This window comes from Podarcis melisellensis (assembly GCF_964234715.1).
Source record: "Podarcis melisellensis genome assembly, chromosome: 10".
Classification (NCBI taxonomy): Eukaryota; Metazoa; Chordata; class Lepidosauria; order Squamata; family Lacertidae; genus Podarcis; species Podarcis melisellensis.
Window position 1 is genome coordinate 69,436,217 of NC_138542.1, and position 1,153,433 is coordinate 70,589,649.

Here is a 1,153,433-nt window from a genome sequence, read left to right on the forward strand (position 1 = left end):
AGAGAGACCTGTCGTCAGCATAGACGCAAGGGAGTCTCTTCTTGGCATCCGGAGCAAATTGATGCATGAAGCAGAAAAGCAGGCATGCCATGATGTTAAGCACCAAGGCACCAGGTGGAGAAGATAAGGTTCAACAGGAGCTCGAGGGGGAAAACCTATTAGCAGTGGATTGTGGCATTGTGTCTCCCTCATTTGCCACAAACAGAAACCAACTTTTGATTGAGTATGAGGCCATTTCCCCCCGCGATGCACCTCGTTGGGATTTAAAGGCTATGTGGAAACAGTTCGTCAAAAGAGCAGTTGGTTTATGTATTGAAAACACCAAGGTTTGTGGCGGGGTGGTAATTTAGGTTCAGATTAAGCCTCTTGAAGAGAAAAGTCATAGCCAAAAGGCAAAGACACACACCGAAAGCCCTCTAAACAACCAGCCAGTTTCTGGAGAAATTCCAGCTCACCTCATTAGGAAAGTGGTGTTTATTTGGTTTGGGTTTTTTTAGGGTTCAATCTCCAGTAAAAAACAACAACTAAGCAGCAGCTGAATGGAAAGACTTGTTTTTCTGAGACCCTGAGGAGGGTCTGAAGGCAGACATTCCTGAGTGAAATGGGACAATTAGACCCACCTGCTGTAAGGCAACTTCCTCTGTGCCTATATTTTGATGTTTTCCTCAGGTAAGTTCAAGTTTGCTTTTCAATTATAATCCCGTGCCTCGAGATGGCAAAGCCTCATCCCACCAAACAATATCGGGAACCTATTGTAGAAAGATATTTCTCTCCAGCTGCCAGTTTAAATGCTGAGTGGCCTCGGCTAATTGGACCTTTATTAGAGTTTTTACCTGCCATTCACCGGAAAGTCCCAGGGCAGGCTACAACAATGTAAAAACACAATCCTTTATTACTTTGGGGGGCTCCTTGGCAATCTAGAAAATCACCGGAAGAATATGAACGCACACTTGACACGACGCGGAATGGAGTGGAACTTCCAAAAGTATTTAATACCTCCTGTTGTGCGCAGTGACGTTTTAGTATCAAATTGTGTTTAGAAGCTGAGAACACAGGCTCTTCTTTTGCTAATAAATGTCGTATGGTCCACAAAATCTTCATGCCATCATTTTATTATCATTATTATTCATGAAGGTGCTACTGCACTCTCTGGTGTTTTGTTGCAACCACCTAAAATGGCTACCCCTCTAGAACGTGGCTGTGTTGGCTTGAAACAGTATTCTGACACACTGAGCAGCATCCCACACACTTGTCCCATTAGCAGAGTAGTTCCCAAACCATTTTCGGGCCACTGCCCACTTGGCTCCATAAACCCATCCCCGGTGCCCCTTGCCCTACAAAAAGCATTACTCAGAATAGCGTAGGGTTACCAGACGTCCCCGTTTCCCGGGGACAGTCCCTGGATTTGTGAACAAGTCCCCAGACAAATTCCATCCCCGGAATGTCCCCGGATTTCATCTAATGTCCCCGGGAAACGCAGCAGCGGCAGTCTCAGCAGCCTGGAGCAGTTGGCTCTGGCTGGCTTCAAGAGCTGGTTGGAAGTCCCCATATGATGCTGGCGCAGGGGGTCTAAGATGCAGCTTCTGGGCTGCCTCCACCGTCCCTGACCCCAGCAACTAAGCTGTGAAGAGAGGCTTCATGCTGCCTATCAGCAGCCTCCCAACTCCTACTTGCGTGCAAGCAGGAGGGGGCAGGGATCTCTCAGTTAGGCAATGGGAAGCCTTCCTTCCCAGCTGAGGGATCCGTGCCCCCTCCTGCTTGCACGCAAGTAGGAATGGGATTGGGGCTGCTCCTATGGGAAGGGAGGCATTGCGCTGCCTGAGCCTCACCATAGCCTCCGCTCTTGGCCCTCCTTCTCCGCCTTCCATGGCTGACCCACCGTGCACCACTTCCCCACTACCACCACCGAAGAACCAACAACTCAGGGGCTGCCCAGGTTCATGGAGAAAGAAGATAGAAACCTCGGAAGAAGGGGAAACGTGGCAGTTGCAGTCAAGGCGGCAGCCGCCCCTCTGCCACCGCCATCACTGCAGCAGCAAAGTCCCAAACATGTAGTATGTATGTATGTATTTAAAGTGTCCCCGGATTCATTGAAAAAAATCTGGTAACCTAAGAATAGTGATTTGCACAACCCACTGAGGAAGATAACACCACAATAAGATTCAAAACAATAATAATTAATTGCAGCCTTTTGTGTGTTCCCCAGCAGCTGCTGCCATGACAAAGTTAAGTTTCCTGATACATCACAATGCTGTTGGTATTGAAGAAATTGACTACAAATCCCATTGCACTGGACAGCTTCCATCATCTCCAGTGGTAGCCCCAAGACCTACTTTCCTCAATCCCATTTCGACTTGGAAGTTTTCCAGTCCAGGCTGAGTGGAGAAAGACGGACTAGAAGTGGCAGGGGCACTGCCCAAACATCAGAGCATAGTCTGTCTGACTTCCTTGCTTATTGCTCTAGTGAGGAAGCACCCAGACCCCATTATGAAAAAGCCCAGGCGGCCTAATAGGCAATTCTGCTGTAATATACACTGTAATAAAATGGTTCTCTGTAGATATCTGCGTGAAGGCCTATGGAACTTTTGAGTCAGGGGGCATTCACTGGACCCCTTTGCCCTAGGCCACTCTTGTTTGAGGACCAGGACATTTGCAGGGAAACCAAAATGCTTGTTTACAAAGCTATTGTACTACCAAGCTTACTGCGTGTGAAACATGGACCACTTATAAACGCCATCTCCAGCTCCTCAAAAGATTCCATCAGCGGTGTCTCTGAAAATCTTTATACATCACTTGGGAAGGCAGGCAAACTAATGCCAGTGTACTGGAAGAAGCAAAGATCACCAGTGTTGAAGCCATGATTCTTCAACATCAACTTCGTTGGACTGGTCATGTTGTGCGGATGCCTGATGATCGTCTTCCAAAGCAACTACTCTATTCTGAACTTAAAAATAGAAAGCGTAATGCTGGTTGCCCACATAAGAGGTATAAAGACCATCTCAAGGCAAATCTTTAAAAATGTAGTGTGCACACCAAGAACTGGGAAACACTGGCCTGCAGGCACTCCAATTGGAGAATAGCCTTTACCAAAGGTGTCATGGGCTTTGAAGACACTCGAACTCAGGACACAAGGGAGAAACATGCTAAGAGGAAGGCACATGTGGCAAATCCACACCGTGATCAACTCCCGCCTGAAAACCTATGTTCCCACTGTGGAAGGACGTGTGGATCCAGAATTGGCCTCCACAGTCACTTACAGACTCATTGTTAAGACCGTGTTTATAGAAGACAATCTTATTCGGCTACGAGTGGTCACCAAAAAAGAAAGAAGACTCAGTTTGCTTCATAGCTGAGTGAGAATTTGAATTCAAGTCTTCCCAGTTGTAGTCTGACCCTTAAACACTAGACTATGTTGGGTTTTCAGTGGCGTGGTATTGTGGCACCTTAGAAGAGGAGGAGGAGTTTGGATTTGATATCCCGCTTTATCACTACCCTTAGGAGTCTCAAAGTGGCTAACATTCTCCTTTCCCTTCCTCCCTCACAACACTCTGTGAGGTGAGTGGGGCTGAGAGACTACAGAGAAGTGTGACTGGCCCAAGGTCACCCAGCAGCTGCAGGTGGAGGAGAGGGGAAGCGAACCCGGTTCACCAGATTACGAGTCTACCACCCTTAAACACCAAGAAAAGTACAACAGCACGAGGTTTCTTGGACTATAGTCCATTTTGTCAGGTGTGTGAAGTGTTGATTGAAAACTCATGCCATAATAAATTCCGTAGTCTTTGAATTGCAACAGGGCTCTGTTGTTTTTGCTGCAAAAAAAAGTTATTCCTCTGCAAATTGTTAGACTTCAACAGTATTTGATCATTGGCACATAACGGTATTTTCTATCAACAGTATTTAATAGTTGGCATACAGCGGTATTTTGAATTTCACAATTGTTGATATTTGGCATGCAATGGTATTTCGCATGTGGCTGTTGGCATGCAATGGTATTTAGAATTCGGCCGTACAGTACTTCATAGCTGGCATGCAGTGCTATTTTGTATCTGACAGTTGACATACGAAACTTTACAAATATTTGATGCCTTCCACAAATCAAAAGATGTAAGGAAAGGCGATGAATCCAAAGAACTCAAATTTCAAAGGCTTAGGCTGAAATGCAATGCGGAAAGCTAAAACCTGAACTTGGAATTTTGAATATCTACAATTCTTTGAAATTTCCCACTGCTCCCGCTAGGCATGTATATGGATATTAGATTACAATGCGGTCCAGGGCTAGGTAGCATGGTGCCCTCCAGTGGTCAAGGATGATGGGCTTTGTAGTCCAACAACATCTGGAAAAGAACACATTAGCTCACCCAGGCACTATTACACCATTGTCCTGGCTCTGAATTATGCGTTTTTTTAGAGTTAAAAGCTTGTTGCTGCTTTTGAAATGCTGGATTTCATAAATAGCCAAATTCTGGGAAACTTAAGTGCAGGATCCAGTATTGCCAAGCAGAAACTCAGAGGAGGCTTGCGACCAGAAACCGCCCCGGACTCATCTCCCCAGCGGAGACTGGAGACTTGGGCAGCCCGGCTGTGGACGGGGCCCCTCCCTGCACCACTGCCAGTTTAGTAAATAGATGCCTGGCAAGGGAGAGCGGCCAGTCTGTCCTGCCACTTCAGAGTACAAAGCAAGAGGGAATTTAGCATTTAACATCAATGTCAGCAGAAATGTTTCATGACCTTCAACAGGCCTCCTGCTCCCCGCAGAGTTATTCATCAGGAGGGGGGGGGGGACATGACCAAGCTGTAGAATCATCTCAGACACATTTGAGGGCCTCCTGCAGAGAGCATCAAGCGCTGGCAGCACCAGCCGTGATTAGTCTCTCCACCCCAGCTGGAGCTGCAAGGATGCTCTCCCCAAAAAGATGCTTTTGATCAGGCCGTTCAGTCTTGTCTGGGAGTGGGGGAGAGAGAGAGAGGGAGAAGGGCCTTTCTCAGTGATTAAAAAACAGATTTCAGCACAACGCTCCCTCCCTGGTCCAAGTAGCGTGATATCTTGCCTCTGCGTAATGGGCTGGGAATGGTAATTTGTTCTCTCTCTCACACACACAGAAATTGAGATGTGATTTCTGGAGAGGTAAAAAGGAGAGGCGTTTGAAAAAGAAAAGCCCACAAAACAGAGGGGGAATAATTCACAAAATGATAGGGCAATGCTGGGCTAAAGAGGGGTGGTGGCATGGGAGACAGCCTACTGCTCTGGCCATTTTTATTTTTGAAGCTACATGTCTCCCCTTGCGCCTGAATGCAACAGTGCACAAGAATTACCCTGCAAAGTCTTACGATGGGGTGGGGAATCTCGGTGCTGGGGGCCAAAAACAGTCCACCAGGCCTGTTATGTACTGAGTTGAATAGGATCCAAAAGGCAGCAGTCTGATTGGTCCTAGAACAATAGGATTCAGAATGCAGCAGTCGGATTGGTCCGCAGGAGCCACCCAATCCAGTTTCAGGTGGAAGTGAATCTGCAACCTGATTTGCCTACAGGAAATCCCGGAACTAGCCAATCACGTGGGGCCCATTGTGTAAATCATGTATATAAAGCAGAAATTCTGGGGGAACTTCCATTCCTCCTCACTGCTATGAGCTGAATAAAGAGCATGAGCATATTTCAAGGCCTCTCTCTCTAGCTCTCAAACCTCCACCGCCGCCCGCCAGACTCCTCCATTGCTCTGCCTCATAGACATCCCTGGAATCACATGATAACTGCTGCTTCCCTGGGTGGAGTTTAGAGATGGGTGTGTACAGTATATTTCACAACAGCCTATTGCACAAATGGGGGGGGGAGAGAGAGAGGACTGTTACTGTGAGTTTTTCATTGTCCCTATTTTCTTGGGACACCCCTGAATTAGAGAAGCTGTCCCAGTTTCTCATTTGATCCCGGAATGTCCTGCTTTTCCTTTGTTGTTGTTTAGTCATTTAGTCGTGTCCGACTCTTCGTGACCCCATGGACCAGAGCACGCCAGGCACTCCTGTCTTCTACTGCCTCCCGCAGTTTGGTCAAACTCATGCTGGTAGCTTCGAGAACACTGTCCCACCATCCCATCCTCTGTCATCCCCTTCTCCTTGTGCCCTCCATCTTTCCCAGCATCAGGGTCTTTTCCAGGGAGTCTTCTCTTCTCATGAGGTGGCCCAAGTCTTGGAGCCTCAGCTTCACGATCTGTCCTTCCAGTGAGCACTCAGGGCTGATTTCCTTAAGAATGGATCGGTTTGATCTTCTTGCAGTCCATGGGACTCTCAAGAGTCTCCTCCAGCACCATAGTTCAAAAGCATCAATTCTTCAGCGATCAGCCCTCTTTATGGTCCAGCTCTCACTTCCATACATCACTACTGGGAAAACCATAGCTTTAACCATACAGACCTTTGTCGGCAAGGTGATGTCTCTGCTTTTTAAGATGCTGTCTAGCTTTTCCTTAGGACGCCCTATTCTCATCAGAGAAATGTTGGAGGGTATGGAGTTATCCAACCCCCGAGCCTTCTGAAGGCAATCCTGTTTCCCAGGAAATAAAGTCTTGATGAGCTGCCGAAACAAAACAAAAAACAAAAACGGTTCCCCAACATAGGGGAGGAGGTTTCAAAGGTAAGCCGAGCTGTTTAAGAACATTATCGGTTCATTCCAGGGTCTTGAATTATGCCAGTGGATTTGTGCTGAAGAATAGCAGACCAGATGCTGAAGTGCAGCTATTATAGGATATTATATTCACTGCACAGTTCTGCTCAATTCCAGGAGCAAACTTCTCTGCACGGCTCTTTTTTGACCCACTGGGCTTCTCACGTTTGTGCTGACGGAGTCTTTGCCGCTCCAGGTGTAATTCCAGCAGTTTCATCGGCTTCCACTGCCGGGGAAAGCAAGGAGTTCGGTTAACTGCTTGCGTGAACAGAAACCAGCCGGTCGGCTCCTTGCTCCTTGCCTACGGGAAGTTCAGGGTTTGCCAATTCCCCTGCGAAACAGCAAATTGATTAATTGCATGTGACTAGCACAGGTTATTTACTCGGTAAGGGGCTAGCATGGCGATCGCTATCTCTTCTCTGCAGAAGCATTGTTAAGTCTCTTTGATCCGGCACTTTGGTAAATAAACAACAGGTTAATGCGATTTCAGAATATGAAGCTTGCGTGACAGTGACAGCAGATCATGCAAAATGCGGAGCAGATGGCACCTCTTTTTCTTCCACGCTCTTGCCAGCAGAAAAAAGAAACAAACAGCAAGCAAATGGACAATGAAGCGACTGTATGCGGCTTGCAGGCAAAATGAGAAATAGGAGGAAAGCTTTAGAGGTTGCAGCGTGACAGTAATGGCAAACTAAGGCCGTTCTGCTGAGCTTCCGAGGTCCTTTGCATGCAGAAAGTCCCAGGCAGGATTAGGAATCCCCTAATGCCACTGCTGGTTAGTGCAGGCAACACGAAGGACTCAGCTACATTAGTCAGAATACAGCGTTACAAAAGCGTTATGACACTGTGACACCAGGTGGCGCTGCAGAGCTGAAATCGCAACTCCATGATATTTCAATTGTGAACTTTACAACAGGTTTTTTTTTTTGCAGAGCGTTTCTAGAGTGTTTTTTTATAGCTGTGTAGATCTAGCCTCCGCTAGATGGACCCCAGCATTTGACTCAACTTCCTGTGTTCTGTTATGCAACGTGGAGCCACTGCTACAGTACAGTGAAGGCAGAAATCAGTTTCTGGACATAGCTGCTAAGACAACTGAGCAAAAGGAGGAATCATTGGACACAGAACACTAAGTCAAATGTCGTGCTTTGGAACATGCCCCTGATTTTTACCTGGCCACTTGCCTTTCCCCATGGGCCCAATTTATGGGAAGACTGCCTCCCTACCTGCTCCCAACTGCCTGCCTGATTTTCACCATTGTCCAGCTATTCAAGTGGCCCTGACCCTCTTCAGCCTGCAAACTGTCCAGGGAGGAATGTTCCCATCTGCTAAAGCTCATGGATTCACGTTGACTCAGCTAGAAGCAACGCGGATTCTAGTATTTCATGACCAGGAAGAGCCTACATCGGGGAGGCTCACAGGTGCCGTAAGATGCCATCATTTTATCCTCCTTTGTGTAACGGATGCCCAGAGAGATCTCCTCCATCACGCAGGTCTGCAGAGACTCCACAGCCAGACGTTATGTAAATTCTGCTTCTATTTTAATACTTTTGAGGTAGCCATCAGCAGATGGTGTGCTGAAACGCTCGTAATTTTAGCCAGTGGAATTGCAATTACCAACTGTCTTCTTTAGCGTGCCACGATTAGATATATTGCTATTAATAATCCCTAATAATGAAACGCAACGGCCGGTGCCTGAAGCCCTTGTTCCCAACAGGAGAGAGAAACTGCCATGTCGGTGCCACACTTGCTTATGACAGTCTCTGCAATGGGGACGTATCTGTTTGAATCAACTGCTTCTTTCGTAGCTATATTTTGAGCACACCGGAACTAAGAGACAAGGAGTCGGTGGTTTTGAACGACACCGTTTCCAAACTCTATAAAGCACTTCCTGAGTAATAAACGAGCAGGAAGCAAGACCCCAGGGCCACAATATGGAGCAACTCCTTGACAGCAAAGAATTCCCAGGTGGCGTGATCCTAGGAACGCAGAAGGCTGTCTTGTATGGAGTCAGACCATTGATCCATGTAGCTCAGTATCGTCTACACTAACTGACAGCTGCTCTTCAGGATTTCAGACAGGATGTTGTCACAGGTGATCAAACTCCTAGCTGAGGATGTCGGGACCGTGGGCAAAATGGCGGGGTGGGAGCAGGAACGAGAGTCCAGAAGCCAGAAGTCCGAGGGTCAGGAAGCAAGGAGTCACAAAGTCAGGGGTCCGAGGATCAAGAAGCAAGGAGTCACAAAGTCAGGGGTCCGAGGATCAAGAAGCAAGGAGTCACAAAGTCAGGGGTCCGAGGATCAAGAAGCAAGGAGTCACAAAGTCGGGGGTCCGAGGATCAAGAAGCAAGGAGTCACAAAGTCAGGGGTTCAAGGATCAAGAAGCAAGGAGTCACAAAGTCAGGGGTCCAAGGATCAAGAAGCAAGGAGTCACAAAGTCAGGGGTCCGAGGATCAAGAAGCAAGGAGTCACGAAGTCAAGGGTTCAAGGATCAAGAAGCAAGGAGTCACAAAGTCAGGGGTCCGAGGATCAAGAAGCAAGGAGTCACGAAGTCAGGGGTCTGAGGATCAAGAAGCAAGGAGTCACGAAGTCAGGGGTCTGAGGATCAAGAAGCAAGGAGTCACGAAGTCAGGGGTCCGAGGATCAAGAAGCAAGGAGTCACGAAGTCAGGGGTCTGAGGATCAAGAAGCAAGGAGTCACGAAGTCAAGGGTTCAAGGATCAAGAAGCAAGGAGTCAAGAAGTCAGGGGTCCAAGGATCAAGAAGCAAGGAGTCAAGAAGTCAGGGGTCCAAGGATCAAGAAGCAAGGAGTCACAAAGTCAAGAGTCTGAGGATCAAGAAGCAAGGAGTCAAGAAGTCAGGGGTCCAAGGATCAAGAAGCAAGGAGTCAAGAAGTCAGGGGTCCAAGGATCAAGAAGCAAGGAGTCACAAAGTCAGGGGTCCGAGGATCAAGAAGCAAGGAGTCATGAAGTCAGGGGTCCGAGGATCAAGAAGCAAGGAGTCATGAAGTCAGGGGTCCGAGGATCAAGAAGCAAGGAGTCATGAAGTCAGGGGTCCGAGGATCAAGAAGCAAGGAGTCATGAAGTCAGGGGTCTGAGGATCAAGAAGCTAAAAGCAGCAAAGCAAGAAACATGTTGCTGTGGCAAAGAGCCAAAGGGAAATGCTGACCTTATATCCCTTCCTGGCTCTTGCCACCAGGTGCTGTGAGTTACCAACCGGCCTCACCTGTGCGGCCGCGCCTTGCCTCTTCAGAGCAAACTTAGGAAGGCCCCAGTCCTGCAAAGTTCTACTGGTTACAAGGCCTGGCTCCTGCACGCACATCTGACAGATGTTCTCCGAGCCGTACCTGAGATGCTGGCGATTGAACCGGAGACCTTCTGCATTCATAGCAGAAGTAGTAGAAGGCAGAGCTTGCAGGTGTAGCATCTCGCTTTGAAAATCAGTTATGGGGCATTACAGCCCAGTTTTAGCTGTCCAGTCTCCGCCCGTGGAAGCAAGAGCATGGAGAGGTATCAGAGGGTGCTGTCAAGACCTGCCACCTCCAAGCTCATTATCTTTGCATGCCAGCCAGTCTGGAAAGTGCAAGGAGAGTGAGTTCCACCTAGCTTTTCAGCTGCTGGGGGGGGGGGTTTGATGCCACATCAATCAATCAATCAATCAATACAATAGCTAAGGGGCCCATAGAGATATAACAGGGGAACAAACTCCAAGACTTCGACTTACGCACAGATTCTTAGCAGCAGCAGCCGCCGCCTTTGGATCAGTGCTTTCCGACAGCGAGAAAGCAGCAAACATGCGTCACTGTGGCAAACTGATTAGTATTCCACATGGAACTCTCGGTGGAGAGTTGGAGGTAATCGCAGATGGGAGGTGCTTTTTATTTTTATTTTAAAAAAGAAATGTTTGTGTTTCTGCCCGCCCCCCTACACATCACTTCAAGGGGTTTTAATTAAGCCAACACCTGATTATGACTTTGGCAGCCAAATTATAATTTGCAGGGTCTTTATCACGAGAGATGATTGTTCTCCAGGGCTAGCAGCTATTCTGTGCTGCTCACTGCTAAAATCTAAGTGACAGGCATGTGTTTAATTCCATGTGCCCATAAGGGGGAGGAGGGGAACAGAAGTTTCTTTTTTAAATTACACACACACACACACACACACACACACACACACACACACACACAGAGGCATGCATTCTTGTTTCCCTCTCCAGCATGCAATTATTTATTTAACTGTGGGAGCAATCCTATATGGGACTTATTCTGGCTAAGGAGGCTTTAGGAATCTGCAGCGGTGCCGCTCCTTTGGGGCAACACCAGCTACGATGACAGCATGAGCAAAACGCCAACATAACACTCTCAGTGTGCCAGTATATTGACTAAAGGGAGCAGGACTGGGGTGGGACAACAGAGAAGCCCACACACTCCATATCCTTTTGCTTCTCTGCACCACCACTGTGAATGGCGCCAGGCCTGGTGCTGGAATTTCCTTTCCATTCAAAAATGGCTGCCATTGCCTTGAGGCTGACACCCCTGCCCACATTGACGCCATTCAGTAGTGTCTGGCACCCCCCAAAAGAGGGGGGAAAGTGTGGGATGGGTTTTAAGTGGTGGAAGAGGATATATTAATTGCAATATATCTCTCCAGGAGTTTCAGCATCCCATCCTTGGCAGCAAAATTAAAAGCAAAACCTTTGTTTTGAGCAAGTCCAGCTACGGAGTCCAGCTTTGCTCACTTAATGAAGAATCGGGCAACAACTTGGGAAGTAGGTTCAGAAATAATATTTGCTTACTTTATGATCATGAATTGGTTCGCAGCAAAGGCAGCAGTAAAAACCATGCAGGCAAAATACAGTGGTGCCCCGCAAGATGAACGCCTCGCAAAACGAAAAACTCGCAAGACGAAAGAGTTTTCCGTTTTTGAGTCGTTCCGCAAGACGAATTTCCCTATGGGCTTGCTTCGCAAGAAGAAAGCCCATAGGGAAATCTCCGGGGACCTATTTTAAATGCTGGCGGTGGGGAGCAAAGCCTTTCGCCCCCCCCCCTCCGGCCTTCAGAAGAGGTCCAGGAAGGCCGGCGGGGGGCCGAAAGGCTTTGCTCCCCACCGCCAGCATTTTAAAAGCGGTCCGGGATAGCAGGGAATTGCGCTGCGCTTTCCCGCTATCCCGGACCGCTTTTAAAATGCTGGCCGTCGGGAGCAAAGACTTTCGCCCACGGCCAGCCTTCAGAAGAGGTCCTGGACCTCTTCTGAAGGCCGGCGGGGGGCGAAAGTCTTTGCTCCCCCCCCTCCGCCTGCCTTCCCGGGATAGTGGAGAAGCGCAGCGCGTTTCTCCGCTATCCCGACGGCTTTTGAAGGCAGGCGGGGGGGGGAGCAAAGACTTTCGCCCTCCGCCAGCCTTCAGAAGAGGTCCTGGACCTCGTCTAAAGGCCGGCGGGGGGGCGAAGGTCTTTGCTCCCCCCCCGCCTGCCTTCCCGGGACAGCGGAGACTTCTCCGCTGTCCCAGGGTGATCTTAAAATGCTGGCGGGGGGCAGCGAACCCTTCTCCGCTGTCACGGGGGCTTTTAAAATGCTGGGGGCCGGCAGCGAAGGCTTCGCTGCTGCCCGCCAGCATTTTAAGATCCCGCTGTCCCGGGAAGGACCTCTTCTGAAGGCTGGCGGAGGGCGAAAGTCTTTGCTCCCCCCCTCCTGCCTTCAAAAGCCGTCGGGATAGCGGAGAAACGGCAGAGAAGTCTCCGCTGTCCCGGGGACTTTTAAAATGCTGGGGGTTGGCAGCGAACGCTTCGCTGCCGCCCGTCAGCATTTTAAGATCGCCCGGGACAGCGGAGGCTTCGCTGCCGCCCGCCAGCATTTTAAAATCCGCTGTCCCGGGGGCTTTTAAAATGCTGGCGGTCGATAGCAAAGCCCTCCTGTCCCCGGAGCTTGCGGGGCGGGAGGTGGGGAGAAGGGCTTTTCTTCCCACCGCCAGCCTTCAGAACAGCCTTCTGAAGGCTGGCGGTGGGGAAAAAAGCCCTTGTCCCCCCCCCCAGCCTTCAGAAGAGGTCGGGGGACAGACTGTCCCCGGACCTGGTCTGAAGGCGGTTTCCATAGGAACGCATTGATTGATTTTCAATGCATTCCTATGGGAAACCGTGCTTCGCAAGACGAAAAACTCGCAAGACGAAAAAACTTGCGGAACGAATTAATTTCGTCTTGTGAGGCACCACTGTACTTATATATACAGTATTACACAAGCTTCAGGAATTTGCCTGAAGCTGGAGCAAGAAGAACAGGAAGTGCTATAGGCTGCTTCCTTTCAGGAGAGGAGGGGAAATGACATCACACAGAGCCCTCTCTGCCAATTGTATGCCTATGGTCTCAGTATCTGCCTATCAGCAATACAGCTCTGTGGACTTACTGTACAGTGACTTACACAGACTTACAAAAACATACAGAGGTACCTCTTTCTGGAGGTCCGCTCTTAACCTGAAACTGTTCTTAACCTGAGGTACCACTTTAGCTAATGGGGCCTCCTGCTGCCACCGCCGCACAATTTCTGTTCTCATCCTGAAGCAAAGTTCTTAACCTGAGGTACTATTTCTGGGTTAGCGGAGTCTGTAACCTGAAGCGTCTGTAACCCAAGGTACCACTGTACCTACTGAGAACACAAGATTTACAGCACGGTGGGTGTTCAGACCTTCGTCCCTTCTGGCATTTACGGCTCACTTCTGTGATGCAATTCCTATTTTCATCGTTAAGCAGCTAAGCCAAATTCAAGACAGCTTCAGTTTGCTCTTTTTATTTTTGAGGCACAAACATTTGTGCGAACTCACAACCAATCCGAAGCTTTGTGCAGCGCCACAGACATATCTCATCTGAAGGAATACCATGCATCACAGAGTCATCCTTGAGCAATTTTCACAACCTCCCTTCTTTCTTGTCAGTGTCTCCATGCACCTGAGCCTGACCTTCCCTACACACTTAAAAAATAAGGTCTTGGCACATGGCATAGGATGAATTCGGGTCCTTGTGCCCTTTAACAGCTTTTACCTGACAGGTGGGTTTCCCTGCTAATCCAATTGTCCTCGCAGCTCAGGCTATGTCTCTACAGAAACACCGTCAAACGTCTGCCAACACCTCACTGTTTCTGTCTCCCGTTTTCTCGCCCATGCCTTGTGCAAATCACCTCACCCTCCCCACCCACGAGCCCCAACAATTCCATATTAAAGTGATAAATTTATGCTATTAAACATTTAAAGAATGATACGTCAGGAAAAGGAGCAAACACTTACTGTATATGTTCAAATTAAAAATGTTGCATTAAGCTTGATGATGCTGGGCTTTTCATATCTTACCAGTTTCGCTTTCGGGACAAATGCTCTGTAATTACCATGTACAGTGGTACCTCGGATTACATACGCTTCAGGTTACAGACTCCGCTAACCCAGAAATATTGCTTCAGGTTAAGAACTTTGCTTCAGGATGAGAACAGAATTTGCGTGGTGGCGGTGCAGTAGCAGCAGGAGGCTCCATTAGCTAAAGTGGTGCTTCAGGTTAAGAACAGTTTCAGGTTAAGTACGGACCTCTGGAACGAATTACCGTGAGTACGTAACCCGAGGTACCACTGTATATTAAGAAGGCACCATCTTGTCATTTTTGTTCCGTCTCTATTGTCTCCCCTTGACTTTTATGGCACCATGAGTTTGTCAGCCCTTCTAAGTATGCAATATTTAATTTTTACCTCTTCTGAACTCTGCTCAATTTTAAAGACTCCTTTTTCTTTCTGGGTTTCCTGCAGCCTAAAAGCCTTTCAGGGATTATTCCTTGCAAACGGATACCCGTCAGGACCTGTCAGCTACCAAGGTCTGAATCAGAGAGGACATGGGCTGGTCCAGCCATTAGGTCGGGAGAGGCTCCCACCTCAAGTGGTGGAAGCCCCAAGGCAGTGTCTGGAGGTCCTACACACGAGTAGGAGTCCAGCAGAGACACATGCCTGACTGGCATGTTCTCTCCCTCCTGGTCGGTTAGGAGATTCAAAATATTTTTCCAGCCCGAACATCATAGCGACTGATATCTCAGAGGCATCAGCAAACTTCAGGACCAGCAGAGTATAGGCAGTCAGCGTTCAGACTCAGTCCTACATCCTGGAAACACAGTACAGTGGTACCTCGGGTTAAGTACTTAATTTGTTCCGGAGGTCCTTTCTTAACCTGAAACTGTTCTTAACCTGAAGCACCACTTTAGCTAATGGGGCCTCCCGCTGCCACCGCTCCACCGGAGCACGATTTCTGTTCTCATCCAGAAGCAAAGTTCTTAACCCGAGGTACTATTTCTGGGTTAGCAGAGTCTGTAACCTGAAGCGCCTGTAACCTGAAGCATATGTAACCTGAGGTACCACTGTAATAAAAACATCCTGTCTCCATCACTTCCCACAATGTGGAATGAAAACATACAGCGTCATGTGATATAAACAATCCCATGACTGCAACACGGGAAAGGAATCCTAACAGGGAGCGCCCCCACAGAGAGCCAGTGTAGTGCAGCAGTTAGAGAGTTGGGCCTGGGAGAGACCAGGGTTCGAATGGCCACTCAGCCATGAAGCTCACTGGGTGACCTTGGGCCAGTCATTGCCTCTCAGCCTCCCCTACCATGAGAGATAGCTCTGTCGGTAGAGCATGACTCTTAATCTCAGGGCTTGCGGTTCGAGCCCTACATGGGTTGGAAAAGATTCCCACGTTGCAGGAGGTCAGGCTAGATGACCTGCATGGACCCTCCCAACTCTACAATTCCTTCAGGTCTACAGGGCCGAGGCCACTTAAGGGCTTTAAGCACTTTGAATTGTGCGCGGAAACGTACTGGGAGCCAATATGGCGAAGCAGTGGCTCCCCAATTATGGAATGCCCTCCCCTGGGAAGTTTGCCTGGTGCCTTCATTAAATACCTTTAGGCACCAGACAAAAATGTTCCTTTTTAACCAGGCCTTTGGTTGATTTGATTGAAATCCTATGCCCTTTTAAAATGTGGGGGTTTGGGTGGGGGAGGGTGTTATTGGGTTGTTTTTATTTTGATTATATATTTTGTGGTTTTATGTTCTGATTTTGTTCTGTGAACTGCCCTGAGAGCTCCGGGTATAGGGTGGTATATAAATTCAATAAATAATGATGGTGATGTAGGTCTTTCAGGACTGGTGTTATTATTAGTATTATTATTATTAATTATTATTATTATTTTACTATTTGTACCCTGCCCACCTGGCTAGATTTCCCCAGCCACTCTGGGCAGCTTCCAACAAAGATTAAAAATACATTAAAAACTTCCCTGAACAGGGCTGCCTTCAGATGTCTTCTAAAAGTCACATAGTTGTTTATTTCCTTTACATCTGATGGGAGGGCGTTCCACAGGGCGGGTGCCACCACCGAGAAGGCCCTCTACCTGGTTCCCTGTAGCTTTCCTTCCTGCAGCAAGGGAACCACCAGGAGGCCCTCGGTGTTGGACCTCAGCGTCCGGGCAGAACAATGGGTCCTGGCGGCTGCTCCCAGTCACCAGTGGGGCAGCTGCGTTCTGGATAAGTTGTAGTTTCTGCAGGATGAATGGCTTTCTCCATATAGGAACACAGGAAGCTTCTTTATTCCGAGTCTGACCCTTGGTCAATGCACCTCAGCATCGTCTTCACAGCCTGGCAGTGGCTCTTTGAGGTTTCAGACGGGTGCATTCCCAGTCCTAGACGTACGAACCAGGAAACTTCTGCATCCAAACCAGATTTTCTCTCTTTAAGTTAGATTTCTTCCCTTGGTTGCCCCCTTGCTGGAACTCCCAGCCGCCACCGGAACCAACAGCCCCAGCCTTGATGAAACAATGTTATGGCTCGAAAAATAAAAACCCCTGCTGCTGATTCTTGTTCCAGCCTGATATAATTAGGAGAGGAAAAACGATTCTAATAGCACCAAGCATCGTTCTCTTTCCCCTGGTCTCCCGCTAATATTTTTCTCCCGCTTTTGAACTCGGCTGCTTTGCACCGTATCAAGTTCAGTACACAGATTTAAATATAATAAGGCGGGCTGCGTGAATTGATTTTCTGTGGAGGTCAGGTTGATAAGATTATATGGGCAGCGAATAAACACAGAGTTTTATTAAAGAGGAGTGGGGGGGGGGGGAAATCAAACGCCTATCTGTGTTAGATTAATTAAAGATCCGCTGTAAAGGAAACATCCAAAAGAACATGGAATTTTTCCCAGCGCGCGCAGGCTAATAGCTGAACCTCCTGCAAGATCAAAAGGCGGGCGCTGCCGACCGAACAATATACAAATTCCTCTTGGAGAAATCGCAGCAGCAGGCAGAGTTGTTCACAAGCACAAAGGTTCCTTTGCCCTTCCCCTATTTCAAGGAGAAACCACCATGTAAAATAAACAAACTTTGCAGCAGAACAGCCACTAGCCTGCTTAATTTTTTACCAGCATTTAACTAGGCAGCGGGAGGGGGCAGGGAGGAGGAAAATTGGATGTAAATGCTCAGTCGCTTCTCATATTTTCAGCTATCCAGCACTATCAAAGAATTGCAGAGTCAGAAGGGGTTCCCCAGTGGTCATCTAGTCCAACCCCCGGCAATGCAAGAATCCCAACTAAAGAATCCCTGATGCAAACTCTAGTTCCAACAATGTTAATTATGCTAATGCAGGGCTTGATGCACAGGTCTCGGCAGGGATTGCCCCCCAAACCTATTTCCTTTAATAATACAGTGGTACCTCGGGTTAAGTACTTAATTCGTTCTGGAGGTCCGTACTTAACCTGAAACTGTTCTTAACCTGAAGCACCACTTTAGCTAATGGGGCCTCCTGCTACTGCCGCGCCGCCGGAGCACAATTTCTGTTCTCATCCTGAAGCAAAGTTCTTAACAGGAAGCACTATTTCTGGGTTAGCGGAGTCTGTAACCTGAAGCGTATGTAACCTGAAGCATATGTAACCCGAGGTAGCACTGTAATATTTTTGCAACGACAACAACAAGGATGCTCTTAGCCCAGAGAGGGAAAGGAGAAAAAATACCGACCAGAGAAGAGTGTGTAATAAACAAAATCTGCCCTTATTCCCTTATGGGGGATACAAGAGCCCATATAGAGTCCTTACATAGGTTCCCTATTGGTAGGAGAAAACAACAGAGGCCAACCAGAGAATATTGAGAAGCAAAGCAGCTCGTAAGCCTGATCTTTATTGATCTGTTGCAACAGGGTGCTCCCCTCACACGCAGGAAAGGAGGAGGACCCAGAACAAAGGTGTGCCTGCCCTTATATAGACATTTTAAATTGCCTTCCCTGGAGCTCAAGACCAGTCCTCCATACATCATACATACATCACAGAAGGGGTGTAACCCAAGACCACCCGCCACAAATATCACACCTACATCACAGAAAAGGCGCTCTACAACAGAAATTTGAATGTTGTTATTTTTCCTGTCTGCCTGATTATCTGATAATGTCTTATCTGATTGCCTTTCCTGGTAGTCTAGCCATTCCTTTGAGATGGTGATTTCCCAATTCCTGAGACAATGGGAAGGTTCCCTCACCTCCCCCACCTCCTTGCAGAGAAAACATTTGGTCAGTTTGGGAGTCAAAATGGTTTCAGGGCGGTCTTCCTGTGCTGCTCCAGACATGTGGTCCACATATCCATGTACGTGCTTGGTTGATACATTTATGAACATTTGTTAAATATATGACTTTAATTTTTTTATTTCAAGCAGCAGACCAAGCTGATGGAATATGCCAAAATGGCAAGATTGATGGGAAAGGTCAGAAACCAGGAAGACCAAATATTTGTGAAAGGCTGGAATAACTTTGTAACGTATTTGAGAGACCACTGTTAACAGCTGAAATCATTGGCAGGAATACAACGACACTTGTAAAGTAACATGAACTTTGGATACTATGGATATATAATATATTACAGTAAAATATGCAGGAATAAAATTTAGAAATGGAACCCAGGGAGGGAGGGAGGGAGGGAGGTCTGAAGGTTCGAGAGAACCTTCCCCTCTTTCTTTTTTGTTTTTTATTTGGAATAGTTATGCTTATGGTGTATAATCTCTATGTAAAACTAATAAAAATTATAAATAATAATAACAATATTTTATTCTTTTTCCATATTGAAAGTTACATTTGTTACTCAACAGTTATATCCCAATTCAACAAAACTGGTGACTTCTCACTCCCCCAACATCAATGCTCATAACCCAAATTACCTACAATTGTGTTTTAAGGTTACGCCTTATCTAAATTCATCCTCTTCACATGTTTCTTAATATATTCTGCTATTTTCTTACACTTCAAACCCCGCTGCACTCTTTGCATATGGGAAACAACTTTTTTAATAGACTAGAAAGGGTTTCTTTAAAGGATTCTAAATTTGCGTCTCTTACCAGTGACATCAGTTTTGGCATCTCTGCATCTTCCAAGATTTTCATCAACAATTTTTTCTTTGAGGGTGTTCTCGCCTCCTTCCCTTTCTATGCACAGAGAATCCTTGACCCCCAACCTGTTTCCAGAGCTGCTTATTTTCACTGTCCTGATCTTGTGCCTTTAAAGGTAACGAGTAAAGGGACCCCTGACCGTTAGGTCCAGTCATGACCAACTCTGGGGTTGCGGCGTTCATCTCACTTTATTGGCTGAGGGAGCCAGCGTACAGCTTCCGGGTCATGTGGCCAGCATGACTAAGCCACTTCTGGTGAACCAGAGCAGCGCACGGAAACGCCGTTTACCTTCCCGCCGGAGCGGTACCTATTTATCTACTTGCACTTTGACGGGCTTTCAAACTGCTAGGTTGGCAGGAGCAGGGACCGAGCAATGGGAGCTCACCCAGTCGCGGGGATTCGAACCGCCAACCTTCTGATCGACAAGTCCTAGGGTCTGTGGTTTAACCCACAGCGCCACCTGCATCCCTCTTGTGCCTTTAGTAGCAGTTAAACCATACAGAAACCTAATGGGGGGATTTTTCCTCATCACCCTACCAGGAGCGCAAGTGATGGGCTGCTGCCAAAGGCACAGGAGTAGAGTAATTTTAGAAAAGTGGTACCCTAACGTCCGTAAAGAAAGAAAGAAAAAAGGAGGAGAATTCCTTTTATCATATTCTGGGCAAGGTAAGGAAACAGGACCATGGAGAGCGACGAGTGACTGAACAGAAAGCAGGCAAGAGGAGCACATATTGGACCAGTGTTTCTCAACCTTTTTCCGACTGTGGCCCCCTTCTGACCTTGTTTCCTTCCTGTTGTCCCCCCCACCCCATATCCAAAGTTAAAGGGGGCATGGGGGGCAGCTGCCACCCAATAAGTAAAAATGAAATCAATACAAATCCAAGGTTCTGCCCCCCCTAACAAAAGTCTGCCCCCCTAACAAAAATCTTGGCTACGCCCAGACCCCCCTCCTGTCTTAATGGTGGAAAGGTAGCTATTAAAACGTTTTGTCCCACTTACCAACCTGGCAGCTGCATTCTGCACTAGCTGTAGCTTCCAGCCTGTCTTCAAGGGCCGCCCCAAGTACAGTGCACTGCGGCAGTACATAAAATAATACAACACAAATTGAGAAGCAGAGAGTAGAGGGTGGGGCAAGGCAGGTGGAAAGAGGCCTTGCCTGACAAAGTCTCTCTCCTCACAGTTCTTCCTCTAGGCACAGCTCCCTCATGAGGAGTCCCAGGGCCAGGGGGTGGGGCAAGGCAGGTGGGGAAGTGTCACAGTCCAGTTCATAGGCAATCGAAGTCATGGCTGGGGACATCGGGACCGGGGGCAAGATGGCGGAGTGGGAGCAGGAATAGGAGTCCAGAAGCCAGGAGTCAGGAAGTCAAGAGTCTGAGGGTCAGAGAGCCGGGAGTCAAGAAGCCAAGGGTCCGAGGATCAAGAAGCCAGGAGTCAAGAAGCCAAGGGTCTGAGGGTCAGGAAGCAAGGAGTCACGAAGTCAGGGGTCTGAGGGTCAAGAAGCAAGGAGTCATGAAGTCAAGGGTCCAAGGATCAAGAAGCAAGGAGTCACAAAGTCAGGGGTCCGAGGGTCAAGAAGCAAGGAGTCACAAAGTCAGGGGTCTGAGGGTCAAGAAGCAAGGAGTCATGAAGTCAAGGGTCCAAGGATCAAGAAGCAAGGAGTCACAAAGTCAGGGGTCCGAGGGTCAAGAAGCAAGGAGTCATGAAGTCAGGGGTCCGAGGGTCAAGAAGCAAGGAGTCACGAAGTCAGGGGTCCGAGGGTCAAGAAGCTTGTAAAGCCTTCCCTCCTCAAGCACAAGACACAGTGTGATGGCCTGGGAATCCGATTCAGAGGCTGAACCAGAGGAATCCCAGCCTGCACAGGAGTCCCCGCCTCCAGGGCCGGCTGAACTGGGGCAAGGCCTAGATTCTGAGGAGCCTGCACCTGTGTCAGATCCTCAGGAGCAGGCACCAGGTGAAACCATTCTGGCCCCAGAGGTGCTTGAGGACTCAGTGCCTACAGGTGAGCCTTCCCCGGGGCCCAGTAACCCTTCGGCCTCTCCTGAACTGCAGAGGCTCAGGGCAGAGAGGCGAAGGGAACTGGTTTCTCCCAGGAGGAGTGCTCGCCTTAAGGCCAGGAGAGGCGGGGCTCCTGGGGGCCGGGACCGCCCCTGGCCTCAGAGAAGATAAAGGCCAGTCAGCCCGGTCCCAGGTTGCGGGAGCAACGTCATTGTGGAGTATCTGCTCTTACCCGGACCTAGACCTGAACTCCCAGTGTTCCTGTTCCTCGCCCGGCTTCCTGCTTCTGTCCTTCCAGTGTTCCTGTTTCCTGCCCGGCTTCCTGCTTCTGATCTTCAAGTGCTCCTGACCCCGCCCGGCTCCCTGTTTCGGACCTCACCTCTCATCTTGTGAACTCTGACTACGGTAACAGTACCTTCCCCCCGGACCAGCACACACAGAAGGTTAACCCTTCACTACACCCAACAGAGCCCAAGGCAGGGAACATGTTGTTGTGACAAAGAGCTGAATGCTAAGCAACACGATTCTTTCCTTGCTGTTTTTGGCTTCTTGCTTCCTGATCCTCGGCCCTCGGCTTCTTGACTCCTTGCTCCTCAAACCTTGGACCCTTGACTTCGTGACTCCCTGCTTCCTGACCCTCGGACCCCTGGCTTCGTGAGTCCCTGCTTCCTGACCCTCGGACCCCTGGCTTCTGGACTCTCGTTTCTGCTCCCACCTGCCATCTTGCCCCCGGTCCCAACATCCGCAGCTGGGACTTCGATCACCCGTAGACCGGACCGTGACAATGGATTTGCTGTTTGTCTGAACGCGTCTCCAAATCATCCACCTAGAACGCCATGGTTTAAACAATCCACCCTTCTTCCCAAGGAATTCTGGAAATCGTAGCTCTGTGAGGGGACTAGTGGTCTCCTCACTAAGTTCAACATCCTAAGCAAGCTATAAAAGGTAATGGTAAAGAACCCCTGACGGTTCAGTCCAGTCAAAGGTGACTGCGGGGTTGTTGCGCTCATCTCAAGGGAGCCGGCATTTGTCCACAGACAGCTTTCCAGGTCATGTGGCCAGCATGACTAAACCACTTCTGGCACAACAGGACACCATGACAGAAGTCAGAGTGCACGGAAATGCTGTTTACCTTCCCGCCACAGTGGTACCTATTTATCTACTTGCACTGGTATGCTTTTGAGCTGCTAGGTTGGCAGAAGTTGGGATAGAGCAATGGGAGCTCACCCCGTCGCGTGGATTCGAACTGCTGACCTTCTGATCGGCAAGCCTAAGAGGCTCAGGGGCTTAGACCACAGCGCCACACGCATCCCTATAAGCCATAATAGTGTTTTAAATGTATGGTGTGTGGCTGTGGCCTGGCCTTCCAGACAGAGACACATTCAGGGACTGAGGTCCTTGTTGGAACATTTCTTGCAAAGCTCCTGTTAAATTTCAGTCAGTCCTGCACAGCAGAAGTTCTCAGCTTATTGTGCCCTCAAGATTTTGGTTCATTTTGAAAACTGTGAACTTGGGACTAAAACTGCGTAAGAGAGACAAAAGTATTTATTCAGCCTGCTTTGCATCAAGCAAGCAACTTCTGACACCGAGGCTGCTCCATTGCACAAAGGCCTCTGATGGTTGAAACAATTGCCATCCGTGCACTGGGCATTTGCAAACGAACATGGCTGAAATGAAGAAAGGAAGGGGATGTAAATATATAGATATTTGCCTGCAACACGCAAACTGTGGATGACGGGGGGGGGGGGGAGCACAAGGCATTGGGTTGAAACAATGTGGATACTTGAGCATGCAGTGGACCACGGCAAAACACTAAATAGTTCCGATTTAACTGGAGTTGCCAGTATATCCGACTCAAAAATACATGATTGTAACAGCTCCTTAGTGTGTCTTTCCGTTTCCATTTTGAAAAAAGGGATGGCAGATAATAAACCACAGCAACATCCCATGAGCTCAGAGGGTTTAATGAAGAATTAAGGCGGTTGTAACCGCACAGCTGAAATAATAGGAAGGAAATTGAATTATTCTCCCCATATTAAATGCATATATTCTTGAGCAATTCTGCCAAAATTACTTTGCTAACCCGTGGTGTGAAATATAGGCTGTTTTCGCTGGGGTGCATTAAACAAAGAAGGCTGCTTCTGTGCAAGTGGATTTGGAGGGGGTGCAAGAGGAGGAGGGGGGGTGAACTCAGGATGAAGAAGCACACCCAGCTCATGGTTATATCGGCTCTAAATTGTCTCACAGCTGTTTCTGGCTCCATTAGACGGAAGGCCGGGTAATTTATGGAAGTCATTTTTAACAATTTGATTGTTGGTATATATCTGCTGAATTGATTGGTTGGCGAGACAGATCTTTATTTTTATAATAGCAATAACATCCTTTGCACATTGCTGCTCAATTTATCCCCGATGTTAACAGTGCCAGGCCGCATCTATCAATTTATAATGGGGGGGGAATACGCTGCTATTTCTTAATTAGCTGTCTAATTGTGAGGGAGCAGGCCCACTGCACCAGCAGATGAGCCTGGCTGGACAAACTTGGAAGCTCACATAGCACTACTGAGTACGCATGCAAAGCCAAGGCAGTGGTTCTCACTGGACTGTGCTGGGGTTCGCAGAATGCTTACCTGTATTCCTCAATGGGAAAATCAATAGGTGATAAACTGCCCATGAAAAGCAACTAATCCAGAATGTGGCAGCTAGACTGCTGACTGGGAGCAGCCGACGGGACCATATAACACTGGTCCTAAAAGATCTACGTCGGCTCCCAGTATGTTTCTGAGCACAATTCAAATTGCTGGTGCTGACCTTTAAAGCCCTAAACAGCCTCAGCCCGGTATACCTGAAGGAGTGTCTACACCCACATCATCCAGCCCAGATGCTGAGGTCCAGCTCCCAGGGCCTTCTGGCACTTCCCTCATTGCAAGTAGTGAAGTTGCCCTGTTTGGATTTGATATCTCACTTTATCACTACCCGAAGGAGTCTCAAAGAGGCTCACAATCTCCTTTCCCTTCCTCCCCCACAACAAACACTCTGTGAGGTGAGTGGGGCTGAGAGACTTCAGAGAAGCGTGACTGGCCCAGGGTCACCCAGCAGCTGCATGTGGAGGAGCGGGGAAGCGAACCCGGTTCACCAGATTACGAGTCCACCGCTCTTAACCACTACACCACACTGGCTCTCCCATCATTTCATTCATTCATTCATTTCATTTATTGAATTTATATACTGCCCCATACCCAGAAGTCTCAGGGCAGTTCATAATAAAGATCATAACCTATAAAATCACAATAAAAACAGCACTCCAATAACGCACCCCCCTCGCAAAAAGAGCCACATTTTAAAGTGTATAGGGTGTTAATAAGGTCAGCCAAAGGCCTGGTTAAAAAGGAACATTTTTGCCTGGCGCCAGGCGAACTTCCCAGGGGAGAGCATTCCACAGATGGGGAGCCACTGCAGAGAAGGCCCCGTTCTCGTGTTCCACCCTCCGGAGCTCCCAAAGAGGAGCCACATGAAGAAGGGCCTCAGAAGGTGATCTCAGGGTCCGGGTAGGTTCATATGGGAAGAGGTGGTCAGGTGTCAAGGAGATAATAACTTTTATACAACTTTTAGAAGACATCTGCAGGCAGCCCTGTATAGGAAAGTTTTGGTGTTTGATGTTTTATTATGCTTTTGTATGTGTTGGAAGCCACGCAGAGTGGCTGGGGCAACCCCAGTCAGATGGGCAGGGTACATGTAATAGAATTATTATGGCCCCACTACTCATCTTTCCCTACAACATGCAGCCACAGGACGGTGTTGGGTGCATTCTAGGTTACACTGACCATAGAAATCTTCTTTATACTAAGGCAGACCGTTGGTCCATCTAACTCAGTACTGCTTACACTGACTGGCAGCAGCTCTCAGCCGTTTCAGGCAGGGGTGTCTCTTAGCCCTACCTGGAAATCCTGGGTGTTGTCCCTGGAGCATTCTGTGTGCAAACTTGTACAACAGTTCTTAAACTGAGTCAGTAAGTGCGGACAGTGAGACCCAACCAGTTTGAGGAGGGAGTGTGCCCGAGCACAGAGATTTCCAAACTTCCTACCTTCAGGAAATCCTTTCCACAGTGGCTTCTGAAGAACCCCTGAGCTTTTGTCCCAGAACCTGCTGCATGCTGTATCTTTCAGGGCTCATGCTCAGTTGGCAGCAAGCTTCCAAAATCTCCATGAGCAGCTTTTTCAAACTACTGCCCAAGCTATTGCCCCAGAGGATTGAACTATGGTTATATAATTCAGACTGTATGCAGCCTTGTAATGGGACCTGGTGTTATTAACAGGACTGTAAGGTAGGGATGGTTATACAGGTTTGCCAAGCAGGGTTTATTAACAGGGCTATATGCACCTCCTTGGCAGAGGTGATCATACAGAACCACCTGAAACAAGTGAAGACATTTCTATATCACAAAATCTTTCCTGGGCCCATGCATGTATTTCCCCACTCCCTTATGCTGTGGGTATCTTGACTTCTTTCCATGCGCTACCCAGCCACCCACAAAATTGGTTTGTTTTGATGGAATCATAGAATTGTAGAGCTGGACAAAGGTCCATATAGTTCAAGCTATGGTTTTCCCAGTGGTGATGTATGGAAGTGAGAGCTGGACCGTAAAGAAGGCTGATTGCCGAAGAATTGATGCTTTTGGATTATGGTGCTGGAGGAGACTCTTGAGAGTCCCATGGACTGCAAGAAGATCCAGCCTCTCCATTCTGAAGGAAATCAGCCCTGAGTGCTCCCTGGAAGGACAGATCCTGAAGCTGAGGCTCCAGTACCTTGGCCACCTCATGAGAAGAGAAGACTCCCTGGAAAAGACCCTGATGTTGGGAAAGATGGAGGGCACAAGGAGAAGGGGACAACAGAGGACGAGATGGTTGGACAGTGTTCTCGAAGCTACCAGCATGAGTTGACCAAACTGCGGGAGGCAGTGGAAGACAGGAGTGCCAGGCGCGCTCTGGACCATGGGGTCACGAAGAGTCGGACATGACTAAACGACTAAACAACAACAAGAGCTGGAAGGGACTAGGAGGCTCATCCAGCCCAAACCCCCTGCAATGTGTGGTCCTTTTGCCCAACGTTGGGCTCAAACCCACATCCCTGTGCTCTGCTGACTGAGTTATCCCAGCTGGCTTCGATTGCTTTGAGTGTGAATTGAAAGAAAGAAAGAAAGAAAGAAAGAAAGAAAGAAAGAAAGAAAGAAAGAAAGAAAGAAAGAAAGAAAGAGAGTTTAAGAGACTTCATATAACAACAAGCTTTTTGGAGATAGGCCAATAGGTGATCTGTAAAACTGCAGGATATTAATATGTTGTTTATCTAAAGATTTTTATCCAACCTTTTCACCCTGAATACACAGTGCTCGGAGCAAGTCACATCAGATTAAAAAACAAGATGCAACAATAACAGAGCTATTGATTTGCAATGCGCTTTTTATTTGGCTTGTCTTATTGTATGTGCAGTTTTACTATTGATATTAGGCTGTTTGCCACCATAATATTTTTTTATTAATTTGGGAAGTGTATATGTGTGTGTGTATCCCTTTAATGCACAGCAATTATTTGTGTTAGGGATGAATAATTTGTATCATACATACATACATAATTTTATTTGCCTGCTCAAGGCAGCTTACATCATAAAAACAATGCATTTTAAAAGTAGTGAAACAATAAATAAAACATTAAAAAATACACAACCAAACTGAACAACTGTTTACTTACAAGCTCTCCAAAGGTCAGATTCATGTGCTTTATCCATACAGAAAACACAAGCAGTAAAACTTGACTTATTTACAGTGGTGAAAGTTCCTAAATTTTTGGTATAGGCACATAAGAATGGCTTGTAAAAGCCGTGCAATCTGAGCTTGGAGCAACCAGCACAAAGCTCTTTACACACTGAGCTTCTCAGGTAGACTGAGGTACAACAATATGCTTGATTACCTTCCTCCCAATGTTAGGGCGAGTGACTTAGTTAAACCTGGCAGGACAGCTTACTCTATGGCATTAACTCCTTCATGCTTTAACTAGATTTAAGCATATTGGTTATATAAGACCATATCCCACACAAATGCCAATTCAGGTTTTCAATCAGTAGCCATTTGCTCCAACTGAGCTTTAAAGAGCAGATTTTCACAAGGACAGCTCTGGACCTAAAAAAAGGGGGGGCAGGAGGTTCTCAGACACAGAGCTTCAAAGTGTGGACCACGTCTAAAAATAATGGAGGACAGGGAAGTGTGCATAAGTCCTCAGATGAGTTTAGAGCCCTTCTGAGATCTGTCCATTTAACTGCTCCCTGGGTTTCTGGCAGGGTGTCTCCCACCCCTGCCTGGAGATGCCAGTGTGGTGTAGAGGTTAAGAGCCGTGGACTCGTAATCTGGGGAACCGGGTTTGCGTCTCCGCTCCTCCACATGCAGCTGCTGGGTGACCTTGGGCTAGTCACACTTCTTTGAAGTCTCTCAGCCCCACTCACCTCACAGAGTGTTTGTTGTGGGAGAGGAAGGGAAAGGAGATTGTGAGCCGCTTTGAGACTCCTTCAGGTAGTGATAAAGCGGGATATCAAATCCAAACTCTTCTCTTCCTCAGGAATTGAATCTGGGGCCTCCTGCCACTGAGCTAAGCTCCCAGCAGGCTCACCTTCCCTAGAGCAATTTAAGCAGAGCCTGGGTGTGTTGCGAATTCCATTCCACCCTTTGCTGCAGATATGTGGGATTGTTACATGACACATGTCTGTTTACATTCCAGCACAGATTGCTGGAGTCGTTGAGCAGAACATCCGCTCTGTTTTGCTTTTGTTTTCTCTCTCTCTCCGAGAAGAACGACAAGGAGAGAGGCCATGTTTTTCTTTGTCCTGATTTATGTGGAATAAATGCGTAGTTTAGTACAGTATCCTCGCCTCAAGCCTGATCTGTTGTGTGTTTACTCTGCTGAGTAATGTGTGTTTTTACATGCACAGCAGCTTGAGTCACAGACGCACATCGGAGGAACATGACTGGTGGATCTCCGCAGCGACAAGGCTGAGAGGGGAGACGCTCCGGGTGGGACCAAGCCAGCTGGCTTTTCATCCCTGGTTCCGACAGAGTGGTCATCTTTGCGTATATGATAGTGATAAAGCGGAATATCAAATCCAAACTCCTTCCTTCCTTCCTTCCTTCTCCCCTCCCGAGAGATGCTATTATCTCTCCCTGAATATTTAGATTGGGGTGAGCACTTCTGGGACTTGTCAGAGCGAATCAGAAGTAGCCACCCTTCAGCTTGCAATGTGTGGCTTGCAAGCACCTCTCAAATCTAATTTATTAAAAACACATTTGTCTTTGAGAGCATCAGATCCCTGATTAATATCCAGCGCCTGGGCTTTATTTAACGCCGCAGGTTGGATTGTCATTTCTGATTTTTCCAAAGAATGCCTGATTGATAGAAGCTACTGAGAAGGTGTTCATCGGCTGCATTGTTCTTGTCAAGGAAGGAAAGGAGGGGGGGGGACTTGTTGATGAAAATAGCAGAGTGTCTTTTGTTATTGGGCTAAGTCGTCATGCTAATGGTTCCAGGAAGGGGCGGACGGGGGGGGGGGCACACGATATAAGTAAGAAAGTAAATCACACACCGCGTTAATGTTGTGCAAGAGGTACAGCAAGCAGTTTAATTGCTATGTTCACACGGCACCGTTCTATTTCTTTAATTTATCTTTACCCCCCACAATGCAAAGACATCGCTCTGTCCTCCTCGGCGCATCCTCTTGCTGAATGGTTGGGGTGTAAATCCATGTAAATGAGGATTTTCATTTGAAAAATAACTCTCCGCTTTAATGGCTAGCTCCCTTGAAAGGAATTTTTCATGCCTCTCATAGCTGGGCCCCTTTAACTCCCCCAAACGAGAGGCAACGCAAACTGCGGCAGTTCCCTTTGCTTAGGAAAGGTGAGGCATGTTGTTGTCATAGTCTGACTTGGAAGACAATGGAGTGTGCCTCTGGGGGTCAAACTGTTGCATTAGCACCACCAGAGTGGCCTCCCTGGGGCGCAAGCCTGGCCAGTGTGTGGTCTGCCCAGACAACTGGTCTGCCCAGACAACAAGACCCTCCTCTCGGCTTCGCTGGTGTGGTCCAAAGAAAAGCAGAGCAAGACATTTGGCAGCAGCCTGGAGTTGCTGGAAGGTGTACAAGGCACCATCCAACCACCTTAGGGACTCCGGATTTGTGTAGGGTGTACTCCTTAGCCTTTTCTTCTCCCAAAGATACCCCGCAAGGCAGCGGAGGTTTAGGATCAGAGTTTCCTTCTCCTGGATGGGCTGCCTTCCCAGGCTGATTGGCCTCATCCAGCCCTCACTTCCCTCTATGGCATGTGCAGAAACTGCATTCTTGGCCATTGGACCCAGTCTTGGTCTCGCCCTCTCTGCATGCAGGGGAAGTTCTTAACTCACTGAGGGCTTGGGACCCGATTAAAGGTAAAGGGACCCCTGACCATTAGGTCCAGTCGTGGCCGACTCTGGGGTTGCGGCGCTCATCTCGCTTTATTGGCTGAGGGAGCCGGCGTACAGCTTCCGGATCATGTGGCCAGCATGACTAAGCCGCTTCTGGCGAACCAGAGCAGCGCATGGAAACGCCGTTTACCTTCCCACCAGAGTGGTACCTATTTATCTACTTGCACTTGACGTGCTTTCAAACTTCTAGGTTGGCAGGAGCTGGGACCGAGCAACGGGAGCTCACCCCGTTGCGGGGATTCGAACCACTGACCTTCTGATCAGCAAGCCCTAAGCTCTGTGGTTTAACCCACAGCGTCCCATTTGGGACCCGATTAGTGGGACATAAATGTAAAAATCAATCATGAATTGGCATGGATCCAGGCCTCCCTGAGAGCCAGGAAGGGGTGGAGCCTCCAGTCTTTGCTGCTGAAGCTACAGCTCCAAGTGGCAGTTTAAAGTCTTCCTGACCAGGGGTAGATTGAAAAGTCTTTGGCCGGATTCAGAAGAGCTCTTTGGATGTGACCTCCCTATAGGAGAGGGCAAACCCTTGCATTTCCTCATCAAATTGGCTGTGTTGCGAAGGTCACACACACCTGGAGCGGAATTAGGAGGGGGAGATTTCTTTCCGAAACACAGCCTAGAGATGTTTTTAATAGCAGAGGAAACAGCCTATGCATAGAAATGGGCATCTTTACAGGTAATCAACCAGTCACATCCTGATGGGCCGCAGAAGAGAACATTTCCCCCCCAGGTAGGAGATCGCAGCGGTTTGCATAGCCTGCCGTGTGAGCTTAGTATTAGCAGAGCATGGTTCTGAAAGAGGCCGGAGCGCCGAACACTTTATAGCCTGGACCCCTGTGCTAAATGAACTCTGCAAGTTGATACAATCAATGCAAATGCCCTTATTTGCATAACCTTTTCCCTTTCATTTGCATATCTTCACCTCTTCAGAGTTACGGTCCCTTTTTCTTAAGAACAAGATGGGTAGCTATCTATCCCATGGGTAGGCAAACGAAGGCCTGGGGGTTGGATCCGGCCCAATCGCCTTCTAAATCTGGCATGCGGACGGTCCAGGAATCAGGGTGTTTTTACGTGAGAAGAATGTGTCCTTCTATTTAAAATGCAACTCTGGGTTATTTGTGGGGCCTGCCTGGTGTTTTTACATGAGTAGAATGTGTGCTTTTATTTAAAATGCATCTCTGGGTTATTTGTGGGGCTTGCCTGGTGTTTCTACATGAGTAGAATGTGTGCTTTTATTTAAAATGCAGGACAACCGTGAGGCCCTCAGAGACCAGTGCTCCTGAAGGGGCCTGCAAAAGCTGGAGCCAATCCTGACATCCTAAATTATTCCTGGAGCTTACAGCTAATGGTACGAAAGATTAAAAACAGAGGAAATAAAGGGAAAACCAAACAGCAGCATACCTTTGCTGTTCAGTGAGTTGGGGCGCTGGCAAGGAACACTCCGTTTCACTATTAACGTTATATTAGCTCATTCAATCAGCTAATTATGCACAATATACACAGATCTCGCCACCTAGAGCAAGCAAGCATGACAAGGGCGGGCTGTTCGGCTGAAAGTAGTTTGAGGAAGCTGCTTTCGAAGGTGAGTAATTCTGGGATTCTGGCCCCGTTTGATTCAATCAGAACTTGGCACGAGTCCAGGAGTCTGCTCTTGCCACTGGCTGGTATCCAACGCTTTGCAGAAATATTAATGACATCTTAGGCTAACTTGGCAATATTTTCAAAACTCTCAGACAGGCTAGTAAAAATATCAAAAGTACTTAAAAAAAAAAATAGCTGCTTGCTGATGCAAAGAACCAGCCTTGATGACCCAAGTTATCTTTCCTGCACTAATTTACACCATCTTAAAAAACAAAACAACAAAAACAGCAAAATTAATGCAAGTCATTAAACTCAAGTTTTCCCAGTGGCTGTAATGCACAGAACCGCCCCTGTGATTGTTTCCAAGTGTATCCAGATTTGCCTTTGAACTACCCTACCCACATCCAGGAAACTGTGATGTATACATTTAAAATTACTAGCATACAGCCAAGCCATACGACAGCATGTACAAAGGAACAGAGGAAGAGAGAGGTAAGCCAGACCATTTGGTCCATCTATGCCAGTACGATGTATGGAAGTGAGAGCTGGACCATAAAGAAGGCTGATTGCCAAAGAATGGATGCTTTTGAATTCTGGTGCTGGAGGAGACTCTTGAGAGTCCCATGGACTGCAAGAAGACCAAACCAATCCATTCTGAAGGAAATCAGCCCTGAGCACTCATGAAGACTCCCTGGAAAAGACCCTGATGTTGAGGGCACAAGGAGAAGGGGACAACAGAGGACAAGATGGTTGGACAGTGTTCTCGAAGCTACCAGCATGAGTTTGACCAAACTGCGGGAGGCAGTGGAAGACAGGAGTGCCTGGCATGCTCTGGTCCAGGGTGTCACAAAGAGTCGGACACGACTAAACAACAACAACAACAACATGCCAGTACAGTAGTAACTTGGTTCTCGAACGCCTTGGTACTCGTCCGTTTTGGCTCCTGAACGCCGCAGATCCTGAAGTGAGTGTTCCGGTTTGCAAAAGTTTTTGGGAAGCTGAATGTCCGATGCAGCTGGCATGACTTCCGTTTGAGTACAGGAAGCTCCTGCAGCCAATTGGAAGCCACGCCTTAGTTTTTGAACTTTTTCATAAGTTGAACTGACTTCTGGAATGGATTCTGTTCGAGAACCAAGGTACGACTGAACTGTAAACACTGGCTGGCAGTGGCTCTCCAGGGTGTGAGGGCCATACTCAGCCCTACCTGCAGATGTCCAGGATTGAACCCAAAACATTCTACACAGAAAGCAGAGGTGCTGTTACTGAGCTACAACAGCCCTTCTGTAGGAGTCTTAGGACGCTTGATAGTCCTTCTCACTTGTTGGGTCTTGGCAAACCATCCTTAGGACTAGTATTCATGAAGGACCACCTTGATCTATGTGAGGAGTGTTGGTGCATTTAGGGTTGCCAGATGTCCTCTTTTTCCAGGACACACCCTCTTTCTCATGGGTATGTAAAATGAGAGTCGTAGCGATCCATAGTTTTGTGGTTTTCATTTAGTCATTTAGTCGTGTCCGACTCTTCGTGACCCACTGGACCAGAGCACGCCAGGCACTCCTGTCTTCCACTGCCTCCCGCAGTTTGGTCAAACTCATGTTTGTAGCTTCGAGAACACTGTCCCACCATCTCATCCTCTGTCGTCCCCTTCTCCTTGTGCCCTCCATCTTTCCCAACATAAGGTTCTTTTCCAGGGAGTCTTCTCTTCTCATGAGGGGGCCAAAGTATTGGAGCCTCAGCTTCAGGATCTGTCCTTCCAGTGAGCACTCAGGGCTGATTTCCTTCAGAATGGATAGGTTTGTTCTTCTTGCAGTCCATGGGACTCTCAAGAGTCTCCTCCAGCACCATAATCCAAAAGCATTAATTCTTCGGCAATCAGCCTTCTTTATGGTCCAGCTCTCACTTCCATACATCACTACTGGGAAAACCATAGCTTTAACTATACGGACCTTTTTTGACAAGGTGATGTCTCTGCTTTTTAAGATGCTGTCTAGGTTTGTCATGTTTATTAATTTCAGGGGGGAGGTACTCTGAGAAAAACATAGTTGAATATCACCCCTAGTGTTATGAATCACAGAATCATAGAGTTAGAAGGGACCACGAGGATAATCTAGAAGTATAAACCTTTGCTCTACTCACTTTCTCCATGCCATGCATAATTTTTTCGAACTTTTATCATGTTTCTTCCTACTTGCCTTTTCTCCAAAGTAAACATTTAGCTCAGTTAGCTAGAGTGTGCTGCTGATATCGCCAGGGTTGTGGATTCAATCCTCATTTAGGCTACCTGCAGATTCCTGCATTGCAGGGGGTTAGACTAGATGACCCTTGTCGTCTTTCTCAACCCTACAATCGTATGATTCTAAACAGGGCTGGATTTAGGTTTGATGAGGCCCTAAGCTACTGAAGGTAATGGGGCCCTTGATATGTCCAGCTGCCCTTTGTCAACAACAAATTGTCGCTTTTTTGTGTTAAATATATGCTATATGGTAATTTACGGACCTAACAGGTATCTAAAGCTATTGGCACACAACAAAATATGTATTTTATCAAATTAATTGTTGAACTGAAATACAATTAAGAATAAGTATATTAATAGTGAATTTTTTGGGGGGGGGCAAGAGACTGGGGCCCTAAGCTATAGTTTGTTTAGCTTATATGTAAATCCAGCACTGATTCTAAACCACCCGTAAGGATTTCTTTCTTAACCCTCTAATAGAATGATAGTTCTGATAGCTAATTTGCAACTAGATGAGTAGGTGGCTGTGGAGTAATAAAATCTTGGCAGGTCTATTGTTTGCAGTGTGGGCATGTGTTACATTGGGGGGGGGACGACATTTCTAAATGATTTTTCTCCTCCCCCTTGGAATGTCGAGTTATTTGTTTTGCAAATAAAAGAATAATGCCCATCAAACTCACTCCTAATTCATTAACGCAAATCAATAACTCCAAAAGTTATTAACTGCTTCGATGCTATCCATCGCGTTGCTTCCCCTCACCCCAAACCCAGTCAAATGTTCCCCTCATCATTTTGCCAACACTTCCGCTGCAAATTTACACTTCCACAGAACTGTGAAGGGAAACAAATCTCATTATTATCGCCCCCCCAACTTTCCTTTCAAAGCAATTGCTGTGCCATTGTGCCAGCTTACCTGGTATGCAAATGCGATTTTAAAAATCCCTGCCACAGCACCCTGCGGAGAGAACATATGCCACCGTCTCCGAGTGTGAAGCTAGCAGCTGTGCAGCAGATCGAAATGAAGTCCAGATATGCCAAAATCGCCCAACAAACAAGCCATTGAGAGATCTTTTCAAAGCCCCCACAACCGTTGCAATAAGGTTTAATGGCAGCAACTAGCGTCTGCTTGGGAGCAGCTTGATGCAAAGTTTCCTGTAGAAGTTGACAGACACCTTCTTCTCTGTTGCATTCTGGGATTACTGTGTTCCAGTACGTTTCCGGGCACAATTCAAAGTGTTGGTGCTGACCTTTAAAGCCCTAAACGGCCTCGGCCCAGTATACCTGAAGGAGCGTCTCCACCCCCATTGTTCTGCCCGGACACTGAGGTCCAGCTCTGAGGGCCTTCTGGCGGTTCCCTCACTGCGAGAAGCCAAGTTACAGGGAACCAGACAGAGGGCCTTCTCGGTGGTGGCTCCCGCATTGTGGAACGCCCTCCCACCAGATGTCAAAGAGACAAACAACTACCATACTTTTAGAAGACAACTGAAGGCAGCCCTGTTTAGGGAAGTTTTTAAGGTTTGACGGACTATTGTATTTTAATATTTTGTTGGAAGCTGCCCAGAGTGGCTGGGGAAGCCCAGTCAGATTGATGGGGTATAAATAAATTATTATTATTATTATTATTATTATTATTATTATTATTATTATTCCTGCTCTGCGAATGGCACTGAAAGAGATGTAATCAGTGGTGGTTAACTTTTCATCTTCTTTCTACAAGTGTAGCTCCACAAGTCAAGCTGAAAGAGTTAGAGCAGGGATGAGGAGGTAAAAAAGTAAAAAGGTAGAGGACTCTTGGATAGTTAAATCCAGTCACAGGCGACTATGGGGTGCGATGCCCATCTCGCTTCAGGCCGAGGGAACTGGGTTTTGTCCACAGACAGAGAAGCTATTCAAGATCCTGAAGGATGCGTAACTCTGGCGAGAGGTAGCTGACCAAAACATGCGAGGGCAGTGGAGTTGAGAGACACCTTCTTCTCTGTTGCATTCTGGGATTACTGTGTTCCAGTACATTTCCAGACACAATTCAAAGTGTTGGTGCTGACCTTTAAAGCCCTAAACGGCCTCGGCCCAGTATACCTGAAGGAGCGTCTCCACCCCCATTGTTCTGCCCGGACACTGAGGTCCAGCGGCGAGGGCCTTCTGGCGGTTCCCTCACTGCGAGAAGCCAAGTTACAGGGAACCAGGCAGAGGGCCTTCTCGGTGGTGGCTCCCGCATTGTGGAACGCCCTCCCACCAGATGTCAAAGAGACAAACAACTACCATACTTTTAGAAGACAACTGAAGGCAGCCCTGTTTAGGGAAGTTTTTAAGGTTTGACGGACTATTGTATTTTAATATTTTGTTGGAAGCTGCCCAGAGTGGCTGGGGAAGCCCAGTCAGATTGATGGGGTATAAATAAATTATTATTATTATTATTATTATTATTATTATTATTATTATTATTATTCCTGCTCTGCGAATGGCACTGAAAGAGATGTAATCAGTGGTGGTTAACTTTTCATCTTCTTTCTACAAGTGTAGCTCCACAAGTCAAGCTGAAAGAGTTAGAGCAGGGATGAGGAGGTAAAAAAGTAAAAAGGTAGAGGACTCTTGGATGGTTAAATCCAGTCACAGGCGACTATGGGGTGCGATGCCCATCTCGCTTCAGGCCGAGGGAACTGGGTTTTGTCCACAGACAGAGAAGCTATTCAAGATCCTGAAGGATGCGTAACTCTGGCGAGAGGTAGCTGACCAAAACATGCGAGGGCAGTGGAGTTGAGAGACACCTTCTTCTCTGTTGCATTCTGGGATTACTGTGTTCCAGTACGTTTCCAGGCACAATTCAAAGTGTTGGTGCTGACCTTTAAAGCCCTAAACGGCCTCGGCCCAGTATACCTGAAGGAGCGTCTCCACCCCCATTGTTCTGCCTGGACACCGAGGTCCAGCGGCGAGGGCCTTCTGGCGGTTCCCTCACTGCGAGAAGCCAAGTTACAGGGAACCAGGCAGAGGGCCTTCTCGGTGGTGGCTCCCGCCCTATGGAACACCCTCCCACCAGATGTCAATGGCACTGAAAGAGATGTAATCAGTGGTGGCCAACTTTTCATCTTCTTTCTACAAGTGTAGCTCCACAAGTCAAGCTGAAAGTGTTAGAGCAGGGATGGGGAAGTAAAAAAGTAAAAAGGTAGAGGACCGTTGGACGGTTAAATCCAGTCACAGGCGACTATGGGGTGCGGCGCTCATCTCGCTTCAGGCCCAGGGAACTGGGTTTTGTCCACAGACAGAGAAGCTATTCAAGATCCTGAAGGATGCGTAACTCTGGCGAGAGGTAGCTGACCAAAACATGAGAGGGCAGCGGAGTGTTCCATGCTGTAATTCCAGCCACATCAGGCACAGAGAGGATGGCTCAGTCAATCCTAGCACCATCTGCTAAGGTACATGCGTAGGGGGGGAATCAGGCAGTTTACAAGGTCAGGACAAGTGACCCGCTGACCTTGTTTGCTGATCCAAAGCATATGGGCTCAATAAACGAAGCAATAATTAAGGTTACTACAGCGTGTCATTGACCTAGCTGCTTAGCACCAACACTGGGCTTGGGTTCCCTTGATGCAAGGGCGTTTGTAAGGTTTCAGGCGACAAGAGCAAATGCAATCCTTGACGTTAGAATCGCGGGGAGACACGGAGCAGCTAGCTGGCTGCTGCTGTTGCTTCAGTTGGAACAGCTTGGTGGAAACCTGCACATACTGTACTAAAGATCCAAAATGTTCAAGTTCACACACATTTCCTCACGCAAAACCAAAAGACGACAAAAGAAACCAGAGTACGATCATGTCTTGCACTCGTTTAACCTGTGTGATTTCAACCGTATGTGGGTTGGTTGAAATTGCGCAAGTTAAATCCAAGCAAGGCAGAGAGTTTAAAAGTTCTTTTTTTGTGCCAAGTCCACTTGTGGTTACCTGTTGTGGAAATCGTTTTTTTTTTTTTACTCTCTGCTTTGCTTGGGGAGTAGAGGGCAAGGTCCTTTTGGTGCACTGGCTCTGGGAAGCTCTCGCAAAATCTTGTGAGCCCCTCTTGAGTTCCTGCGATATCTTGCGTAACCATCCCTGGCCTTCCAGAGCTGGTCTTGCCTCCCAAGCAAGATGAGATATGAAGTGAAATGTGTATACACCATATTCTCATCCTTTGTTTTGTGACAAACCAACCTCTGTTTGCTTATTTATTTGGAATGTTTGCTTTCTTCCACCCCTAGGGAACAATCCTGTGCACACTCACACCTTTATGATACAATATGATATGATAATCTTTATTGTAATTGTCCCATGCAGAACAACAAAATTGAAAAAATCTACATCAGACATTCAAAAACCCACAAGCCTGCTATCCCAGCTATCCCAGTCAGGTTAGCCCCTAAAAACTCTGATACCCCATAACTGAATACAATATACCTTATACTGCGTTTAAAACCAAAATCGCATTTGGATAGAAATGGCTTTATAGTCTTTATAACCCTGTATCTTCTTCCAGAAGCTTTATAGTCTTTATAACCCTGTACCTTCTTCCAGAAGCTGAAATAGATCATTTCCGGGGTGCGCACTATCCTGCGCTATCTCTGCAGCTTTCTTATGGCATCTGGAAGCATAGATTTGATCCAAGGTGGGAAGAGTGCACCCAATTATTCTCTTTGCAGTCTTTACAACCCTGGACAGCATTGTTTTTTCCCTGACCATGCAGCTCCCAAACCACACACAGAGACCATAAGTTAATACACTCTCAACAGTACAATGGTAAAATGCCATCAACAGATTATTTTTCCGCAGGATTCCCAGAAAATATAACCTCTGCTGTGCTCTCTTCATCAGGTCTTTGCTGTTTTCTCCCCAGGTTAGGTCATCTCTCAATTCCATTCCCAGAAATCAAAACACTGAGACCTGTTCCACACACTTCCCCTCAATAATAAGTGGTGAATATTCAATTTACATTTCCTAAAGTCCACAATAATCTCTTTTGTTTTCTTTAAGCTAAGGAGTAAGTTGTTTTTCCTGCACTACTCCCCCAACTGCTCAACTTCCTTCCTATAGGCCGCCTCCCCCTCTCCAGCCGTGATTAAACCAACCACCATTGTATCATCTGCAAACTTAATGATCTTATCACGCTGTGGGTAAAACCTCAGTGCCTAGGACTTGCCGATTGTATGGTTGGCGGTTCGAATCCCCGCGGCAGGGTGAGCTCCCGTCGTTCGGTCCCAGCTCCTGCCCACCTAGCAGTTCAAAAGCACTCTTAAGTGCAAGCAGATAAATAGGTACCGCTTTATAGCGGGAAGGTAAATGGCATTTCCGTGCGCTGCGCTGGTGCCGGCTCGCCAGCTGCAGCTTCATCACGCAGGCCACGTGACCCGGAAGTGTCTTCGGACGGCGCCGGCTCACGGCCTCTAGAGCGAGATGAGCACGCAACCCCAGAGTCGGACACGACTGGCCCGTACGGGCAGGGGTATTTGGGGGCACAGTCAGCTATATAGAGCGTATATAAAAGCAGGCTCAGCATGCACCCCTGTGGCGTCCCTGTATTCATTATGAGATCCGCAGAGACGTGGGAACCCACCCTGACCCGTTGGGATCAGTTTGATAGAAAGTCTAATATCCACCTGCACAAACACTTTCTTGGTGGTAAAGCAAATACATGGCGTTCCAGGTTGATCACCAGTATCTGCAGTTAGGGCTGAGAAACACTTCTTGGCTGAAAACTAAGGAGAGGCGCTATCAGTCAATGGAGGCAATACTGAACTGGATGGGCCAATTGTCTGAGTCAATGTAAGATAGCTTCCTATGTAGGTCACTGTGGGAAACCAGGACGCAGGATTAGATGGGCCTTTGCTGTGATGGAGCAAGGCCCTTGTGCTTCATTTCGTTTATTCTTCATATCCTATCGTTCCTTCCCAAGGGGAGACCAAAGCAGCTAACAGCAAAGCAGAAAACAGCAGAGTGAAAGTCAATAACAAAACATCGTGTATATCAAGTAAAAACTAAATGCATGTCAAACAGTCACAGATACAACTTATTAAGTACAAAAATTAATAGGACCCAAGTCCCACTTCTGGCATTAATGTCGCACACCCCGTACTTTTCTTCCTAAGGACAGTAGGAACCTTCTCCACGGTGCAAATCTCTGCAAAGGCAGCACCAACAGGTTGGCCTGAGCAGAAAAGAAAAAAAGTTGCTCTTCCCTGTGATTCCTGAGCCAATCTAATCACCAGAGGTTAATTTCTAAAGAGAGAAATAGTGAATCAAATGCTTGCTTGAGAAGGCACCCTTTTTTTGGGTAACGCCTGCTCTCATCAGCTGAGGCTGAGTGGGCAGGCTGTAGTTATTCCACAGGGATGGGAAGGCACTCTGTACGTGCTTATAGCTACACCTCTATTTTTGCTTTATTAGAATATGTGCCCCGGGACTACTGAAAAGAAGGGTGAAATTAAGCAGTAACAGAGTCTGCTGCAGACAGAGCTCTCTGCCCACCCACCCCCCTTAAAAAAACCACATTAGCAAACAGCATTTTTTCCAAAGGTTTCTGTAGCATATTTGGCTTGTAATGTCTGCAGCCAATTGACGAAGACGCGATTGAACGATCAAGGAGATGTTCATAACCCAGGGCTATGCGCTTATTGCTTTTTCCCGTGGAAAATAAAAGTCAATATAGGTTTTATTACATCCACTCCAGTCCCTCTTCTCCTCACTCAGTTGAGAAGGGGGTAAAAATCACACTGACAGTCGTGTTGTTCACCCTTGTGCTGCTATTGATTATTTTCTGTTTATCTTCTTGGATTCATGGTCTGTTACCTGCAGCTTATCTGATCTATTGCTTGCTTGGCTGCTGCAAGGCCCAAATAGCCCGAGAGGAGGAAGGCATTGCGATGGATGCTTCCCTTCCATCAAATGGCAGCTAAGGAAGTCACATACTGGCTTCCCCTGGGCAGACCCATCCCTGAAATGGGAGCGCAATTTGCCGCTTCCCTGCTTGCTCAGAGCAAACAGCAAATGGCCGCTAGGTGAAGAAAAAGTGCCTGTATTATTATAGCACTGGGGGGGGGGGGGATGCACTGATAAACAGTATTGTGTAGTGGTTAGAGCAGTGGTTCTCAAACTTGTTTGGGCTCATCCCCATTATTCATAATAGTGGTTTGCATGACCTATTAAGATAATAAGACAATAAAATTGTAATGGGCATAGTCGGCCAATTGGTGCCAAAGAAGGATAGAACTTTCTTTATGTATGCTACAGCAGCAGCAAGAATACTCATCGCAAAGCATTGGAAAACACAAGACCTACCTACCGTGGAAGAATGGCAGACGCAAGTAATCGACTATATGGAGATGGCTGAAATGACTGGCAGAATCCGAGATCAGGGAGAAGAGTTGGTGGAAATTTAAAATTTATTTACAGAAGCATTGTAAAATGTATGAATGCTGATGACATTAAAATAATATGAAGGGGTTCTGGTGACAAGAGAAATTTGAGTTTATAAAATTGGGAGGTAAAAGATTTAAGGGTAAAGTAGTAGGATTTGAATTTGCTGAACTAATTGTCAAACTGGGATACAAAAAAGGGAGGCGTGAGGAAGTCAGGAAAGTAAGTCAATCAAAGATAAGAATTTAAAAAGAGAGATTTTTGTTTTTACTTTTTGTGTGATTTTTGATGTTGTTGGGTTTTGTTGTTGTATGTGCATTTTTTTTCTTTTCTTTTGTATGTTGCTATCTTTAAAAAAAACTAATAAAATATTATTTTAAAAAAAGATAATAACACAATAAAATTCAAAACAGTAAGACTCAATTGCACGTTTATTCAAAATCCAATTAAAACTCTTTATTTTAATTAATTCAACAAAATTGATGAACTTCATCCAGTGTTACCAGCTTTTCAAAGTCTGATAGTCTTTATAATGCAGGCACACCCCCCCACTGCTGCCCCTTTGCCTCTTAGCACCCCTCTAGGCAATCCCATTAACCCTTAGGGAACCACTCAGTTAGAGTGTCAGGCTTGGACCAGGGAAGCCCGGGTTCAAATCTCCACTCAGCCATGGAACTCACAGGGTGAGTTGGAGCCAGTCATTTTCTCATAGCCAAGCCTACCTTAGAAAGCTTTACCTTGCAAGCCTGCGGGCAGGGACTGTCTTGTTTTAATTGATTTTATGTAAGCCACTCTGGGAGCCCTTTTGGCTGAAGAGCCCTGAACAAATGCTCCAAATAAATAAATAGAAATATTAAAAAAAAACTGTTGTGGGAATCCCTTGTGCTTTCCTGAGCTCCTCTGAGGAAGAGCGAGGTGGAAAAATACAATAAATAAATGATCCCTGGTGGATTTTGCAATTGCTTGTAAAATCTGAAGAACTACAGCTCAGTTTCTGCAACCCTGATGGATTTTGCAAGACTAGTCTCTAATGCATAAAAAGTAATAATATAGATAGAAAATTCAGGGGATCAATATGGCTCAGTCAGATACTGTAGTGCAGGGACAGGAAACCTCAGCTCTGGGGCCTAAATGCAGCCCTCCAGGTCTCTCTGTCTGGCCCTTAGGACTTTCCTCGGTTGCTTTGGCCCGCTGTGCCTCCATCAATCCTTTGAGACTCGCTGCTTCCCTAGTTCAAGGGTGTAAAAGCTGATGGTGTAAAAACTGATGGAGTTGTAGTTTGGCAACATCCAGACCAAGGCTACCCTCTGCCCCACCTCTCAAGATGAACTTGGTGCTGTACATTGAAACTAGTCAGTCACATTTGAAATATTTCTTTACGTATAACCATTTGAACAATAATCTTGTCTTATTTTTTATTCATCAAAATTTGTATGCAACTTATTCAAGTGGTAATTAAAAAGCCTCTTAGTACTATATTCAATAAAATATATAGTTTTAATTCTATTAATGTTTATTTGGTGTGTTTTTTAATCACTGTCCCCACCCACTTCTGTTTTTAGGTGTTCCTATTTTATCTGAAAGCTGCTTTGAGTCCTTGCCGTGAGTCCCTGTCAGGGAAACAGGTGGGGTGTGTGTATGTGTGTGCATATATATATATATACATATATATATATATGCACACAGATTTATATATAAATCTACTACTACTACAACTACAAATAATAACAACTAATAAAACAGAATTAAAAATGGTAGATGTAATAACATTATCAAACTGTAAACAAAATCAATAGTTTAAAAACAAACATTCCTAATAAAATCACATGTTTGTATAGGCTTGCCTAAACAGAATAGTTTTTTTAGCAAGCATCAGGAAAGGTACAATGAAGGCAGCTGCCTAAAATTAATAAAAATGTAATATTATTAATAACGTTAATTGCGTGTTGCTTTTTTCTTGTTACGACTACGAGGGGTTTCTTCTTTTCCATGTAACCGCAAGGTGTTTTGTAAATTTATCATCATACTAAATAAAAAATCAGCAAATGTGAAAAGCAACAACCCAGAATTGCTATTCCGCTTCTCTCGCTGCGGCCGCCTCCATCCTTGGTCCATTTGCCTCCCTCGCCTCTCCCACCTGTCAGCCTCCACCTGAGAAGCCCTGGCAACTACAAGCCCCAGAGTGCACCGCGCGAATACGCGCAGCGCTCGGTGTCCTCCCCGCCTCTCCCCGGCCGCTATTGGGCGATTGGCGGCTGGGCTGCGTGCGGATTGGCTGGAAGGCGGAGCGCGGGGGGGCGTGGGCGGGCTCGACCCTTGTCGGAGGCTGAGCCCAAGATGGCGGCGTCTGAGGCGACTGGCCGGTACAGGAGCAGCATGAGCAAAAGCAAGGACCCTTCCGGCCTGCTCATCTCCGTCATCAGGTAGCGGGGCCGGCCCCTCTCCCCAGGGCCTGAGGGGAGGTCGGGGAGTGGGGAGCCGCCCCGCCCCGCCCCCTCACCTTCGCGGCTGCACCTGAAAGGCCCTCGAAGGGGCCTGCGCGTGAGGGAGAGATGCTCTGTGAGGGGGGTGAGAGAGTCGGTGGCGGAGGCAGGAGAGCCAGCTGGGCCCTGGCAACGGCTTTTGTGGGTGCCCGGCCCCTTCATGGTTGGATGTCGTGGGTGCTCGGGCACCCCAGGGAGTTGGCACCTATGGGCGTCGGAGAGTGTGTGCCTCTGAGAGGAAGGAGTGTGTCTGAGAGAGACAGCGAGATTGTGAGGAATTAATGCGTGTATGTGTGATGGTGTTGTGTGTTTGTGGGAGAATGTGCCTGTGTGTCAGAGATTGTGTCTCAGAGGGAGAGTGTTTGTGTGTGTGTGAGAGAGAGAGTGTTTGTGGGGGATTAATGTCTGTAAGTGTGACAGAAAGAGTGTGTGTGTGTGTGTGTGTGTGTGTGTGAGTGTGAAGAGCAGGCATAGGCAAACTCGGCCCTCCAGATGTTTTGAGACTACAACTCCCATCATCCCTAGCTAACAGGACAAGTGGTCAGGGATGATGGGAAATGTAGTCTCAAACTGGTGGGCCAAGTTTGCCTATGCCTGGTCAAGAGAGTTTGAAGGAGAGAGAGAGAAGGAGTTTATTTGTATGTGTGTGAGAGCAGGGAGAGAGAGAGATTGTGAGAACGAGGAGGGGAGAAATGTGTGTGTCTGAGGGAGAATGTGTGTGTGTGTGTGTGAGAGAGAGAGAGAGAGAGTGTGTGTGTGTGCAAGAGAGTGTAGGTCTGTGAGGAACTGACTGTGATGGAGTGTGTCAGTCCCAGAGACACAGTGATCCCTGGAATCCCTTGCATTACTGGGGTTCTCCCCCTTTAACTCTGCTCTAGAGATACCTGGGTCTGGCTTTTGTCACCGAAACATATTTATGTTACCTTCTCCCAAATATGACCACCTGGTTGGTGGTGGTTGTTGTTACATACAGTGGAACCTTGGTTGTCGAATATAATTTGTTCCGGAAGACCGTTTGACTTCCAAAACCTTCAACAACCGAGGCACAATTGCCAGTCGGCAAAATCCATTGGAAAAAATGGAGAACCGCGCCTTGGAAGCTGTTTGACTTCGGAAGCGCATTAGAAAACAAAAGCATTCACTTCTGAGTTGTTGGCGTTTGAAAGCTGAAATGTTCAACTTCCGAAGCGTTTGACAACCGAGGTTTCACTGTATTTATTTATACCCCACCTTTTCCCCTGACTCAAGGCGACTTTCAGATAAAAATAGGAACTGCTAAAAACCTGAGGAAACAATAATTAAAAACAATTAAACATGACTGGAATTTAAACTGTATATATCTATGTAAAACCTATTAAAATAATACATATAATTACAGTAGAAACAGGACCACACAAACGCCTTCATTAAAAGCAGTCAGTTTTCTAAAGCCTGTTAAAACAAGAAGGTCTTCTTAAGCTGCCAGCGGAACGATAACAAGGAAGGAGCCAGTGTGGCTTCTGTAGGGAGGGAGTTCCAACATGTGGGAGCAAACACTGAGAAGGCCCTTCACTGTGCAGTGACAGGTGGGATGGGAAGCTGCCCAATACAGAATCAGGCCATTGGTCCACCTTGCTCAATATTGTCTGCACTGACTGGCAGCGGCTCCTCGTTCTTTCAGGCAAAAGACATTCCCAGCCCTACCTGGAGACGCCACTGGGGATTGAACTGGGATCCTCCCACATGTAAGGGCACTGAGCTACCGCCCCTTCCCCAAGTAAAACAGCCAAGCAAATATAAGTCATGTTTGATATGTCGTTGAAAATCCATTTTAGGAACATAGGCCCTGTGCTGAGACCAGGAGTCCACCTTGAAGAGTATTGTTTACACTGATTGACAGTGGCTCTCCAGGCTTTCAGACAGGGTGTCTTACCTGGCCCTACCTGGAGATGCCAAGGATTGAACCTAAGAAATTCTGGGCCCTTATCCAGTGTTGGTCCAGAAGTTGCTTGACTACAACTCCCCTTCTTTCCTGACCATTTGTCTTGCTGGCTAGAATTGGTGGGAGATGTTCCTACCATTGATCAGGTACCCTGCCCAACAGTTGGCCACTTGAGCAGCTCTACCTAGTTTTTTGGGGGGAAGGGGTCTCAAAAAAAGTGTGGTACAGTTCTCCACTTTGTTCTAGCAGTATTTCTGCTTGAATTGGTGGAAGTGAAGCCTTATAGCCACAGGAAAGTGTAATATTAATGCCTAGACTAGCAGTTCATTTCAGAGGGGTTGGACTTCCTGCATTGCAGGGGGTTGGACTAGATGACCCTTGGGGTCCCTTCCAACTCTATAGTTCTATGAGTCCAGGAAGAATAAGGCAGTATTCATGATCCTCTTCCCTCCAGTTTATCTTGACAACAACCCTGTGGTCTGAAAGAGAGAGCAACTGTCCCAAGGTCACCCAGTAAGCTTCATAACTGACTGCATATTTGAACTTGGGTGTCCCCAGGCTTGTCTAATACTCTGTCTAGGTGCAGCAGGGCGCATGTTGACTCTTCTGTGTTGGATTAAGGGGAAATGGTGTTAGATGCAACTGCATCAAACACTCCAATTGTACAGATAAGTACCTGGAAAAGTAGAGGGCTGTGTTAGCACCCCTCCTTGGCTGAGACTGTTTGTGTAGAAGTGAATGTTCTGAATCAAAATCAGAGTGGCTTTACATCTGCAGAGGTAAAATAAAAAATTTAAAGGACCGGTTAGAAAGGGCCTCAGCTTCTCCCAGGGACTTTTAATTTGAGAGACTCCAATGCTGTGGAGAATGTGAAGTAGTAACAAGAACGCCATTGAGTAGGCTGAGATTATATTGAGAGGGGGTATTAGTTAGTGATGTAGAAAGGCAGAGGTAAGACTTGCATTCTTCCATTTTAGAAATGAAATGAGTCTTCTCACATCCTCTGGTCATATCTGTATATGGGTCTGCGGGGCTTTCTTTTATCTATTTCTTTAGGTCCAGATTCAACTAAATAGGTGTGCTAGCGGCAGCCAGTCCAACAAGTACCACAAACGTAACTGGCCATTTTCCGCTTTTCTCTTCCTGTGCACTCCTCCTACAAATTGACTCAGGGGAGGGGGGTCAGGAGAACCCCCAGGACAGAGTGTAGGAGGAGAAGAGAAGATTTCATTCCATCTGGCAAGCAGAAATGCTTGCACTGTTGAATCCCACCCTCAATTACATTTATGAATCACTATGAAATATCCTGAAGCAATTTAATAAAACCATCAACAATAAAAACATATATAAAACAATTTCATATCCAATACAGTTATTGATGGGATAAAATGGTCCTCTTTGAGGGAAACTGATATTAGTTGATTTAATCTGTGCTGCCTACGTCTTGTGAGTAGGTTGGATAGAGCCTTCCCACATTGTTGCTTTCTGAAATCAACCTTGCCTCAATTTCGTTTTTTGGTAGTGTTCCAATTTGTTGTCCCTGCCCACTTTTGGAGTATTGTAACTTTCCATCTGAGGGGACGCGGGTGGTGCTGTGGTCTAAACCACTGAGCCTAGGGCTTGCCGATTGGAAGGTCAGTGTTTCAAATCCCTGCGACTGGGTGAGCTTCCGTTGCTCGGTCCCAGCTCCTGCCAACCTAGCAGTTCGAAAGCACGTCAAAGTGCAAGTAGATAAATAGGTACCGCTCCGGCGAGAAGATGAACGGCGTTTCTGTGTGCGGCTCTGGTTTGTCAGAAGCGGCTTAGTCACGCTGGCCACATGACCCGGAATTGTCGGCACCCTCGGCCAGTAAAGCGAGATGAGCGCCGCAACCCCAGAGTCGTTTGCGGCTGGACTTAACTGTCAGGGGTTCTTTACCTTTACCTTTTTAACTTTCCATCTGCACCGTGTTGCTGTTTTGTTCACATTCCTTTCTAAAATACGGGTAGATGGTATGGCACTTATGATCACACACTTGGTTGTTATAAACTCATGTGTCAGCCTATATTTATGCAGAATCCCTTATTTATGAATGTGAATGGATTGGTGTAACATCTTTCTTTTTTTTGCACTTGTGAAGTTTCACTCCGTTTAATTTTGGAATGCAGTAAAGTGGGAACGTTAAACTGGTGTGGATTTGGTCCCCCTCCCCCACAACGCCTCAAAAATCATATCCCAGAGAGTTAAAAGGGTCTCCCACTCTCTGGAGCTTTTTTATAGGGTAGGTGTGGATCTGGAAGAGCAGGACAGAAAAAGGAAGCTCCATTGTGCACACTTGGAAGTCTGTTGTGTAAACTGAGCAGAAGAGTTGGATATATTCCTGTGCCTCCCCAAGATGATCTCACATGAACTACCTTTAATCAGTGAGACCATACAATTATTATTATTATTATTATTATTATTATTATTATTATTATTATTATTATCTTATTAAGTGATACAAATAACTTTGCCGTTCATCACTTGATATTATTATTTAAGTTGTATTTAACCATATTGTGTTTTAAAAAAGGACTGCATGAGGGCCAGAGCTCACATTTATTTATTACTTTTACACAAGCCCTTTTTTCCAAGGAGACCAGGGTGCTGCTTGCAGTTACCTTGTTTTATTCTCACAGTAATGGTCAGATGGCGATTTGTGAACTGCATAAATGGATAAATTACCTTGCATTTTTGCCTTCCCCTTTGCATATATTGAATGTGGGGTTTAGAGACCTAATCTAAGGTTGTTCATTTCTGTAGCTTAGGTTGAAAATGTAAGTTAGAAGATTATACAACAGAGCTGTTAATGAAAACTGATCTCATGAGTTCTGACATTTAGGATACAAAAGAAATCGATTGAAATAGTTCTTGTGTGGGCACTGGAAGCTTGCTCCTGCCGTGTTTGCTATCAAGGCATGGCGGTGCTGAGGTACAATATGAGGTTTTGAAAGTAAAACTGACTGGAAATGAAAGGTGACCTATTAATTTTATTGTCCAAGCTGACTGCAAAAAGTAAATGGCACAAAGGAAATTAAAGTGGATGCTCTTTTAGCAGGAGCTTGGGTTTTAAAAAAGAAAAGAAAGACTGTTCTGAATAGGCGCCATTTTTTCCTTCCTATTATGAAATTCTGAAAAAAGGGTGTTCTCAATCATGATTGGATTTCTGGTGGTGTTGAATGAATTTATTTGCCGCTGAGGGCCACAGTGAAATCGAACATACTCTGGAGGCTTGAGGATGACATATCTTTTGCTAAAATTTACTGCAAATTGGATTCCTAGATGTGGCTAGACTGCTGATGAGGCAACCAGCCAAGCAACATACAACACCTCTGGTCTAAAACATCTGCACTGGCTGCCCATATGCTACTGCATCAGGATCAAGCTTCTTATGTTGATATACACGGTCTTGAACAACTTGGGTCCAGGGTACCTTATGTCCCCTGAGCCCTTATATCCCACCTTGATCGCAGAGATCATCCGGAGGAGCACTATTAGTTGTCATCAGTGTTATAGAGGCTTGACTGATCTCAACTAGAAGGTAGGCATGTGGTGTGGAACACTGTTCCAGCAGAGATTCAGCACATATCCTCACTTTTGACTTTCAGGCATCTCTTGACCTTTTTATGCCAGCAGGCCTTTGCAGTTGTTTAATATTTAATTTATTGATTAATCAGTCACTTTAATTAGTATTTGCATTATTTTTAATGGTGTTTTTATTGTTACACTCCACCCTAGTATTTTATGATATGGCGGTATAGAAATAGCTAGTAGCTAAACGAATGAATGAATGATGCCACTGCTTCTTCAAATAGGCCCATTACCTTTGACTTTATTGACTAGCATTTAATTCAGGAAAACAACTAATGACTTTTTTTGGAAACCATAATGGGATATTTTCCACGGCTGAGACTTTTAAGTCAGAAGTGTCTCCTGCTTTTTGGTCCAAGGGCTACATGCATCCATCTCCAGCCCCCCTGGGACCTCATTCCAATCCATAATCTTTTGTGCACACAGGCACTCACAGCAGCACTTCACCTCCCACAGCTGACCTGCACTGATCAGCTGGGAAGGGGGTTATTGCCCCACTCCACTAATTAAATAATCAACTTGATCTGTATCCCTACTGGGGTGCTGGGCTGGCAGAGAGGTGTACATATTATTTATTTATTGCTGCTACTACCAAAATTGGTGGGATCTGAGCAGGACAGAAAAAAAATGCTTGGGGGGAATCAGGCTCAGGCTCCCAAGACTAATGTTTAACCTCCCCTGCTTTAAATTATTTCAGATAGTGCAGGCCCTTTTTTAGTGGACAGAACTTCTGAATAAACAGAGATTCTTAGAGATGTGCCACTTGTCCCAAGGAGGATATAGTCATGCTACTCTTAAAAAAATAGCAAATGTGACAAAAGTAAGGGGGAGAAAGAAAGTCAGATCACTTTAACAATAAGAATAATCCATCAAAAAGATAAATAATTCATCAATCCTAATGTAAACATATATATTACCGTAACCTCTCCATAAGTCCAAATAGGAAATTGACAATTATGCATTCAAATAAAATCAGGTAAAATCTTCAGACTATTGAGGAATGGATAGTGAGTGTTTGTCTTTGCAACCCTGAAGTATATATAGATCTCTTTGCAGCAATAAAAACTTGCAGGATCCATTTTTGTTGTCCATCCGTTAGTCCCCTCATCACAAGAATCCACAAATATCGACGTTAATATGGACAATGATTTCTGACCAAACGAGCAACACCAGAGGACATACCCACCTCATAAGCCTCTTCGTGTCACTCTTAGTGGATGCTATACTATTTAAACATTTTGGCATCCTAATTGCATTGAGATGGTTTAACACTCTGGTAAGCAAGAAAGGCTCAGGAAAGAGGTGTGTCCATAATAATAATAATAATAATAATAATAATTTATACCCTGCCCATCTGGCTGGGCCTCCCCAGCCACTCTGGGCGGCTTCCATAGAAACCAAAAATACAGTAAAATATCACATGTTAAAAACTTCCCTGAACAGGGCTGCCTTAAGATGTCTTCTGAATGTCAGGTAGTTGTTTATCGCTTTGACATCTGCTGGACAAGACGGGCGCCACTACTGAGAAGGCCCTCTGCCTGGTTCCCTGTAGCTTTGCTTCTCGCAATGAGGGAACCGCCAGGAGGCCCTCGGCACTGGACCTCAGCGTCTGGGCAGAATGATGGGGGTGGAGACGCTCCTTCAGGTATACTGGACCGAGGCCGTTTAGGGCTTTAAAGGTCAGCACCAACACTTTGGATTGTGCTCGGAAACGTACTGGGAGCCAGTGTAGGTCTTTCAAGACTGGTGTTATATGGTCTCGGCGGCCGCTCCCAGTCACCACTGCTTCCTCACCCAGAGTCAGCTTTGGATAAGAACTGAAACAGGTGTCCCCCGTCACCCCATCTTTCTGCAGAGAAGAAAGATTCTTTCTCTTTGCCCAGTCCTTCAGCAGGCACAGAGAGTTTGATGGGAAGGCTGCCTGAGGCTGCCGTGGGTCTAGTGCCTTTATTTTGCCTAGCTGTCTAGATCCCTCATTCTGTGTCACTTGCAAAACTAATGTATGGGGAAATAGGAAATCATAGACCGCCTGTCTTTAAAGTGTTGCCATGAATTAGAAAAAGAATGCATCTTTTGCTTTGCAATGTTTATGGACTGCTTTCCTTTTCTAGTTTATCTCTTCAGTTGTAATGTGCTAGTGAATAATCCATTGACCATTTCTTAGGTATCTGTTAAAGTATCAACGTTTCTTCAGAGTTTTTTAATGCACCAATTTACGGTGAAATAAAATTGTGCTGGGTATAGTTTTAAAGGCACAGTTGACAACTACCTAATGGATGTAAAAATTCTAAAGGCTGTAATTGTAGCTGCTGTCTAAAAACCTCTCAGTGGACGGAGTGTTTAAGATGCAACTTGATCTGTACAGTATTTGTATCTTTAAAATGTAGTGTACTGGGTGGAGAAATCCAGCCAACTGGTGAAGGACAAACTGGACAATATTGTCTTCTAGAGGGATATGTTTATGTGCTTCTATTGATTTCTTTCTCTCCCCTCCTCCTCCTCCTAACCTTTTGTTTTGCCCCTACTTGGTTGGAACGGCTTTTGTATTCTGAAACAAGCTATCTGGCATTTAGCAAATGCTATGTCTTGGTGAGAGCTTGTCAGAATTTTTTTAATTGGTGAATGTATCTGCCTTTATTTATTGTTAGGATTTTTGTTATCTAGTTCAGGCTGCAGTCCTATGCACCCTTACTTGGAAGTAAACCTCACTGAACACAGTGGGACTTCTGAGTAAACTTGCATAACACTGGACTTGTAAGGATTGCTTTAAAAATGACAACCCCACCAACCTTCTGTCTTAAAGGCCTTCTTTAATTGGGAAAACAAAGTTTGGTTGTTACGTAATGAGACTGTTTTTGTCATTGGGACACACTCTGAATGTTAGGAAGGATTATCTGGTTTCAATAAAGTTCGAATTTCAGAAAGGAAATAAGGAAATAGTATAGAAAGGTATCCACTAATACTGAAATGCATGCTTAACTTGAGAGCAAATCCTGTTGAACTAATCTGGACTTAATATTAAGTAATGAGAGAGTTTATATATATTTGTAAATACTGAAGGAGAAGGTAGTCATAGCTTACATATACTGATGGATGTTCTTATAGGTAGTAGAGGCCCAGTTCACTAGGCTAAACCATGGCTGAGCATGAATGAATGAGTATGCAGGAATGCACAGGAAAAATTGCAGCTTCTTCGTTCCTCCTTCATTTCTGCTGCCACCTCACTACCCCACACTAAGCCATAGTTTGGCTTACTGTTGCATCTGAAGCTGGGCTGATAGTTTGTCTTGCTCTAGAAAAAGCATGAGCCATAACCCAGGCTTGTTCATGGCTTACCAGTTACCACTTGAGGTTAGTCTGTGGGAGATAAACCATGCATCCAGGTTGGGACCTAACACAAGCTACATACCCTATGACTTAGCTCTTGGTAGCGGCAGCAGGAGCAGAAGAATAAGGCAGCCATGTTCCCCCCCCCCCGCCCCGCGTGAGTGCTCACCTGTTCATACTTAGCCTTGGTTTGGTCTAGCATGACGTCTGAAATGGCCCAGTGATTTCAAACTACCAGGAACATTTGCTAAGAGGTGCCAGCAAGGCAGTTGAATTAAATACGTTTTGATAAGGCACAAGCTCTCTTCTAGTCCAAAATCATCTAGTCCACCCCCCTGCAATTTAGGAATCTTTTGACCAATGTGGGGCTTGAAACCTCAAACCTGAGATTAAGAGTCCCATGCTGCTCCTAAAGCACATTGTTAACTCACTCTTTGGCTTGCCTGTTTGTGCTCGGTGTGGTGTGGCAGTATGGTTAAAGATTCAAGCTAAGCAATCTCTGGCTCAGATATGTCAACCATGAATTCACGTGGTAGCCTTATGGTGAGCTCCTATTTCTCATCACCAGCACCCCTCCCCCCAAAAAAAACCTGGCCTGCCTTTGTAAGGAATGGGGAGAGAACGCTTGTGAATGTACTATGCAAATGCTTAGTAGTTCGGTTTTAGAAGAGCAATACTGTGGAACCTCGTGTTATGTACCGTCCTCCTTGCGAACGCTGTGGGTTACGAGCTCCACAAACCTGGAAGTAGATGCCCCTTGTTGCGAACTTTGTGAGCGGAAGTCACGCACTGACAGCGCGGCAGCAGGAGGCGCCATTGGTGAAAGTGTGCCTCATGTTATGAGGAGTTTTCGGTTACAAACGGACCTCCGGAATGGATTAAGTTTGTAATCGGAGGTACCACTGTAATACAATTCAAGTGTTCTGTGTACCTCATCTTAATTCGGACAACAGTTATGTCTTATCATTCTAATATTGTTGGGTAAGGGTAGGCTGGAAGCTGAGGCTGAAGGAAGCGAGGTTTTCCTGAGGTACCTTGTTGAGGCTGTGGTTAAGCTGGGTTTGCTTTGCTCAGAGCAGCAAACAAGCATAGTTAGTGTCTTATAACAGAACTAAAAATTCAAGTCCATCTCTACTGGTGAATCAGCTTGTCCCATTGAGCCTGATGCAAAGAACTGAGAGCTTTCCTAGTTTGGCAGTGTGATAACAGTTGACAACACATTCTCCTTTCTGAGAATTAGAGCTGTATCACAAATTCCACTGAGGGAAGGATTTTAGTTGTGTCTGGGCACTTGTCAGTTCTTGCTGTTGATATCCCTCGTTCCGACAGTCCATCTCTATTAACAGGTACAAACTGATATTCCTTCCAGCAAATGGCTGGTTCCCCAGGTGCATATTTTATCTCCCATATATTTTAATCTGTAGCCTTTTCAGCTCGCCTTTTTTGTTCCACATGCCCTGCTTTCTAAATAGGTATGCTCAGTGAAATTGAAGAAATAATGAGATAATGTGTTATGCATTTTAGGTTAAATCACTAAATATCCCTATTTCATTTATCTTGAGTATATTTTAGCTTATCCCCCCCCCCGCCAATTTGTGTAATTGCTTCAATGGGATTTCAGAATGTATTATCAGATATCTATTTTCAGGTTAAGTACTGCCAGAAGCTGTAGATAATTTCATATGGGAGTTGTCCTTAAAAATAACTTTTCAATTATAACATTCAAATAAGATTTCTTACATTCTGAAAGCAGTGAACACACACACCTCTGGACACTTACTAGAATATACTCCATGTCCAAACTTGGGCTTTAAATGATGTTTATTTACTATTTATTATTTATTTGAGAATGCTTAAATTACCAGAGTTTCTGTCTAAGCAGTGTACATAAAAATTAAAAAGCATGCAGTGGAAAACTTGTGGCAATGCTACATTTTTTGGATGCAGACCAGTGTCTGTTGTCAGTGATGACTGGTGATCAAATACACTTTTATTGTTTAGGGTTGACAGAGTGAAATGCAGCCCTGCTCCCTAGACATATATAAGCTGAGATAAAGATTTTGGAAGGCTTGTTGAAAGAGGAGTGTCTTTTTCAGAGGCCAAAGACAATAGAGAAGGAACATAGTTTTCCTTTCTATAGTATTCAACTCACTTCACACATTCTCATCCAGCACATCTTTAGCATAGTGAATGTGCTATGGTATGTGAACTCCATATGTATGTTTTAATAAATTACTTTTTTATAGATAAGCTAATTGTTGTCAAAAGGTGGTTCTTCATCCTTTTAAAATGAACGGCTAGATGGACGTTTCCAAGAGAGGCCACCACAGAAAGAATCCTGCTCTGCTTCCTCTTAGATTTTACAGCGTGAATAAATGTTGCCTGAAGTAGACCTTTTTTAGATGATCCCAACAAGCTTGTATGTGAAGTGATCCTTTGTTGTTGTTTAGTCGTTTAGTCGTGTCCGACTCTTCATGACCCCATGGACCAGAGCCCGCCAGGCACTCCTGAAGTGATCCTTAGGACTACCTGATTAGGCAAAAGCTCCATCTAGTCCACTGTTCTTTATCGATCAGTTTCATCAGGTTTCCAGTTTTTTTGTTCATGGCCAGAGATCCCTGTCAGCCCTAGTATCTGAACTACGTAATGCTATAAATGCTCAGAATTACGTAACAAGGCAAAGAAAAATAATCCCATTCAGATAATATTGAAACATTTGTTTTCCTGTGAGTTCATGTGAAGTTGTTCATATCTCTGTGCTTCTAATGCAAAAGAAGCAACCCTGTCCATGATGGATCTTTCTGTTCTAGCAAAAAATTGATTTTATGCAGATTAAACCATGAGCTAGAGTTAAGGTAGCCGAGGAAAGAATTTAGCTGTAACAGCTTTGTGAATGGGACAGTCTTGGATAATGAGGAATATCGTTTATGGAATCAGAGACATAGGTACAGTGCCTCTAGCCAAAAATGTATTTTCTCTACTGGCCATCTAACATGGCCAAAGGCATTTGCTGAAACCTTAGGTGTGTCTTTCTGGCAGAATAGTAAGGTTGGAAAAATACACATTCATGTTTAAAGTTGAACATTAAACCATGGAGCAGATTTAACTCAACAAAACAATGATATAGCTTGTAGAATAAATATATCTTAGCTGATGTTTAAAATTGAACTTTAATGAAACTCTATGGTAAAATATGTGAAAACAAGTTAACACGAAGCCTAAGGAGTCATATTCCTCCCCAATTCTCCCATTTAGATGTGGAATGGAAAGGAAAAAATATGGCACACAAGGACAGATGACATCACACGTGTGGCACATGTAGTCAGTCTGAGGATGCTTCTTTTATGTTCTTTGTGTGGCATCTTTCTCCACATGTAATTGTTGTGATGACAATCTTATGGCAGAAGTTCACTTCCAGTATGTGTTTTTTAGAGTAGCAGGTTGTCAGGGCTGGCGAATTATCAAATTGTTTTCTGATTGATTGCCTAATATTGCAGACTGGTGCAGTAATTATCTGTTGTTCCTCTGTACCATGCAGTAGAGTGGAGTCTGTAGATTTGTCTTGTGAGGTCTTAATTCAGTGTTGCTTCTTTCCACTGCTATGAATTGGGGTTGTCAACTGATCAAATGCTTTAGTCGATTAAGTGTCGTGCTTTAACTCATTAATCAAAGTAAATATTGTATTACTTCAATGAAAGTGATATTTCTGAGGACATGCAATGAAGACAGCAGTTGCTTTCAAGTAAATAAAACTGACAAATTGTTTATTCCCAGGAAAATGATTTCAGATGTCTGAATCAATTCTGAGATGTATAAAAATGGTTCAGGGCAGCACTAAACCACCCTTAAAAAACACAAGCCAGCCACCTTGTTTCTTGGAATCTAGATAAACAATCCAGTCCTCCTCCTGCTGCATCACAGCACTCTTGCAGTGGGCAGAGCTGCTTCCATGGATTCAAGCCCAGCTCAATTTAAAGTTAATTGTGAGCCCCGATTTTAGCTAGGCAGCCTTTTTGTGAGCTTTGTTCAAGAACTGATCTAACCAGACAGTGCTAGATCTACAGATTTTGCCATGGGACAATGGTCTGCGCTGCTGTCCCCACTCTCCCTAATTATGAAGTCCAGTCAGGGAATATGATGGTTATAGCCAGTTTTCAGTAGCTGAAGTTCGCGATAAGGGCTGCTGTCCCTCAATTCAATAAATAAGATTAACTGTATTAAAGCTGGCTTTCCAGCTATGCAGGATACAAACACACATAGAATCATATAACTGTAAAGTTGGAAGGGACCCCAAGAGTCTTATAGTCCAACCCTCTGCAATGAAGGAATCATAGCTAAATGTTCCCTGACAGATGGCTACCATTCAAACATGCCATTCAAAACTATTAAAGGTGACCAAAAAGAAAATTAGAGGCCAACCAAGAAAAATATCATGGACTCTTTAGAGTCCCATGGACTGCAAGAAGAACAAACCCATCCATTCTTAAGGAAATCAGCCCTGAGTGCTCACTGGAAGGACAGATCGTGAAGCTGAGGCTCCAACACTTTGGCCACCTCATGAGAAGAGAAGACTGCCTGGAAAAGACCCTGATGTTGGGAAAGATGGAGGGCACAAGAAGAAGGGGACGACAGAGGATGAGATGGTTGGACAGTGTTCTCGAAGCTATAAACATGAGTTTGACCAAACTGCGGGAGGCAGTGGAGGACAGAAGTGCCTGGCGTGCTCTGCTCCAGGGGGTGACGAAGAGTCGGACACGACTAAATGACTAAACAACAACAACAAATTCCTTTGGGAGTCTCTCCATATTCTTCCCTTCTCAGCTTCCTGAGTGTGGTGATGGTACCATTCCCTGCCAGCAGCCCTAGTCCTTAGCCCAATGGGAGTGGCTGACTTACTCCCAAGTAAGCCTGAGGGTAGCAAGGCACCTCCTCCTACATCAGAGACCTACCCAGGGGCACCCTTCCCCATATACTTGATTGGGTCTGGGAGTCGATCAGTGCAACTAAGCATGCTTCGGAGCGCTCCTTTCTGCACGATCTGCAGTACATCCCTCCCTCTCTCCTTTCAGCTACACTGTTGAGGCAGGATGTGTGGGGCAGTGTGCTTCTATCTTTTCTTCCTAGGACCCCTCGTCTGCCCTGCCTTCCACAGGGCTGTGGGAAGGGGGCTGCTTCCAAGGACAAAAGGGTCCCTCAGAGGCTCTCATGCTTGCTTCACTAGAAGAGCAGGGGAGGGAAATTTTACTGCCCCCTCTAAACTTCAACCTGGAGCACATGCCTCTTTTCGCCTCTGCTAGATCCAGACCTGTAATCATTCTTGGAAGCCAATATTAGACTTTTTTTTTAAAGTGCCAGTCACATAAAGTATCAAGCATTTTGCTTCTACATAAATGGATAGGCACTCAACCACCTGAGCTGGTTTTTAGAAGGGAGTGATTGCTCTCTATGGAAATGCTGGTTCAGTGCATTTACCCACATTTGTTATTTTAGGTGAATCTTCTTGTCACTAGTATTTTCTGTCATGGCAAAAAGCAGGGATGGAGAGGGGGGAATCTTTTTTGTCGTTTGCCACTCCCCTCTATTTGCATGAAGCACATAAGGCACATAACCTGGATCTCACCCATTGCTCCTTGATCTTACTTGGTAGCTGAAACCTAGAGACACCCTGTCTTGCCTTTTCAGCTTCTTGTTGGATTTTTGGCCTTTAACGAATTAGCCTAAATGAAAGGTACACACTTAAATGCCTTTAAAAAACAAAACAAAAACCTCAACCTTCTATTTCTTTGTTGTTGCTCAGCCTGGATGAGTAGCCAAGTGGCAAATTGCATGGCTGTTTGCATGTTTTCTTACACTCCCATTAAAAGTAACTTTGTGTTTTTAAAACATTGCATCTTATTGCAGTTCTTGAGTTGGCAGGCTTGTCCCCCTTTATTTATAAAGGCATATATCCATTTTTCAAAAAAAGCTTTCACAGAAGAATACAATAAAATCACAAAAGTGCAGCCAAAATAAACATTTAAAACATAAGGTTGTATCTAGCTAAATTCTGCTTGTAGGCCCATTTAAATGAATAACCTAAGTTAGTCATTCTTGTTAATTCCAATGGGTCTACTCTGACTAGCTTTGGATGCAGCCCACATAGATTATCCAGTCTATGCAATGGCAAAACAAGAGGTGCTGTTGAGAATCCCTTGAAATAAATATTATCTTTAAAGATTAAGCATGATTAGTGCTTGCCTAAATAGAAAGGACTTAAATGCCTGCCTGAACGGAGCAAGGTCCTAGATTTAGATAATGTACTAGCAGGGCATTGTACATGACTTCATTATGTACATGCCAGAGGTAGTTTTGAAACTGAAGGGTGGCAAATAAATGTGTTTCTGAAATATAAGTTCCATTGCATACAGTTTCAATATACTATCCTGCTTTGGCTGGCATTGCATAGTCAATGTTGTTTTGTCTTTGTGGCCAGATCTAGTCCGAGAGGGGCAGATTTAATATGAACACTAATTTTAATATGAACGTTAACCTCTCAGAGTAGCTGCAGGAGATGAAGCCTTTTGGAAAATCCGGTGATGGTTTTGAAAAAGTGACCATTGCTAGAACAATGGGGTTGCTAGTTATCATAAGGTAGATTTTTGAGTGATTTGTAGTAGATCTTCAAGATTTTTGACTTACTGTGGTTTAAGAATAGTAACCCTCCCTCTTTTTTTTTTAAACAAAAAGCCCTCCCCCTCTTTCTAAATTGAGTTGGCATCCCCTAGCATGGTCTTTCTGGGCCTGTGGGCAGGTCTGCAAACCGGAGAAGCTGTTGTGGACATTGTGCGTGCTTTGCACCCTTGCACACCCATTCTCTGCCCATCAGCAATTACCTAACTGGAGTGTGGGAGGGATAGTTTTGAGGGGAATCACTGTTGTAAAGAAAGGGTTGACCCTTACCATTCCAGTTGTAACCCCTGAAATTACTGTTCTCTAACTATGCTGCAGTTGGGCTTGAGAAAAGAGTGGGTGGGTGGGAGAGAGGATGCTGCAGGTGTGAGGGACGGTGCCCGATGGACCGGAGGGATCATGAAGGTTTAGATGAAAAACCAAGAGTAGATTTTTGTGTGACAGGATTGTCAGCTTAGTTCTGATACTGAAAGCAAATTTCTGGGTTTAATTCTAAGAGAATGGTGCCACCTCTGAACCACTTGCTGGTGAGTTTTTTTGCGGGTTCTGATAACGCTCCCCCCATAGATCACACAAGCCTGAAGGCTGCCCACCCTTTATCTAGGTAATTAATGCAGTATAGCTTATTTTCTGAGGTACGTGGTTGCCAGCAGATCAAGTTGAAATATACACCAGCTTTTTAATATTTATGTATTTATTATCCTGCCTTCTGTTTGCAGTAGTGTTTTCAGAAGTTTGAAAGCAGAAAAGTTTTTTGGTTTTTTTTGCTAGGGCAAACACTTCATTTCTCCTCCTCCCTACCTCCTTTGCAAACACTTTGTTGACTTTGCTCCAACAAACATTTTAATGGGACCACAGTGAGTGTTCAGATTCCCTTCATTTACTTTTCTGCAATCTCAGCAGGAATGTATGTAGAGTCCTGAGAATATTAAGTATCTCTTGCCTTGCTCTGAAGGAACATAATGTTTGGATCATAATGGCACACCTGGTGATTTTTTTTCAGAGGCTTTTTGCTAGGCTCTGACTGAAAAGAGCATGGTAACAGTCTGAAAGTGAAGAAAAACTTTTGTCGTCATAATAATAATAATAATAATGGTTCCCAGCTAAATTGAGGGTGGATTTTTATTACTGAGAAGAAGGATAATTATTAATATGGAACAAAATATTGTGGACTAATACAAATAGAGTCTTGTGAAAAAAGTTCATAGTTTAATGGGAGCAGTGGTGGAAGATGCATGCCCCACATAAGCCATTTCCTTCTCCCATGTAGTGCTTTTTGCAGTGGGGGTGGGGGGTGGGGGGCTTCGCTTCCTTACAGTCTAAAGGATTCTATAGTGAGAAGAACTGGGCTTGAGTCCCATTGCTCAAGCTGCACACTTCTCAGTTCAAGAAAAGAGGCTGCAACAATGCAGTTGTTACCTCTGCCTCATGGGTAGGCAAATTAAGGCCCGGGTGCCGGATCTTGTCCAATCACCTTCTAAATCCGGCCCATGGACAGTCCAGGAATCAGCATGTTTTTACATGAGTAGACTGTATCTTTTTATTTAAAATGCATCTCTGGGTTATTTGTGGGGCATAGGAATTCGTTACCCCCCCCCCCCAATATAGGCCAGATGCCCACAAGGTCTGAGGGACAGTGGACTGACCCCCTGCTGAAAAAGTTTGCTAACCCCTGCTCTGCCTGATCCAAGTCCGTCCACAGAAGCTTATTGTTGATGGAGTGTGGCTCTCAGGCTGAGAAAAGCCCTCTGCCTGGTCTATACATTAATGGTGCTAATGAGGAGATCCAGGATGCTGATGACACTAATCAGGAGACTCACAACTTCCTCCTGCCAAAGAAAAGAGGAAAACATGTGTTTTTGTTGTATTATTTTGGGGACTGTTCAGCTCCTACATATATTAAAGGCTTCCTCTTCCTTTATAACATGCTTTATATGCTACTATGAAATGTTGCTCAAGAGTCAGATGCCTGTTTGAAAGTACCCTCCCTGTGTAAAAATATGGGCACCTTGGAGGCAGAGAGTGAGGAGGAATTAAAGAACCTTTTAATGAGGGTGAAAGAGGAGAGTGCAAAATATGGTCTGAAGCTCAACACCAAAAAAACTAAGATCATGGCCACTGGTCCCATCACCTCCTGGCAAATAGAAGGGGAAGAAATGGAGGCAGTGAGAGATTTTACTTTCTTGGGTTCCATGATCACTGCAGATGGTGACAGCAGTCATGAAATTAAAAGATGCCTGCTTCTTGGGAGAAAAGCAATGACAAACCTAGACAGCATCTTAAAAAGCAGAGATATCACCTTGCCGACAAAGGTCCTTATAGTTCAAGCTATGGTTTTCCCAGTAGTGATGTATGGAAGTGAGAGCTGGACCATAAAGAAGGCTGATCACCAAGAATTGATGTTTTTGAATTATGGTCCTGGAGGAGACTCTTGAGCAGCCTTTCTCAACCTATGGGTCCCCAGATGTTGTTGGACTACAGCTCCCAACACCCCTGAGCTCTGGCCTTGCTAGCTAGGGGTGATGGGAGTTGTAGTTCAACAACATCTGGGGACCCATAGCTTGAGAAAGGCTGCTCTTGAGAGTCCCATGGACTGCAAGAAGATCAAACCTGTCCATTCTTAAGGACATCAGCCCTGAGTGCTCACTGGAAGGACAGATCCTGAAGCTGAGGCTCCAACACTTTGGCCACCTCATGAGAAGAGAAGACTCCCTGGAAAAGACCCTGAAGTTGGGAAAGATGGAGGGTACAGGGAGAAGGGGACGACAGAGGGCGAGATGGTTGGACAGTGTTCTCAAAGCTACGAACATGAGTTTGACCAAACTGCGGGAGGCAGTAGAGGACAGGAGTGCCTGGGATGCCCTGGTCCATGGGGTCACGAAGAGTCGGACACGACTAAACGACTAAACAACAACATCAACAGTAGCTAAACATTATTGACACTTGTTTCACAGCTTTTTTTACTTCGCATTTAAGTCTTGCTAAGACACAATAGATGATTATCCAGATGTGTGAGTGTTGTCCTTTCATTTGGTCAGCATTTAGTAGCATGAGTTAAGTAGTTATTTGTATATGTTTCTTATATTCTTGGTATTTTTAATGTTCTAAGTTCTCTGATCAGTGCTTTCTTACGAATGTGATAGGTCCAAAGCCATCACCTTGGAAAAGAGGCTTGTGCTCTTGAGTATTTCTGATTTGGGACTTATTATTAAGAAGGTCTTGCACTCTGCTCCCACTGTTCTTTCCAGTGTCTGTCCTGAAAGCTTTTGGGCACACTTGAGAAATAATTTCCTTCCTGTTTTCTCAACCATATAATTATTATAGGCCCATTTTCATTTATTCTTCTGCAGGTACTGTTACTTCCAGAAAAAGAGAGGACTTATTATTTGACTGTAATTCATTCTCACTTTCTCCTGTGCTTCTTACTGTGTCAGAGGTGAAATCTACACACATATAAGAAATGTGAAAATGCTTTTTAAAATTTTTTTTGAAAAATATATTGAATTTGCCATAGCTCACTTTTGCCATCTAGTGTCACATTTGCATATTGTACTTTACAACACGTTTAAAATGTTTTATTTGCAGCTGTATAGCTGAGTCCCTAGTCTTAGGTGGGCATAGTTTCAGTTGTTTCAACAAGTTCAGAATTGAAAGGCAAATTGTACAAGAGTGGAGAGCTATGTTGACCTTCAGTGATTTTCCTTTCAAACCACTTGACCTATTGCTCAAAACTATCTGAGCAGACCTTGAAAAGGAAATAGACAAACACTTTTGCTTCCACACATCGGCTATTGGCAAGTCAGAAAGGTGAGAGCCAGGACTGTTCTGACATTCTATTAAAAAATAGTGGGAGAAAATTCTAGCTGTTTGGAATAGCTGAGACCTGCTGCCACTGCTAGTTCCAAAAGTTCAGGATCATAGTGAACTTTGGGGAGGGGAAAAATCATTATAGAGGTTTTGAAATAATGAGATTCAATTTGGAAAAAGCAACCAGTACAAGAGTCACTTAGGCACTTTGTATGTTGTTACATACAGTCAGTACCATGTAGGCAGCAAAAGCCTTCTGCTGTCTAGTCTTGTGACAAAATAAATATGCTGCCTATGTTCATTTTTTCTACTCAGAAACTATATTTGTTTTGAAAGTTCATGCCTAATAATTAAGCTGATAGGGACAGTCTTTAATGGTTTGAAACTAACCCGTATGGTAGCGATGAGATTGCTAGGGAGGAGCAGGCATGTGTGGGCTCTTAGCATTTGCAATATATTTCCGCATGGCAAGAGAATGTCTGTATCAGTAAAGGCCCCTAAAATTGTCTGATCAGCCCCACTTGCTCCAGAGTGAAAGTCTTTCTGCATGCTTTAATATAGGGTACAGATTCAGGCTTTCCTTTGTTCTCCCCTTTGTTTCCCCAGGATCTGATTATCTGTTGTTCAATATGAACTCTTTGCTGGATATTGAGCCTTCCATTTCACATAATAGGGCTAATAAAACCCTGAAATCATGAGACAGAGTAGGATAAGAATGAATACATAAATTATAATAAGATGCACACAGGTGATGATGGTGGGAGGTCTTTTCAGATCCGATGAGTGCTGACCTCATTAGTCCTTTCGTACAATAGCTAATGAGGATTTTAAAGGACCTCTGGCTTATGCAGTGTGTGATGCTAGTGACAGGTCGTCTGCGTGCAGTTCTGTGATCTGAAAATAACATTCAGTGAATTATAAGGAACAATAAAGTAGTGGCAGCTTTCCAGGATGGAGGCCTTCTGTGTTGTGAAGCCATTTCTTCAATTACTTTTTTTCTTCTTTTTTTAGGACTCTGTCCACCAGTGACGATGTTGAGGACAGGGAAAATGAGAAGGGTCGGCTGGAAGAAGCATACGAGAAGTGTGATCATGATTTGGACGAGCTGATTGTTCAGCACTACACTGAACTTACTACTGCCATCCGCACCTACCAGAGCATCACGGAGCGCATCACCAACTCGCGCAACAAGATCAAGCAGGTGAAGGGCTGTGCAGTGCAAAAGAGAAAATGGTTCATTTCTGCCAATATGCATTTGGTGTTTCCCACACAGTGCAAGCCTGGATTTAGTTTACTTACTTATTTACCTGCTGTTCTGTTTTTACAAGTAACCAGAGTTATATGCACTACACAAATCATGAAGCACTCCATTAATCATAGTGAAATCAACACAATTCCCTATTCAGTTCAGGGGTGAGTCCCAATGCTTTGGTCTGCTTGCTTAAATAGGTTTGTAAAGCCCTAGAGGTTCACCCACCAGACTGACCAGGCCTACGTTCCTGGGTCTGATATTATAAGTTGTCAGGTGCTGGAAAGTTTAAACCATGGGTAAACAGAAGAAGAATTGAGGGCATGCTTCCTTTACATCCCTGGCTTGTGTTTTTATATTGTAAACATCCCTGTGATCTTCAAATGAAAGGTGGTATATAAATTTAATTAACAGCAGCAACAGCACATTTCCTTTTCAGCCATGGCTTGAACTCATAAGAAACTGCATCTGCAAAGGAAGAATAGCAAGCACACTTAAGAGTAGTCTCCCAATTCTTTTGGTAATGTCATGGTGAATCGGATGATTGACATGTAGGCAGCTCTGCCCACTTGTCAAGGGAGCCAACAGGAAGAAGCACAGGATCTGGCCTGCTAGACGGATTCTGTTATCCAGCACTGCAACAAAGCATCAGGAGCTGCTGAACATGGCTTCATGTGGCAAACTGCTGCTTATCTAGGACTAACTGTGCCCAGGCTGGACATCGGCTCTTCCTGGGTGGAAAGGAGTATAAGACTGGTTATTGTCTCAGTGGTGCTTTGCTTGAGTGATAAGATCTTGTGTTTTGATCTTGCTCTTTGTTCCTCGTCCCTTGCCTGTTCTACTGGTTCTACTCTCTGTATTGCCCCTTGATCCTGACTCTTGGCTTTTGTGGGTGTGGGCTGGTGGTGGAGGAGAAGCCAGAGAGCAGGAATTTCTTCCACCCACACAAGGAACGTTTTGTCGCAGTGTGAAATTTTACACTCAGAAAACCAACCTAAACACAAAACTCAGCTCTAGAGTCAGTAGCAGGTCCAGTCCTTGAATAAAAACCCCAACAGCCGCATTCAGAGAACAGAAAAGGCTTCTTGAACTTTTTTTTTTTACTTGGCAACAGAAACTAGTTAGGGCCGACTTTCCTTGGAAGAGAAATCCACAAAATAGGTGCTATGATAGGGAAGGCCCTCCTCCTCACCGTTGCAAATATTATTTGCATGCAGAGCCTCTCCAGTGGATAAGCACTGAATAAGGAATTTGAACTTCCTCTTTTCTTGCTAGCTGCTTGAAATACTTTGATGGTGTCTGAAGAAATTTTAGCTTGGTTATTGTTTCATAATTCATTTGAATTTAAAGGTTAAGAATTATACTGAAAACATCAACATGGAACCGGTCTGCATATCACAGGCATGTGTAAAAACTGGCAGCGTTTTCTAAAATAGTACTTCCTATAGAGCAGTGAGCGGTGCTTACATTGGCTTAAGAGTTGTCAGGTGGACTGTGGCTACTCAGTAGTGTGGGAAAGTGTCCACATATATGTTGGAAGTTGCCCATTTCATTGTTACCTTTTGTGTCCTGGGTTGATTCATAAGAGGGAGGGAACCATACCTTGGTGTGCGAGAACATGTCTTGCATCTTTAAACTTTTGGTTTTATTGCCTAACATTAATTTTAAAGGAGCACAGTTAGCATTGTTTGGGAAAGATCTCTCATTGAGCTCATTGTCCAGTAGCACCTTAGAGACCAACTAAATTTGTTCTTGGTATAAGCTTTCATGTGCATCCACACTTCTTCAGATAGACTTCAGATACACTCGTGTGAGTGTGTGTTTAAGGTAAAAAAGGTAAAGGACTCCTGGACAATTAAGTCCAGTCAAAGGCGACTATGGGGTTGCGGCGCTCATCTCACTTTCAGGCCGAGGGAGCCAGCGTTTGTCCAAAGACAGCTTTCCGGGTCATGTGGCCAGCATGACTAAACCGCTTCTGGCACAACGGAACACCGTGACAGAAACCAGAGCGCACAGAAACACTGTTTATCTTCCTGACACAGTGGGAAGTTGATATGCATGTTTGCCCAAATAGTTCAGGAGGCCTGACTTTTCATCTCAGGAACATTATCATCCAGCTCTTTAACAACATGGTGGTGGCTTCTAGAATTGTAGAATTACTTCTTCAGCTTCAATAGGGCTTGTGAATAAAAATGTGACACAACCTTGCTAAATAGTGATGGCAATATTTCTCCAGTCCTTCCTGGAAGCTTAGGGTGTCTGCATTTACATATATTTGCATCGGTTTCTGTGAGCAAGGAATAGGATTGTGAGATTCTGCATCTGCTTGTGATTCCTGCCGAAAACCAATAAACGTTGCAGAAAGCAGATGAATGGGTATATACAGGTGTGCAGAATGGAGTGAACCCTGTCTGGAGGCATAGGCATATATGGTGGAGTACCTGGGTAGGTAAAGGCTGGGCTGAGCATATTATGCATAGAATGGAATGTCCTGCTTCCCAGGCAGAGTGGAGGGCTCCTTTCAAACTGGCAGTCTGTGAAGAGAAGGGCATCACTCCTCTGGAGACTGTGAATGGCAACCCTTTTGAACTTTCAAATTCATTTAGTATTTTCAAAGAGGAGTGAGGCTAGCCTGATCCCTTCCAAGGGTGGAAGTTCATTTCAGGGATTTATGTACAAAGCTCAGCTCTCTGTGAAGGCAGAGATCAATTACACGAAATTTGAAATAAACCATAGTCCAGGCTTACTCAATACAATTAAGCTCTGCACAGGTCAAAACCAAATGTATAGGCGTAGTGACCTTGAGATACCACCTTAAAATAACCACAGAGGATGAAGGACCTTTTGGTATTTACTGTTCCTGATTAGATTCAGTCAACATGTATTGAAGGAGCTTTCCTTTAACCTCTTGGGAAGTGACAGTCAGCATACTAGGTCTGATTTCTTTTCCTCCCTCCTTTTTCTTCCTGATTGCCCTGTTAAATTAGCAGTCTTACCGTTTTTGTGTCCCCTGTCTCGCCCTCACAGCTATAAGGTGACAGATTTTATAGACCTGGAGAGACTTCTTCCATCATAATATATACTTGATTCAGACTTTTTTTTTGCCTGCCTTTGTCCTTGGAGCGATTGGTTTGGGATTGAAAACAACTCTGAAACAGCTTTTGCTTTCCTTTTGAATTTTCTTAGAATTGTACACTGCTTTATCACCCAAAGGTCATTGAGGCTTATTAAACTTTTCTTACATTATTAATTTGCTCATCAGCCTTGAGAGGTAGGTTAGTAGTTGTGTGTATGAGAGTTTCGAACCATGTCTCTAAGAGCTAACGGTTAATGCTTTGTTCAAAGCATTCTCTAGTCTAGCGTCTAAGTTTTAGAACCAGGGTGGGGGAAAATGATCTGCGAACTGGTTAAATTCAGTGCTTTTTTCTGAGGGGATGCAGGTGTACACATATCCCTAAACATTTTGTGAATTTAAGTTTGGCATCATTGAGGGGCAGTATTTCAATATGAGTAAGAAAATGAGAGTACCTCTAAACATTTTTTTTAAAGCACTGGTTAAATAGTTCAAAATATCGTCGTACTTAACTTTGCAATTATTATAACACCTGGCTTTCTTTTGAACAGAACTCAGCATTTTTTGCTTAGGGACATGATCCCTCAGATCACCAAAGGCAACACCTGAGAAAGCTTGTGTTCCTATTCAGAATTTTCTCTTACTAGCAACAAGGATGCAAATAGCACAACACTCAGTGGAGGCTGGGCTATTGGGGCATAGCTCTCTCAAGAAGAATGTCAAGCAATTTAAAAGAAAACATTTTCTCCAAAATCTCACAGCCACAAACTCTTTCCTACTCCACACACGTTTTAATACTACATTTAACTCAGAAGCTCTGCACACATTTTTGTCAACCTACTGGTCTGCACCACTTATACAGTCCTAATCCGAAAGTATAACTGTGACAAAGAGGTCCTTCCCTGGTCAGAAAAAATGATGTGGAATTTGAGTGTTGGGATGGTTAGCTTTCCAGCCCTTGTTGTGAGGGTTCCCTCTCCCTCCTGTTGTTATGAGGGCAATTTCAGCCTCTGTAGGGCTAAGTAGGGCTGCTTGAAGAGCAGTCCTCCCTGCCCCCTGAGCATGCTCAGTGTTATTTCCTTGAAGACCATACCTCCAAACATATCAAAGCACATTCTTTGTAGCTAGCCAGAAGAAGGATGTGATTGCTATTTTAAGCAGCTTGTTTTTGATTAATATTTGTTAAGAGAACAATGGTGGCTTCTTTTCCTAGTCCACTTGATATCCCTTCACAGTTCCTAGTCCACTTCTTCCACACTTAACAAAATGTTGGCCCCCACTGCTTTAAGCTTTCTTTCCATAAATGAAGCCACAGTTTGTACACCACTCAAAACATTCATTGCAGTTGTGGAATTGGCACCTGAGTCTTGATTGGCATCAGCTAAGGTGCAAAACTTTGAAGCTAGATTAGAAGAGAACTTCCTGAGCAGCTCTAGGGTTGATCTCTGGACCGATTTCCCCATTATGTGTTAGTATTGTGTGGGCATTTGGATTTAGCATTCTGTTATGTGTATGGGGCTTGTATGATTGGTGCTATAGTGGCATCCAGGGGTAGGGAACCTGTGGTCCTCTGGATGTTCCTGGATTACAACACCCATCACCCCTGAGCATTGGCCATGTTAGGAGGGGTTGGTGGAAGTTGGAATCCAAGAACATCTAGTGGGAGATTACTCACCCTTGCTGTAAAATCCAGTAGCTGGAATCCAAATAAGTATTTCAGGAATGTTGAGTGGGATATGTGACTCCCAGTCCCAAGTGCGCTTTAGATAACGGAGTCCTCTGGCTAACAACGATCTGGCTTTGCATGTTCCTGCAGTGTTAAAAGCAGTTGGCCATGTGGGATGGTTCACCTCTTGTGGGTATAAAACTAGTACCGTAGAGTAGTTCTCTGGAAGTAGTGTAGTTCTCTGGATCCTGGCCAATGCAAGGAAAAACTCTGGCCTTTTGTTTTTATTGTTGGCCTTTTCCACTGAAAGCAAGCTACATTTTGCAGGCTTTCGTAGCAGCAGCAGTGTGGAGGTGTACGAGATCAGATTCCCTTAAAACACATTTTTGTGCATCCACATGTCTCCATATTTGTGCTTCAACCTGTTTCATTTCCCGCCTACTGATAACAACCCTGCTCGGGAGGTGTTGCTTGCTTGTCAGCCACCTGTTAAAGAGGGGGAAATCTGCATTCTATGCAAGACCAGAAGGGGGAGAACTGAAGTTTCTGAGTTAGAAGGAATTGGACATAATCCAACAAAAGTTAGGGAAATCAATTCCATTGCTTTCAGCTGGGCTTAGTACTAATTCTTACTGAGCTATGTACGTTGTGTTACTGCTACTTAATTAATTTATAAGAACTCTGCTTCTGTTCTTAAGCAGCGCATACACAACCAACCATCTTTGCTGTTCACTGCTGTTTGTAAGAAAAAGTTTTTGTACCATGTTGGGGATATACCAATGTATAGCTGCTGGTTCCAGAAGTCAGTTGTCTGTATCTGTGTTTGGAGAGCAGGAATTTGCAGAGAGATGTCTGGTGTTTACTGTATGTGTGTTTTAAATCCTTCCAATGAAAATTTGCTAAGGCATAAGCAAGAATGTGTCATAAATCTTTCTGTGTAGACTGGCTTTAGGGAGAAGGGTTGAGAGATCTGCATCTAAGGTTGAGAGTTTTAGCATAATGTCTTTTTTAACTGTTTCATTCAGGTTTTTGTAATTCAATTATGACCAGAAGCTTGCAGCCTCAGGCTATAAATTGATGTGTAGTTCATCACCTCTTCATCTCTACTTTTTTCTTATTTTGTTTTCTTTCTCTCCTTCGAAACCTTCCTCTGACCTTATTTTAGAAAGTAACTTTGTTTTTCGAAATGGAAGCCATCTCCATTTTTCTGAAGAACTATCTAGCTAAATTCCTACCCATCATTTCTTAAAACTTCCTTGGTCCTTGGTCTACTGCCTTCTCAGGTCACTCTGAGCTTCTGTTTTCCTAGACTCCCACTGCTTCAACTCCCCATTTCATCTGGACTTTGCCTGTTCTGCCTGTCTAGGACTGGAGGAACTTGGGCAATGATAACCAAAGGCTGCCCTGTCTCTCTGACGTAAGGGCAACTAAGCCAACCATTGGTTTCACCTTTCTCACCTAATCCATAATCACTCGCAGTTTTTAATCCATTGCTACTTACCCTGAACCTTCTTGGAACGGCAGGCTATAGATTTGAAAAAAGTATTGTGTGTGTGTGTTTGTGTGTTTTTCCCTGTTAGTCTAGGCTGCAGCATATCATGGTCTGGAGTGTGGAGGATGATGCGTAGATAATTCTAATTTGTAGTGGCAAGTCAACCTTGATGGCCGTCATATACTTTACATGTGGGGCCCTGAAAAATCATGTTGTAATGTGGAGTGCTCACGGCTAGCTTGAACACTTTCCAGGATATTCCATTTCATTTACCCTCCCTCTTGGTTTTCTGTAGCGTGGACCGCAAACTCAGTATTCCATGACCAATGGGCATGCTCAGTTACAGGGATGTTTTGGAGGATCTCCCCCCTGCTTGAGAGCCCCCCAATACCTTTTTGTACCTTTGCAAACTTTGGGGTCCCCCCAAGCCTGCTCATACCTCCCTCTTGTGCACATGGTGGTTCCTTTAGGACAATATAAGGGCTGGACCGTAGAACCAAAATCTCTATTAACGTATATGTTAGTACCATGATTTGACATGGGCGGGCTTGCTCTAACCAGAAGTCTGTTGATTCACTTGAGCTGCTGTGGTGTATTTTTTCCAGGTCAAGGAGAATTTGCTTTCCTGCAAGATGCTTCTGCACTGCAAGCGGGATGAGCTGCGCAAGTTGTGGATTGAAGGCATTGAGCACAAGCATGTCTTGAATTTGCTGGATGAGATTGAGAACATCAAGCAAGTGCCCCAGAAGCTGCAGCAGTGCATGGCTAGCAAGCACTACCTCACGGCCACGGATATGCTGGTAGGAGGTGATAGCTGGTGCTTGACAGACAGCTGTCCGATAAGTGTCTGCTAGATTTGCTATCTGGGTCTGAGTAATTAGATCTGCCATTTACTCACCTACTGTATTGTTCTCTCTGCCTGTCTCATTTGCCCTCTTCTGTCACTCACTCCTTTTTTTTATCTTCAGTCTATTAACCTCTTTGGTTGCTTTGAAAACTCTGCTGACTTTGACCCTGTGTCCTTAACCTTGATTCATGCCTTCTCAGCCCTTGGCTGCTGTTTCTGCTTTAAAAATTTCTGTATCACTCGTGTCCATATTCCAGGTGTCACTCTAATAGACTATTACAGACTCTTCCATTTTGTTACCTCTCATTTTGCCATAATTGTAATTTCAGAATGACTCCTCTTCTGCAGTTGCAATGATCACATCTACATTGTCCCGCCTATTGCTTTCCTTGTTTGTCCCAAGATCCTCATTTGAACAGTATTTGCCTTTAACTCAGGATATATTTAGGCAACAGGCTTTCTGTAATTATGTTCCCTCAGTGATATCATTAATGAGTATGGAAGAAGTCTAGTGTTATTGTAGGAAACTAGATTGTTGTGGTTGATCAGAAATCTGGTGCTTTCCATGGACTATTGAGAAGTAAACCTTTTATTGCTGACCCAATTCCTCAGTGCTGCAGGTATCCTTGTGAAAAGGGGGAAAGTAGTAATTTGAGTGCACAAATTTTTGCTCCTCTCTTTACTCAATTTGCCCCTCTGTGTTCACATCTCCTGTTTTCTCCTGGCATGATGCTCCCTTCCTCTGCTAAATTAACTTTCCCTGTCCTCCTAATTTTGTTTTCAAAGCATTCAAAAGAATATGATGCTCAAAGAATTAAACCTCTGCTTATCCCATATGTGTCAGTGCCTTATTAAAGATCATCTATCACTGCTGTTATGTGAATTTAAGTTGCACATGTCTGTTCAAAATTATAGCTGAAGAACTCCCAGCTTCCTGATAGAGAGCAGCAATAGCACTGTCAGCTTTTGACATATTGGAAAGCATCAGATAAATTATTAATTTTGGGTTCTCCTTAAAAACAGTTTTGAGGGTCACTCCAGCCATTTCATTTTGGAAATACTTTAAAAAATGTGCAGCTAATAATGTAATATGTGGCTGCAGCTGACACAGATTTGCAGACGTTTGATCATAGTACACTGACCAGCGAACAGTGACTGGCTGAAGTCTTTGTTGAGGGTACCCTTGATGGCAAACATGTTAGATGGCCCTGAGGTGTTACTTGTGACCAGTCAACAATTGACATCTTCCGTTTACTCATTATTAAATAACACTTTTAATTTCCAAAGTTCCTTTTCAAATGTTGCTGTTTCCCTTCTACTATGAAGCTATTAAGATGTTGTGTTGCATCTCACAGTGAGACTGCTTAGGTGGAATGCAGATCTTCCATGTTCAAGTCCTGGTCTTAGTCCACAGTCATTAACTATTATGCATTTCGTAGCTATATATTGCCTTACCCCACATGTGCCCACTCGGCCACTTTGTTCTGCATAATTGGCACTGCTACATGTGCCACATAATAACAGCATTTGTAAGAACTCAATTGTTTAGTTACACTTTGGAACTCCCTGCCTATTCAGATCAAGCAGGCGTATTCACTGTACTCTTTTTGGCACCTGCTAAAAACATTCTTGTTTAGACAAGTCTACCCAGATGCCTAGAAAGTTGAGGTAATATTTAGTATGTTAACTTTTGTATGTTTTAAAGTACAGTTGAGATTCCTCCCCCTCAAGTTTATTGTTTTATCTTTTGGTAAACTCCTTCGAGGCTTTTTATAATCGGGTGGTGAATAAATTTTATGAAATTAAAAAAATAAATAGTTCAGTCAGTAGAGCATGAGGCTCTTAATCTCAGGGTCATGGATTCAAATTACACATTGGGCAAAAGACACCTGAATTGCAGGGGGTTGGACTAGATGGCCCTTGTGGTCCCTTCCAGTTCCACAATTCTATGATTCTATGAAAAGTGAGGCAGACTTCAGACTGGTTTATCTCTTGGTGCTATAGTGGACTGACTTCTCTGATTTGTGGAAATGCTCTTGCTCTCTACTGACTCAGCAGTGTAGGCTTGCAACCCCTTTTTTCTGATAGCACAGATAATTTTTGCTGCATCAGTGTGTTAAATGTCTCTAGAGTGGAACTCCTTGGCGTCAGCCTTCTTTAGCCTACCTCTGTCTCTACATTAGAAAGATGCGGTAATTGTGCTCTAGCTGTTGGGTAGTTCCATTCTCTTTCATTGTATGATCTGAGTGGTGTATAAAATAATTATTAAACTGTCAGGGATGCATAATGTTTCTTGTCCCTCGTCCTCAAGGTAAACAGCTGTTGGCTTATCAAAAGCCTAAAATGATCCAACAAAGACACTGATATCTCATGTGCTGAAATGGGAGAGCTGATAAATATTGTTGCCTGTAGCTCTGTGATATGTGCAGTCTAAATTAGACCTTTGCAGTCATTGTGTGGGCTTGATGCAAGCGCATTAATGGCATAATTTCTGGTTGCTGCATCACATTTCTGCAGTCTGTTCTTTGTATTCCACTCACATTAATTGAAGTAATTTTGCCACTGAAGCGTGTTTCCAACCTCTGCATTTAAATTGAAATTTTAATTCCCTTATTGTTTGGCAAAGACGTCTGAAGATGGCTTGTTACAGGTTTCATTATCACTCAAAACACTCCAGCTGGTTCTAATGTACAATGATTAATTCTGGAAAGACTTATTAATGTAAGAAAGGCAACCTTTTCCCAGAAGCAGGAGCATAGCAGCAAAGGTATTTTGGTGACGGCTGGTGTTTATATGAAGCTAGATGAAGAAAAATATGCGTTGCTGCTGGCTTGTGACACCAGCTTAAAACTTATTGGGGTGATCTTTGCAGATTATCTGGGTATAGGGTATAGTTCTATGCATTTATAAATGAATGGACCCAGCAAAAATAATTTTGGAATTTTGAATGTCCTGTAGTTAGGCTGGAAAATAAATCCTGAAAAGACAAACTTGCGAACTATGAAACGTCATGTTTATGCTGGCATGCGGGGACAGGGACTCCATCTTTTATTACCTCAAGGAGGAGCAGAAATTATTAAGTTAGGTTCCTGGTGAGTTGCATGTGAATGGGGAGGCTGGAATTAGCTAGACCAGCCTATTCCTACCTCCTTACTTATTTTGTGTGCCCTACTCTCTGTTTGCACCCAATGTTCATGTGTGAGTGTGCATTCTTCTGCATATTGCTTGCATGAATCATCTTGGGCTGTTGTGTCTATAACGACTTATCCATAGTGCATTCCCTCCCTGTAACACCTTGTGGCCTAGGATGCATTGACAGGGGCCTGTCTCATTCCAGGGCTTGTGTTGGGCTTTTTGTGCTGTATTTTGCCGCAGGGAAGCAAGAACAAAAAAGAATACCTGCTCAGGGCATGACTCTCAGCGGACTTGGAAAAGAAGAAAACATAAAGGCAGCTGGGGGTGGAGGAGAGGGATTACTGAGTAGGAAGTAGTGCTTCTGAAATGGGTTTGGGAGCTCTAGGGGAATAACAGATGGAATATGAATCAACAGTGTGATGCTTTGGATGAAAACCCAATCTTTTTTCCAGTTGCATCAATAGGAGTGATTTATTTCCAAGCCAGTTTCTCACCCAGCATCTTCAATCCGTAGTCAGTATGCATAATGAAGTACAGTGGTACCTCGGGTTGAGAACTTAATTCGTTCTGGAGGTCCGTTCTTAACCTGAAACTGTTTTTAACCTGAGATGGGACCTCCCACTGCCGCCACACAATTTCTGTTCTCATCCTGAAGCAAAGTTCTTAACCCGAGGTACTATTTCTGGGTTAGCGGAGTCTGTAACCTGAAGCGCCTGTAACCTGAAGTGTCTGTAACCTGAGGTACCACTGTACAGCAAGGGTAGTAAACGTAGTGCCCTCCAGAAGTTGTTGGACTCCAATTCCCAGCAGCCCCAGCAGCATGACCAATGGTAAGGATTTGTAGTCCCAACAATATCCAGAGAGCACCATGTTTGCTCCCCCAGATATACAGGGAAATGTGTCATGCTCATGCATATGCCCTGCCCATTGTGTGCATAGCAATGTATTTCTCTGTATGCATATAACCAATGTGCATACAGTAATCTATATTTTGCAAAGTTGGGGAGGGAGATAGATAGCATGGTTGTATGATGTGTTAAACACAAAAGTTATCCTGTACCACCATGTATATAAAGTCTCCATAACTGGGTGGATCAGAGTAGGGACATCTAGGTGAGCTGGCTCCAGAACCTAGGAAGCTTTCATACTACTCCCTTCAGTCTGGATATTTTCTTTGAAATCCTGTTTTGTGCAGCATAGTTGGAGAATGATAATTACTGATCTGATTTGAAAGGATTCCAAGAGCAGCCAAGGTGATTAAAGGGTCTGAATCTTGTGTGGAGTTGCTAATGTAATCAGGGCTATGACTATATATAAAAATAAAATATTTGGTGCTACATTTGCCCAAGAGAAGCTAGATTTGATGAACTGTAAAAACTAAGCAAGCCATCACATATTTTTCATAATTCTGATGCTTTCGTTGAAGAGGGGCAAATAATCACTGCTGCATTTGGTTTCTGAATGATTCTGGCTGGTTCCTCAGCCTTCCTGTGTTGACTGTCATTGTTGTGGCTTTTTTGCATCTGTACAAACAGCACATAGCTCTTTATTTCTGCATCTGAAGGTGAATAATAGCATTCAGAGTTCCCCCCTGAGTTAGATGTTTGCTTCTTGGACCAAAGCCTGCATTGCTGCCACCTTCTGTTCTGTTCTCAGAACTGAACAGGTGGAGCCATCAGTTTTCTATTGCGTACGATTGGAATGTGTTCAGCCAAAGATAATTTGTTCAGAACGGGGGCCTTGTTTGCAGTCAAATTAGCTCATTTCCTATTGTTGTGCTGACACGGCAGGCCCTGAAGCATAGCAGATTTCCCCACTGCACCTTTTTGTTGCTATATCTGAACCTTGGCTTCAGAGCCTACCTTATTAAGCTGCGAGATATTTCTACCAGTTTGGGTCAAGCAGAGTCTATTTGCTCGGTGCTGTGAAAAAGAAATTGGAAAGCGGCTGGATTGTCCAGGAGCTTTCATCCATTCTTAATGGCAAAAGATTGTTTGTTTGGGCCTGGTGTGGTCAGAGACAAATGTGCTCAGGCAGTTCAGGTTCAGGAGCAGGCAGAGGAAAATCAGTCCAGAATCAGTTGACATGATCTAAGATGGCCTGGTGGTCAGGTTCTAGTGCAGTCAGACAAGAGGGCAAGTCAACACAGAAGAGCTGCTCTTACAGTTGAGTCAAGCCTAATACTTTCTTTAGATAAGACTAGTGGGACCCCTATTGGCTCCTCAAGTCACCTGGGTTTGCTGGGAGGGAAGCCTCCCTTGCTGCCACTGTTAGAAGGATGCTGTGGAGCAGTAAGGCTCAGGCCAGCCATTCCTTCCCTCCATGAGCTGTGAATTGTGTCTCTTGACACTGAAGTGGGGAATGGGTGCTAGGCCCCTCCCTTGTTGAATGTGTTGGTTGTTCTGGCCATAGTGATTGGAGCGGGATGATAGTACCTTGTTACCCTCAAGGGCCCTTATTGGCTGCCGTGGATGCACACATGTGGGCAGACAAGGTGTATATTCACTGCTCCCCTCTCTGGTGCATAGAGACCCCCATCTGGTCTGTACTCCCCTCCTGTTTTCTGACTGCTGGTTTTCTCCAGCATCTCCTACTCCCACCAACTTCCAATGATAGCCCTCTCCTCACATTCCAAACCTCCCAATGACGAGGTGCAACATGAGATGAACCCTGTTTAACTGAGCAATCAGCGCGGTTTCTTATTGTGTGCTGCTGTGTGCTTAAAGACATAGGACATAGCCACTGCCACCTCCCACCCTCCTGCAATGAAAATAATATGAAAGTGGCATTTCTTTTAGCTGTTTGAAAAGAGATTGTAACGGATCTTAACAAGCACAGTGTGAGAGATATATGTAGTTGAAATAAAAACCTGGGAGTGGACCTTTAACTCCTCTGCCTCTGCTGCTGTTTTAATGCAAGCCCCTCTTTCCATAGGTTTCCTCAGTTTTCCCCGTATGCTGAATGGGGATAGTTCTTAATGAGACACTCTAAATGTTCAAATAACGAACAGCAAGCAACACTTTATGAGCATGTATATCTTGAAAGTGCTCAGCATTATACTCAGCCAGATTTTTCATTATTGCTTCTAATCCCATTTTCTGATCCTGTTCAAGTTTTGTTTTGTTAATTTCATCATCGAGATGTAAAGATATTTTGAAAGCAGGAGCGCACAAGCAGAGAGAGGATTTCTTTCCCTTTGTAACATCTTATCGCCTTTTCTTCCTTTAATATACTTATCAATAACTTCATCTCTTTCCTTTTAATCTTGTAAATTCCATTATCTGAGGCATTTTGTTGCATTAAACCATTAGTGCCTCCCATTGCCTCATTTGCATTGACACGTGCTTGACCTCAGCCCCTCTCCTCTTTTCGTTAATGCATCAACAAGCACTGATATCTCTCTGGAGCATTATCATTTGGCTGTTAGCTCAACTAATAACAACCATTCATTTAAGCTGATGGAGGTTTATTAAATAAAAATGGGCGGTAATGAAGGTGGTGGAGGAGCAATAGCTAGCATCCTCATTTTTTATGGTGAGGGCATTCAGTCTCTCCATAAAGTGTGCTGGGTTTGGTGGAGGCGTCTTGGCGTTCAAAGGCAGGTGTTATTAGGGTCTGGGACAAGATCAAGATTAATTAACTTGTCACAGAACTACTCCCCCCAGCAGCAATCTTGCATCTAGTTCTTCCTGTGAGGTTTTATAAGGAAAACAGGTGTCAGTACTCTGTTTCCTGCTCACCTACCCTCCAGCAGAAGCCACCATGGAGAGAGGGGCAGAAAACAAAGTTGTGATGTTACGACCCTGGGGCCAGGCTTCCATTCTTCAAGGGTTGAAGCTAGACATATGAAGTGGGAGAAGGAATTTCTTCCAGGGCAGCCACAGGAATACATAACCAACCAGAAGAGGAGTCCATGGTGTTAGTATCTCTCCAGCTTGAGGACTTTGTATTACTCTCCTCTGACTCAGAGGACTCCACCTCAGAAGTTCTAGTGGAATCATGATCTCCCTTGCTCTGTCAGCTGACAACTGCTAAAGGGGCCTGGGCCCCTTTAAATATGAAGAGGCTGGTCATGCCAAAGGCAGAACTTTGGATATAGCAAAAGCCCCTCTCTCGTCACACCATGCCACAGACCTAGAATGGTGCTTTGGGCGGGGGGCTTGCTCTGGCATAGCACAGCTGGGGTACTCCTGATTCAGGTGGAGATCCGCCGGATCCTAAACCTCATCTCAGGGGATCTTACCTTAGGATTGTGCCGCAGGTATTTTTCAGACCAGTATGAAAAAACGTTGTGCAATGTTTTCTAAATGTGGATCGTTCAGAAGCTAGCTTCCTTTGGCTGTTTTTGTATTCCAGATGCTGGAGAGGATTGTCTATCATAGCACTGAAGTTTTCCTAACAGACTGGATGGTTCATCACTGCTGATGACTTGCATTTTAGTTGAGCTGGAAGATGTCAGATTGCTAGCCAGCATCATCCATAAGAATTTTTTTTAATGAAAAGCCACCTTCTGCCACAGGGACTTCTGAGAGATTTTATTATGAGGTTAATTTGTTAAGGCTTCTGTTATGAGACATCTTCACGTTTGTAACTACTTCAATTTCTCCTAGAGTGCAGCCGAAAAAGAACATTTTCTAGAACTCTGATATTATTTTGATTGTTTCTCAAGCTCTGATTTACGGGCTTATAATTTAGTCCCTAGTAAACTAATGAAACTCTTACAAAGGAACTGGAAATGCTCATGATCTTGGGGATAATGGAGCAACAAAGTACAAAATTCTGCCAGAGAAACTAGATTGCATTTCTAAATGTAAAGTTGCACAGTTTTTATAACCCCCAGAGGGACCAGGAGAAATAGTAAGAGTTGGATTAAAAACATGTATAGAATTGCAGTTGGAAGGAGGATTCTGTGGGTCATCTATTCCAGCCCCCTGCCATAAAACAGGGTCACCCCACCCCAATGCACTGCAGATAGTTTATTGTGCAAATGCCTGGTTTTAATCTCTTCTTACAGTAAGGAATAATTTATCATTAGATGAGCAAATATTCCATTACCTCATCACCCTAATGAGGCATTATGTTTTCTTTCAGTGCTGATATACTCTTATGGTAATGAAGAAATTCCCAAAGTTTAGCACATTTCCAGATGTATATTTTTGTGTGCAGTGACTTTTTGGCTATTCCCACTTTCCCCCTCTCAACTTCATGCTGTAGTTACAAAATTCCCTTATACCTGCTCTTCTCTGCGTAAACCATTCTCACTGTTGGTGCATTCCCACCGCATTCCTGTCCCATTGCCTTGCATGCTCACTTGTTAAGCTTCTGCCCAGTTCACGAAAATGGTATGACACATGAGCAATTAAGCCAATGGCTAGGATAATTTTACTTCAATTTGGTAAAGCCTGAGCTCTTATACTCAACTGCTGAAGTATGTGTTTACTTCATTTCTACAACCTCTTAAGATGAGTTTATTATTTATGAATGTTTTATATGTACTAAGAGCATATACCCTGTTTCCACTTCTCAGGATGCTGATGGTCTCCTGAGGAGCAACTAGTTTTGCAGGGGAACTACTTCAAAGAGGGTGTGGAAGGGACCTGTGAGCACAGCCACAATGTTTTCATCCACAATTTATTCTGCACAATTTATTCTACTCCTTCTGCTATGTTGGCAACTTGGGGAAGACAGCTGTATTTGATCCTAAGAACTCCAATGGCTGATCCATAATGTATTATGTCCATGCAAGCAAACATAATGATAAAGTAATATTTTTGCTAGAGCTGCATTGGCTCAGTCAAATCGCTGTTTTAGGTCTGGCCTGCTGCCAAAAGTGATGAGGTTCTTCCTAACCTTCATGAATGTTTCAACTGACGTGTTCTGGAGCAAAGTAGTATTACTTGTTCAGTAGCGTGTGTTACTTTGATATCTCTCAGTAAAAATACTTGCCCTGTGGGATGCACTTGTGGCATTGGGATTATTCACTTCAAAAACACTGGAAAAAATAATGACCTTGACTCCATTTAATATTACTATATTGTACCCAAAACAAAGACTCCTTTGTTGAATTGTGGAAGGTAATTTTTGCTTAAGTTCTGCATATCTGTAAGGTCCTTTTAACATTCACTCTTGCAATGGTTCTGGATTTTCAGGAGAGGAGGATTGTTAGGAAGACTGTCTTCCTTTAGATTTCAATCTGTGGGAAATATTCTACCTCTTCTTCTCCTTCTTCTGGAGTGGGGATATATGACATCTCTGAAGCTGTCCAGCAGAAACAGTAATCTGAATGTGGTCTGTAAGGTTGTTAGTACCTGTCAGTTGGGAACTGGAAATCTTAGCAGTCTTCTGTCTTAACTGCACTAGTTTTTGCACTTCACAGAAAAAGCCGTCCTCTATTTTCTACCTAGTATAGAATCTTATCCACCCTTTTTCATTGGATCTTCAAAGTAAAAGTGATTTCTTGTTGACCAACTATGGTTAGTACCTTTCAAAATAATTGGATTGTGTTTGTTTTTCTGTTGCCTAAGCAACAGGTTCTACTGCACTTAAGGTTTTTTTCCTCTCTACTGGACCTTTTGTGCCTACCCACCTGCTCCTGCTCCCTTCTATCCATCCTGGTTTCTGCACCATTCCATTTGCTTATCTCCCATATCCAACTGATCTCTTGATGCACTCTGAATACTGTTCATATCTTTTTTCCTTGGATTCTCTGCACCTTGCCTTCATGGCAAATGATGGCCTTCCCCAACCCAGCGCCCTCCAAATGTTTTGGGCTACAACCCCCCAAAACCCAGTTGTAGTCCCAAACAACTGAAGGGCACCAGGCTGGGGAAGGCTAATGTCAATCTTTCCTGTTGACATTGTGCCCTTGGTTTTTGGTATATGCAGCAGCAGCAGCAGCAGCAGCAAACACTCCCTAAAACGGTGTGGGGATGACGACTACGACACATGCTCTTGTTGCTAATCCTTATACTTCCTTTCAGGACTGAAAGTGTCTTATCTTGAGAGTGGGAAGGCGAAGTTCAAGAAATGGAAACTCAGCATTCTGTAGACTTCTAACTCAGTGACTAGTTAAGCAAAATGTCCAGACATTCAGTGAAACAGCTGGGCTACTGCCAAACAGAAGCATTCCCTTGACAGCTGATGCATGGCTTCACTGCTCCGGAACAGCCTGTGTCTCAACTAATTCACAGGATGAATAGAACAATTTGGTACTCTGGGTACAAGAATGGGGTATCCTGAGAGCAATCTTGATGGAATTTGGTCAATGTGTCTCCATGTTTGCACAGCAGATTACTCTCAGCCAACTGGCTCTTAACACTTGCCATTCTGTGGCAAGGGGGAAATGCTTGTGTCCAGGACATTATTCTTTGGTCAAGAATCTGCTGCATTTGTTATCCCTACACCATTACAAGTGGGCATGTAACTGAATACATATGCCAAATGATTTTGCACTGGGGAGAGGCAATTAAAGTGTATGCACTGACAGTAATGGAAGCTTATGCTCCATTCTGCTATCAGAGCCATTCTTGATTGCCCAAAGGTCAGTTCTGATAGAAGCTCCTATAATGTTAATTCCTGGTGCCCATCTGTGAACTTTGAAGTGCTATTCTAATATGGACACCTGCTGAGAAGGGTAAACGAGATGAGCATGTGAATCCTTTGTCGATGTTCTCAGGATAGGATCCAGATAAAATCTTTCAAGATATTTAGGAACAACTTCACAAGGCCGCAGACCAGTTGGATATGTTGCACTGGACCCTGGGGGAATCAGTACCCAAAGTGGCATGTTGAGCTGATTTTTTAATTTTGATAAACCCGTAAATAAACACAAGTACCCATGCCTTCATCATGTGATAATTGGGAAGAAGAGGGTTACGAGGCCATTTTATACCTTATGACATTTGTGGAAATGTTGAATGGAGGTATTATAGCAGCTCCAAAACAGCTATATTTAAAAGTGGATCTAAATTATTCCACTTCAGTGTGATGATCTGAGTTCCCGAAGTGGGCTTGGCTTCCTTTTCTGGCTATCTGTGTTTTCTCAAGAGAATTGTTTTGCTTTAAACGTAAGTGTCTTGGTAATGGGCAGTAATGAAGAATGAAATATGTGGCTGGAGGAAGAAAGGATGTTTAAATGGGGTTTGCTGAAGTGTAGCTTTGATTCTTAAGAAGCCTTCTAAGCCTGTGTAACATTGCACCTTGACTGTTTACCTCGAGAATTCAATCACTTTAAAAGCGGCATTTCCAAGGCCATAACTCCCCAGCATGTGTCTCAACAAATATGAAGTGTCACATAGGCAATTTTTTAGAAAAAAGATGGCTGCGTTTTTCACCAAAGGGAGAAAATTAAAGCTCCATTGGCGTCTCCCCCACCCTGTTTTAATACTACAGTAAATGATTGACACTTCTGTTTGCTTTTTATCAAGGCTTGCCTGAGAGCTTTATGTTGATATAATAGTTTAGTCTTTGTGTATCGTCATTCTTTTCAAAACAGGAAAAGCAAGTGAAAAATGGGGCGTTGGCATTAAATAGCACTTTTGTGGGAGACCATGTTGCCTTTTAAACTTGGATTTTCCATATTCTTCTTGATCCTCCAAATCAGGGCCACTAAGAAAGAGTTCAGGCACTATAGTAACCCATTCCCAGCCAGAATGTCCAAGAAGGCCATCCTGACTGGGGAAGCTTTGCATTGGTAAGGTAACCCATTCCCAGCCAGAATGTAAAGGGACCCCTGACCATTAGGTTCAGTCGTGGCCAACTCTGGGGTTGCGGCGCTCACCTTGCTTTATTGGCCGAGGGAGCTGGTGTACAGCTTCTGGGTCATATGGCCAGCATGACTAAGCCGCTTCTGGCGAACCAGAGCAGCGCACGGAAACGGCGTTTACCTTCCCGCTGGAGCGGTACCTATTTATCTACTTGCACTTTGACATGCTTTTGAACTGCTAGGTTGACAGGAGCAGGGACCGAGTGACTTGAGCTCACCCCATCGTGGGGATTCGAACCGCAGACCTTCTGATTGGCAAGTCCTAGGCTCTGTGGTTTAACCCACAGCACCACCTCATTTGCACTGGTATCTGTGGCCAAACAGAAGGCTGGACTTAATGTCGTTGGAACCCTTAGTAAGGCCTTGTAGATCAGACTTCATAGGATGAAAGAGCCTCTGGCATCTTTGAACTCCTTGATGATGCTACAATTAATTAGTTTGAATAGGACTTGAATCAGAATCTGTGTTACAATAATGAATTGTCTCTGAGCATGTGCGGATTCTCATATTTCCTTTCCAAATGAGCAATCACAGCCAGCCCCAACACCTCTGAAATTAGCGAGCAAGAATTTTTGTCAAGAAGGTCACAGCTTAGAGGTAGACTTGACAGTTCTTTTAAAAAAGAAGAAATGAGTCTCTAGACTACAGTCTATGTTTTGGTAAATGCTTCCAAATTCAGGTTTTGGTATCTGTCTCCATTATTGTCTTACCGTTGATGCTCAGTGAACTTAAAACCTGTGTGTCAAAACAAAGCCCATTTCTCATACTAACGATGCCTTGGATTTTTAAATGAAATATTGTTTAATTTGCTTCAAGCTATTTATGCTCTCTGCTTACCTCTTGCAGTTCTTAAGACGTGAGCACTGAATTCCTGCAAAACGCGATTTTCTTTTTTGTTGCCGGTCACCTTTGTTTTAATTGCTTCGTGATGAAGTATTTCCAGTGCTGCAGGGGAATCATGAACTGATAAAATTAAACAGAATTGCTGGAGCATTTATCAGCCATTGGCTTTATTAAACCATGTCTCATAGAAGGGCACCTTAAACATTGTGTCAAATGTACATTTGCAGTGTAATTGTAGTCACTGGTTTGGCCCTTCTCTGGGCTTGAGATTTCTGTTTACTTCCAAGGTGTGTGTAGAAATTCCTATAGATTGTAGTTGGTGAGCAAATCTCTTTTGCGTCTTGATGTCTTTGATTGCCATGCAGCAATGGCAAAAATACGTCTAGGGCAGGAGTGGCTAACCTGTGACTCTACAGGTGCTCTTGGACTGCCATTCCCATCAGCTGCAGCCAGCACAGCCAGTGGTCAGGATGATAAGAGTTGTGATTCATGAACATCTAGCAGGCCACACGTAGCTGCTCTTGGTGTAGAGGTTAAGAGCAAGCCTACACTGGGGGAGGGTCCTTTTGTCCTGGCAGGCTTGATCTTTACCTCCCCAACACAGGACCAACCATCTATCAATCATCTGATATCATGATGATGTCAGATGAATGATAGGTGGGCCGTCATGCCTGTCTTTCAAAATTAACCTACGGGGATAGGGGGAGGGGTCTGCTTCACCAATGTATTCGTCTCTGCTTATCAGTCCTCTTTGCAAGCCTATGAGCAGGTCTTACCCCTCTGTCGTGAGTCCTGTGGAGGTGTTGTGGAGATGGTGCTTGGATATTGAGGAATAGAGGATGGAGATTGGGAAGCTGGAGGTAGAAGACCCTGGGGAGGGTCCTAGTGGGCTGGGGGATAAGGATATGGGATCCCAGGAAGATACTCTGAGGTCTGAGTATAGCTTTGAGTTGTAGGAGGAGATCCAGGTTAAGTCCTGTTACTTTGGCTGTGTGCCAGATCTTGGTGGGGCAGGCTTAGCCATTGTAGAATTGCATCCATCAGTTGGTGTCACCCAGTGATGACAGTTGATTGGCAAGTGGGAAAATGGCCTTATGGGCCATCTTGGACCCCCATGCAGGCTGGTGGTTCCCCAACCCTGTCTTACAATGACAAGCAAATAAATATACAGTATTGTCCAAGTGCACCTATCCCATGAACTCCTTGCCGCTTACTGAAATTAAGGCTAAGTACCTGTACTTGAACATCCATTTCTTGCTCCTTGGGACAGGGTCCTGTATTTTTGCTTGCTTCTCTTTACAATATAATAATTAATGCTGGCTTAATAATTAGACCAAGGGAGAAGCTTGGAACACTGGGTACTGAGAATTCTGAGTAGTAGTTAAACTATATCATGGATTCTCTTCACAGGTTTCAGCAGTGGATTCCCTGGAGGGACCCCTCCTTCAGGTGGAGGGACTTAGTGATCTGAGACTGGAGCTTCACAGTAAGAAGATGAATATGCACTTGGTGCTAATAGACGAACTGCACCGCCATCTTTACATTAAGTCCACCAATAGGGTTGGACAACGGAACAAAGAAAAATGGACAAAAAGGTTAGTCCGTTCTGATGCAGTAGAGAAGGCTTTGGTCTTGGATTTTGTTTGGAAAAGAGCTGTCTAGACTAAGTCAAACCTGAATAAATATTCAGTTGCTCAGAGAGAAACATGAGCTTGCTGCAGGTTTCAAGAGGCAATGTAGCAAAGCATTTTTATGGCTGGCCAAGTGCTCTAGGACCATTTTAAGCTGTAAGATATTTGAAGATGACTTAATACCAAACTGACACACTGGTCCATCTAGCCTAGTCCTGTCTATGAAAACCAGCAGAGGACTTCCAGGGTCTGGGGCAAACTTACTTTCTCATCCTTCCATTTGAGATGTCAGGGAATGAAGCTGGGACCTTATGATTGACTGGTTATTTAATTTCTATTCCTCTTAATATACTAAGAATATATCTAAGAGGTGTACAGAAAACTGAAGAAACAACAGACAGCTTAAAGAAGATATTACAAAAATACAGTTACATATAAAAAATACACATTAATACAAAGTTACTAATATATGTATAAATCAACATCAATTCATTTTCCTCCTGACACACTCTCCCTCTCAGCCTCTGGGTTCTCACCCAGGGTCCGTCAAACTCTCAGCTCACTCACAAAAGTCTCACAGTGAGAAGACATCCTGGAAACAGTGTACATCACCCTAGTCTCTCACTCTAGACTTGCTTTTTATGGGCTGGCTCAAGGTGGATGGTACTGCCTCAGGCTCCCCACAGCTGGGTTCCATTTAGCTGCATCCTCTCCTCACCCAGATCCAGGTACAGCAGGTTTGCTGAGTTTCCCAGGGGGTCCAAAGGATGGGAAGAGGGCCCCCCTCCACTCACAGCTCTTTCTTTACCCTGTATCCTCTCCTCCTCCCCCAGCTGCTTTGCCACTGAGCTGTTTCTCTTTACTGTTTTTAGTATCTATTCTATGATTATGAGATCAGCTATCTAGTCCAGCATCCTGTTCTCACAGTGATCAGCCAGATGCCTGTGGGAAGCCTGCAAACTGGTCATGAGCACAGTAGCTTTCTGCCAATCTGCAATTCCCAGCGACTGGTATTCAAACGCATAAGGCCTCTGACCGTGGAGGTAGAACAATAGCCACTGTGACTAGTAGCTTTGATAGCCTTGTTAATATAGACAGTGCAGAACGGGACAATTTTCACTGAAAGAAAGCTTCAAAGTGAGAGCCCCCCTCCATATTTTAATGGTCATGGGATTGTGAGGGGAGACAGGAAAATGGCACTCTGTAGATTCTGGTGCCCGAAATATTTGCTTCATGTCACCTGATGGTAAGACTAGTTCTGTACCTGAATTGGGCACTTTTACTTTTGATTCCACCATGAGTGGGGAGCATCCGTGGGTGAAGGATCTGCTTTGTGAAGAGCAGTAGTCTTCCCATTTGCACCTCCGCTTGTTGACTGTGTCTACTTCAGGAGTTATTTCAAGTTTCATTTTTCTCTGCTACAGTTCGCATGTGAAGGATGCCTCCCCTGTGCCTCTGCTCGATGTGACTAGCCTGTCTACTCCTCGCAAGTACCTTGACTCCTCTCAGTTCAGCACTTCTGGAAGCTCCAGTGGTGAGTGGCAAAATAATAAAATACGTTTCCATATGCCTTTTTCGTTAAGTATGTGTGTGGTTTTCTCCAACCACACTGATAAATTTTGGAGATGGTTGAAGTAAGTGTGAATACCAGGTATGGAGATGACCCAAGCTGTAATAAGGGGGTTGTGACAGCAGTTTTCTAATCTCATGTGTTTGCCTACAGTCACGTTCAGTTGTGCTTCCAAGGCTGTCCCCAGTGCAGGCATATAACAGGAGCAGCTACATATTAGGTGCAAATGCTACACCCCCAACTCATTGTTGTTTTTAGAAAACCCTTTTTTGGGAAGGGGTGTGTGAGATGGAGAACCAGTAGTGGAGAGGGGGAATTGAACAGAACCTTAGTTTAAATTGTGGAATTCATAATTTCTGAGTAGAACGTGCCGTGTGTGTGTGTGTGTGTGTGTGTGTGTGTTCCCAGTTTGCATCTGTTTTGGAGATGTTTTAAATAACAGTGGAGAACTCTGCCACATCCCAATTATTTTGTTGGTCCCTTTCTACACCTTTTCTAGCCCCACAATACACCTCCCCCCCAACCAGTGGGATGAGCAGCACTGTATCCAGTATATCAGATGTGGATTCAGCATTGTATAGCATAGCATTGTAGGTTTACTTAAAACATGATGATACTGACTGGCTCATTTTCAATCGATTTCCTAATAATCCCTTGCATGGATTTTGCCTTTTTTCTTTGCCACTTCACATTGATTTGACGTGTTCAGTGAGCTATATATAATCTTTCTATATAGATTACTGCAATGTGTTATACGTAGGGCTGCCTCTGAAGACGGTTCAGAAACTTCAGCAGGTGCAGAATTTGGCAGCCAGATGGCTCACCAGGGCAAGATGGTTTGAGCATATTACACTGATCTTGGCCCTACACTGATCTTGGCTGTCGATTAGTTTCTGGTTCCAGTTCAAAGTGCTGGTTTTTAGCTATAAGGCCTTAAACAGCTCAGGACCCCAATATCTCAAGGACTGCCTCTCCCCATATGAACCGACCCAGACCTTTCAATCATCATCTGAGGCCCATCTTTATGTGCTTCCTCCATAAGAGTTTTGGAGGGTGACAACATGAGAATGGGCCTTTTCTTTGGGGGCTCCTAGTTTGTGAAATGCTCTCCCCAGGGAGGTTTACCTGTTGCCTTCATTATGTATCTTTAGGAGCCAGGCAAAATTGTTTCTCTGTAACCAGGCTTTGGGGTGATTATTATTCTACAACCCTTTATATTGGTTTGTTTTTGTTTTATTATGCCTTTTGTTTTCTCAGTTTGTATTTATATGTTCTGGACCACCCTGTGATCTTCAGATGAAGGGTGGTATACAAATTTAATTAATAACAACAACAGTAATCACAGCCCTAAGATATCTTTCTTGATCACTACCACTTCTGACCACATCAATCTCTGTGTGTGAAATTTAGGGTTCTTGCCCCATTGAATTTCCCTCTCCATTTTGCTATTTTGCGTAAGGTAAATATTATGGAGCTGATTCCATGATTCAAAATTTTTGAGAGATTGTCCTTGCATAGGATTGGGCAGAGTACTGTTTGGAAGTGGGAAAAGACAAGAAATTATTGAGAGTCTTTCCAGTGCTCCTACCTAGTTGCTTATTAGCGATGCAAATTGGTGCAAGGGAAAGTTCAGCAATGGGAATTCTGCTGGAGGTGGAGTTTCACGGACTCTCAAAGTAGCCCAGTGGGGCCCCATGAACCTCTGTCCTTTGAGATAAAAAGATGCAGTAGAAGCAGGGTGTGATGGGACGATGAGCTGCTTGTGCGTAAAATGGAAGTCCCTCAGAGTTTGATCAGGCTTTCAAACCTCTGCCTGTGACGGAGCCCCTCCAGCATGGCTGCGTCAATCACTAGTAGAATCCGAAAGTGGCTGCTTTCGGAAACGTTTCCAACATAAAAGCTCCTTAACGGAAACACGTCGTCTGGCCTCTCGGCGTGACAGTTTCCGTCGAGGTGTGGGTGTCCCTATAGGAGGTCCTGAGACCTCCCCACTGGTTTCGCTTGAAGCGTCTCTGAGCCATCCCTCCGACTCACTTTCCCTTGGAGTTCTTGCTCGCCCTCTACTGGTTCCCTCTTCCGCTGCTACTGCTCTCTCACCCTCAGTGAGCCTTTGCGCCTCCGGCGCTTTAGATGTCAGTTCCCTGACATCCACCTCCCCTCCAGGGCCCCCTTCACCCCCTCCCGTCTCCTCTCCTACTGGCGGTGAGGAGGTAAAACCCTTGAAAGAACCTCCCTCATCTTCCGACGTCGCGAACACTTCCTTCCACTTGTTGCTGTTCCTACTCTCTAGGTACTCTTCGTCATCAGAGTCCACTCCCTCTTCCAACTCCGACTCCGCGAACCCTTCCATTTCCTCTTCCTCATCGGTGGTGCCGAAATACTCCCTCCTAAACCTTGCTATCGGCTGAGGTTTCCTCGGGAACCTTTGATGGAACGTTTCTGTTAAAACCTCGTCATTGACTTCCTGCGCACTTACCCAGGTGTTTTCTGACTCCGGTTCCCCTTCCCACGCCACTAAATACTCCACCTGATTTCCCTTCCACCTGGAATCGAGGATTTCCGCTACATGGTTGCGGCGTTCCCTCTCTTCCAAGGCTGGTCCCCTGACGTGCTCCCCTTCACCTCCTCCCCTGTATGGTGACAGTAACGACCTGTGGAACACTGGGTGCAATTTCATGTGATTGGGTAATCGGAGTTTGAAAGCTACCGGGTTGACCTGCTGAATCACCTCAAAGGGTCCCAATCTTCTGGGCCTCAGTTTCTTACAACCCCCTTTGAACGGCAACCCTTGGGTTGACAACCACACTTGATCCCCCACCCTTATGGTTTCACCTTCCCTTCTGTTCTTGTCTGCCTGCTTCTTATATTGTGCCTTAGCCCTTTCTAAGTTGAGCTGGAGCTGCTGATGGATGGCTTCCATCTCTTCTACAAAATGTTCAGCCGCTGGGACGCTCCATCTCTCCCCTCCTTCCCCTGGAAATGCCCTGGGGTGACACCCGTAATTAGCCAAAAAGGGACTCATCCCTGTGGACACATTCTCCGCATTATTGTAGGCAAATTCTGCCAACGCCAACTTTTCGACCCAATCGTTCTCTCTGTCATTGACATAACACCTAAGATATTGTTGAAGAATGCCATTTGCCCTTTCTGCCTGCCCGTTGGTTTCAGGGTGCCGGGCAGTTGAAAAATTGACTTCCACGTGTAACAAGCTCATGAGCTTCCTCCAGAACCTGGAAGTAAATTGTTTGCCTCGATCTGAGATCACCCTCGAGGGAGCCCCGTGCAACCTAAAGATATGTTCCACAAACAACTTCGCCGTTTCTTCCGCTGTGACTGCATGTGAGCATGCTACAAAGTGGCACATCTTAGTTAACAGGTCTACTACTACCATGATGGCTGTTTTCCCCTTGGACCTTGGCAGATCCGTCATAAAATCTATTGATATCGCTTCCCAAGGCCGTTCTGGTGTGGGTAAAGGTTCTAATAACCCTGCCGGCGCCCTTCTTTCCCCTTTGGCTCGCTGACATTGGTCACACCCTCTTACATACTCCCTTACATCTTCCCTCACCTTAGGCCACCAAAATTCCCTGGTAACCAACCACATGGTCTTGTGTTGCCCAAAATGTCCCGCCGTGGGGCTATCATGCAACTGCTTGAGTACTCTCCCCCTCAATTCACCTTCGGGTATATACAGTGCCCCTTTGTAATACAATGCCCCATTTCTTTCCTCAAAACCTCCGGGGCTCTCGCCCTCCCCCCTGAGACCTCTGAGCTTATCCTGGGCATATTCATCATTTTCCGTTTCCTCCACCAGTTCTCGTTGCCCCACCATCGCCGCCCCACACACCCAGCGGTCCTCCGGGATGACATGTCTCTCTTCGATCACCCCCTCCCCTTCCCAATATTCTGGTTTGCGTGATAGCGCGTCCGCCCTGACGTTTTCTGGGCCTGGCACATAACAAATCTCAAAGTTAAATTTGGAGAATTCCTGTGCCCATCTCACTTGTCGTTGGTTGAGCACTCGAGCTGTTCTCCAATACTCTAAATTTTTGTGGTCGGTGCACACTTGCACCTTGTGTTGTGCCCCAATTAATAAATGTCTCCACCTCCGGAATGCTTCGTGAATGGCAAGTAGTTCCCTGTCATACACCGTGTAATTCCTCTCGGACTTATTCAGCTTCCGCGAGAAGAAGGCACACGGTCTCCACTCCGACGCACTCCTCCCCGGTTGAAGAAGGACCGCCCCTACCGCCCGGTCGGATGCATCTGTTTCCACTCTCATGGGTTTTCGTAAATCCACATGCAGAAGTTGTTCTTCCGAGGCGAAAGCCCTTTTCAGTTCTTCAAAGGCTCGATCCGCCTCTGCCGTCCAAACAAATTTCTTCTTGCTGCTGAGACAGTCGGTGATGGGCGCCGTCAAGTGGGCAAAGTTCTTGATGAACTTCCGATAAAAGTTCCCAAATCCCAAGAATCTTTGCACGTCCTTCTTGGTCTTCGGTGTCTTCCATTCCAGTACCGCTTGGACCTTGCCTGGATCCATGGCCAATCCCTTGTCTGACAAGCGGTACCCCAGGAATTCCACCTCCTTGGTATGAAACTGGCACTTCTCCAGTTTCACCCACAGCTGGTTGGCTTGCAGCCTGCCCAACACTTCTCGAACGTCCCTCACATGCTGTTCCTCATTTTCCGAATACACCAACACGTCGTCTAAAAAGGCCACACAATTCTTGTAGAGCAAAGGTCCCAGAACGTGGTTTATAAAAGCTTGAAAACACGCGGAGCCCCCTTGTAGACCGAAGGGCATAACGAGGTATTCAAAGGCTCCCAACGGGGTAAACATGGTGGTCTTCCATTCATCTCCCTTCCTTATGCGTATCAGATTGTACGCCCCCCGCAGGTCCAGTTTTGTAAAAATCTTTCCCTTCCTTACTCTGGTCAAAATGTCATCAATTCGGGGCATAGGGAAAGCCAGGGGCTCCGACACTGCATTGAGGGCCCTGAAGTCACACACCAGTCTCGGTTTGTCTGTGTTCTTTTTGTCCACAAAAAACACTGGGCTGCCCCCCACCGCTCGGGACTCTCTGATGAAACCTCGCTTCAAGTTTTTGTCAATGAACTCCCTCAGCTCCTGCATCTCCCTGTCTGACATGGCGTACAGCTTGCCTACTGGGAGTTGGGCCCCTGGGAGTAGGTTGATTTGACAGTCAAAGGGTCTATGCGGTGGCAGTTTGTCTGCTTCCCTTTCGCTGAATACGTTGCTCAGATCTGCGTATTGCGGGGGCACCTTCCCTTTGTCCATCACTTCCATCCCCGCTAGGGTGACTCTGTCTCCTCCCGAAACCTTCCCCTCCTTGCAGTGTTCTAGGCAATGCGCTGACCCAAAGGAGACCACCCTCTGATGCCAGCCCACTAGCGGATCGTGTAGCGCCAGCTAGCTCATCCCCAAAATGATGGGCGCTCCTCCCAGGATGGCCACATTAAACGCTATCTGTTCGGTGTGCCTTGCCACTCTCATTATCATCGGGACAGTCTGTTGGCTAACTTCTCCCCCCAACAGCTCTCTGCCGTCAATCGTAGTCACCTGCAAGGGGTTACTTAAAGGGATAGTCTGTATCTGGTGCTCAGCTGCAAACTCCTTACTCATGAAATTACAGGAGCTGCCTGAATCCAAAAGCGCCTTGACCTTTAGTGGGTGTCCGTTTGGCAGTTCTAGTAACACCTCTATCACTAAAGCGGGTCTGGGGGGTTCTGGCATGGGCACTTTCATTGCTCTTTGGCCTGGCTGCTGTGCCCCAACGGTGGCAGCCAGGCGTTGGCTTTTACTTGCTCCTTGCCTTCCTCTTCCTTTCCCCCAACAGCTCCTGCCATCCCTTGCCATTCCTTTCTTTGTGGGCAAACTCTGGCAAAGTGCCCTGGCTGTTGGCAGAGATAACATCTCTTGGCGCTCTTTCCCTCCTTTTTCCGCCCTTCACTGGGATTTGAAACTGCGCGCGCCCGCGCTGTTCCAACTTCCATCGGCTCTGCCGGCGGGAAAGGTGGCTCTGGAATGTCTGGAATGCGGAACTCCCTCCAACGGTCTCCTTTCCCTTCCCGCTTTTCCATAGCCCTCGCCTCCTGGCGCGCTCCTATGGCCAGCGCAGATTTGGTTAACTGGTCCATAGACTCCGCCCTGGGGCCCCGGGAAAGCTCATCTTTGACGGTTGAAGAAAGCCCCTCTTCGAAAAGCATTTGGATGGGCTCCGCCGATAGGTCCCACCCCAATTTGTGAATCAACATGGTAAATTCAGTCCAGTACTCACGGACAGATCTGCTTCCTTGCTGGCAAGCCATTAACTGCCTTCGCACCACCCCCTGCTCAATATCGCTGGAAAACATCAGGTCCATGGCACGAAAAAACTTCCTCGTGTCCTTTAAGATCTCATTATTCGCTGCCATCAGGGGTCTAACCCAATCTTTCGCCCCGGATTCGAGATGGCCAATCACATACGCCACTCGCGATTCCTCATCGGGGAAGTCATCAAACTGCAAGTTTAGAGCGTATTGCATCTCTGTTCTAAAGGCATGATAGTTCCTGGGATCCCCCCCGAATTTCTGCACCAATCCTGGCACCTTTCTGGCGAGCGGGGTGGTTTTCTCCTTTCCCTTTTCTGCATCCTGAGCCCTCCTCTCCTCAAGCCTCGCCGTTTGCAGCGCCAACTGGATCTCCAACGCCCTGTACCTTTCTTCCAGGCTTGGACCTCCTCCAGCTGCTCCTGCTTCCCCGGTTCCGGCTGGATTGCTCATGATGCTTCTCCCTGCACAAGCTGGCTTTCGGAGACTTTCGGATTGCTGTGATGGGACGATGAGCTGCTTGTGCGTAAAATGGAAGTCCCTCAGAGTTTGATCAGGCTTTCAAACCTCTGCCTGTGACGGAGCCCCTCCAGCATGGCTGCGTCAATCACTAGTAGAATCCGAAAGTGGCTGCTTTCGGAAACGTTTCCAACATAAAAGCTCCTTAACGGAAACACGTCGTCTGGCCTCTCGGCGTGACAGTTTCCGTCGAGGTGTGGGTGTCCCTATAGGAGGTCCTGAGACCTCCCCACTGGTTTCGCTTGAAGCGTCTCTGAGCCATCCCTCCGACTCACTTTCCCTTGGAGTTCTTGCTCGCCCTCTACTGGTTCCCTCTTCCGCTGCTACTGCTCTCTCACCCTCAGTGAGCCTTTGCGCCTCCGGCGCTTTAGATGTCAGTTCCCTGACACAGGGCATAATACAGAGAAGCATAAATTATGCAGAGTGTGGCATAAAATTTTACTACCTGCTCGTAAAAAGCAGGCAGCTAGTGAAATACACTGATAAATAGTAGCAAAATTTGATCGCTCACATGACCATAAAAAAACAAGACCCAAGAGGGTGTTCCTTAGCTGATATATTCTTTGTGGTGATTTGGGCAGTGGGATGGGACTCGGGTGGTTTAATGCTGCCTTGCCTAAATGGGGCATCATAAGAGATTAGTCTGACATCGAATTAGAAAGTTTGTTTTTATGGGATAAATCATTGACTTGGGAAAGGACTTAGAGAAATCATTAGTTAGAGGGTGATTAATCTGCAGAGGTCAATGCTTTCTATTCCTAGGGTTTTAAAATTCTTTGTAAACACCTCTTGGTTCAGGTTTGTTTTGTTTATGCTTTGAAGTAGTGAAGACTGTTACTTTCCCCCCTGAACCAACTTGTATTGAAGCAGGAATATGCATGCATGGTCCAGGGAATTTTTCTAAATTCTGGAGTGCCATTAAACCCCTACTGTGCCCTAAATACCTGCCTAGGTTGGTAAATTTTGCCAAGTGGGATGGGAAAAGAGGCAAGGGAATATCAGTTCTGAATAGGTGCCCCTTTTCCTAACATGTTGTGCATCTGTTGTGCATGTGTGAGGGGAGAGACTCCATCAGGCAAGGCCTACTTCTACCTGCCTTTTCCCACCATCTAGTCTCTGCTTCTCAATTTGTATTATATTATTTTATGTACTGCGGCTTGCCGTTGTTTTATTGATTATAGTTTAGAAATTATTTATTGTGTTTTACTTTTATGTTATTATTATTATTTAATACTATTCTAATGATTGTTGAATGTTACTTTTTTGATGTAGGTTGCCGATTTTAAAGTTATGCTTTATTATCACATTTTAGTATTGCATTAGATTGTTATAAGATGTACATTTCTTCAGCTTGTAAACCGACTTGAGTATTGTAAGATAAAAGACGGTATACAAATTAAAAATGATGATGATGTTAAAAGATATAGGAGTCCTTCCAGGGAATATTTGTCTCACCATCCTCCATTTATCAGAAGAGGATAATATGTATTTTAAATAAAATAAAATGAGCACATACCCCCCCCCCAACCATAAAATAATGTTATAGGAGAAAAACAAAAAGATGTTGGGCTAAGGCCACTTTGCTGTTTCTACTTTCTGGGAAGTCATGGGGCGAGGGTCTAGCCTGGGCTGCCAGGCCCTGGACATTGGTCCTGAGGTGTAGACCTAGATGCACCACTGCCCTGGGCATGTAATAACCACCTCTTCAGTAATTCCCCCACCTCCATATTTTCCAGGGAGGGATATTAGCTTGACGGAGATCAAGGAAGATTTAGAGATGGATCCTGAGGAGAACAGCTCTATCTTTATGGGCATCCTCATCAAAGGCCTGGCCAAACTGAGGAAGATTCCAGAGACTGTGAAGGCCATCCAAGATCGCCTGGAGCAGGAGCTGAAGCAAATCGTCAAGAGATCCACCACTCAGGTGGCAGACAGTGGCTACCAGAGGGGAGAGAACATAGTCCAGGAAAACCAGCCTAGGTAAGAGCATTGTATTAAAGAAGGCTTCAAAATAAAGAGCATTCCTGGTGTTAATTCACACCAGTTTTGCACATCCACTCATTTTAATATTGATGGTTATGCTGATTATTTCGTGATGGTTGTAGACTGGGCATATAGATTCTATATCTTTAGCATTGCCTCAAGCTATCTTAGCTATCTTTAAAATAAAATGTAATTAATTCTCAATATTGTGAGAGAAACATTTGAAAAAGTAAGTGATTGAAAGGAAAAAGGTCAAATTTCATCTTTTCAACTCACTACTTTTTCACATTCAAAGACAACAATTGCAGAATAAGAATATTTTGAATAATAATGCAACACATCAACTGATCATAGTTCGGTATCTGCCATGTTCATGAAAATGACATGCAAGTTAAGTTAATTACATACTGTAATGCAAGTTGTTTTTCACACATTGTGTCATGTGTATAATTTCTGTTAATGTTTCAGTGTCTGCAGTTTCTCCCTTCCCCTTTTAAGAACAGGCAACTTGTATATTGCAGAGAGATCTTTCTATACAGAAAATGTGAGAGAAGAGGAGTTGGCTGACTGAGTTAATGGGTAGCCTGAAGCTGTTGATCCTGAAATGGTGGCTGTCTCAATTCATTCCAAGAAATGCCTCTTTAGGTACCAAGGATGGTACTTTCAAGGGTTGATTCTGTTGTCTGTCTGTCTTGTCACCAAAGCATGTATCAATGCTGAGGGGCAGTTCTCAGACTTTGAAGGCTCATTGAATCATTATAGGCTGCTTTAAAAACACAGTTTTTGACCATGCCAAAAGTATACCTGCTCCACTGCAGCGTTCTCCTCCTTGTCATGACCAGTCAGGTGCCTTTGAGCATCCTCAAGCAGGCCATGAAGACACTAATCCTCCTTTGCTGTTTCTGCCCTGCAAGCAGTCGGCTTTTTGTGAAAATGAAGGTTTCATTGGGGGTATTGTGAGTAGTAAACCACAGATAGACCTTTCCTCCTCTGCGGGTTTGTCTAATCCTCTTTAAAAGCCATATGCACTCGTGTCCATCACCAAACTTTTTTATTTATAAATAAGATTTCAGAAGAGGTGGGTTTCATGAAACAAAATACCTTAACTATAAATGACCGGGGTGTTTTTCCAATGAAGAAGCTAGACCCACTTCTGTAGGGAGGGAATTGCACAGATAAAACTTCTGCTGGGTCACCATTCTCTGCATTTGTGAGGGTGGTGGAACACTCTATGCTGATCTTAATTATGTTTTGTGTGATGAACTACTTTATTTTGTCTGCCCTAAGTATATTGCCCACCAAGTTTCAAAGGATGACCCCAAGCTCTGGTATTATATGAGTGGAAGAAAACAATATGTAACCACTTTTTCCATTCCATGCAGAATTCTTAAAACATTTTTTTGATGTGCTCTCCTGTTTACCTTTATAAATCTCCAAATGTTTTAGCATTTCCTCACAGGGAAAGTGCTTCCACCTGTTTGATCATTTTGGCTGCCCTTTTCATACCCTTTACATTTAACTTGTGGGTGTTCAGATGAACAGGACTGCTTCAGTTAATACTGGGATTGAAAGAAGCCAAAAGCTCCACAGGTGGGGAAGTTATTCCCCTCTCCCTCTTAGAACAGTGAAGTCAGAAAAGCCTGGTAGAGAAGTGCGAATTGGCTAAGTTATCATAACATGCCAAGGAGAGTCTCTTTACTGTTTAGCAACTGCCTTGTTTCCCCATATCACATTTTTGACAACTACGAATTTTGAAGAGGAGGAACTTGACTCTGAATACTTGAGCCTTTAAAAGGCTCAGATTTTTTAGCTGTTTAAAGTTAGCCAAGAGCTTTGCAAATGCATGCTTTTGTGCTGATTTTTAAACATTCCCCCCTGCCATTTGTCTACGCTTCTGACTGCTGCAGTGTTGCTCTTTCCTGGAGCAGAATATTGTCTCATGGTTCTAACACAGGGGTGGGGGGAGTGGACAGCTGCTTGGGCTTGAAGAGGCAGCTGTGACAAGTGCGTTGCCCTTATGTTAATGTTTTCTATGCAAGACAGGGAACCATGTGAGAAAACAGTTTTGAGAAAAGTTATTTAGAACTTTAAACAATCAGAATATTTTGTGTATGCATATGTTTTAGCTATTGATATCTTAGTAGTTTGGGCCCACAAAAAACCTTGATAACACGGCTAGATAAAAAAGCTTTAAAAATGTGAAAGATCAGCACCTAACAGAGCAAAAGTCTCATGACAAATGGGGCAATATTTCATTGGCCTCCAAGACAATCAACAGGATGGAGGGCCAGATACGTTTAATCCTTGTATGCTCAAACAGTGGGTGACAGTCAAGCTACTCGGTAATGCCTCACTCATCCTTGACTCACCTATGAATGGTTAAGGAAAAGTATCTCTAGTGAGGTCATGTAGGTATCTGACCTATAGGGATCTCCTGGGACCCTATTAGCATTATGTGAGTAGGCTATGTGTTTAGAAGGGGCAGGGTTGGATAAAAGATATAAAAGTGGGAATTCGTATATGAAAGGATTATGTCCCAGCAAGGAATTCTGATCCTACTGGAAGGAGTTTCCAGCAAGAGGCAAGGTTTGTGAGCCAAGAGAGAGATCTCTAGGGCAGGCATTACTGCATCAAATAGAAGCAGAGTAATTGCTCTTGGAATCAAAGCTCAGTTGTGTCAAGTTTACGCTAAGGGTTTTTTGTTTCACCAGTGAAAGCTGAATTTGATATGTTAATGTTTCAAACTCGATAAGTTAAAACTTGAGCAGGGTGAACTAACACCCTCCTTGAATTTTTTAACAAGGGGTTTGGGTTTTTGGCCCTTGTGGCTAATGACCTCAAGACTTGGCAGGGTTTGAGTTTTAGATCATCAGTGAACCAGCGCCCTGTGTAATGTCTCTAGGTCTTTGATAGTCAGTGAGCACATTGTCTGTCTGGCTTTCTGCTACTGTACTTAAAACCGTAAAATTATTATTGGTGCCTAATAAAATGACTAATAAAATGTGACAGAGCCAAAGGGGTCTTATCACCTTGCTGAGCTGAAATCCAGGCAGCTTGTTAGCACTGCTCAGTTTGCTCCAGTGAAAAGGGTACTTAATGGTATTTCAGCCTGGTCAGTGTAGTTAGTATCTCTTTGGTACCCAGCAAACCTTTCTGGAAGGCTTCCAGATATGACCAACCTTTTGCCCCTGAGAAGGTTGTGAAAACAATCTGCCATACTGCCCTGGGGCCAGGGCATTTAAGGATGTCTCTGACCTGTTCCTGCTACAGCAGTATACTTTCCCTGCATAGAGATGTGGAGGGAAAATGCTGTTTGGTTTGTGAACTTGACCTTAGTAGGGCAAATGCTAATGTAGTGACAGCCCCCTCTGATGGTAAGAGTACATGGTTCTGAAGATTGGGTTCATTCTTGGCAGTCTGTGCTGATGGTTGGGAAACCCCTTTTATCTCCTTCCTCTGGCAGCAAGCCTGTCTGCCCCTCAGTAGATAGAGCATGAGCTCCTATTGTGATGTGTTTGTGGACTTTTAAACAGCAATGGTCTTCTCACATTCTGCAGTACGAGACTAGTAGGTGGGTGTTTGTCTAACTTCTTTCAACACATTTGAGCAGTGTACAATCTGGTTGGGTATAAGAAGACGGACACTGAGGGAATGTGTAATCCATAGTGGTAGGGCATGTGCATGGAATGCTTTTGATTGGATCATTTCTGTTCTCTAATTCTGTGTCTGAAGTCCAGTCCCACCATGTCACTTTGGGTTTCGGGAAGTAAGTTCACCTTTGGTTTTCATTGTTCTCATTAGCAAGTGTTAAAACCATTTTATGAGGCCAGCTTCCCTTTTTATTTGCTTTCAGTGTGAAGGGACAGTAGTTTATAAAGTTTACACGGTTGAAAATCAACTGCACGCCTCTTCTCCTCTACCAGTTAAGAACGATGTAGAGGTCTTCTTACATACAAAAGTGAGAAGCCAAAATGCAAAGAAAAAAAAGGAAATAAAAGCAATTTCAAATGTAATATCTTTAGATATTTCACAGTACCATATATTTATTAAGAACAGTTATTAAAACAATCCATCTCCATTAGCCATAAGATCAATTTTGACTTGCGAAATATATTTATACCATATGGTCTTTGGTGTTGACTCATATTTAAATAACTTTCAGAAAATGTGTAGAATTTGCAAAATTCGCTGTGGCTGCTGATTAATTTCTGAAGTTACTCAAAGACATTGTTCTGCCTTAGAAATTTCTCAATTTTGGGGAGGGGTGCTGGGGGGGGAATGGGAAAAGTCCCATTGTGCAAGTGGATGCCCTTGTGCAGGGCTTTTGCTGACAAGGTTCAAAAGATTGACCCGACCCTTAGCAAAATTAATGTTTATAAAGAAGTTTTTTTAAGTTTCAGTATTGTGTTTCAGAGTTACAGGATGTACATTTCATGGGAAAGGCTCTGTAGATGTGTGAGAGATATGTATACATTCGCATTTTTAAGGATGCACAGTTTTTAAAATCTCAGGAATATATCTGGCGGTGGGGGGGAGGGAATGTAGTGTGTGCAGAAGCAGTGTTCAGAGTGCCCCATGATGGCCCCATAATTTAGTTCCTTGCAACCTGGAGAGGCTGGATGACTTTATGAGTTTGAAGGAATTGGAAAGTATACAAGTTGCTCATGTCCCCTGCTCTGGGGGGGACCTGTTTAGTCCTGAGAGGGTCATCATTTTAAACAGGGACAGTTGTTCCAGCCTGTCCTCAAAGGGTAACCATTATCCATACGCATCAACCAAATGCTTTGCAACCTGTGTCAACTTTTTGTTACTTTGTCAATTTGAGTTATGTGCCCTTTTCCAACTTTTACTGGGGAAGGTTAGCCTGATCCAGAAAAGCATGTTGATGAATGCAGCGTGCGTGAATCACCATTGGTGACCTCGTTCAAGTCTCAGCAGTCATATTGCATCATGCTATGCCCACTTACTGCCCAAACATGAGCGGCCTCGGGGCCTGTGTCACTTTCTGTCGACATATTTACTGTGTTTTTGTGGTGATGCTATGAACTTGGACTGTCAAACTGCCCAAGTGGACCTTTGTCAGCGTAGGCAGATGTGCTGTGGAGGTCACTCGTCCTTAAAAGAAACAAACAAGTGCCACTGGGTAGGCAAAAGAGAAGGAAATGCTGCTTTTTACAGCAGCCTTTTGTTCCCTTCTGCACCTCAACTGTATTTGGTCTTCGGTCACCTTGTCTCAGAAATGGAATAACAGATTTAGAAAAGGGACTGCAAAATTAAGCCACGAGGTTTAGGGGCATTTCACTACGGAGAGTGTTGGGATAAAGTGAGAACAATAACAATAATAAGCTTGGCGGTAGTTCAGAGTTGCAGGATTTATACTCTAAAGTCTGGAGTAATAAATGTTCTGGCAACACAAGCTGATGGCCCTGGGGTGTGACACTTGAGCAGCACTTACAAATGTAACAAGGGTCTAATGTGACATCAGAAGGCCTGTTGCATTTGCAGGCTGAAAATGAGTTGAGGTATCTCATCAGCGTTAAGTAATTTTCTGGAATTCAGTTGAGCAAAAGTGGACCAAACAGAGGGAGAAGGCAGGAGGGAGGTAGTGCAGGGCTGCTGTGCTGGTAAATCAAGAGACATTAACACCACATTAAAACACCAATATATATATATATATATATATATATATTTGGAGCAGTTCCTTGCAAGTAAAAGTTACAGTTCAGATTGCTCAAATTGTCTTCTTATTACTACAGCCATTTAAAATAAAGGCGTATGTGATTTGTGTACCTCTAAGCAATTGTACATTGAAACATCTGAACTAACATTGGATGCAATTCTTCTTTATGCCCACAATTCACTGTCTATACGGTTAGCCACAATAATATTGAAGCCAGGTGTCTGGCACGTCATTGATATCAAAACCATTTCTGTTACCTTGCATCTTGCATCTGTCCATCTAACAATGTAAGCAGCAACAGACACTGGAAATTTTCTGTTTTCTAAGTAATGTTGAATTTTCAGTGTGGCAAGTTGCTGCCTTGGCCACAGAACAGTTATGGTTTTTGTCATGGTACATTAGTTACAATAACTGGACCATTAAAAAGGCATAGGGACGGTTAATGAGAGAGCCATTTTGATTAGAATCTAGCAATAAGCACCTGATGTATAATAGGATATCTTGGTAATTGGTACAGTTGATGAGGCTTGAGGTTTTTTGAATTTGCAGGTTTGGTTTTAAGGCTCCTCCCCAGATGTTTCTATGGAGATACCATATAAAAGTGCAAATGGGATTTTTTCAGTTCAAGTGTAAGAATGTTATGTACTTTCAAACACTGAACTCTCTTCATAAACCTGAAGCATAACATTTATTGCATTTGACCAAGTTTTCCTGTTATTTCAAAATGCTTTCAGATGGTATGAAGCAAGAATAAGTTATGCATAGAACTGTGTACATGAAGGTCTGGAAATGTTTTATGTGGGTGGGAGGGTGGGATGAGTTTTTTTGCGTGTGTGAGAGGACTTTTTTAATGAAAAATGGGAAGTTGGACAGAAAGTGGAAAACTAAGTTTTGAATCTGGTTTATTGAATTAGTCTTCAGACTATATAAATAAGCACAGATAGTTTGAAGTAGATGGATTCATAATTACATACATCAGATAATTAAACTTAAAAACTCAGTTTCAAAATGTCCATGGTATAAGAAAACACATACATACACTTATGAGCTACTCTCTCTTTAAGAATGATGAATGAAATGCTCCATAAGGCAAGGTGTTAAAATTTGTTGTTAGCTGCCTGTTAGCCCTTCAAATTGCTTTCTAATAATTATATACAACAATCTAAAGTTTGGCAACAATCTAAAGTTAGGCAACTAAAATTCCCATATACTATGAGCATGTATGACTCTCAAATCCTCTTGCTAGTTTTTAGATTCTTCCATCTTCTGTAGCATGCAAAATAAATTAATCTGTGCTTGAAAATGTACACACATGTGAAAGAGCAGAGCAGCTTATTTTGGTCTGTACAAACCTTCAGTTCTGTCGGAAGAACTCAAGACATTTATGTACTTGAAATGTTCATAAATATACCAAAGAGTGCATTTTTGTATGCCAAATTATACATAATGTGACAGGATGATTAGACAGCTGTGTAGTAAGGCGACTATATTCGTTTGTGTTATCTTCCTTAAGTAGCAAAGTAAATTTAGATTTGATCAGAAAAGAAACATTGCATATCGTACACACACACACACACACACACACACACACACACACTTCCAGTTTTGTCTGGGTGGGTGGGTGGAGTGGAAAGGAAGAAAAAGTCTGGCTTCAGAATTTCTCCATACTACAGAAACTGCATTTTAGCAGCGTGCACAGCTTCTCATTTCCTTCAGCTGAAGTCTATTAGCTAACACCTAGAACTTCCAATGTAAGATGAGCCAGCAGAGGAGAAATTGGCTATTAAAATAACTGATGCGATTCATTGTTTTTTGACATCCTTAATCAATGATGGCCAGTGATGGTCTGTGTTTGGTGTATGTGCCTATTTTTCTGAAACTGGTCTAGGAGCTGGAAGTGTGCATTTTGCCTCATAAACTGACTCCATCACAACTTGTCAGGTTCTCCAATGCTGTTGGCTCCATCTAATGCTAAGGGCTTCAAGTTTAATGAGCATGTGCATTCAAGCGTTACATGAAAAACCCAAAGAGAAAATTTCACTGAATATCCCCATTAAAAATTCCATCTTGTTTTTGGTGGGCTTTTCACCATTTTGTGTCAATGCCCAGGTCACTGCTTGGAGTTGGAGGTCATGGCCGGACTTCCGTAATGCTGCTTTCTTTATTTGGTGCCCTTGAAATGTGAACACAGTAATAAGTGATGAGTTACATGTTTTTTTCTCATCCCTCTAAATGATCTTTAGATTACTTCTGGAACTTCTGGAGCTTCTCTTTGAGAAGTTCAATGCTGTTGCTGCTGCTCATGCTGTTGTCCTGGGGCATCTTCAGCAGACTGTGGCTTCTCCCTCCAGTCAGTATGATGGCGATATCAAGTTATATGACATGGCGGATGTATGGGTAAAGATTCAGGATGTCTTGCAGGTAAGAACTTTAGATGTGTATACATCTTTGGCATTTTCACATCTGCCTTTCCTTGTGGACCAGTGACAGGAATCCAGTGTACGAGAGCAGGATTTTGATGAAGATGAAGGGTTGAGCTATATAAGCCACACAGGTGCCTTTAAAAACCCCCAACATCCTTCTGGTGAATCCCTCCCTCTGCAATGTTTAGGAATACCTACAAATGTAAGAAGGAGCTTGCTGAATCAGGCCAGTGGCCCATCTAGTCCAGAATCCTGTTCTCACAGTGGCCAACCAGATGCCTGTGGGAAACCAGCAAGCAGGATTCAAGCACAAGACCACTTTTGCCTCCTGCGGTTCCCAGCAACTGCTATTCAGAAGCATTGCTACCTCCAACTGTAGTGGCAGAGCATAGCCACCAATCACCTTGTGCTATGCCTTTGGTGCATTTAGGTTGTGAACATACAGTGGTACCTCGGGTTACATACGCTTCAGGTTACATACACTTCAGGTTAAAGACTCCGCTAACCCAGAAATAGTGCTTCAGGTTAAGAGCTTTGCTTCAGAATGAGAACAGAAATCATGCTCCGGCGGCGGGGCAGCAGCAGGAGGCCCCATTAGCTAAAGTGGTGCTTCAGGTTAAGAACAGTTTCAGGTTAAGTACGGGCCTCCGGAACAAATTAAGTACTTAACCCGAGGTACCACTGTTTCTGCCACCATTCTGCTGGTTGGAGACACGGAAACTTAACCATGTGATGATGTCACATTCTTGGTTGTCAGGATAATCCCAAGACTAAGTGATAGTTGCTGAACGAATAAGCTCACATATGTTTGTTCACTCGATTTGATATATGTTAATTGGCTTGCTTTGATGCTATGTTTATCTGTGGGCTTGAGGCGCTTGGTTATTGGTCTAGGGAAAGGAGCTATCTGTAGTACTTGGATATTTGCCACCTATGCCTTCATTGGCAGGTGGACCAATGGGAAGTTCTGGCCAAAATGAAGCATGCTGGGCTTTTTTGTATAAGTACAGGCAACCCTTGTTTTGCACTGGGGTAAATGGAATAAGCAAGATAACAAAGCGTACAGTATGAGCAAATCAAAACGTTCAAGCGGTGCTTCCCTTAGAACACTCCCAAATACAATTCTGGGTCCCACTGTGGAATCACATGTACAGTGGAAGCTCGGGTTACATACGCTTCAGGTTACAGACTCCACTAACCCAGAAATAGTACCTCAGGTTAAGAACTTTGCTTCAGGATAAGAACAGAAATTGTGCTCCGGCGGTGCAGCGGCAGCAGGAGGCCCCATTAGCTAAAGTGGTGCTTCAGGTTAAGAACAGTTTCAGGTTAAGAACGGACCTCTGGAACGAATTAAGTACTTAACCAGAGGTACCCCTGTAATTTACAAGCTGACACCTTATAGACCCAAGTCTCTGTGTGTCTGGACCATAGGAATAAAATGAGCATTGAAGATGCCATCTTAAATGTGAATATGTGCTCTGTGATGCCTCCTATGATGTAACTTGTGTTCACCAAGCACTGTAATTGTGCATGATGCAGCTGTTGTAGGGGGGGAAATGTTCAGGTTTTCCGGAGTCTTAAATGTTGCAAATTGTCCTTGATGACACTGTTCAGGTTTGCATTCTGTGCACAAAGTCTTTTGCATGTCTTTCTGAAATAAAGTTTAGAATGTGGAGAGTTCTGTCTTCTTTCAAACTGACTGAGGTCCCAAGTGTTTTAATGCCCTCAATGTCTTCCTTTGCTTTGTCCTAACATCTGAAGAGCATGAGGGAAATGCTTGCTAAGTTATCAAATGTTGCATAAGCAGATTTCAACCTTCTTGTACTTGAAGGTAGGACTGCCTCTTTCTCTTGTAAAAATGCCGCAGTTCAAAAACACCTGTCTCTTTCTGTCATCATGCCTCAGGTACAGCTGCTGGATAGATTCCTGCTGGGATTTCCAGTGGAGAATTGATTTAGGCTCTTTTCCAAAATGGTTCATGCGGAGAGCCTGTCTGGTTCTGGCCAGTCTTTTCCTTAAATACAAGTGCATAACTGAACCAAGACAACAAAGGGGCATACAACCAAATATCCCAGTGGGTTATATCCTGTATAGGTCTCATTGTTCATATGCTTTACATCAAGAATGTAACATCTGTGGCCTTTATCATTGTGGCCACAACCACTGGCTGTGCTGACTGGGACGGATGGAAGTTGGGAGTTCAACAAAATTAGGAGGGGCACAGCTTCCCCTTTCCTTCCTTTCATACATATCTGGTCAATGGCTATAAAGATATGCAGTGAAATTGATACCAGAGGCATACACTCTCCAATACTAGAGGTAGTACAAAGCGGAACTGCAGAATCTTGATCGTGAGGACAGTCTGTATAAGCACTTTTGGTCAGTGCCCTATCGCCTTGATAGGTCTACTCTGAAGCCAGAGAGACCATTAGAATAGCTCGTCATTTCTTGCAGCAAAACAACTTGCTGCTATTAACACTATTCTAACGCAGAACTGTTAGCTTTGTTTTGAGCATTCATAATTTGAGGAGAACCTTAACTCTTTTAAAAGTGAGAGTACCGTAAAGCATAGCTCAGACATATGAGATTGGTTTTGTGGGTGTCTGAATCGTTCCCAAACACTGATGTGTTGATGCATTTTGTGAGCAGATGGGAGTAGTGGGCAGAAATTGGGTGAAGAAGCAATTGTCAAGATTAGTGCAATCACGCCTACGTGGTGTGCCGTGTGCTTTACCTCATGGCTGTGTTCCTTCAGCTTAGAGATTGTCTGTTGCAAGCGATATCTTGACCTATTAATACCCATTTTATTTTTGTAACTGTTTTTAAGCGGAGGGCTTTGAGTAGTGGAAGAAACCTTAGAGTGCCTTTAAATCAAATAAATAATGAAGGTTTTAACTGAGTAACTAACAGATGGGGGAAATAATCCTAGGATGAAGGAAAGGGAAACCAAGGTATTGATGCTGTTAAAAATGAATGGAGCCTTTCCATCTCCCTTCTCTTTTTCTACCTTTTAATCCTCTGTGTCCCAAGCATCCATGTGTGCAGTCATTTTAGAGGGAATGCTTGTGGGACTGTCCTTTTTAAAAAAATTCTCTTTTATAGAACACTAGGTTAAGTGCTTTCCAGAGCAGGCATGTTGGGTCTGCCTCATTGTTGGGACTTGGTAAGCTTGGGAACCTTTTCTTTTAAAAGCAGGCAGATGAGAACTGATCTTCTTGATGTGTGTCTATTTTTGTTTGTCTGAAAACGTTTTTATTTTATAGCTAGTGGCAGATGGATTTGGGGCAAGAGCTAATCAAATCTAAGCCCCTTTAAGTCTGGTTGATTTCAAGATTTAAGTATGTTCAGATAGGGTTGCCATATTTTGAAGAGCAGAAGAGAGGACACATTTGCCAACTTCTAGTTTTAACTATGGATTGCTTTGACAACTCTCATTTTACATACCTATGAAAAAGAGGATGTGTCCTGAAAAAGAGGACATATGGCAACCCTATGTGGCACAACTGAAAGGACAGGGGACTCAACTCTTGTGCAACTAAGGAGGAGGTGGAGGAGCAACACATCCTGGCAGAGATTTATCTTGGGGTTTTCACCGGGATTTGCCCCAGATAGCATATTCTGTCTTGCTTAATATTAAAATAAAAGGTGCAGTAACTTGCCTTTGATTCCTATGTGTTTGCAGCAGCCTCTCAGGTGCATCCCTGCATCTGCACTCTCTAGTAACAGAGACATTAGATTTCTCTCTCTGACATTTTAGGCATGTTACTAATTTAGTTCTTTAATTTAGCAGTTCGTTGAGAGCATAATTACTGCAGTACTAAATATTTGATTGAAAAGAACAATAAGACACCTCCAGTTAAAGATGTAATAGCACGTATAAGCTACTCCAGGATAAAATGATTAATGGAGTTGTAGGCTTTTTTGGCACAATTAAGGTGCTTCTCTGAAATCTTTTGCATGCCAAGTTGCAGAAAGCACTGCCGTTTCAGGTGCTGTTTGGGGAAGAAGGATCAGATGCAGCACAGACTCAGCTTCTTGCTGAATCTGAATTTGTCTACAACAGGGTAAGGGATTTGCTATGTGCCTCATCGCTTAGGGGTTTACATGTTAACAACAAAAGCTTGAACTTAGTTCAGTAGGTAATAGGCAGGCAGTGCAGCACTTTCAACCCTGGTGTATATGTCTAAACCTGGGTATCCAACTGTGCACTCCACCAGCTGCATTTTGCACTAACTGCAGTTTCCAAACTAGGCATAAGAGTAACCCCACATAAAGTGAATTATAACTGACTAGTTGTGGAGTTATCAGTGTTTGCCCAGGCCTGCCCTGCATAAAATGTGAAATGACCCTTAACCAACTCCTTATTTTACCTTTAGCTTGCTGTCCATTAGGTCACATATAATAATATTTTAGTGGCAGGAGAAAACTCCAAAATGGGTTACAACCCTGTGCTATTAGACATCATGACTCTCTCCTTTCCAACCCGGGAATGGTATATTTCATCCCTCTTCCTTTCCTCTGCTTTCACATGACTGTTAAGATCCCTTGAAATATCAAAGTACCTGGTAGAATCAGTTCTGTGAACATGGACAAAATAGGCCTGCAGGAAAAGAACAAAGGAGTCAACAGCACCTAAGGCTGAGAGGACAATGCCTAATTCAATTTCCAGATCAGTCTTACAGTTGCAAATTGAAGGAACCCCTCCTTTCTAACTCGAGTACAGGGTTCAAATCCCTGCAGTGGGGTGATGAGGCTTTTGGTATTGGTGAGTTGTGGCAGTTTGGCTAAAACGTTTGATTTGCAAGCACCCTTTTGCCCATGCTGTGCATTAAAAAAACCTATTGCAAAGTGATACAAAGGTATATTACCGGGGGGGGGGGGCTGATTCTGTACTGCCAAGTCTGTACCGTCAAGTCAGGAAAAATTGCTCATCATAGGTTCAGGACAAAATGCCCAGAAACCCCTTGGCATTCAGTTTTGCAGGCCAGATGGTCAAATTCTGCTAGAGACCTGGATTTTTATAGCCTGGTTTATTCTATCCAATTTGTTTCTTTTCCTCTAGAATCTAGTTTTACAAAATCTCTGTTGGAGAGCTTAGGCTCTAGGCTGCCTCAGTGAATCACCCTGTGTACTACACAACACTCTCTTCTGTCAGGGAACTGCCATTGGCTCAGAGGTGAGAGATAGAGGGGGAATTGTGTTACAGGGAGCCTCTGAAAATCTTGCAAAGCAGTTCCTCTTCTGGCGAGGAGGAAACCCCCATCTCCAGTGGAGAAGAGGTGCAAGAACCAGAGGATGCTAGAAAGAGCCTTAACACCGCGCCTGAGCAAACTAGAGAGGAGGGAAGCACACCCCTGCCTTCGCCCATCATGCGCAGTAGCTAGAGGCGCAGGGAGGGGCAGAAAAGGCTGGGGGTGATGAAACTTTTATGTTGGAGGAGGTACAAGAACAGACCACTCCTGGATTCTGCTAGCAATTGAGCCAGACATGAACTTATGACGCTCTGCACTGTAAATAGTTTGCACCAAAATAAAGCCTGTAAAAGACAGGTCGGAGTCCTGCCTGGTTACTCTCGAGCAACCACAACAGCACCTGACATCTTCAGTAAATTTTGTTGCAGATGTGAAAGGTTTGATGCACACGGGGCATATGGCCACAATATATGTTTGATACATATGGGAAGGGTGATAGTGGGAGACAAGGGTGACATGGGAGTGAGTTGCTTGGTGGGAAGATCTGGGAGTGGGTACAGTTGGGCATCACTAATTTTGAAAATGAGTGGGGGCTCTAGCCACTATTGCTCATAAGCACATGTTAGTATAAATTCTAATGCACAGTTTTGCAGCGTTCCAAGAGTTTAGAAATATTTAATGCCCAGACTGTGTTAAGCTTGAAAACAGTGCAGTTAATGTGATTAATGCCATGAGGGTCTGTTGGTTTAATATCAGCACAAACCTTTTCTAGAGGCCGCGAAAATCCCTGGCATTGCAGTTTCCTCCAAAATTGAAGGGTTTGTCCTCCCTGTTGCCTTCCATGTGGCCTCAAGTGTGCTGCATCGATGTCCTTGAAATTCTGATTGCAGTGGTCTCATTAACATTGTTCTTCCATTTAATTGGAGGATAGCTGGCGGATGGTGATTGGCAGCTGCTGCGGTTGAAGGATGTTGCTGAAGGAAAGCTTGACTCGGCTGAGAACAAAATAATACTCCTGAGGCTATTAGGCTCTTTAAAGTGAGACTTTCAAACTTTTAGCCCTTGCCTCTTTGATATTTTTCATTTCATTTCTTAAAAGAACACACTTGCTTCTTTGCTTTCCCCCCTATTGCTTTAGCAAACTAACAGTGATACTTAAAACAATGGCTGCTTCTTTAGATCGGGTGACTTTATTCTTTGTAAAAAGTTAAAATAGACAATGACCTTTAAAGAATTGTGTGACGTTCTTGAATCTAAGGAATACAAGTTCCCTTTAGAGAAAGATTAAAAATAAAATTTGACCCTTCCTAAAATGTTTTTCATTAACTTCTGAAGCTCCAGTATACAGAGAATGATTCTCCATCTTCTTTTGTCCTGCGCCTTGAATTCAGAAATAGTTGGTCTATTATCATTCGTGGACTTTTGTTTTGGGGATCACGATCGTATTTTTCAAAAGAGTGTCCTGTATTTGCCTGATGTTCTAGCTTTGGACACCCAGAGAAAGTTCATAAGGTACATGAGCTATGAGGAAGGGCTGTAACTCAGTGATAGAGTAGATGCTCTGCATGTCAACGTCCCCTGGTTCAATGCCTGGAATCTTCTCTAAATAAAAAGGATGTAGTAGCAGTTTATAGGAAAAACCTGCAGGAGACTTCGGAGAATTGCTACCAGTTGAGTACTGGAATAGGTGGACCTAGTGGTCTCAGTACAAGTCAGCTTCATATATTTCAAATGTCCTAATATAAGCCCTCCCAATTCAGATGGAACAGCTTTGATTTTCAGAGGCCTATCAAGGTGAAACTCTCTGCTTCTCGGTCAACCTCTGTTTCAGGCAGCAGTTGTTTTTCTGTTTTTATATTTTATGTATATACCATGTTTCATGTTGAATCCCAAGGTTTAAGGAATAGTAAACGTAACCTCAACACACATTTAATTGACGAAAGTAAGAGCTGAGCCTGGCTGTTTGAGGACGAGGATAGATGGATCAATGGCTTTTTATTCAGAAATATTGTGTAAGTATCATTTCCAACTGCTGCTTTGTTCCCTGTTTATAGGATTAATATTTCTTAAAATTCCCTCCCTAACCTGAATCCGATCTGATGCAGGATTAGTTGCATGATGTAGAAGTGAAGTGTTCTTAAGGCTTCCAAAGGTACCTGAACAATGCTGAATTTGGCCAATGTTTAGTTGTTTTTTAATTATCGGTTTTTCTATGTTTTTAGTGTTTCTTATTTTTATCTGTAAGTTGTCTTGAGCCCCTGTCAGGGAAAAAGGCGGAGTATAGATTAACAACAAAAACAACAATTCGGCAATGGACTATAAAGGATGTTGTTGGTCAATATGGCTTATACAGAATATAGTATTGTGAGTTGTTACCTGAAATACTTGAGACAAATTCTTCTGGGCTGTGAGAAAGAAAGATGCCCCTGTGGTGAACCAGGAACTATTTGGTAACTAAAAATTAGTTGGATAAAGGGAAGAATATTATAGCAATTTAACTAACAGACATCTGAGGCTGTCTCTCCACTTACCAAATTCGAAGTCCCTGCAGTGATGATTCAGCAGCTGGCTATTGCCTGAAAGTGGTGTGCATATTAACGAAATTCAAGTTCTACAAATTGTAGCAGTGCTAGTCTAACACATTCTGCAATACAAACATTATTGCAAAGGGGGAAAAAGACAGACAGAAAGACAGAAAGCAAGCAAAAAGCAGTAAGATGCAACAAATCCCGTTGTCAACCTATGGTGTCAGCGAGATATTCCAATCCATTATTTATTCTAGTATCTGTTTCCCTTTTTACAAAAGTGAGGATGAGAAAGTAAATATGGAAAAAGCTTTTTGCACATTATGAGTGCTATATAAATGATTGATAATAATAGAAGCCCCTGGTTCCTTTTCATTTGAAAAGCCAGCATAGCTACAAAATGATTAACTTTTTTGTCCATTTGTAGAACCTCTCTCTCATCACGAGGGCGTCAGTGTACCATCTATGCATTGAACACAAAAGTCATATTAATTTTAAGCTCCATTAGAGATGCAAGGAGGAAGAGAAAGATGTTCATCAAATGGGAAAGGACTAAATTAGTAAGGGATTTTTTTTAATTTCAAGGTTCAGGAGAGTAGCACAAATAATGGAGTTCTTCTTTGTTTTGTTTAGGGAAAAGTCTCCATCAAAATGTGTCTGTTTCTGTCCTTGTAAATTGAAGTTCATTTATATTGCTGTTGTGCCTACAACTCTCATCTGAGATCAAGGCTGTACAAGCATGCAGTAAGAAATACTTTTCTTCCTGTAGAGTTTGCAGTATTAAAGGAAAATACAGGTTTATAGTGGAGGGGGAAAGGGCTGTTCATCTGGTAATGGGAAAAATAGTTCTGGTCAATTGAATCAACTTTGTTACTCTTTCTCTGGGTTGTGTGTTTTCTGCAGAAAATGCTGTGCTTGAAATTCAGTACTGGTTGCAGTACTCAGCTTTATTTTTTAAGAGCACGCTTCCATCCCTTTAACGTTGCAGTAGTCTTGTGTGGTCAGTATCTGCCACAATGGAGCCTTGATTTCATGGGATAAAGGCGGATTATAAATGTTAACCAATGAACTCTTAAAGGTCAAGTAGGACTTCCAACGCTCATTGGGTGGGCCTTCAGTGCTTATCCTTCCTTATTGCTTGAAGAAATAAGACTATATTCTGCAAAGTTAACTACTATGGCAAGTGTGCATAATTCACTCAAGTTGCAATTTTGGAACTCTTTTTGACTTCTTGTGGTTTGGGTGAGAGAAACCACGAATGTGGGTTAGCACGTAACATTAAACCAAACCATGGCTTAGCTTGTGGTAGTGCGGCAGCAGTGGGTGTGGGATAGGAGTGAAGTAGCCGCAGTTTTTGCTCCATGCAGCAGCGTGCTTGCTTGTTCACTCTTAGCCATTGTCTGGCTTAGAATTATATGCTAATGAGGCCAGTATAGTATAGTGGCTCTCAAATTTTAACAGGCAACAGGTTTCCTTGACTTCAATTTCACACTTGCATTTTTTCTGCATGCAGTGGTACCTTGTTTTGCATCCGGGATCTGTTCTGGAGCTCTGGCCGCTAGCCGAAAAGGACGCAGGGCAAAGCTCTGCGTCTGCACATGCCATGGTGCACCTGCATCAGCTTCTGCGCATGTGTGAACGGCAAACCCGGAAGTAACCCATTCTGGTACTCCAGGTTTGCCGTAGACATTCACCAGAATGGACGCTATATAAGGCGGACTTTCGCGGAGGTATTACTGTACTTGAAAAATGTACAAAGCCACAGTTTTTTTCTCTTTACATTATAATCCAGAGCTTTTATTGACTGCTGTTATGTACTGAGTTGAATAGGATCCAAAATGCAGCAGTCTGATTGGTCCTAGAACAATGCAGCAGTATGATTGGTCCGTAGGAGCCACCCAATCCAGCTCCAGATGGAAGTGAATCCACAACCTGATTGGCCTACAAGAGAAACCCGGAATTAGCCAATCACGTGGGGCCCATTGTGTAAATAATGTGTATAAAGCAGACGTCCTGGGGGAACTTCCATTCCTCCTCACCACTATGAGCTGAATAAAAAGCATGAAATCCACTCTCGACTCCGAGTATATTTCAGCTGCAAAGATTGGAGCTGGAATTTGCAGAAGAGTGTAATTCTGTTTCCTTAAAGAGGTTCTCTCCCCCCCCTTTTGCCAGTCTGAGAAGTCTCCTTGTTTTCCAGTTTATCAGCATCCTTTGACTGTCAGAAAACAAATTAGGCAAGGCATTGAGCAATTAATCAGCATTTGTGGTCAGGGTTTATTAGGATCATAAAATCTCAGTCATTTTGATGGTCTGAGCTAATTCATGTTTAGGCTGCTGGTGATTAGATTACGAGGTGATGAGACCTACACTTCCCGGCATCACTGCAGATGGAGAAATGATTCTGCCTGGCCTTTTCCATGTTGCTGTCAGCCTATCTGGGCAGCTGACCATGTGGGCACAATGCCCATTGAATCTCTAGCACCAGAGCTGTACAGGCAGCTGTTTTTGTTCCCCCAAATAGGGAAACTTTGTATTATCCCATCACTGTCTTGCTTCTTCCCCATGTTTGGCCATTGTTCTCTCACCTCTTCCTGTATTCCAGGTGGCTGCTAGCTCTCTAATCCCCAACATCTTGTGTCCACCCTGGCAGTATGTGCTATATTTGTCCAACCTACATGAATTATATATGACTTATCAAACCTCCAAATCTCTAAGCGGTGATTAATTTCTGGCATTGTGACCCTTCATGTTGATTATTTTAGCTACTCTGGCCTAAAAGGGGAATGGTATTTAGGAATTTAGGAAATACTCTTTATCTCACAAGGAGCCTATAGAAATTATAATGGTATCTATTAAATTGCAGAGGAAGGTTGTTGGCTTCAAGCATTGGGTTTGCAAAAGTTGATATGAACTGTAGAGTGGAATAAAATTGGCAAGGCTGTGGCAGCTAGTCTGCTTTTTTGAACTATTGCAGGACATTGATATACAGCTTTCTCCCTGCCCCACACAGCAGAGAATGGTTTAGTTCACACATGCATATTTTCAAGGGATGTCTTTCATGTAGGGGTGAGCCAGCACAAACCATACACCATGAATATAACTTTCATATCAACTTTCATCATCTGCAACATGGTGGGCTGGTTCCCACTATTAACTGAGAGTTTCAATTCGAATATGTAACACTCAACCAAGGACAATTATTTCAGTCTCAAGGTAATAATTGAGGCAAATTAAATGATTTATTGATACACAATGCTTAATTCAGGAACAGAACTTACCGTAAATGTGACCACACAAGAACAGAAGAGAAAATCCATCCAGGCAGTACAATGTGATAATCAACAGCATCGTGGAACAGTGAATAAATGAAGAACTAATACTATAGCAACGTGAACAAAGAAATCATTATAATAATGGAATAAGAACACAAAACAAAGCTACTTTAAAAAAGCAGTGAGAATATAATCAATCTCTGTATTGTCATCCCTACACTTAATGTTCCTACTAAAATGTCCTCCAACCCTCTAATTCAAAGCATGCTACGTTTGCTAGCTGTTGAAACTGCATCACATTTTAGCACTGTTCAATATAAATTCATAGATATTTCATTGTAGCTGGTCAGAAAGTCCAAAGAACTCTCCAATAGACCAGAGCAAAGCAGTGAAGTGAGAGGGCAAAATGGAGTACAGTCAGAAGTGCAGTGAGACTGTGTCTTACTAGTGTCAAAAGGGGGTGGGGGAAGGTTGATAAGGAAAAAATCAAATGCACAAGAGTGGATCACCTCATGCTGATCAAAGATGGGACCAGACCATTATGTCAGTTGGGAACCAAGCCCAAATAGAGACACCAGAACTTCTTTATTTTTCATTAATGTTCAGAATTTTTCAGGGAAATGTGTAACAGGCATTTCTACAATATACTTATTGTCACAGATGTAATATAAAATGAACTCAGGTTAGCATCTTTTCAAAACCAAACCGAGTGTCTTATACTTTCCTCAGCTCTGATGCGTAACCATGTTCTTCTCCTCCTCTTATTGGGTACAGTGTACAATTATCACACATGAAATGCCAAACTATGGTTTGGCATGATGGAAATGAGCCTTGTACTTGCTTACTCCAGGTCAACTAGTCTCTTCCTCTTGTGTGCAAATCATTTGCTGATGTATCTGAACTGGCAAAATGTGGTTTGCATACCTCCACAAACCATGTTGGGACACCAGCTTTGAACCATGGTTTGTAATCCTGGCTTACAAGGCAAGATGGAAACATACTTTGCTAGTTCAAATGTATTGGCAAATGTTGGTTTGTGTTGTAGAAGTAAACAAATGAATGGAAGAGTATGAGGGAGAGGAGTACGGAGACCAAGCAGTTGGTTCAATTATTTAGCACCAAGTTGTAGTTTGGCTTGACTCACTCATCCTTTCAGGATTTATAGCCTCAGCTTTCTGAAAATAAAACCATTTTTTTTTAAGCAGTCATTTTTTAAAATCTGATGTGTATAAGCAGTCTTGGTTTTTTCCATTTACTCTAAACATCCTAGTATGTTTTTTTCAGTCTTTTTGACAGTGTGCTTTAATAGCTGCTCTGTCTTGAACATTTATATTACTGTTATTTTTAAGACAAATAACTTTGAGAGAGGACAATCACAGTGCTACACTGGATGTGGTTTCACCCAAAGGCGATGGGTGGGTAGGGAATTAGTTAATTAAAGTGAACTGTATGCTGCCACTGGTGTAATTAAATGACTTGCAAAGCTCTTTTGAGGTCCAGGGTTACCAAGAAAGATGGTAGGACAGCCTAATTTATTGGCAGCAGGGTCTCTCCCAAGTCACAATGCAGCTCTAGAGCTCAGAGGTCAACAGTTGACATGATTTTTTTCACTGAGTCAGCTGCAGGAAAATTCTGAGAGCAGAGACGCCCCTTGTACATCACTTTCATAGACCTGATGAAGGCGTTTGACCTCACCCGCCAAAAGGACTCTTCACACTGCTCAATGAGATAGGATGCCCACCTAAGCTGCACAAGATTATCGTGTCCTTTCACAGTAACTTGTGTGGCACCGTCTAGTATGGCAGCTCATCCTTGAATGCCTTACCTATAAAGAGTGGTGTGAAACAGGGCTATGTTCTTGCCCCAGCTCTCTTTGGCATATTCTTCTCAGTGCTCTCATATGCCTTCAGTTTGACTGAAGACGGAATGTACATCCGTTCAAGAAGTGCAGGGTTCTGTTCAATCTGGCACATCTCCACGCCAGGATAAAAGTGCAGTGGGTACTTATCCAAGAGATGCTGTTTGCACATGTTGCAGTCTTGACAGCGGATTCTGAGGAAGCTCTGCAGAATCTTGCAAGCCTGCATAGAGTTTGGCCTTACCATCAGCCTGAGGAAGACTGACTTCCTGGGTGAGGACATCACCAGCACTCCGTGCATCAGCATTGGTGGCCACATACTTGAAGTGGTAGACCCTGGGCTCCACCGTAACCAGCAACCATTCCATCAACACTAAGTTGGACAAGCGTATTGGCAAGGCAGATACAGCAACATCTCACGTCTCCAAAAGGATATGGGAGAATGTAATGCTACTGACCCATATCCAGTGAGGTAGGATGCCCACCTAAGCTGCACAAGATGATTGTGTCCTTTCACAGTAACTTGTGTGGATCCCCAAGGACATGCTCTATAGGGAGCTGGCTTCAGGCACCAGGCCCATTGGCACCAGCTCTGTGTTACAAAGATGTCTGCAAACATGACATGAAGGCTGGCAACATCAGCAATGCAGTATGGGAATCCCTTGCAGACAAACCAAAAGGATATGGGAGAATGTAATGCTACTGACCGGGGGACGCGGGTGGCACTGTGGGTAAAACCACAGTGCCTAGGACTTGCCGATCGTATGGTTGGCGGTTCGAATCCCCGCAGCAGGGTGAACTCCCGTCGTTCAGATCCACCTAGCAGTTCGAAAACACTCAAGTGCAAGTAGATAAATAGGTACCACTTTATAGCAGGAAGGTAAACGGTGTTTCCGTGTGCTGCGCTGGTGCAGGCTCACCAGAGCAGCTTCGTCACGCTGGCCACGTGACCCGGAAGTGTCCTCGGACGGTGCCGGCTCCTGGCCTCTAGAGTGACATGAGCGCACAACCCTAGAGTCGGACACGACTGGCCTTCGGGCAGGGGTACCTTTACCTTTAATGCTACTGACCAATACCAAGATGAAGGTGTACCAGGCTTGCGTGTTGACCACACTGCTTTATGGTAGTGAGACGTGGGCAGCTTACACCAGCCAGGAGCAACACCTCAATGCCTTCCATGTGCCCTGTGTCAGGAAGATTCTGGACATCACATGACAGGACAGAGTCTCAAACAAAGATGTGCTTTCCCAAGGCCATCTTCCCAGCATGTTCACTTCTGTTTCAGTGATTGTCTAAGCTGGCTGGGCCATGTCTACAGAATGGAAGATGGCAGGATCCCCAAGTTCATGCTCTATAGGGAGCTGGCTTCAGGCACCAGGCCCATTGACAGACCAGCTCTGTGTTACAAAGCTGTATGCAAACATGACATGAAGGCTGGCAACCTCAGCAACGCAGTATGGGAATCCCTTGCAGACAAACCCAGTGCCTGGAGACGGGCAGTCAGGATGTGTGACCACAGCAGTGACTAGAGGAGGAATGACCACTGGGAAGAGCTCACATGGTGCACCTGCATCAGCACATCGAGATGCCTTCATCTTCCCCAGCTGCAACAAAACATGTCTCTCCCTTATCAGTCTCTACAGCTGCAGCAGATGCTGTAACTCTCCAATGGTTTGACTATACACCTGAAGTCACACTCTTTCACTGTCTCCCAAGATAGACAGGTGCCAACCATTCTTGGTAAGCATCCGTGAAATAGTGAGCTGGAAAGAGTTGGCCAAACACTATGATTTGTCATTGTAATAGAAGTTATGCTGCATCTCAGGGGGTTTAACCGTTTCAAAAAAAATAACCAGGATATGATCATCATCATCACGATCCAGGGCACTGTTTTGATCTGTTTGTTTTTGTTACGTCTCTTTACCTTTCAATCTGTTGCTATGGCCCCAGTGATTTTACTTACTTAGAACTTTTCCTAATTAAATTCAGTTGCTTCTCTCTGGCCAAATTCAGGCTGTCAATGGCTACTGGCCATGATGATGATTCTTCCTCCACACTTGGAGGCAGGAATGTTTCTTTATACCAGTTGCTGGAAACCACAGGACGGGAGAGGGCTCTTGTGCTTGGGTCCTGCTTACGGGTTTCTCAGAGGTGCCTGGTTGGGCCACAATGAGAATAGGGTGCTTGAACAGATCAGCCGCTGGCCTGATCCAGCAGGCTCTTCTTATGTTTTTAGTCTGAAACATTGTTACTGGATGGGTCTCTGAAAAGAAAAATTAACGAAACACCCTGATTAAAGTGACTTGTAAGCAGCAGAAGAGATGGGGGAGGGGAGCAAAGGTGAAAGCAGCCGGAATCTGGACAACTGATTTTGTTGTCACAGGTTTAATCTGTGTCAGCATATTTGCCCTCTTGCCTTAAACTGCGGAAGGGCTTCTGCATATGGAACATTTGTATTATCCAAATCAGATAAAGCTTCCCAGCAGGTTGGTAAATAGATAAATCATTCTCCTCCCTTAAGCATAATATTCCCAGCCTTCCCCTATTGCTCACAAAGGGCCGTAAAAAATGAACCAGCAGATTTACAAATGATTAGCTGGGACACAATAAATGGATGATCTCACTTTATTACAGTGATTTGGTGCTGCATTTCCTTGCCGTTTAATCAGAATGTCACATGTCTGATACCCTGTTAGAAAAATTGCGTTTCCCACTCGCATTAGCTGCCAAAGTGATAAATGGCGGTGCACACTTGGAATTATTCTCCCTTGCGAGCTACTCATGATAGCTTACCTTTATTGGTAGTGATGTCTTTTCCTTCCAGCCAGGGTGTCCTGTTGTTGAATAGGCTCTCATAATTTGGGGCCACATACAGCTTTATTGCTAAAGATGGAATGAGTGCATTTTGGGTGCTGCTTGTCTTGGGCCATGGGGAATGAAGAAGAAGAAGAAGAGTTTGGATTTGATATCCCGCCTTTCACTCCCTTTAAGGAGTCTCAAAGCGGCTAACATTCTCCTTTCCCTTCCTCCCCCACAACAAACACTCTGTGAGGTGAGTGGGGCTGAGAGACTTCAGAGAAGTGTGACTGGCCCAAGGTCACCCAGCAGCTGCATGTGGAGGAGCGGAGACGAGGCTTCGCAACCTGTGCTGTCATATGCTGTTCATATGAGATTCTAGGTTCCTTCCTGAATTCTTAGCTTTCTAACTTTTCTTTTTAATTGCCATTTACTTATGGAGGTATAAATAAGAAAAAATTGGAGCCTTCTATGATTGCTCCTTCTTTCTGTGGCTTTTGGCAAGTACATATATTCAGTTTCATCCGTTAATATGTTTTTAAAATCTGCTACCTGAATCAGAGCTGAATTCTATTTGATCAAAAGTTGATTAATGAACCAATGATTCTGTTGCCTTTCCCCATTTATTTGGTCCCATTTATAGATGTGTGATACTGTAACTGTTTAAACATTATTTCTGCAGATGGGCCCAGTTTGCCAAAAAGTGATGTCATGTGATCAAGATGCTTATCCTTAAACATGCTTATGCAATTTTAATATTTAATTAGGATGTTATAGATTTGCACTAGGAGACATAGTTTACGTTGTGGCATAAGTTCCACATTCAAGGCTTTGTATGGCATGTTTTGTGGAGTTCTTCGAAATTTCTTTCCAATGTCCTTGAAATTTCAATAGGGCCTAATCTGATTGAGCATGCTTACGTGACTTTATAGCCTAAACTGAAGTATTTGATAACGGGGAAAAGATCACTTAAAGTGCACTTAAAGTGGTTTAATTGCTATTTCAACCAAAGCTTTATCTGGAAATTTATTTCTTGGGAATACAGTACTTTAAAACGCTTGGGAATACAGTACTTTAAAAGGAGTTGGGAGCTGTTAGATTGTGGATGAAATTAGGCTTAGCCTGGCTTCCAGTTTGACCCGCAAAGTCATTCCCTACTACCACCACCACTTGGCATCAGGTTTGGGGCCATAGAGATGTTTCAGCGTGTTACTGATTACAGTAATTTTTATGAAACAATTCACTTTTAGAAATGAAATATTCCATGGAAAAATATTGTGGCAAAGAGAATGAGTAATTAAACTTCACTGTCCATGTGTTTGTAGGATTCCAGCCTTAATTGTGCAACATCAGCCCCTCCCCCCGATCTATAAGGAATGATTTCAGATGTATTACTTTATTGAGGCACTTACCGTAAATAGAATCATAGAATTGTAGAGTTGGAAGGGACCACGTGGATCATCTAGTCCAACCTCCTACAATGCAGGAATCATTTTCCCTGTGTGGGTCTCAAACCTACAATCCTGAGATTAAGAGTCTCATGCTCTACTACTGACTGGGCTATCCAATGTAGTAGTTAATGTGTGGGTTTCACTTTGGAAATAGAAAATGAGGTATATCAATTGAACCTTCTTTCTTGCCATCTTTGATAAAGTGTATCCTGGATGAATTACTCCAAGTTGCCTTTGCAGTCATATCTTCTGATTCAAGGAGGTGAAAATCTTTAGCATAGTTTTATCCACATAAGTCTGTCATCATTTTAACTAAATCTCTGTAGAATGATCTTCAGAATGAGTCTTCTTTTCACAGGGGTTGCCAGGATAAAGTGTGGATCTTGCAACAGCTCCTCAGAGCTGTTTTGGGACAAATATTAGGTCCTGTTGAATAGGATGTCACCTTGTAGGTTAATAACATGTTATAGGAATGCACTGATTGGCAAAAGAAGCACCCCTGCTTGGATGAGGCATGTACTGTAAATCTAAGCCATGCATTCAATTGCAAATTGCTTACACTTGTTGGGAGAGTTTTTGCTGTACACTCCAGATACAATCTGTGGCCCTGCAATAGCAGATTAAATTTATTCTGTGTGCTCCAGTGGCAGTGAAAAAGGATAACGATTTCTTACAGTCAATTTAAACACATATTGATGTTCCTTGTGAAGTCATTTGAATGGAAATCCTAACATCGCATGCTGGAGCAAAGGCACCTGCACGTGGCCAAGATTGTGAGCAGATTAGGAGACTTATCTCTAAGGTCACACAAGTGTTGCTCTGGGTTCTTGAAAAAGGTATGTGTAATGTCAAATGTGATGTTCCTTCCGTAGGCCCCCTTGGAGCTTTCTGGACTGACCAGCACAACTAGCTAACTCAGCCATCTCAGTAATGGCCATATTGAAGCCACAGACGTTACTTATACCAGCATGGTTCAGATTTTGCCTGTGGTAATGCACAGTTACAAGGAAGGTTACAATTTCCTGGACACATAACAAGGAGGGCAGAATTAACTGTTTTTCTAAGTCTGTTACAGATTGGTAACTTCCTGTTTTATGGGATGAGATCGAACCCTTTTCTGGCCAGCTCCACTGTTGGTTCTAAAGCATAGCAGAGAGCCAGTTGGCATTACAGTGGTACCTTGGGTTACATACGCTTCAGGTTACAGACTCCACTAACCCAGAAATAGTACCTTGGGTTAAGAACTTTGCTTCAGGATGAGAACAGAAATCGTGCTCCGGCGGCATGGCAGCAGCAGGAGGCCCCATTAGCTAAAGTGGTGCTTTGGGTTAAGAACAGTTTCAGGTTAAGAACGGACCTCCGGAACAAATTAAGTACTTAACCCGAGGTACCATTGTACCACCTCTGACAAGGAACTACTACTAGAGATGCCTACCACAGGATGCTCAAAATGGAGCATGGTATCCTAAATGCATCATGACTCATTATGGTGTACGATTGATGAGAACAGGGCTCAGGTTGATTTTTCATGGTAGAACCATCAATATCTTAATTGGGGACATCTTACTGCAGACACGGCTCTATAACCACCATCAGATTTCAAGGATGAGTCCCCTGCAATATTTTTATTTCTCCAGCCTCAAAAAAGTCAAAGACTGCAAATTCAGGTGATGAGCCTTTAACGACCTAGACAGCTTCTCAGAAGGTGGAACCACCCAATTTCTAGTTCATGTTGGTTAGTTTACATAATGTTTCAATTGGCTCGTGCTCCTTGCTGAGACAGCATCTTCCTACATCTGTCTTAAGAGGTAAGGACTTAAGCTATCAAGGTCCACTTGGAGTTGTTGAAAGTCCTTTTCTTGTCTGCACTCTGTTTAAGATAGTTTTGGCTTGGCTTTGTCCACCTTTCACTTTTTTGACTTCTGGCTTTGAGTTGACTTTGCTTGCGTTCAGACTTTTCCTTGCTTGATCTGACCTTGCCTGCCTTGCCTGACCTTCATCTGCCTTCATTAGATGATATTTGCTTCCTCTGTAAGCCTCAAGCGCCTCTGAAGCAAACAAAGTGAAGCATTATCCATGCAAAGTAGTGCATAATTAGTGATGGAATGAATCATTTCCATAACTAAGCACCTTTACCCTGAATTATGTATATCATAGAATCATAGAATCTTAGAATTGGAAGGGACCCCAAGGGGCATCTAGTCCACAAGGGTCATCTAGTCTTTAAAAGAGTAACTCAGAGTACTTACTTGCCATAATTAGCTATGGAAAGTTGTGGGAGCATACTGGGAATGTCTCCCACACAAACTGATGAAATGAATGAGTTGAGGAAGAACAGGGTTTGTGCTCTTGCAATTCTCTAATTTCATTTCAGTGGAGCAAATGCAGGAGACATTGCTTGCACCTGTGTGCATGGTCAACAGGAGGGGAAAATACCATCATATACACAGGTTGTATCCCAAAGCTGTTGTTCTGCTTCTGGCAATATTGGACTGTTTATATAGAAAAGAGTAGGATTGCATTTTTCTATTCACGCTCTTGAAAAACAACAATGAAGGCCATTGGTTACAGGTTGGAGGTCTCGTTGAACATTTTCTCTATCCTTTGTGTTGGGGCTTTTCCACTGACAGTGTAATTAACAACCCCCTTAAAGATCTGGCCGATAGATTCATACGTATTAACTGAAGCTATGGAATCTGGTCCTCCAATTGGGTATTCATCATGTCCTTTAGATTACACGATGATCTATTTACTCCTGATGCGTCACATCCTTGACACATTAATAATCCCTTGAATTTCTATTTCTCATCCTAGAGCACTCCATAAATTTAACACACAGGCACACACGGATCACTGTAAGTGCCGGAGAATTTGTTGGTGCTTGCAAGCAGAATTTCATTGCTATTTAACAGAGTTCAGCGGAGAACAGTGTTTAAGAACATAAGCTCTGGCTGGGTCAGGCCAGTGACCCATCTAGTCTAGCATCCAGTTCTCTCAGTGTCCAACCAGATGCCTATAGGAAGCCGGCAAACAGAACAGTGTGCAACCCAACTGTCCATACTTGTGATTCCTATCAACTGGTATTGAGAGACTTACACTGACAATGAAAGCAAAGCAGATACATCATGGCTAGTAGCCCCTGATAGCCCAATCCTCCATGAATTTAGCTAATCCTCTTTCATTTTTTTTTCCAGCAGCATTTTAGCGCAAATTTATTCTAATAGACACATTTTTAATGCAATTTTGCCTATTATACATTTTTAATAAATATTTATTAAGAATTTTTTCAATAGATTATAAAAAATAAACAAAATAACATATACTTTTACAATAACACATTTTCTTCACTTCTTTGGACTTCCTCACATCTCTCGTTTCTGCGTTCCAAATTTCTCAAGCTTTACTCAGCAAATTGTTACCTTGTATCAACTCTTATATTAAAGTTTCCCAATATTATATCCCTAATTTCAGATAATTTTACCCAAACCTTAAAAGCTTAAACTTTGACTTCATGTTTATCCAAAATTTATCTTATCCAATTTTTTCATTTACCTTCATACTCCTTTTAACTAGTTTAATGGAACCATATTGTTATTAGTCTTACATCTTTCTTAACATTCATACAATTTACAATACTTTTGTAAATAGTCCTTAAATTTTTTCCAGTCCTCCTCCACGGCCTCTTCTCCCAGGTCTCGGATTCTGCCGGTCATTTCTGCCAGTTCCATATAGTCTATCAGTTGCATCTGCCATTCTTTTTTTTTTTTAAATAATTTTTATTAAGGTTTTCCAAATTAAAACAAATAAAATCCAATTCATAAACTTTTTCCAATATCCAGGACTTCCCCTCCCCACCCCCTCTTGTGTTCCAAATCTTCCAAAAAAGCAATAATATTCAACAAATTCTTATTCCCAAAATACACTCATCATCAATAACTCAATTTATCCAAATTTCCATCCCCTAAGGTCGACCTATTCCCTTCCACGAGTTCCCCCCTTTCAAATATAGTACAGATGAAAATAGAATAAAAACAAACAATAATTTTACAACCTTTGGATTCCAAATTTCCCTCCCCTCTTTCCCTGTTGCGTTCCTCCTATCCCTCCACTTCTAATGTCTTCCTGATGAACCCACATTTCACTAAACCCACATCCCTCTGGTTCTTTACCGGTCTTTTTTTTTTAAATTACAGATGTCCAATCATAGAAGGAGTCTATCAAAGGGGGCCCATTTCTTCTATCCAGATTTTTATATCCAGGAGTATAAACTCCAATTTTATATCCATAAGCTTGTCAAATCTGGATATCCCAAATGTTCCCACTCCAGTTCTGTCCAGTTCTTGTTGTTTCCTTGTTCTTGTCAATCACTCTCCTCCTTTTTACTTCCCTGTTCCCTCACAGAAATGTTCTTTTTCCAAAGGCTTCTAGTGTCTCTACAGAGGCTTGTTATTCAGGAGCAAAACATTACATCATGTTCCTTTCATTTTTCAACAGATTAATCCATTGTTTCCAGTAAAGTGTAGGCCTCTGTAGACAAAATAATGTTCCATTTCTGCAGTTTCCCAGGAGATTAAAAGTTCTATCCAACTGTTCAAGTTTCCCGTCGAAAACACATGCAATGTCCCTCAGCTCCTCTAGGTGGATTACAATAACAAAGTTCCCTTCCAGATCACATCCGCCAGTCCAAATAACTTATAAATCCTTATTTGAAACAATTTATCTCCAATTTATAACAAATGTAACCGGCAAAGTCCTCATAACAAAGTCTCAATTTCATTCTTCCGTTTTGACAGCTCTTTGACAGCTGTCAAAACCTCCGTTATTCTTCTCCAGGCATTTTCACGAATCGCTCCAGGGATTCCGGGGGGGGTTGCTTTTTAATACGAATTCCACTTTTCTCCTCCAGCTCAATCTTATAAATTTCCCTCGCGAAGTTGCTAGTTCGGCAAGATAAGGTTCCTCTCGATCTTAGTTATCCAGTCCTTTGTTTTGGCTCTTCTACAATTTGGGGGGGGGGCTGACTTCCTTTTTTCCACCTCCCCCGTTCGCTCCAAATTCTAAAAATTTATCCCTCTTTTTAGTCCATATTCCAATTACTCACGGGTTCTTCTTTTGGGTCCAAATTTTCAATAGAAGAAGTCAGCGCTCTCCGCCGGATGGCATGCGGCTGCGCTCGGCAGGGATAGCAGAGGACTCAAAGCACCACGCTCCTCCCCGGCACCCGATCCGTAGCCTTTAAAAAGGCTCCTTCACGAATCGAGAGGGCACTGACGGTGCCAGCCGAGTCTCCATGTCCACGGCCTCCGTGGCCGTGGTTTTTAAGGGTCCCCGCATCGCCGGTGCGGTAGGACCCAGCCCCTGCCGAGCAGGCTCCCTCCGGAGCTCGGAGGGAGCCCGCCATTCGGCGATGGCGCCGACCCGGAAGTCCTGCATCTGCCATTCTTCCAGTGTGGGCAAATCTTGAGTTTTCCAGTGCTTGGTTAGCTAATCCTCTTTCAAAGCTGCTCAAGTCGCTAGCCAATACTTCCTCATGTGGGAGCGAATTCCATCGTTTACTATGCGCTGTGTGAAGAACTACTTTATTTTGTCTTGGGAATTGTCCTGTTCCATATTTACTGAATACTGTGTTCGTTGTTCCCAGGTCAACAACACTTGCATCTCACAACAAGATACAAAGAATGCTCTTCACAGTTTTAGCTAGACATGGAATTTATGGAGCCTGACGGTACAATACTGAAAAAATGGGGTTTGCTTGGTTCTAAAAGATTACAGTGGTACCCCGGGTTATATATGCTTCAGGTTACATACGCTTCAGGTTACAGACTCCGCTAACCCAGAAATAGTGCTTCAGGTTAAGAACTTTGCTTCAGGATGAGAACAGAAATCGTGCTCCAGCGGCGTGGCAGCAGCAGGAGGCCCCATTAGCTAAAGTGGTGCTTCAGATTAAGAACAGTCTCAGGTTAAGTAAGGACCTCCGGAACAAATTAAGTACTTAACCTGAGGTACCACTGTATTAAAGTGTAAGTAAGAAACTGCAAACTTTCAGCAGGCAGAGAACCTTGGGCTATTTAAGCATCTCAAGAATATGCTTAGAAGGCTTAATTTCAAAATATTTTGAATGTTGTAGGAGTTGGAAACCTTATAGCCTAGGCAAAGGTAAAAGCTGGTACAGATAAGCACAAGATGTGCTGGCTGTTGCTTATCAGTGCCATTCTAACTTGTATCAGATAATAATTCATTTCAGGATAAAACAGTCTATGAGCAAAACTGATGTGTCGTGTTCTGTACTAAACATGATAGGCTGTCACCAATGTGTACCTTGGAGATGTGTGATCAGTTGTATTTAGATATTCAACTATGATAAGTTACATTCTTAGCAAGTGATTTCAATATCTGTAAATATAGGTCGATTGTATCAGTTATATGTGTATGTATGCCTTTAAAAAATATGTTAACAAAAACTTGCAGAAGTGGTGGAGTCCCTAACATTTTGGCACTGGAGAGGTACTGCCGGGTGTCAAAGTGGTTTTTTAAAAAAATATATATCAAGAGAGCAACAATATGATATTACCACCCTATGTCTGCAAGTCACACAATTTTCCTATTTGTCAAGGCTCAGGGTCCTCCTTGCACCAAGAGACTGCTCGAAGTACTCTAAGCCATGGGTAGGCAAACTAAGGCCCGGGGGCCGGATCCGGCCCAATCGCCTTCTCAATCTGGCCCGCAGATGGTCCAGGAATCAGCGTGTTTTTACATGAGTAGAATGTGCGCTTTTATTTAAAATGCATCTCTGGGTTATTTGAGGGGCATAGGAATTTGTTCATTATTTTTTTTCCAAAATATAGTCCGGCCCCCCACAAGGTCTGAGGGACAGTGACCGGCCCTCTGCTGAAAAAGTTTGCTGACCCCTGCAGTCTAAGCAGAAGAGGAGGCTTTTGCTTATCTGTAGCATTACTGGTGGGCCGGAGCCACCAGTTGCATTCTTGGAGAGATGTTGAATCCCAGTTCTCAGAGTTTTCCCTGCTTCTTGAGGGTTAACAAAATAGTCTGGTTTTTAAGCACCGATAATAATATACACTACGTAAAATACAGATGAACTTTCAGTTTCATGCACCGTTGATGTTCTTTTTTAACATTTACTTTTATGTAAGAAAAGGATGTCCTTTGACTATTTGTCATTTTGTGGCTTGGTTCTCCAAATGAGAATGGAAGCTTTCCAGATGATCTGGGCTGGTTTGTGTTGGAATTCTTGCCCGTCTTGAGGTATGTGCCTATCTGTTCAGGCACCGGCTGAATTCCTTAGACCTCCCTCCGGCGACTCCCGGCAGGATAAAACATACGCGAGGTCCGTTCCGGCGATTTTCCTCAGGCTGTGAGGAAAACACACCAACTGCTCCTCTCTCCCCTTTGGTGTCCCCAGGGAGGGGAAAGAAGTAGACAGAAATCTATTTACATCTTTTATTCCTGTCTTTTACTTCAGTACAGAGAAAACATGTCTGCACTCATCAGCAGTAAGAATAAACTCCACCTCCACCCATGTACATCCTGTACAGGTCATATGACAAACCCACTGAGCTAACATCCGGTGCTCAGTACAGAATGGACTGCCCCTTTGTTCCCATGGCAACAGTCACAAACTTCCTGTTTGGCTTTCCAGCCACAAGCAGCAGACTTGGCTGCTATAGCCTTTGCTTGCTGCCGCATTGCTGCTTTAGAATAACATACTCCCCCTAAAGTATCAATGCGTGCTGCGAGCAAAGCGTCATCCAGAGAAGAAAACAAACAGTTGTTATATGTATAACACTCCCCTGTTGTTTCAGTTCCACCCTTGGAACTACCCGCCACTGGCTTTACCAATGTACCTCTCTGGTTGTGTGACTTCCAAGGAATGAGTGCTTCTGCATTACCTTGGTTAACAACTCTCTGTTGTGCCTTTGTCTCTGACTCAGACACAGCTTCAATTTGACCTTGGTCGTTTACAACAGCAACACATAAGTTAGCAAACTCTTGTGAATACCTCTTGGGTGGTACACCCTTCGTTGCTCTCTCAGACCTACGTAAGAGGTGCTGCTCTTCTTTGATTTCTGGTTCAGCCTCTGAACTCTCTGGAGAACCAGTACTAAGCTTAATCAGTGGTTCATCCTCCTCTTCTGAGGATCTAGTCATTGTGTGAGATTTCCTCTCAATGACTGTGACAACTGAGCTGCCTGAGCTATCGCTGTCATCATCAGTAGTACTGAACTCAATAAGATCAAACTCATCATCATCATCATCAGAATCATCATCACCTGTGGGAAATGTTTGAACAATCACTCTCTCCTTTTCAGGAGCACTCTCTAGAAATTTTGTGAGAATCACCTTTCCAGATTCAGACAAAATTACTCTGTAGAGACCCTTTTCATAACCCACAAAAATGCCTCTGGCATTCTTTACCCCACCTGGAGTTTCTGTTCTCACATGAGACCCAAAAACCTTGAAATGGGCAACAGAAGGTTTTCTGTGGAACAGTTTCTCAAAAGGAGAACTTCCCAACTCTTTTGAAAACTTTCTCAACCACGTGTAACAATATGACATTAGCGACTCAGCCCAGTACTCATGTGGCAGATGTGAACTAAGCAATTGCGCTTCCATTCCCTTTTGCAATTCTTTGTTCACCCTAACACAAACACATTTCTTCCAAGCTTCTTCAGAACTAGCAGTTTTGTGTTTTATCCCTTTCTTCTTCAGGAACCTCTGGAACTCCTGTAAAAAGAAAATTGGCTTCTCATCTGTGCAAAGACAATCTATGTCAGCATCATGCATATTTTTAACCTTGTCACAAAACTCTTTAAACCTTTCTAAGGCTTCTTTCGGTCTCTCCAAAATATAAATCCAGACAAAACCTGTAAAAGAATCAACACATATTAGGTAATACTTTGCATTGCCTCTAGATGGTGCTAAAGGACCAATCACATCAGCATACACCCGCTGAAATGCCCTGTTGACCCTCGAGGTGACCTGCTTGGCGTTCTTCTTGGCTACACCTGCAAAAGAGATCATGTTAGAATCACAAGAATTACATTCCATGTAATCACTTTGATCAAAAGTCAACAAATACAGTCCATCTTTCTCTTTGGCAGAAAGATACAACTCTCCATCTTTGTAGATCTCGCAGTTCTGATCATCATAGGACAGTTTTAGTCCCTTCTTGGCAATCTGCGAAACGCTGAGCAGATTGTACTTCAACTCTGGAACCAAATAAACATTGCTTATAGTCAAGTTCAGACTTTTAAGATACACAGTCCCAATTCCGGTCGCTTCCAGCTTTTGACCGTTGGCTAGTTGTACAGCGAAGCTTTGCTTCTTAAACGTAGAAAATAGTCCTATGTGTCCTGTCATGTGAACCGTCGCGCCCGTGTCTAGGACAAAGAAGTTTCCCACCTCTGGTGTGGCTTTTAGCGACATCAAAGCCTTTGCAGTCTTTGCCTTTGGCTTGGTGTGACCTTTGTCTGACGCCTCAGACTTTGCGGAGCTCGCCTTAGCTCCTCTGTTCTTACGTGGCTTCTTGCAGTACCGCTGAAGATGCCCAATCTGGTCACAATTGTAGCATCGGACAACGTTTAAAGCTACAGCGTCTCCTCCAGTAGCTTCAGCAGTGGGGGTGTCAGAACTCCGTTCTTGTCTCCCCCTGTCCTTCACTTCCAGTGCGGCAAGTCTGTCATGTTCACAAAGAACGACGGCAAAGACTCTCTCTGACGTTAGATCAGCTGCTGGTTGAGACCCCAGCTGACTGGCAACCGTTTTGTAAGTCCGATTCAGGCTGTTGATCACCATGAAGCAAAACACTTCCTCCTGCAGACGGAAGTTGCGTTCCACCATCTGTTGACGCAGAAATTTCATTTCCGTCAGGTGCGCTTGAACATCTCCATCAGGCGCAAGCCTCAGGTTGGTCAGCTTCTCAAAATACAGCAACGCTGAAGAACCTGCATCTCTCTGATGTGTCCGTCTCAGCGTGTCCCAAACAACTTTCGCGTGGTCTAAATCTTGTACGTGGATCAACTGCGAATCTGACACGCACAGAAGTATAGCAGTTCTGGCCTTCACATCCTGTGACTCCCAAGCACGCGTTGGTGCTGCTGGAATGGGGTTTTCAATCACCCCAAACAGTCTCTGATTCTGCAGCAGGGCCTTCATCTTAATAGACCAAGATGCATAATTGTCACTGGTCAGGAGGTCTGGAGTAGGCAGGCCTCCCCCCCTCTTGGCATCCATTTTGAGTCCTTGCACTGACTCTCAAACACAAGCCTCTAAAATCCAATAGCTGGCTTGTTTACACTCTGTGCACCTGGCAGCTCTCAACGCTGGCTGCGTTGGAAATTTCCAAGAGCTCCTCAGACTCTGTAGTCAAAACATTCCATTTTAACTTTCACTTCTCCTCTCTGAGGCATGGCCTTCGTTGCTAAGCAACAGCATTCCTTCCCTTGAACAGGATTAACCACAGGAATGTTTGGAATGCGGTTTCTCTTTTGACTGGAGCTGTTTTACCCAAACGCTGCTCCCCGTGAAGCAGAGAATAACTCAATCTGCTTTCACTCTTCTAAGCCCGAAAATCTCATACCTGGGCTCCGTTGCTTGGCTTTCAGATTCTTCTGGTCAGCTTCTGGCTGCAGAGAATCAGCCTTCTCACCTCAGGCTTCCATGGAGGCCACTTCTTGATGCAGAGGTCGATGAAAACAGCAACCATCCTCTGCTACCACTGTTGGAATTCTTGCCCGTCTTGAGGTATGTGCCTATCTGTTCAGGCACCGGCTGAATTCCTTAGACCTCCCTCCGGCGACTCCCGGCAGGATAAAACATACGCGAGGTCCGTTCCGGCGATTTTCCTCAGGCTGTGAGGAAAACACACCAACTGCTCCTCTCTCCCCTTTGGTGTCCCCAGGGAGGGGAAAGAAGTAGACAGAAATCTATTTACATCTTTTATTCCTGTCTTTTACTTCAGTACAGAGAAAACATGTCTGCACTCATCAGCAGTAAGAATAAACTCCACCTCCACCCATGTACATCCTGTACAGGTCATATGACAAACCCACTGAGCTAACATCCGGTGCTCAGTACAGAATGGACTGCCCCTTTGTTCCCATGGCAACAGTCACAAACTTCCTGTTTGGCTTTCCAGCCACAAGCAGCAGACTTGGCTGCTATAGCCTTTGCTTGCTGCCGCATTGCTGCTTTAGAATAACAGTTTGTTGAAAGAATTCTTTAAGTGAAACACATTCTTGTGGCTTTCTTTTGCAGGGGAAGTGTAAAAAGCTAGTGTGTATTGTGCTCTCTGACAACCTCAGTCTGAATAAGTGTGCTGTGGACTAGCAGGCTTCATTCAGCAACAGATGCTAAGAGTGCATTTGTGGTGCTTTTTATTTCAACTTGTGGAACATGTTTATTCAGCATTCAATGGAAGTAACACCCGTGTTTAATTTGAATAGTCACGAGAAATGCAGGTATTTAATCTGAATGAACCAGCAGGCAACCATTATCTTGGTTCTGTGAACAGGTCTGGTGTTAAGTATGCACATTTGTGGATCTCTCTACCAGTCTGGGCTTGGTTTTGTAGATATTGATTGATGTGTGCACTCTGTACATGGGTTATATGTTTCCAGCATACCTTGTTCTCTTTCAGGACTTTCATTTAATGACTGCACCCCCCAGATGCAGATAGGAAGGTCTGATTATGCTGCTCTTTATGTTGATTGCTGGCATTATAAGATTTATTTTTATTTTTTGCATGTAGCAATATCAAATATTTACCACCTGCCAAGTGTCAGCTCTTGGCACAGCGTGGAGGGTTGACTTTACAAGGAAAGCGTCAATTTGAGGCAAAAAATAATTTGTGCAAATTCTTTTTTATATGATGGCAGCACAAGCAACGACCCAGCCAATCTCACTGATTGTTTTCATCATTTGTATAGTGCGGCTGTGCACAATTATCCGCACCAGGTCAGTGCAAAAGGGTAATTTTTATACAAATGTAGATTCATATCTGATTGAGTGTGTGGTAGATGTAAGCCCTACCAATCAAGACAAACTGAGAGGTGGAATGTTTTTAAAATCTCAAGTGCAAGAGTGTTGTTCGAATATCCCTCATGCAGGCAGCACAGGAAAATAATGATTAGAACTGGCTTGGTCCACGTAATCTATTTCCTTTTCAAGAACTGTTTCCCTGTGGTTGTTCGTGATGAAAAAATATTTGGTACCGAGGCTCAAACCTGTCTGGAAATCAGAGCATCTGACCTGGAAGATCCTTAATCTGAGATATGTAGATGCTGGATTTGGTTTCTTGGTGCTGAAGGAAATGCTGTGCACAGTCTCTTTATACATTTTAACATAAATGTTAAATACTGTACCTGAATTTTACAAAGTTGCACCTTAAATTGTTTCATCTCATCTTGGCCTGGCCTAAAGCCAAATACAGTACAGTGGTACCTCGGGATAAGTACTTAATTCGTTCCGGAGGTCTGTACTTAACCTGAAACTGTTCTTAACCTGAAGCACCACTTTAGCCGGAGCACGATTTCTGTTCTCATCCTGAAGCAAAGTTCTTAACCTGAAGCACTATTTCTGGGTCTGTAACCTGAAGCGTTTGTAATCTGAAGCGTATGTAACCTGACGTACCACTGTATATAGGTTCCTGGTTAGGAAATAAATATTAAACCAGAGTTCTCTACTTCGCATTTAATGGAGCACCCTAGTTCAAGCAGACCAGGATTGCATCTCCAAAGCCAGTGTGGGGAGACAAGAGAAGGGGGCCGAAAGGATCCTGCTGTCTCATTCTTCCTGCTTCCCCAAGTGGTGGGGCATTTCAAGGGCAGCTTTTCCCAGGGTCATTACCAGAAGCACAAGGAGCACAATCCAGTACAAATCATGCACTTCTTATGTGCAATGGCTTTCAACGTAAGAACTACGCACAGTTGCAATTGTCTCATTGAATTAAGTGGGACCCAAAAGAGCCCAGTGTTGACTGGATTGAGCCCATTATATTTTTGTTATATCATGGGGGTTTTGCTTGTTTTTTTTACATGCCTACAAATTGGGGAGGGAAGCAAGTCAGCAAACCAGAGAGATATATTGCAAGTTTTTCAAAGTAGAACCAGTTCTTCGAAAACAACAGCATGCAGCATATCAGGCTTCCATTTTCTTCAAAACTGCCAAACTCTTGTTTTCCTGCCGTAGACAGAGAGACAACACAGGTCTTTGCTTCGTCTCCACCCATCCCTGTAGGTAGGAGAGGCTTGCACCTTTGGCTGTGGAATATTAAGTGTTCATCAGTCAAACACTCTGTTCTTTGTTAAAAAAATATTGCTATTAATGATAATTTTTAAATAGAACACTGTTCTCTCTGCAAATAAAACATTTTCAGAACACTGAGGTTATTGGGTGTCCTCCCGGCTGCGCTGAGCTAGTTTGACATATTTCAAAAAGTGCTCCCCCCCCAACTTCTCTCTCTCTCTCTCTCTCTCTCTCTCTCTCTCTCTCTCTCTAAAAACGAGACTGACTTTGAGCATATCATAAGCTGAAGTAAAATGACTGAAATGAGTATTTTGCCAAGATTGTGCACTGGAATGTAAGTAGCAATTAAAGAAGACAGAAGACACGTTCCTTCTAATAAAACTGGAGATAAGATGACAGGCTGACCTGACACGTTCAGGGAGCAGTAGGAAAAATCCTCCTTTGACTGTCTTTAAAAAAGAAAGAAAGAAAAGGAAATAAGACAAGTTTAACAAAAGACTTTAACATGAACAATGAATTCCCTCCTGCAAATATATCTCAAACATATTCTGTTGAACAGAGTAGAATATTAATAATAGAAATGGAGAAACCCAAATGTGGTGTGGGTCTTTGCAAACATATATATATATATTTAAAGGGTGGAATAACACATCACTTGGAATCTGGGGCTGCTGCAGAAAACAACATTTGTGTGTTTAAGAGGTGATTTGTAGGACAACATTGCCTCTGTCCTTTTGTTATCCCACCATTGGCTGCTGCTGCTGGCAAAAAACGGGGGACTATGACACAAAAATGGAGGACCCCAGGACCCCAAATAAGTTTTACTGCTTGTAATTGTGTCATTCTGCCCATAGATAGGGACGCGGGTGGCACTGTGGGTTAAACCACAGAGCCTAGGACTTGCCAATCAGAAGGTAAGCGGTTCGAATCCCCACGACGGGGTGAGCTCCCGTTGCTCGGTCTCTGCTCCTGCCAACCTAGCAGTTCAAAAGCACGTCATAGTGCAAGTAGATAAATAGCTACCACTCTGGCAGGAAGGTAAACGGCGTTTCCGTGCGCTGCTCTGATTCGCCAGAAGCGGCTTAGTCATGCTGTTCACATGACCTGGAAGCTGTACGCCGGCTCCCTCGGCCAATAAAGCGAGATGAGAGCCGCAACCCCAGAGTCGGCCACGACTGGACCTAATGGTCAGGGGTCCCTTTACCTTTACCCATAGATAACACATTAGAATTTGATGATGATGAGAAAGGAAACAGAAGATGCCAGGCAAGAACATTCTCCTCCTCCCAGGCCATTGGCTAATGAAATAATCTGTGGCTTTTTAAACTTTGTTTGTTTGTGTGTGAGGGGTATTGTTTTTCTTACTATGTTATATATGTTTGTGTTTTTATATTGTAAACAGTCCTGTGATCCTAGAATGAAGGGCGGCATAGAAATTGAATAAATAATAAAATTAAATAAAATCTAAGGTACTCTAAATTGTGTTACAGACAGTGGAGGTGGGGAAGAGGGAGAGCTTTTCTGCCTGGGTGAGAATTAAATGTGCATTTATCAAAGGTTTTTTCTTTTTTTGAGGAGGGGGAATTAACTATTTTGCAAATGATTTTTAATTTCAGTCAATGGGGAATAAATTAATTATGAAGCAATGTGCTTCTGGCGGTGGATGGCCAAGGGTTAACATAAGAGTGGGATGGCTGAGCAAAAAGCAATAAAAGGCTTTACAGGAAGGGATGAAGAATTGCAAGTGGAAATGAACTTCATCTAGACCAAATCCATCATTTCTTGGCACAGTCATTTCTTTTTTTTCCTGTAGGTTGGCTGCCATCCTAGTCAATGCATACTTCAATATATTTTAGGGTAAGCTTGCCCACACCTGAGCTAGTGCCCCAAGGCAATCATATATTCCACATAATGGAAGCAGGAACCACAGCCCTGGTGGGGGCTGCCTCTTTTTGACACTGCTCAATGACATCAAGTGGAGCTGCTTTGCATCAGGGAGAGAGGCAGGAGCCGGTGTCAACGGGTGTAGAAGAGGCTGGGGAACAGAGCAAAGCGATACTCCCAGAAATGCCGTGCTTAGGTTTCCTGTGATCAAATCACTTGAGAAGGTGTATGGCGACGTCACATGTTTTCTACTTTCCCAGATGATAAATCTCCCTGCCTGTGGAAAAACTAGTATGCCAGGGTGTGCCCTCTTGTGGGTCCATGTTGGCGGGCACAGACAACTGAGGTATTCAAAGACGCAAGGGCCTTTTTTTGCCTTCATTGCACCGGTGCCCTTACTTCGGGGCAATCAGGTGACCTGTCTCTGTGCTTCCCATCTTCTGCCTCTCACAGAGAGACAGAGACAGAGATGCAAGCCGAACTATTAACACTCAGAAGAGAAGAGTTCTGTGCTAGGCTGTGATGTAGTACAGTGGTACCTCGGGTTACATACGCTTCAGGTTACATACGCTTCAGGTTACAGACTCCGCTAACCTAGAAATAGTACCTCAGGTTAAGAACTTTGCTTCAGGATGAGAACAGAAATCGTGCTCGAGCAGTGCGGCAGCAGCAGGAGGCCCCATTAGCTAAAGTGGTGCTTCAGGTTAAGAACAGTTTCAGGTTAAGAACGGATCTCCGGAATGAATTAAGTACTTAACCCGAGGAACCACTGTAGTTACAATGATGGATTTAAACTGTGGGATTTAAAATCTTGGTATTCCCCAAAGCGTACAGAATGCCCTTCGGCCACTCATGGTCTTTCAGCCCTTATGTTGTTGTGAGGATAAAAGGAAGGTGGGACCATGTGTACTGTCCTCAGCTCTTTTGAGGAAGGGGTGGAATAAGGAAATACGTGATATTTGCCCTCCCCAGCTCCTTCCTTAAAGGCTGTAGAAGAAAGTAGCTGAACTGTGAGTGAGAATGGTGATTCCCACGCTCCTTTGCAAGTCCTTTGGAAGTCCAGGGATGGAGGAGACAGTGAAAATTCAGAAGAGGGAAGATTTGAAGACACCCCCCCCCCCGCCAGCTTGCTGACCATCTTCATTTTAGCAGGATGCTGCCAGACCACATTTTGTTCTGTAAATAATTTTGCTTCATGTTTGATGCATTTAGAATGCATCACACAAACACCGGAAATTTCTTAACTTATGATTGATAGGATGGGCGGTGGAGTGAAGTGCTTCGAGCTTTAATGGAAATGAATAGAGAATAGAGAAGCATTCAAAAAATGATGGTTCATGCTGACAGTGATTTGTTTGAGGTATAGCTAAGACTGAAAATGTGTCCGTTTTCTTTTTCTCAGGCAAAAATGCTGCTGCTTGTCAAGCTATTGAAAATAATGTTGGTTGGGTGGACTCTTATTTCTTGAAATAGGGTTAATTTTAAAAAAAAAACAACAACCTGATTGCTGCCTGGGACAATAACTTCTGCATTTAGTCATTAGGCTGTGCTGTTGGGATATCCTATAGAATGCTCATGAACATTTTGATTACTGATGAAGGAATTTGACGTGTTAACAAATGGTGCAGCTGCTACTGTATGGGAAGGCTAGGGACACCTCACAAAGGGTTTTGATATAGATCCTACAGATTCAGATGCAGTATATCTAGGAATCACAGGTGCTGTAAATCAGGGGGCGGCAAGGCTTATGTTGCCTGGGCCGGTTCACTGCCGTGGAGTTCCCTCTGTGGGCCAGATTGCGGGTGTGTGTTAGTGCCCGCACCTGCGATTTCTGGCATCTGCGTCTACACAGATGTGCTTTCCGGTACCACAAAAGTGAGTCCCCATGCCATGCTGGTTTAGCCCAGCATGCAGGGACTCACCGAGTGGGCAGCTTGATTTGGGGGCAGCTCGTGGGCCGGTAAAACGACCCCGGTGGGCCACTTGTGGCCCATGGGCCTTAGGCTGCCAACCCTTCTGTAAATGATCTGTTGAAAACTATTGGCTTCATTCTCTCTTGGTGGGCCTCCCAGAGGCATGTAGTGGGCACAGGTTAACATGAGAATAGATGGATTCATAGAGTGACCCAGCAGGGCATTCCTTCAATTTTTAGATTGTGTGTGTTGGCAAGATAAACTAAAAACTCTAGGTTGCCTAGTGCAAAGGAACTAAGAGCTGACTAATGGAAAAAGGACCAAGTAAAGCAGTGACCTGAGGGATCACCATGGAGGCAAGCCACGTTTTGCTGAACATCAATGCCCCGCAGCTCCAGTTGTCATAGTCAGTGGTCAGGGATGATGGTTATGGTTTTCCAGCAGCATCTGGAGAGGATACCTAGGAGAGGAGAAGATTTCTTTGGTGGCATACTTTGATTTACAACAGCCAGTCCAGCCTCCCATTGATCTCTATGCTAAGTGAATAGCCGAGAGCACAGTTAGCATTGGAACTTGCGATGCCAACAACCAACTTTGGGCTAGGATCTCGTCCTTGTCCATCAACTCAGCTGTGCTGCCTCCTCCTGAGAGTTTTGAGCCATTACGTCTCCTGCTGCGTTGTGTGTTTCACATCTGCCAGGTAACAGTGTTCCTCCTCCGAGTGCTGAGCGCTCTGCTGCTGTTAGAAAGGTTGTTTTGTTTCCTTTGAGTAATTTATTCTTTTTTGGAGCTTGAAGGCTCTGCTTGCCCAAACCTTGTGTGTGTGTGTTTAACAAGTTGAAATAGCTGCATTTTATCCACTGGAGATAAATTGCTGTCACATCAATAAATAGGGAATGCTCATGGCTGCCAGCCTTATTAGATGGTGGAAGACAATAAATTCATAGACTCCCCTGTGAGTCGCAAGTGTCTTTTAAAAAACCTTGCAAGTAATTATATAAAACAGAGACAAGTTAATACAGGTTTGCAACCTACTCATTTTTCCATCACTTCTAATCACCATTGTCTGCGCTTAGAATCCAGTCTGTAAAGGTATCTCGCGCCCCCAGCCCCCAAAGTAATAGAAGAATAAAATAAATTAAGCATAAATGAGACCAACAGACAGGTAACCCTTCAGTGGCCTGTTGTTTTAATGGTAAATATACATATTATATATGAAAACATTTTGGTTTTCAGTCGGAGTCATGAGAAAATTTTAGGGCATGATTTCCCAGCTGAGTTATGTGGAGAAGGGCTGTAACTCAGATTATCTGCTTTGCATTCAAAAAGGTTCCAGGTCACTCCCAGGAATTGCCAGCTGAAAAGGATATGAGGTAGGAAAGGTTGGGTTGAAGAGCCATTTTATGCCAGACATTCATGGGTTGGATGAACCAATGGTTTGTCCATGAAATTCTGTGACCTGTATGAATTATACAGAATTGTATAATGATTCTTACTTTGTGGATGGTGCTTTATTATGTACAGCATTTGGCAAATATCTAATTTTGCTAGTCATGAGGAAGGACAAGGGCTTAGGCATGACTCCGAAGCTCTACCCCCAATTATTGGAAGTCTTGTTCAGCTAACTCTCTGCATTCAGCAAGCATTTCCCATTGATTTTGAAGCATACTTTTGCAACCATGTTATTAATTAATTAAATTTGTATACTGCCCTTCATCCATAGATCCCAGGGCAGTTCACAGCATAAAAATACAAGATAAGAACAAGAACAGAAACTAAACCAACCAATAACCCCCTTCCGACCTTCCATATCAGCTGGAAACCTTTTTTTTTTAATGAAAGCTGCAACACATTCTTCTCCCAGTGCAGTACCACACTGTTCTGGTTTTCTGTACTCCATTGGAACTGTGGCATACACAAATCCCTTAAGGCTTTGATCAAGAACGGCAGAGGCATTTCCCTCTGTTCTTGGAATAAAGCAATTAGCAAGTTGAGAACGGAAAACCATTCAGGTAGAAAACTTGTTTTGCTTGTGGAAGTTTTCCCAGGTCAATCACTGAACTCTCCAGTTAAAGAACCATTAGCAGGTGATGAAAGAGACTCCATGGGATACTGGAGAGATGTTGCCAGTCAGAGTAGGCGATACTTGGCTAGATGGACACATTTAATATAAGGAATCTTCTTGTTTCCCAGCTACCATAGAAATCCTCCTTGGTTTTTTGTTTAGTTTTAATTGAGTGGACCATGCTGGACAGGAAGAGGAATTGCAACTATTGCAAACCAGTGCACATTCTTGAGCCATTGCTGATGGACATTGCATTTGGACATTCCCAATTACGCTATGCTGAGTTTTTACTCAGAGCAGTAGGTTGGCTGTAGAGAGTTATGTGAGTTTTGTTGCAAATCAAAACAAACCAAAAGTCTGCAACAGTGATTCTCATTTCTGCATATCCACAGCAAGTGGGGATTAATTATGCAAATAGCATGGATTATGCAAACGTGCTATGAAGAATTATTTGTCCAAACTCTGTTTGGCATCAGCAGAAGTATAACTATTCATATGACAACATGTGGCTTCACTAGGTTACATCTTATTGTCCTAATGGTTGATAAGTGTAATAACGACGCTCTAGAGCACCATTTATTTATTTCAAACATTTTTAGCCTGCCCTATATTGTGCCTGGGCTCATAACACTAATGAAAATGGCAGCAGAAAAGCTAATAAAATAATTAAAAATAAATTTCACATAACCCATGGTCTCAGCTCTCAAATGCCCTGCTGAATAAGTAGCAGCATTTTCTGAAGATTATCAGGGGTGTATTTTGGCAAATTCTTTCTGTGCAGAGGTTGATTCAGTGACAAAAGAGTACCCCCAAATCCCTGCTCCTTACTAAATGTGTGTTGACTTAATGCAGTGATGGATATCTGGTGCATATCTTAACTGGTGAGGAGGGGAATGTAGGAGAAGAGGTAATCCTATAGATATGTAGGCTCTAGAAAATGTGAATATAGGAAGAGCCTGCTGGATCAGGCCAGTGGCTCATTTACTCTATCACCCTGTTCTCACAGTGGCCACCAAATGCATGTGGGAAGCCTGCAAGCAGGACTCAAAGACAAGTGTACCGTCTCCTCCTGCAGTTTCCAGCAACTGGTACAATGGTACCTCAGCTTAAGAACTTAATTCGTTCTGGAGGTCCGTTCTGGAGTTACCACTTTAGCTAATGGGGCTTCCTGCTGCCGCTGCACAATTTCTGTTCTCATCCTCAAGCAAAGTTCTTAACCCGAGGTATTATTTCTGGGTTAGCAGAGTCTGTAACCTGAAGCGTTAGCAGAGTCTGTAACCTGTACAGTGGTACCTCTGGATGCGAACGGGATCCGTTCCAGAGCCCTGTTCGCATCCTGAAGCAAACGCAATCCCCATGTGCGTGGGTCACATTTTGCCACTTCTGCACATTTCGAGCGCATGCGCGAGCAGCGATACCCAGAAGTAACATGGTCTGTTACTTCTGGGTCGCTGTGGAGTGCAACCCAAAAACGCTCTACCTGAAGCTACTTCAACCCGAGGTATGACTGTATTCAGGAGCACTACTGCATCCAACCCCTGAAGCATAGCCCTCATACTAGTAGCCACTGATAGCCTTTATCTTTCATGAATTTGTCTAATCCTCCTTGAAAACTATCCAAGTCGATGGCCATCACTACCTCCTTTTGGGAGCAAATTCCATGCTGTGTGCAGTCCTTTCTGTTGTCTGTCCTGAAGCTTCCAACATTCAGCTTTCGTGAGATGCCCACTGTGTTCTGACAGGAGGAAAACTTCTCTATCCACTTTTTGCATGCCATGCATAAGTTTATATATTCTTTTCATGTTGGCGCTTACTTGCTGCAATCCTTTCTCAGAGGGGAGTTGCTCCGCCCCCTTCATTTCTCAGGCTGCCCTTTTCTGAATTTCTTACAACTCTAGTTGAGGTGACTAGAACTGTACATATGGTATTCCAAATTTGGTCACACCAAATAACAGCATTATGATACTGGCAACTTGATTTTCAATTCCTTTCCTAATGTTTCCAAGCGTGGAATTTGCCTTTTCCACAACTGCTGCATATTGGGTGATCATCTTCCTCAAGCTATCTGCTACAACCCCAAAGGTCTCATTCCTGATCAGTATGTATTTAGATTATAAGAAGAAGAAGGGTTTGGATTTGATATCCCGCCTTTCACTCCCTTTAAGGAGTCTCAAAGCGGCTAACATTCTCCTTTCCCTTCTTCCCCCACAACAAACACTCTGTGAGGTGAGTGGGGCTGAGAGACTTCAAAGAAGTGTGACTGGCCCAAGGTCACCCAGCAACTGCATGTGGAGGAGTGGAGACGCGAACCCGGTTCCCCAGATTAGAGACTACCGCTCTTAACCACTACACCACACTGCCTCTCTATAGAATTGTAGAGTTGGAAGGGACCCTGATGATCATCCAGTTGAATCCCCTACAATGCAGGAATAGGCAGCTGTCCCATATGGGGATTGAACCTGCGACCTTGGCGTTATCAACACCACACTCTAACCAAGTGAGCCATCCTGTTGTATTTGACATGCATCACTTGACACTTAATTACATTGATTTGCACTTGCCATCTTGGAAAGATCCTTTTGGAGTTCTTCATAATTATCATTATTTTGTTTTAACAACTCTGAACAATTTAGTACCATCAGTGAACTGCTGACCCCCAACTCTAGATTGTTTTCAGCTGTGATGCATTAGCAAGAGATAACTTTCAGCTAACTGATGAGCATGGTAGGGCACAGGGAAGGAGACGTATTGGGCCCAAGCCATTTTGGGCTTCATTACCTCTTTGGAATTATTTAGAACAGTATCTACATAATTGATCACCCTTCTGGCCCAGGTGAGTCTCTAGCTTGCCTTGTTGGCACATCACTTTCCCTTGGCTTCCTGGCCTTATGCCTAACATTCTGATGTTTCCCCTTTCGTTCCAGGGTAGGCTCGTGTCACTGAATCCCTTGGCTTGGCTCTGCTGTGATGAAGCAGCGTTTCTTTGTGAGGCGCAGGAATTAAATGGCAGTCGTGGGATAGATGCTGGCAAAGCTGCTCTGGAGCCATCTGCCTTACTCCTGTCTCTATGAATTGGTGTTAAGGCTGTGTGACTTTCACAAGAGAGTCCATTTGAACTTCACACTTGCTGGTGGGAAAATAATGAAGTTGGGTTGAATAGATTTGGCTGCTGTGGTGCAACTTGCCTTATTGACTGTACTCCGTTAACGCTGCTCTGCTGCTTTCAGCCATTTTAGCGGTACTTTTGTTTCTATTAGGCTAGATGGAATAATGAATAGAGGTGCAAAGCAGTAAATGTAAAAAGAATACAGTTGCTTGTTAAGTGTGCTAGCCTTTCCCTCCTCCTCTCTCTGTGTGTTTAATAATCAAGTCACTATTCTCCTCCTTGATTTTTCACGTCTCCCCGCAGTACAAATGCTTGTGAGTAGAAGAGCAGAGAATGCAGTTTGAGAATATTGTGGTCAGTAGGGTCAGAGTAAGTGAGAAAATCCAGCAGAGGTGGCAATATGGATGGAACTCTCTGGAATATCGGCGGAATTCAAGTGGTTGTAGTACAGTAAATATAAACTTACAGTCTTTGACAGAACTCAATACCAGGCATGCTTCATTTCAGTCTGGAAGTGTTGGGGAGCAAGTGAAGACAGCATAATTAACTTCTGCTGAATAGCTGGGGTTGATGCCTTCCAGGTTCAGGACATGAAAGCAGGGATTCTGTGTTCAGAGCAGCAGGCGTTGCACTTGATCCAAACATTTGCTTAATAGAGTCGGGCAGTTCCATTATTGCCCACTACAGGTAGTTACTGCTGGCTGTGTTATTATAACCATTTATGAAATTTTAATCCAGTCCTAGCCCACGAATTGTAAGGGTCTTAACAGCAGTGCTTGAAGAGCTGTAGTGGTTGCCCATTGTTTTCGGGAAACAATTTCAGAATGCTGCTTATTATTTTTAAACCCAACTTGGATGCTAGCTACCTTGAGAAACACCTTCTACCTTGGTTTCACCGAATGCCTCAATATCATATAAAGAAGCTGCAGTTGTTGAATGTCCAGTTGGCAGCAGTAAAGACTAGGCCCTTCTTGTCAGTGCTGTCCGACCTCTGGACCTCCCTGCCTTTGGAGGCCCATTTTAATACTTCACTACTCTATTTTAAGGAAGTTTGTAAAAAAAATCAATCTAGAAAGGATTTTTGCCTTTCCAAAGCAGCTTTGAGGGTATTGCTAGGAAGCAGGATGGAAACTAAATTAGCAATCATAATACATCCATGAAATACTGATACAAAAGTTTAGTAAATATAAATATGTAACTCGAGCTTCTGTCTTTATCACAGTGCCAGAGGAAGAAAATAATAATAATAATAATAATAATAATAATAATAATAATAATAATAATAATAATTTATTTGTATCCTGCACATTTGACTGGGTTGCCCCAGCCACACTGGGCAGCTTCCAGCATATATAAAAACATAATAAAACATTAAACATAAAAGTTTTCCTATACAGAACTGCCTTCAGATGCCTTCAGATGAACATTAATTTTATAATGAATGATTTTAGAGTGTTGTTTGTGCTGTACATTTGTACTGTTTTATTGTTGTTAGCCGCCCTGAGCCCGGCTTCGGCTGGGGAGGGCAGGATATAAATAACATTTATTACTATTATTATTATTATTATTATTATTATTATTATTATTATTATTATTCTAAAAGTTGTGTAGTTCTTCATATCCTTGACATCTGATCAGAGGATATTCCACAGGGAGGGCTCCTCTATCACAAAGGCCATTTGCCTAGCTTCCTATGGCCTCACTTTCACCATGAGGGAACCACCAGAAGTCCCTCAGTGCTGGACCTCAGTGTCTGGGCTGAACGATGGGGGTGGAGATGCTCCTTCAGGTATGCATGGCCGAGGCCATTTAGGGCTTTAAAGGTCAGCACCAACTGAGATATGGAGCTGTAGTTAAGATCCTTTTAATGATATTGTCACTGACCTCAGAAAGACACCAGGTTTGGGTCGAGAGGTGGGAGCTCTCTGGGCCTCACACATATATGGGCAGAAGTTTTCAAGCACACACAAACAGCTGGGAATTTGCATGGTAGTGTCCCACACTTCAGCCTTCAGGTTACCTGCAGTAACTGTGCGCCCAGTCTGTTTAAACCATCATTATTGCCAATGCTTGTGATTCCCTACTTTGAGTAAAGCAATGCAGATATACCTCAGGAATTCAGCCGCTCCTTTCAGATTGGCACGTCTATCTTTTTATGGCATGTCTGTTTAAAAGCACAAAGCGAGGACTGTAGGCAAGGCTTTACACAGTACCTTGAAACTAATGACAATGCTGCTTTTCCTAATCCCATTATGGGAAGCCCAGTATCATTAGATGCAAGCGGCGCTGTTTAGCTTCACTTGATAAGTTGATGAAAGAAAGGCTGGGGAAAAGGCTCCCTGATGCAGAAATGCACTTACACTTCTGCTGTAATGGAGCATGTTTGGAAACATTATAATCCGCTTAACGCTGGCATTTTGGTCGCCCAGTGTTGTGCTTTTCATAGCGGAGTGTAAATGACAAAAGAAATGTGGGGTGGAGCATGAAGGCTTTTTTAAAAAAAAGAAGGCAAAAAAAGAAAGAAATGGTTTATGTTGCAACTTCATGCGTAGATATTTCCCTCCTTTTACCAGCTTCTTTGTGAATCTTCTCTTTGCTGTGAGCTCCCCCCTCTGGTATTAGTTTCTCACCTATTCATTTTTAAACTTCTCTAGTGAAGCCAGTAAAAGCTTTGCTGGCCAGGATGAATTGGAAGTGAGTATGTGTTTGGTGTTTGGGGGAGATAGGAAATGGTCTTTCCTGCTGCCTTTCTAGAAGGCTTGGAAATATGGTTGACATCTTTTCAATCAGGCTGGGACTTAGGAACACAATTCAGAGTGCTAGAAAACTGGCTTAAAAACAGCAGCTGTGGTTTTGCACAATACCTATTTAATTTCACTGGGGCTTGTGGAAGAGAGGTTCGATGTAGGGGGGTGCCCTTGATCAGGAGTGCAAGTTTGTGATTCCATATGATGGCTGTTTTCTGAAAGCTTGTACTGTTGTGGACCTTCAGTTTTAAAGTCTAAACGTGTGTGTGTGTGTGTGTGTGTGTGTGTGTGTGTGTGATGTTTATTACTTTTACTTTTCTGAGGGATGCAGGGTAGCATACCTCTCTCCCCCCCCCCATTTTATACCTGTAACAAGCCTGTAACAAGGTAAACAAGGTTGAGAGATGGTGACTGGCTCAAAGTCATTCCAAGAGTTTGAGCAGTTATTTGAAGGGAAGCACATTCTGTTTCTTTGGCAGTGGCCCGGGGACCAAGGGAGCCTGAATGCTTTGCCTTCCATAGAAAACATCATTGCAAAGGGGAGACAAGTGTGTCTCTGTCCAGCCATCCAATCATCTGAAGGAGCTGCTGCTGGGAGCTGTTTTTTCCTCATAGAAAGATCATTCTACCCCAGTTGCTAATTTCCTGGGACTGTGAAACTGAAGGGAAGCTGGGAACAAGTTGCTAGGTTTCGTGTATATATACGAGCTTTGGGTATGCAGGCTGGATATTATTGCAACCTGTTGCAAGCCAGTTTGAGAATCATTCAATTGAGAGCTAGGTCTTAAATCTTCTACAGAAAGAAAGAATACTTGAACCCTTGGTGTAGCACTCCCTAGACCCTAGCAGCTTTCATTCACGCAGGTTTAGATTTGTACAATTAATACAACTCCAATTTCTAACCTGTAGGAAAGAAGTGGTTTCTGGGTTTGTTTGGAATATCTCATTTAATTCAAATTCAAAAACCCACCAGGTAAGAGCATACTATCTAAAGACATTTCTGAATTGTACTGGCTATTCAACACCCATTTTTAGTGGCCTGCCTATAACTAGAATCAGCTTTACTGTTTTACACTTTTATACTTCCTTAGGCATTTGGTTAAATGCTGCATCATCAGTTGCTACTTTCCTACTATTCTCGACCCATCTTGCATATTGGCTAGTAGATCTAGTTGAGATTCCTGCATTGCAGGGGTTGGACTCAATGATTCCTGGGGTCCTTTGCAAGCTACAATTCTGTTTCTTCTTAATGTCAATATAGAATTGACTTTCTCTCTTCTCCTTTTCCTCTGTCTGTAAAATAGGCTATCAACTCAGTCACTTATACTTTGCAAATTCCTTTTTTTTAAACACCAGCTTTCCCTTGAGCCTCATTATGGCACCAGAACCAGCCTTTGTAACAGGAGTAGGGAAATTGTGGTCTTCCAGGTGTTGTTGGAGTCCAAACAGCATCAGCCGCCATGAGGGTGGCCAATGGTCAGGCCTAAGGGGTGAACTGTAGTCCAATAGTATCTGGACATCAATACATTCCTCACCACTGCCCTTTAGAATCATAGAATCATAGAATTATGGATTTTGAGTGCGACCTTAATAGATTAAAACCTGCTGGATGCATTTTGACCCAAGGTTTCTTAGTGGCAATAATACTATTTGTATGTACAATGTTTCAGCTATTCAGAATTTTCGGCACAGGGAGGTATATATGCTTGGCCTGATCTGAGACTACCAGATATCTAAAGAATATTATTCCCAATATTTCAGTTTAGACACAGTTTAGCCATTGTTTGTTGGGTGCTAACAAACTGTGGGCTAGGCAAGACTGCAGCGGTCAGCAACCTTTATCATCCGTGGGCCGGTCCACCGTCCCTCAGACCATGTGGTAGGCCGGACTCTATTTTGAAAAAAAATAAAAATGAATGAATTTCTATGCCCCAGAAATAACCCAGAGATGCATTTTAAATAAAAGCACACATTCTGCTCATGTAAAAATGTGCTGACTCCTGGACCATCCGTGGGCCAGATTGAGAAGGCGATTGGGCCGCATCCGGCCCATGGGCCTTAGGTTGCCTACCCCTGGGCAAGAGTCTTCTATGTTTTTGTGCTTTTTGCCTTGCTAAAGCACCAGCAGTTTTTTCAAACCTGGGACTTGTGCCTTCATCTCTGCAAGACTACAGGAAGGAACTGCTAGCCTGCTCTCCGCTGCACTGCAGCAACTCCCTTTGCACTTCCTGGAGAGTGTTATTGCAGTTGGCTCAGCAGGAATAAGGTGACACAAAGGGGTCTGTAGTGTTCCACTTGGTCTTGTTATGCTCATGTCTCTGACCTAGACTCTCAATCTGGGAAATTTGTTGCTGGGACACAGACCAGGCTTTTCTTGAAATGCCCATCCGTGCTCATTACCTGAAGCCCTGAGTTATGTGGCTTGGCATGGAGGACTTGTGCAGCCCACAACTATTTGCTGTGTAGCACCTTCTGGGGTACCCCTACTTTTTTCATGTCATCAAGATCTCCGTGGGAGCTGATAAGATTCCAACTTCCAACAGGGCATAAGACAATAAATCAGAAAACCTGCAATATGGCGCACCTTTCCCTACCCTTACCCAAGCAAGCAGAGTCGGGTTAAGCCGTAGGACAGCAGTGGGACATCACAGGCTCGGTATTGGAATGTGGCCCTCCAGATCTCTTTATTTGGCCCTCGGGAATTTGAAGCCACAACAAGTAGTGAGGCTTACTGGTGGTTGGCGCTCTGCTTTTTGCCAAACCGCACACCATGGGCATACACAGGATTTATGTTAGCGGGGACAGACTTTTTGTTTGGGGGGGGGCAGAACCAAGCTGTTAGTTAAGTATTTCTATTTAACTACTTGATTTGGGCGTGGGGCCGCTGCATCCCCCTGCATGCCCATGCCCCCCCAACTTTCATCTGTTAATTCAGTGCTCCCTGAAGTTCTAGACTCACCCTGGTAATGATGTTTTGAGTGTTGTTGTTTTTAAATGTTTTTATAGGCTCTTGACAGAAATATAGGAGGGATCTCCAGAGAACATAAATCCTTTTGAACCAAGCCACTCAAGGTTTCTGAAAGGGAGCAAATGTACTGGGGCCTCTCTGATTGAATATTTTGTCACGTTTGCAAAATAGGATGCCTCAATACTCCTGAGCTCTAACGGCATTGGATTCTGGGAAGAGGAAGTGTGGGTTGCGTCAAGGTGTCTGAGAAAGCATTCCGTTCCCTGGAAGAGAGGATTTTTAAGGATAAGCAGAGAAGGGGAGAATCCCAAGGCATTTTCTTCCCTTCCTCCCTGCCGTAGGAATATTGCGGATTTTTACTCAAGTGCCTGATTAAATTTGACATTTGAAAATAGAACTTCATGCAGAAATGAGTACTGTACTTCTGAGCATTTTAATTAAGATGTTTAGTTCCTGTCAAAGCTTGATAGTTCTTTCCCCCTTTCCCCCCTCCCTCCCTTTTAAGGGTGACACGTCTTCAACTTCTGAAATTTCCGAAACCTGTACTTAACCTTTAATCGTCATTCCATTTACATAGGAGTCTGATTAACAACTTTCTAAAGTTCAGGAGCTTGGAGTAAATGAAACTAAGCCCTTTTTTGGAGTCTGTTATTAAGTAGTGGCATTTAATGAAGACTGAGGGCATATACTGTTACCATCTTGACTGCAGCAGGATGTCTTAAGTAATTAGTTGGAAGGATGAGGAACATGAAATACACTGTATTATCTAAGAGTTAACATGCTTGGTATTTAAACAGTATGCCATCTCCCCGGGCCCTCTCCCCTGCTAGTGAATTGTAACTGCTAGCCTCTGAATCATCTACTTGTTCTTAGAGCAGCGCCAGATTTAGGGTGGTTCAGGCAGTTCCCCCACATAGGGCTTTGAGGCGAAGAAAAAAAGAAAAAAGGAATTACTGTGAAAGTATGAAATATTTAGGGGGAGTCCTGAATGTTGTCCTCATGTAGGCTGTTGTATTACCAAAGTCCACCCCTGCTTATAGCACCTTAGTACATTAACAATTAACATCATAGTGTTCAGTCCCTGCTCCTGCCAACCTAGCAGTTCGAAAGCACAAAGTGCAGGTAGATAAACAGGTACCGCTCCAGTGGGAAGGTAAATGGCGTTTCCGTGTGCTGCTCTGGTTCGCCAGAAGCGGCTTAGTTATGCTGGCCACATGACCCGGAAGCTATCTGCGGACAAACGCCGGCTCCCTTGGCTAATAAAGCGAGATGAGCGCCGCAACCCCAGAGTCGGTCACGACTGGACCTAATGGTCAGGGGTCCCTTTACCTTTACCTTTTTACATTAACGATTAAATATGTTGCAGGCACAGAACAACATTGCATGGCCACAATTTGCAAAACTTAAGGTCTCAGTAAGGAAGGGAGGGTGTGATAGTTTGTGGCCATGATATTCTTCTCCCCACCCCGATCATTGTTGATCCATTGAGCCAATCCCTTTCTGGCAGGCATTCAGCCAAGTTTTAAAAGACTCTATTGCACACTGAGCAGTAGCCGACCAGGATTTGCCACTATACATTAAGTTCCCTAGGAAACCCTCACCTTCCAATAGTCCCATTTTTAATTTTTTTTAAAAGGTTGGGCCTTCTCTATCTTTGCATGTGGACATGCGGAGCTTAAGTTGACGTCCCTGGGCTTAGGTACCATGATCTCGGAGGTAGGCTGGGTGGCTTTGTGTACTGCATTTAGACTTGACATTTTTAAATGCATGCCTAAAATTTGCTTTGTGTCACTTGACTCAGAAATCTAAAGACCATTGGTGGCTCTCTAGTTCATCTCTTTTGCTGTCCTTTGAGATAGCAGTGTGGTCCTCTAGGTGTAGGGATATGAAGCAGAGGAAATACTGCATTATCCCTAAACAGCTTTTCAGTGGGGAAAAAGTGTGTGGGGGACGACGACAACAAAAACCTACTAAAATGTTGGTTAATGAATGAGGTCATGGTGAGAGGAGAAAAGGGTGTATATGATACTTATTTTAACCTCAACATAATTGTATGTATGGAAAAGAAGTTCAGCAACTGTTTATTTTTACCTCTACAGCTTCATGCTGTGCTATCTGTTATCTCTCTTTGGACAAACTGAGGACTGAAAATAATATAAGTGTAATTGAGTTTGGGTTTGATAGTAATTTTATTAAAAAATAGGAAGAGGAAAAGGGTCATATTTGGCTGCTCCCCCGTCACATCACAGAATTCCTTTGTTTTGCAGACACTGGTGTAGGAAATCACTGCACATGAGTTGTGCTTATTTGTGGGTGTTGCCATTAAAAATTTGTCTGGTTCTTAAGAAGGCTTTAAGAAAAATCAAAATGTATTTAATGCCCAGCTCCTACTGAATGATGGTGGTGGTGGTGGTGGTGATGTAATGACTCATTTGTTCATCACATCTTTGGAAGAAGTAGTTGATTCTTTACTTGCTTTAAGAGGCCTGTGCTTTTTATCATCCCTGCCTCCAACTGCTTTTAAAGATTTTTGTGACCAAAACTACGAAGGACACTTTGTAATTAATTATTGTACTCATGGGTCACGTTTCCAGAAGAGATCTGCAGCAGATAATACAATTGAAGGGATGTTTTGATGGGGAAAGCTTTGAAGAGTGACAGCTGACAGGTGTCTGCTGTTGTCTCTGTCAAGTTCTTTCTCCAGTATCAATTCATGTCTTCCTCTTCTCCCTCCCCTAACCGATTGTGTACTTAACATCCTACTATTTATTGGCTTCATTTGCCTTGACTCGGAAGCTCTCTGTGGTTAGTGAAATAGATAAATCGGGTTGTGCTGTTTGCTTGGGGTTGATGGGAAATAAACCCCTGGATGGGAATGATGATTAGGTCTGCAAACTTTCACCAGCAGATTAATCAACTAAGACTTTAGCTCATGATTGGGCAGCCTTTGGTCCTCCAGCCGCTACTAGACTTCACTCCCATCCTTGAACCTTGGCCATGCAGAGTGGGCTTGATGGGAGTTGGATTCCAGCAATGTCTGAAACACCACCGGTTCCCCATCCCTTCTGAAGCTGCTCATTGGAGAACTGAGAATTGTTTGTTTATTTTTTGAAGCTATTTTGGTTCTATAATGATAACCAAATAGGAAATTTAAAAAAAAGAAAGAAAAGAAAATGATCAAGGTGGTCTTTCCTCCCAGGAGTGAGCAACTTATTTTAATGAATGGTTAGTTATCTCACACTTTATTTTTTCAATAAGGCATCCTTACTGTGGCATTGGCAATCTGCAAACCTACTGAAATTTAATTGATTTGGTTAAAAGCCAGATTATTAATCAACTAAAATTAATGAGCTGTTTGACAGCCCTACTGATGATGCTTAATTTGTGTACAGCATAGGAAGAATTCAACCCTGCTATCATTTTAGAGATGGAAATATTGCTGGATTTGTTACTCCCCTTGAAGTGTGTGAGATGGGTCTACTGCATGTTTGTCAGATCTACTTTGTTTTTCATATGAACCCCAAGACTTGCCAAGCAGAGCTAGGTACAAAAGGCATCTATTTAGAATTAAGAACAGTATTTCTCTAAGTACATTCTGAGCCTCAGATTTGAGATAGGGCCAAATGAAGCTCTTTGAGTTGAGGTGATGGGGCTTCTTCCTTCTACGTAAAAGGTAAAGGGACCCCTGACCATTAGGTCCAGTCGTGGCCAACTCTGGGGTTGCAGCCCTCATCTCGCTTTATTGGCCGAGGGAGCCGGCGTACAGTTTCTGGGTCATGTGGCCAGCATGACTAAGCCGCTTCTGGCGAACCAGAGCAGCGCACAGAAACGCTGCTTACCTTCCAGCCAGAGCGGTACCTATTTACCTACTTGCACTTTTAGGGCGTGCCTTCGAACTGCTAGGTTGGCAGGAGTCCTTCTATGTAGCTCTTAACATATCCTCATGGCTATCCTTCATTGTTTCCCAACAAGCTCAGGTCATTACCAGTGGTTTGCAACCATCATCCCCCAATGAACCATGTAAGCTGCTGAGGGCCTTGGCAGACCAGTTGCTGTTTTCTTTCTGTGCACTGTAGCAACTGTAATGCACTGTGCTAGATTCTGTATGGTTTTTAATTATATTTTTATTGCTTTTTATTCCTTATATTGCATTAAGTTTTGAATTCCATAGTACAGTGGTACCTCGGGTTACATACGCTTCAGGTTACAGACTCCGCTAACCCAGAAATAGTACCTCGGGTTAAGAACTTTGCTTCAGGATGAGAACAGAAATCGTGCTCCAGAGGCGCAGCAGCAGCAGGAGGCCCCATTAGCTAAAGTGGTGCTTCAGGTTAAGAGCAGTTTCAGGTTAAGTACGGACCTCCGGAACAAATTAAGTACTCAACCCGAGGTACCACTGTACTCAAATTGTAAGCACAGATGAATAGAATTGGAACGGACCATGAGGATTATCAGGTCCAGCCCTTCAATGCAGTAATATGCAGCTGTCCCAAACAGGGATCGAACCTGCAACCTTGGCACTATCAGCACCACGCTCTAACCATCTGAACTACCCAGTGCTGCCAGGGTGCGGAGGGAGCTGCATGTCTAAATGCACTCCCCCTCTTCCAACGAAACAAAAATAAACTCTGGACACAGACTAACAGCATCACAAGGAGAAGGGTTTAGCGTAGCTTTCTCTCTGCATAGGCCTGCATTGTGAGAAGACTGCAAATATCTGTCCATTTGCTGCCAAATAACGCAACACACAAACCTGTGAATTTGCCACAGACCTGTTGCAGCTTCTTAATGAAGTATATGAAAGGAATAGCCGTGCATATGGATTTTTTTTAAAAAAATAAACAAGTAAGGGGGTAGGGTAAGTTTGTAATGGGCGTTTGGAAAGTGTGAAGTGCTCCTTCACAGCACACACAGTGAAATGGAGCCCTGGCTAGAAAGAGATGTCTGGGCATTCCCAGAGAGAGCAACAAGCCTGTTCGGAAAGCAGTGGCAGCTGAAGGTAGAGGAAAAGAAGACTGCCCCACTGCCGCTTTACACAGTGGCCACGGCAACCCCTCTCTCAGGTTCTGCCCCCTCTCTCAGGTGCCACCCCTCCACCACATTGGCAGACTATTGGGGTTGCTGCAGTAGGCTAACAGCTATTCCCCCAGAGTACTTCGGTTTTAGTTTTAGCTTTTGGAAATAGTAGTGGTAATAATAATAATAATAATAATAATAATAATAATAATAATAATGATGATGCTTCATTGGATCTCTCTGCTGTCATGTCCAGATTTGTTTGTGATTAGTGTCTAATACACGGATGGCTACATTCAACCTCTGTTGAACAGGAAGTCAGGAGTCCTTGTTATAGATGGATGGGATGCTGCAAACTGTACAGTCACTCATAAATCTTGCTCTTTATGCATTTGATTAACGTCTAACAAGGATTTTGATGGATGGCTTTGCAACGAATAATTAAACATTGTAGGACCAAACACTCGTGGCCTTACTTCATCCTCAGGCAAATATTACTAATCACTTCAGTGAGCAGAAGAAATTGGGTTGTGTAGCTGCATGTTTGCCAGCCCCCTCCTCGCCTACCAGTTTCAAGCTGTAAAATTTAAGTTGTTTGGTTTTTTTTAGTGTTTTTGGTTTATAACTAAATATGTAGTTCGGGAAATATTAGAAGAGACCTGCTGGAGGGACTGATGTTGATAGTGGGGTAGGACTTTTACTAGCCTCTAACAGGGCACATGGAAGAGAAGGGAAAAAAGGTACTTGATAAGTATTAGACGGTGATGATTATGATAATCATCCAAATTAACAACAACAATGGTAATTGCTGTTGCTCTGTGAACCTGGTATTGCAGGATGCTAATTAGAGGAAATCTCCAGCAATTCTTTTCTTCCCACTGTTGGCCCTCAAATGTGAATGTTTTGCCTAACGTTCTAAGAATTCTCAGCCAGCTTTGCCCCTTGTCCCTCCTACATTTTCTGTAGCACCCGGCCACTGCTCCATTTTCATGTGTTGCAAGATGAAAGTTAAGGCTTTTGAACCCCATTCAGGACCTCTTGAAAGCAGAGAGGTGTGCAAGTCTGGCAGATATGGAGACAGTTTAGACTGGACCGCTCTTCCCGAAATGCCCAGGGAACGTTTTGCATTCAAATGCTGCGTGCTTGTTTGCGAAGGAGCCTGGTTGGCGGTGCCCAACTCCCTTTCCTCATGAGCTTATTGACGACTTGGCTTTCTGAAATCTGTGTGCTTGAGAAAGTAATTCCCCAACTGCAGTGAACATACCAAAGATTTAAAGCACCCTCCCCTAAGAATCCTGGGAACTGTACTTTGTTTAGGGTGCTGGGAATTGTAGCTCCATGAGGGTGTAAACTATGTTTACATAAGCAGAGGTTGGCTGGCCTTCTGTCATGGTTGCTTTAGTTGAGATCCCAGGGGGTTGGACTAGATGTCCCTTGGGGTCCCTTCCAACTGTACAGTTCTATCATTCTGTGATTTCCCAGGGTTCTTTGGGGCGGAGGGGGATATGTTTTAAGTGTACTGTATGGTGTTTCTGCAGCCTGGTAGTATTCCTGGTTCTCTGATACGATATGCATATTTCTGAGCTCATGTTCTTTATCCACATTCTACGGTTTTCGGTGCACATTAGCTTGTATACCTTCCAAAAACATAATGTGTGACTCTGCCTTTAAAAGCGAACAAAGCAAGCAGATAACTTGCCGTGAAATATGGCCACACACACACTGCTGTTTTCTTTGCACTGGAATGAGAACACATCAGAAGTCTCTCTGCTGGTGAACTAATTGAGATAGTTAGGGATAGAAATCAGGTTATCTTTATTTAATTTTGTTGTATCTTTTTTTAAAAAAAGAATTCTCAGTTGTGTCTAATTAGCAGCTTAGTACTGTTGGCCTGGTTGTTATTTCATGCTAATTTGTTTAAATAAGATCCTTCCTTCACTGATACATTCCACTTGTTACCTACAGTGTGCTCTCTTATTACATTAGGCAGCTTCCTAACAGGGTGAATTATGGTCACCAATAATCCTGCTATGCTGTTATGGGCCCCAGGTGTTGTCAGTGTTCTAATATGTGCTGATCAAAATAATTTATTTTTCTGCTTTTTTTAAAAAAAACTTCATTTTTCACTCTAAGCCAGTGCAAAGAACTTTGTGAACTGTACCTTGTTGTGGTTTTGCTGGAAAATCACAGAGGATATCCTCCTTACAGAAAAACATTTCCCATGGCTTCCTGCAAAGAGGGAGTGGTTGTTAAATTAGTCTAGATCTGTATTGAATATGCTCATCTGAAGACTGTGGGTTCTTTTCAAATGCTACAAAATTTGATCCAGTGTGGCAGACTAAATTTTTGTCTGTGAAGCAAACATTTGCTGAGAGGGCATCAGTAAATCTCTGTATGCTCAGGAATTTTGGTGAAACTTTTGCTGCAAATTTAAATTTTACTGCCCTTTTTAGAGCTATCCAGAGGAGTGTCTTCTACAAGATGATTTCATTCCCCATGACATGGGCTGTGTTGGCACCTAAATGTTACTGTTATTATTTAATGTGTGCATATACTGCTTTTTGTTGAAAGTGACCTCAAAGCAGTTTACAAAAATAAATAAATCACAAAACACAATTACAACAACGGTTACCGTAAATATCAGCACCAGTAACAATAATATATATATAATAAAACCCCCAAATCAGTACTATAAAATAAAGATTCAAAAACAGCCTAACCTAATTATTGTAATTTTTACTGGTGTTAGCTGCCCTGAGCCTGGCTCTAGCCAGGGAGGGCAGGGTATAAGTGAAATTTATTATTATTAACCATAGCCATCAAAATCTAGGAAAAACAAAAACATATTTCAATTTAAAAGTGAACTCCCAACCATAACTTGGCTATAAGGTAAAGGTAAAGGTACCCCTGCCCGTATGGGCCAGTCTTGACAGACTCTGGGTTGTGCGCACATCTCACTTAAGAGGCCAGGGGCCAGCGCTGTCTGGAGACACTTCCGGGTCACGTGGCCAGCGTGACATCGCTGCTCTGGCGAGCCAGAGCTGCACATGGAAACGCCGTTTACCTTCCCGCTGGTAAGCGGTCCCTATTTATCTACTTGCACCCGGAGGTGCTTTCGAACTGCTAGGTTGGCAGGCGCTGGGACCGAGCAGCGGGAGCGCACCCCGCCGCAGGGATTCGAACCGCCGACCTTTCGATCGGCAAGTCCTAGGCGCTGAGGCTTTAACCCACAGCGCCACCTGCGTCCCAACTTGGCTATCCTAGCCTTCAAAAGGAGGGTGTTTCAGAACTGAGGCACCACTGCCCTACTAGAGTTGATGTTGTTGTTGTTGTTGTTGTTGTTGTTGTTGTTGTTGTTGTTGTTGTTGTTGTCGTCCCCCCTCTGAGTGGGTTGCCCCAGCCACTCTGTGCAGCTTCCAACAAATTAAAACACAGTACAACATCAAACATTAAAAACCTCCCTGAACCTTCAGGGATGTCTTCTAAAAGTCAGATAGTTGTTTTATTTCCTTGACACCCGATGAAATGGAGTTCCACAGCCATTCCACACCAAATGGCTGGCATGTTAGTTGTTCAGAAGTTTTGAGTAGAACCAAAAGCTTTCTTCTGACGAGAGTTGTAATCTGATGGTAAACTTTTGTGCAGACTGTATTCATGGACTGTATGGGTTAGTTTTCCGGCATTAATTTGAGACTTTGTTTACAAAGCCTTTTGAAAACGTGCTTCTTAAAATGCTGTTCCTCCCTCCCTTTCTCTCCAGATGCTGCTCACGGAGTACTTGGATATGAAAAATACACGGGCATCTTCGGAGCCATCAGCTCAGCTTAGTTATGCCAGCTCGGGACGGGAATTTGCAGCATTCTTTGCAAAAAAGAAACCCCAGAGGCCTAAAACCTCCCTCTTCAAGTAAGTGCAGCGCTCCTTCTCTTTTCCAAACTGTACTTTGCATAGAGATTGTCCAGTCCATCTTCAGTACTGCTCTGTGCTTGGTAGTTACTAATGCTTTATTTTTAAGAGGAAAGGTGGGTGCTGAATTTAGGGAGGAGTGCTGCAAACACTTAGGTCACGTGGAAGTCAGACGTATGATGCAAATGGACCCCCCCCCCATTTTCACATTAAATGTGGGTCTCCCTGACCTGAGTTTTCTAAAGGAGGCGTGAGAGTTGGAATCCTGGAGGAGAAATGGTGATAAATGGTAGTGGAAGGGGAGTCTGATGCTCTTCTCTTTTCCCCTGAGATACAGGATAAGACTGCTTTATCCAACTTCATGAATTGGGGAAGGCAGAGAGGCTGGGCAAGCTTATTGTTCCTCTGAGGGTATAGAGAACATACACATACAAATAATGTTGCAGAGGAGGAAAAGGTTGCTGGTTCTTGCAACTGTCTGAATAAATCATTGGGGCTGTTTTGGCTCCACAGCTGAAGTTCAGCCACTTTTATTTGTTTCAGAATTCTCCACATCCGACTGACTTACACTCTTGCACAGACATGCGTGGGAACATGTGTTACAGAAAGTTATAGAATGACAAGGGCAAAGCTTGATCTGTGTTGGCAGTTGTGCTTCTTCTGTTCCATTCTGTTTTGATTAACTCAAGAATTCTGTCCTTGGTCCATTGTGTGCCTCTTTCTCTTCATGCTGCTTCAACTGGATGCTGTTAATCACTGCTGTGATTTTTTTTTTTTGTCAACATTTTAAACATGAGTGATTCTCGGGTTCATCTTTTGTACTTCTGGCTTCCAGCCTTCATACAGCAGTGCCACTACCCTGCATTTTTTACTTTTCTTTTACCATTTTCTTAACTTTTCTTTTGGAGACCAATAGCCCAGAATAAGCCCCTTTGATTAATTAGTGGTAAACTGGAAATGCACCTTTTAAATTAATCTCTGGGACTGTGGCATCATGGATTAGTTATCTCTCTTGGTCTCAGTTTCCTTTATATGTGCATATGTACCCATTTGACTGCTTCAATCTCAGAATTGGCACTTTTACAAGTATCACATATTGTTCATTCTGCACTTGCAAGGAATCAAACCTTCAGTGTAGCAGCACCTTCTCTTTGGAACAACCTGCCCATTAATATTAGGCAAATGCCTCTGCCTGTAATGTCTTTGGTGCCTGTTCACTTTTCCTCCCAGCAAACCTATCTATGCCTATAATTTTATCACGTGTAATTACTGTAATTGTTTTAAAATGTGCTATATAGTCACACTGTTGCGTAAGGTTAAAAAAGGTAAAGGACCCCTGGACAGTTAAGTCCAGTTAAAGGCGACTATGGGGTTGAGGCGCTCATCTTGCTTCAGGCCAAAGGAGCCGGTGTTTGTCCACAGACAGCTTTTCGAATCAGGTGGCCAGCATGACTAAACCGCTTCTGATGCAACACAACACCATGACGGAAACCAGAGCGCACAGAAACGCTGTTTACCTTCCTGCCACGGCAGTACCTATTTATCTACTTGCACTGGCATGCTTTCAAACTGTAGGTTGGCAGAAGCTGGGACAGAGCAATGGGAGCTCACCCTGTTGTGCAGATTTGAACTGCTGGCTTCCAGTTGGCAAGCCCAAGAGGCTCAGTGGTTTAGACCACGGCGCCTTCTCCCCTGTTGTGTAGGGATTGCAGGCAGCCTGCAACTTCACACTCAGCATCAAAGGACTAGAACCTTGTTGAGATTCCCTCATAGATTCCCTGGAAGGTTTGGATTTCTTGCAGTTTCCCTGCTGATCCTGAACTGCTCCCATCCCCTGTTGCTTGGCATGTTAGCCCGTCAGCTTCATTGCTCCAGCCCCACGCACTCATTTCTGTCTGACGAAAATGAAGTAAGGCATAATTGCTTAATAAGAAGCGCATGTCCCCTGCTGCTCATTCTCTTGTCATTGCTTTAACAACAATGACAGCCATGCTTGCTGGGATCTCTGGTTGCTTTATCTGTCAGCTGTCACTGCAGCTGCAGAGATCTTGCCATTAAAATAGCATTTTTCATCCTGTTGAAAGGTGTAGTTGTTTGATAATGCCTCGGTTGTGCTGTTTTCTTCTTCCTTCGGTGTTTGTCTCACCACACAGAGCAGCTGTCTCCCAACCCTCTTTCCCATTTAGAGGGCCATCCACCTGCCAGAAGGCTCTCTGCATTTTCAAGAGCCCTCCTTGAGTAATCAGGCTAAGTTATGGAGAGGGCCCAAGCTCAGTGGTAGAGCATCTGGTGTTTACCCCATCCTCTCTAGGTATGGCTGGGTCCCCTGCTTGAAGCCCTTGAGAGCTGCTTCCAGTCAGAGCAGACAATACTGAGCTAGTTGGGCCAGTGGTCTGTCTTGGTGCAAGGCAGCTTTCTATGTTCCTTTGAGTTATCATACAGACAGAATAGGGAGGCCTTCTGCTAGGCAGACTTGCATGGCCACCTAAAGTGGCATTTTCCCAGGATGTTTTCTTTCCTTCTGTAATGGTTGTGGAAGAGACTGTTCTGCCTACCTTATAAGCAGAGGGCTTTAGAGAGTCGTGTGTCTGGGGCAAAACTCTTAAAGCAGGGGTCAGCAAACTTTTTCAGCAGGGTGCCTGTCCATTGTCCCTCAGACCTTGTAAGGGGCTGGACTATATTTTGAAAAAAAATTAAAATGAACGAATTCCTATGCCCCAAAAATAACCCAGAGATGCATTTTAAATAAAAGGACACATTCTACTCATGTAAAAACATGCTGATTCCCAGACCTAGTTTGCCTAGCCATGTCTTAAAAGAACTATTCTCACAAGTTTCCCATGGCCAGGAATATTCAAAGAGTTGTGTTTTGTAGTCTGACTTTACCTGACATGGTAAGTGGGGAGGAAGGAGGAAGTGCCCATTTTGCATAGGGTGGGGCTGGAAATGATCAGTACAAAAGTGTTGCTTTGAGTAAATGACCTGTGTCCCTCGTTAGTGCTCATGACGCCAGGGGCCCATAATACTCCGAAGAATATTCAGAAGAGTGTGAGGTACATGCCACAAACTAAGATTTGGTGCCTTCTAGTTAGGATCTTAGCAGCAGAATGAAATGTATGAGATGATTAATAATGGGGAGGGATATGGGGACTCAGTCAGAGATCAACAGAATTAGCAACTTGTTTAGCTTTTGAAGATGACCACTTTCTGGCTCTCAGGATTATACTGTCAGTATATGACCATGAATATTGGAACTGGCCTTGACTTTCACATCGATTCATAATGCCTGCTGACGTGCTGTGTTTGTCTCATTGCAGGTTTGAATCATCTTCCCATGCCATTAGTATGAGTGCCTATTTGCGGGAGCAGAGGAGGGAGTTGTACAGCAGGAGTGGTGAACTTCAAGGTAGGCCAAATCTGGCTTCAAATGAACACTTAAGTAACACTTTTTCACTTACCTTGATAGCCGCTGTCTTTTCTGAAATAAATTGGAAACAGATCAAAACTTCAAACTAGTTGTTTTCACATTTTAAGTCAGAATTCAAAATACTGAACTGCAAGATAAAACTCCATGGTAGCAATATCAGTTTTGAGTTTTGTCATGATATTTGAGTTTTACAGTACAGCCAGGTTTTGATACCCACCCACTCACCAAGTATGTTTTGTAATGCTTTCAGGGTGATAGATTTCGCTGAAATTTCTTTCCAGCTGTATTATATTTGGGGGGGGCCAGTATAACAGATGGGTCTGACACTTTGGGAAATAGTAATGCAGTAGACCTGGGCATGCATGCTCCTCCCTCCCTCTTTCTCTCTCTCTCTCCCTGCTTTAAAGGAAATATGGACCAAACAGCAAACAGTGACTTTCCTCAGACCAGGGAAAGAGATGAGGAGAAAATGAAAACCTCAGAGCTATTGCAGGTTGCAGAAAATCTCAGTCTACCTAAATTGCTAATCTCAGATCTCCTCCAAACACTCAGTTGCATGCAGAAGTCACATGTTGCATTGACTTGCAAGCTGACTAGTTGCACTTTTAATTGTTCATAAAAAAACCTAAAGTAAAAAGCACATAAAGATAGACCCAAGTTGGAACAAGTGATCTGCAGCTCAGTCAGTAGAGCATGAGATTCTTAATCTCAGTCGTAGGTTCAAACCCAACGTTGGACAGAAGATTCCTGCATTGCAGGGGGTTAGAGTAGATGACCCTTGTGGTCCCTTCTAATTCTACAATTCTCTGATTCTCTGATTTTATTGTTCTTAACGTTTGTATTTGTATTTTTAATGCTAGGCTCTGGTAGTGTATACACACACACACACACACACACAGAGAGAGAGAGAGAGAGAGAGAGAGAGAGAGAGACTAGAGATCCACTGCAACACTTAGTTGCGAGGGCCTGTTTGCTGCTTATGATAGAACCATCCATGGTCCTGGCCCTTTACAGCATTGTTGGAAGAAGGAAGGAAGGTAGGCTCCTGACCCAGGGATCTTTCCATTCAAAGTTCTCTGCATTTCAAAACCAGATGCTGGGTTGGAAGGGGAGAGGCAAAGGCTAACAAGGGATGAAGGTGAGCTAATGCAATTACCCAGTTATACACCGTGGTTGTGGTGTGTGCTTTAGTGTGTGTGCAAGGGGTGAGATGCTATAAAATGCCAATCTAACAGTGAGAGGTGAGATCTTGGCATTTCCTTGATAAAAGAGAGAGCCTGTTTGCGTTGTTTGTGTTTAAAATTTTTGTATTCAGATGAATTTACTATTACATCCCTAATAGCTTTCTTATACATTACACTAATAGTATAGTTAATTCCACCAAGCGGCATGGTTGTCAAAGAGCTGCACAGCACAGCCGTCACCTTCCTTGTAATTAATGAAGTGCCCTTTGCATAGCAGACACTATAGGATTTAATTACTGTCGCTACCAATGCCCCCTGCTGATTCTGACTCTGCCATAAAATGCGGAGCCAACGTGACTTGGAGGTGGATGCTCAGAGCTTTTAGAGGAACAGCCTCTCCTGTTCTCTTGCCTGCCAGGTTTCCTGCATTTAGAAACTGGCTGGGGGTGCAGCATTCACACCAGCACACTGACACAGTTAGCCGGGAGGGAAGTGCCATTCCCTTTTAAAAGTTACCCATTCGCTGCAAAGCAGTAAATCTGACACCGCAATTCAACAGATCTGCAACAAACCCTGCTATGGTGTCACTGGGGGGTGCGTGGAGGGAACAAATATATTCTATTTTTAGCTGCTTTCTCAGGAGCAAAGCCAAATTCTCTCTAGGATTGATTCAGGAGCTAGTTGTTTTGAGTGTTACAATCCAGCACCAAATAAAGGCCTAATTAATCTGATGAGTCACTAGGCTTTTGCACAGGTAGCTCTCTATTGGGTTATGGCCCTTTCATTCAGAAGCACATTTCTTCCAGACTTTCACTTTGCAATGGAGGAGAATGACCTGTAAGTTGATCTGAGAATATTCAGAGTTTTCCTGTGTTCTGCTTCCTAGGGAGGAAGCTGTCAGCCTTTCTGTGATGTGCAGAGGTATGCCGTTCATATGTATGAGCATTCATATCCCAGTGTACTAACTAATGCTCATGGTGCTATATAATCATTCACATTTTACCTTGTGAGGTAAGCTAGGCTGAAAAGTAATGACCATTCCATCCAGTGAGCTTTGTGAAAGAAGCTGTTTGTGGCCGCTAACCTGCCTCTTCTCACCCCTCCCCCTCAATCTTGGTCTGGTATGTCTGCACATCAAGTATTTGGAGCTTGCCTCACAAGAAATGTTACAGCATTTAATGCAGTGACTTGCAATATTTGGAAGTGAATGGAAGGTAACTTAGAATTGTGCAAGGGAAAAACAGCCCAAAATGCAAACTTTAATTCAGATTATCTGGAGCATTCAAGAAGTGGAGCTGGTGTAATGCTTGCTTATACACTGGTACCTCGCAAGACGAATGCCTCGTAAGACGAAAAACTCGCAAGACGAAAGAGTTTTTCGTTTTTTGAGTTGCTTCGCAAGACGAATTTCCCTATGGGCTTGCTTCGCAAGATGATAACGTCTTGCAAGTTTCAATGCATTCCTAGGGGATTTGGTTTCAATGCATTCCTATGGGAATCCGTGCTTCGCAAGACGAAAAATTCGCAAGACGAAAAAACTCGCAGAACGAATTAATTTCGTCTTGCGAGGTACCACTGTATATCCATGCCAGTGAGTTACATTCAACAGCAGCTTAGTCAAGAGTCATGGGTAAGAACATTGGAAGAGACTTTCTGTGTCCGACCAAAGGGCTATTCCAGCATTCATTCTCACAGTGGAGAAGAGAATACCCCAGTGAGAAGCTCACGAGGATACAAGCATAGTAGCTAGGGCCAGCCCTGCTATTAGTCAGGCTTCTGCCTTCATCACTAGATGCAGGGAGTGTAGCAAGCTGTTGGGAAGACAGAGCTGTGTGTGCCACACTGGCTGCTCTACGCCAGCTAAGCTAGCCTTCTGCTCTCAGGAATAGTGGAGGCTATTGTCCCATCACTAGTGAGGAAGACTCAGCTGCCGCTTTGTTTGTGTTCTGTATATGCAGTGAGGGAGGGTCTTGTTCTTCACTTCAGGCAGCAAAACTTGTGCTGGCTCTGGCACCAGCAGTCTCTGATCGTGATCCCCAGCCACTGCCTTTCAGAGGCATTTTGTCTCTGATCCTGCGGGTTATATATAACCACTATGACCAGCAGCCATTGCCCTCCATGAATATCTCATCCCCCTTTAAAGCCATTCAGGTTAGCAGCTACCACCATAATCTTATGGTAGTGAATGCCATAGTTTAACGATGTGCTGTGTGAAGAAGTGCTTTCTTTTGTGTCTCTGGAAGCTTCCAGTGTGGACAGTCACAGGCTCTAATACTATGAAAGCAAGATAAAAAAAATTCCCTATCTACTTTCTCAACACTATTCCTAGTTTTACACACCTGTATGATATCCCATCCCCCTTACCCTTTTTCTAAATGAGAAATTCACAAATCTTGCAGGCTTTCCTCATTGGAAAGTTGCTCCAGCCCCTTGATCATTTTGGTTACTGTTTCCCAAACCTTTTCCAGCATGACAATGTCCTTTTTGAGGTTGGAAGTTTTATTTTCAATCCCTTTCCTAATGATCCCTAACATGGAATTTGCCTTCTTCACAGCTGCTGCACACTTTCATCAAGTTAATCACCACAGTCCCAAGATCCTTTTCTTGGTCACTCACTGCCAGTTCAGAACCCAGAATATTAGGATTTTTTCTTTTCCTTCAGGGTGCATCATTGCAAAATTTGGCTAGCCAAGATTTAGAACAGAGCTTTCCAAACGGTGTGTCGTGACACATTAGTGTGTCGACTGCAGTATGTAGGTGTTTCTCATGAACGCTCCCCATGCTCTTTCCGGGGCTGGAAAGGGGTTAATTTAACCTCTGGTTTGCTAGTAAAACTGAATTGCCGTGTTGCGAAATGATGCATGTTTAAAAAGTGATGCATGTTTAAAAGCATGAAAAGTTTGGAAAGCTCTGGTTTAGATAATAAGGGCCTTAACTATTAATGGAGGCTGTGTTTATAACTTTACCTTTGCTAGATAAAAATGTTGACTAATAATATATTTTTAGGGCATCCTTCCTCTATGTTGGGTTTCAAGTGAAATCAACATGTCGAAGGAGAGATCTGGTTACTAGGATGTGTCTTGCAAGCAAGTTGCATGTTTTTGTCAAAGCCAGTGTGAATCTGAGATTTTTGTTAGATACAGCAGGTGATATTTCTGTTCTAAGTCACCATAGGGAACCCAAATCATTTCCCACGCTGATGCAGTGCTCTCAGATCAGTTTGCCAACTAAGTCCATGAAGAAAGTTCATGCGGTGAGAGAATTTGAAGAGCCTCAGGGGGGCACAAAGAGGCAGGGAAAACAACCGGCAGGTTTCCACCAATATTTAGTCTTCCCAAGTTCTGGAAGATAATTGCAAGGTTCTCTTGACAACTTACTTCATGAACCAAGAACAGAACAGCTGAGTCTACCTGGTTGCAAAACAGTCTGCCCTTTTCTCTACCACCTTCTTGTGCTAGCTTTTTCTACATTCAGGGAATTTTTGAAACTCCTTCAGAAATTTAGTTCCCTGTGCCTGCAGCCCGATATCGTAAAGTTCAGAGCAACACTGATTTTGCTGAGCATGTAGTTCAGGCCTTGTATATAGGGAATGGCATTCCCAGGAAGAACCCACCTCTTCTGCAAGGCTCAATCTATTGTGGCTCATGCAATTTGTGTTAACCAAGAACAGCAGCAACAAAAAAAGGCAGCCTGGGACAACCATCTGTGTTCTCTGGTGACACAAACTGCTTCTGACGTTTGGAGTAATGAAAATTCAGTTCAGCACTCTTAGAGTTGCGTATGATAATACGCTGTCATTCAGAGGAGATAGGGAGGGGGAAGGAAGGACTGATGTGTTCTTGTCTCATTTTTAAAAAGGCATTGTGGCAGGTGGATGCCCTAAGTTTTGAAAAGGAACCTCAAAATGGCAGAACAATATGAAATGAAGAGCTCCTTCTGCCTTGAGGAATGCAGCTAGGGGACTTTCTGTTCTCTCGGGTGTCTTGGTTGCTCCCCACCCCGTCAAAATCGGAGCTTTATTTGAGGTTGGGGCAGAGGGATTGCTCTTCTTCGCTTTGGCTGTGTTAATGCAATAATCTCATTCAGACCTTAGAAGCCCACTTATTATTTCCTCTGTGTGCAGTTTTTCTAGTGTAGCAGATTAGCAGCAACCGTCTCTTCAAAGGCTATCCAATCAAGAAGGGGTTATTAAAACCAGGGCGCTTTATGACTGAGAATTAATTAGAGCAGCATTTTCATACAAAACATCCAATTTTTTGATTAGCAATGGAGCAGGGTCACAATTAACACTCTAGGAAGCTTAAATTTCCGGTATTTTGATTTTAAGGAAATGAGATTATCAAACAGAGGTCAGATAACTTGACAGCAAAGGAAAAGGGGGTGGGAAGGAAGAAAAGAGAAACAGAATCTATATGTAAGGAATTAAATTGTTTATCCATGTGCTGCAGAGATTGCTTTTAAGTCTGTAAGAATTCTGTCTTGGTGATAGAAGAGCTCCTCCTTCCTTCTTCCAGAGGGGGGGTTTTTAGACAGGAAGTGCAAACTCCCTCTGGTGGGAAGAGCCTAACTCAGCTTCTATCTTGTTTTTGCTGAAAGGCCTGGGCTTTCCGTTCATATCCAGCCTAGAGTTCTCTTTCCTATACCCCCTTGCCCCCCCCAATAATTTGTTGCTTCCCATATCCTAGATGGATACAAGGCTAATAAACACCTCTAGCCAAGGAAGCCCAACATTGTCATTAACTCATCCTTGGCAAGAGGTGGCTGCTTGCATTTCAACTCTCATTGAGAAGCCAAGTTACAGGGAACCAGGCAGAGGGTCTTCTTGGTAGTGGCGCCCTCCCTGTGGAACGCCCTCCCACCAGATGTCAAAGAGAACAACTACCAGACTTTTAGAAGACATCTGAAGGCAGCCCTGTTTAGGGAAGCTTTTAATGTTTGATGTATTATAGTATTTTAATATTTTTTGGAAGCCACCCAGAGTGGCTGGGGAAGCCCAGCCAGATGGGCGAGGTATAAATAATAAAATTATTATTATTATTATTATTATTATTATTATTATTATTATTATTATTATTATTGAAGCAGCAAGCTCTAGGCAGCAGCACTTCCTGTCTCTTGGCCAGAGGACACAAATGCAGCAGCCATACTGAGTCCTAGCATGGGGGACTTCCCTCAGGGTGGTTGTGACTGGGCTCTAGTCTAAGGCCAGAGAGGCAGCTGAGTCCAGGAGTTAAGGGAGCACATGACTTCTAGACACCACCCTCCCCTCCTCCAATAGTGCTGAATGCAGCCTCCTCTAGAAATTTTTGGAGCTGTGCCTCGGAGGAGGAAAAGGGCTGAAGGTAACAACCTGGGGGGCAGCCCCTGTGAAAGCAGCCGCAGCCCTCAGTGTGGCATCAGTGATGCAATCCAGAGATGGGCCTGCTATATGTACCAAGTAGGCATCTCAATGTGAGATCTTTTTTTGATGGGGGACTATTCTCAACCCTGCAGTGATACCTTTCAAGCTGATTGCTAGGAGAAAAGTGACAGGAACTGGGCAAGGGATCTGGTTTGGGGAGACTGATCACTTGCTGTGCACATTCATTTTTCTCAGAGCTTGGAGGGTGCCTTGGTCCTTCTAGAGATGTTTCTTTCATACGAAATTATTTTTGCCTGTGATTTCTGGGAAGCTGAAGAGAAGCCCAGTTCCTTTTCTTGAGTTAGTCAGCTGTAGCCAGTGTCCTGGGAATGATCCTCTTTCCTGCCTTCCTGTATCCTCTTTCTTGCTGGGGCTGCAGGTTGAACAGTTGTTGCAAGCTTTGCCTCCTCATGGTTCACATTTTAGAATCTGCAGCTCCCCAAATTAGCTGGGGCATCTCCTGCTAGAATTCATCTAGGTTTCCTGTTTTGCATACCCTCCCCCAAAATATCCAAAGATAGCTACTGTGTGGAATAAATCCACCCAAAGATGTCCATTGTGTAGAATGAATATTCCTGATACCTTACTCTTTTTCTTGTATAGATTATGTTGGGAGGGCACCTGCTTTCAAAATTGCTACAGAGGATTCACCCTTTCTTGATCTGCAAAGCATCTTCTGCATTTTTCGCGTCTGAATTACAACAGCATTGCCTTATTAGACAACAGCTGCTGCTCTGCATTTTCCAGCAGACAGACACCTTTATTGAGATTCCTCCTTCTGAACACTCAAAATATTGATAGCCTTTTGGGAAGAAAGAGCCTTTCTATTGACACAAAGCTTTCTCTCCGTGTGTAAGCATTTATGACTTCAGACATTTTCTGATCTGTAGTTCCTATCTGGAGCTGTTGCTTATTAAAAATAAACAAACCCCAACTCTTTCCAAGGCCTAAGTGTCTGTGATAAGGAGCAGGACAACTTAATCTCTGCTGTGTAACACACAGAGCTGGCTTAATTGCTGTCGAAAGGTGCAAGCAGTCAAAAGCTTGACCTTGGGAGCTTTTCTGCAGTACTGTTAGTGTCTCAACATCAGAATTTGGGAGCACAATACCGTCTGGAACAGATACCCAGTATGGGCTGCCAGAAAGTGCTGCCAATAGAGACCACCTCATGTTGCCAGAAATGTGATACCCCAACAGGGAGGAATACCTTGTTGTTTATGGTATAAGACAAGACTATAGAAAGACCAAGTTGGAATTTTGCCATACATATGCATTATAAAACTTGATGGGGTCAGGGAGGAAAGAAATGTGATATCTCAAGCGGGAAGTTAAATTACTTTGGTTTTTAAAAATGGCTGTGAGTGAAGTAGCTAAGAGGCTGAACAGTGAACCAGGAAATCCCGAGTTCAAATCTAGTATTTGCTGTGAACTATGGGTCAGCCCCTTAGATGGTATGAGGCATAAACAGCGGGGAGGTTAGCTGTTGAATGAAGGACAGCATTTAAATACTTGAAGGTCAAATATCATTGAAAATAATTATTAGAAGCTTCTAACTGGAGGAGACTCCTGAGAGTCCCATGGACTGCAAGAAGATCAAACCTATCCATTCTTAAGGAAATCAGCCCTGAGTGCTCACTGGAAGGACAGATCGTGAAGCTGAGGCTCCAATACTTTGGCCACCTCTTCAGAAGAGAAGACTCCCTGGAAAAGACCCTGATGTTGGGAAAGATGGAGGGCACAAGGAGAAGGGGACGACAGAGGATGAGATGGTTGGACAGTGTTCTTGAAGCTACTAACATGAATTTGACCAAACTGCGGGAGGCAGTGGAAGACAGGAGTGCCTGGCGTGCTCTGGTCCATGGGGTCATGAAGAGTCGGACATGACTAAACAACTAAACAACAGCCCTAAGAGATTTTCTGGGGAAAGGGGGTGGCTTATAGACAGGAGAGACCTCTGAGGCATGCAGGATTTTATTCCTTAAGTTTCTTCTTCAAGTTATCCTAGTATTGGTAACTGCACTCCTACATGCCAGATGTTTGTGTGGAGGATTTCCATAGGGCCAGCATTCTGCATGGTACTTTATGGAACAACATAGAGGAAAAAGGCACAGGTCTAGACCCCTTCTCCAAGAAACTTAAAATCTACATTTAGACAGTGATAAGGGTGGTGAGGTGAAGAAAGGTGGGGGTATGTGGGCTAACATGTTGATGAATGTCAGCCAAAGCAATTCTGCATACAGATACTTCATTATCATTGGGAATTATGACTTCGGGGTCAAAGCTTCATAGGAAAGAGATTTGGAGGAGGAGACAGAAGTGGGACCTCTGAGAAGTTCTGGGATATGGTTGAAAGCCTAGGGGGATAAACCATACAATTTCCATTCCCCCAGAGTTACAGACAGCAGGTTAAAAAAAGTTCAGTGCTAACGTTTGTCGAATATGGAGGTGCTGTTGTGAGACTCGGAACTTTATGTCTCCATCCTACCTATCTTTAAATTGGGAGGCTCAGTTATGAATCTCTGGATCTGGAAATGTGCTATTTTGGGGTATTGAGGGTGGGCTTTCTGGTTAGGAAATAGCCTCAAATGCCCTTATTAAAGTGCTCCTGTCACACTATTTCATTGCTATTGTGCTGTGGCTAAAAGGTGCTCCTATTGAAACTGATTTGAAATATTCACCATTCATTTGTTGTTTTTGCCTTTTTAATGCTCTCAAAGCATTTTGAGGTGTGTGCAGCAGCAACTCCCCCGGAGTTGAATGTTAGACCTTCCATTTCACTCAAGTATAGAAAAATGAAGATATTCCCCTCACTGCACCATTCTGTTCTTATCTCTGTCATGCCTCATGTTGTGATTTGAAACACGTCCTTGGCCTTCTGGCCTTGTGGGATTTAATTTTTCTTAATTAACCTCAAGGACTTGCCATGCACCACCTCTGGAGTTTATCCATGTTCCTGTCCTTTGGAGTTTGTGTGAATTGATTTTCCGTTATCCTGACTAAGGCTGCAATTCGAAGCTCACTTACCTGGAAGTAAGCCCCAGTGGATTCAGCAGGATTTACTCCTGAGTAGATATGGTTAGGATTGCACAGTTAGAAAAACCACAGTCAGGAAACCAGGAAACGAACAGATTTATAAAGACAGAGACTAGGATACTTCATGAACAAGGCGGCACCTTCTTGGTTGCAATGAAAAAGCAGCATTTATGCTGATAGTGTTATATTGTTCTGTGAACAGCCCTGAGACCTCCTGGTTTAGGCGGTATATAAAAATTCAATTAATACTACTACTACCACCACTAATACTACTACTACTAATAATAATAATGTAGAAACACACACACATAATCTCCATAACCTTCACAGTCTGTTCTTCCAGCTGGTCTTGGGAGCTGGAAAGCTTGCCAAGGTAACTGGGCCGTTTGAACTCAATGCCTTTTGATTTGCTTCCTGAGTCAAATCCAGCAAGCACTCTGCATAGCAGCAACTGTGGCAAGCCCTTCCTTTGGTCACAAGTGGCCAGTCATAGGATAGAGATATTAGTGCCGATGCTGTTGAGCTTGTCCTAGACAGACAGAGTCTCCAACAGACCATGTGGCGACTGCTGCTCAGAGTCTTGAGTTTGTATTCATGCTGGCTGATTTATGACTCTCCTGCTCTTTGCCTCCAGCCCTTCCTTCTCATTAATACATATATCACCGATGCATCACTTCTCCTTCCTGCTTTGCTTTCTCCTTTTTAGTCGTGTCCCTCAAGGTGCTTGGGTTGTGGGTCTTCAATTAGTAGGAATTGTCTCATGCCTGCATATGTTTGAGTGCAGGATCTCTTGGTTCGGCTGAGAACTTTTTTCTGCAGTGAAAGTAGCTGGAAAATGATGTGTAACACTCAGGGAAAATTTAGAAAAGATGATGTACAGGTGGTATATTACACCGGCAAAATTAGGGAAGATGTATAAAACAGGAAATAAGAACTGTTGGAGGTGTAAAACTAAAGAGGGTAATTTTTTCCATATGTGGTGGACATGCGACGAAATGAAGAAATATTGGGAACATATTTATAATGAGTTAAAAAAAATATTTAAATATACATTTCCCAAAAGACCAGAGGCATTCCTACTAGGAATAATTGGGGATGAAATCAAAAAAGAAGATAAGATTATATTTCAGTATGCAACAACCGCTGCCAGATTATGAATTGCCCAAAATTGGAAAAATCAAAACACCCCATCAATTAGTGATTGGCAAACAAAATTATTTGAATTTGTTGAACTCGCAAAAATGACACAAAAAATTAGAAACCAAAAAAACACAAAGTTTATTAACGATTGGAACAAATTTATGATATATATTGAAGGGAATTATAGAAACTATAGCAGGTCTGATATAGATCTTACGATGTGCAAACCATCAACAATCACCAGCTTCAGGAAAAATAAATTATGTATATTAAGAAGCCTGAAATCAGGAGGGATGGAGGTCAATAGGGAGTAGAAGAATGAGTTAAGTTCCTAAAGATATAAAGAAACAAATGTGAAGACAAAGAACTGTAACGGAAACGGACAATACTTTTATGTTATGTTTGGATATTTCCTATCTATTTTTTCTTTTTTCTTTTTGTAACTGCTGATTTGTTTTTCCTTTTTGGTTAATTATATGAAACTTAATAAAAAGAAATAAAAAAGAAAAAGAAAGTAGCTGGGAAATGAGTGTGTCAGTCCAAGGCCCATTCAGATCTTACCCACAACGCAATCCAACAGTCTTTGTAAAAAGACCCCTAGCTCTTGTGGAATCTCAAGGTGGTGGTGAACCATCTTCTCACAGGTTCCCCACAATTTTCTTCCAGGAACCATAGAACCATAGAATAGTGGAGCTGGAATGGACCATCTAGTCCAACCCCTTGTTATGCAGGAATATTCAGCTGTCCCATATGGGGATTGAACCCACAACCTTGGTGTTACCATCACCAGCTCTAACCAGCTGAGCTGCCCCTAATAGAGTCAACTGGGGAAAACTCTCTGTCTCATTTCCTATCCAAGCCAGTCATTTTTGCTGTTTGAAAAAAAGTCACATGGAAGCACAACATGTTTCTGTAAAACTCCTTCCACTAACCCTGCTTATGACTATTTATTCTGAGTGACTTGCAAGGGCTGTTACTAGTGCTAGTTGTGCTTCCCCTTGTGTAAAGGGAGCAGCTTAAACACTCGTTAATGTTTCTGAATTCTGGGCTAATTGCATGACAATATTATAATAAAGACTTGATGGTCTGAAGCTTGGAATTTCTAAAATGATATCAAAACTATTGTAAGTGATTAGGAGCTTGGATTGCTTCCCGTGTTCCTCTCTGGGAGTTTTAATTGCCATGATCAAGCAGTTGTATTTGACTTAATTGTCATCCTCAGCTACTGGAGAGTCTCCCTAGTGTAAAAGCTGCATGTTTGTCGCAACAAATACATGTCAGCAACTGTAACAAAATGACACTTTCTCTGTGTTTAATGAATATGGAAGCATTTTTGGAGGGCCTCTTCCCTAGATTTAAAGATGCATTTCTCATTTGGTGGTAGACTAGTAAACGGTACAGTAATACTCAGGAGGCTTTTTGCATCTGACAGTGTGCCCAATAGTTAAGAGGCTCAGTAGGTTCATTAGTAAGCAGTTACCTAGAATTCTTGTGAAAATGAGGTTTTTAATTTGCGCACCACCCTCTTGCCCATTGAGGCAAACAGGACCTGGGAGGTTACCGTATAATCTGTTTGGTAATATGTGTTTTAAATATACTCTCAGAAGACCAGTAAATAAATTTCAGTTTATAGAGTTGGAATGGACCTCAAGAGTCATCTAGTTCAATTCTGAGGCAATCTGTTCCACTATTGGACAGCTGTTACTATCAGAAAGTTCTTCCTGATGTTTAGTTGGAATCTCCTTTCTTGTCACCTGAATCCTAGCCTCCGGAGCAGGAGAAAGCAAGCTTGCTCCATCTTCCATGTGATAGCCGTTTGAAGATGGCTATCATATCTCCTCTCAGTCTCCTCTTTCCCAGGGTAATATTGGCTAAACATACCCAACTCCTTCAACTGTTCCTCATAAGGCTTAGTTTCCATAAAAGCATATAACTATCAAGGAGAAATCAAAAGCACATTATACATAAATGAATATTGGAGAAGGGACAATATGAAAAATTATTTCATACAATTTATATACTGCATTATTCTAGAAAAAACCTCAAAGTGATAAAGTAGCAATTACATGCAAAGATCGCTATATGCAAGATTAATTGAACTGTCAATGAATCCTACATTGGCCCTCCTAAACTCCACTGATTCTGTAGTTAAAGTTTACTGCATAATTCCAGCTGTCCTAACTACATGGTCTTTAAGTTTGGGATAACATAGCTCCCAGTCCTGAGAAATAAGCAGTTATGCTATTAAATGCATATTACTAGAAATCAGAGTATAGGATTACTGGAAGTAAAAGGCCATCTAGCTCAACAATCCACCTGCTAAACCTTCTTCCTCCAGTGTGGTGAGAGCCAGTGTGGTGTAGTGGTTAAGAGCGGTGGACTCGTAATCTGGGGAACCGGGTTCGCCTCTCCGCTCCTCCACATGCAGCTGCTGGGTGACCTTGGGCCAGTCACACTTCTCTGAAGTCTCTCAGCCCCACTCGTCTCACAGAGTGTTTGTTGTGGGGGAGGAAGGGAAAGGAGAATGTTAGCCGCTTTGAGACTTCTTTGGGTAGTGATAAAGCGGGATATCAAGTCCAAACTCTTCTTCCAAACTCTTCTTCACCTTCCAAAATAACCATATGCAACTGAGGCAGCACTGCAGTGCAGACAGAAAGCAGATGCACCAAAGACTCCTGTGCAGTAAGCAGAAAATGATTTTGCCATGATGAGCAATATTCTGAATTTGTACACACTGTATGTATACTTTGCTTTCTGGTTTCTTAGTTTTAAAAGTAAGTTTCAAGTAAGGTTCAGGAATCGTAGACAGTGTTTGTTAAAATCTCATAAGCTATATGGGGGATCTGAACGGGACTCCCAGCTGCTTGAGTGCTGTTGGGTTTCAGTGCTCTTACCTTCCTCTGTTGCTAGTGGCAGCAGAGTGGATTGTGGAAAATGAGGAAATCTTGCTTCATCATTAATTTGACAGAAAAAAGAGGCACATAACATGCAGCCTGATCCTTTGGATTCAGTCCAGCTGTCAAAACGTTACCCTCATGAAACTGTACACACTCTGCAAACACCAACACCTCTGTACTTTATGCCAGAGTTACCCAAATCCAGCTCCAAGATAGAACCAAATTCTGATACCTGTATATGCACATGTTTTCTTGGAGGTCATTCAGTTATGCTCCCACCAGCTGAATGCTGTGCAGAGTGCTCCCTGAACTCCTGGCAGCACATTGCCAAACTTCCATGAGATTGAATGCAGGGAGTGTTCTAGGACTTTACCCCTATTCCTCATAATAAGGCGTTGGATGCAAATGTTAGTGGCTAAGCAAATTCAGATATTTTTAAATAAAAGTGTGTGGAGTTGAAATTATGGGTTTGATTGTCTTCATTGGGAGTTAATAACAGACTTTTAGAAAGGCAATGTGGTGGAGAGGAGTGCTGGCAAAATTAAAGCAACTAATTTGGGGGCTTGGAGATCCTGTTTAAAACATAATAAATAATAAATTAGCTGTGGAGTTCTGCAAATGAATTATGTTACAGGCTCAACGTTTTAAGCTCTTCAGAGTCCAGTCAAATAAAGGTGTAATAGAGAGTTAATGGTTGCCTACTCTTGTCATTAAATAGCTATCTACCTTTTAGTGGCAAGAAAGAATAGCCTCCAGGCGGGGAGGCAGGGAACACTTCTGAAGGCTGGAAGTCACAGGTTGCCTTCCTTTTTGAGTGTCAAATGTACCACAGATGACTAGCAGAGGTCTTTATATAGCTGCCAACATCAGTAAACACAGCTAAAATCCACAAGCATTCAGTGTCTCGTGCATTATGGACTTTGCTGGTCTTTTTTTGAGGAATTCTAAGACTGTTTCTGGGTGTATGAGTTCTTTCCTTTTCTCTTGTTCTAGTGCAGAGCTTTCCAAGCTGTGTGTTGTGACACGTTAGTGTGTCAGCTTCAGTGTGCATGTGTGTTGTGTGGCGCATCTCCCAGGGCTGGTAAGGGGTTAGTTTAATCTCTGGTTTGCTAGTAAAACTGAATCACTGTGTCGCGAAATGATGCATGTCTAAAAAGTGTGTCACAAACATGAAAAGTTTGGGAAGCTCTTTTCTAGTGCCTTAGAGGGGAGGAGCAGAGGAAGGGAGAATAGCTGAGGTGGATGGCTGAGGTTCAGCACCAAGGACAGCTCCCTATGGAGCTCTCATCAGAGTTATCGGTATGTTGGTAGCAATTAAACAGGTAAGCTTGCCCCAAAATGTTGCAGTGTGGTGGCATTGCTTTTTAAGAATCCAGTCAGACAGCTATGCCAGGATAGTTCGTTCCATTCCTCACCATAAAGACCAGACTGGCCTGATTAATTATATGCTGGCTTTGCTTATTTGCTTTCCTGCCCACCCCTTATCTGCCTTGCCTTGCTATGCCAGGCGGTGGCTCTGCTTGGTTCCAATCTGCTGGCTGCCTTTCAAGCGTCTCCTTGACTGTGCCTTCACTCTGCCAGCTCTGAAACTGAATCATCTGTTTCCCCCAGTTTCATGAATGTACAATTTTTGCGTGAAATCTTAGAACAAGCAGGAATTCCTTAAGAGTCTCTCCCACCCCTCTGTGTTTGTGTGTGTGGTTTTAAGCAGAAAAATACTACTCAGGAATGTGCAGATGTGTTGGAGAACATGCACTCATTAGTAACTATCCAGGAGTTCTGTACAATAGTGAGGGTGCATTTATTATTATTATTATTATTATTATTATTATTATTATTATTATTATTAGACACTGGCATACATTTGAGCTCGGGATCCTGAGGGCAGACTGAGAGAATCCAGTGCAAACACTGGCTCTTGTGTTGTCAGACGTAAAGTGTTTGCTGCTGCCCTGCTTCCTGTTGTGCCCCAGCAGCTGCAGCCGAAAGTGCTAGCACAGCCTAACACGGTTAGATGCTGAAATCTTGGGCATTAATTGCCTGCCAGGGTGCCTAAGGTTGTGCAGTGTTCCTCTGATAGCACTTGTCTGCTTGCTTTCTAGTGTTACCAAGGGAACCAGCCAGAATCATCCCCGGTCAAATTTGTGCAGCTCTGTTCACTGCAAATGAACAAGATCCTGTGCTAAGCTGAGGGAGTGGAAGAATTGGGGAGTGAGCAGGGTGTGGAGAGCATGAGAAAGGTTAATGCTCTGGCCCCTATATTTAGGCAGGCACTGGGAGCAGGCACTGCTGTTCATGAACATCCAGAATATAATGTAGGCAGGCCCAACTTATTAATTAGCCTTGGTGGCAGTCTTGGTTCAGGGGGAAATGTTTCCACTTTGTTTCCGTTTTACTAAATGTAGACAGAGCCTGGAAGTAGAGGGGGTAACATCCTTGCTTTTCCACAGCCATAACCCTTAGGCTTAGTAATTGACTCTTGGTGCAGAAAGGGACACAAACAGGAAAAGGGAAAAGGGGAGTATTCATAACTTTATTTATGTTTCACAATTCAAACCATGCTCAAAGTGGCTTACAACATGGAGATATTACATGGCTACAACACAACAGAAGTAGTAATGAACAATGAATAAAAGGTTAAAAAACACACAACCAAGCTGAACAATTTCCACATAAATCACAGGAAGATCTAAAACAAATACAGTGGTACCTCTGGTTGTGGACGGGATCCGTTCTGGAGATCCGGTCGGATCCCGAGGTTTCCGCAACCTGAGGACTGCTTCTACGCACGCGACAAAACCCGGTAAAATACTTCCGGGTTTGCCGCTTTCACATCCTGAAGTTTACGTAACCAGAGGGTTACCTAACCAGAGGTACTACTGTATCAACAACAACAACAACAACAACAACAATCCCCCACAAAAAAATCCCAAACAGCACCCAAACCCAAGAAAATATGCACAATATCTAGTAAATAGGTTGATATGGAGGTTAGGCGAAGGCATACCAGCTGGGAAATGAGACAGAATTTGGCTTATGAGTAGGGCTGTGGGCATGGATTTACTGGTCCATATAATTCAACAGTGAAACAAAACCTTTTGCGTGATTATTTATTTCCTCCTCCTGCGTTTGCCTCCTCCCTCCTTCACTGCATCTCTTCCATAACCTTAAAATGTACATTTAAAAAAGCACAAGCAATATTAAATGTAATGTAAAAGCAGGAGTGGAGCACTTTGGGAGCAAAGCAATCTCATCTTAATGTACCTGTTGATGAGCTCTAAATTGGCTTTGACCATCCAGGCAAGGCTTGTTGTTGTGAACATAGTAGAAAGCTCACTGGAAACCTTAGCTCAGTATTCTGTGGCAATGTAAAAAGGCAAATTCAGTCTTGGGAGGAAAATACTCTAATGCCATTATATATCCAGTATACCCATAATTAGAAATATTGTGTGTGGTTTTGGATGCCCCATCTCAAGTTCCAGAATTAATTGCCACAGGATGTAATGATAGCTATTACCTCAGATTACCCTTTTATAAAAAGTTTTGTCATTCATGGGCAGGTTAGTTCTACCAGTGACTGCCACAAGACTGATTTAAATGGATCCTCCATCTTTTGGAATGGGGGGAAAGTCAGGTTGTGCCCCGCTTTGAGAGCTTCACAGGAACACCTGGCTAGTCCCTATTGGAGACAACATAATTCCGGACCAGGTGGACCTTTTGGTCTTGACCCAGCATGACATTTCTCACCATCTAAAAGTGCAGCATTTTACATACCTTCTGAACAAGCTAATGGAGGCTTTATATAGCAGAAGCTGCTGGCTGTTGAAGCTGTCCTTGAGAAAGAATGATAAGTGCTTGTTCCAGTGCTGAGAGTACATTTGAGTGTCAAGGCTCTCTTATTGATTTCTGCCTTAACTTAAATCAAGATACAGTTCTGCTTGTTCTGCTGGCAGTGGAGGAAAATGACTCTCGACAAAGAGTATCTGCATAGGCTTCACTTTTGGGAAGGGGCTAATGGGGCTAAGTTCTACACTTTGGGCTTTGGACTTCCTCCTCCATGTGTCTGTCTGTGGGTGGTATGTGTAGAAATCATAAGGAGGTTCCAAGGTTTTAAGGTTAAGCTGTTATCTCCAGCTTAACTCTTGTCATCTACAGTTAGAGGAAAGAGGTAGCAGATGCATGAACAAGAAATCCAAGGCTATTGGGTGAAGAAATTTAAAGAAATGAAGCCTTGGATTGTAGCTTTGTGAGTTGTCTTGGGGTTGGCTGCTGTAGGCGCATCTATTGTATCTGGTTATGAAGCAGTTGTTCCTCAGCACAGCCAGTAGTCCTCTGAATATATCAAGCGTAATGAAATATTAATGCAAGACTTTGCTTCATGTCCCTCCACAATCAGAAGTCAGAAAGAGATGGGAAAAGGTCTTTTCAGCAATGGCCTTCAAGCTATGGAACTCCGTCCCCTGAAAGCTTCAAATGACCACTACAAATTCTTAGCTGAGCTGTAAGGACAGTTGTATTTCAACAAGCTTTTGACCCTGCTAGATTTACCCTTAATGCTATGGCATGCTCTCTTATTTTTACTTCTCTGCTTCTTAAAAAATTAATTGCTTTATGGTTGTGCACATGAAGAAACATAGATGACGCTCTTGAGGCAAGCCACCAATCTACCTAGCCCAATGTTGCCTATTTCAGCTGTCTGTGGCTGTCCAAAGTCTCAGAAAATGCGAGCTCTTTCACAGACCAGTTTTAGTTGAATGGACTAGATTTGAAAAAAGTGCCTTTTAAATACATGGAAAGCTTATTCCCTGCCATATCCCATTGTCCATGAGCAATAAACCCTGAACTCCCTTCAGACTGTCAGAGCTGTTCCACCAGGCCTTTGGTCAGGGCACAGCCTGACTCCCTCCTTTGGCAATCTTCACAGAACTTTAGTCTAATGGTTGCCATCAATTTGAGTTGAATTAATTTTAGTGAAATTATTTTAGAATGTTGTATTATTTTATTGTTGTTAGCTGCCCTGAGCCCGGCTTCGGCTGGGGAGGGCGGGATATAAATAAAATTATTATTATTATTATTATTATTATTATTATTATTATTATTATTATCATCATCATCATCATCATCATTATTATTATTATGAATTTTCTACTTTTCTTCAAAATCACCACGGTCTCTTTCTGTATCGTACGGTTCCCTCACAATGGGCGGCAAGGCAGTTGGCTGTTTTCTGTTACACCAGCCTTCCCCAACCTGATGCCTCCCAGATGTTTGGGAGGCAATCCCCCTCAGCCAGAGCCGGCATGGTCTTTGGGGAAAGATGCATTGCACCAAGTGATCGCTTGTGTGAGCTCAGCCTGAATCTGCAAGCTTTGCCAGAGAAAGGATATGTGAGTGCAATCAGGGAATAAAGCTTGAAAGTAAACCTTACCTGTAAGGAATAGCTGGCTAATGGAAGCAATTCCCAAAGAAGCTGATGGAATTGATCATGGATTAGGTAAGCGTACATCAGGGATGGCTGAAGTATAATTAGTGGAGGTTAAATGGCAGGGTGATGGATGAGAGGAGCTTTTAAGGCACCTTAATATTCTTGGGTGTTTTTTTAAATTAAAAATAATCTGAACAATAATATGCAACCTTCACCCATTCTGTGGCTACTTCTCATTTGTCCTTTTGAACATCTTCTAATTATGTACCGTTGAGACTTCAAATGGTAAATAAAAACAACTTTACATGGACTAATACTTCTCCACTTTTTCTGCTAAATGCCACAGTATTCAAAGAGAGGCAGATATAACCTTGCTCTGTGAGCTGCTGCCTTTGTCATCTTCAATGCAGAACTGAGGTATGCCTTTCAAGAGGAGAAGCACACCCTCCCATTTCATGTTAATCAGTTATTTTAGAGTTCTGCTATAAAAACTTGTGTTTTGTGAAGTCTGTAACTTCCCCAAATTATTTTGGGGATAAGATTGTTCATGTTTGCTTAGCCGCCATGTATTGATTGATTGATTGCTACTAAACAATCATTTCAGGATTTGGTTTCAGGATTGGGGGTTCTAAGCAGTGATGTGGGATGGGGGAGGAATCTGTACCCAGAAATAACTTCTGAGAACTTCATACAACTTCAGTGCCCACTGGCCATATCTTTGTTCTTAGGTGTGGACTCTGAATTGCCTTTGCTGTATTAATGTTTATCCAGCAAAATACCCACCAAATGATAGGGATTTTAAAGGAAATGTTACCCTACAGCTAACCAATGGCTGAGTGGATGAGCAAATGTGAGATGAGGATGCCAGTGCAATCTGCTTATTCCCCCCCCCCCCCCCCGCATAGATCACAACCTAAAGGCATGGCAATATTTGTTCCAAGTCTCACTTGTTTGGCATTCAGTTCCAAGAAATCTAAATGATAGACACAATACAAAGACACTTCTCACCAGGATTAGTTACTAGGCTTTCTCCTGTACTATGTGAACATATATGGCACAGCAGGCATTGCTTAACTGCATCTACTCCCAAGTTCTTAACTCTCATTTCTAGGTAGCTGACTTCGTTGAAACACTGCACCCAAACTCTAGGTGTGCTTAACCTACATTTGCCACCCTTGACTTAGAGGTTCCCTTTTCACTAATGGTAAACCCATTATGTTTCTCTGGCTGTGAGACAAGGCATCTTGAATTTACCCCCTATCCGCAAATTAGTTGGAACGACCCTAACCTTCTATTTTTGCTTATCCCCTTTTATAAACAAAATATTCTTTTGTTTGCAATATAATTTTCTAGATTAGCCATTATTAATATTCCTGCTTAAAAATGAATTTACATTTGAATTATCTCATTACTTCTGAACCAGCCAATTATTGTCTCTAGTGAACAAAATAATTATACTCGTGCCTCCAGTGCTCTCAACGTTTTCCTCAGAGATCCTGAAATATTGACAGCTACTGAATGCTCTGACTGCACAGGTCGCAAAATGTGTGGGCACCTGTGTGAATTGACGTGCCTGTGTGCATGGCAGAGGGGATGGAGGAAATTTAGGCGGTTAAAACATATGCAGTTACTTGACATGAAATAGGCTGATTGCAAAATAAGCTAAGCTTTTCCAGTACCTTGCATAGGTTTTGGGCGAACTATAAGCCGAGTGTTTCATGTTGCTGCTCCCATGCTGTGGAACGCTCTTCCAGCAGAGATTCAGCAGGTATCCTCACATTTGACTTTCAGGTGTCCCTTGAAGACTTCTCTTTGTGTGTGTGCAGACAGGCCTTTACAGCTGTTTAATTTTTGATTAGCCAGCCACCTTAATGACGATCTGTGTTTCTAAATTAATTGTTGTTGTTTTAATTTAAGTGTTTTCTGTTTTAGCAGTATGCACTACCTTGAAATTTCATGATATGACGGTATGGAAATAAATAAAATAAATAATTCAGCACTCTTCTCCCTTCTCGCCCCTGTCAGGAACTTTCAGTGTTTGAACTGGGGATCTTGAGGCAGGAGGCTGCAGTCTAAAGGTAATCAGGACTGTTTCACTCAGGCCCTGGAGCCCTCCTTAGGCACAGAAGGGAATTGGAGTGTGCAACCTCAAGATGTGTCCTGGGCAAGACAGCAGGAGGTGTATGGGCTGGCTAACTGTGAAGGTTATGGTGCTTGGTCTTACTGTCTACTCAGTGTAGGGGAGGGAACATCTTCCTTGCTGTATGTAAGCTTCCAGCTCCAGCAGCAGACTGCAGGCTTGAAGAATAGGTCTGCTTTGTGGTGTGGTTGATGCTGGCACCGACCTGGCCCTACTAACTTCCTCCTTTGCACCAAATGAAGAAGACTAGTTGACCAGTTGAAGCTTTCTTTTGATTCCTGCCTGCCAAGATTTCATTGCAATCTTGCTTATCCTGATCTCACTAGCAATTCCTTATTTGCCTATACGCAGTATGTCTCATATATATGGTCAAAAGAGTAGGGCAGCAACTGCCAAGCCCAGCCTGCAGAAGAGTATGAATCAGATTGCTCAGGAGGCGATCCCCAGTCCGGCTTCCCTTGGGCAGTGTCATGAAGACACCCAATGGCTAGGTGGGGTTCTGAAGACCAGTAGCAACAACAGAGAACAGTGGGGGTCATCATGATTGAAAGATGTAAGGATGGAAAGAGACAGAAGGTTTGTCTGTCATGATTTTGTCATTTTGTGTGCTATTAGGGGATGTGCATCTGGATTCATAAATTCATTGTGATAAAAGGGAACATGGTGCTTTTATTCAAGAGAGAATGAACTGTACATGAGCAGGATAATTCATATAGCTGTTACTGAGGAACCTTGTGCAACTTTGCTGGTGGTTTTTTGATAGAAAAGAGCATAATGCAGATGTCTTGCAGGTGTTTACAGTGGGTAATATATATACACACACAAATGGCTTAATTGCCTTCCTTGTCCTGTGGCTAGTAAATGCTCTGCTTTCATCTGCAACAGAAATAGATTTTAAGCTTGAAGGCTAAGTTCCTCTCTCCTCCTTTTTGTAGCCTTCCACAGTAAAAAGCAAAGGAAAAAAGGGCTAATTTTAATCAAGCCTGAGCCCGTCATTCTGGTTCATCATTGTCAACGGTTGCATCATTCCCGTTCATCAATGTTGCATTAGGAGCAAATCCGAACTCTTTGATTATTAAAGTGGATGGAAAATAACAGCTCTCTGTGTGGCCAAATAGCTACTCATCAGCTGGATTTTTTTTTATGGGTCCTGATAGTTAAATGCAAACCTTAATCAAGGGTTCAGAGCTGTTTTCTCTGCTGGCTTTTAACTCTATTCTTGGAATTTTCGTCTCTCTGCCTCTCTTCTCTGTCTGTCTGTCTGTCTCTCACAGAAAGATACCCTTGAGTGATTTCACCTATGCACACTTTGTATAAGTAGTCAGCTCAGTACATTTCTATATCCATTGTACATAGAAGAAAATGGTTTGTGTCGAGGATTTCATTTTTCAAGAAAAGGAAGTGTAAAGGTCAAGCAGTACAAGAACAGGTATGTGTCACAGTATTATGAGACAACAGGTGAAGAAAAGGTCAAATCAACATCGGTATGAGACCAACTCAGAATGAATTTAACTCTGTTCCCTCCCATCTAGTGGCAGTGATGATAAATAGACATAGCAAGATCAATAAGCACCTAAAGAGGGACTTCCTGTAGTCAGCTAGCCATTCTCAGGATTTGTTGACAAAAAGTTCCACAGTGTCAGATTTGCTAATGAGTTTTACACTTGATTCTCCATTTGAAAATATTGCCTGGAGTATAATGAATTGAAGGCCTGTTGAATATTCTGGGAGACTGAAATGCTCCCCTACTGGTTTCTGACTGTTTTTGATTAGGAAAATGGCAATTTTATTCATTCTTAGTTTATGGCGGCAATGGGGTGTGCTTAGGAGCAAGGAGTCTTTGAACCAAAATCCTTCTTGGTATTGGTTGGCATCTGTCTGTCTCGGGAGTGGAGTCAAACTGTTGGAAAGTTACAGCTCCAGCTGTGGCTGTAGAGACTGATATGGGAGAGACATGTCTTGTTGCGGCTGGGGCAGATGAAGGTGTCTGGTTGTGCTGTTGTAGATGCACCAGGGCATTTCTTCTCTGTGTGCTCCTCCCAATGGACATTCCTCTTCTAGTCACTGCTATGGATACACAACCTGACAGTCTGTCTCCAAGCACTGTGGTTATCTGCAAGGGATTCCCACATGGCGGGGTTGATGTTGTCAGCCTTCATATCACATTTGCAGACATCTTTGTAATGCAGAGTTGGTCTGCCAATGTGCTTGGTGCCTGAAGCTAGCTCCATCTTAGAGCATGTCCTTGGGGATCCTGCCATCTTCCATTCTTTGGACATAACCAAGCCAGTGTAGATGTCACTGAGACAGGTGTGCAAACATGCTGGGAATGTGGGCTTGGGAAAGCACATCTTTGTTTGAGACTCTGTCCTGCCATGTGATGCTCAGACTCTTCCTGACACAGCATATGTGGCAGGCAGTGAGGTGTCACTACTGGTGGTTGTAAGTTGCCCACAACTCACTTCCATAAAGCAGTGTGGTCAGCATGCAAGCCTGGTAGACCTTCATCTTGGTATTCAACCTTAGCATCACATTCTCCCATATCCTTTTGGAGATGTGAGCCATTGCCATGGCTGCCTTGCCAATATGCTTGTCCAAGTGTCTGGTTGCCCAAACCCTGCAGGTTTGGGCAAAACAGCTGGTGAGTCTCTGTAGAGCTTCCTCGAAGTGAGCTGTCAAGATTGTTTCATCTGTAAACAGCATCTCCCAGATAAGGGCCTGCCACAGTTTTGTGTTGGGGTAGAGACATGCCAGATTGAACAGACCCCCGTCGCTCCTTGAGTGAAAGTACACAGTGAAGGTGTAGGAGAGCACCAGGGAGAAGAATACACCAAAGAGAGTTGGGGCGAGAACACAGCCCTGTTTCACACCACTCTTTATAGGGAAGGTATCTGAGGATGAGTTGTCACACTGGACAGTGGTGCACATGGAAGGACACAATCATCTTGTGAAGCTTAGGTGTGCATCCTCTCTCATTGAGGAGTATGAAGAGTCCTTTTCCTGGTATAACTTGTGGATAAATTGTCTATGCCCTTACCTCAAGACATTGGATGCTGGCAGTAATGAGGATGTTCTGTACATTAGCTTGACGTATCTAAAAATGGTTGTGCGATTCTGCCTTCTGTATCTGCAAGTAGGAGGCCTTGGAAGGAGTGTTGGTGTGCTCTCACGGAAGCAGCTACAAATACCGGCATCTTTTCTTGCCAATTAATTCCTGTTCTGGAGCTTCCTTCAAACACCCTGGAGATTGGGAACAAGATTTTCCTTTTTCTTTTTTGTATTCTGCGGAGCTGTGGTTTCCTGAAATCATTTTGCTTTAAAAGGAAAAGTTTATCAGATGTCCTTAAGGCCTGCTTGACAATTGAATTTCTGCATTCTGGAACTAAACCAAATTGCCTGCAGGTATATCTGCCCTTGCTTGGGTTAGAGGCTCTTCACATTAAATTTGCATGCCTGTTCTAAAGCTCATATGGACAGATTTGAGATTACCCCTCCTAACCTTTGCACATCATTTGTCATCCTTAAGCACTGGGCTTCCTAGGCAGCTGGATGAATCTTCAAATGGCAACAATGATCACATCCCTTTCTTTATACTTCCATGGGTGAAGTAATAGCGGGGTGAACATTCGCCCTTTTCGAATTCACTAGCAACAAGGTATTTGAATGTACATATCAAGAAACAGTCATGGTGTTTGGAGAATTTTGGATCATGGCAGTGGTGAAAAAACTGCTGTATCTATTTGGCCCAAAAAGAATATGCATGTACCATGTTTCTATTTCAGGAATGATTGGCAGTAGGAAAATTCAGGTTTTAGGAAGCAATCCTAAAATAAAATCACAATCACTACAACTCAAAGTCAAAGTCAAGCACCGGTAATTATGAATATGAACGCCTTGCAAGCTTTGAACTAGAGCTGAATCAATGCTGCTTTCTGGTGTTCGTTTTCTACCAGTTTTCTGCAGTCCTTGGGTGCTACCACGGAAAAGACCCTCTGTAGTATAGGAGCCCCCCCTCCCCTCCTGCAGGTTCTTAATTCTGAGCAGTCCATTTTGCTAATGTTTATCCTCATTTATCATTTGCAAGAATTCTTTACCTCCTTTCCCCGCTTTTTACTGTGTTAATTTAGGATTAACTTGTCTAGTAAGTTTTTGACTTTCAACTATGCAATTGTAAGGTGTGTAATTAATTTTCCTTTTAATTGGTACATTACTGTCAAGGTGAAATTAATAAATATAATTGTTATAAATCTTTTTTCTAGTGCTAGAAAATTAACATGCTGTCTTCTTAATCATCCCCCTTATTAAGCTATAGGATGTCGAGCAACTTCAACTCTTACAGATTTTTTTTATCTTTCATTTTTGTCCCCCCCCCCCTTCCTGGCAGAATATGCTTTAGTTCTTTGCACTTAACTGTACGATAGAAGATGGATATCTGGTTTAGGTTATTAGGAAGGCAACTTTTGCCCTTCATTCTGTTCTCTGTGATTTTTCCTTAACACTGATAAAAGCTTCAGGATCTAAGACAGAGCATGGCTTGGAAGTTTCCGAGCTGTGAAAAGGTTCTTGTTAAATGTCTATTTTGGATTAAAGTGAGATGCACAAAAAGGAATTCATGTTTTAAAAGCTGTATGTGTGCCTATTGTGGCCTCTGTTGGTTTTTCCTGGCGTGGAATTAAAGTAAAAGAATTTTGGCACCATCTACTTAAAGCTAATTTTGAGAAATGCATGTGAGTTGTGCAAGAATGTGGATGTCATCTTGTTAAACTCCATTAATTTAGCAGAATTTGTACAATGAAAGTTCTGATTCATTGTATCCTATGGATGAAAGCCTCTTTTCTGGACTACTTTGAAGGCAAAAATTAACAGACAAAGCGATAGGCGTGAGGTTCCTAACTCCAAAGTATAGTTGATATTTAAACTAAGAAACAACAAAATGTGGAAATCCAAATGTACTAAAATTTGATAGGTTTTTTAAAACATTTTTAAATGAATATCTATTATGTACATTTGTGTCCTGCGTTTTCTCTAAGCAACTGAAACCTGTGGATGTGGTCCTCTGTTATTTAAATTCTCAAACAACTCTTTGAAGTAGATGAGGCTGAGAGCTTGTGACTAGCCCAAGATCACCCATAGAGCTTCATAGAATCATAGAATCATAGAGTTGGAAGAGACCACAAGGGCCATCGAGTCCAACCCCCTGCCAAGCAGGAAACACCATCAGAGCACTCCTGACATATGGTTGTCAAGCCTCTGCTTAAAGACCTCCAAAGAAGGAGACTCCACCACACTCCTTGGCAGCAAATTCCACTGTCGAACAGCTCTTACTGTCAGGAAGTTCTTCCTAATGTTTAGGTGGAATCTTCTTTTCATGGCTGAGTGGGGTGGGTGTATTTGAATATATTGCTCTAATTTTATTGTTTCACACCGTTGACTGCTCGTGTCACATTATAAGAAAATGGAGGCTTATATTTAAAGCTCAAAATAAGCTTTTGTACTGATTCCCGGGCCTGCCTTGCTTCCAGCTTGAAAGCTGACCTGCCCTGGTATGAACACAAGTTTTATTTCATACCCCACCCTTCAACAGTCCTCCGGGAGGGGGTAACTTAGAAAAAAACAAACCAAAAACTTACAAATCACAATGAAGCATATTTAAAACTACAAACAAAATTTAAAACATTGCAATGCCAGAATGCAAAATATAATTATAAACACATCGTCTAGCAGATTCAAAAGCAAATACCAAGCTGTCTACAATCAGTTTACAGAAGCCTGGGGAAATAAATGAAAGGACATCAAGGTAGGTGCCAGGGGAGCCTCCCTGGAAAAAGCATTCCACATTCAGCATGCGACTGCAGAGCACTTTTTTCTGCAGTGAGCTGCCATGCTTCTGATGGTGGGGGCACCTGAATAAGGGCCTCTGTTGAAGACCTTCAACTGTGGGCAGGCACCTGCGGGGACCAGTGGTCCTCTGGGTCTCATGGTTCCAAGCCTGAAGAGCATCAAAAGTGAAAAATCAGCACTTTGCCTTGGAGCTTTTGCAGTTGGTGAAGCCCAGGCCTAAACCACCCTACTTCATAGTACCACAGCTGTATTTTGGACTAACTGCTGTTCCTAAGCTATCTTAGGACCATGTACAACATATTGCAGTAGTCTAATACCAGGATACCAGGGCTTCAATCCCGGAGGCTTGACTAACTTAATCCAAGGCAGCTGCTCACCCCCACCCTGAGCTGGTGTCACAAACACAAACTAGCCCCCAAAACTGAACATCAAGTTTTACAATGTGAATTTCAGAGTTAAAAATGGAAATTCTGCATGGAAAGTATTCACCCCCCCCCCCAATTATTTCCATTGTGCTTCCTACTTCTGCATATTATGATAGCACCTTCTTTTTTTAAGAGCTCCAGGCTAGGTGCAGCAGAATTTAATTTCACTTTCCTGGAGATAATTGTAAGAAACCAACCACCTTCAGCAATCCAGGAATTTGCAAACTTCGTAAGAGTCAACAGCTGCCTGATACATCAAGCCATCATCAATTAATGAAGTGTAGCTTCTCACTAGTAAAATGGAAGGTAATGTTTGGAATGAAGCATGGTAACTAAGGAAAAACAGGACAAAAATACAATAAATGGGAGGAATAAAGGGTGCTTAAAAATTAATACGTGGACTTGATTACCCTTGTGGTCCCTTCCAACTCTACAGTTCTGTGATTCTATATGAGAAACTGGGACACAGCTAAGACACACCCTTCAACCCATATCATTAAGATGAATATCATGGAGGCAGTGCTCCTTGTTGCTTTTTTATTTTGTTTCATTTTTCTTTTTGAAGTAGGGTATGTTGAGGGGTGTATGGTAGGGCTGGGCAATACCTGGTTTTCAATATCATGATATATCACCAGTTAAACATTCTGATATTTCAGTATATCACAATATCTGAAGTAAGGCTGGAGCTATGCAGAGGTGAACATGGTAATGTCCTGGCAACTGCTCCTACTTATGGGTCTAACTCTGATATATTTTTACTTAAGATGTTGTTACAACTGTTATGTTATAGTACTATTGTACCAATAATAGCACATTTTCTCTAAAATTAAAGCTGTAAAAGTAATTAGTAGCATAAATATCAAAGGTTCCCTAAGAATGTAATTACATTACTATACAAGAAAAAAAATTCAGTGTCACACTTAGCTATGCAAATATAATTCACTGTTGAGTTTCCGTTGAATGTATACATCACACAACACCAATTATTTGATTGTTTGTTAATTTTCTTTTCTAAACCAGGCCAAAATAGAAAGAATGGATAAATTTTAACAGAACAAAATATGAACAAAATTTATATTTTTATTGCCAGGAAAATTTGCATTTCTTTTATAAATGAGGCCAAACCAGAAAGAATGGGTAAAATTTTACAGAACAAAAAATATTAAATGAAATTAGTTTTTTGCATTCTCAGGCAATAGAGATGCCCTTTGTATTTGAAGAACATTGCCAGCCATGCTTTAAGACAGCACACTTGTTCTGGGATAGCCAAAAACTTCTTTGCAAGTACCTTCAACATTGGGCAGGATGCCCCCTGTGCCCTCCACCACATCCGGGGGCATTCGTCAATGTCCACTCTTGGCATAGCCTTATAGGAGAAAATGGAGAGCGTAATGAGGTGGGGGGAGACACAGAAGAGACTCAAAGGGCAGAGCAGGGTGGAGTTTCCCCCCCTTTACTCTGAAGCAACTTGCAAGCCAACAAGCATCTCAAGAGTGTATTTCCATCCTGCTTGTGACTGGTTAGGAGGGAGCTGAAGACTGGCAGAGTTAACATGGGACTGACAGCATATGCTGGATTGATAAGAAACCCATGGGCTGGTGTGGTGTAGTGTTTAAGAGCGGTGGACTCGTAATCTGGGGAACCGGGTTCGATTCCCTGCTCCTCCACATGCAGCTGCTGGCTGACCTTGGGCCAGTCACCCTTCTCTGAAGTCTCTCAGCCTCACTCACCTCACAGAGTGTTTGTTGTGTGGGAGGAAGGGAAAGAAGAATGTTAGCCGCTTTGAGACTCCTTCGGGTAGTGATAAAGCGGGATATCAAATCCAGACTCTTCTTCTTCTGCCCCAAAGAAAGGCACACACAACAAACACTGGGTATTCCCCTCCCCTTTTATTCTAAAGCAACTTGCAAGCCACACACACACACACACAGAGAGAGAGAGAGAGAGAGAGAGAGAGAGAGAGAAGCAGGGAATGAGAATTGGGGCTCCTTCACGGAGCAAGGAAGGAAGCAACTCGGAGGGGAGAGAGAGAAAGCAAGCGCAAGCAAGCGAAGCACCGCCGGGCAGACTGCGCTAAAGAAACACTGAGCTAAAGAAGCCTCTCTGCACAGCTCTGTGCACCCCCAGGAAAGTTCCTTGCTGTGGTGCCATGGCTCCAAACAAAGCATCAGCTGGGCATACCAACAGAGGGGGCAGGGAGTCAGGGAGACACAATCACTCCCCCCCAGCAGTACAGTTATACCTCGGGTTAAAGTAGCTTCGGGTTGAGGCTTTTGGGTTGCGCTCCGCGGCGACCCAGAAGTAATGGAACGTGTTACTTCTGGGTTTTGCTGCTTGAGCATTCGCAGACGCTCAAAATGACATCATGCGCATGTGCAGACGCGACCAATCATGACCTGCAGATGCGCAAACAGGGGTTGCATTCGCTTCAGGATGCGAACGGGGCTCCAGAACGGAGCTACCACTGTACAGTTTTATCAAGATGCCTGCTGCAGCTTACAGAAAACGAAGTGTGAAGTGTTGGCCAGGTTAATTAAAAACAACAACAACCAGTGCTTTTTGCTGGCACACCCCACCTAGGGAAGGGGGAAGGAGATGCACATAGACCAGTGTTTCCCAACCTTTTTTGGGCAAAGGCACACTTGTTTGATGAAAAAAATCTCGAGGCACACCACCATTACAGCCCCGTGACATCAGCGCGCAGCGTCGCGCCGGGAGGGACGCACGAAAGTGTAAGTTTCAATTTTTTCCCCTCCCCTCCTGTGTAAAGGGGAATGCACTCTGCTAAGTAAAGGCACTTGCCACAGCAGCGTCAACGTCACAGCACCCACCGACACCCAAGAGAGAAGGGGTCTCAGCAGCCCTTTTGCCAGGAAGAGGAGCAAGAACGAGAGGAGGAGGAGGAAGAGGAAGAGAGTCCCCCCCCAAAAAACATTCTCCTTTTGATCTTCCTTATTTGCAATTCCTCATTGCAAAACAGCGGTTGATATAGAGCTGATTTTTTTGTTATTACAGTCCCCACCCCCTCACCTAGAAAAACACCCCGTCAATTTTATTATTATCATTATTATTATTATTCCCCGCCACTCTGGGAGGCTGAAGCCCTTTAAGGCTTCCTTCTGTCCACTCTCTGTGAATTACCTGCCCGGAGCGGGTTTCGGGGGGGGCGCTGCTGCCGGTGTCCTCCCTATCGAGTCTCGCCTTGACCGGCGCGTGGCGGCCGCCCTTTCCCACACTCTGCCGGCTGCGCTGCCAAGCGGCTCGGCCTGTCAGCGTTACCGGGCTCGGCGGGCGGTAATTCCCGAAGAAAGCCGGCGGCGCTTGAAGAGCTGGCAAGCCCCTATTTGCATGTCTGTTTTCCGCAGCCCTTGGAGAGGATTAAGTTCCCTCCTTCCTGCCAGGGAACCTCCAAGCTTTGGGGGTGGGGGGGAGGAGGCAGCAAAGCGAGGCAGGAAGGAGAGCGCGGCTTGGCTGGGTGAGCTTTGGCAGGGGCAGGGAATGAGAGCCGCGAGGCGGGCGCTGCGGGCGGAAGCGCTGCCCGCCGAGCTCGCAGGCAGCCAGGCAGGCAGACGGCGAGAGCCCTGCGCTGGGCGACCTCTCCTCGCCGCCGCCGCCCCGCCTCTCGCCGCCCGACTCGCCCGCCTCCCTCCCACGGAGGTAGGCTGGTGTGCCGTGGGAGGGAGGCGGGCGAGTCGGGCGGTGAGCACACGCGGGGCGGCGAGCGAGCTCCCTCCCACATCCCATCGCCGCTCGCTTCGGCCGGCCTACTGGGCTGTCGCAGGCGGAAGGCCTGCGCATGTGCGAGGTTTTCGCGCCTTCCTCCAGTAGGCCGGCCGAAGCGAGCGGCGATGGGATGTGGGAGGGAGCTCGCTCGCCGCCCCGCGTGTGCTCACCGCCGCCGCCCCGCCTCTCGCCACCCGCCTCGCCCGCCTCCCTCCCACGGAACACAAGGCAACGTTCCGCGGCACACTAGTGTGCCGCGGAACACCGGTTGGGAAACACTGACATAGACACTTGCACACCCACAAACAGTACACACATGCAGATGGAAGAGGGAGGAATGACAGAAGAGGGTCAAATGCAAAAAGAAGGTGTCTGGGGTTTTGTTTTTTTTAACTAACCCTAGTTTGTGTTTTTATGGGAGGAAAGGGCTCCAGAAGTCTGAACCTGCAGGCTTTCCCCTAAGCCAACTAGCAGCCTGGCACCTTTAGGCAAGAGCCTTGAGGGAAGAAGTCCCTGCCTGCCAGCTGGGAGACACAGAGCAAACTGTTTCTCAAAGCTCTGCTTGGCGATATTTGAGATAGCCTGCTATAGGCAATTTGTAGCGTTTTGCTGCTGCTACAGGAGACAGGGGAGGTTGAGACTCACAGTGACTGTTTACCGGTTCTCAAAGCTCTGGTGATATCTGCTGGGCGATACTTGAATCAGTGACTTGTAGCTACAGTGGTACCTCGGGTTACATACGCTTCAGGTTACAGACTCTGCTAACCCAGAAATAGTGCTTCAGGTTAAGAACTTTGCTTCAGGATGAGAACAGAAATCGTGCTCTACCGGTGCGGCGGCAGCAGGAGCCCCATTAGCTAAAGTGGTGCTTCAGGTTCAGAACAGTTTCAGGTTAAGTACGGACCTCCGGAACGAATTAAGTACTTAACCCGAGGTACCACTGTATTTCTTGTTGCTGCAAGAGGCATTGAAGATGGAGTTTGATGGAGTTTGGTTATCCGTCAGAAGATGGAGTTTGATTTCCCGTCAGGAGTCATTGAAGATGGAGGCATTGAGATGGAGTTAGCAAGGGCTACACAAACAGGAAGAAGCATCGGCTTCCTGGTTTTTCCAATATTGTGACTTTTTAATGCCACACAAACAATATGTGATAAATTGCAAAGTCATTAAAAAAACCCCTATTGTCACATTTTGATCTAAAACCCAATACCGATATAACAATTTATAGCACAGCCCTAGTGCATGATGCTTCTATGCAGGCACAAGATGGGGATCATCTCTTTGAATGATCCCCTATCTAAAATTCCTTGTAAAAAAAACACACTAAGAAAAGCAACTCTTTCAAATGAGAGAGGATGGAGGCTAGCTCACTCCCTGACTGCTAGCTTTCTGCTTTGCAGGGATAGGAGGCATATAAAATGGCCACTCCCAACTGCAGCTTTAAGTGGTACAGTCCACTCCACCAGTTCATTCTGCTGCAAATATAGACTAGGCCTGTCTAGGGGAAATAATGTTGCTTTGGTGTAAAAGGGGGTACCAGCCATGTACTCATTGTTCCTCATCAGGGAGTAAGTAAAACTTATTCTTGTTGTTGGATAGATGAAGTGCCCAGATTAGGAGCTTCAAGGTGTGAATGGGAGCTGGCAAGAGGACTGTGCCAGGTGTTAGGTACAGCCTTATGCTTAGGGCAACGGGTGTGATGACAAGCACAGGGGCTGATATGAGTGCCACTTGTTGGAACTTCTTAAAGCCTAACTATGGGAGACCTCTTAAGCCACCAGGGTCTGTTGGAGTGGGATTTTGTCACAGTCAGTTTTTATTGCTTTCACATCCCAGGGCAGTCTCCAATATGGATTCATTGCCAAAGCATATGGATCTCCATATGGCTTCCCTTTCTGCGTTTATACCATTTTTAGTTAAGTTGATTTCCCGTCAGAGAACCTTCAGCAGGGAGGGGGAAAGCAGAGAAGGCAAAATAAACCCTGTAAGGAAAATAAGGTGGCAGTGTTACGCCTGTGACATTTTTATGTGATTTGCCTTTATTGCAATAATTGCTGCACACAGAGAGGAAGTATTTAACAAGCATGGCATTTGATGCACAAGCTATTGCATTTCCTGGCATCTTGTGGCCGTTTCTTTCTTGGCAAAGCTGGAAATTTGTTTGGTTTTGAGTTAGGAACATAGGAAGCTGCCTTAAACTGTCCCTAGCTCAGTACTACCTGCACTGACTGGCAGTGGCTCTCCAGGGTTCAGGCCTGGGCCTCTCCTAGCCCTACCTGGGAGTATTGGGGGTTAAACCTTGGGCTTCTGTGTCCAAAGCAAATGTTCTGCCACTCAGCTACAGTTTTTGAGCTTAGGTACCTCAATTTAAGCGTCTTTCAGAGTAACAAAAGGCTAATAGTTTTAAGCACAATTTCCTCGGGTCAGTAGGAATTTCATTGCAACAAACTGTGGATGGTATTCAAATAAGTCATTCACCAAATAGACCCACTGAAATAAATAGACTTAAAATACTTAGGTCAATTGATTTCAGTGGGTCCTCTCTGGGTATGTATGACCCTGTCTGTTTTATTTTCCCCTCTTCAGAGTATTATTAGTCCCATGTGGCTTTTCTGGCAATATCTTCCCAGCATTTCTTTTTTTATGATGTTGTTTCCATTTAATCTTATTCATAATACTAGTTGTGTTTGCGGAATTTGCATAGATATGAACATATGAAGCTTCCTTATAGTGATTCAGGCCTTTGGGCTATAGATTGCTTAGCATCACCTACTCTGACAGTGACTTTTGAGGGGGTCAGGTACAGATCTCTCCTCTTTTCCCCCCCATTTCTTTTTATTGAATTTCATATAGTTAACCAAAAAGGAAAAACAAATCCACAGTTACAGAAAAAAAGAAGAAATAGATAGAAAATGTCTAAACATAACATAAAAATGTTATCCATTTTCATTACACTTCATTACATTTCATTACACTTCTTTGTCTTCACATTTGTTTCTTTATATCTTTAGGAACTTAACTCATTCTTCTACTCCCTATTGACCTCCATCCCTCCCGATTTCAGGCTTCTTGATATCCATGATTTATTTTTCCTGCAGCTGGTGGTTGTTGATGGTTTGCATGTCGTAAGATCTATATCAAACCTGCTTTAGTTTTTAAGTTTCTATAATTCCCTTTGATGTATGTCATAAATTTGTTCCAATCGTTAATAAACTTTGTGTTTTTTTGGTTTCTAATTTTTTGTGTGATCTCTCCTCATTAGCATCTATCTTATCCCTTGCACTGGAGATGGCAGGGATGAGGAAGCTGCCTTCTATACCAGGTCAGGCCACTGGTCCATCTTGCTCAGTGCTGCCTCTCCAGCAACAGCTTTTTGGAGTTTCAGACAGGGGTCTTTCACTGCCCTACCTAGAGATGTTGGGGTAGGGATTTGAACTTGGGACATTTTTAATACATCAGACATGTTTCATCACACCTACTGCTACTCTTTGTGGGATTTTAAGCTCAGGATCTGCTACCTGTTCCGCTACAGAGCTGTAGCCCTCCTGAATGTGCAGTTGCATAACACTTGCATGGGCCCCGATCTCACTTACATTACAAGGAGATAACAGTATCATCATGCCAGCTCTCTTTGCTAAAAAGTCAGATTAAGCATTGCTGCGACCGAAACGTAAAACTTCTTTTAAAAATGTTTGAATTGTATAGCATTATCATTATTAGTTTGCAGTTACCAAAGATTTGACATAGAGTTATAGAATTGTTGAGTTGGAAGGTATTCCTTGCTATGCAGGAATCTCAGCTAAAGCATCCCTGACAGATGGCCATCCAACCTCTGCTTAAAAACCCCCAAGGAAGGAGAGTCTATCACCTCCCGAGGGAGTCCATTCCACTCTTGAACAGCTCTTACTGTCAAAAAAAATCTTCCTGATGTTTAGCCGGAATCTCCTTTCTTGGCACTTGAATGCATTGGTTTGGGTCCTAGCCCCTGGAGCAGGAGAAAGCAAGCTTTCCCCATCTTCTATGTGACAGCCCTTTGTTGTTGTTGTTGTTGTTGTTGTTTAGTCATTTAGTCGTGTCCCACTCTTCGTGACCCCATGGACCAGAGCATGCCAGGCACTCCTGTCTTCCACTGCCTCCCGCAGTTTGGTCAAACTCATGCTGGTAGCTTCGAGAACACTATCCAACCATCTCGTCTTCTGTCGTCCCCTTCTCCTTGTGCCCTCCATCTTTCCCAACATCAGGGACTTTTCCAGGGAGTCTTCTCTTCTCATGATGGTGGCCAAAGTATTGGAGTCTCAGCTTCAGGATCTGTCCTTCCAGTGAGCACTCAGGGCTGATTTCCTTAAGAATGAATAGGTTTGATCTTCTTGCAGTTCATAGAACTCTCAAGAGTCTCCTCCAGCACTATAATTCAAAAGCATCAATTCTTCAGCAATCAGACTTCTTTATGGTTCAGTTCTCACTACTGGGAAAACCATGGCTTTAACTATACGGACCTTTGTTGTCAAGGTGATGTCTCTGCTTTTTAAGTTTGACAGCCCTTTAGATATTTGAAAATGACTATCATATGTCATCTCAGTCTCCTTGCCTCTGTGTAAGGATACCCAAGAAGACATGATCACTTCCTCCCAAGGTTCCCAGTACTTCCACTTGGTTGATCAGTTCCTCTCTGTTGGTGAGGACCAGGTGCAACAGAGATGACCCCCTTGTTTGCCTCTTTCACCTTATGGGAAATGAAATTTCCATTGAGGAATTTGTTGGAGCTTACATTCTTGGCAAAGTTTGCATTCCAACAGATATCAGGGTAGTTGAAGTATCCCATGACACCTATACCTCAGTGTGCTCTGGGGTTTACAACTGCTGTTCTTGCTCCTCTGGCCAAGAATCGGTGCCCGAGGTGAGGGCATGAAATTAGTTTTGCAGCTCAAGAGACACAGCATGGCTCCTGACAGTCTTGCTTTTTTGTGTAATGCTCCTCTGAGGATCTACAGTGTTGTAAAGTGTATTCTAGGGTTTAATTCTAGGTAGTGAGGAAATACGTAATATGCAGACAGTATTCTGTAGATTTCTCAATAGCCAGCAGAAGCCATCTTCATACAAACCATTAAAAGAGGGATGTAGAGTATTAAACAAAAAGAACATATGCTGGGGTAATCCTTTTTCTAAAAAGAGGTGGGAAAATCTTTATTCAGCACGCTGCTTTGTTTACATGTGTAAAACAGAGGGTAAAAATCACACCATGCCGCTTTTGCTAGTATCACAATTAGTTTCTCACTGTTAATTGTTACATATTTACACCATCTTAAATCTACTTTTTAGCCAAAAAGGAGCTAGCTTTTGCAAGATCTGTAGTAAGACAGCGCTAAACCTCAGGCTTCTTATCTCTAAAAAACATGACATGGTAATGAAAAAGGGATGGGGAGACAGGTGACTCGCCAAAAAAGCTCAGGTGCCAGTTCTTAAAGCTACATCTCTTATAAGGAAGGTTAGGTAAGAATGTGACAGCTCTTATTTCACCATTGGCTGATCTTATTAAAGAGACTGTGGTGGTCAACTTAACTGCAAAAAGAGCTTGCCTTTAATTTTAACCCTCTTGCTAAGTTGGTTAGAATTGACAGTAATCCCTGGATCTGCTTGATAATGCATTATTCCCTAGATCTGAATTTGCACTACCCTTTCTTTTGCAAACTGAAGCGATTGGAAATAACACAGAAGACTATGTTTTATTTTAAGTTAAGAATACTTCAACCCACTTCCCCCCAAATGGTATACTTTAAATAATTCACCTCAGTGCAAACAATGCAGTTCTGCTGCACGTCGATATACCCCTGATGTTTGATGGATTTTCATGTGTTTCTTCTTTCAGTAGTTCTGCTTTTAACACTTGATTGCCTTCAGAGAGGCTACAGCAGGAAGTTACCTTTGGGACCCTGTAACTTTGAATGATGCAATTCTGCTGATGTGAAAGGGTGTGGTTAAATCAAGCCCATTGTTGAAGCTCTGTATTGATGGGCAGATGCAGGTGGGTGTTCTTCCTTCATCCGATTACAGGCCCTGACAATGGGTGTCCTACAGGCAGCTGGTTGGCCACTTTGAGAACAAGGTGCTGGACTAAAGGAGCCTTTGGCTTGATCCAGCAGGGGTTGTTCATACTTGGTGTTCTAGCAGTTTAGCAGCCTCCATTTTGAATTCCTTGACAGTGTCTGGACAGCAGTAAATGTCTGTCTCTGCTACCAAGCTGAATTGGTCAATGGAAAAGGTACTAACAAAGCTCCTTAGAGCTGCCTCTGGGGCCAAATTCTGTTCCAGGCACATAGGCATTCTTATCACCCAGGAGGCAAGAAGAAGTAGAAGAAGAAGAAGAAGAAGAAGAAGAAGAAGAAGAAGAAGAAGAAGACAATGACAATGAAGACGACCCACAAGAGATAGGGTCCTCATTGCCTTGAGTGGTGGATAATTATCGATTGCATCCCAGATAATTACACACATCATTTTACTTGTGTCTTCTTCTCTTACTCTTGGACTAGGGTTTTAAAACATGATTCTGGCTTAAATATAGGTGCTATAAAAAGCAGGCTCTTCTGAAAGCACACTCATTCTATGAATCTTAGTAACAAAAGCTGAACAGGCTGAAATATGTTTCTGGCTGCTAAGTTAAGCAGAAGAGACAATCCTCTTGAGAATAGAAGTAACAAGGCGATTTGGGGTCTCATTATCCAAAAGGCACTTGCTTTACAATGAAAGGTTTCTCATAGCACAGCAGGATCCATATTAGATTATTGATGTCAAGGCAGCTTGGATTGGGGAAGAGTGCAGCCAAGGCCTGGAGTTTGAGGTTAAGGCTAATACGTGCTACATTTTGTCTGCTTCCGCTGTCATTCATTGTCAGTTATATTTCTGGTCTATTTAATTTCAGGACTTTTTGCCTCACCTTATTCTGATGTATTTTATTTATTTGCTATTTTGACATGTAGCTTTTTTATTTGTTGTCTTTTTCCTACCAAAATTGCATTCCAGGCGGCTAATCAGCATCATGGAATCAACAAGTTTTTAAAAATGCAATACCAGTCGGAGGGAAGTAGGCAGTAGAAAAACTATGGTGGGTTCTGGAATTTCCAACATAGAACTATATTTAAATAGCAAGGTGAATAAGCTTTGAGGAGTTGTGCATAATCTGGGTGAGACAGGGCAATCTCTTGGGGAAATTAAGTAAAGGTGATCCAATCTGAGGTCAGAGAGTTTGACTGCTACAGAGTCTACAAGCATCTTCAGCCATACTGAATTCTGCTATCCAGTTTTCTGCTGCTTCATTTCCCACAACGCCTCTAGGCCAGTTAGTGTTTTCCATTTGTGTCTATAAGGCAAGCATTTTAATGAGCACTAGATAGACTTCAAAGAATGACAAAGTTGTTTTATTTAACGAAGGCATCGTAATGGACAATCTAAATTGCTCCTTTGGGAGAAAAAAACGTGCATACAAACAAAAGTTTGAGCTCATAAGAGGAGAATGCAGACCAATGCCAATATGTTTGTCTGCTGGTGCTGTTTCCCCCCGCCCCCTTGCAGCTGCCCATAGTTAAATCATTTAAACACAGCAGCCTACCTGTACTTGTGAACAGATAGGTCCCTTAATGGATTGTTGCAGCTTTAATGAAAGCTGTTACTGCTGAATCACTAAACTTGCCTTTTTCCTGGAATGTTTGTTATTGGGACCTGACGGATCACCTCTCCAGTGCTTCCAGACGGCCTGGCTCTCTAATTCTTCTCCATAACGAGTTTTGTGCTGCATGATAAAATATTCATGTTCAAATAGGTTCTAAACTAATTATCTGCAGCCAGCAGTTGCCTCTGCAGTCATTTGCTCTTAGCTTGGCTCAACTTAATGGCTTGTATTTCAGTTTCAAAAAGGCCCTTTTGGCTGCTCCCTGTCGCTGATTCTTATCCTAAATGAAATTTCCATGCACATCTAGAGCTAATTCTTCAGTTTCCAAAGGAGGCTTTCCTTCCTTGCACACTCTGGCACTTAGGAGGTGCCGGGTGTGTGGTTTTTGCACAGTAGCTGTAAATACATACTGTTCTGAAACTGTTCAGGAGGTCACTTTTTGCATTCGGTGCACTACATTTTAAATCACCACATTTCCAGAATAGATTTTACACCAAAAGAATATCACTGGCGTGGATATGAAATCGCTCTTACCTTTCCTTTCCCACCCATGCTCTCTCCCTTTCTCACACGCACACACAGAAAATAACCTAATTTTGAAATTAAAGTTAAAGAAATTATCTTCAGTAATTTGATCTGGGTCAGAGGGCATTATTGAATTTAAAAAGCCATTAGAATAACTGCTGATAAAACTTTAAAAATAGAAGCTTAATTTTCTAGCATTGAAAAAAAAAGTTTTAACATAACTCTTCTGTTGTTGTTCTTATCAGGCACAACTATTTACAGTGCAAGATTTGATGAATAAATATAGAAGCTCACTCTGACTGAGTCTTTTGTTTATTATCAATGCTGTCTATCTATCTGAGATTTAAAGAATATGACCGCCACAGTTGGTATGCAACATTTCTTTGTGGGGAGATGTAAAATATAATATGGTGAGAATGGGCTCAGGTTAAAAACAATAAAAAGCTGTTTGGGGGCTATGTGAGCCAGTGTGGCGTAATGGTTAGGGTGTTGGACTGTGACCTGGGGAGACTAGGGTTCGAAGCCTCACTCATCCATAAAGCTCACTGGGTGACCTTGGGCCAGTCACCACCTCTCTGCCTAACCTACCTCACAGGTTGTTGTGAGGATGAAATGGGGAGGGGGAGGACCATGAATGCCACCTTGAGATCCTTGGAAGATAAAGGTGGTATATAAATGTAATTTTAAAAAATAGATTCAAAGCAAGAGGGAGAACATAGAAGTAGTAGTATTATCACATTGTGATAATAGAATACAGTGGTGCCTTGCAAGACGAAAAGAATCCGTTCCGCGATTCTCTTCGTCTAGCGGTCTTTTCGTCTTGCGAAGCAAGCCCATTGACAGCTTAGCGGATTAGCACTACAGCGGTCTAGCGGCTTTTAGCGATCAGCTGTTAAGCGGCTTAGCGGCTTAGGAAAAGGGGGGAAAGCGAAAAAAACCTGCGGGAACTCGCAAGATTTTTTCGTCTTACGAAGCAACCCCATAGGGAAATTCGTTTTGCGAAGCGCCTCCAAAACGGAAAACCCTTTCGTCTAGCGGGTTATCCGTCTTGCGAGGCGTTCGTCTTGCGGGGCACCACTGTAAATGATGCAGAAAGGGAGATTCAGTACAAAACAGGAAGAGAGGTGACAAGGAAGCACCAAGCTAAGGGTCAAGAGATGCTGCCTGGAGTCAGCACCAAGTTTTCTATCCAAGTGGCCTGTCTCTTTCCATTTCAGCTCCTGGGCTTCAAGCTAATCCCACCTTTGCCCCCCTGTAGTGACCTCAGAGCTACCCCCCCTCTGGCAAGCCCATTAAGAGCCTGGAGTATATCTGTCACACTCTTAATTCAGATCTTGGGCACTTCTGTCCAAGACAGGCGCAGGGATCTGAAAGATTTCTTTTATGATTTGGCTTAGTTGGGACCAGCATTAGTGTTGTCGGAAAAGTCTCCCTGATTTCTCCCCAGCCCACAAAGTGGAGCTGCTCTTTCATCTCCCTTGCACTTAATACGAGCTTTTAACTTTCATTTCCCAAGTCATCACATTTTTGTTGCTTTGCTAGCCCCCTGTGGCCAAAGCAAATGCCTCCCTAATTAATTTTAATAATAGAGAGGCTCATTAGCGACATGTGCCGGTCTGCTGGGAGAAGCCATGATTGAGATTGATACTGGGAAAGTGAGCAAAATGGTTCTCGGTGTTTCACTGGGGCTTTCCCCAGAAAATAAGGGTTTGAAGGATCAGAAGCTGTTGAGTGGGTGTGGGAAGAAGTGGGTGGTATAGACAAGCCATGAAGGGGTTAACAGTTTATTTTTTGTATTGAGCTAATCAGAGAGGGAAAACTACTCACAATTAGATGGATGCTGTTGTGTGTGTGTGTGTGCAACCAGTCTTCTGAAGCTTGTTTTATGAAACTCCTGCATTGGGGCAGACTTTGGTCATCTTTCATAATATGGCACGCTTTGTGAGGCCGAAATTTTGCACCCCCAAATGGATCTTCACAGTTATGGATTTTCTCAATGTTGCGTCCTCTTGGCTCGGCGCCAAGTGTGGCAGAACCACCTGCACCTCACTAAATGTGTTGTTGCATGCATCCAAGGGGGTGGGGAAGGGCAACTAATTTATTTATTTATTATTACTGCTTTTTTTACCTTTTGAAATGTTGTGCCCCCAATAATTTTGGCCTGGGGCAACTGCCCCTGTGGCCCCTCCATGTTACGCCGTGCTACTGCCACACGCATAAGTACTCTTGCAGCCACATTTTGCAATAGTTGAAGTTTCCAGGCCATTTTTAAGCTCAGCCCCACACAGAGCTCACATGGCCTGGTGTAATAGATCAATTAGTGTGAATGGACAGAGACTTGCCCATAATTTCCAAATAATTGCCAGATACTGTGGAACAGGGATGCGTTTAGTAACTCAAACCCCAAGTTCACCATTGCTGTACCGTCGGTACTGTCTTACTCAGATAAAGTAAGAGGCTTCAAAACCACATCAGTGAGATGTTGCTTGTGTGCATACATCCCAGGCAGAGTTTCATAATCTGCAAATGCTCAGTTGCCTTGTGTGCCTCCTTTGAGGAAAGCATGTTCCATAGAGCAGATGCCTCGTTGGCAGGAAATGCTGAGCTGAAACAGAATAGTGTCGTGTGGGTTTGCACTGTCAAGATCAAGGAAAATATATCTATATTTATATATCTATATATATCTATATCTATCTATCTATCTATCTATCTATCTATCTATCTATATGTAGTTTCTAGCATCCGTTTGCGGAGTGAAATGGTTAGAGTATTGGGATAGGATTGTAGAGCAGAGCCCTGGGTTCTATTTACCATATTGCTTGCTGGGTGACCTTGGGCCAGCTAGTCTCTCTTCCATGTGTTATTATGAGAATAAAACAGGGTGGGATGGAGAACAGTGTATGCCTGAGCTTCTGAAAAGAAGGACAGAAAAAAATGTAATGCAATGCAATGTAACGTTTCCTGCATTCCAGTTGGGTAAGGAGGTGATCCATGCATTTCTAACTACTGACATTTTTAAGAAATATAAAATTATAAGCTCTCATTAATGCTGGGCTTGCTCATTCATCAAAGCTGTTCTTATACCCCATGCTGGCTCCTCTCTCCCTCCCCCCCTTTCTCCCTCCCCTATTATAATTGTCCCTCATCTCCTTGGACCTAGTGACTTCCAAGACTTCTGACACCTCCTGAGCGACTGTTTGGAGAAGATGTCTTTAACTCTTTAGCAGTCTAAACACGAGCTTGAGTTTTGCAGAGTGAAGAAACAAATTAGCCGGCCAATTCAAGAGCTGTTGGTTTTCTGTGAAATCAAACCTTGCTCTAAGGATCCTGCCGGTGACTCATCAAAATGACAAGTAGTGAATATTTCTGCAGAGTGTGGCAGCTCCTTCTCCTACTGTAGCGTGGCTGCTGCATGACTCTGCAGTCCTGGCTAAATGCACCCCACCATTATGTCCGAAATAAATGTTCGATGGGCTCACTCATGATTTGCAATACTTCCTCAGTGACATGCATGGGCTGCAAGGCAACGTCCTGCAGCAGTGAGCTCTTTATTTGCTGCAGTTAATGCTAATACTCTTCTGATGCCTTTTCATTTGAGCACTGAAGGCTCTGTATGGAATGTTCATGAAGCAGAACAACAACTGTGAGCAAGGGCTTTAACGAAAAGAACCTTGTTTTCCAAGCCACCTTCAAAGGAGCTTTTAATGTCACTGTTCCAGCATCTCCCTCTCTGTGATCAGGCACACTGAGGGGAAGACCCTTTCTTTCAGTAATACATTTTTCTTCACGAGCTCAGAATAGGTTGCAGGAAATCCAGGAAACCTTCAGAGTTGATAGATGGGGCCACGAAATTGCTGAAGTCCCTCCAACAGGCAGGCATTTGGTTATTATAGAAAGCCGAATGATACTAACAAACTGGGAATGCTGCCTCCCATTTCTTTTAAACATTCTAACCCCAAAAGACTTACACAGTAGCTTACCTATCATTAAAAACATGCTGGTCCCTGCCCTCAGGCTTACAGTCTAAAAGATCCAACATCAAAGGAAAAGGGGATTGGGAGGGTAGAGAAAAAAAATCAACTAATGCACCAGTTAAGTTAACCAGGATTCCTGTTTAACCAGGAATTGAAGCCACAGTTTAATGGAAACCCTGATTAGCATCAACTATGGTGGATGTCATGAGGATTAGCATCAACTATGGTGGATGTCTTTGACCAAACTGCGGGAGGCAGTGGAGGACAGAGGTGCCTGGCGTTCTCTGGTCCATGGGGTCACGAAGAGTCGGATACGACTAAACGACTAAACAACAACAACATGGTGGATGTCAGTGCTGCCACTTCCCATGAAAGAACAGTTTATGTGTCTCTACTGACTCTCATCCTTCTTTTGCACCACCCTAAGTTTCTGGGCTAGCAGAGGGAATTATTTACTCAAGGCCTAGAGGTTGCATCAGTTTGGTGGAACAGGGAGCAGAGCCTAGTTTGGAAAAGCAAACCTGCACAGTGCCATAGGGAGAGGGGATGAAGGAAGAACTGGAACCTTTAGTCTGCGGCTGCCAAATTTGATGGGCCTTTACCTAGCAATTAGTAGCAAAGTAAGTATAAATCCATGTTTCTGCTTACTTGAGATGGTTTGTTGGTTTAAACTTGGCCTTATGTTTCTCTATCTTGCACAGCAGGAACGCTGGCCGACATCTTCTGTCAGTAGTTTCTCTCCCTGCCCACCCCTCCTTTTTGTAGTTTTTTAAAAAATATATAAGTCCAAGAACCTACATCCTTTTGCCACCCTCATGACAAAATGACAGACACCTCCTGGGACCGAAGACTGTTTGGGATGACAGTCGCCTGGTAAATTCTCCTCGTTCACCTGCTCAGGTGGACTGATCCCTACTCCCAGAAGACAGATCTGCTTTTATATTCTTTGGCCTGATGCCTCTTGGCAGCCAGACAGGCTGTGGTTGATGGCTTACGTCTGAAAAGGGCTTCGATAATTGCTCGTTCTGTTCGGCGACTTTGTCAGTGACAGATGGTCACACTGAATGTTTAAAATGTTCGGGACCTCTGGATGCTCCTTATGCTTCCGAGTGCCAAGCCTTGCCAACGTTTTTAACTGTTTGGTGGAGGGGGAGAGAGCTCTATCTTGCTGTTTCTTCTCCTTAAGCCTCTTGACAGGCTTCATTTGGAACTTTCCATTCTGCAGTTAATTTTCTTTCCTTGGCCGCCTTGCCAATCCCCCTCCTTAAAGAAAGTATCAATATGTTAGTGCAAACTGGGATAGAGCAAGTGCCAACTGCTCTTGTAGATGTGTTAATGGAATTGGTGGTTCCCCCCCTTCCTCTTCTTCCTGATAACGGAACAAATGGCCCAGAGTGAGAAATAGCAGGGCAGGAGGGAGGAGAGCCTACATTTTAGCATGATAATTTAAAAAACCATTTGATATTTGGGGTTATTAGAAAATGCATAGTACTATCTATGCCTATGATGTTGCCCTCTTCCTCCCAAACCCAGAGCATACTGTGCCCTGACACATGAAATTAATAGACCATTTTGGAAATATATTGGGACATCAGATTCGCCGGAATAAAATGGAATCCATGCCAATCAGACTAGCCCCAAGTGCCACACAAGTAGCTCACTATTCTTTTTCCTGGAAAGCAGATAAATTGTGTACCTAAGTGCCTCTATCCCCAGACAAGGTTAATTAAAACAGGCAAACTCAATTTAGAAAGTTGGCCTGCTTTATGGATTTAGACCAGATCAAATGAGCAGGTACATTAATCATAGAGTTGGAAGGGACTATGAGGATCATCTAGTCCAACCCCCTGCAATGTAGGATATATAGCTGCTCCATACGGGGATCAAACCTGTAACATTGGGGTTATCAGCACCACGCTCTAATCAATTGAGCTATGATATGAGTCTCATCAGTTATCCTCAGAATAAGCAATAGTTTGGTTCTATGCAAATCCTGCTCCTTGGGCTCAAATGTACCACCATCTCCTGTCCTCCTCTGATATACACCATAGAAAGAGGAACCTCAATTTATTGGTTTAAACTAACCATGGTTTATCATCACTTTCAAATCAGGAACTGCGGTTAATTTAAACTGGTTTATTGAAACAACCCTGGATCAGAAATTGTGGTTTGATCTTGAATTTTGCAAATACAGCATAGTTTACTACAGCCACAGATTGTTCTTACTGGACATAACTGGAAGTGTGTGTTTCTGATCTCTTCCTTGTGACAGTGCCAGAAAGGGGGGCAGCATCTGAGCCCAAGGCTCATCTAGGTACATTCCTTAGCTTAGCATTATGTTCAAACTGGGCTTACAGAAGTAGTTACCTTCTGTAACTGTAACCTTCTCCCACAACATTTTTTAAAGCGGATCAAACAAATGTTCCAAAAATAAGCATGGAGCATAACTGAAGTCATGGATTGGGAATGCTAAACTTTTTTTAACATTGAATTTATATGTCACCCTATACCCGGAGGTCTAAGGGGGTTCACAGAATAAAATAAAAATATAAAACCACAAAATGCATAATCAAAATAACAACAACAACCCAATAACCGCCCGTCCAAAATTCCACACATATTTTAAACTTCCCTGAGGAGGGCATTCCACTGATGGGTAGCCACTGCAGAAAAGGCCCATTCTCGTGTTGCCATCCTCCGGACCTCTTGAGGAGGAGGCACACGAAGAAGGGCCTCAGAAGATGATCTCAGGGTTCAGGTAGGTTCATATGGAAAGAGGTGATCCTTGAGGTATTGCAGTCCTGAGCTGCTTAAGGCTTTATAGGTCAAAACCAGCACTTTGAATTGGGTCTGGAAACTAATTGGTAGCCAGTGCAGTTGGACCAGGATTGGTGTAACATGCTCAAACTGTCTTGCTCTGGTGAGCAACCTGGCCACTGAATTCTGCACTAGCTGAAGTTTCCGAACTGTCTTCAGAGGCATCTGTACATATAACGCATTGCAGTAGAAGATAGAGGGTTTAGAGCATAGTGTTGTCATGTGTCCAGAATTTTCTGGACATGTCCGGAATACTGCAGTTGGTAGCTCAACAACTCAACAACTTTGCCTCCAAAGTGGCTGCTACAGGGGCGTGGCATAATGGCTGCCACACCTCCGAAAGCAGAAAAAGAGACATGACTATAATAATAGAATAATTTATTATTTATACCCCGCCACTCTGGGCAGCTTCCAACAAAATATTAAAATACAGTGGTCTGTTAAACATTAAAAGCTTCCCTGAACAGGGCTGCCTTCAGATGTTTTCTAAAAGTCTGGTAGTTGTTCTTCTCTTTGACATCTGGTGAGAGGGTGTTCCACAGGGTGGGTGCCACTACTGAGAAGGCCCCCTTCCTGGTTTCCTGTAACTTGGCTTCTTGCAGTGAGGGAACCACCAGAAGGCCCTCGGCGCTGGACCTCAGTGTCCAGGCAGAACGATGGGGGTGGAGACGCGCCTTCAGGTATATAATAGTGTAGGCATCTCCCCCTATTGGCCAACCCATCTTTGGAGTGGAAATGCACCAACAGCTTCCATTGGTGCACTCGTTCACCAAGAGAAACTTTTTACACTTCGCCTCTGTTCAGAAAAGAGGGCGGCTGAGTGTCTAATCCTGGCATTCAGTGAAATGTTGGCATGTCTGCAGGTGTGTGGTCAGTGGAAGATATGCTGAGCCATTGGAAACAGAGACTGAACAGGAAGAGCAAGCAGCTCTTGTGTATTGTGGGTTTTTGAGTGGGTATTTCCTGATACCTTTAAAAAGTATTATACATGATACTGGTGAACAACCCCTGAGCCAAAGTAAGCAGATGTCATAATCTAAATACTATCTGTCATTGAAAGGGCTCTTTGACAGAAGCATTGTCCTATATTTATTTAAAGCAAATTAATTCTTTATTTATTATATGATTCAGTGTAAGATGGCTTGACAGTTGTAATAAACTATTGTGGTCTTTGGTCATTCAATCTGAAAAGACCTGGTTGTGCTCCAGTCTCACCATTGAAAGTTTATGTGTGGAATAATTTATCAGGTATTTGATGTTCTTGTGAAATGTATTAATGGCCGCCGTTTGCCTCCGGTGCTGCATGAAGCCGTTGTTGTCACAGGAATCAGAAGGGTAACAATTTTATTTTTTATTTCTTCAAAGAAAAATGGAAAAGCCTTTCTTGACATGGCTTCCTTTTGAGTGTGATAGTAATGACTCGTTCTTGTAGATGCAGGTAGAAGAAAATGCAATAATGAACTTATTCATTCTACCATGCAAGGCATGGAAGGGTTTCCTAATATTTAGTTACCGCTACAAATCAAAGTAATATAGAATTTAAGAAGTTGGCACTTCGATTCATCACACCAAGCAATCCATTTTTGCTTTTGCTGAAGCCTTCTTGGGGCCTGAAAATGATGAAAACTTTAATAACTTTTTGCCTGCACACATTCTCCCCCGGGGCTTGTGGTAAATATCAGGTACCAAGATACTGTTGAAATTAACTTGAAAACATAAAAATGTGAGCCGTCCCTCTTCTCCATTCCTGCCATCCTCAATGTCAAGGAAAACGTATGACTTTATGACACTCTTCATAATAGCTCTGCCCCCAACTCAGAAAATGCTGGCTGCCTTGAAGAGCTCTTGTTAATCTGAAAATAAACCGGCAGGATTACATAAATAATGAAAGAGCTAAAAATGCTGTAGTTTTGTAATGTAGATGAAGGCAAGGTGTCATGTCAGGATCACATTTGCATACTAGAATGATTTAGTTATCATGCCGTCTACTCTAAAGAAGCCAAAATGGCTATGAATATTCATGGGTTTCAATTAAAATATTAATGACACACCAGTACTTTTGTGGACTCTGAGCATCCATAAATAGTTTGGATTGTGTGGAGAATGGAAGGATCAGGTGGAAAATGAAGCAACAGAATGATGCACCTACAGATGGGATGATGATTTGTATTTGTTCCAGAGTCAAAAGATGGACAGTTTATTTGCACATCAGTATGTAGCAGTTAAACCCTTGCAAATATTGCCCATTCAAATACACAGTTGGGGTGATGATTTATCAGAGACAGGAGATATACCTGTCTTGAAGTTTGCTGTTCCATTTCAAATCTACTTTGAAGACATAGGGGGGCTCCCTCCGTCTGTGCTAAAATGTGCCTTCTTGCATGTATCATACAACTCTGATAGTCTCTCTAGCTCTGGCAATGCTGCTACAATGCTAATACTTCTCAGCAGCCAAGTTGCCTTGGCTTCCATTATCCCTGCTTCAGTTTTCTCAAAGTCAAACAGCATGTGCTACATGCTAGATTCCTTGATATCCTTCTGACATTTTTGAGATACATTGATTCTAGGTGCCTAAAAGTGTCTAGCATTTCAAACGCACAGCTCCTGGAATTGTCTGTGGAAGAACAAGCAGGAAAAATGTCAGGGCTGATAAGGAGTAGGTTATATGAGAAATGACTGAAGCAATGTTGATTTTTCAGAAAATAAGAGGCATGACTGAAGCATAACCTGTGCTTCATGTTCTACACCATTAAGACCGTGTTCATGGAAGACAATCTTACTCGACTACGAGTAATCGCAACAGAAGAAGACCTAAAGGCTATAGTTCTCCTTCCTCTGTAGCAGACAAATTTTTGAGACCTGGACACATGTCTGTGTGCTCTGATAGAGCCCTCCTGAAGCTCTTTCATCCCTCTTCAGCTCATTCTCTCTCAGTGGGATTTTGCATGCCACCCTCATGGCTGTGTTCTGTAGGTTCTTTATTCTTTTGTTGGTAGAATATTTCCTGCAAATTCTTCCAAATGAATTGTTGCATTTCTGCCAATGGAGCGATCAATTGGAGACCCACCTTGCAAATAGTCATGTTTGGGGAGTGGATCAAGTGGTACCTCGGGTTAAGTACTTAATTCGTTCCGGAGGTCTGTTCGTAACCTAAGACTGTTTTTAACCTGAAGCACCACTTTAGCTAATGGGGCCTCCTGCTGCTGCCTCGCCGCCGGAGCAAGATTTCTGTTCTCATCCTGAAGCAAAGTTCTTAACCCGAGGTAATATTTCTGGGTTAGCGGAGTCTGTAACCTGAAGCGTATGCAACCTGAAGTGTATGTAACCCGAGGTACCACTGTATATCGTTCCAAATTGCCAAACGAGGGAGGTTTTGCTCTGTGCTCTCTAATTCTGGGTGGGCGAATGTTGACCAGCAAGTACTGTCACACTATTCAGCATGTTTTTCCTTGGGCACCTGAGCTCATTACCTTGTGCTTTATTGGACGGCACGTGGAGGCAAAGGAGGAACCATCCTTTGCAGTGTGCTGCACAGCACAGTGGAAGAAGAAGCATCTCATTTGACAGGGTCAAGGGCTTGAATTGTGGCTGTAGGGGAGCATGTACCAAGCCTTCCTTCTGCATTCCAGTCAGTTGCTCTGCTCTAATGAAAAACCTTGCCGCATTTGGCTTGTCTTTTCTTCTTGCAAGCTTATCTCTGCTTGCCTGTCTTCCAAGTTTTACCTTTCCACTTGTGTTACCTTGATCTGTAGTATTCCCTCAGATAGATCCCCTGACAGTCTCTGCTCTGTATTCACCCTCTGTTTGGACCACTCTTTTAGCACCATTTCTTATGTTGATGACAATCAGACTCATCCATGGATCATGCTTAATATGGGCAGAAATAGCTGGCTTAGTCTGGTCTAGTCCTGCCTGTTCTGACTGGCAAAATCTTTCAAAGTTTCAGGAAGAAGTCTTTCTCAGTCATGCCGTGATCCCCCTTGTATACCACTGAATCTTAGTCCTTCCACTAGAGCACATGATTTGCATGCAAAAAGATCCCATGTTCAATCACTGGTGCCTCTAGGTAGGTAGGAAAATATATTTTTTGCTCTACAAGACTCACTTTTCCCCTCCTAAAAAGTAATGGGAAATGTGTGTGCGTCTTATGGAGCGAATGCAGGCTGCACAGCTATCACAGAAGCCAGAACAGCAAGAGGGATTGCTGCTTTCACTGCGCAGCAATCCCTCTTGCTATTTTGGCTTCTGAGATTCAGAATTTTTTTAAAAAATTGTTTTCCTCCTCCAAAAACTAGGTGCGTCTTGTGGTCTGGTGCATCTTATTGAGCGAAAAATACGGTAGGTTTGGAACTGTGAAGGTCCTACTGCCAATCATTGTAGACAATACTGAGCTAAATGAGTCTATAACCCAACTTGGATATAAGTCAGTTCTTATACTCTGGTGGTACATTCAGTGTATGTGCTTCTATGATTGCACTGTGACTTCTCCAGGAGGCACCACACTTCATGATGAGCCCTTCTTGCTACCCAGAGGATCTATCCCATTGCTTTCCACAAATCTTCATGAAACAAATAAGTTCATTTAAAGCTCAATGTCCATTGACCAAGATCTCCTTGTGCATACCGCTCAGATTCCTGGTGAATGAAAGATACAGGAAACGTCCAACCTGAAATCAAATCATCTGGGAGAAAGGCCCTATTTGTGATCCCCATCAGGAGAAATAATACAAAGAACATGGACCATGGCATTCCTCAGGAGACCACACTTAGGGTAGCACTTGCTATGGAAATCCATCCTGAGAGAAATCAAACAATCTTTCTCTTTACCTGTATTCAGAAAACATGTAAATGCTTTTTTTTTTAATCCAGGCTTCTGGCCAATAGTTTTAAGACCTTTTTATATTGCTGGTTGTAACTGCTGGTTGTAATATATTATAATGTTGTTTTGAATTGTTTTACATAATTTCATGGTTATCATCTGCTCTGGACTCCCCTTAGGGACAAATGGAGGGTTATAAATTAGAAAGAATAAATAATGAAATTAAACAAATAAAATTACCCTAGGCGCAGTACTTTTTTGGCTCAGAAAATCTTAAGAGCCGAGATATCAGTAGCCTGAAACCCCAAAGAACTTGTGTACCTCTGTTGTAGTGGATCTCTTTATTGGGACTAGCCAGCAGATATTTCCCTTGACTGTGCCAATTTACAGGAAAGAAATAAAAATATTCGTGAAGGCAGAATGGAAACTGAGCAGCAGATGGTCCAGCAAATGTCAATGAGGCATACAGATTGAAATTTTTAAGAGAAAAGGTCAACTTGCTAAGAGAAAGACGAATAGGAGTCTAACACAGAAGAAGGGGCACAAAAGTCAAACCATTATTTTCTATCTTTCGTAGCAATTTCCAAGGAAGAAATAGGTGCTATTGGCTTGCATGAAAACGGACGGGAATCTTTCCCAAATTAAACCGCACAGTGAATAATGTAGCAGCTCTTACAAATTCATTGCCCTGACATAAACCAAAAAAGGTTGTCTATCTTAAATGAGCCAGAGTGTTGTCCTTTTCCCTTACTGGCTAGTAGTAGCCCTACGGTAGTCTTGCATTACTTTCTGTGGTCACAATAACCTTTTCTGCCTTTCAACCTAAATTGTCAGCCATGTTTTAATGAATACAGTTCTGTTGGTTCCAAATGAAGGCTATCTTGAAATTTTAGAACCCAGGAAAACCTACCCAGTGTTTATAGTGAGAAATAGCAGGATTGGGGGGGCAACTCAGTCTATTTACCAGAGGTAGCAAGCCCCCTCCCAGGCAGGTATCTCACCCCCAAACCCCCATTGCTGGCTCCCTATGGTTACTTGAAAATACCCTCTCCTTCCATTTTGGGACAGAATTTTAGGAAAGAGCTAATGGGACAGAGGTTTTTGTGAATGTGAGCTCAACCCAGAGGGACACTTCTTTCTCTCCGCTGCTCGCCAGAATGTTTCCTTGCTGAAATCCTCAGATACCATTGAGTCTTCCCCAGGAAGCTTATTCAGTTCTACAGACCTTGCTTCTTCATCCCACCAGTACCAGAGGCAGTAGGAGACCTGTCAGCCCTGCCAGAGCACTGCCCTTTCAACTGCATGCTGATCTCCTTCGGGGAAGTGAGGATGAAAACACGAACCTCCAAGCCGGGGTATTTTACCCTGGGGGTGGGAGCAGCATGTGTGGGTTATGCCACAGTACGACAGTGAGCTGTGTCTGCCCTTACAGCTATCTGCCAGGCCAGAGAAACCAAGAGAGTGCAAATGAATGCATGCCTTTATGCAAATATAAAGGGGAACACTGATATACCACTGACATATACATTTATAATGAAATAACTCGTAGCACTGGGTGGGTGGCTGTATAAAACCAGCCTTAAAGGGACATATCCAGGAGCTGTCAAGCGAAACCTGCGGGAAGACATTATTGTATTTATTTTGAACTTAAAAAAAAAAAAGGCAACACAACAGTTTGATTAGTTTGAGCAGTTTCCCCCGAGGGCTGAATGTGGAATGAAACTTCATTATAAAATATAGTGCCTGGACTTCAGCTTGAATCAGGGTTGCCATTTTTCCCTCTCAGTCCTTCAGGGAATTGACATTTCTTCACACACAAATCTCCCCTGACCAAACTCCTCTTCCAATCCTAGGCTAGCTTATTATCCCTAAACAAAATGGTAAAATTTACTTCCTTGGAGTCAGAAATGGCCCAAGCTAGCTTAAATTGACTTAGTAGGCAGAAAGGAAAGGCAGATCATTATGGAACAGTGGCACCTCAGGATACAATTAGTTCTAGAAAGATGATCCTGTAATCAGTTTAAGCTGATATTTCCTTGAAATAGTTGTGTTTTGAAGACTAAGTGGTGGGGGAGGAGTATTCGGTTCTTGGGTATTTGCTGAAAATTAAAAATGTGTATCACAACTATATACCACGTCCATTCTGATAATGAGTACATATTTTTTTCCTGATTTTTGTAGCCTCTAGCTTTCAGAATAAGGATCTTAAAAATCAGGGGTTCTAATCAGGTTGTGAGATTTAAGAAGAAGTGTTGTTTGGCTGGCATCCTGGTCCTTTTACATTTTGGGCCTCTGTTGAATCTACTACCATCAGCTATCCAATCTAGTGTTCTTGGCTATTTTACTCGATTGCCTGTTGGCCTCTGTTCTGCAGCCCTGTGGCTTGGGACTGCATTATTGTCCCACCATGACTGCCTGTATTACTGCCTTTACATTTGTTTAGTTTCAACATTGTTTATTGAAAAGAATGGGGAAAGCCGCATAGGAATGTATGTCTTGCAAATACAACAGCCAGCACAGAAAGCATATGGAGAAATGTTAGGAAAAGAATTGTGTGTTAATAATAATAATAAATTTTATTTGTACCCCGCCCTCCCCGGCCAAGGCTGGGCTCAGGGCGGCTAACATCAAATATATAATACATTAAAAACACAAAATCAAACGATTGATTAAAACACAGCTCAAAATCACAGTAAAATCAAAATAAAATTAAGTGGCCAACCCATGAATTGTAGCCATGAGGGTAGGAATATTAAATATTTGCCAGGCCCAATCACCCGTGCTGGTCCCATATGGGCCGATAGAAAGGGCCAAGGAGGCCACTTACATACAGGGTTTCATGGAAAAAAGGGAAAAGAAGTGTTGTGGGGAATCCTGGTAGTTCTGCACACCCTAAAAGCCATGTCTTTGTAACACATATCCTGGGTGTGTGACAGAGCTTGGTGATTTGAATAATGCTTTAGTTTTACATCATCGTTAGCATTAGCTAGATGCTTTTGCACTTGTTAACTAACCCTGCTTAATGTCAGTGCAAGTGTACCGATGAACCAAGATTAAAGCCAGAGGACTTAAGAGAAGCATTAGTCCTGGAGAGGGAGGCAGAAGAGTGAAAGATCGTGAGCCATTTGTTTCTGATCCTTGAACCATATTTAAGAGATGGGCAGTGTTACGTTGACTATACAATTATTTTACTAGGCACCCATTCAGTCTAGGCTGAATATCTCTGAAGACTGAATATATGACCAAAATATAATTCTGTAAATCAGATTTCAACAAGACCTCAAAAGATTTAGGCATTCATGGCAGCGAGCCCATTTACTGGGAAGTGGGAGTCTTGCTAGTGGAGAGACACTTGCAGTTTCAAGCACCGTGATGAATGCACAGATACACAGTCACAGAACCAAGCCAGTTGCCTTTGGACCCTTGTCTGTTAAGGCTTTCGGATTGTGCAAAACCAGTTCTTTGCAGCTCAGAGAGAAAATCTGCCACCTTTTGTGAAGCAGAGGATCTGTTTCCATGTTCTATTCTCTCTCTCTTTCTTGCTGCTTGTCATTCAGCACAAGAATAAGCAAGGAAATTATTACTTCCTGCTCCAGCTGACATTGAATTCTCTGCCCTTCTCCTTGAAATATCACAAGGGGAGAAAAATAGCAGAAGAAGGGGGAAATTAAATCATCGTTCCTTTCTGGAAGATGCTGGTTATATACGAGCTGTGTTCTCAGTGTAGGAGCAGCCTTGTGTTGCTTTTGGTATAGATCACCCAGAAATATATGGAAAAGTAAACTTTTCCTCCTTTCCCCAAGAGTCTACTAAATTAGGGTTCAGCATGTTTTTGACACAGTGACTTTTATGAAATTGGTTTTTATTAAAGTCTGCAGGTTGCTGTGGTTGCCTGCCATGGCTTTGATTAAGCATGGTATTAGGATCATATCCTGGGCTAACAGTATTTCCAAATCCCTGACTGTGTTTTCAAAGAATTGTGATTAAAGTTCTGGCTGCTTTCCCACAATTGCTAATATCTGCTGAGGGGTTGAGTTACCATCTTGGTTATTGGTGCTCAGGTTTCTCCTACATATGGGCTCCTCTGTGTTTTCTCACCAATATCAGTAAGCATTGTCTTTAGGGGAGCTACTTCTGCATTGAAATGCAAGGATTAAAGCTGTAACCAAATTAACACCAGGGTCTTGAGGTTTCCTAATGCGGCTGGGGAGTCAGCGTGTTGGATGCTTTCGAATGCCTAATGCACGTTTGATTGAATCTTGGGCAAAACAAAGCAATGAAATGAGGAGGTGGGGAAAAGCCCATCTGAAAAAGATTATGGATGAACAGGTTGAGTAATGCCATCTGACAGCTCGAATTCTGAACAATCTGATCATTTCTGCTGCAGATGGGAGTTGTAGCTTTGTACTTTGTGCTTTGCTGGCATAGACAATCCATTTAGGGTCCCCTCTGGGAAAAGCCCATATTATTACCCAGATTCTGTGTACACATTATTTGATAATGAATTAATTCAGACTCCTTTTGTGTTCATTGAAGTAATGGCAATCTCCCCCCCCCCCCCCGCAGATTGATAAAGATATCACAGCTCAGAATAGCCAAGTAGGATTTTCTCTTGTTTGAGCTTTGATGTAGCAGATTTCAAGCAAGACTGGCAATGGTTTCTTAGCTTGATGAGGACCCAGCAAGTTTACCAGTATCAGGAGCAATTTGTTAAACCGGCCCCTGGAGGGTTTGTTAGTCACAGCAACACTGGAGCTGGCAAAGCTCCTTAATCCTTAGATATTTGTTGTACCAATATCTTCGATGCCATATTTAATCTGTCTACGAGTGTTTATATATGGGGACACACTATGTATGGGTTTTATTGACCCAGTGTGCTCAATTAAGAGTAAATGATAATAGATTTGTTGATTTCAGGTCACTATTCTGAAACAACACCTTTCTACACTAGCTTGAAATTTCAAGTTGTTTTCAGCCACACTGTGACTGGCTTTTTGGTCATTTGGAGGCCCATGTGTGTTTAGAGGCAATTCTGCCATTTGGGCATGTGATGCAGTAGACATCTTGCTATGTGCATCAGACCCACATATCCTGTCCACTTGGCCCCCAGCTTGCCTCATCTGCTTCCTGTTGTCACTCAACAGAGTACTGAAATTGAGCTTAGAAGACCTTGTTGCTTAGCCATGAGATCTCTGAATTGCCTTAGGAAATGATATTTCTTTGGTGCTTCTGCCCTCTGTCCTGCTTCTTTATTTCATTTCAGTATGATTGCTCAAATGTTTTACATTAATTGCCTTCTGCATACTTACAGTCAGGACCAAAAGGTGCAACCCTTTGTCGGACGTCAGGAGCGCTGCCCACATCAGCCCAGCTATTTAGGCTGAGGTCTTTAGTACATAGACTAGGGATCAAACCTCTTTGAACGCAGTGGGAATTAGTTCTGAGTAAACATGTCTCATATTGCACTGTTAGCTCAGTATGTTTCCTCTGTGGCTCAGGGTTGGCAGTAACAAATAATAGCAGAGAATTGTATTCACCCAAGTCCTACTCAGAACAGACCCATTGCTGTTACTGAACCTAAATTAGTAATGTCCATTAACTTCAGTGGGTCTGCTTTGAGTAGGACTAGCAGTGAATACAAGCCTAAATATCCAGCTTAAAAGGTTTGAGAGGAGCTGTACAGGTGAGGGATGTTCACTGGATGCTCTGACAAGATTGTGGAGGAAATACTGGGAATGTACCGTATTTTTCGCCCTATAGGACGCACTGTCCCATAAGGCGCACCTAGTTTTTTGGGGGGGAAATAAAGGGGGGAAAATATTTTTCCCCCCCAGGCGCAGGGCTGGGGCACAGGAGGCCCGTCCGAGCTTCCCCCGGCCCCAGCCCCCAAACAGGCAGCTCTCTGTAAGCCGTGGGAGCCCAGTGCTGGCTCCCGCTGCTTGCTGAGAGGTCCGCGAAGCCTGGATGCGCTGAGCTCAGCGCGCGCAGGCTTCAGCATGCAGGCAAATCTCCGCAAGCAGCGGGAGTGCTCCCGCTGCTTGCGGAGAGGTCCGCGAAGCCTGGAGAGCGAGAGGGGTCGGTGTGCACCGATGCCTCTTGCTCTCCAAGCTTCACCGAAAGCCTGTATTCGCCCCATAGGACGCACACACATTTCCCCTTCATTTTTGGAGGTGAAAAAGTGCGTCCTATAGGGCGAAAAATACGGTAAATTCTCCCAGTAGTCGAATGGACAAAGCACTAGACTTAAAAGCCATTGTTTCTGATATTTGGGGTGGGTGGGAGTGGAATAGCTCACTTCAAATAAAAGTTGTTGGGGGTGTGTGGATGGCAGCCTTTTATTGTGTTTTGAAATGGCAGCAAACCATGTGCAAATATAAGGCGACATGTTGTGGTCTAATTGCTTGCAGCATTCCTGTTATACTCCATATTGTTTTAATTTTACATCATGACTAAAAATGCTGCTCTTGGTGGAGTTTGTGCCTAGGGTTGTGCCGCAACTGTGCAGTGGCATTTGGTGTAGACAGGGGAAATAGTAAATACCGGAGATGGCAAATATATTCATCCAACCTCCTCCTGCTGAATCCTGGTCAAAAAAGAAGAAGAGAGGGGAAAGCAGCTTGAATTTTAAACAGATTATGGAGTCAAAAAATATTTTAAGTATGTCTGACTCTGATCAAATGATAAAATGTAGTTGAGGCTGTTCCCCTCCCCCATTCTTTATAGGGGAGGGCAGATGGAATGAGAGAAAGTAATAAATCATGTTTTGGAATAGCAAGCTGCAGCTTAGTAGAACTGGTGTGGTGGAGAATCAGTGGTAGGTCTGGAAGATGGAGATGATGGCAGAGCCCCATCTGCGAGTCGACTGCAGGACTATACCGTATTGGTATACATAGACTACTAAAATGCTCAGGAATACAACCCATGGAGGGTGACGTTTTTGTCACAATAAGCTCTGGAGACTCATTGGCTTGCCGGTAAGTATGTTATGATGTGATGGGTTGAAACAAGCTGTTTACGTTACTGTTTAACATGTACCGTGGTACCTCAGGTTACATACACTTCAGGTTACATACGTTTCAGGTTACAGACTCCACTAACCCAGAAATAGTTCTTCAGGTTAAGAACTTTGCTTCAGGATGAGAACAGAAATCGTGCTCCGGCGGCGCAGCGGCAGCAGGAGGCCCCATTAGCTAAAGTGGTGCTTCAGGTTAAGAACAGTTTCAGGTTAAGTACGGACCTCCAGAACGAATTAAGTACTTAACCTGAGGTACCACTATATATCGAGAATCCCTCCAATATTTAGGAATTCAAAGTCCTGACTTTGGATTTTTGAACACTTGATCTGCTGTGTTTGAGAATCATAGAGAGCACTCTTGGTGGGCACAGGGTCTGTAGCTCAGTGGTTGGAGCTCATTCTCTGCGTGCAGAATGCGGCAGATTAACCCCTTGGCATTTTATTGTAATAGGGATTTTTAAAACGTTCGCTCTATCTCATAAAACCTTGGGTGCTAGGCTGCCAGAAAAAAATAATCTCACTAAATAAAATCTCCAGGTGAAAGGGTCATCAGGTAGAAGTTGATGAGAAAGGACCTTTTCCTGGAGAATGTCATGGACTGGCTGGGTGGGAAGAAGACCAGGGGAGTGGTGGTGGGGTGATGATGAGTGGTCAGAGGGAGCAGACTTGGGTTGTCCCTTCACCCCCATCCATTTACACCCACCTGGATAAGCTGGAAGCAAATCCTACCAGGAGTTACAGTTTTCTGCTTCTAGCAGGAGTTTTAAGAGTGCACTGATGTACTTACTCTCAATAAATATTAATGTGGTTTCTTCCCTTCTCCTTTGTTCAAAATCCTTGTTTAAAACCTTGGAAATAGCAAGGTCTTCTCTCAGTGTAGAAGAATCTAGGAAGAGAGGACAGCTTTTTCAGCATTGAAGGCCACATGAGCTATTCATCAGAAGTGTAGAGCCATAGTTCAGTGTTTCCCAACCGGTGTTCCGCGGCACACCAGTGTGCCGTGAGACCTTGCCTGGTGTGCCGCGGGAGGGAGGCGGGAGAGGGAACTCCCCCCCCGCGCGCAAGGCTTGCGGGCGGCAGCCTGGAGCGCGGGGCGCCCTTTGGAAGACGCCCCGTGCTTCGCGCAGCTGTCCGCAAGCCTTGGGCGCCTGGGGGAACTCCCCCCCCCGCGCGCAAGGCTTGCGGGCGGCAGCCTGCAGCGCGGAGCGCGGGGCGCCCTTTGGATGAGGCTGCGGAGGGTGGCACGGAGCTGCCTGCGCTCCAGGGCTTCTTGCAGCTCCGCGCCACCCCCCCCCCGGATCCCGGCGCGAAGCCGCGCGGGGCTGCGGAGGGTGGTGCGGAGCTGCCTGTGCTCCAGGGCTTCTTGCAGCTCCGCGCCACCCCCCGGATCCCGGCGCGAAGCCGCGCGGGGCTCCGGAGGGTGGCGCGGAGCTACCTGGGCTCCAGGGCTTCTTGCAGCTCCGCGCCACCCCCCGGATCCCGGCGCGAAGCCGCGCGGGGCTGCGGAGGGTGGTGCGGAGCTGCCTGCGCTCCAGGGCTTCTTGCAGCTCCGCGCCACCCCCCGGATCCCGGCGCGAAGCCGCGCGGGGCTCCGGAGGGTGGTGCGGAGCTACCTGGGCTCCAGGGCTTCCTGCAGCTCTGCACCACCCTCTGGATCCTGGCGCGAAGCCGCGCGGGGCTCCGGAGGGTGGTGCGAAGCTGCCTGCGCTCCAGGGCTTCTTGCAGCTCCGCGCCACCCCCCGGATCCCGGCGCGAAGCCGCGCGGGGCTCCGGAGGGTGGCGCGGAGCTACCTGGGCTCCAGGGCTTCCTGCAGCTCTGCACCACCCTCTGGATCCTGGCGCGAAGCCGCGCGGGGCTCCGGAGGGTGGTGCGAAGCTGCCTGCGCTCCAGGGCTTCTTGCAGCTCCGCGCCACCCCCCGGATCCCGGCGCGAAGCCGCGCGGGGCTCCGGAGGGTGGCGCGGAGCTACCTGGGCTCCAGGGCTTCCTGCAGCTCTGCACCACCCTCTGGATCCTGGCGCGAAGCCGCGCGGGGCTCCGGAGGGTGGTGCGAAGCTGCCTGCGCTCCAGGGCTTCTTGCAGCTCCGCGCCACCCCCCGGATCCCAGCGCGAAGCCGCACGGGGCTCTGGAGGGTAGCGCAGAGCTGCCTGCATCCCGAAGCCTGGTGCGCGCTGAAGAGCGCCCCCGGGCTTCACGCACCTCTCCGCAAGCCTGGGGAGACCAGTGTGGCTCCCTAGGCTTGCGGATATCAGGCTGTTCTGGGGGCTGGGGTCGGGGGAAGCTTGGGCTTCCCCCGCGCCTGCCCCGTGCCTGGGGAGGGGAAATTTTTTTTTTTCTTTATTCTCCCCCCAAAAAATTAGGTGCGTCTTATGGGGCGGTGCGTCCTATGGGGCGAAAAATATGGTAGTCAATATAGGCACAGAGTTAATTTTTTTAACATTTTCTAATGGTGGTGTGCCTCGAGATTTTTTTCATGAAACAAGTGTGCCTTTGCCCAAAAAAGGTTGGGAAACACTGCCATAGTTCAAGAATAGAGAAAATTATTTGCATTGAAAAGTATTTGGTTTAATTCATAATATCTCCGGTTAAAAGGCTGCACGTTTCAAGGATGGCTGTGAAAGACTTCTCTCTGAGATCCTGGGGAGGAACTGCCAGATGGATGAGATTGCATTGGAAATTATTCACTCAAAATTCAGCATCTTATCATTGCAGAGTTGAAATTCTGACATCCTATCACTGCCCACCCAAGCAAGGAATTCCATGGTGTTTTGGGTGCACACATAGTTTCTAGTTAACTTAGATGGTTCACAGATCTTTTCATTTCTCCATGAAACTGCTAGCTTCTCCCAATAGAGATAGCAAAGGTAAAACGGTGTTTCCGTGCGCTGCTCTGGTTTGCCAGAAGCGGCTTAGTCATGCTGGCCACATGACCTGGAAGCTGTACGCCGGCTCCCTCGGCCAATAAAGCGAGATGAGCGCCGCAACCCCAGAGTCGGCCACGACTGGACCTAATGGTCAGGGGTCCCTTTAACTTTCCTTAAAGGTAAAGGACCCCTGACAGTTAAGTCCGGTCACAGATGATTCTGGGGTTGTTTTTCCGGGTCATGTTGCCAGCATGACTAAGCCGCTTCTGGCACAACATAACACTGAAACCAGAGCAGCACAAGGAAACACCGTTTACCTTCCCGCCGGAGTGGTACCTATTTATCTACTTGCACTTTTTGGCGTGCTTTCGAACTGCTAGGTTGACAGGAGCTGGGACCGAGCAACGGGAGCTCACCCCATTGTGGGGATTCGAACCGCCAACCTTCTGATCGGCAAGCCCTAGGCTCTGTGGTTTAGACCACAGTGCCACCCACGTCCCAATAGAGATAATACCCCTGCACAATTACTTCTGGAGTAAGAGAGAGGCGGGGAAAATGCTTCTGATCTTGTCATAGATAGTTGGTGATATTTTTTGCTTTCTTTAACCTCTGATTAATGTTTTAATTTTTTTTATAGGCTTCCAGAAGTTGAAGTGACTTCTTGCTTGTTTGTTTTTATCCTCAAACAAACCAGTCTTTTAAAGTCCCAAGAAATATTTGAGGGTGGCCAGTTCCCTCATAACATCCCAAACGGCTGCTCTGTTAGACTTAAATGTCTTGTACTGCTCAGTTATAGGAATCGTAGTCATAGTCTGAAAACCATCTCTATGTATCTATCATTATAGTGGCTCATGGCACTAAACTCCTTAGCTAGGAGGCTGGGTTTGCACTTTCAATGCTGCTGGCAGGTGACCAAGGAATGGCTCCTTAGGCATATTAAGTTCTAAAAATTCCGCGGCTAACAATACTATTTAGCTGCCTTATCTATGTACCACTGGATAACTGATGTAACATTTTCTCCCTCCTTTTTTTGGTATTAAAATATTTAGAACCTCCACTGAGTTCAAATTCTCTCCAATTATTACAACCAGCAGGATATACATGGGAATAGGTTGGGCAGGTTTTAAAGTTAGAAGAATCTGGAGCCTTGCTGAGACAGGTTGGCTGGTCCATTTCCCAGTCAACTCTAAAACAGCATCTTTCCAGGCTGAGAAATTGGTTCAATTATCTACAACCTATTTCCAAATTCTCTGCATTATTGTGCATACAAGAACAAGCTTTATTTTGTGACAGGACTTGAAAGAAATTGGCTTCAAAACCAGTTGGTTTTTTGTGTATGTGTGGCTGGTCTGGCTGACTTTTATGGTGTTGTTTAAAGGATGGCTGAGTGAATGTATGCAGTTTGAAATTTGTTGTTAATATAATAGAAACAATATTTATTTAATCTTATTTATTACTGCAATTTCTCTTCTGCCTTTCTAAAAGCATATGGCAGAATACAAATTTAAAAACATATAAATATTCCTACTCATAATAATTCTTTGCTTACTAAAACAAGAACCAACTGTATCAATCAAATTTTAAAACAGCAGCACAACACATGGTCTAAAACAATATTCCAGAAAAGCCAGTTGAATGAAAGCAATTTTGCTGCAGAGTGAACTATCAGAGACCAAGGGAGGTTGTCCCAAATTCAGGACTCCATAATGGTCAGGTTCTAACACTGGTTCCAACCTGACATGTCTCAGATGTTCAAGAGATCTGGAAAAGGGTTTCAGAAGGCCAATGAAGCATATTTTATTTTTATTTTTTTAAAAAACACCCTAAAATTAGTGGAATGTGCTCCACTTCTACATTGTATAAGAAGAAGTATTTGGAAAAGGACTTGGGCCCCAGGATCACTGCAGATGGTGGCAGCAGCCACAAAATTAAAAGATGAGAGCTGGACCATAAAGAAGGCTGATCGCCAAAGAATTGATGAATTGAATTATGGTGCTGGAGGAGACTCTTGAGAGTCCCATGGACTGCAAGAAGATCAAACCTATCCATTCTGAAGGAAATCAGCCCTGAGTGCTCACTGGAAGGACAGATCGTGAAGCTGAGGCTCTAGTATTTTGGCCCCCTCATGAGAAGAGAAGACTCCCTGGAAATGACCCTGATGTTGAAAAGATTGAGGGCACAAGGAGAAGGGGACGACAGAGGACGAGATGGTTGGGCAGTGTTCTCGAAGCTACCAGCATGAGTTTGAGCAAACTGTAGGACACAATGGAAGACAGAAGTCCATGGGGTCACGAAGAGTCGGACACTACTAAATGACTAAATAACAACAATAAGTGTTTGTGTGGTGCCTGCCAAAGATCTGAATCCATGGTATCTCTGATTTTAAAAAAGGGTAGCTGGTGATGGGGAAGAACCCTCTCCCCAAGATCCTGGGGAGCTGCTGACAGAGTAGAAAAGACTGGGCTAGATAGAATGCTTGTCTGATCCTTGCATTCCTTTCTACATTACCTGATTTAGGCTTGCCCTCTGATTGGAAGGAGGGAAGCGCAGAGCACATTCACAAACCTATTAGAGTTCTTTGAGGGTGTCAGCCAGCAGCATATAGATAGAAATGATCCAGCTGACATTGTGTATTTGGACTTCCAAAAAGCTTTTGACAAAGACTTCTGAGTAAGTCAAGGAAGAAGAAGAGAGGTTCTCTTGTGGATCAGAAATAGGTGAAGTTGCAGGAAGCAAAGAGTAGGAATAAATGGACAGTTCTCCAAATGGAGAGAGGTGGGAAATGGTGGAGTCCCTCAAGGATCCGTATTGAGACCTGTGTTTTTTAACTTTTTCATGAACAGTATAGAGCTAGAACTGAGCAAAGAGGTGGCCAGGTTTGTTGATGATACTAATTTGTTCAGGGTTGTTAAAGACAAAGGGAGAATGTGAAGAGCTCCAAAAGGACTTCTTCAAGCTGAGTGAGTGAATGGGTGATAAAATAGCAAACACAATGTAAACAAGTGTAATGTGTTGTATGGTGGGGCAAAAAATACTAATTTCACAGATATGCTCATGAGATGACGGACTAGGAATAAACTCTATGAAGATGTTGACCCAGTGAGAAAGGCAAATTCCATGCTAGGGATAATGAGGAATGGAATTAAAAATAAAACTGCCGATAATCACAATGCTGTTATAAAAATCTATGGTGTGACTGCATTTGGAATACTGTGTACAGTTTTGGTTGCCTCACCTCAAAAAGCATATCATGGAGATGGGAAAAGTTTAGAAAAGGGCAACCCAAATGATTGAGGAGATAGAGTGATTCCACTTTGAAGAAAGGTTACAGTGTTTGGGGCTTTTTGGTTTGGAGAAAAGGCAAACAAGAGGTGACAAGATAGGAGTTTGTAAAATGATGAATGACATGGAGAACGTGCGTAGAGACAAGTTTTTATTTCTCTCTCATAACACTAGAACTCATGAACATCCAGTGAAGTTGATCCAGGAGGCTCTTCTTAGATTCTTATGCAAAGTGTCAGTAGGAAACCCCATTGAGAGTGGGCAGTTTTGCGGTGTGTCTCTGCTTTGGGCTCAGTTGGATCATTAAGTTACATACAGCAGACCTTGGTAGCAGCGAATTCTTTCTCCCTATGGAGACGCCTGTGCAAAATAGCACTGTTATTTCAGGGTCCATTATGAAAATATTCAGCTACATTGCTGATGGATCCCATCTCTTCACTCCTATAGTTATCCTTCAGTTTATGATAAATTTTGCTTCACATCCATTCTGCACTCCCCCCAAAAGAGAAACCTTTTGGTTTATCACCAGGCAAATTAAATCAACATACTGGCACGCTTCCTTGATACAGCAGCTGGAAAATATTTAAAGCTTTTCTGCTTGCTGTAAAAAGTAGCCATAACCCATTTTGAACCATAAAGATATGAAAAATAAAAGAACCGCTAGTAAGAATGCGAGATTTCTGGGAATGGTGAGGAGGTCACAAAAGCTGCTGTTCCTGGAATTCATAAAAGTAAAAACAGCATTCTGTGAAGGTGAAGGTTGTTTTTCATATAGGACTTCATAGGAGCAGTTGCAGACTTATTGGCATTGCAGAGATACCATCATTTTCAAAATGGCTGAGAAGTAATGTGGCTGAGAAAGGTCCACCGATTTTATATACATGGAGAGATTTGGTAGCATGTAGCATCCTCCTTGGTTCTAGGTTGGGCATTTGGGTAGGGCAGGTAGCTTATCACAAAGCCAAAGCAGTCATAATCAAGTTGCATTTTCTCGCCTTGGTTCCAAAGCCCTCGCATGGCAGGTTTAGTTGTTGAGGAGTCCCTGGCACAGCCAAACAAAGGCTTATTTAAGTACCGTATATACTGATTAGGTACCAAGACCTGCTATTTTTGTTTCCAGGCCTTGGAACTTAAAATGCAGTTAACATGACCTTTCCCTTCTAAGTCAAACTGGTGAGTTAAAATTTTATGCTTAGGAGGCAGAAGACTGTAGACAAACAACAAAGGAGGGCTCTTGTCCATGTCCTGCTTGTGGGATATTCAGAGGCATCCAGAGGTGGAAGCCTGGTAAATCTCAAGAAAACTGTGCAATATTGTTTTGTAATAGTGTGGTTTTGGCTTACAGTTTCTGTTGGAAGAAGTTTGGTCTTGTCTGTAAATTTCAGTAGTAGACTGGTGACAAAGTAGAATGTTGAATAATTACCTTAGACTAGTAGCAACTGCAACTTACTTGGGTCAGAAAGGGTTGTCCTCCTCTGTTGCTTTGGGCATCAAAAACTGGGAATTCTGGGTGGTGTGGGGTGGACATGGCATTAGGTAGGATGGATTTAAACCCCAATAAAAATGTCTCATTTGACGATTCCATGAGTTTTGCTTACAGTGTTGAACCTTGGGGTTGCTGTGTATTGCATAGGGGAAAGAAACACCTATCCTGGACTGTGACTCCTTCTCACTTGTGAAGTCTACTAAGTAACTCCATAGAAGTTACCAGCCTATCTGTCCGTGCATATCAGCATCCAAAAAAGGGGAAGGGAGTAAGCTAGGGGAGATCCAGTTCTTAAAACACTGCAACATTCTGATCCTACTCAGACTGGCATTTATTCAGAGCAAAAGTTGACTAATTTAGATGAGCATGAGGGCAGTTCCTGAAAACAAACTTTTCCATGTTTTGTGTGTTTCTTTTTAAGGAGGTCCTGATGACAACTTGATAGAAGGCGGTGGGACAAAGTTTGTCTGCAAGCCAGGAGCCCGAAATATCACAGTCATCTTTCACCCGCTACTGAGGTAACCCTATCCTACTGCTTTGTGTAGCATGTGTCTGTAATGTAATAATGGAAAAAATATACATTTATATATTAGGCTGTGTTCAGACATTCGGTTTGTTATAGCAAAGCTTTGGGCTGTTCCCAATGGTTCAGTGAAACCTTATTGTTTCGTATTGTGTATAGAATTCAGAATCTTGTGATCCTCTGCTTCCTCTGGAAAGGAAGAAAATGTCAAGCATCTACTTTATTACAGCTGTGACATTGGCTTGACAGTGTGGAGGAAGTCACTGCTGAAATTTCAGAAGCCAAGAGGGGTGTGCTGAATAGGATTTCTGATGGTCTGGGGGTTTCATCATGCTTCAGTTTCTTGCGCCTCTCCATAACTAGCAGAAGTAGACTTTATTGTGCAAACAATTTAGGCAAACTGGCAAAAAAATCATGGGATATGAGCATAGGCTGACTAGTATTAATTATGGTTGACACCTGTGTGGGTAAAATGAACCAAGAGAATTTACCAAACAGAAAGGCTAGGGCAGGATGCACATAAAACTGCACCCCACTTCAGTTTTCTTAACTACATTAACCTACATCGTGTAGAATCTGACATTTGTTCTTATTGAAATTCCGTTGTTAGTTTTGGCCCAGTTCTCCAATCTGTCCAGGTCATCTAGAATCCTGATTCTGTGTTCTGTGGCATTGGCTACCTCTCCCAGCTTGGTGTCATCTACAAATCAGATGTACATCTGCTCAATATCTCAATATCCAAATCGTTCATAAAGATGTAAAACAACTACAGGCCAGAACAGAACCGTGCAACTACCCACTTGTCACTTTTTTCCAGGATGATGAGGAACCATTAGTAACCACTCTCTGGATTTGGTCAGTCAACCAGCTACAAATCCACCCCACAGTTACCTCATCCAGCCCACATTTTACAAGCGTCTCCACAAGAATATCACGGGGAGTCAAAAGCCTTACTGAAATCAAGATACGCTATGTCCACAGCATTCCCTTGATCCACCAAGTTTGTAACTCTATCAAAAAAAGAAATTAGCTTTGTCTGGCATGGCAATCCATGTTGGGTCTTAGTAATCAGTGCATCCTTTCCTAAGTGCTCACAGCCCAACTGTTTAATTATCTGTTCTAGGACCTTTCCTGGTATCAATATTAAGCTGACCGGTCAGCAGTTACCGTATTTTTCGCTCTATAAGACGCACCCGACCATAAGACGCACCTAGTTTTTAGAGGAGGAAAACAAGAAACAAGAAAACAAGACAAAGCCTCTTGAGCAAACAGTGAGGAGTGCTCCCGCTGCGCTCAAGAGGCTTTGCGTGGCTATCCCTGAAGCCAGAAGTGCACAGCGCTCCCCCTCGCTGTTTTGGCTTCTGGGATAGCTGAGCAGCCTGCATTCGCTCCATAAGACGCACACACATTTCCCCTTACTTTTTAGGAGGGGAAAAGTGCGTCTTATAGAGTGAAAAATATGGTACATCTTCTCACTCCACTTTTGAAGATAGGGACATTGCCAGCCTCCAGTCCACAGGGGCCGTACCCGTTCTCCAGGAATTCTCATAGATTATAGACAGAGGCTCTGAAATTACATCCACAAGCTTCTTTAGGACCTTTGGATGCAGCTGATCAGGTCCTGGAGATTTGAATTTGTATAAAGTGGCTAGGTGTTCCCTTACTTACTACCTCTTTCTTTCTTGGGCTTCAGCTCCCGTCTTGCATTGTTTATTATCACCAGGTTGGACACTGCTTTCCTTTTGGGTGAAGACAGCGGCAAGGCAGGTTTGAGCAGTTCTGTCACTGATTTTTGTGCCTGAAAGTGGAAGCCAGGATTGGTTGCCAGATCCATGTTTTGAATAAATCTAATCTTTCAAACAGAACTTCAGATCAGTACCAATACAATGCATAATGACAGAAGCAAAGGAGACAAGCGATATAGGACAAAACTGGGAGGAAAGCACAAGAACAACGTCAGATGGCAAAATTTGTTATTTACTGACCTGGGAAACAAACCTGCTGCTGCTTAGTAATTGATGATAAAAATAAAATTAATCATCATACTGGAAAGTGGAAGGAGGGAGATTAAACTTGAATGGTGCTCTAATAAGCTTCCCATTTCCACCTTACTTAGCTCAGGTATTTGCAGGTTCCAGCAGCCCCTGATGAGTTTTCCTGCTGAGAATTTCTAACGTATTTAAATAATTGACACACTGCTTCCAAAGGCAGAGGGGCCTTCATTTGCAGTCTTGTAAAGTTGAAACCTGTTTATCAAGAAATCAGCTTACCTTGCAGCGGCTGCAGCATTCGCTCGCTGCTTATTAATCATAACTGGCAGTGAATGATAAACAATTTGCTACAAGCCACAACTAAACTTCCCCCCACTCCTGATCAATAATAAATTACATTGTTTGCCGCCAAAGGGGGTCAAGCAGACAAATAAACCCGGAAAGAAAGCTATTGAGTTTTTAAGAAGCCGAGAGAGAGAGAGAGAGTGCATTTGCTGCAAAGTTCCCAGGAAAGTTGCACAACGATATGATAGAAGCAAGAATGGGTCAATGCAAAAAGGATGATGCATCATAACCATATAAAGTCTTTGCCATAAATCTAACACTCATCATGTACTCTATATCGATGCAGATAAAATGTTCTTAATAAAAAATACATGAGCTCACATATAGAAGCATGTGCATGAATGAAATGGGAAATCTTCCCAAAGAGCCAACTCATGGATTGCAGTTGCAGGATTTCCTGTGGCAAAGCAATGACCACTGAGAGCACGTTAGGCTTGTAGTGCGGACATGTCATCTGGGCAGAGGTTGGGACAGCAGCCCCTTGATAGGGCTGGATAGCAAATGATTGACCAGGGCTATGAAGAGAATGGGCATCAGCAAGAGGGTATAGCTTGCAATTAGTTGGAACAGGGCAAGGACATATGCAAAGAAGATAATGAAGCGTCTGAGTGGCAGGGTGGATAGTACCACAGTCAGTTGCAATGGCGGCAGCATCTGGAACAGTTGCAAGTGCTGAAACTTATGAGAAATTGAAAGGCTTGGAGTCACACGGTGGTGCTGTTGGATAGCCTCAGTTGGTGGCTGTTGCTTCCTCACCTGGACATTTCTAGGGGAAATGATAGCCTTAAATGGTTGGTGGGCCAGCATGGCAAGGATTTGAGACTCATCACTTGAAAGCCTTGGTTCAGCACTTCCAGATGCAACCAACACACTCTCCTCTTCAGAGATCCCTTGGAAGTTCCTTCCTCAGAGATGATAGTGGATGCAGCAGCTCTCCTGTGATCTGGACTCCCCAGCTCAGAGTCACTGTCAGATGGTTTCAGGGGCTGGGCTTTGAGCGTCCGAGTCTTGTGAAAGAACTCAAAAGAGGGCAGGGTGATGACCTGAACAATAGAGCAGAGGAAATGGTGCTTATGGGAATAATTAGAGAAGAGCATGCTGCTGTTGCAATCACATCCTTCTTGTGGTCGGTCAATGTGAGAACAGGATCCTGGACAAGACTTTGGCCTTTGGCCCTGATTCAGGGGTCTTAACCCTCTTAATCAGGGATCAGCAGACCTTGTGGGGGGCCGGACTATATGGGGGGGAGGGAATTAACAAATTCCTATGCCCCACAAATAACCCAGAGATGCATTTTAAATAAAAGGACACAGTCTACTCATGTAAAAACATGCTGATTCCTGGACCGTCTGTGGTCCGGATTTAGAAGGCGATTGGACCAGCTCCGGCTCCCGGGCCTTTGTATGCCTACCCATGCTCTTATTGTTTGAAACAGTACTTTCTTTTTGTCTGCTCTGAAGCTAGTAACAGAGATCTCTAAGGTCGTGGGCAGAGGACTTTCATGCCACCTGCTACCTGATACTTTTTTAATTGGAGAGGCTGGGGACCTTGTGCATGCAAAGTGTGCACTCTGCCATTCAGTGATGGTCCGCTTTATGCATAATTTTAAAAACCACCAAAATGTTCACATACATTGCATTATCTTACGTCTGCTCACAGCAAGCACTAGGATGAGCCAGGATTGGGTGTGAGGTGAGGTTGAGCCTGTCTGCAGCCATTGAGTAGGTTCACGGCTGAAAAAAAGAATGCCCCAAGGACTTCCTTGGCCACGCACAGAGTTGCGTCCTGTTGTAAAAATAAATAAAAAATCGTTGCATGAATTAGAAAGTGCAGGGCACCATGGTTGGTCCTCCTCCTCCTCCCCCCACCCCTCAGTGCTTTTAAAGCAAGGGAAGCGTTGATTTGCAAACCTACGTGCCTTGCTAAAAACAACAACGAAGCAACACCAGTTGACAAGCAATCTGTTTAGATTCCTTGTGTTTGTGAAGTACTTGCAGCTAATGACTCTGATGTCAATAAACTCTTGCTGGCTTAGAGCGCATTTCATAAAATCATCAGCCACCGCGTTGTGACAGGAAAGACGACTGTTAGGGAAACGCTTTCTCCAAAGTGACCGCTTCACCGCGGTGTGTAGTTCTGGCTGTTCATCTTTAGCGTTTCTGTCAGCTTGTCATGGGCGATCAGATATTATCTTCATTGCTGACATTCAACAAGCGTGTAAAGCATAATGAAAACTTCCTCTCTCTTCTCCCACCCACCCCCCTTTCGCCTCCTCCCCGCCCCAGCCTCTGTCAAACACAGATGACACATTTTGAATAGCAATTTTCATGACACACTTTGGTTTCATTACCAGCTTGATGGGTAGGCAGTGGAAATAATGTGTGTCATAAAAACGGTTAGGGCAAGATTTACGACGGAAAGATCTCTTCTCATTGTACAATACGCTTGTCACACGGGGAGGAAAAAAAGATGGCATTTGCTACATCTTAACCTACTTTTTTCCCCTTGCCAAGTAGCACATCAATAACTGCGGGGGAGAGGAGAAATGGATTTACAACAGAAGCCCTCCTACTCAGGCTAGCCTTGTAGTGGAGGCTGATAGAGAGGAACAGGCTTAGAGTACAATGGTGTCTTCAGTGTGATGCCGCCAGCAGTGTCCATCAAGGCAAGAAACCTGGCTTCTTTCTGTGACTGACACACCTACAGCTACTGTGCTGCAATGACCAAGTGTTGCATCGGTAGGAAAGGCTGAGATGGATGTTCAGGACTGTTCTACAGAGGGCTGGAGGGATCCTTGTCTTGTGGGTGAGACTGTAGATTTGGGTGGTGACAAATTTCAGCAGGGAAATTACTATGTTTTCTGCCTCCTTCCTCTGGTGTGGCATTTTTTTCTGAAGGAATAAACAGGGCTACAGTGGTGCCTCGCAAGACGAAAAGAATCCGTTCCGCGAGTCTCTTCGTCTTGCGGTTTTTTCGTCTTGCGAAGCAAGCCCATTAGCGGCTTAGCAGATTAGTGCTATTAGCGGCTTAGCGGTTTAGCGGATCAGCTGATAAGCGGCTTAGTGGCTTGGGGAAAGGGGGGGGAGGGAAAAAACCCCGCAGGAACTCGCAAGACATTTTCGTCTTGCGAAGCAAGCCCATAGGAAATTTGTTTTGCGAAGCACCTCCAAAACGGAAAACCCTTTCGTCTAGCGGGTTTTCCGTCTTGCGAGGCATTCGTCTTGCGGGGCACCACTGTATTTATCTCCTGCAACCGACCTTTCCTCCCTTCAATAATTAGAGTGTTTGTGAACTTTCTGTTGTTGCATCACAGTAATTCAGCCAATGACTAGGGGGGCTAGCAGACAGACACAAGCCATGATTTCTATGTGTGCGATTTTCAGAATGTGTACAGGTAGTTCACAAACATTCTTGATACTGCTGGTTTTAATTGTATTTTCATTGTTTCTAATATTTTTTCTACTGTATTTAATACAGCTAGAATTTTATGGGATGCAAATGGTAATGCAACATAAGAATTATATTACATGTATTGTATTGCATTATAAAAATACAACATAAGAAATAAAAGAAGCAATCACACAGCATCTGACACAGTGCATTACAGTTGCTGGAACAGGCAGAAAAGTCATTAAGTGGTCCACACAAAACCATCAGCAGTTTTCAGGTGGTCTGCTGGGGGGAAGGGGGGGTGGGAACCACTGCCTTAGACAATTTTCTGGACCCATCCTTGAAAGTACATCCATCCAAGATTGCAAGGAATTACCCCCGCAGGGCGACAATAATGGTACAATGCTGGAAATCCGGAACTGGGGAGCCAATAAAGGGGACCTGTTAAGAACTAGCATCTAAATGAAAAATGACCAGCAGCATAGGTCTCTGATGGATTTGAAACTAAGATTCATCTACTCTGTTATTGTTGTTTTTCAGCAGTAGCCAGCCAGATACTCAACACAGAGATACTTTAGTGCAGTATAGACTGCAATCTCAACCCTACCTATTAGGCAGTTAGTCTCATTAACATCACTGGGAACAACCTCTGAGTAATCCTACATGTCAAGGATATATCAGCCTTGCTATGGCCAATGCTCCTCATCTTCATGGTACCCTGCAGGTGCCAATCCTTAGCCTACCAATTCTTGGGTATAGGTGCTTGAGCAAAGTTTCCCAAACCTTTCCCCCCATAGACCACTTGAAAATTGCTGAGAATCTCAGCAGACCGCTTCTGCCAGTTGTAGCAATTGTAATGTTCTGTCCTATTTGCTGTACAGTGGTGCCTCGTTAGACGAAAAGAATTCGTTCCGCGATTCTCTTCGTCTAGTGGTTTTTTCGTCTTGCGAAGCAAGGCCATTGACAGCTTAGCGGATTAGCGCTACAGCTGTCAAGCGGCTTCCAGTGATCAGCTGTTAAGCGGCTTAGCGGCTTAAGAAAAGGGCAAAAAAACGGAAAAACCCCGCGGGGGGGTAGCAAGATTTTTTTCGTCTTGCGAAGCACCCCCATAGGGAAATTCGTTTTGCGAAGCGCCTCCAAAACGGAAAACCCTTTCGTCTAGCGGGTTTTTCGTCTTGTGAGGCGTTCGTCTTGCGAGGCACCACTGTATGGTTATTAATGGTATTTTTACAAACATATTGTGGACCACTTGCATGGAACCCGCAGACCACACAGAACACAGTTTGGGAAGCCCTGTGCTAGAGAATAAGGTCAACACAAGCACTCCCATCTGTAAATATATGAATGAACACAAAGCGTTGAAGCTGTATCTCTCAACCTTTTATTGGGAACAGCAAGCCAGAAATGGGGAGTGGAGGGATGTGTTGGCTCTGAAGTAGACAGCCTAATATCCAGCAGGACAAGTGTAATGCACAAAGGCCCAGATTAATTACCAGCGCTTAATGGGGCTCACTTGCATGTAATAAATGAATAGCAGATATTATTTTCCAACGGGCAAGTGGTTCTTTGAAAGGAGTTGATTCCTGGGAATAGATTTTTACAAAGTTATGAAAAGCTAATTAGACATCCAGCCTGATGAGGAATACACACACATGATGTTTCCTTGATTAGATATTGTGGGAGGTGCTGAAGTATGAAAATTAGCACTATGAAAGAAGTTTGGTCACCGTCTCTGTCATCCATTGAAAGCCAACATCTGCTCAGATGCTAGTATTCTGGGCAGAGGGTGGTGTTGCTCTATGGTTGCACATTTCCCATTGGTGGGAAGGAAATGAGGTTGACCAAAACCTGTGAGCTGCTGGGTGGGCTAAGGAATCTCAGCCTGGCCACCAAGCTGGGTGTAGCGATTGTTTGCCACCGATGAGTTTTCCTTTTGTTGGTTTCAGCTGCCGTTTGAAAGGCACTTGGCTCTTCAGGGTAATAATAATTTTACATATGCTTTATGGAGTATGTTTATTACCAGACAATTGGATAACAGATGTCTGCCGTCTCAAGGCTGGTGGAGGGAAGGCAGTGAAGGAGCTGTAAACAGGAGGGAGAGGGGTGGAGATCATAGCGTTTCAGGCTGTGCAAATGCTGCTAGTCCTAATCCTTTGAATGCTGGGTGCCAAGGCTGCTAGGATATCTCAGTATCAGCCACACTTCATTAATATCAGGCAGCAATTAAAAATGGTTGCAGGGAAAGGAGTGAAGGGGCTTATTGGCCTGAAAGCAGTCGTTCTATCCAAATCACTTTGTTTGTATGTCACAAAAGGGTGGAGAAGTTAAATGAGCCTGACACTCCAGTTTTCCTCTGTCTTGGAGGAGACGGCATCTGTCAGGCAACAGACTGCTTGGATGGAAATCTGACGGTGGTACATCCATCACTGACTCTTGGATCTCTGCCTCTGATGTAGTGAGGGAAGGCTAAATAACCACCAATATCATGTCTTGGATAAACTCAATGAGTGGCAGGAAGCTGCCATCTTCAGGGGTGTTAGCCTGCTGGAAAGCTCCATTTTGTAATGACCCAGAACTGCTTTTAGGCAATCAGATTCACAATATTTTACATTTGGGGGACCCCGCGTCCTCCAAATGTAAAATGACAGCTTCTATTTCACATTTCTTGCTCTTATTTCTTCATTAAATGTTGGTGGATTTTTGTTTTGTTTTTGTTTGAGAGATCAGAGCAACCTCTATTGCACCATAGTGATGTAATAGCAAAGGAAGAACGTATTTGTGATAGGTGGGGCCACATGCCAGAGATTCTGCTCTGATTCAGAACACACCGGGCATTAATTTTAATTTTTTTCCAGACAGTGAACCATTTGTAATAACTGCGACTTTCGTTATTTCTTCAGTATTCCTGTTGTTCTGTGGGGAGTTTTTTTGTCATATGCTGTAAATGTGGGGCTTGGCATACAGAGATGTCTTGGCCTCTCTTGCTGCCATTGGCTTAGCTGTGCTGTTGTCACAGAGGGTCATTGCCCTGAAGAGCTTGAGTGATGAGTGCTCAGAGGGATTTTGAGACCTTAGAACTGGATTTTGAAAGTCAGTGAGAAACTTCTATTAAACCTTCTAAGTATTGCTTGTTTGTCATGAGATTTCGGGTAGGTTTGGATTGGTTGAATTCATTCGGAGACTTCAGGACAAGGCTGGTTAACACTTTCCCACCCAAGGGCCATATTTACCCATTGTAGACACTCTGGGGCATGTACTCCAGCAGGAGATCTAGCCACCTCCCACTTTCTGTCTCTCATTGCAGGAATGTTGTGGTTCTCTGTAGAAGATCAGGAGAAGGTACCAAGTGTTCAAACAGGTGCCTCCAGATTGGACACACAAAAGGTTCATGATCACTAGTGCAAAACAAAGCAAAAGGTCCCATGATGACATAAACTGTGCATTCAAAAGGTGTTGTATCTAATTTATTGCTAAGCTAAAGTTGCATAGGGACGCGGGTGGCGCTGTGGGTTAAACCACAGAGCCTAGGACTTGCCAATCAGAAGGTCAGCAGTTCTAATCCCCGCAATGACGGGGTGAGCTCCCGTTGCTCGGTCCCTGCCAACCTAGCAGTTCGAAAGCACGTCAAAGTGCAAGTAGATAAATAGGTACCGCTCTGGCGGGAAGGTAAACGGCGTTTCCATGCGCTGCTCTGGTTCGCCAGAAGCAGCTTAGTCATGCTGGCCACATGATCCAGAAGCTGTACGACGGCTCCCTTGGCCAGTAAAGCGAGATGAATGCCACAACCCCAGAGTTGGACACGACTGGACCTAATGGTCAGGGGTCCCTTTACCTTTACCTTTAAAGTAGCATCGTGTTATACATGCTCTGCTGGCAAAATATTTTGTGCCTGCAGAAAGCTGTTGCACAAGATAACACAGAGGCATGTTATTGGTAGATCTGTTGCACAGTAGATTGTGCAATGAGTTTCTGTTTAGATTGTGCTATGAGTTTCTGCTAGCACAACAGTTGCACAACATTAAAACTAGCTTGAGAGCCCTTGTACTAGTAGACAGAATGTTGCAAAGAGCCCATGTTTAGTGCTTCCATCTGACTCCCAATTGCAGCCCCGCATGAAACTTCAGACAGTCTATGGGAGGGAGCAACAGGTGTTAGAACTGGATCATCTGTTCTTTTGTTTTCTCTTTCTTCTGGGTCTCCAAAATTCTGTGCTGTATATAACCAAATTATAAAGGACAATTTAAGCAACAAAACAACTGTGAAGAAACCTGACATTGTTAAGAAACAGCTCATTGTGCAATCAGTGTATGGCCTGCTTCATGTGCCACATTAAACCATAGTTAAAAACAAGCTATGGTTAAATGTGTTGTGCAAACCAGGCCACTGTGTTCATTTGTGTGCCATTGTTAATGCTTTATGAGAGCTGACAATCGTGTTGCACATGCCTTATTAGAGGTGACAGCTTATGAAAATCCTTCAGGTGAGGCTGTTCATTTCCTCCGACAGCAAATAAAGCTCCCCTTCCTTCCGCTGACACACGAGCACCTGGAAGCAGCAGAAACAAAATCCCCTTTCCTGTGTGATGCATTTGTCTTGTTCCCATCTTGTCAGGGAAGGTGCTACATCTGATCAGTCAAGTTTGGATTTTGCAAAGATGTTTTGTCTGCTCTATAAATCAAGACAGCCTGTCATCGGTCCCCTCTCTCTCCAGCTCTCTCCCCAAACAAACTTGGTGCAGAACTAAACAATATACACATTTTGACACATCCGATAATACGAGTGCCTGACAGTCATATGTGGCATTCAAAGTCTTGCCTGGTAGCTCAGAAATGCAGAGTGTTCCGACATGGTGCACCAGCCACCAGAAAACAATTGAGGTCGCAGTGCGTGGCTAGTTTTTCTTTCTGAAGCATTTTGCAGAGAAGTCCCTGAGCTTAACCCTTTTTTGGGGGAAAAAGAATATAAAAACGATTTCTTTCTGGTAGGAAATCTGATGTTCCTCAACCTCATGTCATCTATAAATCCTTCATGTTGAGAGAAAGTAACCCTATAGCAAAGCCCTTATTTCAAACAGAAATATAAAATTGTTGGATTCCCCATTTGGAAAATTAGTGAGAGATCTTTCAAAGGAGTCACCTCACCACCATCACCAGTCATCTTTTCCAGTAGGGTATACCCTTCATACAGATTATTGGCTGCTGTCTCATGTTGACAGCTTTTAGGAGCCACAGGTGAGGGCTGAGAGCAGGGTAGGGACCAAAGGTGGACAGACTACCCCAGAAAGAGCATAGTGTGTCCCACACCAGAGGTACCAGTCCCCTATAACACACCCTACACATATATTGGTCAAATATTTTCAGATCTTGCATAATGAAAAATCAAGAATTGTTTCATAGGCTTACAAACGGAGCACTGCAAAAAAACTTTTGTTAAATGCTTGATTTTGATGTGAAGGTTGACATTCCACAGTGGTGAAGCATTTATCAAAAGACCAACCACCGTTAGCAAAAGACGTTTTATTCACCCTGAACAATATTCTTTGAACTTGGATTATACTTACAGTATTTGGATGCATAGGTATCTTTTTGGCACTACAAGTCCCATAGTGGTCCAGATTTCCCAGACTCATGTTCTATTATCACATTGATGTTCTGTGAGAAGGTACTTTATTTAAAGTGTGCATAGGTATTGCCCTTTTAAAGCGAGGGATTTGTTGAATCTGTGTAAATCTCTCTTACAGACTCCTCACCAAAGGGACTTGACTTCTGATACCGCTTTCTATTTTCTCTCAGTCATTTACCTGGCTTTGCTCTTTTCCTGCAGGTAGTCTCCCCCCCTTATTTTTGCTGCTATTGGGAGGCAAGATTCTAATTTACAACAAACGTTTTATCTCATTTCAACTCTCCTTTCAATGTAAAGTGAGGAACACAAGTCAGGGTGGGTGCAAGAACATTATTGACAATTGACCCCTGTTTACAACTTCATCTAATGGTAACTAGCATGATTTAACTAACATGATTTACCTCCTATCTCGTGTTTCCGAAATTATACATCACCTAATTAGGCCTACATATAGAAAGTAGCAAGATGACGGTTACGGTGTCTGGGCCAGGCCAACAGTGCCTGCTGCATTATACTGCTGAGCTAAGTCTTAATTAATGAATGTATCGAAGTGATGAGATGAAAGGTGTCAAAACACCCGCACAGCATGCAATTTCTAACATCATGCTGGGTGCATAAATGCTTTGGGGCCCAGCTATGTAAAGAGCAGGGTAATTTTTTTTTTTTGCTGAAGCTTTTGACTGAGGAACTGAAGCTGCAGGTTTAATACAACATTAGGAAAAATTTCTAGACTCAAAAGCCTCTTGGCAGTGATGAATGCCTCTGCATTGTGCTCAATCGTTGGAACCAAGTGGCAAGAAGACACCCATTCACTGCTTGTTTGTGCCATTTTCCCAGTTCACCTTACATTGCCTAGGAAAGTTGTATATTACTATTACTACTACTATTATTATTATTTAATAATCATAATATTAATAAATAATAATAATACACCACTTTCCCCCCAGATGATGACTCAAGGCACCTTACAGATAAAAACAATAACCACTAAAAACATAGAACGATCAATCATTAAAATACAATTGAACATTGATAGAATTAAAAATATATACATATATAAATTCTGTTTTAAAACATCCTAGTAATTACAATAAAAAACAGCATGGCACCATCTCTTCAATTCCCAAAAGCCTGTTGGAACTAATAAAGTTTTCACCTGCTGGCAGAAGGACAGCAAGGAGGGAGCCAGTCTAGCTTCTCTAAGGAGGGAGTTCTGAGGTCTTGGGGCAGCCACCAAGAAGGCCTTCTCCCACATCCCCACCAAGTGTGCCTGTGAGGGTGGCAGGACTAAGAGAAGGGCCTCCCCTGAAGATCTCAGAAGCCATGCAGGTTTGTTTGAGGGAATACAATCTTTCAGATCACTTGGACCTAAGCAATGCAGAGTTTTATAGGTGATATCCAGCACTTTGAATTGAGCCTAGAAACAGAGCAGAAGCCAGTGGGCTGCTCTAGCAAGGAAGTCATATGCTGCATATATGACCCAGCCAATAATCTGACTGCAGCTTTTTGAGCCAGTTGATGTTTCTGGGCACTTTTCAAAGGCAGCCACACACAGTGTCTGTTATCTATATCCTCCCTGTCTTTTTAGATCAGTACAGAGGATGTCATGAGAAACCTAGATTCCAACACAATTAGCAAATGCTGAATGGGTACACAGAGCAACTGTATAAAAGGTGTGCCGTTGAGAATGGTTGGAATCATTTTGTGTAAGTGTATTTGCATTTAACGATTGGCTGGCAATCATACGACGATAGCATTGGAGGTTTCAGATTAGAATTTTGGGATGGAAACATTCATTGGTTAAAAGATTTTAAAATGAGCATATTCTTAACAATAAAAATAAAAAAACATTTCAGAGCAGATCCCTACAGATGCATATGAAAGGTTGAGGACCAAGGGAGGTAGCAATAAACAAGGCACACCAAGCACACTTACGTCTTTGAAGGACCTAACCCTACCTGACAAAATTGGAGCCTGAGCATTCAAAAAAATAACCTGCTTTGGATCTGGAGATTGCTGCTCTTCAAAAACTATGTTTAGGAGGCTTAGATTTTGGTACAAGAAGCATTTTATGCTGCTTAAAAAAGATAAAAAAAGGTGACACCCACTAGCGTTTTGACTAAGTGCCCCATTATGGGACATTCCCCAAGCCTTTTTTAGCCTAGGAGGAATAAAAAGCATTTAGGGAATCTTAAAGCAAGATAAAAAATATGTGTGTGTTTAATATATCATCTTATCTTAAAGGCTTGTGGATTAAATTGCTATTGGATATTTCTTGTAAATGTGTGTAGTTAATAGCTGCTATCCTTGCTCCTGGGATGGAAAAAAGTATATATGTAAATAAATATATTTTCATGTTTAACCACCAAGCTAGGCCTGCCTGCCTTTTTCCTTTATTTGTGTGGTTTAATGATACTTCTTTCTGGATGGGGGAAATGTGGTCAAAAATTAGGATTGTAGGATCAAACTGGCAGGGAATTTTACTGTACTTCTGGACTTACCTGTCAAGGAAAGGGAGCATAGTTCAGCAGGAATGTATCTTAATGGAGAATGGCCATTGCTCATTGGTGAAGAGTCTTAATGGAGGAGGTGCTGCCAGTCAGTGTAGACAATACTGAACTAGAGAGACCAGAGACCATGGGGCAACTTCCTAAGTAGCCACTGAAATAATATTATGTGCCCTTTGTCCCGCTCTCATTCATTTCAGTGGGGCTCATGTGAGAGGTTTCTGATCAGCTGTGGCCCAAATCTTAACGATTCCATTTTAACTTCTTGAAAGAGGGGGTGGCTCTTTATGAAAAGCTTTCCCAGATAATCACGCTGTATGTGAAGGAACGTGACCACCAATAAACTGTTTTCCTTTCTGTAGGAAGTCTGGCCTGTACAACACAGCCAAGATTTAATTTGTGAAATGAACCTTTAAATTCAATTGTGCCGCCTGATAGTGGCGACTCTGTGTTGTAAAAGCCAAGGAGCACAGTTTAATGTCAGTGATTTAGACTTATTTATATTGTTTGGTTTGCAGTATTGCTTTTGACTTTCTGCTCTCTGCAAATAGCGTGAAATAAATGAGATGGAGGGATGCAGGAGTGTCACTTTTTTATTTTAAAGAATAACATCTTAAGTGCTACTTCCTAGAACAGCACTTAGAACTAATGAAGTGGGTGCTCCGGGATGCCTTTTAAACTATGGAAGAGCATCTTCTATTAAGTTTGTATATTGGCTTTTCGTAGAAAGCCTCTTATCGAGTGAGTGTCCTGCTGGGGGAGAACGCAGCAGAAGTGCCATTTGTATCGTGACTGTGGCGAAGTTTGCTCCTTGCATGAAGAAATAACAATATGTATGTGCCTCACTGTTTGAATAGGTGAGATTCAAACCCTTCAGCATTCTTGATTTCATGTTCAGCTTGATCCCTTCTTGCCTCTCTGCCCCCTTCCCAAAACATAGGCCTCTCCTCACTCTACTTCCCAAGTAAGGGCTTTCATTCAGCCTCTGCTTACAACCTTGACTTCTCCTCTTTACCCATCTCTTTTGAGCTATCACCCACCCCAGTTAATTTGCCTCCCCTGTACTTTGCTGTAGTGGCAGTGGTAGATAGGTCTTTAATCCCTTCCTTTCCTACAGCATCAGCCAGCCCACATGCCCTGGGAAATAACAGTCATGATGGCTCACATGCCAAGGATGAAGGCTGGCTCTACCTGCTGTTGCCACAAACACCACTGTGGGGTGGGGTTTTAAAAAGGTTCTGAAATAAACCAACTATTTTCTCCATTTTTAGTCAGAGAGCTCTCTTAGCCACAAGCCAAATGGCTCAGTTTGCCCATCAATGCTCTTTAGTGTGTGAATGCGGTTGCACACTTCAAACACATATACAGTGGTGCCTGGGGTTACATACGCTTCAGGTTACAGACTCCGCTAACCCAGAAATATTACCTCGGGTTAAGAACTTTGCTTCAGGATGAGAACAGAAATTGTGCAGCGGCAGCGGGAGGCCCCATTAGCTAAAGTGGTGCTTCAGGTTAAGAACAGTTTCAGGTTAAGAACAGATCTCCGTAACGAATTAAGTACGTAACCATAGGTACCACTGTACTAGATGGGGATGACAATGCTGAATCAAATAACCTTGGACACCCCTCAAAATTCTGGTGGCAGGAGCAGCAGCAACAATATCAAATAATAATAATTATACTAAGTATAATTATAATAATTCTGATAGCTGTTTTAGCTGTCTCTCCCCCCCTTTCCCCTCCTTCTTATTCTCTTTCCTAGTTAGTTGACAATTCTAGCATGACCCACTGGCCAATTTAAACTTGATAGTGTACCCTAGCATTGTTGGGTAATGAGGCCAAGCTCTGGCCTGGGTTCCTGGGAAATCTTTAGCATCCTTGCAGTGCTGAAATTGTGGATAAAACAGGCAGAATGCTCTGTCAATATCATTAGTGTGATTATGAAAAGCCACTTTAAAGCCCTCTGGAAATAACACTCAAGTGTTGTGAGAGGGGAGAAAAAGATCCAAAGAACTGCCAGGTCCAGTTTTCCCCTAATAGGTCTCCAGAGCTCCAGGTAAAACTCGCTCTTCTGCCAGGTTTCATTTTGATGAAAGTGACTGGCAGCATTTTCTGAGATCCCTGGTCTAGTTAGGGCCCGAGCAAACGAAGAGATCACAGCGCAGAAGATCAAAACACCCTGGTGCACAATGGAAAAGTTTTGAAATTCACCCAACTTTTGTAAGGTTTTGCGGAGGGAGGGGAATAGGAGAAGATTTCCTGCTCGCACTTCACCTCCACGAAAAGGCCAGCTTCAGCCTAGAAGCAACTTTCCCTCTTTTTATTTATCATGCACTGCCGTTAAGCTTCACAATTGCAGCCCCGGTCCCCTCCCCCGGCCACGTTTATCTTCAACAGAAGAAGCATGGTTGCATTGAATGAAAAGTTGTCTTTGGAAGAAATTCATTTAAAAGACTGTGCTAAGGGCCTTTCCAGACAACAGCAGAGGAAAGGAAGTTGTTATTTCCTTGAAGGCTGCATCAGGTTCTGTCCTCCCTTGTGAAGGCTTAGACAGAAGCTGTGCAAGGACCGGAGAGCAATTTTTGTCCCCTGCTTTTATTCTTTTATTCATATACACTATGGGCTCCTTATTTATAAATAAAAATAGGCAACCTCTCTTTTCGCTCTTTTAGCTTTCTACCTTCTTTCGAACTCCCTTTATTCTACAGATTTCAATTTTCTTGTTAAACCTCACCTCCAAGTTCTTTGCTATATCAACCCATTTGTTGTTGTTGTTTAGTCGTTTAGTCGTGTCCGACTCTTCGTGACCCCCTGGACCAGAGCACGCCAGGCACTTCTGTCTTCCACTGGCTCCCGCAGTTTAGTCAAACTCATGCTGGTAGCTTCGAGAACACTATTCAACCATCTCATCCTCCCTTGTCCCCTTCTCCTTGTGCCCTCCATCTTCCCCAACATCAGGATCTTTTCCAGGGAGTCTTCTCTTCTCATGAGGTGGCCAAAGTATTAGAGTCTCGGCTTCAGGATCTGTCCTTCCAGTGAGCACTCAGGGCTGATTTCCTTCAGAATGGACAGGTTTGATCTTCTTGCAGTCCATGGGACTCTAAAGAGTCTCCTCCAGCACCAGAATTCAAAAGCATCCATTCTTCGACGATCAGCCTTCTTCATGGTCCAGCTCTCACTTCCATACATCACTACTGGGAAAACCATAGCTTTAACTATACGGATCTTTGTTGACAAGGTGATGTCTCTGCTTTTTAAGATGCTGTCTAGGTTTGTCATTGCTTTTCTCCAACCCAAATACCTGAAGGAGCATATTTTCCTTATTTGCCTGCCCAAGCTCTTAAGGTTACCATTCCATGATTCGGAGAGGTTTGTTGAGGAGCAACATGGGGTGGAGCCCTTTTTCATGGTGGCATCCACTGTGGAATGCCTTCCCCTAACAAGTCTGTTGGGTGTGGATGGTTGTCACTTTGGCACCAAGTGAAGATACAGCTTTTAGGTGGCTTTTCATGCTTTCAATAACTTTTAACATTCTCCTTGATTTAGCTTTTTTGTTTTTTTTTATTATTAATGACAGTCCTGTTCTGGGCACCCCAGTTTAAGAAGGATATTGACAAGCTGGAACGTGTTCAGCAGAGGGCAACTGAGATTATCAGGGATCTGAAAATGAGTATGTTTAGCTTGGTAAAGAAGAGATTGGGAGTAGGTGTGATATCCATCTTCAAATATCTGAAAGGCTGTCACATGGAAGATGATACAGTCTTGCTTTCTCCTGCTCTGGGGGCTAGGACCGGAACCAATGGATTCAAGTTGTAATAAAGGAGATTCCAGTTAAACATCAGGAAGAACCTTCTGATGGTAAGAGCTGTTTGACAGTGTATCAGACTCCCGTGAGAGGTGGTGGACTCTCCTAAAACTGCCCCCCTCCACCCTTGGATTGCTTGAAAAGTGCTGAGAACCATGGTGGACCTCTGCCAGCTGTAGCATCTGTAGTGTGCTGTGCTAGATGCTGTGTAATTTTAAATTGTATTTTTGTTGCTTCCTTTATTTCTAATATTGTATTCCATTGCGTAACAATCTGAATTCAATAGAAATCTAAGCAGAACACAATAAAGTACAATATGAGAAATAAAAGAAGCAATGAAAATACAATTAAAAATCAATATGAATATTTAATTCAGACACATTGTGGACCACCTGAAAGGCACATACCACAGTCTGAGAACCTATTTTAATTTTTTTTGTCAGCTTCCTCTTTTTTTTATTGGGCTGTCATCTAAATGCCATAAATAAATAAGTAAAGTCTGAATTTGAATGTTCCTACTTCTTCCACCCCACTTTCCCCTATCTGGGCCACAACAAATGTGATATTAGGTCAAGACCTTCCCCCCCCCCCCAACAAGCTGCAGCACTGAATCCTTTTAGGAAATAATTGTGAAAGTCCATCCATCACACCCTTCTTTCCCCCACCCTTCCATCTTTGAAACCAGGAGAGCAAGGACTTGACAGTACAGATATGTACAGAGCCTAATAGGCATGAATCTTGCTCCAGCTGGCATGAGATAGTGAGCCCCGCATAAGGGCATGTCAGTGTCACCTGAGGACATTTGCAGCAGCTTTCCCTGTGTTTCATGGCAAGTCCCAGCAGCTCAATGCCAACAAAAGTCAAGCTGTCAGAACTGTTTGGGATTGTCACTTCAGAGACCTTCATCAGGGCACCCTTGTGGAATGGCCCTCATTGTTGAGTTGAAGTAACTGGGACAATCACCCTTAATGCCTAGGCGACTGCAGCTGGGTGTCTGTGGCTCTGAAGTTTTCATTTTGCCAACAGTGAAAATGTTTCCCCTTCTTAGATACGATGTTTTGGTGTCACTCGTCTGAAACAAAAGAAGGACATGAGGAGCTGTGCTTCTGCAGTTTCATTTGGTTAGAAATCCTCAGAACTGTTGGATGCACCTCTGCTGAGTACGGCTTGTTAGTGTGATTCATTCCTCACCCTCATTATCGGGATTTCTTGTTTACAGACTGGTGTCAGAACCAGAAAGGCAGAGGGCAAGCCATGCAGGACACGGACTGGACCCTAAAGCCAACCAAATCTTTGCTCCTCTTCTGTAGCCATTATCTTGGATACTTTCCTATGTATTGTTTAGTTCTATTCAGAAACGGTTGAACCACTAAGATGAATCTAGCTAAGGGGAAAGAGAGAAATAAGTACACGCAAATAACTTTGAGCCTGACCTTGGACTGATTTTTTTCTCATTGGGGGCTTTAACTTTTAAAAAAATATCCTTATCATAATCAAAAGTGGTGATGGTGGTGGGGACATCCTCGCTTTCTATGAGAATCCTCTGCACACAAGCCCAGCATGTCACAGGGCATTAGCTGTTCAAATTTTGTAGTTCAGCCTGGCAGGTCCTCTCCCTTTGGCAAGCTCCGTAGTGATCCCTCCTGCAAAATAAGGCATTGGAGGGGAAAGGACGTTGTGAGCTTCTGTGGTTAGAGGGCCTGTCGCTTGAGCAGCATGCTGGGATGGTCATTGGCCCAGAGGGGCTTCGCACTGAGTTGTTGGAAAGCCTTTACATGGTGACACTTGGGGTCTGCCAAGAAGTCCATGTTGCTCAGAGATGAATGGAGCGCACCCTTTGAGGCACGAATGTGGTCAGTTCACGGCAGGAGGAGAGAGAGAGGCCTCTGCATCCTCCTCGGGCCACTTGGAAAGTGCAGCTGCTGTGTGTGCTGGGAAGACCATCAGTTTGGGGCACTTCTGCCTCTGAGGCCTTTATAGTAACTTCATTTCAAGTTATGCTTCCCACTCTCCACTTGAGTGCTTGTCAAATATAAAGCAGTACATTGAATCTGGAATTGATCGCCGCTGCTTATGAGGTTGCTGTCCACTTGTGTCTCTCTCCACACCAGTCTCTGTATCTTGCTTGCTGTTTCCCCACATGTCTGAAAGAATTTGCTCAACCCTTAAAACAATAAAAATAAGAAGAATGAGAAAGTGAAAGTCTGCAAAACTGGTGAAAGAATGGAAGTCTTCTTTTTTGCATGTCCTTCCACAGGAACTGAGCTTCGTGCTTTCAGTACCACGGGCTCAGTTTTGCATGGATTCTGCATTTACATGTTCTGCACCCAAAGTGTGGGTAGCTTATATGGGTAACTTATTTTTAGTTACCTATCTGTATGAGTCCATTAGACACTCAAATATAAAGTAACAGCCTTGTAGTTCTTGTTTCCTTGGCTCCTGTTGGGCTGGACTGGGGTTTCTCATTACACTAACTTGAAAGCTGGCATGGAATGACTTCTGGTTGGTTTGGCTTCCATATCTGAAATAAACATTCTTCTGAAAGTTGTGCACTCTTTGGGTACCTCTGTCATTCTTTCTACAGTCGCCATCTTTTGCACCAGTGGCCCTGTTCCAGCATGCCTCCTTGTTGGTCAGCTGACATTTGGATCCAAAGTATAGCTTCTGGTCACAGTAGTTCACCAAGAGTTTTGTGGGACTTCTGTGGGTTGGGGTTGCCTTCCCTTGCAGAACATTAGAAGTAGACAGTTGCCCATTTCACTTCTGAAATGGTGAGTATTGATATTACATGCCCCAAGATTTGTTTGACATTTGTCAATATGAGGTTTTCCATATTGCCCTCAGGATGTGTCTGTCACAAAGCAGGGAATATGATGTTCCTTCTGCAAAGGTCAAAACGACATTGTTCTTTGACATTTATGGCGCCTTCAGATTCGTGTTCAGATAGCTGAGTGACAATCCTCTAACTGCCAGGAGCTAGATGCTGGCAGGTGTCTGAATTGCACCATGATCAACCTATTCTTGCATGCACACTCTTGAAGCTTCTGGTGTTGGCTGCTTCTACTTGCAGTACTTCCCCCCCACTTAACCTGGAATAGGCAAGGCATGAAAAATGAGGATTTTTCAATGCTGCATCTGAACTTCTTGGGTGCTACATGTGCTGTGAGGATGGCAGCACCATTGAGATAATGCCTGACCTTCTGGCATGGGCCCTTGACCAGCTGGCTTGCCATTAATTGTCTCTCCAAAGCTCATATCACAGGGGCTGTTTGATAGGCTTAATAATGGGAACTTTATTTTCCTCCTCATTATGTTTGTAAGTCTGGAATGGCTTTGTGTATCAAATGTAGAGGCAACCCAGGGAATAGCAATGTTCTTGGTGAGAATCCATGTGCCAGGAGGTATTGGCATTAATATACATAGTACCTTCTGAATTGCATACAAAGCAGAGAGTGTGATCTGACACATTTCTGAATAAAACAAATGTTGGAAAGGACACAACCCAATTATCTTCCTTTTCTCTTGGCATGGGTAGCCTTTGGGCCCTTGTGACTTGGATTATTTAAAATAAAAAACATCCAATATTGCCATTCATCTCAGGAATTTCCATAGTTTCAACATTCAGAGGAAGAGGCTAGGAAATGTATCTGTGGCTCATAATTATCTGATGATATGCAAATAGCTTCTCCCAAGTAGAAAGTCAAATATTCACTCAGGAGCCTTGACTGATATTGATAAATCTTAAGAAAACTTTGGTTAACCTAAGACTGTTCTGGTCCCTAGATAGGTAGCAATAACTTGTGAAACATTAGTAGATATTTAGCTTTGACTTCAAACTTATTAATCCCAGTCCCTCCCTCACGCATGTTCTTTCTTCCTTCTGCATAAAGTTGATGCCTTTTAGTTCAAGGGCAAAAATGGAAGAGGAAAAAGTTTGTGATGAGCTTGTCTGTGTTGAATTACAAAGGATAGACTTGAAATGTTAATTACATGCAAAGAAGAACTGAAAATGAAGTGGTAGGATTTGGAAAACAGGTTTCAGAGGAGCTAATATTTTCTCTCCCACCCTCCTTAAACAGAAATGAGAAAATAAAATTTCATTGTCAAGTGCTGAAACTGAATGTGTATTGATGAGAACGTATCGCTAGCCTATCTTGAAAGTGCAAGGCAGTTTGCAACAGGTTTTTTAAAAGCAAATGCACAGAGTTACAGAATTAGTAGAACCACTGTTCTTTCACTTATTTTTATTGCAATCCTGAGAAGTGAACTCAATTAGGCTTGCAAGTATCCTGAAAAATTTTGAGGGTTCAACAAGTTTCCAAAGAGTAGGAAGCTCTGTACAAAGCTGACATTACTTAGTGGGTAAGATGAAGAACAGTCATCTGGGTTGTCCTCAGTTCAAATGTCTCATTGGGCATGAATTCATCAGGCAACATTCATCCCCACTCTCTCCCTCTCCCTCTCTCTCATGGCCCCTCTTTATAATATGGTGATAAGAGTCTAGCCAGCTGTGCAGCAGTGTTGCAATTATTGAGGGAGTCTGCATAAAGCACCTTGAAAATGTAATTGTTAGTGGTTGTGAATGTTTTTTTGAGGACAGTAAGGTGGTATCGATTATATATAAATATATAAATTTCCTAGAACCGTTGTCTTAGTGTTTTTTCTCAATATGCTATATGTATGCTATTGATAATAGGGTGTTCATGTCTGCACTTTAAATTCGCAATGGGGACATTGCGAAGATGATGATTTCTTAAATCAGGGCAGATTTTTAAAGAGACTGATCAGTTATAAATACTTCAAACTACTTTGAATTGTGCTTGGAAGAGAGAAGGAATGCAGTGCAGATGTTGTTGAAGGACTGGTTTAATCCAGGCCTTTACAAGTTGTGATCCAACCACCACCACCATGTATGGATCCCACAAAGGACTTGATCTAACATCTTTCTTCGCCACCTGCCCTCTCTGGATAATTAAGGAGGGCTGTTTAAAATAGTGACACTTCTGTCTTCTTGGAAGGAGGCCAAGTAGTAACGTAATGTAGAAGCCATGCAATTGTTCATGTTGTGAATAGAGTCTCATAGACACACAAGCACTATAGTGCTTCATAGGCTACCCAATGTTATCCTAAATCTTGGTGCAACTTGAATGCTGGTCATCATGAGCTTTGAAATGTGTTCACAAAGGTAATTGAAAGAGGCCAGTTTGGTTCCCCACAAAGCAAAGAAGTATATCTGCTTGAAAGGGGTCAGATAAGCTTCAAGGTCCCCTTCTGTCACTAACTTCTGTGATTACTTTTGGAATTGCACCAGCACTTTTCCTCGGCTGTCTTCAAGGCTCCTACCTGCCATGTGCTAAGTGTCAGACAAAATTAAAAGCACTCCAGTGTTAAATTATTTGCTCTCATATGGCTAAGACACACTGAATGTCTCTTTGACATATGATTTATTCTGTGCATGTGTGTTTTGGGGAAGGGGGGGAATTGGCAACACACAGTTTGTTATGAAATTTCAAAGCTTATATTTAGTGATGTGAGCATTATAAAGTCCAGACAGCACAAGTATGGAACTCTTCGCCCCTAAAAAGTTTGCCAGATTTCTGTCACTACGTACAGATCTCACTGAAATACTTTGATCAAAAGGAATCTGGTCTGTTATGAGCTAGTGCCAAGACCTGTGGGATTGTGTGTGTGCGCGCACGCGCTGAGATGAGATGAGCATGCAGTTTGACCTTTCTTCTCCCACCCCCAGGTAGCTCAGAGTTGTCCATAGTTGTGAGCAGAATCTAGAAACTAGGTTAGATTAGGTAACATGGGTCTGGATAGATGTGCCAATGTACACAAAAGTAGAAATTATCAGAATTTAATGGTGTATTAGATCCAAGCTGCATGGCACACTAGAGGAATAAATATCATACCCAGGCCTGCTTGAATTTTGTCAGACATTGGCCAGAGATTCCACAGGCAAAAATCAAGGCGATGCTGAATCAAAACTGCTTCGTGAATAAGAGTGAATGCTTGCATGCTTCCCATAGGCATTTGGTTGGCCACTGTGGGAACAGGATTCTGGACTAGATGGTCCATTGGCCTGATCCAGCAAACTCTTCAATGTTCTTAAGGATTCATTGGGCAAGGCAGCCATGCTGGCAGGGACACATGGGAGCTGTAGTCTAAAATGTCTTGAGGAAATCAACCTGGCAAAGATTGGGGAAGGGATATGATTTTTGAGTGTGTGTGACAATAAATGTGCACGGGGTGGTGATGAGTGTCACTGTTTCCTTCCCTCTCCCAGCAATGCCTCAAGCCCTGTAAACAATACTCATTTATAAGTCACATACAGCAAGTAATGATCTAAATTAACATTTTAGAAATGGCATCTGCCAAGAATGATCAAAGTGAGGGTGTTGCGCGGATAGAAGGTTACATCAGCAGGCTAGGACACAAGAGGAGTGGTGGTGAGACAGGCACACGTAAAAGGCATGTGCTCCCACAGAGTCACCTCTCGCATCCCAGCTGCCTTGTTTGATCACATCTCTATTAGGATGAATGTCTCCCCCCACCCAACACACACACACACACACACACACACGGACACACAGACAGAGTCTTTTATAGAGTTCCTAATAACAGCATTTTCCAAAGCCAAAGAAAGAACTGCAGCCTCTGAACACAACTCATTTTGAGGAAGACATTTAGCACTTTGAAGCTATTTATTTACTCAGCACTATAAAATGTAATGCAATAAATAATGGGTCCCACAGGGGTGTGCAGGGGGTAAAGCCAGTGATCATCTCCTCTGCAGGCAGACAAGCACAGCTCAAGTGGAGAAATAATGATCCAGATCCACAGTGCTCTGCTTCCTAGGATGCCATTTATATACCTGGCTGTTGACGTAAATACAGTACTAAAACTGTGGGATCTGGATATGAAGAGGTGGAGATGAGGGATGCACAGTGCATCAGGGAAATTGGTGGGTTTTACACAAGGGACCAAAGTCACGTGCTTAACTCTCCAACTAACAGCATCTCCCACCCATTTGGCATGTTGTCTCGTAGCTCTCTGCACGGTACAGACAAAATGTAAGGAAGGTTGTGGGCATGAAGATGATGGAGTTTTCGGAGCTAGCCAACCTTACCGGAAGAGTTCGCGACCAGAAGGAGGAGGAGTATCAGGAAGAATGGACAAAATTTAACAGTTATTTAGCTAAATTTGTTAAGTTAAACTAATTGGAAATAGCTTGCAGGTGACAGATTGGCTTAGGAGTTTATATAAGTTAAGTGATGTTTAACATGTACAATTTTGAAATGAAAAGATATAAGGATGTTAATGAACTAAGTTAGATTTATAAGAATTAGGACTTGGAAAGCCGTTACAAGGATATGCATGGAAATTCAACCAAGGGGAAGCGAGGAAGTCGCTTAACAATGTTAATAAGTGTAATTTTAATAAGGTTATGGTTTTTGTTTGTTTGTTTTGTTTGTTTATAATTTTGTGGAAATTAATAAAAAAAGAAAAGAAAAAAGGAAGGTTGTGTGCATGAAAAGCAAGGGTGGCCCAATATGTTTTGGGCTTTGATGTACAAAATCTATATGGCCTCCCAGCCCCTTTTGCTAATTAACAGGGGCCACATTCCAATGGCAAGTCTTCCCATGCAGGCCTCACTGAACCTGGACAGCTGTGTTCTGATGCAGTTCCTATCTGTTTCAGTAAGGCTTGCCAAGAAAGCATCACAGTAGATGGTGCCCTACAGGATCAGCTCTGCGTGGTTTCCTCTTCTGCTGTCCTTAGTTGTGCCCCAGATCTGATGCCTTAATTTTTTTGCTTTACATTGCCCTGTAGTGCAGCCATATCTTGCACAGGGAAGGAAAAATCAGGTAAGAGTGGTTGGTTTAGCTGAGGTTTAACAGGCACATTTCCATCAAATGTATTGAGTGGTGGGGAATTCTGGGGAGCATCAGTTTTATTTTAACACTTTCATTTGGTGCACTGATGTTCCTTCTCTTTTGCTTTGTTGTTGGGGTCCCATAACACATCTATCTAAAAATTTCAGACAGTAGATAGAAACCTATCAACATTCCCAAATCTTTTGAGTGGTAATACCTGATTCACAGCCTCTCTGTCCAAGTTTTTATTGCTCTAACTTAGCATAATTTTTCAACATGCATAGTTTTGGTAGCCATCTCCAGTTACTTTTCATCTGCTGCTTACTTGTCTACTTTTATTGTGGACTCCAGACTTGAAAAATATCCTATGTTTGTTCTTTAACAGTAACTGCAGTTATAATAATAATAATAAAATCACAAAAGAACTTTTTTCGGGGGGGGGGGACCTCGCTCTGCCTTCTGTGTTTTCCACCTTACGTTTCTAGAATCAGGTTGTAATGGGGGAGGTTAAAGGTCATCACACAACTAAGGAAAAGCAATTTGCCAGGAATGCCTTGAGGTCAATCTCTCTTCACTAATGTGACTTGTTCTTCATGAATGTTGCTTATGGGCTTTGAAAACGAGGAAAGCTTTTTTCTGAGTAGTACAGCTGAGTCACTTTTGGTATGAAATCTCTGAACATAACTTTCCGTAAATGGCCATCCTGGAGAATAATGAGAGAAATTTGAGCGCTGGTGGGTGGGGAGTTAAAGAACTTTGTTCCTATAACCACTGCCTGAAAACTTCGTTGATGGCAGCAATACAACTGCAGCTGGAAAAGGGGTAATGAAGACGAGAATCACTGGGTCGTAAGTTCCATACTTTGTCTCCCTTCAGTGTCCAGTTCTTCATCACAGAGAAAGTTTATGAGCAGGACTTGATGGGAAATATCTTTTCCCTTTTCTTGGTCCTCAAAATCCAGTACACAGTGCCTAAGCATGGGGAATGGACTTCTGACTGTCGCTACTAGTATCTTCTAGGCATAACCTTTGAACGTCACTTATGCTAGTGGCTTCCAAAACATACCATGGCATGAAATCCTGTTGCCTGACTGTTCACTGCATTTTTCAGGGGCAGCCATTGTGGTGCCCTCCTGACGTTTTGGATAACAATGCCTATCAACCACTGACTGCATATCCAATAGAGGATGATGGGAGTTTTAGTCCGAGACGAAATGCATGCATGTCTACTAACAGAAGTTCTCGGGCTGACTTACAGTATATTTAAAATACAGTAAAATAAACAGTGATCAGTAGTCACTGCAGCAGGGTAAAGGTGTATGTATATAACCCCTCCCCCTGCCTCCCCACATTCTCTGATTTCCCAACATTCTGTCACTGAATCCCCTGGCTATTGAATGCTAGTCCTCCAAAGGCCAGGATGTCCTCACTGGGTGGCTGCTGCTGATGTCTCCCACAGCCCTGGTGGCAGATACAGGAGGTGCCAGGTGGAGCAAAGTTCTCACATGTCTTCTTCCCAGTTCTCAAGAGTTCCAGTTGCCCTGTGGGCACTAGACACCTGAGAGGATGTGTATATATCTTGCCCCAGGCCATCCCGCGAGCTTCAAAACCAAATAAGAACGTGTCCCCTCTTTTCACTGCTATAGCAATAGTAACTCTGACCTGTTGTTTACACTGCCTAAGCTGTCTGTCCTGTGTTATTTTGCATTACTGCCTTGTTTTGTGGACACCAACAATCATCAAATCAATATTTTACTCTCTAGGTTTTACAAATATATACCTGACATTTGGATATTTTCTGTATTATTTTCCATCTCCTCCGTTTTCTAGACAATACCCCAGTGATTGTTTTATTTTTGTTGAACTATTGTTGGTACCCATCAAAATGTGTATGCCGATACACATCCTATCATCCTTACCTCCTCAACGCACTCAAGATTGATGCCTATTCAATATGCTTGCCCAGCTTAGATAAAGGAGTTTTGTGATATATATTGAGATCAAGCCGCCAAAAAGTTCTGTTATAGGTCTCGGTTTTCTATATAGTTGGTGATTGAAAACATCTGTGTGGTTACCAATTCCCAGGCAATCTGACCCGGTGCCTTGGCCTATTTGCCATGCACAGCCTGTGATTTACACTTTGAGGGTGTGTGAAGTGCTGGTCTGTGTGTGGTTTTTTATGGCTGTCTCTTGGTAAAGCTTATCAGATGGAAAATTTAGCTCTCTAGTGCCAAACTGGGGGAGCAGTGGTTGGGTGAAGGGGAAGTGGTTGTTTTTTCATGGAAAAAGTGGGTCAATTGAGGAGGGGTTTGAAGTGTGTAAGAGTGGCGACATCATGCAGGTGTTCTAAGAGATAGTCTAGGTTGAAGGCGCAACCTGAAAGTGGAGTGACCATCAAGAACACCTCTCCATATACCTTTGGTTTTCTATTTTATCAGAGATTAATTATCCTTTTATTTGTCTTTTATAAACCATTGTACTCTTGATCAGGGGTGTGAAACCTCAGTGGCTTTTTCCTCACCCCTTTAATTTGCGCTTGTTGGGATTCTTGCTCATCTGAGTTGTTGTGAACTGGTCATTACTCCAGATTAATTAATGCTGAGGTCAAAGGCTTGACCATATGGATGTGGCACTAGGCAGCATGATGAGACAGGTGAAGAGGAAATTGTCTTTTCAAGGCTAGCTGAAAACTGCAGCAATCTGACAGTTGCACACCAGAAAAGCTATTTTGCTATGAAATGTAAGATTTGCAGCGAGGAGAAATAAATCAAGGCATCTTTTTGATGTCTACATTTCATCTGAAACTCTTCAGTCTCTTGGCTCATTTTCTGCCAGCACTGTGACCCCCACCCCTTGAAATTTCACCTGCGTGCTCTCCAGTTCCATTTCCCTTAGGGATTCTTCCTCTTCCGAACCACCTTCTCTTCCCTTCTTCTTTCTTAATGGGGCAGGAGCATGTTTATCCATATTTGGCCCATGCTACCTGACACCTTTTGTTTGTGGTAGCAGATGGAAGAGGCAGATCACCAGAGGTAATGAGCATCTTGCAGCTTGTTTATTTTGTAGGAGCGATGTTATTTGAGAAGTAGACTTCAGAACCATACCATTGCAGGAACAAATCATCTGATGAATTTCCAGTGTTCACTTCTTTTAGTTGGAAACCAGCAAGAACTTACTTAAAGGAATGATGGAGCACTGGCTGACTTAGAGGACAAAAAAGAAGGAATGAGCTCTGGTGTTCTGACTTGGAGGCTCTGATAGTATTGTAAGCCAAGCATTATCATGCTTTCTCAGCTGCTTTCTCCCACTGCTATTGCTGATCCAACAGCTGCTTTTCCTTGGGTTTGTTTATTTCATTTTAATATTTTTGCCATCTGTCAAACAAATCTCCAGTGGGCACCTGAAATGGTGGCTAACCATGTGATTTGTAGATTGTTCGGTAATGGTTATACATTAGCACCCACTGGCTCTTTAGTGCTTTGCCATTTCCATAAATCTCTGATGCTCTCAGGGGTCCTATGCATTGTGTTCTGGTCAATAGCACTGTGAGTATATTTCAGCTTCAAAATTACCCATGTTTCCGAGAGAAAAGGCCAGGTATACCCTGCCAGCTTTCACAGCTCCAATACATGAGTAACTGTCACCAGGCAGAGTTGAGTGTGCCCGCAGGCCACTTTGTGCCACATAGCTGCTGGTACCAAAGTGATTATGTTGGTCCGTTGCCAATCTAACCCACAGCTGACACACAGAATTTTGCTCTGCATGGCGAGCAACCTGATCTGGTGACCCCTTTAGGGGTGTGTTATCATTACTATTGATGCTTTTGAATTATGGTGCTGGAGGAGACTCTTGAGAGTCCCATGGACTGCAAGAAGATCAAACCTATCCATTCTTAAGGAAATCAGCCCTGAGTGCTCACTGGAAGGACAGATCCTGAAGCTGAGGCTCCAAGACTTTGGCCACTTCATGAGAAGAGAAGTCTCCCTGGAAAAGACCCTGATGTTGGGAAAGATGGAGGGCACAAGGAGAAGGGGACGACAGAAGACAAGATGGTTGGATAGTGTTCTCGAAGCTACCAGCATGAGTCTGACCAAACTGCGGGAGGCAGTGGAAGACAGGAGTGCCTGGCGTGCTCTGGTCCATGGGGTCACGAAGAGTCGGACACGACTAAACGACTAAACAACAACAATCATTACTATTGCATATACCAACTAAGTCCATGTGCCTATGCGCAGAGAATTTTGAGCTAGAATTAAAATATTATAGGGGGCTTTTTGCATAATCTGTTTGCCTAATTTGTCTTTTTTCACCCCATTGCATCACAAGTAGGTCTGCTGCATTTACTAATGTTTTCTATTTCTGAAATGAAACTAATGCTCGGAATTTGGTCAGTTGCTCCAAGCATCCCTAGATGTGTTGCACTTCCACAAAGGAAAAAAAATGCAAGGCAATTAAAAGATCCTCTAGTTTCACCTATGTGAGCCGTGAGGACCAAAAATATTAGATGGATATCCAGACATGGCCTCTCCCCCCGATTTCAAAAGATACCTTAAGAACTTTGAAGATGCCAAAGAACTACAGATCGGATTTAGCAATAAAGTTTGTAAATAAGATTATTCAAGGCAAATCATATATATTATGGTATTAAGCCCAAGAACCACAAGTTAAGTGGCTTGTGGTAAGTTTTGTTATTTCCTTTTTAGTTTAATACTTAAATAATTGGGGTTTTTTTGTTTAGTTTTTGTTCATCTATATAAAAAGAGAGAAAATTACTCCGAGCCAATCAAAATACAGCCCCTCTAGTTCTACCTCTATGATCCAAGAGGACCAGAAATGTTGGACAGATGTCCAGACATGCATATTGTTCAGTATGGAGATGAGTTTAAAAGCTAATTTGCACCTCATTAGTAAAGTGTGAGTTGGTTGTGATTAAGTGGCAGTTATTCTCAAACAGCTTCATTCACACCATATGAAAGTGGGTGGTGATCCCACAGTTCAGTGTCCGTATAGATTTGGTATAGATCTTCTGCTGGTGTAAATTAGGATAACTCTACTGATGCCAGTGGAGCAAACTTGCTTTTAAAAAAAACCACAAAAACAAAAAACCAAGGATCTGTGTCATTTATGTTGTTTCATCCCTTAGTGTATTACCTAGACCTCCCTGACTGCATGATTCGTTACATTTCAGCAAATGCAAATGGCAGCACAAACAAATTGGGATCCCTTGCACCCAAGTTGTACCTGTTATAGCTAAAAGTCTGTCTAATCTAAAAAAGAGCACCCTTGCAGGAATTGTGCCATTTAGTACCAGACCTCAGGAAAGCCCACGTCACGCTAGGTCCCTGCCATGGGTAATCCATTATGTGGGGAGAGGTGTGTATACCTAATGAGTTTATGTGTATGTTGCTCTAATCTATTTTATTTATGTGCATTTAATGTAATTGGAGAGGCTTCTACAAGAGGGAAATGGATCTTGAAAAGGGAGAGGGGGCACGCGTGAAACAATAGCTCCCAGCATTTTTGCTCAGAGCCCCAGTGGATTAGCGGTAGTCGTTTGCATTAGCAATGACAGTTCAGAGATGATTGCTCTTCCCTGGAGAGCGCCAGAGACCGAAATGGTGCTCCATTATGCTGCTCATTAGTATTCGGCGCGGTAACTGTCACTGCAGGCTGCGGAGTCCAAAGAACAGAGTCGAGCAATGGCTTTTAAATGAATAAAGTTTTTATTTGAAGGGAGATGAAATTATTGACATGAAGATGGTGTTTGCTTTGTGCTGAAGCGATGAAATAAATCTTCATAACACAGGAATTTTTTTTTATTGCTGGTCTTAACCCCTCAGTTGAAAAATGGTTGGGATCCCCTTATATCAGTCCTATTTAAATTTACCTAGTTTAAGGCAGACAGATGTTGGAGCAGAACGTCACTTCATATGAGTTGTGAATAATCGGGGCCTCTTGCCCAGTGTTTTTCCCCCCCAGGAAAAAACGGTGCTGATACCTTTACTCCTACCCGTGGGGGGACACCACTTTCTTTTGACTTCTTCTTCCAGCCTGTCTCTCTCCAGCCCAAATTCCTTAAGAGTAAGGGAAGCACCTCCCTTCCCATGTTGCTGACACACATAGTGACTTTCCTGGTTCTTTTCGTTTGCAGCAGGGCCCTTGCAGACCCGAAGCCTCCATTCCCAACTGCTCCCTGCCTCATCCCACAGTCACCACCCCAGGCTTCTTCACACTGCGACCGGGTCTCTCCTCTCCCACCCACCCCCATGGGTAATGCAAATTTACTCCAGTATGCCTCCTACATAATAATTCTAAGCCACCACATTTAGAGACATCACCTTGCCAACAAAAGTCTGTATAGTTAAAGCTATGGTTTTCCCAGTAGTGAGGTACTGATCACCGAAGAATGGATGCTTTTGAATTCTGGTGCTGGAGGAGACGCTTGAGAGTCCCATGGACTGCAAGAAGATCAAACCTCTCCATTCTTAAGGAAATCAGCCCTGAGTGCTCACTGGAAGGACAGATCCTGAAGCTGAGGCTGCAATATTTTGGCTACCTCATGAGAAGAGAAGACTCCCTGGAGAAGACTCTGATGTTGGGAAAGATGGAGGGCACAAGGAGAAGGGGACGACAGAGGACAAGATGGCTGGACAGTGTTCTTGAAGCTACCAGCATGAGTTTGACCAAACTGCGGGAGGCAGTGGAGGACAGAAGTGCCTGGCGTGCTCTGGTCCATGGGGTCACAAAGAGTCGGACACGACCAAACGACTAAACAACAACAAGTGCTGCCAGGCTCCCTCCCTTGACATCTGCTCTGCCCTCCTCAGGAGAAAGCCACACTTGAAAGGCATCATCTTGGCTTGGGTTTGACGAGTGGGTCCATTTTCTTTATCTCCCTTTTCCACTCCTCCGTTTGTGTGCTCTTTATTCATTGTGTGTGTCGCGTGAAAAAAGTGGAGGGCAGGGGGGGAGAAGGAAAGAGATCCAAGCCAAGTCTCCTGCCCTGTCATTGCAGTGGCTGCTCTGCATTCTTGGAGTTCATGGCCCAGAGGCTGCTCCTCCAAGCAGCTCCACATTATGCGCGAGAGAAGGCCCATGCTTCCGGTCACAATTTGTGACTCCTCCTCGCTTTATAATTGGGACTCCATTTCTCTCCCTCTTATTCTTCCCCCACCCTGCTGGCTCCCTAACCATCCCCTGTCCCAGCACCCATCCTGCCCTCCTTCCCAAATTGTATGCCTCCTCTCTGAAACTTCTCCAAACTTTCCCCAGTGCCACTGAGACAAACAGTTGTGTTTCTTATGGAAGTGGGAGGAGAAAGAGGAGTCAGTTTCTCTTCCTTCTCTTTCTCTGTGTGTCTTTCTGTTTGCTACTTCCCAACAAAACCTCGCCACCATCTCAATAAATCACTATATATATTTTGGAGGGAGGTGGCAGTACTGTGTTCTGTTGAGTACCGTCAGAAAAACGCACAGCACTTGCACATGAGAACCAGTGTTCTCTAGTGTGTTGGTCTTGTGGTTAAATGGATGGGACGATCTGATAAAGCTTTCTGCTTTAGTCATGCCATGGGGCCAAAGTTGTGATTCTGGCCAGAGATATATGTGCAATGGAAACAAATAGCCAGGACAGATCATGTTCTCTTTCTTCCTTTGATGTGTGATATGTTATTGTGACCCTTCAGATGTTGCTGGACTCCAAGTCACATCAGTCCCAACTGACATTGCCAATGAATGGTCAGAGTTGTAGTCCAACACAATCTGGAGGGCCACAGCTTGCTCAGTCCTGTCCGTTAGGCTGGAAGCCTAGAGGTAGCACAGTCTTTACACCCTTGCTACTTGGAGAGCCTAGTACCTAAGGCTTGCAGACAGCCACTTGCCCAGTCACCTTTGCGGAGAAAGATTTGGTTCCTGGTGATCACACAGAAAAACCTTTGTAAACTGAGAAAGCGTTAGGAGGCTTCCCCCCACCCCTATTTGAGGCTACCATATATATGTGTGGGCAAATAGGATAATAACATTTCAGACAACTTACTTGAAATACCTTGTTATATTATAGGCACAGGATGAACTCAATTTCAGTTCCACAGAGTCGTTTTCTTTCCTGGGTTTTTATTTTGCCTCTTTGCATATGGCATGGAGAGGACACAACCTTTCAGATAAGAATGCATCTACTTTCGACATAGAATTGGTACAGACTCCCCCTCTAGTTTATTGAAAGCTTTTCTCTAAGCTTCTGAGACACAGAAAGTTCAAAAGAATGTCACCTTAAGCCCCTACAAGATGGGAAATTACTCTGGTCACCCTTCAGCAGCACTCAGTATATAATCCGTTTGAGATTGAATTGGCTCTCAGCAGAGAGTAATCCAAGTAAAGCATTCTGCTCCATGGCTTCCTTTGCTCTCAAAGCCACATAGGCATACTGCTAAGCAGACTCTATATTTGCTTTGCTTTGTTGCAAATTACAGTGTATCTGCATGGAAAATTTATGGTGGTGATGGACAAATGCTTTATGCAATTAATGGCTGGACCTTTAAGTTAAAGAGTTTGCTTCTTCTGTTTGTCCCAGCAGGAGAGCTACAACTTTGCTTCTTCAGTTGGGGGTTGGACTCCCACATGCAAGTGAGGGATTGACATCACTTCATTATTCCAAGTTGGGTCACTGGTCTATCTAGTCCACCAATGTTTACACTGATTGGCAGGCACTCTCTAGGGTATTCTACAGGGAACTTCCCCAGCCCTGCTGCTTGAGATCCTTTTAACTGGAGGTGTTAAACATGGAACCTATATATTACAGGTATGTGCTTCACCTCTCAAGTATGGGTCCTCCCCAGGCATCATAATAATAATAATAATAATAATAATAATAATAATAATAATAATAATAATAATATATTTATACCCCGCACATCTGACTGGGTTTCCCCAGCCACTCTAGACGACTTCCAACAAAATATTAAAATACAGTACTCTGTCAAACATTAAAAGCTTCCCTAAACAGGGCTGCCTTCAGATGTCTTCTAAAAGTCTGGTAGTTGTTGTTCTCTTTGACATCTGATGGGAGGGCGTTCCACAGGGTGGGTGCCACTACCAAGAAGGCCCTCTGCCTGGTTCCCTGTAACTTGGCTTCTTGCAGGGAGGGAACCGTCAGAAGGCCCTCGGAGCTGGACCTCAGTGTCTGGGCAGAACGATGGGGGTGGAGATGCTCCTTCAGGTATACAGGACCAAGTGGTGGGAGGAGATTTAGAAGGTGATATGGCCTCCGTAGGCTCCGTATTTGAACCAGCAATGTTTAATGGCATAAATAATAGAAATTGGACAAATATGTGAACCAAGTCTGCTCATGTGTGGTTTCTAACTCTCAATATATATGTTGTATTTTATTTTGTGAGAGGCTTCTGATCAAGGCATATGAAAAAGCAAATAATTTTGAATACTACTTAGCTAGCTTAACGGCAAGAGCTTGTTTTGCAAAGGAAAGACTGATGCGATAAATCATTCATTCATGATCAAGCTCTAAAGGTTGCTTTTTGTTACGTTGTTACTTTACAAAAAAAAAAAGACTCAAATTTTTATTCTTTTCCTTTGACTAAAAATAGCTCTTTCCTTAGCCTACCACGCAGGATAAAAGTGGTTGGAGACATGTATGCATCAGCTGGAGCTTGAGGGGGTGGACAGGATAAAAACATAGTAATAATGCAAACAATATTTATCTGACAATTTTATGACGAGATAAAATTTAAACTCATCTGGTGCCACAAAACACCTCTTCCCAATGGCCAGAAAGGGAGGGATCCTATAATCATTTATACCTCAGTGAAACCCTCTTTTGATTTAAGCTGATTGCCACAGAGTTTCTATCGTTGTGCTGGAGACCAGATGCCCAATCTCGAATAAATTACACCGCAGACTACCTCTTCCCCTCTCAGGGAAATAACATTGTTGTCGAGAAGAACTCTCCATGTTGCTGTGGATATGGAGCACAAGAGACAGCTGCCTGAGAGCATATGGGCCATTATATTAAACCACAATCAAAGGCTTGTGTTTAACTAGAAGCAGATTGGCCTTGTAAAAATTCAGTACCTGGCTCACAATAAAAGGCTGGAGGAATGATGAAATGGGGTAGGCCCCACAGAGGTGGAAAAGGTGGTGAAATCCCGTGAATCTTTATGATGGATCAAGAACAACAGTCTTTTATTTTCATGTCAGACAAAAGACAGAACACTGGGGGGAAATTACTATGGCATTTTCTCCTTTATGAGGGAAGGCACCACCTCCTGCCACCTGATTTAACTGCAGAATGAGGGTTGTTCCAAAAGTTTGAAGTCACCTTCAAAAGCTAGGAGAAACACACACACACACACACACCGGTTTCAATGCCACAGTGATATTAAATTCAGGCACTAAGTGGATACAATATTTACATGGTTATTTTCTTATATGGTCTCTGTGGAAGATATTCTCCAAGGCAGCTAGCTAGATCAGCGGCTCTCAACCTGTGGGTCCCCAGATGTTGTCGGACTACAACTCCCATCATCCCTGAGCTCCGGCCTTGCTAGCTAGGGGTGATGGGAGTTGTAGTTCAACAACATCTGGGGACCCACAGGTTGAGAAAGCCTGGACTAGATGATCCTCAGGATCCCTTCCAACTCTACAGTTCTCTGATTCCATTATTTCCTTACCAAGATTTTCTCACAAGTGAAGCAGGATAAACCGGATGTTGCTTACTAATAAACAGGAACTGATGCAGGGAGGTGCCCAGTCCCTGGAAATGGGTGTGAATTGCACACACAAAAGGACACAATCTAAACCCCGAACATCTCCAGGAAAAAGATTAAATAGTAAGGCAGGGAATACCTTTTTGCCCGAGATCCAGAAGAGTTGGCGGGAGGTGGGTGTTGGAGGTGTAAATGACTACCGGACTTTAAAAAGTTGGCGTCACTAAATTGAGTTCATCGGTCTTGTTGAATTAATTAAATCAAATAGTTTTTATTGGATTTTGAATGAATGTGCAATTAATTACTACTTTTCTGAATGTCATCATTGGCCACAGGTGGGGGTCAATTGGGAGAGCGTTCCAAAGGGCAAGGGTGAGCTGCACAATCCAAAGGGCCCCCTCTCTGTTGCTGCCACCCTCTTTCATAGGGGTCTCACGGAGAAGGGGGCCTTCCTGGACACTCATATGGTTGAGGTCTATTCTTGTCAGAAGAGGCAGCCGGTTAGATATTGTAGTACCGCTCCATGTACTTGTTAAGTGTATATGGTCGCTAACACACAAAACCAAGGGTTGGAATGTGCCAACCTTCTCTTACATCTTGTATCTTGCTCTGCCTCAAGCAATACTAACTTCCCAGTTCTTAGCTGGTCATATCTTCAACAAGCCTGTTTCTTCCTCTGTTTTTGTTTTTGAAACCCCTGCAAAGCACACATCACTGTGGAGGATCGCCCACTGTTTCTCTGGATTGCCCAAAGCTTTGGTTAACTGATGCCTTAGTCAGACACTTTGGAAATGCTTTTGAAATGCAATAATAATAAAAATAAATAAATAAAAAAGTCTCCTACTATTCAAACACAAAGGCAGAATAATGACTAGAACGTGCATTAGTTGTCTGTGGTACCAGTGGGTCCCCTCAGGGGGATTTAAATCCTGCTGCTATCAGGCTCATACTCAGAGACCGAATAAACAAAAGCCCCGCATGATGGATACAGCATTGGAGGAAACAACAGCACTGTGCTTCCTAGGGCCAGATAAGACTCCTTAGAGCAAGCTTTGAAAATAGCTTTTCTCCACTTTCCTTTTCTTTTATAAATGTTTTTGTTACCGTGTAAGACAGCACATTGTTCTGAATTTCATCTAATAATACATTTTGCTAGAAAACGTTTCTTCCTAATCCCACATGTGACTAAGTCAATAGTGAATAGTGAGGCAAAGTAACTCTGCACATGCTCAAACCCCAGTCAGATGCTTGAAGGGTTGCTACATAGATGGTAGAGAAAATTTGTTTACTGTTGCTGTTGAAAAGAGAGGGCATTCCCCCCACCCCTCATTAAAAGTTTTTAAACTAGATGTGGCCTCATGTCAGGGATGTGGTAGCAGTAGACCTCCTGTATCAGCAGTGGATTAGGCTTGGAAGGCTTTTCATATCTCTTCCAACTCTATGATCCTATGAAAAGCACATGCCCTTATTTGTTTCATGATTCACATGTTCAAAGGTTTAAGAATGGTGCTGAAATGGGCTCCCCACTGGTCATGTTGTGTGGATGCCTGATGATCATCTTCCAAAGCAACTACTCTATTCTGAACTTAAAAATGGAAAGCGTAATGCTGGTGGTCAACAAAAGAGGTTTAAAGACTGTCTCAAGGCAAATCTAAAAAAATGTAGTATAAACACTGACAACTGGGAAACACTGGTCTGCGAGCGCTCCAGTTGGAGAACAGCCTTTGCCAAAGGTGTCATGGGCTTTGAAGACACTCGAACTCAGGACGCAAGGGAGAAACGTGCCAAGAGGAAGGCACGCTTGGCAAATCCACACCATGATCAACTCCCTCCCGGGAACCAATGTCCCCACTGTGGAAGGACGTGTGGATCCAGAATTGGCCTCCACAGTCACTTATGGACTCATTGTTAAAACCGTGTTTATGGAAGACAATCTTACTCGGCTACGAGTGATCGCCAAAGAAGAAGAAGAAGACCTTAGTCCTGGTCTAATCTGAGCCATACTACAGCCACAACCTTTGCTTTGAGGGAGGGAAAACTGTATTTGATGGGGTGAATTTAGTTAATGGTTGTTACCCTTGATAGTCAGAGCTTCTGCAGGATGCATCTTACTACAAGATACTGTAAGTTAATTGCAGGGGAATGGGTGTAGAAAAGTGACTAACACTTGTAGACCACATGTCTCTCAAGGCAGATCTAAAAAAATGCAGTATATAAGCACAGATAATTGAGAAACACTGGACTGTGACTGCTCCAGTTGGAGAATAGCCTCTACCAAAGGCATCATGGAATTTGAAGAAGCCTGAATTCAGGACGAAAGGGAGAAACGAGCTAAGAGGAAGACATGTTTGGCAAATCCTCAACATGATCAATTCCCACCCGGAAGCCTATGTCCCCACATGTGGATCCAGAATTGGCCTCCACAGTAAAGGACACACCATTAAGACTGTGTTCATGGAAGACAATCTTACTTCGCTATGAGTGATCACCAAAGAGAGACCACATGTTTTGCATGCTCTTGCCCTCAGACTCAACCCTTGGCAATCTCCAGTGTTAAAAGTCTAAAATAGCAGGGTGGGAAAGACCTCTGCCTCAGACCTTGAAGAGCCAATGTATTCAACTAGATAGTATAGCTCAGTATAAAATAGCTTCGTATATTTATCATGCCCTGCTTGTGAATGATTATGAGTTAGTTGGAGCCAGACCATGGCAGTTTCACCCAAATCCAGACCTAGGGTGTGTGTCCCACAATTCAAAGTCCCTAAGATCAGTTGTTGGACCTTAATGGTGGGTTGGAGCCAAAGCGAAGACTTGATTTGGAGCTATGTAGCCCAGACTATAAAGTTCAGCCAGCTGCTCCAGTACTCAAGACAACTTGCTTTTTTCTTTCTTAGTTTCAGAACTGCTGATCATGGCCCCCAATGAACACCTTAGTCCCTGTCCAAGGTCCTGAATTTCCTTAATCTTAAACTTTCAATCTGTTCTAAAAGCCCAGACCTAACAGTCTTCGTCTTTCTTGAACTATCTTCCCTTGTTACTAGACATCACAATACACTGACCAGCTTGGACAGCAGAACTCCAAGCTTGGATGGTGCAGCATAATCACAACATGCCTAATAATTTACAAAATCTGTTACAGTTCTGGAAGGAACCAAATTTCCACACGGTGAGTGAATTTAGCTGGAAACATCACTCCTCTCAGATGTAAGCATAGAACTGGATGGGTAGTCACTGGTCGTCTATCACAGTGAACTGTCTTATATTGCAGTCTTTAGACAGGGATAGTTTCTAGTTGTGAAGCTCTTCAGCTTTATTGAAATGGTAACCTTCAGACAATATTAACATTATAGCTTTCTTTGCTAGACAAATCCTTATGTGAGATCTTTGACATATTACTGTGTGTTTTTAGACACCTGTGCACAATTTTTTTAAGGGAGTGGCTGTGGTGCTTTTTTAAAAACACACACGCAACTTTTAAACAGAACAGCTATCCATCAGAAGAGCTCCGTATGGAAAATAAGGATAAAAGAGCGAAGGGGGAGGATATTAGAAAGTTGATGAAAAAACTGCATGGAGGATGTGCTGCACCACAATGGTTCTATTGAACAAAGGCAATAGAAAATGAACTGTATTATTTCTCACTCACTTTGTTCAGTCAGTGATTGAGGCATTTCGGAGCACAACCAGGAAAATAATAGGTTGCTTTCACAATGGCAGGAGTTTAACAAATGCTCAGTCATTCATCCGACATCATTGCCATCTTGAGCATGAGAGCTTTACCATATGATATTGATGCCGGGCTTCGTTCTTATTGCCGTATTCTTTTCAGATTCAATCTGTCTGCAATGGACCACTAAACATTTCAATTTGCTACCTGTAGAGTTGGATTGAAAGGCTCAGGCGACAGAGAGAGAGGAATTATTATTTTTTTTTGGGGGGGGGAGACACAGATTGAGTAGGCTCCTTGGATTTATGAATAAGGCATTGCATTGAAATGCTAAGACCGAGACACAATTTTCTTGTGAATGTCTCTCATACACACCAGATAGTAGACAACAGCTCAGCGATGTTTATAGAGAAATAAGTATATTCTTTTCTGCCAACTGGAAACGTTTTCCCTGCGTTATGTGCTGTTGGGGAATAATTTGCACATGCTTAAGAATAGGGTGAACTGTTCTATATGGTTTCTTTTAGAAGTCCTGTGGTCTACTAATATGTATTACATTTACAAAGCAAGAGTGCGTACTTAAGCGCCTTAAGTCATCTGAGTAGACACTCTTGTTTGAGAACATAAGTTAAATATTGCGTATCTAAGAACCACTCAGTTGAAAAGTTACTTGTGTGATTTTGAAAGCCTGTGTACAAACCCTAAATCAAAAGAAGTTGCTTCAGTTTAAAAAACCCCAAAGCCCTTTCTTTTCAAAGATTAAAACTTATAGTGCCGCATAATCCTAAAGTAGAGACCAAACGAATGCAAGGTTTTTTGGGGGTGGGGTTACTTTGTTTTTGACCAAGACTTTCATCAAAACCGTACCTGTCTTCTCCAGGCAACTCCACTCCTGATTATCTTCTGTTCCATTCATTGTAGAGTTGGAAGGGACCATAACTGTCATCTAGTCCAGGTCTTGTTTGTCATCTAGCACTTATTTTTTATCTTTGAATTCTGCTTCCCAAATTTGCCTATCATTTATGTTTCATACAACACCCAGTTCCAGTGTTGATGCTAAATTAAATGTATAGTGATGATCATAGGAGTAAATTTTTTGCAGGATCCCTTCTTGATGGATCCAATTAAAGAGGGAAGGGGACCTGGAGAAGCCTGGATCTAATTTGTTGCAGAATTAAGAGTGGGTCTTTTGTGGTCAGATGTCAGCGTGTGCGCACACACACCACAACCAAACAGGCCTTCTTTTTGCTGCAGGACTGTTAAGAACATGGGTAGGCGAACTAAGGCCCGTGGGCCGGATTAGGCCCAATTGCCTTCTGGATCCGGCCTGTGGACGGTCTGTGGATCGCCAGTGCGCACATTCTTTCCCTCTCCCTCACGCGGCAGTGCCTCCTCCTCCCCTCCTCCTGGCTTCTCCCCGCCCTGCCTAGAGGAGGAAGGGGGCTGGGCTTTGTTGGTGCCAGCAGCAGCAGCTCTTGAGCGGCCGCCATTTAAAGCAGCCCCTCTCCAGAGCCCTTTTGTGTGCCGCTCCCACCACCACCAGTCCCTGCCACTAGCAAGACACAGGTAAGCAGCCACTGGGGTTTATGGTGCTCTTGCATCATCCCCCCCCAAAAAAAATATAGTTGGGTCCCCCACAAGGTCTGAGGGACAGTGGACTGACCCCCTGCTGAAAAAGTTTGCTGACCCCTGGTTAAGAACAACCTTCTTAATTTGCACATTTGTCAGCTGCTCCATCACCTTGCAATTTGCTGCTTCCCTTTGCTTGGAGAAACCTATTGGAAAAAGACAAGCTGTCTCAACAGAACTAAGGGCAAGGCTTCCTCCTCCTTTCTACTTTTAAACCTGCTGGGATTCGAAATTATAAACAAAGAGGCCATTGCAGAGAATGATAACTCTGAAATTTAATCCTCTTTAGGTAATAATAGTGTTTTTCTCCAACTTTTCCTCCTGATCAGGAAAAATATCTTTGGCTCCCTAAAGGGAAGATGCAACCCTCTTAATGCTTGACCTCCATCACTGCAGACTTCAGCAGATTGGCAAGAGACCCTTTTGCTGCCCAATCAGGATTTCTCAGACTGAAGTCCAGAATTAACCAACTGGATTTAACAGGTCATCCACCCATTTGGCATTTCAGAATTGTTCAAATATTCCAAGGGATGGCTTTCCCTCCCTGCTTCTTGAGAGTGGAATCTCTTCCTAGTGTTTTGTGTCCTATTCATAGTGCTTAGTGTTCTATTAGCGTGCGATGTTTCAAGAAGGAACATAACAAATTGCCTTACTGGTCTGCCTTCGGCTTTTATAATCTGATGTTGATGACCAGCAGCACAAAGGATCTGCTGGCAGTTTTGACAAGCTAAAGCACAGAAGAATATAGCTGTCTAAGCAAAGTGGCTCTAAACCTCTGACTGGTAGAAACTTTGATTGATTAATGGGCAGCTGATGCAGTCTATGAGTTATCTATTTTGTACCAATTGATAAGGAGCCTCGTTTACTCCTCAGCAAATTCACAAACAGGGAACATCACTGTCTGTAGGTTTGCCAATGAGTTTTCATGACCCACATCCACACAAAAAACCAGGCAAATTAATTGTACACAGGAGCCATCCCATATTTGAAAGAGGTAATGTGGAAATCTACTATTGTTGTTGGATGGCATTGTAAGTGTGCTCTGAAAAAAACACTAACCTTTTTTTAAAATTGGCACATCAGGAGCACATGCACTGTTGTATCTGAAATTATGGTAGGAGAGATATTCAGAAATGTGTTTCTCATAGAATCATAGAGTTCAAAGGGACCCTGAGGATCATCTAGTCCAACCCCCTACAGTGCAGAAATACAGTGGTACCTCGGGTTAATAACTTAATTCATTCTGGAGGTCCGTTCTTAACCTGAAACTGTTCTTAACCTGAGGTACCACTTTAGCTAATGGGGCCTCACGCTGCCACTGTGCTGCCGCCGCACAATTTCTGTTCTCACCCTGAAGCAAAGTTCTTATCCTGAGGTACTATTTCTGGGTTAGAGGAGGCTGTAACCTGAAGCGTCTGTAACCTGAGGTGTCTGTAACCCGAGGTACCACTGTACACAGCTGTCTCTTATGGGGATTGAACCTGCAACCTTGGTGTTGTCAGCACCACACTCTAGCCCACTGAGCTATCCTCCTCCTTTTTTGTTATAGGATATTGAAGTGAAGCTTCACTTTGGCATGGTGCTGCTCCCTTCCCTTCACCCATCAAGGAAGTTGCATACATGTCACTGCCCACTATAGCCTTTTCTGACCAGGGTTTGAGGACACCACAACCATATGCTCAAAGATGCATTCTGAATAGTCTTGGTACATTTGTGGTTTTAGATCTCCAGTTGGTGCATACACAGATTTCTCCTTCTTCTTAAGAGCTGTTCCCCTAGAACAATTTCTATAATATTTTGTTCAGGCTAGCTTATTGTCAAGGAAAAGCAATCGAATGTATTCTGTGACAGGGAAGAAAATGTGACAGGGAAGGAAAATGTCACTTTGGAAGGGAAAAGTGGTACTCTTAAACAGAGATTTGGGTAATTAAGTGTTCCCATCTCTTGCCTGCAAGCTTTTTGATAGGTCTTTCAAAGCTTCAGCTATATTGATAATAAGATTGTTGCCACAAGCAGAGGTGAGAACCATTGTACTATTTAATGCAACTTTTCTGAGCTACAAAGAGGTCAAGAGAAGGAAAAATCCATGCATGAGGAATGGATTACTAGCCAGGTTATTTAAAGATCAATGTTAGCATTTCTCAGCTGATTGCAATGCAAAATGGCACATAATATCACTGCTCTAAATTGCACCAAATTGCGGCATATACCCCACCCCCATTTTTTAAAGAGAGAAATCTGAAACGCCTTTGTTTGAGTAATAGCTTCACCAAGTGTACTCTGTCTTGTCGGTTGGATTATTTCAACTTTGGTGTCATAGCAAGAAAAATGAGTGCGCATCAGTGTGAATTGCAGGTTTACATATATTATTTAAGAGTGTGCTAAACCTTTTCCCCAGGTCAACCATCATCTGCTTTCAGAATGCTTTTATTCTTATCCCATCGAGGGAGAAGATGGTTTGCTTTATGGATATTATTTATGAGCCAAATGTTGCTTTATCATTTACATTTAATTCTAATGCATTATTAACATGTTTAGGAATTTGAGTTTAGTATGTCAAAACTGATCCAAGGCATTCCTGATATTTTACTAGCGCTATTTCTAAAGGGGGGTACTTTCAGAATATCAGCCTCACCCATAGAGTAAATGAGCTGGGTATATGAGGTTTATAGGTATTTTCTCCCCATTCCGGTATTGTGAACTGGTGGCATGTAGAGACTAAAAGCTTTAAGCTCTGAGCCAGAAGGTCTCTGGTTTGAATTTCACCTTGACTGTGACCTCTCTAGGTGATCTTCAACAAGCCACTCAGATGCTCATCTGAAATACAAAGTTGACAACAGTGGCCTTATCTTATCCGGTGAGATGAACGAAAGGTATGACTCTGTGAAAGGCAGGCTTGTATGTATATATGTATATGTTACGTATATCTCAGACATTTGTGTTGCACCTCACCTTTCCATTTGAAAAATCCAGATGTCATCTCACAAAAAAGCAAAATATTAAAACAAAACAAAATGGTAAAACTAGCAACAGCATCAAAAAATGTCAACAGGAATAGGAAATACAGAACAAAAATCAGGTCAATCCCAGAACCCCAAAAGCTTAGTATAAGAACAGGTTTTGGCCTAAAAGACAAAAGAGAGTTTCAGTTTTGGTGCCACTACTGAGAAGGATGTATCTTTGATCAAGTATGTATGTATACTTCTTACCAATGTAGTTGTAAGGTTTCTAAGATGATGTGTAATGCTTACAACATTCAAGAAATGCTATGTACAGTGGTACCTCTAGATACGAACAGGATCCGTTCCAGAGCCCCGTTCGCATCTAGAGGTAAACGTAACTAGCGATGGCACGTCTGCGCATGCACGCGTCGTTTTTTGCCGCTTCTGCGCATGCACGTGACGTCATTTTGAGCGTCTGCGCATGCGCAAGCGGCGAAACCCGGAAGTAACACACTCCGTTACTTCCGGGTTGCCGAGGAGCGCAACTCGAACACGCTCAACTCGAAACGTATTTAACCCGAGGTATGACTGTACATTGTTCTTACTAATTTCCTTATTAGCATTTTGAATAGTACTTTCTTCAGTTGGAATTCAATGTAGCGTTTATCAGGGTATGTTTGGGTGGAACAAGGTCTGCTCCCAAAATGGGACTTATCATTGTTCTCATCTCCCTGTATTTCCCAAAAACCTGTTCCAGGGTTTTCTCCAGCCCTCTAGAGTAGATTTAGGGGGTGCACGTAGCTATAGGATGCTGTTGATAAAATGTAAAACTCATATTGAGCTTTGAATACCCTTATTTACTTTTTTGGCTTATCTCTAACATGTATTTATTCTATAATATCTCAAAAACTGAAACTCTCTTCTGTCTTTCAGGCAGTTGGCCAAAACCTGTTCTTATACTAAGCTTTTTGTACTGCATTCTCCAAATTATAGATAAGCCCAAAGCATCACATAATATACCAAACTTAAACATCATGCAAATGATAAACAGTAATCAAAGTAGAAAACATGATACAAACTGGTAGTGAGGAGAGCAATATTACTTTCATTGTTCCAGGGGGAAAACATACTAGCAACACACAGGACTAAGCAGCAGTATTACAGCATTGCATTTCAGAAGAAACTCTTTTCTTGATGATTGCACCCATGGCAATGTGCAAAGAGAATGATGTCTGAAAGGCTGAGAGCTACTTTGGTGACAAAGCCCCTTGGACAAAAATGTTTTGTTGATGTGGGCGAAAGTAATCGATTGGTGCTGGCATGTAGTTTCTTGCTAGGCTGCTGTTTGCACCAACGGCATTAATCTGTTCTTGGCAATTTGGGGGAGGGGGTTAATATTAAAATTCTGCATTGTAGTCCCTCGTTATCTTCTCATGGAGCATGGCAAATGCTGTCCAGCTGAGTCACATTATTTCATTCAGAGTGAGTTAAAGCCCACCCCATCTCCAAGGGTGCATCTCTCCAATACCTCAACATGTTCGCAATTCGGTGTGTTAGTGTTCAGACTCTTGCAGCACAGTTGATCATCTAGGGACAAGAACTCCAAATAGAACAACCTCTGGTTTCTGTGTATAATTCTAGGAGAATCATGTCTCTTTCATCCTTAGGGAAAATAGATGAGCATGCAGAACAATAGTGGGGTTGTCATCTCTGGTGAGATGGTGTTGACAGTGGCATAAAGGTAAAGGGACCCCTGACCATTAGGTCCAGTTGTGGCCGACTCTGGGGTTGTGGTGCTCATCTTGCTTTATTGGCTGAAGGAGCCAGTGTACAGCTTCTGGGTCATGTGATCATGTGGCCAGCATGACTAAGCCACTTCTGGCAAACAAGAGCAGCGCACGGAAATGCAGTTTACCTTCCCGTCGGAGCTGTACCTGTTTATTTACTTGCACTTTGATGTGCTTTCGAACTGCTAGGTTGGCAGGAGCTGGGACCGAGCAACGGGAACTCACCCCATTGCAGGGATTCGAACTGCCAACCTTCTGATCAGCAAGCCCTAGGCTCTAATGTTTAACCCACAGTGGCATAGAGAATAGCAAATAAGATAGTGAACAAGACTTAAACATTATGAAACTTCTTGTTCATATGCTTGATTTCTTTTATATATCTAGAAATTTACACAGTGTTTTCACCAAAGATGTTCACAGGGCAGTTTACAAAAATAAGACAGTATAGAATTTAATACACAATAATACAATTCTTATAAATGACATAATAACATTATTAGAAATGACTTATCAGTTTCTGAAGCCACTTTGGTCACCTGGGCCACTAGTGTATACAGAAACACCCCCTGACTAAGAACCTGCTATTTAAGAGAGAGAGAGACCCCATCCCAAACCACCCACCCACCGTTCTTTCATCTTTCCAGGTTTGTTGGCCCTCCTGCCCTTTTACTTCTACAGTGATCCAGTGTTTCAGCTCCATCAATTCAGTTCTTTAAGTCTTCATTTATTCACCTCTAGCTACCCTATTTTCCAGCTGGACTACATATACAGTGGTACCTCAGGTTAAGTACTTAATTCATTCCGGAGGTCCGTTCTTAACCTGAAACTGTTCTTAACCTGAAGCACCATTTTAGCTAATGGGGCCTCCTGCTGCTGCCGCGCCGCCAGAGCACAATTTCTGTTCTCATCCTGAAGCAAAGTTCTTAACCCGAGGTACTATTTCTGGATCAGCGGAGTCTGTAACCTGAAGCGTATGTAACCCGAGGACCACTGTGCAATATTTTCACTCCCCTCCCCAAACTTTTTAGCCAATCAGAAGAACAGTTGCCTCCTGCCTGCATATCCTATCTCTCCATCATTGCCGGGTTCCTAGGGTGAACTTTTGACCTGCCTGTGCAAACCTTTCTCCAATGACCTTTTTACCCTCTTATACACGACTTTCCTCTGGGCAAGACAGCCTCTGAAATCAACCATTTTGCAGCCCAAATTCTACAACCCAAAATGAAACGTCTGAAAGTCGTGTTCCTTCTCAATTAATCATGCCATAGATTGAACCTGAGATATTCTACATGCAAAGTATATAGGTCTTCCACTGAGCTGAAGGCCCTCCCCTAAACTGAAGTGCAAAGTGCTCAAGGAGGAAGCTATTTTTTTTTTTACAGAAATGTTGTTTTAAATCACAAGAGTGACAAGGCTTCCCCCAGGTGCTAGAAATGTGCTGTTGCTTCTGAGTGGAATTAAAAATCCCAACAAAATACGTGGAACCCTACTTTCAATTAAAACTGCCTATTGTTGGCTCCTGTATTGTTGACTTTCCAATAACAGTGGTTGGGATAGCTCATTAAACCTTCTAATTGCACCAAGAAAGGGTTTTGGAGCAGTCCATTAAAAGCCACTTAATAAAAACCGGAAAGAAAGTATTAATATTGAGCTTTTTAAAGATTGTTTTCCCTCTGGGTTCCTAGTGTAATTTATATATAGCAAATACCCTTATGTATAGGTTCGTATTAGAGGTTTTATTCGGCAACTATAAAAACCCAATTTTGCAGCTGGAATTTAATATTCAGAATGGGGAAATTAGCATAAAATTCATTATTTGAAATGGTTATTATTAAATTAATACCAAATACTGGAAGTACTCTGATAGTAGATTTGTGGTTCTTTCTACGGCCCTACACTGTACTGGCAGGCTAGAAAGGCAAGACCATGATGCAGCTCTCCTCACCCTCCACTGCCTGGTCATGGCAAATCTGGGGTGTTAGTGTCTCTTGAATTGCAGGCTGGGCTCTGCCAATGTCAGGGCCAGATCCGTGCAGCTCACAGTGTTGGGTCTCCAAGGACTCCAACTTGCTTACTGGGGCGGCTGGGCAACGGGGATGGCTGAAAGTGATACTTACACTGCTGATCATCAGCTCAGGGTCCAAACGAGGAGAGATCTGGTGGATTTTTTTTTCTTTGATGGCTACAAGCTTTGAATTGGCAGAAAGTAGGAGAGGAGACTGGCCGGCTGGCTGGCTGCATGGGGAATTTATTGCTTGTGCAAGAGGGCAGATGTGACCTGGAGGGCAATGCGGGGAAGTGGCAGGTGGGACTTGGCCTTCCCAGCCGGTCCTCCTCTGCTGGGGATGACCAGGTCAGGGCTTTTTTTCAGTCGGAACTCGCCGGAACTCAATTCTGGCACCTTTCAAGTGGGCACCATTGCCATTATAAGAGAACAAGCGAGGTATTCATGGTGAGTTCCGGCACCTCTTTTTCTATAAAAATAGCACTGGACAAGGACATGTCCATCCTGACAGGTAATGAAGAGAGCAGCAGCAGAGGAAAGGGGATGTGTTGAAGGGAAGGCAGCAGGCTGTGGCTCAGTGGGTAGAGAGCACTTGCTTTGCCACTTCAATCCCTGCTGGCATCTCCCGTTCAGACAGGGGTGGGGTACTTCCTCCCCACAGCATGAGGACCAGTGTGGTGTAGTGGTTAAGAGCAGTGGACTTGTAATCTGGCGAACCGGGTTCGCTTCCCCGCTCCTCCACATGCAGCTGCTGGGTGACCTTGGGCCAGTCACACTTCTCTGATATCTCTCAGCCTCACTCACCTCACAAAGTGTTTGTTGTGGCGGAGGAAGGGAAAGGAGATTGTTAGCCGCTTTGAGACTCCTTAGGGTAGTGATAAAGCAGGATATCAAATCCAAATCCAAACCCTTCTGGAGCCATATGCTGGAAGCAGTGGGCACAACCGGGGCAGAAGTGATGGACGTTGGTTGAATTCAGGTGCTTTAGTTGTGATTCCTGCATTGCAACGGTCTGTATTAGATGACCCTTTGAATGACCCTTCCAACTACATTCTTCTTTGTAAATTGTAGGGGACCCAGCTCAGAGATGAGAGGTGGGATGAAAGATGGTGACATGCAGACCACGTCTGTGGGTGTTAGCTAGGAACTTTGATGGCATCTCGTTTCTCAGGCTGTTTGCATGACATTTAAGTCCAGCCTGCCTTATCAGGTATTCCTGTTTTATTTATTAGTTATGTCACACCCCATATTTAAATGCAAAGTATCATATTGGCAGTGTGGTCATGGCTGTGCCCAGCTTGCTAGTTGCTGCAGCTTCCTCCTTTCTCTGGGGGGGAAAAATGCGTAGCAGTGAGAAACCTGTCCCCATTCTTCCATGCTTCCTCTGAGGCAATAGACACCAGTTGCTTATGGGGAACACAATGCAAGATTAGATTAGTTTGATTCCCCCTTTTGGCCCTTAAATACAGCTGCTGTACAATGGAGCGAGCTGTTGAAATGCAGTTTCACCTGATCTCAGAAATTGCTAAAGTGAGCCACCCTGAAAATGAAAATGAAAACAAAACAAAAATGATGAAGGTGGTTGTACAAGCCCCCGCCATCGACATTCTGTCATGGCTGATGCTATATTTTTGCATCTACTGGGTTCAATATATGGATTTTTATCCAAACCATTTACCAAGCTCTGGAGAAGAGCACCTTTGGCAAATCAGGCTGGAATCAGTGGGTGAATTTGTTTATTTTAGGTTGTAAGAGAGTGTCAGCGCGACACCAGAGTAGCTTGCTCCCTGTCCGGTGGCTTGGCTTGGGATTTTATTGAATAAATTTACTTGTACGCTTTTACGGGGCAGGGGGGTGGGGAGGTGGTGGAACAGTTTGAAATGAGTTTTCATCTCCTACAATCATTAGCACATTAAGCAAGACGGGAGGACTGTGCTTCATAAATGCCGGCTTCATTTTACTTAAACAAGAAGTGGCAGAATTTAAATGGGATCTTTTGGAGCTCACTTACCTGAGAATAATTCGTCAGGCGTTTTTTTTCCTTGCGCTCTGACAGCAAGTGTTGACCCTGCTTATAGATGACAAGTGGGGTATTAGCATGAAAGGTGGGTGAAGTGACCTTGGGTGCACCTGAGACCCCGAGGGCTGTTGTGGCAAAGAGGAAACAGATCAGTGGGACACATTCCACAGATGCCCCTCAGTTCTCCCCTGCGGACCAGAATAACAATATTTCCACATTCCAGTCTGATCAATCTCTTCCCATACCTAGCAGTTGATGTCTGTGGGTGTAGGTCCAGCCTAGGACCCTCGTACCAATGGGACCGCCTCACCCGGTATGCCCCATGGAGAGCCTCAAGGTCCATAAATAGCAACACCCCAGTGGTCCTGGACCCTAAGGAACTCAGATTAGCCTCAACCAGAGCCAGGGCCTTTTCAACTCTGGCCCCGGCCTGGTGGAACGCTCTGTCTCATGAGACCAGGGCCCTGCAGGATCTGATTTCTTTCCGCAGGGCCTGTAAGAGAGTTGTTCCGCCTGGCCTTTGGCTTGGAGCCAATTTGATTCCCTCCCCCTCTTTCTTTTTTCTTTTCCTTTCTCCTCCTGCGATGAGGCTATATTTTAATATTTTAATGTTTCAATATTTTAATGTTGTTTTTAAGTTGTATTCATTCAACTTGGTTTTATTATTGCTTGTTAGCCGCCCTAAGCCCAGCCTTGGCTGGGGAGGACGGGGTATAAATAAATATTATTATTATTATTATTATTATTATTATTATTATTATTATTATTCCTTTATCTAGCCATAGATAAATGAGGTGCAGAAGGGTCATAACTCAGCAGAAGAGCAAGTTATTTGCATGCTGAAGGCCTGTGGTTCGAGTCCTGGCATCACCAGGCAAAAGGGTCTCAGTAATGGAAAATATATTTATTTGAGATCTCTTGGAGCCATTGCCACACAGAGTGGATAGGACTAAGCTTGACTGACCAGCTGTCTGGCTTGGTATATGGCAGCTTGTTGAAGATTTTAGGTGGTGGGTGAACATTTGAATGTTTCCCTACATGGTGGCATTTATAGTGTACCATTGATGTGCACAGTGCTTTGCAGAATACCTGAGGGCAGCCCTGCTGTGTTTGCACTCTGTAATTTGATGAGGGGGAGATTATCGCTGCACATAAAGAACAAGCGTGCCTGGGAGGTGGTTCTATATCTGTCCCTCACATGTGTTTTTCTTATGTGTGGAGAGGTGTTGGGATTTTGTGTGCATATGCGAGAGAGGGGAATTTAAACATTCTAGGCTCTATTTTTTAGCACATCCATGAAAGTCTGCCCCCTAGTGGTGAGGCTGCTGTGGCAATAGGAGGTCTTCTGAAAGCAGCACTGCATGCAGCCAGACGGAGGCCATGACACACCATCTGTGAAAACTCAGTCCCATGGTGATGTTTTATGCAGTTTATTTTAACTTTGCAGAGGGGTAGCCCAGTTTTATGGGTCATTTAATTTCATTTTGTTTCTCATTGGCTGCTGTTCTTATCGCCATACTGGCAGGCTGCACGAGTTCAGTCAATAATTGTACGTTCGCTGGAGGCAATCAATACAAAAATTAAAAAAGAGAGTTGGGGTAATTAGGCTAAAGCTGTGGCTTATGAGTTTTCAATAATTACTTTTAACTTCCTGCCTCCTCCCTCCACCGCCCTGCCTGAGCCTTGAGAAAAATGGGGCCTGATTGAAGGAGTGGATAATGTTTGACTGAGGACATGTCAACGTTTCCAGAAAGAAAAGCAGGAAGTAAAATCAGTGTCTTTTTGTTTTGGGCACATTAAATGGGGGCTGCACAGGATGGCAAGGAAACAATAGGCTTGATTTAGGCTGCACTGGTTTGCAGCTGTGCTGTTCTCTGTTACCTGTTTGGCCTCTTCTTTGACCTTAAAGGTTTTCAGATGTCTTAGCCCCAATGATCCAATTCCATTTACCTGCCAAGGGAGCGCCATGTTTCTGAAGGTTGGTGACCTGTTCAGGTTCCATGGAGGAACCCTCAAAGCAAGGCTGGTCAGTTGCCACAAATCTGTGGAGAGCTTCTGAGGAAGCAACTTCCTCTGACAAGGGTTGAAAGTGAACTGAGACCCTTTGAGCCTCTGCTTCTGGCCTCCTCCTTCTCTACTTTGCCTTCTTTTTTGGCACTAGATACCTTAAAGGGATAACAACAACAACAACAACAACAACAACAACATATTATTATTATTTATATGCCACCCATCTGACTGGGTTGCCGCAGCCGCTCTGGGCAGCTTCCAACAAATTATAAAACCACACTAAAACATCAAACATTATTTAGTTTTCCTGCTGAAAAGATTGTCTCAGATTATGTGCAAGATTGTCAGCCCACCAGTTTGATGGGAAACTTAGGACACTAGATAATGCATCTTAGAACTCATTTTCTGAGCCCCTAGTGGAGCAGAAGCCAGACTTTTAAATATGTGCCAGTTCATGACACATATGGAAGGTGCCTGCATGATGGTCTAGAGCAGAGATGGGGAACCTGTGGACTGAGGGTGATGGGAATTGTAGTCCAACAACATCTGGAGGGCCAGTAGGTTCCCCACTCCTGGTCTAGAGCCTAGGAGCAGCAATTATGCCTCAGTGGGCAACTCCAGTATCTGCAGAGTATGGCCTCCCAGTTGTTTAAATCCTTCTTATGGTGCATATGCATGTTTGAATTATGGATAAAAAACAATCTGTTCTGGAATGAGCGCAGAATTGGATTTCAGCAGCGTGACTGGTCTGCTGTCACCCCAAGCATTAGGAAAAAATGGGGTTCAATGAAATGACTTTCTTTCTACATGAGAGTGCTGTTGCTGTCTTGATCATGTGCATGAGTTAACTGGTAAGGACCACCCTTTCAAGACTTGGTAACTCCATTGCAACAGCAGAATTTTAAAGGCGCCGTGACTGTTCATTTCTTACAAGTGAATCACATGAAATTTTCTTCTGAGGGAGGGAGATTGCTTGCCTGCTTCATTCATTCATTCATTCATTCATTCATTCATTCATTGTTATTTCACCTTTCAGCATGTTAAAGCCTCCCTAAATAACCACAACAATAAAAACAACCTTTAAAACATAGCAAAGCAGCTTTATAAAAGCCAAGTACTGCAATAAAGTCAGCAGTAGGGTGTCATCTTTGCGGCCTCCCAGTTCTCAGGGCCTGGTGGAACAAGGGACTTTTTTCACTCAATGTCCCACAGCACAGACTTGCTGGGCTCTCCGTGGAGGGGATTTTATTGGGGAGGTGCCAGAACAAACAAGGCCCTATCTTTTCTATGTGCCTAAGGCAATATTCTTAAAAATGTGTCCCATGTGACTGAAAACTGGAACTTAGTTTCTTTGCAAAAAATGGGCATGCAAATTCATGCCTAGCAAAATCTGTTGTCGTGGCAGCTCAACCTCTTGACAGATGCCTTATCGTCTGTCATCCTCCCTTTAACCTTTTCATTCCAAGGCCATGAAACTTTCCTGCAAGTTGACTGTAATCCCATTGCCAGGCTCTCTTGCCTCATCTTGCTCTGCCTCATGTCTCTCTTCAGCTGCCGCTAGATGACTCTGAAAGAGGATGCCATTATCTCTTTGCGGGGGACCTGTCTGAGACGGTGAGTGACAGGTTCTCCCAGCAATAAAGAATGAGTGTTGTGGGAGCGTCACCCTATCAATGTGCCTTGCTCAGTTATCCCAGGAAGGGCAGCGCTCATCAACAAGGTGACTGTGCATCCCCAAAAAGAACTTTAGATCTCAAATCCTCTTCCAGTCTGTTTTTTTTAATGATATTTTATTAAAGTTTCACAAAAATTAACGACAATAAAATTAACTCAAATCACAAAAACCGACAAACACATACATCAGAAATACAGACAAAAAAAACCAGAATAACAAAAATAAAGAAACATAAAAAAAGAAAATTCAAGATTAAAAAAAGACTCTATTTCAAATTAGTAACCTTCCAGATCTTATTTTCCTTGCTTCCACCCGCCTTCCTTTCATGTATTCCACTTTAAAATTAGTTCAGCAATTATCATATTATTCAAGTTCATCCTTTATCCTTCCCTTTATACTCTAATTTATCTTAATCACTAGAACCCCTTCATTTCATTTACAGTGCCTTTAGCATTCATAAACTTTACAATGTTTTTGTAGATAAACTTTAAACTTCTTCCAATCCTCTTCCACCTGCTCTTCTCCTTGATCTCGGATTCTGCCCGTCATTTCTGCCAGTTCCATGTAGTCTATAACTTGCATCTTCCATTCTTCCAGGGTGGGTAGGTCTTGTGTCTTCCAGTGCTTTGTGATGAGTATTCTTGCTGCTGCTGTGGCATACATAAAAAAAGGTTCTATCCTTCCTTGGCACCAATTGGCCGAACATGCCCAGGAGAAAGGCCTCTGGTTTCTTTAAGAAAGTATACTTAAATACTTTTTTCAGTTCATTATATATCATTTCCCAGAAAGCCTTAATACTTGGGCAGGCCCACCAAAGGTGAAAGAATGTTCCTTCCATTTCTTTGCATTTCCAACATTTATTATCGGGCAAATGGTAAATTTTTGCTAGCTTGACTGGGGTCATCAAATCCTCTTCCAGTCTGTATCGAGTCTCCTTTCACATGTTCCTTCCATCCTCCTTCTCCAGCTGTCTCTGCAACTTCTCCCTTTTGCGGTACACCTGTGTCTGCGCTGTGCCACTTCAGGGAAGCAGGAAGAATCTATTATGATGAAATTGCCCTTCTTCCATAAGCACGTTGAGGACAAGCAGCTAAGCCTTCTCCCTAACTCCAACCTTTCTTTCTGGGGATGAGATGATGATGATTTCAGTCATCAGAGCATTCAGCCGCATCTCCACCTACACTACAGTATGAGAGTGACGGATTTCCGACAGAGCAGCTTGAAAAAGTGTGTGAGATGCGGGCACTTGGTGACACCCCACCCAACTTCTTCTTGGACTGGTACGTTGGGAAGGGTAATAGACACTGCTGGGGGGCAGTTGCATCACAGACCCCCCCCTGGAAACAGCCATTCACTCCTCCTCTCCATCTCTCTTGCCCACAACCAATTTTCCCCTTGTCCAATCAGCGCCCATCCCTAACTACGTGGAAATAAGGATAAAGGTTTCCAGTGTGATGGGGGGGGGGGAATCATTTAACCTTGTGTTTAAGGAGAGGGTTTCTTGTTTTTGAGTGGGCTGAACAAAAGATGGCCGCCAGATGAGCTGGATTCATGCAGTCCCCGTGTCTTATCTGCCAGTCGCCGACTCCATCCACTAACAGGATAACGTTTTATCTTCCCCCTCCTTATGTGCCAGCCCCGCTTGAAGGCTGTCTGTCTTGGAACATATAATATGTGTGTGTGTTCACACAGAGAAAAGCCATGTTTCATTACCGTACACGTTTTTTCCACTTCTCTGTCGAAATTGACCTGTCACTCCAGGGTTCACAGAAAGGGTCTTGTATTCCCAAATCTCATTTCCCAGGCAGGTTGCATCGCAAGAGCAACACAAAGCTGCTAGCCGAGGGACTGATAGTGGAGCTAATTCAAAAGAAGCGCGCCGGGTCCTTTTCATTTTCTCTCCAATATTTCAAAGTCGTTGGGGAGGACAGGGTGGGGGTGGGGGAGCGACCAAGCTGCCTATCCTCTTTATTATCCCTCCCTGAGCGACAGCCGCCGATCTCTTTCTGACTCTGTTTGGGGCCATGAAATGGAACATGTTGCTCTAAGGGTAGATAGCTCTTAACTGGAACTGATTTAAAGGGGAAAGAGATTTGTAATATCTCTATTTATTATATTCTGCTATTCCACACACCCACACCCACTCGCCCCTCCCACTTCCGAGCACTTCTGCTTCTGTGTGGGAAGTGTCAGAATTAATTTAAAAGTGGGAGTGAGAAGTGTGTTGTGCAAAAGGGACTCGAGGCTGCCAGAATGTAGACATCTGTGGAGAGATGGTCAAGGCTTTATTATTTCGTTTTATTAATAATACATTCTCGCTCCCAAGTTTTAAATTGGAATACCAAGTCCAACCTGAACTCGTTGCAGCTCTAGTGGGGGGGGGGAGAGTGCAAATACATGCTCAGCATGCCAAGGGTCCCAGGATTCATCCCCGGCATCTCGAATCTCTGCTAGCAGTGCTAGGAAAAGCATCTCTTTGCCTGAGACCCATGAGAGTTGTTACCAGTCAGAGAGAAAGCAGCCTGGGCTCTGTGGGCCAGTAAAGTCAGGCGGATTCCTCTGGTCATGTGAGCGCTAAGATTCTGCATGGCAGAGCACAGCCTGCCGCCTCTTGATTCTGATGACAAAATGTTAGGGGGAGAGGCTTAATTGATTTGTTAATGGCCACATTAATGTAAACACTAGCTACGGAACTGAAAGAAGCAGGACTTCCACAAGCCACCCTGCAGCTTGACAAAGAAAGTTCTGTGATACAAGGAAGGTGGCAGAAAGCATGGTTTTGAAAAATTCAGGTCTCCATTTATTCAATAAATGAATGTTTCCCCACCCATAAAGGTTTTAATAAAAGTGTGTGAGTGTGAGAAAGAGTGTATACCTCAAGTTACAACCATTTCAGGTTGTGTTTTTTTGGGTTGCGGACTGCTGAAACCCGGAAGTACCGGAATGGGTTACTTTCGGGTTTTGGCAGTCACGCATGCGCAGAAGCGCTAAATCGTGCTTTGCGTATGTGCAGAAGCGCCGAATCACAACCCGTGTGTACGAACGCTGCAGGTTGCGAACGTGCATCCCGCACGGATCATGTTCGCAATCCGAGTGTCCACTGTATTAGCTTCTAAAACATACTTCTTCCCCCACTTTGCAATGCCATGGTCTACATAGATAATAAGCAAATAAATGGTATAAATAAACCTTCATATTCAGCTTTCTGGTTGGCGTAGAAATCTATCAACCCTTGTGAGGGTATACCTCATGTCTCCCATTTAGAATGAAAGAGGTGGGGTATTTTGTGATTAATGTCATGGTCTCATACTTTCCATTTGGTCCATTTTGGAATATATATGCAAGACATTTCAGCTTTTGCGATGGTATAAAGGTGGGAATGTACTTCATGTACTCTGTTTTGTGGGAAAGATGATTCGTTTTCAGGATGCCTTTCAAGGCATTCCACATTTCAGCATTCTTGAGAGTGCTTCATATCCTCTGTTTTGAGGGGAGAGATTCAGGTTTGCAACATTGTAGTAACTTGGGTGCTCTAATGTCTAAAGTGGTAACAACAGAGCAGCCACAGTCAGACTCTGTAGAATAAGCATGAAATCTATATTTAATGGTAGACGCTGAGTTGCCTGAACTGCAGCTTGAAACACACTGAGGACTAAAGCGCATGTTGAACATGAGTGTGGCAGGCAGTGCAGCCATGCTGACTTTCATGTGCAAATGGCACAACGCGACTCTGTTCTTTTGCATGTTTCTCGCATGAGGGATATCCCGCCTCCTTTACCACCAGGCAGCCCCCTTCGGAGACCTTTTATTTTATGTACAAATGAAAGCGTCAAAATGTTTTGAAGGCCAGTTCATTTTCCAGCATACAGCGGGCCCTTGTAATTGCTCGCATTGAAACAGTCTCTTGTCTTCCTCCTCCCTAACAAAGCTCTGTCTATTAGCATTTCTATGGTTGTTATTTGTAATTGCCTTGCCGTTCCTGATGCCTGCGCATTATAATTAAATCATTTCAGATTCCTACTTAGAGCCCTAAAACAGCTGCACCAAATTACAGCCAAAGACTTATGCTGGAAATATGCAGTTCCAATTAGCTAAATATCTGGGGCATGATGGTGCAGGGAGGGGGAGGAAGCACCAAAATAAAACAAGAGGCCAATAATAGGTTACAGCTTTTCCTCTCCAGATTTCTCGAAAGTGCTAGGTTGGATTGGGAGACTATTATTATTACATTTTTATCCCACCCTTCCTCCAAGGAACCCAGAGTGGCTTACAAGTTATTTATCTGTTTATTTGAAACCTGCCCTTCAGCACACACTGCCACCACAAGGCGACTTATAAGACTTTAAAACACTGGAACATAAAATTATGAAATTCTCACATATGCCCAGAGCAGCTTAATATTTGTTTTCCAAGTGCAGCATAATTCATGCAAACACAGACTTGAATAAGGTGATGAGTTTGGGAGGGAGATCCAAAGATCTGGGGCCACCACTGAGAGAGCCTAGCACCTTGCCAGCCTAGTGACTTTCAATGGCAGGCTAAATAACAGGGTAAAGGTAAAGGGACCCCTGACCATTAGGTCCAGTTGTGGCCGACTCTGGGGTTGTGGCGCTCATCTCGCTTTACTGGCCAAGGGAGCTGGCATACAGCTTCTGGGTCATGTGGTCAGCATGACTAAGCCGCTACTGGTGAACCAGAGCAGCTCATAGAAATGCTGTTTACCTTCCCAGCGGAGCGGTACCTATTTATCTATTTGCATTTTGACGTGCTTTCGAATTGCTAGGTTGGCAGGAGCAGGGACTGAGAAACGGGAGCTCACCCCATCACGGGGTTTGAACTGCCAACCTTCTGATCAGCAAGCCCTAGGCTCTGTGGTTTAACCCTACAAACTGAGAGCTCTGCAGAGCATGAATCCCTATTTTTTGCTGCAAATTCTTCTCAGTTATGATGTACAGGGCTGGATTTAGGTTTGATGAGGCCCTAAGCTACTGAAGGTAATGGGGCCCTTGATATGTCCAGTTGTCCTTTATCAACAACATATTGTCGCTGTTTCTTGTGTTGAATATATGCTATATATTTTATTTATGGACCTAATAGGTATCTAAAGCCATTTGCACATAACAAATATGTATTTTATCAAAGTTGAACTGAAATACAATTCAGAAGTATATTAATAGTGAAATGGGGGGGGGGAGAGTGGGGCCCTAAGCTATAGCTTGTTTAGCTTATACGTAAATCCGGCATTGATTATGTATGTTGGTGTATGACTGGGGGATTACCGCCAATATCTCTAGCTTTATTTAAAGTATTATTTCACTGTGCTGATGGTATTGTTAGCATCTTTAAAAAAAAAAACAGAACCTAAAGCGGCTCTTTCAGCTTAATGCAGTTGTATAGTATATTCATGTTTTTAAAAAGAAGAAAGGATGCACATTCCTTGCATCCTTCTGGTGGTTTTTCTTAAAGCGTATTTGTGCTAAATTGTGTATTAAGTGGTTTTTGCCTTGTGCAAGAGGGAGGATAAGGAAGCACTAACATCCTGGCTTAGTGCAGATGAGGCTACTCTTCTGGGATGAGTGTCTTTCATAGAAAGATAGCAAAATCCCAACTCTAGAATTAGATTAGGGCCGGGAAAAGATTTTGATACTGAAAGTCAGTCATTGAACACAACAGTATTTTAGAGCTGTGGTTAAGCAGCTCAGAGGTTTTCTCCAGTTGCCTTTCCCCCCTCTTTTTGGAAGAGGAGGAGGAGAAATGAGAAGAACAGCAGTAAATGGGTTTAGGCTTGAGGCTTCCCATTTTCATTCAGCCCCTCACTCTGCTTGCTGCTTCTGTGGTTCAGAAGTTTGACAGGTACCGGGAGGATTTTGTAAGCGATGCCCAATGTTGGCAGAGGCACTGAGCAGGAGAAATTCTCTTGTGACACCAGGTTTAAAAATCCGCTCATCAGATTTCTAGGCAAAAGAGGAATTTACAAAGTGATTTCCACTTCTGAAGTTTGAGAAGGGCGAAGCCAGCCTAGCAAGGGATTTGAGCTGACGTCCCTTGGCGAACATGAAAACCACAAATTCTGCAGTTGATAAAAACATAATTCTGGGATTCTTGGCTCACCTGTAGGATTGCAACAGCCTCAGCACCTAGCCTTATTTATTTCTCCTGAATCTCAAGATGAGGCATTCTTCCCCATCAGTGAATGTTTGGGGGGTGGGATCTTGGTCAAAAGCTCTTTGACTCTAGTTACTTCAAATGTGGATGGAAAGTTATCCTTCCTCCAAAGGTTGTAGGTTGAAACCATGTTCCGGGTCTGATTTGCTGGTTGCTAGGACAATTTTCTCAAGACAGTTTTTGATTTTATCATGTTTGGAGGTGATCTGAGTTTTTAGAGGCCGGAACTGATATTGTAGTGTGAATTACCATCATCATTATTTATTAAATTTATATACCACACTTTATTCAATGGTTTACAGCATAAAAACAAAAAATGCATAACATAACAACAACAAACACACACAACACATTTTAAAGGCCATAGATTGTTAACAGCCAAAGGCCTGGTTGAGGGTTGAGTGGCATTGCCTGTTTGCTTGTTGTTGTGTTCTCACATTACCTGCACAGCTTTTTAACATTTCTAAATGAATTGGTCCTTGCAATGATACAGTAAGTCTTGAAGTGAACTTTCTGTGAAGACTGCCCTGTGCTCTTCATCTGTTGGAAAAGGACAGAGCAAAAAAATAGAAGCATTTCTCATATTCAGATTTTGGCCATGAGAATGAGTTGCAGGAAAGTAATTTAAAGTTAAAATGAATGAATAATGGAGACTCAGAAAGGTAGTTTTAAAGGAAACAATGTTATTGCTGTCTAAATAATCTGCAATAGACAATCCTAAAGAAGCTTTCAAATGTGGGGTACAAGTCACAAGTGTTGTCCAGGTTGTCCAGTGTTGGGTGACCACCTTCATAGGAAAGAAACTCATTTTTAACTTTTAGACTCAAAGCGGGGCAGGCAATGACAGGGGAAGACATTACACCAATCAGATGTAGCTGTTATGTCGGTAAATAGATTTCTTATTCCTTTGAGCATTCTTCTAGTAAGTCATCATAATATTTTTCTCCAGTTCTGCTTCAGAGATCACTAAATACTTTCAGTATCTTTAATCAGGAGAAGTTTTTTTTAAAAAAATTGTATCCATCTCTTGAAATCTTTGCACCTTATCTCATGACATTCCACAAGACGTGCATGCGCAAAACCATCCAGGTGTTTATTCAATCTTAAGACTACAAACCCGTAATGTAGTGTGACTATGACTAAAAACATGCATGCGCGTCCTCAACCCTCAAAGAAAAGCAGAACTGAGGGCTACTTACAAGAAGCAATTTGCCACTTTAGAGGAAGAGTTGTGGAATTAGAACTTGGAATCATAGAATTGGGATGGCTGAGCGTCGCCTAGTCCAACTCCTGCAATTCAGGAATCCTGCCCACAGCCATCCCTGGGTGGGCTCAAACCATAACCTGCTGGTTGACAGCCAGACACCTATGCCACTGGAAGCCACACTTCAGACAGACAGATAAATTTGTCACAGAAACTTGCTCTTTCCGACCAGGGTAGGATATCTGCTGATAATATCCACCCTCCCTTCCCCACAGGTGGGCTGGGTTTGTGGCACTGAGCGGGGCTCACCTGGGCGGGTGCTACCCACCTGCTTGAGCCGGCCTTTGACCCGCCCTCGGCCAGGGAGGATGGCCAGCCAGGGGTGGGCCCAAGGCCAAAAGAAAAGAGGCTGACTCCTTGGCTCAAGCCTCTTTTGCTGTTTCTCCTTCCAGGCCCGAGAGAGCGGAGGGCGCCCCGGTGGTAGGCCACGTGTCAGCCACCCACTGAAAAATCTTAGAAGCATGGCTTTCAGTTTTTCTGGTTGGGGGAGGGGGGTTATGTCAGGCCGCATGGCAGTCCTGTTCACACCCTGTTCTTTATATCAGGAGCCCATGATTAAGGATGTGTGCTAACTGTTATTCCTCTTTTGCAGTTGTAGTGTTTGTGTGCAGTTAGGTTGGCTGGTTCTGTCCTTAGCCCAAATGTTTTGATTGCAAAATATAATAAAACAACAACAACAACAACAACAACAATAATGTAATGATTTTTTTAAAAAAAACAAAAACCTGCCATTTTACTCAGGCATTTTGTGGGTTCCAGTAGTGGTGGACATCGCTTCTAGGTGCATTATGTCTCTAGCCGTGGCAGCTGAACAATTGGAAGGCTCCCCCTTGCACACACTTGCTGCTGTAGCAGAGAGCACTCCAAGAGCCGCAGCGAAGGGCACGCCTAGCAATGCCGTGAAGGCAGCCAACAGAATTAAGAAAAGGGCCTTGTCTTCCGGCCGGAAGGTCCCACCTATGAAGTTAATAATCTCTAAGAAAAAGGTGAGGGATGATGGCCCCTCCACCTCTGACGCCAAAATTCCACCTGCAACCTTTGCACATCCCTGATATAACTAACTGTAAATGGTTCAATTAAAAATAGTTCCATCAGCACTTCCTATTCGGGCATTGTTGATGTGCCATAATGGTGCTGTATGGCTTTGCAGAGAGGTGCCAAAGATGCCGCCAGAAAAGGCAGTTTGCCATTGAAGGCACATTAGAAAGAGGTTTATTTATAGCTACGGCTTGTGAAATGCTTTGCAAATGCGGCGAGCCAATTTTCCTACCTGGTGCCAAGAAATGATGAGAAAAATTAAAGCTCTGTACACCTAAAAGCCCCTCAGGCAATATCACACTCAAAATAATAAACAATGCAAATAATCATAGGGAGCTCATTGTGCAGTGCTGGTACATAGCCTGAGGCTGAAAATGAGCAGAGAGCTCAGCATGAACAATGCATCTTTGGGGCTTCGGCCTTTGCTGGCTTCTGAGCGTTCCGCAAGTAAAATTAGCATTTTGCTGCTACTGTGGAGTCACTTGTTTACCTCCAAAGCTCACGGGGACAGCCTGTGAGTGAGTTAGAAGAGAAGCCCCAGCGAGCATTTCAAGAGATGTCCAAGCACCGCACAGATGAATTGATTTAATTAGCCCCTAGAATGCTTATTGCAGTGAGAAAGTGCGGGAGAGACTAGCTCCACAGGCAGCATTTTCTCTCCTGTGGAGGTGGCCCAGGAGCTGCATGATAAAATCCTCACACGGCTGCATCACACAGAGCACTCAGGTCTCCCACTTGAGCAGCCCCACATGCAACCCATGTTGCATCTTTTCACACACACCCCAACAGCCTTCTGATGGCAGAAAGTGAGGAGGAATTAAAGAACCTTTTATTGAGGGTGAAAGAGGAGAGCGCAAAATATGGTCTGAAGCTCAACATCAAAAAAACAAAGCTCATGGCCACTGGTTCCATCACCTCCTGGCAAATAGAAGGGGAAGAAATGGAGGCAGTGAGAGATTTTACTTTCTTGGGCTCCATGATCACTGCAGATGGTGACAGCAGGCACGAAATTAAAAGACGCCTGCTTCTTGGGAGAAAAGCAATGACAAACCTAGACAGCATCTTAAAAAGTAGAGACATCACCTTGCCAACAAAGGTCCGTATAGTAAAAGCTATGGTTTTCCCAGTAGTGATGTATGGAAGTGAGAGCTGGACCATAAAGAAGGTTGATCACCCAAGAATGGATGCTTTTGAATTATGGTGCTGGAGGAGACTCTTGAGAGTCCCATGGACTGCAAGAAGATCAAACGTATCCATTCTTAAGGAAATCAGCCCTGAGTGCTCACTGGAAGGACAGATCCTGAAGCTGAGGCTCCAAGACTTTGGCCACCTCATGAGAAGAGAAGACTCCCTGGAAAAGACCCTGATGCTGGGAAAGATGGAGGGCACAAGGAGAAGGGGACGACAGAGGATGAGATGGTTGAATGGTGTTCTCGAAGCTCCCAGCATGAGTTTGACCAAACTGTGGGAGGCAGTGGAGGACAGAAGTGCCTGGCATGCTCTGGTCCATGGTGTCACAAAGAGTCGGACACGACTAAATGACTAAACAACAACAACAAACAGCCTTCTAATCTTCCCCAAATGTTGTGTCTCCTTCTGCCAACCAGACCCTGCCTCACTCTCGCTGTTAGCCAGTCCACAAACCTGGGGGAGCTCTCTCATTCCTAGGAACTCTTGGTCACCTCCCTGAGGAAGGGAAGCAAGGGGCACACACCTGCTTTCCTAGGTTATTTGCAAATTCAGGTTTTTCTTTAAAGCCAGGGTGAGCTATTGTAAAGGGTGCTACTCTTAATGATGTTTCAGCTGGCGGATGATGCTGAGCTGGGGATGGATTGCCGGGAAAACATAGCTCAAGGTTCTCGCACCTGGACTGGTTCCACATTGTCTCCTGGGCACAATTCCAAGGTGCTGATTGACCTATAAATTCCTAAGCATCTGGGACCCAACATTCCTTAGAGTCTGCCTCAGTTTTTATGACCCATTGTTGCCTCCAAATGCCAGTAGGAGCACCCTCTTAAGTTTAGCATCCACACGCCAAATTAGGTTTGTAGGAGAAGCGTTTTGTTGGCGGCCCCTTTGCTTTAGAATTTCCTCCTGCATTTTCAAAACCGTTTGTGTGAACTATTTCTTTTAAGGTTTTACTGTTTCATATTATTCTGATTTTTCTTCGGAAGGCAAACGCAAAGTATGTATGCCCGTCCTTAACAAGGAAATGCTAGTAACAGAAATATTCAAAAGCAACTCGTTATTTGTGTTTAAAGAGGGAATTCAGTCTCTTTGCTTCAACATTTCTTGGGGGTGGGGAGGGAGAGTCAATTCCAGCACCTACACTCTGAACGTTCAACACTTAACTGGCTGAGCAAAGTGTCTGTTTTCTGGTGATGCTCAAATCAATCTGTTGTCTAATTAAGTGCTACTAATTAAGAAGTTGACCTTAAAACATCTTTGACACAAGTCTTGAGGGCTCCATTTTCTTGCTTGTACCACTAATTTAAAAACTATGAAATATAGCCAACAGATTTTTCAGAATTTCATCTGTGGGGGAGTCATCGTTTTAGTCAAGGAAAGACAAAAATAGTTTGTTGGAGTAGAGCAGTTACATCAAAAAAAGTGAAAAAATAATAATAATAGGGATGTCTACTTCTTTTCTCATTTTTAACAATTCCTTACTGGTCACTGCCTCTTTCCAAACACAGTGCCTTTTTTTGTGTGTGCACTTTTTACACATTTCATTCACCTCCCAGTTTGACTGAAGATTAGGGCACCTCTTCCCTTCTCTGCTATTTTTGAGAAGAGACAATATGAAAGAGACGGTGTGGTAATGATGACACCCAGAACAGCTTGTCTTTTTATATTTTGATTTATTAAATTTCTTGACAACTTCCTTTCTCCCTTCTTCTCTCTCTAATCTGGAACGCAGATGAAACAGTACAATATGTTTATTTATGACATGCTTAAGTACCTGCTGTTCATGCCTGAGAAACTTAAAGGTATTCTGAAGACACCTTCCATAAAGGAGCTTGTCTCTCTCCCCTCCCTCTTTCTAGGGATCATTAGGAAAGGAATTGAATATAAAAATGCCAATATCATACTGCCATTATAAAAAAAAAAAATCCATGGTGCGGCCACTTTTGGAGTACTGTGTACATTTCTGGTTGCCTCACCTCAAAAAAGGTTGTTTTTTGTTTTGTTTTTAATTGATTTTAATTCGTTTTGCTACATCAAACATTAAAACAAACAAAAGAAACATATAAAACAAAAAAACTCCTTCCAGTAGCACCTTAAAGACCAACTAAGTTAATTCTTGGTATGAGCTTTCGTGTGCATGCACACTTCTTCAGATACACCAGGCTGTTCTTACATTAATATGTTCCTCCTTCTTTTTCTCCTTTAGAGTCTGTGTCTTTGTGTGTTTTGGATGTGCCATGTTAAGCCTGCTTTCAATTTCTTAAACGCTTCCTCAGAGTTCACATTGCAAGACCCATAGAACAAAGCAAACTTTGAAGTAGCATAAGAATATGCCAACATGACAAACCACAATTACTTTGTCGTGCATCTTGTTATGTTGGCGTAGTAGTTTAATTAAATTCCTTGTTAATTAGTGCTGTATGTACTAGTGTTAATTATTATTTGCTTACTACAATCAGCAGTTTACTTCTTCTCAGAAAAGTGGCATGCTTCCGAGTTAATTTACTGAGTTTGTGCACTTCAAGAGTGGTTATATCATTTTTGTCCAATAATGTGCTGCTGTTCTTTAATGTAAGCGAAATTCACTCTAAACTATCTAGGGTTTCAAACACAGAGTTTGAACTAACAGAAATTATTGGATCCCTCTTGTTGCTCAAGCTGCCTGTTGCCCCGTTACAGCCTTTCCTTTGATGATGATGATTATTATTTATTTATACCCCACCCATCAGGCTGGGTTTCCCCAGCCACTCTGGGTGTCTTACAGCAGATATAAAACATAGGGAAATATATAATCTGAATAATACATTCAAATATAAAAGTATTGCAGCAGCATCTACACTTGCACAAAGTTATTTTTTATTATGCTGTGGAGTCTCAACAAAACAGCTTTTCCATTCACCTTAGAGTACTGTAGTCTGAAGAGGAGGTTACCCGGACATGGATCACAACTGTCCAACCCCAGTTAGAGTTGCAATTGCTTATTGTCGCTGTGGTTTGAAATTGTCATTTTATTCCTTTTGCTGTCAATTTTATGGTTATTTTATGGCTATGTGGATCGTATTATTCTTCTCCACCTTGGGAACCACATGTTGTAATGCAGATTTTAAAATCATATGAAGAAGTATAAATATTTTGACTGTTATATTTCAAAACATGTGATGGTGTTAATTCCATTCTTTTAACATTGTTAGAAGTGGTATATGCCTAGTTGGTTGTTTGTGGTAACAGAATTCTGATGCTTTTTCCTCTTCCATGTTACGTTCTTTCCTTTCTGCACATATACTAAGAGCCTTATTGACATTCTGGTCATCTCTTATCTCAGCTCCTTCATGCTGATCTTCCACCTTGCCATGCCTCCCTTTCCATGTGATTTAGAGAAGACATTTTCTCATACTCGCTTTGCTGTGTTTGTATTATCCCATCCTCCTTTGTCAGCTTTTCTTTGCTTCTGTGCATCTACCCCTCTCAGTCTCTCTGCCACAGCTGCTGTCCCTCTTTTTGACTCTCCTGTTTTTTTATTTTGTGTTTAACAAAATGTACGCAACACTTGACTGTACTACAACCTCTAAGCAGTGTACAACTCCTGACTCCTCTATTTCTCCACCCACCATCTATGTCATTCCCAGTACTCTCCCACCACTCCCGTCTTGTCTGTTGGTTGTAGGTTGCAAGCCTTTGGATAGGGACTAAGGCGTGATCCACACATACCCCTTTCCCTGCTATTTCCAGGCCCAGGTCTGTGCTTGAAAGCTCCATGCCCAAGCATTTCTTTCTTTTTTCTTCTTTTTTGCCCTAAAGCTTTCACTGCAAAAACCTGCTCTTTGGAGCTCAGTTGGAGCAAACATCAATTTGGACTTTCAGTGGAGTGACATTTGCTCCGATTGAGCTTTAAAGAGCAGGTTTTTACAGGGGAAAAACCTCAGACATGGAGCTATAAAGCACAAACTATGCCTAGAAAGAGCAGAAGAAAGGTAAGTATGGATAAGCCCTAAGTTACATCTCTGTTTTGTACAGCACCCAGCTGTATAAGGAGAACCAGTGTGGTGCTGCTGGGGTAAAACTTAGACTAAGGAGACTGAAGGTCAAATCCCTGCTTAACCAAAAAAAATTATGGGGGACCATTGGTTTGTTGGACCCTCTCAGCCTGCCCTTCCACCCAATGTTGTGTGGATGAGATTGGGGAAGGAAAATTTGGTAACCTTAAGTTCTTCAAAGGAAAAGCCAGGGAAAGTTTTGTAGAAACTGTTGCAGGGAATAATGGGAATATGTTGTTGGCCCTTTGGCATGGGATTGGCACATAAGCAGGGTGAGTGTGGCATAGGCAGGAACAGTCTCCGAATTTGAGGAGACACCAGTGAAATGGTGTTGAGTACTGCAAATTGGGGCTTGGAGATGGTGGTTGGAATGCTACGGTCTGTGTTGGAAGAGCGGAAACTGTTGCTGCACAATTAAACTTGCCTGGCAAAGGAAGAAAATCTCCAGATTGAAAAGGGAGTTGTGAAAGGGGAAAGCAGATATGGCCTTAGGGAAAAAAAGAGCATTGAGGGAGGGAGGGAGGGAGGGAGGGAGGGAGGGAAGGAAGGAAGGAAGGAAGGAAGGAAGGAAGGAAGGAAGGAAGGAAGGAAGGAAGGAAGGAAGGGAAACCAACAGCTTGAGAGCCTTTTCTAGACCTCCCCTCAGTTTGGGAGATGCAGGGCTCCCTTCTACTGAACCTTCCATCTAGAACCAGCAGAAAGTTAGGGCTCATCCTGACCAGCTTTTGTGCCACACTTCCCAGGCACAGCTCAGCGCTTTAAAGCTCTGTGTCTGATCAGTTGGGGGCTGCAAAACCACAGTAAACCTTACTTCTCCACCCCTGTTTCATCATCACAGTATATTCCAATGGAGCTGCTTCAGGAGGCAAAACAGGAGACCGGTTGTCCCATTTAGTAGTTACTTCATTTCCACTTCCCGTGGAAGTGAGCCCCAAGGCACGCTGGTTAATTGAGCGACTGTTCTGGAACTTGTGATTCCTCCTCTCACCGCTACCTCCCAGGGTGGCAACGGGTTTGGTCAGCATTCTGGGTGACCTCGTCCAGCAAGGGAAGAGGGTGAAATGGATTGGTAATTGAAATGTGAAACAGTTCCCAGTCCTACCAGCCACTTGAACAGAGACAGAGATTGATTAGCGTCCCCTTTCTCCTAATTAATAACAGAGGAGAAGTAAGGTCTAACCATGCTGTGCAGTACTGCGAAAATAAGCCCCGTAAGCGGTTGCGGTGGCTGTTTGGGTATAATTGTTTCATTAGTCATCTAATAGTTTTGCAGACAGCTTCCCCTTTCATGTCATATCTGCGCTCTGATCCTCCTCCAAGTCAGCAGAGTCAGGAGCAGGCATGGATGTGGTTTTAAATATCCATCACCCGCCTGCCCCCCCCTTCATGCAAGCAGCAGGGAGAGAGTTTGAGGAGGGGGTGCAGGAAGAGGGGTGCAAAGGGAACAAGTTGTTTAATAAGACAACAAGATTCATTCACCAGCTTGGCAAAACGAAAAGGGTCCTTTTTAATATTCTGGAGCTAAATGAGACAGCAGATCCAGCATAGGCCTCAGGCTTTGACATGTGTTTTATAATGACAGTTAATTAGATGTTGTCTACTGCAATCATAGGCTGTCATTTCTAATACATGTCTGGAAACTTGAAGGACAGGAGAATCACCCTTCTTCCTCTCCTCCGCCCTGCCAATGGCTTTCCCCCTGAAAAGAAATCAGTTGGTAAAATTAACAATGAATATATGAAGTGTTAGTTTGACAATTAATCTAGACTCCCTTTTGCATGCCAGCCAGTGGGGGCCCCTTTAACAAGTCTCTTTCAAGCTGCTTGTGTGCTTGGGGATAAGAGTACCTTGCAGCAAGGCAGGGTATTGTGGTGTCCCCACCACACCTTCTTCCCAGGTTTGTTACCTGTCATTCAGTTTTAAAATTAAGAACCATTGGGTCCAAAGAAATCTCTTCCAGTTCAGCTCCACTTCTGCACAGTCATGGAGCAAAGAAGTCATTACCATTGGGATTTTGGCTTAAAACCATTTAAATTCCAAAACAATTTTGCCATCACTCATGCTCATATGTTTCCCAATTCCCAACCATTTTTGCTATTTTTCCTGGGCTTCAGAGGAAAGGCTAGCATCCTACTCTGATATGCTTAAGGTGTTCCCAATACATGGAGCGAAACCTTCTCTCTTTTCCTCTCTCCCCTGGCAGGCCACATTGATCTTATGACTAGCCTTAGAAATTTGTTGGTGCAGCCAACAAATGCAACAGATGCAACCGAGTCATGGGTCTAGATAGGTCTGCAAAAACAGAACAGCTTTCAGCAGGCATCAAAAAAGGCAGAGAGGGAGTTCCAAAGTACAGGTGCTGCCACCTTAAAGGAGTAACTCCTTACTAACACAGAATGGAAGTGCAGATTGCACAGATGGAAGTGATCAGATCAGAACATATGGAGTAAGGTGATCCCTTCAACTGGTCCCAGTCTGTAAAGGGCTTTATGTGCCATTTGTAACACCTTGAACTTACTATGGTAACAAACTGGCAGCCAGTGCAGTTCTTTGAGCGCAGGTGTAATATGTTAACAGAGTGTTGCGGTATTTTGCATTTTCAGGAAACAAGCACAAGGGAAGCCCCATGTAGAGTGCATTGCAGTAGACCAGTCTTGAAGTTCCCAATTCCTAAACCACTGTGGTCAAGCTGTCCTGGTCCACGAACAGATACAGAGGTTTTACCGGCTGAATCCTATGAAAGACACCCCTAGCCACCAAGGCCACTTGAGTCTGCAGCAGCAAAGCTGCATGCAGGAACATCCCAAAGGTGCATGCCTGCTATGCGTGCCTGATATGGAGGCAACTTTATATTGTTCCATGCAGCAAGCATTATTCCACAAAAAACTGCTCATATGCAGCAACTGGTTCAGACATTGCACAGCTTTTCTTTTTTGCTCCTTTGCAATATTGTGGACAGAAGTCTATGTGACAAGTTCCTTCATGCAAATAGCTAATGTGGTAATAGCCATTGCACAAAGCAATTTAAAGAAAATTTCCCTGTGGCAACCATAATATATAATCTAGCTTTTAAAGGAGTAAAATACTGTATAGCACCCATATCAGTCATGGAAGCAAAGAACTGTCTTGATTCGAAAACAGTTGGATGAAGCATTGACACCTCAATTGGGTCCAACTAAGGTTAAGAAAAGCCTTTAGTGGAAATGTCAGCCAGAGTTCTGAAGGCTCACCCTCTCCCTTGTTCTTCTGGCAGACTCATAAAGACAATAGGCATTAAGAGGCTGGCACAGTGAAACCCCTCCATATGGCACTCAGAAATTTTTAGGAAGCTGTTCAATAGCACAGCATATGCCAGTCTCCTGTGACCAACATGATTATAGCAATACAGCACTGGGCACCATTTACAGCCCTAAAATTCTGGAAACATTATGTACCTGTGAGTTAGCACATCGAGCCCATCAAAATATATTTTGCTGGATCCTCAAGTTGTTGCTCCTTAGCTATTACTAATATTGTTTCTCTTGTTCAGTCCTGGTCAATCTTTCTGCAAGTGTGCCCAAAATCTAGTCGACAGTTTTGGATTGTGCCACCCTTTCACCCACTATAGTGCATAAAATTCCTCCCTGATTTACCCTCTGATCTACTGAGTCCGCGGTGCTATCTAAGCATTAAACCACCAGCAGCAACCTCCCTACCTCTGGAGTAAATGCCACAAATTGCCCCTCCATGCCTAAATTCATAGAATAGGCAAGAGAAGAACCTTGCATCCAGTTCCTAAACCATTACGCTTGCTTGCATATGCGCCCTGGAGATTCTCTTTCTCAGAAACCAGACCATTAGTCATCTCAAGCAAGGACATAGGAACATAGGAAGCTACCTTATACTGTACTGGACCATTGGTCCATCTAGCTCTGTTTTTGGCAGCAGTTCTTTAGGGTTTTAGGACAGAGGATGTTCCCAGCCCTACTGGGAGATGCTGAGGATTGAACCTAGTGTCTCCTGCAAGCAGTGCAGATGCTCTGTCACTGAGCCATGGCCATTCCTCACTGTGTAGTCAAGGAGTACCACACTGTTGGCCTACAGTGGTATCTCGGGTTACATACGCTTCATGTCAGGGAACTGCCATAAGCTCAGATGCGAGAGGAGAAATGTAAAGTATTGCACTTGGGCAAAAAAAAAAAAAAATGAGAGGCACAAATACAAGATGGGTGACACCTGGCTTGAGAGCAGTACATGTGAAAAGGATCTAGGAGTCTTGGTTGACCACAAACTTGACATGAGCCAACAGTGTGACGCAGCCGCTAAAAAAGCCAATGCAATTCTGGGCTGCATCAATAGGAGTATAGCATCTAGATCAAGGGAAGTAATAGTGCCACTGTATTCTGCTCTGGTCAGACCACACCTGGAGTACTGTGTCCAGTTCTGGGCACCACACTTCAAGAAGGACACTGACAAACTGGAACGTGTCCAGAGGAAGGCAACCAAAATGGTCAAAGGCCTGGAAACGATGCCTTATGAGGAACGGCTAAGGGAGCTGGGCATGTTTAGCCTGGAGAAGAGGAGGTTAAGGGGTGATATGATAGCCATGTTCAAATATATAAAAGGATGTCACATAGAGGAGGGAGAAAGGTTGTTTTCTGCTGCTCCAGAGAAGCGGACACGGAGCAATGGATCCAAACTACAAGAAAGAAGATTCCACCTAAACATTAGGAACAACTTCCTGACAGTAAGAGCTGTTTGACAGTGGAATTTGCTGCCAAGGAGTGTGGTGGAGTCTCCTCCTTTGGAGGTCTTTAAGCAGAGGCTTGACAACCATATGTCAGGAGTGCTCTGATGGTGTTTCCTGCTTGGCAGGGGGTTGGACTCGATGGCCCTTGTGGTCTCTTCCAATTCTATGATTCTATGAGAGGTGGAAGGACAGATGGATTACAGAGAGCCTCCAAAAATCGTGGGAAGCAGCACTTCCTCAGTGGAGGAAGGAAGACCCGCCTCCAGTGGAGAGGAGCTTCAGGGCTCGGAAGGAGCAAGAAGGAGCCAGGACACCTTGCCTGAGCAAAGCGGGGAGGAGGGAGGTCCCCCCCCCTTACCCAAGCCTTCCCTGCGCAGTAGGCTTTCACGCAGAGAGGGGAGGCGTCGGCTGGGGGTCTAGAGACTACTCTGCTGGGGAAAGTTTAAGGGCCGCCCACTCTCAGATTCTGCTAGTGAGTGAGCAAGACATGGAATAGAGGCGTTCTGCATTGTAAATGTTTTGCACCAATAATAAAGCCTTTGAAAAGACCAGTGAGGGACCTTGCCTATTGCTCTCAAGCAACCACACCGATAGGCATAACACTTCAGGTTACAGACTCCACTAACCCAGAAATAGTACCTCGTGTTAAGAACTTTGCTTCAGGATGAGAACAGAAATCTCATGGTGGTGGTGCAGCGGCAGCGGGAGGCCCCATTAGCTAAAGTAGTACCTCAGGTTAAGAACAGTTTCAGGTTAAGAACAGACCTCCAGAACGATTTAAGTTCTTAACCCGAGGTACCACTGTATAAGGCTTTTGCTTCACCATGGACCTTTGCCCTCTTCCTCAATAGGAATCCCAGCAACTATACAGAGTCTCTCAAACTGCGGCACTGATCCTCTACTTCTTTCCTACTGATCACCACTTCTCCCGGACGGTTTCAACACCTGCTGGTATACCATTCTCATTTTCTGTGTGTTCTTATGTATCCTGCACATTGCGGGCCTTACAGTCGCACACACAAACCTAACAAACGACTGCTTACACCTTAATTGCTTCATCTGATCCCTTTATTAGTCTGTAACACGATTTGCGTTCTGTCAGAGACACTTCTGTTTAATTTAAATAAAATGCTAACAATATTCTGCTCCTAATTTATCCCCATCTGGGCCGCTTTTGAGGCTTATAAGTAGATTGTTACGGTATTAATTATGATTTCACGGCAAGGACCGTGTTCCTCAGTAGGACTGATGGGATTGTGTCCCCCACTGTGCTTTCAAACAAGGAATCTACATTCATCTCTGTGAAGTTCCCTCCCCCCTTCAGAAAATTTGAAATAATGGAGGGGTGATGAAGCAATCAAGCCCAATCCTATTTACCCATCCCTGCGAGTGTAATTCACGCATCACCGGGCATAGTCGATGGAAAATTACCTTGGGAGTTTAAATTTCCATTCCAAAGTTGCATTATAAAATTATTGTTTTCATGTTTCCTGATGGGCTACAGGATGTGTGTGTGTGTGTGTGCGTTTGTGCGTGTTGCCTTTACAGACACTGTGAAATTTCTATCCACTTAGCATTTCTTCCATTGTATGTATGAGTAAAAAGTTGAAATACGGTGGTTAGAATTTCACAGTCTCTGAAAATGAGCCATTTAAAAATTATATAGTCAATATAGTTCCTACTTGTTTTTTTTAACCTCTTGTCTGGATGTTAACTACTAGGTTTAACCTTTTTTTAAAAAGCCTTGCCTCTGAGGTCCAACCTTAAAAAAGTTTTGATTAAGTCATTTTATTAGAATAAACCAAAATGGCCAAAGGCCTGGAAATGATGCCTTATGAGGAACGGCTAAGGGAGCTGGGCATGTTTAGCCTGGAGAAGAGGAGGTTAAGGGGTGATATGATAGCCATGTTCAAATATATAAAAGGATGTCACATAGAGGAGGGAGAAAGGTTGTTTTCTGCTGCTCCAGAGAAGCGGACACGGAGCAATGGATCCAAACTACAAGAAAGAAGATTCCACCTAAACATTAGGAACAACTTCCTGACAGTAAGAGCTGTTTGACAGTGGAATTTGCTGCCAAGGAGTGTGGTGGAGTCTCCTTCTTTGGAGGTCTTTAAGCAGAGGCTTGACAACCATATGTCAGGAGTGCTCTGATGGTGTTTCCAGCTTGGCAGGGGGTTGGACTCGATGGCCCTTGTGGTCTCTTCCAACTCTATGATTCTATGATTCTAGAATACCCATGGCTTATGAGAAAATCAGCTTACAATACATGATCATGATAAGGGCAAAGGAACTGCTGCAGGACTTGCTTTTCATTTCTTTGGCACACTGAGAACAAGGCCAGGTTCTCACTAACCTCATGTAAACTGGCAAAAAACTGTTCTGGGACTCTGTCACATCAGCCTGCAAAAGGGTGGGAGGAGACCACATATCTATATGTTTCCTGGGGGCGGGGATGTTTGCTACACATATGAAAACTCAGTATATCAATGCAAGGCAGGATAGGGGAAGTTGGGTAATAATTATTTTTGCATGCACAGAAAATCTGTTTTTTCCTTTTCTTTTTTTAAGCAGGAGCAATCTCTCCTATGCCTTCCTTCCACACAACACATTTCAAAATGGTTGACGAACAGTCTTACCAACATACCTGCTGTTGCTATGAAGGCAGTCAATATTTCTTCAAGCAACCTTCCAGGGAAGGGGCAACGCAGTATTCCGCTACTATACTTTCCCCCAAAGGTTCATAGTTCTTTCTGTATTATATAATATATAATCCTCTCCACTGAATACAGCACAAGATTCAGTAATTTTAAGTTACTAGGAAGTCATTCAAATTGCACATTCTTAGGACTGAGCCAAACTGCCTAAAGGACGTTGTGAGATCATCCACCTTGATGCTTTTGATGACTAGACAAGCAATTTAGGAGCAATAAGATGTATATTCTCTTTTAGGACAGGAGACACGACCTGGATAATATGCTAAAATCCCTTCCAGGCACACTATTCTATGGGTACAGATAGCAGTGTATTCCATAATGCACTGAACATCTCATAAACCTAATTGTCAATTGTAACTGGCCACAGGCAGATTAGAATTGCAGATTTTCTAAGAGTTGGGCTGAAGCTCTTGTGAACCACTTCATCTCTGTAGAAAACCACTGGCCCTTTCTTACCCTTGTGCAAATGTCCTATTTCTGCTAGCAGACTTTGGACCAAACTAAATGTGTGCAGCTGTAGCCTGATGTTATTGAGCTTGAAAAACGTTGGAGAGAGAACAGTTAAGCTTGCAGAAGCAATTAGACTCTTAACACTTCCTCTATCTAATGTTACAAAACATTGTACAGTGGTACCTCAGGTTAAGTACTTAATTCGTTCCGGAGGTCCGTACTTAACCTGAAACTGTTCTTAACCTGAAGCACCACTTTAGCTAATGGGGCCTCCCACTGCAGCCACGCCGCCACAGCACGATTTCTGTTCTCATCCTGAAACAAAGTTCGTAACCTGAAGCACTATTTCTGGGCTAGCGGAGTGTTTAACCTGAAGTGTATGTAACCTGAAGCGTATGTAACCTGAGGTACTACTGTATCTAATGTTGCAAACTCTCCCATTTTAAACGGGGCATCCCAGATGGAGAGAAGCCTCTGATCTCAATCCTGGATATTCCATTCTCTGTGCCAGAGCGCAGGACCAAAATATGGGTGTTTTTTCAACCTGTGGTGCGAGTCAGTTGGCTCAAAGCTGAGCATGGAATTAAAAAATGGAAGAAAAAGCTTATTTTACCCCCACGTGTTGCCATTCTTCTTCCTACTTCCTACTTCCATTGCAGCACTTCCAGAAGCTGCCTTTTGGGTGTATGTCTCTCAAAAGGTCTCTGAAAAGGTGCTGTCTTTTTTTGCAGAGCTGAGTTGTTGTATATAAGATGTAGGCAATAAAGCACCTATAACGGGCATAGGCAAACTCCGCCCCCCCAGATGTCTGGGACTACAATTCCCATCATCCCTAGCTAACAGGACGTCAGGGATGATGGGAATTGTCCCAAACATCTGGAGGGCTGGAGTTTGCCTTTGCCTGAGCTATAACATGCAGCTTACATATAGGTCCTGTGAAAATGCAAGCCCTTTTCTCCTCCTCAAAGGCTCTGACCCTTCAGATGGGCACAGGGATTCCTCCAATATGTGACAGTGGTTTGCAGGTAAACCGTGACTGTAGAAATACCAGGATTAAACATGGCGAAGAGGGGAAAGAAACTGGAACTTTGGAAGTGGGGAAGATGCTCTTTTGCTGTTGAAATGAAGTGGAGACTTTTAGATTTTCTCCAGAGACCTGAAATAACTGGAGGCCACATTCCACAATCCAGTGTGAATTGTGCATGCTACTAAACAACAGGTAGAATGACAGTGCATGCTACTAAACAACAGGTAGAATGAGAGCCAAGTTCCAACTCCTATTTAAGCAAAAGATTTTTAGAACAGAGCATTGCCCTCCCCCGCCCTAGGGAAAGACAACAACTTTCGCTCCTGGTTTGTCTTTTCATTTACAGACTTCCCCCCACTCCAAGGCATGCCCAAGCAATATGGCATAGTTTGTGTTCTCCATCTGGAGAGCTGTGAACGCCGGCTGGTTCCAGCCATACTTTGTGCTTTCTTCCTTTTGAGCCTGTAATTAAAACAACATTGCTGAGCTTTAAATGTGTTGGTAGTAAAAGTTAGGATGCTAAAACGTACCATTAAAGGCAAAAAAACCTGTTACTTGGTATTAAAAAGAAGCACAGGTCACTATCCTGCCACCGGAAAGCCACAGAGTAGGGTAAACCTCAATTGATGATTATTCATTTCTAAGAGATTTAAGGGTTGAGTATGTTATGATGCAGGGGCAGCAGGTTAGGGGGCCCCCGAAAGGGAGTTAAATGTGGAAAAAATGTTAATAAAGCTAAATATCTAAATGACTGCAGTAAATTAACGTACTATATTTTTTTGAAGGTTGATTGTGTGCTCTAGAGTCAAAGTGGTTGTGTGGTTGGCATTCTCGGTTTACATGTCTGAAGTGTTGCGAGTTCAAGGCTTCGTTAGTTTGGCATCTCTGATCCATCCCTTGTCATTGTCTTAGACAAGGTCCATTGAGTTACTTGTTAACCTACTATTTCTACTACTACTACTACTACTACTAATAATAATAATAATAATATTTTTCTTATTTTTACTCCGTCTATCTGGCTGGGTTGTCCCTGCCACTCTGGGCGGCTTCCAACACATGTTAAAACATGAAACATTAATAGTAACAATCTGATCCAATATAAAAAGCCACAATAACTTTGAAATAAACAACTTGTATCAAACAAAGCAACATTCAGCAATCCATTGGAATGTAATAGTAAACTGTAAAATTAAACACCAGCAAATAATTATTAAAGTTTACACTTTTATCAACCGCAGTAAAGAATTACCAATCTGTAAGAATAGAAATAACAGCAAATTGCAATGCATAAGATACCACAAAACATACAAAACCATGTAAAAGGATCAAACTGAGAAACAAGGAATGTTCAAGGAATGCTCTCCTCCCACCCCACACTTGGGAGCTTCTGAAGAGGCTTTGCTGTGGCTTCCATCTGATGTAGATTAGCCTCAGTAACTGCATTTCTTGTGCATTCTGTAGTACTTTTACTATTTACAGGGTAAGTAAGGCCATTCATCGGGATGCGGGTGGCGCTGTGGGTTAAACCACAGAGCCTAGGACTTGCCGATCAGAAGGTCAGCAGTTCGAATCCCCACGACGGGGTGAGCTCCCATTATTTGGTCCCTGCTCCTGCCAACCTAGCAGTTTGAAAGCATGTCAAAGTGCAAGTAGATAAATAGGTACCACTCTGGTGGGAAGGTAAACAGCGTTTCCGTGTGCTCCTCTGGTTCGCTAGAAGCGGCTTAGTCATGCTGGCCACATGACCCGGAAGCTGTACGCCGGCTCCCCCGGCCAACAAAGCGAGATGAGCACCGCAACCCCAGAGTTGGCCACGACTGGACCTAATGGTCAGGGGTCCCTTTACCTTTACCTAAGGCCATGCATCACTCTTTACTCTTTCGGAACAAGGAAAGTGGTACCATGAAAGACATGCCCTTGATTCCTTCTGTTGCAGCAGAATGTTTCTTTTTTCTGAGTTATGCCGCCTCGTCAGCCACCAGAATCACTTTACATTAGGACTGGCCATACTTAAGAAAATTCCAATTTTGTCTCATTCATAAATGAAACCACATGAGCATAAGATTAGGTCAGAGGCTCTTCTCTTGCAGTTCCTGGATCATTAGTGGCAAAAATGAGTGGCAGCATTCCCCAGTTACTGCAGGAGATCCACTGAGCATGGGATTTGATTGGGCCAAGACACTGCTTACCAAGCTGTGCTCTAAAGAAGATGCTGCATGAAGCAAAGGGAACTTGTGGCCCTGCAAATGAAGCACAACTCACACCATTCTTGACAATGACCTGTGCTGGCTAAAACTGATGGGAGTTAGTGTCCAACAACATGTGAAAACGCACATTTTCTGTATTGTAAGTACATAGCGAAAAACGGTGATGGATCAGATCAAAGGCCCATGTGGTTCCACCATTCTTCTTTTAGTGCATGTTACAGCTTTGTGCACATTCGGAACTTATTTTTTGCTTCCTTATAATTTCTTCCATGGTTTCCTTTTGGTATGAACTTGCACCTAGGTTGAAAAAATTGCAAATTCTATGACTACTGCTCCACTGCTGCTGCTTTTCTAGATTTGGCAAGAGTTCAGTCTTAAATTCAGTCTGCTTTTGAATAAACATACGAGGAGAGCCCCTCTGGTCATCATCATCAACTTTATTGGTTTAGCATGTGCTGTCTCCTAGGACAAGCAATAAAATTTGATGGTGATGCTCAACCTCTAGACTTTGCTGGATGAGAGGCCTGCTCAGCTGAAACTGTAGTGTGGGGCGCAGCTGTTTGCTTTAGATGGGTTCCCCCTCCCTCCTTAAAGCACAATATTGCTCAGTGCCATTGAGCTGCGTTGTTCTGCCAACCCCATAATGAGTCTGATCAAGGTTCAAATAGTACTTGGCTCAAGCATAGCTTAGCTTTAAAGTGAAAGATGGATTTTGGATTTGATGAGCACATGTCTGCCGCCATCCAGCTGTTTCATGTGCCTAAACATCAGATGCAGTTCCCACGTTATTATTGTTGCTTATTACATTTGCATGCCGCCCTTCATTCAAAGTTGCCAGAGTGGGTCACAATAGAAAAAAACAAAATGAGAATACAAAATACATAATTAATAAAGATCTAAAATAAAAAGGATGGTCATGCTGCTGACGTTTTGGGTTGTATCCAGTGCTACTCCTACTTAGAAACTGATAGACCTGACAGGTTCATTAATTTCAGTGGGTCTCCTCTGAGTAGCTCTTTGACGAATACAACCATTTGGACGTATTTCTCCAGGGTGGAGTTGCAATTGGATTATATCTTGATTAAGACTGATCTTGTCGTGTAGCAGCATTGAGCAGCTGCGGCTAGCAGCATCGGATTCCGAAGTACTTACCATTTTCCTGCCTGCAGTATTAACCAATAGGACTCCAGTGTTAGAAAAGAGAGAGTATCATTCTGTTTCAAATGTGAAAATGTCAAAGACTAGCATTGCTTCCAGTTTTGTGGTGCATATCAAAGTTGAATCTAACACCGTAATATAACCTTAATCTGCTTCTTTAGCTCCTAGAATACCATTTTTCTTGCTTTGGTACCAGATCTTCTGAAAATGTTAGAATTTCATTGATGGCTTCCAATGCAAGAAAAATGTATAGATTTTTGATAACAGAAATATAAAACCCTGTGCTTTCCAACTTTTAAATGCAGTCCCACAAACATTTTTTTTTCAAAATAATAATAATAATTTTTTAGTCCCACAAACATTTTACCCTCATGGAAGGAGATGGTTAATTCTCTTCACTTTCCCCCCTACTATAAAGAAGTGGTCTCTAATATAGTACTCCATTTTTGTGGAATCACCTGCTCCCTTCTCTCCTTTCGTCTGTGCTCAGAGATGTAACACAGGGCTCTTTCCAGTTACAGCTTTTTATTTCACTGGAGCTCTGAGATGTGGAGAGTGCAGTCATGGCCACAGGCAAAGCTGTTGTGCTCAATTCTGACTGTAACCAGCTATGGAACAGAATTAGTCCTGGACTCCTATATTTCTCTAAAGAGAGTAGCCAGACTCTGATCCAGTAGAAACCAAGTCAATAGACAAAACAGTAGCAGCATTGCGCCATCATCACACACGGAATCCTCTGCTTGTTCTGCGTATTAGAAGAAGTAAACCAAGACCGTCAGACTGGTCAAAGGATTAGCTTCTGTGAATAATGTTGTGAATTGGATGGTGCGCTTCCTGTTTTGCAGATCAAATAAGCAGAGTTGTCAATCCCTTAAGAAATCCTTCCTGCATCAAGGGGTATTTGTACCTCTCAAAAGAGAGGCAGCTTGCTTGAGAGCATCTACGTCCAAGTCAGTGTGTGTCTGGTACTTGGGTGATGTGGAAAAAAGGTGCATGATGGTGCCATTGCTGGGATGTGGGTTGGGAGTGTTTACGTGTGATGCAACAGGCATCACAGTGGTATGCTACCCCTCTGGCATTTTATCCACTACTTTCTATTCATATTAATAAGCCGTTGGTTACCAAAAGCAAGCAGCGACCCTGCATTCCTCAGCCCCAGATGTGTGAGCGTGAGTTGAGAAGGGACCACAGAAGGTGTTGGAGCTCAGTTTTAGCTGTGTTGGTATGCTGGATGCAGCTTTCGTCCCTGCCCTCTGGCATTTGCCCCTCTGGAGCTTTCAGTCGACGAACACCTGATTGCATTGATTTCTGCGCTCCTGTGCTGCGCATAAGCGGCTAATCAGTCAGTTGAACGATAATGAAAGATCTTGCCATCTGTCGGCTTTATTTAATGGAGTGTCAGCACATCCCAAATAGGAAATAATTGGATTGACAGACACACAGCCAGTTATTAGACTGTTTGTTATCTGATTAGAAAAGGGGGGCATGAAGTGGGAAGGGGGAGCAGCAGGCAGGGGAGCTGGAAGCAGTAATTGAGTTGATCTGATCATGTCTGGCAGTGTAGGCATGTGTGGCCCACCATGGAGATGGTTGGCAATTCAAAGTTCCCCAGCCCTTTTGAGTTGGTGCAATTTCCATTTCTTCTAAAGGCACGCGTAGAGAATTTTGTTTGGACCACATTTTTCAGGAAATGACTCTTAATTCACATCTCCCAAACTAATACATTGATCAGAAAATAATTATTTTATAGTTTTGGCTCAAAAAGCATTATCAAAAGGTATAAAACAGAAATCCATATTTGAGACTAAAATACATTTACAAATTGAAATAATTAAATGTTTTGTTTTAAGTACATCTTTTCATATGGGGGTTTTTTTGTACAGTTTAGTTTTAAGAAAACAACTGTAGATTAATGAGGAAACCGGACAGAACAGATTTAAAAATAAACACATGTGAAACTGACCTATCCTGGAAATAGACCATTCCAGCCATCCCTAGATGCCCAACATGTTGTTATGGTCCATTCTCATTGAACGCCGGCTGCATAATGATGGCTCCTATTTATAAAGATGATGCAATATCTGACATGTTAAAATGGAGCCCATTACTAGAACAATAAACAAACTAGGAAACAGAGCAAAGTAATTTCAAGGGAAAGAGAGACCCATGTTTTTGGCTGCAGCCTTTCATATGATGGGCATTAACTTCACAGTACATTGGAACTTCTCTTTCCTGAGTCAGTGGACATGACTTACAATCCATCACTCATCTCCCTGAAGTATGTCTGTAGTGGGTGACCTTCTTTATTATCTTTTAGGCCATCTCTTACTTCTTTTTCTTTTAATCCTCCTTTTGATACATGCATTTCTTATTTGGTTTTTCATGTTGAAGTTACTCAGCTATGTTTTGGTAGACATAGAAAAACGTATCTACAATTCACCAATCATTAGTTTTTAATAGGCATTAGGGATATGATCACATGGATGCCAAAAAACCCCAACCCCCAGCTTCCATACAACACTAATGCAGTGAAGTTGTGTAACACACAAGTGTGAGGGTGGGAATGTTCTGGGGATTGAGTAAACTCAAGGATGTGGTTGTGTCTGCCCACAGGCAAACACCTGTGCTGTTTCTGGCCTGTGAAACAGGTTCCTGTTGCACAGCAACTTTGCCACTTTTCTCCATATTTGCCAGTTATCTACAGAAAAATCATCAGTTTGTTTGTATGCGCTAGGTTTCCTCTTAATGGTGGTTACTGACAAGAATATAACTAGGGCAAAGCAAGATCTCTGAAGGATTAAAAAGCCTATGGTCTCATTTTCTTAGTTTCTCCACCATTGGTCTTGAGCCCTCCATTTGATCCTTGGTACTGCCATCTTGAATCATACCAGTCACCCGAGGGGTGCAGTGATGGTGCAGAGGGCAATTTTATTATTATTATTTATTATTGGGGGCAGGAATTGAGTCTGTAGCAAAGGGAGGGTGGGATATCTAGGTTGGATCTTGCTAAAGTGGCAAGGCACTGATTTCTCTGTGCAGGCTCCATTACTTCTGTAATGAAGCTACCTCCATGGCTACTTTCAAAGAGTCTTAGGAGGAAATGCTGCTAAAATAGAAGCCATTTGCTCTGGCACCTGGGCCGCAGCCTCTTAATGAATATTTCCTATGGTAGGAGAAGTGGACCGAAAACTAGCTTTACCACGAGCCAATTCCTTCTTTTTATGAAGTCCTTTCACGCTTCAGTGCATGTGCTTGACTCTCATTAAGGCTAACTGAAACGAATTGAGCGCATGGGGAGGGGAACTGGGCCATCTGCTGGCAATGCTGTGGGGGACATTTTTGGTAGCATTAAGCTACAGGTAAGAGGAAGCTAATAAGGCTGACATCTTCAATAGATCAGTGTGATGCGAGGACTTGGGTATGGAAGGCACTGGTTCAAACACTTATTTAGGCTTTGGTGGACCAGATCCCTTTCTGTGAGTACAGCCATTCACTTTTTCCTTTAGGATTATGGAAGTTACTTCTAAGATTGAGAGGTTCAGACCGAAATGGCTCCCCAGTGATTGCTTGCACCATTGTAGCTCTTAGAAGGAGTGAAGCCCTCTCTCTTTCTATCAGCCTGGCTAGGCCAGATGCTTGACTATTCACCTTTCATGAATTTATTTAACCCTATTTTAAACCCTCTTCATGTTAAATCTGTGTCTGTGTGTATTCAGTCAAATATTTACTTGATATTGGGCGCGGCAGCCCAAGAAAGGTCCATTGTATTTTAGTCCCATTAACATCTGTCCTCTGTGGCATTGTGTTTTTCCTTATAGTGTGCTTGCTGTCTTAGACGTTGCGTGGTGATGACAGTTTGTATCTTTGAAAACCTCAGTGCTCCAAAGCACTTGAGTTTAGTTGCTACTCAGTTTAGCTAGAATTGCCATCTCATGTTGCTCCCCAGGCTCCACTTTTGTTCTATGCATTACAGTTGTTTATTGTTGCTAATAATATGATAGCTCAGCACTCCCCTGGTCAAAGGGAAAGGCTGTAGTTAGAGATTTGTGTAGAAAGATGGATGAATTCTACTGCAGCAGTTGCCTTGACACATTATACTACTATGTTGGGTATAGTCTACAGAGTTTCTTTAAAGCAACTCTTAGATACGCAGCTTGGGCTCACCACTGAGCCTCTGAATATTGGCAGCTTGCATTTGACACCACAGTCTTTGGATTCCTTCTGCTGTTTCCTGGGCCTTTCTCAAAACAGCCAAGCCTTACCTAGCCACGTCCTGACCTCAGCTCCCTGACCGCAGCTCTACTCCTTATCCAGGGCACTTGAGAAAAGTACTGCTAACAAAATGTGAAATATATGTTTAATTAACAGCCAACCGACCAACCACTGGATAAAATCAGAAAACAACAGTTACAAAAAGAAAGCACAAATGAATACAGAGTGCAACAGCAATTCAATAAAACAGATGTACTCAAAATAATGTGCATCCTTCTCAGATAAGGAAAATCATCTTCAAGGAAGAAAATGCCCTTGAAAAATCAAAGTGGTTTCAGTTTGAAGCTAGTTTGAAGAGAAGTAGTCAAAAGTTCAAGTTGTAAACTTTTAAGTGTTAGATTTGTCTGAGCACTTGGCTCAATCCTCTGTTTCAAAGAAATCTTTTTCACACCTGTGTGAGCAAGCATATTATAAAAGGAGGTGGCAGCGTATCTATAATATATATTATAAAATATAGCATTATACCCTTTATCAATCCCTGACTCCTCTGTCCCCAGTCTAACATAGACTGCAAGCATTCTGAGTTGCTTATATGTTCTGTTCCCCATCTAACATCATTGGACCCATTAAAAATTGCCAGCAGGTTTGTCTTGGACACTCAGTGGGGCACATTATTGGATGTAGGCCATGTGGACCAGGGAGACCTGGAAAGTAGTGTACCTCAGTGATAGAGCACCCGCTTTGCATGTGGAAGGCCCCGGGTTCAATCTCTGATATCTCCAGGTAGGGCAAGGAGAGACTTCTCCCTGAAACCCTGGAGATTACTATCAGCCCATGTAGACAATACTTGTATCTGAATCCCTGCTTAGCCACAAACATCTCTTAGCAGCCTTAGATAAGCTGATCTCTCCTGTCCTATCTACCTCACAGGGTAGCTGTGGGGATACGTCTTGTGTGCTGTACCCCATGCATCTTGGATAAGAAGTTGGTTATACCCATCATGGCTGGATGGTGGAGTAGTAGTCACCTCTGGTCTGGTCTGGTCTGCTCTGATTTCATACATTGTATTAATGTTATGAGCCCCATGGGGATTTCTTGGCAGGATTTATCAGAGCAGGAGGAGGAATGGGAGCACTGAGACTGTTGGCAGGGAACATCTGAGTAGTTCCACTAGACAACTTCCTTGTCCTGTTGGTGGCGGATGTCCCAGCATGGGAGGGAAAGCCGAGTAAGCCAGCCCCATCCCACCTCCTGGGAGTGAGGTTGCTCCAGCAACTGGGGAGGGGTGTGAGCTTGGGTCACTCAGTGAGTCGGCTGGGCAGACTCTGACCCTGTCTCCAAGGTCATCCCATTGGATGTGGTGGCATACGCAAACCCAGCCTATTCACGAAGTGCCCTCTTGCTTGCTCTGCCCCTTCACTTGGGAGGAGAACCATGGGAGGAGAAATGTCTGTGCCCATCCCATGCTTCAAAGGGGTGTGCCAGGTGTTGAGACAACCTCTTGGTTTGTGCCAAGGCCTGTAGCTTAGAGCTCTACTTTGAACTTCTGAACTGTGTAACCAGAATCTATATATGTTTAAACCTTGCAGTGGAATTTGTGGGAAGAGTTGAGCTGAAAGTCCTAGTACTGGATCCGAGGGAGGGAGCCAAATTGGGTTGCAAGCATACATGGTCAACCTTCAAGCAAGGTGTTGAATTCAGAGAATTGTTGGTTTCCTTTCAGCGTTATGACTTCGTGGTAGGAAAAGCTGGAGGCTGAGTAGAATGAGAGCTGCTAAGGGGGAGGGGGAGATTTGGGAGCAGACAGAATGGTTTATCTTTCCATACACCGAAGTATTTGTCACCAGCTTGTTCTTAAAAGCAATATCTGTTCTGTAATAAGTGATAATACTGTAGCCCAATTCCCTAGTGTCTAGTTTCCCTCTTCAAATGCTGTGCATTTCTCCTTTTAGTACCTCCTCAATGACTGTGTCTTCAGTAGCAAATGATCTCTGGCGCATCCAGTAAGGTGGATGCTTTATGTTCATTATATGCATTAAGCTGCCTGCATGTTTAATCGTCGGCATCCTCTGACACTTTCAGAGCTTCAGTAAGATATCTTTTCTGCCAAGAAAGGGAGGGAGGCTGCAGGAGATGGTGTAGGAATGGGATGAGAAAAGCTTTCATCAACTTAGTTTTGCCAAATGCAGCTTTGTCCACTTGAAATGGCTGCTGTATTTTTGGAAGAGAAAAAGAGCAATATGGTGTTTTCATTCTACACAAAGGGGACCATTAGCACTTTGGCACTTCTTGGATTGGACGTAGCCATTATAAAATGCTTAGATCAATGTTGGACTCAGCTGCAGCTATTCAAGGGCCATGAGTTGACAGAATATTTTAAAGACATGCCAAGGACTATCGTGTTTCCATAAAAAGCAGAACTCCTTGATATTCTGGGTTTGTAAATCCACTTAATAATGAAAGGAGTATTATCCTGAAGTTAATACTTTACTTCTATCTGCACAACCAAGGAACTCCAGAGTGTTTCATCCCACACACGTTGAAGGGTATGGGCAGAAGCGAAGGCAGGCAGGAGGGAACGACCCACACTGGGTGGGGGTCTGTAGGGCAGCAGTGTTTTATGTTGGCTTATGGTCAGCACAAATTGGTGGCTGCCCTAAAATAAGCTTGACGACTTTGATTTCCTCAGGAAAGCTCAAGAACTTTGGTCCGCCCCAGGTGTCAACAGGGGTTGCTACGCTAGGGAATGTTAAATGCTATCTGCCATAGATAATAGTTATAGTCTTGTTCACAGGACCATATAGGTAAAGGGTGCCTCTTGGGTTTGTAAGCAGTTCAAAAGCTGAAGTTATGTTCAAGGGTTTTTATTCCAGGGTAATGGATCGTATGAGCTGCCCTTTGGTTCTTTCCGTAGAAGTGTTAGCTTTCAGTAGGAAGATCTCCTAGGCTCATTCAGCCATCCAGAGCATGACTTCTGAAAATATTTATGTGGCTGTCCCTGCTTCAGAATGGTGTCAAATTCTGCCCCTTGCTAAAAGCAGTCTCATAACACAAAGCCACTGAAACAGTGTACTAGATAAAAGCAGAATAAAACACAAGTTCTTGAAACAGAAGCAGTCATGACCAGGAAGGAGGAACGGCGTGGTCTCAGGCGGACACAGTAAACTAGGTCGGCTTACAGTATGGTTACCAGATTTTTTTCAATGAATCCAGGGAAACTTTTTTTTTTCTTTTTGAAGGTGAGTAAGAACAGGGAGTCAGTAGTGGGGATGGTGAGGCAAAAGACCCTGGGCCCAAGCACACATGCATATTGTATAAAGGTGCAAAGCCCTTCTTTTGCACCCTGTGAAACATAAATGCGAACAGTTTTTTAAAAAACTGGGCAATGGCCGCCCGTCCACAACTCCTGAGCCTCCCCTGATCAGTCAAAACAAAGGGGGCAGGAGATCTGTACTGCCGGACGTCCCCGGTTCCCCTTTGGCGGTGGCAGTCAGCAGCCCAGAGCCAGCCTGGTAGCGCAGTTGGCTCTGGCTGGCTTCAGGAGCTGCTTGCTGCTGTGGTGCCCACCAATTTGCCTCCCAGAATTCCCTATATGATGTGTCTTGTGCACAACACATCATATGGGGACTTCCGGCGAGGAAAAATGGCGGGCGTCATGGCAGCGAGCAGCTCCTGAAGCCAGCCAGAGCCAACTGCGCTACCAGGCTGGCTCTAGGCTGCTGAGGCTGCCACTGCCACGTTTCCCAGGGACAGATTTGCAAATCTGGGGACGGAATTTATCCAGGGACAGATTTGCAAATCTGGGGACTGTCCTCAGGAACCGGGGACTTCTGGTAACCCTAGCTTACAGCCCAGAGTAGCCTGCTCTGGTGATGGAGAACAGGTCATTTTTCACATAAGCTTGTCTGAGGTCATTGCAGAATATCTGATAACTATCCCAAAGGACTACAAGGCTTGCTGGAACAAACTTTGAACATCACTGGTCTCATAAAACCAAGTTGGCAGCTACATCAAACTACTGGTGCTGGGATAGAAGAGGAATTAATAGATGGCTATCATATTTTCTTTATTATTGCAATATTCTTTTACAATAATTTAGCAAAACTGCGTTTTTAAACATCTCTTGTCTAAGAAGTGTTGCAACAGAAAAAGCAAAAGACATACATAATTTGCAAAAGATGCAAAAGTCATCCGTTTTCTTAATAAATCCGTATTACAGGCTAGCTGAGGCAATAAAGTTGGGAGTTAAAATTAAGTTTTCGGAAACAAGTTGTTACATGAATAACAATAAAAATACAATGACTTGCCATGGGGGGTGGGGGGGAAGCAGGAGAAGAGAGACACCCGATTTTACCTAAAGTGCTTTTCTGTCTAGAGGGACTGCTTAATTGTAGTCACAAATCACCTTGAATGCTTTCCTAGAAAGATAAAACAAGTTAAATTTGTATATCACTCGGCAAGCGCTTGCCTCTGAATTGGATATGAGATGGAGATTTCAGCTTTTCCTCCTGCATTTTTAGAGCTTCCTCCCAGACCCTGTTCTTCTCTTCAGGCATTTCATAGCAGTATGAGAACAGGCAAGAGATTCCCCCCTTCCCACATTCAGCTTCATTAAGTTTTTGGACCCTTTCCCCCCTCCCAGCTCCCCTCATCAACTGGGGCCATGGTCTAGCAACCCAGAAATGTTCCTTGCTTTGCATTTTGATTTGCAGAAATCTCCTTAGCATTTTACAAGAATAAGCACTGCAGTTGTTATGTTAAATAAGTGTAATTACCATGCGTTAAGGGAATTTTCCATCCTTGACTTGCCATATGACTTGCTCTCTCACACTGAGAAAATACACCCCACAGGGCTTTTTACCTTTATGGGTTTTTCCTCCGTTTCCCTCTGCCGGTGCGAGATAGTTTCATTTGGGACCGCTGAGAGCAGAGTTTGATTCCCTTGGAAATGTACATCTGGATGGTTCTTTTCTTGATGAAATGGTTTAAGAACAATTTCCCGCATAGACCTGGATGTCACGTTGGACCCACTCAGCCATATGCAGGATGTCAGCCACAAATTGCGGCTGCCAAGTAATTGAAAGGGACTTTAGCTTGGTCACCTTCTTCCTTCCAGGCAGTGATGGGCTGTTCTGATACACTGGCTGTCCTCTGGGTGCCCCAATAATACAACTATTACACCACCGCTTGCCCCAAGCCAGTGTATGCAAGGAGTAATCCCATAAACCCTCTCTGTCCGATGATGCCATTTTAGGTAAAGGTAAAGGACCCCTGGACAGTTAAGGCCAGTCAAAGGCAACTATGGGGTTGCAGCATTCATCTTGCTTTCAGGCCGAGGGAGCTGATATTTGTCCACAGACAGCTTTCCAGATCGTGTGGCCAGCATGACTAAACCGCTTCTGGCGCAATGGAACACCGTGACAGAAGCCAGAGTGCACAGAAACGTCATTTACCTTCCCGCTGCAGCGGTACCTATTTATCTACTTGCACTGGCATGCTTTCAAACTACTAGGTTGGCAGGAGCTGGAACAGAGCAACGGGAGCTCACCCTGTTGCGGGGATTCGAACCGCCGACCTTCTAATTGGCAAGCCTAAGAGGCTCAGTGGTTTAGACTGCAGCACCACCCACATCCCTGATACCATTTTAGGCTCAGACTACACAATGTAAAAAGGGACACAGGTGGCGCTGTGGGTTAAAGCCTCAGTGCCTAGGACTTGCCGATCAAAAGGTCGGCGGTTCGAATCCCTGCGGCGGGGTGCGCTCCCGCTGCTCGGTCCCAGCGCCTGCCAACCTAGCAGTTCGAAAGCACCTCCGGGTGCAAGTAGATAAATAGGGACCGCTTACCAGCGGGAAGGTAAACGGCGTTTCCGTGTGCAGCTCTGGCTCGCCAGATGCAGCTTTGTCACGCTGGCCACGTGACCCGGAAGTGTCTTCGGACAGCGCTGGCCCCTGGCCTCTTAAGTGAGATGGGCGCACAACCCCAGAGTCTGTCAAGACTGGCCCGTACGGGCAGGGGTACCTTTACCTTTACCTTTACACAATGTAAAATTGTATGGGGTGTTAGCGGAGGGGTAGTACCTCTGGTGGGGGTCATGTCATGCTCCTTCTGGAGTAGTTTGTCCACCTTTGGTCCCCACCCTGCACTCAGCTCTCACCCATGGCTCCTAAAAACTGTCATCATGCGACAGCAGCCACAACCTGGCAAATGCATCTGGCCCCTGGGCTGGTGGTTCCCCAGTCCTGTTTTAATGGGAGCTGTACAAATGATAAGCTTTGTAAGATAAACGGACTTCTATCAATTCTAGTAGGAGCGTGTTTCTGAAAGATAAGGCAAGGATTCACCTCTTGTTCCATAAAATGCCTGGAAACCGTTACCTGAAATCTAGTTCCATTTGACTTGGCAAACATAGTAACAGTGAGTTTCCCCTTCTTTAATGTGTTTCAGATTTATTCAAGAGATTGAGCACGCTTTGGGACTCAGCCCAACTAAGCAGTGCCCTCTCCGGGAATTCCTCACCATGTACATCAAGAACATCTTTCTTAGCCAAGTCCTGGGAGAAATCAACAAGGAAATCGAAGGAGTCACCAAGATAACTGAACCACTGAAGATACTGGCCAGCGCAGACACCATGAAGATGCTGGGCGTGCAGAGGCCTCTGTTGCAGGTAAGAAAGCTGCATCATTTCAGAAAGGGGCCTCCCCTCGAAGGCACCGGTGAAGCTTCAATGCTCGATGTTCCCATGCTTGTTTAGAATAAGTTGTGATTCCAATATGCCCTTGAGAAGCCTTCCTTCCAGATTCATCATACATGGTAGAATGTAAGCATTTTTGACAGAGGCATCATGATAGCGGATAGCCCAGTAAAACTCATTCTGAAGGCTGCCTGCACAGCTGCTTCTGCCATAATGAGTTGCTTATGATAATGAGGCCATTCCTGGGATTGGCCTTCTCTCTCGCTTCTGGGGGAGATCACTTGTGGCTCTCCCAAGAAAATGTCATTACCAGCCTCGATGGCATACTGTTCTCATCTTGTCAAATTACTGTACATTAATCAGATGGATGTTGGTGACGAGAGATGTTCAAATGGCCACGGAGAGCTGCCAAGCGAGTTTTGTTGTTTAGTGCCATAAACAAATGAGTTTTCTTTCAGGTCCATTTGCAGCCATAATCAGAAACTATTAGGCTGCAGTCGTAGCCGATCAATTGTGCATTCCATGCTTCTCAAGGGTGAACGTGACCTTTGAGACACGAGTGAAAATTCTGATCAATAGATAATACTTTGCGCAATGTAGTGATTTTCAGTCTCATCTGAAGTGCTTTTTTATATATTTGCACCCCTATATATATATATGTATAAGCGTAAATTATTAGTGGCTAAACTGAGACACCAAGAGGTTCTTTAAGACTAGGGGTAACCTGGATGCAATCACAGGCATAGTTTGAGGTTAACCCACAATTAAGGGCAAACGGAGAAATGCAAATTTATTTGGGGTGTTTATGCTTTAATTTCCCCCCATTGATCCCAGTTTGAATACCTAACGCAAATAATTGCACTATCAGTGTAAAAATAGCACATTTAAAACAAACCATGTTCACTGGTTGTTGCTAATTTACAAATACAGTTTTGTTCTTCGTATTCCATCTACAATTATTTGGTCAACTTAGGTAGGTTTTTTTTTTTTAAAAAAAAGTTGTGTGCTTTCTTTGGCACCTTGTTGTTAAACCAAGATAGATAATTTACAAGTACATTCAATAGGGAGCATGCAGAACATAGTACAGGTGTGTTAATGAGACCTGCAAAATCTTTCTAAACCTTTCTGCTGGCTCCCTACAGAATAAGAGCTAACCCAAGGAGGGGAATATACTTTCCTCATGAAACTGTGCAAGAAAGGAAAGGCATGTTTCTTTTTAGTTGTGACTTGGACTGAATCTAGACTGCCTGGACATACTGATGGATTGTGTGTGGGCTGAAATATTGAGACTCAATCCAGACAAGACAGTAGGCAAGCCTGTTCTGGATGAAAAAGAAGCACTAGGTTCACTCAAAACCTGAAGGGTATTTTGGATCCAGAATTACTCCTGGAGGGTCAAGTGGCTGCATTGGCTGGTACTCCAGCTATAACCCTTTGTGGAGGAGAAGGGGGAGGATCTGGCCCCAGTGATTCATGCCTGAATCATCTCTTCCTTTAGAATAAACGGACATAAATCGGACATCAGGAATCACAAGACAGAGAAACCAGTAGGAGAACACTTCAATCTCCCAGGACATTCTATACAAGATCTCAAAGTAGCTGTTTTACTACAAAGGAATTTCAGAAATAGACTGGAAAGAGAAGCTGCTGAATTGCAACTTATCACCAAACTTAAAACCATGGAGACACCTGGTCTGAACAAAGACATTGGACTCTTATCTCATTATACATGACAAAGCCATTTTTCACCTTCTCACCCCTTGCTTTTTCCTGTAAGACCTATTGCAGTCGTTAAGAGTCGTCAACAGGCTCATCACAGCTATCTGCCAATCACCCATTCCCACCACCCTTCTGAGTAATACCCCCCCCCCACCTTCTCACTATATAGAAGGGTCTGGAAACTTCTGTTTCAGTGTATCTGAAGAAGTGTGCATGCACACGAAAGCTCATACCAAGAACTAACTTAGTTGGTCTTTAAGGTGCTACTGGAAGGAATTTTTTTTGTTTTCTCTTCCTTTAGGTTATTGCAGTGTGCTCTGTGTAGGGCTGCCTTTGAAGAGTGAGAAACCTCAGCTAGTGCAAAATGCGGCAGCCAGACTGTGACTGGTGTGCACTTTATGGACCAAATGGACAATAGCAATTACCCTGCCTTTCAGTCTGAGCACAACTGAAGATGCTTGTTCTGATCTATAAAACCCTAAATGATTTGGAGCCAGGATAACTGGAAGCTACTTTCAGGAAGAGGCTGGACTTGGTCACTGTTACTTTCTACAGTGTTTGTTCTCCTGCTTACAGCCTTAATTTTGGACCCAGGGCAGGCACACCTTGGGGATGCATGTGCAGTTTCACACAAGTGTTTTCCAGTGTTCTGGACATATTACCCAGTGCAACTTGGATAGAACAAAATATGGCATTTCCCTTGTCCAGTGACCTGGTCCCAGAGCTAGAGGCTGCAGGGGCAAGCAGATGGAGAACCGGGTCTAGGTCAGGTTCCAGAGATTCCTGGATTGCAGGGGGTTGGGCTAGATGACTTTCAGGGTCTCTTCCAACTCTTCAATTCTATGTTTCTATGATCCTTTAAGTAGAAAGAAGGCCTTCTGCACACAGCATTGCAGCTGTTGTTGTTCCATCATTGCAACTGTTTTGGAGTGTTATTTATCAAACATTTACTGTAGATAGAGCAGTAAAACCAACAAAACATTCTCACAATCTGGTACTGACACACACAGATGTGCATGTGCAAGCTCACACACAGATATTCACATACAAATATGCTTTTCCATCGGCACATCTTGACATTTGGTTTATACCCAGCTTTTCAGCTGACCTGGCCTCAGACACACACTGTGTGATGGATTATTTTAATTAGCCCAACGGCATGGACAAGCTTGCCTTCACAAGGCAAATATTGTGCTCATAAATCTTCATTTTTACCCCTTCGACCATATCTGTGTAGCTGCTCTCATCCCCTTGTCCACATCCAGGAGCCATTTTGCTGGGAACTGCTTAGATTTGATTAAAGGTGTTTCTTGGTTCAGACCAAGGCTGAAATTCTGAGAATGAATGAGCTGCCTTAACCACATTGGAACGGATGCCCACCTAAGTCATTATCCTGCCTCAACCAGTGTTTGGTATTGGGTTCCAAAGGGAAATATTAGTAATCTGTATCCATCAGCTCTGGATTTCAAAACTCTGAGGTTTAACCTTTCACCAGCAGGTATTGATATTTCTGCCCTCAATTTCTTGATCTGAACCCTATAGCCACAACGTCCTGCCATCGGTTCTAATGACCAGTGGTGCATCCAGTTGTAGGAGTATCCTGCTGGTTAGTGAAAGCAATAATTAATCAGTGCTGTGCTTTGTTGTTGGTAGTTGTGAATTTGGATCTCATCTGAAGTTCTTAGAGGGTGATAGGAAATACAGAACAGATGTCTTCCATGGTAGACTGGGAACCAGTTAGAGGAAGGTACCCACAAATCAGGAGTCCCACACCACCACCCTCGGTCTTTCTTCATTTGTTCTGTTTCCCAGTGTGGTGTAGTGGTTAAGAGCGGTGGACTCGTAATCTGGTGAACCGGGTTCGCTTCCCCGCTCCTCCACATGCAGCTGCTGGGTGACCTTGGGCTAGTCACACTTCTTTGAAGTCTCTCAGCCCCACTCACCTCACAGAGTGTTTGTTGTGGGGGAGGAAGGGAAAAGAGAATGTTAGCCGCTTTGAGACTCCTTTGGGTAGTGATAAAGCGGGATATCAAATCTAAACTCTTCTTCCTTCCTTTGATGCTTGATTGTATATCTCTGCATTGTTCAAAAACCAGAACTCTTGCCAGTCACATAAAATGCTCATAACATAAAACAGCATATATAAATGCAGAGAGATACATTTGTTTGGAAAATTGCCTGAGATAAATAAGAAATTGTACATGAAATCAAGGAAGAGGCTGGACAGCGGCACCAACCCCAGAGTAAACATTGGTTGCGTTACACATTCAGTCAATTACTCATCACTTGATGACTGTCAGCTGAATATGTGAAATGTCTTACTCTCAGCTGACAACTTGTGTTTGAGTTGGCATCAGGTGGTATCATAGTTCTCATGGCAGTGATTCATCTAATAGCTCATTTGCACAAAGAAACCATCACTTGATGCTGTGGTCAAGTTTCAAACATGCATAAGGGCCTTTCCATACACTGAACAGTGGGAACCCTGGGTTTCCCATTAAAGCCACAGTTTTCAGGCACCCTGCTATGGCTCCCTAATGAGGGGTTTTGCATGAAAAATGTTTGCCAGCACAAGTTTACATTGTTCACACTTTACATTTCCCCCCGGTTTTCCAAGTACTTTTCAGTGTGAAGCAGAAGGCCGGTAGAAGGACTTCTGTGAGTCTACAAGTTGCAAAGTATCTACTACTATGTAGCTTCAGGTTTCCAAGTTCCTCCTAGCTCATAAGGCACATAATTATACCTGGTTGTTTTGTGGACTTTGTTTTTCAAGTAATGTGAAATCCGACAGCAAATTCTTGCAGAGACAAAAGAAAGATTCATCACTTTTCAAACAAAGCTAGATAAGTTATCTTTTCAAGCACACACACACACACACACTCGGGCACAACTGAGAGGGAGGATTTTGCCAAGAAAAAACAAAGCTGAAATTGCACAAGCACTATGGTCCCAGTGTTCATTTTTAACATGTTGGTGCTAAATAGCATCTAAGGAATGTGAAGTCTGCCGATTAAAAAAACCTGCCTCTTATTTTCTGTGACAGAAAATAAATAACACTATTTGAGATTAAAAGATTGCACACATACATGACCACATGGTTGCACTCTTGAAGATTCAAAATTTGGTGGAATCTTTGAGATGCTTTGATGAGTGGGATATGAGCTCTTGATTTGTAAAGAGGCTTTAATGGATCCGTTCCAAGCATGCTGTTACTCACCTGAGACCCCACCACTGCCACCATGGCAGTCTATAGGCATAACGGATCAATCTGTTGGGTGGCCAGTTTTATTGGGAGGTCTAAGACTAAGATGCACACTTACTTTTCAAGGGATATGTGGAAAAATAGAGGGGGTGGCGGCTTTTGCCATTTCTAACCCTCCACTACAAATTGTGGAAGAAAATTCCATAGTTTAATTATGTAATATGTGAGGTATTTTCTGTTTCTCTGTCCTGAATATCCCAATATTTAGCTTCATTGAAAGTCCCTTAGGTCTAGTATAATTTAATGCACCTCTATCATTTCCCCTCTTCCTGTATAAACGGCAGGTGTTGCACCTGCCTTGATTAGTAATATAGACAATGCAGGCCAACTTAAAACTTTGCCCCAACCTATGGCAAACCTATAGTGCAGACAAGCCCTTAACCTCTAGCAAAAAAATGCCACTTTGGTTTTATTTCCCCCCATTTATTCATAGGGACATACCACTCACTTTAACTGTTGTTGCAAAAAAATTGAAACTAAGATTCTCAAATCCTGCATTTTTGCACTGAAGGCTATACAATATGCTCTGTAATGTAGAAAACGCCATGAAGCCTCCAGATCCCTTGACAGTAAATATGTAGTTAGTATACTTCATTGCCAGCTGTCCGACTCTGGTGACATTTCAGTGTTGACAGAATATCTGTCCAGTATAAATAATAATTTGACCTTAATAACTGATCATGAAAAAAGTCCAGAAAAGGTCAGCCAGATGGACTGAGATGCAGACGTTAAAGGCCTTGAACAGACGTAGGAGGTTCCTTCAAATATGTAATTTGGAATCTTTGAGACCTTCATGTGGTCAGAAGATGCTCTGTGACTATATTTGCTGTTGATTCTGACAGCTGCTAAAGCTGCCTGGGTTTTGACTTCCAGTCTGGTCTCCATGCCCCACACACTCCCCGCTGGGCACATGTCGGCCCATTGGCTCACTCACTCTTCAGAAACACCTGGCAGCTTCCAACAGTAGAAGAGGACTAAGAAATATGCTACACTTTCTCTGTGACTTTTTGTTCCTTGTGTGAATGATGACGCCAGTGGCATTGCAAGAAGTTGCAAGGGGCTTCTCCACCAAGGCTTCCAGCTACATGGAGACTCCTTTGTAGCTACTTAACCTGCATTGAAATTGGCTTACAGTGCAGTGGTGATGCAAGTCGGATTTTAGGTGGGGCTAAGGAAGATAATCTACCTTTAACATGGCCTAACAATGCTGCCATAGATGTCACTAAAAGGTAAAGGGACCCCTGACTGTTAGGTCCAGTCGTGGATGACTCTGGGGTTGCGGTGCTCATCTCGCTTTATTGGCCAGCATGACCAAGCCACTTCTGGTGAACCAGAGCAGCGCATGGAAACACCGTTTACCTTCCCTCCGGAGCGGTACCTGTTTATCTACTTGCACTTTGACGTGCTTTTGAACTGCTAGGTTGGCAGGAGCAGGGACCGAGCAACTGGAGCTCACCCTGTCGTGGGGATTCGAACCGCTGACCTTCTGATTGGCAAGCCCTAGGCTCTGTGGTTTAACCCACAGTGCCACCCGCGGCGCATGTTAATAACAATAACAATAATAATAATAATAATTTATTATTTATACCCCGCCCATCTGGCTGGGTTTCCCCAGCCACTCCTGGCGGCTTCCAACCAAATATTAAAAACAATACATCATCAAACATTAAAAGCTTCCCTAAACAGGGCCATCTTCAGTTTTCTTTTAAAAGTAAAATAGTTGCAATAGCCTTGACATCTGCTGGGAGGGCGTTCCACAGGGCAGGCGCCAATACCGAGAAGGCCCTCTGCCTGGTTCCCTGTAACCTCACTTCTCCCAGTGAGGAAACCACCAGAAGGCCCTCGGTGCTGGACCTCAGTGTCTGGGCTGGACAATGGGAGTGGAGACACTCCTTCAGGTATACAGGACTGAGGCCATTTAGGGCTTTAAAGGTCAGCACCAACACTTTGAATTGTACTCGGAAACATACTGGGAGCCAATGAAGATCTTTCAGGACCGGTGTTATATTGTCTTGGCAGCCACTCCCAGCCACCAGTCTGACCAGTCATGTTATGTTTTAAGTGGACAAAATGAAGATGGGCAAAATGAAGATGGATTGCCACTCTGTTCTTGAGCACCACCAGACTTCACACTAAGCATTTCTTTCGTGGTGCCAAAGTTGCTGTTGGATCTCTCCCCTTTATTGCCAAGGAGCACTTTAGAAAGATGACTAGCTTCTGAAGATGAATTACCTCCATTCCAAGTTAATTTCTGTTTCCCAGCAGGACCCCAGCTGAACCCCGCTGGGTTTGGAAATGCCACTGATTGGGTAATGGATGAGTGCTTTGCGGATGGCTGTGCCCGCGCTCGCCTGGTGCCAGCTTAGGCTTCCCCGGTGCCCTTCATTTCCCGCTTTGCAGCCAGCCTCGCTAGAGCTAAATGGATTTTTTCACAGGACAGTAACTTGACTGTCGTTAGCATGGGGGAAATAATGTATGAGAGCAAGACAGAATTGAAATGCTTACTCTGTGAAATCCACAACTGCCTGGGAGTTCTGTAGAACAAGATCGGCAGGAAGCCATCTGCACTGGTAGCAGACATAAATCAGGAAGGGAAAAGGCCAGTCTGTCTAGGGGCCTTCTTAGAATAGCTACACGGTTCCATAGGCACCGTTGGCTCAGACCAGTGCCCAAACTCAGGACATTTCGATATACTCTAAGGAGCATAGGAGTTGCCCCACTGGGTCTACCAAGGTCCATCTACATAGATACACATTCTGTTCCTGAAAGATTTCATGGGCTTTTGTTTCTGTTTTTTGTTTCTTGTTATGTGCCTCAGAGTCGGAACTGTAAGAGGTAAATATTTTAAATAAACAAATGTCAAGTCAGATGCCCTGGGAAACTTGGAAGCATGGTGGTAATCATCCTTTGCTTCATCCCTGGCATTCAGTGCCTTTGATCATTTTGAACTTTTGTGGCTACCGGCTTTGGAGAGGTTAGTTCTGAGCGAAAATCCTACCTCAACTTCCATAGTGAGTTTGGCCTCCGCAGTTCCGCACCACCCCATTTGCCAAGGGACACCTCCAAAATTTAAGTCAACTGTGCTGGCTGGGGCCAATGGGAGTTGTAGATCAAAACATCTGGATGGCAGCAGGTTGGTGAAACTGGTCTAATACTTGTTAAAAAGAAAGTAAGAAGCCATGGGGTAGGCTCAGTCAGTGGGATCATGGGTTCCAGCCCCATGTTGGGTGAAAGATTCCAGAATGGAAGGGGTTGGACTAGATGACCCTCATAATCCCTTCCAACTCTACAATTTTATGAATCTAAGTGAGTTCCACAAACTGAGTCATACTGTGTGAAGCAATTTTTCTGCTCTTCAGCCTACTGCCTGTCCATTACAGTCCTACGTTTAATATTTATTCTTTTCACATAAACCTGTATCATGTTTCTCCCTCAGTAATCTTCCTTTTTTAAAAAAAAATAGTACAATATTTGCAGCCAGTCTACAACCTGGAAGTTCAGAGAGCAGTAACAGTTTGCTGGGGGGGGGGGATACTGATATTATATAGAGAGAGAGGGGGGGGAGGGAGATGAGGCAGACACCTCTCTACTGTTTTCTGCTCTTGCTTGTTGAGCCAAACGTATCCAACCATGTAGATGCTGACATGGTTTAATCTATTTTACTGTTAATTTTAACTATTTATAAAGTGTGTTGATCATTTTTACCTTTTTTATTGATATCCTTGTCTTTCTTTTAAACGCCTTAGAGGTTTTATTACAACCAAGCGGTATATAAATTTTGTTAAATAAGCAAATAAAAAAATAGACTGCCTATGTGCATCCAATCTTGCAGCGTTATAGCTGGCAGTGACCCTCCAGGATCACCTAATTCCCAGGGTTCTGGTATGTGTTGCTCGTACCTTGATCTCAGTGGCCTGCAGACCACTCTTATGGCCACTGCAAACATTTTTGTAGTGTTTTTCCTGCAGATGAGCTTTTGCACTACCACACAAATTATAGGTAAAGGTAAAGGGACCCCTGATCATTAGGTCCAGTCACGGACGACTCTGTGGGTGCGGCGCTCATCTCGGTTTCTTGGCCAAGGGAGCCGGTGTGCAGCTTTCGTCTCATGTGGCCAGGATGACTAAGCCGCTTCTGGCGAACCAGAGCAGCGCACGGAAACGCTGTTTACCTTCCCGCCAGAGCGGTACCTATTTATCTACTTGCACTTTGATGTGCTTTGGAACTGCTAGGTAGGCAGGAGCAGGGATCAAACAATGGGAGCTCACCCCGTCGCGGGGATTCAAACTGCTGACCTTCTGATCTGCAAGTCCTAGGCTCTGTGGTTTAACCCACAGCGCCACCCGCATCCCTTAGTGTTTTTCCTACAAATGAGCTTTTGCACTACCACACACAAATTATAGAGGCTCACTAAATGTCACATCAGGAAAATAATCCCAGCACTACAACTGGGTAGTATTGTTTGAGTGCCAGATACTGGGGGTGGGGGAACCCAAAGCATTGGATTCCTTGAACCCAGGTGGCTGAACTCAGGCTGGGCATGTTAGCCAGATAGACTGATGCAGATGTTGTGAAGGCAATTTTGCCTCTGGTGCTACCTTTCCTAGCAGTGTTCACACCAGTGTTGAAATCCTGTCAATCTCTGTGAGTATCACAAAGTAGTATGGCCTTGGGCTCAAAGAGAGGGCTGGGGAAGGCTGCTTGTCTCTGCCTATAATGAAATGACCTTTGAGTGAATGACAAGTGTGAGGAAGATTGGAAGAGAAATTAAGTGTGCTCTGTACCAGAAGCCATCCCATTCTGCACCAGCAAGCAGGCCTTCCCGCCTGGATTCTGTGATCAGAGTGAATTGTGCATGTGCTGCCAATTCTGTATGTATTCAAACAGAGTGTAAACAATAATGATGACAAATTCTATGAAATTACAGTCTTTCCCTGTTCCTCTTTCTGTTATTATACGTGTACGGTAGATGGGTGGTACATTGGGCATTGGTTTAGAGTAAAGCAAGTCCACCCATGTTTTAAAAGTTCCTGTTTCTTTTCTTTATTGTAGCATCCTTGATACAAATTTCCAGTTCATTCTTATCAAAGGCTTTCTCCACATCCAGGAAAATAAAGGCTGGTAGTTGTTTGTTTATTACATAGTTCTGTTCAATCCACTGCCTTCTTGGCACTAGACTGTAATTTTCTATTCCTTATAAACATTGTTTGGTCCTGGTATATGCATATTGAAATAATATTGCTTAACCTGTTTGCCAATAGAGGGCTCCATATTTTTACATCTTGATTAAGGAGGGAAATCGGTCCATCTGACTGTGGAATCATCAAATCTTTTCCTGCTTTTGGAAGTACTTTTGCAATCACTTCTGACTATGATGTTGGCAAATTTCCCATTTGCAAAGGCTTATTTATCATTTTCCCGTAATGTAAGTGCTTTTCCCCCCGCAAAAGATTTTTAAAAACTCAGCCCATCTGGTCCTGATGCTTTGTTACGAAGTCAGCTATTATCTCATTAATTTCCTTTTCCGTTATTAGGACTCCCAACATTGTTATATCTCCATTAGTGACTTTGGGCACAGTGATTGTAGAAAATATTCTAGTATCTGTTTTCTTAACGGGTGTTTCCTGGTACTTGGTAAACTTGCCATGTTCACTTATATCTTGTGAAGTTTCAACTGTTTAGTTCTTATACTTAATTGATGGTGTTAGGCATGGCACTTGTACTCTTTTAAGTATGTTGATAATGGCGTTTATCAATTCCATTGATAAGCCTTTAAGTTTTGAAGGTTTATTCCCATACTGAAGCCAATTTTGTTTGATATTCTTAGTATATTTTTTGTTGTTTGTTGTTACAATGCTCTCAAGATGTTCAGTTGTTCTCCCCTTCCTGTTTCTGTTCATATTCTTTTCCTGGATTTTTAAAATAAATTCTTCTGATTGGCGGCACTTCAGAAGCCCCAAGCATACTGTTCCTGAAGTCTTACTGCTCAGCAGGATTTCAAAGCTGAGGGCAGGGCTCTTTGCAAATCCTTCAAAGGGGCTTGCAAAGAACTTTGTGTGCACTTTGAATTAATCCATTGATTTGGGGGACTTCAAAGCACCGTATCATGTGAAGCCCACCTGCCAAATTTGGCCCAGAAGGGATGGGGCAATAGGGACCTGATGTGCTGACCAAAGCCAGTTTTCTCCCTTCTCTAGTTCAAGGGGCCCCCATAGAGAAGGGTCTTTGGCTTTGGGGCAGCCTTTCAAAATGGCCGCAGTTTTCCTCAGAGCTGTCCTTCAGACTTCAAGCTCTTGTTTTAATTGAAGTTGCAGAAGCGTCTGATGTTTTTCTCTGCTTCAAAGCAAGGATTGCAAGCTCTGGAAGTCCTTTTCTGGGCCCAATATCTCTAGCCAAGAGATAACGAGAGGTAGTTATGGATAGATAAATCTAATAGATATTGATGAATCTATATGATACCAAAAAGCAGAATGGGTGCATAAGAAAGATTATGGACTGGCAGGCCCAGTCACACACTTAGAAACAACATATAAGGACGAAAAGGTAGAAAATGGAAGGCATGCAGAAAGCAAATCTTACAGGAAGGCCCAAGTAAGAAGATGAGTCCTGTCTCTCTCCTGGGAAATGTGGAAAAGAGTAAAGCATGTGTCAAAGAAGGGTTGTTGCCCCATGGTAGAACCTCTGCTTTGTATGCAAAAGGCTCTAGGTCAGGCATGGCCAAACTTGGCCCTCCAGATGTTTTAGGACTACAACTCCCAGCATCCCTAGCTAACAGGACCAGTGGTCAGGGATGATGGGAATTGTAGTCCCAAAACAGCTGGAGGGCCAAGTTTGGCCATGCCTGATTCTAGGTTCAATCCGTGGCATCTCCAGGCGGGACTGGGAGATCCCGGTCTCAAACGCTAAAGAGCTGCTGCCAGGCAGTATAGACAATACTGAACTAGATGGATCAATGGCCTGACTCAGTATAAGGCCATTTTCTGTGCTCCTATGTGTCAGGGTGTTCCAGTGGTCAGTAGCAGCTCAGGAAAATGCCCACAGACAGGGCAGCTATGGAAATGTTAGGCTTAAAATGGAGATCAGTGGCAGATGAGCAAAGAGGTGGCACAGATGGAGAAAGGAGGTAGGAAGAAGCAAAGTAACAGAGACATTTAAGGCCAATAGTAAATGCTATAGTGGATGTTGGATTTGAATTTAGGTCTCCCCAGTCCTGGTAGTGTAACCAAAATCTTAGTTTCCTTAGAGTTTGCGCAGTTGAATTTTGTGTTGCCTACGTTGAGGGAATAGTGTGAATTACGTTATGCAAGGAATGTTTGTGATGACACTAACGAGGATTTGAATCCCCTTTTGCTTGTCCTCCTAAGTGTGCACTGAAAGGACAGAAAAAATCCACCTTTCTGCCACTTTTCAACCACCGTCTCTGTGAATATATATCAGGGTGGCTCAACTAACCTTTAAGTGATGTTGAGTTTGCAACCTGGGTCTGTTTCCCAAAGCCTTCATTCTCCCCAGCATAACAGTTCCCCTGAATAGCTCTTATAAAACATAAGAGCCCTGCTAGATCAAGCCAGAGGCCCCTCTAGATTAATAATAATAATAATAATAATAATAATAATAATAATAATAATTATTATTATTATTATTTCTATACCACCCTTTACCCGAGGATCACAGGGCAGTTTTCAATATGAAAACACAAAAATACATAGCATAGTAACAAACAGAAACAGCCCTCTCTTGGTCTTTGCTCCCTAACATTCAAAGGTATATGGTCTCTGACCATGGAGTCTCCATTTGGCTGTTACTGTTAAGAGGCGTTGATAGAGCAACACTGTGTGCTAAGTTTTACAACTGCTTCTTTCTTATAGGGGAGCATCCCTCTCTCTCCCTTTAGCTGCAGCCTCATTTCTCTGTGCTACACCCTAAAGGCACAGGAGGAGCTGGAGCTAAGCCGATTTGTAGAGAATCTTGTCAGCCTAATTGATTACTGCGCGGTACACGCTGCTGACGACAGGTGAAATGGCGTGGAGTGGAACAAATCTGTATGTATCGCACATTCCCGCTGGGTCGGGCCAGGGCTCCTTCCTCTGACATGTTGATTTATATATTTGCAGCTCCCTTCCCTAATGAATAGTGCCCCATCACGGGTCACTGGAGCCCCCTGCTGTATAGACCCCATCAGTGCCACAGCGAGGGAATGAATCATGCTTCCCAAAGCCTTATGCTGTGAATTTATGCGCTTGAACACTTGCAGGAGGCTAGCCAAGGAAAAGTAATTAAAAACCCCAGATATACACAGGACACTGACACAAACACACCCCGCCAAATGTCCCAGCAGGAAAATTACACATACACGTATACAGGGTGCTGGGTTCTGCGAAATTTTCATCTCTAGTTGGCTTGAATTTTAAGATCCACCATCATGGTAAAGTATAATATCAGCGAGGCTGAAATACTTTGATCTGGCCTACACAGATTTGTTGTGTGATGGACACCAGAAGTCTGCATACAGGATGAAAGATCAGAAGTTTCCTATCTTCCGTGGGCCAGTCAATCCCTGTTTCTCTTGTCTGGGCAGATGTTATCCAGGAAATCATTTCAAAGCATGATACATGCGCTCCAGACAAACAATATTTTCAATATTGCAACGTTCTTTATTTTTATTTTTCCTGTGTGTGGTCCTCCTAATTTTAAAACCACAACAACCCATACCTTCCTCCTGTGAAGTCCCAAGCAATTTGGAACTCAAATACTTAAAAGAGCACCACCCTTGGTAGCAACCATCTCGGGCCCTACAATTGGCAGAGGAGGCCCTTGTTGGTGGTACCACAGCTGGGTGCTGCCTGGTTGGCACTGACTCATTGACAGGGCCTTCTTGGTGGGGGTTCTCCATTGGTAGAATGCCCTCCCTGGTGAGGTGTGCTCTTCCTCATTAAGGAGCACATAAGGTAAGATCCTGCTGGATCAGGTCAATAGCCAGTGTAGTCCAGCATCCTGTTCTCACAGTAGCCAACCAGATGCCTGCGGGAAACCAGCAAGCAGGATTTGACCACAGCATACATAGATGCATGCATGCGTACACCATTGTATTCGCATGCCGCCTTTCCATAGTGAAAACCATGCTCAAGGCAGCTTAAAGGTAAAGGGACCCCGACCATTAGGTCCAGTCGTGACTGACACTGGGGTTGCGGCGCTCATCTCGCTTTATTGGCCGAGGGAGCCGGCGTACAGCTTCCGGGTCATGTGGCCAGCATGACTAAGTCGCTTCTGGCAAACCAGAGCAGCGTACGGAAATGCCGCTTACCTTCCCGTCAGAGTGGTACCTATTTATCTACTTGCACTTTGATGTGCTTTTGAACTGCTAGGTTGGCAGGAGCAGGGACCGAGCAACGGGAGCTCACCCCGTTGCGGGGATTCGAACCGCCGACCTTCTGATCGGCAAATCCTAGGCTCTGTGGTTTAACCCACAGCACCACCCGCGTCCCTCAAGGCAGCTTACAACATGAAAAAAATACGTATAATAAAAATAGTCATAAGCAGTAAATAAAACACATCAGAAGGTACACAACCAAATTAACAGTTTCCACATTAAATCTTAATAAGATCTAAAAGATACAAAAAGTATTGATGGCAGCAACAACCTCCTTTTAGGCTAGAATGCCTTCTTTGGTTGGCAGCAGCTCTCCAAGCATGGGTTCAGGCAGAGGAGGGTCTTTCCCATAACCTGCTTCCGGATTCTTCTAAACAGATACTTCCAGGGTTGAACCCTCGTCTTACAAAGTAGATGCTCAGCCACTGATTGGTAGTCACACTCAAAACATCAGTTTTATCTGCAGTAGAGATCTGACCATTGGTGTGCTCAAATCCATGACAGTTGCCAACTGAAGGGCTTCTGAAATCAAGGAAGCTTGAAATTTGGTTAGTTTTATGTCAGGGAACTGACATCGGAGCCAGAGGTGGAGGCAAGGCTCCCAAGCGATGCCGGAGAAGGGCCCAGCAGGGAGAGAGGGAGCTCATCGGCTGGGGAAGGAAATCAGCGTAACACCAGGGAGAAAGGGGGGCAGATGGGGGAATCGGCGAGGGGGCTCCAGGACTGTTCGACGGAGACCAGTGGGGAGAGCACAGGTCCTCCGCTACCCACACCCACCCTGCGCAGAAGACTTCCGCGCAGGGAAAGTAGGCGTAGACTTGGCATCAAAGAACTTCTTTGCTGGAAGAAGTTCAAGAAACGCCCATGGACGGATCCTGCTAGCGACTGAACAGCCACGAAGTGAAGGGCTGTCCAGCCAGGAAAGGTTTAACTAGGCTACCTAGCCAGGAGTGGCGGCAACTTACGCACGAGCAACCCCATATAACCATTACATTTTACCTTCACTGTGAGTCCAAAAAACCAACGGCAGGTGCTCAGGTGCATGCAACCCAAGACTTTTGTTTTCGGACGCATCATCTCTCGCTCTTATTGTAGCATCTGGTGACTTTCATTGGGGCAATTGTTACAATTCAGTGGTACCTCGGGTTAAGAACTTAATTCTTTCTGGAGGTCCATTCTTAACCTGAAACTGTTCTTAACCTGAAGCACCACTTTAGCTAATGGGGCCTCCTGCTGCTGCCGCTCCACCGGAGCCTGATTTCTGTTCTCATCCTGAAGCAGAGTTCTTAACCCGAGGTACTATTTCTGGGTTAGCGGAGTCTGTAACCTGAAGCGTATGTAACTCGAGGTAACACTGTACTAGATATTCCTCCAGGGACAATTGAACATGACACACAAACATAAAGTTGGATAAAGAGAAGATGAAACGTTTTGAAGGACAGTAGAAGGTCTATGAGTCAATGCCCAAAAGGACCTGTTGAAACCCAGGAGTGGGATCTGTTAGTGCTTCTGGCTGGTGGCTGCCATGCACAGATTGTAATTCAGTTCAAGGCTCAGTTCCATCATATATATATTTAGTGTTCTGGCTGGCCAGCTGCTTGACCAGCCCTACCTCCTTCAGCCCCAGGCAGCCTCTGAAAAGCAGGAGCTTCCTCAAGCTCCAGGTGGACTGAGGCAATGACCAAGGGGACACCTTCAGCTCAGAAAGTCATGAGTTGTACAGGGCAGCTGTGGAATATCAGTCGATGTGCAGAGCTGAAGTGTTTTTCACCACCCTATATTCCCAGCCAAGGACACTCTCTGCAAAGTGCCTTTGACGACTGTCAAACTTCCCTCGGAATAACGTGCCGCACATGCAAAGGGCCGGGTTGCAGCGCTGAGCGAGGGGGAGGCTTCCTTATTCTTTTTAGCAGCTTGGAGAGCAGAATCAATTCCTGTCACTCACCGGTAAATCTGCAGGAACAGGATTATGGATCTGGGTCCTTCTTGCAGTACTTTAATCTTAAAATCGATGCTGAGAAGGAAGCCAGGCTTGGGGGAGGGTAGCGAAGAGGCTTCAGCTTTGACTCTGATGAGGTTTTGCAACTTCAAATGCAAAAAGTGTCCAACTCTCTTGCAAGGGAGGCGGGGAGAGAATGCCTCACCTGTCGCAGTCAATGGAATCTGCAACACGGAGGACTTTAATTCAATATGTAAACCAAAGCAGGGCTTGGGATATGCTTCAGCCTCTTGCTTTTAAGTGCACGGCTCAGAAAATAATCTTGCTATTCTGTGAAGCGAAATATTATTTTGCAGCGTGTTAAATTGGTTAGTAATTTTTAAGGTGCCACAAGACTCTTGTTTTTGCTGCAAGAAGCTAACACAATTGCCCCTCTGGAAGCTAGTTTTACCTTTGGCTTTCTTTCCTGCACCCATCAGTAGGGCTTACACGAAAGAGAAGTGTGCACATACCCAGACAGCGTACAAAATGCTGTAATAGCAAACCAGCTCCATTGAGATGACTTGTGGGGATCTTGGCTTGAGCCAGTGGCTCTTCAGGGCCAACACAAATTAAGAAAGGGATGTGGAGGTTCTCATAGAAACCAACTAAAAAAAAAAATTGCTTACCTGGAAAAGATATAGAGTAAAGCAAAATGATTGGTGGCTGGAGCACTTTGCCAACAAAGAAAGGGTGGTGTGTTTTGGGGAATGGGTTAGTTTAGGAAAGAAAGAGAAACCTTTTTTTGCAGTGACCAACCAGATGCCTATGGGAAACCTGCAAGCAGGACCTTAGCACAAGAGTGCTTGCCCTACTTGTGATTCCCAAAAACTGGTATTCAGAAACATACTGCATCCAACAGTAGAAGTTGTACACAGCCATGATGATTAGTAGCCATATCCTTACCCTCCATAAATTTGCTCTGAAGGAGAGGATTGGCAGCCATCACCACCGTAGATTCCGGCGTATTAGGTGACTGGATGTATTAGATGACCCCCCCCAATTGGCAGCTGCAATTTGGGGGTTCGTCTTATAAGCCCAGTCGCTTAATATGCTGGGCAGCTCTGCGCCGGGAGAAAGCCGCAGTGGGCGGGCTCCGCGCCGGGCGACTCTCTCCCGGCGTGGAGTGGAGCCCACCGCTGCCCATACCCGGCGTATAAGACGACCCCCGACTTTTTAAACCTCTTTTCCGCAGTTAAAAAGTCGTCTTATGCGCCAGAATCTACGGTACATCTTGTGAGAGTGAATTGGTTAATTCAACTATATTCTGCATGAAGACGTACTAAGTACCCAAAGTTGAAAACAAGAATCTTACGCCATTGTATTGAATTGTTGCATTTAATTAAGACTAACTATGGTGTTCTTGGTTTGCTTGCCAAATAAACTTAGAAAGGCTTGAAAAAATGTTTTTCTTGGCAGCAGCCCACCATGGCAAGCCTTTAAAAAACCATCTTCCTTCCTTCCTTCCTTCCTTCCTTCCTTCCTTCCTTCCTTCCTTCCTTCCTTCCTTCCTTCCTTTCTTTCTTTCTTTCTTTCTTTCGGCAGAGCACAGTGATTGTGGAAAAGACCGTCCAGGACCTCATGAATTTGATGCACGACCTGAGCGCCTACTCTGACCAGTTCCTCAACATGGTGTGTGTCAAACTCCAGGAATACAAGGACACCTGCACTGTGGCCTACAGGTACGGCTTGCTTGAGGGCCAGGTAGCACCCTTCAGGGCCTTCCCTTCAAGGACGTACTGAAGCATTTGGAGGTTTTCTTCTTTAGGAGGAAAAGGCAAATAAGGGAATAAGTTTAGATCTATTTTACCTATAAGTGTATTTCTACACTGCCAACTCATTCAAAAAGATTTCGTGGCAGTGTGCAATAAAACCATTAGGACGTCCTAAAATTGTAAAATACAGACTACCGCTGTATTGTAATTTGTTTTGACTGCTTTTAATACTGAATTTTAAATTGCTGTAGCGTGCCCTGGGACCTGTTGGTGATGGATGGGTTTAATGGTGGCGGTAGGAGGAGCAATGCTCCATCCATGCAATGCATAATTAAGGCATACCTTTGTAGTAAATAATGCACAAGAGAAGACAGTAGGTAAATGACTTAAAGCAGGGATACAGCTACAAGGATAAAGGTGAGACAATAACTAGCCTATTTGCACATACATAGTTAATACCCCCAGTCCCACTAATACAAAACTTACCTGTCCTCCTGCTTTAAGTTGTTTACCTACAAGTGAAGTTACAAGTGAACTCTTTATTTATTGCATTTGCAGTGACACAATTAGGTCAGCCCTCATTTCAGTGTCCAATCCCTGATTACAGGAAGAGGAGGACATAAAAAAATCACAGAAAATACACTACTTGATCTACCAACTCATGCTAGGTACAAATAGAAGTCATTATACCCTTTATGTGATTGGAAGAGCATAATGGGGGCACAAGATGTTCTCCTAACTCATTGTGAGAGAGGGAGAGAATGTGTATAAGAAACTGCATGGTGCTAGTTATTTATCTAGCCCTGCATATCTTTAGCGTTTCCCATCCCAGTTACCCAGAACCCTTTAACTGGAGGTGCCAAGTCTTGTTCTCCCCCACTTCTGATTCATAGCCCATCCTCCTGCCATTTAAAGCTGCCTCGTGCTGAATTGGACCACGGGTCCATTTATCCTAGTGTGGCTCTCCCAAGAGCTTGGCCAGGGATTATTCTCAGCTGTCCCAGCCTTCCTGGTCGTATGAAGAACTCAAACTCACACCTCCAGTCCTGCCAAAGGTTTTAGTGCATTTATCAGATTGGTAAAGGTAAAGGGTAAAGGGACCCCTGACCATTAGGTACAGTCGTGACCGACTCTGGGGTTGCGGTGCTCATCTCGTTCTATAGGCCGAGGGAGCCGGCGTTTGTACACAGACAGCTTCCAGGTCATGTGGCCAGCATGACTAAGCCACTTCTGGCGAACCAGAGCAGCACATGGAAACGCAGTTTACCTTCCCGCCGGAGTGGTACCTATTTATCTAGCACTTTTACGTGCTTTCGAACTGCTAGGTTGGCAGGAGCTGGGACTGAGCAACAGGAGCTCACCCCGTCATGGGGATTCGAACCGCCGACCTTCTGATCGGCAAGCCCTAGGCTCAGGTTTAACCCACAGCGCCACCCGTGTCCCATCAGATTAGTACATAAGGCATATTGCAGGTTAAAGGATTCAGCAGGCGCATGAGAGGTTAAATGCACTTCTAAGTTTAAGCTAAGGTGTTGATCCTACACTTCCCTTTTGAAGTGTGACCTGGGCACAGCTATTTGCATGGAAAGCAGTTGGAGTCCCATGGTTGGAGAACACTCCTTGTGGTTTGGCTCATGAAGTTTGTTTATGCTGGCATCTCCGTGTCTTTGGTGCCCCCTGTCCTAATGGCCATGTTACCCGAGGGCGATGTGCTACATGTCCATGCAGAGTATTAACTAGGGGATGTGGAGGTTAGCCCTAGGATGCCAGGAGCTGTCAGAAGTGGCAGAGAAAACACAAGGACCATTTAAGGGGTTGGGTGGGACAAACAGAGACACCACAGACTTGAGGAGGTGGCATTCATTGAAGAACAGAGCTGTTATCTTAAAACTGATACCAGAATCCACCCACCACCACTATCTCAAAGCAGCGAGCTATGCAATTTTTCCTGTTCTGGTAATAGGGTTAATCATCACCACCAGCACGACAATCTAATAATTGGTTTTTGGCTCATTGGGCCACAGACAGAGCCATCTGTGTTGCTGTGTTGTATCTGGCTCCCAGGAGGGGGCTAGGAAAGGGGTGTAACAGACAAACAGGTGACAGGGCATTGCAGAGAAAGGCCCGATTCCCTTCACGGCTCAGTGTGTTGAGTGCACAAGACATCTGCTTGAGATAGCATAGCAGCTCCAGAACCTGCACTGCTTCCAAAATTCAAATGGCTGCTAATAACCCCTGGAAATAAAATAGCAGAGTGGCTCAGGGCTTTGATTAGGGAACATCTGGAGGCCGCTGGGGCTAATTGAGACTCAGGTATTTAGTGACAGAAGCACCCCAGGAGTCAACGACAGATTTCACTTTCAGATTCAACATGTCTGAATATGAGAAATTCATGTCATCCACAAATAGAGCCAGGTCTCTGGCCCCAAACACATAACATGCACCAAAGCATGGAGTTGCAAGGAGGAGACCCTAGCTAAGTGGTACAATGTCTGCTGTGTGTCCAAACAGTCCCTGGTTCAGTTCCTTTTATCTCCACCTAAAGCAGGAAGCAAGGGACGCGGGTGGCGCTGTGGGTTAAACCACAGAGCCTAGGACTTGCCGATCAGAAGGTCGGCAGTTTGAATCCCCGTGATGGAGTGAGCTCCCGTTTCTCGGTCCCTGCTCCTGCTAACCAGCAGTTTGAAAGCACATCAAAGTGCAAGTAGATAAATAGGTACCGCTCTGGTGGGAAGGAAAACGGCGTTTCTGTGCGCTGCTCTAGTTCGCCAGAAGCGGCTTAGTCCTGCTGGCCACATGACCCGGAAGCTGTACGCCGGCTCCCTTGGTCAGTAAAGCGAGATGAGCGCCGCAACCCCAGAGTCGGTCACGACTGGACCTAATGGTCAGGGGTCCCTTTACCTTTACCTTTACATTACGTCACCCAACTGGAATCCTTGAGGAGACCAAACCACAACCTTCCATCATGCAGTGATCATTTGCCCACCCCATCAATCCACACAATCCAGACCAAGGTTTGCCACATCTAATCCCATAAACAGAGCAGCTTGCTCCAGGTGGCACAGGCAAGGAATGACAAAACTGGGGTGGAGTTCTGAATTAAATATGGCATCCCCACTGCTGTGACAAATCACTATTTTATTGTCTTCCATCCTACGTGACATGGTGACTTTCCAGGGCTCTCCTTTTCATTACTCCCTTCTTGAATTATTTGATAAAAGTTTGAAAACACAGAGAGAGTATTGCAACGGCTTATGTCTAGGAGGCACATAGGATAAAATGAACCTGAGACTATAATTCTGAGATGCAGGATTGAGAAGAAAACAGTTGTATTTGTTAGACTGTGAAATAAACGCCCCAGAGTAGTAGCAGCCTCATTGCTGTTGTCATTTCAGACTTGAGTGGTCAAAGCATACTGGTTAACGTAGTCTAGCAAATAGGCCCTCGATGAGAAGGAAATGGGGGAAATGACCAAATTCCTCTCTTCCTTCAAAAATAACTATGTTTTTCTGATATTTTTAACAGAATACTAGGCAGAACCATTGGATTTTCTACAGTCTGAGCTGGAGGGCTATTTGTTGTTCAAGACAGCTTTTACTTTTATCTGCTTTTCAATTTTGCATTGATTTTTGATGCAGCTCAGGGGTTGATAGTTTAGGAAATGGGAAGGCACATTGTTCCAGAGAGTAGTGAAGTCTGAAATGGAGATTTAAGCTCTGGGATCCTGCAGCATTTGAAAACTCAGACTGCGTCATTTTGCTTTTGGCAGATTGAATTTAGAAACTAAGAAGTATCTCGCACTGAACCAACCTGTTGATTAAAACCCTTTACAACCTTTTGAGTTGCAAAGAATTCTTCATCAACACTGCTGATTTTCAGTTATGCAGAGATCAGAGTTGATTATAACATATATTAAGTAAAACAGGAACATCGCCACCTGACCCCGTCCCACTCACCTTTCCCCCTTCCACCTCTTTCGCCCCTTTTCTTCCTAATGTAACACTAATGTCTCAACAAATGAAACTGATCTGTAAAAATGTAACTTGGAAAAAAAGAGAAAGAGATTGCTCATACTTTTGTAAATCAAGAAAATCTTTAATAATAATAAAAAAGAGCAGAATCCGAGACCAGGGAGAAGAGTCGGTGGAGGAAGATTGGAAGAAATTTAAAGACTATTTACAGAAACATTGTAAAATTAATGAATGTTAGAATGATGTTGGAATGGATTTATGTGATTTTAGCAGAAATGTTACAAAGATTTAGGAAAAACGGACTGTTAATTGGTGAAAGGAGGGAAAGTAAAGCTATATTAATATCAAGATAAATTACAGGACAAAAATTTGAAAAGAGGGAAAGGATTTGCTGAAATGGATAATCGATCTAGAATACAAAAAAGGGAGGTGTGAGGAGGTCAGGGAAATAAGCTAATGGAAGATATGTTATGGGAAGATTTGCTGTATTTTTCTTTGTTTTTTTCTTTTTTGCTTAATGGATTTTAATTCTCTGCTTTTTCTCTTTTATTTTTCTTTTTTTCTCTTTTGTATTTTATCCTTTTTTTCTTTACCTATTGGGATGTGCTGTATTGGGGTTTTTTTGTTTAAAATGATGTTTTTTTCTTTTTCTTTTTGTACCTCTTAAAACTTTAATAAATATCTTTAAAAAAAATTAATAATAAAAAAGAGTTGATTAAAATTGTCTGTTTGGTATGGTATAAGGACACACTTTATTCCACAGCCTGGACACCCATCAAATTTGAGTGATGGTTTGTTTGTTTGTTTGTTTGTTTGTTTAATAATGTGAGCTGGAATATCAAATAACCAGGAAATACACCTCACCTCTTCCTTACATCACCATTTTATGTAGGAGCATTGTTCAGTCTGATGAAAAGCTGGTCATCAGTGCGTCTTGGGCAAAAGATGATGATATCACCAGACTCCTGAAGTCTCTTCCAAACTGGATCAACATGGCCCAGCCCAAGCAATTGCGACCAAAGAGGGAGGAAGAGGAGGACTTCATAAGGTAAATTATTCCTAAAATGATCCTAAATGATAGTGGCAACAACAGGTAGCCTTGCCGTGAATGGGTTGTCTTATCTTTCGGGGCACACATGCGTAGCCCTCAAATTCCTTTGAATGTGCAGGATGAATTTCTTCAGGGTTGCCTGTTGCCAGGAAATAGATCTGAACTGTGGAGGGTTCCCTTTGGGCATTGTAAGTTACTTAATAATGTGTGTTCCTTTAGTGGATGACTCAGTGTTTGACCGCCTGACCCCGTGATCAATTTTACTAGCCCTCTCTGTCCAGCCGCCCAGCCCTTCCCTCTGGGACATCCGAAAAAGCCTGTTCATGAGCTACTAAGTTGTTTTAGAAATCCCTCGTGATGAATGAGAGGCTTGTTATTACAACTTACCGGAATCCATTAGGAAAATTATGTTAAGGAATTCTTCACCCTTCCTTGTAGTCTGGAGCCAGCCTGGTCGAGCTTTGAAATGGGTCAAACTCCTTCACATGATTTAGAAGAAAGCATGGATTGTTTCATTGTTGTGCCACTTATTCTGTTCTAATTTTTGCAACTCAAAATGATATAACATGCAAAAAGAAATATAATGCAAAAAAAGGGCTATCTCCATCTTGACAGTACATACACGTTAACTTGCTGCAGGTATAAATTTTGTAATGAAGTTGTGTCTCCTCCTCTTCTTCTTCTTCTTCTTCTTCTTCTTCAAAACAGCACATTTATTCAAAAGTTACACTACAGCTTTGTCCACTGCCATAATACTACAAAACTATCACTCCAATCTTGTTTTGACCTACTGTTTTTTTATTCTTGTTTTCAGTGTCTGGCCATGAGCTGCTTCTAGTGGGATCAAATAATTTAAAATACATTAAACTTCAGTAAAAATGAGTTGGATCTAGACTTAGTTGTGCTTTAGTCCTGTTGAAATCAGCGAGGCAAGTGAATCACGACTAGCATGGATTTCAGTGAGGCTAGCATTCCGTGTATCCTGGTGTCTGATCTTTTCTTACTCTCTACAGATCTAGCCTCAAAACTCCATTGTAACGTCGCTGGTTGCACTGATAAATAATACATTCAGGTTATCCCAGTTTCAGGAATCAAGAGCACCTGACAGGCTGATGTGGGAGCAGCATGGGCTCAGATGGACGTGTAAAATCCCACACCAGGAAAAGCCCCCCAGACAAATCTGATTGAGAAAGTCCTTTTCTTTACACTATTGTTGAGTTCTGTATTAATTTTATACATGCCTTGTGTTTTTCTTGTTCTAGAACCGCCTTTGGCAAAGAATCCGAAGTGCTCATTGGGAACCTGGGTGATAAACTGATTCCCACACAAGAGATTCTCTCTGACGTCAGCGACCTGAAGGCCTTGGCCAATATGCACGAAAGTTTGGAATGGCTCTCCAGCCGTATGAAGGCAGCTTTTTCCAACCTTCCAGTGGCACAAAGTGAGTTATCTCTAGACAAATAAATCCCTCTTCTCCCAGGCCTTTGACTAATTCATGGGTAGGCAAACTAAGGCCCCGGGGCCTGATCCAGCCTTCTAAATCCAGCCTGTGGACGGTCCGGGAATCAGCATGTTTTTCCATGAGTAGAATGTGTCCTTTTATTTAAAATACATCTCTGGGTTATTTGTGGGGCATAGGAATTTGTTCATTCCCCCCCCCAAAAAAATATATAGTCCAGCCCCCCACAAGGTCTGACAGACAGTATACTGGCCCCCTGCTGAAAATGTTTGCTGACCCCTGGACTAATTAAACAATTGATGTCCTTTTAAACTGTGGGAGGTGTTGTTTTTGTTTGTTACTATAGGGAAGGGTTGTAGCTCAGTGCATCTGCCTTGCAGAAGGTCCTGGCATCAGTCCCCAGTATCCCCAGGTAGGGCTGGGAATGAGAGCTGCTGCCAGTCAGTGTGGACAATACTGAGCTAAATGGACCCAATGGTGCAACGGAGCACAAAGCAGCTTCCTATGTTCCCAACACCTTGAGCTCCTCAGCTCCAGTCTCCCTGGCTTGGTCAGGATTTTGAGTTAAGACATTCTTCTTAGGAACCTTGTATTTACGGGACCGCCTCTCCTGGTCTGCTCCGCAGAGGACCTTAAGGTCCATGAATAACCATGGTTTAGAGGTCCTGGGCCCTAAGGAAGTCAGACTATCCTCCATCAGGGCCAGGGCCTTTTCAGTGATGGCTCCGACCTGGTGGAATGCTCTGTCCCATGATTTAACCTCCTTTTCCAGGCCTGTAAGACAGAGCTATTCTGCCTGGCCTTTAATTTGAATTCAGCCTGATCTTTTATTTCCCTTCTCATTCCTCCCCCTACCCTTTTATGAAGATTACCCGCTCTGGGATCCCACAGCTAATTCTCCCCTGGTCTCCTTGCTGGCCCAAGTAGGACTAATTCAGCCAACTAGCCCTGGTGACTATCTAATGTTTATTGGATGGACTTCCCCCAAATTGATTTTTGAACTTTGAATTTTATTGTTATTCATGCTTTTATACTGTATTTTATGCTGCTTCTATGTTGTATTACAGTTAAGTGTTTTAAATTTGTTGTTAGCTGCCCTGAGCTCGGTTTTCTGAACTGGGAAGGGCGGGGTATAAATAAAAAATTATTTATTTATTCTTCTTTTTTTACAGTATTTGTACAATATACAAACTGGGCTGAGTGACTTTATAGTTAATCTGTCAAAGGCCTCCCCTTCCTACAGATAAAAATTCAATAACCTTTTTTTCTGTGTCTCTGCCACAATTATCACTCATTTAAAACCAGCCCAGCTAATGGAGTGTTTTATCACACCCCACAGTCTCTCCCTCGTTCATTATTTAGTGTTTGCTAAGCTGATGGCACTTCCACAGCTCTCCCCTTATCTGTGCTTCTTCAGAATTGGATTTTTGTATTTTCCAAACCAGTCAGATATGACACAGTCATTTTTGTCTTCTCCGGGTTTGTTTTTCCTCTTCCTCTTCTTTCTCTTCCCCCGCCCGCAAAGAATGCAAACTTTACTCTTAGCAATAACTGTTTGGATGCCAAGGTTGTAGCATGTAGCTAAACTCACCGAAGTGCTCAAGCAAATTCTTTTTCATTCATTGGTTTCAATTCTGCATTCACCACTTCCTGAGAACTCGGGTCTGGTGGTGATATTTGAAAACAAAAACTATGTCAAAGAGCTGAAGTGTATTGAGTTTATGGCGGAGAAGCCTCTGCTACCGACTGGCTGAGCAGGAGTGATGTTCTTCGAATGTTCAGTTGCTCAGGAAGCAAAGCAGCTTGCAGGCCAACAACTGTGAGGAAATGGTAAGCTGTCATTTTTGCTGGGAATAGAACTTCTCACAGATTCAGGCTAGAGACTTAGAAGAGGTCCCAAGGAGCAGTGAAGCTAAGGGACAGGGAGATAAGAGACCAGGAGGCTGAAGGCAGAGGGGAGAATAAGTGGACATTCCACAAGCAAATGAGGATGAGTACTGAATGAGTAGAAATTGAATGTGCAACAATCTAACCTCCACGTAAGCTTTGTGCATGCAAATCAGAGCGGATGCTCAATAAATCTAGGCTAAATGCAAGCAGCTTTTAAGCATTTCCCTCTTTGTTTCATGAGTGTGTCATGTTATCGGCACACTTTGGAATTCTGTGCTAATACAGCATTCAGAATTCTGTCCTTGTGAACGGCATCTGTATACTGTGGGGATCTCTTCTCTCCTGGACTATCCTTTGGCCTTCATCTAGACTGTATTTTGGTGTGGCACCTTACTGTGCAAACACAAAGAGTGTGAGCTGAGCACAGTGTTCCCCAGATTTCCCCGACCTGGCCACAGTGATCCATGCGACGGTCACCTCCAGGCTTGACTACTGTAATTCGCTCTACGCGGGGCTGCCCTTGAAGCTGTCCCAGAAACTCCAGCGGGTGCAGAGTGCTGCAGCGAGGCTCCTCGCGGGGTCTCTGCCATGGGAGCATATTCACCCAGTGCTTTTCCAGCTGCACTGGCTCCCGGTGGAGTACAGGGTCAGATTTAAGGTGCTGCTTTTGACCTTTAAAGCCCTTCACGGCTTAGGACCCTTGTACCTTCAGGACCGCCTCTCCCGGTATGCCCCACAGAGAGCCTCAAGGTCCATAAATACACCCTAGTGGTCCCGGGCCCTAAGGAAGTTAGATTAGCTTCAACCAGAGCCAGGGCCTTTTCTACACTGGCTCCGGCCTGGTGGAACGCTCTGTCTCATGAGACCAGGGCCCTGCAGGATCTGATTTCTTTCCGCAGGGCCTGTAAGACAGAGTTGTTCCACCTGGCCTTTGGCTTGGAGCCAATTTGATTCCCTCCCTCCCTCTCTTTCTTTTTTCCTTTCCTTTCTCCTGCGATGAGGCTACATTTTAATATTTTAATGTTTCAGTATTTTAATGTTGTATTTTAATTTTGTTTTTAAGTTATTATTGCTTGTAAGCCACTCTGAGCCCGGCCTTGGCTGGGGAGGGCGGGGTATAAATAAAAATTATTATTATTGTTATTATTAGTCACTGAGGCAGGCTTTTTCAGAATTAAAACTGGCAGCATGGTGGAAAGATATTAGAAAGGCAGGCGGTGATAGAAATTGCCATATGTTTCTGTAAGAGATGCTCTTCTGCAGTGCTCTTCCTCCAGATCTGTAGCCCTAAAATGCAGAGATGCAGCAGGCAACCTCGGAGGCTCAACACCAGAGACACACAGACACACCACATGCCATACAGAGACACAACTCATCATCTTTAAAGGAGAATCAGATTTTGACTCTTTATCTCACAGACCTCTTGCATCTCTTCTTTTGGGGCCTGGGACACTAGTTTTAAAATTATCCTTTAGTAAATTTGAGCAGCCAGTTAATGCAGAGAATTGCACAAGAACAGAATTGCCTTTTCTCCCCAGAGAAACCATCAGGAGCAGGGTTGGGACAGTTGCTTCGCATGGCATGTTGATATGCATAATCCTGTGTATACCCAAAGATTTATTTGTGCCCAGCATAATCGCTCATTAGGAGTGTTGTCTCTGTCTCCTGTCCCTATTTAGGGAGGATTACAGGTTGCTTCAGGTTAATAAACCTTGAATATTTCCTGGTATTTAACATTGGCTGGCTGGCTACCTGAAAGCTTACCTTTTCTAGAATTCCTGTTTTTGAGCGCAGGTTCGTTTTCTGAAGATCTGGGAAAGAAGGGCTTGTGCGAAAGTTCAGGCTGTGTGCGGAGAATAAGTCCCTACAAGAAACATGATGAGTTGGCTGTAGTGACCCTTTCCCTTTGCTCACACAGCCATTTTTCCAGTGGGCAGCTAGGCAGCAGCTACTTAGCACCTGTCCTCAACTGCTCCTTTACCATGGTGTGCTTCCATGCTAGAGAATCCAAAGTGCAACCCTAAAACGCTTCAAGATTCTATCTTGTACCTTCACATTGTGTTCAGGGCCATAAGCAGTCTGGAGAGCCAGAGACAGGCAAGTGGGCAGGGACACAAGGCTGACTGCTGTCTGATCAAAACCTAAGCCAGCATCAGGAGCTTCTGTTGCTGCTGGAACTAGAGGGAGCCACTGTGGAGTCAGGAGGACATCTTAGGCCCAGAAACGCTTCGTGCAGCAGAGCATAGACCCATAAGTTCCCAATTCTGTCTCCAGACTCCTGACATTTCTAAAGAAGGGGCAGTGTGTGGCATTAACATGCTTTGTGTGTGCATGCAGAATATGTTTATGTTTGTTTAAGTCTCCTAGAATATGTTTATGTTTGTTTAAGTCTCCGTTCATTATGATTTTCCTACCTTCTGGGATTTCTAAGCCCATTATGTGAATGTTGAGGCAGTGATATCAAGATTTAAACCAGCACAGCTAAATTCACCAAGAGTGGTGGTGGTGATTAATTCATGATTTGGGCTGTGTTAGGAATGTTCGTGGACACTGATCCTCAATTCTCTTTTTTATATTTTCTGATATCAGATTTTATATTGCAAACCACCAACAAGAATCTGCAAAGCCAGGTGCCCTACTTTGGTTAAATGTTCTTCCACTGTATTATTTTGTTTTTAAGAGATTTAATAGTACAGTCCTTTCCACCCAAACTCAGCCCTACATCAGCTAAAGGGGGAGTTGGTTCTTCAGCTGGTGGATTCGTCTTTTAACCAAGAAACCATCTTCCTTCCCATCCTTGTGCAATCAAGGCCCTGATTATGTTGATTGCCTCTGCATTAATAAGCACTGATCATCTTGTGAGTGTGTTATCTGAAAGAGGAGCACACCCAGAGCTGTTAGCTTTTTAAGAGTTTGCTTTGAGTCCTACTTTTACCTCATCTGGCTGAATTAATATTCTCTTTTGTAGCAGAGGCTCCTTATCAGTAGATAATTGTCAGGGGTGCTTCTCAGCCAAAAGAATGCACACGGCAGATAGTTAAGTATTTATTGTCCAAGATAACACTTAACAATTGCTTCTACAGCTCTGGAAATCTACGCACACCAGTCTAACAACTAGGCTGCTATTCCCAGGTCAGCACTGTATGGAACAGTTGCTGTAACAGGGGACCACTCCCCCTACACCAGTTAATGTACCTCCCCCCAATGGTCTGCATGCATGCAGCCGGAGACTGTGCCTGCGTGGAAACTTCTTCTGCTCATCCTTTTTCAGTCCCCTCCTGGTTCTGTGAGTCAGTGGAAAGGAGAGGGTGGGGAAGCCCTTCACTTCCATCCTCCAACTCTGAATCTTCCCCTGCCTGAATCTTGCCTCCTGGCTGATACAGCCCCCACAAACCCTCTCTGAGTCAGACTCCATCCCCCCTGCCCCTGGTGCACACTCGCCAATAGCCTGCCAGTCCCTGACAAGAAAGTATAAGGAGAGATGTTGCTTTTGGATGTTGATGTTGTTTAGTCGTGTCCTACTCTTCATGACCCCATCGATCAGAGCACGTGTGCTTTTGGATAGCACTTGCTTTTATGCACTGCATGAGTCTCCCTCCAGAACAGGGATCCGTAAGAATATTGGGAGATCCCTGCTGGACCATAACAAAGGTCCATCTAGTTCAGAGTTTTGTTTCCCACCTGGTTGGGTAGCCAATCAGGTGTTTCAGGGAAGCCAGTGAAATAAAAAATTTAAGGTCTTATATATGTATATAAAAGATAAATATTCATAACTGCATATATAAATCACATATCTGAAACCCCCCTGAAACCATTTTGTCCCTCACAAATTGACCTCAAATATTTCTCTGCAAGGTCGAAGGAAAATGGAGAAGCCTCCCCATTGTCTTTTCGTTCACAAATCCTGTCTTAAGGGTATGTCTGTGTATGAATAGGGTGAGCCTGTAACCTGGCTCAAGAACTAAGTATTTGTCATTAGAAAAGACTGGCCAGGCTCCCCTGGGTATCCAATCAAGTGACCATTAACAGGTAATCTGCCAGACAGGAGATAAACAATGCACTCAGATTTCTGTTGTAGACTGCCCTTTCTGTGATGTAGGTATGATGTATCTGGGGGGTGGAGGGTGGTCTTGAGCTACACCCTTCTGTGATGTATGTATGATGTTTCTGGGGGTGGTCATAGACTCCAGGGTGCGCAATTTAGAATGTCTATATAAGGGCAGACACACCTTGATTTTGGGTCCTCCTCCTTCTCCTGAGTGTGAAGGGGGCAACCTGTTACAGCAGTTCAATAAAGATCAGGTTTACTAGCTCAGTGTTTCCCAACCTTGGGCCTCCAGCTGTTTTTGAACTACAATTCCCATCATCCCTGACCACTCGTCTTGCTAGCTAGGGATGATGGGAGTTGTAGGCCAAAAACATCTGGAGGCCCAAGGTTGGGAAACACTGTACTAGCTGCTTTGCTTCTCAATATTCTCTGGTTGGCCTCTGTTATTTTCTCCAACCGATGGAGAACCTACAAAGGACTTTATAAGGACTCTTGTGTTCCCCATAAGGGAATAAGGGCAGATTTTTGTTTATTACACCAGTAAATCCCCATGTCCAGTTCTCTCCAGTCCCTTTTGTAAAACACAGCTAGTTTCCACATGTTGTGAAAAGGCCATCGTTGGGTGGTAGAACATATAAGCCAGCTTCCTTAGCTCAGTGGAAGGACATCTGCTTTGAATGCAGAAGGTCCAATGTTCAATCCCTGGCCTCTCTAGGAAGGGATGGGAATTCCCCTGCCTGAAATCAGTAGAGAACTGATTTCAGTAGAGAACTGCTACCAGCCATTATGTACAATGCTAAGACCCAGCCTTATGCAGATTCCCGTGTTACTCTTTCTGCTGCACAGACTGATGTTGGCAGGACAGAGAAATGCACAATGCAATGATATCAAAACACAAGCTCTGGAAAGCGGCCAGGTTTCAGGGGATGGGGAGAGCTCAAGCCGTAGGTGCCAGCTCCCTGTTACACACAAACACCAGTTTCCTTCCAGCTGCCTTTGCTAAATGCAGGTTAGGTCCTTTGGGTGTGATAAAAATTCTCAAAGAGGCTTGCAAAAAAAGACCCACGCCATTATTAACACAATGTAAAATCCAAATAAAATGATAAATAGGAGAAGCATGTTTGTGGCTTCTCCCAGTTGGGAGAGGTTAGACCATGAGTAGGCAAACTAAGGCCCGGGGGCTAGATCAGGCCCAATTGCCTTCTAAATCTGGCCCACGGTCAGTCCAGGAATCAGCATGTTTTTATATGAGTAGAATGTGTCCTTTTATTTAAAATGCATCTCTGGGTTATTTGTGGGGCATAGGAATTCCTTCATTATTATTTTTTCCCCAAAATATAGTCCGGCCCCCCACAAGGTCTGAGGGACAGTGGACCAGCCCCCTGCTGAAAAAGTTTGCTGACCCCTGGGTTAGACCTCCTTTTGTATAAGTATGGGTGTGTTTTTAGATTGTTGTTGTTGTTCTAGTTTCATACTGCTTTTACACTGTTTTGTAAATCGTGTTGAGTCACTTTTTGTGAAAAAGGCAACAAATTAGTGCAATTTAATACTGTTGTTGTTGCTGTTGTTAACAATCCTGACAATTCTGAGCTCAAATGGGCCATAACTCAGTGATCGAAGGATGTGCTTTGCCTGGCAAGGAGCTCAGGCTCAATCTTTGGTGTCTCCAGGTAGGGTTAAGAACGGTCCTTGTCTGAAACCCTGGAGAACTGAGCCAATCTGTGTAGACAATATTGTGAGCTAGCTGGATCAACACTATAAAATGTTATAGAAGTGCTTAGGAGTAGCAGTAGTAGTAAATTGTATGTGCCAAATGTAGACCGCTCCTTCCCATGCAAACTTAGAAGATCTCGCCTATGTTGTGCTATGTGCCAATGGAGCCTTTCATTGCTGAATGTACTTCTTGAGCTGTTTTATTCTGAACTTACTGTGCTGTGCCTTGAAATTCTTTGAGAATCACACGTTTGATAAATAAAATAAACATGGCACAAGAAAAGCACCTGGTAGGTTGCTTCTGGGTCATGGAAAGGAGCTGACAGTTCACTCAGGAACGGACCAAGCTTTAGAGAACTTAGAAAGTGTTTATGGAGTCTCTCTGCATGAGCCGGAATTAACTGCTGAGAAAAAAATCAGGTATCATTTCTCCCTTGCCGCACCACACTCTATAGTTCGCGAACCTGTCACCCTGAAGTCCAGCCGCACAGTTTCTGCAGCCAGAGTTTTGATTACACCACCAACTCAGTTGCATATGTGATAGTTCTCCACGTATATGGAGGGTTAGGAGGTTGAAGGGCGGGGAGGAAAGTAGGACAAGGAGCAATTAGCGTAATCATAACCTCAAGCGCGAGCGTTGATCCCAGGACACAAGATCAATCTCCAGGAGAGCAAGATGTGCAGTGTCTGGGAAGGAAGGCTATCAACTCTGCGCACTGGAGGCTGGAGAGCTGCTTTCTAATTCTCTGGCTGTTAAATATTTGATGCAGAGGTTCAGGAGGGCTCCGGCTGCTAATAACCTCTGCATCAATCTTTTTTCTAAGGCCCCACTAAGAAGTTGGACCGTCGCTGAGGGAGGAAAAAATAGAGAGGAACGTTCTCTGCCCAGTGTCCTTGGTAGGATCTCTGCAGGATCAGCACCAAGCCAGGCTGGAAGAGGATACGGTTTTGGTTCTTTAGTCACTGTCCCAAGAACGTAGAGGGCAAGACTAGCCTGCTCATGGCGTTTAAGGGCCAGCAGTCTCCGAGTCCAGATTGCACTGAATCCAGTGTGAACAGTTGGAACTGAAGGAAGGAAGGTGCAAGTGGAACAGTGCTAAGCATTTTCAGTTTCCTGCCTGGTGGCAATGCAACTCAAAGCCTTGCTATTCTTGCCTTGCCCTACCTACCTACCTACCTACCTATTTCTTTACAGTGGTACCTCGGGTTACAGACGCTTCAGGTTATGGACTCTGCTAACTCAGAAATAGCTCCTCAGGTTAAGAACTTTGCTTCAGGATGAGAACAGCGGCAGTGGGAGGCCCCATTAGCTAAAGTGGTACCTCAGGTTAAGAACAGTTTCAGGTTAAGAACGGACCTCCAGAATGAATTAAGTTCTTAACCCGAGGTACCACTGTATTTATTTTGCATACCACTCTATACCCGTAAATCTCAAGGCAATTCACAACATAAAATTACAGTGTAAAAAACACAGAATACATAACAACAACATAACAACAACAAAGACAACCCAATACCCCCCCAATTCCACAACTAATTTGAAAGGGTATCAGATGTCAATCAGCCAAAGACCTGGTTAAAAGGGAACATTTTTGCCTGGTACCTAAGATATATAATGAAGGCGTCAGATAAGCCTCCTTGGAGAGAGCATTCCACAGATGGGAACCACAGCAGAAAAGGCCCCACAGGACTCCCAGCAGATAAGTCTTCAAAGTGCTGGGCGGCCTCAGTCTTTTGAGGCTGTGGTGTGTCAGGGCAAGCAGGGCGTTTGTCCCACAAGACTCACATCAGTTGCGATCTTCATCATGTGACGCTACATCAAAAGATCAAGCAGGGAAAGGCCATTCCCTTGGTATGAGTCTGGGCCAAATCAGATGTCACCGTAAGCACCTCTGCCATCCCCCTTGGTAACATTCCAGTGAAGAAAATGCACAATTTGATGCCATTGTGTTCAACAGTTTTCTCTCTCAGCTGAGTCCCCACAAGAGGCAGCCTCTGAAGTGGAACTGGGGGTGAGGAGAGAAAGCTGATTGCAACAAGGTAGTCTATAAGCATTTCTCAGGAGACACAGCAAATGTGGGTCAGTGTCAGCCATATATTTATGACAATGTGTAGTTTGGCCCTCCAGGATAAACAGTTAAAATGGAGAGGAGCTGGATGAACTTGCTCATGGCTTTTAGCCAAATATGGAGGTCCAAGTAAACTGAACATATATTTGGGAGATACTTGTAAGATTTATCGTCTGCCTGTGAGAGCTCTGGGTCAGTCCGTGGTGTCCATGGAAAAGAAAAGCACTTGAAATGTATTCGTTTAAAATACTAATAGCCGACTTACATCGCGGTGCGGCTGGGAGACGCATAAAACTTCTCTTAAAATCTACATTTATTGCAGTAATGAAACACCAACATTCATTAAGACTGGCTACTGCTGTCTGAGGTCAGGCAGACACTAAAGAATTTGTAATTCTGGCTCTAAACCAAATTATGTATTAATAAAAGATCTAATGAGGGAGAGAAAGGGAGCAAAGTCCCCTCTTGGTGGGGACTTCATAGTAAGTGAAACAAGGTAGAGGGTTAAACAAAGTCATCTCCAACTTGAGAGACTGCAGCTGCAACTTAGACGCTTAGAGCACCCACGTTAAAATTGGTGTCAATTTACAAACTTAAGACAAGGATAAGGATTCGTAGAGAATAAGACTGTTGATGGCTACTAGCCAGGGTGAACTTGTTCTACTTCCGCTGTCCGAGAAAGTATCAATTTATGTGAATAACAAGTGGGTTGATAGCTACTGCGTTTGGGTTCTACTAGCAGACTTCCTGGAGGCAGCTAATTGGCCAATGGTTGATGGGCCTTTGGCCTGATCCAGTTGCAGGTGCCTTCTGAATTTCTTATGCTTTAGTGTCATAGAATTGTATGATTCTACACTCCCATGCAACTCTCCGGATTTCAAAGCAGGATACGAGTAGCTATTCCTATGCATTGGTTCCCTTGACTCTCAGTAGTGGCGCCCGCCCTGTGGAACACCCTCCTTTCAGATGTCAATGAAATAAACAACTACAGTGGTACCTCAGGTTACAAACGCTTCAGGTTACAGACTCCGCTAACCCAGAAATAGTACCTTGGGTTAAGAACTTTGCTTCAGGATGAGAACAGAAATTGGGCTCCAGCGGCGCGGCAGCAGCAGGAGTCCCCATTAGCTAAAGTGGTGCTTCAGGTTAAGAATAGTTTCAGGTTAAGAACAGACCTCCAGAACGAATTAAGTTCTTAACCCGAGGTACCACTGTATCTGACTTTCAGAAGACATCCGAAGGCAGCCCTGCTTAGGGACGTTTTTTATGTTTGATGTTGTTGCTTTTTTATTATTGTTGGTGTTCTGTTGGGAGCCGCCCAGAGTGGCTGGGGAAATCCAAGTCAGATGGACAGAGTATAAATAATAATAATTAATAAGGTATTATTCCTTCCTTCCTTCCTTCCTTCCTTCCTTCCTTCCTTCCTTCCTTCCTTCCTTCCTTCCTTCCTTCCTGGATTCATTTGTATTTCAAGCCTGTCTAGGGAACCATTCTGTTTTTCCAATCTTAGTTCACAATATACAGATTGATATGAATCCTGTTCCTTTCTCTCAATCTCTCTCTCTCTCTCTCTCTCTCTCTCTCTCTCTCTCTCTCTCTCTCTCTCCTTTTCGAACTTTACTCTTTCTTCTCCTTACCCCACTCCCTAGCAATAAACCCTTTCTTGGGTCTGTATATATGCAGAAACGGGCAGAAAGCAAACCACTTTTTCAAGGAGTTATTGCCTTTTTTAAAAGTGCTAATTTCCTTGTGAAATTTATGCCTGCCAGCAGAGGCGGCTGAGGAGCACCCCAGGCAGTTCTAACGAGACAATTCATTAGCCGACGAGTGTACACACGCCATAAAGAACATTAATTCGCAAAATGAAAAACTAATAGAGTGTTTAGCCGGCTCTTTATCACCAGTGACAGTCGGCACTCGCCCAATCATTAGTGTTTACTGAACGGATGGGGGCCGCCGCCCTGGCCTGCCTTATCGCCACTCATCTCAAATGAGATCCTTGTGCCTTTCCGGCTCAGCTGCTCTGCCTCTCTCCCTCACCTTAAACGTTTCAACCTGCTGTACTTAGCTGCAGAGATTTATGGGCTCCTACTCTCAGTGCTGGAAGGGGAACAGCTTTCTCTGTTGTAAACATTTTATCTGCCTCCTGCAACACCTGGAGAGTCTCTCTCTCTCTTTCTCGCTTTCTCTCTCTCTCTCTCTCTCTCTCTCTCTCTCTCTCTCTCACACACACACACACACACACACACACACTTTCTGCAGGAGAGAGAGACAGCATGATGTAGTCATTCCATGTGTTGGACTAGGACAGCCTTTCTCAACCTGTGAGTCCCCAGATGTTGAACTACAACTCCCATCACCCCTAGCTAGCAAGGCCAGAGCTCAGGGATGATGGGAGTTGTAGTCCAACAACATCTGGGGACCCACAGGTTGAGAACCCAGGTGACCTTGGGAGCAGCCCCTTTCTCTTTCTCACAGGGTGGGGATAGAAGTGGGGACCATGTACACTGCCCTGAGCTCCCTAGAGGAAGGACAGGGTGAAATCCTATATACGAATAGTGAACTTAGTTATCTGAGTGTTAATCCTTATGTAGCCAAAATGACATAAGCCCCCACACAAGAGAAAAGTTTCCGCCAGCTCGGGAGAATCTCGGAAGTACCAAAGCAAAGTTAGGTGGAAGCAACCTAAGCAGGGGAAGGGGGAACCCAAAACAGATTAATGAGGGCGGAATGTGCTCAGTGGTCATGAAAGCCTGATGGAAGGGGATTGGGAAATTGAAGGGGAGGAGAGAAGGACTAGAATGGCGTATTCTGAAAGAGGATGTGGCTGGTATCCTAGCCATTCGTTGCAGGCCCTACCTATATAATAATAACAAAAGTTTCTCAGCAAAATCCTGCTCGCGGATACATTGCTTTCCAGTCCCCTGACCCCCGCAAAGCAGTTGTGATTACCTTTCCTCATAAAAACTATAGCAGTGTTAACCACACAAGTCAGAGACCCTCCCCGCTCCAAGAGAAAGGAATTTGTGACTTTGGTATGCATACCAATTATGTAGACCAATGGGTAGTATTCAACTCATTCCTACTGAGAGTAGACTTACTGCAATTAATGAAACTAAGTTAATCACAACCCCTTCTTCTTCTTCTTCTTCTTCTTCTTCTTCTTTTTATATAAATATTTATTGAAATTTAACAAAATCATAACAAGATACAGCAACAAAAAGAAAAAACACAAAACAGAAAAATACAAGATACAAAAAGCATAAAATAGATAAAAAGAAAAAAGAAAAAAAGAAAAAATCCATTATTCTTTTTCTAACTTTAAAGCTCATTAGCTTATTTCCTTGACCTCCTCACACCTCCCCTTTTTGTATTCCCATTTGCATAATCAAATCAGCAAATCCTTACCCTCTTTCAATTTATCATCTTTAACTTTGTATCTTAACATATCACAACTCAAATAGTTTCATCCATCAATTCATTTTTGCATACTCTTTCTAACTTTATCACTAATGCCACTTATTTTCAATCCAACATCATTTTAACATTCATAAATTTTACACTGTTTCTGTAGATAGTCTTTAAATTTCTTCCAGTCCTCTTCCACCAGCTCTTCTCCCAGGTCTCGAATTCTACCAGTCATCTCCGCCAACTCCATATAGTCCATCACTTTCACTTCTTCTTCTTCTTCTTCTTCTTCTTTGCCTATCTGACTGGGTTGCCCCAGCTACTCTAGGTGGCTTCCAGCAAAATATAAAAAGAAAATAAAACATTAAAAGCTTTCCATACAGGACTGCCTTCAGATGTCTTTTAAAGGACATATAGCTGTGTATCTGTTTGACATCTGATAGGATGGTGATCCACAGGGTGCGCACTACTACTGAAAAGGCCTTCTGCCTGGTTCTCTTTAACTTCAGTGGGTCTACCGCAATCAAGGCTAGCATTGAATACCATCCCATTCAGCTATTTTTAATGGTAGAACTGAGGAGTTGGCTGGAAAAGAGAGGTGTTCCTGGAACATGTCTTTATTTTATTTTATTTTTTAAAGTAATATTTATTAAGATTTTAAGGGTTACAAAAAGCAAAAGTAAAAACACCATATTAAACAAAAGCAAAACATCACATCACAATAAGTAAAAAAAAAGGAAAAACAGAAAAATACAAACAATTAAAAAACACAGCAAATCTTCCCATAACTTATCTTTCATTTGCTTGTTTCCTTGACCTCCTCACACCTCCCTTTTTTGTATTCTAGTTCGGTTAGCTATTTCAGCAAATCCTTTCCATCTTTCCCAATTTTTGTCCTGTAATTTATCTTAATATTAATGTAACTTTACTTTCCCTCCTTTCACCAATTAACAGTCTGTTTTTTCCCTAAACCTTTATAACATTTCTGCTAAAACCACATAACTTCATTCCAACCTCCTTCTAACATTCATTAATTTTACAATGTTTCTGTAGATAGTCTTTAAATTTCTTCCACTCTTCCTCCACCGACTCTTCTCCCTGGTCTCGGATTCTGCCAGGTTCCTGGAACATGTCATTGGGTTGGTGGGTACTGGAATCAACAGCACCAGCAGTCTTGAGAGCAGTACATGTGAAAAGGATCTAGGAGTCTTGGTTGACCACAAACTTGACATGAGCCAACAGTGTGACGCGGCAGCTAAAAAAGCCAATGCAATTCTGGGCTGCATCAATAGGAGTATAGCATCTAGATCAAGGGAAGTAATAGTGCCACTGTATTCTGCTCTGGTCAGACCTCACCTGGAGTACTGTGTCCAGTTCTGGGCACCACAGTTCAAGAAGGACACTGACAAACTGGAACGTGTCCAGAGGAGGGCAACCAAAATGGTCAAAGGCCTGGAAACGATGCCTTATGAGGAACGGCTAAGGGAGCTGGGCATGTTTAGCCTGGAGAAGAGGAGGTTAAGGGGTGATATGATAGCCATGTTCCAATATATAAAAGGATGTCACATAGAGGAGGGAGAAAGGTTGTTTTCTGCTGCTCCAGAGAAGCGGACACGGAGCAATGGATCCAAACTACAAGAAAGAAGATTCCACCTAAACATTCGGAAGAACTTCCTGACAGTAAGAGCTGTTCGACAGTGGAATTTGCTGCCAAAGAGTGTGGTGGAGTCTCCTTCTTTGGAGGTCTTTAAGCAGAGGCTTGACAACCATATGTCAGGAGTGCTCTGATGGTGTTTCCTGCTTGGCAGGGGGTTGGACTCGATGGCCCTTGGGGTCTCTTCCAACTCTATGATTCTATGATTCTTTGGAAGAGGTTTAGGTTTGGGTGATTCTTTGAGGATGCAGCTTTTCATAGTTGCAGGAAGCAATTGAGGGCTGCTGCTGTACTTCCCGTGGGCATATGGATGCAACAGAACGGGAGAGAGCATCCGAAATTAGGAAATTAAGTTGAGACATAGAGGGGCTTGCCAGAATGTAAGCTGTTCATTCATTATTTCTTAGGGGTATGTATTGGCTCTGTGTGTGCTTTGACTAACAAGAGTGTTTTTTGAATAATTATCTCACGTTCCTAAGTCAGTTTGCGCCATTAACAAGGTTTCTCAAGGCAGATGAGAGACCTCCTAAGCTTTTCTGTCACTCCATGGCCTTGGTTTTTACAAAAACGTTTTAAAAAATGGCCTTTCTCCTCCTACCTCCGCTGCAGTTCTTCCCCCCCCCCCGCCCCCGCCCCCGTTGCAAAATCCAGCTGACTGAAACTAATTCTTTTTCAAGAGGGAAGGGGTGGGGATTGTTTTGATAGGCAGGTCTAGCTTTTAATGACAGCGCATTACAGTGGTACCTCAGGTTACATATGCTTCAGGTTACAGACTCCGCTAACCCAGAAATAGTGCTTCAAGTTAATAACTTTGCTTCAGGATGAGAACAGAAATCGGTCTCCGGCAGCGCGGCGGCAGCAGGAGGCCCCATTAGCTAAAATGGCGCTTCAGGTTAAGAACAATTTCAGGTTAAGTACGGACCTCCGGAACGAATTAAGTACTTAACCTGAGGTACCACTGTATTTTATTAGGCCACTCCAATCACCGTGATTTGGGAAAGGGGATATTAAAGTAAATAGAGTTCTTCAACAGGGGTCAACCGTCTTCTCTGAGTTCCAGCTGTGAGAGCAGGTATATAATCGGAGGAATTAGACTATTGGGGCTGCCTGCTGATTTCTCAATTGTTCTTTCCGCCCCTCCCCCCAATAAACAATTAAAAATCCTATTGCTCTCTTTTTACTTCATGAGGGGAGGGGAAAAGTGTGACTTTTCTAGTATTTTTCTTTTTCTTTTTTTTTAAAAAAAGGTAAAATAAATTAACGTGGTAGCACCTGGGCCTACATCTCTGAACTTTAGCAGGTTTCCTCCCTCCCTCATGACCTTAGTTTTCCAACTGATTGCCCAGCAGAAAAAGGAGGAGATGTGATTTCTATTTTCCCACCCAAAGCTGAACAACACGGAGCAGATTCAAAGCAGATTGGGGTCTCAGAGCAGCTTACGATAAAATTAAATTAAAAATCAATAAAAAATAAACAAGCAAACTGTTGCAGTCAATTAAAACCAGTACAGAGCAGAGGCAGAAAGTCACCAGCTGAAGAGCTGAAAGACTAAAACGCCTGAGGTGGACAGAAAGGTTTTCATCTGGCACCAGAAAGAGAATAAAGTTGTCATCAGGTGATTAGTCTGGCAAGAAAGCACCCAAGTTAGGGTGCCACACTTGAAAAATCTTGCTTCTCATCACCACCAGCCTTACAGAGCTTTGCAAGTTAAAAATGGCACCTTGATTTGGGCTTGGAAAACTCTGGGAAGCTGCAATAGATGTCAGAGTGCTGTTGCAGTATTCACCCAGCCCAAATCTTTCCAGAAGCCCCTGGACCCAAACACTGGTATTTGGGTACTGAGGTGCATGTTGCTGTTGTCAGGGAAGATGGATTGATGGATTGATTGATTGATTGATAGTTGGTCTTCTACATAAGAAATGTGTCAAAGCGAAGGGAACAGGATCCAGGGGGTTGCAGAGGGGGTACTTTGCTTTTTGCTCCAGAATGTATGGAGACTGCTGGAATATTATATGAATCTAGATTTTCTGTTATCAGAGCTGTAGCCGAGAGCTCTCTCATCTATAGTACAAATTCCTTCTCAAATGCTGGTTTTCTCTTGTTGTGAGTTTCAGAACTATCTCAGGGGGGATTCCAGAGAACAATTTGTGTGCATGTACAAGATGACATGTTATACTTTTAAAAACACACACACTTCATGTTGCGCTGCAACCAAGCCAGAATCTGAAACCCCAAACCGGTTTTCTTCTCACTGTGATTAAACCATTCAAAAGTCTTCCCTGACATTCTGTTCAATCAGGAAGTGGTCCGTGGACTTTCACAATGGGCCTTGATTTGCTACAAAGCATTATGCTTCAGGAACACCTCAAGTCCTGTTTCCTGGTCCTGAGCTCCTGTCATTTGCATGCATTGATTTGCAGGAGTCAGTTTTTCAAGAGGCGCTGCCATTCTTTCGTGTAACAAAATGATTGAAATCGCTGGTGACAACCAGTGCAAATGACTTAATTTCCACCCCCCACCACCCCCTTCACTTTGCCAGAATGAATGATTCCTCTGTTTGTCAGGACAGGTTATTGTAAAAGCGTTTTGAGCTGTCAAGAAAGGAATGGCCCACCTCCCAGAGCAGTCCTATTAGATAAAATAGCAGACCCCTAAACTACTTGCTAGATGGAAACATGGAATGATAAGCAATCCTTGTAGTTGGGGTAGTCATAGAAAATTGTGTGCAGTCTTGGCAATCCTGTGTGTATGTTCCTCAACTAGAGCCAGGGCTTTTTCGGCTGCGGCTCCAATCTGGTGGAACGCTCTGTCACAATAGACTAGGGCCCTGCGGGACTTGACATCTTTCCGCAGGGCCTGCAAGACGGGGCTGTTCTGCCAGGCCTTTGGTCGGGGTTCAGTCTGACTCCCTCTCCCCTTTCATAAGAACTTGCATGAAAGTGGCCTCCCAATTTTTCTCACAGGCCCATATAAGTTCAGCACAAACAGTTGGGCCTGGTGAGCATTTAAGGTCCCCAACCCTAATCTGCGGGTTGCCATCTGATTGGATTTTATTCTGATCCTGATCTGATTTGAGGATGTATTTTACAGTGGTGCCCCGCAAGACGAATGCCTCGCAAGACGGAAAACCCACTAGACAACAGGGTTTTCCGTTTTGGAGGCGCTTCGCAAAACGAATTTCCCTATGGGGTTGCTTCGCAAGACGAAAAAAATCTTGCGAGTTCCCGCAGGTTTTTCCCGCTTCCCCCCCCCTTTTCCTAAGCCGCTTAACAGCTGATCCGCTGATAAGCCACTTAACAGCTGATCGCTAAAAGCCGCTAGACCGCTAATAGCGCTAATCCGCTAAGCTGTCAATGGGCTTGCTTCGCAAGACGAAAAAACCGCTAGACGAAGAGAATCGCGGAACAGATTCTTTTCGTTTTGCGAGGCACCACTGTAATTGATTCTCTGATTTTATGTTAATGTGTTATACATTTGATGTTAGCCGCTCTGAGCCCGGCTTCGGCTGGGGAGGGCGGGATATAAATAAAATTTATTATTATTATTATTCCTTAAACAGAGCATTTTTTTTCTAGCCCTCATTGTTGCAAGAAAAGGCAACATGGTGCAATGAAAGTGTGATAAATGTGATAAAATAATTGACTTGAGGGAGTCTCTGAGTCTCCCTTTTCCCCAAGGGAGGATTTCATCCTTCTGTCCTTGGATCACAAGAGATAACCAAGATCAGTCAGCTCATATAGGGATGTCCAAGAGTTCCATGAGACTGTAGTCCTCGTATTTATGGTAGTAAATATGTTTTTTGCATAGAGAATATTTTTATTGGGTGGCTCATAAATTGAATGGCTAAATAAATATGATAGGCATGTCAGTGAACTCTCTGAAGAGTCCATAAACTAGCCTTGCCATGGAAGCTTTTCTTTTTCCTTTTTTAATGCTACACTGCCTTTCTCCCCAACCTGGTGCTGCAGCTGCTTAAAACCTCCATGGCTGTTCACCACCGAGAATTGCTCTGCTGGGAGGCATTTTGCAGCTACATCATTGGAAACAAATAAGATTTCAAGTGCCTAGTCTGTTGCCTAGGAACGTTGACACAACATCTACTTCAAGAGCTTAGTCCCTGTGACCTTTCCTCCCCTAACTGGGCTGACAATTCAGTAGATGCCAGCTGAGATGGCACAGGTGCAGTGATGGAATGTCCCAGGCAGTCATCACATCCCACTTTCTCTTTCCTCTGCAGTGTCACCTGGCCAAGATGGACATGCCAACATGGATCTCCCTCCAGTGTCCGAGCAGATCATGCAAACCCTCACTGAGCTGGCCCGATCCTTCCAGGAAATGGCTGACCGCTGCTTGCTGGTTCTGCACTTAGAAGTTAGGTATGTATTCAGCTGGTTATACAGAGGCCAGTGTGTGCCTCCTTCAGTCTCACTATTGCCTTTGCAGAACTCAACAGGGAGGAGGAATTGGTGGCGGAGGGAAAAAATTAGCTGGCTCTGCCTATTGTTGGCCTTTTCCTTGACTGGTCCCAATGGACACCAGCCTCCATTGGACTTTAGGGATACCTGAAGGAGTGTCTCCACCCCCATCGTTCAGCCCGGACACTGAGATCCAGCGCCGAGGGCCTTCTGGCAGTTCCCTCCCTGTGAGAAGTGATGTTACAGGGAACCAGACAGAGGGCCTTCTCGGTAGTGGCGCCCGCCCTGTGGAACACCCTCCCTTCAGATGTGAAGGACATAAGCAGCTATCCTATCTTTAAAAGACATCTGAAGGCAGCCCTGTTCAGGGAAGTTTTTAATATTTAATGCTGTACTGTTTTTAACATTTGATTGGGAGCCGCCCAGAGTGGCTGGGGAGACTCAGCCAGATGGGCGGGGTATAAATAATTTATTATTATTATTATTATTATTATTATTATTATTATTATTATTATTATTATTATTACTTTTTCAAGATGTATCACACTTGCATGAGGATCCATAAAGCAATCGTACAAGGCAAAGCAGAATCCAGAAGCTTCTCTAAGGCTGACTCCGTGACCGAGGCCAGGGGCTTCCATTTCACAGCAGCGAATGTTTCTGACTCTGTGCCATTAGTTGTTTTTGAGGGCCAGTAATGAAGTAGTTCCCATAATGGCTTGGTGAACTGGACACAAATTAAGTTCATTTTGGTGTGCAACTTTGAATGATTCCTAGTTCATCTTCAAGCTCATTTTCTTACATGTGTTTTTTACTCTTCAGATTCTTTGGACTTAATTATCACAATTGTTAGGGGAAATATTGACAGTTCACATTTCACTATGTGTGTGTTTTCTTAAACCTTTTAAGTTTATTTTATACCTCAGCAAAGCAGTTTATTACAATCTTAACGCTAAAAGGTTGCTACTCTGCTGATGATCATTTGGATGAACTTGAACTGGGTGAACGAAACTAGCTTGTTTTGTAAAGGGACAAATGTGAACTGGAATTAATTCCTCTTGGGATCTGTTGAACTAGTTCCTTTAAGAAATGAACTTTCCACTCTATGAGGGGGGAGTGGTTAGTGTGGTACAGTGGATCAAAGCATTGTCTTTGAATGTAAGTAGTTGGTCTATGATAATAATAATAATAATAATAATAATAATAATAATAATAATAATAATAATAATAATAATAATAATAATAATAATAGATTCTTTATACCCCACCCATCTGGCTGGGTTTCCCCAGCCACTCTGCCCGGCTCCCAGCAAAATGTTAAAATACAACAAAAAACAACCATTCAGCCAAAGTTTTGTGCTTTTATCTGACATTTTCTCATCACCCTGGGCTGGCTATTTCTTTATTGTAATAAGGGAGCTGGGCTTAAACTGAAATTCCATAGCGTTCTGATGCTGGAAGAATTTCCAGAGGGATGTTAGTCTGTTGCAGCAAAAACTGCAAATGGTCTTGTGACCAACAAAGCTATTGGAGCAGAAGCTTTTATGGACCGGACGCCACTTCCTCAGATTCATGAAGTGCAGCAAAGTGGTCTCTGGTTCATGAACACATTTTCCAGAATAAATTGGTTAGCCTTCAAAGTGCTCCGTTGATGATTCTAGAAGGAACCTCATTAGTTCATATATATTTTTAATAAAGCTTTTAAAATGATGTTTTATCTCTAAGAAAGCAGCTGGGTTTGAGGTTGGGGAGAATTCCAGATGGGGGAGACCCTCCATGGGGGCAAAGGTTTAACATATACCCCGCCAACGCTCTAGTCAAAGCATCCTTCAGTCGCCTTAAAATGTCAAGATTTAAAAATGAAAGGAAAAAGATTGGTCATTGTTTCAACGTCTCTTCCTCACCGCGGCTAATTTGGCTGTTCCTGCTCTCCAACCTGCTTTTGCTCACGTGTTTCAGAAGGGCCCCTCTGGCATGTGGATGTAGAACGGAAGTGAGTGCATAAAATGAGAGCAAGCCTCCAGAATCTGAGGCTTCAGTAGGCAGGTCCAGCGCTGACCTACAAATCCTTGTTCCACATCCCCCAAGCTCTCATTAGCCTGGTTATCACTCCAGACTCCTGTGTCACCACTTGAGGATTTCATTTGAAATGCCTCCAAAGGACGTATTTGCTGAACCAGCATATACTATGTCGGGAGAGCCAAAAGAAAGGGAACATTTGGCATTTTACCTGTGACAACTTGCGCTGTATCTAATCAGCACAGGCCTTTATATGTATTTTCCCCACAGGGGGGCGGGAAATGACAGGCTGAAATGGTGGTTACATTTAAAGCAGAAATCACCTACCAGGATTCTTCCCCTATTATTATTATTATTATTCACCTATTTGAACTTTAAAGGGAAAATACTACGTTGTCACTTTATTTTGAGAATGTCACCTTTATCAGGCAGTTTCAATAAATAAAAGGTCTGCCCTTGGGGGGGGGGGTTAGTGATTTGGCACCAGCCACGGATCACAGTTAACAATCCCGAAGAAGCATTTTGCAAAAATCAACCTCCCTGCTGTGTAATCAGCAATGTTTTCAGAAAACCTTAATGCCAAAGTTGTATCAAGGTCAACACAAACATGTCAGCGCAGAGACAGGGGAGATTCTGGGGGCGACAACTGCGTGATTTGTCTTTTGCACTTCATTACGTTTTTCAACCAGCCATGCCATGGGATGGCATGGATGCAATTGGGTCTTTGTCTTAAATGCAGTTTAATGAATCCAGAACTAGCCTTAGGAGCAACTGCTCCCTCCCTTGACCAATTCCTTCTCACCCTCGGAATAAGCAGTTTTCCACCTCTGTAATTAACTGCTGTTAACAGGGTCCCCCTGTTTAATTGTGAAATTATAGGTTTCACATCCTGGGTTAAGGGAGAACCCTGGCTAATAGTTGTGCAGCTGACCTGTTTGAGGAAATGTGCTTCAGAGAGAAGGTGACGAGGGCTATGGAGGGCTATGGATTCTCATGGCTAGCTCTCGATTGGTCAACAGGGTGACAACATCACAGCTAGCTCAGCCTACAGTTGGACAACCCAGGTGGCCACCCTGTCCAGCCCCCCTCCATATGGTAGGACCTCACCCACATCAGTGCCCAAAAGCCATCTCCATAGTTCTAGGCATGCACAGGGCACTGCACATTGTGCCTTGCAAGACGGGAGCATCAGGGACTCCAGGGTTTGAACCAGGAGGTTTTGAATACAAAGCTGTAACCAAATATAGTGTCTTCTTCTCCTCAACAGGTTCATGAGCTTCAGAGCCTATTCTAGGAGCAGAAAGGAAATAGGGGTTTGCAACAGCAGCCTCTGTGATTGGCTAGCAGTATGAAGCCTCTAGATCAGCAAAGTATAAATACTAGCATCCTGGCCTTCTGCCCACTGTGGCTTCAACTCCAGCTCCTGCCACTGATCTGTGGCACCCTAGGCTGGTGGCCAGATGGTCTGGGAGGGGCTGTGGCAGCTTCTTCTGTCTGCTTGCCAGTTCTCTGCCTCCCCCAGCTTTAAGTCCTTGCCTTCAAAGCTGCCTTATTCAAGCAATCAAGGCAACCACAAACCCCATAATCTGCAATTGGACTGCATTATGGAAATTGGGCCCATTTGCATAAATGTATGTAATTGACACACTTTACAAAATTTGCCTTTTGTACAGTTCAGTTCAGATGCTCTTTGGATGCTCTCCTGAAGCCATGGGGAAGGAAGCACAACCGACTTCTTCTTAATTCTATATCTCTGAGTCTTAAGAGCCCCCCCGTCTTTGGACACAGCCCAGGCCAGTTGGCATATTCAGTTGCCACCTTTCCTGGACTCTACCACTTGAGACTTCCAGTTTGGGACAGGACAGTTTTATCAATCAGAAATAGTGCAAGGGAATAGAGGGAAATGGGTTTGTGAGGCACAGGAAATAGGTGTGATATATAAAATGCCACAATCATAATTCTATAGCTACATACCGGGAAGATTCCAATAAGTAGGCAAGACTCCATTTCTTGCTTTGTGGTGAAGATGAATACTAGCCAGGTTTTAGAGAAAAAACAAAAAATCGCTATCCCACACCCCAGACGCCATTGCATAAGACTAAAGTGTTCAGGAAAAGATGTAGTTGACGTTTCTTCTTCGCCCAGGCCTTAATTCTCCCCTACCTTGGAGCAACAAGAATAATGAATGGCTTTCAAACTGAGTCCTACTCACAGTACACCAGTTGAAAATAATGAACCCAAGTCTACTCTGGGTAGAACTAGCATTGACCACCCAGTGCTAGTATCTTCTTCAGTATAAAGAAGGCGATATGATGTTTGGCACATCCGTAGATTCCCCATGTCTTGCCAAGGGATCCATGGATGATTTGGATTTCCCCACATGCAAATGTACACCCAACTATTGGGTCTTGGCAGCTGTTGATTAAGCTAAATATTTTCTCTGGTTAAGTAGTATGATGTCGTTGAACAGCTATCATTGCCTTCTGTCTTGCAGGGTTCACTGCTTCCACTATCTGATCCCCTTGACTAAACAAGGAAATTATGCCATTGTTGCCAATGTGGAGAGCATGGATTATGACCCCCTGGTGGTGCGACTCAATAAGGACATCAGCTTCGTTGAAGAAGCCATGAGTGCCAGTCTTCAGCAGCACAAGTTCCAGTATATATTTGAAGGTCATTTGCTTTCCAGTGATTTGTGGACGATGAGCCCTATACAGTCCAGCAAGTGGGTGGTGTGGGGGAGATTTCCATTTTCTGGGTGAAAGCAGGCTGTACTGAGTCCATATATGGAATTGCAGGCTGTCTTTGGTTAAAGACATGAGCTTATGCGTCTTGTTGCTAAGCCAATATATGACTTCATGAGAATGAGCAAGCATGTGAGTGCTCCGGTTAGTGTGTTAGACTAGGACCTGGGAGACCAGGGTTCAACTCTCCACTCATGAAGATCACTTGGTGACCTTGGGCTAGTTACTGCCTCTCAACCTAACCTATCTCACAGGGTTGTTATGGAGGTTAAATGGGGAGCGGAAAGAACCACGTTCACCACCTTGAGCGCTTCCCCCTTGCATTTCATCAGGCAGGGCAGCCAAAACTAAAAGGTTGCAAAAATTCTGTGTGACGGACATATGTTAGAAAGCTTTTGTGAGTGCCCTGAAATAAATGGGACCCAGGAAAAGTCAAAATGTTGCCTGTTTGATGTGCCTCGTTAAGCGGAATCGTTTCATAAGTTACTGTTTTGCTGATTTTATCTCTCTGTCTTAATCCTTTCTTCTTACCGGTCACCTATATGTGAAATTTTCCTTACCTTTCCTGCTCCCTCCAGGTTTGGGCCACTTGATTTCCTGTATTCTCATAAACGGGGCCCAGTACTTCAAGCGCATCAGTGAATCTGGCATCAAGAAGATGTGCCGAAACATCTTTATCCTTCAACAGAACCTGACCAACATCACCATGTCGCGGGAAGCGGACCTGGACTTTGCAAGGTGAGAGGGGAACTTGCGCTGCCTCCAAAATGTGGACTGCAAAAGTTTAGCAAAGGAGGATGGGCTCAATGTTGTGAGGGCAAGTTTTGCATGTAGAAAGACCTCACTTCAGTTGGATTTTGACACGGTGGCCCCATGATCATTAGCATGCAGTGTGGATGCTATTTTGTCACAAATCCAGCCTTAGGGCAGGAGTTTGGCCTGGATGACTTTTCCAGACACAATTCCGCTGTAATTCAGTGTGGGCCATGGACTGGCGCCCAGGTTAATGAAAGCAAGCATCAACAGCCCCCCCTGCCCACCCCCATCACCACCAGAAGGATTGCATTGATTTTGCAAACAGATAGGAGAAGTGCGGGCTGCCTCTCTCTGGCCGATTGTCTCTTTAATCTTGGCATTAGTTATTTCAGCAATGGACAGCTGAATGTATGAAATATTCATAAGGATATTTTTGGGGTCAGGAATCAAAATGCCTGTCTGGACTGAGCAGAAAAAGCTTTTGTGTCTGTCCCCCCGTGCCTTGGACTCGGAATAATCCACCAATAATGGAAGGGGAAGCGCACAGTCTTTTGTCCCCTTTTTTCCTTCCCCGAGACCGAATTAGATGGGTGAAGAAGTCTGACTTGAGCAGATTTAGGGGGAACAAAGTCCGCTGGTGAGCTTCAATTATTTGGATTCTCATATGGGGAATGATCTCATTATTGAGTTAGCCTATTCATAATAACATTGACATGGGGAAATTACAAAACCCCGAGGCAGAGAGGGGGGCTCCATTACCGATTCTCTCCGGAATATAATTCTCAAATTCAATCATTTCCTTTTTAAATGATTTAAAACACACACACACAACTTGAAATGTTAACTAAATTAGCACAGGTTTTTGGCAGGCGGCACAGGACTCGAACATGTGCTGACAGCAACTGGCACCCATATCGGAGACCCAAGTGCAAGAGAAGGTTGGCAGCGGAACGAGCCAAGGCAATGAACAGACAGTGTTTGGGGCATGGAGGGCGACACTTGCTAGGTCATCTGCTCTGCATGTTATCCCCATGTTGGTCACCACCCTGCACTGCCTCCTGCCGTGGCCTGGCCTTACGAATGCCAGGGCATCAGGAAAAAGCAACAGCACCACATTCACATGCTTTCTCATCATCAGCCCTGTATGCCCCACTGGATGGGCTGTGGCTCATCTCTTCAGCTGCCACACAAATGAGGTTCTGCCCACAGCCCACAGTAAGCACTGTTGGTGCTTCCATATTGCCCCTTTGCGCAGGGTAGGCCACACTTTGTGCTGGGCGATTCTCCTTCTCCTGCTAACCCCGGTCAGAGGAGCCCCACTCTTCGGAATTCCGTGCCTTTTAAAAAATGAAATAAAAAAGTTTTCGGCATAAAATGCAATCAAAGCCAAACTAATCTAGAGAAGAAAAATGTGGAAAAAGCAAGAATAACAAAGAATAATGAAAAGAACAGAAGACGAGAAAGGGAATGAAAGCCCAGCCTCTATCACAATTCTATGTTGTCTCTTACCCCACACACAGAAGAGTGAACCCTCCCAGCTCTCGCCTGGTAGATTCCCCCTCTCCAAGTCGATCCCCCATCCAGGCACCTCTCAGGCCCAGCGCTGCTTACTTCTGAGGAGTCCAATCCGATTGCCCTGGCGCCATGTTCTGTAGCCATTTGAGAAGCAACTCTGACCCTGCTTCCACTTACAGTCTCCCCAAGGAGATTCACATAGGTCAAAAGCAGTTTGCTTCAGACTTGTTTTAATAAAGCTTCTTTGGACCTGCATGGAGTGCCAAATGCATTTGGACAACTGGGCAGTGGCCCTGCCTCAGAACAGCGCCCTCAAGACTGTTCTTTGGCCCAGTGCTCTTCGCATTCTTGCACTGGAGCTCTGATCTCCTCTAGCTGTACAGTTTCCAGCATATATCTCATATTTGCACATATCTCAAGTCAGCTTATGAAACATGTAAATCACATAGCTGCCATTAGATTAAAACCACCGTGTTCTTCAAACAGCAGGTGAAGGTGGGGGGGGCAGCTGCAAATGGCTTTCAGCCATCCAAGTGTTCCTTAAGTATTAAAAAGCCCAAGCAGGGCTGGTGAGGAAAGGGTTCTGTGATGAGGGGACCACCACGGAAAAAGCCCTGCTCCTTGCAGCTATTGGCCAGGCTTTCTGGAACAATGGAGTTCAGAGCAAGGCTTTGTTCACCGGTTGTAGCAGTGGAGGATGAGGAGACTCACTGCAGTCCTCGCCTTGAGTTTGCCCCTTCCAAGAGCTTTCTCAAATTGGCACTAAAGCACGCTCCCATGCCCATGGACTCATCCCCCAAGGTGAGTTTCCCATGTGTGTGTTGGGATGCTTCTGTGACAATGACGGTCATATTCAGTGTTTATGCAACACCATCAAAGCACTGTATAGGAGTGTGTGGGCTTTGGAGTTTAGCAGACCTCTTCATCTCACAAGACGAGGGGCCTGGGGGCTGGATAGTGTACGTACCTCAAGAGCCATGACGCAGCTCTAGCTCACATGCCCTGTATGCATAAGGTTGCTGGGCTCCACGCTGGGCCAAAGATTCCTGCATTGCAGGGGGTTGGTCTAGGATGAGCCTTGGGGTCCCTCCCAACTTCTATGGTTCTAGGACTCCAGAGCAATAGAATATAGCAGTGAGATGGACCAACGTATTGCTCTGGTTTAAAGCCTGTGTGTGTGTGTGTGTGTGTGTGTGTGTGTGTGTGTAACAATTGTTAAATGAAGCAAACTGCAGTCCCTGAAATGCTGCTGTTTAAATGGAACCTCTTCTACGGGATATGATGTTGTGATTGATAAGCAGCAACCTGAGCATTATAGACGCTGAGATGTTTTGGATTCGATTCAGCTCCCCTTGAAATATTTGGCAACACACTGCTTGATTTCGACAAGGGCCGACTCAGTGGCACACATCCAGTTGGGATCCAGCTCTGTTGAGCTGGTGCTGTGCGGCAAATTGCACCCGGTTGCCAAGGTCCCTTTTATGCTGTCATTGTGTGGTTCTGTTGTTTTTAATTTTGTTCTCTAGCAAGCTGCAGGGGTTTTCCTCCCCAGACTACTTGTAATGTGTCTGTGTTCCTGCAGCAGCCATTTGGTAATATAATGCTGCCATCTACTGGTGTTTTCTGGCAGGAGCTGGACATTTTTTTACTTACTTTCCCATTTATGCGCTGCACTTTCCCCCAGTGAGCTCATAGCAGGGTGCATCATACCATCACAAAGCCCCTGTGAAGCAGGCTGCATAGAAAGCATTCCCCACAAGGCTGTGCTTGAAGCTGGAACTCTGCATCCCCAATACAATACAATACAATATATTGTTGTTTAGTTGTTTAGCTGTGTCCGACTCTTCGTGACCCCGTGGACCAGAGCACACCAGGCACTCCTGTCTTCCACTGCCTCCTGCAACTTGGTCAAACTCATGCTGGTAGCTTCGAGAACACTGTCCAACCATCTCGTTCTCGTCGTCCTCCTTGTGCCCTCCATCTTTCCCAACATCAGGGGCTTTTTCAGGGAGTCTTCTCTTCTCATGAGGTGGCCAAAGTACTGGAGCCTCAGCTTCAGGATCTGTCCTTCCAGTGAGCACTCAGGGCTGATTTCCTCCAGAATGGAGGGGTTTGATCTTCTTGCAGTCCATGGTACTCTCAAGAGTCTCCTCCGGCACCATAATTCAAAAGCATCCATTCTTCGGCAATCAGCCTTCTTTATGGTCCAACTCTCACTTCCATACATCACTACAGGGAAAACCATAGCTTTAACTATACGGACCTTTGTTGGCAAGGTGATGTCTCTGCTTTTTAAGATGCTGTCTAATATATATATTCAAATATATAAAAGGATGTCACATAGAGGAGGGAGAAAGGTTGTTTTCTGCTGCTCCAGAGAAGCGGACACAGAGCAATGGATCCAAACTACAAGAAAGAAGATTCCACCTAAACATTAGGAAGAACATCCTGACAGTAAGAGCTGTTCGACAGTGGAATTTGCTGCCAAGGAGTGTAGTGTGGTGGAGTCTCCTTCTTTGGAGGTCTTTAAGCAGAGGCTTGACAACCATATGTCAGGAGTGCTCTGGTGGTGTTTCCTGCTTGGCAGGGGGTTGGACTCGATGGCCCTTGGGGTCTCTTCCAACTCTATGATTCTATGATTCTATTCTATGATTCTATGTTCCAAAAGTGAGGTCTTCAAGAGAGGGAGACCCTTCATGGGTTCCACCTGCCTCACCTTGGACTGTAGAGGAACCTGCATAAGGTCCTCTGCTGAGGCCCTTAATACCCAGGCAGGCTCAGGAGAGAGACGACACATTCCTTGAGGTCTCCTGCTCCTAGCTGGTTAGGGCTTCAAAGGTTTAGAATGATTAAAGGCAGCTTTAATGGCGCCTCCTTGGGTCCTGCTTTCTGTTGGTGCTTAAGAACACATGCTTTGCTTACTTTTCAATTAAGAACTTGGCTCCCCAAAATACTTCCTTTCCCTTTTAAATTTCCCCCCGTCTTGTTTGTCTTCTTCCCTGTAGTTTCTGCTGAGCTCTGATCTCAGCATAGCTTTAATTAGTTCTAATTAGCACTTGCGCTACATTGATGACAACAAAAGCCCCCAAACATGGTGGATTAAGCCCGAACCCCCCTCTGCTTTGCTGTGCCGTTCCTCATTGTGGTTCCCGTTTGCGTGGAGCGATCAAAGTCTGGGCTTCCCTTCTCTTCTGCAGAGGAAGCAAGAAAACAGATCTGCCAGATTCCGTCTGCGGAATAGGACAGTGGTGTCGTCAGTAGCTGCCTCGGCAGGAGAATTTTGGGCAAAACGCAGGTTCTCCTGCCATCTTTGTTTTCATTAATCTTGTTCCAACATGTGCTGCTGTGCCTGATGGGGGTTGTCGTGCAAAACATATGGAGGGCACCTGGTTGGGGTAGGGTGCTTAAGGGCACAGCCAGCATAGGAGTGTAAATAATAATAATAATAATAATAATAATAATAATAATAATAATAATTTGTACCCCACCCATCTGGCTGGGTTTCCCCAGCCACTCTGGGCAGCTTCCAACAAAGATGAAAAATACATTAAAATGTCACAAATTAAAAACTTCCCTGAACTTAAGATGTCTTCTGAATGTCAGGTAGTTGTTTATCTTTTTGACATCTGGTGGGAGGGCGTTCCACAGGGCGGGCGCCACTACCAAGAAGGCCCTCTGCCTGGTTCCCTGTAGCTTTGCTTCTCGCAATGAGGGAACCGCCAGAAGGCCCTCGGCGCTGGACCTCAGCGTCCAGGCAGAACGATGGGGGTGGAGACGCTCCTTCAGGTATACTGGGCTTTAAAGGTCAGCACCAACAATTTGAATTGTGCTCAGAAAGGGAAAGGGAAAGCAGGCATAGGCAAACTCCAGCCCTCCAGAAGATTGGGACTACAATTCCCATCATCCCTAGCTAACAGGACCTGTGGTCAGGGATGATGGGAATTGTAGTCCCAAACATCTGGAGGGCCAGAGTTTGCCTATGCCTGTTGTAAGGTGTTGGGGAGACTAGCAGTGTCTTCCTCCCTGCACCTTGATAACACTCTGGCAAAGAGAGTTATGGGTTGGACCTTGGCTGTCCTGCAGCTCCTCCCGTTACTTGGCCAGAGCTGGTTCTTCCACTGTTCAGCCCAGCTGGATTAGGTGATTGAGGAATCAATGAGAATCTGGCTGGCCTGTCTAATTGCTGCTCCAGTTTTCCTTCCTTGCTTGCTTGCTTGCTTGCTTGATTTTATATACTGCCCTTCATCAAAAGATCTCAGGGCAGCTCACAAGATAGAAACACAAGATAAAAGCACAAATAAGTAGTTAAACAACAAAACAATAGCCCCCCTCCCACAAACACATTCTGCCTGTCGTCCAGAAAGTGGCAAATTGCAGTTTTCACTGCAATGGGGGTCATAGCCTGAAGAAATGCTTCATGTGGGAAAGTTATTATTATTATTATTATTATTATTATTATTATTATTATTATTATTATTTATACCCCGCCCTCCCCAGCCAAGGCCGGGCTCACCAAGTTGAATGATTACAACTTAAAAACATAATTTAAATACAACATTAAAATATTGAAACATTAAAATATTAAAATGTAGCCTCATCGCAGGAGGAGAAGGAAAGGAAAAAAGAAAGAGAGGGAATCAAATTGGCTCCAAGCCAAAGGCCAGGCAGAACAACTCTGTCTTACAGGCCCTGCGGAAAGAAATCAGATCCTGCAGGGCCCTGGTCTCAAGAGACAGAGCATTCCACCAGGCCGGGGCCAGTGTTGAGAAGGCCCTGGGCTCTGGTTGAAGCTAATCTAACTTCCCTAGGGCCCGGGACCTCTAGGGTGTTGCTATTTATGGACCTTAAGGTCCTCCGTGGGGCATACCGGGAGAGGCGGTCCTGTAGGTATGAGAGTCCTAGGCCGTGAAGGGCTTTAAAGGTCAAAAGCAGCACCTTAAATCTGACCTTGTACTCTACCGGGAGCCAGTGCAGTTTGAAAAGCACTGGGTGAATATGCTCCCATGGCAGAGACCCCATGAGGAGCCTCGCTGCAGCATTCTGCAGCTTAAAGTTACAGGTAGACATCTATGCATGCACGTACGGGGGTCGTCTGTAATACAGCGAAGTGCTGGTGGTGGCCAGTGTGGCTTGAGAAGTGTTATTTCTCAACTTGTGAGGAAATCCCTTAGCTCTGGAGTTCCTCCAGCTTCAAAGCCAAGCAGAAAGCAGATGATGGCAGTGACTGATGTTACCTTTCCCCTGAGACTGCGCCACTGTTTGTGCAAGGAGGAAGCAGCCCTTTCTGAGGTTCTGTCTTCAGAGCAGCTTTCAGAAGGCACAGAAGGTCCTGCCCTGGATTGGACAGGCCTCTACTCTTGGGTGCCACAGGATTTCTTCTTAGCTGGCAGCACACTGTGCTCAGTCGCTCAGTCCCGCTCCTCTCTTTTTCTGAGCTAGGCCTTAGAAAGGCCACTCTCCCCATAACTTAAGTCCTGCTCCTTCTGAAACCCTTCAGGTCTTATTCCTCAGCTCAGGCTTCTCACAAGCCATGCACCTCCAGCTATCTCCTGGGCAAAATGGCCTTTGCAGCTACGTCTTGGGCTGCTGACAGCCTTGCTGCTGACAACCTTCTAAAAACACCAGAAGAGCCTGGCAGCTGGATTAGGCCAAAGTCCCGTCTAGTCCAATATCCTGTTCTCACAGTGGCCAACCAGATAATAATAATAATTATTATTATTATTATTTATACCCCACCCTCCCCAGCCAAGACCGCTCAGGGCGGCTAACAACCAATAATAAAAACAAGTTGATTAAAATACAATTTTAAAAACAAGATTAAAATACAACATTAAAACCCACAAGCAGGACATGAGTGCATTGGTGCTCTCAGCAACTGACATTCAGAGGCATAACTGCCTCGGACAGTTGAGGGACATCATGGCTAGTGGCCATTAGTCTCTGGCTTTTTTTCTCAGGCATGACCCTCCTGCTTTGAGAATCGCAGTTAAATATCCGTCATCTCCTTGCAGCATCTCCTCGGATGGAATAGGGTTCAAACAGGTCGGAAGCCCAAGTTGCCAGGAATAATGTTTGTGTTTATTACTTACATTGGGTAGCCTGTCTCGTTCTGAACAAGTAATGGCATGCAAACACATGCCTGTGCACCATTAAAATAGCAAGAGAGCCACCTCAAAACGCTAAAATAACCAGCTTGTTGGTTCTACTCCATCCCGCTGAGGACAACCCAGGGAGCTCAAAATGCTTCCTGTAGAGAGTGTTCCCCCTGAGCATGCAAGCTGAAGATACAGAATGAAGTCAGCATACTATAAAAAGAGAAGCCACAGCAGGCTTTTTGCCCGTGGTGTGAGCTCAGATTCTTCTCAGCTTCACAGTTTGCATGCTAGACATATATCCCAGCGTCAGTCTTTTTAAAGAAAATAATAACGTGCCATATGTACATTTATCTGTTCATCTTTCCATCTTGAGAGCAAGAAAAAAGAAGCTCTGCAAACATATTTTTTTTAAGAGTTACTAAAGCTGCTCTAGGGGATGGTAAGGGGAGGTAGGTTTGTGACATTACAGGCATCCGCCAATAGGCGCTCTCCACGAGGGGATTCCCCCCTTTCGTCTTATTGAATGAAAACCCTGCACAGCCACTTCTGCCACTCCACCACCCCGACCGTCGTGGAACAGAAATATTGTGTCTGCTTATAAAGAGGCAAAACCTCCACTCTTGCAGCAGTACTTTTGTGCACACCAGGGTTGAGACAAAAATGCTGAAATGTTAATGTTGGCAGTTTTTTTACAGGGAAGTAATATGACATGCATGCACCAAAAATACCTCTCTGCCCCCACCCACATAAAAAACACAGAGAGGTGACAAAACTCATCCACATTCCGGGAGGTGGGCTGACCATCAGCGGGGAATTAATTTTGCCAATACCACGGGGTTCAGCAGCAGTCCACTGTTTTCCTTCTCCTAGAAATCTGGAGTGGAGTCCCTAAAACAGTTGGATGGTGCCCTGTACGCCTCCTTCCGACAACTTCTGCAGTCAAGCCGGTGCCAAACGTCTTGCTCTTCTTTCCTTTGGACCACATCAGCCAGGCCGAGATGGGGGTCTTCTCGTCTGGGCAGCCCAGGATCTCCAAACACACTCCCCATAGGGTGCCCCCTAGAGATCACTTAGGTGCTGCTAACACAGTGGTTTGGACTTCACCCCCAGAGGCACACTCCCTTGTCTTTCGAGACAGACGGATGCCAACAACAACAGAGTGCACTGAAAGCAGCATCCTTCGAAGTGGACTGGGGATGCCAGTCCTACAGGGTCTGCCCACCCTGTACTGTTTTCCTGATTTAAATCAGACAACCCAACCTATCTGGGGAAATGGGGATGGGGATTTTCACAGAATGGAAGGGTTCACTCTTCTTCTTCTTCTTCTTCTTCTTCTTCTTCTTCTTCTTCTTCTTCTTCTTCTTCTTCTTCTTCTTCCCCTCCTCCTCCTCCTCCTCCTTTTTTGGTGTTCACTCATAGCCAAGTATGATTATCTTCCATGAACACAGTCTTAACAATCAGTCTGTAAGTGACTGTTGAGGCCATTTCTGGATCCACACATCCTTCCACAGTGGGGATATAGGTTTTCAGGCAGGAGGTGATCACGGTGAAGGTTTGCCAAGTGTGTTTGAACATTTTCAAAGTCCATGATACCTTTGGTAAATAAAGGCTGTTCTCCAGTTGGAGCGCTCGCAGGCCAGTGTTTTCCAGTTGTCAGCGTTTATACTACATTTTTAAAAAATTGCCTTGAGAGAGTCTTTAAACCTCTTTTGTTGACCACCAGCATTACACTTTCCGTTTTTAAGTTTGGAATAGAGTGGTTGCTTTGGAAGACGATCATCAGGCATCCGCACAACATGACCAGTCCAACAAAGTTGTTGCTGAAGAATCATTGCTTCAACACTGGTGATCTTTGCTTCTTCCAGTACACTGGCATTAGTTTGCCTGCCTTCCCAAGTGATGTGTAAAAATTTTCAGAGACACCAATGATGGAATATTTCAAGGAGTTGGAGATGGCGTTTATAAGTGGTCCATGCTTCGCAAGCATTTTCACAGAAAGAAAGGGTTCACTGCTATTCCCAACAGTGTCCCACTCCCAATTGTATTGGGTCAGGGCGGGGGGCATTCCCTGCAGCTGTTATTGAATTGTTTGTTTTTTGACCAACAACAACAATCAACGGAGTCACAGGTCTCTCGCCATTTCATCCTTATTATCCCAAAACAGCAGGTGCAGTGGAGTGAGGGTGGTCCTGGCCAAGCGTTGTTTTTTTTTGAGCCAGGAACATCCTGATTTCGTAGCTCAAAGCTCCTTCAGGTGACCTGCTTGTGGAGGCAACCGCAATCCCCTAGCTGCTCCAGGATATGTGTGTCAAACAAATAAATGAGCTGCACAAATCAACATTCTTCTTCTTTTAAGCAGTCTGTTCAAAAGTGTAGAGCACCTAGCAGTAAGTTGGGCATTTAATACTCCATCCTGCCTGCCCTCTGCACAACACTGCCTCTCTCTTCTAGGTGGTTTTCCCTTTTGCAGCAAAGATGTTATGTAGATCCGCCATTTGAACATTTCCTGGGGGCACTTTTAATCCCTTTGCTCTAACCTTTTAAATATAAAGGCGTTCGTGGCCTTGGTAATGATTTTCACTGCCTGAATGTGGATGCTATTTGGTTGCTCTTAATGAAGAGGTGCAATTCCATTTTATTCAGCTAAAAATACCATTGTCAGGGGTACATTGATGGGTGAAAATTTAAGGGCGGGGAGGACCTTTTCTCACCTGGCAATTTTTGAAATTGAAGGGGAGCGTTGACTGTTTGATGACCTTTTCAGTCTACAGGAAACCTGTTTTCACATTCTCAGAGACAAGAAATTTCACATGGGAGCTGAATCCAGTACTTTCAGCCTCCTCTTCCTCCTCTGCTAGGGGGTGTGCTGGCAGAGTAGGAATACAGGCACCAGAAGTTGGCAGTTTCTGGGCCAAGTCAAAACTCGTCCACTGCAACCAACCCCTGAATAGACGAGGGGCTTGGTCTCACCACTCAAATAACCTGGCCCCTTGGTTCCCTTCTCCACTCTGAGTGGGACGCGGGTGGCGCTGTGGTCCAAACCCCTGAGCCTCTTGGGTTTGCTGGTCAGAAGGTCAGCAGTTCGAATCCACGCAGCAGGATGAGCTCCCATTGCTCTGTCCCAGCTCCTGCCAACCTAGCAGTTTGAAAACATGCCAGTGCAAGTGGATAAATAGGTACCACTGCGGCTGGAAGGTAAATGGCGTTTACGTGCGCTCTGGCAGTCATCACAGTCCTCTGTGCGCCAGAAGCGGTTTAGTCATGCTGGCCACATGACCCGGAAAGCTGTCTGTGGACAATCACCAGCTCCCTTGTCCTGAAAAGCAAGATGAGTGCCCCATCGTCGCCTTTGACTGAACTTAACCATCCAGGGGTCCTTTACCTTACCCTCTCTGGGTATCGCCCCAAATGCAGCATTGGACCCAAAGGGGTGCAGCTAATCCAGTGTCGGAATAACAGACCAGGTATTGTAGGCAGATCAGTCAGCAGTGCTGGCAGGCAGGAGGACCATCAGGCAGGAGGAGCAGGCTGGGCAACAAGACAAGTATCCGGGGGCAGCAGCAAGGCAGAGAACAATCTGGGACCTTGGCAAGGATCACTCTCTGGTTGCCCCCTCAAACAAAGCACCATCTGGGCATGTGCTGCAATGCTCTCCATCCCACAGAGGTGGGCTTAAGGCCATGTGTGTATCAGCCCTCCTTGAACTATTCCCATTACGGAGAGATGCCTGGGGACAAAGGGAGTTGCTTCCCTCTTGCACATGGAGATGCTGTCCTTTTCCGGCAGACGGAGGTGTCAGAAAGAGACAAGAGGGTAGAGAGGAGAGGAGTGTAGGGTGAGACAGGGGCTGGATCTAGACACATCAGTTAAATGTACAGTAGTACCTTGGGTTACATACGCTTCAGGTTACATACGCTTCAGGTTGCAGACTCCGCTAACCCAGAAATAGTGCTTCAGGTTGAGAACTTTGCTTCAGGTTGAGAACAGAAGCAGGACGCCCCATTAGCTAAAGTGGTTCTTCAGGTTATGAACAGTTTCATGTTAAGAACGGACCTCCAGAATGAATTAAGTACTTAACCTGAGGGACCACTGATTTCCTTAAGGAAATCAGCCCTGGGTGCTCACTGGAAGAACAGATGGTGAAGCTGAGGCTCCAATGCTTTGGCCACCTCATGAGAAGAGAAGACTCCCTGGAAAAAACCCTGATGTTGGGAAAGATGCAGGGCACAAGGAGAAGGGGACGACAGAGGACGAGATGGTGGGACAGTGTTCTTGAAGCTACCAACATGAGTTTGACCAAACTGAGGGAGGCAGTGGAAGACAGAAGTGCCTGGCGTGCTCTGGTCCAGGGGGTCACGAAGAGTCGGACATGACTAAACGACTAAACAACAACACCACTGTATTGCAAACTTTGTATGAGAAATTGGGTTGGCAAAAACAGAACTCCACACCGCCATCTGGTGTCACAGTGTTAGAATGCATAAACAACACATATAAAGCACTTTTTCTTTGCCAACGTAGCTGAGTCCAAGATAGAAGCAGGGTGAGAAGTAGCACCTTCTGCTTGTAAATTCTGCATCCCTCCCATCTTTTCCCACAACCTAAAAAGAAAGGCGGGTAAATATTGAATTGTCAACTTGAAAGGAGAAGTCTGTCACTTTGTTCTAACCTCTGAATGGGAGGAACTCTTTTTTCTGGGCTATGTCTTTGTACCAGGAAGCCCATCTAAAGAAGATGGGGAGACATTCTGCCACCAAGGTGTTTTTCACCTCCCCATAGGAGGCTATGCTGCTTCATGCTTTCCTCTCTCTAGACAGTAACAGATATTTCACGGAAGGTGGTATCATTCTGTTTCAGTGTACACCTCAGTGGGACCACTTAATCCCACGTTTTGCATATCCCATTGTCCATCTCTCCCTCTTAATTAAATTAAGCTGGTGCGGTGAACTTTTCAGCTGTCAGGAGAGGCTTTTGAACCTATTCAGAGAACAAGATAAGCCAGCAACAGCACTTCTCTCTTATCCAGAGTCACTTGACCTTGGTTGGGGAATGCTGCGCCCGCCCCCTGCCCCAATGCTTACGGTTCTCTAGAGCACAAAGGCATCACTTGGGAATGGCTAAAATAGACCAGCTGAGCACTGTACACACTTTTTGTGGAGGCTTCTTCCTCTTCAGATTCAGATTGTAAGAGTGAGGTGTGGGACACTTCCACACAGTGAGGCAATTCTCCAGCCAGGTGAGGTTTCGCTTCACCCCTTACGTGTTTTCTGCATTCCACCTTCTTCTGTTTCCCAAGAGAGCCCTCTATAGCAGTGCTTGGGCACCGTTTCCCGGGGACATTCCCCGGATTTACAAATCAGTCCCCATACAAAATCCCTGGAAGTTGAAAAGTGTCCCCGGGTTCATTGAAAAAAATCTGGTAACCTTACCGTGGTCCCAATCAGGCCTCCCCGTGTGGCCTGTGGAGCACTTTGGCCAGGTTGGGCCACACACCCCTGTCCTACCCCTGACACATAGCTGTCAAGCGTCCCTTATTTGGCGGGACAGTCCCTTATCTCAGCGCCATGTCCCGCTGCTGTTCCTTATTGATGATGTCCCTTAAATTAAGCTACTGAAGGCAATGGGGCCCTTTCTATGTCCAGCTGTCCTTTGTCAACAACAAATTGTTGCTTTTTTGTGTTGAATATATGCTATATGGTAATTTATGGACCTAATAGGTATCTAAAGCCATTAGCACCCAACAAAATATGTATTTTATCAAAGTAATTGTTGATCCCTTACTTTGGCTGCTGATCCCTTAGTTTTGAGGCTGCTGGTCCCTTATTTTCAAATCTGTAAGTTGACAGCTATGCCCTGATTTCATAGAAGATCTGGGTGTGGTGCAGGTAAAGATGTAGCTGTCTGGTCCATCAGGGCTTGCAAAACGCCATGCTCATTGCTATGTTCCAACCTAGAGTCTATGGGTTTCTCTCCAGCCTCTTCTATTTTGATGCCCATCCTGCTCCCCACTCCCTATTTTAATCTCAAAGGTGGACCCCACCTCGGTTGCCTCTGGTCCAGCCCTCTAATGGCCTTCCATCTATGGGCTAAGACCTTTCTGTTTCCAGGGGACTTTGATTGATTGCACCGATGTTTTTCCATGCCGTTGCCCTGCTGCATATTTATTTATCTTTAGCTCAGAGCTGGCTGCTGGTCTTTATCTGTGGTGTTCATCGTTGTAGTTTTCGATAAGCTATTGTGCTGTGTTCTGTATATTTTACGGTTTTCTTGTTGGCTGCCTTGGGCATCTAAACATGGAAAGGTGCAATAAGAAGCAAATAGGGAGGGAAGCATGGGGCTCGTCCCACAGTTCAGATGGCTTTGTAAGAAGGCAGGGCTCCTGCTCTGTTCTTTCACCACACCTTTGAAACACTGTGCCAGAAAAGCAGAGAGCATGGCACTAAGGGGGGAGATTATTGATTTTTGCCGTTGGATTAGCATATCTGGCAGATGGAGGCTGTCTAAGAACGGTTCAGAGTGGCATCTGTGAGCTGCCTGATGGGAAGCCCTGAACTTCACACATCAGATGTGGGATTTCAGCCGTGTGTGTGTGTGTGTGTGTGTGTAAAATGCAGCAGTCCAATCCACCGCACCATCAACCAGCTCTGTGCGGCCAAGAATAAACATTTGCCGCTAGCAGAGATTTAAGAGCGCAGATTTTCATTTTTGGCATGGGAGGGGAGGGGCAGGGAGGGGGGAAGTTGAATGCAAAATATATTGCGCTATGCAACTGAACATTACTTGGCAGAACCGATAAGCTAAGCTAGATACCGATATGCATCTGTCTACCTGACAGACACACTGTGACTGTATTAGCTTAAATCTAATTACTTTTTGAGTAAATTGTGGATAAGCCTGTATTTGTCAAATAAAGCCCAGTCCACAATCCAGTTAGCTGGTTTCGCTCTTTCCTTTCTATTCTTCCTTCAGCCCTGTTTGTGGAGAACTGGATTAGCTGGTGAACTGTTCTTGGGGCCAAGATTACAGGCACACATTGCATGCCTCCAAAAACACTCCTCATGTGAACTGGGGTCTGTTGTTCTCCCTCAGGTAACACGCATGCTGATCTGACACCCATAATGGCTCCCTTTTGTATACGTCTTAGATCAGGCATGTCCAAAGTCCGTTTCGGGGACTCAATCCGTCCTGCCAGTCAGTTTAATCCGGCCCCTGTGGCAGTTTATTTACTGGGGTAAAATCCTAAAAACCTCAACAATTTCAATGCTAAAAAATGCTCAACAACTTTGGGGTAAAATCATAAAAAAGCTCAACAACTTCAATCCTAAAAAGTGGTTAACAACTGTGGGTGGCCCTTTGGTCAGTCCTCACGGCCCTTCACTTCATCGAATCTGGCCCTCTTGCTCTCCTTCTTGCTTTCTGTGTACATTGATGGTGCCAGATAAATAACAGTAGTAGAGGCTCTGTGTAGGAATTGGAATGGAAGTTGCTTGTCAATCGTGTCCTTATTGCATATAAACAGATTGTCTTCCACCGAGTCCTGGCATTGGTCCATATAGCCCAGAATTTTCTCTGGCTGTCAGTGGTTCTACAAGGTATGAAGCAAAGGCTTTTCTCATTGTCTCCCTCCTGATCCTTTTAAGCAGGTCTGATTTCAAACTGGAGAAGCACTATGTGTTTACAATAAAGGTACTGTAAAGGGACCCCTGACCATTAGGTCCAGTCGTGACCGACTCTGGGGTTGCGGCGCTCATGCAAGCTGCTCTTTGAAAAAAGTTTGGACATCACTGTCTTAGATGGATTTCTGCCAGTATGAGGCCTCTTACAGGAAAGAACAGAAGAAGGTGGGAGCTCTTGTGGCTTGCATCTGAGGAAAAGATGAGTCCCTGACCCTCTCTAAATCAATGTCCTTTGACCTTGGGTCCCCAGATGTTGTTGGACTACCATGAACTGTGACCATTGAATAATCTGACTGGGGGTGATAGGCATTGTAGTTCAATGACATCTGGGGACCCAAGGTTGAAGACACTGCTCTAAATATCCTTCCTTCCTTCCTTCCTTCCTTCCTTCCTTCCTTCCTTCCTTCCTTCCTTCCTTCCTTCCTTCCTTCCTTCCAAATAGATATAAAAGACTGAGGGAGAGCAGCAATATGTTCCAAAAACCTCTCTCCTTCTGCAGTTTTCTCCTAATGTATTATTGCAATCTGCAGAGGTAGTTTGCAGTTGTTTTCTTGAAAAGAAAAGAAAAACCTGACCAGAGATCTAATCTATTAAGGATATAGAACTTCAGTGCATAGCTGTGTTAACACCTGACACTATTAAGCTCCATGCCTTGCATACCATAGACATCTACTCCGTATAAAATTGTATCACCACTGCAAATAAAGGGCAACAGCCAGTAGCAAAAGAGTCTGAAGTGGATGGAATTCATGTTTAAGGATGCAAAGTATGAGGCCTTATGGGGAATTGTGGACGCAGCAGACTCTCATCCCCCTAGGAACACCAAGTGCTGATACCTTCCAGATGTTTTGGACCTAGAAGCCCATTGGGATTGCACTGGGGTCATTAAAAGTAACCAGAGCTGCCCCAGACTAAGGTTGGTTCATTTCAGTGGAGCTTGCATGGCAGACGGCCCTAGAGAGTATTCCCAGATTTTACCCATGTTAATTAGTGGGGCCTTTTGGATTTTCAACCCCAGGTGCCAAAATGTTTTCTTCTGCCTTTGGCCATCAGAATCTTCTTCTGTCCTGTCCCTAGCTGTCAACGTTTCCCTTTCTTTAAGGGGAATTCCCTTATTCCGAATAGGATTCCTCGCAAGAAAAGGGAAAAGTTGACAGCTATGGTCCTGTCCTGCTGCTTTGGAATGGGGCACAGCTGGGGTTCATTTGGCTCTCCAGGCCTTTACACCCATCAGCTTTCCCCCCCCCCCCAAATATATCATTCCCAAGAAGACAGTTGGCTGGTTGGTTGACTATGTCTGCCCAGAACAATTTCCTTGTTCCTCATCCTCATCTTCCTGCACCTGGTTTGGGGTCTCTGGTCCTAAGTGACCTTCAGCCTCTATTTGAACCTTTCCCTGAAGCCTCGCTCTACGCCCTTCTTCCTTGCCCTCCCATTTTCCCTCCTTCTGTCTGCTCTCTTATATTGAGCCTGATCCCATCTCTCCTGTCCAAGACCTGACGCCAGGTTCTGCCTACATCTGGGTAAGATGTTCAGCCCTGGTTTACCTGAGACCTTGGGAGAATCCCTTCCAGCCAGAGAAGGCTATGCTGAGCCATTCGGTCTTCATACAAATCAGCTTCATCTGCCACCAAGCTATCTCTTGGCCTCAGTTCCCTGTCTGTGAAATGGGATCATGGTTTCTTCTGAAGGCAAAGGCACTATATATAATAAAGCACCCGGTGATTACAAGCGCCATATACGTGATAAATCACAATAGCCCCTTTGTTTCAGCATCTGGGTCCACTTCCCACACAGTTCGTGTTACGCACGCCAGGCTGCTCTCTGCTGCATTTGTTCTTCCCAGCGGGCAGCTAAAATTGTATTTTATTTTGTGCTGACTGGCGCACTCTTGTCGCTGCCTTTTCCTCCAAAGTGCTGACTGTCTCCTTCCTCTTCTTCAGGGAGGCATTTCATTTCCACCTCTCCCCCTTATTTGCAAGGAGGGAAGTCGCTTAATATTCTTTATAAAGTGGCACCCAGTTCAGATAATTTTTGTCCTTTGTGCAGTAAAAATGCAAATCTCTCTGACTTACGTGCAATGGCAAGCATTAATAAGTGATGTTTAAATAGACTGGATTAGCAGTTTTACTGATATATGAACAAGATCCCAGCTCTTTCTCCTCCCTCCCTGCCCCTCCTCCCGAATAATTTGCACATGCAAAATCAATTTGAATACAACACACTAAATTCAATTTAGTTTTTGTGTAGGAAATTGCACTTATCGGCCTGAACCATTAAATTTACTGTTTAATATGTACTTTCCAGCTCACTTGGTTAGAATTTCATTGCCCTTTATCTGTATAAATTTAATTAGGCCTGATATCATCAGTATATTATAGAACTAATTAAAGATTTAGATAAGTGTGGAGGGTGTTTCTTTAATGCCCTATAAAGTTCCACTTGGCAAAGGAGGGGATTTTTCCTTCCTGCTTTGCCACAGCACTTTGTGGGAGGCTAAGAGGACCCTGAGTCAGAGAATGCTTTTGGAAGCAACATGCAGCGAGTTTGAAGGTGTTAAACCTGACTTTCTCATACTCTTCCTTAATTAACCTGCAGTGTCTAGTTTGGGGTAGGGGAGAATTCATTTATCCATGAAATAAATTCCCTAGGTGAAGAGTGTACACACAGTATGACTGCTGCTGTGTGACATGACTGTTTGCTGACTCACGGGATCACTCCAGGTTGCTTATCCCATCATAAGGTAAAGGTAAAGTGACCCCTGACCGTTAGGTCCAGTCGTGGATGACTCTGGAGTTGTGGTGCTCATCTCGCTTTACAGTGGTACCTTGGGTTAAGTACTTAATTCGTTCCAGAGGTCCGTTCTTAACCTGAAGCTGTTCTTAACCTGAAGCACCATTTTAGCTAATGGGGACTCCTGCTGCCGTGCCGCCACCACCACACGATTTCTGTTCTCATCCTGAAGCAAAGTTCTTAACCGAAGGTAATATTTCTGCGTTAGCAGAGTCTGTAACCTGAAGCATATGTAACCTGAAGCATATGTAACCCAGGGTACCACTGTATTGGCTGAGGGAGCTGGCATACATGTGGCCAGCATGACTAAGCCGCTTCTGGCGAACCAGAGCAGTGCACGGAAACACCATTTACCTTCCCGCCAGAGCGGTACCTATTTATCTACTTGCACTTTGATGTGCTTTCAAACTGCTAGGTAGGCAGGAGCAGGGACCGAGCAACAGGAGCTCACCCCGTCACAGGGATTCGAACCGCTGACCTTCTGATCGGCAAAGCCCTAGGCTCAGTGGTTTAACCCACAGTGCCACCCGCATCCCTATCCCATCATAGCTGGCCACTTCGTCATGTGATATCCCCTGGCCAGGCATTTCCTACATGTTAGATGGGCTTTGTCTTTTCAGGAATGGCAATGAGTGCCTGTTTGGAAACTATGGCTGGTTCAGAACGACTGATGAGGGCCGGTTATTTGCGGCATTCGACTCCATTGCTTTTTAACCTGCATTGTCTCCTAGTGAGCTGCCAAACCCCATTCAAAGTTCTGGTTATCGCTTTCAAAGTCAGGTCCATTTTGGATCCAGTATGTCTGAAGGACCAGCTGCTCCAGCATGATTCTTCCTACCCACCTCTTAAGTTCTTCTGGGGAGGCCATTCCTCTGCATCCAACCGGTCCATGACAGCCACATTTTACCACAATGTACAGTGGTACCTCGGGTTAAGTACTTAATTCGTTGCGGAGGTCCGTCCTTAACTTGAAACTGTTCTTAACCTGAAGCACCACTTTAGCTAACGGGGCCTCCAGCTGCTAACCTATTTCTGGGTTAGCAGAGTCTGTAACCTGAAGCATCCTAACCTGAAGCGTATGTAACCCGAGGTACCACTGTATTCATGTCTGTACGCATTACTCATCTGCAGAACCCAGAGAAGTGTGAATTGTGAATGGCAGCCTTGTGGTTTGTGTATTGTTTTGAAAGTGTGAATTTGGTAGGTTCACCTTTAAATGCACGCTGAGCAGATTTATTTCTATCCCATCCCTACTTGGGAGCTTGCTTTAGCCCCTTCTCTGTAGCCTTCAGGACCACTAAAACTGTTTCATTCAGTTGGGCTGTTGGGGCTGTCTGATCTGTGGAGTTTGTGTATGATGCTGCATTTTTTATTAAGTTAGTTGTTTGTTTTCAATTAATTTTACTGCTCAGGTTCTGTTATGTTTGTGAGCTTCTGCAGTGATTCCTGTGCTTTGGGACTCTTCACTGCGCAATTTCTGGCTGTGGGCCTAATTAAAGGTCAATCCAGCCCATTGCTATCAGCCATTGAGTAGCCAAGGGTCTCGAGAATAGAACCCAGCTCTCTGATCCTGTTGTCTTTTTCCTGCCCTGTCACTGGAGACGAGATCAGAGACAAGTCTGGACTCTGCAGCAACTGATTCCTCAACTTCCTTCCCATTCAGAACATACAAATGGAGTCTTGAACCAGAACCACACCTTATAAAAATAAAATATTGGTGCAATTCTTAAAAGCCTCTTTTTTTTTTTCCTGGGAAAGCTCTGTGGGGAGAAGCAATCCTATCTTGAACTGCCTGCCTTGGAGGAAAGTCCCTAGATATTTAAAAATAATAATAATCTCAGTGGAAAGGCAGTCAAGATGAAACAATCTCCCATGAGTGCCATCAATACTTTTCTCCATTTAAATGCTAATTTTCACCTCTAACCCTGGCTAGCCTGCATAAACAAAACAAAAGAAAACAAAATGTTTCAAGGGGTAGTCAGGGGAAATTCCTGATTGAATCCTGATCTGGATAAGATTTGATTTCTTCTCAAGATGGTGGCCGGGGGTGGGGGGGATTTGCATTTAATTTGAAGGAGGCAGCTCCTCAAACGTTCCTGAATCTGTCTGCGGAAAGTAGCTTGCAGCCTTTGCCTTTCCCATTCCAGCCTCCTCTCTGCTTGTATCCCCTTTTTGTCTCTCCCCCTCCCCACGCACCCCCGTGCACCCTCTTAGAATGAAGAATTTATTTGGGGCAGAATTTCTTTCCCTCTTGCTCTCCTTCTTGCTTTATGTGTACATTGATGGTGCCAGATAAATAAACAACAGTAGTAGAGGTTCTGTGTAGGAATTGGAATGGAAGTTGCTTGTCAATCGTGTCCTTATTGCATATAAACAGATTGTCTTCCACCGAGTCCTGGCATTGGTCCATATAGCCCAGAATTTTCTCTGGCTGTCAGTGGTTCTACAAGGTATGAAGCAAAGGCTTTTCTCATTGTCTCCCTCCTGATCCTTTTAAGCAGGTCTGATTTCAAACTGGAGAAGCACTATGTGTTTACAATAAAGGTACTGTAAAGGGACCCCTGACCATTAGGTCCAGTCGTGACCGACTCTGGGGTTGCGGCGCTCATCTCGCTTTATTGGCCAAGGTAGCCAGCGTACAGCTTCCGGGTCATGTGGCCAGCATGACTAAGCTGCTTCTGGCATACCAGAGCAGCGCATGGAAATGCCGTTTACCTTCCCGCCGGAACGGTACCTATTTATCTACTTGCACTTTGATGTGCTTTCGAACTGCTAGGTTGGCAGGAGCAGCGACCAAGCAATGGGAGCTCACCCCGTTGCGGGGATTTGAACCGCCGACCTTCTGATCGGCAAGTCCTAGGCTCTGTGGTTTAACCCACAGCGCCACCCACGTCCCTGTGTTTACAATACTTCTCAGTTATTTGGAGGCCACCAACCGCACAAGAGCATGGCAGTCACTACCCTCTAATATTGTCCAATGCTTCCTTCCCACCTCCCTCCACAACTTACATCAGTGTCCCCATTGGCTCTCTGACCCCAAATGATTGGCCACAGTCAGTGCCACTCTCCTTTTGGGGGACCTAAGTGATGTAAACTCAGATGGCAGTCAGCTAGACCCTTGGCTGCTGCTGTTTTCAGGGTCATTTTGAGTCGATCAGGCCTTGGGTCTGCACTCTGTCCCTGGCATTGCCGTCGGTCCCATGTTACAGGGGAATGCAGCAACCAGAATTAGTTGGGGAGCAATTTCATAGGGTGACGTTCAACTACATATTATACAGAGTATACCTACTGAAATTAATGAACATGGCTTCAGTTGGAGAATGACCCACACAATTTGCCTTGCACATATCACTGCTTGGCATGTGCATTCCTCTGCCAGTGTGGGACTGCACCCTTGATAAATGTCTGTCACCCTCCTTGTGTGTGAAAGGAGGCTGTCTAAAACAGGCATAGGCAAATGTGGCCCTCCAGATGTTTTGGAACTACAACTCTCATCATCCCCAACTAAGAGGACCAGTTGGCAGGGGGTTGGACTCGATGGCCCTTGTGGTCTCTTCCAACTCTATGATTCTATGATGGAAGTTGTAGTCCCAAAACATCTGGAGGGCCAAGTTTGCCTATGCCTGGTCTAGAAACTGGAAAGCAAACATTTCTGATGCATTTTGGATCCTACAGCAACGTTGCACAATGCAGGGTCCCATCACATCAGGTCCACCAAGTCTCTCCAACTAGCCTGCTAACCTTCTCCTTTCCAATAAGTTGCACATATGAGCAGTGTAAAATTGGGCGGACTTTTTTGAAAGAAAAAATTGGCTGCATGTGAAGTGAGGGGAGGTGGTAATGCTGGAAGGAACCCCTTTTCAGACATGCTTGTTTGTACATTCAAGTTTTCATTGTGGGGAGAATCGAAACTTTGATCTCTCACCTGCAGTCTGCAAATACACTCATGGGAAAAAGAAAGTGCACCCTCTTTGAATTCCGTGGTTTTTTACATATGAAGACATAACAACAATCATCTGTTCCTTAGCAGATCTTAAAATTAGGTAAATACAACCTCAGATGAACAACACATGGCATATTACACTGTGTCATGATTTATTTAACAGAAATAAAGCCAGAATAGAAAAGTCATGTGTAAAAAATAAGTACACCTTATGATTCAATAGCTTGTAGAACTACCTTTAGCAGCAATAACATGAAGTAATTATTTTCTGTAGGACTTTATCTGTCTCTCACGTTGTTGTGGACGAATTTGGGCCCATTCTTCTTTACAGCGTTACTTCAGTTCATTGAGGTTTGCTGGCACTTGCTTATGCACAGCTCTCTTAAGACCCCACACAGCATTTCAATTGGGTTGAGGTCTGGATTTTGAGTGGGTCATTGCAACACCTTGATTCTGGGGGTTTTCAGTCACTTCCTTGTAGATTTGCTGGTGTGCTTGGGATCCTTGTCCTGTTGCATGACCCAGTTTCAGCCAAGCTTCAGCTGTTGGGCAGATGGCCAAGCATTTGTCTGTAGGAATTCATGGTCGACTCAATGACTGCAAGGTTCCCAGGTCCTGTGGCTGCAAAACAACCCTTCCATCATTGTGTTTGACAGTTGGTATGAGGTGCTTGTTCTGGGTTCCTGTGTTTGGTTTTTGCTAAACGTGGCACTGCATTATGGCTAAACATCTCCACTCTGGTCTCATCTACCCAAAGGACATTGTTCTAGAAGTGGTTTGTTCAGATACGACTTTGCAAACCAAAGCCATGCTGCCATGTTCTTTTTAGAGAGACGAGGCTTTCTCCAGGAAACCCTTCCAAACAAACCATACTTGTTTGGTCTTTTTCTAATTGTACTGTCACAAACTTTAACATTTAACATGTTAACTGAGGCCTGTAGAGCCTGAGACGTAACTCTTGGGTTTTTTGCAATTTCTCTGAGCATTGCACGGTCTGACCTTGGGGTGAATTCACTGGGACGTCCCCTCCGGAGAAGATTGGCAACTGTCTTGAATGTTTTCCACTTTTGAATAATCTTCCTCAGTGTAGAATGATGGACTTAAAATTGGTTGGAGATTACCTTAGAATCCTGTATCTTGGGAGGCAGCTCTTACTTCTCTAAGCATTGTGTCGTCTTTCCTTCTTTGCATTGTGTTAAAACACACCTGAATGCTCCAGACCAGCAAACTGCTAAAACCTCGGCTTTTATAGAGGTGGGCACATTTGCTGATGATCAATTAAGCAAGGGCATTTGATTAGCAGCCCCTGTCTGCTACTTAGCCTCTTAATTCCTACGGGAGCAGTAAGGATGTACTTAGTTTTTCACACTTGATTTCTCCATCGGCATAAATAAATCATGACACGATGTAATATGTCATGTGTTGTTGTTCACCTGGGATTGTATTTGCCTAATTTTAAGACCTGCTAGGGAACAAATGATTGCTATTATGTCCTGATATGTAAAACCACAGAATTCAAAGAGGGTGCACTTTCTTTTTCCCATGACTGTAGGTGCACCATGTGATTTTCCTGTTTAGGGGGTTGTTGGCTGCCCAGAAACTGAGAATGAAGCACCTAGACCAGAAAATGCAGTGTGTGTGTGCGTGTGTGTGTGTCTTCCTGATGATTTAAAAGTTGTGCTGCTGGGCAGAATGCCTCTCTCTAGCCTCTCCTAAAAAAATCAAACAAAACATTTCTGATGGCTGGAAGCAAAAACTATGAAAAGGGAACAAAGGCTAATCAAGAGGCGAATTCTTCTCCCTCTCTCTTTCATATTTCATTATTTGATAACATCAGGAGAGCAGGCCTATCAGAATTGCTTTGGCAAAGGCAAACAGGAAGCACGCCTGATCAATATTTATTAATACTTTTCAAAGACAGGGGAGGCAAACCTTGAGCGGAGCGGCTAATCGAGTGAGTAATTCCGCGTGCATAGGCCGGCTGGCCAAAGGCAACACCAGGCCAATCAAGGCAGTGGTTTTAATTGCAGCCAATTAAAAATGCAGGTTTCTCTCTCCCCAGCCCCCGCACCACTGCCTTTATATTAATTGTTTATTTTAATTAGAAAATAATCTGATTCTCTAAGGAGTGGCAAGTAACTCCTGAAAGCAGTGAGTTATGCATTCTGGTCAGAATGTCCTTTTGCAACTTCAGCCATTTGGCCTCCTGTGGATGGAGTTTGTGGGCTCATCCAGTCTTCTACTTGTCCCGCGACTTTTCCCCTGGGAGAACCCAATTTTTGCGGCTGAATCGGAGCAAACGTCAATTGGGTTTTCTGCAGATTGCCATTTGCTGTGATTCAGCATGAAAGAGCGGGTTCTCCCAGGGAAAGGGGAGGGGCAAACAGAAAAGAACTCGGACCCGTGGCTAGAAAACATGGGACAAGCAGAAAACTACTCAAACCTTGCTTTCAAGGCACGGAACAAGTGGAAGCGTGGATGAGCCCTTTGTCTACTCAATACAGTGCCAGATCATGGCCTCCTCATTTCAAATAGGCTGGGTTGCACTGGCTGAGCGGGAGAAGGTAGGCATAGTCTAAGCACCTGTCCACCTAGCACAGTGTTGCCTATACTGACTGGCAGCGGCTGCCCTGAGTTTCAGATGGAGGACATTCCTAGTCCTACCTGGAAATGCCAGGGACCTTGTGCATGAAAAATAGACGCGCCACCATTGGGCTACAGCCCTTCCACTAGGACAGCTCTTCCTCTGGAGGCAGGTAATAGTTCTTGAAAATGACTTTCATCCATTCTAGTCCCAGAACCACTTTGAACCCTAACCTCCTACACAGAACTCGTTTTAATTTTCTTTCTTATTTTAATCTATAGTCTCCATTTTTCCCTTTCTTTCTTTTCTGTCAGTGCGATTCCTGTTTGGTCAGCCGACAGCACAGCTGAAGTAAATGTGGAACTTTCCTCTTTGCATTGCAGGCAATACTACGAGATGCTGTACAACACCGCAGACGAGTTGCTGAATCTGGTGGTGGATCAAGGGGTGAAATACACTGAGCTGGAGTACATCTATGCCCTGAGCTTATTGCACCGCAGCCAGACCGGCGTTGGGGACCAAACCACCCAGAACATGAGGCTGCAGCGCCTGAAAGAGATAATCTGTGAGCAGGCAGCTATCAAGCAAGCCACCAAGGACAAGAAAATCACCACGGTTTAATTTATGCCATTGTGGGAGGGCGGCTAGCCAGAGAAGCTTCATGCTTGCTTGCAGCCAACAAGAATTGCATTGTTTTGGGCACTGCATTGTTAAAGCGGGGTGTATGTTTGATATTTGGGTCTTACGCCCTTTTCATGAAAATATTATCCATTGGGTTTTTTGGGTGGGCATGGGTTAGAGGCCAGTTATGTGGCAAGATGAGATTAAGAAATGTCACCATGATGAAACTGAATGCAAATGACTGGTGTGCCTGTCACTTTAGAGCTTTGATAGATTTAGCTGGGCGTGAGGGAGGGGAGTAAAAAAGGGAGGTGTACCTGTTGTTCACTTGATCTAGTTGGATCTACAGCATTGAGAAAGACTGATAAGTAATTTTTAACTAAAATTCAGTTCTAGCTGTCAAAATGAGAGGGACGGACGTAGCTGAAATTCCTGCCCCCTTCCTATCAAGTGGTTTTTGATTGTGCCAGTACTATCATGATACACAGCTGCCCTTATTTCCAAGATTCTCCTTTTCCCAGGTAAGCTGCAGATGAAGCTTGTCCACCATCTTGAATAGCATTTAACTGGTTTGTATGGGAAAGGGAGAGAGAGCCAGATGCCACATGGCTCCACGGCTTTGGATTTATACCATTTCCCGTGGTATACACCTGTTTCTCTGTATCATCTAGCCAAGCAGTGAGGAAAAGTTTGTCACTCCTTTCCCCCCGGTATTTCAGTTGGTTGTGGAAATATTCTCTGCACCACTCAGCAGTCGACCAGCTCAGTAAATGCTTACATGCTTACTCTGTGGTACGTTACCACTTGATTAATAGAGAAGACCATTTGCCATCCGTAACCAATATCACTGGGTCTCCCTGGAGATGCTGGCTCTAAATCCGCAAAGCTCATTAGCTATCTAATTGGGGATCGTTGGTTTCTTTCAAGGTTTTTCTCTCCAGTTCAAAAGCGGAAGTTGGGTTGTTACAACTTTCTTCAGTGGCTGCAACTCAAGGACACTTCCTACATTACAGCAAGCCTGAGAGGTTGTGTTTGCTCATACAGAACACACTTGATCCACGCAGCCCATAGGTAGCTAGTTCGGCAAGGGGAGGGGTCTGCCACCTTTCTTGGCAGAGGTGGCTATAGGACCAGTGTGTGGTCAACAGGGCAGACTCCAAGCTGCCATTGCAAGAATATCTGTTTGCTGTCCTTCAGGCTTCAGGTTGAGCACAACCAGGTCAAAGATGATGTCTGAAAGTTGTCAAGTAACCTTTCTGTAAAAGTTTAGCACATAGCTGCCACAGCTAGCTCAGATCTGTTCCTAATAATGACGAGGTTTGCAGATCACATGAAACCATAGTTAAACATAAACTGTGGTTTGCTGTGAATGAACAGCATGCTGGTCCACGCTGCTCAGAAGCCCACCGTCCGTCCCCTGGTTCCTTCTGTTGCTGCACCAAAGAGGAAAGAAACCCGTGTCTTGCTTTGCTTTTTGTGTGGACCAGCACTTGTGGTATGCTTCTTACCAAACAAACCACAAATGGAAGCCATTTTCTCCCTAGACTTACCACTCATGGTTTGCTTAAGGGAAACAAACCACAAATGCTAGTTTACACATAAACCACTGCCAGCCTTTGGTCCCCACCCCCCGTGCGACAGCCACAGGAGCAAAGACTTTTGAACAGCTTACACCCAAATGCTGCTCATTCATATTAAACCATGGGTTTCCTTAAGCTACAGTTCTGTGTGTTTTCCAAACGGGGGACCAATGTCGCATTCTGGCCATTGACTTAGGTCAGCCAGCTCCATAGACACCTCCCTTCCCTTCACCTTGGAAAGCTTAGAAATATTGTCTGCTTCTCTATAACGTTTATTGAAAGGGAGTCAGGTCAGAGGAGAGGGCGATACAACTCTGACACTGTGGGTTTTGCCCTTCACTGCAGGACAGGCTGTGTTCTCTCCTCTTTCACAAGATTGCACACTCCCTTTGCCTACAGCTTGAAGTAGAAGTTGAGCTGGTTCTTTTCCCTTGCTGCTTACGTTGCTTTCCTCTTGGTTCGACTGGAAAATTAAAGGACAATTTTGGAGCCCTTAATTACTGTACAGTGGTTTGCTTGGATGCACTGGTACTCTCCAAGGCTTATTCAGCAACTTCCGTGCAGTGATTTTTAAGGAGGTTGCAAGTCAGGCTTTGAATTCCCTGAGGAGGTCAGACTTTCCCCACCATCCTATGAACAGCAACATTTCAGGCACGAAGAGGAGATACACTTAACTAAGGTCACAGGAACCCAGGAGGTCCCCTGGAAGATATTGCCGTGCCTGTTCAAAATGGCTCTGGGTTGTTGATGTCTTAGTGGTGAAACTTAAGAACAGCTTTCACCAGCTCGCTCCAAACATCAACATTTTCCCCGACCCTGCCTGCAAGTAGCATGTGGAAGAAACCCATAAAAAGGCATTTGAGTTCTTAATCCACAGGAGAATAATGCAGAATAGGATTTGGCCAAAGACAGTGAAATTAGATCTTACAAGTTTCCAGCCCCATATTTCCCTTCTGATGCTAATGAGATGAGCAGATGCTTGCGATACAGGATTGGCAAGATGGATGGATGATCATTCTCACCTTCAAGTACCATTTTTTAAAGAAGTTTATCTCCAGCTGGAAAACCTGAAGTTATTTATTTTGGGGGGGAACTGTCCAGGGGGGAACGTCAATGGTAGGTGGAAAGGAACCAGCAGGTGCAGGAGGAGGGGTTAAGCACCTCCATCCCCTGTAAGTGAGCCCCACCTGCATCCTTCCATTCCTGTTAACTCAGCGCAAGCAAATGCAGTCAAGGAGGTCTACTGCCCAGGTCTGCATAGGGTGCCAGAAGCAGAGGCCACTGAAATGAAAGAAGACACAAGGTGCTTTTTCCTCCAGTCCTTGGTATGCACACAACCCTAGTTCCATGAGAGTTTCTCCCTTGAGATGCTGTTGGCAGTGGATCACACCATGAAGAATAAAAGTACTTGGGCTGGGGAGAGGGAGGGTGATGTGAACTGAAAAGATCCTTTTCTGTATGATCTGAGACAAATTAATAGGCGGCACTTGCGCATATTCTATATTGGTTTTTGCTATTAAATATTAACACATGTATACACCCTGCTTTGAGCTTAATTTGTTCTTTGAGCCGCATCCCAAACATAAAGGCCTTCCAAACATCGGAAAGAGGCAAGCCTCCAGGAAAAAGGAAATTATGCAGTAGGCAGATGTAGCCTCTTACAAACTGGTGCATGGGTTATAATCAGGAGGACTCTCTCTGCTGCCTTCCTATTCTACACAATCTAGAAATATTTGCTGAGAGACCTAGTCTGTGATGACGGTGTACCAGCCAGACGTAGTGAGAAGCAGCTTTGGCTATTAGAAAGCCCAATTTCAGGTTCATCCAAGAACAAGCAAGGGCGACTTTCTAATAGAGCGGCTGATGATTTGCCAAAGGTATTTTGCTGCACAGCTCAGCGGAGGAAATTGCAAATGCTCGCGGATCCAAAACCCTAACAAGCCAATCTTCCCCCTTGATTGCCACTTGCTCCTACGCCTAACAGAGTGAACTGTGAACACTGATGCAATGAACATCCTCATAAATTGCCGCTGATGAAAAACAAATTTGATGATTACGGCTGGGCAATAAGCGGCCTGAATTGTGTTTATTACTGCCTCCTCCCTACACCCCCGGCTCAGTTGGATAGATGAAAGCAGCAAGAGACGGGAGGAAGGCAAAACGTGGCCCCGCGATCACAGTTATTAAGCCCGCCTCTGCGCACTGGGGGTCTGGATGTGGACATCCACGTTCACATCTCTGCTCAGCCATAAAAGCTTATTGCGAGACAATTACATACAAGACAGGGGCTCTGTGATTTTATCTCCCAATGTTTCTCTCTTTCCCTAAAAGCTGCTACTTGGGCGAGGGCCACAGGATAGGATGCTTAAACACACACACCCCATTCCATTATGCAGCTGACATCCACGCACAGTGCCAATTTGCCATGATTCTGTTTGAATCTCCTGCACCTTGCATTGCTTGTCCCCGGGTGCGTGTGGCCTGATAGAAATCACTATCCCTGGCTCACTAGCCTGCTTCAAAGGATGCTTGCAAAGGCAGAATAAGAGACTGTCAGTGTTTGTAAAAAGCAAAAAGGAGGAAAGGGTTCTGACCTCCCTTTGTCTCCTCAGCCTGGTCCTTGGACCCTTGTCGGCACAAAAGAGTCCACGAAAATATCCTTGCAGAGTTTTATTCTCAAAAGTCTTTGTGCAAAACACGACTGAACAACTACACACACCAGCACCAATCAACGAACCAACCCAAACACCAGCCTCAGCAACCAAACTAACATTTCTCACTCTATATACAGTGGTGCCTTGCAAGATGAAAAGAATCCGTTCCGCGAGTCTCTTCGTCTAGCGGTTTTTCGTCTTGCGAAGCAAGCCCATTGACGGCTTAGCGGATTAGCGCTATTAGCGGCTTAGCGGCTTAGAAAAAGGGGGGGAGGGGAAAAAACCTGCAGGAACTCGCAAGACATTTTCGTCTTGCAAAGCAAGCCCATAGGAAATTCGTTTTGCGAAGCACCTCCAAAACGGAAAACTCTTTCGTCTAGCGATTTTTCCGTCTTGCGAGGCATTCGTCTTGCGGGGCACCACTGTATACAACTTTGTGCGGGCCACTGAGTCATGCTGACCCAGCTTTATTCGCATTAAAGAAACAGCGGCCATTTTAGCCGTGACAGAGACAAGGAGTTTGGCATGTTGCTTTTGTTCTCAGCCATCTGAAGCAGAAGGAAGGGGATGAGGAAGCACTTGTTATCCCAGTTGACTCATGGATACACATGTACGCATGTACCTGTATCTTACTTGCAAGTTCACAGCGCTACTCTTTTGGTGGCGAGGGAGGAGTTTTTGCTGGAGACAATTGCACACCACAGACATTGTTGGAATAGACACGATTATTTTAGGCGCACCCACTTCACCTTACTTAATTGGGTGAAATGAGCACAATCTAAACAGTAAATCCCAATATTATCTTGCTTGCTTGGGGGAGTTAGGAAAAAAAACATGCAATTCCTGTGATTGAAAATATTTGGTCCCACAAAATGGCTCGCAGAGAGTAAAAATTGGTTTTGAGGCTTGAACAGAAATATGAAAAAGTAAGCTAGTTAGTTGATATAAATAGCTAGAGTTCAAACTGATGTTTCAGGGAGAAGGGCAATAAGGTAGCAAGGAGGAGGAAGACACCAATAATTCCCTACTCTCCCAAGTACCAATAATTCCCTACTCTCCCAAGTAGGGAAAGACAAAGAGAAGCAATCTCCTTGGTTTCACTATGGATGCCTGGTCACAACTCAGTGCAGGCTTCCTAGCACTGAGGAGTTGATTTGGCTGGTAGAAGAGATCCAGACAATAATGTAGAATTGGTTTTAACTGTCTGTGCTCCCTGTTACAGACTACAACCAGCCCAATAAGGCTTTTCCCCAGTCTTGCCACAATTTCCATAAAACAGGTTGCTGCTCTTCCCATTTTATGGATGAAGAACAAAGGCTCAGAGAAAGAGAGACTTGCTTAAGGCCACTCACACTTAGGTTTGGACCCCTTTGCCATCTTCTGCCTCACCCTGCTCACCTGAAACTCAACAGCCACTTCACAAAGCAAGGACGCCCAAAGCCGAACTTCATGGGGCCAGGGGGGTGGGGCAAAGAACACAACACACAAAAGGCACTTGTGTGTTTTGTGTCTACATGTGGGAGCAAGAGAGAGCAGCTACCTCCACCCTGTTCCTTAGCCTGTGTGATTTGATACTCTGTCTACCCCGAAATTAAAGCCTACTGAGATCTTAATAAGGAACAGCCTGTGAGAGAGATTGGAAAATTATTTAGATATAGATAATTAGGGCTTGAGACTGCAGCAGCAGAAGCACAGGAACTGATAGAAGCTTCTGCTCTGATTCGGCTTTTGAGTATGGAGCAGCCACTATTTACAATTGTGTCAAACTGAATTGGCTCTGTTGTATATGTATACACACCCCCCAAAAAAATATTTTACAGGTCATACACTAAGCATTAAATTTCAAGAGAGAGAGAGAGATCCAGATTGTAGCTTTGCAACCCAGCTCAGTCACTTTAAAAGAGCCAGTGTGGTTCAAAAGTGTGTGTGTTCAGCTGAGACCAGGAAGACCCAAGTTTGCTTGCTTGTTTTTTTTATTTTATACTATACCACCCATTAGCAGTAAGTTCAAATCCCCACTCGGCTACTGAGCTATGGCCATCCCTCTCTGAACAAAGGATAGGAGAGGGCTTCCATGTCCTGCTTCTGTAATTCCAGAGATAGGGTTGCCCTAGTTTATATTTATATTTTATATTTTGTTTCATTTTAGTAGGTCTGGGGTGGAAATACTTCAAGAAACCTGCCTAGGGTGGCCAAGCAGAGTCTCTGGCCACCGCGGGCCACAACTGCAAACAAAAGGTCTTCACTTAGTTATCTGGAGATACTTTTGGATTCTGTTGTTGTTTTTTTTAAAGAAGCCAATCTTCAGGCGGGTGCCAGCTTCAGTTTTTAGAAGGGGCTATTTTGCCCGCTATTCTCCTGCGCCTTCTCTGAGTCGTTTTTTTTTTAAGAACCCTTTTCCTGCGTCGGTGGCGACGCATCCAGCATCTGAAATACATATGGCTAATGTGATCAAAATGGAGAGCCATTGCGGCGAGGTGCCGTCAAGGAGCAATTCTGCTGGAGATGAGCAAAGTGCCAGCCATTCCCACCATGCCAAAGTCGAGCAGATGGCGGTGGCTGCTGCTTCTTTTTTTCCAGTCCTGAAGTTTTTAATAATCCCTTCTTCTGGCTGAACCCTTGTGAATCCCAGTGGATGGGGCAGGCATTTTCCAGATGGTGGGAAATAAACTCTGGAACACTTCAGTGCGGAGAACTCATTAACCTAGGTGCCAATTTGCACAGAAGTTCATGGAAGCCGCCCTGGCACCAGCCCGTCTCTTCCGTGAGCTCCCACCAAGTCAGCAGCTCAAGTCTTCCACGGATGGTTTGCCGGCCTAGCCGTTAATTTGATTACGGGCGGTGCTTTTTGCACAGGGAGCCTGGCTTCTCCAGCTGAATTCTCAACAGGATTTTAAGAACGCTTATCCCCGTGGCTGTGCCTAGGCTTGGAACTGGAATTCTTATCAGCTAAACAGTCAGGTGCATTCCATATCAACTTTATTTGAGAAGAGCGAACAAATACAATTTGCTGTCATATATAAATATGCGCAATGATCTCAATTCTCGGAGTGCCAGATCTTACACAGCCTTAAATGCACCATCCAAACACATGGAGAAGGTATCTGTGAGCTCAAGGGAACCCCATGGTGTGATAAATAAAAACGAAGGCTGAGCATGCTCAGTGGACACAGAAATGCTGAGTGACGGGGGGTGGGTGGAGGAATTTAATATCTTAAACAGGAGCATCCCACACTACAAGGTTTTGCTACAGCCCCCATCCCTCCAGGTTGGTTAGCATTTCCTCCCATTCCTTATCATAGTAGCTTAAAAGGTAAAGGGACCCCTGACCATTAGGTCCAGTCGTGACCAACTCTGGGCTTGCGGCGCTCATCTCGCTTTACTGGCCAAGGGAGCCGGCGTACAGCTTCCGGGTCATGTGGCCAGCATGACTAAGCCGCTTCTGGTGAACCAGAGCAGTGCACGGAAACGCCGTTTATGTTCCCGCCAGAGTGGTATCTGTTTATCTACTTGCACTTTGACGTGCTTTTGAACTTGTTGGCAGGAGCAGGGACCGAGCAACAGGAGCTCACCCCGTCGTGGAGATTCGAACCGCCGACCTTCTGATCGGCAAGCCCTAGGCTCTGTGGTTTAACCCACAGTGCCACCCGTAGCTTACCAGACTCAAAATAGTCAAAACAGTAAGTGAACCCATAGCCCCATCAATTAAAATTGGCTCCTTCTACCACCAATTCAGCCACTTGGCTGTGCGTTGGATTAAAAACAGCCACATAGTAAACACAGCACATATTAATGTATATGCCTGGCATATGCTCCTAATTAAGATGACTAACTTATTTTAAACTGCATCCTTCGTATTTCAAAATAGTAGCAACAGTGAATGGAAGTGAGATCAAGGGGGCTCAGATCACAGCCCCCCCCACTGCAAAGCTGACATACACCAGTGACTCACAACCTTGCATGCCATGTTGGTTGTGAGAATGGGCTAGTGCAGCCCAGTGGTTAGAATGTCAGACTGGGACTTGGGAGACCAGGGTTCAAAACTGCACCCAGCCACAAAGCTCACGGAGTGTATAGCGTCCACATTTCCCTTTTTTAAAAAAGGGAAATTCCCTTATTCCAAATAGGATTCCTCGCAAGAAAAAGGGAAAGTTGACAGCTACGCCCGAGTGGCCTTGGTACAGTCCCTGCCTCTCAGCCTCACAGGGGTTCTGCGAGGATGAAATCGAGAGAAGGAGAAGCATGTACACTACCTTCAATTTCCTGGAAGAAAGGTGGTGTAATTAATTAATTTATTGGTTAATGAGGAGGACTGTCCGCGACCACCATCACCCTCCTTCAGTGGGACTCTGATAAAATGATACTCGGTGAAAAATATGGAGGCCCCTGTCTCTGCATGCGGCTGACTCAAGCTAAAAATTTGGTATCTTCCTTGCCTTTAATCTGCTTTCTTAATATTCCCCAGGTGCTTTGACGCAACCCAGGCTTCTCTTTAATGTCTGCTTTCCCCCTTTCAAATGGGCTTAAAGAGGTATACGTAATGTGGTTTCAATTTATTTTATCATGGCTTCTTTCTGTAATTTGTCCCAAGTGCTTGTTAGTTAGGGCTGTACGATTATAAATAACATTATTATGATCATAGCATATTCTAATTGTTCTCTTTGCTTTAGCTAATGGAGAAGAGGGAGAATTACTCTATTCCCCGAGTGCCTTGAATTATATTTAATTCAACAAAGTTTTCTATCAAGAAATCGGTTATGGACCATTATTGTTTCCCAACCTATCCCAGTCGGGATTATACAGACATGTATCATCGGCGCTTGTTGATTGCAGACTCACATGGGTGATCAGTCATCATAGATGAAATCTACTCTTCTTGAACCAATACTTGAATCAAAACACATTTGTCTTTAGGAACCTGCGCTTCTCTGATAAGTACTAAATAATGTATACAAAAATACATGTATATATGTGTATAAAATGCACATATTAAGAGAATGTCTCCATAAAAAGGCATCTCTTAGAGAAAATGACACACAAAAGATGCATTAGGGAGAACGGTTTGCAAGAATGTGAGTCAAAACTGCATTTGAGACTGAGAAATTCACACTAAAATGCTTATAAATTTTTCACAATGAGGGTTTTTTAAAAAAAGATGCAAATTGCTTGGGAACCGTAGAGAACAGAATTCATTTTAGATTAGAAAAATGAGAAACTAAGAGTACTGAAATTGACAGATTCATCCATCCCCACTACGGGCATCCAGGCATGCACTACTCATAGATCAGCTCCCAAACGTTGTTGCCAGCCCAACCTGAGAAGCAGCACAGGGCCACTACAGTGGTGCCTTGGAAATTTGACTTCCAAAAACGTTCGGAAGCTCCTGCAGCCAATAGGAAGCCACATCGGACATTTGGGTTCCAAAGAACATTCGCAAACCAGAACTCTCACTGAAGGAGCATCTCCGCCCCCATCGTTCTGCCCGGACACTGAGGTCCAGAGTTGAGGGCCTTCTGGCAGTTTCCTCACTGCGAGAAGCCAAGTTACAGGGAACCAGGCAGAGGGCCTTCTCAGTGGTGGCACCCGCCCTGTGGAACACCCTCCCACCAGATGTCAAAGAGAAGAACAATTACCAGACTTTCAAAAGACATCTGAAGGCAGCCCTGTTCAGGGAAGCTTTTAATGTTTGATGCATTATTGTATTTTACAATTTTGTTGAAAGCCGCCCAGAGTGGCTGGGGATGCCCAGCCAGATGGGCGGGGTATAAATAATAAATTGCTGTTGTTGTTGCAAGGGGGCAGTAGGAAGAACTCAATTGAATCCCGCCCACTCTTATTATTTTGGGAAATCCTTGGGTGCCTGAGGCAGAGAGTGCCCTCTGATACAGAGGCCCAGCTGGCCTCACCTGGAAGTTGGGCATTTTATGCCTCCAGCAGGCTTTTGGCTTTCAAAGGCCCTTTTATGCCAATTGGCCTTTGTAGATCTTTAATATTTTCTGATGAGCCAGTCACTTGAATGATGATGTGCATCGTTTTTAATGGTGCTTTATATTTTAATGCTGCAAACCGCCCTGGTATTTGATGGCATGGCAGTATAGAAATACTTTTATAATTAAAATAAATATTCAAAATTGAGAGGGAACAAGGATTTCTCATATACTGTGTGCTGGCTCGCTCTTAAAAAAAAACCAAAAACTTTTAATACCTCACCCCCTCTTTCCTCCTGAAGTTCCAGATCCCCTCCAGATTTCCCAGAGTTCCTTGCTTAGATAGACACATATGGATGAGAAGTCTTCCTGAGGCAACATCTGAAGTAGACAGAAGGGTGCTTAGTTGAAAAGGAGTCACTCTCATTAAGGGGCTTTCGCGTTTATTGCCGGCGAGATAATGAAAGAAAGTCGTTTGGGTGACTTTTATTGCCGTTGTTATAACATTTCCCTGAAGCACAGAGATAAAAGTCAGCGGATGATGTCCATAAGAATTTCTTCTTCTTCTTAACTGATGGGCGCAGCAATCAGAGATTATTCTGACATTATGATTGCTAGGTGGAAGGAAGAGTGAAAAGAGAAGAAGAAAGACAGCCCGAGTGCAGCAATCAACGGTCAAAAAAAGGGGGGAGAAATGGAATTTGCAGCAAAGATTTGTAGATCCCCAAAGGGAAACTGTTAGGGCTGACTGACAAATAACAGACGGTACTAACTACAAAAATGAGCATCAGAATCCACACATGGGAACCAGACATGGGATTTGACATGTCCCCTGAGAGTAGCTCTGGAATGTAGATTTTATTTATTACATTTTCATCATGCATTCCTCCAGGGATTTCAGGGTAGCATATGTGGTTCTATCTCTCACAGCAACAACAGTCCTGCAAAGTAGGTTAGCCTGAGAGTGACTGGATCAGAGTCAGCAAACTTCATGGCTGGGCCCAGTCCTCCTGCTCATCTTAAGGTAAAGGTAAAGGGACCCCTGACCATTAGGTCCAGTTGTGGCCGACTGAGGTTGCGGCGCTCATCTCGCTTTATTGGCCGAGGGAGCCGGCGTACAGCTTCCGGGTCATGTGGCCAGCATGACTAAGCCGCTTCTGGTGAACCAGAGCAGCGCACGGAAACGCCGTTTACCTTCCCACCAGAGCGGTACCTATTTATCTACTTGCACTTTGACGTGCTTTCGAACTGCTAGGTTGGCAGGAGCAGGGACTGAGCAACGGGAGCTCACCCTGTCGTGGGGATTCGAACCGCCGACCTTCTGATCGGCAAGTCCTAGGCTCTGTGGTTTAACCCACAGCGCCGCCCGCGCTTAGTCTGACACTAATCACGACACGCCATACGGCTCTTCCCATCAAAGAAAAACTTGGCTCTGTAGACATACTGAAATATCAAAGCAAAGACGACTACAGAAGTCCAATCATTTATGGAAATCAGTTCCACGATAAATGGTGGTGCCTGCTAACATATAGGTTTAAAGGGGGGTTAGATCAGTTCAGGGAGGCCATGTATCGGTGACAGCTAATGTATTAGCTCCAGAATCAGATTCAGTGCGCTTCTGAATACCTGTGGCTGGGGGGAAGCAACCTTAGAAGCTGATCGTTCCCACCTTTTCTCTGCAGGAAGGCAGAGATGCTAAGCTACAGCAACCTTTGTTCTGATTGAGGATGGCTCCTCTTATTTAGTATGAAATGTCTTAATTAATGAAGCAAAGCCCCCACCCCAGACTGGAGATGTGCTTCTAGGAAGCAACAGCACCTTGTGAAGGAATAAAGCTGTTTTCAGCAGCTGAAATTGACTCACGGCAGAATCGGAGAAGGCTGGACGCAAGTGTTGAGCGCAGAGAAATGAGGAAGTACCTGTGCCAAGTTTCTAAATGAGCAATAATGCTTAATTTGAAATGTTTGGTTTGGGCTCCGGGGCCGATTTCTATCTCACTCCCCCCTCCCCCCCCCAAAAAAAGAAGCAAAGCAAGAAAGTGGTGTCATTCCAGTGAGCCGTTATTTCAGTATGCCAAAGCTATCTGTTGTAGGACTAGCCAAATCAAGTGGCAAAGCTGGTCTTGGACAGTGGCACTTCAGGCTGAAGTAGAGGCTGGAAATTTCCACCAGGAAAAGGGTTTTAGGTCAGCGGTAGGGCCTCTGCCTGGCATGCCAAAAGTTCAGTCCTCAGCAATATCGAAAGCAACACAATGGCCAGAAACAATTACAGTATAGAAAACTTAGTGGCTTTAAGCTCGGTCTTCTTGTTATCAGTATCACCTGGGGCTCCTATATATATATTTCAAAAAATGTTGTTAGTAACAGTGACTAGCAATGACAAACCTAGACAGCATCTTAAAAAGCAGAGACATCACCTTGCGGACAAAGCTCCGTATAGTTCAAGCCATGGTTATCCCAGCAGTGATGTATGGAAGTGAGAACTGGACCATAAAGAATGGGTGCTTTTGAATTCTGGTGCTGGAGGAGACTCTTGAGAGTCCCATGGACTGCAAGAAGATCAAACCTCTCCATTCTGAAGGAAATCAGCCCTGAGTGCTCACTGGAAGGACAGATTCTGAAGCTGAGGCTCCAAGACTTTGGCCACCTCATGAGAAGAGAAGACTCCCTGGAAAAGACCCTGATGTCGGGAAAGATGGAGGGCACAAGGAGACAGGGACGACAGAGGACGAGATGGTGGGACAGTGTTCTCGAAGCTACCAACATGAGTTTGACCAAACTGCAGGAGGCAGTGGAAGACAGGAGTGCCTGGCGTGCTCTGGTCCATGGGGACATGAAGAGTCGGACACGACTAAACAACAACAGCAGTGACTTCATAATCGCATGAGCACTGCTCCAGAGTATTTTTCATTCTCATGTATATTATATCAGTTGGAAAAAAGATTGGGTATGTAACCTTTTTATGTTACAGTTTATAATTTCCACGCTATTTTATGTTATTGTTATGTACATGCTGGTCATCGTTGGAATATTTTATTTTCAGTTAATGAAGAAATTATACATCTTTCTACATATGTGTGTTTGTTGAACTAATTGGCTGATGAAGAACTGAACGAAACAGTAGTTGCTATCCGGAAACACTGTTCAGCAGAGTTCAGAGCTGGACATCAGAATTGGACATTTGCCGATTATACAAAGCTTCACAAGCTTGATCTCTGCTGGGCAAAGTCTGGCACTGTGACTTATTCAAGGATTTCAGAGACTTCAGTTCAATAGTTTTGATGTTTTGCATTATTCCATAGAGTTAAGTACTTAACTCGTTCTGGAGGTCCGTTCTTAACCTGAAACTGTTCTTAACCTGAAGCACCACTTTAGCTAATGGGGCCTCCCGCTGCTGCCGCGCCACTGGAGCACAATTTCTGTTCTCATCCTGAAGCAAAGTTCTTAACCTGAGGTACTATTTCTGGGTTAGCGGAGTCTGTAACCTGAAGCGTCTGTAACCTGAAGTGTATATAACCCGAGGTACCACTGTACTGCAATTGTTTCTGGCCATCATGTTGATATTGATATTGCAGGGTCATATTTTGCAACACATGGGTTGGTTTGTTTACTCAAAGGTTCAGTCCTGGGATCTTCTCTAGGTAGGACTGAAACCCTGGGGAGCTGCTGCCGGCCAGTGTGGACAATACAGAACTAGATGGACCCAAAGGTCTGATTCAGTATAAAGGCAGCTTCCTATGAATCTTATCTTTCATTCATTTACTCTTCACATGTGTTTGCTGTATTTATTTTGCAATTGAGAAAACGGGAGCTGGAGTCAGGGTTTAGGAGGCTCCCAGAAAGAGACTGCAGTTTCACACACCACTTCGTCCTGTGCTCCCCTACTGCCACTTGCCATTGTGAGTCGTGGCCACTGACAGACTTAACCACTATGAACAACTAGAATCCCTTTGCAAAATCATTTGCAGCAGGGAGCTCCTGTGCAAAGAAGCCCCTCATTTGGATCTGTCCCTCTGACTCTTCTGCCGAAACCTAATAGAATACAATGCAACATAAGACATAAAAGTGTTAGGATATTTCCGTTCCACCTTAAGAAGGGAGCAGGTTGTTGTGTCACAGCCTGCGTATTTCCTGTTCACAGGATGTTTCTGTTTTGTCTATGAAGCTTTTGTTTTTCTCTCTGCGACTGGACATCGAAGCAGGCAGTCATGTTTTTCTTTGTTCTGACCAACGCTGAATAAAGTTGTAAATAATGCTCTCCTGAGTGCATCTTTCGTTGTACGAACTCTGCTGAAAGAGCGTGCACCAGCCTTGGAATGTGGCATGTTATTTCTGAGGCTCGTGTCGCTAATTGACTGATACTGCGTTACTACAGAGGTCGATGGATCGCAACGGAGACGGCGTGGGGCCATGATGGCCTTTGTCTTCCTGGCAGTATCCCAACAAAAAGAAGCTGTAAAAATGCAAGCCAAAATCAACACGAACCTTCAGTACAATGAATGGTGTCTCCCATCTTCAGCTACAAATCCACGGACACCTTGCAGACCGGCTGGACCTGTTTGGGGACCCTGCTCCTTGTCTTTTGTATTCTTCTTTGTGGTTTGAATAGCAGGGGAGGCAGGGCCGGCCCACCCATGAAGCAAGGTGAGGCGACAGCCTCAGGCGGCAGAATCCACAAGGGCAGTAGATCTCAATGTAGATCTTTATTAACGTTTCTGATATCTATCTTCATTCCTTCTTCCTTGGGTAGGAGTAGGGCGCCATTTTGTGGTTCATCTCAGGTGCTAAAATGTATTGGGCTGGTCCTGATGGGGGAATGGATGGACACTCTTACATAAAGCCAAGGAAAGCATCACAAAAACAGTGTGCAGTCTTCTGGGTTCCACAGAGCTCTTTCTTAGGCTATTGGCTGTACACTGAGCCAAAGCGGGGGACAATTTGGCTGATGGTCATGCCATGAAATTTAACAAATAACAATAAATCTATGTTTATGGGGGGTTGTTGTTTCTGTTGGTTACAATGGTATGTATTTTGTTTTTTTATATTGTAAAGTACCCCGTGAACCTTGGCAATATAGAAAATAAATAAGTTGAGTAAGTAAGTATGTCTCCATTTGGAGGGAGTCTTAAGGCAGAATGTAAGAGGACGGGGAGGATGTTTCTGGCTGTAGCTTAAAAACACCTTTAACTTCTAAAAATGCATGCGCTTTAATTTGGGTTTTTAGCTTATCATTGACTTAACTCAGTTCCAACCACATATAAAATAGTCTGGCCTTTTTAAAGGGAAAATAGGATTAATTAAAAAGTTAGATTGATTGATTGATTGCTTTGTTTGTTTACATACTGCTGCAATGCAGCAATATATCAATGCGGTTTACAATGGTAAAAATAAGATAAATGTGCATCTAATTAATGAAGTCATTTGGTGCGATTATAGGTTATCGAAAACAATGAACTCTGTACAGAGAAAATTTGATATTATAGAGGATCAAATATAATGTTCAATCAACTTAATCCAACTTGTGGAATATATATGTCTGTGCAGTGCTTTGTTTTTCTAAAAAAATGTTTAGGAGTACTCCCATTTTGACTCCAGAAAATCACCATTTTATAGTTCAAATCAGGAAAAATACATTAAATGGATAAAAGTACAAAGATTCACAAAATGTTTAGGGCTATATGTTCCCCTGCAACCCCCCAGAAAAAAGCACTGTGTATATATGTATACACACACATAAATATCTGTAATGTAATCTGAATCCTGAAATACTGTTTCAGGGGCATTTACATTTTACACACCTATCTATGCTACTTTTGGTAGGGTTGTCATATTTAAAAAAGTTAAAATCTAGACACAAAAGTTGTTGAGCTTTTTCGGCAATTTTAAAAAACTTTTTTCAGCTTTCAGCGAAAACAACGGAACCGACATGGGTTGCCATGGGCTGTTTTCCCAATTTCCTTTTGGACACTGATGCGGATTCCATGTGTGTCCCGGAAATTCTGGGTGTTTGGGCAGCCCTACATTTGGGGTGTTGCTGTTATTTGTAACCTAGTTTTTATTCAATTTAACACGGTAGCATTGAGAGACATCTCTGCTTACATTAGGGCCTATGACATGCAACAGTTAGGGGAAACAAAAATAGCAAAGCAATGAAAGCATTCAGATAAACATTTCTGAATACCAAAAATGTTTCAAAGTGTAAATATGCCAAAATTATTAGTTATTACAGATAGGAAATGATGTATCCGCCTTACTTTTGTAGTACAGCTTAGTGTGGTAAAGATAATTAACAATAAGAATAAAAGAGGGGGGTGAGTTCGTTAGTTCTGGTCCTATTTTAAACGTTTGTAAATCCCTTATGATCTAATGGCTTTTATTCTTTCTGTAAACCTCGTCGAGGTTTCCATTGCAAAGGAGCGGCTGTTTTTGTGTGTGTGGAAATAAATAAGGAACCATTTAGAGAGATATATTTCGTGGCAATAAATAAATAAGCCACCATTTCGAACGCCGCGCGCTCATTTCTTTTCTGACAGGCCGAACTACACTTCCCGCGATGCACCGCGCGCGGGCTTCCCGGGCGCCGTTTTCGCGCGAGGAAGGCGACTACAACTCCCGGCGGGCCTTGCGCCGCTTCCCCGCCCTTTTCCGCCTTGTTGCCGGGCAACGGCAGGGACACAAGATGGCGTCTCCCAGGCGGCCTTTTTTCCCCTGAGAGAAAGAGAGACCGAGACCCCCACGAAGGACCCCCTCGGCCGACATGCATTCCCGCTCGCCTTTCTACGGGCGCAGCGCCATCCGGAGCGCGCACAGCGGCGATGACGCCCGCTCGGGCGGGCTGCGCTCCTGGGCGACCTCGCCGTCCGTCACCTTCTCGCTCCTCCTCAGCCGCTTCGACGAGCGCTTCCCCAGGGGCATCGCCACCGAAGGCCTGGAAGGCAACTCCTCGTTCAACCAGGAGGACGAGGAGGAGCTCGCCGTCGAGGAAGAGGAGTCCACCGAGTCCGAACCGGAGCCCGAGCCCATGGAGGTGGGTGCAGGGGGGGGGGTTCGCCGCCCCTAACCTGGGTTGGCACCTGTCTATAAAGGGAGGGGGCGCTACTCGGCGAACTACGGGCACGGGTTCGTTTGGGGAGGGCGCCCCTACAAGGAGAATTACGGGAGCGCGCGACCCTTCTTTCCACGAGGAGGGGGGGGATGAGTCGACGTGCTATTTGGATAATTACGGGAACGGCGACCCCGCACCTATAGGGAGAAATACAGGAGTGCCCCTCTCGAGAGGCGCGCCTAGAGGGAGAAATACGGGAGTGCCCCTCTGGGGAGGCGCGCCTAGAGGGAGAAATACGGGAGTGCCCCTCTGGGGAGGCGCGCCTAGAGGGAGAAATACGGGAGGCTTATTTGCATGCTGGAGTGGAAGAGTTCGCGCTACTCGAATGATTACGGGAAGATTTGGGTTATGGGGGGGCGTCCTTTGTTGTAGTAGCAGTAGTAGTAGTAGTAGTAATAATAATAATAATAATAATAATAATAATAATAATAATTTATTATTTATACCCCGCCCATCTGGCTGAGTTTCCCCAGCCACTCTGGGCGGCTTCCAATAGAGTGTTAAAGACAATACATCTTTTGTTTATTTGTTTGTTTATTTACTCCATAACATTTGTACGGCGCGTTTGCAAAGCAATTTACAAAAAAGCAGAAACCCCCAGGGTAGTGCCCCGAGAAATCTTAGAGAGCTGCTGCCAGTCTGTGTAGAAAACACTGAGCTAGAAGGACCAATCTGAAGCTTTCAGGTGGCGCTGTGGGTTCAACCACAGAGCCTAGGACTTGCCGATCAGAAGGTCGGCGGTTCGAATCCCCGCAATGGGGTGAGCTCCCGTTGTTCGGTCCCTGCTCCTGCCAACCTAGCAGTTCGAAAGCACGTCAAAGTGCAAGTAGATAAATAGGTACCGCTCTGGCGGGAAGGTAAACGGTGTTTCCGTGCGCTGCTCTGGTTCGCCAGAAGTGGCTTAGTCCTGCTGGCCACATGACCCGGAAGCTGTATGCTGGCTCCCTTGGCCAGTAAAGCGAGGTGAGCGCCGCAACCCCAGAGCCGGCCACGACTGGACCTAATGGTCAGGGGTCCCTTTACCTTTACCTTTAAGGCAGCTTCTCCTCCTGATCCCATTTGGGAGAAGAGCCCATGTATCTCAGGGGGCAGAAACATAGAAACAGAGTTGGAAAGGAGCCACTGGGAGGAGTGCAGAGAGAAGGAACGCCGTGGTGCATCTGTAGCAGCACAACCAGACGTCTTCATCTGCCCCAGCTGCAACAAAACATGTCTCTCCCATATCTGTCTCTGCAGAGGCTGTAACTGTCCATGGTTTGAGTTTGACTTCACCCCCAAGGCGCCCTTCCATTGCCAATCAGGGTTGGAAGGGACCACGAGGGTCATCCTGTCCATCCCCCTGCAATACAGGAATCTTTTGGCCAACACAGGACTCGAACCCACAACTCAGAGATTAAGAGTCTCATGCTCTACCCACTCAGCTTCCCCAGGCTTTGCAGGCAGAAGGTCCCAGGTTCATTCCCCAGCAGCATCGCCCAGCAGGACTGGGGAAGAGCCATGTCTGGAACTCTGGAGAGCCGCTGCCAGTCAGTGTAGGCAGTACTGAGCTGGATGGAGCAATCGTCTGCTTCAGTTTAAGACAGTTTCCCGTGTTTCTGATTGGGAAGAGCCATAGCTCAGTGGTTGAGCACCTGTTTGGCATGCAGAAGGCTCAAGATTCTGTTCCCAATGGCATCTCCAGGTAGGACTGGGAATGGCTGTGCAGCCTGGGAACCCAGAGAGCCACTGATCTAGATGGAGCATTGATCTGGCCTTAATAATAATAATAATAATAATAATAATAATAATAATAATAATAATAATTTACTTCTACTCCGCCCATCTGGCTGGGTTTCCCCAGCCACTCTGGGCAGCTTCCAATAGAAGATTAAAAATACATTTATGGCGGCTATTTGTTTTTACAGCTTAATACAATTGTTAAATTAACCACTAAAGCTTATATAAAACGAAACATTCATTCTCACGAGGATTGCCAGATGGAGCGTCCACCTGTCGGTATGCTAAGGTATCCTACCTCTACACTGAAGGCTTCAGGCGAGGACCTAGCAATGCCAGTATAGCTCTTGTTTCATGCGTTACATCATCCAGCTGCATCCCAGGGCCCCAGAAGAGGCAAGGCGGGTGGTTACTGGAACCAGGATTTTATTGAGCATCTGTGTGGCAAAATAATGTTCTTAGCGTACCAACCACTTTTGTGCTGTTGCACCTACCTAAATGTGTGGAAATGATCAACGACTTGGTGGGGGATGCCTGGGGCCTCATGCCATCCATTTTGATCTAACGCTTTTATTATATAAATAAGATGACCTGCTGTGGGTTAAACCACAGAGCCTAGAACTTGCTGATCAGAAGGTCGGCGGTTCGAATCCCCGCGACGGGGTGAGCTCCCGTTGTTCAGTCCCAGCTCCTGCCAACCTAGCAGTTCGAAAGCACGTCAAAGTGCAAGTAGATAAATAGGTACTGCTCTGGCGGGAAGGTAAACGGCGTTTCCGTGCACTGCTCTGGTTTGCCAGAAGCGGCTTAGTTATGCTGGCCACATGACCTGGCAGTTGTACGCCGGCTCCCTTGGCCAATAAAGTGAGATGAGTGCCGCAACCCCAGAGTTGGTCACGACTGGACCTAATGGTCAGGGGTCCCTTTACCTTACTAATTATCATAGATAAAAATAAAATATTTGCTATCCTCCCAGTTTCTGGGTTGTAGCCCAATGATGGCAACATTCCCTAGTAAAGGCTGCAACCTTACCTCACCCATGGCATTGGATCCTCTTCTCTCCTGGGCTGCAGCTCATCACTTTTGCCTGGTCAGCGGCCTTACAAGCCAGCGCTGAGGCTGCTGCGTGCCTCACTTGGAACCAGTGTTAGAAACCCAGATATATAAGCTAATTGCCAAATGGCAGGTTTCCCGAAAATGGAAATGCGCTCCTGACACCTCTAGTCTGTAGCCCTCTGTTTATTTTGCACTGATTGAGCAAAGGTATTTGTCATGTTCCTCTGGGGAAAGGACCCAGCTGGAGCCCTAATCTTCTCTCACAGTTGGCCATACCTCTTTAGGGAGGTTGTCCAGCTTTGATTATTTTAGCCCAACCAAAACTCTCCCTTTCTCTCTCTTAGGAGGAATTTGATGGTGTGCTGACTGAAGAAATGACTGCTGAAGCTCTGCAAAAATTGGGGCGTTCAGCCCCAGGCACAGAGCATGTCTACCTTGATCTGTCACTTTCGGTGAGTTAATAGCAAATAGTTTTGTGGTTAAGCTACATCCTCTCCCACCTGAATCCTTAACTTGGCCTTACTAGCTGGGCTGATTACCTTTTGCTTGAGTTCATGATCATGTGCTTCTACCCCTATTGTATATGTGATATTTGAGGCATTAGGTCTAATGCTGCATTAAGAAATCCCCTCTGCCCACTAGAATTCAGCTGCTCCAAAGGACCAATGTTACTTGAAACTGTTCTGATTTTGAAACGATTGCATGGTTGGGTGGAAAGAGTGTCCAACCTTGTCCCAAAGGCAGGGCTTTGGTTGCTTTGAGGCGTTTTATAGGAAGCAGTTCATAAGTGGAAAGAATTAAATAACTAGGAAATGTTTTGCCCAGCTGCATAAAACAATAATAATGTTTCAGTCTGACACATGGCAATGAGAAATCTGCGTTGGCTCCCAGTACATTTCTGGACACAATTCAAAGTGTTGGTGCTGACCTTGAAAGCCCTAAATGGCCTTGGCCCTGTATACCTGAAGGAGCATCTCCACCCCCATCGTTCTGCCCGGACACTGAGATCCAGCTCCGAGGGCCTTCTGGCGGTTCCCTCATTGCGAAAAGTGAGGTTATAGGGAACCAGGCAGAGGGCCTTCTCGGTGGTGGTGCCCGCCCTGTAGAACGCCCTCCCATCAGATGTCAGGGAAATAAGCAGCTATCCTATTTTTGAAAGACATCTGAAAGCAGCCCTGTTAACGGAAGTTTTTAATATTTAATGCTGTATTGTTTTTAACACTCAATTGGGTGTGTCCCAGCTGTGGGAACACATCCTCCCCCTCACAAACCACATTAGCTTTCTGGCCCGTAGCAAGACTTACATGTTTTTTGTTTGAAGCCCTAGCATCAGTTAGCAGTCCTTTTCTTTTACCAAAGGTTTGAGAAGCTCCACTGTCCAGAACCCACAGCTCTTCATTTTCTTGACCATCTGCAGACACCCAAGCGGTAGACTCTCTCTGCTGCCTCTTGTGCTTCTGCTGTTTTTGTTGTTTTCTCGGGCAGTCCCGCAGCAGATGTCCACTGGAGTTGCAGCAAAAACACCTTTTTACTTTGTTGACCACCGGCTGGTCTGCAGCAGCTCCTCCTGGCTGTTTCTCCGGCTCCCGACACCTCTGCTCTTCCCGGCTGTTGTTCCCTCTGGGATGCTCCAACAGCTGGGCTGAGGTCATCTTTCACTCTGCACGCCTGTCCTCCTCTGCATACAACCGTCCGGTAACGTATTCCAGAGTCAGCTTATCAGTCTCTACAGACTCGAGGGAGTTGACTAGCATATCATAGCTGTCATCAAGGGAACTCAGGACTATAAAGACTTTGTCCTCTTCCCCCACAGGCCTCCCTCTTAAGGCTAGCTCCTGGAAACAGCCTGTTAGGAATTTTAGGTGGTTTACCAGGGAGTCCCCCGGTTTCTTCCGACACCGGTACAGTCTCCTGGTCAGTGTTATCAGTGAGCCAGCTGTCTCTCGCACATGGACAGCCTTGAGCGCATTCTATGCCTCACTTGCCGTCACCTTATCAGCTACGTAGACTAGCTGGCTGTCGTCCACTCCAAGGATGATTGTAGCCAAAGCTTTCTCATCCTTTTCTAGCTGGGCCTCTGCTAGTGCCAGCTTTTCGTCGTCGTCCTCATCCCACTCAGGGGGCTGCGGTGGAGTTTCCACCACCTTCCACAGGCCCTCACGCTTGAGGAAGTGTTGCATGCGGACCGACCAGATGCTGTAGTTAGTGGCCGTCAGCTTCTCCAGCAACACGCCAGTTCTGGACTGCTCCATCCCTGCAGCTCACCTCCAGCACCCACGGCTAGATACCTGCCACCTGTACTCTTGCGCAGCGGAAGCGTGCTGGGCCCATAACCCTGTCGCGTATTCTACGCGACAGCTTTCAGCAGAGACGCTAAGAGTTCCAGGGTTTTCCAGTGCAGTCTCTTTTAATGTGAGCTATTTACACAGGCATATACAAAAGAAACAGTCCATACAGAGTACTTACAAACGAATACTCTCCTCCACCACAGCTCTACAGCACAACCACCATACAGGACAACCACCACACCAACCACACCCACTGTTACACAGGCTTTCCTTTTAAAACAGGTGATAGCCAATTACACTCCTGCTGAGTCACTCTGACCCAGCAGAGTATTGCATAATCCTGAAGCCTGCAGGCTTATCCAGTATCCTGCAAATCCCAACACAGAGTGGCTGGGGAAACTTAGCCAGATGGGCGGGGTATAAATAATAAAGTAGTAGTAGTAGTAGTATCTCATTCAGCAGCCTCATTATTTATTATTATGCTATGTGCTTTGTTTTTTTTGTAAACTGTCTTATGAAGGCAAGGCACCCCCAAATGGCAAGTTAGAATTCTTAAATAAATGATGTCCAGCTGATTCCAGATCAAATTGAGAATGTAACAGAAGAGCCTGCTTCATCAGGCCAGTAGTGCATTTGATCCAGCATCCTGTTCTCCGAGTGGCCAACCAGATGTCTCTGGGAAGCCACAAGCAGGGGATGCACTCAGTAGCCCTCTCTTCACCATCATCATCATACTTATACGCCACCCATCTGACTGGGTCACCCTAGCCACTCTGGGCAGCTTCCATCATATACAGAAACATAATAAAACATCAAACATTAAAAATTTCCAGATGCCTTTTAAAGGTTGTATAGTTCGTCATCGTTTAGTCGTGTCCACTCTTCGTGACCCCATGGACCAGGCACTCCTGTCTTCCACTGCCTCCCGCAGTTTGGTCAGACTCATGTTTGTAGCTTCGAGAACACTGTCCCACCATCTCGTCCTCCACCGTCCCCTTCTTCTTGTGCCCTCCATCTTTCCCAGCATCAGGGTCTTTTCCAGGGAGTCTTCTCTTCTCATGAGGTGGCCAAAGTATTGGAGCCTCAGCTTCAGGATCTGTCCTTCCAGTGAGCACTCAGGGCTGATTTCCTTCAGAATGGAGAGGTTTGATCTTCTTGCAGTCCATGGGACTCTCAAGAGTCTCCTCCAGCACCAGAATTCAAAAGCATCCATTCTTCGGCGATCAGCCTTCTTTATGGTCCAGCTCTCACTTCCATACATCACTACTAGGAAAACCATAGCTTTAATTATATGGACCTTTGTTGGCAAGGTGATGTCTCTGCTTTTTAAGATGCTGTCCAGGTTTGTCGTTGCTTTTCTCCCAAGGAGCAGGCTTGGGAGACTGCTGTCTCCACCCCCATCTGCAGCGATCATGGAGCCCAAGAAAGTAAAATCTCTCACTGCCGCCATTTCTTCCCCTTCTATTTGCCAGGAGGTGATGGGACCAGTGGCCATGATCTTAGTTTTTTTGATGTTGAGCTTCAGACCACATTTTGCACTCTCCTCTTTCACCCTCGTTAAAAGGTTCTTTAATTCCTCCTCACTTTCTGCCATCAAATTTGTGTCATCTGCATATCTGAGGTTGTTGATATTTCTTCCGGCAATCTTAATTCCGGCTTGGGATTCATCCAGCCCAGCCTTTCGCATGATGAATTCTGCATATAAGTTAAATAAGCAGGGAGACAATATACAGCCTTGTCATACTCCTTTCCCAATTTTGAACCAATCAGTTGTTCCATATCCAGTTCTAACTGTAGCTTCTTGTCCCACATGGAGATTTCTCAGGAGACAGATGAGGTGATCAGGCACTCCCATTTCTTTAAGAACTTGCCATAGTTTGCTGTGGTCGACACAGTCAAAGGCTTTTGCATAGTCAATGAAGCAGAAGTAGATGTCTTTCTGGAACTCTCTAGCTTTCTCCATAATCCAGCGCATGTTTGCAATTTGGTCTCTGGTTCCTCTGCCCCTTCGAAATCCAGCTTGCACTTCTGGGAGTTCTTGGTCCACATACTGCTTAAGCCTGCCTTGTAGAATTTTAAGCATAACCTTGCTAGAGTGTGAAATGAGTGCAATTGTGCGGTAGTTGGAGCATTCTTTGGCACTGCCCTTCTTTGGGATTGGGATGTAGACTGATCTTCTCCAATCCTCTGGCCACTGCTGAGTTTTCCAAATTTGCTGGCATATTGAGTGCAGCACCTTAACAGCATCATCTTTTAAAAATTTAAATAGTTCAGCTGGAATATCATCACTTCCACTGGTCTTGTTATTAGCAGTGCTTTCTAAGGCCCATTTGACTTTACTCTCCAGGATGTCTGGCTCAAGGTCAGCAACCACACTACGTGGGGTATACGAGACATCCATTTCTTTGTGGGATAGTTCCTCTGTGTATTCTTGCCACCTCTTCTTGATGTCTTCTGCTTCTGTTAGGTCCTTATAGTTACTTATCTTATAATTTCTCTTACTCTTGATCCCCATCTGCTGGTGTTCAGAGGCATACTGCCTCTTAAAAGGTAAAGGGGGCCCTGACCATTATGTCCAGTCGCGTACGACTCTGGGGTCGCGGCACTCATCTCGCTTTATTGGCCGAGGGAGCCGGTGTACAGCTTCCGGGTCATGTGGCCAGCATGACTAAGACGCTTCTGGCGAACCAGAGCAGCGCACGGAAACACCGTTTACCTTCCCGCCGGAGCGGTACCTATTTATCTACTTGCACTTTGACGTGCTTTTGAACTGCTAGGTTGGCAGGAGCAGGGACCGAGCAACGGGAGCTCACCCCGTCACGGGGATTCGAACCGCCGACCTTCTGATCAGCAAGCCCAAGGGGCTCAGTGGTTTAGACCACAGCGCCACCTGTGTCATACTGCCTCTTAGGGTAGAGGCAATGTATTATTTGGGTAGGGAGGAGAGGGGGAGGGAGACAAGCAAAGGCAGCACCAGGACCTGCTACAGTGGGTGGGGCTGGTGGTTTTGGGTTTTGACCACATTGTTTTGGAGGTATCTGTTGTGTTTGGTAACTGTTGTCAGCCGCTTTGAGGACTCTGATTGAAAAGGAAGGATGCAAATAGAAGTTCACAGAAGTTAACTCTCCTGCACAAGGAAACCTCTTCACATAAGACATGGACTGGAGTGTCTGCATCTGGTGTGGGGTCATGAAGACAAGTTGGGGATTCTGTTGGTGTATCCAGGCTCCCCGTACCTGGACACAGACATGCTCCCATATACCATACGTTATTGGAACTTGAACATTAGGTTGTTAATTTGCCCCAGTGGGGGAGAGGATGGTGACCAAATGGGACTCAAGGGGATGAATTCTTTTCGGAAAGACTTTAGGGGGTTAATGAAGAACCTCATTTTCAGAACTGTTCCTTGGTGTCTTCTTGAAAGAGAAGGCAAGTGCAGGGTTTCACATGCTAACTCCTTTCCCCTGTTTTCTTCCCACAGGACCGCAAATTAAGTGACATTAGCATTCTCTGCAGATACGTCCACCTTGAGAAGCTAGATCTTTCTTACAATAAAATTGATGGTACGTAGCTGCCACTTTTGTAAGTCTCTTGGCTGTAAAGCTCTTTTGGGTATAAGGAAATCAAGAAGAAAGGAGGAGAAAACAATGAGAATGATAATATTACAACGTGGCTTGGAATGAAAATAGGAGTGGTCCCTGCAAAGGATGTAAGGAGGGATGGGCGAAGTCCTGAGCCCATAAGAGGGAATGGTCTGTACAGAGGCCTGTGAGTGCGCAGGAAACCTGCAAGGTATGGAATCTGCCAATTGTGTTCAACTCCCTAAGAATCGCAGTCTCCTTTTTAAAAGGGAAGGAAGAAGTAGTTTCTAGCTCATATTTTTTGCAAAGACAAACTTATGCACGTGGGGACAGCATTTTGTGAAATAAACCAGAATTGCTGAATAACACTTCCAGTCATCATCAAGCAGTGTTTTTGAGATTCTTGTCTCTCCCTGCCCCACCACCTCATGGTTAGCAGAGCAGGAACATGTATTGTGTTGAAATACCACAGGATAACATATGCAAAATGGGGAAAATCCTGCAAATTGACTCATTTTGCATATGTATCCTGGGCGTATGACATTATTCTCTTAATAGCAGAGTAGGTATTTTTTTCATAGCTCTGAGTCCACACAGCCCTGACATCCAATTTCTGCGTCCATGCATTTTTCTTACTTCTACCCCCTGCCCCGTGTTCTTTCGTTTCCAGATATTTCATGTGTGAGTTACATGCCTTACTTGTTGGACCTGAACGTTTCCCATAATGAACTAACCACATACTTTGACTTCAAACCACCCAAGAATCTTCAAGTAAGAATTTTGTGGATTCTGTTTGAGTTCAGGTCTCCTCAGTGCAGCTGGCCAGCCAACCAGATTCTAAGCAAGTAAGGAAAGGAATGATTTCATTTGCCATTTCTTGGAAATCTTCAGCCAATTGAGCCAGTATGGAGTTGAGCCTCCAGTTTTCTCTCAACTTTCTTTCAGCACCAATGGTATTGTTCTGCCTCTGGTCCCAATGTAAGGTTTTTCCTTGAATCGCCTGGTTGTCCGATGCAATTTTAAGCCAACACTGCAAAGGTATTTTTAGATTCAAAATGTGTTGGGAGCAAAGAATGCCATCTTTAGAGGGAGTTGTGATCCAAAATTTCTTTGGGGCCTCAAGCTGGTAGAGAGCAGAGGAGATTGACACAGAGCATGGAGGCATATAAAAGAAATGAAACTGATGTCGAGATAGTGGTGATCTTGTGGCAACAGTCTTTAGTAGCTGAATTTGGCAGGAAAAGATGCTTTGTTTGCTCTCTTCCTTTGAAGGCACATCTCAGGGGTTCCTTTCAGAACCTGTCACAGCGTGGAGGGCATGGAGAACTCTGTGTGCGTGTTTATTGGTGCTCCAGCATGCATGCTGAAGCTCCTGGTTCAACATAGATGTGTGCAAGTGGAGCAAAACAGTGCTAGAAAATTTCCAAAGTGCTGTCTTGCAAAATATTTTGGTTGTCTCTAAACAGGCCTTGTTACTAAGCCCCCAGAAATTGCTAGTCTGCAAAGAAATTGCTGCTAGCAGCCTAGTGAACGAATTTCCAGGTTGGAAGAAGCACAGCTGTTGTTAAGCTTCCCCTGCTGCCTTTTTTCTTCCCCATGGTCACTCTTCTCATCTCTTCCCCATCCCTTTTACAAGGCTGTGGTATAGGAAAGGATCCCTTTTCTTCCTTTCCTGTACAAGCTCCAGGCATACCCACTGCCTTCTTTTGCACAGGGTGCTTCTGGGTCCTGTAACGGGTGTGTTTGGAGCTGCATCAGGCAGCACTTTGGCGCCGGAGCCAACTGGGCTGCCCTGTGCAAAGACAGACAGAACATGCTGCTTTGCCAGCCCTGTCAGCTAACTGGCTGGTGAAGCCGAGCAGCCTCTCCACTTTGTCAGCCTGATTCCTCAGTGGCTGCAGAGCAGTGGTGGAGCCTGATCAACTTCTGTACCAGCCACAGGGGAAGTGATGCCACTTCCACAAGCCACTTCCCCCACTGCCAGCACAGAAGCAAGTCAGGCTGGTAAAGCCAAGCGCTCTTCCCCCGATTTGCAAGCCTGATCGTTCACCTACAGGCAATTTCAGACATACGTCTGCTAAAGCCTCATCGCCAATGACGACCAAGCAAGTGGTTAAACGCAGGCTGCTCTAAACACATGCACACCCCATGTTTGTGCTCCATCCGTGTGTCCAATTCAAACAGAAGACCTTTCTTTTCCGTAGAAAGAACAAACATACAAAAACAGACCCTGTGATGGTATCTTTATGTATTCTCCCACCCCACCTCCAGGTAGCAGATTTTTCGCACAACAAGATCCAATCGATGCAAGATCTTTCTGCCTACCAGTCACTTAAGAAGCTCATACTTGACGGTATCCTTTTGGGAGCGAAAGAGAAATTCTGGAGAGAAGTGGGATATGGCGGAGTGTTGGAAGGTCAACCCTGGGGGCTTTTAAACAAACACACTAATCTTCATTCTGTGATCGAGTTCGGTCCAGGATGCAATTTAATATTAAGATGGAATGATAGAGCATCATACGCTAAATGCATTTTTCTCATTTTACTCCAGTAAAATGCAACAACAGCAGATTCCAAAGGCAACAAGATTGCAATATTCTTCTTGTATATATTCAGTGTAAGAGAAATCGTGGTGAGTTGAACTGTATCTCTCTTGAATTACCCAGATAGTGAGCCTGGCCAGCTGAAGTTTCCTTTGGGGCGATATTGTTGTGCCCTTGGATAAACTGGATATCTGGAGTGGGCAGGGGATGCCTTGCTTTAGTGGGAGGTTTCCCAAAAAGGTACCGTATTTTTCGCTCTATAACACGCACCCGACCATAACACGCACGTAGTTTTTAGAGGAGGAAAATCCGTAGGCATGCCACCTATAGGCATTCCCTCCATAAGACGCACAGACATTTCCCCTTACTTTCTAGGAGGAAAAAAGTGAGTGTTATGGTGCAAAAAATATGATAATTCAGAATCATGTACTATCCTAATCTGTTGCAAATAGGTTCATTTTCTATCTCTCTTCTACACACACACACACACAGTTGATCTTGGTCATTGTGATTCTGGACAAAGGAGAAGTGACTTATTGGGCACATAACCAAAAGAGAGGGGTGGGAGCTGTAGAGCAAAAGAATATTGACTTGTGAAACCCGAGTACTTCTAATATCAGTATGCGGAATGCTTGCTAAGAAGATGTTCGTCTTCCCCAGGGAGGCTGGCCCTGAGTCATTCTCTCTCCCAGGGGGCTTAGAGAAAAAGGATAAACAAGCCTGCTGGTCTCTCTGCATCACCTGGATACAAAACACTGGTGCTTTAACTCTTGCTTCCCTGGTCTTTGAAATGAATTTGGTGGAAACAGTGCCCAAGGCAGCCTTAGGGCCATCTTCAAAACTGTCCAACTGCAAGAATTTCTACGATGTGGTAGCAAGGGAGCTGTCTAGTAGGGCAAGACTGTGCCCTGGCCAACTGCCCACTCCCTCATGCAATTGCCCTTCCAGCAGAGTGCTGGAGGCCTCAACTTCACGTGGCTCAAGAAGTGAAGCCAAGCAATGTACTAAAGGAGAACATCTGGGGTGGGGGTGGATGGGATTCCTTCATAACCTCAAATGTGCTGATCATTCAGGTCCTAAGGATATCCTTGTGGCTCATACAAGTTGCTGGAATAGCTCCTGTCAACCTATATTCATTCTCTTTGTCTCTTTGTCCGTCTGTCTGTCTCTCTCACCCACCCTTATCTGACTACCTCAAAGAATCATAAGTGTTGGGAGGGGCGTTTGCCCAACGCGGGGCTCGAATTCACAACCCTGGGATTAAGAGTCTCATGCGCTACCAATGGACCTTTACTCAGTGCTGGCGCCAGGCTATTTTGTGCTCCAGGCAAGGCAAACTACTTGCCCCCCAGCTCCCAAATCACTCACTGCAGTTTTCAAAAACAGATGCCTTTGTATGAATTGCTTCAAAAATGACGAAATTCTTCAGTATGTAAACTCAGAGGCAAATATCAGAAATTCATAAGATGCAACAAAAACTGATCTTTGTAAAACGATATCCCTCAAAGGTCAGTTCTGCTGCCCTCTGAGGTCTGTGCCCTCGGTGGCTGCCTAGCTGGGCCAACCCCCAGACCTGCCTCTTCTTTTATTCCCATGTGACATCCCAACAAGCAAAGGGACTCATGGCCTTCCATGGCCAATCTGCTTTACTCCTCGATTGATGGTGGAGATATAGGATTGTCTCCCTTTCCCATTCAGATCACAGTCCCATCTTTCAGACTGTAAAATTCTGTGCTCAACTTGATCTGCCCAAAGGGCTGGGACCCTTGCCTTGCTAGATAATGTCAGGCTGGGGGTGTTGGCAAGGAGCTTTGGCTTGACTTGCACTCCACTAGATAGGCCAAGGCAAGCATATCTCCCTGGACCGTTGGCAACCGCAGAATTGTGGCTGCACATTTTCGAAGAAAAAAGGGGAATAAGATCTAAAATGGCTCTTCTTCAAAGGAAGCAGGCCACAGCTGTCCATCCAGCCCAGTGTCCTGTTTCCAACAGAGGACCACCAATTTTTCTGGGTAGCCCCTAAGAAGCAGAGCGTGAACAAAAGAGCCGTCCCCTGTTACTTGCCCCCCCCCATTCCAAGCAGCTGATCAGCAAGCTTAACATGGCTAAGAGCTATGGGAAAGGCTGAGCTCAATGAATATGCCAGATTTATGTGTTTGATTCCATTTATGAATCACTTCCCATGAAATGTCTCAAAGCGATTTTGCAATAAAAGCATCAGCGGCGAAGACAATTAAAAACAAGTCCAGACAATTCATATGTAAAAAAACAATTTCAGATTCAGCACAGACTCAGACTGGGATACAGATCTCCACTTAAGAGGCTTTTTGGAAAAGGAAGGTTGCCCTCTTTCAAGGCAGTGGTGGCCACCTGTTGCTGCTCTTTTCTGCCTACCCTCTTGCCTCCAGCGCCGGCCCTCATCCTGCCAGCTTGCACACTATTGAGCAGAATATCATGCCCGTCAGGTTCCATTTCAGCTGGGTTTTTTTTTCCAGCTTGGCAATACAGAGCTCAGTCTTGGCTGTTCAGGTTACATTATTTGTGTGTTTCACAAGGTGTTCGGGTGACATCGCTCTTGTCAGCTGGTGGCCTAGCAACTTGCTCCCTTTGCAATTATAATTTCCCATAGCAGAAGCAGAAATAATGTGACAAGAGTGAAATGCGGGCCAAGGCTGATTATTGCTCCTCTGAATAGAAAGAGGATGTGTGGGGTTGGGCGAGGGGCGGGAGAGAAAGGAATTGCTTTGCATGCGGCGAGCACCGGGCTATCTCTGCTTCGCTCATTTGTATTGTCTCCGGCAATGTGGCCAAATCAGCCATGATGTCTGCGGAGCAAAAGGAAGATTGCGACATACTGAGCTAAGAAAAGATTCTGTGCACCCCACATAAGAAAGCTTCACTTGGGCGATAGGACCATGATGGAGAGAGTGGGGCACAGAGATTGAAAAGAGCTTCAGTTGTGCAGGTTAGATATTAAAATGAGAGCCAACACTGGCCATGATGCTCTCCAGACACCAGCAAAGGTGTTGTTGCTCTTTCCCTTCATCTCTGTTGTAAAAGCCCTTGTTTAGCTTGCATTGAGAACAGAACCAACCCTCTTAACTGAAGCCATAAGAAGCTGCCTTATCCTGAGTCAGATTTCTGGTCCATCTAGGTCAGTGCTTCTCACACAGACAGGCAGCAGCTCTCCAGAATTTCAGGTGGGGTTCTCTCCCAGCCCTTCCTGGAGATACCAGGAGCTGAATCTTGAGACCTTCTGCACTCCAAGTGGGTGCTCCACCACTGAGTTATGGTTGCTCTGTTTCTTAGAATCAAAGTGTGTGCTTTGACTCTGAGCTCTGGGTCTTCCCACCTAGAGAAAAGGAGAACTGGGAAGTTAGCAGGAGTAGAAACTGTGCCTCCCAGACCAGGTAGCAGCAGTCGAACCGTGGATCCCCAGGAATAGAGAAACTCTCTAATTCTTGTTCCATAGCCTGGATGTTTTCCAAAGACACCTTCTTGCACCTTCTTGTTCCTTAAGTCTTGATGCTGATGCACAGATAATGAAATTGAGGAGATCCAGGGCCTTGAGAATTGCCAGTGCCTGACCTACCTGAGCCTGGCAGACAACAAGATCACAGCCATCAATGGCCTGAAAAACCTGCCCATCAAAACACTCTGTCTGGTGAGTCGCAGAATTTTGGGGTTGTGAGATGATGCTGGACTGTGATGCTCGTGGGACGCGGGTGGTGCTGTGGGTTAAACCACAGAGCCTAGGACTTGCCGATCAGAAGGTCGGCGGTTTGAATCCCCGTGACAGGGTGAGCTCTCGTTGCTCGGTCCCTGCTCCTGCCAACCTAGCAGTTCGAAAGCACATCAAAGTGCAAGTAGATAATTAGGTACCGCTCCAGCGGGAAGGTAAATGGCATTTCCGTGCACTGCTCTGGTTCGCCAGAAGCGGCTTAGTCATGCTGGCCACATGACCCGGAAGCGGTATGCCGGCTCCCTCGGCCAATAAAGCGAGATGAGCACCGCAACCCCAGAGTCGGTCACGACTGGACCTAATGGTCAGGGGTCCCTTTACCTTTAAGGTGATGCTGGACATGTTGCATGCAGTGATTGGGACATTGTGAAATTCTTGAGTAGGGGTGGGGGACCTTTTTCAGCCCGAGGGGTGCATTCTTTCATGCAGGTGCCAGATGAGCCTCTCCAGCCAGGGAGCCACTACTGAAAAGACCCCCTCTTTTGCTACTTCCTTCTGTACTTCTAGAAGGGCTTTATGTGAGGCAGAGGCGAACTCCCCCTCCCAGCCCTTTGATCCTGTGTACCTTTCCTAGTCTGTAGTTCCCACTCTCGTGTTTCCCATCTTTCCCCCTTCCCAAAGTGCCCTGCACCGTCGGGGTTGGAACTATTGATAAAATATTAGATGCAGATATGCGGGTTATGGTGCTGGATGTAGGATGAAAACAATCTAAGAGACGGGGCTGGGGGGATGCGACTCAACCCAGCTTGGAGAGGTTCATTTGACAATAACAAGAAACCAAACTTTTAGTTTCATTAGCCCAGTCCTATGGAACTCTCTGCCACTGGAGATTCAGCAGGCACCTTCTGTGCCAACTTTAAAACCCCCGCTGAAAGCTTCTATTCTACCATGCCTATGCAGGCAATTAAGAACACATCTTTCAGCAATGGTTAATTGCCATCTTTAAAAAAACCAAACCATTTTACTGTACAGTTTTATTGCAAATGGCTGTGATATATTTTCACGATACGACGGTATATAAATATTGCTTCTAGGTTAACAAGCAAACTAACCCTCATACCAGAAACTCCAGTTTTAAGTAGGACTAGTAACTGAAGGTAGAAAATCGAGAGGGAACTGAGGAGTAAAAGAACAAAAGTAAAATGTAATCAGATCTTAAATTAAAATTGAATTAAATGACAGTACAGGAAAAATGATTTCAAAATGATGGGTCTGGCTGGGTACAAGGGAGGGAGCTGCTGACGCCCCAGCATTTTCTACCTGAGGCTGCAACCTGGCTCACTTCTCCTTATGCAGAATATCTTGCTGGCCCTGGAGTGTCTGAACCAGGTCCAGGTGTAGAGAAATTAAGTGATCCCCTCAAAGCACATGTGAAGGAGATTGCAGAGTGAGTCAGTCAGCCTTAGAGACAGCGCTTTGCCCAAGGGATAGTCGTGTGTTCATAATTCCTTTTCTCAAGGGCTCCCTAAGCTTCCGATTACTTTTGCAGAAATCAAACCAGATAGCGAAGGCTGTTGGCTTGGAAGAACTGAAAGTTCTGCAGAAGTTGGACTTGTCTGACAATCAGATCAGCAGTTTGGAAGGTCTGGAGGAGCACAACCTGCTTGAGGAAATCAACCTAGAAGATAACCAGGTAAGATCTTGCACACTATTGTTTGGACAAAATAAAAAAATCCTTCCAGTAGCACCTTAGAGACCAACTAAGTTATTTATTGGTATGAGCTTTCGTGTGCATGCACACTTCTTAAGATACTGTTTGGACAGTTTCAGTTTGCACTGAAGATGGCCTCCTTTGCAAGTTTGTATGATATCTCATGACATGGCAACCGTGCAAAGGCAGTGAAAGGGCCAGTTTGGGCATTCAGAAGAGCTTTTTCAGGGTTCCATTTGAGGCTGCCAGGGGAGGTTCTGTGCCTTTTCGAGTAAATGCTATATTTTCCTGTTTCCTATCTAGGTGGCTGAGCTGGGTGAACTGGAATATTTTGAATCCCTGCCTCTCCTCAGAGTGCTTAATTTGATAAACAACCCTGTGCAGGTACGTCACAGTCAACATAAAGGAGGTACAAAGGAAGAAGGTAGATAACCGTTCTATGAGTGGAAAGCTATGTATTGCTGCTGGGCTGCGTCTATATCAGGGTGTCCAGCTGTTTTTCAGACTACAAATCCCATCATCCCTGTCCACTGGTCCTGCTAGCTAGGGATGATGGGAGTTGTAGTGCCAACAACAGCTGGACACCAAAGTTTGGGAAACCTTGGTCTATATTGTTTTGCCAAGATGGTGCAGGGTCAACGTTTGGTTTGCTGGCAGATTTATTGCATTTTATGATATTTTGTGTCAGCAAATACCCCATATCAGAACCACAGAAAGGAGACCTTGGGTCCCAAAGGGATTTCTGACTGAACATTAGGAAGAACTTTCTGATGGTACGAGATGTTCTTCAGTGGAACAGATTCCCACGAAAGGTGGTGGACTGTCCTTCCTTGGAGGTTTTTAAGCAGAGGTTACATGACCGCTTGTCATGGATGATCTAGTTGAGAATCCTGCATTGCAGGGGGTTGGACTAGATGGACCTCAGTGCAGTGGCATAGCGTGGGTTGTCAGCACCCGGGGCAAGGCAAGTAATTTGCGCCCCCTGACCCCCAACCTGCCGCCGCTGCCAGCTTCTTCTTGCTGCTGCCTGGGCTGGTCTGGTGTGGTTCTCTCCCGCGCTCAGCGCTGCGCTGGGCGGCCGCTGCACTGTCCCTCCCCCAGATAGTCCCTTGCTCTCTCTCTCTGCACCGCACGCCTGGCACCCACCCCCTCCACAGTGGGCGGCGACCCGGCGGCTCGGATCGGATTCGCACAGCCAGCACTGCAGTGAGAGAGAGTGAGTGAGCCAGGTAGGGGCAGAGAGCTGCAAGTGCGAGCGCGCCCCCCCAGATGTTGTGCCCGGTCCCCCCTGCACCCCCACACTACGCCACTGCCTCAGTGTCCCTTCCAACTCTATGATTCTGTGATTCTTTGCTCACCTCAAGAAGTTCTCAGCTGGGCCTTGGAATGCCCAGGTGTTTGGGTACCAATGCACACGGGGGGGGGGGGATCATCTAAAGATGCAAAGGGGAAAGGGTGGCTTTTGAGCGCCTGCTTTCCTTTGGAATCTGGATGCAATTTTTGTGAGGTGGACCCACTTCTCATTCAAAGGGCTTGACAATCTCTCGTGATTAACGAGCTGCGGCATCCCATTTGTCAATGACAGCAACGTTTAGAGCAGAGTCAAACCTTGTGCATCAGCCTGATACAGCACATGTTGATAACTTGTCCTGAGCAGTGTGGAAGATTAACAGCACCGGCATCTCGATTTTGATGGGGTTGAGATACCCTTTGAAATGATTTCCGGAGATCTGGGAAAGAAATATTACACATATCTCAGCACCGTCTTCCTCGTTTGATGTCAGTGGTACAGTCCACCGGGGATTGCTCTTTAATTCTGATGGAACCTGTATGGGGTGGGGGGGAAAACCATTCCATCTCTGTAAACCTCTGAACCTTTGCCAAAAGAAGGCTAGATATGCATTGGCAGGCTCAGGGCCATTGGCCCGCATGGCATCTTCGTAAAAGCAGGTCCACACCAGAGTTTCCCAACCTTTTTGTGTGCTGGGCAGACATTCGGAGAGCTCAGAAACTGTTGTGGGCCCTGTGAAATACCCATTCCATGGAAGAAAAACTGGTAGTGCTCGGACCCCTCCCCCTGAAATAATAATAATACATAATAATAATTTTATTTATATCCCACCCTTCCCTCCGAAGCCAGGCTCAGAGCGGTTTACATAAAATCACAATAAATTAATACTAAAATCAATTCTGAATCAAATTAATGGCAGCCATTGGGCTAGAGTTCTATGAGGATTACCATAGACTGTGCCTTGGCCAAAGGCCTGGTGGAACAGCTCTGTCTTGCAGGCCCTGCGGAAAGATGTCAAGTCCCTCAGGGCCCTAGTCTCTTGTGACAGAGCATCCCACCAAGTCGGGGCCAGTACTGAAAAGGCCCTGGCCCTAGTTGAGACCAATCTAACCACCTTGTGACTTGGGACCTCCAAGGTGTTGCCATTTGTGGACCTTAAGGTCCTCCACGGGGCATAGCAGGAGAGGCGGTCCTGTAGGTACCTAGGCAAAACAAGTACACCCCCCCAACAAACAAACAAACAAAACAGACAAAAAGTAGGCCTTACTCCAAAACTGGACTCTTCCCCGCCACAAACCAAAACAACCCCTCCTGCAAAGCCAAAAATTGCTTCAATTAAAAACATTTTAAAATAAAGAAGGGACAGGGTGTTGGTGGACACCAAGCGGGATGTAGAAGGCTGGTGTGCCCACAGCAGCTCTGGTTTGGACCTTGGACCCATGTCGTTCCTGTTAAGAGACCCTGCCCCAGGGAGAACTCAGTCTAAAAGTTGGCAGTGGGGAGAGACAACAAGGCAAGATGGTGAAGGGGCAAGGTTAAACGAGAAGTGGGGAAGGCAAGTACAACTCAGGACCTAATGTGAGGAAATGCTCACACCAGTATGGGTGTTTGGATTTTAATATGAATTAAACCTATTGGGCGGGATTCACCTAACCTGCCCCATTAGTGAGGGTCCTGGGGGGAGGCTGGGCAAGGTCTGAGTGGAGGGAGAGGGGTGTGGGTGGAGGTGTTAAGGAAGGGGTGTTGGCACAGGACTGGTGAGCAAGGCAAGCAAAGTGCAACCCTAGTTAATTAGATTCCTTATTGGTAATAAAATCAGTACAGTGGTATCTTGGTTTTTGAACTTCTCCGTTGATTAACATTTCAGTTTTCAAACGCCGTAAACCCAAAAGTAAATGCTTCAGTTTTCAAACATGCCTCAGAAGTCGAACATGCCACGTGACTTCCACTGAGTGCAAGATCCTGAGGCCTAGCTGCTGGCTATTGAGTTTTTGGTTTTCGAATGTTTCAGAACTCGAATGGTCTTCCGGAACGGATTACAATCGAAAACCGAGGTACCACTGTATTTATAATTAATACAGTGTTCTAAGGGAGAAATTACAGGGCAAAAAAACCCTGACTCCTCAGCTACAATGTTCTTTTTATTTCATTAATTTATTTAAAAGCATTTATAAACCATTTAGAAATCTCTGAGCTGTGCACAATATGAAAAGCAAAGTATATCTTTAAAACAATAATGCAACTTGAAACCAATGAAACAGTCGTATAAAAGCCTCTAAAAGCATCTAATGATGAACAGAACAAGGATTCAGGGAATTCAAACATAAAACAGGGTCAGGGAGGAAGCCTGGGCAAAAGAAATATTTACAAGGCGTCTGAAGTAACTGATGGTTACTTCTTTGCATGTGGCAGAAGGAAGGGCATTCCCCAGTACAGCGGCAGAAGCATAAAATGTCCATTTCCAGGTCATTACCCTATGAGAGTCTATAGTTGAATTTCTTTAGTTGATCTAAGGGATCTTAGGCAGTCTTTCAGGTACTCTTGTCCCTAGTTGTTCAGGGCTGTAAATGCTAACATCAAGACTTTGCATGTAGCCCCATAGTTGCTCAGCAGCCACTGTGGTTCACTCAGGGCAAGTGCAAAATACTTCCAGGTGCTCTACTCAGTGATCTAGTCACAACATTCAGCCCCATATGGGGAGAGCATCTCTAACTAAAAATCAGGCTATTTTCCTCTTAAGCTCTCTTAAACCTTGCTAAGCAGTGCCCCTTAGATCAGAATGTGGTCGTTTTTAAAAACGTCTCTCCAATTAATCTGCATGGCTTTTTAGTGATTTTATGAACGGAAGTGGCAATTATGTTAAGACAGCATTGAATTGGTTTGAATGTCAGTGATTTGGTGTGACTTGGCTTTCCTGAGACAATGCCTCTAATCAAGCTGCCAAGACGTTAGTTTTCTCATTGACAGTTAATTATTGTACCTCTTAAAGTTATACTTCAGGCAACTAAACTTTATTTTTTTATATCAATTTACAGTTCCGTTTAGCATCTCTCCCCTTATTCTTTATGCCCTTTAAGTTCCTGTGACACTTCACTTGCAATTAGGGGGATCATTACTCTGACCAAATTTGAGTTTAGATAATTAAACCTCATCTACTGCATTCTCTTGAAAATATTCAGTCCCAGATGGTATTTTCAGGCCTTTATACACACTTAGTTGTCACAGGATAAAAAACAACAACAACCCATAAATTAATTTAACACATTCAGGGAATGAAAACCTCAGTAAGAGGGTGAATTTGAAAAAGAAGCAGCACATTTCTTTTTTTTTTTCCTTTCATGTTCCACGAGATTAAAAACAAACTTCAGACAGAAGAGTAGCTAATCGGGGGTAAACATTACAGTCCAGGCTTTGCCAGCAATGCGGGTTTTCTATCTGCATTTAGCTGTTTTAGAAAAGTAACGAAAAGGAAAAAAGGATTCAAAACTGTCACACACACTCACTCACACACACACACCAGTCTGAAGAGAAACATCCCATTCCAGCATTTCCCAAACTTGGGTCTCCATCCATTTTTTTGGACTACAACTCCCATCATCTCTAGCTAGTAGAACCAGTGGTCAGGGATGGTGGGAACTGTAGTCCAAAAACAGCAGGACATCAACATTTGGCAAACCCAGCCTCATTCTACCACTTCAAACTGTTAACTCCTTGATTTACTGCCTATGTAGAATAGGTCTATGACCCTGAACTCCCCAGGAGCAGGATTTGTGTGCATCCTTGGGGTTTCACTGTTATGTTGAAGCTTAGCATATGTATACCTGAAGGAGTGTCTCCACCCACAGCGTTCAGCCCAGACACTGAGGACAAAGTTCCGAGGGCCTTCTGGTGGTTCCTTCTCTGCAAGAAGTGAAACTACAGGGAACTAGACAGAAGGCCTTCTCGGTAGTGGCACCCACCCTGTGGAACGCCCTCCCATCAGAAGGCAGTTTAGGGTCAGAGGGACCAATGCTCTCACTTCCTATGTTCCTAAGTCCATGGAGAACTTTAAAAACAGGGCTGGAAAACCTTTGGCCCTCCAGCTGTTGTTGAACTGCAGTATCCACCAGCCCCAATGAGTGTTGCCAATGGCTAGGGATGTTCAACAAAATCAGAAGGTCCTTAGAAGATAAGGACAAGAAAGGAGATGGGAAACCAGGTACGGGAAGAGGAGACACCTCATATGGTTTGAATGTTCAATTTTCCAAGCATTTTAACTGCCAACCTTGCCCATCTTTCTCTCTACCTGCCATGTGGCTCAGTTTCCTTCACCGCTTTGGAAGAAGCCATGAATGATAAAGAGGGTTGTCAGCCTGTTCCTTTGGTTGGCTTGCTCTCTCATTTTCTGTGGGTGTCTTCTGCTTTCCTAATATCCTGTGTCAAAAGTATGATAAAATGGCTTCTCGCGTATTAGTTTGAAGAGCTGAATTTAAATTATCGTCCATTCAAATGAATCTTCAACCTCTTTGTTATATCCATATCAGCAACACAAGGATTATTGGCTCCTGGTCATTTTCATGCTGCTTCGACTCACAGAGCTGGATCATAAGAAAATCACCGTGCAAGAAAAGGTAAGCGTGCTCTTTCAGTTGATTCATCTGTATTCATCTGTATTTTCAGTTGATTCATCTGTATTGAGATATAAGTAGGGGCCCTGCAACAAAATGTTGTATTGCGGAGTTCCAGAAGGATGTCACATAGAGGAGGGAGAAAGGTTGTTTTCTGCTGCTCCAGAGAAGTGGACACGGAGCAATGGATCCAAACTCCAAGAAAGAAGATTCCACCTAAACATTAGGAAGAACTTCCTGACAGTAAGAGCTGTTTGACAGTGGAATTTGCTGCCAAGGAGTGTGGTGGAGTCTCCTTCTTTGGAGGTCTTTAAGCAGGAGTGCTCTGATGGTGTTTCCTGCTTGGCAGGGGGTTGGACTCGATGGCCCTTGGGGTCTCTTCCAACTCTATGATTCTATGATTCTAACATATTGATTAATCAGGAGGGAATTCTAACCACAAACTCATTTGGCCACCCTTGTTCAAGCTGAAGAAATTCATTTAATTAATGAATTGATCCCTCTCCTCTTGGGAGCAGGTTGCTGCTGTCAACAAGTATGACCCGCCTCCCGAAGTGGTGGCTGCCCAGGATCACATGACCCAGATCATGTATAGCATGATCCAGCCGCAGCGGATTTTTGACAGGTAAGCTGGGCATCAGTTCCCCTTCCACCCTGTAGGTGGCGCTCAGGTAAAGCTGTCACAGGGATGGGACATTTTCCATTGGGGGGAGAGAAGACTCTGTTGTCGGTACGCCATGGCTGCCGGGATGGAAATCTGGCAGAACTTGCTTTGCTGAGCAGATTACGAAATGAAGTTAGTTGCTCACCTCGGAGGTCCAAGACAGACTGCACACCGCCCCGTCCCTTTTAAACAATCTGTCTGAACAGATGGCCACTCACATCACAAACGGAGAGATGCGAAGAGGCAACAATCCTCTTATCGATACCCAGCAACGATTACCAGCGACGAGTGCTTGCAACTGTAATTTCTCCAGGCTGTCTCTAACTCTCTCCCGTCAATAGTGTTGGCATCTCAGGGCGGGCAAAATGGCAATGCCTCCCGTTGTGGATCACAGAGGCTACAAGAGGAGCACTCACAAGGCCTCCTCATTCTCACCCTCTTCTAGCATCCATCTGTACCCATCAGTCTCCTTTTCACCAGCCCTTCTCTCATTCCTCAGGAGACGTTTCCATTGGGGGGCATCCATTGCGACTGTGTTGGCATTTTCTAGGCAGTTTCCCCCTTGCGTGTACTTGGAACTTGATGGCTCTGGAGGCTCTGTTTCCAAGGAGCTCACCCCTGCTCCTCTGGTGCGTTGCATCGAAGGCATCACATAGGATTAAATTAACAGCTGCCAGCCCACGCCTTCTGTTGAGTCTATAAATAATGCTCCAAGTCATAGGAAATATTTAATTTGGGTGATTGGGTGAATCCATCACCTCCATCTAGTGCAGAGCTTTCCAAACTTTTCATGCTGGTGACACACTTTTGAGACATGCATCGTTTCGTCACACAATAATTCAGTTTTACTAGCAAACCGGAGGTTAAGGTAACCCCTTAAAGCAGGCATAGGTAAACTCCGGCCCTCCAAATGTTTGGGACTACAATTCCCATCATCCCTAGCTAACGGGACCAGTGGTCAGGGATGATGGGTGTGTAGTCCCAAAAACATCTGGAGGGCTGGAGTTTGTCTATGCCTGCCTTAAAGAGTGCAGGGGGTGTTTGCACGACACACCTGCGCACTGCAGCCAACACACTAATGTGTCAAAATGCACAGTTTGGAAAGTTCTGATCTAGTGAATAGAATCATGGCCTTAAAGTATCCAAATCATTTTATTTATTTATCTGTCTGTCTAAAAGCAGTCTGTCCCACCGTTCCCCCCCCCCCAAAAAAATATGCATTTATTTATTTTTATTAGACATATGCCATCCTTCATCATAAGATCTCAGGGCGGTTCCCAAGATAAGAAATCCAAAGTAAAGGCACAAATAAATAGATAAAACCAAAACAACAAATCAATACCCCCTTCCCACAAACACATTTAAAAGGCTTTAGAATATTAATCAGTCCAAGGCCTGGTTGAAGAGCGTTTTTGTGTGGCGCTTAAAGATAGATAATTCAGGCGCCTTACAAGTCCCAAACATAACAAGATCTTAGGACAGGCACCCCCAAACTCGGCCCTCCAGATGTTTTGGAACTACAGTTCCCATCATCCCTGACCACTGGTCCTGTTAGCTAGGGATGATGGGAGTTGTAGTCCCAAGACATCAGGAGGGCCGAGTTTGGGGGTGCCTGGGTTAGGAGATACCTAGAGGGGAGCTGTGTATGTTGTGTATCGCATCTGAATTCCTGTGAGGAGGTTAATGGCGGCATCTTTTTCCTTCTCTCTGTGCAGCACCTTACCCAGCCTCGATGCTCCCTACCCCATGCTGGTGTTGACCGGACCCCTGGCCTGCTGGAAGCGAGAACTTTGCCACAGGCTCTGCAGAAAATTCAACAACTATTTCAGATACAGGTACCTCTGGTCCATAAACGTTCAGCAGTCCTTGGAGACTTGCCGGAAATAAAACAAGGCAGGTTTTCTCAGAAAGATAAAAAAAAAACTTTATGGAAGGCAATTATGCCCTTCTCTGTTCTACCAATTTCAGTTTCCCCCTTTTATTTTCTTATCATCTTATATTGCCCTCCCCATCAAATTCAGGGGAGAAATCATCTGGTTTGTAGGGTTCTTTTCCTGCAACATATCCAAATCAGATACTTTCCATCTCGCTGTGGACCAAGCGCAGATTGATGTTAATTGTAGGACAGCAAGCTTTAATCAGTACATTGTGGCTGCTTTCATACCACTGTTTAATTGGGTGGGACTTACATCTAAGTATTTAGAAGTTTGATTGTCAGAGGCCAGTTTTAATTTCTGAGTGAAAATTTTAATGGAGTTAAATGCTCTCACTTTTTTGAAGCTATTTTAGTTCTGCTGTGTTGCTCTAAAAGGACGGGGTGGCTGGGTCTAAAATGACCTTTCTTCTTAACAATGAACAGTAACTACATACTTATAAAATTGTGAGTTATCTTGCTTTTTGTTCAAAATAGCCAAAAGGCAGCTATATTGAGCATTTGGTAAAATAACCACATTGATTAAGTTAATCAGGGGGGGAAAGTTTAATTGAGCAGTGTGAAACCATTCCCAGCTGCTTCCGCCAGCCCCCATGGGTCATTTTGACGGGTGGGCAGGGACCACCCATCAGTCAATTATTTGATGTCACAATGACACCAGGTGACATGTTTTACTTTGCCTGCCCAGTTTGAAATCAAAAGGCTTTGAAGGCACCGCTGATTAAGTAACTGATTGACAGTGTCTGAAAACCCCACTTTCAGCAGGGAGCAACTTCTTCCATTGCCTCTGACCTGACATAATATAGGATGTCCAGTGTAGGACTGGTTCCTGTGGGTTGACCTCATAGACCAAATGCTAAGGGCTGCTGCCCTGATTCATTAGGTTGGTGGGCCAGAGGTTCCTTGTCACTGGTTTAATTGGTTGTGATGGACTTAAGTAAAGGTAAAGGGACCCCTGACCATTAGGTCCAGTCGTGACCGACTCTGGCCCTCCGGGTGTTTGGGACTACAATTCCCATCATCCCTGACCACTGGTCCTGTTAGCTAGGGATGATGGGAATTGTAGTCCCAAACATCTGGAAGGCCAGAGTTTGCCTATACCTGGTCTAGACCATGCAGCACACATCTCTACCTTCCAACAGAGGGGAAGGGGGGGCTCAGGCCACTACTGGCCCCCAGGATCTAACCCCTGCCTAATGAAAGGCCAGCAGCACTGAAGCAGGTATCATCATTATCATTTGTTAAATTTACATCCCATAGGAACTCAGGGTGGTCAATGCAAAGCAGTTAAAATGGTACCATTAAAATCAAATGAACATGTGTTTTAAACATCAAAAAACAATCATATGACCACAAAGCTCGTAATATCAAGGTTGCCAGGAGCAGTATTTTTCAGTCATCAAATGCCTGGATAAACAGGAGCATTTTTGAGTTATTCCTGAATGTTAATAATGCTTGAGATTGAAGCACCTCCCCTAGGGAAGCCACGGGGAGTCACCACAGATAAGGCTCCACCACGGGTCAGAGCCAACCAGCCAGTGTCTCCCCTGTCTCCCCCACCAATCGTAGGGCCCGAGATGCTTGATACTGGGAGAGATGCCCTTTTAGATACCTGGGTCCCAAGCTGTTTTGGCTTTGCATGCTACTACTCACACCTGGAATGGAGCTCAGAATGCAAACAGTTGCCCCCCTGAGCCAAATTTGCACCCATCTGGTCTCATGGGACAGAGCATTCCACCAGGTCAGAGCCATCACTGAGAAGGCCCTGGCTGAGGATAATCTGACTTCCTTAGGGCCCGGGACCTCTAAATTATGATTATTCTTGGACCTTCAGGTCCTCTGTGGGGCATACCAGGAGAGGCGGTCCCATAAATAGACCTTAGACCTTCTTAGACCTTAAAGCACATACCTTCCTACCGGTATGTCATAGAATCATAGAATTGTAGTGTTGGAAGGGACCCCAAGAGTCATCTTATGTCAAGATTAGCAAGCATGGCGACTTCCAGATGCTCTTGAACTGCAGCTTCCATCATCCCAAGAACATAAGAAGAGTTCTGCTGGATCAGGCCAGTGGGCTCTCTAGTCCAGCACCCTGTTCTCACAGTGCCCATGGGAAGCCTGGAAGCAGGACCTGGGCACAATGGCAATCTCCTCTCCTGGGGGTTTCAGTGTGTTGTAAATCAAAGACTTTGAAATAAATCTCCTGGCCGAAAGGTAGTAGGGGGTGGGGAGAGACATCAAATACAATACATATTAAATAAATTACACAGTTTGAAAAGCCTGGCTGGAATTTCCCAGTAATTGAAAACTGCTGGGGATTTTCCAAACACCCTCAGTTTTCCAAGAGCCTTGTTGTGTTTTATTTTATATTTTATTCCCTCGTAAGCATCATCCATGTGAAGAACAGAGAGCAAAGCAGTCTTAGCAGAGCAGAAAATTGCTACCATAAAGCAAAGCTGCATTTTTATTATTCAGAGGAGGTTTCTGTAGCTTTCGTGTGCTGCTTTTAGAATTTTCAACATGCCACTTGTTAAAACTGTATTTTATGGAAGATACTGGGCAACTTCAAATGTAAACATGACCTTGCTGTTAAAAGGAGCTTGTAACATAATTTTTTTTTTTTAAAAAAAAGGCCATTCAAAACATCTGGTCAGTGCCCAGAACTGACCTTTTAAGATGTGTATATTTATAAAAATTGCTGAGAAAATCAAGCCTTTGAAGTTCCAGCTTTATAGGGTCCACGTGCCTCATACGGTTCTCATTTGACACAGTTATTGAATAAGATGGTTCCTGAATCCCTTTCCCTGGAGTATTGTTGTGGCAGGATTGGCTAGCATTTTTAGGCCTCCCCCACAGGCACTATAACATCTGAAGGACGTGGGAGAATCACACACCACTCAACATTTCACAGATGTAAATAGGGAGGGACATGCTCTGTACTTGTAAAACAAAAAAACATGCACACATACACACACCTGCCAAATTCTAACCCTAAGCATCACTCTCTGAGTTCCCTTCTCCCATAATTCACATGGATGATGTCTCTTCTCTGATTCCTTTTGTTAATTTACTCTGCAATGTGGCCTGTTGGCTGCATCTAGCATCAGTGTGTGAAACAGTGAGTGCTGTCATGTCTTCAGTCCAAAATCTGTGTTCATCCAGTTCATCAACACCAGTCTTTTGGCCCCAGTTAGAACGTGTAGAATCCACTTTTGTTGCCCAGTTGTTAACTTCTGTTTATACCAATAGGTGTAAAATTCAAAAGAATATTTTCCACTGAATTTTTTTAAGTTTTTCTGTGTAGTCATATTCATGCAGCCAAACACATTCCCCCAAAACTTAGTACGGGAAAGTGTAAGAACATATGTTTCAAGGAGCCATTATCCTTATTACATCTCCAACAAAGAACTGCATTAGACCAGGCGTAGGCATACTCGGCCCTCCAGATGTTTTGGGATTACAACTCCCATCATCCCTGGCCACTGGTCCTGTTAGCTAGGGATGATGGGAGTTGTAGTCCCTAAACATCTGGAGGACTGAGTATGCCTATGCCTGCATTAGACAGTCCTTTTCTGTGATGGGACGATGAGCTGCTTGTGCGTAAAATGCAAGTCCCTCAGAGTTTGATCAGGTTTTCAAACCTCTGCCTGTGACGGAGCCCCTCCAGCATGGCTGCGTCAATCACTAGTAGAATCCGAAAGTGGCTGCTTTCGGAATCGTTTCCAACATAAAAGCTCTTTAACGGAAACACGTCGTCTGGCCTCTCGGCGTGACAGTTTCCGGCGAGGTGTGGGTGTCCCTATAGGAGGTCCTGAGACCTCCCCACTGTTTTCGCTGGAAGCGTCTCTGAGCCATCCCTCCGACTCACTTTCCCTTGGAGTTCTTGCTCGCCCTCTACTGGTTCCCTCTTCCGCTGCTACTCCTCTCTCAACCTCAGTGAGCCTTTGCGCCCCCGGCGCCTTAGATGGCAGTTCCCTGACATCCACCTCCCCTCCAGGGCCCCCTTCACCCCCTCCCGTCTCCTCCCCTACTGGCGGTGAGGAGGTAAAACCCCTGAAAGAACCTCCTTCGTCTTCCGACGTCGCGAACACTTCCCTCCACTTGTTGCTGTTCCTACTCTCTCGGTAATCTTCGTCATCGGAGTCCACTCCCTCTTCCAACTCCGACTCCGCGAACCCTTCCATTTCCTCTTCCTCATCGGTGGTGCCGAAATACTCCCTCCTAAACCTTGCTATCGGCTGAGGTTTCCTCGGGAACCTTTGGTGGAACGTTTCTGTTAAAACCTCGTCATTGACTTCCTCTGCATTCACCCAGGTGTTTTCTGACTCCGGTTCCCCTTCCCACGCCACCAAATACTCCACCTGATTTCCCTTCCACCTGGAATCGAGGATTTCCGCTACATGGTTGCGGCGTTCCCTCTCTTCCAAGGCTGGTCCCCTGACGTACTCCCCTTCACGTCCCCCCCTGTATGGTGACAGTAACGACCTGTGGAACACTGGGTGCAATTTCATGTGGTTGGGTAATCGGAGTTTGAAAGCTACCGGGTTGACCTGCTGAATGACCTCAAAGGGTCCCAATCTTCTGGGCCTCAATTTCTTACAACCCCCTTTGAACGGCAACCCTTGGGTTGACAACCACACTTGATTCCCCACCCTTATGGTTTCACCTTCCCTTCTGTTCTTGTCTGCCTGCTTCTTATATTGTGCCTTAGCCCTTTCTAAGTTGAGCTGGAGCTGATGATGGATCGCCTCCATCTCTTCTACAAAATGTTCAGCCGCTGGGACGCTCCATCTCTCCCCTCCTTCCCCTGGAAATGCCCTGGGGTGACACCCGTAATTAGCCAAAAAGGGACTCATCCCTGTGGACACATTCTCCGCATTATTGTAGGCAAATTCTGCCAACGCCAACTTTTCGACCCAATCGTTCTCTCTGTCATTGACATAACACCTCAGATATTGTTGAAGAATGCCATTTGCTCTTTCCGCCTGCCCGTTGGTTTCAGGGTGCCGGGCAGTTGAAAAATTGACTTCCACGTGCAGCAAGCTCATGAGCTTCCTCCAGAACCTGGAAGTAAATTGTTTGCCGTGATCTGAGATCACCCTCAAGGGAGCCCCGTGCAACCTAAAGATGTGTTCTACAAACAACTTCGCTGTTTCTTCCGCTGTGACTGCATGTGAGCATGCTACAAAGTGGCACATCTTAGTTAACAGGTCTACTACTACCATGATGGCTGTTTTCCCCTTGGACTTTGGCAGATCCGTCATAAAATCTATTGATATCGCTTCCCAAGGCCGTTCTGGTGTGGGTAATGGTTCTAATAACCCTGCCGGCGCCCTTCTTTCCCCTTTGGCTCGCTGACATTGGTCACACCCTCTTACATACTCCCTTACATCTTCCCTCACCTTAGGCCACCAAAATTCCCTGGTAACCAACCACATGGTCTTGTGTTGTCCAAAATGTCCCGCCGTGGGGCTATCATGCAACTGCTTGAGTACTCTCCCCCTCAATTCACCTTCGGGTATATACAGTGCCCCTTTGTAATACAATGCCCCATTTCTTTCCTCAAAACCTCCGGGGCTCTCGCCCTCCCCCCTGAGACCTCTGAGCTTATCCTGGGCATATTCATCATTTTCCGTTTCCTCTACCAGTTCTCGTTGCCCCACCAGCGCCGCCCCACACACCCAGCGGTCCTCAGGGATGACATGTCTCTCTTCGATCACCCCCTCCCCTTCCCAATACTCTGGTTTGCGTGAGAGCGCGTCCGCCCTGACGTTTTCTGGGCCTGGCACATAACAAATTTCAAAGTTGAATTTGGAGAATTCCTGTGCCCATCTCACTTGTCGTTGGTTGAGCACTCGAGCTGTTCTCCAATACTCTAAATTCTTGTGGTCGGTGCACACTTGCACCTTGTGTTGTGCCCCAATTAATAAATGTCTCCACCTCCGGAATGCTTCGTGAATGGCAAGTAGTTCCCTGTCATACACCGTGTAATTCCTCTCGGATTTATTCAGCTTCCGCGAGAAGGCACACGGTCTCCACTCCGACGCACTCCTCCCCGGTTGAAGAAGGACCGCCCCTACCGCCCGGTCGGATGCATCGGTTTCCACTCTCCTGGGTTTTCGTAAATCCACATGCAGAAGTTGTTCTTCCGAGGCGAAAGCCCTTTTCAGTTCTTCAAAGGCTCGATCCGCCTCTACCGTCCAAACAAATTTCTTCTTGCTGCTGAGGCAGTCGGTGATGGGCGCCGTCAAGTGGGCAAAGTTCTTGATGAACTTCCGATAAAAGTTCCCAAACCCCAAGAATCTTTGCACGTCCTTCTTGGTCTTCGGTGTCTTCCATTCCAGTACCGCTTGGACCTTGCCTGGATCCATGGCCAATCCCTTGTCTGACAAGCGGTACCCCAGGAATTCCACCTCCTTGGTATGAAACTGGCACTTCTCCAGTTTCACCCACAGCTGGTTGGCTTGCAGCCTGCCCAACACTTCTCGAACGTCCCTCACATGCTGTTCCTCATCTTCCGAATACACCAACACGTCGTCTAAAAAGGCCACACAATTCTTGTAGAGCAAAGGTCCCAGAACGTGGTTTATAAAAGCTTGAAAACACGCGGAGCCCCCTTGTAGACCGAAGGGCATAACGAGGTATTCAAAGGCTCCCAAAGGGGTAAACATGGTGGTCTTCCATTCATCTCCCTTCCTTATGCGTATCAGATTGTACGCCCCCCGCAGGTCCAGCTTTGTAAAAATCTTTCCCTTCCTTACTCTGGTCAAAATGTCATCAATTCGGGGCATAGGGAAAGCCAGGGGCTCCGACACTGCATTGAGGGCCCTAAAGTCACACACCAGTCTCGGTTTGTCTGTGTTCTTTTTGTCCACAAAAAACACTGGGCTGCCCCCCACCGCTCGGGACTCTCTGATGAAACCTCGCTTCAGGTTTTTGTCAATGAACTCCCTCAGCTCCTGCATCTCCCTGTCTGACATGGCGTACAGCTTGCCTACTGGGAGTTGGGCCCCAGGGAGTAGGTTGATTTGACAGTCAAAGGGTCTATGCGGTGGCAGTTTGTCTGCTTCCCTTTCGCTGAATACGTTGCTCAGATCTGCGTATTGCGGGGGCACCTTCCCTTTGTCCATTACTTCCATCCCGGCTAGAGTGACTCTGTCTCCTCCCGAAACCTTCCCCTCCTTGCAGTGTTCTAGGCAATGCGCTGACCCAAAGGAGACCACCCTCTGATGCCAGCCCACTAGCGGATCGTGTAGCGCCAGCCAGCTCATCCCCAAAATGATGGGCGCTCCTCCCAGGATGGCCACATTAAACGCTATCTGTTCGGTGTGCCTTGCCACCCTCATTATCATCGGGACAGTCTGTTGGCTAACTTCTCCCCCCAACAGCTCTCTGCCGTCAATCGTAGTCACCTGCAAGGGGTTACTTAAAGGGATGGTCTGTATCTGGTGCTCAGCTGCAAACTCCTTACTCATGAAATTACAGGAGCTGCCTGAATCCAAAAGCGCCTTGATCTTTAGTGGGTGTCCGTTTGGCAGTTCTAGTAACACCTCTATCACTAAAGCGGGTCTGGGAGGTTCCGGCATGGGCACTTTCACTGCTCTTTGGCCTGGCTGCTGTGCCCCGACGGTGGCAGCCAGGCGTTGGCTTTTACTTGCTCCTTGCCTTCCTCTTCCTTTCCCCCAACAGCTCCTGCCATCCCTTGCCATTCCTTTCTTTGTGGGCAGACTCTGGCAAAGTGCCCTGGCTGTTGGCAGAGATAACATCTCTTGGCGCTCCTTCCCTCCTTCTTCCGCCCTTCACTGGGATTTGAAACTGCGCGCGCCCGCGCTGTTCCAACTTCCATCGGCTCTGCCGGCGGGAAAGGTGGCTCTGGAATGTCTGGAATGCGGAACTCCCTCCAACGGTCTCCTTTCCCTTCCCGCTTTTCCAAAGCCCTCGCCTCCTGGCGCGCTCCTATGCACAGCGCAGATTTGGTTAACTGATCCATAGACTCCGCCCTGGGCCCCCGGGAAAGCTCATCTTTGACGGTTGAAGAAAGCCCCTCTTCGAAAAGCATTTGGATGGGCTCCGCCGATAGGTCCCACCCCAATTTATGAATCAGCATAGTAAACTCAGTCCAGTACTCACGGACAGATCTGCTTCCTTGCTGGCAAGCCATTAACTGCCTTCGCACCACCCCCTGCTCAATATCGCTGGAAAACATCAGGTCCATGGCACGAAAAAACTTCCTCGTGTCCTTTAGGATCTCATTATTCGCTGCCATCAGGGGTCTAACCCAATCCTTGTACAGCCATCTTCTCAGAAAAACTCTTCACAAAGTTCAAGAGGTCAAGACACAAAGACTTTAGCAACTAATCCACACCTAATGACCCACCTAAGTGGTACTCAGGATATCACTCAAGAAATCACTCAAGATATCCCTCAAGTAATTAAGGAACAAAAGAAGAAAAGGCACACTAGCCTGGGAACTTCCTCTCTGCCCAGAACATTGGAGGCTATACACCACACCCCCTCAACAGTATTTATAGGAACTCAAACACTGAGATCCTGCTCTGTTCCAGTAACAAGAAGCCGAAAGCACCAGCCTGAAGATGACGAGTGAGACCTCGTCGAAACGTCGCCTAGACACCCCAACTTTTACACGGGAAGACACCCGAGGACACCAAAACCTGCATATATATATATATATATATATATATATATATATATATATATATATATAATTACACACACACAAACATACATCCTTTACAGCCTAACACTATGCATGCTGAGATCAATAGGATTTACTCCTGTCCTGAGTAAATGTGCACTAGATTGCCCTCGAGCTCTTTAATAGTGTCTTCTCCCTTCACTTGCTTATTCTGTTTTCTGTCCGGCTTATCTTTCAGTCCCTGCCACACCACGAGGACTGCTTATTTTGGAGAAGAAAACAGATTAGATTACTATTTTGTTTCCCAGGAGGAGTTTGACAAAATGGTGACCATGGTAAGGAATGAGCTGTTTTGCCCTCCTTTCGCTCGAGGGGCGGATGCCTGGCAGCTCATCACAGATCACGCTAAAGGGTGAGGGTGCGGAAAACCCTTGAGGCTTGAGCTATTGGGGGGGAAAAACGACCTGTGGGACCGTTTGTTTAACTTGCCTGTCAAAAACATGTGGTTGTTGTTTAGTCGTTTAGTCGTGTCCGACTCTTTGTGACCCCCTGGACCAGAGAATGCCAGGCCCTCCTGTCTTCCAGTGCCTCCCACAGTTTGGTCAGACTCATGCTGGTAGCTTTGAGAACACTGTCTCACCATCTCGCCCTCTGTCGTCTCCTTCTCCTTGTGCCCTCCATCTTTCCCAGCATCAGGGTCTTTTCCAGGGAGTCCTCTCTTCTCATGAGGTGGCCAAAGTCTTCAGGATCTGTCCTTCCAGGGAGCACTCAGGGCTGATTTCCTTCAGAATGGATAGGTGTGATCTTCTTGCAGTCCATGGGACTCTCAAAGAGTCTCCTCCAGCACCATAATCCAAAAGCATCAATTCTTCAACGATCAGCCTTCTTTATGGTCCAGTTCTCACTTCCATACATCACTACTGGGAAAACCATACAGTGGTGCCTCGCAAGACGAAAAGACTCCGTTCCGCGAGTCTCTTCGTCTTGCGGTTTTTTCGTCTTGCGAAGCAAGCCCATTAGCAGCTTAGCGTAGCGGATTAGCGCTATTAGCGGCTTAGCGGCTTAGCGGATCAGCTGTTTAGTGGCTTAGCGGATCAGCTGATATGCGGCTTAGCGGCTTGGGGAAAAGGGGGGGAAGGAAGAAAACCCCGCAGGAACTCGCAGGACATTTTCGTCTTGCGAAGCAAGCCCATAGGAAATTCGTTTTGCGAAGCACCTCCAAAACGGAAAACCCTTTCGTCTAGCGGGTTTTCCATCTTGCGAGGCATTCGTCTTACGGGGCACCACTGTAGCTTGAACTATACGGACCTTTCTCGGCAAGCTGATGTCTCTGCTTTTTAAGATACTGTCTAGGTTTGTCATTGCTTTTCTCCCAAGAAGCAGGAGTCTTTTAGTTTCATGACTGCTGTCACCACCTGCAGTGATCATGGAACCCAAGAAAGTAAAATCTCTCACTGCCTCCATTTCTTCCCCTTCTATTTGCCAGGAGGTGATGGGACCAGTGGCCATGATCCTAGTTTTTTTGATGTTGAGCTTCAGACCACATTTTGCGCTCTCTTTCATCCTCATTAAAAGGTTCTTTATTCCTTCTCACTTTCTGCCATCAAGGTTGTGTCATCAGCATATCTGAGGTTGTTGATATTTCTTCCGGCAATCTTAATTCCGGCTTGGGGTTCATCCAGTCCAGCCTTTCACATGATGAATTCTGCATATACCGTATTTTTCGCACCATAGGGCGCACCGGACCATAGGGCGCACCCATTTTTTGGGGGGGAAATAAAGGGGAAAAAATTATTTCCCCCCCCCCAGGCGCGGGGCTGGGGCGGGGGAAGCTCGAGCTTCCCCCGACCCCAGCCCGCAAACAGGCAGCTCTCTGCAAGCCGTGGGAGCACTCCCGCTGCTTGTGGAGAGGTCCGCGAAGCCTGGGCGCGCTGAGCTCAGCGCGCGCAGGCTTCGGCATACTGGCAACTCCCCGCAAGGAGCCGGAGCGCTCCGGCTCCTTGCGGAGAGGTCCGCGAAGCCTGGGCGCGCTGAGCTCAGCGCGCGCAGGCTTCGGCATGCTGGCAACTCCCCGCAAGGAGCCGGAGCGCTCCGGCTCCTTGCGGAGAGGTCCGCGAAGCCTGGGCGCGCTGAGCTCAGCGCGCGCAGGCATCGGCATGCTGGCAACTCCCCGCAAGGAGCCGGAGCGCTCCGGCTCCTTGCGGAGAGGTCCGCGAAGCCTGGGCGCGCTGAGTTCAGCGCGCGCAGGCTTCGGCATGCTGGCAACTCCCCGCAAGGAGCCGGAGCGCTCCGGCTCCTTGCGGAGAGGTCCGCGAAGCCTGGGCGCGCTGAGCTCAGCGCGCGCAGGCTTCGGCATGCTGGCAACTCCCCGCAAGGAGCCGGAGCGCTCCGGCTCCTTGCGGAGAGGTCCGCGAAGCCTGGGCGCGCTGAGTTCAGCGCGCGCAGGCTTCGGCATGCTGGCAACTCCCCGCAAGGAGCCGGAGCGCTCCGGCTCCTTGCGGAGAGGTCCGCGAAGCCTGGGCGCGCTGAGCTCAGCGCGCGCAGGCTTCGGCATGCTGGCAACTCCCCGCAAGGAGCCGGAGCGCTCCGGCTCCTTGCGGAGAGGTCCGCGAAGCCTGGGCGCGCTGAGCTCAGCGCGCGCAGGCTTCGGCATGCTGGCAACTCTCCGCAAGGAGCCGGAGTGCTCCCGCTCCTTGCGAAGAGGTCCGCGAAGCCTGGAGAGCGTGAGGGGTCGGTGCGCACCGACCCCTCTCACTCTCCAGGCTTCAGCGAAAGCCTGCATTCGCACCATAGGACGCACACACATTTCCCCTTCATTTTTGGAGGGGAAAAAGTGCGTCCTATGGTGCGAAAAATACGGTAAGTTAAATAAGCAGGGAGACAATATACAGTCTTGTCGTACTCCTTTCCAAATTTTGAACCAAATTTATTCCATATCCAGTTCTAACTGTAGCTTCTTGTCCCACATAGAGATTTCTCAGGAGACAGATGAGGTGATCAGGCACTCCCATTTCTTTAAGAACTTGCCATAGCTTGCGGTGGTCAACATGTACTGAATAGTTTTTAATCTCTCTAGCTGTTCCTTAATTGCTGAAGAGCCTCCAGCTCACTTTCAAAGGGTGCCGTTCTCTTCATTCTGTGAGAGGGTTATGCACACGAGCAACAAATCTGAGCTTTTAATCTTTCTTTATTAATGCGTTCTATCCTCCCAGAAAATGCTGGTTCACCTCATTGTTCAGCAGAGTAGCCTCTGGTCAAGTCGTATAAGTGCTTCTTGCACCCAAGCCAGATGGGCAGCTGCTTGTGATCTTCATGCTCTGCTTTGTGAGGTTTCCAAGATCATGTGCCCCGCTGATGCTTAGAGCCAGTGGCGGTCAGACTGTCAGAGCCCAGAGTGTCAGACTGGGACCAAGGAGGTAAAGGGACCCCTGACCATTAGGTCCAGTCGTGACCGACTCTGGGGTTGCAGTGCTCATCTTGCTTTATTGACCGAGGGAGCCAGCGTACAGCTTCTGGGTCATGTGGCCAGCATGACTAAGCCGCTTCTGGCGAACCAGAGCAGCGCACAGAAATGCCGTTTACCTTCCCGCCGGAGCAGTACCTATTTATCTACTTGCACTTTGATGTGCTATCGAACTGCTAGGTTGGCAGGAGCAGGGACCGAGCAACAGGAGCTCACCCCGTCGTGGGGATTCGAACCGCAGACCTTCTGATCGGCAAGTCCTAGGCTCTGTGGTTTAACCCACAGTGCCACCCACGTCCCGGGGCCTGGGAGACCAGAGTTCAAATCCCCACTTAGCTATGAAGCTTACTGAGTGACCTTGGTTCAGTCACTCAGTCTCTCAGCCTAACCTACCTCGCAGTAGGTTGTTGTGATAAAATGAGGAAAGGGGAGAGCCATTCTCTCTACCTTAAGCTGCTTGGAGGAAAAGGTGCCGTATGAATGCAATAACTAAATAAAATGAAACAAATAAATTGAATGCTGGGTTTGAGAGCCCGACCTGACGTGGCATTCTTTTTCTGTGATGCCCACCGAAGGGAATTTTGTCTTTCCACTGTGCGGGTCTCTGATAGTGCATCTTGAAAAAGTGCTGGAGGAAGGAGCACAAATGGGCCGTCTTTTATGGCAATTCTGGGGTAGTGTGCGAAGGGGAAATTCATGTGATTTCCCTGTGGAGAAATGCCCATAGGCTGAGCTGACACATCTCATCGCCACAGGAGTGCTTCTATTGCGTAGGGAGCACCCAGATGGGCTGTTTATTGAGCAGGCGTGCCGATATGCTTGCACGAAACTTGGGACGAGGTTATACAACTTTGCCTCTTCCGTGAGCATCCGTCCCCATCTGTTCGCACAGACTTTGCAGGGCACTGCCAGCTAGCTGTTGTCACCCTGCATGTTTCCCTGAAGTGCAGTTTCCCATCACTTTTCTTGTCTGGCTTTTTTGTGGTTAGAAGACTGGTGGGATAACTGGGGTAGAAGAGTCTTCATCAACCTGACACCCTCCGGGTATTTTTGGACTGCAACTCCCATCATCCCCACCTGGGCTGAATTAGAAAGCCCGACGCAATTATCCTATTTTTTGTGTGCCAATAACCAGTGTTTCCTCCTAACATGCAAATCCAACCTCAGTGTCCCAGATGGGCTGGAACTTCTGTCAATGAAATTAACGACAACATCACTTTAGTATTTATCAAGTGCATTGCAATGTTCACAGCATGACCAATACTGCCTTGCTGTTTTTAGAAGCAGGAGATAAATTCAGGGGTACGTCGGAATCGCGTCTCCCATATTTATTTCGGTCCTCCCATTGCTATAACCCATCCTGTGACCTGCTGGAGAAGAAGATAAATACTTTGATGGTGGGTCTTCTGGTTCATAGTTCCATCTCTCACCCACCCTTTTGCACAAGCTCCTAGTCAGCACACGTGTCGACCCTACATTTCCTGCCTACAGCAGGAGAGATCAAGCTGCCATGTATCTGATGTGAGGAATGGCATGTCAGAGTATTAGATTCTGGGATCTAGATTATAGTTTCTGGCGAGAGCTTTCCCCTTGTTCTTTCTTGTTGCCCAGGCTTCATTCTTTTCATTCCAGGGGAAATTCATTGCAACTTTTAAGTACAGCGGCTTCTACTACGGAATGGGCCGGGACACAATCGAGTCCATCGCTAGGGAGGGACTTGCAACCTGCATTCATATGGAAATAGAGGTAACGATGGGGATGGAAGCACCTTAAGCCATAGCAAAGTCCGTGTAATTACCGTATTTTTCCATGTATAACATGCCCCCATGTATAAGACAACCCCTAATTTTTGGGACCACAACTAAATTATTAATAAGTTATTGAGCTTTTTAGGGGGGGGTCACCACCGCCAGTTGCTCTACAGCAAATTGCACGCATCACGGCAGCCAACAATCCAACAATCGTCTGCACGCTCGCCACCAAAAGCCCATCTGCAAACTCAATGAACCCACTCGGCAATACAGTATATCAGTGTCCAATTGCCACAGCCAATTGTCAGCAGGCTTTGCCGCAGCAACCAATCACACGCCCAATCGCTGCTGGCAATCTCCTGCTGACTGCTGACACCAATCGCCCGTTCCCCCCCTGCTGTCCGTGTATAAGATGACCCACAATTTTTGCCTATTATTTTTAAGGAAAAACTATTGTCTTATACATGGAAAAATACAGTATGTTTTTATCATAAACCAAGAGCTGGCCCTGTGTCAAGCGCTAGATCCAAAGCTGTGGTTCATTGAATCATAGAATGGTAGAGTTATATAATAAGTTAATTGTTAGTTATATAATCAATAACAAAGTTATATAATCAATAGCTAAGTTATTAATTAGATGCTTTTTCCCCAGAAACATGAACTCAAAGCAAGAACCTCATTTGAGCTGAAACAATTTGCCTACTCCTTGCTTCACTGCCCCACTAAAGAGGTTTAAGATCCACTTAACAAATGAATATTACTTATTTGTGCAGCCGAAGGCATTGAAAAAAAAAAGACAAGATACATAAATCAGAATAAAATACATTACACAGTTAAAATAATTATTAAAGCCAGGCATTCTGTAGGATAAGAGTGCTCCCCTGAACAATTTAACCTAGCATTCCACAATATTTTCACCTTAAAATTGTTGCTCCAAAACAGGCCGTTTTTTCAGAGGTGTAAAAGGACCTGTCCTCTAATAAGAAGTTAATCAGATGCCTGATCAATCTTTCAACTGAGAGATGCCCACAATCCAGACTGCTGGCTCTGCAACTAAAATTAGGAGAATCCAGTCTTCATAGTACAGTTGTACTTTGGTTTTCAAATGGAATCCATTCCGGAAGTCCGTTCGACTTCCGAAAATATTTGCAAACCGAGACGCGGCTTCCGATTGGCTGCAGGAGCTTCCTGCATTCAATCGGAAGCAGCGTCGGAAGTTTGGCTTCCAAAAAACGTTTGCAAACCGGAACACTCACTTCCGGGGTTGCGGCATTCGGGAGCCAAAACGTTCAAGTCACAAGGTGTTTGAGAAGCAAGGTACGACTCTATTGGTTAAACAGTCCTTACAGCCTTTGCGTCAATCTGGGGTACTGTGTGTGATTTAACAACTTCGGCCAAGGCCTGTGAAGCCTTGAAGTGAATGATAACCGAGTACCTCTGTTTTTTAAAGGGTGTTAGAAGCTTGAAGAATTCCTACTTCCAACCTCGGTACATCCTACTGATCCCAGTGAACAAAGAGAGATACGGGGGTCAGCTGCGACGGATGGGGCTGTTCAGTAGGGCAGAGATCGAAGAAGCAGTCCGCAGGGTGGGCATGTACATTCAACTGAACCAGGACTTCCCAGGGTTCTTTGACGCGGTCATCAACGTCGGTGAGTCCATCCCTTTGGAACCCGAGTCTCCTCTACTGGCAAGGTAGCGCTGCAAACTTCTGGGAAGGCAGTCAAATGGAAGAAGCAGAGTTTGCGCAGTCCATCCAAACTATCATAGCAAGCACTCCTAACTCGCCTAACTAACAGCACCGAGGGCCTTCTGACGGTTCCCTCACTGCGAGAAGCCAAGTTACAGGGAACCAGGCAGAAGGCCTTCTCGGTAGTGGCACCCGTCCTGTGGAATGCCCTCCCACCAGATGTCAAACAGAACAACAACTACCAGACTTTTAGAAGACATCTGAAGACAGCTCAGTTTAGGGAAGGTTTTAATGTTTGATGTATTACAGTATTTTAATATTTTTTTTGGAAGCCGCCCAGAGTGGCTGGGGAAGCCCAGCCAGATGGGCAGGGTATAAATAATAAATTATTATTTATACCCTGCCCTAACTTTCCCGTCCTGCACGAGATGCTCATGGAGTTAAAGGACATTGCCAGGACATGCGCCAGCATCCATGTGATTTGGGGGGGGGGCAAGACAAATTGCCTGAACATTCATTCTCTGTATCTGGGGGATATCTCTGTATCTGGGGGGTGGGGGAGAAGTTATCAGAGTAGCTGGTGACCACAACACTCAGTCAAAAATCCAGATGTGCCCACAGGCCTAAAGAAATTGCATGATCTCTGAAATAGGCAATACTTCTTCTCTCTCTCTCGTATTTAATATTGCACTGCTTTTGCTAAAAAGTTCAACCTTTTTAACACAACGAATATCAGCATTTTTCATGGATCTTGATAGACAGACATGGTTTCAATTCTGTTAGTGTGTTTTTTAAAAAAATATTTTTTATTAAGGATTTTCTTGTTTTACAGAAGTGTAGTGCCTCGTATTTTTTTTTTTCTTCTTCTTCCACGTAGCGTTTTTACAAATCTGTTTCATTTGTTGAGGCATTAGGGGGAGAAGAAAAAAGAAAGGGGGTGGAGAGAGGGAAGATGGATGGGGGTGGGGTCGGGTGGCGGTGTTTCTATTATGTTTAATGTATGTAGAGTTTGGTGTCAGCGTTGCTTGTGTTGTTCACTTGTGTTCCTTTGGTGGTGAGAGAGGTTGGGGTTGGCCTAGGGTGTGATTGTTTGTTTGTGATTGGCTGTGGTGATCTTTGTTTTCGTGTGTGAGTGAGGTGGGTGGGTGTTTTGGATCAGGTTAGCCATATTGATTTGTACGCTGTTGGTGGATTATTGTCATTGTCCTGTTGGGCTGTGTATGTGATAAAGGGGAGCCATACCGGGGTGAAGGCATCTTCTTCTGTTTGTCCCCGTGTCAGTTTCAGTTTATTAGTTAATTTTTCTAGTAGGGCTGTTTCCCATACTATTTGGAACCATTGGTCCATGCTTACTCCTGACAGGTCTCTCCAGTGTCTAGTTATGGTGTTTCTGGCTGCTGAAAGTAGGAATTCTGTTAGTGTTTAATTACTTTTTAATGACTATCTTTTTATATTTTTAGTTTGTTTTTTGTATTGTATCTGCGTTTTGTATTTTTATCTGTAATCTGCCTTGAGTCTCAATTTGGGGGAAAGGTGGAATATAAATAAATAAATGTAATAATGATGAAGCGTCATAGCCTTGGAAGGACAAAATTACAAAGTTACAGCACAGCTCCAAAGGGATAAAGAATTGACTCCTACATATAATTCCCTTTTCAAATAATATACGAAGAATAAAAGTATTGTCCATCTGTGGGTTCCATAATTACGGAGAATAAAGATTCTATAAAGTCGTAGATGAGCCAGACGTTTGCATATACTGGTAGTGCCAAGTGACTTGGGCACCTTAATATAAGAAATAATATATAATAAAAGAAATAAAACCATGCCATTTAGCAAATAAATGTGGTCATGCAAATTCTGCCCTTTAGCTACTTTTAGTTTATGAGACACCTTTTCAAGGAGGGCAATTTGCCACATTCTAGAACGCCAGCAATCCAAATTGTCACGACTGAAGTTCTTCCAGGATTTGGCCGTGTTAATTCTTTTCTTTCTCTCCATATGTGTATCCCTTCACGTTCAGACGATTTTGACGAAGCATTCACCAGTCTGAGCAAACTCATTGAGGAGTTCCTGGGGATAAAACAGCCGTCGGAAACCGAGGTCAGAGTTTCTGCATCGGACACCAATCTCCTTTCAGGTATGGCATTGCTGATTCCCCCAGGTGTAGCCTGACAGTTGTGTTGCTTCCGGGAAGCAGAATGGGAATTTGCCACAGATAGCTTGTTCCACGCAAACATTTGCCCTCATCATTGAAAGAGGAGGTCCTGTGCTAGGCTTGCCAGCCATTTGGCTTTGAAGTTGGCATTTTTACAGCATTACGCCCCTCTGGTCGGTTTCATGCCCAGGTATTCTGGGCTATCAATCTAGAAATGGGTGCACTCTTCTGGGTGCTTGTGTATCAAGTCCATTTGCGCAAAATTGAGCTCACCCATTTCTAGAGCACTTTTCTCGTCCAATGCCTGTTTGATCTCATTCTCCATCTCAGAATGCATTTTGTTCAGCACTAAATTGTTCTTCTCACCTGAGATCCCCACCCACAACAACTCTGTGGAGGATTCTGCCTCTTGAGGATTTTTATCTTACTGGACTCCAGATCCTCTTTGATGTACAGATAGACACCACCTAGACCTGGTCCTTCCTACAGAATTTGTATCAATTTCTTCTCTCCATCCCACCAGGTTTCCATTAGGCTCGCTATAGCTTGTTCTGAGACCAAGCATTCCAGCTTGCCCATTTTGGCTCATAGACTCCCGGCATCAGCATCAAAACACCTGTACATGAGGAGTATGTCTCCAGCCTGTCTTTGCTGCATGTGTTTTGCCCTGTGGCACTTGGCCTCTCTGAATAGCTGTCATATGCCCCTGCTATCCTTGTCTCAATGCTTGTAATCCGATTGAAAGCTGTTCTGCCACCTCTTTTAATTTAACTTGCCAAGAGCTCAGCAGAAAGTCACCTTCAAGAGAGGCCTTTGGGCATGTGAGCCAAAAGTTCACAAAACGTGAAAGTCTTTCTTTCTTTCTTTCTTTCTTTCTTTCTTTCTTTCTTTCTTTCTTTCTTTCTTTCTTTCTTTCCTCCTTGGTGGATGCAATGATTAAAGAGGGCAGAGGAGTTAAAAAGGAGCCCTCCTCCCCCTTATCATTTTATGCTGTGCCATAAACCATCTGATATTCCTTGCAGGAGCTCTTAATGGCCTCTAATGTCTTTGCCGTCCTGTCAATTTGCATTTCTTCGTCAGCCACAGCAACTTCATTATGAGCGCTGAGTTTGGGCAATTCCACCATCCATAAAAGTAACTTTGAAATTTACTACGCTCCATTAAATTCATTTAGAGTTTCATTTGTAGGTGTTCCGAATTAAAGTAATGATCGTATTTTGGGGGAGAGATTGCTCTTTCCTTATGGATGAGGGGAAATTGTTTGTTTGTCTGTTTAGGAAGGAGGGGGCGAAATCTTGCCTCAAGGTTGACTCTTTAGTATGAACATTTGCAGTAAGATCGTAATAGGGGGAGATTGGATGTTTGATATAATGGGAAGCTATTAAAAATCTTCTTCTTCTAATGAACAGACATCCGTGAGCTTTTGCTAATGGACAGAGAGCAAAGAGGCAGCTGTGGGTGGAAGTGGCATTCAAGCAGAGTGATGGAGGTGCCATAATTGTTCCCCTTGGCCAGCTCCAGCCCAAAACATATTTTGCGTCTGGAACAACAATCCTAAATGATGTTCAGAAACGCCATTTTCCTGTGCAAGGCCCATTCGCACATTTATTCACAGTTCCTGGTCTTTTTAATAGGGCTTTTGCCAAAAACCTTGTGGGTCCACGGAGAGCTTTCTGGGGCCCAGGAAGTCAAGAGGGCCTGAGCTAAGCTTAAAGCCCATTCCCATGAGGGTGAAAACCCAATAGATAACCCTTGAGGGTGTTTATGAAAACCTACTTCCAGTGTCCAGATTCTGCAATCTAGGCTGAACTTCATTAGCTATTTTAGAACGGAGCAAGCAACGTTCTTAACCCTGGGCTCAGCATCCCTTCTCAATTTCTTGGAGGGAAGGAGAGAGAGAGAGAGAGAGAGAGAGAGAGAGAGAGAGAGAGTCTAGTTTAGGTGGGGGCCCTGGGACCCTCCAGGTGTCGCTGGACTACAACTCCCATCATCCCTGGCTGCAGTGGCTGATGGGCCCCGCAGTTCCGTAGCAACTGAAGGGCCACAGACTCCCCACCTTCCCTGCTGCAGGGGGATTCTAGAACAGGCCGACAGGCCCGGAGGTGGGTGTCGTCTTCCGTGACGTGCTTTCTCAAGAATGGCAAGTCCCAGAACTCCTTAATTCCCACTGGCCTTTCTGCTGATTTCGTTTGCCGGGCTAAGTGAGCTCCCCTTCTCTTTCTCAGTTCCAAACGGGATGCTCACAGTGCCTCCGAAAACAGCCTCTGTCAAAGGAACCGATGGGGTAGCGCCATCGCCCACCCCCAGTGAGTTTTTGGACTCATCGGCCAAAAATTACTCTGCCGTCATATCGGCCAGACTTTCAGCAGAGAAAACACCAGTGGTAAGTGTGTGTGTGTGTGTGTGTGTGTGAGAGAGAGAGAGAGAGAGAGAGAGAGAGAGAGAGAGAGAGAGAGAGACTATGATTAAAGGTAAAGGGACCCCTGACCATTCGGTCCAGTCGTGACCGACTCTGGGGTTTCAGCGCTCATCTTGCTTTATTGGCCAAGGGAGCCGGCGTACAGCCTCCGGGTCATGTGGCCAGCATGATTAAGTCACTTCTGGCGAACCAGAGCAGCACACGGCAACGCCGTTTACCTTCCCGCCGGAGCGGTACCTATCTACCTACTTGCAGTTTGACGTGCTTTCAAACTGCTAGGTTGGCAGGAGCAGGGACGGGGCAATGGGAGCTCACCCCGTCATTGCGGGGATTCGAACCGCTGACCTTCTGATTGGCAAGTCCTAGGCTCTGTGGTTTAACCCACAGCGCCACCCGCATCCCTTATGATTAATCCTATCCAAAGTCTTACTTACACCAAGGGTTCCCTACATGATCATTACAAGCAGCTGATTCTGCTTGTGTTGCAGCCCATGGAAGTGGCAGTCAGCAGCCACAGGAGAGAGGGACTTTTCTGCTGCATCTCTAAATTCTCCCTGAGCTTTGGCAAGTGCCAACCCTGATGATGCTCAGGTGTCTTTTAAAAGGCCTAAAGTTCCGCTCCCAGACCTTTAGATCTCACTATATTAGAATTTTATATCTGTCCTATTTGAGAGAGAAAAAACTATAGCCAAATGAAATCGTGAGCAGGATTTGAATAAGAGACAAGGGAAGGAGAATAAATGAATGATTGTAATATAAGTTATAATACAATAGAAAATAAATGGTAGCTATGGCAGCAGATTAAGGAATACAACAGGAACATCCTGGACATAAGGATGGGAAGCCAAAATGTAAGGAATTATTATATCGAAAGTGAATTGAATGATGTCAAATTATAAAAAATATAATGTCAAATTATAAAAAATGAATTTTAACTCTGCCTCAGTTTTCCCCTTTAAAATTTCCTTCCTGTATTTTAATATTTCAATATGTAGTTTAATGTTTTTGTGCACGTGGCTTTAACTACACACAGTGCGAAGGAGTACCACGCCTGCTATCTGCCCTGAATCAGCTGACATTCAGTCATTCCCCCTCTAGTTAAAAGGATCGAGTAAAAAAAGTGATGGTAAAAAACAACAACTCTGTCTTAGACTTAGAGAGCCACAGCCCACCAGAGTAGTCAGTGTTGAGCTGCAAGGATAAATGACCCATTATTTGCCAGCTTCCTATATATTCCTATGCAACTAATCCTCCCCGTATGACAGCCAGAAGGAGTTGGAAATCCAATGGAAGCAAAACACACACACACACACACACACACACACACACTGAGATTCTAGAATGATGGTATGTAATAATGCTGAATCTGAGCTCAGCAAGCATGGCAGCTATGGAATTATTACCATCACGCCTTATTGCTAAGAAGATTTGTTCCCCGGTTTTCTGGGGTTCGAGTTCCAGATGGAGAAAAGAAGCCGGAAACCGATCCGTTACCCACCAATTAGCAAAAGGCTTTCGTTTCTCTGGAAGGAGGTAGGGATAGGGAGGGCAACTGCCCCTTACCCATCCTTGAACATAATAATTATAATAATAATTTATGATTGATACGCTGCCAATCTGAGTGGGTTACCCCATCCGCTCTGGGCGGCTTCCAACAAATTAAAACAACAGTTGGACATAAAAACTTCCCGATACAGGGCTGCCTTCAGATGTCTTCTAAAAGGTGTGTGCTTGTTTATCTCCTTGGCATCTGATGGGAGGGTGTTCCACAGGGAGGGCGCAACTACCAAGAAGGCCCTGTGCCTGGTTGCCTGCAACTTCACTTTTCGCAGTGAGAGGACCAGAGCAACAACAGCATCAAACATTAAGCAATCAAACATTGTGATTAGCGCTGCCAAAAACGACAGCCTAGAAATATTTTTAAAATAACTAAATATTCAATAAAAAATTAAATCCCTCCACATAGAAAATTAGGTGTTGGAGAACAGGGCTGCTGGTTAGCCATCTCCCTGATAACCTAGGTTTCTGTGTTCAAGGATTGATTTTGCTCACCCAGAAACAGGTCTTGCCTCCTTGCTCTCTCTCTCTGGTTTTAGGCAGAGAGGAGCTTCTCTGTTGTTTCACAGCCCCTCCCAAGTTTTATTCTAACAAGTTACCTGTGATTCCTGCACGGCAGGGGGTTGGACTAGATGACCCCTGGGGGTACCTCTACAATTGTACGATTCTAAGTTGGTTGTGCTTCTTGTGGTGTAGTGGTTGAGAGCGGTAGATTTGTAATCTGGAGAACCGGGTTCGATTCCCCTCTCCTCCACATGCAGCTGCTGGGTGACCTTGGGCCAGTCACACTTCTCTGAAGTCTCTCAGCCCCACTCACCTCACAGAGTGTTTGTTGTGGGGGAGGAAGGGAAAGGAGCATATTAGCCGCTTTGAGATTCCTTAGTGTAGTGATAAAGCGGGATATCAAATCCAAATTCTTCTTCTTCTTTTTCAGGAGGAAGCTTCTCTTCAGAGGCGGCAGCTGACGGCCAAGCAGGGACTGACAGGGAAGGCCGTGAGTTCCTATAGCCAGCTGTTTCAGAGGTAAGGAAAGGCACGCGAAGGGGCTGCAATGAGCTGGATTGGAAAGGAGGCTTCTTCCGTGATCCCAGAGCTCTAAGAAACCAGGAAGTGAAGTATTTATGCTCATTGACTGGGAACCTTGGCAGCCACACACCCCAATCCACACTCTGCACTATGAGTTCCCGACCACTTTCGTCGGAGGTGCTGAAGTCTTGATCCCTCCAAGGTTTATGCAGGCAATAAACTGCTTGTTTTCCAAATATCTTTCAGAATTCATGAAGGCCAAAACTTGTGGTGGGATTTCTTAAAAGATGTCTTCAGAAAAAACAACAATTATCAATAATAGCAATTATATTAACAACAACAACAATTAATTTGTACCCCACCCATCTGACTGGGTTGCCCCAGCCGCTCTCTGTGTTGCATTCTAACACAGAGGAGTCTCCCTCGTCTGTCTGTTTTCTCATTTTTACATTTCTTGCTTGGGAAGAGGGCTACATTTCATCAGGAGGGATGGAGGACAAATTCAGTTTCATTTTCATGAGAAACTATCTGATCTGCACTTTCCCAGTGCAATAGGTGAACCAACACACAGCCTCCCTTCAAAATGTGCACTTCTCTGAATTCTGCAATGCCGTTCTCCAGTCAAACAATATGTACAAAAATACATATATTAGTGAAGCTAACACACACACACACACATACACATTATGGGGAATTGCTTGCCAAAATCTGTATATTAGAGAAAACGGCAACTAAAAATGGGTGTGTTGAAAGAAATTTGCACTAAAATGCTGACAGGTTTTCATGAATAATGTTTTTTTAAAATCACAAATTGCTACAGGAATGTGGAGAACTGAATTTAGGACTGGCAAAATAATGATAATGATAATGATAATAATTTATTTATACCCCGCCCATCTGGCTGGGCTTCCCCAGCCACTCTGGGCGGCTTCCAACAAAATATTAAAATACTGTAATTCATCAAACATTAAAAGCTTCCCTAAACAGGGCTGCCTTCAGATGTCTTCTAAAAGTCTGATAATTGTTTATTTCTTTGACATCTGAAGGGAGGGTGTTCCGCAGGGCGGGTGCCACCACCGAGAAGGCCCTCTGCCTGGTTCCCTGTAACTTGGCTTCTCGCAGGGAGGGAACCGCCAGAAGGCCCTCAGAGCTGGACCTCAGTGTCCGGGCAGAACGATGGGGGTGGAGACGCTCCTTCAGACTGGCAAAATAGGAAACAGAGAAACCAAAAGTGACTCAGCCATCCATTCCTGGCTTTGTGCTGGGGGATTGGGGAGGAACCAACTCCAGGAAGTGCTGCAGGAGAGGGACACCCTAACCATTAGGCAGAGTGAGGTGGCCGCTACTTAGGTTCTCATTGCCAGGTGGGGAGAGATGCACTTATGGGATTTTCAGATGCCCAAATAACTTAGATGCCCTTGGTACTGTACACTTTACCGTGGTGGTGGCCATGGGGCGCTATGTGCTGCTCTGCCTCAGGCAGCAAAGCATCTTTGCCCTTCCGTTCCATTAACCTGACTTACACCTGTTGCCAAATTTAGCTTCCTTTTGGTGCAAAACTTAGCAGGCGCGAAATACAGCCAGCTTTGGATGAGCTCTCTTCTTCAGAAAAGCTGCTCTTGCTTTGAATTTGTTTTCCCTGAGACTTTGGTTGACTGGAGCACTCTGTGAACGTCGGGGGTCAGAGAGGAAGTCCGTCTCTCTGAAAAGTAATTGCAAAAAGCCTCAATAGATCTCTGCCTTTCCCCTCTTTCTCCTTTCCCTGGCTGAGTTCTTGGGGGTGGGGGGAAGGGAAGAAAAATCATCTGCTTTGATTTAGAACACAATGGCCTCTTTCACGGAAAATAGTTCTTTGCTCCTGGAGTTCAGTGGCTTTGCGTTTTCCATCCAGCCACTCTGTTGCCAAGAGACAGAGGGGCTGCCTTCTTTATGGAGAGCTCTCTGCAAGACAAAGGTTTGAGTTCCTTCTCCCTGTCCCTTGTGGGCACCAGAATCTAACGTCACTTGATTAGTAAGGGTGCTAATGGGCTAAAGAAAAGGCTGTCTCTGCAGGGTCATGTCCACTTCAAACGTAAGTGGGAAGTGAAAAACATTTTGCACACCTATCTGAGAAACGCCGTGTAAAAAGGTCTCAGCCACCTTGAAGAGGGATGGCTGTCGTCTCTCGTGCACTTTTGCTGAAAGTCAGCCAGTTTTCTCCTAAACGAATGCAGCAGTTTGGATTCCGCAGGGTGGGTGCAAATTTGGCTCAGGGGGGCAGCTGTTTGCATTCTGAGCTCCATTCAAGGTGTGAGTAGTAGCATGCAAAGCCAAAACAGCTTGGGACCCAGGTATCTAAAAGGGCGTCTCTCCCAGTATCAAGCAACGTGGGCCCTCCGATTGGTGGGGGAGACAGGGGAGACACTGGCTGGTTGGCTCTGACCCGTGGTGGAGCCTTATCTGTGGTGGCTCCCCGTGGCCTCCCTAGGGGAGGTGCTTCAATCTCACGCATTATTAACATTCAGGAATAACTCAGAAATGCTCCCGTTTATCCAGGCATTTGATGACTGAAAAATACTGCTCCTGGCATTTTGTGGTCATATGATTGTTTTTTGATGTTTAAAACACATGTTCATTTGATTTTAATTGTACCATTTTAACTGTTTTGCATTGGCCACCTTGAGTTCCTATGGGATGTAAATTTAACAAATGATAATGATGATAACTGCTTCAGTGCTGCTGGCCTTTCATTAGGCAGGGGTTAGATCCTGGGGGCCAGAAATGTGTGCTGCATGGTCTAGACCAGGTATAGGCGAACTCTGGCCTTCCAGATGTTTGGGACTACAATTCCCATCATCCCTCTAGCTAACAGGACCAGTGGTCAGGGATGATGGGAATTGTAGTTCCAAACACCCAGAGGGCCAGAGTTCGCCTATGCCTGGTCTAGTCTGTGCTGGAAGATGCTGTCCTCTCGCTGGGAGTATTGACATAAATTCAACTGCTACCCTGTTGGCTTTTGTGTGTGCAAAGGGTGTGTGTGTGTGTGTGTGTGTGTGTGTGATCTTTTCCTTTGCCCTCAGGCCACCCTCAGCCTCAGAATTTGTGAAGATATCAAAAGGGTGAACACCATTTGATCTCTCCCCACGATAGCAAAGCTGGTTAGCAAGTATTAATAGTATTCCCCGTACTATTCCACTGTAGTAATTTCATGCCTGGTGGTAATTCCAGCCTACTGGAGGTGATTGGCACCCTTTGGAATGAGAAGGACATGGTCCTCACAAGCAGTAGGACAGGCATTTTCCAACATGCCAGCCAGTCATGCTCCTCCAGCTTCTAGAACCATAAAATGTGTAATTATATGCCATGCATAGTGTTGCCTCTGGCGTTAGACCTACTCTTGAGTAGGCCATTGACACTGATAGACATAACTGTTCTTGGTCCATTAATTTGAGTGTGCCTACTTGGAGGGAAGGGGACACGGGTGGCGTTGTGGGTTAAAGCACAGCGCCTAAGACTTGCCAATCAGAAGGTCGGCGGTTCGAATCCCCGTGACGGGGTGAGCTCCCATTGCTCCTGCCAACCTAGCAGTTTGAAAGCACGTCAAAGTGCAAGTAGATAAATAGGTACCGCTCCGGCGGGAAGGTAAACGGCCTTTCCGTGCGCTGCTCTGATTCACCAGAAGCGGCTTAGTCCTGCTGGCCACATGACCTGGAAGCTGTACATCGGCTCCCTCGGCCAGTAAAGCGAGATGAGCGCCACAACCCCAGAGTCGTTCATGACTGGACCTAGTGGTCAGGGGTCCCTTTACCTTTACTTACTTGGAGGGAAACGTGGTTGGAATCAGCCTGTAGTTAATTTATGGCTTTCTTAATAATAATTCTCTGCCTTGAACTGTGGCGTCCAGTAAGTAGCCCAACTGGCTTTAAAGGGGAACTGGACAAATTCATGGGTGGTCGATGGAGTCAATAACGGACATAGGCTGTGACAACTACCTGGAATCTCCCATGTTCAGAGAAGCATCAGTTTCTGGGGAGCAGCAACAGCAGAGGGCGATTGCCTTTGCATCCTTTCCTGCTTGTGGACTTCCTGAAGACACCTGGCTGGTTACTGCAAGCTGGACTCTGAGCTGGGGGGAAACTTTGGCCTGATCTACCAGGGCTCTTTGTACATTCGTATGAGTGGCTTCAGCAGCGGCAAAGCATTCCCTATGGACAGCCACGCAAGCTTACTAACTTGCCTAGCACCATGGAGAAGCACAAACTGTTGTCTTTGGATAAACAGCTATTCATCTCCCCTGTGACCGCCTGGAAATAATCTGCCTGCTAAAGAGCACAGGGGTTTCTGCGAATCTGTTCTGTGTGCGGTGCCAGCGGAGCTCTGCATTCTCCCCCATATCCTTTTCTCCTTGGGAAATCCTCTAGCTCCAGGCATGAGCGAGGGGCAGCATTTTCCAGGTGTGAGTACAGGTGTACTTGCATATCTGCTCAGTCATGTCGCTAATATAATCTGAGCACACCGTAGCATTCACTTGTTTTCTCAGCTGCGGTAGAGAAAGGTGGGATATAAACAAATGCCCCGACTACAACAACGTGGCCCCAGTGTGCCTTTTCAAAGCAGAGAACTCAGTTTGACGCAATTTAGTTAAAATAATTTGAGCCAAGGCACCTTTGGGGAAATTGGAATAGTAAATTGCTGATGTGCCGATAGGTAAAGGGACCCCTGACCATTAGGTCCAGTCGTGGCCGACTCTGGTGCTTTATTGGCCGAGGGAGCCGGTGTACAGCTTCTGGGTCATGTGGCCAACATGACTAAGCCGCTTCTGGCAAACCAGAGCAGCGCATGGAAACGCCGTTTACCTTCCCGCTGGAGCGGTACCTATTTATCTACTTGCACTTTTGATGTGCTTTTGAACTGCTAGGTTGACAGGAGCAGGGACCGAGCAACGGGAGCTCACCCCGTTGCGGGGATTCGAATTGCCGACCTTCTGATTGGCAAGTCCTAGGCTCTGTGATTTAACCCACAGCGCCACCCGCGTCCCTTAGCACTGTTCATACTGTCCATAGAAATAGCATTATTTGTCAGCTTAATGTATTTGCTAATAATTATTTCTTTCTCCTATGGAAAGATGCTTCCCACAAACATCTGGTTGGCCTCTTTGACGGGCCACTGGCTTGATCCATTGGGCTTGTATTCTTATATTCTTACATTTAAAATCCATCCTCTGGAAGGATGTTTGTGTCACCACCATGGCCCTGTAATGTTTTGCCTCCATGCATTGCAGTGATGGGGAAGCTGAGCCCCCCCTGGATGATGCTGGACTCCCATCAGCCCCAGCCAACATCACCAGTAATCAAGGAGGAGGAATCCAGCAGCATTCAGAGGGTCACAGGTTCCCCATTCATGATGTTGTTGGCATCTGTCTGTCTCAAAAGACAATGGAGTGCGCCTCCAAGGGCGAAGCCAAACTGCTAAGTTAGCAGCACCAAAGTGACCCCCCTGGGGCGCTAGCCTGGGCAGTATGTCTGGAGGTCCTGGGCTGCCCAGACAAGACCCCCTACTTTGCCTTGCTGTTGTGGTCTAAAGGAAGGCGGAGAGAGGTGTTTGGCACCAGCTTGGCTGCAGCAGTTGCCAGAAGGAGATGTACAAGGCACCATCCAACCACCTTAGGGACTCCGGATTTGTGTAGGGTTTGCTCCTTAGCCTTTTCTTCTCCCAATGATGTCCCACAAGGCAGCAGAGGGCTACCTTCCATGTGGACGAGCCCTATGTAAGGGTTCAGAAAAACTTCTGTTTGGAAAGAAGATGGCTGTGCTACCCAACTGATGGGAATGATGAAAACTATTCTTGCAGAAAAGCTTGGAGAGGCATAGAGCACCCATGATAAGTACTGGGGATGCCACACTGCAGCCCCTCCATAGGCCCCCTCCAGAAAATGAAATTATCTAGTAAATCCCAATGCTCTGTTCTCCCAACAAAAGGGAACCAGGCAGAGGGCCTTCTCGGTGGTGGTGCCTGTCCTGTGGAACGCCCTCTCTTCAGATGCGAAGGAAATAAGCAGCTATCGTATCTTTAAAAGACATTCTGAAGGCAGCCCTGTTTAGGGAAGTTTTAAATATTTAATGCTGTATTGTTTTTAACACTCAATTGGAAGCTGCCCAGAGTGGCTGGGGAAACTCAACCAGATGGGCGGAGTATAAATAATAAATAATAATAAATTGTTGTTGTTGTTGTTGTTGTTTTTATCAGGCTAAACGTGTCCAAACTATTTGATCTCTTTAGCAGTCTTTCCCCCCTGTAGAATCCAGTATAACACCTACAAAATCACTGGGTTGTAGGAGACCCTGAGAGCCATATCATTCAACACCATTGGTACAACATTGGGAAGAGAGGCCCAGGTTGACAACGTGAATTGGGGGTGTTATGCTAAGGTGTCATCACACTGGAAAGAAGGGAATTAATCTTGACTTTCTCTCCGATGCATATACCAGAGAGAAGTCCTCATATACTTCCTTATGTGCCATTCCAGCTATTTTGACGGCACCTCCGCAGCAGTTGGCTTATCACATGCTCGGTTTTTGGAACCCCCATCTCAGGTTTCGAGGTTGTCACCCAGAAAAGACAGCAGCCCAGATCGTGGTGTCCCACCAGCTAGCCCAGACCGAAGGTGGGTAAGGGCAAAAGTGTTCTTTGACAAGGGGCGAGGTGGGCAAGTTCCCCATCTGGCAGGTTCTGCCATACGACCTTGCCTGGAGTGCATGCCTGGATCCTAATGGCTCCTCTGGTTTCATCAGGGACTGATTTCTTCCCTGTGGAAACCCCTTTCAGAGGAGCAGCCCAGCCAGTCTGGAGCAGCAAAAAATAAAAAAAAGGCTTTGGCACAGAAATCAGAAACTGGCTTAGTATGGAATGAGCTGTCACAGACAGTATCCTGTTTCATCTGATGCAACCAATGACTTGAGTTGTAATTGAATATAAATGTATGGTGTAACCTTACCAAGGCTAATGTAACGGCACCTGGAAGGGCTGGCAGGCTTCTTTTGGCTTGGTTACTAGCCTTAAGGGCAGGAAGGGTGCCCAGGGAAATCCCCGATGATCCCCACATCTCCATGACAGCTCCTTTCCCTGTCCCATTCTGCCTTCTGCCTCCTCTTTACTCAGTTTAAATTTGCCAGCTGTAAAGATCTCGAAGCCGGCTGAAGCCTGCCTCATGCGGGTGGTTCCTGCATTCATTTGTAACTGGGGAAACAAAACCTTCCTTCCTTTCCATTTCCTCATGTTAAGGTGTTTTAACTCTGCAAGCGCCTGCACTTAGCACCCTTAATTGTGTTTGTGAGAAATCAACTGTGAGCCAAGCTTGCAAGAAAGCAGGCTGCTGTGTGTGTGTGTGTGTGTGTGTGTGTGTGTGTGCATGCACTCACATTCATTCATTCATAGTGTGTGCTTGTGTGTGCGCACCCCAACTGCTGTGTGAACTTGTGCTCCACCAAGTGAAAATCTGTAGCCTAAGGTGGTGCAACAGCTGGCCAAAGGGATGCAGAATATTCAGCTTTCCTGCCTTCTATTTTGCATGTGAGTTTTGATTGGAGCGGGAGAGAGGGTGGCTCATCCCATTTGAAAACGCAGGGAGAGCCATGCTGGGTCAAAAGAATGGACTCTCCAGTCCTGCCTCCTGGCCAACCAGGCACCACCGAGCTCCCTGCAAGCTGCCAGTCCGAAGCATATTAGCAGGATGAGGGAGGGGCCCTTGGGGAGTCAGCCCAGCAGTAGCCTGCACCTTTTTCCTAATCAATATATCCACCCTTCCTTTTCAATTTCATGCTTCCATTGCTTGGGACTGAAGAGCAAGTAAAACAAAAAATCAGTCCTGGTAAGTTTGTGCGAAAGCATGCCAAGATTGTTAATAGAGGTGTGATGTTGTTGTTTTGTGATCTATTTTTATCATGCCTGAGCGGCTTGCCTGGGGAATTGTGGGTCTTCCCCCCCCCCCCAATCTTGGAGCCTCCAGCATTTTCCAAAGCAAAGGGTCATAATTCCAAGCCTGGTGTTCCCGATGCAGAGAGCAAGGGGTGCGGCGTCGTATGGGTGCTGCATTGCTCCTGCACAGTACATGTACCAGGGATGGGGAGGGAAATGGATTTTGATTGCATTTAAGAGCACACCTCATTCAAACTTTCCAAAGCAATACACAAGTCGAAACACAGTCATGTTTCAAAATTTGCATTACGTTAGTGAAAATATGCAAAAATGAGTGCTACGTTAGGGAACATTGCTTTGCAAAAATGTGCTTTATTAGGCAAAATGCCATACACAAACATGTGCATTAGGAGAAATTAACACTAGAATTCTGATCTTTTAAAACATGGAAACTGGTGTGGATTCCTGGAGAGCTGAGCTTACAACTGGAAAATGTTAAGAACCTGAGAGAAACGGAAATTGCAAGATTCACCCATCTCCATTGGCTCAGTAGGATGGGAAATGCAGGAAGGAGAAAGGAGCTCCAGGCAGTGAACTGGGTGATGGTGGGAGGGAGGGACTGGCTTTGAGGTATCCCTGCCTATGGCACTTGCTCATTTGACTTTACCAAGGCTTGCAGTTCTACATCTGGCGTCAGCACGACTGCAGAAGAAACCTCGGCACTCACCCTGGTAATAGATCTGGGGGTGCCAGTGAAGCAGAAGTGAACCAAGGAGTCCACAGCAGGATCCCCTTGCTCTGCTCCCCAGCTGGCGGGAGCACATCTCTTGATTATGCACAGCTGATCTAAGTATGGAGTGCCTGGCGCTTTCCGGCTGCTTTGGACTACAACTCCCATCAATCCTGCAACCACGTGCTTTGTTGGGTCTCATGGGAGTTGTAGGCCAGGGCATTTGGGGAGGCACTAGGTTGGCACAGACTATTCTGAGCACACCCTGGCACTCATGTGGCACTGCTAAGTCGGAGGGGTGAAACATCTCAGGCAGACTTGAGTGTTGTAAGATCTGCTTCCCGATTCTGCAGGTTGCCCGAGTTGCAAAGCACATATCGGTTTTCTTCTTCTGCTTGCTTGCTTGCTTTTTTGTTCATGAGAACCAAACTTTCCTTTCCCAGCCCCAGAGAGGCACACGGCACACCAAGATATTCGCTTAGCCTTTCGCCGGGAGCACTTTCATCCAAAAGCACGGCTTCTCAGCTGCCTCCCGCTGCCCCGGTTCCGTCAGCCGAGGAGATGGATGGTGAGCAGGAAGGCAGGAAAGGTGAGAGTGGAGGAAAAGCTTTGGCCATGAGCTCTACTGGGCCAAGATGGAAACAGCACATCTACAGCCCATGGGGGCCGGTTTCACCTACCTGTGATCCAGACACAGAACCCCCTCTGCTGTTTTCAAGCTCTAAAGCAGGGCTGGGGAACCTTTTTCCAATCAGGTCATATTCTCAAATGGGTAACTTTGTGGAGCTCAAAAGCAGGCCTTAAATTGCTTCGGTGTGGGTTGCATGCCAGCCATACCAAAGTTTCTAGCTCACTGCTCCCCCCACCCCCAATGCACACACATCTCCAGAAGTATTGCCACAGTTCAAAGCACATTCCAGCCATGTAGAGGCACTCAAGGACAGTGGGGAAAGGGTTGTGGCAGAAGGAGGAAGAGGAGGCATGGCTTAGGGAGGTGTTCCAAGGGCCAGGTGGAGACCCCAAAGACTGCATTCGGTCCCCAGCCTTGAGGTTCCCCACCACTGCTCTAAAGAGACCAGCAGCGAAGCCAGCTATCAGTAGGATTCCCTGGAGCAAGCCCTGAGCCTTCAGAGCGGTTCTGCATAGTATGTCCCTGACTCAAAGCTATAGGGATGCAAAAAAGAGAAGAGGCAAATGGCAGGGAAGAGAAATAATCCCTGCTGCGCTGTGCTTGTGAACTTCTGCAAAGGAGTTGGCAGACCAGCCCCAATATCAAACTAAACACATCTCGGGCCAAATCCAGCATTAGCAGTTAGGTGGCAGTGAAGTGTGCTGCTTATTGTGAATGACGACGTCATGCCCAAGCCCATGCATCAGAAATGCTGATGATGTCAGCATCGCCCTTGAGCCAGTGCACCAACTGGACTCATGCACCCCAACCCCGACTGGGCTAGGCGAGCTGGGTAACACTGCCAGAGGCCACCTTTCTCACAGGAACAGGTCACAGTGCTGTGGACTCACAGCTTAGAGCTGAGAGCACCGGATTCACTGTCTCAATAATACAGTCGTTGTGCAGCAGAGTTTTGCAGAGTCTTGCAGAGTATAAACCACTCGGAGAGCAGCTCTGTAGAATATCTTCCTTTTATTCTGTAACTACAACTATGATACAAAACTATACAGAGCTGAATATTCTTAGCATAAATCAATGCTACACTGAGAGTCTGCAGCTGCTCTTAGCAGCAACCTTATCTCTAGACACGATCTCTAACACTCTCTCTCTCTCTCCAATACACTGACTGACTGACTCTCTGACACACACATTGATGTGGTGCTGGGGCAGAATAAGTAGATAGCAGAACACGCCTCCTCCTCTCTGGAGAGTCAGTAGAGATCATCAGGAGAACATCAGGAGATTCTTGGGTATGGGAGGGGTGAAATCTCCTCAGACACACGAACCCCAATTCACCCATGGCAAAGAACAAGCATATTTCATGACGCGGCAGTTAGGTGCTGCACAAGTGGGAAGACCCTTTGTGAAGCGGTTCTCCTTGAACAGGGTGCTTTGTTAAGGTTCTGTTGGGCGTCTGCTAGAACCAGGACTCTCCACCCATCTTTCCTGATGACAGCTGGAGTCTTAACCCCACAGCTGCCACTCCTGTTCTAACGGCGGCTGCTTCCTACTCATCGGAACTGGAACTGCTGACGAACGCCATTTTCCTTTCTTGCAGAGGTGACCCTTTCTCCCGAGTCCAAAGAGAAGAAAGCGCCCAAGCCCAAGACTCCTCCTCCCGCCGTTCGCCAACTCGTAGACCGTCCAGGTTCCAACACCAAGCCAGTACTCCCTCCCATTCCGTCCGGGAGGAAAAGAAACAAACCTGCAGCAGCGGAAGGGCAACCCTCTTCTTCTCTGTTGTCTAACCCAAAGCCTTTGTCGTAGCCGTTGTCCCCTCCACCCCCAGCCCCTTCCGGGAAAAGACTCCTTCGTTTCCAGGTGCTCCTCTTCGCTGAGATCTGCCTGCAGCTCGCTTGAAAGCCTCCTGCCGGCAACAAGCCACTCATAACAGGTTGCTTGTTTTGGGTGACATGGGAGCCATTCAGAGGGCAGTCGGTGGGCTATTCCTTGCCATTTACATGTACGTCTTGGAATATCCAAGTCCCCCCTACGGTCAGCCATTTGACAGGGTGTTTTAGTTTTGGTAGATATTTCTAAATCACAGGCTTTATGGGGGTGACGGATGGTTCAGCTGATTATGATGCATATCAGAGCTCCTATTTTTCCCCACGCGCCCAAGGAACAAAAGTAGCTTCTCATTTCACTATAAAAGATCTGAATAGCCAACGTGTCTACTGTGTTACTTCAAACAAGCGTTGTTTACAGTTGGTAGGCCTTGAAATACACCAGTTTAGTTAATTTATTCCTCAGTTAAAACACTGACGCAGAATCATCTGAGTGCTAGTCCTAAAAACACTCCATGTTCAAATAGCAGCTATTTGAAAATTGTGATGGGATCCTTCGGACCCAAGTGGAAAGGTTAGGTCAAAATGGCTTAGCTGTGTACAATATTGGGAAGTAGACTCTAAGAGGCATGTAATATAAAAAGTGGTCCGATTTACCTCGGAAGAAGGAAGACCATTTTAGCATCCAAATAAAAAATAATAAAATGCAATCTTTTGATCATTCTGTTTGGGACATTCTCTTTGAAACGTCAGCAATTGAAACACCCCACAGAAAATAAATCACCACTTAGGCTAAGCACCCAAAGCACTGGAGACATGTCTTTAACCCTCTGAAAGACCAGCTTCATCTCCCAGCAGCTGAGAAGGAGACATAAATCTGCAGCAACCAAGAAAAAGAGTTCTAGATGAACCAGCTGGGAGCCATTAGCCAAGCAGGTTGCTTTCGGATGTGTGAAATGGAAAGCACCCAGCAAACTGGAGAGCTTAAAAAAAAGAGACATCTGCACCTGCTCTGCACCTCATTCTCATTGTAGGCATGATTCAAGGCCGCTGAGCCTTGTGCCAGCTGGCACCTGAAACCTTGGGAAAAAACGCTGATGCAAATTTAACTGTTTTGCTATAAAAAACTCACTTCACAAATCTATCTGGTAGAGAGGTATGGGTCAGACTGGCACAGCAGTTCTGCAACAAGACAACACATGAGCTTTGTTAAGTATCGCATTCAAAAGAAATGTGCTAATTTGTCTGTGATCATAGTAGGTTCTGATTCCTTCACATTTTTTTTGCGTGTGCTGGCCATTAACGACTTTACAGCTAGCAAGTGATGGTCTGCAAAAAACAACAACACACAACCCTTTACGTAGCACAGTGGTTATTGCCGTCCTCTCGCTTTCCTACACTGCAGCATCTCTCCTAAGCCGTTCAATCCCCAGTATTGGCTGTGGCGACCATTGACACCACAACCGCTCAGCTAATAGGTAATGAGGGTTCAACTTCATTAAAACAGACCAGAGCTCTCACAGCCAATTCTCGGGAGCTTCCTGAACGCTGCAACTTGCACATCCACCAGTTTTTAAATTAACATTCCCATGATTTGGCCAATGAATCGAATTCTCATCTCATTTACTAGAATGGTGTTTCAGGAATTAATATTCTAGGAGGTTGTTTCTTTTGGGGGGGGAGGGGAATATAGCCATCCCCCACATCTTGTACACTAAATGCACATGTTCATCTAACCCAGCGGTTCTCAACCTGTGGGGCCCCAGATGTTGTTGGACCACAACTCCCATCATCCCTGAGCTCTGGCCTTGCTAGGGGTGATGGGAGTTGTAGTTCAACAACATCTGGGGACCCACAGGTTGAGAAAGGCTGATCTAACCAGTATTTGCAAGACCCACAGCTGAAGACCCACAAAGCTTTATGATAGTAGAGATTAGTGGGAATGCCCTAAAATATCCCAGTTAAGTATCCCTGAAGCTTGGGTTTCCAGCTGTTTTTGAACTACAACTCCCATCATCCTGGACCACTGGTCCTGCTAGCTAGGGATGATTGGGAGTTGTAGTCCAAAAACAGCCGGAGAACCAAGTCTGGGAAACCCTGGTCTATATATTCAGTATTGTCAACTCTGACTGCTGCAGTCTCTGAGGATCTCAGGGGCAAAGAGGTCTTTCCCAGCCCTGTCAGCCGAGTCACCCAGGAATCAGCCTCAGATAAAGTGCACGCTTTTTACAACTGAATTATAACTCCTCCGTTTCCAGACTCCACTCTAGTCAAAAGCAAAATAAATCCAGCGTCAAAGCTTGCTGATTAGAATACCATCAAATGCCACTTAAAGTTCTTTGTTTCAGTGTATTGGAGACCAGGCCAACAGCCAAGAAAAAACTCAATATCCCTCACATGAGCCAGAAAACTAATTTCCCTTTCCACCTGAATTCTCTTTTTAACAGGGATTCCCCCCCCCCCTTTGCCTTATCCTGGTTTCCATAGCAGGCGATTTATGCTTACTGTAAAGGGGAGAGCAGCCAGGAAACTTGCCCAGAGTGTGTTTGGTGATTTACAAAGACATCTTTACAGCACCCCAAAGAGCCCCTTGCCATTCCGTCTAATTTGGGTGACAAAAGCGTCTATCTTGCACTTTGAAAGCAACAAGGATTCAACTAGACAGCCAAAGGAACTTGAAGATCTATCTTCCAGCAGCCCCCACTTCTTTTCTCAAGCCCACTGAACAGGGCAAATAAGATGCCACAAAAGGAATTAAAGGGACGTTATAAACAGTCCAGCAGAGAGAGGGGGACTCGGAAACTATACTACACCATTCTCAACTTGCACAACAATGCGCCTAAGAGCTGCATTCAATCTTTGCAAAAATGAAAAATCACCCACCTTTCAAGCTTTGCCGCTCCAGAATTTAAAAGTGAAATTCTGACTTCCAAAATTTGGCATTCTTGTGATGGTGGGTCTCTTTCAGTTTGGCAAGCATTTTTTAAAAAATGGACCATATTAAGTGGTCAAATACTAAACGCAGCTGTATTCCATGATCAAACACCATCTGACTAAATACCACGTAAAGGTAAAGGACTCCTGATCGTTAGGTCCAGTTGTGACCGACTCTGCGGTTGCAGCGCTCGTCTCGCTTTACTGGCTGAGGGAGCTGGCGTACAGCTTCCGGGTCATGTGGCCAGCATAAGCCACTTCTGGCGAACCAGAGCAGTGCACGGAAATGTCATTTACCTTCCCGCCGGAGCGGTACCTATTTATCTACTTGCACTTTGACGTGCTTTCGAACTGCTAGGTTGGCAGGAGCAGGGACCAAGCAACGGGAGCTCACCCTGTCGTGGGGATTCGAACCGCCAACCTTCTGATTGGCAAGCCCTAGGCTCTGTGGTTTAGACCACAGCACCACCCACGTCCCGTCAAAATATCACATATCCACTCCCAAATATCAAAAGTTGCAATCATGTATTATAGGATGCCATGCGCAGATACTGAATGTTCTGCGGTTCTACGGATACTGGGCAATCTGGTAAGATGCACATTTTCCAGGCCAATAGAAAGAAGGGCAGCCACACCCCACATACCCCAAAAAACCCAGCCAAGTGCAGGAAAGGGAAACAGATGGGGATAGCCGCCCCACACCCACCCTAGTGAACTACAAACCAGATTTTTAGTCATTTCCCCATCCCCTTTATTTGGTGAGACTCTTGCTAGTTTAAAGACATACCTTAAATCAGAGCTTTCCAAACTTTTCATATTGGTAACACACTTTAGAAACATGCATCATTTCACAGTAATTCAGTTTTACTAGCAAGCCGGAGGTTAAACTAACCCCTTTCTAGCCCCGGGAGGAGCGCAGGGAGAATTTGTGAGACACACCTAGGACTCAGCTAAATAATAAAAATGTTATAAATGCGTTATAACATTGTGACACCAGGTGGCAGTGTAGATCTGAAATTTTCCATTGTGAGCCTTAAAACGGTTTTTTCCCCCCAGAGTATTTTCAGAGCGTTTTTTTATAGCTGTGTAGATGCAGCCCTACACAGTGCAGCCGACACACTAGCGTGTCGTGACGCACAATTTGGAAAGCTCTGCCTTAAATTGTTTGCGGGTCAAGCAGAGTGTGGGAAGGGGTACATACCTTCAAGATGAAACCCAACTCATGTCTTCATTTAAAGCCAGTTTCAAGGCTCCTCCAGACTGTCAGTATTTTGCAGGAGCGGTTCAAGGGGGCTTGTTGAGAAACGTAGGTTTGAGCAATTAATGTGTATTCAAGCACTCTGCCACTATAACACAGGTAACTTCAATCTTACCTTCAACCGAAAATGCATTTGGGGACCAATTTCTTAATCTTTTACTATATATTTGCAGGGCAATAGTGCTCCTGTTGCGACCCGGCCATGGGCCACAGCCTGTGAGTCCGTACCCACAGCTGAAAGCGAGGCCTCTAGCGCAATAAATTCAATTTTTAAAAGGAAGTGGACTTTTTGCAGCTGGAAAAGTGATGACAAAACACACTGAGAAGAGTAGAATGAACAATTGAGACGGGAAGATGAATAAACACCCCATAACCAAATCTGGATGAGTGCTCAATCAAGACTGAATATAGTCCAACCTCCACTAAAACATTGCACCGGCAAATCTGGACGAATGCACAATAAACAAGTCTAGAGGAGTCCTCAAACATATCCAGGTAAAATTTATTTGGGGGTAGGAGTGGCAGGAGGTACATAAAATAAACTAAAGGAAGTCATCATCATAAAAAAAACATTCTTTGTTTAACCCTACAAGTTATCCCCATTTCCAGTAAGTAAGCAGGGAGCTGATATCTCCTCTAGCTTTCCTCTGTACACACATTCGTCCAAGTCACCGATAACATTCTCAAATGTCTAGTAAAGCTTGTTTCTTGCCGAAAACACTGGTGTGTGTGTGTCCACCCTCCAATCTATTAACCTCCAAGTCCTTCACCCAGCCCCTCCACAATGAGATTTATGTGAGGCAGAGGTAGAACTCGCTAAAGAAACTTCTAAAATCCTAATTCCACTGGGGGAGAGGAACATTTAGCAATGATAAAGAGACATACCCTTTGTCCTTGTTAGGCAGTTCCTAAATTGAGAGGCTACCTGGGGGCACACACCTGTGACAGCGACAGCCGGCGCCCCAAAGGTCAGGTGATCCCGTTTTCATTTTGAAGCTGCCAACACATCAGCCCTTGTGTGGGGTGAGCAAAAGAGGGCATTGCCCAAAGTGATTCCCACATTCCTCTCCTGCGATCACAGGAGGCTATTCCAGCTGCAAACACACATGTGGAGATGCATCTTTTGAGACTGGAAGCAATCCCCACATCCACGTATGGATTTCCAACGAGCCCTGGGTCCAAAAATACACAGGGGCTGCTGCACCCCTGGGACGCCAGGATGCCAGAGACACAGGATGCGCATAGTACAGCATGCAAGAAAACGCACAGGGCTCTGTGGAACGTGGGAAGCAAAATGCAAATATGCGACCAAACATTCAATGCGCTGAGCATGGGGAAGCGATTGCTCTTATCTAAAAGACAGCGTTCAAACTGACTTGCAAATACGTTTACCGATAAATATGCACACACATGGTGAAGATGTTACCTGGGAGGAGAGAAGCTTAACACAGAAAAATGGAAAAAAAACCTTGAAGAGAACCAGTGCAGAAGGATGGATCAGGTCTAGGCACAACCCAGACATTTAAAACTCTGGGCAATTCAAGTTCCCGTTCGTTTCACATAATTGTCTGAGGGGGACGGCCTGTAACAAAGCTTCACAGCTTAACGCAACAGGCGAACGCCGTCGCACTAAATGTTTCTGTCAACAACAGCTGCTTTTAGAATATAATTTAAGTTTCTTTTTGAACCGCAAAGGCTTCCCATTAGCATTCCTGTCCCTCCAGGCCTGAGCCTCAATACTGGCAGGGTGTCAAACTTTGAGTGAACAAACAAAACAAAACAAAAGCACCTGGGAAGTAGCTGCTACTTTATAACACAGGATTAGGCCCATCAAACCAAGTTAGTAGACCTGGTTCTGGCCGCCCCCTTGAAGGCCAGGCCTCCTTCTTGTGGGGAGGGCCTGCCCCACTCCCATTGGGAGATATGGGGAGTAAGGCCACATCCGCACCACACCTTTAAAGCAGTATCATACCACTTTGAACAGTCATGGCTGCCCTACCCCTCGGCCAGAATCCTGGGAACTGTAGTTTAAGGGCGCAGAGATTTACAAGGAGGCCCCATTCCCCTCGGAGAACTAGGATTCCCAAAGTGGCTTAACAAAATCCATCCCTTCTTCCCAGGGAACTCTGGGAATTGCAGGGGACTGTGGGCATAGCTGTCAACTTTTCCCTTTTCTTGTGAGGAATCCTATTTGGAATAAGGGAATTTCCCTTAAACAATGGGAAACATTGACAGCTATGACTGGGGGGGATCCCTAACAACTCCCAGCACCATAACAAACTACAGCTCCCAAGTTTCCTTGAGGGAAGCCATGACTGTCCAAGTGGCGCAAGTTTGTTCTAGATGCATGGTATGGATGTGAACTGCTACTCTAACACTGGATTGGGCCTCCACAGCCTCGCTTTTGACCAAGATCAGTCTTCTGAGCACATTCATGCTGCAAACTGTTACGAAGGGTTCTGAGAAATGTAGTTTTGAGGGGATGTTCTGCATTAAAGTCTGACTAACCCAGGGAGGGCTAATATTGCAACTTTCCAGTTTCCAGCCAGGGCTGTAGTCTGGCAACATCTGGTGGTCCGGCAGGTTCCCCACTCTTGTGCTAGCCCCTTCCTGCTGCCATCTTTGCTTGTTAAAACAAGCTGGATAACCATTTCTTTTTAAAAACCATTTTTAAAATGGCAGTAAACGTGCGTTTCCCCACATTCCAAGCTTATCACACATCTCTGGCTGCTCCCCTGAGTAGGGCCCGGTTGTTCAAAACTTTATGGTGTGCAGTTACCCTGCAAGGCAAACTTGTCCTGGCAAGCGTTTGGGTAAACTATGGTTTGGCGCTGCATGAATGAAACCCCAGGCTTGTATATTCCCTCTTTCCCACATGGGCTAAGATTTTCTTCCTGCTTCATTAAAAAAAAAATTAAAAAAAATGCAGGGGAGCTGCAGCAAAACGTCAGGTGCTTGAAATAATATTTATTCCAGGCCTGACATGTTTCAGAACAAAACCTTCCCTTTTAGGCAAGGGAATATACAAATGCAGCAAACAAGATGCATAGGAAATGAGACAGCGAAGTACACTGCATTTCCAAAGTCTGGGGCTAATAAATAGGAAACAAAATCATCAAGCTGTTTTGAAAAAAAAAATGTTTTTACAAAGAAAAAGAAAGAACTTTGTATAAAATAGTTTTTCAAGCAGATTTGTTTTGTGGGTGGTTCCCCCCCCCCCCCGCTTTGTCATGAATTTGCCTGAAAACCAGAAGAGGAAACCGGCTAGACTGCGGTTTCAAATTTCTGATGTGCAATCCATTTGCCACATGAAGAGGAAGCACAGGATGCAACTGGAGTGCACTGAGAAGAGGCAGGCAAACAAGGCTCTTTCACATAATGGCAAACCATGGTTTGTTGTTCCATGTGAGCCAAGCCTATGTGCCACTTGTTTACTGAGGAGAAAAGCAGTCGGCAGGGCAGAAAGGAGCAATACGAGGGGGCAGAGTCGGGCAGGTCCCATAACTCTGGCAGGGATAACCTCCGAAGCATGCCTTGAACCCTTCTTTAAAAAAGCAGCTGGCTCCGGGAGCTTCCAGTTTTATTTCCCACAATGCCCCAGAGAGATGCTATGTCAGAGGCACTGTGAGAAATGTTAATGGTGGATTGCTGTGGCCTTGCCCCAATTTGGAGTGCTGCTGTGGCTGCAGCCCACCATGAGAAGCCACCCAGCTAGTATGGGAGTCTCACCGTCAAACCTGGAGCTGGTCTGACAAAAATCTCACTCTGGGCATTATCTTGCTGCAAGAGAGTTTATCCACCGCCATGGGTGTAAGCCTCAAATTGAGAGCTTGAACTGGCATGTGGAATGCCACTCTGTACTCCGTGAGGCTCAGTTCCAAACAAAGAATCAAGCATGGGTATTGAAAGTCACCTCGTGGTGACTTCCCCGTGTTAAATCTCTGGGATGTGACCATTTGGCCCTCCTTCCTCTTTGCTGTTTGGGCGTTTCATGGTGGCAACTGGGGCTACAAGACGAAGGGAGGGCTCTCAACCCAGAATTTGCGCTTTTTGTGAATCGCACGGCGTCTCGTCAGACATGCAGCTGGCACCAAAACACACAAGCCCATCTCAAGTAGAATGGTGGCAGGCCTCACCTCACCCAAGCTCAGTTTGTTACCTCAGCAGCCAGATAAAATAAAATAAAAGGGGATTTCCCCATTCCAGGGAATTCATTCATCCGCTTGGCATAGCCAAAACCAGTTATTTTTGTATTACAAAAATCAACCCCTCGCTTCCATGAGAAGGGAATCTTCTGTTGCTCGGCACCATATAGAGTAAACTCAACTGAAAACCGTGGTTCTCCGTGGTTCAGTGGAGAAGATACCCGCTTTCCCAGGCGGGGACATCAGCCGTCACTCCTGCTTCTCCTCCTGTTTCTTCTGCTTCCGGTCCAGCAGAGGCCCCAGATTGTTCCACACTTCCGTGTACATCAAAGTCCCCACGAAGACAAAGAGGGTCCCGATCCAGTGCCAGGCAGTGAAGGGGTTCCTGAAGTACAGGATGGAGAAGATGAGGCTGATGAACTTCCTCAGGGTCACCACCAGCGTGACTGTCAGGGAGGTGCACTCTGTGGTCAGGATGAAGACGCCCCGGATGCAAACATATCTGAGGGAGGAGTTAAGATGGAGAGAACGCAAGAGAAGAAACGAAGGGATACAAGCTTTGAAGCCAGCGAGCAAATAAGAGGGCTGCATAGGCACAGCCACATATTTAAATAAAAGGGGGAAATAGATATATTTTGGTGAGGATGTGGCCTTTGGTGAAGGGATTCTTCTTTGGACTGGAAACGAGAGTTTGTTGGCTGCACGAAAGGGCACAGAAACATCCTCCCCTATAGACACGGATAGTTCTTTGGTAATAATGGTTATCTTGAATGCTCCCAAAGTTGTCAGAATTGCAAAGACAACATACAGTCATTCCTTGGGTTAAAGTTGCTTTAGGTTGAGCATTTTTGGGTTGGTACCTTGTTTTGAGTCCAGGATCCGTTCCAGAACCCCAGACGCTCGACAAAAGGGATGCTTGACAAAGCGCACGTGTGTGGAGCGGTTTGCGAGCGGCAAACCTGGAAGTAAAGGGTTTGCCACCGACATTCGCCAAATGGATGGTCGCCAGGGCGGAGGTATTACCGTACATGGTCTGTAAAAAGGTAAAAAAGTAAAGGACCGCTGGACAGTTAAGTCCAGTCAAAGGCGACTACGGGGTTGCGGCACTCATCTCGCTTCAGTCCAAGGGGGCCGGGCTTTTTCCACAGACAGCTTTCTAGGTCATGTAGCCAGCAGGACTAAACCGCTTCTGGTGCAATGGAACACCTTGACAGAAGTCAGAGCGCACGGAAACACTGTTTACCTTCCTGCTGCAGCAGTACCTATTTATCTACTTGCACTGGCGTGCTTTCGAACTGCTAGATTGGGACAGAGCAACAGGAGCTCACCCCGTGGCGGGGATTCAAACCACCGACCTTCTGATTGGCAAACCCACTTGCCACCACCCTGATAAGCAGAGGAGAGATGGGGGAGGTCGGCAAATCCATCTGCAGCCCCACTGAAGCTTGAGGCCTGCACTCTGTTAAATTGGAAGCATTAATATGCATTGCTGCAATTTTGCATGACCTTACGACAGAACTGTTAAATTCCTTATTAGTCCCGTTTGTATGATATTGCTGTTTTTGTATATTGCTTTCCTCCGTTTATTTTTTTTACTACTTTGCTCCCCGCTCTGGGATTGAAAACATTTAAGGAAGGGGCAAGCAACAAACAAACAAACTTTAGTTTTCTAGACGAGATGCAACATTCAGACAACCCAGGCACCAGCCTTAGAGAAGGTTAAGCCCGTCACCCGCCGAACCTGTTCCAAAAAGGATACTGAGTTATGATGTTCATGATGAGGTAGAACCACATTATGGGCAACGTGAGCCCGATAACTGGGACTTGGAACGGTTCTGCAAAGTAAGGAAGCGAAAGGTGAGGGGTCCATAGCCAGCTTTGGGGGAATAAGCTCACCAGACTGCCTGTCTCCTTCCAGGTGTTGCTCTTAGGTGCACTGAAATGTACCATTCTAAAACTGGATCTGACCAAGAACGCATCTCGTCAACCATCCCAGCAGCGGATGCCCCCAAGGATTCATCTTGTCCAAAGATGGAGAGCCTGTAACCCTCCAGATGTTGTAGGACCACAACTCCCATCAGGCCCAGCAAGCATGGCCAATGGTCAGGGATGATGGGACTTGTAGTCCAGTATTTGCCTGGAGGGCCAAAGGTTCCCCATCTAGTTTATGATTCCACAGCAAGTGTTTCCTAGAAGCCAGGAAACAGACCAAGAAGGATATTGTTCTTCTCAGCTGCCCATCTCAGCTTTAGAAAGAACCGGTCTTGTGAATTCATAGAGACCCTCTGGTCGTTTCTCTGTAGGCTTTGGTTTCACCAAAGGTCTGACTCAGCAGAAGGCAACTCCGCGACTGAGAGAGACACGCAAATGCACAGCTTCATGGATCTCCTGCCATTTCTAGGAAAATCTACAGTGGTGGAAGCTATTAAGTCAGGCAATGCTTGCTCACCTCCCACAACGACAATAGTCAGCGTGGTTGAACAATCACTCTCTTTTCAAAAGGAATTCTGGGGATTTTAACTCTGGGAGGGGACTAGGGGATCTCCTAATACACACACACACACACACACACAGTGGTACCTCGGGTTAAGTACTTAATTCGATCTGGAGGTCCGTTCTTAACCTGAAACTGTTCTTAACCTGAAGCACCACTTTAGCTAATGGGGCCTCCTGCTGCTGCCGCGCCACCGGAGCACGATTTCTGTTCCTATCCTGAAGCACTTAACCTGAAGCACTGTTCCTATCCTGAAGTTCTTAACCTGAAGCACTATTTCTGGCTTAGGGGAGTGTGTAACCTGAAGTGTATGTAACCTGAGGTACCTGAGTGTGTGTGTGTGTGTTATTTTGAAAATCAAAATAAACAAACTCTTAAGACTAGAAATGCACAGGAATTCTGAAAAACCTGGATCTCTATCATAGTGTACACAGATATTGCTTACATACATATACACCAGTGCTTCCCAAACTTAGATCTCCAGCTGTTTTGGATCCCTGACCACTGGGTCCTGGACCCTAGGGATGATGGGAATTGTAGTCTAAAAAACAGCTGGAGACACAAGTTTGGGAAACACATTAATCTACCTAGCAGCCCTCACGGATCTGCTAAAAACAACGACAAGATAATTACGTACATATACATATAACTTTAAAAACCAGACAAAATTCTACCTCACTTGACAAGCTCACGTTCAAATACATTGTAAAACCACAGCCTGACTTAGGCAACAACCTGTGTGTCTTGTTATACAGGATGCATTTATTGGGTTGCTGTCTTTTCCCCCTTACACAATCCGTTAATTTAGACATTAACTCCCACATTTTTCTTATCCGTTTCTTAACAGATGACGTTGTCAGTAACCCCCTGTTCTTCAAAATTCGTATTATTTTTATATGGTGATTTGTATCATGTGTGTCAGGGAACTGACATCGGAGCCAGAGGCGGAGGCGAGGCTCCCAAGCGATGCCGGAGAAGGGCCCAGCAGGGAGAGAGGGAGCTCATCGGCTGGGGAAGGAAATCAGCGTAACACCAGGGATAAAGGGGGGCGGATGGGGGAATCGGAGAGGGGGCTCCAGGACTCTTCCCCGGAGACCAGCGGGGAGAGCACAGGTCCTCCGCTACCCACACCCACCCTGCGCAGAAGACTTCCGCGCAGGGAAAGTAGGTGTAAACTTGGTGTCAAAGAACTTCTTTGCTGGAAGAAGTTCAAGAAACGCCCACTGACGGATCCTGCCAGCGACTGAGACAGCCACGAAGTGAAGGGCTGTCCAGCCAGGAAAGGTTTAACCAGGCTACCTAGCCAGGAGTGGCAGCAACTTACGCACGAGCAACCCCATATAACCATTACAATGCGTCAAAGCATGATTTCATAGAATCACAAAATTATAGTGGAGGGTCACTTTTTCCAACCCCTTACAATGTGGGACTCACAGCTGATCTGATTCATTTCAGTCTCGAGCCTGTGGCCTTCGTAACACTGGTTATGCTTTACTCCAAACCTAACCCAGATCCCAACCCCAAATTAAAAGCAGCAGTGAAGGTGAGAGCAGTAAAAACGGCAAACATGTCTTTGGGAGAGGTCCATGTCACACACCCAACCCTAGAAGCCCATTTCCCAAAGTCCAGACAGGTGTGTCTCAGGTGAGGCTGCCTAGGTGCCGAGAAAAGCCCATCCTAGCCAAGTCACTGTTGGACTTGTCCCATGCTGAGCCACTCGTGGCCCAAATGTCGAGGACACGGAAAAAGACGCAGCTCAGAATTGAGCCCTGGTTATTTAAACCCAAGCAAGCCAGCAGTGCGCAGATGACACCATCAGGAAAATCTTAAGATTAAAAACAGGCACATTATCCTGTTGACATGAGCCAACAGTGTGACGCGGCAGCTAAAAAAGCCAATGCAATTCTGGGCTGCATCAATAGGAGTATAGCATCTAGATCAAGGGAAGGAATAGTGCCACTGTATTCTGCTCTTGTCAGACCTCACCTTGAGTACTGTGTCCAGTTCTGGGCACCACAGTTCAAGAAGGACACTGACAAACTGGAACGTGTCCAGAGGAGGGCAACCAAAATGGTCAAAGGCCTGGAAACGATGCCTTATGAGGAACGGCTAAGGGAGCTGGGCATGTTTAGCCTGGAGAAGAGGAGGTTAAGGGGTGATATGATAGCCATGTTCAAATATATAAAAGGATGTCACATAGAGGAGGGAGAAAGGCTGTTTTCTGCTGCTCCAGAGAAGCGGACACGGAGCAATGGATCCAAACTACAAGAAAGAAGATTCCACCTAAACATTAGGAAGAACTTCCTGACAGTAAGAGCTGTTCGACAATGGAATTTGCTGCCAAGGAGTGTGGTGGAGTCTCCTTCTTTGGAGGTCTTTAAGCAGAGGCTTGACAACCATATGTCAAGAGTGCTCTGATGGTGTTTCCTGCTTGGCAGGGGGTTGGACTCGATGGCCCTTGGGGTCTCTTCCAACTCTATGATTCTATCCAGACTGATGTGAGCACAGGAAGTTGTATTATGCAGAGCCACACACCCCTTATCCCCAGAGTGGTTTAACAATCAATTCCTCCCAGGATCAAACAGACAAAAGGGAGAAAAATGGAACATCGCTTCCAAGATGGCGCTCCCATCTTTTGCTGTGCCTTAAGCAGGCATAGGCAAACTCGGCCCTCCAGATGTTTTGGGACTACAACTCCCATCATCCCTAGCTAACAGGACCAGTGGTCAGGGATGATGGGAGTTGTAGTCCCAAAACATCTGAAGGGCCGGGTTTGCCTATGCCTGGCCTTGAGCAGCTGACAAAACGACCTGAACTGGAGCGGGCAGAAAATAGGGTTGTTCCAGCTCCAGGCATATTCTCTAAAAAAAATACTACTTCCTGCCAGGCAGAGACAACCTATTCCAGTGGTGTAGCGAGTGCGGGGACACTGGGGCGGCTGCCCCGGGTGCAAAATTGTTAGGGGGGGGCAAAGTTTCAGCACCCGGCACTGCCTCAATACAACTGCACGCTTCCGTCGCTGGGCTCCATGCAAACCAGGAATTAACCTCTCCAGACAACAGAATGACTCTTCTTATCAGTGCGGTTGCTATGATGCAAACACCGTTAGGGCAGCTGAATGCGCATGCGTACTCCATCTGTTTCCCTCCCTCGCACAGCCCCGGGCACTGGCAACCCACACTATGCCACTGCCACATTCCTCTACTACAGGGGAATGGTAGCTGGGTGGGAGAAGAACAGGGGCCTCCTTACAGCTCCCAGTACCCTGAACAAAGTACAATGGTACCTCAGGTTACAGACGCTTCAGGTTACAGACGCTTCAGGTTACAGACGCTTCAGGTTACAGACTCTGCTAACCCAGAAATAGTACCTCGGGTTAAGGACGAGAACAGAAATCGCACTGCAGTGGTGTGAGGCCCCATTAGCTAAAGTGGTACCTCAGGTTAAGAACAGTTTCAGGTTAAGAACAGACCCTCAGGACGAATTAAGTTCTTAACCCGAGGTACCACTCTACAGCTCCCAGAATTCTTTGGGAGAAGCCATGACAAAGTGGTACGAAAGCTGCTTTGAATGCCTGGTGCGAATGAGGCCTAAGGCAGTGTTCCCCAACCTTGGGCCTCCAGCTGTTTTTGGACTACAACTCCCATCATGCCTCGCTAGCAGACCAGTGGTCAAGGATGATGGGAACTGTAGTCCAAAAACAGCTGGAGGCCCAAGGTTGGGGAACACTGGCCTAAGGCAACACGTCCTCCTCTCCGTGTAAGGCACACAGTGCGAGAACGTCATCTCTGGTAACTGGAGCGCTTACGGAGCAAGGCAAGGATGGGCAACTGCTGTTGGCTGTCCATGGCAGCCAGCCACAATAGCTGCACTCCATATTGGAGGCAGTATGGCTCTGAATATAAATTTCTGGCATCATAGGTTGGCGATTCTGCTGTCGTGCTCAGGCCCTGCTTATGGGTTTCCAATAATTGGGCAGGATTATGTAAGAGCAGGATTCTGGACCAGACGGGACTCTGGCCTCACCCAGCAGAGCTGAATTTGTTTTCTGGCCCATAGCAGGAAGCTGTCCAGAAGCAATATTGAGAAATGCGCCCAGCTTACCAGATTGGCTGAAGAGAAGGGCGTGTCTGTAGATGTCAGGAGCCAGAAGGAGGAATCCTGGGATGGGGAGGGCGTGCTGTCGGGAGGAAAGAAGACCTTGAGAGAGATGCCCAGAGGAAACAGGGACAGGACTTGTGCACTAACAGAACAACCAGCATTTCCTTTTTTAAAAATAAACTACTTACCGTATTTTTCGCTATATAGGACGCACTTTTTCCCTTCCAAAAATGAAGGGGAAATGTGTGTGCGTCCTATGGAGCGAATGCAGGCTTTCGCTGAAGCCTGGAGAGCGAGAGGGGTCGGTGCGCACCGACCCCTCTCGCTCTCCAGGCTTCAGGAAGCTCTCCGCAGGGTTGCGGATAGCTGCCTGCAGCCCGAAGCCCGGGGAACGCTGCACAGCGCACCCTGGGTTTCGGGCAGATATCCTCAAGCCCTGGGAGCCTGACGGGAGTTCCCGCCGGCTTCCCAAGGCTTGAGGATTGCAGCCTGCAGGAGCAACCCCGGGCTTCGGGCAGATATCCGCAAGCCTTCAGAGCTTGGTGGGAGTTCCCGCCGGGCTCCGAAGTCTTGCGGATAGCAGCAAGCTCTGGGAGCGAAGGTGAGGCTGCGCGCAACCTCACCCCCGCTCCTGGACCCGTTCTCGGGGCTGGGGTCAGGGGAAGCTTCCCCCGCCCCAGCCCCGCAGCTAAAAAGGAACCAAGACAGCAAGCGGGATCCATCCATCTGCCAAAGCCACGCGCAGCCTCTATTTCCCCCCCCTTTATTTCCCCCCCCAAAAAAACTAGGTGCACCCTATAGAGCGAAAAATACGTTACTTATTATTCCAATTGCTCCCTACCTTTCCTCTAAGGAGCTCAAGTTTTAGTGCACAGGGTTCTCCATCTCCCCATTTTAGCCTCACAACAACCCTGTGAGGTAGGCTAAGCTAAGAGACAGGGACTGGTCACCCCGTGAGCTTCATGGCTGAGTGGGAGTTTGAACCTGGTTCTTTGGGATACAAGTTCAACACTCTAACCCCAACACCACACTGGCTGCCAAGCACTGAATCTTAATTTTCTTGTATTTCACTCTGCAATCTGTCCTGAGATCTTACGATGAAGGGTGGCATATTAACTTAATAAATAATCATAATAACAAATGATCGGCCAACCTTTCTAAGAGCTGTGGAGGAACGGAAGAGAATGTAAACGTGGAATCGTGTGGATGACTTATTTTTAAGAATGGCTTTTAAGACACACCAGAGGCAGCTTAGCTCCTGAACTGAATTGAAACTGAAATACTTTATTGTCACTTGTACAACTTGTATAAAGTGAGATTACACGAGCACCCCCCACTCAGCTCTCTTAGTCTTAATTCCCCTGGTTTACTGACGCACACCCATCAAACCCGAAAGTCAGTTGCCCTGTTGTTATCTTTTCATTCACCAGCCTAACAGCCCACAGATAGAAGCTGTTCTTTACCCTGTTGGTGCGACTAATCAGGCTTCTATATATCTTCTGCCTGAGGGCAGGAGATCAAGAAAGTGCCGGTCAGGGTGTGAATTATCCCTGAGAATTTTCCTCACTCTCCTGAGGCAACGTTCTTCCGCTATTTCATCCAGCGGATTCACGGGACAGCCCATAATATCTTGCGCTGTATTCACCACCCTCTGTAGGCTCTTCCTATCAGTTGATGTCAAACCAGCGTACCACACCGTGATGCAGTAGGAAAGGAGACTTTCTATTGTGGACCGGTAGAAGGAGATCATCAAATGTTGATTGACATCGTTCTTTAGCAATACTCTGAGGAGATGGAGTCTCTGTTGGGCTTTCTTAACCACCTGGGTTGTATTTATTTTCTTGGCCCAGAGGTGTGCTTCCCCCCAAACCGCAAGTCTTGGTTTGGGTGCAATGCCAAGCCAAAATGTGGCCTAGCTCAAAGCAGCACAGGAGCAGGAGGACTGGAGGAACGACGGCCTTCTCAATGGGAGCCTGCATGTTTCTGCCAAGCCACGGTTTAGCTAAGCATCGCATCTGAACTGGGCCTGTGCTAGAAGGCAGAAGCTTCAGGGACGACTGCAGGAAGCTGTTTTGCAACGGACAGGGCATCCCATCGCCACGGAGCAACATTTAGACATGAAACACACCCTGTTGCCCCTCTAATAGCCTGAGGTTGTGCGTTCCTGTTTCATTCTGCTGAATGCACAAAGTGGATCTACACAGGCTGTTGCATCACACACATACCAGGCTTCCTCAACCTTGGCCCTCCAGATGTTTTGGGACTACAACTCCCATGATCCCTAGCTGGCAGGACCAGTGGTCAGGGAAGATGGGAATTGTAGTCCCAAAACATCTGGAGCGCCGAGCTTGAGGAAGCTTGAGACACACGAATCAGTGTTTCCCAAAGGGGGTGGTAAATACTGGGAGGGGGCTAAGAGGAAAGGAGGGGCAGGGGGGCAGCAGAGATGTAAATGACTATCAGACTTTGAAAACCTGGTATCATTTGGTCATGAATAAGCAAAACAGTTTTCCTTGGATTCTGAACAAATGTGCAAATAATTTCGAATTTTATTTTGTTGTTATCTTTCGGAGCGGATTGTGTAAAAGCACTACTCTGAATACCACTTTTTATAGGGTAGGGGGCACTGGGAATGAGCTTATAGTAGGCAGAGAAAGTTTGAGTACCAACTGCTCCAAACTGCACTGATTTCAACCGAACGTCTCACTTTCCCTGAACTTCATCGTCCCACGTGCAACGCCTGGGTGGATTTGTCCGGTTTACCTTCTGTCAAGAAACGAATGAAGTCGATCTAGTCCACAGAGACTTACGTTGTAGAAGAGGGCTTCCTTGGAGTGCTTGCCAAACCTCTTATAGAGGGTCTCTTGGAATATCCCCATCCGGGCCGACATGAGGAGAGCAAAGGTCAGCGCAAGGATACCTGCAAGCACAACAGTGAGGTGAACTGGCTGGGCTTAACTGCTTACGGTGCTTTTCTCTTAATACTAATTTATTAGAATAATAATAATGTATCATTTATACTCTGCCCATCTAGCTGGGTTTCTTCAGCCACTCTGGGTGGCGCCCAACAGAATATTAAAAACACGACAAAACATCAAACATTTAAAACTTCCCTAAACAGGGCTGCCTTCAGATGTCTTCTAAAAGTCAGATACAGTGGTACCTCGGGTTACAGACTCTTCAGGTTACAGACGCTTCAGGTTACAGACTCCACTAACCCAGAAATATTACCTCAGGTTAAGAACTTTGCTTCAGGATGAGAACAGAAATCGCACGGCAGCGGAGGCCCCATTAGCTAAAGTGGTGCTTCAGGTTAAGAACAGTTTCAGATTAAGAACGGCTCTCCAGAACGAATCACTGTATTCTTCGCTCTATAAGACGCACTTTTCCCCTCCTAAAAGTAAGGGGAAATGTGTGTGCGTCTTATGGAGCAAATGCAGGCTGCGCAGCTTTCGCTGAAGCCAGGAGAGCAAGAGGGATCTGAAGGGGCACTGCACAGAGAGGGAAAGCTGTGCAGCGCCCCTCAGCGAAGTGGGAGGATAAACGAAGCCCCTTCCATTTCTCCTCCCGCTTTGCTGGAGAGGCGCTGAGCAGAGAGGGAGAGAACACTTTTTTTTCTTGTTCTCATCCTCTAAAACTAGGTGCATCTTATAGAGCAAAAATACAGTAAGTTCTTAACCTGAGGTACCACTGTAGTTGTTTTTTCCTTTGACATCTGCTGGGAGGGTGTTCCACAGGGCGGGTGCCACCACCGAGAAGGCCCTCTGCCTGGTTCCCTGTAACCTCACTTCTCGCAAGGAGGGAACTGCCAGAAGGCCCTCAGCGCTGGACCTCAGTGTCCGGGCAGAACGATGGAGGTGGAGACGCTCCTTCAGGTATACTGAAGGTATACTTAAAGCGTTAAGGCAGCATCTCTGCCAATACGTGTTGCAACCTGTGGTTAATTAAAGGCAAGACAGTTGAAGGGAGAAGCCTGCCGAAAGGAACGAGACAGGCGACAGGCGAGTGAATTAGTGCGTCTGTCGAATCCATGATGAAGGTGAGAAGGGAAATGTGGGCTTGATCCATGGGGGAAAAAGCTTCAGGCAACTCCATTTATGGGAATGTCTGAACACTCCTTAAAGGTAAAGGGACCGCTAATCTTTAGGTTCAGTCGTGGACGACTCTGGGGTTGCGGCGCTCATCTTGCTTTATTGGCCAAGGGAGCCGGCGTACAGCTTCCGGATCATGTGGCCAGCATGACTAAGCCGCTTCTGGCAAACCAGAGCAGCGCACGGAAACGCCATTTACCTTCCTGCCAGAGCGGTACCTATTTATCTACTTGCACTTTGATGGGCTTTCAAACTGCTAGGTTGGCAGGAGCAGGGACCGAGCAACGGGGGCTCACCCCATTGCGGGGATTTGAACCATCGACCTTCTGATTGGCAAGTCCTAGGCTCTGTGGTTTAACCCACAGCGCCACCCGCATCCCGAACACTCCTTAACATTACGCAATATTTGCAAAGGGTCTGTACAGCTGAGACAGGCTACGGAGTCTGGATTCCACTCCGGTGCAGAGCACATCACACCTTGTTCCGAGCCAAGCAGCCTGAATTGGAACAACTTTGCCAAAACAGTAATAATCCAGCTCCTGTATCCTGGTGCCGTCTAGATGTTTTGGGCAGCTGGGGCTGATGCGAGTTATGGCTCAAAACCTCTGGAGGGACTCTAGAAACAGAAGGCTGAGCTAGCCCAGGAAAAGGTTTTCTAGCCTCCTGTCTGCACATGTTAGTCATTTGTGGCATAAGAGAGATAAAAAACTATACCCATTTATCTTTCCATCTTAGTAACATAGAGGCGATTTTTACTCGTCCCACATTAAATGGCAAATGGTTTCAAGCTTGGACCATTTGTTTGTCATGTTATTTAAAGATAATGTGGAAAAGCCATTTAAAAAAGAAGGGAGAGGTGTGGGGTTGCCACTTCCCAAGCGCTGGTCAATCAGTGCTATGCACACTGGGCTTTTTCTGTTGAATGGTAAGCCAGTTCTAACACGACCATAAAAGTATTAGCAGTTACAGACCTAGCAGCCACCAGATGAAAGCAGAGACGTTCTCTTCATCTTCACTTGGGCTTGACATAGAACTCTAAAGACACAGATGTGGGAAAGAGAGAGAGAAATTCAACCTGTGCATTTAAATAAGAGAACATTCCTATCAAATCCTGCTTGGCTTGCAGCCAGCCTTCCTCTGAAATGGGAGACAATCTGCAACTCAGGGACAGACAACTTGGGGAAGGGAAATGTATTGTGCCGCAGAACCAGAGGACCTTAGCAACAGGCTCTAAAACACAGCCAACGCTACCTTAGGTGTGTGGGATTCACAGCTATGAAACACACGTGTTTGAGCACCAAGGGACATGATGAACAAAAACTAAAGATAACCAAGGACTCTATCCCTTTATATATAACCCCTTTCCCGCTTTTCTTTACAAGTGGGCAAACGCTTTTCCATACATAATCCATGTTTAAAAAGGTGGTAGCGGTGGAGAAACACTCCAAAGGGGCGGGGAGAGTTAGTGACGGCTCAGACGCTGGCCAATCAGTCCTGCGCATAGCAACCAGACAACCAGATTCAAACGAGGCAAGGCCACAGGGGCCAGATAAAACTGCTTCAAGGCCCACAGGCCGCCAGTTGCCCATCCCTGGTGCCACAAGGAATCCGGTGGAGGCCGGATATGGCCCAAGTCATTCCTGCTTTAGAGAGGGGACACCCAGCTTTTAAGCCAAGGAACTGAACTGCGCTGTTTCCGATGGCGATTTGTGTACAAGAGGAAGGGGAAGTGCTTGTGGTCACACAGCTATGGCAAAGAAGGAGGAAATTCAACGGTCCTTACCACTTGCTTTGCTGACATGAGGGTGCAGGTGAAGATTCCCAGAGACACCAGAGCTATGGAGGTGTATTTGGAGATGGTGTACCTGTACAGGTGGAGGACAGGGAGGGTTTCAGCAGAACCAGGAAAGCCCAGGACCGTCCAGGAAGCCCACCTTACAGGGAACGATGCCCTTTGTTGCTGTTAGGGGTGTCAATGTAAGACCCCGTGTTCCAACAATCATTGCATAGACTGGCTTCTGCAGCAGAACCTGACAGCTCTGGCAAAGCCTTGAGGATCTTGGCTTCCAGCTAGTAAGCCAGAAGAGGAAGGATAAAACGCATTCTCCTAGTCCTCATGGTTCGGAGATATCACATAACCAAAGCAATGATGGTTGCCAGAACCCCTGGCCAGAACCCCTCTGATATGATTTTATATCTCCTTGAAGACAGATAAGTATGTGACCTGGCGTGTAGCACTCTTTGCAACTGCCGCTAGGAAAATTAGAGCAAATTATATAGCCAAGGAGGGACACGGGTGGCGCTGTGGGTTAAACCACAGAGCCTAGGACTTGCCAATCAGAAGGTCGGCGGTTTGAATCCCCGCGACGGGGTGAGCTCCCGTTGCTCAGTCCCTGCTCCTGCCAACCTAGCAGTTTGAAAGCACATCAAAGTGCAAGTAGATAAATAGGTACCACTCCAGCGGGATGGTAAACGGTGTTTCCTTGTGCTGCTCTGGTTTGCCAGAAGTGGCTTAGTCATGCTGGCCACATGACCCAGAAGCTGTCTGCGGACAAACGTCAGCTCCCTTGGCCTATAGAGCGAGATGAGCGCCACAACCCCAGAGTCGGTCACAACTGGACCTAATGGTCAGGGGTCCCTTTACCCCTTACCTATATAGCCAAGGTAGCCCACCACTGTAAAGGAGATGAATTTATTTGACCCTATCTACATCGAGCTATATTCTATCTTTATCGCCAAACTCCGCATATAATTGCACATTGTATTAATTAACATTATCAGTGGCCATGTGATAATTTTAGCTTATAAATTTTATCGTTTAATGTCTTAACTTGTATATTAAGGTACTTTTATAGCTCTGTTTAGAGTTAAGTAATGTCTTGATAATATAAATGTTTTAAGTTTTTTGTATTAATCCAGTATATTTTCTTTTAATCGTTGAATGATTCTGTGTACATTGCGGCAGCCTTTGGCTACGTGCAATAAAACTGAGTGAGTGACTGACTGGCATGCACACAAACTCACAAGAGCTGGAAGGGACCCCTACGGCCATCTAGTCCAACCCTCTTGGGCTGCCTTCCCCAACCCGGTGCCCTCCTGATGTTGTTGAGACTACAAATACCATCATCCCGAACTTCTGGCCGTGCTGAATTGTGCCAGATAATAACAACAACAACAAATTTTATTTATATCCCGCCCTCCCCAGGCAAAGCCGGGCTCAGAGCGGCTAACAACAATAAAAGTAACACAGCATTCTAAAATCAATTCATTCTAAAATCAGTTCAGAATCAAATTAATGGCAACCAGTGGGCTAGAGTTCTATGAGGATTACCAAAGGAGAGGGTCAGGCTGTGCCTTGGCCAAAGGCCTGGTGGAACAGCTCTGTCTTGCAGGCCCTGCGGAAAGATGTCAAGTCCCGCAGGGCCCATGTCTCTTGGGACAGAGCGTTCCACCACGTCGGGGCCAGTACTGAAAAGGCCCTGGCTCTGGTTGAGGCCAGCCTAACCTCCCTGTGGCCTGGGACCTCCAAGACGTTTTTGTTTGAAGACCGTAAGGTCCTCTGTGGGACATTCCAGGAGAGGCGGTCCTGTAGGTACAAGATAAGACAGATGGTGCCTTAGGAGTTGCAGACTTACAAGAGCTGGAAATCCATCGATTAGCCACCTGTCTTTTGAAAGGCCCCCTCTTCCAGAAGAAACAACCCACCCCCCATTTGTGGGTCAGCCGCTAGTGGGCGAAAGACAACATGCCAGCTTCCCTTGTCATCCCCTTGCTCTGCCTCAACTCTGGACTATTCTCACCCTCAGCAAAATAAAGAAGACGTACCTTTTCTTCAGAATGATGATGCCCAGAGCCATGTTTGCTATCAGAGATCCCTGAAGAGGCCAGGCAGCCGGAGGGGGTCATGGAAAGAAGGAAAAAGCCAAGCGGGTTAACAGTGAATAAGAGCTAAAATGATGTCAGTGATTATAGACAAGGTAAGGAGGTTTCAGGTGAAGGGTTTGTACATGGCAAGGCCCTGGGGTATCGGAGGTACAAGACGAATTGGTGGACCCTGTCGGAGGTTTCTAAGCAGAGGTTGGATGGACACCTGTCAGGGATTCTGACCTGTGATTCCTGCATTGCAGGGGGTTGGACTAGATAACCGCTTGGGGTCCCTTCCAACTCTACCATTTTATGTATTGCACCTCTCTAGGGGACTCCTGCAAACAACACACACACACACACACACACACACATATATATATATATATATATATATATATACACACAGACACACACATATACATATACATACATATACACACACTTACTTTTATTGGGCTTCAATAATAATAATAATAATAATAATAATAATAATAATAATTTATTATTTATACTCCGCCCATCTGGGTGGCTTCCAACAAAACACTAAAACACAATAACCTATTAAACATTAAAAACTTCCCTAAACAGGGCTGCCTTTAGATCTCTTCTAAAAGTTTGGTAGTTATTTTTCTCTTTGACATCTGGTGGGAGAGCGTTCCACAGGGCGGGTGCCACTACCGAGAAGGCCCTCTGCCTGGTTCCAACAATCATTTAACATAACTTCTTATCTTATACAATATTTTAGACTTCCGTCAACAACCTCTGATGATTTTCCGTTCTTTACCACTTATTCTGCATTTCTTAATTTTTCTTTTACTCTTAATTATCAGTAACTCATAATTCTCTTCATAGTCTTTCTTGCAATATTTCAAATAGTCCTCCTTACAGAACTTCTTGCAGTCCTACAAGCGTAATCTGTTCATCACAATTGCTTTTTCATATATTTACTCCAGTCTTCTAAGAATCTCTGGTCCCGCACGTTTCGAATCCTTCCTGTTAATTTATCTAATTCTGCATAGCCCATTAATTTCATCCGCCATTCTTCTTTCGTCTTGCTTCCATTTTTGTGCCAATAATATTCTTGCTGCCGTCATTGCATATAAAAACAATCCTGTCTATTAATATCACCTGCAAACGACATCTTGGGGAAATGCTGTTCCGATGAGAACAGCACTTGGCATTTTTAGTTTTTAAATAAATTTTGTTTTATTGGTAAACAAAGCAAACTAAGTGTAAAGAGCACACAGAATTCCTCTAGGTTTCTTTTTTAAATTAAACATTATTGCTCAATACCGAGATAGCTCACGGCATTTATCCTTGCAAAACGTAATAAGGACCTTTGTTCCATAAATTTCTTCGGCTGTTAATTAGCAGCGCTCCTGAAATACATTGTTATGACTGGCTGCTGTTTAGAAACGGGAGCCAGGCTAGGTACTGATCTAGACAGGCAACTGTTGTGTTGAAGAGCAGCTATGGGGAGTCTGCGGTCCCACATGTTGTGGGGCTACAATTCCCCATTGTGATAGGAATTTTGAGGTCTTAGATATATGGTAATGTTCATAACCGCACGTACATAGATCAGCACAGGAAGACCGACTTGAAGCCATTTTGACTCCCAAACTGACCAAATGTTTTCTCTGCAAGGTCAAAGGAAAATGGAAAAGCCTCCCCATTGTCTTTCCCTTCACAAATCCTGTCTTAAGGGTATGTTTGTGTTTGAATAGGGTGTGAGCCTGCGACCTGGTCCAGGAACTAAGTATTTATCACTACAAAAGACTGGCCAGGCTCCCCAGGCAATCCAATCAAGTAACCTGCCAGACAGGAGATAAACAACGACAGGAGAAAAACAATATTCAAATGTTCTGTTTTAGACCGCCTTTTCTGTGATGTAGGTGTGATGTATCTGGGGGTGGTAGTCTTGGGTTACACCCCTTCTGTGATGTATGTATGATGTTTCTGGGGGTGGTCTTGATCTACAGGGTGGGAATTTCAAAAGTCTTTATAAGGTCTCGCGTGCCATTGTTCTGGGTTCTCCTCCTTTCCTGCGTGAGAGGGGAACACCCTGTTGCAACAGATCAATAAAGATCAGGCTTACTAGCTGCTTTGCTTCTCAATATTCTCTGGTTGGCCTGTTATTCTCTCCTACCAATAAGGAACCTATGTAAGGACTCTATATGGGCTCTTGAATACCCCATAAGGGAAAAGGGCAATTTTTGTTTACAACACCATCAACCCTAGACAGAACAGCCAACGGTCAGGGATGGTGAGGGCTATATTACAACAGATTGGAAGATCTGGGGTACAAAATGGAAAACGAGCGAGGTCCCAACTAAAGAAGAATGGCAACCTAAATTGATGGAATATGCACAGCTTGCGGACCTAACATATAGAATAAGAAAACAAGACGAACATACGTTTAAAGAAGATTGGAAAACATTTATTGAATATATGGGGGGGGGGGATTGCGTACACTTGAAAACGTTGGCAGCCTTAAGGTAAATTCAACAGTGTAAATAAGTTTGAATGGATGTAATGATGGAATCCTGAATGGTTTAGTTTATGTAAAATATGCAGGGATTTATGTTATGCAAAATGAACCATGGAAAGAGAAGAAGGGAAGTCATTGATATTTTAAGGCTGTTTAAATGAATATTCTGAAATGTAAAACAGAAAATGTAATAAACATTATAGAAAAAGAAGATTTGGGGTACATAACAGATTCTTTACCCCAGGCACCCCCCCAAACTCAGCCCTTCAGATGTTTTGGGACTACAACTCCCATCATCCCTAGCTAACAGGACCAGTGGTCATGGATGATGGGAATTGTAGTCCCAAAACATCTGGAGGGCCGAGTTTGGGGATGCCTGCTTTATGCTGTGCCCAGGATTTGGTTAAATGTGATAAAATGGAAACTTAATAAATATTATATATTTTAAAAAAGCAAAAGGACTCACCGATCTAAATATCATATGCAGAGGCATCGCGATGTTCAAGTTGAGGGCGTAGTTGTTGACCACACTGACCGTGAAGAACATAGCCACCATGATCAGGTAGTACCTGGGAGGAGAACCACAAAGGGATTTGCCCCATAAGCCCAGCATGGAGTAGTAATAATATTACTAATAATAATTTATTATTTGTACCCCGCCCATCTGGCTGGGTTTCCCCAGCCACTCTGGGCGGCTTCCAACAAAACACTAAAATACAATAACCTATCAAACATTAAAAGCTTCCCTAAACAGGGCTGCCTTTAGATGTCTTCTAAAAGTTTGGTAGTTATTTTTCTCTTTGACATCTGATGCGAGGGCGTTCCACAAGGCAGGTGCCACCACCGAGGAGGCCCTCTGCCTGGTTCCCTGTAACTTGGCTTTTCGCAATGAGGGAACCACCAGAAGGCCCTCGGCACTGGACCTCAATGTCCCGGCAGAACAATGGAGGTGGAGACACTCCTTCAGGTATACTGGACTAAGGCTGTTTAGGGCTTTCAAGGTCAGCATCAGAAACATACTGGGAGCCAGTGTAGGTCTTTCAAGACCGGTGTTATATGGTCTCGGCGGCTGCTCCCAGTCACCAGTCTGGCTGCCGCATTCTGGATTAGTTGTAGTTTCTGGGTCACCTTCAAAGGTAGCCCCACGTAGAGCGCGTTGCAGTAGTCCAAGCGAGAGATAACCAGAGCATGTTGGGAGTTATGATGGGAGAGGGGAGGTGTGGCTATCACCTGCCCCTCCAAGCTTAAGGGTATTCTGTTACAAGAATCTGGGGGTGTAGATCTTGTCCGAAGCCCAGGGCGGGGCTAGGGCCATGACACGACCCCGTCGGGACCACCTCGGGGAGCTTGAGTTGGTCTGTATAGACGGGGCTCCCCCTTCTGGTGGTTTGCCCTTACCGGACTCCCTGTGCAACGGGCAGGAGTCAGATATAGTCAGGTTCATTCAATGCCTAAGCCAATACCGCTCACGTTCTGTAATCAATAAAGTTGTGGCCAAAATTTGACCAATAACATTAACCTAATATTTGTGTCCTGTGTGTTTATTCTTCAACGAGGGGGTGGTTGCGGGGTCTTGACACGCAATCTCTGCAACCAGTTTTGGTAGCAGCCCTGTGAAGACACTCTCCACCCCCCCCCCCGTAAGCCAGGGTTGGGGAACATTCTGTGCTCCCCCAGGTGTCACTGGACCCACAAAACCTTGGCTCCCATCTTGAGGACAGTGGCCGTACCTGATTGGGATGGTGGGTCGCTTCCGTCCAAAATTGGCTTCGAAGATGAAACCCTCGATGGCTATGAAGAAGAATTGGGCAAAGGTAATCAGGTTCCCACATCCTGGAAATTCCCTGTGTTTGAAGTGGAGAAGGGAGGGAGAGAGAGAAAGGAAGGAAGGAAGGAAGGAAGGAAGGAAGGAAGGAAGGAAGGAAGGAAGGAAGGAAGGAAGGAAGGGAGGGAGGGAGGAAGGGAGGAAGGAAGGAAGAAGTTATATTTGAAAACTCCGTCCCTAACCACACATAAAACAAAGAGAAAGATTGCACCCTTCTAATTACTGTATTTTTCACTCTATAGGACGCACTTTCCCCCCTCCAAAAATTAAGGGGAGATGAGTGTGTGCGTCCTATGGAGCAAATGCAGGCTCCTTGGCTTCAGCAATAGCAACGAGAAGTCTCCAAAGCGCAGAGGGAGCGCTCCCTCCACGCTCCGGAGGCTACGCGTTGCTTTTGCTGAAGCCTGGAGAGCGAGAGGGGTCGGTGTGCACCAACCCCTCTCGCTCTCCAGGCTTCAGGGATAGCCGCCTGAAGCCTCCGGAGCGCAGCGGGAACTCGCACTGCGCTCCAAAGGCTTCGGGCTCCTTTTGCTGAAACCGGGAGAGCAAGACTCTCCTGGCTTCAGCAGAGAGGGAGAGCTGCACAGCCCCCTTCAGCCAAGTGGGAGGAGAAATGGAAGGGGCTCTGTTTCGCTGAAGGGGCGCTGAGCAGAGAGGGGGAGAATTTTTTTTTTCTTGTTCTTCCCCTCTAAGACAAGGTGCGTCCTATGGTCTGGTGTGTCCAATAGAGCGAAAAATACAGTACTTTTGCAAGGACTTTGCTGTGCTCAGATTTCAGACCCTGCCTTGCCAAGATGGATGAGGTCTTTATAAGGCTCCAAAACTCAAACGTGTTCTTGTTTGTGAGACGGCAGTGAAAGGCAATCAGACAGGCAAAAAGAAGTGATTGAATCCTGGATTTTGTGCCATGTTAAATGTTTTACATTTCCTTTATTTAAAAAAACCAACCTCACACCCTTTTCTAATTACGGCAACAACCAAGAGTTAAAACAATAAAACGATTGCATTTCCAAGGAGGGGAAAAACCGAGGACCTGGAAGGAATTAACGTCACTTTATACGCAATGCAACGTGGCTAAGAATCGACCTATGTAAGAAGAAGCAGACCAGTCTTATGTGAATCCCAGAAACTTCTCCCTCCCAGGGGTCCTTCTTAAAAGGTCCAATCTCAAGCTGCAAAGGTTTACAAGCTCCTAAACATATTTTGAAAGAGCCACGCTCCTGTGTCAACACCCAACACAAACAACCCAGGCAGTCAGTCACATTCATGCAAACATAAAAGCAGCTTTGTCTACCCAGCTACACCAAGAGTTATTCTAAATGAGGACTTTTACTGCTGGTCACACCTCCGCCCTATGGTATGAGAGGTTATAGCATGACCTGCTACGACAGAAACCGGGGCCATCCTGGCTGCAAGCACTTTTAAAGGGTCGGTTCAAAATGACTTCTTAAATCTGAGAGCTGCGTCTCACAGAGCGGAAAGGGGATCGGATGTTCAAAGCTCGTGGCGCAAGAATAAAACTGTTAGCATGCCTGCAAAGCTAAGCAGGGTCCGGTCTGGTTTCAGACTAGATGGGGGACCGCGTGTTGAGGTTCCTGCAAGGCAGCGGGTTGAGCTAGATGGCCTTTGGAGTCTCTTCCAACTCTGATTCGATTCACTCTAGGAATTGTAGCCGTTGCAGGAATTTATGTATAGGTTGGGGGGGGGGGTTTCCCCTCCAGCAGATATCATGCACATGCAGCCCACTACCAAAATCAGCACAATCGCTTTTGTGACTTTTGTGATTTGTCCCCACAAAACACTTCATCACAGTTTCTTCCTATCTATTCAAAGGGCCTCTGCTGCACGATACCAAATGTAAGAATTCAATGATAAATGTCTCTATGTACTGGCTCACTGGAAAAAACTTCAGAAATTCATCTAGACCTGTGAGCTCAGCTGCTCAGCAGCCCCTCTGCCTGAGTGATAATCCCTGGCATCCTGATACCTGAGTGCCAGACAGGTAGCCATTCCAGAAAGAACAAACCCAGATGAAGACAAAAGGGTGTGATTAACTTGGCTGGGAAACAGGGAAATGTAAATATCTCTTTTGTTCCACTTGATGGGTGTCTGGTGGAGGGCAAGGGGGACCATGGGGCAGGGTCCAGGATGCTCAGATTCCTGCCACCAGACCTCCCCTTTCATGATGTAACCATGACGTATTAGTGATGTAGTTTGGGGGGGGTGTAACATGGGGATTAGCAACTAATAAAAGTTTGGATTCTCTTTTGTTCGGGGCTTTCATCTTGTTCCACCTTGTGGCAGGTGGGAGTCCTGTCACGACGGTCTTCAATAATGACCAAGCCTACTGGCTGCTGTTTTGCTCTGGTATTCCTGGCTGGTGTCCTTGTTTTTTGTCCAAGGGAGACCTCAGATTTCTCTGTTAACATAGCTTTCTGAGGAAAAGAGAGATCTCCAAATAACTCTTGGCACCCTTAACAAACTGCTGTTCCAACTTCCTGGGTGTCTTTTGGGAAGGCCATGAATGCGAAAAGTGACACGGTACTGCTTTAAATGAAAGGTGCAGACAGAGACTTTGCAAGCTGCTAAAATAATCTGCACACTGGCAACTCTGGTGAGCTTATTTACAACGCTGGACTAAAGAGCAACGTACCTGCGCAGAAGTGATCCCAAGGGGATCCTTGTATCTCGGGAGCCCCACATGGCGTCTTAACAAAGTCCACCTGCTCCTGCATTCTTGGCAAGAGCTGAAGGGAAGGGCTGCAGTTTTGAACACAAGCTCACCTTCCCAGTTAGTTGATCTCTAAGGTGCTACTGGAAGGAATTTTTTAATTTTGTATGGGCTTTGAAGACGCTCAAACACAGGACGTAAGGAAGAAAAGGAGGAAGGCACGCTTGGTAAATCCACACCGTATTCAACTCCCGCCCAGAAACAGTCTCCATTGTGGAAGGATGTGTGGATCCAGAATTGGCCTCCATGGTCACTTACGGATACACGGTTAAGACCGTGTTTACGGAAGACAATCTTACTCGGCTACAAGTGATCGTCAAAGAAGGGAAGAAAGAAGGGCCTCTCTAGCCAAATGAGCCCCCAAGAGATCACGATGGCAGCATTCACAGCAGCTGAGAATCCAAGTTGTCCACCCTCCCTCCTTTCCAGAACACGTGAACCCACAGATAGATAATTTATTACGGTCAAAGACCAGCTCGCATAACATAACACAATAAAAACAGCATTCATAAAGATAAAATATACAACCGGAGCAGATTGCAGCAATAGCTCATGAGTTAAAATTGAGATATATACATACACCTGTACAACTGAGATTTGGGCTACCATAAAAAATTGAAGGGTGACTTCAGCATTTCCCTAGTAAGCTATTTTATTCTAGAGGACGATCTGTGCCTACAAATCTGGGCGCAGAATCTGGCTACCAGCCAGGTCGTCTTGTGATCTTTGCCTAAGAGGAGAGAATTAAGTTTAGACTTGTCTGAAAGATCGGTGAGCCTCTCCAGCAAGGGATCAATGGTGTCTCTACGAATCTCAACATAAAAAGGACATCTAAATAAATATATATGTTCGGGGCTTCCTATTTCCCCTAATGGGCAGGTGCAAAGTCTCTGTGCGTAGGGGACTCTTCTATAGGAGCCTTCCAGAACCGGTGAGGGCAAGGCCAAGCTTCTAGCAAGAGTAAAAAGCCCTTATTGCGTTTCTGGGTGTGAGGAAATAGAGATATGCTGCTGGAGCGACTACGTATCTCCTGTTTTCTATGATTTTATAATCAGGGACCCTTGTACAGTCCTGTTGTCTCTCTAGGCCCATGATTCTTTTCCTAACCACGGATCTAGCTTGGCCCAGGCCCATAGTTATGCGGATTTGGGGAGCAAGGCCCTGTTTCTGAAGAGTGTTTAAGACTGCTGTCTGATAGCCAGACTGAAACTGGTCACTCAGAATCAAAGGGGCTATTCCTCGGGGAAGAAGTTTCAGAGTTAGCCGCTTACCGTATTTTTTGCTCCATAAGACACACTTTTTTCCTCCTAAAAAGTAAGGGGAAATGTCTGTGCGTCTTATGGAGAAAATGCGTGGTCCCTGGAGCTGAATTGCCCACGGGCAAAATGCAGATCGTGCTTTTATTTTTAGAAAGAGGGAAGCGGGTGTTGAAACAAAGCCGCTGATCAGCAAGCGATCGGGAGGGAGATAAGGGACTCTAGCGATAAAGGAGGCTGCCTGGGAGGGGGTAGGTAAAAGCACATGGATCCTCAGGATTTTTGCAGTGGGTCACCCCAAATTCTCCATCAGATCACACAGCATGTCCATGGCTACAGCCTGCACCAAAAAAAACCATGCACCCACTGTTTTGTGGGGCCGCAATGGTGCAAAAACAGTGGTTACAAAGCACGGATCCACATGGATCCTCAGGATTTTTGCATTGGACTACCCCAAATTCACGTATCATGTCTTTGGCTACAGCATGAACCACAAAAATCATACATCCACTGTTTCATTCAGAATATTTTTTTTCTTGTTTTCCTCCTGTAAAAACTAGGTGCGTCTTATGGAGCGAAAAATAAGGTATATATTGATGTTAGACTAATATGAGCTTTGACTTGCATCATGCTTGTTTCTAGTCTGACCCATGCATTTGAATCGCATCTAGGAACTTGTAGAAGGGCTCTGAGGAGTTTGGGTTGCACTCATTCAAGGGGAATAAATGAACGAGGAGGTTGGCGGGCCCAGAAAGTATCCGTAAAGGAGCTGTGCCAACGTTTTGGCTTTATATGTGAACCCACAGGGCAACCATACTGATGAGGGCGGTGGCAATTTATTATTCATATGACTGAGTTGCCCCAGCCATTCTGGGCGACTTCCAACAAATTAAAGCACAGCAAGACATCAAACATTAAAAAAAGCCAAGCCGGTTTTGCTGCCACAGCGCAATCTGAAAATGGATGACTCACTTCTACCCAGCCAGACCTGCGCCTCAGCTTCCCTAGAGAATTCAGAGAGCATTCGCAGGGTATCCCTGCTCTTTCCCCCCTCATGCAACAAGGAAAGGGAGTCCGATATGCTGTACACAGAAATTTAATATCCTGAAAACCATTTCAAGGACAACAGGCCCGGCTTGCTGCTTTCCTCACAGCTGAAATGCCAATGTCTGCCTCCCACCCTTAGATGCATTTAAAAAATAAAAATAAATCTCAGATTCACCTGTTCCATGGGAACACAGGTAAGCGGCCTTACACCATTAGTCCATTTAATTTAGTACTATCCACACACTGAACTTTACCCAAGAAGCACCGAAGGGGTTGGCAAACCAGCACATTCATTCATTCAATCCATTTATATGCCGCTTAGTTTATAAAAGGGTGGCGCTGTGGGTTAAACCACAGAGCCTAGGACTTGCTGATCAGAAGGTTGGTGGTTTGAATCCCCGCGACGGAGTGAGCTCCCGTTGCTCGGTCCCTGCTCCTGCCAACCTAGCAGTTCCAAAGCACGTCAAAGTGCAAGTAGATAAATAGGTATCGCTCCAGCAGGAAGGTAAACGGCGTTTCCGTGCGCTGCTCTGGTTCGCCAGAAGTGGCTTAGTCCTGCTGGCCACATGACCCGGAAGCTGTACGCTGGCTCCCTCGGCCAGTAAAGGGAGATGAGCGCCGCAACTCCGGAGTCGTCCGCGACTGGACCTAATGGTCAGGGGTCCCTTTACCTTTACCTAGTTTATAAAAAGCCTCAAAGTGGTTTAGAAAATGGAAAGAGGAGGGGGGAATTACCTACTTTTAAGCATGCCAAATTTAACACACTAAAACGGATTAAAATCACCTCAACTTTCTAAGCATCTGTTTAGGCTTCTCTAAACGAGAACGCTTTCAGCAGGTGCTGGGAAAGAGCACAATGAAGGCACCCGTTTTATTTCAACAGGCAGGGAGTTCCAAAGGGTAGCAGTGAGTCATGCCACACGAAACGACCCAGTTCTTACAAATGTGGAACGGGGATTACATGTAACGGTGCAAATTCCGCTGAGAAATGCAATCTCGCAGGTAAACTGGTCCCAAGTTTTAAGGGGTTTATATAAGGTAAAGGGACCCCTGACCATTAGGTCCAGTTGTGACTGACTCTGGGGTTGCGGCGCTCATCTCGCTTTACTGGCCGAGGGAGCCAGCGTACAGCTTCCGGGTCATGTGGCCAGCATGACTAAGCCGCTTCTGGCGAACCAGAGCAGCGCACGGAAACGCCGTTTACCTTTCCCGCCAGAGTGGTACCTATTTATCTACTTGCACTGGCGTACTTTCGAACTGCTAGGTTGGCAGGAGCAGGGACTGAGCAACGGGAGCTCACCCCATTGCGGAGATTCGAACCACCGACCTTCTGATCGGCAAGCCCTAGGCTTAGTGGCTTAACCCCCAGTGCCACCCGCGTCCCAGAAGGGTTTTATATACTAATAGCCTAATGATACAGAATATATAGTTTATATACCCCCACCTGTCACCACCCCCTGCCTGGCTCTGTCTAGCAGATTCGGAACGAGACGTCTCCGCAAACAGTTGTTCTAAATTACCTTGAGCTCAGCGAGCGTTCCAATTCCAATCATTCTGATTATTTATACTTTCGGCTAAGTATTTTTATTTATCTTACTTGATTATTATTTTTGGAGGGGGGCAGAGGTGGACAGCTGCCTCCCTGCCCTCCCCGGCTACGCAGCTGCAAATAATCAACCGCTGCTTTTGCTTCTAGCAGGCTCTAAACGAGAGGTTGAGTGACCATTTGCCAGGGGCTGCGATTCCTGCATGCCGGGGGGTTCGGATGGATGACCTTTGGGGACCCTTCCCAATGCACAACCCCACGGTTCTGCGCCTCTCGGGATGCCCACGCCACCCCGATCCTGGCAGGTGGATTCCCTATCCTTGCTCCCCGCAGCATCTCACCTGATCAGCAGCTCCAGGAAAACCACGTTGCTGCAGCAGCCGCCGAAGACCAGCCCCACGGCCAGCCCGGGATGCATCCTGCGCAGAGACCCCCTCGGGCGTCCAGCAACCCAGCCCCGTGCACAGCCGGCGCAGGGAGCCGCTCCTCCGCCCGCGCTTCCTCCTGCCCCCAAATCCCCGCCCGCCCCGCAGCTGTAGTTCCCGGGCGCCTCCGCCGCCGCGCAGCTCTACGGCTCCCCGGCCCTGCGGGGACTACGACTCCCAGGATGCTCCTCGCCGGCTCCGCCGGGGACGCGTGGCCGCCGCTCCTTGTGCAATGGCCCTTGCGCGCGCCAAGGGGGTTCTGGGAAGCGTAGTCTTCGCCGCTTTGGTCCCGGGCAGGTTGCTATGTAAGCAAACCCGGGGACGGAGGAAGGAGGTTGGTCGCTAAGCCCCTGCAAGAGAGAGAGGGTTGTTTTATTAAGCCGCGCCAGGTAAATGGCCATTTATTTCGGGGTGGTTTTTTTTTTCCTGCAAAAGGGGCAAACTCTGGGGGATTTTTGTTCATTCGTTTCCTATGCGTCCAAGCAGTCCAAATATATTGCACGAACTTTTGGTTTGCAAAGCTTTCGGATCTGCCTTGGGTTGTTGTTTTCTTCAAACTCGGGGGGCGTTTTGTCTCTTTATTTTGCATGCTCCAAAGCAATGCAAAGACATTGCACAAACTTGTGGTTTAAGTTTTTTTGCAAACTGGGGGCTTTTCGTCCCATTATTTCACACGCGCCAAAACAATGCAAAGATTTTGCACAAACTTTATTTGCACTTTAAAGTTACCTAAGTGCTGCCTTCTATGAGGTTATGGCCCTCAGAAGGTGGCTGGCTGGCGTGCCATTCTTTTAACTACACTAGGGAATGCTAAAATCCCAGAATCGTAAGGAAGCGGCAGGTCTTGGAAGTACTACGACATTAAAGAAGGGCAGGCGAGAGGAGAGGAGCCCTTGTCATCATAGGGCTGTTCATGGTTCAGAAGGAAGGGAAGTTCACTTCTGTGGAGCCATCACCCTAAAGGCCCTGCTGGTCCCTTTTGCCACCTGCCTAAGAGATTCTGCTGGGCGGCACTTGACTAGGACCTGTCCAGTTCTTAATAACTGGTCAGGATCATATGGGTGATACTTTAGATCAGGCACATCCAACTCCCAAGCGAGTGCGATCTACTCCCAGTATAAAAAACTGGCAGTGATCTACCCATTGTCATTCCCAAGAGTTGTCGAGCTTGTTTTGTGGCAGTGACCAAAGTTGTTGAGCTTTTTAGGGGGGAAACACCAATGTTGTTGCACTTTTTCCCTTTCCCTTTTTTTGGGGGTAGAAGGGGGCACAATTGATCCGTGATCGACCAGAGGCACCCCCGCAATGGACCGGTAGATCGCAATCGACCTGTTGCACATGCCTGCTTTAGATAAAGTGCTCCTAAATTCTTTAGGATTTTAAATGTTTGCACCGGTGCCTTGAGGTGTGCTCAGAAATAATAAATTTGCTTGGTCCTCAATAGCATCCACGCAGCTGTATTTTGTACCCAGAAAGGGGCAGCCCCTGTGGAGAGTGTATTACAGTAGCACATGCATAACCGCTCCCTGCACCCTTTCTGAGCACTCAGGACTGATAGACTGGGAGATTTTTGCAGTCCTAGCAGTTCTCAGTCACACAAGCGAGGTGGGTCAAGGGGTTAGGTAAAGGTAAAGGGACCCCTGACCGTTAGGTCCAGTCGTGGCCGACTCTGGGGTTGCGGCGCTCATCTCGCTTTATTGGCCGAGGGAGCCAGAGCACAGCTTCCGGGTCATGTGGCCAGCATGACTAAGCCGCTTCTGGCGAACCAGAGCAGCGCACGGAAATGCCGTTTACCTTCCCGCTGGAGAAGTACCTATTTATCTACTTTGACGTGCTTTCGAACTGCTAGGTTGGCAGGAGCAGGGACCGAGCAACGGGAGTGCACCCTGTCGCGGGGATTCGGTTACTCCTGTATAAAGTTATGGACTGCAAATCCCTTTCCATCAACAGCTGTCTTAAGCTGTCCATTCTCAGGGTGCTTACATGCCAGTCATACCAGTTTGGGGTGCTCACCCCATATTGCAAGGGCTCAGGGTGTGCACATCAGGGGAGCAACTTGCCAGTAAAGGATGATAAGATCTGGATAGGTTGGAAGGCCCTCTGTCAAGAATTCATTTGCTGCAATTCCTGCATTCCAGGGGGGTTGGATTAATAATAATAATAATAATAATAATAATAATAATAATAATAATAATAAATTTATTTTTTTATACCCCGCCCATCTGGCTGAGTTTCCCCAGCCACTCTGGGCGGCTCCCAATCGAGTGTTAAAAACAATACGACATTAAATACTAAAAACTTCCCTAAACAGGGCTACCTTCAGGTGTCTTTTAAAAATAGGATAGCTGCTTATTTCCTTGACATCTGATGGGAGAGAGTTCCACAGGGCGGGCGCCACTACCGAGAAGGCCCTGTGCCTGCTTCCCTGTAACCTCACTTCTCGCAATGAGGGAACCGCCAGAAGGCCCTCGGCACTGGACCTCAGTGTCTGGGCTGAACGATGCGGGTGGAGACGCTCCTTCAGAGATACAGGGGCTTTAAAGATCAGCAGCAACACTTTGAATTGTGCTTGGAAACGTACTGGGAGCCAATGTAGTTTGGACCGGTGTTATGTGGTCTCGGCGGCCGCCCCCAGTCACCAGTCTAGCTGCCACATTCTGGATTAGTTGCAGTTTCCAGGTCACCTTCAAAGGTAGTCCCACGTACAGTGCATTGCAGTAGTCCAAGCGGGAGATAACCAGAGCATGCACCACTCTGGCGAGACAGTCTTCAGGCAGGGAGGGTCTCATCCTGTGTACCAGATGGAGCTGATAAACAGCTACCCTGGACACCCAATTGACCTGCACCTCCTTGGACAGCTGTGAGTCCAAAATGACTCCCAGGCTGCGCACCTGGTCCTTCAGGGGCACAGTTACCCCATTCAGGACCAGGGAGTCCTCCACACCCGCCTGGCTTCCCTTCCAACTCTAGAATTCTATAAAACTTGGGGTTTAAGTTTCCGACGCAATTGGCTCTGCCTTGGGGTTTGTTTTTTTTTAAATGTATATACTGTCAGTATATACCTGCTCAACCGTCAACATATAATTCCAAAATGAGCTTCTATTTAATGCAGACTCGAATTAATCTGCAAATATAGAAGCCAGTCGGCTGGAAGAAGCAATCTAAAGACGTCAACCACAGCTGTTTCTGTTGTGACTGGAAGCGCTATCCAGATTTAAGCGGCAGAAAGGTGTCTTTTCTGTTGTCTGTGGCTTGACCCTTTTTAACTGGAGATGCTGAGATTGAACCCAGGACGGCCAGCATACAGAACAAGCGCTTCCCAGTTAGTTGGCCACCTTATAAGGAGTAGGACCAATGCCCCCCCACCTCCATATTACTTGCACTGGCTGGCAGCAGCTCTCCAGCATTTCTCTCCCAGGATGCCGGGATTTGAACCCAGGACCTTGGTGTACTCAAAGCGGATACTCTGCCTCCGAAGGGGCTTGGACTGCCCAATATTGCAGGCACATTCCTGCCACGAACAGAGAACCAGGCAGTTCTGGTTGGAAGATTTCCCCGCCTGCGACATTCAAGCGTCTCACAGCTCATTGGCAAGGAACAAAGAACAAAGCTACCCTTTTGGAACGTTCCGGAGCAGCCAGGACTTATTAAATGACAATTTCCCAGGTCAGAATGATGGATCTCTTGGCTTCTCCCTCACATTAATAACTTCTGCAGTCTTGCTTTCCTTTTTTACCCTCATCACCTTCGCGTCAAGGTGTGCCACTCTTAATAAATGGGTTGCCCTCTGGCTTTGCCACGGGCAGAGAGCCACCCTGCTAATTGCTTCTTTTGAACTGCTTTTGAATCCCTCGACCCTCTGTGGAATTAGAAACAAGGATCCAAAAAGGCCGAGAGGAGGTCCTTTATTTTATTTTTAATTTTTTTTTCTTCATTTTTCATTTTCGTTCATTACATACACCTCAAATTCTTAACATTTACTATATATTCCTCCATCCCTCCCCTCCAAGACTTTCCCCAACTTGTGTTTCCGGTTTCTATTTCCACCCGCTTTGCTATCTGATTGGAAAAAGTTATTAATAACAAAACATCAAACCTTAAAAACATAAAAATAAAATTAAATACACCATCGTATTCCACTATCTTCCAAACATTTTCTGATGCTAATAATGTGGGTGTTTATTTAAATCCCGCCATCAAGTCTATTGCCTTTCTCTGTTTCTGCAAACATAATACGAATGGTTCCCAATCTCTTTCAAAGTCTCTGTTGTCCTTTTCTCTTTCTGTCCTTTTTGCCAGTTCTGCATAGTTCATCAACTTCTCTTGCCATTGTTCTTTAGTTGTTATTTCTCCAGGTCCTTTATTTTAGCAAGCCTTGGCACATGCCGGCGTCCCTTGAAAAAGCCCAATACCACTTGTCCCTTCGCATGTCGCCCCTTCCAGTCCCTATTTGGCTTCGACAGCACCGTTAGCCAGCAGACGGGTGGACCTTACAGCCTGTAGGAGATTTCACGGCTACTTAAACCCTCTTAAACTGATTCTTAGCTTCGAATCAGTCTGCAAAATTGCATCAACGCACTTGTATGTTGTGCTCTAGGAGGCTTAGTTTGGTCAGAATCAAATAAACACATCCAGAGTTAATGCTAAATACATTACTTCCGGTAAATGAGCCAGCATAGCCACTAGAGAGCCATGAAAAATTGTCTCCCGGGCTTTTTGGACTCATCTACCCATGTACTAGGGACCCGGGTGGCGCTGTGGGTTAAACCACAGAGCCTAGGACTTGCCGATCAGAAGGTTGGTGGTTCGAATCCCCGTGACGGGGTGAGCTCCCGTTGCTTGGTCCCTGCTCCTGCCAACCTAGCAGTTCAAAAGCACGTCAAAGTGCAAGTAGGTAAATAGGTACCGCTCCGGTGGGAAGGTAAACGGCGTTTCTGTGCACTGCTCTGGTTCGCCAGAAGCGGCTTAGTCATCCTGGCCACATGACCCGGAAGCTGAATGCTGGCTCCCTTGGCCAATAAAGTGAGATGAGCGCCGCAACCCCAGAGTTGGCCACGACTGGACCTAATGGTCAGGGGTCCCTTTACCTTTACCCATGTACTATTTGAAACCAAAGGAGTGCATTGGTTGCCAGACGTGAATTAGGGTTGCCATATTTCAAAAAGTGAAAATCCGGACACAAAAGTTGTTGAGCTTATTTTGTAATAATAATAATAATAATAATAATAAATTTACACAAGAATGTATAACTTGCTGCTAAAATGGAACACACAAGATGAAACGATCAAATCAGCTATGATAAAATGGGCACAGGACATAGGGTATAATATTATGTTTGCTGACTGGGAAAGGTTATGGACCACCGGCCTGAGATTCACGGCATGTAATGCCTTGAAAGAAAATATTATGAAAATGATATATAGGTGGTACATGACCCCAGTCAAGCTTGCAAAGATATACCATTTGTCAGATAATAAATGTTGGAAATGTAAAGAAACTGAAGGAATGTTTTTTCACCTCTGGTGGACCTGCCCTAGAGTCAAGGCTTTCTGGGAAATGATATATAATGAGCTGAAAAAGGTATTTAAGTATACCTTTCCTAAGAAACCAGAGGCCTTTCTTTTAGGCATTGTCGGCCAGAGGGTGTTAAAGAAAGACCGAACTTTTTTTATGTATGCAACAACAGCAGCAAGGATACTTGTCGCCAAACATTGGAAAACCCAAGATTTGCCCACACTGGAAGAATGGCAGATGCAACTGATGGACTATATAGAACTGGCGGAAATGACTGGCAGAATCCGAGACCTGGGAGAAGAAGCCGTGGAGGAGGATTGGAAGAAATTTAAGGACTATTTACAAAAACACTGTAAATTGTATGAATGTTAAGAAAGATGTAAGATTAGCAACAATACGGAGAGCCAGTGTGGTGTAGTGGTTAAGAGCGGTAGTCTCGCAATCTGGTGAACCGGGTTCGATTCCTTGCTCCTCCACATGCAGCTGCTGGGTGACCTTGGGCCAGTCACACTTCTCTGAAGTCTCTCAGCCCCACTCACCTCACAGAGTGTTTGTTGTAGGGGAGGAAGGGAAAGGAGAATGTTAGCCGCTGTGAGACTCCTTAAAGGGAGTGAAAGGCGGGATATCAAATCCAAACTCTTCTTCTTCTTCTTCTTCTACGGCACCAATAAGTTAGTTAAAAGGAATATGAAGATAAATGTAATCAAAAGAAAAGATAAATTTTGGATAAATACTATGTTAAAATTAAGTTTTTAAAAGTCGGGATCTAAATTATCTAAAATTAGGGATATAATATTGGGAAATTATATTATAAGAATTGAAACAAGGTAATAAATTGCTGAGTAAAGTTTGAGATTTTGGAATGCAGGAACGAGAGTTGCGAGGAAGTCCAATGAGGTGAATGAAATGTGGATATTGAAAAATCATATGTTATTTTGTATGTTCTCTTACTGTTTAAACAAAAATTTTAATAAATATTATTTAAAACAAAAACAAAAAGTGAAAATCCGGACACAAAAGTTGTTGAGCTTATTTTGTAATAATAATAATAATAATAATAATAATAATAATAATAATAATAATAATAAATTTACACCCCACCCATCTGGCTGGGTTTCCCCAGCCACTCTGGGCAGCTCCCAACAGAATTAAAAGCACAATAAACCATTACAAACATTAAAAACTTCCCTAAACACTTTGGCAAAGTTGTTGAGGGTTGTTGGGGTGGGGGTGGGGCAAAGTTGTAGAACTTTTTATTTTGCAAAATCGCTCCCCACCCCCTGCAAAAAAAGTTTTTGAGCTATTTTTAAAGGAAATTTGCCCCCCCCCCCCAAATCCACTCTTCCAATATGGACTGCCATATTCTCTTGGACATTTTAACCGAATTCTGAAAATCCCACCTGGATGCTATTTTTGGTGGATGAATCCCAAATATGGCCAGGAAATTCCGGACGTGTGTGAGCCCTAAAATAAATTGGCATTGTTTTCAGCTGTCCTGCCCCACTGTGAATGGCAGTTGCTGGAAACCATGTTCGGCTCGCTGGTTTCCCACAACTGGCATCTGAAAGAAGATTCTGGACAGATTGGGATGTTGGCCTGATCCTGCAGCCTCTTCTTACGTTCGCCATTTAACTATGTGAAGAAGTTCTTTCTCCTGTCTACCCCTGAGCCTTCCAACATTCAGCTTCTTTGCACATCCTCTTTGGGTTCCCTTTAGCCCAGGGGATCTGCAACCTTTTTCAGCCGTGGGCTGGTCCACCGTCCTTCAGACCTTGTGGGGGGCCAGACTATATATATTTTTTTTTTGGGGGGGGGAATGAACGAATTCCTATGCCCCACAAATAACCCAGAGATGCATTTTAAATAAAAGCACACATTCTACTGTAAAAACACCAGGCAGGCCCCACAAATAACCCAGAGATGCATTTTAAATTGAAATACTTTATTGTCACTTGTGCAATAGTGGTATCTCGGGTTACATACGCTTCAGGTTACATACGCTTCAAGTTACAGACTCTGCTAACCCAGAAATAGTGCTTCAGGTTAAGAACAGAAATCGTGCTCCAGCGGCACGGCGGCAGCAGGAGGCCCCATTAGCTAAAGTGGTGCTTCAGGTTAAGAACAGTTTCAGGTTAAGAACGGACCTCCGGAACGAATTAAGTTTATAACCCGAGGTACCACTGTACGGTGAGATTACACGAGCACCCCCCCCCCAGCTCTCTTAGTCTTAATTCCCCTCGTTTACTGACACACACCTACCAAACCCGAAAGCCAGTTGCCCTGTTGTTATCTTTTCATTCAGCAGCCTAACAGCCCACGGATAGAAGCTGTTCTTTACCCTGTTGGTGCAACTAATCCTGCTTCTATATCTTCTGCCCGAGGGCAGGAGATCAAGAAAGTGCCGGCCAGGGTGTGAATCATCCCTGAGAATTTCCCTCACTCTCCTAAGGCAACGTTCTTCTGCTATTTCACCCAGCAGATTCACGGGACAGCCCATAATATCTTGTGCTGTCTTCACCACCCTCTGTAGGCACTTCCTATCAGTTGATGTCAAACCAGCATACCACACCGTGATGCAGTAGGAAAGGACACTTTCTATTGTGGACCGGTAGAAGGAGATCATCAAATGTTGATTGACATCAACATAAATAAACGGGCACATTCTACTCATGTAAAAACACACTGATTCCTGGACCGTCTGTGGGCCGTATTTAGAATGCGATTAGTCCGGATCCAGCCCCCAGGCCTTAGTTTGCCTACCCATGCTTTGTTGTTGTTTAGTCGTGTCCGACTCTTCGTGACCCCCTGGACCAGAGCACGCCAGGCACTCCTGTCTTCCACTGCCTCCCGCAGTTTAGTCAAACTTATGCTGGTAGCTTTGAGAACACTGTCCAACCACCTCGTCCTCTGTTGTCCCTTCTCCTTCTGCCCTCCATCTTTCCCAACATCAGGGTCTTTTCCAGGGAGTCTTCTCTTCTCATAAGGTGGCCAAAGTATTGGAGCCTCAGCTTCAGGATGTGTCCTTCCAGTGAGCACTCAGGGCTGATTTCCTTCAGAATGGAGAGGTTTGATCTTGCAGTCCATGGGACTCTCAAGAGTCTCCTCCAGCACCAGAATTCAAAAGCATCAATTCTTCAGCGATCAGCCTTCTTTATGGTCCAGCTTTCACTTCCATACATCACTACTGGGGAAACCATAGCTTTAACTATACGGACCTTTGTTGGCAAGGTGATGTCTCCGCTTTTTAAGATGCTTTAGCCTCATGCAAAACTCGTTATGTTGTCAGCAGGATACAGTGTGCTACCAAGCCTGCCCTGTTACAAACCCCTTGAGGCGGTCAAATGCTCAATTGTGCAAGGATCCTCGCATCGGTCCCATCCCACATTTCACTCTGGTGCCGGGCCTCTCATAATTTTGCTGCTCTGTACAGCGCCTGGCATGGTCCACATGACAAAGGACCAAGAAAGTTTCCCTCGTTTTTGAATTGGAGGCCATGGGAGGTTGGGCAGCCAACTGCTTGAACCCCTTCGACGTAACGCCTTTGAGGGATGTTTGAGATTAAAGGCCGTTCCTCTGTTCTTTCCCGCTTCAGGAAACCCTAAAGCTGTGGCGTTGTACGGCGGTTATTTCCTTTGTTTTAGCATTAATAGTTCAGCACTTAAACCTCCCCAAAGGCATTTCGGTCTAATACGTCTGAAGTGAAAGATCACAGGCGAGGTGGTGAACTTTTGCTAGGCAGGCGTCAGAACCTTCATGTTCAATTACCTACTACATGTTTCAAAATCCTTTCCCTTCGCTGGGTCTGAGAACGGGGTGGTTTCTGTGGCGTTTAGGCCGATTCCCCCCCCCCAGGTCTTCCTGACCCCCACCAAGGTTTAATTGGCAAGAGGTACATCTCAGCTTCAAATCAGAGGCTTCATAACAAGGTTTAGAGCACAAAGTCATGGAATTTTCAACCCAGCGAAGATTTTAGACCCTAGAGCAGTGGTGGCGCACCTTGGCCCTCCAGATGTTTTGGAACTACAACTCCCATCATCCCTGACCACTGGTCCTGTTAGCAAGGGATGATGGGTTTTGTAGTTCCAAAACATCTGGAGGGCCAAGGTTCGCCACCACTGCCCTAGAGGTTCTTTTGTGCAAACGGGGAGGAATCTGAGGGCAAGGTTTTCCTGGCAGTCTTCGGGGTGTCACCCATGGGTCCCCAGAACACACAAAACTCACCCGCTCCCATGAATCAGTGTTTTCTTTTTCTAAAAACTATTATCTATAGAAGCTGATAAGCAGTTTGAAGTTAACCAGAAGGTTTTGTAATGTGAGGGGAGTCCTCTGTTTTCGTAATAAAACTGGGCCGCTCAGTTGCAAATGAGTTTGATTGCTTCAGATATAGTTATATAGATACTATATGATACTGCACTGAAATGTTTAAATGTTTCTTTGATTGCATTTTACTCTTCCTGCCTCACTTCCATCCTCTCTTATCAAATCAGTGTGGGCTTCGCTACACCCTTTGAGAACCACTGATCTAAAGGAACACCCTTTCCCATCTGGGATCTTTTAATCCCGAAATGCCCAGCGACTTTGGGCTCTCAGGCATGTCATTTGTCAAGCAGCTGTGTCTCAGACCTGATCCTGCACTCTCAATGGATCAGAGGGGCCTCAGCTGCTCCAGTGGAGTCCACCAGGGGCTCACCCACTGCCACGCAGACTGGGACCCAACCCAAAGGCCCCTCAAGAGCAGAGGTCTCCAGGGCTGGTGATGGGCGACTGTGCCTGTTCCTGCAAGTGTTCGGTCAATGGGAGGTCCTGCAAGGAGTTGGGTCTGGCTGCAGGTCAGCGATGAGCGTGATAGTTGCAATCTATCTTCTGCTTTTCCGTGAAGGTACATTCTTTCACCTTTGATGGACATGCCCAAGGATTAAGACATTCTGGGAGATGATCTATAATGAAATGAAAAAGGTATTTAAATATACCTTCCTGAAGAAACCAGAGGCCTTTCTCCTGGGTATGGTCGGCCAACTGGTGCCAAAGAAGGACAGAACTTTTTTTATGTATGCAACAACAGCAGCAAGAATACTCATCGCCCAGTTTTGGAAGACACAAGATTAACCCACCCGGGAAGAATGGCAGATGAAGTTGATGGACTATATGGAACTGGCGGAAATGACTGGCAGAATCTGAGACCAGGGAGAAGAGTCGGTGGAAGAAGACTGGAAAAAATGTAAAGACTATTTACAGAAATACTGTAAAATCAATGAATGTTAGAAAAATGTTGGAATGAAGTTATATGGCTTTAGTAGAAATGTTATAAGGAACTAAGTATAAATAGATTATTAATGTATTAAAGGGAAAAAATAAGGTTAGAATATGTTAAGATAATTACAGGACAGAAAACAGAGGAAGATGGAAAGGAATTGCTGAAACAGTTAACTGAAGTGGAACACAAAAAGGGAGGTCATTGAAACAAGTGAATAAAAGATAAGATATTGAAATTATTGGATGTGTTTTAAATTGTTTTTTGTTTTGTTAGTTTAATGGCTTAGTGTTATGTAGTGTTTTTGTTTTTGTATTGTGCTGTATTGTTTTGTTTAAATTTTTTTTCTGTAGTGCTTAAATTGTTAATAAATATTATTTTAAAATAATAATAAATATCTTCTGCTTTTCCGTGGCTGATTGTCAAGATTTTTACCTATAAAGCCTTAAACGGCTCAGGACTGCAATACCTCAAGGTATTCATATATTCTTTCCATATGAACCTACCTGGACCCTGAGATCATCTTCTGAGGCCCTTCTTCGTGTGCCTCCTCCTCGAGAGCTCCGGAGGATGGCAACACAAGAACAGGGCCTTCTCTGCAGTGGCTCTCCGTCTGTAGAATGCTCTCCCCAGGCACGGCCGTCTTTAGCATATGCACCACCGGGGTGCAAAGATCTGCCCAGCGCCCCCCAATTTTGGGGGGGAGGAAGGAAGCCAAAGTTTTTTGGGGGCGAACTCAAAGTTATCAAGCTTTTTTGGGGGGGAGGAATCTCTCACCTGTAGCAATGACAGCAGAAAAAACTGCGAAGTGACGGGGGGAGGGGCTTTTGCTCCATTGCTTTTCACTGCCACCGATCAAGAGGGACCGGTATATAGTAGGTATACATTTTGTGCCCCCCAGAATTCAGCACCCCTTACACCCCCGGGTAAAGACAGCCCTGTCCCCAGGGTCATGGGTTCGAACCCCAATTGGGCAAAAAAAACCTGCATTTGAGGGTTGGTCTAGATGACCCACATGGACCCTTCCAACTCTACAATTCTGTGATTCTATTCTTACTGGGCTTAAGAAGACAGACACACAGAGAGAAATGTCTTTTTTCTTCCTTTCTTAAAGAAGATTGCTCCAGTATTTCTCAAGAGATGAACCGTCAGTATGTTGAAGACCGGATTGTGGAAGTGGACCTCCTTCCTTTCACCTGGAACGTGGAAACACCTGGGCCTCATTATGCTCTCTGTTTGAAGATGTCTCGACTTAAGCAGTTAGCGTTCAACTTTGAATTTGGATCTGTAGACTCCAGGTAAAGGACCCATGGCCTTGCTGTGTGATGTGTGAGGGAAACATAGATATGTAATACGTTTTCAAACACTTGTTAGCCATGTTTACATGACGTTTTTACGGGCAGGCTTGAAATATCTATTTTTATTTTATTTATTAAATTTCTATGCCACCCTTCATCATAAGGACTCAGGGCGGTTCACAATTCGCCTGCCCTGTGGAACACCCTCAAGGAAATAAACGTCTATCTGACTTTTAGAAGACATCTGAAGGCAGGGACGTTTTTAATGTTTGAGGGGTTTTTTTGTGTGTCTTAATATTCTGTTGGAAGCCGCCCAAAGCAGCTGGGGCAACCCAGTCAGATTGGTAGCATCTAAATGATAAAATTATTATGATTACTAATATTATCATCACCATCCTCTTAGGTTAGCATTCAGAGGCAGCATCTCTCCCAAACTCAACTCACAATACCAGTAGTTTTATTTTCAATTCCTAATGATTCCTAGCATGGATTTTGCCTTTCTTCAGCACTGTTGCACGCTGGGCTGACAATTTCATCGATCTTTGCCTAAAGTTAGGATGTTTTGTCCCAGGGTGCATCGCTTCACACTTCTTGACAGTGAAATCACAATTTTCCCTTTTAATGTCTGTTCACCCACTCCTGGACAAAGGAGCAAATGGATGCTTAAAGTTGTTCTTTCTTTCTGTTCCAGGCAATCATTTCCAAAGACAGAATTTCCTGAACGGTAGGTAAGAAATGCAAGAGAATGCTTCAATTTCTTTGCTCGATCTGCCTGAGCATTGCACCAGTGCTTGCTTTGAGAATTTATACTGGAGCGATTCCAACGGGCCTCCTTGGAGTTTTCTAAATTGTGACGCAAAGGCACCTTTCTCAGAGGGCATGTCCACAATTACCTTTCCTCCAGTCTTTCCAGGTCCACACTTTAAAGCTCCATGTCCGAGCATCCTTGCTTTTGCTGCAGAACATTCCCCACAAAACCTGGTCTTTAGTGCTCAACCAGAGCAAACGTCAATCCTCAGAAAACCCAAATTGACATTTGTTCTGATTGAGAGCTAAAGAGCAGGTTTCGTGGGTGGAATGGGGCACAGAGCTTTAAAGTGGATAAGCCCTGGATCCAATGAGTTATCTCGCTCTTCAGCCAAAAACAGCTCCCAAAGCAACTTGGAGAGATCCACATATCTTCTAGAAGACAGTTTCTGCCTTCAGTCTCACAGTCTGAGACACGTCAGAAAAGGAAAGGAGACTGGGAGGGAGGAGGAAGGAAAGCAAGCCCATTCATTCACTAATTCTTAAAGATAAAGGGACCCCTGACCGTTAAATCCAGTCACGGGCAACTCTGGGTCGGCGCTCATCTCGCTTTATTGGCCGAGGGAGCCGGCGTTTGTCCGCGGACAGCTTCCGGGTCATGTGGCCAGCATGACAAAGCCGCTTCTGGCGAACCAGAGCAGCACACAGAAACGCCGTTTACCTTCCCGCCAGAGTGGTACCTATTTATCTACTTGCACTTGACGTGCTTTCGAACTGCTAGGTTGGCAGGAGCAGGGACCGAGCAACGGGAGCTCACCCTATCGCGGGGATTAGAACTGCCGACTTTCTGATCAGTAAGTCCTAGGCTCTGTGGTTTAGACCACAGCGCCACTCGCTTTAATTCTTAGTTAATTCTAAATGCATTTTGATACTCCTTTTTTTTTTTTTGAGAACTTCACAGCAGCCTTCAGAGAAGTGCGAAATCCAGGTGGATAGCTACCTTCTGATCCACACATTAATCCAGGTGGTGTTGATCAGGCCAGTCCGTACTGTGATTTTGCAAAGACCAAACGCCTCAAGCATTCCTAAGTTCAACTAGATTCAAGTTTGTCTCTTTGTTCTTGGCTTCCCACCCCCTCAATCCAGTTTGTTTTTCTGCCTTCTTGATGGATTGCCACACTCAACATGCCTGTTTGCCATTTCTGGAAACGCATTGCTGCAAGTTTGTCTTGCTATTTGTCCAAAACTGATTAGGGTTGCCTTTTATTTCATTAAATAAATAAATAAATCCAAAAGAAAACTAATAAAATATTTTTTTAAAAAAAAAACCACACACACACAAAAGGGGGGGTGTTATACAACAAAAGGACATCATTAGCTAGATGCTAAAAAAAGAAAAAAAGGAATCGTGATGGTTATTGCTTTGGGGGATAGGAGGGTTTTGAAATAGTTTTGATTTTTCTTTCTTTCTCTCTCTCTCTCCTTCCCACTCCCTGCTTCATTCCTCAGGATTGTTAAGCTTGACATCTCTTTAAATGAACTCCAAGAGATTCCACCCGAAGCTCTTTTCCCGTTTGAGAATTTGGCCGAGCTGGACGCGTCGCTTAATGCTTTAAGCACGTGAGCGCGACTTGCGCGACTTGATGGATGGCGTTTTGTGGTGGGGGGGGTGTTTGTGTGGAGAAATTTAAGGCCTGTGCAGAAGAGAGAGAGGGGGGGGGGCAATTTGGGGCCTTGCCCCTGAGCAAGAGCGATTCTCAGCAGGGCGTAGCGTTAAAGAGTTTTATCCGCTTTGCTGGTGTCTCATACAAAGCTGGCAATCACCTTCTAAATCCGGCCCACGGACGGTCCAGGAATCAGCGTGTGTTTTTGTGTGTGTGTGTGTGTTTTTTAAAAAAATCATTAGATTTTCCACAACGATAACAAAAACCACAAAGCAGAGTGATACACAAAAACAGAAAAAAGAAAGAAGGAAAAGGGGGGGAGAACAATAAACAGATAAACAATAACAACAAACTTAATTCTTCACAAATCCAACCTTTTAAGCATCTTGGTTGACTTCCTCAAGTCCCGCCCTTCTGAGTTTCCTTGCCGTTAAAAGTAACAGCTTTCCAATATCATTGTTAAACTAATACAATTTCCAATTATAGTCCATCTTATTCACTTTTCTTAACATTCTAAATCCCATTTATTTAATTATAACTTAATTTAATCCTAGGCCTATTTGTTTTCTTCCAAGTAATTTCTAATTTTTTATGTTACAATATTTATTCAAATAGTTCTTAAATTTCCTCCAGGGAATCAGCGTGTTTTTACATGAGTAGAATGTATCCTTTTATTTAAAATGCATCTCTGGGTTATTTGTGAGGCATAGGAATTTGTTCATTTTTTCCCCCTTTCAAAATATAGTCCGCCCCCCCCCCAAGGTCTGAGGGACAGTGGACCAGCTTACAGCTGAAAAAGGGTGACCCCTGCTTTAGATGGAGCCAGATCAGAGGCTCATACTCTCCAACATTTCTCAGATGAAAAGAGGGATGTCCTACCATGCCCTCCATGGGACGCGGGTGGCGCTGTGGGTTAAACCACAGAGCCTAGGACTTGCCGATCAGAAGGTCAGCAGTTCGAATCCCCGCGACAGGGTGAGCTCCCGTTGCTCAGTTCCTGCTCCTGCCAACCTAGCAGTTCAAAAGCACCTCAAAGTGCAAGTAGATATATAGGTACCGCTCCAGCGGGAAGGTAAACGGCGTTTCTGTGCGCTGCTCTGGTTTCACCAGAGGCGGCTTAGTCATGCTGGCCACATGACCCAGAAAAACTTGCTGCAGACAAATGTCTGCTCCCTGAGCCAGTAAAGCGGGATTAGCGCCGCAACCCCAGAGTCATCCGTGACTGGACTTAACAGTTGGTGGTCCTTTACTTTACTTTTACCATGCCTTCCAACATTTCTCCAATGAAAACAGAAACACCCTACAGTGGTACCTTAGGTTAAGAACTTAATTTGTTCTGGAGCTCTGTTCTTAACCTCAGGTACCGCTTTAGCTAATGGGGCCTCCCGCTGCCGCCACCGTGCGATTTCTGTTCTCATCCTGAAGCAAAGTTCTTAACCCGGGTTAGCGGAGTCTGTAACCTGAAGCATCTAGAACCTGAAGCATCTGTAACCCTAGGTACCACTGTATTCAGTAATAATAATAGTAGTAGTAGTAGTAATAATAATAATAATAATAATAATAATAATAATAATAATAATAATGTTATTTATGTCCCACCCATCTGACTGGGTTGCCTCAGCCACTCTGGGCAGCTTGTAACATACATAAAAACATAATAAAGCATTAAACATTAAAAAAACCATTTCTATATACAGAGCTGCCTTCAGATGTCTTCTAAAGGTTGTATAGTTACGTACCTCCTTGGCTCACATAACTCCATAGTCTCCAACATTTCTCCGATGAAAATAGCAACGTCCTAAGGAACAGCAGGACATTCCGGGATCAGATCAGAAACCGGGATGGCTTCTGTAAAGCCAGGACTTTCCCTGGAGAATAGGGACACTTGTAGGGTCTGTGGACTCAACATCTCTTTCCCTGTTGATGGTAGATCTCCAGGGTGTCGGGCTGTAGGTCTCTGAAAACTTTTAAACTGGAGATCCCACAGATTCTGGGATTCTGAAGGTAGTAGGGATGACCCAAAATATCACCAGCACCACCATCGATTTTGCAACCCCAGTTAAAAGTTGGCGAAACTGACGGAAGGGACATTTGGGGCAATATGAAAAGCCCAGGGTTGATTGCAAGTTTGGGCAGGTTCTTACATTCACAAATAGCCAGCAGGAACTGGATTATGATATATAGATAAATTGAGGAGCTTGTTCAGATCAGCACCCTGGGGGAAAGTGGACATGGTTAGAAAGGAGCTAATGTTTTGGAGAGGCAATATCTGCAGAGATGTACACACCGTGCATGGAAATTGTAGTTTGTTGAGGGTGCTGGGAATTGTAGCTCTGGAAGGGGTTGATCACAGTTCCCAGGATTCTTAGGAATTGGGGAGTAAGCCTTAAAAAATGTATGGTATACAGGCAGCTTACATATAAAGAAATATAGGAAATCAATGAAACCAGGAAATAACAGGGATTACTGTTCCTTTAAATCCAAAAAGAAATAATTAGCAGAGGGCAAGAAATGCATTAGACTGCAATCCTATGCAGGCTTCTCTGGAGTAAGTCCCATTGAACTCAGTAGGACTTACTTTGGAGTAAACATGTATTCCATTGGTGATAGAAGCAATATAGTCACACAGTACAGTACCGGGAAAACAGAGAAATCTCACCCACTCAAATAAATCATGATGCTATTTGAAGCTGATATATTTTCACAGAAGATCTTGATAACACCCAAATTATTAAGGTTTTTTTTTAGACAATAAAAATAGGAACCATGTAAAGATACGGAAGAATTAAAAGATAATGTATCAGGTTAAATTAATTGAGTGTGGATAATCCATTGCCTTGGGCGACTCAGATTCAGCTTATTTCTTCTTTTGTGCTTTATATACGCCAGGAATGGGAAACCTGTGGCCTGCTAGATGTCGCTGGACTACAAAACCCATCACTCCTAGAAGGGCTGTCTTAAGCATATGCAGTGCCGTGGTGCAAAGATTCACCCAACACCCCCCCCCCAGTTGCCCAGTCCCAGGGCTGCAGGAGGGCAGAGCTGGCCGGCTTCCTCAGTGTCTCGCTGGCTCCGTCACCCCCAAACTCGCAGAGCCGCCCGCAGCAGAAGAGCCCGCTGGCCTCTTTCTCAGACTCAGCTCTCTGTCGGAATCTGCGTTCGACCGAGCGACTCTTCCGGAATCGCCTCCAATGATAATTAATGACCTGAGCCTCTGATAAGGCTCCAGGCACATCCCCCATTCAGCAGAGTTTCCAGCACAGGGAAGAGACAAGAAGTTTGGGTTACATTGCTAGGTTTTATTACTAAGCTACGCAGACAGAAAAGAAATACATCCTCTTTCTGTGAGAGCAGAGAGCAACTGAGCAACAAAGAAACAGGAAACCAGTAATGTCACATCCATCTCCTGTCTTCCGTGAGACTTCCAACAGTCTGGAATGTGAGGAATGCAAAACAGAGTCTTGTGACTCCAAAGCACTGCACAGTGGCAAACAGAAACTAACACTCTCGGGCCCCGGACTCTCGGCCTGGTGCCCCAGCGCCCGGGTGCCCTGCACCCCTAGCGCCTATGGGTAAGACGGCCCTGCTCCTAGACATTGGCCATGCTGTCTGGGGCTGATGGGAGTTGTAGTCCAGCAATACCTGAAGAGCACTAAGTCCGGGAAGGCTGATGTAGACAATACTGGTCTAGCTTAGCGATCCTCCATTTATTCCGGGACTACAACTCCCATCATCCCTGACCACTGGGGTTGATGGGAGTTTAAATCCGACAACATCCAGAGGGCCTCATAGGCTCTCCACCCCAGATTTACCTCATTTCTTTTAAAAAAGGATTTGGAATCAATTAAAAATCAGCCACTACCACCACACGTTTTGAAGATGGATGTGAGCAGAATTGGGGTTTATCTACATCCCAAGTAGGGTGGACGGCGCCTTGTCTTTGAGGTCTCAACAGTGACACACGTCCTGAATGACACGTTAGCAACCTTAATAATACAGTGGTACCTCGGGTTACATACGCTTCAGGTTACATACGCTTCATGTTACAGACTCCGCTAACCCAGAAATAGTGCTTCAGGTTAAGAACTTTGCTTCAGGATGAGAACAGAAATCGTGCTCCGGCGGAGCGGCGGCAGCGGGAGGCCCCATTAGCTAAAGCGGTGCTTCAGGTTAAGAACAGTTTCAGGTTAAGTACTGACCTCCAGAACGAATTAAGTTCTTAACCTGAGGTACCACTGTAGTAGTAATAATAATAATAATAATAATAATAATAATAATAATAATAATAATAAATTATAATAATAATAATTTTTTTTATTTTTATCTCTCCCTCCCCGGCCGAGGCTAACATCATAAAAACAACATGATATGCATAGGAACAGACATCAATTAATTAAAATTCCTTCTTTTTCTGCTTTTATCGGGGGTTGCAGCACGAGAGGGATCGGGCCCCTTTCCAACCTGGTGGCCCTTAAACTTAGTTATAACGCGATCAGAGAGGTGAAGGAGCTGGAAAACTGCCCCCGCCTGTCCGTCCTGCACGTGTCCCACAATCGCTTGAGGAGCCTCATGGATTTCCCTTTCTTGAGTAACCTGACACGGCTGAATTTGTCTTCAAATCAGGTATTTTTGGGGGGCGGTGCTCAGGATCTCGAAAGTGGGTGACTCCCAGGAGCTGGATGCAGAGCAATGGGGTGCGGGGAGTGTGTTGCCCTCAATACTTAATTGGACTCCACCTTCCATTATCTGGATAGCTAGGATACCCAATAGCCCAATGTGCTGGGAGTTATGGTCGAATAACACATCCAGGGCCACCGATTCCTCCTCGGATTTAGAGCGTCAGTATCACGGCCTGGATGGGATGTGGGTGGCGCTGTGGGTTAAACCACAGAGCCTAGGACTTGCTGATCAGAATGTCGGGGGTTCAAATCCCCGTGACAGGGTGAGCTCCCGTCGCTCGGTCCCTGCTCCTGCCAACCTAGCAGTTCGAAAGCACGTCAGAGTGCAAGTAGATAAATAGGTACCACTCCAGCGGGAAGGTAAACGGTGTTTCCGTGCGCTGCTCTGATTCGCCAGAAGCGGCTTAGTCCTGCTGGCCACATGACCCAGAAGCTGTACGCCGGCTCCCTCGGCCAATAAAGTGAGATGAGTGCCGCAACTCCAGTCAGCCATAACTGGAACTAATGGTCAGGGGTTCCTTTACCTTTACCTTTATCATGGCCCGGAGAGTTGTTCTTCCTAAAAAAATAAGTGGGAGGGGATCAAAACTTCTCCTAAGAGGTTCAGATAGTCCAGATTCACGTCAGGAATGAAGAAGACACTTGACGGATAATGAACAACAGATCTTCTCAAGCTTTAAGCACTGATAGATTCCGTACCTCTGCTGTTAATCTAAGGGTGCTAAATGGATCCCAAACTTTTGCAAAGCCGTTCTGTTTCCATCAGCTTTGGTCTTGCTTTGCGGTGCTCTGGAGAGAATAATAATGTTTATTATTTATACCCCGGCTCCCAACAGAATATTAAAAACATGATAAAAGATCAAACATTACAAACGTCCCTAAACAGGGCTGCCTTGAGATGTCTGAAGCATTTTCTGTTTTCGTCTTTCCCAACTCAAGTTGGAGTCTCTGGAAGGGGTGCAGAATCTCCCCCGGCTCTGCGAGCTCCATGTGCAGAAGAACCGCATTGCTAGCCTGCTGCCTCTGGCTTCTTCGCTGTCTCTCAACGTCCTCTGTGCCTCCGGCAATGACATTGGCGGGCTGCCCGAGGCTCTGCACGTGCTCAGAGGCCTCCGCAGGCTGAAGCATCTCACGCTCAAGGTGAGATGTAAGCCGATAGCCCGGTAGTGGCTGGAAAGGGAGAAAGGAGAAGGTTAGGCCAGCCTTTTCCCAACCAGATGATTTTGCACCTCACATTCAATTCTCTACATTTTCACGTTTATTTTTTAAGCCTTTGTGAAAATTCATCAGTGTTTTAGTGCCACTTTCTTCTAAGAGATCCATATTTCCTTTAATGTAGACATTTTTGCAAGCGCCACCACGCTCCACCCCAATATAATTAGTTTTTTCATTATTGGTATATGCAATTTTGCACATATAAGTTGACTGCATTGCAAAATTCAGACTGGTGTCAATTTTGACCCAGGGGCTGTGTTTCTGCCCATATGTTGTTCCAGGAAGTTCAAATTAGGTTGTTTAGCCTTTACATACAACCTGAACTGAATTTCTCCCATCCCTAGTAGCCAGTGAGTTGAATCAAAGGCTTTATGAGTGGCCTTTGTATCAGTTTTCCATCTGTAAACGGAGCTCGTGATATGTAAACTGCCTCTGAAACACAGAGAATCCATCGCTATCTTACCTATTAAGAAACACAGAGAATCCATCGCTATCTTACCTATTATTACCTATCCATGGCTATCTTACCTATTAGCCACCAATACACAATCCCAAAGCTATGTCGACTAGTAGCCATCTTGTGGCAGGGAGTTCCACAAGCTGATCATGCACTGCATGTGGAAATCGTTGCTTTTGCTAGCCGGAGGGAGGGAACCGAAAGATGGGGGAGGAAGTCATGGAAGAAAGAAGGAGGGGGGAGCTCCCAAGAGATCATTTTGAGATGACGGGAGGAGACTTCACTCCCCACATGCCATTGAGTTGCACCCATTGCGGCCCTAAGTTAAAGTCTCTTAGCAGTAGCTGGAACAAGAGGAAACGCATTGCTGTAAATTACTGCGCAACAGATTGCACAACTAGGATCAGCTGTTGCTCAAGAGAAAACACAAGTGCATGGCCAAACTTCTTCTTCTTTTGCACAAAAATCAGGTGTTGCACAATTCCTGCATTGCAGGGGGTTGGACTAGATGACCCTTGGGCCCCGTTCCAGCTCTACAGCTCCCTTGTTAGCACAACTGGTGCATTGGATTTCTTTGTTGTGCGGCCTTCATACTCTGCCATCCAGTAGCTCAAGGGCTCTTGCGCTAGGGGACAGAGAATATTGGATCCCACCCACTGTCTCTCCAAACCTTCGACCTCCACTGGGGCACATCTGGTTTCTTATCAGAAGTGAACACGGTGCACCTTAAGGATGTGTCGTAACCTGCACTGCTTCTTAATAATAATAATAATAATAATAATAATAATAATAATTACAGTGGTACCTCGGGTTAAGAACTTAAATCGTTCTGGAGGTCTGTTCTTAACCTGAAACTGTTCTTAACCTGAAGCACCACTTTAGCTAATGGGCACTGCCGCTGCTGCTGCCGCTGCCGCTGCGCCACCACTGCACGATTTCTGTTCTCATTCTGAAGCAAAGTTCTTAACCCGAGGTAATATTTCTGGGTTAGCGGAGTCTGTAACCTGAAGCGTATGTAACCCGAGGTACCACTGTATTATTATTATTATTATTATTAATACCCCGTCCCGCTCTGGGCAGCTCTCAACAGAATATTAAAAACACAATAAAACATTAAACCATGAAAACTTCCCTAAACAGGGCTGCCTTCAGATGTCTTCTAAAAGTCAGTTGTTTATTTCCTTGATGTCTGATGGGAGGGCGTTCCACACGGAGGGCGCCACTACCGAGAAGGCCCTTCACCTGGTTCCTTGTAACCTCACTTCTCGCAGGGAGGGAACCGCCAGAAGGCCCTCGGAACTGGACCTCAGTCTCTAGACAGAACAATGGGGGTGGAGACGCTCCTTCAGGTATACTGGGCCGAGGCCGTTTAGGGCTTTAAAGGTCAGCACCAACACTTTGAATTGTGCTCGGAAACGCACTGGGAGCCAATGCAGGTCTTTCAGGACTGGTGTTATGTGGTCTCGGTGGCTGCTCCCAGTCACCAGTCAAGTTGCCGCATTCTGCCTGTCCCAACTTTTCTCCCAGGACAACCCAGTGGCGCGAGACAACCGCTACACCACTGCCATCAAGGAGTCCACTTCCGTGGAGATACTGGACGGGATGTTTCTCCACGATCCGCCAAGTCTTTCCGCTCTCCCTCTGCACATGTGGCCCCTTCTCCGGGAACCGACATCCAATTCAACCGACATAGCCCAAGCCAAAGCAGACCTGAAGGAGGCAGCCAGGAGAGCCTTCGGCGCAAGGCTGCAGCGGAGGAGAGACGACGTCGGCAGCGCTGTGCATCACTTTCATTCCAGGATATTGTAAGTGAAAACGGTGGAACTCACTGCCACAGGAGGGCAGTCACGGCCACCGACTTAGATGGCTTTAAAAGAGGCTGTCCAGGCTGGCTCTGCTCGGCTGCCACAGCTGGAGACCGCGATGCTTTGGAATACCAGCTGATGGAAACCACAGGAGGGGAGAGCATTCCTATGCTCGAATCCTGTTTGCGGGTTTCCCATGGGCGTCTCGTTGGTCATTGTGAGAACCACAATGCTGGACTACATAGGCAGTTGGCTGGATCCACCCGGCTCATGTGCTTATGTTCCTAAGGCATTGGATTCCTGTTTCAGACAGGGTGGAATTGTGTCAGAGGCTGCCATATTCTGTTTATGGTCTACTTTTGAGTGGCAAGTAAGGGACGCAGGTGGCGCTGTGGGTTAAACCACAGAGCCTAGGACTTGCCGATCAGAAGGTCGGCGGTTCTAATCCCCGCGACGGGGTGAGCTCCCGTTGCTCGGTCCCTGCTCCTGCCAACCTAGCAGTTCGAAAGCACGTCAAAGTGCAAGTAGATAAATAGGTACCACTCTGGCGGGAAGGTAAACGGCGTTTCCGTGCGCTGCTCTGGTTCGCCAGAAGCGGCTTAGTCATGCTGGCCACATGACCCGGAAGCTGTATGCCGACTCCCTCGGCCAATAAAGCGAGATGAGCACCACAACCCCAGAGTCGGCCACGACTGGACCTAATGGTCACGGGTCCCTTTACCCTTTATCTTCACCTTTGAGTGGCAAAGACTCTGGAGCCAGTGTTGATGTTTCGTAGGAATAGGCACACAGAATCATAGAATTGTAGAGGTGACCACAAGGTTACCTGCGATGCAGAATCTTTTTGCCCAGTGTGGAGCTCGAACCCCAAACCCTGAGACTGAGTCTCTCTCTCTCTCTCTCTTTTTAAATCATTTTTATTTGATTTTACAAATATAAATTTATAACAGTCCAAATGCATATCCCTATACAGTCATGTTACGTCCGCTTCATGTTACGTTCTTTCAGGTTACGTCCCGCGGCGACCCAGAAGTACCGGAAAGGGTTACTTCCGGGTTTCGCCGCTCGCACATTCGCAGAAGCGCAAAATGACATCGCGCGCATGCGCAGAAGCGGCGAATTGCAACCTGCGCATGTGCAGATGCGCCGCTGCGGGTTGTGTTCGTTTCATGTTGCGAATGGGCCTCCGGAACGGATCCTGTTCGCAACCAGAGGTACCACTGTATAGAGATTTCTCAGAATCTCGAGACTTTCCCCCATCCCTTCCATTGCTCCTATTGTCAACATTTACAACCGCGTATTATTCCATAATCTAAATTTTGTATCCATTCATATTATCCATAGTATTTGTTATGTTACAAGTGCAATTAAAATCCCACTGATGTTTTCATCTGCTGACAGCGGTCTCCTAAATAAATTATAAATTTTCTCCATTCTTTTTTTAAAAAAAGTTTTTGTCTTCTGGGTTCCTGAGCTTTCAAGTCAGATTTGCCATTTCAGCCTAGACTTTTTCTACTTTCCACCTCTGGGCTAGTAGCACCTGTGTGGCTGTTGCTGCATACATAAAAAGTATTTCCCTGCTTGTTTGGGATATCGGTACCTATTTGTTTCGACAGACTGAGAGTTTCATGCTTTACCAACTGAGCTATCTGTAGGAGTTTTCTCTGCATCACAGAGGCACAGGTGAGCCGAGGATGCGGGCAGGCAGTAACGCACCTGGCCCCGTAAGTAGGGTGTGATTTTTTAACTGAATCTAAGGACGACATCAAAGAGGTAGACCTTGGTAGATACTTATGCAGACCAAGGGATCCGGTTATCTTCCAGTGAAGAGCCTTGCTGGGAAAGCTTCAGAAGACATAATATACATTGTGAAAGCTCTCCTTTCCTGTAGACCAGCCTTTCTGAACCTGTGGGTCCCCAGATGTTGTTGAACTACAGCTCCCATCACGCCTAGCTAGCAAGACCAGAGCTCAGGGATGATGGGAGTTGTAGTCCAACAACATCTGGGGACCCACAGGTTGAGAAGCACTGCTGTAGACGGAACCTGTCCAGCTTCTTAGCCATAACTTAGTTCAAAGAGGGCCAGATTTGATGAAGGGCCCCTTTTTTTTAGGATTGAAGTTTTTGAGCTTTTTAAAGGATTTTACCTCAGGAAATAAACTGCTAGAGGGACCAGATTAAACCGACTGGCGGTCCAGATTCGGCCCCCGAAACGGACTTTGGACATGCCTATTATATGGCCAAAGGGTGTTTTTGAGATAATAATAATTTATTATTTATACCCCACCCTCCAACCAAATATTAAAATACAGTAATACATCAAACATTAAAAACTTCCCTAAACAGGGCTGCCTTCAGATGTCTTCTAAAAGTCTGGTGGTAGTTGTTTATTTCCTTGACATCTGGTGGGAGGGTGTTCCACAGAGCGGGTGCCACTACCGAGAAGGCCCTCTGCCTCGTTCCCTGTAACTTGGCTTCTCGCCGTGAGGGAACCGCCAGAAGGCCCTCAGAGCTGGACCTCAGTGTCCGGGCAGAACGATGGGGGTGGAGACGCTCCTTCAGGTGATCAAACAGGCTTGTTTCCAGACTGTCACTTGAGGCTGCTGGTGGTGTAATTTAAAACAGGAGTGAAATTTCACTTGGTCTGTTTCTTCGGCTAGCACACACACCCATGTTTGGATCTTGTTTAGAGATAGGACGTCAGGTGCATTCAGTAGCCTAGCAACAAAGGTTGCTCACTTAAATCAGGAATATGTGTGCATGCAGAGACAGTGGCGTAGCATGGGGGGTGCAGGGGGGCCGGCCACACCGGGCGCAACATCTGGGGGTTAGGGTTAGGGGGCGCAAATCCACGGGTTTGGGGGCGCACATTACTTGCCTTGCCCTGGGTGCTGACAACCCATGCTACGCCACTGTGCAGAGATGGGTATAAAAGTCAAGATTCCATTGCAGTCACTATATGGGGCTACGGTGGGTCTGTAATCAATCGTGTTTGGTGGTTTGACACAGCATTGTGGACTAGCATGATGAAATGGATCTCTCTGCATATTTTCTTCTTCCAAGACCAGAAGATCTGCCTTACAGTAGTTACTGTGTTTGGCTCCATCTTGTCCCTTGAGGCAATAAACACTTTAATCTCAACTGAGTTGGGAAGCAGTTTCCTTAACTCTGGAAAAGGCTGGCCTACTGGAAAGCAGGAAAACTCCGGCGTTCTGCTGGAGCTGTGCAGACTCTGCTGATCATGGCAGAATTTGCAGAACTGACGGTGGGCCTGTGTCTGACAAGTCGTGGCCCAACCAACTTCTACAAGACGTAATAGCTGCCCAGGAATATCAGCTCTGAGTCCCTCTCTCTTGTCTCCTAGGGAACTGCAGGAAGAGTTGACAGGCTACGAAGAAAGACTCAGGCTGGAATTGGATGGGTGCGAAAGGTAAGGAAAGTCATGGTGTGTTTGGAGTGGAGGCAATAGACCATAGGTCATTGCTAGAGCATATGGTTTGTACAAAGAAGGCTCAGCCACCATCCTTGGCATTCTTTCAACTTTAAAGAGCTGGCAAGTGCCAGAGATTGGCGGGCTCGTTTATATTTTGAGGATGATTCATGTTCTTATAGGGACACGGGTGGCGCTGTGGGTTAAACCACAGAGCCTAGGACTTGCCAATCAGAAGGTTGGCGGTTCGAATCCCCGTGACGGGGTGAGCTCCCGTTGCTCGGTCCCTGCTCCTGCCAACCTAGCAGTTCGAAAGCACGTCAAAGTGCAAGTAGATAAATAGGTACCACTCTGGCGGCGTTTCCGTGCGCTGCTCTGGTTCGCGAGAAGCGGCTTAGTCCTGCTGGCCACATGACCCGGAGGCTGTACGCTGGCTCCCTCGGCCAGTAAAGCGAGATGAGCGCCGCAACCCCAGAGTCAGCCACGACGGGACTTAACGGTTAGGGGTCCCTTTCTTGACGTCCCAGGGTCATATTATAAAGTAGTTGCATTCTACTTTATAGGCTCTATAAAGCCTGCCTGCCCTGGGGGCAGGGCCAGCCCCAATGGCGAGACACCGAAGGGTGTTGTTCCTTTGGGGGCTGAATGAGGGCGTGGGCCAGCCCTGTTATGTTAAAATTATCATTTTAATGGGGATGGGGTTTTAACCTGGGTGGGTTCTGTAATATTTTGAGGGTGGGATTGTTTTAAATTGTTGTTAAATGTTATTTCTTACTTTGGATTTTTGTATCTGTGGGCTAGAGTACTGGTTAGGGGCTTTTGTTGGGGAGTGTTTTGATTCTTGGTGTGTATACATTAGTATTGTTAATTGTTTTGATTATCTGGATTATGTTTTGATTATTTTGATTACCGTATTTTTCCATCTATAACACGACCCCTATTTTGAGGGTCTCAAATTTATGAAAATGAGGGGAGATGTGTAAGACGATCCACATTTTTAAACATTATTTTAGAGTAAAAAAAAACCCTAGTCTTACCCACAGAAGAGTATGGTATTTTTTGCATTGTGAACCACCCTGAGATATAGGCTGGTATGTAATAATAATAATAATAATAATAATAATAATAATAATAATACGTTATAAATCAAGCACTGCTAGGAGTTGTTTCTTTTTGTTTTCCAATGTATTTCTTATATATAAAAAAACAGTGTGACGTAAGCAATTTCCCCCCCTGAAAGCGTGGCTCAGAGAAAAAATGTTTGAGAGCCTCTGTGTTAGATGGAGGGAAGACTGATAACACAAGCTGATGAAGCGGAACACAGATTGTTCTTAACAATGTCAACTGTTGCCTCCAGATTCATCCAAGCTCTTCCATCGGAGGATTTCCGAAAGTTGGACAATCCTCAGGAGATTGCAGAAGCCATGGACAAATACCTGTTCACCAAATTCTGGGAAAAGTGGCAGAGGGGCCAAAGGAAGCCTGTCTGTCTACCCTACAAGGAGCTGAGCAAGCCAGAGGATGTAAGGCCTAGTGTGTGGGTGGGTGGGTTTGTGTATATATATGAGATTGCCCGTTCAGAGCGAGGTGCCCTCACTTTGAACTGGCTTTATGACATGATCGTGTAGCCAAATTGGATTGGCCACGTCACAATTCCATCACGTTCATTGTGGGACCCCCAAATGTCTGGGAAGAAGAAGAAGCTGCTCTGGGTTTCCATTTTTGAAAGGCTCCTGAAATATACTCAAAGTCGAGAGTGGATTTCATGCTCTTTATTCAGCTCATAGTGGTGAGGAGGAATGGAAGTTCCCCCAGAATGTCTGCTTTATATACAGTATTTACACAATGGGCCCCACGTGATTGGCTAATTCCGGGATTCACCTGTAGGTCAATCAGGTTGCGGATTCACTCCACCTGGAGCTGGATTGGGTGGCTCCTGTGGACCAATCAGACTGCTGCATTCTGGACCCTATTGCTCTAGGACCAATCAGAGTGCTGCATTCTGGACCCTATTGCTCTAGGACCAACCAGACTGCTGCATTCTGGACCCTATTGCTCTAGGACCAATCAGACTGCTGCATTCTGAATCCTATTGCTCTAGGACCAATCAGACTGCTGCCTTTTGGATCCTATTCAACTCAGTACCTAACAGCACCCAAACATCTCCCTGTTCGGCAGCCAATTGACAACACGCAACTGTGAAAGTTATTTTGACACCCCAAGAATCACTCCTTTTGTACCCAGAATGCCTTAACATTTGGCACAGGATCCATTCTTAGACATGTGCCCCTTTCTTTCATTCCCATGAGTGAAACTTGACTCCCATCTCGTCTCCAGGATCTGTCCAGCCTTCTGGGCATCCGTGTAATTCTCTAGCCATTATCTCTGCCACGCATAACATTTCGCCTATTAATCATTTCCCCTTTTACAGTTGCTCTCAAACAAAACGCCCATCCAGGTGCACAGGTGTGTGTGTGTGGAATGGAAATACCAGCCCAGGCAAAAGGTGACAACATTCGCTCCCAGAAAGGCATGTTGAGCCCACAAAGCTATGTTAGGAATCTGCTCTGTGATTCCTTTCTTTGCTTTGTAGCAGATGCATAATACATAAGCAAAGGCTTCGGGGCGATTTTAGCATCCTGCTGCGACTTCCACAACAGCCTCCCCCAACTTGGTGCCCTCAAGATTTTGCTGGTACGCCCAACTCCCTTCCTCCCTGACCTTAAAAACACAATAGCATGTTGTTGTTGTTGTTTAGTTGTTGAGTCGTATCCAAATCTTCGTGACCCCATGGACCAGAGCACGCCAGGCACTCCTGTCTTCCACTGCCTCCCGCAGTTTAGTCAAACTCATGCTGGTAGCTTCAAGAACACTATCCAGCCATCTTGTCCTCTGTCATCCCCTTCTCCTTGTGCCCTCCATCTTCCCCAACATCAGGGTCTTTTCCAGGGAGTCTTCTCTTCTTATGAGGTGGCCAAAGTATTGGAGCCTCAGCTTCACGATTTGTTCTTCCAGTGAACACTCAGGGCTGATTTCCTTCAGAACGGAGAGGTTGATCTTCTTGCAGTCCATGGGACTCTCAAGAGTCTCCTCCAGCACCAGAATTCAAAAGCATCCATTCTTCGGCGATCAGCCTTCTTTATGGTCCAGCTCTCACTTCCGTACATCACTACTGGGAAAACCATAGCTTTAACTATACGGACCTTTGTTGGCAAGGTGATGTCTCTGCTTTTTAAAATGCATAGAGTGGCTTAAACCCCCCCTTTCATGTTGATTGGGCTGCTCTAGGGTGCTGGAGACAAGGACCCGGCTACATAAATGGGCCTCTGACCCCCTGTAATCCCAGACCGCTACCCCACTGCTCTGGGAACTTTCTCCTTTACCTTCATTTGTGGATCAGCCTAGATGATATTGCTTTTCCTGGCCAAGATGGCCGCCGTTGCGCCAACTTTCCCCTGCCCCCCTCAATTGTGTGCGGTTGTTTTTTTAAAAAATAGTTTTTATTAAAGATTTTCTTGTGTAACAAACAAACAAAGAAAAGCACATAGAATCTCACCGCTTTCAATTCACGGAGTCTTTTTCACAGTTGGCATTCGGTAGGACGTACTGTTGTCATGTATGCGGTTGGGTGAAAAGAGAGAGGACAGAAAAATGGAGGGGATATTGATCTTTCATTCTGTTGTGTAGGGTTTGTGCGGGATTTTTGTGTCAGAGTTACGTGAGTAGGTCCTTTACTTACACAGTGGTTGGTTGTTAAACATAATCCGTTCCAGAAGACCGTTCGACTTCCAAAACGTTTGAAAACCGAGGAGCAATGGGCGGTCAGCAAATTCCATCGAGAAAATGGAGAAACATGCCTCGGAAGCCGCTCAGCTTCTGAGGCGCGTTTGAAAATGGAAGCATTCACTTCTGGGTTTTTGGCGTTTGGGTTCCAAAATTGTTTGGCTTCTGAGATGCTTGAAAACCAAGGTTGCACTGTATACTTCCTTCCTTTGGTCGGCGTCGCGAGAGATTTGAGGGTCTAGTGCTTGGTTGGTTGCGTTCAGTTGGTTGAAATTTGCTTCGCTTGTACAATTGAGTGGGTTGTTGAGTCAGATCAGCTATATCCAGTGCTATTTTTCTAGAAAAAAAGGTGCTGGAACCCACCACGAACCCTCATTCTCTTAGAATGCCAATGGTGCCCACTTGAGAGGTGCCAGAATTGTGTTCCGGTGAGTTTCAGCTGAAAAAGAGCCCTGATCGTATTGATTTGTGTACTGTTGGGTAGGGGGGAGAGATAGGTCATTGGAGCCCCTTCCCCCCCCCATGTTGTGCTGAGTGAGGGTGCTTCCTATTTTGGACCCCTCAGCTTAGAAATGAACTTCTGTGGTGTGTAGAGTTCTAACATGGTGGCTGGGACAATATCTGTCATGGCGTCAGAACTATGTAAAACAATATTGGAGACAAAGCTAGAAAGGCACAAGAACTTATTCTTAAATTGCCGAAATCTCCAGCACTTTCCCTTAGAATTGCTGAAGGATGAAGGACTGGAGAGACTCTATATGAAAGGCTGAAGGCGTCTCATGAGCTTTAGGCGGCTGTAGGATTCTCTGGCAGGGGACTTCCGATGATGGAGTTCCAGTTCGCTTCCCAAGAAGAAAGGGGACCAAAATTAAAACCTGCCCCCCTTTCTTCTTGGGAACTGAACTGGAACTCCTCCATCAGAAATCCCCTGCCAAAGTATCCTACATGTGAATGGGCCCCTTTCGCTCACGAGACGCCGTGATCCAAAAGGGAACTGCTGACATGGAGGTGAAATATGCTGTTTTCTGAGCAGTCCCTGGCACCGTGTGTGACAGCTTTTTTGAACAGCCTGAGCCTGCGGTATGGAACTGGTTGGGAAGAAAGCGCCTGCTACGTTGAGCTGCTGTAAAAGTCTCTCTTCTGGCTAATTTATTAGTCGGCAAAGACTCGGGCTGCCGATTTGGCCCATTGGTTCCGAACAATGCTTGGGGTGGAATTGTCGTCAAAGGGCTTCAGTTTATGAACCTGCCGTCGTTCACTCAAGAGGTGTCGGGCATGATGTTATCCCATCCCAAAACTTGGAACTGCTTAATAAGAGACCCTGCAAGGTCTGTAATCCTAGCATAGCATTGTACAGGTGGGCAGATCATAAATATGGATCTGCTGGTGTGGATCTACTGATGACCACCCCCCTAGGTGGCTTAAGACCCAGGTGCCCTTGATAGAATCGAATAATTGTAGAGACCCCAAGGTTCATCTGGTCCAGCAGTGCAGGGATCTCAACTAAGGCATCCCTGACAGATGGCCATCTAAGTTCTGCTAAGTAGCCTCCAAGGAAGGAGAGTCCACCATCTTCCAAGGGAATCCGTTCTAGCGTTGAACAGCTCTTATAATAACAACAACAACAACAACAACAACAACAACAACTGGTCTCCCCAGCCACTCTGGGCGGCTTCCAACAAAGATTAAAAATACATTAAAATGTCACACATTAAAAGCTTCCCTGAACAGGGCTGCCTTCAGATGTCTTCTAAATGTCAGGTAGTTGTTTATCTCTTCGACATCTGGTGGGAGGGCATTCCACAGGGTGGGTGCCACTACCGAGAAGGCCCTCTGCCTGGTTCCCTGTAACTTGGCTTCTCGCAGTGAGGGAACCGCCAGAAGGCCCTCGGAGCTGGACCTCAGTGTCCGGGCTGAACGATGGGGGTGGAGACACTCCTTCAGGTCTACTGGGCCGAGGCCATTTAGGGCTTTAAAGGTCAACACCAACACTTTGAATTGTGCTTGCAAACGTACTGGGAGCTAATGTAGGTTTTCAGGAATGGTGTTATGTGGTCTCAGCAGCCACCCCCAGTCACCAGTCTAGCTGCCGCATTCTGGATTAGTTGTAGTTTCCGGGTCACCTTCAAAGGTAGCCCCACGTAGAACGCATTGCAGTAGTCCAAGCGGGAGATAACCAAAGCATGCACCACTCTGGCGAGACAGTCCGCAGGCAGGTAGGGTCTCAGCCTACGTACCAGATGGAGCTGGTAAACAGCTGCCCTGGCCACAGAATTGTCCTGCGCCTCCATGGACAGCTGTGAGTCCAGAATGACTCCCAGGCTGCGCACCTGGTCCTTCAGGGGCATAGTTACCCCATTCAGGACCAGGGAGTCCTCCACACCCACCTTACCCCCTGTCCCCCCAAAACAGTACTTCTGTCTTGTCAGGATTCAGCCTCAATCCATTAGCCACCATCCATCCTCCAACCGCCTCCAACCCTCAGAAAGTTCTTCCTGATGTTTAATCTTCCTTGATTTACCTTTGGAGAACCCTCAAGCAAGACCCCGGCACAAGAGCCCTCTACCCTCCTGTAAAGTAAAGGTAAAGGGACCCCTAACCATTAGGTCTAGTCGTGACTGACTCTGGGGTTGCGGCGCTTATCTTGCTTTATTGGCCGAGGGAGCCGGCATACAGCTTCCGGGTCATGTGGCCAGCATGACTAAGCCGCTTCTGGAGAACCAGAGCAGCGCACGGAAACACCGTTTACCTCCCCGCCAGAGCGGTACCTATTTATCTACTTGCACTTTGACGTGGTTTCGAACTGCTAGGTTGGCAGGAGCAGGGACAGAGCAACAGGAGCTCACCCCGTCACGGGGATTCGAACCGCCGACCTTCTGATTGGCAAGTCCGAGGCTCTGTGATTTAACCCACAGTGCCACCCGCATCCCTCCTGTAGCTTCCTGCAGTTGGTATTCAGAAGTGTTACTGCCTCAAGCTGCAGAGGCGAAACATAGCCATCACGGTTGGTAGCCATAGATATAGCCCTCTCTTCCTGCACAAACATGTCCAGTCCTTTTTTAAAGCCATTCAAGTTGTCGGCCATCACTGCCTCTGGTGGCAGGGAGTTCCGCAGTTTAACCATGCAGTGAATGAATCAGCCCTTTTGTTCACCTGCCTTGAGAAAGTGCTTCTTCACACCTTGTTAACAAGATGGCGGTCTGTCCCTTTTGCCCTAGGTTTCCCAGAGTGTTTGTAACGTGCCCATTTCATCTCTTCTCTGCCACAGGTGGTGAACGCTGCTGCTCATCTGCTCTCGAATCTGCCGTGCTGTGTTTCCCCCACCATCTGAAGCCATTTCCTCTGGATATCTTGCCTTCTTCCATCAGTTGTTGGCTCTGGAATCCTGTAGCGTGTGCCTTGACAATCTTTCTCCAAGAGGCCCTAGTCAACAGACACACACACACAAAAACCCACTTTGGATAATTGTTTTGATGCTCTCCTTTCTCCTTGCTGGGATAGATGCTTTGGGGTGGTTTTATTGCACGTGGTGATTTTAGGTGTCATTGCTATTAAAGTTAACCATTGCTTAGCACTAAAGAAGAAGAGTTTGGATTTGATATCCCGCTTTATCACTACCTGAAGGAGTCTCAAAGCGGCTAACACTCTCCTTTCCCTTCCTCCCCCACAACAAACACTCTGTGAGGTGAGTGGGGCTGAGAGACTTCAGAGAAGTGTGACTGGCCCAAGGTCACCCAGCAGCTGCATGTGGAGGAGCGGGGAAGCGAACCCGGTTCACCAGATTATGAGTCCACCGCTCTTGACCACTACACCACACTGGCTCCTGCTAAAGAGCGACTCAAGTGCAGGGGTTGCAAAGAGGACAGTCCCAGAGCCCAGATGCCCAAATTCATGGGAGGACAAAGCTGTCAGCGGCAGCTGGCTATGATCGCTATGTTCTGCCTTCTCAGTCGGAGGCAGGATGCATCTGAAGATGACTTGCTGGGAATGGGGGGAATGTGCTGCTTTTGAACTCGGGTCCTGCTTCCCACCGGGGGCATTTTGTCTGGCCAAAGCGGGAACAGGAGTCAAGAGCCAGAGTCAGTTGTCTACCCACCGCTCTCTAAGGCTTCACCTCTCCAGGTTTTTTTTAAAAAAAATATATTTATTGATTTTTCACAAATAAAAAAAAATACAAATTTTTAATACAGACTGTAAATTACTTTACCCACCATCTTCCCGTCCTCCCCTTCCATGGTTTCCATATTTACCCTTGAATGTTGCATATTTCACACAGACTATTCAATACATCCATTTTAACCTATTGCTTTTATTGTTGTTGGCCTGTCTGAGCCGGGCTTCAGCTGGGGAAGGCAGGATATAATTAATTTTTTTTTTATTATTATCTTGATTAATAACGCTGTTGCTCATGTTTCAAGTCCTGCTCACGTTTTCATCTCGCTATAGTGGTTCTTTAAATACTCAATAAAAGGTCTCCAGTCCTCAAGGGATTTTTCGTTGTGTTGGTCTCTAATCTTCGCTGATCATCTTGCCGGTTCCACATATTCCCCCAGAGTCCGTCCCCCCCCAAGCGCAACCAACAGCGGCAAGAGTCTTGATAGCACAAGGATGGAAGAAGGAGGAAATCCCAACGAATGAACAGCGGCAAAGAAAATTGATGAGCTATGCAGAGTTGGCTAAATTGACATATCAACTGCGGGACAAGGACAACTGTGACTTTAAGGAAGAATGGGAGGTTTTTACAAATTATCTAAAAAGACAACAAAATGAACTGGACTCCTTGGCAGGTTTCGAATAAACATACACAAATTTATTGGTAACACGATAGATGATAGATAGATGATAGATAGATAGGTGATAGATAGATAGATAGATGATAGATGATAGATAGATAGATGATAGATAGATAGATAGATGATAGATAGATATAGATAGATAGATAGATAGATAGATAGATAGATAGATAGATAGATGATAGATAGATATAGATGATAGATGATAGATAGATAGATAGATAGATAGATGATAGATAGATAGATAGATAGATAGATGATAGATAGATAGATAGATAGATAGATAGATAGATAGATAGATAGATATAGATAGATGATAGATAGATAAGGTAAGGTATACGTATAACTTTATAACATGCAGAGAATAATATGTGCTGAGAAATCAGCTGATGGAAGTCCCTGGTGGGAGGGGGGAGGGAGAGATGGAAGGGGGCATAGGGAAAAAGGGGGAAATAATGTATGTGATTATACGATTTGATAATTTGTTATGCTGAAATTGCTTAATAAAAAAAAATTTTTTTAAGAGAGATCCAGCAGGGCTCAGCAAATAGAAGCAAGGGGTGGGAAATCTGAACTGAAAATAAAACCCATCCCAACATGGGGACAGGGACATGGGCAGTTTGCCCTTCTCCCGTTGACTTCATCAAGGGTGTGCACAGCAAACATTCTCCCCTGCCTTTTGCCTCCCAGCACCTGGGATATAGTGGCCGCTGGAGCACAGTGTCTTTTGCAGAAGGGATGGGTGGAAACACATTTTACCCCCTGCAAAGACGCCAGGTGGAAATGCCAGCAGCCTGGCCAGCTGGAAGCCAGATGTGCATGCCATGTTACTCGTGGGAGATCTGTGTTTGGAGTTGTGCCGTGCTGAAATCTGCCCTCCAGTTTCTAGAAAGTTTTCTACCGCAGCATAAGAATATAAGAGCTCCTACAGTGATGGAGATAGGGACGCGGGTGGCGCTGTGGGTTAAATCACAAAGCCTAGGACTTGCTGATCAGAAGGTCAGCAGTTCGAATCTCCGTGACGGAGTGAGCTCCTGTTGCTCAGTCCCAGCTCCTGCCCACCTAGCAGTTCGAAAGCACGTCAAAGTGCAAGTAGATAAATAGGTACCGCTCTGGCAGGAAGCTAAACAGCGTTTCCGTGTGCTGCTCTGGTTTCGCCAGAAGCAGCTTAGTCATGCTGGCCACATGACCTGGAATCTGTACGCCGGCTCCCTTGGCCAGTAAACTAGATGAGCGTCACAACCCCAGACTGGGCGACGACTGGACCTAATGGTCAGGGGTCCCTTTACCTTTACAGTGATGGAGAAATGCAGTGACAAACCTAGACTGCATCTTAAACAGCAGAGATATCATCTTGCCGACAAAGGTCCGTATAGTTAAAGCTATGGTTTTTCCCAGCAGTGATGTATGGAAGTGAGAGCTGGACCACAAAGAAGGCTGATCGCCGAAGAATGGATGCTTTTGAATTCTGGTGCTGGAGGAGACTCTTGAGAGTCCCATGGACTGCAAGAAGATCAAACCTCTCCATTCTGAAGGAAATCAGCCCTGAGTGCTCAGTGGAAGGACAGATCCTGAAGCTGAGGCTCCAATACTTTGGCCACTTCATGAGAAGAGAAGAGTCCCTGGAAAAGACCCAGATGTTGGGAAAGATGGAGGGCACAAGGAGAAGGGGACGACAGAGGACAAGATGGTTGGACAGTGTTCTCATCCATTCTGAAGGAAATCAACACTGTGTGCTCAATGGAAGGACAGATCCTTCCATGTTTCAGCTTGTCAATATCCTTCTTAGATTGTGGTACCCAGAACTGAACTCCAGGTGTGGTCTGACTGAGGTGGAATAGAGCGGTACCATCACTTCCCCTGGAAGTTGTAGACCTGCAAGGTTGGGAGGGACCTTGAGTCATCTAGTCCAACCCTCTGCAATGCAGGAATTGCAATGCAAGAATCGCAGCTCGCTTGGTTCGAGCACAGCTCAGGCTCTGGATTCCTAAAGGAGCAGGAACTTTTTTTACGAAATGCATGCACTCACGACTTTTCTAAAAAAGAAAAATAAGAAACCACTTTGGCTGCCTGCCAGTTCTCCTCCCTCTTGCACCAGGGAGAAGAAAAGCTGAGGTTTAAAGTTGTCAAAGGGGCTTGTCAAAGCGAAATGGAGAGTGCTGAGATGCGGAGATAAACGGGGCTGCTGGAACATTTCTTGGTCCCATTCCAAGGGAAGCATTTTTCAAGCGTTCGAGCAATCAGCCATGTTCGAAAGCAATCAAGGGAAGTCGGGGGACGGGGGGGGGGGACAGGCAGGAGATGGGCCAGAAAACAAAGGCGCTGGTGGGAAATTGCCGCCAAGAGCAAACAACTCTCCATCTTAACAAACTTGAGGTTTCAGAGAAAGGGAGTCTTGTTTGCCAGAAGGGCTGGATTCAAACATGCAACAAAATAGCCGGGCGTGAAGGAATTTGGAATGAGAGTAGGGAGTATGTAACATTTTAAAAAGCCTATAATTTTGAAAGATCTTCTCAAGTAGAAATATAACGTTTCAAGGAAGAGGTTTAGACTAAAATCTCTCTCCCTGATGGGCTCACTTTCTGCTTGCAGGGAGGCTTAGGAAAGAAAAGGAGGGAGCATTTGAAAATTCCCCACGTTACTGTGGTACACAGTCAACCCCATCATTGTGTTGTTGTTGTTTAGTCGTGTCCGCCTCTTTGTGACCCCCTGGACCAGAGCACGCCAGGCCCTCCTGTCTTCCACTGCTTCCCGCAGTTTGGTCAAACTCATGCTGGTAGCTTCAAGACCACTGTCCAACCATCTCCTCCTCCATCGTCCCCTTCTCCTTGTGCCCTCCATCTTTCCCAACATCAGGGTCTTTTCCAGGGAGTCTTCTCTTCTCATGAGGTGGCCAAAGTCTTGGAGCCTCAGCTTCAGGATCTGTCCTTCCAGTGAGCAGTCAGGGCTGATTTCCTTCAGAATGGAGAGGTTTGATCTTCTTGCAGTCCATGGGACTCTCAAGAGTCTCCTCCAGCACCAGAATTCAAAATTGTTGTTGTTGTTATTAAGGCCCGAACCAATGGATTCAAGTTCCAAGAAAGGAGATTCTGACTAAACATCAGGGATAATTTTCTGACAGCAGGAGCCGTTCGGCAATGGAACAGGCTCCCTTGGAACGTGGCGGACGCTCCTTCATAGGATGTTTTTAAGCAAAGGTTGGACAGCCTTCTGTCGGGGATTCTGTAGCTGCATTGCAAGGGGTTGGACTAGATGAGCTCTGGCGTTCCCTTCCAGCGCCGTGATTCACCCTCCCTCCCTCCCTCTTTCCCTGTCTCTCAGGTGTTTGATGGCTGCTCCGTTCGGGGGGCTGTTCTTGCTGAGGAATTCCACAACGCAGACTGTTATGGATGTATTTTGCCCATGAGGTATATAGGGGGGGGGCTTGCCTCCCTCTCACATTCCTTATTGCAAGCATCACAAGGAGAAATGGGACCACTGCAAAAAAAAAAAAAGTCTGCCTGACAGCCAGGAATCAAAGAATAAGCCCCATGGCAGCCCCTCCTCCTCCTTCCTCACAACTTTTCCCCAACTCTCTGCTCAGAGTTTGGGGGTCTTTTTTCCGCTCTTCTTGCTGACACGGGAACTGCAGCCGCTTGGCGATTCTTGCAGGGACAGCCTGGTCTGCCTGCAGCTTGGATGGTGTTTTATTATTGAAAAAGACCCAGTTGGAGAGAGGATCGAGCCCTTGGCCTCTGGGACAGACGAGGCCGCTGGACAAAGTTTTGCTGTTCATAGTGTTTTATCGCTGCAGTGGCCAAGCATGTGCCCACAAGCTCAGATCAGGTAAGTGGTGCTACTATCGCCTTCAGCAGAGCTCAGGGTTGGGTGGTTTCTTTCTCGACTCACTCCCAGCAAAGCAAATTGCCGCATTTTAGAAGTAGGAATTGGGGACGGGGGGTAGAATATTGTTTCAGCATGCTTTCAAAGGAAAGCCTACTTAATTCACACTACGCGAGCCAAAACACGCCGTGCTTTGACATTCGTGTTTCTCCAGATTTTGCAGTGCTGTTCTCCAGCGAAGGAAGGTGTACAAAAATGCATGTAACAGGGTAAAGAATGCATAGAAATTCATATAATCGTGAAAATAAGATAGCGAAAATGCATCTTATTAGGGGGAAGTGCTTTGCAGAAATGTGCATGTTACGTACAGAAATGTGAATGTTAGGATAAATTCACAGCAAAATGCTGGAGAATTTCCATGATGAGTTGTTGGTTGTTGTTGTTGTTTTAAAAAATGCAAACTGGTGTGGAAATGTGGAGGACTGATAGGACAAATGAGAAACTCGGAGGAACAAAAATCTACAGATTCACCAAGGACTAAAGGCAAGTTCTTATTAGCCCCTATTTGTTTCACTAGAGAGTTATGCACAGGGTTAAATCTCCTGTTGAAATCTGGGCGGCTTTAACACTGTAATTCTACACAGGGGAAACAAGTCCACATTGTCACTGAAGGGACTTTTGTCACTTGCTATCTTCTGGAACCTTCTGCATCTCTCCTCAGAAGTACACCCTACTGTGTTGAAAGGGGTTTGCTCGCTTGTTAAGCTACAGGGTTTCCCCCTGAAAGTGCAAGACTTTGGTGGGATTTTGTTGTTGGCTGTTTGTGCTATCCTATGCAAAGCATCCTGATTGGTGCCAGTTGGTGGCGATAATAATAATAATAGTAATAATTTATTATTTATTCCCCAGCCACTCTGGGCAGCTTCCAACAAAATATTAAAATACAGTAATGCATCAAACATTAAAAGCTTCCCTAAACAGAGCTGCCTGTTTTAGATGTCTTCTAAAAGTGGTAGTTGTTTTTCTCTTTGACGTCTGGTGGGAGGGAGTTCCACAGGGCGGGTGCCACCACCAATAAGGCCTTCTGCCTGGTTCCCTGTAACTTCTCGCAGCGAGGGAACCGCCAGAAGGCCCTTGGCGCTGGACTTCCGGGCTGAACGATGGGGGTGGAGATGCTCCTTCAGGTATACTGGACCGAGGCCATTTAGGGCTTTCAAGGTCAGCACCAACACGTTGAATTGTGCTCGGAAACGTACTGGGAGCCAATGTAGTTTAACGGATGAATTTTGGATACAGTGGAGATTTAAAAGATTTGGATTATTATAAAAGATGCAGGAGGAAATAGCTAACAAGAGGACCCACGAAGGGGGTGGAGGGAACTCCAGGAGATTTTTTTGGAATCTTGTGTTTATGTTGCATGTTGAATATGTGATTGTAAAACTGTAATTTGAAAAATGAACAAAAAAGAATTCCAAAGCTGTGGATTTTCACAGGACATGAAATTGCTTTACTGAAATTTGCACACACACACATCCATAAATATCCCTGTGCACAGAGGAATGTTGGATATCTGCCCAATTCAAGATCTGGGTGGGATGAGAGGAAGAGCTTTCTGGATACCCTTCCATGACTTTGCTGCTTGCAGGCGTCTGGGTCATTCGTATGCAAATAACGTCAGGGTTGGGCCAAGAATGTAGACCCGTCTTCCCAAACCTCACACACCTTGTATGGGTATCACCCAATTCCACCTGCTGCAAATTGGGAATGTTCTGCTTCTTGGCCTGAATTTCATTGCATCTCACATAACACTAGAGCTCACACAGACATCCCATAAAGCTGAACGTCGGGGAAGATAACAAGAAAGTACAGCTTCACACAGCAGTTAGTTAACTTGCGGAACTCCCTCCCACAGGAGACAGGCATGGTCATCAACCTAGATGGCTTTAAAAGAGGATGAGGGAAATTCATGAAGGATAAGGCTATCAAGGAACATAAAGACATAAGTAGAACCTGCTGGATGAGGCCAGTGGCCCGTTTGGTCCAGCATCCTGTTCTCACAGTGGCCAACCAGATGCCCCAATGGGAAAGCCGCAAGAAGGATTCGAACACAAGAGCCTTCTCCCCTCACTCCATGGCCTCTAGCAAGTGGTGCTAGCAAGGGCTGATGGGAGTTGTAGTCCAGAACATCTGGGGGACATTCAGGTAGGCAAAGGCAAGCCTAAAGAGCTTGGTTCTCCTCCTTGATCTTATGAAGAAATGCAGAGTGGGTGCTTTCTCGTGAGTAGGGGATGTTGGCGAATGAAAACAGACCAAGTAATAATAATAATAATAATAATAATAATAATAATAATAAATTTTATTTATACCCTGCCAGGCTCAGGGCGGCTAACACCAATAAAATCACAGTAAAAACATAATATGGGAAAAGGGGGGAAAGGGGGGAAATTAAAATACAGGTTAAAATGCAATTTAAAATGCAGCCTCATTTTAAAAGTAGCTGATAGATCAAGACCATAAGGGGAGGGAAACATAAGGGTCAGACTGAGTCCAAACCAAAGGCCAGGTGGAACAGCTCTGTCTTGCAAGCCCTGCGGAAAGATGTCAAGTCCCGCAGGGCCCTGGTCTCTTGGGACAGAGCGTTCCACCAAGTCGGGGCCAGTACCGAAAAGGCACCGGCCCTAATTGAGACCAATCTAACCACCTTGCTACCTGGGACCTCCAAAATGTGGAGTGGAAATCGCCTTTTCTGCTTATTTGTCTCGTGTCCGGAACAGAAATTAATCCAGTAAATACGACCAGTTGCTTTCAAGATAGGTGGCTGACGGCATCGCATTGCCCTGCCTTGCAAAGTGTTTCTTTTGCATTGAAATGACCGAGAATAACATAAGGACAACGCAATTGACGTAACTTCTTGTTGGCATCCATCTGTCTCGAGACACAACGGAGTGTGCCTCTGGTGCATTAGCCGCACCAAAGTGACCTCCCTGGGCAGTGTGTCTGGAGGTCCTGGGCTGAATGGTCTCTTTAAATTTGAAGATGTGTATTTCTTTAAAGGCCAGAGCAAACAACATGACCTAGTTTTACAGCTGTGAAGCACTATAGCAGGTGCTGTTAAAGTAGAGGTAAAGGTAAAGGGACCCCTGACCATTAGATCCAGTCTCTGGGGTTGCGGCATTCATCTCGCTTTATTGGCTGAGGGAGCCGGCGTACAGCTTCCGGGTCATGTGGCCAGCATGACTAAGCTGCTTCTGGCGAAGCAGAGCAGCGTACGGAAACACCATTTACCTTCCCGCTGGAGCGATGCCTATTTATCTACTTGCACTGGCCTGCTTTCGAACTGCTAGGTTGTCAGGAGCAGGGACCGAGCAACGGGAGCTCACCCCGTCACGGGGATTTGAACCGCCGACCTTCTGATCGGCAAGCCCTAGGCTCTGTGGTTTCTTGCATCCATACAGTCAACCCAACATCCCCAGCAATGCCAAGCAGTGCATTTTAGTGTGTGCCAAGGAGAGGGCCTCTTTAAAAGCGCTTCCTTCAGCTGTTCTGTGCTAACAACTAGGGCATATCTCCCAGGATGGGGGAGAAGTGAGTGTGGGCACCCCGTCCCCGAAATCTGGATTCTCGCCCTGTCTGTTTGAGAGCTGTGTTGCTAATTTCCTCCAGCCTCGCTTTCCAAAGATGTCTTTCCAAGATTCTGCCCTGGCTTGTTCCAGCTGTTTAGCCTGGATGGGTGCCAGAAGTCATTCTTCTCCAGATAAAACAGCAGAAAGGACTCTTTGTGCATTTCAATGGCATATTAAGAAAAGGTGAGAGCGGTCTTTCCAAATCTGAAAACACTCTCATTCAAGGCACATTCAACAGAGCCCAGGTTTAATCCCCTGCCTGGCAATCAGCAAAAGGGGACAAATTTATGAATGGCCGACGCAGCTTTCTGCAGAACCCCGTATTTTGCTCCGTATCGACACGGCTGGCACTGGGAGAGAAAGCCTTGAGTGGAAACATCTGGGGAATGTCATCCTTGAGAGCCGTTTGCTAATGTGAGAAGTGGGTTGCTGATTGAATAGAGGCCCCCCGGATTTGTTAGATTGGAAACAAATTTGAAAATGAATTAAAGTTGGTGTGTGCTATGAATGCAGCTGGCAGCGTTGTATGGGTGTGCAAAGAGATGGGTAGGAAAAGAAAACTGAATGCTGCTTTGGCCGATACAAGTTTCAGGTGTGCAAGGCAGGGGATGTGGGGGGTGGGACAACGACTGAGCAGAAATGCCCCTTTATCACTTCCTCAGGCAATCATTAAGTTGGGGAAGGGGTTTCAGGAGGTGAATAAAAAGTGGGATGAAAGCTCTCACGCTGGTGCTCTTGGCAGGTGGCTGCAGATCACACACACAGACACACACACATACACTGCCACTGTGGCACAGAATAATAGAATTGTAGAATGGGAAGGGACCCCCCCAGGTCATCTAGTCCAACCCCCTGCAGTGCAGGAATTGCAATTAAATAATTCCTGACAGATGGCCATCCAACCTCTGTTTAAATGCCTCCATTGAAGAACCACCTTCCATGGGAGTCTGTTCCACTGTCAAACTGTCTGAAATTAGCTTCTTCTTTCTCAGAATCTGCTTTCTTGTAATTCGAATCCATTGGTTTGGTTTGTCCTCTCTGGAGCAGCAGAAAACAAGCTCACTCCATCTTCCATTGGACAACCCTTGAGATATTTGAAGATGGCTCTCGTATCTCCTCTCAGTCTTCTCTTTTCCTCATAAGGCATGGTTTTCAGACCCTTGATCATCTTGGTTGCCCCCCTCTGCTCCTTAAATTGTGGCACCCAGAACTGGACACAGTATTCCAAGTGGGATCTGACTGAGGCAGAATACCATCACTTCCTTGATTGGGACTCTACAGTTCTGTTGATGCAGCCTAGAATAGCATTAGCTGTTTTTGCTGCTGCATCACACTGTTGACTCATGTTCAGATTGTGATCTACTAAGACCCCAAGATCCTTTTCACATGTACTGCTGGCAAGCCAGGTGCGCCGCTCCCAATTTCATTCTGTTAGTTCTGGTCCAGCTGTCCAGTCTGTTAAGGTCATCTGGAATCTTGATTCTATCTTTTGAGGTTTTAGTTGCCCCTCCCCGGTTTGTTGTCACCTACAGATTTGATGAGCAAGCCGTCAGTTCCTTCATCCAAGTCATTTATGAAGATGTTGAACAAGGACCAATGAGCTCAGCTTCTCTTTGAAAGACTGGTGAGATTCATTGTTCCAGTTGGGCAGGGATTCTTCCAAGCTTGACTGAAATGCTAATCTGAAATCATTTCCTTCTTCTTCTAAACTTGGACCAAGGAGTTGTTTTGGTGGTGTGTGCTTTTGCATTCAGGCGCAACAATAGATACTGTTGCCAAAGAACGAGTTGATGACACAGAGGAGTTGCCAGTCAAATTCTGCTTGGTCATTGCCTGGGCAAGTTTGCTGGGCGTTTACAAAGCCAGGTTTTCAATCATCTTTTATTGACCAGACCTTGCCAAGAATTCTCACTCACATACACCTTGTTCTTTCTTCTTAACATTGCTAGGCAGTTTGTGGCCTCTCCAGACGTGGATTAATAGCCATTTGCAAACAAATAGCGTATTTTTCGCTCCATAAGACACACTTTTTTCCTCCTAAAAAGTAAGGGGAAATGTCTGTGCATCTTATGGAGCGAATGCGTGGGCCCTGGAGCTGAATTGCCCAGGGGCAAAAAGCAGATCGTGCTTTTTTTTTAGAAAGAGGGAAGGAGGTGTTGAAACGCTGAGCAGCTGATCGGCAAGCGATCAGGAGGGAGATAAGGGACTCTAGAGATAAAGGAAGCTGCCTGGGAGGGGGGAGGTAAAGACAGCAAACTTGCAAGGAGAGGAGACAGGAATACCAAGAAAAGCAACGAGGAGATAAATTAGAAGAAAAAGAGGAGCAAAAAACTGCTCCAGCTAAGGAAAAGTCACTAAGGCAAACAAGAGGGAAGGGAAACAAAAAAAATTCCTTCCAGTAGCACCTTAAAGACCAACTAAGTTAGTTCTTGGTATGAGCTTTCGTGTATCTGAAGAAGTGTGCATGCACACGAAAGCTCATACCAAGAACTAACTTAGTTGGTCTTTAAGGTGCTACTGGAAGGAATTTTTTTTGTTTTGACTATGGCAGACCAACACGGCTACCTATCTGTAAGAGGGAAGGGGGTGTTGAAACAAAGCCGCTGAGCAGCTGATCGGCAAGTGGTCAGGAGGGAGATAAGGGACTTTAGAGATAAAGGAAGCTGCCTGGGAGGAGCGGGAGGTAAAAGCACATGGATCCTAAGGATTTTTGCATTGGGTCACCCCAAATTCACCATCAGATCACATAGCATGTCCATGGCCTAGCTAGCAAGGTCAGAGCTCAGGGATGATGGGAGTTGTAGTCCAACAACATCTGGGTACCCACAGGTTGAGAACCGCTGAAAAAGATGAACGCAGGGGAGCTTTCCTAAAGGGGTGTGTGCTCAATCCCCAAAACAGTGCGTAGGAAATATGGAAATGTAAGAAGCATCATGGCTGCATCTTGACCCTGCATTGCATTTCCAGCAAACCCTTCCCCACTTAGAAGCTTATGAGTGGGGCATGAAGGCAAAACCAGGAGCATAAAAACACATGCCCAGATCAAAGAAAGTTCTTCTTAACACAGCACATAGTTAAACTATGGAACTGCAGGAGGCAGTGATGGCCACTAACACAGATAGCTTTAAAAGAGGTTAGTACAGATTCATGGAGAAAGCTATCAATGGCTACTAGTCCTGATGGCTATGCTCTACCTCCACAGTTGGAGGCAGATGTGCCAACTCTAGGGGCCGAGATGTCTTTAACCCCTTGTATATTTGTTGGAGGGACGCGGGTGGCGCTGTGGTCTAAACCACTGAGCTTAGGGCTTGCCGATGAGCTCCCATTGCTCGGTCCCAGCTCCTGCCAACCTAGCAGTTTGAAAGCACGCCAGTGCAAGTAGATAAATAGGTACTGCTCCGGTGGGAAGGTAAGCGGTGTTTCCGTGCGCTGCTGTGGTTTCGCCAGAAGCGGCTTAGTCCTGCTGGCCACATGACCCAGAAAAACTGTCTGCGGACAAACGTCGGCTCCCTCGGCCAGTAAAGCAAGATGAGCACCGCAACCCCAGAGTCATTCACGAATGGACTTAACTGTCAGGGGTCCTTTACCTTTTTATATTTGTTGAAGGGGGCCGGGCTTTGCAGCATCAGTGGCCAGCTCTTCTAGAGTGCTCAGCCTCCTCCAGGGCATTTTCCAAGCAAGCAGAGACTGTGCCTATATGTAGCCAACTTCTCTTCCACCCTTTTCATGCCTCTTCTGGTTCTGGGAGACAAGTGGGAAGGGAAGCTTGTCGCGGCAAGCGCGGGAGAGACCCACGACTCTTCACTGGCCGAACTCATCTCTGCCTCTTGGTCTCCTTCCTCTTCCTGCTTCAGCTTCTGCCTTTGATTCTGGACTGCTCTCTTCCACAGACTCTCCCAGCTCACCAAGCCCTGTTACCTCTACAGCCTCTGACACATCCTCTTCCCGGTCTTCTCCCTCCAACCAGTCACCACCGTCCCACCACCACTGCTCCGGCTCTGAGCCCTCTTCCCTTAAGGGGCTTCCCAGCCGGTTCCTCCCACCATTCCAACCAGTCCTTGACCGCTAGGCTGAGAGGCAGGGACTGGACTGAGGTCACCCAGTGAGCTTCATGGCTGAGTGTGTTTTTGAACCCTGTCCTCCCAGGTCCTAGTCCGCCACTCTAACCACTACACCACACTGCCTTCTTATGTCCTTTAGGACAGCAGGGAGAGAGGTCTTCCCCGAACACAGGGTATTATTGGAACTCTTGTTCCCCTCCTCCTCCTGCTCGTTCCAGCGCAGGATCCAAGCGGGCAGCCCAGAAACCAGCTCGGGGCAAATTTGTGCATGATCACATCCTCTCAGCAAACGCGGCTGTCAGCTTGAGTGAGTGGAAATGTCATTTTTACAATCAACCCTGGAGCCACGATTCAAGCGATTCTATCTGACTTAGTCATTTGCTTTCGCTCTCCAGTGGGATAAAAAAAAACCCTTGTGTGGGATTTGCCGGGCCTGGGATTCAGGCTCGGTCTGCTCAAAAGCCAGGAGAGAATATTCTGGCAGATCTTGAGGCTGCCACACACGCCCTCGATTTTCTCCCCAGGCGAATGCTCCACAGGTGCTCCCACTGACGAAAGTGTGCACCTGGTTTGCAAACAAGATGGCGGCCTGTCGCAGCCTGTGCGTAACTCTAGCCTTTTGTCTCTAGATTCCAGACGTCAGCTTTCGCCTGCCTCTGTGCTGGCTGGGGCTGAAGGAAGTTGTAGTTCGAAACATCTGGAAGTCACCAGGGTGGTGAAAGCTGCTCTAAACACAGCTGGTGAGGAGGACCCGACTATCAATGGCTGCTAGCCAGCGTGACTGCGGACACTATCAGAGGCAATATGTCTCTGAATTCCAGTTGTTGAGAATCGCAGATGGGGAGATTTCTGCTGTTGCTTTCAGGACCTGCTGTTGGGATTCCTGCTGGGATATCTGGTTAGCCACTGAGAAAGCCACTTCCACCCTTTGGAGGAGGTGGGGTTGCGGGCTTCACGGCCCAGCCTCGCGCAATTGGGGGGATTCCCAGCCGTGTCACTCCCTGGCCAGCCAATCGGCTGGCTCTGGGGGTGTGGCTTGCCCTATTTAAGGCAGGACACGGCTGGGGCTCTCCCTCTTTTCCCACCTACCAGTTTTTCTTGTTTCCCACCCTCCCGCCCTATAAGGTTTTCATTCCTTGACCTTGCTACGGACCTTGGTTGGTCGCCGTTGAGGGGCCTGGTAGGAATTTTTCCACTTGGCAAATTGGCACCAGCCACTTGGTTTTCGCCTATCTCATAACAAATCATCACGACTTTCTTGGCATTGGCGGTTTGGCATTCATATTGTTCTGTAGTTGGAAGAGGGGAGGTAATGCCATCACCTGCCCTGCATATTGAAGGGTAGCCCGATAAAGGATTCTGGGGGGCATGGCCCTGTCTGAAGCCTATGGAGGTGAGGGCCTAAGGCACGCCCCCTATCGGTGACCCCAGGGGAATTCCTAGTTGATGTGCATCAGCAGGACTCCCCCTACTGGTGGTTAACCCTTCCCGGACTTCAAGCGGACGGGCTGAAGCCGGATATAGTTGGTTAGGACCAGTGCCTAAGCCAATACTGCTTATCACCTGTAACCAATAAAGTTGTGGAAGAAGATTGGAAGAAATTTAAAGTTTATTTACAGAAACATTGTAAAATTAAGGAATGTTAGAAGGATGTTGGAGTGAAGTTATGTGGGTTTAGCAGAAATGTTATAAAGGATTAAGAAAAAACAGACTGTTAATTGGTGAAAGGAGGGAAAGTAAAGTTACATTGTATTAAGATAAATTACAGGACAAAATTTGGGAAAGATGGAAAGGATTTGCTGAAATAGCTAACCGAACTAGAATACAAAAAAGGGAGGTGTGAGGAGGTCAAGGAAACAAGCAAATGAAAGATAAGTTATGGGAAGGTTTGTTGTGTTTTTTAATTGTTTTATATTTCTGTTTTTTTCTTTTAATTTTCCCCCCTCCCTTTTCCCTATTGTGATGTGTTGGTTTGTTTTTGTTTAATATGGTGTTTACTATTTTTTCTTTTTGTAACCTATAAAAATTTAATAAATATTATTAAAAAAACCCAAAACCAATAAAGTTGCGGCCTTATTTAGCCCATTAACCTTCATAATTGTGTCATGTGTCATTATTTTCACTGGGGGGGGACTCGCCACACAACCAAGTGTTAGACTAGATGGGTCTTTGTCTTGGGATAGGGGTAGGCATGCGGTTCCTTCTTCCGCCACTCTTTACGAGTCATGGCACAAAATGTTTGGAAACAATCTTAACACTACAATGTGCTAACTGTAAGGAAGCCGCCCAAGGTCAGGATATTCTTCAAGGCACAACGTGGCTGCCTTGTGAGATATATTCGGGAGGAGAAGGTGATAGACTACATGGGACTGGCAGAAATGACTGGCAGAATCCGAGACCAGGGGAGAGAGACAGCGGAAGAAGATTGGAAGAAATTTAAGGACTATCTTAAGAAACATTGCAAAATTAATGAATGTTAGAATGACGTTGGTTTAGAAATTACGTGGTTTCCAGCTGTAATAGATAAGTAAAAAGAAAAGAAAGGCCAAAAATTAAATGAAAATTAAGGGAAAGGATTTGCTGAATTAATAAATTAGAAATTGGAATACAGAAAGGGGAGGTATGAGGAAGTCGGGGAAGTAAGTTATAAGAAAATAAGGGATTGAAATTATACTTGTTTTTATTTTTGTCTGTTTGTATTATTGTTTTGTTTTGTTTTTATATAATTTTTGAAACTTTAATAAAAATCTTTTTTTTAAAAAATATATATTCAGGAGGAGAGAAGGCTAAGGAGTAAATCCTACACAAATTCGGAGTGGAGTCCCTAAGGCAGTTGGGTGGCTCCTTGCACACCTCCTTCCAGCAACTCCTGTAGCCAAGCTGGTGCCAAACGTTTTGCTCTGCTTTCCTTTGGACCACACCAGCCAGGCTGAGATGGGGGTCTTGTCGTCTGGGCATCCCTGGACCCTCCAGACACACCACCCAGGCTTGCACCCCTATGAGGTGACTTTGATGCTGCTGATCCAGTAAAAATAATGCAGGAAGCAGGAGTTACAAGTGTCTTTGCAGCCACAGCAGCTGCTGTGAGTCTCCAGCAATTGGGCTTCGCCCCCAGAGGCACACTACGTTGTCTCTCGAGACAGACAGATGCCAACAAATCTGTTCTGGAGTTTTTGCCAGCCCTCCAGAGAAGTTATTTTTGGATAGGAGAGAGGGAAAGGAGGTTTTGCTGAGCAAGCAGAGGTTGCTGAGCAAATGGAACAGCTTGGTTGGATGCAGCCCATTACACCAGGGGAAACCTAATGGGTAATATCAAAATACTTTCAGAGAAGTTTGCACTAAGATGCAGATGGATTTTCACGAGGATTAAAAAGTCTTAAGCTTGCACTTAAGACCTGGAAAGTGAGAGAAGCTGAAATGGATAAATTTGCATATCTCTACCAAGTCAATTATAAGGGACGCGGGTGGCACTGTGGGTTAAACCACAGAGCCTAGGACTTGCCGATCAGAAGGTCGGCGGTTCGAATCCCCGCAACGGGATGAGTTCCTGTTGCTTGGTCCCAGCTCCTGCCAACCTAGCAGTTCGAAAGCATGTCAAAGTGCAAGTAGATAAATAGGTACCGCTCTGGCGGGAAGGTAAATGGCGTTTCCGTGCACTGCTCTGGTTCGCCAGAAGCAGTTTAGTCATGCTGGCCACATGAACCGAAAGCTGTACGCTGGCTCCCTCGGCCAATAAAGCGAGATGAGCGCCGCAACCCCAGAGTCAGCCACGACTGGACCTAAAGGTCAGGGGTTACCAAGTCAATTCTATGAACAAGCTAAACTCTTCTAAAAACTTGAGAATGTTTGCACCATCCCTGGATTAATGCTGCATTGCTGCTATCCTCCTTTTGGCTGAAAGATTTGGTGTTCTTCTTTTAAAGAAATGTTTTTAATGAGTTTTCAACGAGTGTTTCTCAAATGCTAAAGATCTGGTTCTGTTCTCTCGCAGCTGACTTCACTTGAGAGCAAAGCGTACTCAGGCCAACATAACATTATATAGGGTGTCAGGGTGACTTTTACAGAGCCCTATAAAAACAGAGGAGAAGCTGCCCCCAATAACCATTTGCAAGGAGCAATAAAAGATCAAGGGCATTGCTCAGATGCCATCTGAAGCCCTTCTGTTTGTTGAAATGCTTCCCATTTCCCATCGGATTTTGCTTTTCATTTCATTTTATTTTTTGAAACTCTTAAAATGCCCTTCCCTTTTGCCGCGATGGAAGCTGAAACAACAGAGGGTCCTTTGGCACCTTAAAGATTTATTACGGCATAAAATTTTGTGGGGCAGAGTTCGCCTTGTCAGATGCGTGAAGTGGTCACCTGAATGTGTATGTGTGTGCATTATATGTTCAGAAAGAAGAAGAACTGTTGGTTTTATAAAATGAGTTCCAAGGCCTAAGCAATGCAGGAGACATAAGAAGTTCCAATCAGTATGGATATGATTCGGTTCCCGCCAGTAGAGGCTGGTGACGCTGTAGCACTTAGCATCACCACAGTTTACCAGGAGGGGGCGAGGTCCACATGGTTCAAGCAGATTGGCTCTGCTGGTGTGTTTGCACCGCATCAACCTTGCCACCGATCGACCCTCCCCTTCCCAGTAAGCTACAGCAATGCCCCTGTTGGGATGTCAGGTAAGGACCACTGCATTGCACCACTGCCCTCTACTGGTGATTAAGAGGCACAGCAATGTCCATGCTGCAAATTGGTGTGGAGCTAAATGTGGTCCTCCAAGTCTTCTTGGAGAACCCAGTAGTGATGTATGGAAGTGAGAGCTGGACCATAAAGAAGGCTGGTCGCCAAAGAATTGATGCTTTTGAATTATGGTGTTGGAGGAGACTCTTGAGAGTCCCATGGACTGCAAGAAGATCAAACCTCTCCATTCTGAAGGAAATCAGCCCTGAGTGCTCACTGGAAGGACAGATCCTGAAGCTGAGGCTCCAGTACTTTGGCCACCTCATGAGAAGAGAAGAATCCCTGGAAAAGACCCTGATGTTGGGAAAGATGGAGGGCACAAGGAGAAGGAGACGACAGAGGACGAGATGATTAGACAGTGTTCTCAAAGCTACGAACATGAGTTTGACCAAACTGTGGGAGGCAGTGGAAGACAGGAGTGCCTGGCGTGCTCTGGCTCAGGGGGTCACGGAGAGTCGGACACAACTAAACAACAAGAAGTCTTCTCTATCCAACACTTGGTTGGGACTTTCCCTGGGCCATGCTGCCAAGGGCACTTCACAGCCAAAGGAATGCCCACGGCACATGGCCAGGTCTTTATTGTCATAGATAACACAGTAGCATCTACAACTCTCGAGATCTAGACACACCAATCTCAAGGCTAGGCAGCTACTCCCAGGTCCATGCTGTATGGAGCAGTTGCAGCGACAGGGAGCATGTCCCCTCCACCAGTTTGTGTACCTTCCCCCGATGGTCTGCATGCATGCAGCCAGAGACTGTGCCTGCGAGAAAACTTCCTCTACTCCTCCCTTTTCAATCCACCCCTGGTTCTGGTGGACAGCGGGGAAGCACCTGGACCTTCACTTCCTTGACCTGCTTCTTCCTCTTCTCCTGACCCATCCTGTTCTCCACCCTCCAACTCCGAAGCTCCCTCTGCCTCTTGCCTCCAGGCTGGTACAGTTCCCCACAAACCACTAGCCCCCTCTCCCAAATTTGACCCCAGCTCCCTTTCTCCCAGTGCACTCAGCAGCGTCCTGCCGTTCCCTGACACATGCCCCCTCACCAGTCTTGTTCCACCCTCTGGATCCCTTACGGAGGAGGAGGAGGAAGAAGAAGAAGAAGAAGAAGAAGAAGAAGAAGAAGAAGAAGAAGAAGAAGAAGAAGAAGAAGGGGAGGAGGAGTTAGGATTTGATATCCTGCTTTGTCATTACTCTAGAGGTAAAGGTAAAGGGACCCCTGCCCGTTAGGTCCAGTCGCAGACGACTCTGGGGTTGCGGTGCTCATCTCGCTTTACTGGCCGAGGGAGCCGGTGTGCAGCTTCTGGGTCATGTGGCCAGCATGACTAAGCCGCTTCTGGCGAACCAGAGCAGCGCACAGAAACGCCGTTTACCTTCCCGCCAGAGCGGTACCTATTTATCTACTTGCACTTGACGTGCTTTCGAACTGCTAGGTGGGCAGGAGCAGGGACCGAGCAACAGGAGCTCACCCTGTCGCGGAGATTCAAACCGCCGACCTTCTGATCGGCAAGTCCTAGGCTTTGTGGTTTAACCCACAACACCACCCGCATCACTACCCTGAGGAGTATCAAAGCAGCTGACACTCTCCTTTCCCTTCCCTTCCCCACAACAAGCACTCTGTGAGGTGAGTGGGGCTGAGAGGCTTCAGAGAAGTGTGACTGGCCTGAGGTCACCCAGCAGCTGCATGTGGAGGAGCAGGGAAGCAAACCCGGTTCACCAGATTACAAGTCCACCACTCTTAACCACTACACCATACTGCACCACCCAGATGGTGGGCGCAGGGTCCAGGTTTGTTCCAATGGGAAGATGTGATCCTTGAGAAGTCCTGAGTCATTCAAGGATTTATAGGCCTAAACAAGGACTTTGACTTGTGCCCGGAAACAGACCACTAGCCAGTAGGGGCTGTTGTAACAAACCCTCTTTTTTTCTGTTGCAGAATCTTGACTTTGCGGTCTTCCCAATGACACCTCTGTCCCAAGCGGGCTTTCTACGGTAGGAAGATGAAAGCATCGTGTGTTGAGTTCCTCCTCCTTCTGGCAGCTATTGTGGCCCAGTACAAAGCATCAACTCCACCAGAAGGTATGCTCAGACCTCCTCAGGTGTGGCAGGCAAAGCAAAACAGACAGAATCACCTATCCTTATCTGTGAGATGCTGGTGTGTTCTTTAGGGGGGCGTATTTGCTATGCGATTCCTTCCTCAGGGAGACTCGCTTGGTTCCCCCCACCCCAATCTCGCTGTATGGAAAGGTCTGGTGAACGTGGACCCAGCAACACGAGTCTTGGAGATAATGGGGATCAGCTTTTGACCTGGACATTTCGTTGTATCCAAGTACGTTATACACAGAGTAGAACTATTGAAGCTCATGAACCCAAGCCAGTCGTGCCCATTCATTTAAAGGGGTCTACTCTGAGTATGTCCAGCATTAAATTGTTGTATTAGCCTTACTGATGAGTTGACTAACCTACTATGGTTTGGATTTATTTGTTTATTTCAGTGGTTCTGTGGCAATCAGTTTCATTGTAAGCCGTGTTCGGTGCCTGCTGAGAAGGTGGTCTAGAAATAAGAAGGAGAAATAATAGAATCATAGGATTGTGGAGCTGGAAGGGACTCAAGGATAATAATAATAATAATAATAATAATAATAATAATAATAATAATAATAATGATAATGAAATATTATTTATACCTCGCCCATCTGGCTGGGTTTCCCTGGGTTTTAACTCTGGGCGGCTCCCTACAGAATATTAATGTCAGTGTTTGAAAAAAGCAAAGGTCCCGATTTCCTTTGTCCCCTCAGCCTGGTCCTTAGACCTTTGTCTGCATAAAGGAGTCCACGAGAATCGTGTCCTTGCAGAGTATTTTCTGCTTTTATTCTTAAGAGCCTTTATCTGCAAAACGACCAACCAGCTGTACACACATCAACACTACCAGCTTTCATCAACCAATCCACACCAAACACTAACATTGACCACTGTATATATACAGGTACAATTAAGTGAAAGGTTTCATGAGTCATTGTAGGCCGCTGACTCATGCTGACATTAAAGAAAGAGTGGCCAATTTTTAGCCATGACAATCAATACTACTACTACTAATAATAAAGCGATAAAACATCAAACATTAAAAACTTCCCAATACAGGGCTGCCTTCAGATGTCTTCTAAAAGTCAGGTAGTTGTTTATTTCCTTGACATCTGATGGAAGGGCGTTCCACAGGGCGGGCGCCACCACCAAGAAGGCCCTCTGGCTGGTTCCCTGTAACCTCCACTTTTCGGAGCTGGACCTCAGTGTCCGGGCAGAACGATGGGGGTGGAGACGCTCCTTCAGGTATACAGGGCCCAGGCCATTTAGGGCTTTAAAGGTCAGCACCAACACTTGTTAAATCCCTTCCAAGGCAGGAATCATTTGTGACCCACCAAGCTAAAGACCAATGACTTATTCCAAATAACCTGAGGCTCTCAGGCTCTCGCCTTTAATTCTGTTCTGCTTCCGGTGGTGGCGCCAAAGGATCGGCCCCTGCCCCTACCCCTCTTGCAAAAGCGTGGGGCACCCTCTGCCCCTGAAGTGGACTGGAGTAATTTAGGCCTTCAGAGCTTTAGGTGGGTGGACAGAGACATGTTCCTTAACTCCCCACACGATTCCTTGTGTCTGGCACCCTGAAGCATTCAGAAGGCTGGACACCCATAAGGATGACCCTTGAACCCCCCCCAAAAAGGGGTAAAAGGTAAAGGTAAAGGTACCCCTGCCCGTACGGGCCAGTCTTGCCAGACTCTGGGGTTGTGCGCCCATCTCACTCAAGAGGCCAGGGGCCAGCGCTGTCCGAAGACACTTCCGGGTCACGTGGCCAGTGTGACATCGCTGCTCTGGCGAGCCAGAGTTGCACACGGAAACGCCGTTTACCTTCCCGCTAGAAAGCGGTCCCTATTTATCTACTTGCACCCGGGGGTGCTTTCGAACTGCTAGGTTGGCAGGCGCTGGGACCGAACAACGGGAGCGCACCCCGCCGCGGGGATTCGAACCGCCGACCTTTCGATCGGCAAGCCCTAGGCGCTGAGGCTTTAAACCACAGCGCCACCCCTATTCCAGAGCACGCCTTTGAATTTTGGGACGCCTGTCAAAAAAGCGAAAGGGAAGCTTTGGCGGCCACTCCAGAACTCACACATATTAAATTCCAAACTGTCAATTAAGCCAATATACTTGACTATAATGCTGTTTAATTCAGAGCCGGGAAGGGCGCCATAAATCAGCGCCTGCGAGTGTCCCTGCCAACCTTTTGATTTATGAAACCGGGTAATCTAAGAGGCACGAGGAAATTCTCAAATAAAATCATATCTCCCCTCATGATTAATATAGCTGTCTCGAGTTGGCATTATTTGTTGCAGGAGAAGGGCGGCCTACAGGGGCTTTAAAAAGGCACGGTGCGATTCTTTGTGGCGCGGAGTAAAATAGAGAATGGGTTGGAGGGGCTAGGGTCCACAAGGATGAGCGTGGGGTCCCCTTTTTCAGGCAGTTGTTATTCCTGCATTGCGTGGGGTTGGACTAGATAATAATAATAATAATAATAATAATAATAATAATAATAATAATAATTTATTTGTACCCCGCCCATCTGGCTGGGTTTCCCCAGCCACTCTGGGCGGCTTCCATAGAAACCAGAAAACACTAAAATATCATACATTAAAAAGTTCCCTGAACAGGGCTGCCTTAAGATGTCTTCTGAATGTCAAGTAGTTGTTTATCGTTTTGACATCTGATGGGAGGGCGTTCCACAGGGCGGGCGCCACTACCGAGAAGGCCCTCTGCCTGGTTCCCTGTAGCTTTGCTTCTCGCAATGAGGGAACCGCCAGAAGGCCCTCGGCACTGGACCTCAGCGTCCAGGCAGAACGATGGGGGTGGAGACGCTCCTTCAGGTATACGATGACCCAGGGGTCCCTTCCAAAGCTCTATGATTCTATGATTTCCAAGTAGAGCAAGGGGTTGGGGGTGGTTAACCCTGCCTGAAATCTCAGAGGGCTGCTGCCAATCAGTGTATTATTATTTTTAATTTTTATTGGAATTTTATTTACAACATAACACAAAATCCCCAGCCCCTCCCAATACACAAATCCACCCTTATTAAATGTGAACATAACATAACGTGAGCATAACATACAACAATTATTGTTGTTTAGTCGTTTAGTCGTGTCCGACTCTTCGTGACCCCCCTGGACCAGAGCACGCCAGGCACTCCTGTCTTCCACTGCCTCCCGCAGTTTGGTCAAACTCATGCTGGTAGCTTAAAGAACACTGTCCCACCATCTCGTCCTCTGTCCTCCCCTTCTCCTTGTGCCCTCCATCTTTCCCAACATCAGGGTCTTTTCCAGGGAGTCTTCTCTTCTCATGAGATGGCCAAAGTCTAGGAGCCTCAGCTTCAGGATCCGTCCTTCCAGTGAGCACTCAGAGCTGATTTCCTTCAGAATGGAGAGGTTTGATCTTCGTGCAGTCCATGGGACTCTCAAGAGTCCCCTCCAGCACCAGAATTCAAAAGCATCCATTCTTTGGCGATCAGCCTTCTTTATGGTCCAGCTCTCGCTTCCATACATCACTACTGGGAAAACCAGAGCTTTAACTATACAGACCTTTCTTGGCAAGGCTTCTAGTTTTTTGGGGAAAGTATATTTAAATATTTTATTAAGTTCATTATAGATCACTGCTTGCTAAAAACTGGAAAAAAGAAACTGTGCCAACAAAAAAAAAAAAAGGAATGAAAAGCATCTATCATGCTTTTTGAAACTCTTGTCTAGTGTGGTCTCTAATTGCCCTCTGTTAATCTAGCCAGTTCAATATAATCTAACAGTTTGTCTTTCCATTCTGTTTTTGTTGGCACAGCTTCTCCCCCCTCCCCCCAGTTTTTAGCAATCAATGTAGACAACACGGAGTGAGATGGATCAATGGCCTATAAGGCAGCTTTCTATGTTCCTCTTTGGAGAGGGGGCCGTAGCTCAGGGGACACAGAACCTGCTCATAGCTGTCAACTTACAGATTTGAAAATAAGGGACCAGCAGCCTCGAAAATAAGGGATCAGCAGCCAAAATAAGGGATTTTCCCAGCACAGGTATGTTCGACTTCTGAGCCCCTCCAAGCCAAAGGCAGAAAGCCCAGCCAGCAGCCAAACGAAGCCTCAAGCAGTGGTTCCCACAGCGCAGCAACCCGGCAAAGGGGATGCAGCAAGGAAAACCACTGTCACCTCTCTGCTGGGAAGCGCTGAGCAAAGGCGAGTCCCTAGGCAACGCGGCCGATTTGATCGGCACAAGGCATGCAAGCTCCACCCCCCAGTCATTCTTAGACTCCTTATTGGGTGAGCAACGCAGCCAAGCAACCCAGTTGGAGCCTCCCTCCTCCCTGGCCGGCAGGGAGGGAGGGAGAGGAGCTGCTTCCTTTGAAACCCGGGAAATTTAAGGGACATCATCAATAAGGGACAGCAGCAGGACATAGCGCTGGGATAAGGGACTTTCCCACCAAATAAGGGACAGTTGCCAGCTATGCACCTGCTTTGCATGCAGAAGGTCGAAGGTTCAATTCCCGGCATCTCCAGGTCGGGCCAGGGGTGACCTCTGCCTGAATACCTGGAGAACCACTGCCGATCAGTGTAGACAGTACTGAGTTAGATGGACCAATTCCTGATTCGGTATAAGGCAGCTCCTCACGTGCCTAACAGTCACCGTGAGCAAAACGTGTATGGGACAGGTGACAGCTGGCAGGGCAACGAGGTATCCAGGTCTCCCTGCCATTTAATGGAGCCACTTTTGCCCTGCGGCTACAGCAGGCAGCAGCTGACATCACGGAAACACTGTTTAAAGCAATGACAAAGCATTTTCCAGCTCTTAAAGGGCTTAATCTATTCTAATTGGATCTCGCTGTCTGGATGAATGATCTTTCGTGGACAGAATCCAGGTGAAATCGGCTCCACTGGGGAATCTGCGTTTTTTAAGAAAAATATGTAATTTTGCTCCTTTCCTTTTTTTTTTTGATGAGAAAATTCTTTATTAAAATTCATTAATGTAATTACAGATTTAATTTCACACCTACACATACATGCAACACTCTCACACACACACATTCTTAAATTAGTTTAACTTAGAATGTTAATTTGACCTTCTAATTCAACTTAGATATCAGCTAAGCTAAAATCATATAATGGTACATAAAACAAAACAAAACAACAACAACATACTGAAGTAAAATAAATATAGACTGCCCATCATTTCCCAATATACTTGACATTTGTGATTTTGAATGTACTTATTACCTTACATTCAATATACTTTCTAATATTTTCTTACAACCTAGCCTACCAATTTTCCTTTATTTCTTAATATTTTATGTACACAAGGGTCATTCAAACACTACCATAGATAATATGTCGCTGTTATTTTTTTGTAAGTATCTCTTAAACATTTCCCATTTTTGAGTCAAGGCTTGTGGAAACTGACCAAGCTTTTTTTAATAGGCTCCCACATTTAGTTGAGGGGCGAGGGATCCTTTTCTACATCCCCTTCTTTTGACATTTTCTTTATTTGCTTATCTCATAACCTGGGGTCACTTGAGGTCACACCTGCAGCCTACATTCAAAGCACTCTTATACTAGTCATGGGTTTCTATCCATCCTATAAACTCTCAACACCATTGACAAACCACAGTGCACAGGATTCTTAGAGGAGGGAAGCCATGATGCTAAAAATGGCACAAAAGCTCTTTAAATGTATTGTGCAGATGTGGCCAGGATATCCAGAGGTTTTACTAGGAATTATAGGTACAGTGGTACCTCTGGTTACGTACTTAATTCGTTCCAGAGGTCCGTTCTTAACCTGAAGCACCACTTTAGCTAATGGGGGCCACTGCTGCCGCCGCCACACGATTTCTGTTCTCATCCTGAAGCAAAGTTCTTCACCCGAGGTACTATTTCTGGGTTAGCGGAGTCTGTAACCTGAAGCGTCTGTAACCTGAAGCGTATGTAACCCGAGGTACCACTGTACTGAGATACCAAAGGAACAGAAAAGATTGTTTACGTATGTGACAACAGCTGCACTGATGTTACTAGCCCAGAGATAGAAGGAAATGAGAAGAATGGCAAACCAAGTTGATGGATTACGCTGAAATGGCAAAATTAACAGTGAAGCTCAGAAATCAAGAAGACAAGAACTTTAATAAGGAATGGGGAATTTTTATAATTTATTTACGAGACCACCGTAAGCAGCTTAAAACACCAGCAGGATTTTAACCACACTTGTAAAGTGTAAAGTGTGGATAATTTAGAAGGATTAAACATTTGGATAAGTACTGATAGGCAGTTGTAAATAATAATATCTTTAGGACCCATGGAAGGGATGGGGGAAGTCAAGAGATTCAGGGTAATCTCAATATTTGGATCTTGAATTGTTTTTTGTTGTATGTTTATAGTACAGTCATACCTCGGTTTACAGGTTGCGTTTTCTCGTGTTGTTGTTGTTTAGTCGTTTAGTCGTGTCCGACTCTTCGTGACCCCCTGGACCAGAGCACGCCAAGCACTCCTGTCTTCCACTGCCTCCCGCAGTTGGGTCAAACTCATGTTGGTCTCTTCGAGAACACTGCCCAACCATCTTGTCCTCTGTCGTCCCCTTCTCCTTGTTCTCTCCATCTTTCCCAACATCAGGGTCTTTTTCAGGGAGTCTTCTCTTCTCATGAGGTGGCCAAAGTATTGGAGCCTCAGCTTCGGGATCTGTCCTTCCAGTGAGCACTCAGGGCTGATTTCCTTCAGAATGGAACGTTTTTCGGGTTACAGACCACCAAAACCCGGAAGTACCAGAACAGGTTACTTCCAGGTTTTGGCGGTCGCGCACGCGCAGAAGCGCTAAATTGCACTTTGCGCATGTGCAGAAGCGCCGAATCACAACCCGCACATGCGCAGCGGGTTACAAATGCTGCGGGTTGTGAATGTGCATCAAATTTTAAAAAATATACCCCCAAAAAATGGATATCCAGAGGTTCTTTTGTGCGGCAATGACCTCTCATCTGCTTTTGTCTCTCTTGCTGCAGCCTGCAGCACAGCGGAGACTGCGGACGTTTTGTTCCTCGTGGACGAATCGTGGAGCATCGGGGAAAGCAACTTCCAGCTGATCAAGGACTTCATTTACACCATCATACGGACGTTTGAAAACGTGGTGGTGGGAAAGTCGGGTGTCCGTCTGAGTGTGGTGCTCTACGGGGACAAACCAAGGTGCGCATCACTTTCCCGCTTCCGGGTCCCCTCACTCCTAGGATTTATTTTCTATCTGTATTTTAGGAGGTCTCACTTCAGAATGTAAAAGGTGGCTCCTCTAACTATTTGCTGAGTGGTTGGGGCGTTACAGAATGTTCGCAAAGATTCCAACTTCCCAGGAAAAAAGCGACGATTCACAAACCCAAGGGCTATTTGGAATTTCATATGTTTGGGGCTGAATAAAGTAGACAGGAGCTGGAATGCAGTTTGGGTTACTTCTGGGTCTTTTGCTGTGTCTTGAGGCTCAAGTGGCCTCGGTGGCACAGAAGGCTCACCATCAGCTTCAGCTGGTGGACCAGCTGCACCCCTAGCTGGACAGGGATAGCCTAATTTCCATTGTCCATGCTCTGTTAACCTCTAGATTAGATGGTTCAGAAACTTCAGCTGGTGCAGATTTTGGTGACCAGGCTGCTCACCAGGACAAGACGGTTTGAGCAATATTACACCAATCCTGGGCTGAGTTCACTGGCTGCCAATTAGTTTCTGGGCCCAATTCAAAGTGCTGGTTTTAATCCTTAAAATCTTAAACAGCTCAGGACCTCAATACCTCAAGGACCACCCCTCCACATATGAACTTACCCAGACCCTGCGATCATCTTCTGAGGCCCTTCTTTGTGTGCCTCCTCCATGAGAGGTCCGGAGGGTGGCAACACAAGAACAGGGCCTTCCCTGAAGTGGCTCCCGGTCTGTGAAATGCTCTCCACAGGGAGCTTTGCCTGCCGCCTTCATTATACACCTTTAGGCACCAGGCAAAAACATTCCTCTTCAACCAGGCCTTGGGCTGATTAACATCTTAAACCCCCTTTTAATGTCCTTATGGGAGAGAAGGGTTATTGGTTTTTGTTTGTTCTTGTTTTCATTATGTATTAGGTGCTTTTATATTGTATTTTTATGTTGTGCACTGTCCTGAGATCTGCAGATTTGGGGGTGGTGCTGGAATACAAATTAAACAAACAAACAGCAATGAGTTAAAATGGCAGTGCCCTTTTGCAACAAAACCTACTGCCTTTCTTGCGGTTCCTCAAAACGGCACCATTGCTGAGGTTTCGCAACTCATCCGTTTAGCTACAGGCAACGAGTTAAAGGACTCTGTTAATTAATTTTAAAAGCCACAATTGAAATAACCAATATTTGATTTATTCTCTTTCTGGAAATAACTCTGTTTCCCTTTCCTTTTATCGGGGGACTGCCTTCTTGCCGTCAGAGTAAGTATCGATCTGACGGACTACATCACCATTGAGGAGGTGCTGGTGGCTGTCCGAGATCTGCTCTACGAAGGGGGCAATACCAAGACAGGGAATGCTCTCTCCTTTGTAGCAGACACAATGGTCAGTGCGCGGACACTGAGAGCAGATGCTGCAAAGGTGAGTGAAGCTGCAGGTTCTTACCTGGCAGGTGTTGAAATGGGTTGCTCTAACCTAAGGTTGGGACGCGGGTGGCGCTGTGGGTTAAACCACAGAGCCTAGGACTTGCTGATTGGAAGGTCGGCGGTTCGAATCCCCACGACGGGGTGAGCTCCCGTTGCTCAGTCCCTGCTGCTGCCCACCTAGCAGTTCGAAAGCACGTCAAAGTGCAAGTAGATAAATAGGTACCACTCCGGCGGGAAGGTGAACAGCGTTTCCGTGCACTGCTCTGGTTCGCCAGAAGCGGCTTAGTCATGCTGGCCACATGACCCGGAAACCGTCTTCGGACAAACACCGGCTCCCTCGGCCATTAAAGCGAGATGAGTGCCGCAACCACAGAGCCGGTCACGACTGGACCTAATGGTCGGGGTCCCTTTACCTTTACCTTTAACCTAAGGTTACCAGACGTCCCAGTTTCCCAGGGACAGTCCCCAGATTTACACATCAGTCCCCATACAAAATCCACTGAAGCTGAAAAGTCTCCCCGGATTCATTGAAAAAAATCTGGTAACCTTACACCAGAATACTCCTTAAAGGTAAAGGGACCCCTGACCATTAGGTCCAGTCGTGACCGACTCTGGGGTTGCAGCGCTCATCTCGCTTTACTGGTCGAGGGAGCCGGCGTACAGCTTCCAGGTCATGTGGCCAGCATGACTAAGCCGCTTCTGGCGAACCAGAGCAGCACACGGAAACGCCGTTTACCTTCCCGCCAGAGCGGTACCTATTTATCTACTTGCACTGAGATCTGCAGAATTGGGGGTGGGTTTGGGGAGTGAGGCTTATATTCAGGCCAATATGGTATATGTACCAATAATATTAATATTAAACCCATTATTGGCTTGTGGGTGAGCCTTCACATAGCCGGAACAGCAGCCCCTACGTACAAGAGCAAGTTCGTAAGGACCTCAAAGTTTACAGAAGTAAACAGACGTTCTTTAAGAACCTAAAGGAAGGAGAAGAGCATAAAAACAACCCAGTAATGGCTGAACTGGCTCAGTGGGCTGATTCTCAGGGACCCTAGCACAGGGAGAAGAAACCTGTTCCCTTTCCCACATTATTGCTATATATTTCTGTTTTTGGTGTCGTCGCAGGTGGTTGTTTTAATCACAGATGGGAAATCGTCTGATTCTGTCGACGAGCCAGCAGCGGCCCTTAAGAACAGGGGGGTAACCGTGTTTGCTGTGGGTATGTACAGCTAGAAATAAAAACCATGGGGTCCGTCACATCAGTGCTCAGCAGTTGTGGTCAGAGCATTGGACCTCGGTTGGGGGAGAGGCCAGGGTTCCAACCCCACCCTCAGCCATGAAGCTCACGGGGTGCCCTTACGCCAGTCCCACTGCCTCTCTGCCTAACCTACCTTCCAGGGTTGTTGTGGGAGGGGAAAGAACGACGTGGGAGGGGGCTGACTTGAGCTCCTGGGAGGGGGGAAAAGGTGGGATGTCAGTGCGATAAACAAATAGTCGCTGCCACCTACTGAAATAGATTTATAACAACTACTAACTTACTTAAAAACAAGCAAGAAAACAGCAGCAGCATAACATTTGTGTTGAAACGTGGGTTATAAATTGTTGTTGTTGTTAACTTTTGGGCAAGCATAGGCAAACTCGGCCCTCCAGATGTTTTGGGACTACAACTCCCATCATCCCTGACCACTGGTCCTGTTAGCTAGGGATGATGGGAGTTGTAGTAGTCTCAAAACATCTAGAGGGCCGAGTTTGCTTTTGGGGATGGGGCCGGGCCATCTTTTTCTTTCTTTCTTTATAGTTTATTATTTTCTTTATAGTTTATTATTTCATTTCTATTCCACTTTTTCCTCCAAGGTTTCCAAGGTGGCGTAAATGGTTTTCTCCCCCTCCCCAATTTATCCTCACAACAACCCTGTGAGGGGTTTGAACCCTGGTCTCCCAGATCCTAGTCTTCCACTGTGACTACTACATCTTACAGAAGACTGGGAGGGAAGCTACAAGAGATGGGTTTCATTTGAGGCAGAAGCTGAACCTTCTTCCCTTCTTCTCATGATAGCCCAGAATCCGCTGTCATGGGCAGATGTGACCCGGCTCATTTATCCCAGCAATGGGAAATATGGCCCTCTTCAGATGTTGCTCCCATCACCCCTGAGCTTTAGCCGTATTGGTTGAGAGTGATGGGACTTGTAGCCCAAGAACATTCAGAGGGCCACCTATGCCCTATTCTGTTTATCCCTTGGAACATTGTGGGAGCCATTGAGAACTTAAGACGAGCCAACTGGATCAGTCCCATGGTCCATCTGGTCCAGCATCCTATTCTCACAGGAGCTTGCGGGAAGCCAGTGAGCAGGATCCGAGCACAAGAGTCCTCTCCTCACCCTGTAGTTCCCAGCATTATAATCTCCAGCTGCAGAGGCAGAACATAGCCACTGCAACTAGTTAGCTCCTGATAGTTTCCTGCTCCCTGAATTTGCCCCAACCTCTTTTAAAGCCCTCCAAGTTGGATGGACCCATCAAAGTCCAGTCCATTCCAGTTCCATGTGGGGATGGGAATACAAATGTCTTTTCCCATTTCTGGGTGGAAAATCATTTAAAAACATAGAAACACACATTTCTTAAATCATAAAAATTATTTATGAAGCAGTCCAAGGGTTTCATGCTCTTTTCTTCTTTTAAAAAAAATCTTTAAAATTTCAAATGATAGGCCGTCCAGCTGATGAATAGCATGATCCCCTGAGAGTGATGAGGCGTCATATTCCCTCATGTAAAAAACCAATGTCTATTCCCATATAAGCAGTGGGGACTTACTCTTCAATAAGTCTGCAATATGACTGCAGCCTAAGAGATTTATTTGAAAATAGCTGATGACATCTTTCTGCATGACTGCAAGGCTTGAAAGAAATCTGGTTCTAAATGCACCATTTTGCCACCAGGCACATACTCCACAGGCCATCAGAACTTGTAACAGTTCGAAAACCTGATCGCCATGAGTCTGGTATCTGGTGTGTACAACATTTTAATTTCTTAAAAGTGTGATACTATGACCTGTGATCAAATAACTTGCCTCCCGTTCGAGCGAGTTTATTATTATTATTATTATTTTTAATAATGTTTATTAAAGTTTTAAAAGTTACAAAAAGAAAAAGTAAGCAAAAACAAAACAACACATCACAATAAGGAAAAAAGAAAGAAAAAGCAAAAAAAGAGAAAAAAATACAGAAAAATAAAATCCATTAAAAAACACAGCAAATCTTCCCATAACTTATATTTCATTTACTTGTTTCATTGACCTCCTCACACCTCCCTTTTTTGTATTCTAGTTCGGTTAATATTTCAGCAAATCCTTTCCATCTTTTCCAATTTTTGTCCTGTAATTTATCTTAATATAATGTAACTTTTCTTTCCCTCCTTTCACCAATTAACAGTCTGTTTTTTCCTAGACCTATATAACATTTCTGCTAAAACCAGATAAATTCATTCCAACATCCTTCTAACATTCATTAATTTTACAATGTTTCTGTAGATAGTCTTTAAATTTCTTCCAGTCTTCCTTCACCGACCCATTCGAGCGAGTTTAAGGATGCTCTGTGTTTGCAGAAGTTCTTTGCCCACCTGTATTTCCTCTTCCCTCTGGTTAGGAATTAGAAACGCAGATAGGAACGAACTGAGGAAAATAGCATCCGATCCCATCGAGGAGCACATGCTCTACGCCAAAGACTTTGGCCAACTCGACAGCCTCTCGCGAAAGGTGTCCCGGAGGCTTTGCTTCACGGCTTCGGAACCCCCACAACCGGCCAAGCAAATAGCCAATGGTGAGTCCAAGACCCCCCTTTCCTTTATTGAAACCGCCCCAGCACTGAAGAGTCCACCCCAGTGGAAGAAAAGCCAGATGGAATTGGGCATGAGGAAGACTTGGAAGGTTATGGGGGGGTGTGGGGTGTTAGGGAAGGGGTAGTACCTCTGGTGGGGGACACGTCGTGCTCCTTCTGGGGTAGTTTGTCCACCTCTGGTCCCCACCCTGCACTCAGCTCTCAGCTGTGGCTCCTAGAATAATAATAATAATAATAATAATAATAATAATAATAATAATAATAATAATATAATTTATTTGTACCCCGCCCATCTGGCTGGGTTTCCCCAGCCACTCTGGGCGGCTTCCAACAAAGATGAAAGATACACTAAAATATCACGTATTAAAAACTTCCCTGAACAGGGCTGCCTTCAGATGTCTTCTGAATGTCAGGTAGATGTTTAGGTAGAATGTCAGGTAGAAGGTGTCAACATGCAACAGCGGCCACAATCCTGGGAAATGGCTTTGACCGGCTGTCTAAACCAGGTGAGGGTAGCCAATGGGTCTCAAACCCTCGGTTGAGGGACTTCTCCTGCATGCAAACTTAACTTACGGTCTGTGTGTGTGGTTTGGGAGCTGCACGGTCAGGGAAAAAACAGTGCTGTCCAGGGTTGTAAAGACTGTGGAGAGAATAACTGGGTGCACTCTTCCCAGCTTGGATCAAATCTTTGCTTCCAGGTGCCCTAAGAAAGCGGCAGAGATAGTGCAGGATAGTGCACACCCCGGAAATTATCTCTTTCAGCTTCTGCCTTCTGGAAGAAGGTCCAGGGTTATAAAGACTAGGACTAGCCGCCTGAGAAACAGCTTCTATCCAAATGTGATTTTGGTTTTAAACGCAGTGTAAGGTGTCTATGGGAGTATATTGGATTTAAAAATGGGGTATCAGAGTTTTTAGGGGGCTAATTAGGTTGGGAGAGCAGGCTTGTTGGTTTTTGAATGTCTGATGTAGATTTTTCAATTTCGTTGTTCTGTATGGGACAATGACAATAAAGATTATCGTATCATATCGTAAAGACAGGCTCTGGTGGATTGAGTGGAGGAGATCAATAGTTGGTTCAACGGACAAGAAGGAGGTTTCTGCATGTGATAGAGAGGGAAGTGAGGGGCAGATGGGGCTCATCAACCTGGGAAGGTAGCCTGTCTAGGAGAAGGAAACCTCTGACACATCTTTGGGAATAGAAAAGGCTCAGGAGCAAACCCTACACAAATCAGGAGTGGAGTCCTTAAGATGGTTGGATTGTGCCTTATATGCCCCCTTCTGGCCATTCCTGCAAGGCTAAATGTACTGCTCTGCTTTCCTTTGAACCACATCAGCGAGGCTGAGAGGGGGGGTCTTGTCATCTGGGCATCCAAGGACCTCCACACACACTGCCCAGGCTTGCACCCCAGGGTGGTCACTTCGGTGCTGCTGACCTCACTTGGTTTGACTTCGCCCTTGGAGGCACACTCCATTGTCTCTTGAGATAAAGGGACCCCTGACCATTAGGTCCAGTTGTGACCGACTCTGGGGTTGTGGCGCTCATCTCGCTCTATGGACCGAGGGAGCCAGCGTTTGTCTGCAGACAGCTTCTGGGTCATGTGGCCAGCATGACTAAGCTGCTTCTGGCGAACCAGAGCAGCACACGGAAACACCATTTACCTTCCTGCCGGAGCAGTACCTATTTATCTACTTGCACTTTGACGTGCTTTCGAACTGCTAGGTTGGCAGCAGGAGGGACCAAGCAACGGGAGCTCACCCCGTCGCGGGGATTTGAACCGCCGACCTTCCAATCGGCAAGTCCTAGTCTCTGTGGTTTAACCCACAGCGCCACCCGCGTCCCAACCTTAGGTTAGAGCAACCCATTTCAACACCTGCCAGGTAAGAACCTGCAGCTTCACCCTGCAGGAGCAGGGACCGAGCAATGGGAGCTCACCATGTCACAGGGATTCGAACCGCCGACCTTCTGATCAGCAAGTCCTAGGCTCTGTGGTTTAACCCACAGCGCCACCTGCGTCCCTGTCTTGAGATAGATGGGTGCAAAGAACAGCTGTCTACTTCAGTGTGCTGGGCCCAGGGTAACCTGTGAAACGCAATCCAGGAACAGTCCTGAATCCAAAGGTTCCACTGGGAGTCAGTCCGACAGGGACAAGGCAGGATATGAGGCAGGAAATCAGGCAAGGACAGGTACAGGATCTCAGGCAGGATCTAGCATACAGCGATGTTGCTCCCGCAAACTGGGGCAGGGTCCGTCAGCCTTTTATCTTTGTTGGGGTAGTGGCCGGTCCTAATACTCCAGTGACTCACCTCCCTGTTTCGCCTGAAGGTGAGCACTCCTCCTGCGAGTACTCAGGTCTCTCCTTCTCTCAGACCTTAGTCTCTGCAGCTTGGGAGATGTCAGTGAGTTACTAGACCCAGGGGCCGCCTCAGCCTCTCCTGACCCAACTGGTAGTGGAGCAGCTGTAAGTGATGGCCCAGCTGGAGGCAACGAGGTCATCCCTGCATCTGGAGCCAGGGCAGGCTCAGGCCCCTGACTCGGCCCAGCTGGTGTTTGTTGCAGGGGGACCTGTGCAGACTGGGACTCTTCAGGATCAGGCCCCAGACTAGGTTCAGATGATGCCTGAGGCAAAGGATCTGGTGCAGACTGAGACTCCACTGGTTCCGAATCCGAGCCCGAGTCCCAGGCCATCACATTCAGAATGTTCCAAGCTCTTTCTTGGTCAGTCTGACAATGAAGTTTTGAACTTTTTGAGTTCCAGGAAAGCCCAGTGGCCGGTCTGTTACCTGATGTGATGGCCTGGGAATCGGATTTGGATGCTGAACCTGAGGAATCCCAGCCTGCACAGGATTCCCCGCCTCCAGAACCAGCTGAGCCGGGGCTGGGGCCTGAGCCTGAAGCTGGATCCTCAGGTGTGCTGGATCCTCAGGTGCAATCATCAGCTGAGTCTGCTCTGGCTCCTGAGGGGATGGAGGACCCATTGCCTGCAGGTGCTCCACTCTCAGCCCCGTCAGGAGAAGAGGAGGTTGCCTCTGGGTCCGGTAACCCTCCAGCCTCTCCTGAGCTGCAGAGGCTCAGGGCAGAGAGGTGGAGGGAACTAAGTTCCTGCAGGAGGATTGCTCACCTCTAGGCCAGGAGAGGCCATTCACCTGTGGACCAGGGCTGCCCTGTGCCTCGGGGTAGATAAAAGCCAGCCAGCCCCAGTCCCAGGTTGCGGGAGCAACATTGTTGGTAGCCGGTTCCTGCCTGCACCCTGACCTGCTCTCCGGCTAGAGTTCCTGACCTCACCCAGCTTCAACTTCTATGGACTGCCTTCATTTTGTACCATCGACCTTGGACCTCGCCTTTCGGTTAGCCCTTGGGACCAGCACACCTGAGAACATTTCACAGGGGGGAAAGTTCTCAGTTGAAGTTCTGAGGAAACTGCACAGAAGTTGAATGTTCCCAGTTCCAGTCTGGCCCCTCACATCCTGAGGGTCAGCCCCAATTTCAGCGTGGCCAGAGTGTTTCCTCCAGTTCCCTACCTGCCCCAACCATGTTCCTTGAAGCTCTGACGGGCTTTCCTTTCCCGTCTCCTTGCAGTTGAGAAGATTGTTGGGCCGCGCGACCTCACTGTCAGCGAGCAGAGCCACAGCTCTCTGAGACTTAGCTGGACACCGGCGACTGGGAAAGTGACCAGCTACCGTATCCTCCTGGATTCACTTTCGGCTACTGGACAGGTCTCTCCAGAGGATCAGCAGCAGGTAGAATCATATTGTACATTTGGAAGGGACTCTTTGTTGTTGTTTAGTCATTAGTTGTGTCCGACTCTTCGCAACCCCCTGGACCAGAGCACGCCAGGCACTCCTGTCTTCCACTGCCTCCCGCAGTTTGGTCAAACTCATGCTGGTAGCTTCGAGAACACTGTCCCACCAACTCGTCCTCTGTCGTCCCCTTCTCCTTGTGCCCTCCATCTTTCCCAACTTCAGGGTCTTTTCCAGGGAGTCTTCTCTTCTCATGAGGTGGCCAAAGTCTTGGAGCCTCGGCTTCAGGATCTGTCCTTCCAAGGAGCACTCAGGGCTGATTTTTTTCAGAATGGATCGGTTTGATCTTCTTGCAGTCCATGGGACTCTCAAGAGTCTCCTCCAGCACCATAATTCAAAAGCATCCATTCTTCGACGATCAGCCTTCTTTATGGTCCAGGTTTCACTTCCATACATCACTACTGGGAAAACCAGAGCTTGAACTATACTGACCATAGCTTTCTAAGGCTCATCAACTGCTGCAGTGTAAGCAATCACAAACCCCATACTTAATACTATCTGGTGGGTTATTTAGAGATCAGGGATTATTACAGTATTTTATTTTTTTCATAATATTCTTTATTGGTTTTCATTTGCACACTCCACATACACATATTGTATTACATTTCACATTTACACCTGCTCCCCAAAGCCGACTTCCCTCTTCTGGCCTTTTATATCACATTAACTTTTTCGCATTGTCTTCCTCTGTTTTGTATATTATTGCTCTTCTTTCGTATTTGTCCATAGAGTGTCTATAGTCAAATAAATCCTCCTGTATATACAGTTCTATAATCATTTACAACTACCGTTGGTTACATTAATCACATTGTACATTTTACTTTTCGTTATTTTCTTTATCCAGACATTTTCTTTGTATTTCACATTATGAGGTTTATTTCAGTTCTACTGGTTTCACTGTTTCTAAGGTAAGGAAGGACAGAGATCAGGGATTTTTTAAAGAGTTTGGCCTCCGAGCAACACATCTTGGAGAGTTTTGGCCCAGCCATCTTTCGCAGGTCACTCTGAGGTCACTATGTGGGAAGGTTGAGTTTTGCTCACTGATAAGACCAGAATACTGATACACACATGAATTCAGGGGTTTGTGGGTGTTAGGTGAGCGGTAGCACCTCTGCTAGGATGGACATTGAAATATACTCAGAGTCGAGTGTGAATTTTATGCTCTTTATTCAGCTCATAGTAGCAATGAATGACACTTTCCCCAAAACGTCTAGCTATACAGTGGTGCCCCGCAAGAAGAACGCCTCGTAAGACGGAAAACCCGCTAGACTTTTTACAAAAGTTATTTTAAACATCCTTTTCAGTTCATTATATATCATTTCCCAGAATCTTCTTTCTTGTAACTTGAATCCATTGCTTCGAGTCCTACCCTCTGGAGCAACAGGAAACAGGCTTGCTCCATCTTCCTCCCCCACCCCAATAATTTTTATGTATGTTTTCCAAATATCTTAAACACAATACAGCTTAGCAATATTATTCTCCTTTAAATCTATATCTTACCCAAATTATCTTCCCTCCACCCCTCTTCTGGCTTCTCTGCATTGCTCTTGCTTAAGTGTGATTACTATATATACATTCTATAAGTGTCTATAATTCCTTAATAACTTTTTGTATTATACTTTAGACATACAATACTTATTATAATACAGCATTACATCTTGTGGTCTAACCGAATGTTTACAATAAGCGTGATGAGTTTTATTTCAGTCCTGCGAGTCTCTTTATTTACGTACAGTTATCTCTAAGTATACCATAAATATTGGACCATTCTTTGGATTTTCTCATTGCGCTGCTGTCGGATTCTTCCAGTTAGCCTTGCTACTTCCGCATGCTCCAATACTTTCTGTTGCCATTCTTCAATTGTCGGGATTGCTCCATCTTCCATGTGACAGTCCTTCAGATATTTGTAGATAGCTATCCTATCTTCGGGACGCGGGTGGCGCTGTGGGTTAAACTACAGAGCCTAGGATGTGCCAATCATAAGGTTGGCGGTTTGAATCCCCGTGACGGGGTGAGCTTCTGTTGCTCGGTCCCAGCTCCTTCCTGCCAACCCAGCAGTTCGAAAGCACCTCAAAGTGCAAGTAGATAAATAGGTACCACTCCGGCGGGAAGGTAAACGGTGTTTCCGTGCGCTACTCTGGTTCGCCAGAAGCGGCTTAGTCATGCTGGCCACATGATCCGGAAGCTGTACGCCAGCTCCCTCGGCCAATAAAGCAAGATGAGTGCCGCAACCCCAGAGTCGGTCACGACTGGAGCTAATGGTCAGGAGTCCCTTTACCTTTTTATCCTATCTTCTCTCAGTCTCCTCTTTTCCAGGCTAAACATGAAGATCAATAGAATTGTAGAGTTACAAGGGACCTCAAGGCCTACCTAATTCAATGCCCTGCAATGAAGGAACCGTAGAAAACATATATTCTCTTCCATACTTCCTCTTATTTATATGACAGATTGTTTTGGATGCCAACAAGAGCTCAGCGCTGGTGACGGATCTGAAACCAAACACCAAATATTTCTTCACTGTCATGGCCGTCTACTCTGACGTTCTGGGGGACCCAGCGACTATCAAAGCGAGAACAAGTGAGTTTGTATTTTGGGAGCACCACCCTTGTGGGCAGGGTTGTCCCCACTCCCCTGCATTGACAAGGCAGGCGAGGAAGACAGCTTGAAAACAGAATTCTGTTCTGAAAGCGTTCGACTTGTTTCCACACAGGCACGGGCGCCATGTTTGCAGATGCTAATAGGGTGGACAGGCCACTAATACTATGATAGGATAAGAGTTGCCATCCATGAGAACTTTAAAGCAGTCCTCACCAATATGGCGTGCTTGGGACTACAGCTCCCATTTGCCCCACACTCTATGTGGGGCTACCTTTGAAGGTGACCCAGAAACTACACTTAATCCAGAATGTGGCAGCTTAGACTGGTGACTGGGAGTCGCTGCCAAGACCACATAACACCGGTCCTGAAAGACCTACATTGGCTCCAAGGATGTTTCCAAGCACAATTCGAAGTGTTGGTGCTGATCTTGAAAGCCCTAAATGGCCTCGGCCCAGTATACCTGAAGGGGCATCTCCACCCCCATCGTTCTGCCCAGACACTGAGGTCCAGCTCCGAGGGCCTTCTGGCGGTTCCCTCACTGTGAGAAGCGAGGTTACAGGGAACCAGGCAGAGGGCCTTCTCGGTAGTGGCGCCCGCACTGTGGAATGCCCTCCCTTCAGATGTCAAAGAAATAAACAACTATCTGACTTTTGGAAGACACCCAAAGGCAGTCCTGTTTAGGGAAGTTTTTAATGTTTGATGTTTTATCACTTTGTTGTTGTTGTTGTTGTTGTTGTTGTTGTTGTTGTTGTTATTATTCTGTTGAGAACCACCCAGAGTGGCTGGGGGAACCCAGCCAGAAGGGCAGGGTATAATAAATAATAATCATCATCATCATCATCATTATCATTATTATCGTCATCATACATTGGGGTTAGGAAATTGGAGTTTTAATCCAAACTAGGCTGGATTGAGAAACAAGGCTTGAGAAAGGTTGCTGTAGAGACTTACTGGGTGTCCTTAATCAGAAAGAGGCATGACTGAGAAAAAACACCTTTGAAAATTCTGGTGAGAACTGACCAGCTCTCTGCCCTCTGGACTAATCTTTGTGAATAATGACTTGTTTGTTTTTGTTTGTTTATTACATTTGTACACTGCCCTCCCTCCGAAGATCTCAGGGCAGTTCATAGCATAAAAATACAAAACAAAGACACAAAATGCGTAAGAGAAAAACAAAACAAACCTGTAATGCCCCTTTAAATGTGTTGTGTAATTTATATACCTGCAAGGCGTATATATTGCTTGCTCAGGAGATCTGTTTGTTGCACTGTGGATTCATTCTTCAGCCCGTGTCCTTTTGTTTTGAAGCATCCATACCTACGGTGACCCATTTCCGGGTCGTAGAAGAAGGACTGTTCAGCCTGAAAGTAGCTTGGACTCCCCCTTTGGGAAAACTGGAAGGCTACAAGGTCTACTTGCCAAGTAAGTCAGTGGAGTCCCTGCTAGATTTGTGTGTTTGTCTGTGAGAAAATGCATTCAGGGCAAAGTAATAAAGTGGTACCTTGGTTTTTGAATGTAATCCGTTCCGGAAGACGGTTCAACTTCCAAATCATTCAAAAACCGAGGCGCAAATGCTGGTCTGCCAGTTCAAAGCAGTGGTACCTCTAGTTGCGAACAGGATCCGTTCCGGAGGCCCGTTCGCAACATGAAAATAATGCAACCACAGCGGCATGTCTGCGCATGCGCATTATGTCATTTTGTGCTTCTGCGCATGTGCTAGGGGCGAAACCCGGAAATAGCCCTTTCAGACAGGAAAAGCAGGCCACACCCCTTCCCCCAACACAGCAAAGGTTCACTGAGAAATGCAGGATAATATATTTCCAAAATCAGTACCTAAAAACTATTCAAATAGGAGATGCGGATGTTCCTATGGGGTCCACTGAGTCTGCTATTTGTGATTCTTGGGGTATCGCAACCTTTGAAAAGTCAAGGGGAAGGCTTGTTAATATGTCTGGTCAAAACCTTTGCAAATTAACCTTTGGATTTCGTATAAAAATGTGCAGCGATGTTGTGGGTGGGAGAATTTTACAGCTGCTCCAGGGAATGCGATAGATAAATTCATCCTTTATTTATCCTGCCTTTCCAGAATAAATAAGCAGCATGAAGAGGGTTTGTAGGTACCGTAGGTAGGGATCAGATAGGCACCCCTGTGTCTGTTGTTTAGTCGTTTAGTTGTGTCCAACTCTTTGTGACCCCCTGGACCAGAGCACACCAGGCACTTCTGTCTTCCACTGCCTCCCGCAGTTTGGTCAAACTCATATTGGTCTCTTTGAGAACACTGTCCACCCATCTCGTCCTCTGCCGTCCCCTTCTCCTTGTGCCCTCCATCTTTCCCAACATCAGGGTCTTCTCCAGGGAGTCTTCTCTTCTCATGAGGTGGCCAAAGTCTTGGAGCCTCAGCTTCAGGATCTGTCCTTCCAGTGAGCACTCAGGGCTGATTTCCTTCAGAATGGATCGGTTTGATCTTCTTGCAGTCCATGGGACTCTCAAGAGTCTCCTCCAGCACCAGAATTCAAAAGCATCCATTCTTTGGCTATCAGCCTTCTTTATGGTCCAGCTCTCACTTCCATATGGAAGTTCTGTGTCTAAGTTAATTCATTAACAGTACCAGGAAGTTTTAAAAAAAGAGTGCCCCTGAGCATGTACAGAGTATTTACCTGTTGCAGTTGCCTGGGACACATTTGAGATGATGCCGAGCTGGAAAGGACGCCCCAAATGATCAAGGAGTTGAAGCAACTCTCCAGTGAGGGAAGTTTGGCACATTTCCCTTTTGTTTCCTTACTAAACCTTAAGATACCTCGTTCCCTTAAGCCTCCGCTTACCGGATTTTCAGATGCCTGGGTCCCTTAGCTCCTTCTGGATTCCCAAACATTAAGCAGCCATTCCTTTCCTTTCTGCTGCCTTCTCCCCCAAAAATTCGTCCCAGCTCCTGAGTGGACTTGATGAGGAGATTTCACCCCTCCCATATCCAAGAATCTGCTGATGAGTCTGCTGATTCTCCAGAGAGGAGGGGCGGTGTTCTGCTCTCTACTTATTCCGCTCCAGCCTAACATCAGTCAGTCCATCAGTGTGTCGGAGAGAGAGAGACTGAGTGTTAGAGATCGTGTGTATAGATAAGGTTGCTGCTAAGAGCAGCTGCAGACACTCAGTGCAGTGCAGCATTCATTTATGCTTAGACCTATTTAGCTCTGTATATAGTTGTCTTGCCAACAAACGTTCGTATAGTTAAAGCTTTTGAATTATTGATGCTTTTGAATTCTGGTGCTGGAGGAGACTCTTGAGAGTTCCATGGACTGCAAGAAGATCAAACCTCTCCATACTGAAGGAAATCAACCCTGAGTGCTCACTGGAAGGACAGATTGTGAAGCTGAGGCTCCAGTACTTTGGCCACCTCATGAGAAGAGAAGACTCCCTGGAGAAGACCCTGATGTTGGGAAAGATGGAGGGCACAAGGAGAAGGGGGCGACAGAGGACGAGATGGTTGGATAGTGTTTTCGAGGTTACCAGCATGAGTTTGACCAAACTGCGGGAGGCAGTGGAGGACAGAGGTGCCTGGCGTTCTCTGGTCCATGGGGTCACGAAGAGTCAGACACGACTAAACGACTAAACAACAACAACAACATAGTTGTGTATAATAGTTGTAGATAGAATAAAGAAGATATTCTACAGAGCTGCTCTCAGAGTCGTTTATGCTCTGCTATACTCTGCTGTGTGACGACTGTCTTCTTGTGGAAGTGAATCCGGTGCTCACAACTCTAAGCTGTGAGTCCACAGCACTTTGACCTGTTCCTGTGCAGAAGGTGGTCTCTGGAAGTGCTACCCAGCTCGCCTAGCCCAGTCGGGGCTGAAGTGCATGAGTCCAATTGGTGGTACTGGCTCAAGGGCGATGCTGACACTTGACTCAATTTGCTTTCGTTTCTACCTCCTGCACAGCAAACAAGCCTGGGTCGACCTCGGAAAAGATTCTGCCCAGAGATGTCTCCTCGCATGTCCTTGACAACTTGCAGGAGGACACAAACTATACGGTCAGCATTTATGCCGTCTACCCAGAAGGGCCGAGCCAGGCGGTGTCAACGACTGGCAGAACTTGTAAGTCCTTCCAAATGTTTCTTTGTTGTTTTTCAGATCCGTTTCGGGGGCAGGACCCCCATGTAGAGGGCTAGCCATTTCTAGGTCCGTTTGCCCGGAACTGGTATCCTTGTGCAACATCCTTAGGCACTTGCCAGGGCCCTGGCATCCTTAGCTCAGCAAGTAGAGCATCGTTTTTGCATGCGGAAGGTGCCAGGTTCAAGTCCTGCCATTTCCAGGTGGAGCTAGAGGAAACCCCTACCTGGAATCCTGTGTAGCTGCTGCCAGCCCGTGAAGACATACTGGGGGCCCCTGATTGGGTATAAGGCAGCTTCCTGCAGAGGGTGGATTTTATTTTTATTTTTTAAAAAATATTTATTGAAGTTTAACAATTTCAAAGAAAGAAAAACAAACAGTAATAATAATAGAAAAGATTGCAATACTTCAAAAAATACAGGAAAATACAATACAAAAAAAAAAAAGAAAAAAGGAGGGGGAAAAAGGAAAAAGAGAAAACCCAAAAACAATACAGCTAAGCGATAACATTTAAAAACAATAACATCCAGTATTTTCATATCTTTATCTTTCATTTACTTATTTCCATGACTTCCTCACACCTCCCTTTTTGTATTCTTAGTTCATAATTGTTACAGCAAGTCCTTTCCCTCTTTCTCAAATTTTGTTCCATGAGGGTGGATTTTATTTGCATGTTTCACGTATATCCCACTTTTCCTCCAATGATCTCAAGGTAGAGTACATGATTCTCCCCTCTTCTTCCTTTAATTGACACAACAACCCTGTGAGGCGGGTTAGGCTGAGATTTTTCCAAGGCCCACCCAGCATAGCTGTCAATTTACAGATTTGAAAATAAGGGACCAGAAGCCTTGAAAATAAGGGACCAGCAGCCAAAATAAGGGACCTGCAGCCTCACCTGTTCCAGGCACTCCAGTCTTCCTGTCCTCCTGCAGTCTAGTCAAACTTATTTTGGTAGCTTCGAGAACACTGTCCAACCAACTTTGTAACCAGAGGTTCAACTGAATAGAATCTGAATCACATGCACCACAAGGCCTATGCAGCCTCAACTTAAGATGGCTCCCCGGCCTGGCTTTGCACTGCAAAGTTTGCAGCAGCACGTGCAACAAAATGGCGTCCAGCATTCAAAAAACCCCTCAGCTTGCATTAACTAGCCACACACAAGGCATGCAAGCTCCACCCCCCAGTTGTTCTTAGACTTCTTATTGGGTGAGCAACACAGCCAAGCAACACAGTTGGAGCCTCCCTCCTCCCTGGCCGGCAGGGAGGGAGGGAGAGGAGCTGCTTCCTTCGAAATTTAAGAGACATTTAAGGGACATCCATCAATAAGGGACAGCAGTGGGACATGGCCCTGGAATAAGGGACTGTCCCTTCAAATAAGCGACACTTGACAGCTATGGCACCCAGTGAGCTTCACGGCCGAGTGGGGATTTGAACCCTGGTCCCTCCCAGGCCCTAGTCTGGCCTTCTGATCACTACACCACACTGGCTCTCTGGGAGCTACGTGGCATTTATATTCCCTGTAACTTTCCAGGCTGAGGATTTTGCAGAAAGTTAAAATAACGGCTCCGCTCGGCCACATCTGTTTCTGCAGCAGATGACATTAGGGGATGGTGTACTAAGGTTTTGGCATCCAGTTCTTAACCAGTAATAAAACTAATACAGTGGTACCTCGGGTTAAGTACTTAATTTGTTCCGGAGGTCCGTTCTTAACCTGAAACTGTTCTTAACCTTAAGCACCACTTTAGCTAATGGAGCCTCCTGCTGCCGCTGCGCCGCTGGAGCACGATTTCTGTTCTCATCCTGAAGCAAAGTTCTTAACCCGAGGTACTATTTCTGGGTTAGCGGAGTCTGTAACCTGAAGCGTATGTAACCTGAAGCGTATGTAACCCGAGGCACCGCTGTACCAGTACTAATACTAATACTAATACAGTGGACGCTTGGGTTGCGAACGTGATCCGTACCCTGAGGTATGACTGCATTAATAATAATTTATACCCCGCCCATCTGGCAGGGTTTCCCCAAGCCACTTTGGGCGGCTTCCAGCAGAATGTTAAAAACACGATAAAACATCAAACATTAAAAACTTCCCTAAACAGGGCTGCCTTCAGATGTCTTCTAAAAGTCGGATAGTTGTTTATTTCCTTGACATCCGGTGGGAGGGTGTTCCACAGGGCGGATGCCACCACCGAGAAGGCCCTCTGCCTGGTTCCCTGTAACCTCACTACTTGCAGGGAGGGAACTGCCAGAAGGCTGTCGGAGCTGGACCTCAGTGTCCGGGCTGAACGATGGGGGTGGAGATGCTCCTTCAGGTATACAGGACCGAGGCCGTTTAGGGCTTTCAAGGTCAGCACCAACACTTTGAATTGTGCTCGGAAACGTACTGTGAATGTTTGTCTCCTGCAGTAAAGCTGGTGCCTGTGGGGAACTTCGTGCTCCAGAATGCAACAACCAATACCATCCAGGCCAGATGGATGCAAGTCAGAGGTGCCTCGGGATACAGGCTGACGTGGGAGTCTTCAGGTAGAGAGCATCCTTACTTTGGTTCTTTGCAGCAAAGCGACCAAACACTCACTGAAGAATGTGACTTTTCAATAATAGTCAAATCTGGGGGCCAGGAAACCTGTGGCGTTGATTATGGTGTTCTAGAGGGGTTTTTTTGGGGGGGTAGTCCTTCTAAACCAGTGGTTCTCAACCTGTGGGTCCCCAGATGTTGTTAGACTACAACTCCCATCATTCCTAGCCAGCATGACCAGTGGTCAGGGATGATGGGAGTTGTAGTCCAATAACATCTGGGGACCCACAGGTTGAGAACCGCTGTCCCTAGAATGGTAGGATTTTGATTAATTTGGATATGGACGAAAGTACAAGCTGCAGAGCTGTGCCAGGCAAGGAATCGCTAGGCTGGCTTCCACAAACCAGACTGGCTGGCCTTCCGGAAGAGCAAATCTGTTAACATGACAAAAGGGGTTGATGGGGCCGACTCTTTGTGACCCCCTGGACCAGAGCACACCAGGCACTCCTGTCTTCCATTGCCTCCCACGGTTTGGTCAAACTCATGCTGGTAGCTTTGAGAACACTGTCCAGCCATCTCGTCCTCTGTCGTCCCCTTCTCCTTGTGCCCCCCATCTTCCCTAACATCAGGGTCTTTTCCAGGGAGTCTTCTCTTCCCATGAGGTGGCCAAAGTCTTGGAGCCTCAGCTTCAGGATCTGTCCTTCCAGTGAGCACTCAGGGCTGATTTCCTTCAGAATGGATCGGTTTGATCTTCTTGCAGTCCATGGGACTCTCAAGAGTCTCCTCCAGCACCAGAATTCAAAAGCATCAATTCTTCAGTGATCAGCCTTCTTTATGGTCCAGCTCTCACTTCCATACATCACTACTGGGAAAACCATAGCTTGAACTATACTTTAGTTAAAGCTATGGTTTTCCCAGTAGTGATGTATCACTGCCTGCAATTTTCTGCGTTTCGTTTCCGCCTGATCCCCCCGTTTACAATTCGACGTGTGCATGCCCCAAAACATTGTGTATGCATATGCCTGCAACTCAGAATCTAACACTTGGTGCATCTGATGCAGCAGACTGTAGCCTGCGAAAGCCCGAGACCATAATAAATTTGTTTTCCGGAGGCTTTGAGTTTGTTATGTGTGAGAGCACCTGGAGTCTCAAGTGGCGTGGCCTCTGGAGAGCTGCATAAAACTGCTTTCTCTCCTTTTTTTCTCTGAATGCACAGATAGCTCTCAACTAGGCTTGTTACTATGGAGATTCGGAAACCTACGAATGAGCAAGCTTAGGTCATTGTCAATTGGAGCAATAGGGCAGCTATCTTCCAATTCATGCGCGCAATTTGTTTAACCTCCGCGCCCCCAGAGACGCCAGGTGTATTCTGGTTCGAAGAAGAAGTTTCTCAGCGGAAAAGAGTTTTTTTTAATTTTAAAAAAACAACAGGCTAGGAGGTGAGGATTGAAAAGGAAAAGAAATAAAGGAAGCTCTTTGAACAGGAAGGAAAAGCGAAACAGCTCATTTGCTCGGATCTGTAAAATGAGTAAATGTTGCCACCTAGTGCTGGAACAAAATGCAGCCAACTTTGTTATTTCATGGCGGAAAATAATATACAGAGAAGGATGTACTGTATTCCTTCTATATTAGCAGACAACAACAACAACAACAATATAATTTATTATTTATACCCCGCCCATCTGGCTGGGCCTCCCCAGCCACTCTGGGCGGCTTCCAACCGAATATTAAAAACAATACAGCATCAGACATTAAAAACTTCCCTAAACAGGGCCGCCTTTAGTTGTCTTTTAAAAGTAAAATAGTTGTTTATTTCCTTGACATCTGCTGGGAGGGCATTCCACAGGGCGGGTGCCACTACTGAGAAGGCCCTCTGCCTGGTTCGCTTTAATCTCACTTCTCGCAGTGAGGGAAGCTCCAGAAGGCCCTTGGAGCTGGACCTCAGCGTCCGGGCAGAATGATGGGGGTGGAGATGCTCCTTCAGGGATACTGGACCAAGGCCGTTTAGGGCTTTCAAGCTCAGCACCAACGTACTGGGAGGCAATGTAGGTCTTTCAGGACTGGTGTTATGTGGACTCAGCAGCCGCTCCCAGTCACCATTCCAGCTGCCGCATTCTGGATTAATTGTAGTTTCTGGGTCACCTTCAAAGGTAGCCCCACATAGAGCGCATTGCAGTAGTCCAAGCGCATAACTAGAGCATGCACCACTCATGCACTTATCTTTTAAAAGAAATTAATTAGAAACCACAGGCAGGGGGAAATCATTCACCCCCTTGTGTTATTTTATTTATTTTATATTAATGATTTTCAACCTTTTCCAACTCAAGACCACTTCTAACCCAGACACGCAATCCAGGACCCATTTCTTAACCTTTTACCATAATTTTGAATGTATATTTTCTTTTATGTGGTTTGTAACAATTAAGTAAAACTGAATGTCGCGAAATGATGCACGCCTAAAAAGTGTGTCACCAACATGAAAAAGTTTGGAAAGCTCTCCATCAAACATTAAAAACCTCCTGATACAGTTTATAGTCCTACAGACAATGATCCTTTTCTTTTCTTTTCTTTTCTTTTCTTTTCTTTTCTTTTCTTTTCTTTTCTTTTCTTTTCTTTTCTTTTCTCCTCTCTTCTCAAGGTTGGCAAAAAGTTTGTAGGTACGTTCAGGGTGGCAGGAGAGGATATATTGTTTATTAATATCCTTCCTATCTTGCGCTAGCAAGTTTCTTTATGTAGCAGAGTTACATTTCCCTTTCTAACTGCACAGCAGATAGCTGGTTGCAGGCTCGTGTGAGCCTCTCACTATTATACAATTCAGTCTCTCTCAGATTGAATTGTATGTTCCTGGTAAATTCCCTTGAATCCCTCTTAGAAGAATAAAGACATGACAATCTTATTTAAAGCAATAAAATAAGTTTACTCACATCAGTTCACGGTTGGGTTCCTGAAGGCAGACTTAGTTACAAATATGTACATGTGGATCTACTCCGTATGGGGGAATAATCCCAGTGCTTCAGCTAGTTGAGAACTAACAGAGCAGTCCTAGCTAAAAGCTGGTCAAACGAAGAAGGAAGTAAAAGAGAGAGAGTGCTGCATGACTCGTCCTTTTGTTACCTGGACAGGTAACGTCATGCCCACCTCTCGTCACATGCAAGGAAGGATGCTCCAGCCAGGAGGAACAGGAAGTTTTGACTGGCTGGACCAACACCCCCTTGCATGTCCACTCTAGGAAAACAAGGAATGTGGTATTTGACTGCTCCCAGTGGATTACACCCCCCAAAGTTGCACAGCCCAATCTCTCTGGTGCCTTGCAGAAAAAAACACTGAATCTTTATTTCTCACATTTTTGCAGAAGGCAGTGCCCAGAATGTGAACTTGGGTGACACTTACAGCTACTACAGGATTCAAGGTCTGCAGCCAGGCAATGAATACGTTGTCACGGTGAATCCGGTCTTTGGCGCCATTGAGGGACCGATAGTCACTGCGAAGGCAACAACCTGTAAGTCTCACCACCTTGGAAGAGAATTCATGTAATCCTGCAAGAAACGCTGGCCGCCATAGCAATGGCACTAGCAACTTCGAGATCGGATTATTGCAATACACTCAATGTGGGGCTTCCCTTGAGATGCACTTAGTGCAGAATACTGCAGTATAATTACTGATGGGAGCAGCCAGGAACTCCTTTGATTCTGGGTCCCACCCCGCATGCCAACTTTGATGGGTAGGTGGGACAACTCACTAATAATAATAATAATAATAATAATAATAATAATATAACTTATATCCCTCTCATCTTGCTGTGTTTTCCCAGCCACTCTGGGTGGTTTAAAGGTAAAGGGACCCCTGACCATTAGGTTCAGTCGTGGCCGACTCTGGGGTTGCGGCACTCATCTTGCTTTATTAGCCGAGGGACCCGGCGTACAGCTTCCGGGTCATGTGGCCAGCATGACTAAGCCGCTTCTGGCGAACCAGAGCAGTGCACAGAAACACCATTTACCTTCCCGCCAGAGTGGTACCTATTTATCTACTTGCACTGGTGTGCTTTCGAACTGCTAGGTTGGCAGGAGCAGGGACCGAGCAACGGGAGCTCACCCCGTCACGGGGATTCGAACCACCGACCTTCTGATCGGCAAGTCCTAGGCTCTGTGGTTTAAACCACAGCACCACCTGCATCCCTCTGGGTGGCTTATAACATACATAAACACACAACAAAGCATCAAACACACACACACACACATCTATCAACTATCATCTATCTATCATCTATCTATCTATCTATCATCTATCATCTATCTATCTATCTATCTATCTATCTATCTATCTATCTATCATCTATCTATCTATCTATCTATCTATCTATCTATCTATCATCTATCATCTATCTATCATCTATCTATCTATCTATCTATCATCTATCATCTATCATCTATCATCTATCTATCTATCTAATCTATCTATCTATCATCTATCATCTATCTATCATCTATCTCTCCCCTATACAAGCAACAAACAAGCTAATAAATCAACAGAAACCAATAACAATAATAGCAATAATAAACAGTTTGCAGCTATACCCAAATTAAAATACCTGCCAACCCCAACTAAACATTTATCCCACAAATCAGCCCCACAAAAACAAAACAGAGGAACCCAAATTGGAACTGTTTAAACATTTTAAAACATTTCAGCCAGTTGTCCCAACCCAAGAGTTGTTCCAGCAACGTCCCGCGAAAAAAATGACACCCCTTTGATAGCACATGAGTGAAAGGTGGCTTGTTCTGCCCAGCTGTAAGAATCCCTTCCATACGATTTACAGGTGCCTGTGGGCCACCTGGTTGTTCAGCCCCTGGGAACCAGAGTCCAAGGGCTACTGCCAGCCCTCTGCTTGGCGCTTTCCAACAACTGGCGCCCTCTGCTTGGCACTTCCTCCTCAACAACTGGTGGAGACAGGAAGAAGAAGCTTGCATTATGCAAGCATTGCCTGCATGAAGGATAAGCCTCTCTCGCAAGCAATGCCTGCAAGAAAATAATGAGGCTGGTTGCTTTGGCTATGCAGGCCTGTTACCAGGGGAGAGGAGAAGGAGGTGGCAGCCCAGCTGGGAGCTTTCCTAGTGTCCACAATCCTCTGTGAACATTCATTTGCAAAATAATAGACCCAGTTTTGGAGAAGCAGCGGGACGTTCCTGCATCCCTCCCCCCAGAATGAGCATCTCCTCGATCCAACATGTTGGAACTGCATCCTGACCTTTCCACTTTCTCTTGCCTGTTCAATGTTCATCGCAGTGTCGTCCAGCGCCGTGCAGATTTTGAAAGCAACCGAGGTCACCATCAATTCTGTGCTGGTTTCATGGAACGCGGTGCCCGGGGCAACTGGGTACCGGGTGACGTGGGGCCCAACGCCAGGTAAGAGAACCATCACAGCAAAGCATTCTGATCTGTGGGTCACTGTATGTGGGGCTGCCCTTGTACCTGTTCTGGAGGGTACAGCTGGTACAGAATGCAGTGGTTAGGCTCAGGGCCAGATTTAGGTTTGACGAGGCCCTAAGCTGCTGAAGGTAATGGGGCCCTTGATATGTCCAGCTGTCCTTTGTCAACAACAAATTGTCGCTGTTTTTTGTGTGGAATATACAGTGGTACCTCGGGTTAAGAACTTAATTCGTTACAGAGGTCCGTTCTTAACCTGAAACTGTTCTTAACCTGAAGCACCGCTTTAGCTAATGGGGCCTCCTGCTGCCGCTGTGCCACCGCTGCACGATTTCTGTTCTCGTCCTGAAGCAAAGTTCTTAACCCGAGGTAAAATTTCTGGGTTAGCGGTGCCTGTAACCTGAAGCGTCTGTAACCTGAGGTACCACTGTATGCTATATGGGAATTTGTGGACCCGCAAGGTATCTAAAGCCATTTGCACATAACAAAATATGTATTTTATCAAAGTAATTGTTGAACTGAAATACAGCCCTACCTCGGGTTACATACGCTTCAGGTTGTGTGTTTTCACGTTACGGACCCACCGAAACCTGGAAGTACCGGAATGGGTTACTTCCAGGTTTCGGGGGTCGCACATGCGCAGAAGTGCTAAATAGCACTTTGTGCATGCACAGAAGCGCAAAATCACAACCCGCACGTGTGCAGATGCGCCGCTGCGGGTTGCGAACGTGCATCCCGCACGGATCACGTTCGCAACCTGAGCGCCCACTGTACAATTAAGAAGTATATAAACAGTGAAATACAATTAAGAAGAAGTATATTAGTAGTGAAATGATTACTAAGCTCTAACTTAAAATGATTTTTTATTCATAACGAACTTAATAATGCAAACACATTGGCATTTGGCAATAACAACAGTTTATTCAGAAACACAATTTACAAAGACTCGCAATCTAGTCTCTAGAAACTTGCTATAATATGAAATAATAATAGGTGTAAATATATGATGCAAATTACTAATAATTATAAATAGCAGAATATAGGCACCCTATATATAGAAAGGAGCAAACCAGTGATATTTTAGGGAGCAGGCTAGCAAGCAGGGAACATGACCCCTGACCATTAGGTCCAGTCGTGGCCAACTCTGGGGTTGCAGCGCTCATCTCACTTTATTGGCTGAGGGAGCCGGCATACAGTTTCCAGGTCATGTGGCCAGCATGACTAAGCCGCTTCTGGCGAACCAGAGCAGCACACAGAAACGCTGTTTACCTTCCCACCACAGTGGTACCTATTTATCTACTTGCACTTTGACGTGCTTTCGAACTGCTAGGTTGGCAGGAGCAGGGACCGAGCAACGGGAGCTCACCCCGTCACGGGGATTCGTACCGTCGACCTTCTGATCAGCAAGTCCTAGGCTCTGTGGTTTAACCCACAGCGCCATCCGCGTCCCACGACAGCATGTGAAACCTCTGCTAAACCATTGGCAGGGCACAGGCTGAAGGCTTTTGTTTTTGACATACGAAGCCCTGAACAACTTGGGTCCAGGATAGCTTAAGGACCTCCTGTGACATTATATCCCAGCCTGATCACTGATATCATCTGGAAGAGGACTGCTATTTTGTAGAACGATAGAACTGTAGAATTGGAGGGTACCCCGAGGGTCATCTAGTCCAGCCCCCTGAAATGAAGGAATTTTTTGCCGAAGGTGGAGCTCAAACCCACAGCCATGAGATTAAGACTCTCAAGCTGTACCAGCTGAGCTATTCAGCTATTCCAAGTGGCCTGAACTAAAATAATTTCGTTTAATCCTTCCCATGCTGTGGCACTCTCACTTTTGACTTGCAGGCATCTTACGGCGACTTTTTAAAATGCTGACAGGTCTACGGAGCTGTTTTAATTTCCTTTTTTTATTATTAGTCAGCCTCCTACATGATTATCTGTATTTTTAATTTTTTTTAATGGTGTTTTACATTTCAACGCTGCCCATTGCCCTGAGGGTTGGTGGCATGGAAATAACTTTTATAAATAAATGAAAACACACACACTGAGGATTCTGCTCTCCGTCTTTTACCTGTTTCTGTGCGTTCCAAGAGTTCTTCGGAAGAGACCGACCGCGGCAGCTTGCTCTGAACAGCTCCCATACGGCTTACTGCCTGCAAAATTTGGCTGATAACACGGAATATGTGATTTCGCTGTATGTCCTTTTCGGTTCGGTAGAGGGTCCGGGGATCACCATTACTGCGAGGACCTGTGAGTACAATTGCATTCTCAGCCAAAAAAAGAACTGGAGCTCCCCTCCACCATGCATAATAATAATAATAATAATAATAATAATAATAATAATAATAATAATATTTATACCCCGCCCATCTGGCTAGGTTTCCCCAGCCACTCTGGCAGCTTCCAACATAATATTAAAATACAATAGCCCGTCAAACATTAAAAGCTTCCCTAAACAGGGCTGCCTTCAGATGTCTTCTAAAAGTCTGGTAGTTGTTTTTCTCTTTGACATCTGATGGGAGGGCGTTCCACAGGGCAGGTGCCACCACCGAGAAGGCCCTCTGCCTGGTTCCCTGTAACTTGGCTTCTCGCAGGGAGGGAACCGCCAGAAGGCCCTCAGAGCTGGACCTCAGTGTCCGGGCAGAACGATGGGGGTGGAGACGCTCCCTCAGGTATACTGGACCGAGGCCGTTTAGGGCTTAAAAGGTCAGCACCAACACTTTAAATTGTGCTCGGAAACGTACTGGGAGCCAATGTAGGTCTTTCAAGACCGGTGTTATATGGTCTCAGCGGTCGCTCCCAGTCACCAGTCTAGCTGCCACATTCTGGATTAGTTGTAGTTTCCGGGTCACCTTCAAAGGTAGCCCCACGTAGAGCGCATTGCAGTAGTCCAAGCGGGAGATAACCAGAGCATGCACCACTCTGGCGAGACAGTCTGCGGGCAGGAAAGGTCTCATCCTGCGTACCAGATGGAGCTGGTAAACAGCTGCCCTGGACACAGACTTGACCTGCACCTCCATGGACAGCTGTGAGTCCAGAATGACTCCCAGGCTGCGCACCTGGTGCTTCAGGGGCACAGTTACCCCATTCAGGACCAGGGAGTCCCCCACACCTGCCTGCCTCCTGTCCCCCCAAAACAGTACTTCTGCATAGAATATCGTTCCAAACCGACTTCTTGAGAGCTTGAGATTTTGCTGCCCCTGCCCCCCCTTCCATTCAGGTTCCTCTTAAGAAACCTTCCTCCACTAGCCAATGTTTAATACACAAGGGAGGGCTGCATTTTGCATCTTCCAAATTCCAAAAAAAAAGGTGGGATGCTAAAAAATTGCAACATTGCTTGGGAATTCCAAAGATATTTTTTTTCAACTAATATGATTTTGTTTTGCTTGGAATATAAGGTGTGTGTAAAATTGCAATCATTTAAAACGAGTGCCAGATACTTGCAGTTCTATTATTACTATTATAATGATGATGATGATTATTAAGCATTACCTGGCTTTTCAGAAGGTAAACGTTGTCCAGTCACAAAAAATAATAGCAGGTTTGAATTCCTCACACCCAAAAGCATATTTTTTAAGGCCTCTTGCTGAAGAAGTTTGCAAAATTTGAGTTTCACCCCCTAAAATGACAGACCCTATCAGGGTCGGTTTTAGGTTTGATGAGGCCCTAAGCTACTGAAGGTAATGCGGTCCTTTATATATTCAGCTGTCCTTTGTCAACAACAAATGGTCACTGTTTTTTGTGTTGAATATGGTAATTTATGGACCTAACAGGTATCTCAAGCCATTTGCCCATGTTGCCATGCAATCAGTCCATGCAGAATGTAGGCACCCTATATATAGATATGAGCAAACCAGTGATATTTTAGGGAATAGGCTAGCAGGCGGGGGCCATTACTTGTATCATAGGAGCCTAAAGATAAAAGTAAAGGGACCCCCAACCATTAGGTCCAGTCATGGCCGACCCTGGGGTTGCGGTGCTCATCTCGCTTTATTGGCCGAGGGAGCCGGCATACAGCTTCCAGGTCATGTGGCCAGCATGACTAAGCCGCTTCTGACGAACCAGAGCAGCGCACGGAAACGCCGTTGACCTTCCTGCCAGAGCAGTACCTATTTATCGACTTGCACTTTGATGTGCTTTCAAACTGCTAGGTTGGCAGGAGCAGGGACCGAACAACGGGAGCACACCCCGTCGCGGGGATTCGAACCGCCGACCTTCTGATTGGCAAGTCCTAGGCTCTGTGGTTTAACTCACAGCCCCACTTATATCATAGCAGCCTACACAACACAAAACAGTGTTGCTGTATGTAGGTTTTATTTTACTTGTTTTTTATCTTATATTTTGGAAATGTACATCCAGGTTTTTTCCCCTTTATATTTTTTGGGGGCCCCCAAGAGAGTGGGGCCCTAAGCTGTAGCTTGTTTAGCTCATACGTAAATCCGGCACTGGACCCTATTAATATACCCCTTTTCTTGGTAGCTCCTCTGGGTTTTGTGACTCATTTCAAGGCAACCTCTTCCAAAAGCACCTCCATCTCTCTGTCCTGGAGCGCTGTCCCTGCAGCCAACAAATATAAGATTCTCTGGAAACCATCTGGAACCGAGCTAGGTATGTTGACGTCCGTCCCTGGCATTAGTCCACGTAAAATACCCTCTGTAACAAAAAGCCTAAGGGTGTTTCGTGCAAAGTGTGACCATATGAGATAACTTAGTTCAGGGGTGGGAAACCTTTTTAAGTCTGAGGGCCACATTCCTTTCTGGGTGACCTTCCAGGGGCCACATGACAGCAGGGGGTGGAGCCAAAGGCTAAAGTGGGCAGGGGAACAAATGTAAAATTTATCTTTGTTCATGTCGAGCGCATTGCAGTAGTCCAAGCGTGAGATAACTAGAGCATGCACCACTCTGGCGAGACAGTCTGCAGGCAGATAGGGTCTCACATGTAGTTAGAGCCTCAGATTGTAAGCTCTGGGAAAGGGTCATGGATACTGATGAATAATAACAACAGCAACTAGCTGTTTTGCAAGGAGGAAAGCAAACTTGGCTGTTGGTATTTCTGTTTCAGAGAAAGACACTGCTCAGAGCCATCTCCTAGACAGCGGGGTGCTTGATTACCGTTTGGAAAATTTGCTGCCTGATACCCAGTACACCATTGGGATTTGTGCTGTGTTTGGAGCCTCTGATGGAAGAGTCGTGACCCTTACTCAAGGCACCGGTAACTGCAGGGTTCGCAAGGGAACATTGCTGAGCTGGGGCAGTGAATTATTTTGCCGTGGCTAAGGTAGTAAACATTATGTCATGGGCTAGTCTTGCATTCTTGGCTAGCTGCCACACAGCAAATTGTGCAAGAGCCGAGCTTACTATAAATCGCCTTGTGTCTCTCTATAGCAGGGTTTCGTAAACATGGGTCTCTAGCTGTTTTGAGACTACAATTCCCATCATCCCTGACTGCAGGTCCTGCTAGCTAGGGGTGATGATTATGCATTCTTTATCAATCTTCTGAGAAAAATACAATACCTTATGCAAAGCCACAGAGACTTGCAAACTACCCAACCTAAGATGAACTTTTAATGTCTGATATCAATGGATTTTTCAAGTGCTTAACTCAGTCTTTTGTTTTCTTTATCTTTTTAGGTAAGTTCATGAAGATACCAACAAAGGGTAAGTTCGGTGTTGTTCACAATACCGAGAGATGCTAGTGAAGTCATAGATGGAAGTTCATGAAGTTGTAGACTGCAAATCAGTCTCTTAAGCTTAAGTGAAGAAATAGTAAAGGTAAGGGAAAAGGGACCCCTGACCATTAGGTCCAGTCGTGACCGACTCTGGGGTTGCGGCGCTCATCTCGCTTTATTGGCCGAAGGAACTGGCATACAGCTTCCGGGTCATGTGGCCAGCATGACTAAGCTGCTTCTGGCAAACCAGAGCATCGCATGGAAATGCCGTTTACCTTCCCGCCAGAGCGGTACCTATTTATCTACTTGCACTTTGACGTGCTTTCGAACTGCTAGGTTGGCAGGAGCAGGGACCGAGCAACGGGAGCTCACCCTGTTGTGGGGATTCGAACCGCCGACCTTCTGATCGGCAAGTCCTAGGCTCGGTGGTTTAACCCACAGCGCCACCCGCATCCCCAAGAAATAGTACACTCTCTATGAAATTGAATATCAATATACGTATCAAGGCTTTGAGATTAGACCACTGAAGAAGCCCAGAAAATGGGAGTGTGCTACCTGCCAGCCCCAGTAAAAGGGCCCCATCAGGGGCGAACAGCGTCCTCTTGACTACTTGGACCGCCAGGGCGAAACAGGTGCAAAACGCTTGCACCCTGTCTCTACAACTTCATCAACATCCATCTAAAACTTCACTAGCATCTCTCGGTATTGGGAACAAGACCGAACTTACCCTTTGTTGGTACCTTCATGAACTTACCTAAAAAGATAAAGAAAACAAAAGACTGGGTTAAGCACTTGAAAAAGCATTGAAACCAGACATTATCAGTTCATCTTACGTTGTGTGCTGGTCCTGAGGGTTAACCGTGCGGCGAGGTCTGAGTCCAGTCCGAGGTCAAGGGTGCGGTATGGAGGCTGTCCATCAGGGCTGAAGCCGGGTCCAAGGCAGGGAGTTGGGTGAGGTCAGGAACTCTGACAGAAGAGCAGGACAGGGTGCAGACAGGAACAGGCTAGCAACAATGTTGCTCCCACAACCTGGGACTGGGGCTGACTGGCTTTTATCTCCCCCGGGATAAAAGCCTCTCTGCCCTGAGCCTCTGCAGCTCCGGAGAGGCTGGAGGGTTACCGGACCCAGAGGCAACCTCAGCTTCCCCTGACGGGGCTGAGAGTGGAGCAGCTACAGGCAATGGGTCCTCCATCACCTCAGGGGCCAGAGCAGACTCAGCTGGTGCCTGCACCTGAGGACCCAGCACAGGTGAGGACCCTTCAGGCTCAGGCCCCAGCCCCAGCTCAGCTGGTCCTGGAGGCGGGGACTCCTGTGCAGGCTGGAATCCCTCAGGATCAGCCTCTGAGTCCGAATCCCAGGCCATCACAGGTTGAGTAGTTCACAAGTCTCTGTGGCTTTGCATGAGGTTTGTATTTTTCTCAGAAGATTGATAAAGAATGTATAATCATTTTGGTAAATTATTGTGTGCATATTAGTCGCCAACGTGTTGCATGAGTCGTACTACTATCAGCGGCACAGGTTGCATTTTCCTAGCTAGGGGTGATGGGCAAGTCACTGCCTCCCAGCCTTTCAACCCTTCGGCTGGAGGTGACAGAGACTGTACATAAGAGCAAATGAAGAAGCTGGCTGGATGAGGCCAATGGCCCATCTGGTCCAGCAACCTGTTCTCACAGTGGCCAAACAGATGGCTGTGGGAAACCCACAAGCAATAACTGGACGTGGGGCCTTCTGGTTGCAAAGCAGGTGCCCCACGACTGAACTATGGGTGGACCTGAACTAAAGGGCATAGAGTCATAGAAATTGTAGAGTTGGAAGGGACCCCGAGGGTCATCTAGTCCAACCCCCTGCAATGCAGGAATATCAGCTAAAGCACCCCTGACAGATGGCCGCCCAACCTCTGCTTAAAAGCCTCCAAGGAAGGAGAGTCCACAATCTCACAAGGGAGACTGTTCCACTGTTGAGCAGCTCTTGCTGTCAGAACGTTTTCCCGTGCTTCTAGTCGGAATGTCCTTTCTTGCAAAACTTGAAGCCATTGGTTCGAGTCCTACCCTCCAGAGGAGGAGAAAAACAAGCTTGTTCCTTGAGATATTTGAAGATGGCATGAAGGAGGCTCGTTTGTATGTTTGACAGGTTTTTCCCCAAGGACATTGTTCTCTGAACCTCAAGGCAGTGAACTGTCAGGAGTTCAGCCTACACTCGAGTAGGACCCTGGCAGAGACACATGCCCGACTGGCATGTTCTCTCCCTTCTGGTCGATCGTTTTGGAGCTTCAAAAGCTTTCTTCTGCCCAAACATCACAGCGACCGATGCCAACCAACACCGGCACACTTAAGAGTCCGCAGAGTTTGCGCAACTTGCGTAACAGACCTCAGCAACTCAGCATTTTGGCTAATCTTTATTTACATATAAACACACATGGAGCACTGCAACATGGCTCCCTCTCGTAATCTGGACTCGTAATCTGGTGAACCGGATTCGATTCTCCACTCCTCCACATGCAGCTGCTGGGTGACCTTGGGCCAGTCACAGTTCTTTGAAGTCTCTCAGCCCCACTCACCTCACAGAGTGTTTGTTGTGGGGGAGGAAGGGAAAGGAGAATGTTAGCCGCTCTGAGACTCCTTAGGGTAGTGAAAAAGCGGGATATCAAATCCAAACTACTACTCCTCCTCCTCCTCCTCCTCTCCTTCTTCTTCTTCTTCTTCTTCTTCTTCTTCTTCTTCTTCTTCTTCTTCTTCTTCTTCTTCTTCTTCTTCTCTCTAGCATCAGACAGCAAAGAGAAAAAGAACAAAGGACAATAGTCCCACTTCACGGAACACAGTAACACAAACATCCTGTCTCCGTCACTTCCCACTCTGTGGACTCAAAACACACACTGTCATGTGATAGACAAAATCTCATGACTGCAATCACGGAGCAGAGATTCTAACATGAACACCCATCTCTCTGGGACTTGTGGAGTTTCAGTTCCTCTTCATGGGATCAGGACCAGAGGGGAAAGCAAGCAGAAAGAGCCCCCTCTCACTTTTTACTCAGTGGAGCATTCCAAAATATGATCCCTTCCTTGCGCCCAGAAGTGGTTCATTCCAGAATGCTACTGCTTACATTTCCTTTTCGCATTGTTTGTCTGCAGCAGGGTCTCGTGGGAACCTCTCCGTTCCCCTTCCAATGGTTCCATCTGCAAAACCTATTACAACTAGATTCCTGCCATTGAGTTCAAGACAATCCACTCCTCCAGCAGCCACCTCTCTCAGGCCAAGAACCACCTCTGCACACGCAGCCAGGATCCCTAAGGCAACAGCACCGCCGGCTACCACCCCTGGCCCAGGTGAGCTTGAGACTCTCAACTGCTTCTTAATTTATGTTTACAATGAATGTACGGCCCATCTTCAAGTCCACCCTAGGCTTATGAAGATAATAAAATAAACTTGAGAATCGGTCAGAACTCACAACAGTGAGACCTTGAATGGTTGTAAAATAAATACCTGGAAGCATTTCATGAAGGATTGTGGATTTGAGCTCTAGGAAAGCCGTTCATAATGATGGGGCCACCACAAAAAATGCCCTGCTATTTTTCCTAAAGGGTGTGTCCAGGCAACCATAGTGATCCCAATGTTAAAGGGCCTGGCCATGCTTTGATCAGGTGTATAAGCTTTGGCCACTGAGAAACTCATTGTTTCTGTTCACAGTAGAAATGTACGTGCATAGCTCAGATTGGCTAGGAACCATGAGGTTACTAACCCACTTCCCCAATCGTCTACAGAGCATGGTTACTACATTTTTAAAAATGGGGCAGGGAGGGCTTATGGACATGGTCTGTGATTGACAGAAGCCACTGTCTTCCTTTCTCACTCCCAGTCTGCAGCAAATCCAAAGCAGACATTGCCTTTCTGGTGGATGAATCGTCAAGCATCGGCCAAAGTAACTTTGCCAAAATAAAGGACTTCCTCTTCCGCATCGTCTCTTATTTCCCCAGAATTGGGCCTGAAGGTACACAGGTAAAAGCTTCTGTGATGCAGATGTTTGTACAGGTCATTAACAACAACAACAATAACAACAACAACAACAACAACAACAACAATAATTAAAATTTAATTAATACCCTGCCCTCCCTGGCCAGAGCTGGGCTCAGGGCAGCTAACACCAATAAAATCACAGTAAAAACATAATAGGGGGAAAAGAGAGGGGGTGGGGAAACCAATTTAAAATACAGGTTAAAATGCAATTTAAAATGCAGCCTCATTTTAAAATAGCTGAAAAATCAAAACCATAAGGGGAGGGAAACATAAGGGTCAGACTGAGTCCAAACCAAAGGCCAGGCAGAACAGCTCTGTCTTGCAGGCCCTGCGGAAAGATGTCCAGTCCCGCAGGGCCCTAATCTCACCCGTGAAGTCACACAAGCATCACTCTTTCCGCACAGAGGTCCCACCGAAAATACGGGGTGCAGAAGGAGTATAAGTGGAGTTTCTGGTAGTGGCAGCCCATGCAAAGCTCTGGAATGTGGGTGTTCTGGGTGGAGGCAGGAAATGGCTCAATTTAGCTCCCTTCACCTGGGCTCAGTTGCTCCACAAGCTGCAGGCTACCATAGACCCGAGAAGGTTTCGCCTTCCCCTCTTCCGCCCCAGTTGGCATGAGGAATGGGGCTGTGGGATGAGGGACAAAACATGTTGGAAATGTAAGGGTGTAGATGGAGACTTTTACCAGGCGGTTGGAGGATGGATGGTGGCTAACGGATTGGGGTTGAATCATGACAAGACAGAAGTACTGTTTTTGGGGGACAGGGGGCAGGCAGGTGTGGGGGACTCCCTGGTCCTGAATGGGGTAACTATGCCCCTGAAGGACCAGCTGCGTAGCCTGGGAGTCATTTTGGACTCACAGCTGTCCATGGAGGCGCAGGTCAATTCTGTATCCAGGGCAGCTGTCTACCTTCTCCATCTGGTATGCAGGATGAGACCCTCCCTGCCTGCGGACTGTCTCGCCAGAGTGGTGCATGCTCTGGTTATCTCCCGCTTGGACTGCTGCAAGGCGCTCTACGTGGGGCTACCTTTGAAGGTGACCCGGAAACTACAACTAATCCAGAATGTGGCAGCTAGACTGGTAGCCGCCAAGACCACATAACGCCGGTCTTGAAAGACCTACATTGGCTCTCAGTACGTTTCCAAGCACAATTCAAAGTGTTGGTGTTGACCTTGAAAGTCCTAAATGGCCTCAGCCCTGCATACCTGAAGGAGCATCTCCACCCCCATCGTTCTGCCCGGACGCTGAGGTCCAGCTCCGATGGCCTTTTGGCGGTTCCCTCATTGCGAGAAGCAAAGCTATAGGGAACCAGGCAGAGGGCCTTCTCGGTAGTGGCACCCACCCTGTGGAATGCCCTCCCATCAGATGTCAAAGAGATAAACAACTACCTGACATTCAGAAAACATCTTAAGGTAACCCTGTTCAGGGAAGTTTTTAACGTGTGACATCTTAGTGTATTTTTGGTCTTTGTGGAAGCTGCCCAGAGTGGCTGGGGAAACCCAGCCAGATGGGCGGGGTAAAAATAATTTATTATTATTATTATTATTATTATTATTATTATTATTATTATTATATGTGGTGGACTTGTGATAAAGTAAAAACATTTTGGGAATCGATCTACAATGAACTAAAGAAGATGCTTAGATATACATTTCCCAAAAAGCCAGAAGCATATTGGCTAGGCTTGATGGGAAATGAGATTATGAAGACAGATCAAAGACTATTCATGTATGCCACAGTTGCAGCAAGAATTTTGTTGGCCCAAAAATGGAAATTACTTGAAATTCCTACCATTGTGGAGTGGCAGGCGAAGATGATGGATTTTGCTGAGTTGGCCAAAGTGACTTGCAGGATCCAAGACCAGGACGATCAGAAATTCCAGAGAGACTGGAGTAAATTTATTGTATATTTAAATGATAACTGTAAAAAATTGAAGACACTAGCAGGACTGAAGTAAATCCTACAATATTGTAAAGAGTTAGAATGCACGATTGGATTTGATATGGGATACCGGTCGAAGGGAAGGAGGGAAGTCGTAAGCTCGGCGGAGCAAAAAAGTTTATACAGTATGTTGATTAATGTGTTGTTTGAAAAAGTGTTTAAGGAAAAACATATATATATGAATGGGGCTGTGGATCCTGCCACTGTCTGCTTGGGGGTTTTTTGGGGGGGGGGTTGCTCTGTTAGTTGCTGGGATGAGCAAATGTACGGGCAATTTTAGGAACCGCTGCTTAGCTGACTTTGGCTGGCTCTGCTGGCGAAATGGGAATGCTTGCAATCAGAATGGTTTTTCCTTCTCTCCTTGTTTTCTGGCTAAACTCGGATGCTTCTTTCGCCTTCTCGTGCTAGATTGCTGTAGCTCAATACAGCGAGGAGCCCAGGACAGAATTCCACTTTAACCGTTATAGGGACCGGAATGGCGTTTTGAAAGCTCTCAAGAGACTCCGCTACGCTGGCGGAAACACAAAAACCGGCGAGTATTGCATCGTTCAGTGTTTTCTTTGTTAAAAAATTACCGTATTTTGTACGTTTGAGATCTGTGAATGAAGGGTGGCATACAAAATATTAATAATATTAATATTATTAATAATAATAATAATAATAATGTTGTTACCTGGTTGAATTGATGACCACCACCCCTCCTGAAAGTTCAAATGAAAGCAAAAACACAGGTTAATTATAATACTCCCACTCACAAAGTGCCCAAGGAACTTTCACTCCAAGATCACTAGATCACTACTCTAAGCAACCTCTAATGTCTAACCCTGGTGCAGAGGAAAAACAAACATTGACTGGGTTTGCAAGCCCCCTCCACAGAGGCTGGCCCCTCTCACAGTTCCCGGACAGACCAGGGCGATATTGATAGGCGACATTTTCCCAAGAGTGGGTAAAAACGCACACCCCCTTTTCCTGCTTCTTCCCTAGCAGGGAAAAGGAGACAGACAGAAACGTCTATTTACATTTTTTTATTTCTGCCTACAGCACTAGAGAAAAACACGTCCTTTCAGTTCAGTTCTTCTAGCAAGTCTGACAAACTTCCTGAGCATGCGCACACGGAAGGTTTCAAATTACACTCTTCACAAAGACTTATCCAGCCTGTGAATGGCCTGGGAAATTCTTCTTTCCCACAGATAGGCGCATCATGTGATGTCAAAAATCTGGCTGTCTGCAGCTGTGATGTTTCCATATACTGACAGAGGTTGCTTGACCCCTTCTCCTACCAGACCAAAATTACCCTCTCTGAACTGTTTTTTCTCCTTGAAGGGGAACATATTTAGTGAGCTGATATCTTCCCTCTTCGGGAAAGTCAGTTATGAGTAGAAAAAAAGCGTTACATCACCAACAGGGGACCCCGGGCCTAAACAGTCCCACCAATCCATTTTGGCCACACCCACTTGCCCTATAACTGCCCTCATGTCTGATGTGGGGCAGGTAAAACTGTGGCTGAGCCAAAAGGGGCTTTGCAGGCACTGCCAATCAGCTGCTTGTTGGTGCCTGCAAAGCATCTTTCAAAACGCCGTGCAAAGTTTAGAGATTGTATTTCATTTTGAAAACAAACCCTGGGAGGCTGCGGCCTTCTCTTGCTTCCAAACAGGGAAAGAAATGGGGATTTGACACATTTCCAAAGAAAGGTCTCTTAGAGAATTACCGTATTTTTCGCACCATAGGGCGCACCGGACCATAGGGCGCACCCATTTTTTTGGGGGGGGGAAATAAAGGGGGAAAAATTATTTTCCCCCCAAGGCACGGGGCTGGGGCGGGGGAAGCTCGAGCTTCCCCCGACCCCAGCCCCCAAACAGGCAGCTCTCTGCAAGCCGTGGGAGCGCTCCCGCTGCTTGCGGAGAGGTCCGCGAAGCCTGGGCGCGCTGAGCTCAGCGCGCGCAGGCTTCGGCATGCAGGCAAGTCTCCGCAAGCAGCGGGAGCCCAGCGCTGGGCTCCCGCTGCTTGCGGAGAGGTGTGCGAAGCCTGGAGAGCGTGAGGGGTCAGTGCGCACCGACCGCTCTCACTCTCCAGGCTTCAGCGAAAGCCTGCATTCGCACCATAGGACGCACACACATTTCCCCTTCATTTTTGGAGGGGAAAAAGTGTGTCCTATGGTGCGAAAAATATGGTAAACAGGGCTTCAGGGACTCTGCACACGTTCTTGCACCCTCTCAACTCCCCACAGACAGGGATATATGCTTGCTTCCATGTCACTGTAACGCTCTCTGCCCCTTTTCTGTACTTTCTCACAGGTAGGGCCATCGGCTACGTCTTGAAAGAGATATTCCAAGCCTTCAAGGGAATGAGACCCTCTGTGTCCCGCACCCTGGTGCTGCTGACGGATGGGCCATCTCAGGATGATGTTGTGCCCCCAGCCAAAGTGGCCCACCTTATAGGTAAAGCTATGGATCTGAGATGATCTGGACTCTGGGCTTCCCATAAGTGGAGTCTTCCCTATCTGGAAGATGAAGCGCCTTAGCTCAGTGTGTGGAGCTCTTGAGACCTGCTTAGCATGTAGAACGTCCGAAATTTGATCCCCGTCATCTTCAGGTAAGACTGGGTTTGTCCCATGCCTGAATCCCTGGAGAGCCATTGCCAGTCAGTGTAGACCAGGGTTTCCCAAACATGTGTCTCCAGCTGTTTTGGGACTACAGTTCCCATCATCCCCAACCACTGAGCCTCCTAGCTAGGGATGATGGGAGTGGTAGTCCGAAAATAGCTGGAGACCTACAATGTAGACTGATTTACAATTTTTTTAAAAAAAGAGGAGAAAAATCAAACCTTTTGTTGTTGTTTAGTCATTTAGTCATGTCCGACTCTTCGTGACCCCCTAGACCAGGGCACGCCAGGCACTCCTGTCTTCCACGGCCTCCCACAGTTTGGTTAAACTCATGTTCATAGCTTCGAATCTGAGCTGTCCCACCATCTCGTCCTCTGTCGTCCCCTTCTCCTTGTGCCCTCCATCTTTCCCAACATCAGGGTCTTTTCCAGGGAGTCTTCTCTTCTCATGAGGTGGCCAAAGTCTTTAGGATCTGTCCAGTGAGCACTCAGGGCTGATTTCCTTCAGAATGGATAGGTTTGGTCTTCTTGCAGTTCATGGGACTCTCAAGAGTCCTCTCCAGCACCATCATTCAAAAGCATCAATTCTTCGGCGAAAATACTCTGGTTTCACCTCAGATCGTATAAAAATCAAACCTACAATTTTTTTAAAAGTATTTTGAAAGCTTGATGTTTTTAAACAAATTTTGACACTATTATAGCTTTGCCCGGAGATACCACAGGGCTGAATCTGAAACTTTTAGCATGCAAAGTGGTTGCTCTGCTACTGTCTCTGGTGATCCCACTGACAATGCAAGTTCCCTATACATTGTCCATGGGTGCTTCAAGGAGGTTTTGTAATGTGTACATTTAAGGTGGACAAATTCTTTGGTTACAATTCAATAAGTATTGTTGCATGTCACCCCAATCTCCAAGCAGTGCAACATTCCAGGGGTGGTTACCCAGGGATTGTTTCCTTCCGAATGAGGCATAGCAAAGACTGTGGCATCTCTGTGATATAGGGCTTATTTACACATATATACCACCTGAGCCTGGGACACGGGTGGCGCTGTGGTCTAAACCACTGAGCCTCTTGGGCTTGCCGATCGGAAGGTGGGCGGTTCGAATCCCCACGACGGGGTGAGCTCCTGTTGCTCGGTCCCAGCTCCTGCCAACCTAGCAGTTCAAAAGCACGTCAAAGTGCAAGTAGATAAATAGGTACCACTCTGGCGGGAAGGTAAACGGCTTACTCATGCTGGCCACATGACCCGGAAAAACTGTCTGCGGACAAACACTGGCTCCCTCAGGGGTGCTTTACCTTTATCTTTTTACCACCTGAGCCTATGATGGAGCTGTCTGCAGCATTGACACCTCAATAATGTCCTGCTCCTTTAGCAGCAGCCTTGGATTCAGTAGAAATCAGACATGGCTCTGTCTCTTAGCTTTATTTATTTATTTATACCCCACCCATCTGGCTGGGTTTCCCCAGCCACTCTCGGCAGCTTCCAGCACAATATTAAAAGTTGAATCTGGGCTGGATCCAGGAATGACAAGTGGGGCTCAGGCTACCCCCTGCGACTCATCATAATATTTCCTCCCTCTCCAGGGATCCGTGTGATCGCTGTGGGCATTTCGGGGGCCGACCCGGAAGAACTGAAAAGAGTCTTGTTGCATCGGAACTTGAACAACCTGTTCTACGCCAGCACTTTTGACGATCTCCCACTGATCCTCAAGGAGCTCATAGAAACCATTTGCTCTGGGTCCCAGCAAGTTGTTGCCAAGCCACAGGAAAGTGGGGTGAGGGTCTTTTTCCTTGAATCAGCATCTAGTTCTTCGTCTTGCATTTCCTCTGGAGGTCTTTTAAAGGATAGGTTGACCAGATCCGAAAAGGAGGTGGGAAGCAGGTACCTTCTGTTTGCGCAGAAGGGGGGAATTTGGCAAATGTGATTTATTCTTCAGGGATGAGAACAACTAACAACAACAACAACAGTAATAATTTATTATTTATATCCCACCGATCTGGCTGGGTTTCCCCAGCCACTCTGGGCGGCTTCCAACAGAATATTGAAATACAATAACCTATTAAACATTAAAAGCTTCCCTAAACAGAGCTGCCTTCAGATGTCTTCTAAAAGTCTGGTAGTTGTTCTCTTTGACATCTGGTGGGAGGGTGTTCCACAGGGCGGGTGCCACTACCAAGAAGACCCTCTGCCTGGTTCCCTGTAACCTCAGTTCTTGCAGTGAGGGAACTGCCAGAAGGCCCTTAGCACTGGATCTCAGTGTCCAGGCAGAATGATGGGGGTGGAGATGCTTCTTCAGATATACTGGACCGAGGCTGTTTAGGGCTTTAAAGGTTGGCATCAACACTCTGAATTGTGCATAGAGCTTTAAAGGTCAAAACCCAAATGCACTTGAGGGATTTGGGTCTTTTGGCAGGGGGTGGCGGCGCAGAATCAGTGTGTGGATTTGGGCTGTTTCCTCCATATGTCCCTTGAGGAGTGAGCTGGGAGCCAGGAACTGGAAGTTGTGAGATGCAGTCAGTCGTCATTCTGCTGTCAGAAAAGGACAGCGATATGAGGGTGAAGAAAAGACTCTGTGAAGCATGGATTGGCAGTGGGGTGTGCAGGTGTCCACAGAGGCCTTCATTGGCACCAACCGGCCCTCTGCCCCCGCTGAAATTAGCCTTGAAAGAAGCATTTCCTTGTAGCCAATGGAAGAGGTTATACCTTGTGTGAATTTTGTGAATTTGTGAATTTTGTGAATATGTGAATTTTGGAATAATATCTACAACAAATTCAAGAAATTATTTAAATTTACTGTTAAAAAAAGACCAGAGATTTTTTTTATTAGGAATATTACCAATAGAAGTTAAAAGCAACACAAGAACACTGTTTATGTATGCAGTTACGGTGGCAAAAATACTCGTAGCAAGAAGCTGGAAAAGTGAGACAACATCAAGAATAACAGATTGGCAGACACGTATGATAGAGTATTTCCAACTGGCAAAGCTGACGGGAAAAGTCAGGGGAGTTTTAAACCAGAAAACATACGGAAAATGGAAAAAATATTTTAGGAATATATAAGATTATTTTGCAAAAATGATACCATCTTAGCAGAATTAGAACGATACTTGCCAATAATAGATAAATGATACAAACATGTATGGAAAAGGATACAAAACAAACTGTGCGATAATACCATGACAACAGAAAAAGTATAACGAGAAAGATTGGAAGTTTTTTGCACAAAAAAAATATTATTTGATAGATATAATGTCGTATAAAACTTTGGTCTCCCCCCCCCCCTTTTATATCATTTTTTTGTCTTTGTTACAAAATTTTTCTCCCCCCCTTTCTTTTTTTTCTTTCTTTTTTGTATTTAAATCTGAAATACTTACCTTCGTTGTATGTTGTGTATGTTTGTATCTTTGTATTTTAAACAACAAAGATACAGTGGTGCCTCGCAAGACGAAAAGAATCCGTTCCGCGAGTCTCTTCGTCTTGCGGTTTTCTCGTCTTGCGAAGCAAGCCCATTAGCGTCTTAGCGGATTAGCGCTATTAGCGGCTTAGCGGATCAGCTGTTAAGCGGCTTAGCGGATCAGCTGATAAGCGGCTTAGCGGCTTGGGGAAAAGGGGGGGGGGAGGAAAAAACCCCGCAGGAAGTCGCAAGACATTTTCATCTTGCAAAGCAAGCCCATAGGAAATTCGTTTTGCGAAGCACCTCCAAAACGGAAAACCCTTTCGTCTAGCGGGTTTTCTGTCTTGCGAGGCATTCGTCTTGCGGGGCACCACTGTATTAAAATAAAAGGAAGAGGTTGTACCTCAACTGCCTTTGGCCAGCCTAACCCAACATCCTTTGTGCTCAGATTTCCAGCAAGGAGATGAACAAGGTGGAAGGGCTTGTGGATGCAAAGAGGGTGGTACCCGTGTCCAGTTCCTCTTCAGTTCCCCTGACGGTTCAGACCCCGCAGGGACCCTGTGACCCACGGTGCTCAAAAGTAAGCCAGCCAGTGATTCAATACAGCAGGATGTCCCTTCACTCCACCCCACCCCACCCCACCCCCCAACCCAAGGACCACGTGAAAATTGCTCAGGGGAGATGACAGGGAGCTTGGCTGCCTGTTGTAGCAATTGCAATACACTGTGCTAGACGCTGCATGGTTTCGAATTTGAATTTTTCTTGCTTCCTTTAGTCTGCGTTGCATGCATTTTGTTGTATTCCGTGGAATTCTAATACAGTGGTACCTCGCAAGACGAAATTAATTCGTTCTGCGAGTTTTTCGTCTTGCAAATTTTTCGTCTTGCGAAGCACAGATTCCCTGGGTATTAACGGTTTTAAGAAAAAGGAAACAAACTTGCAAGACGTTTTCGTCTTGCGAAGCAAGCCCATAGGGAAATTCGTCTTGCGAAGCAACTCAAAAAACGAAAAACTCTTTCGTCTTGCGAGTTTTTCGTCTTACGAGGCATTCGTATTGCGAGGTACCACTGTATATAAGATGTTAAAAGAAGCAATGATGATGCAATATCTATATATTGAAAATCAATATGAATGTTAGTCCTCTCTGGCACTTCCTCTCACTCTGTCTTTTGTGCTAATCCACTCCTTTTAAATTACTTCCTCTCTTCCCTGCCCACTTTCTTGTTTCTTTTCTTTTATTTTCTATAATTTTATTTAGCATAATTATTACAAAATACAAGCAAAACATTGCAAACACATGCATACATACACACTTCAGATAAGCACACACATATAAAAAAAGAACAAAAAAGAAAAAAGGAAGAAAAAAGGAAGAAAAAAGAAAAAGAAAAAACAAGGAGAAAAAGAAGAAAAGTTGGAAGAATTTCTTCCAAATTTATTCTACAAATATCTCAATAATAAAATTTCATTGACTGACTTCCATCGCTTACACCGCACTTCCTATATACATTTTAAACAAGATTGTATCTGTTATTCCGTATTTTCCCCATACAATCTCATACAAATATTATGATCAATAAGTTTTCTAAACCTTTCGTAAATCTATTCTAAACACAACCAATGATTTCCATTTAATCTTTGTCTACATAAATAATCCAGCCGCTCCTTTTAAATCGCTTCCTCTCTTCCTCTCTTCCCTGCCCACCCTCTTGTTACTTGTGGCCCATCCCACACACACCTTCCTTGCACAACACACAACATTAATAGCATAATCTGCATTCTCCAGGGCCGTCTTACCCATAGGCACTAGGGGTGTGGGGCACCCGGGCGCTGTGCTCTCAAGGGCGCCAGGCCGAGAGTTCAGGGTCTGAGAGTTTAGTCCGGGGTAGAGCCTGCCTGTCGGTCGGAGCGCCACGACAGGCTCTTCTGCTGCGGGCAGCTCTGCGCCATGTGTTCGAGGGCGACTGAGCCCACGAGACGCTGAGGTGGCCGGCCAGCCCCACCCTCCTGCGCACCTGGGACTGGGCAACCTGGGGAGGGTCTTTGCACCCCGGTGCCACATATGCTTAAGACATCCCTGGCCACAGACCACCTGAGTGATGCTCTGGACCACAGTGGGATGGTGGGGTGGGGGTGGGGAGTTCGTCCTTTGTGTCAAATGTGCCAAAAAAATCCTTTCCCCTAAAGCGCACTCAAACACACATGACTTGCATGTGCCAGGATTCAAATATCTGTTTGTTTTTTTAAAAATATTTTTTATTAAATGATTTTTTGTTACAAAAAACATTACAACCATACCACCACAAAATATAATTGAGAAATAAAAATTACATACATCAATATTTTGTTTGTTATTTGTTATTTACCATCTTATTTCCTCCCAAACATTCCATACAAAACACACACCCGTACACGCACGCGCGCACACACAAAAATAGTGATAATAGTGAAAATAAATATTTCCCCCCCCCTTTTATCTTACAAAATATTTTCTTCAGTTTTGACTTCCTGTCAAGTCCCTTCGCATATAGTTTATCTTACTGTACTGAAAACAATAAACCTTTCTATATAGATTTTCTAATACATTCAGAAAACGTAATAAATCCTTAATTGTTGTCCACCTCCTTTTACTTCCTTTGTCACTTGAACGCTAGCACAGGGTCAAAATTATTATTGCCTTTTTGGACATATCTTCTATAACCATCCCATTTCCCCGCAAATTTTTGCTTTGAGTTTCCTCTGAGTTTGCTAGTCAATTGAGCCATCTCCACAAATCAGGACTGAAATATCTAGAAAGCAACACCAACCCACCTAGAGCAGAAATTTAAAGCCGGTTCTTTACAGTGAAAGTGACGTTTTTATGAGATGAGAAATGGGACAGGAAGAAAAATTATTATTCTATATTTATTTACATCTGTCGTTTCCCCCCTGGATGGGAATAAGATGACCCCTGAAAAAAAGGAACGAGGAAGACACACTTATTAAGCGCTGCGTGGGCAGAATGGAAAACTGCGTGAGCAACATTTGCAAAACTGGTAGCGAAAAACAGAATAGGTGAAAGGAGTTGAACAGAAAGGGAAATTGGACAGGCTGGGAGAAGGACAAAGACTGATACCAATTACGATGAAAAGGCAATTCAGTTGTTGGCATCCGTCTGTCTCAGGAGATGATAGGGCATATTCTAAGAAATGGGACGGAGAGAGGGAGGTTTGTCCGAGATGTAATTGCAGGGAAATTGGAAAGAAGAATATGCAGTTGCATGAAGCAAGTTGGGAAATGGCGATAAAGTGTGGATACAGGCAGCTGCCTACGGATTAAAATGCACAAGACCAAAATAATGAGGGAGAGGCGGGCAGAGCAATCCTAATTACAGTGGTGCCTCGCAAGACGAAATTAATTCGTTCCGCAAGTTTTTTCTTCTTGCGAGTTTTTCGTCTTGTGAAGCACGGTTTCCCATAGGAATGCATTGAAAATCAATCAATGCGTTCCTATGGAGACCGTCCGGGGACAGAGGTGAAGCGCCGCGCGCCTTCCCCTCTGTCCCCGGACCTGTTTTAAAGCAAGGGAAGGGGCAGCGGGGAGAATCGCTTCTCCCCGTTGCCGCCCCTTGTTTCAAAAGGGGTCCGGAGAGAGAGGAACAATTGCTGTAACGTAAATGTAGGGGATTGGGCCTGGGGTCTAATGCTTCTCTTCAAATATTTCCACTCCAGATCTCTGTAACCAAGAATTAGTTCCTGAGGCTGATTTCCTCCTCTTCCCTCCTAGTTCCTTTTCCTTTTGTGTTGCGTCTCTTATGCTGCAAACCTCAAGTCAGAGTCTGTCCTCTCATTAATACTTGAAAGCCTCTCTGGGAGCCTTTTTTGGCTGAAGGGTGGAATAAAGGCCTAATAATAACAACAACAATAATAATTGTTGTTCTCTGTTTGCAGGCGCAGAAAGGAGAGAAGGCAAGTATTATAACCTGATCAGGGTTTTTTGGGTTGTGGGTTTTTTTTGTTCTGGGTTCACAAGGTTTGGAAACACCAGAGGCTAAACAGATAACCTGTTTACAGAATGCAGATTATGAATTAAGACTCTGGACTAGAAACATTTAGGATACTGTAACTGTAACATTAGTTATGAGATCACCCAGCTGTTCTTAAACTGATCTGGGGAAACGAGCGCTCCTAAATACCTAAATAAATAAATAAATAAATAATATTTTTTTTATTTATACCCCGCTCTTCCCGGTTCAAAAACCAGGCCAACAACAAATTTAAAACACTTAATTGTAAAAGCAGCATAAAACACAGTATAGAAACATCAATAACAATAAAATTCAAAGTTCAGAAATCAATTTAGGGGAAGTCCATCTAATAAGCATTAGATAATCCCCAGGGCTAGCTGGCTGAATTGGTCCTACTTGGGCCAGTGAGGAGGCCAGGGGAGAATTAGCTGTGGGGTCTCAGAGCGGGTGATCTTCATAAAAGGGGAGGGGGAGGGAAGAGAAGGGAAATAAAAGATCAGGCTGAATTCAAATTAAAGGCCAGGCGGAATAGCTCTGTCTTACAGGCCCGGCAAAAGGAGGTTAAATCCTGAAGGGCCCTAGACTCATGAGACAGAGCATTCCACCAGGTCGGAGCCATCACTGAGAAGGCCCTGGCCCTGGTGGAGGATAGTCTGACTTCCTTAGGGCCTGGGACCTCTCAACTATGGTTATTCATGGACCTTAAGGTCCTCTGCGGGGCAGACCAGGAGAGGCAGTAAATACGAGGGCCCTAGGCAACAACAACTTCAAATGAGCCAGAGCCTGCCCTATGTGCCGAAGAGGCAAGCAGCTTTTCCGCACAATAAATTACGTACTGCTGAAACGGAAATGTGGCTTGCCTCTTCAGCAATGCAAGAGGCTGCAATGGAAACCCCAGACAGTTAAAAGGATGGTGACTGGAATCCAGCTGGAGGGAAGAATCAGGTTCCATTGTGAAAAGCATTTAGGCAAAGGGTTGTGTCGCTGCTGTCAGGGGACAGGATCCCATGGGTTCCTTTAAAGCTGATGAGACAGATCTCGCACCTCCTTCTGAGCAACTTCTTGCTTGGATCGAGCTGTTCCTGGTCTGACAGCCTGTGCTTCCAACTGAATTGCCCACAGGCCACCTGCTCTGAAAGGCTGGTGCCGCAGAACTAATTCCTCCCATAAAAATGCCCTCGGTTCCTATGACTAAACATCAGGAAGTATTTTCTGATAGTAGGAGCTGTTCTGCGGTGAAACAGTCTCCCTCGGGAGGTTGTGGTCTCTCTTCCTCTACAGTTCTACATTTCTATGAATCTATTATTTTTTTGCATATAAACTTTATTTTTTAAAAAATTGGGGTATGCATCCCTGCTTAGGGAAGTTTTTAATGACTGATGTTTTAATGTATTTTTAGCCTTCTCTTGGAAGCCGCCCATAGTGGCTGGGGAAGAAATAAATAAATAAAAATAAAAATAATATTGTTATTTTCCATCCAAAATATACATAGATAAATAAATACCGTATTTTTCGCACGATTGGACGCACCGGACCATAGGACGCGCCTAGTTTTTTTGGGGGGAAATAAAGGAAAAAAAATTTCCCTTTATTTCCCCCCCAAAAGCAGGTCAGGGAAACCGAACCAGGTCGAGGAACAGCGGGATAGTGGCGCTGCGCCTCCCTGCTGTCCCCCGAGCTTGTGGGGCTGGCTGATGTCTGCCTAGCGCGCGGGGCGCTCTGCTTCAGGGCGCCCCTCGCGCTGGGTGGCAGGCTGCTATCCGCAGCTTGGGTAGCCTTGCGGGGAACTCCTGCAAGGCTCTCCACGCAGCGGATGTGTTCCCGAAGCGCCAGGCGCTCTGCTTTCAGGGCGCCCGACGCTCCGGGAAGCAGGCTGCTATCCGCAGCGTGGGGAGCCCTGTGAGGAACTGCTGCAGGGCTCCGCACGCTGCAGATGTCTGCCCGGCGCGAGGGGCGCTCTGCTTCAGGGCGCCCCTCGCGCCGGGCGGCAGGCTGCTATCCGCAGCGTGGGGAGCCTTGCGGGGAACTCCTGCAAGGCTCTCCACGCAGCGGATGTGTTCCTGAAGTGCCGGGCGCTCTGCTTTCAGGGCGCCCGACGCTCCGGGAAGCAGGCTGCTATCCGCAGCTTGGGGAGCCTTGCGGGGAACTGCTGCAGGGCTCCCCAAGCTGCGGATGTATGCCTGGCGCGAGGGGCGCTCTGCTTTAGGGCGCCCCACCCGCCGGGCGGCAGGCTGCTATCCGCAGCTTGGGGAGCCTTGCGGGGAACTGCTGCAGGGCTCCCCACGCTGCGGATGTATGCCTGGCGTGAGGGGCGCTCTGCTTCAGGGCGCCCCACCCGCCGGGCGGCAGGCTGCTATCCGCAGCTTGGGGAGCCTTGCGGGGAACTCCTGCAAGGCTCTCCACGCAGCGGATGTGTTCCCGAAGCGCCAGGCGCTCTGCTTTCAGGGCGCCCGACGCTCCGAGAAGCAGGCTGCTATCCGCAGCCTAGACACGGCTAGCGGAGCGCTAATCCCGAAGCTTGGGGCGTGCGGAGCTCAGCGCGCCCCAAGCTTCTGGGCGCCGGCAAGGTCTCCGCTAGCCGTCGCGGGGCTCTCCCAGGGCTAGCGGAGACCTTGCCGGCACCCAGAAGCTTGGGGCGCGCCGAGCTCCGCACGCCCCAAGCTTCTGGATTAGCGCAGTGGTCCGCTAGCCCTGGGAGAGCCGGGCGACGTCGCGGGGCTCTCCCAGGGCTAGCGGAGACCTTGCCAGCACCCAGAAGCTTGGGGCGCGCTGAGCTCCGCACGCCCCAAGCTTCTGGATTAGCGCAGTGGTCCGCTAGCCCTGGGAGAGCCGGGCGACGTCGCGGGGCTCTCCCAGGGCTAGCGGAGACCTTGCCGGCACCCAGAAGCTTGGGGCGCGCTGAGCTCCGCACGCCCCAAGCTTCTGGATTAGCGCAGTGGTCCGCTAGCCCTGCGAGAGCCGGGCAACGTCGCGGGGCTCTCCCAGGGCTAGCGGAGACCTTGCCGGCCCCCAGAAGCTTGGGGCGCGCTGAGCTCCACACGCCCCAAGCTTCTGGATTAGCGCAGTGGTCCGCTAGCCCTGGGAGAGCCGCGCGACGCGGGGCTCTCCCAGGGCTAGCGGAGACCTTGCCAGCACCCAGAAGCTTGGGGCGCGCTGAGCTCCGCACGCCCCAAGCTTCTGGATTAGCGCAGTGGTCCGCTAGCCCTGGGACAGCCGCGCGACGTCGCGGGGCTCTCCCAGGGCTAGCGGAGACCTTGCCGGCACCCAGAAGCTTGGGGCGCGCTGAGCTCCGCACGCCCCAAGCTTCGGGATTAATGCAGCGCTCCGCTAGCGGTGGGAGAGCTGGGTCTCCCACTCCTAGCGGATAGCTTCCTGAAGCCTGGAGAGCGAGAGGGGTCGGTGCGCACTGACCCCTCTCGCTCTCCAGGCTTCAGCGAAAGCCTGCATTCGCTCCATAGGACGCACACACATTTTCCCTTGCTTTTTAGGAGGGAAAAAGTGCGTCCTATGGTGCGAAAAATACGGTACTTGAATGTTGGAAATAACGTAAATTTATATAAAAAAGTAAATTACTAAGACTTCCCTCTGCCCAAACGTGGTTTCTATATTTACGGCATATTAAGTAGTATCTAGATTGTATTATAATTGTATCACGAAATTAAAAGACGCCTGCTTCTTGGGAGAAAAGCAATGACAAACCTAGACAACATCTTAAAAAGCAGAGACATCACCTTGCCGACATAGTTCAAGCTATGGTTTTCCCAGTAGTGATGTACGGAAGTGAGAGCTGGACCATAAAGAAGGCTGATCACCGAAGAATTGATGCTTTTGAATTCTGGTGCTGGAGGAGACTCTTGAGAGTCCCATGGACTGCAAGAAGACCAAACCTGTCCATTCTTCAGGAAATCAGCCCTGAGTGCTCACTGGAAGGACAGATCCTGAAGCTGAGACTCCAATACTTTGGCCACCTCATGAGAAGAGAAGACTCCCTGGAAAAGACCCTGATGTTGGGAAAGATGGAGGGCACAAGGAGAAGGGGACGACAGAGGACGAGATGGTTGGACAGTGTTCTCAAAGCTGCCAGCCTGAGTTTGACCAAGCTGCGGGAGGCAGTGGAAGACAGGAGTGCCTGGCGTGCTCTGGTCCAGGGGGTCATGAAGAGTCGGAGACGACTAAACAACAACAACAAGATTGTATTTGTCCAATATATCCATATATCTGAAGAAGTGTGCATGCACATGAAAGCTTATACCAAGAGCAAACTTAGTTGGTCTCTAAGGTGCTACTGGACATATATAAAATCAACTGCGTCAGACCAACACGGCTACCTACCCGAATCTAGAACCATAACTTATGTCACTTTGCAGGAGACATTCGAAGCCTGCCAGAGACTTCAAATATTTGCAATGATCTTTTAAATATTGTCTATATTTGTATTAGGACGTGGGTGGTGCTGTGGGTAAAAGCCTCAGCGCCTAGGGCTTGTCGATCGAAAGGTCGGCGGTTCGAATCCCCGCGACGGGGTGCGCTCCCGTTGCTCGGTCCCAGCGCCTGCCAACCTAGCAGTTCGAAAGCACCCTCGGGTGCAAGTAGATAAATAGGGACCGCTTTCTAGCGGGAAGGTAAACGGCGTTTCCGTGTGCAGCTCTGGCTCGCCAGAGCAGCGATGTCACGCTGGCCACGTGACCCGGAAGTGTCTTCGGACAGCGCTGGCCCCTGGCCTCTTGAGTGAGATGGGCGCACAACCCCAGAGTCTGGCAAGACTGGCCCGTACGGGCAGGGGTACCTTTACCTTTACCTTTTATATTTGTATTACATTTTTGGTCATCGTGGTTTCTAACTTCTCCTGTTAATCTTGCCATCTCAGCATATTCAAATAATTTTGTCTGCCAATCTATTTTAGATGGCATCCTATCTCCTTCCAATATTGGGCTAGTAATGTTCCCACAGCTCTGGTTGCGTATATAAATAGCGTTCTCAATTCCTTCAATATATCTACGCTTATAATACCTACATTTCTATGAACCTATGTCTTTTCTCATTTTTCTTCCTTGCCCAGGGAGACCAAGGCCCACCTGGAGATGTGGTAAGTGATGATCCAGTAGGTTGGGGAAGGAGTTTTGTCTTTTTAAGGCCCACAAAAGAGACCTTATAGGCACAACGCACTTTCTGTTAGCACTGTGCTTGGGTCTGCTGAGATTGGGTTGAGATTCCTCTCTAGAACGGAGCTCCAGAAGAACCTAGGACTTCTGCCGCAGGGATGGAGAAGCTGAGTATCTCCAGATGTTGCTGAACCCCAGTTCCTATCAGCCTCAAACAGCATGGACAATGGTTAGGAAAGATGGGAGACCAATGGCATCTTCACAAAGCACTTACTGTTGGGTTTTTTGACTACGTGCCATTCTGTGCAGCTTCACACAGAGTCAATTAAGCATTGGCTGAAAGCCAAGGATGACTGAGCAAAGAGGAGTTATCTGCCTAGAGATATAATAATAATAATAATAATAATAATAATAATAATAATAATAATAGATTATTTGTACCCTGCCCATCTGGCTGGGTTTTCCCAGCCACTCTGGGTGGCTTCCACAAAGACCAAAAATACACTAAGATGGGGGTGGAGACACTCCTTCAGGTATACTGGGCCGAGACCATTTAGGGCTTTAAAGGTCAACACCAACACTTTGAATTGTGCTCTGAAACGTACTGGGAGCCAATTTAGGTCTTTCAAGACCGGTGTAATGTGGTCTCGGCGGCTGCCCCCAGTCACCAGTCTAGCTGCCGCATTCTGGATTAGTTGTAGTTTCCGGGTCACCTTCAAAGGTAGCCCCACGTAGAGCACATTGCAGTAGTCCAAGTGGGAGATAACCAGAGCATGCACCACTCTGGTGAGACAATCTGCGGGCAGGGAGGGTCTCATCCTGCGTACCAGATGGAGCTGGTAGACAGCTGCCCTGGATACAGAATTGACCTGCACCTCCATGGACAGCTGTGAGCCCAAAATGACTCCCAGGCTGCTCACTGGTCCTTCAGGGGCACAGTTACCCCATTCAGGACCAGGGAGTCCTCCACATCAGCTCGCCCCCTGTCCCCCAAAAGCAGTGCTTCTGTCTTGTCAGGATTCAACCTCAATCCATTAGCCACTATCCATCGTTCAACCGCCTCCAGGCACTCACACAGGACCTTCACCGCCTTCACTGGTTCTGATTTGAAAGAGAGGGAGATATGGGACCATGGAAACAGCTCTGCCATTGGTTGAGGTCTCACATGATGACTTATGACCTTACTGACAGGAGTGTGTGTTGGTCAGTGTGGAGCCTGAGAGTCGTTTGGAGTTTGTTAAGAGAGAGCTAGTTAAGATCTGTATCTGTTCATGTATATAGTAAGTTGCAGGTGAAGGTAAAGGGACCCCTGACCATTAGGTCCAGTCATGACCGACTCTGGGGTTGCGGCGCTCATCTCACTTTATTGGCCGAGGGAGCCGGCGTACAGCTTCCGAGTCATGTGGCCAGCATGACTAAGCCACTTCTGGCAAACCAGAGCAGTGCACAGAAAGGCTGTTTACCTTTCCGCCGGAGCGGTATCTATTTATCTACTTGCACTTTGCCGTGCTTTTGAACTGCTAGGTTGGCAGGAGCAGGAACTGAGCAATGGGAGCTCACCCCGTTGCGGGGATTCGAACCGCCGACCTTCTGATTGGCAAGTCCTAGGCTCTGTGGTTTAATCCACAGGGCCACCCGCGTAACTTTTAGTAACTTGTGGAGTCTGCTGTAAATAATAAACCCCTCTAAGTAACCAAGTTACTAGTAGCAGCGTCTTGTTCCTGCTTCGTCCATCCTGCCTGCAACTGATTGCTTTCTGGAACTCTGCGTATGCTCGGCTAAGGTCTGGCTAAGGTCCTGCAGCAGGACAAAGTTGCAAAACACCAATACTTACAGCCCTGCATTTTCAAATTATCTGGAAGGCCTATCAGTGCTGTTAAATATGCAGGAGAGGACATCATACACTAAATACTGGACGCGGATGGCGCTGTGTTCTAAACCACTGAGTCTCTTGGGCTTGCTGATCGGAAGGTTGGTGGTTCGAATCCCTGCAACGGGGTGAGCTCCCATTGCTCTGTCCCAGCTCCTGCCTACCTAGCAGTTTGAAAGCATGCCAGTGCAAGTAGATAAATAGGTACCGCTCTGGTGGGAAGGTAAACAGCCAGGATTTGGTTGCTTTATTAATAAGCTTGAACAACACTGGGGGGGGGGCTGCCAGGGTCCCCACCCTGTTGTAAATGCAATCAACTTCTAAAAAGCCAATGGCTTGACCTTGGGGAGCAGGGAGGAGAACGGGGAGAACAGCATCTTGAATGACACTCCTTTTCTGACTTTCCTTTCCAGAGCTTCATGGGTCTTCGCACAGGAGGGGGCTACGACCCGTTTAGTTTCACCACCAAGGGGGAAAAAGGAGAGCGGGTAAGTGAGGGAACAGGCTGGGTTTTTTGTCAACACGTGGACACACGAGTGTCGGGCCTTTTCTGCATTGGCTCCCCGTTTGTGGAATGCTCCCCTCTCCCCAGGGAGATTCACCTGGCACCTTCATTATATATTTTTAAAACATTCCTCTCCAACCAGGCCTTTGGGCTGATTAATATCCTACAGCCTTTTAAATAGATCTGTGGGAAGGGGGTGTTATTGTCTTATTGTTTTGATTTAATGATTTGCTGTGTTTTATCTTGCATTCTATTCTGCAAACTGCCCTGAGATGTTTTGCCATTGAACTGTAAATGTAAGAGTGTAGCCTTATTAGACTTTACCGATTGGTAGGGTGAGCATTGCTCCCAGAACAGGGAGGAAGGAGTCAAATGACATCAAGGTTTGCTTCAGATAAAGAGTTTATTCTGCTCTGTGCGTCATTGTGGTCAGGATGTAAGATAAGACCCAGATGTGTCATCCCTGCTCCACTTTGGAACTGGCAAGGCCATTCCTTAGGCGTCACAGACTGATAAAGGAGAGCTTTGTTTATACAGCTGTGTTCTTGTTATACATTTGCTCAAGAGCTCAAGTTAATGATTTTTAGCTAATGCACCCTTGGAGAAAGAAAAATGGGATTTTGGGGCCCGTTTCAGACTGACTGCACAGTCAGATTTTAGAATGGGAAACCCATTCCTTCAACAGCGTCCTTCAAAATGCTTCCAGCAGCAGCACACGTTTTTCCTAAGAGACTCCCTTCCATCTCAACTCTGCTGTTTCCCCCTGATATTTAGGGACTTCCTGGGAAAGATGGGATTCCTGGATTGCCTGGCAGGCCTGGACGAACTGGTCCCCCTGGTTCCCCTGGACTCATGGTAGATATTTGGGTCTGAACTGAAAGCGTCTTCGAAAGGTTTGCCTTATTGTGTCCAGTCTTTGTAACACCCACTATTCTTTCTCTCTGTTGATTGACAGGGTCTCCCTGGCATTCAAGGAGATCATGTAAGTTGGTCGTATGACCCCTTTTCCCAACCAGTGTCCTGCCCTCCCAATTTTTTAAAACGAACAAACAAGTCCTTTGGGTGGGCATTTACAGGTTTACTGCAAATTTGTACGGTCTTTTTGCATGTGACAGTTGAGCACCTCTGATTGAGTTAAACTCAGTTAAGCTGTGTTGTTTTATGCTTGCTTATGGTGGAACCTCTGGCGATGCTTGGCCAGACGGGAATGCTTGGGGAGCATCAATACAGGATGCTTGCAGTCTGGTTTCTCTGAGGGAAGGAAACAACGTCTGGTTTTGTTTGCTGTTGAAACCAAAAGGAGATACAGTGATACCTCGGTTGAAGAACAGTCCTGTTTATGAATGATTTGGTTTACGAACGCCGCAAAACCGGAAGAAGTAGTGTGCAAACTTTACCACAGTCTATGAACAGAAGCCGAACGGTGGAAGGGCACCGGTGGCGGGAGGCCTCATTAGGGTAAGCACGCCTCGGTTTAAGAACTGTTTTGGTTTAAGAACGGGCTTCCGGAATGGATTAAGTTCGTAAACCGAGGTACCACTGTATGTGGAAGACAGGCTGAAGGCTGAGTAGAGGTCCCAGGAAGTAGGGAACTTATGGGGAAAGAAATTAGGGTTGGCCTTATTGTTAAGCAGAGTGAGGTGATGATGCAGATGGTGGTCTTTCAGAGCTGTACACTTCTGTTGGAGAAGCCATCTTGAAGTAAGATTCATATGCCATCTAGTCAGCTTCTATGCATGGAATGGAGTTAAAGGCCCCATCTTGCCCTCGCCTCAGGCAGTGCATGAGATCTCTTGGTGCCTTCCGGTTCTCTGTTTCTGCAGGAACCTAAACCTCCATCCTTTGCTTGGTGTTCTAGGGGCCTCCGGGATACCCAGGACCTCCAGGACCAAAAGGAGATAGAGTAAGTTTTCTGTATGCCTTTTAAATCCTAATGACACCATTGATGTGTGTGTGACTGTGCGAACCATCTTTCTCCACATGAACCTGCCTGGACCTTAAGATCATCATCTCAGGCCCTTCTCCATGTGCCATCTCCAAGTGTGGGACCAAAGGGTGGGGAACCGGCCTTTCTGTAGTAGTTGTTGCTGGTATCTTGAGAGACAATGGGGCCTACCTCCAGGGTTGAAGCAAAACCGCTGTGTTAGCAGCACCGATGTGACTTCCCTAAGGTGCAAGTTCTCGTGTCATTTCAGAAAATGCAGATCAGGGCTGAATCTAGGCATATATACAAAACGCTGTGAAAATGCATTTTTTATTTTTAAAAAAACGTTTAAAAATATATATTGAATTTCCCATAAGCTCACTATCACCCTCTAGTGTCACATATGTATAATTCACTTAAAACGTTATACAGTGGTAACTTGGTTCCCGAACGGCTTAATCAATGAACAAAAAGGTTCCTCAGCGCCTCAAACCTGGAAGTAAGTTTTTTTATATATTTTTATGGTTAGAAATTATGATATATGTAAACTGCTAAAGATGAGGTAAAATGAAAATCTGATGGGGGGACTTGGGGAAGCCCACTTAACAATGCTGAGAAAAAATAAGTATAAGACAAGAATCTGTTTCTATTGTTTTTCTGTCTGTGTTGTTTATTTGTGTTATAAAATGAATAACTTTTTGGAAAACAAGAACAACAAACAAACCCGGAAGTTTTGGCTGTCAGAATTGTTTCTGGGGCCAATCAGCCAATCGAACATTTGGAAACCGAATGGACTTTCAGAACAGATTGAGTTCGAGAACCAGGGTATCACTGTATTTGCAGTCATAGGTAGTTTCGCCTTAAAAGGTGAACTAGTTCAAATTTGTTCCCTTTTTTGTCATCTGGGGTTTCTTTGGCATTTCCCCATGGAAATAGACCTGCGATCTGCCTGATTAAAAAGGTAAAGGGACCCCTGACCATTAGGTCCAGTCGTGGCCGACTCTGGGGTTGTGGCGCTCATATCGCTTTACTGGCCGAGGGAGCTGGCGTACAGCTTCCGGGTCATGTGGCCAGCATGACTAAGCCTCTTCTGGCACATGGAAACACCATTTACCTTCCCGCCAGAGCAGTACCTATTTATCTACTTGCACTTTGACGTGCTTTCGAACTGCTAGGTTGGCAGGAGCAGGGACTGAGCAACGGGAGCTCACCCCGTTGCGGGGATTCGAACCACCGACCTTCTGATCAGCAAGTCCTAGGCTTTAGTGGCTTAACCCAGAGCGCCACCCACGTCTGCCTGATTAGCAGCATGTAAATACAGCATCTCTTCTTCTGCAGGGGGAATCGGGATATGTGCTAGGAGGCATGGACGTCATTCCAGGGCAAAACGGATTACCTGGACCACCTGTAAGTAGGAGCAAAATATTTTGTCCTCCTTAATATTTCTATCACTTGACCCTTCTCCCCAATACAGCCTGTTTCCTCTAGAGGCTGGACATGGCTTTGCCCAGACTCTGAATTCAACATAGTTTACTGAACTCCTCTCTCTCCTCCCTCTGACTCTGAGCCCCAGGGGAGTTTATTGCTTCCATCCCTTGCTGGTGGGTCCAATGCCTCGAGTATGGGATGAGAAGAGGCTGTCGGGAACAGCATGGGTGGTGATGAGGAGCCTCATAGTGCAACGGAGGCTGTGTTGCTGTCGGGTGGTTGCCAAGAGCAGGTCAGAAATAACTCACGCGGGATCCGTGAACTCTTTAGTCAAAGGAACAAACTGCTCAGGAGGCCAGGCATCCAGTTAGCCCAGCAATTCCTCCCAATAGATCTTGCCCCAGTGAGGCCTTCCCATGGTTGCCTTAGTCTCCTCCTCTCCTGGGTCCTTCCCAAGCAATCTGAGACTTCGCCGCCTTGTCTGTCTCTGCCTTGCCCTCTTCATACCTCTCCTGATCCTGGGAGACCAGGGAGGAAGAGAGCTTGTCGCAGCAGGAGGGGGAGTCCTCCCTGGCTTTTTCAGCAGCCTGCCTCCTCTCTGCCTCTTGACCCCCCTCGCCTCCAGCCTCCACTTCTGCCTTGGAGTCTGAACTGCTCTCTGCCACAGACTCTGCCCGCTCCCTAAACCCTGTTGCCTCTTCAGTTTCCAACACCTCCTCCTCCCAGTCTGCTCCCCCTTCTCCCTCTGACCACCCATTGTTGTCCCAACAATTCCCAGGTTCTGAGCCTTCTTCCCTTGGGGGTTCCCCAGCTGTTCCCCAGCTGTTATCCTCTGCACCCATGACAGTTGTTTAGATGTTTGGGTTTAACCATTTCAGGGTTACAAGGGGCAGCCAGGAGTTCCCGGAGTGCCAGGACCACCGGGTTTGCCTGGACTCCCCGGACCGCAGGGACCACCTGGATTGTCAGTCAAGGTGTGTATGGGTCTGCAAGCAGGCAAAGGGACGAGATGGTGGGACAGTGTTCTCGAAGCTACAAACATGAGTTTGACCAAATTGCGGGAGGCAGTGGAAGACAGGAGTGCCTGGCATGCTCTGATCCATGGGGTCACGAAGAATCGGACGCGACTAAACGACTAAACAACAACAATATGGCTCAGGACCGCAATACCTCCAGGACCCCCTCTTTCCATATGAACCAACCCAGACCCTGAGATCATCTTCTGAGGCCCTCCTTTGTGTGCCTCCTCCTCAAGAGGTTCGGAGGGTGGCAGCCTGAGAACAGGGCCTTCTCTGCAGTGGCTCCCTGTCTGTGGAATGCTCTCCCCAGGGAAGTTTGCCTGGCACCGTCATTATACAGATTTAGGTGCCAGGCAAATCCATTCCTTTTTAACCAGGCCTTTGGCTGATCCAGTTAACACCCTATGCCCTTTTAAAATGTGTTTTTCGTGGTGGTTGTGGGCAGCTATTGGGTGGTTGTTTTTATTTTATTAATACAACAACCTCCTTTCTCTCTGTTCTAGGGTGAGCCAGGAGACCCTGGGGTCAGGGTAAGTGCAGGGTTGTTTTACCACCCATTCAAGCTATGCTGTCATGAGAACGTTAGTAGAGCCCGGCTGGTGGAGCAACCAAAATAATCATAGAGTCACAAGGGTCTCTGAGAGTCATTGAGTCTAACCCCCTGCAATACAAGAATCTCAGCACACGGTCTCCCATCCAGTTTGAAACCATACCAGACACTGCTTAGCTTTGCAAATGTGCCAGCTGTTTTATTGCTGCGCCACGTGGAGGTCCAGCATCCTGTTCTCGCAGCGGCCAACCAGAAGAAGAAGAGTTTGGATTTGATATCCCGCTTTATCACTACCCTAAGGAGTCTCAAAGCGGCCAACACTCTCCTTTCCCTTCCTCCACTACAACAAACACTCTGTGAAGTGAGTGGGGCTGAGAGACTTCAGAGAAGTGTGACTGGCCCAAGGTCACCCAGCAGCTGCATGTGGAGGAGCGGGGAAGCGAACCCGGTTCACCAGATTACGAGTCCACCGCTCTTAACCACTACACCACACTGGCTCAAACGGGAAACCCACGAGCAGGAACTGAGTGCAACAGTGCTCTTCCCACTGGGATATTTGGTTGACCCCTTTGAGAACAGGATTGCTGGACCAGATGGGTCTCCCTCGGTCCGACCTCTTCTTTCCTTCTTAAGTCACGATTCTAAAAATCAGCGCTGTGGTACCCTCAAGCAATCCTCAGCTCAGATCCTGTGAGAGACCCGCCGTGCAACTGAGGCAACAAAATGGTTCTTTGTTCCCCACAGGGACCTCGAGGGAAGAGCGGCGTCAAGGGAGAGAAAGGAGAAGTCGGAGAGTTGGTGAGTATGACCTTTCAGGGTATGTTCAGACGATGGGAATTTTGCGATTGTTTTCTAGATGATAATGCCAGCGCTTCTGCCCCGTTTTCCGATGTTTCTTTCACCTTGCAGTACCAGTCATGTGTTGGAACCACAGGTTTTTTTACCGCTATACCAGCAGGTTGTGCTAAATTTCATTCGCACCAGTGGTCCTGGTGTGGCACAAACAACAACGATGCTCCTCCCTTTCTGTACATGTTGCTTCTGCCCCGCCCCCTGAAAACAGCAAGAAAGAACCGTATGCCCCAAATTTCGTCACCTGCAATTTTCCAGGTTGAGGGAGCTGCAAACACCCTCCCCCCAGATTCTAACAACACGGAAACAAGCATTAAACGTGCTGTATTGTTAGCTTCCCAGATGTGGCTTTTGTGTTGTGTGAAAGCTCTGGTCCCAATGGGAAAATTCATGGGAAAATAATTGGAAATTCACAAATTGTTATGCTTTAAGAGAGAATTTTCTAAAAATGCACCACCGATGGTACTTAACACCTTGGAAACTCTCAAAGATGTACAAAGGGGTCCCAAGTAATTGTTGGAGATGCGGAGACAAATCGGGTACTCTCTATCACATGTGGTGGCTATGTAATAAAATCCAGGTATTTTGGGAGAGCTTCCATTCAGAATTACAAGAAATGTTAAAGATCTCTTTTAGCAGAAAACCAGAAGCCTATCTGCTGGGAATTACTGATTTGGATATCCCACAAAAAATGAAGGGTATCTTTTTATATGCTAAGGTTGCAGCAAGAGTTCTTATTGCTGCAGAATGGAAGAGTGATGAAATCCCCTCTATTCATGAATGGATTCAAAAATTGACAGAATATGCGGAGCTAGATAGTTTGTCAGAAAAAATAAAGAATAAACCAAAATAGGAATTTGTCTCAAAATGGGAGGTCTTTAAAGTATATTTGAAAAATAATTACAGTAGTTTTTCAGTAGTAGTTTTAAGAAAGACATCAGATTTAAGATAAATTAAGGATTAGTCAAATTAGGATAAAAGTGTATATTGGCAACAAGCAATATATAAGTGAAGTAAGGAATAGACAGGAGGTCAGGTCTACAGTTCAAAGACCAATTTTTGCTTTATTGTTTTGTAAATAATATTGTGTTCATTTTCATTTGTATTTCTTCTTCTTCTTCTTCTTCTTCTTCTTCTTCTTCTTCTTCTTCTTCTTCTTCTTCTTCTTCTTCTTCTTCTTCTTCTTCTTTCTTCTTGGTGTATCGACAAAAAATCAAATAAAAAAATTATTTAAAAAAGAAAAGAAAGCAAGCTCTGGTCCTGGTTCCTGCTTTGCAGGGACTTGACCCTAGATGACCCCTAGTCTCCCTTCCACCTCTCCAATTCTGTTGTTCCAAATATAATGCTGAACTAGATCTGGCATTCTAGCAACCTAACCTGAGGGCAGGATTTGTTGTTTCTGCTGCCTTGCAGCAAACCACCTGGCACCTTTTTCTTGCTCACCTGGCTCCAAGCCACAGGTGGGAAGAGGCTTGTGCCCTCCTGAGATTGCTGGACTGCAGTGCCCATCAACACTGGCAAGGTGGGAAAAAAGACAATCGTTTGCTTCTGAGTTTGGCCTGGTGCGCAGGTACAACAGGTGTGGAAACCTTTCCATCTTTCTGAAATATACTCGGAGTCGAGAATGGATTTCATGCTCTTAATTCAGCTCATAGTGGTGAGGAGGAATGAAAGTTCCCCCAGAATGTCTACTTTATATACATTATTTACACAATGGGCCCCACGTGATCGGCAAATTCCGGGATTCTCCTGTCGGCCAATCAGGTTGTGGATTCACTTCCACCTGGAGCTGGATTGGGTGGCTCCTGTGGACCAATCAGACTGCTGCCTTTTGGATCCTATTCAACTCAGTACATAACACTTTCCTAATCTATTTTGTATTTTTAAAAAAAATTACAGGGAAAAGCTGGCTTACCTGGCCCGATAGGGCTGGATGGTACTCCTGGAGCTTCTGGACCAAAAGGTGAAAAGGTACTGCTTTCATTAGTGTGAAAAGCTGTGGAGAGACCTTCCTGGGAAGATCTGCTGGGATCCATCTACCTGTGTTGGACACAGGAGTAAACTGATGGGAACACATTTTCTCCCTCTGTTGTAACACTAGAATTTGCAGGACATCCAATGGAGCTGGATGCTGGGAGATTTAGAACAGATAAAAGAGTCTTTCTTCACACAGTGCAAACTGTGGAACTCAATCCCTCAGTAGGCAAGGATGGTTTCAGAAGAGGTTTTGACAAATTCATGGAGAGGCCTGTTGATGGCTACGAGCCATGATGGTTCTGCTCTGCTTCTGAATGCCACAGGAGGGGAAAGGAGTCTTGTGTTCAAATTCTGCTTACTGGTTTTCCACAGGCATCTGCGAGAACAAGATGCTGGACTAGATGGGCCATCAGACTGATCCAGCAGGCTATTCCTGTGTTCTTATGAGCATAGCAAGTTGCCTTATACTGAGCCAGGCCATTCGTCCATTCAGCACAATACTGCCTACACTGACTGGCAGCAGCTATCCAGGGTTTTAGACTGGGGTCACTCTCCCAGCCCTGCCTGGCAATGCTGAGGATTGAAGCTTGGGCCTTCTACATGCACAGCAGATGCTCTGCAACTCAGCTATGATTCTTGCCCAAAGATTTACTGCTTTCTGAAGGATGTGTCCTGTTCTATTCCCCTTCTGTTTCTGATGTTCTTATTGCAGATGTTAATATTGCATAGCGTGAAGCTACTGGATGCATAAATTCCTTTTGGAATAAAACACTGTCCAGACCCATAAGTATTGTTAAAAACCTTACTTATGGAACTTCCTTCAAAACAGAACAAAACTCCCTTCAAGATGGTGATTTGTAACTGAATACCTTAATCATGTGATCTAAGGTTAAACACTCACATGTTAGAGCAGAGAATGTTCCCAGTTAATCATTAACTCAGTTAGACCTCAGGAAGCTCTTAATACGTCACAATTGGATTAAACAATTATACTTAACAGTTCATGCAGTGAGTTCTGTTGCTTGTGCAGCCCAAACAGTAGCACCCAAGCCGAAGAGGGATGGATCAGCAGGCTTGAGAGAAGCCCAAGGTTTGCAGAAGTATCACATATTGTTTCAGGAAGTGCAAATTAGGTAGATCCGTCTCTCAGTGCAAACCAAACCAAGTCAACTGCCACACACTTCCAGTGTTCTGAATGTGCTTCCCTGCTTCTTTTTCAGGGCGAGGTAGGACTTGGCCTTTCAGGGACTCCTGGTTTAAAGGGAGCAGAAGGAGACAAGGTAGGTTTCATCTCTGGAACTGTAGCCTTACTGGACTTTACCGACTGGTGGGGTCTGCGTTGCTCCCGGACGGGAGGAAGGAAGTCAAATGACACCGAGGTTGATTCAGAGAAAGAGTTTATTCTGCTCTCCAGATCGCAGAAGGTACTTGCGTGGTCAGTCCACAGCAAGCTTAAAGAAATGTGAAATTTCATGCAGTATATATATCCTCCAGGCACCCTCTCCCCCCTTCCCCAGGAATCCAACCACGTCAGCTTATACACGTAAGTTGGCATCCATGACCATAAACAGATATTCCTGTTCCGGTACTTTTGACCATAAAAGGTTGTTCCTGTTCCTATACTCTTATCTTGGGGCAGGATGTCACCAACTCTAAGAATACTCCTGGCACCGTTCCCAGGTCTCTTGTCAGACCTGAGAAGGTCTGTGCATCTTTGTCGTTAGGATGTAAGATAAGACCCAGACGTGCCATCCCTGCTCCACTTTGGAATGGACAAGGCCATTCATTAGGCGTCACGGACTGATAAAGGAGAGAGCTTTGTTTATACAGCTGTGTTCTTGTTATGCATTTGCTTAAGAGCTCAAGTTAATGGTTTTTAGCTAATGCACCCTTGGAGAAGGAAAAATGGATTTTGGCTCCCGTTTCAAACTGACTGCACAGAAACCCATTCCTTCAGAACAAATTTCTCATTCAAAACAAAGAGGTCCAAGGCAGCTCATGAAAGGCTGAAAAGTGTCTGTTTTGTAACACAAACTCTTTGTGTGATGGGTTCTAATAGGTAGGAGAAAATTACCCCTCCCATGGTGAGTTGAACAGAGTTTAAATTCCCATTCTTAGCAGCAAATTGAAACATCAAATTAGGCTGTAAAGCCTTCTTTTAAACAGGCCCAGCTATGAAGGAATCTGGCTCCCCCTTTTCTTATCCCACTTAACAAAGAATCAGACAACAGACTGTAAAGTAAGTTTAAAATATTATTTACTTGCTCATAGTCTTGCACTGGTTCTCAGCTACAGTAGCAGTAAAAACCATGCAGGCAAAATGCTTATATTTACAGTAGAAGCAGTCTCAGGTATTTGTCCGAGCTGGAGCAAGTAAAGGGCATGTCTTTCCCCATCGCTGGTCAATGGAAGAGAGAGGGAGAGGGAAGGAACAGGAAATACTGATTGATACTTCCTGATCAAAAGAGGAGGGGAAACGACATCACACAGAGCCCTCTCTACCAATCACATTTCTATGGTCTGAGTCTCTGCCTATCAGCAGTACAGCTCTATGGTTGTACACCCCTAAACTTACATAGTAGCAAGAATATAAATTGTTGGGTTGGGCTGCTAAATCTCCCACACTCCTGTCTCTGTTTCTTTTTCAGGGAGCGACAGGCCTTCCCGGATCCCAAGGGCAGAAGGTGGGTTTTGAATGATGCTTTGTCAAATCTGACCGAACGTGGCTGAGATCAGGAAGCGGTAGCAGCTTCATTTTTTGTAAGGGGGCCTCTTGGTTAATTGCACTTATAATCTGATCTCTGGGTTAGATGGCTGCAATGTCCTACACATTGTGCTGCCCTTGAAGATAGTTCAGAAACTGTAGCTGGGGCAGAATTCAGTGGCCAGATTGCTAACAGGGACCAGGTGGTCAAATTTATGCCCTGGGCGCCAATTCATTTCTGGGCTCAATTCAAAATGCTGGTTTTGCCCTGAACATAGGGTGCTGCTTTAGAATGAGACATATCACTGGTCCATCTGGCTCAATATTGCACTACACTGGCTGGCAGAAACTCTCCAGGGTTCCAGGCAGGAGTCTTTCCCAGAAGTCTTGTGTTTGGGCAGTGGGTTGGGGAGAGGGTATTTTTCTGCCTTTAGTCTGCAGTTGTTGATTTTAATATTTTATTTTCTTGAACTGTGTTGTATGTCCATGATCTCCGCCAACAATTTCTAGACCATCTATGTATTCCAACATGGAAACCAGAGACAGAGGTTGTTGTTGTTTAGTCATTTAGTCATGTCTGACTTTTCGTGACCCCCTGGACCAGAGCACGCCAGGCAGTCCTGTCTTCCACTGCCTCCCGCAGTTTGATCAAACTCATGCTGGCCGCTTCGAGAACATTGTCCCACCATCTCCTCCTCTGTCGTCCCCTTCTCCTTGTGCCCTCCATCTTTCCCAACATCAGGGTCTTTTCCAGGGAGTCTCATGAGGTGGCCAAAGTATTGGAGCCTCAGCTTCAGGATCTGTCCTTCCAGTGAGCACTCAGGGCTGATTTCCTTCAGAATGGAGAGGTTTGATCTTCTTGCAGTCCATGGGACTCTCAAGAGTCTCCTCCAGCACCATAATACAAAAGCATTAATTCTTATGTATGGACACTATGTGAGTCAATTTAAAGGTTAATTCACAGCTCCATTTGCCCCCCTCCCCATCTCTAGTGCTGAATTGGAACAAACAGCAATCAGGTATTATGCGAATTGCCTTTTGATCTGATTTAACTTAAAGTCTATTAACGTTCTCCACACTACGTATGAACTATGTACATTTATGTAATCATATATTCCCAATTAATTATCACCTTCTCTCTTTCCTTCTCTGGTGCATATGAGGAGGGCTGAATGCTTTAAGAAATAATTTCAATTTTAAAATTTTTTATTCCAAATAACTAGGGGGAGGGGTGCGAATCCACCTCATATTACCCTATTTAGTTCAGACCTCTGCAATGAGAAATGAGTTGCTGGAGATAATATCTTCATTTTTCTCCCCTTAGGGTGAACAAGGCATGCCAGGCGCAGAAGGACCAACAGGCTTGAGGGTAGGAATGCCAGGGTAACAATGTGGCTGGTGTTTTGGACCCGGAAAAGCGAACAAAAGGCTGAAGGCAAGGCAGCCTTTGCCAGCTTGGTGTGTTTCAGATATTTTGGATTACAACATTCTGGGTTGTGTCTGGGCTGCACCACTGGTGGTGGTAGACCCCAGGACTGATTGCTCTTCCATACAATAACTCCCCCCCAAAAAAACTCATATTTCAGGGATAAGGCTTGGCTAGAATATTTAGATGGAAGGGACCCCATGGGTCATCTAGTCCGACCCCCTGCTGTGCAGGAATCACAGCTAAAGAATAACAAGCAAGTGGCCATCTAACCTCTGGTTGAAAACCTCCAATGAAGGAGAGTCCACCACCTTCCAAGGGAGTCCATTCTATTGTCAAATAATAATAATAATAATTAATTATTTATTATTTATACCCCACCCATCTGGCTGGGTTTCCCCAGCCACTCTGGGCGGCTTCCAACAGAATATTAAAATACAATAATCTATTAAACATTAAAAGCTTTCCTAAACAGGGCTGCCTTCAGATGTCTTCTAAAAGTCTGGTAGTTGTTTATCTCTTTGACATCTGAAGGGAGGGTGTTCCACAGGGCGGGTGCCACTACCGAGAAGGCCCTCTGCCTGGTTCCCTGTAACTTGGCTTCTTGTAGGGAGGGAACTGCCAGAAGGCCCTCAGAGCTGGACCTCAGTGTCCGGGCTGAACGATGGGCATGGAGACGCTTCTTCAGGTATACAGGACCGAGGCCGTTTAGGGCTCTAAAGGTCAGCACCAACACTCTGAATTGTGCTCGAAAACAGACTGGGAGCCAATGGAGGTCATTCAAGACTGGTGCTATGTGATCTTGGTGGCCGCTCCCAGTCACCAGTCTAGCTGCCGCATTCTGGATTAGTTGTAGTTTCTGGGTCACCTTCAAAGGTAGCCCCACGTAGAGCGCATTGCAATAGTCCAAGCGGGCGATAACTAGAGCATGCACCACTCTGGTGAGACAGTCTGTGGGCCAGAAGGGTCTCATCCTGTGCACCAGATGGAGCTGGCAGACAGCTTCCCTGGACACAGACTTGACCTGCGCCTCCATGGACAGCTGTAAGTCCAGAATGACTCCCAGGCTGCACACCTGGTCTTTCAGGGGCACAGTTGCTCCATTCAAGACCAGGGAGTCCTCCACACCTGCCCACCTCCTGTCCCCCACAGTACTTCTGTCTTGTCAGGGTTCAACCTCAATTTGTTAGCCGCCATCCCATCAGAATTCCCCCCCGTAATGTTTAGTTGGACTCTTCTTCCTTTTTGTTTGAATCCTTTGGTCTGGATCCTCCTCCTTGGAGCAGCAGAAAACAAGCTCGCTCCATCTTCTATGTGGCCACCCTTCAGATGTTGGAAGATGGTCATCACATCACGTTTTTCTCAAATTATGTATTAAAGAACGGCGAGGCCTAAAAACTGTCCAGCACAAGAATGAGAGTCCTGACCGTTGCTCAGACCTGAGTTCTGAGTGCATGGCCCACACCTGCCCCTCTCGGGGAGGAAAAAATCCCACAGTCCCTTTTCCTGCAAAGTGTGTAGTGTGAGATGCTTGCAAGCTAACCTCTTCCATGGTTCCAGTTACAGATAGGTAGCCGTGTTGGTCTGCCATAGTCAAAACAACAAAATTTCCTTCCAGTAGCACCTTAAAGACCAACTAAGTTAGTTCTAGGTATGAGCTTCCATGGTCTTTGCTATGGACAATGGTGTTTTGTGCTATCTTCTTTTTCAATCTAGGGCAAAAAAGGCCAAGATGGGGTCAAAGGAGAAAAGGTAAGGTGTCTATTACTTTCATCTTATAGATGGAAAAGTACAGTATGTGTTTTTGTAGCATAAAATGAGAATCTGCGGTCTGTCTGTTGCAGGGCGAGCGTGGAGAGGCAGGGGTGAAGGGTCTTCAAGGAATTGCGGTAAGCCTCTCTTCATCCGAAGCTGCCAATTGCCTGATATTTTGATGATCTTCCCCAACCCATTTCTGAGTTTTCTATGACTGTCAGGAGAGTTCAGATAACATGATCTAAATTAAGAACCCTCCTTTTTTCCAGACAAGGACAAGCCATCAGCTCATAAAGTATACAAGCAGAACATTCAATGCACCCTTCATTATTTTTGCTAGTCTGATCAGAGAAACCACATCGTTGTAGGTAATCAGACAGTTATGTCCATCTTCAGAGGAAAGATGGGTGCTGAACAGCAACAGGACCCTTTCAGTAGATGTAATGGTTATATGGGGCTGCTCGTGCGTAAGTTGCCGCCACTCCTGGCTAGGTTGCCTGGTTAAACCTTTTCCTGGCTGGATAGCCCTTCACTTCATGGCTGTTTCAGTCGCTAGCAGAATCCGTCAGTGGGCGTTTATTGAACTTCTTCCAGCAAAGAAGTTCTTTGATGCCAAGTCTACGCCTACTTTCCCTGCGCGGAAGTCTTCTGCGCAGGGTGGGTGTGGGTAGCGGAGGACCGGTGCTCTCCCCGCTGGTCTCCGGCGAGGAGTCCTGGAGCCCCCTCTCTGATTCCCCCATCTGTCCCCCCTTTATCCCTGGTGTTATGCTGATTTCCTTCCCCAGCCGATGAGTCCCCTCTCTCCCTGCTGGGCCCTTCTCCGGCATCGCTTGGGAGCCTCGCCTCCACTGCTGGCTGCGATGTCAGTTCCCTGACAGTAGTGATGCTGCATTTTAAAAATGTCTTTCTCAGAGATGTCCGGCTGCAACCTTCACTGTGTTGTAGGCACCAAGTGAGGATCGCTTTATTTTTAATGACAAGTCATTTGGATGCCATCTGTTGCCAGCAGTATTATGGGCTGCAATCATCATAATCATCATCTTCCGCCATTTGATTTGACTGGTTGCATTTTAAATATGCATTTAATTACTTTTCTGTTGCCTGAAGCTTCGAATTTTCCACAATCAGATTATGAATGGGAATGATATATACAGTACATAAACAGTACATATCTTAACAGGCCAACCCAGATCATAAAATTGCAGAGTTGGAAGGGACCCTGAGGATCATCTAGTCCAGCAATTCTCAACCTGTGGGTCCCCAGATGATGTTGGACTACAACTCCCATCATCCCTGACCACTGGTCCTGCTGGCTAGGAAAGATGGGAGTTGTAGTCCAACAACATCTGGGGATCCACAGGTTGAGAAACACTGATCTAGTCCATCCCTCTGCAATGCAGGAATATGCAATTGTGCCATACGAGGATCAAACCTGTAACCTTGGCATTATCAACACCACTCTCTAACCAACTGAGCTATCCAGCTCCAGCCTCTGAAAAGCAGTCAACTCCAGTTAAAGACTCCGCCCCCAGACCTTCCAGGCTCCTCCCACGACTGATGAGATTTCACAGGCCCCACCCCTGGAACACCAGGTCCCGGCTTAGCTTGACTTGTCAGGTTCTTCTCCTGGTCTCATCCTAACTCTTAACTCTTTGGCCCACTCTACTTTGGGGCAACCCTCTTCTCCAACAACAGCAAAGTTTACAAGTGGGGAAAAAATATAGAGAAACACATATTTAAATTATACAATAAACCAATTCTACCAAAACACACACATTTTCAATTTCTCTTATTATTATTTTTTAGGGTCTTCCAGGTCCCGTTGGGCCCAAAGGAGACCAAGTAAGTGAGAACAGTGTGGAGAGGCCATTGGATCACAGTGGCGAGAGGAAATTGGGGTGCGGAGTCATTGGGCGGCCAGAACTGAGGTTTGATGCTCACCTGGAGTGTTCATTGTGGACGTAGGCCATAGCATTTCAAGCTGTGGGCACATGGGTTGGGGAACCTTCGGACTGCAGGCCAATCATGGTTTACTGGGGGCCCCAATTTGGCCCATGAAGCTACCGCATTTTTCATTCTATAAGACGCACCAGACCACAAGACGCAGCTAGTTTTTGGAGGAGGAAAACAAGAAGAAAAATATTCTGAATCTCAGAAGCCAGAACAGCAAGAGGGATCGCTGCGCAGTGAAAGCAGCAATCCCTCTTGCTGTTCTGGCTTCTGGGATAGCTGCGCAGCCTGCATTCGCTCCATAAGACGCACACACATTCCCCCTTACTTTTTAGGAGGGAAAAAGTGAGTCTTATAGAGAAAAAAATACGGTATTTTCCCCATCTCAAAAAAATTCACAAAACAAAAAAATTAGCATGAAAATCCCTGAAACGAGAAGTCATCGACTATAGAATTGCATTAAATAACAAAAATAAAAAAAATCAACCTAGAAATAAACAGAGACTTTGCGAGATGCCGGCTACAAAACTCATTTCACTGAACTAATCAATTTCCTCAGAAGGAAATAAAGAAATTATAAACCTTAAATGATTTTAAGTGATACCAAACAAACTCAAGAGCAGGGCTTCCTCGAGTTTACAAAGAAGGTATGAAAACCTCAATGACAAGTTTTAAACATAGCCCTATTTAAGAGAATCAAGCAGTAGTGATAAGAAATTTTGAGTTTCTGCCCTGTTTTTGAGTTTGTTTGAAACTTAAAACCTCAATTTTGTATTACTATTGCTTGGTCCTCTTAAACAGGGCTATGTTTAAAACTTGTGAGGTTTTCATACCTTTCTTTAACATCAGCAGTCAGGAGTGCTTCAGCCCTGTTTTGAAACTCAAAACCTCCATTTTTTATTACTACTGCTTGGTCCTCTTAAATAGGGCTATGTTTAAAACTTTTTTAGTTTCTGCCCTGTTTTTTGAGTTTGTTTGAAACTTGAAACCTCAATTTCTTATCACTACTGCCTTATAGGGCTCCCTCCTCAATTCAGTTGGGCTTTCAACCCAATACACTTGACCTAGAATTGCACCCTTAACACACCCTCTCCTGCTAACCCTGACTTTCCTCCTTCCTTAACAGGGCATCCAAGGATTTCCTGGTGCTCCAGCTATGGGTGTAAGTGTATTATTATTATTTTTTTGCAGTGATTAGGAAGGTTTATCCAGCCCAAATCATAATAGTTCTGTTGGAGTGGCATGCAACAATATCATCAGAAGCTGTCTTGAATTAGGTCAAACCCTGGGTCACTTCAGCCCCATATTGTCTACACTGACTGGACCACTTATAAACGCCATCTCCAACTCCTCAAAAGATTCCATCAACGGTGTCTCTGAAAAAATTTACACATCCCTTGGGAAGGCAGACGAGCTAATTGGGAGCTGCCCAGAGTGGCTGGGGAAACTCAGCCAGATGGGCAGGGTATAAATAATAAATTATTATTATTATTACTGGAATAATAATAAATTATTATTAGTAGTACTGAAAGAAGCAAAGATCACCAGTGTCGAAGCAATGATTCTTCAACATCAACTTTGTTGGACTGGTCATGTTGTGCGGATGCCTGATGATTGTCTTCCAAAGCAACTATTCTATTCCAAACTTAAATATGGAAAGCGTAATGCTGGTGGTCAACAAAAGAGGTTTAAAGACTCTCTCAAGGCAAATCTTTGAAAATGTAGTATAAACACCGGCAACTGGGAAACACTGGCCTGCGAACACTCCAGTTGGAGAACAGCCTTTGCCAAAGGTGTCATGGGCTTTGAAACGGCCTAGAATAGCGTTTGTTTTGCTGTTGCATCACACTGTTGACACATGTTCAGCTTGTGGTCCGCTAAGACCTCTTTATTCTTTTCACACACACTTCTGGCAAATTCTCACCGTGATCACCTCCTGCCTGAAAACCTATATCCCCACTGTGGAAGGACGTGTGGATCCAGAATTGGCCTCCACAGTCCCTTACGGACTCACTGTTAAGACCGTGTTCATGGAAGACAATCTTACTCAGCTATGAGTAAGAGAAGAAGAAGACTGACTGACAGAGGTTCTCTGGGGTTTAAGACGGGGGGTTTTCCCAGCCCTAGCTGGAGATTCTGGGGATTGAACCCAGGCATAGCTGTCAACTTTTCCCTTTTCTTGCGAGGAATCCTATTCAGAATAAGGGAATTTCCCTTTAAAAAAGGGAAACATTGACAGCTATGAACCCAGGCCCTTCTGCATGCAAAACAGATTCTCTGCTACTGAGCCATGGCTCTTCTTCATACATGCCATTAGGAGTGTGAGATTTTCCATGCCTGCCATTGGGGGTCATTATATTCCTGGCCTTTTCCTGGAGGAGCAGCAGTCCCTGGAGCACAGAATAAGATGTGGAAGAAGTCGCCATTGCCAAGCAAGCGAGGCTAAGATTGGGTAGAGAGACTCACCTGTGGTTTCTTTGTCTACAGGTGGTGGGACCTTCAGGCAAGAAAGGTGCCAGGGTAAGTGGGGCAGGGACATGCAAAATATGTGGGAGGCTGTCCATTTTTGGGGAGGAAGACAATTTTTCCAGGAATGTTTTGCAGGGAAGCTGTGGATTAAAGAGCATTGGCGGGTGTTTGCCTTCTGTGCCATTAAAAGAGCTTTTTCGGATGAGATCTTCTTGGCTGTCCTCCTAAGGCTGATAACACACCATTCAGAGAGAAGTATCACATCCAGATGGGTGGCTTTCAAATCTTTAATCTCCAGGAGATGCTCTGCAACATCATTGCACTTGTCAAGGAACTGTGGATTCCCTTGTGTGGCGCAAGGGATATTGTGGGCATGTACGCGGGTGGCGCTGCGGGTTAAACCACAGAGCCTAGGACTTGCCGATCAGAAGGTCGGCGGTTCGAATCCCCGCGACTGGGTGAGCTCCCGTTGCTCGGTCCCTGCTCCTGCCAACCTAGCAGTTTGAAAGCACATCAAAGCGCAAGTAGATAAATAGGTACCACTCTGGCGGGAAGGTAAACGGCCTTTCCGTGCGCTGCTCTGGTTCGCCAGAAGCGGCTTAGTCATGCTGGCCACATGACCCGGAAGCTGTACGCCGACTCCCTCGGCCAATAAAGCGAGATGAGTGCCCCAACCCCAGAGTCGGCCACGACTGGACCTAATGGCCAGGGGTCCCTTTAACTTTACTTTACCTATCTCAGCTTTCCTATTTTTGTGGGGGAAGGGTTGCTCCTAATTGCATGGAGGCTGATGCTCTGCTGGACGTGCCTAACAGAGGTCAGAAAAGCATAGAATTGTAGAGTTAGAATGTACCCCGGGGTCATCTAGTCCAACCCTTGGCAATGCAGGAATTTCAGCTAAAGCATCCCGCTCACTCCCCTGTTCTCACGCTCAGGTGTACACGAATATACCTGACAACCTCTGTAAGGCCTTGCTGTCAATGGGTGTGGGGTGTGCACAGGGCCGGATTTAGGTTTGATGAGGCCCTAAGTTGCTGAAGGTAATGGGGCCCTTAGTATGTCCAGCTGTCCTTTGTCAACAACACATTGTCACTGTTTTTTGTGTTGAATATATGCTATGTGGTAATTTATGGACCTAATAGGTATCTAAAGCCATTTGCACAAAATAGGTATTTTATCAAAGTAATAGATATAGAAATGAGCAACCCAGTGATATTTTAGGGAGCAAGCTAGAAGGCGGGGCCTATTACTTACATCATAGGGGCCTACACAGCACAAAACACTGTTGCTTTATGTAGGCTTTATTTTATTTGTTTTTTATCTTATACAGTCATACCTCATGTTACGTTTGCTTCATGTTACGTTTTTTCAGGTTGCGTCCCGCGGCGACCCGGAAGTACCGGAAAGGGTTACTTCTGGGTTTCGCCGCTTGCGCATGCGCAGTAGCGCTAAATCATGCTTTGCGCATGCGCACAAGTGCCAAATCGTGCTGCACACCTGCGCAGATATGGTGCTTCAGGTTGTGTTCTTTTCACGTTGCAAACGGGCTGCTAGAACGGCTCCCGTTCACAACCAGAGGTACCACTGTACTTTGGAAATGTACATCCAGTTTTTATTTTTCATTTAATTTTGGGGGGGGACCCCCAAAAGAGTGGGGCCCTAAGCTATAGCTTGTTTAGCTTATACATAAATCCGGCACCAGGTGTGGACTCTAGAATACATCCAGCACTCCTGTGCTGTTGTGCAATTGTGAGGAAAGATAAAATAGCAATGGGCCCGACTGCCTTTTAGGAGATCTCATTGGCCATCACTGCCCAGTAAACCTTATAGAACTCCCCAGGACACAGTTCGAAAAGCACTGCAATTCCCTATCTCTCTCTCTCATCACTTTATACAGGGGGATTTGGGGCCAGTTGGCCCCCCAGGTCCAAAAGGAGACCCAGGGGACCAAGGAGAAAAGGGGGAGAAGGTCAGTGTATTTATTATTTATTTAAAGTGCTAGCCTTTTGTTTTTCTGCAATTGTCACTTGCCTCACAATGTGAGTTCTCCGGGAGATTTTATGTATGGATGCACCACTTTTCAGGGGAAAGGCAGCTTATGAAAGAGATTTAAAAAAACAAAAAGTACTTTAAAAATACAAGTAAAAGCAATCCAATTGCAAAGATAAAAGAAAAGAAAGGTCAGACGTTTGAAACGGTTTGAAAACCCAACTCCCAATGCCTTTCTCAAAATGCCAGTTGAAACTAAAATGGCCCTGAAGTTTGCTTTTCAAAGGGCTACATGTGCTTCTCTTTAGGAAGTAATTTTAATTATCTGGAGCCACCACCAAAAAAGCCCTGTTTTGATTGCCCACCAGCATGATGGAACTTGATGGCTGGTGTGTGAGGAGGGCCTCAGAGGCTGATCTTAAAGCCTAGGCTGGTTTATATGATCGCAGGCTGTCCTTCAAATCACTTGGTCCCGAGGCATTTAATGCTTTGAAAGTCAACGGCAGCACCTTGAGACTCAAAGGTCTACCATCATCACTGGTGTCCATATGCAGAAATTAAAGCTGCAGAACCCCTGTCCTGGCCACATCTGGTTTGGTCCCCAAATAATGCTCTGAGCTCCCTTTTCTTTCAAACGGGTTACCCCCATTGCATTTTAGAAAACAGAAAAACAAGCGAGCTCTGGACTTGCTAGCCTGCAAGAGTATTTCAGGATACGGTGGAAAGGGTTCAAAGTGGGCTGAATTTTTGCCTTGATCTCTGCAGGGAAGCCCGGGATTTGGCATTCCAGGACAGTTGGGGCTGAAGGGCGAGCCAGGAGAAAGGGTGAGTCGGAAAATTGGGCAGAGTGAGTGTCCATCAAAGGAGGAGAGACAGGAAAGTGAGGGCAGAACTGGAATGAAGCGAATCTGGCTTTTGGGAATGTTCCTCTCCTCTCTGCCCTTCCAGACACACCGTATTTTTTGCTCCATAAGACGCACCTGACCCTAAGACGCACCTAGTATTTAGAGGGGAAAAGCAAGAAAAAAAATATTCTGTGCAGAGCATGTAAGTGGCTCTCGCTTTTCTTGCTTCAAACCCTTCCGTCCCTCCTTCCGCTTCGCCGAGAAGCCAGCGGAGCAAGCTGCGCAGCTCTCGTTGAAGCCAGCAGAGCAAGAGCGATAGCTGCACAGCACCTCTTGTTCTGCTGGCTTCCCAGCAAAGCAGGATGAGGGACAAAAGGGAGCCCTTACAAGGGAGCCCTGAGCAGAGCCTGGCAGCGGCTCTTGCTGGCTTTTCCGGGAGGTGTGGGAAGGGACAGAGGGCAGCCCGTCAGTCCCTTCTCCCACCTCACGGAAAAGCCCCCAAGAGCTGCACACACACTCTGTGTGGCTCTTTAAAGGGAGCGCTGAGCAGAGCCTGTATGCATCCCATATGCGAATGCAGGTGGGAGGCTCTGCTTTAAAGAACCTAGCGTGTGTGCGGCTCTTGGGGACTTTTCCGCGAGGTGGGAGAAGGGACTGAGGGGCTGCCCTTCTCCCTCCTCGGGGAAAAGACCCCAAAAGCCGCACACACGCTCCATGCAGCTCTTTAAAGGGAGCGCTGAGCAGAGCCTCCCGCCTGCATTCACTCCATAAGATGCACATGCATTTCCCCTTACTTTTTAGGAGGGGAAAAGTGCATCTTATGGAGCGAAAAATACGGTAATTTGAAAGCTAAGTTTGTGCGTTTTCCTGTGCTAGCTTGCACATGGAGCAAACACTGCCTTGTGCATATACATATTTTAATTGATAGTTTGATTTATGGGGTTTTTTAATTTGATAATGTTTATATAAACAACCTTGCTTTCTGGACTGCCATGTTTTGAAATGAATCAGCATTTGAATAACAGGATAGGAAGCTGGCTTATACGTAAAGTCAGAACGTTGGTTCGTCCAGCGCTGACAGGCAGCAGCTGTCTAGAGTTCGAGACAGGGAGATGCATGCAAATCAGATGTTCTGCCACTGAAATACAGCTGTACCCGTAAGTTAGAGGAGGATACCTTACATTGAGTCAAACCAATGTCCCATACATCTCAGTACTGACCTCAATCTGCAGTCTTTGCAAGTCCTGGGAGTTTGGCAGGCTAGATATTTAGAGGAACAACATTCTAGCCGTATTCCCTGGCACCCAGGGGTGGAAACAGGACAGTGCCAACCTTGTGAAAGCCTCTCTTACTGTGGCGGTGGCTTCCACATTCTGGCGAGATCTCGCAAGAGTTCTACGAGACCTCACAAGATTTTGAAGGGCTTGAAGGGACGCGAGTGGCGTTGTGGGTTAAACCACAGAGCCTAGGTCTTGCCGATCAGAAGGTTGGCGGTTCGAATCCCTGTGACGGGGTGAGCTCCCGTTGCTCGGTCCCTGCTCCTGCCAACCTAGCAGTTCAAAAGCACGTCAAAGTGCAAGTACATAAATAGGTACCACTCCAGCAGGAAGGTAAATGGCATTTCCATGCGCTGCTCTGGTTCGCCAGAAGCGGCTTAGTCATGCTGGCCACATGACCCGGAAGCTGTACGCCAGCTCCCTCGGCCAATAAAGCGAGATGAGTGCCACAACTCCAGAGTCGTCCGCAACTGGACCTAACGGTCAGGGGTCCCTTGACCTTTACCTTTAGCAAGATCTTGCCAGATCCGCCACAGCTACCTCTTGTTTCTCCAGGGGCATTCATTTTTGCCACCTGAGGCGGTTGCCTCAGCCTGCCTAATGGATGGGCCAACCCTACTAGGATCTCGGTCACTTCAGGCATTCATTCATTTTGGTTGTTAGTGTCTTCCCCGCAATTCATGTTTTGCCAGTGCATGTGGTATATGCCTGACTAACCTTTTCAATAAATTTAACAGGGAAACGTTGGCTTGTCCGGGAAGCCAGGGCAAAAGGTGAGGATGCAGCTGAACAGTGCAAGGCGCAGAATACTTTAACAATACTTTTTAGCCAGGTTATTCAGAGAATTTCACGTACGGTATGTCACCAACTCCGACAACAAACCTGAAACTAAGCAGGTATTTCTTTTAATCTTCATAGCATATGGACTAAGCTACAAACTACAGTCGTAGTTATATAGCAGGTGCCTTTAAGTGCAAAGTGTGTGGTTTAAATGGATTGTCAGCATGGTTCATTTTAAAATTTGAACTGGATGGGTTTATTCCCTATCCTTAAGGAGGTGTGAGACAGCCTGGCTTTCATCCGGACCCCAGTGTACGGGCAGGGGAGAAAAAAATATCACCACTAGACCAGGAAAATCCTGCCAACCTAGCAGTTCGAAAGCATGTCAAAGTGCAAGTAGATAAATAGGTACCACTCCGGCGGGAAGGTGAACGGCGTTTCTGTGCACTGCTCTGGTTCGCCAGAAGCGGCTTAGTCATGCTGGCCACATGACCCGGAAGCTGTATGTCGGCTCCCTCGGCCAGTAAAGCGAGATGAGCGCCGCAACCCCACAGTCGGCCACGACTGGACCTAGTGGTCAGAGGTCCCTTTACCTTTACCTTTAGACCTGGAAAAAGCTCCCATTGGTGCCAATGGGAGCTTTTTCCCCTCTGGAGCTTAAGAGGTAGGGTTTTTTCAGGACCCTGAAGAGGGAGGAAAAGGTAAAACTTCTCTTCTTTGTGCACTATACTCCAGATAACAACTGACACACACATTCTGCAAGTCAGAATAAGGTTGCTGTTGCCGGGGGAGAAGGGAGAGAGAGGGGCAAAATAGACCAACATCTTGGCTGTTGTTTACTTCAGGGGGAAACTGGTCCAAAGGGTGAGAAAGGTGAGCAAGGACCGTCCGGAAGACCTGGGGAGCCCGGCCTAAGAGGTAAAGATGTAAGTAGAAACTAAAAGTACAAATCTGGGGAGCTGAATTTTGCGATTTCTGAACCAATGACTAGGCGAGGAAGTATGTGGTTATTTAGCTCAGGGCTAGCCAGCACAGTGCCCTCCATAAATTGCTGGATTACAACTCCAATCATTGTTTTTTCAAAAAAAATTTGTTGGTTATTTTAACATATCATTTAACATATGTCATATAACATAACTTCTTATCTTATACAATGTTTTAGACTTCCATCAACACCTCTGATGATTTTTCGTTCTTTCTCACTTATTCTGCATTTCTTAATTTCCCTATTACTCTTAATTATCATTATCTAATAATTTTCCTCATAGTCTTTCTTGCAATGTTTCAAATAACCCTCCTTTCAAAACTTCTTGCAGTCCTACTAGCGTAATCTGTTCATTACCATTACTTTTCAAATAGTTCACATATTTACTCCAGTCTTCTAAGAATCTCTGGTCCCGCAGGTTTCAAACCCTTCCTGTTAATTTATCTAATTCTGCATAGTTCACCAATTTCATCCCCCATTCTTCTTTCGTCGGTACAACTCCCATCATTCTTGACCATTGGCCCTAGGCTGCTGGGAATTGTAGTCTCTCAGCCTCCCATCCCTGCTCCTGATTGTGAGATCAATTACATGCAAACATAGTCCTGTATCTCAATGACTTTTTGCTCGGGGTAAACGGGTACGAAAATCTGGAACTGCAGGTTGTAACCGCAGCATATTAAGTGACAAAGGAACGTAGGGATGAACATTTCAACTTGTTGACACTAATTGTGAAACTCTGCAAAAGCGGATGCTTTGAATTCATACCAGGGAGAGTCAGGGAAGAGCGGATGCCTGGGGTCCAGGTAACAGCTTGAGAAATCTAGCCTTCCTTCTAATCCATTGCAATACAAACCCACTGAGTACTTAAACCAGGGGTCGGCAATTTTTTTTAGCTGTGGGCCGGTCCACTGTCCCTCAGACCTTGTGCTGGGATGGAGAAGCCGCACCAGTGGGGGCAGGGGAACTGGAAGAAGAGGCGAGGGGGCAAGTAGTTCTTCTCCCCCCCAGCCCCAGCTCAGCCCAGACCCAGCCACTGCGCTTACCTCCCAGGGGCTGCCACCGCTGCTGCTTCTCATGGTTAGCAGAGCGAGCTCATCCGCTCCGCTTTCTGGCCCACAGGAGCACCCAGGCGGTGGCGGGAGAGGGAAGGTGAGCAGCGCAAAAGGGCTGGCTCCAGAGAGGGGCTGCTCAGCCAGCTCAGGAGTTCAGCGTACACTCGAGTAGGACCCTGGCAGAGACACATGCCCGACTGGCATGTTCTCTCCCTCCTGGTCTTTCATTCGGGAGTTTCAAAAGCTTTCTTCAGCCCGAACATCACAGCGACCGATGCCAACCGACACCGGTACACTTAGGGATCCGCAGAGTTTGCGCACCTTGCATGACAGACCTCAGCAACTTAGCATTTTGGCTAATCTACTTTATTTACATATAAACACACACAGAGCACTGCAACATGACTCCCTCTCTCTCTAGCATCAGACAGCAAAGAGAAAAAGACAAAGGACAATAATCCCACTTCATGGAACACAAACATCCTGTCTCCGTCACTTCCCACTTTGTGGAGTCGAAACATACACCGTTAAGTGATAGAAAAAAATCCCATAACTGCAATCATGGAGCAGGAATTCTAACAAGCCCAGCCCCTTTCCTCCTCTAGGCAGGGCGAGGAGAAGCCAGGAGGAGGGAGGGAGGGAGGAGGCGCCATCGCTGTGTGTGTGAGGGATGGGGGGTGGATGGAATGGCGCAGGGGGGAAACGGTGCAGCCTGAACAAACAGAAGCCCCACGCCGATCCACGGACAATCCGTGGGCTGGATCCTGAAGGCAATTGGGCCTGATCTGGCCCACGGACCTTGGTTTGCCGACCCCTGACTTAAGCTAACACATGTAGTTGCATCGACAATTTTGCTCAGTTTTCTGGGGCCTTTCAGGGCATGGTAACGCACAATCATAATGTCTGTGTAAGATGTTTTAATAGGGCATACCAGGGCTTTTTCCCCAGACAGAACTTAGTGGCCCCTCTCAGATGTGTACCGCTGCCATTATAAGAGGACAAGGCAGGTGCTCAAGTTGAGTTTCAGCACCTCTTTTTCTAGAAAAACAGCACTGGGGCTTCCTGACATTACAGGGGTGCATCTACAGCTCTGAAGCTCCTAAGAGGGTTTTGCATTGAGCATCGGTCCTTCTGTCCTTCTAGGGGGAAGCAGGCCCTCCTGGTGAGACTGGAGAGAGAGGAATTCGGGTAAGGAATCTCTCTGGACTTGCATGCTGCTGAGACCTCAAACTCTCCATAGCTACCCAGCGAATCCTCTTTTCCTGACACACTAGGTTTTTATTTACCTACAGGTAGTATTTTGATGTATGGGGATTTTGTGGGAATGTCCAGGGATGCAGGAGAGGATGTATTGCTTCATTATAGCCTTTCCAACTTGTGTAAACAAGTTCACAATTTAGCAAAGTAACATTCCCCTTTTTAAACTCACAGCGGATGCGTTTGCTCAGGGTCGCTAAAGCCTCTATAATAACTGTTCTGGTATTTTCCCCTTATTCCCTCATAAAAGATAAGACACAACACAGTCTTCTATAAATGTATAAAAAGAGTTTACTCACACATCATTCTGTTCACAATCGGATCCCAGAAGGCAGACTTAGCTTAGAAAAGTAACATAAACCTGGAAACTATGTCATAAGGAGATCCCTTTGTCCTCTCTTGGCTGGAAGAGAGCATCTTTGGCTAAGCAGATGTTGCTTCTTTGACGAAAGTAATCATAGAGATGGTGGCCAGTCCTATGCTTTTGTTACCTGCACAGGTGAGGCCACGCCCACCTCTAGTCACATGCAGAGGAAGTCTGTCCCAGCCCAGAAGGAAACAGGAAGTTTACCTGCTGGCTGGACAAACATTCCTCCCCATGTGTAAACATGTTCACTCTAGGAATGTTGTACTTGACTGCTCTTGTGTTTCACATCCCACAGATTTGTCTACCCAGGAGCACTCAGTGCTGTCAGTAAGACCCTTGTCCACAGCTCAGCCCCACAGGCGGAGCAAACTCAGTGAGAATCGAGCCCAAATTGCTCATGTCCCCTCAATTCTTCTGCAGGGTCCTTTGGGTCTGCCAGGACGTCCCGGAGAGCGAGGGATGAAAGGAGAGGCGGGAGAAACGGGCAAGGATGTAAGTTGGATACCAAGAGGATTGTGCAGTGGGGGTTGGAATAATTCTGGCATTTTTGACAGCAAGTTGCCAGAATATTAATATTTTCAGCACTACAGCTTGCCTCGAAGAAGAAAGATCTACAAATCACATAATGCAGGAGTGCATTTATCTGGCTTTTGGGATTCACCCAAGGCCCTGCACGTGCTCACACTTTCCTCAAGTGCTTTTGCCCGCCTAGAACGTGTCCTTAAAACTGATGTCATGTCCCTTGTTTTTCTGTATGGAGGAGGGAGAAATGTGTGTGTGTGTGTTTAGAAATCTCTGGCATGGCTTTCTGTGCAAAGCTAAGAGTGGCCCCCATTGCTCCGCCCACTTTTGCCTCTGGCCCCGCCCACCCCTGGCATGTGGCCCTTGGGCTGAATAGGCCTCTTGCCGTAGTCGTGTTGCTGAGCAACAGCGTGCAGAGCTCAGTGGGGCGGGAGGCCAGCCGACCAGAGGAGCCTTTGAGATGTACTTGCCTAGAGCTAAACTCAGCATCCGAAGTCAGGTCCAGTCCTAGGGTTGGACAAAGAGCAATCCATGTGGGTCACAAGGTCCAGGGGTCAGGGATCATGGGGCCAAGATGAGCAGGAAGCTCATTCTGGGAATGGAGTTGAGAGATGACCTAACCTGGGGAGAAAACAGCAAAGACCTGATAAAGAGAGCACAGCAGAGGTTATATTTTCTGAGAATCCTCCAGAAAAACAACTTCCCAAAGGACCTGTTGATGGCATTTTACCATTGTACTGTGGAGAGCGTATTAACTTACGGTCTGTGTGTGTGGTTTGGAGCCGCACGGCCAGGGAAACAACAATGCTGTCCAGGGTTGTAAAGACTGCGGAGAGAATAATTGGGGGCCCTCTTCCCACCTTGGATCAAATCTATGCTTCCAAGCAGTGCCATAAGAAAGCTGCAGAGATAGTGCAGGATAGTGCGCACCCTGGAAATGATCTATTTCAGGTTCTGCCTTCTGGAAGAAGGTCCAGGGTTATAAATACTAGGACTAGCCGCCTGAGAAACAGTTTCTACCCAAATGCGATTTTGGTTTTAAACGCAGTGTAAGGAGTCTCTATGGGAGAATATTGTATTTAAAAATGAGGTATCAGAGTTTTAGGGGGCTAACCAGGTTGGGATAGCTGGAATAGCAGGCTTGTTGGTTTTTGAATGTCTGATGTAGTTTTTTTCCATTTCATTGTTCTTGTTATGTACTGAAGTTTTCACCCTGGGCCAGCAGGTCCACATATGCAAATAAGAGCTTGAAAGTGACATTCAGTGACTGGATAGTTAGAGAAAGTGGTTACTGCTGCGTTGTAGTGGAGCTCTATATAAGCAGACTTGCTGAACCCTTCAGTTCAGTTCTGTTCTGGCCTGTGAATAAACAAGAGCTGTTTGAAGAATTGCTGTGTCGTCTGATATCTTCACCCACAACTTAACAGTTCTGTATGGGACAATGACAATAAAGATGATCGTATCGTAGGGCCAGGAACTACAAGTACTGTTTCCAGCGTCTGACTGCTGCTGGAAACTCTGCTTCAGAAAGTTGCAGCCACCTGGTTCCCATCCGTGCCTCCTCCTCCCCTGTGTCCTTGAAGGCTGATTAGCTGCAAGTGGAGTCACTCCGCTTTCTCCCGCTTCAGGCTGCTGTTCTGCAGGCGAAGCTGACTCCAGGCCCATGACAGTACCCCATGCTTGCATGAAGGTGTAGCTCTGTGAAGTGGCCATGCTGAAACTTGGGTCCAGAATATATTGCACTGTGTTGCCCCAGTTACAGAGAACGTTGAATGGAGAGTCTGTTGACAATTACAATGAAATGTTGATAATTAAAAATGTAAGATGAGCTCTGCCAGTGGCCCATCTAGTCCCAGATCCATGTCAACCGTCCCTTATTTGGTGGGAAAGTCCCTTATCCCAGCGCCGTGTCCTGCTGCTGTCCCTTATGGATGATGTACCTTAAATTTCCCGGGTTTCTCTCCCTCCCTCCCTCCCGGCCAGGGAGGAGGGAGGCTCCAACTGTGTTGCTTGGCTGTGTTGCTCACCCAATAAGGAGTCTAAGAACGACTGGGGGGTGGAGCTTGCATGCTTTGTGCCGATCAAATCGGCCGTGTTGCCTGGGGACTCGCCTTTGCTCAGTGCTTCCCAGCAGAGAGGTGACAGTGGTTTTCCTTGCTGCATCCCCTTTGCCGGGTTGTTGCGCTGTGGGAACCACCGCTTGAGGCTTCGTTTGGCTGCTGGCTGGGCTTTCTGCCTTTGGCTCGGAGGGGCTCAGAAGTTGAACATACCTGTGCTTGGGAAATCCCTTATTTTGGCTGCTGATCTCTTATTTTCGAGGCTGCTGGTCCCTTATTTTCAAATCTGTAAGTTGACAGCTATGACAGGATCCTGTTCTCAGATGCCAGTGAGAAGCCCACAAGCAGAATATGATTGCAAGAGCGCTCTACCCACTGGTATTCAACTGGTACCTTTGACTGTGGAGACAAAGCATTAGCCATTATGACTAAGTAGCTGCCAGTAGTCTAATTCTCCATAAATTTGTGTGACCTGCTTTTAAGGCCACGCAAGGCACTCATCCCTGGCAAGTAGAGTTGTGGATTTGTGGACACTTGCTGCCACACCAAGGGAGATTGTGAGCATTCCATTCTACCCGGACACTGAGGTCCAGCTCTGACAGCCTTCTGGCATTTCCCTCACTGCGAGAAGCCAAGTTACAGGGAACCAGGCAGAGGGCCTTCTCGGTGGTGGCGCCTGCCCTGTGGAATGCCCTCCTATCAGATGTCAAGGAAATAAACAACTATCTGACTTTTAGAAGACATCTGAAGGCAGCCCTCTTTATGGACGTTTTTAATCTTTGGTGTTTTATCCAATATCCAATATCCTGTTGGAAGCTGACCAGAGTGGCTGGGGAAACCCAGTCAGATGGGCGGGGTATTATTACGATGATTATTATTATTTATTATTATTATTATTAAAGCCCTGTGGGACGCCCTCCCACCAGATATCAAAGAAAACAACAACTACCAGTCTTTTAAAAGACATCTGAAGGCAGCCCTGTTCAGGGAAGCGTCTAATGCTTTGTGTATTACTGCACAGTGGTACCTTAGGTTAAGAACTTAATTCATTCTGGAGGTCCGTTCTTAACCTGAAACTGTTCTTAACCTGAGGTACCAGTTTCCTAATGGGGCCTCCCGCTGCCGGAGCACGATTTCTGTTCTCATCCTGAAGCAAAGTTCTTAACCCGAGGTACTATTTCTGGGTTAGCGAAGTCTGTAACCTGAAGTGTCTGTAACCCGAGGTACCACTGTATTTTAATATTTTGTTGAATGCTGCCCAGAGTGGCTGGGGAAGCCCAGCCAGATGGGCGGGGTATAAATAATAAATTATATTATTGAAGGAGTAAGGACCAGAGGTCCACCTGGGTCCACTTTGGAGAGCCAGGCTGGAGCCATTTTATAAGCTGAAAGCCATTTTATAAGCAGCAAGCTAAAAAGCTAAAAACTATTTCTCTCCTCTGCCTGCACACAGCATTTTTGTAACCGAAGCATATGTGGTCGGAGCACTTCACACCTGCTCTAGCCGTTGACCCAATTCCAGTAAAACACCGAGAAGAAGGCGAACAACAGGAAAGATGTAGCTCACCACAAGAGCATGGTGATCTTTATCAGAAGGCAGATGGTCAGTGAGGCTTTTCTAGGAACTGTAAGAGGGTCAGAGAGATTATAAGCTAACAATGCCACCTAGTGGATAATGCAACTTGGAACCGAAAGGCCATCATCAATTCTTTAATTGGTTGAAATGGGAATGATTAAGGGGTGGGTCAGGGGGGTTGAACCATTGTTTTGCCTGAGGGGATAAAAACTGTCTGCCCCTGGTGTTCGTGGGCATTCTCTCATTTTTCCTGAATGCACCCCTTTGCTTTATTTGTCTGACAAATTAAACCAAAGTCAATAAAACCTCTTTTAAAAATATTGCTGCCTGGATTTTTCCATTCTGGTCTATATTCTGAAGTCTCTAACATTATTATTATATTATTATTCATATGCAACTCTAAAGGAGGTGGTAAAGTATCTCAGCTCAGCACCTCTGACTCCTCTTTCATTCTGCTTTTCTCCTCCTCCTCCTAGGGAGCCGGCGGAGAGAAAGGAGACAAGGGCGAATCCGTAGGTTTGCAAATTCTCCTTGTTAGCCTTGCATGAGAGCCATCAAAGGCACCTTTTCAAGTGGGCTAGCCTTCTGCATTCATATCTTGGGTGGTGGTGGTGGCTTCCATGTCAGCATATGTACGTCTTGTGTTTCTGCAGGGACAGCCCGGGCCCCCTGGAACTCCTGGAAAAACCGTGAGTAATGCTTCTTCTCCTGGGGAAATGGTGCAAGATGGGAAGAAAGAGATGGTGTCTCCTTGCTTGGCAAACGTGGCACAGATCAAAAGCCAGGCTAACTGGGGAGATTTGCTCCAGTCAAGAACTTTATTAAGGCCCAGGGTATGTATACTCATGTGGTGGTAGATAGTGGATGCAGGACCCTGGGCAGAAGGCCAGGAAATGTTGGTCTCCTGGGAGGAGAAACTGGGAGGAGAAAGCAACACCCCCAGGTGAGAGCTGAGACCTACATTGGCTCCCAGTATGTTTCCGGGCACAATTCAAAGTGTTGGTGCTGACCTTGGAAGCCCTAAATGGCCTCGGTCCTGTATACCTGAAGGAGCATCTCCACCCCATCATTCTGCCTGGACACTGAGGTCCAGCTCCGAGAGCCTTCTGGTGGTTCCTTTCCTGCGAGAAGTGAGGTTACAGGGAACCAGGCAGAGGGCCTTCTCGGTGGTGGCACCCGCCCTGTGGAACACCCTCCCATCAAATGTCAAGGAAATAAACAACTATCTGACTTTTAGAAGACATCTGAAGGCAACCCTGTATAGGGAAAATTTTAATGTCTGATGTTTTATCGTGTTTTTAATATCCTGTTGGAAGCCACCCAGAGTGGCTGGGGAGGCCCGGCCAGATGGGTGGGGTAATAATAATAATAATAATAATAATAATAATAATAATAATAATAATAATTTGGTATTTATACCCTGCCCATCTGGTTTCCCCAGCCCAGCTGGTTTCCCCAGCCACTCTGGGCGGCTTCCAATCAAGTGTTAAAAACAATACAGCATTAAATATTAAAAACGTCCCTCAACAGGGCTGCCTTCGGATGTCTTTTAAAGATAAGATAGCTGCTTATTTCCTTCACATCTGAAGGGAGGGCTTTCCACAGATCTTTATTTACTTTATTATAAGTAATAAATTATTATTATTATTATTATTATTACTACTACTACTACTACTACTACTACTACTATTACTACCTTCTGTGTTTGCTAAGGGCTAAGAACTACTTTTCTGTTCTGTACTTTTGTACTTTTTGTAGCTGCTTTCGTTTTTTTAAAAAAATATTTACATTAGTTTTCGGAATCTTACTGTATTATGGAAACCTTTAGTAAGAAGAATGAAAGCCATCTACATCAACCCCCCCCCCTTTAAAAAGAAGAAGGAGGAAGTACTTGGAGAACAAGTCTCATTTCTGAAAGAGACTTTCTCTCCTCCCCACGTACTTATCAATGTTCCTCTGACAATTGTAGGTTCTTCCTCTGGAAAGCAGAATTGCCGTCAAAGGAGAGAAGGTACCACTTCTTCCCCTACTGAAATATTAGTGATATGACTGAATGTCTTGCATGACTTCGATGAGTTCATTGGCTCATGTAGAAACCCTTTGTGCATCTCCTGGGGGTATGGTCTTAGCTGCCGTTCTCCATCTAGAGTGGAGAACCTCAGGCTCTGGTCCAGAGATGGATCTCCAGCTGATCGCAGTGCTTCATGGATGGAACGACTCGCCACAGAGAATGCCAGTCCGTGGCTTGGATGCCCTTCATTCCACCGGAATCTGTAGAGGCAGATGCCAGATTTCTGTGAAATGAAGCCCATCAGGCATGGGTTCCCTCTTCGCCCTTCCCGCTTGAGAGCCCATCAAGCGAAGACTTCATGGCATCCTCAGTTGACCGTGTTGTGGTTGCCGCAGAACTGGAAGAAGACATTGAAGCGAAGTGCCCAGATGTTCCTGTGGTGGTGCCAGTTGTGGAAGACATTGAAGTGAAGAGCCCAGATGTTCCTGGTGGTAGTGCCAGTTGTGGAAGAGTAACCTGGTCCAAATCAAGGAGCACGCTGCCACACATGAAGTCCAGGTTCACACCACTTCACATGTAGGCAGCACGGTAACCTATTTACAGAAAATAATTTCGAGAAAGCTCTGATGTCTGGAGACAACCCACACCAAGGGCTCTGGAAGCTGCTGTGGGGTGATGCTATAGGTTCTGCCCATTTGCTTTACATATGGATATAAGAAAAGGCTTGCTAGGGCAGGGCAAAGGTCCATTTCACCCATCACGACCACAGTGGCCAACCAGACGTATCTTGGGAAGCCTGCAAGGAAGACCTGATTGCCACAGACCTTTCCTGATCTTTCTCAGTGATGCTGGGCATAGCATGTAGATGATGATCCACACCATCTCAGAGGCAGCTGCTTGGGAATTGCAAGTGCTCAGGCCTGTGGGAATGTTCAGGGTGGCAGGAGAAGGGGATATATTGTTTATTAATATCCTTCCTAACTACCGATTAGGGACGAGGGTGGAGCTGTGGTCTAAACCACTGAGCCTCTTGGGCTTGCCGATCAGAAGGTCGGCGGTTCGAATCCCCGTGACGGAGTCAGCTCCCATTGCTCTGTCCCTGCTCCTGCCAACCTAGCAGATCGAAAGCACATCAAAGTGCAAGTAGATAAATAGGTACTGCTCCCACGGGAAGGTAAACGGCATTTCCGTGCTCTGCTCTGGTTTGCCAGAAGAGGCTTAGTCACGCTGGCCACATGACCCGGGAAAACTTGATTTATTATTATTCATTATTATGTTTCTATCCCCTTCTTATGTTCTTGTAATTATTGTTTAAGTTTATATCCCACCCTTCTTCCCAAAGGAGCCCAGGTTGGCAAACAGCCGGCTGATAAAAACAATAATATTTAAAATACAATAAAACATTAACAAGCTCGAAGGCTGTATCATGAATTTGTGCAACCCGCTTTCTTCTGGGTTGGTTGGTTGCCATTCTTGTATCTTGCAGAAGCAAATGCCACAGTATAGGTCTGTGCTGTTCGAAGAAATCCTTTATTTTCTTTTTTCTTTATTGGCAGTTCTATACATATATATAATTTTTTATTAAATTATCTGTTTTACAATTTGAAATACTCATTTAAACCTCCTTAAAATATGAATGACTTCCCTTCTCCTCTTTCCATGGTTCATTTTGCATATCATAAATCCCTGCGTATTTTGCAAAAACCCAAACCATTCCTCATCATGTTATTGAGCTCTGCAAAAAAAATCAAAAAGATCTGATCGTTGGTTGTGAAGAAAAGAATTAAAATGCACAAAAAATAAAGGATCTCAAGAGGGACAGAAACACAGATTTCACAAAAATTTGAAGTGCTATAAAATTAAAACCGTTTGAGATAGAGGGAAAAAATTTAAGGGGGTTTCTTTCAACCATAAGGGAAGGGTGTATGCCAAGTTTCATCAAAATCTGAGATGGCGGGTGGCATGACCGCATTGAACTCATGTGGAATGACCCCTTTATCCTTGCCTCGTATCTAAACTACCAAACTCTGCATGGTATAAGTTTCTGTATCTCCTTGATCATTTCTGTGGCCCTTCTCCGTCAGAAGATCTCAGGGTCGCAAAGGACCCGCTGCCTTCATGAATGTTCCGTTTCAAGGTCTGTACTTGAACTGACAGATTCATTTACTCACCTTTTTTTTGCTTCTCTTCAAAGGGAGACCCTGGGCCACCTGCCAAAGGAACAGACATCAAGGTAAAACCAGACAAATGTTGGTTTGCATGTTGAAACACATTGATCAGCGCTCTGATAGGGTGGGCATAAAATGAAACTTCTCAGTGGCAGCTGAAAGCAAATTCCTTCCTTCCTTCCTTCCTTCCTTCCTTCCTTCCTTCCTTCCTTCCTTCCTTCCTTCCTTCCTTCCTTCCTTCCTTCCTTCCTTCCTTCCTTCCTTCCTCTCTCTTTCTTTCTTTCTTTCTTTCTTTCTTTCTTTCTTTCTTTCTTTCTTTCTTTCTTTCTCTCTCTTAATTCAATCTTTATTGGTTTATAATCAACACAGACACACAGCGAAAACAAACAAACAAAAACAGCACATAACTCATAAAAAAGGGGGGAAAGAAAAGGAAAGGAAACAGTACAATGCGAAAACACAAAAACATTTCAGCCACCAACGTCCGACCTCCTTGGTGTAGGTTCTTCGTTTCCTTGTTACTCGCCTGTTTTCAACAAACTTAACCTGTGTTATATCTTATTTGTGTTCTTTATACCTTATGCAATTCTGTTATTCAAAGCATTCTAAAGTTTTAATGTGGGGACAATGTTCTTTTAAATATTGCCTATAAATCTTTTTAAACTTTTGGGTCAATCTATCCCTGATCTTTTCTGTCATATTCACTAGTTCCATGTATTAAAGCAGTTTAACTTGCCATCCCTCTTTTGATGGAATTTTATCTCCTTTCCATCACTTGGCAACCAGTATTCTTGTGGTCCTGTTGCTGCATACAAAAAAATCCTTCTTCTCTCTCTCTCGGGATGTCTGATGCCATAATACCTAAGAGGAAGGCTTCAGGTTTTTTTTGATAAACATTGTTTTAAACAGTTTCTTTAAAATTTTATATATAAGGTCCCAAAAGCTCTTTATTTTTTTACAACCCCACCACATGTGGTACATTGTTCCCTCTAGCAGGAACTTTATAAAGGAAGCAGTGGGACACGGGTGGCGCTGTGGGTTAAACCACGGAGCCTAGGATTTGCCGATCAGAAGGTCGGCGGTTTGAATCCCCGTGATGGGGTGAGCTCCCATTGCTCAGTCCCTGCTCCTGCCAACCTAGCAGTTCGAAAGCACACCAGTGCAAGTAGATAAATAGGTACCGCTCCAGCGGGAAGGTAAACGGCGTTTCCGTGCGCTGCTCTGGTTCCCCAGAAGTGGCTTTGTCATGCTGGCCACATGACCCGGAAGCTGTACGCCGGCTCCCTCGGACAGTAAAGCGAGATGAGCGCCGCAACCCCAGAGTTGGCCACGACTGGACCTAATGGTCAGGGGTCCCTTTACCTTTACCTTATAAAGGAAGCAGGTATTTCATTTCACTTTCCTTCTGTCGTGTCCTAATATCCTCCCAGATTCTGAACTCTTAAAATTCTGTATCTGCTGCCAAGCCTGTCCCGTTACTTGAATAAAGATCTTTTTCTTAATTACACTTAAGAGTCTCTGTCTGGATCTAGACACATCAGAGAAAGGTTTCAGTTAAATGCGTTGTAAGCTTTGCATGAGAAATCGGGTTGGCAAAAATGGAACTCCACAGCACCACCCAGTGTCGTTGAGTTATAATGCATATACAGTCCTCATGGGGACACTGCAGCTGAAAACTATTTTTTCTGTCTCTTGCCTTTGCATTGCTCATGATGAACAATCCTGTTTATGACTACTACTGCCATTTGTTCCGAGTGCAGGATTTGGAAAAACTCTTTGAAGCTTATGGCATCAAGGTAGGTTGCAACCTACTAAATGACCTACAGAGAGACAAAACTGATTCTGGAATTAAGGTTATGGAAATTAAGTCTGGGGAACTGTGTACCGGGAGCAATTTTATTTTTAAAGTTCTTTTTTTATTTTTAAATTGCTTTTAACTTTTCAATAAAATTATTGCTTGGTTTTATGGTTTAATATTGTTGTGACATATTTTTATGATGCTGTGGTATATATCTATATCTATCATCTATCATCTATCATCTATCATCTATCATCTATCATCTATCAATCATCTATCATCTATCATCTATCATCTATCATCTATCTATCATCTATCTATCTATCGACATGGGTTAAACCACAGAGCCTAGGGCTTGCTGATCGTAAGGTTGGCGGTTCGAATCCCTGCGACGGGGTGAGCTCCCGTTGCTCGGTCCCTGCTCCTGTCAACCTATCAGTTCAAAAGCACCTCAAAGTGCAAGTAGATAAATAGGTACCGCTCCGGCGGGAAGGTAAATGGCATTTCCGTGCGCTGCTCTGGTTCACCAGAAGCGGCTTAGTCATGCTGGCCACATGACCCAGAAGCTGTACGCCGGCTCCCTCGGCCAATAAAGCAAGATGAGTGCTGCAACCCCAGAGTCGTCTGCGACTGGACCTAATGATCAGGGGTCCCTTTACCTTTATCTGTCTGTCTGTCTATCTATCTATCTATCTATCTATCTATCTATCTATCTATCATCTATCTATATCATCTAATCTATCATACCTCGGTTGTCGAATGTTATCCATTCCGGAAGACTGTTCGACTTTCAAAATGTTCAACAACTGAGGTACAATGGGCAGTCGGCATGGCGCGTTCGAAAACAGAAGCTTTCACTTCCGGGTTTTCGGCATTCGAAAACTGAAAGGTTCGGCTTCCGACAAGGAATATATATAACTATAACTGTATAACTATTTTTCTAAACAGCTCAGTAGACCCACTAAACTCCTCATGCAATTTTCTTACATTTACCTCTTAACTTCCTTCCATCATGGAACTGAAGGTGTCATTCACAATTTTGGCTTTAGGAATGTAACCCCCACAAAAGTTGGGAGATTACTGTGTCTTTTGAATAGCCTGCCATATGTACAATATTTGAACAGGTAATGGCGGAAGATACACAGGAAAACAAATGTCAAAAGATTTTGAATAAATGGAAAAGTTATAGGATAGCACGGGGGGACGGCAACCGAAGCATTCAAATTAGAATGAATAATCTGCACATGGTTAAAGATTTGAAGAGAGAACAAGTTTTGTGGGGAGGGGTTAAAGGGGAGGGAGGAAGGGGGGGAATTAGGATAAATGAGTAGGGACAAAAGTATATACTATTATGTACAACTAATAGGAGAATGATTTTGATGCATGTTATTGTTAGATTTTCGACTGAATGGTTTTTCTGTAAATTATTTGACATTCCTGGATGAAAGTGTGATTATAAAGAATTGGGGGGGGGGGGGATAAAAAAAATAATAGCCTGCCAATAGCGCAAGGGGGAAAGGAAAGACAGAGAGGAGATCCAGAATTTGGACCGTATCGTCTCGGCAGGACGACCACACCAATCTCTCCTCTTGGTTGCTTCATGAGATCTAGCCTGTTGTGCCTCTTTGTTTTAACTTGCAGCTGGCGCTATTGAAGGAGCTGTCTGACCTTCTCCTCCGGGATGGGGTTGAGCTGGTGAGCCAGCAAGTGGCCGGCTCCAGGAAGGGGAAGGGGAAGTCAGCCAAGAAGAAGCAAGGATCTAAGCAGACCACGGGTGATGTGGTGAGTATCTCAGAAGGACAACATTATGTGCCACCCTCACAGGGGACACAGGAGAGGGCCTTCTCGGTGGCTGCACCCAGACTTTGGAACTCCCTGCCTGGGGAAACTCAGCTAGCTCCTTCCCTCCTTGTTGTCCTTCTGCTGGCAGGTAAAGACGGTTTGTGATATTTATGATATTTAGAAACATGATATTTATAAAAATGAAATTATTATTATTATTAATATTATTATTATTATTTTACTTATTTCACAACCCTACTTAAAACATGTGAAAGTTAGGCTACTAAAACAGATTAGAACAGGGGTCAGCAAACTTTTTCAGCAGGGGGCCGGTCCACTGTCCCTCAGACCTTGGGGGGGGGCGGCTTATATTTTGGGGAAAAAATAATGAATGAATTCCTATACCCCACAAATAACCCAGAGATGCATTTTAAATAAAAAGGCACATTCTACTCATGTGAAAACTCGCTGATTCTCGGACCATCCGTGAGCCAGATTTAGAAGGCGATTGGGCCGGATCCGGCCCACGGGCCTTAGTTTGCCTACCCATGGATTAGAATGACCTGAGCTCTCTAAGTGGCTGGGTAGGTTTGGTGAACAGGAATGCTTTTAGCCAGTGGCAGAAAGATTTCCGCCTCGGTGTCCTGCTAGGCTTTTGGAAACTGTCTGCTTTTAATGATAGGGCTAGTGCCGGGCTGTTCCTATTGTAATTTTCTGTATGAATTTAACGGAGCATGTGTGTGTATAAAATGGTTTTTAAATTATATTTTCCTATTTTAAAAAGCTATTTATAAAAATGAATTCCAAATAATAATAATAATTGTTATTTGTCCATGGCTAATACGCGGGGAGGCTCTAAACCACTGAGCCTCTTGGACTTGCTTATCAGAAGGTTGGCTGTTCAAATCCCCGCAATGGTGTGAGCTCCCATTGCTCGGTCCCTGCTCCTGCCCACCTAGCAGTTCGAAAGCAGGTCAAAGTGCAAGTAGATAAATAGGTACCGCTCCAGTGGGAAGGTAAACAGTGTTTCCATGCGCTGCTCTGGTTTTGCCAGAAGTCATGCTGGCCACATGACCCAGAAAAACTGTCTGCGGACAAACATCGGCTCCCTCAGCCAGTAAAGCGAGATGAGCGTCACAACCCCAGAGTCGTTCGCGACTGGACTTAACTGTCAGGGGTCCTTTACCTTTACTTTTAGTCTACATTTGTATTCCTGGGCTCGTAAGATTCCTCATGCTGTTCCATTTGGTTATTTATTACTATTTAACTGCCTTATGACCACCTTATACTGATACCTTTCTTTGTATTTGGGGTTTTAAATGTTGAATATACAATTTTTCTTTTTTCTAATTCTCTGACTGTGTTTTATGTAAGTCGCTTGAGGATCCTGCATTTTAAGCAGTGTGTCAATATTATGAGACCTTAGAATTCCTATAACACATTTGTGTGCATAATTTTAGCAGAGCCCACAGAAGTCTGATGTTCCCAGCGAGCATCTAGCTAGCACCACCGAAGTGGCCCGAGAACAGCCGAGCATCGATTTGGAATCCCCATCTCCAGAACCTGAGGAATATCTCTTGTCTCCCCCCACTTCCCTGCCTGCCACTCTTGCTCAGGTAATTGCTCAGATTAGAACTAAACTCAAAAAATGGGGAAGGTTCATATTGTGAAGGTGAGGAATCATCTTTTCCTGGGTTGCTGGTCCCACTTGGAACTGGTAGGGCAGGAGCCCGGGAGGCCAACACTAGGTGGCGCCAGAGCCAATGATGGGCAGAGCCAACCAATTTGGTTTTGCCTCTGTCATTCTCCTTGCTGAGTTCTACAAAGACAACTAAGCTGCTTCTGGCGAACCAGAGCAGTGCACGGAGATGCCATTTACCTTCCCGCCAGAGTGGTACCTATTTATCTACTTGCACTTTGAGGTACGTAAATAACCTTTTTTGAAACCTGGGAATTTCCATCTGAATTACCCCCAACAAAAAGGACTCTGGGGTTTTTTGGAAAAGTACTTTTAAAGATTTTTTCCCCAATTCATTATGAATTATTTCCCAATACTCTTTTACCCTTTTACAGGTCCACCACATATGATAGAACGTACCCATAGTCTCATTGCATCTCCAGCACTTATCGGATTCAGTCTTATACATTTTAACAAGTCTCCTTGCAGTTAGATACCATCTGTAAATCATTTTCAGGTCGTTCTCCAGCAGGCTATCGTTTCTCTAGGCTTCTCCTCAACTCCCTTCTAAGACATAGTGGCTGGCTCAGCTCCCAGAAGTTATGTTCCCTGGCGCCTCACAAGCTGCATTTTCTTTATTTCATCAGACCATTGCAGATCTGAAGATCATGACAACTGCTAACCGCAATCCTGGTGACAACGTGGTGTCAGAAGTGACAGCCAACCACACAGGCCTATGGGAGCTGGATGCTGAGAAAGCCAAGAACAATCCGTACAGAGAGAGCACAACTCTGCCTCAAAGGACGATGGAAGAGGACTCTTTGGAGCAGGCAGGAGCTACTGAGGCTGCCATCTTGGTGACCCAGGATGGAGTTTGGTCTCTGGAAGAGACATCTGTAAGGATGGAGACAGAGGGAGAGGTAACGCATTGGTATTGTAAACCAGGAACAAGGATCTTTTCCTCTTTTTTCTGCCAAATCATTTTTATTGATTTCCCAAATTTTACCAAATCAACCACAAATTAAAGCAAATTTAATACAATTTCCCCCAAAATTGGTTTCCCACACTCCATCATTGATGTGTCCATCAATTAACCTTCTATTACTATAATTTTGTTGTTGTTGTTAACTTATTAACCTTAACCATTAGCTATCCACCTGCTAATTCCTGCACATACAGTATTTTAACATTTCCAATATCTACAAGTGAGGTGACTCAACAAATTATCAATCCACAATAAATCAGTCGTTATTGTTTCGAAAATAAATTCCTTTCCTTCCTTCTGCGTGTATGAAAATGTAATAGTTCATTTTCACTGGAAGTTTTCCCTTTCCTTCTTATCTGCATGGTCTGTTTTGTCCAGGAATCCACCGAACAAGGGATCTTTTTCAGCCCAGGGTCATTGATTCAGTAAGACCTCTAGCTTACTTAACAAAATATAAAATATTGATAAGAAAATACCAATAAGATCCAACTTTAACAACAAGCAGACAATAAAAGTTTTAAAAATATAGATAAAATCAACAGTTTTAAACACACACACACACACATAAAATTACATGGCTGTAATTTTGCAAACAAAAAGGTGTTTAGTGGGTGTTGAAAATAATATAGGGAAGGCACCTGCTTAATATAGATAGGCAATGAGTTTCAGAGAACAGGTGATGCCACACTATAGGATCGATTCCTTGAAAATGTGGAGTGAATATTATGTGGCACTTGTAACAGCAATGATAAAAGCAGTCAAGTGGGAATATATCCTTCAAGTAAACTGGTCTCAAGCTGTCGAGGACTTTATGTACCAAGAGTAACACCTTGAACTTGGCCTGGAAAGCCAACCTATCAGCTGTGTATACTCTGAGCTTGATCCTTAAGCAAAAATTATGGACCTCAACAAACGTGATAACCCTGATGCCGCTGCTACGTTTACATTTCAGGACATCCTGACTTTTTCTCAATATTTATCCTCCAGATCCTGATCCTCTTTCAAACTCTCACTTTATCAGTCTTTTTTTCCAGCAGCCTTCTTAGCTACACACCCAGAAGTAAGCACAAGATTTCTAATGTGGTCTTACATGTGCTGAGTAAAGTGCTACTGTTGATTTTTGGATCTTCGAAATGATATTTCCATTAATAAAAAATAAAGCGACATTGGCTGCATGTGCTGTAGTAGCACGTGATTGGCTCGTGTTCTGTTTAATATCCCCTATGACACCCAAAAGAGATTATTCTGTTTCTTCAGGTAGAACAGAGCTCCCTTCATCTTGATCCAGAGTCCCATCTCCACTCGCTAGAGAATGCACTACGTCAGGTAACAGAGACCCCAGAAAAGATGGAGACAGATGGTGACCTATTCAGTGTAAGCACTACCTCCAGAACTCAATAAAAAAGATGCACATTATATGTCCGTTTTCTTTCTCTTCAGTGTGGGGGGAAATAGCTGAACTTATTCCAAGCCAAACCCATTTGAGTCTGGGGACGCTCTCCCCTCGCTAGACCCTGCTGAGTCGGACACGACTAAACAACTAAACAACAACAATAACAATGATGTTTATTTTCAGCCTCCAGACTTGGAGGCAGCAATTCTTTTGAATACCACTTTCTGGAAACGGCAGGAAGGGGAAAGGCTCTTGTGTTTGAATCCTGCTTGCAGGCTTTCCACAGTGGTGGGCCATTGGCCTCATCCAGCACGGATCAGACATGGCTGAGGCTGCATTGGCACAGTTCTCCGTTCTGCCCCAGAGGGGCAGTCTGCATCTTCTGAAAGGGCTTTTAGCACCTCGGGGCTGCTTCTTTGTCATAAAACCTCCTTGATTTTTGTCTCTGTAGGTGCCTTCCGGTCTTGAGCTGGAGACAGGGCCAAATTCTGCAGAGCTTGTGTTGTCAACACCCATGGCATCCACAGAACTGCTGGAACCTCTGAAGAAAAGACCCAAGGAGCGAAAAAGGGAGAAAGAAATCAGTCGGGTGAGTTAAGGGAAAGAAACCCAAGAGAGTCTACTTGGTGTTTTTTTCAAATTTTGTAATTAATTTTCCAAATTTATAAACAAAGAAACATAAATCCTAACTGTAATAATTCCACTTTTGTTAACATTATTGAATGACTTCCTCGTATTCCCCTGGCTGAATTTTAATGTATATCATTGTGACAGTTTTCCAAAACTAATTTCTCATAAAGTTTACTTAGTCAAGTACTGTAACATCTTTCTTTCTTTTCCTATTAACTTTAAACATATTATTCTATAACATCACATATTTAAATCCTAAGCCAATCTGGTAATTGCAAGTATTTCTGTTTAAATTATCTTAGCATATTTAGCTAAATAGTCTTTGAATTTCAGCCATTCCTCCTGGTGCTCCTCCTCCTTCTGGTCGCGGACCCTTCCAGTCAGGTCGGCTAGCTCCCAAAAGTCCATCATCTTCATCTGCCATTCCTCCACTGTTGGCACTTCTTGTAGTTTCCAATTCTTGGCCAACAAAATCCTAGCAGCAGTTGTGGCATAAAAAAACCATCTAACTTCTTTCTTGGGCAATTCCGCACCTATTATTCCAAGAAGAAAGGCTTCTGGTTTCTTAATAAATGTATATTTAAACATTTTTTTCAGTTCATTATAAATCCTCTCCCAGAAGTCTTTCACCTTGGGGCAGGTCCACCACATATGATAAAAGGTACCTTCTTTTTCTTTACGTTTCCAACATAGATTACCACTATTATGATAAATCTTTGCTAATTTTACAGGGGTTAAGTACCATCTATACATCGTTTTCATAATATTTTCCTTTAACACCGTACATGCAGTGAACTTGACCCCTTTCCTCCACAACCTTTCCCAGTCTCCAAACATTATGTTATGTCCCACATCTCTTGCCCAATCTACCATCACATCAAGAGAGTCTACTTGGAAGAGTTTGGATTTGATATCCTGCATTATCACTACCCGAAGGAGTCTCAAAGCGGCTAACATTCTCCTTTCCCTTCCTCCCCCACAACAAACACTCTGTGAGGTGAGTGGGGCTGAGAGACTTCAGAGAAGTGTGACTGGCCCAAGGTCACCCAGCAGCTGCATGTGGAGGAGCGGGGAAGCGAACCCGGTTCCCCAGATTACGAGTCCACCGCTCTTAACCACTACACCACACTGGCTCTCTTGGGTTTAATAATAATAATAATAATAATAATAATAATAATAATAATAATAATAATAATAATTTATTATTTATACCCCGCCCATCTGGCTGGGCTTCCCCAGCCACTCTGGGCAGCTTCCAAAAGAATATTAAAATACTGTGATACATCAAACATTAAAAGCTTCCCTAAACAGGGCTGCCTTCAGATGTCTTCTAAAAGTCTGGTAGTTGTTGTTCTCTTTGACATCTGGTGGGAGGGCGTTCCACAGGGAGGGCACCACTACCGAGAAGGCCCTCTGCCTGGTTCCCTGTAACTTGGCTTCTCGCAGTGAGGGAACCGCCAGAAGGACCTCAGAGCTGGACCTCAGTGTCTGGGTAGAACCCAGATATACTGGGTTGCCTTTGTGCACTCAGAAGGTATTCTGGGATGGTGGTGATGCGCGAAACGGCTTCTGCGCATGTTACCACTGACCCTTGGATCGCGTAACCAAGAAGCATGCTCTGGGTTCACCTCTGTGTAGATGAGAGCCTATTTCGAAGCACTAGAAGGGACACAGAAGCAGCTATTTCTGTTTCCTTTGGCTCTGACTGCAGCATCCAGCAGAGGGCAGCCGGCCCACACAATTCAGACCGGCTGGATTCTTCCTTTTCGAAAGGGGGCTCTATGTTTGCAGAATTCCCTATGTTAGCTGTGCTCGTTGATTTCAGTGCAGAAGTTTGAAATAGCAGCACATGGGGAGATAAGCAGGAGGCAGGTTTTACAATCCGCAATCAGAAAGAAGAGGAGTACCAAGAAGATTGGAATAGATTTAAAGACTATTTAGCTAAATATTGTAATATAAGATAATTAGAAGATACTTGAAAGTATCTGATAGGCTTAGGAGTAGAATAAGAACGTTGTATAATAATATGGGTTTAAGCCAAAAAGAAAAGAGAGGGAGATAGTAAATTGAAGGAGTTAATTTAATTAGAAAGATGATTTTGGAAAACTGTTCAGTTAGGGGGGAATCGAGGAAGTCAGATTACAATGAAAGTTAACTTGGATTCTGGAAGTAATAAGTGTTTTTATTCTTTTTTTCTTTCTTTTAGTATTGTAAGGAGTTTTGTGTTTTTATATGTCATTTTTGTTATAAATGTGGAAAATCAATAAAAAAATTGGGGGGGGGGGATTTACCCCTCCTCCCTTTGAATGAATGAATAAATAAATAAATGAATAAATAAATAAATTTGTATTTATACCCTGCCCTTCCCAGTTGAGAAAACCGGGCTCAGGGTGGTTAACAACAAATTTAAAACACTTAATTGATGCAACGAAAAAACAGCATAAAATACAGTATAAAACGTGAATAACAATAAATTCAGAATTCAAAAATCAATTTAAGGGGTAAATCCATCCAATAAACATTAGATGATCACCAGGGCTAGCTGACTAAATTAGTCCTCTTTGGGCCAGCGAGGAGACCAGGGGAGAATTAGCTGTGGGATCCCGGAGCGGGTAATCTTCATAAAAAGGGGAGGGGGAGGGAAGGAAGGGGAATAAAAGATCAGGCTAAGTTCAAATTGAAAGCCAAGTGGAATAGCTCTGTCTTACAGGCGCTGTGGTAGGAAGTTCAATCCTGCAGGGCCCTGGTCTCATGGGACAGAGCATTCCACCAGGTTGGAGCCATCACTGAGAAGGCCCTGGCCCTGGTGGAGGATAACCTGACTTCCTTAGGGCCCGGGACCTCTAAACTATGATTATTCATGGACCTTAAGTTGCTCTACAGGGCAGACCAGGAGAGGCGGTCCCGTAAATACAAGGGCCCTAAGCCGAAAAGGACTTAGTTTTAGCGGTAAAAGTAGACCCCACCCACATTTATCTGTTCCTTACATTTCCTCCAAGGCGGCATACACACTTGTCTGCCTCTCCACTTTGATCCTCACAACAAGCCAGTGAGGTAGGTTAGGCGGAGAGACAGCGACTGGCCCAAGGGCTTTGTAGCTGAATGGGGATTTGAACCCGGGCCTCCCAAGTCCCGGGTCAATGCCGTAACTGCCATACCACACTGGCACTATGCTTCATAGCTGAACTGGCAGGCATATGCTGAGCAAACGTAGATGTTATGTACTGAAGTTCTCACCCTGGGCCAGCAGGGGGATACTGTAGATAGTTATGCAAATAAGGGATCGAAAGTGACGTTCAGTGATTGCATAGTTTTAGAAAGTTGTTACAGTTACGCTGTACTGGAGCTCTACATAAGCAGGCTGACTGAACCCTTCAGTTCAGTTCTGTTCTGGTCTGTGAATAAACAAGAGCTGTTTAAAGAATCGCTGTGTCGTCTGATATGTTCACCCACAACTTAACAGTAGACATGTCTGTTTTGGAAACGGAGACCTGCTCTCTGCTCCTTGCATCTGGGTGTTGCCTGGTGCAAATCCTTTGATCTTGTCACCTGGATAAAACATGATAGCCCCCCACACCCTTACCTTGGAGTAAGACCCACTGAACTCAGTGCGGCTTTCTTCTGTGTTGTTGTTGTTTAGTCGTGTCCAACTCTTTGTGACCCCCTGGACCAGAGCACGCCAGGCACTCCTGTATTCCACAGCCTCCCGCAGTTTGGTCAAACTCATGCTGGTAGCTTCGAGAACAGTCCCACCATCCTGTCCTCTGTCGTCCCCTTCTCCTTGTGCCCTCCATCTTTCCCAACATCAGGGTCTTTTTCAGGGAGTCTTCTCTTCTCATGAGGTGGCCAAAGTCTTGGAGCCTCAGCTTCACCATCTGTCCTTCCAGTGAGCACTCAGGGCTGATTTCCTTCAGAATGGAGAGGTTTGATCTTCTTGCAGTCCATGGGACTCTCAAGAGTCTCCTCCAGCACCAGAATTCAAAAGCATCCATTCTTCGGTGATCAGCCTTCTTTATGGTCCAGCTCTCACTCCCATACATCACTACTGGGAAAACCATAGCTATTATTATTATTATTTCGTTGGTCTGCATGTGGTGGGCGTGGCCAGAGGCAAAGTGGGAGGAGCAAAGTGTAAGGCTCATACAGCAGGCTATTTCTCAAAATTTGTTAATGCGTAACCCGGACAGTTTGGCTCCCCTCCAAACCGATGCCAGAGATTTGTGCTTGTTTTGTGCTGCGAACTGCACGTTGTGTGCCATCCCTCAAACAGAGTAATTGATACTCAAACCGTGGGCCGTAGGTCTTTCCCCAAACCCAACAGTTTTCAATTCGCTCCATACTTTTGCAGTAGTTTGGGGCCAGTGGGTTCCAAAATGTTGGAGTTGCTCATGAATTTACAAACCCCCAAACCCACCCCACACCCCTTTTTCATCCAGAGTTCAGGCAAGCAAGAGGCATGACCTCACAGGAAGGGATCATTCTGTGGGACGTTTCGCCATGGGAGAATACAGAGGGCTAGATGAAGAGTTTTGGCCTCTAAGTTCCTGTTATGTACTGAGTTGAATAGGATCCAAAAGGCAGTAGTCTGATTGGTCCTAGAACAATAGGATTCAGAATGCAGAAGTCTGATTGGTCCCAGAACAATAGGATTCAGAATGCAGCAGTCTGATTGGTCCTAGAACAATAGGCTTCATAACACAGCAGTCTGATTGGTCCTAGAACAATAGGGTCCAGAATGCAGCAGTCTGATTGGTCCTAGAACAATAGGCTTCATAACACAGCAGTCTGATTGGTCCTAGAACCATAGGGTCCAGAATGCAGAAGTCTGATTGGTCTACAGGAGCCACCCAATCCAGCTCCAGGTGGAGTGAATCTGCAACATGATTGGCCTGCAGGTGAATCCTGGAATTAGCCAATCACGTGGGGCCCATTGTGTAAATAATGTATATAAAGCAGACATTCTGGGGGAACTTCCATTCCTCCTCACCACTATGAGCTGAATAAAGAGCTTGCAATTCACTCTCAGCTCCGAGTATATTTCAGTTCCCCTGCTACGGCAAACCTTCAGATTCCTCCTTTGCCAAAGCTTTTTCATTTGCAAAAAGCTGTACCGAGGTGATGTTTTGCTCTGACTGTGAACGCTTGGCAAGCCCAGAACACGATTCAATCTCTCTTTCCAACGATGCCCTTGCCTGCTGTCAGCTATTAAAAAACTCACGTTGCCTTCAAGAGGGAGCAGTTGATCTGAACCGACTGCAAAGCCCCTCCACCTCCTCCTCCTCTTCCCTTGCTTCCCATTCTGGAGGCGTTTAAATAACCCCACAGCCACTCGCTAGCAATGCTAAGGTGGGTGAATTGCTGCTAAGTAGCATGCTTTCATTAACAGCCGGTTTTAATTGGAACCGGGGGGCTATAGAGCAGTTTAGAGAGGACTTTGTTAGAGTCTGTAATAATAAAAGAGGGAGGAAATAGGTCGGGCGATCCCTTCTACGGGGTTCATCATGGAACCAAGGTGGCTGAGGTTCGAAAAAGTTTGGGAACCAGTGCGCTAAAGAAACTGCACAGGAGATAATCCTGCACAGTGCATGAAATTCTTCTGAATACCAGTTGCTGAAAACTGCAGGAGGGAAAAGGGCTCTTGTGATTGCAGCCGGCTTGTGGGTTTCACGAGGGACGCGGGTGGTGCTGTGGGTTAAACCACAGAGCCTAGGACTCGCTGATCACAAGTTCGGCGTTTCGAATCCCCGCGACGGGGTGAGCTCCCGTTGCTCGGTCCCTGCTCCTGCCAACCTAGCAGTTCAAAAGCACATCAAAGTGCAAGTAGATAAATAGGTAGCGCTTTGGCGGGAAGGTAAACAGCGTTACCGTGCGCTGCTCTGGTTCTCCAGAAGCGGCTTAGTCATGCTGGCCACATGACCGGAGGCTGTACGCCGGCTCCCTCGGCCAATAAAGCCAGATGAGCGCTGCAACCCCAGATTAGGTCCACAAATGGACCTAATGGTCAGGGGTCCCTTTACCTTTACCTGTGGGCATCACATTAGGGCATCTTTATGGTCCCTGTGAGACCAGGATGCGGGACTAAATGGGCCATTGGCCTGATCCAGCAAACTCCTCTTTTTCTTTTTTTATTGGCTTAAAAAAATTATACAGACAGCAAAACAAAGAAGCCTAAATTAACATTGCCTTCTACCAATATGAAATAATGATAACTATTAGAATAATGAAAATACTAAAATTACATTTACTTCCCCTTTTAAACTTCTATTCTGGAAGTCAATGTTTGCTTTTCTTTTTAGTGTTTCTATTAACTTGTAAGATATGGATTTGGTTTTTTCCCCTGAATGTTGGTTTTTGTGTTTTGTGTATTGTTATTTTTCGATATTTTTCGTGTTGTCATTGTTGTGTGGAAAATACTAATAATATTTACAGTGGTACCTCGGGTTAAGTACTTAATTCGTTCCGGAGGTCTGTACTTAACCTGAAACTGTTCTTAACCTGAAGCACCACTTTAGCTCATGGGGCCTCCCGCTGCTGCCGCGCCGCCGGAGCACAATTTCTGTTCTCAACCTGAAGCAAAGTTCTTAACCTGAAGCACTATTTCTGGGTTAGCGGAGTGTAACCTGAAGCGTATGTAACCTGAAGTGTATGTAACCTGAGGTACCACTGTATTTAAAAAGAGAAAAAAGAAAAAAGAAAAGTTTAGCCGGTGATATATAATGATGTTGAAAACTAGCCCTAGTCAAAATTAAAGGTTAAACGTTATGCGTGTCTTGGGATTGTGTGACACAGCCTCTCAGGGTGGCAAAACCCCTCTGTGCTCTGTGTCCCTCACTTGCAAGAGTTTTGCATCCTCTGAAGTTGAAGTTTTAATTTCTATTCCACTTATTTTGCTCAATGCTTTAAGCGTTTGGTGAATCATTTCCCTGCCCCCATCTAGCCACTAATCCCCATTCAGAACGCAGGACCTGATGGATGTCTTCTCATGCTGCTTGCTGAAATTGCTTGCCACCTGTGGAACTGAGGGCTGGCGCAGCGGAAGGTTTTGTAACATGCCCTTTCCTCTTGCTCTGTTTGCTTCCCATCACATCACACCGAAAACACAGTAAAGAGAGGCTAAGTTTTGGGAGGCTGAGAACTTAAAGAGTATTTGCAATATCCACCAAGAGGACCGACTCACAGCTGGGATGTTTGGCTGCCCCGTGGTGTGGAGTTTGGCAGTATCTGACAGCTGGCGCACGATGCTGTGAACTGAAAACGGGTTTGCTTGTTTTTCCAAAAGCAAACTTCCAACTTCGTTTTTTTCCATGATATATTTTTTAATGTCTTTATTACAAACATGTAGATACATCCGTTATACACAAATAAAAGGAAAAGGAAAAGAAAGAAATCAGAAAAGGAATAAAAACAAAAAATAGATAACTAACTTCAAAAAACAATTATTTTCAAATTAACTTCTACATAGGGAATACAAGCCTTCTTTACACAGCTTTGGCTTGACTCCTTAATTAGAATCACAACTTTCCGCTAAGCATTGTGATAAGAATTTTAAAGTCTTAGATATATGTTAAATGTTCATAAATGTACCGACCAAGCATGTACATAGATCAGCACAGGAAGACCGACCTGAAACTATTTTTGATTCCCAAACTGACCAAATGTTTTCTCTGCAAGGTCAAAGGAAAATGGAAAAGCCTCCCCATTGTCTTTTCCTTCACAAATCCTGTCTTAAGGGTGTTTGAATAGGGTGAGCCTGTGTCCTGGCTCAGGAACTAAGTATTTTTCATTACAAAAGACTGGCCAGGCTCCCCAGGGTATCCAATCAAGTTAGCATTAACAGGTAACCTGTCAGATGAGATAAACAATGCACTCAGATTTCTGCTGTAGATCGCCTTTTCTGTGATGTAGGTATGATGTATCTGGGGGGGGGTCTTGGGTTACACCCCTTCTGTGATGTATGTATGATGTATGGAGGGGTGGTCTGGATCTACAGGGCAGGGAATTTAAAGTTTCTATGTAAGGGCAGGCACACCTTTGTTCTGGGTCCTCCTCCTTTCCCGCATGTGAGGGGAGCACCCTGTTGCAACAGATCAATAAAGATCAGGCTTACTATCTGCTTTGCTTCTCAGTATTCTCTGGTTGGCCTCTGTTATTTTCTCCTACCAATAGGGAGAAACAGTCTGATCGCCAGTGGGATTTAATCTATGCTAAGCCAAGTGATGCTCTGGAAGGCCTCTGTTATTTTCTCCTACCAATAGGGAACCTACGTAAGGACTCTATATGGGCTCTTGGATACCCTATAAGGGGAAATAGGAAGATTTTGTTTACAACACCATGAACGTACTTAGTAAATCAATCCCCCCAGCCCCGATAAGTGTATCTAGATTTTAAATCTTGGAGAAACAGTCTGATCGCCAGTGGGATTTAATCTATGCTAAGCCAAGTGATGCTCTGGAAGGCTTCTTTTCCCGTGTAATTTATAAAGACATCCCATTCACAAGCTTCCAACTTCGTGATTTGGTAGGGACATTTGAAATCAGGCAAGCCAGGGGTCAAGGAGCTCTCGGACACAGGTCATCCACAGGCCAGGAGAGAATCTAAGTCACGAAATGCAGTTGGCTTTTATTCACAGAAAGTCACAACACGGCCGAGTTCCTCTGGCTCGTCTCATTCAGCTGGAACATAGCTGTCAATGTTTCCCTTTTTAAAAGGGAAATTCCCTTAATCTGAATAGGATTCCTCTCAAGAAAAGGGAAAAGTTGACAGCTATGAGCTGGAAACGTTGCTGAAACTGACGACTGGCCCCGTCTTTCGCCTCTAACTTTTCACTCTGGATCCCCTCCCCCTACAATATACTACTACTACTACTACTACTACTAATAATAATAATAATAATAATAACGAAATATACTCGGAGTCGAGAGTGGATTTCATGCTCTTTATTCAGCTCATAGTGGTGAGGAGGAATGGAAGTTCCCCCAGAATGTCTGCTTTATATACATTATTTACACAGTGGGCCCCACGTGATTGGCTAATTCCGGGATTCACCTGTAGGCCAATCAGGTTGTGGATTCACTTCCACCTGGAGCTGGATTGGGTGGCTCCTGTGGACCAATCAGACTGCTGCATTCTGGGTCCTATTGTTCTAGGACCAATCAGACTCCAGCATTCTGGGTCCTATTGTTCTTTGACCAATCAAACTGCTGCATTTTGGATTCTATTCAACTCAGTACATAACAAATAATAATAATAATTTCATTTCATTTCTTTTAATATTCTAATTTTCTGAGATGGTTAATTTGGGATTTTCATCAGTTGTACTCCATGATCATCACAATTATAACAAATAAAGGCTTGACATATCTCGCTTTGCATGTCATGAGTCTATCTCATATATTAGTTTCACCTTTTAAGTTGAATTACTGAAATAAACAAACTTTTCCACGATATTCTAATTTTTCGAGTTTCACCTGTACTGTAGATAGTTTTCACTCAGGTCCACATATGCAAATAAGGGATTGAAAGTGACGTTCAGTGATTGGATAGTTATAGAAAGTGTTACAGTTGTGTTGTAGTGGAGCTCTATATAAGCAGGCTGGCTGAACCCTTCAGTTCAGTTCTGTTCTGGCCTGTGAACAAACAAGAGCTGTTTGAAGAATCGCTGTGTTGTCTGATATGTCCACCCACAACTTAACAGATATCTCTTCTTTCTCATATCTAAAAATGCAAGAAGGGCCTTTATACTCACCAGAAGCTCTGCTCTGCTCTAGCCGGTCCTGGAAGGAGCCTTAAAAAAACTCCCATATGCTCAGAGACTTTGTGCCTGTTCATTGGGGAAAATAGGAAGCCCAAAGCACTTGTTCTTTAGATGTCGCTTTTATGAAGAGGCACGTAATAAGACCATTGATCCCCTGCTGGTGAGGCTCGCTGACCTCCCGGAAAAGCAAAAATTGACCTTTTCCTGTTAGGCAAAGATCAGAAGACGACCCGGATGGTCACCAGATTCTATGTACAGATCTGTAGGCGCAGACCATCTCCCAACTCAAACTAGTCTGTAAAGAAAATCCCCAAACTCGGTTCCATGGGAGACTCTGTGTCATCTCTCTGCGGTAAGGTAAAGGTAAAGGGACCCCTGACCATTAGATCAAGTCTCGGATGACTCTAGGGTTGCGGCGCTCATCTCGCTTTATTGGCTGAGGGAGCCGGCGTACAGCTTCCGGGTCATGTGGCCAGCATGACTAAGCCACTTCTGGCGAACCAGAGCAGCGCACAGAAATGCCGCTTACCTTCCCGCCGGGGCGGTACCTATTTATCTACTTGCACTTTGATGTGCTTTCAGACTGCTAGGTTGGCAGGAGCAGGGACTGAGCAACGGGAGCTCAACCCGTCACAGGGATTCGAACCGCCGATTTTCTGATCGGCAAGTCCTAGGCTCTGTGGTTTAACCCACAGCGCCACCCATGCCCCCTCTCTTTGTGGTATCTTATATTAAAGTTTTATGGTTCTATGTGCTTATCGCATTTATAAATTTTAAATTTATTGTTGTACATTGTTTGTTTTCCTTCTGTGACTGTACCCCAAGTGTGTTTTATAAGCTGGTCTCTGACTATAATAAATTATCTATCTATCTATCACAGGAGGGGAGAGTTGCTCCTGTGTTCGAATCCTGCTTTCGGGTTTTCCACAGATATCTGGCTGGCCATTGTGAGAAAAGGACGATGGATTAGATGGTCCATTGGCCTGATCCATCTTATTGATTAATTTATTGATTCAAACTCAAATACTGGGCTTATTATTAAACAGGGATTCAAAGTAATCCAGGGAACTTCTGTGCAGGTTTTTTTTTTCCTTTTTGGCCAACGCTGTCTTCCTTCAAGCAGGAAAATGCCGGCGGCCTTTCTGAACCCGAGGACAGAAGCAGCGGCAGAGTCCGAAGGACGGCAGAGACCCAGAGCCTTGAGGTAAAGACCCCCCTCTTTACCTTTGAGCCCCAGGAGGTGTTGATTTCTTTAGCAAACAAGCAAAGCATGTGACTTATTACTGTGGTTGCACAGGTGCGTTCTCCAGGTGCGCTTGGAATTAGGGGAGCCAAGTTGGAACACCATGCCAGTTATGGGGTGAGTTATTGTGGTTTTTTCTCTTTTTCTTTTTAATATTTTTAATTGCTCAATTTCCACATAACAAACTATCAAGCCATATAATCACCTACATACCGTATTTTTTGCTCTATAAGACTCACTTTTTCTCTCCTAAAAATTAAGGGGAAATGTGTATGCGTCTTATGGAGCGAATGCAGGCTGCGCAGCTATCCCAGAAACCAGAACAGCAAGAGGGATTGCTGCTTTCACTGCGCAGCGATCCCTCTTGCTGTTCTGGCTTCTGAGATTCAGAATATTTTTTTTCTTGTTTTCCTCCTCCAAAAACTAGGTGCGTCTTGTGGTCTGGTGCATCTTATAGAGCGAAAAATGTGGTAATTTCTCCCCCCCTTTGCCCCCCACCAACGACTTCCCCCAGCTCTTCTCACTGATTTCGCTGCACATGTTTTCTCTGCATATTATAAAACTGTATATATCCTTACATATCTGCCCATCGTGTTATCAACCATAAATTTGTGTGTGTTTATTCAAAACCTGCCAAGGAGTCCAGTTCGTTTTGTTGTGTTTTTAAATAACTTGTGAAAAGTTCCAATTCTTCCTTGAAGTCACAGTTGTCCTTATCTCGCAATTTGTATGTCAGTTCAGCCAGTTCTGCATAGTTCATCAATTTCTCTTCCCACTGTTCTTTTGTCGGGGTTTCCTCATTCTTCCATCCTTGTGCTATCAGGACTCTTGCCGCTGTTGTCGCATACATAAATAAGTTCCTTATTTTCCTTCGCAGGTCTTGTCCTACGATCCCTAACAAAAATGCTTCTGTTTTGGGTTTTTTTATTAATGTCCTTTTAAACATTTTCTTCAATTCGTTATACATCATTTCCCAATTTTTTAAAACCTTATTTGCGTTCCCACCACATATGATAAAAAGCCCCTTCTTTTTCTTTACATTTCCAACAAATGTTAGAGCCGGTTTTATACATTTTTGCTGTCTGTACTGGTGTTATATACCATCTATACATCATTTTCATATAATTTTCTTTCAGAAGGGAACAATCTGTAAATTTTAAATCTGTTATCCACAATTTTTGCCAGTCCTCAAATTGTATATTATGTCCTATATCTTGTGCCCCTTTGAAGGATGAGCGCCTTCTGAGATGTGAATTCTATGAAATCACTCTCCATTGGAAGTTTCCGGTGTAAATATGTGCAAATAAAGCATATTTCAAAGATACTGCAGACTCTGCGGTACCTCATTTCCCCCAAAGGAACACAGACCCTGGCTGAATGCCCCAAACCCCTTGGAATCTCATTCAGAGACTGGGATAGCCAGTTAATGTGTATTAGAAGAGGGATGCTCTGCTCATGAAATCTCATAAGGACTACAGTGGTACCTTGGTTTTCAAATGCTGTGGTACTCAAACAACTTGGAACCCAAACTCTGCAAACCCAGAAGTAAGCGTTCTGGTTTGCGAACTCTTTTCGGAAGCCGAACGTGCTCCGTTTAGAGTGTTCCACTTCTGATTTGAGTGCCACGCTTCCTTTCTTACGCTGAGGTCTGACTGTTTTTGCTATTTGTTTATTTTGCGTTTTTGTGGCGTGTGTGTGTGTGTGTGTGTAACTGTGTGGAACCCAGTTCAGCTACTGATTGATTGATAGATTGATTGATTGTGTGACTGCAATACATCGTTCTACCTCCGCGGACACTGAGGTCCAGCTCCGAGGGCCTTCTGGTGGTTCCCTCCCTGCGAGAAGCCAAGTTACAGGGAACCAGGCAGAGGGCCTTCTCAGTGGTGGCCCCCGCCCTGTGGAACGCCCTCCCACCAGATGTCAAAGAGAACAACAACTACCAAACTTTTAGAAGGTATCTGAAGGCAGCCCTCTTTAGGGAAGCTTTTAATGTTTGATGTATTACTGTATTTTAATATTTGATTGGAAGCTGCCCAGAGTGGCTGGGGAAGCCTACCCAGATGGGTGAGGTATAAATAATAATAATAAATTGTTGTTGTTGTTGTTTATTGCTTTCGTTTTATGGATCAATGGTCCTGTTAGATAGTAAAATTCATGTTAAATTGCTGTATTAGGGATTGTTTTTTAAAAGTTTGGAACTGATTAATCCGTTTTGCATTACTTTCTGTGGGAAAGCGCGCTTTGGTTTTGGAACGCTTTGGTTTTGGAACGGACTTCCGGAACGGATTAAGTTTGAGAACCAAGGGACCACAGTACTTCCTTTACAGAGAAATTGCAACCTGATGTGGAAATGCAGTTAGCTAAACTGAAGGTTGGGAAAATGAGCAACTGACAAGAACCTCAACGGACAGATTTCACTAGCCTTATATGCCTCGAATTTGATTTGTCCTCCATTCTTCCCTGTGCACTTGTGATTTTCTTCTCCTCTCTTTCAAGGCTTATCCTGGGCCTCACGGAGCAAAGAGAATTAAGGTAACCCTTTTTGCAACAGCAGGTAACTCTCAATTCTTAGCTGTGATTCCTGCAGCCGCCACAGGTGGCAGAGTCCCATGGGGTGGCACCCCAGCCTGTGCCCCACCTGCCCCTGCTGCTGCTGCCAGAGAACCATGGAGCAGTAAGTGAGGCTTTGGCAAGGGGCAAGGCAGCTTCCCTTTCTGCCTCAGGCGGCGAAATGGGATGGGACATCCCTGATTCCTGGTATAGGGTATGTCCGAGAGACAATCAGTCCTCTGTGAATTTGTTTGATACTCTTTTAAAGTCATCCCAAGTTGGTGGCCATCACTCATAGCTGTCAACCTTTCCCTTTTCTTGCAAGGAATCCTATTCGGAATCAGGGAATTTCCCTTAAAAAAAGGGGAAACGTTGACAGCTATGCCATCATAGCTTGGGGAGTGAATTCAATAGGTTAGCTATGTGCTATCAGGGGTGGCCAACTCCCAAGAAACTGCGATCTACTTACAGATTTAAAACCTGGCAGTGCTCGGGGACTTCCGGTGGAGCGCGCACCCAACGCAGGCGAGGGATTTTCCCGGGAGGGAAACCCTAGCTATTTCGGCCTTAAAGGGGGGTTTTGGGGGCGCTAAAACCCTCCGCTTAAACCTCTGGTGGATGTCCAGAGTTCCAGGTTCCCGGCGGTGCCGATAAGCAGCCCGTCCGGCCGCCAGGTAGCCTCCGAAAAAGAGGTGAAGAGTGCGGCGGAACGGGATTGCTGGCTATCGGGAAGCCATTGCTGCGGCTGAATAGTGAAGCCCCGAGCCTGTGGGGAACAGCGCTCCGCTCTCAAAACTAAGAAATTCGGACTTGCAACATATAATTTGGCAAAATTCGGCTGGAAATTAAAAGGGAAGTCTCAAATTAATAAGGGAAAGATTACGAGTTCAGCGATCGTTTGGAGTCAACAAAGACGCAGGAGTGCATGCAGAGCAAGAAAGTGAAAGTGAGTTGCGATCTACTTACAGATTTAAAAACTGGCAGTGATCTACCCTATTTTGGGGGGTTCAGGTGGAAGTTGTTGAGCTTTTTAAAGGGGAGTTTAGCTTCTTTGGGGGGGGAGCCAGTGATCTACCAGTGATCTACAACAGACGTCCAGTGATCTACCGGTAGATCACGATTTACCTGTTGGACATGCCTGCACTGTGTGAAGGACTTTCTTCTGTCTACTCTGAATCTTCCAGCATTCAGCTTTGGGTTGTTGTTGTTTTTTCTCAATGTGGACATTTTTTATTTCACCATTACAGAAAAAGCTCTTTTGCCAGTTCTTATATGACTGTTAAGGGACATGGGTGGCGCTGTGGGTTAAACCACAGAGCCTAGGACTTGCTGATCAGAAGGTCAGTGGTTCGAATCCCCGCCATGGGGTGAGCTCCCGTTGCTCAGTCCCTGCTCCTGCCAACCTAGCAGTTCGAAAGCACGTCAAAGTGCAAGTAGATAAATAGGTACCACTGCGGCGGGAAGGTAAACGGCGTTTCACTGTACTGCTCTGGTTCACCAGAAGCAGCTTAGTCATGCTGGCCACATGACCCGGAAGCTGTACGCTGGCTCCCTCGGCCAATAAAGCGAGATGAGCGCCACAACCCCAGAGTCGGTCACGACTGGGCCTAATGGTCAGGGGTCCCTTTATATAACTGTTATAAGTTACACATATAACACATATGCAAGTCCTGTGAGTAAAATCAGTGAAGAAATAAAATATAATATTTTAAATTTATATTCTGGGCAGTACTCATGCCACATGTATGGTGTCCATTTACACAGATACTGCTTTGAGGCCTTTTGCAATCATGCAGTGTATAATTTTTTGAAATAATGGAAAAGCTACTGAAGTTTGAGTATATTAGCTTGTTGGTTGCTTACACTCTACAGGCTGTTATGACCTTCCAATGACATTGTTAGTAGCTGGCAGGCTGCCAATCCCTACTGAGATAGGGCCAGTGTTGTGATTCGCTAATTGCAGCATTAAGGCGACCTATTGTAGACAGTGTGTGTGTTTTGCCTGGGCCGGCTTAAGGTATATAAACTGGGCCAAATAGTTGGATTTTGGGGCACTCCCACCACATGTGGAGGTATGTGCCTATGGAGGTGACCCTCTCCAGCATTTTATGAAACTGATTTGTAAAAATGTTACATGGAAAAAATACAAGAGACATTACACATACTTCTGTAAAACAAGAAAATCTTTAATAATCATCATCATAAAGTATAAACTGGGTCAAATGCCCCTGTTTATAGCATTCAGCCTTGTTGGTGTGGGAATGTCCAGGGTGGCAGGAGAGGATATATTGTTTATTAATATCCTTCCTAACTTGCGCTGGCAAGTTCCTTTATGTAGCAGAGTTACATCCCCCCTTTTTATATGCACAGCAGATAGCTGGTTGCAGGCTCGTGTGAGCCTCTCACTATTATACAATTAAATCCATCTCAGACTGAATTGTACGTTCCTGGTAAGTTCCCTTGAATCCCTCTTAAAAGAATAAAGACGCCACAATTCTTATTCAAAGTCAATAAAAGAAGTTTACTTACTTACATCAGTTCACAGTTGGATCCCTGAACGCAAACTTAGTTACAAATATGTACATGTGGATCTACCCCATATGGGGGAATAATCCCAGTGCTTCTGCCAGCTGAGAGCTAGCAGAGCAGTCCTAGCTGAACGCTGGTCAAACGAAGAAGGAAGTGAAAAAGAAAGAGGTGTGCTGCATGACTCATCCTTTTGTTACCTGGACAGGTAAGGTCACAGCCACCTTCTATCACATGCAAAAGGAAGGATGCTCCAGCCCAGGAGGAACAGGAAGTTTTGACTGGTGGGACCAAACATCCCCTTGCATGTCCACTCTAGGAAAACAAGGAATGTTGTATTTGACTGCCTCTCATGGATCACATCCCATGGTTGGGTAGCCCCATTGGGCTCTAGTATTATGAGAGGGGCCTGAAACTGTCTCAACAGCTCAGGGGAAGAAAAGCATTTTAAGATGAAATGTAAAAATCCAAAGATATAAAATTAACAAGGTTTTCTCTCTTTAGAAGCAAAGGTCAGACATGGTGGATCCTGATTCCCTGCCAGTTCAAGGTCAAAAGGTTTGCATTATTATTATTTTTTGGTCAATAGATGCCAAAACATAAAAAGCTGTGTGGTTGTGGTGGCAAACCTCTTTGGCTGATGCAACCTAGGCTGATGAAACAGTGAGACAGTGTGTGCTGGTCCAGGGTGGAGGTTACCGTGGGGCGAGGTCCAGGACCTGAGTTGAGGGTCAGCAGACAGTCCTCCTCGGGCGAAGCGGGGTCCACAGCGAGAAGCCGGGCAAGGACAGGAACTCTGGGGGAAACAGGACTGGATGCTGGCCGAAACAGCTCATCAACGACGTTGCTCCCACAACCTGGGACCGGGCTGACTGGCCTTTATCTTCTCTGAAGCCAGGGGCGGTCCCAGCCCCCAGGAGGCCCGCCTCTCCTGGCCTTAAGGCGAGCACTCCTCCTGGGAGAAACCAGTTCCCTTCGCCTCTCTGCCCTGAGCCTCTGCAGTTCAGGAGAGGCTGAAGGGTTTCTGGTCCCAGGGGGAGACTCACCTGCAGGCACTGAGTCCTCAACCACCTCCGGGGCCAGAGTGGATTCACCTGGTGCCTGCTCCTGAGGATCCGGCAGCGCTTCCCCCCACCGCCAGCCCCACAAGCTCGGGTGAATGCACCTTGAACGCACCTTGTTTTAGAGGGGAAGAACAAGAGAGAAAAAAATTTCCCTGTTCTCCCCCTCCTATGGTCCAGTGTGTCCTATAGAGCGAAAAAAAATAAGTGTTGCAATCTTGAGTTACAGCTTTTGAATAAGCTCTGCAAATAAAGGTTGAACAGGTTAAATAGATATATGTATATACCTAGATGCATATTAATATTTTATCAAGATTTTGCTGATAAGTTTAGGTAATAGGTTTATTAGAGTGAAAAGCTGTTGAGAAGGACAGGAAGTTAAATTTATGAAGATATATACTTCTTTGTTTTTGAATTTTTATTTTGATGGGTTTGATCTACAGACTACAAAATGTCTTTGATGTATGGATGTAACTACGGTTAATAAAGCATAATAAATAAATGAATAAATAAATAAATAATAAAAATAAAAATCTAGAATTACAAAAAGGTCATTGCATCCCAAGATATACATCAAAGCATGCAGCAGAACAATGGAACAGAACAATTTCATTCAGGATTATGAGGTTCAAACGTTGCACATTATTGCAGATCCTTTCTAGTAGCATAAGAGAATAACTGGTGAAAAGAACCCAAGATAGAAACATTCAGAGTCTTCAGATCCTTCTGAGACTGCTAAATTGCGTGTTACTGTCTCAGGTATCGCAAGATTCCACACGCTATTATACCGCAAAGACAATTTTTCAATCATGCAGCGCTTTCGCTTTGGGGACCTTTGAGCCAACAGCCAGCATTAATAGTTCCTAATAGATGGCCCTCCTTTGACAGCACAGCTAGGCCACATGGTCTCTTGGGACACCAATAATGTCACTAATAAGAACAGTGGCAGGGAAGTCACAGGACGGCTGTAGCTGAGTGGCAGAGAATCAGTCTTGCATGGAGAAGGTTCTAGGTTCAGTCCCCGATATCTCCAGGTCAGACTGAGAATAGCCCCTTTCTGAAACCCTGGAGAGTAGCTTCCAGTCAGTGTAGCCAGTACAGTGGTACCTCGGGTTAAGTACTTAATTCGTTCCGGAGGTCCGTACTTAACCTGAAAGTGTTCTTAAGCTGAAGCACCACTTTAGCTAATGGGGCTTCCCGCTGCTGCCGCGCCGCCGGAGCACGATTTCTGTTCTCATCCTGAAGCAAAGTTCTTAACCTGAAGCACTATTTCTGGTTACAGATAGGTAGCCGTGTTGGGTTAGCGGAGTCTGTAACCTGAAGCATATGTAACCCTGAAGCGTATGTATTCCTGAAGCCAGGAGATCAAGCGGGATCGGTGCACACCGATCCCTCTTGCCCTCCTGGCTTCAGCAAAAGCAAGCCTCTTGGCTTTCCCTCCACCTCCCGCAAGAGCTGCATGCTCTTTAAAGGGAGCGCGGCTCTTGGGGGGCTTTTCTGGGAGGTGGGGGAAGGGACAGAGCCACACGCTCTGTCCCTTCCCCCATCTCTTGCAAAAGCCAGGGATAGCCATGTGAAGCCTCCGCAGGGCAGCGGGATGAAGGCTCCCCTGTGCAGCACTCCCTCTTGCTGTTCTGGCTTTTGGATAGCCCCGCGAAGCCTCCGCAGGGCACGGGGATGAAGGCTCCCTGTGCCCTGCGGAGGCTTCGCGCGGCTAAACAAGAAACCAGGACAACCAGCGGGATCCCTGCGATCCCGCTGGCTGTCCTGGCTTCTTGCGCAGCCATGCGCAGCCTCTCAAGGGCAAGGGGAGCCCGCGAGAGGCTGCGCACAGCTAAGGCTCCCCCAAGAGCGCGCAGAGTGTGTGTGCAGCTCTTGGGGGCTTTTACCAAGGAGGGAGAAGGGCAGCCCTTCTCCTTGGGGAAAAGCCCCAAAGAGCCGCACACACGCTCCACGCGGCTCTTTAAAGGGAGCACTGAGCAGAGCCTCCCACCTGCATTCGCTCCATAAGACGCACAGACATTTCCCCTTACTTGTTAGGAGGGGGAAAGTGCGTCTTATAGAGCTGAAAATACGGTATTTTTTCATTACCTTTTGCCCTCTGCTTCCTGGAGGAACGTTGCCTTTTCCAAATGGAGGAGGAGGAGGAAATCCGCTACCGTGCTCTTAGAGATCCAGCCGCAATCACTCCAGCAGCCCAAGAGGCACCTGCAAAATTCCACATAGCTGGACTGTGCTTGGAAACGACGAGGTTTCTTTTTTCTCTTTAATTCTGTTTTTTTATCAGGGAGAAAAGGGGGCACCTGGAAGCCAAGGCAGCAAAGGAGAACAGGTCAGTTTCTTTGCACGAGCTGCAACATCTATGCACATGTTTTAGCGGCAGCTAAAAAAGCGAATGCAATTCTGGGCTGCATCAATAGGAGTATAGCATCCAGATCAAGGGAAGTAATAGTGCCACTGTATTCTGCTCTGGTCAGACCTCACCTGGAGTACTGTGTCCAGTTCTGGGCACCACAGTTCAAGGACACTGACAAACTGGAACGTGTCCAGAGGAGGGCAACCAAATGGTCAAAGGCCTGGAAACGATGCCTTATGAGGAACGGCTAAGGGAGCTGGGCATGTTTAGCCTGGAGAAGAGGAGGTGAAGGGGTGATATGATAGCCATGTTCAAATATATAAAAGGATGTCACATAGAGGAGGGAGAAAGGTTGTTTTCTGCTGCTCCAGAGAAGCGGACACGGAGCAATGGATCCAAACTACAAGAAAGAAGATTCTACCTAAACATTAGGAAGAACTCCTGACAGTAAGAGCTGTTCGACAGTGGAATTTGCTGCCAAGGAGTGTGGTGGAGTCTCCTTCTTTGGAGGTCTTTAAGCAGAGGCTTGACAACCATATGTCAGGAGTGCTCTGATGGTGTTTCCTGCTTGGCAGGGGGTTGGACTCGATGGCCCTTGTGGTCTCTTCCAACTCTATGATTCTATTCTATGTGTGCGTGTGTGACAATTGGGGCTTGCGGCAAAACGTTGCACTACCACGGAAAGCTGGATTTCAGGATTCTAAATGCTCCCTTCAATTCCTTACCCCCACGCCCCATTTCCTAGTGGATCTCCTTGCGTGGCGTGTTCCCACCCACCCCCAGTGGAAATAAAGACACATGACACAATTATTAAGGTTAATGGGCTAAATAAGGCCACAACTTTGGCCTTATTTAGCCCATTATTGGTTACAGGTGATGAGCGGTATTGGCTTAGGCATTGGTCCTAACCGACTATATCCGGCTTCAGCCCGTCCGCTTGAAGTCCGGGGGTAATCGGTAGGGGGCGTGCCTTAGGCCCTCACCTCCATAGGCTTCAGACAGGGCCACACCCCCTGGAACCCTTAATATGCAGGGCAGGTGATGGCACTTCCTCCCCTCTTCCATCTACAATACCATGAGAGCCAGTGTGGTGTAGTGGTTAAGAGCGGTGGACTCGTAATCTGGTGAACTGGGTTCGCTTCCCCGCTCCTCCACATGCAGCTGCTGGGTGACCTTGGGCCAGTCACACTTCCCTGAAGTCTCTCAGCCTCACTCACCTCACAGAGTGTTTGTTGTGGGGGAGGAAGGGAGAGGAGAATGTTAGCCACTTTGAGACTCCTTAGGGTAGTGATAAAGCAGGATATCAAATCCAAGCTCAAATCAAATCCAAATACCAATGCCTAACCGCCAATACCAAGAAAGTTGTAACAATTTGCTATGAGGTAGGCGAAAATCAAGCGGCTGGTGCCAATTTGCCAAGTGGAAAAATTCCTACCAGGCCCCTCAATGGTGACCAACCGAGGTCCATAGCAAGGTCAAGGAACAGAAACCTTATATGGCGGGAGGATGGGAAAAGCAGGAACAGCTGGCAGGAGGGAAAAGATGGAGATCCCTCGCTGTGCCTGCATTAAATAGGGCAGGACACGCCCCCAGAGCTAGCCGATTGGCTGGCCAGGGAGTGACACGGCTGGGGATTCCCCCAATTGCGCGGGGGCTGGGTTGTGACGGCCGCAATCCCACCTCCTCTGCAGGGCAGAAGTGGCTTTGCATGGCTGCATTATACTGACTCAGACCCATGTGGCTTACTATTGTTCCCCTGAGACTAGCAGTACCTTTCCAGAGTTTCAATCAAGGGTCTGGCAACATCTGATGAGCCATGTGTTTCCCACTCTTGCATTGAGACGGAAGGAGAAATGGGGAGGGCCGTTGCACTGTTGGACGTTGAGAACTGGCACAGCTTGGAGAGGCTTTGGCCAAGAGGAGCAGTCGAAGGACACGCTCTGATCTCTGCATTTGTGCAAGGGGAGCACATGGAACGGGGCTGTCCAAAATCTTTGCTGTGCGATGGAAAGCATGTAAGCATCAGGGTCTGAGCCTAAGTGAGCTCTCTCTCTCTCTCTTTCCCTTACAGGGGGAACCAGGAGAGCCAGGAGAGCCAGGGGAGAAGGTAAGCAACAAAGGTCATAGAATCATAAAGTTGGAAGAGACCGAAGGGTCAGCTTCTTCATCATCATTAATTGAATTTATATACCGCCCTATATCTGGAGGTCTCAGGGCAGTTCACAGAATAAAATCAAAATAAAAAACTACAAAGTACATGTCAGATGCTGTGTGGTGGTTGCTCGCGAGTAACCAGGCAGGACTCCGACCTGTCTTTCACAGGTTTTATTGTGCAAACTATTTACAGTGCAGATACACAAAGTTCATGTCCATCTTAGTCACTTGCAGAATCCGGGAATGGCCCCTTCCGGCTTCTCCCCCAACGTAAGAACTTCGGCACCCCAAGCCTCCTCCTCCTCTCCTTGCATTTCACCCCTCTGTGCAAGCTGGGCGACGGAAGTGGCATGCGTTGGCAGCATCCTCCAGCCCTTTCCTCGCTTGGCTGGCCCCTTCCCTCTCTTCTCCACTGGAGGTGTGGCTTTCCCCACCGCTGGAAGAGGAACTGCCCCTAGGAGTTTCGGAGGATCCCAATAACCCCTTGCAATGCAGGAATCTCAGCTAAAGCATCCATGATAGATGGCCATCTAACCTCTGCTTAAAAACATCAAAGGAAGGAGAGTCCAGACATTCTTACAGGCTGGGAGATCTTTGACAGCGCTTCCAGTTCTGCCCAGCAGTAGCAACTGGATACCCCAGTTCAGGGCCCAAAACTAGACTTTACATAGAGTTGCAGGCAACTGTCGCTGGACAGCTTGACCTCAGGAAGCCCAGGCAAGGCTAATGCACACAGCACATACTCGGATACGGATGCAAGAAAAACCTTGCTAGATCAGAGCAGAGGCACTACAGCTTGAATACACACACACCCCTAAGCCTGTATCGGGATGCGGGTGGCGCTGTGGGTTAAACCGCAGAGCCTAGGACTTAGAATCATAGAATCATAGAGTTGGAAGAGACCACAAGGGCCATCGAGTCCAACCCCCTGCCAAGCAGGAAACACCATCAGAGCACTCTTGACATATGGTTGTCAAGCCTCTGCTTAAAGACCTCCAAAGAAGGAGACTCCACCACACTCTTTGGCAGCAAATTCCACTGTTGAACAGCTCTTACTTGCCGATCAGAAGGTTGGCGGTTCGAATCCCCGCGACAGGGTGAGCTCCCGTTCCTCAGTCCCTGCTCCTACCAACCTAGCAGTTCAAAAGCACGTCAAAGTGCGAGTAGATAAATAGGTACCACTCCGGCGGGAAGGTAAATGGTGCTTCCATGCGCTGCTCTGGTTTGCCAGAAGCAGCTTAGTCTTGCTGGCCACATGACCCGGAAGCTGTACGCCGGCTCCCTCGGCCAGTAAAGCGAGATGGGCGCTGGAACCCCAGAGTCGGCCACGACTGGACCTAATGGTCAGGGGTCCCTTTACCTTTACCCCTAAGCCTGTATCAGTTATTGCCCAAACATATCCAGGGTGTTTCATGGCATCAAGAGGACTAGAAACTTACCTTTTGCTCTTGTCTCTACCAGGGCGCCAGAGGCGAAGAAGGAGAAGTGGGTCAAAAGGTAAAGGAATGGCTTTGCTGGGATCAGGGGCCGCCCAGAACAAGCAACTCATCTTCCATTTGCAGAGTTGCTTGCAATTTGAGTCACAAATTATTGGCATCATGTGAACCTGTGTATTATCCTGTGTGGTCGGGATTCACTTCTCTCTTATTTGCTCTGTTTTCTAAAGGGAGAGCCAGGCATTGGCTACCGGGGACCTGTTGGTCAGGCTGGACCTCCTGGGCACAAGGCAAGTTCTGCAACTTTCCTGCTCCATCTCCATATTGAGACTTCGTTTATTTCTCTGAACAGCCAACTAGTCCTTTATAGAGGACAGTAGTGGGGAATGTTTAACCTTCCAGGTGCTTCTAGGTCACAGCATCCTCAGACAGCATAGCCCACAGTCAGGGACAAAGGGAGCTATAGCAGTGTTTCCCAACCTTTTTTGGGCAAAGGCACACTTGTTTCATGAAAAAAATCTCGAGGCACACCACCATTAGAAAATGTTGTTGCCCAAGCGCGGCTACTGCAAAGAGTTTCCAAAACAAGGGCAAATTCTCAGTGCAAGAAGTGGGCACTGCCAGGGGAAAGCTGGAATGGGGGGAAGGAAGGTTTCCCCGTTTATCCTCACCCTCACGGCCGCCAATAAATAAGCAGCTGGCTCCGCATGCCAAAATGAACTAACCGCCTCGGAGCCAAAGATTTTGGAAAAGGCACATTAATTTTAAAGTTACTGTTCAAAATGAAATCGGAACAATTGTCTGTTCAGACAGCAACCCCGCTAAGGGAGGTTTCCACAAAAGGCGAGGGTGAGAGGGAAGAAATGTCAACTTTTCTGGTTCTGCGCTGGGAGAGGGGAATCCAACGAGGGAGTGAAAATGGAGAGCGGAGGGCACCCGAAAAGACGCGCCGGGGATTTATTTTAATGTGGCTGCTCATAAATTAGCAAGCGTGGCTTGAGAAGCACCAGGCTCCGCTCCCAAGAGTTACCTCGCCCGGCAGAGCCGCCTCTTCGGACCAGCTCCGGGTCGCCCGGCCTCCACCCGGCGCAACCTCGCCCGCCGCCGCCGCCGCGCACCTCACTCCTCTGGTCCCGGAGCGAAGAGCAGCGCGCCTGAAGATAAGCGGGGGGCCGCCTCCTCGTCGCCAAGCGCGCCCCGCCCCGCCGAGGGGAAAGCCGCCTCCTCCCGGCAGCAACTCCAGCGGCGGCGGGTGGGGCTTACTCCCGAGGAAGTCTTTCCGCGAGGGGCGCGCAAGGCGCTCCTCCGGGAAGGGCCAAGCGGGAACTGGCGACTGGGTCGGTCAGGGCAGCCGAGCCCTCCGGCCACCCGCCTCACCTGGAGGCGCGGACGGGGCGCCGGGGCGAGTCCCCGCAGCCCCTCCCTGTCCGGCCCGGGAGGAGCTCCGCTGCCCGGCTGCTTCCTGCCCGCCCCTCGCCGGCCGCCACTCGGCCTGTGCACCTCGGGAAAGGCCGCCCAACTCGCCCGCCTCCCTCCCACGGCACACCAGGCAACGTCTCGCGGCACACTAGTGTGCCGCGGAACACCGGTTGGGAAACACTGAGCTATAGTCCAGTGTCCAGAGAGCTACAGGTTTCCCGCTCTTTATAGAGGAGAAACAGACTGGCCTGAAGTAGACCATCAGGGTGGAAAGTGGAACTGGCTTCCCTTCCAGTTGAGGGAGCTGAAGGCTACAAAGAGATGGAAATGTATCAGGAGGACCACAAAACCCAAAGGGCCACCTCTCCCCATACAAGCCAGCTCTGACCCTGCAGTCTTCATCAGAAGACCTTCCCTAAGGAAGGAGTGAAGTCTTTTCGGTGGTGGCCCACTGTGGAATGCTCTCCTTGGGGAGACCTGTCTGGGGCCTTCCTTAGCTGCCAGGCTAAGGCCTTTTTGTTCACCTAGGCCATTGGTTCATTAATGTTGCTTCCTATGGTGGTTATCCGTCAAGGCTGGAGTCAGAAGAAGAAGCAGAGTCAGTTGTCAGCGAAGTTAACTCTTTGTCAAGGAAACAGCAAACAACTCGGCAACACTTTCGGTGGGTCTTCCCCCTGTAGGGCGGTTGCTAGGTCTGAAGGTCCTTGCCTTCCGCCCCTTCTAAGGCTCCACCTCTCCCAAGCAGTCTCAAACTGCATCTGTGCACCTCTGACCTCCGTTCAGCTCTTCTCTGCATGTTCTTGGAGACCAAGAAGGAGCTTCTTACAGCAGGAGAGGCAGACTCTTTGAATTCTCCAGCAGCCTTGTGACCCCCTCTGCACTGCTTCAGCCTCAAGAGTCTGAACTGCTCTCTGTCACAGGCTCTTCCTGCTCAGTAAACCCTGTTGCCCCTTCAGCTTCCAACACCACCTCCTCCCAATCTTCTCCCTCCGACCTCTCCTCTGTGTCCCACCACCAATCCCTGGGCTCTGAGCCTTCCTCCTCTGGGGTTTCCCTTGAGGGTTCCCTAGCTCTTACCTCCCACCACTCTTCTTCACCCAGCCAGTCCCTGACATCTTCTAGGAGGGGTGTGTAGGACTTGCCCTCATTGGGTGAACATGCTAGGTGCTTTGCAATGCCCACTGCTATAAAAGAAATATCTAGGTTAGCTCAGTTGCTTAGCATGTGGTGCTGTGATAATGCCAAGGTTGCAGGTTCTATCAGACAACTGCATATTCTTGCATTGATGATCCTTGGGGTCCATTCCAAATCTACAATTCTATGATTCTAGGTCCAAATTGCTATTTACTTCTTGTATTCCACCTTGTCAAGTCGCTTATCGTTTCCAATACGTTTCCAGTACGTTTCCGAGCACAATTCAAAGTGTTGGTGCTGACCTTGAAAGCCCTAAATGGCCTCGGCCCAGTATACCTGAAGGAGTGTCTCCACCCCCATCGTTCTGCCCGGACGCTGAGGTCCAGCTCCGAGGGCCTTCTGGCGGCTCCCTCAATGCGAGAAGTGAGGTTACAGGGAACCAGGCAGAGGGTCTTCTCAGTAGTGGCCTCCCGCCCTGTGGAACACCCTCTCACCAGATGTCAAAGAGATAAACAACTACCTGACATTTAGAAGACATCTGAAGGCAGCGCTGTTCAGGGAAGTTTTTAATGTGTGACATTATAAATATATTTAAATGTATTTAATACATTTAAATCTTTGTTGGAAGCCGCCCAGAGTGGCTGGGGAAACCCAACCAGATGGGCAGGGTACAAATAACAAATTATGTTGTTGTTGTTGTTGTTGTTGTTGTTGTTGTTGTTGTTGTTGTACAAAGCGACTGATAATTCATCACGATCATACTATAAAAACATGTGCTCATCTTGTGACGGGACAATATGGTGTCTTCTCGCTAGGGTGAGCCCGGAGTCCCAGGACCTCCAGGGGCACAAGGCATCCAGGGTATCCGTGGCAACCCCGGGACCCCCGGGTCGCAGGGGGAGAGAGGTGCCCCAGGCCCACCTGGAATTCCAGGGCAAAAGGTAGGTGATCAACAGTTGGGTGTGGCAACAGCCCAGTGGCCAAGCGATTCAGGGAACTGACTCAAACGCAGGGAGCGGAGGTGGAGTACGGAAGCACCTCCACGCTTCTCAAGGCTACTTCATAAGCTGCTGAAAGGGACCCTCCGGAACTCTTGAGATGAACAGTCAAAACTAAGCGCCATGATGCTCTGCCTTTTAATATCCTCTCCATCAGAATTGCCGTATAAATCAAGCCTTGGCTGCTCCTGAGAACATCGGGAGAGCCCTGCTGGAGCAGAGCAAAGGCCCAGCTAGTCCAACAGGCAGTTTCTAGGTCAGCGTTCTTAGCTTCGTAGCACCACAAGCTTTATAGAGCCATTATTATTTGATCAACATGAACATTACCGTATTTATTAGATTTCTAGGGAGCTGAAATTGGAAGCCAGGTTTTCCAGACGTGCCTCTCCTTCTGGTTCAAGGGCAAGAGCTCAGTAGGTTACAGCGTGGTGCTGATAACGCCACGATTTCAGGTTCGATCCCCGTATAGGACAGCTGCCCATTCCTGCTTTGTAGGGGGTTGGAGACTAGATGATCCTCAAGGTCCCTTCTAACTTCATAGTTCTATGATTTCAGCTGCCCCATGATAAGGCTAATCCCCCAACACAGTGGTTCTTGAAGTGAATGGTAGCATCCCCTGGGGGGTCAGTGAGATTACCGGGGGCGCGCTAAGAGGCAAGGGGGTGCCAGGGGATGTTGGAGGTGTGCATGGCAAGCAGGCTTCGAAAAGCTGGTGTCACGGTCATCCATTTTGTTGAAGTAGTTTCAGTTGGGTTTCGAATAAATGTGCGGCTAATTGTTACTGCTTCGGATTTCGATGTGTTACACTCATTCAGTGGATTGTGCAAACCACCATTCTGAGTACAGTGGTACCTCGGGTTACATACACTTCAGGTTACGGACACCGCTAACCCAGAAATAGTACCTCGGGTTAAGAACTTTGCTTCAGGATGAGAACAGAAATCGTGCTCTGGCACGGCAGCGGGAGGCCCCATTAGCTAAAGTGGTGCTTCAGGATAAGAACAGTTTCAGGTTAAGAACAGACCTCCAGAACGAATTAAGTACTTAACCCGAGGTACCACTGTAATGCTTTTTATAAGTTAGGTTAGTGGGCACTAGGGATGAGTTTATGGAACCAAGTGAGTGGCGACCCGAAAATGTTTGGGAATGGCTGGAACAGGGTCAGCAAACATTTTCCGCAGGGGGCCAATCCACTGTCCCTCAGACCTTGTGGGGGGACGGACTATATTTTGAGGCGGGAAAATCCCTCCTCACCGACTCTCCCCTCCCTTCATCTCCACATCACCTGACGAGCCCCGGGGACTGATAACCTGTGCCTTGCAAGTGGCAGGGGCTGGCAGTGGCAGCGGTGGACGGATGATGAGCGGCGTGAAAGGGCTGGCTCTGGAGAGGGGCTGCTTAAAATGGCGCTCAGCCAATCATGGCTCAACAAAGCCCAGCGCCCTTCCTCTTCTAGGCAGGGCAGGGAGAAGCCAGGAGGAGGGAGGGAGGGAGGGAGGAGGCGCCACCGTGGTGTGTGTGTGGGGGGGAGGAATGGCACAGCCCAAATGATCAGAATCCCCTTGCCGATCCACGTGGTGATTCCTGGACTGTCTGCGGTCCGGATGCAGAAGGCAATTGGGCTGGATCCGGCCCCCAGGCCTTAGTTTGCTGACCCATGGGCTGGACTCTAACACATATTGTTGTTGGCGGCACCCGTCTGTCTCAAGAGACAATGGAGGAGAGCAGCTCTGAGGGTGAAGCCAAACCATTGGAGAATCACAGCGCCTGCTGTGGCTATAGAGACCTGAATAGGAGAGACATGTTTTGTTGCAGCTGGGGCAGGAAGGCGTCCGGTTGTGCTGCTGCAAATGCACCAAGGCGTTTCTTCTCTCTGCGCTCCTCCCAGCTGTCATTCCTCCTCTTGCCACTGCTGTGGATTCACAACCTGATTGTCTGTCTCCAGGCACCGCGGTCGTCTGCAAAGTATTCCCACATGGTGGAGTTGGTGTTGCCAACTTCCATGTCATGTTTGCGGACATCTTTGGAGCACAGAGTGGCAGTGGCAGATTACCAAACAGGCAGAGGAGGCCCCACGCATTTTCCTGGCCCTGCGACAACCGCTCAGAATGAATGAATGAATTTATTATTTCAGTCACAGACCAGTTCCAGCCCACATACAATATCAAGGAAGTCATAAAACATGATAGGGATACATTTGAATTTGCAATTAGGTGTAACAGGTACCTATTTATCCACTTGCACTTTGATGTGCTTTCGAATTGCTAGGTTGGCAGGAGCTGGGACCGAACAACGGGAGCTCACCCCGTCACGGGGATTTGAACTGCCAACCTTCCGATCAGCAAGCCCTAGGCTCTGTGGTTTAACCCCACAGCGCCACAGCGCCACCGCGTCCCTAATACAGATATAGCAACAATTATTTATATATATATATATATATATATATATATATATATATATATATATATATATATATATGCAGGTTTTGGTGTCCTCGGGTGTCTTCCCGTGTAAAAGTTGGGGTGTCTAGGCGACGTTTCGACGAGGTCTCACTCGTCATCTTCAGGCTGGTGCTTTCGGCTTCTTGTTACTGGAACAGAGCAGGATCTCAGTGTTTGAGTTCCTATAAATACTGTTGAGGGGGTGTGGTGTATAGCCTCCAATGTTCTGGGCAGAGAGGAAGTTCCCAGGCTAGTGTGCCTTTTCTTCTTTTGTTCCTTAATTACTTGAGGGATATCTTGAGTGATTTCTTGAGTGATATCCTGAGTACCACTTAGGTGGGTCATTAGGTGTGGATTAGTTGCTAAAGTCTTTGTGTCTTGACCTCTTGAACTTTGTGAAGAGTTTTTCTGAGAAGATGGCTGTACTGCACTTAGTTGTGTTCTGGCTTGGCTTCGTGTATAGGGGCGAGCTGTGGTTTTGTGGCCTGTGTCAGCCAGATCTGTGTAGGGATTGCAGGGGGGTGCAGCATCCGGAGGTGCCACCATGGTTTGGCTACTGGATGGTGTCTGTAATTTATCTGTGGAGAGGGTCTGGGTTTGGGTCTGGTGTGGTTGATTGGTGATGGCGTTCTGTGTGCCTCTGGATCTGGTGTCAGTTTTTGTGGGGAGGGCTAATTTCCAGATGTCTGGCAAGCGGGATGTGTCGTCACGCTTGTTCATGTTGTGAGGGTGTTTCTCTATCTCGATGGCTTCCCCACAAAAACTGACACCAGATCCAGAGGCACACAGAACGCCATCACCAATCAACCACACCAGACCCAAACCCAGACCCTCTCCACAGATAAATTACAGACACCATCCAGTAGCCAAACCATGGTGGCACCTCCGGATGCTGCACCCCCCTGCAATCCCTACACAGATCTGGCTGACACAGGCCACAAAACCACAGCTCGCCCCTATACACGAAGCCAAGCCAGAACACAACTAAGTGCAGTACAGCCATCTTCTCAGAAAAACTCTTCACAAAGTTCAAGAGGTCAAGACACAAAGACTTTAGCAACTAATCCACACCTAATGACCCACCTAAGTGGTACTCAGGATATCACTCAAGAAATCACTCAAGATATCCCTCAAGTAATTCAGGAACAAAAGAAGAAAAGGCACACTAGCCTGGGAACTTCCTCTCTGCCCAGAACATTGGAGGCTATACACCACACCCCCTCAACAGTATTTATAGGAACTCAAACACTGAGATCCTGCTCTGTTCCAGTAACAAGAAGCCGAAAGCACCAGCCTGAAGATGACGAGTGAGACCTCGTCGAAACGTCGCCTAGACACCCCAACTTTTACACGGGAAGACACCCGAGGACACCAAAACCTGCATTCCTGTACCCGTGAAAATCTACGAAAGCAAATATATATATATATATATATATACTTAGTCACTAACATATAACCTAAAATTATCACCGCTCAAAACAATACTGATTTGATCTTGTGGGCTGGTGAAATCAAAAACGTATTAGGAGATCATTTGCAAGCTTCCCCCCCCCCCCCCCGTTGTGTGGAGCCGCAATGACGCAAAAACGTGGTTACAAAGCACAGATCCACATGGACTCTCAGGATTTTTGCACTGGGCTACCCCAAACTCACCGTCAAATTACATATCATGCCTGTAGCCACAGCATGAACCACAAAAATCATACATGCACTGTTTCATTCAGAATATTTTTTTTCTTGTTTTCCTCTAAAAACTAGGCCCGTCTTATGGTCAGGTGGGTCTTATAAAGCGAAAAACACAGTATATGCATTGGTTTCTAAGGTGCTCTAAGACTCGTCATCAGGTTTTCTGCAAAGGCTAGGTTGCGGTTCTCACTTTTGGGTGGGGGAGAAAGTCCTTCTGTCCTCGGTGCCTATGAGTGAGTCACATCAAAGTCACCGCTCTGGGATTCACCAAAACGCTGCGATTTCCTTCCTAGCCCCTGTCATTTCCACCGCTCCCCCGTCCAGACTTTCCCCTTTAAAAAGCAGGGAGCTCAGACATCTGCAATCCCTCTTGCAAATCGTTGTGTCACTGTGACCTGGACTGAGTGTCCATAGTGCTGAGAGGACATCACTTGTATGAGTAGACACCTAATGGGCTGTTTCACAGTGACACAGGCAGGATAATCGTTTTTGAGCTTTGCTGCCGAGGTTGCTTTGTTCCTCAGCTGCTTCTGTTCCCTGACACTCAGAGAGCTGTTTTGCTCCATGCGACTGTGGTCCATGCGGCTGCAGGTTCAAGGAATGCATCTGGGCTGCGTTTTGCAGAATGAGATATGCTTATTTCCTATCAAATAGTGCTTCCCTGCAGTTGATTAGAACAGAGTCACGTTTTGAACCCTTTGGTTGAAATGGGCTTGGCTTTTGGGAGGAGTTCGTTTCTACAGAAGTGCTGTTTTTTGTGGACAGCCAGAGTCCCCCAAACCCTGGGTGGCCCCTGTGTGGAATAACAACTCAAGACAATGTGCTATTGTTGTTGTTGTTGTTGTTTAGTCGTGTCCGACTCTTCGTGACCCCCTGGACCAGAGCATGCCAGGCACTCCTGTCTTCCACTGCCTCCTGCACTTTGGTCAAACTCATGCTGGTAGCTTCGAGAACACTGTCCAACCATCTCATCCTCCGTCGTCCACTTCTCCTTGTGCCCTCCATCTTTCCCAACATCAGGGTCTTTTCCAGGGAGTCTTCTCTTCTCATGAGGTGGCCAAAGTCTTGGAGCCTCAGCTTCATGATCTGTCAACGTGCTGTGGGATTAAAATTGGCCACAACTTTATTATGTTTCAGATGTGAGTACATCTTGGCTCAGGCATTGGCTGTTTATCCCTCCCAGTCCGCCGCCGGGGATCTGGGGAGCATCAGGGTTATCCAGTGTGGGGGGGGGGACGGGCTAGCTCTGGAGAACATATGTTCAAGCAGAGAGAGCCTGCCCCCATTACGCTGCCGTCACAGGGGAGAGCAATGACAACCTCTAGGCGTACGGCCAACCCCTCCCCTCAAACAACCCCTTTAACGGGGAACCCTGGTATCGCCGCTGCAAAGAGGAGGGGGCGTGGGTCACCGCTGTACGCCCCCCCAATTTAGGGGAGATAGACTAAAGGATTCCGCCCAAGGCCTGATACCGCCAAAGTTGTGACGTTTTGCTATGGGAAAGGCGAAACCTGCCAATGCAGGGAAATTCCTTCCCGGCCCTTCAACAGCGACCCTGATGTAGCAGCACTCGCGTACCTGTGGAGAAAAGGTTAACCTGCAAAAGAAGTCTGAACTGAGGGTGGGTAGGGTGGGAGAAGCTCTGGAGCCAACTGAAAATACCCAGGTAAGATTCTCCCCCTATTGTGTGGGCAGGTAGTCCCTCCCCCTACCTGGCCTGGTCACCTTGGCAACGCCTCCCCAGGTGGGATTGGGCAACTGGCTGAGGTAGGCGGAGACCTCCAGGTATCCCACCTGGGGGGAGGCGAAGCCAAGCCTGTGCTAATGGTGCCGCATAGGGTCCAGGGGCTGCGCAACCACGCAAAGGGCGCCCCCTGTTTAATGTGGGGAGCGGTCATTGTGGTTCTTTGCAGCTGTTGGTGAGGCGCATTTTTAGAACCCGACTTATTTCTGAAATTTCAAGTTGTTTTAAACCATTTTCAGTACAGTGGTACCTCGGGTTAAGTACTTAATTCGTTCCGGAGGTCCATTCTTAACCTGAAACTGTTCTTAACCTGAAGCACCACTTTAGCTAATGGGGCCTCCTGCTGCCACTGCGCCACCGGAGCACGATTTCTGTTCTCATCCTGAAGCAAAGTTCTTAACCCGAGGTACTATTTCTGGCTTAGCGGAGTCTGTAACCTGAAGCGTCTGTAACCCGAGGTACCACTGTACTGTGTTTTGGTATTGCAGGTGTCTTTTCATTCTTGTCACCTGCCCTGGGACCTGAGGGCGAAGGGTTAGGCTTAGGGTTAGGGTTTGTAGGAGCGATTTGTTTTGTTTTATGACCCACAAGATTTTAGGGAAGGCTCATAGCTCAGTGGGAGAGCACCTGCTGAGCACCCAGACCATCTGAGGTACAGTCCACAACATCTCCAAGCAGGGCTGGAAGAAATCCTGGTCTAAGGTCCTGGAGAGCAGCTACCAGTCAGTGCTGACATTACTGAACTCCATGGACCAGTGATCTGCAACTTCCTGTATTCCAAAGGCTCCCAATCAGAGCCACATAGAGCTTCATCTTGCTATAAGAAAAAACTGCTCCTTTTCCCTTATGGGGTATTCCGGAGCCCATATAGAGTCCTTAAGTGGGTTCCCTATCGGTAGAAGAAAATGACAGAGCCCAACCAGAGAATATTGAGAAGCAAAGCAGCTAATTAGCCTGGTCTTATTAAACTGTTGCAACAGGGTCCCCACTCACCACATGCAGGAGGGAGGAGGAACCTTGAACAATGGTGCGTAAGGCCTTCTATAGACTTTTGAAATTGCCCACCCTGTAGCCCAAGACCACCCCTCTAAAACAGGCATAGGCAAACTGCAGCCCTCCAGATGTTTGGGGCTACAATTCCCACCATCCCTGACCACTGGTCCTGTTAACTAGGGATGGTGGGAATTGTAGTCACAAACATCTGGAGGGCCACAGTTTGCCTATGCCTGCTATAAAACATCATACATACATCACAGAAGGAGGCAGTCTACAGCAGAGGAGGCGGTCTACAGCAGAAATCCTGTTTGCCAGGATACCTGATAATGGTCACTGATTGCAATACCTGGGCAGCCTGGCCAGTCTTTTGTAATGCTTTTAGTTCCTGACTCCAGGTCACAGGCTCACCCTATTCATACACAAATAGGCCCTTAAGACAGGATTTGTAAGCAGAAGACAATGGGGAGGCTCTCCCCATTTTCCTCCCTTACTGCAGAGGAATATTTGAGGTCATTGGGAGAGTCAAAATGACTTCAGAATTGCTTTTCTTACTATTTCAGACACGTGTTTTTTATACTTATATATGTGTTTGCCTTGTACATTTATGAACATTTAATTTGTTGCCAGGAACAAGGGTTGTAGTTGGTACAAAAATGGTATTACACACCTGTAAGGTTATATCATATTACAAAATCTGGAAGTAAGAATTGTTGGAGGAAATGTGGAGAGATGGGAACATACAGTCATATGTGGTGGGATTGTCCGTTAGTTAATGAATTCTGGAAACAGATTGGTATAGAAATATCGGGAACTGTGGGTAGGAAGGTGGAAATATCTACATTAATGGTTCTTATTAGCCTGAATAGCACCGAGTTAGAAACAAAAGAGGAATGTAAATGGGTAAAATTGATGGTAATTGCAGCCAGAAAGGTTATAGCGAGTAATTGGAAAAATGCAGAAGAGCTAGGGGTGAACCAATGGAGGGAAAAATTGAAAAATATTATAATCTTAGAATATCTAACTGTGAAGATACATAAAATGAAAGGGTTTAAGGTCAGTGAGAAGGAGGAGGATTAGTTTGAGAAAATACTGAATTATTTGGGCAGGTTTGAGCAATTTGGGGCAATTAAAATGTTAAATAACCCTTGTGGAGTGTTAAGGTATATAGAATTGTACATATGGTTGATTTGAATATGTTTTTATTGATTATCTATACCCAATGTATCAGCCGCCTGGAGGTTTTCACTGTTTGTTTTCACTGTGTTTTGGGTGTTGGTAAAAAAAATATTAAAAAATAACATTTAATTTATATTTGAGACCTTAGAATTCTTAAAACAATCTCTATGAGTCTTTCGAGTGAGAAAAAAGGTAAACACCCTCCCTGTTGTGACTAAGGGGACAGAAGCTTTGTGGGGCCAGGGGAAGACCTCAAGGGTGCCATTGCACCCATGGGTGCCATGTGGGTAGTCCCTGCATTGGAGGGCGTATTACCACTCCTTCTCTGATGCATAACACCTCCTGGTTTTAGGAGAGGCACCCACATGTTCGTAGCCGTTTGGGTATTTTTCTTTTTGTTCTGCAATCGTCTCATTTTCTCTAAAAACGTCTTTCTCTTTAGGGGGAACACGGCAAGAGAGGAAGGAATGGGTTTGCTGGACCAATAGGACCCCCCGGACACCCAGGACAAGAGGTGCTCAAAAAAGTCTCACCTTTACCTAGGAAATGAGAGTGGAACCAGGGTCAATCGCTGGCATCTCTCAGTAGGGCTGGGAATGTCCTCTCTCAACCCTGGAGATCTGCTGCCACCAGATGAAGACCAGCAATAGGGACACTGTGGCCTTCCAGATGTGGACTACAACTCCCATCATTTCTTGCTGCTGGCCATAGTGACCATGGCTGGTGGGAGTTGGAGTCTAGCAACATCCTGAAGGCCACATGTTTCTCATTCTGATACTGATAGGCCAATTGTCTTGATGCAGAAGAAGACCTTTGTGTCCAGATAGTCTCTCAGAGGAACTCTTAGTCCTTCCTGGTGCAACTGGGGAGAATTCAGCCCATGACTCTGAGCCTGATCACTGGGAGAGCGTTCATAGGTTGTTGTCCAGTATACCTGAAGGAGCGTCTCCACCCTATCATTCTGCCCAGACACTGAGGTCCAGCGCTGAGGGCCTTCTGGTGGTTCCCTCGCTGTGAGAAGCCAAGTTACAGGGAACCAGGCAGAGGGCCTTCTCGGTGGTGGCGCCCGCCCTGTGGAACGCCCTCCTGTCAGATGTCAAAGAGAAGAGCAACTACCAGACTTTTAGAAGACATCTGAAGGCAGCCCTGTTTAGGGAAGCTTTTAAAGTTTAACAGACTATTGTATTTTAATATTCTGTTGGAAGCCACCCAGAGTGGCTGGGGAAACTAAGCCAGATGGGCGGGGTATAAATAATAAATTTATTATTATTATTATTATTATTATTATTAAAAAGGGAAGAACTATGTATGCTGCCTTGAGCTCCTTGAAGGAAAAGGTGGTAAAAAAATGTAGGAAATAAACAAACTCTCTGTGTATTTGGATGTCTAGTTGAACCCCATTGCATTACAAATATGAACAATAGAGTTCCTTGTCTTGATAAGGAAAAAGGTTTTTCCATCTATTTCCCCCTACTCTTTTTTGCTTCTCAGGGGATGCCCGGTGTCCCTGGGATCAAGGGCAGCAAGGTGAGTCATGCCTCAGTCCAGGATATCCATACAGCTGGGGGCAGGGAGGCTATTGGTTTGTTTTCGTTCTTGTTTTTATTGCAACTCCCTGGTTTCTGTTTGTTTTCCAGGGTGAGGCCGGCCTTGGCAGACTGGGTCCAAGGGGACCACGGGGGCTTCCTGGGCCTCAGGTAGGATCACCTGTGGTTCCATCACTAGTGGTTCTTTTCATAGAAGATGGCTATCATAGCAAGTCTCAGTGTTCTCTTGTCCAGGCTAAACATAACCCAGCTCCCTCAAACGTTCCTCATAATTTAGCCCTGAACGTCATTGAAATATGCATGAAGAACTAAGCTCCCCCCGCCCATGTCTTTGCTCAGAGCAAAGCTGCTAAGCAGTCGACACAAAGCCAGGTGCAAGTATTTGATGCGTACAAGCAAACATCTGGCCCTCTCTTGACACATAGCTTGTAAATGGCACAGTAAAAGCTAATGGGTAAAAGACAGGTGTGCCCAGATGAATTCTAAGCAGAGTTTATGGCTAGATCAATGCACCTAAGGGGCAAAGTGACAGGTGTGTGGAAACTGCAGGACTGGAATGTGGATTTTGGATACCTTGTTTGGTCTGCCCTGGTTGGAGGAGGTTTGCATTGTGTGATTTCAGTTCTAGCCTGGAAGGAAGCTCATTGCAGAGAGCAAGGACAGGCGTGGTGCTGCCCTGTAGGAAGGATGGACAACCTGTGGGCCTTTGTATAATTTTGGGAGGGGGCAGCCCAGAGGGAGAGAGCCAGGGGACGGCCAAAGCAGATGAAGCAGTGGAACAAGGAGGGTTCTGGTGATGGCGGATTGGGGGGAGAGAAGGAGGAGGGAGCGATGGGGGATGAAAGAGGGGCGTCAGAGAGAAAGAGAGGAGTGAAGGCTGGAAAAGGCACCTCTGGAGGAATACCAGTGTGACTTCTTTTTAACAGGGCGAAGAAGGAATTGTGGGAGTTCGTGGTCCCGTTGGCATGATGGTAAGTGCAAGCTGAGCGTGGCAGAAAATTCAAGACCTGGTTCTTGGTCTGGACCCCACACACATTTGAGAACCCTTAAAGTTTCTCTGTTGCTGAAAATATGGTTGAGTTAAATTTACGTCCCAGAATTTCAGGGTGGTGGGAGATTCTTTGGAATCTCTGCAGCACTTAAGTCCTGATTCTGCCTGGTCTCATTTGCCCACTTTGCCATAGTTGCTATAGCACAAGTCTTCATGTTCTGCTAAGCTTTCGCCTTTGTTGGAGCAACGTCTGTTCCCCCTATGGAGCTGTCCTATGTGCTGAAGGTCTAGATAATAAATACCTTAAACTAAAATCCCATCACTATGATAATAGACACCTTGGTGGAATTCCACCTGGGTATTCCTCACATTCCTACGCTGATGTAGCAAAGATGGATCTACTTCTATCTCAGACACTTTTGAGAGAGCCCACACTTGGGAATTCTTGCTTTTGTAATGAACTCTTCTCTGCATATTTACAGGGACAGAATGGCCTTTCAGGGCCAAAAGGGGAGAAGGTAAGTAGCCAAATGTTGAATATATATGTTGAGCAGCCTCAATATTTCCAGACCTGGTACCCATGTGTAACCCAAGCATGCAGTTGGGGGCCCTGCCTCTCTGGGGAAAGAGGATTTCAATGTTGGGGTCTACTACAGAGAGAGACCCAGTTACTGATTCCCCACTATCTGGCTCCACTTTTCAAAGGTGAGACACGGGTGAAGGGCCTCATATGATTATTATGGTGTCCACACACGTTCAAAAGGCAAGAGGTAGTCCTTTAAGCACTGGGGTCCCAAGCTGTATATAGGGCTTCAAAGGTCAAGAACTGCAGTTTCAATTGATCCCAGAAACTACTATGCAGCCAGGGGAATCGGGTCAGAACTGGATTTACACATTCAAAGCTTCCTGTCTTTCACGTTACGCACCAACTGCACCCCCCCAATCTTCTGCAGCCACCCCAAGAACAATGCATTGCATTAATCCAGCCTAGAGATTATCATAGTATAGGGAACTGGAGCAGAGCTACCCATGTCCAGATAAGGTCAACCTGGGTCACCGGTCAAAGTTTATAGAAGGTGCTAAGTGCCATGTAGCCTCCAATGTCAACGTTGGATCCAAGAGTGCCCCCCAAATCGTGCAACTTCTCTTTTTTTGGGGGGGTAGTGTGACCCTATCCAGAACAAAATGCATCCCACTCATCTAGTGAGGGGGAACCACTCGATGGGAGTGTCTCAGTCTTGTCTGTGTTGACTTTCAGTTTCTTATATATCTTCCTGCAATCCTGGCAAGGACTCTGCACAGCTTCCAGTTCCCACAAGGCAGGTGGCGCCACCTATCCCATAAAAAGTAATCCCCATCACCTTGGCTATGTGGCCAGTCCTATGTGCCTTGTCTGTTCCCAGCTCAGATTGTGTCTTCCCTGGCTCAGATGTGGTCCCTATTCTTGGGAAGACAGCAGTGCTCCCTGAGAGAGCCAGTGTGGTGTAGTGGTTAAAAGCGGTAGACTCGTAATCTGGGGAACCGGGTTCGCTTCCCCGCTCCTCCACATGCAGCTGCTGGGTGACCTTGGGCCAGTCCCACTTCTCTGAAGTCTCTCAGCCCCACTCACCTCACAGAGTGTTTGTTGTGGGGGAGGAAGGGAAAGGAGAATGTTAGCCGCTTTGAGACTCCTTAGGGTAGTGATAAAGCGGGATATCAAATCCAAACTCTTCCTCTTCTTCACTGAAGCAAAGGAAAGTCATTCATGTTTGTCTGCGGACATTCATAGAATCATAGAATCATAGAGTTGGAAGAGACCACAAGGGCCATCGAGTCCAACCCCCTGCCAAGCAGGAAACACCATCAGAGCACTCCTGACATATGGTTGTCAAGCCTCTGCTTAAAGACCTCCAAAGAAGGAGACTCCACCACACTCCTTGGCAGCAAATTCCACTGTCAAACAGCTCTTACTGTCAGGAAGTTCTTCCTAATGTTTAGGTGGAATCTTCTTTCTTGTAGTTTGGATCAATTGCTCCGTGTCCGCTTCTCTGGAGCAGCAGAAAACAACCTTTCTCCCTCCTCTATGTGACATCCTTTTATATATTTGAACATGGCTATCATATCACCCCTTAACCTCCTCTTCTTCAGGCTAAACATGCCCAGCTCCCTTAGCCGTTCCTCATAAGGCATCGTTTCCAGGCCTTTGACCATTTTGGTTGCCCTCCTCTGGACACGTTCCAGTTTGTCAGTGTCCTTCTTGAACTGTGGGAACATTCCTCAGTCCCTGGCCACTGTGCCCCCATGGTATGACAACGGTGGACTCTCTCTTTCAGAATTGGCCGAGGGATTTGGCAATGTGATAGTATTAATGAGGTATTCCTTTGTTTTCATTTACACTCCTCCTCCTTAGGGCGATGTTGGATTTCCTGGGGCCAAAGGAGAAAGGGTAAGCAATGTTGAAAGAGGGCAACACAGTCACCTCTAGGCTTGACTACTGTAATTCGCTCTACGCGGGGCTGCCCTTGAAGCTGTCCCAGAAACTCCAGTGGGTCCAGAATGCTGCAGCGAGGCTCCTCACACGGTCTCTGCCATGGGAGCATATTCACCCAGTGCTTTTCCAGCTGCACTGGCTCCCGGTGGAGTACAGGGTCAGATTTAAGGTGCTGGTTTTGACCTTTAAAGCCCTTCACGGCCTAGGACCCTCGTACCTACAGGACCGCCTCTCCCGGTATGCCCCACGGAGAGCCTCAAGGTCCATAAATAGCAACACCCTAGTGGTCCCGAGCCCTAAGGAAGTCAGATTAGCCTCAACCAGAGCCAGGGCCTTTTCAGCATTGGCTCCTGCCTGGTGGAATGCTCTGTCTCATGAGACCAGGGCCCTGCGGGATCTGATTTCTTTCCGCAGGGCCTGTAAGGCAGAGTTGTTCCGCCTGGCCTTTGGCTTGGAGCCAGTTTGATTCCCTCCCCCTCTTTCTTTTTTCTTTTTCCTTTCTCCTCCTGTGATGAGGCTGCATTTTAATATTTTAATATTTCAATATTTTAATGTTGTATTTTAATCTTGTTTTTAAGTTGTATTCACTCAAATTGTTTTTATTATTGCTTGTTAGCTGCCCTGAGCCCAGCCTTGTCTGGGGAGGGTGGGGTATAAATAAAAATTATTATTATTATTATTATTAACACTGCAAGTGTCAGGGAACTGCCATCAGTGCCGGAGGGAGAGAGCAAAATCCGGAGGGATTCCAGAGAGCGTCCCGGGTTTGGGAGAGACAGCCCATCTTCTGGGGAAGAGAATCAGCGTAGCACCAGTGGAGAAGGGGGGCAGATGGGGGAAGCGGTGAGGCGGTCCCATGACTCCTTGCCGGGGACCAGCGGGGGGAGTAGGGGTCCTCTGCTGCCTACGCCCTCCTTGCGCAGAAGGCTTTCGCGCAGAGAGAGTAGGAGGAGACTAGGCGTCAAAGAGCTTCTTTGCTGGAAGAAGTTCAAGAAACGCCCACTGACGGATTCTGCCAGCGATTGAGGTAGCCACGGGTCAGTGGCTGTCCGGACAGAAAAGGTTCACTCAGGCAGCCCAGCCAGGTGTTTGCACGGGCTTACGCACGAGCAACCCCTAGAACCATTACAGCAGGGTAATGGGGTAGGTTGAATAGACCCAAACAACTTGCTCTTTTTTTGGGGGGGGAGATCCTCATCTTCCCATCACCGGGCGTCTCTCTTGGAATCATACCTGAACAGTAACCTCACCTGCATGATGATGTGGGCAAGAAAATGAAAAGGGAAGGTGGGGTGAAGTTGGAAACAGAGCCATCTTCCCCATTGGTCTTAGTGGTTCGTTGTGCCAGGGCGCCGGCCTCTCAGGGGCGCCCCAGGGAGTGGGGGAGCTGCGCAGCTTTGCCGGCGGCCTCCCCTTTCCCTGAATGCCCACCAGCTGTGCCCCGTCAACCATATGGCTGGCGGGCATGTAGCTTGCCTCCCAAGCCTCCGCGGGAGGAGAGAGATCCCCACAGAGGCTTGGGGAAAGGTCGACAACTCTGGAAAATGTGGGGGCGGGGCCTGAGGGATCTTTGCACCACGGCGCCGGATATGCTTAAGATGGCCCTAGTTTGAAGGAAGCTTCTAGTTTCAGCTATGCAGGAATAGCTAAATCAGGCATAGCCCTCCAGATGTTTTGAGACTACAATTCCCATCATCCCTGACCACTGGTCCTGTTAGCTAGGGATGATGGGAGTTGTAGTCCCAAAAGATCTAGAGGGCTGAATTTGCCGATGCCTGAGTAAAATAATAATAATAATAATAATAATAATAATAATAATAATAATAATAATAATAATATTTATTATTTATACCCCACCCACTCTGGGCAGCTTCCAACAGAATATTAAAATACAATAGTCTATTAAACATTAAAAGCTTCCCTAAACAGGGCTGCCTCCAGATGTCTTCTAATAGTCTGGTAGTTATTTTTCTCTTTGACATCTGCTGGGAGGGCGTTCCACAGGGCGGGTGCCACTACCAAGAAGGCCTTCTGCCTGGTTCCCTGTAACTTGGCTTCTTGCAGCGAGGGAACCGCTAGAAGGCCCTCGGCGCTGGACGTCAGTGTCCAGGCTGAACGATGGGGGTGGAGACGCTCCTTCAGGTATACTGGACCAAGGCCGTTTAGGGCTTTCAAGGTCAGCACCAACACTTTGAATTGTGCTCGGAAACGTACTGGGAGCCAATGTAGATCTTTCAAGACCAGTGTTATGTGGTCTCGGTGGCCACTCCCAGTCACCAGTCTAGCTGCCACATTCTGGATTAGTTGTAGTTTTCGGGTCACCTTCAAAGGTAGCCCCACGTAGAGCGCATTGCAGTAGTCCAAGCGGGAGATAACCAGAGCATGCACCACTCTGGCGAGGCAGTCCACAGGCAGGTAGGGTCTCATCCTGCATACCAGATGAAGCTGGTAGACAGCTGCCCTGGACACAGAATTGACCTGCGCCTCCATGGACAGCTGTGAGTCCAGAATGTCTCCCAGGCTGCGCACCTGGTCCTTCAGAGTCACAGTTACCCCATTCAGGAACAAGGAGTCCTCCAACTAGAGAATGCACCACTCTGGCAAGACAGTGTGCCATTTGTCTCTGAAGAAATGGGTTTTCCAAGCAGCTTGTCTGCCATTGTGACAAATGAATTTCTGATTCTCTCTTGCTGGAGGAGATGCTGTTTCCCAGTCATGAAGGAATGTGTAATGCCCTCTCTGAAGAAAGTGTGAATAGAACATGAGGCGGAAGTGGGTGAATTAAACAGCACAGGAGATGTGATTAAGTTGACAATTTGCCACGGCAGCATTTACTAACCTTTTCCTTTTCTATTCCACATTTGGACTTCCTCTATTCTAACCTTGCCTGCTTCAGGACCAATTAAACATCATTTGCCAGTCTCTTCTATGGAGCCACGTAAAGCAAGAATGGTTCTTGGATAGTGAGGCAGGAAAAAATTGATTGCGCTTCCATTTTGACGCTCCATTTTCCTTTCCCGAAACAAAACATGAACTGGAAAGCAATGATCCTGTGAATTCACACTGCTCTGAATTTTGTGATGCAGTTTCCCAAACAATGTATACAAAAACTGATATATTAGGGGGAAGTGTGTGCAAAAGTCGGGGGGGGGGAATTGTGGCAATAACATTAAAAAATGCACGATATTAGGGGAAAATGCAAAAATGTGCATATTAGCCAAACCTAGAATCATGGAACTGTACAGCTGTGAGCCCAATCCCTGTGGAATGCAAAAATCACAACTAACCTCCGTACAGCAGTGCCTGCGTGTTAGAAGACACAGGTATTTAAATGATGGTGCGTTTTCATGAGGACTTTTGAAAAACAGAATGGAAAAAGGAAAAACTGGGAAAAGGCTGAGGAAACAAGAGTAGTGGAAACTGACATATGTGTCCACAAGGAATAGCAGTACATCTATTTATTGTAATAGTAATAATAATTTATTATTTATACCCCGCCCATCTGGCTGAGTTTTCCCAGCCACTCTGGGCGGCTCCCAATCAAGTGTTAAAAACAATACAGCATTAAATATGAAAAACTTCCCTAAACAGGGCTGCCTTCAGATGTCTTTTAAAGATAAGATAGCTGCTTATTTCCTTCCTATCTGGTTGTCCAGCTTTCTTTCTTTTTTAATCCAACTTCAGTTTCAGCTCTGACTCAAGGTGGACTCATCATGCAAAGGCTTTTTTCTTTTCTGTGCTTGAATCATAGGGAGACCCCATGACGACATTTGGACCTCAAGGCTACAAAGGCAACAAAGGCGATCCCGTAAGTTGGGCTTTTTCCTTGCTTTCTGATAGGAGTTTGTTTTCTCCATCGCTCACAGAGATTGGTGTGGGGAGCCCCCCGTGTTAAGTTGTGGGTGAAACAGCTCTTGTTTATTCCGAGGCCAGAACAGAACTGAACTGAAGGGCTCAGTCAGCCTGCTTATATAGAGCTCCAGTACAACGTTACTGTAGCAACTTTCTGTAACTATCCAATCACTGAACGTCACTTTCGATTCTTCATTTGCATAACTATCTACAGTATCCCCCTGCTGGCCCAGGGTGAGAACTTCAGTACATAACACCCCTGTTTCGTTGGTCTTACGCTACTGATCCCACAAGCTTCTCTCTGTGACACCACTGAACTTCCTGTCTAGCCAGGTGAGCTAGAATCTTGCCATGTATCAGAGGCTCAGCACAGGTGGAACAATATTTTTTTATTGGAAATGTTATTTACAATATAACATAACCCCCTCAATACACAAATCCACCCTCATTAAACGTGAACATAACATACAATGAGCATAACATACAACAATACAAACAACCAAATAAAAGACTTCCTTTATCCTGTATCTGGGCTCCTTATTCACTTCATATAAGCTGTTTCCTTTAGGAATAATTATTAAGATTTTTCTAATTATAACTTAAATATCCACAAAGTCTCCTGCAGACATTAATCAAAACAAGTCCAGGTATGTATTTTAGGGCACTGTTTTGTGAAGTATACTCTGCATTTTCCCCATGCTTTTTGAAACTCTTGTCTAGTGTGATCTCTAATTGCCTCTGTTAATCTAGCCAGTTCAATATACTCTGTTTGTCTTGCCATTCCTTTTTTTTGTTGGCACAGTTTCTTTTTTTCCAGTTTTTAGCAGTTAGGATCCTTGCCGCTCCTGTGGCATAGAGGAATATTTTCTGATTTTCTCTTGCTATGCCTGTGTCCGTTATCCCCAGCAGAAAAGCTGCTGTATTTTTCATAAAGTTATACTTAAACATTATTTTAAACCCGTCATATACTATGTTTCAGAAGCTTTTGATTTTTTTCACAGGTCCACCAAATGTGTATAAGTGTCCCCTCTGTTTTACCACACCTCCAGCACAGATTTGTTTTTGTCTTATACGTTTTAGCTATTTTGGTAGGTGTTAAGTACCATCTATAAAACGTCTTGATTAGATTTTCCCTCAATACTTCAAAGACTGTAAATTGCACAGGTGGAACAATATTGTGAATAAAACCCTCCAGGACCAAAGGCCAGAGGCCTCTGAATAATGCCAGATCTTTGGCATCATGAATGGGAAAGAGCAAGAGAGCAATTACCCCCATGATGGCCACCAACTTTAAGATCAGTAAAATTCATAGATCATAGAATCTAGCTGGTAGGACCCTGACCTGGTCGAACCCCCTGCAATTTAGGAATCTTTTGCCCAATGTGGGGCTTGAACCCACAGCCTTGGGATTAAGAGTAATAGTAACCCTAAAAGTAATGAATTTTGACAAATCCCCATTATCTGGTTACAGCCACAAGCAACACACAATGTTCCACAACGACTCCCAACTAAAACCACATCTGGATCCAAGTGGCTCACAATTAACTCTCTACCTTCATTTTATATAGATATGGTGCTCAACCATGGTTATTTCCAACTGTGATTTACTGTCCTGACCCTGGTTAAGACCCTAAGATATGGTGAAGCCATGGTTTAGCCTACCAGGTTGAACAGCCCCAGAGGATGTGAACAAGGATAAGTCAGCAGAGCAGGAGAGGTTATGGAATGCAGACGTAACCATGGTCATCATAACCATGGCCATCCTAACGCAGCTCATATATATATCATTCATAAATATAAAGGCTTTTTATTTGGAAAAAATAGAGTTATGTCTGTGTTGCTATTTAGGGTGAAAGAGGCCCTCCAGGGTTTGATGGTGACAAGGGTGAGAAAGGAGAAGATGGACCAGCAGGAGAAAAGGTTCCTTTCATTTTGTTGAGTTCCTTAACTGTAACAGCTCTCTCTGTCTTTAAAACTCAGTGGTTGTGGTAGAAGATTGCAATTGACTATCCTTCTGGTCAATATTCATTTTACTATATAAAATGTCTTGTGGGCTTCCCCAAATTGTGCCCTGTGTGTCAATAGCTCGTGGACTGCACATTTCCACGGAACATTAATAAGCAACCTAGTGGCCTTTTGCTGACTTGGGCAAAAAAAACAATCCAAAACCAGATAAACACTTGATTTCCACGCAGCTTGATTAAAAGTCATCCCTCATCCTCGCTGAACCTGCAACTTTGGACACCCAAATCAAAATTGTTAAGCTGTGGGTGAACATATCAGACGACACAGCGATTCTTCAAACAGCTCTTGTTTATTCACAGGCCAGAACAGAACTGAACTGAAGGGTTCAGTCAGCCTGCTTATATAGAGCTCCAGTACAACGTAACTGTTACAATTTTCTAAAACTATCCAATCACTGAACGTCACTTTCGATCCCTTATTTGCATAACTATCTACAGTATCCCCCTGCTGGCCCAGAGTGAGAACTTCAGTACATAACAAAAATGTTGGGAAATAATTTTATAAATTAATAACGTTGGACGCTAGCCTGGGTGAAAGCGTATTGCAATGTATCTTTCTCTGCGTGATCCTTCAATGTATTTTTTCTCCTTTCAGGGAGTGAAAGGTGAAGCCGGGGCAAAAGGAATCATGGGTCTGTTTGGCACAAGAGGCCCAGTGGGGCAGAAGGTCAGTCCGAATGGCTCCCGTGTTCACACATGTAGCCTGGGGTTGGGGTGAATTAACCTCTGTGCCAACTAAGCAACAGCCTCACATCAAACGTTTCCTCCAGATATTTCGTATGGCTTGACCAAAGCAACACAGGGAATGGATGTCAAAGTTAGGAACAGGCAAATGTTCTCTTTCGGTGCAAGAGAGAACCCAGCTTCCAAATAATCATGTGTGTGATGAAGTACCATCTCTTCATCCAGCCTTTCTCAACCTGTGGGTCCCCAGTTGTTGTTGAACTACAACTCCCATCACCCCTAGCTAGCAAGGCCAGAGCTCAGGGATGATGGGAGTTGTGGTCCAACAACATCTGGGGCCCCACAGGTTGAGAACCGCTCCTTCCTATCCCTTTTGGTGCCAAATTGCCTGCAGAACACAGGAACACAAATTACGATAAATCGAATTAATATAAACTAAAACTGCTGTACCACCCCTGCTCTTATTTTCCGAGTACCTCCATCCATCTTAACAGTTAATGCGCCAACAATCTGATAAGAGTCCATCTAACTGGGAAGACCTCCAACCTAATAAATAGCTGACTCCTTTTCTGCCCTGTCATGGGGGGGGGGGAAGGACCCTGGGGAGGGTGGGCCAGCTGCAAAGCTCATTTCCCCATTGGCTGGGGCAAGCGCCAATAATCCTGGGGATTCATGCCTGATTGGCCAAGAAGCACTGAAGCAAAATCCTGTTCCAATGTGTCCTTTAAAAGGAGGGTTATGCTGTGAAGGGGTTGAAATAGTTGCCCAGTCCAGGTTGCTCCTGTGAGAAGGGATGAGAAAGAAATTTGGATCAATCTACAAACCTACCTGATTGACACTTTCTGACAGACTACATGAACTGAATCACAGCTGTCTTTTGAAATGCATGCTTCTACATATTTGGCAGCGCAATATTCCAGCCAAATGTTGTGTGCAGAAATGCACATCTGGGGAAAGTATGTAAAAATATTAGTGAAAGTAATGTATAGTATTCAGGGGGAAATTGCTTGCAAAAATGGGTGCGTTAGGGAAACGGCTTACAAAAATGTGCATTTTAGAAGAAATTTGCATTAACTTGCTGATGAATATTAATAAAGACTTTTTTGAAAAAAAACTGCAAATTGATTTTGAAATGGGGAGAATTGAATTTAAGATTAGAAAATGAAAATAACAGTCCATTCCTCCTTGCCTGGGAGTTAGAAAACCCTACCTGCAGTATACTTAGCAAAAGAGTTTAGGAATGGTCTAGGAGCTTTCATCAAAATCCCTCAAGTGAGCAGCTGTCTAATGTGCTCAGTGCCATTTCCAAGTGTTGATTTTTGTCTTTACTTCCCTGGCAGGGTGAGCTGGGAGAACCTGGATTGCCAGGATTCGCTGTAAGTCAGAATTCCCCTCTGTGGGTTGATTTTTTTTTTCACTTTGACTGGATTGAATGAATGGTCCGCCTAAACCCAGTGTCCTGTCTCCAGCAGTGGGACCAAGAGGTTGTAGACAGAGCAAAACGCACTATGCAGCACTCGTCGAACATGCTATAGTTATTATTATTATTAAAATCATTTTAGGTGTTTATGGGATGCGGGTGGCGCTGTGGGTTAAACGACAGAGCCCAGGGCTTGCCGATCAGGTCGGCTGTTCGAATCCCCACAAGGGGGTGAGCTCCCGTTGTTCGGTCCCTGCTCCTGCCAACCTAGCAGTTTAAAAGCACGTCAAAGTGCAAGTAGATAAATAGGTACTGCTCCGGCGGGAAGGTAAACGGCGTTTCCGTGTGCTGCTCTGGTTCGCCAGAAGCACCTTAGTCCTGCTGGCCACATGACCCGGAAGCTGTACGCCGGCTCCCTCGGCCAATAAAGCAAGATGAGTGCCGCAACCCCAGAGTCGGTAACGACTGGACCTAATGTTTAGGGCTCCCTTTACCTTTACCTTACATGTTTATATCTCACCTTTCTCACAAGATGGGATTCAAAGTGACTGAGAACGTTTAAAAACGCTATTGTAAAATGAATAAAAACAAGTAAAGGACCCCTGACAGTTAAGTCCAGTCGTGAACGACTATGGGGTTGCGGCGCTCATCTTGCTTTACTGGCCGAGAGTACCGAAGTTTGTCTGCAGACAGTTTTTCTGGGTCATGTGGCCAGCATGACTAAGCCGCTTCTGCCGAACCAGAGCAGCGCACGGAAACGCCGTTTACCTTCCCACCAGAGTGGTACCTATTTATCTACTTTCACTTTGACGTGCTTTCGAACTGCTAGGTTGGCAGGAGCAGGGACCAAGCAACGGGCGCTCACCCCGTCGCGGGGATTCGGACCGCCGACCTTCCGATCGGCAAGCCCAAGAGGCTTAGTGGTTTAGACCACAGCACCACCCACGTCCCACAAACTAGTTAAAAGCAGTGGTTAAAGCTGGCATGAAAATGCAGTTTTCTCTGACAGCAGCATTTTCTGCACCTTCATTTTCAAAGGACTTTCTGGATAAGGAGGTCTGTCCTTACGTTTTCTTCTTTATGGTTTGCTCTGATCACTTCCTGGTTTATTATTATTTTGCACAGCTTTCCAGCAGATAAAAGCTTGTTGCATGCTTATCTTAATGAACCTGCAAGACAGATAAGGCTGAGGGACAGCAGTTAGCCCAAGACCACTTGGCAAGCACATTTGTGGTAATGAGGGGTGTCTGACACTCTTCCTCCACCCACGATGGAAAATGCATATTTGCAGGAAGCCATGTCAAGTCAAGTCAAGTAACCTTTATTGGCACACATAAGAACATTCAGAATACATTTAAAATAGACAGGCCAGTGTGATCTCGTCGCCACCCCAACAGCACAGTCACCCGCCAAAGAGCAGAAGAGGCGAACAATCCCTAAGGCAGTTGGATGGTGTCTTGCATGCCTCCTTCCAGCAACCTCTGCAGTCAAACTGGTGCCAAACGTCTTGTTCCGCTTTCCTTTGGACCACATCCGAGAAGCCAAGAAGAGGGTCTTGTCATCCGGGCAGCCCAGGACTCCCAGGCTTGCACCCCAGGGAGGTCACTTCGACGCTGCTGGAGCAGCAGTTTGGCTTCACCCTCGGAGGTGCACTCCATTGCTTCTTTGGACAGACAGATGCCAACTGAATTGTGTTTACAGCAGGGGAGGCTGGTTCATTAGGATAAATGAAGCAACAGCCCACCAGATCCAGTCTGCCCTCAGCCAGCCCCTACTGTTCTGCCCACTCCCTGCCATTGGGTCCGGCGCCACCTTCTGGCAGTCTCCCCTCCTGCCGCCCTACCACTCCCACTCTGCACAAGTCAGCATTAACGAAGCTGGCAGCTTAGGGAGGCGATGGAAAGGAGAGCAAAGGAATAGCAGGAAAGGAAGCAGAGATACACCCCCGTGCCTGGGTCCAGGGAACAGCTGCTACCATCGATTCGCCGACATTTACGTTGCAGATCTTCCGAGGGCAAACAAAAGCATGATATTAAAAGCTTCTATAACAGTCATTCTAAACAGGAATTATTGATCAAGTGCTTGAAGTAGAAAATGCAAAGTGATAAATGAAGCAGGGAACAGGCAGTGAAGTATTGCAGTGGGGGAGAATGGGTTTGTATTAAGCATGTTTTCCGTGCCCCCCCCCCCCGCTATGCTAAGGAGGAGCCTTTCCACACACCGATGATTTGGACTATGACTCCCATTTTCCCCCAGGCAGCTCAGCCACATGGCTTCCCAACTCGGACTTTCAGGGGATCTCCTGGGCACTGTGGCTTTCCCAGTCGCTAAGACCATGTTAAAAACTAGGCTGTGGGACATAGATCACCAGGAATTAATCTCAGCTGCGGGGGAAAAACATGCTCCCCTCTTTATTTTCATCTCTCTTGGACACAGGAATTTAATCTTAATTATTTACAATTTTTGTTTAATCTGGAAGAAAGAAGGGCCTTTTTGCTGGCTAGGTTCATTTTTAATCCTTCTAACCTTCTTTGGGGTAGGTTTGCGGGTTTGACAGAAGGAGACTGGATCTGCCCATGCGATGCCCACCTGGTGGAAACTCTAGCTCACATGGCCCTTAAATGTAAAATGCATGATGATCTCTGCCAACAATTTCTAGACCATCTATGTATTCCAACATGGAAACCAGAGACAGAGGCCAAAGTCTTGGAGCCTCAGCTTCAGGATCTGTCCTTCCAATGAGCACTCAGGGCTGATTTCCTTCAGAATGGAGAGGTTTGATCTTCTTGCAGTCCATGGGACTCTCAAGAGTCTCCTCCAGCACCAGAATTCAAAAGCATCCATTCTTTGGCCATCAGCCTTCTTTATGGTCAAGCTCTCACTTCCTGGAGCAGGAACCGGCAAGCCACTCCAGTATCCCTGCCAAGAAAACTCCATGGACAAAGACAACAGGTTCCAGTTACTACAAGTGGCTTTTGCCAGCTTTGCCTCAATTTGCAGAGGATGACTCACCAGAACTCTCCTTTCCTTTGATGCAGTATTTGAATAAAAAAGATGTTACATGGTTCTGCTTTTTTATATAAAAAATAATAATAATATTAAAAAACAGAACGCACTGAATATATATTTCTCATCCAACAAATGGCTGAAAATTGATGTGAGCCATTAAGTGTTGTTGATTCACAGGGCAATCCATCTCGGGGAGACGACTCATGTACAGGAAGCATCTTTCATTCTCTGCGAAACCCTTTTCAATCATTACCTCTCTAGCAGATACAAAGCCAGATGTAATAGAATTTTTAATACCAAAGAAGGGAGATGAGCTATCAAAGAGACGTCTGTTGCTAACCACTCCATTGCCCCATCAAATTTCAGCGCTACGTTTCTCCCCCACCCCCCAGTCTATTATCTTCTGCGGCTCGCCTGGTTTTGTATGTGTATGAGAGAAAGACAGCACTTTGCAACTGGGAATTTAATACATATTGTTATGCATTTGAGGCTCCCTTAAATTCCTGGGTCCAGTAGGGGATTAGGATTTAACCAAGGCAAATGTTAAAATTTTAGCCAGGCCAGTTTCCGAATGAGGTAAATCGCCTGGGAGATGAGCCATTAAGAAAGCAAAGGAAAGGTAACAGCCCATTAAGAAAGCCAGATGGCAAATGGGTGGGGCCCCTCCTCCAGCTCTGAGAAAGTGAGAACAAAAACCAGAGTTGAGAGTTGGGCAGCATGTAACTTGGAGGCTAAAGGTTGCACTCTGGTAAAAGCAGCAAGCTGGAGAGAGAGTCAGAGCCTTGACTGATTTCTGTTTCCAAGAAAAAATGGGAGAAACAAGACTTTTTTGGGGTGTTGAAGTTGTGAACCCCTCCATTGCAGATTCGGGTTGTATATATGGGTAAATAAGCCTTATATCATCCCTGGTCCCATCCTGAGCTGTGCCACCTGCTCGCTTTTAGAATGTTGGGAGTCTGGGATGGAACGTTCAGACACGGGGACGGAATGCTGAGAAACTCTCTTCTATCTAGAGCCATTCATAATTTTCTCGCTCCCCCAGGCACACAGCAGGAAGGACCTGTGTATTATTTCATTTCAGGGAACCGCTGGGCTCGATGGGAAGAATGGTATGAAAGGGGCAAAAGGAGACAGAGGCCTGCAGGGCCAGAAAGGGGAACCGGTAAGCATTTTTAGCATGGATTTCCCCTTCCTTCCTAACATCCCCTGCTGTTCATGTGACTGGATAGGTGAAAGGTAAGGGGTAAAGGACCTGTGGACAGTGAAGTCCAGTCAAAGGTGACTATGGGGTTGTGGCGCTCATCATGCTTTCAGGCCGAGGGAGCCAGCGTTTGTCCAGAGACAGCTTTCCGGGTCATGTGGCCAGCATGACTAAACCGCTTCTGGCACAATGGAACACCGTAACACAAACCAACACTGAAATCCTGAGCCAATGTTTTAGGGCAGCCCACCATGCTTTAGTTGAAATTGGGCATTCGCCAGCTTCTAACAGCAGTAGAGTTGGGGGACACAGTTGGGTACCTGCAGCAGAGATCGTAGATATTTTGTGGTAGGCTGTCTGAATTGTGCATTGCTTTGTAACAATTTGTTGGGTCTCTGGACCATAATAAAGATTGATTGATATTTATTCTCTCCATTCAGGGGGGAGAAGGTGATCCTGGTCTATCTGGTGACATTGGAAGGAAAGGTTCAAAGGTACAGTGTGAACACATCTAGGGGAAAATGGGAGTTTTGCGGCGCTTATCACCATGTCCTGCCCTGTTTGCAACTGAGGGGGGCTGACTTCTCCCTCCCCCCCAATTAACTCATTGTTTATTCCTCTTCTCCATCTTCACAACATGCCCTTGGCTGTTTTATTTCTTCACTTTTCTGTGCTGTAGGTGCATTTCTTACCTGTCATTCGCCCAGGAACCCAGGGCAGGGCACAATAAGCTCAAGAAAACAGTAAAATGAACATCAAAACGTCTCTTAAGTAGTAAACAAAATAATCACAAAATATCAACCATGCCATAAAACTTTAGACTTCTATTTCTGCACGGAAGGGAGGGCAGACATCATTGGTCCCCCCCCCCGCCATTTTATGCTCACAACAATCCTGCGAGGTGCACTGGTCCCATGAGTTACCCGAGAGGCGAGGTCCAAGTCCGGTCCGTGGTCAAAGGTGCCACATGGAGGCAGTCCGTAGTAGCTGAAGCTGGGTGCAGGGCAGGGAGTCAGGTGAAGTCAGGAATAGACATGCAAGCAGGGAACCAGGGCAGATCAGGAGCTCAGGCAGGAAAGCAGGACAGGGTTCAGGCAGGAACTAGCAACCAACAATGTTGCTCCCACAACTTGGGACGGGGCTGGCCAGCTTTTATCTGCCCTGAGGCATAGGGCAGCCCCGATTCTCAAGTGACTCGCCTCTCCTGGCCTGGAGGTGAGCACTCCTCCTGCGGGAAATTAGTTCCCTCCGCCTCTCTGCCCTGAGCCTCTGCAGCTCAGAAAAGGCTGGAGGGTTACCGGACCCAGAGGCAACCTCCGCTTCCCCTGACGGGGCTGAGAGTGGAGCACCTGCAGGCAATGGGTCCTCCATCACCTCAGGGGGCCAGAGCAGACTCAGCTGGTGCCTGCACCTGACGACCCTTCAGGCTCATGCCCCAGCCCCGGCGCAGCTGGTTCTGGAGGCAGGGAATCCTGTGCAGGCTGGGATCCCTCAGGTTCAGCCTCCGAGTTCGAATCCCAGGCCATCACACGAGTTAGGTTAAACTGAGAGATAATAACTGGATTGAGATTGTTCACAGTGAGGGTCTGCTCTCATTGTACGTCTTCATTGTCTGGTCACAATTTGTCCTCAGGGTTTACGTGGGTTGCCAGGAAGGACAGGACCTCCAGGAGCAGATGGAATTAAGGTAAAAAAATAATAATTAAAGTCTATATATGTATTTAAATGGGGGTCCACCATTGTATATTTTTTTTTCTTCCCAGCAGTCCTGGGTTTCACCTGAAACCTGCAAAGAACCTAGTGTGGCCCTATCTTAATGCCTAAAAGGCCACCCCTATCTTTAGGCAGAGTGCAGTGGCTGCCTCAGGCAGCAGATTTTGTGTGGCACATTGCTAGTTGTTTAATTTGAAGTTGTTGGTTTTGGGGAAATGTCTTGGGTTGGCCCTGTTGCAGATATTAATATTGTGCAGTTTGACACGACTAGATGCATGAAAACTGACTCCTTTTGGAAAGGAAGCCTTGTCCAGACCCATAAAGATATTATTCAAATTTTACTAGCAGAACTCCTCAAAATACAACAGAAAACATCAAATGATCCAAAATAGTCATCCAATGTCTTGTACTGTCCAGCACAGGCTCAGGACAGGACACAAAAGTAGTTCCCTTCAACATGGAGATTTGCAACCCAATGCCTTCATCGTATAGTCTAAGGTTACAACACTCACATGTTAGCTACCAGAGAACCACAACCGGTTAGTTAAGTATCAGCTCAGCCCTATGGAAAATTCACATGTTAAACTTTTAGTAATATACCTGTAGTCATGTTTCATTTCTGTGTCAATTAAACCAATTATACTTAACAGACCTTGAATATCTGCATCTTCCTCCCACAGTCCATCTTCTTTGCAAATATAACCAAAATGAAAGAAAGAGCATCAGATCACAAGAATAAACCATCAATCCTAATTTAAACATATACAGTAATATAAGCAGTCCACGTGCCCCAATATGTGTGGCTTTGGAGGGGGGAATTTTTCTTATTAAGTTCTCTTAAATATTACAGACCTCATCCCGTGGCTTCACTGTCAGCCAGCACCTCCCACCCCCACCCCAATTTGCTCTGTTTAAAATCTAGCCTGATGAAGAGTCCTGGTGACCTCAAAAGTTGGAGCACCATTTTGTGATGTAATAAAGTGCCAAAACATTTAGAAGACACAGCCCCCCCCAAAAAAAACCCACTTGTACATGTGTGCAAAAAGGACTGGCTAATTCCTCTGTGTCTCGTTCCATGCACAGGGCGAAATTGGTGGCGTTGGGAGTCCAGGGACCTCAGGGGCAGATGGGCTTCTGGGACCCAAGGTGAGGTGCAAAGCTTTTTTAAAAAATAATAATAACAGTCTGCTATCCGGTGGATAATAATAATAATAATAATAATTTTTTTTGTTTATATCCTGTCCTCCCCAGCCAAAGCCAGGCTCAGAGCGGCTAACGACAGTAAAAATAACACAGTTTACATAAAATCACAATCAATTAATTGAAATACATTCTAAAATCAATTCATTCTAAAATCAATTCAGAATCAAATTAATGGCAACCATTGGGCTAGTGATCCATGCAACAGTCACCTCCAGGCTTGATTATTGTAACTCACTCTACACGGGGCTGCCCTTGAAGCTGACCCAGAAACTCCAGCGGGTGCAGAATGCCGCAGCGAGACTCCTTACGGGGTCCTTGCTGCGGGATCACATTCATCCAGTGCTGTACCAACTACACTGGCTCCCGATGGAGTACGGGGTCAGGTTTAAGGTGCTGGTTTTGACCTTTAAAGCCCTATGCGGCCTAGGACCCATGTATCTATGGGACCGCCTCTCCTGGTATGCCCCGCGGAGGACCTTAAGGTCCACAAATGACAACATTTTGGAGGTCCCAAGTCACAAGGTGGTGAGATTGGTCTCAACTAGGGCCAGGGCCTTTTCAGTACTGGCCCCGACATGGTGGAACGCTCTGTCACAAGAGACTAGGGCCCTGCGGGACTTGACATCTTTCCTCAGGGCCTGCAAGACAGAGCTGTTCCGCTTGGCCTTTGGTTTGGACTCAGTCTGACCCTTATGTTTCCCTCCCCTTATGGTTTTGATGAGGCTGCATTTTAAATTGCATCTTAAGCTGTATTTTAAATTGGGGTTTTTTTCCTATTACGTTTTTACTGTAATTTTACTGTTGTTAGTCGCCCTGAGCCCGGCTCTGGCCGGAGAGGGCAGGGTATTAATAATAATAATAATAATAATAATAATAATAATAATAATAATAATAGTAATAGTAATAATAATTAATTACCTGTGTCTTGCAAGCGGCAGGGGCTCTCAGTGGCGGCAGAGGGACGGTGAGCGGTGCAAAAGGGCTGGCTCTGAAGAGGGGCTGCTTAAAATGGCGCGCAGCCAACTGTGGCTCAACAAAGCCCAGCCCCCTTCCTCCTCTAGGCAGGGCAGGGAGAAGCCAGGAGGAGGGAGGGAGGGAGGGAGGAGGCACCACCGTGGTGTGTTGGTAAATGGCGCAGCCCGAATGATCAGAATCCCCACGCCGATCCATGTGGTGATTTCTGGACTGTCTGCAGGCCGGATCCAGAAGGCAATTGGGCTGGATCCGGCCCCCGGGCCTTAGTTTGCCGACTCATGCCTTAGCAGAATTCCAGAGGCATGTTTGTGAAGGGAAACGAGTCATTTTGCAGAGAAAAGTCATTTTGCAGCAGGGAGTCACAGAAGAAAAGCGGTGGGTGGACAAGGGTTAAGCACGACCCCTCAATTACCATTTTTTTTGCTCTATAAGACGCACCAGACCACAAGACGCACCTAGTTTTTGGAGGAGGAAAACAAGAAAAAAAATATTCCGAATCTCAGAAGCCAGAACAGCAAGAGGGATCGCTGCGCAGTGAAAGCAGCGATCCCTCTTGCTGTTCTGGCTTCTGGGATAGCTGCGCAGCCTGCATTCGCTCCATAAGACGCACACACATTTCCCCTTACTTTTTAGGAGGGAAAAGTGAGTCTCATAGAGCAAAAAATACGGTACTTCTGTTCTTCACATCACCCGCTTCTGGATGTGTTTTTCCATAGAAGGAACAACTTTTAAGGATTTCAATGCACCTTTTTAAAAGAACTTTCCACGGTGTCCTGCCCCCCCTCCCGCTCATCCCTGTTTATCAGTTTGCTTGCATGGGTTTATTCCATAATGGTTACAGCGATCTTTGGGCTTTGCCTAGGGTGAGCGCGGAGAGTCTGGCACAGACGGGCCCAAGGGAATTTCGGGGCAGAAAGGAGAAAAGGTCAGTGCTGCTGAAATCAAGTTGCGAAAGGTTATTCAGTCCTCCGACATCTATCAGTCGTGGTTAACAATGTAATATTCTGTTGCTCAAATATGGCTATCCTTTTTTTGCAAGGCAAATGCCAACTTTTCTGAAGAAGATTTCCTTTGGGTTTTGGCCTCATTTGGCCTTTGTTTTGCAACAGCAGCTTTAACCCTTGCTGTGCTGGAAGCCCCACCCCTTTCTTCCATACGGGAGCAAAAAGCATGTGAAGAAGAGAGGGAGATTAACACCCGCGCTTCAAATCCCCGGTCACAATAAAGAGTTACCACCTTCTATTAAGACTTCCTAGCCTCCCATTAGAGGAACGCTACTCATGGTATGTATATGGGACGTGGGTGGCGCTGTGGGTTAAACCACAGAGCCTAGGACTTGCCGATCAGAAGGTCAGTGGTTCGAATCCATGCGACACGGTGAGCTCCCATTGCTCGGTCCCTGCTCCTGCCAACCTAGCAGTTAGAAAGCATGTCAAAGTGCAAGTAGATAAATAGGTACCGCTCTGGCGGGAAGGTAAACGGTGTTTCCGTGCGCTGCTCTGGTTCGCGGCTTAGTCATCCTGGCCACATGACCTGGAAGCTGTACGACGGCTCCCTCGGCCAAAAAAGCGAGATGAACGCCGCAACCCCAGAGTCGGTCACAACTGGACCTAATGGTCAGGGGTCCCTTTACCTTTTAAAAGAATGGAGAGCCATTTGATGTCCTATACTTCCTCATTGCATTGAGTTCGAGCATCTTCAAAGCCCAAGACACCTTTGGTAAAGGCTGTTCTCCAACTGGAGCGCTCGCAGGCCAGTGTTTCCCAATTGCCGGTGTTTATACTACATTTTTTAAAGATTTGCCTTGAGAGAGTCTTTAAACCTCTTTTGTTGACCACCAGCATTACGTTTTCCATTTTTAAGTTCGGAATAGAGCAGTTGCTTTGGAAGACGATCATCAGGCATCCGCACAACATGACCAGAAGTACACTGCTTCTGACAGAGGAGGGAAGCTATACCCACCAAGGTTATTAGCTGTTGATAGCCTTCTCCAGAAGTTCAATCTTCTTCCTGTTTCCTTGCTGACTGTTTCTGAGCACACCACATTTCTCAGTCGCTCTGTTTGTGCAACATCTCTCTCTCGCTTCATAATTACACCGAGAGTCACTGGGGTTCACTTGTACTAAATGGGAAAGTCGGCCTTTCAAGAGCAGCCCATCCATCTTCTCCAGGATTTCCCAACTTAATCAGCCAGCCCACCGCAGCCCTGCTTGGTTCAGTCATTCATCTCCTTCCCCCTCAGGAGGCTTCCACCTGCCAGGGGTGGTGTCATCATCTCTGAACACCGAGCCTTCCCCTTTGAGATGGATAGACTTCTTTATTTATAGAGTCAAGAAACACTCTTGGGGAACAGGAACTTATTAAGCTGGAGAAAGAAGGAAGTTAAGCAAGGGCTCGTTTATTCATCGGCCTGTCTCAATCAGGCTTCCTCGAGCTCGCCCCTCCAGATGTTTTTGGCCTACAACTCCCATGATCCCTAGCTAGCAGGACCAGTGGGCAGGGATGATGGGAACTGTAGTCTCAAAACATCTGGAGGGACGAGGTTGAGGAAGCCTGGTCTAAATAGCGTATTTTTTGCTCTATAGGACGCACTTTTTCCCCTCCAAAAATTAAGGGGTAATGTGTGTGCGTCCTATGGAGCGAATGCAGGCTTCTTGGCTTCAGCGATAGCAACGCGAAGCCTCCGAAGCACTGAGGGAGCGCTCCCTCCGCGCCCCAGAGGCTTTCCGTTGCTTTCGCTGAAGCCTGAAGAGCGAGAGGGGTCGGTGCGCACCAACCCCTCTTGCTCTCCAGGCTTCAGGGATAGCCAGCTACATTCCAAAGGCTTCGGGTTCCTTTCGCTGAAGCCAGGAGAGCAAGACTCTCCCGGCTTCAGCAGAGAGGGAGAGCTGCGCAGTGCCCCTTCAGCCAAGCGGGAGGAGAAATGGAAGGGGCTCCGTTTCTCCTGCTGCTTCGCTGAAGGGGCGCTGAGCAGAGAGGGGGAGGGGAAAAAAATTTCTTGTTCTCCCCCTCTACGTCCTATGGTCGGGTGCGTCCTATAGAGCGAAAAATACGGTAATTTGCAGAAGTTGCCTCCACCAATCCAGACCATTGCTTCATCTAGCTCAGCGTTAACTGCCGCGACAGGCAGTAGCTCTCCAAAGTCTCTCCTGGACTTACCAGGAGATTCTGGAGACCAAAGCTGGGAACATTCCAGGAGTCGCTTTTCTGTTATGTGCGGCACCAGAGGGGAAAGCAATTGATGCAACTCTTCAAGTGTGGTGTAGTAGTTAAGAGCGATAGACTCGTAATCTGGGGAACCGGGTTCGTGTCTCCGCTCCTCCACATGCAGCTGCTGGGTGACCTTGGGCTAGTCACACTTCTCTGAAGTCCCTCAGCCCCACTCGCCTCACAGAGTGTTTGTTGTGGGGGAGGAAGGGAAAGGAGAATGTTAGCTGCTTTGAGACTCCTTCAAGTAGTGATAAAGCGGGATATCAAATCCAAACTCCTCTTCTTCATCATCTTTGTGAAGTGGACTACATTTTGAAGGCACAAAGGCCAGGGGGTTCTGTAACACACACACACACACACACACACACACACACACACACCCTCTGTAACCCACATCTAGGCAACCTGGCGGTATTGCTGCAATCCAGAGGGACACATCCTCACCGGGCAAAAGCACGGGAGGAGGTTGTGGAGCACAGCTGGTGAGAGGTGCGGTCTAGAGAAAGGGCTAAGGGCCAAGTGTGGGAGTTCTGAAGTGCCACATCTGCGACCAGAGCTGTGCAGATGTTATTGGCCCAGAGATGTACAGAAGACAAATTCACTACCACAGAAGAATGGCAGGTTAAATTATGGATTATGCCGAAACGGCTGAAATGATGGGAAGAATCAGGAAGGTCAAAATTTTAATAAGGAATGGGGAAATTTGATAATCTGTCTTAAAAAAAACCATTGCAAACAGTTAAAATCGTTAGTAGGATTGGAAAAATATCACTGAATTTTGGACACAATGGAGATGCAAAAGATTTGGATTCTCATAAAAGATGCAGGAGGAAATGATTAACAATAAGACCGACAAAGGGGGAAAAGGAAGTCGAAGAGATTCCTTGGAATCTTGTTTTTACGTTGTATGTTTGATATGTGACTGTAAAATTTTAATCTGAAAAACCAAATAAATAGATTTTTATATATACAGTGGTACCTTGGGTTAAGTACTTAATTTGTTCTGAAGGTCCATACTTAACCTGAAACTGTTCTTAACCTGAAGCACCACTTTAGCTAATGGGGCCTCCTGCTGCTGCTGCCGTGCCGCTGGAGCACGATTTCTGTTCTCATCCTGAAGCAAAGTTCTTAACCTGAAGCACTATTTCTGGGTTAGCGGAGTCTGTAACCTGATGCGTATGCAACCTGAAGCGTATGTAACCCGAGGTACCACTGTATTTATAAACGAAGGGCCACAGCTGAGGCCCCTGCTCTGTTTTAGGATGTACTGTAAGTTTTATGTTGAATTACAGTCATTTTTTTATGATCTGAGCCCCGTTGGGTAGATCAGCCCTCACAGGTGAGATGTTGAGATCCTCACAGAGAGAGGTTGAAAGCGATACAAATGCTGTATCCTGAGAGGAAGTCTTTGTTCAAACTTGCAGGGCGCCAAGGGGGTGCCTGGCCTTGGGGGCTTCAAAGGACAGATAGGCGTACCTGGCAAGGTGGGTGTCGCTGGACCACCTGGCCTGCAAGGACCTCGGGGTGAGCCAGGAACACAGGTAAGAGATTTTTGATGGGTTCTGGTGGTCAGGGTGGTGGAAGCAAGGAAACAGAATCTCCTGCAGGGCTTTTGCTTTGTGTTTTGTTTTGTGTTTTGTGTTTTGTGTTTTGTGTTTTGTGTTTTGTGTTTTGTGTTTTGTGTTTTGTGTTTTTTGTGTTTTGTGTTTTTTGTGTTTTGTGTTTTGTGTTTTGTGTTTTGTGTTTTGTGTTTTGTGTTTTGTTTTGTTGAATGCAATCTTTTCCTTAAAGCCAACCAAATTTATGTCAGTGCATAAATACATCTTCCAGCAAATGATGAAATACATCTTCCAGCAAATGATGAAAGGATCCTATTTACCAAACACTAGTAGATTTAACTGACAGGCAACACATGAAGATCTGCATCGATCATTGCGAGGCACCCATAATTATTTTATTGTATAATTAGAAGAATGGTTTATAACCTTCGAAGGTTGCCTAAGCTTAGAAGGGGAGGTGGCATGGCTGTGACGGCCATGAACGGAGCTGCGCTTCTGAATTTGCCACTACACTGAAGTCCATTGCATTTTGGGGTGTGTTTGTCTTGCATTTAAGATTTGGGGGGACTGTGTGGTTTATTCCTAGCCTTATTTCCAGTCTGTCAAAGCTGAAACAGGCTACAAGGGCAGTCCTGCAAAGAGCATGCCACAGTAGTCCAGAGAGGCGATGGGACCATGGGTCACAGTGGCTGGATCTGGGCCAGGGATGTGGGTGGTCACAAAGACCAAGAGGAGAGCTTAGCGGCTGCTGTGTGTCACTTGAAAAATAAATTAAAAGAGCAAATGAAAAGTGAACTAGGCCAGGGTGGGAGGGATGGAGAGACAAGAGAGAGCTGCCTTCATACATGCTTTAAGAGGTTAGGACTTTTATATCAGTGGCAGGAGGTAGTCACACTCTAAGAGCCCTCTAAGAGATCATTAGCCATTCCCGCTTTGGTGCTGATTAGCGAGAGAACATGAAGAGTTTTTCCGCCTCCGCCAACTCTCTCTCTGTCTCTCCATCTCTGAACCCTAAATTATGAAGGAGAGCATGCAGTGGGGAGCTGTAGCCATCAAAGGGCAAAGTCCTCATGCCAGCAGTTTATTGATCTCGTGGCAGCGAGCAGAGAGAATGGAGAAGCACCTTTTTCTCCTGTGTAGGGTAGCCAAATGCCCTTTTCTCCAACGCAGGTAGGAGCATGTTTGTGTGGTTCTTTCCATCGCAGAACCAAAGGCCAAAAAACTGGGCTAACGGGCTCATCTACGGATGGGAATCAATCGCTCATTACAGTTACCGGCCAATTCTGCAGAAAAACAAACGGTCTGACTCGTTGCAACAGTTTAAAACAAATGCATTAGATATACCGCACCAGATGATAGGACGCACCTAGCTTGGGGGGGGAGGAAATAAGGAGGGGGGATTCTGAATCCCAGAAGCCAGAACAGCAAGAGGGATCTGGTTTCTGGGATAGCCTCTTGCTGTTCTGGCTTCTGGGATAGCCGCTGGGATAGCCAGTCTAGCTTTGCGCGAAGCCTCCGCAGGGCACGGGGAGCCTTCATCCCACTGCCCTGCGGAGGCTTTGTGCAGCTAAGCCAGAAGCTAGAACAGCGAGACGGAGCGCTGCGCAGTGCTCCCTCTCCCTGTTCTGGCTTCTGGCTTAGCCGCGCAGCCTGCATTCGCTCCATAAGACGCACACACATTTCCCCTTACTTTTTAGAAGGGAAGAAGTGTGTCCTATAGAGCGAAAAATACGGTAATTCTTGCCCCGCTCAAGAAGGCAGCAAAAAAATTCTCCTGATCTGCACTGAGGTCGGGGGGGGGGGGGAGTTTGCCAACCCTTGGAAGCAAAACTGACCAGTTTGTCCATCCTAATTCTCAAACACTATTGTGTTTTGAAATTTGGCTTCTCTGAATCTTGTGGTGCAGTTCTCCAACCAAACAATGTGTTCAGAAATGCAAAGCTGCCTAATTCTCGCTTCCTGAGTGTGGGGTCAAAGCAGAGGAGGTGAGGCGTGTGGCTCAGGAGGGGGTGTGGCCTGGGGAGGGTCATAAGGACCAAATAGAAAGACCTGGAGGGCCGCATTTAGCTCTTGGGGCAGAGGTTCCTCATCCCTGATTAGGAAGAATCTGTAAGTTTAGCGTTGGCTCCATCTTTCCTGTAAAAGTCAGGGTGGGCAATGTGATGCCCTCTAGATGCTGTTGGACTCATATCTCCCAGTGTCAAAAAGCAAGCCAGCAGTAAATCACACTATTCAAAGTTGGAGTTAACTCTTTATTCTCATAAACATGATATCCACAGACTTGGTTGGGTGTCAGGCCTAATGAGCAGAGCAGCTTATTCCGGAGGAGGTGGGTTCTTCAACCATGAAATCAGTTGTTGAGACTGAAAGTTCGTGCTTCCTCACAGCTGTCTTAAGTTCCCTCCTTCCCAGGGCTTTTCCCAAGCAATCATATGTGGGATGAAATCCACTGGGAGCAGTCAAGTACAACATTCCTTGTTTTCCTAGAGTGGACATGCAGGGGGATGCTTGGTCCAGCCAGTCGAAACTTCCTGTTCCTTCTGGCCTGGAGCATCCTTCCTCTTGCATGTGACTTAGTGGGTGGGCGTGACCTTTCCAGACCTGGTAAAAGGCCGAGTCACGCTGCTACCACCCTCTCTCTTTGACCTTCCTGCATCACCTGGACTGTACAGCTGGCTGGCACAGCAGTTCCCCAGGTCATCTCCCATGTGGGGTAAACCTGTTTGTACATGTTTGTAACGTTAAGCCTTAAGCCTACCTTCAGCGATCACACTGTGCTCTGCCTGATTGTAAGTAAAACTACTTTTTGTTGCTGATGAATAAGACTGGGGTGTCTTTATTCTTTTAGGAGGGGTTCAAAGGGGATATTAGCAGGAACACACAATTCAACCTGAGCTAGATCGAATTGTATAATAGTAATTGTCTCAGGCGAGTCAGCAACTTGTTTTCTGACTTAGCAGGGATGCACTCTGCTAAGTGAAGAAACTTGCTAGCACAAGTTAGGAAGAGTATTAATAATCAATATATCCTCTCCTGCCACCCTCAACATTCCCACATCAGAGACTGCGCATGCATGCAGCCTGCCATGGCTCTGCCCTTTTCATCCCTCTTCCGGTTCTGGGAGGCAGGGGGTAGTCACAGCAGGAGGGGGAGACATCCCTGCCTCTTCTCCAGCCTATCTCATCTCTGCCCCTTGGCTTCCCTCTTCCCACTCACCAGCTTCAGCTTCTACCTCTGAGTCTGGACTGCTCTCTGCCACAACCTCTTCCTGCTCACTGAACCCTGTTGCCTCTTCAGTTTCCAGCGCCACCTCTTCCCAGTCTTCTCCCTCTGACCACTTTTCATTGTCCCACCACCTCTTCCCTGGCTCTGAGCCTTCTTCCCTTGGTGGCTCCCCAGCTGGTTCCTCTGCGTCCAACCAGTCTGTGACATCCTCCATTGGCCATGGGGGTTGCCAATGACGGTAGCTGGAGTCCAATAACCTCTGTAGGGCACTGCATCGTCTACCCCTGGGATGAGTGGTCTGGTAGGTCCACTGTTCATCAACTGTCATAGAATCATAGAATCATAGAGTTGGAAGAGACCACAAGGGCCATTGAGTCCAACCCCAGCCTGCCAAGCAGGAAACACCATCAGAGCACTCCTGACATATGGTTGTCAAGCCTCTGCTTAAAGACCTCCAAAGAAGGAGACTCCACCACACTCCTTGGCAGCAAATTCCACTGTCGAACAGCTCTTACTGTCAGGAAGTTCTTCCTAATGTTTAGGTGGAATCTTCTTTCTTGGAGTTTGGATCCATTGCTCCGTGTCCACTTCTCTGAAGCAGCAGAAAACAACCTTTCTCCCTCCTCTATGTGACATCCTTTTATATATTGGAACATGGCTATCTGCCAATGTTCACATCTCCCAGCATTCAGCTGTGGACATTTCCCCCGAAGGACATTGACTAGTCAAAGTTACAGAGGAGACACTATAGGGCTGCCTTTTCTGTTTCCAGGGCGAGAGGGGTAGAAGAGGAAGGCAACAGCTTTGTCTCAGGGGAGCCCCGGGAACTCCTGGCAACAAAGGAGGAGTGGTGAGTATTCTGAGCCCTGCCAGATCTGAGTCCTATGAAATAGAAAACAGAGAGTTGGATGGGATGGCGTGAATGCCATACAGATGTTTGTGTTTGTTTTCCAGACTGTCATTATTTGGGGTTTGAGAGTCATTCCCATACCAGCCAATCCAAGTTGCCCAATTAAAGTGCATCATGAAACTGTGGAACTCACTTCCACAGGAGGTGATTGATCACCCTTGGAATGTAATATAATAATAATAATAATAATAATAATAATAATAATAATAATAATAATTTATTCATACCGACCCATCTGGCTGGGTTTCCTCATCCACTCTGGTTGGCTTCCAACAAAATATTAAAATACAACAGTCCATCAAACATTAAAAGCTTCCCTAAACAGGGCTGCCTTCAGATGTCTTCTAAAAGTCTGGTAGTTGTTGTTCTCTTTGACATCTAGTGGGAGGGCGTTCCACAGGGCGGGTGCCACCACCGCGAAGGCCCTCTGCCTGGTTCCCTGTAGCTTTGCTTCTACAGTCTAGCTGCCGCATTCTGGATTAGTTGTAGTTTTCGGGTCACCTTCGAAGGTAGCCCCACATAGAGCGCATTGCAGTAGTCCAAGCGGGAGATAACCAGAGCATGCACCACTCTGCAAGACAGTCCGCAGGCAGATAGGGTCTCATCCTGCGTACTAGATGGAGCTGGTAGACAGCTGCCCTGGACACAGAATTGACCTGTGCCTCCATGGACAGCTGTGAGTCCAAAATGACCCCCAGGCTGCGTACCTGGTCCTTCAGGGGCACAGTTACCCCATTCAGGACTAGGGGAGTCCCTCGCACACACACACCTCCTCTCCCCCAAAACAGTACTTCGGTCTTGTCAGGATTCAACCTCAGTCTGTTAGCCGCCATCCATCCATTCAACAAGTGTGAGATAATGCTTGCTTGACATCTCCTGACCTCTCCACAAGGATGAATGCTCATTGAACAGGTCATCCGGAAGCGAGCTTAGTTGGAGCACGTCAGCTGTGCAGTCCTTGCCGACGTGGCAACCTCCAGATTTCTTGACTGCAGCTCCATCATTCCCAGCCAGGCAAAAGTACTTGGGGTGCGGTCTGGGGAGAGGGGTGTGGCTGGGGAGATTTCCAAGGGCCAGGCAGAGAGGCCTGGAGGGCCACATCTGGACTCCACAAACTCTGGAAGACCTGTCTACCAAAGGGCTGTCATTTCAGAATTCTTCCCAATCTGGCTTTGCAACTTGGCTTTCAGCTCTCATTGCCTTGTGACTCTTCTTCTGTATGGACTGCTGCAGGGACATCTATTCCTGAGTCACAGCCTTGCTTATTTCCTGCGGGCTGCTGTCACTTGCTTCCCGCCCCACCTCGCCCCTTAACAGCTTTCTGCCAGTGTCCCATCTGCGACTGATGCGATTTGCGTCGCCGCTCTGAGCACTGTAAGCGAGAGCAGATTCAGAAAAATGGACCACTGTGGCCGCCTGTGGCCTTCTGGGACATCATGTTGCTATTTCTAAACCACAAACCTGGTTAGAATTAGTTGCAGAACCGTTCTCCAATCGATCATGCCCATCTTTGATATCTAATCCTTTCCCCTTCCTTTATTTTCTTCTTTGAGCTTGTTTTGATGTGTTTTCCTGTTCGTTGGGGCTCCTTCACTGCTAACAGAGTTCTCTTAATACCGTATTTTTACGTTTATAAGACTAGGGTTTTTCCCCTTTAAAATAATGTCAGAAATTAGGGGGTGTCTTATACACGGATACATCTCCCCCCATTTTCTTATATCTGAGTCCCCCCAAATAGGGGGCATCTTATACATGGGGACTCTTATAGACAGAAAAATACGGTATATGGCATTGCTAACCTCTGTATTGTAATTCCCAAGGCAGCAATTTGATCCTTTCTTGGTATACAGATACTTCACAACAATGAAATCTCGGGGAGGCCAGCCCTGAAGAACTGCTGCCAGTCAGTGTGGATGATGATGATGATAATAATAATAATAATAATAATAATAATAATAATTATTATTATTATTATTATTATTATTATTATTATTATTATTTATACCCTGCCCTCCCCAGCCAAGGGGAGGGATTTAGCTCAGGGCAATAACAAGCAATAAAAACAAGTTGAATGATTACAACTTAAAAACAAAATTAAAATACAACATTAAAATATTGAAACATTAAAATATTAAAATGTAGCCTCATCGCAGGAGGAGAAAGGAAAAGAAAAAAGAAAGAGAGGGAGGGAATCAAATTGGCTCAAAGCCAAAGGCCAGGTGGAACAACTCTGTCTTACAGGCCCTGCGGAAAGAGATTAGATCCTGCAGGGCCCTGGTCTTAGGAGACAGTGTTCCACCAGGTCGGAGCCAGTGTTGAGAAGGCCCTGGTTCTGATTGAGGCTAATCTAACTTCCTTAGGGCCCGGGACCTCTAGGGTGTTGCTATTTATGGACCTTGAGGCTCTCTGTGGGGCATACTGGGAGAGGCGGTCCTGTAGGTACGAGGGTCCTAAGCCGTGAAGGGCTTTAAAGGTCAAAAGCAGCACCTTAAATCTGACCCTGTACTCCACTGGGAGCCAGTGCAGCTGGAAAAGCACTGGGTGAATATGCTCCCATGGCAGAGACCCCGTGAGGAGCCTCCCTGCAGCATTCTGCACCCGCTGGAGTTTCTGGGACAGCTTCAAGGGCAGCCCCATGTAGAGCGAATTACAGTAGTCAAGCCTGGAGGTGACCGTCGCATGGATCACTGTGGCCAGGTCGGGGCGGGAAAGGTACTGAGATAGTTGGGCCAATGGGTCTTTCATTGTAGTTCTGTGGGAGTTCAGTGTTGATTCAGGGTTCGGTGCCAGGATGCCTGGGCTGCAGGAAGCAAGGAGGGTGCATCAGCTCAGCAATGAAGAAACACTGAGGATCTGATATCTTGGATGCTTGCAATTCATTGTTGTGGGATAATCAGCATGCTTAAATCTAATTAATACATGAAAGGGTTAAGACCATAGAGTAAGCTGTCCTGCCAGGCTTAGCTCGGTCACTCCCACTCACCTAGGGAGGAAGGTAATCAAGCATATTGTTCCCCTTCAGTCTACCTGAGAAGCTCAGCGTGTGAAGAGGTTTGAGCTGGTTGTTGCAGCTCAGACCGCATGGCTCTTACAAGCCATAATTTAGGAACTTAGTTACCACTGTAACTAAGACATGTTTACTGCCTGTGTTTTTCTGACTGATGTATGGGGAAACACATTAACTCAATCTTTGAAGAGTTTGTAAGCAAACCAATTTAAATTTGCCAAACGTGTGGTCTTTTTTTATGCTGAGGGAAGAGGGGAACTTTGAAAGGAACTTAGAAGGGCAAGTTTTAAAAATCTAACAACCTGTATTTCCGCTCTTTACTTTGTTGCATATTTTGTGATTTTAAATCTCTGCCGGGGTTCTCTCACCAGCTAGCCCTTGTCTCAAACCTGGATCATGGCATTTAGAGAATTTTCTCCTTATATACCTATTTTTTCCCCTTGCGACTAATAATAATAATAATAATAATAATAATAATTTATTATTTATTATTTATTCCCCAGCCACTCTGGGTGGCTTCCCAAAAAATCTTAAAATACTGTAATACATCAAACATTAAAAGCTTCCCTAAACAGGGCTGCCTTCAGATGTCTTCTAAAAGTCTGGTAGTTGTTGTTCTCTTTGACATCTGGTGGGAGGGCGTTCCACAGGGCGGGTGCCACCACCGAGAAGGCCCTCTGCCTGGTTCCCTGTAACTTGGCTTCTCGGAGTGAGGGAACCGCCAGAAGGCCCTCGGTGCTGGACCTCAGTGTGCGGGCAGAATGATGGGGATGGAGACGCGCCTTCAGGTATACAGGACCAAGGCTGTTTAGGGCTTTAAAGGTCAGCACCAACACTTTGAATTGTGCTCTGAAACGTACTGGGAGCCAATGTAGATCTTTCAAGACCAGTGTTATATGGTCTTGGCGGCCGCTCCCAGTCACCTGTCTAGCTGCCACGTTCTGGATTAGTTGTAGTTTCCGGGTCACCTTCAAAGGTAGCCCCACGTAGAGCGCATGGCAGTAGTCCAAGCGGGAGATAACCAGATCATGCGCCACTCTGAGGAGACAGTCCGCAGGCAGATAGGGTCTCATCCTGCGTACCAGATGGAGCTGATAAACAGCTGCCCTGGATACAGATTTGACCTGTGCCTCCATGGACAGCTGTGAGTCCAAAATGACTCCCAGGCTGCGCACCTGGTCCTTCAGGGGCACAGCTACCCCATTCAGGACCAGGGAGTCCTCCATACCCGCCCGCCTCCTGTCCCTCCAAAACAGTACTTCTTTCTTGTCAGGATTCAACCTCAATCTGTTAGCCGCCATCCATCCTCCAACCGCCTCCAGACACTCATAGGGTTGATGTTGATGCAAACTTCTCCACCCATACCTTTTGTTTGTTTGCGTTAGTTCATCTGTCTTTTCAACAGGGGGAGGAAGGCCCAGCTGGTCGGAAAGGAGAAAAGGGAGATCCTGGACTTTCTGTAAGTGGCTTATTCATAGATTTGTGGGGCCACCCGTCAAGGATCCTTCAGCTGTGATTTTTTCGGGTCCCTTCCAACCCCACACTTCTCTGATTCTGTGACTGATTCCGTTTCGCAAGATCCTCCAAAACCCTCAGGAAATGAGCAAGAAGTTTGCTAATAATAATAATAATAATAATAATAATAATAATAATAATTCTTCAGGTGTCTTTTAAAAATAGGATAGCTGTTTATTTCCTTGACATCTGATGGGAGCTGGGACCGAGCAATGGAAGCTCACCCCATCGCGGGGATTTGAACCGCCAACCTTCTTTTTTTATATATATAATGTTTATTGGTGTTTAAAAAAGTTACAAGAATAAAAAAGAAGAAAAAAAAGAAAAACAGAAAATACAAAATAAGAAAAAATAAAAACAATTAAAAACAAATCCATCTTTCCATATCTTATCTTTCATTTGCTTGTTTCCTTGACCTCCTCACACCTCCCTTTTTTGTATTCTAGTTCATTAGTTGTTTCAGCAAATCCTTTCCATCTTTGTTTTGATCTTACTAATTTATCTTAATATATAATAACTTTACATTCTGACCTGTTAACAATCCATTTTTACTTAATCCTTTATAACATTACTGCTAAAACCACGTAACTTCATTCCAGCATCCTTCTAACATTCCTTCTGATCTGCAAGTCCTAGGCTCTGTGGTTTAACCCACAGTGCCACCCGTGTCCCTGTGCTGAAAAGTAAACTTATCTAATTCACACTTTCTGAAACACAGCACACACATCCTTTGAAATTTTGAAGTGTACTTCTCCAGCCACATTATGAGACAAATAAACATATCCCAGAGTAAGGTGTTCACATAAATTCATATATTATTGGGAATAACATAGAGAGACATACTATATTTAGGGGAAAATGCTTTGCAAAAGTGTCTCTATTCGAGGAAGGGGAGTCATACATTAGGATAAATTCATCCTAAAATGCTGAAGAATTTTCATGATATATATTATATATATTATAAAAGTGTAAACTAATATGGGGAATCCAACTTAAGACAGGAAATCCAAGGAACTGAGAGAAGCTTAAACTGCCATGTTTGCCCACCCCTGGCAGAATCTACTTTGAGTGCCAGGCAAGAGCAAACTGGGAAGTAGAGTTTGCAGGATCCTAACCTCCGTGTTTCTGCTTTGTTGCGGCCACAGGTGGGAGACGTAAAAGACATTGTCAGGAGCGAGATGAGCGACAAAGATGGTGAGCAAAGCCAAAGCAGCCCCTCTCCCGTCCCCCCCCCCGCCCCCAGTATTGAGACTGGCAGCCCCTGAGACTCCTCTACTGTAAATTGGATCAATTTGAATGTTGGCACAGTCTTGCCTGTCAAAGCAAATTTCACCCCATTAGCTGCAAACCGGGCTGTTTTGCCAAGCCAGCTGGCTAGATGAATCCCAGCACTTGCTGGGCACGGGGTCTTCGCGGCGACCGTGACCTCTGTTGTGGGCGGTCGTGACTTACCTCTGGAGCCGCAGTTTGCAAATTCCTGCTCCCTGCGGGGTTGGAGCAGCAAATCCCTCTATTTTCACGCTGGTCCCTCTGTTTATGGCTTTTGGCTCTCTAGTGAAGAGGTTGGGAACCTCAGACCTGAGGAATGAATGTGGCCCTCCAGACCTCTCTGCCTGGCCCTTGGAAGCCTCCTCAGGCCACATTGCTCATTGGCTCTGCTTTATACCTCTTGAGTGTTTTGTTTTGTTTTGTTGCCTGGCTAGAAGTCCTTTAAATCTGACAATCCCTCTGTTATGAGAACTATGAATACAATCTCCCGGGCAGGACTGGAACTTAGAGGGGAGGGCTGTTATGTACTGAGTTGAATAGGATCCAAAATGCAGCAGTCTGATTGGTCCTAGAACAATAGGGTTCAGAATGCAGCAGTCTGATTGGTCCACAGGAACCACCCAATCCAGCTCCAGTTGGAAGTGAATCCACAAACTGATTGGCCTACAGGTGAATCCCGGAATTAGCCAATCACATGGGGCCCATTGTGTAAATAATGTATATAAAGCAGACATTCTGGGGGAACTTCCATTCCTCCTCGCCACTATGAGCTGAATAAAGAGCATGAAATCCACTCTCGACTCCGAATATATTTCACCCTCTTATTTATCTGGCTGGATGAATGAATGCTTTGAATTAAATCTTTATTGCTAAAAGCTATAAGCCATCATAACTGGTCACAATGCGTAAAATACAAATACAGTGGTACCTCTGGTTGCAGACGGGATCTGTTCCGGAGCTCCTGATGTTTCCGCAGCTGGAGGGACCGATTCTGCGCACACCCACAAGTGGCAAAAACCCAGAAATATACTTCCGGGTTTGCAGCTTACGTTGCCCGAAGTTTATGTAAGCGGAGGGATACGTAAGCGGAAGTAACGACCGTAATTGATTTAAAATTGAACAGCAACAACAGCAAAGCAAACATACACTCCAGCAGATGCAGAATGCCGCGGCGAGACTCCTTACAGGGTCCTTGCTGCGGGATCACGTTCACATTCACCCAGTGCTGTGCCAGCTGCACTGGCTCCCGGTGGAGTACAGGATCAGGTTTAAGGTGCTGGTTTTAAGCTTTAAAGCCCTATACGGCCTAAGATTCTCGTACCTACACTTGTCTTGGTGCCTAGCTCTCAACTTACTTGCAGCCAAGGCAAATTTTGCAACCTGTGCAGTAATAAATACATTATTGCCAGCCAGCAAAATAGAGATTTTGGAAGGATGCTTGTGGGGTTTGTGAGAGCCTGCACAGAAGCTACCCTGTTGCACAAAGTTAAAATTGGCTATTTGTTCTCCTTCCACTTTTGCCTCTAACCTCACCCACTGCTGACTTCTCAGTTTGATCCTTTTACATGGTTTTGTAAGTTTTTGTGGTATTTTATGCATTGTGACTTGCCATTATTTTTATTGATTATACTTCAGTAATTCTTTATTGTAACTGATGTGTGTGAACTGTTTAATTATTATTATATGCTGATATTTAATTTTACTGTTCACTATTATATTCTAATCGGTTGCCGAATATTGCTGCGTTTGATATGTTGTCTATTTTAAAGTTATTGTGGCTTCTTGTATTGGGTCAGATTGTTATTAGGTGTGTGACTTTTAGTGCTGATCTTGTTGTTTCTTAAGCTTGTAAACCGGTTTACATATAGTAATATATAGAAAGGCAGTATACAAATTGTTAAGTGGTGGGTAAACATATCAGACGACACAACGATTCTTCAAACAGCTCTTGTTTATTCAGAGGCCAGAACAGAACTGAACTGAAGGGTTCAGCCAGCCTGCTTATATAGAGCTCCAGTACAACGTAACTGTAACAACTTTCTGTAACTATCCAATCACTGAACGTCACTTTCGATCCCTTATTTGCATATGTGGACCCGAACTATCTACAGAATCCCCCTGCTGGCCCAGGGTGAGAACTTCAGTACATAACACAAATTATAAGTGAAATGAAATGTGGCCCCCAGCAAATTGCCCGGAAGGAAATACAAACCTCAGCCTGGGCAAAAAGGTCCTCCCTGGGCCTACACTAGTGCCCTCAGAACCAATCAAGGGAAGGCAGGGTGTTAAGAAACCTTTTCAAACTCCACTTTCCCAAAGTACTGTGTCAAACTCTCTTTTTCTCTTCCCTTTATCACAGCTTGTGCCGGTGAGTTGGGAACAGGGAACACGATGCTGTTCCAAGGGATAAGTATGGCATTTCTAAACTTTCAAATAGGTAGCTGCAAGAGGCAGAAATGTCTCATAATAATTTAATAATAATAATAATAATAATAATAATAATAATAATAATAATAATATAATATTGTGGGAGTACTTGGAGCTCGCAAAGCTGACAGATGATAAACCTAAAAAGATGGTGAAAGAAGAATGGGAATGTTTAAATAATTATCTAGGGGATAATTATCCCCTTTTGTTTCCTTTTTTCCCCTTTCCTTTTTTTATTTCTTTCTTCCTTCTTCTTCCCTTTTTCTTTCTTCTTTTTTCTTTCTCATAATGGCTTATGTTCTATGCCGTGTACTTTGGTATTTTTTGTATTTTTTTGGCCTTTTCCATGATTAAGGATTTTTCTTTTGTAATTTTGGTTGTTTATATTTATCTGTATTTGTCTAAGGCAAAATAAAAATTTAAATAATAATAATAATAATCTGACTGGATTTTTGCAGCCACTCTAGGCGGCTTGCAGCGCATAAAAAATTGCAAAACATTAGACATTAAAAAAAATTCCCCTACAGGGAAGTGATTGATGGTGACAATGGTGGTGATTACTGACTAGATTTCTTATCCGCCCTTCCCCGTAAAGTTCCCAGAGTGGATTGTAGCTATATAAAAACGCAACATTGAAATTAGTTAAAACAATTTGCAATGAGAAAAATAGTTTGGATCCTAAATATGCGTGCACACACACACACACACACACACACACAAACCCCTGGTCTCTAGGTCAGAGTAAATAATAATAATAATAATAAATTTTTATTTATACCCCGCCCTTCCTGGTTCAAAAACTGGGCTCAGGGCAGCTAACAACAAATGTAAAACACTTTAAAACACTTAATTATAAAAGCAGCATAAAATACAGTATAAAAATGTTGTGGGTGAACATATCAGACAACACAGCGATTCTTCCAAAGCAGCTCTTTATTTGTAAGCTGGACAGAACAGAACTGAGGAGCTCAGTCAGCCTGCTTATATAGAGCTCCAGAACAATGTAACTGTTGCAACTTTCTAAAACTATCCAATCACTGAACGTCACTTTCGATCCTTCATTTGCATAACTATCTACAGTATCCCCCTGCTGGCCTAGGGTGAGAACTTCAGTACATAACAAAAAACATGAATAACAATAAAAATCAAAAATCAATTAGATAATCCCCAGGGCTAGCTGGCTGAATTGGTCCTAATTGGGCCACCAAGGAGGCCAGGGGAGAAGAGGTATGTCTCCTGCATACGACAAATCTATAACAATTAAGGTGCCAGACACACCTCTGTATGAATTCCACATCTTAGGGGCTGTCACAGAGAAGGCCCTCTCCTGAGCCACCATCCTTGGGTGGTGGAACGACCAAGAGGGCTTCCTCTACCGATCTTAGCACCCAATAGGGTCTGTAGGGATACAGATATTTGGGGCCTAAGTCTTGTCCTCTCTTCCTCCCTTTCATTTTCCTTTCAAACAGGCAAAAACTTCCACCTGGCAAATAGATTGGCAGACCCTGATGTCGATTACCTGGCAGATGCCCAAGAGACAGCGAAAAGGTCACTGCTGCCTGAAGGTCTGGTAGAGCAAGGATTATTTGGTGAAGTACAGAACAGGACCAACGCAGGTGTGCTGCTGAGAGAATCTGTGCCACCTCTGGCAGGTAAATCTTTTTCTTCCCTAAGATGCTTGTTTGGCAACTTGGAAGACATTTTTCCTGGGGCTCAGTTGCAGGCATGAAATGCACTCCCAAAAGCAGCCATGTGGGGTGGGCAGGGAAATCCTAATTTTGCCCGGGGAGCAAGAGAGTGATGGATCTTTAACTCTACTTAAAGCTGGCCATAGTGGAAGATACTGGAATCATATTTTGCTGTAAGTCCAATTGATGGCTCGATTGAGAGATGGGTGGATGAAGGGATGGATAGATAAATAATGGGTGGCTCGTGGCTTTTGGATAACGGTAAGGCAGAAGATCACTGCAGATCAGATGGTGACAGCAGTCACAAAATTAAAAGATGCCTGCTTCTTGGGAGAAAAGCGATGACAAACCAAGACAGCATCTTAAAAAGCAGAGACATCACCTTGCCGACAAAGGTCCATATAGTTCAAGCTACGGTTTTCCCAGTAGTGATGTATGGAAGTGAGAGCTGGGCCATAAAGAAGGCTGATTGCCAAAGAATTGATGCTTTTGAATTATGGAGGAGACTCTTGAAAGTCCCATGGACTGCAAGAAGATCAAACCGATCCATTCTGAAGGAAATCAGCCCTGAGTGCTCACTGGAAGGACAGATCCTGAAGCTGAGCCTCCAGTACTATGGCCACCTCATGAGAAGAAAAGACTCCCTGGAAAAGACCCTGATGTTGGGAAAGATGGAGGGCACAAGGAGAAGGGGATGACAGAGGATGAGATGGTGGGACAGTGTTCTCGAAGCTACCAGCATGAGTTTGACCAAACTGCGGGAGGCAGTGGAAGACAGGAGTGCCTGGCGTGCTCTGGTCCAGGGGTGACAAAGAGTTGGACATGACTAAATGACTAAACAACAAAAACAAAAGGCAGAAGACAGGTATCAATATCAGGTGGCACCAACAATGACAGACAGAGCCACCTCGTGACAGGTTTTAGGAAAGATGGGTGATTGATGGTTGATTGATTGTTTAATTTCTATGCCGCTTAATATAGTATTGCCATTTTTCAAAAAGTGAAAATTTGGACTTTGGGAGCAAAATTATTGAGTGGTTTTTTTTAGTTTTGCCAAAAGTTGCTGAGCTTTCTTTGCCAAATCTAAAAAAAAAAGTTTTTGAGCTTTGAATTCGCCAAAATCTACACATCGGCTGTCATACATCTGAATTTCCCCAGACATTTCATTTACCTCCCTGCCGCAGTGGTACCTATTTATCTCCTTGCACTTTGACATGCTTTTGAACTGCTAGGTTGGCAGGAGCTGGGACAGAGCAATCGGAGCTCACCCCGTCGCGGGGATTCAAACTGCCAACCTTCTGATCAGCAAGCCCAAGAGGCTCAGTGGTTCAGACCACAGCACCACCTGCATCCCTAGTGCTGTAGCATGGGGATGTATCACAGAACTATCTGCAATGACATGTGCGGACGGTCCAGTATAAACCCGCTACTAATGCACTATTTTTGCATCCATGACATGTGGGAAACACTTGCAAAAATACAAACAAAATGAAAACACTACACTAGGAGATGACGCTGTATAATTTTGTGGCATGGTACACCTGCGCTCTCGAACATCATCAGAAGAGTGACTAGTGGGGTGCCACAGGGTTCTGTCTTGGGCCCGGTCTTATTCAACATCTTTATCAACGACTTGGATGATGGACTCAAGTGCATCCTGATCAAATTTGCAGATGACACCAAACTGGGAAGGGTGACTAACACCCCAGAGGACAGGATCACACTTCAAAACGACCTTGACAGATTAGAGAACTGGGCCAAAACAAACAAGATGAATTTTAACAGGGAGAAATGTAAAGTATTGCACTTGGGCAAAAAAAATGAGAGGCACAAATACAAGATGGGTGACACCTGGCTTGAGAGCAGTACATGTGAAAAGGATCTAGGAGTCTTGGTTGACCACAAACTTGACATGAGCCAACAGTGTGACGCGGCAGCTAAAAAAGCCAATGCAATTCTGGGCTGCATCAATAGGAGTATAGCATCTAGATCAAGGGAAGTAATAGTGCCACTGTATTCTGCTCTGGTCAGACCTCACCTGGAGTACTGTGTCCAGTTCTGGGCACCACAGTTCAAGGACACTGACAAACTGGAACGTGTCCAGAGGAGGGCAACCAAAATGGTCAAAGGCCTGGAAATGATGCCTTATGAGGAACGGCTAAGGGAGCTGGGCATGTTTAGCCTGGAGAAGAGGAGGTGAAGGGGTGATATGATAGCCATGTTCAAATATATAAAAGGATGTCACATAGAGGAGGGAGAAAGGTTGTTTTCTGCTGCTCCAGAGAAGCGGACACGGAGCAATGGATCCAAACTACAAGAAAGAAGATTCCACCTAAACATTAGGAAGAACTTCCTGACAGTAAGAGATGTTCGACAGTGGAATTTGCTGCCAAGGAGTGTGGTGGAGTCTCCTTCTTTGGAGGTCTTTAAGCAGAGGCTTGACAACCATATGTCAGGAGTGCTCTGAGGGTGTTTCCTGCTTGGCAGGGGGTTGGACTCGATGGCCCTTGTGGTCTCTTCCAACTCTATGATTCTATGATTCTATGATCTCATCTCTCTGTCTGAATATCATGTGCCAGGATCCCTGGGCATCCAAACCCCTTGGAATTGGGAACTGAATTGTTGCCACTTCCATCAGGGCAACGTGCGCCTGACAGGCTTAGCTTGCCGCCTTTCCACTCTGCAAAAGGAGGCTGCATTCCTTCACCATAGGAGAGGAAGCAATTATTTGAATTCTGCGCACCCAGGTGGTATGTGGGTTTGGGTCAAGGCAGCTTCTAATCACAAAAACCTTGGAGGGTCAACAACAGGGATGTGGAGGACTTGGGCTGTTAGGCGCTGGCGGGGAGGCGTGTATTAACCTTAATTTCATTTTCCTTAGCGCCTGTTGCGTTTCCTGCACTCGCTTTCTCTCTCCACTACTAAACCTGAATTAAAACACCCCAGGTTTCCTGTGCCTGAAGTACTGCTTTTAAGAGAACAGGAACCTGAATAAAAAGGACAATTAGCAACCCATCTAGCTTATTGTGCCAATGCAATCAGGACGTATAGGACATCAAAGAGCTCTCCCTTCTTCTAAAAAGGTAAAGGTAAAGGGACCCCTGACCATTAGGTCCAGTCGTGGCCGACTCTGGGGTTGCGGCACTCATCTCGCTTTATTGGCCGAGGGAGCTGGCGTACAGCTTCCGGGTCATGTGGCCAGCATCAGGAAGCAAGGAGTCAAGGGTCCGAACCAGAGCAGCGCACGGAAACGCCATTTAACTTCCCGCCGGAGCGGTACCTATTTATCTACTTGCACTTGGACGTGCTTTCGAACTGCTAGGTTGGCAGGAGCAGGGACCGAGCAACGGGAGCTCACCCTGTCGCGGGTATTCAAACCGCCGACCTTCTGATCGGCAAGTCCTAGGCTCTGTGGTTTAACCCACAGCGCACATATCATTAAGAATCCAAAATAAAGAGGGCGTCTAGGTGCTCATGCGATGGAACGCTTTCCCATCAAAGAATTCCCCCGCATATAGAGAACTAGCTTGTCAGGGGTAAGGGTTCTAGCTGCCTGACCTGCTAGATTTATACATACAGGGCATTTTTACCATGTAAGAGCTTGCAGTCCAGACCGGAGATAGTTTTGCCACCTCCATGAGAATTAAGCCAATTGTTTATTGCTAACTCTCAAGTCTTCCATTGAGCTGGACTTTCTAATCGTCTCTGCTACTTGCCATTAGCAACAGGTTCAAGGAGGGGCTCGTGTGGAATCTGATCAAGTGGGGGGGGGACCTAATTCACACATTCCAGAAAAGTACGTAAAACGAAATGCCACCATCCGTTGAAATTTGCACTTCTCTGAATTTTGCGAGGTCGTTTCTCCCGTCGAGTGATATTTATGAAAACGTGCAGGTGTGTGCATTAGAAGGCATAGATCTGCGAATGTGACTTACCAAAAAAGGTATTCTGCTAGGGGAAATTGCTTTGCAAAAAATGTGCGGACAGATTTTTGCAAGGACTAAAAAAAAAGTGATGTGGAAATATGGAGATTTGACCTTAAGATAGAAAAACTGAGAAATGGAAATTGACCAATTCCCCCATTCCTTACTCAAGCCAGATTACTTCTCTCCATGCTAACAAGGACAGTTTTTGAGCCCTGGGGGCTTGAAGGGGGTGGAGTGTTGCAGGCCTACATGCGATTGACCCTCAGCTCAGCATCCCATTTGTGGCTGGCAGCCGGGCTTATAAATAGCTTTTCCCCGGCGTTGAGCACAGATAGCAAATCTGAATGCTAACAGGATTCTGCCGTCAGGACAGACCCATCTCCTCCTGTTTAGTTTTGGACCCTCTCAGACACACAGATTCCCCCCCCCCCAGCTCCCTGACAATCACCCCCCGGCCTCCCCCAACACGGCCACCAATTCCCCTCTGACTAACACCCAACCTTTTCGCCTAAGCCGTTAAAAGCCATTAAGTCTCCTTTTTATTGCTCCCGATGCTTCTGCCGCCACGGCGATTGTTTCCGTGACATTTTTATCAAGAGCTCCTCGTACGGCGGGGAGAGAGCGGGGGGTGCGGGCCACGCCGAGCCCGTAGCGATCAATATTTAAATCTCTCAGCAAATTTATTTGCATGCCCTCATTAACCAGCGGATTTCCATTTGCCTCTGCGGCTCCAGGGGATCAGGAGATAATGGATCCGTCTCGGCGCTGGCGGTGGCGAGCACGCCAAGCCCATTACGGGGTGAAAAGCAGCGAATTAAATGGCATTTCAGAGAGTCACTTTCACTAGAGGAAGTGTCCCTGGTAATGGAGCACATGTGGGGCAGGGGAGGGGGGAAGTGGCTTAACCAGCCCCCCCGGGGGGGAACCCTGTCTCTTTTCAACAGCGAAGGAAATTGGCGAATATGAAGCTGAGTTTTCACCTATGGTTGACATCAGCTGGGTGCAAAGTTCTATCTATTTATCATCTATCTATCTATCTATCTATCTAATCTATCTAATACCCTGCCCATCTAGCTGGGTTTCCCCAGCCACTCTGGGTGGCTCCCAACAAATATTTAAAAACACAATAAACAATAAAACATCAAACATTAAAAACTTCGCTAAACAGGGCTGCCTTCAGATGCCTCCCAAAAGCAGATACAGTGGTACCTCGGGTTACAGACACTTCAGGTTACAGACTCCGCTAACCCAGAAATAGCACCTCTGGTTAAGAACTTTGCTTCAGGATGAGAACAGAAATCGTGCGGTGGCAGCAAGAGGCCCCATTAGCTAAAGTGGTGCTTCAGGTTAAGAACAGTTTCAGGTTAAGAAAGAACCTCCAGTTCTTAACCCAAGGTACCACTGTAGTTGTTTATTTCCTGGACATCTGATGGGAGAGCGTTCCACAGGGCAGGTGCCACTACCGAGAAGGCCCTCCGTCTGGTTCCCTGTAACCTCACTTCTCGCAGGGAGGGAACCACCAGAAGGCCCTCGGCGCTGGACCTCAGTGTCCGGGCTGAACGATGGGGGTGGAGACGCTTCTTCAGGTATACTGGACCGAGGCCATTTAGGGCTTTCAAGGTCAGCACCAACACTTTGAATTGTGATCTGAAACGTACTGGGAGCCAGTGTAGGTCTTTCAAGACTGAAGTTATGTGGTCTCAGTGGCCGCTGCCAGTCACCAGTCTAGCTGCCGCATTCAGGTTTAGGATAAAGCGCTCTTGCAACAAACTGCCTGTTGACATGAGAGTGGGATTCCTCTTGACAAAGTAAGAACATCAGAAGATGAATAAGGCCGAAAACGGTCCACATCCGTTCTAGCATCCTGTTCCCAAAGTGGCCAGTGAGATGCCGCAATGGGAAGCCCGGAAGGAGAACCAAAACACAACAGCCCTGTCTAAACATAGCCATCACAGCAAGTTGTCACTGATAGCCTCCGTGAATTCATACAAGAAGAGGAGGAGTTTGGATTTGATATCCCGCTTTATCACTACCCAAAGGAGTCTCAAAGCGGCTAACATTCTCCTTTCCCTTCCTCCCCCACAACAAACACTCTGTGAGGTGAGTGGGGCTGAGAGACTTCAGAGAAGTGTGACTAGCCCAAGGTCACCCAGCAGCTGCATGTGGAGGAGCGGAGACACGAACCCGGTTCCCCAGATTACGAGTCTATCGCTCTTAACCACTACACTACAACCCCCTTTGCAAGCTGTCCATGTTTGTGGCTGTCGCTGTATCCCATGGATGCGCATTCCATGCACTCATCAAATTGTAGAGTTGGAAGGGACCCCAGGGGTCATTCAGTCCAACCCCCTTCAATGCAGGAATCTCAACTGAAGCACGCCTGACAGATGACCACTCAACCTCTGCTTGGGAGTTAGAAGGACGCAGGTGCCGCCAAAGGTTCCAGGGTCATCCTGACCTGGATCCAGATTGTGATCTATTTTGGGGGCTTCACACAGGAGAGGGACGGCCTCTCATGTGCTGAATTTTAGATTGTTACCTCCTTGGGCCAGGGACCTATACAGTCATATCTCATGTTACATTTGCTTCACGTTACGTTTTTTTCAGGTTGTGTCCCGCGGCAACTCGGAAGTACCAGAAAGGGTTACTTCCGGGTTTCGCCGCTCACGCAAGGGCAGACGCGCAAAATGATGTCATGCGCATGCGCAGAAGCGGCGAATCGCAACCCACGCATGCACAGATGCACTGCTGCAGGTTGCGTTCCTTTCATGTTGCGAACGGGCCTCTGGAACAGATCCCATTCGCAACCAGAGGTACCACTGTATTTATAATGCACCAGGCATACCAGTGGCACTGGTAGTACCTGGGGTTTTAAAATTGGATTTTCATTTAGCACGTTCTCTCTCTCTCTCTCTCTCTCTCTCTCTCTCTCTCTCTCTCATCTCCACCCAAAGTTCCTTGAAGTGATGATGACGTCTCACCCACTCACAAGCTGTTTGTGGTTCTTTGCAGATCCATGTGCCCTGCCAATGGACGAAGGCTCCTGTCTACGGTACACAGTCCTCTGGTATTACCACCAGGCAGCCAACAACTGCCGGCCTTTTATATTTGGAGGCTGCGGGGGGAATGCCAATCAGTTTCCATCCAAGCAGAAATGCGAGGTGTGGTGCAAGAAGACTACAGGTGAGGCGGCTTTGTGTGCTGGCGAGGCTGTGTCACGGTCCGGTTCATGGGCGATCGACGTCCCGGCAGGGGATGTCAGGACCAGGGGCAAGATGGCGGGGTGGGAGCAGGAACGGGGGTCCAGAAGCCAGGAGTCAGGAAGCCAAGAGTCTGAGGGTCAGAGAGCCGGGAGTCACGAAGTCAGGGGTCCGAGGATCAAGAAGCAAGGAGTCACAAAGTCAGGGGTCCGAGGATCAAGAAGCAAGGAGTCACGAAGTCAAGGGTCTGAGGATCAGGAAGCAAGGAGTCACGAAGTCAGGGGTCGGAGGATCAGGAAGCAAGGAGTCACGAAGTCAGGGGTCCGAGGATCAGGAAGCAAGGAGTCACGAAGTCAGGGGTCCGAGGATCAGGAAGCAAGGAGTCACGAAGTCAGGGGTCCGAGGATCAGGAAGCAAGGAGTCACGAAGTCAGGGGTCGGAGGATCAAGAAGCAAGGAGTCACGAAGTCAGGGGTCCGAGGATCAAGAAGCAAGGAGTCATGAAGTCAGGGGTCTGAGGATCAGGAAGCAAGGAGTCACGAAGTCAGGGGTCGAAGGATCAAGAAGCAAGGAGTCACAAAGTCAGGGGTCCGAAGATCAAGAAGCAAGGAGTCACGAAGTCAGGGGTCCGAAGATCAAGAAGCAAGGAGTCACGAAGTCAGGGGTCCGAAGATCAAGAAGCAAGGAGTCACAAAGTCAGGGGTCCGAAGATCAAGAAGCAAGGAGTCACGAAGTCAGGGGTCCGAAGATCAAGAAGCAAGGAGTCACGAAGTCAGGGGTCCGAAGATCAAGAAGCAAGGAGTCACGAAGTCAGGGGTCCGAAGATCAAGAAGCAAGGAGTCACAAAGTCAGGGGTCCGAAGATCAAGAAGCAAGGAGTCACAAAGTCAGGGGTCCGAAGATCAAGAAGCAAGGAGTCACGAAGGCAGGGGTCGGAGGATCAAGAAGCGAGGAGTCACGAAGTCAGGGGTCGGAGGATCAAGAAGCGAGGAGTCACGAAGTCAGGGGTCTGAGGATCAGGAAGCAAGGAGTCATGGAGTCAGGGGTCCGAGGGTCAAGAAGCGAGGAGTCAAGAAGTTAGGGGTCTAAGGATCAGGAAGCGAGGAGTCAAGAAGTCAGGGGTCCGAGGATCAAGAAGCAAGGAGTCACGAAGTCAGGGGTGCAAGGGTCGAGGAGTCAAACGCAGCAAGGCAAGAAATGTGTTGCTGTGGCAAAGAGCCGAAGGGAAATGCTGACCTTATATCCCTTCCCGGCTCTTGCCACCAGGTGCTGTGAGTTACCAATCGGCCTCACGTGTGGGGCCACGCCTTGCCTCTTCAGAGCAAACTTAGGAAGGCCCCAGTCCTGCAAAGTCCTATTGATCACAGGGTCTAGCTCCTGCATGCACACCTGACAGGCTGGGACCAAGGGGCATGTGGCTGTTGTGCTCTTCTCACGCCGCCTTGCCTGGATCTGAGCCTTGCAAGGCCACTCGGGGAGGGTGGCGTGGGGATTTGGGGATGTGCGCCATTGATCCCCCACATCACCCGCTCCAAGCAGCCTTGCAAAGCTCAGACTCAGGGAGGGTATCACATGGAGGGCGCAACAGCCATTTTACACAGGGCTGGTGCTGCTTCAGCAGTGGCAAGGTCTGAGGCTGGGCAGGTGTTGGGGGCTCCATTTGCCCTCTGCCCCTCACCCCGCCCCCTGCATGGGGGCAATTGGCACACCCACGACTCTGGCGGCATGGAACCCCCATTGTTCAGCCCGGACACAGAGGTCCAGCTCCGAGGGCCTTCTGGCAGTTCCCTCACGACAAGAAGTGAGGTTCAAGGGAACCAGGCAGAGGGCCTTCTCGGTGGCGGCACCCGCCCTGTGGAACACCCTTTCATCAGATGTCAAGGAAATAAGCAACTATCTAACTTTGGGAACACATCGGAAGGCAGCCCTGTTTAGGGAAGTTTTTAATGTTTGGCCTTTTATCGTTTTAATATTCTGTTGGAAGCTGCCCATAGTGGCTGGGGAAAACTCAGCCAGATGGGCAGAGTATAAATCATTATTATTATTATTATTATTATTATTATTATTATTATTTATTAATAATAATATTTTTTTTTATTTTCAATGCAAAATTACAACAAAAATCCAAAATAAAACAGTACAAACAAGGGGGGAAACAAAAGAGAAAAAAGAACACAAAACCAAAAACACACAACTTAGAAAGAGTAAAAATTTTGAGGTCTTAGAACAAAGGAAGGAAGTCAATACAGTGGTACCTCGGGTTAAGTACTTAATTCGTTCCGGAGGTCCGTTCTTAACCTGAAACTGTTCTTAACCTGAAGCACCACTTTAGCTAATGGGGCCTCCCGCTGCCGCCGGAATATGATTTCTGTTCTCATCCTGAAGCAAAGTTCTTAACCTGAAGTACTATTTCTGGGTTAGCGGAGTCTGTAACCTGAAGCGTATGTAACCCGAGGTACCACTGTATGTGTATATGTATGTAATGATTAGATTAGAATGATGAGGTGGTTTTATTTGTAGATGTGTGTGGGGTTTTTAGTATATTATTATTATTATTATTATTATTATTATTATTATTATTATTCCCCAAACATAGAAAGCAGTCCTGAGATGGATGGAGCAGTGTTCTAACTCAGCCTAAGGCAGCTTCCTTTGTTCTTTTGGGGGGGGCTGTAGCTCCTTGCGTGCCCCACGTCTGATCCCCCGTATCTCCCGGTAGGACTGGGAGATAAGCCCTTCCTGAATTCCCCGAGATCTGCTGCCAGTCAGGGTAGACAATAACCCTGACCATGTTCTGACTCAGTGTGAAACAGCTGCCTGTGTCCCAGCCCCAAAGATTGTTCTTCAGAGCCCTGCCAGGCTGCCAATGCCTCCTGGAAAATATTTCAGATTAAGGACTGATGCAGGTGCCATATTTTCTCCCGCCTCCACTCCCCCCCCCCCCGTTCCTTGCAAGCCAGTATGTGGCTGTGCGTAAAAACACCTATGCAAAAATTGGATTCAGCTGGCAACGAAGCTGTCCGTTGCTGGCCGATCCTAAAACCTTTTTAGCTACTGTTCTGATGAGCTAACCCTCCTCTTTCCAGCTGAGCTGCTGCACCAGCTACGCAGATGCCAGATTGACGCTCTCCACAGTCAGTTTCCTCCCTCCCCACCCACGCCCTCAACGCAAGCAAGAGGAGAATAACGTGCAAGAGAAAGGGGAGTTGAGCAAAAGTTCTGAGCAGCTGGGAACTTTTGCAGCACGCAGTTGCACGCTCCCCTCCCTCACCGAGAAACCTCGTGGATCTCGTTAAAGTGTTCATATAAATAGGTAAAGGTAAAGGGACCCCATTAGGTCCAGTCGTGGCCGACTCTGGGGTTGCGGCGCTCATCTCGCTTTATTGGCCGAGGGAGCCAGCGTACAACTTCCAGGTCATGTGGCCAGCATGACTGAGCCGCTTCTGGCGAACCAGAGCAGAGCATGGAAACACTGTTTACCTTCCCGCTGGAGCGGTACCTATTTATCTACTTGCACTTTGACGTGCTTTCGAACTGCTAGGTTGGCAGGAGCAGGAACCGGCCACAGGAACTCACCCCGTTGTGGGGATTCGAACCACCGACCTTAACCCACAGCGCCACCCGCGTCCCGTGTGCATATACAGTGGTACCTCAGGTTACATACGCTTCAGGTTACATACACTTCAGGTTACAGACTCTGCTAACCCAGAAATAGTACCTCGGGTTAAGAACTTTGCTTCAGGATGAGAACAGAAATTGTGCGGCGGTGGCACGGCAGCAGCAGGAGGCCCCATTAGCTAAAGTGGTGCTTCTGGTTAAGAACAGTTTCAGGTTAAGAACGGACCTCCAGAACGAATTAAATTCTTAACCCGAGGCACCACTGTATATTGCTCCAAATCCTTTTTTTTTCACTCTGGGCAAAATTTGGTGAAGGGGCAACACTTGTGGGGAAACCACTTCATGATCGATTAGGAGCTGCCTCCTAAATGTTGTGACCCCAATACAAAAGAAGAAGAGACCCCCCCCCCCGAGAGCAGATTGTGGGTCTGCCTAATCCATGGGGTCAGCAAATTTATTCAGCAGGGGGCCGGTCCACTGTCCCTCAGACCTTGTGGGGGGCCTCACTATATTTTGAAAAAAAAGAGAATGCATTCCTATGCCCCACAAATAACCCAGAAATGCATTTTAAATAAAAGCACACATTCTACTCAAGTAAAAACACGCTGATTCCCAGACTGTCTGCAGACCGGATTTAGAAGGCGATTGGGCCGGATCCAGCCCCTTGGGCCTTAGTTTGCCTACACATGGCCTAATCCAAAAACAGGAAACCTGCAGTTTTCCTAGTATCATTGGATTCCAGCTCCTTTCAGCCCTGGCCATTGAATTTCCCAAGTTACAACTTCTGAGCACCCTTCATTTTTGGAGTTTGAAAGTTGAAGAGTTCAACACGCCCTAGTGGTTCGTTTCCAGCTATGCATCCCTGCTGGGATCCTGTAGCTTTTCATGCTGCACACATTCCAAGGTACGGTTCTTGTCTCACCGTACCACCTGCCCAGATGGCAATGATGCAGTAACACTGGGAAGCATTGCAGAAAATATAATAATGCAGAATAATGTGTGGGTGGTCCAGTAGAAACCCACCCCCTGTGCACTACCATCATGTCAATTACATGTCACACAAGACACCCTCTGTGTGCAGCACCCCTAAAGGTAAAGGACCCCTGGATGGTTAAATCCAGGCAAAGGTGACTATGGGGTTGCAGCGCTCATCTCGCTTTCAGGCTAAGGGAGCCAGCATTTGTCCACAGACAGCTTTCCAAGTCATGTGGCCAGCAGGACTAAACCACTACTGGCGCACGGAGGACAGTGACAAGTGCCAGAGCACACGGAAACACTGTTTACCTTCCCGCCAGAGTGGTACCTATTTATCTACTTGCGCTGGTGTGCTTTCAAACTGCTAGGTAGGCAGGAGCTGGGACAGAGCAACGGGAGCTCACCCCGTCACGGAGATTCGAACCGCCGACCTTCCGATTGGCAAGCCCTAGGCTCAGTGGTTTAGACCACAGTGCCACCCACGTCCCACACACCTCCCTTCTTCTACTGAGTCCCAATTTCCAATGTTACTTCTGCCAGTGACATTTGCTTCTCCAACACTACCATCTTTGGGCAGCCTGGACCCCCTTGGTCCCTCACACAAATCTATCCAGTTTCCTTTGCTGCCTGTAATTCCTGGGTAAGGCAGGGAGTCTTTTCCTAGCCCTACCTGGGACCTGCTGCAACAAAGGCAGAAGCCCAAGCACTGAGCCACAGGCCCTTCTCTTTAGAGGGACGCAGATGGCGCTGTGGTCTAAACCACCGAGCCTCTTGGGCTTGCCGATCAGGACTGTAAAATGAGGCACCATGGCAAGTGGCTTGGGGACCAGCCTGGTGTTGCAACCTGATGTTATGGTCCTGGACCAGGAATCCTCAGGTGTAGGTCAAGGACCCCCGGACGGTTAAGTCCAGTCAAAGGTGACTATGGGGTTGCAACACTCATCTCGCTTTCAGGCTGAGGGAGCCGGTGTTTGTCCACAGACAGCTTTCCAAGTCGTGTGGCCAGCAGGACTAAACTGCTTCTGGTGCAACAGAACACCATGATGGAAACAGAAATGCTGTTTACCTTCCCGCCACAGCGGTACCTATTTATCTACTTGCGCTGGTGTGCTTTCAAACTGCTAGGTAGGCAGGAGCTGGGACAGAGCAATGGGAGCTCACCCCGTCGTGGAGATTCGAACCCCCAACCTTCTGATCGGCAGGTCCAAGAGGCTCAGTGGTTTAGACCACAGCACTGTGGGGATGTTTAGGGAGGCAAGGAGGATATATTATTTTAAGATATCCATCCTAACTTGCGCCAGCAAGTTCTATAACTTAGCAGAGTTGTTAAACAATCCCCCTTTTAAATTACGCAGCGGTTAGCTAGTTGCAGGCTCATCTGAGCCTCACTATTTAGGATTCCTGTTTTCCCTTTTTATATCCCTCCTAAAAGAATAGACACGACCATCTGATTAAAGTTAACATAAAACTAGTTTACTTACAACCATCCAGTTCACAATAAGATCCCTGAAGGCAGACTTAATTTACAGAACAACATATAAACTATCTGAACTATCCGTAAGGGAAATATTCTCAAATGACTGTGACTCAGCAATCACTTCTCCTAACTCTTAGGAACGCAAAATGAAGTACAGTGGTACCTCGGGTTAAGTACTTAATTCGTTCCGGAGGTCCGTTCTTAACCTGAAACTGTTCTTAACCTGAAGCACCACTTTAGCTAATGGGGCCTCCTGCTGCCGCCATGCCACCGGAGCACGATTTCTGTTCTCATCCTGAAACAAAGTTCTTAACCTGAAGCACTATTTCTGGGTCAGCGCAGCCTGTAACCTGAAACGTATGTAACCTGAAGCGTATGTAAGCCGAGGCACCACTATACAAGAAGAGCAGAACACGGAGGCCGTGTGCTCCTCTGTCCAAAAACAGGCCACACCCACATTAAGTCACATGCAAAGGAAGTCTGTCCCAGGAGGAACTAGCAAGTTTTCTCCTGAGTGATACAAAGCGTTCCCCACCATGTGCATTGTAGGAATGTTGTATTTGGCTGCAATACGTTTTTACATCCCGCAAGCGCCACCCGCATCCTTTAGCACCTCTAAAATTATATTGTCAGTCCCGAATGCATTGCAGATATCACTGTAGGTGGGGACTGAGTTATTCCATAAAGATGTTCAAGATATGTTCAAGATATGCTCTTGTTTTCTTTTGTTTCCCTTCCCTTCTGGAAATCTGCCACAGGACGATGACCGGTTGATGGGAACGAAGAAGCAGCACCAACCAGGACTGTACATTTGGGATAGTTGGACAAAGGCCGGATTTTGTTTTTATGCCACTTACCTGTTCTGTGAACAAGGGAGAAACCACTTGGGGGAGAAATAAATCCATTGGCAAAGGAGTTTCCATTTCTTTGCTTGGAAGATGGTAACGTTGTTGTAAACAAAAATTGCCCTTTTCCCTTATGGGGTATCCAAGAGCCCATATAGAGTCCTTACATAGGTTCCCTATTGGTAGGAGAGAATAACAGAGAATATTGAGAAGCAAAGCAGCTAGTAAGCTTGATCTTTATTGATCTGTTGCAACAGGGTGCTCCCCTCATCCGCAGGAGGGAGGAGGAACCCAGAAAAATGGCACGCAAGGCCTTATAAAGACTTTTGAAATTGCCACACTGTAGCTCAAGACCACCCCCAGAAACATCATACATCCATCACAGAAGGGATGTAACCTAAGACCACCCCTCAGATACATCACACCTATATCATAGAAAAGGCGGTCTTAAAACAGAAATTTGAATATTGTTTTTCTCCTGTTGTTGTTTATCTCCTGTCTGGCAGGTTACTTGATTGGATTGCCTGGGTAGCCTGGCCAGTCTTTTGTAATGATAAATACTTAGTTCCTGGGCCAGGTCAAAGGCTCACACCCTATTCAAACACAGACATACCCTTAAGACAGGATTTGTGAAGGAAAAGACAATGGGGAGGCTTTTCCGTTTTCCTTTGACCTTGCAGAGAAAACATTTGGTCAGTTTGGGACAGTTTGGGAATCAATATGGTTCCAGGTCAGTCTTCCTGTGCTGATCTATGTATGTGCTTGGTTGGTACACTTATGAACATTTAACATATGTCTAAGACCATAAAATTCCAGTCTAAGACACCTGGTTTGAGACCAGTACATGTGAAAAGGATCTAGGAGTCTTGGTTGACCACAAACTTGACATGAGCCAACAGCGTGATGCGGCAGCTAAAAAAGCCAATGCAATTCTGGGCTGCATCAATAGGAGTATAGCATCTAGATCAAGGGAAGTAATAGTGCCACTGTATTCTGCTCTGGTCAGACCTCACCTGGAGTACTGTGTCCAGTTCTGGGCACCACAGTTCAAGAAGGACACTGACAAACTGGAACGTGTCCAAAGGAGGGCAACCAAAATGGTCAAAGGCCTGGAAACGATGCCTTATGAGGAACGGCTAAGGGAGCTGGGCATGTTTAGCCTGGAGAAGAGGAGGTGAAGGGGTGATATGATAGCCATGTTCAAATATATAAAAGGATGTCACATAGAGGAGGGAGAAAGGTTGTTTTCTGTTGCTCCAGAGAAGCGGACACGGAGCAATGGATCCAAACTCCAAGAAAGAAGATTCCACAGTGGCCGATCAGATGTCCCAACAAGACCTGAGCACACCACACACTCCCCTGCCCCGAGTTCCTGCGGGGTAGACTTCTGATATTTTTAGAAGTTGTAAAAGAAGCTTTCCTGCAGAATGGGTATGTTACGGAAAAATCTAGGTGTGAGGCTGCTCAGTCACCCAGCTTGCCGGGCAGAGCCCTCGGGTCCCTGCGGAATAAAGGAAGGAGTCCAGCCGCCAACCGGAGCAAATCACTGTAGACCAAATTTTATTGCGCAACAGGTTCAAAGAGGAATTTTGAACCCTGAGGATGGGGTGACAAAGACTTTTAAAACTTTCCCACCATATCCCAGAATACAGTTTGTACAGCATCATTGTTACATCACTGACATGTCACAAAATGGGGAGGGGTAGACAGGGGTTACACTAGTGTAGCCTTGCCAAACATGTCCAGGCAAGTCCTTGGTACAAGATTAGCGTAAGCAGACATTTCAGGCCAAGACCCGGGTATAAGATTAGCATAGTCAAACACCTCTGAAGTCCCATCGCCCAAAGTACAATAGAACTTCCTTTGCATGTCTGACCCCTTGGCAAGTCTGGTGATGGGATTAGGCTTTCCTTGGCCAACAACCAGCTCAGCAATTGTCACCTCTGGGCACTTCCTGGAGTCCTTTTTTAAGGGGAAAATAGCTTTGGAATGGAGGAAACTGGCAAATGAGTTGATTTTATATTTTAAAGCTTCCCTGAGCGGTCAAGTTGAAAGGATACATTCAGGCATAATATTTGTAACATTTAACAACTTTAAAGATGTGCCACCCCGCCTGTAATTTCCATAACAGGTATATAAGGGATAAGACTGTCTCTCAGGTAACCTGGGTCAGAGCTTCATAGGGTCTTGTATCTTAATGCCAACACCTTGAATTTGGCCTGTTAGCCAACAGAGCAAACCCCGCTGGCAGGATATATGCTGGCAGTCATTTGCTCCCACAAACAACCTAGATGCCACGTTCTGCACCATTGGCAGGCTCAGGAGCCATAGCTGGCAACTGTCCCTTATTTGGCGGGAAAGTCCCTTATCCCAGCGCCGTGTCCCGCTGCTGTCCCTTATTGATGATGTCCCTTAAATTTCCCGGGTTTCAAAGGAAGCAGCTCCTCTCCCTCCCTCCCTCCCAGCCAGGAGGAGGCAGGCTCCAACTGTGTTGCTTGGCTATGTTGCTCACCCAATAAGGAGTCTAAGAACGACTGGGGGGTGGAGTTTGCATGCCTTGTGCCAATCAAATCGGCCGCGTTGCCTGGGGACTCGCCTTTGCTCAGCGCTTCCCAGTGGAGAGGTGACGGTGGTTTTCCTTGCTGCATCCCCTTTGCCAGGTTGCTGTGCTGTGGGAACCACCGCTTGAGGCTTCGTTTGGCTGCTGGCTGGGCTTTCTGACTTTGGCTCAGAGGGGCTCAGAAGTTGAACATACCTGTGCTCTGAAACTCCCTTATTTTGGCTGCTGATCCCTTATTTTCGAGGCTGCTGGTCCTTTATTTTCAAATCTGTAAGTTGACAGCTATGCTCAGGACCAACCTCAAAGGTCACCCCACATAGAGGTTATAAGCACCCAGGTCTGTGCAGAAGATGGGCGTGGAGAACACGTCTAAACAGGCATGCAAGCTCACCACACGCACCAACTGACCATTTCCTCCTGCGTAATTACCTGTTCTTGGATCGCGCCTGACACCTGATCTATTAAATGCACGCAGATCCCCGAGGTTCTAGCTGGCACCCTGATCCACGAGAAATATATCGAATATGAAACGTTTATAGAATTGATTTGCTATCTCAACGGCCAGAGCATTACGGCAATGCGTCTGCTGGTTCCTCCATTTACTGTGTTTCCCTGGAAATGTCAGGCCACCGTAATTGAGTTTTTTCAGGTTGATTCAATTGCTTGGTAGGGCTCTCAAGGATCACAATGCAGAGGGCAGGAGGTGTTCGGCGGAGACGGTTTTCATTCCGCGGACACCGCAATGGACACTGCCTCTTCAGAGATCTGACAAAGGCCTTGCTGAAGGAAGGTCCAATTCCACCAGTCTCCCTCTGTCGTGGCAACATTGCTATGGAGGGGGAGACTTCTCGGGGTGTTGATCTCTATCTCCATTTACCGCTGTGTCTCAGGAGAGTGGCTGTGCAATCTGACCCGCTATAAGGCACAACAGTTCATATAATCATGGAATTGTAGAATTGGAAGGGAATTTGTAGACATAGGCTGGTATACAAATTTAAACGGCCTCGGTCCAGTATACCTGAAGGAGCGTCTCCACCCCCATCATTCTGCCCGGACACGGTGGTCCAGCTCCGAGGGCCTTCTGGCAGTTCCCTCCCTGCGAGAAGCCAAGTTGCAGGGAACCAGGCAGAGGGCCTTCTCGGTGGTGGCACCCGCCCTGTGGAACACCCTCCCACCAGATGTCAAAGAGAAGAACAACTACCAGACTTTTAGATGACATCTGAAGGCAGCTCTGTTTAGGGAAGCTTTTAATGTTTAACAGACCGCTGTATTTTAATGCTTTGTTGGAAGCCGCCCAGAGTGGCTGGGGAAACCCAGCCAGATGGGTGGGGTATAAATAATAAATTATTCTTATTCTTATTAAATAATAATAAGTCTGCTGTGATCCGTCAATGAGGAGGTTGGCTTGCCACTGCAGATGGAGACACGAGCTGCTCTAACATCTCACCACAGCGAAGAAACCGTCACCCACTTGTACGGCTCTCGCGCCATCATGCTGCCCTCTCAGCCTTGCCTGCCACTATGCCGACTCTCTCGTTATCAAATTACCACGTCAGGCTGTCCGAGACTCATAGACAAGCAATTCGTTTTCTCTTGTCAGGGTGACCAAGAAATATCCGCTGCCATGAGATGCTTGGACAAGTCCAGTCCTTCTTTCTTTCTCTCTCCCTCCTTCCAATAAAATTATACAATACAGTGGTGCCCCGCAAGACGAACGCCTCGCAAGACTGAAAACCCGCTAGACGAAAGGGTTTTCCCTTTTGGAGGCGCTTCGCAAAACGAATTTCCCTATGTGGTTGCTTCGCAAGACGAAAAAATCTTGCGTCCCCCCGCGGGTTTTTTCGCTTTTTTCGCCCTTTTCCTAAGCCGCTAAGCCGCTTAACAGCTGATCGCTGAAAGCCGCTAGACCGCTAATAGCGCTAATCCGCTAAGCTGTCAATGGGCTTGCTTCGCAAGACAAAAAAACCGCTAGACGAAGAGAATCACGGAACGGATTCTTTTGGTCTTGTGAGGCACCACTGTATTGTTGTTGTTATAATTATCTCAAGAGAGAATGGAGGAAATGCGCCTTTGGGGGTGAAGCCAAAGCATTGGGGAGTTACAGCACCTGTTGTGGCAGTAGAAACCAGTACAGGAGAGACATGTTTTGTTGCAGCTGCGGCAAATGAAGACGTCCGGTTGTGCTGCTGCAGATGCACCAGGGCATTTCTTCTCTCTGCGCTCCTCCCAGTGGATCTTCCTCCTCTGGTCACTGTTAGGGATGCACGACCTGATTGTCTGTCTCCAGGCACTGTGGTTGTCTGCAAGGGAATCAGTATTGCTAGCCTCCATGTCATGTCTGCAGACATTTTTGTAATACAGAATTGGTCTGACAATGGACCTGGTGCCTGACCTTAATAACGTTCATATTAAGGTTAATAATAATAGTAACAACAGCGACAACAAATTTACCCTAAAAGCCAGAAAACTAGCCCAAGAAGAAAGAAACGGCTGTTGTTGTTGTTTAGTCGTTTAGTCGTGTCCGACTCTTCGTGACCCCCTGGACCAGAGCACGCCAGGCACTCCTGTCTTCCACTGCCTCCCGCAGTTTGGTCAAACTCATGCTGGTAGCTTCAAGAACACTGTCCAACCATCTCGTCCTCTGTCGTGCCCTTCTCCTTGTGCCCTCCATCTTCCCCAACATCAGGGTCTTTTCCAGGGAGTCTTCTCTTCTCATGAGGTGGCCAAAGTATTGGAGCCTCAGCTTCAGGATCTGTCCTTCCAGTGAGCACTCAGGGCTGATTTCCTTCAGAATGGAGAGGTTTGATCTTCTTGCAGTCCATGGGACTCTCCAGAGTCTCCTCCAGCACCAGAATTCAAAAGCATCCATTATTCGGCGAACAGCCTTCTTTATGGTCCAGCTCTCACTTCCATACATCACTACTAGGAAAACCATAGCTTTAACTATACGGACTATTACTGGGAAAACCATAGCTTTAACTATACGGACCTTTGTTGGCAAGGTGATGTCTCTGCTTTTTAAGATGCTGTCTAGGTTTGTCATTGAATATGTCGCAAATCCATACATCAGTGAAAATGTGTGTCTTCAGGTGGCCTTAAAAACACACTGGAGCCAATATCAGCCATATCTCAAAAGGGAGGGAGTTCCAATGTCATGGAGCCACAACCAATGAGGCCCTGCTTTGGGCCCCCACGTAACAAATTTCAGTGGGGCCTCCCAACCCCTTCAACCCCTACATAGATCTTAATGCACAGGTTGGTCTATATGTTACGCAGGAAGCATTAGACAGGAAGGGAACACCTTCAGAAAGCCAGTCATAGAATTGTGGAGTTGGAAGGGGCACCAAGGGTCATCTAGTCTGACCCCAACCCCCTTGCAGTGCATTAATATGTTGGGCCTGAAGGTAAGCATCATCTGTTTGCGCACCAGCCTCTGATGCTCACAGGAAGAATAACAGAAGGTGTGGGCAAAATGACTCCAGCTGCCCCCTGCTATAGAGATGGGCGCTTGCGCCTCATAAGTAATTTTCTGGTAATGGCCCCCTAATATTGCAGGTGCCGTCGTCTGAAAATGGAGCGTTATGAAAGGTCGTTTCCATCTCCTGTCCTGACACATTCGCTGCTTGGAAAAGCCTGGCTGAAAATCATATTGGCTTTTTTTTATAATAATAAAAAAATGCACGGTACAACTGACGTGTGTGTGTGTGTTTGTTTGTGTGCGTGTGCTAAACCAGAATGCAACTCGGAGCTTGCGTGGCAAGTTCCCGCCTCCCCCCATAGAAATAAAGTCACAGGACACAAGAATTCGAGTTAATGGGTCAAATTAGGCCACAACTTTATTGATTACAGGAATTGAGCGGTATTGGCTTAGGCATTGGTCCTACAACTAACCGGCCTGGCCGGTGAGGGTTAACCACCAGCGGGAGGAGTGCTGCCGAGGCACGTCAACTAGGACCTCGCGTGGGGACGTGCCGTGGGCCCACACCTCCACAGGCTTAGGACAAGGCCATGCCCCCCGGAATCCTTTACCAGACTACTCTTTATTTGGGAGAAGGTGATGGCTCTCCCTCTCCCCCTTCATCTGCATAACAATAGACTGTACCCTCACCAATGCCTAACCGCCAATACCGAGGAGTTGTGACGGTTTGCTACGAGGTAGGCGAAAACCAAATGGCTGGAGCCAATCTGCCAGTTGGAAAAATTCCTACCAGTCTCCTTGACGGACCGAGGTTCATAGAAACGTCAGAGAACCTAGCCTAACGGGTGGGTGGGTAGGGAAAACCGGGTCAGCTGCGGCGCAGGAAAGAGGGAGGTCCTTGGCCACGCCAGACCTAAGAAGGCGAGGCCACGCCCCCCGCGCCCGCCGATTGGCTGGCACAGGGTATGATGTGGCTGAGGATTCCCTGCTATCGCATGGGGCTGGAGCCAGCCCCTGCGAGTGTGGGGACGGGCGTGAAGCCCGCAAACCCCACCTCCTCCCTAGCTCGGAAGTGGATCTGTGGAACTTTCTCTCGTTATATATGTGTCAGAAGCGACTGGTGAAGGTCATTCTCCAGCCCACAGTCTATACAGAGGGCCTGTTCTAGCGGGAAACTTTATTTTATTTTTTAAAAATATTTTTTATTAAATTTTCCACTTTTATCATAATCACATTTTGTTACATAATTCTATAACTTAATACATTACTCTATAAGAGCATTGAACTCCTTCCCTCTCTCTTTCTGACTTCCACATACCTTTCCATATTCTTCACTTTTCTATAATCACTCATTTACCTTTTATCATATTATAATATTTCACCTTATTATCGGTAAATCAGTTCCTTATATTTACATTGCAAAACATTCAGTTCAAACCTACAAATGTTTTCAGGTGTTTACAATTTTCTTTCATGTAAGATATAAATTTGCTCCAGTCCTTTTGAAACAGTTCGTCGCACTGATTCCAGATCTTCCCCATCACTCGACCATCTTAACCTGCCCGTCTTCCAGTGTTGGGAGTTCCCGGTGCTTCCATTTCTGAGCCAGAAGTGTCCTTGCAGCCGTTGTGGCATACATAAACATGTTTACATCTCTTTTACGTATTTCCTCTCCAATTAAACCTAAGAGAAATGCCTCTGGTTTTTTATTGAAAGCAGAAAACTTTAAGTGATGTCCTTCATGCTTCATTTTTTCTAGTGTGCTTACGCTGCCCATTTTTTTTTTATTATTATTTTTAAAGTAGCTGCAAGTCTCATTATCACCCTGTTCACTTCCCAGTAAGGTAAAGGTAAAGGGACCCCTGACCATTAGGTCCAGTCGTGGCTGACTCTGGGGTTGCGGCACTCATCTTGCTTTAATGGCCGAGGGAGCCGGCGTACAGCTTCCGGGTCATGTGGCCAGCATGACTAAGCCGTTTCTGGCGAACCAGAGCAGCGCACGGAAACGCCGTTTACCTTCCCGCCGGAGCGGTACCTATTTATCTACTTGCACTTGGACGTGCTTTTGAACTGCTAGGTTGGCAGGAGCAGGGACCGAGCAACGGGAGTTCACCCCGTCACGGGGATTCGAACTGCCGACCTTCTGATCGGCAAGTCCTAGGCTCTGTGGTTTAACCCACAGCGCCACCCACGTCCCTTTCACTTCCCAGAGAGAAGTGCTATAGCTCTGTGATGGAGAAGTCCAAGACCTCCAGACACACTGCACAGGCTTGCGCCCCAGCGAAGCCACTTGGATGTTGATAACGCAGCAGTTTGACTTCACCCTTGGAGGCGCACTCCATTGCCTCTCAAAACAGACAGATGCCAGCAACAAGGTCTGGGATGGCTGAGCCAAGCAGAGAGTAGAGGGGGTGTGCTCCTTTACCCTAATGGACCAGGCCACATGGTCCACGTGCCAGACAAATGTTAGCTAGACAGGAAATGACCGCTCTTCACATTAAACAGGGGGCGCCCTTTGCGTGGTCATGCACAGCCTCCTGGACCCCATGCGGCCCCTTAACCACAGGCTTGGTTTCGCCTCCCCCCAGGTGGGATACCTGGAGGTCTCCGCCTACCTCAGCCAGATGCCCAATCCCACCTGGGGAGGCGTTGCCAAGGTGACCAGGCCAGGTAGGGGGAGGGACTACCTGCCCACACAACAGAGGGAGGATCTTACCTGGGAATCGTCAGTTGGCTCCAGAGCTTCTCCCACCCTAAGGTAAAGGTAAAGGGACCCCTGACCATTAGGTCCAGTCGTGACCGACTCTGGGGTTGCGGCGCTCATCTCGCTTTATTGGCCGAGGGAGCTGGCGTACAGCTTCCGGGTCATGTGGCCAGCATGACTAAGCCACTTCTGGCGAACCAGAGCAGCGCACGGAAATGCCATTTACCTTCCCGCTGGAGCGGTACCTATTTATCTACTTGCACTGACGTACTTTCGAACTGCTAGCTTGGCAGGAGCAGGGACCGAGCAACAAGAGCTCATCCCGTCAGGGGGAATCGAACTGCCGACCTTCTGATCGGCAAGTCCTAGGCTCGGTGGTTTAACCCACAGCGCCACCCGCGTGTCCCACCCTCAGTTCAGACTTCTTTGGCAGGTTAACCTTTTCTCCACAGGTACGCGGGCACTGCTACATCAAGGTCGCTGCTAAAGGGCCGGAAAGGAATTCCCCTGCATTGGCAGGTTTGCCTTTCCCATAGCAAAACGTCACAACTTTGGCGGTATCAGGCCTTGGGCAGAATCCTTTAGTCTATCTCCCCTAAATGGGGGGGGCGTATAGCGGTGACCCACGCCCCCCTCCTCTTTGCGGCAGCGATACCAGGGTTCCCCATTAATGAGGTTGCTTTGAGGGGGGGCTTTGACCGTACGCCTAGAGGTTGTTATTGCTCTCCCCTGCGACGGCAGCGTAACGGGGGCAGGCTCTCTCTGCTTGAACATATGTTCTCCAGAGCTAGCCCATGCCCCCCACACACTGGATAACCCTGATTTTCCCCAGATCCCCGGCGGCGGACTGGGAGGGATAAACGCCCAATGCCTGAGCCAAGGTCTACCCACATCTGAAATATAATAAAGTTGTGAGCAATTTTAATCCCATAGCATGTTGTCTTGAGTCGTTATTCCACATGGGGGGGGGGGCGCCCAGGGTTTGGGGGACTCCGCCTGTCCATGCAAGGGTAAAAGCTGCTCCTGAGAAAATGATTAAACAACTGCAAACCTCCTCTGCGTATAGAGTTGCTTTCCTTATGATGCACAGAGATAAAAGATGAACTGCCGATGAGCGTTCCCAAAGGAACACCCCCCTTTTTTTGCTATTCTATCCACCTCAAAAAATTTTTTTCTAAAAAATGCTTTTAAAACAACAAGCAAATCATTCAGAACCGGCTCAATGACGAGCAACATTTGAGTAACTGCATGAGTGTAGGGTTTGGAGGCAGACGCTGTTAAAACAAGCAGCGTTTCGTAAAAGGGTTGTTTCTGTGCGTTTTCTGAAGGCAGGCAGTGAAGTGGTGCGTGTCTCTGCCGGAGGGTCCCTGCTCATGCTTTCAACAGTCGGCGTGGGAAGCAAGGCAGTGACGCAAGGACGGGGCTCTCTCGGTGGCGGCACCCCATGTATGGAAGTCTCTCCCATATGAGAGATGACAACCTTCCACGTTGCTGTATTAAGGCAACAGGTGAAAGCATACAGTGGTACCTCGGGTTACAGACGCTTCAGGTTACAGACTCCGCCAACCCAGAAATAGTGCTTCAGGTTAAGAACTTTGCTTCTGGATGAGAACAGAAATAGTGCTCCGGCGGCGCAGCAGCAGCAGGAGGCCCCATTAGCTAAAGTGGTGTTTCAGGTTAAGAACAGTTTCAGGTTAAGTACGGACCTCCGGAACGAATTAAGTACTTAACCCAAGGTACCACTGTATTCACTTATTCAGGCCATTGAATCCTGAAAATGTTGACCTTGGTTGGAGTCCAGGCTTAGAGTTGCTGGGTTTCTTTTGTTTAAATGGATGTGTGCTTTTATTCCGTTATATATATATATATATATATATATATATATATATATATATATATATATCTCCTGCCCATCTGGCTGGGCTTCCCCAGCCACTCTAGGCCGCTCCCAACGGAATGATAAAAACACAATAAAACATCAAACATTAAAAACTTCACTAAAAATAGGGCTGCCTTCAGATGTCTTTTAAAAGTCTAGTAGTTGTTTTTCTCTTTGACATCTGGTGGGAGGGGCGTTCCACAGGGCGGGTGCCACTACCGAGAAGGCCCTGTGCCTGGTTCCCTGTAACCTCACTTCTTGCAGTGAGGGAACTGCCTGAAGGCCCTCAGCGCTGAATCTCAGTGTCTGGGCTGAACGATGGGGGTGGAGACGCTCCTTCGGAGGCCGTTTAAGGCTTTAAAGGTCAGCACCAACGCTTTGAATTGTGCTTGGAAGCGTATAAATATACCTTTTTTATCGCATGTTGTAAGCTGTCCTGGGCTCTGATCTGGAGGAAGAATGGGACATAAGAGGAGCTCTGGGAGGAATCATAGAGTGGGATGGGACCCCAAAGGTCCTCTAGTCCAACCCTCTGCAAAGCAGGAATCTCAACTAAAGCATCCATGACAGATGGCCATCTAACCTCTGCTTAAAAACCTCCAAGGAATTAGAGTCAACCACTTCCCAAGGGAGTCTGTTCTGCTGTTCATCAGCTCTTACTGACAGAATTTTTTCCCCTGATGTTTAGTTGAAATCTCCTTTCTTGTAACTTGAATCTCTTTGTTGGATCCTGCCCTTTGGAGCAAGACAAAGAAAAGCCCGCAGGCCATCGTTTGCTGACCCCTGGCATATGTGGTCCAAAGGAAAGCAGAAAGTTAAAGGTAAAGGGACCCCTGACCGCTAAGTCCAGTCATGGCCGACTCTGGGGTTGCGGTGCTCATCTCGCTTTATTAGCCGAGGGAGCCGGCGTACAGCTTCCGGGTCATGTGGCCAGCAGGACTAAGCCGCTTCTGGCGAACCAGAGCAGCGCACGGAAGCGCCGTTTACCTTCCTGCCGGAGCGGGACCTATTTATCTACTTGCACTTTGACGTGCTTTCAAATTGCTAGGTTGGCAGGAGCAGGGACCGAACAATGGGAGCTCACCCGGTTGCAGGGATTTGAACCGCCGACCTTCTTATCTGCAAGCCCTGGGCTCTGTGGTTTAGACCACAGCGCCACCCGCATCCCTTACAAGCCTGAAGGCCATGGTTTGTCGACCCCTGGCATATGTGGTCCAAAGGAAAGCAGAAAGTAACACTTCACAAATACCGGCTAGAGCTTTTCTCATTTGCACTTGAGGCTGATTGGGAGTGATAAAATAGATACGATGGGTTTCTGAATGGACCGTATCCTCTCGTTCTGATGTCACTGCCAAAATCATGTCTGGACTGAAGCTTTGATGTCTGGCATGTAGATAGCATTTTTGCACAGCGTTCCTCAGGATGGGAGCCTCATCGAGGGGTAGCTCTTACATCACAGCAATAATATGGCTCTCCAGCATGGAAAAGCATTGAGACTCTTGCAGGCTGTGCTCTCAGTGGCAGTGCAGACTAGGGAGAGGGGGGTAACTGGGTGCAGTTTGCATTTAATCTGTAAGGTAAAGGTAAAGGTACCCCTGCCCGTACGGGCCAGTTGTGACCGACTCTAGGGTTGCGCACTCATGTCGCTCAAGAGGCCGGGAGCCGGCGCCGTCCAAAGGCACTTCCGGGTCACGTGGCTAGCGTGACGAAGCTGCTCTGGCGAGCCAGCACCAGTGCCGCACACGGAAACGCCATTTACCTTCCCGCCGGAGTGGTACCTATTTATCTACTTGCACTTTGACGTGCTTCCGAACTGCTAGGTGGGCAGGAGCTGGGACCGAACGACGGGAGCTCACCCCGCCGCAGGGATTCGAACCGCTGACCTTACGATCAGCAAGTCCTAGGCACTGAGGTTTTACAGCGCCACCAGCGTCCCATAATCTACACAAACCCAAATGTGGTTCTCCAGCCAAGCAACCTACCGAAAAAAAATGCATATGCTGTGGCATAGTGGGCGCTAAAAATGTATATATTAGTGAGAACTAATATTAAAGGTAATATTAGTAAAGGGACCCCTGGGATGCAGGTGGCGCTGTGGGTTTACTGTGCTCTGGTTCGCCAGGCTTAGTCATGCTGTCCACATGACACTTTACCTCTACCTTTACGTTACCATAAGATGAACTTATAATGTCTGGTTTCAAAAGATTTTTACCTAAGTTTTAATTTATATATATATTTAACTGTTGCTATATCTGTACTGTGGTCCACAAGGCACTTTTAAACGATTTTTTCAGTTCATTATGGATCATTTCCCAATACTCTTTTGCCCTTTTACAAGTCCACTACGTGTGATAAACCATACCCCCAGCCTCATTGCATCTCCAGCACTTATCCGATTCAGACTGACACATTTTAGCAAGTCTAAGGTAAAGGTAAAGGGACCCCTGACCATTAGGTCCAGTCATGGCCGACTCTGGGGTTGCGGCACTCATCTTGCTTTACTGGCCGAGGGAGCCGGCGTACAGCTTCCAGGTCATGTGGCCAGCATGATAAACCAGAGCAGCGCACGGAAACACCGTTTACCTTCCCGTCGGAGCAGTACCTATTTATCTACTTGCACTTTGCACTGCTTTCGAACTGCTAGGTTGGCACTGCAGGAGCAGGGACTGAGCAACGGGAGCTTACCCCGTTGCGGGGATTCGAACCGGCAACCTTCTGATCGGCAAGTCCTAGGCTCTGTGGTTTAACCCACACGCCACCCTCGTCCCTTTTGAACAATATATTAGGGGACAATATATTAGGGTTTAAAGACTGTCTCAAGGCAAATCTTTAAAAATGTAGTATAAACACCAACAATTGGGAAACACTGGCCTGCGAGCGCTCCAGTTGGAGAACAGCCTTTACCAAAGGTGTCATGGCTTTGTAGACACTCGAACTCAGGATGCAAGGGAGAAACGTGCTAAGAGAAAGGCACGCTTGGCAAATCCACACCGTGATCAACTCCCGCCCAGGAACCAATGTCCCCACTGTGGAAGGACGTGTGGATCCAGAATTGGCCTCCACAGTCACTTACAGACTCATTGTTAAAACCGTGTTTATGGAAGACAATCTCACTCGCCTACGAGTGATCGCCAAAGGAAAAGAAAAAGGGGACATTTTGCTTTGCAAAAAAATTGCGCACATTAGAAAAAAGATTGCATGGAAAGAGATGAATATGAGGAGTAATATGCACTAAAATGCAGGTGAATGTTCATGAGACTTTTTAAAAATGACACAAACTAACGTGGAAATGTGGAGAAGTGCATAGCTGTCAACTTTTCCCTTTTCTTGAGAGGAATCCTATTTGGAATAAGGGAATTTCCCTTTAAAAAAGGAAAACGTTGACAGCTATGGAACTGACAATTGGAAAAATGAGAAATTGACAGGAACTGAAACTGACACGTTCACCCTTCTCTCTCTTATACACACAAACACACGTTGCATCAGTTTCAATGGGACAGTTTCTCATCCAGATGCAAACAGAATCATCAATTTCTCCCTGATCCTTACAGTCTTTTCTCCCCAGGTTGAAACCAAAAAATTCCTTCCAGTAGCACCTTAAAGACCAACTAAGTTAGTTCTTGGTATGAGCTTTCGTGTGCATGCACACTTCTTCAGATACACATCTGAAGAAGTGTGCATGCACACGAAAGCTCATACCAAGAACTAACTTAGTTGGTCTTTAAGGTGCTACTGGAAGGAATTTTTTTGTTTTGACTATGGCAGACCAACGCGGATACCTATCTGTAACTCCCCAGGTTGGTCGTCCCGAACCCGCAGCCAATCCGTCTCAATGGGTGGTCCTCCTTTTACGAGAGAAGGAGAACAAAATCACCTCTCCATGCCACTTATGACTTTGTGACAGCTTCCACCACCCCTCCCCACCCCTCCCCAAAACTTTCACCTTCTTCCAAAAGGAAGGCGCTTTGACACCTTGATCATTTCAGTTGCACCTGTTTGAGCCGTTGCGATATTATTTCTCAGATGGGCAAAGGAAGGAAGGAAAGGCGATAACAGAGGCAGGGCCCTATTTTTAGGTAAAGGTAAAGGGACCCCTGACCATTAGGTCCAGTTGTGGCCGACTCTGGGGTTGCGGCGCTCATCTCGCTTTATTGGCTGAGGGAGTCGGCGTACAGCTTCCGGGTCATGTGGCCAGCATGACTAAGCCACTTCTGGCGAACCAGAGCACCGCACAGAAATGCCATTTACCTTCCCGCCGGAGCGGTACCTCTTTATCTACTTGCACTTTTGTGCTTTCGAACTGCTCGGTGGGCAGGAGCAGGGGCCGAGCACCGGGAGCTCACCCCGTCGCGGGGATTCGAACTGCCAACCTTCTGATCGACAAGTCCTAGGCTCTGTAGGTTAGGGCTAAGGGTGGCTTGTGTTTGAAGGCCATTGACGTAAGGTGTTGCAACAACCTTTCCCCCTCAAAAAAAAAAAAAAAACAGGAACAGGGAGGGTGCCTCTGTTCCGTGACGTCGTCAGCTCTTCTGATTTCATTCAGATGAAATCATGTCCTAATAAGATCCCTACCTCTTTGGATTTACGCTTTAAACCCCGTGATCATTTCCTCTTGATATCTTTTTCCCCCCATATATACTGGAGAGAAGAATTGAGGTGGGGAGAAGAGGAGAGGTGTTTCCATAGAGAGAATAAAAGAGGGGGGGAAACACCCCCACATTGCCAGCTCTTTAACAACAATCATAGCCAGGGAAAAGGATTGAAGTTCAGGTTTAATGTGTCTCTCTGGTCCTGAGAGAGCTTCCTTGCAGCATTGACTGAGAGGACTCACACTCTCCTAGCTACACAGCAGAATCGCAGGTAAGTGGATTTCGTTAGCCTGCTTCTTTTAGGGGGGGGGGAGCACGGGCAGACTTGGCTTGCAAAATAAATATTTTAAAAAACGGAAAGGAAAAAGATTTAATACTCCAGTGTGTCTTGCAGGTAGCAGAGTTTCCAGGCAGGGAAAAAAGAAAAGAGGGGGGAAATAAAGAAAGCTTTGTTTTTAATTCTGGAGACTAATTTAAGAGTATGAAGAGAAGCAGCATCTCTGGGGCTGAAGTGTAGTTTCGACATCGGTCACCTACAAGGTGGACTTTGATTCGTGCGATAAATAATCATTATACTCTCTTCCGAAGCGGACACCGGCAAGAACAAAAAAATAGTTTAAAAGATCATCACGGCTCCAAGAAGCAAGTGATAAGGATGGAAGAAAGTTGCTTAACTCCAGAAAGAAGAAAGGTTTGGGGGGTTGATAATATTTTAAAGGGGCAGTTGGAGGGGGGAATGGTTGCTCTCTACTGAGGATAAGTGGCAACAGGAGGAAATGGTGAATCAGGTGGATTTAGGGTTAAAAATTAGATGCAGGAGAAGTTAAGACAGTTCGCTGGGGAATGCCCTTGCCCCCATTGAAATGAATGGGTGCTGCAGGAGCCCACAGCAGGTTGTTAAAACTGCGAGCGCATTTGCAAAGCTAAGCAGGGTCCGGTGTGGTTTCAAACTGGATGGGGACCACAGGCTGATTTTCCTGCCTTGCTGGGGGTGGACTGGATGACCGTTGGTGTCCCTTCCACCTCTACAATTCTATGGTTCTACGGTTCCTGTCAAAATCTGTGCTCCAAGTGATCCAGTAATGAATGGAATAAGAAGCTGTCCAGGGAGACTGTGGGTTCTCAAGCCTTCAACACACCTGCAATGCTTTTAGTACAGTATAGGAAACGAACAAGTCCCTTCGCACCCCACCAATCGCTGTCCAAGGTGTGTACTCTCATCCCACTGCTGTCTCTTCTCAGATTTTCCAGGTTTTCTTTGCATTTCTTCTAAAAGGCAGCTGAAGGTTGTATGTGACCATTAGGCATCATTGCTCAGAGTGCACTTGTGCTTTTCCATTTGGTCCAGTTGTCATCCCCAGTCAAAACGGTCTTGCAGGGTTGGCTTGCTGGTTGTTGCTTTTTTGTAAAAGAACTAGCACAACGTTTCATGGCTAAACGGCTGGAGAGAGACAACAGAGGCAATGCAGTTTTGATGCCACCTTGAATTCTCAGACCATGCAAAGGAGCATCAAATGTTTGCCTCCAGACCGAACCCTGCACAACCTTCTTTGGCCAGTTTTGCATAAGTATTCCAATTTGAGTTTCTTTATTCATTTAAATAGGGGGGAGGAAGGGACTAAGGAGGAGAGGTCTCCCCCAGTGTGACACCCTCCCAATGCTTTGGACTACAATTCCCATTAGCCCACGTGCAAATGTCTGGGACTCCTAGGAGTTGTAGTCAAAGATACCTGGAGAGCACCAGTGTGCTGAAGGTTGTACTAGAGGTTTTGTAGTTTTTAAAAGATATAGTAGTTCGGAGAAAGGAGAGAGAGGAACAGAGTGAAGGATGACTTTTCCTTCCTTGCCTGCAACACTAGACCTCAAGGACCACCCAACAGAACGGACCTGTGTTCGAATCAGGGCAGACCAAAGGAAAGGACCTCTCTTTCACCGCAGTGCAGGGATGGGGAAGCTCTCGTCTTCTAGATCTTGTTGGGCTCCAACTCTCATCAGCACCAACCAGCACAGCCAATAGGGGTGAATGGAACAGTAGCCTAGAAGCATCCTTAGAGTCACAGAGTCCTCAATCTCTGCTGCAAAAGCATCGCCGGCTTGTGGGCTTCACGGCCACTTTGGCCAGAGCCACCAGCTCTGAAAGGCTTCTAATGGACTATGGATAAACCCACATAGATCTATCAGCTGGCATTAGGCATGGAGGCTAAAATGATTTCCCGTGAACGTGTTCTTGCAAGGACTAGTTGCTGAGCAGGGGCTGGAGGTGGCGATAGCTTGGAGGATTCCCAGTGGAGTAACTGTAAAGATGTACTTTGCCAAATCTTTTTCCAACAGGAAGGGCTGCAGCCCAGAGGCAGAGTGTCTGCCCTGCATGCAGGTGGTCCTAAATTCAACTCCCAACATCTCCAGGTGGGGCTGGGAATATCCCGGTCTGAAACCTGGTAGAGCCACTGGCAGTCAATGCAGTCAGTACTGAACTAGCTGCATAATTGGTCTGGCTCTGTATAAAACACCTTCCTATGACTAGCCAGCTAGCCCTTGTGGTCATCCAATGTTTATTGGATGGATTTCCCCCCAAAATTGATTTTTGAATTCTGAATTTATTGTTATTCACGTTTTATGCTGTATTTTAAGCTGTTTTCTGTTGCATCAATTAGGAGTTTTAAATTTGTTAGCTGCCCTGAGCCTGGTTTTCTGAACCGGGAAGGGCGGGGTATAAATAAAAAAACTATTATTATTATTATTATTATTATTATTATTATTAGGTAGACTTTTGCTCCAGTCTAGTAGATGTCCCTGTAGAATTTCTTTAATCTCTCTCCAACGGAGTAAAAGGAAACCTACCTATCGTGGGGCCAGTGTCTTCTCCACTTTTAATTACTCAGCAGGGCAAAAGAAAATAAGTGTGCTCAAACTATGCTTTCTCTTCTGCAGTACAGTGGTACCACGGGTTACATACGCTTCAGGTTAAATACACTTCAGGTTACAGACTCCGCTAACCCAGAAATAATACCTTGGGTTAAGAACTTTGCTTCAGGATGAGAACAGAAATCGTGCTCCGGCGGCACGGCGGCAGCAGGAAGCCCCATTAGCTAAAGTGGTGCTTCAGGTTAAGAACAGTTTCAGGTTAAGAACAGACCTCCGGAACGAATTAAGTACTTAACCCGAGGTACCACTGTATAGCCTTCCACTCTTTCAGAAGCTTCTATCTCTCTTTCTTCAGCCCGACTGACTACAAAGCTGGGATTTATTGTCTTTAAAATTCCGTGAAACAAGCAGTGGGGTGGGGGGGCGTTTCTATTCTTTCCTTCAAATGAGGAATTCCAAAAAGAAGGGAGGGGATAGTGAGGAGAGGAGATTTTAGATGAGCAGAGAGCTGGTGAGGATTTAAAAGCTTTGAGGGTGCTCAAGATGTTCTGTCGAGGGAGACGATTTGAAAGCAGGAGGGTTAAGGAAGCTGGCTTGTGAGCGACAGAGCTGATGTCATATTAGAAACCTTGTTGGGTCAATAACATATATTTGGTGGTTTTCCTTTGGGAAGGGGCTGGAACTCAGTGGCACAGATTCCTATGTTCTTAATCAAATACTAAATCGTTTGCAAAGCAATCCAGCAAACAACACGACTTTATTTGTGTGAACATTTAAAGTCCGCACGAATCAAACTATCGATTAAAATATGGCAATTCGCAAAAAATATCATAAACTTTCCAACGCAATCGCATGACAACAATCACATAAGCAGCCGCCACTGTATGGCAGTAGTATTTTCAGATGTTTTTTTGGGGGGGTTAAGTGCGCACCATTCCTAGCAACACGGTCATACATTATAAAATACATAGCAATGAATAAATCTCTACTGCAAGGTGGATAAAGAATTTATAGAGGCTAACGGTTGAAAGTGAACACATTTCAAAGGCGGTATAAAGCGACGAAGTGTACATTGCCGATCAGTGTTAGACAATAAATAAAGGTAAAGGTAAAGGGACCCCTGACCATTAGGTCCAGTTGTGGCCGATTCTGGGGTTGCAGCGCTCATCTCACTTCATTGGCCGATAAACGCCATTTACCTTCCCGCCAGAGCGGTACCTATTTATCTACTTCTACTTTGACGTGTTTTCTCGGTCTCTGCTAGGTTGGCAGGAGCAGGGACCGAGCAACGGGAGCTCACCCCGTCACGGGGATTCGAACCGCCGACCTTCTGATTGGCAAGTCCTAGGCTCTGGGTTTAACCCACAGCGCCACCTGTGTCCCTAGACAATAAATACTTGGACCCATAGTCTGACTTTCATATAAGGCAGCTATAAGATGTCTGCCTTTTAATGCACTGATAAGTAAGCAGATCATGACAGCAGCTTTTATGATGCTTTTAAGAGGGGCAAGGAAGGAGTCTCTCTGCGTCAATTATTGCAAACTTCCTGCACCGATATTTTGCTACACAGAGACATTGGGCTGGGATCCTGAATATACCTGACACATTTAAGGCTATAAATGGTGACCAGTCATGATGGCATGTGAGTGCTGGACTAAATGGGCCGTTGGTCAAATCCAGAAGAGCCCTTATGTTTGTTAACCAAGAAATCTGAGGGCTCCCTTGGGCAAAAAACAAGGACACCAGCCAGGAATATCAGAGCTAAACAGCAGCCAGTAGGCTTGGTCTTTATTGAAGACTGTCGTCACAGGACTCCCACCTGCCACCAGGTGGAACAAAATGGAAGCCCCGAACAAAAGAGAACCCAAACTTTGATTAGCTGCTAATCCCCATGTTACACCCCCCAAACTACATCACTAATACGTCATGGTTACATCATGAAAGGGGAGGTCTGGTGGCCGTAATCTGAGCATCCTGGACCCTGCCCCATGGTTCCCCTTGCCCTCCACCAAACACCCATCAAGTGTAACAAAAGAGATATTTACATTTCCCTGTTTCCCAGCCAAGTTAATCACACCCTTTTGTCTTCATCTGGGTTTGTTATTTCTGGAAGGGCTACCTGTCTGGCACTCAGGTATCAGGATGCCAGGGATTATCACTCAGGCAGAGGGAGTGCTGAGGAGCTGAACTCACATGTCTATATGAATTTCTGAAGTTTTCCCAGTGAGCCAGTACATAGGTACATTTATCAGAATTGTCACATTTGGTATTGTGCAGCAAAGGCCCTTTGAATAGATAGGAAGAAACTGTGATGAAGTGTTTTGTGGGGACAAATCACAAAAGTCACAAAAGCGATGGTGCTGATTTTGGTAGTGGGCTGCATGTGCATGATATCTGCTGGAGGGGAAAAAAAACCCCCACACCTATACATAAATTCCTGCAACATGTTCTTATGCCTGAAGCTTCAACCTGTAGATAATACTGAGCTTGGTGGACCCAGGCGTCTGACTCAGTACAGTGGTACCTCAGGTTGAGTACTTAATTCGCTCCAGAGGTCCATTCTTAACCTGAAACTGTTCTTAACCTGAAGCACCACTTTACCTAATGAGGCCTCCTGCTGCTGCCGTGCCGCCGGAGCACAATTTCTGTTCTCATCTTCAAGCAAAGTTCTTAACCTGAAGCACTATTTCTGGGTTAGCGGAATCTGTAACCTGAAGCGTCTGTAACCTGAAGCGTCTGTAACCCGAGGTATCACTGTACAAAGCAACTTTCTGTGTTCCTAAGTATCAAACTTCTCCAGGAATTCTGCTATTTCATATCGCAGGAGGGTGATGAGTGAGGGGCAGGGTTTTGGGAGTTTTCCCAGCCGGAATTCACCAGAACTCAGTTCCAGCACCTCTCAGGTGGGCGCCATTGCCATTATAGGAGAACGAGGGTAAGTTCATGGTGAGTTCTGGCACCTCTTTTTCAAGAAAAATAGCGTTGGTGAGGAATATGTGTTGGGGCAGGCTCCATACGTTTGACTGCTCTTCCACAGTTGAGGGGAACTTTCTGCACACACAACAAGACTCATGAGGCAAATTCTACTTAGCTCCTTTATTCCCAGCAAAAGCAAATTTAGTGTTTTCTAAATGGCTCACTGATATACATTGCTGTTCTCGATTATGGCCACTAGGTGGAGCCTAATAACCACAACTTCCTTCCTTATTTAAAAAGACGATGGGTAGACAAACTAAGGCCCGGGGGCCGGATCCGGCCCAATCGCCTTCTAAATCCGGCCCGCGAACAGTCCGGGAATCAGTGTGTTTTTACATGAGTAGACTGTGTCTTTTTATTTAAAATGCATCTCTGGGTTATTTGTGGGGCATAGGAATTCGTTCACTTTCCCCCCCCAAAATATAGTCCGGCCCCCACAAGGTCTGAGGGACAGTGGACCAGCCCACAGCTGAAAAATTTTGCTGACCCCTGAAATAGACCATGCTTCATCCAAAAATCACAGGGCAGCTTAAAATACAAAACACAAAATGCATAACATAATGATGATATAATGATAATATAAGATATATAATGAAGGTGACAGGTGAGCCTCGCTGGGGGCAGCATTCCACAAACAGGAGGCCGCCACTAAAAAGGCCCTGTTCTCATGTTGCCAAACTCCAGATTTCACATGAAGGAGGCAACACGAACAAGAGCCTCGCGTGATGACCACAGGGTCCATGTCAGTTCATAAGGCGAGAGGTGGTCCTTGAGATATTGCTTTGTTGTTCCTTTCCAAAAACCTGGAACACTTAAGAACATTTCTTCCTTCTCGGGTTTCCTGTTATCCAAAGCTCCAACTACTTTCCGCTAATGTGAAAGATGAATAATGCATCCGCTTAAATGGGGGGGAAATTGTTGCCGTGTTAAAATGCAAAATGTGAGCGATTGTGGGGTTTTAAAAAGAAAAAAAGAAATTTGTTTTTTAAAGTGTTATCTTGTGTTGAGAGGACGATTTCGGTGATACGGTAAAAAGGACGGATAGTTAAGTATTGGGGAAGAGATCCGTTTGGTTGGCGTTTTCATGTGAACCCACCAATTTTGCGCATCCTGAACATATCGAACATACAATATGTATATATTTTTTTGAAATTCATTCTTCTTCTAATTTTGCTCTGCAGCTCCCCAGCCGAAGAATGGGAGTGTGCTAGGAGAAAGTACATCCAACCATCTCCAATGCGAGATCTACACAGAGTATACCCATTTAAATTAATGGTGAGGAGAGAGATAGTGAGGTGCAGTGGTTAGAGTGTCGGACTAGGAAGTGGGAGACCAGGGTTCAAATCTCTACTCAGCATAAAACTCACATGGTGACCTCTCAACCTAACGTACCTCACAGGGCTGTTGCGGGGATTAAATGAGGAGGGCAAGAACCCCAAATCCCACCTTGAAGGTGGCATATAAATGTAATAAACAAACAAACAAAATAACTCGGGTTAACTTTTGTTCTGCCTGGACACTGAGGTCCAGCGCCGAGGGCCTTCTGGTGGTTCCCTCGCTGCGAGAAGCCAAGTTACAGAGAACCAGGCAGAGGGCCTTCTTGGTGGTGGCACCCGCCCTGTGGAATGCCCTCCCACCAGATGTCAAAGAGAACAACAACTATCTGACTTTTAGAAGACATCTGAAGGCAGCCCTGTTTTAGGGAAGCTTTTAATACTTGATGTACAGTGGTACCTCGGGTTACATACGCTTCAGGTTACATACGCTTCAGGTTACACACTCTGCGAACCCAGAAATAGTGCTTCAGGTTAAGAACTTTGCTTCAGGATGAGAAGAGAAATCGTGCTCCTGCGGCGCGGCAGCAGCAGGAGGCCCCATTAGCTAAAGTGGTGCTTCAGGTTAAGAACAGTTTCAGGTTAAGTACGGATCTCCGGAACGAATTAAGTACTTAGCCCGAGGTACCACTGTATTACTGTATTTTAATATTTGGTTGGAAGCCGCCCAGAGTGGCTGGGGAAGCCCAGCCAGATGGGCGGGGTATAAATAAAAAAATATTATTATTATTCTCCCCAAACTGATGTGCCTCTTCTCCCTTCCTTGTGGCGCAGGGCCTCCAGGACAATGACTCGCCCCAGGCTCCTCATCATCTTCCTGATCCTCTTCGCAGCGCGGACGAGCCTCTCGCTCAAGTTGTACAAGGCCGAGTCCGTCTTTGGCTGCGTCGACGCCGCGCTCTCCGAGGCTCGGAAAGGTCTCCCGGGTGAGAACTCCGTCCTGGGCAAGAGGAGCTTCAAGTACCCACGGGTGGCCGAAGAAGACCTCTCCTTGGAGGACAACCAAGAGGAAGCCGAGGAGGACAAGGACAAAAGGACGTTCCCGGCCGTCACCCGCTACCGGTACCTTGCCCAGGCGCAGGGGAAAGGCAAGGTGTACCAAGGTGTGCCGGTGAAGGGCGACCGGCGCTCGAAGGTCACCCTCTCGCTCGACGTCCCCACCAACATCATGAACATCCTCTTTAGCATCGCCAAAGCCAAGAACATGAGGGCCAAGGCGGAGGCCAACGCTCAACTGATGGCGCAGATCGGCCGGCGAAAGTGATGAGGGCCGGGGAGGGAGGGGTCCGGGAGAAGACCGAGGCGGCTGCGAGGGTGGCGGCAGAAAAGGGGGCTTCTCAGCCGGCCTTCCCTTCCTCGAGACCCCCGGAGACGGAACTGTCCGCTGTATATAAGCGCTGTAGATTCGCCAACCCTTCCAGCTATCTAGCATTCGTACATCTTTCTCTCTTTCTCTCTCTCTCCCCGCACTCTGGTCTCCCATCCCAACCCCAGTTCTCCTCAAGTGGAAACCTGTGTTGTGGGACAGAAAACATACCAAAAGAAGAAGAAAAAAGAAAAAACAACCATGAGGGGTGGGGTGGGAAATTGTTCACATCACATGACGCAGCCCCTCATTAAAGCAAATTCTCTTGAGTTTCTAATTATTATTATTATTATTATTATTATTATTATTATTATTTCCATTTCCAGTAAGAGGAAGAGTCCGCCATGTATTCGGGGCCTAGACAGAGCCTTTTCGGGCCCATTGATATACCGTATAAGACTAGGATTTTTTCCCCTTAAAAATAATGTCCAAAATTTGGGGGCATCTTATACACAGATAGATCTTCCCATCTTTTCTTAAACCAGAGTCCCCAAAAATAGGGGGTGCCTTATATATGGGGGCGTCGTATAGATGGAAAAATATGGTACATTTTATTGGGGTTACGGACTGCCTTTCTGCCAAGGCATCCAGGTGATTTACCGTGAAAAACACAAAAACGAATACATCCTATAAAATGTAGAGTGACAAGAATTCCCTCAGGCCAACTGTGTTACCCTCCATTTCTGACTTCCCTCAGGTCACATGGAGCTCTAGGGAAGATGGCGGAGGAGCTGCCCCAACAGCTCTCTCAGGCCATTGATGGTCCTTGCTTCTCATAGCCTGTGGCAGACATTCGTTGCTGCTCCTTCGATTATGTAACAAAACATTTCAGTGAAATTTTTCTGTTCAGCTACCAGCCAACCTGGATATTCCATTCCACACACGCCTCTCCGTTCCCTATTTTCTCACATTTCCCCATAGCAGACATTCAAGTGGTTTTGGGGAAAGAGGCTGGGTTGCCCACTTGGTAAAGGTGAACCCTGACCATTAGGTCCAGTCGTGACCGACTCTGGGGTTGCGGCGCTCATCTCGCTTTACTGGCCGAGGGAGCCGGCGTACATGTGGCCAGCAGGACTAAGCCGCTTCTGGCGAACCAGAGCAGCGCACGGAAACGCCATTTTCCTTCCCGCCGGAGCAGTACCTATTTATCTACTTGCACTGGTGTGCTTTCGAACTGCTAGTTTGGCAGGAGCAGGGACCGAGCAACAGGAGCTCACCCCGTCGCGGGGATTTGAACCGCCGACCTTCTGATCAGCAAGCCCTAGGCTCTGTGGTTTAACCCAAAGCGCCACTCGTGTCCCTTCAGTTGGTGTGTGTGTATATATCTATATATATATATATACAGTCCTACCTCATGTTACGTCCGCTTCATGTTACATTCTTTCAGGTTACGTCCCGGAAAGGGTTACTTCCAGGTTTCACCACTCGCACATGCGCAGAAGCGCAAAATGACGTCATGCGCATGCGCAGAAGCAACGAATCACAACCCGCGCATGTTGCAAATGCGCCTCATGTTGCAAAAGGGCCTCTGGAACGGATCCTGTTCGCAACCAGAGGTACCAGTGTGTTTGTGTGTGTGTGTGTGTGTGTGTGTGTGTGTGTGTATGTAGGATAACTCCTAGATGCCAAGACCAAGGTATGGGACAAGCACTCATTGGTGAGAGAAGCCCAGCAGAGATTTAAAGTCACAAAATATGCAGCAAAGGAAAGCGTGGAAATATAGGCTGTTGGAACTTCAAAATATTCACTTCCAAGTGAATCCCAAAATTTCCCTCTTCCCCCACAATAGGAAAAGACCACATGTTTTGGTAAGTTAAAAATGGGTTTACTTACAAACTCTTCAAAGGTCTGGTTCATGTGCTTTTCCATACATCAGTCGGAAAAGTTGCACAGGCAGTGAAACTCAAGAGTGGCTGGTGGGAGCCATGCGGCTGAGCTGGAGCAACCAGTTTCTCAAGTAGACCAGGAGGAACAGTAGACTTTCTATTTCCTCCCAAGGTAAGGGAAGTGACATAGCTAAGCCTGGCAGCAACAGCTTACTCCATGGTATTAATTCCTTCATGCATTAATTCGACTTTAGCATGTTGGTTATGTGAGGGTGGTTATTCCACAGTTTCGTCCCCCTCCCCCCAGTCTTGGCAAAATATTTACACTTCTGCAAAGCTTGGCATTCTCCCCAACATGCTAATACCCCCTGATAGATAGATAGATAAACAAATAAATAAATAAATAAATGCTACACCTTTGTGGCATTGATGCTGCAGTGATGGCGGTGGCAGAGGGGCAGCCGCCGCCTTGACCTCAACCACCACGTTTCCCCTTCTTCCGAGGTTTCTATCTCCTTTCTCCATGAGCCTAGGCAGCCCCTGAGTTGCTGGTTCTTTGGCGGTGGTGGGGAAGCGGTGGGTGGTGGCTCAGGCATGGAAGGCGGAGAAGGAGGGCTGAGAGCGGCGGCGAGGCTCGGGCAGCACAATGCCTGCCTCCCCATCGGAGCAGCCCCAATCCCATTCCTACTTGCGTGCAAGCAGGAAGGGGCAGGGATCCCTCAGCTGGGAAGGGAGGCTTCCCGTTGCCTAACTGAGAGATCCCTGCCCCCTCCTGCTTGCACGCAAGTAGGAGTTGGGAGGCTGCTCCGATAGGCAGCATGAAGCCTCCCTTCACAGCTTAGTTCCGGGGGTCAGGGAAGGTGGAGGCAGCCCAGAAGCTGCATCTTTGAGCCCCTGCACCACCATCATATGGGGACTTCTGAGCAGCTCCTGAAGCCAGCCAGAGCCAGCTGCTCCGGGCTGCTGAGACTGCCGCTTCTGCGTTTCCCGGGGACATTAAATGAAATCCGGGGACATTCCGGGGATGGAATTTCTCCGGTCTTATTCTCAAATCCGGGGACTTTCCCTGGGAAACAGGGATGTCTGGTAACCCTATAAAAGTGGCTTTGTTTAGGACTCAATCATGTTGGCACACACCCATGGGGTTCCCTATTAGAGGGAACAATGAAGCGCACAAAACCAGCAGGCACCGTAGAAATATTAAAAGTGAGTGAGACAGGTCCGTCCCTCCTGCAACCTAAAATCAATAGTCCTGTTTTGTTCCATAGTTTGACCTTCAAAGATAGTTTAACAGAAGAGCATCACGCCATCACAGGAACATAGGAAGCTGTCCTACAGGAGTCAGACCATTGGTCCACCCAACTGAGTATTGTCCGCACTGATTGGCTCTTCACAATTCATGCTCAGCCCTTCCTGGAGATGTCAGGACTTGAACCTGGGACCCTCTGCATGCAAAGCAGGAAATTTACCACTGAGCTACGGGTCGATTTTGCAGCAGGTTGTGAGTGCCACTGCTTATGTACTCCCAAATGACACCACCCATGCAGGAGGAGAAGGAGGTGTCAGCAGGCTTGAAGGGAAAACCCATCTTCAGAAAGACAAGAAATATTTAGGGGGGGTGACCCCAAACACAACCCGTTGTGGAATGTGCCTGTTCAGTGGCCGCAAAAACGACTGTTGGGAGTGGAAAACCAGGGTTTTTCCTCCCTACCTGTGGCTTCTTTTTAGCCATGAGCTTAGGATGCAAATGGCATATATCTGGGGTGGCTAGTCCCTATGGCCCTCTAAACATGATGGAGAAAGTCGTAGCTTTAAGAAATGCAGTTTATTCCCCTATCTACACCTTCAGTCTGCATGCAGGGAGCCCAGATCTTACAACATGGTCATTTCAAGAGTGGCTTGTCCCCCACAACAGTCCAAGGCATCTCTCCCAGCCAGCCTTCAGCCAGCCTGCCCAAGATGGATCCCCATTTTTCTTCTCTCCCTTTCTTCTTCCCAGCACACCTTGCTAAAGACTCTCGTGTCCTGTGGCCTCACACCCAGTTACCTTGGCAACCTTCTAACCCCCCCCCAGTCTCTGTTCACACCTCAGGGCAAGGGGGGAAAGGACAGCTCTCTTACATTGCCAAGGGACCTCAATGGCCCTCTACTGTAGGAGTCGGCAAGGTTTACCTCGCCTGGGCCAGTTCACTCCAGCAGAGATTCCTCCATGGGCTTGAGCATGTGCATCCACGATTTCCAGTGTCTGTGTCTGCACAGATGTGATTTTTGGTGTCTGCGCATGCGCAATTTCCAGAGCTGCAGAAGCGAGTACCCGCGCTGCGCTACGCCGGTTTAGCGCCGCACGCGGGGACGTGCCAAGCAGGCAGCTCGGTTCGGGGGCAGCTTGGGGGCCGGTTAAACGACACCCGTGGGCCGCTTGTGGCCCACAGGCCTTAGGTTGCCAACCCCTGCTCTATTGTTTCTTAACGGCCCCAGCCTGGCCAAGTCATTTTGCATTGGATGGCCCAGTAATTCCTCTGCAGCTTGTATTTATCCCGCCGTATCCCAAATAATCAGCATCCTTAAGGTAAAAAGGTAAAGGGACCCCTGACCATTAGGTCCAGTCGCAGACGACTCTGGGGTTGTGGCGCTCACCTCGCTTTATTGGCCGAGGGAGCCGGCGTACAGCTTCCGGGTCATGTGGCCAGCATGACTAAGCCGCTTCTGGCGAACCAGAGCAGCGCACGGAAACGCTGTTTACCTTCCCGCCAGAGCGGTACCTATTTATCTACTTGCACTGGCATGCTTTTGAACTGCTAGGTTGGCAGGAGCAGGGACCGAGCAACGGGAGCTCACCCCGCCGAGGGGATTCGAACCACCGACCTTCTGATCAGCAAGTCCTAGGCTCTGTGGTTTAACCCACAGCGCCACCCGCGTCCCTAATCAACATCCTACCATTTATTAATTTCTAGGGGGAGGGGGAATCCCATCCCAAATCTATAGCGATGCACTAAACGCCAGTGCAACTGGGCAGTGCCAGGATCGAGGCTTCGCGTCACAGAGAAGCAAAGAATGTGCAGAGTCAGCAGAAGGCTTTTATTTGGCATACTTAGGTACAACCGAGCTGTCGACGATCCAGAGCGGGGCTCTCCCATACCTGAAGCCATCTTCTCCTGGTACATTAATAGTGCGCCTTGTTTCCGTCAAGCACGAGATGGTCAGAGGCTCCCAATGCGTTGTTTTGGGGGACCAGCCTTGGATACTGGGGAGGGGTTCCATTTCGTTTGTACCTGGAAGCACAAACAAACCAACCAATAGCACAGGTGAGTCTGACCCATGCAGATGGCTCTCAGAGCATAAGATGGGGCGGGCCAGAGCTGTGCACCATGTTCTTCTCCCCCCAACTGGTGCCCTCCAGATGTTTTGGACCATAAAACATGGGACTGACTGGACGATATGGAGTGGTGGGCCAGAGAAGCCATTAGGAAGGCCTCAGAGGATGACGGATGAGAGCCAGGGGAGCGGTGGTGGGACACTGGTCAGAGGACCAAGCGGGAGGGCAGAATGGTTGGATGCTGAACAAGCAACAGGCTTAAGTGAGAGAGAGGAATCAGAGGCAGGAAGCATTGCAGACGCAGGACTGGCAGCTGAGGATCTGTGGGCAGGTGGGGACCTAGAGTTCTCTGGACACCAGGACCCAGCCAACATGGCCAGTGAGTGGTCAGGGATGCTGGGAGGTGGAGTTCAACAACATTTGGAGGGCCACGGGTTCCCCACTGAACTTGGCACGCTCTGTGTGTGTAAAGAATTTCACTAAGCCCAGAAAACGTCCTTTCCTCCCTTGAGGTTAGCTGTCGGTTCAGCATTAGGAAATCCTCTTAATAGGTCAGAGCAGTTTGGCCATGGAACCCATTACCTAGAGGTTTTAACGCAGAGGCTAGACCTCTGCACCTGTGGATATCCTGTATCAAGTAGGCCTCCCCTCCACCTCTTTGTATTCTTTGAGTAAACGAAGACTGCTTACCAAGCCTCATGTGCTTACGGAGCTGGGGGTACATTCTCAGCAAGCGCCTCTCCGCGTAATTTTTTGAAAAATGGGCTTCGCTGGTGAAATCCTGATCTCTGGAGAACCTGCTTGAGGGATGGAGTAAGTTTGCTCAGTAGGCATCGATCAAGTTTACTGTGTTAATGGAAATCCCCTCCCCCCCCAGTGGTATCATAGACTTCTATGGTCCTCGTACGGTGCAACGGCAGTGAATGCCAGTAAGTGAAAGCAGGCCATAATGCGTTTTTTTTCATAACAAGAGGTAATTCACATATCCCTTCTGTCCTTAAGGTCTTCAATGCCAAAATTATAGAAGAAGAAGAAGAAGAAGAAGAAGAAGAAGAAGAAGAAGAAGAAGAAGAAGAAGAAGAGGAGGAGGAGGAGGAGGAGGAGGAGGAGGAGGAGGAGGAGGAGGAGGGGTTTGGATTTGATATCCCGCCTTTCACTCCCTTTAAGGAGTCTCAAAGCGGCTAACATTCTCCTTTCCCTTCCTCCCCCACAACAAACACTGTGAGGTGAGTGGGGCTGAGAGACTTCAAAGAAGGGTGACTGGCCCAAGGTCACCCAGCAGCTGCATGTGGAGGAGCAGGGAAGCGAACCCGGTTCCCCAGATTACGAGACTACCGCTCTTAACCACTACACCACACTGGCTCTCAATGGCTCAATGGCTCTATGGTATTCCAGTCTGGCTGCCAGGGTTTACCCAGTTGGTAGAACGAGTGCAGGCAGCTTTCCTCTTCAAGATTTTTACTGTCCCACGCTGTTTACCCTATGCAGCCTTATGTCTAAGGTAAAGGGACCCCTGACCATTAGGTACAGTTGTGGCCGGCCCTGGGGTTGCAGCGCTCATCTCACTTTACTGGCCGAGGGAGCCAGCGTACAGCTTCCAGGTCATGTGGCCGGCATGACTAAGCTGCTTCTGGTGAACCAGAGCAGCGCACGGTAACCCGTTTGCCGGAGCAGTACCTATTTATCTACTTGCACTTTGACGTGCTTTTGAACTGCCAGGTTGGCAGGAGCAGGGACTGAGCAACGGGAGCTCACCCTGTCGCGGGGATTCAAACCGCCGACCTTCTGATCGGCAAGCCCTAGGCTCTGTGGTTTAACCCACAGCGCCACCCGCGTCCCTGTTGAACAATATATTAGGGGACAATATATTAGGGTTTAAAGTCTGTCTCAAGGCAAATCTTTAAAAATGTAGTTGAAATATACTCATACTCGAGGGTGGATTTCAGGCTCTTTATTCAGCTCATAGTGGTGAGGAGGAATGAAAGTCCCCTCAAAGTATCTGCTTTATATACATTATTTACACAATGGGATGCACGTGATTGGCTAATTCTGAAATTCTGCTGTAGGCCAATCAGGTTGTGGATTCACTTCCATTTGGAGCCAGATTGGGTGGCTCCTGCAGACCAATCATACTGCTGCATTGTTCTAGGACCAATCAGACTGCTGCATTCTGAATCCTATTGCTCTAGGACCAATCAGACTGCTGCATTTTGGATCCTATTGTTCTAGGACCAATCAGACTGCTGCAGTTTGGGTCCTATTCCACTCAGTACATAACACCCCTCTCCTATAAGTTTCAGCCCTGCCCGGGAGGTCGCATTCATAGTCCTCAAGGTACGCCGGCGGCCAACATGTGCGTTGCGGCCTGGGGTGTTCCCTGGTCCAGGGTTCAGGTTCTGGCTCGTGTTCCACGGATGCTGGCTGTGATGGGGCTGTTTGGTCTGGCGCAACCGGCTCGCTCAGTCGTGGTTCTGGTTCCGGTATCCTTTTGGCCTCACGGGTCCTCTCTGTATTTACTGATTCTGCCTCTCCTGCTGGCCCCTCCTGTTCTACGGGCCTCACTGCCCCACTGTTCCCTTGGGACTCCTCTGACCTGACAGTACCTATTTATCTACTTGCACTTTGACGTGCTTTCGAACTGCTAGGTTGGCAGGAGCTGGGACTGAGCAACGGGAGCTCCCCCTGTCACGGGGATTTGAACCGCTGACCTGCTTTTATATACATTATAAACTAAAATTATAATAAAAAAACTTTACAAATAATAATAATAATAATAATGTTCACTAGGTAAGCTGAGAGGCTCGGTTTTGATTTTGTTTGAATGGAAAGCAGTTGCTAGAATAAGCTCGTTATCAGCAAAGGGTTTTCATGCAAACGACTGTCTGTTAGTGGAGGAAACCTCCCGCCACCAATCAGCTGATTGGCACTGAGAATGGACCTTCAGAGGAGGTCGCTGCAACAATCAGCAGCTCTGACAGGTGTCTGTTTACATGATGTCTTTATTTAGGACATCAGGTGACTGAAGGTGGCATATGGAGGGTGGGACACTGAGGAATCTGGCCCACGGCTTGGATCCAGGCCCCCTCCCCCCCCCCACGTTTTACATCCACAGATCTTCAGATAAATCCTGATCTGTGTTCTCCCTGTCCCTGAACCTCACCATGTGCTGGATGTGTTGAAAGGTGCCAAATTGGGTCTGCCAGTTTGCTGTTTGCAGGTATTGAACACATTTCCACACTTTAAAATGGCTTCTGTGGCAGGCCTGGTTTCGGTTTCAAACAGCAATAACTTTGCATTTGGAATTTGGCTTGGTGACGGTAACTCCCCGCTGAAAGGGTGGAGGGCTCGCTCAGCTAGACCACATCTGGAGACAGATATAACCCGATGGATTCCTGAATGCTCTAGGGACCTTCTGGCAGAGAAACCTGATGGTCCTTGCCAAAGCCCAAATGTCACTATGGAACGGTGGTGAATGACACAATCCAGGCATTCTGAGTACTCTGTGTAGCTATGAGCCAGGTGGAGACCAGAAAAAAGGGTGCACGCCTTGCTCTGAAGTTGACCACATATAAGTCAGTGCACATAAAGGTAAAGGACTCCTGGATAGTTAAAGGTAAAGGGACCCCTGACCATTAGGTCCAGTCGTGACCGACTCTGGGGTTGTGGCACTCATCTCGCTTTATTGGCCAAGGGAGCTGGCGTACAGCTTCTGGGTCATGTGGCCAGCATGACTAAGCCACTTCTGGCGAACCAGAGCAGCACACAGAAACGCCATTTACCTTCCCGCTGGAGTGGTACCTATATATCCACTTGCACTTTGACGTGTTTTGAACTGCTAGGTTGGCAGGAGCAGGGACCGAGCAACGGGAACTCACCCCGTCGTGGGGATTCAAACCGCCGACCTTCTGATCGGCAAGTCCTAGGCTCTGTGGTTTAACCCACAGTGCCACCTGCATTCCCCTGGATGGTTAAGTCCAGTCAAAGGTGACTATGGGGTTGTGGTGCTCATCTCGCTTTCAGGCCGAGGGAGCCGGCGTTTGTCCACAGACAGCTTTCCAGGTCATGTGGCCAGCAGGACTAAGCCGCTTCTGGCACAACAAACACCGTGATGGAAGCCAGAGCACACGGAAATGCCGTTTACCTTCCTGCCATTTATCTACTTACGCTGGCGTGCTGTCAAACTTCTAAGTTGGGAGGAGCTGTGACAGAGCAACAGGAGCTCAGCCTGTTGCAGGGATTCGAACCGCTGACCTTTTGATCAGCAAGCCCAAGAGGCTCAGTGGTTTAGACCACATAACCATTTGGCAGTGCAGGAGGTAAAGACAGACACTTTGCAGCCTGCATAGAATTCTCTAAGAACCAGCCAGCCGGACCATCAGAAAGAGCCCTGCTAAGAAAAGTTTTGTTCCAGGAAGCCTGCCTAGGCATGTAATTTTAGCATGCAATATACACACGTTATTCCAGTAAGTCTAAATGTTTTAAATTTAATGGTGATATATATTTTTAAAAATCACACGTAGCTATTTTCAAATTTTGCTCTTTATGGTATTTTTAATTAATATCTTAGACTACTGTACTGTAAACCCCATAGAGGTCTTATGATCTAGTATAGAATTGTAAAGTTGGAAGGGTCCAGGAGGGTCATCTAGTCCCACCTCCTGCAATGCAGGAATCTTTTGCCAGATGACTGAGCTATCGCAGCTCATGTAAGGTAGGCAGTGAGAGCTGGACCATAAAGAAGGCTGATCGCCGAAGAATGGATGCTTTTGAATTCTGGTGCTGGAGGAGACTATTGAGAGTCCCATGGACTGCAAGAAGATCAAACCGATCCATTCTGAAGGAAATCAGCCCTGAGTGCTCACTGGAAGGACAGATCCTGAAGCTGAGGCTCCAAGACTTTGGCCACCTCATGAGAAGAGAAGACTCCCTGGAAAAGACCCTGATGTTGGGAAAGATGGAGGGCACAAGGAGAAGGGGACGGCGGCAGAGGACGAGATGGTTGGGCAGTGTTCTAGAAGCTACGAACATGAGTTTGACCAAACTGTGGGAGGCAGTGGAAGACAGGAGTGCCTGGCGTGCTCTGGTCCATGGGGTCACGAAGAGTTGGACACGACTAAACGACTAAACAACAACAACACACACATATATGTAGATGAATAAAAAATAAAATAAAATCCATAATTATTTGAGTACAGAAGAACCTTTCCATTTATATTCTATTTGCATTAATGAACAAATAAGTTTTCTAACGAAACCAGAAAATAAAGCACACAGCCATATGAAGCTCTTAAGCATTTCTAGAATTTTCTGCAGGACATTTTCCGTGTCACATGTCTAGACAACTCTTGCAATAAGTTGCTGCGTGCTAGTCAGTAGTATTGGCCGACGATAATAAGCTTCTGTGTCCAAACATCAGTGATTCCTTTAATAAAGTTTTGGAGAATCTTACCAAGTGAAGATAATAACCCAGCTGCATTGACGATCTGGCTCACATGCTAAACTATCTCATTGTCTAAATATTCCCAAGATATCAGCAAGGAGGCAGGCATCTTTCTTCTAAATAATATGATTTCTAAACTTATGAATTCACTTTTGAAGATTCTCAACTCAGGTCTTAAAAATAACCTCAGTACAGTGGTCCCTTGCTTCTCAAACTTAATCAGTTCCAGAGGTCCATTCCAAAACCAAAGCGTTTCAAAACCAAGGCGCGCTTTCCCATAGAAAGTAAAGCGGTATCTCGACTTCCGGGTCGGCGCCATCACCGAATGGCGGGCTCCCTCCGAGCTCCGGAGGGAGCCTGCTCGGCAGGGGCTGGGTCCTACCGCACCGGCGATGCGGGGACCCTTAAAAACCACGGCCACGGAGGCCGTGGACATGGAGACTCGGCTGGCACCGTTAGCGCCCTCCCGACTCGTGAAGGAGCCTTTTTAAAGGCTACGGATCGGGTGCCGGGGAGAAGCGTGGTGCTTTGAGTCCTCTGCTATCCCTGCCGAGCGCAGCCGCGAGCCATCCGGCGGAGAGCGCTGACTTCTTCTATTGAAAATTTGGATCTAAAAGAAGAACCCGTGAGTAATTGGAATATGGACTAAAAAGAGGGATAAATTTTTTAAAATTAGGAACGAACGGGGGAGGTGGAAAAAAGGAAGTCAGCCCCCCCCTAAATTGTAGAAGAGCCAAAACAAAGGACTGGATAACTAAGATCGAGTGGAACCTTATCTTGCCGAACTAGCAACTTCGCGAGGGAAAATTATAAGATTGAGCTGGAGGAGAAAAGTGGAATTCGTATTAAAAAGCAACCACCCCCCCGGAACCCCCGGAGCGATCCGTGAAAATGCCTGGAGAAGAGTAACGGAGGTTTTGACAGCTGTCAAGAGCTGTCAAAACGGAATAATAAAACTGAGACTTTGTTATGAGGACTCTGCCGGTTACATATGTTATAAATTGGATATAAATTGTTTCAAATAAGGATCTACAAGCTATTTGGACTGGTGGATGTGATCTGGAAGGGAACATTGTTACTGTAATCCATCTAGAGGAGCTGAGGGATATTGCATGTGTTTTCGACGGGAAACTTGAACAGTTGAAGGGAACTTTTAATCTCCTGGGAAACTGCAGAAATGGAACATTATTTTGTCTACAGAGGGCTACACTCTACTGGAAACAATGGATTTATCTGTTGAAAAATGAAAGGAACATGATGTAATGTTTTGCTCTTGAACAACAAGCCTCTGCAGAGACACTAGAAGCTTTTGGAAAAAGAACATTTCTGTGAGGGAACAGGGAAGTAAAAAGGAGGAGAATGACTGATAAGAACAAGGAAACAACAAGAACTGGACAGAACTGGGGTGGGAACATTTGGGATATCCAGATTTGACAAGTTCATGGATATAAAATTGGAGTTTTTACTCCTGGTTATAAAAATCTGGATAGAAGAAATGGGCCCCTTTTTTTGATAGACTCCTTCTATGATTGGACACTCGTAATTTAAAAAGACCGGTAAAGAACCAGAGGGATGTGGATTTATTGAAATGTGGGATCTTCAGGAAGATATTAGAAGTGGAGGGATAGGAGGAACGCAACAGGGAAAGAGGGGAGGGAAATTTGGAATCCAAAGGTTGTAAAATTATTGTCTGTTTTTATTTTATTTTTATCTGTATCATATTCGAAAGGGGGGAACTCGTGGAAGGGAATAGATCGACCTTAGGGGATGGAAATTTGGATAAATTAAGTTAATGTTGATGAGTGTATTTTGGGAATAAGAATTTGTTGAATTTAATTGCTTTTTTGGAAGATTTGGAATACAAGAGGGGGTGGGGAGGGGAAGTCCTGGTTATTGGAAAAAAGTTTATAAATTGGATTTTATTTGTTTTAATTTGGAAAACCTTAATAAAAATTATTTAAAAAAAAAAAAAGAAAGTAAAGCGGTATCTCTGGTTGCGGATGGGATCTATTCTGGAGGTCCGGTCAGATCCTTTAGTTTCTGCAACCTGAGGACCACTTCTGTGCATGCACACGCAGCGAAACCTGTAAAATACTTCTGGGTTTACGTAACCAGAGGTACTACTGTAATGCAAAATGGATTAATCCGTTCCAGACTTTTAAAAACAACCCCTGAAAAAGCATGAATTTTGACTATTTAACGAGACAATTGATCCATAAAATGAAAGCAATAAACAATGACCGCTCCCCGCTTAAAACGGGGGGCGCCTTTTGCGTGGGCGCGTGCAGCCCCCGGATCTGGAGCGGCTCCAACAGCATAGGCTTGGCTTTGCCTTCCCTCAGGTGGGATACCTGGAGGTCTCCGCCTAGCTCAGCCAGTTGTCCAATCCCACCTGGGGGAAGCGTTGCCAAGGAGACCAGGCCAGGTAGGGGAGGGATTACCTGCCCACACAATAGAGGGAGGATCTTACCTGGGAATCCTCACTTGGCTCCAGAGCTTCTCCCGCCCTACCCACCCTCAGTTAATGTCTTATTTTGCAGGTTAACTTTTCTTCACAGGTTTTGCAGGTTAACTTTTCTTCACAGGTATGCGGGCGCTGCTACATTAAGGTCACTGTTAAAGGGCCGGAAAGGAATTTCCCTGCATTGGCAGGTTTCGCCTTTCACGTAGCAAAACGTCACAACTTTGGCGGTATCAGGCCTTGAGCGGAATCTTTTTGTCCATCTTCCTCTTTGCGGCGGCGATACCAGGGTTCCCTGTTAAAGGGGTTTCTGAAGGGAGGCTTTGACCGTACGCCGAAAGGTCGTCATTGCTCTCCCCTGCGGCGGCGGCGTAACGGGGGCGGCTATCTCTGCTTGAACATATGTTCTCCAGAGCCGGCCCATCCCCCACACAAACACTGGATAACCCTGATGCTCCCTAGGTCCCCGGCTGGGGACTGGGGAGGGAGAACGCCCAATGCCTGAGCCAAGGTCTACCCAAATTTGAAATTTAATAAAGTTGTGGCCAATTTAATCCCATAGCACGTTGTCTTGAGTCGTTATTCCACATGACGGGGGGGGGGGACCGCGCGGGATCTGGGGACTCCGCCTGCCCACGCAATGTACTGAGGTCTTACAATCAATCCATCAGTAGCTGAACTGGGTTCCACAGTCACAAAAACAAAGCAAAAAGAGCCGCAAAAACGCAAAATAAATAGCAAAAACAGACCACAGCATAACACTCAAAACAGAACAGAAGTGTAGCACTGAAATTGGAAGTGTGGCACTCAGGTCGGATGCGTAACACTGAAAACGGAGAACGTTCAACTTACAAAAGAAGTTCGCAAACCGGAACACTTCCCTCTGGGTTTGCAGTGTTTGGGTTCCAAGTTGTTTGAGTACCGAGGCATTTGAGAACCAAGGTATCACCTTTTACCACTATCCTCATCATGACCTAAAACACAATTTGGATCGGTGTTGCTTTGCAGGAAGGGGGAAATGCAACAAGACACTGCATTTCCTAAGAAATGACCAGATAGATACGGATTGTGGCATCACGTGTACACTTCTTCCTAAACCAATGGCAGAAGTGCAGCATGAATGGCAGTGTGTACATAGCCATCCATATGTTCAGCTTGTTGTGGCTGGACATTCTTAGCAAAAAAATTATCAAGCATCATTTACTGACCTATGACCAAACTTTAAATACCACACCCTCCAACATTTCTCCAATGATGTCCCATTCCACAACATCATCAACAACAACAATAATAACTGTATGATGATGAGGTTGATGATGATGATTACAGTTATGCCTTGGTTTTGGAACAGCTTAGTTCCCAAACGTTTTGGCTCCCGAACGCCGCAAACCCAGAAGTGACTGTTCCGGTTTGCAAACTATTTTTGGAAGCCGAATGTCAGATGGGGCTTCTGATTGGCTGCAGGAGCTTCCTGCAGCCAATCAGAAGCTGCGCTTTGGTTTCCGAACGTTTTGGAAGTCGAACAGACTTCTGGAACGGATTCCGTTTGACTTCCAAGGTACAACTGTATTATACTTATGCCCCGCACGTCTGACGGAGGTGCCCAAGCAACATATACAAAAACGTAACAAAATGTTAAATATTTTAAAACTTCCCTATCCAGGGCTGCCTTCAGATGTCTTCTAAAGGTTGTTTAGTTACTTATTTCCTTGGCTCGGAGGTCACATAACTCCCACACCCACCAATGTTTCTCCTATGAAAATAGGGACATCCTAAGGAAAAGCTATGGTTTTCTCAGTAGAGATGTATGGAGGTGAGAGCCGGACCATAAAGAAGGCTGATCGCCGAAGAATGGATGCTTTTGAATTCTGGTGCTGGAGGAGACTCTTGAGAGTCCCATGGACTGCAAGAAGATCAGACATATGCATTCTTAAGGAAATCAGCCCTGAGTGCTCACTGGAAGGACAGATCCTGAAGCTGAGGCTCCAAGACTTTGGCCACCTCATGAGAAGAGAAGACTGCCTGGAAAAGACCCTGATGTTGGGAAAGATGGAGGGCACAGGGAGAAGGGGACAACAGATGGTGGGACAGTGTTCTCAAAGCTACGAACATGAGTTTGACCAAACTGCAGGAGGCAGTGGAAGACAGGAGTGCCTGGCGTGCTCTGGTCCAGGGGGTCACGAAGAGTTGGACAATACTAAATGACTAAACAACAACAACCAAGGAAAAGCGGGACATTCTGGGATCAAATCAGAAACTGGGACAGCTTCTGTAAATCCAGGACGGTCCCTGGAGATTAGGGACACTTTGAGGGTCTGAAATACATCCTGAATGATAAACTGATCACCCGCCAAATTCTAGATAAATCCTATCCCTTATTGGGAGATGAATCAAATAGAGTTACAGTGGTAACTCAGGTTACATATGCTTCAGGTTACATACGCTTCAGATTACAGACTCCGCTAACCCAGAAATATTACCTCAGGTTAAGAACTTTGCTTCAGGATGAGAACAGAAATCGTGCTCTGGCGGCGCGGCAGCAGCAGGAGGCCCCATTAGCTAAAGTGGTGCTTCAGGTTAAGAACAGTTTCAGGTTAAGAACAGATCTCCGGAACGAATTAAGTACTTAACCTGAGGTACCACTGTACAGCCATTCCAGAAGAGGCAAAGCACCTGTACATTCTGATTGATGACACTCCCAGGGGCTGATGGGAGTTGTAGGCACTCAGTGGGGAAGGCTGGTGTAATGGGAAAAGGGGGCTGCTCGTGCGTAAGCGTTTAAGCCCTCCAAGCTTTACCATCAGTTCCTAAACTTTCCCAGTCCGAGGAGCCATGGGTGCGTGGCTACCTCAATCGCTGGCAGAATCCGTCAGTGGGCATTTCCGGAATTTACTCCAACATAAGAGTTCCTTGACGGAAACTCTTCTTCTGGATTCTCTGCGTGACAGTTTCCTCCGCGGAGTGGGCGTCCCCAGCGGAGGTCCTGAGCCCTCCCCGCTATTCTCACTGGAAACATCTTGGAGCCCTTCCTCCGATTGAGTTTCTGCAGGAACTCTCCCTCTCCCCCTACTGGTTCCTTCCTCCGCATCCGAGGCTCTCCTAGCCTCCTTGAGCCCTTCCACCACCTGACTCTCCGATGGCAGTTCCCTGACATCCGGGTTAGAGCAATGTGCATTTCTTTTTTTCCCTTTTTTTTTTTTTGAATATTTATTGAAATTTTACAAAGACATAGATTTACATAATACAAAGGAAAAAAAGCAGACATATGAAAAGAAAAAGATAAAAAAGGAAACATACAAAAATACATAAAAAAGAAAGAATAAAAATAAAAATACAAAATACAAAATACAAATATATAAAAAAGAATTAAAAACGAATCCATTTTTTGTAACTTTAAACTCATTTCTTTGACCTCCTCACACCTCCCCTTTTTGTATTCCCATTTACATAATCAAATCAGCAAATCCTTACCCTCTTTCATTTATCTTAACTCTATATCTTAACATATTATAACTCTATATTTTCAACCATTATCAATTCATTTTTGCATATTCTTATTAACTTTGTTGCTAATACCACTTATTTTCAATCCAACATCATTTTAACATTCATTAATTTTACAGTGTTTCTGCAGATAGTCTTTAAATTTCTTCCAATCTTCTTCCACCAACTCTTCTCCCAGCTCTCGGATTCTGCCAGTCATTTCCGCCAGTTCCATATAGTCCATCACCTTCATCTGCCACTCTTCCAGGGTGGGTAGATCTTGTGTCTTCCAATACTTTGCAATAAGTATTCTTGCTGCGGTTGTTGCATACATGAAGAAAGTTCTATCCTTCTTTGGCACCAATTGGCCAACTATGCCCAGGAGAAAGGCCTCTGGTTTCTTCAGAAAGGTATATTTAAATACCTTTTTCATTTCATTATAGATCATCTCCCAGAAAGCCTTAATCTTTGGGCACGTCCACCAAAGGTGAAAGAATGTACCTTCATTCTCTTTACATTTTCAACATTTGTTATCGGGCAAATGGTATATTTTTGCAAGCTTGACTGGTGTCATGTACCACCTGTATATCATTTTCATAATATTCTCTCTTAAGGCATTACATGCCGTGAATTTCATACTGGTGGTCCACAGCTGTGCATTTCAGCCGCACTGAAAACCACCTTGAAGCAATGTGTGTTAAAGCACAGCACCCATTCTTTTTCCAAGGGAAAGAGCTGTGGCCTTACCTGAATTCTGCAGGTTTCCTCAGCTTTCTGACGCTGGGACTCAGTTGGCTCTTTTGGGCTTGCACTGGGGGTAAGTGGTCCGAATCAGGTTGGTATTTCCTCTAAATGGAAGGTGGATTAGCAAAAGAAGCTCTTGTTAAATCTTTTTTTCAAATCTTTTTTTATTATTTTCTTTACATAATCTTTTTTTTCAACAATCCATACATCCATCAAAATATAACCCTTTTGCTCTGCCGAGCTATGGCTTCCATCCATCCCTTCATTTTTATTTATTTTTTAAAAGATATTTATTGAAGTTTCAAAGATTATACCAAAAAAAACCAGTAATAAAAACAAAACACCAACACAAAAAAGAACAAATATAAAAAACAAAATACAAAACTAAAAACCATTTAAAAACAAGTAAAGTTTCATTCCCTTATTTTCTTATAACTTACTTCCCCGACCTCCTCATACCTCCCCTTTCTGTATTCCAATTTCTAGTTATTAATTCAACAAATCCTCTCCCTTAGTTTTCATTTAATTTTTAACCTTTCTTTTCTTTTTACTTAATCATTACAGCTGAAAACCACTTAATTTCTAAACCAACATCATTCTAACATTCATTAGTTTTGCAATGTTTCCTAAGATAGTCCTTAAATTTCTTCCAATCTTCTTCCGCCGTCTCTCTTCCCTGGTCTCGGATTCTGCCAGTCATTTCTGCCAGTTCCATATAGGCTATCACCTTCATCTGCCATTCTTCCAAGGTGGTTAGATCTTGTGTCTTCCAATACTTTGCGATGAGTATTCTTGCTGCTGTTGTAGCATACATAAAGAATGTTCTATCCTTCTTTGGCACCAATTGGCCGACCATGCCCAGGAGAAAGGCCTCTGGTTTCTTCAGGAAGGTATATTTAAATACCTTTTTCATTTCATTATATATCATTTCCCATAAAGCCTTAATCCTTGGGCACATCCACCAAAGGTGAAAGAATGTACCTTCATTTTCTTTACATTTCCAACATTTATTATCAGGCAAGTGGTAAATTTTTGCAAGCTTGACTGGGGTCGGCTTCCATCCATCCCTTCAGTTGGTATCCTTTATCACATTTTTTCGCATATTTTATACTCACATCTTATCTGTTTTACGTTGTAGGAGCTACTTCAGTCCTGCTAGTGTTTTTACATTTTTACAGCTGTCTTTTAGATACGCAATAAATTTATTCCAGTTGTGAAGCTCTGGTTAAATCTAAAGCAGGGGTAGGCAACCTAAGGCTCGGGGGCCGGATCAGGCCCAATTGCCTTCTCAATCCAACCCACGGATGGTCTGGGAATCAGCGTGTTTTTACATGAGTAGAATGTGTGCTTTTATTTGAAATGCATCTCTGGGTTATTTGTGGGTCCTGCCTGGTGTTTTTACATGAGTTGACAGGCAAAGAAATTATTATTTTTGGAATTTATTTGGTGAAACAATAGGGTGAAAGAAAAAGGAGGTCCATCCCGGATATGGTTGTCTTTACTCTGCGTGGGAACATTCTACGAGTTTAAGAAGTTATTTGAATTGATTTTGGTTTGGTTTTTTCCCTGCTAATGATTGACTTCCTAAGCAGCTCTTGATAAGGGTTTCTTTTGGTTTTTGGTTTACTGTACATACTTTTCTTTTCCGTACTGTGGTTCCAAGGTAAAATAAAAGGCACAGTCTCTGATTGGGGAAAGCTCTGGAGAAGATGGAGACTCAGATGATTGTGAGAGGCAGGGACTTCCACTTCGGCAACTGGTTTTCAGCTTCACTGGAAGTCCACATGAGAGAGGAAGAAAGAGCTTTTCTTTTCTCTATCTGCTTTCTCCATGCCAGGCACAATTTTATAAACTTCTGTCATGCAGTCGGGACTACAAACCCCATCATTCCACATCCAGTGTGACCGGTGGTCAGGGTAATGGGTTTGGTAGTCCCACAATACATAGGGATGGCCGGTTTAGAGCAGGCATAGGCAAACTCCCGCCCTCCAGATGTTTGGGACTACAATTCCCATCATCCCTGACCACTGGTCTTTTTAGCTAGGGATGATGGGAATTGTAGTCCCAAACATCTGGAGGGCGGGAGTTTGCCTATGCCTGGTTTAGAGACACCTGTTGTGGAAAGGTCATGCCGCAGAGTTCCCTCCTTGACCCCCCATACAACAACAACAACAACAACAACAACAATAATAATATATTATTTATACCCTGCCCATCTGGCTGGGCTTCCCCAGCCACTCTGGGCGGCTTCCAACCAAATATTAAAATACAGTAATACATCAAACATTAAAAGCTTCCCTAAATGGTGTCAGAAGTGGGGGAAATCCCCTTTTCACTTTAAGCAAGGCACTGTATTTTTCGCTCTATAAGACGCACCAGACCACAAGACGCACCTAGTTTTTGGAGGAGGAAAACAAGAAAAAAAGTATTCTGAATCTCAGAAGCCAGAACAGCAAGAGGGATCGCTGCGCAGTGAAAGCAGCAATCCCTCTTGCTGTTCTGGCTTCTGGGACAGCTGTGCAGCCTGCATTCGCTCCATAAGACGCACACACATTTCCCCTTACTTTTTAGGAGGGAAAAAGTGAGTCTTATAGAGCAAAAAATACGGTATGCGTGTCGGAGAACCAACTTACCCTGATGTCTTCAGGGAAAAACTGGAAAGGTGTTGAAAGCTGTTGTCCGGATATGAAGAGGGGAAGTGGGTTGTTAGTCACAATCAAGGCAGTTTTGTCTTGATTGAACTCCGAGGACCTTAGCATGATGGCAATCTCTCCCTTGTGTTGTTCCAGCCGCTCTTGGAACTCAGCATCAGTGAATGGAAGGAAGTATTGGACCTACCCCAGGAGAGAGAAAAATAAAATAAGTAAAATGAGAAGGAAAGAAAGCCTCAGATATTATTGGCTTTGTAATGCTTGAACAGGACAGCACCATTTTACCCAGTGTTATAAGAATCCTAAGAATTGCCATAAATAAAATGAATGCTCCGAAGTGTACAAGATAACCACACATTCGCAGGCATATAAACCACATGTCTTAAATAGCATGGCTGGGCTGGATGAATCCCTAGCCAGAATTAAGATTGCGGAAGAAATATCAACAACCTCAGATATGCAGATGACACAACCTTGATGGCAGAAAGTGAGGAGAAATTAAAGAAACTTTTATTGAGGGTGAAAGAGGAGAGTGCAAAATATGGTCTGAAGCTCAACATCAAAAAAACGAAGATCATGGCCACTGGGCCCATCACCTCCTGGCAAATAGAAGGGGAAGAAATGGAGGCAGTGAGAGTTTTTACTTTCTTGGGCTCCATGATCACTGCAGATGGTGACAGCAGTCACGAAATTAAAAGACGCCTGCTTCTTGGGAGAAAAGCGATGATAAACCTAGACAGCATCTTAAAAAGCAGAGGCATCACCTTGCCAACAAAGGCCGTCTAGTTCAAGCTATGGTTTTCCCAGTAGTGATGTATGGAAGCGAGAGCTAGACCATAAAGAAGGCTGATCGCCAAAGAATGGATGCTTTTGAATTCTGGTGCTGGAGGAGACTCTTGAGAGTCCCATGGACTGCAAGAAGATCAAACCTCTCCATTCGGAGGGAAATCAGCCCTGAGTGCTCACTGGAAGGACAGATCCTGAAGCTGAGACTCCAAGACTTTGGCCACCTCATGAGAAGAGAAGACTCCCTGGAAAAGACCCTGATGTTGGGAAGATGGAGGGCACAAGGAGAAGGGGACGACAGAGGACGAGATGGTTGGACAGTGTTCTCGAAGCTGCCAGCCTGAGTTTGACCAAACTGCGGGAGGCAGTGGAAGACAGGAGGGCCTGGCGTGCTCTGGTCCGGGGGGTCACGAAGAGTCGGACACGACTAAACAACACCAGAGCAATCCTGAATCCACATCAACTCCTAATGACCCCCAAATATTCCTCTGCAGAAGGAAATACCTTGGAAAAAGCTCCCCCAGTGGTTATTTTCACTTGCAAATCCTACAAATTTAAGGTCAAATTTTGTGTATGAATATTTTGCCGCTGTGGCCTGGATTCAAGGTCTAAGGCATTTACCGTGTCAAAAGAATGGCGTGGACTGGCCAGTAATGCAATCAGTAAAACGTTATCAGGTTATCTTGACAAGCAGCAGACAAGCTGCACACAAACCTGTTGTATACCGCATCTTTCTGTGATGTGTGCATGATGCTTTTGGGCGGTCTTTGGCCAAAGGGCTGGGCAATTTCTAAAGTTTTTGCACACCTTTGCTCCAGCCCTCACCTCCTGGCAAAGGGGGTGGGAACTCTGTCGCAACAGAAAAATAAAGATCTGACTTATTGTCACTGGATCCTGCCTCCATCCATTCTCCTCTGACCGATCAAGGACTTAGGGGACACTGGGTGAAAGCCAACTCCAGATTTCTCTACACCAGGAAAAGCCGCTGATGGTAGTGTTGCAGGAATTTATGTATAGGTTTGGGGGGGGGGGTTCCCCTCCAGCAGATATCATGCACATGCAGCCCACTGTTGCATTGTAGTGGAGCTCTATATAAGCAGGCTGGCTGAACCCTTCAGTTCAGTTCTGTTCTGGCTTGTGAATAAACAAGAGCTGTTTGAAGAATCGCTGTGTCGTCTGATATCTTCACCCACAACTTAACAATTTCCCCTTAATTTTTAGGAAGAAAAAAGTGTGTCTTAATGGAGTGAAAAATACGGTAATTATCTGCTGCTGCTCAGCACAGTACCTGCTATGCATGCTCTCCTGTTTTCTGCTCCAGGCATGAGAAAGGATTTGCTGCAGGGCCTAAGGTTTACCTGCAACCACTTTCTGCTCTTAGGCTGCAGATCAGACCTTGCTTAACAGTCTGTGTTAAGGCTACGCTCTTTTTTTTTGCTATTCCCTGCCCACCCACCCCCAACTTCAGTTGCAACGAGAAACACGCATGGACCTGTTGCAGGGATTTATGTATAGGTTGGAGGGGGGGTTGCCCCTCCAGCAGATATCATGCACATGCACACATGCAGCCCACTACCAAAATCAGCACAATCGCTTTTGTGACTTTTCTGATTTGTCCCCACAAAACACTTCATCACAGTTTCTTCCTGTCTATTCAAAGGGCCTTTGCTGCACGATACCAAATGTAAGAATTCACTGATAAATGTACCTATGTACTGGCTCACAGGGAAAACTTCAGAAATTCATATAGACCTGTGAGCTCAGCTACCCAGCAGCCCCTCTGCCTGAGTGATAATCCCTGGGATCCTGATACCTGAGTGCCAGACAGGTAGCCATTCCAGAAATAACAAACCCAGATGAAGACAAAAGGGTGTGATTAACTTGGCTGGGAAATAGGGAAATGTAAAGATCTCTTTTGTTACACTTGATGGGTGTTTGGTGGAGGGCAAGGGGGACCATGGGGCAGGGTCCAGGATGCTCAGATTCCTGCCACCAGACCTCCCCTTTCATGATATAACCATGAAGTATTAGTGATGTAGTTTGGGGGGGGGGTGACATGGGGATTAGCAGTTATAAAAGTTTGGGTTCTCTTTTGTTCGGGGCTTCCATCTTGTTCCACCTGGTGGCAGGTGGGAGTCCTGTCGCGACAGTCTTCAATAAAGACCAAGCCTACTGGCTGCTGTTTTGCTCTGGTATTCCTGGCTGGTGTCCTTGTTTTTTGTCCAAGGGAGACCTCAGATTTCTCCGTTAACAGTAGATCCCTTACCCAGTTTCCCCAAATGTCAGCAATGCTGACTGAAGAGTTCTTTACCTGCGTTGGTCCCCATCATGGTCTGCTTTCTGTCCCGTCCCCCCCTCTATTCACAGCAAGAAAACATAGAATATCACTGGCCTTTTTGCCACTCCAGCTACTGCCAAAGGTGACCAGTTCCTTGGATTCTTCCTCCAAAACCACCGTGATGCGCTAGTAGACAGTGTGAGTAGCCAGCAGACCCAGTACTGGGCCTGCTGGCTAATCACTGTCCTTGCATATCCCATGGCATTGTGATTGACAGCACACAGCGACAGAGAGAATAGCTGCATCACCATGGAAAAGGCTGGCAAGGTAATCACCTTTTGGGGAAATGGCTGCAGGTGTCAATCGTGGCCTGTGGGGACAGTGGGAGATGTGGTGGTTTGGGGCAAAAGCCAAATTAACTGCTGAGAAAATGGTTGGACAGTGTTTCTCGAAGCTATGAACATGAGTTTGACCAAACTGCGGGAGGCAGTGGAAGACAGGAGTGCCTGGCGTGCTCTGGTCCAGGGGGTGACGAAGAGTCGGACACGACTAAACAACAACAATGGTTTTTCCTCTTCCTTTGGTACCTTTTCAGGATGGAAAAGGAAGTCAGGTTTCACTCACCAAGTTAGGGTGTTGTGAGTAGGTGGCTTCATGCTTCAGCTGGAACTGACTGCACATGTTCGGATGAGTGTCTCGAACTGGGAAGTTAAAAACGACGTCAAATCATTTTGACACCTGAGGAACCCCGAAATCCAATCTCGTTCCTGCTATTCACTCTTCCCACCAACCATGGTCACCCCACTTTCCCCTGGACTGTTATGTATTGAAGTTCTCACCCTGGCCACCAGGAGTATTCTGTATGTAGTTTTCACTCAGGTCCACGTCAGTTATTTTAGGTGGGAAACCCTGGGTTGTTGTTGCTACAATGTTGACAGCCGGCTGCCTATAAAAGCAGGCCAGCTGAGCTGTTTGCTGTTCAGTTTTCTGTTCCAGCTTACAAAATAAAGAGATGCTTTGGTGAAATCGCTGTGTCGTCTGCCATGTCTACCCACTATTTAACACTGGCGACGAAGGTGGGATAGATGGACATCAGAGCACAGCCAGATGCAGCCACCCTCTGAGATGAGCTGAATCACGGAGCTGAAACACTGAGCGAAATCACGGAGTAGAACCAATTCAGAGCTGACCGTCTGGCTAGAGCACGGTGTTCCATCCATCGCCTCCACGTTGGCATCGGAACCATGGCTTCACTCGTGCCTCTACCGCCATTTGCCCCAGCCTCTGAATCCTGGGACTCCTACCTCGCTCGGTTTGACTACTACCTCCAAGCAAAGGAGCTGTCACCCCACTTTCCCCTGGACAGTGTGATACCCAGGATGGGGGCAGTCACTGGTTGGCAGTGTTTGCTCCTTTTCAAAGGAGAAGCATGTGCCATCTTCATGTGCCACACAGTTTACTTCCAAACAGACCTTTAGGTAGAATCAAGCACTTGTAGCAAGCAGAGAAACCAGCTACCCACCCTGCAATCTCCAGACCAGAGAGGGGCCTATCGTATTGGCCTGATTATAAGCCACGCCTGAATATAAACTGCATCTTTAAAATTTGGGGGGGGGGTTAAGAAAAAAAGACAATTCCCGAATATAAGCCGCTCCCTTAAAATTCTGCAGGCACTCACACCTGTGCCATTTTACCATATGTTTCAGCAGTGATATCGTAAAAGCCAGTTTTTGTAAGTTTGCAAATTTCAGCTGCACTTTTCACGGTCGGAATTTGGAAAAAAAAGGGGAGGCTTATATTCAGGCCAATACGGTAGTACCCAACAATGATTTATGCCAGTGGTTACCAAATGGGTGGTAGTGCCTTGTGAGGGGTGTTGGTAATTACTTAGGGGTGCCATAACTACATGTCATTAGGTACTGGACAAAAACCTTCCTCATTACCTAGGCCTATGGCTGTTCATTAATCTCTGACCTGTAAAAGTGAGGGGGAGAGCTCTGTTATTAGGATGCTGTGGGTTAAACCACAGAGCCTAGGACTTGCCGATCAGAAGGTCGGTGGTTCGCATCCCCGGGACGGGGTGAGCTCCCGTTGCTCGGTCCCTGCTCCTGCCAACCTAGCAGTTCGAAAGCACATCAAAGTGCAAGTAGATAAATAGGTACCACTCCGGCGGGAAGGTAAACGGCGTTTCCGTGCGCTGCTCTGGTTCGCCAGAAGTGGCTTAGTCCTGCTGGCCACATGACCCGGAAGCTGTACGCCAGCTCCCTCGGCCAATAAAGTGAGATGAGTGCTGAAACCCCAGAGTCATCTGCGACTGGACCTAATGCTCAGGGGTCCCTTTACAATTTACCTTTACCTATTTCATTATTACGCTGTCTGTCAGTATCCTTTTTACAGTGGTACCTTGGGTTACATACACTTCAGGTTACATACGCTTCAGGTTACAGACTCCGCTAACCCAGAAATACTACCTTGGGTTAAGAACTTTGCTTCAGGATGAGAACAGAAATCGTGCTCCGGCGGTGCGGCGGCAGTGGGAGGCCCCATTAGTTAAAGTGGTGCTTCAGGTTAAGAACAGTTTCAGTTTAAGAACGGACCTCCGGAACGAATTAAGTACTTAACCCGAAGTACCACTGTATTATGCTTTTATCCTTGATGTTCTGCAATGTGTACACCACAATGGGATCTTCTGATTAAGGGCGGTGTATAAATCATGTATTATTATTATTATTATTATTATTATTATTATTATTATTATTATTGGTTTTTTCAGCTGGACCTCACAGGAACTCAGTTCCAGCACCTCTCAAGTGGGCGCCGTTGCTCCTCGTTCTCCCTGGTTCTCTTAGAAGAGGACGAGGGAGGCATTCATGGTGAGTTCTGGCACCTCTTTTTCTAGAAAAATAGCACTGGTAATAATAATAATAACTCGCTCCAGCTGCGTGGATGGAAAGGAAACAGAAACGGGTGCCAATTCCCACCCGCCTTAGCCAGCAGAAGTGGGATTGCAATGGCCTCAGTCCAGTATACCTGAGGGAGCGTCTCCACCCCCATCGTTCTACCAGGGCACTGAGATCCAGCGCCGAAGGCCTTCTGGTGGTTCCCTCCCTGTGAGAAGCGAAGTTACAGGGAACCAGGCAGAGGGCCTTCTCGGTGGTGGCACCCACCCTGTGGAACGCCCTCCCACCAGATCTCAAAGAGAACGACAACTACCAGACTTTTAGAAGACATCTGAAGCTTTTAATGTTTAACAGACCTCTGTATTTTAATACTTTGTTGGAAGCCGCCCAGAGTGGCTGGGGAAGCCCAGCCAGATGGGTGGGGTATAAATATATTATTATTATTATTATTATTATTATTATTATTATTATTGGATGGAGCCGCTTCTCTGGCTTCCTGGCAGGTACGGGTCTCCGTTACTTACACGTAGAGAGGGACGATGTGGCGAGGAGAGCAGCATGGCGCCATCGCCAGATGACGTCTTCATTTGCACCATGTCGACCCACCCACTGAAGCACCGCCCTAGGAACCATTTGTCCGTTAACTAGCATAATGGCCAGTGGTCAGGGGCGATGGGGTCTGTAGCCAGCAGGGAGGGACGGATCAAGTTGATTTTGGCTGCCCCGCGCACGCCAAGGCAGAAGTGACGCTGGAGGGAATCAGTCAGTCTGAAAGCGGGGAGAAGATACTTCACCAACAGAGCCAGGTTTATGGCGACTGACAACTTGCCCCTGGGCAACTAATTCCTGCCTAAAAGCTGCAATGCAGGTTAAAGGTGATGGTTGCTTGGAGGCCCTGGAATCTTAAAACACCCCACACGGTTCTGAAGATTATGACAAGGTTGCAAGCCACATTTTGTAGGGTCGGAGGTCACATGAGGGCAGTGGCGAGTTGAACAGCGGCTCTTTTTTTTCCTTTAAAAAATATTTTTATTGGTTTTTACAAGAACAGATTTAAAATAATGAAAAGGAAAAACTTTTTGAACATATCCATAAATGAGATTCTCTGAATCTCGTGACTTTCCCCCCCATCCCCTGCACGCGTCCTTAAAATAATTTTTCTAAGACTACATATCAATACGTTCTTCATAGTTTTCATCTCTCTAAATTATCCATGTCTTTCATTTCTTTACAAGTTATTTTACATCTAGCAATTTCTGACTGGGGATCTGTGTGTGAGCTCAGGTGTATAGCATGGGTTATTTATTATTATTATTATTATTATTATTATTATTATTATTATTATTATTATTTAGGGCTTTAGAGGTCAGCACCAACACTTTGATTTGTGCTCGGAAACATACTGGGAGCCAGTGTAGATCTTTCAGGACTGGTGTTATATGGTCCTGGCGGGCAGTCCCAGTCACCAGTCTAGCTGCAGCATTCTGGATTAATTGCAGTTTCCGGGTCACCTTCAAAGGTAGCCCCACGTAGAGCGCATTGCAGTAGTCCAAGCGGGTAGACTACCAACAAAAATGGCGCCCTCCACACCAACATGATTCTATGCAACTATTTGGATGTATCGCTACTGCTTAATGTCTGTTGTGAAGAAAGTTCTGTTAGTAAAGCTTTGAAACCATATTTATGATCTAGACCATTTCCATTCCCGGGGGGGGGGGTGTCTGTTTTTATTCATCCTTCTGCTCCAAGCTGAACAATATCAACATACCCTCCAAAATTTCTCCGATGAAAATAGGGGCATCCCATTCTACACCAAGAAGCTTCTCCCGCCTTTGATCTTGCTGCACACGGGTACGTCTTTTGCACATATACGTCTGTCACCTTGAGCCAATTACAATCTCTCAGCCTAGCCTACCTCACAGGGTTGTTGTAAAGAAAAAATGTAAAATTAAGAGATATATTTTTCCACCTTTGCGTCTACGCTTGTTTACACTGAATCGCATTTCCCATCCTTGCAATGCTTCCCCAAGCCTACTTCATTATTGCTGTCTCGATGGTGCACTCTTGCACCATGGTGCAGTGAAAGTGCGATGCACTAATGGTATAAAAAGCCACAGGATTTCAGCTACAGGGCATGCACCAAATGAAGCCGTATGTCTGTCCTGAAACTTTTGCAGGCTCGAAAGGTACTGACTAGGCATCACTGCCCCTGTACCATCAGGAGCACAAATCACCTTGCATAAAAAGGGCAGTCCTCGTCCAATTCTAAACGTTCATCAATGCATGCATACATCACCATATGCAAATCTTATGCAAATCTGTGCCCTCTCCGGCCATCTTTATTTTTTCTTTTGGTACTCTTTTGGTATTCTGTATTGGATACATGCTAATATGGTCACATATTCCGTGAAGCAGTTGGGCAGGGCCAACAGACTTTTCAAAAACTTCCAGCTGAAGATTCCACCTAAGCATTAGGAAGAACTTCCTGACAGTAAGAGCTGTTCGACAGTGGAATTTGCTGCCAAGGAGTGTGGTGGAGTCTCCTTCTTTGGAGGTCTTTAAGCAGAGGCTTGACAACCATATGTCAGGAGTGCTCTGATGGTGTTTCCTGCTTGGCAGGGGGTTGGACTCAATGGACCTTGTGGGCTCTTCCAACTCTATGATTCTATGATTCTATGCCATTATGTTCAATTTCATTCTGTCCTTAAGGGCATTAACAGCAGACTGACCCTAGAGTTTCCGAGCTAACAAAGCAAAAGCCAGTGACCTATTGATTTATAGACAAGGCAAGCAGATAAAGATCGCTGTTTTCGTTGTTCCACAGCAAAAGTAAATGATTGGTTTGTGGAATTAACTGCAGATCACACCTGGTTTCCATCCTGAGGACTTTAAAGCTTCAAAAATAAGCAATGTGCCACTATTTCCACGGCCAAATATCCTAGAGCCAGAAGGGCTCAGTGGAAGGACAGCTGATTGGCTTGCAGAAGGTGCCATGTTCAATCCCTGACAACTCCGGCTTCTAATGGAAAACATGTCAGTCTGACACCCTAGCAGCACTTCTCAACCTGTGGGTGCCTAGATGCTGTTGGACTACAACTCCCATCATCCCTGAGCTCTGGCCTTGCTAGCTAAGGGTGATGGGAGTTGTAGTTCAACATCTGGGGACCCACAGGTTGAGAAAGGCTGAGCCTAGAGAGTATCTGGCACTCTTAGTGCAGTCGGTTGAGAGCTATGTTCTAACTCAAGAGTCCAGCATCTTCCTCTGCACAACCGAGATATTTGCTGCGTCCTTTCCTAGACTTCCTTCAGGAAGTTCAGAACCATTCCTGAAGGTGTTCCAGCAGCCTCCTACCCAGGCAGGGCCCAGACTGAGACCCCCAACTTTGCTGCAGGGCCCCCAACAACATCCTCCTCACCACCACCACAAAATCGAAAGTCACCTGGTGTTGTGGCGGTTGGATGACGGCTGCCCACAGTGGCACAGTGGCCTCAGCTGGCTGCGCAATGGAACTTCACTGGTCGCCGCAGAACCTCAGGAGGTGGAAGAGTCGAGTTATCACGTGGCCCCGTAAGCATCGTCCGTGCCGAACGCACATCAGTGAGAAAGATGCTCCATTGGGTGGAAGGGTGATGTGACTCCTTTGCCTCTGCCTCTTTTGGGGAGGCAATATTCTGGGGCAGGTGTTCAAGCCAGCATTGGGAGCGACAGTTGAGGCAGTTAGCGGAAGACTCACAAGGTTCCATGCACAGAACGGAGATCTCTTTATTTTCAATAGCTGCGTGCGGAAGGAAGAATGTTGGCAAACATCACTTCCATGTCATGATTCCGCAAGGCCCAGGAAAAGTTGTTGCTGTGTAACAGGATGCGGTACATATCCACCAATGTTTCTCTGAAACATGAAAAGAGGGGTGCCCTATTCCATTATTATTATTATTATTATCAGCATTATTATTATTATTATTATTATTATTATTATTATTATTATTATTCCCCACCCATCTGACTGGGGAAGAAATGGAGGAAGTGGGAGATTTTACTTTCTTGGGTTCCATGATCACTGCAGATGGTGACAGCAGCCACGAAATTAAAAGACGCCTGCTTCTTGGGAGAAAAGTAATGACAAACCTAGACAGCATCTTAAAAAGCAGAGACATCATCTTGCCAACAAAGGTCCGTATAGTAAAAGCTCTGGTTTTCCCAGTAGTGATGTATGGAAGTGAGAGCTGGACCATAAAGAAGGCTGATCGCCGAAGAATGGATGCTTTTGAATTCTGGTGCTGGAGGAGACTCTTGAGAGTCCCATGGACTGCAAGAAGATCAAACCTATCTATTCTTAAGGAAATCAGCCCTGAGTGCTCACTGGAAGGACAGATCCTGAAGCTGAGGCTCCAAGACGTTGGCCATCTCATGAGAAGAGAAGACTCCCTGGAAAAGACCCTGGTGTTGGGAAATATGGAGGGCACAAGGAGAAGGGGACGACAGAGGACAAGATGGTTGGATAGTGTTCTCGAAGCTACCAGCATGAGTCTGACCAAACTGCGGGAGGCAGTGGAAGACAGGAGGGCCTGGCATGCTCTGGTCCAGGGGGTCACGAAGAGTCGGACATGACTAAAGACTAAACAACAACAACAACCCATCTGACTAAGTTGCCCCAGCCACTCTGAGCGGCTTCCAACATATATAAAAACATAAATACATTTTCTTCTTTTGTATTTAACTTTTGTATACTTAATTTCGTTGTAAATGATCCTTTATGTTTGTATTTTAAACCAATAAAGATTTACCCAAACAAAACATACCGTAGATACATTCCTCTTCTTTGGCGAACACTCGCAGCCAAGTAAGATTGTCTTCCATAAACACAGTTTTAACAATGAGTCTGTAGGTGACTGTGGAGGCCAATTCTGGATCCACACGTCCTTCCACAGTGGGGACATTGGTTTCCGGGCGGGAGTTGATCACAGTGTGGATTTGCCAAGCGTGCCTTCCTCTTAGCACGTTTTTCCCTTGCGTCCTGAGTTCGAGTGTCTACAAAGCCCGTGACACCTTTGGTAAAGGCTGTTCTCCAACTGGAGCGCTCGCAGGCCAGTGTTCCCCAGTTGTCAGTGTTTATACTACATATTTTTTAGATTTGCCTTGAGACAGTCTTTGAACCTCTTTTGTTGACCACCAGCATTATGCTTTCCATTTTTAAGTTTGGAAGAGAGCGGTTGCTTTGGAAGACGATCATCAGGCATCCGCACAACATGACCAGTCCATCGAAGTTGATGTTGAAGAATCATTGCTTCAACACTGGTGATCTTTGCTTCTTCCAGTACACTGGCATTAGTTCGCCTGTCTCCCCAAGTGATGTGTAAAATTTTTCAGAGACACCGTTGATGGAAACTTTCAAGGAGTTGGAGATGGCGTTTATAAGTGGTCCATGTTTCATAAGCATATAGTAAGGTTGGTAGTACAAGGTGATGATCCAACGAGTGGGATATAAAAACTTAATAAAACAGTAAACAACTTCCCTAGACAGGGCTGCTTTCAGATGTCTTCTAAAGGTTGCATAGTTACTTATCTCCTTGTTTCAAGGCTCCACACCCTCCAACATATCTCTGGTGAAAATAGGAGCATCTTAAGGAAAAGCGGGACATTCCTGGATCAGAAACCGGGGCAGCTTCTGTAAATCCGGGACTGACCCTGGAAAATAAGGACACTTGGAGGGTTTGGCAATGGTGGTCACCAACTTGGAGGGCTTTAAAAAAGGATTCAATATACTTGAAGGAGGTGCTGAAGAATGCTCAGTTAAAAAGCTTGTATTATAATAAATAACAGCTGCTCACTTGGCTGTTGCCAGGAGCCACTGAGCCCTCAATGCTGACCTATATGAGATGTGGCTGAATCAAATCTGGGACATGGCCCTAATGGGTAAACTGACTGGATAATTATATGAAGAATAATTAAACAAGGAGACCATTTCCCAAACACACAGTCTGGCTTACTGCATATGCTTATTGTACAAAAAAGGATGATTACTGACCACACAGCAAACCGTAGACCTTTATTTAACATTTCTTGACAGGGTAACTCTCAAGTCATGACCTTTCTGGTAATCTTTGACAAAGGCCCCCATTATATTTTTGTGGAGAAGCTGGTAAAATGCAGGATGGATGGGGTAATAGTTAGGTGGATTTGTAGCTGGTTGGCTGATTGAAATATACTCGGAGTCGAGAGTGGATTTCATGCTCTTTATTCAGCTCATAGTGGTGAGGAGGAATGGAAGTTCCCCCAGAATGTCTGCTTTATGTACATTATTTACACAATGGGCCCCATGTGATTGGCTAATTCCAGGATTCACTTGTGGGCCAATCAGGTTGTGGATTCACTTCCACCTGGAGCTGGATTGGGTGGCTCCTGTGGACCAATCAGACTGCTGCATTCTGAATCCTATTGTTCTAGGACCAATCAGACTGCTTCATTCTGAACCCTATTGTTCTAGGACAAATCAGACTGCTGCATTCTGAATCCTATTGTTCTAGGACCAATCAGACTGCTGCCTTTTGCATCCTATTCAACTCAGTACATAACACTGATTGAACAATAATCATAATAATGTTGTTATTTATACCCCGCTCATCTGCCTGGCTTGCCCCTGGCACTCTGGGCAGCTGAACCCAAAGAGTTTCCATTATGGTTCCTTATCATCCTGGACCATAAAGAAGGCTGATCGCCGAAGAATTGATGCTTTTGAATTCTGGTGCTGGAGGAGACTCTTGAGAGTCCCATGGACTGCAAGAAGATCAAACCTCTCCATTCTGAAGGAAATCAGCCCTGAGTGCTCACTGGAAGGACAGATCCTGAAGCTGAGGCTCCAAGACTTTGGCCACCTCATGAGAAGAGAAGACTCCCTGGAAAAGACCCTAATGTTGGGAAAGAGGACAACAGAGGACGAGATGGTGGGGCAGTGTTCTCGAAGCTACCAGCATGAGTTTGACCAAACTGCGGGGGGCAGTGGAAGACAGGAGTGCCCGGCGTGCTCTGGTCCAGGGGGTCACGAAGAGTCGGACATGACTAAACAACAAAACAACAACAACCAGGAATCTATACAGTGGTATCTCGGGTTACATACGCTTCAGGTTACATACGCTTCTAGTTACAGACTCCGCTAACCCAGAAATAGTGCTTCAGGTTAAGAACTGTGCTTCAGGATAAGAACAGAAATCGTGCTCCGGCGGCGCAGCAGCAGCAGGAGGCCCCATTAGCTAAAGTGGTGCTTCAGGTTAAGAATAGTTTCAGGTTAAGAATGGACCTCTGGAACGAATTAAGTACTTAACCCATGGTACCACTGTATTGAGAAGCTTAAACAAGCCTGCAACCAGCTACCCGTTGTGCGTTTCAAAGGGGAATGTTAAAACTCTGCTAAGTTATAGCACTTGCTAGCGCAATTTAGGAAGGATATTAATAAACAGTATATCCTCTCCTGCCTCCCTGAACATTCCCACAGCAGCAGCACAAAAAGTGAATAGTATTCTCGGCTGCATCAACAGAAGTATAGTGTCGCGGAAATAAAAAGTGCCACTCTATTCTGCCTTGTTCAGAGCACACCTGGAATACTGTGCCCAGTTCTGGGCACCACAATTTAAGGAGGATAGAGGGGTGTGTGTTTGACCAAGATGATTAAGGGTCCAGCAGCCAAGCCTTATGAGGAACAGTTGAGAGAGTTGGGTATGTTTATTTTCCCCCCCAAATTTTTTAAATGCTTTTCCACATCTATAACACATATAACATATAAAACATACAAAACAAAGCAATTACAATGCTACAAGAAAAATAAAAACACATATTATTTCTTATATTAATTTTAAATTCCATTGTTGCGTGACTTCCTCAAATCCCCCCTAACTGAATTTCATTATATTCCCTTGTAACAGTTTTCCCAGTCAACTTTCTATTACAATTAGTTCCTTCAATTTACTATCTTCAGGCAGGATATAAATAATAAATTATTATTATTATTATTATTATCATCATCATATCTTCAAATGGCTGCCACATGGAAGATGGAGGAATCTTGAGTTCCGCCACTCCAGAAGGTTGGACCCTGACAAGAGGATTCAAATTATAGGAAGGAATATTCCGAATGGACATTAGGAATAACTTTCTGGTGGTAAGAGCTGTTTGAAAGAGGTTTTTATGCAGAGGCTAGACAGCCACCTCTCAGGGATACTTTAGCTGTGATTTATGCTTTGACTTTTGGGTGTAAGCTTCAATGGTTCCTTTTCAGTTCAAACTGGCTTTCAGGGGCTTGGAGTTAGGGAGAGCCAAAGTGCCATCAATCATCATAACTGAGCCTTTACGCTTGCATAAAATGTTTATGATTTATTTCAGGAACTGACACAGCTTTTCTTTTTTTTATAATAAGTTTTTATTAATTTTTCTTTTACAAATGAATCAACACAACCATGTTCTCAAATTTCCAGTTTTTGTACTTCCACCAGCTCCTCCACCAATCATTCATATTTTCTATTTGTTACGCATTTTCGATATATTATATTGCCAGTTAATATTATCCTTTCATCTCTATTTCTTTTTACAATACACCTTTAACTATCACAAAGCCTCTTTAAAACCAACTAACGTTGTCTGTTCATCACATATGTTTTTCAGATAATCCGTAAACTTTCCCCAGTCCTTGATGAACTTGTGATCTTTTTGATATCTAATTTTCCCAGTCATTTTGTCCAGTTCTGCGTAATCCCTAAGTTTCATTCTCCACTCTTCAACCGTCGGTAGATCCTCTTGTTTCCATTTTTGGGCCATTAATATTCTTGCCGCTGTTACTGCATATTGAAAGAGTTTATAGTCCCTTCTGTTGATCTCTCTTCCTGTTATTCCTAGCAGAAAGGCTTCTGGTTTCTTTACAAATGTATATTTAAACATCCTTTTCAACTCATTGTATATCATTTCCCAGAAACCCTTAACCTTCTTACATTCCCACCACATATGAAAGAATGATCCTTCTTTTTCTTTACATTTCCAACACTTATTACATGTTTTGAACATTTTTGCTAACTTAACCGATGTAATGTACCATCTATATATCATTTTCATAATATTTTCCTTTAACGCCATACATGCAGTAAATTTCATATTTTCATTCCATACCTTTTCCCAATCAGCCAGTTGTATATTATAACCAAAGTCTCTGGCCCAATGTATCATAACCGACTTAATCTCCTCATCCTTTGTTTGCCATTCCATTCCAATAGCATTTTATACATTTTTGACATTGGAACTGACACAGCTTTTCATGTCAGCACAAAATCCATTCGAGCACAGCTGCTGCTGTTTCCCCTCCGCCCCCAGAAATGTCACTCCATTTGCAAGCAGAGATTTAAAGCCAGTCTTCTCCCAGTTTGGTCAATGGCTGTTCTGGCTGGGAGATATTGGAGTTGTAGAACAAAACATCTGGAGGATATAACGTTTGCAAAGGCTAGTTTAAGCCAAGCAGCAGGCGCGTTAGCTTGTTTCCTTAAAAAGTCCCCAATGTGCTTTCATAGGAAGAATCTCAGGGAGGTTCCATTGCAACCAAAATCTGAATTCTCAAAAGCTGCCGTTTTCCCAGAAATCAGCTGCCCTGAGCAAAACTCGCCAGATCTCAACAGGCCTATTCGCAAACATCGTCAAACATGATTCCGTGGAGTTCCCCATTCACTCAGGACACTGGAATTTCTAGAATGCTTCTCTCCTCCCATTGGTCCCCATTTTCCATTGCAATAATGCTCTGTTTTGCCTGGAGAAGACCGGCTGGTCTTGTGTGGTCCAAAAGCCCACTCTGTATGACGGCACAATATCCAGGGAGGCCTCTTCTTCCCAGTTCGAAACCATCTCCCAGATAAATGGTTGGGGTGGAGGACAGAGATGGAGGTACCTAGCTGTCCACCATAGCCGGCCAGGGCTGGCGATCCATCAGAGAAAAGGCAAAGCTCTCCTGATCTGGCAAAAAGCTTTAGATCTGTGGCTAGTTCTGGTTATCTCCCGCCTGGACTACTGCAATGCGCTCTATGTGGGGCTACTTTTGAAGGTGACCCGGAAACGACAACTAACCCAGAATGCGGCAGCTAGACTGGTGACTGGGAGCGGCCACTGAGACCACATAACACCAGTCTTGAAAGACCTACATTGGCTCCCAGTACATTTCCAAGCACAATTCAAAGCATTGGTGCTGACCTTGAAAGCCCTAAACGGCCTCAAAGGCCCAGTATACCTGAAGGAGCATCTCCACCCCCATAGTTCTGCCCGGACACTGAGATCCAGCGCCGAGGGCCTTCCGGCGGTTCCCTCCCTGCGAGAAGCCAAGTTACAGGGAACCAGGCAGAGGGTCTTCTCAGTAGTGGCACCCGCGCTATGAAGCGCCCTCCCAGCAGATGTCAAAGAGAACAACAACTACCAGACTTTTAGAAGACATCTGAAGGCAGCCCTGTTTAGGGAAGCTTTTAATGTTTGATGCATTACTTTACAGTGGTGCCTCAGGTTACAGACACTTCAGGTTCCAGGCGCTTCAGGTTACAGACTCCACTAACCCAGAAATAGTACCTCGGGTTAAGAACTTTGCTTCAGGTCAGGATGAGAACAGAAATAGTGCGGCGGCGGCAGTGGGAGGCCCCATTAGCTAAAGTGGTACATCAGGTTAAGAACAGTTTCAGGTTAAGAACGGACCTCCAGAACGAATTAAGTTCCTAACCCGAGGTACCACTGTAGTTGGAAGAGACCACGGGGATTTTTCTAGTTCAACTCTCTGCAAGGCAGGAATTGCAGCTCAAGCATTCCAGACTGACAGCCGTCCAGACTCTGTCTAGAAGCCACCAATAAAGGGGAAATCCACTACCTTTGGAGTCCAACAATCTTAAACAGCTGGGCTCCCCAAGGATAATATTTTGTTGGAAGCCACCCAGAGTGGCTGGGGAAGCCCAGCCAGATGGGCAGGGTATAAATAATAAATTATTATTATTATTTATTATTATTATTATTATTATTATTATTATTAGGAGCAGTACGCCAATCTGAGCCAGCCAGGACCCGATTCAGGACCCGATGGAGGAGGAAAGAAAAGGCCTTTCCAAGGTTTGCTGGCCCTGTGACGAAACCAGTCGCAAAACAGGAGGAGACGGCTTTCTTGCCAAAGGGAAGACAGGACAGAGTGCCATGGGAGAATGAATTGATTCTGGGAAACAGGGTACCAGAGGGGCAATTCTTGGAGGGTAGAAAGGAGACCCCAGGGCATGTGCCCAAATCTGGGCAACTGGGCTATAATAACAGCAACCTGGCAACAGCAACCTTGCAGTATGTGGGTGGTGTGAAATGCATAGGGATACTGGATATAGGGTCTTTTATTTAGCACTAAAGTGCTTTTCCATATACGTACATTTTGGGCTTAATAATAATAATTTTAATTTATACCCGCCCTCCCCAGCCAAGACCGGGCTCAGGACGGCTAACACCAGGTATAAAAACAATTGATTAAAATACAACTTAAAAACAAGATTCAAATACAACATTAAAATGCAGCTTCATTTCAGCAGAAACTCAAATCAAAAGCTTTTTGGGGATGAAAACGTCAAATCTTCACCCAGGCCAACTATCCAGACTGGTCCTACGTGGCCAGAAAAAAGCCAGGGAAGTGCCCAAATAGAAGTTCCATTACAGAAGGAGAAAGGGAAAAAAGAAATTGAGGGGGAACGAATCAAGTTGATTCCAAGCCAAAGGCCAGGCAGAACAACTCTGTCTTACAGGCCCTGCGGAAAGAAATCAGATCCCGCAGGGCCCTGGTCTCATGAGACAGAGCGTTCCATCAAGTCGGGGCCAGTGCTGAAAAGGCCCTGGCTCTGGTTGAGGCTAATCTGACTTCCTTAGGGCACGGACCTCTAGGGTGTTGCTATTTATGGACCTTAAGGTCCTCCATGGGGCATACTGGGAGAGGCAGTCCCGTAGGTACGAGGGTCCTACAAAGAAAGAAAACTTAAACCTGAGGCCGAGGTACCAAATGCAGCCCGCAAATCCTCTCTTAGAATCAAATAACCTTTGTCAAAAAGACCAGACGCCTTTCTCTTAGGAATTTTCGGTGCAGATATACTGAAGGATTTGAGAAGACTGTTCATGTACGCGACTACAGCTGCAAGGAAGCTGCTTGCCCAGTGATGGAAAGAGGCTAAGGTGCCGACCAGTGGCGTAGCGTGGGTTGTCAGCACCCGGGGCGAGGCAAGTAATTTGCGCCCCCTAACCCATGGATTTGCGCCCCCTAACCCCCAGATGTTGCGCCCGGTGTGGACGGCCCCCCTGCACCCCCCACGCTATGCCACTGGTGCCGACAAAGGCCGACTGGCAGATGAAACGACTGGACTACTCAGAGGTGGCCAGATTGACTGGGGAAATCCGAAATCTGGAGGATCAAAGCTTCAACAGAGAATGAGACAAATACAGATTGTATTTAAAAGAACACTGTAAACACTTGAATCTCTTTGGCAGGCTTTGAATAACTCTTGCAAAGTTACAAAGACTTGGACATATTGGAGGACTAAAATTTGGATGAACATATGCAGTTGATTAAGATATCTAAAGGACCCACGGAGGTGAGGAGGGAAGAACTAAGATTCGGAAGAATCTTGTTTGGTTTTGAAATTTTAATGTGTTAAATGTGAGATTTATCTTGTAAAACTAATAAAAAAGATTTTCTTTAAAAAAATAGAATTGTGGAACTTGGAAGGGACCTCCAAGGCTCATCTACTCCAACCCTTTGCAATGCAGGAATCTCAACTAAAGCAACCAAGACAGGTGGCTATCTAAAAGGGAATAATAATAATAATAATAATAATAATAATAATAATAATAATAATAATAATAATAATTTATTTATACCCCGCCCATCTGGCTGGGTTTCCCCAGCCACTCTGGGCGGCTTCCAACAAAGTATTAAAATACAGTGGTCTGTTAAACATTAAAAGCTTCCCTAAACAGGACTGCCTTCAGATGTCTTCTAAAAGTCTGGTAGTTATTGTTCTCTTTGACATCTGGTGGGAGGGCGTTCCACAGGGCAGGTGCCACCACCGAGAAGGCCCTCTGCCTGGTTCCCTGTAACTTGGCTTCTCGCAGTGAGGGAACCACCAGAAGGCCCTCGGAGCTGGACCTCAGAACGATGGGTGGGGGTGGAGATGCTCCTTCAGGAAGACTTATCTTATCTGACCCATCTCAGCCATACTCTGTCCCTGCTTTCCACCATTGCAGAGGATTTATTGACCAGACTGGGATGTGCCATGGAACCCTCCACAAATCCTAAAATGGTTGGATGACGCCTTTTAAGCCTCCTTCCAGCATCTCCTGCAGCCCAGCTGGTGCCAAACGTCTTGCTCTGCTTTCCTTTAGACCACAACAGCAAGGCAAAGTATGGGGTCTTGTACAAAAACAGAGTGGCTTGCCAAATTATTGGAGTATTACAATATATCCAAAACAATGGGAGAAATCGGAAGGATCCCAAAAGAGAAGATAGACAAGAACTGGAAGGTGTTTAAACGATATTTGCAAAATCTTATTGAGAAATCAGAACTCCTGTTAGAATAAAAAAGTTCCGTTATAAATACTGAAATGCTAAATAAGATGGATAACAATGTGTAACAGAAAATGAAGCAGAAAATGTTCAGTTTCTGTTAATTGATTCTCATGGGAAACTTGCAGATTCTGGCTTCAAACAATTAACTCAAGGCAGTGTCAATTTACTCTTGGCAGAAAGCCCAGGTCAGCTTGACCTAGAAACTGCTTACTCTGATTGGTTAACGACCAGCATTCAACTCTTAACTAGGGATTGCTAGCTCAGTTTGATGTGAGGTGTGTTAGGAGTAGAAGTGCTGTGTATGGTTTTGAGAGAGAGAGAAAGAGAGGATTTACTTTGCTTTTATTTGTATGCAGAAACTCTGCTGGTTTTATTTTCTCCTTTTTAATAAATTCTGTAAATAGTTATTCTGAGTCTAGCTGACTAGTCATTACTGCCGCAACTAGCTTCTTCGCTGTGCAGGAAAACTCTGCTACGTTTGGGCTAAAGCCAATAGGGCTATGCCTGACACTTCAAAGTTCCAAGAGGTTATGGGCATTGTGCTGCCAGCCTGAGTTGCGGTGGTGTCAGCATCAACGGCGTTGGTTCCAGTAGTTCCAGAAGTTGTTGTTCCTGGCTGGTTCCTGACCGTGGTGAGCTGGTGACGCAGCGGACAGAAGGACAACAGCTGCAGCGTGTGAGTGCTGGGTGCTGTGGTTCCTGTTCTCTCTCTCGGTGGTCGTGAGTAGCTGGTTCCGGGTTCCAGGGACATCGCTCTCAAGATGGCCTCACAACCAGTTCAGATGGCTTTTGAGCGTCTGAATGACTCCAATTACTTGCTGTGGTCGGAACGCATGCAGGCAGTGCTGCAGAGGGATCGTCTCTGGCAAGTGGTGAGTAAGTTTCCTGCGAAGCCTGATGATGAAGACCTCGATAAAGACCAAAGAGCAAGGGCCACAATTGTCTTGGGGCTGGAAGATTCCCAGTTGCCGTATGTGAGGGGAATCAAGACAGCTAGAGGTGTGTGGCAAGCACTTAAAGAACTCCATGTGCGTGAGACAGCAGTCTCTAAGCTGTTCATTCGCAAGGCATTCAAATCAAATTTTATTAAACGGTCACAGACCAGATTGACTCATACAGCTAGTCAGCGAAACATAACACCGGAAAAAACAAAGGACAATTTCAATACAAATTAGGCCATAACAACAATTTAAAATTGGACAACATGAATAAAATTAAGTATTTGCCTTTGCCGGCATGTTGACATTGGAAAGCTCTTGTTTTCTACGCCTGATAGCGGCTGCACAGAATTTAGCAACATTGATCATGATTACAGGAACCTTATCTTCTACAAAGGCTCTCATACATTGAAGTTCTGATTCATTTTTAAGCTTTCGTAGAACTGGGGCAATAAAGGTCAGGCGTAAATCCTCGTAATAACTACAGTGCAGCAATACATGCAAACTTGTTTCCACTTCCGATGAGTCACATGGGCAAACACGTGACTCATATGGTTTGCCCTCATATCTGCCTAGCAGCAGGGCAGAGGGCAGGACGTTGAATCTGGCCAGGGTAAAGGAATGTCTGTACTTAGGTATTTGTAAATCAGCCAGATAGTTTGCGGGTGAGAACCCTCTCCCAAAGTCTCTGATTGTGGCGTGTTTATCCATTTTGCCCATATGACATTGCAGCTCTATGTCCCTGATGCGCTGGAGCACTTGACTTCTGGCTCTCTCATATCCTGCCGCTATCAAGATCTGCGGGGAGAATCCCAAGCTTCTTATCTTTTCAAACAGGGAAGCTTTCCAGGTAGAATGAAAGTTGTCTAAGAGTGTTAAGGGAGCCAAACCGGCCGGGAAAAAAATAAGTTTTAACCAGTAGTGTATCTTTAGAATCCACAAACGCGCGTTAACAGGTAGTTGTCCAACTTCTAAGCGGACAGCTATATTAGATACACAGGGAGGGATCCCCAATAAACATCGGTAGAATTTTGCTTGAAATGCCTCCATAGGCGCAAAATTTTTAAAACTGCAAACCTGGGATCCATAAGTGAGTTGTGGGAGTATTTTTGCAGCAAAAACCTGGGAGGCTGCCGGAACGTATTTTCCCCCTTTCCCGTGAAAGAATCTTGTAAGGGCTTTGTTGGCCCTTCCTGCGTTGGCAATGGCGTTTTTCATCTGTTGGTGCCACGAGACCCTTTCCTGAAAAGTTATTCCCAGGTATTTGAAAGTTGCTACCTGGTCAATAGGTTGACCATTAATTCTCCATTTGTGTTTCCTTCTTTTTTTTGAAAACACCATAATTTTAGATTTGCTGTAATTTATTGATAGTTGTTCCACTTGACAATGATCAGCAAGTGATCTCAAAAGCTTCCTCAAGCCAACGCAGGAAAAGGAGAGTAGGACTGCATCGTCCGCATACAGAAGCACCGGGAGGGGCATACCTGCCAGTTTGGGAGGGTGGGCATTTTCTTTCGCCATATTTACTGCTAGAGAGTTAATATAAAAATTAAATAGCATTGGCGCGAGGACACATCCTTGTTTAACCCCATAGTGTGTTTTAATTTCTTTAGTTAGATGGCCTGACCGATCGCATCTTACCCTCACCCTGGTGTTTTCGTATAGACCACGGATAAGGCGTAATAAGCGTTTATCTATGTTTGTAGCGCCAAGCTTTTCCCAGAGTCTATCCCTTGGTATTAGATCAAAGGCCGATTTGAAATCCACAAAAGCTGCATATAAAGACCCCCCTTTTCTAGAGTATTTGTCTGCCAGGTGTTGAAGGATAAGGGCCTGGTCTATAGTTGAACGCTTTGCTCTAAAACCAGCTTGAGCTTCTGATAGAATATGCTCTCTTTCCATCCACTCCACTAATTTGTCACATAAATGAGCAGCGTATAGTTTGCTGATAATACTTAATAGACTGATTGGTCTATAGTTAGCTGGCTCAGATCTGTTTCCTTTCTTGAATATTGGAATGATGATGGCTAGGCCCCAGTCCTCAGGGATAATAGCTGTTTGATTTATACTGGTGAATAAGGCAGCTAGCACAGGGGCCCACCATTCAACATTTCCCTTGAGAATTTCTGGTGGGATATTGTCAGCACCCGGGGCTTTCCCTGATTTAAGAGATTGAATAAGGCCTGTAATTTCTTCTGTGGTTACAGGGGGCCATTCCTTGCCAAATTCACTTGAAGCAGGAAGCAGAACTGGGGCCAGTTGATTTGATGAATATAATGAGAGGGAAAAGGCCTCCCATGCTCCGGCAGGTATAGAGTATTCGATTTCAATCGGGGAGTCTCTCCAGCTTTTTGCGATTGTTTTCCAAAACGTGGCAGAATCTTTCCTTCGGGAGGCCTCCACTAGGCACTGCCATTCCTCCCTTTGTGCCTGGAGCTTTTTCTTGTTAATCAAAGCTTTATAACTGCGTTTTAACTCAAACCAGTCTAATGGAAGCGAAGGTAGGTTCGCTGCTCTATATTTCCTGTACTTATCCAGCAGGAGGCGTTTCATAGCCATGCATTCTTGGTCAAACCAGGGTTTGGATTTATTAGAGTGTAGAGATTGCCGTGGCATTTTTTTGTTAGTCAGATAAGGTTGTAGGGACGAAATCAGTTCCCGGAACATGTCTAATCTAGCCTCAGGAGTTGGGGAATTAACGAGGTTCTCCTTTCTAGCAAGAAAAGTATCTGAGTGAAGTCTTTCCGATATTTCATCACTCAATTTGCTGGACCATTTAATACGCCTGATGATGAAGACCTCGATAAAGACCAAAGAGCAAGGGCCACCATTGTCTTGGGGCTGGAAGATTCCCAGTTGCCGTATGTGAGGGGAATCAAGACAGCTAGAGGTGTGTGGCAAGCACTTAAAGAACTCCATGTGCGTGAGACAGCGGTCTCTAAGCTGTTCATTCGCAAGGCATTGTACAAGGCAATGTTACAGCCTGGGGTTACAATGCAGGAACACCTACACAGTTTACAGTTAAAGTTTACTGCGCTACAGGAAAGAGACTGTGCATTAGACCAGCAGGAGAAGGTGGCTATTATTTTGAGTTCTCTCCCGGAAAGCTGGGATACTTTAGTTTTGTCTCTAGAAGGCATGCAGGAGCGTGATTTATCCGTCAGTTACGTTACTGGGCGTTTGATTGAAGAATGGCAGAAGAGGCAAGAAAGGTTGTTGGCTGCAGAGGCTTCTACAGGCGGGCGGTTTGGAAGGAGTTCTCATGCCGTGCCAGAGGGGAAGCAAAAGCAGCGTACCGGTGAGGAGTCAGCGTTTGCTGTTAGGCGTTGTTTCTGATGTGGGTCCTCAGCGCATCTAAAACGACAATGTCCGGAGTTGGTCAAGTCTCAGTTGCCGGTGCAGGAGCAGAGACGAGATCAGCAGCAGCAGAAAAAGAAATTCTTCAAACGAAAACAGTCGGCTCAGCTGGTGACCGGTGAGGTCAAGATTGCTGATGAGAAACAAGCTGTCTGGGTGGTCGATTCGGGGGCGTCTCGGCACATCGTAAATTCAGATGAATTGTTTGTTTCCAAGAACTCAGCACAGCGCAGCCAGGTGGCTCTAGCAGACGGAAGTAAAGCCAATAGGGCTATGCCTGACACTTCAAAGTTCCATGAGAAAATTGGTTTTAAAATGTGTGAAAGAAAGTAATAGAAGTGGAAAGAAATTGCAATTGAGTAGATTGGAAGTCTAACACAAGGGTGGTGAGAGGTGAGGGATGATAGTGGGGAAAGGAAGTACAGTGCTGCCCCGCAAGACGAACGCCTCGCAAGACGAAAAACCCGCTAGACGAAAGGGTTTTCCGTTTTGGAGGCGCTTCGCAAGACGAATTTCCCTATGGGCTTGCTTCGCAAGATGACAGCCCATAGGGAAATCTCCGGGACAGTGGGGAAGCGCAGCGCGTCTTCCCCGCTGTCCTCGGACCTCCTCCGAAGCCTGGCGGCGGGGCGGGGACACCTCCTCCCGCCGCCGGGCTTCGGAAGGAAGCCCCGATGCCCAGCGGCGGGGCGGGAAATCCTCCCTCCGCTGCCCGGCATCAGAACGATGCCCCGATGCCGGGCGGCGAGGCGGGAACGCCTCCCCCCGCCGCCCGGCTTCGGGGCAGGAAAGCCTCCCCCCGCCGCCCGGCAGGAACGCCTCCCCCCGCCGCCCGGCTTCGGGGCATCGTCCCGATGCCGGGCGGCGGGGCAAGAACGCCTCCCCCCGCCGCCCGGCTTCGGGGCATCGTCCCGATGCCGGGCAGCGGGGCGAGAAAGCCTCCCCCCGCCGCCTGGCATCGGAACGATGTCCCGAAGCCGGGCGGCGGGGCGGGAAAGCCTCCCCCCGCCGCCCGGCTTCGGGGCATCGTCCCGATGCCGGGCGGCGGGGCAGGAACGCCTCCCTCCGCCGCCCGGCTTCGGGGCATCGTCCCGATGCCAGGCAGCGGGGCGAGAAAGCCTCCCCCCGCCGCCTGACATCGGAACGATGTCCCGAAGCCGGGCGGCGGGGCGGGAAAGCCTCCCCCCGCCGCCCGGCTTCGGGGCATCGTCCCGATGCCGGGCGGCAGGGCAGGAACGCCTCCCTCCGCCGCCCGGCTTCGGGGCATCGTCCCGATGCCGGGCAGCGGGGCGAGAAAGCCTCCCCCCGCCGCCCGGCATCGGAACGATGTCCCGAAGCCGGGCGGCGGGGCGGGAAAGCCTCCCCCCGCCGCCTGGCTTCGGAACGATGTCCCGAAGCCGGGCGGCGGGGCCGCGAAGCCTGGGCGCGCTGGCAACTCTCCGCAAGGAGCGCTCCCGCTGCTTGCGGAGAGGTCCGCGAAGCCTGTCCTGGACCTCTTCTGAAGGCAGGCGGGGGGCAAAAGTCTTTGTCCCCCCTGCCTGCCTTCCCAGGGGCTTTTAAATCGCCCCGGACAGCGGAGAAGTCCTCCGCTGTCCCGGGCGATTTTAAAATGCCGCCCGCCAGAAGAGGTCGGGGGAAGGCAGTTTCCATAGGAACGCATTAATTGATTTTCAATGCAGTCCTATGGAAAACCGTGCATCGCAAGACGAAAAACTCGCAAGACGAAGAGACTTGCGGAACGAATTAATTTCGTCTTGCGAGGCACCACTGTATGTGTGGGATTGAGTGGGGGTATGTATGAATATTTTTAAGGACTTTATGAAATGTATGTTTGGATATTCGTAATACAGTGGTACCTCGGGTTAAGTACTTAATTCGTTCCGGGGGGGTCTGTTCTTAACCTGAAACTGTTCTTAACCTGAAGCACCACTTTAGCTAATGGGGCCCAGGTCCTATAGTCTGACACTCTGACCAACCACTACACCACGCCTAGGGTTGTATTCTATGTAAGCCCTACTCAGAGTAGATCCACTGAATATTTATTTAAAAAAAAAACCAACTAATTTAGGCCCATTAATTTTAATAGGTCAGGAACCCCTTCACCTTGGCAGGAAGAAAGGCACACAGCTGATCTCCACTCCCTTCCACTCCCGCAGGAGTACTACACATACAGCATATCGTTTCTCCTCAGCACTCTGCATCTGCTCAGGAACCCCTTGTTATTAGAGTACCAAAGCACTGTAGAGTTGGAATGGGACACCGAGGGTTCTCAACTGCAGGAGTCTCAACTAAAGCAGACATGACAGGTGGCCATTCAATCTCTCCATCTATCTTCTGAGCCCCGTCCTAGGACTGCCTTTCCTACCGGGCACTCTGCACGTGCTCAGGAACTCCTATCCCCTTGGCATGAAGGAAGGCCAATCTCCATCCCGTCTCCTCAACTCTCGGTTCCTACAGCGGCGCCATACTGCGTACAGTATCTTCCACGTCCCATCCCTGAATTAATTGCCTTTTCTCCCGGGCACTCTGCACGTGCTCAGGAACTTCTGTCTCCTTGGCAGGAAGGGAACGCTGATCTCCCATCCCGTCTACTCAACTCTCGGTTCCTGCAGTGGCGCCATACTGCGTACGGTATCTTATTGCCTTTTCTCCCGGGCACTCTGCACGTGCTCAGGAACTCCATCCCCTTGGCAGAAAGGAACGCAGATCTCCCATCTCGTCTACTCTCTCGGTTCCTGCAGTGGCGCCATACTTCGTACGGTCTCTTCCACGTCCCATCCCTGAATTAATTGCCTTTTCTCCCGGGCACTCTGCACGTGCTCAGGGGGTACACATCGGCGAGGGGAGCGGACCGGGCAGGCCCCTTTCCACTGGGGAGGCAGCCCTCCTCCTCCTCACCCCGCTCCCACGAGCCTTGAGACTTTTCCGGGCCCAGCCCCCTCTCCAGGGAGAGAAAGCGCGCAAGCCGGCAGCTGGCAATTCCGCGGAAAGGGAAAGCGAAAGGGAAAGTTGCTCCCGCGGCGGCGGCGGCGGCGCATTCCAAGCCAACATGGGTCTCTATCTGCATCGCCCTTCCTTCGGCCGGCCGCCGGGCGCATAAAGGCGGCGGGCGCCGAGAAGCGCGGATCCTCCGTGCGCCCCTCGCCGCTCCATGGCCCCGCGCAGGCTGCTGCTCCTGCTGCTGGCGTGGCTGCTGGGCGCCTGGGGGCCGCTCTCGGCTCCCGCCGCTGCAAGAAGCGGCCCCACCGAGCTCCAGAAAGGTACCTAGCGCTGGCTCCTCCTCCTCCTGCTGCTCCCTTTCCGCGCAGCACTTGAACCCAGAGCCGCCTCGCGCTCCCGAGCCCCCGCGCCTTGCAAGCGGCGAAAGGGAGGGAGCGGTGAGAGCGGACTACCTCGCAGGGGTGTCGGTAGGCCTTTTCTCCCAGCTGCGGGGTCACTCCTCCCAGCAGGGCGCGACGGACAGGTGTGCCTACCTGCAGGTAACACCTGGCGAGGCGGGGAGACGTCTGCACTGCGTTATATGTACAGGTGTGGGTCTGCACTGCCGGGTTGTTGTAAATTATTCCTTTTCCGCCGTCCCAGCCCTCCTGGCTTGCCCACGGCACCTGTCAATCAAGGGAGGGAGCGGTGAGAGCGGACTACCTCGCAGGGGTGTCGGTAGGCCTTTTCTCCCAGCTGCAGGGTCACCCCTCCCAGCAGGGCGCGACAGACAGGTGTGCCTACCTGCAGGTAACACCTGGCGAGGAGGGGACCACATCTGCACTGCTTTATATGTACAAGTGTGGGGCATAGCTGTCAACGTTCCCCTTTTTTAAAGGGAAATTCCCTTATTCCGAATAGGATTCCCTGCCAGAAAAGGGGAAAGTTGACAGCTGTGATGTGGGCCTGCATTTTAGGGTTGTTGTAAATTGTTCTGTTTCCGTCGCCGTCCTGGCTTGCCCACGGCACCTGTCATTCAAGAGAGGGATGGACGCACCTTACCGCCAGGTGTGTGAGCCGTGGAATACATTGCCCAGGGACGGAAGGATGGTTGCAGCAGCTACCTCTGAAAGACCTTCTTGATGCAAAGAGGCGGTGGGCTACATTGCAGGGTTGTCGCTAATAAGGCTCTTTTGACCACCAGCCACAGCCCTGCGAAGCTTGCAGCCCCAGAAATAATAATAATAATTAACTCCGCCCAGCTAATTGCAGGGCACGGCGGTTTTTCTCAGCTACCAAATCTTTTCTCAACAGCGTTCCTCTCCCCCCCCTCACTTTACCCCCTCCCCGATCCTGAAACGTGACTATAACTGGACACTGCGTTCCAGTGCAGTGCAGCAAAACATATTTGAATTTATTTATTTTTTGGCCCGCGTCCCATACTCAGTTTGTCCTGGCAAACGGCATTTAAAAACACGGGTTTGCAGTCAAACTGGCACACTCAGCAGCCATTGATAAAATTATGCCAAGTCATATTATCATAATTCGCTTTGCAAGTGGGTCTCGCCGAGATATTGCAGATGGGTTGTTGGCTACAGCTGGGTTGTGGTTTTTTGAAAGTTTTACTTTCTGAATATTCCCTGGAAAGTATAATCATCTTCTTCGCCTCACTCAGATACTTCGATTTTTTAGTCTACTGCTGTTTTTAAGTGTTCAAGAGTCTTAAATCATTGCTGTTTATTTTGCTTGTTGATCTTTTTATCTTTCTTTCGGTAAACTTCTTCCAGATACCTTTATGTCATGGGTAGGCAAACTAAGGCCCGGGGGCCGAATGCGGCCCAATCGCCTTCTCAATCCGGCCCGCGGACGGTCCGGGAATCAGTGTGTTTTTACATGAGTAGAATGTGTCCTTTTCTTTAAAATGCATCTCTGGGCCTAAGTTTTAATTTATATGTTTTTTAACTGTTGCTATACCTGTACTGTCCCTGTTATACCTAATTGCAAATTCAAATGTATCCCTGTCGTGTTTTATGACTTCCTTGATATTGTGTGTGGGCTGGAACTGGTCTGTGACCGAAATAATAAAATTCATTCATGCATCTCTGGGTTAGTTGTGAGGCCTGCCTGGTATTTTTACACGAATAGAATGTGTGCTTTTATTTAAAGTGCATCTCTGGGTTATTTGTGGGGCCTGCCTGGTGTTTTTACACAAATAGAATGTGTGCTTTTATTTAAAATGCATCTCTGGGTGATTTGTGGGGCCTGCCTGGTGTTTTTACATGAGTAGAATGTGTGCTTTTATTTAAAGTGCATCTCTGGGTTATTTGCGGGGCCTGCCTGGTGTTTTTACATGAGTAGAATCTGTGCTTTTATTTAAAGTGTATCTCTGGTTATTTCTGGGGCCTGCCTGGTGTTTTTACACGAATAGAATGTGTGCTTTTATTTAAAGTGCATCTCTGGGTGATTTGTGGGGCATAGGAATTCATTCTCCCTCCCACCCCCAAAAAATATATAGACCGGCCCTCCACAAGCTCTGAGGGACAGTGCAGCGGCCCCCTGCTGAAAAAGTTTGCTGACCCCTGCTTTACGTGTTACAATCAAGCGCTGTATAAGTTTTTATGACACCAACAAGCAAACAAATAAATAAGACTTGCATTGCTGCATTTGCTTCAGCACCAGTTTTGGGGTCCTTTCAGTGACCTGACCAAAGCAGCATTGGGCTACACTGCAAGGTCGTCATCAGCCGCTGTTTCTCAGTCTCCTCTGCCCCTCCTGCTTGCAATTTAGTTATGCTAATACCAGGCTGGCGCTGTGGGTTAAACCACAGAGCCTAGGGTTTGCAGATCAAAAGGTCGGTGGCTCGAATCCCCGTGACGGGGTGAGCTTCCGTTGCTCGGTCCCTGCTCCTGCCAACCTAGCAGTTTGAAAGCACGGCAAAGTGCAAGTAGATAGATAGGTACCGCTCCGGCGGGAAGGTAAACGGCGTTTCCGTGCGCTGCTCTGGTTCGCCAGAAGCGGCTTAGTCCTGCCGGCCACATGACCCGGAAGCTGTACGCCGGCTCCCTCGGCCAATAAAGCGAGATGAGCGCCGCAACCCCAGAGTCGGCCACGACTGGACCTAACGGTCAGGGGTCCCTTTACCTTTACCTTAAAACCAGGCTACTTCTAAGTGTTTGCCAAAATCCCAGAGGTTTCAGCCTCTTGAAGGATGGAAGCAGAGCGTGTTGAATTGCTGTTTTAGGGGTTGTTTTCAAAAGTCTGGAACGGATTTATCCGTTTTGCATTGCTTTCTATGGCAAAGCGCGCCTTGGTTTTGGAACGCTTTGGTTTTGGAGCGGACTTCCGGAGAACCGAGTTTGAGAACCGAGGTACCACTGTAGTTTGCATTCCAACACTCTGAGGTTGAGAGAATTCTATTGTTTAAGGCGCTTGCCTAACAACCTTGCCTGTGTTTGATTCCACCACAAAATCAATACCGTAAAGCAGACAGACCTAAGCGAAGAGATCTATTTGCATTCCAACACTCTGAGGTTGAGAGAATTCCGCTAGCCGCCAATCAGGGCAAAGTTCCAGGTGCTGTTTTTGGTGCATAAAACCTTGGAATACCCAAAAGATCATCTCTCCCCCCTTATATACTCAGTAGACTCCTGTGCTCTGCAGGTGAGGTCTTCCAGGGAGTCTTTTCCACACAATGTCGGAACGGAATACCTCCCTGTGGACTGTTTTTCCTGTTAAACATTAGACAGGCATCCTTTGTGCCTCACTCCAGTCTTCATCTGGGGTTAATATTTTAAAAGATGCTTATCGTTGTTGTCAGACGACGTTGGGCTCCTTGGGGAGCCCAGCTGTTTGAGATTGTTGGACTCCAAAGGTAGTGGATTTCCCCTTTATTGGTGGCTTCTAGACAGAGTCTGGACGGCTGTCAGTCTGGAATTCTGCGATTCCTGCCTTGAAGAGAGTTGGACTAGAAAAATCCCCGTGGTCTCTTCCAACTACAGTGGTACCTCGGGTTAAGTACTTAATTCGTTCCGGAGGTCCGTTCTTAACCTGAAACTGTTCTTAACCTGAAGCACCACTTTAGCTAATGGGGCCTCCTGCTGCTGCCGCGCCGCTGGAGCACGATTTCTGTTCTCATCCTGGAGCAAAGTTCTTAACCCAAGTCTGTAACCTGAAGTGTTATTTCTTTGACATCTGGTGGGAGGGCGTTCCACAGGGCCGGTGCCACTACTGAGAAGCTCCTCTGCCTGGTTCCCTGTAACCTCACTTCTCGCAGAGAGGGAACTGCCAGAAGGCCCTTGGAGCTGGACCTCAGTGTCCAGGCTGAATGATGGGGGTGGAGACGCTCCTTCAGGTCTACTGGACTGAGGTCGTTTAGGGCATGGGTAGGCAAACTAAGGCCCAGTGGTCGGATCCGGCCCAATCACCTTCTAAGTCCAGGAATCAGTGTGTTTTTACATGAGTAGAATGTGTCCTTTTCTTTAAAATGCATCTCTGGGTGATTTGTGGGGCCTGCCTGGTGTTTTTACATGAGTAGAATGTGTGCTTTTATTTAAAATGCATCTCTGGGTTATTTATGGGGCATAGGAATTCGTTCATATTTTCCCCAAAAAATATAGTCCCCCCCCCCACAAGGTCTGAGGGATAGTGGACCGGCCCCCTGCTAAAAAAGTTTGCTGACCCCTGGTTTACGGCTTTAAATCTCTGCACCAACACTTTGAGCACTCAAAACGGAGCACGTTCGGCTTCCAAAGAAAGTTCGCAAACCGGAACACTTACTTCCGGGTTTGCAGCGTTTGGGTTCCAAGTTGTTTGAGTACCAAGGCGTTTGAGAACCAAGGTACCCTTGTACACTTAGCATACTAGCTTTCTTGACATGTGGCTTAGATTCACGGGGGAATCCCTCGTCCAGATCCTGCCCTCTGGAGCACGGAAAACAAAACCCCTCCATCATCTACACAACAGCCCTTCCGATATCTGAAGATGGCTTAATTGTTGCATCTCCAGCATAAAAATTTTGCATTTCTTCCTGGATTGGAAGGGCTGCTCAGAAAAAAAGTTGCACAGAGCTGTTTTCTCGTTTCCCCCAAAGCTTGTTCATTTCCTCGAACAAATGCATGCCTCTGTTCTTCAGAAAGTGAAACTTCCTTCCTCTGCCCAAATTATCTAGACTCTTCCCCCCCCCCCCCCGCTTTCCCGTCATCACCCCTGTTCACCCCCAACTGCCTATGGGTTCCCCGCTCCAAAGTTGTGTCCACACATTTTGTACATGGGACGCTGTTTCCCCTTTTTGTCCCTTCCTCTCAAGTAGGACTTCCGCGACCACCATAACTTCTGCAAACCAGCAGGAGTTTGTTTGTTTTTTAAATATTTTTTATTGATCAATTTCCACATAACAAATTATCAAACCTTATAATCACATACATTATTCCCCCACTTTCCTCCCCCCCCCACCAAGGACTTCCCTCAGTTCCTCTCCCTGATTTCTCTTCACATATTTTCTCTGCATATTATAAAATTGTACATATCCTTACAATGTCATAGCAATGACAAACCTAGACAGCATCTTAAAAAGCAAAGACATCACCTTGCCAACAAAGGTCCATATAGTTAAAGCTATGGTTTTCCCAGTAGTGATGTATGGAAGTGAGAGCTGGACCATAAAGAAGGCTGATTGCCGAAGAATGGATGCTTTTGAATTCTGGTGCTGGAGGAGACTCTTGAGAGTCCCATGGACTGCAAGAAGATCCAACCTTTCCATTCTTAAGGAAATCAGCCCTGAGTGCTCACTGGAAGGACAGATCGCGAAGACTTTGGCCACCTCATGAGAAGAGAAGACTCCCTGGAAAAGACCCTGATGTTGGGAAAGATGGAGGGCACAAGGAGAAGGGGACGACGGAGGACGAGATGGTGGGACAGTGTTCTCGAAGCTACCAGCATGAGTTTGACCAAACTGCAGGAGGCAGTGGAAGACAGGAGTGCCTGGCGTGCTCTGGTCCAGGGGGTCACGAAGAGTCGGACACGACTAAACGACTAAACAACAACAACATGTCCTTACATATCTATCCATCATGTTATCAACCAATGAATTTGTGTATGTTTATTCGAAACCTGCCAAGGAGTCCGGTTCATTTTGTTGTCTTTTTAAATAGTTTGTTAAAAGTTCCCATTCCTCCCTGAAGTCACAATTGCCCTTGTCTCGCAATTTGTAAGTCAGTTTGGCCAGTTCTGCATAATTCATCAACTTATCTTGCCATTGTTCTTTCGTGCCGCTGTTGTAGCATACATAAATAAATTCTTTGTTTTCCTTGGCAGGTTTTGTCCTACAAACCCTAACAAAAATACTTCTCAAACCAGCAGGAATTTTTTTAACCTGTACACGTGCCATTTCTACTTGAAAGCGACAAGGCAGAACTTAATTTTCAAAACTCTTACATTATATTTGTTGGCTGCGTTTAGATTGACTGTTGCTGAAGGACGGAATAGGATTTCAGACTTTCGCCTTCATATCTTCAGAAAAGTTGACTTATCTTTCCTTGCGGCTGGTGTTTGTGGAGTATATTAACAACCAAACTCGTTCCCACCAGATTTAAATTTATTGGTACTGGTTATATACCGCAGTCCACTATTAGCAAGAACAAGAATCTTATTTTCTAGTCTGACTTCAGAGTAAACCTCTCTGTGTTTTCGAATGTCATATCCAACCATGTGCATCTAGACTAGAAAGTTGCCACCTGACGCTTGCTTTTGTTTTGTAAAATAATGTGACTGCTTAATAACATTTTAAAGTGGGGGGTAACCGTGTAACAATTCCAATTTGCACTAAACAGCAGTTTTTTAAAAGGGCGTGTCACGCTCCGCCAAGAAACCTGAGGTCTCTTCTGGGCACGTGCAGAAGTATTTCCTTCCAAGAAAATAGGTGTTTTTCCGATATACCAGATTTGCACAAAAAAGTAGGGGGTGACGCAGGCCGCCAATTGGATGAGAAGGTTGTCTTGTGGATGCCAGAGATGCACATGTACACACACACACAAACAGAGACACAAGCAGTTTCAAATCCTCACTGAATTCCAGTGTGGATGTGAGGCACAGAACTGCAGTTCCCAGAATTCCCTGGGGAAAGGGGTTGATTTTTCAGCGTGGTTTGTAGCTCTGGGAGGGGAACAGAGGTCTCCTTATAACTTTCAGCAACCTTAACAAACCATAATACCTAGGATTCTTTGTGTGAGGGCGGGGTGAAGCCATGGCTGTTTAAAATGGCATGAAACTGCTTTAAGTCTACAGTGCAAACAGTACTCAGTACTGAGCTATAGCGACTCGGTTTGAGGCAGTTTCTTATACCATGTTCCTTTAGCTTAAAAAAAAATTTATTACAGTTGTTGTTAGTAGTAGTATTGAGATGACCAGCCAGAATGAAGCGGCTCTTATTCTGACCTATTTCTGTTGAAGGAAATTGTGCAATGAGGTTTTCCATTCACCGAAATAAAAAAAAAGAACACACTGTAACAATGGGGGGGGGGAATGTAAAAATAAAACAGAAGCAAAAGTAAAAACCAGTGGCTTGATGTTAGGAAATGAGTTAAAGTACAACAAGAAATCGTTGTCAGAGGGAGGCATGTTTCACCGGGAATAGCAGCTGCGGAAAAGGCGTACTGTGCCGTAGGAATTTCTGGGACGGAGTTTGAAAATGTAATTTGCATCGCAGCAGAAACTGATATCTGGATGAATAGTGCATTGCATAGCTGTGGTCTTCACGAATAGTACTCACCGATAGTCCTATCCTCAATGAATTTGTCTTTCTTAAAAGCCAGATGAGTTACCGTCGCTACATTTAGCAGGAGTCAATTCCGTAGTTTAGCCATTGCATATTGGTTCATTAAGATATTTCTCGCTTCACCCAAAATGCTTGCAGAGCAGTTTGCGACAGAATAAGGCAGCTGTGTAAGGAGCGAGAACGTTTAAAATAATCGCGTCCTGAGACCCTGCGACCCCGCAGTTCCCTAGGGAGTAAATAACCAGACACAACAACAGCATACAGTGGTACCTTGGTTCTCAAACGCCTTGGTACTCAAACAATTTGGAACCCAAACACTGCAAACCCGGAAGGAAGTGTTCCAGTTTGCGAACTTTTTCCAGAAGTCGAACGTGCTCCGTTATGAGTGTTACACTGAGGTCTGTCTGTTTTTGCTATTTATTTTGTGTTTTTGTTTTTGCGGCTCTTTGTTTTATTTTTGTCACTGTGTGGAACCCAGTTCAGCTACTGATTGATTGATTGATTGTATGATTGCAGTACATTATTGCTTTCATTTTATGGATCAATGGTCTCATTAGATAGTAAAATCCATGTTAAATTGCTGTTTTAAAGGTAAAGGGACTCCTGACCGTTAGGTCCAGTCGTGACCGACTCTGGGGTTGCTTTATTGGCCGAGGGAGCCGGCATAGAGCTTCTGAGTCATGTGGCCAGCATGACTAAGCCGCTTCTGGCAAACCAGAGCAGCGCTCAGAAACGCCATTTACCTTCCCGCCGGAGTGGTACCTATTTATCTACTTGCACTTTGACGTGCTTTCGAACTGCTAAGTTGGCAGGAGCTGGGACCGAGCAACAGGAGCTCACCCGGTCGCGGGGATTTTAACCACCGACCTTCTGATAGGCAAGCCCTAGGCTCTGTGGTTTAGACCACAGTACCACCCGTGTCCCTGAACTGCAGTTTTAGGGGTTGTTTCTAAAAGTCTGGAAGGGATTGATCCGTTTTGCATTGCTTTCTATGGGAAAGCGCGCCACGGACTTCCGGAATCGATTAAATTTGAGAACCAAGGTACCACTGTATTGGTTTTTGGGTTCAAACAGGCCACAATATCGGCTGAAGATGTGAACTGTTTGTCATACACATTGGGGGAAGCCAGTGCTATTCCATCGGCTGGAAGTGCATCAAACCATCTATGGAAGGGGTGCACTGTGAGCTATATCAAATAGGGGAACACCCTGAGAGGTCCCCATTGGAGGAGTGCTGTGGCCCTAACCCCTGCCTGGACATTGGAGCTCTCCTCCCAGATCTTTTTAACGGAATACCCTTTATCCAGGAGGGGCAGGCAGAGGCTACAATCTCCCCTCCGGCCAAAACCTAGACTTCCCCAATGCCAAACCTCACAAAGTTGTGACGATTGTTGTAAATAAAAATATGCCCTTTTCCCTTATGGGGTATCCAAGAGCCCATATAGAGTCCTTACATAGGTTCCCTATTGGTAGGAGAAAATAACAGAGGCCAACCAGAGAATATTGAGAAGCAAAGCAGCTAGTAAGCTTGATCTTTATTGATCTGTTGCAACAGGGTGCTCCCCTCACACGCAGGAGAGGAAGAGGACCCAGAACAATGGCCTGCAAGGCCTTATAAAGACTATTGAAACTGCCACCCTGTAGATCAAGACCACCCCCAGAAACATCATACATCCATCACAGAAGGGGTGTAACCTAAGACCACCCCTCAGATAAGGCGGTCTAAAACAGAACATTTGCATGTTGTTTTCTCCTGTTGCTTTGTTTATTTCCTGTCTGGCAGGTTACTTGATTGGATTTCTTGGGGAGCCTGGGCAGTCTTGTAATGATAAGGCTCACAACCTTATTCAAACACAGATTAAGACAGGATTTGTGAAGGAAGAGACAATGGGGAAGCTTTTCCATTTTGACCATGCAGAGAAACATTTGCTCAGGTTAGGAATCAAAATGGTTCCAGGTTGGCTTTCCTGTCCTGATCTATGTACGTGTGGTTATGAACGTTGCCATATATCTAAAACCATAAAATTCCTATCACACGATGGCTCTGAGGTAGGCGAAAGCCAGACGGCCAGTGCTGATTTTCCTCCTCCTCCTCCTCCTCCTCCTCCTCCTCCTCCTCCTCCTCCTCCTCTTCCTCCTCCTCTTCTTCTTCTTCTTCTTCTTCTTCTTCTTCTTCTTCTTCTATTTATTTTCAGGGGCAGCCTCAAAATTGTGCATGAGCTCTAATCAAAAGGGGGGGTGTGTGTCACAATTTCACTCTCTTTCATTCCAAGATGTTTCTGCCTTTGAGAGATCCCAGATTTATTTGCCCCCAATGCTTTCCTTTAACCTTTCCTGAAACAGCTGCCTGACATTTTCCTGAAAGTAGTAAAGGAAAACCATTGAGGTTATCACCCAGATGCAAGCAGCAGGAGTTCCTGAACCAGATGGCTTCCATTTGCAATACAGTGGTACCTTGGGTGACAGACGCTTCAGGTTATAGATTCCGCTAACCCAGAAATAGTAACTCGGGTTAAGAACTTTGCTTCTGGATGAGAACAGAAAGTGTGCTCTGGCAGCAGCGGGAGGCCCCATTAGCTAAAGTGGTATACCTCAGGTTAAGAACAGTTTCAGGTTAAGAACGGACCTCCAGAATGAATTAAGTTCTTAACCCGAGGTACCACTGTATAGCAAGCCCTTTGTCTCTCTTCTAACCCAATGCCCCTGATCAGATATGGTAGAATCCTCTCCCCACCTTGAGCCACCATAAACATTCTCTCAGCGCCGGGTGGAAACTTAGTGGCTTCTTCCAGGCCTCGGTCCAGTATATCTGAAGGAGCGTCTCCACCCCCATCATTCTGCCCGGACGCTGAGGTCCAGCGCCGAGGGCCTTCTGGCGGTTCCCTCATTGCGAGAAGCAAAGCTACAGGGAACCAGGCAGAGGGCCTTCTCGGTGGTGGCGCCCGCCCTGTGGAACACCCTTCCAGCAGATGTCAAAGCGATAAACAACTACCTGACATTCAGAAGACATCTTAAGGCAGCCCTCTTCAGGGAAGTTTTTAACGTGTCATATTTTACTGTATTTTTGGTTTTTATGGAAGCTGCCCAGAGTGGCTGGGGAGGCCCAGCCAGATGGGCGGGGTATAAATAATAAATTATTGTTATTATTATTATTATTATTATTAATGGATTATTTTGCTTTTTGTTGATGTTGGTTTTGCTGCTGTTTTGTTGGGTTTGTTTTATAAGATATCGTTGGCTTCCTCCTTTTCCCCCTGCTGATTTTGTGCTTTTTATGCTTTTAAAAGTTTGGGAGCGCCACATGTGTCAGTAGCCTAATAAATTGAAATAGTAAATAAATAAAAATAAATTGCCCAGTTTACTGCAGAATAAAGGTAAAGGACCCCTGACAGTTAAGTCCAGTCACGAACGACTCTGGGGTTGCGGCGCTCATCTCGCTTTACAGGCCGAGGGAGCCGACGTTTGTCCGCAGACAGTTTTTCCGGGTCATGTGGGCAGCATGACTAAGCCGCTTCTGGCGAACCAGAGCAACACACAGAAAAGCCGTTTACCTTCCTGCCGGAGTGGTACCTATTTATCTACTTGCACTTTGACGTGTTTTGGAACTGCTAGGTTGGCAGGAGCAGGGACAGAGCAAGGAAGCTCACCCTGTCATGGGGACTCGAACCGCTGACCTTCCGATCGGCAAGCCCAAGAGGCTTAGTGGTTTAGACCACAGCGCCACCCGCATTCCTAATGCAGCTGCAGGAAGAGCAAAGGGACATAAACTTCCAGCACTTGTTTTACGCATGAGTAACACACAATCTGTGCTCGATCAAATCAGTCCTAGCAAGAGAAAGGACCGTTAATTTCCTGGCTGGTATATTTGATCGGCGGTTCGAATCTGCAGGGATGAGCTCCTGTTGCTTTGTCCCACCTCCTGCCAACCTAGCAGTTCAAAAACACACCAGTACAAGTAGATAAATAGGTACCACTGCGGTGGGAAGATAAACGACATTTCCGTGCGCTCTGGTATCCATCGCGGTGTCCTGTTGCGCCAGAAGCGAATTAGTCATTCTGGCCACATGACCTGGAAAGCTGTCTGTGGACAAACTCTGGCTCCCTCGGCCTGAAAGTGAGATGAGCGCTACACCCCATAGTCGAATTCGACTGGACATAACCATTCATGGGCCCTTAAACTTTACCTTCACCTTTTATATTTGATAAATACGTGCTCGTTTTAGTTTTAGATCCAGAACAGTGAAGCTAATCTGAAATGATTACCTTTCGTTCATTTACACATTGCACAAAGATACGCTTGCTGTGTTTTGGTCCTGTGTCGTTTTATTATAAATAATGATATAAATAAATAAATTTTTATTTATATCCCACCCTCCCCAGCCGAAGCTGGGCTCAGGGCGGCTAACAACAATAAAATAATACAATGTTCTAAAATCATTTCATTATAAAATTAATTCAAATCAAATTAATGGCAACCATTGGGCTAGAGTTCTGTGAAGATTGCCAAAGGAGGGAGTCAGGCTATGCCCTGGCCAAAGAATAATTATCATTATTCTTTAAGGAGGATTTCTATACCATTGAATCATCAAAACCTCTAAGCCTGCCAGTATGAGTTGTAGCCCAACCATATCTGGAGGGCATCAGATATTGGCCAAAGCTGCTCTAAGCCATCTACATAAAACATACATTTCCTGTGTGCCTTTCCCCTAAAGGCCAGAGTTCCCCCGATAGCAAATTGCCACAATTCCTTATACCACAGACTCAACAACTTTCATCCACCTGAGAGCCAGTGTAGTGTAGTGGTTAAGAGCAGTGGACTTGTAATCTGGGGAACCGGGTTCGCTTCCCTGCTCCTCCACATGCAGCTGCTGGGTGACCTTGGGCCAGTCACACTTCTCTGAAGTCTCTCAACCCCATTCACCTCAGAGTGTTTGTTGTGGGGGAGGAAGGGAAAGGAGAACGTTAGCCGCTTTGAGACTCCTTAAAGGGAGTGAAAGGCGGCATATCAAATCCAAACTCCTCCTCTTCTTCTTCTGTCCTGAATCTTCCGACACTGAGCTCTGTTGGAGGTCCATGAATTTTGGCATTAAGAGAGAGGGAGGAAAACATTCTGCAAACATTCCTCCATTCCCAGTAACACCTTGAATTTGGTCTGCCATAGTCAAAACAAAACAAAATTCCTTCCAGTAGCACCTTAAAGACCAACTAAGTTAGTTCTTGGTATGAGCTTTCGTGTGCGTGCAGACTTCTTCAGATACACTGAAACAGAAGTCACCAGACCCTTCTATATAGTGAGAAGGTGGGGAGGGGTATTACTCAGAAGGGTGGTGGGAATGGCTGATTGGCAGATAGCTCATCACAGCTATCTGCCAATCACCCATTCCCACCACCCTTCTGAAGAAGTGTGCATGCACACGAAAGCTCATACCAAGAACTAACTTAGTTGGTCTTTAAGGTGCTACTGGAAGGAATTTTTTTTGTTTTGACCTTGAATTTGGCAGGTAACAAACACACTGGCTCCCAGCGCAGATTGCTGAGCGGGGATGTAAAAGGTCAGCAAGGTCATAATAAATCAGTTTTTTTCCAAAGGGTTGGGAGGAAGGACCTGCGGAAAAAGATGCGCACCCAAAAAGGGAGGTACCCCAGCTGTGCTGGCAAGCCTTTCACTGCCGATGCATCCCTGCCTTTCCTTTGCAAGATGCGTCTTTCCTTTAAAAAAAACCACACACCCCACAACTCTTCTTACATAAACTTGGAGAGTTGCATCCCAGAGGTATTTTGGCCCCGTTCCATTGACATTACGCCATTTGTTCTACTTCTAAAGTTCAGGGCGCGAGTGCCGATGCTTATGTAATCCAGCTTGGCACCCCACATGCTCTCGAGAGAAGTTACTGTCAGGCTTGGGGAAAGCCCAGTGTTTGGAGAAGTACAACTCTACAGGAATGCCAAAAACAGACCCGTGGGAACTGAGTGTGCTCAGTGTGTGTGTGTGTGTGTAATAACAGAAAACTGGGTGGGAGGAGGAATAGCGTGAAATAGACTCCGCACTGCGACATTTTGTCGCAGCGCTCGCTTGCCTTCTTACAAAAAATGTGCTACACTGTACAATGTGTTCTGTAATACGCTATACGGTCATACCTCGGGTTACAGCCGCTTCAGGTTGCGTTTTTTCAAGTTACGGACCGCCAAAACCCGGAAGTACCGGAACGGGTTACCGTATTTTTCGCTCTATAGGACGCACTTTTTCCTCTCCAAAAATGAAGGGGAAATGTGTGTGTGTCCTATGGAGCGAATGCAGGCTTTCGCTGAAGCCTGGAGAGCGAAATGGGTCAGTGCTCACCGACCCCTCTCGCCCTCCAGGCTTCAGGCAGCTATCCGCAAGCCTTCTGAGTGCGGTGGGAGTTCCCGCTGGGCTCCAAAGGCTTGCGGATAGCAGCCTGCAGCCCGGGGAGCACAGCACCAACTCCCGCTGCGCTCCCCGGGCTTCAGACAGCTATCCGCAAGCCTTCGGGCTCCAAAGGCTTGCGGATAGCAGCCTGTTCTGGGGCCGGGGGAAGCTTGGGCTTCTCTCATCCCCAGCCCCGCAAGCTCTGGGAGCGGCAGTGAGGTTGCGCGCAATCTTGCCGCCGCTCCTGGACCTGTTCTGGGGTCGGGGGAAGCTCAGGCTTTTTTCTTTATTTCCCCCCTAAAAACTAGGTGCACCCTATGGTCCGGTGCGCCCTATGGAGCAGAAAATACGGTACTTCTGGGTTTTGGCGGTTGCGCATGCGCAGAAGCACAAAATTGCCACCCGCGCATGCAAACACTGCGGGTTGCAAATATGCATCCCACATGGATCATGTTCGCAACCCGAGCGTCCGCTGTATTACTTTGAAAGGAAGTTTTTCCTTCTGTTTTGCAGAAGAAAGGGGTTCCCTGCCCTCTGGTCTCTCTGCTATTCCACCCCTCCCCCCAAAAAAATCCTGGTACCAACCAGTCTGTATATCTTCAGAGGTGCCCCCGCAAAGTGGGTAACGAGAGAAGACGGGGCCTCCTCTGTTATGGCTCCAAGCCTCAAGGAATTCCCTCCCCAGGGTGCCCAGCCTGACACCAGCATTGTTATCCTTCCAATACAAGGCAGGGATCCTCCTTTGGAGAACTTGGATGAGGCGGAGGCTGTTACAACTGTCAGAAATACACTTTATTCACCTATTTACACCTTCGGTTTGCATGGAGTGAGTTTAGATCTTACAGCACAGTCATTTCAAGAGGGGCTTGTGCCCCGCAGCAGTGTAGCCCTGGAGTCCAAGGCATTCCTCCCAGCAGAAACGGCATTTACCTTCCCGCCAGAGTGGTACCTATTTATCTACTTGCACCGGTGTGCTTTCGAACTGCTAGGTTGGCAGGAGCTGGAACTGAGCAACGGAAGCTCACCCGTTGTGGGGATTCGAACCGCCGACCGTCCGATCGGCAAGCCCTAGGCTCAGTGGTTTGGGCCACAGGGCCACTCGCGTCCCTGTCTATGTGTGCTAGCTGCCTTTAAAAATGGTTTTTATGGGAGAACGCAAAGGCTTTTGCCTCCTTACCTATGGGTTCTTTTTAGCCATGAGTTGAGGATGAAAATGGCATATATCTGGGGTGGCTAGTCCCTATGGCCCTCTAAACATGGTGGAGACTGTTGTAGCTTTAAGAAATACAGTTTATTCGCCTATTTACACCTTCAGTCTGCATGTAAGGAGTCCAGATCTTACAACATGGTCATTTCAAGAGGGGCTGGTCCCCCACAGCAGTCCAAGGCATCTCTCCCAGCCAGCCTTCAGCCAGCCTGCCCAAGATGGATCCCCGTTTTTCTTCTCTCCCTTTCTTCTTCCCAGCACACCTTGCTAAAGACTCTCGTTTCCTGTCACCTCACACCCGGTTACCCCGGCAACTTTCCAACCCCGCCCCCCAGTGTCTGTTCACATCTCAGGGCAAGGGGGGAAGGATCGTTTTTCTTTCATTGCCAAGGGCCCTCAATGGCCCTGAATTGTTCCTTAATGGCCCAAGCTTGGCCAAGCCCAGGAATTCCTCTGCCAGTAGAAAAAAAACAAGTTATGGAACCAAGAAAATACACAAAACAAATGAAATACAGTCATACCTTGGGTTGAATGTGCTTCGGGTTGAGCGCGTTCGAGCTGCGCTCCGCAGCAACCCAGAAGTAATGGATCGCGTTACTTCCGGGTTTCGCCGCTCACGCATGCGCAGACACTCAATAGGACGTCATGCATGGAAGCGGCAAAATGCGCCCCGCGCACGCGTGCCATCGCGGCTTATGTTGCGTTCAGGAAGTGAACAGGGCTCCAGAACGGATCCTGTTCGTATCCCGAGGTACCACTGTACTGTGAAAATCCCTGAAACCAGAAGTAATCGACTAGAATTACTTCTAAATAAAAACTAAAGTAAATAAAACTAAATAAAAAACAAAAAGTTTACGAGAAAGCTTAGAAAAACCTAGAATTGAACAAAGCCTTAATGGGATGCCGGCTACAAACCTCGTTTCACCGAACTATTCCGTTTCCTCAGAAGGAAATAGAGAAATCTTAAACCTTAAATGACCAAATTCAAAGAAAGGGGGTAAAACTCCCAAAAATTCTGAAATATTATAATCCTAGCTCGGCCTAGGTGAAGCAAAGCGCAGTACAGTGGTACCTCGGGTTAAGTACTTAATACGTTCTTAACCTGAAACTGTTCTTAACCTGAGGTACCACTTTAGCTAATGGGTCCTCCTGCTGCCACCGCGCCGCCGGAGCACGATTTCTGTTCTCATCCTGAAGCAAAGTTCTTAACCTGAAGCACTATTTCTAGGTTAGCGGAGTCTGTAACCTGAAGCGTCTGTAACCTGTAATAAAGGATTAAGGACTCAAAGGTACAGTTTCTAAAACTGAGTTTACAAAAAAGGTTTGAAAACCTAAACGGCAAGTTTTAGACACAGCCCAACTTGAAGAAAGCCAAGCACAGTAATAAAGAGTTGAGGGCTCAGCTGTGGAAATTTTTTGTATTGCCTTTACGAAAAAAGGTTTCAAAAACCTACGTGGCACAAATTCAAAGAAAGGAATTCAAAGATAAGCTATTTTAGATTTTAAACAAACTAAGGAAAAGAGCTGAAACGCTCCCCTAAGTTTACAAAAACCGAATTCCTCTACAGCTTGTATTTCTCACTCCACACCCCAGATAATCAACATCCTGCCATTTATTAGTTTCTAGGGGTTCGGGGTGTGTGTCCCCCACCTACTGATTGATTGATTGATTGATTGTATGATTCCAGTACATTGTTTAGGTGGGTGTCCCCCCACCTAAATCTATTAACAACTCGCTCTTCTTGTGCCCTTGCCTTTAGCCCCAGGTAACTGCGGTGAGCCCCCTCAGGTACAAAATGCAGAGGTTCCTAAAGGGAGCGGCGACGGCAACAAACTGCGGTACTCGTGCGTCAAGAATTACAAGAGGAAAGCAGGAACGTCCAGCCTGGCCATGTGCAGGAAGAACGACACAACGAAAAAGTTTCAATGGGAGGTGCTCCTGAGCTGCATCCGTAAGTAGTACCTAGGTTCTGTATGATGGGGCTCATAATAATAATAATAATAATAATAATTTATTATTTATACCCCGCCCATCTGGCTGGGTTTCCCCAGCCAACTCTGGGCGGCGTCCAACAAAACACTAAAATACAATAACCTATTAAACATTAAAAGCTTCCCTAAACAGGGCTGCCTTAAGATGTCTTCTAAAAGTCTGGTAGTTATTTTTCTCTTTGACATCTGGTGGGAGGGCGTTCCACAGGGAGGGCGCCACCACCGAGAAGGCCCTCTGCCTGGTTCCCTGTAACCTCACTTCTCGCAGGGAGGGAACCGCCAGAAGGCCCTCAGTGCTGGACCTCAGTGTCCGCGCTGAACGATGGAGGTGGAGACGCTCCTTCAGGTAGACAGGACCAAGGCCGTTTAGGACTTTCAAGACACCAACACTTTGAATTGTGCTCGGAAACGTACTGAGAGCCAGTGTAGGTCTTTCAGGCCCGGTGTTATATGGTCTTGTCGGCTGCTCCTAGTCACCAGTCTGGCTGCCGCATTCTGATTAGTTGTAGTTTCCGGGTCACCTTCAAAGGTGGCCCCACGTAGAGCGCGTTGCAGTAGTCCAAGTGGGAGATAACTAGAGCATGCACCACTCTGGCGAGACAGATAGCGGGCAGGTAGGGTCTCATCCTGCGTACCAGATGGAGCTGGTAAACAGCTGCCCTGGACACAGAATTGACCTGTGCCTCCATGATGAGCTCAGGGTTCACCTTTTCACCTGTGAACCTGTTCCTGTATTAAGATCCACAAAGCTGCCGCCCCCCCCCCCGGTCAGTCTCTCAAAGTCATGGCTGACTTTAGCCGCGTCCAGGTAGAGATGTCCCAGAATTCCTTCAGAATGGGTAGCAATTCTGGAAATGGCAGCAGTCCGCGTCTTGGTGGATTTGATTTAAATCAAATCAATTTAAATCACTAGTCAGTAAGACTTGATTTAAATTTTTTTTATTTATTTTTACAGAAAGGCTCATTCTTGCTGGTATAATCTCAATGTTTACAACCAGATGAAGATTTCCTTTTTGGAAGGATAAAATTTCAGAGTAGTTTTTTACAGTTCTATCAAAAATTACTGATTTGGTTATACTATCAGAAATACATAGACACAGAATTACGAAATTATGGTGAGGTTTAATAAGTTAACTGTTTATATTGGACAACTTTTTTGCTGTACTTTATTGGAAGGAGAAAAATAGCCATTTCCTTAATAACAATTTATTTAACTAAAACAATAACATTATAGCATATGTATGCACGTTTGTTAACTGATGTGGTTAAACTTTTTTGTTTTCGTTTTTAAACCCTTTGACTGAGTTTTGGCACATATGAAAAACTTAAAACAAATCCTTATTTCCTGATGAATAGCCTTTGGAACCTAAATAGAAAACTATCTTTAGAAAAATTTCTGATTTGGTTAGAAATACAAAGACAGGTAATTATGAAATTGTTGTTTATATTTGGGCAACATTTCTGCTGTACTTTATTGGAAGGAGAAAAATAATCATTTCCTTAATGACAATTTTTAAAAATTATTTAACTAAAGCAATAACATTATAGCATATGTATCCATGTTTGTTAACAGGTGTAGTTAAGCAGTTTAAAAAACAAAACTTATACGGAGTTTTAACACACATGAAAAACTCAAATCCTTATCTCCTGATGAATAGCCTTTGGACTATAATGTAACTTGAACAGAAAACTATCTTTAGAAATATTTTTCCTGCAAAAGCATTTTATTTTAAAAATCTGTTTAGTTTTTTTAAACAATCCAATTTATATTTTAAAAATCTGATTTAAATAAAAAGTATCCTTTTAACAAAAAATCATTGATTTTTATCCACCCTGGGCCGTGTGTCCATCTGCAAGCAGGAACAAAAATCAAGGAAGTGATCAACATTCGCTGACCTCATTTCCTGCCCCTCCCGTAACCCAAACTCGCTGCTGTTGATTTTTCGGCATGCAAAACAATGCATTATTGTTTCCCTCCCCTTGGAAATAAACGTAAAGATAGTTAATTATATTATTAAATGTGACTGCAAGAAACACCAAGTTTTTTTGTGGGACCTGAACTGCAGCGGAGTAGAAGCAGCGCTGCATGTGGAAGATATAGAACAGGCCAGAAAATGATGCCTTTTCACATCCTGAGAGGCCTAAATTGGAATTCCCACATAGGAATTTGTATGCCAGTGTGAAGACACCTTAGAAGTTGTTTGGGTATTTTTGTTTTTTATTTTACAATCGAGTGGTATATAAATTTCATGGTTAAATAAAATAAGATCAGCGAAACAGCAATATAAAAGCATGTAAAACTGTTAGAATTCCAGCTCCATGATTGCAGTCATGGGATTTTTGCCTTTCACATGACGTGATATGTTCTGACTTCACAGAGTGGGAAGTGACGGAGACAGGATGTTTGTGTTACTGTGTTCCGTGAAGTGGGACTATTGTCCTTTGTTCTTTTTCTCTTTGCCCTCTGATGCTAGAGAAAGAGGGAGCCTTGTTGCAGTGCTCCGTGTGTGTTTAGATGTAAATAAAGTAGATTAGCCAAAATGCTGAGTTGCTGAGGTCTGTCACGCAAGCTGCGCAAACTCTGCGGATCCCTAAGTGTGCCGGTGTCGCTTGGCATTGGTTGCTGTGATGTTCGGGCAGAAGAAAGCTTTTGAAACTCCCGAACGAAAGACCAGGAGGGAGGGAACATGCCAGTCGGGCATGTGTCTCTGCCAGGGTCCTACTCGAGTATAGGCTGAACTCCTGACAATGGTTATAAAGCAGAAATTCAGGACGTTCATACAGATGAAAAGGGGATCTGATCTTATGGGTCATTATTTGGGTTTATAGCTGAGCTGGTGGAATTTCTCACTGAAACTTCAAGGAGAATAGGTTTTGCACTGCTGTAAATGCACTCCTGATGACAAACTAATTTTTGCTTCTCCTCTTCTCAATTCCTCTTCTCTTTCTCGACAAGGAGACCCTTCCCTGCCTGCCACCACAACAGAAGCTCCCAGAAGAGGTAGGACCAATTGCTTTGTTGTCTCTGCTTGTCACCACTGGGTAACAAACGTGTTTTTGGAGTAACACCAGTGTGGTGTAGTGGTTAAGAGCGATAGACTCGTAATCTGGTGAAACGGGTTCGCTTCCCCGCTCCTCCACACACAGCTGCTGGGTGACCCTGGGCCAGTCACACTTCTCTGAAGTCTCTCAGCCCCACTCACCTCACAGAGTATTTGTTGTGGGGGAGGAAGGGAAAGGAGAATGTTAGCCGCTTTGAGACTCCCTAGGGTAGTGATAAAGCGGGATATCCAAACTCTTCTTCTTCTTCTTAAAACAGATTTCAGGCCTGGGACACAAATTAGGCAAGTGCCCCCTCCCCACGAAAATAAAATTTCAGAAAATAAAAATGCCGACTAAATTCACAAGTAGCGGAAATGGGAAAGTAGGTATTTAGAAACAAACGGCGACCCACAAGAAACCTGAGCTGCCGTTTGCTCCAAGCCAGCGCTAAAAAGTGGTTCTCTCCAGGGGGAAGCAGTGGGTCGAGAGCAATTGTGGATAAGCCCTCATGTTAACACAGCTTTGTGGCCTGTCCCAGAAACATACATATGAAATTTTACTTGCCCCATGTTGTAGAGGCAGAGACTTCCACCACAGAGACTCCGCAGGCTGCTGGTGTTAACACTTCGGTGTTCTCCGCCGCAGCCCCATATGGCAGCGAGACCCCCTCGCCATCAGCCTCGATCGCCACACTGCTCAGGACTGCTAAACCGACTAGGCCTGGCAGGGCGACGGCAACCACCAGCGCCCCAGAGGTTGGCAGACACACTCCTGGCACGGTCAGCGAAAGCTCGGCGAAATGCGAAAGCACCACCGCGAAAGCCTCGCAGCCCGCGACTAGCAAGCGTCTCACAGCAGGAGACAGACCGACAGCTGTGCTGCCCGGGAGAGTCTCCGGGGTCACCCCAGAGCCAAGCGTCTCGGTGCCTCCGATCGAGAGACGAACAGGTTTGTCACCGGCAGCTGAAGTAGTTCATCTCATTGCTTTAGCCTCCACATTAACCATCCTTCCACGTCCTCCTTCGTTTCATGTTCTTCCCAAATTAATACCCTAATATTCTGGCGTTTATCCCATGTCTATGTCTGCTATCTGTCTCCTGGACTCTTCAGGTACTTCCAGACTACAGTGGTACCTTGGTTCTCAAACTTAACCCGGTCCAGAATTCCGTTCCAAAACCAAAGCGTTCCAAAACCAAGGCGCGCTTTCCTATTGAAAGTACAGTGGTACCTCTGGATGCGAACGGGATCCGTTCCGGACCCTCGTTCATATCCTGAAGTTCACATCACATTCACCGCTTCTGCACATGCGCATGATGTCATTTTGAGTGTCTGCGCATGCGCGAGCGGCAAAACCTGTAAGTAACACGTTCCGTTACTTCCGGGTCACCGAAGGTACTGAAACCTAAGGTATGAGTGTAATGCAAAATGGATTAATCCGTTCCAGACTTTTTAAAAACAACCCCTGAAACTTCAATTTAACATTTTCGCAGTCAACCAATCAATCAATCAATCAATCAGTAGCTGAACTGGGTTCCACACAGTCACAAAAACAAATGAACCGAGAAAGCCTCAAAAACGAAAACGCAAAATAAATAGCAAAAACAAAAGCGCCAAACTTAATCCGTTCCAGAAGTCCGTTTGACTTCCGAAATGTCCGCTTCTGATTGGTGCAGGCGCCCCGGAAACAATAGCCGACAGCCGCATTGGATGTTCGGCTTCCGAAAAATGTTCAAAAACCAGAACACTTACTTCCGGGTTTTCGGCGTTTGGGAACCAGGGCGTTTGAGAACCAAGGTACCACTGTATTGCTAGTTGGCAAATTCGGGTGGCATAATTCTGGTCGATTGGGAGACCTTGCGCAACAAATGCATTCCCCCTCCCCCAATTGGACTCTCCCTGCCCTGGGATAAGGAAAGTGATTGATGCAATCTCATCTAACCTCGCTGAAATCAGGGCGAATGCTCAATAGTGGGTGGTCTGGAAGCATCCATAGAGTTCGGAGATCTTGCTCCCCTATCCACCAGCTCCCTTTAATGCTGAACTCGCCACTAGGGATGGAAGGATTCTTCCATTTACTCAGCTTCTCATTTTTCCAATCTTAGATTCAGTTCTCCGCATTTCTACAGCAATTCGCAATTTTTTTTAAAAAAAAAATCCTCATGAAAATTCACCAGCGTTTTGGGTGTGAATTTCTCCCAGTAAACATATTCTTGTAAGCAGTTTAATATAATTCACTTCTCAATAATATATTAATTTTACGCACATTTCCCCATAATACGTTCACTTTGGTAAAATGCAGAACTGCATTGCAAAATTCAGGAAAGTGCAAATTTTGACGGACAGCTGTCTTTCAGTTCACCATATTGCTTTGGAAAGTGTGGATTTGGCCGATTTGCCTTTAAATGAGAACTGAATCCAATTTCTCTGAAAGGAGACCCCAAGGCAGATCTACACCATACAGTGGTGCCTCGCAAGACAAAATTAATTCGTTCCGCAGGTTTTTTCTTCTTGCGAGTTTTTCGTCTTGCGAAGCACGGTTTCCCATAGGAATGCATTAAAAATCAATTAATGCGTTCCTATGGAGACCGCTTGCCAGGCTGGCGGTGCGGAGAAGGGCTTTTCAGAAGGCAGCCCTGTTCAGGGAAGCTTTTAATGTTTCATAGGTTATTGTATTTTAATATTCTGTTGGAAGCTGCCCAGAGTGGCTGGGGAAGCCCAGCCAGGTGGGCGGGGTATAAATAATAATAATAATAATAATAATAATAATAATAATAATAATAAATTATATTAATTGCGGTTTAAAACCATAATTAAGTGTGGGGCAGGGAAGAAAGAAGTACACACATACTGTATTCCCTGCAGACCTCTGCTCCCCTCATTGCCACAGCTGCAGAAAAACCTCCACGGAAGGAGAGCTATTCGTTCCCCTGTCAAACGGCCCTTACTGTCAGAAAGTGATTCCAGATGTTCGGATCTCCTTTATTGCAATTTGAACCCATTGGTTCGGGTCCTACCCTCTGGTGTAGCAGAAAACAAGCCAGCTCCTTCTTCCAAGTGACGTCCCTTCAGATATTTGAAAATGGCTATCATAGCTCCTCTGAGTCTCCTCTTTTCCAGACCAGCACCCACACTCCCTCAACCATTCCTCATAAGGCCTAGTTTCCACACCCTTGATCATCCTGATCACCCTCCAACTTGTTAATACACTTCTTAAATTGTGGCACCCAGAACTGGACACAGTATTATTATTATTATTATTATTATTATTATTATTATTATTATTATTATTATTATTCCCTCGCCCAACTGTATTCCACATGTGGTCTGTCCAAGGCCAACTCCTTGAAAGATTCCATCAATGGTGTCTCCAAAAATTTTACACATCACTTGGGAAGACAGGCGAACTAATACCAGTGTTCTGGAAGAAGCAAAGATCACCAGTGCCAAAGCGATGATTCTTCAACATCAACTTTGTTGTGCGGATGCCTGATGATCGTCTTCCAAAGCAACTGCTCTATTCCGAACTTAAAAATGGAAAGCGTAATGCTGGTGGTCAACAAAAGAGGTTTAAAGACTATCTCAAGGCAAATCTTTAAAAATGTAGTGTACACACCGACAACTGGGAAACACTGGCCTGCGAGAGCTCCAGTTGGAGAACAGCCTTTACCAAAGGTGTCATGGGTTTTGAAGAGACTCGAACTCAGGACGCTAGGGAGAAACGTGCTAAGAGGAAGGCACGCTTGGCAAATCCACACCGTGATCAACTCCCTCCCGGGAACCAATGTCCCCACTGTGGAAGGGACGTGTGGATCCAGAATTGGTCTCCACAGCCACTTACGGCCTCATTGTTAAAACCGTGTTTATGGAAGACAATCTTACTCGGCTACGAGTGATTGCCAAAGGAGAAGACGACGACAGTGGTACTTCCCTTGATCGAGACACTATACTTCAGTTGAAACGGCCTAGAATAGTGTTTTTTTGCTGCTGCATCACACTGTTGAATCATGTTCAGCTTGTGGTCCGCTAAGACCTCTTGATTCTTTTCAGTCGCACTTCTGGCAAGCCAGGTGTGTCGTCCCCCCAATATCCTATATTTGTGCATCTGGTTATTCCTGCCCCAGTACAGAACCTGACATTTGTCCCTCAGTCCTGTATACCTGAAGGAGCGTCTCCACCTCCATCGTTCTACCCGGACACTGAGGTCCAGCATCGAGGCCCTTCTGGCGGTTCCCTCACTACGAGAAGCCATGTTCCAGGGAACCAGGCAGAGGGCCTTATCGGTGGTGGCGCCCTCCCTGTGGAACACCGTCCCACCAGATGTCAAAGAGAAAAATAACTACCAAACTTTTAGAAGACATCTGAAGGCAGCCCTGTTTAGGGAAGCTTTTAATGTTTAATAGGTTATTGTATTTTAGTGTTCTGTTGGGAGCCGCCCAGAGTGGCTGGGGGGACCCAGCCAGATGGGGGGGTATAAATAATAAATTATTATTACAGTGGTGCCCCGCAAGACAAATGCCTCGCAAGACGGAAAACCCGCTAGACGAAAGGGTTTTCCGTTTTGGAGGTGCTTCGCAAAACGAATTTCCTATGGGCTTGCTTCGCAAGACGAAAATGTCTTGCGAGTTCCTGCAGGGTTTTTTCCTCCCCCCCCCCTTTTTCCCAAGCCGCTAAGCCGCTTATTAGCTGATCCGCTAAGCCGCTTATCAGCTGATCTGCTAAGCCGCTAATAGCGCTAAGCCGCTAATGGGCTTGCTTCGCAAGACGGAAAAACCGCAAGACGAAGAGACTCGCGGAACGGATTCTTTTCGTCTTGCGAATACCACTGTATTATAATTTTTATTATTTCAGTCATTTGGGTAGTTCGTTAGGTGGGGGCTGGGAGAGAACCATCCCTGGGACCACGAAGGGTTGTTACCCCTCAGTGCCGACAATCGTGAACTACAAGGACCGATGGTCTGAGAGTATAAGGCCGCCTGCTTCCTCTGTCCTTTCCAGAGAGCGTGCAGGATATCTGCATTCTGTCTCCTTCTCAGTAGCATGTCATGGTTGAAGGTCTGCTTGCAAACTTCCCTTTCCGGCATCTGATGGTTACTTTGAGAGCAGGATGCTAAAGACTGTTGGAAAAAAGATATATGTACAAATAAGGCTGTACTCAATGGATGAAAGGATATATGATGTCTGACATGACTGAGAATCGGAGAGCCAGAGACGGAGAACTTTAAAGCGTTAAAATCGAGATGTGGAAATATGTAGACAATGAGGAGAGGCAGGATTGAGATTTGGAGCTATGCTTCAAGTTCCAGACTATGGGAAGTCCCCAAAAATTAATAATTATAATTTGGATGATAATTTGGCCTTTTTTATTTTAATTGGATTATGATTTGATATGTTAATTGGATGTTTTTTAGTGGAAAACTAATATAAATGATTTAACAAAACAGGATGCTGAGTTAGATGAGCTTCTGGCCTGATCCAGCAGGGCTCTTGCATGCACTTATATATAAAAAACGGCAAAATCAGCCACACAGAGGTACACAGCTGTCTCCAGCGGTTGCCATGCAATCCTGCTAAGTTTCCTGTAAGCAAAGCATTTTTGTGGGGAGGGGGAAGGGAGCACACAATTATTTCAAACTCGTTTAGCATTTTTGCCCCTCCCTTTTGAACCCGTTCCATCTTCAGGCCCAGCAGAAGTCTGCAATATCTGCAGCTTGATCGTAAAAGGGTTCCTTCAGATGTCAGCCCCGTTCATTCCAGTGGGATTTAATTCCCAGTAAGGCGGATTTCTTTGAGAGGGGAGTTTGGGGTGTTAGCCTGGGACTGGGCTGAACCACTGCATACAGCAGGTGGAAGTTGTATGCAGGTAGGATTCTCTGGTAAAGCAACCCCAATCCCACACAAAGGCCTTTTTCATATGGAACATGCGCATATCTGAAGGAGCGTCTCCACCCCCATCGTTCTGCCCACACACTGAGGTCCAGCTCCGAGGGCCTTCTGGCGGTTCCCTCCCTGCGAGAAGCCAAGTTACAGGGAACCAGGCAGAGGGCCTTCTCGGTGGTGGCACCCGCCCTGTGGAACGCCCTCCCACCAGATGTCAAAGAAACAAACAACTACCAGACTTTTAGAAGACATCTGAAGGCAGCCCTGTTTAGGGAAGCTTTAGGGATCCTATTCAACTCAGTACATAACACCACCTAAACTCAGACCTGTTTCCCAACCTTAAGGGCTAGAAACTTAAAAGAATTTCAAACTGTTACACCAGTGTACCTACTTCTGTGTTCTTTTCACAAATCTTTGCACTTGCCAGAATTACAAAATACATTTAAGTGGGACTACAAGTATTTGCTAAAAGAAAGAACCAGGCATTTTTGCATGTAATGTTCTTTATTCTTCCTTTTTCAGGTTCCCTCCCCTTGAGGATCGGAGTATCTTGCCTAGGTGAGGAATAGTTCGGGGTTTGTGGATTGTTAGCAGTCATGTGACCATACAAGACGGATTTAAATTCTTAAATTAGAATTCTAGTCTTGTCTTCCTAGTTCAAACCAATAGAGGAGACTCAGGAACGCCCCCCTTACTCAAGGGGCTATAGGGTGGTCTCTTTTCTTATTTTTCTTATACATTTTGTGTTTTATATATATATATTCCCTTCCCTTCCTTCCCTCCCCTTTTTATGAAGATTACCCGCTCTGGGTATTCTCCACCGTGAATTCTCCCCTGGTCTCCTCGCTGGTCCAAATAGGACTAACTTAGCCAGCCAGCCCTGGTGATCATCTAATGTTTATTGAATGGATTTTCCCCCTTAATTGATTTTTGAATTCTGAATCTATTGTTATTCACGTTTTATACTGCATTTTATGCTGCTTTTTGTTGCATCAGTTAAGTGTTTTGAATTTGTTGTTAGCCGCCCTGAGCCCGGTTTTCTGAACCGGGAAGGACAGGGTATAAATAAAATATTATTATTATTATTATTATTATTATTATTATTATTATTATTATTATTATTTAGTGAACCGCCCTGAGATCTACGAGTATAGGGCGGTATGCAGATTAAATGAATAGATCAATAAATACTATTCTGTCCCACCCAGATGGGCAGAGTATAAATAAAAGAAATTATTATTATTATTATTATTATTAGTGCTTTTCCTGGGGGTACGCAGGGGTACGCTTACCCTTAAACATTTTGTGAATCTAACGGGAGAAGAAACTAAAAAAAAATAGTTTTATCTAGCACAGTGAATCACCAGTTCTGTGGCTGCCCCTAATGGTGGCCTGTAAAATGGTGGTGTTCTTCGGTCAAAATGAGAGTACACCTAAACATTTTTTTTTAGAAAAAAAATCACTGTTTATGAACAACTTGGATTAAGAACGCTTCAAACCCAGATGTCGGTGTTTTGGTTTGTGAACTTTGCCTTGGAAGCAGAACATGTTCCACTTCCTGTTGAGTGTGTTCCATTTGTAAATTGAGTCCCCCACTCTACTATGGTCTACTATGGTTTAAGAACGCTTTGGTTTAAGAACGGACTTCCTGAATGGATTAAGTTAGTAAACCAAGGTAAAGGTAAAGGGACCCCTGACCATTAGGTCCAGTCGTGGATGACTCTGGGGTTGCGGTGCTCATCTTGCTCTATAGGCTGAGGGAGCCGGCGTACAGCTGTACAGTCATGTGGCCAGCAGGACTAAGCCGCTTCTGGTGAACCAGAGCAGCGCACAGAAACGTTGTTTACCTTCCCGCCGGAGTGGTACCTATTTATCTACTTGTACTTTGACGTGCTTTCGAACTGCTAGGTGGGCAGGAGCAGGGACCGAGCAACGGGAGCTCACTCCGTCGCGGGGATTCGAATCGCCGACCTTCTGATTGGCAAGTCCTAGGCTCTGTGGTTTAACCCACAGTGCCACCCGTGTCCCAAAAAACCATGGTACCACTGTATTATTATCATGGTGAAGTCTGTCTTCCATTCCCTTGACTCGTTGGTCTCTGCTTTCTTCCACTCCATGCTTCCATTGCCCCAAACCTATGCCCTAAATGCTTACTCCCCCCCCCCCACTTTCTGCACCTCAGAATTCCCCACAAACCCTGCATTAGGCATTTCTCAGAGTGACCTTGCACTTCCTCCCTAGAAGCTGCCTTAATTGTGAGCATTCCATGGCTGATCTTTGATCATCTCCTGAAAATTGGGACATTGTTGTTCCATGGCATTGCAGTAGCCGATAACTAGGGCCGGCTCAGAGACAAGCAAGCTGGGAGAAGTCCAAGGCTACTGAACCTAGGGCTTGCTGATCAGAAGGTCAGTGGTTCGATTCCCCGTGACGGGGTGAACTCCCGTTGCTCGGTCCCTGCTCCTGCCCACCTAGCAGTTCAAAAGCACGTCAAAGCGCAAGTAGATAAATAGGTACCACTCTGGTGGGAAGGTAATCGGTGTTTCCGTTCGCTGTTCTGGTTCGCCAGAAGCGGTTTAGTCCTGCTGGCCACATGACCCGGAAGCTGTACGCCGGCTCCCTCGGCCAATAAAGCGAGATGAGCGCCGCAACCCCAGAGTCAGCCACGACTGGACCTAATGGTCAGGGGTCCCTTTACCTTTACCTAGGGCCAGCTCAGAGACAAGCAAGCTGGGAAGAAGGCCAAGGCCTTTAGGTTATCATATGGCTAACTATTAACTTTGTTTTTCTTCTTTAGTTTTAGTGGTGCTCCTAGCAGGATGTCTTGCATTCTGGTACCATAGAAGATGGCGGTAAGTTCTTCGCGTGGCTCCTCCCCCTAGTGGTTGCAAGTGGAGGCGACCTTTGGCAAGGTCAAGTGGAGACATGGACATTTCATGGAATAATGGAATTGTGGAGTTGGAAAGGACCACAAGGGTCATTCAATCTAACCCCCTGCAATGCAGGAATCTTTTGCCCAATGTAGGATTCGAACTCGTAACCCTGAGATTAAGAGACACACGCTCCACCGACTGAGCAATCCCTGGGCCTAGAACCCTTGGGCAGTCCTGCAGCCTTATTGGGGTTCACCGATTGGGTCTGTGTTGCTCCTGGGAGGGAGGAAGTCAAATGACACCAAGGTTGATTAAAAGAAAGAGTTTATTCTGCTCTCCGGATAGCAGAAGGCACTTGCGTGGTCAGTCCACAGCAAGTCCAAAAAAATGAGAAATTTCATGCAGTGTATATATCCTCCAGGCACCCTCTCCCCCCTTCCCCAAGAATCCAACCACGTCAGCCTATACACGCAGGTTGACATCACAGATGTTCCTGTTCCGGTATTCTTAACCATAAAAGGATATTCCTTCCAGTACTTCTGACCATAAAAGGGTATTCCTGTTCCTACTCTCATCTTGGAGCAAGAGGTCACCAACTCCAAGAACAGACTCTGGAGCTGTTCCTGGACTAGGTCTGTGCGTCAGGATGTCAGATAAGACCTAGACATGTCATCCCTAATCTACTGGAACAGCCAAGGTCATCCCTTGCCGTGACTGATAAAGGAGAGAGTTTGTTTATACAGCTGTGTTCTTGTTATGCATCAAAAGCTCAAGTTGATGCATTTTAGAAATGCTCTCTTGGAGAAAGAAGAAAAGGGGGGTTTTGAGTAAGTTTTAAACTGACTGCACAGAAACCCATTCCGATGCAGGAATTGCAAGCTGCCCGATGAAGTGCAAAGCAATTCGTAGGAACTTAGGAAGCAGCCTTCTGCAGAGTCAGACCATTGGCTGACAGCAGCTCTCTGGGGCTTTAGGCAACATTTGCTAAGGGGAGATGTGGGACCTAAACCTTCTGCATGCAAGTCAGGATCCTGCCACTGAGTGTTGTTGTTGTTGTTTAGTTGTTTAGTCGTGTCCGACTCTTCATGACCCCCTGGACTAGAGCACGCCACGCATTCCTGTCTTCCACTGCCTCCCGCAGTTTGGTCAAACTCATGCTGGTAGCTTCAAGAACACTGTCCCACCATCTCGTCCTCTGTCGTCCCCTTCTCCTTGCACCCTCCATCTTCCCCAACATCAGGGTCTTTTCCAGGGAGTCTTCTCTTCTGATGAGGTGGCCAAAGTCTTGGAGCCTCAGCTTCAGGATCTGTCCTTCCAGTGAGCATTCAGGGCTGATTTCCTTCAGAATGGATCAGTTTGGTCTTCTTGCAGTCCAGGGGACTCTCAAGAGTCTCCTCCAGCACCAGAATTCAAAAGCATCCATTCTTCAGCGATCAGCCTTCTTTATGGTCCAGCTCTCACTGAGTAGCGCCTCTTAAACTCCTCCTTCACTTCGTCCAGAGAAATCTGTTTTGATTTTGACTTGATAGTTGCATTCCACTTTTCTAACAACAGTGCTGAGCACAACGGATAGAATCCTAAAATCGTAGAGTTGGAAGAGACCCCGTGGATCATCTACTCTAACCTCCTGCAATGCAGGAATCTCAGCTAAAGCATCCATGGCAGATTATCTCCCACTTAGACTACTGCAATGCGCTCTACGTGGGGCCACCTTTGAAGGTGACTCGGAAACTGCAATTAATACAGAATGCGGCAGCTAGACTGGTGACTGGGGGCGGCCGCTGAGACCACATAACACCGGTCCTGAAAGACCCACATTGGCTCCCAGTACGTTTCCAAGCACAATTCAAAGTGTTTGTGCTGACCTTGAAAGCCCTAAACGGCCTCGGTCCAGTATACTTGAAGGAGCGTCTCCACCCCCATCGTTCAGCCCGGACACTGAGATCCAGCGCCGAGGGCCTTCTGGCAGTTCCCTCCCTGCAAGAAGTGAGGTTACAGGGAACCAGGCAGAGGGCCTTCTCGGTGGTGGCGCCTGCCCTGTGGAACGCCCTCCCAGCAGATGTCAAGGCAATAAACAACTATTTTACTTTTAAAAGACAACTGAAGGCAGCCCTGTTTAGGGAGGTTTTTAATGTCTGATGCTGTATTGTTTTTAATATTCAGTGGAAGCCGCCCAGAGTGGCTGGGGAAACCCAGCCAGATGGGCGGTTAGAAATAATAATAATAATAATAATAATAATAATAATAATAATAATAATAACCATCCAACCTCTGTTTAAAAACCCCCAAGGGAGCAGAGTCCACAACCTCCCGAGGGAATCTATTCTAATGTCACACAGCTCTTCTGTCAGAAAGCTCTTCCTGATGTTGAGTCAAAATCTCCTTTCTTGTAGCTAGTATTGGCATCTAAGACGACTGATTTCTTATCTGTAATAGATAGTGGAAGAAGTAGAGTGTGGAAATATGCATGGAGGAAAGGGAGTGAATTAGAAGCTCAGTAGTACAGTGGTTAGGGACGTGGGTGGCGCTGTGGGTTAAACCACAGAGCCTAGGGCTTGCCGATCAGAAGGTCGGCGGTTCGAATCCCCGTGACGGGGTGAGCTCCCATTGCTCGGTCCCCACTCCTGCCAACCTAGCAGTTCAAAAGCACATCAAAGTGCAAGTAGATAAATAGGTACCACTCTGGCGGGAAGGTAAACGGTGTTTCCATGCGCTGCTCTGGTTCTCCAGAAGCAGCTTAGTCCTGCTGGCCACATGACCTGGAAGCTGTATGCCGGCTCCCTCGGCCAATAAAGCGAGATGAGCTCCACAACCCCAGAGTCGGTCACAACGGGACCTAACGGTCAGGGTTCCTTTACCTTTATCTTTAGTACAGTGGTTATCGAGTGTCGGATTGGGACCTGGAAGACCAGGGTTCAAGTCTCCACTTAGCTACGGAGCACACTGCAACAAGCACCATCTTTCAGCCTAACTTGCCTCACGGAGTTGTTGTGCGGTTTGGTTGAGGAAGGTTCGAACCTTGTGTCGCATGTTGAACTCCTAGGAGAAAAAAGGATGAATGTAAATGCAATGAATAATAATAAATAAATAATTTACTACTCATACCCCGCCAATCTGACTGAGTTTCTCCAGCCACTCTGGGCGGCTTCCAACAGGAGATTTGTTGTTTAGTTGTTTAGTTGTGTCCGACTCTTCGTGACCCCATGGACAAGAGCCCGCCAGCCTCTGGAGATTGAAAATAAATAAATACAGGAGGTTAAAAATAAATAAATAGGCCTTTGGTTTTTGCATTAGAAATACATGGTTTTTTAAATTGCAGTCTCTACCCCTTTGAGGCCTATGGCGGATTTCCTCGGGGGTTTGAGTAATAACAACAACAATAACAACAACAACTTATTATTTATACCCCAGCTACTCTGGGTGGCTCCCAACAGAATATTAAAAACACAGTAAAACATCAAACATTAAAAATCTTCCTAAACAGGGCTTCCTTCAGATGTCTTCTAAAAGTCAGATAGTTGTTTCTTTCCTTGACATCTGATAGGAGGGCAGGCGCCACCACCGAGAAGGCCCTCCGCCTGGTTCCCTAATAGCCCCCAAGTTTTGCATCTGTCCTCATTCCTGTTTTGTTTCTCCCCCCCCCCCCCCCCATTCTGCAGCTCTGTTCAGGGACAGGCGGATATTCCACTGGAAGAGCAAATCCCCATGTCTGCCGAGAGGTCAGAACCAGGAGACCAGGCGCCCCCGGCAGCCGGCAGCCCCGATGACCTGAGACCCACCGACGAAGGGGTTCGGATGTTGCCGCCTCACTGTTCTCCCTCCAGCGGCTGAGCCCAAAACCAAGCCGCCCTAAGAACTTGGAGAGGGGGAAGCAGTCTTGGGAGACTGGCAGACTCAGGGAGAAGCAAGTTTCGAAATCCCTGGTGCATGTAGTTGGACTAGGGATGGAGCCACTCCCTCGTTGCGAAGCGTTTCCTAGGAATTCATCCCTAGGAATTCTGCTGCGGCTAGGTGCCGACATTTTATGTACCCAGGTTGCAAACAAAGTGGATGTGTCCGTACAAGGACTGCAACCTGTCCCGGTCTGTCTCCCAGAGCTTGCCAGAGGCGGAGAGAGAGAGAGAAAAGGAAAACTAAGAAGTTGGAAAAACTGGAGAACAACGTCCCCCGATGATCAGAAGATTCAAAGGAGGCTGAGGAGGAGGAACTGAAGATGGATGGACGCTTCACCTGGATCCCACTGGGGGCTCTGAGAAAGAAAGGTGAGCTGAAATATAACACTTCCCCATGTTTTATTTGGCTGCTGTTAGAGGTGGCGGAGAAATTTGATTCCGTTCATATGAATTCAAAGCGAATCTCTCAAACCCGCCCTGTGAGTTTGATTGAGCCCCTTACAAATGGAATCAAATTAAAGTTCAAAAGTTTTGGTTTTGAAAGGTTTTCCGTTGGAGAAGAGGGACTTTGGTAATTCGCAGGTATAGTTCCATCTGTTAACGGCAAATTCTGGTGGCGAAAGCGAAGTGGGTTTGCTGCCATTATACAATAAACCCTTTGCAGAAAACAATCACGCTTCCCCCCCCACCCAGTGAAGGGTTTAATAGGGGAAATACACGAGGCTCAATGTCACATATCGCCCCTGGCTACAAACAGTTCAGAATGAATACACTATAAATCCCGGGCATCGTCTAACCTCTCCGCAAACTTTGTGCAAACCAACAGTAATAAGAGCCCAGCTAACAGGTGTCTGGGTTTGACCTTTCAGATCCTGCGAGACTAAAATATTTTCCTATGGATTGCTGGTCATTGCCACCTGTTTTGTATTCATTCATTCTTTTCCACAGAGACTTATCCCTCTGTCCCATGGAGCTAGACTGGTGACTGGCGAGACCATATAACAGCAGTCCCGAGAGACCTACATTGGCTCCCAGTATGTTTCCAAGCACAATTCAAAGTCTTGGTGCTGACCTTTAAAGCCCTAAACAGCCTTGGCAACCCCCATCATTCAGCCCAGACACTGAGGTCCAGCGCTGAGCGCCTTCTGGCTGTTCTCTCACTGCGAGAAGTGAGGTTACAGAAAACCAGGCAGAGGGCCTTCTCGGTAGTGGCGCCCGCACTGTGGAATGCCCTCGCATTAGATGTCAAGGAAATAAACAACTATCTGACTTTTAGAAGACTTCTGAAGGCAGCCCTGCTTAGGGAAGCTTTCAATGTTTGATGTTTTATCGCTTGATGATGTTGAAGATTTATTCTGTTGGGAGCCACCCAGAGTGGCTGGGGAAGCCCAGCCAGATGAGTGGGGTATAAATAAACAACAATAATACAGTGGTGCCCCGCAAGACGAACGCCTCGCAAGACGGAAAACCCGCTAGACGAAAGGGTTTTCCGTTTTGGAGGCACTTCGCAAAATGAATTTCCCTACGGGGTTGCTTCACAAGACGAAAAAATCTTACGAGTCCCCGCGGGTTTTTTCCGCTCCCCCCCTTTTCCTAAGCCGCTAAGCCACTTAACAGCTGATCCGCTGATAAGCCGCTTAACAGCTGATCGCTAGAAGCCGCTAGACCGCTGTAGCGCTAATCCGCTAAACTGTCAATGGGCTTGCTTCGCAAGACAAAAAAACAGCTAGACGAAGAGAATCGCAGAATGGATTCTTTTCATCTTGCGAGGCACCACTGTAATTAATTAGTGTTCTTAATGCTGTACACCACCCTCGTGGAATAATAATAATAATAACAATAACAACAATAATTATTCCTTTAAAGCCTTCTAAGCTGGTGGCCAGGCACTCCTGCTGCCATCGTACCAGTGTCCCAAATAATAAGAGGCCTGGACTTTGTGTGTTTTGAGAAGACACACACATACCCTCAGCCAAGGCCCTTGGGACACGCCTGGCACGGACATCTGCTCCTGCACATCTGTTCAACGTTCCGCCATCCATCATGTTGCGTAATTTTTCTAATATTTATCTATATCAAGGGCTTTTGGAGAGCTGCCTCCGGGGTGTTGCCTAAGTTTTCCCCACTTAACAAGTAATTAATCTGGAGGTTCCAGATGTTCACCCATGAGATTGTTCAGCAGTCACTGTCAGCTCTTCGGCTTGGGCAAAATGGAAAGTTTTAAGATGTAGACAGGCATCTGTCTAGGCTCAGGGTGAGGCCTCCTTAGAGGAGACCTTTGTATTTGTAGGAATGGATTTAGACACAAGGATAACCTACTGTGGTGCAGGGCAAAGCCTAAGTATGTCCAGGTAAAGGGACCCCTGACCATTAGGTCCCGTCGTGACCGACTCTGGGGTTGTGGCGCTCATCTCGCTTTATTGGCCGAGGGAGCCAGCGTACAGCTTCCGGGTCATGTGGCCAGCATGACTAAGCCACTTCTGGTGAACCAGAGCAGCTCACGGAAACACCGTTTACCTTCCCGCTGGAGCGGTACCTATTTATCTACTTGCACTTTTGTGCTTTCAAACTGCTAGGTTGGCAGGAGCAGGGACTGAGCAACGGGAGCTCACCCCGTCGCGGGGATTCGAACCACCAACCTTCTGATCGGCAAGCCCTAGGCTCTGTGGTTTAACCCACAGCGCCACCCACGTCCTTACAGTATGTCCAGAGTAAGGGCTAAACCAGGATTTGGAGAAACAGGTTGGTCTGCAATAGTGGATATAATGGAGAATACTCTAAAAGTCTGAGGGAATCTTTGTATGAGTTAATACTTCACCGTCCCTTTTTAGGCTGCCTTATCACTTTGTATTTTCGCCCTTCCCAGCCGTACGCTTTTACGGTTTAGATTTTATTGTTTGTTTCCTTTGTTTTTGTTATGGTTGCATCTTTTTGGGGGGTTAACAAATCAGCTTAAAGGGAACGGAAAGGCAGGAAAAATGGCAGCAGATTTCCTTGTGGCTAGCCTTGACGACCTCCGTTCCCTCTTTCAGGTAGGATGAGTGCGGCAGAGATGTCGAGGGAGAAAGGAACATTCCTCAGCTGGAAGAAAACGTTTGACGGCCCTGGGAAGACGTGGCTGGTCTCGGATTTGAAGCTGGCGAGGCAATGGATGAAGTCGAGGCGGCTGCGACATCTTGGGTCATTCCGGCTAAGGCTGCAATTGACATTGATGCCCCATTCCTTCTAAGGGGGCAGATTTTAAAGGGAATAGACGGGTCCGTAGAAGATGATGCTATCAGTGACTACTTTTCATGGCTGGTTGTACGCTTACCTCAAGGATCGGGGCAGCTCGCTTCCGAATACCAGATTCAGATATGGAGAGAGCACTGTTGTGCTCGCGTCCTGTTGTTTATGGGCTGCCCATAGGTGTCTAGTTGTTTAATGGGGTGCTAATTTAGGTACGTCATTCTTCTGGTCCAGTGGGGTTCTTCTCATGTTCTTCGTAAGGGTCAAGAAAGCCCAACGACCCAATGGGCACATACCCAAATGAGCCCTTTCCTTTGGGGGGCGCATAGAAGAAAGGGCGTCTTGAGGCCTTGCAGGGGGTGCTACTAGATGATCCTTGGGGGGTCCCCCTTCCAATATTATAGTTCTAAAACTGCTCCCCCTCCCATGCATCCAACACTTAGCCAGGAAACCTCATACTCTCAGTAAAACAAGTTGGTACAGTGGTAACTCTGGTTGCGAATGGGCCTTTGGAACGGATCCTGAAAGGAATGCATCCCGCATCTGCGCGTGTCGCAATTCGCTGCTTCTGCGCATGCGCGTGACGTCATTTTGCGCGTCTGTGCATGCGTGAGCAGCGAAACCCGGAAGTAACCCTTTCTGGTACTTCCGGGTCGCCGCGGGATGCAGCCTGAAAACGCTCGGCCTGAAGCAAACATAACATGAGGTGTGACTGTATTTAAAAGCGCCAAATGAGTTGCATTAAAGTGTATTTCATGGTTAAGAGAAGTAGATTGATACACAGCCATTAGGAGGAGAAGCCAAACTATTTCTCTGAGTGGGAGAAATAGTTGGTGGGGTCTCAATGTCTCTGTGAAAATCTTGTGGGTCCCCCCCCAAGAACTGCCAACCAATTAAAGACTTCTAAAACCATTGGACTGTCTAGCATTTAAAGTACTCATTTGTGTGTCTCTCATAGACCCTTTCTGAACATGGGGAGATGGGGCGTTCAGTTTCTGTAAAGTGTACCCAAAACCTACCTCTCTTCCAAAGCCACCTTTTAATAACTTTGCTTTCATCAAATTATATTTGAGATTGCGGGGTGTGGGGGCTCCTTCTCCAGCACCAAAACGACTTTACAAAACAAGTTCAAGACCCATCTGTATATTACTTTAAAAGTTGACGTGAATCAAGCAGTGTCCAGGGTCCTTTTAAAATGTGTTGTGGTGTGTGTTATTGGGTTGTTGTCATTTTTATTTTAATTATGTGTTTTGTGTTTTCGTATCATGATTTTATGTTGTAACTGCCCTGAGACCTGCGGGAATAGGGCAGTATACAAATTATTATTATTATTATTATTATTATTATTATTATTATTAATGCCCCTTTTGTTTGCTGGCAGCTCTTAAAACAGCCAGAAGGACAGAGAAAGCAAAAGAGAAGCCACCTGTTCTTTTTAGAGAGAAGCTAATTGGAAAAATGGAATCAGGGCGGTTCACAACATAAAAATGCAAGATGGGGGAAAAAAACCCCACATGATACATTTGCAAGGAATTTGTGGGTCTGTTAACGGAGAAATCTGAGGTCTCCCTTGGACAAAAAACAAGGACACCAGCCAGGAATACCAGAGCAAAACAGCAGCCAGTAGGTTTGGTCTTTATTGAAGACTGTGTGATAGGACTCCCACCTGCCACCAGGTGGAACAAGATGGAAGCCCCGAACAAAAGAGAATCCAAGTTTTTATTAGCTGCTAATACCCATGTTACACCCCCCCCAAAATACATCACTAATACATCACGGTTACATCATGAAAAGGGAGGTCTGGTGGCAGTAATCTGAGCATCCTGGACCCTGCCCCATGGTCCCCCTTGCCCTCCACCAAACACCCATCAAGTGTAACAAAAGAGATATTTACATTTCCCTATTTCCCAGCCAAGTTAATCACACCCTTTTGTCTTCATCGGGGTTTGTTATTTCCGGAATGGCTACCTGTCTGGCACTCAGGTATCAGGATCCCAGGGATTATCACTCAGGCAGAGGGGCTGCTGAGGAGCTGAACTCACATGTCTATATGAATTTCTGAAGTTTTCCAGTGAGCCAGTACATAGAGACATTTATCAGTGAATTCTTACATTTGGTATCGTGCAGCAGAGGCCCTTTGAATAGATAGGAAGAAACCATGACGAAGTGTTTTGTGGGGACAAATCACAAAAGTCACAAAAGCGATTGTGCTGATTTTGGTAGTGGGCTGCATGTGCAGGATATCTGCTGGAGGGACACCCCCCCTCCAACCTACACATAAATCCCTGCAACAGGTCCAATGCGTGTTTCTCGTTGCAACTGAATTTGGCGGTGGGTGGGCAGGGAATAGCAAAAAAAAAAGAGCGTAGCCTTAACGCAGACTGTTTTCCCAGAGGACGCAAGGTATGCACAGCTGTCAGGAAAGATTAAAAAAACAGTTGTAGTCTCACCAGCAGCTGCCCTTTGCCCTCGAGGGCAGAGCTCTTGAGTCTCTATGAGCTTTGTGGCATCTGAGTGAGGTACAGGGAGGGAAAGCTTTTGCCGACAAGCTCAGGAACGGAATAAACTTTGCCTCCTGCACTGTGGAAGCAAGGTCTGATCTGCAGCCTAAGAGCAGAGAGTGTTTGCAGGTAAACCTTAGGCCCTGCAGCAAATCCTTTCTCATGCCTGGAGCAGAGAACAGAAGAGCATGCATAGCAGGTACTGTGCTGAGCAGCAGCAAATAATTACCGTATTTTGCACTCCATTAAGACACACTTTTTTCTTCCTAAAAATTAAGGGGAAGTTGTTAAGTTGTGGGTGAACATATCAGACGACACAGTGATTCTTCAAACAGCTCTTGTTTATTCACAAGCCAGAACAGAACTGAACTGAAGGGTTCAGCCAGCCTGCTTATATAGAACTCCACTACAATGCAACAGTAACCATTTTCTGAAACTATCCAATCACTGAACGTCACTTTCAATCCCTTATTTGCATATGCGGACCTGAGTGAAAACTATCTACAGTATCCCGCTGCTGGCCCAGGGTGAGAACTTCAGTACATAACAGAAATGTCTGTGCGTCTTATGGAGCGAATGTGTGGTCCCTGGAGCCGAATTGCCCAGGGGAGAAAAGCAGATCATGCTTTTTTTTTTTTTTTTTGAAAGAGGGAAGGGGGTATTGAAGGGAAGCAGCTGATTGGCAAGCGATCAGGAGGGAGATAAGGGACGCTAGCAATAAAGGAGGCTGCCTGGGAGGGTGGAGGTAAAAGCCCATGGATCCTCAGGATTTTTACATTGGGTCACCCCAAATTCACCATCATCAGATCACATAGCATGTCCATGGCTACAGTCTGCACAAAAAAAATCACGCACCCGCTGTTGCCTGGGGCCACAATGGCGCAAAAATGTGGTTACAGAGTGCGGATCCACATGGATTCGATGATTCTATGAAAACCACCCCCTCTGAAGCTGCAATCAGCGCGAGGGGTGTCCAATTTAGATCTATAGCCCATTGTATTTATTGGGATTTGCAAAGAACAGGGCAAATAAAGCTACTTAGGTTTCCTGGACAAACAAGGCATTATGTTTAACGGGGCCAATATGACATTTAAATTCATGGTTTTGTACGTTCCTTTTCTTTACCAGACAAAAATCTACCCATCACCATGAAACGTATATTTTTCTTTCTTTTAATAATAATAATAAATTTTATTTATATCCCGCCCTGCCCAGCCGAGCAGAATTGGTAGGGAAATCAAGGACAGGCAAAGCACTTGCAGTTATTCACACAGGAAGTCAAAAATTATTGCTGGGAGCTGGCTGTTTTCAGCTCAACTTTGACTTTGGATTAATATTTATTTTCAGGCCGTTTTTGTCCTCATTCCTTGGCAGGTTGGAGCAACTCTTGCAACAGATTTAGGAGGTGCATGGGGAGAGCGGAGGGGATTTGCAAGTAAAAATCCTTGCCACCCTTGATGAGAATGAGGATGGATAGTCTAGCTCAGGGGTCAGCAAACTTTTTCAGCAGGGGGCCGGTCCACTGTCCATCATACCTTGTGGGGGCCGGACTATATTTTGGGAGAGAAAAAATGAACGAATTCCTATGCCCCACAAATTGTCGGAAATCAAGCCCATATCAGGAGAAACTGGCAACAATCCCAGGCACCCGGCTTGATTCCCTGTTGACCTCCCTGGCTGCATTCCCCAGCAAGATCCAGGCTAGGCCGCGATAGGCGATTCTTCTCAAACGCGAGAAGAACACCCCCCCCCCTTTCCTGCCCCCCCTGGCAGGGGAAAGAGATAGACAGAAATGTATTTACATGCCTTTATTTCTGTCTTTGCAGCATTACAAAAAACATGACTGCTCTCTTCAAACTCCAGCAGTCTAGTAGCAAACACTTCCTGCACTTCCTGGACAGGAACAAACGGAAGAGCTCATATTACACTCTGAGCTAATTCTGGTGCTTCACACTGTGAATTGACTGTCCTTCTGTTTCCCACGGGCAGTCCCAACATTCCCATTATGTTTTGCTTTCAAGCTAGCAGTTTGCAGCTGCATTGCTTCTATATCGTAACACAAATAACCCAGAGATGCATTTTAAATAAAAGGACATATTCTACTCATGAAAAAACACACGGATTCCCAGACTGTCTGGCGGCCGGATTGAGAAGGGGAATGGGCCGGATCCGGCCCCCGGGCCTTAGTTTACATACCCATGGTCTAGAATTTAAGAGGTGGAATAATGCAAGGAGAAGGAGGAACTTGCACACCCCCAAATAAGTAAACTGAACCAGCTTTCCTGCATAGATTTTGCTGTTGAAGGCTGCACATTTCCTGAGAAATTACTCCTGCTGAAAATATTGTGGCTCAGATATTCTGCCAGAGAGCCAGTATTATCCTCAACAACCCTGTGAGGGATGCTAACTGAAAGTGACTGGCGCAGGCGTTGTGCCAGAATAAAATGGGCCACCACAATGGGACTCAGGAGATCATTGCTGAGCTTCTTTTTATTTTATTATTAATTTTCTTAAATATTACAAGAAGATAAATAAAAAAAGAAAAATCAAAACAGAATTCATACATATCAATATAAACATGATTATCTGCATATTTACCAATTGAAGAAAAAAAGAAAAGAAAAGAAAAGAAGGGGGGAAAGCCAAAAAGGAATACTTTTCGTAAACAATAATATCAAATTTATACTTTAAACATTACCATATAAAAATCCTAGTTAAAATATTATAAAAGACTTCCACCGCATTCACCGCACGTCACCTTTACATCTGTTCTTCAGTCACTTCCTTTCCTTAAGTTCTTTCACAATCCATTAAATCTTTATATTCTTTATATTCTTCACAAGGTTAGCCTAAGCACAACCAAATTTTCGTATTTGAGCCCTGTTTGTGTAAATATTCATTTAAACAACCCCATTGTTTCTGTACCATAGTTTTGGGTTCGTGCCTTATTAAATCCGTCAATTAACTCCAGATACTCACATAGTTTACTCAGCCATTCTCTTTTTGTTGGAATATTATTTCCTTTCCAATAGCTGGCTACCAATATTCTTGCTGCTGCTGTTGCCTATAGAAACATTGCTCAGCTTCTTGGCTTTTCCCCACATCAGCCATCAGCTGTGCTGCCACCTCGTGGCGACAGAAGACTCGTTCCACACATGCAGCCGTTTAAATAAAATGCACAAGGATGGTAATTTTGGAACAGAGATGGAGAAATTCTGCAGCCCCCCCCCCCCAGATGGTGTTGGTGTCCAAATCCCAGCATGGGGTGATCAGAGGTGCACTAAAGGGCTTGCTGAGCATGATGCAAGGTGTTGTAAACAAAAAATTGCCCTTTTCCCTTATGGGGTATCCAAGAGCCCATATAGAGTCCTTCTATTGGTAGGAGAAAATAAGAGGACAACCAGAGAATATTGAGAAGCAAAGCAGCTAGTAAGCTGGATCTTTATTGATCTGTTGCAACAGGGTGCTCCCCTCACACGCAGGAGAGAGGAGGAACCCAGAACAACGGCATGCAAGGCCTTATATGGACTTTTGAAATTGCCACCCTGTAGATCAAGACCACCCCCAGAAACATACATCCATCCATCACAGAAGGGGTGTAACCTAAGACCATCCCTCAGATACATCACACCTACATCACAGAAAAGGCGGTCTAAAACAGAAATTTGAATGTTGTTTTTCTCCTGTTGTTGTTTATCTCCTGTCTGGCAGGTTACCCGATTGGATACCCTGCTTACTAGATTGGATTGCCTGGGGAGCCTGGCCAGTCTTTTGTAATGATAAATACTTAGTTCCTGGGCCAGGTCACAGGCTCACACCCTATTCATACACAGACATACCCTTAAAACAGGATTTGTGAAGGAAAAGACAATGGGGAGGCTTTTCCATTTTCCTTTGACCTTGCAAACATTTGGTCAGTTTGGGAATCAAAATGGTTTCAGTTCGGCATTCCTGTGCTGATCTATGTACGTGCTTGGTTGGTACACTTATGAACATATAACATATATGTAAGACCTCAAAATTCCCATCACAAAGGGGGAAAACTCAATAGCAGGTCGAAACAATTATACAATAGTATAGAAAGGAACTTCTGCAAACCAGCAACACGATCCTCTACATGTCTACTCATAACTTGGGAACACAGGTGAACTAATATCAGTGTACTGGAAGAAGCAAAGATCACCAGTGTTGAAGCAATGATTCTTCAACATCAACTTCGTTGGACTGGTCATGTGGTACAGATGCCTGATGATCGTCTTCCAAAGCAACTACTCTATTCCGAACTTAAAAATGGAAGGCGTAGAGGTTCAAAGACTCTCTCAAGGCAAATCTTTAAAAAAGTAGTTTAAACACTGACAACTGGGAAACACTGGCCTGCGAGTGCTCCAGTTGGAGAACAGCCTTTACCAAAAGTGTCATGGGCTTTGAAGACACTCAAACTCAGGACGCAAGGGGGAAACGTGCTAAGAGGAAGGCACGCTTGGCAAACCCTCACCGTGATCAACTCCCACCTGGAAACCTGTATCTTCACTGTGGAAGGACATGTGGATCCAGAATTGGCCTCCAAGGTCACTTACGGACTCATTGTTAAAACCCTGTTTATGGAAGACAAACTTACTCGGCTACAAGGAATTGCCAAAGAAGAGACTTGTAAGTAAACCCCACAAAGTCCAATGGGTGTTACTACCAGCTACGTTAGGAATATAATTTCCTCAAAGCAAGAACCTCTCTCCTCTTCCCTTTATTTATATCCTGCCCTTTATCCAAAGAGTGGCTTACAATTTTTTTTTATGACATTCCCTTGTGCTCGGACTCCCCATCTAAGCCTAAATATTTAAATGCCAGGTTACCCAAATAAAGCCCTGCAACTCTGCAACATACAAATCCCACAATATTGGTAAACCACAATACAAAATAAACAATGAGCCACTTGGGATACTCTTGACAATCCAGAGGGATTAAAAACAATCGGCTCTTTTCCATTTTATATAAACTTTACTTTCCACAAGGGAGCAGGGAAGCGTCTCGCTTAGATGTCTGACATTCACACACCCAACTGCATAATGGATTTCTGTGGCATGGAAACAAATCTTGTCTCTCTAAGATATACTCCAGTCTGCTGATTCCTTATTAATATTATTTGTTAATTCAATATGCCAAAGGGCTTTGTTCATACAAAAGATTTGTCGGCAGCGTTATAAACCAAACTTGTTTATTGCAAAATTCAGGTATTGCAAAATTTGGCCATAGAACAAACATAGATTACAAACTTTATTTTCATTTATTTTTTTAACAATGCTTTAATTGTATCTCAAGAGGAAGAAATACCTGCACACAGGAAAAACACAGAAGACGGAGAGCAAAAGAGCTAAGGCTATAGGCATGTATCAGATATTCTTACCAATATGTGCAAAATTGCAGTCTGGACTGGATGAGTTCAGACTTCAAGGGGGGGCAGCTCAACCTGGCTGAACATTCCCTTGCAGATAGAAAGCTAGCGTGCCAGGGGAAATCTGAAGGTATCTGAAGACGTGTGCATGCACACGAAAGCTCATACCAATAACAAACTTAGTTGGTCTCTAAGGTGCTGAGGGGAGGCGGGTGGCGCCGTGGGTTAAACCACAGAGCTTAGGGCTTGCTGATCAGAAGGTCGGTGGTTCGAATCCCCACAACGGAGTGAGCTCCTGTTGCTCAGTCCCTGCTCCTGCTAACCTAGCAGTCTGAAAGCATGTCAAAGTGCAAGTAGATCAATAGGTACCACTCTGGCGGGAAGGTAAACAACGTTTCCGTGCACTGCTCTGGTTCGCCAGAAGCGGCTTAGTCATGCTGGCCACATGACCCAGAAAAACTGTCTGCGGACAAATGCTGGCTCCCTTGGCCTGTAAAGCGAGATGAGCACCGCAACCCCAGAGTTGTCCACAACTGGACCTAATGGTCAGGAGTCCCTTTACCTTTACCTAAGGTGCTACTGGAAGGATTTTTTTGATATATATTTTTTTGATGCCAGGGGAAAGTGCGAGCCTCTCTCAAGGTGCCTAATTCTGCATGTGGAAAGACTCTGTTTTATTTGGGATGTCATGTGATCACTGTGAGCCTCTGCCCACATTTTGAAGCCCAGTGTAGCCCAGACACAGGTTGACCACCCCAGTAAGAACAAGCTCTCTGCAAAATGGTCCACCTCCTCAAATCTCCTCCTGCTGCTGCTACAGGCGATTGCAGAGACAAAGCAGAACAGCAGCCGCACAGATAGTCCTTCAAACAAAAAAAAGATAGCAACCAAAATCAGTTTAGGGGGTGGAAATGTAGGTTGGGTGGAATACAGATATATTTCTTTGGGGTTATTATTTTTTAAAAAGAAGTCCCTGCAGACCACATGTTCACATTTAAATAGGAAGGAGGGTTTGAAAAAAACACACACACCCAATTTTTATCACTGCTCCTCCTGAGCCTTCAAGCCCTACTATTAAGTGTGAGGAATGATCCAATGAGCCCGTTTACTCGTAAGTATGCCCCATGGAGTTCAAATGAGGCTTGCTGCCCAGTTAAGTTTGTGGGTCTGTATGCCACAACACGTGCGAGAATATTACAAGCGAAGAATGGGAAGAAACAAGATTTACCAACTATCAAAGAATGGCAGATGATGGACTAAATGGAACTTGCCGAACCGACCAGGAGACTCCAAGAGCAGAGAGAAGAAGAAGTGGAAGAAGATTGGAAGAAGTTTAAAGAATATTTGAAAAAATATGTTAATATTTCAATTTAGAATAGCTTTGGAAGTGGATATAGGCTGTAGGGTTAGAAGTAGAAGATAGTGTATTTTAAAATAGTATTATTTGTAAGTGATAAAATGTGAAGATTTTTAATGGTAAAATGTGATAAAAAAGGTTAAAAATTATGATATATGTAAACTGCTAAAGACGAGGTAAAATGAAAATCAGATGGGGGGACTTGGGGAAGCCCACCTAACAATGTTTAGAAAAAATAAGGATAAGACAAGAATTTGTTTGTATTGTTTGTTTTTCTGTCTGTGTTTATTTGTGTTATAAAATGAATTTTAAAAAAAGTTTGTGGGTCAGGACTGCAACCTTCCATGTTATTTATTCACATGCCGTTACATGTATTGGCACTTTCAAAAAGTATTCCCAAGGTGGCTTTGCGAAAGGGATAAAAATGGCTTCCAGGTGGAAAATCAAAATTGGAAACAGAATTGTTATAATCCAATACTAAAAATTTGTCAAAAATGTATAACTTGCTGTTGAAATGGAATACGCAGGATGAAACAGTGAAATCAGCTATGATTAAGTGGGCACAAGACTTTGGTCATAACATTATGTTTGCTGACTGGGAAAAGTTGTGGACCACCGGTATGAAATTTACGGCATGTAATGCCTTAAGAGAAAATATTATGAAAATGATTTACAGGTGGTACATGACCCCAGTCAAGCTTGCAAAAATTTACCACTTGCCTGATAATAAATGTTGGAAATGCAAAGAAAATGAAGGTACTTTTTTTCACCTTTGGTGGACATGCCCTAAGATTAAGGCGTTCTGGGAAATGATATATAATGAATTGAAAAAGGTATTTAAATATACCTTTCTGAAGAAACCAGAGGCCTTTCTCTTGGGTATTGTCGGCCAAACGGTGCCAAAGAAAGATAGAACATTCTTTATGTATGCTACAGCAGCAGCAAGAATACTCATCGCAAAGTATTGGAAGACACAAGACCTACCCACCTTGGAAGAATGGCAGATGAAGGTGATAGACTATATGGGACTGGCAGAAATGACTGGCAGAATCTGAGACCAGGGGAGAGAGACAGCGGAAGAAGATTGGAAGAAATTTAAGGACTATCTCAAGAAATACTGCAAAATTAATGAATGTTAGAATGACGTTGGTTTAGAAATTGTGTGGTTTCCAGCCGAATTGGATAAGTACTAAGAAAAGAAGGGTTAAAAATTAAACGAAATTAAGGGGAAGGATTTGCTGAATTAATATAATAGAAATTGGAATACAGAGAGGGGAGGTATGGGGAAGTCGGGAAAGTAAGGTATAAGAAAAAAGAGGGAATGAAATTATACTTGTTCTTTTTTTTGTCTTGTTTTTCTTTTGTCTGTTCTTTATTATTGTCTTGTTTTGTTTCTATATAACTATTGAAAAACTTAATAAAATTCTTTAAAAAAATAAAAAAAAATGTAAACGACACGCATACGCCTCGTCACTTAAAATAGACAAGAGTTTTTAATGCAGTTTATAGCAAAAGCTTAGCAAGCGGAAAGCAGGTGGCGAATCAACATCTGCAGGACACCATGGGCACCAGAATATGCTACTGGCACACTCAGAAAGACCTTCTGCCACAGGGGCACGCAGACTTTTTGGCCCATAAACCTCTACACCCTGTGTCACGCCAGTCCCTACCAGTGCAAAAGGAGCAATATATTGGCCATTGTGCTAAAATTCTACCCACTTGCCCCATCAAGCCATGCCACCCAAACCACAGGCCCAGTGGTATTTTAGGTCCAAAAACTTTGGGGGCACACAGAAGGCAAGGCAAGCTTTCCTCTTGTCCCCCAAAACACAGAAAAGATGTGCGACTGCCCTCTGAATTGTGTTTCTGCAGACTGTGTCTCTCCCCCCCCCCCCCGGGTTGCCCCTCCTCGGTTCACGCCAACCCAGTTTTCCTAGGAGCAGGACAGCTCAACCTGTCCTAATAAAAAATTGCTTTCTTATCCGCCGTCTCCCGACGAAGCGCGATCCCCGGCGAGGCCTCCCTCCTGATCAGAAACGTTCGAAGAGGATGTTGATGGTCTCCGGGACCTCGGGAATTTCGTCGTCACGGTCCGCGGCTTGGGCCGCACGAAAGCCAATGGTCGGCCATGTCAGGGCCAGTCGCTGCTGCACACAAGTGTCACAGAGGTAGCCGTCGGGCTCTTTGGTTCCGTCGCTCTGCCGGGAAAAGTCAAAGGGACTTGTGTGAGTTTTGCAGGGAACTGCAGAACAAAGTGTATATCTGAAGGAGCGTCTCCACCCCCATCGTTCTGCCCAGACACTGAGGTCCAGCTCTGAGGGCCTTCTGGCGGCTCCCTCACTGCGAGAAGCCAAGTTATAGGGAACCAGGCAGAGGGCCTTCTCGGTGGTGGCGCCCGCCCTGTGGAACGCCCTCCCACCAGATGTCAAAGAGAAAAACAACTACCAGACTTTTAGAAGACATCTGAAGGCAGCCCTCTTTAGGGAAGCGTTTAATGTTTGATGTATTACGGTATTTTAATATTTTGTTGGAGTTTCAGGGGAAACTCCAACAAAATATTTCAGGGGTTTCAGGGGAAGCCCAGCCAGATGGGCGGGGTGTAAATTATTATTATTATTATTATTATTATTATTATTATTATTATTATTATTATTATTAACCTGCCTCTGCGACTGCAGAATGCGTGCAAGGAAGAGGGGGGTGGAAGGTGGTGCCTGCTGGCTCCGCCCCTAACAGATTGAGGTTGAATCCTGACAAGACAGAAGTACTGTTTTGGGGGGACAAGGGACGGGCAGGTGTGGAGGACTCCCTGGTCCTGAACAGGGTAACTGTGCCCCTGAAGGAGCAGGTGCGCAGCCTGGGAGTCATTTTGAACTCACAGCTGTCCATGGAGGCGCAGGTCAGTTCTGTGTCCAGGGCAGCTGTTCATCAGCTCCATCTGGTACGCAGAATGAGACCCTCTCTGCCCGCAGACTGTCTCGCCAGAGTGGTGCATGCTCTAGGCAGCCCTGTTTAGGGCAGCTTTTAATGTTTAATGTATCACAGTATTTTAATATTCTTTTGGAAGCCGCCCAGAGCTATCTCTCACTTGGATTACTGCAATGCACTCTACGTGGGGCTACCTTTGAAGGTGACCTGGAAACGACAACTAATCCAGAATGTGGCAGCGAGACTGGTGACTGGGAGCAGACACCGAGACCACATAACACCGGTCCTGAAAGACCTCCATTGGCTCCCGGTATGTTTCTGGGCACAATTCAAAGTGTTGGTGCTGACCTTTAAAGCCCTTAAACGGCCTTGGTCCAGTATACCTGAAGGAGCGTCTCCACCCCCATCACTCAGCCCAGACACTGAGGTCCAGCTCCAAGGGCCTTCTGGCGGTTCCCTCACTACAAGAAGTGAGGTTACAGGGAACCATGTAGAGGGCATTCTCGGTGGTGGCACCCACCCTATGGAATGCCCTCCCATTAGAGGCAACCCTGTATCAGGAATTTTTTTTATGTCTGCTGTTTTATTGTGTTTTTATAATTCGGTTGGGGAACCCAGCCAGATAGGGTATAAATATTAAAATTATTATTAATATTGAGCCAATTCCCATTTCTAAGCAAATTGTGAAGCAAACAGGGCCATCAAGTGAGAGGGCCATCCAATAAACAGCCATCAAGGGACAGAGGGACTTAACAGAGCAGAGCAAAACTCCAGAACAGGTAAATGGGTGGAACAAACTGTAGAACCAGTAAAATGTTTTGCACTAGCAACACACAGATCGAGATAGGGTGGAGAGAAATTATGTGTCACCTGCCCCAAGTGCCCAGTTCTGTAAGAAGAGACACGTACGTAAACAAAAGGCATTTTCTTCATGGTTAGGACAGTGTCTTTGGAAATGACATTTTGGCAGCCCTGCCCAGAACACCGAATTTCTGCCTCCTTGCACACTTCACTCGTTAATACGGGCTCAAAATAGTGCTCCTGGAAAAGAAGAAAAAGCAAAAATTTAGTGTAGACAGGTGAGACAATTTTAAGCCAGGAGTAGTGGGCAGAATAAGGGACGCGGGTGGCGCTGTGGGTTAAACCACAGAGCCTAGGACTTGCTGATCAGAAGGTTGGCAGTTCAAATCCCCGTGACGGGGTGAGCGCCCGTTGCTCTGTCCCTGCTCCTGCCAACCTAGCAGTTTGAAAGAACGACAAAGTGCAAGTAGATAAATAGGTACCACTCTGGCGGGAAGGTAAACGGCATTTTCGTGCGCTGCTCTGGTTGGCCAGAAGCGGCTTAGTCATGCTGGCCACATGACCCGGAAGCTGTACGCTGGCTCCCTCGGCCAGTAAAGTGAGCGCCGCAACCCCAGAGTCGGTCACGACTGGACCTAATGGTCAGGGGTCCCTTTACCTTTACCTAGCGGGCCGAATGTGGCCCTCCAGGTCTCTCTCATCTGGCCCCCAGGACACGCCCCTCCCTCAGCCATCACCCTGCACCAGCCTTCAGGTATCTGTGCCTTCAAGTATTTATCTGCCAGGCTAAAATGTGTCTTTGAACTCCGATAATGCCTCCCATTTGCCTAGAAGAGGGTTTCCCAAACTTGGGTCTCCAGCTGTTTATGGACTACAACTCCCATCATACCTAGCTAGCAAGACCAGTGGCCAGGGATGATGGGAAGTGTAGTCCAAAAACAGCTGGAGACCCAAGTTTGGGAAACACTGGCCTAGATGGAAGACAGAGAGGGATGTGTTTGTGCACACAAACATAGAAGCTACTCTAGTGTGCAAAGGTGTACAATTTGCACCCGTTTGCCAGCTTTTGCCTTTGGTAGCGCAGAACGATGGAGATGCTCCTTCAGGTATACTGGACCGAGGCCGTTTATATAGAATATAGAATAAAAAAGTAGTCTTCCCTCGATTTGGACACTACACTTCTGTTGACGCAGCCTAGAATTGCATTAGCGCCTTTTTTGCTGCTGTTGGCTCATGTTAAGTTTAAAGAACCTTTTAATGAGGGTGAAAGAGGAGAGCGCAAAATATGGTCTGAAGCTCAACATCAAAAAAATGATGATCATGGCCACTGGGCCCATCACCTCCTGGAAAATAGAAGGGGAAGAAATGGAGGCAGTGAGAGATTTCACTTTCTTGGGTTCTATGATTTCTGCAGATGGTGACAGCAGTCGTGAAATTAAAAGACGCCTGCTTCTTGGGAGAAAAGCAATGACAAACCTAGACAGCATCTTAAAAAGCAGAGACATCACCTTGCCAACAAAGGTCCGTATAGTTCAACCTATGGTTTTCCCAGTAGTGATGTATGGAAGTGAGAGCTGGACCATCAAGAAGGCTGATCGCTGAAGAATGGATGCTTTTGAATTCTGGTGCTGGAGGAGACTCTGGAGAGTCCCATGGACTGCAAGAAGATCAAACCTCTCCATTCTGAAGGAAATCAGCCCTGAGTGCTCACTGGAAGGACAGATCCTGAAGCTGAGGCTCCAAGACTTTGGCCACCTCATGAGAAGAGAAGACTCCCTGGAAAAGACCCTGATGTTGGGAAAGATGGAGGGCACAAGGAGAAGGGGACGACAGAGGACGAGATGGTTGGACAGTGTTCTCGAAGAGACAAACATGATTTTGACCAAACTGCGGGAGGCAGTGGAAGACAGGAGGGCCTGGCATGCTCTGGTCCAGGGGGTCATGAAGAGTCGGACACGACTAAATGTCTAAACAACAACAACAGTGCAAGGAGACCTCCATTCAACATCAGCTGGTTCCTGTTGGCCGCTGTGAGAGCAGAACGCTGGACTGGATGGGCATCGCCCTGATCCAGCAGCACCTTTCTTTGGTCCTTATTTTTCTGATGCACTGGGAAATGATATACAATGAATTGAAAAAGATGTTCAGATGTTCAAAACCAGAAGCTTTTCTTTTGGGAATTATAGGGACAGAACTACCTAAACTGTATAGAAATTTATTTATATATGTGACTACAGCAGCCAGAATGCTACTCGCCCCAAAATGGAAAGAAGCAGAAGTTCCAGCAAAGGAAGAATGGATACAAAACTTACGGAATATGCAGAAATGGCAGAACTTACCAGAAGAGTAAGAAATCAAGATAACAAACATTTATAAAAGATTGGAAATGGCTCATTGAATATTTACAGAGAAATTGCAAACAGATAAAAACATTGGCAGGATTATTGCAACAACCTGCAGCTTCCTAAGAGTATATATTTAAAGTAGATAATTAAATGAGCAAATTAAATGAATTTGGATACGCAGAAGATTTTTTTTTTTAATTAAGGAACCGCAGAAAGAGGGGGAAGGAAATCAAACTTTGAAATGTTAAATTGATTGTAAAACTAATGAAAAGTATAAACCTGAAAAATATAAAGAAAAACTTAAAATATATTACCGTATTTTTCGCTCCATAAGACGCACTTTTTTCCTCCTAAAAAGTAAGAGGACATGTCTGTGCGTCTTATGGAGCGAATGCGTGGTCCCTGGAGCTGAATTGCCCAGGGGTGAAAAGCAGATTGTGCTTTTTTTTAGAGAGAGAGAGAGAAGGTGGTTTGAAACAAAGCCGCTGAGCAGCTGATCGGCAAGCGATCGGGAGGGAGATAAGGGACTCTAGCAATAAAGGAGGCTGCCTGGGAAGGGGGAGGTAAAGACAGCGAACTAGCAAGGAGAGGAGACAGGAATACTAAAACAAGCAATGAGGAGAGAAATTAGAAGAAAAGGAGCAGCAAAAAACTGCTCCAGCTAAGGAAAAGACGCTAAGGCAAACAAGAGGGAAGGGGGTGTTGAAAGGAAGCAGCTGAGCAGCAAGTGATTGGAGGGAGACAAGGGACTCTAGCGATAAAGGAGGCTGCCTTGGAGGGGGGAGGTAAAAGCACATGGATCCTCGGGATTTTTGCATTGGGCTACCCCAAACTCACTGTCAAATCACATATCATGTCTGTGGCCACAGCATGAACCACAAAAATCATATATCCACTGTTTCATTCATAATACTTTTTTTCTTGTTTTCCTCCTCTAAAAACTAGGTGCGTCTTATGGTCAGGTGCGTCTTATGGAGCGAAAAATATGGTATTTATATATACAGAGAGAGAGAGAGAGAGGGAGGGAGAGAGTGTCTTCCCCTCCTCCTAACCCATCTGTCCTTATCTGGAGACGCCTGGAATCAAACCTAGGACTCTCTGTGTGCAAAGCAGATGTTCTACGGCTGAGCAACAACCCTTCCTCAAACTCTTCCCCGCCAACTCACCCCGGCCAATGTCAAAATCTGGGTCAGTAACTTCGGAACGATGAGGCGCCTCTTGGCGCGGGTGACAGCCACGTACAGCAAGTTCCATTCATCCTCAGAGGTTGCATCTGGAACGGAACAAAGGCAAGAGGCAGGCGGGAAATAATAATAATAATAATAATAATAATAATAATAATAATAATAATAATAATAATAATTTTGTTTATATCCCGCCCTCCCCGGCCAGAGCAGGGCTCAGGGCAGCTAACAACAGTAAAAATTACAGTAGAAACATAATAGGCGGAGGGGAACAATTTAAAATACAGGTTAAAATGCAATTTAAAATGCAACCTCATTTTAAATGTAGGCCATAGATCAAAACCATAAGGGGAGGGAAACATAAGGGTCAGACTGAGTCCAAAGCAAAGGTCTGGTGGAACAGCTCCGTCTTGCAGGCCCTGCGGAAAGATGTCAAGTCCCGCAGGGCCCTGGTCTCTTGTGACAGAGTGTTCCACCAAGTCGGGGCCAGTACTGAAAAGGCCCTGGCCCTAGTCAAGACCAATCTAACCACCTTGCGACCTGGGACCACCAAAGTGTTGTCATTTGTGGACCTTAAGGTCCTCCGCGTGGCATACCAGGAGAGGCGGTCCCGTAGGTACGAGGGTCCTAGGCTGCATAGGGCTTGAAAGGTCAAAACCAGCACCTTAAACCTGATCCTGTACTCCACTGGGAGCCAGTGCAGTTGGTAAAGCACTGGATGAAGGTGATCCTGAGGCAAGGACCCCGTAAGGAGCCTCATCATGCCATTCTGCACCCGCTGGAGTTTCTGGGTCAGTCTCAAGGGCAGCCCCACGTAGAGCGAGTTACAATAATCAAGCCTGGAGGTGACCGTCGCATGGATCACTGTGGCCAGGTCAGGGCGAGAAATGGAATGGGTGCAAAGCTCAGCAAATATCTCTCAATTGGGTGTTCTTTCTGCCATCGCCCTAAGGATCGTTAAAATAGGGGGAGGAAAACTGCGCTATACCACTATGCCTGGAATACTGTGCGCAGTTCTGATCGTCCCACCTCAAAACAAGAGAAGGCAACCAAAATTATCAAGGGGATGAAGCGATTACCCTATTGGCAGGAAGCTGCGAAGCAGGGCAGGAGTCCGACGCTGGGGGGGGGCGGTGACTTGTGGGGGGCTGTACCAGCCAGGAGGCGGGAGTCAGAGGCAGGGAATGCTTCAAAGCTAGAGGGTGGAGAACAGGATGGGTTCGAAGACAGAAGTACTGTTTTGGGGGGACAGGAGGCGGGCAGGTGTGGAGGACTCCCTGGTCCTGAATGGGGTAACTGTGCCCCTGAAGGACCAGGTGCGCAGCCTGGGAGTCATTCTGGACTCACAGCTGTCCATGGAGGCGCAGGTCAATTCTGTGTCCAGGGCAGCTGTTTACCAGGTCCATCTGGTACGCAGGATGAGACCCTACCTGCCCGCGGACTGTCTCGCCAGAGTGGTGCATGCTCTGGTTATCTCCCACTTGGACTACTGCAACGCGCTCTACGTGGGGCTACCTTTGAAGGTGACCCGGAAGCTGCAATTAATCCAGAATGTGGCAGCCAGACTGGGGACTGGGAGTGGCCACCGGGACCACATAACACCGGTTCTGAGAGATCTGCATTGGCTCCCAGTACGTTTCCGAGCACAATTCAAATTGTTGGTGCTGACCTTTAAAGCCCTAAACGGCCTCGGTCCTGTATACCTGAAGAAGCGTCTCCACCCCCATCATCCAGCCTGGACGCTGAGGTCCAGCACCGAGGGCCTTCTGGCGGTTCCCTCATTGCGAGAAGTGAGGTTACAGGGAAGCAGGCAGAGGGCCTTCTCGGTGGTGGCACCCGCCCTGTGGAACTCCCTCCCTTCAGATGTGAAGGAAATAAGCAGCTATCCTATCTTTAAAAGACATCTGAAGGAGGGGACTGAAGAGGGGAGAGCAAAGGCAGCTTCTAAGCCGGCGCAGTCTCTGGCTGCATGAACACAGCCTGTCGGGGAGAGGTACATAAACTGGGGGAGGGGAGGGCCCCCCTTTTGCTGCAACCGCTCCATAGGGCGCAGACCTGGGAAGAGCTGCCAATAATAATAATAATAATAATAATAATAATAATAATAATAATAATATTTTATTTCTACCCCGCTCTCCTCAGCCGAAGCCAGGCTCAGAGCGGCTAACGACAGTAAAAGTAGCACAGTTTACATGAAATCACAATCAATTCACCGTATTTTTAGCTCTATAAGACGCACTTTTCCCCTCCTAAAAAGTAAGGGAAATGTGTGTGCATCTTATGGAGCGAATGCAGCGTCCCTTGGACCGAGGGGTAGAGAGGAATTATTATTGGCACCTCCTCCCAGAGTCTTACTGGTCAAGCCTCGTGTGTATTCTATTAATCAGGGCCCAACCCTTCCTCTGCTTTGGGAACGCTAGATTTTAAACAGCAGCGTTGAAATAAAATGGAGGAGAGGAGGCCAAGGGAGAAAAGTCTTCCTTACTGGTGCGTAAAATGGGTATCCTCTCGAAGGCTTGCTGCATGACAGTTAGGCTGATGCTGCTCGTGAAGTCGTCGGCCACTTGGACAGTGTCGAATTCCAAGCCTTTGGCCTTATGGACGGTCCCCAAGACATGATCTGAAGGAGGCAAAGTGAAAAATCAACGTGTTGGGCTTGTGAGAGTAACAAAGAAAATCCCCTATGTTGCAAAAACCTGACCTGGCCACAGTGATCCATGCGACGGTCACCTCCAGGCTTGACTACTGTAATTCGCTCTGCGCAGAGCTGCCCTTGAAGCTGTCCCAGAAACTCCAGCGGGTGCAGAATGCTGCAGCGAGGCTCCTCACGGGGTCTCTGCCATGGGAGCATATTCACCCAGTGCTTTTCCAGCTGCACTGGCTCCCGGTGGAGTACAGGGTCAGATTTAAGGTGCTGGTTTTGACCTTCAAAGCCCTATACGGCCTAGGACCCTCGTACCTGTGGGACCGCCTCTCCCGGTATGCCCCACGGAGAGCCTCAAGGTCCATAAATACACCCTAGAGGTCCCGGGCCCTAAGGAAGTTAGATTAGCTTCAACCAGAGCCAGGGCCTTTTCAACACTGGCTCCGACTTTGTGGAACGCTCTGTCTCATGAGACCAGGGCCCTGCGGGATCTGATTTCTTTCTGCAGGGCCTGTAAGACAGAGTTGTTCCGCCTGGCCTTTGGCTTGGAGCCAATTTGATTCCCTCCCCCCCTTTCTCCTCCTGTGATGAGGCTGCATTTTAATATTTTAATGCTTCAATATTTTAATGTTGTATTTTAATCTTGTTTTTAAGTTGTATTCATTCAACTTGTTTTTATTATTGCTTGTTAGCCACCCTGAGCCCGGCCTTGGCTGGGGAGGGCGGGGTATAAATAAAAATTATTATTATTAAAAACTTTAAACAATAACAGGCAACACGGGGCTAATAACGTTCTAACAGAATATATGTAACATGTATTATTTCACAATTCTTGAACAGAAAATATATGATGGAGATACAAATGATAAAATAAATCAATATTGTACGAACAAAATGAGAGAAGGTAGTCAGTCAATATCACAGAGGCAAGCAAGCCTTTCAACAGTCCCAATCCTGTAATCGTGCGGTAATAGAAGCTCCAAGCGTAGCAATTCTTAAACAGAGAGTAGGTAATAGAATCACAGAAAATGAAAGTCCATCACTGTTGCATGAATAAGGTTAGACAATATAGTACATCGGTGTCAAAGAGGCAAACAAGCCTTTTGACAGCCACAATCCTGCAACCGCGCGATAATGGATGATCCAAAGGGCAGTTCGAGTACAGTGAAATTGCATCTTATTTGTCGTTGGTTTTTCCCCAAACATTTTATTGGTTTTCACAATACAGTGGTGCCTCGCAAGACGGAATTAATTCGTTCCGCAAGTTTTTTCTTCTTGCGAGTTTTTCGTCTTGCGAAGCACGGTTTCCCATAGGAAGGCATTGAAAATCAATCAATGCGTTCCTATGGAAACCGCCTTCAGTCCAGGTCCAGGGACAGTCTGTCCCCCGACCTCTTCTGAAGGCTGGGGGGGGGGGGACAAGGGCTTTTCTTCCCACCCCCAACATTTTAAAAAACCCCGGGACAGCAGAGGACTTCTCCGCTGTCTCGGGTTTTTTTAAAATGCTGGCGGGCGGCAGCGAAGGCTTCGCTGCCACCCGCCAGCATTTTAAGATCACCCCAGGACAGCAGAGGACTTCTTCAGGACCTCCAGGACCTCTTCTGAAGGCCGGCGGGGGGCAAAAGTTTTTGCTCCCCCCCGTCTGCCTTCAAAAGCCGTCCGGGATAGCGGGAAGCGCTTCCCTGCTATCCCGGACGGCTTTTAAAATGCTGGCGGTGGGGAGCAAAGCCTTTCGGCCCGCGCCGGCCTTCCTGGACCTCTTCTGAAGGCCGGAGGGGGAGGGAAGGCTTTGCTCCCCACCGCCAGCATTTAAAAGAGGTCCCCGGAGATTTCCCTATGGGCTTTCTTCTTGCGAAGCAAGCGCATAGGGAAATTCGTCTTGCGAAGCAACTCGCAAACGGAAAACCCTTTCATCTTGCGGGTTTTCCGTCTTGCGAGGCATTCGTCTTGTGGGGCACCACTGTATTATAAACAAACAAACACACACACACACAAGACAAACAAACAAAACAAACATAAATCATAGCCTTATTAAAAATTACAGTTACTAACTTTGTTAAGTGACTTCCTCGCTTCCCTTTGGTTGAATTTCATTGCATGTCCTTTTAACGGTTTTCCAAATCCCAATTTTTATGAAATTTAACTTAAACATTAACCCCCTTAAATCTTCACCTTATAGAATTTAACATAGTAATTCATCACTTAACATAAATAAAATCCTAAGCCCATATCTGGAGGGGGCGGGTCGGTTCCAAGGGTGAAAATTGGGTATACCCAAATGCTTGGAGCCGCCCCCGTAGCTAGTGGGTGAGGGAGGGGAGAGAGAAAGAATTCCCAGTACTCCCAGAACCTGGGAACCAAGAGGGCCTTGCCCCCGAGGCAAGGCAGAGAGCATAAAAGTGGACTTGGCACAAAAAGAGCTTTTACGCTCTCCACCTTGCTTGGATTTTGTGGGATAACCAGTCTCATATACCATATTTTTCGCTCTATAAGACGCACCAAACCACAAGACGCACCTGGTTTTGGGAGGAGGAAAAGAAGAAAAAAAAATATTCTGCATCTCAGAAGCCAGAACAGCAAGAGGGATCGCTGCGCAGTGCTCCCTCTTGCTGTTCTGGCTTCTGGGATAGCTGCGCAGCCTGCATTCGCTCCATAAGACACACACACATTTCCCCTTACTTTTTAGGAGGGGAAAAGTGAGTCTTATAGAGCAAAAAATACGGTAATATGGTTACCAAATTCTTTTCAATGAATCCGGGGAACAGGGAGTCAGTAGTGGGGACAGTGAGGCAGAAGACCCTGGGCCCAAGCACACATGCATATTGTATAAAGGTGCAAAGCCCTTCTTTCGCACCCTGTGAAACATGAATGTGCAGAGTTTTTTTTTTAAAAAAAACTGGACAATGGTGCCTGCCCAGGGCTCCCGAGCCTCCCCCCCCCGATCTGTCAAAACAAAGGGGGCAGGGGAGGCTTGGGAGTCATGGGCAGGCAGCGCGCCGTTGCCCAGTTTTTTTTAAAAAACCTGTGCATTTATGTTTCACAGGGTGTGAAAGAAGGGCTTTGCACCTTGCCTGGCAGCGAAACCACACGCCTTGTGCCCCTCCTGGGCAATGGCCACCCGCCCGCAACTCCCAAGCCTCCCCCATCAGTCAAAAGGGGGAAGGGGGCAGGAGATCTTTACCGCCGGACGTCCCCGGTTCCCCTTTGGCAGTGGCAGCAGCAGTCATCAGCCCGGAGCCAGCCAGAGCCAACTGTGCTACCAGGCTGGCTCCGGGCTGCTGAGGCTGCCGCTGCCATGTTTGCCAGGGACAGATGTGCAAATCTGGGGACATTCCGGGGACGGAATTTGTCCGGGGACAGATTTGCAAATCTGGGGACTGTCCCCGTGCACCAGGGACGTCCGGTAACCCTATTATATAGCCAACAGGCTTAAGTCTAATTAATGCACAAAGGGGTTAAGACCACAGAGTAAGCTGTCCTGCCGGGCCTAGCTAGGTCACTACTCCCCCACGCCTTAGAAGAAGGGTTATGCAACCTCTGTTCTTCACATTTCTCCATGTGAACTCTACCAGTAAGGAGGGGCAAGCTGGATGCTCCTAGCTTCGATCACATGGTTTAAGCAAGCCATCATCGTGCTTCCATACAAATAATTTAGAAACCTTCACCACACTTTGGAACCTATGTTTTACTGCCTGTGTTTTCTGACTGCCGTATGGAAAAGCACACGAATCTGACCTTTGAAGAGTTTGTAAGTAAACCGTTATTAACTTGCCAAACGCGTGGTCTCTTTTTACGCTACAGGAAGTAGGAACTTTGGAAGTAACTTAGAAGGGGATATTTTAAAGGTCGAATAGTCTATATTTCCATGCTTTGCTTTGCTGCAAAAGTGATTTTAAATCTCTGCTGTGGTTTTAAATCTCTGCTGGGGTTCTCTTGCCAAAGAGTACTTGCCCCAAACCTTAGCATCTAAGAAATTCTCTTTTTAAGAGACTGCATCTTTTTCCCTTAACCAAAACCAAAAACCAAAACAGATTCGACTCCCGCAGTTTCGACCGGCTTGCCATCAACCACATATGGTTGGAAATTGGTTAAATGTGAGATGTGATTGTATTGTATTTCAAATACTTGATTTCTTTGCCATTTTGGAAACAGGCAAGGGAGACGGGCCCAGATTACGATTGCCATGGGATGAAATCATGTGCTCAGCCCATCCCTACCCTAAATGTGTAAATTAATCAGAGGGGATTTAATAGTTGTCCAGCTGCTCCTTTGATAACTGTTCTGGCACAGCCTGGGCATCTGAAGGCAGAAAAGCAGAGGATGAAGGACTGGAGACTGGCACCAGTCTTTGGCCACAGCTCAGTCACAGAGCATCTGCTGGGCCAGTCACCATCTCTCAGCCTAACCTACCTCGCAGGATTGTTGTACAGATAAAACGGCCTCAGCCCAGTATACCTGAAGGAGCATCTCCACCCTGATTGTTCAGCCCAGACACTGAGGTCCAGCTTCAAGGGCCTTCTGGCGGTTCCCTCACTGCGAGAAGTGAAGCTACAGGGAACCAGGCAGAGGGCCTTCTCGGTGGTGGCGCCCTCCCATCAGATGTCAAGGAAATAAACAACTATCTGACTTTTAGAAGACATCTGAAGGCAGCCCTGTTTAGGGAAGCTTTTAATGTTTAATAGGTTATTGTATTTTAGTGTTTTGTTGGAAGCTGCCCAGAGCGGCTGGGGAAACTCAGCTAGATGGGTGGGGGATAAATAATAAATTATTATTATTATCATTATTTAAGCTACAGTGGTACCTCGGGTTACATACGCTTCAGGTTACATACGCTTCAGGTTATACACTCCGCTAAACCAGAAATAGTGCTTCAGGTTAAGAACTTTGCTTCAGGATGAGAACAGAAATTACATGGCGGCGGCAGCGGGAGACCCCATTAGCTAAAGTGGTGCTTCAGGTTAAGAACAGTTTCAGGTTAAGTACGGACCTCTGGAACGAATTAAGTACTTAACCTGAGGTACCACTGTAAAAGTAATCAGTCCTTGAGAAAAAATGTCAAGTTTTATTTCCTCTTCTGGCCTCGAAAGCAAAAATGTTGCCTTGCGCTCCTCTTACCTGCGATCTGCGGAATGGGCACATGACACTGTTCTATTCTTTCCACCAGCTCCGGGATGCGGTCCTTGTATTTCTCCACAATGGCAATCTTCATCTCCAGCTGCTTATCTTCGGATTTTGCTGCATAGTCCTTGAGGCCGGCAAAGCCCTTATCGATCCACTTTTTGATAAAGGGGTCCGTCACCTCCAGTTTCACTGGGAACACACAAGCAGGGACAAAATGATGAAGAGAAAGCAAGGCTGCCAAGGAAAACGGGGTGTTCCTCCCAGCTGCCTTGAAGGAGGAAGAGGCCATTGGCCGGCTGGTGGGCAGTTCACACATAAATCAACCCATCAACTCTGCCAGCGAGTTTTTCCGCCTGAACTAGCAAATCCATTCATCATGCCTTGCACCTTTCGCTCGGCCCGTCTCTACGGATCCCAGTCCACACATTGCTCAATCCTGGATCTGCTCCCGTCTCGCCTCTGAACCTAGGCCCATCACAGTAAAATTCCCCATCTTGTCTGGATTATCATTAGATTCTGGACCTCCTTATCAAGAGTTTCCTGACCCAATGGCCTGGTTCGCACATGATGGCAAGCCATGGTTTGTTTAACAACCATGCATCGTAAGTTGTCCCACAGGTGATCCAACAAGCGGCTTGCTTCTTCAAAGTTTGGTTTGTTTTCCAGCAACGGGTGAGCGTCTGGGTAGAGTCATCAAGCAAGCCCTGGCTAAGGGTGTCGAGTTCACACGTAACACCAAGCCACTGTTAAAGCAAGCCGAAGTTTTCGAGCCCACAAGCCGCAGCTTCGTATAACGGTTTGTTGAGAGGAAACAAACCACAGTCAAGCAGGGTTCACACATAACACTAAGCTGTTGTTTAATAAACCATGGTTTTGCATGATGTGTGATTTGAATTAGGTGGCGCAAGCAGGGCTTGTGACAAAATGCTACAGTTTGAGACGCTTCTGTTCAGTGTTTGACAGTCAGCAAGCTGTGTCTACTTCCTTCCACTCCATTCCCAATCTCCTTTACTTTTCCATTCTCCCTCCTCAACAGCTTTCTGCAATCGCCAGTCTTCATTGGGGTTATTGTAGTTTTTGATTTGATTTCATTCCGGTGCTTCTGCAGACCCTGGGGCTCTCCCACAAACTCAATACAGTCGGACCTTGGAAGTCGAACGCAATCCATTCCAGAAATCCGTTTGACTTCCAAAACGTTTGAAAACCAAATCTCAGCTTCTGATTGGCTGCAGGAAGCTCCTGCAGCCAATCGGAAGCCCCGTCAGACGTTCAGGTTCCAAAAAGACGTTTGCAAACCGGAACAATCACTTCCGGGTTTGCAGCGTTCGGGAGCCAAAACGTACGAGTTCCAGGACATTCAACAACCAAGGTATGGCTGTACTTCCCTCTCATTTCCCAATGGCCCCATTTTGGCCACAGTCCTGTTGGCACTTGCCAGCCGAGTCCGCCATTATGAGCAGAAAATGGTCCACAGCTTCAAAATCCCGGAATGGTTTTGGAAGATTGCAAACGGCCCAGCTTTCCCCAGTTGAGGCAGAGACCCAGAAATGAAGCCCCAGGAGTATTTGCACCAGCCAAAGTACTTACATTCGGGATGGAGGAGCTTCCATATGTCATGGATCTTCTCGAGGCCAAAGGCTTTAAGCCCCTAACAAAAAATAAAAGGAAGGTGAATTGCACATAGACTCTGGGAGTGGACAGGACGTTGGACTTGGAGGGACCCTGCCAACAAAGGTCCGTATAGTTCAAGCTATGGTTTTCCCAGTAGTGATATATGGAAGTGGGAGCTGGACCATAAAGAAGGCTGATTGCCCAAGAATGGATGCTTTTGAATTCTGGTGCTGGAGGAGACTCTTGAGAGTCCCATGGACTGCAAGAAGACCAAACCTATCCATTCTTAGGGAAATCAGCCCTGAGAGCTCACTGGAAGGACAGATCCTGAAGCTGAGGCTCCAAGACTTTGGCCACCTCAGGAGAAGAGAAGACTCCCTGGAAAAGACCCTGATGTTGGGAAAGATGGAGGGCACAAGGAGAAGGGGACGGCAGAGGACGAGATGGCTGGTCAGTGTTCTCGAAGCTACCAGCATGAGTTTGACCAAACTGCGGGAGGCAGTGGAAGACAGGAGTGCCTGGTGTGCTCTGGTCCAGGGGGTCACGAAGAGTCGGACACGACTAAACGACTAAACAACAAGACCCCTAGATCCCATTTGCACTGAATGTTGAGTGGGTGGTTCAAGAACAGCCCTAGCCCATTAAAAATGTGATGTCTGCTCTCACCCCTGAAATCCAGGGCTCCAAGCAAAACCCCAAAACTTTTTCCGCCCCACCACCCAACCCTGTGTATAGCTAGTTCCATACCCCAAGGATGTGTATTTTATCCGGTGGTTCTCCATTCGTAAGTTTCACAGCATCCTCAAAGACGGTTTGGTTGCACCGAGACAAGCGAGTTACTTTCCCCGTCACATCAGTCCCGGTGATATTACCTGCCAAAAAGCGAAGCAAAGTATCTGTCGTAGACTGAGCTGAGAGAATCAGTGCTTCCCAGGGTGGATAAAAATCAATGATTATATATATATGGATTTTTAAAATTTAAATCAGATTTTTAAAATTTAAATTGGATTTTTAAAATAAAATGCTTTTGGAGGAAAAAATCTTTTTAAAGATAGTTTTCTATTTGTTACGTTATAGTCCAAAGGCTATTTATCAGGAAACAAGGATTTGTTTTAAGTTTTTCACGTGTGCTGAAACTCAGTATGTTTGTTCTTTTAATGAAAAAAAATGTAACCACAGCCGTTAACAAACATGGATACATATGCTACAGTGTTACTGTTTTAGTTAAATAAATTGTTTTAATTCTTATTAAGGAAATGATTATTTTTCTCCTTCCAATATAGTACAGCAGAAAAGTTGTCCAAATATAAACGGTTAACTCATTAAACCTCACAATAATTTCACAATTATCTGTCTATGTATTTCTAACAGTATAACCAAATCTGTAATTTCTGATATAAGTGTAAAAACTACTCTGAAAATTCATTATTCCAAAAATGAAACCTTCACTTGGTTGTAAATATTAAGATTATACCAGCAGGAATGTCTTTCTGTAAAAAATAATGGTTTAAATCAAGTCTTACTGACTAATGATTTAAATCGATTTGATTTAAATCAAACCCACCCTGGTGCTTCCTTAAAAAAATAAAAAAGGAATACGGCTGAGTTGAATGTCTCACCTTCCTGGCTGCCGCCGACCAACGTCTGTTTTCGAACTTTCTTGAGGACGTCCAGGAGAGTAGCGGCGACGTAAGCTATTTCGGAACCAAACCGAAAACTCTGCAGAAGCAAGCAAGCAAAGGGGAAACTGGAAAAGATGCTCAGGAACTGGGCCACCGTTCTCCTATCTGGTTTTGGGCTTCCAAGCTCCTTACTACTAGAGGTAGTCGTAGCGTATTTTTCCGTCTATAAGACGCCACCATGTATAAGACGCCCCCTGCTACTTTGGGGGACTCAGATTTAAGAAAATGTGGGGAAATGTCCCCACGTATAAGTAAAGGTAAAGGGACCCCTGACCGTTAGGTCCAGTCGTGACCGACTCTGGGGTTGTGGTGCTCATCTCACTTTATTGGCTGAGGGAGCCGGCGTACAGCTTCCGGGTCATGTGGCCAGCGTGACTAAGCCACTTCTGGTGAACCAGAGCAGTGCACAGAAACGCCGCTTACCTTCCCGCCGGAGCGGTACCTATTTATCTACTTGCGCTTTGAACTGCTAGGTTGGCAGGAGCAGGGACCGAGCAATGGGAGCTCACCCCGTTGCGGGGATTTGAACCGCCGACCTTCGGATCGGCAAGACCTAGGCTCTGTGGTTTAACCCACAGCGCCACCCGCGTCCCTGTCCCCGCGTATAAGACGCCCCCTAATTCGCATTTGTCGCCCTGCCCAGTTTCTGGAACTGCCCGCCACTGGAATGTGGGTTGCCCCAATGGGAATGCGGAATGAAGCACCTGGGCCCAAACGAAGTTTTGCGGAGGCTCACCTTTGTGAGGTAGAACATGTGGGTGTGAGACACTTCGGCCAGCGCATTGACCGCGCCGCGGAAGGAGTAAATCTGCTGGTGAGGGTCTCCTACCAAGATGGCGCCACACGACTGGGAGAGGACAATGTCCATGATAGCTGCAGGAAGAGGAATGGCGTATTCAGAAAGAGAATCAAAACTTCTCAACCGTACACTGAAAAACATATGTTTATGCAGGTCGTGGTGAATTTTTCACAGGGGAGAGAGGTACAGACGGGCAGAGGCACCTTTAATGATCTGAAGGCAGCCCTGTTTAGGGAAGTTTTTAATGATCAATGTTTTAATGTATTTTTACTCTTTTGTTGTATTTTTACTCCAAAGCCGCCCAGGAACATCCTCAATACCACACCTAAAAACTCATCGCTTCCACAAGTCTATCTTTCTAAATGTCAACCGCCATTAATATCTGAAACATAAAAAGGTAAAGGTAAAGGGACCCCTGATCGTTAGGTCCAGTCGTGACCAACTCTGGGGTTGCGGCGCTCATCTCGCTTTATTGGCCGAGGGAGCCAGCATACAGCTTCTGGGTCATGCGGCCAGCATGACTAAGCCGTTTCCCTTCCCACTGGAGCGGTACCTATTTATCTACTTGCACTTTGACGTGCTTTCTAACTGCTAGGTTGGCAGGAGCAGGGACCGAGCAACGGGAGCTCACCCCGTCACAGGGATTAGAACCGCCAACCTTCTGATCGGCAAATCCTAGGCTCTGTCGTTTAACCCACAGCGCCACCCGCGTCCCATCTGAAACACAGCAGAGGTTATATTTTCTGAGAATCCTCTGGAAAAACAATCTCTCAAAGGCCCTGTTGATGGCATTTTACCATTGTACTGTGGAGAGCGTATTAACTTATGGTCTGTGTGTGTGGTTTGGGAGCTGCACGGTCAGGGGAAAAACAATACTGTCCAGGGTTGTAAAGACTGCAGAGGGAATAATTGGGTGCACTCTTCCCACCTTGGATTAGCTTCCAGGTGCCATAAGAAAGCTGCAGAGATAGCGCAGGATAGTGCGCACCCCGGAAATGATCTCATTCAGCTTCTGCTGAATTTTCATCTGGTTATCAATCCATTTTTTCATACTCTTTTTAGAAGGTACAGTGTTCTAAAGACTAGGACTAGCCGCCTGAGAAACAGTTTCTATCCAAATGCGATTTTGGTTTTAAACACAGTGTAAGGAGTCTCTATGGGAGTATATTGTATTTAAAAATGGGGTATCAGAGTTTTTAGGGGGCTAACCAGGCTGCGATAGCAGGCTTGTTAGTTTCTGAATGTCTGATGTACCGGTAGATTTTCAATTTCGTTGTTCTATATGGGACAATGACAATGAAGATTATCGTATCGTCTGATTAAATCAAAATATGCACCCTGGGTCTCCGATGCTTATTGTTTAATGTTTAAGATTTGTTTTTTTGTGTTAAATATGTATTCAGTAGTTGACTTCCTTTGTAATGTTTGGTTTTGAAATCTTTAAGATAATATTTTAGTTTTCTGTTAATTATGTTGCTTTCACTGTATAGTCTATATTTGACTTTCTTCAGATGGTCTTATTGATTTTTTTGACGTTTTAATATTCTGTAAACCGCTCTGAGATTTTTTTAAAAAATATATAAAGCGGTATAGAAATGAAAATAATAATAAATAGTCTGGAAGCAAAGTCTTTTGCTGCAAAACGACAGATCCCTCCTGCCCTTTTAGCCAAGTGTTCGCCGTGACAAATCTGTCTACGTCGATTTTAAAGGAAGAGAACACTTCACCCCGTTTATGAGAGGGGGGGCTTGGAAAAAGTCAAACTCATTTCAGTGCAACCCAAATTATTACTCACCGGGGGTGCAGTCTTGGGCCTCATCGACGAAGATTGCATCATAGTGAGAAAGAGAAGGCTTTTGGAGCTGCCAGAGTTTCAAGTACCCTAGAAAGGAGGACACAACATTTGTCAAAAAATAATAATTCAGAGTGCAATATAACGCCATCTTTGGGTTTTTTTAAAGCCTATAGGTGTCTACACCTATAGCAGCAAAACCATGACTCATCAACACCACTTTGGGATTTCTACAAGCACCCAAAAGCTGAGATCCAGCTCTGAGGGCCTTCCGGCGGTTCCCTCCCTGTGAGAAGCGAAGTTACAGGGAACCAGACAGAGGGCCTTTTCGGTAGTGGCACCCTCCCTGTGGAATGCCCTCCTGTCAGAAGTCAAAGAGAAAAACAACTGACTTTTTGAAGACATCTGAAGGCAGTCCTGTTCAGGGAAGTTTTTAATATTTGATGTTTTATCGTGTTTTTAATATTCTGTTGGGAGCCGCCCAGAGTGACTGGGGAAACACAGCCAGATGGGTGGGGTATAATAATAATAATAATAATAATAATAATAATAATTTGCAGGCAGAAATCAAGGCAGGGAGCATGACCTTTCTCCCCAACCTCTGATCACCCACTTACCATCATGAGTCATCTTATAAGCAATCTCCCTGACGGGCCCCAGCTTTTTCATATTTTCCCATATTTGCTTTGCTTCGTTGACGATGATCTACAAGGCACAAGAAGTGGGGGGGGGGGGGGAATTGCCTGGGTTGATCAGGCTAAGAAGACGGAACAGAGGAATATGCCTTACAAACTGATTCAGACCCACTGCTCCATGCAGCTCAGTACTGCGTGCTCTGGCTGGCAGCAGATCTCCAGGGTTTGAGGTAGGCTTCTTTCTCAGTCCTACTTGAAGATGCTGGAGGTTGAACTTGCTCCCCACCCCTCACCCCTGCAAAGGGAGAGGAGAGAGGCTGGACCATCCCTCGAGGACACTTGACCTACCCACCCCAGACTTGTAAATGGCCTCGGTCCAGTATCCCTGAAGGAGCGTCTCCACCCCCATCGTTCTGCCTGGACACTGAGGTCCAGCTCCAAGGGCCTTCTGGCAGTTCCCTCACTGGGAGAAGTGAGGTTACAGGCAAGCCCCCTGCCCGCCCGCAACGCCTTCCTGCCCAAACCTGGAGCAATAAAGGAGCCGAGCTTCTCCTCATCACGAACACTCACTCGCTTTTCTGCTTCCTGGACAAGAACGATCTGCCCCTGGTTGTTCTTGCACCAGAGGGGCGTGTGTTCCATAGAGATGGATTCGTCGGCGGAGGCAAAGAACGCTGAGAGGGTCTCAATCACTGTCTTGGCTCTGATATACAACGACTGGCCCTCGCGGTTGCGGAGGACGAAGCTGACACAATAGGAGCTCAGCGAGCCAGCGTTGAGCTTCTTCTTGTAGCTGCACCGGGTTGGAAGTGGGGCAACGGGTGGGAGAGAGAGAGAAGGAAGAGACTTTACAACCGTGAAGTCCGAGGGCTCCTCGTTCAAGGGGACGCCCTCCATGTTAGGATTAGGATGTTCCGATCCACCTTAAAACAGATGTGTCACATGTCTGTTTACTTCCAGCACAGCCTGCTGGGAACTTCCGTTGTTTGCATGCTGTTTGCATGGACACGAAGGAAGCAGACATGTTTTTCCTTTGTCCTAATGCTGAATAAAATGCTTATAAATAGGTTTTACACAACCTCTATCTGCTTGTAAATAGGTTTTACACAACCTCTATCTGCCACTTCTGCTGCGAAGTTCTTATCTGAAGGGGCGTCTCCACCCCCATCGCTCTACCCGGACACTGAGGTCCAGCTCTGAGGGCCTTTTGGCAGTTCCCTCACTGCAAGAAGCCATGTTACAGGAAATCAGGCAGAGGGCCTTCTCGGTGGTGGCACCCATCCTGTGGAACGCCCTCCCACCAGATGTCAAAGAGAACAACAACTACCAGACTTTTAGAAAACATTTGAAGGCAGCCCTGTTTAGGGAAGCTTTTAATGTCTGATGTATTACGGTATTTTAATATTTTTTTGGAAGCTGCCCAGAGGGGCTGGAGTAACCAGAGCCCTGACTGGTTACTCACAAGCAACCACCACTGCCATCTGACAGCTGTAAAGCTTACTAGCCAGTATGGCTGTGTGCGGATCCAGAATTGGCCTCCACAGTCACTTACGGACTCATTGTTAAAATCGTGTTTACGGAAGAGAATCTTACTCGGCTATGAGTGATCGCCAAAGAAGAAGTTCTGCCCTCCACTGTCGGAGGCAGCAATGCTTCTGAAGACCAGTCGCTAGGAACCACAGGAGGAGAGAGGATTGCTCCTGTGCTCAGATGATACTAATAATAATAATAATAATAATAATAATAATAATAATTTATTATTTATACCCCGCCCATCTGGCTGGGTTTTCCCAGCCACTCTGGGCAGCTTCCAACAAAACACTAAAATACAATAACTTATTGAACATTAAAAGTTTCCCTAAACAGGGCTGCCTTCAGATGTCTTCTAAAAGTCTGGTAGTTGTTGTTCTCTTTGACATCTGGTGGGAGGGCGTTCCACAGGGCGGGCACCACCACTGAGAAGGCCCTCTGCTTGCTGCCTCCCCACATGCATCTGGTCGGTGACTGCAAGGCCAGGATGCTGGCCACTGATGGGCCATTGAGGCTGCTTCTTGTGTTCCTGTATTTCATAGAATCATGGAGTTGGAAGAGACCACAAGGGCCATCGAGTCCAACCCCCTGTCAAGCAGGAAACACCATCAGAGCACTCCTGACATATGGTTGTCAAGCCTCTGCTTAAAGACCTCCAAAGAAGGAGACTCCACCACACTCCTTGGCAGCAAATTCCACTGTCGAACAGCTCTTACTGTCAGGAAGTTCTTCCTAATGTTTAGGTGGAATCTTCTTTCTTGTAGTTTGGATCCATTGCTCCGTGTCCGCTTCTCTGGAGCAGCAGAAAACAACCTTTCTCCCTCCTCTATGTGACATCCTTTTATATATTTGAACATGGCTATCATATCACCCCTTAACCTCCTCTTCTCCAGGCTAAACATGCCCAGCTCCCTTAGCCGTTCCTCATAAGGCATCGTTTCCAGGCCTTTGACCATTTTGGTTGCCCTCCTCTGGACACGTTCCAGTTTGTCAGTGTCCTTCTTGAACTGTGGTGCCCAGAACTGTGGTGCCCAGAACTGGGCACATCCACGAGAAGTCTGCCACTTACTTCTTCCCGACTTCTGCGAAGGCCAAGGAGTGGACCGTCTTGCACGTCACGTTTGGGGGGAACCTCTGCGCAGCCTGATCCGCAATGGTCCTGTTGAACGCCAGGTACAGGAATCTGAGCTTGGACCATTTCTCAGCGTACCTGATCAGGGTGGAAGTCTTCCCTGTCCCTGAGGAGGAAACAGAAACTCTTTTCACAGTTCCAAAACTGTAGTGTAGATCATGGCTGGAGCAGCTACAACCCACCAAAAGCTGCTGGACGGCTGACCGCTGGCCACATGGACTGCGGTTGATGGGAGCCAGAAGTCCAACAAGACTTATTTAGATAAAGAGCTATGTTCTGATTAGTTACAGTGACGGAAATTGAAGCAATAACTGGCTGTACTCTGTCAATTCAGATGCATTATTATCACCCTTTTCATTACATATTTATTTATACCCTGACTTTTTCCCTGACGGGGACTCAAAGTATTCTATACGTTATAAAATACAGAATAAATATACAGTGGTACCTCAGGTTAAGTACTTAATTCGTTCCGGAGAGCCGTACTTAACCTGAAACTGTTCTTAACCTGAAGCACCACTTTAGCTAATGGGGCCTCCCGCTGCTGCCGCGCCGCCGGAGCACGATTTCTGTTCTCATCCTGAAGCAAAGTTCTTAACCCAAGGTAAAATTTCTGGGTTAGTGGAGTCTGTAACCTGAAGCGTATGTAACCTGAAGCGTATGTAACCTGAGGTGCCACTGTATATTCTATAACATATATAAACATTACTCTTCAGCCAGGCCTTTGGCTTATTAATATTCTACCACCTTTTAAATGTGTCTGTGGGAAGCGGGGCTGTTGGTTTGCGGTTTTCGTCTGAATAATTTACTTGTGCTTTTATCTTGTATTTTTATTCTGTGAACTGTCCTGAGATCATGTTATGAAGGGCAGCATAATAATAATAAAATAATGATGATGATGATATATGAATCTGGTCTACATATACTAAGTAAGTTTAGGGTGGCCTGAATAAACCAAGGAATTGTCACCAGAAAATGCCACAACCATCACCAAAGGGTAGGGAGAGTTCAAAAGGCGCCATGCGCCATCAAGCGGCCATTTTAAGGCCTGTACGTTTAAGGCCACAAAGTAGTATAAACACCGACAACTGGGAAACACTGGCCTGCGAGTGCTCCAATTGGAGAACAGCCTTTGCCAAAGGTGTCATGGGCTTTGAAGACACTTCAACTCAGGACGCAAGGGAGAAACGTGCTAAGAGGAAGCTACGTTTGGCAAACCCTCACCGTGATCAACTCCCGCCTGGAAACCTATGTCCCCACTGTGGAAGGACGTGTGGATCCAGAATTGGCCTCCACAGTCACTTACGGACTCACTGTTAAGACCGTACCCATGGAAGACAATCTTACTCGGCTACGAGGGATCGCCAAAGAAGAAGAAGATGATTCTGTGTCGACTTAAGACACCTTACCTGCAAAAGCGATGATTTTCATAACCTCCCCTGGTGCAATTGCGTGATTTAAGATATTCTGCTGTTCACAAGTGAGTCGTGTATCAGGGTTGCTGAAGAAAAGGAACAAAACCAACATGGATTAATGAAACGGCATGGAACACAAACCTAGACAGCATCTTAAAAAGCAGAGACATCACCTTGCTGACAAAGGTCCATATAGTTCAAGCTATGGTTTTCCCAGTAGTGATGTATGGAAGTGAGAGCTGGACCATAAAGAAGGCTGATCGGTGAAGAATGGATGCTTTTGAATTCTGGTGCTGGAGGAGACTCTTGAGAGTCCCATGGACTGCAAGATCAAATCTATCCATTCTGAAGGAAATCAGCCCTGAGTGCTCACTGGAAGGACAGATCCTGAAGCTGAGGCTCCAATAGTTTGGCACCTCATGAGAAGAGAAGACTCCCTGGAAAAGACCCTGATGTTGGGAAAGATGGAGGGCACAAGGAGAAGGGGACGACAGAGGACAAGATGGTCAGACAGTGTTCTCGAAGCTACGAACATGAGTTTGACCAAACTGCGGGAGGCAGTGGAAGACAGGAGCGCCTGGCGTGCTCTGGTCCAGGGGGTCACGAAGAGTCGGACACGACTAAACGACAACAACAGAACATGGCAATCAAATGAACCCCCGTTCTCCGAATCTGTGGCAGCCCCAACCTGACCCGCGAGGGAGAAAGCTGATACAGGAAATTTTCCTCCCTCTCTCATCACACCAGAACTCATCCAATGAACCTGAAACGTTGGAAGATTCAGGAGGGCTTGCAAGGCAAGCTGGCAACGGCCGCTGTTCATTTCAGCTTTCGACGTAACGATAGCAAGTACCTGCACTGAGGGCCTCTTTCGTATCCGGAGCTGCCCCATTCCGGCTCGACGAATGTGGTGCCGTTGTTAGAATTCTCCAGGAGATAGAGGCAGTAGAAAATGCTGTAGTGAAACCTACAAGGACGCGGAGAGAAGGAGTGTATGAATGGAAAGAGGTCCCTAATAGCATTAAGCGAGGATGGAAAAAACAAACCTAGATAAGAATATACAGATGTCAGCATGGGGGAAATCATGGAAGGGGGATTTGAGATTCACAATATGTCGTACATTAAAAGAAAATGTTGCAAAAATGATGTCTCACTGGTATTTAACCCCGAGTAAATTAACAAAAATGTATAGGACAAGTTCAAATATCTGCTGGAAATGTAAAGAAAAAGAAGGCACCTTTTGCCACCTGTGGTGGAACTGTAAAGTAATAAAAGAATTCTGGGAAATGATTAATAATCATAATCATAATAATTTATTATTTATACCGCGCCCATCTGGCTGGGTTTCCCCAGCCACTCTGGGCGGCTCCCAATCAAGTGCTAAAAAGAGTACAGCGTTAAATATTAAAAACTTCCCTGAACAGCGCTGCCTTCAGATGTCTTTTAAAGATAGGGTAGCTGCTTATTTCCTTCACATCTGAAGGGAGGGTGTTCCACAGGGCGGGCGCCACTACCAAGAAGACCATCTGTCTGGTTCCCTGTAACCTTAATTCTTGCAGGGAGGGAACTGCCAGAAGGCCCTTGGCCCGGGATCTCAGTGTCTGGGCTGAACGATGGGGGTGGAGACGCTCTTTCGGGTATACAGGACTGAGGCCGTTTAGGGCTTTCAAGGTCAGCACCAACACTTTGAATTGTGCTCAGCAAAGTACTGGGTGTTATGTGGTCCCGGCGGCCACTCCCAGTCACCAGTCTAGCTGCCACATTCTGGATTAATTGCAGTTTCTGGGTCACCTTCAAAGGTAGCCCCACGTAGAGAGCATTGCAGTAGTCTAAGCGGGAGAATGAATTGAATTTTTTGAAACATATACCGTATTTTTCGCTCTATAAGACGCACCCGACCATAAGACGCACCTAGTTTTAGAGGAGGAGAAGAAAAAAAATGTTCTCTCTCCCTCTGCTCAGCGCCGCTCTAGCAAAGCGGGAGGAGAAAGGGAAGGGGCTCCGTTTCTCCTCCTGCTTTGCTAAAGGGGCGCTGCGCAGCGAAGCGAAGCCAGGAGAGCAAGAGGGATCGGTGCGCACTGATCCCTCATGCTCTCCTGGCTTCAGTGAAAGCTTGAAAGCTGCGCAGCCTGCATTCGCTCCGTAAGACGCACACACATTTCCCCTTACTTTTCAGGAGGGGAAAAGTGCGTCTTATAGAGCGAAAAATACGGTATATATTGCATACCACTGCTTCATTTCTTAAAAATCAAAATCAAAGGGGTTCATTGCACAGAACACACAAAACCATACAAGAAAACCGTTCGGGGCGCCGACTTATAAAAAATATTGGGGGGGCCCATACCGGGGTCCTGCCCCAGGAAGTTTTCTAAATTTTAGATGAAAATTAGTGAGTTTTAAAGTTTTAAAAAAGTATTTTAGAGTCATATGATCAACATTAGAACCCCGAAAACTCGACTCTCTACAACTCCACACTCCGGGAAACTCAACAAGCCTGAAACACTTTTTGGCTATGAAAAAAGAAACAAAACATAAACACGCACGGTATTTTCGTAAAAAGCTAATTTAATTTACAGTAACAATTATGCTTATAGACTATTACAGAGCAGTGAATATATAGCTCTGAAAAGACTGAAATGATATTTAAATAAATCCTAAACTATCATTAAAAGAATAAAACATAAAATATTGCTGTCGCACGGTAATAGCACTTTGATTAATAAGTGAAATAGCTAATTTAAGCTTACTTTGAATAAGGCTGAGGGTTCATTAAATAAAAATAATATCTCAAAGTTAATGCTTTAATACAGTTAATAAAGTTAATACAGTATGCCTAATACTGTATGTAAATACTGTAATACTGTATGTAAATAACGGGCTTTAATTGGGTCTTACACCCTAAAAATATTTAAGTATTTGAAAATAACTAATACAGTACTATTGTAATATAGAAATACAGTACTAAACTAGTACTAATATTTCGAAACTGAAAATTTAACATTCTGTATGTATTTAATTCTCTATTTTATAAAGATTTTTAATATCTGACAGTGAGTTTGGAGTAGCCCAATGCAAAAATCCTGAGGATCCATGTGGATCCATGCTTTGTAACCACGTTTTTGCACCACTGTGACCCTAGGCAACAGTGGGTGCGTGATTTTTTTGGTGCAAGATGTAGCCATGGACATGCTATGTGATCTGATGGTGAATTTGGGGTGACCCAATGCAAAAATCCTGAGGATCCATGTGGATCCGTGCTTTGTCACCACGTTTTTAATGGGGAGGGAAGGAAAAACACAGAAGGGACAAGAAGCACAAGAGGGGTGTGCAGAGAAGCAGCTGGCTAAGAATGCGGGCGAGGAGTTTAACGGGGTGGGGGGGAGGAAAGGAAGGCAAAAGTCCCCCCTCCCAAGCCAGCCCTCTCTCTCTCTCTCCCACCTGGAGCCTGCACGCAGTGTGACTAGGAAAGAATTAGAAGGAAGGACTCGATCCTTTCCTTAACCCTCTGCTTGCCAGGAGGGCAGGGGATTCCCTGCTCTTTGTTGAGTTTGAGCAAACGCAGCAACAGAAGCGGGTGGGCAGTAAGACCCTGAGGAAAGCTTCTGCCTTCCCTCCGCCCGACTGCCCGATCTTATTTTTGCCTATTTTTGCCCCTGCGCTCCGGCGAGTCAGCTCCAGGGACCACACATTCGCTCAATAACACGCACAGAGCGAAATTTACGGTAATAATTTTCTTAAATTATTGGGGGGCAGAGCCCCCCCAAACGAATTTTTGAGGGGGCTCGGGCCCCCTCAGGCCCCATGGAGTCGGCGCCTATGAAACCGTTTTAAAGAGTTAAAGACAGGTATCAAATTAACCGCTGCGGAAGGTTATATCCTTAACTGCCTCTGCGCAGGCCTGGCGGAACAGAAAAATTTTCAGCTGGTGTTTAAAATTTGGCACAGAAGGAGTCAAGGCAAATGTGCGTCTGCGTTCAAGGATGCAACTTGGGTTTCGCCGCCGCTGGGACCCTTGACTGCCCTGCGCCCCTTTTAAGCCCCTGGGCCTTGGCAGACGTACCTGTTGCTGATGTGAATCTTTTTATCCCGCATGGCAAACAGCACAGTGGCCATGCAGTACAGAACTTCCATGACGTCCGCTAGCGAGAGGCTGGAGCTGGGTCTCCTAACGGAAGCCACCAGCTCCTGGACGTCAGAGACACCTCCAGAGATCAGCACAATAGTAGCAAATATGGCCCAAATGTACGGAGGCTGGAAAGGATATTTAAAAAACAATAATAATTAGGTTCATCGCAAAGGTTAAGTTTTATGTTTTATTATGTTTTTAGATGTGTTGGAAGCCGCCCAGAGTGGCTGGGGCAACCTGGTTAGATGGGCAGGGTACAAATAATTTAATGTTATTATTATCATTAGGCTTTAGAAATGCAATTTACCAGGCCTAGTTCCAACATGGAACCAGAGAACCATCTGTCAAAGGATAACAGAACTTGTCGCGCTTTTCAGGGTATAAGACTAGGGTTTTTTATTAAAAAATTAGGTTCAAAATTGTGGGTCGTCTTATACACGGATACAATCTCTCCCCATTTTCTCAATTTGGAGGCCACAAAAATAGGGGGCTTTTTATACATGGGGGCGTGCTATACAGGGAAAAATATGGTGGCCCAGGAATGTAATGCATTTTGAGCACTTGAACAGCATGAAACAACCAGGCAATTAATGGCAGCAGCAAGCAGGTGATTGGTGGCTGCAGCAAGGCCTGCTGGCGGTTGGCTGTGGCAATTGGGCAGGTGGTTGGCGGCTGTGGCGAGACCGGCAGCCAATCGGCGGCTGCGGCAAGGTGCGCGACCGGCAGTGGCTGTGGCAAGCGATCGGCAGTGGCGGGCAGGTGGGCGAGTGATTGGCGGAAGTGACCTCCCCCACCCCCCCAAAAAAGCATTATTATTATTATTATTATTATTATTATTATTATTATTATTATTATTATTATTTATTTGTACCCCGCTCATCTGGCTGGGTTTCCCCAGCCACTCTGGGCGGCTTCCAAGAAAGATTAAAAATACATTAAAATGTCACACATTAAAAACTTTCCTGAACAGGGCTGCCTTCAGATGTCTTCTAAATGTCAGGTAGTTGTTTTTCTCCTTGACACCTGGTGGGAGGGCGTTCCACAGGGCGGGTGCCACCACCAAGAAGGCCCTCTGGCTGGTTCCCTGTAGCTTTGCTTCTCGCAGCGAGGGAACCGCCAGAAGGCCCTCGGAGCTGGACCTCAGCGTCCGGGCAGAACGATGGGGGTGGAGACGCTCCTTCAGGTATACTGAACCGAGTCCGTTTAGGGCTTTAAACAACTTAATTTATTAATTTTGGGTTAAAAAAATAGGGGTCTTCTTATACATGGAAAAATACGGTAATTATGCAAAGCTGGTGAACCTAGTACAGCAACACCCGCTTTCCAACACGATAACTGTTTACACCAATGGCTCTGTCACCTTTTCCCAGTAGTGATATATGGAAGTGGGAGCTGGACCATAAAGAAGGCTGATCGCCGAAGAATGGATGCTTTTGAATTCTGGTGCTGGAGGAGACTCTTGAGAGTCCCATGGACTGCAAGAAGATCAAACCGATCCATTCTGAAGGAAATCAGCCCTGAGTGCTCACTGGAAGGACAGATCCTGAAGCTGAGGCTCCAATACCTTGGCCAACTCATGAGAAGAGAAGACTCCCTGGAAAAGACCCTGATGTTGGGAAAGATGGAGGGCACAAGGAGAAGGGGACGACAGAGGACGAGATGGTGGGACAGTGTTCTCGAAGAGACCAACATGAGTTTGATCAAACTGCGGGAGGCAGTGGAAGACAGGAGTGCCTGGCGTGCTCTGGTCCAGGGGGTCAAGAAGAGTCGGACACAACTAAACGACTAAACAACAGTCACCTTGCATGCTCAGTGTGTCACAAGCAACCCTTTTAATTGGGGTTCCAATGACCTCAAAGGCCCCTTAGTGATAGCCACAAATTAAATACACACACACGCACACAAATGGGGAAGAGGGCTGAGAGCTCTAGCGTCAGGGAACGGTCAGCCACCGGGCTCAACGGCCACATGCTGCCAGGTCCAGTGGGATCGCTGCCTTATCGAAGCAAAATATGCAGAGTGCAGATAGTATAAGCATGCCACACTTACTCCCGCGTTGGGGCTCGACAGCTCAGGCAGCCAGCTGGCAAGGCAGGCTTCGGCCTTGGAAAATAGAGAGTGGTTTGTCAAGCACTGTCGGATCGCTCTTGGGTCCCAGCAGCGACGGCTCTTCGCAGAAGCAACACATCTGAGTGGAAACAAAGCAAAAAAATAAATATGGTGTTAATGGAGCCCTCATACACCAGGTCAGGACTGTCTTCACAGGAAATGACATACAGTGGTACCTTGGTTCTCAAACGCCTTAGTTCCCAAATGCTGAAAACCCGGAAGAAAGTGTTCCGGTTTTCGAACTGTTTTTCGGGAGCTGAATGTCCAATGAGGCTGTCGGCTATCGTTTCCGGGGCGCCTGCACCAATCGGAAGTTGCGCCTTGGTTTTCAAACATTTCGGAAGTCAAACAGACTTCCAGAAGGGATTAAGTTTGGCACTTTTGTTTTTACTATTTATTTTGCGTTTTTGTTTTTGAGGCTGTTTCAGTTAAATTGTTTTTGTGACTGTATGGAACCCAGTTCAACTACAGATTGACTGATTATGTTACTGCAGAAATGGATAAAAGCCCCCCTTCTAAACAATGACTATCATCAGTGCAGGTAAGAATTTTATTTTTTAATTTTATTTTTTATCATCTAAAGTGGTACCTCGGGATGCGAACGGGATCCGTTCAAAAAAAAATCAGCTTTTTAAAATTTAAATCGGATTTTTAAAATAAAATTCTTTGGGAGGAAAAATCTTTCTAAAGATAGTTTTCCATTTAGGTTACATTATAGTCCATAGGCTATTCATTAGGAAATAAGGATTTTTTTAAAGTTTTTCAGGTGTGCCAAAACTCAGTCTAAGGATTTAAAAACAAAACAAAAAGGTTAACCACATCAGTTAACAAACGTGGATACATATGCTATAATGTTACTGCTTTAGTTAAATAAATTGTTATTAAGGAAACGGCTATTTTTCTCCTTCCAATAAAGTACAGCAGAAAAGTTGTTCAAATATAAACAGTGAACTTATTAAACCTCACCATAATTTCGTAATTATGTGTCTATGTATTTCTGATAGTATAACCAAATCAGTAATTTTCTGATAGAACTGTAAAAACTACTCTGAAAATTTAGTATTCCAAAAATGGAACCTGCATCTGGTTGTAAATGTTAAGATTATACCAGCAGGAGTTTTTCCGTAAAACAATAATAATGATGATGATTTAAATCTGAGTCTTACTGACTAATGATTTAAATCAAATCCACCCTGGAAGCATCACTCACCGTAAAAACCCCAGCGGAAAGTGGGTCTGCTTTGGGGTCAGGTCGTATCGTTGCAGGATTGCCTGCACAATCAGCTTGGCCTGGGCCTCGGACTTTAGATACTTGTAGTAGAGTTTTTTCCAAGGAACAAACTGCAGAAAACCAAAGCAATACATCAGCTCCTTTCTGGAAACCGAACAAAGTTTAATTTATGCATTCTTCCCTCCCAGAGGAGTAAAACAAGCAGTGTTAGGAACTCAGATATAGTGACCTCCCATCAGATATCAAGGCAATAAGCAACTATCTGACTTTTAAAAGATAACTGAAGGCAGCCCTGTCTAGGGAAGTTTTTAATGTTTAATGCTGTATTGTGTTTTTAATATTCAGTTGGGAGCCGCCCAGATGGGCAGGGTATAAATAATAAGATTTATTATTATTTACTATACTTTATATAAGCTAATCGTCAAATGGCACCTTAAACCTAGGTTGCGGTTGCCACAACAGACGGTATAGGTGCCTTTTTCTCCTCAGCAAAATTTCTTCTTCATTTCATTTCTGGACAGCTTTAGATTTCAAAGGGGAAAAAAGATCTCAAAGCGGTTTACAACACATTAAAACAATCCAGAATAAAACAAATGCAGGGGAAATATTTCACATCCTATTCTAAATGACATTTAGCTTTCCTACTTAATTGATAGAGCTACCCCATAGCAGAAGTTCTCTAGGAAGCCAGTGGGGTGTCGTAGTTAAGAGCGTCCTACTAGGACCTGGGAGATCAGGGTTCAAATCCCCACTCAGCTAGGAATACCGTATTTTTCACTCTATAACACGCGCCCGACCATAACACGCACGTAGTTTTTAGAGGAGGAAAATCCGTAGGCATGCCACCCGTAGGCATTTCCTCCATAAGACACACAGACATTTCCCCTTACTTTCTAGGAGGAAAAAAGTGAGTGTTATGGTGCAAAAAATACGGTATCTCTTAAGCCGTGGCTAAGCAAACTAAGGCCCGGGGGCCGGATCCAGCCCAATCGCCTTCTCAATCCCACCCGCAGATGGTCCGAGAATCAGCGTGTTTTTACATGAGTAGAATGTGTGCTTTTATTTAAAACGCATCTCTGGGTTATTTGTGGGGCATAGGAATTCGTTCGTATATTTTTTCCCCAAAATATAGTCCGGCCCCCCACAAGGTCTGAGGGACAGTGGACCGGCCCCCTGCTGAAAAAGTTTGCTGACCCCTGTCTTAACTTACCTCACAAAGTTGTTGTGGGGATTAACAGAGGAGGGGGGGGTGAAGCATGTATTATTCTTATTATTTATCGAATTTATATACAGTGGACGCTCGGGTTGTGAACGTGATCCGTGCGGGATGCATGTTTGCAACCTGCAGCATTCGCAACCTGCAGAGGTGTGTCTGCGCACGCGCAGATTGCAATTCGGCACTTATGTGCCTGCGCAAAGTGCAATTCAGCACTTCTGCGCATGTACGACCGCCGAAACCCGGAAGTAACCCGTTCCGGTACTTCCAGGTTTCGGCGCGTTGGTAACCTGGAAGTGCATAACCTGAAGTGTCTGTAATCCGAGGTATGACTGTACTGCCCTATACCCAGAGGTCTCAGGGCTATTCATGGAACAAAAATCAAAATATAAAACCACAAAATATATAATCAAAATAAGAACAACAACCCAATAACTCTCCCTGCCCCCCACCCAAAATACCCCCCATTTTAAAAGGGCATAGGATGTCAAGTCAACCAAAGGCCTGGTTAAAAAAGGAACATTTTCGCCTGGCGCCTAAAGGTGTATAATGAAGGCGCCATGCGAACTTCTCCCCATGCACTCCTTGGGAGGAAAATGGTGGGATATACCGTATTTTTCGCTCCATAGGACGTGCCAGACGATAGAACGCACTTAGTTTGGGGGGGAGGAAACAAGGGGGGAAAAAATCCAGAACAGCAAGAGGCTGCTGGGATAGCTGGTCTAGCTTTGCGCAAAGCCTCCGCAGGGCACGGCGAGCCTTCATCCCCGTGCTCTGCGGAGGTTTCATGGGGCTATACAAAAGCCAGAATAGCCAGAGGGAGCGCTGCGCAGCTCCAAGGCTTCTGGGGCAGTCTGCGAAGCCTCCGGAGGGCAGCGGGATGAAGGCACCCCGCTGCCCTGTGGATGCTTTGCGCAGCTAACCCTGAAGCCTTTGGAGCGCAGCAGGACCACGCGCTGCGCTCCAAAGGCTTCATGTTCCTTTTGCTGAAGCCAGGAGAGTCTTGCCGCTGCGCTCCCAAGGCTTCAGGCAGCTATCCCTGAAGCCTGGAGAGCGAGAGGGGTCAGTGCGCACCGACCCCTCTCCCTCTCCAGGCTTCAGCGAAAGCAACGCATAGCCTCCAGAATGCGGAGGGAGAGCTCCCTCTGCGCTTTGGAGGCTTCACGTTGCTTTCGCTGAAGCCAAGGAGCCTGCATTCGCGCCACAGGACGCACAAACGTTTCCCCTTAATTTTTGGAGGGGGAAAAGTGCATCCTATAGAGCGTAAAATACGGTACATAAAAGCAATAAATATGCTTTTCTGCTTACCTGCTTAAGAAAGCTGGAGGGGCCAGTCGGAGGGAGATATCAGTTGCCAACCTTGAACCCAGAGATCTCCACATGGCCACAATTGAGCCCGTGCCAGTCGCAAAACACGCCTGGCTAATTTCTAACCCAACCAAGGAGGAAGCATCGCTCACCTGAGGGTCAGAGATGATCCGGTGCCAGCGATGAGACACCAAGGTGAGGCTCTGGAAGAGATGGGCCGCAGGCACGAGGGCAAAGATCTCGCGGAGAACCTCGTCGGGCAGCTGCTCTATGTTTCCCCGGGGAACATCCCAACATGGGGTTCCCAAGAGCCCAAAACACGCATCTGGCAGAGGATCAATCTCTAAGTCATTGGCGTCCGGCTTGAGGCTTCCATCAGCCCAGGGCTGCTCAGATCGCTGCCCCAGTGGTGGTTTTTCATCCTGGTCCCACTGGTCACTGCCCACCCCGAGGTTGTTGGGGCTCTCAGGGAAATGTGGCCGTTTCCTGGAAGCCATCAGGGCTGGGTCCCCGCCGTCCCCGACAACAGAGCAGGAGTCCTCTGGGTCTAAAAAGTCATCGTGAGCGAAAAAGGATTCCAGGAAGTCTACCTCCCGTTTGCACTCAATGTCTTTTGCCGCGACAGCTGCACATCTAGGTGGTTGGGGTTTGCTTCTGAAGTAGTCGGTGATGGTGCTTTGGTGGCCTACTCCTCTGACAGAGACTGGAAAGGAACGAAATCGCAGGATCTGTTTCTAGTCTTCCAGCACCCTTCCCCACAACATCTGGTACCCTCCAGATGTTCTGGACCACATTGGTCCTGGCCAGTAGGGCCATTTTGAATGACAATGCCCATTTAAGGTGTACAGTGGTACCTTGGTTCTCAAACTTAATCCGTTCTAGAAGTCTGTTCCAAAACCAAAGCATTCCAAAACCAAGGCATGCTTTCCCATAGAAAATAATCCAAAATGGATTGATCCGTTCCAGTCTTTTAAAAAGAACCCCTAAAACAGCAATTTAACATGAATTTTACTATCTAATGCAGGGGTCAGCAGTTTTTCAGCAGGGGGCCGGTTCACTGACCTTGTGGGGGGCCAGACTATATTTTGGAAAAAATAATGAACAAATTCCTATGCCCAGCAGTTCCTAGCAGTTTGAAAGCACGTCAAAAGTGCAAGTAGATAAATAGGTACTGCTCCGGCGGGAAGGTAAACGGTGTTTCCGTGCGCTGCTCCGGTTTGCCAGAAGCGGCTTAGTCATGCTGACCACATGACCCAGAAGCTGTATGCCGGCTCCCTCGGCCAGCGAAGCGAGATGAGCGCCGCAACTAATGCTCAGGGGTATATTTACCTTTTACTCATGTAAAAACACGATGATTCCCGGACCGTCCATGGGCCTGACTGCGAAGCATAGCTGTTAACGTTTCCCCTTTTTAAAGGGAAATTCCCTTATTCAGAATAGGATTCCTCACAAGAAAAGGGAAAAGTTGATAGCTATGCTGAGAAGGCAATTGGGCTGGATCCAGCCCCCTGGCCTTAGTTTGCCTACTCATGATCTAAAATGAAAGCAATAAACCGTGCACTGCAGTCACACAATCAATCCATCAGTAGCTGAACTGGGTTCCACAGTCACCAAAACCAAACAAAAAAGCCACAAAAACAAAAGCGCAAAATAAATAGTAAAAACAGACAGACCGCAGCGTAACCCTCAAAATGGAAGTGTGGCACTCAAATCAGAGCATATTCGGCTTCCGAAAAATGTTCGTAAACTGGAACACTTCCTTCCGGGTTTGCAGTGTTTGGGTTCCAAGTTGTTTGAGTACCAAGGCGTTTGAGAACCAAGGTGCCACTGTCGTTTTAACCCATCCTGGAGGCTGTTCCCAGGGCTGCCCCTCAGCCACAAAGATCTCCTGCCCTCATTCCCTCACCCCAACAACCTTGTGAGGTGGGTTAAAAGCTGAGACACAGCAATTTGCTCCAAGCTTAGCCACCTGAGGTTGCCCACCGCCAATTTATGGAAGCAAGAGTTTTGCCTATGGCCTCCCCCAAGTTGAAACCCCACCACCTGATATTTAGCAAAGATCGCCCACACAATTCCAGCCCACCACCACCTGCGGCTATACCTTGGGGGTGTTTTTTCGTCCGGTAAGTTGGGTATAGACCTCTGTGGACGTCTTGGCTCCCTTGTATCCGACCCAAAGGCTGTGTCAAGGATGAGACCCCTTCTGGACTCTGGTTCAGAGCTTCACACTCGAAGGCTGTTAGGCGAAGCTGCTTACGTCGTCTCACTGTCCTCAACAAAATGGTAAGAAATCACCCTTTTTTGAGTGTTAATTCAGAATTGGGGCGGTTAACGCAGTGTTAAAAACTCAGGTGTATAAGCTAAATGCTTTAACTGTAGGTTACACTCGCCACAACAGTCTCGGTGCCCTTTTTTTTGTTACAATGAAAATTATTATTGCTATTATAGCTATTTATTTTACTGGAAGGGCTGGTGCCCTGCTGTTTTTACCGTAATCATCCGTTTGCTTCCAACGCAACTTTTATTTTTAAATACAGTTTTAATTCCTTTATTATTATATTTTAAATTATTCGTCATCAATGTTGTTAGCTGCTCCTGTCTTTATCAGTAAGCCACCTCAAGGCTCTGTCAGGGAAAGAAAGGTGAGTTAATATTAAAGATAATGCGCTAAAAAGTTTTTTTAAACCAATTAACGATTTATTAAATAATCTATACGCCGCCACATCACAAAAAGCACACAGCGGTTCGCAAAGACGTGAAAACATTGTTCGAAATTCCCATTTTTCCAGGCACATTTTGAGACTGGGAATTTCATTAGCAGAGTTTCTGAGCTCTGGGTGCAGTTCTGCGCCTAAGATTTCGGATTAAAACTGCAGAGTGGAAGGAAAGGGGGACCTTTTTCTGCCTCTGAAGACTGGAGAAGAGACCCCTCTTAGGAATATTAGGGGGTGGGCAGGGAAAGAAATAGACCCTAAGAAAAATGGACTTAATAGTTTAAACCAGACACACACACTCACCCAAATAAAAAGAAACTTAAAAGCAAAAAGCAGATTATAAAATTACACACAGGCTCTGAAATGCACGCATACTAACAGAAAACCTGTGGATTAAAATGCACAGAAAAAGTGATTTCTTGCCATTTTTAAAGTTCCAGCAAATTTCCTCCCAAAATAAAGATGCAATTCAACCCTAATTTCAATATATCTAACACCCCACCCCATGCAACCAGGGTTTTAGCCCTCATTTGCAGTTAATTAAGGGTGTGGATTAACAATTTCCCTTTTCCCCTTCCCAGACTCTCACTCTCATCTTGGAAGAAACTTGAAAGCAGGAAAGAGGCGTCGCCTTTGCACGCCCACCTAACCCGCCTCCAGGGTTTTTGCTTCGCGCAGCCTACCTTGCTAGGCGCCTAGGCCCCGCCCTTACCCTGATTGACGCTCCTGGCGAGCCATAAAGCTCGCCGGCCCGCGGGCTCTTCCGGGTTCGGCCGAGCCGTTGCCAGGGCTCGGAGGGCGCGAACGGACACGTTGCCCGGAGTTTGCTGACGTACTTCCTCTTTGCTTCCGGCCTTCCTCCCAATCAAAGAGATAATAGCATCAGCCAAGAGGTCGGCGTAGCATTCACTTCCGGTTCTCGTGGGTAGTCCTCCATGTGCGGGGCAAGAGTGGTGGAAGCGCGTAGGGATCCCTTGTGCATTAATCGGCTTTATTGGAATTAAATGAAGCAGGTATGCCGAGTTTTCCCCAGGTATTCAAGCAGGCTTCTAATACCTTGTTGCTTTGAAATATTATGTCGTGTTTTCTTTTCCCAATGGTGGATCGCTTCTGGCCCTTCTGTATTCTGAATATCGTCTGAATTTATTGATTAACTTGCATGTTTGTGCTTTGGACTTCTTCTCCCCTGCCTCCTCCTCCTTTTCCTCCCATAAATCACTCACACACACACACACATACACACACACCAATACTGTTGGCAGGAGGGCAACACAAACGTAATAGTAATATTAATTTATTATTTGTACCCCACCCATCTGGCTGGGTTTCCCCAGTCACTCTGGGCAGCTTCCAACAAAGATTAATAATAATAATAATAATAATAATAATAATAATAATAATAAATTTTATTTATATCCCGCCCTCCCCAGCCAAAATAGTGCGACATTATAAAAACATTATAAAAATTAATTAAAATCAAGATTGATGGCAGCCATAAAGTTTTGTAAAGGTTGCCAAAGGAGGGAGTCAGGCTGCGCCCTAACCAAAGGCCTGGCGGAACAGCTCTGTCTTGCAGGCCCTGCAGAAAGATGTCAAGTCCTGGAGGGCCCTTGTCTTTTGTGACGGAGCGTTCCACCAGGTTGGAGCCGCAGCCGAAAAGGCCCTGGCTCTAGTTGAGGCCAGCCTAACCTCTCTGTGGCCTGGGACCTTCAAGATGTTTTTGTTTGAAGACCGTAAGTTCCTCTGTGGGGCATACCAGGAGAGGCGGTCCCGTAGGTACGAGGGTCCTAGACCGTATAGGGCTTTAAAGGTTAAAACCAGTACCTTAAACCTGATCCTGTACTCCACCGGGAGCCAGTGCAGCTGGTATAGCACCGGATGAATGTGATCTCGCAGCGAAGATCCCTAAACAGGGCTGCCTTCAGATGTCTTCTAAAAGTCTGGTAGTTATTGTTCTCTTTGACATCTGGTGGGAGGGCATTCCACAGGGCGGGCGCCACCACCAAGAAGGCCCTCTGCCTGGTTCCCTGTAAATTGACTTCTCGCAGGGAGGGAACCGGCAGAAGGCCCTCGGCGCTGGACCTCAGTGTCCGGGCAGAACAATGGGGGTGGAGATGCTCCTTCAGGTATACTGGACCGAGGCAGTTTAGGGCTTTCAAGGTCAGCACCAGCAGTTTGAATTGTGCTCGGAAATGTACTGGGAGCCAATGTAGGTCTTTCAAGACCGGTGTTATGTGGTCTCAGCGGCCGCTCCCAGTCACCAGTCTAGCTGCCGCATTCTGGATTACCGGTAGTTGTAGTTTCTGAGTCACCTTCAAAGGTAGCCCCACGTAGAGCACATTGCAGTAGTCCAAGCGGGAGATAACTAAATCCTTCCCGATCATGAAGGGGACAAGACAGGGCTGTCCCTTGTCACCCCTGCTTTTCATTATGGTTTTGGAGGTTATAACAAATAAACTGAGGGAAACAGCAACCGTAAGTGGGATAAAAATAGGACAAAAGGAATTTAAATTAAAGGCGTATGCCGATGACCTGGTCCTGTCGTTGGAGAACCCCTTGGAGAGCGCTAGCTGTGCAATAAATCTGTTAGAGGATTTTGGTAAGTTATCAGGATTTAAACTTAATAAGAAAAAAACTAAAATCTTAGTAAAAAATTTGGATCCACAGGCAAAAATCACCCTAGAGCAAAGGACTGGAATACAGGTTGTGAATAAGATAAAATATTTGGGAATTTGGCTATCACCGAAAAATATAAACCTAATGGAAGATAATTACAATAAGACATGGCAGGGAATTAAGAAGGATTTAGATACCTGGCACAGATTAAAACTATCTTGGACAGGAAGGATGGCTGTGATAAAGATGTGTGTCCTCCCGAAGTTACTGTTTTTATTTCAGAATATCCCAATAATTAAAGGCACCACTTGTTTCAGGAACTGGCAAAAAATCCTGGCTAAGTTCATATGGCAGGGAAAAAGAGCCAGAGTGAAGTTCAAATACCTTACGGACTCGAGAGATAGGGGAGGCTTTGCCGTTCCGAATATAAAGCTTTATTATGAGGCCGCCTGTCTCTGTTGGATAAAAGAATGGGCCATCTTAAAGAACACAGACATGTTGGACTTAGAGGGCTTCGATATAAGATTCGGATGGCACGCCTATTTGTGGCAGGAGAAAGGGAAGGTGCACCGGGGCTTCTCTAATCACATTATCAGAGGTCCATTACTTGAAGTTTGGAATAGATATAAGCAGATGATTGAAAAGGGTACACCTTGGTGGCTCTCCCCAATTGATATTGTTAAAATTAAAAAATTGAATATGACAGGCGAAAGGTGGACATATGAAGACTTATTAGTTAAAACGGAAGATGAGTGGAAAATTAGGCCCTACGAGGAGCTGAAGGATAAAATTAAGGAGTGGCTACACTTTCACCAAATCAATGCGCTGTGGAGAGACCATAAAAAATCAGGGATGAGCGATAAAAAATCAAAGTACCAAGTGGAAATTCTGGAAAGCAATAACAAACTCCTCTCTAAAATGTACAAACAGCTACTGGAGTGGGACACCAAGGGGGATGTGGTGAAGGGTGCGATGGTAAAATGGGATAAGGATCTTGGCATAAGGTGGATTATACTAAATGGCAAACATTGTGGAAAAAGGGCGTGAGGTTCACGGCTTGTGTAACCCTCCGAGAAAACTTAGAAAAAATGATACATCGTTGGTATTTGACCCCGGCTAGGTTAGGCAAGATGTATAGGAATGTCGATAATCGTTGTTGGAGATGTAAGGATAAGGTGGGAACCTTTTTCCACATCTGGTGGTCTTGTGATGCGATTAAAGGATTCTGGGGACAAATTTATGAGGAGTTGAAAAAGATTTTGAAATATAATTTCCCCAAAGCCCCTGAGGTGTTCTTGTTGGGTATGATAGAGGATGAAATAAATCACGTAGACCAAACCTTCTTTCAATATGCCACCACAGCGGCGAGGATTTTAATTGCACAGAAGTGGAAATCCCCCGAAATACCCTCGGTTGGAGATTGGCAAGTGAAACTGTCCCAGTACATAGAATTAGCAAATTTAACACAAAGAATTAGGTATCATAAAATGGCTAAATTAAAAAATGACTGGAATAAATTTCTAAATTATATTAAGAGTAACTTGGGAATTAACATTATTACAGTAGATAATGGTTAATACTTACGGCATTATGAATAATTTTTTAACAACTGCAGAAACTATACATGATTATGTAACCCTAAGCTGAGTGGGCTGGCGGTTTTACCATTATGTAGATTATATTTTTTTGTATAATTTGTGTGTCTCACACAGTATACTTTATATTTTGTATGTCAGATATTTCGATACTTTGTATCTGTAAGTGTGTATCTATTTTGTGGTTTATTTTTTTTGTTGAATGTTGTCTTTTCTAGAAAAAGTTGTGTTCAATAAAGTTTTTTTTGAAGGGGAAAAAAAAAACACAGGCTGGATAAGTCTTTGTGAAGAGTGTAACTTGAGACCTTCTGTGTGCGCATGCTCAGGAAGTTTGTCAGACATGCTGGAAGAACTGAACTGAAAGGACGTGTTTTTCTTTAGTGCTGTAATGTCAGAAATAAACATCATGTAAAATAGATTTCTGACTTATTTCCTTTCCCCTGCGGAAGCAGCAGGGAGGGGTTGTGCATTTTACCCACGCTTGGGAAAATGTCGCCTATCAAGATCTCCCTGGTCTGTCCGAGATATCAGCCAGAGGAGGTTACCGGTAAGCAAGCTCCGAGGACAGTGAGAGGGGGCAGCCTCTATGGAGGGGGCTTGCAAACCAACATGGCTGGCTCCCTCCAAAGCCTTGGTATTCATAGAATTAGAGAGTTGAAAAGGGACACCAAGGTTCATCTAGTCCAACCCTCTTCAGTATAGGAACTTTTTGCCCAGCATTGGGATTCAAACCCACAGCCCTGAGCTTCAGAGTCTACCAACTGAGCTGTCCTGTGGGCCCCTCTTGCAGAACCTGGCAGGGAGGAGGATGGGGGACAAACCTAGAATTAGCGCTGTGGGTTAAACCACAGAGCCTAGGACTTGCCGATCAGAAGGTCAGCGGTTCGAATCCCCGCACAGGGGTGAGCTCCCATTGCTCGGTCCCTGCTCCTGCCAACCTAGCAGTTCAAAAGCACCTCAAAGTGCAAGTAGATAAATAGGTACCGCTCCGGCGGGAAGGTAAACGGCGTTTCCGTGCGCTGCTCTGGTTTGCCAGAAGCGGCTTAGTTATGCTGGCCACATGACCCGGAAGCTGTACGCTGGCTCCCTCGGCCAATAAAGCGAGATGAGCGCCGCAACCCCAGAGTCGGCCACGACTGGACCTAACGGTCAGGGGTCCCTTTACCTTTTATCCAGCAAAGCACGTGCTCTGTTGCTGAGCTGCAACGCCCTTCCAAAATCCTAGAATCTAAACGGTACTCCTTGTCACCTTAGAGGAATCTAGGCTGCGGTTCGAGGGGGTAATTGGGGAAATACTTATTTCCCTTTTTCAACAACTGAAGTAACAGATACTATACAATAATCTTTATTGTCATTGTCCCATACAGAACAACGAAATTGAAAAAATCTACATTAGACATTCAAAACCCAACAAGCCTGCTCTCCCTGCTATCCCAGCCTGGTTAGCCCCCTAAAAACTCAGATACCCCATTTTTAAATAAAATATATTTCCATAGAGCCTACCTTACACTGCGTTTAAAACCAAAATCGCATTTGGATCGAAACTGTTTCTCAGGCGGCTAGTCCTAGTCTTTGTAACCCTGGACCTTCTTCCAGATGGCAGAAGCTGAAAGAGATCACTATCCTGCGCTATCTCTGCAGCTTTCTTATGGCACCTTGGTTTCCAAGGTGGGAAGAGGAAACCAATTATTCTCTGCGCAGTCTTTACAACCTTGGACAGCATTGTTTTTTCCCCTGACCGTGCAGCTTCCAAACCACACACAGACCGTAAGTAGATAAATAGGTACCGCTCCACCCCCATCGTTCAGCCCGGACACTGAGATCCAGTGCCGAGGGCCTTCTGGCGGTTCCCTCATTGCGAGAAGTGAGGCTACAGGGAACCAGACAGAAGGCCTTCTTGGTGGTGGCGCCCGCCCTGTGGAACGCCCTCCCATCAGATGTCAAAGAGATAAACAACTACCTGACATTCAGAAGACATCTGAAGGCAGCCCGGTTCAGGGAAGTAATGCTGTACTGTTTTTAACACTTGATTGGGAGCTGCCCAGAGTGGCTGGGGAAACTCAGCCAGATGAGCGGGGTATAAATAAAAAATTATTATTATTATTATTATTATTAATAATACACTCTCAACAATACAATGGTAAAATGCCATCAAAACGTGACTCAACAGGTGGAGCCTCTTATGATTTCCCCCCTTTTTGTTTCCTGTTTTTAGGCCACGGGGCCAAAACGCCATGGAGAGCTAGAGGCAGTAAGCTTTGCCGTGTCTCTCCTAACTCCGAATTCTTACTTCAAGCTGTAATTTTTGCATCCGCCTTCAGCAATGGCTGAAGGCAACCTTCCTAGGTTGGTGAAGGAAGGAAATCTCATCCTTCTGAAAGAAGAGGTCGCAAATGTTTGGGATGCGAAGAAGAGGCATTATGGGAGGTCCGGAGACACGCTTCTCCACTACGCGGCCCGGCACGGTCAGCTGAGGATCCTCACTTACTTAGTCGAGACCTTGGAAATGGACATTGAAGTGTTTAATAGTGATTACAAGCGGCCCCTCCACGAGGCAGCCTCCATGGGTCACAGGGACTGTGTCTTGTACCTGCTGGAGAGAGGAGCTACTGTCGATTGTTTGAAGAAAGCAGACTGGTATGTTGCCGTCAGATTTTTTGTGAAGGGTGGGATCTTTGGTTGTAACTTGGGTCATATTTAGCATCTGCAACAAAATCGTAGAAGAAGAAGAGTTTGGATTTGATATCCCGCTTTATCACTACCCGAAGGAGTCTCAAAGCGGCTAACATTCTCCTTTCCCTTCCTCCCCCACAACAAACACTCTGTGAGGTGAGTGGGGCTGAGAGACTTCAGAGAAGTGGGACTGGCCCAAGGTCACCCAGCAGCTGCATGTGGAGGAGCGGAGACGCGAACCCGGTTCACCAGATTACGAGTCTACCACTCTTAACCACTAAACCACACTGGCTCTCAAGGAACACTGAAGGAACTTAGGAAGCAGCCTTATAACAAATCTGACATTGTTCCACAGGGTGGGCGCCACCACCAAGAAGGCCCTCTGCCTGGTTCCCTGTAACCTCACTTCTCTCAGTGAGGGAACCACCAGAAAGCCTTTGGAGCTGGACCTCAGTGTCCAGGCTGAGCGATGGGGGTGGAGACGCTCCTTCAGGTCTACTGGGCCGAGGCCATTTAGGGCTTTAAAGGTCAACACCATCACTTTGAATTGGGCTCAGAAACGTACTGGGAGCCAATGTAGGTCTTTCAGGTCTGGTCTTGTATCGTTTCGGCGGCTGCTCCCAGTCACTAGTCTAGCTACCAAAGTCTGGATTATTTGTCGTTTCCGGGTCACCTTCAAAGGTAGCCCCACATAGAGCGCATTGCAGTAGTTCAAGTGGGAGATGACCAGAGCATGCACCACTCTGCCGAGACAGTCTGTGGGCAGGTAGGGTCTCATCTTGTGTACCAGATGGAGCTGGTAAACAGCTGCCCTGGACACAGAATTGACCTGTACCTCCATGGATAGCTGTGAGTCCAAACTGACTCCTAGGCTCCACACCTGGTCCTTCAGGGGCACAGTTACCATATTCAGGACCAGGGAGTCCTCCACACCCACCCGCCTCCTGTCCCCCCAAAACAGTACTTCTGTCTTGTCAGGATTCAACCTCAATCTGTTAGCCACCAACCGCCTCCAGGATTTGAAATCTTCTGACTGGCCTCAAGGCTGGCTCTAGAATAGTGGATGCTGTCTCCTATGAAATGTTTCTGTCTCTGATAATAAATTGTGCCTCCCCCTGTCCCTGTCCTGGACTTTTAGGACTCCCCTTATGATGGCTTGTACCAGAAGGAATCTAGAAGTCATTCAGGATCTCATTGACCACGGAGCAAACCCATTACTGAAGAACAAAGATGGCTGGAGCTGTTTCCATATTGCCAGCCGAGAGGGGGATCCTGAGGTCATCCGTTACCTCCTGGATGTCTCTCCAACCATTTGGGACACGGAGAGCAAAATCAACAGGACTCCCCTACACACAGCAGGTGAGTTAAGGTGTGTGACTGCAGGCATACAGATGATGCATCACCTCGGCCCTAAGTGGAGGATGTCTATTTCCATGGGACTGTAGTAGAATCATAGAATCCTAGAGTTGGAAGAGACCCCAAGGGCCATCGAGTCCAACCCCCTGCCAAGCAGGAAACACCATCAGAGCACTCCTGACATATGGTTGTCAAGCCTCTGCTTAAAGACCTCCAAAGAAGGAGACTCCGCCACATTCCTTGGCAGCAAATTCCACTGTCGAACAGCTCTTACTGTCAGGAAGTTCTTCCTAATGTTTAGGTGGAATCTTCTTTCTTGTAGTTTGGATCCATTGCTCCGTGTCCGCTTCTCTGGAGCAGCAGAAAACAACCTTTCTCCCTCCTCTATGTGACATCCTTTTATATATTTGAACATGGCTATCATATCACCCCTTAACCTCCTCTTCTCCAGGCTAAACATGCCCAGCTCCCTTAGCCGTTCCTCATAAGGCATCGTTTCCAGGCCTTTGACCATTTTGGTTGCCCTCCTCTGGACACGTTCCAGTTTGTCAGTGTCCTTCTTGAACTGTGGTGCCCAGAACTGGACACAGTACTCCAGGTGAGGTCTGACCAGAGCAGAATACAGTGGCACTATTACTTCCCTTGTTCTAGATGCTATACTCCTATTGATGCAGCCCAGAATAGTAGTAGTTGTAGTAATAATAATAATAATATTTGTACCCTGTCCATCCGGCTGGGTCTCCCCAGCCACTCTGGGCAGCCTCCAACAAAGATTAAAAATACATTAAAATGTCACACATTAAAAACTTCCCCGAACAGGGCTGCCTTCAGGTGTCTTCTAAATGTCAGGTAGTTGTTTATCTCTTTGACATCTGGTGGGAGGGCGTTCCACAGGGTGGGCGCCACCACCGAGAAGGCCCCTATGCCTGGTTCCCCGTAACTTTGCTTCTCGCAGTGAGGGAACTGCCAGAAGGCCCTCAGAGCTGGACCTCAGTGTCCGGGCAGAACGATGGAGGTGGAGACGCTCCTTCAGGTATACTGGGCAGTAGTCCCACCCTTTAAAGTCAAAAGATAGCAAGATCCCTTGGTCTTCCCTAGTTGCATTTTCAGAAGGTTGTGATCGGGAACTGCTGACCTCTGAGTCTGTTGTGCTCCAACTGGATGATTCCTCTTCCAAAGAGGTCCTAGCAGAGGATGACCTGGAGTCCACAGAAAGTCCAAAATTTGCAAGATGCAGTCGTACCTCAGAAGTTGAACAGAATCTGTTCCAGAAGTCCATTCGACTTCCAAAACGTTTGGGAACCAAGGCGCAGCTTCCCATAGAACATAATGCAAAATGGATTACAGTGGTACCTCGCAAGACGAATGCCTCGTAAGATGAAAAACTCGCAAGACGAAAGAGTTTTTCGAGTTCCTTCGCAAGACGAATTTCCCTATGGGCTTGCTTCGCAAGACGAAAAATTCGCAAGACGAAAAAACTCACAGAACGAATTAATTTCATCTTGCGAGGTACCACTGTAATCTGTTCCAGACTTTTAAAAACAACCCCTAAAGCAGCAATTTAACATGGATTTTACTATCTAAAGAGACCGTTCATCCACAAAATGAAAGCAATAAACAATGTACTGCAGTCACACAATCAATCCATCATAGCCGAACTGGGTTCCACCCAGTCACAAAAACTAAGCAAAAGAGCCACAAAAACAAAAGCACAAAATAAATAGCAAAAACAGACAGACCTCAGCATAACACTCAAAATGGAAGCGTAACACTCAAAACGGAGCACGTTCGGCTTCCGAAAAATGTCCGCAAACCGGAACACTTACTTCCGGGTCTGCATTGTTTGGGTTCCAAAATGTTTGAGTACCAAGGCGTTTGAGAACCAAGGTACCACTGTACAGTCGTACCGTGGAAGTCGAATGGAATCCATTCCGGAAGTCCGTTCGACTTCCAAAACGTTCGGGAACCAAGGCACGGCTTCCGATTGGCTGCAGGAAGCTCCTGCAGCCAATCGGAAGCTGCGACAGACATTTAGTTTCCAAAGCATACACACTTCTGGGTTTGCGATGTTCTGGAGCCAAAACGTTTGACTGGCAAGGCGTTCGACTTCCGAGGTACGACTGTATTGTGGACTCTGCTCGTTTCGACATCTGGCGCTCGCTTTTCCTTTTAGTGTGTGGCAAAATCAGAGGCTGGAGGTGAGTTCAGAGGTTATCTCCAGATTGAATTCTATCATATATGGTGGACTTGTGATAAAGTAAAGAACTAAACAAATTTTTCAGTTATACTTTCCCTAAAAAGCCAGAAGCCTTTTTGCTAGGCCTGATGGGAAGTGAGATTATGAAGATAGATCAAAGACTATTTCTGTACACCACAGCTCCCGCGAGGACTTTGTTGACCCAAAAATGGAAATGACAATAAGATCAAGGAGAAGAGCAGGTGGAAGAAGATTGGAAGAAGTTTAAAAATTATCTACAAAAACATTGTAAAATTTTTGAATGTTGAGGGCATTGAAATGAAACGAAGGGGTTCTAGTGAATAAGATAAATAAGTGTATGAAAGAAGGCATAGATATTGGACGAAAATCTGAACAATACAATATGTGAAGGAATTTTTAAAGGATAAAATTAATAAGAATGAACTTGCTAAATTAATTTTAAAGTGGAATACAAGAAAGGAGGGCAGGTGGAAGTCAGGAAAATAAGATTATGAAGGATATGAATTTGAAAAGAGCTCTTTTTCCCTTTTTATGTTAAATTTTTTAATTTTTTTAAGGTTTGTAATATTTTTCTTTTTCCTGTTTTTTGGCTGTGTTTTGATTGTTTGTTTTTGTTGCTTGAATGTTGGTGTTTGTTGGTGTTTTGATGTCTATTGTTTTATTGCAATCTTTCTTTTTTTTGAAAAATTCAATAAAATATTAATTAAAAAAAAACAAACCAAAAATGGAAATGACAATAAATACCCACTATTGCGGAATGGCAGGCGAAGATGATGGATTTTGCTGAGTTGGCCAAACTGACTTGCAGGATCCAAGACCAGGACGATCAGAAATTCCAGAAAAACTGGAGTATATACTTAAATGATAGTTTAAAGACACTAGCAGGATTGCAGTAATTCCTACAATGTCGAGAGGATGTTAAGATGGAAAGAGTTAGAATACGCGACTGGATTTGATAAGGGATACCAGCTGAAGAAAAGGAGGGAAGAAGCTCGGCAGAGCAAAAAGGTTTACAGTGGTACCTCTGGTTACGTACTTAATTCGTTCCGGAGGTCCGTTCTTAACCTGAAACTGTTCTTAACCTGAAGCACCACTTTAGCTAATGGGGCCTCCCGCTGCCAGAGCACGATTTCTGTTCTCATCCTGAAGCAAAGTTCTTTACCTGAGGTACTATTTCTGGGTTAGCGAAGTCTGTAACCTGAAGCGTACGTAACCCAAGGTACCACTGTATATGTTGATTAATGTATTGTTTAAAGAAATGTATAAAGAAAACAATAAACATTTATTGAGGGGAGGAAAAAGAGGTTATCTCCAGATAACTGACTGTGTATAGAGGTCCTTGACAAATACAGTGGAACCTTGGTTCTTGAACAGCTCAGTTGACAAACAAATCTGCCTCCGAACGCCAAAAACCCGGAAGTAAGTGTTTCGGTTTTCAAACGTTTTTTGGAAGCCAAACGTCAATTCGGCTTCTGTTTGAGCGCAGGAAACTCCTGCAGCCAATCGGAAGCCGCGCCTTGGTTTTTGAACGGTTTCAGGAGTCGAAGGGATTATTTTTGAGAACCAAGCCTCCCCTGTAGATACTAATATCAACCAGTGCTGTTTTTCTATAAAAAGAGGTGCCACGAACACCTCCCTTGTTCTCTTATGATGGCAAAGGCGCATAGCTGTCAACGTTTTCCTTTTTTAAGGGAAATTCCCTTATTCTGAGTAGGATTCCTCACAAGAAAAGTGAAAAGTTCACAGCTATTCAAAGGCGCCCACCTGAGACGTGCCGGAACTGAATTCTGGCAAGTTCTGGCTGGAAAAAAAAGCCCAGATATCAACTATGGGGATTTTAATTTGTGAGCAAAAATAGTAAGGGAATAGTTACTGGCCAAGGATGATGGAAATCATAGTCTAAAAACATCTGGAAGTCACCAGGTTGGGGAAGTCCGGTATCTGTCCTCAAACCCAACTTTGATAAATCTCCTCTTTGTCACACAGCAATGCATGGACGTCTGGAGGTAGTGAAAATGCTCCTTGAGAGGTAAGCAGACTTCCTGTCTTTCGGGCTTTGTTTATTTATTACATTTCTATAACGGCCATTTTCTTCCAAGGAGCTCAAGGTGGTGTAGACGGTTCTCCACATTTCATCCTCTCAGCAAGCCTGCGAGGTAGGCTAAGCTAAGAGATGGCAACCGTTCTTTTTATTTCCTCTGACATGATATCCAAGAGAAACGGTCAAACCAATATTTATGTATGCAACTACGACAGCAAGGTTATTTATTGCCAAAAACAGGAAAAGCAGCAGCGTCCCAACTAAGACTGGCTACCTAATATGATGGAATACTTCCATATTGCCGAACTAACAGGGAGGATAAGAGGAGTTCTGGTACAAAAAGTGAATAAGGAGTGGGCTATCTTTAAGGAACACCTCCAAATTTATGTGGAAAAAGTAGAATTTCTGCCAGATACTGAGTGAATCCAGAAAATGATTAGAGTGAAAGGAGAGCAAAGTTAAGATAAAAGAAGAGATTAAAGAAATAATGAAATGTGTTTAAGCTAGTTGGAAAAATTATGTAGCGTAACAAAAACGGCTGGAAGTCAAGTCACTTGGTGGGTGTCCGTGTGGGGTAGGTGTGTAGGTATGTTGATATATATAGAATAAAGGAACCCTGACCGTTAGGTCCAGTTGTGGACAACTCTGGGGTTGTGGTGCTCATCTCGCTTTACTGGCCGAGGGATCCGGCGTGCAGCTTCTGAGTCATGTGGCTAGCATGACTAAGCTACTTCTGGCGAATGGAAAACACTGTTTACCTTCCTGCCGGAGTGGTACCTATTTATCTACTTGCACTTTGACGTGCTTTCGAACTGCTAGGTGGGCAGGAGCAGGGACCGAGCAACAGGAGCTCACCCCGTCGTAGGGATTCGAACCGCCAACCTTCTGATCGGCAAGACCTTGGCTCTGTGGTTTAACCCGCAGCACCACCCGAGTCCCACATGTATAGGTATTATATAGAGTAATGTAGGTTTGTTTTATGTTATGAAAATTAGGTAGTGTGTTGTATACGTGTATTGTGTAAATGTGTATGTATGTGTTTTATATGTTAATAAAATAATAATATTAATTATAAAAGGCTAAGAGATGGCAATTGGCACAAGGTCACCCAATGAACTTCACGGCCAAGTGGGGATTCGAACTCGGCATCTGGTTGGCCACTTTGAGAACAGGATCCTGGACTAAGATGGGGCCTCTTTGGCCTGATCCAGCCGGCTCTTCTCGGGTCCTTGTGACAAACAAACAAACAAACAAACAAACGAGAAGGGAGCATGGGGTTGCCACCCGATTTTTAGCAGGAAGGATTCCGGTGGCTGCTTAAAAGTTAGGAAAAAAATACAAGGACAACTGAATCTTGCATGCTGGGGCTGGCCAAGGAGGTATGTGGTTCTCAGGTCCAAAAAATGTGAGCCCCCACTACCACCCAATTTTTTTTTAGAGCCAGCACTTCTCAGTTTTAAACTGAATTTTGAGCTAGGTTTTGCCTTTGATTATTTTTTAACTGCTTGGCTATGATTTTTTAAAATTGTTTTACACTGAATTTCCATATGGTTGTGCAGCAAATTAAAGAATAAATCACACCCACCACAAAAGCCCCTCCAATTCTCTGGGGTACCCCTTTACTTTGCTCTAGCCCCAAAGTTCCCAAAAAAAATTCAGGCCACTGTCCCCTTAGTTCCACAAACTCATTCCCAGTGCTTACCCTATTAAAAATACAACCTATAAAACCCTTTTTAAAAATACAGATAATAACACGATACAATTCAAAACAGTGACACTTAATTGCACGTTTACTCAAAACCCAATGGAAACGGTTTAGTTGAATTAATTCAACAAACATGACCAACCTGGTCCAGGGATTGAAATTGAAACTGAAATACTTTATTGTCACTTGTACAATTTGTATACAGTGAGATTACACGAGCAACCCCCACTCAGCTCTCTTAGTCTTAATTCCCCTCGTTTACTGACGCACACCCACCAAACCCGAAAGTCAGTTGTTATCTTTTCATTCAGCAGCCTAACAGCCCACGGATAGAAGCTGTTCTTTACCCTGTTGGCGCGACTAATCATGCTTCTATATCTTCTGCCCAAGGGCAGGAGAGCAAGAAAGTGCCGGCCAGGGTGTGAATTATCCCTGAGAACTTTCCTCATTCTCCTGAAGCAAGTTCTTCCACTGTTTCATCCAGCGGATTCACGGGACAGCCCATAATATCTTGTGCTGTCTTCACCACCCTCTGCAGGCATTTCCTATCAGTTGATGTCAAACCAGCGTACCACACCGTGATGCAGTATGAAAGGACCCTTTCTATTGTGGACCAGTAGAAGGAGATCATCAGATGTTGATTGACATTGTTATTTCGCAGTACTCTGAGGAGATGGAGTCTCTGTTGGGCTTTCTTAACCACCTGGGTTATATTTATTTTCCAAGTAAGGTCTTCACTGAGATAAACTCCTAGGAATTTAAAGGAAGAGACTCTCTCCACACAGCCCTCCCCGATGTACAGTGGGGCTAGTTCTCTTCTCTTCCTCCGAAAGTCCAACACCATCTCTGTTAAGTTGTGGGTGAACATATCAGACGACACAGTGATTCTTCAAACAGCTCTTGTTTATTCACAGGCCAGGACAGAACTGAACTGAAGGGTACAGTCAGCCTGTTTATATAGAGCTCCAGTACAATGTAACTGTAACAATTTTCTAAAACCATCCAATCACTGAACGTCACTTTCAATCCCTTATTTGCATAACTATCTACAGTATCCCCCTGCTGGCCCAGGGTGAGAACTTCAGTACATAACAATCTTCTTTGTCTTGCTGATATTAAGGTGCAAGTTGTTCTCTAGGCACCATGCAGATATTTTTTGGACCTCCCCTCTATATGCTGATTTGTCTCCACCTGTTATTAAACCCATTATGGTGGTGTCATCTGCAAATTAATTGCAGTAGACGGGTCCAGCTTTTCACAGATAGTCATTTGCACACTCTTTTGTGTGTGACGCCACCCCCAGGTAATCCCACAGCCCCCATCGGGGGACAATGCCTTCGGAAATCACTGCTCTAACTTGTCCTTTTTGTGCTTAATCCTAAGGTGCCACTACCAACCTGACAGCAGGGACAAATGTGGCGTCACACCTTTTATGGACGCAATACAACACGGCCACCTTGGCATCGCGCAGCTGCTTCTAGAGAAACATAAGGTATGTGCAAACGATGTTGTGTCTGTTTAAAGTGGGAGAGCAATGCTTTAAACCCTGGGTAGGCAAACTAAGGCCCGGGGGCTGGATCCGGCCCAATCACCTTCTCAATCCGGCCTGCGGACGCTCTGGGAATCAGCATGTTTTTACATGAGTAGAATGTGTCCTTTTATTTAAAATGCACCTCTGGGTTATTTGTGGGGCATAGGAATTCGTTCATTATTATGTTTTCCAAAATATAGTCCGGCCCCCCACAAGGTCTGAGGGACAGTGGACCGGCCCCCTGCTGAAAAAAAATGCTGGTGTCTGCTTTAAACATCTGGTGCGGAGATGACCTGTGATTCTGGCAGGTTGTGACTCCAGATGGTTAGGGTGGATCAGGGGTCAGCAAACTTTTTCAGCAGGGGGTCAATACACTGTCCCTCGGACCTTGTGGGGGGCCGGACTATATTTTTGGGGAGGGGGAAATGAACAAATTTCTATGCCCCACAGATAACCCAGAGATGCATTTTAAATAAAAGCACACATTCTACTCATGAAAAAACATGCTGATTCCCGGACCTTCCGTGGGCCGGATTGAGAAGGCGATTGGGCCGGATCCAGCCCCCGGGCCTTAATTTGCCTACCCATGGGCTGGATTCTCACACAAAGACTTTGCCTTTTTCACACCCTTAGGCTTGCTACACTGCCCGGGACGCGCTCGGCGCTCAGCCTTTGCACCAAGCCGCGGTCACAGCGCAGGATCCTGCCCTCCAATTCCTAGTTTCAGATCTCGGCGTTGACGTCAACTCCAGAGCCACTTCGCTGCAGCTGACGGCCATGCATTATGCTGCCAAGGTCCTTTGCTTTTCTCCTTGGGAGTTTTCACTGACATTTCAATAACATTTATTGATTTTCCAAAAATGACAAAACGAAAAAACACAGGGGGGGGGGAATCATAACCAAATTAAACCATAATTTTGGGGGGTGCATTTCCTTCCAGGTTCCATTATAATGTACTTGTTCCTGCACGTCCATAAAACCTTATATACTTAACAATCCAATTTTAAAACCTTCTTCACCTTATTCCAAGTGACTTTTAAAAGTTGTACCAATGTAAGAATCTATACACAACGTTTTAAACAAATGCATTGAATGGTTGCCTGTTTTTGGTAATAATTTGCCCTGCATAGTTCAGTAATTTATTTTGCCAATCTTCTTCTTTATTTTATTTTATTCTTCGGTAGATGTACAGAAAGAGAATCACATACCAATAAATAAATTTTTAGAAAGGGGCAAAATTAGATACGGATGCACAAAGTGTTTTTTAAAAAAACAAATCAAGACTTCTTGTGCTCTGCTCTGCTTCCCCTTTCTATTTTTCTTTTAAGTTTTAAACCACAGAGCTTAGGACTTGCCGATCAGAAGGTCGGCGGTTCGCATCCCCACAACGGGGTGAGCTCCCGTTGCTCGGTCCCTGCTCCTGCCAATCTAGCAATTCGAAAGCACCTCAAAGTGCAAGTAGATAAATAGGTACCGCTCCGCCGGGAAGGTAAACAGCGTTTCCGTGCGCTGCTCTGGTTCGCCAGAAGCGGCTTAGTCATGCTGGCCACATGACCCGGAAGCTGTACGCCGGCTCCCTCAGCCAATAAAGCGAGATGAGCATCGCAACCCCAGAGTCGGCCATGACTGGACCTAATGGTCAGGGGTCCCTTTACCTTTTCATTGTGTTTTTAATAATGCATTTTTAGGCTGTGAATCACCCTGAGAACTGCAAATGAAGGGTGGCCTACAAACTTACCGTATTTTTTGCTCTATAAGACTCACTTTTTCCCTCCTAAAAAGTAAGGGGAAATGTGTGTGCGTCTTATGGAGCGAATGCAGGCTGTGCAGCTATCCCAGAAGCCAGAACAGCAAGAGGGATCGCTGTTTTTGCTGCACAGTGATCCCTCTTGTTGTTCTGGCTTCTGAGATTCAGAATATTTTTTTTCTTGTTTTCCTCCTCCAAAAACTAGGTGCATCTTATGGTCTGGTGCATCTTGTAGAGCGAAAAATACGGTAATACATAAGAATAATAATAAGTTCCTCCACAACAGCTTTATTCCATGCTGCCCTTTTCTCCCTGCACAAAGACACTCTATTGTTTCACTCCTTTAAAACTAGGAAATTCTCTGCTCATTCTGTTCCCCCGCATTTTGTACATCACTGGCTCCACTTTTGGCTGTCCAGCGCTCAGCCGCTGAGCCTGCCATTAGAAAGAGCGATGCTGGCCTGCTAAGCAGAAGCGAATTAGATTTACAGCTAGGAATCCAGCCTTTTATCTTCACGAGACTTAATTCTCTCAGCAGCTCTTCAGCTGCCAGCACGTGGCCTGCGGAAGATAAATCGGGCTATTAAAACTGAATTGCCGACATGTGCAATTCATCGTACGAACTTGTGGGCTTGCCTTATCCCTGAGCCAGAGCCTTGGTCCCATCTAGTCTGATATTATTGTTGTTGTTGTTGTTGTTATTACAATGGTACCTCAGGTTACAGACGCTTCAGGTTACAGACTCCGCTAACCCAGAAATAGTGCTTCAGGTTAAGAACTTTGCTTCAGGATGAGAACAGCAATCGTGCTCCGGTGGCGCGCTGGCAGCAGCAGGAGGCCGCATTAGCTAAAGTGGTGCTTCAGGTTAAGAACAGTTTCTTTTTTTTTTTTTCTATTCGTTTTTATTAAGTTTTTGATAACACAGAAAGATAAAAGCTTTTTTTACATCCAAGTACATATCGTAGCTCTTCCCTATTTGGACCTCCCTCAACTTTCCCGACAATCTTCCGCAATTTCTATCATATCTACACATTTCTTAATTTCAACATTACCATTAGGTCTTACAGTAATATCTTTATTTGTTCTCACGTAATGCTCCTCACTCTTTTACAAAGCTTCTTTTAGGCACACTAACGTTGTATGTTCCTCACATACTGTTTCCAAATAATCGGTAAATTTCCCCCAGTCCTCCAAAAATTTCTGATCTTTTTGATATCTTATTTTGCCTGTTAATTTGTCTAGTTCTACATAATCCGTAAGCTTTGCCCTCCACTCTTCCAAGGTCGGGACCTCTTTTCCCTTCCAATTCTGGGCCACCAGCACCCTTGCCGCCGTGGTGGCGTATTGGAAAAATTTACAGTCTTTCCTTGTTATAACTTTTCTTGTTATTCCTAATAGGAAAGTTTCGGGTTTCTTATCGAAGTTATATCTTAGTATTTTCTTCAGTTCGCTATATATTATCCCCCAAAACTCCCTTATTTTACTGCACTCCCACCACATATGCATGAATGTACCCTCCTTCTCTCCACACCTCCAGCATTTATTACTAATTTTGTACATTCTGGCTAATCTCACTGGCGTCAGATACCATCTGTACACCATCTTCATTAGGTTCTCTTTTAGGGAGACGCAAGCTGTAAATTTTATGTTTTCATTCCATATTTTATACCACTCGTCTATTTCTATATTATGTCCCAAGTCTCTGGCCCATTGGATCATCGTATCTTTCACCCCCTCATCCATCGTGTGCCAGTCTAACAGAATTTTATACATTTTTGAGATCACCTTGTGTTTGTTGTTCACTATTTCTGTTTGAAATTCCGAGTCTCTTTCTCTATATCCTTTTTCCTTTACATCCTTCTTAAACATTTCATTTATTTGTAGGTAATGTAGCCAATCGTAAACCTGTCCTTTTATTTGTTCGTAGGGTTTTATCCTCCATTTTCCCCCTTCCTTCACCACTAGTTCTCCATATGTCGCCCAATTGTCTCTCATGTTAACTTTTTTAACTGCTAACACCTCCAATGGGGATAGCCAATGTGGCACTCCTACCTCCAAGATGTTTTTATATCTATCCCATACTTCCAGCAACGCTCTCCGGAAAATATGGTTTTCAAACGACTTATAACCCTTTTTCTTCTCTTTCCATAGATGGGCATGCCATCCTGCTCTATTATCGAAACCTTCTAAATCTAACAATTTTGTGTTTTTGAGGTTGATCCATTCTTTCAGCCAACAGAGGCATGATGCCTCGTAGTACATCCTAAGGTCTGGCAGGGCAAACCCCCCCCTCTCCTTCGCATCTATCAATAATTTATGTTTAATTCTAGGTTTTTTCCCCTGCCAGACGTAGCGTGCGATCATCCTCTGCCATTCTTTGAAGGTCGTCGTTCCTTTTAATATCGGTAACATTTGAAATAGAAATAGCATTTTAGGTAGTATCGACATCTTGATTAGTGCAATTCTACCCCAGAAGGAAAGTTTTAGTTTGTTCCATACTATCAAATCTTTCTTAATTTTATTCCATGTCGGTATATAATTATTCTGATACAGGTCAATATTTTTTGTAGTCGGCCAAATTCCTAAGTACTTCACTTTTTTGACAATTTCAATTCCTGTTTGTTGCTGTAATTCTTCCATCGCTGATTTCTCCATATTTTTGACCATAATTTTTGTTTTCTTCCTATTTATTATAAATCCCGCCACTTCTCCAAATTTCTCCATTTCTTCTAGTATTTCTGTTGCTGATTCCAACGGATCTTCTGCCGTCAACACTAAATCGTCCGCAAAGGCTCTAACTTTGTGCTGATCTTTTCCTACCGTCACCCCTTTTATTCTTTCCTTTTTCCTTATTGAATCCAATAGCACCTCCAGAACCATGATGAATATCAATGGAGACAGTGGGCAACCTTGTCTGGTACCTTTAGAAATTTTTATCTCTTCTGATATCACACTATTTACTATCAGTTTAGCTCTTTGTTCCGTGTATATCGCCTTTATTCCATTCAGAAAATCGTTACCCATATCTCTCTGTTCTATATTTCTCACTAAGAAGTCCCAAGATACATTATCAAATGCTTTTTCCGCATCCACGAACATTAACATTGCCTGTTTCTCATTCCTGGCAGACAGATATTCCACAATGTTTACGATGTTTCTTACATTGTCTCTCATCTGTCTGCCAGGTAGAAAGCCTGCCTGGTCCTCATTTATGATCTCTTGTAAAACCTTCTTCAGCCTTCCCGCCAATATCCCTGCAAAGATTTTATAATCCGTGTTCAATAGGGAGATTGGCCTGAAGTTTTTAACTTGCGTCAGGTCTGCATCAGCTTTTGGGATGAATGTTATGAATGCTTCTCTCCACGTCTCTGGGATTTCTTTCTTCTTCAGAATCATATTCATCACTTCTTTCATTGGTTGTATCAAAGTTGTCTCCAGTTCTTTATAATATCTTGCTGTAAATCCGTCTGGTCCCGGGGCTTTCCCATTTTTCAATTTTTTTATTACTTCTTTTATCTCGTCTATTCCTATTGGGGTGTTCAACCTTTCTCTTGCCTCTGAAGAAATATTCTGTATCTCTTTCTCCCTTAAATACCTTTCTATTTTCCTTATGTTGTTTTTTTCTTTCCTTCTATACAATTGTTTGTAAAAATCCAGAAATCCTTTCCTAATCCCTTTTGGATTTGTTATCTCCTCTCCACCCACTTCTATTTTATTTATTGTAGTTCGCTCTTTCCTTTCCTTAGTCTGCCATGCCAGCCACTTTCCTGCTTTGTTCGCAAATTCAAATTTCCTTTGCCTTAGTCTTTTGATGTTCCATTCAATTTCTTTGTTTATCATCATTTCAAACTCCTTTTGCAGCACCTTAATAGTTTGTTTGATTCTGGCATTATTCGGCTTTTTTATCAATTTCTGTTCATTTTCCATAATTTGTCTTAGAATTTCCTTCTTTTCTCTTTCTCTATTTTTTCTTTTAATCGAATTCTGTTGGATGAAATACCCCCTCATCACCGCCTTGCCTGCATCCCAGACAACACTCCTCTTCGTTCCTTTATCCCAATTGTCTTCAAAAAATTCTTTCAATTTCTTTCTAGCCTCGTGTATTATTTTTTGGTCGTCTAGTAAGTAATCGTTCATTTTCCACCTGAACGATCTTTCTTCCAAACCTTTAATTTCTAATTCCAGAGGGCTGTGGTCTGAGATAACTCTTGGTTGGATTTCTACCTGGGATATTCTTGGCGTCAACTCGTTTGAGATCCAAATTTGATCAATTCTGGACAGTGATTCATTAGGGTCGGAGTAAAAAGTAAATTCTTTTCTCAGTGGGTGTCTTAGCCTCCAGATGTCTGTTAGATTACAGCTCTTTACCATATCGAAGAAAGATTTGGGTAGCTTCCCTTCTTTTGTGTTGCTATTTCTTAATCTATCCATTTCCAAGGAAACCACCCCGTTCATATCTCCCATCAGAACTATCTTTTGGTCTGCGAATTCTAATAGCTTGTCTTCCAGTTTTTTGTAGAATTCTGATTTGTTTTCGTTTGGTGCATAGATCCCAACCAGCATTATTTTTTGGCCTTGCCAATTAATCTGTATTGCCATTATTCTACCATCGTCATCTTTAAATATTTGTTGGGCTTCAATTTTGCTTTTGACGTACATTACCACTCCTCTCTTTCTCTTTTTATCTGAGGATATAAATTCGTTACCTAGTCTTTTATTAATCAAAATCTTTCTGTGACTCCTTGCGATATGTGTCTCTTGCAGACAAATTATATCTAAGTTTTTCTTCTTTAAAAGTTGTTCCACCTTGTTGCGTTTTTTCTTTTCATTCAAGCCGTTCACGTTCCAATTCCAAATTTTTAAAGCCATATTGTTTTAGTTGGGTGTGTTTAGATTCCTTCCTCCTCTTCTTCTTCCTCTTCCTCTCTCGCCTCCTCTTCCTCCTGTTCCTCGTCTCTCTGGCCGCTTTTCCTTTTCATCTCCTCTCCTCCTGATGCTCCCTTGACTTCTTCGTCTTCTTCTGCCATCAGTTCTTTGTATTTTCTTTGGAATTTGCTTATCTCTTGCGGGCTGGTCAGTCTATGTCTTTTGCTCTTATAAAAAAAGGAGATCCCCTCCGGGAATTCCCATTTGAATTCTATATTATTCTTTTTGAGGGCTTGAACTATTGCTTTATAGGGGTCTCTCCGTTTCAACAGTCTGATCGGGATGTCCTTGAAAATGATTGTGTAGCTGCCATCTATAATTAGCCTTTTTTCTCTATTTTTTTGAAGGACCAAATTTCTCGTCTCCCTGTCTTTGAAAATTATAAGACAGTCTCCTGGGTATTTCTTAGCTTTGGTCGTTTTGACCCTCATTCTGAAGGCATTCGATATCATATTTGCTACATCGCTTTCCTGGAGATCCAACCATTGCGCCAATTCTACTATAAGCTTTTGTCTGATGTTCTCATTCTGCGCTTCTGGTATACCTCTCATCCTCAAATTTGTTTCCCGTTGTCGGAGATCACTCATAGAAATGGCATCCCACATCTCTTCTTGGGCTTTATTGGTCCCCTGGAGTTCCGCCTTGATTCTTTCTTCTTCCCGCTTCAATTCTCTTATTTCCAGTTTTGTCTTTTTCATCCCTTCTTCTAATACTTGGGTTCTCTTAGATACCTCCTTAATTTGCCCTTTAAGTTCTCTGACTGTCTCATCTATTTTCTTATCCATTTTTCCTATTCTTGCGTCTACTTGTTCAATTTTTGTTTCTAGATTCTTTTCACTTTGCCTAATCTCACTGAACATTTTTAATATTTCTGATCTAAAATCAGATTCTTGTTTAGACCCCTTTCTTTCTGTTGGAGTCCCCCCTTCCCCCACCTTTTTCTGTGTATATGACATTTTGATATTTTACTTTAATTTCTTTATACTATGACGTTTGTGCCTGATAGACCTTCTTTTCCTTTTTTCCCCTTCCCACAAAAACTAGCTCCCCCCTCCCTCAGCAGGAAATTCAGTTCAACAGGAAGATAAGAAAATCTAATTTTCGATTCCCACTGTGGCTTTTGTATTGCAGTTTTTACAGATATAAGTCCAGTTTTGATCTTCTTACTTCTTACTTCTTGCCACCAATTAGGCTAATCCGTTAATTATAGGGTTGGGGTTCAAAGTTCCAAAGTTCAGTGTCCCTGCCCCCTTTTGGTTCTTTCTAAGTCTTCTTGCCCCCAAGTGGGCTAATCCACCTTCGCTGTATTCTGTACCTATTTCTTTGTCTTCCTGCCCTCAATTGGGCTAATTCAGTCAAAACCGCTTTTTCCGGAAGCACCAGAGCTCTTCTCTATCAGCACAACCCCCCTTCCTTAAGCAGTATTCTGCTCCCTCATTTCTGACTCCATTCCAATAGATCGGTAGGTTATGTGAAATGAATAAAAAGTAATATGTTACGGTCTTTCCCCCTCCCGCTAGAGCGCTATGCTTCCCGCTGGCGAGAAGAGGTTGAGAACCACAAGTAGTAACAAGTCTCACCGGGAAGGATCGAGTCTTGCTGGCAAAAGGGGGGGGCAGAGAGGGACTGGAATCACGCAAAGGAAAAGAAAAGAAAAGAGAAGAGCTGGGACTCCGTATAGTTCTAATGCAGGCTTTCCTCGCGAGGAAGAGAATGGGCAAAACCCACTGGTATATTTTAATTTTGTCCACGTCCCTGCTGGGTAGTAAACCGCTGTCCTCCTTCTTCTTCTATCAATACGTGCTGACAGTGAGGAAAATAATGGCGTCCCTAGTTTCACGGATCTTTCTCGCACAGTGCTTCTCCCCAAAGATCGCGCTGTCCCTTCTTTTTTCCCTCTAAGCTGTTATAGACTGGAGGAGCCAGGACCAAGTCCTTCCAGAAGATATATAGTTTCTTTTTGCTCTCCCCTTGTCTTCCTTCCCAAACTGTTACTTAGTACCCCACGCTTGGAAAGATTTCAGGGAGAGAAAGTTCTGTCCGTTAGTGACACACACACTTTTCACCGCTTTGCTTAGCGCTCTGCGTCTAACACGATTTCGGGTAGAAGTTGAGCTCTCTTAAATCCTTCTTTCCCAATTCGAATTTCGGTTTAATCACATCTATAAAGCTTCCTTCTTTTGTTCGAAATTGTCCTTTTTCTGAGAATTTAGCGCTCCTCCTCCAGGCACGGGGCTTCGCTCCCCAGAGGCAGTTATGGCTTCCCTCTGCCCGCTTCCCCCCCCGCCGTACTCTTCGCTCCGAAACGGAGTTACCTGACGGCCGGGGATTCTGCGCTTCGGCACCACGTATCGTCCTGCGGACACTTTTCAGGGGTTCGCTGCGCCCTGCGGCACCCCTATTTTCCCCTGGAGAGTTCGGGATCCTCCGCAACGAAGGAATCCCCGCCTGGCTCTGAGTCGCGCTAAACCGGAAGTCTTTCCAGGTTAAGAACAGTTTCAGGTTAAGTACGGACCTCCGGAACAAATTAAGTACTTAACCCGAGGTACCACTGTATTATTATTCCCTGTTTAGGGAAGCTTTTAATGTTTAATAGGTTATTGTATTTTAATGTTCTGTTGGAGGCTGCCCAGAGTGACTGGGGAAACCCAGCCAGATGGGTGGGGTATAAATAATAATAATAATAATAATAATAATAATAGTTGTTATTATTATTTAAATTGGTATATCACCCTTCATCCATATATCTCAGGGCGGTTCACAACATAAAAATACAATTTTCTCTACTCTGACTGGCAGTGGCTTTCTAGGGTCTGTGGCAAAGAAGGGGAGAGAGAGAGAGAGAGAGAGAGAGAGAGGAGTTCCCAGTCCTTTTCTCTTTTGGCTTTTCATCCAAAAAGGCTCCCAGAGTAGCTTATATCCCATCAATTAATACAAGACAGTCCCTTTCCTGCAGTCTTATGGCCCATAATAATTAATTTCTGATGTTTAAAAAATTGTTTTTATTGTATGGTTTTAGGTGTGACTGTTGTAAACCACTCTGATATATATATATAAAATACACACACACACACACACACACACACACACATATATATAGTAAAGGGACCCCTGACCATTAGGTCCAGTCGTGGCCGACTCTGGGGTTGCGGCGCTCATCTCACTTTATTGGCCGAGGGAGCCGGCGTACAGCTTCTGGGTCATGTGGCCAGCATGACTAAGCCGCTTCTGGCGAACCAGAGCAGCGCACAGAAATGCCGTTTACCTTCCCGCCGGAGCGGTACCTATTTATCTACTTACACTTTGACGTGCTTTCAAACTGCTAGGTTGGCAGGAGCAGGGACTGAGCAACAGGAGCTCACCCGGTCACGATCGGCAAGCCCTAGGCTCTGTGGTTTAGATCACAGCACCACCTGCGTCCCATATATATATATACACATACACACACACACATATATGTGTGTGTGTGTGTGTTTGTGTGAGTGTATATGTATGTATATTTATGTATGTGATATATGTGTGTGTATATATCTATCTATCTATCTATATATCAGCATTTTTTATATATATATAATATTTTTATAAATGTAAAGGACCGCCACGCCCTGTCCTGTATTTTGCCAGGACAAAGGTAGCAACTCTAGGTGCCAGGGGGTGAATCTACCAACAGGAGGGGGAAATGTTGTAAATAAACCAGAAATTAGATCATTTCAACAAAATAATAATAAAAAACCCCTATGAAAAAACACATATAAAAATTTCCTGTTCTCTGGCACCATCTGGTGCTGCATGTTTATAGTGGATTCAAATAATCGTTTTCTTTACTAATATAGCTGAGTCTAGGGCTGAAACTTGGACCTTTGTACAAGCAGTGTGTCTAGCCCACTGCTAATCTGCACTGTGACGGATTGTCCACTTTGAAACCAGAAGGGGAATGGGAATGAAATGGGAGGGAGGGGGACTTGTGATGATCTGGATGTTTTGGGACTCCAACTCCCATCAGCCCTAGCCTGTATGGCCAATGGTCAAGGATGATGGAACCTGGAGTCCAATAATATCAGCTTAGCCACAGGTTCCCAGATCCCTGGCCTAGATAGAAAAAGGCTCTGGTTTTGTTTGTTTTTTGCTGAGCGTGAAAGTTGTGTCTCTTCTCTAACAACGCAGGAAGGACATGCAGGCACAATCGAGACGCTTCTGTCGCTAGGCGCTGATCTGAATGCGAAGGATGGGAAAAATCGTACTGGTAAGACCCTTTCACGCTTCTTATTGGGATTGTTGTTGTTGTTTAGTTGTTTAGTCGTGTCCGACTCTTCGTCACCCCCTGGACCAGAGCATGCCAGGCACTTCTGTCTTCCACTGCCTCCCTCAGTTTGGTCAAACTCAGGCTGGTAGCTTCGAGAACACTGTACAACCATCTCGTCCTCTGCCGTCCCCTTCTCCTTGTGCTCTCCATCTTTCCCAACATCAGGGTCTTTTCCAGGGAGTCTTCTCTTCTCATGAGGTGGCCAAAGTATTGGAGCCTCAGCTTCAGGATCTGTCCTTCCAGTGAGCACTCAGAGCTGATTTCCTTCAGAATGGAGAAGTTTGATCTTCTTGCAGTCCATGGGACTCTCAAGAGTCTCCTCCAGCACCAGAATTCAAAAGCACCCATTCTTCGGCGATCAGCCTTCTTTATGGTCCAGCTCTCACTTCCATACATCACTACTGGGGAAACCATAGCTTTAACTGTACGGACCTTTGTTGGCAAGGTGATGTCTCTGCTTTTTAAGACGCTGTCTAGGTTTGCCATCGCCTTTCTCCCAAGGAGCAGGTGTCTTTTAATTTCATGACTGCTGTCACCATCTGCAGTGATCATGGAGCCCAAGAAAGTAAAATCTCTCACTGCCTCCATTTCTTCCCCTTCTATTTGCCAGGAGGTGATGGGACCAGTTACGTCTGGCATTTGCACAAACAGGCTTCCAGTGGGGTGGATGGGGTATTAGGGGAGGGGTAATACCTCTGGTGGGGGACATGACAGGCTCCTTCTGGGGTTGCTTGTCCACCTTTGGTCCCCATCCTGCACTTAGCTCTTACCTGCGCCTCCTGGAAGCTGTCAACATGCAATGAGGAGATGCAATGAGGTGACGGGAACATTCTTTCATATGTGGTGGCCCTGTAAAAGGGCAAAAGAGTATTGGGAAATTATGCATAATGAATTGAAAAAAAATGTTTAAAAGTACTTTTCCAAAAAAACAACCCAGACTCCTTTTTTGTTGGGGATAATTCAGACGGAAATTCCCAGGTGTCAAAAAAGGTTATTTATGCCACTACTGCGGCCTGTGGTTTGTTAGCCCCAAAATGGAAAACAAGTGAGGTCTCAACTAAAGAAGAATGGCAGCTGAAGCTGACGGAATATGCGCAGCTTGCAGACTTAACGTATAGAATAAGATAACAAGAAGAACATACGTTTAAAGAAGATTGGAAAATGTTTATTGAATATATGGGGGGGAATTGTGTACACTTGAAAACGTTGGCAGCCTTAAGGTAAATTCAACAGTGTAAATATGTTTTGATGGATGCAATAATGGAAGACTGATTGGTTTAGTTTCTGCAGAATATGCAGGGATTTATGATACGCAAAATGAACCATGGGAGAGAGAAGAAGGGAAGTCATTGATATTTTCAGGATGTTTAAATGAGTATTCTAAATTGCAAAACAGAAAATTGTGTGTGTGTGTGTGTGTGTGTGTGTGTGTGTGTGTGAATGAAGCTGTCAGCATGCCACAGCGGCCACAATCCTGGGAAATGGCTTCCACTGGCCGGCTACACCAAGTGAAGGTAGCCGCTGGGTCTCAAACCCTCCGTGAGTTAGGGGCTTCCCCTGCCTTTAAAGAATCTTTAAAGGCTCTGGCGAATGGGGCGGGCAAGACCAATAGTGGGTCCAGTGGTCAAGAAGGAGGGCAACCAAAATGGTCAAAGGCCTGGAAACGATGCCTTATGAGGAACGGCTAAGGGAGCTGGGCATGTTTAGCCTGGAGAAGAGGAGGTTAAGGGGTGATATGATAGCCATGTTCAAATATATAAAAGGATGTCACATAGAGGAGGGAGAAAGGTTGTTTTCTGCTGCTCCAGAGAAGCGGACACGGAGCAATGGATCCAAACTACAAGAAAGAAGATTCCACCTAAACATTAGGAAGAACTTCCTGACAGTAAGAGCTGTTTGGCAGTGGAATTTGCTGCCAAGGAGTGTGGTGGAGTCTCCTTCTTTGGAGGTCTTGAAGCAGAGGCTTGACAACCATATGTCAAGAGTGCTCTGATGGTGTTTCCTGCTTGGCAGGGGGTTGGACTCAATGGCCCTTGGGGTCTCTTCCAACTCTAGGATTCTATGATTCTAAGGTGATTTCTGCCTTACAGTGGTACCTCAGGTTAAGTACTTAATTGGTTCCGGAAGTCTATACTTAGCCTGAAGCGTTCTTAACCTGAAGCGCACTTTCCCATTGAAAGTAATGGAAAGTGGATTGATCCGTTCCAGACGATGAAAAAACACCCCCTAAAACAGGGATTTAACACAAATTTTACTGTTTCACGAGACCATTGATCCATAAAATGAAGGCAATAATCAATGTACTGTGGTATAAAATAAATAAGACAGTATTTTAGATGAAAAAAATTAAAATTTATTTCCAAACTCACTGCTTGGAGAGGACTCAGGGACCTTTTCCACAGTCACAATCGGCTTGGCTCCTGGCATTCGTGGAGGCCTCGGAGAGCTCCTGCGGCTGGAGCCCAGTCGCAAAGCTTCTGCAGGCCCTGTGAATGTCGGGGCTTGGCTCTCAGCATTTCCGGAGCCCTGTAGGCACCGCGGATACTGGGTCTTGGTTCTCTGCATTCGCAGAAGCCTTAGAGAGCTCCGTAGGCCCCGCCGATGCCTAGGTTTGCCTCCAGGCAGCAGCGAGGCCTCCGAGAGCTTGGACAACTTGCTTCTGGGTTACAATCGTTCGTAACCCGGAAAAAAAGTTGAAGCGTTCGTAACCCGAGGCACCACTGTATTTTATTTATTTGCAGGGGTGCCTCGCAAGACGAACGCCTCGCAAGACGGAAAACCCGCTAGACGAAAGGGTTTTCCGTTTTGGAGGCGCTTCGCAAAACCAATTTCCCTATGGGGTTGCGTCGCAAGATGAAAAAATCTTGCAAGTTCCTGCGGGGTTTTTTCGTTTTCCCCCGCTCCCCCCCTTTTCCTAAGCCGCTAAGCCGCTTAACAGCTGATCCGCTGATAAGCCGCTTAACAGCTGATCGCTAAAAGCCACTAGACCGCTAATAGCGCTAATCCGCTAAGCTGTCAATGGGCTTGCTTCGCAAGACAAAGAAACCGCTAGACGAAGAGAATCGCGGAACGGATTCTTTTCGTCTTGCAAGGCACCACTGTATTGCATTTTATATCCCACCCTGCCTCCTTTTCTTCCAATGAGCTCAATGCGGTGTCCATGGTTCTCATGGCTGAGAACCCTGGTCTCTTCAATGCTTTAACCACAATACCTAACTGGCTTCCCATTGAACACTCATGCAGCTTAATCAACTGAAACTTAATCAACTGTAAAAGCAGGCAGCTAAGCGAGAAAGAAGCTGTGCCATGAGTGGCTGGCCACCAAACCCTTCTGATCTTAAGTCTGCTTCTTCTCTTCCCACAGCCCTGCACCTGGCATGCTCAGGCCAGCATGCTGCCTGCGTGCAAATTCTCCTGCAGGCGGGGTTGCGGGACTCCCCTGACAGTACCGGAATGCACGCATGGCAGCTTGCGAAGAAGCCAGCCCTTCTTCAAATTTTTGACGAAATCCCAGTGCCGCCCTGCCCTGTCCATCAGTAACGGAAGTCGCCTTCACCGGGACTGCAAGCAGGACCTTCTCTGCAGTGGCCCCTTAGCTTTGGAATCGAGATAAGTGAAGCTCGCATGAGTAGATGCTGGAGGATTCCGACGCAGAGACGGAAAGTGCCAGCGGTCGCTTGCTTGTCCAGAAAGAAAACCAGCCCTGCTGCTGTTTGCTGTTTTTAATCCACAAACGATATGTCATGGACGACTTATCCTGCATTTTGCATTGTGTTTCCTCTGCATTGGAATGACTGCTGTGGATTGTCTGCCACACTAGACAGTGAGCAAAATAATGCTTTCTTTTTTTTGTCGGAAGCTGAACCGCAGTGGAAGAGAAGCAACGCCACATACGATGGACGTAGGTCGGAACAGAAATCAGTCCCTCCTTCCGTCCCTCGCTCCCATTCTTGGTTGCTTTGGGCTGCAGGTTGAGACATTTTCATTCCTTTGTGTAGGTGTATCGGAATCTGTCTGATAATAATAAAATTTTATTTAAACCCCACCCTTCCCGGTTCAAAAACCGGGCTCAGGGCAGCTGACAACAAATTTAAAACACTTAATTTTAAAAGCAGCATAAAATACGGTATAAAAACATGAATAACAATAAAATTAAAAATCAATTAGATAATCCCCAGGGCTAGCTGGCTGAATTGGTCCTACTTGGGCCAGCGAGGAGGCCAGGGGAAAATTAGCTATGAGATCTTAGAGCGGGTGATCTTCATAAAAAGGGGAGAGGAAGGGAATAGAAGGGAAATAAAAGTTCTGGCTGAATTCAAATTAAAGGCCAGGCGGAATAGCTCTGTCTTACAGGCCCGGCAAAAGGAGGTTAAATCCTGAAGGGCCCTAGTCTCATGGGACAGAGCATTCCACCAGGTCGGAGCCATCACTGAGAAGGCCCTGGCCCTGGTGGAGGATAGTCTGACTTCCTTAGGGCCCGGGACCTCTAGACTATGGTTGTTCATGGACCTTAAGGTCCTCTGTGGGGCAGACCAGGAGAGGCGGTCCTGTAGATACGAGGGCCCTAAGCCACAAAGGGCTTTAAAGGTCAAGACCAGCACCTTGAACCTGACCCTATACTCCACCGGGAGCCAGTGCAACTGGTAACACACTGGGTGAATATGCTCCCATAGCAGGGACCCTGTGAGGAGCCTCGCTGCAGCATTCTGCACCCGCTGGAGTTTGTGGGACAGTTTCAAGGGCAGCCCCGCGTAGAGCGAATTACAGTAGTCAAGCCTGGAGGTGACCGTCGAATGGATCGCTGTGGCCAGGTCCGGGCAGAAAAGGTATCTATCGGCCCATCTTTCTCAGTATCATCCACACCCTTTTAAAAAGCTGTTTGACAATGGAATAGGATTCGACGAAAGGTGGTGGACTCACCTTCGCTGGAGGTTTTCAAACCCAGGTTGGATAGCCATATGTTAAAGGGTTATTTAGCTGCAATTCCTGCATTGCTGGGAGTGGACTAGTTATTTTCCAGTTCTACGGTTCTGTTGTTTCAAGTAAATAGGACCATTCATGCCCGGGCGTCGCAGCTATTTTGGTCTTTGTTTTCCCTAATGCAGAAATTGCCCATATCCTTGAAAGTAAAGGTAAAGTTAAAGGGACCCCTGCCCATTAGGTCCAGTCATGGCCAACTCTGGGGTTGCGGCGCTCATCTCGCTTTATTGGCTGAGGGAGCCGGCGTGCAGCTTCTGGGTCATGTGGCCATTTATCTATTTGCACTTTGATGTGCTTTCGAACTGCTAGGTTGGCAGGAGCATGGACCAAACAATGGGAGCTCACCCCGTCGCGGGGATTCGAACTGCCGACCTTCTGATCAGCAAGTCCTAGGCTCTGTGGTCTAACCCACAGCGCCACCCGTGTCCCTAAAGAAGTGTTAAACATTCTGCATACAGAAGGTGCTCCAATCTCTTTCGCATTTTGGTATTCATTTATTTTGGGCCCTGCCCCTGTCCCAAGATCAGAGGGTGGCCAGAACTGTACACCTTTATTCTAAAAATGCCCAGCTTTAATATCAGGCATTCCCAACATTCAGCCCTCCAGATGTTTTGGACTACAATTCCCAACATCCCTGACCACTGGTCCTGTTAGCTAGGGATAATGGGAGTTGTAGGCCAAAACAACTGGAGGGCCGAAGGTTGGGGATGCCTGTTTTATATATTAATGGTACGGCGAGACAATTTCATTTTATTCTCCCCCCAAAGCCCTGTTCCTAAGAGAGGGGACCACTCCGTCCTGCTGCATGAACCATCAACTCTAACCGTACATTTGGGTGCTGAACAATTAACTGGCGCAAGCAGGTGAGCAAACGATTCTTTCTCAAACAGGCAAGCAGCCATAGATGGGCGGGGTATAAATAATAAAGTATTATTATATTAATGCTGGAGAGCTGTGGAACGGCCAACTCACACATGCTGCAGGCTCCGGAATTGACTTACTTAAATGGCCTTGGTCCAGTATACCTGAAGGAGTGTCTCCATCCCCATTGTTCAGCCCGGAAACTGAGGTCCAGCGCCGAGGGCCTTCTGGCGGTTCCCTCCCTGCGAGAAGCAAAGCTACAGGGAACCAGGGAGAGGGCCTTCTCGGTGGTGGCGCCCACCCTGTGGAATGCCCTCTCACCAGATGTCAAAGAGAAAAACAACTATCAGACTTTTAGAAGACATCTGAAGGCAACCCTGTTTAGGGAAGCTTTTAATGTTTACAGTGGTACCTTGGGTTACATACGCTTCAGGTTACAGACTCCACTAACCCATAAATAGTACCTCGGGTTAAGAACTTTGCTTCAGGATGAGAACAGAAATCGTGCTCCAGAGGCACGGCAGCAGCAGGAGGCCCCATTAGCTAAAGTGGTGCTTCAGGTTAAGAACAGTTTCAGGTTAAGAACGGACCTCTGGAACGAATTAAGTACTTAACCCGAGGTACCACTGTAATAGATTGTTGTTGTTTAGTCGTTTAGTCGTGTCCGACTCTTCGTGACCCCATGGACCAGAGCACGCCAGGCACTCCTGTCTTCCACTGCCTCCCGCAGTTTGGTCAGACTCATGTTTGTAGCTTTGAGAACACTGTCCCACCATCTCGTCCTCTGTCGTCCCCTTCTCTGACCTGAGGGGCTCATCTTCCAGCGTCATAACTTTTATATGCCTGTTTCCTTTGTCCATGGGGTTTTCTTGGCAGGGATACTGGAGTGGCTTGCCGGTTCCTGCTCCAGGTGGATCACGTTTGGTCAAAACTCTCCACTATGACCTGTCCATCTTGGGTGGCCCTGCACGGCATAGCTCATAGCTTCTCTGAGTTATTCAAGCCCCTTCGCCATGGCAAGGCAGTGATCCATGAAGGGGCTGTAATAGATTATTGTATTTATTTATTCTGTTGGAAGCCGCCCAGAGTGGATGGGAAAAACCAGCCAGATGGGCGGGGTATAAAATTATTATTATTATTACTATTATTATTATTATTATGGAAGCCTGATGATGCCTGCAAGCAACAAAATAATCACAGCAGGGCTGGCTTTCTTTGCAAAGCTCTTATTTCAAGTGACACAGCTGCCGGGTGCATTGGGCAGGGACCACACCCGAAGGCGGCCCATTTCCAAAAATTTGTCACTCTAAGGCGGCATTCATCTGCTGCCCTTTGGCTTCTGAGTGTACAGATCCTCTGCTCTATCCAGGCATATTCACTCAGTGCCACATCTACTAGACAAAGACCCTGTGTATTCCTGCTTTAAAAAGTAGGAATACACATTTCTGCTTTATAACTAGTGCCTTCATTTAGACGCCAGGCAAGAACGTTCCTCTTCAACCAGTCCTTCGGCTGGTTAACATCCAACACCCTTTTATTTATTTATTTTTAAATATAGTTTTTTATATATATATAAAACATTTCAAACATTACATTGACAAACCAACAATATAGTCTTTGCTCTGCTGAGCGTAGGACGTCCCACGATCCATCCGGTTTTCTATTATCAAATACAGTGGTACCTCAGGTTACATTCACTTCAGGTTACATACGCTTCAGGTTACAGACTCCGCTAACCCAGAAATAGTGCTTCAGGTTAAGAACTTTGCTTCAGGATGAGAACAGAAATTGTGCTCCGGCGGCGCGGCAGCTGGAGGCCTCATTAGTGCTTCAGGTTAAGAACAGTTTCAAGTTAAGAACAGACCTCCAGAACGAATTAAGTACTTAACCCGAGCTACCACTGTACAGTAATTACACTCGCACTTTATAGTTTTCTGATCTTAATAAATGTAGCATCGTCTCTTTTTCTCTGATCATGAAAAGTTCCTCAGTTGATCATTGCAGGATTTATTTCAGTCCTGCTAACGTCTTCACATTTTTGCAATAATTATTCATATAACAAATAAATTCACTCCAGTCTCTGAAATTTTTGGTTCAGGATTCTACCGGTCAGCTTGGCCATCTCCGCATAGTCCATCATCTTCATCTGCCATCCTTGATTATTGGTAATTCTTGTAACTTCCAACATCCAATACAGTGGTGCCTCGCAAGATGAAAAGAATCCGTTCCGCGATTCTCTTCGTCTAGCGGTTTTTTCGTCTTGCGAAGCAAGCCCATTGACAGCTTAGCGGATTAGCGCTACAGCGGTCTAGCGGCTTCTAGCGATCAGCTGTTAAGCGGCTTAGCGGCTTAGGAAAAGGGGGGGAAGCGGGGGGAAACCGCGGGGACTCGCAAGATTTTTTCGTCTTGCGAAGCAACCCCATAGGGAAATTCGTTTTGCGAAGCGCCTCCAAAACGGAAAACTCTTTCATCTAGCGGGTTTTCCGTCTTGCGAGGCGTTCGTCTTGCGGGGCACCACTGTACCCTTTTAAATGTGTTGTGGGAGGGGGGGAACTTACTGGTTTCTTTTTGTTCTTATTTTAGTATGCATTTTGTGTTCTATAGCAGTGTTTCCCAACCTTGTGCCTCCAGCTGTTTTTGGACTACAATTCCCATCATCCCTTGCCACTGGTCTTGCTAGTCAGGGATGATGGGAGCTGTAGTTCAAAAACAGCTGGAGGCACAAGGTTGGGAAACACTGTTCTATAGATTGCATTTTTCCGTCGTGAACCACCTTGAGATCCCTAGATGAAAGGCAGCATATGAATTTTAATATTATTACAGTCGTACCTCGGTTCCCGAACGCCTTGGTACTCGTACGTTTCGGATACCGAATGCCGCAAACCCGGAAGTAAGTGTTCCGGTTTGCGAACGTTTTCCAGAAGCCGAAAAACCTGACGCTGCTTCTGATTGAAGTTTCTGCAGCCAATCGGAAGCCGCGCCTTGCTTTTCAAACGGTTGCGGGAATCGAACGGGCTACCAGAACGGATTAAGTTCGAGAACCAAGATACCGCTGTATTATAAGCATTGTTGTAATCACCAAGTTGGGACGCGGGTGGCGCTGCGGGTTAAACCACAGAGCCTAGGACTTGCTGAACAGAAGGTTGGTGGTTCGAATCCCCACGACAGGGTGAGCTCCCGTTGATCAGTCCCTGCTCCTGCCAACCTAGCAGTTCGAAAGCACGTCAAAGTGCAAGTAGATAAATAGGTACCACTCCGGCGGGAAGATAAATGGCGTTTCCATGCACTGCTCTGGTTCGCCAGAAGCGGCTTAGTCATGCTGGCCACATGACCCGGAAGCTGTATGCCGGCTCCCTCGGCCAATAAAGCGAGATGAGCGCCGCAACCCCAGAGTCGGTCATGACTGGCCCTAATGGTCAGGGGTCCCTTTACCTTTACTTTAATCACCGAGTCAGACCTCAGGTCTCTATAGCTCGATGTCAGTCCACCAACAAGCTGCTAGAAAGTTCACTGTCATTCTCTTATTTTATTTTATTTTTTAATAGCTGCTAGCTTTCCTCCCTGCCAGAGTGGCTTAAAACTCAATTCCTTTTCTCGGGAAGCTCTGACAATAGAGGCTCTGTGAAGGGAATAGAGCATGGGTAGGCAAATTAAGGCCCAGGGGCCGTATCCAGCCCAATCGCCTTCTCAATCCGGTCCATGGATGGTCCGGGAATCAGCGTGTCTTTACATGAGTAGAATGTGTGTTTTTATTTAAAATGCATCTGTCAGGGGCTCAGGAGCAGAGGCACAAGAAAGGGAGGAAATGGAGAGCGAGGGGGAGGAATCCGAAGGAAACGTAAGCGATGACAGTGGTCCGAGGTCTCTGAGTCTTTCCAGCGAATCGGAAGATTCACAGAAAGGGGCTCCCATGGTCAGAGCAAGGGGGGTGCGTAGGGGGACACCCCAGGAAGAAGGGACCAGAGGGGACTCAGAGAGCAGCAGTTGGAAATCAGGACCAGCTTCCCCACCAGAGCGCAGTAGGGGGGAGGAGTCCCAGGTATCGGGATCAGGCTGCTCACCGCCAGCGGGAGGAGATGAGTCAGGATTGGCCATGCCTCCATCGGAGAGCGGGGAAACGGTCAAGAGGAAGGTTGGAGGCTGGGCGCGCGCGCCAAGTTCAAATGTACAGGCGAGCGGCACAGTCGGTAGCCCGGATAGGGAGCCAGGTCCTAAAGCCCGCCGGAAGGAGGGACAAGAGTCAGGGGGGTCAGCGTCAGAAGAGTCCAGGAAGGAGGAGACACCGGGGGGCAGAAGGACCCAGAGGAGAAAGGAGAGACGGAAGAGGTGGAGTAAGGCTAGAGTCTTAAACTGGTGTACAGGGGGTGGAAACTCAGACAGAGCTTTGCCGATCTAGGTTCTAAGATGTAGAGCTGCACGCTGCGGCTTGGAAATGGAAACTGAACTTCAATAAAGACTTTTGTACATTATTACTGACTAGCGTTGGTCCTCTGTGAGCTGGGACCTAGAGGCAGCTCTGACAGCATCTCTTTGGGTCAATGTTAGCTGTCAATGTTTCCCTTTTTTTAAGGGAAATTCCCTTATTCCGAATAGGATTCCTCGCAAGAAAAGGGAAAAGTTGACAGCTATGGTTATTTGTGGGGCATAAGAATTTGTCATATATATATATATATATATATATATATATATATATATATATATGCAGGTTTTGGTGTCCTCGGGTGTCTTCCCGTGTAAAAGTTGGGGTGTCTAGGCGACGTTTCGACGAGGTCTCACTCGTCATCTTCAGGCTGGTGCTTTCGGCTTCTTGTTACTGGAACAGAGCAAGATCTCAGTGTTTGAGTTCCTATAAATACTGTTGAGGGGGTGTGGTGTATAGCCTCCAATGTTCTGGGCAGAGAGGAAGTTCCCAGGCTAGTGTGCCTTTTCTTCTTTTGTTCCTTAATTACTTGAGGGATATCTTGAGTGATTTCTTGAGTGATATCCTGAGTACCACTTAGGTGGGTCATTAGGTGTGGATTAGTTGCTAAAGTCTTTGTGTCTTGACCTCTTGAACTTTGTGAAGAGTTTTTCTGAGAAGAAGGCTGTACTGCACTTAGTTGTGCTCTGGCTTGGCTTCGTGTATAGGGGCGAGCTGTGGTTTTGTGGCCTGTGTCAGCCAGATCTGTGTAGGGATTGCAGGGGGGTGCAGCATCCGGAGGTGCCACCATGGTTTGGCTACTGGATGGTGTCTGTAATTTATCCAGTAGCCAAACCATGGTGGCACCTCCGGATGCTGCACCCCCCTGCAATCCCTACACAGATCTGGCTGACACAGGCCACAAAACCACAGCTCGCCCCTATACACGAAGCCAAGCCAGAGCACAACTAAGTGCAGTACAGCCTTCTTCTCAGAAAAACTCTTCACAAAGTTCAAGAGGTCAAGACACAAAGACTTTAGCAACTAATCCACACCTAATGACCCACCTAAGTGGTACTCAGGATATCACTCAAGAAATCACTCAAGATATCCCTCAAGTAATTAAGGAACAAAAGAAGAAAAGGCACACTAGCCTGGGAACTTCCTCTCTGCCCAGAACATTGGAGGCTATACACCACACCCCCTCAACAGTATTTATAGGAACTCAAACACTGAGATCTTGCTCTGTTCCAGTAACAAGAAGCCGAAAGCACCAGCCTGAAGATGACGAGTGAGACCTCGTCGAAACGTCGCCTAGACACCCCAACTTTTACACGGGAAGACACCCGAGGACACCAAAACCTGCATTCCTGTACCCGTGAAAATCTACGAAAGCATATATATATATATATATATATATTCCAGCCCCCTGCTGAAAAAGTTTGCTGACCCCTGGAATAGAGAATCTCTTTAATAACTCCCAGAACCCTGAACAAACTACAACCCCCAGGACTCTTTGGGGAAAGCCGTAACTATGGCATAATCATCTTGCTGTGCAGTGGAACCACAGGTTAAGTACTTAATTTGTTCCAGAGGTCTGTTCTTAACCTGAAACTGTTCTTAACCTGAAGCACCACTTTAGCTAATGGGGCCTCCTGCTGCCTCTGTGCCGCCGGAGCACGATTTCTGTTCTCATCCTGAAGCAAAGTTCTTAACCCGAGGTACTCTTTCTGGGTTAGCGGAGTCTGTAACCTGAAGCGTATGTAACCTGAAGCGTATGTAACCTGAGGTACCACTGTATACTGCAGATGGAGCCTTAGTGATCTGCTTTTACAACCCAACAGCTTTTTGGTTTTTAATCACACAGCCCCAGCGAAAAGCCACCTAAAAATTGTCCCTTTGTCCGGGTCTTTGCAAACTGCATTACAACCCTACTTCCTGCTGGCGATGCTCAGAAATGTTTGGCAGTTAGGTTTGCAGTGCTGAAAGTGTTTTTTTTTTTCTTTTCTTTCCAGCTGCACACAGGAAATCTGAATGGGGCGGGGAGGAGGGGAGCTTGAGAAGGAAGAAAGAGGTGCTCTGGGTGAGAATTTTGCATCAATCAGCAAAATTCCCTTGAGAGCTCCACCCAAATCTCTTTCCCCCTCTCTTTTCTCTCTCTCTCTCTCTTTTTTTTTGTATTGAGGCCAGCTGGTGTGTTTCATCCCTCAATTGGCTATTCATATTTTTCCGCTGCTTAGTTTCTGTGTGCAAGAAGTCTGAAGTGATCGGTTTTGCAGGAGGCCCCAAAACATGGGGCACTTGTGGAAAGGGGGTAGGGGAGCTCCACCAGCCGGCAGCTGGTTAGAGGCGTCGTCGTGAAATGGCACCAAGCTTTTCAGTTATTTCATTATTTATTATTATTATTATTACTAAGGTTTTTTTACTGCCAGGGAGGTGGCAGTTAACATTGCACTTGTTGGATCAAGCAGACTGTCTGGCTAGAGTGGGGCATGCTTTAGTTATCTCCCGTTTAGACTACTGCAATGCACTCTACATGGGGCTACCTTTGAAGGTGACTCGGAAACTGCAATTATCCAGAATGCGGCAGCTATATTGGTGACGGGGAGCGGCCGCCGGGACCACATAACACCGGTCCTGAGAGATCTGCATCGGCTCCCAGTACGTTTCTGAGCACAATTCAAAGCGTTGGTGCTGACCTTGAAAGCCCTAAACGGCCTCGGTCCAGTATACCTGAAGGAGCGTCTCCACCCCCATCGTTCAGCCTGGACACTGAGGTCCAGCGCCGAGGGCCTTCTGGCGGTTCCCTCATTGTGCGACGTGAGGTTACAGGGAACCAGAAAGAGGGCCTTCTCGGTGGTGGCACCCGCCCTGTGGAACATCCTCCCTTCAGATGTGAAGGAAATAAGCAGCTATCTTATCTTTAAAAGATATCTGAAGGCAGCCCTGTTTAGGGAAGTTTTTAATATTTAATGCTGTATTGTTTTTAACACTCGATTGGGAGCTGCGCAGAGTGGCTGGGGAAACTCAGCCAGATGAGCAGGATACAAGTAATAAATTATTATTATTATTATTATTATTATTATTAGGCTAAGGGCCCACCTGAACCAACATCTTGTTCTTGCAGTGGCCAACCAGATGCCTGGCTCAGTTACCAAAACTATGTTGGGTATTAATTACACTCCTTGATTTCTTTTTCCCGAGTGGTAACTGTTTGCTGCTCTGCATCAAATTCCAGTGACCCCCCCCAAGAAAGGCCCCCTCAAACCTCAAGCAAGGTCTGCCTCTCTTGTTCGTCCCCACGAACTCTGATTCAAAGACAAACTGCTCCTGCGCATGGAAGTTCACAGCAACATTGTCATCGTTATTTAGAAAAGGAAACTTCTGTATCTCATAAACTTCATTCATCGATTGCCATGATGATTTATCGCCTTCCTTTTCCGCATCTCGGCTCTACCGCCCTCCCAATTCGTGGGAAACCCTTATAGTGAAAAAGAATACAATACAGTATATAAATTAAAAAGATGCATAGTTTTGATGAGTCAATCAATTCAATTCAATATCCTTTATTAGGCATAGCACACCAAGATCAGGCTTCCTAAGCCTTGGCCCTCCAGATGTTTTGAGACTGCAATTCCCATCATCCCTGACCACTGGTCCTGCCAGCTAGGGATCATGGGAGTTGCAGGCCAAGAACATCTGGAGGGCCGAGGTTGAGGAAGCCTGGTCAAGATTGTGAGCAAGGCTTTTATTGCAGGACCCTGTGGAGATGCAAATGTGTCCAAGACTGTTAAAATCACAGCGTGTTTAGTCGCTTAGTCGTGTCCGACTCTTCGTGACCCCCTGGACCAGAGCACGCCAGCCACTCCTGTCTTCCACTGCCTCCTGCAGTTTGGTCAAACTCATGCTTGTAGCTTCGAGAACACTGTCCCACCATCTTGTCCTCTGCCGTCCCCTTCTCCTTGTGCCCTCCATCTTTCCCAACATCAGGGTCTTTTCCAGGGAGTCTTCTCTTCTCATGAGGTGGCCAAAGTCTTGGAGCCTCAGCTTCAGGATCTGTCCTTCCAGTGAGCACTCAGGGCTGATTTCCTTCAGAATGGAGAGGTTTGATCTTCTTGCAGTCCATGGGACTCTCCAGAGTCTCCTCCAGCACCAGAATTCAAAAGCATCCATTCTTCGGTGATCAGCCTTCTTGATGGTCTAGCTCTCACTTCCATACATCACTAGTGTTTTAATAATAAAATAATAACAATAAATAATAATAATAATAAACAATGTAATAAAATAAAATAAAAATTAATATTAATAACAACAACAACAACCACAACCTTCCTTCACCCAAGGATCACAACAATGATGATAATAATAACACTGCAAAACAAAAAAAACCGCCACGCTTTTCTGCGGCGGAAGCCCGGCGAAGGGCAAGCGGCCTCTCCCGCGCCTCTGCGCCTGCGCCACCACCACCGATTTCCCCCGGCAGGGGGCGCACCCTTCCCTCCCCCCGACAGCGAATGAGGACGCTCGAGGGACGGGCCTATCCGGATGACTGACGCCTCCCTCGCGGCGGCGGACCAATCCGGGCTTCCTCTCCGGCCAGCGGCCCCCCTCTCCCCTCCCTTCCCGCCTCTCCGATGGAGGAGATTGGGTCTCCGGGGGGCTCCTCCCCCTCGGGCGGCCGCGGAGGCCCCGCCCCGGCCCCGCCCTCCCCTCGGCGCCGGCGCCAACCCGCCTCGCGCCACGACGCAGGCCCCGCCCCTCTGGCGCGCTCTCTTCCCGGCGGCGGCGGCGGCGCCTCCATTTTCTGCTCCTCCTCCTCCTGGACGTCCGCAAACTGCTGCCGCCCTCAGGCCCCTCAGCTGCCGCTGCCGCCGCCGCCGCTCCTGCTGCAGCAGCGCCGCCTCCGCGGGGAGAGAGGAGCCGAGGCCTCCGCGGGCGCGACGACGACGCCCTCCTTCTGCCTCCTCAGCACCTCCAGCCGCAGCCGCCTCCTCCTCTTCGCCGCAGCCATGAACGAGGAGTACGACGTGATCGTGCTGGGCACCGGCCTGACGGTGAGCGGGGCCGGGGAGAGGCCTCCTCCACAGGCCGCCCTCCTCGCCGCCTCCCCTCCCTCCTCACCACTCGCCTCAGGTTTTGGGTCGGGTTTCTCCCTCGTTTATTTTATATATATTCCCCACGCAGACGCCCTGTGACGTGTCTCCTTCTCTCCCCCCCCCCACACCCAGCAGGAAAAAACAAAATAATAATAATAATTAATAATAACAATAGGAGACTTGGACTAGCCGCCTGAGAAACAGTTTCTATCCAAATGCGATTTTTTGATTTTTGTAAGGTCTTTATGGGAGTATATTGTATTCAGTTATGGGGTATCAAGAGTTTCCAGGGGGTTTACCAGGCTGGGATAGCAGGGTTTGTGAATGTCTGATGTGGATTTTTTTCAATTTCGTATGTATGGGACAATGACAATAAAGATTATCGTACTGTAATAATTTTTATTATTTCTGCCTGGGTTCCCCCAGCCACTCTGGGTGGCTTACAGCACGTAAAAAATATACCAAAACATAATAATTAATAATAATAATAATGTAATGGTTTTACATACGAAATATGCCTGAGGATTTTTATTTTTTGGTACGGCCCGCCAAATGTCACTGGATCCAAAGGTTCTCTCCCCCCCCCCCCGCACCCTCGATTTCCTTCCACGCCTTTTAACTTCTTTCTCCTCGCGATACTTTTATTATTTCCACCCCGCCCATCCGACTGGGTTGCCCCAGCCACTCTGGGCGGCTTGCAGCACATATTAAAAAAAAACAAAACAGAATAAAACGTTACACTTTAAAAAAGCTTCCCTGCACAGGGCTGCCTTGTCTGGGTCGTTTGACATTTGCATTTTTTGGGTCGGTGGGGGGAGAAAGAGCCGCTTGTCCATCTTTGGGGACGGTTTATTTTTTGGGGGTGGGGGTCGCCTCCAGCGGTTGCCCTGTCTCAGTTCATCTCCCTCCATTTCAGGCTTTGCTCCTTATTTTTCTTTTTATAAAAGCAAAACCACAAGCCTCTCGCTGAATCTGTGCCATCTTTGTTCAGAGCTTCAATCTCCCCACCTTGACTGTTGTGCCCTTCTTCCTTTTTCTTCTTTCCCCCCTCCCCGTGTTTCTCCTTAGGGGTCGCTGCTGCCTTTGCCTTAACCTAATGCGTTTTTTCCTCTCCTGACAATTCCACACTGGCTCCTTTTCTCTGGGTGTATTGATTTTTTTTGTGTCCTATCATAACTCAGCTCACACGTCTCAGTGCTGCTTCCATCCTCCCATTGCCCATTTTGCATGCATGTCCCTCTTCTCCCCTTCTGGGGGCACTTACCTTTGCTCCAGCCCCCCCCCCAAGGGCTGGCCCATTAGCACGAATGGGACACTGCCTGCCCCACAGACCTCAGTCTGCCCACACCCAGCCCCTTCCTGCTCGTTGTCTTACTGGCATCCAGCCCACTCACTGACTGTTAGCTTCCTCCTCTTTAGTCTCAGTGTTGCCTTTGTAGAACTCAACAGGGAACAGAAGGGACCAAACCAGAATCACTAGGCTCCGCCTCTTCATTATCTCTGGCTCCACCTACTGTTGGCCTCCCTCCCTTTCGCTCTGCCATTCCCCCATGGGCACCAGGCACCCTTGGTTTTTGCCATAGCCATCCTTGGTTGTAGCCACCCATGAAGCATTGCTCTTCAACTAAAGGCCCATCTAGTCTAGCATCCTGTTTCTCACTACAGCCAACCAGATGCATCTTGGGAAGCCTGCAAGCAGGATCTGGGTGCAACAATCTTTTCCTGGCGTTTCTTTCAGCAGAAACCTACTGCCTCTGAGCATGGAAGCTCCACATGATCTGTAGCTGTTGATAGGCCTTAATGCCTAATGCCATTTAAGGTGATGACTATAAACCACATACGATACGGTAATCTTTTTTTCGTCATTGTCCCATACTGAACAACGAAATTGAAATAAATCTACATCAGACATTCAAAAACCAACAAGCCTGCTATCCCATTTTGTGGCAGTGAATACCGTAAGTTAACTATGTGAGCACACCTGCCGTGCATCTTTATTCAGCGAAGAGCGCCTAGCCATTGTACCTGGCATTCTTCCCCTATCAGTCTTAGTAGTAGTGGCATCCCCTTTATTTGTCAGCAGCGCCATGTTCTGCAAGTGTCACTCCACTACCCCTCTGATTCGCCACCCCATATTGCTCTTGCCAGTTCTTTGGCATCTTTGCTAGCAGTGCTTCCCTGAAATGAAATCTCTCATTTCAGCCCCCTCCCTGTCACCTCCCACTTGCCTTGCACATGTCTCCCTTCCCACTCACCTATCCCATGACCCCTTCTTCAGGACACTGATTATATTTTGTCACATTCTTACTTGGCGCCCTCTTGCCCTCCAAGTGGCATTTTTAATTTCTTGCCCTTGTCTCTTTCCTTTGTTTCATCCCTCCACCATTTTCTTTTAGCCTTTGGGCTTTGTTTTATTATTATTATTGACTGCCTCTAAGTGTCATGTTAATTATTTCCCTTTATTACACATGCTTTTCTTTCTTACCCCTGTCTTACTACTTAATTCTCTCAGTCATGGCACTGCTATTCTCTTTTCATCCTCCTTTTTACTCCTTCTCTCTCATGGCCCCCTCTTTGCCTCTGTTCTCTTCATACCAAATCCTCTTTGTTACTGCTCCAGAAAGATCAAGGTCATCCCCTTGGATACCACTGTTTTAATTCCATACTTGACGCACATCTCTGTGGTTTCACAGTACTCACCACGTCTTCTAACCATGTTGATTTGTCCTTTTCTTTTAACATTTCTTTACATCTCTGTTCCATTTTCATAATAGGCATCTGCTTTTCCTTCAGGGCAGCATACATGACCTTAAATCAGGCTTCCTCAACCTCGGCCCTCCAGATGTTTTGAGACTACAATTCCCTGCATCCCTGACCACTGGTCCTGCTAGCTAGGGATCATGGGAGTTGTAGGCCAAAAACATCTGGAGGGCCGAGATTGAGGAAGCCTGCCTTAAATCCTACTCAGCCACCCTGAGAGGAACTGATAGGCCACTTTGCGCTACTTATGTAGGATAAAAGTGGGTTACATATTTTTTTGAATGACCCAAGACTACCTGGTTTGATTCATGACTATGTAGAGATTTGAACATGTATTTCAAACCCTGATCTCACATGTCCAAGAATTTAGCCATTGGCTCTTGCTTTACAGCCCTACCTTCCTGTCTGAGTCATATGTCATCTCCTCTAGTTTTTGTTTGACTTTTTCCTTTAGGCCTGGCTCTGTTATGTTTTCCCCAGCCTAGCCTTTCTTACATGCCTTGATTCCTTTTCCCATTCGGAATGGTTGTAGCTTCTCTCTTCTTCCCAGATCACATCTGTCTCCTGACCCTTACCGGATTGTTAGCTTCTTCATCCACTAGTTTGCTTTTATGGTGCTTTCCTCTTTGCCCTGTCAGGTCCATCTAGCATAATGCTCTCCAGGGTTTGAGGCAGAGGTCTCTCACAGCTCTGTCTGGGGATACCTGGGGTTGAATCTGGGACCTTCTGCATTCTAAGCAGAGGTTCTGCCATTGAGCTATAGCCCTGTCCTCCTTTCCTACTGTCTAGTATCCCCCCGAAACTTCACTTTCAGTGGTGTCCTTGATCTCCCCTGCCCAGCCCAGCGACTTGGCTTCACTCTTTCCTGTGGCTAGTCTCTTTGAAAGAAGGGCCTTCCTTCCAAATAGCCAGGTAACATCTTAATCCTTATTCACTTGGTGCTTGTCATAAACTGAGCTCTTGCTGCAAACTGAACTATTTACATCAGCTAATATGACAAGAGGAGGAGCTTGTTTAAATTTGAGGGAGGAATAAATCCTGCTTCTCAAATATTGATTCTTGCCTTGCTGATTACTGCTACCCATTTAAATTGTCATTGCCTTTGGGGATTACAATCTCAAATTGACACCATCTCGCTTGGACACCCTTTCTGTGAAAGGGAATCGATGGTCAGCACCTCCCCCAAAAAAGCATGTTTGCTTTAATTTGGCAATAATGATGTCTTCCATGTTTGAGGTGGCTTGATGCAGGAGTATGAATTTGACGTGGTATAGGAGGCCTTAGCCTCTATTGTTTTGCAGCAAACCAATTTTCTAATTGTCACTGGTGGGTTAATGTGGGTTCTGGGAAGCTGGATTTTAGCTGGAATTTAAAACAACCCTGCTACTGCTCCACCATAATTTGCAGGTGGGTGAGTTTTGAGAAGATGACTTTTTGTAGCCTTTTATGGTCTGAAATGGAGAGCTGCCTGCAAGGAGATCTGCCTGAAAGTTGCTGTATAGGGCATCGTATCTAAATGGTGGCAGCCTCGTATCTAAATGGTGGCAGTCACAGTGTAGACCAGTCACCTGATCTTTCAACAACCCTGTGTGTGTTCTTTTAATAAAATGGCTTTTCTCGCCCTTTTCCGCTGAGGGCTTACCAATTTCAGCTCTTGTAGTAGATATCAGTTCTGAACAAATGATGGATGGCAAGACATAAGATGAGAGAAGGCATTGTTCTGTTCAGGGGAGAAATAAATATGGCTCTGAATGAACGCCTGCTTCCTGTGATTGTTGAAGCCAGCTTTTTCCTGCTTTTGTTTTCCAAAGCTTTGCTCGTTCGGAGGGATAGAACAAGAGATTTTTGCGTTTTGGCTGTGAAACATGCTTTGCATTCCTCCCTGACTTTGAAGGCCCCTGGGTGTAATTCTGCTAAGAGCTGTGTGTGTTTCCAGTCTTTTAGTGCTTCTGTGGTTACCAGCTGTGTGTCATGATTGCAGACTGCCGAAAGAAGGGCGTGGGTAATAAATGGAGTCTGCTTGGGCTCAGGTTAGTTACCCAGTGGCATTCATTTTGCCATGTGCATTAGTACCAGCCTGCCGTCCAGAAACAAGTGAACAACACATGGAGAAAGCTCAGAGGCTGCTGTTCAAGCTGCACTATGAGCTTCTGTCTATGTATGTGGCAGGAAAGCCCTTTCTCATGCATGTTGGACTGAATTTTGACCTCTTGGGACATAGCTTGCTTGTGGTTTCCTCTGTTTTCTAAGGAAATGCTGAATGAGACAAATGAAAATGTTTCAGCATAATTCTAGCAGGTAGAACCCTTGCATTCCCTCATCTATTTACAATATTTAATTGCTGTAACCTCATTGTCCCTTATCTAGCAGAGCTTGACTTTGAAAGACTTGAGGATTTTGCTGGGTATGAAAACTTTAGACAAAACGGCTTTCCTTGACCAAAAATTGCCGCTAAGTAAAGTACATGACACTTTACTTCAGTTATTATAATTAAAAAGGCCTTGTGTTTAAACAGGATATATACACTTGAAATAATTAGTTGTTCTGCATAATTAAGCTTGCATTTCTGAAATCTGGGCTGTCAGTCAACTCTGAAACTCCTTATCTTGGAACTGAAAACAGGTACACACATTGGAGCTTTCAGCCAACACTCTTCAGGCTTTGAAATACCCTATTTTGTTGGCTTTGTCTGTAAACTGGGCATCTTTATAAAGAACTGAACCAGTCAATCTTAACTAAGAAGTTTTTGCATTAGCAAAGCTTAGTTCTACTACAGCATACAGTATTTCAAATGAGCCAAGGAATCAGATTGTGCAGTAACATAACCCTATTCCTTGCACCTCATTTAAAGCCTTTTATGAAAGTGCAAAAAACTCTTAAATCTTTCTTGCCCCTGAGCCTGTTCTTTGTTGCGTTTAAAACATTTATATATGACTTTTAGTTCTTAAGAGTGGTTGAACAGGAATGGGAGGGAGGGGGTAGATAATTTGCCAGGCCTACCCAGTTAGTTCCTTGCAGATCTGAAACTTGAATCTAGATTAAAGTCCATCAGCAGTCAAATTTCAAATATCTGAAGTAGGAAATATTTCAAAGGGGTGAAACTGTCACCACAACTGGGAACAAGCCTGAACTCTGTGCAGCTTCCTTAAGAGGAAATGGGGGGGGGGTGCAACTGGGCTGTAAGCCTCAACTGCAAACCTTGGGAATGGTGCAATACTGTTCTGCAATCTGTGCGTAGTTCCTCCTTGGCAATTTGACCTTCATTCGCTCACCAGTTCTGTATTTGATTTGAGCCTCAAACTTTTGATGTGTCTTCATGTTCTTGCTACACCCCAGGAGCAGTGCTGCTGCTTAGGGCGACGATTACCAGTTTTAAAAACTGCACGTCTCTATGTAGTGTTGCTAGTTCACAGTGCTGCTTAGAGTTCTCACTAGTTTTTATAACGGCTTACCTTGAAAACAACTGAAGAAAATAAGAGTGGGATTTCAGCCACACTGGCAAGAGAGGCCGTCGTGAGTATTCAAACCTCCCTAAGGCAACACAAAGGTTACTTAAGTTCTACATCTCTAGGCATCATGCTTTGTTGTGGTCTTCAGGACTGAAATCATGATGTTTGATCATGGGCTGCAGATCTAGGCTGGAATGCTTGTTGTGCCTCAGGAAGCTTATTGCCACTTCCATAGCAAGAATCTGACCACAGTGTCCTTCAAACAACACTTGCTACATTTGATGGATAGAGAGACTTCAGCAGTAGCATTCTTGCATAAAAGATACGCAGTAGTACAGATTACTGACTTGCAGGTTCATTGGTTTGGTGGCATTACACTTGGAAGTGGAGGACGTCATTGCAGCTAGACCGGCAGCCCAGTGAAACATAATAAACCTTATAAACACATTGTTGGTCAGGGAATGAGTTTTGTAGCCAACACATCTGTCTCCAACAGGAAGAAGAGAGCCAGCTTACATAAACAGTTGTGTGTGAAGTACAGAGATCCACACGATTTGAGCTTGCCAGGTTCCTGTCTCTTTGCCGCAGGCATGGGCCGCTGTGTAGCCAAAGGAGGCAGAACATTCTAGCGTGTCCATGTGTGCCTCCCTTTCTACTCACTGTTCCTGGTGAGGTTGCCGTTTTGGCCCTGCATGACTGGGGTACCCCAGGTCCACAACAGTCAAACAGTCCCCCAGCCTTCTTCTCAACTTTGGAGATCTCAGCATTGTCACACACACTGTGGCGATCAAAAAGCTGAAAGCCCATTTAAGCATATAAACTCTCGACTAGAAGTCCCTGATGCAAACTTAGAAATCACTCTACAAAATACAGAGCTACAACAAATAGCTACAGTGCTTATCTTGATTCTGGGCAAAATGTCTATATAGCCTTCAAGCTCCCATCCTGGCTGATCTGTGAGGGAACCCTATGCTTATAGTAAAAACTGCAACTGCTGCTGCAACAGTTTTGCACCAAAAGCGGTCATTATTTCACCTGGCAGTATAGTGCCATGTGACCACGTCATGCAGATGGTCTTGGAGTTTTTGTTGTTGTTGAATGCCAGCAGCTCCATGACGGCTGGTATTGTGGTGCCCACATTTCCACTCAAGTCCTACCTGTGACGCTGGCATATGTCAAAGATTGCACAGTGTACAGTGGTACCTCTGGTTGCGAACGGGATCCGTTCTGGAGCCCTGCTCACAACATGAGCAGAATGCAACCCGCGCGTGCGCAGGTCACAATTCACTGCTTCTGTGCGTGCGTGTGACGTCATTTTGAGCGTCTGCGCATGCACGAGCGGCGAAACCTGGAAGTAACCCTTTCCGGTTCTTCTGGGTCACCTCAAGACGAAACCTGAAAAGATTTAACCAGAAGCAAACGTAACAAGAGGTATGACTGTAATTGTAGCTACAACATGATGCAACCGTGTGTGTAGTATTCACTGGACTGTCTATATGTTTCCCTCTTCCCAACTATGTTGTGTTTCTCCTTTATGGGGAACTTGTGGCATTTGGAGTATTTGCTAAAGATCTGAGAACCTCATATAACTGGCCCTGTCAGCTACAAAGGAAGAAATCCGGTCAGAACTTAAACTGTGATGTGGGCTTGCAGATAATTTTTAAATGGGATTAGCAGTGTACGTGCTGTTGATCCCACAGCTTGTCAGATACAAGATGTGTTCAAAATATAAATGTTAGTAGTTTACATTTTGCTCCCCCTCTGCACTTGGTTGTATAGTAGGTTGTTAAAGTGATTTCCTATTTTGCTAGAACTTATAGATAAGTCGATAGAAGCATATGGCAGGATCCTGTCCTGACTGTTGCTCCTTAGCTGAATTCGCAGAAAACCAACTACTTTTCCTTGTTTGTGAGAAGGGATCCCAATGCAACTGTGTATAATGGGGTGGGGGGCTAACTTCTATCAGCATGGCTGATGGGAGTTGTAGTTCAACAATACCTGGAGGCCCACAGGTTAGCTAATAATCTACAGCTGCGGATCCCAAGTAGCTAAGTACTGTGAAGCCCCTCCTTTTCAAAAGCCAAACCATGGACCCCCTCCTTTTGAAAATGTTGATACCTCTTGTGTAGTTTCTGTTATGTGAATGATGCCACAGACCCGCTGAGTGGGGTCCGTGGACCACCAATTGGGAGTCAACTGTGCAATCCTAACAACGTCTAGTGGGAGGCAAGTGTTGTTGAACTCAGTGGGGCCTACATCTAGGGAAATAGGATTAGGATTGCAGCTTTAATCCCTCTCCCAGTAGTAACATTAATCCAGTGCTGTGGCTTTGGGTTGAGGAATGTACAAGTCCCATTGTTTCTTCCGCGGATCTTTGTCATACAAGCAGCCCCCTTGCCTGGAAACTTCCTGCTTGGGCGGCTAACCTCAACAACCGTTTTATCTCATGCCCTTGGTGTAAAGGAAGCTCTATCTAAAACTTATATCCATCCATCTTTACCTGTAAAACCCACTAGCCACGATGCTGTTGGCGAACAAATAGAACAGGAACTCTGACTTCTTTCACAAGAGAGCTGCTATCGTGTCTTGCTCAGTGATTTTGTTTGTCTGTTGAATTTTCCTCCAGCAGCTTCTTCCTGTGAATTTTGTTGCTATCCTAATATTACTCTGTTCTTAGGGCCAAGCTCTGTGGGTGTTTGCTCGTGATTGTGGAAGGCACTGGAATATCTTTACACCTTCACGAATATAAGCAAGCATTGAAATATCTAACCTGTAGCATGTGCTGTAAAGTTAGAATGTAGACTGCGCTAGGATCAGTCCTAATGACAAGCCTAGCTCCACTTTTTAACTGAAAACATGTTAGCCTGTTTGAAGTAGCTTTTGCTGTGAGCCAAAAGCAACTTGCAAAGTACTTAGTCTAGTAATGGAGCTGCTGAAGCCATTTTGCTTCTCTTAGCACAGGCATCCCCAACCTTCGGCCCTCCAGATGTTTTGGACTACAATTCCCATCATCCCTGACCACTGGTCCTGTTAGCTAGGGATCATGGGAGTTGTAGGCCGAAACATCTGGAGGGCTGCAGGTTGGGGAAGCCTGTTTTAGTACCACCAGGAATAGTATCTCTACATATTATAGCTGCCCTGAACCAAGTAGGAGAAATGGACTCTTGTGGAAAAAATCGAGGCACTGCAATAGGTTAAACGGCAGCAGTTGCCTTTGGGGCATCTTACCCTGGAGTAAATCTAGATTTTCAAGTTTGAGACCGGGCACTGAACCAACCAAGAACGTGTAGGCAGAATCTTGCTTGCCTAATGCTAGCTAACAGCACTGACTGACTCTGCCATGTTTAACCCTTGCTGTGCCCTCTAGAAAATCTGTTGGTGGTGAAGTGGGGATAATGGATCCAAATTTCTCAAAGGCTTAAAATTCTTTGGGTGGCAATAAAAGTAGTAGCTTCAGGGCAGGGCTCTGTGCAGAGGCTTAGAATTAATTGAGAGGACCTGTCCTACTCGTGTTGCAGATACTTTCAAAGAAACTTGAAGACACTGGGCTTCAGGTACACAGCTTTTCAGTCAAGTTGCCTCCCAAAGCAGCTTACATTGAACACCCAGAACATACACTATAATTAAGGGTGTAAATTCAGAGGGGGCGGTCCCTTCTCAAGACAAAGGGAAGAGTGGTTCCAGGCAGACGTGGCTGGCAATAGAGACGTATAGCCCTCCCATTTCTCTGCATTCTCTTTTGGCTCCTGACAGCACATTCTTGCTCATTATCTGGGTGCTGTTGGAGTATTAGCAGAGAAGTCATGTGGGGACTGCCTTGCAGCAGCACGTTCAAATCTGGCTTTGCACTTTTTCTGCTTTTCTCCCCAAGCATGACCACCAGCCTTCCTGCTTTAGGTTCCGTGTGGAGGCAGGGAAAAGCCCGAGCTAAACTTGCAAGATGTCGGTTGCTAAAGGAAGTGGAAGTGACTGGGCATGTGGCCGATTTCTCCTCGCCTGCCCACAGAGCCACGCCTCTGGAACCCTCCCTTGCTTTGGGCTGGGTAACTGTGCAGCGTTGGCAGGCTGATGTGTCAAGCTATTGAAATATGTTTTGGAATATTTGAGCAGGTCTGGCTTTCCTTGGTGGAAATGTTCGTCCAAAACAGTGCAGTCTACCACTCAAGTGTCGACTGTAAAGCAAAAGCTGTTCTCCCAGCTTAGCAGACGGATGGTATAGTTGTCACGCCTTAACCGGTTGGCAGTAGCTTTCACTTGCAGCACGGAAGTCAGCGTTGAAAAGGACCTGCCCAAGTAAACATATTCTGTGCTCTTCTGCAAATTTCCCCAGCATTGTGGCTTTAATGCACCAGTCGGTTTTTTGTTTGCATATCCGGGAGTGCAGAGCTTTCAGGCTTTCAGATTGCTTTGTGTGCCAGTTTATAGAGGAGAAACCTGCTGACAGGATACCACCTTGATACAGGTTTGCTTCAAGACATTAGTTAATAAATAACAGCTGGCAATTTCCCCCAGTTGCTTCCAGTGCTAGTCTTCTGTTCTTACGTCCACATTTTCTGTTGCAGTAATTGGACAAGTTGCCTCTTCCAACCGCCACCTGCTTAGATTCACTTAGTGATTCTCCCATCACCACCACCTCCATCGGAAGCTCTGGTAGATCGTGAACAAAAGAGCAAAACCCGAGGGCTTCCTTGGTTTAATGTTGCCGCTTGTTTCTCTCTTGCACAGGAATGCATTCTGTCTGGCATCATGTCGGTGAATGGGAAGAAGGTTCTTCACATGGACCGCAATGCTTACTATGGAGGTGAAAGTGCATCTATTACACCCCTGGAAGATGTGAGTATCCCCAGACAGCTTTATGTTGTGAATACTCAGATTCTGCTTAATTTCTCTGCCGAAATTAGACAAAACTAAAGCAGCATTCATGTGCATGGTGCTGCTTTATTCTGTCCCTGCCCCACCAAGCTTACCAGGTAAAACGGGTAGGGAGCCTGGATTCCTCCAGACATTGTTGGGACTACACTTCTTCATCCCAGACCCTACTAGCTGAGGCAAGCGGGAGTCAGAAGAAACACAGGCTATCCACCCCGATTTAAAACACAGATTGCAACTGAGGCATGGCTAGGGAGTTGGGGGATTCATATAAATTTGGTCCACTTGCAGACCTTTTTGCCTGGTGCTTCATCCTTGTGAAGAGAGAGCATCCTTCACAAGTAATAGACCTCCATCATTGCGCAGGGCTCTGCAGAGTTCAAGAGGACCTAGGGGGCTTGCAGGCTATAAATCAGTGCAGGAGACAACAGAGAGTTGTGGGGGAGAGATGGCGTAAATTAGAAAGGCATGTGTTATTTCAGCTTCATGTATCGAACCTTGTCATGGTTGAGGAGGGAATTGAAGGGGGTGGCAGCGGTGTGGAATGTGTCCTAGAACAGGGCAGTTCTGCAGCCTGCAGAACTAACTGGGCCCACCAGAACTTACACTCTTTCCCTGTGAGGCTGTTCTGGTCAGGCCACGCCCACCTGCTCTACATCTGATGACATCAGGGGCAGGGCAGGTAATGGTACAGCTGGGGGACCAATGAGAGTTTGCAGGCACCACTGATCAGTTGATTGGCAGCACCTGCAAAGCCCTAGACTCACAGTGCTTTGGAAGCGGCAACGATCAACTAATTGGTGGGCCCTCGTGGTGCTCTGTGCATGGCATTTTGCAAGCCCTGATCCGCTCACTCAGTAACAGTTGCTGCAATGGATTTATTCTCAATCTGTGTCTGTAATTCTGCAGCAAGGCTGCTGAAAAAGTTCGTTTTTGCCTTCGGTATCCTAAATAGGCAGATTTTCCTCTGAGCAAATCTGGCTTAATTGGCATAAAATGGCTTCTGGTTGCATTAGTCTGCAGATCATCTGATAGGCTTTTCTCTAATTTGAAAGGCTCAGGGGTTGGGTGGACAAAGCTTCTAAACCGGAGGGCTGTCATACCAGCCGCTCCTGGCTTGGTACTGCCAAGCACTGGACCCCCGTATAGGCAGAGCAGCAAGGAGCCTGTCAAATCCAAATTCTGGCGCTAACTTGCATAAATATGAAAGTTGCATAGGTTTCTCATCTTGTCCTTTCAGCAGCTTTCATTTGCAGAATGTTTATTTTCATCATATTGAAGGGCTCTAAGGCTAAGCCATGTCCTTCCCTAGATTTATTTGTGACAATAAACCACCCCACTCATATAAAATACCAAGCCATACAACAGAATATGAAATGTCATAGAAACAACAAAGAATAATCACACAAACGGCTGACACATCAAAGGATATTTCAATAAATGAATTGGCCCCTTAGCATAAAAAGGTGTTCAGGCAGTGAGGACATCTGTTGAAGCTCTGCTGAAAGGGACTCCCACAGCTTGGGATGGGTAGCTGGCTCCTAGGTGAATCATAATACCTGACTTCTAGGTGAATAATAATAATAATAATAATAATAATAATAATAATAATAATAATAATTTATTTATACCCCACCCATCTGGCTGGGTTTCCCCAGCCACTCTGGGTGGCTTCCAACAGAATATTAAAATACAATAGTCTATTAAACATTAAAAGCTTCCCTAAATAGGGCTGCCTTCAGATGTCTTCTAAAAGTCTGGTAGTTGTTTTTCTCTTTGACATCTGGTGAGAGGGCGTTCCACAGGGCGGTCGCCACTACTGAGAAGGCCCTCTGCCTGGTTCCCTGTAACTTGGCTTCTTGCAGTGAGGGAACTGCCAGAAGGGCCTCAGAGTTGGACCTCAGTGTCCGGGTAGAACGATGGGGGTCGAGATGCTCCTTCACGTATACTTGACCAGGGTTGTTTAGGGCTTTAATGGTCAGCACCAACACTTTGAATTGTGCTCGGAAACGTACTGGGAGCCAGTGTGAAGCCTGTTGTGCTTCTGAAACATGGATGACTTCCCAGTGGTCCTCTGGGTGGTCTTGGTGATGGAGCAATCCTTAAGGTGTCCTGACCCAGGTTGTTCAGGGCTTTGTATATTAATACAAGAACCTCAAAGCTAGCCTGGTGGTGCCTGGGTAGCCAGTGCAGATTTTCTCAGAGGTGCCCCATCCTGTCAGCTGCCTGCCCCATCAGCAGTCAAGCTGATGCATTCAGCACCAGCTGGAACTTCTGGTCCCAAGTTATGTAGAGCACAGTCTCGAGGTTACCTATGCATGTGCTGCAGGGGCCAAGTGGTCCCGATCCAATTGTAGCTGGTATGCAGATGAAGCTGGTAAAAGGTACGTACTCCTACAGCAGCAATGCACCCAGGAGTGCCCCCAAGATTCCCAGGATGACATCTGGGACTAGGGATGGAGAGCTGATATGTAGGACAATTGGGTGGACTCAGCTGAGCTAGAGGTCTTTGCCTGGGGACCCTCTGCATGCTCTTAAGCCCTCAGTTGACTTTCTCAGTTGACAGACCTTCCTGCAGGCATAACCACAGTCCTAACCACACAACGTCTTGTCTTCAAAGCTGTACAAAAGGTTTAGCCTGCCGGGAACTCCACCGGAGTCCATGGGCCGAGGAAGAGACTGGAATGTGGACCTGATCCCCAAGTTCCTTATGGCAAATGGTGAGTGGCTGGCATCTTCCACGGTGGCCTTCTCTAAAACGTCAGGTTTCTTCCCTTTATTTTAATGCCGCAAATACCTGAGTAGGTTGCTCTCCTCTGCAGGCCAGTCTTCCAGCACCCCTCCCCAGAGTTAGATATTAGTGCCTCGCTTTAGGTTTATCCCTTTTCAGACAGTACTGGGACCCAGTTAACTTATAGGCACTACTTCCAAGTAGGGCTGGGTGATATATCAGTATATTGTCCCAAACCAGTTTGAAGTCCATATCGTGTTACTGGTTTCATGATTTTTGACTTGGCAATATATCACAAATCAGTGTGCGTGTATGTGTGCTTTACAAAAATCACAAAGTGGGAAAAACCATGAAGCCAGCCAATGCTTCTTTTGATTTCTGCAGCCCCTGTTAACTCAGCCAGCTCAGCTCTCCCTCCCTTGCAGCGAATCACAAAAGCAGGCACCAGCAAAAATGACACAGAAATAACCGTGAAGCCAACCAGTGTGTCTACATAGCTCCATCCTTATTTCAGATATCGTGATATATTGATATATTGCAATGTTTAGCTGGTGATATAACATGATGTTGGCAACCATATATTGCTCAGCATTACTGTTCAACTGTACACCGTTCCACCCTTATTTCAGACATTGTGATATATCAATATATTGCGATGTTTAGCTGGCAATATATTGCGATATTGAAGACCAGCTATTGCCCACCCCTATTTCCAAGTTGGTTGTCCTAGGGATCCACTGCCATAGCTTGCATATTTGCATAGCGTCTGTGTTAGAATGGGCAGCATATATCCTTATATAATCAGAGCCACCACCTTATGGCCTTTTCCAAAGGGGTACAGAGTTGCTTATTTGTGTGGGCTGCCGCAGGCAGAGTGCCTCACTGTGTCATTCATCCTCAGAGAAGTCTGGTCCTGGCCGAAAACACAGATAGCCTTCACCTCCAGTAATGAACCTAAGCCTGTCACTTCTCCATTACAAGCCTAGTTAGGCTCCTAGCTGCTGTGGAGACCAACCTGGCCCTGAGTGCACTGCAACCACCTTGGTTGCTAGGTGGCCTGCAGCCCAAATAAAAATAATAATAAAAATTATTTACCGTATTTTTTGCTCTATAAGACTCACTTTTTCCCTCCTAAAAAGTAAGGGGAAATGTGTGTGCGTCTTATGGAGCGAATGCAGGCTGCGCAGCTATCCCAGAAGCCAGAACAGCAAGAGGGATCGCTGCTTTCACTGCACAGCAATCCCTCTTGCTGTTCTGGCTTCTGAGATTCAGAATATTTTTTCCCTTGTTTTCTCCTCCAAAAACTAGGTGCGTCTTGTGGTCTGGTGCGTCTGATAGAGTGAAAAATACGGTATACCCCACCCTCGCCGGCCAGAGCCAGGCTCAGGGCAGCTAACACCAGTAAAATTACAGTAAAATCGTAATGGGGGGCCAATTTAAAATACAGGTTAAAATGCAATTTAAAATGCAGCTTCATTTTAGAAGTAGCCCGTAGATCATGACCATAAGGGAAGTAAAACATAAGGGTCAGACGGAGTCCAAACCAAAGGCCAGGAGGAACAGCTCTGCCTTGCAGGCTCTGTGGAAAGATGTCAAGTCCTGCAGGGCCCTAGTCTCTTAGGACAGAGCGTTCCACCAAGTCGGGGCCAGTACTGAAAAGGCCCTGGCCCTGGTTGAGACCAATCTAACCACCTTGCGACCTGGGACCTCCAAAATGTTGTCATTTGTGGACCTTAAGGTCCTCCGTGGGGTATGCCAGGAGAGGCAGTCCCGCAGGTACGTGGGTCCTTGGCCACATAGGGCTTTAAATTTTTCTAGCTGGCCATGACTGTTCATTTAAAGCAGGAGCAGGAAACAGCTGTGGCTCTCCAGCTGTTTTTGGACTCCACCTCCTATCAGAATGAGCCAGGAAGCTAAAGGTCAGGAATAATGATTTGGGGGGCTACTGGTCCCCCATCTCTGAATTAAGCCAAGTCCAGGGCTTAATCACTTAATCTGCAGGGCTGGGTTTTGTTTTTACAAAAAAGAACCTTCGGTTCTCTTAGTCCTATAACTGTCAAGTGTACTGTAGCTGAAATGCCAGAATCCTGTGCAACTCTAGCACATGTAGTTTTGTAAGCAGTGCCAACAACCATATACCATATTTTTCGCTCCATAAGACACACCTAGTTTTTAGAGGAGGAAAAGAAGAAGAAAAATTATTCTGAATCAAATGAGGTGACACAGGAACTGGAGCAAGAAGAGGAGACGCCGGGACAGGAGCCATGTAAGCGGCTGTTGCTCTGCTTGCTTTACAGCGAGGCAGGAGGAGGGGCGGACGAGAGCCATGGCTCTCGTCCGCCCCTCCTCCCGACTTGCTGTATACATGGTTTGAATACATGGTTTGACTGGTCATCCAGGGTCTTTCAATGTATCTTCTTCCAGCTGACTCGTATTCATTAAACTTGCTTTGGTTTCAGGCCAGCTGGTCAAGATGTTGCTGTACACAGAAGTCACTCGTTACCTGGACTTCAAAGTGATTGAAGGAAGCTTCGTCTACAAGGGAGGAAAGATTTACAAAGTCCCTTCAACTGAGGCAGAAGCCCTGGCATCCAGTAAGGAGATGGAGCTTTCACAGTACTCTTCTGGCTTTCCCCACCAGAGTTCTAAGATCCGGAGTCCAAAATTATTGCGCTCAAACTTCTTGCGCTCCTCAGAAATTTTTGAGGGATATGCACCGGAGCTTTGTTCAAAAGTGTAGAACAAATTAGTACAAAAGACCGAGTCTGGTTTTTTAACTTCTAAGCACTAAACTGAATTTGCAGTGCTTGAATTCACTGGTACAGCTTCACCTTAAATGGATGGATCTGTGTGACAGATTCTTATTTATTTATAAAAAATATTTATATGCTTCTGTACCATAAGAATATACCAACTGAATATATGAGAACTTTGTCTATGCAGCCTAGCTGAAGTATTTCTAGCGTGCCATGTTTAAGAATAATACTCTTTTCACTTCTTACAACATAGAAAACAGGGATGAGTTCAAAGGTCTGGTTCTCATTCACTTTCCCAGCAATTATTAGTCAGAGGGCCCAATCTGCACTCCTTAATGCCATTCATAAACTTGGCTTATAGTGAGGCTTATAATGAAATATCTATGCTAGAACAATCACTATCTTGCATATTAATGGTTCCATAATAAATTTCAAAAAGCTTTTTGCAGTCTAACAGCACTTGTCTCAGTACTGTGACCATGGGTCACTCCTATTACATGCCTGTTCACACCTTCAAATACCGTATTTTTCGCTCTATAAGACGCACCAGACCACAAGACGCACGTAGTTTTTGGAGGAGGAAAACAAGAAAAAAAATATTCTGAATCTCAGAAACCAGAACAACAAGAGGGATCGCTGCGCAGTGCTCCCTCTCGCTGTTCTGGCTTCTGAGATAGCTGCGCAGCCTGCATTCGCCCCATAAGACGCACACATATTTCCCCTTACTTTTTAGGAAGGAAAAAGTGAGTCTTATAGAGCAAAAAATACGGTAATTCTGAGGCTTGGGGCCTAAGAATTGGTGGTAAATCACTTGCCTTTGTTTGCATAAAGCCCCAAGTCCAGTCCCTGGCAATTAGTAACTTGAAGGCTCTCTAGTAGCAGAGCTAGGAAGGAGTACTGCCTCGGCTCTTGGGCCACTTTTCCTCATCGGTATAGACTACTAAACTAGGAACGCTAATGGTTTCACTTGGTTTACGGCCACATGCTCAGATTTGTGAGGTAAATCAGCCCGCCTTCAAATGAGGTTTATTTTTGCCCTGGTAGAAGGAATCGCTGCTCTGGAACTTGCCAATAGCAGAGCAACGCTCCTGGTCTGAAAACACACTGACATACATTCCCAGATCAGGCCTGGCAGTTTTGTGAGAACAGACTGTAATGGCCAAAAAAGGGGTGCAGATTCAGTATATTTGCAGATAGCCGCTCTTAAATTTCTGCATGTTTGCTGGTGGGCAAGGGAGAAAACCATGTGCTAAATTTAGCTGGGTGTCTTCTGAGGAGATGTAGTTGGGGAAACCAAACTGGAGAAGGCCTGACAGTGCCTCAGTTTCGATGCTTACCTAAACTGTAGCAGTGTTGCTGCTGAAATGCAAGTCCAGTAACTTATCCCAGGTTGGTGCTGAAACCCCCCTCTTGTGGATCCAGAAGAAGTTTGCAGCCCAACCTTCGGACAAGGTTCTGTTTTCTGACCTGTCTCCTTGTTTTGTAGGTCTGATGGGCTTGTTTGAAAAAAGGCGTTTCCGGAAATTCTTGGTGTATGTTGCCAACTTTGATGAGAACGATGCCCGCACTTTCGAAGGTGTTGATCCCAAGAAGAACACGATGCGTGATGTGTACAAGAAGTTTGACCTGGGCCAGGATGTCATAGATTTCACAGGCCATGCCCTTGCACTGTACAGAACTGATGAGTAAGTGGCAGAAAGAGAGAGAGAGATATGCCTGTTCTGGGTGGGGTTTCACTCTTCCTGAAGAGACAGGTGTGCAGTAGTGCGAGGGTGCTTCTTGTTCCATTGCTTGCGGCTCAAGCGGCCTCCATGTCTTGAAGCCACTTTGGCCAGTTCAGCAGCTGTGATTACTGCTACAGGATTGAGACAGCTCAGCCACAATGGCGCAACTGGACTGTTGCAATGTGCTTTATGTGGGGCTGCCCCTACGGCTCATCCAGATGTTGCAGCTGCTGTAAGATATTGCCGTCTGGCTGTTGATAGGAGCTGGTTGTTGACAACCTGGGACATTACTACTGAAGAATCTGCCCCGTTTGTCTGTACGCTACTGGACCAAATTGTTTTTTTAAATATATCTTTATTAATTTAAAATGAATACATTTATGAAAAACAGACATACATACAAGTAAAAAATCAAACAAACAAACAAATAACAGAAAAATCAAACAAACCACCACACTATAAGACATAAGAATATAATTAGCATCATATATACGCCTGGTATTGAAAACAATTATAAAATTTATAGAAAAGAAATTTAAAACTGACTTCCAGTTAATCTCACTGTACTTTGTTACTGGACCAGATTTAAGGTCTTGCTTCAAGCCTTTGGCTGGTTAACATTCTATGGTCTTTTAAATGTGTTTTGGGGTGACGCGGTCATTGGTTTATTTTTGCTTTATTATGTATATTTTACTACGATGTGAACCGCAGTATACAAATTTAATTTGTAATAGTAGTAGTAATGTAAAGCAAAAAAAGTACCTGAAGGACTGTCTTTCTCCATGCATTCCTGCCTCTTTTTGAGATCTGGGGAAGCATGAACAGCTGTTTGGCCACAAGAAAGGGACCATTTAGCGTGGTAGGGCTTATATTGTGGAATTAATGAGGCAGGTTTCTTTTCTCTGTTTGGGTGCCGGCTTCAAACATTTTTATTTACACAAATTTGCACTGTCACGTGACCCAATTCTATATTCTTCTGATCTGCACTTTACAAGGTTTCTCTCTCCCCCCACCCAATCTAGTGGTATAGAAATGTGTAATTTTTAAAAAGTGCTCATGAGAAACATCTTGTGTGCTAAGATTTAAGAGAGGCTTTTGTGTTCTAGCGCAGTGCGTAACTGAAGCTTGAGTTGGAGAAACATCTAAAGGAAGAGTGGAACCGATTCATTCATTTTATGTCACAAAATTTATAATATTTGACTGTGAAAATCCTCAAGCAGTTCACAGAAAACCATAAACCAAAGTGGTTATTAAGAAAACTTAACAATAGCTTAAGACTTTTGAAAGGTTAAAATAACGGTAGACCAAAACCATTAAGACTCTCGTCACTAAACCTCTTTAGATGTTTAGACATAGAAGCGCAGAGAAACGCACAAAGGCAGTGATCAAGCCAGGTGTCTGAAAAGCTGATCCTCATTATATAAACTCTCCTCTTCCCCTCAGCTACCTAGACCAACCCTGCCAAGAAACAATCAACAGGATTAAGCTGTACAGCGAGTCTCTGGCTAGATATGGCAAAAGCCCCTACCTGTATCCCCTTTATGGCCTGGGAGAGCTGCCCCAAGGATTTGCAAGGTGAGCGAACCTTTCTTTCCTTTTTCCTTTTCGGCAAGTGGCTCTACTGAATTGCCTATCCGTTCTCTGCACTCGTAGGCTTTGGGGCTCCCTTCCTTTCTGCTTCCAGGCCCCTCTTAATTTTTCTATGGAATCAACATCCGGCTGGCAAAGGAATTGTCTGCCTCTGGGAGGATTTTCCCTTGGGAAATCAATGGGCGGCTGCTGCCTTTACCATGGGCCTCCTCAGCGAGTGGCTGGGCTGCGTGGGACCTGTGTGCAAAGCCAAGTGCCGGATCCATAAGAGGCTTGGGGGGGCAGCCTTCTCAATGAGTCGTGTGGCTGGAGCACACAGCCCACCTGCACGGTGAAAATGGAGAGAAAGGGAATGAGTTGCTGATAGTCCTCAGTACAGCCACTTTGGGCATAGACAAACTGGGGTGCAACCCCGGCCCTTTATTTCTAAAGACCAAGGCATGGTATAATACCCTCCCAGCAGAGCTGCCTGCAAGCAGGGGCGTAGGAAGGGGGGGTGTCATCTTTGAGGGGGGGTCGGCACTTAGCGTGGGGCCTGACCTGCAGCATGCCTGAGTCACGCATCTCTCTTGGGAGTGATGTGGTGGCTTGGGGCCCCGCGCTGCCCGAAACGGCAGCGTGGGGTTTGCGTCCGCCAGGTGGACTCTGTGGGCAACTCAGCGCCCTGCCCCTGTGCATCGATCACCACACCGCCCCCATACAGCGCCCCCACAGCTCTGGGTGCTGGAGCAGCTAGCTACACCCCTGCCTGAGAGTAAAGGCATTGTTCCCCAATTTCCTTTTCCTGGCAAACACGGGGCTTCCAAACTTATCACAGAGTCAATAAGCCAATCTAGGAAAGAGCTTCTCCACTGCCTTTTGAGTACAATTTTCCATACTTTGGATACGCTTTTGTTGTTGTTTAGTCGTTTAGTCGTGTCCGCCTCTTCGTGACCCCCTGGACCAGAGCATGCCAGGCACTTCTGTCTTCCACTGTCAAACTCATGTTGGTTTCTTCGAGAACACTGTCCAACCATCTCGTCCTCTGTCGTCCCCTTCTCCTTGTGCCCTCCATCTTTCCCAACATCAGGGTCTTGTCCAGGGAGTCTTCTCTTCTCATGAGGTGGCCAAAGTCTTGGAGCCTCAGCTTCAGGGTCTGTCCTTCCAGTGAGCACTCAGGGCTGATTTCCTTAAGCATGGAGAGGTTTGATCTTCTTGCAGTCCATGGGACTCTCAAGAGTCTCCTCCAGCACCAGAATTCAAAAGCATCCATTCTTCAGCAAACAGCCTTCTTTAGGGGGGGACCTTTGTTGGCAAGGTGATGTCTCTGCTTTTTAAGATGCTGTCTAGGGGGCTGCATGCTCCTTCCATAGCCCCCCCAGCTGTTGGCAGGGCTGTGGGTCTCAGCTGCCTGAACTTGTGTTCAGTTCACTTGACCAGCTGGGCATAGAATCATAGAATTGCAGGCTTGGAAGGGACCCTGAGGATCATCTAATCCAGTGTTTCTCAACCTGTGGGTGCCCAGATGTTGTTGGACTACAACTCCCAACATCTCTGAGCTCTGGCCTTGCTAGCTAGGGGTGATGGGAGTTGTAGTTCAACAACATTTGGGGACCCGCAGCTTGAGAAAGGCTGAATTCTAATTTAACCCCCTGCAATGCAGGAATAGGCAGCTGTTCCATACAGGGTTCGAACCCGCAACTCTGGCATCACCGGCACCACACTGAGCTGTGTCACTTCCTTGGCAGGTTAAGCGCTATCTATGGAGGCACCTACATGCTGAACAAACCGATTGAAGAGATCGTCATAGAAAACGGCAAAGTGGTTGGAGTGAAATCAGAAGGGGAGGTACAGTAATGCGACTTTGTTTTTCTCTTCCGCTCAAAACTTACTTGCCATTTGCTGGCTCCTCTGCTGGGATGTGAAAACAGGGCTGAAAGGCCCAAGGTGATAGATCTGCAGGTCCCGGTTGAGTTTGTTCTTGAATGCAGTTATCACCCTTGGCCAAACTGGTGGCGGAATTAACACAAATGGAGTCATTCAGGTCTCACTTCTCTGGATGCCCCTGCCTCCCCCTTCTTAATAGCAGCTTGGACAAGTGGGCTGTGCCCCACAGAAACCTATGCCATGGGAATTCAAGCTTCCACAGGGTTCTTTGTTCTGCAGAAGGATACCCTGGGCTCTCTGTGCAACAGATTAACACGGCTGCTTCCCTGCAACTTTATGAAACGTCATCTGTGAACATCATGAAGCATAACTGATAAAAATTTGGGGTTATCCTTTGTGTTCCTCTTCTCCTTTCTCCCCACACCAAGTTGGGGAAGGTGCTTGTTGGCATCTATAGATGCTGGTGTTGATGTATTGCCCTGCTAGTGCTTCCCTCTGAGTAATCTTGTTGCAGCATTCCCAGCTAAGTTGAGTCTTTAGGGCAGCCTTCCTTGACCATGGGTCCCTAAATGTGGTTGGACTCTAACTTCCATTGTTTCCTAGCCAGCAGGGCCTGTGGTCAGGGATGACTGGAATTGTAGTTCCAAGAACATCCAGGGACCCAAAGCTGAGAAAAAGGCTGCTCTGGTTTGAGACTGCTGAGGGCATAACTATTGATAGAAAGCACAAGCATACGTGCGCACGAACACACACACACACACACACACACACACACACACACACACAGCATTGAAAAGGCCCTAGGACATGTTCAGTTGGGTGGTGAGGGAGGGTTGACTATGGAATGTCAATGCCTGTCAACTGCTGTGGCAGGTGGGTGTTGCAGAGGTCAGCAACCTTTTTCAGCAGGGGGACGGTCCACCGTCCCTCAGACCTTGTGGGGGGCCGGACTATATTTCGAAGGGAAAAAAGAACGAATTCCTATGCCCCACAAATAACCCAGAGATGCATTTTTAATAAAAGCACACATTCTACTCATGTGAAAACACCAGGCAGGCCCCACAAATAACCCAGAGATGCATTTTTAATAAAAGCACACATTCTACTCATGTGAAAACACCAGGCAGGCCCCACAAATAACCCAGAGATGCATTTTTAATAAAAGCACACATTCTACTCATGTAAAAACACGCTGATTCCCGGACTGTCCGTGGGCCAGATTGAGAAGGCAATTGGGCCGGATCCAGCCACCGGGCCTTAGGTTGCCTACCCCTGGTTAGAGTCTCGGTGTGGGCAAAGGATGGGGAGAAATACTATCCAAGGCACTCCTTGTCCTTGCTGAAGCATTTCTTCATCCTTTTTCACTCTGCTTACTAAAAAGTAGCTTTCCTGCGCGCAGATTTAGAAGCAGCAGGGCCCAGGAGGAGACTGGTTGTGTCCCTTGACCCTTCACTGCCCTTCCCAGCAGAGCAGAATTGGAGCAAACTTTGACCCCTTCAGGGGAGTGGAAGATGACTAATAATAATAATTTTATCATTTATACCCTGCCCATCTGGCTGGGTTTCCCCAGCCACTCTGGGCGGCTCCCAGCAGAAGACTAAAAACAGTGTAAAACATCAAACATTAGAAACTTCCCTAAACAGGGCTGCCTTCAGATGTCTTCTAAAAGTCAGATAGTTGTTTCTTTCCTTGACCTCTGATGGGAGGGCGTTCTACAGGGCGGGTACCACTACCGAGAAGGCCTTCTGCCTGGTTCACATGGGGTGTGGCAGCTGTATCGGACAGGCGCTGGCTAAGCCACTCTTGTAGTGTTCCTCTTGATGAACCTTGACATCCAGTCCGTTTGAAAACGAAAGCCCCCCTAAACCGGTGCCTCCTCCCCTGCAGATTGCCCGCTGCAAGCAGCTCATCTGCGACCCCAGCTATGTCCCGGAGAGAGTGAAAAAGGCTGGCAAAGTCATCCGGGTCATCTGTATCTTGAGCCACCCAATCAAGAACACCAACGATGCCAACTCGTGCCAGATAATCATTCCCCAGAACCAGGTTAACAGGAAATCGGGTAAGCTTGGAAGATGAGGTCGGTTCGCTTGAGGCATACGGCTCCTGCAGCCTCTCTTGTTGATTGTCGTGTCAAGAACGAGTGACCCAAGACAAACCCCAGTAGGAACTGCTAAAAAATGAGTGGTGTGTTGATAGTTCTCTTCTTAATTAGTAGACTACTACTAAGTCAGGTGAGATTGACAGGTGGCATAAACCAGCAGATTCCTTCTGGGATTAGACATTTCCTGGAAGACTGCAGCCATTTTCATTGACCAAGATAGCCCAGACATACCTACCGTATTTTTCACTCTATAAGACTCACTTTTTCCCTCCTGAAAAGTAAGGGGAAATGTGCGTGCGTCTTATGGAGCGAATGCAGGCTGCGCAGCTGTCCCAGAAGCCAGAACAGCAAGAGGGATCACTGCGCAGCGATCCCTCTTGCTGTTCTAGCTTCAGGCTTGGCCCCTCAGTCCCTTCCCCCACCTCCCGGAAAAGCCCCCAAGAGCCGCCCTCCCTTTAAAGAGCTGCGCGGAGCATGTGTGCGGCTCTTGGGGGCTTTTCCCCGAGGAAGGAGAAGGGCAGCCCGTCAGTGACGCGGCTCATGAAAGGGAGCGCTGAGCAGAGCCTGGGATGCATACAGGCTCTGCTCTGCGCTCCCTTTAAATAATATTTTTTTCCTTGCATTCCCCCTCTAAAAACTAGGTGCGTCTTATGGTCAGGTGTGTCTCATGGAGCAAAAAAATACGGTAATTCTGTAGAGGAGCAAAGCTTTGTATCATTATCCTTTTGAAGCTGTTTTCGGGATAATTGGATTTTGTAGAAATTGCTGGAGTAGGAGCAGTGGTTCGGCTTCTTGTTAACATGTTTCTCAGGATTCTGCCTCTTCATTGGGCAGACTCTTTTTCCAAGTTCTTTTTTCTTTCCTGTATTGTTTCAGAGAATGCTCATGTTATCTATATTATCTATATTTTGTGTTTATGTGAAGCATTTCTGACACAATCTTCGGTTGAAAAAAGGCTTCCAGGGCTGCTTGCAAATGTCAGCAATAAGACAGTTTAGACTTCCTGTTTGTGACAAAAAAAAGTGAGATTTGGAGGAAAAGCAAACTGTTGCTTAGTTAGGGAGTTCTTGTAATGACCAGCTGGAATGGAAGAGTTTTAATAGATCTCTCGGTGCTACTGAATGAGACTGACTTATTACTGGATAAAATCCCTAATACTTAACACCTCGGTCTAGATTTGAGGGTCCAAGCAGAGCTCTTTACATGCTTGAGTCTGGATCCTTCCGGCTGCATCAGTGCTCTTGCCAACTCATAGAGCTCTCCTAACAGATACTTCTGGGATGACTTCCTGTTCTGGTGGGCTGGGCACACTCTACAGAGCCTGGGCTGCAGCATTCTGTTGTGTTTCTGCTGCAAGTCTTAATTCAGCCGCATGTTGTGATGGCAAAGGAGCTCAAGCCAGAAACTGGGTCCCCTGACTCCTGCCCCTTTTGTCTCTCTTAGACATCTATGTCTGCATGATCTCGTCCGCGCACAACGTGGCAGCGCAAGGGAAGTACATCGCCATTGTGAGCACTACCGTGGAGACGAACGACCCGGAGAAGGAGATCAAGCCTGCCTTGGAGCTCCTTGAGCCTATTGAGCAGAAGTAAGTTCCCCTGCTCCAAACTCGCCATCTTCACTTGGAGGCACAGGGCCTATTGAGCTCCAGAAAAGGGGTCCCTCAGCAGAGGAAAGCCACCCCACACCTGCCATGCATTATGGGTTATTTGAGAATATGTATTCTAGGAACTGTGGGATGCGGGTGGCCCCGTGGGTTAAACCACAGAGCCTAGGACTTGCCGATCAGAAGGTCGGTGGTTCGAATCCCTGTGAGAGGGTGAGCTCCCATTGCTCGGTTCCAGCTCCTGCCAACCTAGCAGTTCAAAAGCACATCAAAGTGCAAGTAGATAAATAGGTACCACTCTGGCAGGAAGGTAAACGGCGTTTCCGTGCGCTGCTCTGGTTCACTAGAAGCGGCTTAGTCATGCTGGCCACATGACCCGGAAGCTGTACGTCGGCTCCCTTGGCCAATAAAGCGAGATGAGCGCCGCAACCCCAGAGTCGTCTGCGACTGGACCTAATGGTCGGGTCCCTTTACCTTTTTATTCTAGGAACTGCTTGTTTTGAGGCCACTTGTGGAGGGGTTCTGTATGTATGAGGGAGTCCATTTCACTGTCGAACAGCTCTTACCATCAAAGCTCTTTCTGGTCTTTAGTTAGAATCTCCTTTCTTGTAACTTGGAGCCATTGGTTCTGGTCCTAGCTTCCAGAGAAGGAGAAAATAAGTTTGCTCCAACCTCTCTGGGACCAGCCCTTTAGAAACATACTTAAGTTTTTTCCAGAATCGCCATTAAAAGTGATTTTTCTTTTCTCATCTCCCTTAGGTTTGTTAGCGTCTGCGACCTGTTTGCACCAACTGACCTGGGCAGAGAGAGCCAGGTTTGTATGAATTGGGAAGCAAAAGACCACACACCCTGGTGGGTGGGATGGAAGGGGAAAGCTTTGGCAGTAACCCCCCTGCTTTTTCTTCTTCTAGATCTTTATTTCTCGCACCTACGACGCCACCACCCACTTTGAGACGACGTGTGATGACATCAAAGACATTTACAAGAGGATGATGGGATCAGAGTTCGACTTCGAAGAGATGAAGCGGAAGAAGAACGATATCTACGGAGAGGAGGACCAGCAGTAACGGTGCTTTTTTAAGTCTTAACTTAGAGATCTAAATTGGCTGGTGTTGGGGGTGTGTGTTACGTATACACAGAGGGACTTAAGCGAGCACCGTACGAAGTTCAATATTGTAAAAGCCTGCTTTTTGTAATCATATCTCCTGAGATTGAAAAAAAGAAAAAGAAAAAAAGAGTCCTGCACTGGTGAAAACGCTCCTCCCCTCTTTGGATATAATCATGTGTTAATTATTCTTTAAACGAGGTTGCTGTGTCAAAATTGGCAGATACTGACGCCCTTGACTTTTTAACTGTTGCTAACTTGACTAAAGGATGAGCAGATGCTAAAAGTTCCCTTGCTGACCTAGATTGTGGGGTGCACAAGCCCAAACCCCTAACACCCGCCTCACTTTCTCCTGACCCCTTTGTAGCCCCCTCCCCTCTCCCCCCCTTTTCTTTTTGATCTGTGCTCCATTGAAAGCAAGTGGTGCCCTGCTGACCATTTCCTCGTCTTTCTGCCATGCTCCCCTCTCTGCCCAGGAGACTCATCCCATCCAGTCTCAAACTTCATCGCAAAGCTGCATTATGGCCAAAGCCCACAGCAACTGCAGCCACGTGGCAGGATTTTCACCCGGTGTGCTCCTCCTCCTCCTCCCTTCCAGCCCCTCTCTTCCCACCTCCGACCCTCTCCTTAAAAGCTTCTCAAAACGTTTACATCTGTCGGGACACAACTGTGCCGCAAGGCTTTTTGTGTTTTCAAGGCGATAAAACTAATAAAAAGAAAACTTGGTGCAAGAATGAAACTCCAAAGCAGGCAAGGTTGTGTCTGTGTTTGTGCAAGTATTTTTCTTCCCCCCCCCCTCCCTCTCCTCTTCTGTACCACGTCTGGCTTCTCAAGTGGACCAAACTGCGCTGCAGTATTGATTTGATGGAGCCTGTGGGGCTGCTTCTGTCTGGTGGGGAAGGCTCTAGATGACTTCTGTACTGCCAAGTAAAGCCAACTTCTGGAAACGAGTTCCGTGCTGTGGTCTGATTTCACCTCTCAGTCGCCCTCCCCTTTTGCCCCACGGGGTTCTGTAGATGGCATGCACAGGGCCCTGGTTAGACTTGGGGGCAAGGCTCCTAGTTTGCTCTCAAATAGGTTGGGGGGGTCTAGGATTGAGGCAGGAAGGGGGCTTTGAGCTCTCCCAAAGGGTGGGTACTGCTGCCTCTTGGCCCTTAACGGGTTTGCCTACTCTGAGACTTATCTGTAAATGATCTGCTAAGAACCACTTCCTAGCTGCATCACCTTTGTTCTTGGTGTCCGGATAAAAACGAAATGGCCTACTAGCCATATACCATATTTTTCGCTCTGTGAGACACACCTTTTCCCTCCTAAAATGTATGGAGAAATGTGTGTGCTTCTTATGAATGAAGACTGTGCAGCTATCCCAGAAGCCAGAACAGCGAGAGGGATTGCTGCGCAGCACTCCCTCTTGCTTTTCTGGCTTCTGGGATAGCCCCTCAGTCCTTTCCCCCACTTCCTGGAAAAGCCCCCAAGAGCAGTGACTGGCTGCCCTTCTCCCTCCACAGGGAAAAGCCTGCAAGCGCCGCACACAAGCTCCACGCGGCTTGTGAAGGAGCGCTGAGCAGAGCCTGGGCTACATACAAGAATATTTTTTTCTTTCATTTCCCCCTCTAAAAGAATAGGTGCGTCTTATGGTCAGGTGCGTCTTATGGGGCGAAAAATACATTACATAGTTGGGAGCTCAGCTGTGGATCCTGCAAACTTCCTAAGACTGCCAGGGAGATACTCTGCACCGAGAGCTGGCAGGATTCTTTCTGATGTTTGGGGGGGGGGGGAGGGCTTCTGTCGGCTTTACTATCCGCTTGAACATTTTGCAAGGTCCATCTATTCTGCCAGTGTACCAAATGGTGCTCAATGCAGTTGAGAATTTTGAAGAGCGCATTCATGCTCTCCTTGCCCCCTGCCAAAGAAGCAGTAACCACTAAACCAGTTTGCGGTGGCATATATGTCACCTGGTGCTTCAGTAATTTTAGCCCCTCTTGGAATTTGGAGAAGATTGTGGATGCAATGATGCTTGCAGAAGTTTTGCCTAGTATGCAGATGGGGGGGTGTCCTCATGGGAGGGTGAATGGAGAAGATCCTGGAAAGTCTAGGTCACAGGCTTATGAACATTCCCCAGTGCCCATCAATATTACTGTTTCAAAGTCTAAGGATTTGCCCTAGACACAAACAACACAACACTGATAAATTCTGACAGGACTATTACAGCAGAGAAGTCGCTAGACTACAGCACCCATCGTCCTTGACCACTGGCTCTGCTGCCTGGGGCTGATGGGAACTGGAGTCCCAATGTGAGTGCGACTGGTTCCCCCATCCCTGCTCTGCAGAAAGCTTACAGTGGTGAATCTGGGGGAATGATTAGCACATGAGGCCAGCTCACGATCAATCTTCTGGAAGAACCGGGTCTTAAGGACAGATTTGAAGTAAGAATTTCAGCCTTGCTGCAATGCAGTGCTGAGAAACCAAGCAGAATGCCCCTGTGAAGCTGGTCAATGTTGATAGCATTGCCCATGCCATTATCAGATTTTATGGTAGTCAAATATAAATTCCAACCGTAGCTGCCCCAGAGGATATTGTGACTCCAGCATTTTTTGATCCCTTGGAACTCGCCTTTTTCACAGTTGCCATATACTGGCTTGACCCCTTCATTCATCAGCAACCTCCGGCTCAAAATTGCTGTCTGTCTACCTGCTGCCAACCCACACTCTGCTTTGGCAAGCTTTCAGCTCTTTGCCCCAGCGCAAAAACCACTTTACACTTAACAATGAACCACACTTTTGGAGTCTGCGGCGGTTGTCACCCTCCCAGTCATTTGACGTTGCATTGATTCAAGCCAACAACTTTTTATCCAGCTTTATTTATAAATGTTAGTTACAAAAAAAAATCTGCAAAGAGATACATTTCCGCCTCTCGTCGGTGCTGTAATCCGGGGAGGCCCTTTTATTGCAACACCATAAATAGTTCAGAGAGGAAAGGAAGTTTTTAATTCAAGAATTCAAACTCTGCTATCTACAAGGGGGGTGGGGGGTGGAGTTCTGCTTGTTACTGGTTAATACCCATCAGCAAAAGATGAATAAAAAAAAACCTTGAAAGGTAACGTTCATTGCACAGTAACTTGTTTTAATGTGATTTTTAAAAAGGGGAAACCAGACCCCAAGTTGCTTGTGATTTAAGTACACCAATCACGATCCACCTGCGACTCAATTCCGCTTTGCCATTGCACTGCTTAAATGAATCTGAGCCAGCGTCCAAAAGCATAGCAGTGAAGCTCCAGGTGGATAGAGCCTGTTAGGTACCGTATGTCTGGAAAAACTGTCTCCAACAGACTGATTCCTAAACCTTCAAGTAACACAGGTTGCCCCACCCCTCCCCTGCCCCACCCCACAATGATAATTATAATTAGCTGCACAACCCAGTCATTATAACGCTTCTTCCTATGCAAGACAATTCCTATCAATAATAACACAAATAATTTTCTTACAAGGTTTTTTCCACATTGTGGTTAAATAAAGACAACTTTTCTCTACAGCCCTTAAATAAAACAGCTACCGTTCTATTCAAGGATGGAGTGGGGAAGAACAAGGAAAGAAAACATCCTATGCATGAGGCACAATTTTTATTGTGCAAGTCAGGAAGCAGAAAAAAAAATAATTTCTCTCCTGGGACTGAACAGGTTTGTTCAGCGTTCTGCGCCAAGACCATGGAGGGTCAGGAAGGCATCTGTCTCGGTTACCTAAAATAAAGGGACACACATCACAATAAGGACCACTCTTGATGCTGCTGTGTATTTCAAAATGGCAAACTGATACGGAGCAGGGAGGAGATGTTATTACACAAAAGGCACGGTCTGCCATAATTCAACATCCTCTTGAATTAGGGGGAGAATAATACAGTACACTTTTGGTCTGAGTTCAAACAGTATTTTTGTTTCCAGCAGCATCTCGGTGGTCAAAAGTCTTGCTTGCTTGAGGTGTCTCCTGTTGCGCAGACATTTCCCCTTTCAACTCAACATCTCCAGCAGGGATGGGGAAACCGGCCCTCCAGACAAAAGTTTCCATCACAACCAGCCCACTGCCTTATTTTAAATCAGGGTTTCCCAAACTTGTGTTTCCAGCTGTTTTTGGACTACAGTTCCCATCATCCCTAACTAGCAGGATGAAGGGAACTATAGTCCCAAAACAGCTGGAGACCCAAGTTTCGGAAACCTTGGTTGAAACCTACTGTATTTTTCGCTCTATAGGATGCACCTTTTCCCCTCCAAAAATTAAGGGAAAATGTGTGTGCGTCTTATGGAGCAAATGCAGGCTCCTTGGCTTCAGCGATAGCAGTGCAAAGCTTCCAAAGCGCAGAGGGAGCGTTCCCTCCGTGCTCCGGAGGCTTTGCATTGCTTTCGCTGAAGCCTGGAGAACGAGAGGGGTCAGTGCGCACCGACCCCTCGCTCTCCAGGCTTCAGGGATAGACTCTCCTGCCTTCAGTGAAAGGAATCTGAAGCCTGCGGAGCGCAGCAGGAACTCACGCTATGCTCTGAAGGGCTTCGGGTTCCTTTTGCTGAAGCCGGGAGAGCAAGACTCTCCTGGCTTCAGCAGAGAGGGAGAGCTGCACAGCGCCCCTTCAGCGAAGTGGGAGGAGAAATAGAAGGGGCTCCATTTCTCCTGCCGCTATGCTGAAGGGGCGCTGAGCAGAGAGGGGGGGGGGTTTCCTTGTTCTCCCCCTCTAAAACAAGGTGCGTCCTATGGTCTGGTGCGTCCTATAGAGCGAAAAATACGGTAATTCATATGCATATACTGCAGGTGTTCTAATCATCAAAACATCCACAAGCAGATGAAGTGGATGTCAGATCCAGGAGATCACTGGCTCACATTCGGCCAGCCCCCTTCTCTCCCATAGCTGCTGCAAGAATAAAACAGCAGGGGCTAATCATGTATGCTGCACTGAGCTCTTCGGAGGCCCCACAGAATGGAAAAAGTAATGAAGATGCACCTGGGCTGGAGACACAAGAGAGGCAGAAAAAAACTGGGCTGTGGGTGCAAGTCTTTCACCGACCACCAGGTGGAGCCCCATAACCGTTCTGTTTGCAGTGCGGCATCAGAAACAAGGACGATATTTTTATGCTGCTTTAGTGCTCAAAGCATTTCACATGCATGCACTTTCTTGAGGTGGGGTGAGCAACCAGACGCTGAGATTCCAGTTCCCAGAGCCAGTGTGGTGTAGTGGTTAAGAGCGGTAGACTCGTAACCTGGTGAACCGGGTTCGAGTCTCCGCTCCTCCACATGCAGCTGCTGGGTGACCTTGGGCTAGTCCCACTTCTTTGAAGTCTCTCAGCCCCACTCACCCCACAGAGTGTTTGTTGTGGGGGAGGAAGGGAAAAGAGAATGTTAGCCGCTTTGAGACTCCTTCGGGTATAAAGCGGGATATCAAATCCAAACTTCTTCATGTTCAATAAGGATGCTGTGAGAGCAACGATATTTGCTGACTCCTAAGGTTGCCCCCTCCCCTATAATCCTTCCAATGTAAGGGAACTCAGTATTTTATCAACCTCAAATTGCAACTATGGGGAGGAGCAGAGGGAGGGGGGGTTGCTTTCAGGGCCCCCTTTGGAGTTCAAGGCAGAGGTGGGGTTTGAACCGGGGCCTTCCTGATTCATCACTCTGGGGCATTGTACCAACTCATGTAAGCAATATTGCTCTAAAACCCTGTGCTCAGACCCAGGGGTCAAATGCGGCCTCTTCAAACTTCTTCATCTGGCCCTCAGAACTCCTTCCAGCTCTGTCATCCTATGACAGGCTCTTTATCCCCAGCCCACGCTTTGCACACCCCAAAGCATTTTGGTCTGGCTGCAAAGTGTCCCTAAAGTGATCATCCCTCTTGCTCCTCCCACTTTTGCATTTGGCCCCGCCCACCCCATTCAGTGCCCAGAAGGGACTGTGGACTTTGGTTGAAAGCAGTTCCAACCCCCCGGTCTAAAAAAAAAGCAGGGAGAGGGGCAGAATAAGGAGCGCTCACAACGCCTGCCACTCATGAAATCCGCCCGCCTTCTAAGGCTGGTGCTAGCAAGCCTTCCAGTTTTCTCCATTTGCGCTGCTCTCCGGTACAAAAAACGACCCCCCATGGCTTCCCGCTTACCAACAGCCACTTCTAAACGGTGCTGCCAAACTTTCAGCCGTCGCAACGAAAGTATTTACATCCAGCACCAGGATCCCTTTATTCTCCATGGCCTCTCGGCTGGCGCTGGGTTTCTCTATAAGGGGCAAATGAAAAAAGAGGTTACTGCTGCTACCTCTGCAAAATATACGCCGTGAGATGGCTTCCCAACAAGATAATTCCAGGGAGCTCGGTCAACTCTGGGTATGTGGGGATGGAGTTGGTTGGGGGAAATGCTTGATCAGTTTTGGCCTTGTGAAACTCCTCTTAAAGCACGGGTGTCAAACACAAGGCCCGCGGGCTGAATCCGGCCCGCCAGACCTCGTCATGTGGCCCGTGGCATCAAGGGCGAGGAAGCGAGCTTCTCGTCCTTTTTACTGGTCCCGACCCAGATTTTAGGGTCCGCACTCCGGCGGAGGCTCTCTGCCTTTCTAAAAAGTGACCCACGCGAACAGCCTTCCCTGCCTGCTTGCAGACAGGGCTCTCAACAGACGCGCCCCATCGGCGCTGCCTACCAGCCAGTCCTGCAGCTTTTGCCTGCCTTGCGGGCCGGGCAAAGAGGCTTTCTGCTCGCTCAGTCCAGTCCAGGGCTCGCTGCGGAGGAGGTGGTCCCGCGAAGCCGAGCTCGGAGCCGGCTGCCTCCGCCCCTCAGAGCCTCCCAGGTGCAGCTGCTCGAGGGGGTGGGTCACGCACGCGGCAACTTTTGGAGCCCGAGAGAGCCGCAGAGCCTGGCAGTGAGCGCAGGAAGCGAGAGCCACGCTTGGGACGCCGCTCGCTCACTCGCTCGGGCCGCAAGTAGAGGCCACTGCGGCGCTGCAGCTGGCGAGGAGTTGGCCGGCGGCGGGGCCAGGGGCTGGCTGGGGTCGCCCTGGTGGGTAAGTAGCGGGGCCGGCAGGCGGGGGAGGGAGCAGCGTAGGTGAGTGGAGAGCGGGGACCCGGCACAGGTCCTGCCGCAGGCGGCGCGCCCCGGCTGGGCTGGGAGAGGTGAAGCTGCTGCCAGTTCAGCTGCGCAGAGTGGGGTGGAGGGAGCCGGGCGGGCGGGCGGTGTGCCACACCGCAAAGCAGGGGCGCCTCCCACCCCGAAGAAGACCGCGCCGGCAGCTGGGCAGCTGGAACAAAGTGGGAGCCTGCCAGCAACTTGGCTGCGGGAGCCTGGCTACGAAACACCGCCCCCTCCCCACGCCAACACATTGGAGGACTTGGCAGATAGCCCCTTCCCCGGGAGCAACTGCAGCGGCTCGGGGCCCCAGCAGGACATCCTGGCCACCCGCACCCGCAGTGCCGCTGGGGCTCCCTTGCAAGTAAGAAACTGCTGCTCTCCAAACTGCAGCTCCGTATCCTCCGACTCCTGAATGCGGCCGCAGGGCGGAGGGGAGGCAACATTTGCTTCTGCTCTCCTCTGTTGGGACAGGCTCCTGTCTCCTCCCTGTTGGAGCTCCAGTCTGCCTGGAAGCCCATCTCGTCATCTTTTTAAAAAATCATTATTATTATTTCGTCTCCTATTCTTATTTAAAATCGTACTGGAATAGGTATATTAAATAGTGTATAGGTTCAAGACAACACACACCAGTGCCTAAGGAGAAATAACTTTGATAAAGTCCTACAGATACAACCGGCCCTTTGAGGGGGACCAAACTGCTGATGCGGCCCCTGATGAATTTGAGTTTGACACCCGTCTTAAAGCAATTTCTCTGGTCAATCGGCAGTAACAGAGAAGGGGTGCGTCCCAGCTGGGAAGCCGGAACCCAAAATGCCCATGTGTGCCTTAAGACCAGATCTCTATCAGGAAAGCAAACATAGTGCTGTCCAGCTGCTTTTGGACTACAATTCCCATCAGCCAATGGTCGGAGGTGATGGGAGTTTTAGTGCACAACACCTGGAGAACACACACAAACGTAAGCAGAGCCTGTCCGTTGGTTCAGGACAAAGTCCCATCTAGCCCAACATCCTGTTCTCACAGGGGACAATTGGGAGAGCCTGCAAGGAGGACCTGAGTGCAAGAGCACTCCCCCTTGGGAATACTCGCTACTGGAATTCAGAACCACACTGCATCTGACAGTGGGTCAAATATTCCCATCATAGCTAGCAGCCATCGACTCCACAAATTTGTCTAACCCTCTTTTAAAGTTCGCTACACCTGCATTTTTCCCTAAAAAAAGAAAAGGGAAAAAAGTCCCAAATGTTTAGTTTGCTCTCATTTTTTTCTAAACTAAAAAGCTCCCAACGTGGCTCCAAACCATTCTGGCTGCCGTTTTCTGAACCTTTTCCAGCTCTACAATATCCTTTTGTAGGTTTGGTAAGCAGAACTGAAAACAGCATCCCATGTGTGGTCGCACCATAGATTTGCACAATCCCATTATGATACTGACACTTTTGTTTTCAACCCCTTTCCTAACAATCCCATTATGGTCTCATTGGCTGCTCTGCCATTCAGAAATACTCTAAACCTCTGGGAATTCTGGAAAAGCTCAAGGCAGTGGAAAGCCCCTCTCAGCAGGGCCAGGACCCACAAAGGCTACTTGTCTGCACATCCTTTTTCACACTGCCCTGAAAATGTGGGGGGGAGGTTGCGGGGGTGGGGGAGAGAAGAAGATATCCACATGAGAAGTGCCCCCACAGCCAGGATATGGCAAGATCTCCCTACCTGTGAGGAACACGGCAAACCTCCTGCTGATGTGCTGAACCTGCAAGTTCAGCAAGCAATTCAGATGCTCGGATCTCGGGGAAGACTTGGAATCGCACTGATGGTAGTGGAGAACTTCGGTGATGTTGGAACCCTGGCAGGATTTCAGGAGCATCTCCTTGGCGTGAGCTGCAGGGTCCTTCCTGCAGGAGAACAAAACGTCAAGAGAGTTTGGTCCCAAACAGCTTGGGTTTGGGACTGTGCCCCAAAAGCACACCTCTTATTCACAGAATAAGAATCGGAGAATTGTAGAAGGGGAAGGGACACCAAGGGTCATCCAGTCCACGTCCCTGCAGTGCAGGATGCTGCCCAGAGAGTTGCTTCTTGAGCTAACAACATTATATAAATGAACAAGAATGCAGGCATATCCTATGGGAGTTCCATGTGCTGAAATTCAGAGGAACTGAATACTTTTCATTGAGCCAGCAGCAGGGCGAAGCAGGGCACATGCAAAGGGGTGTTACACTGCAGAGAGAGTTGGGCTTGCAGGCTTTTGGGACCCAGTGGATCTCTTTCTCAGGCCAAGAAGTCCACTGCAGGCATGTGACTGGAAGCAGCGTTCAGGGGAAACGTGGTTAGGTAATGTCCTCAAACCAGAGACCAGTTCTGTCCAGGTTCAGACCTCCTCCTAAGGAGCAACAAAAGAACGCAGGATCCTCAAGTGGCTCTCCAGTGCAGCAGAGCCAGACACCCCTGACCCCAGACTAGAGGCCCCCATGGCCACTGCCTGGGTTCCTGGCCGGACCTCACAGCAGAGGAGACAGAGAGGCAGGCAAGATCTTCAAGGCAGCTGCTGAACTGTCCACAGAAGCTACTCGGGAGGAGGGGAGGCAGGTGGAAGCACTGGCTCGGATCAGGGCCTGGCTGCGTGCATAGGGAAGGAAGGATATCCCCAGTGTCTGCATCCGAGGCCTCAATCAATTTATTTGATCATTTCAGTAAACTGCGGTTTTAAACAGTCTTTGTTGTTACCTGAAAGCTTGAAACTGGGCAGTCTGTAAATATAGGGAGTAAGGAAAGAAATACATGCTTGCATGGAGAAGCGGGGCCCAGCAAAGGCATCCCGGCAGGCTGTGCTTGTGGGACGGGGTTTCCAGGGCGGCAGGAGGAAGATTGTGGCCCTCAATGAAAGAAGACTGGGGGGGGGGCAAGTATGCGAAGCGGGGGGACGACGACTCTGCAGGGATTTTGCAGGAGAAGGGGTTTTGTCAGCGCCAGAGTCGTCCTCACCTGGCGTCCTCTCGAAGTCTCTTGGTCTCTTTGTAGTGAAGGAGCCAGCTCCATCTGCCGTGGCTGCAGTTGAGCTTCTCCAAGGTTTTGACAGCGTCCTTCAGCTCCCCTGCAGGAAGAGCATCAGCACAACAGGACAGTGAAAACTAGGAAGTTTGGCTGCCTAGAGTTCCGTCTCCGCTGTCACATGGTAACAGCTGGGTAGCCCCTGTTATTAAGGCTACCGGTCCTTAGCCGTCAATATTGCCACTGTCGCTGTTCACTGAATCATCCTCCGTATTATTGATTGGATTTTTACCCCACCCTTCCTCTCAAAGGAGCCCACAAAACAGCAAAGCTATCCCATGCCTTGAAGAAAAAAAAAACCTGAAGAAATTAATAAATGGGGGGGGGATAAGTCACGTATCCTCAAAAGTTAATAATTTCAAAGGTGCCAAGGAACAGTATTTCAGCCATTAAATATCTGGGTGAACGTTTTAAGGTCCCTCCAAAATGTTAATAATGAGCGAGACACCTTGACAGGGAAGGTGTTCCACAAGCAGGGAACTACCACTGAGAAGGCCCTGTCGTGGGTCAACCCCGGGAGGGCGATGCACAGCAGCACGGCCAGCATCTGGGCCTCCATCCTGATTGTAGGGCCCAAGGTGGCTGGTATCAGGTGAGATGCTCTTTCAGGTATTTGGGTACCAAACTGTTTTAGGACTTCATTTGTAGCACTGCAGAACACCATACTAATGGGAGGTGCACCAGGCCACATCTAAGGGAGATATGAGAGAGCAGGGCTCCCCTCTGTGGACCCAGCTGGGACCAGTAGTCATCTGGCTCCTCTCCTTCCCAAACTGTCTCCTTCAGCAGCCGCCCGGCTGGTTGCATCAGAGGGAGAGGCGAGAAAGCAAGGCCTCTCCATCAGCTAGACTGCGACCATTTGCCTTCTTTCCTGCCAGGCCATTCAATCCTATCCATTTGCAAAAGAACAGAAAATCTGTACCTGGATTGGCTGATTTTCCTATCCCTTTCCATTCTTCTTGTATATTGGATGTGCTCACATGTAATACTAAACCATGGCTTGTTTACCAAACTAGAATGTTAGAAGCCAGGATTCCTGGTTTGCAAAGTGGCTCGTAAGCCCAAGATTTGCTGGAAGTGAAGCGAATCTCCACGAGAGGAGAGGGAGTGTGCAAGCCTGACACGGCTTGGGCTCTGTGGTGCTAGGCCATGGTTTAGTGCCACATGTAAATATAGACGATGTCTCTTACGTCATTGGTTGCTGCTTTGAACCATAAACGGAGAGCACAGGCAGGTCCATCAAATGCAGTGATTAAAAAAATGCTCAAAGCATTTCATATATACCCTATTGTATTTACAGCCACTCTTGTTAATTACAGGGACGCGGACTTATAAAAAATATTGGGGGGGCCCGGGAAAGCTCATGAATAATAAATAAGCTCATGAATATGCAAATAAAGTGGCGCCGCCTCCTCGTGAGCGAATAGGGGAGAGCGTGCTGCGCCTATTAATCAGCTCCAAAGGAAATTGGGTGGAGCTTTTGCTCGGGAGGGAGGGCAGGAGGCATGCAGCCCGCCCCTCCCTGTGCATTTTGGGCTGGGGGAGGGGCGGCGATGGCGCTCTGCTGGAGGGGCGCCGGAGATTATTGGGGGGGCGGAGCCCCCCCAAACGAATTTTTGAGGGGGCTCGGGCCCCCTCAAGCCCCATGGAGTCGGCGCCTATGGTTAATTATGGCAGAATTATTACCCACATACAGTGGTGCCCCGCAAGACGAATGCCTCGCAAGACGAAAAACCCGCAAGACGAAAGGGTTTTTCGGTTTTTGCGACGCTTCGCTAGACGATTTTCCCTATGGGCTTGCATCGCAAGACGAAAGCCCATAGGGAAATCTCGGGGACCTTTTTTTAAATGCTGGCGGTGGGGAGCAAAGCCTTTTTCCCCCCTCCAGACTTCAGAAGAGGTCCAGGAAGGCCGGCGGGGCGAAAGGCTTTGCTCCCCACCGCCAGCATTTTAAAAGCGGTCCGGGATAGCAGGGAAGCGCTTCCCGCTATCCCGGACGGCTTTTGAAGGCAGGCAGGGGGGGCAAAAGTCCCCCGCCCGCCTTGGGAAGAGGTCCTGGACCTCTTCCGAAGGCGGGCGGGGGGCAAAAGTCTTTGTCCCCCCTGCCTGCCTTCCCAGGGGCTTTTAAATCGCCCCGGACAGCGGAGAAGTCCTCCGCTGTCCCGGGCGATTTTAAAATGCCGCCCGCCAGAAGAGGTCGAGGGAAGGCGGTTTCCATAGGAACGCATTAATTGATTTTCAATGCATTCCTATGGAAAACCGTGCATCGCAAGACGAAAAACTCGCAAGACGAAGAGACTTGCGGAACGAATTAATTTCGTCTTGCGAGGCACCACTGTATATTTCTAACTGAGAGTGTTTGCATCTGATGCTGGGAGTTTGCAGCAGGGATAGGGATCTGGTGGCCCTTCTAATGTTCTCGGACCACAACTCCCCAGGCATCACGGGCAGGTATGATGATAACTGGGAGTCCAACATGCCAGAGATCCCAACCACCACCTCCGGAGTACAGCCTGTCTAAGGTCACCCAGTGACTTGAAAGCTGGACGTGAGTTCCTGGCTCACAGCTTGCACCATTAACAACCACAGGCTCCCTCCTCTATGCTACCTACATTAACCTAAATGGGGTTATTAAAAACACTATTAAGTCCAAGGGATTCAATTTTCAAATGAGGGTGCTTATAGGTCATATCAGGCTCTGTACGAAAATGAGTGATCTGAAGATGTGCATCCTTTTGTTCAACAGAAGGATGAAAGGTAAGGGATGCACTGGGTGAAGCTTCCAGCAGAAGACAAATATTTAACACGCGGAGACATATTCTCCCTGACATGCTCGTTTTCTACTTGCAGGGAGGTTTGCTTCTATTTATACTGTCACAACATTCAGTCACGGGAAATAATCTAAGGTTGCCAGATTTTTTTGTATGGGGAGTGATTTGTAAATCCGGGGACTGTCCCTGGGAAACGGGGACGCCTGGTAACCTTAAAATAATCCCTGTGCACCGTTTCCAAAGACACATCACCTCCAGAAAGCTGTGCTTTTCTGGAACTGGCACACTGGGCGCAACATCTCACCTAGTGTCATTGCCTCGAGCACTTTGTCATCAGACACCACGAAGCCCCCGCTGTGGAACAGCTCCTGATGCGTGTTGTCAAAGATGTCCTCAGGGCTGTCCACTCCCACAAAGGTCACGCTGGGAAAGCGCTTTAGCCTCAGCAAGGACGGGATCTGCCAAGGAGACAAATGCTTTTTCAGGCTCAGCATTGGTCCATCGGTTACGTTTCCCTCGGGTGGGCAGAGGGTGGCACCGGGTGAACAAGCAGGAGATCTGACCACTGGCAGAGGAAGAGGGGTGCAGGGGGGGGAGCGCACCGCCCCCGGCAGCGTGATCCCAGTGGGTGCCATTGTGGCTGTCCCCACCCCCACAGGCGGCACGCCACGCCCCCAAGACGCATGCTCTCCACCACTGGATCTGACTCTTCTCAGACGTGGGGAGGAAGGCACACACAGAAACAGGAACTCCTACCCACAACAGATAGCAATCGGGCCTGTGTATTCCCTGCTAAAACTTGTTTAGCCTTCCAAATTTAGGGTGACGCAGAGGGGAATCCTGCCACCTGTATGATCGAGCAAAGTTGCAGAACGCTTACTGCATTGTAAGCAAGCTTCTCTTTCACAACCTCACAGGGACTGGAAACTTGCCTCAGTGAAGGTTGTGGTTCAAGATTAGCAGGAAGCTGAATGCTACGCCCAGTGCTGGCGACAGCTGGGAAGCCACGATGTCTAAAACTGATATCGTGAACCGAACGTAATACTGGTGGCAAAGGGTCTGCTCTGCATGCAGAACTGAACCCAGGTCCAATTCCTGGCATCTCCAGGTACAGGCCAGCGAAAGTTGGAAAGCTGGAAAGCTACTGCCAGTCAGTGTAGACAAACTGTGCTCAATGAACCAAAAGTCTGCCTATACAAAGGCAGCTTCCCATGTTTCGTAAAGCACTGAAGCACCAGGGAGGGGGAACGTTAGAAGCATTTGGCAGCGGGAGGGAAGAGAACCAGGTTTTAATATCCAGAAGCTATTTTTCCTGTGCCACACAGGAAAGGCACTTTTGAACCTACTTTATATATGTGTGGGTATATGTCCTCATTCCTAATGATGACCATCAGTCTGTCTCCCTCGGGGTGGCTTGCCTTACAAAAATGCAGAGGCTTCATTTCCACATGACTCCCTTTTTTCAGCAAGTTCTGAAACATAACATTTTAAAAAATCCATCACCGAAACCAGAATGGCTGCTTTCACAGTTAAAAGCAAAAATGAAAACAAAACCAGAGTTTTTCTGCGTCTTCAAGCAGCAACAGAAATTCAGGACAATTCTGCAGAGAAGGGACAGAGACAAGTTCTCTAATCCAGTACAAACAAATCCATCGTGCTCATTGCTATTTACTTGTTCCATTTATATGCGACCTTTTCCTCCAAGGAGCTCAAGGTGGTCTGCATGGTTTTCTCTCCCCTCCCCCATTTATTCTCACAACAACCCTGTGAGGTAGGATAGGCTGAGAGACAGGGAGCAGCTCAAGGTCACCCAGCGAGCTTCATGGCTGAAGTGGGGATTTGAACCCTGGTCTCCCAGGTCAGAGTCCAACACTAATATCACACTTCTGTTGTCCTGTTCTCCTCACTTGAAATGGGAGATTCGCCCAAGGCTGTTAACTGCAGCAGAATCCCACCCAAAAGCACTTTCCATACAATCAAGTCCTGCACATTAAATATGATGTTCCTTTTATAAACAAAAGCAAAGAGAGGAGGGGGACATGGACAGCTGAGAGTAGGTTTGGGGGTTTTTTTCAATGCTAGAGCCCCAGAATGACTGAACACCCAGAGAATCAGTGCCAGAAGGGACCTCAAACGCCACCTAGCCCAAACCTCCATCAGCAAAGAGGAGATGAACCATGAAGCAGACCAGCCTTTGTCAACATAGTGCCCTTTAGAGGCTGGTCCTCTGTAGGGGATACTGGGCCACCCTCACTGGTGCTGCCATTTTCAACATTAAACTCCAGTGCTGGCACCCTGGACATTGTGGTGTGGAAACCTGGGCCTGCCTCTGGAATCTGCAATCCTCCCTCTTTCCCTCCTGCCACACACACACACACCCCCTGCCACCCAGTGTAATGACGTATTACTGTTCGGCATGCGCAAACACTAACCAAGGTTCCCCTCCTGAGCAGGGATGGAAGCTGGTTTGCATACCCCGGTTCAGAGGGGAACCCCGGTTAGAATCATTCCACACCAACAACGCTGGAAAGGCCAGGGTCAGGGTATTTGCTTTACATGCAGAAGCCCCAGGGTTCAATCCCCAGGGTCTGTGGGTAGTCCTGAACCTCTGAAAAGCCACTGCAAGTCAATAACAGTGAGCTAAATGAACCAACTGTCTGACTCAGTGCAAGGGAGCTCCCTATGTTCAGTGGCGTAGCGTGGGTTGTCAGCACCCGGGGCAAGGCAAGTAATTTGCGCCCCCTAACCCGTGAATTTGCGCCCCCTAACTCGTGGATTTGCGCCCCCTAACCCTAACCCCCAGATGTTGCGCCCGGTGCGGCCCGGCCCCCCTGCACCCCCCACGCTACACCACTGCCTATGTTAAGGGAAGGGAGCTGGAAACCCAGGCTGAGAGAAGGGGTGTGCAAGACAAGATTTGCAAACTAAAGTGTAGCCGAGAGCAAGCGTTTCATCCACACTGGGCAGTTGTTGCCCGTTGCCTATTTCTCCAACGCCTAAAACCTGGTGCAATATTTAAAATGTGAAACATCTTTGTTAAGTTAAATTGATTGGAAAAGCTTGCAAATACCAGATAGGCTTAGGATTTTAATATGTAATGTGATAAATTAATATGTTGAAATTTAGATCAGGAAAGTAGGAAAGATGTTAAGTGATTAAGTTAACTGCATGAGAATATAGGTTTTGGAAAACCGTTAAAATGATATACACTGAAATTCAACCAAGGGGACACGAGGAAGTCGCTTAACAACGTTAATAAGATTAGTCTTAATAAGGTTGGGATTTATGTTTGTTTGTTTATTTGTTGGTGTGTTTAAAAATTTGTGGAAAACCAATAATATTTTTTTTTGAAAAATAAAAAAAAATGTGAAACATCTTACCTTTAGTCTCCCAAAGAAAGGACTGTCGCCCGTTTCCACCAGGTAGAATGCATAAGGCTTTTTGCAAGCTTCCTGGGCAACCGTTTTCAGCTTGAAATGTAGTGTGCTGCAGAGTTCGGTGAAGAGGTGCTCATAGGACGTCGTCCTCCGAGGCAAGGAGGGACCCCTTTTCTCCAGAGCATCTTCTGAGGTAGGATTTGGCTCTCGGGCCGCGAAACTCGCCTGCCTGTCGCCCTGCGTCATCAACCTGCTCAGTTCGGCAAACTCGTCCATGATGACCGATATGTCTCCTCGGGAATCTTTTAGCTTATTATTGTACGTTAACTTGTTGAGGTGGAAAGGAGCAGCCGGCCCTTGTCCTTGACCTTTCGTTCTAGCAGCATTGCTCACCGATTCCTGGGCAGAAGCAAACGGGGGAGGAGGTTCAAAAGGGTCGCTGTGTCTGCTCCTGGGGGTGCCGTGTGGGGCACTGTGCCTTGGGCCCCGGTTCAAAATAGTTATCAGAAGCGGGCTCCGGCTCCTGGGTGGCACACTGAGCTCAGCAGCTTCAGGGACCTTTCTCGATGGCAACGTCTCTGCCGTTACCTGAAGCACGCGCTCCGGAGTACCTTCGCCAGAGGTAGGAGGTTGTGGTTTCTTTAGGGCTTGTTTTAGCTTATCGTGGAAACGCAGACACTCCATATCTAAAGTGCTCTGAATGGGGTCGTTCAGAACCCTCCAAGCCCTATCGGAGAAGTTTTTCCATTCCTGCTCTCCGAAAAAAGGGCTACGCCTCTTGGAAGACTGAAAGCTTCGGTTTTTTTCTTGGTGCTTCTTGGTTATAGTAAAGTTTAAATAGTCCTTTAGAGGTCCCGACTCTTCGGGAGAAGGCAGCAGAGACCTATCGCCTTCCCTGAATGAGGACGGCCAGTCATACTGGATAGTCTCAGCCTCAACATCAGGCACCGTCACCTTGTTTTCCAGATACATCCAGCCTTCACCCTTCTGAAGCTCGTTCTCACAGCTCAAATCACTGGCGCAACTCATTTCCATGGCATCTGGCGAGGCAGCAGATCGTGTAGACGGTATCTCGGGCTGACCTCTGGGATGCACATCTCCACAAAGTTCTGGGACACCGTCCACAGAAACACATTTATTTTCCCAATTTATATTCACGCCTGTAGCTCCGACAAATGACACGGGTCTTTCACCGGCCGGAGCATCTTCAGGGTCCTCCAGATTCTCCACCGGGTTTTCATACAGATCATGTGTGTCTTTATGTGCAGATGACCCAGATTCTTCGGATAAACATTCCGTAGGACGCACGGATGGCAGCATTTCTCTGCCTGCCTTCCTGAGCTGGTCTTCACCCTCAAACATGGATGCTTCCGAACTAGCTTGTCCTGGGTTAAACCCACACAACACAGCTGCTTGGATCAAGGGGAACTGGCGTCCTGGAGTTCTTGTACCCGTGTCTTCCCACTCTGGACAGCAAGAGCTTTCAAGGGTGTCCGTAGCAGCTCCTGTCTCTTGATGAGACTTCCTTTCAGCCACATCCACTTGACCGGAACTTATGCTTCCCTGCAGTGCTGAATGATACCACCCGTATCTTTGTACAGCCATATGAAAGTCTCTCTTGTTGCCAGGCTGCGCTAAAGAGTCACCCGTCATCGCCCATTTGGGGTCATAATGGGCAAGCTTGTCAGTGGCATAGCTCTCTTCATCACTCTCAGGAGGGGTCACACACTCAAGGGTGACTGAACTAATCCAGTTTAAGGCTGGATTCTCTTTCGCAAAGGCGGTTTCTTTGCTCACGGCTGTCATACCACTCACAGTGTCTATCAACTCATAGAGAAAGGACCTGATGTCTTCAGGCACCGTAACTACAGCTTGGCTTAGCTTATTGTTATCAGATGCCGATTCTCGGGGCGCAGGAGAGACTTCAATGTCCTCACTGTTAACGCCACACTTTTGATTGTCGGTACTGGTGTCCGATTCTTCATTATCCAAATGCCAGCTCTGGCCCTGAGAATCGCCAAGTTGTTCTGTTGTCTGCCTGGCCTTCCGTTCCTCTTGAGCGGCTGTGTTGCACCGCAGTTCATTCACTTGCAATGGAGCCACACCTACCAGGTGGAGGGCTTCCTTTTCCTGTGGGATGCAGGAATCCTCAGCTGAACGTGTTTGCTTTGTGAGTGTGCTATTTTCAGCTGAGCACTCTTGGTTCCCTGGCAAATCTTCCTCTTCATCAGATATTACTTGATAGACAGGACTAACCTGCAACTTAAGCACATCAGCCATGTGGATTCCATCCTCTTCCGGCGAAACACAGGAAGCCGCAACCAAGTCTATTTCTTTTTCAGGTGCAAGATTTGGAGCCGATAAAGCAGAATTTTCTTGTTTCCTTGTGGATTCTCCTTTAACTGATGTGCTGCTATGCACTTGGCACAGTCCACCAGTTTGCAGCGGACTTGGGTCAGTCAGGTTACCCTCTTCCTGGGAAACGTCTTCAATTAAATCCTTTCGATTTAGGGATATGTGATGTTTGGTTGACTCCGCAGAGTCTTCCTGGGCAGTTGGCAATTCTATTACATCATCAGGACTTTTTTGATGGACAGGACTCTCCTCTGGTGAAACTGAATCAGCCAGATTCATTCCTTTCTTTTCCGTGGAACCAAAGGAAGTATTGTCCGAACCGACTGGGTTTGGAAATTTGGGGCTGTTTGCCAGTACAATAGAATCTTGACTCTCTACAGATTCTCCTCGAGTTGCCATATCCTTTAATTTAGCAGCTTGTGTAGAAGCTGAATCTTCTAGGTTGATTTTGTTATCTTCCTGGGACCTACGGGTGCTTTCAGCCACATCCATTTGGTTTGGAGACATGGGATGTTTGGCTAATTCAACGGCGTCTTCTGTCTCTGGAGACTGGGCTACCTCATCGTGGGTTATTTGATTTACAGGGCTAGTCCGTAATGGAAGGGAATCAAATAGATTGTCCTCTCTATCTTTCTGTGAAAGGCAGAAACCCTTAACCGCATCCGTTGGGTCTAGAGATGCAGAACTAGGGGTTGATAGTACAAAGTCATCTTGGGTACCAGGTGATTCTGCCTGATGCTCGGAAACTGTGGCTGGTGATGGTGGAAAAGTGACTGGGGACGTAGAGGCCCTGGCAGCTTCTCTGTCTTCTATTGGACAGCCTTCCTCTTCTTTGTTCTCTTGGTCCAAGTCCATATCTCGGGGCTCTGAGTCAGTATCGTTGCTGTCCGAAAGAGCAAGTTCAATTGATTCCCACCCCGTGCTCTCTCCCTCTATATCTTCCTCATCTACAGGGAGATCCTGTGACCCCCTCCCCTCTCTACACGGTTTGTTGACTTCCCCACAATCGCTGTCTGCTTCTAACCAGCCTATTTCAGCAGGACGTAGCAACACGGCGCCACCGCTCTGTGGGCTGTCCTCCTTCTCCTCTGCAGAAGGAGAGGAAGCCTTTAATTCAGAAATCTTCTCTGCAGAAATGCCACCGGCCATCGTGTTTGCACTAGGCTGTTTGCTGGCTGAATTCTCCAGGACTTCCGTATCCTTGGAAGCAGCATCGCTTTGGGAAACCTCAGCTAAGTTGACACTCGCAGTCGCCTCCGCATCAGTTCCACGCTCCTGAGGCCTCGAACGCCCTTCAGTATGCTCATCTGTCACGTTTCTATTCTGGCTCTCTGCAGAGAGGGCAGGATCTGGTGTGAGTTTTTCATCAGGTTTCTCCACAGCCACCTGAAATAAAAATTCCAAGTTTCAAAAGTTCAGAGAGTCACAAAGACAAAAAGTAAAAAAAAAATCTCCATAGCTTTCTAAATTGCAAACTATCCTAGAGCAGTAAAAAACAAAATCACAGCATGGTGCAAACGTTTACCAACACACGCTGCCTGGAGTTGAGAGAGCCTCGGCCCTCCTACCTTTTGAGCTCCTTCAAGGTTTACCCCACTGTGCTGCTTCAAGAATAAGCTGCCACAACTTGTCACAAATCAAACCAAGCACAGTCTCTGCTAGCCATGCCTCGTGGCCTAGCCATCAATCTTCCCTTGTTTTCACCATTCAATCTGGTTAGCACAAAGGGCAGAGTTCGAATCACTGTGTTTGTCGCAGGTTATGGCAGCCGGCTCTATAATGCTGTCCAACAGCTAAATAGGGCCCCGAAAAGTGAGGTTTTTCCATTTCCCAGGTTTTTCTTCAGACCTCCTCCCTGAACCAAGATGGTTCTTTAATCCCAGTTATTTAATAAATAAGTATTATGTTGGCTTTCTATCTCCGCTGGCTGTTCCAAGTTCACTGGGGAAGGGCATCATGCTCTATGGGCTTTACAGCACAATTTGCCGTAGAGGCTACTGTCATACTACTAACAGCAACAAGAGAAAAAATTGATGGGAACTGTCTATGGAAATTAAAGGGGAACTGGCAGGGCGGTTTGAAGCTCAATTCCCTTTAATTTCCATACAGTGGTATGTTGGTTCTCGAACGGCTTAGCTGTCAAACAATTCGGCTCCCAAACGCCGCAAACCTGGAAGTAAGCGTCCCAGTTTGTGAACGTTTTTCGGAAGCCGAATGTCCAACGCAGCTACCGTTTGAGTGCAGGAAGCTGAACATTGGTTTTCGAATGGTTTTGGGAGTCGAACAGACTTCTGGAACGGATTAAGTTTGAGACCCAAGGTACCACTGTAGATAAGTTTCCAAGGTATCATGGAGGACATGTTGACAGGTGGCTATCAATAAAAATGTCTATTAGGAACCTCTGTACATTTTATTCTGTGAACTGCCCTGAGATCTTATGATCGAGGGCGGTATATAAATCCAATCAATCCAATCAATCATGGGTGAGGAACTTCTACCCTGTTTCCCCGAAAATAAGAGTGTCTTAATTTTTGCTCCCAAAGATGCTTATTTTCAGGGGATGTCTTATTTTTCCATGAAGAAGAATATGGTACACATTTATTGTCTGATTGTGAGCCAGCCAGACTCCATCAGGGCAGAGCGAGCAGCAGGCGGCAGCTTGTCCAGGCTCTCTGATTTAAAAAGACTTCGACACTGCCTGAACAGCTCTGCCTGTGCTGTGGCCAATCAGTAAGCTGCGTGGTGGTGCCCGCCGCTACGGTCCAGAGGAGTCAGACACCTTACAGTAGCTTTGGGGGTCTTATATTCTGGGAGAAGCTTTATTATCGGGGAGGTCTTATTTTGGGGGGATGCCTTATATTACAGTGAGAGGCAATACTGGAAGTAGGTCTTATTTTGGGGGGATGTCTCACTTTCAGGGAAACAGGGTAGGCTCTCGACTCTACCCAATTTTCACTCATGAATGAGATTTGAGGTTATCAGGGCTGTAACTCAGTAGCAGAACACTCACTAGGCAAGCGGAACCCAGGTTGAATCCCTGGCATATGCAGACAGGGCAGAGAGAATCATTGCCAGTCAGTGTAGTTAACTCGGCGTAATACTGAGTCAAATGGACCAGTGGTCCGAGTCGCTATAAGGCTGTTCTCAAAAACTGCAAGAGGTTCCAGGCTTTGAAGTTAAATTACCCATATGGTTTTATAGATGTAGCTATGCCCAGCTGTAGCTCTGAGCCCCTCACTGCTAAATGGTGCCAAGTGTACCAGCCAGGCTCCTGGCACTCCGCATCTGCCTCCTGCCCAACACTAACATCTGGCCTGAGCCGATCTACCGAAGTCTTTCTTACTTTGTCGGGAGGATTAGCCTTCTCTTTCGGTTTGCCGGCAGCAACATGGGACTCTTCCTCCTCCTCAGGCAGATCACTGGGGTCATCAGGGATAACGATGGGAGCCTCATCGATGCAATTCGTAGAGGACAGTTCATTACAGGAGAGGGGCTTCTCCGAGGAAGAAACTGCCCTCTCGTCTGCTTCTCTGGGCGTCCGGTTATCATCGGATAGAGAGTCTGCGGGGCATTTCTCCAAACTGTACGACCCCTCGCAATCGTCGTCGATGACTTCAAAGGCATCCACGATGCTTCTCAGTGAGACGAATTTGGGAGGGTTGCGGTGTTCGACCACGTTCCTTATTGTAGGGGATCTGAACGGCTTGTTATAAAACAGCGCCACCCACATATGCAGGATGCGCATCATTTCATCCGAATCATCCAGCATGCGGGTGTCCCAGGGCCTACAGAAAAAGGAAATGCAGACTTATTCTTGAGAATTTTTATTTTAAGGCTCTCTACCTGACTGGGTGAAATCACATCATTTTTGTCTTTACATGGCTTGGGTCCTGCATATCCTGCATAAACAATTGGAAAAGGATGTTGACAGGTTGCAATGCGTGCAGAGGAGGGCAGCTAAGATGGTCAAGGGTCTAGAAGCCAAGCCTTATGAGGAACAGTTGAAGGAGCTGGGTATGTTTAGCCTGGAAGAGAGGGACGGAGAGGAGATATGAGAGCCATCTTGAAATATCTAAAGGGCTGTTTGTAGAATTTGTACTGTTAAAATGGAAAGGGGTCAAACCATCGACAGGAGGTGCTGAAATTTTGGGAGGTTGAATAGTTACAATGGAATGGTCTCGGTGGTGGGGTGCACATTTTAATTCTTATTTATTTATGATTATTAATTTGTCAAAAAAAAAAACAAAGATCATGGCTACTGGTCCCATCACCTCCTGGCAAATAGAAGGGGAAGAAATGGAGGCAGTGAGAGATTTTACTTTCTTGGGCTCCATGATCAATGCAGATGGTGACAGCAGTCATGAAATTAAGAGACGCCTGCTTCTTGGGAGAAAAGCAATGACAAACCTAGACAGCATCTTAAAAAGCAGAGACATCATCTTGCCAACAAAGGTCCGTATAGTAAAAGCTATGGTTTTCCCAGTAGTGATGTATGGAAGTGAGAGCTGGACCATAAAGAAGGCTGATCGCCGAAAAATTGATGCTTTTGAATTCTGGTGCTGGAGGAGACACTTGAGAGTCCCATGGACTGCAAGAAGAACAAACCGATTCATTCTTAGGGAAATCAGCCCTGAGTGTTCACTGGAAGGACAGATCCTGAGGCTGAGGCTCCAATACTTTGGCCACCTCATGAGAAGAGAAGACTCCCTGGAAAAGACCCTGATGTTGGGAAAGATGGAGGGCACAAGGAGAAGGGGACGACAGAGGACGAGATGGTTGGATAGTGTCTTCGAAGCTACAAGCATGAGTCTGACCAAACTGCGGGAGGCAGTGGAACACAGGAGTGCCTGGCGTGCTCTGGTCCAGGGGGTCACAAAGAGTCAGACACGACTAAACAACAACACTTTGTCCAAAAAAGATGATCAAACTACTGGACACTTTTCACCTGGGGATGCATAAAGCTACTGTAGGATGGTACAGAAAGGTTAATTTTTTAAAAAAATTATTATTATTATTATTATTATTATTATTACTACTATTATACTATAGGACAGTAAAAGCTGTTTGACTGTGGATCAGATGACCTTAGGAGGTGGTAGACTCTCCTTCCTTGGAGGTTTTTAAGCAGAGGTCAGATGGCCATCTGTCATGGATGCTTTAGTTGAGTTTCCCTATATGGAAGGGGGTTGGACTAGATGACCCTTGGGATCCCACTCCACAGTTCTATGATTCTATGATCCCAGAGACTGTCATCTTCTCCTACTGGAGAGGCTGCCTGGAACAAGGTGTTCTCTGGGGCAATGTCTCCTGACAGGCACTCTCCATCTATTCCTGTTGCTCTCAATGTCCTGCTAGGGAAGATCCTGAAAGCAGCCCATGACCTTGGCTGGGACTCACAGACCCTATTGATGCAGTGTACGGGTGGCAACCCATTTTGGCTCCACAGGCCAGCTTCTTATCAGGATCAAGCTTGTGGGCAAAATTTGACAGGTGGGCAAGGCTATCCTCCCATCAACCACCTGACTTCAGGAGCAAGGTGCTTTTAAGTTCCTAAGTGGGGAGACTTCAAATCACCTTGCAAGGCACTGCCAGAACAATTTCTCCCTCCACTTTCCCAGGGCTTTTGACCCAAACCCCTTCCTGAATCAGAACAGGACCCCCTGCTTATCAGCTGATTAGCAGGGGTTATATGCTGTGTTGGCTGTTCATGTCTGTTCCAAGCAGGGAACGGGTACACAGCCAAACTGAGGATTTAACCCCATCTTCCTGCCCATCAGATGATGTCGCAAGTGTACCTCTGGTGTACTGTGCCCTTCTCAACACACTCAGCAGAGAAGCAACCAAGCGACCAGATTCCTGTCCATTTAAGGCTCTGAGCTTCTCAAGAAGAGGTTGTACACACACAGATGTAACTCACAACTTATGCTCATTTAACCTGTGCGCATTCAGCTTTACATACTTGGCAAATATATATGTTTTGACTATATGTGATTTTGACCTTACATGCTATCCCTGGAACATAACCGCCACATGAGCGGAGAGTTGCCTATATAGCTATATAATGGCTCAGTTCAAGGCATTGAAAGACCAGCCTCCAAATGCCCTTGTTCTCTGGGCCACGGTTCATGATCCTGGAGAGATCACCCAGCTCCTATCTGCATTCTCACCACTACTGCCAGGCCTGTAATTCTACCTAGTTATGAAGGGACGCGGATGGCACTGTGGTCTAAACCACTGAGCCTCTTGGGCTTGCCGATCAGAAGGTAGGCAATTCGAATCCCCGTGATGGTGTGAGCTCCCGTTGCTTGGTCTCAGCTCCTGCCAACCTAAAAGTTTGAAAGCATGCCCCTCCCCCAAAGTGCAAGTAGAAACCACTCCGGAGGGAAGGTAAATGGTGTTTCCGTGTGCTGCTCTGGTTGCACCAGAAGTGGCTTAGTCATGTTGGCCACATGACCAGGAAAAACTGTCTGCAGACAAACGCCGGCTCCCTCGGCCTGAAAAGCAAGATGAGCGCCGCAACCCCAGAGTCATCTGCAACTGGACTTAACTATCATGGGTCCTTTACTTTACCTTTTTAGTTATGATTTTATTTATCTTACTTGTGGCTTGAATGCATTTCATACAATGAGTATCTTTCCAAAGCTGGGAATTACTTACCCGTGTACAGCTCGAATTACTGTTCTCTCCAAGATATTATTAGTGTATTTGCTATCTAAGTTGGGCGGGTAGTCAGCCTCCCACTGGAAAGTCACTTTGACAGTTTTGTCGCAAAAGGTCACTTTATGGGACTTGGAGAAGTCTTCCTTCAACCTCGCGGCCATGACGGCAGAGCGTGTGAATGGTATGTAGCACCTCAGCTGCTTGTGAGGGTGGCAGATCCTCTGCTGGTGCCGGAAAGGCATGACTTTTCCAACTAAAGGCCCCAGCCTGGCATTCTTCACACCGTTCTTGGTGCCCAGGGCCCCCTTCTTGCAAGATTCAGACACCGGGGAGGCGTACGAGTGCTCAGAAGAAATCAAGGAGTGAATGCTCGAATCCGAAAGATAACCCGTCTCCCTTGGAGGTGTCGCAAAACTGGGTTTCGCAGCCCGCCTTTTGCTGGAACCTGTGGAGTTGTTTTCATGAGAGCTGGAAGGAGACTCTCTGCCCTCACCACTTTGCTCAGGAGACAAATCAGACTCTGGGCCCGTCTTGCCAGAGAAGGAAGCAGTTTTCAGCTTCTTTGTCACTCTGTGATATTCGTGATCAGAAGACTTGTCCGAATGTTTCCCTTTGTGCAAGCGGCGGCGCTCCCGGGAGGGGCTGGGGGGCAAGGAGGCGCCACTGCTGTTGCTGAGCAGCGGGGAGTTGGAGCTCAGCGCCAGGTCGGCCAACAGGTTCAAGGCGTGGGAGTCGCAGTTGAGCACTTTGGGAGATGGGCAAGCATCCTGGGCCGGGCTTCTCTCGCTCGAAGGATCGTTCTCATCGCTAGCCGGAGGGATTTCGTCTTCCCGCTGATGGGAACTTTTCCTCTTCACTGCGTAAGAAAAGGAGCAAGTTTCAGAGCGGGGCTGCTAAAACAGTTCCACCCTTACGAAAAAGCACCATTAAAGGCTAGTGGTTTTTTGAGAGCCAATATGGTGCAGCACTTGTGGTTTCGTGCTAACATTCCCAGTCCCTGTTCAGTCACGAAGGTTGCCAAGTGGCTACTCTGGGACAGTCGCTATGTCTCAACCTTACTCATAGGGTCGTTATAAGGACAAAGTGGCCGGGGAGGGAGAAGAGAGCCTTGTATGCTGCTCTTAGGAGGAAAGGTAGGATTTTAAAAGGCTCTCTCTATAGCTGTTGTTATAGTTAGTTACAGATAAATTCAATTAGTTACAGATAAAGTTATACAGTTATGGGAAAAAGAAAGTACACCCTCTTTAGGTTCTGTGGACATATGAGGACATCATAACAATGATCTGTTTCTTAGCAGGTCTTTAAATCAGGTAAATATAACCTCAGAACTCCTAAGAAACAGATTATTGTTATTATGCCATATGTAAAACCACAGAAATCAAAGAAGGTGTACTTTCTTTTCCCCATGACTGTAGCTACCGTATTGGCCCGAATATAAGCCACACCCAAATATAAGCTGCACCTTTAAAATTGGAGGGGGGGGGGAGAGAAAAAAAAGAGAAAAAAAAATACCCTAATATAAGCCACTCCCTTCCTCACTGCTCCTCGCTGCATAGTTGGGGGGGGGGGGCTGCGTTGCCGGCAGCCTTTCCCCTTCCTTGCTCTCTCTCCCTTCCCAGCTTTGGCGGGAGAGGACGGGGGAGTGTGCACGGGGCAGACGCTGCTTTGCTGCACTCCTAGCGTAAGATCACGAATATAAGCCACACTTTAACTTTTCATGGTTGGAATTTTGGGGGAAAGTGCGGCTTATATTCAGGCCAGTATGGTAGTCATAGAGAAATCCCGTCAAACTCAGGTAGCCATAGTTTCCTGAGCACCTTCACTTTCCTGCTAATGAACCCGCAGGAAGGACTATGAACCACGTGCTTCAAGAAATCCACCTCCCTTTCTAGAAACTAAAAGGGCCAACTTTCTGGCCTGCAGGCAGGTACCTTCTCCTGCACTCCCTGCACTGTTGGCACGATGGGAGGCACTCAGTTCCACAGGTGCAGAGAGAGACACCCATGGGGGTCCTGTCTCTATCTCTATGGGACCTGGCGCTCTGGGATGTGGTCCATAATAATAATTTATTATTTATACCCTGCCCATCTGGCTGAGTTTCCCCAGCCACTCTGGGCGGCTCCCAATCAAGTGTTAAAAACAGTACAGCGTTAAATATTAAAAACTTCCCTGAACAGGGCTGCCTTCAGATGTCTTTTAAAGATAAGATAGCTGCTTATTTCCTTCACATCTGAAGGGAGGGTGTTCCACAGGGCGGGCGCCACTACCGAGAAGGCCCTCTGTCTGGTTCCCTGTAACCTCACTTCTCGCAGGGAGGGAACCACCAGAAGGCCCTTGGCGCTGGACCTCAGTGTCCGGGCTGGACGATGGGAGTGGAGACGCTCCTTCAGGTATACAGGACCGAGGCCGTTTAGGGCTTTAAAGGTCAGCACCAACACTTTGAATTGTGCTTGGAAACGTACTGGGAACCAATGCAGATCTCTCAGAGAGAAATCATCCTGGAACTCTAAACCCACAAATTCTCAGAGAGTCCATGGGACTTGTGCCCACCAGCTTGGGGTTTAGTGGCCCTCCGGTGACCAGTATCAGGCTCAGAGTCATCAGCCCTGTGTGGCTCCCTAGCCATTGACTTTACAACATCTGACTCGGTGTCTTGGTCGCTGACTGACCCGGTTCCCTTTGTTCACTGTTTTGAAGTAGGGTCCACAACTGTCAACCCAGGAAGGACTAAAAGCGTCAGCCATCTTGGGCTACATTCAACTAAAAGGCAAAGGCTCTTCCGCTTCCTCTTTCACCCGTGTGGCAGGACCGCTCCTGTGCCTCGGTCCACACAAATGCAGGAGCATAAGATGCCACCAGGATGGGGGGGGGGGACTTTGGAAAGCAAAGGCATTAGAAAGCCCTTTGCCCGTGCCATGGGGAGGGTGACGCAAAGGGAAAGAAACGTCCTTGGGACGGGAGGGAAAACACCAGCCTCCAGCTGCTCATCCTTTCAAGGGGAAGCCAAGCCAAAGCATCATCTTAATCCTAATTCCGATTTTGCATTTCAAGCACCGTCCTCTTACTTTGGTTCCTCGTGCTCATCTTCTCGCTCGAAACTTTTTCTGCGGTGGAGTCTTTTTTTTGTTTCGAGACCCGGGACTTCTTCTCTTCCACTCCAAGGCTCTCAGGAGAGGGGGCGGCCTTCGCAGCAGACTCGCACGGCATTTGCTGGACAAATTCCGCAGACAAAACCTCAGCGCCTACGAGAAAAGAAAGGTCTCTAGCGTCAAGAAGGAATAAGGCGTAAGAAAGCGATAAAATCCTTGCAGAGAGCCCTTATGATCCACACGAATGCTGGCCCAATTCAAACATTACTTGCCCCATGCTCAGATCGATGAAGAGCCCTAACTGCTTTGCATGTGGGCGATGCCCAGTTCAGACCCCAACATGCCCGGGAAGGTGCCAGGCAGATCTGCCATGGGAGGGAGGTGAATCAATGAGGCTCAGCCACTCATTTAACCTCCAGTGTCAGGGGCACCCATAGAAGGGCCTCCCAGGCCCCATGTGGCTCGGTCACATAGCTTGCACCCACCAGGAGCCAGGGCAGGGGGTTAAACATCACTGGCTTTATCCTATGGAAGTCCCTCCCAGCTGAGATCAGAAAGCCCCCTCCCTCTTGAAATTCCAGCTCCTACTGAAGACTTTTTTAAAATACAGTGGTATCTCGGGATGCGAACAGGATTCGTTCCAGAGCCCCGTTCACATCCTGAAGCGAACGCAACCCGTGTCCACGTGTCGCCACTTCTGCGCATGCCCGTGACATCATCTTGACTGTTTGCGCATGCGCGTGCGGCGGAACCTGGAAGTAACCCGTTCCGTTACTTCCGGGTCACTGCGGAGCGCAACCCGAAAATACTTAACTTGAAGCACATTTATCCCAAGGTATGAATGTACTCCAGCAGGCATTTTAAGTATGTTTTCTGATTTTTTGGGGTGGGGTGGGGGATTAATTTTAACTGATTTACCTTTGCTTTATCTTTTGACCAATACTGTACACCACTTAAGAGACTACCGTGTTAAGTGTTACATAAATCTTTGAAATAAATGCATGCATGCATTCATGATGCAAACAGAGGATCTCAGTTGCTGAACAGCTTCATGGAAAAACAGGCCATCCTTCCAGTGCCCTGGGTCTCAAGACTGTTTAGAGCAGTGGCCCCTAGTCTGGAGGCCTGAAAGGGCCCTCCAAGCAATTCTTTCTGCACCCCGGCAAAAAAACACTCAACTAATTGTTGCAGCAGCAGGAAACAATAAATACATAAACAGGACTCAGCGCTGATCTGCACCAGTAAGCTGAATGGGGAGGAGGGAACCGTGTCCCCCCCAAGGGGGGGGGTGGAGTGGCCACACCCACTGCTGCTCTGCAACCTCTGGAGAGTTGCCCAAGAGCTGATGCAACCCATGACACAAGGCTCTCCAAACTTCTGATTTCCAGCAACTGGTATTTGCTGTATTATACAGTTACTGGCTCACACTTGTGTGCATGAAAGGATTAACCTGAGCCCCGAGCTCAAGTTACCATAGGTGGGACTCAGCAGGCTCCCACCCAGTGATGGAGCTTCATGCTCTGGAACGGGGGGGGGGGGCAGAGAGCAGGCGGGGTGCAGCTGGCGCGTGTCCGGAGGGCCGTGGAGCGCGTCTTCGGGGCATGGTGTGCTGCCCGAAAGGGCGTGGCACCCAGCGCAGGTCGGGGGGGGCAGCCGCGATGGCACCACGCCGGGATTGCGCAGCCGGGGGTGGTGCGCTCCCCCCGCACACCTCTTTCTCCGCCAGTGCTCCTACCAGCCTTTGCTTCTCCCTCAACACCTCTCTCTCTCTCTCTCTCTCTCTCTCTCTCTCTCTCTCTCTCTCTCTCCCTTTGGAAGAAGCTAGCTGCCACATGGTAAAACAGATTTTTACAGCCTGCAGGTAACAGAAAGACTGCATACGAAATAAATAAATAAATAATAAAAAGGTAAAATTCATACAACTGCTTATCTTAGATTTCCAATTTGAAAAGCCAAGAGTCTGGGATTTATTCTAGCCTCAGCATTTTGTTTAAAGGTGGATGAGAGCAAATCTAACCGAGTTTGATGTGCTTAATTGAGGCAATCAACCATTGCACTAACTCTGCTATGGGAGGCTAAGAATCTCTTTCAAACCTCTCTCTCTCCAAAAGTATTCGGAGCCATGTGCTCTGACAGTGGAGACAGAACATTCCAGGAATCGAGGCAGCATGGATAACGTCCCTCCTGGTGCTGAATGGCTCTAGCAGAGTAGCTCTGTGGGCGGGCACATTGCTTTGAATTGCACCGCCACCCCAAGCACCGTACTGGCATTTAAAAGTGCTCACCTGCAAGAAAATCTGTATTAGGGTTAAGACAGTGCACTCACCTCTCTTCCTTCTTAGCGGGTTCTGAAGAATTTTTAATTTAAGGGTGGGTTTGTTAGAGCCGCCAGACGATTCTGAATTTTTGGAAGCTGGCAAGGAGAGATTCAAATTTTCCTTTCTGGCTTTTTTCTGCTTTCCTTTGTCCTCCTTGCTGGAAACCTCCTTCGGAGGAGACAATTTCTTCCTTGCATTTGCCACAAGGAGCCTATTGGATTTCCTCTTGTGCTGCTCCAAAGTCCGCTCTCCCATCTCACTGGGTTCCACATCAGCCTCTTTGCTATGTGGGGCTGGCTGCCCCGCACGCCGAGTCCTAGCCATTTCAACCGTGCCAATGGGCTCGTCGCATGCCAAAGAGTCCAAATTCAAACCTGAAGAAGTGTCGGCCTCCTGCAAGTTGCTGCCGGCGCCGCTGCCTCTGGGAGACCGAGTTCTGCCATGTAGGAAAGCGGTAGCCGTTGACATTTCCAGCGCATAGTTTTGGGGATGAGACAGGTAAAACTGCAGGCGGAAGAGAGAGCTTTGGGGACACTTTTCGGAAAGAGATTCAAGCTCAGGCTTCTTCGAGAACGCATCGAAAGAGGAGAGGGGCGGGCTATCGAGGCTGCTGGTGGACGGCCGCAAATTCTTCTTATCAAGCTTTGCAAACTCCTGGAGGTGAAGCTTCACCAAAGTGCTGAGTGGGTCTCCGCTGTCGACGGGATGCTTGGCCGCTTCCACCAATGCATGGTGGAGCCCTGGCAGAACCAGAGCGACTTGCGAATATCTCTTGTTTGCCCCGTGTTCGCATTTCAAATCTTTTGCTGCCAAGAAGAAGCACACTATTAATGCAACGTGCACCCATCGCAAGAAAAACAAGCATGCGCATGACCTTTGCAACCTTCTGAGAGCCACATGCCTGGGGGGCAGAGGGGCAGGGACAAAAGCAATGAGAATAAATGTGAATTTTATCTTTTTATTTCCCCCACCCCCCACAGACACTCGCACACACCCCTCTCTAGCCTATGCAAGCAAGAAGCATTATATCAGAGTTGGAGGCATTCCAGCCATGCCAATACAGGCCTGCTGTATGATGTCTCTCAAGAGGGTGTATGGCTAGGGATGAAAGACTCATGGGGGCCAATCAAAAAGGTATGGAGGGCCACATTTGGCCTCCAGGTCTGGGGTTCCCTATCCCTGGCCACATGGCCAAGCAGACATCCAGTGGTTTTGCTGATCATCCAGTTATAGTGCAATTGAAAACATTGCAAAGGCGGAGAAAGAAGATTCTACTGCCCAATTTGGATGGTCCTCCAAACCATGGTTTGGGAGACAAGCTGCGGGCTGCCACCTCCCATCGCACCCATGGTTTCCTTCTGCCTCCTATTAGGCGCTAACCATGGTTTGCTAGGGCCTCCAAACTGGCAAATTACGGCTTGCATTCCCTTCCTCCCTAGGCCAGAATCAGAAACCCGTTCCAAACTCTCTTTTTTTCAATTCTGGCTTGGAAGGAAACGGAAATCAGAGTTTGCATCTTTGGACGTCCCTGGAGATGCAAGGCTGTGTGTGACATGGGGCGGAGCTTATCAAATACAGTGGAACCTTGGTTGTTGAATGCTTTGGAAGTCAAACAATTCGTAACCCAAACGCCGACAACCCGGAAGTGAATGCTTCCATTTTCAAACGCACCTCGGAAGTCGAACGGCTTCCGAGGCACTTTTCTGCATTTTTAAAATGTCAACCGGCATTTGCACCTCGGTTGTCGAACGTTTCGGAAATCAAATGGGAACGGATTACGTTCAACAACCGAGGTTCCATTGTGCTGCCTGAATTCAGCCTGTCGAGGCCAAGCAAAGGGATAGTACCTGTTAAACACTTAGGCCTCGGGGAAGAGATTAAAAACAAGGCCTGAAGACACGTAGATTCGCCCGGGCCAGAATCTGCAGAGAGGAGAGAGAGGGAGACTGGTAACAGCTACAAATCTGACTCTTCCATGAAGATCACATATGGATATGTTTTTTTAAACCATCGAAAACTTCAGATCTTTTATTCTTACCTTTTTCCTTTACCAAGGCAGATGAGGAAAGCAGGATGAGAATCGCCCGGTCATTTAAATATTTGACAAGTGCCTACAAAGAAAAGGAAAAAAGGTGACCGTAGGAACACAGGAAGCCACCCTTTACGGAGTCAAGCCCTTTGCTACATCTAGTTCAGTAACGTCTACACCAACTGGCAGCACCTGTCCAAGGCTTCAAACTGCAGACATTCACAGCTCTACCCATGGATTGAACCTGACCCTGTCTGCATGCAAAACATGTGCTCAGCAACTGAGCCAAGATCCTTCCCCTTCTCAAGCTATGATCAGTTTAACACCCCTTTTTAGGTGAAAACAGAATATTGGATTGCATGAGCCTTGGTTTGATCCATCAAAGCAATATACATGTTCTCGATTGTTTTAAATGTCCATAATGTACATTTCATACAGTTCAAATTTGCGCATTTATTTTTGTTATCTCCAAGGGGTTGTTTGTTGGTTGATTTTTAATTCTTGCAACAGCTGGTTAAAGTATGGTATGTGGCTGGTGAAGAGTAGCAGAGAACAGAGTTTAACAGCGAAGTGGGAATTCCAAGCTGGTTGGCTGCTGCAGAAAACCAGATGTTGGAATAGATGGGATCTTCAGTCAGGTCCCACAGAGCTCTTTTACATTCAAACCAAGGTCTCCCTGAGCCAACACTGTTCCACAACAGCACTTTTTCTTCATGCTGGTGGGTGTGTTCTTATTCCACTAGAAATGTTGGGTTACAACAATTTCAAAATCAACGTTAAAAACAGTTTAAAACAAATGACAGTCACAAAAGTAGGATGGAACACAGTAAAAGCAACAGCAGCCCAAGACTATTTGTTCTTATGAATCTAGCATCCTTAAAATGCTGCTCAGTGTTCCAAAAACTTAACACACATTGATGGAAGGGGCTGGACAAGATGAGTCTTGGAGTCCCTGCCAGTTCTAGGAACTTCTTGTCATTGCCACAACAGCCCTGCTGTCCTGAGCTTATGTGGGAGCTGACATTTCAATGGGGGCCTGGCTAGCTCAAGATCTCAGCTCCACAAGACCAGCTGTATTGCAAGGGCAGCTGGGCCCTGAATAGAGGCACACCTACAGCCAGCTCTTCGTAGGACTGCTGCTCTTATTTCGTAACTATTTTAAAAGGAGGTAGAAACCTTGGGCTCTCCTGGTGCAGCCTTGTTTCACTTTCAGTACTGACAGCTGCGCTTTGACAGCAGACCTTTCTTTTCATTTTACTTTCGCTTTGAGCTGTGCTCTGGTGAAAAGTGAGTTGTCCTGAGGCAGAAAGATACACAAACGCACGTCGCTTTTTTCAGGGGATCTGGGCAAAAGAGAATTAATCTGAGCCTTAAAAAGCCCAGAGCTGAAAGAGGAAGTGGGAAAGAGCACTACGCATTCAACTTCCTCCCTAGAGAGAGAAAGATTGCCACCCTTGCCATCTCGTGCCCGGGGGGGCACCGTGTATAGGTGTGTGTATGCTGTGGTGCTGGGGAGTTCAGAGGCTTTGTGGCTACCCAGGAAAGACCTCAAGGGCCCACTGCATCCATGTTTGACATGCCAGGGACTCCTGCCCTAAACCACAGTTTAGCCTGACCTGCAGGAACTGGAAGGATCTTTGGGGTCCACATGCTCTCCCCTCCTCCCATTGGCTGCACATGGCTGGAAGGAGGACTCTACCAGTGTGCACTTTCACTTCCACTGACCCATAGCCTGTTGTGTCATCCAGACCAGGGAGAGTGCCTGAGAACAAAATGTTAAACAAGCCAGCTTCAGAAACTACAGTTTGAAAATGGCTTGGAAGCTCAGTCCAGGAATAAGGTAGATAAAGGAAAATGAAACCTGAAGATACAAACTGGCAAAGTGGGGTGGGGTCCTGAGGCAGAGAATAGAGGAGACACCATGCAAGTTTTTGAGGAACAGAAAATGATACAGAAGTCTACTCCCCTTGTTCTTTTATGATCTGGCAGTACAAAAATACTTTTACAAATAAATAAAACAGCAAATTCCTAGAGTCGTGCTGCAACAGAATATTGGAAACTGCCCTTTTTTCTATTTATAGATCCCCAGTTTTCTGATTTGTTAACCCCTTCTCTGTGGCGCTCCCTATGCAAACTGTCTCTGCGGTTACCTCAGAATGTTAATAGGCTCAGTGAAGCCCTAAGCCACAAAGGTTGTCAAAATGAAGGGATGCAAATTCTACTTTGCTAGGAATGATCAGTAGATAAGGACTGGCAGACATCACTCCACAAAAGTCAGGATAGAAAACTGGTCTCCAAAGCATGATGTACTTACCAGATCTTTTTCCTTCAAGCTCTCTGTTAACTGATTCACTTTTTGTTCATTTTGATTTAACATTTCCACTTCGTATAATCGGAACAACATGCCTTGATGGCAGACTGCAGAGCAAACAAGCACATTTTTATTTCAGTATTTTTGCAAAAACGCTTGATTGTTTTTAAAATTATTCAGTACCTAACTTCTGAATGCACTAACTGTCCCAGAATTTATGTACTGTATTCATTTATTTGAACTTGTTGCTAACCCTTTCCTGACAATCCCGGGGTGCGTTCTACAAATGTCACAATTAAAATAAAGCCACAACAATGACAAAATAAAAAACCAAATGAACAGTAATGCAGAAGGGGGAGAAAACTGGGCCACTCAGCCAAAATCCTGGGGAACCCTGATAATTCACATTGAGCATCTCTTTAAAATATGTTAACCCGATATGAATATCCTAACTTTTTAAAATTGTTCTAATACGTTACAAAAGGGAGAAACTTAAAATGTGGTAGAGGAATGCAAGACTTCTGACAAAAGAGAAAGCAAAACAGAACCACCACCACCCTAAGTAAGTAAAAATCCTAGGTGAAATACTGGACTCATGGTAAATGATGGGCATGTGTCCTTCTTTACAGCAGACAGTCCTCTACTCCCCCATTTGTCCAATGTTTTCACCAGGGAAATCTACTTGGCCTCATCACTGTCAGCTTTCAGCTGCCAAGGTAAGACATTCCTGGTTGCCAAAGCCTTTTGGTTGCTAACTCTGTTCATACTGTAGCTATGACCCACGGCCTGTTTATAGCATTCACCTTTTAGCTGGGTGGGGAAGGATCTGCCCTTTTTATAAAATTTTACTCGATGAGCACTTTTTAGATTTAAAAAATTGGTTTTTAATTTTTTTATTTCCTGCTGCATTGTTTTCAAATGTTGGGCAAGCTATGTGCATTTGTAAGTGGCTCAGACATTTTGGGGCATGGAAAGTAACATAAACAAACATCCATTTCAAGAGCTGTCCAGTCCAAGATAACGTGAGGCGGTCTCTCTTTCTTGGCAACACTAAATGAACCCTGATAGCCTAATGCAAAAGTACCTAACAAATAAGAAATCAATGCTGCATGTTTGCACAACAGAGTGCTAACTCCGGTGTTAAGATAAAGCCAACTTGGAGCAGGATTAACCCCCTACAGTAACATGTACTCCTTGAGTTCAACAGATTGCCAGCCCTTGCAGTACTGTGTATGGACTTGCCTTTCTGTAAACACAGGAATATGTTTGGGAGTGGGGTAGGCAGCCAGGAACAAAAATCTGTGTCAATACTCTGCTTCCAAGTAGTATAACCGTAACAAAATGCAATCTGATTCCGGCAAAATTCTAAGTTACTTTCACAACCATATTTTGAGAGGTTGCTCAAAATACGGTTGCTAGATTAGCTGTTTGGTAGTTTCGCTTCACCTTTCGGGAGAAAGCTGGACTCATGATAGCTTAACTTATTTTTAAAAACTGAAAAGTACCAATCCAATTTCACCGTCACAGGTCATTTTAAAAACAGTTCAAGATCCTTATTACCCCAAGTAAGCGTTCCTTGGCTATAAAAATCATGCCTCCAATTTTATGGAAAAATTAGGAAAGTGCCAGAAGAAGTTTGAAAGCAATAACCATCTCACACAGACAGCAAACATGACCCCTGAAAGGAAACTACTAGCCACTTTTAATAAAGAAAGGAAATAATTCTTTGCACAGCTTACATAATTTTAAAACGGTACCTTCATGATTTGTGTAATTGTTTTCCCCAAATACAGCTTCGGGCAACTTTTTTCTCAGCTCAGATATGCCCACAACATACCTGATCTCTAGTCTGGCTGGCCTAGCAAAAGAAAAAGGGGGTTATAGATTCAAGGAATGCCCGGAAACTTTCCTGTCCGGTGACAATCCTAAGACATTGCAACACAGATGAAGTCCTCTCTTACTCAGACGCCTGCGTAGTAAGAGAAGAATTACCGCATTTATTCGAATGTAATGTGCACCCTTTGTGGCCAGATAACGTCGCGAAAATTAGGGGGCGAATTAGATTCAGCGGTGCATTAGGTTCGCGTAAATACAGTACCTGGCTTAACTGAAGACAGGTCAACAACCTGTCAGTCTCTTTTAAAAAAAATATCAGAAGCCTTCCGACTGTCTCACACACACAAAAGAGAGAAGTTAGAACACCCACCACATAAAAAAGTATACCTGAGTAATTTTTATCGAGCACAGATGCTACTATGTTTTGGTTTTGAAACTGGAAAAGCCATCCAGTGTTTGTTTGTTTGGTTATTTTTTAAAAAAACCACACTCTGTAGTTTTATAAACTGCTTTCTACTCAACTTTACGGCCAGGGAAGTGGTATATAAATATTACATTTTTTTTTTTAAAGAATGCACTATCTCCTTTTCCCTGCTACTCCTCTACAGACATCAGAGCAAAGAGAAATGAACAATCTCACTTACAACTCTGCTGGGATGGAGCCGCTAAACGGTGAACGAAGAACAATGTCACACAGTCGCTGTTGCTGAATGAAGAGCTGACCTTTCCAAGAACAATACAGTGCTAAAAATTTCCAAAACCAAGATGGGGGGGGGGGAGATATTAAAATTGCTATACGAAAAGAGAAAAATCCGTCAAAAATTAATTATGTTTACCAAACCGATACGAAGTGCTCTTACCTTTTGTCTTACGTTCAGCTCTGCAGACAGGAAAAAGGGAAAGAATAGAAAGCAAAAGCTGTTTTAAAACCACTGGGGGAATTAAAGAACAAATGACTTATTTTCGTGTATTTATTTAAAGGTGCTTACGAGCTCTTGTGGTTTGATGGAGACATTCTCTGCAGTTCACAGTGCTGAGGATTTAACAGTTACATAGGGGCAGGTCTGCCAAGGATCTTCAGCAGCTTCACAACCAGAAAATTCATACGAGTAATGCTGGAAAAAAATAAGATAAAGTAAATCATATAGAATGGCGGCCTTTCCTTGTGTCCAATATGTGTTATAGGCGTTTATCTCAGAAACCTGAACAGCAACCCAGCAAGGTAGGCCAGAGATATCATCCTGGCCTTGCAGCTGGGAAGATACAAGGACTTGCTTATATCCCACTAGTCCAAGTTATTTTTAATATTTTGTTGGAAGCCTCCCAGAGTGGCTGGGGAAACCAGATGGGTGGGGCTATAAATATAATAAATAATAATAATAATAATAATAATGCCAATTTTCAAATTGGAGACTTCCCAGCTCACAATATATTAAAAAGGTAAAGGTACCCCTGCCCATACGGGCCAGTCGTGACCGACTCTAGGGTTGTGCGCCCATCTCGCTTAAGAGGCCGGGAGCCAGCGCTGTCCGGGGACACTTCCGGGTCACGTGGCCAGCGTCACGAAGCTGCTCTGGCGAGCCTGCACCAGCGCAGCACACGGAAATGCCGTTTACCTTCCCGCTATAAAGCGGTACCTATCTATCTACTTGCACTTAAGGGTGCTTTCGAACTGCTAGGTGGGCAGGAGCTGGGACCGAAAGACGGGAGCTCACCCCGCTGCGGTGATTCGAACCGCCGACCATACGATCGGCAAGTCCTAGGCACTGAGGTTTTACCCACAGCGCCACCTGCGTCCCACACAATATATTAGACCTCACCAAAATCCATCCCCAAATTCTGGCAGGATCCTGCAAGGTGTGTGTGTCCCAAGTACAGCAAAACAATTTCATATGTGAAAGTAAGTCTCTGATAAAAGTATAAACTGTAAATTTACGAAATTAAGAACAAACAATGTAGCTATAAAATAACTTCCCCAAAATTGTTCCGTTTGCATTTCTTCCAGATTTTACTTCATTCTGCGTTCTCTCATTCCCATCAGAAATAGAGAGGCTGAACATTTCAATCCAAGTTTTACTGTATTTGTAAGGTTAGCCATTTGTACAATGCCTCAGATTTCACTGAACCAGTCCTCTATTTTTGGTGTTTCTGGCTTTTTTCCAGGCCTGTGCCAGAGTCATTTGCTACCTTCTGCCGAGGGGAATAATTTACCTCCTTACTTTTGTTTATCTCTTCTAGTACACCTTAATTTTAGGACACGTCCAAAAACACAACAGCTTAGCCTCATTTTACATATTTATAAACTGTATTTCTATTAAAAAAAAACATAGCGGGGGTGGTGTACAAAAAATGCTGGTTTGCAAGGAGAAAACCGCATTGCAAAGACCTGCCTGAAAACGTCTAAAAGGAGGCAGGGATGATTCCTGCCGAGCTTCTAGTGGCAGGGAGTTCCACAGGGCAGAGCCTCCCACCCGAAATGGCTTGGCTCCTAGTCAGGGTGAATTTGATTTAAATCAAATCGATTTAAATCACTATTCGGGAAGACTTGATTTAAATCACTAGTCAGTAAGACTTCATTTAAATCATTTTTTTACATAAAGACTCATTCTTGCTGATATAATCTTAATATTTACAACCAGAGGAAGGTTACATTTTTGGAACAATAAATTTTCAGAGTAGTTTTTACAGTTATATCAAAAATTACTGATTCGGTTATGCTATTAGGAATACATAGACAGATAATTATGAAATTATTGTGAGGTTCAATAAGTTAACTGTTTATATTTGGACAACTTTTCTGCTGTACTTGATTGGAAGGAGAAAAATAATCATTTCCTTAATAACAATTTAAACTATTTAACTAAAGCAATAACATTATAGCATATGTATCCATGTTTGTTAACCGCAAAAAACCCACCAACTTAGACTGAGTTTTAGCACACATGAAAAACTTAAAACAAATCCATATTTCCTCATGAATAGCCTTTGGACTATAATGTAACTTAAACAGAAAACTATATTTAGAAAGATTTTTCTTCTGAAAGCGTTTCATTTTAAAAATCTGATTCAAATTTTTAAGAAATCAATTTTTTTAAAAAATTAAATCATTGATTTTTTTATCCACCCTGCTCCTAGTAAAGGCTGAATGAACCTCAAGAACGTGGGGAAGGAGAGTAGCCTTTGGACTAATATTAATTATAATTTTTATTTATACCCCACCCTCCCCAGCCAAGGCCGGGCTCAGGGCAGCTAAGAAGCAATAATAAAAACAAGTTGAATGAATACAACTTAAAAGCAAGATTAAAATACAACATTAAAATATTAAAATGCAGCCTCATCACAGGAGAAAGAAAAAGAAAGAGGGGGGAGGGAATCAAGTTGTAGCTTAAATTAAAAAGTATAAATAAAAAAAGTAACTTTAGAAAGGTTTTCCCTCCGAAAGCGTTTCATTTCAAAAATCTGATTTAATTTTTTTAAAAATCCAATTATTATTTTTGAAATTAAATATTGGGTTTTTTTATCCACCCTGCTCCTAGTAAAGGCTGAATGAACCTCAAAGAACGTGGGAACGGAGAGTTGCGAAGACAATTTAGACCGCGGCGAAGCTTTTACTTCGCCTTTCCGGCGTCAGGCAGCGGCGGAAACGGCGCATTTCCGGCGGCACCTGGCTAATCCCCCTGAAATTTAGTGAAACGGGCGGCGGAGGCCCGGAGAAGCCGGACGCCATGATGCCAAAGGCATCTTCCTGGCCCTGAGGAGAGAGGCCAAGATGGTTGCCGCCCATCCCTGGGCAAAAGAACCTTCTAGAATCTTGTCGGTTGGCTCAAAAATGGAAAAATGACAAGATACCAACTAATGAAGAATGGAAAGAAAACTAATGGATTATGCTGAAATGGCAAGACTAACTGAAAGATTAAGAGACTAAGACAAGAAAGATTTCAAAAAAGATTGGGAACCATTTATGTTGTATCTACGGTAGAGCTTCTGGGAAATGATATATAATGAGATGGAAAAGATGTCGAAATATACATTTTTTAAAAAACCAGAAACATTTTTACTTGGTATTATAGGTCAGGACAATGAATAGGCAAGATGTTAAATTGTTTTTATATGCAACAACTGAGGCAAGAGTATTATTAGCCCAGAAATGGAAAGAAGAAGAAATTCCGACGAAAGAATGGCAGAAAAAATTAATGGACTATGCAGAATTGGACAAAATGACAGGAAGGATTTGAAACCTGCGGGACCAGAAATTTGCAGAAGATTGGAAGAAGTATATGAATTATTTGAAGAGCAGTTGTAATCAACAAATTATGCTAGTAGGACTACAAGAAGTTTTGTAAGGAGAAATACACGAAGTGTTACAAAGTAGAAAAAGATAATAATAATAATAATAATTATTATTATTATTATTATTATTATTATTATTATTATTATTTATATCCCGCCCTCCCCAGCCAAAGTTGGGCTCAGGGCGGCTAACAACAATAAAATAATACAGCATTCTAAAATAATTCCATTATAAAATTAATTCAAATCAAATTGATGGCAACCATTGGGCTAGAGTTCTGTGAAGATAGATATTGGGTATGAGTTTGAAATGTAATAGGGAAGATAAGAAATGCATACTGAGAGATTAGATTGGAAAATTTCCAGACAGGATGGATGGAAGTCAAAAATTTGAATAAGATGTAAAAGTCTGTTTAATTACTGTTGGAAATGATATGTTAAAAAAACTAATAAAAAGTATATTAAAAAATATAAATTATAAATTTATAAAATATACATTATATTAAAAAATTATATTAAAAAATCTTGCAGGGGCACACCTGCAAAAACCTTCGGGCCCTCAGATCTATGGGCAGCAATTCCTCTCCCCTGTTCACAACCCCAATAGGGGGAGACTTGCTCACGAGTAGCCCTGCCCGTAATAGTCAGGCTGAGGGTGAGGAGGGCCTGCAAAGAGACTTAGAGCCTCCTCAGGGCCGGCTTGGCTGTGAGGCGTTTTGCGTCGCCTCAGGCGGCAGAAAGCAACCCACAGGTCCGACTGATTGACGGGGTGATTGATTCACAAATCAGCCAGTCAGCTGCAGAGGCGTTTCCTGGGAAGGAGGAGCCTAAAGGAAGCCAGGCTCCTCCCCTCTTCAGGAAAGAAATAATAAAATTATTATGATTAAAGGCCTCATTTTATTTTATTTTGTATAAAAATGTGTCCAATAATTGTCGGAGATGCGGAGATAACTCAGGAACTTTCTACCATATGTGGTGGATATGCAGGAAAATGCAGGTATTCAGGGAGAGTATCCATGCAGAACTGCAAAAAAATGCTAAATCCATGCAGAACTGCAAAAAAATGCTAAATCCATGCAGAACTGCAAAAAAATGCTAAATCCATGCAGAACTGCAAAAAAATGCTGAAGATCTATTTCTTTCTTTTTTCTTATTGATACAGCAACAAAAAAAAAACACAAATACCAAATTACACACAGGAATAACCAAAGACACATAATTTTCTTAACAAACAATAAAACATATATTGGTCTTAACACTAAAGACCCAACCTCCCGTCTATTCCATATTTCGATTTCATATTACTTCTTGCCAATACACACTTTTATCATAATTAAACTTTTTCTTAATATATCTAATTTCTTATATCTACCTTGCAACTATTACTGAAGTTCCTCGAATGCTGCCACAGAATTGAAACTACTATATTTATTTTTCAAATATTCTTTGAAATCCTCCCATTTGGAAACAAATTCCTGTTTTGATTTATTCTGACCAGATCTGGTTTTTTATTGAAAGAGATCTCTTTCAATAAAAAACCAGAGGCCTACCTCCTGGGAATAACAGATTTGGATATTCCGCAAAAGAGGAAGGGTATCTTTTTAGACGCGACGGCAGCAGCAAGAGTTCTGATCGCGGCAAAATGGAAGAGTAACGAAATACCCTCTATACAAGATTGGATCCAAAAGCTGACAGAATATGCCGAATTAGGCGGTCTATCAGAAAAAATAAAGAATAAATTGAAATAGGAATTTGCTTCAAAATAATAAATCAGGACCAGGTGCGCAACCTGGGAGTCATTTTGGACTCACAGCTGTGCATGGAGGTGCAGGTCAATTCTGTGTCCAGGGCAGCTGTTTACCAGCTCCACCTGGAACGCAGGATGAGACCCTATCTGCCTGCGGACTGTCTCACCAGACTGGTGCATGCTCTAGTTATCTCCCGCTTGGACTACTGCAATGCGCTCTACGTGGGGTGACCCGGAAACTACAACTAATCCAGAATGCGGCAGCTAGACTGGTGACTGGGAGTGGACACCGAGACCACATAACACCAGTCCTGAAAGACCTACATTGGCTCCCAGTACGTTTCCAAGCACAATTCAAAGTGTTGGTGCTGACACTGAAAGCCCTAAATGGCCTCAGCCCAGTATACCTGAAGGAGCGTCTCCACCCCCATCATTCTGCTGGGACGCTGAGGTCCAGCTCCGAGGGCCTTCTGGTGGTTCCCTCCCTGCGAGAAGCCAAGTTACAGGGAACCAGGCAGAGGGCCTTCTCGGTGGTGGCACCCGGCCTGCGGAACACCCTCCCTTCAGATGTCAAAGAAATAAACAATTATCAGACTTTTAGAAGACATCTGAACACAGCCCTGTTTAGGGAAGCTTTTAATACTGGATGAATCACTGTATTTTAATATCCTGCTGGAAGCCGCCCAGATGGGTGGGATATAAATAATAAATTATTATTATTATTTTAATCGATAAGGAATAAACTCTCCTTATCGACACAAACAAGCCGCTCTTGATGCTATATGAAACTGCACTGAATTGTTCAAATGTTTCTCCTGCCGCACCAGACTCGGGTGCCCTTGGAACTACAGTTGCCATCAACCTCAGCCAGCGTGTGGCGCTGCAGGTTAAACTACAGAGCCTAGGACTTGCCGATCAGAAGGTCGGTAGTTCGAATCCCCGCGACAGGGTGAGCTCCCGTTGCTCGGTCCCTGCTCCTGCCAACCTAGCAGTTCGAAAGCCCGTCAAAGTGCAAGTAGATAAATAGGTACCACTCCGGCAGGAAGGTAAATGGCATTTCCATGCGCTGCTCTGGTTCGCCAGAAGCGGCTTAGTCCTGCTGGCCACATGCCCTGGAAGCTGTACGCCGGCTCCCTCGGCCAGTAAAGTGAGATGAGCACCGCAACCCCAGAGCCGGTCACGACTGGACCTAATGGTCAGGAGTCCCTTTACCTTTTATGCTATATGGTAATTTATGGACCTAATAGGTATCTAAAGCCATTTGCACATAACAAAATATGTATTTTATCAAAGTACTGTATTTTTTGCTCTCCGAGACTCACTTTTTCCCTCCTAAAAAGTAAGGGGAAATGTGTGTGTGTCTTATGGGGTGAATGTAGGCTGCGCAGCTATCCCAGAAGCCAGAACAGCAAGAGGGATTGCTGCTTTCGCTTCTGAGATTCAGAATATTTTTTTTCTTGTTTTCCTCCTCTAAAAACTAGGTGCGTCTTATGGTCTGGTGCGTCTTATAGAGCGAAAAATACGGTAGTTGTTGAACTGAAATACAATTAAAAAGTAGTATATTAACAGTGAAATTTGGGAGGGGGTTCAACTCTGGGCCCTAACCTATAGCTTGTTTAGCTTATACATAAATCCGGCACTGCTGGAGAGCTAAGCAAAGGACTGTTCTCAATCCGGATGAATCCTTCCTTCTGCGCTGCAGCAACGATCAAAGTCCCAGCACCAAACACAAACTGAAACTAAAAGGGCGACGGACGTCGAAAGGCTTCCTCTAGTGAGGAGCCACGTGGAATGGGGAAAGAAATTGTTGGTAGTTCAGCAAACATTAAGTTTTACCTCTGTTTCGGATCAGAGCAGGAGTAAAATGCAGGTCTCCTCAAGTTCTGCCTTGGCAAAGCTGCTCTTTTGTTTGGAGAAATGTTCGCCCTGCATTAAGACAGAGGGTAATGAATCAGATCCGCCCGGTTTTTTCGCCCATGCGGTGACAGATCTTAAGACCGGCCGCGTGTACGCAGAGCTTTGAAAAGAGGAAGCAAGCTTCTCAACTAGGCATTACCAGGAAATTCTACAGCCTGCATAAACGCTGCAAACTGATGCATGATTTCCTCCCCTTACACGCCCAGTAACTTAGTCTGCCATTTTGCACAACTGATTCTGGTTTGGCAACACATGAGGAAAGAAAAAGAGAAATGCAGATCACTAGCGGGCTCCTTATTTAGCCCTTCTTAGACTTCTGTGATTGCTACAAACACAGCCTATGCATTTCAAGCCTAATTTTCACCAGCATTGAGGACTACAAACTTCAGGTCCTCAGAACAGAGGACTGTGTGCCTAATAGCGCAGCCTGTGATCCTACAGAATCGCAGGATCCTTTTAGATCTAAAAATATATTCCATCTAAGAATTTACCATGTTACCTTGAGTCAGGAATGGGGAGGGCAGGATCCTAGATCCAGCTAACCAGCTGCACCAAGAACTCCCCTCCTAGGCCATTTAGACACAGGCCACCACGAGGCTTTCAAAATAGCACTGCACGGTTTTTACTATCTGTATCTTCACAGAGGGTATCTTAGAGCTGGAAGGGACCACAAGGGTCAATTAGTCCAACCCCCTGCAATGCAGGAATATTTTGCCCAATGCGGGGTTCGAACACACAGCCCTGAGATCACAAGCCTCAAACTTTACCAACTGAGCTATTAGGCAATCCTAATGGATTTGATTTTCCATGGCTTTAATTCTATTACAGCTTTATTGCTTTTTAACTGTTACATGTTGCATGTTTTTAGCCTTCTATATTTTGTCTGCGGGTGGCGCTGCGGTGTAAACCACAGAGCCTAGGGCTTGCCGATCGGAAGGTCAGTAGTTTGAATCCCCGCAATGGGGTGAGCTCCCGTCACTCGGTCCCTGCTCCTGCCCACCTAGCAGTTCAAAAGCACAAAAGTGCAAGTAGATAAATAGGCACCGCTCCAGCGGGAAGGTAAACGGCGTCTCCGTGCGCTGCTCTGGTTCGCCAGAAGCGGCTTAGTCATGCTGGCCACATGACCCGGAAGCTGTACGCCGGTTCCCTTGGCCTATAGAGTGAGATGAGCGCCGCAACCCCAGAGTCGTCTGCAACTGGACCTAACAGTCAGGGGTACCTTTAATAATATAATAATAAATTTTATTTATACCCCACCCTCCCTGGCCAGGGGCCCAGCTCAGGGCAGCTAACAACAGTAAAATTACAGTTAAAATACAATGGGGGGGGGGGGGGGACGACGAATTTAAAATATAGGTTGAAATGCAATTTAAAATGCACTCTCATTTTAAAAGTAGCCCATAAATCAAAACCATAAGGGGAGGGAAACATAAGGGTCAGACTGAGTCCAAACCAAAGGCCAGGTGGAACAGCTCTGTCTTGCAGGCCCTGTGGAAAGATGTCATGTCCCGCAGGGCCCTAGTCTCTTGGGACAGAGTGTTCCACCAAGTCGGGGCCAGTACTGAAAAGGCCCTGCCCCTAGCTGAGACCAATATAACCACCTTGTGACCTTGAAAATGTTGTCATTTATGGACCATAAGGTCCTCCGCGGGGCATACCAAGAGAGGCCGTCCCGTAGGTACGTGGGTCCTAGGGCTTTAAAGGTCAAAACCAGCACCTTAAACCTGACCCTGTACTCCACCGGGAGGCAGTACAGTTGGTAAAGCGCTGGATGAATGTAATCCCGCAGCGAGGACCCCGTAAGGAGCTTCGCCGCGACATTCTGCACCCACTGCACCTTTTACCTTTACCTTTATTTTGTGTGCAATGGTTGTTGTTTTTTGCAAAAACCACCTTGAGTCCCGGCCTAGTTAAAAGGGGGGATGAAAATAAATATGGTAATAAATATAATAATGGTTTTCCCTGGCAATTTTAAGACCACGAAAAGACCAAGGCCCTTTGGCAATTAGGATTCTGGGGGAGACACCTAAGGACAACAGGATTATATATATATTTTTACATCCTGGGGCCAAGTTCCTGAGTTGCTACAGGTTTTCTCCGACACCATCGTACTACTTGTGCAACAAAACTCCCCTCCCTTTCCTTACACACCCTTCTGCCCTTCCCCAAACTCTTCCAGAGGTTTGGGAGTAGCCCCATAACAGCTTTGGGGCTGTGTGTCTTGTGGCGGGGAGTTCCTCTGCCCAGCCAGAAGCCCTTGTGCTAGTAGCTGCACTTGGTCGAATCCTGCCCAACAGATTTAAGGTAGCCGTGGTGATGCGATGCCAGCATAACAAAACTGGGGCAGATGGGGCTGCCATTGGGGACTTTGAGCATCTGGAGGGTCAAAGTGTGGGGTTGCTAAAGGACCAGAGAGCCCCACGCCCCGAGGTGCGGCCACTGGTAGGAGCGCACCCTGGCTCTTAAAAGCATTATTAACAAAGCAATGCTCAGGAAGAACCCTATTAAAAAGTTGTGAGTCACAGGGAGAGGCAACGCCAAGGACCTTGACTGCTGGTGGCAATGAAGAACGAGGGAATAATTTCACGAGAAAGCCTGTTCTTCCCCCTTGGAAGAACAGCTGCATGTTCAGGAAAATTTCACAGTACAGTCCCTTCCAGATAGGGTTGTGCAATATCTGGCTTGCAACATCACAATATATCACCAGCTAGATCTCTCGATATATCACAATATCTATCTGCGGTGGGTGTCAAAGGGCCTTGCCAGGCTTCTGGGCGGTGGCAGAAGTGGTAGATTTAGTAAAATTAAATAAGCTCCCATATAGTATACTATTTAATACACTTTCAACTAATTTATGAGAAGTTTAAGTGATTTACTAGCCAAGTTGCCTCTGCACGCATAAGCCCCACTGAGTTCAACTAAACTCCTCGCCCCTATAATTCTAACTTTTACCCAGTTTATTTTACTATTACGCCAAAATTCAAGTTAAATCAGATTCTGAAGGCATTATTTTTGAGTAATCATTGTAATATGAACTGGTTTGTACTTCGTGATTTGTACTTCTTGGCCATAATTTATCTCAACTTCATATTAAATAGGAATGTTTCCCTTTCAAGATATCTGAACGTAATTTGCAGCGATTTATATAACTGCACAAATTTACTTGCATGGTATCTCAAGGGTTAGAAACTAAATTCATAATATTGTCAAGTGTGAGTATTATCTCATTTATCAAAAGGGCCTGAAGGACAGCCAGAATGTATGACTCAGATATAAGTTCTTAGTTTCCACCCCAAAAGGTTAAACTTGTTTGGGGCCACATGGAAACAGAAATGTATAGGAGAAGGTGTGTTTATTCTCTCAGTTACTTGCACACATATCAATAAAGAGTTGAATTGTCCATTGTTCAAAAAACAAAAACTAAACTTCTACTATCCTAAGAGTAAGGCCCATTGAATTCAGTAGGGCCTGCTTGTGAGTAGACACGCATTTGCTTGCGCTGCTTACTGAAAAACGCCCTTCCCATCATTCGCACACAGTACCCAACCTCCCATTTCAGCATAAGGCAGCCAGCTAAATCTTCTCCCCTCCATTGCCCATGCCAACAGAAGGGGGTGTACCCAAATGCCCTCATCCCACCAATCTCTGGACGGGAGGGAGGGAGGGAGTGCAAGCAAGCAAAAAGATTGTCTTCTTTAAATTAAAAATGCACCCTTCCTTTTTAATACGGAGGAAAGCTATTTAGGGGGAACCAACCACATAAACAGGTATGCGGATGGCGCTGTGGGTTGAACCACAGAGCCTAGGGCTTGCCGATTAGAAGGTCGGTGGTTCGAATCCCCGCGACGGGGTGAGCTCCCGTTGCTCGGTCCCTGCTCCTGCCAACCTAGCAGTTCGAAAGCACGCCAGTGCAAGTAGATAAATAGGTACCGCTCCGGCGGGAAGATAAATGGCGTTTCCATGCGCTGCTTTGGTTCGCCAGAAGCAGCTTGGTCTTGCTGGCCACACGACCCGGAAGCTGTTCGCTGGCTCCCTCGGCCAATAAAGCGAGATGAGCGCCGCAACCCCACAGTCGGCCACGACTGGACCTAATGGTCAGGGGTCCCTTTACCTTTAACCACATAAATGCCACCAGGAAATAAAAACAAAAACTCTTCCCCCCCCACTTTTTCCCCCACTGGTGGGAGAAGAAAGACGACCTTTCCAGTTCTTCGTTTACCTTCCCTCTCTGATTATCTAGCCCTTGGAGGTTCCTCCTGGGTCGTTAACAGGCTCTGCGTAATTAGCTGAGCTCTAAGTGGGAGGGTACCGGTGAATCTGAAATAGCTTGCTGATTTGTGGGAGGGTTTATCATCATTTATTTCTTATCGGGAGAGCACAAAGTTGGAAACACGTGCCTGCAAATTATCGGCAAAGTATGTTCAGCTGAGCTACCCTCTGAGAAGCTGTTAAATCTCCACCTTTGGTTCACCGGTATATTAACTTATCACACAGCCGTGCTTCCGGGGCGAAATAAATTTAGACTTCAGTTTGGAAAAAACAGAAAGCCCTTGTTTGCAGATCTGGGAGTTAATATCTTCACAGGCCCAGTTCTCCGATATACTAATTTTCTGCAAGCAGGAAGTGGGGAAGCATTTCAAAAAAAGAAAAGTTCAAGTCAAAGGCGCTATTGTCCAGGAAGGACTCTGCCGCAGGATTTCTCGAGAGAGCGAAAGAGTAACAAAAAGCAGGAAGTGAAAGCGCCACACAATGTCTGTTCCACACTTGCAAGGAATCGCTCCTTCAGTGTGGTAGTGCCTGAACTTTGGAACTCCCTGCCACTTGATATTAAGGGTATTCAACTTCACTATACTGCTTTTGGCAAGTTTTACGCTCAGGCAAGCCTGCCCAGACATCTAAACTTGACGTGCATTTTAGCAATATGTAATTTCACTTTGCAATACATGTTTTGTAAACTGCTGATTTTACAAATATATACGTTTTGAAGGTGTGGCGAATTAGGTCAACTTGCTTTTGACATCAGAGATTTCTCTGACCATTTTAATGCATATAGGACAGTCCTTCATGAATCTGCACAATCCTTAAACAAACCTTTAGTATGTTCCACATGAAAAGTACAGAAATTGATTTATTCGTTCATTCAGTGTTTCCCTATCCCACCTTTCTGCCAAAGTTCGGATTCAAGGCGGCTGGCAGTATTTTATAAACATCATTTTAAAATGCCAACACATTAGATAAAAGCAATAGTTTACAAATACATTAACACACATTTAGAGCCAGCATTAAAATACTGAGTGCCCTGATAGGAGGCCAGTTGCCAACACTGTTTGCACACATTTTTAATTTTGTTTTTATATTTTAGTATCATCAGCAAACTTAGCAACCTTCCTCCTCGCCCCTGACTCTTTAAAAACCACAAGTGCATTATCAAGGAGGACAAAAAACTTGAGCTAAAAGTGACTCCAAATTAAATGAATTTAAATTCCAAAATGATGATCAGTTTATATGCTTTGGGATTATCAATTTATCTCTCTGCCCTTTGCAGATTTGAAAGGAAGGAGAGAAAAACCAGTGTGAAATGCCACGGCATAGCTGTTGTTTCCCTTTTTTAAAGGGAAATTCCCTTATTCCGAATAGGATTCCTTCCAAGAAAAGGGAAAAGTTGACAGCTATATGCGACGAGCGTTGTCAGAGGGCTGGACTGAAAGCGGCACACTGTATTCAGGTTTTACACAAAAGAAAAACCACAACCAAAAAAAACATTCAGTGTTAACAAACGGGAGGGAAATGTGCTTGGTGTTTCTATACGGCAGCCGTTGATTTCAGTGAAAAGTGAAACTGATTTAAGCAGAAATAAAAGTGAAACTATTGTGTTCCAGCAACCACGCAAGCTCCGTACCAGAGACAGAAGCATATTAATTTTAGACAGCACAACGTGCTTTTTAAAGCAACCATCTCAGGATTTTTAACCTTAAATTCAATGTTTACTAGTAGCTCCTAACTTTGCAAATATATATACCGTATTTTTTGCTCTATAAGACTCACTTTTTCCCTCCTAAAAAGTAAGGGGAAATGTGTGCGCGTCTTATGTGCAGCTATCCCAGAAGCCAGAACAGCAAGAGGGATTGCTGCTTTCACTGCACAACGATCCCTCTTGCTGTTCTGGCTTCTGAGATTCAGAATATTTTTTTTCTTGTTTTCCACCTCCAAAAACTAGATGCGTCTTGTGGTCTGGTGTGTCTTATAGAGCGAAAAACACGGTATATATCCGTTTCCCAACTCCTGTACGCTGCAAATGTCTGGCGTAATGGGGACCTGCCTAAGCTAGATGGCTTTCAGGCAAAATTTCTACGATCTCTGCTGCAGGTACCCAACTGTGTCCCCAACTCCATACTTCTGTTAGAAGCTGGCGAATGCCCAATTTCAACTAAAGCGTGGTGGGCTGCCCTAAAACATTGTCTCAGGATTTCAGTGTTTAATCCAGGGAAGGATTTGTACCAACACCAGACCAATGAGGTGTTTGTCTGCAAATGGCAGAAAACCTTGGCTAGAAAAGCCATCTCTATTGGTCTGTCACACACACCCCAACTTTATTACCTGGGTTATGAAGCCGCCCTAAAGACGTTAAAGCAAATTTTATGGGATAATGCACACAGTGACTTGCGATCTCGATCACGCGCAGTTTGTACAGTGGTGCCCCGCAAGACGAACACCTCGCAAGACGAAAAACCCGCTAGACGAAAGGGTTTTCCGTTTTGGAGGCGCTTCGTAAAACGAATTCCCCTATGGGGTTGCTTCGCAAGACGAAAAAAATCTTGCACCCCCCCCCGTGGTTTTTTCTGGCTTTTTTCACCCTTTTCTTAAGCCGCTAAGCCGCTTATCAGCTGTTCCGCTGATAAGCCGCTTAACAGCTGATCGCTGGAAGCCGCTTGACAGCTGTAGCGCTAATCCGCTAAGCTGTCAATGGGCTTGCTTCGCAAGACGAAAAAACCGCTATACGAAGAGCCACACGGAACGGATTAATTTCGTCTTGCGAGGCACCACTGTAGTCCGCTGGCAGTAGGAGTACAACATGGGCATGTCTTTAAGTCAACACCTTACATTAAAAACCTGACAGTACCAAATTATCGAAGGTTTTTCACCAAAGCCAGACTAAACGTCTTTCCTTCTGCAGTGTCGGATGGCAGGTTGAGAGGAGCTCCTTGCCAGGACAGACTTTGCTCATGTGCTCAAGACATCGATTCCATAAAACATATTTTGCTGCACTGTGCGAAATACAAGCAAGCCAGGGATGAACTGATACTACCCTTGCTGATACCTTTCCCGGGAAAATCAGAGGATCACTATGTCAGGTTCCTATTGGAAGACCGGACAAACGCCAGAACATTAGCAGCGGCAAAGTTTTTATCGGTGGTTGCAAGAACCAATGATCCCTATCTTTTAAGTCTGAACAAAATACCCCAGTAATGAGATTATTAAGTTTGCAGATGATACAACGGTGGTTGGTTTAATCACGGCTGGAGAGGGGGAGGCGATCTATAGGAAGGATGTTGAGCAGTTGGTGCAGCAAAAACAACTTAATCCTTAACTTAAAGAAAAAGAAGAGATTACTGTGGACTTTAGGAAATGTAAACTGAATATTCACCCACTTATTATTGAGTGGAAGTGCGTGGAACAGGTCCTGGTGTTTCGATTTCTGGGAATGGAGTTGAGAGATGACCTAACCTGGGGAGAAAACAGCAAAGACCTGATGAAGAGAGCACAGCAGAGGTTGTATTTTCTGAGAATCCTCTGGAAAAACAATCTCTCAAAGGACCTGTTGATGGCATTTTACCATTGTACCGTGGAGAGTGTATTAACTTATGGTCTGCGTCTGTGGTTTGGGAACTACACGGTCAGGAGAAAAACAGTGCTGTCCAGGGTTGTAAAGACTGCAAAGAGAATAATTGGGTGAACTCTTCCCACCTTGAATCAAATCTATGCTTCCAGGTACCATAAGAAAGCTGCAGAGATAGCGCAGGATAGTGCGCACCCCGGAAATGATCTCTTTCAGCTTCTGCCTTCTGGAAGAAGGTATCGAGTTATAAAGACCAGGACTAGCTGCCTGAGAAACAGGTTCTACACAAATGCAATTCTGGTTCTAAATGCAGCATAAGGAGTCTCTATAGTATATTGTATTTTAAAATGGGGTTTCAGAGTTTTTAGGGGGTTTTGAATGTTTTTCTTTTGTTTTGTTGAATGTTTTCAATTTCATTGTTCTGTATGGGACAATGACAATAAAGTTATCGTATAGCGTATAGTATATCGTATGCTTGTTTAAACTGGAGGTAGGCTGTCTGAATTGTGCATTGGTTTCTAACAATTTGTTGGGTCTCTGGACCATAATAAAGATTGATTGATTGATTGATAGATATGTATGCAGTTATAAAGCATCTAATGTTTTAGATGCTGCCCATTTTGCTCTGTTGGTATAATTCTGCAAACATACCAAGCTGCCAGAGAGCCAAACTTTCATGAACCTCTGGGTTAAGGTATAAAAGACATGTGCAAAACCACACTCATCTTCAATGCCTCCATTGTGAGTCAATGAGGTGTTGTGGTTAGAGTGAAAGACTAGGATCTGAGAGATCAGGGTTCAAATCCCCACTCGGCCGTTAAGCTCACCGAGTTGCCTTGGGTCTGACACTGCCTCCCAGCCTGACCAACCTCACAGGGTCGTCGTGAGGAATAAAGGACCTCGGCATGCTACCTTTACCTCCTTAGATGAAAAACGGTTGAGAGCGCTGGGCATGTTTAGCCTGAAGAGGAGGGAGATACCCATCTTCAAATATCTCAATGGAGCAAGCTCGTTTTCTCCTGCTCCAGAGGGGAAGACTCGAACCCATGGCTTCAGGTTACAAGGAAGGAGATTCCGACTCAACATCAGGAAGAACTTTCTGACGGTAAGTGACAGTGGAACGGACTCCCTCGGAAGATGGCAGACGCTCCTTCCTTGGAGGTTTTTAAGCAGAGGTGGACGGCCCTCTGTCATGGATGCTTGAGTTGAGATTCTTATGTTGCAAGGGGTTGGAATAGATGACCCACGGGGTCCCTTCCAACTCTATAATAATTCTATGAAATTTAATAGTAAGTAAAGAAATATGTTGGGATGCAGGTGGCGCTGTGGGTTAAACCACAGAGCCTAGGACTTGCCAATCAGAAGGTCGGCGGTTCAAATCCCCGCGATGGGGTGAGCTCCCGTTGCTCGGTCCCTGCTCCTGCCAACCTAGCAGCTCAAAAGCACGGCAAAGTGCAAGTAGATAAATAGGTACTGCTCCAGCGGGAAGGTAAACGGTGTTTCCGTGTGCTGCTCTGGTTCGCCAGAAGCGGCTTAGTCATGCTGGCCACATGACCCAGAAGCGGTACGCCGGCTCCCTCAGCCAGTAAAGCGAGATGAGCGCCGCAACCCCAGAGTCGGCCACGACTGGACCTAATGGTCAGGGGTCCCCTTTACCTTTAAAGAAATATGTATATTATTGGGGGCTAGGCACTTATGGTATTTTTACCGAAGATCTATGGGTATAAATCTAATAAATAATAATACAGTAGTACCTTGGTTGTCGAACACCCTGGAACTAATGACATTTTGGCTCCCAAACGATGCAAACCCGGAAGTGATTGTTCCGGTTTGCAAACATTCTTTTGGAACCTGAATGTCCGACAGGCTTCCGCGGCTTCTGATTGGCTGGAGGAGCTTCCTGCAGCCAATCAGAAGCCGCGATTTGATTTTCGAACATTTTTGGAAGTCGAACGGGCTTCCAGAATGGATTCCGTTCGACTTCCAAGGTACAACTGTAATAGCAATAATATAGTAGATTAGCATCCGCCGGTATCTCTTGATATTATCTGACAGCTTCAGATAACAAGGGACTTCGGTTAGGGAGCACGTGCTTGCCACAGAGTTATCTGATTTCGCAGAAAATCAGTTTCAAGAAACCTTTCTAGCAACAGCTAAGTAGATGACACACAACAGTAAGGAACTGGCGAGGTCTTTTACTGCTGCGGGTGAAAACACGAAGAACCTTGTTCCAGAACTTGTTTCAGACAATGTCAAAGAAATGGGGTCCATCAATCAATATTATCTACGTCACATATCCCCAAACTTCGGCCCTCCAGATGTTTTGGACTACAATTCCCATCATCCCTGACCACTGGCCCTGCTAGCTAGGGATCATGGGAGTTGTAGGCCAAAACTTCTGGAGGGCCGCAGGTTGGGGGTGCCTGGTCTACATTAGTAAGATCCCTCCAGGATTTCAAACAGGGCTGCCCCACCCCAAGCCCTACCTGGAGATGCCGAGAATTCAACCCGGGACGTTCTGCATGCAAACAGATGTTCTGCCCCGAGCCATGGCCCTTCCCCTCCTGGTGGCCTCAGAGTTCCTCAGTGCCCATAACTTGAAGCACATGCCTGGCTTGCAGAAAATTCCCAGCTTCAGTTGCTGACATCTCCCAGTAGGGTGGAAGGAAGACTTCTGCTGGAAACTCTCGAGAGCCACCAGCGGCCAGGGTAGACCATGTTAGGATTCTTGCTCCGTGTTTGCAGTCATGGCATTGTCGTCTATCACATGACGGTGTATGTTTTCATTCCACAGTGTGGGAAGTGACGGAGACAGGATGTTTGTGTTACTGTGTTCCGGAATGTAGGACGATTGTCCTTTGTTTCTTTGATGAGAAAGAGGAAGGAGCTAAGTCAGAATGCTCCGCGTGTATTATATGTAAATAAAGTTGTTGTTGTTGTTTAGTTGTTTAGTCATGTCCGACTCTTCATGACCCCCTGGACCAGAGCACGCCAGGCACTCCTGTCTTCCACTGCCTCCTGCAGTTTGGTCAAACTCATGCTGGTAGCTTCGACAACACTGTCCAACCATCTTCTCCTTGTGCCCTCCATCTTTCCCAACATCAGGGTTTCTTTCAGGGAGTCTTCTCTTCTCATGAGGTGGCCAAAGTATTGGAGTCTCAGCTTCAGGATCTGTCCTTCCAGTAAAAACTCAGGGCTGATTTCCTTAAAAATGGAGAGGTTGGGTCTTCTTGCAGTCTATGGGACTCTCAAGAGTCTCCTCCAGCACCAGAATTCAAAAGCATCCATTCTTCGGCGATCAGCCTTCTTTATGGTCCAGCTCTCACTTCCATACATCACTACTGGGAAAACCCTGAGTGCTCACTGGAAGGACAGATCCTGAAGCTGAGGCTCCAAGACTTTGGCCACTTCATGAGAAGTCTCCCTGGAAAAGACCCTGATGTTGGGAAAGATGGAGGGCACAAGGAGAAGGGGACGACAGAGGACGAGATGGTTGGACAGTGTTCTCGAAGCTACCAGCATGAGTTTGACCAAACTGCGGGAGGCAGTGGAAGACTGGAGTGCCTGGCGTGCTCTGGTCCAGGGGGTCACGAAGAGTCGGACACGACTAAACAACAACAACAATTAACCTATCTACACACACACACACACACACATATACAAAAACAGACAAAAAGGTCATCTCACCCACCAACCAAGCAACAATAAAATAAACTCATTTAAAAAAAAAAGAATTAAGTACCAACACTGAAAGATTGGCAAAATAATTTTTGGGAAATGATTGAATTAGCAAAAATGACGGCAACAATAAGAATGCAATCTGATCAAAATCTCAAAGAGGAATGGAAATGTGTAGAAGAATACATGCTCCAACAAGAATTTATTGATACGTATAGACTGATTTCACAAAGTTAAGTTAAGCTAAGCAGATATATAAGATTGAATGTTTAATTATTAAGATACAAAACAACAATCTCAATAATAAAGTTACGAAATAGTAACAAGGAAGTCACGCACGGGTGGAGGGAGGACACAGGGAAAGGAATAAGAAATGGATAAACGTTGAAATGTGAAAATGTGAATTTACGAATATAATATATATGTATCAATATGTAAAAAGTTCATATATGTATTGCAACATTGTGTGTGTGTAATCAACAAATTACGCTAGTAGGATTACAAGAAGTTTTGTAAGGAGAAATATACAAAGTGTTACAAAGTAGAAAAAGATAAGAGATATTGGTTATGAGTTTGAAATGTAATGGGGAGAATAAGAAATGCATACTGAGAGATTAGATTGGAAAATTTTCAGACAGGATTGATGGATGTCAAAAATTTGAATATGATGTAAAAGTATGTTTAATCACTGTTGAAAATGATATGTTAAAAAATTATATATATAAAAAAGGAATGTGTCATGTTTGGGACACGCATTGTGCCAATGCCTTCGAAATCGTAGCTGGAGCACAGTAAATATTGTGGATTTCGGGTTTCAACAACAGCAACTTAAGCCAGAGGTCCTTCAGGCAGGGAGCTAGTTTCAGTCCACACATTTCAGTGGAATTTAAAAGCAGGATGTAAAAGAAGTAACCAAGGGAGCCTTAGTGATGTCTCAATGTAAAAAAAAAAATAGCCCAAAAAACCCAAGGGGCACCTCCATTCCGTTTTACATCTCCCAGGACCACAACTTCACAAGCTATGTTATTACACCCACAAACACACTGCGCTTATAATGAATCCACAAATTAATTTCCATCGCCAGATGCCAATTAGAACTGTTGCTTACAGGCCGCGCTCAGCCCATTAGGAAGGAAACAACAAACAGAAGAACTTCGCTCGCTGCCCTGTTTACATCCTCTGCAGGGTACCTGAAACCAAATGGGGCCACAAAGTCTTAATTAACCCAGAATGCGGCAGCTAGACTGGTGACTGGGAGCGGATGCCGGGACCACACAACACCGGTCCTGAAAGATCTGCATTGGCTCCCAGGACGTTTCCGAGCACAATTCAAAGTGTTGGTGCTGACCTTGAAAACCCTAAATGGCCTCGGCCCAGTAGACCTGAAGGAGTGTCTCCACCCCCATCGTTCAGCCTGGACACTGAGGTCCAGCGCCGAGGGCCTTCTGGCGGTTCCCTCGCTGTGAAAAGCCAAGTTACAGGGAACCAGGCAGGGGGCCTTCTTGGTGGTGGCACCCGCCCTGTGGTATGCTCTCCCACCAGATGTCAAAGAGAACAACAACTACCAGACTTTTAGAAGACATGTGAAGGCAGCCCTGTTTAGGGAAGCTTTTAATGTCTGATGCATTACAGTGGTACCTCGGGTTACATACACTTCAGGTTACAGACGCTTCAGGTTACTAACCCAGAAATATTACCTCAGGTTAAGAACTTTGCTTCAGGATGAGAACAGAAATCGTGCTCCGGCAGAGCAGCGGCAGCGGGAGGCCCCATTAGCTAAAGTGGTGCTTCAGGTCAAGAACAGTTTCAGGTTAAGAACAGCCCTCCAGAATGAATTAAGTTCTTAACCTGAGGTACCACTGTACTGTATTTTAATATTTTGTTGGAAGCCGCCCAGAGTGGCTGGGGAAGCCCAGCCATATGGGTGGGGTATAAATAAATTATTATTATTATTATTATTATCATTATTATTATGAAAGCAGATTTACACTGACAGTGTTTGAAATGTGGAAGTGATGGGTGACAGTACTCATGCTGGAATATTCCCATGGGAGCTCCACGATTCGCCACTCCTCTTTTTTATAATCAAGACCGGCCAATTAGTATCAGTGACGGTGAAGTGAAAAAATTGCACAGAATGTGTGATGATGATAATGAATATTCCATTGACCAAACAAGACCATGGTGATTCTGGAATCAAAATTCATCGCTCCGAAGAACACAAAAGGATCCTCTGGACAACGGTCAATGGCCCATCTAGTCCATCATCAGTGCGCACTCCATTCAGATGCGTTGATAATGAAATAGTCAACACCTCCTCTTTAGAAGTAACTTTGAATAATCTGATCAGATCCATGTTAAATGACCCCTTCCGAGAATAACTTTTGTAGACTTATATATTTGATATGATTTTCAAAATACAGTGGTACCTGGGTTCTCGAACGGCTTAGTTGTCAAACAAATGGGCTCACAAACATCACAAACCTTGGAGGTAAGTGTTCCGGTTTGCAAACGTTTTTCGGAAGCCTAACGTCCAATGCGACTTCCACTTGAGTGCAGGAAGATCCTGCAGCCAATTGGAAGCGGCACCTTGGTTTTCGAACGCTTTTCGGAGTCAATTGGATTAAGTTCGAGAACCAAGGTACCACTGTACAGTCAAACCTCAGTTGTCGGACGTAATCCGTTCCGGAAGACCCCTCGACTTACGAAATGTTCGACAACCGAGGATTGCAAAGTCAATGGAGGAAAAAGCAAAAAAACTCCCCGGAAGGTGTTTGGCTTCCGAAAATCGTTCAAAAACCGGAGCAGTTACTTCCCAGTTTTTGGTGTCCCGAAGCCGAAACGTTCCAAAATTGAGGCGTCCGGGAGCCAAATTTTGACTGTACTTTTTTGATATATCCCTTCGTGTCACTTCTTTCTGCATTCACCCCCTCTGTTCCCCAGTAAAATTTCCTCTTGCTATTTTTTTATCAATGCAATTAGATAGAAAATGATTTTTAGATGGTACATATTTGGAAGAGAGACCAGAGTGCCGTTACGTTAACTGCGGTTAAATAACGTGCTGTTTTACATTGATGGTATCTAACACCATGGAAACTTTCAAAAATGTATAAAAATGTGTCATGTAATTGTTGGAAATGTGGAGACTCAGGAACTTTCTACCATATGTGGTGGATATGTAGGAAAATACAGGTATTCTGGGAGAGTATCCATGCAGAACTGCAAAAAATGCTAAAGATCTCTTTCAATAAAAAAAACAGGGGCCGACCTCCCGGGAATAACAGATTTGGATATTCCACAAAAGGGGAAGGGTATCTTTTTATATGCGACGGCAGCAGCAAGAGTTTTGATCGCAGCAAAATGGAAGAGTAATGAAATTCCTTCTATACAAGATTGGATCCAAAAGCTGACAGAATATGCCAAATTAGATGGTCTATCAGAAAAGATAAAGAATAAATCGAAACAGGAATTTGCTTCAAAATGGGAGGTTTCCAAAGAATATCTGAAAAATAAATATAGTAGTTTTAAATTCTGTCGCAGCATTCGAGGAACTTCAGTAATCGTTGCAAGGTAGATCTCAGAAATTAAGATTTATTAAGAAGAAGTTTAATTATGATAAAAGTGTGTATTGGCAAGAAGTAATATGAAATCGAAATATGGAATAGACGGGAGGTTGGGTCTTTAGTGTTAAGACCAATATATGTTTTATTGTTTGCTAAGAAAATTATGTGTCTTTGGTTATTCCTGTGTGTAATTTGGTATTTGTGTGTTTTTTCGTTTTTCTTGTTGTATCAATAAAAATCTTTTAAAATAAATAAATAACGTGCTGTTTTAAAGGGCTGTGTTTTCTAAAAGAATTAAACGGGATGGGAGGGAAGAGGGAAAGAATGCAAGAGGGGTGGACCTCACCGAAAAGCGCCCGTTTTCCCACGAACAGACGCTAGCTTCCCTGTTAAACTGGCAGGTCAAGTTCTTGTGCTGTGCTAAGCATCACACGGGACATGGCTCAAGGACCTTGCACTGGGATGCTGCAAATACCCGGAAGGTCGCCCTGTGCAGACTCAAGGTTGCAGCAAACTTGCTCTGCAATCTCCGTAAGTTAAGTTAAGTTGTATTCATTCAACTTGTTTTTATTATTACTTGTTAGCCGCCCTGAGCCTGGCCTTGGCTGGGGAGGGTGGGGTATAAATTATTATTATTATTATTATTATTACTATTATTAAATGCTGCACAGAAAGGGGAGAAAGATGGCAGGATCCGAGATCAGGGAGAAGAGTCAGTGGAAGAAGACTGGGAGAAATTTAAAGACTATCTACAGAGACATTGTAAAATTAATGAATCTTAGAATGATGTTGGATTGAAATTAAGTGGTTTCTAGCTGTAATTGTTTAAAAGAATATGAAAAAATGGTTTTTTATAAGTAAAAATTCAAGGTTGTAATAATTTAAGATTAAAGATCTGGGTAGAATAAAGAGGGAAAGAAACTGCTGAGCTAATATACTGAATTGGAATACAAAAAAGGGAGGTATGAGGAGGTCCAAGAAACAAGTAAATGAAAAATAATCTGATGGAAAGATTGATTGTTTTTAACAATTTTTATTTTGTATTTTTTTCTTTTTCTATTTTGTAATGCAAAAATCTTAATAAAAATTTTATAAAAAAAAAAAAACAGAAAGGGGAGAAAGCAAGCACTCCTGGAACTTTTCAGCAGCCTGATACAGAAATCTTCCAGCTGGTAGTTTTTCGGACATGGAGATAAATGAGGCCGGCCTGGAAACCTCTCTGTTTTATTATTTTTCTGTGCGAAACAAGCCACAAATCATAGCTAAGACTAAGCAGGTATCACGCTAAACCGTGGTTAACTGGAATCGGAAGTGAAATTTTCCAATCTTCTCCTGAGCGTGCCAGAGGAGGAAAGAAAATATAGGTTCTGGAGGAGGCGAGGATCATTATTGTCACAATAAACCATGGTTTTGCACGACGTCCAAAGGACTCCAAACTGCTGGCGGTTGACACAAAAATCAACAGTTGAGTATGTATCATCTTGAAAGTTCTAGAAGGTTTTGGAAATTTCCTTGCAATTTCTTTGTAGCACTTTTCCTGCCTCTAATACACCTGCCCAAAGAAACTGGATCAACCATTTTCTATTGCATTTTAGTAAATTGACCTTCTTCCACCTCCCACAATTTTTCTGTGCAAGTAATACTTTGAAGCTATGTAAAAGAACATTTGAGTTTTCCTTTGCACGGAATTCAATTACTGTTGCAAAAATCAGCTTAGCACACACCACCTGAATCTAACAAAGTATACAATTTACAGTGGTACCTCAGGTTAAGTACTTAATTCGTTCCGGAGGTCCGTACTTAACCTGAAACTGTTCTTAACCTGAAGCACCACTTTAGCTAATGGGGCCTTCTGCTGCTGCCGCGCCGCCGGAGCACGATTTCTGTTCTCATCCTGAAGCAAAGTTCTTAACTTGAAGCACTATTTCTGGGTTAGCGGAGTCCTTAACCTGAAGCGTATGTAACCTGAAGCGTATGTAACCTGAGGTACCACTGTATTTGCAACATTGCTAATAACGCAAAGAGCCTTTTAATGGGCTTGAAACACACACCCCATTTTGAATTTCTAACGACTCAGCACAAATAATCAGCTCGGATATCGGTTAAAAGAGAAAAATAAGGCTAACAAGTTTCGAGGTTTGTTCATTTCTTTTTCCCCCTCCTAAAATGTTCTGAGCTGGAATTCCAACCCCATGCAGAATGCTCAGAGCAATGTGTACGGTAACAAAAATGTAAAAATGGAATGTAATCTTTAAAACAGCTATAAAACACTAAAATAGACCAGGGTGGAAGGAGAGAGAGAAAATAAGTAACAGACAGCACTGCTGTTTCCATAGCCAGAGGTTTAGCAGTCACCAGCAGAGACTCAGAAGGCTGTGATCCCATGCATATTTACCTAGGAGTAAGCCCCACTGGAAATAAGATCGCCGGAAGAAATATCAACCTCAGATATGCAGATGACACAACCTTGATGGCAGAAAGTGAGGAAGAATTAAAGAACCTTTTAATGAGGGTGAAAGAGGAGAGCGCAAAATATGGTCTGAAGCTCAACATAAAAAAACGAAGATCATGGCCACTGGTCCCATCACCTCCTGGCAAATAGAAGGGGAAGAAATGGAGGCAGTGAGAGATTTTACTTTCTAGGGCTCCATGATCACTGCAGATGGTGACAGCAGCCACGAAATTAAAAGACGCCTGCTTCTTAGGAGAAAATCAATGACAAACCTAGACAGCATCTTAAAAAGCAGAGACACCACCTTGACGACAAAGGTCCATATAGTTCAAGCTATGGTTTTCCCAGTAGTGATGTATGGAAGGGAGAGCTGGACCATAAAGAAGGCTGATCGCCAAAGAATGGATGCTTTTGAATTCTGGTGCTGGAGGAGACACTTGAGAGTCCCATGGACTGCAAGAAAATCAAACCGATCCATTCTGAAGGAAATCAGCCCTGTGTGCTCACTGGAAGGACAGATCCTGAAGCTGAGGCTCCAATACTTTGGCCACCTCATGAGAAGAGAAGACTCCCTGGAAAAGACCCTGATGTTGGGAAAGATGGAGGGCACAAGGAGAAGGCAATGACAGAGGACGAGATGGTGGGACAGTGTTCTCGAAGAGACCAACATGAATTTGACCAAACTGCGAGAGGCAGTGGAAGACAGGAGGGCCTGGTGTGCTCTGGTCCAGGGAGTCACGAAGAGTCAGACACGACTAAACGACTAAACAACAACAACAACAAGCCCCATTGAACTCAACAGGACTTACTTGCTAGTAGACAACATGCCTAACATTCCACTGTAAGAAAGTCTTTCCTGAGTTTTATTGTATTTCTCAAGCACAGAAACAATGTACAGTGGTACCGTGGTTCTCAAACTTAATCCATTCCGGAAAGTCATTCCAAAACCAAAGCGTTCCAAAACCAAGGCACACTTTCCCATAGAAAGTCATGCAAAATGGATTACTCTGTTCCAGACTTTTAAAAACAACCCCTAAAACAGCAATGTAACATGAATTTTACTATCTAACGAGATAGTAAAAAGCTATCTTGGTTCAAAACCAAGGTGTGGCTTCTGATTGGTGATCCCCCCCCCTTAAAATATAAAGAAATGAAATGAAATGAATTAACAGTAATAAAAATAACAAGCTCAACTTTTTTCAAAAAATAGCACCTAGACCAGGGGTCAGCAAACTTTTTCAGCAGGAGGCTGGTCCACTGTCCCTCAGACCTTGTGGGGGGCTGGACTATATTTTTTGGGGGGGATGAACAAATTCCTATGCCCCACAAATAACCCAGAGATGCATTTTAAATAAAAGGACACATTCTACTCATGTAAAAACACACTGATTCCTGGAACTTCCATGGGCCAGATTTAGAAGGCAATTGGGCCGGATCCAGCCCCCGGGCCTTAGTTTGCCTACCCATGACCTAGACATTCGGCTTTGGCGACCGTAGGCTAGGTTTAAAATGCCATTTAGCTTCCATATCCAAGTTTCTAATACCGGGCTACTAAAACACAATACTGAAAGTGAAAATACAATATTTAAAAATAGTTTGAAACAAGAAGCGAGCCTTCAGCACTTGCAGAAAGCTGGCTGATGAAGTTGCCAAGCAGACCTCTGTTGGAAAGGAATTCCACAACTCAGAAGCTACCACAGAGAAGACACTGTCTTGTTCCACCGTCCGATCCCAAGCTTCTGAGTTCAGTGGAACAAGCAAGAGTTCCTCCTGCTGCCAATCTTAGCACCCGAAAATGTCTGTTTAATCATCACTGCAGCAAACACTGATTTACAAAGTTACAGTTCAGATTGCCCTTGATTTTAGCTAGATTTTTGTCCTGCAGTTAACACTTTTCACAAAGGCCATTTGTACTTCCGTTTCTCCTTTCCTTAAGAAAACAAACGGAAAGCTGTCGTTTCACAGTCCGCAAAGAACAGCTTGTTCTCTTACAGATAAGTTTTCTTTAAAAGTGGGGGGGGGGGAGAGGTTGCAGGAGCGGCGAAAAGACGCACCAAAAAAACTCACTAACTCATGCATCTAAAAAGCAAGCAACGTACTTCACATAAAGCTTTCTAATGGCAATTTTTGCTCTTTGAGTAGCCATCTGCCATAGACGCTTTGGCTGAGATTTCTGCATGGCAGAGGGTTGAATTTGATGAGCCTCGTGGTCCTTGCGGATACCAGCGGAACTCCCTTCTGCAATCCAAATGCATTGGATCGCTTTGCACAGCCCTCCCAACGCGCGCAGGATCATAACCCCGAGGATTAGGGCCCCGATCCTGCACACGTCCGTGAATTTTTAAATCTGAAGGTGGCCTTGGGCAGTGTGGTTGGAAGTAAGTGCTTACAGGATCTTACACACTTATTTTAAATTCACGGATCCTGCACCCATGTCTATGTCATGGGTAGGCAAACTAAGGCCCAGGGACTGGATCTGGCCCAATCGCCTTCTAAATCCGGCCCACGGATGGTCTGGGAATCAGTGTGTTTTTACATAAGTAGAATGTGTGGTTTTATTTAAAATAAGTGTGTAAGATCCTGTAAGCGCTTATTTCCAAGCACACCGCCCAAGGCCACCTTCAGATTTAAAAATTCACGGATGCTCAAAGTCGTATCTCCTGCTGAGCCAGCACAGCGGAACGCCTGGAGTGTCAGAGTAGAACCCGAGAGATCTGGGTTCGAATCTCCACTCGCTGGGCAACTTTGGGCCAGCCACTGTCCCTTAGCCTACTTCGCAGAGTTGTTGTGGATTAAATGGGGAGGGGGAGAAATTGGGCCACTTTGGGATCCCGGGAGAAAAAGGTGAGATATAAATGCAATATATGAATTGATAAAATGCAGGCAAGAGAAGGAAGCGAGTCCCAGCAAATTGCACTGGGTTTACTCGTACGTAAAGACCCAAAGCAATGCAACCCAGAGGTGAGACTGGAATGGCTTGTTCTGTAACAAGAAGCGTGTCCTCGCACACTCAGGTGACAATATCAGTCACTACAATCCTAAGCGCACTTCCTAGGGAAGAAGGCCCATTGGAGTGAGGGCTTTACGTCAGAGTAAATATTCACGGGATCGCGGTTTAAGCGGGTAGGGGCATTTGGAGAAAAATCTCAGATTTTGCAAAGGTGCCCTAAGGCGCCGCCCCTCTCTCTTGCTGGCTTTACCTGGGAGTAAAGCACGTGGCTCAGTAGGGCTTACTTCACAAGGAGGAAATCAGGTTGTTGAAAGCTTCCTGCCGGTCAACCAAAACGTGTGGCGCAACCAGGGAAATCCGGATTCAGTGATCCAGATCCTTTAGAAGGCCCCACATTGCCAGTTCCGGACCTTTTTTGTCTAAACGGCGCTTGCAAGGAATGGAAGCGATAAAAACCCCACCGCGATCGCACGCTGGAAGATCCCCACAAGAGGCAGAAGAGCTCCTGCGCAGCTCCCATCCGTTCCGACGCCGGATATTGCGCCGGAGCGCTTTCCACGCCGGCGTGGGAGCCCCGCTTTTCGCTTTCACTCCGCGGGTGAAAGCGCCGATCGCAGGGAGCTTTTTGCCATTTCCGCGCGCAGGAGCTCTTCCCCGATCCTGGGTTCCAATCCTGCCTTCCGATCCACACTTCTCTTTCACCTCCCACGGCGGGAAGTGGGGGAGAGGCTTGCGCAAGAGCGCTTCCCCCGGCTGGCTCATCTTTCATTTTTGCGCCTTTTAAAAGGGTCCCCGCAACCCACGCGAAGAAGGCGCATTGCTGGAGATAGGATCGCGCGCAACTGACCCGAGAGGGAACCGTAAAGGGGGATTGTTTCGGAGCAAATCACAACGAGAGAGAGATAAAGACATCCCCGCATCGCCCGACACGCGTCGTCCCGCTTTCGCATCCTCACTCACCCGCAACAGGTGTCAAAACCCTTTGGCTGTTGCTCCGAGGATCTCCCATGGTCAACGAGCGAGCAGGATCCGGCCCCTCTCCTTCCTTGCCCCCCTTTTCGGATTCTTGCTCGTTTACACCTCCGCGATCACTTTCCCCCTTCTTTCCTTTCCGCTAAAGCGCCGGGCCTTCCGTGCATTCCTTCACGTGAGAACGGAGCAAACCCGCGTCAACGACTCCCTTTCCCTTTGCGGGCGTCGCTTTGCATCATCAACATCATCATGATGATTAAAAAGGGAGGCAGACGGGGGTGTCCTCCAGCGCGATCTGCTTTCCCAAAAAGGATCCCCGACGATTTATTCGGGATGCGAAAATTGCAAGACGGGGAGGTGCGAGTCTCGATCCCCAATCGCAGGCCGCGCACTTTGCAGGGGGGAAAATGACAGGGAGAAAGTAACTTGCAAAAAATATATATAATAATAATAATAATAATATATGGAATAGCAGCTGCGCTCTTTTCCCGTCTGGGCGTTTGGAAACGCCAGTTGCAAAAGCGCACGATCGCGCGTAAAGATGGCCTCGCCGCCGCCTGCTCCTATTGTCTTAAGACGCGCGGGGGGAGCCCGATCTGCAAAGCCCCCCTTGGAAAAAGGAGGAAAAAGCGCTTTCGTGGAAGAAAAAGAGAAACATGTCCGACTCCAGGCTCCTTCGGAGGAGGTGGGAGGCTGGAGCAGCTCATCCGCCGACCCCAGGAAGTGAAAAAAAATCCCCGTTTTGCAAGCAAGGAAAGGGAGGGAAGGGAGGTGGCGAGGGAGGGCGACAGAAAGAAAGTGAAAACTGACCCGGAAAGAGTCGGATGCCTCCAGCAGGCTTTGAACTTCCTGCTTGCATTGCATATCCTCCCCGCGCCACGCCACGCGCGCGTCAAATCTTTGCAAAAGATAAAAATGAAAAATGCAAGGAAAGGAATGCAAAGCAAGCGCCGCTCGGGAAAAGTGGGGACTAGCGCCTTGCAGAGCCCCGATGGCAAGGAGAAATGAAAAAGGGAAAGTGCAAGCAAAGCAAAGCAAACATCGCTCGGGAAAAGTGGGGACTAGCTTTGCTTTTCCTCGCCGCGCCACGCGCGTCAAATCTTTGCAAAAAATAAAAATAAAAAATGCAAGCAAGAGCCGCTCGGGAAAAGTGGATTACTAGCTCTGCCTCTCTTTTAAATCAGAACCAGTGAAGGCGGTGAAGGTCCTGTGTGAGTGTCTGGAGGCGGTTGGAGGATGGATGGCGGCTAACAGATTGAGGTTGAATCCTGACAAGACGGAAGTACTGTTTTGGGGGGACCGGGGGTGGGAGGGTGTGGAGGACTCCCTGGTCCTGAATGGGGTAACTGTGTCCCTGAAGGACCAGGTGCGCAGCCTGGGAGTCATTCTGGACTCACAGCTGTCCATAGAGGCGCAGGTCAACTTTGTGTCCAGGACAGCTGTCTCCCACCTCCACCTGGTACGCAGGCTAAGACCCTCCCTGCCTGCAGACTCTCTCCAGAGTGGTGCATGCTGTAGTTATCTCACGCTTGGACTACTGCAACGCGCTCTATGTGGGGCTACCTTTGAAGGTGACTCGGAAACTACAACTAATCCAGAATGCGGCAGCTAGACTGGTGACTGGGAGTGGCCACTGGGACCACACAACACTGATCCTAAGAGATCTGCATTGGCTCCCAGTACGTTTCTGATCACAACTCAAAGTGTTGGTGTTGACCTTGAAAGCCGTAAATGGCCTTGGTCCAGTATACCTGAAGGAGCATCTCCACCCCCATCGTTCAGCCCGGACACTGAGGTCCAGCGCCGAGGGCCTTCTGGCAGTTCCCTCCCTGCAAGATGTGAGGTTACAGGGAACCAGGCAGAGGGCCTTCTCAGTAGTGGCTCCCACCCTGTGGAGTGCCCTCCCTTCAGATGTGAAGGAAATAAGCAGCTATCTTCTTTTTAAAAGACATCTAAAGGCAGCCCTGTTTAGGGAAGTTTTTAATATTTAATGCTGTATTGTTTTTAACATTTGATTGGAAGCCGCCCAGAGTGGCTGGGGAAACTCAGCCAGATGGGTGGGGTATAAATTATTATTATTATTATTATTATTATTATTATTATTATTACTAGTGTCTTGCAGAGCCCCGATTTGCAAGGAGAAAGGTCGCTTTGCAACTGGAATTGGCGGCAGTTGGCTTTTAAGCGCACTCCACAATATTGGAAGAAATTTCAGGATTACTTGAATAAACATTCTCATATAAATAATTAGAAATCACCTGAAAGTACCAGATAGGCCTAGGAATAAATTAGGATTTGATTGTAAGCAAATTAGATGGAGAATAGTAAGAAATGAGAATAAGATAGTTAATTCCAGCAATTAACTAAGAATGTTTTTGGAGAGCTGTTGCATGAAGATATAATGATTTTCAGAAGGGAGGGATCTGAGGAAGTCAATTAACAATGTAAAATAAATTGGGTTTTTAAGATTACATCTTTTTGTTTTTCTTGTTTAATACTGTATTGTGTTTTGTGTGTTTTTCTTTTTTCCTTTTTCTTTATGTTTGTTATAATTGTGGAAAACTTAAAAAATTGGGGAGCGGGGATAAGCAAACGCCAGAATAATAAAAATTGAGAGAAATTGGGAGACTTAAAAAGAAACCCAGTGTCCTCAGGCTTCGTCAAACCTGGTGCCCTCCATCAAACAATGATTTGATGGGAGTTGCAGGGCAAAACATCTGGTGGGCACCAAGTTGGCAAAGAAGGCTGGGTTGCAAGGACCAAATCCTGCGACGCAGATCTGCCGCCTGCTCATGTTTTTTGCCTTTTCCCTGAAGCGATGCTGAAAGAGTCCTAAAGTGGTCAAGGTGTATGTAAGCAAGCAGCTGAAACTATAATAAAATCTTTAGAAGATATAAATGGCAGTTATTTACACAGACGCACATATAAATGGAATGTTACATACGGTATATAGCCTGTCATTCACATATTTCAAAAAAATAATCTCCCAAGTGGTTTGCAACATTCTAAAAAGTCACAAATACGCAATAAGAACACCACGTTTTGGAGGAGCGCAGAAAAATTAGGTAAGGTGTCGTCTTAAAGCAACAGTGGAAACTTGAAACAGAGGGGTCAGCAAACGTTTTCAGCAGGGGGCCAATCCGCTGTCCCTCAGATCTTGTGGGGGGCCGGGTTATATATATTTTTTGGGGGGGAATGAACGAATTTCTATGCCCCACAAATAACCCAGAGATGCATTTTAAATAAAAGCACACATTCTACTCATGTGAAAACACCAGGCAGGCCCCACAAATCACCCAGAGGTGCATTTTAAATAGAAGGACACATTCTACTCATGTAAAAACACGCTGATTCACGGACCATCCGGGGGCCGGATTTAGAAGGCGATTGGGCCAGATCCGGGCCTTAGCTTGCCTACTCATGAGCAAGGGTAACAACAACCGGCCGATCCAAAAACGCAGTAGAGAAGACATGCAGCCTTGCCTCCCGAATTTGCAATCGTGTATTTCTTTGGGACCTGCCGCCCCACATCTTTGCCGAAGTAAGAATAATTATACTGGCCCACCGTAAAGGGTTGTCGTAATCCACACCCAAAATCAACAAAATGGGATTGTTAAAACTGAATCACATTTACGGGGTGCCCCAGTCCTCAAGTTACTCTGGCTACCACTATTCCTTCCCTGCCCCATGCGATAGAGGGATAATAACCCTAAATTGGATATTTACCTGGTTGTCATAAAATGCACTTTTGACATGCTCTCCCCACACACATACCTTGGAACTGGATCCACAGGCTGGACGACATTGCAGGGTTAGAGTCAATTTCCTTTGGGTCTCCAAGTGATTCTAAGGTATCATTTTTTTTTACAGACCTCGTTAGCACTTCCTTAATGGCTTTTAGGGGCTTCACCTGGTTTGGTTAACTGGCTCACATGCAGCCTGAAAGAACTGCATCAATAAACAACAGCCTGCGTGGAAATAGATGGTTTATATGCAACAGGTGTCTTTATAATCAGCAGCCTCACACACACACACAAAATGTCTACATTTGAACATTATTCAGCTACTAATCCACTTTCCTTATGCAGTGGTACCTTGGTTCTCAAACGCCTTAGTTCCCAAACGCCAATAACCCGGAAGAAAGTGTTCCGGTTTTTGAACGTTTTTCGGAAGCTGAACATCCAAAAGCAGCTGTTGGCTAGTTTCCTCACCAATCAGAAGCTGCGCCTTGGTTTTTGAACATTTTGGAAGTCAAACGGACTTCCCGAACAGATTAAGTTTGGCGCTTTTTTGCTAGTTATTTTGCGTTTTTGTTTTTGAGGCTTTCTCGGTTTATTTGTTTTTGTGACTGTGTGGAACCCGGTTCACCTGCTGATTGATTGATTGATTGATTGTGTGACTGTGGAAATGGATAAAAGCCCCCCATTCAAACAATGACTATCAGTGCAGGTAAGAATTTTATTTTTTAAAAATATTTATCATCTACAATACTCTATTTTATACTACAGTACATTGATTATTGCTTTCATTTTATGGATCAATGCCTCGTTAGATAGTAAAATTCATGTCCAATTGCTATTTTAGGGGTTGTTTTTAAAAGTCTGAAAAGGATAAATCCATTTTGCATTACTTTCTTTGGGGAAGCGCGCCTTGGTTTTGGAACACTTTGGTTTTGGAACGGACTTCCGGATCGGATTAAGTTTGAGAAGCAAGGTACCACTGTGTTCAAATCTGATCATTTTTGTTTCAGTTTAGGCCACAGTCGCAACATCCATTTAAAGCATTATGACAACACTCGTGGCCTCTTCCAAGGAATTATGGGAGCTGTAGTTTGTTAAGGGGGCTGAGAGTTGTTAGGAGACCCCCTACTACCTTCAGAGAACTACAATTCCCAGAGTTCCCTGGGAAGAGAACCATTGAACGACTCTGGGAACTGTAGTTCTGGGAGAGTATAGATTGTTAATGAGCCAAAGGTCTGGCAGAAGAGGCATATTTTCGCCTGGCACCTAAAGGTGTGTAATGAAGGCACCAGGTGAGCCTCCCTGGGAGGAGAATTCCACAAATGGGGAGCCACTGCAGAAAAGGCCCCGTTCTCATTTTGCCACCTTTTGGACACTAATTGGCAGCCAAGGTCCAGTTTTCTGGTTTTGTGCAAAAAAAAACACCTGAGGGATCAAGAGCATTAAGAATAGGTTCTACATTACGTTCTTAAAAATTCAACTACTGTAATTAGATGTTGCTTATCCCAAATTCCTTGAAAGATTTGTGGAAGAGACAGGTGCCTGTTTTCTTTTCTTCTGCATTCAATAAAATCCCACCAAACTCAGACAAAAGTTTTCCATCTTTGGGCAACCGATAGATGTGAGGCAGTAAGACAGTTGTTGAACCAGTCTTTAGAATTTATATTTTTAATCTCTTGGCGCAGTATTGTGACATTTTGGTGAAGACGTATGGCCCTCTTGTGAATTTTGAAGAATCTCCCCTTCATCCCGAACAACATGCCTGTTTTTTCTTGTTTTTATGAGTTTATTTTATGTTAAATTTCTATCCTACCTTCCCGTCAAGGAACTCACAGTGGCATACATGAATTCCTCCTTCCCAATTTAATATTCACAGCAACCCTGTAAGGTAGGTCAGGCTGAGGGAAGGTCGCCCAATGAGCTGCTTGGCTGAGCAAAGTTGTGAAACCTCTTCTCCCAGGACTTAATCCAACACTCTAACCACTACGCAGTATTACCAACTCATTTTTTAAAAAATATTATATCGCATGATATCCAAAATAAAGCATCTTTTTCAAGAACCCAAGCCTCCTACTCCTTTGTGGTTTTTACTGTATTGGGAAACCGCTTTGAGTTGCCTCATAGGAAGCCAGACATACATGAAATAATACTAGAATCACAGAAATAGAGTTGGAAGGGGCCGTAAAGGTAAAGGGACCCCTGACCATTAGGTCCAGTCGTGGCCGACTCTGGGGTTGCGGCACTCATCTCGCTTTATTGGCCGAAGGAGCCAGCGTACAGCTTCTGGGTCATGTGGCCAGCATGACTAAGCCGCTTCTGGCGAACCAGAGCAGCGCACGGAAACGCCGTTTACCTTCCCGCCGGAGCGGTACCTATTTATCTACTTGCACTTTGAGGTGCTTTCAAACTGCTAGGTTGGCAGGAGCAGGGACCGAGCAATGGGAGCTCACCCCGTCATTGCGGGGATTCGAACCACCGACCTTCTGATCAGCAAGCCCAAGGCTCTGTGGTTTAACCCACAGCGCCACGGAAGGGGCCATAAGAGTCATTTAATCTGACCTGCTGCAATGCAGGACTCTTTCAGCCAACATGGGGCTCAAACTCACCAGCCTGGGATTGCCTCATGCTCTACTGACATATATATATAAATTATTTAATTCTTTTTTGCATTTAACAATGCAAATGTTTGAAAGGTACAGAAACGAACAATGGCTTGCCTGTTGGATCTAATTAATCACAGCATTGCATTTACTGCATTTGCATTTATTGTATTTTCTCTATCGCTCTGCCTTTTTTATTATTATTAGAAATTCAATGAATGATTGTATAAGAATGCATGTATGTTTTTTTCTTTTTTGTCTTAATCTTTTCTTTTTTTATCTTAATGTATGTATATATATATATTTGTATTTTAATTCAATAAATATGACGATGATTGATTAAAATTTGTATGCCACCCTTCATCAGAATATCCGTCGGTTCAGAGCATAGCTGTCCACTTTTCTTGCGAGGAATCCTATTTGGAATAAGGGAATTTCCCTTAAAAAAAACAGGAAATGTTGGCAGCCATGGTTCAGAGCAGAATCTTCCTTCTTAAATTGTGGACCCTAGGATGTCAACAGCCAAAGAGAGATCGTGATATTCTGAATTCATTGCACCAAGCTTTATTATCGGGATATATCGTTCCTGCAGAAAGTGAGGAGGAATTAAAGAACCTTTTAATGAGGGTGAAAGAGGAGAGCGCAAAATATGGTCTGAAACTCAACATAAAAAAAACTGAGATCATGGCCACTGGGCCCATCACCTCCTGGCAAATAGAAGGGGAAGAAATGGAGGCAGTGAGAGATTTTACTTTCTTGGGCTCCATGATCACTGCAGATGGTGACAGCAGCCACGAAATTAAAAGACGCCTGCTCCTTGGGAGAAAGGTGATGGCAAACCTAGACAGCATCTTAAAAAGCAGAGACATCACCTTGCCAACAAAGGCCGTATAGTTAAAGCTATGGTTTTCCCAGTAGTGATGTATGGAAGTGAGAGCTGGACCATAAAGAAGGCTGATCGCCGAAGAATGGATGCTTTTGAATTCTGGTGCTGGAGGAGACTCTTGAGAGTCCCATGGACTGCAAGAAGATCCAACCTCTCAATTCTTAAGGAAATCAGCCCTGAGTGCTCACTGGAAGGACAGATCCTGAAGCTGAGGCTCCAAGACTTTGGCCACCTCATGAGAAGAGAAGACTCCCTGGAGAAGACCCTGATGTTGGGAAAGATGGAGGGCACAAGGAGAAGGGGACGACAGAGGATGGGATGGTTGGACAGTGTTCTCGAAGCTACCAGCATGAGTTTGACCAAACTGCGGGAGGCAGTGGAAGACAGGAGGGCCTGGCATGCTCTGGTCCAGGGGGTCAGGAAGAGGCGGACACGACTAAACAACAACAACATCGTTCCTTCCATGTATCCATGCAGCAAAACGTGCACGTTGGAAGGCAGAGCAATGCATTTGGGGAAGAAATAAAAAAATGCGTGTAAGAAACAAAGAAAAAAGAGGAAAAAATCGGATTATTCGACCAGAGGAAGCCACAGCCTGCTCAGAGCCGCGGGCGCGCGCTTGTAAAATCCCATTCTCCCCCCCTGCAGTATTACATAAGGACCTGCGTCCCGGGAGCTGCGCGCGGAACTACAACTCCCAGCATCCTTTGCGACACATCCCCTGCTGACGTTGGCTCCCCACCCCCATGTCGCTGGAGCACCATCATAAACAACAGAAAAGAGGGACCCAGGAGTGCCGGGGAGCTCCTCCTCCTCCCGCCTCCCTCCTCCTCCTCCTCCTTTCTGGGTGCTGCTGGGAGTTGTAGTTTGGGCTGAGCAACTATGGAGAGGACCATGGCTAGCAGCTCGGTGCTGGGCGAGATTGGTGAGTGGGAGTTGGGGAGGGGGGTGGGGGCTGGAGGAGGAAGGGTTGGGGGGCTGGAAATGTTGGGAGGGAGGGGGGCATGTTTTGGGGGAGCCTGGATGGGGAGGGGGGAAGCTGGTCCCCCCCCATCCCCTCTCCATCAGAAGCAGCTGGGTACCACTGGCAGTGGCGTAGCGTGGGTTGTCAGCACCCGGGGCAAGGCAAGTAATTTGCGCCCCCTAACCCATGGATTTGCGCCCCCTAACCTGTGGATTTGCGCCCCCTAACCCTAACCCCCAGATGTTGCGCCCGCCCCCCCTGCACCCCCCACGCTACGCCACTGACCACTGGGACTTCGCCTTCTCATGTTGCTAACCCTTTGCGAGCTGGGCACATAGCTGTCAATTTACAGATTTGAAAATAAGGGACCAGCAGCCAAAATAAGGGATTTTAGTCATCCAGTTAAAAGGGACCAGGTGATTTGGGAGAGCAGCTCCGCTTTTTAGCCCTTCGTTTCCAGAGGTTGCTGCTCAAGACACCAGCCGATGAAACACTGCAATTAAATAACTACAAGCAGCAACCACTTTTCGCGCAAAACAAAGTCCAAGCTACGAAGATGCTGCTGCAGTTCTGTATCTTTTCTCTCGTGCTCCATCTGCAGCTCTCAGTTCTATCAGGTGGGGTGGGAGGAGGAGGGGAAATAGCGCCCAACGTAAACCCGCAGATCAGACCATCTATGCTAGTCTACCACTACAAATCTATGGGAGAAGCGCTTGCGGTCCTTCCCTTGTGGCCCTTGGAACACCTGCCTGCGCCTCCGCCTCCTCCTCTTCCTCCTCTCTCTGAACTGCTTTCTCTATGGTTGCCCTCGCTGTCCTCTCAAGGCTCCTCAGCAATTCATAGACCATGCCAGGCTGCCCATCTCATCCGGGTCCTTCGGCGGCGCAGCCACAGTATGTCCTAGCGGGAGCGGTGGCAATGGGCAGAGGGGAGGCCCCAGGCAGAGACGCTCAGTTTGACGGCCGCGAGGAGGATGGCGGCGGAAGGGCCCGAGGCTCCCACCAGTCCCAGCGGGGAGGGGTTGCCGGGGGCCGAGGCTGGTGAGAGGAAGCCGGGGTGGGGGCCGACTGGGCAGCCAAGCAACACAGTTGGAGCCTCCCTCCTCCCTGGCCGGCAGGGAGGGAGGGAGAGGAGCTGCTTCCTTTGAAACCCGGGAAATTTAAGGGACATGATCAATAAGGGACAGCAGTGGGACACGGCGCTGGGATAAGGGACTGTCCCTCCAAATAAGGGACACTTGACAGCTATGGCTGGGCAGCCGCATCAAGCCTGAACTGTCTGGATGCGCAACTTGGGTGATTTGATTGATGACTTGAGTTTACTCAAATCATTTGTCTCTTTCCCACAGGGGGCTGCGCCCAACTTAACAGCAAACATCACAATTCAGAGCCTTAGAAAGGCATAATATGTGAAATAAGGTCAAGGGACCCCTGACCATTAGGTCCAGTCGCGGCCAATGAATTTAAAATTCATCTCTGGGTTAATTGTGGGGTATAGGAGTTCATTCTTTCCCCCCAAAGAATATAGTCCGGCCCCCCACAAGGTCTGAGGGACAGTGGACCGGCCCCCTACTGAAAAAAGTTTAGGTGCTATTTTTTTTAAAAAATGAGCTTGCTATTTTTATTACTATTAATTCATTTCATTTCTTTATATTTTAAAGGCGGGGGGGGGGGGAGGGAATCTCAGAGCGGTTTGCAACACAGCAAATCATCAAATAAAACAATCCGGAATAAAACAAGCTTCGAGGGGAATATTTCAGATCCTTCTCTAAGCGACCTTTTGCTTCCCCATATTTTTGGCCTACTTAATTTATCAAGCTGCCCCATAGCAGAAGTTACTCTAGGAAGTCAGTGTGGTGGTGTGGTTCGAGTGTTGGGCTAGGTTCCTGAAATTCATTCGGATTGTGCAGGTAAAATGTAAGGGATAGAATTTGACAGGATGTGTTGCTAGTGTGTGAAAACAGGCAAGGTCCACGGATCCCCAGGCATTGCACCTCCAGATGGTGGAGAATTCAGGTACCATCCTGGCACCTGGGTATCCCCACTTGGTCACAAGTGGCCAATCAAAAGGTCAAGGACAGTTAGGTCCAGTCGTGGACGACTCTGGGGTTGCGGCGCTCATCTCGCTTTATTGGCCAAGGGAGCTGGCGTACAGCTTCCGGGTCATGTGGCCAGCATGACTAAACCGCTTCTGGCGAACCAGAGCAGCGCACGGAAACGCTGTTCACCTTCCTGCTGGAGTGGTACCTATTTATCTACTTGAATTTTGACATGCTTTCGAACTGCCAGGTTGGTTTAACCCACAGCGCCACCCGTGTCCAATATGTGAAATAATAAATAATTTTATTTATACCCTCCCCTCCCCGGCCAGAGCCAGTAAAAACATAAAGGGGGGGAACCAATTTAAAATCCGGGTTAAAATGCAATTTAAAATGCAGCCAAATTTTAAAAGTAGCCCATAGATCGAAACTGTAAGGGGAGGGGAAACATAAGGGTCAGACCAAGTCCAAACCAAAGGCCAGGCATAACAGCTGTGTCTTGCAGGCCCTGCGGAAAGATGTCAAATCCCGCAAGGCCCTGGTATCTTGTGACAGAGCGTTCCACCAAGTTGGGGCCAGTACTGATAAGGCCCTGGCCCTAGTTGAGACCACCTTGAGACTTGGGACTTCCAAAGTGTTGTCATTTGTGGACCTTAAGCTCCTCCGCGGGGCATACCAGACACGTGGAACTTGCCAGTAAATTGGCAAAAAGCAACGATTCGGGAAACGCAGAAGAAATTCGGTATCACACACACACACAAAATTTTAAGTTCACAAATGCAAAGCAATACAGGAGCTAACCGGCAGTCAAATTTCGGTGACTGGTTTTGCTGCACTCCGAGGGGCCTGGCTTAAATACATCTCCGAAGGGACGTGTATGTTTGCAGCCCAGTTGTCACTGAACCGGTGAATTAGCTGAGATTTCATTTCTCACCAGCTTAGATCATCTAATGAGTTAAATATTTTCCCAACTGACCATTGAAACAAGCTTATGAGACGAAGCTACAATGGAAAGTTTTAGTTGCTTAAAGTAATGTTACACAAGCGTAGATCTAGGTAAAGGGTATTCAAGAAATCAAACAGTCCTTGATTTTTAAGCTCTGGAAACCAGTGATGGGGGACAGGAAGGAATAGAAATAGGTCTGTGTATGTATGTACATATATTTGTGTATATATTTGTGTGGTTGTGCAATTTCTTTTCCTATTTAATAGACATATGCTGTCCTTTGGTCAATACTGTCAGCTCTTGTTGGGAAGAGCTGTCCAGCTCTGCAGAAATCGTTGGGGCTTCTAATGATTCATTTCGTTCCTGTATTTATATTTTCAAGGAAAACCGTCAAAGCGGTTCTCAGCCCACGAAAAGTAAAAAAAGTAAAACAACCCAGAATAAAACATTGCAGAAGAAAGTCAGATATAATGTCTGCCTTCGAAACAACGTAATTGACGGGGTGTCACAGGTTAAAAATTTCAAAACGTTTTTCAAAGGGAGTCAGGCTGCAGAAGGAGCATTTAACGCAGCAAAGTTCACCCCAAAAATTGCCTTGAAAGAAAACGTCACTAAAGGAAGCCAAATATAATATGCACAAGAGAATAAAATAGTATCGTAAGCACTTGAGTGAATTAAGCCTATTGAGCACAGCAGAGCTTAAGGGTAAAGAGACCCCTGACCGTTAGGTCCAGTCGTGGCCGACTCTGGGGTTGTGGCGCTCATCTTGCTTTACTGGCCAAGGGAGCCAGCGTACAGCTTCCGGGTCATGTGGCCAGCATGACTAAGCCGCTTCTGGCAAACCAGAGCAGCCGTTTACCTTCCCACCAGAGCGGTACCTACTTATCTACTTGCGCTGGTGTGCTTTCGAACTGCTAGGTTGGCAGGAGCAGGGACCGAACAACGGGAGCTCACCCTGTCGCGGGGATTCGAACCGCCGACCTTCTGATCGGCAAGCCCTGGGCTCTGTGGTTTAACCCGCAGCGCCATCCGCGTCCTTACTTCTGAGTAAATGTGGTTGCTCAAATGTGGTTGCTCAAGTGGGATCGAGGCCTGGGTTTCTCCCATGCCAGATAGGCGACCAAAGCTGGGAAACATTGAAATTCCCTGGCTAACTTTCTCATACCCTTTGCCCTTCCTGTAGTTAAGGGCACAGCAAGAATCCTCATGAAGTGAGTCCAGTGGATTCTGTTATGGTCAAAGATTCGTACGTTGCATCCCTAAATCACACTTCACTTCTAGGCAAAATCTAGAGGAATCCATTGTTAATCATTTACTGATTTTTTGCTTTTTTGCGTGTTAAACATTAGTTTTGCAGTAGCACGTTATGTGTAACTCACCCAATAGCTCCAGTGTAAACCTGTTTATTTGGAGTCACTGACACAGGAAGGAATATGCACAGGTGTTAAATGGTCATTATTTTAACACATTAACACATTTTTCAAGAGTTTTCCTACAATTCCTTTTTTAAAAAAAAACATTTCCACCATGTATCAACATCCATATATGAGAAATTAAGAAATATCCGGAATCATCATTTACATACCGTCCACCGTTTCTCCAATGAAAATAGGGAACATCCTATTCAATAATAATAATAATAATAATAATAATAATAATAATAATAATAATAATAAATAATTTATTATTTATACCCTGCCTATGTCACTGAGTTGCACCAGTCACTCTGTGCGACGTCCAACATATATATTTTTAAAATGTGCAAGGGAAGGGACGATGTACAATACCTTCAACAGATAAATGGAAGGGAAGAAAATTGTAGCTGTAAACTACAGAGAAAAAAGGCAGAATATAATAATGATGGTGGAAACTGAGAATAATCAAGAACATAGCAGAGAGTAAATCCTATTAAACTCAGTGGGACATAATTCTGGGTAAAAATGCTTCCGATTGCAGTGTAAGGCTGTTGTTGTTGTTTAGTTGTGTCCGACTCTTCGTGACCCCATGGACCAGAGCACGCCAGGCACTCCTGTCTTCCCCTGCCTCCCGCAGTTTGGTCAAACTCATGCTGGTCTCTTCGAGAACACTGTCCCACCATCTCGTCCTCTGTCGTCCCCTTCTCCTTGTGCCCTCCATCTTTCCCAACATCAGGGTCTTTTCCAGGGAGTCTTCTCTTCTCATGAGGTGGCCAATGTAGTGGAGCCTCAGCTTCAGGATCTGTCCTTCCGGTGAGCCCTCAGGGCTGATTTCCTTCAGAATGCATATGTTTGATCTTCTTGCAGTCCATGGGACTCTCAAGAGTCTCCTCCAGCACCAGAATTCAAAAGCATCCATTCTTCGGCGATCAGCCTTCTTTATGGTCCAGCTCTCACTTCCATACATCACTACTGGGGAAACCATAGCTTTAACTATACGGACCTTTGTTGGCAAGGTGATGTCTCTGCTTTTTAAGATGCTGTCTAGGTTTGTCATTGCTTTTCTCCCAAGAAGCTGGCGTCTTTTAATTTACCCAGTTACCTGGGAGTAAGCTCTGTCGAATACTGTGGGGATTACTTCTGAGTAGACAGCATAAGTCTCCATTTACAATTAAGGAATAAACATTCCCTGTGTTTCCTAAGAAATGGCCGCCTGCGGAAGCATTGCAATTCATTTTTTTTAGGTGGATTGGTGACATTTTCCTTCAAATTTGCAGGAAGGCCTTCTTAGTCTGTCAGTTTTGCCGTTTCCTTCATTTGGTGCAGGGATTTTATTTTCAGTAGAAACAGGACTCTGTTTTTGCAACTCCACTTTTAATTGTTCTCCAAGAGGCGGAGGGGAGGAAAAAAGGAAAGGCAGGAGATTGCAGGATCAAACCAGAAACCGGGATGAATTTTGTCATTCTGGGACCGTCCCTGGAAAACCGGGACGTTTGCAAGTTATGGAGAGCTGGATGATGCCTTGAATGTGACCCTCTCATGATTTCATGAGAGCCGGTGTGGTGTAGTGGTTAAGAGCGGTGGACTCGTAATCTGGGGAACCGGGTTCGATTCCTTGCTCCTCCACATGCAGCTGCTGGGTGACCTTGGGCCAGTCACCCTTCTCTGAAGTCTCTCAGCCTCACTCACCTCACAGAGTGTTTGTTGTAGGGGAGGAAGGGAAAGGAGAATGTAAGCCGCTTTGAGACTCCTGAAGGGGAGTGAAAGGCGGGATATCAAATCCAAACTCCTCTTCTCCTTCTTCAAAGGACCGAAATAGGTTTCCTAGAATCTGGGCAGCCTTGAACTTCTGCCTTTTCTTGCAACACTTCTTCTCTGCTCCCTTGCTGTTTCAACACCCCGTTCCCAGGAAATAATAATAATATAATAATAATTTATTATTTATACCCCACCCATCTGGCTAGGTTTCGCCAGCCACTCTGGTCGGCTTCCAATCTAATATTAAAAACAATACAGTGTCAGACATTAAAAACTTCCCTAAACAGGGCCACCTTCAGTTGTCTTTTAAAAGTAAAATAGTTGTTTATTGCCTTGACATCTGCTGGGAGGGCGTTCCACAGGGCAGGCGCCACCACCAAGAAGGCCCTCTGCTTGGTTCCCTGTAACCTCACTTCTTGCAGAGAGGGAACCACCAGAAGGCCCTCGGCGCTGGACCTCAGTGTCTGGGCTGAACGATAAGGGTGGAGACGCTCCTTCAGGTATATAGGGCCGAGGCCGTTTAGGGCTTTAAAGGTCAGCACCAACACTTTGAATTGTGCTCGGAAACTACTGGGAGCCAATGCAGATCTCTTAGGACCAGTGTTATGTGGTCTCGGCGGCCGCTCTCAGTCACCAGTCTAGCTGCCGCATTCTGGATTAATTGCAGTTTCCAGGTCACCTTCAAAGGTAGTCCCATGTAGAGCGCATTGCAGTAGTCCAAGCAGGAGATAACCAGAGCATGCACCACTCTGGCGAGACAGTCCGCAGGCAGGGAGGGTCTCATCCTGCGTACCAGATGGAGCTGATAAACAGCTGCCCGGGACACAGAATTGACCTGCGTCTCCATGGACAGCTGTGAGTCCAGAATGACTCCCAGGCTGCGCACCTGGTCCTTCAGGGGCACAGTTACCCCATTCAGGACCAGGGAGTCCCCCACACCCACCCACCTCCTGTATTGTCAGGATTCAACCTCAATCTGTTAGCGGCCATCCATCCTCCAACCACCTCCAGACACCCACACAGGACCTTCACTGCCTGTAATATATCATCTATACATCACTTTCATCATATTATCTTTCAAAGCATTACAGGCTGTAAATGTTATTCTTTCTTTCCACAACCTTGCCTTTGCAGGGTTTTGGGTAGACAGGACGCCGGTCCACGAGGCGGCCAGGAGAGGGGAGATCGTCCAGCTGCAGGAGCTCATTGCCAACGGCGCCTGCGTCAACCTGGTCACGTACGATTCCATCACGCCCTTGCACGAAGCCAGCCTGCGCGGACAGACACAGTGCGTGCAAATGCTCCTAGCTGCAGGAGCCCAGGTTTGTAGCTCAGAGAACCCCCACCAGATGCTTTCAATACCCAGTGGGACGCGGGTGGCGCTGTGGGTTAAACCAAAGAGCCTAGTACTTGCTGATCAGAAGGTCGGCGGTTCGAATCCCCGCGACGGGGTGAGCTCCCTTTGCTCGGTCCCTGCTCCTGCCAACCTAGCAGTTCGAAAGCACGTCAAAGTGCAAGTAGATAAATAGGTACACTCCGGCGGGAAGGTAAATGGTGTTTCCATGCGCTCTTCTGGTTTGCCAGAAGCGGCTTAGTCATGCTGGCTACATGACCCGGCCAGTAAAGCGAGATGAGCGCTGCAACCCCAGAGTCGGCCATGACTGGACCTAATGGTCAGGGGTCGCTTTTTTACCTTGGTTCTCAAACTTAATCCGTTACGGGAGTCCGTTGCAAAACCAAAGCGTTCCAAAACCAAAGTGCGCTTTCCCATAGAAAGTCATGCAAAGCGGATTAATCCGTTCCAGACTCTTAAAAAAAAAACCCTAAAGCAGCTATTTAACACAAATTTTGCTATCTAACGAGACCATTGATCCATAAAATGAAAGCAATCATCAATGTACCGCACTATAATATAAATAAGACTGTATTGTAGATGATAAAAATTAAAATTATTATTTTTTCTTACCTGCACTGATGATAGCCATTGTTTGGATGGGAGGCCTTTATCCATTTCTGCAGTCACTCAATCAATCAATCAATCAATCAATCAGTAGCTGAACTGGGTTCCACACAGTCACAAAAACAAATTCACCGAAAAAGCCTCAAAAACAACACAAAATAAATAGCAAAAACAAAGGCGCCAAACTTAATCCATTCCGCAAGTCCGTTTGACTTCCAAAATGTTCGAAAACCAAGGCGCAGCTTCTGATTGGTGCAGGCGCCCTGGAAACAATAGCCAACAGTCGCATTGCAAGTTCAGCTTCCGAAAACGTTCGAAAACCAGAACACTTACTTCCCGGTTTTCAGCGTTTGAGAACCAGGTTGTTTGAGAACCAAGGTACCACTGTACACCTTTGGGCGTCAGGCAAAAATGGCTGATTATTGGGTCATATTTGTTCTTATCTTTATTAATAGCTTTTCATATTGTAATGTTATGTTGTGAACCACCCTGGGATCTACGGATCTAGGGCAATATCAATTTTTAAAATGATGATGATGATGATGATAATAATAATAATAATAATAATACTGTATTGGCCTGAATATCCAATTTGTTTAAAAAAAACAAACCATTGATTTTTATCCACCCTGGTTGTGGGTTTGAGCCTCACGTTGGGCCACAAAGATTCCTGCGTTGCAGGGGGTTGGGCTAGATGACCGCTGGGGTTCCCCTTCCAACTTGACCATTCTGTGATTTTGCTACGATCTCGCAGGTGGACGCCCGGAACATAGACGGCAGCACCCCTCTGTGTGATGCCTGCGCCTCTGGGAGCATCGACTGCGTGAAAGTGTTGCTCTCACACGGGGCCAAAGTCAATCCTCCGCTCTACACGGCCTCCCCGCTCCACGAGGCCTGCATGAATGGTAAGCAGGTCAGGATGGAGTATATTAACATAGTCTGTGTGTGTGGTTTGGGAGCTGCACGGTCGGGGAAAAAACCAATGCTGTCCAGGGTTGCAAAGACTGCGGAGAGAATAATTGGGTGCACTCTTCCCACCTTGGATCAAATCTACGCTTCCAGGTGCCATAAGAAAGCTGCAGAGATAGTGCAGGATAGTGCGCACCCCAGAAATGATCTCTTTCAGCTTCTGCCTTCTCGAAGAAGGTACAGGGTTATAAAGACTAGCCACCTGAGAAACAGCTTTTATCCAAATGCGATTTTAAACGCAGTGTAAGGACGCGGGTGGCGCTGTGGGTTAAACCACAGAGCCTAGGGCTTGCTGATCAGAAGGTTGGCGGTTCGAACCCCCACGACAGGGTGAGTTGCCATTGCTCGGTCCCTGCTCCTGCCAACCTAGCAGTTCAAAAGCACGTCAAAGTGCAAGTAGATAAATAACAATAATAATAATAATAATTCTTATTTATACCCCACCCTCCCCAGCCAACACCGGGCTCAGGGCGGCTAACAACCAATAATAAAAACAAGTTGATTAAAATACATTAAAATAGGTATGGCTCTGGAGGAAAGGTAAATGGTTTTTCCGTGCGATGCTCTGGTTCCCCAGAAGCGGCTTAGTCATGCTGGCCACATGACCCGGAAGCTGTACGCCGGCTCCCTCGGCCAGTAAAGCGAAATGAGCGTCGCAACCCCAGAGTCGGCCATGACTGGACCTAATGGTCAGGGGTCCCTTTACCCTTTAAGGCAGTCTCTGTGGGAGTATATTGTATTTAATTATGGGGTATCAGAGTTTTTAGGTGGTTAACCAGGCTGGGATAGCTGGGATAGCAAGCTTGTTGGTTTTTGAATGTCTGATGTAGATTTTTTTCAATTTCATTGTTCTGTATGGGACAATGACAATAAACATGATCGTATCGTTTCGTAAGGCAACAACAGCTTGGGCAGAGTTCAACTTGTAGGGTGTTGTTCCTGACAACCTTCAAAGTTTTCCATTGAGTTGCCGTCCTCTGTTCTTTTTTCAAAGGCAGCGCTGAGTGCGTGCGTCTCCTTATTGATGTTGGTGCCAACCTGGAAGCTCACGATTGTCACTTTGGGACCCCTTTGCACGTGGCGTGCGCTAGAGAGCATCTGGACTGTGTGAAGATACTGCTCAATGCAGGTGTGTGTGTGTGGGGTGTGGGCCAGCCCCCACTTCGCCAGTCTTTTTGTTTGTTTTCTTTAAATCATTTTTATTAATTTTCCAATAGGAACATCCAGTTAATCTATCCAATCATAATAATCCAATTAAAATAAAAAAACTAAAATGAAAAAAGACCAAATTATAATCATTAATTTTTCGGAGCTCTCCACAGTCGGGACCCCTGATGCATATCTCCACATCTCAGTCCTAACTCTTCTCGTTGTTTCCATATTTTCCACATCTTGATTTTAACGCTTTCACTTCACCATTTTTTTAAATAAAATTTTATTGGTTTTCCAAATTTCTTACAAACATAAACAACAAAAAAGAAAAAAACATTACTATATAAAAAACAAACATACAAACATTTATCCTAACCATTATAATATTTTTATTCCCATTGTTAAATGACTTCCTCGAATCCCTATAGCTGTGTTTCCATATAACTCATTGTAGCCGTTTTCCAATACTAATTTCGAATCAATTTAACTTAGTCAATTCACATCTTTCTTTCTTAATCCTATTCACTCGTATCCATGGTATTATTAAATTTAAAACATTTAACTCCATAAGCCAATATGGCACTCACAAATGACTCCACTTATGTTATCCTAGAATATTTTGCTAAATAGTCCTTAAATTTCTTCCATTCTTCTTGGTAGTCCTTCTGTTCACGGATTCTACCGGTTAGGTCGGCCAGCTCCAGAAAATCCATCATCTTCATTTGCCATTCCTCCACTGTTGGTATTTCTTGTAATTCACTTCACCATGATTTTTGGCCTGTTTTACAATCCAAAGCCTGTGCCCTTTTTGCACTGTAGACCAGAGTTTCCCAAACTTGGGTCTCCAGCTGTTTTGGGACTACAACTCCCATCATCCCTGACCACTGGCCCTACTAGCTTAGGGATGCTGGGAGTTGTAGTCCCAAAACAGCTGGAGAAACAAGTTTGGGAATCTCTTCTGTAGACTATTATTTGCTTCGGGGTGCTGTTGGGGTCAGTGATGGTGGGAGTTCCCTACCCTAGACCAAAAAAACCCACCCCAATTTCTATGCACCACCCTGTATCGCCACGTTTCTGTCGCCAATTGATTGGCGAGCAGCGATATTGCTGCTGCTGGAACTGCCGCTGTCGGTTCCCCAGCGAATAATCTTGATTTTGTCACTGATCAGAGCGATCTCCTTGTCTGTTTCAAGACACCCGTCTCCCATTTCCGACAAAAATCAAGCTACTGTATTTTTTGCTCCATAAGACGCACCTGACCATAAGAGGCACCTAGTTTTTAGAGGAGAAAAACCACAGACATATGATTTGACAGTGAGTTTGGGGTAGCCCAAAACAAAACTCCTGAGGATCCATCCGCGGGCTGGATTTAGAAGGCAATTGGCCCGGATCCGGCCCCCGGGCCTTAGTTTGCCTATCCATGCTTTAGGCCAGCGGTTCTCAACCTGTGGGTCCCCAGATGTTGTTGGACTACTACTCCCATCATCCCTGGCTAGCAAGGCCAGAGCTCAGGGGTGATGGGAGTTGTAGTCCAACAACATCTGGGGACCCGCAGGTTGAGAACCGCTGCTTTAGGCAAAGGTTCGAATTCTGCGCGGAGGCCGCGAGCAACTCTTCCTCCAACCTGACCGCTTTGTTGTCGCCAGGGGCCAACGTCAACGCGGCCAAGCTGCACGAGACGGCCCTCCACCACGCCGCCAAGGTGAAGAACGCCGATCTGGTGGAGATGCTGGTGGAGTTCGGGGGGAACGTTTACGCCAGAGACAACCGGGGGAAGAAGCCTTCTGACTACGCCTGGAGGAGCAGCCAGGCCGCCAAGTGCTTTGAGCATTTCGAAAGTGAGTGGGGTCTAGTCGCTGCCTCCTGCTGGCGGGTTGCGGCGCCTTTGTCATCTTTCATTGACGATGCTTTCCTAGGTTGAAGACGCACTGCTAATACAGTCATAAGGGATGTGGGTGGTGCTGTGGGTTAAACCACAGAGCCTAGGACTTGCCGATCAGAAGGTCGGCAGTTCGAATCCCCGCGACGGGGTGAGCTCCCATTGCTCGGTCCCTGCTCCTGCCCACCTAGCAGTTCGAAAGCACATCAAAGTACAAGTAGATAAATAGGTACCACTCCATCGGGAAGGTAAACGGCGTTTCCGTGCGCTGCTCTGGTTCACCAGAAGCGGCTTAGTCATGCTGGCCACATGACCTGGAAACTGTATGCTGACTCCCTCGGCCAATAAAGCGAGATGAGCGCCGCATCCCCAGAGTCGTCCGCGACTGGACCTAACGGTCAGGGGTCCTTTAATATTGTCATACCTCAGCTTACAGCCGCTTCAGGTTGTGTTTTTTCAGGATACGGACCTCTGAAACTCGGAAGTACCAGAACGGGTTACTTCTGGTTTTTGGTGGTTGCGCAGAAGTTCTAAATCGCTCTTTGCGCATGCGCAGAAACGCTGAATTGCAATCCGTGCATGCGGAGACGCGGGTTGCAGACGCTGCGGGTTGTGAACAGGATCACGTTTGCAACCCAGGCATCCACTGTATATCTGAATTTTGTGTTGCAGTTCTCCAGCCAAACAACTTTTACAAAATATGCATGTGAGCGGGGGGAGTGCATAAAAAGTACAAAAAAGGAGGAATTGCTTGCAGGAATCTACGCATTATTCAAAGCTGCAGTCGAAAATGTGTTTCTTGGGAGAGATTTGCACTAAAATGCAAAATGATTTCCGTAAGCTTTATTTTTGCTTTTTAAAAAATCGCAAATTACTGCAGATATATGGGGAATGGAATTTAAGAGTGGAAGAACTAGAAGCGGAGAGAATTTAGAATTGACTGATCTTTCCATCCTTATTCGTCCCAATGGGTTTGTAGAGCTCTGAAGTGACGATTGCAATTTCTTCCCACATTCCCACTCCAGAAACACCTCTGAGTTTGTCCCAGCTCTGCCGACTCAGCCTGAGACGCGCCGTCGGCCAGCCAGCCTTGGAGAAGATCGCCCAGCTCCACATCCCGGCCAGATTAATCAGATTCCTCTCCTATCAGTGATAATTAACGCAGAGGAGCCGCTGGAGGACAGCGCCGAGTGAAGCTCGCACTAGGAATCTCTGGCGGCCCTGCCAATCTCAGACAAGAAACCGAAAGAAAACGGCTTTAACGGGTGTAAATACTATTTATGAGACTTCCGTAGTTTAAAGTCTGACGCGCTGTCCGGCTGTTCCCCTAACAATGGTTTGTGTTGAGTTGCTTTTTCTTTTCTGAGCACACAAGATATTTTGCACAGCCGCCAGTCATCCCTGCAGCAAATCTGCCCTGTGTTATTATCACAAGGCTCCAATTGCGGGTGCGAGTGGAGAGACTGTCGGCCTTGCTTCACAATGGGTGCGAACTATGAAGCAGAGTTCATTTTTGTGGGTCAGAAACGGGGATCGCTGGGACCCTCCAGACGTTGATGGACTCTCAAATCCCAGCGTCAAGGGTGCTGTGGAGGGAAGGCTCTCCTGGCACCATCATTTTCAATAATAATAATAATAATAATAATAATTTATTATTTGTACCCTGCCCATCTGGCTGGGTTTCCCCAGCCACTCTGGGCAGCTTCCAACAAAGATTAAAAATACAGGAAAATACCACACATTAAAAACTTCCCTAAACAGGGCTGCCTTCAGATGTCTTCTAAATGTCAGGTAGTTGTTTATTTCCTTGACATCTGATGGGAAGGCATTCCACAGGGTGGGTGCCACTACCGAGAAGGCCCTCTGCCTGGGTCCCTGTAGCTTTGTTTCTCACAGTGAGGGAACTGCCAGAAGGCCCTTGGAGCTGGACCTCAGCATCTGGACAGAACGATGGGGGTGGAGACGCTCCTTCAGGTCTACTGGACCGAGGCCGTTTAGGCCTTTAAAGGTCAGCATCATGCACTTGTTTGGGTCCTTCCGTCTGGAGCAGCTGAACAACAACAACAACAAATTATGATTTATACCCCGCCCATCTGGTTGGGCTTCCCCAGCCACTCTGGGCGGCTCCCAACAGAATATTAAAAACACGATAAAACCTCAAACTTGAAACTTTTCCAGTTCGGGCCCAAAAGCCCAGGTTTAAAAAGGAGGTGTGTAATGATGGAGCCAGGTGAGACCTCCCTGGGGAGAGCATTTCACAAATGGGGAGCCACCACGGAAAAGGCCCTGTATTGTTGTTGCATGATGGCTGCTGGTCTCAGACTTTCCCCCTGGAGATGGGCATCTTTCAGAGACAACCCCGTCGTAGGAGACAAGGAGTATATCCTTTGGTGACTACCTCATCAATGGATTCTGTGGATGGCTTCTGTCTTAACGAGACACAAATAAACCTCAATTCTTCTAATAATGCAGCCGGCGTCTCGGGTTTATGTTCGCTCTGCGCAATGTCCCTTCTCGTGTGGATGTTTTCTTTGGTCTGACCTGAATCTATACATTGAGCCAAGAGTGGGGAACCGTCGCTCAGCCTGAGGGCCATGTTTCTTGCTGGGCCATCTTCTGAGGGCCACACGCCAATCGCAGGCAGGTGGGACTAGAGGTAAAAGTGGGTGGGGCAATGGATATACCGTATTTTTCCGTGTATAAGACTAGGTTCCCCCCCCTTAAAAATAATGTCCAAAATTTGGGGGCGTCTTATACACGGATACATCTCCCCCCATTTTCTTAAATCTGAGTCCCCCAAAATAGGGGGCGCCTTATACAGTCTTATAGATGGAAAAATCCGGTATATTTTGCCTTTTGAACAATAGCTTAGTATCTACACGCATCCTTCTTACCTGCGGGAGGTGCTGGGATTATCTGTCCCATCCCAACTCTTGTGATTGGGAGCATAGCTGTCAACCTTTCCCTTTTCTTGCGAGGAATCCTATTCGGAATAAGGGAATTTCCCTTTAAAAAAGGGAAACGTTGACAGCTATGATCGGCAGAGATGCCTTGGACTCCAGGGCTGCTTTGCTATGTGGGGAACAGTGCCTCTTGGAATGACCATACTGTAATATCTGGGCTCCCTTCCATGCAGACTGAAGGTGAATAAATCATTTCTTAAAACTACCACAGTCTCTGCCCCGTCTTCAGTTCTCCCAAAGGAGCACAAAACCGGAGTGAGTGCCTGGAACCCCCCTGGGATCTTGCAACGGCTCAGCAGAGAGCGGGGATGGTGTCTGAGTTATGCAACATTGGTGTCAGAAGTGGGATTTGCCTTTCCTGGAGAGAAGGCCCAGGAACAATGTACACCTGAAGCCAAAATTGGATGGAAGAGGACCGAGAACCATAGCTGTCAACATTTCCCTTTTTTTAAGGGAAGTTCGCTTATTCTGAATAGGATTCCTTGCAAGAAAAGGGAAAAGTTGACAGCTATGCTGAGAACCCTTGAGCTGGAGAGAAGATTATTGTAACTCACTCTACATGGGGCTGCCCTTGAGACTGACCCAGAAACTCCAGCAGGTGCAGAATGCCGTGGTGAGACTCCTTACGGGATCCTCTGTCACCCGGTGCTATATCAGCTGCACTGGCTGCCAGTGGAGTACAGGATCAGGTTCAAGGTGCTGGTTTTAACCTTTAAAGCCCTATACAGCCTAGGACCCTTGTACCTATGGGGCCGCCTCTCCTGGTATGTCCCACAGAGGACCTTACAGTCTTCAAAAAAAAACATCTTGCAGATTGCGGGCCACAGGAAGGTTAGGCTGGCCTCAACCAGAGCCATGGCCTTTTCGGCTGTGGCCCCAATCTGGTGGAACGCTCTGTCACAAGAGACTAGGGCCCTGTGGGACTTGACATCTTTCCGCAGGGCCTGCAAGACAGAGGTGTTCCACCAGGCCTTTGGCCAAGGCACAGTCTTGACCCCCTCATTTGGTAATCCTCATAGCACCCCACCCCAATGGTTGCCATTAATTTGATTCTGAATTGATTTTAGAATGAATTGATTTTAGAATGTATTTCAATTAATTGATTGTGATTTTATGTAAACGGTGTTATTTTTACTGTTGTTAGCCTCTCTGAGCCGGGCTTCAGCTGGGGAGGGCGGGATATAAATAAAAAATTATTATTTTTATTAAGAAAAGAAAAAGGCAAGAGCACCTCACGGCATAATCATGGAGGTAGATAAAACCACAAGGGTCATTTAGTCTGTGGTTGTTGTTTAGTCACGTCCGACTCTTCATGACCCCCTGGACCAGAGCACGCCAGGCACTCCTGTCTTCCACTGCCTCCCACATTTGGTCAAACTCACGCTGGTCTCTTCAAGAACACTGTCCAGCCATCTCATCCTCCGCCGTCCCCTTCTCCTTGTGCCCTCCATCTTTCCCAACATCAGGGTCTTTTCCAGGGAGTCTTCTCATGAGGTGGCCAAAGTCTTCAGGATCTGTCCTTCCAGGGAGCACTCAGGGCGGATTTCCTTCAGAATGGAGAGGTTTGATCTTCTTGCAGTCCATGGGACTCTCAAGAGTCTCCTCCAGCACCATAATTCAAAAGTATCCATTCTTCAGCCATCAGCCTTCTTTATGGTCCAACTCTCACTTCCGTACATCACTACTAGGTAAACCATAGCTTAACCCCCCGCAATGCAGGAATCTTTTGCCCAACACGGGGCTCAAACCCCCAACCCTGAGAGTACGAGTCTTGTGCTCTCCCAGCTGAGCTATCTCAGTTGACTCAAGACTTCTGCAATCCAGACATCACCAGATGCAGCTTTGGGGCTGACCCGTCTCTCCTTACAGACCCTACAGCGCTAACAATTCCTCCTGATTCTGCATTTTGCCGGTTCCTGCCTGGACAATTTGTTGACTTTGGCCCGCAAGGAGGAAGGGAAACTGGATCACGGTTTGCGGCTTCGTTCCAAAGTCGCCACCGTGGTCCAAAGACAACACGGTGGCTGGGTGCTGTGCGCCTCAGCGGAAATCTCAAAAAAACGGAGAGGGGCAAAGCGTTTGGTTCCACAGCTCACATTTAATGGGGAAGGGCAAGAGAGGTGTTTTTGCTCCTACGTTATCTGCAGTCCGGATGTGTAGGCCAGGCTGATCTCCCCCAGTCCACGTACCCCAGGCATCCTGCAAAGAGGAAGACAGGGAAGCAATCCTTCTCCAAAAACAAAAAAATTAACCAGAGGGGAAGGGCCAAGCAGGAAAATTCCATACAGGTATGGATTTCTGCCTTTTTTTAAAAAAAAAAAAATTAATTCAGTTTTACACTACATATTTACCGTATTTTTCGCCCCATAGGACGCACTTTTCCGCCTCCAAAAATGAAGGGGAAATGTGTGTGCGTCCTATGGGGCGAATGCAGGCTTTCGCTGAAGCCTGGAGAGCAAGGGTGGTCGGTGCGCACAGACCCCTCTCGCTCTCCAGGCTTCAGGAAGCTCTCCGCAAGCCTTGCAAGCCTGGCGGGAGGTCCCGCCGAGCGCACAAGGCTTGGGGCAGCAGCCTGTTGCCCAAAGCACAGGGAGCCCTCCGGAGGGCTCCCCGTGCTTCGGGCAAGTGTCTGCAAGCCTTGCGCACCCGGCAGCAGGTCCTGTCGGGCGCGCGAGGCTTGGGGCAGCAGCCTGCAGCCCGAAGCACGCGGAGCCCTCCGGAGGGTGCCCCGTGCTTCGGGCAGGCGTGTGCAAGGCTTGGGGCAGCAGCCGCAGCTGGGGGGGAGGAATATTTTTTTTTTATTCATTCCCCCCCCCCCAAAAAATGAGGTGCGTCCTATGGGCCGGTGTGCCCTATAGGACGAAAAATACGGTAAATTCAAACATTAGACAGAACTCCTAAATGTTCCCTGAATCCTTACACTTCCACCCTTCCATGGTTTCCATTTTCAGTCTTTTTCAACTGCATCATATATTTTCTCCATTTTTCTTAAAATACAGTCATACCTTGGGATACAGACACTTCAGGCTGCATTTTTTTGGGTTGCGGACCGCCAAAACCCGGAAGTACCGGAACAGGTTACTTCCAGGGTTTGGTGGTCACGCATGTGCAGAATGCTAAATCGCGCTTTGCGCATGCGCAGAAGCGCCAAATCGCAACCTGCGTGTGCGCAGATGCGCCGCTGCAGGTTGCGGACGCTGCAGGTTGCGAATGTTCGCAACCCAATCACGTTCGCAACCCGAGTGTCCACTATAATCCATTTTTACCTTATACAGTGGTACCTTGAGTTATATGCTTCAGGTTGCATACGCATCAGGTTACATACGCTTCAGGTTACAGACTCCGCTAACCCAGAAATAGTGCTTCAGGTTAGGAACGTTGCTTCAGGATGAGAACAGAAATCGTGCTCCGGCGGTGCAGCAGCAGCAGGAGACCCCATTAGCTAAAGTGGTGCTTCAGCTTAAGAACAGTTTCAGGTTAAGTACGGACCTCTGGAACGAATTAAGTACTTAACCTGAGGTACCACTGTAGTACATTACAAACGTTACTCAAATCCTGCCAAAGCTTTTAGTTGTTTACAGTGTTCTCCTAAATAATTTGTAAATTTCTCCCATCCCTTATTAAAGTTTCTCTCTTCCTGGTTTCCGATTTTCCCGGTCATTTTCCCCATTTCGGCATAGTTCCATCTTCTTCATCAGCCATTCATCTCTGGTCAGGAGTTTAATCTTCTTTCCATCTCTGGGCCCATAGTATCTGCGCTGTTGTCGTCGTGTACATATATAGTCGTTTCTGCTCCTTTGGTATCTCTGCACCGAAAATCCCTAGTAAAAAGGCTTCTGGTTTTCCCACAAATGTTATTTTAAACCTTTTTTTCAACTCGTTATACATCATTTCCCAAAATGCTTTTGTTCTCTTGCACGTCCACCACATGTGGTAGAAAGTACCTTCCTTCTTACACTTCCAAAATACATTCGAAGCAGAATTTTTGATTGGTGGCAGAACATTTACTGGTACCTTGCATGAAGAAGGTCTTGGGTTCAAATCACGGCATCTCACTGGCTACCGCCAGTGGCGAGCAGTGCATTTTTTTTTGTAGGGGAACAGTTAGGGCCAGAGGCAGCAGCTTGCCAGGGCGATACAGGGGTGGTGTTGCAACACGCATGGCAGCGTTGCCCCTCCCTCTCTAAGCCAGGCAGAAGCTTCTCAGGCTTTGGGGCCTCTTACAAGATGTTGGAGGGACGCAGGTGGCGCTGTGGGTTAAACCAGATCCTAGGACTTGCCGATCAGAAGGTCGGCGGTTTGAATCCCCACGACGGGGTGAGCTCCCATTGCCCGGTCCCTGCTCCTGCCAACCTAGCAGTTCAAAAGCATGTCGAAGTGCAAGTAGATAAATAGTTACCACTCCGGCGGGAAGGTAAACGGCATTTCCATGTGCTGCTCTGGTTCGCCAGAAGTGGCTTAGTCATGCTGGCCATATGACCCGGAAGCTGTACGCCGGCTCCCTCGGCCAATAAAGCGAGATGAGCACCACAACCCCAGAGTCGGACACGACTGGACCTGATGGTCAGGGGTCCCTTTACCTTTACAAGATGTTGGAGCCCTGCTGCTGCCTCCCCAAAGCTGGGCGGACTTTGGGCAGATGGCGAGAGGGCTCTTGGACCCCCTAGAACATCATGCCTGCCTCCCTAATCCGAGCAGAAACTTCGTGGCCTTTGGCAAAGGAGCCGCCAGCCCCTAGTCCATGGACTTAACGCCACTGGCTGCTGCCAGCCTGTGTTGACAGTACTAAGCTCGTTGGACCCAGAGGTCTGGCTCAGTTGAAGGCAGCCTCCTGTGTGCTCACTGCTCGTCAATGTTGGGGTGTCGAAGATACGCTGCAGTGAATGAACATTGCGGTTTGATGATGATGATGTTGATGAGAAGAAGAAGATCTATGGGCCATTTTTAAAATGGGGCTGCATTTTAAATTGCATTTTAAACTGCCTTTTAAATTAGCTTTTTCCTATTATGTTTTTCCTGTAATTTTATTGGTGATAGCCGCCCTGAGCCTGGCTCTGGCAGGGGAGGGCGGGGTATAAATAAACATTTATTATTATTATTATTATTATTATTACTATTATTATTATAAAGTTGTTCACAAAGTTGGGCAAAGAAGGAGGAAGTTGATGCACAGAGACAGGCTGCTCAAATGGGCCATCACTCCTGCTGGAGCAATGCAAAAAAAAATTGCTCGTGGTAACATGAAATCACAGTGAAAGCTGAGCTGAAACAGCTGCAGGGATTTTCCAGACAGGAAGTTGCCACACACACACACACACACACACACGGGGTGGGGGAGAAAGACTTTTCAGCAATGTTTAGAGGAGGAGCAAACTGAGCCTTAATGGCCTGTTGGTCCGGGGGATCTGGTTTTCTCATTAATGTTCCGCACCACCTCTGGATTTCAGGAACTCGAGAGAGGAAGACACACTTGCGGGCCCAGGTTCACAGCCTGCCCTTTATTTATTGCTTTAGTAATTTAGAAAACGTGCACTCCACCCTCCCAGCACCGCTGGGCGGCTTAGATTGTTTAAAACCAGTATATCACAAAAGCATTCGGAACAAATAGTCAGCTGTGGTAACTTAAAAACCAGGTAAAATATCGGAACCAGGTGTTTAAAAAACAACAACACCCCAAAACGGAAAATTAAAAGCTTGTCTGGATTTTGAGTTGTGTTAATAGTTTCCAAGTTTGTTCCATTTTATTCTGGAACAATTCCATACTTTGGATTTAAAGCACTGTTAAGACCAGCAGGGACGCGGGCGGCACTGTGGGTTAAACCACAGAGCCTAGGACTTGCCGATCAGAAGGTCAGCGGTTCGAATCCGTTCAACGTAGTGAGCTCCCGTTGCTCAGTCCCTGCTCCTGCCAACCTAGTAGTTCAAAAGCATGTCAAAGTGCGAGTAGATAAATAGGTACCGCTCCAGCGGGAAGGTAAAGGGCGTTCCCGTGCGCTGCTCTGGTTCGCCAGAAGTGGCTTAGTCATGCTGTCCACATGACCCAGAAGCTGAATGCTGGCTCCCTCGGCCAATAAAGCGACATGAACGCCGCAACCCCAGAGTCAGCCACGACTGGACCTAATGTTCAGGTGTCCCTTTACTTTTAAAACCAGTTTAATGCTCATGGCTGCCCACCCCAAGGGATCCTGGGACCTGTAGTTTGTTCAGGGTGCTGACAGTTGTTAGGAAACGTTGATTCCTCGTCCAGAGCAGGGCCGGCGCACCCGTGAGGCAAGATGAGGCAACTGCCTCAGGCGGCAAAATCCACGGGGCAGCAGATAATGATGTTGATCATTCTTTCCCCTTGTCTGTGACGTAGGTCTTCCCTCACCCTTTCTTCCCTGACAGGGAAGGGAGATGCCATTTTGGGGTCTGCTTCGGGTGGCAAAATGTCTTGGGCTGGCCCTGGCCCGGAGTTACGATTCTCCAGGTGAACAGTCAATCCCTCTTCACGGGGAAGTTGAACAACACTGGCTATCTATGCATGCACCTCCTCTAATATCAGAGTCAGTAGGCATTGCAGTAGTCCAAGCGGGAGGTAACTAGAGCATGCACCACTCTGGCGAAACAGTCTGCAGGCAGGGAGGGTCTCATCCTGCGTACCAGATGGAGCTGGCAGACAGCTGCCCTGGACACAGAATTGACCTGTGCCTCCATGGACAGCTGTGAGTCCAAAATGACTCCAAGGCTGCACACCTGGTCCTTCAGGGGCACAGTTACCCCATTCAGGACCAGGAAGTCCTCCACACCTGCCCGCCTCCTGTCCCCCCAAAACAGTACTTTTGTCTTGTCAGGATTCAACCTCAATCTGTTAGCCACCATCCATCCTCCAACCACCTCCAGGCACTCACGCAGGACCTTCACCGCCTTCACTGGTTCTGATTTAAAAGAGAAGTAGAGATGGGTATCATCCGCATACTGATGAACACCCAGCCCAAACACCCTGATGATCTCTCCCAGCGGCTGCATGTAGATGTTGAAAAGCATGGGGGAGAGGACAGAACCCTGAGGCACCCCACAAGTGAGAGCCCAGGGGTCTGAACACTCATCCCCCCCACCACTTTCTGGACATGGCCCAGGAGGAAGGAGTGGAACCACTGTATAACAGTGCCCCCAGCTTCCAGCCCCTCTAGACGGTCCAGAAGGATGTTATGGTCAATGGTATCAAAAGCCGCTGAGAGATCAAGCAGAACTAGGAAACAGCTCTCACCTTTGTCCCTAGCTTGCTAGAGATCATTGACCAGCACGACCAAGGCAGTTTCAGTCCCATGATGAGGCCTGAATCCCGACTGGAAGGGATCCAAAATTCAGGGCAGATGGAAGAAAAGACTTCTTTGTGCAGCGCAGTTCATCTATGGAACTGTGTTCTGCAGGAGCCTGTGACGGCCACCAACTTGGATGACTTTAAGAGAGTTTGACCCTGCGGTCAAAATATGGAACGCCATTTTCCCAGACGCCGTCTTCCTGTTCTTTCCGCTGCATTTTCCAGGCACAGTGCCCCAAAGCAAGACCTCTGCCACAGAAAAACACTTTTTCTGAGGGGAAAACGTGCCGCGAAATCTTGCGAGATGCTGGCAACCAAAATGGCGCCGCGTACATATATAGCCGTTTCTCCTTCTTTGGTATCTCTGCACCTAAAATCCCTAGTAAAAAAGCTTCTGGTTTTTCCACAAACATTATTTTAAACATTTTTTTTTTCAACTCGTTATACATCATTTCCCAGAATGCTTTTGCTATTTTGCATGTCCACCACATGTGGTAGAAAGTGCCTTCCTTCTCCTTACACTTCCAAAAGGGTAAAGGGACCCCTGACCATTAGGTCCAGTCGTGTCCGACTCTGGGGTTGCGGCGCTCATCTCGCTTTATTGGCCAAGGGAGCCGGCATACAGCTTCCGGGTCATGTGGCCAGCATGACTAAGCCACCTCTGGCGAACCAGAGCAGCGCACGGAAACGCTGTTTACCTTCCTGCCGGAGCGGTACCTATTTATCTACTCACACTTTGAGGTGCTTTCGAACTGCTAGGTTGGGAGGAGCTGGGACCGAGCTCACCCCATCGCGGGGATTCGAACCGCCGACCTTCTGATCGGCAAATCCGAGGCTCTGTGGTTTAACCCACAGTGCCACCCGTGTCCCTACTGGTCTTTACAGTGCTTTAAATCCAAAGTACGGAATTTATCTTGTGATAAAAAACGAGATGTCCCATTTTTGGGGGGGGACACACATTTGTGGGGTATGCTTTCCGGTTTCCCACAAACCTGCCTGTTTCGGGGAACTTGCTTAATCGTTTCCATGCTGCCCCGTTCACCTCGCCCCATAGATTGGCCTCTTCCTGCAGGCAGGCTGCAAGCCCCCTCCCCAATTTCCCCTTAACCAGTTTCATCTGTGAGCTAAACTCTTTGTTTAGCTTGGACTCTGTCGGGACAAGAGAGCCAAGCCCCAGAGAGGTGCGGCTCGACATTTTCCCCTTGCCATAACCAGGCCCCTTTGCTAGGCCTTACAGTAAAGGAGCTGTTTGCGTGCCAAATACATATATTTTTTATCTTCATGTAGGGGCGGAGAGCTCTTAAGTCTCCTGGATGGGGCCCCACGTCATGTGTTAGCATTTAAGAAAATTCAGGAGCTATGAACAGGCTGCAGCACTCTCCCTCAGCAATCACCCTCAAACAGCTTGCGTTTAAAGCTTGCATACTGGCTCGGGTGAAAGCTTAGAAGTGCCAGATCTAGGGTTCAAAGGAAAGGGACCTTGCGCCGAGAAATACAACTACAATTCTGAACTTTGTCCTTGGAAAATCAGGACACCTTGAGGGTATGTTCCCCTCAAAGCACCTTTGAAACATTTTCTTTACTCATAACGGGTTTTGCTCATGTTGTTAGTTCAGGGATTCTGGGCGTTGTAACTCTGTGAGTGGTGGGGTTGTCCAGAGTTTTCCGGACGTTTCCAGGATTCGGCCGTCGGAATGTGTCCAGGTGGAAATCACTTCAGTGTGCGGACTTACGGCGACCTGTGTTGGAAGTGCAGATTTCCTTAAAAAGAGCTCAAAAAAAAGAAAGCTCGACAACTCTGGACAAAACTGAAAAAAGCTCAACAACTTTGCCAAAAATATGGCAACCCTAGTGTTATGTACTGAAGTTCTCACCCTGGGCCAGCAGGGGGATACTGTAGATAGTTATGCAAATGAAGGATCGAAAGGGACGTTCAGTGATTGGATAATTTTAGAATGTTGTTACAGTAACGTTGTACTGGAGCTCTATATAAGCAGGCTGACTGAGGCCTTCAGTTCAGTTCTGTTCTGGCCTCTGAATAAACAAGAGCTGTTTGAAGAATCGCTGTGTCGTCTGATATGTTCACCCACAACTTAACACCTAGTGAGCGGTACGGGCAACAGCCAATTCTCGTGCATCCAATTGATGTGCAACTGCGCGTGCATGTGCGTTGTGCCGAATTCGGGACATTAAAAATGTCAAAAACCATCCTAAAACAGCACAGAAAGGGTGAAAAATCACAAAAACATTGCCTTGCACTGAACATTGAGGCCAGTGGTGTTTGAGCGAGGAAATTTGGAGCGATTGACGGTGGTGGAGTTTTGCTCCTGGCAAATGCCGCTGGTTTTTAAAAGGGTTTTTCAAGTGTTTTAGAGGGTGTTTGCCGGCTTTCCAGTGGTGTTTTAAAGACGTGTGATTTCTCGTAAATGTGCGGTGCCCCTGGACGTAACCCCCACATAAATGGGGAGTTGCTTGTACCCAGAATTCTTTGAGAGAAGCAACGTCCTTCGAATGCGCTTTGGAGGTATAGAGTGCCAATGTCCCCATATCTCCCTGCAAACGAATCAGGACAAAGTTTGAATGACAGGTCACCTGGGAGCACCCTGGGTTGCAAACTACTGTATTTTTCGCTCTATAGGACACACTTTTTCCCCTCCAAAAATGAAGGGGAAATGTGTGTGCGTCCTATGGAGCGAATGCAGGCTCCTTGGCTTCAGCAGTAGCAACACAAAGCCTCCGAAGCGCAGAAGGAGAGCTCCCCCCGCGCTCCAGAGGCTTCGCGTTGCTTTCGCTGAAGCCGCCTGAAGCCCCCGGAGCTCAGGGAACGCCCGCTGCGCTCCAGGGGCTTCAGGCAGCTATCCACAAGCCTTCGGAGCGCAGCAGGAGTTCCCGCCGCGCTCCGAAGGCTTGCAGATGGCCGCCTGAAGCCGGGAGAGAGAGAGGGGTCTGTGCACACCGATCCCTCTTGCTCTCCAGGCTTCGCTTCGCTGGAGAGGCGCTGCACAGTTTTCCCTCTCTGCGCAGCGCCCCTTCAGCGAAGCGGGGGGAGAAATGGAAGGGGCTCCGTTTCTCCTACCGCTTCGCTGAAGGGGCGCTGAGCAGAGAGGGGGAGATTCCCCCCCCCTGTTCTCCCCCTCCTATGGTCCAGTGCGTCCTATAGAGCGAAAAATACGGTATGCTTTTTCCAAAAGGATTTTTGTTTCCGTGGGAAGGAGGGGAAAAGGCGCGAGCTTTTAGCACTTAAAACTTTTCTATAGCTTCTTTCTCCAGAATGCAGATGTGCAGCCAGTGTCTCCGCCTTATCTGTCTGCATCAAGGCATAATACAGAAAGTCTCCAGCTGATGGAGCCATCTCAGCAGTTTCCTAGCCTCGGGCTGAACGCTCTCCCTCAAACAGGTTTTCCCACATGTGTATTTCATGGAGCAGAGAGGCCACAGAGGTTGCGCTGGTGGACTGGTTGTCACTGCATGTAAAAAACCAAGGAGGCAACTTGCAAGCAGAGACAAGTGAGCTGTGTGTTGTTGTTGTTTTAAAAAAGGAAATCTGAGGAATCTGGAGGAAAGTGAGAAACCTCCAGATCATAAGGCCCTGTGGAACTCCCTCCCACCAGATGTCAAGGAAATAAACAATGACAGTGGACGCTTGGGTTGCGAACTTTATCAGTGTGGGAGGCACGTTCGCAACCCGCAGCGTTTGCAACCCACAGCGCCGTGTCTGCGCATGTGCAGATTACGATTCAGTGCTTCTGCGCATGCGCAAAGTACGATTTAGCACTTCTGCGCATGCGCGTTCCGGGTTTCTGCGGGTCCGTAACCCGAAAAACGCAATCTGAAGCGTCTGTAACCCAAGGTATGACTGTACCTGACTTTTAGAAGACACCTGAAGACCTCTGTTTAGGGAAGTTTTTAATGTTTGATGTTTTATCGTGTTTTTAATATTTTGTTGGGAGCTGCCCAGAGTGACTGGGGAAACCCAGCCAGATGTGCAGGGTATAAGTCACAAATTATTATTATTATTATTATTATTATTATTATTATTATTATTATTATTATACCGTAAGGAAGCCTGTTGCATACAAATGTAGACTTGCCGTGGACAAATTTTGCAATATTTGGGAATAATTATTATAAACACTGCATAAGGTTAAGTTTAGGATACGTACAATACAGTGGTACCTCGGGTTACAGACCCTTCAGGTTACAGACGCTTCAGGTTACAGACTCCACTAACCCGGAAGTAGTACCTCAGGTTAATAACTTTGCTTCAGGATGAGAACAGAAATTGCACGGCGGCAGTAGGAGGCCCCATTAGCTAAAGTGGTACCTCAGGTTCAGAACAGTTTCAGGTTAAGAACGGATCTCTGGAACGAATTAAGTTCTTAACCTGAGGTACCTCTGTAACAACCTTGTCAGTTTATAAGTTTTTCTTTCTGTTGTCCTTTTTTACACAGGTGTATCTTAACTACAGTGGTACCTCGGGTTACATACGCTTCAGGTTACAGACGCTGCTAACCCAGAAATAGTACCTCGGGTTAAGAACTTTGCTTTAGGATGAGAACAGAAATTGCACAGCAGCGGCAAGGCGGCAGCAGGAGGCCCCATGAGCTAAAGTGGTGCTTCAGGTTAAGAACAGTTTCAGGTTAAGAACGGACCTCCGGAAAGAATTAAATACTTAACCCAAGGTACCAATGTATTGTGATCCTTTTCATGCCTTGTTTTACCTTGTGTACTTTATACCGGGTATTTATTTATTTATTTATTATTTTCCAATAAAGAATATATATGTGTGTGTCTGTTGGATAAGGCCAGTAGCCCTTCTAGGCTAGCATCCCCTTCTCACGGTGGCCAACCAGATTCCTGGGGGAAGCCCACAAAAACCTTAGTCATGGCACTCTGTGGCAAGGAGTTCCACAGGCCATTCCCCCACCCAGCCCTCACCAAATGAAGAATCGTGTGCCTTTCCTGAATCTGTTAGGTAAGGAGAGTTTCTCGCCTTTGTTTCTCGAGTTTGAAACTAGGAGGCAGCTAATATTTCGGCCGCCAGGAGGCAGACAAGTATCGGCTTAGCAAGAGCGGCTCCAAGCTGCTCTCCCACCCTATCCGTCCAAATTCTCGCGTCCAGCTGCCACTGAGCTACCCAAACCTCAAACCTATGTTCCGACTTGTGTGCTCAATTGCTTTTCCTTTTCCCCTGGGACACAGGTTGCTTGGCTGGGGGCGGGGCTGTTTCCCACCAGATGTTTGGACTCCAAATCCCTTCAGCCTCTGCTTCGTTGACCATTGGCCAGGGGTGGTGGGAGTTGTTGTACCAACAGGCAGTGGTGGTGTAGTGGTTAGAGTGCTATTCAAAGAGCTGGGAGACCTGAATTTGAATCCTACTCCCAACTCTGCCGTGAAGCTCACTGGGCGACCGGGGGTGGGGTGGGGCAGTCACTGCCTCTAAGCCTGATAATAAATTACTAATAAATTTTTATTTATACCCTGCCCTTCCCGGTTCAAAAACTGGGCTCAGGGCGTCTAACAACAAATTTAAAACAATTATAAAAGCAGCATAAAATACAGTATAAAAACATGAATAACAATAAAATTCAAAAATCAATTTAGGGGAAATGAGCATTCAATAATCCCCAGGGCTAGCTGGCTGAATTGGTCCTACTTGGGCCAGCGAGGAGGCCAGGGGAGAATTAGCTGTGGGGTCTCAGAGCGGGTGATCTTCATAAAAGGGGAGGGGGAGGGAAGAGAAGGGAAATAAAAGATCAGGTTGAATTCAAATTAAAGGCCAGGCGGAATAGCTCTGTCTTACAGGCCCGGCAAAAGGAGGTTAAATCCTGCAGGGCCCTGGTCTCATGGGACAGAGCATCCCACCAGGGCGGAGCCATCACTGAGAAGGCCCTGGCCCTGGTGGAGGATAGTCTGACTTCCTTAGGGACCTCTAAACTGTGATTATTCATGGACCTTAAGGTCCTCTGCGGGGCATAAAGCCTAGCCTACATCACAGGGTTGTTGTAAAAACGAAAAGGTGAGTCGACACGAGGCTTTCGGCAACGCATTCACGATCCTCTGTAAAAGAGATGAAATACGCAGTTAGATCTGGCACTTGTTTTCCTTGGCTGTTTACTCTCAAGCGGAGAAAATAATAGAAGTGTAGAGTTGGAAGGGATTCTAAGGATCATCTAGTCCAACCCTCTGCAATGCTGGAATCTGCAGCTGTCACATATGGGGATCAAGCCTGCAACCTTGGCGTTCTCAGCACCACACTCTAACCCAGTGTTTCCCAACCTTGGGTCTTCAACTGTTTTTGGACTACAATTCCCATCACCCCTGACCACTGATCTTGCTAGCTAGGGATGATGGGAGTTGGAGTCCAGAAATAGGTGGAGACCCAAGGTTGGGAAACACTGCTCTAACCCACTGAGCTCTCCATTTCCAAAACATTACACAAACCGGAATCCTTCCAAACACACTTCTCTGAATTTTGCAATGCATTTCTCCAGCTAAGCCATGTGGCCAAAAAGTCATATACAGTGGTACCTCAGGTTACAGACACTTCAGGTTACATACGCTTCAGGTTACAGACTCCGCTAACCCAGAAATAGTGCCTCGGGTTAAGAACTTTGCTTCAGGTTAAGAACAGTTTCAGGTTAAGAATAAACCTCCAGAACGAATTAAGTTCTTAACCCGAGGTACCACTGCATTGGGATAAAGCATGGGTAGGCAAACTAAGGCGCGGGGGCCGGATCCGGCCCAATTGCCTTCTCAATCTGGCCCGTGGACAGTCTGTGAATCAGCGTGATTTTACATGAGTAGAATGTGTCCTTTTATTTAAAATGAACCTCTGGGTTAATTGTAGGGCCTGGTTGGTGTTTTCACATGAGTGGAATATGTCCTTTTCTTTAAAATGCATCCCTGGGTTATTTCTGGGGCATAGGAATTTGTTCATTTCCCCCCCCAAAAAAATATAGTCCGACCCCCCACAAGGTCTGAGAGACAGTGGACCGGCCCCCTGCTAAAAAAGTTTGCTGACCCCTGGGATAAAGTACGTCTCAAAATGCATGTATTGGTGAAAACGAACGGTGTATTAAAATGTATTAAGTTAGGGGGAATCGCTTTGCAAAAAGGTGTACGTTAGGCAAGATTGAGTACAAGAATATTGGAAGAAAATATGTCCTAAAATAATAGAGTCATAGAGTTGGAGAGACAGTTCCACTGTTTAGCCATAATCTCTTTTCCTGTAAGATGCTGGTGAATTGTCCAATGAGGACTTTTAAAAAGTAAACAAATACTTTGCAAACCAGTGCAAAAAAAAAGTTAAAAGAGTGGGAAAATGAGAAAGGGAGGAGAGCCGTACAGGATCGACTTGCCCATCCTTCCTCGCGAGGTTGTCTAGAAAACAACCAGCACGACGCCCTTCCCACCTTCCTTGGGCTCGGACCCCCTCTCTGCTGCACCTCTCCAGGCTACTCTGGGTGAGTCAGGCGTGAATCACCACCCTCGCCTTGCCTCTCCCCCTGGCAGTGAGCCAGGGAGCTAATCTCATGTGGAACAAGGAGTTGCCTTGGTGGGGTTGCCAAGATAAAACCGCAACCTAGGCGTGTTTTGTTCAGGAGGGGCCTCCCTGGGTTTTAGTGCCTTCCCACACTCACCTCTTCAAGAAGGAAACATGGGGTGTTTTTTCCGCTCCGGAAGAGTCGGGGAAGCAGATCTCTCTTTGTACAAGAGAGTTGCAGCCTTGTGGGCCTGGCTTTACATTCATTTGTTGCACTTACACAACTCGTGGTGGGGAACTGTTATGGACTGAGTTGAATAGGATCCAAAATACAGCAGTCTGATTGGTCCTAGAACAATAGGATTCAGAATGCAGCAGTCTGATTGGTCCTAGAACAATAGGATCCAAAAGGCAGCAGTCTGATTGGTCCTAGAACAATAGGATCCAGAATGCAGCAGTCTGATTGGTCCTAGAACAATAGGATTCAGAATGCAGCAATCTGATTGGTCCTAGAACAATAGGATTCAGAATGCAGCAATCTGATCGGTCCTAGAACAATAGGATTCAGAATGCAGCAGTCTGATTGGTCCTAGAACAATAGGATTCAGAATGCAGCAATCTGATTGGTCCACAGGAGCCACCCAATCCAGCTCCAGATGGAAGTGAATCCACAACCTGATTGGCCTACAGGAGAATTCTGGAATTAGCCAATCACGTGCAGCCCCTTGTGTAAATAATGTATATAAAGTAGATACTTTGGGGAAGCTTTCATTCCTCCTCACCACTATGAGCTGAATAAAGAGCATGAAATCCACTCTCGACTCTGAGTATATTTCAGGAACCTTGGGCCCACAGGTCAAATGTGGCCCTCAAGGCCTGTTTATGTGGCCCTTTGATTTATTTGCAACCCACAGCCCTCTCACCGGCCTTGCTTTGCAACCCCTGGCTGTAGCACAGCTGCTTCGTGCTTCTGCTATGCGTTAAAAAGCAAACTTGCACCATGTTGTTGTCGTATTTATTTGTTCCCCACCTTAATGGCTCAGGAGTAAACCCTACACAAATCTGGAGCGGAGTCCCCAAGATGGTTGGATGGCACCTTGTATTTCTTCTTCCGGCAACTGCTTCAAGCCAAGCTGGTGCCAAACATCTGCTTTCTTTTGGCCCACGAGGCCGGGAAGAGATGGGTGTCTAGTTGTCTGGGCAGCCCAGGACCTCCAGACACACTGCCGGCGGGTGGTGTGGTGTGTGTGTGTCACTTGGGTGCTGCTAGGGCAGCAAAAACAATGTGGGAGGCAGCAGTTATGATTCTGCAGCCACAGCAGACACTGTGATTTTCCAGTGGTTTGACTTCAGGCCCTGGAGGTGCACTCTCTCTCGAGATAGACAGATGCCAATGAAACCTTTTTCCTGGACCAGGAATCAAGGCTGTTTGCAAATTGTCTGTCTGTCTGTCTCTGTCTCTCTCTCACTCACTCACACACACACACAGAGCTTTGAACCCCTTTTACTATACATCATCATCATTTATGATTTGTTCCTGCCCATCTGACTGGGTTTCTCCAGCCATTCTGGGCAGCTTCCAACAAAAATGAAAAATACATGAAAATGTCACACATTAAAAACTTCCCTGAACATGGCTGCCTTCAGATGTCTTCTAAATGTCAGGTAGTTGTTTATCTCTTTGACATCTGGTGTGAGGGCATTCCACAGGGCGGGTGCCACTACCGAGCAGGCCCTCTGCCTGGTTCCCTGTAGCTTTGCTTCTCGCAGTGAGGGAACCGCCAGAAGGCCCTCAGAGCTGGACCTCAGTGTCGGGACAGAACGATGGGGGTGGAGCCGCCCCTTCAAGTATGTAGGGCCGAGGCTCTTTAAGGCTTTAAAGGTCAGCACCAACACTTTGAATTGTACTCGGAAACGTACTGGAAGCCAATGTAGGTCTTTCAAGACTGGTGTTATCTACTATTATGACACCCTGGTTTCTTCACCAGCTTGCCTCATTGCTCCCTCTTGACCCCCCTTCTGCTTTTACCTCTGTGTCTGAACTGCTCTCTGCCACAGACTCTCTCAGCTCGCTAAGCCCTGTAACCTCCAAAGAAGGAGACTCCACCACACTCCTTGGCAGCAAATTCCACTGTCGAACAGCTCTTACTGTCAGGAAGTTCTTCCTAATGTTTAGGTGGAATCTTCTTTCTTGTAGTTTGGATCCATTGCTCCGTGTCCGCTTCTCTGGAGCAGCAGAAAACAACCTTTCTCCCTCCTCTATGTGACATCCTTTTATATATTTGAACATGGCTATCATATCACCCCTTCACCTCCTCTTCTCCAGGCTAAATATGCCCAGCTCCCTTAGCCGTTCCTCATAAGGCATCGTTTCCAGGCCTTTGACCATTTTGGTTGCCCTCCTCTGGACATGTTCCAGTTTGTCAGTGTCCTTCTTGAACTGTGGTGCCCAGAACTGGACACAGTACTCCAGGTGAGGTCTGACCAGAGCAGAATACAGTGGCACTATTACTTCCCTTGATCTAGATGCTATACTCCTATTGATGCAGCCCAGAATTGCATTGGCTTTTTTAGCTGCCGCGTCACACTGTTGGCTCATGTCAAGTTTGTGGTCAACCAAGACTCCTAGATCCTTTTCACATGTACTGCTCTCAAGCCAGGTGTCACCCATCTTGTATTTGTGCCTCTCTTTTTTTTGCCCAAGTGCAATACTCTACATTTCTCCCTGTTAAAATTCATCTTGTTTGTTTTGGCCCAGTTCTCTAATCTGTCAAGGTCGTTTTGAAGTGTGATCCTGTCCTCTGGGGTGTTAGCCACCCCTCCCAGTTTGGTGTCATCTGCAAATTTGATCAGGATGCCCTTGAGTCCATCATCCAAGTCGTTGATAAAGATGTTGAATAAGACCGGGCCCAAGACAGAACCCTGTGGCACCCCACTAGTCACTCTTCTCCAGGATGAAGAGGAACCATTGATGAGCACCCTTTGGGTTCGGTCAGTCAGCCAGTTACAAATCCACGGAGTGGTAGCATAGTCAAGACCACATTTTACCAGCTTCTTTTACCAGAAATCCTGGCTATTTTTTAAAAAAACAGTACACACGATTTAAGAACGAAACAGCCCCTATTATGGCCTTTTGCAACCCTCTTCTGAGCATTTGCAGCCACCACCACCGGCAATCTACTGTGGTGACAGAAAGAGAGATGTGGTTTTGCTTTTCACAAGGAACAGGTTGTTCTAAAGGGAAATCTTGGCCGGAGTTGGGGAGTTTGAAAGCGTTGACATCTATATGGTCCTTTCCCTCGGCTCTTGCGTTCTGTCGGGAGCAAAACAAGATGTCCACTGGTAATCCTTCCTTGGCCGGGTGGTGACAGGGAAAGAGGTAGAGTTCAGATCGGGCGAAGGAGCCCTGGCTTCAGCAAGCTTGACTTCTAAATATTTAGAGTGGAGCTGGATTGTCTTGTTAACACAAAGACACGCAAACCCAGACCTGCTATAAAAAGGTGGCAGATTTAGCGCTGGGAATCCCAAACTTTCAAGGGCGGTTTGGGCTTTATGTCCTGGTAGAGTGCCTTACATAACAGTTTGGTCGGAAAGAGGGAATGATCCTCCTTCAGGGCCAAGTGTGGTCTTAGGTCACCTCCAGATGGGCAGTGTTTTGAAGGGGAATTCCAGCTCAAACCTGAAATTTCAGTTTCTGCAGTTAAAGTGCATTATTATTATTATTAATATTAATATTATTATTACTTGAGTTTATATACCATCTATACCTGGAGGTCTCAGGGGGGTTCAGTGAAAAGATCACAACATATATGTTGTTGGTTAGTCGTTTAACCGGCGTTTCCATGCACTCTGGTTTCTGTCATGGTCCTCCATGTGCCAGTAGCAGTTTAGTCCTGCTGGCCACACAACCCAGAAAGCTGTCTGTGGACAAACGCTGGCTCCCTCGGCCTGAAAGTGAGATGAGCGCCGCAACCCTATAGTCGCCTTTGACTGGACTTAATCATCCAAGGGCCCTTTACCTTTCTTATTTTTATTTTTTTACCATGGCGAGTTTGTTATTTTCTAGCAAAATAGCACTGTGTAGGACCACTATTGAGAGTCCCATGGACTGCAAGAAGATCAAACCTCTCCATTCTGAAGGAAATCAGCCCTGAGCGCTCACTGGAAGGCTAGATCCTGAAGCTGAGGCTCCAATACTTTGGCCACCTCCTGAGAAGAGAAGACTCCCTGGAGAAGACCCTGATGTTGGGAAAGATGGAGGGCACAAGGAGAAGGGGATGACAGAGGACGAGATGGTGGGACAGTGTTCTTGAAGCTACAAACATGAGTTTGACCAAACTGCGGGAGGCAGTGGAAGACAGGAGGGCCTGACATGCTCTGGTCCATGGGGTCACGAAGTGTCGGAGACGACTAAACGACTAAACAACAACAACAGGACCACTGTTTTAACTCCATTTTCAGCTCATTGTGGAAAAGCAAGCTTGCCTTAGAAGTGCTAGCCCTAAAGGCAACCCCGGATGTGTATTGTCCGAGGTAGCGGACAGCATCATGCAACAGCCTTGGTCCTGTGACCATCTGGCTTATCCTAGCGCTTCGGCTTCCTAAAAGCAGCGCATGGAGCTCAGGTTGTTTGGGAGAAAAAATCTATCCGGCCAGCTGAACAGTCAATTGCACATGAACCTGGCTGCAGATCCTCGTGATGTAATCCTTGCTTATGTCTGGAGACATTAGAGATGTTAAGGTTGGGGACGATCCAGTCTCCACTGTGCTGGTGTTTATAGAGGGATCCAGCTGCTTCCCAGGGGTTTCCAAGCACATCTGTCTCCCAGCTTTTCTCTTTTGGAAGCGGTACGAAGGAAAAGCAGCGCGCTGGCCAAAAGTGAAAGCCCCCAAGCTAAATTGAACTACAAAGTTTATACGAATGTACATGCGTGCACACATATACGTGGGGGAAAGAGGGAGAGAGACTGACTCCCTTTGTTCAGTGGGGTCATACTGAGAATCTATCACTGCTGCAGCGAGCCTTGCATGGAGGAAATAATAATAATAATAATAATAATAATAATAATAATAATAATAATAATAATAATAATTTATACCCCACCTTTCCCGGCCAGAGCCAGGCTCAGGGTGGCTAACAACAGTAAAATTATAGTAAAAAAATAATGGGGAGAGGGAAACCAAGTTAAAATACAGGTTAAAATGCAATTTAAAATGTAGCCTCATCAAAACCATAAGGGGAGGGAAACATAAGGGTCAGACGGAGTCCAAACTGAAGGCCAGGCTGAACAGCTCTGTCTTGCAGGCCCTGAGGAAAGATGTCAAGTCCCGCAGGGCCCTAGTCTCTTGGGACAGAGCGTTCCACCAGGTCGGGGCCAGTACTGAAAAGGCCCTGGCGCTGGTTGAGACCAATCTAACCACCTTGTGACTTGGGAACTCCAAAGCATTGTCATTTGTGGACCTTAAGGTCCTCTGTGGGGCATACCAGGAGAGGCCGTCCCGTATTTATGTGGGTCCTAGGAAAGGGCTGTCGATGGCTACCAGCCACAAGGGCCTCTGCGTCCTCATTTGGTGACAGCAATGCTTTTGAATAGCAGTCCCTAGAAACTACAGGAGGGGAGACGGCTCTTGTTGGAGCACGGAGGATGATGGATGGCGGCTAACAGATTGAGGTTGAATCCTGACAAGACAGAAGTACTATTTTTCGGAGGACAGGGGGTGGGTAAGTGTGGGGGACTCCCTGGCCCTGAATGGTGTAACTGTGCCCCTGAAGGACCAGGTGCGCAGCCTGGGAGTCATTCTGGACTCACAGCTGTCCATGGAGGTGCAGGTTAATTCTGTATCCAGGGCAGCTGTCTCCCAGCTCCACCTGGTATGCAGACTAAGACCCTACCTGCCCGCGGACTGTCTCGCCAGAGTGGTGCATGCTCTGGTTATCTCCCGCTTGGACTACTGCAATGCGCTCTACGTGGGGCTACCTTTGAAGGTGACCCGGAAACTGCAATTAATCCAGAATGCGGCAACTAGACTGGTGACTGGGAGTGGCCACCGAGACCACATAACACCAGTCCTGAAAGACCTACATTGGCTCCCAGTATGTTTCCGAGCACAATTCAAAGTGTTTAAAGCCCTAAATAGCCTCGGTCCAGTATACCCAAAGGAGCATCTCCACCCCCATTGTTCAGCCCAGACACTGAGGTCCAGCTCCGAGGGCATTCTGGCGGTTCCCTCCCTGCGAGAAGCCAAGTTACAGATAACCAGGCAGAGGGCCTTCTCGGTAGTGGCACCCGCCCTGTGGAACACCCACCAGATGTCAAAGAGATAAACAACTACTGATTTTTAGAAGACACCTGAAGGCAGCCCTGTTTGGAAAGCTTTTAACATTTGATGAATTATTGTAATTTAATATTTTGCTGGAAGCCGCCCAGAGTGGCTGGGGAAACCCAGCCAGATGGGCTGGGTATAAATAAATTATTATTATTATTATTATTATGTTTGGATCCTGCTTGTAGGTTTTCCATGGGCATCTGGTTGGCAGTGGTAGATTTTGGGCTCTCAAATTCCAGTGGCGCCCAGGGTAACTCTCATATTCAGCACATACACAGACACCCTGCACTCCATTCTACAGCATTGTTTTGGTGCCCTGTAAGCTAAAGGTAAAGGGACCCCTGACCATTAGGTCCACTCGTCACCGACTCTGGGGTTGCAGCGCTCATCTCGCTTTACTGGCCGAGGGAGCTGACGTACAGCTTCCAGGTCATGTGGCCAGCATGACTAAGCCACTTCTGGTGAACCAGAGCAGCGCACGGAAGCGCCGTTTACCTTCCCGCTGGAGTGGTACCTATTTATCTACTTGCACTTTGATGTGCTTTTGAACTGCTAGGTTGGCAGGAGGAGGGACTGAGCAATGGAAGCTCACCCTGTCGTGGGGATTCAAACAGCCGACTTTCTGATCGGCAAGTCCTAGGCTCTGTGCTTTAACCTACAGCGCCACCCACGTCCCCCCTGTTTAAGTAGGGCTGCCATATTTCAAAAAGTGAAAATCTGGACACAAAAGTTGTTGGAACGTCTTTTGCAAAAATAAATAAATAAAATAAAATAATAATAAAAAAGAAATTAGCCAAGCATTCAACACTTCCGACATGGGTTGTGCCACACACCCAGGTTTTCCTGGACATTTCCACCAATTTCGGAAATACCACCCGGATGCTATTTCTGAACCGATTGCACCACCTGAAAACCTCCTCTGTGGCTGGCCACTGTGTGAACAGGATGCTGCACTAAGTGGGCCTGATCCAGCAGCGTTCTTCTGATCTTTTTATGTTCTCCCGGGAGCAACAACAAAGCTACAGAAGGCCGATATCCCTACGCCGTGATACAAATCTATGGCGCGACCACATTTGCTGACGCGTTCGGTCACCTCTGCTCAAAAAGGAAATGTCAGAGCTAGAAATGTTTCCGGGAATGGCAACCAAAATTATCATGGGGCTGGACAACTCTGCTATTTTATTTTATTTTATCATCATCCCCCCAGGCCAGCTTGCAAAAGAATACCCAAAAATAAACCAGTACATACTGCACATCGCGAAATGTAAACTGTTATTTGTTCACAGCTGAAAGCCACCCAGTTGCTAGAAGAGCTTGGACTCAGCCTTGTGTAACTGAGGAAATCCTTAGCCCTTCCTTGGGGGAGAATGGCTGCCTTTACAGAAAGATTTTTCTTCCCCCAGAGGTTTGGTTACCTAGGTAGTACATCTTTATAATCTCCTCTGACCTTCAGGAGAATGTCTCCGTTTACATTCCCATCCCAAGAAATATAGCTCGGTTTAAAAAGTGGCGTTTACACAGAGGAGATGGGTTGCTATGAAGACACAGGACTCTCCGCAGGGCCAGATTAAGGTCTGATGAGGCCCTAAGCATCTTAAGGTAATGGGGCCCTTGATATGTCCAGCTGTCCTTTGTCAATGACAAATGGCCACTGATTTTTGTGTTGAATATATGCTATATGGTAATTGATGGACCTAATAGGTATCTCAAGCCATTTGCACATAACAAAATATGCATTTTATCAAAGTAATTGTTGAACAAATACAATTAAGAAGTATATTAACAGTGAAATTTTTAGGGGCCCCCCAAGAGAGTGGGGCCCTAAGCTATAGTTTGTTTAGCTTATACATAAATCCAGGTCGGTATAGTTAAAGCTCTAGTTTTCCCAGTTGTTATGTATGGAAGTGAGAGCTGGACCATAAAGAAGGCTGATCGCTAAAGAATGGATGCTTTTGAATTCTGGTGCTGGAGGAGACTCTTGAGAGTCCCATGGACTGCAAGAAGATCAAACCTCTCCATTCTGAAGGAAATCAGCCCTGAGTGCTCACTGGAAGGACAGATCCTGAAGCTGAGACGCCAATACTTTGGCCACCTCATGAGAAGAGAAGACTCCCTCGAAAAGACCCTGATGTTGGGAAAGATGGAGGGCACAAGGAGAAGGGGACGTCAGAGGACGAGATGGTGGGACAGTGTTCTCGAAGCTACCAGCCTGAGTTTGACCAAACTGCGGGAGGCAGTGGAAGACAGGAGTGCCTGGCGTGCTCTGGTCCATGGGGTCACAAAGAGTCAGACACGACTAAACAACTAAACAACAAGAAAGGGACCCCTGACCATTAGGTCCAGTCGCGGACGACTCTGGGGTTGCAGCGCTCATCTCGCTTTACTGGCAGAGGGAGCTGGCGTACAGCTTCCGGGTCATGTGGCCAGCATGACTAAGCCGCTTCTGGCAAACCAGAGCTGCGCACGGAAACGCCGTTTACCTTCCCGCCGGAGTGGTACCTATTTATCTATTGCTCCAACATGCTGAGAATTATCCGCCACCCAAAACTACAATTTTCAGAGTGGCTTAACAATCGATCCCTCTTCTGAGGGAACTCTGGGAATTGTGGCTCTGTGAGGTGAACGGCTCCCAGAATGCTTTGGGAGGAAAGCCATGGCTGGTAGTGGCAAAACTGTGCTTTAAGGGTCTGGTGCCGTTGTGGCTTAAATCTCCAAACTGCGACCCAGCAACACTCTGGCCCTCTTGTAAAATACAGAAGGGCACAGGAGAACCCTAAACAGGGATAGGGCAGAAAACTCATCCCGAGGGAATTCCAATTATAGAAATGGAAAGGGCGTGTTTCTGGTTTATTGGCTGTTTCTTCCCAGGGCCAAAAATACGTGACCTTTCCCTCTGTTAGTTGTTTGCGAACCAAAATGCCGTTCCTTGATGCCATCAGTAGTTTATGTGACACTGCAAAGGGAGCCATCCTGTGAGGCAGAGAACAGCCGCGAGTTTTCGGAGGCGTCAGGGGTGGGCTGAAGCAAAACAGAATCTCCTCGGCTTCTTAAAAGTATCAACGCATATTTACAAGAGCGCAGCCAGGCGGCTCTATTTTAGGGGATGAGATGTACTGTTCGAGTAAGAGTGAGGACTTAATAAAAACATGGGAGCTGACAACACATTGGACCAGACCAGAAGTGTCTCTAAACAGGGGATTAGAGAAATCCAGGGAGCGAGAGGAGGAGGCGATGAGTGGATGATGGCTATAAGCCGCCCTCAGGATCAGAGACAGAATGACACTGAATATCAGTTCCTGGGGGATAAGAGCAGGACAGAGGCCTATTGAAGACATGTTCAACAGCAGGAGAGAGGGCTACTGCATCCATGTTCTGCAGCAGTACAGAGGGAATTTCTTCTGTATGGTGGCAGAATTTGGCTGCCACTGCCAATATACATGGGGTGCCCTGAGGCTCCAGACCTAGTGTGACCAAACTGGTCAGGAGATCCCCGAAATTCGCTTCTGCGCCTTTGCTTTTCTTGTTGTTGTTGTTTAGTTGTTTAGTCGTTTCTGACTCTTCGTGACCCCCTGGACCAGAGCACGCCAGGCACTTCTGTCTTCCACTGCCTCCCGCAGTTTGGTCAAACTCATGCTGGTAGCTTCGAGAACACTGTCCAAACATCTCGTCCTCTGTCGTTCCCTTCTCCTTGTGCCCTCCATCTTCCCCAACATCAGGGTCTTTTCCAGGGAGTCTTCTCTTCTCATGAGGTGGCCAAAATCTTGGAGCCTCAGCTTCAGGACCTGTCCTTCCAGTGAGCACTCAGGGCTGATTTTCTTAAGAATGCATATGTTTGATCTTCTTGCAATCCATGGGACTCTCAAGAGTCTCCTCCAGCACCATAATTCAAAAGCATCCATTCTTCGGTGATCAGCCTTCTTGATGGTCCAGCTCTCACTTCCATACATCATTACTGGGAAACCATAGCTTTTACTATACGGACCTTTGTTGGCAAGGTGATGTCTCTGCTTTTAAGACGCTGTCTAGGTTTGTCATCTTTTCCTTAGCACGTCCCTATTTTCACTGGAGGAATGTTGGAGGGTATGGAGTTATCTGACCCCCGAACCACAGCTTTAACTATACGGATCTTTGTTGGCAAGTTGATGTCTCTGCTTTTTAAGATGCTGTGCTTTTCTTTAAAAATAAATAAAATGGTTTTCACAGAACGTTTTGTCACTTGGCCGCTGTGTCTTGTCGGCCATCTTGCCACTTCTGAGAAGGGCCTCTCCCTCAAACACAAAAAACTGACGCTAACACCGTCTGCAGGGTCAGGTTCCCCCGGCAGTAAGATTTCCCTGAAATGATGCCAGGGCGCAAATTGGATTATCTTCCGAAAGTGAGTCAACCCGAGACGGGTTGGGGGAGCGTTGGAGGGAGGAATTTCTCTTAGAGCAAAGCAGAGAAGGAGAGCGTTGACCTGGATTCCAAGTCTGTCACGCACGACACCAGGAATCCAGGAAGCCTCGATCGGCAGATCCTGAATGCTGACATCATAGCCGCCCCTCTTGCTATTTTGGAGAAGGCGACTGACCTTCGGGCCTAATGACGCTGCTAATTGTAGCTAAATGGTTTTCTCCGGCATCTGGGAGGGTGACTAGGAAGAAAAGGACGACAGAACATGAGGTGGAACGTACTGATAATATCGGCATGTTAACAAACCAGGAGATACGGGTCGCTTCGACCTGTCGGATGGTTTTACTTTTATATAATTTTTAATAGTTTTTTAACATACCATTTCCAACAGTAATTAAACATACTTTTACATCTTATTCAATTTTCTTGACTTCCATCAGTCCTGTCTGAAAAATTTCCAATCTAATCTTTTAGTATGCATTTCTTATTTTCCCTGTTACATTTCAAACTCATAACCAATATCTCTATCTTTTCCTACTTCGTATATTTCTCCTTACACAACTACTTGTAGTCCTACTAGTGTAATTTGTTGATAACAGTTGCTCTTCAAATAATTCATATACTTCTTCCAATCTTCTGTAAATCTCTGGTCCCACAGGTTTCAAATCCTTCCTGTCATTTTGTCCAATTCTGCATAGTCCATTAATTTTGTCTGCCATTCTTCTTTCGTCGGAATTTCTTCTTGCTTCCACTTCTGGGCTAACAGTACTCTTGCTGCTGTTGTTGCATATAAGAACAATTTAACATCTTGCCTATTAATGTCTTGACCTATAATACCAAGTAAAAATGCTTCTTTTTTAAAATAAAATGTATATTTCAACATCTTTTTCATCTCATTATATATCATTTCCCAGAAGTTCTTTCCTTTCTTACATTCCCACCACATATGATAAAATGTTCCTCAACCTGTGGGATGGTTTGACCCTCATTTCACACAACCATCTCTCCTCCCTTGAGGGCTACAGGGTGGGGGGAAATCCAGGAGATCCCAGAAACAGGCTGGTTTTGTAACCCTCCTGAGGAGAAGGCTCCTTTCCACAAATAACACAATATGTTCAAGAGTCTGTGGTTATGTGTCTAATGTTGTACAAGGTCTGGTACCTCGCTTCATTTAAAGATTTCCAGAGACTTTGAGACTAAAGATTTCATTGTGGACTTGTTATGGCTTGAAGGAATTCTATAAAAGATTGACTATTGCGTATGTACATGGCCGTCGTGTTGCCTAGAGATTGCTGATGAATTTAGCAGTGTCGGGGGCTGGCGTTAATCCAAAATGGAAGTTGGAGTCCAAAATGGCCACACTAGGTAGGGATGGTGGGAGTTGTAGTCCGGAAGGTATCATGTAGGAAGTAGGCCGACTGAGAAATAAACAGTCTAGTTTTTAACCCCCAGCTCTTGTTTCTTGAATTGATACATCGCAGGCACACAAAAAAGGACAGCAGGACCTCAGCCACGAGTTTCGATGGATTTGGAACGGCGCTTTCAATTTACACAAGAAGGCTCCCCCAGGGTTCAGAACCGCAGCCAGCCAGCTAAACAATGGCGATGACGTGATGTGGTTAGGTGGTTGGAAATGGAGTGTGCTTTCAAAGAGAGCAGCAAAGCTGGGTCAAATCAGGAGCCACGTTCAACGGATTACAAAACTGCTGGAGGTATTTGGTTACACCTTCCCAAAGTAGTTATTTTCTCTCCCCCCCCCCCTTCCTCTCTCTTTGAGAAAGCTATACAAATAAAATTTTGGCAAGGGGATAACTGCATAGGAACAAAAAAAGCCACCTCTATTGGTCTGTCACCCCCCCCAACTGTATTACCTGGGTTATGAAGGTGCCCTAAAGACGCTAAAGCGAAGATTATGGGGTAATACACACAGTGACTTGCGATCTCGATCACACGCAGTCTGTAGTCCATTGGCAGTAGGAGTTCAATATGGGCATGTCTTTAAGTTAACACCTTACATTAAAAACCCGACAGTACCAAATTATCGATGGTTTTTCACCAAAGCCAGACTAAACGTCTTTCCTTCTGCAGTGTCGGATGGCAGGTTGAGAGGAGTTTCCTACCAGGACAGACTTTGCTCGTGTGCTCAAGACATCGATTCCATAAAACATATTTTGTTGCACTGTGCTAAATACGAGCAAGCCAGGGCTGAACTGATATTACTCTTCCTGGTACCTTTCCCAGGAAAATCAGAGGCTCACTATGTCAGGTTCCTATTGGAAGACCAGACAAATGCTAGAACATTAGCAGTGGCGAAGTTTTTATCGGTGGTTGCAAGAACCAGTGATCCCTATATTCTGAACAAAATGCTTGTTTAACCTGGAGGTAGGCTGTATGAATTGTGCATTGCTTTGTAATGATTTGTTGGGTCTCTGGACCGTAATAAAGATTGTTGTTGTTGCATAGGAACAAAATTGCATAGGAACAAAACACAAATGGCCATCTCAGTACTTCTTGTGTGATCCCAATACAGGACTCCATCTTTTCTATTGTGCATTATGATTCCTTTTGCTGATGGTAGGATTGGGGAAGTTCGGAACAATCCCATCTCCAATGAAATTTCAGGGCTTCATTTCCCTTGTCTCATAGTTTCCTGCCGAAATCCTGCAACCTTTTATACCTATTATGTACTGAAGTTCTCACCCTGGGCCAGCAGGAGGATACTGTAGATAGTTTTCACTCAGGTCCACATATGCAAATAAGGGATTGAAAGTGACATTCAGTGATTGGATAGTTACAGAAAATGGTTACTGTTGCGTTGTAGTGGAGCTCTATACAGTGGTACCTCTGGTTAAGTACTTAATTCGTTCCGGAGGTCCGTTCTTAACCTGAAACTGTTCTTAACCTGGAGCACCACTTTAACTAATGGGGCCTCCCGCTGCTGCCGTGCCGCCGCGGCGCAATTTCTGTTCTCATCCTGAAGCAAAGTTCTTAACCTGAAGCACTATTTCTGGGTTAGCGGAGTCTGTAACCTGAAGCGTATGTAACCTGAAGTGTATGTAACCCAAGGTACCACTGTAGTCGGTTAGGAGCAATGCCTAAGCCAATACCGCTCATCACCTGTAACCTATAAAGTTGTGGCCTTATTTAGCCCATTAACCTTAATAATTGTGTCATGTGTCATTATTTCCACCAGGGGCGGGACGGGAACTTGCCACCCCATGCTATGATTCTATGAAACGTTTCTGGGGCTGGGTTTCTTGTGCAGCAGGCAGATACCAACAGGTGCAGGAGGGCTCCTTCAGAGGATACGAATGCATTATCCTCGTAAAAGCACCTACGAACAACTAGCAAAGCAGGACAATGTGTGGACAATCCAGTATGGACCCTCGTACCTATGAGACCGCCTCTCCTGGTATGCTCCACAGAGGACCTTAAGGTCCATAAATAGCAACACCCTAGAGGTCCCGGGCCCTAAGGAAGTCAGATTAGCCTCAACCAGAGGCAGGGCCTTTTCAACACTGGCCCCGGCCTGGTGGACCGCTCTGTCTCATGAGACCAGGGCCCTGCGGGATCTGATTTCTTTCTGCAGGGCTTGTAAGACAGAGTTGTTCTGCCTGCCCTTTGCTTGGAATTAACTTGACCCCCCCCCATTCCTTTTTCCTTTCTCCTTCTGTAATAGAACTCCTATTTGGGGACTTCCCTGGCTTTTTTCTGGCCCAAGTAGGACCAGTCTGGATAGTTGGCCTTGCTGAAGATTTGACGTTTTCACCCTCAAAAAGTTTTTGATTTGAGTTTCTACTGAAATGAGACTGCATTTTAATGTTGTATTTTAATATTGTTTTTAAGTTGTATTTCAATAAATTGTTTTTATACCTGGTGTTAACCGCCCTGAGCCCGGTCTTGGCTGGGGAGGGGTATAAATAAAATTATTATTATTATTATTATTATTATTATTATTATTATTATTATTATTATGAATCCACCATGGATGCAATATTCTCACCTCAATGTCATATTTCAAAAACACCTCCACTTGGAGCGTTCCGCAGGATCAAGCTGTCCTACGAAGCGCTCACCATTGAACCAGCTTGTCTTTAGCAGACGACAAGAGATTAAGGGCCATTCCTGCATTGCAGCCGGTTGGTGATTCAATGAGTGATGGAAAATCAGCCTGCAGGTAGCAGCCATGTCTACAGACTCAGAAACGAAGAGCTGCGATTTGCAGAAGAACGGATCCACAAAGCCCTGTGTTCTGTGCTTTTCTTCTTAAAGAACCGCACGTTAATTTGGCACAGGCTTTGCATTGAAGTCTGGAAAGAGTACATGCTCCCAGCGACAAACAGCCAACCCCCTCCCTGGGGCCACTTTATTCCTGGAACATGTGGTGTACAGACAGACAGACAGACAGACAGACAGACAGACAGACAGACAACCGTCTCCCTGCAGGGTGATCTAGTGTCTCCAGAACAGCAACAGCGCCACAGGAAAAGAGCAGTTCTGTTTGCTTCCCCCATCTAGCGCAATTGCCCCACGATCAACTTTCCAGGAAAGAAAGGCTCCAAAGGAGTTTCCTTGCCCAGCAAATCTCCGAAGGCCGCCAGCATTCAACATCACCGCTTACTTGGGAGTTAACCCTTCAACAAGTCTGGCCTATTTCTGGACCCCATCGTGGGGTCAGTGTAGTTAAACTGTGCTGGCTTTAAAAGTTGTTGTTGTTTAGCCGTTTAGTCGTGTCCGACTCTTTGTGACCCCCTGGACCAGAGCACGCCAGGCACTCCTGTCTTCCACCGCCTCCCACAGTTTGGTCAAACTCATGCTGGTAGCTTTGAGAACACTGTCCAAACATCTTGTCCTCTGCTATCCCCTTCTCCTTGTGCCCTCCATCTTTCCCAACATCAGGGTCTTTTCCAGGGAGTCTTCTCTTCTCATGAGGTGGCCAAAGTCTTCGAGCCTCAGCTTCAGGATCTGTCCTTCCAGTGAGCACTCAGGGCTGATTTCCTTCAGAATGGAGAGGTTTGATCTTCTTGCAGTCCATGGGACTCTCAAGAGTCTCCTCCAGCACCATAGTTCAAAAGCATCCATTCTTTGGCGATCAGCCTTCTTTATGGTCCAGCTCTCACTTCCATACATCACTACTAGGAAAACCATAGCTTGAACTAGACGGGCCTTTGTTGGCAAGGTGATGTCTCTGCTTTTAAGACGCTTAAGACCCCTTGCCATGATAACTATGCTCTGCATCCATGAGAGAGAGAGATAAAACTTTATTCGCATTAGCCAATGGCCATAGCAACAGTAAAACATTACAGTATACGCAGAAAAGGAAATTTGATATAAAAGCACAATTTAAAGTCCTGAGTCAGTTAGTGGCCCTTATTCTGATTGCCCCTGCTATGAACCTAATGGTAAATAAGTTGGAGTTCTTGTTCCCTCATTGCGAGAAGTGAGGTTACAGGGAACCAGACAGAGGGCCTTCTCGGTGGTGGCGCCCACCCTGTGGAACGCCCTCCCTTCAGCTGTGAAGGAAATAAGCAGCTATCCTATCTTTAAAAGACATCTGAAGGCAGCCCTGTTTAGGAAAGTATTTAATATTTAATGCTATATTGTTTTTAACACTCGATTGGGAGCCACCCAGAGTGGCTGGGGAAACTCAGCCACATGGGCAGGGTATAAATAAATTGTTGTTGTTAAATATACCAAGAAAAAAGCACACCAAGAACTTGTGGCCAGCATGACTAAGCTGCTTCTGGCAAACCAGAGCAGTGCACGGAAACGCCGTTTACCTTCCCGCCAGAGAGGTACCTATTTATCTACTTGCCCTTTGACGTGCTTTCGAACTGCTAGGTTGGCAGCAGCAGGGACCGAGCAATGGGAGCTCACCCTGTCGCGGGGATTCGAACCGCCGACCTTCTGATCGGCAAGCCCTAGGCTCTGTGGTTTAACCCACAGCGCCACCCACATCCCCTTGACACGTGTATTGATATTCAATCTTATAGAGAATACTCTTTCTTGGCTTAAGTTTAAGGGACTGATTTGCTGCGGAGGCAGAACTTAGCCATCATGGCTGGTAACCATCGATAGCCCTCTCCCCTGTATGAATTTATCTCGTCCTCTTCTAAATCCATCCAAGTTGGTGGCCATTCCTGTTTCCTGTGGGAACGGGTTCCACGGCCTGTGAAGAAGGACTTTCTTTTCCTCAGCCATTTCCCCTCCCATTTCTGTTTCCGTTGGCGTTCTCCAACCTCCTGACCCCCCAACCCTTCGCTGGGCTGTTCGCTTAATTATCGAGGCGACGGGAGGCCTTCTCCTGGGAGGCAACGGGTCAGATGGACACCTGTTGGGCACGGTTCATGCTGAGGGAATCCCGTTCCGATTTGGCAGAAGACCCAGAAGGAGGGGGGGGGTCTGGCCCTGCTCTCCGATTCCAGACCTCAGAACAATTTGTCAAGTCGGGGACGCCTTGTAGCTCGCATGGGCTTTGTGCACTTTTAATTCTCGCAAGCAGGTGGGCCCGTGGCCTTTCTGCTTTTCCTTTGCCCTGCCTGTTGTGCCTGTTCCGCCACCGTTTAGTCACGGCTAAGGAGAGCGGCTTCCTGCATTTCAACTTGGGATTTTAACCCGGGAATATCTCTCTCTCTCTCTCTCTCTCTCTCTCTCTCTCTCTCTCTCTCTCTCTCTCTCTCCAAATCCCATGAAAGACTCCCTTTGTGCAGACTCAGGAAAAGCAAAGAGCCCCGTGAAATGTGGAGACAGGTGTTGGCACGGTTTTGAAATCGGCTTCCTGGGATATCCGACCGTGCAGCGAGCCAGGACGGCACATTCCAGCCGAGGAGCGCAGCCGCCGAGCCTTGCAGCTCGACTCCAGGGCTATGTTTCATACTTGGAGTCAGCGTTCTGCAAGCTGGTGCCCCCCAGATGGTTTGGACTTGTTGTTGTTTAGTCGTTTAGTCGTGTCCGACTCTTCGTGACCCCCTGGACCAGAGCACGCCAGGCATTCCTGTCTTCCATTGCCTCCCACAGTTTGGTCAAACTCATGTTGGTCGTTTCAAGAACACTGTTCCACCATCTGGTCCTCTGTCGTCCCCTTCTCCTTGTGCTCTCCATCTTTCCCATCATCAGGGTCTTTTCCAGGGAGTCTTCTCTTCTCATGAGGTGGCCAAAGTATTGGAGCCTCAGCTTCAGGATCTGTCCTTCCAGTGAGCACTCAGGGCTGATTTCCTTCAGAATGGATAGATCTGATCTTCTTGCAGTCCATGGGACTCTCAAGAGTCTCCTCCAGCACCAGAATTCAAAAGCATCCATTCTTTGGTGATCAGCCTTCTTTATGGTCCAGCTCTCACTTCCATACATCACTACTGGGAAAGCCATAGCTTTAACTATGATGGTTTGGACTACAACTCCTAAACATCTGAAGGGCACCAGTTCAGAGAAGGCTGCTCTCGCGATAAAGGGCCAAATTACAGCGGCGTTTTCTTAACTACCACACAGAACAATGACCGCCACTATGGTGGTCACGATGCAGAGACATCAAGGAAAGAGACATGTCCTCTGTTCTTCATTGAATTCTTGTTTTGGAAAATTCAGTGCTGGAGCCAGGAAACCCAAACCAAGGACAAGAGTGCGTACGGCTTTTTAAACAAAATTCAATTGTGGCAAGGAGCAAAATTCAGAGGTGTGTTGTTCTCCAAGGACAACTCTGGTTTCAGTTTGTGGATTACTTCGGGGTGTATGAATTAGGTAACCAAATCAAGTCTCCTCCCCATATGTGGACTCTGATTCCTCCCCTCCAATATTCATTACTCCACATTTCCTCATCAGCTTGTGATCTTAACAAAAATTCATGAAAATTCGCCAGGGTTTTGAAATGAATTTCTCCTAATATACACCTGTTTGTATGCATTTCCCCCCAATTTGCACATTTTTTTTGCAAAGCAATTTCTCCTAACAAGTTTTATTGGATAAGATCTTCCACAAACACATGCCTTTATATGCATGCAATACACTAGTATATGTGACTTGTTTTGCACTCTCCTTGGCTGAATAACTACATTGCAAAATTCAGAGAAGTGCAGATTTCGAAGGACGCCCGTGTCTCAGTTCTCTACATTGTTTTGGAATGAGATAGGCTCACTTTTAAATGGGAACTGAACCTACTCAGGAGTATGACCTCCAGAGTGGGAAACCCAGGCAGATGGGCAGGGTATAAATTATTATTATTATTATTATTATTATTATTATTATTATTATTAGCCAGGGATGGAGAAAGACTTTAGAGGCCCTAAGCGCTAGGATTTTGGTGCCTCCGTATATATCTACAGGAGTACCTCAGAAGTTGAACAGAATCCGTTCCGGAAGTTCCAAAACATTCGCCTTCCAAAGCGCGACTTCTGATTGGCTGTAGGAAGCTCCTGCAGCCAATCAGAAGCCACGGAAGCCCTGTCAGATGTTCGGCTTCCGAAAGAACATTCAAAAACCAGAACACTCACTTCCATTTGACTCCCAAGGCAGCCGAGGTACGACTGTAGTTCAAAATGGAAATGAACCATATATCATTAATCTCTATTATTTATTATTTTTGTATATATACATGTATGTCTGCAATTTTTTCATTTATTGTGGGAACCTTTTTGTGGAACCTGGTTCAGGTGTATCGTATGGTCCATAGTAAAACGGGCAATTGAAGATTTCTGTGGTGCCCCTTTCTCTTGATGCCCTAAGCTCGTGCTCAGCCTGAACACACGCATGTCTGCACCCAAGACATCCATGTGCCAGATTCATGCCGGCTCCTTCTCTCTCTCCCATGTGGCCCACAGACTTCAGGGGGCCTGGGAGGAATTCAGAAGCACATGCGACCGGCTATTCATCTCTGCCTGACGCGATACCAGGCGCCAGCCTTGCTACATGGGCGGCTGGACGAGACACCTCTGATGGAACTCAGCTGACACCCGAGACCGACGGGCGGCTGTGGTGGAGCTCAGCGTGAGACGAATTTGGACTAGGGGGCTATTAATAGCCTCCCGATCCAGGCTGCGCTACCGGCTGATGAGAAGGACCGTTTCCGTGTCTCAGTGAAGCAGGCACCTAGGTTCCTTGCCCAGGCCTGGGGTTGACACAATGGCCAAGGAAATATAGGACATAATATAGATTTGAATCTCTGGGAAACTTTGGAAGAGTGGTTTGAAGTTCACAGCATGTTATTCTCTGAAGGAGAACTATCTGAAAATGATCAACAGATGGTATTTAACTCCAAGTAGACTTGCTAAGCTGGGACGCAGGTGGCACTGTGGGTTAAACCACAGAGACTAGGGCTTGCCGATCAGAAGGTCGGCGGTTTGAATCCCTGCAACGGGGTGAGCTCCCGTTGCTCGGTCCCTGCTCCTGCCAACCTAGCAGTTTGAAAGCATGTCAAAGTGCAAGTAGATAAATAGGTACCGCTCCGGCGGGAAGGTAAACGGCATTTCCGTGCACTGCTTTGGTTCACCAGAAGCGGTTTAGTCATGCGGGCCACATGACCTGGAAGCTGTATGCTGGCTCCCTCGGACAATAAAGCAAGATGAGCGCCACAACCCCAGAGTCAGCCACGACTGGACCTAATGGTCAGGGGTCCCTTTACTTTTACCTTTTTACATTGGTTATTGCTTCCATTTTATGGATCAGTGGTCTTGGTAGATAGAAAAATCCATGTTCAATTGCTGTTTTAGGGGTTATTTTTAAAAGTCTGGAACGGACTAATCCATTTTGCATTACTTTCTATGGAAAAGCACGCTTTGGTTTTGGAACGCTTTGGTTTTGGAACAGACTTCTGGAATGGATTAAGTTTGAGAACCAAGGTACTGCAGTATTTTGTAAATTAATACAAGGACCTCGAACCTGGCTTGATAGTAGATGGGCAGCCAATGCAGATGTTTTAACAATGCGCAAAGCAACAACAAACCTCTGGTTACGTGAAACATATTCAATAAACACACATGACATAACTGGCTGTATGTTTGAAAAAATAATATATAATAATAATAATAATAAAAATAATAATAATAATAATTTATTATTTATACCCCACCCATCTGGCTGGGCCTCCCCAGCCACTCTGGGCGGCTTCCATAAAAACCAAAAATACAATAAAATATCACAGGTTAAAAACTTCCCTGAACTATATACTATTCATTGTATTGAATTGTAGATTTCAACAAAAAAAATAGAAGACCCAGCGGATCAGTTCATTCTCTAATCAGTTTATGCATATGATCCATATATGTGAAAGTGTCTATTCCACCTGTCTGAGAAAGGCAAATCTCTCCTCTCCTGCAGTGTGCTGGAAGTGAGGGCCGCAGGTGAAACGTGAAGCCGGCCCGCTCTGATTTCAGCAAGCGTTGAAACCAGACCCCGATGGAAAAAAGGGGGGAAGGAAGGGCAGGTCTGGAGGGGAAAGAAGTGAGTCGCGGTATGTCAGCAGGCAGCTATGGGGAAAGGAGGTCAGGCAGAGAGCGAGGAGGGGCAGCCAGTGAGAAACAAGGGGAAGAGATTTGTTGTTGTTTAGTCGCTTAGTCGTGTCCGACTCTTCGTGACCCCCTGGACCAGAACACGCCAGGCCCTCCTGTCTTCCACTGCCTCCCGCAGTTTGGTCAAACTCATGCTGGTCTCTTTGAGAACACTGTCCCACCATCTCGTCCTCTGTCGTCCCCTTCTCCTTGTGCCCTCCATCTTTCCCAACATCAGGGTCTTTTCCAGGGAGCCTTCTCTTCTCATGAGGTGGCCAAAGTCTTGGAGCCTCAGCTTCAGGATCTGTCCTTCCAGTGAGCACTCAGGGCGGATTTCCTGAAGAATGGAGAGGTTTGATCTTCTTGCAGTCCATGGGACTCTCAAGAGTCTCCTCCAGCACCGTAATTCAAAAGCATCCATTCTTCGGCGATCAGCCTTCTTTATGGTCCAGCTCTCACTTCCATACATCACTACTGGGAAAACCAGAGCTTGAACTATACGGACCTTTGTCGGCAAGGTGATGTCTCTGCTTTTTAAGATGCTGTCTAGGTTTATCATCGCTTTTCTCCCAAGAAGCAGGCATCTTTTAATTTCGTGGCTGCTGTCACCATCTGCAGTGATCACGGAGCCCAAGAAAGTAAAATCTCTCACTGCCTCCATTTCTTCCCCTTCTATTTGCCAGGAGGTGATGGGACCAGTGGCCATGATCTTCGTTTTTTTGATGTTGAGCTTCAGACCATATTTTGCGCTCTCCTCTTTCACCCTCATTAAAAGGTTCTTTAATTCCTCCTCACTTTCTGCCATCTAGGTTGTGTCATCTGCATATCTGAGGTTGGGGGAAGAGATTAGGCAGCCATAAACCCGTGGGCGGTGAGGTGTCGTGCGGGAATGGAGAGTGGAAATATCCACAACTCTACCAAGGCTGAACACATTGATGGTGGTGTAATGGTTAGGGTGTTGGGCTAGGGCCAGGGAGAACAGGGTTCAAATCCCCTCTCAGCCATGAAGCTGACTGGGTGACCTTTGGGCCCAGGCACTGCCTCTCAGCCTAACCTACCTCACAGGGTCGTTGTGGGCATTAAATGAGGAGAGGAACCACTGGGTACACCCCCTTGAGCTCCCTGGAGAAAAAGGTGGAGTATAAATGCAATATGGAAAGCAGTAATTGAAAGCACACAAACCCTTAAAAATATTAATCTTGGGAACTATAGTTTACCCCCCACAGAACTACAACTCCCAGCGCCCTCAACAAAGTACAGTTCCCAGGTTTCTTTGGCAGGAATGTGCTTTCAATATCCGCTTCGATCGGTGGAATCGGCACTACCACACATGTCATATAATACCTGTTCCGTATTGGTAAGAATGTGATTGTTTAGTGCCTACACTTTGGAACTCCCTGCCTATTGAGATCAAGCGGTCCCCTTTGTTGTACTCCTTCTGGTGCCTGCTGAAAACATTCTTATAATACAGTGGTACCTCGGGTTACATACACTTCAGGTTACAGACTCTGCTAATGCAGAAATATTACCTCGGGTTAATAACTTTGCTTCAGGATGAGAACAGAAATTGTGCTCCGGCGGCGCAGCAGCAGCAGGAGGCCCCATTAGCTAAAGTGGTGCTTCAGGGTAAGAACAGTTTCAGGTTAAGTACAGACCCCCGGAACGAATTAAGTACTTAACCCGAGGTACCACTGTAATTATTATTTATACCGCACCCATCTGGCTGGGTTTCCCCAGCCATTCTTGTTTAGACAAGCCTACCCATGACGGGGTGAGCTCCCGTTGCTCGGTCCCTGCTCCTGCCAACCTAGCAGTTTGAAAGCACGTCAAAGTGCAAGTAGATAAATAGGCACCACTCCAGCGGGAAGGTAAACAGCATTTCCGTGCGCTGCTCTGGTTTGCCAGAAGCGGCTTAGTCCTGTACGCCGGCTCCCTCGGCCAGTAAAGCGAGATGAGCGCCGCAACCCCAGAGTCGGCCACAACTGGACCTAACGGTCAGGGGTCCCTTTACCTTTACCTTTACCTTTACCCAGGTGCTTAGAAAGCAGAGGTCATTTTAACTGGTTTTAGTATTTTAGCTTTTGTATGTTTAAAAGTAGGTGCTGCAAATTTTCCTCGCTTTTATTGCTCTGTCTTTTTGTAAACCGCTTTGGGGTTCTTTTAACAAACACATTTTATGAAATATAGCTGATGCCGACTAGGTGAGGATGGTAATCCGGGCTCAAGGCTGATTCCAGAACAAATTCCCACCCGGGTAAATCCCTCTTCATGTGGAATTCCTGGAATTGTAGATCTTTGAGGGGACTTGGGGTCTCCCAGCTATTCCCGGCACCCGGAACAAACACGTCGTGGCTGTTTAAAATGACATCATGGAGCATTGAATATATGGTGTGTATTTGGCCAAAAAACCCCTGGATTGTTCCCTAGTAAAACATGCTATAGCTCAGTCAGTAGAGCTCGAGACTTTTAATCTCAGGGTCATTGTTTTGAGTCCCATCTTTTTCTTATTTGGCAATCCCTCGTAGCCGAGTAAGATTGTCCTCCATAAACACGGTTTTAACAATGAGTCCGTAAGTGACTGTGGAGGCCAATTCTGGACCCACACGTCCTTCCACAGTGGGAACTTTGGTTTCTGGGCAGGAGTTGATCACGGTGTGGATTTGCCAAGTGTCCCTTCCTCTTAGCACATTTCTCCCTTGCGTCCTGAGTTCGAGTGTCTACAAAGCCCATGACAAAGGCTGTTCTCCAACTGGAGTGCTCGCAGGCCAGTGTTTCCCAATTGTCGGTGTTTATACTACATTTTTTTAAAGATTTGCCTTGAGACAGTCTTTAAACCTTTTTTGCTGACCACCAGCATTACGCTTTCCATTTTTAAGTTCGGAACAGAGTAGTTGCTTTGGAAGACGATCATCAGGCATCTGCACAACATGACCAGTCCAACGAAGTTGATGTTGAAGAATCATTGACACGGGTGATCTTTGCTTCTTCCAGTACACTGGTATTAGTTCGCCTGTCTTCCCAAGCGATGTGTAAAGATTTTCAGAGACACTGTTGATGGAATCTTTCAAGGAGTTGGAGGTGGTGTTTATAAGTGGTCCATGTTTCACAAGCATACAGTAATGTTGGTAGTACAATTGCTTTGTAAACAAGCATTTTCCTGCATTGCAGAGGGCTGGACTAGATGGCCCTTGGCGTCCCTCCCAACTTGACAACTCTATGGTTCCATGCTGAGATCTGCACCCTGGTTGAGCTATCATTAGCCTGGGCTGCCTCCTGGGCAATTTTTAAACCGAGTGACCTTAATTCTTGTTTTAAAACAGATAATACAGGTGTTATGTGATACCCGCAGGTGTCTGCCTATTTCAGAAATGTGTTACACGGTGTTAAAAGCAGCTACCAGCTCAGCAACCCTCGGGAAGTCAGAGAGTTCGCTGCAAAGTCGATGGGTTTGCTAAGGAGATGGTCAACCTGGCAGTCACGCTTCTTGGTTTCCACTGAGATGAACAAAATGAGTTTCCTGTTTTTCCAATTCTGAGCTTGCAATGTTGTTGTTTATCAGGGTTGCTGAGTTCAGACCCTGAGACTGAGGCTGAAAAGGGCCACCAGTTAAAAATCTGCAACCGGCTTGCTCTTTTGAACTCGCAAGGTGATCAAGCAGTCATTTTCCAGTCCAAGGAACGTCCTCCATGCATGCTGGCTGCAGTAAGAACTTATTTGACCCAGAAATGAAAGATACTGCAGGACTGGTGTTGCAGAATAGTGGTACCTCAGGTTACATACGCTTCAGGTTACATACACTTCAGGTTACATACGCTTCAGGTTACAGGCTAACCCAGAAATTCAGGTTAAGAACTTTGCTTCAGGATGAGAACAGAAATCGTGCTCCAGCGGCACGGCAGCAGCAGGAGGCCCCATTAGCAAAAGTGGTGCTTCAGGTTAAGAACAGTTTCAGGTTAAGAACGGACCTCCGGAACGAATTAAGTACTTAACCTGAGGTACCACTGTATATAAATATGTGGACTCTGGCTATTGCAGAGAGGAAAAACTCACAAATTATGCGTTTCTAAAGGTAACGAGGGACGTGCGTGCCGCTGTGGGTTAAACCACAGAGCCTCTTGGACTTGCCGATCAGAAGGTCGGCGGTTTGAATCCCCGCAACGGGGTGAGCTCCCATTGCTCGGTCCCTGCTCCTGCCAACCTAGCAGTTCAAAAGCATGTCAAAGTGCAAGTAGATAAATAGGTACCACTCCGGCGGGAAGGTAAATGGCGTTTCCATGTGCTGCTCTGGTTCGCCAGAAGTGGCTTAGTCATGCTGGCCACATGACCCAGAAGCTGTATGCCGGCTCCCTCGGCCAATAAAGCAAGATGAGCGCTGCAACCCCAGAGTTGTCCACGACTGGACCTAAGGGTCAGGGGTCCCTTTAACTTTTTAAGGGTAACGAAGACCTGGCATGTTTTTACTCTTGTGGGAGTTCATTTCTTACGTGCCAAATTCAGATACACTAAACTCTCCCCAATATATTGTGAAATTGGCTCTCTTGGTGTGTTTTGCTGCTTTTATTTTTCTACATTATCTGCTCTCTCCCCCTGTTTGGAAAATATAACCTTTGCGGTGCTCTGATATTTTGCAACTTTCATTACCCTTTCTTTGTGTCTGTACTTTTGATGTTACTTTAATAAAAAAACAACTATTTACATATTTTTAAAAATCTGCAACCAATACTCCTTGAACAAGCTGATCTAATTTCTTTCCCCACCCCTTTGGCTAACCCTTTCATCATTAATTCCAGCTGCGACTCAGCAGAAATAAACGTAACTTTGCATTTGCCACAATCCACTTTTTCTTACTGGTGTTGCCAGCTGACCATGGGGAGGGGGAAAAAATGGGTATGGACTGCTCCCGTATCCTTAAAATATATCTGATCTGCATAAGTCAGTTTGTTGGCACAAGGAGACTAAAGATAATCGCCAACACCTGCTAATTGTTGCAGTTCAAACCTCTGTTAAAGGGACAGAAAGCCTTGTTTTCCTTAAGGTGGGGGCGGGGGTCCTGCTGGACTCTGACTGGCAGCAGACCCAGCCAGCAATGCCAGTGGTCAGGGATGATGGAACTGCGAGTCCAGCAACAGCAGAATAATCCCTCAAAGGATTCTGGGTACTGTAGTTTACACCTCACCGAGTTATAATTCCCAGCAACGCTTCACAAACTACAGGCCCCAGGATTCTTTGCAGGAATTTGCTTTGAATGCTATTGAATGGTTTAGTGCAGGGTCTCCAGCTATTGTTGAAGTTCAGCTCCTATTATCCCTGACCACTGGGTTCTGCTGCCTAGGGATGGGAGATATAGATAGGTATCTGTTTTGCAATTTAAAATACTCATCTTAAAATATCAATGACTTCCCTTCTTCTCTTTCCATGGTTCATTTTACATATCACAATTTTTACAAAAACTATGCCCGCATTTTCAGCTGTACACAATTATTTCCCATATATTCAGTAAACGTTTCCCAATCATCTTTAAACATTTGTTATTCTTGTGCTCTTATTATGTTAAGTCTGCAAGTTGTGCACATTCTGTCAACTTAAGTTGCCATTTTTCTTTAGTTGGGACCTTGCTTGTTTTCCATTTTTCGGCTAACAAAACATGGGCTGCAGTTGTTGCATACATAAATAACCTTTTTTTTTGACACCTGGGAATTTCAGTCTCAATTATCCGCAACAGAAAGGATTCTGGTTTTGGAGGGAAAGTACGGTACTTTAAAACATTCCCCCCACCCCAATTTATTGTGGATAATTTCCCAATTCTCTTTTACCCTTTTACAAGTCAAACACATATGAAAGAACGTTCTCTCCAGAAGGGATTATGGGAATTGAAATCGAACATCAACAACTGGAGACACAAGTTTGAGAAACCCTGGTTCATAGCTGTCAACTTACAGATTTGAAAATAAGGGACCAGCAGCCTCGAAAGTAAGGGATCAGCAGCCAAAATAAGGGATTTTGCTTAACTTATAAATAAATCCGGCACTGATGGAGCCATGCTGCTTTTGCTGCGACTGACTGTGTTTTGCAGGGGTTGGACTAGATGATCCTAAGGTCTACAACTCTGACCAAAGAAGAGTGGCAGACAAAACTGATGAACGACGTCCAGATGGCAAAGCTTACAGGCAGAATTAGAAACCAGGAAGAGGACCTCTTTAATAAAGAAGGGGGGAGAGTTTATAATTTATTTGAAAAGCTATTGTAAAGAGTTACATAGATTGGTAGGATTGACAGAAAACTTGTAGTAAAAATTGGAACTATGGATGGACAAATGATTTATAAAAATAGAGTTAGGAAAGGGATGCAGAGGGGGAAATGACTGCATTAAGATGCTGCACTGGTTGGAGGGGATGCTAAGCAGCACGTCGGGGCTGCCGTCGTCCTGGCGCAAGGAGTTCCATCGGCCCTTCTCTGCCTGAGAGAGAGGGAGGAAGACTCTCGCCCATGCTGCCCGCGAGTCTGGCATGAGGAGGTTGCGCCGCCGCCACTGAAGCGCCGCCCTTCTGCATCCCTTCCCATCCCCTCCTCTTCCTCCTCCCTCAGGCCGCCTCCTCAGCTGCCACCACCGCCGCTGCCTCCAGCTTCCCCTGACAGTGCAGTGGAAGTCTCGCAAAAGAGGGGCTGCCCGCCCGCCGACAGCCATCTCCTCACAACACGCCCCGAGGGGGGAAAGGGAGAGACGGAGACGTGGCAGCTCATTCGTGCGCTCTCTCTCACTCAAGGCAGAGGACCCCGAGCCACTGCTTCCCTCCCGAGCCGGGCGAGCATGAAACCCGGGAAATTTAAGGGACATCATCAACAAGGGACAGCAGTGGGACACGGCGCTGGGATAAGGGAGTTTCCCGCCAAATAAGGGACGGTTGACAGCTATGCCCTTGTTTAGCGTGCGTGGAACCACGATGCCAAACCATGGTTTGTAACCCCAAACCGTTTGGCTTTGTGTCTGGGCTGACGCTAGCTAACAAACCATGGTTTGGAGGGGTCAGTCAAGGCAGGATAGCAGAGCACAGTTTGCACTAGCTGTGGCTTGCGGTTCGGTCTGCATTTTTTTAAAAAAAAATATTTATTGACAATTTAAAAATTACAAAAGGAAGAAGAAGAATTAAACAAGACAATACAATACAATAGAAAAACAAAAACACTATATAAACACTAACCTTAACAAAACAAAACAAAAACAATTAAAAACACATCCAATAATTTCAATATCATATCTTTCAATCACTTGTTTCAGCGACTTCCTCGCACCTCCCTTTTTTGTATTCCACTTCAATTAACTATTTCAGCAAATCCTTTCCATCTTCCTCTGTTTTCTGTCCTGTAATTTGTCTTAACTTATCATAACCTTATTTTTCCCTTTAATACATTAATACAACTAACAGTCTATTTGTACATAGTTCTTTATAACATTTCTACTAAAGCCATATAATTTCATTCCAACATTTTTCTAACATTCATTGATTTTACAGTATTTCTGTAAATAATCTTTAATTTTTTTCCAATCTTCTTCCACCGACTCTTCTCCCTGGTGCGGTTCGGTCTGAATTAACCCACCATTGACAAGCCACAGATTAGGACCCTGGTTCTGCTTCAGGAGGCAGTTGCACCTTAAAGACAGGAGGAAACTTCTGCCCTGAGGAAGCTAAGCGTTGAACAGAAGGGAAAGGAAGCGGTTCCAAACCATCGTTTGTCTGCTGGAAGCCCAAACCATGGTGTGCATTTTTAACCCTGGTTAGCATAAACCACCAGGGATGGAAAACCCATGGCCTTCCAGATCAGGGCTGGCCCAAGATATTTTGGCACCCGAGACCCGTTAGGGTCGGAGCCCGATAATCCCTACATTTCCCCGTGAAGAGTGATAGTTAAACCCAAGGCCGGATTTGGGTTTGATGAGGCCCTAAGCTACTGAAGGTAATGGGGCCTTTATATGTCCAGCTGTCAACAACAAATTGCTGCTGTTTTTTGTGATTAATATATGCTATATGGTAATTTATGGACCTAATAGGTATCTCAAGCCATTTGCCCATATTGGCATGCAACCAGTCCATGCAGAATGTAGGCACCCTATATATTTGTTGTTGTTGTTTAGTCGTTTAGTCGTGTCCGACTCTTCGTGACTCCCTGGACCAGAGCACACCAGGCACTTCTGTCTTCCACTGCCTCCCGCAGTTTGGTCAAACTCATGCTGGTAGCTTCGAGAACACTGTCCAACCATCTCGCCCTCTGTCGTCCCCTTCTCCTTGTGCCCATTCTATATATATAGAAAGGAGCAAACCAGTGATATTTTAGGGAGCAGGCTAGCAGGCGGGGCCCATGACTTACATCATAGGAGTCTACACAACACAAAACACTGTTGCGGTATGTAGGTTTTATTTTATCTGTTTTATCTTATATTTTGGTAATGTACATCTAGTTGTTTTTTCCTTTAATTTTTTTGGGGGGCCCCCAAGAGAATGGGGCCCTAAGCTATAGCTTGTTTAAAGGGTAAAGGGTCCCCTGACCGTTAGGTCCAGTCGTGACCAACTCTGGGGTTGCGGCGCTCATCTCGCTTTATTGGCTGAGGGAGCCGACGTACAGCTTCCGGGTCATGTGGCCAGCATGACTAAGCCGCTTCTGGCGAACCAGAGCAGCGCACGGAAACGCCGTTTACCTTCCCGCCGGAGCGGTACCTATTTATCTACTTGCACTTTGACGTGCTTTTGAAATGCTAGGTGGGCAGGAGCAGGGACCGAGCAACGGGAGCTCACCCTGTCGCGGGGATTCGAACCGCCAACCTTCTGATCGGCAAGCCCTAGGCTCTGTGGTTTAACCCACAGCACCACCCGCATCCCTGGCTGATGTGGTAGCCCTCTTCAAATATCGGAAGGGCTCTTAGCTTATACATAAATCCGGCACTGGTTAAACCACTCAAAGAATCATAGCTCCATGAGGCCACATCCACACCACACATTTAAAGCACTACGATACCGCTTTAAACTGCCATGGCTTCCCCCAAAGAATTCTGGGAGCTGTAGTTTGTTAAAGGTGCTGCGCATTATTAGGAGGCCCCTCCTACAATTCCCAGAGCAGGTTAACAAGTGCAAGGTATTCTGGGAATTGTAGTTCTGGGAGGGGAATGGGGGCTCCTAACCACTCTTAGCACCCTTTTTAACAAACTACAGTTCCCAGGATTCTTTGGAGAGAGGGGCCAGGATTGCTAAGGTACCTTGCCTTTTCCCGCCCTCCTCCCAACTTCTCATTGGGCCAGAGGGGTGTCATTCTACCCAAAGTTTGGGCACAGCTGCAGTTGACTGATATTGCTGCAGACTGGAGAGAGTTCTGTTTGCACCCAGATATCCAAACCTCTCAGGACACAGTTTATTCTCCTTTTCCTCCTCCTCTTCCCCCGACTAACCTGAAGAAGAATTATTTGTGCTGGTAAGAAGAGAAAAAAGCCCCAGGGTTTTTTTGGTGTGCTTTTTTAATATAATTTTTATTAAGTTTTCCATATTTCATTACATTTCAGAATCAAAAATCAAAGAATTTGTAACTTAAAGCATTGCTTAAATAAAGCATCGACCTCCCTTTAACAGACTTCCATATCACTTTACCAATTTCTTCACATTCCTATATTTCACTTTTTTACCTTATATCAATCTTAAAGCAATCACCTTCTTTAAAAAAATCCCCAGTTTTAAGTGGCTTTGGGCTGGTTCTGCAAAGGGGACCCCCGAAAGGGTGTGGTTTATAGCCGCTGCTTAAAACCTAGGTGGTTTCTTTCTTTTCCAATAATTTTTTATTATTTTCTTTATACAAACTTTTATAGCACAGTACAATAAATCATATAAATACTTTAGCTCTGCCGAGCTTGTAGCTTCCCTCCATCCCTTCAGCGAGTATCCTTTATTTTCTTATATCACATATTCTGTTTATTTAACCTTATATCTTCCATACGTTGTAAGAGCTATTTCAGTCCTGCCAGTGTCTTTAAGGTTTTACAGTTATCTTTTATATACACCATAAATATACTCCAAACTTTCTTGAAACCTCTGGTCCCAAATTCTGCATAACTAACTCTGCATAATTCATCATTTTTGTCTGCCACTCTGCAATAGTAGGAACTTCTTGCAATGTCCAGTTTTGGGCAAGCATGTTTCTTGCTGCAGCTGTGGCATACATAAATTTTTTTGATCTACTTTCTTAATTTCCTTCCCCATCAACCCCAGGAAAAAGGCTTCTGGTTTTTTTGGGGAAAGTATATTTAAGTATTCTCTTAAGTTCATTGTAAATTAATTCCCAAAAGTTCTTAACTTTATCACACGTCCACCACATGTGATAAAAGTGTCCATCTGCCTCTCTGCATTTCCAACATTTTTTTATCCTTCATCCTGTACATTTTTGCCAGCTTTCCCGGTGTTAGATGCCACCTATAAATCATTTTCATTAAATTCTCTTTTAAAACAGTACATGCCGTAAATTTCATGTTTACATTCCATAACTCATGCTAAGCATCCAATTCAATATTATGTCCAAAATCTATGGCCCATTTTATCATTGCTTCTTTTACTTCTACATCTTTTGTATACCATTCTAATAACAAATCGTACATTTTGGATAATGTTTTTCCACCGCCTTCTATTAAATCTATCTGAAATCTTGATTTTTTTTGTTTTAAAACCAAGCTCTCCTTTTATCATCATTCAATATATCATTACCAAAACCTGGGTGGTTTCTGCCTTCTCTGATAGTAGGCATAGATCTTCCAGCTGCAATGATAATTTTATTGTCTTTGCAAATGATTTGTATCGCTTTTCAAATCAATTTAACAAATCCACACCAAATTAATTCAAATTTAAGACAAATTTAAAAATGGATTTCCCTCCTGTTTTCACCATGTTTCTCTTCCCTCGGTGTAACATACATTTCCTAATTCCATTTCAATACTTAAAATATTTTGGCATTTTGTCATCATCATTAGTATCATTTCGCAATGATCCTTTTGTTCCTTTGTTGCATTTCCAACACATGGTTTTCCCCTAAAGGGTAAAGGGACCCCTGACCATTAGGTCCAGTTGTGGCCGACTCTGGGGTTGTGGCACTCATCTCGCTTTACTGGCCGAGGGAGCCGGTGTACAGCTTCCGGGTCATGTGGCCAGCAGGACTAAGCCGCTTCTGGCGAACCAGAGCAACGTACGGTAACGCCGTTTACCTTCCCGCCGGAGTGGTACCTATTTATCTACTTGCACTTTGACGTGCTTTCGAACTGCTAGGTTGGCAGGAGCAGGGACCGAGCATCGGGAGCTCACTCCATCGCAGGGATTCGAACCGCTGACCTTCTGATCTGCAATTCCTAGGCTCTGTGGTTCAACCCACAGCGCCACCTGTGTCCCTATATTCCTTTGAGATGGTATCACAGTACCCAATTCCTGAGACAATGGGAAGGTTCCCTAACCCCCTCCCTCCTTGCAGAGAAAACATTTCGTCAGTTTGGGAGTCAAAATGGTTTCAGGTGGTCTTCCTGTGCTGATCTATGTACATGCTGGTTGGTACATTTACGAACATTTATTATATATATAAGACCTTAATTTTTTTATTACAGGTTCCTTTCCAATTCTCACCAGCCAGCAAGCCACCACTGGAGTGGTACCTATTTATCTACTTGCACTTTGACGTGCTTTCGAACTGCTAGGTTGGCAGGAGCAGGGACCAAGCAACGGGAGCTCACCCCGTTGTGGGGATTCAAACCGCCAACCTTCTGATCAGCAAGTCCTAGGCTCTGTGGTTTAATCCATAGCCCTACTCCTCATTTAATCACCACAATAGCCCTGTGAGGTAGTTTAGGCTGAGACATCGTGGCTGGATGGGGATTTGAACCCGTGACTCTCCCAGGCCCTAGTCCTGCATATAAAAACAATTTAACATCTTGCCTATTAATGTCCTGACCTATAATACCAAGTAAAAATGCTTGTTTTTTAAAAAATGTATATTTCAACATCTTTTTCTTTTCTTTTTTTATAAATATTTATTAAAGATTTTCTTAATACAATAGCAACAAACAAAATAACATATAGTTTTTCAGTATCCACATTTTCTTCACTTCTTTGGACTTCCTCACAACCCTCGTTCCTGCTTTCCACATTTTCAAGCTTTAGTCAGCAATTTATTAGCTTGTTTCAATTCTTATATATAATTTTCCAATATTGTATCCCTAATTTTAGATAATTTAAACCCAAACCTTAAAAGATTATTTCTAACATAATATTTATCCAAAAATTTATCTTTTCTTGTACTTACATTTATCTTCATTTTCCTTTTAACTAACTTATTGGTGCCATATTGTTGATAGTCTTACATCTTTCTTAACATTCATACAATTTACAGTGTTTTTGTAAATAGTCCTTAAATTTCTTCCAGTCCTCCTCCACAACCTCTTCTCCCAGGTCTCGAATTCTGCCTGTCATTTCCGCCAGTTCCATATAGTCTATCAGTTGCATCTGCCATTCTTCCAGTGTGGGCAAATCTTGGGTTTTCCGATGTTTGGCGACAAGTATCCTTGCTGCTGTTGTTGCATACATAAAAAATGTTCGGTCTTTCTTTAACACCCTCTGGCCGACAATGCCTAAAAGAAAGGCCTCTGGTTTCTTAGGAAAGGTATACTTAAATACCTTTTTCAGCTCATTATATATCATTTCCCAGAAAGCCTTAACTCTAGGGCAGGTCCACCAGAGGTGAAAGAACGTTCCTTCAGTTTCTTTACATTTCCAACATTTGTTATCTGACAAATGGTATATTTTTGCAAGATTGACTGGGGTCATGTACCACCTATATATCATTTTCATAATATATTCTTTCAAGGCATTACATGCTGTGAATCTCAGACCGGTGGTCCATAACCTTTCCCAGTCAGCAAACATGATATTATACCCTATGTCCTGTGCCCATTTTATCATAGCTGATTTGACCGTTTCATCTTGTGTGTTCCATTTTAACAGCAAGTTATACATTCTTGAAAGTATCTTAGTCCTAGGTTCTAACAGTTCCGTTTCTAACTTTGATTTTTCCACCTGGAATCCTATCTTTTTATCCAACTTAAAAACTTCTTTAATCTGAGCATAATGTAACCAATCTCGCACTTTATCTTTTAGTTTCTCCAAACTCTGCAACCTCCAGTTATCTCCATCTTTTTCTATTATTTCCCAATATTTCGGCCATTTGGCCTCCATATTGAGTCTTTTCGGGGCCTTAGCTTTCATTGGTGATAACCACCTTGGGGTCTTATTTTCCAGTAAGTCTTTATATTTTATCCAGACATTGAACACTGCTTTCCTGACAATATGGTTCTTGAAAGCCTTATGAATTTTAGCCTTGTCATACCACAAATATGCATGCCATCCAAAATCATTGTTAAATCCTTCCAAGTCTAAAACATCAGTGTTTTCAAGAAGCAGCCAATCTTTCAACCAGCAGAAAGCTGCTGATTCATAGTACAACTTTAAGTCTGGCAAGGCAAAGCCCCCTCTTTCTTTAGCATCAGTTAGTATCTTAAACTTAATTCTGGGCTTTTTGCCCTGCCAGACAAATTTAGAGATATCTCTCTGCCATCTCCCAAAACACTCCATTTTATCCACAATCTGTAAAGTCTGAAACAAAAACAGCATTTTTGGCAATACATTCATCTTTATAGCAGCAATACGTCCTGACAAGGAAAGTTTCAATCTTGACCAAACTTCTAAGTCCCTTTTAATTTCAGACCAGCATTTTTTATTTCAACATCTTTTTCATCTCATTATATATAAATTCCCAGAAGGTCTACCGTGGATACAACATAAATGGTTCCCAATCTTTTTTGAAGTCTCTATTGTCTTAGCCTCTTAATCTTTCAATTAGTTTTACCATTTCAGCATGATCCATTAATTTTCTTTCCATTCTTCTTTAGTTGGTATCTTGCCACTTTTCCATTTTTGAGTTAGCAGCATCCTAGCCGCCATTGTAGCATACATAAAAAGTTTCTCCTTCTCTTTTGACAAGTCTTGACCTATAATGCCTAATAAAAAACGCTTCTGGACTTTTAGCAAAGGTTACCTTAAACATTAGAGACATGGGTGGCGCTGTGGGTTAAACCACAGAGCCTAGGGTTTGCCGATCAGAAGGTCGGTGGTTCGTATCCCCGCGACGGGGTGAGCTCCCGTTGCTCGGTCCCTGCTCCTGCCAACCTAGCAGTTCGAAAGCCCGTCAAAGTGCAAGTAGATAAATAGGTACCGCTCCAGCGGGAAGGTAAATGGCGTTTCCATGCGCTGCTCTGGTTCGCCAGAAGCGGCTTAGTCATGCTGGTCACATGATGCGGAAGCTGTACGCCGGCTCCCTCGGCCAATAAAGCGAGATGAGCGCCGCAACCCCAGAGTCTGCCACGACTGGACCTAATGGTCAGGGGTCCCTTTACCTTTACCTTTTTACCTTAAACATTCTTTTTGTTTCGTTATAAATCATTTCCCGGTAATTCTGAATTATTTTGCATTCCCACCACATATGAAAAAAGTGCCGTCTTTTTTCTTTACACTTCTCACATCACCCTTGGTACTTTGAAGACTCTCGGTTTGCCCATCCTTCCCACCCTACTCGCCTCTTGTTTTCCTTTGTTTCCAGGGTTGCTAGATTGGATTTCTTGCTGGCTGGTTCCACAGCATCATGATGACAGTACTGAAGAAGAAAACGTCTCGCAGGGAGGTGGAGCAGTATCAAAGGTGAGAGTCCAGTCCAAATTCTCCCTCGGGTGACAAACCAGTGTCTGCCCTGTGTTACTTCGGCCTGCGAGGGAGGGCTTACGTAAGAACTCTAGGGAATTGCCGTAGTTCATTGATAGAGAATCTGCCTTGCATTCCCAAAGGAATGCAAAATAATTTTGCGGATTATAGGGACATGTCAGGGAACTGCCATCGGAGCCAGAGGCGGAGGGAAGGCTCCAGAGGGATGCCGGAGAGGGTCCCAGTAGGGAGAGAGGCAGCCCATCTGCTGGGGAAGGAAATCAGCGTAACACCAGTGGAGAAGGGGGGCAGAAGGGGGAATCGGCGAGGGGGCTCCAGGACTCCTCGCCGGAGACCAGTGGGGAGAGCAAGGGTCCTCCGCTGCCCACACCCTCCCTGCGCAGAAGACTTCCGCGCAGGGAGAGTAGGAGGAGACTAGGTGTCAAAGAACTTCTTTGCTGGAAGAAGTTCAAGAAACGCCCACTGACAGATTCTGCCAGCGATTGAGACAGCCACGGGTGAGAGGCTGTCCAGACAGAAAGGGTACACCCAGGTAACCTAGCCAGGAGTGGCGACAACTTACGCACGAGCAACCCCTAGAACCATTACAGGACAGAACTACCTAAATTGTATAGAAATATATTTATGTGTGCTTCTACAGTAGCAAGAATGCTGCTCGCCCCAAAATGGAAAAAAGCAGATGGTCCCAGGAAAGGAAGAATGGATACAAAAACTTATGGAATATGCAGATATGGCGAAACTTACTGGAAGAATAAGAAATCAAGATAACAAACTTTTTATAAAAGAATGGAAAATTTGAATTATTGAATATTTACAGATAAATTGCAAGCAGATAAAAACATTGGCAGGACTATTGTAATAACCTGCAGTTTCCTAAGAGTAAATATTTAAAGTAGCTAATTGAATGAATTTGGATATGCGGAAGATAATAAAAAATAAATTTAAGGAACCGCAGAAAGGGGGGGTAAGGAAGTCAGACTTTGAAATGTTAAAATGATTGTAAAATTCATGACATGTATAAATTTGAAAAGTATAAAAAACCTTTAAAAAAAGAAACAATCTGTGTTGCATGCAGAAAGTCGTGGGTTCGATTTCCCAGGGTCTTCCTGAAAACTTGGAGGACTGCTGCCAGTCAGTGTAGACAATACTAATCCCAATGCGCCAATGGTCTGACTTGGTGTAAGGCAGAGCTTAGTCGGTAGAGAGTGCAAGACTCAATTTCAGGGTTGTGGGTTCGAGTCTCATGTTGGGCAAAAGATTCCTGCAATGCAAGCGGATGGACTAGATGACCATCTGGACGTTTTATGGGATGCATGTCTGCGGTTTGGTCTGTTCCACTCTCTTTAATTCCTCCTGACTTTCTGCCATCAAAGTTGTGTCATCTGCATATCTGAGGTTGTTGATATTTCTAGTTTAGCTCAATTGAAGTTTCCCTGCCATACATACAAGTACATTTTCCATTTCAATGTATAATCAAACAATAACAACCAGGGGGTCCCATTTGTCCTGAAAGACCATTCCCTTCCCCCAATCACACCCACCAGCTGACATGTGATGTCATTTGACAGGCGAGATGGCAGATCTAGATCCTGTCTTGCCTGTTCTAATCAGGGAACGGGGTGCATAGGCAAACAGGGCAGGATTTAATCTCCACTCATCAGTCGGTGTTGTTGCTTAGTCGTTTAGTCGTGTCCGACTCTTCGTGACCCCCTGGATCAGAGCACGCCAGGCACTTCTGTCTTCCACTGCTTCCTGCAGTTTGGTCAAACTCATGCTGGTAGCTTCAAGAACACTGTCCCACCATCTCGTCCTCTGTCGTCCCCTTCTCCTTGTGCCCTCCATCTTTCCCAACATCAGGGTCTTTTCCAGGGAGTCTTCTCTTCTCATGAGGTGGCCAAAGTATTGGAGCCTCGGCTTCAGGATCTGTCCTTCCAGTGAGCACTCAGGGCTGATTTCCTTAAGGATGGAGAGGTTTGATCTTCTTGCAGTCCATGGGACTCTCAAGAGTCTCCTCCAGCACCATAATCCAAAAGCATCCATTCTTTGGCGATCAGCCTTCTTTATGGTCCAGCTCACACTTCCATACATCACTACTGGGAAAACCATAGCTTTTACTATACGGACCTTTGTTGGCAAGGTGATGTCTCTACTTTTTCACTCATCAGTTGGTGAGTGGAGGTTAAATCCTGCTTAGTTCAGCAGGATTGGCTCAGGAAAAGGGTCTCAGTGGAAACCCCTGCTAAAATGGAGGAAAACACCTTCCTTGCAAGGTGCTTTGAAGTCCCAACTTGGGGACTTCAAAGCACCTTGCACCTGTGTTGTAGGTGATTGACATCCCTGCTTACCAGTAAACTCTGGCCTGTGGAGCCAGAAAGGACCTCCATCCATTCCTTGTAGAAAGTGGACTGGCAGCCCCCAATTTTTTGGTTTCCCCCACCTGCTCTTCTAAACAGTCATTATGTTGTGCTTTGCAGATACATGACCCAAGCAGAGCAAGAATCCATGAACGGAAATCTGGAGGAATCCCTCAAACTTTACAGCCAGGCTGATGAAATCCAGACCAGCGAAAGTCTGAAGGGGTGCATCAAAAACCTGGAGGAGAAGTTGGTGACCCTGGATTTGGATCAGGAGTCGGATGAATATGTGGACGTCTGTCGGAGTGGACTCCTGTTGTACAAGGAGATCCACGACAAGCTGTTTGAGCATCAGAAGGAAGGTGTTGCCTTTTTGTACAGCCTCTTCCGGGATGGAAGGAGAGGTGGTATTCTGGCCGATGACATGGGCTTGGGAAAGACCATCCAGATTATCGCCTTTCTTTCAGGGATGTTCGATGCCAACCTGGTCAGGCATGTGCTACTCATCATGCCAGTTACCTTGGTTAACAACTGGGTGCAAGAGTTTGTCAAGTGGGCCCCGGGAATCCGGGTGAAGGTTTTCCACGGCACTAGCCGGAAGGAACGGCGCCAAAACCTGGAACGGGTGCAGAACAAAAAGGGGGTCCTTCTCACCTCGTACCAGATGATCCTGGCCAACTGCGAACAGCTCTCCACTTCGGACCAGCAGGAGTTCGTCTGGGACTACATCATCTTGGACGAAGCGCACAAGATTAAATCACCGTCGGCTAAAACCACCAAATCGGTGTATGCCATCCCCGCCAAAAACCGCATCCTCCTCACGGGGACGCCAGTGCAGAACAACCTACGAGAGCTGTGGGCTCTCTTCGATTTTGCTTGCCAAGGGGCACTGCTTGGCACAGCCAAAACCTTCCGGATGGAGTATGAAAACCCCATCACCAAGGCCCGGGAGAAGGATGCAACTCCCGGAGAAAAAGCCCTAGGCCTTAAGATCTCCGAGAACCTGATGACCATCATTCAGCCGTATTTCTTGCGGCGAAGTAAAGGCACGATACAGACGCAGAGCTCAGAACGAGAAAGCTGTTCGCCGGGAGAGGAGAACAGCACTGCTGTCCTAGAGATGCCGTCTCTCCCGAGAAAAAACGACTTCATTGTGTGGGTTTACCTAGCGCCCATGCAAGAAGAGATCTATAGGAACTTCCTCGACTTGGACCATATCAAGGAGTTGCTAATGACGACTCGTTCCCCGTTGGCTGAGTTGACCGTCTTGAAGAAACTGTGCGATCACCCCAGGCTTCTGTCGGCGCAAGCTTGCATCCAGCTCGGCTTGGAGGTCTCGGGCTACTCTGAGCAAGAGGAAAGGGAAGCTGAGGCCGTTTCTGACATGACCCGGGAAATCAAACACGTGCCCAGTCAGGTTCTGATCGAGGAGTCCGGCAAGTTGAGGTTCCTCTTGGCGCTTCTGGAGAATCTTCGGGAAGAAGGGCACCAAACTCTTGTGTTCTCCCAGTCGAGGAAAATGCTCGATATCATAGAATGCATCTTGACTCATCGGCGTTTTAAGGTGATGCGTATCGACGGGACGGTGACTTGCTTAGCGGAGCGGGAGAAAAGGATTGGCACGTTTCAGAACGACAAAGGCTATTCGGTCTTCCTCTTGACCACGCAGGTGGGCGGTGTTGGGCTCACCTTAACTGCCGCTTCCCGTGTGGTGATATTTGATCCCAGCTGGAACCCCGCCACGGATGCCCAAGCCGTCGACCGGGCTTACAGGATCGGGCAGAAGGAGAACGTTGTGATCTACCGGCTCATCACCTGTGGGACGGTGGAGGAGAGGATCTACCGGCGCCAAGTCTTCAAGGACTCGCTCATACGGCAGGGCACGGGCGATAAGAAGAATCCCTACAGGTATTTCACCAAGCAGGAGCTGAGGGAACTGTTCACACTGGAAGATACCAGGAGCTCGATGACGCAACTGCAGCTCCAGTCTTTGCACGCCAACCAAAGGAACTCGGACCTGCAGCTGGACGAGCACATTGCGTATCTCCACTCTTTGCACATGTTCGGCATATCGGATCACGACCTGATGTACTCGCGTGAAACGGCTCACGAGGAGCAACCGGAAGACGAGGAGGCCCATCAGTACATCGAGCATAGGGTCCAGAAAGCCCAAGAACTGGTGCAACTGGAGTCTCAGCTCGTAGATGCGAGACAGCAGAAACGCCCATCAAGATGTCTTCCGTGTAATTGAAGGCCTTCCCTAGATCTTTATCTAGGGCCGGCTGCTGTAGGACTTTGGCGATTGCCGGAGTTGAGCAAGAGAATTCTGTTTTTCTGCCCCTCCAGAGACCTTTCTATCAACCAACTTGCTTTCGACTTCACTCATTTCTGGTCGGCCTGCTTCAGGAAGGGGCAGCCAAAGACGTACCTCCCCCATGGTGATTTTTGGTGGTGCCAAATTTCCACAACTCACCTTGTCCCAGTAATTTATTTGACTCTCCTGTTGGTTTTCCAGCAAACTTCGTTGGGTGTTATTGGGGCATTATTAGAAACCAGCGTCCACACAGAAAAATGGAGGATGAGAATATATTCTCGGTTCAAGGCTGCAATTTTCCCGTTCAAAGAACGAGTAGACTTCAGTGGAGGAATGGCTGGCAGCTGAACAATCTTCTAGTTCCAGGTAATAGTTTGCATGTTACTCCGCAAAGTTTAGCAAGGATCAGCCATGACTGTTTCTCTTCAAAAGGAAATGAGAGGGACAAATGTTGTATTAGACGCAGTGGAGCACGTTTAGCTCAATAAGTGACTGGATATAATTGTTTGGAGTTACCTTTCTCCAGCTGGCGAGCCCCAAGAAAGTGAAATAAATGGCTCTTTGGGGTTCTTCCTATTTGTCTTCTGAGCACTTGTTAAAAATAATTACTTGCATAATCTTAGATGCATCTTTAACTGTCTTTTCTAGTAGTAAAGTTTTTCAAATTAAAAAGCCAATATGGGAGTTGAGAGCATTTTTGGGGGCTATTGGAAGAGGGGGCTGGGTTGTTTTAGGGGGCAATCTTCATAATGATTGAAGTGTAGGTGGGTTCCCATGAAGCAAGACACAGCGATAACTGCAAGAACCTTTATTGAACTAACAAAACTGGACAACAGGGGCAAAGCAACTGCTTATATATATTTCTGAAGGCCGAGGCCACTCCCACTCCCAATGTGATTGGCTGTCTAAACTTCCAAGCTGCGAATCACGACTCAGAGTTTAAGGGCCAGTGGCAGAGGCCCAAATCCAGAAATGTTCTGTGATTGGATATCATGTATCAAATCAGAACACAGGCTCAGAATCCTTAGTCCAGACTCAAGCTCAGGCAAACACAGACGACTGAATACATAACAATGATTAATCTTTTAATGCCAGTGTAGGCTTCTAAGGAGACCTGGAAAAACATCACATCTGGCAAACAATGTGCCCCTTTGGTTTTAGATGGTACATGGGTAGACGAGTCTAAAAAGCCTGGGCCTCAATGGTGGGCCATTTACCGGAAGTAATGTATTAACACTAGAAGTGTGCACACAATTTTGACCAAACTAAGCCTCCTGATGTATGTTTTGCTCCAAGTGGCTAAGTTGGCTGATATGGTAAGGTAAAGGTAAAGGGACCCCTGACCATTAGGTCCAGTCGTGGCCGACTCTGGGGTTGCGGTGCTCATCTCGCTTTATTGGCCGAGGGAGCCGCATACAGCTTCCAGGTCATGTGGCCAGCAGAACTAAGCTGCTTCTGGCGAACCAGAGCAGCGCGCGGAAATGCTGTTTACCTTCCCGTCGGAGCGGTACCTATTTATCTACTTGTACTTTCGAACTGCTAGGTTGACAGGAGCAGGGACCGAGCAATGGGAGCTCACTCCGTAACGGGGATTTGAACCGCCGACCTTCCGATCAGCAAGTCCTAGGCTCTGTGGTTTAACCCACAGTGCCACCCGCATCCCTGGCTGATATGGTAGCCCTCTTCAGATATTGGAAGGGAAGGTAGAGCAAGGTGCTGCTGCTCTGGAGGGCAGGACTCAAAGTAATGGATTTAAAAGACAACAAAGGAGAAGCTAACTAAACTTTGGCAAGAACTCTGTGACATTAAGAGCCGTTCAACAGTGCAAATGCTTCTGGACTCTCCTTCACTGGAGGTTTTTAAGCAGAGGCTGGAAGGCCATCTGTCAGGGACTCTTTAGCTGTGATCCCTTCCAATTCTGCCGGGATGGTGCCTTGGTTCTCAAACGCCTTGGTACTCAACCAACTTGGAACCCAAACACTGCAAACCCAGAAGTGTGTGTTCCAGTCTGTGAACTTTTTTTCAGAAGCTGAACACGCTCCGTTTTGAATGTTAACGCTTCCGTTTTGAGTGCCACACTTCCGTTTTGAGTATTACGTTGAGGTCTGTTTTTGCTATTTATTTCGCATTTTTGCATTTGTGGCTCTGTTTGTTCTGTTTTTGTGACTGTGTGGAACCCAGTTCAGCTACCGATTGATTGTGAGACTGCAATACAGTGGTACCTCGGGTTACATACGCTTCAGGTTACATACGCTTCAGGTTACAGACTCCGCTAACTCAGAAATAGTGCTTCAGGTTAAGAACTTTGCTTCAGGATGAGAACAGAAATCGTGCTCCATCGGCGCGGCGGCAGCAGGAGGCCCCATTAGCTAAAGTGGTGCTTCAGGTTAAGAACAGTTTCCGGTTAAGTATGGACCTCCCGAACGAATTAAGTACTTAACCCGAGGTACCACTGTACATTGTTTATTGCTTTCATTTTATGGATCGCTGGTCTCGTTAGACAGTAAACTTCATATTCAATTGCTGTTTTAGGGGTTATTTTTAAAACTCTGGAACGGATTAATCCGTTTTGCATGACTTTCTATGGGAAAGCGCACCTTGGTTTTGGAACGCTTTGGTTTTGGAACGGACTTCCGGAACGGATTAAGATTGAGAACCAATGTACCACTGTTTTTGATTCTATGGCCATGGAGCGGGACTTGGCCTGGACTCCTACCTAGGAGTAAACCCCACTGAATCCTGTCTGTTTTGTACAAGCGAATTATAGAAGGGTTGAAAAAGGCCTGAGAAGGGTGGAAAATTCCCTTTGTGCGTTTTCCCCCTGAGTGCACCCTTTATTTTTACCATTTGCTCTGAAATGGCGCCAATTTTTCTTTCTCTCTTTTTTTTTTCCACCCGGGCTTGGGCTGGGCCTTGTGTTTTTTCTGACCTCCTCACCTGCCCTTTACGCCGGCCTGAAATGCCTTTTATAAATAATTTGCGGGCCCCATGCCTGGCTTTCTGAGATATTTTCATCCCATTTATTAGAGTTTCCTGGCGTGCTCCCGGACCATTGTTCTCTCCTCTTGGCCAAGGAAAGCAAACTGTGGCTGGCCCAGGGATGGAATCCTGTTATCGCCAGAGCCCACGCCAGCAAGTATTGCCTCTGGCAATGTGGCTGGCTGCAAAGAGGGGAGCAGGGAAACTGAGGGAGAGGGTCTCGCCTGGGTCCCAAGGGAAGTCGGGGAACGCCCCTCACCCAGCCCCGGATAAAACACAGGCCCTTGACTTTTGCAGGGTTTTGTCGCAGTTTGGAATAGATGCTGCAAGCGCAGGGCAGAAATCAGTTGTTAAGGCTTCTTTAAGGAATAAAGGAGCCAAAGGTTTGTTACTCCTGGCAAACAAAGCCATTCTGATTACAGTGGTACCTCAGGTTACATACACTTCAGGTTACATTCGCTTCAGGTTACAGACTCCACTAACCCAGAAATAATGCTTCAGGTTAAGAACTTTGCTTCAGGGTGAGAACAGAAATCGTGCTCCAGCGGCGCAGCAGGCCCCATTAGCTAAAGTGGTGCTTCTGGTTAAGAACAGTTTCAGGTTAAGAATGGACCTCCAGAACGAATTAAGTTCTTAATCCGAGGTACCACTGTATGTATATATATGTATATGTATATGTATGTGATATATGTGTGTGTGTGTGTGAGTGTGTGTATGTATGTACAGTGGTACCTCAGGTTACACACGCTTCAGGTTACATACGCTTCAGGTTACAGACTCCGCTGACCCAGAAATAGTGCTTCAGGTTAAGAACTTTGCTTCAGGATAAGAACAGAAATCGTGCTCCGGCGGCACGGCAGCAGCAGGAGGCCCCATTAGCTAAAGTGGTGCTTCAAGTTAAGAACATTTTCAGGTTAAGAACGGACCTCTGGAACGAATTAAGTACGGTACTTAACCCAAGGTGCCACTGTACAAGCTTCCGTGTGGCCATCAGGCAGTCCTGAGCTTAACAAAAGAACAGAATAGCAGCAGCAGCAGTAAGGAAGAGAAGCCTGAGAGAAAGAAAGCTGTTACTTACGAGGGAATCAGAAAGGATAGGTTGCCTTTCTGTCTGTCGTCCCCACTTCGGGCACCGTATTTTTCGCTCCATAAGACGCACCTAGTTTTTAGAGGAGGAAAACAAGGAAAAAAATATTCTGAACGAAACAGTGGATGTGTGATTTTTGTGGTTCATGCTGTGGCCACAAACATGTGACCTGATGGCGAATTTGGGGTGACCCAATGCAAAAATCCTGAGGATCCATGTGCATCCGTGCTTTGTAACCACGTTTTTGCACCATTGCGGCCCCACACAACAGTGGGTGCATGATTTCTTTGGTGCAGGTTGTAGCCATGGACATGCTATGTGATCTGATGGTGAATTTGGGGTGACCCAATGTAAAAATCCTGAGGATCCATGGGCTTTTACCTCCCCCCTCCCAGGCAGCCTCCTTTATCACTAGCGTCCCTTATCTCCCTCCCGATCCCACCGATCAGCTGCTTCCTTTCAACACTCCCTTCCCTCTTGTTTGCCTTAGTGTCTTTTCCTTAGCTGGAGCAGTTTTTTGCTCCTCCTTTTCTTCCAATTTCTCTCCTTATTGCTTTAGTCTTCCTGTTTCCCCCTTTGCAAGTTTGCTATCTTTACCTCCCCACTCCCAGGCAGCCTCCTTTATCTCTAGCGTCCCTTATCTCTCCCCCCAATCGGCAAACGATCAGCGGCTTTGTTTCAACACCCCCTTCCCTCTTTCTAAAAAAAAAAAGCACAATCTGCTTTTCACCCCTGGGCAATTCGGCTCCAGGGACCACTCATTCGCTCCATAAGACGCATAGACATTTCCCTTTACTTTTTAGGAAGAAAAAGGTGTGTCTTATGGAATGAAAAATACGGTACATTATTGCAAGCATTGTTGCTTTAGTAGCAACAGACTAGACTCCTCCTCTGACTTAGGGATGGAGAAAAATTCACTCCAGTTTGTGCTTTTACCTGATGCCCATTTCCAAGAACAATCTGTAATAAACGAAAACCTGCCCTTATTCCCTTATGGGGGACACAAGAGCCCTTATAGAGTCCTTTGTAGGTTCTCCATTGGTTGGAGAAAAGAACAGAGGCCAACCAGAAAATACTGAGAAGCAAAGCAGCTAGTAAGCCTGATCTTTATTGAACTGTTGCAACAGGGTGTTCCCCTCACACGCAGGAGAGGAGGAGGAACCCTGGACCAAGGTGTGCCTGCACTTATATAGACATTTTAAATTGCCCGTCCTGGAGTCCAAGACCACCCCCAGAAACAACATACATACATCACAGAAGGGGTGTAGCTCAAGACCACCCTCCAGATACATCATATTTACATCACAGAAAGGGTGGTCTACAGCAGAAATCTGAGTGCGTTGTTTATCTCCTGTCGTTGTTTATCTCCTGTCTGGCAGGTGACCTGTTAATGCTCACTTGATTGGATACCCTGGGGAGCCTGGCCAGTCTTTTGTAGTGACAAATACTTAGTTCCTGAGCCAGGTCACAGGCTTACCCTATTCATTCACAGATAAACCCTTAAGACAGGATTTGTGAATGAAAAGACAACGGGGAGGCTTTTCCATTTCCATTTGACCTTGCAGAGAAAACATTTGGTCAGTTTGGGAGCCAAAATGGCTCCTGGACTGACCTCCTGTGCTGCCTCAGACATGTGGCCCATGCATTTATGTACGTATTTGCCTGGCAAATCCATGAACATTTGTTATATATACGGTATATAAGACCTTAATTTTTTATTTCAAAACAAACCACAGCAATCCTTCAAAATTTGCACGGCTCCAAATTTTGCTGCACAGTTCTTCAGTGTATATTGGGGGAAGTCTTGCATAAAATTTGTGGGGTTGCAGCTAGGGTTGCCATATCCCTAGCTCAACTCAAAAAGTTGAGCTTTTTCTGGAAACCCAAACACAGCCATACCTTGCTTCTCAAACGCAATCCATTCCGGAAGTCCATTCGGCTTCCAAATATGTTCGAAAACCAAGGCACAGCTTCCAATTGGCTGCAGGAGCTTCCTGCACTCAACCGGCAGCCGCAGAAGCAACGTCGGATGTTTGGGTTCCAAAGAACGTTCAAAAACCGGAACACTTCTGGGTTTTCAGCATTCGGGAGCCAAAACATACGACTACCAAGGCGTTCGAGAACCAAGGTACACGTATAATTGTTGAGCATTTTAAAGGAAAACCCAGAAATTGTTGAGCTGTTATTACAGTAACGTCGAATAAATGCAGTTTTTTGATTCACTTGCCAAAGATCCAGGACAAAGCACCACCTTTAAGAAATCCACACACACCCCGAACGTCAATTCCACCTTTGAATTCCTAGTTATGGCACAGCGAATTATGGAGTCATAGAATCACACAACGGTAGTGTTGGCAGGGACCTCAGGGGTCATCTAGTCTAACCCCCTGAGGTGGAGGAATCACAATGAATTATCAGTGCCCCTCTGGGTGGGGGGCAAGCTGGGGGTGACAGGAGCAGCAGTGCAGCAGGTTGGGAACACCTGATTTAGACAGTAGTGGTTTGCCGAAGATTGCTAGGCAGAATTTGTTCTTAAGTATGGTTTGAACCTGTGGCTTAATAATAATAATAATAATAATAATAATAATAATAATTTATTATTTATACCCCGCCCATCTGGCTGGGTTTCCCCAGGCACTCTGGGCGGCTTCCAACAAAACACTAAAATACAATAACCTATTAAACATTAAAAACTTCCCTGAACAGGGCTGCTTTCAGATGTCTTCTGAATGTCAAGTAGTTGTTTATCTCTTTGACGTCTGGTGGGAGGGCGTTCCACAGGGTGGGTGCCACTACCGAGAAGGCCCTCTGCCTGGTTCCCTGTAACTTGGCTTCTCGCAGCGAGGGAACTGCCAGAAGGCCCTCGGAGCTGGACCTCAGTGTCCGGGCAGAACGATGGAGGTGGAGATGCTCCTTCAGGTATACTGGACCGAGGCCATTTAGGGCTTTAAAGGTCAGCATCAACACTCGGAAATGTACTAGGAGCCAATGTGGGTCTTTCAAGACCGGTGTTATGTGGTCTCGGAGGCCGCTCCCAGTCACCAGTCTAGCTGCCGCATTCTGGATTAGTTGTAGTTTCCAGGTCACCTTCAAAGGTAGCCCCACGTACAGTGCATTGCAGTAGTCCAAGTGGGAGATAACCAGAGCATGCACCACTCTGGCGAGACAGTCCGCGGACAGGGAGGGTCTCATCCTGTGTACCAGATGGAGCTGGTAAACAGCTGCCCTGGACACAGAATTGACCTGCACCTCCATGGACAGCTGTGAGTCCAAAATGACTCCCAGGCTGCGCACCTGGTCCTTCAGGGGCACAGTTATCACATTCAGGACCAGGGAGTCCCCCACACCCGCCCGCCTCCCGTCCCCCCAAAACAGTACTTCTGTCTTGTCAGGATTCAACCTCAACCTGTTAGCCACCATCCATGCTCCAACTGCCTCCAGACACGCTTTTAATCCAGAGGTGTTTCACCAATAGTGTGGGGTGCGGTTTTAGCTTTTCCAAAACCCACGCACGTTCCCCTGTTCCTGAGAGTGTGCAGGCTGCTGCTGCTGCTTTTTCCCTTTTTGGTATCGTCAGGAAAACACCTGGGAAACTTGAGGGATACCAAATCGGACCATCCACCTCAGTATTGCCCACTCAGACTGGCAGCTCCTCTCCCGGATTCCAGACAGGAGCTTCTCTCAGATCTACTGGGACTTCCTTCATGCAAAACAAATGCTGCCCCACTGAGATGCAGCCCTTCCGTGATCAAAAGCCAATTTTCCTCACAGTACCTTCCTGAGCACGCGGCTTGTAGGAAACACTGGATGTTGGCTCTCTCGGAGTGTTAAAATGTTCCCAAAAATTCTGGGTGTGGCCTCGTGGTACAACTGCAGGAAATGTAATGTACTAATGGAGTTGTCTCTCGAGAGAACAGTCCCAACAAGGCAGGAGGGCGCCTGGGGTAAGTGTGTTATTGTTTCAACTGCAAGTTGGAACTGCAGTAAAATGTTGCAGTAGAGAGTTGTTGTTGTGTAGTCATTTAGTCGTGACCGACTCTTCGTGACCCCCTGGACCAGAGCACGCCAGGCACTTCTGTCTTCCACTGCCTCCCGCAGTTTGGTCAAACTCATGCTGGTAGCTTCGAGAACACTGTCCAACCAGGAGTGCCTGGTGTGCTCTGGTCCATGGGGCCATGGGGAAACAACAACAACAACAACAAGGAAAAGAGTGACTTTCTGGGATCAAATCAGAAACTGGGGTGGCTTCTGTAATTCCGGGACTCTCCCTGGAAAACAGGGACACTTGGAGGGTCTGGGGGGGGGGTGTTTCTGTGTGTGTGCGCATCTGAGCTCATCCCCACCACCACATCCCAACCCTTATGGAGGCTTTCTTCAAAGCCAGACCTGTCTCTCATTAATATCATTACACGCTTGCTACGTGCTGTTCTTCGCCTGCCCTAAAGTACTTAGAGGGACTCCCAGGCCCCAGTAATCAGTTCCAAATGGTGGCTCTGGTGGAGAGGGGAGAACAGATTCCTTGATTCAGAACAGGCGCAATTTGCGAAGGCGAATGTCACGTGGGCCTCCACCCCAGCGAAGCAGCATCGGAAAACAACCAGCTTGCTCTCTTTAGAAAAGCATGACCAAATACTGATTGGGTTCTCTTTAAAGGTAAAGGGACCCCTGAACATTAGGTTCAGTCGTGGCCGACTCTGGGGTTGCGGCGCTCATCTCGCTTTACTGGCCGAGGAAGCCAGTGTACAGCTTCCGGGTCATGTGGCCAGCATGACTAAACCGCTTCTGGCAAACCAGAGCAGCGCACGGAAACACTGTTTACCTTCCCGCCGGAGTGGTACCTATTTATCTACTTGCACTTTGACGTGCTTTTGAACTGCTAGGTTGGCAGGAGCTGGGACTGAACAACAGGAGCTCACCCCATCGCAGGGATTCAAACTGCCGACCTTCTGATCGATAAGTCCTAGGCTCTGTGGTTTAACGCCCAGCACCACCCGCGTCCCTTGGGGTCTCTTTGGCTTCCTGGAAACTGTAGTTTTCTTTTGTTGAAGCTCCGGGCATTTCTGCCTTCTGCCTTTGGAGCTAGACATGTCAGAACGGCAGGTATATAATTACGTACAGGAGAGCTGCCAAAAGCTCAGGCTTCACAACAAGCCGGGAAGTCCCTTGTCCTTTGATGGCGATCACACATTGTTGCATGGAAAAAGCCCCTCTGTGCTGCGTGGTTTAGAATATCTGCCTCTTCGTTCGTGCTTATCCACTGTCTGAATCTAGCGATAACAACTCTGCACCACGAAGAACTCCACCGTGGCTTCCAAATGAACCAGGAAGTTCAGGCTCCTCAGACCAGGAGTCAGTCATATCAGACTAACCTGATCTCGTTTTTTGACAGAATTACAAGCCTGGTAGATGAAGGGAATGCAGTGGATGTAGCCTACCTTGATTTCAGCAAGGCATTTGACAAGGTGCCCCATGATATTCTTGTAAAGAAGCTGGTAAAATGCGGTCTTGACTATGCTACCACTCAGTGGATTTGTAACTGGCTGACTGACTGAACCCAAAGGGTGCTCATCAATGGTTCCTCTTCATCCTGGAGAAGAGTGACTAGTGGGGTGCCACAGGGTTCTGTCTTGGGCCCGGTCTTATTCAACATCTTTATCAACGACTTGGATGATGGACTCAAGGGCATCCTGATCAAATTTGCAGATGACACCAAACTGGGCAAAAAAAAGAGAGAGAGGCACAAATACAAGATGGGTGACACCTGGCTTGAGAGCAGTACATGTGAAAAGGATCTAGGAGTCTTGGTTGACCACATTTTGACATGAGCCAACAGTGTGACGCGGCAGCTAAAAAAGCCAATGCAATTCTGGGCTGCATCAATAGGAGTATAGCATCTAGATCAAGGGAAGTAATAGTGCCACTGTATTCTGCTCTGGTCAGACCTCACCTGGAGTACTGTGTCCAGTTCTGGGCACCACAGTTCAAGAAGGACACTGACAAACTGAAACGTGTCCAGAGGAGGGCAACCAAAATGGTCAAAGGCCTGGAAACGATGCCTTATGAGGAACGGCTAAGGGAGCTGGGCATATTTAGCCTGGAGAAGAGGAGGTGAAGGGGTGATATGATAGCCATGTTCAAATATATAAAAGGATGTCACATAGAGGAGGGAGAAAGGTTGTTTTCTGCTGCTCCAGAGAAGCGGACACGGAGCAATGGATCCAAACTACAAGAAAGAAGATTCTACCTAAACATTAGGAAGAACTTCCTGACAGTAAGAGCTGTTTGACAGAGGAATTTGCTGCCAAGGAGTGTGGTGGAGTCTCCTTCTTTGGAGGTCTTTAAGCAGAGGCTTGACAACCATATGTCAGGAGTGCTCTGATGGTGTTTCCTGCTTGGCAGGGGGTTGGACTCGATGGCCCTTGGGGTCTCTTCCAACTCTATGATTCTATGATTCTCTTTTCATAGAATCATCAAGTTGGAAGGGACCCAAAGGACATCTAGTCGAACCCTCTGCAACGCAGGAGGCGCCATGCCTTGAGGAGCTGCAGGACAAGCAGAAATCAACCGGTGAAGCTGATTGACTTCATTTCCAGGCTGATAATGGCAAGGAGGGAATAAAGGTGGTGGTATTTGGACCCAGAAGTTCAAGTTATTATAAATTGTGAGACCCTCAATCTCTGGTCTGTGGTTCAAGCCCCATGTTGGGCAAAAGATTCCTGCATTGCAAGGGGGTTGGACCTGATGACCCTCATCTCTTTATTGTAGTTTAGTCGTTTAGTCGTGTCCGACTCTTCATGACCACCTGGACCAGAGCACGCCAGGCACTCCTGTCTTCCACTGCCTCCCACAGTTTGGTCAAACTCAGGCTGGTAGCTTTGAGAACACTGTCCAGCCATCTCGTCCTCTGTCATCCCCTTCTCCTTGTGCCCTCCATCTTTCCCAACATCAGGGTCTTTTCCAGGGAGTCTTCTCTTCTCATGAGGTGGCCAAAGTCTTCAGGATCTGTCCTTCCAGTGAGCACTCAGGGCTGATTTCCTTCAGAATGGAGAGGTTTGATCTTCTTGCAGTCCATGGGACTCTCAAGAGTCTCCTCCAACACCAGAATTCAAAAGCATCAATTCTTCGGCGATCAGCCTTCTTTATGGTCCAGCTCTCACTTCCATACATCACTACTGGGAAAACCATAGCTTTTACTATACGGACCTTTGTCGGCAAGGTGATGTCTCTGCTTTTTAAGATGCTGTCTAGGTTTGTCATTGCTATTCTCCCAAGAAGCAGGCATCTTTTAATTTCGTGGCTGCTGTCACCATCTGCAATGATCATGGAACCCAAGAAAGTAAAATCTCTCACTGCCTCCATTTCTTCCCCTTCTATTTGCCAGGAGGTGATGGGACCAGTGGCCATGATCTGAGGTTGTTGATATTTCTTCCGGCAATCTTAATTCCGGCTAGGGATTCATCCAGCCCAGCCTTTCGCATGACGAATTCTGCATATAAGTTAAATAAGCAGGGAGACAATATACAGCCTTGTCGTACTCCTTTTCCAATTTTGAACCAATTAGTTGTTCCATATCCACTTCTAACTGTAGCTTCTTATCCCACATAGAGATTTCTCAGCAGACAGATGAGGTGATCAGGCACTCCCATTTCTTTAAGAACTTGCCATAGTTTGCTGTGGTCGACACAGTCAAAGGCTTTTCCAACTCTACAATTCTATAATTCTATGACTGTACCATTGCGGGAGTCTTGTTTTTTTTAGGGGGAGATGGAACATCCCCCTTTCTTCCCTCTCACCCTTTAAGTATTTCTCATTACCCATTTGGCTCCCGTTGCTGATTGGCTGTTGGAACAGCCTTCTGATTGGTTGCTTATTTTATAAAAACTGCCCCATCAGGAGGTCATTCTCAGTCTTCTTGACCACTCGCTTTGTGGTTTATAGGTAACACTTAAACTTGCAGCGTAGCCCATCGATAGCAGCAGTTCATAGGTCTTGGCAGTCAGTTTCCTGGACTCTATAATCACATCAATGCAGCTAGGAAAGAATAACAAACAGAAGCAGCAGGATGCTGGGCTGTGGGTCGGCCTTCTCTGCCCCACCCTCAACCCCCTCCCCAATCTAAAAATAAAAACGAGGGGAGTAAAATCCCATTGGCTTTGATTCTCGGGCTGCCAGCATCTCTAGAAAGGAAGGTCTTTAGGAACACCATTTTCTTTACGTTGTTTTCATCATATGCTGAAGTCCGTTCCAAAACCAAAGCGTTCCAAAACCAAGGTGCGCTTTCCCATAGAAAGCAATGCAAAACGGATTAATCCATTCCAGACCTTTAAAAACAACTCCTAAAACAGCAATTGAACATGAATTTTACTATCTAACGAGACCATCGATCCATAAAACGAAAGCAATAAACAATGTACTGCAGTCACACAATCAATCCGTCAGGAGCTGAACTGGGTTCCACACAGTGACAAAAATAAAACGAAAAGAGCCAAAAAACACACACGCAAAAACAGACAGACCTCAGTGTAACACTCCAAACAGAAGTATGACACTCAGAACCCTGGGTAGGCAAACTAAGGCCCGGGGGCTGGATCCGGCCCAATCGCCTTCTAAATCTGGCCCACGGACGGTCCGGGAATCAGCGTGTTTTTACATGAGTAGAATGTGTCCTTTTATTTCAAATGCATCTCTGGGTTATTTGTGAGGCATAGGAATTCATTCACTCCCCCCCTCAAAATATAGCCCGGCCCCCACAAGGTCTGAGGGACAGTGGACCGGCCCCCTGCTGAAGAATTTTGCTGACCCCTGCTCAAAACAGAAGCATAATACTCAAAGTGGAACACCTTCAGCTTCCGAAAAAGGTTCACAAACCAAAACACATTCTTCCAGGTTTGCAGTGTTTGGGTTCTAAGTTGTTTAAGTACCAAGGCGTTTGAGAACCAAGGGGCCACTGTACTTGGAATGAAGGTTGGAGGAAACTGTGGTGTCTTTCTGATGTATACACCACCTGAGAATAAGATGGAGGGGCTCACAGCATCAACACCCCCAACAAATCTCGCTTCTCCATTAGCCACAGCTTTGGATCCAGCTCAGCGCAAGCAGGTCTCTGTGGCTACAGCTTCCAATACCTCTGGATACCTCTGGAACTCCTTCCTGCAGGACGCAATGGCCGCCACCAACCCAAAGTGCTATTGTGCGCCAATGCAGCTTGCGGATTTACCACAAGCGGCTGTTCAGCCACTGTGAGAACATTGGCCTGATCCAGGTCTCTCTTCTTCAGTCCTGATGGTGATGATGATGATGATGATGATAATTTATTTATACCCCGCCAATCTGGCTGGTTTTCCCCAGCCACTCTGGGCGGCTTCCAACAGAACACTAAAATACAATAACCTATTAAACATTAAAAGCTTCCCTAAACAGGGCTGCCTTCAGATGTCTTCTAAAAGTTTGGTAGTTATTTTTCTCTTTGACATCTGGTGGGAGGGCGTTCCACAGGGCGGGTGCCACCACCGAGAAGGCCCTCTGCCTGCTTCCCTGTAACTTGGCTTCTCGCAGGGAGGGAACTGCCAGAAGGCCCTCGGCGCTGGACCTCCGGGCTGAACGATGTGTAGGTCTTTCAACACAGGTGTTATGTGGTCTCGGCGGCTGCTCCCAGTCACCAGTCTAGCTGCCGCATTCTGGATTAGTTGTAGTTTCTGGGTCACCTTCAAAGGCAGCCCCACGTAGAGCGCATTGCAGTAGTCCAAGCGTGAGATAACTAGAGCATGCACCACTCTGGCGAGACAGTCCTCAGACAGGGAGGGTCTCATCCTGTGTACCAGATGGAGCTGGTAAACAGCTGCCCTGGACACAGAATTGACCTGCACCTCCATGGACAGCTGTGAGTCCAAAATGACTCCCAGGCTGCGCACCTGGTCCTTCAGGGGCACAGTTGCCCCATTCAGGACCAGGGAGTCCTCCACACCTGCCCGCCTCCTGTCCCCCAAAAACAGTACTTCTGTCTTGGATTCAACCTCAATCTGTTAGCCACCATCCAAAGGTGAACTTCACCTTTCTTGTGTGGCCTCTGCCCATTCCTCTCTGCCACCGTTGTGTGTCTAGCCTCAGATTATCAACTCGAGACCTTTCAAATGGCACAAGCATCCGAGAAGAACGGAATATTAGCAATGCCATTGTTGTGCCATTCAGGGCAGCGTTATTGTTGGGCAGCGAAGTGCAACGAGACATTTTTCTAATCTCCTTATGTAACCGGATCTGAAAGCACAACAGTGACTCTGAATTCCTCGCTGTCTCAGTCACAGAAAAGGGGGATGGAAACGGCCGATTGGGACATCTCCCTCACCCATCCCTTGTGACTCACGATGGGCTCACCTGTTCACTCAGCCGATGCTCAAATGATCCCACCCTTCTCATGCCTTTGCTGAAAAGGACAGCATCGCTGCTGAGCTTTCGGTGATTCAGCCACCAGGATCTGACCCCCAGTTCCCCTTCCATTGGGGACGGCAAGAGCTGGAAACCCTGCGATGGCTTCACGGTGGCTGGGCTTGTCTGCTAGGGAGTTTATTGCCATGAAATCTAGATTCCGGGATTTGGGAAATGTTCTGTGCCTCAGGACGCGTGCATTGCATGCAGAAGGGCCTGGGGAAAGGGCCGTAGCTCACTGACAGAGCCTCTACCTTGCATGCAGAAAGCCCCAGGGTCACTCCCCATGGCTGGGAAAGCCCCTTGCCTGAGAGATGCTGCCAGTCAGTGTAGGTAATACTGAGCTAACCAATACTGACTCTGCCTAAGACAGCTTTCTACATTCTCATGCGGAAAACTTCCATCTGGTATCTCCTATCATCATCATCATTATCGTTATCATTAGTATCATCAAGTTTTTATTTATACCTTTCATGTTTATACTTTTCATTAGTTTTACAATCAATTTAACATTTCAAAGTTTGACTTCGTCCCCCCTCTTTCGGCGGGTCCTTAAAAAACATTTTTTAAACATCTTCTGCATATCCAAATTCTTTTCACTTGCTCATTTAATTATCTACTGCAAATATATACTCTTGTGAAACTGCAGGTTATTACAATAATCCTGCTGATGTTTTTATCTGTTTACAATTTATCTATAAATATTCAACAAACCATTTCTATTCTTTTATAAAAAGTTTGCTACCTTGATTTCTTGTTCTTCCGGTAAGTTTTGCCATTTCTGTATATTCCATGGTATCTCCAGTTAAAGAGATTTCAAGGTAACTGTAGACCCCCCAATTATTGTTGTTGTTGTCGCCGCCGCCAGATTCTGCGCACAGATCAGTAGGCACAGAGCATCCCCCGATTCAATCCAGTTTGTTAAGAAAATTCCCAAACTCGGATCTATGGGCGACTCTGGGTTATTTCTCTAAGGTAGTCTATTTTAAAGTTTTCATGTGTTTATATGCCTATCGCACTTTTGAACTTAAAATCCATTGTTGTAGATTGTTTTAAATGTTTGTTTTGCTATTGGGATTGTAGTTCCATTTGTGTTTCTCAAGCTGGTCTCTGACCGTAATAAATTTCATGGGATACAGGCATGTTCCTAGTCCGTATGTCAGAGGCAGTGTGGTGCAGTGGTTAGAGTGACGGACTAGGTCCTTGAAGATGATGTTCTGAATCACTACCTCTCAACCCAGCCTACCTCACAAGATTGTTGTGGAGCTTAAAGGCGGAGGTGGACCACCTTGAGTTCCTTGAAGGAAAAGCTGGGATATCAATGCAATAAACAAGCAAGTGACATGTAGGGGTCCAATCCACCATCCGTCCTAAAGATGCCAAGTGGAATGATTAAGGATTAACGAAAACACACAGAGACATGACGCCATAGCCTCATTTATCACACCTGTAGCATTCTCTTTCTTTCTTTCTTTCTTTCTTTCTTTCTTTCTTTCTTTCTTTCTTTCTTTCTTTCTTTCTTTCTTTCTTTCTTTCTTTCTCCACCCCCAGTACAGAAATCCACCCTCATTAAACGTCAACTTAACATACAGTAAGCATAACAAACAAACAACCAAATAAAAGACTTCCTTTATCCTGTATCTGGGCTCCTTATTCACTTCTTATAAGGTGTTTCCTTTATGAATAATTATTAAGATTTTTCTAATTATAACTTAAATATCCACAAAGTCTCCTGTAGACATTAATCGAAACAAGTCCAGGTATGCATTTTAGGGCACTGTTTTGTGAAGTATACTCTGCATTTTCCCCATGCTTTTTGAAACTCTTGCCTAGTGTGATCTCTAATTGCCTCCGTTAATCTAGCCAATTCAATATATTCTAACAGTTTGTCTTGCCATTCTGTTTTTGTTGGCACAATTTCTTTTTTCCAGTTTTTAGCAGTTAGAATCTATGCCACTCCTGTGGCATAGAGGAATATTTTCTGATCTTCTCTTGTGTCCGTTATCCCTAGTAGAAAAACTTCTGTATTTTTCATAAAGTTATACTTAAACATTTTTTTAAGCTCGTCATACACTGTGTTCTAGAAGCTTTTGATTTTTTTCACAGGTCCACCAAACATGTATAAGTGTCCCCTCTGTTTTACCACACCTCCAGCACAGATTTGTTTTTGTCTTATACATTTTAGCTATTTTGGTAGGTGTTAAGTACCATCTATAAAACATTTATGGGGACGTGGGTGGCGCTGTGGGTTAAACCACAGAGCCTAGGACTTGCCGATCAGAAGGTCGGCGGTTCGAATCCCCGCAACGGGGTGAGCTCCCGTTGCTCAGTCCCTGCTCCTGCCAACCTAGCATTTCGAAAGCACGTCAAAGTGCAAGTAGATAAATAGGTACCGCTCTGGCAGGAAGGTAAACGGTGTTTCTGTGCACTGCTCTGGTTCGCCAGAAGTGGCTTAGTCATGCTGGCCACATGACCCGGAAGCTGTACGCTGGCTCCCTCGGCCAATAAAGCGAGATGAGCGCTGCAACCCCAGAGTCGTCCACGACTGGACCTAATGGTCAGGGGTCCTTTTACCGTTACCTATAAAACATTTATCACACCTGTAGCATTCTGAAAAACAATATAACCTGCCAGCCAACTATGGTTGGAAATCCTGCACAGGGAAGGATAATAAAGGATTTATCTCGGTTTTTGTGGGCAAGGGGTGTGGAGCAACTGAGTGGCAGGTGGGCCAGGCAGCTGCCGTGAGCCACGCAATAACAGGTGAGGCAGTTTTGTGCTCGGGCGGCTGGGATGAAAGGTGAGTCGTGACTGCCGCCACACTGGCAAAGGATGGAGGGGACGATGAGCCTCTCCTTCCCCTCTTTTTTCGGCTGCAAAGCTGCAATTTCCCGATCTGCCCTACGACCACATCAATCCTATGGGGCAGGAGGCTTAGCCTTTAATGAGGGCATCGCTGGCCCTGCGGCCGGGGACAGCGGTCACCTGCGGCTTGAGTTGAAAACACTACTTATCTCTGGTGGGGTTTTGACTTCGGAGAAAACAAACAGAGAGCCCAAATAACCGGTTTGGCGTAGCTTCAGGGCCTAAAGAAGGGAGGACGACAAGTGTGTTTGTCGAGTGCTTGGCCTGTGTGTCTGAAAGGGGCCTTGAATGTCCGCAGAACCAAACGCAGTTTGGCTCTCTCTGCCTTATGTCTCTATCCTTCCTTCCTTCCTTCCTTCCTTCCTTCCTTCCTTCCTTCCTTCCTTCCTTCCTTCCTTCCCTTCTTCCCTCCTTTCTTCCTTCACAAGAGTCATAGAATTGTAGAGTTGGAAAGAACCCCAACCCCCTGCAATGCAGGAATTATTATTATTATTATTATTATTATTATTCACTGCAGATGGTGACAGCAGTCACGAAATTAAAAGATGCCTGCTTCTTGGGAGAAAAGCAATGACAAACCTAGACAGCGTCTTAAAAAGCAGAGACATCACCTTACCAACAAAGGTCTGTATAGTTAAAGCTATGGTTTTCCCAGTAGTGATGTATGGAAGTGAGAGCTGGACCATAAAGAAGGCTGATCACCAAAGAATTGATGCTTTTGAATTCTGGTGCTGGAGGAGACTCTTGAGAGTCTCATGGACTGCAAGAAGATCAAACTGATCCATTATGAAGGAAATCAGCCCTGAGTGCTCACTGGAAGGACAGATCCTGAAGCTGAGGCTCCAAGACTTTGGCCACCTCATGAGAAGAGAAGACTCCCTGGAAAAGACCCTGATGTTGGGAAAGATGGAGGGCACAAGGAGAAGGGGACGACAGAGGACGAGATGGTGGGACAGTGTTCTCGAAGCTACCAGCATGAGTTTGACCAAACAGTGGGGAGCAGTGGAAGACAGGAGTGCCTGGCGAACGAGAACTTTTAGGGAACGAGAACTCCTAACATGGACATGGGTTTAGAGTTAAACCTGATAGAAGCAGCAGCAGCAACAACAACAACAACCAGATTTGTAATCTCTCTTCCCTGGAAACCGGGTCTCTTCTTGTTTAATTCTGCCGTGTCCGACTGTCGTTCGAGGCAGATGACGCAAGAAAGGGGCAGCCTCAAATGTGACTAAGCTCTCTAAGAAAACTTCTCACGCTTCATCTATCCTAGAAGAGGCTTTTCTGCAAAAGAGGGGAGCTAACCACTGTGATGTGTGCATTAGCAGAGATTCCAGAAAGATTTGGTGACTCAGGGTTGAGCCACAGGAGAGAGACTTTCCCTCAAGGCACAGCTACACATTCTAGCACCGACTGTTGTGATGTTGTTTTTTCAGGGAAAGCCAGGCAAATCCTCTTGAGGGAACTTGCCCCTGTCTGGCCCAAGAGTTAAGTCAGCGGGGAGTCATAGAGAACAGCTTCCTGACACCCACAACATTTGAAAGATGAGTTGCGGACTCACACAAACAAGAATAAGCACCACTCATTCCAGATTTACAGATTTGCGTGTCAAGGTCCCCAAGCCACCCCCAAATAACTCACTGTTAGGGAACTGACTGTAGAATAGTGGGTAGACATGGCAGACGACACAGCGATTTCACCAAAGCATCTCTTTATTTTGTAAGCTGGAATAGAAACTGAACAGCAAACAGCTCAGCCGGCCTGCTTTTATAGGCAGCCGGCTGTCAACATTGTAGCAACAACAACCCAGAGTTTCCCGCCTAAAATAACTGACGTGGACCTGAGTGAAAACTATCTACAGACCTGAGTGAAAACTATCTACAGTATCCCCCTGCTGGCCCAGGGGGAACTTCACTACATAACACTGACATCAGAGCCAGAAGTGGAGGCAGGGCTCCCAAGCGATGCCGGAGAAGGGCCAAGCAGAGAGAGAGGGAACTCATCGGCTGGGGAAGGAAATCAGCGTAACACCAGGGATAAAGGGGGGCGGATGGGGGAATCGGATAGGGGGCTCCAGGACTCTTCGCTGGAGACCAGCGGGGAGAGCACAGGTCCTCTGCTACCCACACCCACCCTGCGCAGAAGACTTCCGCGCAGGGAAAGTAGGTGTAAACTTGGCGTCAAAGAACTTCTTTGCTGGAAGAATTTCAAGAAATGCCCACTGACGGATTCTGCTAGCGACTGAACAGCCACGAAGTGAAGGGCTGTCCAGCCAGGAAAGGTTTAACCAGGCTACCTAGCCAGGAGTGGCGGCAACTTACGCACGAGCAACCCCATATAACCATTACACTCACACATCACACATCAATTTTGTTTAAGGTTTTTGGCATGATTTTGGCCACAACTTTATTTAAATACACACATATGAGTGGTTGCTTAGGCATTGGTTACGACTCTCTGTCCTTGCTTCAGGGACAGAACTGACTTCCGGATTCCAGCGGAAGCCAGTCAGGGAAACAATATTGGGGAGAAATGAAGCTGGGCCTCAGTCCCTCACTTCTCACCCGCATGCTCCTGGTGACCCAAGTCCGATGCCAGGTACTAGGACGAAAAGGATGGCAAGCCCCTGGATTCCTTTAACGGAATTCCCTTTCTGCACCACCATTGGAGGGGTAGGCACTTACCCCTCCACCAACCAATTTTAACCAATGCCTAACCGCCAACCTTACAAGTTGTGAGGATTTGCTACACAGTAGGCAAAACCAAATGGCACCAGCCAATCAGCCAAATGGACAAAATTCCTACCAGGCCCCTGCCCCAATGGCAGACGACCCCATGACAGGCATAGCAAGGTCAAAGCAAACACACACACACCCCAATTCAGGGAGGGTGGGCTGGTGATCCGGTGCAATTCGGCCAAGAGGATGCCCAAGGCTGGGCGTCCAGCATTTAAAACCTCTGATCCCTCTCCAAATTGGCAACAAGGAAATCTCCCCAGAGACCCGATTTGACCAATCCCTGCCCGGGTCTCTACCAACATCCTCCCAGCAACAATGGGGTGTCCTGTAGGCCCCCACCGCAACACGTGCTCTCTGTTAGGGAGAACACGTTTTATCTGTAAATCTGTAATGATACACTGGGCGAAAGATATTGGGTATTATATAAAATTTACAGCATGGGAGAAGTTATGGAAATGTGACTTAAAATTCACAGCATGTTGTATGCTGGAAGAAAATTACCGTATTTTTCCCGTGTTATAAGACTAGGGTTTTTTACCCAAAAAGATAGGTTTAAAATTGGGGCTCGTCTTATACATGGGTAGTGCTGAGGGGGTGTTTTCTTAATTTGGAGTCCCCCAAAATAGGGGGCGTCTTATAAACGGGAGGCATCTTATACACGGAAAAATACGGTATATGAAAATAAGGGATCACCAAAGAAGAAGGGGCTCAAAACAATGACCCTGAGATTAAAAGTCTCAAACTCTACTGACTTAGCTATAGCATGTTTTACTAGGGAACAATCCAGGGGTTGTTTGGCCAAATACACACCATATATTCAATGCTCCATGATGTCACTTTAAACAGCCATTACATGTTTGTTCCGGGTGCCGAAATTTGCTGGGAGACCCCAAGTCCCCTCAAAGATCTACTGAAATATATTCGGAGTCGAGAGTGGATTTCATGCTCTTTATTCAGCTCATAGTGGTGAGGAGGAATGAAAATTTCCCCAAAGTATCTGCTTTATATACATTATTTACACAATGGGCCGCACGTGATTGGCGAATTCCGGAATTCTCCTGTAGGCCAATCAGGTTGTGGATTCACTTCCATCTGGAGCTGGATTGGGTGGCTCCTGCAGATCAATCATACTGCTGCATTGTTCTAGGACCAATCAGACTGCTGCATTCTGAATCCTATTGTTCTAGGACCAATCAGACTGCTGCATTCTGAATCCTATTGTTCTAGGACCAATCAGACTGCTGCATTTTGGATCCTGTTGTTCTAGGACCAATCAGACTGCTGCATTTTGGATCCTATTCAACTCAGTACATAACATCTACAATTTCAGGAATTCCACACAAAGAGGGATTGACTTGGGTGGGAATTTGTTCTGGAATCAGCCTCGAGCCCGGATTACCACCCTCACCTAGGCTGCATCGGCTATATTTCGTAAAATTGGTTTGTAAAAAGAACCTCAAAGCAGTTTGCAAAAAGACAGAGCAATAAAATTGAGGAAAATCTTACTCGGCTACGAGGGATCGCCAAGAAGAAGAAGAAGGTTTCAAGAGGGGCTGAGGTGAGAGGAGGCCCCAGAAACAGCTGGATTGTTTTAACTCTTCCCTTCTCCACCCCCCCAGCTCCTCTTTCCAGAATTGTTACCCAGAAAAACTCTGGGACTAGAGGACAAGCTGCTCTCTGAGAACCCCTCTTTGATGTGGCTGTTTGCCGCCCCGTTTCCATTCACAAGCCTCCAGTTGTACAGTTCGATCAAACACACCGAGACGCTTGTCTCGTACATTTCCAGGTGTTCCTTAATCTTTTTCGGCTGCTGGCAGCGCATGTAGCTGGGAAACGCTGCGAAAATACAGCGGCTTGCAAATTCGGATGGTGTGGTGACATAACAGCGCCTCTCACTTCTCACTCTTTTCAGAAAGGACGGCATTATTCTTTATTATTCTTCATATTTAATTCTTTCCATTTTCTGATTGAAACAGATTTTTACGCGACAAATTCCACGTAAAGGTAAAGGCACCCCTGACCATTAGGTCCAGTCGTGGCATGGAAACGCCGTTTACCTTCCCGCCAGAGTGGTACCTATTTATCTACTTGCACTTTGACGTGCTTTCGAACTGCTAGGTTGGCAGGAGCAGGGACCAAGCAACGGGAGCTCACCCCGTCGCGGGGATTCAAACCGCCGACCTTCTGATCGGCAAGTCATAGGCTTTGTGGTTTAACCCACAGCGCCACCCGTGTCCCATAAATTCCACATACCCAGTATTAATATCTACCCCCTCCTTTCTGCGGTTACTTAAGTTATATCTTTTCCTCTGCATGTCCAAGTAAAACCTTATTATTTTTTGTCCAAAACAATCGTATTTAAAATATTTCACTGTGTGCTCTTATGTCAATCCTGCTAACAATTTAAGTTGTTTACTTTCTGAAAATATACAATAAATGATCTCCATTCTAAATTAAAAACTTTTTCTTATTCTTCCGGTAAGTTTTGCCATTTCTGCATACTCCGGTAATTTCTGCTGACAATCTTCCTTGGTTGGGGCTGTTTTCCTTCCTTCTGTCCCTGGGCATATATCATCCTCGCAGTTGTGGTCGCATACATAAATAATTCTTTTCAGAAAGGACTGTAGGGTCCAACGTCCAAGCATCATGCCAGACAGAGAACAGACCAAGAGATTAGGCAGTGGTGAGTGTTATGGAACATCTGATTGGTTGAATTGCTCTCGTGTCACAGAGGCAGGTACGTGGGGCTTGGACTGCCATTGGCAATCCATCAAACTTGATGGATTGTTTGAGCGAAAGACTTTGTTCCAATACGTGATATTGGACGCCAGGCCAAGATCAGCCAGCCCTTATCAGAAGACTCGGTCAGAAGACTTGGCAAAATAAAATACTGAACTATGCAGGACAAATTATTACAAAAAGGAGCAACTGTTCGATGCATATTTTTTAAGCTTTGGGTATAGATTCTTACATTAGTATAACTTTTGAAGGTAAAGGGTAAAGGGACCCCTGACCATTAGGTCCAGTCGTGGCCGACTCTGGGGTTGCGGCGCTCATCTCGCTTTATTGGCCGAGGGAGCCGGCGTACAGCTTCCGGGTCATGTGCCCAGCAGGACTAAGCCACTTCTGGCGAACCAGAGCAGCGCACGGAAACGCCGTTTACCTTCCCGCTGGAGTGGTACCTATTTATCTACTTGCACTTTGGCGTGCTTTCGAACTGCTAGGTTGGCAGGAGCAGGGACCGAGCAACGGGAGGTTACCCCGTTGCGGGGAGTCGAACTGCTGACCTTCTGATCAGCAAGTCCTAGGCACTGTGGTTTAGCCCACAGTGCCACCAAAGTCACTTGTAATAAGATGAGGAAGTTTTTAAAACTGGATTGTTAAGTATATAAGGCAGGCACCCCCAAACTCGACCCTCCAGCTGTTTCGGGACTACAACTCCCATCATCCCTAGCTAACAGGACCAGTGGTCAGAGATGATGGGACCAGGAGAGGTGGTCCCATAAATACGAGAGCCCTAAGCCACAAAGGGCTTTAAAGGTCAAGGTTATGTAATGGTTGCGTATTATATGTTTTTAATAATTAAACAAAAACAAAAACTGAGAACTTGTGGATATCCAATGAAGCTGAATGCAGGAAGATTCAGGGCAGATAAAAGGAAGTCCTTTTTCAGGAAGCACATAGTTAAACGGTAGAACTCCCTCCCACTTGAGGCAGAAATGGCCACAAAATTAAACAGTTTAAAAAGAGGATTAGACATATTCATGGAGGAGGGGAGAGCTATTGATGGCTGTTAGCCAGGATGGCAGGACGCAGGTGCCGCTGTGGGTTAAACCAGAGCCTAGGACTAGCTGATCAGAAGGTTGGCGGAGACCCATCCAGATAAACCGCAGGCAGAGCGAGCCTGTGGCCGTGGGACTCGGCGGGTGCCAGAAGCCCCCCCAGAAGCGAGGAAGGGACCTCGTAAGAGGCTCCGGATCGTGAACGGGGGAGCGGCGCTGTGAGTTCATCGCTCTTTTCGCGGAAGTGAAGCCGCGCTGCTGTTGCTGATGAGCGCCAACCTTTCTTCTTGAAAAACATCGAGATTGGCTGCAATCTACCCGTGAGTAAGGGGTACCAAAGTACTGATTAAGGATTAACTTAAATTTGGCTATTTCGGCTGAAAACGGGAGGCGAGTAACAGGAAGTCCGCCTTCCGGTCCTGCTAATCGGAGCAAAGCAAAGAACCCGATGCGGGCTGAAGCGTTAAAGAGATTTTGAAAGAAGTAAGAAGGGGCATTAATAGACTGTGTGTTTCTAGAAACTGAAAAAGAGTGAAGAAATAAATGTTTTGGTTCAGTGTGCTAGAGAATCTTCCTCCTATTGTGAAGAGATGTGGAATTGAAGGGGATAACCGAGTTATTGGACTGCCAGTGTTGCAAATGAGTACTGTCAGGCTGCTGAAACTTTTCTTTTAACATAAACTGTTGCATTGATGGATACATTATCGCTTTAATACTGTCATCGAAACCTCTCCGTTACCTTGTGGCACTAATTTGAAACAGAACTTTCTGAAATCCTCCTTTCTGAACTTGGGGATTTCAGTTGAAATAGGAGCTTTGATGGTGGAAAAGAAACTTTCTTTCCTTTGAAAACCCCCCCTAGTGGATTTGCGGAGGCATAGTGGTCTGGGAACTGTTTTTTATTGGGATTTTTTGTGGTTTAATTGTTTATACTCTGGACTTGCCTTTCTCATGGATTGAAAGACTATTTGACCTTGAACAGCAGCTGTGGAATGAGTGGCCCAGCGAAAACAAGAGCAGCTAAAGCTAAGGAAGCTTTAGCTGAGGAAGCTAAAGAAAAGAAAAAAGACAAGAGAGCTGGGCAGCTTGTCCAAACAACCTTGATTCATCATCGTAGATCCTCGGTGCCAACTGTGTTGACGGCGCAGGAGGAGGAAGTTGAAACGCCTGCTACAGAAGAAATGGCAGCTGGAGGAACTGATCCAGTCTTGAAACAAATTTTGGAACAATTGGCTCTTTTGAATAAGAAGGTGGACGATCAGTCATCTAAAATTGATAGAGCTACATCTACTATCAGCAAGCTAACAGATCAGGTTTCGCAGCACACTCAGGCTATTGAGAAACTGCAAGGAGCTACGGCGGAGAACTACAAATTAGCTGCGGAAGCCAATCAAAAAGCTGAGCAAGCGTGCAAGAAGGTGGAAGAGATCAAAGGGGAAGTAAGACCTCTGAAAAGACAGGTAGGAGAACAGCAAGCCTACCTGTCAATGGTGGAACTGAAAAGTAAGGAATGTAATCTTAGGCTGAGGGCTGTCCCAGAGTTGGAACAGGGCAACCTAGAGAAATTCTTGACGGAGCTGTTTTCTAAATTTTGGGGGGTGGAAGAAGATAAAGATTTCAAGATTGTGACGGCCTTCAGACTGGGAAGATCGGTTAAGAAAGATAAGTCCAGAGACTGTTTGGTTTGTTTGAGAACAAGAGAGGAAAGAGACAAGATATTAGGCCAACACTTTAAAAAATCCCTGGAAGTCGAAGGCAAAAGGGCAGAAATTTATAGAGACATTCCTAAATATTTGTTGGACCTTAGAGCCACATACACAGACTTGGCCAAATTGTTAAGATACAACGCAATCCCTTATAGGTGGGAATTTCCTCAAGGTCTGTCATTCACCTATAAAGGAAAGAAGGTAAGAATTAAAACACCAGAAGACCACCAGAAGTTCCTACACGACAACGAGGAGGACCTCCAAAAGAGAGCCGTAGATTCTTGGCCTCCACCACCGGGATTACCACCAGGATCCATACCATCTGGAGGCGGCCCGGCACCACAGCTTCCGGAAAAGGACGACAAACTAGATACCCAACTGTGATACCCAAGAAGTAAACCGGGATGTCTCTACAGCTTCTTAGTTGGAATATAAATGGCGGGAATTCTCCAGAAAAACGCAGAAAAGTATTTCATATTTTGAAAAAAGAACAATTGGACATTATTTGCCTGCAAGAAACACATGTGACAAGACTCCATAGAAAAGTGCTAATCAACAAAAGGTTAGGCCAAGAATTTATTTCATCGGATAAAGTTAAGAAAAGAGGAGTGGTGATTTATGCAAAGGAGAACTTGTCCCCAAAATTTGTATTTAAAGACGAACAGGGCAGAATTTTGGCAATTGAAATCCAGACACAAGGTGAAAAGTTTTTAATTCTAGGAATCTACGCCCCAAATGATGGAAAATCGGAATTTTTTAAGAAGCTGCACGAGATTATGCTGGATTATTTGGACTATAACAACATTATCATGTTGGGAGATATGAACGGTGTCGCCTCAGTGAATATGGATAAGTCACAAAGTGCTAATATAACGAAAGATGGCAGGCTTCCAAAAACCTTTTTTGAAATGACTGACAATTTGGATTTGATCGACATATGGAGGATCAAGAACCCTCTAGGGAAAGAAGGAACTTTCTTTTCTGAGGCCCATATGACATGGACGCGAATCGACCAAATATGGATAACTAGAGGGCTGGCCCCTAAGACCAGAAAAGTGGAAATCTGCCCAAAAACCTGCTCCGACCACAACGCCTTGAGAATGGAATTGAGACTAAATACAACCGGATCGTTCAGATGGAGAATGAATGACGCCTTGTTAAGAGATCAGGAGATTGTTAAGAAGGCCCAAAAAGTTTTAAAGGACTATTTCGAAATAAACTTAAAGACAAATGTGGAAAAAAGAATAATTTGGGACGCAAGCAAAGCAGTGATAAGAGGGTTTCTAATACAACAGAACACGATTAAAAAAAGACTCTGGAATGAAAAGAAGGAGAAGATCTTGGAGAAAATAAGAGAAGGAGAGAGAAAACTGAGATCCAGGCCTAAATCAAAGGAAGTATTGAGAGAAGTGAAGTTTTTCCAGGCACAATACTCGAAACTGATAAATCAAGAGGTGGAATGGAAAATTAAACAAATGAAACAAAGATCCTTCGAATCTGCAAACAAATGTGGAAAATTGTTAGCCTGGCAGTTGAAAAAGAGACAAAAACTTAACACAGTTACAAATCTAGAGATTGAAGGGAGAATGGTTCAGAAACCCGATGAAATTAGAAGGTCCTTTCAGAGATATTTCAAAGAACTCTACTCTCAAAGGCCACAAAAAAGCTTAGAGGTGGACCAATTTGTTATAACTAATGGATTACAAAAAATACCCCAGGAAATGAGAGCAACCCTGAACTGTAATATTACAACCCAAGAAATTGAATGCGCCATTCAGAACCTCCAACTGGGCAAATCTCCGGGACCTGATGGGCTTACTTCCAAATATTATAAGGTATTGAAGGACTCATTGACACAACCATTGCTGGAAGTTTGTAACCAGATTATGGAGGGGAGGAAGGCACCGGAAACGTGGAAAGAAGCTTTCATCACGTTGATTCCAAAACTAGAATCTGAAAAAACTCAACTTAAAAACTACCGTCCTATCTCACTCCTAAATGTGGATTACAAAATTTTTGCAGACATTTTGGCAAGTAGTTTAAGAAAGTTTTAAATGAAGTGATTCATAAGGACCAAGCAGGCTTTCTCCCTGGTAGGCATTTATTTGACAACACAAGAAACATCATTGACATTTTGGAGTTTTTACAGATTAATTCAAACACAAGAGCGGTGTTGATTTTTATTGATGCGGAGAAGGCCTTTGACAACATTTCTTGGCTGTTTATGAAGAAAAATTTGGAAAGGATGGGAGTAGGGCGGGGGTTTGAAAATGGAATAGAAGCAATTTATTCAGAACAAAAAGCCAAATTGATAGTAAACAACGTGGTGACAGAGGAGTTTAAAATTGAAAAAGGGACACGACAGGGGTGCCCTCTATCTCCTCTGTTGTTTATTTCAGTCCTGGAGGTGCTACTGAACATGATTAGAAACGACCGGTTGACACAGGGAATTGTGGTCGGAGAGAAACAATATAAACTGAAAGCTTTTGCAGACGACTTGGTATTAACATTACAGGAGCCAGCCTCTAGTACTAAAAGAGCGTTAGAATTAATTTCTGATTTTGGTCGGGTGGCGGGATTCAAGCTGAATAAACAAAAAACTAAAGTTCTAGCAAAAAACTTGACAACTACTGAAATAGAGGAGTTCAGAAAAGAAACAGAACTAAATGTGGTTAAAAAAGTAAAGTACCTAGGGGTGCACTTGACCTCCAAAAATTTGAACTTATTTAAGGATAACTATGAGAAATGTTGGTCAGAGATAAAAAGAGATCTGGAAACATGGTCAAGATTAAAACTTTCCTTGCTGGGCAGAATAGCTGCTATAAAGATGAATGTATTGCCGAAAATGCTATTTTTGTTTCAGTCCCTCCAGATCGTGGATAAGGTGGAATGTTTTGGAAAATGGCAGAGGGATTTATCTAAATTTGTCTGGCAGGGCAAAAAGCCCCGAATAAAGTTTAAAATACTAACAGATGCGAAAGAAAGAGGGGGGTTTGCCCTGCCGGACTTGAGGTTATATTATGAAGCTGCAGCCCTCTGCTGGTTGAAGGATTGGATTCTATTGGAGAACACCGACGTCCTTGACCTGGAGGGATTTGATAATGCTTTTGGGTGGCATGCATATTTGTGGTATGACAAGGTTAAAGTTCATAAATTGTTCAAAAACCATATTGTCAGAAGGGCAATTTTCATGGTCTGGTCAAAATATAAAGACTTATTGGAGAGTAAAACTCCGAGGTGGCTCTCACCGATGGAGGCCAAAGCACGTAAAAGACTCAATATGGAGGCCCACTGGCCTAAATATTGGGAAATAATTGAAAAAATTGGAGATAAATGGAGGTTACAGAGTATGGAAAAGTTAAAAAACAAGGTGCGAGATTGGTTGCATTATGCTCAAATCCAGGAAGTTTTTAAAGCAGACAAAAAAGTGGGTTTCCAGGAAGAAAAATCGAAACTAGAAACAGAGTTGCTTGAGCCAAAATCTAAGCTAATTTCGAGAATGTATAACTTGCTGCTTAAATGGAACACACAGGATGAGATTGTCAAATCCTCTATGATAAAGTGGGCACAGGATTTGGGGCATAACATTATGTTTGAAGACTGGGAAAGGTTATGGAACACCGGAATGAAATTCACGGCATGTACTGCCTTGAAGGAAAACATTATGAAAATGATATACCGGTGGTACATGACCCCAGTCAAGCTTGCAAAGATATATCACCTGTCCGATAATAAATGTTGGAAATGTAAGGAAGAGGAAGGGACATTCTTACACCTCTGGTGGACCTGCCCGAAAGTGAAGGCCTTCTGGGAAATGATACATAATGAACTAAAAAAGGTGCTGAGATTCACCTTACCTAAGAAACCGGAGGCCTTCCTTCTGGGCATGGTAGACCAGAGGATGGTCAAGAAAGATAGAACTTTCTTTATGTACGCTACTACAGCAGCGAGGATTCTGTTGGCAAAGCACTGGAAGACACAAAATCTACCCACATTGGAAGAATGGCAGACGCAGCTGATGGACTATATGGAACTGGCTGAAATGACTGGCAGAATTCGAGACTCGGGAGAAGAAGAAACGGAGGAAGTTTGGGAAAAATTTAAGGACTATTTGAAAAAGCATTATAAGTTGTATGAATGTTAAAAAATGCTCCTCTCTAGGAAGGTATAGCTTCAGTATCGGTAAATTTATGAATTGATAAATAAGACACTATAAGACAGAAGTGAGGTAACGAAATATTTTTATTGTGTGGAAATTAAAAATTAATGCAATTGTATTGAAATGTTCACATCAGATAACACGATAAAATGGAAGATATATTGTTATGTATAAAACAAGTTAACAAATTGCTGAGGTTTTGGTTACACAGGGAATGCAGTGCCCGGGAGATGGGGGGAGTCCATTGGATTCATGGAAGTATGTATTTGAAAGTGGAAATTTGTTTATTAAAAACTTAATAAAATATTTATAAAAAAAAAAAAGAAGGTTGGCAGTTCGAATCCCCGCGATGGGGTGAGCTCCCGTTGCTCGGTCCCTGCTCCTGCCAACCTAGCAGTTCGAAAGCACGTCAAAGTGCAAGTAGATAAATAGGTACCACTCTGGTGGGAAGGTAAACGGCGTTTCCGTGTGCTGCTCTGGTTCGCCAGAAGCGGCTTAGTCATGCTGGCCACATGACCCAGAAGCTGTACGCTGGCTCCCTCGGCCAATGAAGCGAGATGAGCGCCACAACCCCAGAGTCGGCCGCGACTGGACCTAATGATCAGGGGTCCCTTTACCTTTATCTTTAGCCAGGATGGATATGTTCTGCCTACACAAGTTGGAGGAAGAGATGTTTCTGAATAACAGTTGCTGCTAAACTGCAGGAAGGGAGAGTTGCTCTGGGGTTCGAATCCTGCTGGCGGTTTTCCCATTGCCCACCCTGAGAGCAGGATGCTTGACTTGTTGGGCATCCATCAGCTTCTTCTTACGAGTTAGAAGAACCATTCTTGTCACTTGGCACAAGGCACCTTCCTAGGTTCCTAAATTCAAACATTTCCCCTCTCAGGCTCTCGTTTTTTTAAGGTAGATTTTGTTCCTTTCTTTCCAAAGCCCGTTTCTCCTATGCAGCAGGAGTTTTTATAGTCATTCCGGGACGCAGACAGCCGAAAAGTCCACATTCCCTCCCCCTCCTCTTGCCTCAGTACAATAAAGAAACGAGACATGGAAAATTGTTGTTTTTTCAATTAGAGAAAGTGATGCGGAGAGGGGCTGCGAGGCATTTGAATCCATTTAAAAAAGAGAGAAACAGGCAGACTTGGACGGATTCCTTCCTGATGACTTTTCCATGCCCTACAGCGACTTGTTTTCGGACCGTCTGCGAGGAGCCAAATCTTGTTTTTTTGGCTAGTAGGGGCCTTTGTTCCCGGGGTTCAAGTCTGCTGGCTTCGACTTCTCACTCTGCAAAGGTGTCACTGTTAAACTTCCCAGACTGTGGAGGACCAACTTTCCAACTCTGTGGGATATCTGCATTTTCTCGGGGAGTATGTAATGTTTGTTCTGTGTTACGTTGGACAAAGTGAAGGGCGGTGAACTCTCCATTTAAAATGGCAGGCTTGTCTCTAGTCAGGATCCCATCGCCCAAGGTCTTGAGCGCCAGGGCTTGGCACCCGAGGGCAACTGCCCATAGCTGTCAACTTACAGATTCGAAAATAAGAGACTAGCAGCTTAGGAAATACGAGATCAGCAGCCAAAATAAGGGATTTTCAGAGCACAGGTATGTTCGACTTCTGAGCCCCTCCGAGCCAAAGGCAGAAAGCCCAGCCAGCAGCCAAACGAAGCCTCAAGCGGTGGTTCCCACAGCGCAGCAACCCGGCAAAGGAAAACCACCGTCACCTCTCCGCTGGGAAGCGCTGAGCAAAGGCGAGTCCCCAGGCAACGCGGCCGATTTGATCGGCCCAAGGCATGCAAGCTCCACCCCCCTTAGACTCCTTATTGGGTGAGCAACGCAGCCAAGCAACACAGCTGGAGCCTCCTTTGAACATGGCGCTGGGATAAGGGAGTTTCCCGCCGAATAAGGGACGGTTGACAGCTATGCAACTGCCTGTGTGCCCCACCAGAGAGACCCCTCGCTGATGAGACTGCCCCAAAGTTCCCCACACCAGGGCTTGCATCGGGGAGATGCCTGCCATTTTAATAACCCACAATGCTCTGGTGCATTGTGGGAAATTGAACTGATAGGTGACTTGCTACTGGTGGTGCCATCAACACGTTAGATTTCCAGTGGGATCATAGGGACCCCAAAGGTTCTCTAGTCCAACCCCCAAAATGCAGGAATCTCAGCTAAAGCATCCACGACAGATGACCGTCCAAGCTCTGCTTAAAAAAACTTCAAGGAAGGAGAGTCCACAATCACTCAGGGGAGACTGTTCCACTCTTGAACAGCTCTTCCTGTCAGAAACTTCTGAAGCATTTTTGTTAGGGATTGTAGGAAAAGACCTGCCAAGGAAACTGAAAAACATCTTTATGTATAGAACAATGGCGGCAAGAGTCCTAATAGCACAAAGATGGAAGAACGAGGAAATCCCGACTAAAGAACTGTGGCAAGAGAAATTGATGGACTATGCGGATTTGGCGAAATTGACACACAAACTACGTGATAAGGACAACTGTGACTTTAAAGAAAAATGGGAACCTTTTACAAAGTATTTAAAGAAAGAACAAAATGAACTGGACTCCTTGGCAGGTTTTGAATAAACATACACAATCTTTTTATTGGTAACATATGTATAGATAAATTAAGGATCTTTACAATTTTATAATAGGCAGAGAATAATATGTGCATGCACACGAAAGCTCATACCAAGAACTAACTTAGTTGGTCTTTAAGGTGCTACTGGAAGGAATTTTTTTTTTTTTTGACTATGGCAGACCAACACGGCTACCTATCTGTAACTACCAGCATGAGTTTGACCAAACTGCAGGAGGCAGTGGAAGACATGAGTGCCTGGCGTGCTCTGGTCCAGGGGGTCAGGAAGAGGCGGACACGACTAAACGACTAAACAACAACGTAAAATTGAAAATCATAAATAAAATAATAATAAAAAGAAAGTTTGAAGGTCGGCTCTTGTTATGCTGTCCTGCATCTCATTTTGGGAGGCTTTTCCTCTATATAATTATTAAAAAGCAGGAATGACCAAACCTGGGATGAGCCTCAAGGAAACAAAAAATGTAGCTTCTCTCAGCCACTTCTTGAGCGACGCTTCCTGGAGCAATCTCCCCTTTCTACCTGCATGTTTTTACCTGTGCAGGCTTTGAATTGTTAAAGCAAAGAGGCCGTTGCCAAGCCAAACACCGAGATACACCCATCAGGGCCTTCATCCCCTCCCTGTTATGAGGAAACCTCCTTGGCTTGTTTATTTTCCTTGCAGACAAGCGAGGACTTGCTCCCCCCGCCCGCCCCCCGCAGAGCTTGTCATTTGCAAGAACATTTCATAACCTCACCAGGAGGCACCGTGGCGAAGAGAGAGGAAGAGAGAGAGAAGAAGGCGGTTATTGGACACGGCTGGGACCAAACCACAGAAACGGACGGCGTCTCCTTTCTTGCCGAACTCACGCAGCACTGTCACGCCCTGGATCTGGGGAATAATAAAGGGCTTACCTGGAGCTCCGGGTGCAAAAGTTCAACCGCGAACCCAACACCTGAGACGTTTCTCTCCCCGCCTTGCTTCACCTGCTCTTACATGAGACTGGGTGGTGACAAATCGCCGGGAACGGAAAAAAGGCCTTTTTCGGAGGCAAACTCCACTCCGATCGTAAACATGCAGCTGACGGTCAAAGCGACATCCTCATATAGCTGTACAGTGGTGCCTTGGTTCTCAAACTTAATCCGTTCCAGAAGTCGGTTCAATAATAATAATAATAATAATAATAATAATTTATTTATACCCCGCCCATCTGGCTGGGTTTCCCCTGCCACACCTATTAAACATTCAAAGCTTCCCTAAACAGGGCTGCCTTCAGATGTCTTCTAAATGTTTGGTAGTTATTTTTTCTCTTTGACATCTGGTGGGAGGGCGTTCCACAGGGCGGGGGCCACCACCGAGAAGGCCCTCTGCCTGGTTCCCTGTAACTTGGTTTCTCACAGCGAGGGAACCGCCAGAAGGCCCTTGGAGCTGGACCTCAGTGTCCAGGCAGAACCAAAGCGTTCCAAAACCGAGGTGTGCTTTCCCATAGAAAGTAATGCAAAATGGATTGATTCGTTCCAGACTTTTAAAAACAAGCCCTAAAACAGCCATTTAACAAGGATTTTACTATCTAATGAGACCATTGATGCATAAAATGAAAGCAATAAACCACGTAAAGTAAAGGTAAAGGGACCTCTGACCATTAGGTCAAGTCATGACTGACTCTGGGATTGCGGCACTCATGTTAACTGGCCAAGGGAAGCCGGCGTACAGCTTCCGGGTCATGTGGCCAGCATGACTAAGCTGCTTCTGGCGAACCAGAGTAGTGCACGGAAATGCCATTTACCTACCCACTGGAGTGGTACCTATTTATCTACTTGTACTTTGACATGCTTTCAAACTGCTAGGTGGGCAGGAGCAGGGACCGAGCAATGGGAGCTCACCCCGTCGCGGGGATTCGAACCGCCAACCTTCTGATCAGCAAGTCCTAGGCTCTGTGGTTTAACCCACAGCGCCACCTGTGTCCCATAAACTATGTACTGTACCATAAAATAAGTATGACAGTATTGTAGATGATGAAGAAGAAGAGTTTGGATTTGATATCCCGCCTTTCACTCCCCTTCAGGAGTCTCAAAGCGGCTAACATTCTCCTTTCCCTTCTTCCCCCACAACAAACACTCTGTGAGGTGAGTGGGGCTGAGAGACTTCAGAGAAGTGTGACTGGCCCAAGGTTACCCAGCAGCTGCATGTGGAGGAGCGGAAACTCGAACCCAGTTCCCCAGATTACAAGACTACCGCTCTTAACCACTACACCACACTGATTAGCTGCACTGATGATAGTCAGCTTTTATCCATTTCTGCAGTCACACAATCAATCAATCAATCAGTAGCTGAACTGGGTTCCACACAATCACAAAAACATATGAACCGAGAAAGCCTCAAAAACAAAAACGCAAAATAAATAGCAAAAGCGCCAAACTTAATCGGTTCCCGAAGTCCATTTGACTTCCAAAATGTTTGAAAACCAAGGTGCAACTTCTGATTGCTGCAGACGCCCCGGAAGAAATAGTTGACAGGCACCCGCACAACATGACCAGTCCAACGAAGCGGATGTTGAAGAATCATTGCTTCAACACTGGTGATCTTTGCTTCTTCCAGGACACCAGCATTAGTTCGCCTGCCTTCCCAAGTGATGTGTAAAAATTTTCCTTGCCATGTCAGCAGTCAGATGGCAGGAGTGAAGGACCCCTGGAAGGGAAGGAAGGTGTGGCAGCCACAGTGGTGGCTTGCTGGCTGGTGAGAATTGGAAAGGAACCTGTAATAAAAAATTTAAGGTCTTATATATATAATAAATGTTCATAAATGTACCAACCAAGCACGTACATAGATCAGCACAGGAAGACCACCTGAAACCATTTTGACTCCCAAACTGACGAAATGTTTGCTCTGCAAGGAGGGAGTGGGTGAGGGAACCTTCCCATTGTCTCAGGAATTGGGTACTGTGATACCATCTCAAAGGAATATAGGGACGCGGGTGGTGCTGTGGGTTAAACCACAGAGCCTAGGAATTGCAGATCAGAAGGTCAGCGGTTCGAATCCCTGCGACGGGGTGAGAGCCCGATGCTCGGTCCCTGCTCCTGCCAACCTAGCAGTTTGAAAGCACATCAGAGTGCAAGTAGATAAATAGGTACCGCTCCGGCGGGAAGGTAAACGGCGTTTCCGTGCGCTGCTCTGGTTCACCAGTAGCGGCTTAGTCATGCTGCCCACATGACCCGAAAGCTGTACGCCGGCTCCCACGGCCAATAAAGCGAGACGAACGCCGCAACCCCAGAGTCGGCCACGACTGGACCTAATGGTCAGGGTCCCTTTACCTTTATCTCAAAGGAATAGCCAGACTACCAGAGAAGGCAATCAGATAAGGCATTATCAGATAACCTGGCAGACAGGAAAAACAACAGCACTCAAATTTCTGTTGTAGACCGCCTTTTCTGTGATGTAGGTATGATGTATCTGGGGGTGGTGGTCTTGGGTTACACCCCTTCTGTGATGTATGTATGGAGAGGTCGTCTTGAGCTCCAGGGCAGGGAATTTAAAATTTCTATATAAGGGCAGACACACCTTTGTTCTGGGTCCTCCTCCTTTCCTGCGTGTGAGGGGAGCACCTTGTTGCAACAGATCAATAAAGATCAGGCTTACTAGGTGCTTTGCTTCTGAATATTCTCTGGTTGGCCTCTGTGACTTTCTCCTACTGATAGGGAACCCACTTAAGGACTCTGTACGGGCTCTTGGATACCCCATAAGGGAAGAAGGGAAGATTTTGTTTACAACAGACCCCAAGATTCCTGCAATGCAGGAATCATGACTAAAGAACCCTTGACAGGTGCCCATCCAACCTCTGCTGGAAAACCTCCAATGAAGGAAATTCCACCAGCTTCCGATGGAGTCTGTTCTACTGTCGAACAGCTTTTACCATCAAAAAGTTCTTCCTAATGTTTCGTCGGGATCTCCTTTATTGTCGTTTGAATCTGTCGGTGATCATGCAGGCAGTCTGGTTCCAAGCCGTTAAGGAATTTTATTTTTAAAAAAAAATAGGGAGGAAATTTATTTTTTTTAAAAAAATAATAATTAAATTTTATTAGTATTTTCCACACAACAACAACACAAAAAATATCGAAAAATAACAATACACAAAACCCAACATACAAAAAAACCCCAAATCCATATCTTACAAGTTAATAATATACACACTAAAAAGAAAAACAAACATTGACTTCCACCAATCCCACAGCACCTCCTTTATCTCTCATTGTGTCTTCCTGTTTTCTAGCATCTAGATATAAATCCCTCTTTCTTATCCTTTCACTTCACAGGGTTATTCCAGACTCAGCCAGATTTCTGTCCTCAAACCTTGACTTTTAAGGTATTCATTAAGACACTCCCATTCCATTTTAACTTCACTTTTTGGTTTTTGCCTTATTATATCTGTCAATTTGGCTAATTCTAAACATTCTGAAAGCTTACATAACCATTCTCCCCTAGTGGGTAACTGATTCCCTTTCCAATACTTCAGGAATTGAAAGGGATTTGAACTGAGCCCAGGAATCCAACTGGGAGCCTTTGTAAACGGAACAATTTGATTCATCCTCCCAGCCCCACTTAGCAAATTTTGTAGTTTTCCAAATTGAGGAGTTTCCGGTCGGTTTTCAAAAGAGACATCCCCACTTGCAACCCTTCCACAGAAGGGAGGATTGGTTTTATCTTTATTGCCTTATATTGGCCTTGTGAGCCAAGTGGATTTAGGTGTGGCTGATAAAGGCTTGTTTTGATGAGCTTTGGCGAAGAGGCCGGAAGTTCGGTGACTCAGCGGGGCTTTTTATTATCAACCCCCCAACCCCTCCTCAGTTCCTTGCACCCAGCACAACTAGCCGGAAAGAGAAAGTGATGACAAGGCGCCGAAGTTTGTTTAGCCTTTCGACGGAAGACCAGATGGTTTTGTCTCTGCTGTTATCTTTCGCACCCTCCCACGCTGGGTGGAGCTGGTCCCAAGACGAACTGTAGGAGTGATAAGTCGCTGGTGGTTAGCTGGGGGAACAACCCAGGAGGAGAACGGCTGCATTGAAAGAAGAGCTCAGGGCACACAGAATGCAATACGCGCAAGCCCCGCACCCCCCGCAACCCTTGCAATGGCACAGGGCCTTCTCGGTGGTGGCGCCCGCCCTGTGGAACGCCCTCGCATCAGACGTCAAGGAAATAAACAACTACCAGACTTTTAAAAGACATCTGAAGGCAGCCCTGTTTAGGGAAGTTTTTAATGTTTGATGTTTTATCGTGTTTTTAATAGTCATACCTCTTGTTACGTTCGGTTCAGGTTACGTGCTTTCAGGATACGTCCCGCAGCAACCCGGAAGTCACGGAACAAGTTACTTCTGAGTTTCGATGCTCGAAATGATGTCACAGCGAATCGCGACCTGCGCATGCGCAGACGCAGGTTGCATTCTGCTCACGTTGTGAACGGGACTCCGGAACGGATCCTGTTTGCAACCAGAGGTACCACTATATTCTGTTGGGAGCTGCCCAGAGTGGCTGGGGAAACCCAGCCAGATGTGCGGAATAGAAATAATAATAATAATAAATTATTATTTAGAGAAGGACCCA

The 1,153,433-nt window shown here is 45.8% G+C and overlaps 14 protein-coding genes and 1 long non-coding RNA gene across 29 annotated transcripts; 11 read left to right on the forward strand and 4 right to left on the reverse strand.

The window, feature by feature from the left end:
* The first annotated feature begins 43,049 nt into the window (after positions 1–43,049).
* On the forward strand, positions 43,050–395,808 carry EXOC4 (exocyst complex component 4). 2 transcript variants are annotated; one of them, XM_081926878.1, is made up of 18 exons: positions 43,050–43,182; positions 63,588–63,777; positions 70,662–70,856; positions 85,056–85,240; positions 86,701–86,810; positions 95,432–95,675; positions 103,602–103,779; positions 157,601–157,746; positions 161,064–161,152; positions 227,249–227,345; positions 317,977–318,196; positions 336,098–336,234; positions 341,131–341,286; positions 342,552–342,730; positions 361,768–361,906; positions 366,459–366,637; positions 367,287–367,446; positions 392,454–395,808. In XM_081926878.1, the coding sequence occupies exons 1-18, from the start codon at positions 43,097–43,099 to the stop codon at positions 392,689–392,691; spliced, it is 2,928 nt and encodes a 975-aa protein (XP_081783004.1). In that variant the 5' UTR covers positions 43,050–43,096; the 3' UTR covers positions 392,692–395,808. The 2 variants fall into 2 exon arrangements, with proteins under 2 accessions (XP_081783004.1, XP_081783005.1); XM_081926879.1 differs by lacking the exons at positions 227,249–227,345; positions 317,977–318,196; positions 336,098–336,234; ... (4 more) ...; positions 367,287–367,446; positions 392,454–395,808 and adding an exon at positions 168,362–168,634.
* A 13,675-nt stretch (positions 395,809–409,483) lies between these two features.
* LRGUK (leucine rich repeats and guanylate kinase domain containing) lies at positions 409,484–469,545 on the forward strand. 2 transcript variants are annotated; one of them, XM_081926903.1, is made up of 21 exons: positions 409,484–409,878; positions 413,070–413,177; positions 418,495–418,576; positions 419,265–419,365; positions 420,866–420,947; positions 424,676–424,800; positions 426,368–426,511; positions 426,833–426,913; positions 432,344–432,430; positions 432,946–433,052; positions 434,807–434,926; positions 443,919–444,015; positions 448,776–448,889; positions 450,345–450,546; positions 452,608–452,724; positions 454,968–455,125; positions 457,653–457,741; positions 464,250–464,387; positions 465,564–465,590; positions 466,811–466,935; positions 468,596–469,545. In XM_081926903.1, exons 1-21 carry the CDS (start codon positions 409,609–409,611, stop codon positions 468,802–468,804), a joined length of 2,583 nt encoding a protein of 860 aa, XP_081783029.1. In that variant the 5' UTR covers positions 409,484–409,608; the 3' UTR covers positions 468,805–469,545. The 2 variants fall into 2 exon arrangements, with proteins under 2 accessions (XP_081783029.1, XP_081783030.1); XM_081926904.1 differs by lacking the exon at positions 465,564–465,590.
* Positions 469,546–473,494: 3,949 nt separating this feature from the next.
* On the reverse strand, positions 473,495–503,101 carry SLC35B4 (solute carrier family 35 member B4). The gene is made up of 10 exons (XM_081927357.1): positions 502,949–503,101; positions 495,933–496,046; positions 494,669–494,771; positions 491,673–491,722; positions 489,631–489,712; positions 488,819–488,882; positions 486,567–486,676; positions 483,760–483,835; positions 478,921–478,996; positions 473,495–477,663 (listed from the first exon to the last, which is right to left on the reverse strand). Exons 1-10 carry the CDS (start codon positions 503,023–503,025, stop codon positions 477,411–477,413), a joined length of 1,005 nt encoding a protein of 334 aa, XP_081783483.1. The 5' UTR covers positions 503,026–503,101; the 3' UTR covers positions 473,495–477,410.
* Positions 503,102–506,527: 3,426 nt separating this feature from the next.
* Positions 506,528–537,412, forward strand: LOC309378695 (uncharacterized protein). The gene is made up of 10 exons (XM_081927269.1): positions 506,528–506,698; positions 514,912–515,095; positions 515,787–515,819; positions 517,352–517,462; positions 521,940–522,129; positions 523,125–523,325; positions 525,385–525,662; positions 529,027–529,092; positions 530,450–530,615; positions 536,144–537,412. The coding sequence occupies exons 2-10, from the start codon at positions 514,938–514,940 to the stop codon at positions 536,204–536,206; spliced, it is 1,266 nt and encodes a 421-aa protein (XP_081783395.1). The 5' UTR covers positions 506,528–506,698; positions 514,912–514,937; the 3' UTR covers positions 536,207–537,412.
* A 4,017-nt stretch (positions 537,413–541,429) lies between these two features.
* On the forward strand, positions 541,430–747,805 carry LOC309379803 (uncharacterized protein). Its single transcript, XM_081929256.1, has 87 exons — positions 541,430–541,493; positions 555,838–555,980; positions 562,956–563,136; positions 564,383–564,542; positions 565,673–565,766; positions 568,186–568,359; positions 571,955–572,115; positions 574,623–574,752; positions 576,082–576,195; positions 578,707–578,862; positions 581,281–581,397; positions 584,742–584,888; positions 586,673–586,792; positions 588,905–589,063; positions 591,293–591,421; positions 591,875–592,024; positions 595,613–595,807; positions 596,338–596,477; positions 598,846–598,973; positions 600,736–600,875; positions 602,624–602,814; positions 604,883–605,014; positions 613,500–613,526; positions 615,826–615,900; positions 616,692–616,772; positions 616,873–616,899; positions 617,776–617,820; positions 619,180–619,248; positions 620,148–620,243; positions 620,792–620,818; positions 621,583–621,636; positions 623,590–623,661; positions 624,888–624,947; positions 626,316–626,351; positions 627,696–627,740; positions 629,514–629,549; positions 629,642–629,686; positions 631,359–631,394; positions 632,629–632,664; positions 633,990–634,022; positions 635,869–635,940; positions 636,726–636,785; positions 638,820–638,855; positions 639,708–639,788; positions 642,043–642,087; positions 642,944–643,015; positions 647,155–647,190; positions 647,332–647,367; positions 648,648–648,689; positions 650,884–650,922; positions 652,618–652,653; positions 654,297–654,437; positions 655,898–656,053; positions 656,763–657,035; positions 658,358–658,474; positions 658,945–659,082; positions 670,001–670,081; positions 670,175–670,237; positions 672,617–672,652; positions 675,701–675,754; positions 678,545–678,589; positions 680,685–680,720; positions 682,229–682,264; positions 682,434–682,493; positions 685,572–685,697; positions 694,240–694,311; positions 695,289–695,324; positions 695,435–695,494; positions 696,271–696,315; positions 696,818–696,853; positions 698,725–698,760; positions 702,557–702,613; positions 704,506–704,577; positions 705,277–705,348; positions 706,706–706,741; positions 710,876–710,956; positions 711,436–711,489; positions 712,629–712,682; positions 713,792–713,854; positions 715,749–715,811; positions 719,521–719,637; positions 723,653–723,730; positions 728,203–728,256; positions 729,458–729,506; positions 733,478–733,660; positions 740,635–740,805; positions 747,649–747,805. Exons 2-87 carry the CDS (start codon positions 555,902–555,904, stop codon positions 747,654–747,656), a joined length of 7,311 nt encoding a protein of 2,436 aa, XP_081785382.1. The 5' UTR covers positions 541,430–541,493; positions 555,838–555,901; the 3' UTR covers positions 747,657–747,805.
* Positions 747,806–757,945: 10,140 nt separating this feature from the next.
* LOC309378909 lies at positions 757,946–864,056 on the forward strand. Of its 2 annotated transcripts, none has more exons than XR_014172280.1 (2): positions 757,946–758,153; positions 863,693–864,056. It is a non-coding gene; the product is annotated as an uncharacterized lncRNA (long non-coding RNA). The 2 variants fall into 2 exon arrangements; XR_014172281.1 differs by lacking the exon at positions 757,946–758,153 and adding an exon at positions 770,486–770,685.
* Positions 762,957–771,696, forward strand: UCN3 (urocortin 3). The gene is made up of 2 exons (XM_081927518.1): positions 762,957–763,156; positions 770,836–771,696. The coding sequence occupies exon 2, from the start codon at positions 770,849–770,851 to the stop codon at positions 771,323–771,325; it is 477 nt and encodes a 158-aa protein (XP_081783644.1). The 5' UTR covers positions 762,957–763,156; positions 770,836–770,848; the 3' UTR covers positions 771,326–771,696.
* Positions 776,311–801,062, reverse strand: TSGA13 (testis specific 13). 2 transcript variants are annotated; one of them, XM_081927446.1, is made up of 6 exons: positions 800,753–801,062; positions 795,037–795,113; positions 791,331–791,531; positions 788,701–788,801; positions 777,260–777,366; positions 776,311–776,525 (listed from the first exon to the last, which is right to left on the reverse strand). In XM_081927446.1, the coding sequence occupies exons 2-6, from the start codon at positions 795,091–795,093 to the stop codon at positions 776,332–776,334; spliced, it is 660 nt and encodes a 219-aa protein (XP_081783572.1). In that variant the 5' UTR covers positions 795,094–795,113; positions 800,753–801,062; the 3' UTR covers positions 776,311–776,331. The 2 variants fall into 2 exon arrangements, with proteins under 2 accessions (XP_081783572.1, XP_081783571.1); XM_081927445.1 differs by lacking the exon at positions 800,753–801,062 and adding an exon at positions 797,837–798,170.
* IL15RA (interleukin 15 receptor subunit alpha) lies at positions 818,296–855,292 on the forward strand. Of its 5 annotated transcripts, XM_081927360.1 has the most exons (9): positions 818,296–818,456; positions 835,242–835,433; positions 838,430–838,474; positions 839,092–839,463; positions 844,915–844,950; positions 847,190–847,244; positions 850,925–851,527; positions 854,191–854,769; positions 854,834–855,292. In XM_081927360.1, the coding sequence occupies exons 1-7, from the start codon at positions 818,348–818,350 to the stop codon at positions 851,094–851,096; spliced, it is 981 nt and encodes a 326-aa protein (XP_081783486.1). In that variant the 5' UTR covers positions 818,296–818,347; the 3' UTR covers positions 851,097–851,527; positions 854,191–854,769; positions 854,834–855,292. The 5 variants fall into 5 exon arrangements, with proteins under 5 accessions (XP_081783486.1, XP_081783485.1, XP_081783487.1 ...); XM_081927359.1 differs by having other exon boundaries at positions 854,191–855,292; XM_081927361.1 differs by having other exon boundaries at positions 854,195–855,292.
* A 1,047-nt stretch (positions 864,057–865,103) lies between the features above and the next one.
* FBH1 (F-box DNA helicase 1) lies at positions 865,104–902,671 on the reverse strand. The gene is made up of 21 exons (XM_081926852.1): positions 902,546–902,671; positions 901,344–901,508; positions 899,395–899,945; positions 896,698–896,828; positions 895,428–895,566; positions 893,313–893,503; positions 890,106–890,219; positions 889,247–889,338; positions 887,775–887,943; positions 885,746–885,968; positions 885,158–885,245; positions 884,544–884,630; positions 882,686–882,822; positions 881,887–881,986; positions 881,015–881,139; positions 880,244–880,304; positions 878,651–878,845; positions 873,377–873,511; positions 870,874–870,980; positions 867,471–867,602; positions 865,104–865,831 (listed from the first exon to the last, which is right to left on the reverse strand). Coding segments are annotated over exons 1-21 (3,111 nt in total). The 5' UTR covers positions 902,547–902,671; the 3' UTR covers positions 865,104–865,663.
* Positions 902,672–902,859: 188 nt separating this feature from the next.
* ANKRD16 (ankyrin repeat domain 16) lies at positions 902,860–933,728 on the forward strand. Of its 2 annotated transcripts, none has more exons than XM_081927339.1 (8): positions 902,860–902,969; positions 908,383–908,804; positions 909,979–910,199; positions 914,401–914,443; positions 917,544–917,652; positions 918,325–918,486; positions 928,529–928,607; positions 932,032–933,728. In XM_081927339.1, the coding sequence occupies exons 2-8, from the start codon at positions 908,491–908,493 to the stop codon at positions 932,205–932,207; spliced, it is 1,104 nt and encodes a 367-aa protein (XP_081783465.1). In that variant the 5' UTR covers positions 902,860–902,969; positions 908,383–908,490; the 3' UTR covers positions 932,208–933,728. The 2 variants fall into 2 exon arrangements, with proteins under 2 accessions (XP_081783465.1, XP_081783466.1); XM_081927340.1 differs by lacking the exon at positions 902,860–902,969 and adding an exon at positions 903,099–903,117.
* Positions 933,729–943,747: 10,019 nt separating this feature from the next.
* Positions 943,748–971,510, forward strand: GDI2 (GDP dissociation inhibitor 2). Its single transcript, XM_081927356.1, has 11 exons — positions 943,748–943,961; positions 954,938–955,045; positions 957,702–957,801; positions 960,272–960,406; positions 962,055–962,253; positions 963,736–963,867; positions 965,610–965,709; positions 967,636–967,807; positions 969,293–969,437; positions 970,215–970,269; positions 970,367–971,510. The coding sequence occupies exons 1-11, from the start codon at positions 943,917–943,919 to the stop codon at positions 970,520–970,522; spliced, it is 1,347 nt and encodes a 448-aa protein (XP_081783482.1). The 5' UTR covers positions 943,748–943,916; the 3' UTR covers positions 970,523–971,510.
* A 1,891-nt stretch (positions 971,511–973,401) lies between these two features.
* On the reverse strand, positions 973,402–1,037,559 carry TASOR2 (transcription activation suppressor family member 2). 5 transcript variants are annotated; one of them, XM_081926658.1, is made up of 21 exons: positions 1,036,824–1,037,559; positions 1,023,033–1,023,108; positions 1,015,303–1,015,392; positions 1,008,419–1,008,544; positions 1,008,290–1,008,309; positions 1,008,074–1,008,173; positions 1,007,351–1,007,451; positions 1,005,597–1,005,700; positions 1,003,292–1,003,364; positions 1,003,101–1,003,175; positions 1,001,262–1,002,059; positions 998,912–999,088; positions 995,844–996,702; positions 992,530–992,971; positions 986,835–990,572; positions 984,801–984,926; positions 983,759–983,912; positions 980,618–980,726; positions 979,349–979,530; positions 976,687–976,801; positions 973,402–974,296 (listed from the first exon to the last, which is right to left on the reverse strand). In XM_081926658.1, the coding sequence occupies exons 4-21, from the start codon at positions 1,008,442–1,008,444 to the stop codon at positions 974,293–974,295; spliced, it is 7,203 nt and encodes a 2,400-aa protein (XP_081782784.1). In that variant the 5' UTR covers positions 1,008,445–1,008,544; positions 1,015,303–1,015,392; positions 1,023,033–1,023,108; positions 1,036,824–1,037,559; the 3' UTR covers positions 973,402–974,292. The 5 variants fall into 5 exon arrangements, with proteins under 5 accessions (XP_081782784.1, XP_081782783.1, XP_081782785.1 ...); XM_081926657.1 differs by lacking the exon at positions 1,023,033–1,023,108; XM_081926659.1 differs by lacking the exons at positions 1,015,303–1,015,392; positions 1,023,033–1,023,108.
* A 7,241-nt stretch (positions 1,037,560–1,044,800) lies between these two features.
* Positions 1,044,801–1,059,613, forward strand: ASB13 (ankyrin repeat and SOCS box containing 13). Of its 2 annotated transcripts, none has more exons than XM_081927396.1 (6): positions 1,044,801–1,044,986; positions 1,052,317–1,052,504; positions 1,053,897–1,054,047; positions 1,055,106–1,055,242; positions 1,056,825–1,057,101; positions 1,058,168–1,059,613. In XM_081927396.1, exons 1-6 carry the CDS (start codon positions 1,044,944–1,044,946, stop codon positions 1,058,293–1,058,295), a joined length of 924 nt encoding a protein of 307 aa, XP_081783522.1. In that variant the 5' UTR covers positions 1,044,801–1,044,943; the 3' UTR covers positions 1,058,296–1,059,613. The 2 variants fall into 2 exon arrangements, with proteins under 2 accessions (XP_081783522.1, XP_081783523.1); XM_081927397.1 differs by having other exon boundaries at positions 1,044,804–1,044,986; positions 1,055,106–1,055,240; positions 1,056,910–1,057,101.
* A 51,075-nt stretch (positions 1,059,614–1,110,688) lies between these two features.
* LOC309378601 (DNA excision repair protein ERCC-6-like) lies at positions 1,110,689–1,115,491 on the forward strand. The gene is made up of 2 exons (XM_081926970.1): positions 1,110,689–1,110,850; positions 1,113,346–1,115,491. Exons 1-2 carry the CDS (start codon positions 1,110,795–1,110,797, stop codon positions 1,115,474–1,115,476), a joined length of 2,187 nt encoding a protein of 728 aa, XP_081783096.1. The 5' UTR covers positions 1,110,689–1,110,794; the 3' UTR covers positions 1,115,477–1,115,491.
* The last annotated feature ends 37,942 nt before the right edge of the window (positions 1,115,492–1,153,433 follow it).

Excerpts from the sequence above, each read along its gene's own strand:
- ASB13 (XM_081927396.1), top strand. The coding sequence starts at position 1,044,944 with ATGGAGAGGACCATGGCTAGCAGCTCGGTGCTGGGCGAGATTG. Across the intron at positions 1,044,987-1,052,316 it reads CTCGGTGCTGGGCGAGATTG|GGTTTTGGGTAGACAGGACG; the intron begins GTGAGTGGGAGT and ends TTGCCTTTGCAG. Across the intron at positions 1,054,048-1,055,105 it reads CCACGAGGCCTGCATGAATG|GCAGCGCTGAGTGCGTGCGT; the intron begins GTAAGCAGGTCA and ends CTTTTTTCAAAG.
- LOC309378601 (XM_081926970.1), top strand. The coding sequence starts at position 1,110,795 with ATGATGACAGTACTGAAGAAGAAAACGTCTCGCAGGGAGGTGGAGCAG. Across the intron at positions 1,110,851-1,113,345 it reads GAGGTGGAGCAGTATCAAAG|ATACATGACCCAAGCAGAGC; the intron begins GTGAGAGTCCAG and ends TGTGCTTTGCAG.
- LRGUK (XM_081926903.1), top strand. The coding sequence starts at position 409,609 with ATGCATTCCCGCTCGCCTTTCTACGGGCGCAGCGCCATCCGGAGCGCG. Across the intron at positions 426,512-426,832 it reads TCAACCTAGAAGATAACCAG|GTGGCTGAGCTGGGTGAACT; the intron begins GTAAGATCTTGC and ends TTTCCTATCTAG. Across the intron at positions 434,927-443,918 it reads AACAACTATTTCAGATACAG|TCCCTGCCACACCACGAGGA; the intron begins GTACCTCTGGTC and ends CTTATCTTTCAG.
- SLC35B4 (XM_081927357.1), bottom strand. The coding sequence starts at position 503,025 with ATGCATCCCGGGCTGGCCGTGGGGCTGGTCTTCGGCGGCTGCTGCAGC. Across the intron at positions 496,047-502,948 it reads TTCCTGGAGCTGCTGATCAG|GGAATTTCCAGGATGTGGGA; the intron begins GTGAGATGCTGC and ends CTTCAAACACAG. Across the intron at positions 478,997-483,759 it reads CCTTCTCTTCAGCCAATCTG|AACCGTTCCAAGTCCCAGTT; the intron begins GTAAGCTGGGCG and ends CTTACTTTGCAG.
- LOC309378695 (XM_081927269.1), top strand. The coding sequence starts at position 514,938 with ATGAACCGTCAGTATGTTGAAGACCGGATTGTGGAAGTGGACCTCCTT. Across the intron at positions 517,463-521,939 it reads TCGCTTAATGCTTTAAGCAC|CACGAGAGGGATCGGGCCCC; the intron begins GTGAGCGCGACT and ends CGGGGGTTGCAG. Across the intron at positions 530,616-536,143 it reads AGCTGAGCAAGCCAGAGGAT|GTGGTGAACGCTGCTGCTCA; the intron begins GTAAGGCCTAGT and ends TCTCTGCCACAG.
- GDI2 (XM_081927356.1), top strand. The coding sequence starts at position 943,917 with ATGAACGAGGAGTACGACGTGATCGTGCTGGGCACCGGCCTGACG. Across the intron at positions 965,710-967,635 it reads GAGTGAAATCAGAAGGGGAG|ATTGCCCGCTGCAAGCAGCT; the intron begins GTACAGTAATGC and ends CCTCCCCTGCAG. Across the intron at positions 969,438-970,214 it reads CTTGAGCCTATTGAGCAGAA|GTTTGTTAGCGTCTGCGACC; the intron begins GTAAGTTCCCCT and ends CATCTCCCTTAG.
- ANKRD16 (XM_081927339.1), top strand. The coding sequence starts at position 908,491 with ATGGCTGAAGGCAACCTTCCTAGGTTGGTGAAGGAAGGAAATCTCATC. Across the intron at positions 908,805-909,978 it reads TGTTTGAAGAAAGCAGACTG|GACTCCCCTTATGATGGCTT; the intron begins GTATGTTGCCGT and ends CTGGACTTTTAG. Across the intron at positions 914,444-917,543 it reads GTGAAAATGCTCCTTGAGAG|GTGCCACTACCAACCTGACA; the intron begins GTAAGCAGACTT and ends CTTAATCCTAAG.
- TSGA13 (XM_081927445.1), bottom strand. The coding sequence starts at position 797,963 with ATGCTAGTTAACGGACAAATGGTTCCTAGGGCGGTGCTTCAGTGGGTG. Across the intron at positions 777,367-788,700 it reads AGGAAACCTGCAGAATTCAG|GTTCTCCAGAGATCAGGATT; the intron begins GTAAGGCCACAG and ends TCCCTCAAGCAG. Across the intron at positions 776,526-777,259 it reads CCGTAAGCACATGAGGCTTG|GTACAAACGAAATGGAACCC; the intron begins GTAAGCAGTCTT and ends TTGTGCTTCCAG.
- EXOC4 (XM_081926878.1), top strand. The coding sequence starts at position 43,097 with ATGGCGGCGTCTGAGGCGACTGGCCGGTACAGGAGCAGCATGAGCAAA. Across the intron at positions 342,731-361,767 it reads CAACCTTCCAGTGGCACAAA|TGTCACCTGGCCAAGATGGA; the intron begins GTGAGTTATCTC and ends TTTCCTCTGCAG. Across the intron at positions 366,638-367,286 it reads GTTCCAGTATATATTTGAAG|GTTTGGGCCACTTGATTTCC; the intron begins GTCATTTGCTTT and ends TGCTCCCTCCAG.
- IL15RA (XM_081927359.1), top strand. The coding sequence starts at position 818,348 with ATGGCCCCGCGCAGGCTGCTGCTCCTGCTGCTGGCGTGGCTGCTGGGC. Across the intron at positions 818,457-835,241 it reads CCCCACCGAGCTCCAGAAAG|CCCCAGGTAACTGCGGTGAG; the intron begins GTACCTAGCGCT and ends CCTTGCCTTTAG. Across the intron at positions 839,464-844,914 it reads TCCGATCGAGAGACGAACAG|GTTCCCTCCCCTTGAGGATC; the intron begins GTTTGTCACCGG and ends TTCCTTTTTCAG.
- FBH1 (XM_081926852.1), bottom strand. Across the intron at positions 895,567-896,697 it reads TTTCCGCTGGGGTTTTTACG|ATGTGTTGCTTCTGCGAAGA; the intron begins GTGAGTGATGCT and ends GTTTCCACTCAG. Across the intron at positions 885,969-887,774 it reads TTCGCAGAAGTCGGGAAGAA|CTACAAGAAGAAGCTCAACG; the intron begins GTAAGTGGCAGA and ends AACCCGGTGCAG.
- UCN3 (XM_081927518.1), top strand. The coding sequence starts at position 770,849 with ATGACTCGCCCCAGGCTCCTCATCATCTTCCTGATCCTCTTCGCAGCG.
- LOC309379803 (XM_081929256.1), top strand. The coding sequence starts at position 555,902 with ATGAAAGCATCGTGTGTTGAGTTCCTCCTCCTTCTGGCAGCTATTGTG. Across the intron at positions 624,948-626,315 it reads AGGGAGCAGAAGGAGACAAG|GGAGCGACAGGCCTTCCCGG; the intron begins GTAGGTTTCATC and ends TTTCTTTTTCAG. Across the intron at positions 638,856-639,707 it reads CCGGGAAGCCAGGGCAAAAG|GGGGAAACTGGTCCAAAGGG; the intron begins GTGAGGATGCAG and ends TGTTTACTTCAG.
- TASOR2 (XM_081926659.1), bottom strand. The coding sequence starts at position 1,008,444 with ATGTCTCCATCAAACCACAAGAGCTC. Across the intron at positions 1,007,452-1,008,073 it reads GGCTCCATCCCAGCAGAGTT|GCCAGCCAGACTAGAGATCA; the intron begins GTAAGTGAGATT and ends TTCTTTTGCTAG. Across the intron at positions 1,003,365-1,005,596 it reads GCTTGAAGGAAAAAGATCTG|GCACTTGTCAAATATTTAAA; the intron begins GTAAGTACATCA and ends TTTTCTTTGTAG.